The following is a 988,181-nucleotide window of genomic DNA, read 5'->3' as shown; positions in this document are numbered from 1 at the left end:
GGGGGAGAAGGAGGGGAGGGGAGGAGGAGAGTTTTGGGGGGGGAGAAGGAGGGGAGGGGAGGAGGAGAGTTTTGGGGGGGAGGAGGAGAGTTTTGGGGGGGGAGAAGGAGGGGAGGGGAGGAGGAGAGTTTTGGGGGGGGAGGAGGAGAGTTTTGGGGGGGGAGAAGGAGGGGAGGGGAGGAGGAGAGTTTTGGGGGGGGAGAAGGAGGGGAGGAGGAGAGATGGTGGGAGGGGAGGAGAGTTTTGGGGGGGGAGAAGGAGGAGAGAGAAGGAGGAGAGTTTTGGGGGGGGGGAGAAGGAGGAGAGTTTTGGGGGGGGTGAGGAGGAGAGAGAGGGGAGAGAAAGTGTCTCTCTGGCTTACCCCTCCCCCCCCCCCCCCCCCCCCCGGGTGACATCGCAGCCAGCAGCTCACCTTTCTCTGGGAGGAATTATTTCAGTTTTATTTTTATTAGTATTTTAATTGTTTCAGCTTTTCCTTGCAATGTTTGGTGCTTGGTGTTGAGGTCCTTTCGAGTTTCCTTCCCTTCCTGTCCCTGCCCCTGCCCTAATGTCTGCCGAATGCTGCTTTTTCTTCTGTCCACCAGGTTTTTAAGAGTTGGCCACATACGCTGACCTAAGTCGATTTGGAGTAAGTTTTTGCCGGCCAAAGTGGCATAAATGGCCAAAACTGGTGTAAGTGTCTGGGAACGCCCCCGTTTGAGAAAAAAACTGACCTAAAAAAATCGTACCTAACTAACTGACTGACTTTGGAGCAACTATTTAGGGGAAAATGGCACTTTTTAACTTGGGCCCGAAAAAACAACTTACTCCCAAAAAATTGATGCAAGTCATGGCTAGGATTGGGCCCAATGTATGGTAGACAAAATAGTCTGAACAGTCTTACACAGCCTCTTAAACAAATCTAATGCTTTTGAAGTTTGGCTCCTTGTTTTTCAAAAGTATTTGAAGAATAGCTTCTGGGCAGAAAATGGTAGCTGAAGTGCTTGGAGCATAAGACCGATGGATAGAATGGTATTTGAGACTGAGAGATGATGGGCCTAGAATAGAGTGGCACCAGGTCTGGTGGCAGGAGGCAGCATACCCAAGGATGGAAAGCATCCGACACAGACCTAGAAAGCAGCAGGGGTGATATCACACAGGCCTAGGAGAGGATCTCTTATGAGGCCAGAGTAGAAGACAGCAGGCCCAGAATTGGTTGGAAACAGGCAGCAGGAAAGACCCAACGTATTCTTGATTTTAAAATTAAATTCCAAGCTGGAATGCAGAGAAGGCCTAGATGAGTTTGCAAGCAGAACACCAGGAAAGTCCTGAAGCATAAAATAACTAATTACCTGTTGGAATATGTTGGGGGAGAGTGTTCAAATATAAAAAAATTATAGGCCTATACAGCATCACTTGGGCAAACTGACCTCAGACTGAACTTGAGCAGCAGTGCCACTTAGCATTGGGAAGACTGAAATAATAATGTGTCTTTTCCGTACAGTTAAAAGTAACACTTGCATGGCACCCAAATGTGACAATTGTGATACAGTAAGTCTGATTAGTGCAAGACTTAATAGATATTAGTAAGCAATGTTAGAGAAATCTACTGAGTCGGGATACGAAAACGCAAATTCTGAAATGTGATGTATTAATTGTGACCGGAAATTAGATTGGCACAGGAGAGGAGTATGCTATTAACATTTCTCCCGTGCCATTGCTGATGATGAGTTGGAGGGTTTATAAGAATAGGGGTGTTATGCCAAGTAATGTTATAAGGGAAACTAATCGTGTTGGAAGATCTAGCTTTATTTTGATAAGGTCTCCATGGGTTTAGGAGCACTGGTACAAGGATTCCAGGAACATTGGTAGAGGAATTCTAGGATGTGATGCCATTGGGGAACGAGGTCGTAGGGTCAAGAGTATTGGGGTGATTCTGGCTGTATTAGGGGCTTGTGATCTTTGCGAGGAGGTCTTGTGATTAAGGATTGGAGTGAGGGACGGAGTTGGTTTTGAGTATTTGAGAGAGGCAGCCTGGCAATATTGGGGGAGCAGGCTATCACAGCCTTGTGAGGGATGTGCTGCCAAAAGATTGGGACCCAAACTGCAGTTGGTCCATTTTAGAACCATTGGACTCCAATCCCCTTGTTCTCGTATGTCTGCCTCCTCCCATCCAAACAGCAACCCCTTTTGTGCCTTCATGTGCTCCCACCACTACTTTTCCCATTCACGTCTTTGTATTGCTTTAAGCATTTTATGCATAAATGTTTGCTTAAAATTTACGGATACAAAATCACCAGGAGTGCAGAAGTAGGAAATTTAGTATACTACTGGATGATATCTTGTGGCATTGTACATGGGGAGTGAAAGCTTTGGGTAAAGCAGGTTTGAGGGCATGAGATAATTGGAGCAAGGTAATCGGCTGTAATTCAGTACTTATTTTTTTAAAAATACATTCCGTCCTTATTTTTATATTTTCGTTATATGTTCAAATAGCCACATTTCTGATGTAAATCTGTCATACTGTAATTACATCCTTTGCCAGTGATTGTGCTGCAGTGCCTCTACTGACAGCAAGGTGTGATTACAGCACAAGAATGTAAAAAAATAGGAGCAGGAGTACGCCATAGGGCCCCTCGAGCCTGCTCTGCCATTCAATAAGATCATGTCTGAACTTCTACCTCAATTCTACTTTCCTGCCCGAGCCCCATATCCCTTGATTCTCTTCGTGTCCAAAAAAAACCTATCGATCTCAGTCTTCAATGTACTCAACGACTGTATCTGTAGTGCTCTGGAGTAGAGAATTTTTAAGATTCACAACCCTCTGAGTGAAGACATTTTTCCTCAATTCAGTCCTAAATGGCCGACCCTTTATTGTGAGACCATGACCCCTAGTTCTAGATTTTCCAGCAAGGGAAACAGCCTCTCTGCATCTACCCTGTCAAGCCATCTAAGAATTTTATATGTTTCAATGAGATCACCTATCACCCTTCTAAACTCTGAGAATATAGGCCCATTCTACTCAATATCTCCTCATAGGACAACGTTCATATTCCAGAAATCAATTATGTGAATCTTTGTTGCACCACCTTTATCCTTCCTTGGGTAAGAAGACCAAAACTGTACACAGTACTCCAGCCCTATATAATTGCAACAAACCACTTGCAGCAAAGGCTAACATACCATTTGCTTTCTTAATTGCTTGCTGTACCTTCATGTTGACTTTCTGTGATTCGTGTACCCAAATCCCTCTGAATACTAACATTTACTAATCTCCCTTTTTAACAAGGACACGACTGCTGCCAACGAACCGGAAGCAGACTGCGCATGCATACTACCAGATCGTTAACAGGAGCGGGTATACCTTTTTTTAAAAAAAACATTTTAAATGAAGGGAGGGAGCAGGCTATGAGGAAAAATACCAACCAATAATGCTCTGGAAACAAAAAAAAAAGCTTCTGGTTCCAGATTAATGCACGGTATGCTTCCGCACAGTTTCCGGTCGTTGGCAGGAGTCGCTTTGTTTTTAAAAATATTCTGCTTTTCTATTCCTACCAAGTGGATAATTTCACATTTCCACACATTATACTCCACAACACGAAAATGACCTGTTCATTCCTCCTCTTGTTTTCTGTCCGTTAACCAAATCTCAATGCATGCTAATATATTACCCCCCAATCGCATGAGCCCTAATAAAATGTAACAATCTCTTGTGTGGCACCTTATTGAATGTATGACAAATTTACATAGTTTTCATTATGAATTCCCAGACCCATATTTATAATCAAAAATAATTGCTAGGTCAGTGCAAAAGTCAGATTTTTAATATAAAGTTTTATTTATACAATCTTTAACCATCAGTGTTCATAAACAAACAAACACACATCCCATCATAAAATGCTCAGTTGGTTTATGCAATTTTTAAAATCGATAACATTCTTCAAACCTCAATGGTTGAGAAGACAGATTATTTTGACTGACTATATGCCAAACCTAAAATGATCGACTTTAAAAAAAACATTCTTCTAAGGAATTGCTGTTTTCTAACCATTGACAAAGAAACCACAATTATAGCTGTTTCTCTTAACATATTGTTTGTCTGTTCATAAATAAAAACAATATAAGAAATTGTTAATATATTGATATAAATTTATTTTGGCTGAATAAGCTTTGTAAATTCAATCTCTAGTTTATTTAAATATTTTTAGAAAAAGCAATGAAACTCAAATTCTTAATGGCTATCTGGACACGCCCTCCTTCCCTTCAACTTAGGTTGCATGCTGGGAAACTTTGCCAATTGCACATGTTCAAATGCAGTGTTATGTCATGCTCCCACAATGGTATTGGGTAGGAAATTCTGGGATATTGACCCAGCAACAATAAAGGAATGGCAAAATATTTCCAAGTCTGGATGATTTGTGACTTGGATGGGGACTTGCAGGTGATGGTGTTCCCCTGACATTGTTGCTCATGGCCTACTTGATGGTAGATGTTACAAGGGTGAGATGCTGCAGTGCATTGTGTAAATCGTATATACTGCACCTCTAGTGTGCCAGTGGCACTGATTAAGCAAATCGGATGGTGTCACGCTTCTTGAACATTGATAAGTTGCACCTTTCCCGGTAAGTATGTCATCTTTACTTGAGCCTGGTCGATGTTGAGAGATTGGAAGTGAGCAACTTTTAGTAAGGTACCCAATCTTTGCCCTGTTCTTGTCATGCAGTTAATATGACTGGTCAAATTGAGCCTTGGTCAATTGTGACCCCAAAAATGATGGTGAGACACTTGGCGAGTGGCTGCTTTTTCAGAATGTGATATTTATGGTTAATGTATTAATTATTTGATTGCAGGAAATGTGTGCATGGGTAGCACTTTAAAATGTAGAATAGATAAAGATAACTTCCTGTAATTTTGAACAATCTGTTTCTAAATTAGAGACAGAACTGGTATTTTTCTTTTATTCATTCAAGGGATGTGGGTGCTTCACAGCAATGTTATCAAACAAACTTTGACGCCAATCCACATTAGGAGATATTGGGACAAATGACCAAAAGCTTGGACAAAGTAGATTTTAGGGAGAGTTTTAAAGGAGGTAGAGGTTTGGGCAGGGAATTCCAGAGCTTAGGGCCAAGGCAGCTGAAAGCACGACATTAAATGCAGAGAAATGTTTAGATTAAATAAATTACATTTTAGACATATTCTAAACAATGAACTAATAGCATGCTTAAAGCCTGTGGTGTATAGTGATTTAAAATAGGGGATGTGCAAAAGACCAGAATTGGATGAGTGCAGAGATCTCAGAGGGTTGTAGGGCTGGAGGAGGTTGTCGATAGGAAGGGATGAGGCCATGGACAGATTTTGAAAACCAGAAGGAGATTTTTTTTAATTGAGGCATTGCTGGATCGGGGGCCAATGTAGGTCAGCTAGCACTGGGGTGATGGGTGAATGGGACTTGCTGTGAGTTAGGATATGGGATGAGCTCAAGTTTATGGAGGGTGGAAGATGGAAGGCTGGCCAGATGAGTGTTGGAATAGTCAAGTCTAGAGGCTACAAAAGCGTGATTGAGGGTTTTAGCAGCAGATGACCTGGGACAGAGTCAGCTGATGTTAGAGGTGGAAGTAGGCGGTTTTGGTGATGGATTGAATATGTGGTTGGAAGCTCACCTCCAACTCAAATATGACACGAAGATAGCAAATGGTCGAAGATGATGGCTTTGGTCTTCCCGACATTTTGTTGGAGAAAATTTCTGCTCATTCAGTACTAGATTTCAGATGAGCAGTGTGACAAATTAGAATCAGTGGAGAGATGGTGATGTGGTGGAGCTGGGTGGCATCAGCAAAACTTGTGTTTTCCGATGATGTCGCCGAGGGACAATATGTAGATGAGAAATGGGGGCCAAGGATGGATCCTTGGGGGACACCAGAGGTAACGGTGTGGGAGCAGGAAGAGAAGCCATTGCAGGTGATTCTTTCTGGCTACGACTTAATAGATAAGAATGGAACCAGGCGAGTGCAGTTCCATCTAGCTGGACGATGCAGGAGAAGTGTTGGGGGAGGATGGTGTGGTCAGCCATGCTGAAGACTGCAGACAGGATGAGAAGTGATAGATTACCATTGTCACCGTCACATAGGATATCACTTGTGACTTAAAGAGCTGTTTCATTACTGTGGCAGGGGTGGAATCATGATTGGAGGGATTCAAACTTGGACTTCCAGGAAAGGTGGACATGGATTTGGGAGGCGACAACATGTTCAAGGACTTTGCAGAGGAAAGGGAGGTTGGAGATGGGGTGGTAGTTTGTAAGGACAGAGGGGTCAAAGGGATTTTTATTTTGCAGAGGAGTGATAATGGCAGATTTGAAGGAAAGGTGAACAGAACCAATAACTATCAGCTAAAAAGGGGCTAGGAAGAGAAGTTGGGTGGTCAACAGGTTGGTGGGAATTGGGTCAAGGGAACAGGAGGTGGGTCTCGTGGGCAAGATGAGCTCAGAGGTCATGAGGGGAGATAAAGAAACCAGAAAAAGATGCAAGTTCAGAGCTAGAGCAGGGGGAACCTTGGAGGAAGTTTGGCCCAATGGACTAAGGGGAGGGATGGAAGCGGCAGATGCAGCTGAACAGATGGTCTCAATCTTGGTGACAAAGAAGTCCATGAGCTCCTTGCATTTGTTGTTCGAGGTGAAGGTGGAGGAGACACAGGAGAGGGGTTTAAGAAAGCAGTTTGTAGTGAAGAGAAGCTGGAGAAGCTATCTCTGCATTCCAGGATGATCCTGGAATAGTGAGCAGTGGCAGAGGAGAGCAAGACCTAATGGTGCTTTATGTGGTCCAGCCAGATCTAGAGATGAATGGCTAAACCAGTTGACTGCCATAAGCGTTCAAGTTTGCATCCCTTGGACTTGGGGAGCGGAGATGAGGGCCATACCAGGGGAAATGATCAGGGTGAGAGAGAGTAATGGTTTTAATCGGGACTAGGGCATCAAAGCTGGAGCTGAGGGTGTGATTGAGCAGAAATGTTGTGAATGGTGGGCCTGAGGCTAGAAAGTCAGGAATTTGGAAGTGCCGCTGTAAGTGACTTAGTCTTTTTCCAAGGCTGGACACAGGAGTAAATGGGTTGAGAGAGGTATGTGGGTGGAGAGCATTGCAAGGAAGTGATCAGAGCGGGCCTTATCTGTGTTTGACATGATGGGAGTAGCGAGGCCATGTGAGGTGGCATGGTTAAGAGGGTGGCCATGAATATGGGTAAGGGGTTTATATGGCAGGAGAGATTAAGGGAGGATAGAAACAAAGTGAACCCAGGAGAGAGAGCTGTGACAAGAACTGTAATATTTTAGTGTAAACAACATGGCTCTTGTATTTGAGGAACAAACATTTAAATCAATGATCACATTTTAATATTGTTCAATTGATTTTTTTTTCTCTTCACAGATTGAAAAGATTGCATAGTAATTATAATGACATCTTGTAATGTTTGGACTATATTAAAATAATGCATATCATTTTTTTCTTCCAGCCACTTGACTTGGCTTCTGCACAACTAGCAGCATCAAATGGATGGCAGTTAATAACTTCACCCACTGTTGTAACAAAAGATACTGCTGGTAATTTTGTGCAAATTAGTGGACAAGTTCCAGGATCACCAGTTACTGCTTCTGTACCAACAAGTGGACAGTATGTTTTACAAAGCTTGCAGAACCAGCAAGTATTTGCAGTCGCTCCAGGATCATCCACAGCTGCAACTGGTGTAGTGTCTAGTGTTCAATATCAAGTTATTCCACAAATTCAGACTGGAGATGGGCAACACTTACAACTGAGCTTAGCCCATTCTGGTGGAGAAGCAGCATTGCAGCAAGATGGTAATGGCCATATTCAAATTATTCCCGGCACCAACCAAGCAATAATTGCTGGTAAGACTCCTTCAGGCAACATTCTGACTACCCAAAATCTTGTGTCACCAACTGTTTCTGTTCAGATACAGCAGAGCAATGCGCATGTCCCTGTGCAAATTCAAGGAGTAGCTTACGGTGGTACGTCCTATCCTGGGCAAGCTGAGCTTCTCACTAATGTTCCTGTTGGATTAACAGGAAATGTTGCTTTTGTGCCCATTGGAAATGTTGATGTTGATTCTCTCGGAACAGCACCTACTTCACAGTCCATGACTCAAAGTAACGCTACTACATCAAGCCAGATGATTATACCTGTTTCTTCAGAAGCTATAAATAGTATAGATACCTCAGCAAGGACAGATGAACAAAGTATTACTGTAGCTGTGCAGAACTCGGCTTCTAGTGGCTCTGGTATAGCTTCTTTTATGCCAACAAATTCAGTGGGTCACATGGTTGTTTCTGATGACCGTATTGATACTGTACAGCAAACTTCCTCCGGTAGTAATTCTACGACAATCTCTGATCAGATACAGGCAACAAATGTTCTGCATGTGAATCAAGCACCTATTGATCAAACACAGTTACAAGACTTACAAGCTGCGGCCTCGCAAACAGCTGACCATCAGATTCAATTTCAGTCGCATCCGCAATTTACTGTCCAGCCACAGATTGTTCAGAGTATTCCACAGCAGGCAGTACAGACTATTGCAGGACAAACCATTACTGCACAAGCTGTTCCCCAGCAAGCCTTGCAGAATCTTCAACTACAAGTAGTACAAAATGCAGGCTCCCTGATATTACGAGCCCCAACATTAACTCCGTCTGGAGAAATTACCTGGCAAACCTTTCAGGTGCAGAACATCCAGAACTTGCAAAATGTGCAAATTCAGAATGCACCAACACAGCAGATAACTCTTACGCCGGTGCATACAGTTACGTTGGGCCAAGTAGCATCCAGTGGGACATTAACGCCAATTGCACCAGCTCCATTAACTGTTAGTAGTCCACAATTACAGACAGCAACTGTGAATTCATTCACTTCTTCAAGCATTCATTTGCAACAAGGTGCACACAATTCAAGTAAGTATTTTGATTTAATTTGTTTTTTGTGGAATCTATTTTTTTTTTTAATTTGAGATAAAGAATGTGATTGTTATTTTCTCCAATATACCTTTTGTGATTTTCCCATGTCATGTACCATTTGCAGGTGTGCAACCTACTGACAAGATTGTGCCATTGCTGCTCTAAAATTAAGCACTGGGTGGTGTGAGAGCAACCAGAGATGTTTTTTGTTCCTCAGTGAGGATGTGCCTGGCTTCCCCATGACAACATGGCTTAAGATTTGTAACTCTTTGTCTTAACTGCTGTTTTGCTACTGTGTAAGAACTCATTTAGTGCACTGTCTCACCCAGTTAATTGTATGTCTCTCAAATTATATATTGGGCCTGAAATTCCAATAGAGGTCTTCCTGTGGGAAAACTAAAGAAAAAAGGGAAAAAAAACTGTGCACTTACCTGTTGCTGCTGCGCCCGCTCGAACTTCCGAGCCTGAAGCCTTCACTCCTACGCATCGGAGTGTTGTGCGCGGGGCTGGAGCTGTAGTCACATGCCCCTGGGCAGACAATCAAGGTACAGTATTGTCGTTCCCATTATTATGAATGAGAAACTTCCCCCCCCCCCAACACACACAAAATCAATAAAAAATAGAAAAATATACAACATATTTAAGAATCATTTAAATTAAAGTTCTTTATAAAAAATAATATTTTCCCGACTTTTTTTAAAGCTGCCATAAAATAAACTTACTATCGTGGGGAGGGTTTTTAAACAATAAAGTATGTTTTCATGTGTTTATTTTAATTTTAATGTTTTTATGTATTTTTAAACACTTGCACCTGTAAAAGTAGGCTATACGCCTGCTTTTTCAGGCACAAGATTTTAAAGGACATTTGCAGGGCAAGATAGTTGTAAATATCGGAAATCTTACCCTGCAAGTGTCCTCACTCCCGATATGCACGACATCTGTCAAGCCAGAAACTTGACAGATCGGAAAAGCCGGTTTTCAGCGCATACGCATTGCGCGCTGAAACCTGGCTTTTCCGATGCTTTTCCCGGGTCCGTAGGAACTTCGTACGGACTCTGGACATCGGAATTTCAGAGCCAATATATCTGCACAACTTCATATTGGACCTCATAGTGGGAAAAAAATACAATTCTGATGTGACCAATGTAGAGTGGACTGAAGTTCAGATTTGAAATGTTTTATAGGGAATAAAATGATTTGAACTAATCCGAGCTACAGAATATTGCTCAGTTGATGCTACTTCCACGCACTGAAGAATCAGTCCAGGGTGTCAATAGGAAATCAATCTTTTTAATACTACCCCTTGCGGGGCGGGGGGGATGGATGAGAAAGTGATCAAAGTTACTCACTCCTGTCGATGATTGATGCCCCAGATATAAAATGGTCATGAGAAGGCAGTTGATTCAGATTCTGTATCAATTGCTGAAGGCTAATGCCTTGGCCAGTCTTAATAGGTCCTAAAACATTCTTAGATTCAATAATCCAATAGTTCCTTGTGTTCAAAACGAGGAGATGGGGCAGTCTGGCTTATTAATGATGGTCAGCTTGAGGACAGCTGGCCAGCACCAGCTGAGTTCGTACATTTAGCAGGCAAGTTCGGTTCCAAAGTGCAGATACAAAAGCAAAATACTGCGGATGCTGGTAATCTGAAATAAAAACAAAATGCTGGAAATACTCAGCAGGTCAGACAGCATCTGTGGAGAGAGAAACTATTAACGTTTCAAGTCGATGACCTTTCATCAACTGAAAAAAGTTAGAGATGTAACCGGTTTTAAGCAAGTACAGAGGCAGAGAAAGGGGGGAGGTGAGGAAATCTGTGATAGGGTGGAAGACAGAAGAGATTAAATGACGAGTTGATGATGCAAGGCAAAAGGAGATGATAATGGGTCAAGTAAAGAAACAAAAGATAGGTCTAGACGATATGACTATCCGAATCATAGGCAACAGCTGCCTGAAAAAATGGGGGCAGAGGTTATGATCTGATATTGTTTAACTCAATGTTGAGGCCAGAAAGCTGTAAAGTGCTTTGTCCTTGCCTTCCACCCCACCAGCCTCCATCTTAAACAGATCATACTCCACCATTTCCGACAGCCCCCAGCGTGAGGGGATTATCCAGAGATTTATTTACCTTGACTGCCTGATACGAGCTCTAGTTAGTCTTTGTCATTTTGAATGTTAGATGGTATGTTCTTTTGCTCATAAGCCCAGATTCAGATAGAAAACCTTTTGGATAAACTAATTCTGGCAGGTCCATTGATGTGCATCTTGGACTAATCTTTAAAAAAGTTAACACAGACAGCATTTGCAGAAATACTATATTGAGCAACCCTCGCACTTTTTAATCTGGGTGTATTTAAAGTACATTGAAGTACGAACGTTCTGTAGCTAATTTTGTTTTAAGGCACAACACCTTCCTTCCTTTGGCTACTTATTTGGTCTCTTATAGATTCTAGAAGATGCTGGATAGATTGATTGGCTTACCTGTAAGGCTATCTACATTCTTTGTGAATGGAATCACCCACAACTACAGATTCCTTCTATGGGAAAAAAATTACTGCGAATGCTGGAAATCTGAAATAAAAACTGGAAATACTCAGCAGGTCAGGCAGCATCTGTGGAGAGAAACAGAGTTATCATTTCAGGTCAATGACCTTTCATCAGGAGCCAAAAGTTCAGTATTACTACTTTCTGTGCAGCAGTCAGAATTAAGAACATAAGAAATAGGAGCAGGAGTAGGCCATTTGGCCCCTCGAGCCTGTTCTGCCATTTAATAATATCATGGCTGATCTGATCATGGACTCAGCTCCACTGCCCTGCCCACTCCCCATAACCCTTTATTCTTTTATCATTCCAAAATCTGTCTGTTTCTGCCTTAAATATATTCAATGACCCAGCCTCCACAGCTCTCTCAGGGTTGTAAATCTATGGAATTCTCTGCCCCAGAGAGAAGAAATTCCTCCTCATCTCAGTTATAAATGGGCAGCCCCTTATTCTGAGATGACGTCCCCTAGTTTAAGTTTCCCCTGTGAGTGGAAATATCCTCTCTGCACCCCCCTCATTATCTTGTATGTTTCAATAAGATCACCTCTCATTCTTCTGAACTCCAATGAGTATAGGCCCAACCTACCTTCATAAGTCAACCCCCTCATCTCCGGAATCAACCTAGTGAACCTTCTCTGAACAGCCTCCAATGCAAGTATATCCTTCCTTAAATACGGAGACCAAAACTGTATGCAGTACTCTAGGTGTGGCCTCACTAATACCCTGTACAGTTGTAGCAGGACTTCTCTGTTTTTATACTCTATCCCCCTTGCAATAAAGGCCAATATTCCATTTGCCTTCCTGATTACTTGCTGTACCTGCATACTAACTTTGTGTTTCATGCAGAAGGACCCCCATGTCTCTCTGTGCTGCAGCACTCTGCAATTTTTCTCTTTTTAAATTCTAATTTGCTTTGGCAGAAAAAAAATAGAAAAGTGGATAACCTCACATTTTCCCACATTATACTCCATCTGCTAAATTTTTGCCACTCACTTGGCCTGTCTATATCCTTTTGCAGAGATTTTGTGGTGTCCTCACAATTTGCTTTCCCACCCATCTTTGTATCATCAGCAAACCTGGCTACATTACACTCGGTAAACGTGTTGTGCGTAATTTTTGAGTCACTTTCAAAAGTAACAATTTCAAAACCCAACTTTCCCATAGAAGGAGAAAATGCTGGAAATACTCTGGGTTAGATAGCATCTGTGTAGAGAGAGAAACAGAGTTAACATTTTAGGTTGATGACCTTCATCAACCTGAAAAGTTGACTCTCTCTCTCTCTCTCTCTCTCTCTCTCCCTCTCTACAGATGTTGCCTGACCTGCTGAGTACTTCCAGCATTTTCTCCTATCGGAAAGTTAGGTGTTGAAATTGTTACTTTTGAAAGTGACTCAGGAACTATGCACAAACCTTTAAACTCTTACTTTCTGTGCAGCAGTCAGAATTAATTAATACTGAACTTTTGGCTTGTGTTGGAAACAAGAATATATTGTGAAAGAAATACATATGCCACTAACAACTACTTTAACCACACATGCAGCAATTCTTAATGATCAGCGAAGCTGTCTTCTAGTAAAGAATTAAAGTTTACTGTAAGCCTCGTGACAAAATGACAAGTTGTTTCATTCCAGTCACTGGAAAAATTTCAATAATGACAATCACAACCAGATGCTAATTCTACTTTGAGATGCCCATTTATTTTATGATCCTCACTTTGCAATGGCTCTAATGCTTAGTGGAAAGAAAGACTTTTATTTATATAACAACTTGCATTTATATAGCACCTTTAACATCCCAAGGTACTTCACAGGTGTATTGAAATTTTAAAAAATTTGACACCGAGCTGCATAAGTAGAAATTAGCGCAGGTGACCAAAAGTTTGGTCACGGGTAGGTTTTATGGGGCATTTTGAAGGAGGAAAGAGAGGCAGAGAGGTTTAGGCAGGGAGTTCCAGAGCTTGGAACCAAGGCACTGCCACCAATGGTTGAACAGTTATAATCGGGGATGCTCAAGAGGGTAGTATGACAGGAGCGCAGACATCTCGGGGGATGGAGGGGGTTGTGGAGCTGGAGGAGATTAGAGATGGGAAGTTGTGATGCCATGGAGGGATTTGAAAATAAGGATGAGAATTTTGAAATCGAGACACTGCTTAAGCCAATGTAGGTCATGAGTAAATGGGATTTGGTGCGAGTTAGGACACGGGCAGCCGAGTTTTGGATCACCTCGAGTTTACATAGGGTAGAATGTGGGAGGCCAGCCAGGAGTGCGTTGGAGTAGTCCAGCTTAGAGGTAACAAAGGCATGGATGAGGGCTTCAGTAGCGGTTGAGCTGATGCAAGGGGGGAAGATAGTTGATGTTGGAGAGGTGGAAATAGGTGCTTCGTTATGCTGCGGATATGTGGTCGAAAGCTCATTTCGGGGTCCAATATGACACCAAGGTTGCGAACAATCTTGTTCCGTCTCAGTCAGAAGTTGGGGAGAGGGATGGAGTCCAGTGGCTAGGGAATGGAGTTTGAAGCGAGGACCGAAAACAATGGCTTCGGTTTTCCCAATATTCAATTGGAGAACATTTCTGCCCATCCAGGACTGGATGTTGGACAAGTAGTCTGACAATTTTAGAGACCGTGGAGGGGTCGAGAGAAGTGGTATTGAGGTCGAAATGGGTGTCATCAGCGTACGTGTGGAAACGGATGCTGTGTTTTTGTAAAATGTTGCCACGGGGAAACATGTCGATGAGAAATAGGAGGCAACCAAGGATAGATCCTTGGACACCAGAGGTCATGATGCAGGGGAGGGAAGAGAACCTGTTGCTTCTGGCTACGGTTAGATAGGTAAGAATGGAACCAGACAAGTGCAGTCCCACCCAGATGGACAACAGTGAAGTGTTGAAGGCTAGAGTGGTCAACCATGTCAAAGGCTGCAGACAAGTCAAGAAGGACGAGGGGGGATAGTTTGCCTTTGTCACAGTCACAAAGGATGTTATTTGTAACTTTGGGATATTACGAATCAATCAACCATAGTTTACGTCTCGGCAAATCAGTCTTCATCTTATTACCATACTTTTACTAATTTTTAAACCATGAGAGCTGTTTTGGTACTGTGGCAGGCACGGAATCCGGATTGGAAGGATTCAAACATGGACATGCAGGAAAGATGGGCATAGATTTGGGAGGTGACGACACATTCAAGGACTTTGGAGAGGAAAGGGAGGTTGGAGATGGGGCGGTAGTTTGCAAGGACGGAGGGGTCGAGGGTTTTTTTGAGGAGCGGGCTGCTGATGGCAGATTTGAGGGAGAGGGGGGCAGTACCTGAAGAGCAAGAACAGTTAACAATGTCAGCTAACATGGGAACCAGGAAAGAAAGTTGGGTGGTCAGCAGTTTGGTGACCTTTCACAACCTCCGGATGTCTCAAAGCGCTTTGCAGCCAATGAAGTACTTTTGAAGTGTAGCCAGTGTTGCAATGCCAATTTTCACAAAGTAAGCTCCCAAAAACAGCAGTGTGATGATGGCCAGATAATCTGTATTTGTGATGTTACTTGAGGGATAAATATTGGCTAGGACATCGGGGATAACTCCCCTGCTCTTCTTTGAAATAGGACATGGGATCTTTTACATCCACCTGAGGGCAGATGGACGGTTTAACATCATATCCGAAAGACAGCGCCTCCGGCAGTGCAGTACTCCCTCAGCACTGCACTGGAGTGTCAGCCTAGATTTTTAAGTTCAAGTCTCTGGAGTGGAAATTGAACCCACAGACTTCTGACGCTGGAAAGAGTTGTACTCACCTGATGGCTCTGATAGGTTGGGGGAAGAAATTTCATGCTGATAAATTATATTTTTCAGACAAAATTACTAAGGGTATTTTTTGTAAGTAATTTAAACTGAAGCAAGATAAATCAGCAGAACAAAAATACTTCACTTTCTCTTTGACAATCAAAATAAAATATTTTGGAGTTCTGAGTCCTTTGAACTGAGTCTTTTTGGGAAATTCATACAAGTGCCTATGCTCATGAAATACTGTCTTGCAGTATTCACTTGGAAATATGGTTGAACTGAGTGAACTGAAAATTTGGATACTTGTTCATACTTCGGCCAATAGTATATGTGCAAACCTCATAATTCCTGCCTTCTACTGGTTGCTCATAGTAGGCGCAGGTATACCAGATTTGGACAACTGCCATGTCTCGCTAGTCTTCCGTAGGCATTCATTCACTGCTCGGGCATAAGTATGATTTCGAAATGCCTGCATTTTCATGTCTTGTGGCAGGTTCATATCTCATTATAAAGCTCTTGACTGTCCCAGACTCTTTCAGAGGAGCAACTGTTTGCTTTGAGGTGTTCTACCTTATTGCATCTGTATCATTTAATTTCCCATTTGACATGCTGCCCCTTGGCGCCATCATCGAACATCAGATTCTACATGTACACTGACTGTACCCAGCTCTGCCTCACCACCACATCTCGACACATCCACTGCCTCCGTGTTGTCAGGCTGCTTGTCCAAAGTCCAGTCCTGAAATTTCCTTCATTTAAACACTGGGAAGATTGAAACCATTGTCTTCACCCACTGCCACAAGATCCGATCACCTATTCCAATGCGCTCCTAGCTGGCCTCCCATCTTTCACATTCATAAACTTAAGTTGATCAAAATGTTGCCTGTATCCTAATTCACACTAAGACTCATCACCCCTGTGCTTGCTGACCTACATTTGGCTCTCTTCCTTTTAAGATACTCCTTAAGACCTACCCTTTTTGACCAGGCTTTTGGTCACTATCCTAATGTCTCCTTCTTTGGCTCGGTGTCCATTTTTGTCTGATTACGCTCCTGTGGAGCACTTTGGGGCATTTTACTATGTTGAAGATGCTATCTAAATGCAAGTTGCTGACGTGCATGGTCGTACCAACACAGGCTTTCAAAGTGCAGATTGATCATTTGACTCATTGATTTGCCTGCCAGTTGGACTGTGCAAAACTGTTGAATTTCCACTCATTCATTGGCCCTCTGCAAAATAATTGGCTCGATCAGCCATCTAATGAGGGTTTTGAGCTTCTGGTTTAGCATCCGTGCCCATAAATCTTCTTGAATCTTTTGCAGCAAACAATCTCATCATTGATGTCTTTATAAGATGTATTTTTCTCCTTAAACCACAGAGTTAACATAGCATCTATTTCTATCCCCAGTTTTCTATAACCAGAGCCATAAGTCCACTGCAACAGTTTACATTTCTGACCAACTTTCTGGCACAAGTCATAAGCAACAAGAATTACTTGTTTACAATGAAATCTGCCCTGTTTATCAAATCTACATGTGAAAATGCAGCAAATCTTTTATTGCCAAGTGATCGTACCAGCCTTTCAGCCCATGTTTCTCTTATTAGTGAAGACAAACGTAGGTCCCTTGCATTCGGACTCGGGTGAATTAATAATGGGGAACAAAGAAATGGCAGACCAATTAAATAAGTACTTTGGTTTTGTCTTCACGAAGGAAAACACAAATGACCTTCTGGATTTACTAGGGGACCGAGGGTCTAGTGAGAAGGAGGAACTGAAGGATATCCTTATTAGGTGGGAAATTGTTTTGGGGAAATTGATGGGATTGAAGATAGATAAATCCCTGGGGCCTGATTGTCTGCATCCCAGAGTACTTAAGGAAGTGGCCCTAGAAATAGTGGATGCATTGGTGATCATTTTCCAACAGTCTATCGACTCTGGATCAGTTCCTATGGACTGAAGGGTAGCAAATGTAACACCACTTTTGAAAAAAGGAGAGAGAAAACGGGTAATTATAGACCGGTTAGCCTGACATCAGTAGTGGGGAAAATGTTGGAATCAATTATTAAGGATGAAATAGCAGCGCATTTGGAAAGCGGTGACGGGATCGGTCCAAGTCAGCATGGATTTATGAAAGGGAGGTCATGCTTGACCAATCTTCTGCAGTTTTTTTGAGTATGTAACTAGTAGAGTGGACACGGGAGAACCAGTGGATGTGGTGTATTTGGACTTTCAAAAGGCCTTTGACAAGGTCCCACATAAGAGATTGGTGTGCAAGATCAAGGCACATGGTATTGGGGTAATGTACTGGCGTGGATAGAGAATTGGTTGGCAGGCAGGAAGCAGAGTCGGGATAAACTGGTCCTTTTCGGAATGGAAGGCAGTGACTAGTGGAGTACCGCAGGGCTCAGTGCTGGGACCCCAGCTCTTTACAATATACATTAATGATTTGGATGAAGGAATTGAGTGTAATATCTCCAAGTTTGCAGATGACACTAAACTGGGTGGCGGTGTGAGCTGTGAGGAAGATGCTAAGAGGCTACAGGGTGATTTGGACAGGTTAGGTGAGTGGGCAAATGCATGGCAGATGCAGTATAATGTGGATAAATGTGAGGTTATCCACTTTGGTGGCAAAAACACGAAGGCAGAATATTATCTGAATGGCGGCAGATTAGGAAAAGGGAAGGTGCAACGAGACCTGGTTGTCATGCATGGTTCATCAGTCATTGAAAGTTGGCATGCAGGTACAGCAGGCGGTGAAGAAGGCAAATGGCATGTTGGCCTTCATAACTAGGGGATTTGAGTATGGGAGCAAGGCAGTCTTACTGCAGTTGTACAGGGCCTTGGTGAGGCCTCACCTGGAATAGTGTGTCCAGTTTTGGTCTCCTAATCTGAGGAAGGATGTTCTTGCTATTGAGGGAGTGCAGCAAAGGTTCACCAGACTGATTCCCGGGATGGCTGAACTGACATATAAGGAGAGACTGGATCAACTGGGCCTTTATATACTGGAGTTTAGAAGGATGAGATGGGATCTCATAGAAACGAGTAAGATTCTGACGGGACGGGACAGGTTAGATGCGGGAAGAATGTTCCCGATGTTGGGGAAGTCCAGAACCAGGGGACACAGTCTTAGGATAAGGGGTAGGCCATTTAGGACTGAGATGAGAAACTTCTTCACTCAGAGTTGTTAACCTGTGGAATTCCCTGCTGCAGAGAGTTGTTGATGCCAGTTCATTGGATATATTCACGAGGGAGTTAAATTATGGCCCTTACGGCTAAAGGGATCAAAGGGTGTCGAGGGAAAGGGGTACTGAGGTGAATGATCAGCCATGATCATATTGAATGGTGGTGCAGGCTCGAAGGGCCGAATGGCCTACTCCTGTACCTATTTTCTATGTTTCTATATTTCTCACTTGCATTGGTTTGCTAATTTAAAATAATAGATTTACTAAACTTCTTGTGCACAGGGTATGGGCTGGATGTCCTCACTTAGTTGATGCAACTTATCTGCATTGTCAGTGCTTCTCCTTTCCCTCTGCCTCAGCTTGCATAGAGCCTCTTGATGCTCTCCTTTCAGCCTTCTATCTGTGCTGCTGCTGCTCGTGCTAGTGCTTGTGCTTGCACTGTTGCTTGTGGTCTTGAGTCTAGACACTTCTAATTAGCACACCTGCTTTTATCTGTTTCTTTTGTTGCCAGATAAGCAAATTCTCACCCTTGGCCCCCTGTCTCTCTCATGCTGTTTGCTTATGATAATTTGCTTGACGCCCTATTTTTGGGCTGCAGGTAATATTTGATCTCACTTTTGCTGCAACAACTATTGTCACTCAAATTTCTCCCAACACTTTGCCTTTTTGTTGCAAGCACAAGTAGTTTTCATAGGACATGCAAATCTGCTTATCAGCTAAAATTTATAAACATTGTGCATGAAATGAATGGATTAGCATGCCACAGGATTAAAAAATGCTCTTTTCTGCAATTGTACACTGGAAAGATGCATAGGATATCTATTGCACCTCATGATTGCTCCAATTGGTGGAAAACACCACACTGATTTGCATTTCACCATAAACTAGTTGCATTGTTTGATATAAATGTTTCTGGCAGCCAGATAAATAAGCAGAATAAGAATAAAACAGTACTTTCATCGTAAATAATTTTCTGACACCAAATTAATAAAACATTTTGTAATTTTACAAATCCTTTTGAGTTGTTTTAAGCTGAGTGAGCATTTTACATAAGCACATGTCTGCTCAGTTTTGTCTCGCTGCAGTTACCTCGAAATAAGCTAGATACAAAAATGTGACATCATCTATTTAAAATGGAAAAGAAGTGCTTGCAAATGTAAGATTTTTTAATGTAATTGCAGTTAAAAGCTTGGGAACCGTTTTAATTTTGTGGTAGGTGAATGGGGGAGCAATGCGATTGTACTTCAGCTACAAGTTCGACTGTCGCAGTGCTAGTTCACAGGAGAGTCGACACCAAAGTGAAATGACGGATTGATTTCATTCACTGATGAAAATTAAATCCTTGTGGGAATACAATAAGAGAATTAAATAAGATATTTTTGTCACACCTCAACCTTTTCTATTAAAAAATTCCTGTGCCCGCATTTATAATGGACGCTGCCTGTGTAAATATGTCATGTTGTAATTATATGCCAATGGTGGCATAATAAACACCTCAGTTTAGCAGTTGTTCCAATCGATTATATTTTTCTGATTCCCGAATTGCATCAGTTTTGTTACATTTTTCAGAAATCTACTCATGTCGACAATGCTGGCAAGCCCACATTTATTATCCGTTCCTTGTTGCCCAGAACAACAGGGATTCCCACCATTTTGCTTGTGAGGCCCCCATCCCGTGTTACAAAAATTGCACAGACCCTCGTAACACAAAACAAGTATTTTTCCTGTATTTAAAAAAAGTTACACAAAAAATAACCCATCTGTTTAATTGTTTTACTTAATGTGAAACATTACACCTTGCGTAGCGAGAACGTATTGCATAACCTGAAGAGAACTTGCTGCATAACCTGAGGATGTGCTCATTTCTGCACTTTCAGCGTGTAACAAAACACTCATCAACTAGGGATGGTTATAACTGCCAGTCTTGCCTACATCCCAAGAATCAAGTTATATATTAAAAATGCCCGAATGTTGAGTAAAGCATGATACCCCAACCTCAGCAAACATATCATCAGATACCTCAACACCTTCTGAAAAATACCTGCTCTTCCTCTAGATATTGACTGACCTGTTTTCAGTATGTGTACTGTTGCAGTTATTTACTTTTTACCTTCCTATAAAAGGGACACTTTGAAAAGTTGCATTGAACCTGCACCACATTAATTCCTAGCTCAAGGAAGGCACTGTGCAATAAGTTGCCAGGCCTGATCTTCTGTCTCTCAGGTTATTAGAGTGGCTGCCTGCAACTCGTCCAGTTAACAGTCAACGTCCCACGCACCCCTCTTTTCCCCCCCCGACCCCCAGCCCAAAGGGGTGCTAGGACTTACCTAGAAGCCACGGCCTTAGTGTCTCTAAGTCAGTTGCTCGGACTATCCTCACGCGCTGCATTCTGTCTCCAGGTGCGTCCTTCGCCTCCACACGCTGCTTTATAACCACGCCATATTTCCTTGGGGCAAACAAGTATTGGCCTAGAAATTGCGGGCGGATGCCTCCGACGGGAATTTTTTTTACGAAAGTGCCTGATGGTTCCGGAGGAATGTAGACTTGTGCTCAGGCCTAGCTGTGCAGTCCAGCGTAGGGACCTACATATTCCAGGAGTGTATGTGCAGCCTGGGATCACATGGGCCGGACCAACCAATGAAAATGGCATATCCCCTATTCACAGTAATGGTCATCTCCGTTTGTACCCGCAAAAACACACACATGTTTTAAATAAATAAACACTTCACATATTTAAAATTAATTAATAGTGAATTTATGTTTGACAAATTTATTTTTTGGGAATTTAATGTTTTGAAAGGGGTAAAAATAAACTAGCAAATAGTCCAAATCTCTGCCCGCGAAGGCCTTTCTCCCATGGATGCATCGGATTTTGGCACATGTGCATCGTGCGCCGAGAACCGGCACTTGCAGGGCCTCTAACGGTGCGTGCACATGTCATACGTGCCTGTAGAGACCGTGATTTTTGGCCCATTACTTATCCTGCACATTGGCAGATCACCCAGTTGAGAACTCCCTGAGTTGGGCCACTTGAGTGTATTGAGTTAACCAGGTAGAGAGATTGGAGTCACGAATAGGCCAAACTACTTAGGAATTCTATACCCTGAAAGTTTTAGATGAAAGCTCAGCAGTTTTTTCTGCTGCCAGCCCATATTCGCAACTTGCTATGATGAGATTTGAACTAGTGACCTCTGGATTGCTTGTCTTGGACCATAACCAAAACACTACTGTACTATGATGTATTGAACCAGGTTAAGATATTTAAAGTAGCTGAGTCTCTGCATATATTCAAGACTGTGATAGATTTTTGGAGTCTCGGTGAATCAAGGGATGTGGAGATCGGGCGGGAAGGTGGAGTTGAGGCTGATGATCGGCCATGAATGGCGGAGCAGGCTTGAGGGGCCTTATGGCCTACTCCTGCTCCTATTTCTTTTGTTCTTAGTGAGGCAGGTCAGCCCGTCCAAGTATCTCGTCTGGACACTGCTGAGCGTGGGAAGGAGCTGCTGGATTTGCTTGGCGCCTGCAATCATCAGCCCGCCACACTTTGGGATGTCCAGACTCTTCAGCCAATTGCACTCCTGTGAGAGGACTTCCAGCACCTGGTCGGTGATCTTATCACCAGCAGGAGATGTCGATGGGAGGCTTCTTCATGTGGCTCACAGCAGCAGTCATCCCTTGGTCGATCAGTTGGCCGCAGTGACTGAGGGAAAGTTGCTCCATACAATTCCTTCGTTATTTTGCAGACCATGTCCTTAGCTCATCTATGTCTTTAGCTCCTCAAAGCAGATTTCCTTACTTACGCTGGTGTCCATCAGTTTGGTACAGGCTGTCGGATTTCAGACATGCCAGTGCACTGAATGAAGCTCCTTCTTTCTCCTTGAAGGCCTCAATGTCAGATTCAGTTATGATCTGGGACTTTTCATACTGTTATTTGGGAAGAGCAAAAAATCCCATGTTGCCATAAGTTCTGCTAGACTTTGGCTCATTATCACCCTCCTTGTCCTGCTGGCAGTTGTCGTTGGATGCGTTCATTCCCAGCAGCACCCAATCTGCGATCTCATTACACCAACCTAGCCGCAGCGCTGTCTGACTCCTGAAGTAGTTGGCGATGGTGAGGATGATAAATTTACAAGTAAAGAGAGAATGCCAAGCTAGCAGTGTATTGCACTATTGTGTAATCCATATTTCACAAATGGGAGTGGGTTGAAAAGTGTCATTTTTGACATACAGAAAGTTTATTTTGCATCAGATGGGTAGCATCAGTGCACAAATTATTTCCCTTTTTTACTCTCCATGCTGATCTAATCTAGCAATTCATATGTTGGGGTTTGATAATGGTGTACCATGTATACACTACTGTATTGACAACTAAGTTGCTTGTACTTGATTACTACATTAATTATCTTGGGGCTATATCTAATGTTCCCAAGTTTCAGATTAAACTGATATTTTTCTGAATGCAGTGGTTGTGCTGAAGACACGGAAAATTACAGGGTAAGAAGTCTTGGAAGCTCTCCATAAATCCTGTTTGCACAGTTGCACCAGGAAATGTTTTTCTTTTTCTGGGGTTAGATACCTATATTTAAACTTGATTTCACAGACTACTTGACTTTTGTTTAAATGAAGAAAAATTAAAATACTATTTAAAAACGGCAGATTTAGTAAAACTGAAAAGACTTTGAATAAAGTCCCCCAATAAATTTTGAAAACTGGGAAACCAAGCTGTATTGCATACAGTATAGTTACATTTTAAACTTATTGTACATTATCGTGGCACAATTGTTAATGAAAGGGTTAAACAGAATAATTTTCATGGTTTTGAAATTACAGATGAGAATTGAACATGCCCTTACTCATTCCAGGTATACAGATAAAAGAAGAAGATGACGACTCTGAATCCTGGCAGCTAGCATCACAACCTTCTACAGTCACTAATTTGGGAACTGCAACTGTCCTTGGTTCCAGTGATTTAGCACAAGTGTCTGTGAACCTGGATGAGGATGGTAATGATCAGCAGTATCAGCCAGGAAAACGACTCCGTCGAGTAGCGTGTACTTGTCCGAACTGTAAGGATGTTTTGGGAAGGTATGTTTCGATTTAGTACAAATTAAATCTTTTTATGTGTTGTAAAGATTCTGTGAACACAGGCTTACTACATAATCAAAATGTTCTTTAAGGGAAAATGTATAATGGCAAAACCAGTGCTCATAGCCTTTATCTGTTAATTGTACACCATGGGTAAGCTTGGTAAACTAATAATAATTATAACTTTCACCCACCATTTTTATCTTGTATTTGCAGCAAAAAAAATGAAGACCATTTCCATAAACAAAGTTTCCTTTGAACCAAAACCTGAGTCCTTTTACATGCAATGTCGTGAGAGAGCTTACCCTGGATTAACAATGACCCTTCTATTGTGATATTGGTTGCTGGTGATCACGAGGGATGCCCACCACATTCTCCTTGCATCTTTTGAAAGATGAAAATATCAGTCAGACTATAATGCTTCAGACAAAAATTGATTCAGATTTATTTACAAATATAATAGTAGTAAGGCACAGTAACTGCAATAATTAGAACAATCCATCTACAACATGTTGAAATGATCATTAAGAACATTTTTTCTTGGACAGCCTGATAAGTGACAGGACTCTTGAATGCTAGTCTTCAGTAGACTTTCATGTTGCAAGGTTGCATGTCGATGATGTGAATAACCAGTCCACTGAGTTCAGGTCTCTAGATAGGATTGCAGTGAAGAGCTGTGATTTATTGCTATGGGACCACCCTCAAGGTGCAGCCAAGGCTTTGAAGTCCAGAGGCAGCCTGAGAAAGGAACTTTAATTTTCTATGGATGGTGTTAATGCCGAATATATTTGCCTTCCTGCAAATGGCTCTCATTGCCACGGCCTTAAAACAAAGCCTCACATTTACCTAATTTTGTGATCAAACTATCTGGCTTGTTTTCCCATAAACAGCCTGACAGTTTACAGCTTGGTTTCCCAGTTTTCAAAATTTATTGTGAAATATTCCATTGTAACCCAGTCTATTTTTAAAACCATGTACCAATTTGACAAATCTTCCTTTTTTGATACTAGATAGAAACTATATGGACAGGAAACGACCAGCTGGTCCATTCAGTTGCGCTATAATTGAGCTTCGTTACTTTTTAATCATTCATGGGATGCGGGCATCGCTGGCAAGGCCAGCATTTATTGTCCATCTCTAATTGCCATTGAGACAGTGATGGTGAGCTGCTGCCTTGAACCGTTGCAGTCCATGAGATGAAGGTGCTTTGGGGAGGGAATTCCAGGATTTTGACGATATATTGAAGGCTATATATTTCCAAGTCAGGATGGTGTATTATTTGGAGGGGAACTTGCAGTTGGTGGTGGTCCCACGTGCCTGCTGCCCTTGTTCTTCAGGTTGGTTGAGCTCACAGGTTTGGGAGCTGCTGTCGAAGCCTTGGCGAGTTGCTGCAGTGCATCTTGTTGGTACACACTGTAGCCACAGTATGCAGGTGGTGGAGGGAGTGAATGTTTAAGGTGATGGATGGGGTTCCAATCAGATGAACTGCTTTGTCCTGGATGGTGTTGAGCTTCGATTGTTGGAGCTGTACTCATCCAGACAAGTGGAGAATATTCCATCACACTCCTGACTTGTGCCTTGTAGATGGTGGAAAGGCTTTGGAGAGTCAGGAGCAATGTTCCCTGTGAGCTGCACTTTGTTCTGCTTGGCCTGTTTCTTTTACATCGTGGTCCAGTTAAATTTCTGCGCATGCAAAAGCCGGTAAGTGGTCTGCACGAGATATTTCCCATTACTGCACTTCCATGCAGATTAGAGGTAACATTGGTCAGGAGGTGAGTCATTTGGTGCAGAATATCCAGTCTATGATCAGCTCTTGTAACCACAATATTTATGTGGTTGGTCCGTTTAACTTTCTGGTCAATGGTGTTGAGGGTGGGGGATTTGGCAATGGTAATACTGTTGAATGTCAAGGGGAGGTGACTAGACTCTTTTGTTGATGATCATTGCCTGGCACTTGTGTGGCGCAAATGTTAGTTGCTACTTATCAGCCTGAGCCTGAATATTGTCCAGGTCTTGCTGCATGAGGGCACAGACTGCTTCATTATCTGAGGGGTCGCAAATGGAACTGAACCCTTTGCAATCATCAGCGAACAACATCACTTCTGACTTGATGGGGGGAAGGTCATTGATGAAGCAGCTGAAAATGGTTGGGCCGAGGAACTCCTGCAGCAAAGTCCTTAGGCTGAGATGGTTGGCCCACAACCATCTTCCTTTGTGCTAGGTATGACTCCAGCCAGTGGAGAGTTTATGACTCCCAAAAATGCTCAAAACCCACCAGAAGCCATGTAATCTTTTGGGCGACACAAAAAGACAGATATTTTTAAAACCTAGGCCAATGGGCGGGGGGGAAAGAGAGAGAGGAAAGAATTATGGGAAATTCCTGAAGGTGATTAAAATGAGTTCCTGGAGACCACAGTGATGAGGCATATAAATCCATTGTGTATTTATTCATATTGAGGAAATCTCGAGGGAAATTTTCTTTGCCCCTTTCCCCTCTCCAAAGTTAAGGCCTCTATGATTCCCAGTTGCAGAAACTACTCCATTTGGATTTTATTCCTGCCATTTTTTTCCCTCAAACAATTTTCTTCATTGTATTGGAACAAATATCTGTTATTTAAAATCTGGCATCAGGTGAAATTGATCTTCTAGTCACCAATAATTTGGAGTTGTCAGTGCATTTCACACCTTACACAGGTCGCTGAATTATCGAGTGTCATTAATCTCAGTCCTTCCATCAGCTGGCCTATACAAACTGAATCAGTTCTCAGCTGATACCCTTCTTGAGTTCCCTACCGCAGAGAGTTGTTGATGCCAGTTCATTGGATATATTCAAGAGGGAGTTAGATATAGCCCTTATGGCTGAAGGGATCAAGGGGTATGGAGACAAAGCAGGAAAGGGGTACTGAGGTGAATGATCAGCCATGATCTTATTGAATGGTTGAAGGACCGAATGGCCTACTCCTGCACCTAGTTTCTATGTTGAGGGATTGGGGCAGGTAAACAATATCTCTTTAGGGGCAAGGTTGCATGCTTGGCACTGAAAGAATTGAAGTGTCAACCCTTCCAACCAGCTCCTTAATGGAGGGTAGACCTGTCACAAGGGATGAGATTCATTTCTGAAGCTAGAGGCTATTCATTAGGGCATTGGCTTGTAGAGTTGAATGGTCTTAAAGCAGCAGGAAGCTTACAAGTGCTTTGTGCACATAAATTGCAAGATTAATGCTGCTTAAATTCCACTAATATCTTTGCTGTTGGTATTGTGTACTGAAGGTCTCTGGACTTTGGTTAAGTGGGGTGTATCCCAATGCAGAAAATGTGCTGAGGGAAGGAAAAACTCGATCAGGCATGGGAGCAGCAGATGAATGATCAGAAAAAGGATTTCACAAGGATGGGACACCTTGAGAGTAATCAAACTTTCATAGTGCTTGAAGGAGGTGTGAGTAGGGTGAGCAGCCCAGGTAAGAGTGAAAAAACCATACTGCAACTGTGGCATTTTAAGCAGAGCTACATTATAAACTGCACCCAATTGATTTACTTCAACCAAGTGGTGCAAATTTATCAATACCTATTTATAAACATAGAAACACAGAAAATAGGTGCAGGAGTAGGCCATTTGGCCCTTCGAGCCTGCACCACCATTCAATAAGATCATGGCTGATCATTCCCTCAGTACCCCTTTCCTGCTTTCTCTCCATACCCCTTGATCCCTTTATAGCCGTAAGGGCCATATCGAACTCCCTCTTGAATATATCCAATGAACAACTCTCTGCGGTAGGGAATGCCACAGGTTAACAACTCTCTGAGTGAAGAAGTTTCTTCTCATTTCTGTCCTAAGTGGCCTACCTCTTATCCAAAGACTGTGTCCCCTGGTTGGACTTCCCCAACATCGGGAACATTCTACCCGCATCTCACCTGTCCCGTCAATCTTATGTTTCTAAGAGATCCCCTCTGCTTCCTTCTAAACTCCAATGTATAAAGGCCCAGTTGACCCAGTCTCTCCTCATATGTCAGTCCAGTCATCCCGGGAATCAGTCTGGTGAACCTTCGCTGCACTCCCTCAATAGCAAGAACTTCCTTCCTCAGATTAGGAGACCAAAACTGAACACAATATTCCTGGTGAGACCTCACCAAGGCCCTGTACAACTGCAGTAAGACCTCCCTGCTCCTATACTCAAATCCCCTAGCTATGAAGGCCAACATACCATTTGCCTTCTTCCCCGCCTGCTGTACCTACATGCCAACTTTCAATGACTGATGAACCATGATACCCAGGTCTCGTTACACCTCCCCTTTTCATAATCTTCCACCATTCAGATAATCTGTCTTCGTGTTTTTGCCCCCAAAGTGGATAACCTTATATATCCACATTATACTGCATCTGCCATGCATTTGCCCACTCACCTAACCTGTCCAAGTCACCCTGCAGGCTCTTAGCGACCCCCTCAGCTCTCACTGCCACCCAGTTTAGTGTCATCTGCAAACTTGGAGATATTACACTCAATTCCTTCATCTAAATCATTGATGTATATCGTAAAGAGCTGGGGTCTCAGCACTGAGCCCTGCGGCACTCCACTAGTCACTGCCTGCCATTCTGAAAAGGACCTGTTTATCCCGACACCCTGCTTCCTGCCTGCCAACCAGTTCTCTATCCACGTCAGTATATTACCCCCAATACCATGTGCTTTGATTTTGCACACCAATCGTGCAGTGAATTTTCAAAGTGTGTATAAACAAAATTTTAAAAAATTAATTTAGTAAAATGGAGATCAATGATACTGAAAATTGTATGCACTACCGATTGCCAGGATGTGAATGGTTGCTGGTAATTATTCCGCCATTCACACCCTATCTAGACTCATCTTTTTCTAACTTCTGCCATTACCATCTCAAGTCGGCCCATCATCCCATTTGTCTCCAATCTCTCCTGTCTTCCACCCCATCACAGACCTTCCCTTTTGTTCTTTCCTCCCCTCCCCCTTTCAGTGTTCCTTAAGAATTTGTTCATTTTGAACATGTACCAGTTCTGACGAAGCGTCATCGACCTGAAACGTTTGTTTCTCTCCACTGATGTTGCCTCACCTGAGCAACTTCGAATGCTTATTTTAAGTTTCATCTCAGTTCCCCTTACCCCGTCTCTCTTAATTCACCACTCTCCTGTCCTCCCTAACCCTTCATGTAAACTCTCCCACCCAGTTGTGGTGAGGGGAAGGGGTCATTAGGGGGTTATGACTCCCCACCCGCCTATTCAATTATTTTGAGGTCAACCAATTCTCAGGAACTAGTTGCCTATCTTCGGCCTTCAAGTTTGTGCAGTTCCAGGCTTGGAATTATCCCTATCTCTGTAATTGAGAAGGAAGTGAGTTTGAAAGAGTTAGGGGGCAAGAGTGGTGAGGGATACAACGGAGTGATCAGGGGTAGCTGTGTTGGTGAAAGACCATGGTAGATAGTGAGCTTGAGAGGGTGGCACTGAATATGGGTGGGTGCAGCTTGGGTCAAAGGATTGTTGGCGGGGTTGGGTAAAATTCTAGAATTGGCCGATAAGAAGTGCCCTCTTTCGGCACCTCCAGCCCTCTTCCTCCTCGCAAGCATAACTTTTTCCACCTCCGTAACAATGCCCGCCTGCACTCCTGCCTCAACTCTTCTGCTAAAACCCTCATTCATGCCTTTGTTACCTCTAGACTTGACTACTCCAACTCACTCCTGGCTGGCCTCCCACATTCTACACTACGCAAACTTGAGGTCATCCAAAACTCTGCAGCGCGTGTCCTAACTCGCACTAAGTCGTGATCACTCCTGTGCTTTCCGACCTACATTGGCTACTAGTTAAACAACACTTTGATTTCAAAATTCTCATCCTTGTTTACAAATCACTCCATGGCCTAGCCCCTCCCTATCTCTCTCATTTTCAGCCTTACAACCCCACAAGATGTTTGCGCTCTTCAACATTCCACATGATAACTGCTCAACCATCGGTGGCCATGCCTCCAGCTGTTTGGGCCCTAAGCTCTGAAACTCCCTCCCTAAACCCCTCCGCCTCTCTATATCTCCTCTTTTAAGACACTCCTTAAAACCTACCTCTTTAACCAAGCTTTTGGTCATCTGCCTTAATTACTTCTTTTGCGGCTCAGTGTCAAATTTATCTGCTTTATCTTGTTACACTGCTGTGAAGCACCTTGGGACGTTTTACTACGTTAAAGGCACTATATAAATAAACGTTACTATTTCAAAGAAACGAAGAGGCATTCTCCCGTTGTTTGGCCAATAATTATCCCTCACTCAACATCACAAAAAAACAGATTATCTGGTCATTATCACACAGCCGTTTGTGGGATCTTACATAGAAACATAGAAAATAGGTGCAGGAGTAGGCCATTCGGCCCTTTGTGCCTGCACCGCCATTCAATAAGATCATGGCTGATCATTCCCTCAGTACCCCTTTCCTGCTTTCTCTCCATACCCCTTGATCCCCTTAGCCGTAAGGGCCATAATCTAACTCCCTCTTGAATATATCCAATGATTTGGCATCAACAACTCTCTGCGGCAGGGAATTCCATAGGTTAACAACTCTGAGAAGAAGTTTCTCCTAATCTCAGTCCTAAATGGCCTACCCCTTATCCTAAGACTATGTGCTCTAGTTCTGGACTTCTCCAACATCGGGAACATTCTTCCCGCATCTAACCTGTCAGAATCTTATACGTTTCTATGAGATCCCCTCTCATCCTTCTAAACTCCAGTGAATAAAGGCCCAATTGATCCAGTCTCTCCTCATATGACAGTCCAGCCATCCCTGGAATCAGTTTGGTGAACCTTCGCTGCACTCCCTCAATAGCAAGAATGTCCTTCCTCAGATTAGAAGACCAAAACTGTACACAATATTCCAGGTGGGGCCTCAAGGCCTTGTACAACTGCAGTAAGACCTCTCTGCTCCTATACTCAAATCCCCTAGCTATGAAGGCCAACATACCATTTGCCTTCTTCACCACCTGCTATACCTGCATGCCCACTTTCAGTGACTGATGAACCATGACACCTAGGTCTCGTTGCACCTCCCCTTTTCCTAATCTGCCGCCATCCAGATAATATTCTGCCTTCGTGTTTTTGCCCCCAAAATGGATAACCTCACATTTATCCACATTATACTGCATCTGCCATGCATTTGCCCACTCACCTAACCTGCCCAAGTCACCCTGCAGCCTCTTAGCATCCTCCTCACAGCTCACACCGCCACCCAGTTTAGTGTCATCCGCAAACTTGGAGATATTACACTCAATTCCTTCATCTAAATCGTTAATGTATATTGTAAAGAGCTGGGGTCCCAGCACTGAGGCACTCCACTAGTCACTGCCTGCCATTCTGAAAAGGACCCGTTTAACCTGACTCTCTGCTTCCTGTCTGCCAATCAGTTCTCTATCCACGTTAGTACATTACCCCCAATACCATGCACTTGGATTTTGTGCACCAATCTCTTGTGCGGGACCTTGTCAAAAGCCTTTTCAAAGTCCAAATACACCACATCCACTGGGTCTCCCTTGTCCACTCTACCAGTTACATCCTCAAAAAATTCCAGAAGATTGGTCAAGCATGATTTCCCTTTCATAAATCCATGCTGACTTGGTCCGATCCTGTCACTGCTTTCCAAATGTGCTGCTATTTCATCCTTAATGATTGGTCCAAAATTTTCCCCACTACTGATGTCAGGCTATAATTACCAGTTTTCTCTCCCTCCTTTTTTTTTTAAAGTGGTGTTACACTAGTTACCCTCCAGTCCATAGGCACTGATCCAGAGTCAATAGACTGTTGGAAAATGATCACCAATGCATCCACTATTTTTAGGGCCACTTCCTATGTACACACTATGTAAATGCTGCAAGTGTAAGAAATTAAAAGTTGGAATTGCAGGCATGCACTTCTACAGAGCACTTAAAAAATTATAAACATTTTTGAAATGTGGTTGGATCTTGGGTTATGGTTCTGATGTTTAGTAGCACAGGTACAAGGGATTCTGAAAGAATAGGACAGGTCAAAGAGATATAGCTGTGTCTATCCTCAACTGGTCAATCTCCCACAGTATCGGGCATGTTAAGTAGAATATGGTTTTTCGCTTACTTGGCTCTATTGTCTTTGTTTGTTTTCCCTTCAGCTTCTCCCTCCTCAAATTTAATTAATGATTCTCTCCAACTCTTCTGCCTGTCTTTTTCTTCTTTCCTTTCAGTTGAAAGGTGGTGGATGGCTTGGCAAGATAGAACCACAACAGCTGTATGCAGCATTTGGGTTGGGGTTTATGGGGGAAAATGTGGCTCAACTCCCATCTCCCTTATCTCATCTGCCTGGCCCCAATCCCTCAATGCCAACATATACCGTAGCCTCTCCTACAATTGCCTTACTCCTACCACTACTCATTGTTGCTTCCCTTCTGAATTCATTGGCCCTGAAATCCCGGCCTCACTGGGTCCGTATCGAGCCGGCGAGACCTTGCAAAAGCCAGTTTTTGGCACACAATGTGCATGCGTCGAGAACCGGCTTTTCCGATCCGTCAAGATATCTCTTGCCAGATCTTCCACATCCCCGGGAGAAGGACATCCGCGCGGGTGCGATTGCCCAGCGAATGTCCTTGAAACTCTTATGCCTGGTAAAAGCAAACGCATAGCCTACTTTTACCAGCATAAGAGTTTTAAAACATAAAAATAAAATTTAAAGACATTTTTATAGTAAAAACCCTGTCCGCTAAGGTAAGTTTATTTTAAACCCTATTAAAACACATCAAAAAAATCCAAAAACATAAACATTTAATTAACTTTAATTTCAATTAATTTTAAATATATAGAGGTGGGTTTTTTTTAATGTTGTTGCGCTTGGGTGTTTTTTCGCATCGATAGTAGTGGGAACTCGTAAAATCGGAGTTCCCATTATTATCACTGTACCGTGATTGGTTGTCCAGGCCCACATGACTCCAGCTTCTCCATCTGTATCCACAAGACGTGGACGGGCTGCAAAGCACGGGAAAGAAAGGCCTCCGACCGGAAATCAATTTTGGGTGCAGCATATTCTACATTACAACAGTGACTACACTGCTTGTATTTAATTGACTGTAGCCTTTGCAACGTCCTGAGGTGGTGAAAGGCGCTATATAAATGCAAGTCTTTTTTAATGTACTGCCACTTCCTATATCTGCCCATCTCTCACCGAACTCTCTTTCAATTCCTCCAATAAAGTTTCCATCCCTTCCACAGCAGCAAAATGGTGAGGAACAATATTTACTGACTGTGATGCAATATCTTCATTCTTGTAGACTGCTCTGTAGTCTGCAACATAGCTGGCCACATCATCCTCCTGCAGTGCCAACGCCCCTTGTTTTTCAGCTTCGTGGGGCTACCTTTGCTTGGCTTGACTCATCTGTTCATCGGCAGACATCACAAGCAAGGGTTTCTCTTCCTACCCCGGCACCATCACCACCAGCATCCCTCAAGAATCCATCCTTGCCCCTCCTCTTCCTCATTTCTATGCTGCCCCTTGGCAAAGGCACTTGCAGACATATGGTCAGCTTCCACATGTACGCTAGTAAAATCCAGCTCTATCCCACCTTTCTCAACCCCTCTTTCCACCCCCCCCGCGCCCCAGCTTTTGTGCTGTTACCCTGGCTGTTCAACATTGATTTCTGGATGAGCTGTAACTTCCTGCAGCTAAACATTGCAAAGATTGAAATCATTGTCTTTGTCCCCCACCACAAACTCTCACCACTATATTGAGCTGATCGAGACTATTCACAACTCGCATCCTCTCGCTATTTAGCTCTTACAAAACTGCTGCCCATATCCTATCTCTTACTGTCCCACTTGACACTTTTTCCCCCCCCCCACCCTCCCCTCCATTCTCATTGACCTATGCTGGCTCCCAGTCCTCCAAAGCCTCAAATTAAAAATTCTCATTCCTGTGTTTAAATCCCTCCATGGCTTTGCCCGTCCTAGTTCTGACTTTTTCATCCTTTATACTCCCTCCTTAACTCTCCATTCCTCTGACTCTGGCATCTGTGCCTTTGGCTGCCTAGGTCCCTCTCCTCCCTCTCAAGATTCTCCTTTAAAACTCACCTTTTTAGCACATTAGTTAATCTCACCTCCTTTGGCTCAGCGTCTATTATTCCTCTTCCCACATTACAACAGTGATTACACTCCAAAAGTACTCCATTGGCTGTAAAACGCTTTGAGATGTCCGGTGGTCGTGAAAGGCGCTATATAAATCCAAGTCTTTTGGGATCTTTTTCTACATTAAGGCACTTTATAAATGAAAGTTGTTATAAGATGCATCATTGTATCCATCAAATCCTGAATCTTATTTATCCAGGTAAGTAAATTTGTTAGAGATGTGGACAGCAAATACCTTGTGATTTTTCGGTTCTATTTATATAAAAATTGAATGTAATTTCAGGTATTCATTTACCCTGCATTTGCATAATACTTAGAAATGTGAAATAAGGTGACTGACTGGCAGTGATTTCAGAATAATTGTAGAATTTGGAACCTAACACATGAAATTTAAAGAAATCAGACTGCAAAATTTGAAAGGACTGCTTTTCCTCCAATCTTATTATTTTACAAAGCTTGCTGAGTATAGTTTTGCAATTACTCAGAATAGTTATTGCATTTGAGTTGTTTAGAAGTAGTTACCAAGTTAATATTTTTAGTTGCTGCTATTTTTTAATTCAATTGACAGTTAAATCTATAGACCATTTTGAAACTGTCTTAAATGTTTAAAGGTTTCCGAGGATAGAACTGAAAATACTTACATACACAGTATTTGAAATTATATTTTTCCTCAGATCCTCCAGTAATTTAGGCAAGAAGAAACAGCACATTTGCCACTTTCCAGGTTGTGGAAAGACGTATGGAAAAACATCCCATCTGAGAGCTCATCTTCGTTGGCACACAGGAGAACGACCTTTTGTCTGTAACTGGGTTTTCTGCGGAAAACGGTTCACTCGCAGCGATGAGTTGCAACGACACAGAAAAACACATACAGGTTATTTTCATATTTCTACCTTTTTAAGACGATATAGCAGATTTCAATCATTATCTTGGTATCCGTTGCCACTTCTCCCTCATCAATTCCCACTTATCCTCCAACAGAGCTCTGTTCCTGAAGTCTTTCTGCTTATCAGTGCAGCTAAATATAGTCCAAGAGCTGGGCTTTACATTTACTTAAAAGAAGCACAGCTACAACCCATGCAAGACAGAACTTAGAAGCATCATTTTGGTTGCTCAGTGAAAGATTTTTCTGGCTTTAGGTCAGATTATAGTACTCGAACTGAAATGCTGCTTACAAGAAGGGTCATGTGTTTCAATGAAAGGCTGTTTAAGTATATTGGGTGTGATGGCAGCAACAATGTTTGTGATCACCAATGCTTACCTGTTTGAGATTACTGCAGCTGCTGGACACTGCACAGAGCTCTCTCTTTCCCAACCTGGCAGGACAGGATACTGACTTACAGGGGGATTGGGATCAGTACTGATGTACAATAGAACAATCAGTTATCTAGAAATATGGACAGAGAGATTAGATGTTGAGCATTTCCACCTCCAAGTAGAGGGCAAGTCTGTATGCTTCCTTTGTTCTACTCATACACTGCTGCACTTATTAAGCTAGACAGTGAAGTGGCAAATTTGGTCATCGCACAATTTACTCTTGTAAGTGGAAAATGCACCTGGCGGGGTGTCGGCATTGGGGCTGCACAGAGATAGATCGATTTGCTTCCCTGGTTTTTTTCTGTCATATGCTGGGCAGCATCTTTTTCTGAGCAAATAAATTCCCATGTCTATTTTCTGTTCTGCCTGATCTCATGAGTACTTCAAAAGACATGAGTAGAAAGGGCAAAAGTAATATTGGTGACTCTTTATTAACCATGAAAACTGGTTCTTGGACATCCTTGTGATGAGCAAAAGACAAATGAGCAGGGGTAGGATTTGATTGTCGGGCAGCAGAGATCTGCTCCCTTCATTGTTAGGTCAAGGATTTTCCCTTTTCTATAGTAGATACCTTGATTAGAATCTCAGGGCAGAGATAATAACGCCATCATAGGCGGTTCCTCGAAACGAGGATGACTTGCTTCCACGCCGAAAAGGGATGAGTTCACAGGTGTTTCAATGAAGGACCTAATATTCCAGATCCCGAACTACATCCTGAAGGATGGAAGATGCCTGTGCACACCAGCCACCACATGGGCTTGACAGAGCTCGGTCTTGGTCCAGTGGCAAGGATTAACCAAGACGACTGGAGACCAGCTCTGCTGCACGGACCTAGTGCGCGCACATATCGCAGTGTGGCTGGCCCGTGCTACCCCTGGGCTCTTGCCTCTCCTGGGCCCCAAACTCTCGCCTCTCCTGGGCTCCGATCACATCCCTCTACAAACTCTTGCCACTCCTTCGCCTGACCTCGCTGCTCCTGCTGTACCTGCCCGCGCTCCAATCAGCTATCTCCCTCCTGCAACAGCACCGCTGCTCCCTGAAGTGGCATGCCGCCGCACGTTGCTCCCTCTAATAATAGCACAATAGAAAAGGTTACTGCGGTGATCTTTTAATTTGGTTAGTCCTGTCTCGTGATCTCCTTCACATCTTGGAGTATCTCCAGCATTTGTTTAAAACCTAAATCTATTCACACTTGGAGCACTCTATTATAAAAAGGATTTAGAGGCACTGGAGAAGGTGCAAAAATAGATGCACAAGGACGATACCAGAACTGAGGGAATGTACTTGTAAGGGCCTTTTTCTCTTTTTAAAAAAAAAACATGGCTGAGTTATGTCAGAATATAAAATTATGAAGAGGTTTAATGAGATAAATGTAGAGAAGATGTTTCCACTTGTGAGGAGACTAAAACTAGGGGCCATAAATATAAGATAGTTATCAATAAATCCAATAAGGAATTCAGGAGAAACTTCTTTACACACAGAGTGGTAAGAAGATGGAACTCACTAATACAGGGAGTCATGGCAAATAATATTTAAGGGAGAAACTAGGTAAGCGCATGAGGGAGAAAGGAATAGAAGGATATGCTGATAGTTAAATGAAGAAAGATGGGAAGAGGTTCGTGTGGAGCATAAACCAGTTGGGCCGAATGGCCTATTTCTGTGTCGTACACTATAATTTTATTCAGGTTCTTGTAGCGCTTTCAACTTGCATTGACGTAGCACCTTTTACAGAAAAATGAACCAAAGTGTGTTCAGAGATGCAAGAGGAAAATAAATGGATGCAGAGCCAAAGGAGGAGATATTGGATGGGGTGACCAAAAGCTCAGTTTAAAGGAGGTTATTAAAGGAGAGGGAAATGAAGAGGTGCAATGGGGGCGGAGAGGAGGGAGGTTGAGGCAAGGTAGCTGATGGGATGGGTGCCAGTGCTAGTTTCAAAGGAAGGGGAAATGCACAAGAGACTGGAGCTAGGAAGAGGCTGTTTGGGAGTAGGGAGTTGTAGCACTGGAGATGGTTACAGAAAGGGGGACGGGCGAGCCCATGGAAGGGTTTGAACATAAGATGAACATTTTTTAAATGGGGCACTGGGGGGACCAGGAGCCAACATAGGTCAGTGAGAACAGGGGTGATAGGCAAGAGGATAGGATATGGGCAGCAGAGTTTTGGATAAGCTAAAGTTTAGAGGCTGACCAGGATAGTTGAGTCTGGTGCTGAAAGGTGTAGATGAGTTTCAGCAGCAGATGGACTAAGATAGAATGGAAGTAGGTGGTCTTTGTAATGAAGAGGCTATGGGGTCATATGAACAGGAGTAGGCCATTTAGTCCTTCAAGCCTGTTCTGCCATTCAATGAAATCATGGCTGATCTGTGACCTAACTCAATATGGCCTTTGACCCATATCCCTTACGACCTTTGGTTAACAAAAAATCTATCAATCTCAGATTTAAAATTAACAATTGTCCTAGCATTAATTGCTGTTTGCAGAAGAATGTTTCAACTTCTGCCACACTTTGTGTGTAAAAGTGTTTCCTAATGTCACTTCTCAAAAGCTTGACTTTAATGTTTAGACGATGGACTCTCCACCCAGCGGAAATAGTTTCTCTTTCAATTTACCCCATCAATTCCGCTTAAACTTATTATTTTAACTGTCTAATTTCCAGGGAATACAACCCGAGTTTGTATAATCTTTCCTCATAATTTAACTCTTGGAGTCTAGGTATCATTCTGGTAAACTATGCTGCACTGAACACACTACTCCAGAGCTTTGTATAGCTGTAGCATATCTTCGACCCTCTTGTACTTTAGTCCTCTAGATATTCCATTAGCCTATTTAATTATTTTCTGTACCTACCTATGACATTTTAATGATCTATGTACATGGATCCCTGAGTCTCCTTGGACCTCCACTGTTCCTAGTTTTTCACTATTTAGAAAGTACAGGTGCAGCGTCGAGGTTCTGGAATCTGGTCTGATCGGTGGCAGGGTTGTCCGGAATCGGTAAAATGTTCCAGAATCTGAACCTGCCTCCGCTGCCCGATCTCTGGCCTCACCCTGCTCGCCGCCGCTGCCCTTTCCTCGGGGGCCTCCTCGCCGGCCCGACCCAAACAGCTCCTCCTCGGCAGAGCCCAGCCCGAACAGCTCCTCCTCGGTGGAGATTACCTACCCCCCCCCCCCCCCCTTCTGACGTTCAGAAATCCAAAAATACTCGAAGCTGGGCTCTGGTGTTTCCGGATTCGTGACGTCCGAAAGATGATCGGAATCCGGAATGACCTCAGTCCCGAGGGTTCCAGATTCTTGACGTGGCACCTGTACTCTGTTCTATCCTTTTTAGGTCCAAAGTAGATGACCTCACATTTGCCGACATTGAAATCCATTTACCACAGTTTTGCCCATTTGCTTAATCTATTAATATCAAATTTTATGCTTCCATTTACACAGCTTACAGTGCTTCCTATGGGCCCAACATGCCCAAGCTGTTTTTTCGGCGCACTGACCTGAAGCGCACCAGAAAAAAGAGGCACCATCCTGGCCGCTCTTAGAAGTCCCCGGAGTCGTGGCATGGCGTGCAGTCTATGATATTGGGGGGGGGGGGGGGGTGCAGAGCAACAGGCCAGCACAGAAAGCACTGCCGGCACTTGCGCGCATGCTCCTGCCCTCCCAGCGTGGGCTTTGAGCAGGACCCGATGCTCTCAGCCCCTATCCCCAGCCGAAGGGACGCCTGATCTCGCCGCACCCTATCCCCGGCCAAGTGGCCTCCCGCACCGGCCAGCCGGCCCGCTGAGTTCCCGGGCGAGTTAGGATTTCGGTTCTGTTTTTTATTTAGTGACTGCTTGAGACTTTTGATTTGGGGGGGCGGCGGAGGATTAGGAGGAGAGTTTTGGGAGGAGGAGGAGAGTTTTTTTGGCGGGGGGGAGGAAGAAGAGGAGGAGGAGGAGGAGGAGGAGGGGGGAGAGAGAAAGAGTGTTTTGTGTACCAGCATTATCTATCTATCGCTCTCTCGCTCTTCCTCCTCCACCTCCCCCCCCCCCCCCCCCCCCCCCCATGATATCACGGCCAGCAGCTCACATTTCTCCGGTAGGATTTACTTCATTTTTATTAGCATTTTAATTGTTTGAGCTTTTCCTTGCAATGTTTGGTCCTCTCCAGTTCCCTTCCTACCCTAATAGGGGATTTGATTGTAAGGGGAATAGATAGGCGTTTCTTCGGCCGCAACCGAGACTCCAGGATGGTATGTTGCCTCCCTGGTGCAAGGGTCAAGGATGTCTCGGAGCGGGTGCAGGACACTCTGAAAAGGGAGGGTGAACAGCCAGTTGTCGTGGTGCACATTGGTACCAACGATATAGGTTAAAAAAAGGGATGAGGTCCTACGAGACGAATTTAAGGAGCTAGGAGCTAAATAAAAACGTAGGACCTCAAAAGTAGTAATCTCGGGATTGCTACCAGTGCCACGTGCTAGTCAGAATAGGAAGCGTAGGATAGCTCAGATGAATACGTGGCCTGAGCAGTGGTGCAGAAGGGAGAGATTCAAATTCCTGGGGCATTGGAATCGGTTCCGGGGGAGGTGGGACCAGTACAAACCAGACGGTCTGCACCTGGGCAGGACCGGAACCAATGTCCTCGGGGGGGGGGGGGGGGGGGGGAATGTTTGCTAGTGCTGTTGCGGAGGAGTTAAACAAATATGGCAGGGGGATGGGAACCAATGCAGGGAGACAGAGGGAAACAAAAAGGAGACAAAAGCAAAAGACAGAAAGGAGATGAGTAAAAGTGGAGGGCAGAGAAACCTAAGGCAAAAAACAAAAAGGGCCACTGAATATAAAGGGGCTGCAGGAGGGGTCAAAACTAAAAATCATGGTTTAAAAACTAGTATTAAAACACTCTACCTAAACGCACGCAGCATTTGAAATAAAGTAAATGAGGAGTTGATGGCACAAATCATTACAAATGGGTATGATTTGGTGGCCATTACAGAAACATGGTTGCAGGGTGGCCAAGACTGGGAATTAAACATACAGGGGTATCTGACGATTTGGAAAGATAGACAAGAAGGGAAAGGAGGTGGGGTAGCTCTGTTAATAAAGGATGATATCAGGGCAGTTGTGAGAGATGATGATGATGGCTCGAATGAACAAAATGTTAAATCATTGTGGGTGGAGATTAGAGATAGTAAGGGGAAAAAGTCACTGGTGGGCGTAGTTTATAGGCCCCCAAATAATAACTTCACGGTGGGGCGGGCAATAATCAAGGGAATAATGGAGGCATGTGAAAAAGGAACGGTAGTAGTCATGGGGGATTTTAACCTACATATCGATTGGTCAAATCAAATCGCACGGGGTAGCCTGGAGGAGGAATTCATAGAATGCATACGGGATTGTTTCTTGGAACAATATGTTACAGAACCAACAAGGGAGCAAGCTATCTTAGATCTGGTCCTGTGTAATGAGACAGGAAAAATAAACAATCTCCTAGTAAAAGATCCTCTCGGAATGAGTGATCACAGTATGGTTGAATTTGTAATACAGATTGAGGGTGAGGAAGTAGTGTCTCAAACAAGCGTACTATGCGTACAAAGGGGACTACAGTGGGATGAGGGCAGAGTTGGCTGAAGTAGACTGGAAACACTGACTAAACGGTGGCACAATTGAGGAACAGTGGAGGACTTTTAAAGGAGCTCTTTCATAGTGCTCAACAAAAATATATTCCAGTGAAAAAGAAGGGTGGTAAGAGAAGGGATAACCAGCCGTGGATAACCAAGGAAATAAAGGAGAGTATCAATTTAAAAACCAATGCGTATAAGGTGGCCAAGGTTAGTGGGAAACTAGAAGATTGGGAAAATTTTAAACGAAAGCAAAGAATGACTAAGAAAGCAATAAAGAAAAGAAAGATAGATTATGAAAGTAAGCTTGCGCAAAACATAAAAACAGATAGTAAAAACCTTTACCGATATATAAAACGGAAGAGAGTGACTAAAGTAAATGTTGGTCCCTTAGAAGATGAGAAGGGGGATTTAATAATGGGAAATGTAGAAATGGCTGAGACCTTAAACAATTATTTTGCTTTGGTCTTCACAGTGGAAGATACAAAAACCATGCCAAAAATTGCTGGTCACAGGAATGTGGGAAGGGAGGACCTTGAGACAATCACCATCACTAGGGGGGTAGTGCTGGACAGGCTAATGGGACTCGAGGTAGACAAGTCCCCTGGTCCTGATGAAATGTGTCCCAGGGTATTAAAAGAGATGGCGGAAGTTCTAGCAGATGCATTCGTTATAATCTACCAAAATTCTCTGGATTCTGGGGAGGTACTAGCGGATTGGAAAGCAGCTAATGTAACGCCTCTGTTTAAAAAAGGGGGCAGACAAAAGGCAGGTAACTATAGGCCGGTTAGTTTAACATCTGTAGTGGGGAAAATGCTTGAAACGATCATTAAGGAAGAAATAGCGGGACATCTAGATAGGAATAGTGCAATCAAGCAGACGCAGCATGGATTCATGAAGGGGAAATCATGTTTAATTTACTGGAATTCTTTGAGGATATAACGAGCATGGTGGATAGAGGTGTACCGATGGATATGGTGTATTTAGATTTTCAAAAGTCTTTCGATAAGGTGCCACACAAAAGGTTACTGCAGAAGATAGAGGTATCCGGAGTAAGAGGAAATGTATTAGCATGGATAGAGAATTGGCTGGCGAACAGAAAGCAGAGAGTCGGGATAAATGGGTCCTTTTCGGGTTGGAAATCGGTGGTTAATGGTGTGCCACGGATCGGTGCTGGGACCACAACTGTTTACAATATACATAGATGACCTGGAAGAGGGGATAGAGTGTCGTGTAACAAAATTTGCAGATGAGACAAAGATTAGTGGGAAAGCGGGTTGTGTCAAGGACACAGAGGCTGCAAAGAGATTTGGATAGGTTAAGCGAATGGGCTAAGGTTTGGCAGATGGAATACAATGTCGGAAAGTGTGAAGTCATCCACCTTAGGGGAAAAAAAACAGTAAAAGGGAATATTACTTGAATGGGGAGAAATTACAACATGCTGAAGTGCAGAGGGACCTGGGGGTCCTTGTGCATGAAACTCTTTTAGAGTCTACCTATAAAACATAAAACATTAAACCGTGCCACCCGACCTGGGCTGTGCATGAAACTCTTTTAGAGAAATTCAACGTTTTGAAACAACTGCCTCCCCGTCGGGGAATTGAACCCCGGTCTCCCACGTGACAAGCGGGGATACTCACCTGTCTCAACGAGGAACTGACGGTTACCTACTCGGTCGGAGCTGTGCTGTGCATGAATCCCAAAAAGTTAGTTTGCAGGTGCAGCAGGTAATCAGGAAGGCGAATGGAATGTTGGCCTTCATTGCGAGAGGGATGGAGTACAAAAGCAGGGAGATCCTGCTGCAACTGTATACGATATTGGTGAGGCCGCACCTGGAGTACTGCGTGCAGTTTTGGTCACCTTACTTCAGGAAGGATATACTAGCCTTGGAGGGGGTACAGAGACGATTCACTAGGCTGATTCCGGAGATGAGGGGGTTACCTTATGATGATAGATTGAGTAGACTGGGTCTTTACTCGTTGGACTTCAGAAGGATGAGGGGTGATCTTATAGAAACATTTAAAATAATGAAAGGGATAGACAAGATAGAGGCAGCGAGGTTGTTTCCACTGGTAGGGGAGACCAGAACTAGGGGGCACAGCCTCAAAATACGGGGGAACCAATTTAAAACCGAGTTGAGAAGGAATTTCTTCTTCCAGAGGGTTGTGAATCTGTGGAATTCTCTGCCCAAGGAAGCAGTTGAGGCTAGCTCATTGAATGTATTCAAGTCACAGATAGATGGATTTTTAACCAATAAGGCAATTAAGGGTTACAGGGAGCGGGCGGGTCAGTGGAGCTGAGTCCACGGCCAGATCAGCCATGATCTTATTGAATGGCGGAGCAGGCTCGAGGGGCTAGATGGCCTACTCCTGTTCCTAATTCTTATGTTCTTATGTTCTAATGTCTACCGAATGTGCGCTGCTTTTTCTTCACTGCCCGCAAGGTTTTTCAGAGCTGGCCACATACGCTGACCTAAGTCGATTTGGAGTAAGTTTTTGCTGGCCAAAGTGACAGAAATGGCCAAATGGTGTAAGTGTCTGGGGAGGGAGGATGGGGGGGGGGGGGGGGGGAAACACGGACCTAAAAAAAAAAAATCGTTTTTAACTGACTTTGGAGGAAATCTTTGGGGGAAAATGGCATTTTTTAACTTGGGCCAGAAAAAACAACTTACTCCCAAAAAATTGGTGCAAGTCATGGCCAAAATTGGGCCCTTTCCATGGGCTCAATTTTCCCTCGTATTTGCGCTGGTTTTTTTTGGAGCAGGCTGCTTTTTCTGGCCTAACTTAAAAACCCCAGTTTCCCCAACTCAGTTATGAATTTTTTAAGTCAGTTTTTTTTTCACCCAAAGCAGGTGGAACCAGCCACCCATGGCAATTCTGGCCATTTAGGGAGTTTGGACAGCTGAAAGTTACTCTAGTTCTGATTAGGCCAGCGAATGTGGCCTGTCCTGAAAAATCTTCCCTACAGTTAAGGAAATCAGCGCAGGCAAGGAAAGCTGCGCAGGAGATGCCTGGACACACTGAAAGAATTGAAAAACGCACAGCAGCAACTTGTCTCCAACCCCGCCCGAAGGTAGTCGGTCCCATTCTTGGTCCCCGGTGTTCTCTCTGTCTGGGGAGCGGTGCGGCGGGGGGGTGGTTGGAGATAAGTTGCTGTTATATGTTTTTCATTTCTTTTAATGTGTGTTGGGAGCTGGCTGAATGCTTCACTTTGCAGCCTCAGCTCACATTGTATCCCTGGTTACCATGGCAGCCCGATCTTTTTGGTGTAGATCAAGGCTCCACCTCCAAAACTAAAGGTCGGGTTAGGCCACACCAAAATGAAGAGATGCAACGGGGAAATTTGCAACATTTTATTTTTGGCATACTTGGGCCCCAAAAAATCAGGCGTAACTCTTCAACTACGCCAAAAAATGCTTTGAGGAAAATTGATCCCTTTGTGTCATCAGCAAATTTAGATATCTGGCTTTCTATCCCATCATCTTAAACCGTTAATAAATATGGTGAATAATTGAGTCCCAGCACAGATCCTTGCGGCACATCACTAGTCATGTCCTGCCAATTAGAGCACCTGCCCATTATACCTACTCACCGCCAATTTCCTAACCAGGTCAATAATTTGCCTTCAATTCCATGAACTTCAACTTTAGCTAACAGTCTCTTATGAGGAACTTTATCAAATGCCTTCTGGAAGTCCATATCAATAACATCCATAGACATTACCCTATCCACTACTTTTGTCACCTCTTCAAAAAATTAAATCAGGCTTGTCAGCCAAGACTTTGAAAATTTTCAGCTAATCAAGGAGAGTCAGCATAGATTTGTAAAGTGTTCAGTCACTCTATCCTTAATTATAGATGAGTGATTTCCCGACAACAGATGGTGGGCTATAATTCCCTGGTTTCCCCTTCTCATCTTTCTTTAAATTGCGGAGAAACCTGTGCAATTTTCCAGTCTATAGGAACAATTCCAGAATCGAGAACTTTGGGAGATTATATTTAGCGAATCTGCAATATTTTCCACCTACTTCCTTTAAAACCCTGGGATGTTGCACTTTAGTGCCATTTATTGTTTTCATTATTGTTTTGCTTCCGTTAATTTTGGTGAGTCCCCATCCCTGTTTCAATATTAAGTCTCCTTGGGATGTCCAGCATGCCATCTTCTAAGTTTTTGTATTGATTTTGACATCCCTTGCAAGTTTCTCTTCATATTCCCCTTTTGTAGCTCTGTTTGGCACCTTTTTATTTCTCCTAGTTGCCAGGATCTGTGCCAATTTTTGCATTCTTGAATGTTTTTTCTTTTAGTTTTATGTTGTCCTTTACCTCTTTAGTCATCCATGACACTTTTTTGGCAAATGGAGTTCTTGTCCCTTTGGGTTATAAACTGGTTTTGTATCACATGCTTTTTTGAACACCTCCCACTCATCTTTTGTCGTTTTATCGATGAACAGATTTGCCCACTTTACTGTCGACAGTCTGTCTTGTCGCATTGAAGCCGACCTTGCCTCAGTCTAGAATCTTGGCTGTTTCGCGTTCCTCCCTTTCAAACGCTACGCTATTAGATAAATGTTCATGTATTGTTTGGATGTTAACTAAAATGCTCATTGCTCATTATTAAATCTAATATGGCCTGCCCCAATCTAATGTGCAAAGTTAAAGCACATGGGATTGGGGGTAGTGTACTGACATGGATTGAGAACTGGTTGTCAGACAGGAAGCAAAGAGTAGGAGTAAATGGGTACTTTTCAGAATGGCAGGCAGTGACTAGTGGGGTACCGCAAGGTTCTGTGCTGGGGCCCCAGCTGTTTACATTGTACATTAATGATTTAGACGAGGGGATTAAATGTAGTATCTCCAAATTTGTGGATGACACTAAGTTGGGTGGCAGTGTGAGCTGCGAGGAGGATGCTATTAGGCTGCAGAGTGACTTGGATAGGTTAGGTGAGTGGGCAAATGCATGGCAGATGAAATATAATGTGGATAAATGTGAGGTTATCCACTTTGGTGGTAAAAACAGAGAGACAGACTATTATCTGAATGGTGACAGATTAGGAAAAGGGGAGGTGCAATGAGACCTGGGTGTCATGGTACATCAGTCATTGAAGGTTGGCATGCAGGTACAGCAGGCAGTTAAGAAAGCAAATGGCATGTTGGCCTTCATAGCGAGGGGATTTGAGCACAGGGGCAGGTAGGTGTTGCTACAGTTGTACAGGGCCTTGGTGAGGCCACACCTGGAGTATTGTGTACAGTTTTGGTCTCCTAACTTGAGGAAGGACATTCTTGCTATTGAGGGAGTGCAGCGAAGGTTCACCAGACTGATTCCCGGGATGGCGGGACTGACATATCAAGAAAGCCTGGATCAACTGGGCTTGTATTCACTGGAGTTCAGAAGAATGAGAGGGGATCTCATAGAAACGTTTAAAATTATGACAGGTTAGATACAGGAAGAATGTTTCCAATGTTGGGGACGTCCAGAACCAGGGGTCACAGTCTAAGGATAAGGGGTAAGCCATTTAGGACCGAGATGAGGAGAAACTTCTTCACCCAGAGAGTGGTGAACCTGTGGAATTCTCTACCACAGAAAGTTGTTGAGGCCAATTCACTAAATATATTCAAAAGGGAGTTAGATGTAGTCCTTACTACTAGGGGGAATCAAGGGGTATGGTGAGAAAGCAGGAATGGGGTACTGAAGTTGCATGTTCAGCCATGAACTCATTGAATGGCGATGCAGGCTCAAAGGGCCGAATGGCCTACTCCAGCTCGGAGGGGCGCCCGTTTTTTATCGTGTGGAAACTTGGGGCCTATATTTCAGACTGGTAACCCGTTTGTGTTTGGATAATTAAGCACAGGTTTTTGAAATGGGAGTTTGAGGGCTTTCTGGGAATTTGAGGTCATCCAAATTTCAGTGTTTGCAACCAGCATATTACTTCTGTTGCTGTTAGTTTTCTGCAATAATGGCTGTTTTCCTCAATAGCTGTCACTGTCTTTGAGAAGCTTGGACAACAAGTCCAAGAAGTATCAATATCTTCAGGGGGTCCCCACATAACCAGTTTGAAAACCACTGTGTTAACAGATAATCTGGTGTACTATTTTATGTAAACTATTCAAGGCTGCTCATTTAGGGCTTGTTAAAATTCCTGCATTTCAAGCTTGTTTTAACATGAGTTAAGGACAATTCTGAAATGTTGGTGTCAGTGAAATACAAGCACTTGCTGTAGAGCAGCTGAGAGATCTGGCATTCTTGCATCTTACCCTGCAGTGTTAAGCCATTTTCCTGTAGGTCCTAGGGCAGGTTAAAGACCATACCGCCAATTCCACAAATGGTTCCTGGCACTTAGTTGGGTTTTAATTGATTCCATCTGTAAGACTCCACATTCCTCGCATACTTATTAAAGAATACTGTCTAGCATTAACTGCAGCACTTGACAATGTATTTAACAGATTGGTCCTGAGCAATGGTGTTAATTCCTTCATGGGGGCCACACCAACTGAATTGTACTTTAGTATGTTGGTGTGTGGAGCATGTTTGCTAAAGATGAACAATAAGGTCTCATTCTGCAATTATCCTTCTCTTGCAATCCCACCAATGCATTCACACAAGCCCTGCACATTATACTTATTTGGGGGAGGGGATAAGTTGAATAGAGGTAATTAATTTCTGTTGAGCTTCAGGTCAAAATGAACTAATGCTATGATATTGGCACTGAGGTGTTGTGCAGTGTGGAAGTGGAATCTCCTGTGCAGTACTGCTCCTCTACAATGGCATGACGATTGTATGTGTGTGTGTGTGCACGCGTGCATGCATGGCAAGTGATTTTACCCAGAACACAAGATCCATATCATTCGAAGAATTAATAAGATTCTACAAAATAGGTAATCTAACTTACAAATCCATATGCAGTGTAGTGTGCAAACATGATAGCTTTTCAATCTAGCTAGTTTATTGAAAAGTATTTTGAACGCATTTGTTTTTTTGTTCCATTTAAGTTGTTATAGATCTCATTTATTAAGGAAAATTGAACACTTTCAGCATCAAACTCAAAGACTTGAAAGACTTGCATTTATATAGCACCTTTCACGACCACCGGATGTCTGAAAGCATTTTACAGCCAGTTAAGTACTTTTGGAATATAGTCACTGTTGTAATGTGGGAAACGCAGCAGCCAATTTGCGTACTGCAAGCTCCCACAAATAGCAATGCGATAATGACCAGATAATGTTTTTTTGTTATGTTGATTGATGGATAGATATTGGCCAGGCCACCAGGGATAACTTCCCTGCTCCTCTTCGAAATAGTGCCATGGGATCTTTTACATCCACCTGAGAGAGTGGGCCTCGGTTTAACGTCTCATCCGAAAGACAAGTTCAGCACTCCCTCAGTCCTCTACACTCGACCAACAATTTTCCTCCGTCCCAGTTTAGAAGAAGAGCACTAGTGTGACATTTCTACGTTTCCCACTTAGGCCTATCTGAGTGAAATTTCCAATTTAGGGGCAATATTTCACACAAAATGCAGGATGTTTTCATGTCCATCTGAGCTGAATTTGAACTCACATTTCAGAGGTGAAAGACCAATGGTTAAACTTGCCTACTTTGTAAAGTTTTATGTACACTTATTTTCTCTCAATCGTCTGTTAACCTCAATAAAGTAAAAATGCATGAGTTAACTCTTTCTCTCCATAGATGCTGCTTGACCTGCTGAGATTTCCAGCATTTTCTGTTTTTCTTTCAGATTCCAGCACCTTGCAAGGATTGTCTTGCTCGTATACGGCTGTAAACACGTTGATTTCCTGTTTTGCACACATTGAGGCAAGACCAAGTGTAATCTTTGAATGAAACTGGGTTATCAGTTGGGAATAATTAGATTTGAGCACATGAGTGTAATTTAATTGTCATTTTTAAGTTCATTCTGTGCCTATTTTGAAATTTTATTTTATATTTATAGTTAAATAAAATTCTCAGTAATTTGGGAAACAGTTAGTTGGAACACAGAAGTCTCTCCAGCACAGGCTGAGGATCTGGAAGACACAACTGCACTACAATATCACCATGGATAGAAGGATATCATGTGGATAAAGGAATTTATAATGGAAACTGTTGAAAGGAATGGCATGCAGATGTAAAAGTTTTAGTATGTTAAAGTAGTATTTTTGTTAAGATTAATGTTTAGTTTATCAGAATTAGTTATAGACAGAAGAGCACCAAGCTGCAAAGGATTTCACAAATTAACTTTCACATACTTTGTACATGCCTAATCTTTAGATCTTGCGTAAATTGGCTGCCGCATTTCCTACATTTCAGTGGCTTCGCTTCAAAAGTACCTCATTGGTGGTAAAGCGCTTTAGGACGTCCTGATTTTGTGAAATATAAATTCTAATATTTGAGTTTTTTTTAATTACATTTTCTGAATCTATACCCTGTAGGTGAGAAAAAATTTGTCTGTCCAGAATGCTCCAAGCGCTTTATAAGAAGTGACCATCTTTCAAAGCACATCAAAACACATCAGAACAAGAGGGGCAACCTTTCCAGCCACAACAGTGCAGCTATATCATCAATGGAAGTGACATCTGCCTCTGATGTTGGTATCCTTACTTCAGGAGGAACTATTATGTCACCTGTAATAGCAAACATTCAGCAAGGCCATATGGAAGGGATTGGAACTGACCATTCTGATGGTGCAAATACTGAAGAAATGTTACATAATACTGATATACAGTTAGTCACTATTGGTGGGGATGACTGTATGGACTAAAAAACACAGTTTATAGAAAAAACAGTACAATGTGTTAGTGATTTTATAATGGAGCAAAAGGCTAGTAAATTTTAAGCTTTTTCTGCAGTCTTTTTATCAGTGTGGTAAAATTTCATGTATTATGGAAAAGTGACAAATGTCACTAAAATGCCTTATTTTCTATGTATTTGTAATACAGTATTCATATATCTATTGAACACTGGCAATGTTGCATGTACATTTTGCAGATACTCACCACATGTAGCAATTTTTCAAAAATAGCACTCATGATGATAGATTCTAAACACAGGGAAATAGCTATGCAAGACTGATGGGGAATCTTGAAAATTAAAAGGTTTGGGGATGACACAGTCCAGAATGAGAAAGTTATTGGTATGTACATCTTGGACACAATTTATTGTGATAAATCTGTTTTCTATTAAATTTCATAGCAATTTTCTAATTCAATACATTTCATTTTCTGATACAAATAAGCATATTTCAACCATAAGAGTAACTGATGGTCTGCATTCTATGAGCTGATTAGTAAACTAGCTGTTTGTCATTTAAGTGTGAAAGTATGCATTTCTGTGTATCACTAAGCTCTTTATAAAAGAGGAATATTGTAAAAATGGGAACTGAAGTCTTAATCTATTTTTTCAATTTATTAAAAGCCATTTTTTTTTTTTGCTAATGTTAAGGGTCATCTGCCAAATGACCGAATGTGTTGATTATAATTAACCTTGAAGTTTCAAAGTATCTATTACCTGAAGCTTCTTTGACACATTGCAGATCCTTGTGCATTTACCCTTTGTAATTTTCTATATTCAAGTTTTTACCGTAACTGTTTGTTGCGCATATATATATTCAGTTTGTATTTTTATGTATTTGTTAAGGCTACAGAAGGTAATGCTTAACTATTTAATCTCAATCATCATTTCAGCACCACAGAAATGGTGGTAAAGATGCTACCATTTGACTGTTTTATTTTTCTTTCCAAACCCCTGGGGTGACAGCTCTTGCCTCCAGACATGCAGTACTATTAAATATCACTGTTGCACTTTGCTCCAGAATATACTGGAGACACCTTGTGCCAGTTTTAAAAAAAATAAGTACTGCATCACCTCGTGGTTTGTACCCTTTTGAAATTTATTTTTAACTGTTTTGTCCTTTTTTTTGTAATGAAATCAAATGTGCAGAATAAACATTCAAATTACAATATAAACCAACTTTGATGAACCAACTGAAATGAATTGTGGTTTCAATACTTTTTGGTTCTAATCATTTGAGGAGCCGCTACAATGAAAGGATTCAGTGTCATGTGATGCAGCATTATCCCTATGGTAAAGTAGTATTGTGTGCATAAAAACAAATATAGAAAAATGTTTATACTATGAGTCACTTGATCATTGTTTCTATTTTTAATTCAATTACTCTTTAGTAAAGATGATTTGATTATCTAGAACTCTCCAAAAAGCATACATTGTGCATTGTATTTTAATATAGGACTCAAGACCTTTGAGGTTTCCCCACAGTGATATTTGCAGTTCAAATATAGTTAATTGCAGTAATTTTTTTTTCTTCTGTATATCAACTTGCATTGGGAAAATGGGCCTCAAACTAAGATGTGTTATGTGCAAGTGCCAACAGTTGGGGTAAAGTGTGTTACATGTGAAAATATATAATGGATAGTACCGTTTTTGTAGTGACCTACTGCATTAAAAAAAATTGTTAATGTTTTAAATAGGTTGAGCCGTTTTCTTTGCATTTTAGAGCTAATTTAGATCATATTGTTCTCCCTGTCTCTCCCTCCTCTTCCCTCCCCTCCCAAAAAAGTTAAGTGGTCTTTTGAAACAATGATGAAATTTGATTTTAAATTCAATAAAAAAATATATACATTGCCATGTGGAAATTGTGTCTAGGCTTAATGTTCCTTCAAAATGTATAAATACTTTATTAGCATTTTAATAAGATTTATACTAAATTTGCTGACCTTATTTAAATTTTCATTATTAAAAAGCTGTTAAAACAGGAGTCTACATTAATTGACAAGTATTTTGTTTCTCCTTTGGAATTTGCAAAGTATAATTTACTTTTACATGTGACTTTTGCAATTATCAGTTTATCTTTGTCATACCCATTTAAGAGGAGGAAAAACAATCTAACTTTGTAAAACTAGTTCCAATAGGTAACTTGCAAATAGCTAAAATTAGACACTTCATATTAAGTTTACTTGCCTTGCTTGTTATCATAAGTACAAACCTTTTTTTTTGTTTTTGTTGTACTATTACAGGGATTCTCAACCGGAGAAGGTTTCAAGGGGTCTGCCAAAACCAATGCTGAGCAATATTTCCCTGGTGGAGTTGAATCTCAGCAATTTATAATTAGTAATACACACACACAAGAACTGAAGAAATTGAGTTGGAAGCAGGAAAACAAAGGTCTTGTGATTTTGAAACAATTAGTAAAAGAAAGTTGAGTACAGTCGGAAGTGGGAATGGTTCACACAAGCAAAGTTTGAGACACAACTGTTCTTCTGGATGGCTGAAACTACTGTCTTTTTCCGGACAGACTTGCAGCGCATTGAATCGGAGTCGTCCAGGCTCCTCCCGTCAAAGCAGAGAGTAGCGATGAAGAACCACTTAGGAGTGAGGTGCGCACAAAGCACTGGCACCCAGTCACGATCATGCATATAAAAGCCCCTTTAACACCTCGTTTCAAACGGGAAGTTATCAGTTTCATAAACTAAAATCGACCAGCAGGTCTTTTCTTGGGTTGCGGGGTGCTTGTTTGCGAATACAATTCAAACTTAATAATTTCATTCAAATGCCGATCTTAACTGGAATGTCACACCTGCTAGCAGTTCATTTATTTTGTTTTGGGCCTGGATGGGTGACTTGAGCCTGATTTGTCACCCAGGTGGGGGTGATAATGCAGTCCAGATCCTGGAGTTGGCATATTGATTCTGCATATTAATCATGCCCCGACTTAATGGTGTGAGCACAAATTAATGTAGCCGGCTTTGGTAATTCATACCCATAGAGTAACTTTGGTGTTTTCCCTATCTTTATCAAAGATAAAAATTGTGTCATGAGGGATAGTATGATTGGGGAAATGAACTTGGGCACTCCCTAGTTTGACAACAATAATCCTGCTTGTATTCCTCTACTCTGAGGTGGCTTGGCAGGGTAGATGCTGAGAGGTTTCCCTTAGCTGGAGAGTCTAGAACTAGGGGGGTGTAGTCTCAGATTAAGGGGTCGCTCCTAATCCTTGTGATCTTATATTCTTACTCAGTAATATTCAAGAACACCGCATCTTGATAGAATTGTCGCTCAACACCAGCAACAAGTTTCACATTAAATAAGTGAAATATTTTTATACAGCAAAAAATACTTGTGTTGCAGGGGTTCTGAGGAATTTTAAAAACCGAAGCAGAGAGTTTGAGACCCCCTGTACTATTCAAGTTTGTGATCAGTGCCAACCATGCAATCACTCAAATATATTGTAATGTATTCTTGCCACAAGTGATAAATGCATTACTAATGTGTGTTACTGACACTAAACCACTAGTAGGGGTCAGGACACGGGCAAGGTGGTAGCATGCACCACCACCAAAATAAAGGACAGCAATTTCTCAAATGTCGGCACCTTCTGAGCAGTAGGTGGTTACCGACCCGTTACCGCCTTAGGCGGTTATGGCTCTTTTTAAAAAGGGACAATTTCGGCCCCTAGAAATTTTTAGCTTTCTGTAATAGCGCTTAAACATTTCAAGTTTGAGGCGTTGTAATTTATTGAACTCAATACCATGAAGTTAGTCTATATCTAAATTGGATTTTATTTTAATCTTCTAAGTAATTCAGGGCAGGATCTTGCTGGAGTGGGACATCTCGTGGCGTGCTTCATTAGACTTTTTCTGTACCTTTTCAGTTCAGAAAATGTTTGCAGCGCAATGGACATCTGGGACCTCAGTGAACGGTGCAATCTTAACCAATGAGATTTGGCAAATCAATTTCAATGTGAGGTACTCCATTTTGGTAAGAACAATAAGGAAGTAACATTACTTGGAAAATAATCTAAATGGGGAAGAGGACTAGAGATCTAGGAGTACAAATGCACAAATTTAAAGTTGCGACGCAGTTCAAGGCGGCCAGAACAAAAGCAAACCAAGATCTAGATGGATAGAATCAGATTTCCGTCCCTTCCATCGTATCAAAACAGCTCTGTCACAAATAGCATCCTATGTGATTGACAGGTAAATTATCCCTCCTCATCCTTTTCAACCTGTACAGCCTTTGACACAGTTGACCACACTCTCCTCCAATGCCTCTCCACTGTCGTTCAGCTGGGTGGGACTGCACTCACCTTGTTTCATTCTTATCTATCCAGTCATAGCTAGAGGAGCTCCTGCAATGGCTTCTTTTCCCAGTCCTACACCATTACATCTGGTGTCTCCTATTTCTCATTTGCATGCTACCTCATCATCTAAAAACCTAGCATCAGTTTCCACATATATGCTGATGTCACCCAACTCTGCCTCACCACCACCTCTCAACCCCTCCAAAGTCTGCTAATTGTCAGACTGCTTCTTCGACATCCAGTACTGGATAAACAGAAGTGTCCTCCAATTAAATATTGAGAAGACCGAAGCCATTGTCTCCATTGCCAAGCCAACTTCATCCCTCTTCCATGCAACTGTTTGAGGCTGAATAAAACTGTTCGCAATGTTGGTGTCATACTTGACCAAGATTCTGATCACATCCATGCCATCAGTAAGGCTGTCTATTTCCACCTTGTAACCAACTCCAGCCCTTAGCTCGTCAACTGCTGAAACCCCCTGGCTGGAGTGTCTAGAACTAGGGGGCACAGTCTCAGGATAAGAAGTCAGCCATTTAAGACCGAGATGAGGAGGAATTTCTTCACTTGGTGTTGTGAATCTTTGGCCCAGAGTGCTGTGGATACTGAGTCTCTGAATATATTCAAGGCTGAGATAAATAGATTTTTGGAGTCTTGGGGAATCAAGGGATATGGAGATGGGGCAGGAAAGTGGAGTTGAGGTCGATGATCAGCAATGATCTTATTGAATGACGGAGCAGGCTCGAGGGGCCGTATAGCCTACTCCTGCTCCTATTTCTTATTTTCTTATGCCTTTGTTATCTCGACTTGACTATTCCAACACACTCCTGGCTGGTCTCTGTAAACGTGATGTCATCCAAAACTCTGCTACCTGTGTCCTAACTCTCACCAAATCCCATTCACCCATCACCCCTGTGATCACTGACTCCTAGCTAAGCAACGCCTTGATTTTAAAATTCTCATCCTTGTTTTCAAATTCCTTCATGACCTCATCCCTATCTCTGTAATCTCTTCCAGTGCTACAACCCTCTTGAGATTTCTTGCTGACTCCAGTTTTGCTGACTCCAGTTTTGCCGTCTTGAGCATCCCCAATTTTAATTGCTCCACCTTTGGCGATTATGCCTTCAGCTGCCATGACCTTAAGCTATAGAATTCTCCCCCTAAACCTTTCTTACCTCCTTTAAGACACTCCTTAAAACCTACCTCCTTGACCAAGCTTTTGGTCATCTGCCTTAATATCTTTTTATGTGGCTCTCTCAAATTGTGTTTGATAATGCTCTTGTGAAGAACTTTGGGACATTCAATATGTTAAAGGTGCTATATAAATGCAAGTTGTTGCTGAAAAGTAAAGTAGTAATGTTAAACTTGTGCCGAACCTTGGTTAGATCACACTTGGAGTACGGTGTACAGTTCTGGTTGCCATATTATAAAAAGTATATAGAGGCACTGGAGAGGGGGCAAAAAAGATTTACAAGGATGACGCCAGATCTACGAGGTTATACCTATCGGGAAGGGATGAACAGGCTGAGTCTCTTTTCTTTTGAAAAGATATGGCTGAGGGGTGACCTAATAGAGGTCTTTAAAATTATGAAAGGTTTTGATAGAGTCGTTAGAGAGAGAGAGTATTTCCACTTGTTGGGTAGAGCAAAACTAGAGGCCATCAATACAAGATAGTCACCAAGAAATTCAATAGGGAATTCAGAAGAAACTTCTTCATTTAGAGGTGTGACAATGTGGAACTCGATACCACAGGGAGTAGTTAAGGTGAATAGTATAGATGCATTTAAGGGGAAGCTAGAAAAGCATACGAGAGAGAAGGGGTTATGCTGATAGTGAGATGAGGATGGATGGGGGCATAAATGCCGGCATGACCTGGTTGGGCTAAGTGGCTTGTTTCTCTGCTGTATATTTTATGTAACTTAAGAATTGAGAAAGGAACAACTGAGAAAGAAGGTGAATTGGTACTGAAAGAAATAGTGGAAAAGAAAGATTAGATTAAGAAAAGAAAGGAAAAGTAGGGGGGAAAAAATGACATTTTTAAAATCTCTGAAGAATAGTTTAGCTCCTGAAGGAGTGAGACTCCACAGTTTAAATTGTTCATTATCTGGGCCAAAGAGATTGATTGGCATTGCATTAACAATTATGTCATTAAAAAGGTACTTGTGTTTAATTACCAGACTTGACTTTCAGTGGCGAGTTTTATAGGCAATGAATGTGCAAATGCAGAAAGTTCTTAATAATGGGAAGACTAATGGTGAGATGTAATTTGTGCAAAGCAACGGTGGAGCAGCAAAAATCGATTGAGATTCGCAACTCATGCAATCTCTTAATCCCCTGAACTTGCTGGCCAATTTGCACATTAATAACGGCGTGCATCATTAAAGCGGCATTAATGTTCTAGCAAGGTGCAGCCCAATAGCTTTAGTCTTTGGACTAAATTTCTTTTGAAAATTAATCTTACAATATATTTTGGAACCAAAATAATTAGACTATCAGGGGGGCAAATAATTTCCAATTTCCCCTGTGGCGTGTTTCAAAAAGTGTAAATTGTTTGACACTCGCACCTCAACTTTGCAAGTCCGTACAGAAATGTTGAGTAATAAGACTGTTTGATATCACCCAAGGCTGCATTTATGCTACAGAGGGTACAGTAGTGTAGTGGTTATGTTACTGGAGTAGTAATCCAGAGGCCTGGACTAATGAGCCGCGAGTTCAAATCTCACCACGGCAGCTGGGGAATTTAAATTCAGTTAATTAAATAAATCTGGAATAAAATAAAGTAGTAATGGTGACCATGAAAGTATTGGATTGTTGTAAAAACCCATCTGATTCACTAATGTCCTTTAGGGAAGTAATCTGCCATCCTTACCCTGTCTGGCCTATATGTGACTCCAATGTGGTTGACTCTTACATGTCTTCTGAGGTTGAAGAAGGCGGTTCACCACCATCTTCTGAAGGTAATTTCAGGGTGGCCAATAAATGCTGGCCTTGGCAACGACACCCACATCCTATGAACAAATTTTTTAAAAATCACGACTGATACAAGAACATAAGAAATAGGAGCAGGAGTAGGCCATACAGCCCCTCGAGCCTGCTCCGCCATTTAATCCGATCATGGACTCAGGTCCATTTCCCTGCCCGCTCCCCATAATCTTTTATTCCCTTATTGGTTAAGAAGCTGTCTATCTCTGTCTTAAAGTTATTCAATATCCCAGCTTCCACAGCTCTCTGAGGCAACGAATTCCACAGATCTACAACCCTCCGAAGAAATTTCTCCTCTTTTCAGTTTTAAATGGGTGGCCCCTTATTCTAAGATTATAGCCCCTAGTTCTAGTCTCCCCTATCAGTGGAAACATCCTCTCTGCATCCACCTTGTCAAGCCCCCTCATAATCTTATACGTTTCGATAAGATCACCTCTCATTCTTCTGAATTCCAATGAGTAGAGGCCCAACCTCCTCAACCTTTCCTCATAAGTCAACCCCCCTCATCTCCGGAATCAACCTAGTGAACCTTCTCTGAAATGCCTCCAAAGCAAGTATATCCTTTCTTAAATATGGAAACCAAAACTGTACGCAGTATTCGAGGTGTGGCCTCACCAATACCCTGTATAACTAGCAAGACTTCCCTGCTTTTATACTCCATCCACTTTGCAATAAAGGCCAAGATCACTTGCTGCACCTACATACTAACCTTTTGTGTTTCATGCATAAGTACCCCCAGATCCTGCAGCACTTGCAATTTTTCTCCATTTAAATAATAACTTGCTCTTTGATTTTTTTCTGCCAAAGTGCAAAACCTCACACTTTCCAACATTATACTCCATCTGCCAAATTTTTGCCCACTCACTTAGCCTGTCTATGTCCTTTTGCAGATTCTTTGTGTCCTCCGCACACATTGCTTTTCTTCTCATCTTTGCATCATCAGCAAACTTGGCTACATTACACTCAGTCCCTTCATCCAAGTCGTTAATACAGATTGTAAATAGTTGGGGTCCCAGCACTGATCCCTGCGGCACCCCACTAGTTACTGTTTGCCAACCAGAGAATGAACCATTTATTCCGACTCTCTGTTTTCTGTAGTTAGCCAATTCTCTATCCATGCTAATATATTACCCCCAACCCTGTGAACTTTTATATTGTGCAGTAACCTTGTTAAATGCCTTCTGGAAGTCCAAATACACCACATCCACTGGATCCCCTTTATCCACCTATTCGTTACATCCTCAAAGAATTCCAGCAAATTTGTCAAACATGCTGACTGCCTGACTGAATTATGCTTTTCCAAATGTTTTCCAATCTGCTGAGACCTCCCCAGAATCCATGGAATTTTGGTAAATTACAACCAATGCATCCACTATTCCTGCCGTTACCTCTCAAGACCCTCGGATGCAAGCCATCAGGTCCAGGGGATTTATCTGCCTTTAGTCCCATTATCTTACTAAGTACCACCTCCTTAGTGATTGTGGTAAGTTCCTCCTCCCCTATAGCACCTTGACTATCCACTGTTGGGATATTTTTAGTGTCCTTTACCGTAAAGACTGATACAAAATATTTGTTCAGAGTTTCTGCCATCTCCATGTTCCTCATTACTAATTCTTCGGTCTCGTCCTCGAAGGGGCCAACATTTACTTTAGCCACTCTTTTCCTTTTTATATACCTATAGAAACTCTTGCTATCTGTTTTAATATTTCGTGCTAGTTTACTTTCATAGTCTATCTTCCATTAATCAGTTTTTTTTGTCATACTTTGCTGGCTTTTAAAAGCTTCCCAATCTTCTGTCCTCCCACTAGTTTTGGCCACTTTGTATGCCCTTGTTTTTAATTGGATACCGATCTTTATTTCTTTCGTTACCACGGATGGCTATCTTTTACACCCTTTCCTCCTCACTGGAATATATTTTTCTTGAGAGTTGTGAAATATCTCCTTAAATGTTCATCAACCGTCCTACACTTTAATCTATTTTCCCAGTCCACTTTAGCCAACTCTGACCTCATACCTTTGTAGTCTCCTTTTATTTAAGCTTAAAAGCTGGTTTGAGATCCAACTTTCTCGCCCTCCATCTGAATTTGAAATTCAACCATGCAGTGATCACTCATTCCAAGGGGATCCTTTACTAGGAGATTGTTTATTAATCCTGTCTCATTATACAGGACCAGATCTAAGATAGCCTGCCCCTGGTTGGTTCCGTTACATACTGCTCAAGGAACCCGTCCCTTATGCACTCTATGAACTCTTCCTCAAGGCTACCCTGACCAATTTGATTTGTCCAATCAATATGGAGGTTAAAATCACCCATGATTATTGCTGTTCGCTTTTTACAATCCCCCTCTATTTCATGCTTTATACTCCGACCAACAAAGTTACTACTGTTAGGGGGCCTATAGACTACGCCCACCAGTGACTTTTTCCCCTTATTATTCCTTATCTCCACCCAAACTGTTTCAACATCCTGATCATTTGAGCCAATATCATTTCTCACTATTGCAGTGATTCCATCCTTTATCAACAGAGCTACCCCACCAGATCTGCTACTGGTAGCGGTAAAGTATGACAAGGAGGTAAGACCTCCATTTTACTTGGGGCTATACCTTGCATTCTGTTGAACAGGTGAGCTCTGCATCCATTCTGATCTCCTTTCCCCAGCAAGGGAAATTGTTCAATGCTGGAAGATGTTCTTCTCAACAATAAAAAGATTACTTTTTTTTCTAGGAGCTCCAACAGACTACTTGAGTACTTCTGAAACTTGACATCACTGGATTATAGTTTATAGTCCACCCCGTGCAAAGTTCCAACAGTAACCTAGAGCGTTCTTGCACTTACTAAAGCTAAGCTGTTCAAGATAAGAACCTGCATCGTTTGCAGCCTAAAATTTTAAATTTTTAACACCACAGAAAAACCAAAATTAACAAAAACTCAGGAATTAGAACTAAATGGTAAGGACCTTTTCATGTGTTTTTCTTTTAACCCTGGCTAAGTATCCCAAAACACAAAGCTCTTTTAGATGATGCAGAAATGGCAGACCAGAAGAGAGAAATTGGGGAAACATCTTCAAGCCAGTTTTGCAAAGTCTCATCCATTCTGTTGCAAACCATATTGCCATCCATCAAGGGACTTATATACCCTTTAGCGCATGTAGGATGTGAAATACATTGACCTGCAACTGACTGAACTGCCAGAACATTTAGTATATTTCTGAATTGATTCTTGAAGGTAGGCTCTTCATCAGCTTGCTAGGACTGAAGGCAGGTTTTCTTCATAATGACTATTGTACATTACACCAGGCTGTTACTTTTTTTGGTTAATTTAGGGAAGGAATTGCCTGGTCTTTGACCCTCCATTTGCCATAATATTTCTGCATCTTTGATGTCTTTGTCTGCAGCAAAACCTTTACTTTCTCCTATCCTGCACCTACCGCTTTGTATGATCCCTATCTTGGCCATCTCAACACCCAGGGTTGCAGACTTGAGCGTATTTAGTGCACAACTGGTTTAGCCATCCAACATTAGATCTGACTAATAAAAACAGAAAATGCTGGAGGTACTCAGCAGGTCAGAAAGCATCTGTAAAGAAACAGGTCATTGACCTGAAACGTTAACGATCATCAGAACTGGAAAGATTAAGAGATGTAACCGGTTTTCAGCAAGTATAGAAGCAGGGAAAGAATAAACCAGAAGGTCTGTGATAGGGTGGAAGGTAGAAGAGATTAAATTACAAAAGGGAAGGTGGTGCATAGTGAAAGGAGATGGTAATGTGACAAATAAAAGAACAAAATCATCATAGGCAGTTCCTCAGAATCACGGAAGACTTGCTTCCACTCTAAAAATGAGTCCTTAGGTGGCTGAACAGTCCAATATGAGAACCATAGTCCCTGTCACAGGTGGGACAGATAGTCATTGAGGGAAAGGGTGGGTGGGACTGGTTTGCCGCACATTCTTTCCGCTGCCTGCGTTTGATTTCTGCATGCTCTCGACGATGAGACTTGGTGCTCAGCGCCCTCCCAGATACACTTCCTCCACTTAGGGCAGTCTTTGACCAGGTGTCAGTGGGGATGTTGCACTTTATCAGGGAGGCTTTGAAAATGTCCTTGTAACGTTTCCTCTGCCCACCTTTGGCTCATTTGCTATGAAGGCGTTCCGAGTCGAGCGTTTGCTTTGGGAGTATCGTGTCTGGCATACGAACAACGTGGCCCGCCCAGCTGAGCTGATCAGGTGTAGTCAGTGCTTCAATGCTGGGGATGTTGGCCTGGTTGAGAACGCTAACGTTGGTGCGTCTGTCCTCCCAGGGGATTTGTAGGATCTTGCGGAGACATTGTTGGTGGTATTTCTCCAGTGACTTGACGTGTCTACTGTACATGGTCCATGTCTCTGAGCTGTACAGGAGGGCGGGTATTACTACAGCCCTGTAGACCATGAGCTTGGTGGCAGATTTGAGGGCCTGGTCTTCAAACACTTTTTTCCTCAGGTGGTCGAAGGCCGCACTGGAGGCGGTGTTGAATCTTGTCGTCAATGTCTGCAATTGTTAAGAGGCTCCTGAGGTATGGGAAATGGTCCACGTTGTCCAGAGCTGCGCCGTGGATCTTGATGACTGCGGGGCAGTGCTGTGCGGCGAGGACAGGCTGGTGGAGGACCTTTGTCTTACGGATGTTTAGCGTAAGGCCCTTGCTTTCGTACGCCTTAGTAGAATACATTTACAATGACTTGGAGTTCAGTCTCTGTATGTGCGCAGACGCGGGCGTTGTCCGCGTACTGTAGCTCGACGACAAGGTTGGGATGGTCTTGGACCTGGCCTGGAGACGACGAAGTTTGAACAGGTTCCCACTGGTTCTGTAGTTTAGTTCCACTCCAGCGGGGAGCTTGTTGACTGAGGTGGAGCATGGCAGCGAGGAAGATTGAGAAGAGGTTTGGCGCGATGACGCAGTCCTGTTTGACCCCGGCCCGGATGTGGATTGAGTCTGTAATGGATCTGTTGGTAAGGATCACGGCCTGCCATGTTGTCATGGAGCAGGCGGAGGATACTGATGAATGTTTGGGGGCATCCGAAACGGAGGAGGACGCTCCATTGACCTTCGCGGTTGACAGAATATCAGAATATCCAATCATAGCCAGAGGATCTCCAGTAATGTCTTCTCTTCCCACACTGTTACATCCAGAGCCCGATTGACCTATCCTCGACCCATGCTCTTCAAAAATTACATGATGCCGCTTGGCAACATTATCCACAGACACAGTCAGCTTCCACATGTATGCTGATTATACCCAGCTCTACTACTTCACCATGTTGTTCAATCCCTCTACCACCTCTGTTGTTGGACTGTTTGTCTTGCATCTAGTTTTGGATAAGCCACAATTTCCTCCAGCTAAAACTGGGATGACCCAAGGATTATCTTCAACCCTGAAACACAGACCCTGCTCTTACAACTGATTCTATCTCCCACCCAGCCACTGTCTCAGGCTGAATCTTACGGTTTGCAACTTTGGTGCCAATATCAACAATGAGCTAAGCTTTTGACTCCATGTCCTCTCCAGCACAGCCTACTTCATCTCTAACATTTCCCACCCCCACCCTACATCAGCCCATGTTCTGCTGAAACACTAATCCTTGCTTTTGTCACCTCCATATTTAACTTTTCCAATACTCTCCTGGTTTGCCTCCCAAACTCCAGAAACTTCAACTCATCCAAAACCTCTATCCTATCCTGCACCAACTCCCTCTCACCAATGTTCCCTGTAATTTTTTTTGACACAACCATGCAAATTAAGAACATAAGAATTAGGAGCAGGAGTAGGCCATTCGGCCCCTTGAGCCTGTTCTGCCATTTAATAAGATCATGGTTGATCTTTGACCTCAACTCCACTTTCCTGCCCAATCCCCACATCCCTCAATTCCTCTGGGGTCCAAAAATCTATCTATCTCAGCCTTGAATATACTCAATGACTGAGCAGCCACATCACTTTGGGGCAGAGAATTCCAAAGATTCATAACCCTCTGAGTGAAGAAATTCCTCCTCATCTCAGTCTTAAAAGGCTGGCCCCTTATCCTGAGACTATGTCCCCTTTCTAGACTCTCCAGCCCGGGGAAACAATCTCTCAGCATTTACCCTGTCAAACCCCCTCAGAATCTTATATGTTTCAATCTCTCCTCATAGGACAACCCTCTCATCCCAGTGATCAATGTGAACCTGTGTTGTACCGCCTCTAAGGCAAGTATATCCTTCCTTATGTAAGGAGACCAAAACTGTGCACAGTACTCAAGGTGTGGTATCACCAGAGCCCTGTACAATTGTAGGAAGACTTCCTTACTTTTTGTGCTCCAACCCTCTGGTAATAAAGACTAAGATGCAATTTGTCTTCCTAATTGCTCGCTGTATCTGCATGCTAACTCTCTGTGTTTCTTGTATTAGGACATCCAAATCTCTCTGGACGCCAACATTTAATAGTTTCTCACCATTTAAAAAATGTTAGCCTAGAAATCCCAGTCGCGGTCTTCCCACGGGCAAACGACTGAAAAAGGGAAAAATGATGCGCATTTACCTGTTGCTGCGCCCATTTGAACTTCCAAACTTGAGGCAACACGTGCACATCGGGTCATGCGCAGGCGCGGGAGCTGGAGATACATGGCTCTGAGCAGCCAATCAGGTGTAGTATATTCTCATTACTTACGGACTTACGGAACTCCTATTACTATGAATGAGAACCTCCCCGACCCCCCCCCCCTCCCAAACACCCAAAACACAATAAAAAAAAATAGAAAATACACGACATATTTAAGATTAATTTAAATTAAAGTTCTCATAAAAAAATATATATTTTCCTGACTTTTTAAAGAAGTTTTTTTAATTATGCCTTAAAATAAACTTATCGTAGTGGGGAGGGTTTTTAACAATAAAATGTGTTTTTATAACTTTATTTTAAAATATTTTTGTGTTATTTTAAACACTTGCGCCTGTAATAGTAAGCTAAACGTCTGCTTTTTCAGGCGCAAGATTTTTGAGGACATTTGCTGGGCAAGATATCCGTAAATATCGGAAATCTTGCCCTGCAAGTGTCCTCGCTCCCGATCTGCGAATGATTTGTCAAGCCAGAAACATAACAGATCGGAAAAGCCGGTTTTCAGCGCATGTGCATAGCGCGCAGAAAACCGGCTTTTCCGATGCCTTCTTGGGTCCGTAGAAACTTCGAACGGACCCGGGACATCAGAATTTCAGCACCAATACGTTTTTGTATTCTTCCTACCAAAGTGAATAACCTCACATTTCTTCACATTATACTCCATCTGCTACCTTCTGGCCTACTCATGTAACCTGTCTATATCCCAACTAGTTACAGCCTGTCTATCTGAAAATGACCTATTTATCCTTACTCTCTATTTTCTGTCAGTTAACCAATCCTTTATCCATGCTAATACCATACCCCCAACCCCATGTGGCATTACCTTTTATGTGGTACCTTATCAAATGCCTTTTGGGAATCCAAATATACTACAACCACTGGTTCCCCTTTATTCTACTAGTTATATCCTCAAAAAACTCTCATAAATTTGTCAAACCTTTCACCTTTCATAAAACCATGTTGACTCTCCCTTATCAGATTATGATTTTCTAAGTACCCTGTTACCACTTCCTTAATAATGGAATCCAGTATTATTCTGACGACTGATGTCAGGCTAACTGGCCTGTAGTTCCCAGTTTTCTCTCTCCCTCCTTGAATAGCGGGCTTACATTTGCTACCTTCCAATCCGCTGAGACCTTTCATAAATCTGGGGAATTTTGGAAGATCACAATCAATGCAACCACTATCTCTGCAGTCACTGCTTTTAGAACCCTAGGATGTAGGCCATCGGGTCCAGGGGATTTGTCCCATTAGTTTTTCAAATACTTTTTCTCTACTGATATTAATTACTTTAACTTTCTTGCCCCTTGGTTCCCCACTATTTTTGGTATACATTTTATGTCTTCTACTGTGAAGACAAATACAAAATATTTGTTTAAAGCCTCTGCCATTTCCTTGTTACCCATTATAATTTCTCCTGTCTCAGCCTCGAAGGGACCAACGCTTACTTTTGCCACTCGCTTACTTTTTACGTACTTGTAGAAGCTTTTACAATCGTTTTTTATATTTCTTGCTAATTTACTCTCATTCTATTTTCTCTCTTTTGATCATTTTCTGGTTATCTAAAATTCTCCCAATCCTCAACATTTTCAGCCTCTTTTAATCAATACTATCCTTAACTTCTTTAGTTAGCCACGGGGATGGCTCAGTTTTCTTGTGGAGTTTTTATTTCTCAATGGAATGTATATTCGTTGAGAATTTTGGAATATTTCTTTAAATGATTGCCACTGCTTATCTACTGTCATACCTTTTAATCTGATTTCCCAATCTACCTTAGCCAACTCACCCCTCATACCCATGTAATAGTCTTTAAGTTTAAGACTCCAGTGTCAGATTTAAGAATGTCACTTTCAAACTCAATGTGAAATGATATATTATGATCACTGTTTCCTAGAGGATCCTTTACTATACGATTACTAATTAACCCTGTCTCAATAGGGATCCGAAAAAGCCTGTTCCCTGGCATATTGTTCTCAGAAATAGTCTCGAATATGTTCCATGAACTCGTCTTTCAGACTTCCCTTGCCAATTTGATTTGCCCAATCTATATGCAGATTAAAGTCCCCCACGATTATTGTATTACCTTTGTGACGAGCTCCAATTATATCTTGATTAATACTGTCCAATGGTATAGCTACTGTTAAGGGGCCTACAAACTACTCCCTCCACTGTTTTCTGTCCCTTTTTATATTTCTTATCTCATCATCATAGGCAGTCCCTCGGAATCGAGGAGGACTTGCTTCCACTCCCTAAGTGAGTTCTTTGATGGCTGAACAGTCCGATACCGGAGCCACAGACACTGTTACAGGTGGGACAGACATTCGTCGGGGGAAGGGGTCGGTAGGGCTGGTTTGCCGCGCGCTCCTTCCGCTGCCTGCGCCTGGCCTCTTCATGCTCCTTGCGTCGAGACTCAAAGAGCTCAACGCCCTCCCGGATGGATTTTCTCCACCTCGGGCGGTCTTCAGCCAGGGTCTCCCAGGTGTCAGTGGTGATATTGCACTTTACCAGTGAGGCTTTGAGGGTGTCCTTATAACGTTTCTGCTGTCCTCCTTTGGCTCATTTACCATGAAGGAGCTCTGCATAAAGCATTTGCTTAGGGAGTCTCGTATCTGGCATGCGTACTATGTGGCCTGCCCAGCGAAGCTGATCGAGTGTGGTCAGTGCTTCAATACTTGGGATGTTAGCCTGGTCGAGGACACTGATGTTGATGCGCCTGTCCTCCCAGGAGATTTGCAGGATCTTGCAGAGACATCGTTGGTGATATATCTCCAGCGACTTGAGGTGCCTTCTGTACATCGTCCATGCCTTGGACCCATACAGGAGGGCAGGTTTACTACAGCCCTGTAGACCATGAGTTTGGTGGTAGATCTGAGGGCCTGGTCTTCAACCACTCTTTTCCGCAGGCGGCCGAAGGCTGCGCTGGCGCACTGGAGGCGATGCTGAATCTCCACATCAATGTCTGCCTTTGTTGATAAGAGGCTCCCGAGATAAAGGAAATGGTCCACGTTGTCCAGGGCCATGCCGTGGATCTTGATGATTGGAGGGCAGTGCTGTGCGGCAGTGACAGGCTGGTGACGGATGCTGTCTTACGGATGTTAAGCGTAAGGCCCATACTTTCATATGCCTCATTGACTATATCCTGGAGTTCAGCCTCTGAAAGTGCACAGACACAGGCATCGTCTGCATACTGCAGCTCAATGACAGAGATTGGAGTGATCTTGGACCTGGCCTGGCGGAGGCGAAGGTTAAACAGCTTCCCACTGGTTTTGTATTTTAATTTCACTCCAGCGGGGAGCTTGTTGTTTGTGAGATGGAGCATTGTGGCGAGGAAGATTGTGAAGAGGTCGGTAGGGCTGGTTTGCCGCGCGCTCCTTCCACTGCCTGCGCCTGGCCTCTTCATGCTTCTTGCGTCGAAACTCCAAGAGCTCAATGCCCTTCCCGAAGGATTTTTTCCACCTACAGTGAATCTACTTCTTGATCTTCTGAGCCAAGATCCTTTTTCATTAGTGTCCTTATCCTTAATTATCAGGACTATGCCGCTCCTGTTCCAGTCTGTCTATCTTTTCAATAAGCCAAGTACTCTGGAATATTTAGTTCCCAACCCTGGCCACCTTGTAACCATGTCTCTGCAATGACTATTAAATTGCACCTGCAGTATTGGTGCCAGTGCCCCATAAATTGAAATCACTTCCTCCCACACCACTCTTTGAGCTACGTATTTAACTCCCTGATCTCCTTGCCCCTATGCCAATTTGCACATTGCTCAGGTAACAATCCAGAGGTGTTATGCTTTTTATTTTGGTTCCTTGCTCCTCAAACTCTCTCAGCAGAACCTCATTCCTAGTTCTACCTATGTTCTATATTGTTGGTTCCTACGTGGAGCACAATTGGATCCTCCCCCTCCCACTCCAAATTCTTCTCCAACCACGAGGAGATATCCTTAACCCTGGCACCGAGCATGCAACACAGCCTTCGGAACTCCTGATCGCGGCTGCAATGCAGAGAACAGTATCTATCCCCCTGACTATACTGTCCTCTACCACTACAACATTCCTTTTCACTCCCCCCACTTGAATGGCCTCCTGTACCACGGTTCCGTGGTCAGTTTGCTCATCCACCCTGCAGACTTTGCCCTCATCCACGCAGTCAAAAAGAACCTCATACCTGTTGGATAAGGGAAAAAGCTGAGGCTCCTCCAGCACTGCACCTGGGGTCCCCTTACCTGCCTGAGTTGCAGTCACATTCTCCTGTCCCTGGCCACTAACCAGACCTGTACTACTACCTATCCTAAGGGGTGTGACTACCTCTTGGATCAAAAAAATAACTACATAGGATATACGACACAGAAACAGGCCATTCGGCCCAACCAGTCCATGCTCGTGTTTATGCTCCACTCGAGCCTCATCCTGTTTTTCCTTATCTAAATCTATCAGCATAACCCTGTAGTCCCTTTTCCCTCACATGCTTGTCTAGCCGTCCCTGAAATGTATCTATACTATTTGCTGATAGTATGTTCCATATTCTCATCACTCTTTGGGTAAAGAATTCCCTATGGGATTTCTTGGTGTCTATCTTATATTGATGGCCTCAGGTTATGCTCTTCCCCACAAGTGGAAACATTCTCTCTGTATCCATTCTTTCAAAACTTTTCATAATTTTAAAGACCTCTCTTAGGTCACCCTTCAGCCTTCTTTTTTCAAGAGAAAAGAGACCCAGCCTGTTCATCCTTTCCGTACTTCATTGGCTGTAAAGCACTTTGAGACATCTGGTGGTCATGAAAGTCTAAATCGTCTAAATTGTTAACAACAGTGGTCCTAGCACTGATCCTTGTGGAACACCATTACCCACCTTCTGCCACTGTGAATAGCTACCTTTTACACCTACTCTCTGCTTTCTGTCTTGAAACCAGCTAGCTATCCATTCTGCTACTTGTCCCCTGACTCTGTATTATCTAACCTTGTTCATCAGTCTAATATAGGGTACCTTATAGAAGGCCTTTTGAAAATCTAGATAAATTACATCTACTGCATTAGCACTGTCTACTCTCTGTTACCGCTTCAAAAAATTCAATGAGGTTGGTCAAGCAAGACTTTCCTTTTTGAAATCCATGCTGACTATTCATTATTATATTTTTGGTTTCTAGATGTTCTTCTATTTTCTCCTTTACTAGGACTCCATTATTTTTCCGACCACTGATGTTAAGCTGACTGGTCTATAATTCCCTGGACATGTTCTATCTCCTTCTTAAATATAGATATTATGTTAGCTATCGGCCAGTCCTCTGGCACGACACCTTTTCTAACGAATTATTAAATATGTGTAGAAATGCCTCTGCTATATCTTCTCTCTCTTTTTTTTAATGCGTGGATGCAATCCATCTTTGGAACCCCAAGAGGGGTTTTATCCTCTTGAGTTTGATTTGTTTATTTAATAGATCCCCTCTTTATTTTAACTCTACTTATCTCATTACTAATCTCATCATCCAATGTTATGTCCACATGTTCTATCTCCCTGGCAAATACTGAAGCAAAATAATTATTTAGTATTTCTACCATCTCTCTATCGTTACCTGTGGTATTATCCTGTCTACCCTTTAATGGCCTTATTCCCATCCCAACCTTCCTTTTTTTTATTGATGTACCTGTAAAATATTTTATTTTGTTTTATGTTTCTTGATAATTTAATTTCATAGCTCCTCTTTGCCTTCCTAATTGTTTTTTTGACTTCTCGCCTAATCTTTTCATATTCTCCCTTATCATGCACTCCCCTGCTGCCTATGTATTTAATGGGCCTGAATTCGCGGCCCTTACGGGAGTGTACAAAGTGCGCACATACCCGTAGGGGCCACGCATGGTTTAGGTATATGAAGCGCACGTGCCTAAACCCGAAAATTATGATCTGTCAAGAATTCTCTTCACAGGTCGCACGCATCCCTGGGAGAAGGACCTCCGCAGGCTATTTGCCCAACTCCTGCCCAGCGAATGTCCTTCAAATTCTTATGCCTGTTGAAAGCAGGCGTAAGGCCTGCTTTTACCAGCATAATAGTTTAAAAAAATAGAAAAATAAAATGTTATCACTCATTTATATATTTAAAAACCCTGTCCATTAAGGTAAGTTTATATTTAGCTCTGTTAAAACATATTTTAAAAATAAATTGTTGTGTAAAATATTTAATTAAATTGCATTTTAATTAATTTTAAATATGTAATGTTTTTTTTTAAATTTAATGTGTTTGTGTGTTTTTGGGGGTATTCCCATTCATATGTTGAGTTCCGTTTGTATGGAGCTGCCATAAATAAGTATGAATGGGAATACCCCAATTTTGACAGGTTAGGCCAGCCCATGTAATCCCAGTGATGCGTACGAAGCACATACGATCCTGGGATATGTGGGCCTCTATGCAGGTCTATGCATAGAGGCCCAGGACCAGAAGTCCCCGTACCTCCGGGACAACCAAGTACTTTCGTAGAAATGTTTGCGGTCGGAAACATCCGCCCGCGGGAAGCCTCCGACCGCAAATTCTGGGCCAATATATGCCTTACACTCAATTGTTCCCTTATGGCTTTATTCATCCATGGAGTCTCATTAGTGTTCAGTTTGTTCTTTCCTTTCAGCGGAATATATTTTTCCTGCTCTCTGTTGAACACCATTTTAAATGTTTCCCATTGCTGTTCAACATCGTTTTTTGACAATATTGTTGCCCATTTTATTTTTCCTAGTTCTATTCTCAGCTCCTCAAAATCAACTTTTCTCCAATCTTTTTCCATGGTTTTTGTCATAATTACATCCTTCTCAATTATCATCTTAAAGCGTATTATATTATGGTCACTATTGCCCAGATGGTCCCCTACTTTTACATCTTTTATCTGCTTTGGTTCATTCCCCATTACCAGATCCAATAATGAATCCTCCCTTGTTGGGCTTTTTACATATTGGTTTAGAAAGGAGTCCTGTACACATTGTAGGAACTCCATTCCCTTATCCTCTTTACCTACCTCTTCTGTCCAATTAATATCAGGGTAGTTGAAATCCCCCATGATTATTATTCTATGTTTTTTATACATTTTCCTAATTTGTCTGTTTACTTCTTCCTCCACCTCCTTTCCACTATTAGGTGGTTTCTAGACTACACCTATGGTGTGATTGATCCTTTATTATTTTTTATCTCTATCCATATGGATTCTATTTTTGTCTTGCTGATAGCTGCGTCATTTTTTTCTACTGCCATGATGTTATCCCTAATAAGTACAGCTACTCCACCTCCGCTTTTTCCCTCTGTATCTTTTCTAAATATGTTATACCCTGCAATTTGGAATTCCCGTCCTGATTTTCCTGTACCCATGTCTCAGTAATCCCTACTATGTCTGGTTCCTCGCAATGCACGATTGCCTCCAGCTCCCCTACTTTATTACGGATACTATGTACATTGCTGTACAGAAAATTTAAACTCGTTTTTAATAGGATTTCCTCTCACTTTATGTTTAACCATCTTTTTAGACTCATATCCTATAACTCTATTTATCCCTTTGCCATCAATGTTCTCCCTTACTTTCTTCTTTCATATGCTCTCTTTTCCAGTTTTGTTTATATTTAGGCTGGTTACATTTCATGTAGATCTTCCCCCCCCCCCCCCCCATCTTACTAGTTTAAAGCCTTTGCCACCTCCCTGAGAGCAGCAGCAGCGGTGGTATAAAAGAGCAGCCCGAGAGTGGGGACAGAGCAGCAGTAGGATAAAGGAGCAGCTCCCAAGAGCAGGAACAGAGCGATGGTGGAATAAAGGAGCAGCGCCCGAGAGTGGGGATAGAGCGGGGGTGGGTAACTGATTGGTTGGTAAAAGTCACATCATTTTTCTTTGCTATTCAGGTTTGGGGCTGATGAGTACCACGTTTTTTTCTTGCCTGTTTGTCTTGTAGTCATTAACTCATGGCAGAGGGGTATACTAAAAATCTTTAATTAATCTAATAAATAGAAGCATGGCAGGGCAGCTCAGTCCCATGGAATGCACACTCTGTGCCATGTGAGAAGTCCATGACGCTTCTCGTGGCCTGGACGACCACGTGTGCAGGAAGTGTCACCAGCTATGGCAGCTCGAGATCCATGTTTCAGAGTTTGAGCGGCAGCTGGAGTCACTGCAGTGCATCCGCAAGGTTAAAAACTTTGTGGCTAGCACGTTTTTAGAGGTGGTGATCACGTAGCTTAAGAGTGCACAGGCAGAGAGGGAATGGGTGACCGCCAGACAGAAGAGGAGGACCATGCAGGTAGTGCAGGAGTCCCCTGGCTGCATCTCGCTCTCCAACCAGTATTCTGTTCTAAGTACTGGGACGATGGTTCCTCTGGGGAGTGCAGCCAGAGCCAAGTCCACGGCACCACGGGTGGCTCAGCTGCACAGGGGGTTGAGAAAGAAGAGTGGAAGAGCAATAGTGATAGGGGATTCGATAGTTAGGGGAGAAGACAGGTGTTTCTGCATGTAAGGGTTAACTTCAAACCACTACTCTGAGTCCATTATACAAGTCGACGGGAGCCATTCCTTAAAAGAATGCTCAACGAGGACCCGGAGACATTGTCCATTATACAGTTTCAGATTAAGTCATTATATAATTACGCAATTTACAATTAATACATGATGATTGATTAATACAGCGCTGGCCAATCTGGCTCTACATGCCTTAAATGGTAATTTCAGATACAGGTTATTATAGTTCATTTTATTCTATCCTTATCCTGTTATTCAGTTTTTATATCTGGTTGTACAACTTCTTATCTGTCTGTTTCTTGCCTCCCAAGTACTTTGATCGATGAAATGAAAGGTTTGCTGGGCCTGTGGAATGTTCCCACACTTGCCACCTCATAATTTTTCCTTCTTCAGCCCCTCCTGTTGGTCCCTGATTATGTCTAAATAATCAGCCGACCACATATATGTTCTGAGCCATCTGCCGGTGATGGTGATCAAATCCACTCCCTTTGGATCGCTTGTAGTAGCGTCTTTTACTGGAATCCTTACATGCTACCCCCTGACCACTTCCCTGGGATTATTCGCAAGCTGCATATATTTGTTCTTGTACATTCAGAGCATGGGCTTGGGGGTCTTAGTTGTTTCCCTAACGCGTTACAAAGTCATTCGCCTCCCTATTACACTTGCGTTATACATAGTTAACAAGGCTGTTTGCTGTTCAGCTAGAACCACGTGTTTGTATATCCTTCGGATCTTACACATCAGATATAGTTCGATTACAATACATATCCCCACCACTACCATTATTATCACAATCGGGTGCAACATTAATTTGAGGACCGCGTAGGCCTTCGGTGACAAGCCCTTAAAAATGTCCCACCAGTAGTGAACTGTGAGGTCACTTAGTTCCTCCGTCACTCTAATAAGTTCTTGTCTTGTGTAACTCATGACGACCTTTTGCCTGAGTAACCGTTCCCTTTCTTCTCCCAGGTACTTGGTCACCTGAATGTGTTTTTTCAAAAAGGCCCTTAACTTAAGTCCACTACTGGGGGTAGTGCTGATAGTCCTCTGGTGCTTCTATGTTGCGCAATATTCATCCATTGTCCTATTTGGTAGGACTTGGTCATTTTAACGTCGAAGATGACATATATTTCCTTCCGACACTCATTTACCGGAGGTTCCAATCGGTCCGCGTTCAAGTATACAATGTGGGTACTGGTTACACATATATCATTTTGTTCAATTTCATGTATTATGGTATCATTTAAAGGTTGCAGCTGCCATTCGCAAGCCCCTGCTGTGCCTTCCATGCTGCATGGTTCCACCACTGGTGTATGTAGCAGGTATACTTGCCCGAATGGCCACTTTACACAGTCGATCCCTTCATGCATTTTACTCTTTGGGTCTATCCATTTCCTGTAAAACCGTGGCTTCCATAAGTTTTTGCCGAATAGCTGTGGTAAGGTTACAAACTCACACCATATCTGACTGTTAGTAACATTAGCCAACAAGATAGTCATATTACATCCCTCTTCATCACATCGCGTATGCTTCATATCTGGCCTGAGTGTTAGATTTTGTTGGTCAAACTGAAACAGTTTAGCCCATCATGGGGTATTCCCAGAGAATGCTATCCTTTCTAATTCAGCCCGTTGTCCTTTCTTAATCAGGCCCATTATAAGGCAGTGAGTTTTTGGCTTTCCACATTAAATTGGCCGATACCTGTTGCTGTTCCCAGCTAGTTTTATTTGCCCACTGCCATATCATTTTGTCTGACAGCCATCCCCGCAGGCTATTGGCCTGTAAGGGTTCCTGCCACACATCTGACAGCCTTATGGTATCTTTAATCAATTGTCTCGCTTTCTGTATTTTATTCTGCAGCACCTCGATATCCATTGAATTTAATGCTCCTAGTCCCGTTCCTAACCCTCCTAGTACTGTATCTAGTATGTTTCGCCAATTACGAGTTTTTGTTATCGTTAGGGCAAGATCCGGGTTCTTACAATACCTGGGTACCATCTTTCGGTCATACTGTATATTTATTGTTAAATTTATTATTGAAGGGGCTATAAATGTGTTCGGACACGTATCGTGCAGCCTTTGTAAGCATAGTATCCGTTCCTGGTTTGGACGGGGATATCTTATGCTTATCATGACCAGCCATGGACCCCTTCTGCCAAACTGTGAATTATTCATACACATCACCCAGTCTCCGTCTCCTAAGGGTTACCTGTTTCCACTCTGTACTATTGGTATACTCCGTGTTATTAGTATTTCAGGCTTCTTTCCGTATTTTGGTTACATGCTTTTTTATTATTACTGACTTGTCTTTGGGCAGCAGTACGGCCTCCCACTTAGCCTTTCGGCTGTCTGAGATCGACCGCAGCTTTCCAGTATTTAGTAATTCTACCAGGGTATGCTGTGTGCAAAACGGTCTGTCCCATCATCACTACTGGTTTGCTTACTTTGACCACCCAAGTCACACAGTCCAGACATCGGGGCATCCCACTAACCACTGGGCCCTTCTTCATCGAGTAGTAGTCTATAGATCTTTGCCGGCCACATGTTCCTGCATTACCACAGCGGACTAGCTTCCCCTTATAGGTGGAAAGGTTTATTGGGGTCTGGAATCCTAGGGTGGGGGCCGACATCAGGGCTCTTTTTAGTTCACCGTATGCCTCTTCCTCCGTCCCCAATCTATCTTCTGTAGAGGTCCCCTGGTTCCTTTAATTAATTTCTGTATGGGTTCCGCGATCATTGTGTATTGAGGTATAAAATTCCGATTATAATTACAAAGTTCTAATACCTTCCTTACTCCCCTGCTTTACAATATTCAAATAATATTTTGTTACCCACTCATCTTGTGACTTCAAGATAAACGCTCCTGACACTCGGATGCCGCTCCCTAGGGCTGCTTTACGTAGTTGTTGTACCCTTATATTCTTTCAGCTGGGACCAATGTTTCCATTGGCCCCACCTTTCATATTTATACACGCACATGTGTCACCACTGATTAATACTTCATATGGTCCGCTCCATCGTGGGGAGAATCCAGGTTTTCCTGGCAATTCTCTAACCATTACCTTTGCTCCAACCTCCGGCACTACCGCCGGGGGTTTTGTCCCTTTATCTTATTATCGTCCCTTTGTCTATCTCTTACTTCCTGCCGCATCTTTTTCAACTGCTTACTCAATTGAATCACATACTTCCTGATTCTATCTCATAATGGTCTGAATTCTGCCCCTCCTGAACTATCCCCTCGGGCAACTTCATCCAGTCATTAGCTCATAGAGGGTAATCCTGTCGTTCGATTTGGTGTGGCACGTAACCTCATTAGTATCGTGGGTAGTAATTCTAGCCAGGATTGTCTGGTTTCCTGTACTCAAAAACAAGTGATAGTTTATAAGCTATCTTAACATAGAGGAGGATTTCCTGGAGTGTATTAGGGATAGTTTTCTAGACCAATATGTCGAGGAACCAACTAGAGGGCTGGCCATCCTAGACTGGGTGATGTGTAATGAGAAAGGACTAATTAGCAATCTTGTTGTGCGAGGCCCCTTGGGAAAGAGTGACCATAATATGGTAGAATTCTTTATTAAGATGGAGAGTGACACGGTTAATTCAGAGACTAGGGTCCTGAACTTAAGAAAAGTTCGATGATATGAGACGTGAATTGGCCAGAATAGACTGGCAAATGATACTTAAAGGGTTGACAGTGGATAGGCAATGGCAAACATTTAAAGATCACATGGATGAACTTCAACAATTGTACATCCCCGTCTGGAGTAAAAATAAAACTGGGAAGGTGGCTCAACCGTGGCTAACAAGGGAAATTAAGAATAGTGTTAAATCCAAGGAAGAGGCAAGTAAATTGGCCAGAAAAAGCAGCAAAGCTGAGGACTGGTAGAAATTTAGAATTCGGCAGAGGAGGGCAAAGGGTTTAATTAGGAGAGGGAATATAGAGTATGAGAGGAAGCTTGCCGGGAACATAAAAACTGACTGCAAAAGCTCTATAGATATGTGAAGAGAAAAAGATTAGTGAAGACAAACGTAGGTCCCTTGCAGTCAGATTCAGGTGAATTTTTAATGGGGACCAAAGAAATGGCAGACCAGTTGAACAAATACTTTGGTTCTGTCTTCACGAAGGAAGACACAAATAACCTTCCGGAAGTACTAGGGAACCAAGGGTCTAGTGAGAAGGAGGAACTGAAGGATATCTTTATTAGGTGGGAAATTGTGTTAGGGAAATTGATGGGATTGAAGGCTGATAAATCCCCGGGGCCTGATGTCTGCATCCCAGAGTACTTAAGAAAGTGGCCCTAGAAATAGTGGATGCATTGGTGATCATTTTCCAACAGTCTATCGACTCTGGATCAGTTCCTATGGATTGGAGGGTAGCTAATGTAACACCACTTTTTTAAAAAGGGAAGAGAGAAAACGGGTAATTATAGACTGGTCAGCCTGACATCAGTGGTGGGGAAAATGTTGGAATCAATTATTATAGATGAAATAGCAGCGCATTTGGAAAGCGGTGACAGGATCGGTCCAAGTCAGTATGGATTTATAAAAGGGAAATCATGCTTGACAAATCTGGAATTTTTTGAGGATGTAACTAGTGGAGCAGACAAGGGAGAACCAGTGGATGTGATGTATTTTTGACTTTTAAAAGGCTTTTGACAAGGTCGCACACAAGAGATTGGTGTGCAAAATCATCATCTCAGTACCCCTTTCCTGCTTTCTCTCCATACCCCTTGATCCCTTTAGCCATAAGAGCCATATCTAACTCCCTCTTGAATATATAATTCACCTGAATCTAACTGCAAGGGACCTACGCTTGTCTTCGCTAATCTTTTTCTCTTCACATATCTATGGAAGCTTTTGCAGTCAGTTTTTATGTTCCCAGCAAGCTTCCTCTCATACTCTATTTTCCCCCTCCTAATTAAATCCTTTGTCCTCCGCTGCTGAATTCTAAATTTCTCCCAGTCATCAGGTTTGCTGCTTTTTCTGGTCAATTTACAGGCCTCTTCCTTGGCTTTAACACTATCCTTAATTTCTCTTGTTAGCCACAATTGAGCCACCTTCCCCATTTTATTTTTACTCCAGACAGGGATGTACAATTGTTGAAGTTCATCCATGTGATCTTTAAATGTTTGCCATTGCCTATCCACCGTCAACCCTTTAAGTATAATTTGCCAGTCTATTCTAGCCAATTCACGTCTCATACCATCGAAGTTATCTTTCCTTAAGTTCAGGACCCTAGTCAGATTCAGGTGAATTTATAATGGGGAACAAAGCAATGGCAGACCAGTTGAACAAATACTTTTCTTCTTTCTATCTTTTACTTCTGCCCCCATTCTACTTCCCTCTGTCTCTATGTATAGGTTCCCATCCCCCTGCCATATTAGTTTAACCCCTCCCAACAGCACTAGCAAACACTCCCCCGAGGACATTGGTTCTGGTCCAGTCCAGGTGCAGACCGTCCGGTTTGTCCTGATCCCACCTCCCCCAGAACCGGTTCCAATGTCCCAGGAATTGGAATCCCTCCCTTCTGCACCACTCCTCAAGCCACGTAATCATCTGAGCTATCCTGCGATTCCTACTCTGACTGGCACGTGGCACTGGTAGCAATCCTGAGATTACTACCTTTGAGGTCCAGACTACAGAGAGGCTGCAAAGAGATTTGGATAGGTTAAGCGAATGGGCGAAGGTTTGGCAGATGGAATACAATGTCGGAAAGTGTGAGGTCATCCACCTTGGGGAAAAAAAACAGTAAAAGGGAATATTATTTGAATGGGGAGAAATTACAACATGCTGAGGTGCAGAGGGACCTGGGGTCCTTGTGCATGAATCCCAAAAAGTTAGTTTGCAGGTGCAGCAGGTAATCAGGAAGGCGAATGGAATGTTGGCCTTCATTGCGAGAGGGATGGAGTACAAAAGCAGGGAAGTCCTGCTGCAACTGTATAGGATATTGGTAAGGCCGCACCTGGAGTACTGCGTGCAGTTTTGGTCACCTTACTTAAGGAAGGATATACTGGCTTTGGAGGGGGTACAGAGACGATTCACTCGGCTGATTCCGGAGATGAGGGGGTTACCTTATGATGATAGATTGAGTAGACTGGGTCTTTACTCGTTGGACTTCAGAAGAATGAGGGGTGATCTTATAGAAACATTTAAAATCATGAAAGGGATAGACAAGATCGAGGCAGAGAGGTTGTTTCCACTGGTCGGGGAGACTAGAACTAGGGGGAGTCAATTTAAAACCGAGTTGAGAAGGAATTTCTTCTCCCAGAGGGTTGTGAATCTGTGGAATTCTCTGCCCAAGGAAGCAGTTGAGGCTATCTCATTGAATGTATTCAAGTCACAGATAGATAGATTTTTAACCAATAAGGGAATTAAGGGTTACGGGGAGAGGGCGGGTAAGTGGAGCTGAGTCCACGGCCAGATCAGCCATGATCTTATTGAATGGCGGAGCAGGCTCGAGGGGCTAGATGGCCTACTCCTGTTCCTAATTCTTATGTTCTTATGTCCTACTTTTTAATTTAACTCCTTGCTCCCTAAATTCAGCTTGTAGGCCCTCATCCCATTTTTTACCTATACCGTTGGTACCTATATGCTCCACGACAACTGGCTGTTCACCCTCCCCCTCCAAAATGTCTTTCAGCCGCTCCGAGACATCCTTGACCCTTGCACCAGGGAAGCAACATACCATCCTGGAGTCTCGATTGCGGCCGCAGAAACGTCTATCTATTCCCCTTGCATTAGAATCCCCGACCACTATAGCTTTCCCACTCTTTTTCCTGTCCTCCTATGCAGCAGAGCCACTCACGGTGCCATGGACTTAGCTGCTGCTGCCCTCTCCTGATGAGTCATCCTCCCCAACAGGTAAACAAGTCTCTCATCTTATGCAATCTCACAGTGACTACACATAGAGTACATCCATAGTCAGCATATACAACATTACTCTCCCCCAAGTCCTTTGTGACAATTATCTTGGCACTGTGCGCTCTGGCTTAGCTCTCCCAAGACTTAAGTGCCAATAGCCCTTGCACCTTGGCTGTGCTTTGGCTTGACTCTCCCTGTTAACCCCCAAGTCCTTTTGCCACAACGTTGGGTAGTGTTTATCAGATTGGATGGTTCGATGATGTGGTGGAGGTTCCAGTGGGTTCTGGGTGTGATCCATGTGTGTGTGCAGAGCTACATACATCCATTTTCCCCCCTCCACAGCGGGATCATGCAGCAGGCCCGTGACATTAACATACAGGATCAGACACAGTGCAAGTACAAAGAAAAGAAAAAAAAACATTTTTTGTTTTGTTTTACCGTTTGTATAGTGACACCTATGTTCCGTGATTTACATACGTCACATTTTACGGTTGTGCTAGGATTGGGTGAATTGCATTCATGGTCAGTACTGAGATAGCAGTACAGGTATGCGATGACGTTAGTTCCAGAGCAACCGGACGGGGTCCTAGTCGTCTGATGCCGGCCATGCGCCCCCTGCTAGCGGGGTGGGCTTGGTTCGCTCACCTAGCCAGGACTTGGGGTCTTTGCCGTTGCCTAGTATTGGACAGAGCCACAGATGTGTGTGGCCTTCCTGTCCTCTTTTGAGGGCTCCAGAGCTTCTGCTTGCTCTCTAACGGGGTTGGGAACCTGGCTGTTTCAGGTCCCGTTTGGGGAGCTCGCTCCTGGACATGGCTGGGTCTGAGGGCTGCGCCATCTCCTCCCGGGTGGTGGGCAACGGCGGCCGATTGCGCATCTTGGCGCCATTTTCGTTTCCGGGTCCATGGCGAATAGTGCCATCGGGTGCCTGCAGCGTGGGATAGACCTGGGGCAGGGTATCAGGATCAGTGCCTTCACCCTCCTGAGGTCGCTGGCCTAAAACTTGTGGGGACACCTGGGGCAGGGCTTCAGGATCAACGCCTTTACCCTCCCGAATTCGCTCGCTTGCTGCTCTTGGGGACACTCTATTCCCGACATCTCGCAACAACATTTTATTTCTTACAGTGCCGACATCTCACAACAATATTCTGTTCACAATCTTAAATCAGTTTGTTACATAGAGACATTGCCATGCATACAATCTAAGTTCAGTTGGTTGCAGGTCTCCTTTAAAAGACCCCTGCTGGCTTTACCCCAATCAAATCCTTTGTTGGGCCCGACGTGTTGGTCCCTCCGCGTTGCACCTTGTGATATTGCTGTGGCCATCTTTTTTTTCAGCCACGCTGCCCCTCGCTGCAGCTGGAACGCCATCTTGCCTCGGTCCTCGAGGTCGAGTGCCTTGATCCTTCTCTCCTGCGATTCTGCCACAAACACTGGAAGGATACCTGTGAATTCGATTTTCCTCCGCAGGAGTCCTGCCACTGGAGCCGGGAACGTATTTTTGGATCATTCTGGTTGGATCATTGCCACGCAGTCGTGATGGACGGTCTGTGCCTCAGGTGCTGCGCTGGTCTGTTCTCTGGTGCCTGGCCCAAGCGAAGGTGAGATTTTGCTCTGCCTCTGAGCACGGGGGACATCGATTGCTGGAGTGAAGAGGTCTTCACATTTCCACTGGATCTTCCTCATCCACCTTCTTCTGAGTAGCTTTGGACCATCACCTGCAACAATCTACAGAGGTAACTTATGCACCATGCCATTTTGGATTACACTTACATCCGCACTACCAAGGACTGGGATCGGTTCCTTGGTATAGGTGCCCATTTTTCCTATACTGGAACCAGCTCGGGTCGTTTTTCGTTCCATAGCCTCTGAAAAGCATCCTAGCTCATCACTGACTGGCTCGCTCCTGTGTCCACTTCCATGAAGACTGGAACAGCATTTATCTCTACTTCCATCTTCACTGGAGGACAATCGGTGGTGCAGGTATATACTCCATACACTTCTTGGGGCTGAGCTGCCTCTTTGGCCAAATCATCATACTCCCCGCTAGATTCAAAGTCATCTACCGACTCCTCTGCTAGACGGTGAGTCGTATTTCTTTTACACATGCGCTGGAGGTGGCCCTTCGTGTTACAGGTTTTGCATATGTACTCAGCAAACCGACACTGGTGAGCCCTATGGTTTCCTCCGCAACGCCAGCATGGTGCTACTCGATGAGCACCCCTCGGCGGACTCTGAGTTCTGGAACCCTGAGGTCTGCGCTCTCTGACCTGGGCAGAGCCACATTCCTACAGTCTTGCCTATGAAAGGCACCATTCTGTGTACAATACTTGCCAGGTTTGAGTCCAAAGGATGAATGATTTGCTTAGTGCTGCAGGTCGAGGTCATGAATGCCTGACTGATGCTGATGGCTTTCTGCAGGTTGACTGTGGTGTCGGCAGATAGTAGCTTGTGAAGAAGATCCTTGTGGCCAATTCCTATAATGAAAATGTCTCGCAATGCTTCGTTGAGGTGCGTGCCGAAATCACATGGTGCAGAAAGTCTCCTGAGGTCGGCAGCATATTTTGCAATCTCCTGGCCCTCAGGTCTGCAGTGCATGTAGAATCTGCGCCTGGCCGTGAGGATGCTCTGTTCTGGTTTTAGTTGGTTGCGAATTAGTTCAGTCAGCTCATCGTATGTCTTATCCTTGGCCTTCGTGGGTGCCAGCAAGTCCTTGACGAGGCGATAGACCTCGGGCCCACAACTGGCCAGCAGTATAGCCTTGCACTTCTCCGCCAATGTGTCCGTCTCCCCTGCCAGGTCGTTTGCCACGAACTGTTGCTTGAGCCTTTCCGTGAAGGCATCCCAATCATCACCCTCTGCGAAGTCTTTTAGTGTGCCAAAGGTAGCCATGATCGCATGAAAGTCCTTATTCTTGTCACCAGTTATTATGTCTATAATGTACTTATGAATGACTTGACAAGGCAATGTGTTGTACTTAAAGTGACATTGGACCTTTATCCCAAACTTCAGAGTGCCATACAAGCATGGTGTGCAACCTTTTGTACAAGGCTCTGCCACCAGGGCAGGAAACCCCCGGTCTCCAACAGTTGCAGCCTCTAGTGGTGCCAGCATGTATGTACACAGTGTAAACCTTATTGATGGTACATCAGGTAAACACGCCTCCATCTTATGCAATCTCAGTGACTACATGTAGAATACATCCATAGTCAGCATATACAACAGCTGCCTTGTCTCTGATTGGCTGTCTAATATCACTTGACCTATTGGTCCCTGTAATGTATGTAGCACTCAAATCACTGACTCCACACGGTCTCGTGTTGTAGTAACTGCTATGACCTTAGTCCTTTATTGTGCAACTCCAGAGTGCCTCTCAGGTATGGTGGGCAGCCTTTTATACTCTGTCTTGCAGGTACTTTCATGTCTCCCACCACAGCGCCCTCTGTGGCGCAGCATTGTACTTATGCATTGTCCAGGTACATTAAATGTATAACAGTCCCCTTGGAGGATAAGCCACACGCTGAAGTTCCTCTGGAATGTGTAACTGGAACCGCCCAGCCCAAGTTCTGACTGACTTTCCAATTTGTAATTCGATCCATTTTGACTTCAGAAACCACAGAGGATAGATCTCTCCAAAAGCCACCAAGTTCCAGCCAAAATCCCTTACCCAAGCGCAAGTGCTGCCTCCACCAGCTGAAGTCCCTTACCCCAGCGCAAGTGCTGCCCCGCCAGTCAAAGTCCTTTACCCTAGCGTAAGTGCATCCCGCACCCCAGCACAAGTGCTGCCTCCCCGAGCCGAAGTCCCTTACCCAAGCGCAAGTGCATGACCTTACCACCTTCCCCCCACCCCCCGCCCAGCCATAGATGGGGCATTGTGTACAGATTATTAACGGGTTTATTGCGTATGAAGTGAATAGTGACTGTGTCGTGACTTCTAGATTTCATGCACTCAAACGATGTCCCTTGTAACACACGCACTGAGCTTTCCGAGAAATCGGGTGTGGGTGTAAAAAGGGTTGGAAGAACGTGATCCGTCTTCCCTGAGTTCCCTCTCTCCCCTCCGATCCCCCCCACCCATGTCTCTCTTCCCCCCCGCCCCCCACCCCAGGGCTCGGCGTGGGGCTTCAGAATGAACGTGTTCGGGGCCCCACTTCCAGTTCCAGGCGGAGTCTCGAGAGGATGCAGGCGCAGAAGGACAGAAAAATGGCAGTACAAATAGTCAGTCCCATATGTTGGCACATTTCTGAGAAGTGCAAAAAATATAGGGCAGTAATAGTATGGGCTTTCAACTACCCTTTTATTAACTGGGATAAAATTAATGTGAAAGGTATAGAGGGAGCAAAATTCCTAAAATGCATTCAGGAGAGCTTTTTTAGCCAGTATGTAGCAAGCCCAACAAGGGAGGGGGCGGTTCTGGTCTTAGTTTTAGGGAATGAAGCTGGTAATGAATGAAAGGGTTATCAATGGGAGATCATTTGGTGCTAATGATCATAATTCAGTTAAATTTAGGGTAATTATGAAAAAGGACAAGAAGATCAGGAATAAAAGTTCTCAATTGGGGTAAAGGCAATTTTACTTAGCTGAGATGTGATTTGGCCAAAGTGGACTGGAACCAGGTATTTGAAGATAAATCCATGTCGGAGCAGCGGGAGGCATTCAAGGAGGAGATCCCGAGGGTTCAGAGTAAGTATGTTTCCTTAAAGCAAAAGGGTGGGGCTAACAACTCTAGAGCCCCTTGGATATCAAGAGGCATACAGGGTAGGATAAAGAAAAAAAGGGAGGCTTATGACAGATACTGCACAAACCCAAGAGGAGTATAGAAAGTGCAGGGGTGAAATTAAAAAGGAAAATTAGGAAAGCAAAGAGAGAGCATGAAAAAATGTTGGCAAGTAAAATCAAGGAAAACCTAAAAGATGTTTAATAAATACATTAAGAGCAAGAGGATAACTAAGGAAAGAGTAGGGCCTATTAGAAACCATAGAGGTCATCTGTGGAGGTGGAAGATGTGGGTATGTTTCTTAATGAATACTTTGCATCTGTTTTCACAAAAGAGAGGGGTGATGCAGACATTACAATCAGGGAGGAGGAGTGTGAAATATTAGATGAAATAAACATAGTGAGGTAGGAAGTATTAAGGGGTTTAGTAGCTTTGAAAGTGGATAAATCCCCAGGCCTGAATGAAATGTATCTCAGGCTGTTAAGAGAAGCAAAAGGAGAAAATAGCAGAGGCTCTGACCATTATTTTACAATCTTCTCTGGCTACAGGTGTGGTACCGGAGGACTAGACGACTGCTAACCTTGTACCTTTGTTTAGAAAGGGATAGACCGAATAATTACAGGCCAGTCAGCCTAACCTCAGTGGTGGGAAAATTATTGAGAAAAATTCTAAGGGACAGGATAAATCTTCATTTAAAAAGACACGGATTTATCAAAGACATGGACTTGTTAAGGGAAGGTCGTATCTGACTAACTTGATTGAATTTTTTGAGGAGGTAACAAAGGGGCGATTTGATGTAGTATATATGGATTTTAGCAAGGCTTTTGATAAGGTCCCACATGGCACAAAAATAAAAGCCCATGGGATCCAAGGTAAAGTGGCAAGTTGGATCCAAAATTGTCTGAGGCAGGAAGCAAAGGGTAATGGTTGATGGGTGTTTTTGTGACTGGAAGGCTATTTTCAGTGGGGTTCCGCAGGGCTCAGTACTAGGTCCCTTGCTTTTTGTGGTATATATCAATGATTTAGACTTGAATGTAGGGGGTATGATTAAGAAATTTTGCAGATGATACAAAAATTGGCTGTGTGGTTGATAAAGAAGAGAGCTTATAGACTGCAGGAAGATATCAATGAACTGGTCAGGTGGACAGAACAGTGGCAAATGTAATTCAGTCTGGAGAAGTGTGAGGTAATGCATTTGGGGAGAGCTAACAAAACAAGGGTATATGTATTAAATGGTAGGACACTGAGAAGTGTAGAGGAACAAAGGGACCTCGAAGTGCATGTCCACAGATCCCTGAAGGTAGCAGGCCAGGGAGAAAAGGTGGTTAAGAAGGCATACGGAATACTTGCCTTTATTAGCCGAGACATAGAATACAAGAGCAGGGAGGTAATGCTTGAACTTCATAAAACACTAGTTAGGCCACAGCTGCAGTTCTGGTCACTGCATTACAGGAAGGATGTGATTGCACTGGAAAAGGTACTGAGGAGATTTACGAGGATGTTATGTGGACTGAAGAATTTTAGCTATGAGGAAAGATTGGATGGGCTGGGTTTGTTTTCTTTAGAACAGAGGAGGCTGCTGGGAGACCTTATTGAGGTGTATAAAATTATGAGGGGCCTAGATAGACTGAAGAAAGCAGCGTTGAGGCAGACCACTCCAGGGAGCTGTGCGAGCTGGTGCAGGAGGGCGACAGCAATGAAGAGTGACGTCATCAAGGTCAAGGTTGGTGATTGGAGCATGAGCAGATATAGCAGGAGCGGCGAGATTGGGGCGAAGGAGCGGCGAGAGACTGTAGAGGGACGTGATCGGGGCCCAGGGGAGGCGTGAATTCGGGGCCAGGGGCAGCACAGGCCAGCCCACACTGTGATATGTGTGCGCACTAGGTCCGTGCAGCAGAGCTGGTCTCTAGTCGTCTTGGGTAATCCTTGCCACTGGACCAAGACCTAGCTCTGTCAAGCCCGTGTGGTGGCTGGTGTGCAACAGCCACCACACGTTAAAAAAATCCACGCACAGGCATCTTCCACCCTTGAGGATGTAGTTCGGGTCCTTCATTGAAACACCTGTGAACTCATCCTTTTTTGGCGTGGAAGCAAGTCATCCTCGTTTCGAGGGACCGCCTATGATTGATTGATTGATTGGATAGGAAGACCTATTTCCCTTAGCAGAGGGGTCAACAACCAGGGGGCATAGATTTAAAATAATTGGTAGGAGGTTTAGAGGGGATTTGAGGGGAAATTATTTCACCCAGAGGGTGGTGGGGGTCTGGAACACATTGCCTGAAAGGCTGGTAGAGGCAGAAACCATCACCACATTTAAAAAGTACTTGGATGTACATTGGAAGTGCCATAATCTACAAGGCTATGGGATTAGGCTGGATAGCTCTTTGTTGGCCGGCACTGACCCAATGAGCCGAAATGGCCTCCTTCCGTGCTGTAAATTTATATGATCCTATTTACCCTTTCTGCTAGAACAAGGGTCCCATCCCAGTTCAGGTGGAGCCCGTTCCATCAGTACAGCTCCTTCCTGTCCCAGAACTGGTGCCAGTGACTGATGAAAAGGAACCCCTCTTTCCTACACCAGCCCTTTAGCCATGTGTTATTTCTCCTGATCTGTCTGCTTCTATGCCAATTATCATGTGGCTCGAGCAATAATCCACAGATTGTTACCCTCGAGGTCCTGCTTTTTAATTTAGAGTCTAGCTCCTGATACTGTTTCTGCAGGGCCTCCTCCCTGTTCCTACCTATGTCATTTGTTCCAGCATGGACCATGACAACTAAATTTACCCCCTCCGTTTCAAAGTTCCTCTCCAGCCGCTGTGAGATATCCCTTATCCTTGCACCGGGTAGGCAACTCACTCTTCGGAATTCTCGTTCTTAGCTGCAGAGGACGTTATCTATCCCCCTATCATTACCACATTTCGGTTCTGCTCTTCCTCCCCTTGGACAGCCTTCTGAGCCACAGTGGCTTAGTCTGCATTGTGGCTGTCCTCACGACAGTCTTTCTCCTTGTCCTCACAGGTAGCGAGTACATCGTACCTGTTGGACATGACCAGTGTCTGCAGGACCTCCTTCTCAACCTCTCCTGAATCCCCGCTACCCGGTTCCCTAACAGTCACACCCTCCCTTTCCTGAACCTGTGCTTTCCCCTGGGATGTGATTGTAATCTGGATAAAACTGTCCAGAAATTCCTGAGCCGGAGAAATGCGAGATGGAGACATCTCCTGCAGACATGTTTGCTCAGAACAGTCTTGCTGTCCACAAACTCCCACATACTGCAGTCCAGACACAAAACCTACTCTGCCATATCTTAGTCTAGCCTTATTTTATTTATTTAATTAGTTATAATCTTTATTCAATGATTAATTATTGTTATATTATTAGTTTAACTAAATTTAATACAGTACTTTATAGTTTCCCATACCTAGTTTAAACTACAGCCCTAGGTTAGTGAGGAAAGAGGAAAAAAAAACATGACACTCACCAACCATTCACCTACCTGCTGTCCTTGTTTTTTTGAGAAATCATCGAAGGTTCCGTTGCCATTGATACCTCCTCCAATTAGTTCTTTCCCCTCAACTCCGAATTCCCACTCTTTCCAAATTCCCAAATAAAATACTCTGGTTAACACACGCTGTGTAGATCATTCCCCCTCCCTGATGCCCTGCAATGTCAGCACCTCAGATTCCAGCTCAACAACTCTGAGCTGAAGCTCCTTAAGTTGCAGACACTTATTACAGCCGTGTTCGTCCGGGATCACAATGCTCTCCACAAACTCCCACATGCTGCAGTTGCGGCACACCGCCTGCACTGCCATCTCTGGAATTCATCACGTGAAAGGGTGGTAGAGGCAGAAACTCTCACCACATTTAAGAAGTACTTAGAGGTGCACTTGAAGTGCCGTAACCTACAAGGCTACCGACCAAGAGCTGGAAAGTGGGATTAGGCTGGATAGCTCTTTGTCCACGGACCGAAATGGCCTCCTTTCGTACTGTAAATTTCTATGATTCTAAACAGACACACGCCACAGGATATCTAGTCTGTAAATTATCCATGAAATACAAGTATTAGTTTCCGACATGTACCCTTCAAATAGCAAATTGGGATTGCCACCAATTTAAACTATGTAATCTATTCTTGGAGATCCGCCAATATCTGGTTGTTTCATAATCTAAAGTTGATAGTTTGGTTATTTCATTTAAAACCGGCTCCGTTTCCTCGGAGCATGTTTTATCCCCAGTCATCCACGCGTGCGCCTGCCCGCAACTAGTAGAGTCCGAATGTAACCAGACTCCTCGAGCCGCCGGGACAGGTGTGCAGCGCTGCCGTGCGCGCGCTTTGCTCTGCCAGGCGGCGCCGCGAGAGGGGAAACTTTTCGAGAGGTGGCAGACGAGAGGGAAGCGCAGTCAATTCTGAGCAAACTAATCAGCACAGAGCTGCTCGCGACACACGGCCGCTTAACATCCCAACTCTTTCACAATCGGTGGCACCGCAGCGGCTGGATTGGACACCAGGTATAGTTTGACAAGTTTCCGTTTGTTCTGCTATTGTTTGTGCCCCTTGCACATTTATTATTTTGTTTTTAGTTGATGCCACATGGGGCAACCCAGTGCATCCTTATTGGTTAAATTATGACCGGCGACTGTTCCAGCGAGTCAATCCTATCCATTCCGTGCGAGCACGAGCCGAGTGCTTTCAGAGATATAGCAAATACTTGTTGGCACTTTAAATATGGAATTCTACTAAACGGAACTTTAAAAACCTGCTAATTTATTTCTTCCAGTTTTCAGTTATGTGTGCTTAAACATTACCTTTTTAAAGCTGGTGCAATGACTGAAGAAAAAGTTGGTACGAACGTCCCGACACCCATTGTGCGTGCTGAAGACGAGCGAATAGATTTTATAAAGCAGCAGGCGTTTAAGTCGTTAAAAGTTAAATCGGAAAGATGGAATAGATTCATTGCTGTGGATGAAAACAAAAAACTGCTGCTCGACTTTTTCGATAAGACGCAGCATGGAAGACTGCTGTTATTTACTGGAGCAGGAGGCGCCTTGCATGCTGACGTACAGGTACAAAAAAAACTGAATAAAAAAAGGTACCGTATTTGAATATAGATATTTAAATGGTGGGTAGGACCTTCTTTTTAAAGTCAGTTTTAATTACCAATTTAAATACCCGTTTTTGCCTGTTTTTTAAAAAGAGAAATTCAGCAAGGGAAAATGGATATTTACGGATTCACCACCCGAAAGAAAATCAGGAATTTTATCAGAGGAAGTTAGTTTAAAACCTGATTTTAAAGGTCCCTAGTTAGGAAGGCAATGCATTAATTTTTATCTGGTATACAATATATAAAATAAATGGAATTAAAAATAAGCAAGCTTTAAATTTTATATCGTGATTTCAATGAGTGAAAATGAAATCAGCCCATTTTTTCTGACCAGTGTAATTATAATCATTTTCTATTTTTCTATAGCTATGCTTCCCATCAAAAAGCAAAATGCTTTATATTTTCAAAAACTGTAGTGGAAAATTGTCACGTAATGACCACAAAAATGAACTACTGCTTGGAGAGATCTTGCAGCACCCAGTGGAACACCTTACAGTTTTAATCAATGAGGTAAAGCAACCCAATAACACATTCATAACAGATTAGATAGTATATTTTTCTCCTTTTTAGCCTATCTTGATAACTAAGATGTTTTATACTGGGATTTAGTCTCGTGGCCCTCCTCTACACCCTTTCCAAAGCCTCAATATCACTCACCAAAACTGGACATCGTATTCCAAGTGAGGCCTGACCAAGGTCTTGTACAAGGACGAAATAGTATGCCTCATCTTGTACTCCATTGTCATATGTATACATCGATACACCCTATTTGCTGTAGCTATCGCATCATGGCATTGCTCATGTACCTTTAGAGATGCATGCACTAGAATGTCTAGATCTCATTCTTTATCCACCTTCCTTAATGCTTTTCCCTAAAGGGTGTATGAATGTTGAGCATTCACTCTGCCCACATGCATAACGTTGCACTTATCCAAATTAAACATAATTTGCCAGTCATGATCCCAATCTCCCAACACATTTAAGATCTACCTGAAGTAGATGAGCGTCGTCGACAATCCTAACACACTCATAGATCTTAGTATCTTCTGCAAATTAGCAGATCATCATCATCTACATCCAGATCATTAATAAAAATCAGCATTTAGCTGCACTAGTGGTCATTTGTGCACCTAAAATGGACAGCCTGAGCAGTTTTAAAAGATGCTTTGCACTGAGGTGGCATTCATAGTAAACTCACACGAATGTAAGACAACAGGTGAAGGAATCCCATACTTAGCTTTAGTGTGCTTGGGAGTCACCGTGGAAACTGCCCCTGATTTTTGCATTGATGTGCAGGACACAAAAATGTAAGTGCAGCCTAAGACTTGCAATATAACTCTGCTGAGATGATATTCTAGTGGCTATTGGGACATCACTTACAAAAGGCAGTACAGTACAGTATTGCCATGTTTGTATCATGTGACAACTATGGTATAAACTGCAACCATTTTACAGTGGTTGTAGTTTTTTAAATATATGCTTGTATAACCTGCTACCTTTCCAATTCTAATGATCAAAAAGAACTGTCTACCATCTGCTTTTTTCAATGCTTTTTAGAAATTTCATCCAGTCAGGGAGCAGTGGGCAGAACTCCATGGATTTTTTTGACGTATACTTGCATGGAGCTCTGCAAAATATGCAAAATTGCATTGCTCATGTAAATAATGTTGGTGCGGCTTTTCTTTGTGCAGTGTAACTGGGGTATTCATATGCTGTGTGTGTTTTGATGGACTGCTGTATACTCGGTATTGTGTTTTAACTATGATCAGGTCTCCGCATGAAGTAAACTTGATGCTTTAGCATTGTGTTACCGTTTGCAATAGTACTGCATGACATCACTATTAACTTGTGTAAACAGGGTCAATTTAATGATCCTGTCATATTACGTAAGGCAAATTTGAGCCAACTTTGAATCAAAATTAACTTGGTAACAACTTGTACACAAAAACATTGAGGAATTTATAAATATATATTAAATTTACACTTGTGACACCAGCACAAAGGTTAAAATGGTGAACCAGCTAAGCTACTTACATGTCAATCCTTTGTCAAAAGGAATGACCAATTATAAGATTGCATTGCAAAGTAATCTAATATAACTCTTATCAAATAACAGTGAATAATGCATATGGTGACACAATTGCCTTAACCAGCAAACGGGCTTCATTAAAAAGCTGCATCTTTTTTTTTTTACACACTGCTTGCAGGATGATACATCAGATGATCTTTTTTTCTAATTGCATGTCTTGTGTTACTCTAAAGAAAAAGTACACATTAGTAAGAAAGGTGAGAAAGTTGAATCTCAAACAGTGTCCTAAGCTTAAACAAAGGAGACTGTAAAGGTATGAAGGCAGAGTTGGTTAAAATGGACTGGGAAATTAGATTAAAGTGTGGGACGGTTGATGAGCAGTGGCAGACATTTAAGGAGATATTTCAAAGAACTCTCAACAAAATTTATTCCAATGAGAAGGAAAAACTAAGAGAAGGGATAATCATCCGTGGCTAAATAAGGAATGGTATCAAATTGAAAACAAGGGCATACAAAGTGACCAAGACGAGTGGGAGGCCAGAGGATTGGGAAACTTTTAAAAGTCAGCAAAGAATGACTAAAAAATTAATAGAGTGAAGATAGATTATAAGAACATAAGAAATAGGAGCAGGAGTAGGCCAACTGGCCCCTCGAGCCTGCTCCATCATTTAATAAGGTCATGGCTGATCTGATCATGGACTCAGCTCCACTTCCCTGACCGCTCCCCATAACCCTTTATTTCCTTATCGCTCAAAAATCTGTCTATCTTTGCCTTAAATATATTCAATGACCCAGCCTCCACAGCTGTCTGGGGCAGAGAATTCCATGGATTTACAATCCGCTGAGAGAAGAAATTTCTCCTCATCTCAGTTTTAAATGGGTGGCCCCTTATTCTGAGACTATGTCCCATAGTTTTAGTTTCCCCTATGAGTGGAAATATCCTCTCTGCATTCATCTTGTCGTGCCCCCTCATTATCTTATATGTTTCGATAAGATCACCTCTCATTCTTCTGAACTCCAATGAGTATAGGCCCAACTTACTCAACCTACCTTCATAAGTCAACCCCCTCATCTCTGGAATCAACCTAATGAACCTTCTTTGAACAGCCTCCAATGCAAGTATATTCTTCCTTAAATACGGAGACCAAAACTGCATGCAGTACTCTAGGTGTGGCCTCAGCAATACCCTGTACAGTTGTAGCAGGGCTGCTTTTATACTCTATCTCCCTTGCAATAAAGGCCAACATTCCATTTGACTTCCTGATTACTTCTTATACCTGCCTACTTACTTTTTGCATTTCATGCACAAGGACCCCAAGGAACCTCTGTACTGCAGCACTTAGCAATTTTTCTCCATTTAAATTATAATTTGCTTTTCTATTTTTTTCTGCCAAAGTGGCTAACCTCACAACCCTCTGAACTTTTATCATGTGCAGTAACCTTTTATGTGGCACCTTATTGAATACCTTCTGGAAATCCAAATACACCACATCCACTGGTTCCCCCTTATCCACTCTAAAGAACTCCAGCAAATTTGTCAAACATGATTTCCCTTTCATAAAACTCTGCTTGATTGAATTCTGCTTTTCCAAATGTCCCACTATTGCTTCCTTAATATTGGATTCCTTAATATTGGATTCCAGCATTTTCCCAATGACAGATGTTAGGTTAACTGGTCTATAGTTTCCTGCTTTTTGTCTGCCTCCTTTTTTAAATAGGGGCTTTACATTTGTGGTTTACCAATCCACTTGGACCACCCCAGAATCCAGGGAATTTTGGTAGATTACAACCAATGCATCTACTATCTCTGCAGCCACTTCTTTTAAGACTCTAGGATGCAAGCCATCAGGTCCCAGCAAACTAGCACGAAATATAAAAATAGATGGTAAGAGTTTCTATAGGTACATGAAAAGGAAAAGTGAGGTTAAAGTAAATGTTGGTCCCTTAGAGGATGACACTGGGGAATTAGTAATGGGGGACAGGGAAATGCAGAGACTTTGAACAAATATTTTGTATCGGTTTTCACGGTAGAAGATACTAAAAACATCCCAATAGTGGATAATTAAGGGGCTATAGGGAGGGAGGAACTTAATTCAATCACTATCACTAAAGAAGTGGTACTCGGTAAAATAATGGGACTAAAGGCGGACAAGTTCCCTGGACCTGATGGCTTGCATCCTCGGGTCTTAAAAGAAGTGGCTGCAGAGATAGTGAATGCATTGGTTGTAATCTACCAAAATTCCCTGGATTCTGGGGTGGTCCCAGCAGATTGGAAAGCCGTAAATGTAACGCCCCTCTTTAAAAAGGAGGCAGACAAAAAGCAGGAAACCATAGACCAGTTAGCCTAACATCTGTCATTGGGAAAAAGCTGGAGTCCATTATTAAGGAAGCAGTAGTAGGGCAATTGGAAAAGCATGATTCAATCAAGCAGAGCCAGCAGGATTTTATGAAAGGGAAGTCATGTTTGACAAATTTGCTGGAGTTCTTTAAGGATGTAACGAGCAGGGTGGATTAGGGGGAACCAGTGGATGTGGTGTATTTGGTTTTCCAGAAGGCATTTGAAAAGGTGCTACATAAAAGATTACCGCACAAGATAAAAGTTCACGGGTTGGGGGTAATAAATTAGCATGAATAGAGGATTGGCTAACAAGCAGAAAACAGAGAGCCGGGATAAATGGGTAATTTTCCGATTGGCAAACAGTAACTAGTGGGGTGGCACAGGGATCAGTGCTGGGGCTTCAACTATTGACAATCTATATTAATGACTTGCATGAAGGGACCAAGTGTAAAGTAGCCAAGTTTGCTGATGATACAAAATGGGTGGGAGAGCAAATTGTGAGGAGGACACAAGAAATCTTTAAAGGGATATAGACAGGCTAAGTGAATGAGTGAAAATTTGGCAGATGGAGTATGATGTGGGAAAATGTGAGATTATCCACTTTGGCAGAAATAATAGAAAACCAAATTATAATTTAAATGGTGAAAAATTGCAAAGTGCTGCAGTACAGAGGGACCTAGGGGTCCTTGTGCATGAAACACAAAAAGTTAGTATGCAGGTACAGCAAATAATCAGGAAGGCAAATGGAATGTTGACCTTTTATTGCAAGGGGGATAGAGTATAAAAGCAGAGAAGTCCTGCTACAACTGTATAGGGTATTGGTGAGGCCACATCTAGAGTACTGCATACAGTTTTGCTCTCCGTATTTAAGGAAGGATATACTTGCATTGGATGCTGTTCAGAGAAGGTTCACTAGGTTGATTCTGGAGATGAGGGGGTTGACTTAAGATAGGTTGGGCCTATACTCATTGGAGTTCAGAAGAATGAGAGGTGATCCTATCGAAACACATACGATAATAAGGGGGCTCGACAAGGTGGATGCAGAGAGGAAAGTTCCACTCAGGGGAAACTAAAACTAGGGGACATAGTCTCAGAATAAGGGCCGCCCATTTAAAACTGAGATGAGGAGAAATGAGGAGGGTTGTAAATCTATGGAATTCTCTGCCCCAGATAGCTGTGGAGGCTGGGTCATTGAATATATTTAAGACGGAGATGGACAGATTTTTGAGTGATAAGGGGTTATGGGGAGTGGGCAGGGAAGTGGATCTGAGTCCATAATCAGATCAGCCATGATCATATTAAATGACGGAGCAGTCTTGACAGGCCAAATGGCCTACTGCTGCTCCTATTTCTTATGTTTTATGCTATAATAACATGGAATTGGGGAGGAATTTCAGGTCAGGTTCCCACGTTACAACAGTGACAAAACCCCAAAAATACTTCACTGACTGTAAAGCGCTTTGAGACGTCCGGTGGTCGTGAAAAACGCTATATAAATGTAACTCTTCCTTTCTTTTCTTTTAGGGGATAGATTAAAGAACAGGATCTCTAGGGTAGCAGTCTCAATTACTTCTCATCATGCATTAGTAAATAAAGGAATACAACAAGAAAATAAAGGAATACAACAAGAGAATAAATATGTAACTGGAGAAATGGTGTAGCAGGGAAGTGTTCAGATTCATAGGATACTCGGATCAGTTTTGAGCAAAGGTGGTCTATACAAAACAGGCAGGCTTTACTTAAACAATGTCCACGCTGGAAGAATAACTGGAGTTTTTGGGGAATGTTGAAACTAACATGAAAGGGAGATGGGGAGGAAAAAAAAACAAGATGAAGAAGCAGAAATAAAAACAAAAGGGACATGGGGTGTAGGAAAGATAATTAAAAAAAGCAGGAAAGTAACTTTAAAAAAAATTGTCTTTGAGATGTAGGCAACCATGGCAAGATGCATTTTTTGCCCATTCTTACCCTGTAAAGATCGGGTGAGTGTTATTATTAAACTGCTGCAGTCTTTATGGTGATGGTGTTGGGTAGGGAGTTCCAGGATTTAGACCCAGCGATGATGAAGGAACAGCAGTATATCTCCTATCCTAGGTGTGTGACTTGGAGATGATCATGCTCCCTAAACATTACTGCTCTTTTCCTTCTCGGTGGTTGAAGTCAAGGGACTACTGCTCAAGGAAATACTGCTGAAGTAAGCTTAGTAAGTTACTGCAGTGCAATATAGATAGTACATATTGCATGTTGAGGTGGATATCGAGTTCAGGGGTGCTGATCAAGAGGATTGCTTTGTCCCGGATGATGTTGTGCTTCTTGCATGTTGCAGAGGCTCCAGGTGAATGGTGAGTATTCCATCACACTCCTGATTTGAACCTTGGAGATAGTGGGAGAGATTTTGAGGGGTTGGGAGGTGAGCCAGCCATCTGTTGTAGAGTAACCAGTCCCTACCCTGCTTGTGCAGCCATGTTATTGATATGGCTTGTCCAGTTCAGCTCTTTTCAATGGCAAACCGCAGGATGTTGTTGGTGATGCCATTGAAGGTCGCGGGAGGTGGTTGGGCCTTACCTTGTTTGAAATGATCATTGCCTGACACTTCAGTTAACATTTGTGTCACATTTTGGCTCAAGCTTGGATGTTTGTTGTCTTGGTCTTGCTGTAAGGTGAAGTGGGCCATTTCACTACTCGAAGTTGTGAATGGAGCTGAACATTGCAGAATTGTCAGCCAACAGGCCCACTCCTGCTCTTATAACAGAGGGAAGGTCATTGATAAAGCATCTGAAGATTGTTGGGCCAAGAACGCTGCCTTGTGGAACACTGTCAGTGATATCCTGGGGTTGTGATGATTGGCTCTGACTACCACAATCATTTTCCTGTATGCCAAGTATAACTCCAGCCACTGCAGTATTTTCCATATGACCCCCTATTGACCAGATTTGCCAGGGCTGCTTGGTGCCATATGTGGTTGAATGCTGAATTGATATTGAGGGAAGTTACTCTCCCCTTCCCTCTGGCATCCAGCTCAAGTTTCCATATCTGGATCAAGGCTATAATGAGGTCCAATGCTGAGTGGTTCTGGCAGAACCCTGAACTGGCTGACGAGCATGTTATTGGTAAATAGATGTCATGTGATGACACTAGTGACTATTTCTTCCATCACTTTACTTATGATTGGGAGGAGACTGCTTGCATGGTTATTGGCTGCGTAGTTTTATCCTGTTTTTTTTGAGTAGGACAAAGCTAGGCAATTTTCTACATTGTCGGGAAGATGCAAGTGTCATAGTGGCTCGAAGACTAATTGATTAGTTTTGTTCTGCACGTTTTCAGCACTACAGCCAGGGCTATAGCTTTTGTTGTGTCCTGTGTACTCAGCTGCTTCTTAATGTTACACATGTTAATTTAACATTGAACTCTAGTTAGTTCTATTTTGTGTTTTACCATATATTCATTTTATATTGTTTTTGCTTACTTGAGTAATTTGTGCATTTCCAGGTTCTGGTTCCTGTCTTGTCCAATACAAATAATCATTTGGGGTGGCCACAAGCTGTATCCCATGATATCAGAAAAAATATGGAAATGATAAAAAGCAAAATATTTGTTGTTCATGGCCAAATGGAAGGGAAAACTATTTTGCCCTTGCCTCTAGTTCCTGAAAGTATTTTTGAAAACCAAGAAATGGAAATTCCAGATAAGTATGTTCTTTCGTTTCTACACTCTGGCACTTTTTTTCAAATTTACTGATTTCTCATAAGTAGTCATTAGCAGATGTTGCATGTTCTTTGTTTGCTTTTGGAAAAAGTTATTCATGACTTCGTAAAATGATGGTAATCCTGCCTATCACAAATTTTTGAAGGTCTTCTATGTTAAATACTGTGGGTTGCATCAGAAAAGTCATTATTTTAATATTTATAATAAAACTTGAAATTAAGGGAGAAGGTTGATTAGCAGTTTTTAATACAACTAGGAAGTTACAGAACCTGCTAAAATGGTAGCTATAAATATGACTGCATTACATTCTGATAATGTGAAATTGATATAAATAGTCTTTATTTTCAAGATGCATTATATTAATGATATTTTGAATCACCACCATCTGAGTGAAAGTGTAACCTTATCAGCAATCTACCATCGCATAGAATATGAATCTCAAAAGCTCTGCTCTTGCTTGCTGATAAGTTATCACTGACACTTGAGAAACTGATAATTGTCAGATCAGCTTTTTTTTGAAGCCTGCAGTCTATGGAAAAAATTAATAAAGCTTTTATAAGAATTTATAGATGTAGTCAAATCCAGGTGCCTGCCTTGGGTTGTGCACGTCAAGAATAATGCTTAAAAACAAGCACTGGATATGGCAAAAATAATGCTGCATTACTGCTTATGTTCTACGAATGTCCAATCCTCTTTCAGTTCTGTGGGAAATAGTAAATTGATTGTGCAAAATTTTTGAAAATCTGGACCGCTTCATAGTTGGAGGAGGATAGAATATTATTTATAATGTATTTAAAGTCTTGTATCGGTATGCATACATGCACTTGTCAACTTTGTGGGGGTTGGGGGGCGGGGGAGCGGTGGTGGTTGGTGGCAAAGGATCCAGGCAAATAGGACCTAAATTGCTCTCTGCCTTTTTCAGACCAATTGGTGTCACCTTCCGTCACCAATTTCTGTCAGCTTCCGTCTTAATGCAATCACAGCCCCTTCCCCCCCCCCCCCCCCCCCCACCCACTGGTCTCCCTCCACCATTTTACCTGTCATCAACTGGTTCCTGTCTTAAAGGGTAAATGTCTGCTTCTGTGATCCAAGAACCGTAAATTTCCATCTATTTAAATTAATGGATACAAAGTCATGGACTAGGGGGTTATAATTTCCTGATGCATGCACACAGTATGTGCCAAGAGCATAGAAGCAGGAAATTTATCTTTTTAGCGCACTATTAGTGAGTTTGATAATTTGTATAATCTTTAATAAACATAGATTTTCATGAACAAAAAATACTCAAAAGGTTTATTATTCAGTTTGCATGCTTATATGTTTATTTCCTTTAAGATTCAAATTTGTTTAGAAGAGAGATTTTTAACTTGGCTTTTCAACTAAAAAACTAAATATATTTGATAAACGATCTTTGTTTTCTAACTTTCAACAAAGAAATCACACCTGCTCTAACCCACAGATATTTTCTGCCCATGAGCAATTCCTAATAGAAAAGCTTCTTTTAAGTTTTTAAATAAATGTTAGACTTGCTTGAAAGGTTTGAAAATTCAATCACCAGTTTGTGTTTGATGTTGCTTATATTAAGTTGAAGGATAAATGTCTTTCTTGCCTATTTGTTTGGTCTTTGCATTGCTGGGTATGTCTGTTGTGGGTTTCCCCCCGACCCCCCCCCCGCCCCGAGTGTCTGTTTTGTTTTTCTGTTTCTGTATGCCATGTTGTTTTATTTGTGTTTTCTTCTTTAGCTTTATCTGTACCTTTATTGCACTCTCAAGGATACTTTGGTGATTTTGTTCCTTGATGTATGTCTTATAATTAATGATCCTTCTGCAACTTCCTGTGTCTGTGTTGTTGTGTATGTAAGTAAACAGACTAACTGAACCAGGAGTAAAGTAACTTAACTGTGTAATTTATAGCAACAACCAAAATGGGTGTCCCAAAACCAACATGAACCAGAATGCCTTCAGCAACTGTGAATAGCTCCTACAGGGTCCTAATGCCCATCTAGTGAGCTGTAACAAACCGAGTATGAACTCAGCATATTTCCCCCTCTTTTGAAAACACAGTCTATGAACAGACAAAGTCCTTGAGATAGCCAGGCCATATTCTAATACGCTGAGACCGGCGTGGAGCTTGCGGTGTTTGATCGAGGTTTTCGGTTGGGAAACAGAACGCTGCGTCTCTTCCATCCTGCTTGTCTGTTTGCCTGTGAGTTGGGATCAGTCTACGAGTGTTCCATCGAATTCCATCATTGAGCTCGTAGGTGTGAGGGCTGAACTTTCACCCGATCTGTTTTGGTGGCAAAAAGGAAGATGTGAGCTTATGCCCCCGGTTTCGGTGCTTAATTCTGACCCAATCTCCATTCTTCAATTGGGGCTTTTGAACACGTCATTTTGTGTCAATGTACGATTTCGCTTTTCGTTGGCATTCCGAAATCTGGGATGCGAGTATGGTTATCTTTGTGCTAGGTTTGGCTGGGGATTTGAGAATGTCCAGTAGCCAGCGAAGATTCCGTCCAATCATGAGCTCAGCGGGTGTCTTCCCCGTTAGCGAGTGTTTTGTTGAATGGTATGTGCGGAGAATGGTTTGAACCGCTTCGTCGAATGTTTGGCCTGCTGCAAGGTTGGCTTTCGCAAACCTCTTTGATGACGCGGTTAAATCGCTCAACACCTTCGTTGCTTTGAGGATTGTACTAAGCAGTAAGGCGATGCTCGATTGCATGATGAGTGAGGAAATCTGCGAATTGGTCGGACACAAACTGTGGTCCATTTGTCAGTGATTATGACCTCTGGGAGGCCGCACTTCGTGGCGCTGGTTAGATGTTTCTGGCCTTTTTGCTCAGACTGTCTGCTTCGCAGTGTGAGACAAACTCCTCGATGCGAGTGTCAATCCCAGGCCACCATTCTGAATCACGGCATCTCTGCTTCATGCAGACAATGCCAGGGTGTCCATTGTGTGCCAATGAGAAAACGTTCTGTTGGGAATTACTGCTATATCACCACAAGCTAGGCAGCCATCGTTCCAAATGGAAAATTCATCGAAGTCTGTGAAATGTTTTCAGCTCTTCCGGAATTTGCCTAGGCCACTGTCTGGAGGAAATGGCACACGTGCTGGAGCGCAGCATCACTCTGTGATCGATTTTGAGTTTGTCGCAGGAGACAAGGTTCCTGATAGACTGAGTGATGATCGACGTGACATATGTGTCGTCATCTGTGAACAAGTCAGCACTAGAGTCCGAAGCAGGTGTCGAGCGGCTGATCATGTCAGCTACGTGGTTGCGACTGCCAGCGATGTACTGTACATCAAAGTTATACTGATGAAGGTGATCTGACCATTGGCTGATTCGTAGTGGTCTGTGCCCAGATCCAATTGTAGCGAGTAGGAAGTTAGCATTTGGTAGTCCGTACGGAGGGTAAATTTCCTGCCATCGAGGTAGATGTGCCAGCGTTCACATGCGTAGATGTGAGTGCTTTGCATTCCCCTGTAGAGTATTTACGTTCTGCAGATGAGAGCGTGCGAGAGGCAAAGGTTACTTGGGCGTTCCAGGCCGTCAATCCATTGCGAGAGCACAGCACCCATGGCGGTGCCTGATGCATCCGTGGTGACATACGTAGTGGCATTCAGATCAAAGTGCACGAGGATAGGAGGGGATATGATTTTCTCCTTGAGCGTAGTGAATGCCTGAGCCTGGGAATCTGTCCATTCCCAAGGGACGTCCTTGTGCAGCAACTTGCGAAGTGGTTCGGCAATGTGCATGTAGTGCGGGACAAACTTCAGATAGAAGTTGCAAGTGCTGAGGAATGATGAAAGTTCTTTGACGTTGGTAGCCTCCTGCATTCACTGGATCACGTCAATGTTGTCCTTGTGCTTTGACTCTGTAGCCCAGAAAGTTTATTTCTCCAGCAGCAAATGAATACTTATCGGCATTAAGTGTAATGTTATGTGTAGCAAGTCTAGCCATAACTGTGTGAAGTCGCTGGTCATGTTCTTCCATTGTCCATCCATGGACAACGATATCGTCAAGCAGATTGAGGGCTCCCTCTATGCCTGCTAGTATAGTCGTGACAATCTTCTGAAATCCATTTGGTGCAGAAGATAGTCCGTAGTGCATGCATCGATACTGATAGAGACCATCATGTGTCATGAATGCCGTGAGCAGTTTGCTGTCCTCCACTAGGGGTATTTGCAGGTAACTGCGGCGGCGCATGTCAAGTTTCATAAAAACTATTGAGCCGTGGAATTCTGAAGACAGTTTGTCGATGGTAGGAAGAGGGTACTTGTCAGGGATGATGGCCTTGTTGACCTCCTTTCAGGTCAATGCATAGGCAGATCTCCTCATTTTTATGCCAAGCAATGACTAAGTTCGAGATCCAGGGTGAGGAGTCGATGCTCTCAATGATTCCCTGAGATTCGAGTCGTGTTAATTCTGCGGATACTTGGTTGCAAACCGCGAATGGGAGACGGCAAAATCGCTGCATAACTGGTTTGATTGAAGAGACAACGCGGGGATGATGGCAGAATTTTGTTGTCACTCCAAACCCTGTGAAGATTGAGGGATACTGCTCGTCCAAGTCCACTGTGTACACAGGTGTGCCAGTTGCGTCGTAAACTTTGAACCCAAGCTTGTCAAAAAGGTCAACACCCATGAGGCTTCGTCCCTTTGTGACATGCAAGGAAAAGTTCTCCAATATTGTGTCCTTATAGTATATCGGGACAGATATGACCCCAAGTAGCTCAATATTGGAGTCGGAGTACACATGTAGAGTGAAAGTTGAGGGCTGCAGTTGACCGTGCGTGAAGTGGGTCTTGTACACCGCCTCGCTCAATATGGAGACTTTGGCTCCAAGGTCAATAAGGAGGCAGATGGGCGTTCTGTCAATGTTTACCTCTCAGTTCTTGAATTTGCTTGAACCGATGTGCGAAATGTCACTAACTGTGTAAACCATACTGGGTTCATCACTATCGGGGTTATCCACATGTCGAATATGCTGCGATAACTCTAGCAAAATGGTTCATTTTACCACATGCAGAGCATTTCTTCCTATGTGCAGGGCAGTTAGGACTCTTTGCTGAATGTGATTTGTCCCCACAGTTAAAGCAGTGGAAGTTAGGCCCACGATCTGTAGTGGGTAGCTTATTACTAGCCCTGGGTCTCTGCTGTGATTTTCGCTTTGGACGAACGCCTTGCACATGGGCTGTAGCTGAGGTCTGCTGCACAGGGGAAGCAGGGGATCTGATCGCTTTTGAATCGGAAAGCGCTGATTCAATTTGGATGGCCAAATTAGTTGCTTTATCCAATGTCATTTTGTCATCCTCCATTAGCAAGCGTTCCCGAATGCAGGGGATTGATGTTTTCTCAATAATTTGATCCCTGATCATTTCCTCTGAGTGCTCCAAAGTTACACGTAGTTACAGTTAATGAAATTTTATACTGTTTAATTGGTTCACCGTTCCCTTGCCCCCTTTGACGAAAATTGTATCTCTCCATCATACTTTTCTTTGGCCCAAAATATTTCTCTAGGGCGCTTACCACTTTTCAAAGATGCGTTGTCCTTCGGTGCCGAGGCAGTGCATAAGTATTGCACGGCGGCGAGCTGGTGTCACGTTGTCACCATCTAACCCACTCGCCATGATGTACATAGAAAAGCTTTTTATTCATCTCGGCCACGGAATTAGAGGGTCCCCAGATGTGGAGAGGAAAGGCTGGGGGGGAGGGAGGTTAATTTGATTCATCCTCGTCACCAAATTATGTTGTGTACGTAAATAAACAAACTTACTGAACCAGGAGTAAAGTAACTTAACTGTGCACTTTATAGCAACAACCAACATGAACCAGAATGCTTACAGCAACTGAATAGCTCCCACAGGGTTCTAATGCCTGTATAATGAGTTGTAAGAAACAGAGTATGAACACGTGTTCCACGTCTTTCATATTTTGTTTCATCTTTGTCAAGTTGATGTTAGTACTGCTCTCATTTCCTTGTGATTTTGTACGCCAATTTTTCATCATATTTTGTATTCTTACCTTTTTCCTATGTTACCTTAATGTTGTCCCCCTCAGTGCTTGCTGCAGATTTGTTTGTTTCACCTGAGCCTCTTGCGTTCCTCAACTCCTTTACATTCTTGTGGTGTTCTGGTCCTGTTGCAACTTCACCCATTCTTCTTAATTGTGTAATCCTGTAAGCTTGCTGTTCCTCCTGTCCCCTCAGCCTTCCCTCGACTCGGTATTTTCCCTCTTTGGCTGCCTTTATATCTGTGTATAAATTGATAAACTATAAACCCCTGAGGCTTTCTTCCACTTTCTATCCCATCCCCATATCTGTTGCTACTCTCAGCATTCCCCTACCCTTAACCCCTCCTGATTTTCTCAAAGTTACCACGCTTTAGCTTCCCTTGTCATTGTATCCAAAAGTCAGCAGGCCTCAGTCTCCATTTCCCTAAAATGGGAAAAATTACTGTGTTTTGAAAATGATCACTAAAAGTAGGCAAATGTAGTAAAAGCTAATTCGGTGAGGAAAAGGTAAATTGCAGGATCAAGTTGCGGCAGCAATGGGAGAAGGGTGGCCAGCTAGTTGGGTCGATGCAGGATTGTGGTCTTCAAGCAGGGTACAGATGGGTGAAAGCATGGTGGACAAGAAGAAGGGAGTTGGTCGAAGCTGGTCAGCAGGGTGGAAGAGAGTGAAACAGAACTACCAGGCGACCTAAAGCATCATCATCATAGGCAATCCTTCGAAATGAGGATGACTTGCTTCCACGCCAAAAAGGGATGAGTTCACAGGTGTTTCAATGAAGGACCTAATATTCCAGATCCCGAACTACATCTTGAAGGGTGGAAGATGCCCAGCCACCACATGGGCTTGACAGAGCTAGGTCTTGGTCCAGTGCCAAGATGACTGGAGACCTGCTCTTCTGCACAGGCCTAGTGCAAACACATCGCAATGTGGGCTGGCCCGTGCTGCCCCTGGGCCCTCGCCTCTTCTGGCTCCGAACTCGTGCCTCTCCCAGGTCCCGATCACATCCCTCTACATTCGCTGCTCCTTCACCCCGATCTCACCGCCCTGCCCACGCTCCAATCACCGACCTGGACCTTGATGACGTCCTTCTTCGCTGTCGTCGCCCTCCTGCACCAGCACGTGCTATACCTTGAAGTGGTACGCCGCCATGCTGCCCATGGCCGCCGCTCGCCACTCCTTTTATGGCCCCGATCTGCCACTGATGGTTTCTCGCAGGTCGGGGCTGCCACGCTGTCCAGGGGCCGCTGCTCGCCACTCCTTTTATGGCCCCGATCTGCCACTGATGGTTTCTCGCAGGTCGGGGCTGCCACGCTGTCCAGGGGCCGCTGCTCGCCGCTCCTTTTATGGCCCCGACCCTCCGCTGATGACCTAAAGCATTACTAGATTGGTTGACAATAGGATGGAACACCGAACAGAATGGTGAAGAAAGGAGTGAGTGAAAGGTAAAAGCAGCAAAAAAATTTCATTAAATTAACTTTTTTTAAAAATGGGACTTGTCTCACTTCAGGGAGAAGGAAAGTCAGGGGAGGGGAAAAACAAAATGGCTTCCAGACCTAAGCAAATCTGCCACAGCACCACCTCATGATGGGCAACTGAGTATATGAAAAATGAAAATATGAAAAATGAAGAGGATGTTTCCATTGATGGGGGAGACTAGAACTAGAGGACATAATCTTACAATAAGGAGCCGCCCATTTAAAACAGATGAGAAATTTCTTCTGAGGGTTGTGGATCTGTGGAATTCACTGCCTCAGAGAGCTGTGGTAGCTGGGACATTGAATAAATTTAAGCCAGAAATAGACAGTTTCTTAAACGTTAAGGGAATAAAGGGTTATGGAGAGTGGGCAGGGAAGTGGAGCTGAGTCCTTGATCGGATCAGTCATGATCGTGTTGAATGGCGGAGCAGGCTCGAGGGTCCGTATGGCCTACTCCTGTTCCTATTTCTTATGTTCTTATGTCATTATAAATCTTTACATTGACAGTTTCAGGTTAAATGTTTCCCGACCTTTTAGTAATATAGATGCAGACAAAATAAACTGGCTAAATGATTCTAATCGATCTAACATATTGAGAAGCTCTTTATTTGTGTAGCCTTCCACAAATGGGTAGCTCAGTACTTCATTCCATTGAGTCCATGGTGATCCAGTGGACGCATCAGATAACAGATGTTATGAAACGGGATTCTGTTCATGTCTTGTTTGAAGAATTAAATCCTGTTCCAAGTGCAGAAATTTACTTTTGGATGACGAGGAAAGAAAACTTACTTGGAATCTATAAACAGGTTGGTATGTGGAACCAAACTGAAAATGTTTTCTCCTTTTCACTGTGAGCATTTCTTTTTAAATTGAAATCTACAAATTGAATAACGAATGATGAGGCTGCATTTTTGATAGGTTTTAAATAGGCAGCAACATAATAAACACTCATACTGGTGTGAAATAATTTGCTGTAACAGTTTAAAAAAAAACTTGGTATTTTGAATGTGGTTTGTATAGTAACTATGATATATACATGAGGTATGTAACAAACAGTATAATTATTAGTGTTCAGTAAAGCAACTCAATGTAAATGTAGCTAATAGTAACCAGACCAGAAGCTGACAGACCTGCTGTGTATTTCCAGCATTTAAAAATATACATATTTTCAACATTTTCAGGTTTCTTTTTTCTATTTTTGCACCCAAGCATTAGTTGCCTGTGTCTGGTGCAATGGGTTGGCATACTGATATGCCATAATACAGAGATATAGGAGGTGTATTCAAACTCATGAATCTTCACAGGGAAAATTCACAATTTCCCCTGCTTCATCCCATCAGATGGCAAGTTTCTCGGAGGAGCTTCTCAACATGATCGAGGAAAAATGTGATGGCATATTTCCTCCCCTCCCCTCCCCCAGTCATTTCCTATCTCTTGGCTCCCTATTGACATTAGCAGAAGTGGGCGAGCCTGCCCATCATCATTGCAAGGAAATAATACACTTTATGTATCTTGCATAAGACACAACTTTTATTTTGCCAATTCAGATAGCAAAGGGTTAACATTTTTCTTTATTGCAGTGACTTTAATGATACTAACTCTGCAATTGTTCTGCAATTGTTTTGTACAGCTACAGAATCCCAAGGTTTGCAAAATAGGTAATATTCTGAAAATTGTGAAAAGCAGCTACTATTCTGCCTTCAAAAACATTATCTTGAAAGTGACAGAAGGTAACTCACTAAAATTATATTTTGAACATGTAATATTGTATAGAATGTTTCAAAATTAGATAACCTTTTGTTTGGTTACATAACACTGCCAAACTTCCAGAAGTTCAGACACAAATAGTTAATAGTTTGTTCCTATGGTGATCCTAGTTTTTGAATCAAATGTAAGTTAAGCAGCTAAACAGTCATTTGAAAGTGTATTGACTTTGTTTCTTACTGCCCTTGTAAATCATTGAATATAATTGCAATTGGTGTGGAAGGGGAAAGTAGCTGGAAGAGTGAGGTTGGGATTTTGACTGAGGCCTGGAGAAAGCAGGATCACTAAATGGATGAATATCAGGGCTTGTGCATGTTGTTGTTTTTCTTCTAGTGACTATTGCCCTTCTCAATCACCAGAGAAGGGGACATGTATAGTTTGTTTAGTACTCGAATTATTCCTAAGCAGGACCCATGTTAGAAGACTTTGCAGTGCTTTTTTGTAAACTTGTAAATTGTAAGTTAAACACAGCCTATTATTTCATTTTACTGCTGTACAACCATCATTCATTATTTAAGTTGTTGCATGAACTCTGGCATATTTATATATCTTTGCAGCAGTAAAGAGAGAAATATTGTTGGCCATTAAAATGATATTCTCCTAATTGTCTCGGATTACAAACTGAGGAACAGGATAGACTGGGTAAACACTCGATGTGCTGGGAACCAGGTAGCCGTTGAGCCCCAGGCCCGAGAGAGAGGAATTTTATAAATGATTACTTTGAAAATTATTTGGTCAATTCTATGATGATCAATCAATTGTCTAATGATAGAACTGATTTTTCATATATCTGATTTGTTAAATGCAATCCAAAATCAATCAGCACTGTAATTAACAGATGATGGATACTGGAAGCAATAATTATTTTTAGGTGTGTTGTCATGGAGGTGCACTAGGCACAAGACGTTTGATTAGGGAAAAACCGAATTTGAAGACTCAAATATTTTAACAACATTTCCACTGATCAGAAACCCTACCTCAACTTTCGAATGCAGTGATACCGTACCATATAGGGAAAGTATGGCACAGAAGGTATTACACTCTAGGAAATCAGTGGTGTTTCATATTCATGGTCCTCTTCCCCAAAAACTGCTTTTCGCTAAGTGAGTATAAGTTAAGTGAACCAATACAATCCACTTGTAAGTTTTAGTCTCCATTTTGGTTCACTGTCTGAGCTAGAACAAGAATCCATTAGTTCCAAGGATGTGTATCATAGAATCATCGAAATTTAGAGCACAGAAGGAGATCATTTCAGTCCAGCATGTCCACGCCAGCCGACCAAGAGCTATCCAGCCTAATCCCACTTTCCAGCTCTTGGTCTGTAGCCCTGTAGGTTACGCACTTTAAGTGCACATCCAAGTATTTTTAAAATGTGGTGAAGGTTTCTGCCTCTACCACCCTTTCAGGCAGTGAATTCCAGATCCCACGACCCTCTGGGTGATGAAATTTCCCCTTGTATCTCCTCTAAACCTCCCTCCAATTACTTTAAATCTATGTCCCCTGGTTATTGACCCCTCTGCCAAGGGAAACAAGTCCTTCCTATCCACTCTATCCAGGCCCCTCATAATTTTATGCACCTCCAATCAGCTCTCCCCTCAGCCTCCTCTGTTCCAAAGAAAACAGACCCAGCATCTCCAATCTTTCCTCATAGCCAAAATTCTCCAGTCCAGGCAACATTCTTGTAAATCTCCTCTGCACCCTTTTCAGTGCCATCACATCTTTCCTGTAATGTGGCCAGAACTGCATACAGTACTCCAGCTGCGGTTTAACCAGAGTTTTATACAGTTCAAGCATAACCTCCTTGCTCTTGTATTCCATGCCTCTACTAATAAAGGAAAGTATTCCATATGCCGCCTTAACCACCTTATCTACTTGGCCGGCTATCTTTAGGGATCTGTGGACCCCTAGGGATTTGTTCCTCTACACTTCTCGGTGTCAAAGCATTTAATGTTTATACCCTTGCCTTTTAGACCTCTCCAAATGCATTACCTCACGCTTATCGGGATTGATTTACATTTGCCACTGTTCTGCCCACCTGACCAGTACATTGATATCTTCTTGCAACCCACAGCTTTCTTCTTCATTATCAACCACACAGCCTATTTTAGTGTCATCTGTAAACTTCTTAATCATACCCCCAACATTCAAGTCCAAGTCATTGATATATACCACAAAAGCAAAGGGACCCAGCACTGAGCCCTGCAGAACCCCACTCGATACAGCCTTCCAGTCACAAAAACACCCACTAACCATTACCTTTTGCTTCCTGTCTCCGAGCCAATTTTGGATCCAACTTGCCTCTTTGCACTGGATGGGCTTTTACTTTCGTGACCAGTCTGCCATGTGGGACCTTATCAAAAGCTTTGCTAAAATCCGTATACCCTATAATCATACACACTGCCCTCATCGACCCTCCTGGTTACCTCCTCAAAAGAATTAAATCAAGTTCGGCAGACACGTCCTTCCCTTAAAAATCCATGCTGACTGTCCTTGATTAATCCATGTCTTTCCAAATGAAGATTTATCTTATCCCTCAGGAATTTTCCCAATAATTTTCCCACCACTGAGGTTAGGCTGACTGGCCTGTAATTACTCAGTCTATCCCTTTCTCCCTTTTTAAACAAAGGTACAGCATTAGCAGTCCTTCAGTTCTCTGGCACCACACCTGTAGCCAGAGAGGACTGGAAAATGATGGTCAGAGCCTCTGCTATTTCCTCTTTTGCTTCTCTTAACAGCCTGGGATACATTTCATCCGGGCCTGGGGATTTATCCACTTTCAAACCTGCTAAGCCCCTTAATACTTCCCCCCTCTCTGTTTATCTTGTCTAATATTTCACATTCCTCCTCCCTCATTGCAAAGTTTGCATCGCCCCTCTCTTTTGTGAAAACAGATGCAAAGTTTTCATTAAGAGTCATACCCACATCGTCTGCCTCCACACACACATTTCCTTGGTGGTCTCTATTAGGCCCCACTCTTTCTCAAGTTATCCTTTTGCTCTTAATGTATTTATAAAATATATTTGGGCTTTCACTGATTTTACTTGCCAACATTCTTTCATGCTCTCTCTTTGCTGTCCTGATATCTTTTTTAATTGCACCCCTGCACTTTTTATACTCCTCTAGAGTTTCTGCAGTGTTGAGTTCTTGGAATCTGTCTTTTGCTTTCCTTTTTTTCTTTATCTTACTCTGCATATCTCTCGACATTCAGGGGGCTCTAGATTTGTTAGCCCCACCCTTTTTTTTTAAGGGAACATACTTGCTCTGTACCCTCAGGATCTCCTCCTTGAATGCCTCCCACTGCTCTGTGACACTGATTTACCATCAAGTAGCCGTTCCCAGTCCACCTTGGCCAAATCCCATCTCAGCTCAGCAAAATTGGCTTTACCCCAATTGAGAACTTTTTTGCTGGTCCACCTTTGTCCTTTTCCACAACTAAATCTTACTGAATTATGATCACAAAATGCTCTCTCACTGATGCACCATCCACCTGCCCCTCTTAATTCCCCCAAACCAAGTCCAGAACCACTCCCTCCCTTGTTGGGCTTGTTACATACTGGCCGAAGAAGTTCTCCTGAATGCATTTTAGGAATTCCGCACCCTCTGTTCCATTCACACTGCTTTTTTCCCAGTTAATATTAGGTTAGTTGAAATCCCCCATTATTACAGCTCTATAGTTTTTGCACTTCACAGCTATTTGCCCACATATTTGTTCTCCCTTGTTTATTTTCCAGCCCTTGTTTCCTCTGTCTTCCAAATTCACATTTTACTTTTCTGCTGCCCAATTCCAATTTTGCTTCTCTCCCCACTGAATTTATTCTCCGGCTCCCATCCCCCTGCCAAGCTAATTTAAACCCTCTCCAAACAGCACTAGCAAACCCTCCCGCGAGGATACTGGTCCCGGCTCTGTTGAAGTGCAGCCCATCCGGCTTGTACAGGTCCCACCTTCCCCTAGAAATAGTCCCAATACTCAGGAATCTAAAGCCCTCCCGTCTGCACCCTCTCTCCAGCCATGCATTCATCTTCTCTATCCGTCTATCACTGTACTCACTAGCACGTGGCAGTAACCTGGAGATTACTACCTTTTGAGGTCCTGCTTTTTAATCTCTCTCCTATACTCTGCCTGCAGGACCTCATCCCTCTTTCTAACTATGTTATCGGTACTGATATGGACCATGACCTCTGGCTGTTCACCCCCCCCCCCCCCCCGAATGTCTTTACTTCTGTTATCTTCAAGATCTCTAAGTCCATATCAGCCTCTAGATACACTTTTTTAAATGAGGAAATACTGCACAGACCAGCCATATTTTCATATGGTGTTCAAGATGTTATACCGAAGGCTGACCTATTTCTACTTTTTTGATTTGTGCTTGCTTTTGCTGTCTGTGGTAATGTTACAGAGAATTACATAGAATATGCAGCACAGAAACCAGTCATTCCACCCATCTGGTCCATGCTAGTGTTTATGCTCAACGTGAGCCTCCTCCCATCCCTCTTCCTCTAGCCATATCAGCATAACCTTCTATTCCTTTCTCCCTCATGTGTTTTTCTAGCTTCCTCTTGAATGAATCTATTCATCTCAACTACTCCCTGTGGTAGCAAATTCCACATTGTAACTACTCTGCATAAAGAAGTTTCTCCTGAATTCCCTATTGGATTTATTGGTGGCTATATTATGTCAACAAAATAATAGCTTTTGGATTGTAAGAAATAATATTTCATTCTACTGTAAGAGTGTGCATGCGTCTGAGAGAAACATAGAAACATAGAAACTGCACACAGGCTACAGAGTGCGTGAAAGAGAGCACATACACGAACAAGAATGAGTGTGCAAAACAGTGAGAGTGAGGTCTTGAAAACATGTAAATGAGTAAGTTTGACGGTGCATGTGCATGCAAGAGAATGTGAGCACATGTGGGACACAGCACATATGTGTGTGCAACAGTGAGTGAGAGAAGTTGCTACAAAGTGAGAGCGATTGTCAGAGAGTGTGTCAGAGTGTCACAGAGACAGAGTATGTCATGGACAGAGTCTGAGTAGCGAGTAGAGTGAGTGTTAGTGTATGTGCAAATGAGAAGGAGTGAGTTTGTGGGCAAGCGCGAACAAGCATGTGCATGAGATGGTGAGAGTGTGTGCCAGAGCACAATAATGAATGAGTGTCACAGTCACAGTGAGAGAACACATCACTGTGACTGCTTATGCAAATTATTCCAATAAGCTACTGAGTGTTGAGGAAAAGTCCCAGATTAACAGTGCCAAACAGTGTCTGTGATTGTGCTTGTGTGCCTCCATCCTAAACTGGCATTTCTCAAATTCCAAAAGACTGACTGCTTAAATTTTAATGAGACAAAACGTGAAGCTGCTTTATTTTTATAGTCAGCAAGTGACTACAGAATAACCTTTACAGCAAATATCTTCTTTCTTTAACTTAATACCAAGCCCTCCGCATAGCAAAGAAAGTAATAAACTTGCCACACTGCCCCTGTTAATTGGCTAAGTAACAATTTATTTTGGCGAGCTCATTCACTGAATCAGAATAGAAATTAGCCTGAGCCTGGGTTGCTGTTTTCTTGCTGTATATTGGCCTTGATTTTTACCTGTCCATTTCAGCGGATGTTACCAACTGACCTCAACATGTGCTTTGATTTTCTTTTGTCCTGTAGCTGCACAGGAAATTGGCTTTTTTTTTACCTCTAATTCTGTCCGGGGTTAGCCAATCGAACAGAGAAATTTCCGGCTACTAACTAATCTGTATATTTCCAGCCGCCTTTTTTTTTGCTGCAGATTTCCAGCATTTGCATTTTTTTAAATATGTACATGGGGTTGTTTGTATAATTTATGTGAAAGTTTCCATGTGTTCACTTGCTGTTCATCCCACTCCTCCAGACATTCTCCTCGAGGTAAATCATAAATAATTCAAATTTTTCCAGAGGTAATTCCTGAAATAAAAACACAATTTAGGTTATTGCATTCGATGGTTAACAAATGAAATAATGTCAACATGAAATCTTTATATTTTGCAATTTAACAACAGTTGTCTTTCTGAGAACTGTAAAACCAATTAACTTATATAATATTTATCTACACGCAATGAGTTTAAAAAAACACTAATTTTCCTGGAACAAATAATGATAAATTACAACCTTTTAAAATTCTTTGGGAAGAACAGCATAACCTCTGCATGCCACAAGGGACCTGCTAGTGTACAATTTTTGAGTCTATTTTATGTCCATTATATGTCAGACTTCTCACTTCAAAGTAGCAATAAGTCTCACATTGAACAACTTCTCCTTTGACTCCATTCACTTGCCCCAAATTAAAGGTGTTGCTATGAGAACCTGCATGGGTCCTAGCTATACCTGCCTTTTCGTGGGATATGTGGAACATTCTTTGTCCAGTTTTACTCTGGTCCTCTCCCTTGCCTCTTTTTCCGGTACATTGATGACTGCGTTGGTGCCGTTTCCTGCTGTCGCCCTGAGCTAGAAAATGTAATTCACTTTGCATTCAATTTCCACCCTTCCCTCATCTTCACAAGGTGGATGCAGAGAGGATGTTTCCACTGATATGGGAGACTAGAACTAGGGGGGCATAATCTTAGAATAAGGAGCCGCTCTGAGATGATGAAGAATTTCTTCTCAAAGGGTTGTAAATCTGTGGAATTCGCTGCCTCAGAGAGCTGTGGAAGCTGGGACATTGAATAAATTTAAGACAGCAATAGACAGTTTCTTAACCGATAAGAGAATAAGGGGTTATGAGGAGCAGGCAGGGAAGTGCACCTGAGTCCATGGTCGGATCAGCCATGATCGTATTAAATGGCAGAGCAGGCTCGAGGGGCCGTATGGCCTATTCCTGCCCCGATTTCTTACGTTCTTATGTTCACATGGTTCATCCCAACCCCTTCCTTTCCTCGACTTTCCTGTCTCCATTTCTGGGGATAGGCTATCGACAAACATTGACTATAAGCCCACTGTCTCCCACAGCTACCTGGACTACACTTCCTCCCACCCTGCATCCTGTAAGGACTCCATTCCAATCTCCCAGTTTCTCCGTCTCTGTTGCATCTGCTCTGACGATTCCACCTTCCATACCAGTGCCTCTGATATAGCTTCCTTTTTCCTCAACCTAGGATTCCCCTCCACCATGGTTAACATGGCCCTCAACCGTGTCCATTCTATTTCCCGCACTTCTCCTCTCGCCCCTTCCCCTCCCTCCCAGAACCACGATAGTATGCGCCACCCAAGGCCAAGAATGGTGCCGGATAAGGGAGTCCCGGATAAGAGAGGTTCAACCTGTGTTACTTCCAATTTAGTGTACTGTATTCGCTGCTCACGATGTGGTGGGCTCTACATTGTGGAGACCAAACGCAGATTGGGTAACCACTTTGCAGAACATCTCCGTTCAGTCCATAAGCATGACCCCGAGCTCGCGGTCGCCTGTCACTTTTAATTCTCTGCTCCACTCCCACTCTGATCTCTCCATCCTCGGCCTCCTACACTGTTCCAATGAAGCTCAACGCAAGTTTGAGGAACAGCAACACAATTTTGGTTAAAGCACTTTGCAGCCTTCTGGACTCAACATCGAGTTCAACAATTTCAGTCCATAACCTCTGCCCATATTTTTTCCTTTTTTTCACACCCCCCCCCTTTTTTTCCCCCTCTCTCCCATGGCAGCTGGTGATGATTCCGCCATTCGCACCCCATCTAGACTCGTCTTTTGTTTCTTAACTTGTCCCATTACTATCTCATTTTTGCCCATCATCTCTTTTTTGTCTCTTAATCTCTTCTGCCTTCCACCCTATCACAGACATTCCTTTTTGTTCGTTCTTCCTTCTCTCCCTTTCCCTGCACTTCCTTATGAACCTGTTACATCTGACTTTTCCAGTTCTGAAAAAGGATCACAAATCTGAAACGATAACTCTCTTTCTCTCCACAGATGCTGCTTTACCTGCTGAGATTTCCAGCATTTTTTGTTTTTATTTCAGATTCCAGCATCCGCAGTATTTTGCTTTTGTAATAATAGTCATTTCCATTTATCCTGCCTTACGATTGGAAATTTGAAAGCATTTTCCAATCTAACTGAAACAGTAATCAATTATCATTTGACTTGCCATGAGTAATGTCATAGGACATCTGTCACTCCTCTAAACAATTGCTTAGCTAATTTGCCAAATCTAACAAAATAAACTTGAATGATAGGAAGATGTGAATAATACTCTTAAATGTTTGTAGCTGTCTCCGAGGCTCAGGACATTGAATTGCATCTTCGAGCTTTGAAATATCATTTATCCCATTTGGAGGAATCAAATTTTCCTGAAATTCAACCGCTGATTGCTCCCCTTTTCCACACTATTTGCTTGATATGGAGCCATTCCAGATACTATTGCTTCCCATCAAGAATTATTGTCTTGCTACAAGAATTCTGCAATCTTATCATCAACCAGGTATGCATATACTGTGTGGGAATATCTTAAAATGAAACTAGTCTTTGACAACCTTTGTTACTTTGCTTACAAATGTACAATACAGTCATAACTCGTATCAAATTGCATTACTTGGGCACCATGCTATTGTGACAAAAGATTATGAACAGCTGCTCTGGCTTTTCTTCTTGGCATATAAAAAGGTTTCCAAACACTTTTTCATGATAATGCTTCTCTAAAGAAGACCTTATATTGTTTCTATAATAATTGAAATAAGAACAGTTAGAAACACACAAATGTGTAAATAATATCATTCAAATAATTGCTGATTTAAAAAATATATAATACTTTTAAAGCTGTGTGTATCCTGAATTGCTAGTTTCAAATATCCATATTTTCAAAAAAAATGACAGCATTGTTATGTCTTGGATAAGGAGTCAGACGAGATACTGCAAGCTCAAAGTAAGTGTGACCGTAGTCCTTTATTACAGATCTCAGAGTGCCTCGCCAGCCTGTGAGACCTCTTTATATACAGGTGCTCCCAAGGGATTGTGGTATCCCTTGGGACTCCAGGGGATAAGCCCTCTGGTGGTTAGACATGGTAATTACAGGTTTACATACATAACAACACTCTCTTTCCTCCCCCTCCCCTCGCCGAAGTCAATAGTGTAACTATTTACAATGTGAGTCGATCTGGGGCCTTCCTTTCCCTGGTTGATTGTTTTGGTGCAAATGCTGGTGTTGGTGAGTCGTTTGTTGGGCCTTCGCTGGGCTGCTGCGCAGCTGGCCTTGCTGGACTACTGTGGGTGGAGAGTCTTGCTGGGCTGCTGCGGGTGATGGGTTCTGCTTCGTGGTCAACCGCTGGGTCGGTTGCCACTTGTGTGTGTGTTGGAGGGTCGAAAAAGGTAGAGTCTATTGTGGATTGTTCTGGATAGTCCGTAAATCTGAGTTTGGTTTGGTCCAAGTGTTTTCTGCAGGTTTGACCACAAACACCCTAATCACCTCTTTTTGGCCATAACTACTTGGGACCTTGTCCATAGTTCAACACAAATACAGGATCATTTACTTCAATTTCGCGTGACACATTTGCTCTCTACGTGTTCGTGTAGATCAGGGTGGACTATCGAGAGCCTTGTCTTAAGTGCCCTTTTCATCAGCAGTTCAGCGGGAGGGACCCTGGTGAGCGAGTGGGGTCTTGTGCGGTAACTAAGCAGGACTTGGGATAAGTGAGTCTGCAGTGAGCCTTCAGTTACCCTTTTCAAGCTCTGCTTCATTGTTTGAACTGCTCGTTCTGCCTGACCATTGGACACTGGCTTAAACGAGGCAGACGTGACATGTTTGACCCCATCGTGGAGAGGCAGCGGGAGTTCGTGAGTCGGCGAGAGGCAGCGGGGGGAGGCCTATAAAAAGGCCCAGCCTTGGTGAGTCGGCGAGAGGCAGCGGGGGGAGGCCTATAAAAAGGCCCAGCCTTGGTGAGTCGGCGAGAGGCAGCGGGAGTTTGTGAGTCAGCGAGAGGCAGCGGGGGGAGGCCTATAAAAAGGCCCAGCCTTGGTGAGTCGGCGAGAGGCAGCGGGAGTTCGTGAGTCGGCGAGAGGCCAGCCAGTGCAGCTGCAGCAGGGTGAGAAGGCAAAAAAAGTAGAAAGAAATTGAAAGGTGACATCAGAGCCAAGGGGGTAAGTGATTGGCTGGTGATGGGTAAGTAGCTTTTCTTTTTACTTTTCTCGATCAGTAAGTAACATTTAGCATTGTTGTTGCCAAATTAAGTTTATCTAAGGGTTAAGTCATGGCAGGAGAGCTCGGACACGTGTTATGCTCCTCCTGTACTATATGGGAAGTTAGGGACGCTTCCGGTGTCCCTGACGACTATGTGTGCGGGAAGTATATCCGCCTCCAGCTCTTAACGGACCGCATTGCGGCACTGGAGCTGTGGGTGGATGAACTCTGGAGCATCCACGATGCTGAGAATGATGTGAATAGCACATTTAGCGAGTTGGTCTCACCGCAGGTAAAGGGTACACAGCCAGAGAGTAAATGGGTGACCAGCAGGAAGAGCAGTGGAAGGAAGGTAGTGCAGGGGTCGCCTGCAGTCATCCCCCTGCAAAACAGATACACTGCTTTGGATACTGTTGAGGGGGATGACTCATCAGGGGGGAACAGCAGCAGCCAAGTTCATGGCACCTTGGGTGGCTCTGCTGCACAGGAGGGCAGGAAAAAGAGTGGGAGAGCTATAGTGATAAGGGATTCGGTTGTAAGGGGAATAGATAGGCGTTTCTGCGGCCGCAACCGAGACTCCAGGATGGTATGTTGCCTCCCTGCTGCAAGGGTCAAGGATGTCTCGGAGCGGGTGCAGGACATGCTGAAAAGGGAGGGTGAACAGCCAGTTGTCGTGGTGCATATAGGTACCAACGATATAGGTAAAAAACGGGATGAGGTCCTACGAGACGAATTTAGGGAGCTAGGAGCTAAATTTAAAAAGTAGGACCTCAAAAGTAGTAATCTCAGGATTCCAACCAGTGCCACGTGCTAGTCAGAGTAGGAATCGCAGGGTGGCTCAGATGAATACGTGGCTTGAGGAGTGGTGCAAGAGGGAGGGGTTCAAGTTCCTGGGACATTGGAACTGGTTCTGGGGTGGGTGGGACCAGGAGAAACCGAACGGTCTGCACCTGGGCAGGTCAGGATCCAATGTCCTCGGGGGAGTGTTTGCTAGTGGTGTTGGGGAGGAGTTAAACTAATATGGCAGGGGGATGGGAACCTATGCAGGGAAATAAAATGGAGGTAGAAGCAAAAGATAGAAAGGAGAATAGTAAAAGTGGAGGGCAGAGAAACCCAAGGCAAGAAACAAAAAGGGCCACATTACAGAAAAATTCTAAAAGGGTAAAGTGTGTTAAAAAGACAAGCCTGAAGGCTCTGTGCCTCAATGCGAGGAGTATTCGGAATAAGGTGGACGAATTAACTGCGCAGACAGCAGTTAACGGATATGATGTAATTGGCATCACGGAGACATGGCTCCAGGGTGACCAAGGCTGGGAATTCAACATCCAGGGGTATTCAACATTTAGGAAGGATAGGCAGAGAGGAAAAGGAGGCGGGGTGGCGTTGCTGGTTAAAGAGGAAATTAATGCAGTAGTAAGGAGGGACATTAGCCTGGATGATGTGGAATCGTTATGGGTGGAGCTGCGGAATTCCAAAGGGCAGAAAACGTTAGTGGGAGTTGTGTACAGACCACCAAACAGTAGTCGTGAGGTTGGGGACAGCATCAAACAAGAAATAAGGGATGTGTGCAATAAAGGTACAGCAGTTATCATGGGCGACTTTAATCTGCATATTGATTGGGCTAATCAAACTGGTAGCAATGTGGTGGAGGAGGATTTCCTGGAGTGGTATTAGGGATGGTTTTCTCGACCAATATTTCGAGGAACCAACTAGAGAGCTGGCCATCCTAGACTGGGTGATGTGTAATGAGAAGAGACTAATTAGCAATCTTGTTGTGCGAGGCCCCTTTCGATGTTTAGGGCAGAACCCACAAGTCTGCAACTTCCAGCAGGCCTCAGGTGACCCAGATGACTCAGAATCTGCAACAAAGGATGAATGCAAGGCAATTCACACCTTGTTGTCGTTGTGGAGGCTTCCATTCAGCCTATTCATGCTGCTTCAAAGGGTGTGTTTGCAAGAGCTGTGGAACAATGGGGCACCTCCAACGAGCTTGCAAATGAGCTGCAAGCTCTGCAAAACCTGCTAACCACCACGTGGCAGAGGACGATTGGTCCATGCTGGATCAAAGCAATTTTGAGCTTCAGAGAGAGGAGGCAGATGCTGAAGTACACGGGGTGCACACATTTTCGACGAAATATCCACCTATAATGCTAAACATAAAATTGAATGGCTTACCCGTAGCCATTGAACTGGACACTGGCACTAGCCAATCCATCATGAGTAAAAAGATGTTTGAGAGGCTGTGGTGCAACAAGGCACTCAGACCAGCCCTGAGCCCCATCCACATGAAACGGAGAAGGAACACCAAAGAGCTCATTGCTGTCCTGGGCAGCGCCATGGTCACGGTCACCTATGAGGACACGGTGCACGAACTGCCACTCTGGATTGTCCCGGGCGATGGCCCCACACTGCTTGGAAGGAGCTGGCTGCCAAAATCCGCTGGAACTGTGATGACATCCGAGCACTATCACATGTCGATGAGGCCTCATGTTCTGAACAAATTTCCTTCCCTTTTTTGAGACAGGCATTGGAAACTTTTCCGGGGCGAAGATGCGGATCCACTTGGTCCCAGAGGCACGATCCATTCACGACAAGGCCCGAGCGGTACCTCACATGATGAGGGAGAGAGTGGAAATCGAGCTGGACAGGCTGCAACGCGAGGGCATCATCTCCCCATTGGAATTCAGCGAGTGGGCCAGCCCGATTGTTCCAGTACTCAAAAGTGATGGCACGGTCAGGATTTGCGACGATTATAAAGTAACTAGTAATCGTTTCTCGCTACAGGACCAATACCCGCTACCTAAGGCAGATGACCTATTTGCGACGCTGGTAGGAGGCAAGACGTTCACCAAGCTCGACCTGACTTCGGCCTACATGATGCAGGAGCTGGAGGAGTCTTCGAAGGGCCTCACCTGCATCAACACGCACAAGGGACTGTTCATCCACAACAGATACCCGTTTGGAATTCGTTCGGCTGCAGCGATTTTCCAGAGAAACATGGAGAGCCTACTCAAGTGGATACCACGCACAGTGGTTTTTCAGGACAACATATTGGTCATTGGTCGGGACACCGTCGAGCACCTACAAAACCTGGAGGAGGTCCTCCAGCGACTGGATCCCATAGGGCTGCGGGTGAAGAGGTCGAAATGCGTCTTCATGACAACAGAAGTGGAGTTTTTGGGGAGAAAGATCGCGGCGGATGGCATTCGGCCCACAGAGGCTATCGGGAACGCGCCCAGGCCACAGAACATCACAGAGATGCGGTCATTTCTGGGGCTCCTCAACTATTTTGGTAACTTCCTACAGGGGTTAAGCACCCTCTTAGAACCCCTACATGTGTTATTGCATAAAGGTGAGAACTGGGTATGGGGAAAAAAAACAAGTAATTGCTTTTGAGAAAGCCAGAAACATTTTATGCTCCAACAAGCTGCTTGTATTGTATAACCCGTGTAAAAGACTTGTGCTAGCATGTAATGCATCATCGTACGGAGTGGGGTGGGTATTACAACAAGCTAACGTTGCGGGGAAGTTGCAACCTGTCGCCTATGCTTCCAGGAGCTTGTCTAAGGCCGAGAGGGCCTACAGCATGATTGAGAAAGAGGCATTAGCGTGTGTGTTCGGGGTAAAGAAAATGCATCAGTACCTGTTTGGCCTCAAATTTGAGCTGGAAACCGATCAAAAGCCCCACATATCCCTGTTCGCTGAAAGCAAGGGGATAAATACTCATGCCTCAGCCCGCATACAAAGGTGGGCACTCACGCTATCAGCATATAACTATACCATCCGCCACAGGCCAGGCACCGAGAACTGTGCCGATACTCTCAGTCGGCTACCATTGCCCACCACGGGGGTGAAAATGGCGCAGCCTGCAAACTTGTTGATGGTCATGGAAGCGTTTGAAAATGATAAATCACCTGTCAAGGCTCGCCATATTGGGACTTGGACCAGCCAAGATCCTCTGCTGTCCCTAGTTAAAAAACTGTGTACTGCATGGGAGCTGGGCCAGCATCTCCGTTGAAATCCAAGAGCTAATCAAGCCGTTCCAGCGACGAAAGGACGAGCTGTCCATTCAGGCAAACTGCCTGTTGTGGGGTAACCACGTAGTGCTACCCAAAAAGGGCAGGGAGACGTTCATCTCGGATCTCCACAGCACACACCCTTGTATAGTAATGATGAAAGCGATAGCCAGATCCCACGTGTGGTGGCCCGGTATCAACTCTGACTTAGAGTCCTGTGTACGGCAATGCAGCCTATGTGCTCAGTTGAGCAACGCGCCCAGAGAGGCACCACTAAGTTTGTGGTCCTGGCCCTCCAGACCATGGTCGAGGATCCACGTCGACTATACGGGCCCGTTTCTCGGTAAAATGTTCCTGGTGGTGGTGGATGCTTTTTCAAAATGGATTGAATGTGAAATAATGTCGGGAAGCACCGCCACCACCACCGTTGAAAGCCTGAGGGCCATGTTTGCCACCCACAGCCTGCCTGACATACTGGTCAGTGACAACGGGCCATGTTTCACCAGTGCCGAATTTAAAGAATTCATGACCCGCAATGGGATCAAACATGTCACCTCGGCCCCGTTTAAACCAGCCTCCAATAGGCAGGCAGAGCGGGCAGTACAAACAATCAAACAGAGCCTTAAACGAGTCACAGAAGGCTCACTCCAAACCTGCCTGTCCCAAGTACTGCTCAGCTACCGCACGAGACCCCACTCGCTCACAGGGGTGCCCCCGGTTGAGCTACTCATGAAAAGGACTCTCACTGGTTCACCCCAACCTGCATGATGAGGTAGAGAGCAGGCAGTAGCAACAAAATGTGAACGATGGTCGCGCCACTGTGTCACGGGAAATTGATCTGAATGTCCCTGTGTATGTGCTAAACTATGGGCACGGTGATAGCTAAAGAAGGGAGTAGGGTGTTTGTAGTCAAACTAGACAATGGACAAATTTGCAGAAAGCACCAGGACGAAACGAGGCTGCGGCTCACAGACTGCCCTGAACAACCCACAGCAGACACCATCTTTTTCGAGTCCACAACACACACACAAAGGATCAATGACACCACCCCGGACCAGGAAATTGAACCCATCATGCCGAACAGCCCAGCAAGGCCAGGCTCACTCAGCAGCCCTGCAGGGCCAACAACACGCTAGCCCAGCGAGGGCACAGCCAACACACCAGAACAGACATTTTTACCGAAGCGGTCCACCAGGGAAAGAAAGGCTCTGGACCGCCACACCTTGTAAATAGTTTTCACTTTGACTTTGCGGGGGGAGTGATGTGTATCTGTAAAGCATGCACTCTCATGTTCCGCCACCAGGGAGCGCATCCCCTGAAGTCCCAAGGGATCACAGCATCCCTTGGGAGCACTGTATATAAGCCGGCCCCTAAGGCCTGTTCCTCACTCTGGAGTGTCTTAATAAAGACTGAGGTTACTGTTACTTTAACCTCCCTGTGTGCAGTCTCATCTGTGTTAGGAACACAATAAACTCCACTTCAGGCACCAGGAAAATGCATTTCGAGCGTTTTAGCCTGAGCCCCACACGATTAAGCCGACCAAGAAACTCCTCCAGGTTCTGCAGGTGCTCGACGGTGTCCCGACCTGTAACCAAGATGTCATCCTGGAAGACCACGGTGCGCGGGACCAACTTCAGCAAGTTTTCCATGTTCCTCTGGAATATCGCTGCAACCGATCAAATCCCAAACGGCATCTGTTGTAAACGAAAAGACCTTTGTGCGTGTTGATGCAGGTGAGGCCTTTCGAAGATTCCTCCAGCTCCTGCGTCATGTAGGCCGAGGTCAAATCCAGCTTCGTGAACATTTTCCCTCCCACCAGCATCGCAAATAATTTGTGTGCAATGCCACTGGAGATGAAGCAGTGTAATATATATTTGTAGTAATGTAAGGGTAGAGAAAAGAAAAGGGATTCATAGGAATGTGTTTTGATAAGGCTTGTTGGAGTTGCATAATCCAATACTTATGATGAAACTGTGCACCTTCTCTTTTCCTGTTCCAGAGTGATGAATTGGTGTTGTAAATCTCAGCAATTCTCCAAAAAGAATAGCGTTAAATTTCAGTGTTATAAATATATTATAGTGTTGATTTTAAACATTATAAATATATTATAAATCTGGTTTGTTTAGGCAATGCTGTAAGAGTTCACTTTTATGATATACTGTGTTGTATTCTAGACACTTCTGTTTTTATATTTTTGTTAATATTGGATGAAATCCTTTATACCTGTTTTATTAACAAAGATTGTTCTGAACTGTTGTGATCTGTCTTGTCTACAGCAGGGTAAAATTTCTATGCAGATTTCGATCTTGTCTTATGTCTGACATTTGATGAGATGAAATTAGTGATTTTGAATTTATTCTCCAAAACTTCTGAATTTAATTAATGTGAGTAGAGCAATTGACAACTGAAGCATGACAGTGGTCTTTAAAAAATCTTAGTTTGGTTGTCATCTGTCAAAAGATTCTGTTGTAAAGCTTTTGTACTTCAGGAGTCTTGTATTATAATTGCAATGTATAATAGGCACCTCAAAGAACTGGAGAAACACCACCAACGTTGCCTCCGCAAAATTCTGCAAATCCATTGGCAGGATAGTCGCACCAACGTCAGTGTTCTCTCTCAGGCATGCATTGAAGCATTGAGCATGCTCAGTCAGCTCTGATGGACAGGCCATGTGGTCCGCATGCCTGATGCAAGACTCCCAAAACAGGCACTCTACTCCAAGCTCCATCATGGCAAGCGAGCCCCAGGAGGGCAGAGAAAATGCTTCAAGGACACTCTCAAAGCCTCCTTGAAAAAATGTAACATCCCCACTGACTCTTGAGAGTCCCTGGCCCATGACCGCTTAAAGTGGAGAAGAGGCATTCGGGAAGGTACCGAACACTTTGAGTCTCTTTGTCGGGAGCACGTGGAAGTCCAGTACAAACAGCGGAAGGAACATACGACAATCCAAGCACCCCACCACCGATCCCTTCAACCACCACCCGCCCCATCTGTGACAGTCTGTGGATCCCGCATTGGACTCATCAGCCACCTTCGAACTCATATTGGTGTGGAGGCAAGTCATCCATGAATGACTCCATGAGTCAATGTGTTGTACTCAAACTGTCGTGACCTCAGTCCTTTATTCGTAAATCCAGAGTGAGGCACAAGCATGGTGGGTAGCCTTTTATACTGGGCCCTGCACACCTATGCAGGTGACCATCAGGTCTCCCACCACAGTGCGCTCAGATGGACAGCCTCTGCCACAGGAGCAGGAAACCCCGGTCTCCACCAGTTGCACCCTCTAGTGGTGCCAGCATGGTATATACACAGTGTAAACCTTATTTACAGTACATCAGGTACTAAATCTCCATCTTATGCAACTATACAGTGACTACACAGAAAGTATATCTATAGTCTGCGGGGTGAGAGGTTCCAGTGGGTTCTAGTTGTGATTCATGTGTGTGTCCATGGCTAAATAAATCCATTACCCCCCCCCCCCCCCCCTCCACAGCGAGATTGTGCAGCAGGCCAGTTACATTAAAATACAGGATCAGGTACAGTACAAGAACAAAGAAAGGAAGTTACAGTTTGTATCGTGACACCTTGGTTCAGTGACTTACATTCGTTACGTTTTGCAGTCGTGCACAAGGATTGGGTAGATTGCATTCATGGTTCAGTCATAAGTATTGAGGTAGCAGTACAGTTATGCGAGGACGCAGGTTCCAGAGCAACCGGATGGGTCCTAGTTGTCTGATTGCGGTGCTGTGCCCCCTGCTAGCGGGGTGGGTTTGGTTCGCTCAACCAGTCAGCACTCTGGGCCTTTGCTGTTGCCTAGTGGTGGGCAGAGCCACAGATGTGTGTGGCCTCCCTGTCCTTCTTTGAGGGCTGCAGATTCTTCTGCCTGTTCTCTAACGGTGTTGGGAACCTGGTTGTTCCAGGTCCTGTTTGGGGAACTCGTTGGTTCTGACCTTTCGCTCGCAGACAGGGCCGAGGTAGCGACTGGGTCTGGGGGCTGCGCCATCTCCACCCGGGTGGTGGGCAACGGCGGCCGACTGTACGTATTGGCGTCATTTTCGTTATGTATGTAAACCTGTAAATACAATGTTTAACCACCAGAGAGCTTATCCCCTGGAGTCCCAAAGGATCCCACAATCCCTTGGAAGCACCTGTATATAAGGAGGCCTCACAGGCTGGAGAGGCACTCTGAGATCTGTAATAAGACTATGCACTTACTTTGAGCTTGCAGTATCTAGTCTGACTCTCTATTCAAGACATAACAACTGGCGATGAGATACAAATGACGAATCCCACCACAACAATGCAGAGAACCGTGGGCATCCTGAAGAAATTTTCAGAGGGAGATGATTGGGAAAACTTCGTGGAGCGACTCGACCAAAACTTTGTGGCCAACGAGCTGGAAGGAGAAGCGAACACTGCCAAACGAAGGGCGATCCTTCTCACCGTTTGCGGGACACCAACGTATGGCCTCATGAAAAATCTGCTCGCTCCAGCGAAACTCACAGACAAGTCGTACGATGAGTTGTGCACACTGGTCCGGAAGCATCCAAACCCGAAGGAAAGCTTTCTGATGGCGAGGTATCAGTTCTACACGTACAAGAGGTCTCAAGGCCAGGAAGTGGCGAGCTACGTCGTCGAGCTAAGGCGCCTTTCAGGACATTGCAAATTTGAAGGACACTTGGAGCACATGCTCAGGAACTTCTTTGTACTTGGCATTGGCCATGAAGTAATACTTAGCATACTTTTGACTGTAGAGACCCCAACCTTGAGTAAAGCCATAGCGATAGCCCAGGCGTTCATCACCACCAGTGACCATACCAAACACATTTCTCAGCACACAAGTGCTGCTGCAAGTACTGTGAACAAAGTAACGTTGTTTTCGAATCGCAATGTACAGGGCAGGACTTACATGCCTGTAGCTGTACATCCGCAGATGACTGAGTCCACCATCAAGGGTGGTGAATACAAGGCCATTAAAACCTTGTTGGCGCTGCGGGGTGATCATCATTTCCGTTCATGCTGCTTCAAAGGATACGTTTGCAAGGGCTGTGGAACAATGGGACACCTCCAATGTATGTGCAGGCGTGCTGCAACCCCTGCTAATCCTGCAAACCACCATGTTGCAGAGGAGAACAGATCCACGGTGGATCATGACGATCCAGAGCCTCAGACCGAGGAGGCAGAGGTATATGGGGTGCACACATTTACCACAAAGTGTGTCCCGATAATGCTGAAGGTTAAATTGAATGGACTCCCGGTGTACATGGAGCTGGACACGGGTGCAAGCCAATCCATAATGAGCAAAAAGACTTTCGATAAATTGTGGTGCAGCAAGGCCTCAAGACCAGTCCATTCGTACTAAACTGAGAATGTACACAAAGGAGCTGATTCCTGTAATCGGCAGTGCTCCTACGATGGAGCGGTGCACGAGTTACCACACTGGGTGGTACTGGGCAGTGGCCCCATGCTGTCTGGCAGGAGCTGGCTGGGAAAGATATGCTGGAACTGGGATGACGTCCAAACGCTTTCGTCCGTCGACGACACCTCGTGCCCAGGTCCGAAACAAGTTCCCCTCGCTGTTCGAACCAGGTATTGGGAAGTTCCAAGGAACAAAGTGCAGATCCATTTGATTCCGGGGGCGCGACCCATTCATCACAAGGCGGGAGTGGTACCTTACATGAGAGAGAGGGTGGAGTTCGAACTGGACAGGTTGCAACGAGAGGGTATCATCTTGCCAATTTAATTCAATGAGTGGGCCAGTCCGATTGTTCCAGTCATCAAGGGAGAAGGCAGCGTCAGAATCTGTGGTAATTACAAAGCAACTATCAATCGTTTCTCCCTGCAGGATCAATACCTGCAACCAAAGGCAGATGACCTATTTGCGACGCTGGCGGGAGGGAAAACGTTCACGAAGCTGGACTTGACCTCGGCCTACATGATGCAGAATCTGGAGGAATCATCGAAAGGCCTCACCTGCATCAACACGCACAAAGTTCTCTTCATTTACAACAGATGCCTGTTTGGGATCTGATCGGCCGCGGCGATATTCCAGAGGAACATGGAAAGTTTGCTGAAGTTGGTCCCGCGCACCGTGGTCTTCCAGGACGACATCTTGGTTACAGGTCGGGACACCATTGAGCACCTGCAGAACCTGGAGGAGTTTCTTGGTCGGCTTAATCGTGTGGGGCTCAGGCTAAAATGCTTGAAGTGCATTTTTCTGGCCCCTGCAGTGGAGTTCCTGGGGAGAAGAATTGCGGCGGACAGCATCAGGCCCTCCGATTCGAAGACGGAGGCAATCAAAAACGCACCAAGACCACAGAACGTGATGGAGCTGCGGTTGTTTCTAGGACTCCTGAACTACTTTGGTAACTTCTTACCGGTTCTTAGCACACTGTTAGAACCCCTGCACTCTTTACTGCGTAAAGGAGTTGAATGGGTATGGGGTAAAAGCCAAAAAAATGCCTTTGAGAAAGCTAGGAAGCTGTTAGGTTCAAACAAATTGCTTGTGTTGTACGATCCATTTAAGCATTTGGTACTAGCATGTGATGCGTCGGCGTACGGGGTTGGGTATGTATTGCAACAAGCTAATGAATCTGGGAAATTGCAACCGGTTGCTTAGCCATCCAGAAGTCTGTCTAAGGCCAAGAGGGCCTTACACCATTATCGAAAAAGAAGTGTGTTTACGGGGTAAAGAACATGCATCAATATCTGTTCGGGCTCAAATTTGAATTGGAAACTGACCATAAGCCGCTTATATCCCTCTTTTCTGAAAGCAAGGGGATAAATACGAAAGCATTGGTCCGCATCCAGAGATGGACGCTCACGTCCACATACAACTACACCATCCGCCACAGGCCAGGCACAGAAAACTCTGCCGATGCTCTCAGCAGGCTGCCATTGCCCACCACAGGGGTGGAGATGGCACAGCCCACAGATTTAGTTATGGTAATGGAAGCATTCGAGAGTGAGCAATCACCTGTTACCGCCCAACAGATTAGAACCTGGACGAGCCAGGACCCCTTACTGTCCTTAGTAAAAATAACTGTGTGCTCCACGGGCGTTGGTCTAGTATCCAGTTAGAGCAGCAGGAAGAAATAAAGCCGTACCAGCGGTGCAAAGATGAAATGTCTATACAGGAAGACCGCCTCCTATGGGGTAATCAGGTAGTGGTGCCAAGAAAGGGCAGGGACACTTTCATCATTGATCTCCACAGTACCCACCCAGACATCATAATGATGAAAATGATAGCCAGATCCCACGTGTGCTGGCCCGGTATCGATGCAGACTTCGACTCCTGTGTGCACAAATGTAATACATGTTTCCAGTTAAGCAATGCACCCAGGGAGGCGCCACTAAGTTTATGGTCCTGGCCCTTCAAACCGTGGTCCCGGGTCCATGTCGACTATGCAGGCCCATTCTTAGGAAAAATGTTCTTAGTGGTTGTAGATGCATACTCCAGATGGATTAAATGTGTGATAATGTCGGCAAGCACGTCCGCTGCCACCATTGAAAGCCTACGGGCCATGTTTGCCATGCACGGCTGCCTGATGTCCTTGTAAGTGACAATGGGCCGTGCTTTACCAGTGCCGAATTGAAGGAGTTCATGACCCGAATGGGATCAAACATGTCACATCTGCCCCGTTTAAACCAGCGTCCAACCGTCAGGCAGAACGAGCAGTTCAAACAATCAAGCAGAGCTTGAAAAGGGTAACTGAAGGTTCACTGCAGACTCGTTTATCCCAAGTTCTGCTCAGTTACCGCACAAGACCCCACTCGCTCACTGGGATCCCTCCCGCTGAACTGCTGATGAAAAGGGCACTTAAGACAAGGCTCTCGTTAGTCCACCCTGATCTACACGAACAGGTAGAGAGCAGGCGGCTTCAATAAAATACATATGATCGCGCAAATGTGTCATGCGAAATAGAGATAAATGATCCTGTATTTGTGTTGAACTATGGACAAGGTCCCAAGTGGCTTCCTGGCACTGTTCTGGCCAAAGAGGGGAGTAGGGTCTTTGTGGTCAAACTCTCAAATGGACTCTCCTGCACGAAACACTTGGACCAAACCAAACTCAGATTCACGGACTATCCAGAACAATCCACAATAGACTCTACCTTTTTCGACCCTCCAAGACACACACAAGTGGCAACCGACCCAGTGGATAAACACGAAGCAGAACCCATCACCCACAGCAGCCGAGCAGGACTCAGCACCCCAGCAAGGCCAGCTGCATAGCAGCCCAGCGAGGGCCCAACAAACGACTGACCAAAACCAGCATTTGCACCAAGACGATCACCCAGGGAAAGAAAGGCCCCAGATCGACTCACATTGTAAATAGATACACCATTGCCTTTGGGGTTGGGGGGGAGTGTTGTTATGTATGTAAACCTGTAAATATCATGTCTAACCACCAGAGGGCTTATCCCCTGGAGTCCCAAGGGATCCCACAATCCCTTGGGAGCACCTGTATATAAGGAGGCCTCACAGGCTGGAGACACACTCTGAGATCTGTAATAAAGGACTACTGTCAAACCTTACTTTAAGCTTGCAGCATCAAGTCTGACTCTTCAAGACATAATAGTTTTCATTTCCAGGTCCATGGTGAATAGAGCCATCGGGTGGATGCAGCTTGAGATAGACCTGGGGCAGGGTATCGGGATCAGCGCCTTTACCCTCCCGAATTCGCTCGCTTGCTACTTTTGGGGACACTCTATTCCTGACATCTCGCAACAACATTTTGTTCACAATCTTAATCGGTTCGTTACATTGATTGCCATGCATGCTGTTATATATGTGCATTTGTATTTACTCTGTACAGCCACCAGAGGGCTCATTCGCTCCCATAATCCCTTGGGAGCACAGGTATTTAAGAAGACTTCACAGGTTGGAGAGGCACTCTGGAGACCTGCAATAAAAGACTAAGGTCACACTTTACTTTGAGCTCACAGTGTTCAGTCTGACTCTTTCACCATACACTACAACTGGCGACGAGGTACAGATAATGAACCCAAAGATGCAGAGAACAGTGACATCCTGGAGAAATTTTCAGAGGGAGATGATTGGGAAACTTTTGTGGAGCGACTCAACCAATACTTCATGGCCTACGAGCTAGATGGGGAAAAGAGCCCTGCCAAACGTAGAGCGATCCTCTTCATCGTCTGTGGGGCATCAAACGTATGGCCTCACGAAGAATCTGCTCACTCCAGCCAAACCCACGGAGAAATTGTACGACGATTTGTGCACACTGGTCCGAGAGCATTTGATCCCGATGGCAAGGTACTGATTCTACATCTACAAAAGGTCTGAAGGCCAGGAAGTGGTGAGTTATGTCGCCGAGCTGAGACGCCTTGCAGGACATTGCGAATTTGAAGGACATTTGGAGCACATGCTCAGAGACTTTTTCGTACTTGGCATTGGCCACGAAACCATACTTCGCAAGCTTTTGACTGCAGAGACCCCAACCTTGAGTAAGGCCATTGCGATAGCCCAGGCGTTCATTGCCAGCAGTGACGATACTAAGCAAATCTCTCAGCACACAAGTGCTGCTATAAGTACTGTGAACAAAGTGATGTTGTTTTCGAATCGTAACGTACAGGGCAGGTCACACATACCTGCAGCTACACGTCCGGAGATGTTGGAGTCCACCATGAAGGGTGATGAATGCAAGGCCATTAACACCTTGTTGGCGCTGCGGGGGTGATCATCGTTTCCATTCATGCTGATTCAATGGATACGTTTGCAAGGGTGGTGGAACAATGGGACACCTCCAATGAGTGTGCAGGCGAGCTGCTAAGCCTGTTAAACCTGCAAACTATCACGTTGCAGAGGAGGACAGCTCCACGGAGGATCACTACAAACCGGAGGCAGAGGTACATGGGGTGCACACATTCACCACGAATTGTCCCCCGATAATGCTGAATGTTGAACTAAATGGACTCCCGGTGTCAATGGAGCTGGATGCGGGTGCGAGCCAGTCCATCATGGGCAAAAAGACTTTCGAAAGGTTGTGGTGCAACAAGGCCTCAAGGCCAGTCTTAACTCCAGTTCGCACGAGACTAAAAACTTACACTAAAGAATTGATTCCTGTAATCGGCAGTGCTACCGTAAAGATCTCCTACGATGGAGCGGAGCACAAGGTATCACACTGCATGATACTGGGCGATGGTCCCACGCTGCTCAGCAAGAGCTGGCTGGGAAAGATACGCTGGAACTGGGACGATGTCCAAGCACTATCGCCCGCTGACGACACTTCGTGTGCCCAGGTCTTAAACAAATCTCCTTCGCTGTTCGAACCAGGCATCGGGAAATTCCAAGGAGCAAAAGTGCAGATCCACCTCATTCCGGGGGCGCGACCCATCCATCACAAGGCGAGAGCAGTACCGTACATGATGAGGGAAAGGGTAGAGATCGAGATAGACTGGCTGTAATGAGAGGGCATAATTTCACCGATTGAGTTCAGCGAGTGGGCCAGTCCTATTGTCCCAGTCCTCCAAGGGAGATGGCACCATCAGAATCTGTGGCGATTACAAAGTAACTATCAATCGTTTCTCCCTGCAGGACCAATACCCACTACCAAAAGCTGACTACCTCTTTGCAACGCTGGCGGGAGGAAAGACGTTCACCAAGCTGGATCTGACTTCAGCCGACATGACGCAGGAACTGGAGGAATCATCGAAGGCCCTCACCTGCATCAACACGCACAAAGGTCGTCTTGTTTATAACAGATGCCCATTTGGAATCCGATCAGCGGCGGCGATATTCCAGAGAAACATGGAAAGTTTACTGAAATCTGTCCCGCACACCGTGGTCTTCCAGGACGACATCTTGGTCATAGGTCGGTACACAGTCGAGCATCTGCCGAACTTGGAGGAGGTTCTTAGTCGACTCAACCGCGTGGGGCTCAGGTTAAAACATTCGAAGTGTGTTTTCCTGGCGCCTGAAGTGAAGTTTCTGGGAAGGAGGATTGCGGCGGATGGCATCAGGCCCACCAATGCGAAGATGGAGGCAATCGAGAACGCACCAAGGCCACAGAACGTGATGGAGCTGTGGTGATTTTTGGGACTCTTGAACTACTTTGATAACTTCTTACCAGGTCTTAGCACCTGCTAGAACCACTACATGTCTTACTACAAAAAGGGGGCAAATGGGTTTGGGGCAAAAGCCAAAAAAATGCCTTTGTAAAAATGAGAAAATTGTTATGCTCAAACAAATTGCTTGTGTTGTTTGATCCATGTAAGCGTTTGGTACTAGCATGTGATGCATCGGGTGTGTATTGCAACAAGCTAATGATTTCGGGAAACTACAACCAGTTGCTTATGCATCCAGGAGTCTGTCTAAGGCCGAGAGATCCTACAGCATGATTGAAAAAGAAGCGTTAGAGTGTGTCTATGGGGTAAAGAAAATGCATCAATACCTGTTTGGGCTAAAATTCGATTGAAAACTGACCATAAGCCACTTGTATCCCTGTTTTCCGAGAGTAAAGGGATAAATACCAACGCATCGGCCCGCATCCAGAGATGGGCACTCACGTCTGCATACAACTACACCATCCGCCACAGGCCAGGCACAGAAAACTGCGCCGATGCTCTCAGTAGGCTGCCATTGCCCACCAAGGGGGTGGAAATGGCGCAGCCCACAGATCTAGCCATGGTTATGGAAGCATTTGAGAGTCAGTAATCACCCGTCACTGCCTGGCAGATCAAAACCTGGACAAGCCAGGACCCCTTATCTCTCGTCAAAAGCTGTGTGCTTCATGGGAGCTGGTCCAGTGTCCCAGTGGAAATGCAGGAAGAGATAAAGCTGTTCCAGCAGCGCAAAGATGAAATGTGTTACAGGCAGACTGCCTTCCGTAGGGCAATCAAGTAGTGGTCCGCAAGAAGGGCAGAGACACCTTCATCAATGACCTCCATAGTACCCACCCAGGCATCGTAATGATGAAAGCGATAGCCAGATCCCACGTGTGGTGGCCCGGTATCGATACGGACTGAGTCCTGCATTCACAGATGTAATACATGCTCGCAGTTAAGCAATGTACCCAGGGAGGCGCCGCTAAGTTTATGGTCTTGGCCCTCCAAACCGTGGTCTAGGGTACACGTCGACTATGCAGGCCTGTTCTTGGGTAAAATGTTCCTTGTGGTTGTAGACGCGTACTCCAAGTGGATTGAATGTGAGATAATGTCAGCTAGCACGTCCGCTGCCACCACTGAAAGCCTGCGGGCCATATTTGCCACACACTGATTACCCGATGTCCTGGTGAGCGACAACGGGCCATGTTTTACCAGTGCTGAGTTCAAAGAATTCATGACCCATAACACGATCAATAATGTCACATCTGCCCCGTTTAAACCAGCGTCCAATGGTCAGGCAGAGAGAGCAGTGCAAACCATCAAGCAAGGCTTGAAGAGGGTAACTGAAGGCTCACTGCAGACTCGCCTATCCCGAGTCCTGCTTAGCTACCGCACAAGACCCCACTCACTCGGATCCCACCTGCTGAACTGCTCATGAAAAGGGCACTTAAGATGAGGCTCTCATTAGTTCACCCTGATCTACATGAACAGGTAGAGAGCAGGCAGCTTCAACAAAGTGCATACCATGATAGTACACATGTGTCACGTGAGATTGAAGTCAATGATCCTGTATTTGTATTAACTTATGGACAAGGTCCCAAGTGGCTTCCCGGCACTGTCATGGCCAAAGAGGGGAGCAGGGTGTTTTGGGTCAAACTTTCAAATGGACTCATTCACCGGAAACACTTGGACCAAATCAAAGTCAGATTCACGGACTACCCTGAGCAACCCACCTTGGACCCTACCTTTTTTGATTCCCCCAACACACACACCAGTGGCAACCGACACCATGGTTGACCACGAAGCAGAACCCATCATCCACAGCAGCCCTGCAGGGCCCAATGCACCAGGCAACCCAGCAAGGCCAGCTGCACACCAGTCCAGCAAGGGCCCAACAAATGATTCAACAACACCAGCTTTCATACCGAGACGATTAATCTGGACAAGAAGGGCCCCAGAGCGACTCACATTGTAAATAGTTACACTATTGACTTTGGGGGGAATGTTGTTTTATATGTGGACTTGTATTTACTCTGCACAGCCACCAGCAAGCTCATTTCCCGGAGTCCCAAGGGGTCCCATAATCCCTTGGGAGCACAGGTATTTAAGAAGACTTCACAGGTTGGAGAGGCGCTCTGGAGACCTGCAATAAAAGACTAAGATCACATTTTAGTTTGAGCTCACAGTATTCAGTCTGACTCTTTCTCCATACACTACACGTACAATGTCTCTAAGTTCAGTTGGTTGCAGGTCTCATTTAAGAGACACCATGTGTTGGTCCCTCAGTGTTGCACCTCGTGATATGGCTGCGGGGATCTTTTTTTTTTAGCCACACTGCACCTCGCTGCAGCAGGGACGCTATCTTGCCTCTGTCCTCGAGGTCAACTGCCTTGATCCTTCTCTCCCGCGATTCTGCCACAGAAGCTGGAAGAGTGCCTGTGAATTTGATCTTCCTCCCCAAGAGTCCTGTCACTGGATCCGGGAAGGTACATTTAGGTCGTTCCGGTCGGATCATTGCCACGCGATGGACGGTCTGTGCCTCAGGTGCTGCGCTGGTCTGTTCTCTGGTGCCTGGCTCAAGCGAAGGTGAGGTTTTGCTCTGCTTCTGAGCATGCAGGATAGCGATTGCTGGAGTGAAGAGGTCTTCCCATTTCCACTTGATCCTCCCCATCCACCGTCTTCCGAGTAGCGTTGGACCATCACCTGCATCAATCCACAGAGGTAACTTGTGCGCCACGCCATTATGGATTACACTTACATCTGCACTAGCAAGGACTGGGATCAGCTCTTTCGTGTAGGTGTGCAACTTTTACTGGAACCAACATGTGTTAATTTTTCGTTCCATTTCCTCTCAAAGCCATCCTGGCTCATCACTGACTGGCTCGCTCCTATGTCACTTCCACGAAGACTGGAACGCCGTTTATCTCGACTTTCATCTTCACTGGAGGACAGTCGGTGGTGCAAGTATACACTCCATATACTTCTCTCTGGCCAAATCATCATACTCCCAGCTGGATTCAAAGTCATCTACCGACTCCTCTGCTAGGCGGTGAGTCGTATTGCTTTTACACATACGCTGGAGGTGGCCCTTCGAGTTACAGGCTTTGCATACGTCCTCCACAAACCGACACTGGTGAGCCCTATGGTTTCCTCCGCAACGCCAGCATGGTGCTACTCGATTAGCACTGCTCGGCAGACTCTGAGTTCTGGAACCCTGAGGTCTGTGCTCTCTGCCTTGGGCAGAGCCACGTTCTACAGTCTTGCCTATGAAAGGCACCATTCTGTGTACAGTACTTGCCGGGTTTAAGTCCACAGGATGAATAATTTGCTTGGTGCTGCAGGTTGAAGTCATGAATGCCTGTCTGATGCTGATGGCCTTCTGCAGGTTGATTGTGGTGTCGGCAGATGATAGCTTTTGAAGGAGGTCCTCGTGGCCAATTCCCATAACGAAGATGTCTCTCAATGCCTCATTGAGGTGTGTGCCGAAATCACGGTGCCGCAAGTCTCCCGAGGTCGACAACATATTTTGCAATCTCCTGGCCCTCAGGTCTGCGGTGCATGTAGAATCTGTGCCTGGCCGTGAGGATGCTCTGTTTTGATTTTAGTTCACGAATTAGTTCAGTCAGCTCATCGTATGTCTTATCCTTGGCCTTCGTGGGTGCCACAAGTCCCTGATGAGGCGATAGACCTCGGGCCCACAACTGGTCAGCAGTATAGCCTTGCGCTTCTCCGCCAATGTGTCTGTCTCCCCTGCCAGGTTGTTTGCTACAAAATATTGCTCGAGCCTTTCCGTGAAGGCATCCCAATCGTCACCCTCTGCGAAGGCTTTTAGTGTGCCAAAGGTAACCATAATCGCGTGAAAGTCCGTATTCTTGTCGCCAGTTATTATGTTTGTAATGCACTTATGAATGACTCCATGAGGCAATGTGTTGTACTCAAATTGTAGTGACCTTGGTCCTTTTATTCGTAACTCCAGAGTGAGGCACAAGCATGGTGGGCAGCCTTTTATACTGGGCCCTGCACACCTATGCAGGTGACTGTCAGGTCTCCCACCGTAGTGCCCTCTGGTGGACAGCCTCTGCCACAGGGGCAGGAAACCCCGGTCTCCACCAGTTGCACCCTTCAGTGGTGCCTGCATACACAGTGTAAACCTTATTGATATGACATCAGGTAACAAAGTCTCCATCTTATGCAACTATACAGTGACTACACAGAGTATATCTATAGTCTAGACATTATTTTTTAAATTTTTTGCACTTAACAAGTTTTTTTTTGTCAACAGGCTTTAAACTATCTGATTCCTGAAGAGATTTTTAAAGTTGAGATAGAAGAAGCACTAGAGAGAGTGCAACTTACCATTCATATATTGAAAAGCTTTAAGAATTGTTTCCAGCAACAGAGATTAAAAATTTCCTGGTATTACAACAACAACATGGAAGTGAAACTTTGGGACTTTCCTTCACAGATGGTCTTTGCTCATTTTGATAGATTTCTGGACAGATTGTTGAAAATTGAGGTAGCTGAAACTTGGTTATATATGTGTATCATCTAGATATGTTATAAGGAGCTGGTTGACCCCATTGAGGTCAACAGCGACCACATTTGCAGCAAGTGTCTACAGCTCGAGGAACTTTGGCTCAGTGTTGATGAGCTGGAATCCGAGCTGCAGACACCACGACACATCAGGGAGGGGGAGAGTTACCTGAACGCTGTGCTCCAGGAGGTAGTCACACCCCTTAAATTAATTAATTCAAATTTGGTCCGTGGTCAGGGACAGGAGGTTGTGACTACAAGCGAGGTAGGTATGGGGACTCAGGAGGTAGTGATTGAGGAGCCTCAGCCCTTGCTGTTGTCCAACAGGTTTCAGGGTCTTACTCCCTGTGTGGACGAGAGCAGGGACTGCAGAGAGGATGAATAAACTGACCACAGCAGTACAGGGGGCCATTCAAGTTGGGGGAGTAAAAAGAAACGCAGTGGTAGGGGACAGTATCGTTAGGGGGATAGATAAGGTTCTATGCAGCCGAGAGCGCGAGTCCCGAAGGCTGTTACCTGCCTGGTGCCAGCATTAAGGACATTTCCTCCGAACTGGAGAGGAACTTGGAATGGGAGGGGGAAGATCCAGTTGTCGTGGTCCACATGGGTACCAACGACATAGGATAGGACAAAGAAAGAGGTTATGCTGAGGGATTATGAGCAGCTAGGGGCCAAATGAAAAAGCAGAACCAAGAAGATAATAATCTCTGGATTACTACCTGAGCCATAAGGTAAATAAGATCAGTGAGTTAAACACGTGGTGTGGGAGAAATGGGTTTTGGTTCGTGGGACACTGGCACCAGTACTGGGGTAAGAGGGAGCTGTTCCGTTGGGACGGGCTCCACTTAGACCGTGCTGGGACCAGGATCCTGGCGAATCAAATAACTAGGGCTGTGGAGAGGGCTTTAAACTAATTTAGTGAGGGGGGAGGATTAAGATGAGCGAAAATTTAAAAAGTCAAAGAATAAGGAGAAGGCAATAGAACAGGGTAGCACTGGGGAAAATGAAAAACAGAGCATGCCAGGAAGAAGGGATAGAATGTATAAACCTAAACATGAGTCAGAAAGTGGTGTCAAAGCAGGAAAAAATGGTTTTAAAAAACAGAAATTTAAAAGCTCTTTATCTGAATGCACATAACATTTGTAACAAAATAGATGAATTGAAGGCACAAATAGATACAAATGGGTATGATCTGATAGATATTAAAAGACACATGGTTGCAAGGTGACCTGGACTGTGAACTAAATATTAAGGGGTATTTGACAATTTGCAAGGACAGACAGACAGAAAGGAAAAGGAGATGGGGTAGCACTGTTAATAAAGGATGAGATCAGTGTGTTAGTGAGAAACAATATTAGCTCAGAAGATCAAGATGTTGAATCAGTTTGGGTGGAGATAAGGAATAATAAGGGGAAAATGTCGCTGGTGGGAGTAGTCTATAGGTCCCCTAACAGTAGCTACACTGTTGAATGGAGTGTCAATCAGGAAATAATGGAGGGTTGTAAAAAAGGAATGGCAATAACCATGGGCGATTTTAACCTTCATATTGATAGGACAAAGCAAATTGGCCAGGATAGCCTTGAGGAAGAGTTCATAGAGTATATCCGGGATAGTTTCTTTGAACAGTACCTTGCGGAACCAACCAGAGAGCAGGCTATCTTAGATCTGGTACTGTGTAATGAGACAGGATTAATAAATGATCGAGTAAAGGATCCTCTCGGAGTTAATGACCATAACGTGGTTGAATTTCAAATTCAGTTGGAGGGTGAGAAAGTTGGATCTCAAACCAGTGTCCTAAGCTTAAATAAAGGATACTACAAAGATATGAAAGCAGAGTTGGCTAAAGTGGACTGGGAAAATTGATTAATGGGACGGTTGATGAGCAGTGGCAAACATTTAAGGAGATATTTCAGAACTCGCAACAAAAATATATCCCAATACGAAGGAAAGACTAAGAGAAGGGATAACCATCCGTGGCTAACTAAGGAAATAAGCAATGGTATCAAAGTGAAAACAAGAGCAAACAATGTGGCCAAGACTAGTGGGAGGCCAGAGGATTGGGAAACTTTTAAAAAGCCAGCAAAGAATGACTTAAAAAAAATGATGAGAGGGAAGATAGATAATGAAAGCAAACTAGCACGGAATATAAAAACATATAGTAAGATTTTCTACAGGTAAATAAAAAAGAAAAACTGGCTAAAGTGAATGTTGGTCCCCTAGAGGATGAAACTGGGGAATTAATAATGAACAGGGAAATGGCAGAGATGTTGAACAAATATTTACGGTAGAAGACGATAAAAACATCCCAATCGTGGATAATCAAGGGGCTATAGGGAGGGAGGAACTTAATACAATCACTATCACTAAAGAAATAGTACTGGGTAAAATAATGGGACTAAAGGTGCACAACTCCCCTGGACCTGATGGCTTACATCCTCGTGTAGGGTCTTAAAAAAAGTGGCTGCAGAGATAGTGGATGCATTGGTAATCTAGCAAAATTCTCTGGATTCTGGGGCGGTCCCAGTGGATTGGAAAACCACATATGTGACACCCCTATTTAAGAAAGGAGAGGGACAGCAAGCAGGAAACTATATACTAGTTAGCCTAACATCTGTCGTTGGGAAAATGCTGGAGTCTGTTCTTAAGGAAGCAATAGCAGGATATTTGGAAAAGCATAATTCAATCAAGCAGAGTCAGCATGATTTTATGAAAGGGAAATCATGTTTGACAAATTGTTGAAGTTCTTTGAGGATGTAACGAGTAGGGTGGATAAGGGGGAATCAGTGGATGTGGTGTATTTGGATTTCCAGAAGGCATTCGATAAGGTGCCATCTAAAAGGTTAATGCACAAGATGAAAGTTCACAGGGTTGGGGTCAATATATCAGCAATAATATTATTTTTTATTATTTATTAAATGGAGAAAGATTGCAAAGTGCTGCAGTACAGCGGGACCTGGGGGTACTTGTGCATGAAACACAAAAGGTTAGTGTGCAGGCACAGCAAGTGATCAGGAAGGCCAATGGAATCTTGGCCTTTATTGCAAAGGGGATGGAGTATAAAAGTAGGGAAGTCTTGCTACATTTATACAGGGTATTGGTGAGATCACACCTGGAATACTGCGTGCAGTTTTGGTTTCCATATTTATGAAAGAGTATACTTGCTTTGAAAGCAGTTCAGAGAAGGTTCACTAAGTTGATTAGGGGATTGACCTATGAGGAAAGGTTGAGTAGGTTGGGCCTCTACTCATTGGAATTCAGAAGATTGAGAGGTGATTGAAGGCCGATAAATCCCCAGCGACTGATAGTCTGCGTTCCAGAGTACTTAAGGAAGTGGCCCTAGAAATAGTATATGCATTGATGGTCATTTTCCAACATTCCATGGACTCTGGAACAGTTCCTATGGATTGGAGGGTAGCTAATGTAACCCCACTTTTTCAAAAAGGAGGGAGAGAGAAAACAGGGAATTATAGACCAGTTAGCCTGACATCGGTAGTGGGGAAAATGCTGGAATCAAATATTAAAGATGTAATAGCAGCACATTTGGAAAGCAGTGACAGGATCAGTCCAAGTCAGCATGGATTTCTGAAAGGGAAATCATGCTTGACAAATCTTCTAGATTTTTTTGAGGATGTAACTAGTAGAGTGGATAAGGGAGAACCAGTGGATGTGGTGTATTTGGACTTTTAAAAGGTTTTTGACAAGGTCCCACACAAGAGATTAGTGTGCAAAATTAAGACACATGGGATTGGGGGTAATGTATTGACATGGATAGAGAACTGCTTCCTGTCTGCCAACCAAAGAGTGGGAATAAACGGATCCTTTTCAGAATGGCAGTTAATGACTAGTGGGGTACCACAAGGTTCAGTGCTGGGACCCCAGCTATTTACAATATATGTTAATGATTCAGACGAAGGAATTGAATGTAATAGCTCCAAGTTTGCAGATGACACTAAGCTGGGTGGCAGTGTGAGCTGTGAGAAGGATGTGAAGAGGATGCAGGGTGACTTGGACAGGTTAGGTGAGTGGGCAAATGCATGGCAGATGCAGAATAATGTAGATAAATGTGAGGTTATCCACTTTGGTGGCAAAAACAGGAAGGCAGATTATTATCTGAATGGTGACAGATTAGTAAAAGGGGAGGCGCAACGAGACCTGGGTGTCATGGTACATCAGTCATTGAAAGTAGGCATGCAAGTACAACAGGCAGTTAAGAAAACAAATGGCATGTTGGCCTTCATAGCGAGAGGATTTGAGTATAGGAGCAGGGAGGTCTTGCAGTTGTACAGGGCATTGGTGAGACCACACCTTGAGTATTGTGTGCAGTTTTGGTCTCCTAATCTGAGGAAGGACATTCTTGCTATTGAGGGAGTGCAGCGAAGGTTCACCAGACTGATTCCCGGGATGGCAAGACTGACATGAAGAAAGACTGGATTGACTGGGCTTATATTCACTGGCATTTAGAGGAATGAGAGGGGATCTCATAGAAACATATAAAATTCTGACGGGATTAGACAGGTTAGATGCAGGAAGAATGTTTCTGATGTGGGGAAGTCCAGAACCAGGGGTCACAGTCTAAGGATAATAAGGGGTAAGCCATCTAGCACCGAGATGGGGAGAAACTTTTTCAACCAGAGAATTGTGAATTTAGGAATTCTCTACCACTGAAAGTTGTTGATGCCAGTTCATTGGATATATTCAAAAGGGAGTTAGATGTGGCCTTTGTGGCTAAAGGGATCAGTGGGTATGGAGAGAAGGCAGGAATGGGGTACTGAATTTACATGATCAGCCATGATCATATTGAATGGTGGTGCAGGCTCGAATGGCCTGCTCCGGCACCTATTTCCTATGTTTCTATGATCTCATCGAAACGTATAAGATTATGAGGGGCTTGACAGGGGGGATGCAGAGAGAATGTTTCCACTGATGGGGGAGACTGGAACTCGAGGGCATAATCTTAGAATAAGGGGCCGCCCATTTAAAACAGAGATGAGGAGAAATTTATTTTCTCAGAGGGTTGTAAATCTGTGGAATTCTCTGCCTCAGAGAGCTGTGGAAGCTGAGACATTGAATAATTTTAAGATAGATATAGACAGTTTCTTAACCGTTAAGGGAATAAGGGGTTATGGGGAGCGGGCAGGGAAGTGAACCTGAGTCCATGATCGGATCAGCCATAATTGTATTAAATAGTGGAGAAGGCTCGAGGGGCCTACTCCTGCTCCTATTTCTTATGTTCTGATAGAGAATTGGCTAACTAACAGAAAACAGAGTCATGATAAATGGCATACAGTAACTACTGGGGTGCTGCAGGGATCGGTGCTGGGGCCTCAATTATTTACAATCTATATTAATGACTTGGATGAAGGGGCCAAGTTTGCTGATACAATGATGGGTGGGAAAGTAAATTGTGAGAAGGAAACAAAAAATCTGCAAAGGGATATAGACAGGCTTAGTAAGTGGGCAAAAATTTGTCAGATGAAGTATAATGTGAATGTGAGGTTATCCACCACTTTGGCAGAAAAAAATAGAACAACAAATTTTAATTTAAATGAAGAAAAATTGCATAGAGGGACTTGGGTGTCCTTGTGCATGAAACACAAAAAGTTAGTATGCAGGTACAGCAAGTAATCAGGAAGGCAAATGGAATGTTGACCTTTATTGCAAGGGGGATGGTGTATAAAAGCAGAGCAGTCCTGCTACAACTGTACAGGGTATTGGTGAGGCCATACCTGGAGTACTGTGTACAGTTTTGTCTCCGTATTTAAGGAAGGATATATTTGCATTGGAGGCTGTTCAGAGAAAGTTCACTTGGTTGATTCTGGAGATGAGGGGGTTGACTTATGAAGATAGGTTGGGCCTATATTCATTGGAGTTCAGAAGAATGAGAGGTGATCTTAACGAAACATGTAAGATAATGAGGGGGCTCGACAAGGTGGATGCAGAGAGGATATTTCCACTCATAGGGGAAACTAAAACTAGGGGACATAGTCCCAGAATACGGAGCCAACCATTTAAAACTGTGATAAGGCGGAATTTATTCTGAGGGTTGTAAATCTATGGAATTTTCTGACCCAGAGAGCTGTGGAAGTTGGGTAATTGAATATATTTAAGGAGGAGATAGACAGATTTTTGAGCGATAAGGGACTAAAAGGTTATAGGAGTGGAGAGGGAAGTGGAGTGGAGTCCATGATCAGATCAGCCATGATCTTATTGAATGGCGAAGCAGGCTCGAGGAGCTGGGTGGCTTACTCCTGCTCCTCTGTCTTGTTATGTTAATTGCACATTTGCCATTGCATCTAACCATTATCAGCACGTCATAAAAATGTTAAGTTATGTTCACTTCTAAATATGTTCTGTTTAGTTTAAGTAAAGTGAATTGGATAAATACATTAAAGGAAAAATAATCCAAGGCTATGGGGACAGAGCAGGGAAGTACGACTAGTTGGATAGCTCTTTCAAAGAGTTGGTACAGGCACGATGGCCCGAATGGTCTCCTGCACTGTATCATTCTATGATTCTATGAAACAAAATACTTAACACATGGTATCGACATGTTGAAAGGTTACTTGCTCACTGGTCATTTGCTTTCAGGAACTGTTCACTACTGCTACAGAGTTTCTTAAATTGGAGAAAATTGAAATAGGAGGTTCCAAAGGAAAAGCTTTCAGTGAAAAGGTCTATAGTATCAATGAAGAATTTCTGGAATGCTGGCGAGTATTTGGGGAAAGCAAATATGATCCACTGGATTACAACAATATGGTACTGCTCAATTTTGAAACAATGGAACTTCATATCTACTTTGATTTGCACTTTATAGAATATCTACATAGTAAAAATAATCTTCGATTTTTTTTTTTGAGAACATGACAAGAAATCTAATGTTAATTTGATTTTAAGACTTCAGAGAATTTTGATTTCTTTAAATTTGAAAATGTGTAATTCATTGTGAAAATTAAATTATGCAAATGCTACCTTATTCACAAATCTAAATCCATTCATTGCAATCTGTGTAGGATTTTTTGTCTGACCACAGCAGATACATGGAGCAGATATACGATTTTGACCAACGCATGGGCTCAGTGCTGAACCTTGCATTTCAGGATTCAGGATCTCTGGAATCTGCTTTTAAGGTACTAATAATGCTCTGATATGTCCAAGATGGAAAAACAGACACCTCTTGTAATGAATCTTTTTGAGTTTGTTTTGTCATGATTTATTAGGTGGGGCTTTAAACCAATAAATGTATATTTTGCTTTAAAATATAAGGTACAAAAATGAAGGGAGAAGAGCTTTTAGCTACTGAAGTGGCAACATTATCTTTGTATACATTTTTTTATAAAAGTGTTCTTCTGATTTTGTTTTGTTAAACGATGAAGAGTTTTGATGGGGTAAGATTATTTCCTCTGGTTGTGGAGTCAGTAATGAAGGGTCATTAACTTAAAATAGTCACTGAGAGTGAGGAGATAACTGTTGAAGTGTAGTAAGCTTTGCCACAGACACTGGTTGAGGCAGAGACCATTGCATCTTTTAAGGGAAAATTAGATAAATACTTTAAGTAGACAAAATTACTGGGCTATGGGGAGAGCGTGGGCAGAGGGATTAGTTTTGGATTGATAAGAACATAAGAAATAGGAGCAGGAGTAGGCCATACGGCCGATCGAGCCTGCTCCACCATTTAATACGATCATGGCTGATCCGATCATGGGCTCAGGTCCACTTCTCTGCCCGCTCCCCATAACCCCTTAATCCCTTATCGGTTAAAAAACTGTCTATCTCTGTCTTAAATTTAAGACAATGTCCTGGCTTCCACAGCTCTCTGAGGCAGCAAATTCTACAGATTTACAACCTTCTGAGAGAAGAAATTCCTCCTCATCTCAGTTTTAAATGGGCGGCCCCTTATTCTAAGATTATGCCCCCTAGTTCTAGTCTTCTCTATCAGTGGAAACGTCCTCTCTGCATCCAACTTGTCAAGCCCCCTCATAATCTTATATTTTGATAAGATTACCTCTCATTCTTCTGAATTCCAATGAGTAGAGGCCCAACCTCCTCAACTTTTCCTCATAAGTCAACCCCTTCATCTCCATAGAAACATAGAAAATAGGTGCAGGAGTAGGCCATTCAGCCTTTCGAGCCTGCACCACCATTCAATAAGATCATGATCATTCACCTCAGTACCCCTTTCCTGCTTTCTCTCCATACTCCTTGATTCCTTTAGCTGTAAGGGTCATATATAACTCCCTCTTGAATATATCCAATGAACTGGCATCAACAACTCTCTGCAGTAGGGAATTCCACAGGTTAACAACTTTGAGTGAAGAAGTTTCTCCTCATCTCAGTCCTAAATGGCTTACTCCTTATCCTTCGACTATGTACCCTGGTTCTGGACTTCCCCAACATTAGGAACATTCTTCCTGCATCTAACCTGTCCAGTCCAGAAGGGAAAATCATGCTTCACAAATCTTCTGGAATTTTTTGAGGATGTAACTAGTAGAGTGGACGAGGGAGAACCAGTGGATGTGGTGTATTTGGACTTTCAAAAGGCTTTTGACAAGGTCCCGCACAGGAGATTGGTATGCAAAGTCAAAGCTCATGGTATTGGGGGTAATGTACTGACGTGGATAGAGAACTGGTTGGCAGACAGGAAGCAGAGAGCCAGGATAAACGGGTCCTTTTCAGAATGGCAGGCAGTGACTAGTGGAGTGCCGCAGGGCTCAATGTTGGGACCCCAGCTCTTTACAATATACATTAACGATTTAGATGAAGGAATTGAGTGTAATGTCTCCAAGTTTGCAGATGACACTAAACTGGGTGGTGGTGTGAGCTGTGAAGGGGACGCTAAGAGGCTGCAGAGTGACTTGGACAGGTTAGGTGAGTGGGCAAATGCATGGCAGATGCAGTATAATGTGGATAAATGTGAAGTTATCCACTTTGGGGGCAAAAACGCGAAGACAGAGTATTATCTGAATGGCGGCAGATTAGGAAAAGGGAAGGTGCAACGAGACCTGGGTGTCATGGTTCATCAGTCATTGAAAGTTGGCATACAGCAGGCAGTGAAGAAGGCAAATGGTATGTTGGCCTTCATAGCTATAGGATTTGAGTACAGGGGCAGGGAGGTCTTACTGCAGTTGTACAAGGCCTTGGTGAAGCCTCAGCTGGAAGATTGTGTTCCGTTTTGGTCTCCTAATCTGAGGAAGGACGTTCTTGCTATTGAGGGAGTGCAGCGAAGTTTCACCAGACTGATTCCCAGGATGGCTGGACTGACATATGAGGAGAGACTGGATCAACTGGGCCTTTATACATTGGAGTTTAGAAGGATGAGGAGGGATCTCATAGAAACATCTAATATTCTGATGGGATGGGACAGGTTAGATGCGGGTAGAATGTTCCCGATGTTGGGGAAGTCCAGAACCAGGGGACACAGTCTTAGGATAAGGGGTAGACCATTTAGGACTGAGATGAGGAGAAACTTCTTCACTCAGAGTTGTTAACCTGTGGAATTCCCTGCCGCAAAGAGTTGTTGATGCCAGTTCATTGGATATATTCAAGAGGGAGTTAGATATGGCCCTTATGGCTAGGGGGATCAAGGGGTATGGAGAGAAAGCAGGAAAGGGGTACTGAGGGAATGATCAGCCATGATCTTATTGAATGGTGGTGCAGGCTCGAAGGGCCAAATGGCCTACTTCTGCACCTATTTTCTATGTTTCTATGTTTCCCATCAGAATTTTATGTTTCTATGAGATCAAGTCAGTACATTACCCCCACTACCATGTGCTTTAATTTTGCACACCAATCTCTTGTGCAGGACCTTGTCAAAAGCCTTTTGAAAGTCCAAATACACCACATCCACTGATTCTCCCTTGTCCACTCTACCAGTTACATCCTCAAAAAATTCCAGAAGATTTGTCGAGCAGGATTTCCCTTTCATAAATCCATGCTGATTTGGACCGATCCCATCACTGCTTTCCAAATGTGCTGCTATTTCATCTTTAATAATTGATTCTAATATTTTCCCTTACTGATGTCAGGCTAACTGATCTATAATTACCCGCCTTCTCTCTCCCACCCTTCTTAAAAAGTGGTGTTACATTAGTTACTCTCCAGTCCATAGGAACCGATCCAGAGTCGATAGACTGTTGGAAAAGGATCACCAATGCATCCACTATTTCTAGGGCTACTTGCTTAAGTACTCTGGGATGCAGATTATCAGGCCCCGGGGATTTATCGGCCTTCAATCTCATCAATTTCCCGAACCCAATTTCCCGCCTAATAAGGATTTCCTTCAGTTCCTCCTTCTCACTAGACTCTCGGTCCCTTAGTATTTCCGGAAAGTTATTTGTGCCTTCCTTCGTGAAGACAGAACCAAAGTATTTGTTTAACTGGTCCGCCATTTCTTTGTTCCCCATTATAAATTCACCTGAATCTGACTGCAAGGAGCTACGTTTGTGGTCACATCTATAGAAGCTTTTGCAGTCAGTTTTTATGTTTCCAGCAAGCTACCTCTCATACTCTATTTCCCCCCTCCTAATTAAACCCTTTGTCCTCCTCTACTGTATTATAAAATTCTCCCAGTCCTCAGGTTTGCTGCTTTTTCTGGCCAATTTATATGCGTCTTCCTTGGATTTAACACTATTCTTAATTTCTCTTGTTAGCTACGGTTGAGCCATCTTCCCCGTTTTATTTTTACTCCAGTCAGGGATGTACAATTGTTGAAGTTCACCCATGTGATCTTTAAATGTCTGCCATTGCCTATCCACCGTCAACCCTTTAAGTATAATTTGCCAGTCTATTCTAGCCAATTCACATCTCATACCATCGAAGTTACTTTTCCTTAAGTTCAGGACCCTAGTCTCTGAATTAACTGTGTCACTCCATCTTAATAAAGAATTCTACCATATTATGGTCACTCTTCCCCAAGGGGCCTCACACAACAAGATTGCTAATTAGTCCTTTCTCAGTACACATCACCCAGTCTGGGATGGCCAGCCCTCTAGGTGGCTCCTTGACATATTGGGTCAAGAAAACCATCCGTAATATACACCAGGAAATCCTCCTCCACTGCATTGCTACCAGTTTGGTTAGCCCAATCAATATGTAGATTAGTCGCCCATGATAACTGCTGTAACTTTTTGCACGCATCCCTAATTTCTTGTTTGATGCTGTCCCCAACCTCACTACTACTGTTTAATGGTCTGTACGCAACTCCCACTAGCGTTTTCTGCCCTTTGGTATTCCGTAGCTCCACCCATACCGATTCCACATCATCCAAGCTAATGTCCTTCCTTACTATTGCATTAATTTCCTCTTTAACCAGCAACGCCACCCCACTTCCTTTTCCTTTCTGTCTATCCTTCCTAAATGTTGAATACTCCTGGATGTTGAGTTCCCAGCCTTGGTCACCCTGGAGCCATGCCTCTGTGATGCCATAATCCGTTAACTGCTATCTGTGCAGTTAATTCATCCACCTTATTGAGAATACTCCTCGTATTGAGGCACAGAGCCTTCAGGCTTGTCTTTTTCACACTCTTTGTCCCTTTAGAATTTTGCTGTAATTTGGCCCTTTTTGCTTTTTGCCTTGGGTTTCTCTGCCTTCCATTTTTACTTTTCTTCTTTCTATCTTTTGCTTCTGCCCCCATTCTACTTTCCTCTGTCTCCCTGCAGAGGTTCCCATCCCCCTGCCATATTAGTTTAAGCCCTCCCCAACAGCACTAGCAAACACTCCCCCAAGGACATTGGTTCCAGTCCTGCCCAGGTGCAGACCGTCCGGTTTGTACTGGTCCCACCTCTCCCAGAACCGGTTCCAATGTCCCAGGAATTTGAATCCCTCCCTTCTGCACCACTCTTCAAGCGACGTATTCAGCTGAGCTATCCTGCGATTCCTACTCTGACTAGCACGTGGCACTGGTAGCAATCCTGAGATTACTACGTTTGATGTCCTACTTTTTAATTTATCTCCCAGCTCCCTAAATTCGTCTTGTAGGACTTCATCTCGTTTTTTACCTATATCATTGGCACATATGTGCACCACGACAACGATCTGTTTACCCTCCCCCTTCAAAATGTCCTGCACCCGCTCCGAGACATCCTTGACCCTTGCACCAGGGAGGCAACATACCATCCTGGAGTCTCGGTTGTGGCCACCGAAACGTCTATCTATTCCCCTTACAATAGAATCCCCTATCACTATAGCTCTCCCACTCTATTTCCTGCACTCCTGTGCAGCAGAGCCACATTTGGTGCCATGAACCTGGCTGCTGCTGCTCTCCCCTGATGAGTCATCCCCCTCAACAGTACCCAAAGTGGTGTATCTGTTTTGCAGGTGGATGACCGCAGGGGCCCCTGCACTTAACTTCCTTCCACTGCTCTTCATGTTGGTCATCCATCCCCTGTCTGGCTGCGGTAAGACCAACTCACTAAACGTGCTATTCACGTCATTCTCAGTATCGTGGATGCTCCAGAGTGAATCCACCCGCAGCTCTAGTGCCGCAATGCGGTCTGTCAGGAGCTGCAGCCGGACACTCTTCCCGCGTATGTAGTCATCAGGGACACTGGAAGCGTCCCTGACTTCCCACATAGTACAGGAGGGGCATAACATGTGTCCGAGCTCTCCTGCCATGACTTAACCCCTAGATTAACTGACTTAACTCCTAGATCCAGAATCAACCTAGTGAACCTTCTCTGGACTGCCTCCAAAGCAAGTATATCCTTTTTTAAATCTGAAAACGAAAACTGCACGCAGTATTCCAGGTGTGGCCTCACCAATACCCTGTATAACTGTAGCAAGACTTCCCTGCTTTTATCATCCATCCCCTTTACAATAAAAACCAAGATTCTATTGGCCTTCCTGATCACTTGCTGTACCTGCATACTAACCTTTTGTGTTTCATGTCCAAGTACCCACCAGGTCCTGCTGTACTGCAGCACTTTGCAATTTTTCTCCATTTAAATAATAACTTGCACTTTGGCAGAAAAAATCAAAGAGCATGACCTCACACTTTCCAACATTATACTCCATCTGCCAAATTTTTGCCCACTCACTTAGCCTGTCAATGTCCTTTTGCAGATTTTTTTGTGTCCTCCTCACACGTTGCTTTTCCTCCCATCTTTGTATTGTCAGCAAACTTGGTGCTTTTTTCCAAGTCATTAATATAGATTGTAAATAGTTGGGCTCCCAGCACTGATCCCTGTGGCACTCCACTTGTTACTGATTGCCAACCCGAGAATAAACCATTTATTCTGACTCTCTGTTTTCTGTTAGTTAGCCAATCCTCTATCTCTGCTCATATATTACCCCCAATCCTGTGAACTGTTATCTTGTGCAGTAACCTTTTATGTCGTACCTTGTCAAATGCCTTCTGGAAGTCCAAATACACCACATCCACTGGTTCCCCTTTATCCACCTCGTTGCATCCTCAAAGAATTCCAGCAATTTTGTCAAACATAACTTCTCCTTCATAAATCCATGCTGACTCTGCCTGACCGAATTATGCTTTTCCAAATGTCTTGCTACTGCTTCTTTAATAATGGACTCCAACATTTTCCCAACCACAGATGTTACGCTCACTGGTCTATAGTTTCTTGCTTTTTGTCTGCCTCCTTTTTTAAATAGGGGCGTTACATTTACAGTTTTCCAATCTGCTGGGACCTCCCCAGAATCCAGGGAATTTTGGTAAATTACAACCAATGCGTCCACTATCCCTGCCACTACTACTCTAAAGCCCCTAGGATACAAGCCATCAGGTCCAGGGGATTTATCTGCCTTTAGTCCCATTATCTTACTGAAACATAGAAAATAGGTGCAGGAGTCGGCTATTCGGCCCTTCGAGCCTGCACCGCCATTCAATGAGTTCATGGCTGAACATGCAGCCTCAGTACCCCATTCCTGCTTTCTCGCCATACCCCTTGATCCCCCTAGTAGTAAGGACTATATATAACTCCTTTTTGAATATATTTAGTGAATTGGCCTCAACAACTTTCTGTGGTAGAGAATTCCACAGGTTCACCACTCTCTGGGTGAAGAAGTTTCTCCTCATCTCAGTCCTAAATGGCTTACCCCTTATCCTTAGACTGTGACCCCTGGTTCTGGACTTCCCCAACATTGGGAACATTCTTCCTGCATCTAACCTGTCTAAACCCGTCAGAATTTTAAACGTTTCTATGAGATCCCCTCTCATTCTTCTGAACTCCAGTGAATACAAGCCCAGTTGATCCAGTCTTTCTTGATATGTCAGTCCTGCCATCCCGGGAATCAGTCTGGTGAACCTTCGCTCCACTCCCTCAATAGCAAGAATGTCCTTCCTCAAGTTAGGAGACCAAAACTGTACACAATACTCCAGGTGTGGCCTCACCAAGGCCCTGTACAACTGTAGTAATACCTCCCTGCCCCTGTACTCAAATCCCCTCGCTATGAAGGCCAACATGCCATTTTCTTTCTTAACCGCCTGCTGTACCTGCATGCCAACCTTCAATGACTGATGTACCATGACACATTAAATACCACCTCCTTAATGATTGTGATTGTGTTAAGTTCCTCCCCCCCCCCCCCCCCCCCACCCCATAGCCCCTTGACTATCCACTGTTGGGCTATTGTTTGTGTCCTCTACCTTAAAGTCTGATACAAAATACTTGTTCAGTTTCTGCCATCTCCATGTTCCCCATTACTAATTACCCGGTCTTGTCCTCTAAGGAACCAACATTTACTTTAGCCACCCTTTTCCTTTTTATATACCTATAGAAACACTTGCTGTCTGTTTTTATATTTCGTGCTAGTTTATTTTCATCGTCTACCTTCACTTAATCATTTTTTTAGTCATTCTTTGCTGGCTTTTAAAAGCTTCCCAATCTTCTGTCCTCCCACTAATTATACCACTTTGTATGTTTTTAATTGGATACCGTCCTTTATTTCTTTAGTTAGCCACGGATGGCTGTCTTTTCTCTTACACCCTTTTCTTCTCACTGGAATATATTTTTCTTGAGAGTTGTGAAATATCTCCTTAAATGTACACCACTGTTCATCAACCATCCTACACTTTAATCTATTTTCCCAGTCCACTTTAGCCAACTCTGCCCTCATACCTTCATAGTCTCCTTTATTTAAGCTTAGTACACTGGTTTGAGATCCAACTTTCTCAGCCTCCATTTGAATTTGAAATTCAATCGTGCTATGATCACTCATTCCAAGGGGATCCTTTACTAGGAGATTGTTATTAATCCTGTCTCATTACACAGGACCAGATCCAAGATAGCCTGCGCCCTGGTTGGTTCCGTTACATACTGCTCAAGGAACCCGTCCTTAATGCACTCTATGAACTCTTTGTCAAGGCTACCTTGACCAATTTGATTTGTCCAATCAATATTGAGGTTAAAATCACCATGATTGTTGCTGTTCCCTTTTTACAAGCCCCCACTATTTCCTGGTTTATGCTTTGACCAACAGAATTGCTACTGTTCAGGGGCCTATAGATTACGCCCACCAGTGACTTTTTCCCCTTTATTATTCCTTATCTCCACCCAAACTGTTTCAACAACCTGATCATTTGAGCCAATATCCTTTCTCACTATTGCAATGATTCCATCCTTTATCAATAGAGCTATCCCACCTCCTTTTCCTTTGTCTGTCCTTCCAGATTTTCAAATACCCCTAAATATTTAATTCTCAGTCCTGGTCACCTTGCAACCATGTCTGTGTAATGGCTATCAGATCATACCCATTTGTCTCAATTTGTGCCGTCAACTCATCTATTTTGTTATGAATGCTACGTGCATTTAGACAAAGTGCCTTTAAATTTGTGTTTTTTACCCTTTTTTCCTGCTTGTTTCCCGTCTCTTTCAAACTCAGTTTATTTTTGCTTTCTAATTCCAGCTTTACTCCCCTCCCTACTGAATCCATGTTCAGATTCCCATCCCCCTGCCAAGCTAGTTTAAACCCTCCCCAACAGCACTAGCAACCGCCGCTCCCCCCCCCACCGCGAGGAATTTGGTCCTGGCTCTGTTGAGATACAACCTGTCTGACTTGTACAGGTCCCACTTCCCCCAGAAGCCGTCCCAATGCCTCAACAAAGACCTGCCACAGATATGAGGGGCCTCCTTCTGTGTTGTTTACTGCTATTGTTTTAATGTAGCACTATATCTTAAGTAAACAATATTGCTGTTGCTACAGCGCTGAATTGTCTACCTGCAGACATAATTTGAAAAATGGGACTCCCATGAGGATACGTTAAACCAGATTCATCCAGGTTGTTGAGCAAAATGAAGGAAAATTGTTAAGAGGAAACAGGAGTAGGCCATCCGTGTGTGTGCGTTTGCACGCGCACTTGTGTACTCCTCCGACCCCGCATCCTGTAAGGATTCCATTCCATTCCCCCAGTTTCTCCATCTCTGTTGCATCTGTTCTGACAATTCCACCATTCACACTAGTGCCTCTGACATGTCTTTCTTTTTCCTCAACTGAGGCTTCCCCTCCACCATGGTTGACAAGGCCTTCGACAGTGTTCGTTCTATTTCCCGCACCTCTGCTCTCACCCCTTCTTAGTGAGGCCTCACCTGGAATATTATGTTCAGTTTTGGTCTCCTAATCTGAGGAAGGATGTTCTTGCTATTGAGTGAGTGCAGCCAAGGTTCACCAGACTGATTCCCGGGATGGCAGGACTGACACATACGAGGAGAGATTGGATCGACTGGGCCTGTATTCACTGGAGTTTAGAAGGATGAGAGGGGATCTCACAGAAACATATAAAATTCTGACGGGATTGGACAGGTTAGATGCAGGAAGAATGTTCCCGATGTTGGGGAAGTCCAGAACCAGGGGACATAGTCTAAGGATAAGGGGTAAGCCATTTAGGACTGAGATGAGGAGAAACTTCTTCACCCAGAGAATTGTTAACCTGTGGAATTCTCTACCGCAGAGAGTTGTTGATGTAAGTTCATTGGATATATCCAAGAGGGAGTTAGATATAGCCCTTAATGGCTAAAGGGATCAAGGGGTATGGAGAGAAAGCAGGAAAGAGGTACTGAGGTGAATGATCAGCCATGATCTTATTGAATGGTGATGCAGGATCGAAGGGCCAAATGGCCTACTCCTGCACCTATTTTCTATGTTTCTATGTTTCCCCTCCGTATCAGAACCACAACAGGATTCCCCTTGTCCTCACCTTTCACCCACCAGCCTCCATGTTCAACGGATCATCTGCCACCTCCAGTATGATCCCACCACCAATTGTATCTTCCTCTCCCCTCTCAGCATTTCGAAGGAACCACTCCCTCCGCGACATCCTGGCCATTCCGCAGTCACCCCCAGCATCCCCTCCCCTTCCCACGGCATCTTCCCATGCAAGCGCAGGAGATGCAACACCCGCCCTTTTACTACTTTCCTTCCCACTATCCGGGGCCCCAAATACTCCTTCCAGGTGAAAGTGATTTACTTGTACTACTTTCAATTTAGCATACTGTATTCGCTGCTCACTGTGGTCGTCTCTACATTGGGGAGACCAAGCGTAGATTAGGTGACCGCTTTGCGGTGCACCTCCATCAGTCCATAAGCATGACCCTGAGCTTCTGGTCTCCCGTCGCTTTAATTCCCTGCTCCACTCCCACTCCAACATCTCTGTCCTCAGCCTTCTACACTGTTCCAATGAGGCTTAATGCAAGCTCGAGGAACAGCACCTCATCTTTCGTTTAGGTTCTTTACAGCCTTCTGGACTCAACATCGAGTTCAACAATTTCAGATCATAACCTTTGCCTATTTTTGGCTCCCTTTCTCTCCCCGCCCTCTCTCTCCCCGCCCCCCCGATCTTATGTTTTTTTTCTCTTTGTCTCCAATGGCAGCTGGTCATTATTCTGCCATTCACACCCTATCTCGACTAACCTTTTTCTAACTTCTACCATTCACACCCTATCTAGACTAACCTTTTTCTAACTTCTGCCATTACAATTTCAATTCGGCCCATCATCCCTCTTGTGTCTATAATCTCTCCTGCCTTCCACCCTATCACAGACCTTCCCTTTTGTTCTTTCCCTCCCTCTTTCAGTGCTCCTTAAGAATCTGTTCTTTTCAAACATTCGCCAGTTCTGACGAAGGGTCATCGACCTGAAACATTAACTTTGTTTTGCTCTCCACAGATGCTGCCTGATCAGCTGAGATTTCCAGTATTTTCAGTTTTTATTTCAGGCTCTCGCATCCGCAGTATTTTGCTTTTGTGTTTTGTTAAAAAATAAACTTTATTTCTCCGGTTTTCAAATGTTTAAATTATTGAAAAAAAAGTGTTTTCCTGTCCTTTAAAAGTCTTGCTTATCAGACATAAGACTTTCAAGGGCATTCTCAAGGCAGAAGTTGGGCAAAGAGCTCAACTTTCCGGCCGCGGAGACCCTTTACTTCCGGATGCGTGTGATCTGTCAAGGATTCTTGACGGATCGCAAGTTCTGGGTTTAGACGCATGCCTAAACCTGCAACTTGCGGGGCCCCTTTGGGCCCACGCGCACCTTGTATGCACCCATAGGGGCCGCAAATTCAGGGCCCATGAGTCTTTATTCTGGTTTCCCCCGACCAGAGGAAATAGTTTATCTGTATCTATCCTATTCCTTTGTCCCTCCACAGCCTCTAGTATCTCCCCATTCATAAAGTATTCTGATTTCATACTGTTCATCCATGTATTAATAGGCAAGTTGACAAAATAGGATGTTAATGGCCTGTGTGGATGTAGTGCCATTTTTCTCCTTTCGGCTGGGAAGATGGTGTAGGAGATAATGTAGAAAAGTTGCATCTAAAAAATGTTCACAGTATTTTGTTAATTGTCAACAGAAACTAAGTTATGATTTGTAATTAAAAAATCTTTTCTCTGTTAGCTTCTGTCAGTATTTGATGCATTGCTACAGAGACCGGTCATTGCCAATATTTTTGCTTTGAATTATGCCAACCTTCTCTCAATGTTTGAGGCAGAACTTGACAGCTGCAAACAAATATTTGATAATCAAACAAAGGTAAAGTAACATTTTCATTTTTACGAATGGTGAATTTCAAAAATGTAACTTTCACTAACAAACTTATATTTCCAAGGGCAGTATGAGCTGTCAGTGGTGTGACCCATTTTTACTTCAATCTAAGAATGTTTCAGAATGTGATGAATTGCTCTGCCAAGAGGAAGAGAGCTTTGAATTCAGATGGGGTGGGAGGAGACATATTTATTTTGTTAACCAGGAGAGATTTACTTGTGGAATTAAGCAACAGTAACTACAATTATTGACCTATTAAATCAGCAGCATGCATAGGTGTTCTAATCTTCTTGATGTTAACACCACACTCCTACTCAGATTTGTGGATTCTCCAGTGCAGTGACAATCTAATTGTGCTTGTTCCTTTGCTGAAGATTAAGAAGTTAGAACTTCATCCCACTTATGTTACCGATGTACCTTGCCTGTTATTTCATGGTGAAGGAAGGAGGATGTGACTGTGGAAGTGTCATTATTGTGCAGAACAACGGGCTATTGTTTTAGAATGGAGCTATGTGGATGAATAAGTATTTTGGAATTTCACTTAATTAGCTTTGGAGTTCCAGAAGTAATTGAAGAAAACCTTCCTTTAGGAGATTAAACAGTTGGGATAGAATCCATAATTTAACCCTTTAATCCCTGGTATAATTCTGGGGAATCTGCGCTGTACCTTCTCCAAGGCCAATATATCTTTCAGGTTCTCGGCCCTTGACCATGTCCATTCTATTTCCCGCACATCTACTCTCATCCCTTCCCCTCCCACCCAGAAACACAACAGGGTTCCCCTTGTCCTCACCTTTCAGTCCACCAGCCACGTTCAACGGATCATTCTCCATCATTTCAACCACCTCCAGCATGATCCCACCACCAATCACATCTCTTTCCCACCCAGCCCCCCCCGCCGCACCTCCGCATTCTGAAGGGACCACTCACTCCGCGTCACCCTGGTCCATTCCACAGTCATCCCCAGCACTTCCTTCACTTCCCGTGCAAGTGCAGGAGATGCAACACCTGCTCTTTTACCTCCTCCCTTCCCACTGTCCAGGGTCCCAAACACTCCTTCCAGGTAAAACAGTGATTTACTTATACGTCTTTTAATTTAGTATGCTGTATTCGCTGCTCATGATGTATCTCCTACACTGGGGAGACCAAATGCAGATTGGGTGACCGCTTTGCGGAACACCTCCATTCAGTCCGTAAGTGTGACCCTGAGCTTCCGGTCACCTGTCACTTTAATTCCCCGCTCCACTCCCATTCTGATATCTCTGTCCTCGGACTTCTGCACTGTTCCAATGAAGCTCAACGCAAGCTCAAGGAAAAAACATCTCATCTTCCGTTTAGGCACTTTACAGCCTTCTGGACTCAACATTGAGTTTAACAATTTCAGACCTTAGCCTCGACCCATATTTTGCTCTGATGTATTTTTTCTCTCTCTTTGTTTCTCATGGCTGATAATTATCCTGCCATTCACACCCTATCTAAACTAATCTTTTTCTAACTTCTATTCTCATCCCTTTTGTGTCTCAAATCTCCCACCCTATTACAGACCTTCCCTTTTGCTCTTTCCTCCCCTCCCCCTTTCAGTGCCCCTTAAGAATTTGTTCATTTCGAACATTCGCCAGTTCTGACGAAGGGTCAGCGACCCGAAATGTTAACTCTACTTCTCTCTCCACAGATGCTACCTGACCCACTGAGATTTCCAGCATTTTCTGTTTTTATATCTTTCAGGAGGTGTGGTTCCCAAAGCTGAACACAGTGCTTCAGATGGAGTCTGAATAAGGCTCTGTACAACTGAAACACTACTTCCTCCCCTTAGTATTCCAGCCCCCTTAAAAGAAAGGCCAACACTCTATTAGCCTTTTTGATTACTTTTAGTAATTGTACATTTAGCAAAAGAGTAAGCACAATTAGATTGCACAGAAGAATCCACATTGAGCGTAGTGTCAGCTGTGGCTCAGTTCATAGCACTGACTATTGTGACAGCGGGGGGGGAGAGAGAGGCCACAATTGATAGATGGGAGGTGAAATGCATCCTTGAGGGGCTAAGGGGAGCACTCCTGGCCCACAATGAGTGCTGTAAAAGGCATTTAGCTGGTGGAGCCGGCAGCTCCGTCTCCCTTTTACTGCCAAGTTTCCCAATCCTGAGAAATCCACGCAGCAACAATAAAATTTAAATCTGACTCCCAACTGCACTGTGGAGCCCAATTTAAATTTATTCATATTATGTCTGGCCTCTCTATGGTGGGATACTCTGAAGCCACAGAACCTACATGATCTACATTTATGATGGGAAACACCTATGCAAACTTATCGCACTGTAATTTCACTCTCACCAGTGGTGGTGCTTGTAGCAACGTAGGTTTGCATCTCCCAGTTTCTCAGCCTGTACTGCAGAGAAGCTCATGCTCCAAACAATTCTCTCTGATTCCCAAATTACTGTGCATTTTGCTATTTAACTATAAAAATATAAAATCAAAGTACTTCATAAAAATAAGGACAGAATTTATGATAAACTGGGGATTGAATTATGTCTGCATGCCATAGTCCAATTATGCTCCACATCCCTCACCCGCTCCACATCCCTCACCCACCCCACACCATCTAACCCATTTTCACCTGAAGCCTACACTTGGTCTTCATTTCCTTCTGTGCAACCCCATGGGAAATCAACCAATGCAGTATTCAAAATGTCATGTCTGTATACCCTGCTACAATTATCCCCTGCCCTCTAACCCAATCGAACCTGAAGGCTTCATCTAGCGTGGACTCCCTATGTGCAATGCTTTGGAAGATTGACTAGTATTACAAGAATTATACAGCTTGCAATAATGGGTTAGAAGATTAAATTGTATAGTATTCAAAATTGTGAAGATTTTGATCACTATGATTGTCAAGTGAAAATTGTCAAATAAACCAAAAAATACTTTATCTGATTGTTACCTAAAAGGACAATGGGTTCGTGATTCTTCTTGCAGGTAACTATGTTTAAGCATTTTAATTTGTGGTTTTCTTCTGAACTCCTTAATCGTAAGGAGATACCACTGAAGAATGGAATAGGGAATTGAATCAAAATAACTATTGACCTGCCATCTGTTCTGTGTTTTTCTAAATGTCAGCCAAAGGCTGGCTTTATTTCATAGCATTTACAGCCCAGAAACAAGCCATGCCAGTGTTCATGCTCCACACGAGTCTCCTCCCACCCATCTTCATCTAACTCCATAAGCATTTCCTTCTATTCTTTTCTCCCTCATGTGTATCTAGCTTGTCCTTAAATGCATCTGACTGGGAGGCAGTGCTGTGCGGTGAGGATAGGCTGGTGGAGGACCTTTTGTTTTACGTATGTTTAGCATAAGGCCCATGCTTTCGTACGCCTCAGTAAATACGTCGACTATGTCCTGGAGTTCAGCCTCTGTATGTGTGCAGACGCAGGCGTTGTCCGTGTACTGAAGCTCGACGACAGAGGTTGGGGTGGTCTTGGACCTGGCCTGGAGACGGCGCAGGTTGAACAGCTTCCCACTGGTTCTGTAGTTTAGTTCCACTCCAGTGGGGAGTTTGAGCTTATTGACTGTGAGGTGGAGCATGGCAGCGAGGAAGATTGAGAAGAGGGTTAGGACGATGACGCAGCCGTTTGATCCCGGTCCGGACGTGGATTGGGTCTGTAATGGATCCGTTGGTAAGGATCATGGCGTGTATGTCGTCGTGGAGCAGGCGGAGGATGTTGACTATTATGTCCATTGTGCCTTGTAGGGGACGAAATCTGCACTGTGACTCCGGGAGGAGCTCCTCAGCCACAGGGAGAAGACGGTTGAGGACTCTAGTGACAACTTTCCCAGTGGCTGATAGCAGGGAGATTCCTCTGTAGTTGCCGCAGTCGGACTTGTTCCCTTTTTTAAAGATGGTCACGATCACTGCATCTCTGAGATCTCACGGCATGCTCTCCTCCCTCCAGATGAGAGAGATGAGGTCATGTATCCATGCCAACAGTGCCTCTCCACCATACTTCAGTGCCTCAACGGGGATTCCATCCGCTCCTGTAGCCTTGTTGTTCTTAAGCTGTCTTATGGCTTTTTTTAACCTCGTGCAGGGTTGGGGTTTTGCTGAGATGGTGGCGGGTAGCATGCTGCAGGATGGAGTCGAGAACATTCAAGTCAAAGGCAGAGTCTCGATTGAGGAGGAAGTGTATCCGGAAGGGCGCTGAGCACCTCGAGTCTCATCGCCGAGAGCATGCAGGAATCAAGCTCAGGCAGCGGAAAGAGCGCGCGACAAACCAGTCCCACCCACTCCTTGCCTCAACGACTATCTGTCCCACCTGTGACGGGGACTGTGGTTCTCGTATTGGACTGTTCAGCCACCTTAGCACTCATATTTTAAGAGTGGAAGCAAGTCTTCCTCGATTCCGAGGGACTACCTATGATGATGATGATGATGATGATGAAATGCATCTACGCTATTTGCCTCAACTACCACATTCCACTCTCTGGATAAAAATGTTTCTCCTGAATTGTCTATTGGATTTATTAGTGACTATCTTAGATTTATGGCTCCGAGTTCTGGTCTCACATGTAGGTAGAAACATTTTCTCTCCGTCTACCTTATCAAACCCTTTCATAACCTTAAAGATCTCGCATTAGGTCACTCCCTTGGTCTCTTTTCTAGAGAAAGAGTCCCAGCCTGTTCAGTCTTTCCTGCTAGGTATAACCTCATGTCTGGTATAATTCTAGTAAATCTGTTTTGCATCTTCTCCATTGCCTCTATATCCTTTCTATAATACGGAGAACAGAACTGTTCTCAGTATTTCATGTGTGGTCTAACCAAGGTTCTATACAAGTTTAACATATTTCTAGGAATGAATCCCAGTGTGTCATTGGCTTTTTTTATGGCCTCATTAAACAACGTCGCTACTTTTAGTGATTTTGTGTATCTGTACCTCCAGATCTCTCTCTTCCTCTTTCCCGTTTAGACAATTATTTTCCAAGGAGTATGTGGCCTCCTTAATCTTCCTACCAAATGCACATCACACTTATCTATATTGAAATTAATTTGCCAATTATACGCCCATTCTGCAGTTTATTATTTGCGCTGAATTCGCGGCCCCTACGGGCACGTTCGAGGTGCGCACGCGCCCGTAGGGGCCCCACAAGTTCTGGGTTTAGGCATGCACTGCGCATGCGCCTAAACCCAGAACTTGTGATCCGTCAGGAATCCTCTTGACAGATTGCACATATCTGGAAGCAAAGGGTTTCTGCGGGTGGAGAGTTATTTTCCCAGCAAAAGCCCTTGAAATTCTTACGACTCCTGCTTTTATCAGCGTAAGACTTTTAAAGGACAGAAAAATAAATTTTTTTCAATAATTTAAACATTTAAAAATCTGAGAAATAAGGTACATTTATTTTTCAACCTTTAAAATATGTAAATTTATTTTTTGAAAATTTAAATTTTGGGTTTAAATAATTAAATACTATTTTAATTTTAACTGATTTAAATTTTTTTTAATTTTAAGTGTTTGTGTATTTTTGGGACCCCTATTTTGGTTGGGCCGGCCCACATGATCCTAGAGATGCGTGTGAAGCGCCTACGTCCCTGGGATACGTGGGCCTCTATGCAGGTCTTCACATAGAGGCCCAGGACCGCATGGCTCTGAACCTCCTGAATCACCAGATAAGTTCATAGAAATGTTTCAGGTCGGAGGCATCCACCCACGGGAAGCCTCCAACTGCAATTTGTAGGCCAATGTCTATCTGTATTTTGTCGCAGAGCTCTCTATATTAACTACATCCCCAATTTAGTGTCATCTGCAAATTTTGAAATTGTACTTCTGATTCCTGAGTCCAAATCGTTTATGTAAATGGTGAACAGCAGTGTTCCCAGTACTGATACTTGTGGAATGCCACTTCCCAGCTTTTGACTATCTGAGTAACTACTTTAAACTCCTGCTCTCTGTTTTCTGTTTTGCAGCCAGCTTGCTATCTGTTCTGCTACTTGTTCTGACCCGAGTCATGAGTGTACATTATCAAAGGCCCATTGCATCTATGACATTACCCTTATTTACTCTTTCTATTTCTTCAAAGAATTCAATAAGGTTTGTCAACCTTGTTGGCTTTATGTAAAAAAAAAAGACAGTGGACATACCTGGAATGGGGAGAGAAGAGGAGACAAGGTGCAAAAATTCACTTCATCCATAGTAATTGACCATCACTGCAGCTAGTATACAGTACCAGTATTGGCAATGAAAAATCACTGGTACGCTGCTACACTGTTAGAAGTGCCCCCAATGGAGAATTGGGTATCCAAGGGGGAAGATTTGCTCTGTGCACTGTGTAATAAAATAATAAGCCTTTTCTTTATAAACAGGTGTATGATTATATGACACATACCACACAGAGATCTTCTCTATCTTTCCGCTAATACCTGATGATTACTTCCACTGTGGAAACATAAGTAATAGGAGCAGTAGTAGGTCATCTGGCCCCTCGAGCCTGCCCCGCCATTCAATAAGATCATGGCTGATCTGATCCTGGCCTCAACTCCACTTCCTCGCCCACTCCCCATAACCCTTCACTCCCTTATCATTCAAAACTCTGTCTATCTCTACCTTAAATATATTCAAAGACCCAGCCTTCTCAGTTCCCTGGGGTAGAGAATTCCAAAGATTCACGACCCTCTGAGAGAAGAAATTCCTCCTCATTTCTGTCTTAAATGGGCAAGCCCTTATTCTGAAACTATGCCCCCTAGTTCTAGATTCCCTTATGAGGCGAAACATCCTGTATGCATCTACCCTATCAGGACCCCTCAGAATCTTTTATGTTTCAATAAGATCATCCCTCATTCTTCGAAACTCCAATGAGTATAGGCCCAACCTGTTTAACCTTTCTTCATATGACAACCCCTTCATCTCGGGAATCAACCTAGTGAACCTTCTCTGAACTGCCCCCGATGCAAGTATATCCTTCCTCTGATAGAGACCAAAACTGTACGCAGTACTCCATGTGTGGTCTTACCAACGCCATGTACAGTTGGAGCAGGACTTCCCTGCTTTTATACTTCATCCCCCTTGCAATAAAAGCCAACATTCCATTTGCCTTCCTGATTATTGCCATACCTGCATACTAGCTGTTATGTATGCAACCCTAGACAACCTGTATCATACCACCACCAGAGGGCATATATGTTGGAGTCCCCAGGGGTCCTAGCATCCCTTGGGAGCACTGTCGAAAAGCAGGCCTCCCACGCTGTCCGAACACTTGAGTTTAATTAAAGGAGCTAAGGTCACACTTACTCATTGTCTACAGTAATCAGTTGCATTACTTTATTATAAGCATAACAACTGGCGATGAGATAATGAACAATCACGCGAAAATGCAGAGAACTGTTGGTATCCTGGAGAAATTCTCAGAAGGGAATGATTGGGAGGCCTTCATGGAGCGACTGACCAATATTTCGTGGCCAACGAGCTGGAAGGGGACGAGAACGCTGCCAAACGAAGGACGATCCTCCTCAACGTTTGTGGGGCAACAACCTATGACCTCATGAAGAATCTTCAAGCACCGGTGAAACCAACAACCAAATCGTATGAAGAACTGTGTACGCTGGTCCAGGAGCACCTATATCCAAAGGAAAGTATTCTGATGGCAAGGTATCAATTTTACTCGTGTCAGCGGTCTGAAGGCCAGGAAGTGGAGAGCTACGTCGCCGAACTAAGGCGCGTTGCAGGTCATTGCGAATTCAATGGATTCCTTGAGCAAATGCTAAGAGACTTCTTTGTGCTTGGCATTGGCCATGAGGTTATCCTTCGCAAACTATTGACTGTTAAAACACCGAACCTGAGCGAAGCCATAACGATAGCCCAGGCATTTATGTCCACCAGCGATAACACCAAACAAATTTTGCAGCATAAAGTGGTTTCGGCAAGTACTGTACACAAAGTAACATCGTTTTCAGGCAGGAATGCATATGGCAGAACATACACGCCTGCAGCTGCATGACCTCAGATGACCTAGAGTTCGCCATCAAACGTTAATGCGAGGCAGTTAACACCTTTTTGGCACTGTGGAGGTGATCATCTAGCCCATCAATGCCGCTTCAAACACTGTGTGCAAAGGCACTGTGGAACAATGGGACACCTCCAGCAAATGTGCATGTCCACTGATCGTGCTAAAAGTCGAACTGGACGGAATTCCAGTATCCATGGAATTGGACACGGGTGCGAGTCGGTCTATCATGAGCAAAAAGGCCTTCGACACGCTATGGTGCAACAATGCACACAGGCTCAAACTTAGCCCCATTCATACCAAGCTAAGAACTTACACTAAAGAGCTGATCCCTGTTATTGGCAGCGCAGCAGTAAAAGTCTCCTATGACGAAGCAGTGCATGAACTCCCACTTTGGATTGTACCAGGAGATGGCCCCACACTGTTCGGTAGAAGCTGGCTGGGAAAATTTCGCTGGAACTGGGACGACATCCGAGCGATTTCGTCTGTCGACGACGCCTCATGTACCCAGGTTCTGAGCAAGTTCCTGTCGTTGTTTGAACCAAGCATTAGAAGTTTTTCTGGGTCGGGTACCGGGAACCAAATGGATCTGCACCTTCGCCCCATCCACCACAAGGCACGGGCGGTGCCATATATGATGCAAGAGAAAGTGGAAATTGAGCTGGACAGGCTGCAGCGAGAAGGCATCATCGCGCCGGTGGAGTTCAATGAGTGGGCCAGTCCGATTGTTCCGGTTCTCAAAGGCGATGGCACGGTCAGAATTTGTGGAGACTATAAAGTAATAATTAACTGTTTTTCGCGACAGGACCAGTACCCGTTACCCAAGGCAGACGACCTATTTGCGACCCTGGCTGGAAGAAAGCCATTCACCAAGTTGGACCTGACCTCGGCCTACATGACGCAGGAGCTGGTGGAATTTTCGAAAGGCCTCATCTGCATCAACACGCACAAAGGTCTGTTCATCTACAATAGTTTGGGATTCGATCGGCCGCAGCAATTTACCAAAGGAACATGCAGAGCCTGCTAAAGTCGGTTCCGTGCACTGTGGTTTTCCAGGACAACATATTGGTCACAGTTCGGGACACCATTGAACACTTGAAGAACCTGGAAGATGTTCTAAGTCGGCTAGATCGCGTGGGACTCAGGTTGAAATGCTTGAAGTGTGTTTTCCTGGTGCCAGAGGTTGAGATCTTGGGGAGAAGAATTGCGGCAGACGGCATCAGACCCACCAACGCCAAGATGGAGGCCATCAAGAACACGCCGAGACCACAGAACGTGATGGAGCTGCGGTCGTTCCTGGGACTCCTCAACTATTTTGGTAATTTCCTACCCGGGTTAAGCATCCTGCTAGAACCCCTACATATGCTGCTACGCAAGGGAGACGACTGGGTATGGGGGATCACAAGAGGCTGCTTTTGAGAAAGCCAGAAATCTGTTATGTGCCATCAAACTGTTTGTTCTGTATAACCCATGTAAACGTTTAGTGTTAGCTTGCGATGCGTCTTCGTACAGGATCAGTTGTGTGTTACAACAAGCAAACGAATCGCGAACATTACAACTGCTTGCCTATGCGTCCAGGAGTTTGTCCAAGGCCGAAAGGGCCTACAGCATGATTGAAAAAGAAGCTCTGGCATGCATTTCTAGGTTGAAAAAAATGCACCAGTATCTGTTTGGTCTCAAGTTTGAGTTAGAAACTGGCCATAAGCCGCTCATATCGCTATTCTCAGAGAGCAAAGGGATTAATTCCAATTCCTCTGCCCGCATCCAAAGATGGGCGCTCACACTGTCTGCATATAATTATGTAATCTGCCACAGGCCAGGCACAGAGAACTACGCTGACGCTCTCGGTTGGCTACCATTGCCCACCACCGGGGTGGAAATAGCACAGCCTGCAGACTTGCTTTTGGTGATGGATGCATTTGAAAATGAAAAGTCACCCGTTATGGCCCGCCAGATCAGGACCTGGACCAGCCAGGATCCTTTACTGTCCCTTGTAAAAAAAAAAACTCTGTCCTCAATGGGAGCTGGTCCAGCATCCCAGTGGCGATGCATGAAGAGATCAAGCCATTCCAGCGGCGCAAAGACAAAATGTCCATACAGGCAGACTGTATTTTGTGGGGCAATCGTGTGGTTTTGCCTAAGAAAGGCAGGGAAACGTTCATACGCGCCTTATACAGTATCCACCCAGGCAGAGTTATGATGAAAGCCATAGCCAGATCCCATGTGTGGTGGCCCGGCTTCAACTCAGATTTGGAGTCATGCGTGCGCCAATGCAACACTTGCTCTCAACTGAGCAATGCACCCAGAGAGGCACCGCTAAGTTTGTGGTCATGGTCCTCCAAACCTTGGTCTAGGATCCACGTTGACTTTGCAGGCCTGTTTCTAGGCAAAATTTTTTTGTTTGTTGTGGATGCTTATTCAAAATGGATTGAATGTGTAATAATGTCTGTAAGCACGTCTACTGCCAACATCGAAAGCCTACGAGCCATGTTCATCACGCACGGCCTGCCTGATGTCCTTGTCAGCGACAATGGGCCGTGCTTCACCAGCACTGAATTCAAGGAATTCATGACCCACAATGGGATCAAACACGCCACATCTGCCTCATTCAAGCCTGCATCCAACGGCCAGGCAGAATGGCAGTCCAAACCATCAAACAAAGCTTGAAACGTGTGTCGGAAAGCAATCTGCAGACCCGCCTGTCCCGAGTCCTGCTCAGCTACTGCACCAGACCCCACTCGCTCACCGGGGTTCCCCCAGCCGAGCTGCTCATGAAAAGGGCGCTCAAAACAAGACTCTCTCTTGTCCACTCTGATCTCCATGATCACATCGAGGGCAGGTGGCAAAACAAAGGATGTACCATGATCGCGCAAACTTGTCACGCGATATTGAAGTCACTGACCCTGTATTTGTACTCAAGTATGGACATGGTCCCAAATGGTTTGCTGGCAACGTCATAGCCAAAGAAGGGAGTAGGGTGTTTCAGGTCAAATTTGCTGATGGACTAACTTGCAGAAAGCATTTGGACCAAACCAAACTGCAATTCACAAACAGCTACGAGCAACCTGAAGAGGACGCCACTAACTTTGACCCTCCAACACACACACAAGTGGCAACCGACATCACAGTTGACCACGAAGCTGAACTCACCATCCCCAGCAGCCCAGCGAAGAACCAACCAACTCACCCGTACCTGCATTTGTACCGAGACGATCGACAAGGGAGCGAAAAGCCCCAGATCGTCTCACCTTGTAAATAAGTGTACTATTGACTTTGGAAGGGAGTGATGTTATGTATGCAACCCTAGGCAACCTGTATCATTCCGCCACCAGAGGGCATACCTGTTGGAGTCCCAAGAGATCCCAGCATTTCTTGGGAGCACTGTATAGAAGCAGGCCTCCCATGCTGTACGAACACTCGAGTTTAATTAAAGGAGCTAAGGTCCCACTTACTCATTGTCTACAGTACTCAGTTGCATTACTTTATTATAAGCATAACACTAACATTTTGTGTTTCATGTACAAGAATCCCCAGATTCCTCTGTACTGCAGCATTTTGTAATCTCTTTCCATTTAAGTAGTAATTTGCTTTTTTATTTTTCCTACCAAAGTGGATAACCTCACATTTTCCAACATGATACTCCATCTGCCAAATTTTTGCCCACTCACTGAGCCTATCTATATCCCTTTGTAGATTCTTTGCATCTTCCTCACAACTTGCTTTCCCAAATATCTTTGTATCATCAGCAAATTTGGCTACATTACACTCGGTCCCTTCATCCAAGTCATTAATATAAATTGTAAATAGTTGAGGTCACAGCACTGATCCCTGTGGCACCCCACCAGTTACAATTTGCCAACTTGAAAATGACCCATTTATCCAGACTCTGTTTTCTGTTAGTTAAGCCAATCCTCTATCCACACTAATATATTACTCCCAACCTGGTGAGCTCTTGTCTTTTATGTGGCACCTTATTGGATGCTTTCTGGAAATCCAAATACACGACATCAACTGGTTCCCCTTTATCCACCCTGCTCATTATATCCTCAAAGAACTCCAGCAAATTTGTTAAACATGATTTTCCTTTCATAAAACCATGCTGACTCTGCTTGACTGCATTATGATTTTCTGAATGTGCTGCTACTATTTCCTTAATGATGGGCTCCAGCATTTTCCAAATGACAGATGTAGGCTAACTGGTCTAAAGTTTCCTGCTTTCTGTCTCCCTCCTTTCTTAAATAGGGGTGTTACATTTGCAGTTTTCCAGTCCGCTGGGACCTCTCCAGATCCAGGGAAGTTTGGTAGATTACAACCAATGCATCCACTATCTCTTCAGCCACTTCTTTAAGACCCTAGGCTGTAGGCAATCGGGTCCAGGGAACTTGTCCACCTTTAGTCCCATTAGTTTGCCTAGTACTTTATCTCTAGTGATAGTGATTGTTTTAAGCCCCCCCCCAATAGCTAATTGATTATCAATTATTCGGATGTTTTTAATGTCTTCTACTATGAAGACCGATACAAAATCTTTGTTCAAAGTCTCTGCCATTTCGCTGTTGCCTATTATTAATTCCCCAGTCTCATCCTGTAAGGGACCAACATTTACTTTATAGCTACTCGCTTCCTTTTTATATACCTGTAGAAGCTCTTACTGTCTTTTTATATTTCTTGCTAGTTTACTCTCATATGCTATCTTCTCTGTCTTTATCATTTTTTTAGTAGTCCTTTGCTGGTTTTTAAAAATTTCCCAATCCTCTGGCCTTCCACTGTTCTTCGCAACATTGTATGCCTTTATTTTCAATTTGATACCATCCTTTACTTCCTTAGTTAGCCAGGGATGGTTCATCCTTCTCTTAGAGGCTACACTTTCCCCTTCAGATCGCTGGGCTCATGTCCATATATCGCCCAAAAAGTGGAAAGTTGGGCCAGAACATCGCCATAAAATTGCCGGCCCAACTTTCGTGTCACATTGCCGAGGTGATCACCCACACATCACTCAGCGCAACTTTTGGCTAATCACCGGGCTGATCGCTCACCGAAAAATTGCTGGAGAAACATTGCTTTTACCTGGCCTTCCTCACAGAAGTTCACTACTAGGGGGATCAAGGGGTATGGTGAGAAAGCAGGAATGGGGTACTGAAGTTGCATGTTCAGCCATGAACTCATTGAATGGCGGTGCAGGCTCGAAGGGCCAACTGGCCTACTCCTGCACCTATTTTCTATGTTTCTATTTTTCTAGAACACGGCACTACAGACGCTATTTTGAACGTTGGAGGAAGTGAGAAGGCTGCTTAAACAAAGAGCTTATAATTTGAGAGTTATTTCAGGGCCTTTTACTGGTAGATCCACTCACATTTATACTTACGTTTATATGTATATTTATAATATTTATTTTTTCCAGTACAAAGGGCATTTATAACAACAGTGATAGTGATCGTGATAATAGTGATAGTGATGGGGCCTGCAGCTTCTCTACCATTACTTGCAAATGCTCACGTGCTGGCGTCTGAAGTTGAGTTAAGTGAAGGGTTAATGAAGGGGCCAGTCGAAGAGGTGGCAGACTAATGACAAGGTGGAGGAGGAGAACGTGCAGCTGACGAACTTACAGGGAAAAGCAATCTTACCCCAACTTGTCTGATAATGTGTGCCTTAGGAGGCTGCATTTCCAGAAGGAGGTCATCGATGAGATATGCCAGCTCATCAAGGGGGATCTGCAGCCTGACAGCACTATCAGGACTGCACTGCCTGTTGGGGTAAAGGTTACTGTGGCACAATTCTTCTACGCATCTGGCTCCTTTTAGGCTTCAGTTGGCGACATCTGTGGTATCTCTCAGCATGCCACACACTGCTCCATTCGACAGGTGACTGAAGCCCTTTACGCTCGCAGGATGGACTTTATAAACTTCCCTATGAGCAGAGAGGCACATACTGGGAGGGCTTTGGGTTTCTCGAGAATAGTAAACTTTCCCAAGGTGCAGGAAGCAATAGACTGCATGGGCATCGCCCTGAAAAATACCTTTACAGAACGCGGAGGTGTTTCATAACCGAAAGGGATTCCACTCCCTGAATGTGCAGCTTGTTGTTGACCACAACAAAATAATCATGGCAGTTAATGCTAAATTTCCAGGCAACATCCATGATGCGCACATCCTGCGTGAGAGCGCTGTCTCAGATCTGTTTGACAGTCATCCAGAAGGTCATGATTGGATGCTGGGGGATAAAGGATATGGCCTTGCCAGCTGGCTCATGACTCCCCCTGCATAATCTGCTGACTGAAACCGACAAGCATTACAACAAAAGCCACATAGCTACACACAATATCATCGAAGACAATTGGGAGTGCTCAAGCAGCGCTTCAGATGCCTGGATCATTCTGGAGGCAGCCTATAGTACCACCCTGACCAGGTCGTTGAGTTTATTGTGGTGTGCCTTATGTTGCATAACCTAGCTATACGAAGAGGACAACAATTGCCAGATGAGGCTGCCGGTCCACCTCAGGAAGGAGGTGGAGGTGGAAGAGGCAGACAACAAGGAGGAGGAGGCTGGTGAAGACCTCGGTGAGACAATCAGCCTGGCGATGAATCCATGGTCCCCCTGGGAAGACTGGAGAAACCCCGTGGGAGTTACGCGGCTGCAAAGCTGTTGCGCCAGCAGCTCATAAATGAATGCTTTGCATGAACTTACATTGGGGACAGTCGCAGTTACAGTTACGGTTAGACAACAGTTGCATTTGAGTTGAGTTACATTTTATCCTTGCCAGGTGGAGCCTGGCCATTGTTGTACAACAGTTGCATTCATGTTTTATCATAACTTATGTTATTAGAACAATTGTACAATTCAATACAATTTAACTAGATTTTTCAACTGTAACACCCCCCCCCCCTCACAAATTAAAAAAACGGCAACAACAATAAGAAAATACAACAATATTTAACAACAATAAAACACACCCCTCCCTACCTGCAGCCATCTTTCCCTCCAGATCCTGTACCCTCCGCATCTTAACTCCACCCCGTTTTGGTCCCAGGGTAGTACGTTGATTCTGGTGTGCAGCGGGCGACGGCAAGACTTTCTGCCGTGATGGTGGTGCGATCGCCTGTTGGGGGGGTGTTGGAGGGGAAGACAAAGCTGGGGCATTGCTTTCTGAGTCAGAAGGAAATGCTTCCTCCTGACTCGCTTGTGTTCTGGTGCTCGTGGTACGTCTGACGGCAGCACTTGGGGTTCAGTGCCATGTCCCACCAACAACGTATGCCGCAAGGCATCGATGGAGGCAGTCTGCACACGCACCTCCAAGAGCATCTGCTGCGAAACCTCTGCTTGCAAAGCACACATCCGGGACATGGCTCTAGTGAATACCACAAATGTCTGGAGATGCTCGCAACTGATCACGACACTCTCTCCGCACGGTCTGGTCAAGCCCTCTATCCGCTCAGCCAGAGGAGGTGAGTGCTGACCTCGCTGACCCGACCACCGTGGGGTCGGCGTGTGCACTGTTCAACGCCTTGGCGTCACCGGCTGCACGCAGCTTGGTCCCACTATCTCTTCAGTCAAAACTGACAAAGTGGCCGCAGGTCCCACATCAGCCATGGTGATGGTAGGGGCATCCTCCTCTGATTCCATGATGGTGTATTCCTCCTCCTCATGCTGCTGCTCTCTTCCTCCGCCTCATGGCTGCTGCTGCTCTTCCTCCGCCTCTCGCATGGTGAGGGCCACCTGCAGCTGGAGGGGGAGGGGTACTGGTCGTGCCTCACTGCGCATGGGTGTTGGTGGACCTGTAAAACACAATTGAACTTATCAGAACGGAAGGGTACACTTTCTTACGCTACTTTGCGCTGACATATGAAGGAGTACTACAATAAATGAGACCAGAGAAGTTACATAATAACACATCACACGGTAGTACATATGGTGGTAAATACGAGTTGAAATTCAGTGACCCAGAGAGCTCTGGAGGATGGATCAGTCGGAGAAAGACAGAATGATAAGGGAGTGAATGTTTATGGGGAGCAGACAGAGAAGGGAACAGATGTCCAGATCGCCTGCTCCTGCTCCTATCTCTTGTCAACCTGAGAGTAGCACAGAGGCTGCATGGGAATCAGGATAGCTGCATGCATAACATAACATGACATCATTCTTATATTGTAATGAAATGACGTTACATTACTTTAACACTGCTTGACGCATTACTCATGTGATGCAAGAGAGGGATCTGCCTCACCACGGGTAGCCGACAGAGTGTGGCCCCCAACCAGTACTGCTGCCTGTTCCTCTAATTCCTGAGAGTGGAATTACCTGGGCAGGGCCTCCTCAGTGTGCCTTCGCTCGGACCAATTCTTCACTAACTTCTTCTGCAAACATGAAAAGAGCATGGCATAAGCTCATTGACTAAGTAACATCATGGAAAGACAGCAGTCGTCGACGTTATATGCTAATAAGGTTTTTATCCACAACTGATGCACTGTTATAACAAAGAATGTTTTCAGCAGCTAATGCTTGACAAAAACATCTCTCTCGACTACAATCTCCATTGAACTTGACAATGACAGGAGCTAATGTCCCAAAGTGTCACAGGGCAGACAGTGAGCAAGGGCAGCTCTCCCCCGGTTCATGCTGGGTCACTGTGTAAGTGACAGCAGCCCGAGAGAGACTTAAAAAGGGTGCAGGTTCATAGCCCAGTCCAGATATTAGCAGGGAATATATGTAATATATATGTAAGAATAACAAGCTTAATTTCAGTGGATATTTATAATTATAATTAAAATTTGCATCATTACAATATAAAATCTATACTTGCTCTTGCCAAAGCAACCAGGCTGTTTCCAGCGCTTGTGGCACTAGTCCTGAGCCCCTCACCTCATTGGATGCCGTGGCGACGTGCTAGTCAGAGTAGGAATCGCAGGATAGCGCAGATGAATACGTGGCTTGAGCAGTGGTGCAGCAAGGAGGGATTCAAATTCCTGGGGCATTGGTTCTGGGGGAGGTGGGACCAGTACAAACCGGACGGTCTGCACCTGGGCAGGACCGGAACTAATGTCCTAGGGGGAGTGTTTGCTAGTGCTGTTGGGGAGGAGTTAAACTAATATGGCAGGGGGATGGGAACCAATGCAGGGAGACAGAGGGAAACAAAATGGAGATAGAAGCAAAGGACAGAAAGGAGATGAGTAAAAGTGGAGGGCAGAGAAACCCAAGGCAAAAAACAAAAAGGGCCAATGTACAGCAAAATTCTAAAGGGTCAAAGTGTAATAAAAAGGCAAGCCTGAAAGCTCGGTGCCTCAATGCGAGGAGTATTCGGAACCCAGGAGAGGGCTCTGAGCTAGTTAGAGTGGGTGAGAGCGCAGGTGAACAGGACCCCAAGAAAGAATGCAAAAGACAGGAGGCAACAGAGCAGAGTAGCACTGGGGTAAGTGTAAACCACAAGGTGATAGGAAGGGACAATATGTATGAAGATAAAGGGGCTGCAGGAGGGGTCAAAACTAAAAATCATGGTTTAAAAGCTAGTATTAAAACACTCTACCTAAACGCACGCAGCATTCGAAATAAAGTAAATGAGTTGACGGCACAAATCATTACAAGTGGGTATGATTTGGTGGCCATTACAGAAACGTGGTTGCACGGTGGCCAAGACTGGGAATTAAACATACAGGGGTATCTGACAATTCGGAAGGATAGACAAGAAGGGAAAGGAGATGGGGTAGATCTGTTAATAAAGGATGATATCAGGGCAGTTGTGAGAGACGATATTGGCTCTAATGAACAAAATGTTGAATCATTGTGGGTGGAGATTAGAGATAGTAAGAGGAAAAAGTCACTGATCGGCGTAGTTTATAGGCCCCCAAATAATAACTTCATGGTGGGGCGGGCAATAATCAAGGAAATAATGGAGGCATGTGAAAAAGGAACGGCAGTAGTCATGGGGGATTTTAACCTACATATCGATTGGTCAACTCAAATCGCACGGGGTAGCCTGGAGGAGGAATTCATAGAATGCATACGGGATTGTTTCTTAGAACAGTATGTTACAGAACCTACAAGGGAGCAAGCTATCTTAGATCTGGTCCTGTGTAATGAGACAGGAATAATAAACGATCTCCCAGTAAAAGATCCTCTCGGAATGAGTGATCACAGTATGGTTGAATTTGTAATACAGATTGAGAGTGAGGAAGTAGTGTCTCAAACGAGCATACTATGCTTAAACAAAGGGGACTACAGTGGGATGAGGGCAGAGTTAGCAAAAGTAGACTGGGAACATAGACTAAACGGTGGCACAATTGAGGAACAGTGGAGAACTTTTAAGGAGCTCTTTCATAGTGCTCAACAAAAATATATTCCAGTGAAAAAGAAGGGCGGTAAGAGAAGGGATAACCAGCCGTGGATAACCAAGGAAATAAAGGAGAGTATCAAATTGAAAACCAATGCGTATAAGGTGGCCAAGGTTAGTGGGAAACTAGAAGATTGGGAAAATTTTAAACGACAGCAAAGTATGACTAAGAAAGCAATAAAGAAAGGAAAGATAGATTACGAAAGTAAACTTGCGCAAAACATCAAAACAGATAGTAAAAGCTTTTACCGATATATAAAAAAGAAAAGAGTGACTAAAGTAAATGTTGGTCCCTTAGAAGATGAGAAGGGGGATTTAATAATGGGAAATGTGGAAATGGCTGAGACCTTAAACAATTATTTTGCTTTGGTCTTCACAGTGGAAGACACAAAAACCATGCCAAAAATTGCTGGTCACGGGAATGTGGGAAGGGAGGACCTTGAGACAATCACTATCACTAGGGAGGTAGTGCTGGACAGGCTAATGGGACTCAAGGTAGACAAGTCCCCTGGTCCTGATGAAATGCATCCCAGGGTATTAAAAGAGATGGCGGAAGATATAGCAGATGCATTGGTTATAATCTACCAAAATTCTCTGGACTCTGGGGAGGTACCAGCGGATTGGAAAGCAGCTAATGTATCGCCTCTGTTTAAAAAAGGGGCAGACAAAAGGCAGATAACTATAAGCTGTTTAGTTTAACATCTATAGTGGGGAAAATGCTTGAAGCTATCATTAAGGAAGAAATAGCGGGACATCTAGATAGGAATAGTGCAATCAAGCAGACGCAACATGGATTCATGAAGGGGAAATCATGTTTAACTAATTTACTGGAATTCTTTGAGGATATAACGAGCATAGTGGATAGAGGTATACCGATGGATGTGGTGTATTTAGATTTCCAAAAGGCATTTGATAAGGTACCACACAAAAGGTTACTGCAGAAGATAAAGGTGCACGGAATCAGCGGAAATGTATTAGCATGGATAGAGAATTGGCTGGCTAACAGAAAGCAGGGAGTTGGGATAAATGGGTCCTTTTTGGGTTGGAAATTGGTGGTTAGTGGTGAGCCAAAGGGATCGGTGCTGGGACCACAACTGTTTACAATATACATAGATGACCTGGAGGAGGGGACAGAGTGTAGTGTAACAAAATTTTCAGATGACACAAAGATTAGTGGGAAAGCGGGTTGTGTAGAGGACACAGAGAGGCTGCAAAGAGATTTAGATAGGTTAAGCGAATGGGCTAAGGTTTGGCAGATGGAATACAATGCCGGAAAATGTGAGGTCATCCACCTTGGAAAAGAAAACAGTAAAAGGGAATATTATTTGAATGGGGAGAAATTACAACATGCTGCGGTGCAGAGGGACCTGGGGGTCCTTGTGCATGAAACTCTTTTTGGAGTTTATCTGCAAAACAAAACACATTAAACCGTGCCACCCGACCTGGGTGACACACCAGACATTTACAAGGCCCTTTTTTTCCTTTTTTGGGTTTTTTTGGGGGTTTTTTTCTTTTCTTTTTTTTGGTTTTTTTTTTGGGCACTAAAATCACAATTTTTCCCCAGTGCCCCCTATAAAAGGGAAGGGGACACTAAAAACACCGGCAATTAAAACAAATTAAACTTTAAAACGTAAAATCAAATTAAAATTTGGTTGCCGGGCCTGATGATGCACTCCAGTTCCTTGTGCATGAATCCCAAAAAGTTAGTTTGCAGGTGCAGCAGGTAATCAGGAAGGCGAATGGAATGTTGGCCTTCATTGCAAGAGGGATGGAGTACAAAAGCAGGGAGGTCTTACTGCAACTATACAGGGTATTGGTGAGGCCGCACTTGGAGCACTGCGTGCAGTTTTGGTCACCTTACTTGAGGAAGGAAATACTGGCCTTGGAGGGGGTACAGAGACGATTCACTCAGCTGATTCCGGAGATGAGGGGGTTACCTTACGATGATAGATTGAGTAGACTGGGTCTTTACTCGTTGGAGTTCAGAAGGATGAGGGGTGATCTTACAGAAACATTTAAAATAATGAAAGGGATAGACAAGATCGAGGCAGAGAGGTTGTTTCCACTGGTCGGGGAGACTCGAACTAGGGGGCACAGCCTCAAAATACGGGGGAGCCAATTTAAAACCGAGTTGAGAAGGAATTTCTTCTCCCAGAGGGTTTTGAATCTGTGGAATTCTCTGCCCAGGGAAGCAGTTGAGGCTAGCTCATTAAATGTATTCAAATCACAGATAGATAGATTTTTAACCAATAAGGGAATTAAGGGTTATGGGGAGCGGGCGGGTAAATGGAGCTGAGTCCATGGCCAGATCAGCCATGATCTTTTTAAATGGTGGAGCAGGTTCGAGGGGCTTGATGGCCTACTCCTGTTCCTAATTCTTATTATGTTCTTATTATTATGAGACCACATCGGAGGTCTCGCTCCAATGTTTGCAATAGGCCTGGGGTGGAGGTTTCCCACGCCCACTCCAGGTTAATTGGGCCCACCGAGAATTCACCTCGTTGACGAGGGCCTCATCAGAAAAGGGCTTGGCTCTCCTCCTACCCTCCACCTCCTGCCCACTTTCAGAGGACTCGTGCTGGGACATCTTTTAAATTTTTATATAATTTTTCTCTCAACTCCTTTTTTTTCTCTCTCTCCCTCCACTTGGGTCGCCCATTTTTTGGGCCCTCGCGATCTGTGGAATGTCTAGCCCTTTGTTTCTCACTGGAATATATCTTTGTTGAGAGTTATGAAATATCTCCTTAAATGTTTGCCACTGCTTTTCTACAGTCTTACTCTTTAATATATTTTCCCAGTCCACTTTAACCAACTCTGCCTTCATACCTTTGTAATTAACTTTATTTGAGACCTAGCTTTCTCACCCTCAAACTGAATTTGAAATTCAACCATTCTATGATCATTCTTCCCAAGAGGTTCCTTCACTACGAGATCATTAATTAATCCATACTCGTTACACATTATCAGATCTAAATAAGTCTGCTCCCTGGTTGTTTCCACAACGTATTGTTCCAAGAAACCATCCCGCATACACTCTATGAACTCTTCCTCAAGGCTACCTTTGCCAATTTGATTTGTCCAATCAATATGATTAAAATTGCCCATGTTTATTGCCGTACCTTTCTTACAAACGTTTATTATTTCTTGATTTATATTCTGTCCGACAGTGTGGCTACTAATAGCAGGTCTTTAGACCACTCCCACCAATGTCTTCTTTCGCTTATTATTTCTTATCTCCATCCAAACTGATTCTACATCTTGATTTTCTGAACCAATATCATTTCTCACTACTGCACTGATCTCATCCTTTATTAGCAGAGCTACCCCACCTCCTTTTTCTTTCTGCCTATCCTTACGAAATGGCAAATACTCTTGAATATTCAGTTCCCAGCCTTGATCACCTTGCAACCACGTCTCCAATAGCCATTAATAGATCATACCCATTTATTTTTATTTGTGCCGTCAACTCATCTATCTTGTTCCAAATGTTTTGTGCATTCAGATATATAGCTTTTAATTTTGTCTTGTGTATATGCCCTGTCCCTTCCTGTCACACTCTGGTTGTCATTACCCCTATTGCTACGCTGCACTTTTTCCTTCTCCTTTCCCTTTGACTTGTTAAATTTCCGCTCACCAGATCCCGCCCCCACATTATTTAGTTTATAACTCTATCTACAGCCCTAGTTATTCGATTCGCTAGGACACTGGCCCCAGCCTGGTTCAGATGAAGTCCATCCCGACAGAACAGCTCCCTCCTATCCCAGTGCCCCATGAATTGAAACCCATTCCTCCCACACTAATCTTTGAGCCACGCGTTCATTTCTCTGATCTTACTTACCCTATGCAAATTTGCTCGTGGCTCAGGTAGGAATCCAGAGATTATTACCTTTTGTGGTTCTGCTTTTTAATTTAGTCCCTAGCTGCTCATACTCCCTCAGCAGAACCTCTTTGTTAGTCCTACCTATGTTGTTGGTACCAACGTAGACCACGACAACTGAATCTTTCCCCTCCTGCTCCAAGTTCCTCTCCAGCCCAGAGGAGATGTCTTTAGCCCTGGCACCGGGACTCGTGCTCTCGGCTGCACAGAACAATATCTATCCACCTAATGGTACTGTCCCTTGCCACTCCCACATTTCTTTTTACTCCCCCAACTTGAATGGCCCCCTGTACCACGGTGCTGTGATCAGTTTGCTCATCCTCCCTGCAGTCCTTGCTCTCATCCACACACGGAGTAAGAGCCTCGAACCTGTTTGCTAAAGGCTGAGGCTCCTCCATCACTACGTCCTGGGTTCTCATACCTGCCTCGCTCGTAGTCACACCCACCTGTCGCTGACCACGGGCCAAATTTGAATTAATTAATCTAAGGTGTGTGACTGCCTCCTGGAACACAGTGTCCAGGTATCTCTCCCCCTCCCTGATGTGTCGCAGTGTCTGCAGCTTGGACTCCAGTTCATCAATGCAGAGCCGAAGCTCCTTGAGCTGCAGACACTTAGGGCAGATGTGGTCGCCGTGGACCTCAATGGGGTCAACCAGCTCCCATATGCAGCAGCAGTAACACATTGTTTCCCTGTCATCTTGAATGTATTTTATTTAATTATTTAAGTTTTTAAGTTAATGTTTAGTTTTTAATCCCGACTCTTAATTTCAACCAATGCTAAAGAAAAAGAGAGAATTACTGACCAACCAATCACTTCCCCTTCTTTCCTGTGATGTCACACTTTGATTTCTTTTTACTTCTCTTACTCCAGGTCGGTCTGGCCGCTGCTTTTATCCTCGCTCATTGGCTGCTGCTCTCACGTTGCTCCGGCCCGCTCCTTTTATCCTCGCTCATTGGCTGCTGCTCTCGCGTTGCTCCGGCCCGCTCCTTTTATCCTCGCTCATTGGCTGCTGCTCTCGCATTGCTCCGGCTCGCTCCGTTTATCCTCGCTCATTGGCTGCTGCTCTCGCATTGCTCCGGCTCGCTCCGTTTATCCTCGCTCATTGGCTGTTGCTCTCGCATTGCTCCGGCTCGCTCCGTTTATCCTCGCTCATTGGCTGCTGCTCTCGCATTGCTCCGGCCCGCTCCTTTTATCCTCGCTCATTGGCTGCTGCTCTCGCATTGCTCCAGCTCGCTCCGTTTATCCTCGCTCATTGGCTGCTGCTCTCGCGTTGCTCCGGCCCGCTCCTTTTATCCTCGCTCATTGGCTGCTGCTCTCGCGTTGCTCCGGCCTGCTCCTTTTAACCTCACTCATTGGCTGCTGCTCTCGCGTTGCTCCGGCCCGCTCCTTTTAACCTCGCTCATTGGCTGCTGCTCTCGCAGTTGCTCCGGCTCGCTCCTTTTAACCTCACTCATTGGCTGCTGCTCTCGCGTTGTTCCGGCCCGCTTCTTTTATCCTCGCTCATTGGCTGCTGCTCTCGCAGTTGCTCCGGCTCGCTCCTTTTAACCTCGCTCATTGGCTGCTGCTCTCGCAGTTGCTCCGGCTCGCTCCTTTTAACCTCACTCATTGGCTGCTGCTCTCGCGTTGCTCCAGCCCGCTCCTTTTAACCTCGCTCATTGGCTGCTGCTCTCGCATTACTCCGGCCCGCTCCTTTTATCCTCGCTCATTGGCTGCTGCTCTCGCATTACTCCGGCTCGCTCCTTTTAACCTCGCTCATTGGCTGCTGCTCTCGCAGTTGCTCCGGCCCGCTCCTTTTATCCTCGCTCATTGGCTGCTGCTCTCACGTTGCTCCGGCCCGCTGCTTTTATCCTCGCTCATTGGCTGCTGCTCTCACGTTGCTCCGGCCCGCTCCTTTTATCCTCGCTCATTGGCTGCTGCTCTCGCGTTGCTCCAGCCCGCTGCTTTTATCCTCGCTCATTGGCTGCTGCTCTCACGTTGCTCCGGCCCGCTCCTTTTATCCTCGCTCATTGGCTGCTGCTCTCGCGTTGCTCCAGCCCGCTGCTTTTATCCCCGCTGGTTGGCTGCTGCTCAAGTGTCAAAAATGGACAGTGCTGAATTGATAACCGTGGGCAATCCACTGCCAGCTGCCCAAAGTAAGTCCAGGCCATGAAGGCTGAAATTTCTCAAAAGCTAAATGTAATGTTATAACACGAGAACATGTTGAAGGATTGATTGAATTACGAATGCAGCATTTTTAATGAGAAAGAATGACTTGGTATTCAATTTATATGTGAGTAATTGTAATATTTTTCATTTCCGTTCATGTAATGTTTTTACAAATAAAAGAATATACTTTGAACAGATGTTATATCTGTTATGTATGTAAACATTACCAATGTTTAAGACTTGCTACTGGGGGCGTACCTGTGGGAGACCCAAGGGTCACCTGCACACCCTGGGCAAGCAGGTATAAAACGCAGTCCACCATGCTGCTTACTCATTCTGGAGTTACATTAAAGAGACTAAGGTCACAACAGTTTGAGCTTACATATACAGTCCTGTGGAGTTATTCTGAACATAACAGTATCAATTTAATTGTTTTTTGGTGATTTATGTATCTGTTTGACATCTTCTTTCTTGCAGGTGAAGAGGACTTGTGCAGTATTGCATAAGAATATGCCAATGATCGCAGGCAACTTGAAGTGGTCCCAAGAGCTTCGCGAAAGAATATTAAGTCAGAAGAATCAATTCAGACACGTTAATCATCCGTAATTATAGTTTTAAATGGAGAACTTCATGTTTCATGCAAAATATTTTTCAAATTGTGCTTCATAGTTATTTATAATTATAGCTTTTTAAAATAACGTTTGTATGTTTTGCATATTTCTAGAAGTCTACAAACAAAGGAAGCAAACCTCGTTTTCCAGAAATGTGACAGAATGTTGACTTTGATTGATCACCATGATGAAGACATCTACACATTGTGGATAGAAAATCTAGATGCTCTTTGCCAGGCAAATTTGAACCAACCATTTCTCAAATGGAACAAAGAATCTGGTTTATACTTTGTGAACTTTAGCCCTGAGGTAAGACATTCTTCTCCTTAAGGGGCCTAAAATAGTATCATTATCTAGCCATGGTTATCGTATGGATATTTCATATTATGTAGGATGCGACCCCATTCCTGAATCAAATTATAATTATTTTTACTCAGCTTTCATCTGTGCTTCGTGAGGTCAAATACCTTGGGTTGTTAAAAGGATTTAACATCTCGGACATAGCACTAAATTTGTATTCAAGAAGAGAGATTCTTCATATGGTAAATATTATATTAATTATACTTGTCATGATACAATTCTGGATACATATATGCAGTTTGTCTTGTGTGACAGAAATATGTTAGCATTGATTTATTATTGAAATTCTAAAAGGTGTTTCAGTATTCTTTTAAAATGCTTAAAATGAGTGAGTTAACGAGTTGACACAATTTGCAGTTAACTTAAGTTTGTTGGAAAGGACACTGTCCTCATGAAAACAGAGTGACTATTTGCACTAGGTATTTTGTGACCTTCTGTGCATGCGTGCAATGGACTCCTCCCCTTTTTGAGCATGGGCCTTCGATTTGGTTGAACATGCTCAATGCGACGTACAAGGAAGTTGGAAGTGAGACAGACAGCCGCGAGGAGCTGCTTCTGACTTGGATTATTTGGAATACTATGTGGGAGTGGAGTGGGGGTGGGTGGGTAGGGGAAGCGAGAGAGACAGTCGCGGGGGCGGGGGGAAGCATGAGATACTGTATCGAGGGGAGGGGACAAGAGAGAGAGACTGTGGGGAGGGGAAGAGAGAGAGAGAGTGACTGTGGAGGGGGGGGGAGAGAGAGAGAGTGACTGTGGAGGGGGAGAGAGAGAGAGAGAGAGAGAGTGTGACTGTGGTGGGGGAGAGAGAGAGAGAGAGAGACTGTGGAGGGGGGAGGGAGAGAGAGAGAGAGTGACTGTGGAGGGGGGAGGGAGAGAGAGAGAGAGAGTGACTGTGGAGGGGGGAGGGAGAGAGAGAGAGAGAGTGACTGTGGAGATGGGAGGGAGAGAGAGAGAGAGTGACTGTGGAGGGGGGAGGGAGAAAGAGAGAGAGTGACTGTGGAGGGGGGGAGAGAGAGAGAGACAGTGACTGTGGAGGGGGAGAGAGAGAGAGAGTGACTGTGGAGGGGAGAGAGAGAGAGAGTGACTGTGGAGGGGGGAGAGAGAGAGAGTGACTGTGGAGGGGGGAGGGAGGGAGAGAGAGAGAGAGAGTGACTGTGGAGGGGGGAGGGAGAGAGAGAGAGAGTGACTGTGGAGGGGGGAGGGAGAGAGAGAGAGAGTGACTGTGGAGGGGGGAGGGAGAGAGAGAGAGAGTGACTGTGGAGGGGGGAGGGAGAGAGAGAGAGAGTGACTGTGGAGGGGGGAGGGAGAGAGAGAGAGAGTGACTGTGGAGGGGGGAGGGAGAGAGAGAGAGAGTGACTGTGGAGGGGGGAGGGAGAGAGAGAGAGAGAGTGACTGTGGAGGGGGGGAGGGAGAGAGTGACTGTTGAGGGGGGAGAGAAAGAGAGAGTGACTGTGGAGGGGGGGAGAGAGAGAGAGAGTGAACGTGGAGTGGGGAGGGAGAGAGAGAGAGAGAGAGTGACTGTGGAGGGGGGAGGGAGAGAGAGAGAGTAACTGTGGAGCGGGGAGGGAGAGCCAGAGAGAGAGAGTGACTGTGGAGGGGGGAGGGAGAGAGAGCGAGAGAGTGACTTTGGAGGAGGGAGAGAGAGTGACTGTGGAGGAGGGAGAGAGAGAGAGAGTGACTGTGGAGGAGGGAGAGAGAGAGAGAGTGACTGTGGAGGAGGGAGAGAGAGAGAGAGTGACTGTGGAGGAGGGAGAGAGAGAGAGTGACTGTGGAGGAGGGAGAGAGAGAGAGAGAGTGACTGTGGAGGAGGGAGAGAGAGAGAGAGTGACTGTGGAGGAGGGAGAGAGAGAGAGAGTGACTGTGGAGGAGGGAGAGAGAGAGAGTGACTGTGGAGGAGGGAGAGAGAGAGAGAGAGAGTGACTGTGGAGGAGGGAGATAGAGAGAGAGTGACTGTGGAGGAGGGAGAGAGAGAGAGAGAGTGACTGTGGAGGAGGGAGAGAGAGAGAGTGACTGTGGAGGGGGGAGAGAGAGAGTGGAGGGGGGAGAGAGAGAGAGAGTGACTGTGGAGGGGGGAGAGAGAGAGTGACTGTGGAGGGGGGAGAGAGAGAGAGAGAGAGAGTGACTGTGGAGGGGGGAGAGAGAGTGACTGTGGAGGGGGGAGAGAGAGTGACTGTGGAGGGGGGGAGAGAGAGAGAGAGAGAGAGAGTGACTGTGGAGGGGGGAGAGAGAGAGAGAGAGTGACTGTGGAGGGGGGAGAGAGAGAGAGAGTGACTGTGGAGGGGGGAGAGAGAGAGAGAGTGACTGTGGAGGGGGGAGCGAGAGAGAGAGTGACTGTAGAGGTGGGAGAGAGAGTGACTGTGGAGGGGGAGAGAGAGAGAGAGAGAGTGACTGGAGGGGGGAGAGAGAGTGAGCGAGAGAGAGTTACTGTGGAGGAAGGAGAGACAGAGACTGTGGGGGGGGGGGAAGAGTGTGGGGAGTGGGGAAGAGAGAGAGAGAGACTGTGGGTGCGGGGGGAAAGAGAGAGAGACTGGGTGCAGGGGGAGAGAGAGACTGTGGGGGGGGAAAGTGAGACACTTCGGAGGGGGGGTGGGGGAGTGAGAGACTGTGGAGGGTGGGGGGGGGAGTGAGACTGGGGGGGATGGGGGGGGGGAGAGAGCGAGAGACTGTGGGGGAGGGGAAGAGAGAGGGACTGTGGCGGGGGGAGCGGTACAGAGAGACTGTAAGGGTGGGGGGAAGAAAACGACTGTGGTGGGGCAGGGGGTCGGGGGGGAGAGAGAGAGAGAGAGAATGTGGGGGATGGGGAAGTGAGAGACTGGGGCGGGGGGACGGGAGTGTGAGACTGGGGGTAGGAAGTGAGAGACTGGTGGGGTTGGGGGGGAAGTGAGAGACTGTATGGGGGGGTGGGTTGGGGAAGAGAGATACTTTGGTGGGGAGAGGGTGACTTTGGGGGGGGAAAGGAGGGAGCGAGAATGTGGGAGGGAAAAGATGGGGGTGGGGAGTTGTGAGAGAGTGACTGTGGGGAGGGGGGGCAGGGGGAAAAGAGAGACGGTGGGGGGGGAAGAGAGAGACTGTGGGGGGGCAGGTGTGAGAGAGACTGGGGGGGAGAGAGCGAGAGGCTGTGTGGCTGGGAGGGAGAGAGCGAGAGGCTGTGTGGGTGGGGGGGAGAGCGAGAGACTGGGGGTAGGGGGAAGAGAGAGAGAGAGAGACTCGGCATGGGCGGCGGGGGGGAGAGAGAGAGACTGGGGGTTGGGGGGGAGAGAGAGAGACTGGGGGTTTGGGGGGGAGAGAGAGAGACTGGGGGTTGGGGGGGGAGAGAGAGAGACTGGGGGTTGGGGGGGGAGAGAGAGAGACTGGGGGTTGGGGGGGGAGAGAGAGAGACTGGGGGTTGGGGGGGGAGAGAGAGAGACTGGGGGTTGGGGGGGAGAGAGAGAGACTGGGGGTTGGGGGGGAGAGAGAGAGACTGGGGGTTGGGGGGGAGAGAGAGAGACTGGGGGTTGGGGGGGGAGAGAGAGAGACTGGGGGTTGGGGGGGAGAGAGAGAGAGACTGGGGGTTGGGGGGGAGAGAGAGAGACTGTGTGGGTGGGGGGGAGAGAGAGAGAGACTGTGGGGGTGGGGGTGGGGGGGAGAGAGAGAGACTGTGGGGGTGGGGGGGGAGAGAGAGAGAGACTGTGGGGTTGGGGGGGGAGAGAGAGACTGTGGGGGGGCGGGGGGAGGGAGAGAGACTGTGGGGGTGGGGGGGGGAGAGAGACTGTGGGGGTGGGGGGGAGAGAGAGAGACTGTGGGGGTGGGGGGGAGAGAGCGAGAGACTGTGGGTGGGGGGCGGATAGAGCGAGAGACTGGGTGGGGGTGGAGAGCGAGAGACTGTAGTGGGGGGGGATAGAGAGAGAGAGACTGTAGCGGTGGGGGATAGAGAGAGAGAGAGAGAGAGACTGTGTGAGGGGGGGGTTGTGAGAGAGACTGTGGGGGGAGGGCAGGGAGGAAGAGAGACTGTTGGGAAGGGGGAAGAGAGAGGGAGAGACGGTGGGGAGTGGGGGAGAGAGAGAGAGAGACTGGGGGTGGGGGGGAGAGAGCGAGAGACTGTGAGTGGGGGGAGAGATGGAGAGACTGAGGGAGGGGGGGAGAGAGCGACAGACTGTGGGGATGGGGGGGGGATAGAGAGAGAGAGAGAGAGAGTGTGGGGGCGGGGGGGGGGCAGGAGAGAGAGAGATAATGTGTGGAGGGGGGGTGGAGGGGGGGCGCGGTGGAAGAGAGAGAGAGAATGTAGCAGAAACCTGTCTGCAACCTTTGCTGACAGTGGGATTGAGAGAATGTGGGGGTGGGAGAGGCGGGAGTGGGTGGGAAGAGAGAGAGAGACTGTGGCGGGGGGTGGGAAGAGAGACTGTGGAGTGGGACGCGGGAAGGGAGAGACACTGGGTGGGGGGAGGGCAGGGAGGAAGAGAGACTGTGGGGAGGGGAGAAGAGAGAGAGACTGGGGGTCGGGGGGAGAGAGTGAGAGACTGGGGGTGTGGGGGGAAGAGAGTGGGGGTGGGGGGGGGAGAGAGCGAAAGTGGGGGTGGGGGGGAGAGAGCGAGAGTGGGGGTGGGGGGGAGAGAGAAAGATTTTGGGGGTGGGGGGGAGAGAGCGAGAGTGGGGGTGGGGGGGAAAGAGCGAGAGTGGGGGTGGGGGGGAGAGAGCGAGAGTGGGGGTGGGGGGGAGAGAGCGAGAGTGGGGGTGGGGGGGAGAGAGTGGGGGTGGGAGGGAGAGAGCGAGTGTGGGGGGGGGAAGAGAGAGAGAGACACTGTGGGGGGGGAAAGAGAGAGAGAGACACTGTGGGGTTGGGGGGGAGAGAGAAAGATTTTGGGGGTGGGGGGAGAGAGAGAGATTTTGGGGGTGGGGGGAGAGAGAGAGAGAGACTGGGGATGTGGGGGAGACAGAGAGAGACTGTGGGGGTGGGGAGGAGAGAGAGGGAGAGAGAGACTGTTGGGGTGGGGGGAGAGAGAGACTGTGGGGGTGGGGAAGAGAGAGAGAAACTGCGGGTGAGGGAGGGGGAGAGCGAGAGACTGGGGTGTGGGGGAGAGAGAGAGAGAGAGAGACTGGGGGTTGGAGGGAAGAGAGAGAGAGACTGGGGATTGGGGGGGAAGAGAGAGAGAGAGACTGGGGGTGGGGGGGAAGAGAGAGAGAGAGACTGGGAGTGGGGGGGAGAGAGAGAGAGAGACTGGGAGTTGGGGGGGGGGGAGAGAGAGAGAGGCTGGGGGTGGGAGTTGGGGGGGGGAGAGAGAGAGGCTGGGGGTGGGAGTTGGGGGGGGAAGAGAGAGACTGGGGGTGGGGGTTGGGGGGGGAGAGAGACTGGGGGTGGAGGTTGGGGGAGGGGAGAGAGAGAGAGAGAGAGAGAGAGACTGTGGGCGGGGGTTGGGGGGAGAGAGAGAGAGACGGGGGGTTGGGGAAGAGAGAGAGAGAGACTGGGGTTGGGGGGGGGGAAGAGAGAGAGACTGTGGGGTTGTGGGAGAGAGAGAGAGACTGTGTGGGTTGGGGGGGTGAGAGAGAGAGAGAGAGACTGTGGGGTTGGGGGGGGAGAGAGAGAGACTGTGGGTCAGGGGGGAGAGAGAGACTGTTGGGTGTGGGGAGAGCGAGACTGTGGTGGGGGGGGAGAGTGAGAGACTGTGGGGGTGGGGGGGGGAGAGAGAGAGACTGTGGGGGTGGGGGGGGAGAGAGAGAGAGACTGTGGGGGTGGGGGAGGGAGAGAGAGAGACTGTTGGGGTGGGGGGGAGAGAGATAGACTGTGGGGGTGCGAGGGGAGAGAGAGACTGTGGGGGTGGGGGGGGAAGAGAGAGACTGTGGGGGTGGGGGGGGAGAGGGAGACTGTGGGGATGGGGGGCAAGAGAGAGACTGTGGGGGTGGTGGGGGGAAGAGAGAGACTGTGGGTCAGGGGGGAGAGAGAGACTGTTGGGTGCGGGGAGAGCGAGACTGTGGTGGGGGGAGAGAGAGAGACTGTGGGGGTGGGGGGGGAGAGAGAGAGACTATGGGGGTGGGGGGGGGAGAGAGAGAGACTGTGGGGGTGGGGGCGGGAGAGAGAGGGACTGTGGGGGTGGGGGGGTGGAGAGAGAGACTATGGGGGGTGGGGGGGGGAGAGAGAGAGACTGTGGGGGGTGGGGGGAGAGAGAGAGAGACTGTGGGGGGTGGGGGGGGGGAGAGAGAGAGACTGTGTGGGTGGGGGGGGAGAGAGAGAGACTGTGGGGGTGGGGGGGGGAGAGAGAGAGACTGTGGGGGTGGGAGGGGAGAGAGAGAGAGACTGTGGGGGTCGGGGGGAGAGAGCGAGAGACTGTGGGTGGGGGCGAGAGACTGTGGGTGGGGGGAGAGATCGAGAGACTCTGGGTGGGGGGGAGAACGAGAGACTGTAGTGGGGGGGATAGAGAGAGAGAGAGAGAGACTGTGGGGGGGGAGAGAGCGAGAGACTGTGGGTGGGACGGAGAGCGAGAGACTGTAGGGGGGGATAGAGAGAGAGACTGTGTGGGGGGGGTTGTGAGAGAGACTGTGGGGGGGGGCAGGTTGGGAGAGAGACTGGGGGGTTATGCGAGAGGCTGTGTGGGTGGGGGGAGAGAGCGAGAGACTGTGGGTGGGGGGGGGATAGAGAGAGAGAGACTTTGGGGGGGCAGGAGAGAGAGAGCGAGCATGTGTGGGGGGGGCGCGGTGGAAGAGAGAGAGAGAATGTAGCAGAAACCTGTCTGCAACCTTTGCTGACAGTGGGATTGAGAGAATATGGGGGTGGGAGAGGCGGGGGTGTGTGGGAATTGAGAGAGAGAGAGACTGTGGCGGGGGGTGGGAAGAGAGACGGTGGGGTGCGGGAAGGGAGAGACTGGGTGAGGGGAGGGCAGGGAGGAAGAGAGACTGTGGGGAGGGGGGAAGAGAGAGGGAGAGACGGTGGGGAGTGGGAGAGAGAGAGAGAGAGAGAGAGAGAGAGACTGGGGGTGGCGAGGGAGGGAGAGAGCGAGAGACTGGGGGTCGGGGAGAGAGCGAGAGACTGGGGGTCGGGGGGAGAGCGAGAGACTGAGTGGGGGGGAGAGATGGAGAGACTGTGGGGGTGGGGGGAGAGAGCGACAGACTGTGGGGATGGAGGGGGGGGGATAGAGAGAGAGAGAGAGAGAGAGAGACTGTAGGGGGGGGGTGCAGGAGAGAGAGAGAGAATGTGTGGAGGGATGGCTGGGGGGACGCGGTGGAAGAGAGGACCGTTCCAGTGAATGTAGCAGAAACCTGTCTGCAGCCTTTGCTGACAGTGGGATTGAGAGAATATGGGGCTGGGTGGGAAGAGAGAGAGAGAGACTGTGGGGTGGGGCGCGGGGAGGGAGAGACACTGGGTGGGGGGAGGGCAGGGAGGAAGACTGTGGGGAGGGGGGAAAGAGAGAGAGAGAGAGATGGTGGGGGGGGGCGGGTGGGAAGAGAGAGAGAGACTGGGGGTGGAGGGCGAGAGAGTGGGCGTGGGGGTAGAGAGCGAGAGTGGGGGTGGGGGGAGAGAGCGAGTGTGGGGTTGGGGGGAGAGAGAGGGACACTGGGGGTGGGGGTAGAGAGAGGGTGACTGTGGGGGTGGGGGGGTAGAGAGAGAGACACTGAGGGTGGGGGGGAGAGAGAGAGATTTTGGGGGTGGGGGGGACAGAGAGAGATTTTGGGCGTGGGGGGGAGAGAGAGAGAGATTTTGGGGGTGGGTGGGAGAGAGAGAGAGACTGGGGTTGTGGGGGAGCGAGAGAGAGACTGTGGGGGTGGGGAGGAGAGAGAGAGAGACTGTGGGTGGGGGGAGAGAGAGAGACTGTGGGGGTGAGAGAGAGAAACTGTGGGGATGGGGGGGGGGAGAGAGAGAGAGAGAGAGAAAGAGAGTAACTGTGGAGGGGGAGAGAGAGAGAGAGAGAGTGACTGTGAAGGGGGGAGAGAGAGAGAGAGTGACTGTGGAGGGGGGTGGGAGAGAGAGAGAGTGACTGTGAAGGGGGGAGGGAGAGAGAGTGACTGTGGAGGGGGGAGGGAGAGAGAGTGACTGTGGAGGGGGGAGGGAGAGAGAGTGACTGTGGAGGGGGGAGGGAGAGAGAGTGACCGTGGAGGGGGGAGAGAGAGAGAGAGAATGACTGTGGAGCGGGGAGGGAGAGAGAGAGAGAGTGACTGTGGAGCGGGGAGAGAGAGAGAGAGTGTGACTGTGGAGGGGGGAGGGAGAGAGAGTGACTGTGGAGGGGGGAGCGAGAGAGAGTGACTGTGGAGGGGGGAGGGAGAGAGAGTGACTGTGGAGGGGGGAGAGAGAGAGAGAGTGACTGTGGAGGGGGGAGAGAGAGTGACTGTGGAGGGGGGAGAGAGAGAGAGAGTGACTGTGGAGGGGAGAGAGAGAGAGTGGCTGTGGAGGGGAGAGAGAGAGAGTGGCTGTGGAGGGGGGAGAGAGAGAGAGTGACTGTGGAGGGGGGAGAGAGAGAGAGAGTGACTGTGAAGGGGGAGAGAGAGAGAGAGTGACTGTGGAGGGGGGAGAGAGAGAGAGAGTGACTGTGGAGGGGGGAGAGAGAGAGAGAGTGACTGTGGAGGGGGGAGAGAGAGAAAGAGTGACTGTGGAGGGGGGAGAGAGAGAGTGACTGTGGAGGGGGGGAGAGAGAGAGAGTGAGCGAGAGAGAGTGACTGTGGAGGGGGAAGAGAGTGTGGGGGGGGAAGAGAGAGAGAGAGAGAGAGACGGTGGTGGTGGGGGGGGGGAAGAGAAAGAGACTGTGGGTGCAGGGGGAAAGAGAGAGAGAGAGAGACTGGGTGCGGGGGGGAGAGAGAGACTGTGGGGGGGGGAAAGTGAGAGACTGGGGGGGGGGAAGTGAGACACTTCGGAGGGGGGGTGGGGGAGTGAGAGACTGTGGAGGGTGGGGGGGAAGAGAGAGGGACTGTGAGGGGGGGGAGTGGTACAGAGAGACTGTAATGGTGGGGCGAAGAGAGCGACTGTGGTGGGTCGGGGGGAAGGGAGAGAGAGAGAGAGAGAGAGAGAATGTGGGGGGGTGGGGAAGTGAGAGACTGGGGCGGGGGGACGGGAGTGTGAGACTGTTGGGGCAGTGAGAGACTGGGGGTAGGAAGTGAGAGACTGGTGGGGGGGGGGAAAGTAAGAGACTGTATGGGGGGGTTGGGGAAGAGAGAGACTTTGGCGGGGGAGAGGGTGACTTTGGGGGCAGGGGAAAAGAGGGAGAGAGAATGTGGGAGGGAGAAGAGGTGGGTGGGGAGTTGTGAGAGAGTGACTGTGGGGAGGGGGGGCAGGGGAAAGAGAGAGATGGTGGGGGGGGGAAAGAGAGACTGTGGTGGGGCAGGATGGGAGAGAGACTGTGGGGGGGTAAGCAAGAGGCTGTGTGAGTGGGGGGGAGAGAGCGAGAGACTGGGGGTGGGGGGAAGAGAGAGCGAGAGAGACTGGGGGTTGGGGGGGAGAGAGAGAGACTGGGGGTTGGGGGGGAGAGAGAGAGACTGGGGGTTGGGGGGGGGAGAGAGAGAGACTGGGAGAGGGGGGAAAGAGAGAGAGACTGTGTGGGTGGGGGGGAGAGAGAGAGACTGTGTGGGTGGGGGGAGAGAGAGAGACTGTGGGGATGGGGGGGGAGAGAGAGAGACTGTGGGGCTGGGGGGGGAGAGAGAGAGACTGTGGGGGTGGGGGGGGGGGAGAGAGAGAGAGACTGTGGGGGTGGTGGGGGAGAGAGAGAGATTGTGGGGGTGGGAAGGTGAGAGAGAGACTCTTTGGGTGGGGGGAGAGAGACTGTGGGGGTGGGAGTAGAGAGAGAGAGACTGTGGGGGTGGGGGAGAGAGCGAGAGATTGTGGGTGGGGGGGAGAGAGCGAGAGACTGTGGGTGGGGGGGAGAGCGAGAGACGGTGGGGGGGAGAGCGAGAGACTGTGGGGGGGGGATAGAGAGAGAGAGAGACTGTGTGGGGGGGGGTTGTGAGAGAGACTGTGGGGGGAGGAAGAGAGACTGTGGGGAGGGGGGGAGGGAGAGACGGGGAGTGGGGGAGAGAGAGAGAGAGAGACTGGGGGTGGGGGGGGAGAGAGCGAGAGACTGGGGGTTGGGGGGGGGGATAGAGAGAGAGAGCGAGAGATTGTGGGGTGGGGCGCGGGGAGGGAGAGACACTGGGTGGGGGGAGGGCAGGGAGGAAGAGAGACTGTGAGGAGGGGGGAAGAGAGAGAGAGACGGTGGTGGGGGTGGGGAGAGAGTGAGAGAGAGAGAGGGTGGGGGAGGGAGAGAGTGAGAGACTGGGGGTGGGGGGGAGAGAGTGAGAGACTGGGGGTGGGGGGGGAGAGCGGGGGTGGGGGGAGAGAGCGTGAGTGGGGGTGGGGGGAGAGAGCGGGAGTGGGGGTGGGGGGAGAGAGCGAGAGTGGGGATGGGGGGGGGAGAGCGAGAGTGGGGGTGGGGGGAGAGAGCGAGAGTGGGGGTGGGGGTGAGCGAGTGGGGGTGGAGGGGGAGAGAGCGAGTATGGGGGGGGGAAGAGAGAGCGAAACTGCGGGGGGGGGGAGAGCGTGAGACTAGGGGTTGGGGGGGAAGAGAGAGAGAGAGACTGGGTGTTGCGGGGGGGGAAGAGAGAGAGACTGGGGGTGGGGTGTGGGTGAGAGAGAGAGAGAGTGACTGGGGGTGGGGGGGGGGAGAGAGAGAGACTGGGAGTTGGCGGGGGAGAGAGAGAGACTGGGGGGGAGAGAGAGAGACTGGGGGTGGGAGTTGGGGGGGGGGGAGAGAGAGAAAGAGAGACTGGGGGCGGGGGTTGGGGGGGGGGAGAGAGAGAAAGAGAGACTGGGGGCGGGGGTTGGGGGGAAGAGAGAGAGAGACGGGGGGTGGGGGAAGAGAGAGAGAGAGACTGTGGGGTTGGGGGGGAGAGAGAGAGACTGGAGGGTTGTGGGGGAGAGAGAGAGACTGTGGAGTTGGGGGGGAGAGAGAGAGAGAGACTGTGGGGTTGGGGGTGAGAGAGAGAGAGACTGTGGGGTTGGGGGAGAGAGAGAGAGACTGTGGGGTTGGGGGGGGAGAGAGAGAGAGAGACTGTGGGGTTGGGGGGGGAGAGAGAGAGACTGTGGGGTTGGGGGGGAGAGAGAGAGACTGTGGGGGTGGGGGGGAGAGAGAGACTGTGAGGGTGGGGGGAGAGAGAGAGACTGTTGGGTGCGGGGAGAGCGAGACTGTGGGGGTGGGGGGGAGAGAGAGAGACTGTGGGGGTGGGGGGGGAGATAGACTGTGGGGGTGGGGGGGAGAGAGAGAGACTGTGGGGTTGGGGGGGGAAGAGAGACTGTGGGGGTGGGGAGGAAGAGAGAGACTGTGGGGGTGGGGGGGAGAGAGAGAGAGACTGTAGGGGTGGGGGGGAGAGAGAGAGAGAGACTGTAGGGGTGGGGGGGGAGAGAGAGAGAGAGACACTGTGGGGGTGGGGGGAGGGGAAAGAGAAAGAGAGACTGTGGGGGTGGGGGGGGGGAGAGAGAGAGAGACCGTGGGGGAGGGAGAGAGAGAGAGACTGTGGGGGTGGGGGAGAGGGTGAGAGAGAGAGACTTTGGGGGTGGGGGTGAGAGAGAGAGACTGTGGGGGTGGGGGAGGGAGAGAGAGTGACTGTGGGGGTGGGGGGGTGGAGAGAGAGAGACTGTGGGGTTGGGGGGGAGAGAGAAAGACTGTGGGGGTGGGGGGGAGAGAGAAAGACTGTGGGGGTGGGGGGGAGAGAAAGAGACTGTGGGGGTGGGGGTGAGAGAGAGTGACTGTGGGGGTGGGTAGAGAGAGAGACTGTGGAGGTGGGGGGAGAGAGACTGTGGGCGTGGGAGGGGAGAGAGATAGAGACTGGGAGTCGGGGGGAGAGAGCGAGAGACTGTGGGTGGGGGGGAGAGCGAGAGTGGGGGTGGGAGGGAGAGCGAGAGACTGTAGTGGGGGGGGATAGAGAGAGTGAGAGACTGTGGGTGGGGGGGAGAGCAAGAGACTGTAGGGGGGGGATAGAGAGAGAGACTGTGTGGGGGGGGCTTGTGAGAGAGACTATGGGGGGGGTGCAGGATGGGAGAGAGACTGGGGGGTAAGCGAGAGGCTGTGTGGGTGGGGGGGAGAGAGCGGGAGACTGTGGGTGGGGGGGAAGAGCGCGACACTGGGGGTGGGGGGATAGAGAGAGAGAGAGAGAGAGAGAGACTGTGGGGGGCGGGCAGGAGAGAGAGAGAGCAAGCATGTGTGGGGGGGGCGGCGGGGGGGGCGCGGTGGAAGAGGAGAGAAAGAATGTAGCAGAAACCTGTCTGCAACCTTTGCTGACAGTGGAATTGAGAGAATGTGGGGGTGGGAGAGGCGGGGGTGTGTGGGAATTGAGAGAGAGAGAGAGACTATGGCGGGGGTGGGAAGAGAGACTGTGGGGTGGGGTGCGCGGAGGGAGAGGGAGAGACGGTGGGGAGTGGGAGAGAGAGCGAGAGAGAGAGACTGGGGGTGGGGGGGGGAAGAGAGCGAGAGACTGGGGGTCGGGGAGAGAGCGAGAGACTGGGGGTCGGGGGGAGAGCGAGAGACTGTGAGTGGGGGGGAGAGATGGAAAGACTGGGGGTGGGGGGAGAGAGCGACAGACTGTGGGGATGGGGGGGGGGATAGAGAGAGAGAGAGAGAGAGAGACTGTGGGTGGTGGGGGCAGGAGAGAGAGAGAGAATGTGTGGAGGGGGGGGGGGCGGGGGGGGGGGGGACGCGGTGGAAGAGAGAGAAAGAGGACCGTTCCAGTGAATGTAGCAGAAACGTGTCTGCAACCTTTGCTGACAGTGGGATTGAGAGAATGTGGGGGTGGGTGGGAAGAGAGAGAGAGAGAGAGAGAGAGAGACTGTGGCGGGGGGTGTGAAGAGAGACTGTGGGGTGGGGCGCGGGGAGGGAGAGACACTGGGTGGGGGGTGGGCAGGGAGGAAGAGAGACTGTGGGGAGGGGGGAAGAGAGCGAGAGAGAGAGAGAGACGGTGGGGGGGGAGGAAGAGAGAGAGACTAGGGGGGAGAGACTGTGGGGAGGGGGAGGAGAGAGAGACTGGCGGGGGTAGAGAGAGACTGTGGCGTGGGGGGGCGGGGGTGAAGAGAGCGAGACTGTGGCGTGTGGGGTTGAAGAGAGAGAGACTGTGTGGTGGGGGTGGGGAAGAGTGTGATTGTGGGGTGGGGGTGCGAGAGAGAGAGACTGTGGGGGGTTGTAATGTCTGTGAGCTTGTAATGTTTGTAGCTCCACACTGAATGTGGACATATTGTGTACTGCAACTACAGCGTTAATAATAAACAGAACCAGGCATGTTCCGGAGGCTTCCGACAGAGCTGTCTGCCATGTTAGAAAGCTGTGTGTACTGTGCTCTGTGAATATATCACATTTGGCGACGAGTATGGGATTTTTTGCATGATTTAAAGCTGAAATTTTGTTGGTGAAGGATTTATCCAGCCGACAGAGAGACTTTGGAAGCTTCCGTCTTTGGAAAAAAGCTACAAAATCCGAGGTAAAATACAGCACACCATGTGAACAGCTAGAAATTAAAATGGCAGTTCCCGCAGGTGTAATGGAACATTTGGGGGTATATAGACACGACCGGGGAATGTTTTAAAGTTTATGTGAATCGGCTAGAAATGTATTTCACTGCAAATAACATAATCAAAGTTCCAGAGAATGCAGTCCAGAATCAGGCAGTATTGGAACGGAAGCGAGCTATCATCTTATCTGCAGCTGGACCGGCATTGTATGAAACTCTGGTAAATCTGCTTGTGCCTGACGAGCTAAAGGACACAACGCTTAGAGATTTTAACGAAGCTGGAGCAGCACTATAACCCCAAACCATTAGAAATTGCTGAAAGCTATTGTTTCGGGATACGGAATCAAAAGTCTGTAGAAAGTATCAGTGATTACATTGTAGCATTAAAAAAGCTATCTTATTCACTGTAATTTCGGAAACTTTCAAAACCGAGCATTGCGGGATCGTTTTGTTTGTGGGGTGAAAAATGATGCGATCAGAAGAAAGTTATTGACGACGGATGACTTGACTTTTGAGCTTGCTTGTCAGACAGCGAGGTCGATGGGCATGGCCAATCAATATTCCTGAGAATTGCATAATAATTACGGTTGTCAGTCAACCGAGGTACATTACCTGCAGGTTCAAAGTAAAAGTCGGTGGGGGCCCAAAGTCTCAGAAACTGGAAATTCTAACAGAGCATCGAAGTCATGCTATAGGGGCCTGGGACAACACCTTGCTCAAAGTTGTCCATATGTGAAGGCAGAGTGTTTCTTCTGCAGAAAGACTGGCATCTTGCGAAGGCATGCCAACTGAAGGGTAAACCAGCTTTTAAAGCTGAGTCCAGCATTCAAAGCTATGAGTGGAAATCCCAAGAGATTACATAGCATGGAAGAACAACAACAGGATGTGGAGATGTTAGAGTTACACGTCATCAGGAGCACGAGGTTAACGGACAGCGATTCGGAAAGTATCAAAATCCACATAGATGTTGCGGGATTCAAGATACCAATGGAAATCGACATGGAGTGTGGTACCGGAATCGCTATACTCGACAAATTGTGTGATTTCCCATTGGAGAAATCCAAGATTGAACTGTGAGGCTACTCGGGAGAAAAAATTCCTGTGATAGGTCGTATCACCGTACCGGTGAAATATAAGGATCAATTTCAAAAGTTGCCTCTAATAGTAGTGAAAGGAGACAAGCCTGCCTTACTAGGAAGAAATTGGTTGAGATCACTGAAGCTGGATTGGAGTGAGATTTTTCGAGTGGAAGTGAGATTTGCATCAACGGATGATATCAAGAAGTATCCGAAGGTGTTCTGCGAAACGGGCAGTCCAATCCAAGGCTTCAAGGCGAGTGTCAGGGTACAGAAGGACGCTAGATCGGTTTACTACAAGCCACGGTCCGTACCATATGTACTCGAGGAGAAAGTTGAGCAAGAACTCAAAAGACTAGAGACTGAGAACATTATTTTTAAGATAGATCGATGTAATTGGGCTACACCCATTGTTGTTGTACCTCAGTCCGATGGCAAGGTAAGATTGTGTGGTGATTATAAGGTAACCGTAAACCACGTTCTCGAGGGTAATGTCCCCAATACATTGCCGAATATAGTAGATTTGTTCACAACACTGACAGGTGGTCAGATCTTCTCAAAACTGGATCTTACGAATGCCAACTTACAGCTTGAACTAGATGAGGAGTCCAAGTCATGCGTGACTATAAATACTCATCGAGGCCTATTATCAATTTAATAGATTACCGTTTGGAGTGTATTCTGCTCCTGCCATATTCCAAGGGGTGATGAACCAGATTTTGCAAGGTATTGAAGGGGTAGTATGTTGTTTGGATGACATACTAATTTCAGCACCAAATAGGCAAATTCAGAATAAAATATTGAATTAAGACCTCAAACGGCTAGAGAAGCACAGAGTACGAGTGTCTGCTTGTAAGTGTGAGTTATTTAAAAACGCAGTCGAGTACTTAGGGTAGAGTAGACAAAGATGGTTTACATCCAACCATGGGAAAGCTGGATGCAATCAGAAATGCACCCACTCCCAGGAATATCACTGAACTTTGTTCATTCTGGGTCTTTTGAACTATTATGGGAAGTTCCTACCAAATTTGGCTACAGTATTACATCCACTGAATGACCTATTGAAAAAACAGGTCCATTGGAAGTGGTCAAAAGAATGCAATACAGCATTCAAGGAGTGTAAAAGCAAATTGCTAGAGAGCACCATGTTAGTTCACTATGATGTATCTAAGGAGATTAAGCTAGCATGTGATGCCTCTCCGTATGGAGTTGGGGCAGTGATCTCTCGTGTATCACGTAGTGGGGAGGAAAGACCAATTGCTTTTGCTTTACGCACTCAGTGCCAGTGAGAGTAATTATGCGCAAATTGAAAGGGAAGCTTTGGCATTAATTTTTGGGGTCAAGAAGTTTCACAAATACTTGTATGGTTGTAAGTTTACCATTGTTACGGACCATAAGCCCCTAACAGCAATCCTCCATCCACAGTCCCCAGTTTCAACATTAGCTGCAGCCCGAATGCAGAGATGGGCTTTGATTTTGTTAGCATATACATATGATATTGAATACAGACGAACAGCTGATCACAGTAATGCTGATGCTATGTCGAGATTGCCTTCCCCATCACAAGTTACACCGGATAGGGAAGAAGTGTTTTATTTTTCATACATTGATGAACTGCCAGTCACAGCTGAAGAGATTGGTAGAGCAACCAATCGTGACCCAGTGATGTCAAAGGTGTATGATTATATTGCAAATGGATGGCAAACCAGGTATCAGACAAGAATATTCATCCATTCTTCATTCGTAGGAATAAATTATTAGTCAATAAAGATTGTATCATGTGGAGTGCAAGAGTGGTTATACCAAATAAATTCAGGCCAAATTATTAGGCGACCTCCATGACCAGCACCAAGGAATGTGCGTGACCAAGAGTTTTGCATGCAGCTATTTATGGTGGCCAAGCCTTGATAAAGCTATAGAGTACATCGTGAGTCAGCAACTACCATCAGTACCATTACAGCCATGGAAATGGCCTCCCAGGCTGTGGCAAAGGCTACATACTGATTTTGCTGATTTGAAGGACAACAATTGTTCATTGTGATTGATAGTCATTCGAAGTGGGTTGAGGTGTTTCCGATGTGGAAAATAACAACAAGTAAAACATTGGACATTTTACGAAGATTATTTTCTTCATTTGGCCTCCCAGAAGAAATTGTTTCGGATAATGGACCACAATTTCGTTCCGAAGAATTTGCACAGTTCACGAGAATCATGACAGAGATAGAGTAAAAGAGAGAAGTGTGAAATTAAACCAGAAGGTGAGAGTGAAAAACCATCACCAGAAATGGTTAAAGTGTTTACCAGGAAGAGTAGTGAAGATACGTGGTCCTCGCACATATTTGGTCAAGATGTTTGATAATGGACAGGTTAGGTTTGTTCATATTGATATTTTACCTACAGACATGGAAGGAGTTGAAGGTGGGAATGATTCAATTATTTCTGACTCATCGGATAGTTTTGATATACCAGTAGCAAATCCTACATCCAGTGTACTGGAAACAAATCCAATAGAAAATCATAATGTAAGTCTGAGTCCAAGTCAGGAAAACAAAGAGCCTGAAGTTAGTGAGTTCAAATGAAAATCAAGGAAATTCCGTGGAGGAAAACGTTCCTCAGGATGAGCCTCGAATGACTTTAGATTCGACACCATGTTTGGAAGGTTCTGTTCAAGAGCGAAGGTATCCTCTTTGAAACAGAAAACAAGTGGTTAAGTTAAATTTGTAAATATGGAAAAAAAATGTCTCTAATCCTGTGTTATGTATAAACATTCAAGTTATGTATGATATAATAACTTCATTAAGGAGGGAGAAGTGTAATGTCTGTGAGCTTGTAATGTTTGTAGCTCCACACTGGATGTGGACATATTGTGTACTGCAACTACAGAGTTCATAATAAACAGCACCCCAGGCATGTTCTAGAGGCTTTTGACAGAGCTGCCTGCCATGTTAGAAAGCTGTGTGTGCTGTGCTCTGTGAATATATCACAGGGGGAGAGAGAGAGAGACAGACTGTGGGGGGGGGGGGGGGGAGAAGAGAGAGACTGTGGGGGGGGGGAAGAGAGAGACTGTGGGGGGGGGGAAGAGAGAGACTGTGGGGGGGGGAAGAGATAGACTGTGGGGGGGGGGAAGAGATAGACTGTGGGGCGCGTGGGGAAGAGAGAGACTGTGGGGCGGTGGGGGGGGGGAAGAGAGAGACTGTGGGGCGGGGGGGGGGGAAGAGAGAGACTGTGGGGCGCGTGGGGAAGAGAGAGACTGTGGGGCGGGGGGGGAAGAGAGAGACTGTGGGGCGGGGGGGGGGAAGAAAGAGACTGTGGGGCGGGGGGGGGGGAAGAAAGAGACTGTGGGGCGGGGGGGGGGGGAAAAGAGAGAGACTGTGGGGCGGGTGGGGAAGAGAGAGACTGTGGGGCGGGGGGGAAGAGAGAGACTGTGGGGGGGGGGAAGAGAGAGACTGTGGGGCGCGTGGGGAAGAGAGAGACTGTGGGGCGCGTGGGGAAGAGAGAGACTGTGGGGCGGGGGGGAAGAGAGAGACTGTGGGGCGGGGGGGGAAGAGAGAGACTGTGGGGCGGGTGGGGAAGAGAGAGACTGTGGGGCGGGGGGGGGGAAGAGAGAGACTGTGGGGCGGGGTGTGGGGGGGGGGAAAGAGAGAGACTGTGGGGCGGGTGGGGAAGAGAGAGACTGGGGCGGGGGGGGGGGTAGAGAGGGAATAGGGACAGGGGAGAAGAGAGAGATGGGGGGCGGGGGAGAAGAGAGAGATGGGGGGCGGGGGAGAAGAGAGAGATGGGGGCGGGGGAGAAGAGAGAGACTGTGGGGGGGGGGAGAGAGAGAGACTGTGGGGGGGGAAGAGAGAGAGATGGGGGGGGGAGAGAGAGAGACTGTGAGGGGGGAAGAGAGAGAGACTGTGGAGGTGGGGGGAGAGAGACTGTGGTGGAGTGGGGGGAAACAGAGAGACTGGGTGGGGGGGGGAAAGGGAGAGGACTGTAGTGGGGGAGGGGAAAAGAGAGACTATGGGGGGTGGAAGAGAGACTGTGGGGGTGGGGGGGGAGAGAGAGAGACTGTGGGGGTGGGGGGGAGAGAGAAAGAGACTGTGGGGATGGGGGGGAGAGAGAGAGAGACTGTGGTGGGGGGAGAGAGACTGTGTGGAGGGAAAGAGAGAGATTGCGGGTTGGGGGGGCGGTGGTTGGAGAGAGAATGCGGGGGCGTGGGGGGGAGGGAGAGACTATCGGGGGAGGGGAGAGAGACTGTCAGGGGAGGGGAGAGAGATAGACTATGGGGGGTGGGGGTGGAGAGAGATACTGTGGTGGGGGTGGAGAGAGATACTGTGGGGGGTGGGGGTGGAGAGAGATACTGTGGTGGGGGTGGAGAGAGATACTGTGTGGGAGGTGGGGGGAGAGACTGTGGAGCGGGGGGGAGAGATTGTTGAGTGGGAGTTGGAGACTGTTGGTGGGAGTGACTGTCGGGTGGGGGGGTGAAGAGGGAGAGACTGTGTGGCGAGGCGAAGTGAGACTGGGGGGGGAAGTGAGACTGTGGGGGGGGGAAGTGAGACTGTGGGGGGGGGGGGAAGTGAGACTGTGGGGGGGGGAAGTGAGACTGTGGGGGGGGGAAGTGAGACTGGGGGGGGGTAAGAGAGACGGGAGGGGAAGTGAGACTGTGGGGGGGGGGTAAGAGAGACTGTGGGGGGGGGGTAAGAGAGACTGTGGGGGGGGACGAGAGACTGTGGGGGGGGGACGAGAGACTGTGGGGGGGGACGAGAGACTGTGGGGGGGGGGGAAAGAGACTGTGGGGGGGGGGAAGAGAGACTGTGGGGGGGGGAAGAGAGACTGTGGGGGGGGGAAGAGAGACTGTGGGGGGGGGAAGAGAGACTGTGTGGGGGGGGGGAAGAGAGACTGTGTGGGGGGGGGAAGAGAGACTGTGGGGGAGGGGGGAAGAGAGACTGTGGCGGGGGGGAAGAGAGACTGTGGGGTGGGGGGAGTTGGGAAGAGAGACTGTGGGTGGGGGGAGAGAGACTGTGGGGGGGGGGAGAAAGAGAGAGAGAGAGACTGTGGGGTGGGGGGGGGAAGAAAGAGAGAGAGACTGTGGGGGGGGGGAGAAAGAGAGAGAGACTGTGGGGGGGAGAAAGAGAGAGAGACTGTGGGGGGGAGAAAGAGAGAGAGACTGTGGGGGAGAGAAAGAGAGAGAGAGACTGTGGGGGGGGGGGGAGAAGGAGAAGAGAGACTATGGGGGGGGGGGAGAAGGAGAAGAGAGACTGTGGGGGGGGAGAAGGAGAAGAGAGACTGTGGGGGGGAGAAGAGAGACTGTGGGGGGGGAGAGAAGAGAGACTGTGGAGGGGGGGGAGAAGAGAGACTGGGGGGGGGAGAAAGAGAGAGTGACTGTGGGGGAGAAAGAGAGAGAGACTGGGGGGAGAAAGAGAGAGCGACTGTGGAGGGGGGAGAGCGACTGTGGGGGTGGAGGGGGGAGAGCGACTGTGGGGGTGGAGGGGGGCGAGCGACTTTGGGGGTGGAGGGGGGAGAGCGACTGGGGGTGGAGGGGGGAGAGTGACTGTGGGGGTGGAGGGGGGAAGAGAGACTGTGGGGGTGGAGGGGGGAGACAGACTGGCGGGGGAGAGAGACTGTGGGGTGGGGGTGTAAAGAGAGAGAGACTGGTGAGAGGGTGGGGGAAGAGTGAGAGACTATGGGGTGGGGGGGAAAGAGAGAAAGACTGGGGTGGGGGTAAAGAGAGAGACTGGGGGGCGAGTGAGAAACTGTGGGGGTCATGAGAGAGAGATTGGGTGGGGGAAGAGAGAGCGAGACTGTGTGGGGGGGGCGGCGCGGTAGATAAAGTGTGAGACGCGGCGGGGGAAAAACGAGGGAGACTGTGGGGTGGGAAGGGGGGAGAGAGAGTGAGACTGTAGGGTGGGGAGGGCGGTGAGAGTGAGAGACTGTGTGGGGGGGAGGGGGGGTGGGACAGAGAGTGAGAGAGGTGAAGAATGAGAGGGGGAACTCGGGGAGGACGGATCACCTTCTTCCAACCCCCTTTACAGCCACACCCAATTTCTCGGAAAGCTCGATGCCTGTTTGACGAGACATCATTTTAGTGGATGAAATCCAGAAGTCACAACAGTCATGACGCTGGCACTATTCACTTCATACCCAATAAACCTGTTAACAATCTGTGACCCATACAGAATTCCCCATCTATGGCGGGGAGGGAGGTGTTAAGATCAGGAACTCGGGCTAGGCTGGGATGGGGTCAGGAACTCGGGCTGGGCTGGGGTCAGGAACCCGGGCTGGGCTGGGATGGGATGGGGTCAGGAACCCGGGCTGGGCTGGGATGGGGTCAGGAACTCGGGCTGGGCTGGGGTCAGGAACCCGGGCTGGGCTGGGATGGGGTCAGGAACCCGGGCTGGGCTGGGATGGGGTCAGGAACCCGGGCTGTGATGGGGTCAGGAACTCGGGCTGGGATGGGGTCAGGAACTTGGGCTGGGCTGGGATGGGGTCAGGAACCCGGGCTGGGCTGGGATGGGGTCAGGAACTCGGGCTGTGATGAGGTCAGGAACTCTGGCTGGGGTGGGATGGGGACAGGAACTTGGGATGGGATGGGGTCAGGAACTTGGGCTGGGCTGGGGTCAGGAACTCAGGCTGTGATGGGGTCAGGAACTTGAGTTGTTGGCGGGGGTGGGCGGGGGGAGGAACTTGGGCTGGGATGGGGGAACTCTATCCTGTCTGGTGTCTGAAGTCAGTGGCTCAAATTACACTTTGCAAAGTCACTCAGAACTTGGGCTGTGCGGTTCCAATTACACATTCCAGAGAAACATCTGGGTGTGGCTTATCCTCCAAGGGGACCAATCAGGTCATAAGATCATGGAGAGCCTATCCGAGCATTTTCTAGTGCAAATTGCTATATCCTCATGAAAAGGATATTTTGGCAAATATTGTATCATTGTATCATTGTGTGATTTGTCTCATGTTGCCATGATATAACGATCTTCTACGTGAGGGGGATGGACAGGATAGAGGCAGCGAGGTTGTTTCCGCTGGTCTGGGGGACTGGGGCTGGGGGGCACGGCCTCGGGGTGCGGGGGAGCCGATTTGGAGCCGGGTTGGGGGGGGGGGGGGAGAGTTTCTTCACCCGGGGGGTTGTGGGTCTGTGGAGTTCTCTGCCCAGGGAAGTGGTTGAGGCTGGCTCATTGACTGTGTTCGGGTTTTTGACCCGTTGGGGGTTGCGGGGAGCAGGCGGGTGGGTGGGGCTGGGTCCACGGCCGGATTGGCCGTGGTCTTGTTGGGTGGCGGAGCAGGCTCGAGGGGCTAGATGGCCTGCTCCTGTTCCTAATTCTTATGTTCTTAAGTCACCTTCTCCAAACAAAAGATGGTTAGCAAAATAGTTTTCTTTTTACAAAGGCAGTGTTCTTTTACATCTCATCATTTTCTAGCTTGGCTCATCTGTAACTCTCTTCCTATTCTACATACATGATAATGCACAGTCTGTATTATAAGGAATGAACATCCCAAAAAATTGAGGTGACATTGAGACCATAAAATTGAAGCTTGAGTGATTTATCAAACTGATCTGTTTATGCCTTAATACACGGAGCCCATAGAAGTGAATAGGCTTTTTGTCCTTAATGTATTTGTTTATATGGATTGTTCTCCAAAACACTCCACATTTTTCCATTGCATTGCTATTTTAATGTAACACTGTAGTTTTCAACATTGCAGCTTAATAAGAACTGATCAATCAGTTGTGTTGTTCTTCTGAAGCATGCTGACTGGAACATTTGTGTTCCAGCAGTTGTTCAGTCAACTGTGATGTTGAAAACTGCTGTGCTGGTTAAAATGGCAAGTGAAGCAGAAGGAATGGAGGTCAGCTGTTATGTTGAAAACTGCTTCCAGGTAGGGATTGTAGTTGAAATCATCTGTAAAACACGGGGAGTCATAAGGGAAGAATTTGTGCGTTGCGATTTCATTCGCTGAAGTGAATATCTGGTAAGTGAATAACCTGCTTAAGTGGGCTTAATTATGTATACATAATGTTTTTTTGCTGAAAGAGATGTAAAAGCAGAGGTATGGATCCCATGTTCGTGTCATGTGCGCTACTATTTCTAACTTGCATCAACAACTTGGATTCAGAAGCTCTTGCAAATTGGTCAAATCACAGACGATATTAAATGGGGGAGAAGGTCAAGTTATATGAGGCAACAAAGAATCGACAAAATAAACTAGATAAAATATGAGTAAGCTGAATAGTGGCAGATTAAGTTCAGTATGAGAGAGTAAGATATTGTACATTCAAAGAAAAAAATAGAACAACATTTGTTCTGAATCTTTGAGGTTGAAATAGCAAAGGATGACATTGAAAGAAATCTAGTTAATTGAGTATGTTAAATATCAAGTCTATCAACAAAGCAAATAGGATGCTGAACTTTAAATTAAAATACAATCGATGGAAGTGATGCATAAACCATGCAGTGCGATCGTTGCACATGATTTTTAGGTACTGTTTTTTTTAGTCAAGACACACAAGGGATACCTTATAGTTTGGAAGGTATTCAAAGACCCACGAGGTCCTTATCCCTGGCATCAGTGGGAAATGTTATGAGATATTACAACAGAAATCGAGGTTTTTGAACCTTGAAAGGAGATGTCTCAGAGGGGACTGCCTGGAAGAAAATGAAATGTAAACAACACAGAAAAGGTAAATCCAGAAAGTTAAACCATGACAATAGGAAAATAGGGCACAGGTTCAAAGTAGAATTGGGCAAATTTAGGACGGATAATTTTTTCCATCAAAGAGGGACTTCATTAGAACATAAGGCCATACAGCCCCATGAGCCTGCTGCACCATTCAATAAGATAATTGGCTGAATTTCTACGTCAACTCCACTTTCCCACCCTATCCCCATAATCCCTTAATTCCCTTAGTGTCCAAAAATCTATCGATCTCAGTCTTGAATATGCTCAGTGACTGAGCATCCACAGCCCTCTGGGGTTCCCTTGCTCTCTAAATCCCATTCCCAACTTCCTGACCCCTATTTCCTTCCTAGAAACATAGAAACATAGAAAATAGGTGCAGGAGTAGGCCATTCGGCCCTTCTAGCCTGCACCGCCATTCAATGAGTTCATGGCTGAACATGCAACTTCAGTACCCCATTCCTGCTTTCTCACCATACCCCTTGATTCCCCTAGTAGTAAGGACTTCATCTAACTCCTTTTTGAATATATTTAGTGAATTGGCCTCAACAACTTTCTGTGGTAGAGAATTCCACAGGTTCACCACTCTCTGGGTGAAGAAATTCCTCCTCATCTCAGTCCTAAATGGCTTCCCCCTTATCCTTAGACTGTGTCCCCTGGTCCGGACTTCCCCAACATTGGGAACATTCTTCCTGCATCTAACCTGTCTAACCCCGTCAGAATTTTAAACGTTTCTATGAGGTCCCCTCTCATTCTTCTGAACTCCAGTGAATACAAGCCCAGTTGATCCAGTCTTTCTTGATAGGTCAGTCCCGCCATCCCGGGAATCAGTCTGGTGAACCTTCGCTGCACTCCCTCAATAGCAAGAATGTCCTTCCTCAGGTTAGGAGACCAAAACTGTACACAATACTCCAGGTGTGGCCTCACCAAGGCCCTGTACAATTGTAGCAACACCTCCCTGCCCTTGTACTCAAATCCCCTCGCTACGAAGGCCAACATGCCATTTTCTTTCTTAACCGCCTGCTGTACCTGCATGCCAACCTTCAATGACTGATGTACCATGACACCCAGGTCTCTTTGCACCTGCCCTTTTCCTAATCTGTCACCATTCAGATAATAGTCTGTCTCTCTATTTTTACCACCAAAGTGGATAACCTCACATTTATCCACATTATACTTCATCTGCCATGCATTTGCCCACTCACCTAACCTATCCAAGTCGCTCTGCAGCCTCATAGAATCCTCCTTGCAGCTCACACTGCCACCCAACTTAGTGTCATCTGCAAATTTGGAGATAGTACATTTAATCCCCTCGTCTAAATCATTAATGTACAGTGTAAACAGCTGGGGCCCCAGCACAGAACCTTGCGGTACCCCACTAGTCACTGACTGCCATTCTGAAAAGTCCCCATTTACTCCTACTCTTTGCTTCCTGTCTGACAACCAGTTCTCAATCCATGTCAGCACACTACCCCCAATCCCATGTGCTTTAACTTTGCACATTAATCTCTTGTGTGGGACCTTGTCGAAAGCCTTCTGAAAGTCCAAATATACCACATCAACTGGTTCTCCCTTGTCCACTCTACTGGAAACATCCTCAAAAAATTCCAGAAGATTTGTCAAGCATGATTTCCCTTTCACAAATCCATGCTGACTTGGACCTATCATATTACCTCTTTCCAAATGCACTGCTATGACATCCTTAATAATTGATTCCATCATTTTACCCACTACCGATGTCAGGCTGACCGGTCTGTAATTCCCTGTTTTCTCTCTCCCTCCTTTTTTAAAAAGTGGGGTTACATTGGCTACCCTCCACTCCATAGGAACTGATCCAGAGTCAATGGAATGTTGGAAAATGACTGTCAATGCATCCACTATTTCCAAGGCCACCTCCTTAAGTACTCTGGGATGCAGTCCATCAGGCCCTGGGGATTTATCGGCCTTCAATCCCATCAATTTCCCCAACACAATTTCCCGACTAATAAGGATTTCCCTTAGTTCCTCCTCCTTACTAGACCCTCCGACCCCTTTTATATCCGGAAGGTTGTTTGTGTCCTCCTCAGTGAATACCGAACCAAAGTACTTGTTCAATTGGTCCGCCATTTCTTTGTTCCCTGTTATGACTTCCCCTGATTCTGACTGCAGGGGACCTACGTTTGTCTTTACTAACCTTTTTCTCTTTACATATCTATAGAAACTTTTGCAATCCGTCTTAATGTTCCCTGCAAGCTTCTTCTCGTACTCCATTTTCCCTGCCCTAATCAAACCCTTTGTCCTCCTCTGCTGAGTTCTAAATTTCTCCCAGTCCCCGGGTTCTCTGCTATTTCTGGCCAATTTGTATGCCACTTCCTTGGCTTTAATGCTATCCCTGATTTCCCTTGATAGCCACGGTTGAGCCACCTTCCCTTTTTTATTTTTACGACAGACAGGAATGTACAATTATTGTAGTTCATCCATGCGGTCTCTAAATGTCTGCCATTGCCCATCCACAGTCAACCCCTTCAGTATCATTCGCCAATCTATCCTAGCCAATTCACGCCTCATACCTTCAAAGTTACCCTTCTTTAAGTTCTGGACCATGGTCTCTGAATTAACTGTTTCATTCTCCATCCTAATGCAGAATTCCACCATATTATGGTCACTCTTCCCCAAGGGGCCTCGCACAACGAGATTGCTAATTAATCCTCTCTCATTACACAACACCCAGTCTAAGATGGCCTCCCCCCTAGTTGGTTCCTCGACATATTGGTCTAAAAAACCATCCCTTATGCACTCCAGGAAATCCTCCTCTACCGTATTGCTTCCAGTTTGGTTAACCCAATCTATGTGCATATTAAAGTCACCCATTATAACTGCTGCACCTTTATTGCACGCACCCCTAATTTCATGTTTGATGCCCTCCCCAACATCACTACTACTGTTTGGAGGTCTGTACACAACTCCCACTAACGTTTTTTGTCCTTTGGTATTCTGCAGCTCTACCCATATAGATTCCACATCATCCTGACCCACATTCCTTGCCTCTCTCTGACACCTCCTGCCCCCATTCCCCCAAACTCTTTCTGACCGTCATTCCTCACTCTCCCCATCCACTGACCCCCGTTGCTCCTTTCTTCCCCTGATTCCCCAGTCTTGCCCTCCAATCCCATTCTCCAGTCATTCTTTCCCCCAAGGCCTTCACTGACTATCACTGGCTGCTCGTGCTTTGACTGTTGGGGTTTGAGTGCTCAGGATATGGTAATGTAAGCAAAAACCTTGTAATTATTTAAAACAACGTAATGTTTTCTGGATGGATGAGCCAAATTGCCTTTATCTTGTGATCTTTGAGTTTATTTAATTGAATGATGCAAAGGAAAATCATAGCTTGTATATAATACCAAAAATAAGCATCTTGGTTCAATAATAAAACCAGCTTTAGCTGTACTCCTACTATTAATGCACTATTGTACATTTTGGATTTAATGAAACTGTTACCAAGGTAAAATTTGCACGTTATGAATTTGAAACCATTTACTGTGAGCAAAATTGTGAAATGATTTTTAAACATTTATTTGACAAACTGACGAGTGTTTTTCTTTGGTAGTATGTTGGAAACTGGAAACTCGTTATTGAATCCTACAACAAATTACATACTACCGTACTGGAAGTGGAATTTCCACTTATTGAACATGAATTGAAGAAGATTAATCAACAGTTGAGACCTGCCACAGAATCCCTAACATGGCAGACTGAGGATTCATGGGAATATATCCAGCAGACTACAGATCTGATCCAAGATGTGAACAGCAGGGTTCAGAAAATCAAATGTAATGTGGAGACAATACACACAATAGTGCATAACTGGAATGAAACACTGTTTTTTCTGCAAAAAAACTGTGAATCTGCTGTGCTCTGCCTTGATGAGGAGAAAATGATAAAATATTACAAATTAATTCAAGATGGAGGGGAAACGATTCACCAACTGGTTGAGGTCAGAGTTGTTATGCACTAATATGTAAATTGGGTTTTGGATACAGATGTTTGGAGAGAGCTTGGGGGTGCAGTATACACTGTGACATAGTTGGTGGCCTATTTTGGATTGACAAGAGGTCAACGGCAAAATACTGGTTGCTATCAGAATATTTTCACTGACTTAATTGCAAGGAATTTTTGCCATATCTTACATTATTGGCTTTTAGAATTATCTAAAGTGCATTTACTATAAACATTTAAGGATGATTAAGTTTTACAAAAACTGTTAGGTACTGGTGATGGAAAGATGGGAAGTATCTACTTTTCCAGAACTACCAGTTGCTTCTTGTTTTCTACCTATTCAGCAATCTGTGTACATAAATGTTCTTTGGTATAAGGAACCCATTTATGTTTAGTGCTTTCAAATTTATGCTGTTAAAAAGCCGAAATGAACAGGATGGTTTCTCTCAACATCGACAATGCATTGATCCCAGTAACTACACTTTAATAAGCGATGTAATGTATTTGTCTGACCTTCCCTATCTATGCCTTTGTGCATCATGCCTCAATTGCCACTATTGAGAGATCAAGAGTTTCCTTGTATGTAATAATATGAATGTTGAAGTTCATAATTTAAAAGGTTTTATATTACCGACCTCTGGAAAATCTAACTTATTTTGAATTTGGTTGATCTGCACTAAATCTCGTCTTCCAGGGTACATGTGTGTTTTTTTTTAACTTGGATTAAATTTGCAGGTTGAGTGATACCTAAGTTACCAAACATGCTAAAGTGGTACATAAACTGAGTACATTCTTCCTGTAGAAAATTGCAGGACATTTATATCTGAGATACATACCATTCTAATCAGTTTTATAGTTTAGGCTAAAAAGCTAAAGTTTTGCCCCAAACTCCAGTCTGAGTAAATCTGCATTGTTTACACTTAACTGGTAGTTTTCTGTTGAATGATTGCAAATGTGACTTTCAAGTAATTGTACAAACCAGACTTAAAATACTTGTGATGAACTACATTTGGATCAATTATAAAAGACACTAATTGACTTGTATATTTTTTGTGTTTTCTCTGCCAAACATTCATCTTAAATTAACTTGTGCTGAATTTTAATGGGGAAGGCAGATTGGAGAGAGGGTAGGAGCTCCGAGGCAGTCAGAAAACCCGGAGAATGGGTTTCCCCGCAAGCCCTGCCAAATTGTAACAGCAGGGCCCGCTTTGAAAGGGAAGCCGTTGTTTCCACCCACAGCCTGAAGCTGGCTGGCTCCCGGCGAGTAGGCCTGCGGCAATAGGTCACACAGAGGAGGGAGGGATCGCATGGGGGCCGGCAGCAGCGGCGGTGGGTGGGGCAGTCTTCGGAAGATTGAGGGCTGTGTCGTGGCAGCGGCAGGGAGGGGTTGGGGTGACAGTGGCAGTAGCAGCAAGGGGTAGTCCAGTGAGGATGGGGGGGGGGGCGGCAGTGCGGGGGTCCGATGAGGATCAGGGGCTGCGGAGTGATAATAGCAGTGGAGGGAGTGGGTGGGTGGTGAGGGGTGTCTGAAGAAGATCGGGGGCCACGAGCAGCACGGGGAGGGGTGGGAGGGTAGCCTGGGGTGGGGAAGGGGGAGAGTTTGGTGTCCTGGGAGGGGAGTCATCATGGGCAAGTTCTGATTGCTGGGGGTGGCTTCGGTCGGGCACTTCCTGAATGCAGCAGTCCTCACATTACTTTAGCTGGCGGGTTTCACGAGACGTGCAAAACTGACCGGCTAGATTTAATTTCAAAATGGAGGTTAAATCAGAGAATTCCAGCTTCATTATAATATTTGAATAGATGGCCCACCACCTGGCAGCGGATTGGCTGCCCGCCTACGGCTGCAGTGGGCAGATTGGAGACGGGTTCAGGTCGGGATTCTGATTTTTAACACTAACTACCCCCACGCCCCAACCCACGCATTGTTTTTAGGTTAAAATTACCCCCATTTATTTTGAAACTTTGTCCTGTAAGATTTTTGGGGGTATATTAGGGCAGTTTAGTAAATCAATGTTGTATTTTTAGTTGGTTACATTAAGACATGATTTATTTCTTTGTTTTGGCAACTTGAATTGCAATTAATATTTGCAAAAGTTAACTATGTTGTAATAAATTGACTTGCTATTTTCTGTTTATAGGATAATCTTCATCTATTCCACGCAGATCTGCAAGCTGATGAATGGAAGGTGTACACTGAGTACATTGATCACATCATTTTAGATGGATTCTTCATTACTATTAAATCCTTCCTTCAATATCTAATTGAATATACAGAAATATTGCCAAAATCATCACCTCTGTTTGAAGTGCAACTGGTTCTTAATGGCTCTGAATTGTCATTTAATCCTCCCTTGGTCCCGGAAATGAATAATAATTTATATGATCTCATGAAGGAATTAATAAACAATACTTACAAAATAGCCTCTAAAGTAAAACGAGTAGCAAAACATCTCGGAATTGACACATACCAGGTACTATAAGATTTCACTAGATAATTTCAGCTAAAAGAAGGAACTTACATTTATATATGACCTCAGGATGTCCTAATGTCCTAATGTCCTTTATAGCCAATGAAGTACTTTTGAAGTACTTGTAATGTCAGAAATGCAGCAGCAGTAAATAACCAGCGGATCTGTTTTTGGTGGTGGAGAACTTCTTTGAATATTGCCATGGAATCTTTTATTCCTACCTGGGAGGGCAGATGGGGACTTGCTTCATATGAAAGACGGGGCCCCTGACACTGCAGCATTCCTTCATAACTGTAATTTCTGTAACTAATTTATCTGTCACTTGTTTAATACATGAGTGGACAGCTGAACTGGTTGTTATATATGTCCTTTGATGCAACCTGAAAGGTACATGGTACATGGAAGTTGAATATCATGCTGACTTCCACTTACACTGGCAGTGCTGTAATTGTGGTCCAGGTCCAGAGTAAATAGATGGCACTGCAGTTCTATAGCTCCACAAGAGAAGCACAACATTCTGTTGGGAGAAGGTGAGATAGGACTACCTGGTCTGTAAATATAGGAGGCATGTGTACCTGTGAATAAGTGCCAATTACCTCCGATGATGCCTGAAGAGCCTGTACTCCCTGAATTGTATTGTGCAGTTCTTCCTCTTCAAAGCACAGGTACAGGGAATCCCTAATGGAATAAAAATTAGCCCTGAAATTATGTTCGGAGGCGTAACTAAGGAGCACGCCACCGACCTCTGAAAAATATCCACACTTATCTGGTGCGAGGCCCCCTTTGAAAACTTGCATTGTTTCGCTGCGGAGTTGAGCACAGCACAGTGGCCCACGGATCCCAGAGGTGCACCATGTGCGTAAGCATACCTGGGATCACATGGAGCAGTGCACCAATCAGGAAACCGAAATCTCTGATGTCTGACATCAATCAAGTTTTAAATTAAACAGTGTGAATATTGAGTTGAATTGATCACTTATCACTTCCACTGTAAATAATAATCATTATAACACCCAAGTTAAACTGGCAAGGAATATTTTTTGTAAAATAAACATGGCTCCCTTTTCGAGGATCTGTCCAGTTTTACTTGCACAGAGTGAAATGAATAAAAACAACAATTATTCAAATGGCAAAGAAATATTAGGCAGCAAATCTTGATTCAACAATATCCAATTACTTTATTATACAAAAAGTCTGGTGGCTGGGAATAATTTGTGATGAGAGTGATGGGCAACAGAGTGCGAACAATACATAGTAATGGCAGTATTTGTATGGCAATATGTTAAATATTAAAATAGTACGCTCCCCAACTTCCCCCCCCCCCCCCCCCCCCCCCCCCCCGCATTATGCTGTGCAAATAGACTCCTGCACCTGTTTGCGCAGCGTAAAATTTTCATGCGTAGTTTGTGGGCAATTAGCCCAACTCTGCACCAGCAATGAGAATTTCACAGTTGCAGTGGATGATCTGTCACGTTGGAACTTAACCGATCTCAAGTTCGGGATTTAGCACATGTGGAAATCCCAAACTTACGGTCAATTTCGAAGGCGGTATGACGGCAAAATCTGCCCCATTATGTCCTGTGTTTTATTGCTGAACATCTCAAAAAAAATTCTCTAGCATCAAAAGCAGTGTTGAAGCTTATAGGAAAAGTGCCAATAAAGCAACAGTTTCCAACAGTGACATTTGACCAAATACAGTATCCTGAGAAAGTGACCTTTTTTAAAAATTACCTCTGCCTATTTGATACCACCTAACAACTAGCAATTGATTTAAAAAAATATATATTTAGGCCACAAGCGTTCAGGGAAGGAGATCAAACTTTTGACATCCCATTTGCCTGCATTGTGGGTGAAGGCAAATTGCAACAACTATTTTTACAGCAGGGGATTCAGCACTTAGAAACATAGAAAATAGGTGCAGGAGTAGGCCATTTGGCCCTTCAAGCCTGCACCACCATTCAATAAGTCATGGCTGATCATTCACCTCAGTACCCCTTTCCTGCTTTCTCTCCATACCCCTTGATCCCTTGGGCCGCATCTAACTCCCTCTTGAATATATCCAATGACGTGGCATCAACAACTCTCTGCGGTAGAGAATTCCACAGGTTAACAACTCTCTGAGTGAAGAAGTTTCTCCTCATCTCGGTCCTGTAAGGGGAAAATGGGAAGGCTTCTCCACCCACAAGCAGGCCCCCTGTATAGAGGGTCGACGCTCACCCCAACCCGCGTAACAGCCCCCGGAGTTAGCAGACAGAGACGAATGGCAAGGTATAACAATCTTTTATTACGAACGTCTGAGAACACCTCTCATCACAGCCGTCTGTGAGTGGAGATGCTCCTCGAACAGCACAATCATACAACTTTTATACATTTCAAAAACCCCTCCGCTCCCTGGTAAGAACGCCCTAGATCTCTAATTGGACTATCTTATCAGTGCTACTTCTCTAATTGGACTACCTTATTAGTGCTACTTTGGATTGACAGGCCAAGACCCTTGTGACCACCTTCGGCCGTGACTAGAATGACTTCATTAGGTCAGAATTTGTTGATTCTCCTTGATGCCCATGAGTCTGCCTCGAGCCTCTTCGCAAGGTCTTATCAATGTCTGTTTAGGTTCTCACATCATATCCTGTCGGAATGTTATTGAATTGATAATTTCTGGAGCCTTGGTATTGGAATGTACAAGGCCAAAGAGAGGCCTTTTACCTCCTTATGGGTCGGTGCAGGAACCAACACTTTAACCCTTGTCCCGCTGGTACCCCTAATGCCAAATTTCTCTTATAATTCCCCCCTTTTGGCCCTTGGTTATACGCCAAGCTGGCCATATTTCCCGATAACTATCTCCCGATAACTATCTCCCTGTAGGCGAGTTCCAGATAGGTCCGTTCACCTGGGTGGCCATCTCCCAAGCTTTGGGACCTCCTGAGACCTTTCCCGCAGAGTTATATAAGGTAAGTCCTTTCTGTAGGACTGCTTAAATTTTCATCCCTTATGGCCTTAATCATAGTATGTGCCCTGACGTATCGTTTGGCCCGTTTAATTCGTGCACATGTTAATCCCATCACGACCATCAGAACCAGGCCCTGTATTACTACGAGCACATGTGATATTATTCTTATCCATGGGTGAATTTGAATATCAAGTCCAATGTCCCACAGCTTTGAGTACCAGAGCTGATCAGCCAGCATTTAATTTTAATCACCCGTCTGGCAGGCTGATGGTAACGCAACCGAGTTTGGTTTCTTACTTCACTGATATTATCGATCTGGTATAAGGGATCTTCCTTTGTTACATCATACTGTGGTATGGACAACAGAAATCCGATCATATTCACCCGCCCAGTAATACATCTGAAATTTGGCACCCATGCGTGACTATTCCTTCGTACCTCGCATGTGTTCATTTTTTTATCTCGAGTCCAATTGTTAAGTATGCTGTTCGGGATCCAATCTGGATCCATTCTGGAGTTGCTCCAAGTTATGTTGTACTTCACTTAATCCAGGCCCCATACCCGGAGCAAACTATCTCAGTTTGTAATCGTTTACTTATGTCGTTCCCCATTGCGTGGATCAAATTTATTGTCTTGGCATGCTTCTGTAATGTATGGGCCACCTGAAACAGTTCCCCTCCCACGCCATCTCCCAACCACGCTTGTAGGGCTTGGTTATCCATGTCCCTCCCCAGTAAACCCCTCAAGATTTACGTTAAGTTGTTAACCCGGTCGTCTATTGCATACAGGTTTATGGAATTCATCGTCGTAACCCCTGCTGCATAACCCGTGCCGAGTGTTTCCAGTATTCCCCTTTTTGTTCGACCTTATCCTGTTCCCTTTCTGACATTAAATCTCAGGGTAGTGGCTTCCGGGCCTTCGAGGATCCGTTGTGTCAGGTTCGGGTATAGACTTATAGTTTCATTCCCACAGAAGCTAGGAAGAATGATATCCATTAGGTTTAGGTTAAGTAGTCGCTGACGCACCCCAAATTATATCCTTTCTTTCGATGGGTTTTGTATTTTACACGGAGGGCCCGTGTCTCTGTAAATTTGTTAATTTAAAATCATCAGACAATCGAAGACACTTTTTCTTTCAAATTCGTTCAATTTGTTTTCTTTCAAAGTTGCATCTTTATCTTTTTTTCTTTTCTCCATAACTAGAACGGAGTCTAGCACGTAGTCTCTGAGGGCTGCTTTTCGTTATCTCAAATGTTCCAGTTTCAAGGCTGTTGCAATGTCTTTTTTCTAAACTGCTAAAGCTTGCCGTTTTAAAATTTTTTTTCAAAAGTCCCTTTTACACCTTTGCAGATAATTCACCACTCGCCCAGGAGTTTGACCTGATCCCTGAAGGTATTTCTAGATTATTTCCAAAACTTTTAGTTGTTTTTCTCTTTTTTTTTAAAAAGAGATCAGATTTAATTTAATATATTTTTTTAGTTTGAATCCATCTCAGTATTTTGCTGTGCCTTCTCTTAATATCATCCGAATAAATCCACACCTGCGTTTCTAACTTAAAACTTCCTACATACAGGACAACAGTACAAAGGTTAAAAAAACTTTCACTCTGTCTGAAAAAGTGGATGGAACTAAAACAAACCAACGACTCCCCCATTTTTCCAAACAGGCTTTCAAACACAGGAAAAATTCATTCCGCAGTCAAAAAATCACACAAGGACTCTCACTCAACGACAGCCATTCACAAAAGTCTCTCTTTATTCAACAAAGCTTATTAATTGTTTGGCCGGCTCTCTTTTTTTGATCCATATGTCACTTAAGATAGTCACTATCAGCATTTTTATGGTATTACGTAGTTACGCAAGTTACAATTAATGATTGGTTTTATTCGCCTTTTTAATAGCCGTGTTACCCATCTTCTTCGGGGCTATCTTGGGCACTCCCTTTAACTCGTGTTAGGTATGCATGACGTTATTTATATCTATATGTCTTCCCTTGGCACCGTACACTCGTACTGCCACGCTTTGGGTCAATATATCCCGTCACTGCAGGGCCGTCGTCTCCATGTCCTCAATATCTATATGTCTTCCCTTGGCGCCGTACATTTGTACTGCCACGCTTTGGGTCAATATGTCTCGTCCCTGCACCGTGCGCTCATACTGCTTCGGGTCAATAGACCTTCCTCTATATCTTCCCTTGCATCATACCCTCGCACTGCCGTGCTACCTCCACGCATGCGTTTTAGGATGTACCTTTTGACCCTCTTCCACCCCTAGATCGTCCTTGTCCTCCGACTCCATCCCTCCTGGACCTGCTACAAATGGTTCTTTGTACAGATGTCCTTCTCTTGCAGTTTACAATGCACAGCTCTAACTTGAAGGTGGTAAATTAAAACATACTCACCCCAACAGCTGGGTCAATGTTCCGTTTGGGAAGTCCGTACCCTGCTCGCAGCGCCAAATGTAAGGGGAAAATTGGAAGGCTTCTCCTCCCACAAGCAGACCCCCTGATATAGAGGGTCGACGCTCGCCCCAACCCGCGTAACAGCCTCTGGAGTTAGCAGAGACGAATGGCAAGGTATAACGATCTTTTATTACGAACGTCCAGGAACACCTCTCGTCACAGCCGCCTGTGAGTGGAGATGCTCCCCGAACAGCACAATCATACAACTTTTATACATTTCAAAAACTCTCTATTCCCTGGTAAGAACGCCCTAGATCTCTAATTGGACTATCTTATCAGTGCTACTATTCTAATTGGACTACCTTATTAGTGCTACTTTGGATTGACAGGCCAAGACCCTTGTGACCACCTTAGGCCGTGACTAGAATGACTTCATTAGGTCAGAATTTGTTGATTCTCCTTGATGCCCATGAGTCTGCCTCAAGACTCTTCGCAAGGTCTTATCAATGTCTGTTTAGGTTCTCACATCATATCCTGTCGGAATATTATTGAATTGTTAACTTCTGGAGCCTTGGTATTGGAATGTACAAGGCCAAAGAGAGGCTTTTTACCTCCTTATGGATCGGTGTAGGAACCAGCACTTTAACCCTTGTCCCGCTGGTACCCCTAATGCCAAATTTCTCTTACAGTCCTAAATGGCTTTCCCCTTATCCTGGGACTGTGTCCCCTAGTTCTGGACTTCCCCATCATCGGGAACATTTTTCTTGCATCTAACCTGTCCAGTCCTGTCAGAATTTTATATGTTTCTCTGCGATCCCCTCTCATCCTTCTAAACTCCAGGGAATACAGGCCCAGTCGATCCAGTCTCTCTTCATATGTCAGTCCTGCCATCCCGGGAATCAGTCTGGTGAACCTTCGCTGCACTCCCTCAATAGCAAGAACATCCTTCCTCAGATTAGAAGACCAAAACTGAACACAATATTCCAGGTGAGGCCTCACCAAGGCCCTGTACAACTGCAGTAAGACCTCCATGCTCCTATACTTAAATCCCCTAGCTATGAAGGCCAACATAACATTTGCCTTCTTCGCCACCTGCTGTACCTGCATGCCAACTTTCAATGACTGATGTACCATGACACCCAGGTCTCGTTGCACCTCCCCTTTTCCTAATCTGCCGCCATTCAGATAATCTGCCTTTGTGTTTTTGCCACCAAAGTGGATAACCTCACATTTATCCACATTATGCTGCATTTACCATGCATTTGCCCACTCACCTAACCTGTCCAAGTCACCCTGCAGCCTCTTAGCGTCCTCCTCACAGCTCACACCGCCACCCAGCTTAGTGTCATCTGTAAACTTGGAGATATTGCATTCAATTCCTTCATCTAAATCATTGATGTATATTGTAAATAGCTGGGGTCCCAGCACTGAGCACTTGGCATCCTTGCCCCATGTGCTTCCACCATCTGCCCTGAACCTACCAGAAAGAGAGATACATAGGAGGAATATCCAAGCCTACTATTCAACATTAAACCCTCATTGTGTGGGCCCAGAATTCTGGATGATAGAAGTGGAGGTTTGACATTGGCTGAAGGAGCTGAAAATGAATAAATTCCCTTATATTCCAAGGTACTTATACAAAGGAGATTTGTAAAGCAATGACCATTGTTTTGTGGAAGCCAATGGTGAGAATCCAGCAGGCTAGAAATGAACAATTATAGTTCCCATATTCAAGAAGGACACCGAAATAATTACAGATCTAATAGCTTAACTTCAATAAACAGAAGACTAGTGATTCCATTAATCAGAAAAAAGATGGAAGAGTGCATGAAAATACCCAATAAATGATAAGCAGCACAATTTTAGAATTGTTAGATTTTGCCTGAGCAACCACATACACTTGTTTGATGTAGTGACAAACCAAATTTATGGTGAATGCTATATGCTGTGTTTACCTTGGCTTCCAAAAACTCATTACAAACTGGCTGAAGTAAGTTGGGCCTATACTCATTGGCGTTCAGAAAAATGAGAGGTGATGATACTGAACCATATAAGATAATGAGGGGGCTTGACAAGGTGGATGCAGAGAGGATATTTCCACTCATAGGGGAATCTAGAGCTAGGGGACATAGTCTCAGAATAAGAGGCCGCCCATTTAAAACTGAGATGAGGAGGGGAATGTCTTCTCTGAGGGTTGTAACTCTATGGAATTCTCTGCCCCAGAGAGCTGTGGAGGCTGGGTAATTGAATATATTTAAAGCGGAAATCGGCAGATTTTTGAGCGATAAGGGAATAAAGGGTTATGGGGAGCAGGCAGGGAAGTGGAGCTGAGTCCATGATCAGATCAGCCATGACCTTTTTAAATGGCAGAGGGGCCAGGTGGCCTACTCCTGCTTCTATTTCTTATGTTCGAAGAGAAAGAAACAGAGTTGTCATGATAAGAGCTGGGTTACAATGGAGGGGAGATGTGGAGTGTCCCAAAAGTCTTCGCTGGGATGTCTCCTGTTTCTGGTATATGTAAATAACCTGGAATTTCAAGCTGGTTACATTTTTAGATGATGCTAAGTTAATGGAGCTCTGACTCAAAGGAGGCATCCAAGATCTTACAAATAGAGCTCACAAAGGTTTGCATTTGGGCTTATTAGTGATAAATTAAATTCAATACAGATAAACGTAAGGTAATGCATATTTGAAAAAAAAAGGAGGCACATGTACTCCTTCGATATGTCAGCACTTAAAAAGTGGAAGTTGAAGGATAGCCAGGAGTGTCAATTGATTAATTCCCCTCCATATGCAAAATAAATTAAGGAAAAGGAAATAAGGTTCTAGGTTATATTGCTAAATCAGTTGTGTTCAGATCCCCAGAGATTATACTAAAGCTGTACAGTGTCTTGATCAGGCTGCACCTCACATATTACATGCAGTTCTAGTCATTGTGCAACAATGGAACCACAGGCAGTGTAGAGTTGAGCAGTGGCTGCTCCCAATTTTATAGAGAAAAGCAATAAGGATTGATAGCTAAGTAGTTATGGTACTAGATTAACAACCAGTCCAGGTTGTGGGTTCAAATCCCATGGCAAGTTGTAAAATTGAATTTAAAACCATCTGAGGATGTGGGCTAGCACCAGAAAATAACCATGAAAGCTGTAGTTTTGACATAAAACCCCAACTGGTTCACTAATGTCCTACAGGGAAGAGAAGATGTCACCCATGAGGACATTAAGAGTCACTGTGGTTGCCTTATAATGCCCTCGGGTGGCAACTCTCAGATTGAGCATGAAGAGGTAACCACATAGTGGGACCGAAATTTACATTCACCCGAAACGGGTTGCACTTTCCACTCCAGAAGTGTTTTTTCCACCTCGTGGGATGAGGTCGACTCTTTTGGTAAATTCAGCTCTTTGTTGTTTTTCTGGCGGACCGGAACTTGGTCATAATGGGGGCGGAAGTGGGTGGTAAGTACTGTAGGGGGGGCGGAAGTGGAGGCGGAACGGAGTCTCCGCCGCTGTCAGTCACTCGTGTGCGTCACCATGCTCTCCCCTTCACTTAAAGGGGAGAGCCTTCGGCATTTCGAAACTGGGCCACCAGGGAGGGTTTCAGCCAGGCCAGCAGCCTGGCACTCGAGGGGGTGTCAGGCTGCCTGTTGGTGGCCTGGCTGAACCCGGGGGCATAATTGTCAGCCCGACTTGGCAGTTGGCCGACAATAAAAAAAACATGGCGGCTGCAGCAGTGCGCCCTCCCCTTGAAGGGCCGCCACGCTGCCGTGGCTCAGAGTGAAAGCAAGGTGCACTGACAGAAAAAGCTGTCGGGAGCACCGTGCGGTGGATTATAGATTTTTGGACCTAAATTTCACGGGAGGTATGATGGAGGTATGGGAGATCGGCGATGTGCCCTTTGATGACGCATCTGCAGCGAGGCGGAATTAGGGACCACGAGAAAAATCCCTGAGGTAAATTTGGCTGGTGACGGCTATTGGACCGGAAATCGGCAACCACTCGACTCCGCCGCCTGGCTGCCGCTTTCTGGCAGTAAGTGGCCTTTTTGGAGCTGAATTTTGGCCCCAGTGACTCTTAATGCCCTCAGGGACAACTAATGTTAGCCACATCCCAAGAACAAAAAAAAGCTAAGGCTCTCCAGCCTTGAGAGATGTCTGAGGGGACCTTGTAGAACCAAATAAAATACTTAATAGGATACAGAAATCAAAGCCTAAATAATACTTTGATATAGCTAGGATGGGTTGTTGGAGAGGGTAGTAGGCCAGGATATTGAACTGTTAAACAGTTCCTGTAATGCGGTTAGTAACATTGGTATTCTGGAAATATGTGATTAAATGAACTGAAGTATTTCCTTCATCCAAACTTATATTTTGTAATGTGATCGTATTCAATTTTTTATTAATTTTTGAAAATAAAGTAAATTTAGCATGAATACCCATTTGTTCAAAGGGCTGTTTAATCCAGGGTCAGCTTGAATAATTTGTTAAATTTGCCTAATATTTAATGCATCTTATGAAACTTTGATTAATGAACTTTCACTTTAGCAAAATAGCTGTGCAAGTTAAAACACATTTGTTCTTTATCAGTTTGTCGAAAAAGGTTAAATATATTTTAATTTCCGCATACAGCAAGAAATGGATATGATGAGCGATTTGGCAGGGATGCGTCAAGAGATCATGGACAGAGTGAAAAGAGTTGCTGACAAAGCAAAAAAATACCAAACTTCATTTGACCGATACAGTTATCTGTGGATGAATAACAAAGAAGAATTCATGAGCCAGTTTCTCCTCTACGGTCACTCCCTTACTTCAGAGGAGCTGGAGGTTCAAGCAGACTATGGACTTCCAAAATGTCCACCACAGCTAGAGCAGTATAGAGAGCAGGTAAGATAAATTATTCTAAAATGGATGAAAAATGAACAGTTGTCTCTCATCTTGCCTAGTAGTGTTGGATGTTTTGGCTCTTTAAAAATCAAGCAATGAACAAAATACATAACTTTGCTGCTTTGGTGTTCTGTGCCATGGAGAGGCAAGACAGAGTATTGATGACATCGTTCTTCCTGTCAGTTCATGATTTCAGCCAGACCATCTGAGGAAACAGCAAATAGACACCAGCTTTCCTAGCAGGAAGGAGGTAGTGTTGGGTGCCCAATGGCAGAAAGACAGAAGTATAGGAGAAATCACTTGCAAATTCTCTCAGCTGGAGAATGGTATGTTGCAAGAGGAAACCTAAAACGGAATGGATAAATAGTTTGCAAAATGATGAAAAAACTTAAAATGTAAAATTACATTCAACAATTATTTTTAACAAAATTGAAACCTAGACACTAGGTACACCGTGACTTAGCTATTACTAACGAGGACCACATATTATTAAGATAATTGCAGATGAGGAAGGCTATTCAGTTCATCTTTAGTCATCCATTCCGAAATATAGCAAAGCCTATGGGCCCCGACAACATCCTGGCTGTCATGCTGAAGATTGTGCTCCAGAACGAGCCCTGCCTCTATGCTACAAACTGGCATCTACCCGACAATGTGGAAAACTGCCCAAGTATGTTCTGTCCACAAAAAGCAGGACAAATCCAATCCGGCCAATTACTGCCCCATCAGTCTACTCTCAACTATCAGCAAAGTGATGGAAGGTGTCGTTGACAGTGCTATCAAGCAGCACATACTCACCAATTAACTACTCACCGATACTTAGTTTGGGTTCCGCCAGGACCACTCGGCTCCAGATCTCATTTCAGCCTTGTCCGAACTTGGACAAAAGAACTGAATTCTAGAGGTGCGGTGAGAGTGACTGCATTTGACTGAGTGTGGCATCAAGGAGCCCTAGTTAAATTGAAGACAATGGAAATCAGGGGTAAAACTCTTCATTGGCTGGAATCATCAAGGAGCACTAGTAACATTGAGGACAATGGGAATCAGGGGGAAAACTCTTCATTGGCTGGAATCATACCTAACACAAAGGAAAATGACTGTGGTTGTTGGACGTCAGTCATCTCAGCCCCAGGACATCGCTGCAGGAGTTCCTCAGGGCAATGTCCTAGGCCCAACCATCTTTACCTGCTTCATCAATGACCTTCATTCCATCATAAGGTGAGACATGGGGATGTTGGCTGATGATTACAGTGTTCAGTTCCATTCGCAGCTCCTCAGATAATGAAGCAGTCCATGCCCGCAAGCAGCAAGACCTGAATGACATTTAGGTTTTGGATGATAAGTGACGAGTAACATTCGCGCCATACCAATGCCAGGCAATGACTATATCCAGCAAGAGAGAATCTAACCACCATCCTTTGACAATTTGATGGTATTAGCATCACCAAATCCCCCACCATCAACATTCTGGGGGTCACCATTGACCAGAAACTTAACGCGACCAACCACATAAATATTTTGGCTACAAAATCAGGTCAGAGGCTGGGTATTCTGCAGTGAATGTCTCGCCTCGTGGCTCCCTGAAGCCTTTCCACCATCAACAAAGCTCAAGTCAGGAGTGTGATGGAATACTCTCCACTTGCCTGGATGAGTGCAACTCCAATACCACGCAAGAAGCTTGCCACCATCCAGGACAAAGCAGCCCGCTTAACTGTCATCCCATCCACCACCTTAAATATTCACTCCCTCCACCATTGGCGCACTGTGGCTGCAGTGTGTACCATCTACAAGATACACTGCAGCAACTCACCAAGGCTTCATCGATGGCACCTCCCAAATCTTCGACCTCTACCACCTAGAAGGTCAAGCGTAGCAGGCGCATGGGAACACCATCACCTTCCAAGTTCCCCTCCAAGTCTCACACCATCCTGAATTGGAAATATATCGCCATTCCTTCATCGTCGCTGGGTCAAAATCCTGGAACTCTGTCCTGAACAGCACTATGGGAGTACCTTTACCAAAGGGACTGCAGCAGTCCAAGAAGGTGGCTCTCCATCACCTTCTCAAGGCAAAATAGGGATGGGCAATAAATGCTGGCCTTACCAGCGATGCCCACATCCCAGGAACAAATTTTTTTTTTAATTCCTAACGTCCCTTATTTGCATCATCCAATTATTTCTGAAATGATTCCAGAATATTATCTGCATTAACTTAACTGGAAGCATTTTCCATATGTAGATCACTTTTTGTGTGAAGAACAATTTCCTGATATCGGGCTGAAATGAGAAAAGGGTAATTGTAGGACTGTTTGGCTTCGTTCTATTCCTACAGTTTAATTTAACATAATATCCTGGGTTAAGTATTCAATACCCAAACAATCTTGCATTCCTCAAAAATCACTCCTCAGATGGCCCAAGTCCATCCAATGTTTCTTCATGCTCCGACCCTGAGCTTGACGGGGAGTGGTGCTGCAAGTGAAGAAGGCCTTGGTTCTGACGTCAAGAGTTCTGGTCAGACCACTTGCTCCCAGTCATGGGTGCTTGTCATCCCCCTTGGCCTGCAGCACGACAGCGAGATGGAGCAGAGGCAGTGAAGAAGAGGACAAGCTACTCAGAGGGAGGAAGGGAGAAGGACTCTCAGCAGGAGGCCTTACCCAACTAGGATGTTCCAAGAGCAATTCTCTTACCTCAGCCTGAGTCAGGAGCAGCATGTGAGGCGTTTGGGTGTTACAAAGGAAGTGCTCAAAGAACTCTGCCGCCTCTTGCAACTAGACCTGCAACCTCACACCTGGGTAAGAACTACCAATGGCTGTGAAGGTGACCGGCTCTGAATTTTTTCGCATCGGGATCCGTCCATCTGTATCATCTCTCAGCTCACCGTCCACTGCTGTATAAGAGAGGTGACAGAAGCTCTTCATGCTAGATGAGGGGACTTTATTGTCTTCTCTCTGACAAGAGAGAAGCAAGCAGAGTATGTACGTGGCTTTGCCAGCATAGTGGGCTTCCCTATGATGCAGGGCGCCATCGACTGTGCTCAAGTGGCTTTGTGGGCACCACATCTAAATGCTGAGATGTACCGCAACCGCAAATGATATCACTTGCTGAATGTGCAGTTAATATGCAGCCATGCTCAGCACATCGTGAATGATGAATGCCTGGTATCCTGGCAACAGTCATGATGCTTTTATTCTGCACCAGTCTTTGAGCCATCAAGATAAACCAGAGGGTGGCTTACTGGGTAACAAGGCTATCCGCTGCCCACCTGCCTCATGGCTCCGCTTTGCAATCTAACTAGACGTGGGCAGCATGCGTACAATAGGAGCCATGCTGCCACATGAAATCTGAGAGCAGACCGTTGGCATCCTTAAACAGCACTTCTGCTGCCGTGGACCGCTCTGCAGGAGCACTGCAGAACTCACCAGAGCATATGGTGATGAGCGGAAGAAGGAGGTAACCCAGACCGCCCTTTTCTGCTATCCGTAATCAACTCATCTTACTGCGGTATGAACGAACGGAACGCCAATTCCCTTTCTCACAAAAGTCCCACACAATGTTCCCTTTAATATTTTTCTTTAGGCCGCCGCACAGCCCGTTCAAAATACTGTGCATGCATGGTTTTTCCTATTTAAAAGCTGGTTCACTGGTTGCACGGAAACTGCAGATGCTGCCCAGCCGCACAGCTTAAAGAGAACATTGGCCCCACACCTTACCTTTCCTGTTACTAACCATCACAGCGTCTTCTTGACCACAATGCTGAAATAAAAGCCACCACAAAAGAAACATTCCAATCTAACTTTCCAATCCATCCAATATTACATAAAATTCAACTAATCATTCTTGTGCATTCTCTTAGTGCCTATCTTCCGCGTGCCTTTGCCTGTCCTAGTGCTCTGACAAAGTGCTACCCCAGTGGCTGTAGCATGGCTGGTGGAAGGCTGCTGACTTTCAGTGGGGGTGACTGCAGAAGGACTTGCAGGATGACTTAAGCACCTCTGGGCCTAGAAGGCCAGGCTGCAAATGGCAGCAATCTGGCTTGGCTGGCTGACAGGCAACAGCAAGGGCATTGGTGGAGCAACAGTGGGAGGAAGAATGCTGCCATCCTGAGAGAGGACAGCAGATTCTAGCTCCATGGTGTCACTGCCACTCCCGCGGGCGGTGCCTCAGCACTCCTAGCCATCTGCTGAAGGACAGATTGTTGGACTGTTACACCCCACCAGCCCCTTTCCATACTAGTAAACGCAGCCGCGATGGCTGTAGTCTGAGCTTCCACTGCAGCACTAGGATGCTGGGTAGCTTCTGCTTGTGCTCCAATGGAAGCTGAGATATTGGCCATCAGCTGCTGTATCATGGTTGGGTCCACAAGTGCACTAATAGATCTTCCACCCTTTCCATGCTGGAAATCATTGGCATCAAGCTCTACGCAAAGCCCTGTGCAAGGTTGGTACCAAACTCCTCTGTGCTCTCTGATATTGCACTCAGGCTTTCTGACAGGCCTGCCAATGTACCAAGCATTTCAATGTGCATACTCAATGTTCTTCTGTAGGCTGCCCCATCGAAGTCCTCATCTGAGTCCTCTGCAGCAGTACTTGTGTGTGAACTCGCCCTCTGGGGAGCTGGCACCTGCGCTACCCTTTGCCCGTGCTCTGGCTTTAGCCCACTCATGCCCGATGACTCACCGCATGCAGATCTTGTCTCTAAGCTACAATAAGGTCCGCACAGTGCCAGTATCTGAGCTGGTGGCTGCAAATGTCAGATCGAGTGATGCTGTTTCTTCATCATCACTCTCCTCTCCCTCTTGCACCATTGGCTGGGATGGTTGGATTTCTTGGGTCTCTGAAATGAGAAAGGCACAAGGGCAGGTTTGTGGTAAGTGGAGGAGGGGAGGTGTAGAGAAAGCAAGAGGTGCATGCTTACATCATGTGCAGCTTGTAAAGCAGAAGAGATTGTGGAATGAGAGGGAAGTGGGATGTGAGAAGGAGGATTGCGTATGAGGACACTGGCATCTTGTATTCTTTTAGCCCCACCGCTGGTCCAACGGACTCAACGATGCTTCTCTTAAGAATGGCCAGCATCGTCTCCTCCGTGAGATTATGCAGGCATGCTTGTCCCCTACCAGTTGTATGCCACCTATTCCTGCAAGAGAAAGGGAAGTGTTTCAGTAAGTGGTGCAATATGTTTGGGCGATATGCCTGTCATGGTTGAATAGCCTCCATTATGTGCAAGCTGTGAGATTTGGGTGTGAGGCATGCAGCAATGGTGAGTGTGTGAGGGTGAGGTGAAGCTATGAATATGAGGTTTGAGTCGTGTTTGGTAGAGATGGTTGGTAGGTGAGTGGTGGGGGTGTAGTGCATTGAGCAGTATGTAAGGCTAGTGGCGAAGATGGTGGGATGTGGCATTTGAAGATGAATTCACTGACCTTGACCCCTCATGAGGTCATTAAACTTCTTCCTGCACTGTGTCCTGCATTCACCACAGCAGCTATCTGCTCCCATTGCACTTTACACGGTTGCCTGGAGGACCTCCTGGTCCTCTGTAGAAACAGCAGCTCTCTTCTCCTAGCTACCTCCTGCACCAAGTACTCCAGTGCTGTATCTGAGAACCTTGGTGTAGGTTCTCTCCCCTGTTGTGTCTTCATTAATTGTTCACTTTCTTCCTAGTCAGGTGAATGAATTGCTGCAGGCAGAATGCACCTCACCTCACCTCAGAGGTGCAGACTGCCTTTAGGCAGTGCAGGCTAGCTTTAAGTGGTGCTAGCCTCACATGAACTTGGACCCCCCCTCTTGAGCATTCAGCCACTTAGCACTGCGTTCAGATCTGGGCTGAATGCCACAATCATGGAAATGAGCAGGTAGCACGAAGTTGGCATGTTGCCTGTATTCCTCTGAGCAGGCACGAGTTGATCACGCATCGTGATCCCCATGCCCATTTCCGGGGGCAAACCAATTTCTAGGCCATTTTATTCAAATCAAGCAAAGTGACCCACTGATTTAGGAAAGTGTAGTCTAATATTTTGTATTATTACATGAAGACAAGTAGTACTGATTAGAATTAAACAAGTCCGATCATAATCTTTGCTCTATGTTCAGTTGCTGTGGAATAAAGCAGTTTAATGACTCGTACCTGCCTTCATCTTACCAAGTATTCTCTTTTCAACCTTCAAAGAGATGGGAGCATGTAAAAGACACATACATATCCAGTTCCAATCACAAGAGTGTACTGTTGTTACACCACTGTCGTACATTAATGTGCAGTTACATATTAAGTAGTAACGGCACACCCCAAAACAAAAAACACTCTGACTGCTTACTGGAGTGACTAGATTTGCTGCATCTGAGTGAACGGGGCTGAAATTCAGGGTCCTTATAAGGCCTTGTTCTGCCGTTTTGCGGCGGCCATGCGGTGCAGTCCAATGGCCGCCCGACCCAAATTCAGGTCGGGGATTTTTTGGCCTCTCCCCACTTCTACCCCGCCACTGCTGACCGCCGCAAGCACGTCATCAAAGTGCACACCGCTGCTATCCTGCAGCTTCATTTTAATTCTCCCCAAATGTAGTTGAAGAAATCCATGAACTGCTGGACGCTGCCCCCGACAGCTTTTTCTGTGCACCTTGTCTGCTCTCTCTCGGCCCTGGCAGTGCTGGGCCATTAAAGGTGAGGGCCGAATGCTGCGGCCGTCACTCTTATTTTTTTTGCTGGCCAACTTCCATGTCGGCCGGACTATTGCTCCCCCAGGTTCAGGTTGGCAGCCTGGCACCCCCTCTTGGGTGTCCTGGCCGAGTGGCCCAGTGGCCGAAGCTAAAGAATCTCTGATTCTCTCCCCTTTAACGGAGGGAAGAGAGCATGGTGATGCACACTCGCTGTGACGTCACCACCTCTCCACCACTGAGTGACAGCGGCGGAGACTTGATCCCACCCCAACTTCCGTCCCTCAACCTGACTTACCGCCGCACTTCCGCCCCCACTATGACCGACTTCCGGTCCAACGGTAAAAAATCTTCTAAGTGCTGAAAATGGATCGGGCAGCCGCCTCATCGCTCCCGGCAGAAAAACGAGGTAAAGAATCATAGGGGTGCCAGTTTTCTGGTGTGCCTGAATTTTGGCCCCAACATCTCAGTCAAGACCCTAAACTTGTAACATTAGTATATTTACAATATTAGTGTTGATTTCATTAATATGGGAATATTCTTAAAATGTACACAGTATAGAGATATTTTCATTTATTCAACTAAATATTCCAGTAAAATCTTTTTAGTATACCATGTTACTGTAAAATACTTCAATTAAACTATAATAGACATAAATCCATGTTATAGGCCACTTTATTTTAAAACGTTACTAAGTTAATCATACTGGTCACAGTTTGAAACTCTTCCGTAATTAATGAAATGGATTACTATGACCTATGGTTTGAAACATTTGAAGAAAAATCTGAGACATACTTCAGTAAAGATGTAATGCAAGTAACTATAGGTATGCAATAAAAATGGTAAGTTATAAATGTTTTTAAAATTACTTTTTCCTTTTCCTAGATCAACATCTATGAAACATTATATGTCCAAGTTAGTGCATTTGAAGATGTCCACACCTTTGGATGGTTTGAAGTCTGCATTAAACCATTCAAATCATCTTTGTTAAATGCAATAAAAAGATGGAGCTGGATGTTTAAGGAGCACCTTCTAAACCATGTGATCGATACGTAAGGAAATACTATTTCGTTAGTTTCCAAATTGAGTAATTATGGAGAAAAAGCTATATGTTATGTTTTTTTCAGCATGTAAGAGTCAAAATAGACAAGGCAAACCCCAGCTGAAATGAATTTAAATTTTAGGTTTCTTTAAAGCCTAGATGAGTGCCCACCTTTTGAGCTCTAAATTACATAACATTTACTGAAATAATGTACCACATAACTGACTTAAAACAAAATATATTTCTGACTGACATTGGTTTCTCTCATCAGGTGCTGCCACTTCTCTTTCAAGACTGCCATCATGCCCACTCAACAAAAAAAAATCCTTGTCCTCTCTTGTCCTTGCAAACTACAACCCATCTTCAACCTCTCCTTCTTCTCCAATGCCCTTGAACATGTTGTCATCTCTCAAATCCATGCCCATCTTTCCCGCAACGCTCTTTAAATCAATATCTCAGCACTGAAATGGCCTGAACAAAAGTCATCAATGGCATCCTCTGTGACTGTGACAACTGGTTTAGCCATTCACCGCCAGATCTGGCTGGACCACATATAGAAACCTGGAAGCATAGAAATTTACAGTGCAGAAGGAGGCCATTCCGGCCCATCGTGTCCGTGCCGGCTGACAAAGAGCCACACGGCCCTTGGTCAGCAGCCCTAAAGGTTACATATAAGCCTATGAACAATGACGGAAAGGCAAAGAGCACCCAGCCCAACTAATCCACCTCACCACAACTACGACACCCCTTACACTAAAACATTCTACACTCCACCCCAACTGGAGCAATGTGATCTCCTGAGAGAGGCAAAAAAACCCAGGCCAATTTAGGGAGAAAGAAATCTGGAAAAATTCCTCTCCGACCCATCCAGGCGGTCGAAACTAGTCCAGGAGATCACCCTGTGACCGTATTCTATTCCCTGCAGTACTTACCATTATATCTGCTCCGTCCAACAAAAGGTCACCCAGTCTAATCCCAATTACCAGCTCTAGGTCCATAACCCTGCAGGTTACTGCACTTTAACTGCCCATCCAGCCATCTCTTAAAAGTGGTGAGGGTTTCTGCATCCACCACTCTTCCAGGCAACGAGTTCCAGATCCCCACAACCATCTGTGTAAAGAAGCCCCCCCTCAAATCCCCTTTAAACCTTCCACCAACCACCTTAAAACTATGCCCCCTCGTAATAGACCCCTCCACCAATGGAAATAGACCCTTACTATCCACTATGTCCAGGCCCCTCAATATTATTCAATGAGGTCGCCTTTCAACCTGCTATGTTCCAATGAGAACAAACCCAGCCTATCCAATCTGTCCTCATAACGAAGATTCTACATTCCAGGCAGCATCCTAGTAAATCTCCTCTGCACCCTCTCTAGTGCAATCACGTCCTTCCTATAATATGATGACCAGAACTGCATGCAATACTCCAGCTGTGGCCTAACCAAAGTATTATACAATTTAAGCATAACCTCCCAGCTCTTGTATTTTATGCCTCGGCCAATAAAGACAAGCATTCCATATGCCTTCTTAACCACCTTATCCACCTGGCCTGCTACTTTCAGGGATCTGTGAACAAGCATTCCAAGGTCCCTTTGTTCATCTACTCTATTAAGTGGCCTACCCGCTTAATGTGTATACCCTTTCCTTATTAGCCCTCCCAAAGTGCATCACCTTACACTTCTCTGAATTAAATTCCATTTGCCACTGCTCTGCCCACCTGACCAGGAAATTGATATCGTCCTACAGCCCATGACTTTCCTCTTCATTATCAACCACACAGCCAATTTTAGTGTCGTCTGCAAACTTCTTAATCATACTCCCTATATTCAAATCTAAATTGTTGAAATATACCACAAAAAGCAAGGGTACCAGTACGGAGCCCTGCAGAACCCCACTGGAAACATCCTTCCAGTCACAAAAACATCCATCAATCACATTACCCTTTGCTTCCTTCCTCCAAGCCAATTTTGGATCCAACTTGACACTTTGCCCTGTATCCCATGGGCTTTAATCTTCATGACCGGTCTACCATGTGGGACCTTATCAAAAGCTTTGCTAAAGTCCGTATATACTACATTGTACGCACTACCCCTATCGACTCTCTTGGTTACCTCCTTATAAATTCAATCAGGTTAGTCAGACACGATCTTCCCTTAACAAATCCGTGCTGACTGTCCCTAATTAATCCTTGCCTTTCCAAATGTAGATTTATCCTATCGTTCAGGATTTTTTCCAATAATTTTCCCATCACTGAGGTGAGGCTGACAAGCCTGTAATTACTCGGCCTGTCACTTTCTCCCTTCTTAAACAAGGGTACTACATTAGCAGTCCTCCAATCTTCTGGCACCATGCCCAGATCCAAAGAAGACTGGAAAATGATGGTCAAGGCCTCTACTACTTCCTCTTTTACTTCGCTCATCAGCCTGGGATGCATTTCACCTGGGCCTGGTAACTTATCTACTTTCAAAGTTGCTAAACCCTTTAATACTTCCTCTCTCTCTATATTTATTTCATCCAGAATATCACACTCCTCCTCGATAGCAGTATCTGCATTGCCCCTTTCCTTTGTGAACACAGATGCAAAGTATTCGTTAACAACCCTCCCAACATCTTCCGCCTGGTCTCTAATAAGCCCTACCCTTTCTTTAGTTACCTTCTTACTCTTAATATATTTATAGAACATCTCAGGGTTTTCCTTAATTTTACTGGCCAAGAATTTCTCATGCTCTTAGCATTCCTAATATCCTTTTTAATTTTGCCTCTTAACTTTCTATATTCCTCTAAAGATTCTATAGTATTTAGCCTTTGATATATGACATAAGCGCCCCTTTTTTTCTTAATCCTCCCCTGTAAGTCCCTAGATATCCAGGGGGCTCTAGAATTATTTTTCCCAACCTTTTTCTTTAAGGGCACATGTTTGGCCTGAGCCTTCCGGATCTCCCCGTTAAATGCCTCCTACTGTTCCGACACTGATTTACCCACAAGTAGCTGTTTCCAGTCCACCATGGCCAAATCACTCCTTAACTTTGCAAAATTAGCTTTTCCCCAATTCAGAACTTTTATTCCAGGCCTATTCTTGTCCTTATCCATAACCAACTTGAATCTGACTGAATTATGGTCACTGGCACCCAAGTGCTCTCCCACTTATACCCCTTCAACCTGCCCAGCTTCATTCCCCAAAACTAAATCCAAGACCATCCCCCGCTTGCTACATACTGACTAAAAAAGTTCTCTTGAATGCACTTCAAGAATTCCGCACCCCCTATACCCTTCACACTAAATTTGTCCCAATCAATATTTGGATAGTTAAAATCCCCTACTATTACAACCCTATGGTTTTTGGACATCACAGCAATTTGCCTATATATTTGGTCCTCTATCTCCCTCCCACTGTTTGGGGGTCTATAATTACACGCCCAGCAGTGTGATCGCCCCTTTTTTATTTTTCAATTTGACCCATATGGCCTCATTTGATGATCCCTCTAACATATCATTCTTCCTCACTGCTGTAATATTTTCTTTAATCAGTACCACAACCCCCTCCCCCTTTATACTCCCCTCTCTATCTTGTCTAAAAATCCTGTAGCCAGGAATATTGATCTTCCAAATCTGCCCCTCTTTCAGCCACTCCCAAGTGTCTAGAAACATAGAAACATAGAAAATAGGTTCAGGAGCAGGCCATTCAGCCCTTCGAGCCTGCACCGCCATTCAATATGATCATGGCTGATTATGCAACCTCAGTACCCCACCCCTGCCTTCTCTCCATACCCCTTGATCCCTTTAGCCGTAAGGGCCACATCTAACTCTCTCTTGAATATGTCCAACGAACTGGACTCAACAACTTTCTGTGGCAGAGAATTCCACATGTTCACAACTCTTTTGGTGAAAAAGTTTCTCCTCATCTTGGTCCTATATGGCTTACCCCTTATTTTTAGACTTTGACCCCTGGCTCTGGACTTCTCCAACATTGGGAACATTCTTCCTGCATCTAACCTGTCCAGTCCTGTCAGACTTTTATAAGTTTCTATGAGATCTCCTCTCATTCTTCTAAATTCCAGTGAAAATAAGCCTAGCCGATCCAGTCTTTCCTCATATCAGTCCTTCCATCCCGGGAATCAGTCTGGTGAACCTTCGTTGCACTCCCTCAATAGCAAGAATGTCCTTTCTCAGATTAGGAGACCAAAACTGCACACAATACTCAAGGTGTGGTCTCACCAAGGCCCTGTACAACTGCAGTAAGACCTCCCTGCTCCTATACTCAAATCCCCTTGGCTATGAAGGCCAGCATGCCATTTGCTTTCTTTACTGTCTGCTGTACCTGCATGCTTACCTTCAATGACTGATGTCCCATGACACCCAGGTCTCGTTGCACCTCCCCTTTTACTAATCTGTCACCAATCAGGTAATAATCTGCCTTCCGGTTTTTGCCACCAAAGTGGATAACCTCACACTTATCCACATTATTCTGCATCTGCCATGCATTTGCCCATTCACCAAACCTGTCCAAGTCCCCCTGCAGCCTCTTAGCATCCTCCTCGCAGTTTGCACTGCCACCCAACTTAGTGTCATCTGCAAACTTCGAGATAATACATTCAATTCCTTCATCTAAATCATTAATATATATTGTAAATAGCTGGGGTCCCAGCACTGAGCCCTGCGGCACCCCACTAGCCATTCTGAAAAGGACCCGTTTATTCCCACTTTTTGCTTCCTGTCTGCCAACTAGTTCTCTCTTCATGTCAATACATTACCCCCAATACCATGTGCCTTAATTTTGCACACTAATCTCTTTGAAAGTCCAAATACACCACATCCACTGGTTCTCCCTGATCCACTCTACTAGTTACATCCTCAAAAAACTAGATTTGTCAAGCATGATTTCCCTTTTAGAAATCCATGCTGACTTGGACTGATCCTGTCACTGCTTTCCAAATGCGCTGCTAATACATCTTTAATAATTGATTCCAGCATTTTCCCCACTACCGATGTCAGGTTAACCGGTCGAAAATTCCCTGTTTTCTCTATCGCACCTTTTTGAAAAAGTGCGGTTACATTAGCTACCCTCCAATCCATAGGAACTGAACCAGAGTCCATGGAATGTTGGAAAATGACCACCAATGTATCTACTATTTCTAGGGCCACTTCCTTAAGTACTCTGGGATGCAGACTATCAGGCCCTGGGGATTAATCGGCCTTCAGTCTCTTCAATTTTCCTAACACCATTTCCTGACTAATAAGGATTTCCCTCAGTTCCCCCTTCTCGTTAGACTCTCGGTCCCCGAGTATTTTCGGGAGGTTATTCGTGTCTTCCTTCATGAAGACAGAACCAAAGTATTTGTTCAACTGGTCTGCCATTTCTTTGTTCCCCATTAAGAATTTACCTGATTCTGACTGCAAGGGACCTACATTTGTCTTACTAATCTTTTTCTCGTCACATATCTATGGAAGCTTTTGCAGTCAGTTTTTATGTTCCCTGCAAGCTTACTCTCATACTCTATTTTCCCCCTCCTAATTAAACCCTTCGTCCTCCTCTGCTGAATTCTAAATTTCTCCCAGTCCTCAGGTTTGCTGCTTTTTCTGACCAATTTATATGCCTCTTCCTTGGATTTAACACTTTCCCTAATTTCCCTTGTTAGGCATGGTTGAGCCACCTTCCCTTTTTTATTCTTATGCCACACAGGGATTTACAATTGTTGTAGTTCATCCATGTGATCTTTAAATGTCTGCCATTGCCTATCCACCGTCAACCCTTTAAGTATCATTCTCCAGTCTATCCTAGCCAATTCACGTCTCATACCGTCGAAGTTTCCTTTCCTTAAGTTCAGGACCCTAATCTCTGAATTAACTGTGTCACTCTCCATCTAAATAAAGAATTCTACCATCTTATGGTCACTCTTCCCCAAGGGGCCCCGCACGACCAACTTGCTAATTAATCCTCTCTCGTTGCACAAGACCCAGTCTAGGATGGCCTGCTCTCTAGTTGGTTCCTCGACATATTGGTCTATACACTCCTTATACACGCCAGGAAATCCTCCTCCACAGTATTGCTACCAGTTTGGTTAGCCCAATCAATATGTAGATTAAAGTCACCCTTGATCACCGCTGTACCCTTATTACATGCATCCCTAATTTCCTGTTTGACACCATCCCCAACCTCCCTACTACTGTTTGGTGGTCTGTACACAACTCCCACTAACGTTTTCTGCCCTTTGGTGTTTCGCAGCTCTACCCATATAGATTCCACATCATCCACTCTAATGTCCTTCCTTCCTGTTGCGTTAATCTCCTCTTTAACCAGTAACACTACCCCATCTCCTTTTCCTTCCTGTCTATCCTTCCTGAATATTGAATACTCCTGGATGTTGAGTTCCCAGCCTTGGTTACGTTGGAGCCATATCTCCGTAATCCCAATTACATCATATCCGTTATCAGCTATCTGCGCAGTCAATTCATCCATCTTATTACGAATGCTCCTCGCATTGAGACTCCGAGCCTTCAGGCTTGTTTTTTTTAACACTTTGTCCTTTTAGAATTATGTTGCATTGTGGCTCTTTTTGATTTTTGCCCTTGATTTCTCTGCCCTCCACTCTGGCTTTTCTCCTTCCTTGCTTTTGCTTCTGCCTCCATTTTACTTCCCTCTGCCTCCTTGCATAGATTCCCATCCCCCTGCCATTTTAGTTTAAACCCTCCCCAACAGCACGAGCAAACACTCCGCCTAGGACATCGGTTCCTGTCCTGCCCAGGTGCAGACCGTCCGGTTTGTACTGGTCCCACCTCCCCCAGAACCGGTTCCAATGTCCCAGGAATTTGATTCCCTCCCCCTTGCACCATTCCTCAAGCTATTCACCATTCATCTGAGCTAACCTGCAATTCCTACTCTGACTAGCACATGTCTACCTGTGCTCTTAGCTTATCCGCCGCCTTCGCGATACTCCTTGCATTAAAGTATATACCATTCAGCATAGGAAGACCTCCTTGCTTACTACATACTAAACCCTGTTTCCTCTGTCTTAGAGATTCGCTTTCTAGATTCTTGCTGTCCAATTTCAGCTTTATTTCCTTTCCTTTTGAATTCGTTCTCAGGTTCCCATCCCCCTGCCAAATTAGTTTAAACTCTCCCCAACAGCACTAGCTAAACTCCCCGCGTGGATATTGGTCACGGCGCTGTTGAGGTGCAACCGTCCGGTTTGTACAGTTCCCATCTCCCCCAGAAGCGGTCCCAATGCCTCAAGAATTTAAAGCCCTCCCTCCTACACCAGCTTTCCAGCCACGTGTTCATCCTCTCTATCCTTCTACTCTTATGCTCATTAACACGTGGCACCTGTAGTAACCCGGAGATTACTACCTTTGGGGTCCTGCCTTTTTATTTTCTTCCTAGCTCCCTGAATTCTTCCTGTAGGCCCTGATCCCTTATTTTACAAATGTTGTTGGTCCCGATATAGACCACGACCTCTAGCTGTTTACCCTCCCCCCCCCACCCCCGCCCCCAGGATGCCCTGCGTCCACTCTGTGACATCCTTGACCCTGGCACCAGGGAGGCACAAAACCATTCAGGAGTCACGTCTATGGCCGCAGAAACGCCTGTCTGTTCCCCTAACTATAGAATCCCCTATCACTAGGGCTCTTTTGTTCTTCGTCCCTCTCCCTTGTGCAGCTGAGCCACCCATGGTGCCTTGTAATTGGCTCTGGCTGCACTCCCCAGAGACATCATCGTCCTTACCGATACTCAGAAGTGAATATTGGTTTGAAAGCGAGATAGACTCACGGGGGGACTCCTGCGCTACCTGTCTAGCACACTTACTATGTCTGGTGGTCACCTACTTCCCCTCTACCTGCACGCCTTTAAGCTGCGGGGTGACCACCTCCTGAAACGTGCTATACACGTAATGCTCAGCCTCGCGGATGCATCGTATTGACTCCACCCGCTGATCCAGTTCCGAAATGCGGAGCTCAAGCAGTTGAACCTCCTACACACATGGTTGTCTCGGCTGCGTGAAGCGCCCAGGACTTCCCACATGCCGCAGGATGTGCACTCCATGGGACTGAGCTGCAATGCCATCCCTCTTGTCATGTATCTTACATTATTATATATAACTGTATCCTAACATGCTATACATGACTGTAATAAGATATGACCTGTAACCACCAGCATACCTTACCACCAGGGGTGCACTTGCAAGAGACAGGTATATAAGGGCAGGTCTCAGGCAAGTGCAGCATTCCAGAGCTGTGAAATAAAGGTGCAGGTCCAGAGTGACCTTGACTTCACTACATGCCTCGTGTGAATCTGTACTGAGGGGATAGGACTTTACAGTGGCGATAAGTTACGGGATTACAGAATCCACAGAATGGTGAACAACGGATCAGATGAAAAGTACAATGCTGGAGACAATTGGGAGAACTTTATAGAAAGGCTCCAGCAAAGCTTTGTAACCAAAGACTGGTTAGGAGACGACACAGCAGACAAGAGAAGAGCCCATCTCTTGACCAGCTGTGGCTCGAAAACATACTCTTTAATGAAGGATCTGCTGGCACCCGAGAAACCAGCAAGCAAGTCGTTTGAAGAATTGAGCACACTGGTAAGAGACCACCTGAAGCCAGCGAGCAGCCTATACATGGCCAGACACAAGTTCTACAACTACAGACACTGTGTGGGCCAGAGCATACCCGACTTCATGGCGGAACTTTGGAGGTTGGTTAGTTTATGTGAGTTCTCCGATGAACTGAGGAGAGAAATGCTGAGAGACTTTTTCATTGAAGGAATAGGCCACGCAGGCATATTCCAAAAGCTCATAGAGACCAAGAACCTGACCTTAGAGGCAGCAGCACTGGTTGCACAGACATTCTTGGCAGGGGAAGAAGAAACGAGGTTGATTTACAATGCAGGTACGACAACTAACGAAATATCGGAACAAGGAGTTCACAGCGTGAAACAAGCTGCTACCCCCACATACAGACAAAAGCGGGAGAGCAGGCCCTCGACAGCAGGCAGTGGCGCCAGAAGCCATCAAGGGCCACAGCAACGGCCGTTCACACCTCATCAACCCACAATGCGAGCAATCAATTACAAACTGAGAGAAGCTCAAGAGAGTTCAGCCAGACACAGCTCATTCTTTGGAAACAATGGAAGCGGTCTGTGCTGGAGGTGTGGGGGTGGGCACTCGTCAAGGGGATGTCGATTTCAGCAGGCTGTTTGCAGGAACTGTGAATATACATGGCATCTGGCCCGCATGTGCAAAAAAATGGCAGCTCGGCTGGTATACGAATCGGATGGGTCGGAAAGCGGACCAGAAGACGGTGGGGACAGTACCCGGGACACCGATGTACAGCGGGTCAACACGATCAATGGCCGCTGCTCCTACAACAAGATGCCTCCTATAATGATGAGGGTCCTACTCAACGGGATACCTGTCAACATGGAGCTGGATACGGGAGCAAGTCAATCTCTCATGGGAGCTCAACAATTTGAACAACTGTGGCCGCATAAAAGAGACAGACCAAAACTCACAAGGGTCGACACCAAACTAAGGACCTACACCAAAGAAATCGTACCAGTAACCTCGGCAGCGCCATGCTCTCTGTCACACACAAAGGGACAGTGAACCGACTTCCCCTGTGGATTGTCCCCGGAGACCCCCGAGCACTGCTGGGGAGAAGCTGGCTGGCAAAACTAATTGGAAATGGGATGATGTCCATGCCATGTCATTAGAGGAACGGACCTCCTGCTCAACAGTTACAAAGCGATTTGAACATCTCTTTCAGCCAAGTGTGGGCACTTTCAAAGGGGCCAAAGTCAAAATCTACATCACACAGGATGCTAGACCGGTCCATCACAAGGCCAGAGCTGTACCCTATGTGATGAGGGAAAAGATTGAACACGAACTAGACAGGTGATATAATGCCTTCTGCGGGAAGGCATTATATCACCTGTGGAATTTAGCAACTGGGCAAGTCCCATCGTCCCAGTCATGAAGCCTGATGGATCATACGAATCTGTGGAGACTACAAATCTACCATACAGAGTCTCCCTACAGGACCAGTACCCGCTGCCCAGAGCGGAGGACTTATTTGCCACATTGGCTGGAGGTAAACATTTCTCAAAATTAGACCTCACATCTGCGTATATGATGCAAGAATTGACCGAGGAATCCAAGCTACTCACCACCATCAACACACATCTAGGCCTTTTCATGTACAATCGATGCCTATTCGGCATCAGGTCGGCAGCTGCCATATTCCAGCGCAACATGGAGAGTCTGCTCAAATCCATCCCGGGGACGGTTGTATTTCAAGACGACATACTTATCATGGGCAGGGGCACCGACTCCCATCTCCGTAATTTGGAGGAAGTACTAAAGCGGTTGGATCGCAGTTAAGAAATGCAAGTGCCTGTTTCTTGCACCCGAGGTGGAATTTTTGGGCAGAAGGATTGCCGCTGATGGAATCCACCCAACAGAGTCCAAAACAGAAGCAATTCGCCTGGCACCCAGGCCCCGGAATGTCTCAGAACTGCACGCCTTTCTCGGGCTACTCAATGATTTTGGGAACTTTATGCAGAACTTAAGCATGCTGCTGGAGCCTCTCAACGTGCTACTCAGGAAGGGGTGCGATTGGTTTTGGTGGGAAGCCCAGGAACGCGCCTTCAATAAGGCACACAACCTTCTGTGTTCCAACAGTGTTTTGACTTACTTTGATCCAGGTAAAAAACTAGTTCTCACATGCGATGCGTCAGCGTATGGGGTCGGGTGCGTTTTACAACATGTCAATAGTGCGGGCAAATTACAACCCATAGCTTATGCCTCCAGGTCACTTTCGCTGGTGGAGCGCGGGTATGGAATGGTAGAGAAGGAGGCGCTCGCGGGCGTGTACGGTGTCGAAAAGATGCACCAATACCTTTTCGGGGCCAAGTTTGCGTTAGAAACCGACCGCAAGCCCCTCACGTCCCTCCTATCCGAGAGCAAGGCAATAAACGGCAACGCCTCGGCGCGAATTCAATAGTGGGCACTCATGCTGACGTCCTACGACTATACCATAAGGCACAGACAACTGTGCCGACGCGCTCAGCAGGCTACCCCTGGCGACCACGGAAGGGTCTGCCGAACAAGACTATGAGATAGTCATGGCAATTAATGCCTTTGAGTCCACAGGTTCGCCCATGACGGCTCGCCAAATCAGAGCCTGGACGGCCAGCGACCCCACGTTATCCTTAGTAAAAAGATGTGTCCTTAACCGGTGACTGGGCAGAGGCTCGCGATGCCTGCCCCGAGGAATTCAAACATTTTCACAGGCGCATGCATGAGCTATCACTACAAGCGGACTGCCTGTGTGGGGCAGCCGAGTAGTCATGCCTCTGCGAGGCAACGAGGCATTTGTCCGGGAGCTCCACCACAAGCACCCGGGGATCGTTGTCATGAAGGCCATAGGCAGATCCCATATTTGGTGGCCTGGTATTGACGCAGACTTGGAGATCTGCGTCCGATGGTGCACCATTTGTGCCCAACTCAGCAATGCCCCCAGGGAGGCGCCCCTGGCCTACCAAACCGTGGTCACGGGTGCACGTCGACTATGCGGGCCCGTTCATGGGCAAAATGTTCCTTGTAGTCGTAGATGCATTTTCAAAGTGGATCGAATGCACCATTTTAAACTCGAGCACAACCTCCACCACTGTGGAGAGCCTCGCAACCATGTTTGCAATGCACGGAATCCCTGACATATTGGTCAGTGACAATGGTCCGAGCTTCACCAGCGCAGAATTCCAAGATTTTATAATTGACCACGGCATAAATCACGTCAAGATGGCACCGTTCAAGCCGGCTTCCAACGGCCAGGCGGAGACAGCAGTGCAAATCATTAAACAAGGCATGCTTAAAATCCAAGGTCCCACGCTGCAGGATTGCCTGTCGCGACTGCTGCTGGCATACAGATCTCGTCTGCACTCATTGACTGGGATTCCCCCCGCGCAACTGTTGATGAAAAGGACTTTAAAAACAAGGCTTTCATTAGTCCTCCCAGACATGCATGAAATCATTGAGGCAAAGCGCCATAAGCTGACTGAGTACCATGACAGAAATTCGAGAGGGAGATGGAATGAGATAGGGGACAAAGTGTTTGTACTAAATTATGGCAGGAGTCCCAAATGGCTTGCAGGGACAGTAATGGGCAAGGAAGGAAACAGGCTACTGGTAGTACAAATGGACAATGGCCAAACCTGCCAGAGGCATGTAGACCAAGTCAAAAGCAGATTTACCAACAACACTGTGGAACCAGAGGCAGACTACAATGTGGAACTCGCACCATACCTGGTGGACAGACAGAGGGAACAACCTGAGGAAAGGGCAATCCCAACAGACAGCCCAGGCGAGTCGACAACAATCACACCAATTGAAACAGACAGCCCAGGCGAGATACCAGCAACCACACCCAAAGAAAAACAGGCACCAAGGCAAACAACTGAACCACAACTCAGACGCTCCACGCGAGAGCGTAGACCACCCTGAGAGACTGAACCTATAAAGACAATAAGACCTTGGGGGAGGGTGATGTCATATATCTTACATTATTATATATAACTATATCCTAACCTGCTATACATGACTGTAATAAGATATGACATGTAACCACCAGCATACCTTACCACCAGGGGTGCACTTGCAAAAGACAGGTATATAAGGACAGGTCTCAGGCAAGTACAGCATTCCAGAGCTGTGAAATAAAGGTGCAAGTCCAGAGTGACCTTGACTTCACTACATGCCTCGTGTGAATCTGTACTGAGGGGACAGGACTTTACACCTCTAGTTAACCTTATCTAGTTTAAAATGTACTTAAAAAGAAAGAGAGAAAAGAGAGCTAGTTACCAACTCACCCCACCGGTCTCTGAACTCCCGGTTTCCAAACTCCCGACTCACCGACCTCAAGGCCTTACCGACTCACCGACCTCAGGGCCTTACCGACTCGCTGACCTCCCGACTCGCTGACCTCCCGACTCACTGACCTCCCGACTCACCGACCTCAGGGCCTTACTGACCTCGGGACCATACCGACCTCGGGGCCTTACTGACTCGCCAACCTCCTGACTCACCGACCTCAGGGCCTTATCGACTTGCCGACCTCCCGACTCACTGACCTCCTGACTCACCGACCTCAGGGCCTTACCGACCTCGGGGCTTTACCGACTTGCCGACCTCCCGACTCACTGACTCCTGACTCGCCAACCTCAGGGCCTTACCGACCTCAAAGCCTTACCGACTCGCTGACCTCCTGACTCACTGACCTCCTGACTCACCGACCTCAGGGCCATACCGACCTCGGGGCCTTACCGACTCGCCGACCTCCCGACTCACTGACTCCTGACTCGCCAACCTCAGGGCCTTACCAACTCACCGACCTCCTGACTCACCGACCTCAGGGCCTTACCGACTCGCTGACCTCCCGACTCACTGACCTTCTGACTCACCGACCTCGGGCCCTTACCGACTTCAGGGCCATACCGACCTCGGGGCCTTACCAACTCGCCGACCTCCCAACCTCCTGACTCACTGACCTCAGGGCTTTACCGACTCACCGACCTCCTGACTCACCGACCTCAGGGCCTTACCGACTCGCCGACCTCCCGACTCGTCAGAATTGAAATCCTCACCGATCTTCGGGCCTCCTGCTCCTCAGACCTCCCGACCTCTCAACCTGTCAGAACTCATGACCTCTCGGAGACCAGAACTGTAGCACTATCGGGTCCTGCTTTCGTCTGCCAAAATCGCTCACTATTCCAGAATCATTCTGGAATGTAAAGATAAACCCCAGCTCCTATTCTCCACTGCTAACTATCTTTATAAACCCCTCTCCCAAGTCTCCACACTCACCTCCAACAATAAGTGTGAGGAACATTGACTTCTTTGTCTCTAAGATTGAGACCATCCATTCAGCCGCCTCTGCCTCTTCCCTTCCTTCCACTAGCCCACTGAGCTAAACATCCTCGAAGGAGGCCCCCTGCCCTAGCCCTGACCTCACATCGTTCTCCAGTTTCTCTCTGATCCCCCCTCATGACATTTCCGGCTCATCCTGTCCATGAAACCCACTTCCTGCTCTCTTGATCCTATTCCCGCCAAACTGCTGACCACCCAACTTCCTTTTCTGGCTCCCATGTTAGCTGACATTGTTAATTGTTCTCTTTCCAGAGGTACTGTCCCCCTCTTTCCCAAATCTGCTGTCATCACCCCTCTTCTCCAAAAAACAACTCTCGCCCCCTCCGTCCTTGCAAACTACCGCCCCATCTCCAATTTCCCTTTCCTCTCCAAAGTCCTTGAACATGTTGTCGCCTCCCAAATCCATGCCTATCTTTCCTGCAATTCCATGTTTGAATCCCTCCAATCCGGTTTCCGTGCCTGCCACAGTACCGAAACGGCTCTCATCAAAATCACAAATGACATAATTTGTGACTGTGACAAAGGCAAACTATCCCTCCTCGTCCTTCTTGACCAAGTCGACATATTTACTGAGGCGTGCAAAAGCATGGGCCTTATGCTAAACATCTGGAAGACAAAGATCCTCCATCAGCCTGTCCTCGCCGCACAGCACTGCCCCCCCAGTCATCAAGATCCACGGTGCAGCCCTGGACAACGTGGACCATTTCCCATACCTCGGGAGCCTCTTATCAACAAGAGCAGACATTGATGACGAGATTCAAAACCACCTCCAGTGCACCAATCAGCCTTCGGTCGCCTGAGGAAAAGAGTGTTCGAAGACCAGGCCCTCAAATCTGCCACCAAGCACATGGTCTACAAGTCGCTGGAGAAATACCACCAACGATGTCTTTGCAAGATCCTACAAATCCCCTGGAAGGACAGACGTACCAACGTGAGCATCCTCAACCAGGCCAACATCCCCAGCATTGAAGCACTGACCACAATTGATCAGCTCAGCTGGGCAGGCCACATTGTCCGCATGCCAGACACGAGACTCCCAAAGCAAGCGCTCTACTCAGAACTCCTTCGTGGCAAACGAGCCAAAGGTGGGCAGAGGGAACGTTACAAGGACACCCTCAAAGCCTCCCTGATAAAGTGCACTGACATCCACTGGGAGTCCCTGGCCAAAGACCGCCCTCAGTGGAGGAGGTGCATCCGGGAGGGTGCTAAGCATCTGGAGTCTCATCACCGAGAGCATGCAGAAATCAAGCGCAGGCAGCGGAAAGAGCGTGCGGCAAATCTGTCCCACCCTCCCATATCCTCAATGACTATCTGTTCCGCCTGTGACAGGGACTGTGGCTCTCGTATTGGACTGTTCAGCCAGCTAAGGACTCATTCTAAGAGTGGAAGCAAGTCTTCCTCGATTCCGAGGGACTGCCTATGATGATGACGATGATGATGATGATCTTGACTTGTCTGCAGCCATTGACACAGTTGACCACTTCATCCTTCTCCAATGCCTCTCCACCGTCGTCCAGTTGGGTGGCACTGCACTTGCCTGGTTCCATTCTTATCTATCTAATTATAACCAGTGAATCACCTGTGACGGTTTTTCTTCCTGCCACTGCATCATTACCTCTGGTGTCCTCCAAGGATCTATCCTTGGCCCCATCCTATTTCTCAACAACATATTGCCCCTTGGCGACATTATCCGAAAACACTGCGTCAGTTTCAACATGTACGCTGATAACACCAACTCTACCCCACTACCACTTCTCTCGACCCCTCCACAGTCTCTAAATTGTCAGACTGCTTGTCTGACTTCCAGTTCTGGATGAGCAGAAATTTTCTCCAGCCGAATATTGAGAAGACCGAAGACACTGTTTTCGGTCCCCGCCACAAACTCTGTTCCCAAGCCGCTGACTCCATCCCGCTCCCCAATTTTTGTCTGAGGCTAAACCAGACTGTTCGCAACCTTGGTGTCATATATGACCCTGAATTGAGCTTTCGACCACATACCCACAGCATAACTAAGACCGCCTATTTGCACCTCCGTAACATCACCCATCTCCACCCTTGCCTCAGTTCATCCGCTGCTGAAGCCTTTGTTACCTCTCGACTTGACTAATCCAATGCAATCCTGGCTGCTCTCCCACATTCTACCATATATAAATTAGAGATGATCCAAAACTTGGCTGCCTGTGTCCTAACTCGCACCAAGTCCTGCTCGCCCATCAGCCCTATGCTTGCTAACTTACATTGGCTTTCAGTTAAGCAATACCTCGATTTCAAAATTCTCATTCTTATTTCCTTATTTTCAAATCCCTCACTGGCTTCGCCCCTCCCTAACTCTGTAAACTCCTCCAGCCACAGAACTCCCAGAGATGTCTGCGCTCCTCTAATTCTGCCCTCTTGAGCATCCCTGATTATAATCGCTCAACCTTTGGTGGCCGAGCCTTTTGTTGCCTATGTCCCAAGCTCTGGAACTCCCTGCCTAAACCTCTTCACCTCTCTATCTCTCTTTCCTCCTTTAAGACGCTCCTTAAAACCTACCTCTTTGACCAAGCTTTTGGTCACCTGTGCTAATTTCTACTTATGTGGCTCGATGTCAAATTTTTATCTCATAATATTCCTGTGAAGCGCCTTGGGACATTTCATTATGTTAAAGTGCTATATAAATACAAGTTGCTGTTGTCCTCTTAGCAGCTTTTAACGTGGTCAACAACGATATCCTCCTCCAAGCCTCTTCTCTATTGTCCATCTCATTGGGACTGTCCTTACTTGGTTTCACTCATCTATTTGATTGTAGTCCGAACCCAGCACAGGTGCCTCCAGAGATCTGCATGGATCTATCCTTAGCCTCCTCATCTACTTGCTGCCAGTTGGTGACATCATCCACAGACTTGGAGTCAAATTCAACATGTATGCTGATGTCATCCAGCTCTACCTTTCCACTATCGCTCTTGACTCCTCTACTGCCATTGTGTTTTATGACATTCAATCTTGGATGAATCACAATTTCTTCCAGTTAAACATTGATGAGGCTGTAACTATCATATTTGGTCTCTGCCACAAATGCCCCATATCCTTGCAACTGATTCCATTCTCACCCCAGGCCACTGTCTTGAGTTGATCCAGACTGTTGAGAACCTCACCATCTTATTTGACTCCAAGCAGTAGTTCTGAACCCATATCCTCTCCATCTTTATTCGCATAATCCGCCTCCACCTTACGCCAAAACCTATGTATTTTCAGCTTAAGACTCAACTATTCCAATGCTCTTGTAGCCAGCTTCCCATCCTCCACCTCCATAGACCAGCTCATCCAAAACTCAAAGGGTCATCGACTCAAAACGTTAACTCTGCTTTCTCTCCACAGCTGCTACCTGACCCGCTGAGATTTCCAGCATTTTCTATTTTCATTCAAAACTCTGCTCTCCTATCCCGAACCAAGCCCTGCTCACCCATCACCATTGCCTTTGCTGACTTCCATTGGCTTCTGGTTCACCAGTGCTTAAAAATTAAAATCCTCATCCTGGTAATTTAAATCCTTTGGTTCTTCCCTCTCTTTATTTTTGCACCCTCCTGCAGCTCTGCACCCTGCCCGGAACATTCCATTCCTTCAACGCTGGCCTCTTGTGCACCTACCCCTTTTACCCATCATTGGCAGCTGTGCCTTCAGTCACCATGATCTGAAATTCCCTCCCTAAGCCTCTCTTGCTCTCCTCCTTAAAGACTACCTCTTTGTTCAAGCATTTGGTTAACCCTCCTAATATATCGTTCTTTGGCTTAACATTCATTCCGTTTGGTTACGCCTCTGTGAGGTACCTTTTCTATGATAAAGATGTAATATAAATGCAAATTGTTCATAGCAAAAGATACAGGACTCTCAGATATAATATTTGTAATACTATTTACCACTTAAGCTCCAAGACGCTGTTATTCCCTCATCAACCTTCTTAGTCCCAGTTACATCTTAAAATATTTTTTCTCGACTTCCTGTGATGGATTTGTACTATTTGCTTAAGATGTAAAAACTTTGGGCTAGATTTTCAGTTGTCGGCGAAAACGGTAGTTTCGGTAAAGTCGGCATTGCACGAGGGTTTGCGGCGCAAACGACGAGTTTCGGCAACTTTAGTCCGGGACCGGTAGCGCTGTGAGAGAGGCCTTGGGAGGGGAGAAAAACAAAAAAAATTGCAAAAAACATTCATTCAAAAAACATTCACAAAACCCTTACCTCGCCGCAGATGGTCAAATCGTGGCACAAACCCGGTCGCAAAGTCGGCAAAAATCTAACGCTCTATTCTTCCATTGTCTCGCTTATGGAATTTCTCCAGAGAGCTAGAATTCCTTAATCTCTTTATGTCTGATTGTCATGTCAGGTGGATTTTCATGGTGTACTCTTGGTTTTGTGGTTCAATAGAAGTTGGTGAAAACTGTAAACATAGAAACATAGAAAATAGGTGCAGGAGTAGGCCATTCGGCCCTTCGAGCCTGCACCGCCATTCAATGAGTTCATGGCTGAATATGTAACTTCAGTACCCCATTCCTGCTTTCTCACCATACCCCTTGATTCCCCTAGTAGTAAGGACTTCATCTAACTCCTTTTTGAATATATTTAGTGAATTGGCCTCAACAACTTTCTGTGGTAGAGAATTCCACAGGTTCACCACTCTCTGGGTGAAGAAATTCCTCCTCATCTCCTAAATGGCTTACCCCTTCTTAGACTGTGTCCCCTGGTTCTGGACTTCCCCAACATTGGGAACATTCTTCCTGCATCTAACCTGTCTAACCCCGTCAGAATTTTAAAAGTTTCTATGAGGTCCCCTCTCATTCTTCTGAACTCCAGTGAATACAAGCCCTGTTGATCAAGTCTTTCTTGATAGGTCAGTCCCGCCATCCCGGGAATCAGTCTGGTGAACCTTCGCTGCACTCCCTCAATAGCAAGAATGTCCTTCCTCAAGTTAGGAGACCAAAACTGTACACAATACTCCAGGTGTGGCCTCACCAAGGCCCTGTACAACTGTAGCAACACCTCCCTGCCCCTGTACTCAAATCCCCTCGCTATGAAAGCCAACATGCCATTTGCTTTCTTAACCGCCTGCTGTACCTGCATGCCAACCTTCAATGACTGATGTACCATGACACCCAGGTCTCTTTGCACCTCCCCTTTTCCTAATCTGTCACCATTCAGTTAATAGTCTGTCTCTCTGTTTTTACCACCAAAGTGGATAACCTCACATTTATCCACATTATACTTCATCTGCCATGCATTTGCCCACTCACCTAACCTACCCAAGTCGCTCTGCAGCCTCATAGCATCCTCCTCGCAGCTCACACTGCCACCCAACTTAGTGTCATCCGCAAATTTGGAGATACTACATTTAATCCCCTCGTCTAAATCATTAATGTACAGTGTAAACAGCTGGGGTCCCAGCACAGAACCTTGCGGTACCCCACTAGTCACTGCCTGCCATTCTGAAAAGTACCCATTTACTCCTACTCTTTGCTTCCTGTCTGACAACCAGTTCTCAATCCATGTCAGCACATTACCCCCAATCCCATGTGCTTTAACTTTGCACATTAATCTCTTGTGTGGGACCTTGTCGAAAGCCTTTTGAAAGTCCAAATATACCACATCAACTGGTTCTCCCTTGTCCACTCTACTGGAAACATCCTCAAAAAATTCCAGAAGATTTGTCAAGCATGATTTCCCTTTCACAAATCCATGCTGACTTGGACCTATCATATCACCTCTTTCCAAATGCGCTCCTATGACATCCTTAATAATTGATTCCATCATTTTACCCACTACCGATGTCAGGCTGAACGGTCTATAATTCCCTGTTTTCTCTCTCCCTCCTTGATGTACATGCACAGAATTTGTCAACAGCAGCTGGAAATTTTAGCACCCACAATCAAGACCAAATGCTATTTACAACTCGAGTCCAGAAAAATGGCAAAGTGGAGAAACTTGTTGGCATTTAACATTAAATAACCAATTTTATGGGTAAATTTCAGTTTCCTGCTTTTACACTAGAAATGCACACTGAGTAATTTAGATTGAGATTATATGATGCAGCAGCTGCCAGGATCAGCTGATACAGGTGGATGTGGGGAGTCTTTGAGCATGAAGAGCCTGATGAATTTCATCAGTGATTTGTGCAGATAGGAAATCCTGTTTGCACCATTTTTCCCCATTCTCCCGACAGAGTAGCCTGAACAGTAGCAGAGGAATGCTACATCAAGGCACCTGCCTCTGCAAGATTGGTCATTGAGAGGACCATCAGGGTCTTAAAGACACAATTTCATGGTCTGTCAGGAGGGGCTCTGTCATTTTCTCCAGATAGTGTGTGTGTGTAACAAATACTTACAGCCTGCTGTGCCCATTGCAAATTTGCCATTCAGAAAGGGCTGGATTTTGATATTGCCAAGGAGGAGGCCCTGAATCTGTTGGAGCCGGAACTGAAAGGAGGAGAGCATCATGATATTGAAGATAGTTTTTGTTACAAAAAACAGTTTTATAAAATCGGAAAAATAATGAGCTAATTGTTATAGAGGAATTGGTATCCATTCACAATGTTTTTACAAATCTGACAAATACAGATATTGGCAATGAGCAAAGCACAGTGCGGATAAGGATACAATGGGGACTGGGGAGAGGCCAGGGAATGTCACACGAGAGAGAATAGATGCAGAGAACAGGAGGGGGACAGCGAGAGCAGTGCAGAATTTTAAAAATAAGTCACTTGACCTTGAAACAGGGGTTTACATGTTTAATAATGCCAGGGACGTGATAAATTATGGTGGCAGCTGAGGACACAAATAGTCTTTTCTGCATCTGATTTGGAGTTGGAATGCTCAATCTGGGAGAAAACATTTTAAGCTTTCCATACTTGGGTAAGAAATACTATCCCAGAGGAGTAAATAGGAAATATTTTGGTCTGTTGGAATTCTGACCCTTTACCTGGACTGGGATGAATTTCTCTCGAGCCAGCTAGATGGCTGCAAGCCTGCAACATTAATACCACTGAAGCTTAGTTCTTGAAGATTTTTGATGCTTTGTTTTTTCAGTGTAAATCAATTGGTGACATTTATTGCTGTAACTGAAGAGGGGCTTGCAAAGAAGGTGAAGGATGGAGATTATGTTGGACTGGTTCAAATCATGGCAAATCTAATGGCAGTCCGGGATAGGCAATCGGCTGCAGATGATACTTTTGAATTGCTCAGAGAAACTGCGGAATTGCTAAAAACCTATGGACAGCAGCTTCCTGAATATATTTATGCAGAGCTCGAGGTAAATGCCTTTTGTTAAATCAATAATTTCTGGTGTCCACTGAAATATTTGTGGTACTGTATTTAAATATTGCATTTGTTTTGCTTTTAATTTTTGCATCTATAATTGTTTTAACTCCGATCCTTCGAGGCTTTAGTTCATAAAACTTCTATACTTGTATTCTACAACTTTCTCTCAAACTAGTGAGACCTCAGAATATTTTTAAACTAGAGAGAGGAATTCATCCAGCCTGTTTTTTATTACAATAATGTTACAATACAAACATATCATTATTTTCCTTCATTCTGGTCTCTAGCATATAGATCTAAGTCATGATCTCATAACAGTGGCTCCAACACACAGGAAAACTTGGACCTGCTGGTGTTGTGTTTTTGTAATTGTTTTCCCTCTGTTCTTATCCCCTCTTTTTTTAAAGTCTAGAAGCAATAAAATTGAAAAGGAACAATATAAATCTCTTTGATTATTTGCATTTTCTGAGAAGACCAAGGGGTGGAATTCGGTCTTCTGCTGCTTCTCTTAGCGCCCCAGAGGGGCGTCAATGGCAGTGGAAAGCAGTTGCACCCAGGCGACCGGTTTCTAGCGCTCCGCCGGGACATTCGGTGCCGGTATCGATGGGGAGGTGGAGCAGTACTGCCCGGGAAAGGTGAGTTGGTGTGCAACGCCCCTGGTTGCAACACCGGCTCAATTTTTGGATCGAGCCCGACCCGTAGAGCTCCCTGCTGGGAATGTCTGCGAAAGCAGGCGTTCCAAGCTGTAGCGGCCCCAGTCAGGTAAGTAATGCCGACCTGAGGTAAGTGAGATTGTTTTTTAAAATTTTTTTGTGTGATTTCTGTTGTGGTGGCGTTAGCTATGTTTTGGGAATGTTTTTGATGTTTTTTTTTCAGGTTTTGTTTTTTCCCCCCAGGCCTCTGTTATGGTGCTCTCCGAGGCCAGCTCTTTAGCTCGGGATTTTCCCTTGCTCAGCCGGCCTAGTGCTCTAAAAGAGGTGTGCAATGCCTCCTTTAGCACCCCGCTCCAAACTCCAGGCCCAGCTGCTGAATTTTGTGGCAGCAGATGCAAACCATTTGCCGGGGCAAAATTTACAACTCCACCCGGGACACCGCCCCAATTGAGGCGCGACTAAATTTCCACCCCCAAATCGCAAATCTGCTATCTCCTTGTGGGAGACTAATGTGTACAGTAATTCCACACTCATCCCCAGATGAAGGACATTTGTAGGCAGAGAATTGGACTATTTGCCCAGCGAATATCCTTCAAACTCTTGCACCTGGTAAAAGCAGGCGTATGGCCTGCTTTTACCAGAATAAGAGTTTTAAAAGATAGAAAAATAAAATGTTATCAATAATTTTTATATTAAAACCCCTGTCCATTAATGTAAGTTTGTTTTTACCCCTATTAAAATGTATTTTAAAAAATTCAAAAAAATACATTTTTGTCTAAAACATTCAATTTCAATTAATTTTAATTATGTGAAGTGTTTTTCTTATTTATTTAAAATGTTCATGTGTTTTTGGGGGTATCCCCATTCATATAAATAGTGATCTCCGTATAAACAGAGATCAGCATTACTGTGAATGGGGTCCTACAAGTACCCTGGGAGGACAGACGCACCAACATTAGCGTCCTCGACCAGGCCAACATCCCCAGCATTGAAGCAATGACCACACTTGATCAGTTTCGCTGGGCAGGTTACATTGTCCGCATGCCAGATACGATATTCCGAAAGCAAGCGCTCTACTCTGAACACCTTCATGGCAAACGAGCCAAAGGTGGACAGAGAAAACATTACAACGACACCCTCAAAGCCTCCCTGATAAAGTGCAGCACCCCCACCGACACCTGGGAGTCCTTGTCCAAAGACCGCCCTAAGTGGAGGAAGTACATCCGAGAGGGCGCGGATCGCCTCGAGTCTCATCGCCGAGTGCAGAAAACAAGTGCAGGCAGCGGAAAGAACATGCGGCAAACCTGTCCCACCCTCCCTCACCCTCAATGACTGTCTGTCCCACCTGTGGCAGGGACTGTGGCTCTCAAATTGGACTGTTCAGTCACCTAATGACTCATTCTAAGAGTGGAAGCAAGTCTTCCTCGATTCAGAGGGATTGCCTATGATGATGACAATGATGATGAATGGGGATACTCCATTTTAATTGGTTGGTCTGGCCCACCTGATCCCAAACTGCAATACACCAATGGAATATGAGGGCCCCAAGGCTGGACTGTGAATGGAGGTCTCGGAGCACAAGTCTACGTTCGTCTGGGACCACCAGGTACTTTCGTTAAAACATTTTTTGGTCGGAGGCATCAACCCGCAGGAAGCCTCTGACCATAATTTCTGGAATTTTTTGAGGATGTTTCCAGTAGAGTGGATAAGGGAGAACCAGTTGATGTGGTATATTTGGACTTTCAGAAGGCGTTCGACAAGGTCCCACACAAGAGATTGATGTGCAAAGTTAGAGCACATGGGATTGGGGGTAGTGTACTGACATGGATTGAGAACTGGTTGTCAGACAGGAAGCAAAGAGTAGGAGTAAATGGGTACTTTTCAGAATGGCAGGCAGTGACTAGTGGGGTACCGCAAGGTTCTGTGCTGGGGCCCCAGCTGTTTACACTGTACATTAATGATTTAGATGAGGGGATTAAATGTAGTATCTCCAAATTTGCGGATGACACTAAGTTGGGTGGCAGTGTGAGCTGCGAGGAGGATGCTGTGAGGCTGCAGAGCGACTTGGATAGGTTAGGTGAGTGGGCAAATGCATGGCAGATGAAGTATAATGTGGATAAATGTGAGGTTATCCACTTTGGTGGTAAAAACAGAGAGACAGACTATTATCTGAATGGTGACAGATTAGGAAAAGGGGAGGTGCAAAGAGACCTGGGTGTCATGGTACATCAGTCATTGAAGGTTGGCATGCAGGTGCAGCAGGCGGTTAAGAAAGCAAATGGCATGTTGGCCTTCATAGCAAGGGGATTTGAGTACAGGGGCAGGGAGGTGTTGCTACAGTTGTACAGGGCATTGGTGAGGCCACACCTGGAGTATTGTGTACAGTTTTGGTCTCCTAACCTGAGGAAGGACATTCTTGCTATTGAGGGAGTGCAGCGAAGGTTCACCAGACTGATTCCCGGGATGGCGGGACTGACCTATCAAGAAAGACTGGATCAACTGGGCTTGTATTCACTGGAGTTCAGAAGAATGAGAGGGGACCTCATAGAAACATATAAAATTCTGACGGGGTTAGACAGGTTAGATGCAGGAAGAATGTTCCCAATGTTGGGGAAGTCCAGAACCAGGGGTCACAGTCTAAGGATAAGGGGTAAGCCATTTAGGACCGAGATGCGGAGGAACTTCTTCACCCAGAGAGTGGTGAACCTGTGGAATTCTCTACCACAGAAAGTTGTTGAGGCCAATTCACTAAATATATTCAAAAAGGAGTTAGATGAGGTCCTTACTGCTAGGGGGATCAAGGGGTATGGCGAGAAAGCAGGAATGGGGTACTGAAGTTGAATGTTCAGCCATGAACTCATTGAATGGCGGTGCAGGCTAGAAGGGCCGAATGGCCTACTCCTGCACCTATTTTCTATGTTTCTATGTTTCTATGTTAGAGTTGGTATTGTCATTTGAAAGTGTTGCAAGCTCATTTTTCTGTCATACATTCTTTTATTTTGACTGAAATTCCTCTGGGCATCTATTCATCATGATGAAAGTGGTTTCCAACCACTATTTGGTGAACATCAGTGATCAGAGATGTTACATTTTACAATTTGGAATCTACTCCTGTCGTGGAGGTTGCAATGTAAAACAAGTGAAGTACATGAAAGTAGTGGATGAGTAATGGTCTGTTTTATTAGAGAGTTTTCAAATAATGGCCTGGACTGCTGGAGACTAGATAGCTGGGCAGACCATTATATTGGACTGTAAATTGTGGCCTCTCTGGGTGCATACGATGAAGCGCACGCGCCCGAAGAGGCCCCGCAAGTTCCGGGTTCAAGAGTGCAAAGTGCATGCGCATAAACTCGGCACTTGTGATCTGTCAAAATCCAACGCATCCCCAGGAGAAGGACCTTCATGGGCAGAGATGTGGGCTATTTGCCCAACTCTTGCCCAGCGAATGTCCTTAAAGCTCTTATGCCTGGTAAAAGCAAGCGTAAGGCCTGCTTTTACCAGCGTAAGAGTTTTAGAAGATAGAAACATAACATTTTATCACTAATTTTTATATTAAAAACCCTCTCCATTCAGGTAAGTTTATTTTTTAACCCTACTAAAACATTTCAAAAACATTTTCAAAAAAATAAACTTTTTCCTAAAACATTTAATTCAATTTCAATTAATTTTAACAATGTATGTGAGGTGTTTTTTTAATTTATTGTGTTGTGTTTGTGTTTTTGGGGGTATTCTCATTGAAAGTAATGGGAGCTTGTACAAAACATTATTATCAATTAGAATACTCCATTTTCATTGGTGGTCCAGGCCCACGTGCTCCCAGGATGCCCGTATGCTCCTCGGATGCGTGGGCCTCTGCGCTGGGCTGCGCATCTAGGCCTCGGACCGGAAGTATTCGTTCCTCCGGGACCACCAGGTACTTTCGTTAAAAAAAATTTTGGTCAGACGCCTCCGACCACAATTTTTGGCTTGTAATCATCTTCTTAGGCAATCCCTCAGAGTTGAGGATGACTTGCTTCCACACTAATATGAGTTACCAGGTGACTGATGAGTCACAGGTGGGGCAGATGTAGTTGAAGGGACGGGTGGGTGGGGTGCTTGGGTTGTCATATGCTCCTTCCGCTATTTGTGCTAGGCTTCCGTGTGCTCTTGGCGAAGAGACTCAAGATGTTCGGCACCTTCCCAGATGCTTCTCCTCCATTTTAGGTCAAGGATTCTCGTGTTGGTGGGGCTTCCAGGGGATTTGTAGGATCTTGCGGAGACATCGTTGGTGATATTTCTCCAGCAACTTGAGGTGTCTACTGTATATGGTCCATGTCTCTGAGTCATACAGGAGGGCAGGTATTACTACAGCCCTGTAGACCATGAGCTTGGTGGCAGTTTTGAGGGCCTGGTCTTCAAACACTTTACCTCAGGCGGCCGAAGGCTGCACTGATGCACTGGAGGCCGTGTTGGATCTTGTCGTCGATGCCTGCTCTTGTTGATAGGAGGCTCCCGAGATATGGGAAGTGGTCCACGGTGTCCAGGGCGTGCCGTGGATCTTGATGACTTATGAGGAAAAGTTGAGTAGATTGGGCCTCTACTCATTGGAATTCAGAAGAATGAGAGGTGATCTTATCGAAACGTATACGATTATGAGGGGGCTTGACAAGGTCGATGCAGAGAGGATGTTTCCACTGCTGAGGGAGATTAGAACTCGAGGGCATAATCTTAGCATAAGGGGCCACCCATTTAAAACTGAGATGAGGAGAAATTTCTTCTCTGAGGGTTGTAAATTTGCTGTCTCAGAGAGCTGTGGAAGCTGGGACATTGAATAAATTTAAGACAGAAATAGACAGTTTCTTAAACGATAAGGGAATAAGGGGTTATGGAGAGTGGGCAGAGAAATGGACCCGAGTCCATGATCGGATCAGCCATAATCATATTAAATGGTGGAGCAGGCTCAAGGGACCATATGGCCTACTCCTGCTCCTATTTCTTATGTTCTTATATTCTTATAGGCGCACCAACGTCAGTGTTCTCGCTCAGGCCAGCATCGAAGCATTGATCACACTTGATCAGCTCCGATCGACGGGCCACATCATCTGCATGCCCAATACTAGACTCCCAAAACAAGCGCTCTACTCAGAGCTCCGACACAGCAAGCGAGTCCCAGATGGGCAGGACACCCTCAAAGCCTCCATGAAAAAGTGCGACATCCCCACTGACACCTGGGAGTCCCTGGCCCAAGACCGCCCTAAGTGGAGGAAGTGCATCCGAGAGGGCGCTGAGAACCTCAAGTCTCAATGCCGAGAGCATGCAGAAATCAAGCGCAGACAGCGGAAAGAGTGTGCGGCAAACCAGTCCCACCAACCCCTTCCCTCAATGACTATCTGTCCCACTTGTGACAGAGTCTGTGGCTCTCGTATTTGACTGTTCAGCCACCAAAGAACTCACTTCAGGAGTGGAAGCATGTCCTTCCTTGATTCCGAGGGACTGCCTATGATGATGATGATAAGTCAACCCCCTCATATCTGGAATCAACCTAGTGAACCTTCTCTGAACTGCCTCTAAAGCAAGTATATCCTTTCGTAACCATGGAAACTAAAACTGCACGCAGTATTCCAGGTGTGGCCTCACCAATACTCTGTACAACTCTAGCAAGACTTCCCTGCTTTTATACTCCATCCCCTTTGCAATAAAGGCCAAGATTCCATTGGCCTTCCTGATCACTTGCTTTTCTGCATGCTATCCTTTTGTGTTTCATGCACAAGTACCCGCAGGTCTCGCTGTACTGCAGCACTTTGCAATCTTTCTCCATTTAAATAATAACTTTCTCTTTGATTTTTTTCTGCCAATGTGCATGACCTCACACTTTCCAACATTATACTCCATCTGCCAAATTTTGTTTACTCACTTAGCCTGTCTATGTCCTTTTGCAGATTTTTTGTGTCCTCCTCACACATTGCTTTTCCTGCCAATGGATTTGCAGGATCATGCAGAGGCAGCATTGGTAGTACTTCTTCAGTACTTTGAGGTGCCTGCTGTACATAGTCCATGTCTCTGAAGCATATAGGAGAGCGGGTATCAGGACTGTTCTGTAGACCATGAACTTGGTACCGGGTTTGAGGTTCTGGTCTTCAAACACCCTCTTCCTCAGGAGACCGACGGCTGCACTGTCACACTGAAGACAGTGTTGGACTTCGTCATATTGATGAGAACCAAGCTGTCAGTGCTTGGGAAACTCACTATTTGCATCAACGATTTAATTACACCTCCCTGAATTTACTCTGTGTCATGTATGTACTTTTTGGGATCACTAGCCACTAGATGGCGTCACACGTGTGTGCAGCCCAAGTATAAAAGGCCAGCCATTTTGTATATTAGTCACTTTGGGCCTTAATAAAGCAGAGCCAAGGTCATACCTCTTGGAGTTAAACAGCACTCAGTCTAACAGTTATTGCATACACAACATTTGCCGACGTGGCAACAAGAATATTTGCATGCAAAAATGCGCACAATTGGATTGTTGGAGCGATTTGTGGAAGGAGAAGATTGGGCAGACTTTGAGAGCCGTTTCAGCTAGTTCTTCGTGGCCAACATAATGGAGGAGATCGACAACGTAGATCAGCGCTGGGCAGTGTTCCTCACGGTTTGCGGTCCAAAAATTTATGGTCTGATAAAGAATCTACTCCTGCCTGTGAGTCCAACAGAGAAGATGTATGAAGAATTGTGTACACTGGTACAGGACCACCTTCAGCCAGACAAAGGCATCATCATCTCGAGGTACAGATTTTACACGCACGTTCGCTCGGGGCCAGAATGCGGCGGAATTCGTTGCCGACCTGAGATGTCTAGTGGGACCGTGTAAGTTCGGGGCTGTGTTGGCAGACATGCTGCGGGACTTCTTTGTAATCGGCATCAACCACGAGGTGATCCTGCGTAAACTACTGGTATTGGAGACGTTGGACTTAAACAGGGCCATCACGATCGTTCAGTCATGCATGATGACGGATAGAAGTCCAAAGCAGATATGTGAAAAATCAAAACTCGGCAAGTACTGTAAATATGATTGATTCGGCGTTCGGCAGAACGGCGCACGGCAGGGCCTACCCAACTGCATACGCAAAACTTGTGGCTGCCCAAAGTTCGCCAGTGGGAATGCATCTGATTTCTCCGTATTGGCATTGTGGGGGAAATCACCGGCACCAGCAGTGCCGATTTAAGCAATATAGTTGCAAAGGCTGTCTGAGAACGGGGCATCTCCAGCGCAAATGTCCGCAGATGAGCAAGCGTGCTGCGACACACCACGTGAAGGATGATGGTCAGACGAGCGCGGATCCGGATATGCAATCCGAGATACCAGAGGGGGATGTGTATGGACTGTACTCGTTGCTAACTAAGAGCAAACCGATAATGTTCAACGTGAAATTTAATGGGGTGCCGGTATCGATGGAACTGGACACGGGCGCGAGTCAATCGATAATGAGCCAGAGGGCATTTGACAAGCTGTGGGATATTAAGGCTGTGAGGCCCAGGCTGGTCCAGTCAATGCCAAGTTGCGCACGTTCACCAAAGAACTCATAACGGTGATTGGCAGTGCCACAATAAAGTGTCGTATGACGGTGCGGTTCACGAGTTACCACTATGGATTGTCCCAGGCAATGGCCCAATGCTGTTCAGCAGGAACTAGCTTGAAAAAATCAGATGCAATTGGAACGCCATCAAGGCGTTGTCGTGGGAGAAAGATACATGTGCCCAAGTACTGAACAAGTTCCCCTCGTTGTTTGAACCAGGTCATTGGGAGCCAAGGTGCAGATCCACGTGGACTCGGATGCAAGACCCATCTTTCATAAAGCTCGGGCAGTTCCGTCTATGATGAGGGAGAAGGTCGAAATCGCACTGGACAAACTCCAGCGTGAAGGGATCATATCACCGGTTGAATTTAATGAATGGGCCAGCCCCATTGTTCCTGTGTTGAAAAGTGATGGCACAGTCAGAATCTTTGGAGGTTACAAGGCTACGATCAACAGGGTTTCGAAACAGGACCAGTACCCGTTACCGAAGGCTGATGACTTGTTTGCAATGCTAGCCGGGGGGTGGGGGTGGGGGTGGAAGTCGTTCACCAAACTGGACTTGATGTCGGCCTACGTGACACAGGAGCTGGTTGAGACATTGAAGAGACTTGCGTGCATTAACATGCATAAAGGACTGTTCATTTATCACAGGTGCCCTTTTGGAATTCGCTCAGCTGTAGCAATATTTCAGAGGAATATGGAGAGTCTACTGAAGTCCATTCCCAGAACTGTCGTGTTCCAAGGTGACATCCTGATCACAGGTCGTGACTCCGAGGAAGATCTGAACAACCTGGAAGTGGTTCTACACCGTCTGGACAAAGTGGGACTCAGACTGGAACGCTCGAAGTGCATCTTCATGGCACCAGAGGCTGAATTCCTGGGGAGGAAAATTGCTGCTGACGGCATCAGGCCCACAGACGCGAAAACCAAGGCCATCAAGAATGTACCCCAGCCGCAGAACGTGACAGAGCTGCGTTCATTCCTGGGTCTACTCAACGACTTCGGTAACTTCCTAGCTAAATTGAGCACCTTATTAGAACCACTGCACATGCTGCTAAGAAAAGACAATAACTGGGTGTGGGGTGCGTCTCAAGACAGAGCTTTTGAGAAAGCCACTAATCTGCTTTGCTCTAACAAACTGCTGGTACATTATGACCCATGTAAATGTTTAGTATTGGCCTGTGATGCTTTGTCATATGGAATTGGTTGCGTACTCCAACAAGCTAATGAGTTGGGTAAACTTCAACCAGTCGCGTATGCTTCAAAAAGTTTGTCTAAAGTGGAAAGAGCCTACAGCATGGTAGAGAAAGAAGCACCAGCCTGTGTGTATGGGGTTAAAAAGATGCATCAGTACCTGTTTGGTCTTCGGTTTGAACTGGAGACAGATCACAAGCCGCTTATTTCACTGTTCTCTGAAAACAAAGGTATCAATACTAATGCTTCATTCGCATCCAGAGGTGGGCGCTGACATTATCCCATAGACACTGAGATTCTCAATCGACCTGGCACCAAGAATTGTGCCGATGCTTTGAGCCATCTGCCGTTGCCCACACTGGATGGAGGTGGAAACGCCAGAACCGGCAGACCTATTGTTAGTTATGGATGCTTTTGAGAGTGAAGGAACCCGTGTCACGGCTCAACAAGTTAAGACCTGGACCAGCCAGGACCCGATTTTATCGGTGGTGAAGAGTTGCATCCTCAAAGTTGATTGGTCTGCCATAGCCAAGCAAATGTGTGAGGAGACCAAACTTTACATTAGTCGCAAAGATGAACTGTCTATTCATTCCGATTGTATACTGTGGGGCAATCGTGTTGTTATGCCCAAGAAAGGGAGAGAGAAATTTGTACGCGAGTTACATAGCACACATCCCGGCATTGTAATGATGAAAGCTATCGCCAGGGTCTCGTGTGGTGGCCGGGAATTGACTCTTAGCTGGAATCATGTGTGCATCAGTGCAACACTTGTATGCAGCTCAGCAAAGCACCAGCGGAATCGCCGCTGAGTCTGTGGTCGTGGCCATCCAAACCATACACAACACTCTGCACTGCATAAACAATTCACCTTACCTCAGTCTTCAAGAGCACATTCTTCTGCAACACCGAGATTTCCGTTCGACACACTTATCAACCATATGCCCTCTCTGTGCGATTCTTATTTGGTACCAATTGATGCTGGTTCATTGACTCTGTAGTGGATTGACATCTACTAGGAACTTGGTTCTTGCCTGCCCAAACTCATTTCAGTTAGGATGACAATAGTCAGCAGAGAGAAGACTATTTATTGTCCATTGGCTCCAAATAAGAATCTCACTGTTGGATTCAAACCCAGTTCTCAAAGGTGAATGAAATGTCTGTTATCCAATACATAAACCCAGTCCCCTTTTGGATATTCATTCATCAGTGGCAAAGGAGGGAGATGGGCAATAAAAAGCAAGGGGAAAAAGGTTTAAACATTAGAAATTTAGGGAAAGTAAGTGGAAGTAAAATATATTTGGTTTGAGGCAAATAAAGGAAACTTGAAGTAAACAGATGGACATGGAAAACAAACTGGAAAAAAAATTAAAGCTGCTAAAATTATTTTAAAGAAACACAGGCTGGTCATGGAAAATTTTTAATGCTTTGCAAATTATCTACTGCCATTGAAATTTTTAAACAAACTTCTAAAACTTTGAATGTGTTGAAAAGCCAGAAGGTTGAAGTACTCCAATAGTTTTATGCAACTTTTTAAGGGTTATTTGAAAATCATGTGTGTAAATGCATATTAAAAGAATCGAGAGTTTGTTTCTTGTCTAAACCATCCAGCCATAGAGTGTAACTAAAATATTTACACAAATATAATTTTGTATGCTTGACTAATACATTATGCATATTTTCTTCATCTGAAATATTGTAGGAGCTGCCAGAAAAGTGGAAGAACCTTAAAAAGATTGCTTTAACTATAAAGCATGAAGTGGCACCTTTGCAGTCCAATGAAGTATCTGTTATCAGAAGAAAATGTGTACAGTTTGAGGTGAGATCAGCTTTTAGCTCAGTGCTTTGAACCAAATGATTTCACATTTTTTGTTCTGCTAACAAGCTAGAGGTAAGCTCCAGTGAACCAAGAAATTGTAAACTCTGTAAGAAGGGGATGTCCAGAGATAACAATTATGTGTTTGATGGTAATGAATTCTAAATGGATCTGATAATGTAAATCCCAGTTTATAAAATGGGAGTAGTGCTTCCTCCCCTTTCACTGTGAATTATGCTTAATCTGGTAGGTTATGAATCTCTCTTGGTAATTGGTTGCAGACCATATAGTCATTCTTTATAGCTTGCTTTGCAGTGGTACATGACGTTTTCACTTTAGCGTTAGCGTTGCTATTATAAAATGTTTGCTATTTACATCTGAACACAAATGGTCATGTTCTGTGATCATGAAATGACAGCTTATACGCTAAACAGTATTTATGTTAATATAAGATTTAGAATTAGTAATTATTAGAAGCCCAAGCAGTAATTGTACAATATTTCTAAATCTGAGTTGTGAATATTAATAACCTGATTAATTTCCACAACTGGATAGTGTTGAGTTTGTTTATATTGTTGCAATGATATTTGTGTATTTTGTATTTCACTTCAAAGTCCTATTGTAAATTAATTTCTGTTTGTATACTATTTCTATACCAATGTACACCCATACATTGCACATTTCCAAAAAGCAATAAACATAAGAACATAAGAACATAAGAATTAGGAACAGGAGTAGGCCATCTAGCCCCTCGAGTCTGCTCCGCCATTCAATGAGATCATGGCTGATCTGGCCGTGGACACAGCTCCACTTACCCGCCCGCTCCCCGTAGCCCTTAAATTCCCTTATTGGTTAAAAATCTATCTATCTGTGACTTGAATACATTCAATGAGCTAGCCTCAACTACTTCCTTGGGCAGAGAATTCCACAGATTCACAACCATCTGGGAGAAGAAATTCCTTCTCAACTCGGTTTTAAATTGGCTCCCCCGTATTTTGAGGCTGTGCCCCCTAGTTCTAGTCTCCCCGACCAGAGGAAACAACCTCTCCGCCTCTATCTTGTCTTTCCCTTTCATTATTTTAAATGTTTCTATAAGATCACCCCTCATCCTTCTGAAGTCCAACGAGTAAAGACCCAGTCTACTCAATCTATCATCATAAGGTAACCCCCTCATCTCCGGAATCAGCCTCGTGAATCGTCTCTGTACCCCCTCCAAAGCTAGTATATCCTTCCTTAAGTAAAGTGACCAAAACTGCACGCAGTACTCCAGGTGCGGCCTTACCAATACCCTATACAGTTGCAGCAGGACCTCCCTGCTTTTGTACTCCATCCCTCTCGCAATGAAGGCCAACATTCCATTCGCCTTCCTGATTACCTGCTGCACCTGCAAACTAACTTTTTGGGATTCATGCACAAGGACCCCCAGGTCCCTCTGCACCTCAGCATGTTGTAATTTCTCCCCATTCAAATAATATTCCCTTTTACTGTTTTTTTTTCCCAAGGTGGATGACCTCACACTTTCCGACATTGTATTCCATCTGCCAAACCTTAGCCCATTCGCTTAACCTATCTAAATCTCTTTGCAGCCTCTCTGTGTCCTCTACACAACCTGCTTTCCCACTAATCTTTGTGTCATCTGCAAATTTTGTTACACTACACTCTGTCCCCTCTTCCAGGTCATCTATGTATATTGTAAACAGTTGTGGTCCCAGCACCGATCCCTGTGGCACACCACTAACCACCGATTTCCAACCTGAAAAGGACCCATTTATCCCGACTCTCTGCTTTCTGTTCGCCAGCCAATTCTCTATCCATGCTAATACATTTCCTCTGACTCCGCATACCTCTATCTTCTGCAGTAACCGTTTGTGTGGCACCTTATCGAATGCCTTTTGGAAATCTAAATACACCACATCCATCGGTACACCTCTATCCACCATGCTCGTTATATCCTCAAAGAATTCCAGTAAATTAGTTAAACATGAATTCCCCTTCATGAATCCATGCTGCGTCTGCTTGATTGCACTATTCCTATCTAGATGTCCCGCTATTTCTTCCTTAATGATAGTTTCAAGCATTTTCCCCACTACAGATGTTAAACTAACCGGCCTATAGTTACCTGCCTTTTGTCTGCCCCCCTTTTTAAACAGAGGCGTTACATTAACTGCTTTCCAATCCGCTGGTACCTCCCCAGAGTCCAGAGAATTTTGGTAGATTATAACGAATGCATCTGCTATAACTTCCGCCATCTCTTTTAATACCCTGGGATGCATTTCATCAGGACCAGGGGACTTGTCTACCTTGAGTCCCATTAGCCTGTCCAGCACTACCCCCCTAGTGATAGTGATTGTCTCAAGGTCCTCTCTTCCCACATTTCTGTGACCAGCAATTTTTGGCATGGTTTTTGTGTCTTCCACTGTGAAGACCAAAGCAAAATAATTGTTTAAGGTCTCAGCCATGTCCACATTTCCCATTATTAAATCCCCCTTCTCATCTTCTAAGGGACCAACATTTACTTTAGTCACTCTTTTCCGTTTTCTATATCTGTAAAAGCTTTTACTATCTGTTTTTATGTTTTGCGCAAGTTTACCTTCGTAATCTATCTTTCCTTTCTTTATTGTTTTTTTAGTCATTCTTTGCTGTTGTTTAAAATTTTCCCAATCTTCTAGTTTCCCACTAACCTTGGCCACCTTATACGCATTGGTCTTTGATTTGATACTCTCCTTTATTTCCTTGGTTATCCACGGCTGGTTGCCAATTTAAGTTTATCTAAGGGTTAAGTCATAGCAGGAGAGCTCGGTGATGTGATATGCTCCTCCTGTACCATGTGGGAACTCAGGGACGCTTCCGGTGTCCCTGACGACTACGTGTGCGGGAAATGTATCCGCCTCCAGCTCCTGACGGACCGCGTTGCGGATTTGGAGCTGAGGGTGGATTCACTCTGGAGCGTCCACGATGCTGAGAATGACATGAGTAGCACGTGTAGTGAGTTGGTCTTACCGCAGGTGAAGGGGTCACAGCCAGCTAGGGAATGGAAGACCAGCAGGAAGAGCAGTGCAAGGAAGGTAGTGCAGGGGTCCCCTGCGGTCATCCCCCTGCAAAACAGATACACTGCTTTGAGTACTGTTGAGGGGGATGACTCATCAGGGGACGGCAGCAGCAGCCAAGTTCATGGCACCGTGGCTGGCTCTGTTGTACAGGAGGGCAGGAAAAAGAGTGGGAGAGCGATAGTGATAGGGGATTCAATTGTAAGGGGAATAGATAGGCGTTTCTGCGGCCACAACCGAGACTCCAGGATGGTATGTTGCCTCCCTGCTGCAAGGGTCAAGGATGTCTCGGAGTGGGTGCAGGACATTCTAAAAAGGGAGGGAGAACAGCCAGTTGTCGTGGTGCACATTGGTACCAACGATATAGGTAAAAAAAAAAAAGGGATGAAGTCCTACGAGACGAATTTAAGGCGCTAAATCAAAAAGTAGGACCTCAAAAGTAGTAATCTCGGGATTGCTACCAGTGCCACGTGCTAGTCAGAGTAGGAATCGCAGGATAGCGCAGATGAATACGTGGCTTGAGCAGTGGTGCAGCAGGGAGGGATTCAAATTCCTGGGGCATTGGAACAGGTTCTGGGGGAGGTGGGACCAGTACAAACCGGACGGTCTGCACCTGGGCAGGACCGGAACCAATGTCCTTGGGGGAGTGTTTGCTAGTGCTGTTGGGAGGAGTTAAACTAATATGGCAGGGGGATGGGAACCAATGCAGGGAGACAGAGGGAAACAAAAAGGAGACAAAAGCAAAAGACAGAAAGGAGATGAGTAAAAGTGGAGGGCAGAGAAACCCAAGGCAAAAAACAAAAAGGGCCACTGAATATAAAAGGGCTGCAGGAGGGGTCAAAACTAGAAATCATGGTTTAAAAACTAGGATTAAAACACTCTACCTAAACGCACGCAGCATTCGAAATAAATTGAATGAGTTGATGGCACAATTCATTACAAATGGGTATGATTTGGTGGCCATTACAGAAACATGGTTGCAGAGTAACTAAGACTGGGAATTAAACATACAGGGGTATCTGACGATTTGGAAAGATAGACAAGAAGGGAAAGGAGGTGGGGTAGCTCTGTTAATAAAGGATGATATCAGGGCAGTTGTGAGAGACGATATTGGTTCTAATGAACAAAATGTTGAATCATTGTGGGTGGAGATTAGAGATAGTAAGGGGAAAAAGTCACTGGTGGGCATAGTTTATCGGCCCCCAAATAATAACTTCACGGTGGGGCGGGCATTATTGAACCAATAAGTAATGGGATTGTCTGCAGAGATGTTTTAGCATACTTATTGCTCATCAGAAAACTTTGGTCTTAAAGATAATTCTGGTGTTATTGTCACTTAGCAGGATTTACCACTGTAATCGCAGGTACTGTAAATTCTCAAGTAACAAGCATTTAACTTCTTGTCTTTGTAACTACATCTGATCTAAGCTGGGGAAAACAAATGGCAAGGGTGGCTGGAAAAGCTGGTAGAAGAGCAGAAATCCTCTTTAATGCTTGGCTCTACTTGTCACCATTGGCAACTTCATCTTTTACAGATCATATATCCGCCTAGCAATGAAATATTGTAGACCTGTTTGATTGATACAGAGACAACTCCCCTCTCTCCTGAACTCAGTTCAATCTAAAGTCATGTAACTCAGTAAACCTGATGAGGCCCACCAAGACTTGAGGGCATATTCCCTGCAAAAAATCTCAATTCTCCATAAATTTGAGAAATGTGGCCAGTCTTAGTGCCCTATAAGATTATAACTAGCGCAAATAATTTAGTGTGGCATGATATATGATATATCCCATGAATTTCTAATTTTATCATACGTAGCAAGATTTGTTGCAAGTTTTGCATAAAAAATCCTTTCGGCAGTGAACGTAGTTTGCTAAATAATGATTGAAGGAAAATTTTGGGGGAATTTAAACCAGACGTGAGTTATGCCAGTTCCATCTCCGGATTATGAATCAATCTTTTTAAAAAAAAACATTGCATACAATACTAGTAGAGAAACTTACTAATGCTTCTTGATATAGTGAAACACTGACTGAGGGTGTTGCTGCCTGCTGTACTTCTTATACGCAGAAAATTAAATACATCCTAAATCATCATCATCATAGGCAGTCCCTTGGAATCGAGGAAGACTTGCTTGCATGCTAAAAATGAGTCCGTAGGTGGTTGAACAGTCCAATACGAGAACCACAGTCCCTGTTGCAAATAGGACAGATAGTCGTTAAGGGAAAGGGAGGGTGGGACTGGTTTGCTGCATGCTCTTTCCGCTGCTTGCGCTTGGTTTCTGCATGCTCTCGGCAATGAGATTCGAGGTGCTGGGTGCCCTCCTGGATGCACTTCCTCTTTTACATCCATAATAAAGTAACGTGATTGAGTACTGTAGACATGAGTAAGTGTGACCTTAGTCTTTATTCTGACTCCAGAGTGTTGGTACGGCTTGGGAGGCCTGCTTATATACAGTGCCCCCAACGGATGCTGGGATCCCTTGGGACTCCAACAGGTACGCCCTCTGTTGGCGGTAGAATGCTGGTCACATCGGGTTACATACACAACATCACTCCCTCCCAAAGTCAATAGTGCACTTATTTACAGCGTGAGACGATCTGGGGCTTTTCGCTCCCCAGTCGATCGTCTCGGTACAAATGCAGGTGCAGGTGAGTTGGTTGGTTCTTCACTGGGCTGCTACGCAGCTGGCCTTGCTGGGCTGCTGGGGATGATGAGTTCAGCTTCGTGGTCAACTGTGATGTCGGTTGCCACTTGTGTGTGTGTGTCGGAGGGTCGAAGTTGGTGGTGTCCTCTTCAGGTTGCTCGTGGCTGTCTGTGAATCGCAGTTTGGTTTGGTCCAAAAGCTTTCTGCAAGTTAGTCCATTTGCTAGTTTGACCTGAAACACCCCGACGCCCTTCTTTGGCTATGACAGTGCTAGCAAGCCATTTAGGACCATGTCCACAGTTGAGTACAAATACAGGGACATTGACTTCAATATCGCGTGACAAATTTGCGCGATCATGGTACATGCTTTGTTGATGCCGCCTGCCCTCGACGTGATCATGGAGATCAGGGTGGATGAGAGAAAGCCTTGTTTTGAACGCCCTTTTCATGAGCAGCTCAGCTGGGGGAACCCCGGTGAGCGAGTGGGGTCTGGTGCGGTAGCTGAGCAGGACTCGGGACAGGCGGGTCTGTAGGGAGCCTTCTGACATACGTTTCAAGCTTTGCTTGATGGTTTGGACTGCCCGTTCTGCCTGGCCGTTGGATGCAGGCTTGAATGGGGCAGATGTGACGTGCTTGATCCCATTGCAGATCATGAATTCCTTGAATTCAGTGCTGGTGAAGCACAGCCCGTTGTCGCTGACAAGGACATCAGGCAGGCCTTGCGTGGCAAACATGGCTCGTAGGTTTTCGATGGTGGCAGTGGACGTGCTTGCAGACATTACATACTCAATCCACTTAGAATAAGCATCCACAACAACCAAGAACATTTTGCCTAGAAACGGGCCAGCGAAGTCAACGTGGATCCTAGACCACGGTTTGGAGGGCCATGACCACAAACTTAGCAGTGCCTCCCTGGGTGCATTGCTCAGTTGAGAGCAAGTGTTGCATTGGTGCACGCAAGACTCCAAATCTGAATTGATGCCGGGCCACCACATATGGGATCTGGCTATAGCTTTCATCATTACTATGCCTGGGTGGGTACTGTGTAGGTCGTATATGAACGTTTCCCAGCCTTTCTTCGGCAAAACCACGCAATTACCCGACAAAAGATAGTCCGCCTGTATGGACATTTCGCCTTTACGCAGCTGGAACGGCTTGATCTCTTCATGCATCTCCACTGAGACGCTGGACCAGCTCCCATGGAGGACATAGTTTTTTTACAAGGAACAGTAAAAGATCCTGGCTGGTCCAGGTCCTGATCTGGCGGGCCATAACGGGTGACTTTTCGTTTTCAAATGCATCCATCACCAAGAGCAGGCTGTGCCATTTTCACCCCGGTGGTGGGCAAAGGTAGCCGACTGAGGGCATCAGCGCAGTTCTCTGTGCCTGGCCTGTGGCGAATTACATAGTTATATGCAGACTGCGTGAGCACGCATCTTTGGATGCGAGCAGAGGCATTGGTATTGATATCTTTGCTCTCTGAGAATAGTGATATGAGCAGCTTAAGGTCAGTTTCTAACTCGAACTTAAGCCGAAACAGATACTGATGCATTTTTTTTACCTCATTAGCGCATGTCAGAGCTTCTTTTTCAATGATGCTGTGGGCCCTTTCGGCCTTGGACAAGCTCCTGGACGCATAAGCGACCAGTTGCAATGTTCCCGATTCATTTGCTTGTTGTAACACACACCCGACCCGTACGAAGACACATCACAAGCTAGCACTAAACATTTACAAGGATCATACAGGACAAGCAGTTTGTTGGAACATAACAGATTTCGGGCTTTCTCATAAGCTATCTCTTGTGATTTCCCCCATACCCAATCATCTCCCTAGCGTAGCAACATGTGTAGGGGTTCTAGCAAGGTGCTTAACCCGGGTAGGAAATTATCAAATAATTGAGGAGTCCCAGGAACGACCACAGCCCCGTCACATTCTGTGGTCTCGGCACGTTCTTGATGGTCTCCGTCTTGGTGTCGGTGAGTCTGATGCCGTCTGCCGCGATTCTTTTCCCTAAGAACTCGAGCTCTGGCGCCAGGAAAACACACTTCGAGCATTTCAACCTGAGTCCCACACGATCTCGCCGACCTAGAACCTCTTCCAGGTTCTTCAAGTGTTCGATGGTGTCCCGACCTGTGACCAGTATGTTGTCCTGCAAAACCACGGTTTGCAGAAACTACTTTAGCAGACTCTCCATGTTCCTTTGAAAAATAGCTGCGGCCGATTGAATCCCAAACGGGCATCTATTGTAGATGAAAAGACCTTTGTGCGTGTTGATGCGGGTGAGGTCTTTCGAAGGTTCCGCCAGCTCCTGCATCATGTAGGCCGAGGTCAGGTCCAACTTGGTGAACGTCTTTCCTCCTGCCAGCATCGCAAATAGGTTGTCTGCCTTTGGTAGCGGGTACTGATCCTGCAGTGAAAAACAGTTCATTGTTACTTTATAGTCCCCGCAAATTCTGACCGTGCCATCGCCCTTGAGAACCGGAACAATGGGACTGGCCCACTCGTTGAACTCCACCGGTGTGATGATGCCCTCTCGCTGCAGCCTGTCCAGCTCGATCTCCACTTTCTCTCTCATCATATGTGGCATCACCTGTGCCTTTTGGTGAATGGGTCGTGTACCGGGAATCAAATGGATCTGCACCTTCGCCCCCGAGAAACTTCCGATGCCTGGCTCAAACAATGACAGAAACTTGCTCAGAACCTGGGCACATGAGGCGTCGTCGACGGATAAAAGTGCTCGGATATCGTCCCAGGTCCAGCGGATTTTTCCCAGCCAGCTTCTGCCGAACAGTGTGGGGCCATCTCCTGGTACAATCCATAGTGGGAGTTCGTGCACTGCTCCATCATAGGAGACTTTTACTGCTGCGCTGCCAATTACAGGGATTAGCTCTTTAGTATAAGTTGTCAGCTTGGTGTGAATGGGGCTCAGCTTGGGCCTGTGTGCCTTGTTGCACCACAGCCTGTCGAAGGCCTTTTTGCTCATGATGGACTGACTCGCACCTGTGTCCAATTCCATGGATATTGCAATTCCGTTCAGTTCAACTTTTAACATGATCGGTGGACATTTCATGGTGAAGGTGTGTACTGCCTCCTCGGTTTGAGTCCCTAGTTCAGTTTGATCCACCATGGATCGGTCTTCCTCTGTAACGTGGTGGTTTGCAGGGTTTGCAGCTCGTCTGCACCTTCGCCAGAGGTATCCCATTATTCCACAGCCATTGCACGCATAGTGTTTGAAGCGGCATTGATGGGCTCGATGATCACCTCCACAGCGCCAACAAGGTATTAACTGCCTCCTCGTATTAATGCTTGATGGTGGACTCTGAGTCATCTGAGGTCATGCAACTGCAGGCGTATATGTTCTGCCATATGCATTGCTGCCTGAAAACGAAGTTACTTTGTGTACAGTACTTGCCGAAACCTCTTTATGCTGCGAAATTTGTTTGGTGTTATCGCTGGTGGACATAAATTCCTGGGCTATCGTTATGGCTTTGCTCAGGTTCGGTGTTTCAACAGTCAATAGTTTGCGAAGGATAACCTCATGGCCAATGCCAAGCACAAAAAAGTCTCTTAGCATTTGCTCCAGGAGTCCATCAAATTCACAATGCCCTACAAGGCGCCTTAGTTCGGTGACATAGCTCGCCACTTCCTGGCCTTCAGACCGTTGACACGTGTAAAATCGATACCTTGCCATCAGAACGCTCTCCTTCGGATTTAGGTGCTCCCGGACCAGCGTACACAGTTCTTCGTACGATTTGGTTGTTGGATTCACCGGAACAAGAAGATTCTTCATGAGGCCATAAGTTGTTGTCCCGCAGACGGTGAGGAGAATCACCGTTCGTTTGGCAGCGTTCACACTCCCTTCCAGCTCGTTGGCCACCAAGTATTGGTCGAGTTGCTCCCCGAAGGTCTCCCAATCGTCCCTTTCTGAGAATTTCTCCAGGATACCAACAGTTCTCTGCACTTTCCCGTGATGGTTTGTTATCTCGTCACCAGTTTTTACGTCCATAATAAATTAACATGACTGAGTACTGTAGACGTGAGTAAGTATGACCTTAGTCTCTTTATTCTAACTACAGAGTGTTGGTACAGCATGGGAGGCCTGCTTATATACAGTGCTCCCAAGGGATGCTTGGGACTCCAAAAGGTACGCCCTCTGTTGGCGGTAGAATGCTGGTTACATAGGGTTGCATACATAGCATCCTCCACTTAGAGCGGTCTTTGGCCAGGGACTCCCAGGTGTCAGTGGGATGTTGCACTTTATCAGGGTGGTTTTGAGGGTGTCCTTGTAACGTTTCCTCTGCCCACCTTTGGCTCATTTGCCGTGAAGGAGTTCAGAGTAGATTGCTTGCTTTGGAAGTCTCATTTCTGGAATGCGAACAGTGTGGCCTGCCCAGCGGAGCTGATCACGTGTGGTCAGTGCTTCAATGCTGTGGATGTTGGCCTGGTTGAGGACGCTAACATTGGTGCGTCTGTCCTCCCAGGAGATTTGCAGGATCTTGCAGAGACATCATTGGTCGTATTTCTCCAGCAACTTGAGTCATACAGCAGGGCGGGTATTACTATAGCCCTGTAGACCATGAGCTTGGTGGCAGATTTGAGGGCCTGGTCTTCAAACACTCTTTTCCTCAGGCAGCCGAAGGCTGCACTGACGCACTGGAGGAGGTGTTGAATCTCGTCGTCAATGTCTGCTCTTATTGATAAGAGGCTCCAGAGGTATGGGAAATGGTCCATGTTATCCAGGGCCGCACTGTGGATCTTGATGACTGGGGGGCAGTGGTGTGCGGTGGAGACAGGTTGGTGGAGGACCTTTGTCTTATGGATGTTTAGCGTAAGGCCTATGCTTTCGTACCCCTCAGTAAATACGTTGACTATGACTTGGAGTTCAGCCTCTATATGTGCATAGATGCAGGCGTTGTCCTAAAACATCCTAAAACCAAGTTGCTGGGGCATGTGCTGAACTACAAGAAGTCTGTGGCTTTTTTTTTGTTACTTCAGTCAGCTTCTCCAAGCATTCTGTGTTCTCACTAATTGATCTGAGACATTTTATTATTTATCGGTCATTGCAGTTCCCTCAAGTACAAGGATAACAACACACAAATATTTCAATAAACTTAACATATGGAAATATTTGAAAAATAATGAGATAAAGCTATTCCATTGAATACTGAAATGAGGGGATCCTGTTGATTTGGCAATGCTGAGGAAGGGCAAGTGATGGATAGTATGCATGTCTGGCAGTGTAGGGTAGGTAGGAGAGAGAATTTAAGACACTCACAGGAGAGCTGCCTGGAGATATTGAAGCAAGTATTTTTGGTTGGTTAGTACCATAGAAGTTTTCAGCACAGAAGGAGAAATTCAACTTGCGTTTGCCTGATTTTCAGGCGTCAAATTGTTGTTGGGCATGTGAATTTTGGGTCGCGAACTCCCACACCAGTTACCCCAGTAGTGAGCTTGTTAACATATTGCATTAAGCTACATTTAGTTGTCCACAGTGGCCACGTAAAAGCATAGAGGGCCTCAAGAATATAGTAAAATTAGGATCCTGTGCCAGTTAAGGACCCTTCTGCCATATTGAATAATAGAAGCGCTGGATACATTATTCTTAAATCCATCCACTAAAACCCATCCACTAATCCTTGGCACCAACAGTCAGGAAGGAGGCTGCATCCGTGTTATTTAAAGGTATTCTCTGCTACATTCCGGTAAGTCTGTGGTTAGTCTTTCTAAACTACTAATGGATTCTTGGGTCTTTTTTTGCTCCATTGGCTACTCTCACTGTGTTTAAAAATGTTAGACAGTGACTTTTTAGAGCAGCAAGACAGTCCCTGCACAGGGCTTCTGCAAAAACTTATACTGTTCCAATATGGGTGTGCTGCCATTGATGAAGAGGAGGAGGAAGAGCAGCAGGTTAGAGCGCAGAGATCGGCAACTGCTGGGAGAAGAGGATGAAGGATGGTAGGGCAAAGGAGACCTTGCACTACATGAGTGCACAGTGTTATACTCATAATAAATGGTCAGACCGAGTACTGTGTGTAATGAGCAAGTGTGACCTTAGCTCCTTTTATTGTAGTTCCAGAGTGCAGGTACCTCGTGGGTGACCTGCTTATATACTGTGCTCCCAAGGGATGCTGGGATCCCTTGGGACTCCGACAGGTAGGCCCTCTGGTGGACAGGTGTGATGCAGGGTACAAGGGGTTAAATACATAACACACAGGAAAAGAACATTGTGCTTAACTGGGGAGCACTGTGTCTGGCAGCTCCGCTTACCAGGGAGGCTGTGACAGAGCTATACCGCCTGTTGGAAAGAACAAAGCCATTGTCTTCAGTCCCTGTCACAAACTCTGTTCAATAGCCATAGACACCATCCCTCTCCCTGGCAACTGTCTGAGGCTGAACCAGACTGTTTGCAACCTTGGTGTCGTATTTGACCCCGAGATGAGCTTCCGACCACATGTCCCCACCTTTGCTAAGACCACCTATTTCCACCTCTGGAACATCGCCCGATTTTGCCCCTGCCTCACTCATCCGCTGCTGAAACCCTCATCCAAGCCTTTGTTGCCTCTAGACTTGACTATTTCAAAGTATGCCTGGCCAGCCTCTTACGTTTCTTTTCATCCGTAAATTTGAGGTCATCCAAAACTCTGCTGCCCGTGTCCTAACTCGCACCAACTCCCATTCACCCTTCACCCCAGTGCTCCCAGTTAAGCAATGCCTCAACTTTAAAATTCTCATCCCTCCCTATCTCTGTAATCCTCAGAGCAGTGTCCTAGATGCACCCATCTTCAGCTGCTTCATCAATGACCTTTCCTCCATCATAAGGTCAGAAGTGGGGATGTTCACTGATGATTGAACAGTGTTCAGTTCAATTCACAACTCCTCAGCAAATAAAGCAGTCCATGCCTGCCTGCAGAAAGACCTAGACGACAATCAGGCTTGGACCGATAGGTGGCAAGTAACATTAATGTCACACAAGTGCCAGGCAATGAGCATCTCCAACAAGTGAGAGTCTAACCATCTCCCCTTGATGGTAGGCTAATTATTGGAAAAAATTCTGTGGGACAGTATTAATTGTCATTTACAAAGACACAGATTAATCAAGGATTTGTTAAGGGAAGATCGTTTTTTGAGGAGGTAACAAGGCGGGTCAGTGAGGTTAGAGAGTTTGATGTAGTCGACATGGATTTTAGCAAGGCTTTTGACAAGGTCCCATAGACTGGTCAGAAAAGTAAAAGCCTCTGGAATCCAAGGGAAAGTAGCAAGTTGGATCCAAAATTGGCTCAGTAGCAGAAAGCAAAGGGTAATGGTTGACTGGTGTTTTTATGATTGGAAGGCTGTTTCAGGACTCAGTACTAGGTCCCTTGTTTTTTGTGGTACACTTCAACGTAGGGGGCATGATTAAGAAGTTTTCAGATGATACAAAAATTGGTCGTGTGGTTGATAGTGAGGAAGAAAGCTGTAGACTGCAGGAAAGATATCAATGGACTAGTCAGGCGGGCAGAAAAGTAGCCAATGGAATTCAATCTGCAGAAGTGTGAAGTAATGAATTTGGGGAGGGCTAACAAGGCAAGGGAATACACAATAAATGGTAGGATACTGAGAATGTAGAGGAACAGAGATACCTTGGAGTGAATGTCCGCAGATCCTTGAAGATAGCAGGACAGGTAGATAAGAAGGCATACGGGATACTTTCCTTTATTAGTCAAGGTACAGACTATAAGAACAGGGAGGTTATGCTTGAACTATATAAAATACTAGTTAGGCCACAGCTAGACTACTGCGTACAATTCTGGTCACCACAGAAAGATGTGATTGCATTAGAGAGAGTACAGAGGAGAGTTATGAGGATGTTGCCAAGACTGGCGAATTCTATCTATGAGGGAAGATTGGATAGGCTGGCGTTGGAATAGAGAAGGCTGTGGGAGACTTAATTGAGGTGTATAAAATTATGAGGGGCCTAGGTAGAATGGATAGGAGGATGAATTAGGAAAGAAAGTGGTATGTTGGCCTTTAGTACAAGAAGATTTGAGTATAAGAGTAAAGGCATTTTATTGCAATTATATAGGGCCCCGGTGAGACCGCACCTGGAGTATTGTGTACAGTTTTGGTCTCCTTGACTAAGGAAGGATGTACTTGCCATAGAGGGAGTGCAATGAAAGTTCACCAGACTGATTCCTGGAATGGAAGGATTGTCATCTGAGGAGAGATTGAGTAGACTAGGCCTATATTCTCCAGAATTTAGAAGAATGAGAGGTGGTCTCATTGAAACATGCAAAATTCTTACAGGGCTTAACGGGGTAGATGCAGTGAGGATGTTTCCCTCGGCTGGGGAGTCTCGTACCAGGGGTCACAGCCTCAGAATAAGGGGTTGGTCATTTAGGACTGAGATGAGAGAAATTTCTTCACTCAGAGGGGGAATCTTTGGAATTCTCTACCCTGGAGGGCTGCGGAGTGTCAGTCGTTGAGTATATTTAAGACAGAGATCGATAGATTTTTAGATAGTAAGGCAATCAAGGGATATTGGGATAGTGCAGGAAAGTGTTGAGGTAGAAGATCAGCCATGAGCAGGCTCGAAAGGCCGAATGGCTTACACCTACTCCTATTTCTTCTGTTCTTATGTTCTTATTTCCCTCAGCAGGGAAGTCAATAATCAGGAGGCATGGATTTAAAGTACTTGGTAGAAGGAATAGAGGGGAGTTGAGGAGAACTTTATGTACTCAGAGAGTGCTGGGGGTCTGGAGCTCACTACCTGAAAGGATGGTAGAGGCAGAAATCCTCATCACATTTTAAAAAGTACTTGGATTATGCTCTTGAAGTGTAGTAACCTACAAGGCCTTGGTACCAAGAGCTGGAAAGTGGGATTAGGCCAGATAGCTCTTCTTCGGCCAGCACTGACACGATGGGTTGAGTGGTCTCCTTTTGTGCCGTAAATTTCTATGATTCAATGAACTGCAACCCGACATCAGGCCACACATTGAATTACTTGTGGCTCGAGGTCACGTGGCCCTGAATTTGTATGCCTCGTGGTCATTGCTGAGTGCAGCAGGTGGCATTAGTGCAACAAGGGCTCTGGAGGTTCTGGTTGAGGAGGCGAGCAGCAGAAAGTAGATGTTGTTCAGACTAGATTATATGCTCAAGACCCTGGAGTGGGACTTGCAGCCACAACCTTCTGGCTCGGAGGCAAGAATGCTACCACAAAGTCATGGTTGACTCACAAATAAAGCTTGTTTACATTTATTCCTCAGCTCAGTTTTTTAAAAACTGGAAAAAGAAAGTAGCTCAAAAATCCTGTTATATCATACAGGTACAACGTCTGAAATCCAGAATCCTCGGGACTGAGTGCGTGCCAGTTTTTGGATTTTTCCGGATTTCAGATAAGAAAATCAATAGTCTGAAATCTAGAATCCTCAGGACCGAATCCGTGTTGGATTTTGGATTTTGCTGGATTTTGGACCCCGCCACGGACCAAGTTTGTGCCAGATTTCAAGTTTTGCTGGATTTTGGAACTCACCGCCCGCCCATCCTCGGCTTCTCGCCGCTTGCTGAAATGTCCGGTTTTCAGACAATTCCGGTTTTCGGAGTTCCGGATTCGGGATGTTGCGCCTGAGCAATTTCAAGTAACATGCAGAGAATCATTCTGATGCATGTTAGGAAATTTGCACATTGCAACATGCCACAGGCTGATCGCTGTGTGAAAAATATTAATGGCAAGCGTAGGCTTTTAATAAAGACTGAGGCTTTGTAGTATAAATGACAGAAGATAATTCTGAGTAAATTAAATAATGTTAACATGAAATATGTCATTCTTTATTTTGTTTAAAACTTTATTAGTTTACTGAATGGAAAAATGATGGACAAAATGATGGAAATTTTATTGATTTGCAGGTTCTCCTGGCTGGTTGTTAAAGATTAATTGTTTTCTTATGTCCTCAGCAGTTTCTGATTTGTAATTTTCAAGCTACTTTCTTTGCATTTGATAAATACATTCAGTACGTTGCTGCAATTTTGGAAATATTGTAACAGTAAGTAAGTTTTACACTTGGGAGGTATACACCATATGCCAGATTTTTAATATATTACCAGTAAATCTTCTGTGATGCCACTTACGATCACTTTGATTATATGCTGTTTTATCCTGTGTACTATGTAATATATTATTAGAGCCACTGATATATAGTGATTAACTAAGTCAAATAGCATTTTCATTATAAAATTTTGGGAGTGTCCGATGTTTTCATGCTCAAATTTCATGGTTGTGTGCATATTTGCACATATAGGCTGGATTTTTGGTTTTTGGCAAAAACTTTACCATTTTCGCTGCGCTACCATTTTTAGGCCTAACTTTCAGCTTTATGTCTGCGATGGTAAAGTTGGCGTTGCACAAGGATTCACGGCGCAAACCGCGAGTTTCAGCAACTTTAGTCCAAGGCAGGTAGTGCTGCGAGAGAGCGGTGCGGGGGGGGGGGGGGCGTGGAAACAATTGCAAAATACATTCAAAACATATTCACAAAACATTCACAAAACCCTTACTTACTAAATCGCTGAAAAATAATTTTAAAATTAAAATTTTAACTTAGCTTTTTTGCAGGTCTTCATACTTACTGCTGCTGGCAGGGCTGCACTGACAGGTTTGACCCTATCGGTATTCTGGGCGTGGCGGAGAGTGCCAAAAGTACGATGGTAATGCAATCCATGGCATTGCATATCGTTTCATGTTGGCGCACCTCTCCGCAGCGGTACTTGAAAGCGCCGCCGCAAAGAGGTACCCGAGGATCCCGCCGACTGGGTTTTCGCAGCGGAGGGTCGAATTGTGGCGAAAATCCGGTCGCAAAGTCGGCGAAAATCTAGCCCACATAGTGTTTAATAAAACAAAGATTAGATGGTATAATGGAAAATATATTTTTGTAATGGTATCTTTAGGCATTGGGAATAAAAGGAATTTAGTTAGAGATAATAAAGAAAAAGTAATATAGAATAAAAGGTTGCGAGAAATTGTATTGCAAAAGCTTCTATAGATATGGGAAGAGAAAAAGATTAGTGAAGACAAATGTAGGTCCCTTGCAGTCGGACTCAGGTGAATTTATAATTGGGAACAAAGAAATGGCAGACCAATTGAACAAATACTTTGGTTCTGTCTTCACGAAGGAAGACACAAATAACCTTCCGGAAATACTAGGGAACCGAGGGTTTAGTGAGAAGGAGAACTGAAGGAAATCCTTATTAGGCAAGAAATTGTGTTAGGGAAATTGATGGGACTGAAGGCTGATAAGTCCTCAGGACCTGATAGTCTGCATCCCAGAGTACTTAAGGAAGTGGCCCTAGAAATAGTGGATGCATTGGTGGTCATTTTCCAACATTCTATAGACTCTGGATGAGTTCCTATGGATTGGAGGGTAGCTAATGTAACCCCACTTTTTAAAAAAGGAGGGAGAGAGAAAACAGGGAATTATAGACTGGTTAGCCTGGCTCGGCGACATAACTCACCACTTCCTGGACTTCAGACCTTTTGTCGGTGTCGAACCGGTACCTCGCCATCAGAACGCTTTCCTTCAGGTTCAAATGCTATCGGACCAGTGTGCACAAATCATCGTACGATTTCTCCGTGGGTTTCACTGGAGTAAGCATATTCTTCATGAGGCCATACGTTGGTGCCCCACAGACGGTGAGGAGGGTCGCACTTCGTTTGGCAGTGCTCTCTTCCCCATCTAGCTCGTTGGCCACGAAGTATTAGTCGAGTCACTCCATAAAAGTTTCCCAATCATCTCCCTCCAAAAATTTTTCCAGGATGCCAACTGTTCTCTGCATCTTTGGGTTCGCTATCTGTATCTCATCGCCAGTTGTAGTGTATGGAGAAAGAGTCAAACTGAACACTGTGAGCTCAAAGTAAAGTGTGACCTTTATCTTTTATTGCAGGTCTCCAGAGTGCCTCTCCAACCAGCGAAGCCTCCTTAAATACCTGTGCTCCCAAGGGATTATGGGATCCCTAGGGACTCCAGGGGATGAGCCCTCTGCTGGTTGTACAGAGTAAATACAAGTCCACATATATAACACTATAGACTCTGGGTCATTAACACCACTTTTTAAAAAAGAAGGGAGAGAGAAAACAGGGAATTATAGACTGGTTAGCCTGACATCAGTCGTGGGGAAAATGTTGGAATCAATTATTAAAGATGTAATAGCAGCGCATTTGGAAAGCAGTGACAGGATCGGTCCAAGTCAGCATGGATTTATGAAAGGGAAATCAAGCTTGACAAATCTTCTAGAGTTTTTTGAGGATGTAACTAGTAGAGTGGACAGGAGAGAACCAGTGGATGTGGTGTTTTTGGACTTTCAAAAGGCTTTGACAAGGTCCCACACAAGAGATTAGTGTGCAAAATTAAAGCACATGGTATTGGGGGTAATGTTTGACGTGGATAGAGAACTGGTTGGCAGACAGGAAGCAAAGAATAGGAATAAACGGGTCCTTTTCAGAATGGCAGGCAGTGACTAGTGGGGTACCGCAAGATTCAGTGCTGGGACCCCAGCTATTTACAATATACATTAATGATTTAGACGAAGGAATTGAATGTAATACCTCCAAGTTTGCAGATGACACTAAGCTGGGTGGCAGTGTGAGTTGTGAGGAGGATGCTAAGAGGCTGCAGGGTGACTTGGACAGGTTAGATGAGTGGGCAAATGCATGGAAGATGCAGTATAATGTAGATAAATGTGAGCTCATCCACTTTGGTGGCAAAAACAGGAAGGCAGAATATTATCTGAATGATGACCGATTAGAAAAACCGTACGGAGTGTGTATGAACCCGGGAAAGCATCGCAAAAGCCGGTTTTCAGTGCACAATGCGCATGCGCTGAAAACCGGCTTTTCCGATCTGTCAAGTTTCTGGCTTGACAGATCCTCCACATCTCGGGAGCGAGGACATTTGCATGGGCAAGATTGTGGTATTTACCCATATCGTGCCCAGCAAATATCCTGAAAACTCTTGCGCATAGCCTACTTTTACAGGCGTAAGAGTTTTAAAACACACAAAAACATAATAAAATAATATTAAAAAAACATATTTTGTTGTTTAAAAACCCTCCCCACTATGGTAAGTTTATTTTAAACCATAATTTAAAAAACTTTTTTAAAAAACCGGGAAAATATATACTTTTTATAAGACATAAATAACTTTAATTTAAATTAATGTTAAATATGTGGTGTATTTTTTCTATTTTTTATTCGTGTTTTGGGTGTTTGGGGGGATAGCTCAATCATAAAAATGTGAATTCCAACTTACGGAGTTCCCATTATTACGAATGAGAAAATAATTTATCTTCATTGGCTGCCCAGTGCTGTGTGACTGCAGCTCCAGCTCTACGGACATCCCGACGTGCACGTGCTCCGACGCGCAGTGAGTGGAGGCCTCAGGACCGGGATCGCTGGTGAGCACAGCAGGTTCTGGTAAGTGCGCATCATTTTTCCCTTTTTTAGCCGACTGGGATTTCTAGGCCATTAAAAAAATAAAGTTTGAGAGAAACAGACTGGGAGCTTGGAGGAAAAACAGTGCCACCTAGTGTAGGGAGGATTAAAGTCAAGTCTAATGGTACAGTTGAAGTGATACCCAGGCATGGCAGAAAACTGTGACAAACAGGAAGGGAAAGTGCTAAACAGTACTTGCTTGGAGGGCATTTATTTATGCTCCTGCGCCCCGACATTGCTGCTCCTGATGTACCTGCCCACGCTCCAATCAGAGACCTGGACCTTGGTGACGTCCAATCCAGTCGCCCTCTTCACAGACATCGCTCTCCTGAACCGGCTCGCACTGTTCCTTGAAGTGGTATGCCTTCGCATTGCTCCTTTGAAGGCATCGACCTGCTGATGGTCCTTGCAGGTCGTGGCTGCCGGGTCGGGCCTCCATGCTGCTCCTGTTGGGGCGCAGGAATGGCGAGTGATCATGGAGCAACGTGACCGGGGCTCAGGAGAGGCGTGAGTTCAGGGTCCAGGAGAGACGTGATTTCAGGGCCCAGAAGAGGCGAGGGCCCAAGGGCAGCACGGACCTGCCCATACTGCAATATGTGTGTGCACTAGATCCGAGCAACAGAGCTGGTCTCCAGTCGTCTTGGTTAACTCTTGCCACTAGACCAAAACCTAGCTCTGTCAAGCCTGTGTGGTGGCTGGTGTGCAACGGCCACCAGACGTTAAAAAAATCCGTGCACAGGCATCTTCCACCCTTCAACATGTAGTTTGGGATCTGGAATATTAGGTCCTTCATTGAAACACCTTTGAACTCATTCCTTTTTGGCGTGGAAGCAAGTCATCCTTGATACGAGGAACCGCCTACGATGATGATGATTTATTTATATACTGTTTAAATATATATGTTTTTACATTCTCTTTTTACAGACTAATAGTGAAAGAATTCATCCAATCACTCTCAATGGGTATTGGGGTCATCTGATTTAGAGATCCTGATCTTCTGCCTCCATAATGCTAGAAATGAATCTTGTTCACAGTCTTCTTGTCATTAAACTTTGACCTGACAACCTGCCAAATTCTTTTGCTTCAAGTTATGCTTAGCCATAACTTCTATACAGTCCCTCGTATCGAGCATAACCTGCTTCCACACTAAAAAGGGATGAGTTTACAGATGTTTCAATGAAGGACCTAATATTCCAGGTCCCAAACTACATGTTAAAGGGTGGAAGATGCCTGAGTGTGGATTCTTTTAACATAGGGTGGCCATTGCACACCAGCCACCACACAGGCTTGATGGAGCTAGGTCTTGGTCCAGTGGCAATGGTTAACCAAGACGACTGGACACCAAGCTCCGCAGGAGAAGAAATAGAAGATGGAGGAGAGAAAGGAAAAGGGAAAGGGAATGGACAATAGCAATTGTATATAATTAATTAACATTGGGAAGTATGGGCTCAAGTTTCGGCCTGAGTTGCTCCTATTTTTTTGGAGCAACTAGTTTAGAATGGAGCACCTTAGAAATTTCAATTCTTGGCATTTAGTTTGTTCCAGTTCTAGTGAGTTAGAATAGTTTCATTTTAGAATAGATTTTTTTTTTTCAAAAGGGGATGTGTCCAGCCACTGACGCCTGTTTTGCAAGTTCAGGCAGCGAAAACTTACCCCAAACTAACTTAGGATGGAGTAAGTGTAGGTTTTTGTACGCTCAGAAAAATGTTGCCGACATTTTAGAAATTAGGCGTAGGGAACGAGAGATGGGGGGTTGGGGTGGGGGAGGGAAGTTTACAAAGCATTAAACACTTCACTTTTACAAATAAAAGGTCATCATCAATAATAAATAATAAATAAATCAACAAATCAACCAATAAATCAATCAAAAAAAATTAAAAAATTAAAAATTAAAAAAATAATAAAAAATCAATCAATAAATAAAAAATTAAGTATCTACTCACCTACTGCAGCACCGGGAGCCCTCCAACAGTGTGCTGGGATGAGCCTCCCTAGGAGATGCTGGTCAGGCGGGACCTGCCGCCGCCCAGGACTTCGGGCGGGCCCCGCTGCTGCTGCCGATGCCACTTCAAGCTGGGCCCGCACCCAGAAGATGCCGGGCCGCTGCTGCGGACTACGGGGGGCCCCGCACCCAGTGAGATGCTGGGCAGGCGGGCCCGCCGCCGACGAGGTAAGGGCTGTCAGGCCACTCGGCCCGGGATAAGGGGCGACAGCTCTTTGGCCAGGGATAGGGTCGTCGCCCGGAGACAGGACGCGCTGGGAGGGCCAGGAGCTACTGCGCACGCGCGCAGCCCCCACTGCGCACAGGCGCAGCTGCCGGCACTGTTTCTGGCACAGGGCTGTAGCTCCGCTCCAAGCAACTCCTGCTGCGCCACGCTGAGCTGGAAACGGGCCTATAGATATCGGAGAATCGCGAGGTAAGTATTCGCCGCAATTTATGTTCTACAAATTAGGCAGGCCTCTCCGATGTGCGCCATTCTAGCGGGGGTCCGAAACTTGAGTCCTATAATACTAATTTCTTCTCCCACAACAGCAATGTGCACATTCACTCTGATCCATCAATACTTCATTTGAAACTAAATGATGGAAAAGTTAAGTGATAAGTGTAGTGAAAGAGTTATGTGCTTTATTTCAAAGGCACTTGCAGTGCTTGATAAAAGGAATATCATTGGTTGTTCTGTTGCTTTTTCAGGAAAACCAATGCAAGTTCAGAGAACAATTTAGGAATGAAGCCATTTTTAGGTTTAATACACGCAATCCATATACACTTTTAGACAAGGTGAGAGCACATTTGTCATGTCTACTGTATTTTATTGACAACTTTTTGCAATGTATTCATTCTTATAGCCATTTTTCTGGTGCAATCCAATTTTCTCTTATCTTGTAGACACATTGGCATATCATCAAGATAGAAGCAGAGATGCACAGTCTTCAGGAAACAGCTGAGCTATTTGAAGTGAATGTATCAGATTATAAACAGTTGAAGCAATGCTGTTCAGATATTGTTCTATTGAAATCTGTCTGGGACATGGTTTTCTTTGTTCAGGTAGGTTGAAATCTTTAACCTGAATTCAGAGCAAAGGTTAATGAAGTGAATAAATATATTCTCTAAATAGTTTATTAAGTTGGTAGTATCTCTTTACTGCTTTGCTTAGAGGCTTATGTGGGATCAGTTCACAGTCCTAGCAATTGTCGATGAGGTTCACAATTTCTGACCATTTTGCATGTTATTTTGTTATTTTTAAGTCAAATTTTCTTCTCAACATTAACGGTTGCTGGAGACTATGGAAGTTCATTTAAAAAAAAAACAAATACCAATGGAGATTGGAATGACCATTTATTTGTACCTAGAGGAACTTGGTTAGAAAAGTTATGATTTCCTACTAACAGGGACAGTGTAACAACCTTTATTATTTTCTTTGTTGCAAGGAGTGATACTTCAAGTAAGTCGAAGTACAATGAGATTTACCATAGTTGTTACTCTGTTCACTTAACAATTAATTGTGAAACAAACCAGTGTATTGATTTCAATTCGGCCTCATTTCACTAAAGTGTCAATCAGTCTGCCTTTTGGAAGATTAGCGAAACCATGAGGAGACATCTGTGAGATCACAGTATCTAGTTCATATAACAATGGCTTTCATTCAAAAACTTACTTGGTTGCCATTTTAGGGGATATACTATCATGCTGAAAATGAGTGAGTGATATGCCACTCCTGTTGCTTTCATATAAGGATTGCTGTAATTATGGTTCTACGGTTGTAAAGCAATTGAATGTGGTACCAGTGATAATAAAAGTTCCATCACCATGTAATTGTACCAGAGTTTGATAAAGACCTGGTGTGTGTTTGTGTGTATTATAGTTGTTGCCAGATTTTTGGTAATTTGGCATGTTTCAAAGAGTAATATATTTTTTTCAATTGTTTTTGTTCTAGACTAGCATTGATGATTGGACCAAAACACAGTGGAAACAAATAAATGTAGAACAAATGGATATGGAACTGCGAAGATTTGCAAAGGTATGAATGATCTGAATGTAAACTGATTGCCTGGCATATGCACAACGCTGTAGTTTTAAAAGCTTTGCTTTTTCTAATAGGAGATGAAAACTCTTGATAAGGAGGTTCGAGTTTGGCATGTCTATATTGGATTAGCGTCTACTGTTAAAAATATGCTGACTTCGCTTCGGGCTGTTACTGAGTTGCAGAATCCTGCAGTCAGAGTAAGGCACTGGCAGCAATTAATGAATGCAACAGGGGTAAGTCACCAGATTTTTTGCCGTCTGTGTAATGTTGATTTATTTTTGCTTCCTAAAAGCAGGCTTAATTTTTCTTCCTAAAACAATCTCAGCCTGTATTTTATTCTGACAGGTCAGCTTTGTCATGGATGCAGACACCACCCTGGGGGACTTGTTAGCTCTGCAGCTGTACAGAGTAGAAGAGGAAGTAAAAAACATCGTGGACAAAGCAGTAAAGGAAATGGCAATAGAAAAGGTAAAACAAGTATTTTTATATCATTTATCACAACTCTTTGGCAAGTGCATACAAACTAAAGAGTGAAAAACTTGCTTCTATTTCAGGTGCTGGCAGAGATTAATCAAATATGGAGTGTGATGGAGTTTTCATACGAAAAGCACTACAGTACAGGAATTCCTTTGCTCAAATCTGATGAGACTCTTATTGAAACACTGGAAGATAATCAGGTGCTGATTTACAGTTAACTTATTTATCAGAAAAAAATTCTGCATTTCTCTATGGATTCATTCTTTCATTTTCTGTACAATTTTAAAATAGTTTTAGCCACATTTTTGGGGCAGATTTCAAATACTTGTCAGGGCCCAGTTAAAGGGTTCAAAGCAGCTTTTTCCTGGGGATTTATAGGTATAGTCACTACCAATATGTTCTAATTAAAAAATACATTTTTCACAGGTAAACCCATTGCTGTTTGTTCTGTTGATCCTGAGTGAACTTTTGTATGAGTTTGTTGATCCTTAAACCTCATGTGGTGATATGAACTGGTAGTACCTTTATTAACAGTCATATATTTTATAATTGTTTGTAAGATGAAAGTATATTGGTAGAAAGAATGTAATTGATTTATGTTCAAGGCAGGTAAAGTAGTTATTTTTTGAAAAATTAGATGTTAAAAAGTTGGGTGATGTGAAGAAGGTAATTATAGTATGAGATCTAGGCCATAAACATTCAATGCTTTCAATTATTTGATATAAAGGTGCATTTATGCTTTTTTTGGTAGATTCTTTATACAGCTAATGACATTAACGAACATGCATGTTGTTGTGATTATAGGAAAGTCCATAGCACTTCAAAAATGTGCAAATATGCTTTTTAAAAAAGAATTACATTAAAGAAGTCGAACTTTCTCTTTTCCTGTGGGTCAGGTTTTCTTCAAGTATATTAAACTATTACCCTTCAGTTGACAGCCAACTTGAGAACTCATATGTTCAGGTGAAGTAATGCTGAATGTGCAATTGTATGGCTATTTCCTTAGTATTCCATAAGAAATTTAATGAAATATTGGGTCATACCATACAAACCTACTGGAATTTTTTTGAGAGGTAATTATATCATGGCTGAGGATAATCCAATAGATGTAGTTTACTTTGATTTTCAAAAGGCACTGGACACATTCTTCCTGTGATGACAGTAAGGAATAGTTGTCAGATTGTTTAGATTGATTGATTGAGAACTGGCTAGGCAGCAGAAGATGACGTTAAATGAATAATGTCCTGCCTGGGAAAAAGTAACCAGTTGATGCTCTGTAGGGGTCTGTTCTACAGTATGGATGAATAACATGGAACAGGGTGTCTGTAGTAGTATTGTTAGATTACACTCGACCAACTCCGTTGGGTGGGCCACATTGTCTGCATGTCTGACACGAGACTCCCTAAGTAAGTGCTCTACTCGGAACTCCTGCACGGCAAGCGAGCCCCAGGTGGGCAGAAAAAATACTTCAAAGACACCCTCAAAGCCTCCTTGATAAAGTGTAACATATCCACCAGCACCTGGGAATCTCTGGCCCATGAATGCCCAAAGTGGAGGAAGAGCATCCAGGAGGGCGCTGAGCACCTCAAGTCTCGTCACTGAGAGCATGCAGAACCCAATCGCAGACAGCGGAAGGAGCATGCGACAAACCAGGCTCCCATTCCACCCTTTCCTTCAACCACTGTCTGCCCCACCTGCTACAGAGGCTGTAATTTCCGTATTGGACTGTATAGTCCACCTCAGAATTCACTTTTAGAATGGAAGCAAGTCTTCCTTGATTTCGAGGGAGTGCCTATGATGATGATAATAGATTTGCCATTGATACACAGCTCTGTGGGCAAGTAAGAAGAAAAAAATAATGAATAGAAAGGAGCTTAACTATCTTCAGGAAGATTTGAACCAATTATGTTGATGGGGTGAGATATGGCAGATGGTTAATGTGGATAAATATAGGGTAACGAATACTTAAAAAAAAATATATGTGTATACATTTGAAAAAATTCAGAGAAAAGTGGTCAGGATGATTCCAGGCTTTAAGGGACTCTGGGCTGGACTTTCCCTAAAGCCTCTCACCGCCTGATTGCCGCCCAGAAGCACCGCTAAGGTTCTGCAACTAACGCTGGTGAAAATTTCCATAATAAAGGTAAGAAATACCGCCCAGCGAGAAAATGGATCTTGCACCAGGATTCTTGGCGGCTTCTCGGTGGTTAAAGCTGAAACTAGGGAAAACGGGCGGTTCTTACCGCAATGGATGGTAAGTATTTAAAATTTAGTCTGAGGCTGGGGGAAAACTTAAAAATACTTTTTTTTACTTAAAAAACAATAAAAAGTTATAAAACATTCTCAAGACAGTTTTTAAGGTAATTGCCATTTTAGAATTTTAAAAATAATAAAAAAAACCTCTAACTTACCTTTTTTTGCAGGGTACTCACCTACCACCTTGTTTCAGGCAGTTTTTCATGGGCGGTTTCCTCGGCAGTGTGTATGGGCTCCCGTTGAGGCCAAACTTAGATCCTCGCGGTTTTCTTGGGTGGTTGCTCCCTGGCGGTCTTTTGGAAATGTGGGTGGAAGTCTTTAAAAAATAAGGGGGAAATTTTCGCCGGGCGGTTTCTTATCAAAAAACAGCTGTACTGCCAACAAAACCGCTGAAGATGAAGGTGAAAGTCTACCCCTAAGTAATGAAGAAAGATTCAAGCGACAACATTTATTTTTGCTGCAGAAAATAAGACTGAGAAATGTGGTACAGCTAACGAGAGCAATAGATGTGATGGAAATAAAAGGACCAGAAGACACAAATGCAAAATTTACAAGTCTTGAGCAAGGTTAAACATTATTTAAAAATTCCTACATTATAATATTTAGTGGAACAATTTCCCAATGAAGCTAGTTGATTCGAGGTTAACAAGCAGCTAAATCAATGTCAGTTAAGAAACTATATTGAGATATTAGCAACACTTTAGTATTTTAGTAAGCGTAGATCATGGGTGGAAATGATTGTTCCCTAAATTAGGGGGCCAACTAGTGAAGTGGAAGAGAAGCCCATGATGGAATAATAATTCATGGACTCAGGATGGAGTAGGTTTAATGGACTGTATGTCCTTTTCTTAATCTTGATTTTCTTTACTTATTGTAACAGTTTAGAATAAAAATCAGTGGTAATTTTCCTCACCTCTTTACACACACAATATGTGTACCAAATGTAGTTTTTTTTAATATCTTGTTAATACAATACAGCTTAGAGCTGCAATTTATGGAGATCTTTAAAAGGGGTTTGATAGGATAGATGTAGAGAAGATGTTTCTACCTGTGGGGGACACCAGAATTAGGGGACATAAATATAAGGTAGTCACTAATAAATCCAATAAGAAATGCAGGAGAAGCTTCTTTAACCAGAGAGTGGTTAAAATGTGGAACATGCTACCACATGGAGTAGTTGAGGTGGATGGCATAGATACAGTTATGGAGAAACCAGATAAGCACATGAGAGAGAAAGGATTAGAAAGATATGCTGATAGGTTTAGATGAATTGGTGGAGGAGACTCATGTGAAGCATTAACACCAGAATAGACCAGTTGGGCTGAATGGCCCGTTTCTGTGCTGTACATTTTATGTAATTCTATGATGCGTTGAGTCAGTTTGGTTTAATAAGTTTGTGGGGTTCCAAATGTAATTACATGAAAAAACAGATCCTCTTCCCACTGCAATATGCTTCCAACTTCTTAAAAATCTAAATTATACTTATTTTTAATCCGTTTTTATTCACGGCCCCCAGCCTCATGTGCTCAGCACATGAAGACATATACTTTCATTTGCAGTAAACATGTATGGCTGGCGTGGTTCTATAACCGCTTTACTCATGGTAATATGTGCATAAAATGGTCATCTGCCAGGTAACACCAAAACAATTGCAATTAATTCTTTTTGAACTGCATTTATAATCCACTGAAGCTTTTTTGCAAAGCTTCTAACCGCAACATGTTAAAGGTAATAATTGAAAAATTCTTAATGCACATGTTTGTAGCTTATTACCACTACTATTTGTTACATGAAGCAAAAATTCTGACCCTTGTGTTCCTTACTGAGATTTATAGGTTCAGCTGCAAAACATTTTGATGAGCAAATATGTGGAATATTTCTTGGTGGATGTCAGAAGTTGGCAAAAAAAACTAATGATTAGTGATTTAGTCATCTCTATTTGGATGGAAGTGCAGCGAACATGGGCTCACTTGCAGAGTATTTTCACTGGTTCTGAGGACATTAGGAATCAACTTTCTCAAGATGCTAAACGATTTGATGAGATTGATTTAAATTTCAAGGTACTTTCCAATCTTCACTACTGATAAGCTAACTAAGTTTTATATTGATATCTCTGTGTTGATGTGCTATGCTTTGTGTCTTACAAAGATGATCAAGATAATCATTCCATTTTCTCTCAGAAACAAACTAACTTTTATTGTATCAAAAATAATTCTAGAAAGAGTGTGCATTTATATGGATTACTTTTGAAGTGCAGTCACTGATGCTAAATTGGCAAACACTTATAGAATAGTAGAGTAGAATTAATTTTGTTAGAAAATGTATGTGTAGATATTGAAATAAGTTTTTGCTCTTTCCTTTTAAGGACTTGATGGCTGTGACTGTTAAGACAAGGAATGTAGTTGAAGCAACAAACAATCTGGGATTACTGGAAAAATTAGAAGCCCTTCAACAAAGGTAACAATTACTCATCGGCATTCCCAACAGTCTTGTATGAGTTCATTTTATTAGTTGCATATTTAATCATTACTAGTTGACCTCCTGCGATATTGCTCTTATTAAAAGTCTTGCATCTGCAATTTCTGCCCGCACAACTTAACTTCTGGTTGCCACGTTTTAACATGTGTCGTGTGCTAAATCTTTTCATTATAATTTCCTATGTCCACAGTTATAATGGGTCTTGCCTGTGTAAACCCATCACTCTGATTGCATAACCTGGCCACTGGGTTCTCACAGATCTTTTAAAAATTAATCTTTTTTCCCACCTGCCATTGTTTCTCACAGTTACTGAGAAAGAAAATAATAAATCAAAAATTTTCAGAAAGCATGTTGGGGTAATAGATAATATAGAGCCCCGTGGTGGTCAAATTGTAATTATAGGTGATGAATTACAAAGGCATTTTCCATTATAAATGTGAGCATAGCAATTCATAATGGGTGATGAATAGAGTGACAACAGGAAGTAAGATTTTGTAGATAGGAATAGGTGGCTCTGTGAAACAAATCCCTGAAGTTTTTTTTCTCCCAATTCTCACCATCTTATTTTTGTACTATTAAATAAACTAACTTTTTCATTTTTGTGTCACTCTATATACTTTTTTAATATTTAACTTATTGTTTTTTCCCTCCTTCCATACTACTGCTTTCCTGACCCCATTAACAGCCCAAGCCCCCTAGTGCTCCATTGTTGGATGCCACCTTCTCTCTTCTGCAAGCACTCCTTACCGCCCTACGCATCTTTTCTCATGGTCTCCGCCTGCTGTGATGGCTCAGGTCTCCCCACATTGATCTCTTTCTCAACTGACCCACTCTAATGCCAGCTCTTCTGTTATAGGCCTCCTTGCTCCTCGCCAATAAGACAACACTTCAGTTCAAACATCAAGACGATGTCCCCTCCAGCAATATAGGGCATCTCAAAATCAGCGCAGTTGTATAATTCTCCACATATTTTATCTGTTACTACAAATTTGCAGCTTTGTTTCATTTTTAGAGTGGCAAAGAAATAACTTTATAAAATGTGCAGTTTTATAAATATTTATTTTTGCACCTTGTAAGGATAGGAGACTGAAAACTAATGGTCAAAAATATGGGTTTGAGCAGTTGCTTTGAAGTTGGAGAGGTAGATGGCTTTAGAAAGAGAGTTCAAACTGAGGCAGCTGAAGTTTCTGCCATTACTACTAGGACACACAGTGGGAAGTACAGAAGGCCAGAATTTTGGGTTGGATGGTCCAAGAGAGAATATATAAAGCTGGAGGAGGTTATAAAAATAAGATGCGGTAAGGCTATGAAGGGACTTGGAAATACTTAGTGGGCAAAATTCCCCTGCTGTGCACCTCCCATTAGTGCTTCCAGGGGGTGCTAACAGGGCGTAAAAGTGTTTTCGCCCGGGTGGGGGGCAAATTGCGCGGGAGATAGTGGAGGTGCGAAACCAGTAGCGTCGCAGCCCCGCTGGTAGCTCCCCGAGTTGCTGCGCCTCCGTCAATAACATAATTGCTGTGCGCGGCGACCCCTTTTCGCCCCACAGCAGAAATTGGGCAGCGCCCCGTGAGGCTGCTGTGAGCGATGTCAGCACCAGCCTTGCGGGTCGCGAACCAGGCTGCACTCTGCTCGAAGGGCGAAATTTAAAGGGGATGTGCGCGGTGCCATTTTGCGCTGCCCTCCGGCTTACCGGTTCAGCCTAGCGGGGTCCGTGCTGCAATCGTGCAGCGCAGCACTCCATTTTGGTGCCAGGCTGCGGTCACGGCACCCTGCATTCCCTGGAAACCCTGCAGAGCTCGCAGCGTGCCCTCCCCTTGGAATGCATCTGTGCTAGGTGGAGAGGATGCGTAGCGCTTCGACTTTTGCCCGGATAGCGCCCCCGAACCGGCCACAACAGGAAGTGTAGTGCCCGACATTGCGCTCCACTTCTCGTCAGGGACGGTGACCCCAATTTAGGTCGTGTGGCGGGTCTTCTGCGCTAGGTGCAGGAAGTCCCGCCTAGCGAAAGTTACCACCCCCAAACGGGGCACTCCTGAATTTCGCTTCCTTGGGTGTATATTGTGGATGACTAATTAATTGTATCTATGGGCTCAAAATTGGCCAGGAGTTGCTCTGTTTTTTTTAGAGCAACTTGATTTTTCTGGAGTATCTTAAAAATCCCCATTTTGCACATTCAATTTGCGCCAGTGTAAGTGAGTTAGTTAGGATCTTTTTGGTTTAGTTTTTTTTTCAAAAGGGGAGGTTACCAGCCACTTACATCCGTTTTGGCAACTTAGGCCACTTTGGACAGCTAATAGTTACTCCAAATTAACTTAGGCCAGCGTATGTGGCCACTTGTGGCCACTTATGTCCGCACAGAAAACCTTTGCGGAGAGTTAAGAAATCAGCACAAGCAGGTACATCGGAGACCATTCGGCCAGAGATAGGGGCGGGAAGGGAAGCAGAGAGGACCTTGCAAAGCACTAAACAAAGCACAACAAGTAGTAAGCATTCAAGAAGACACAAAAACATTCAAGAAGAAATAAAAAATAACACTAAGTCCTACCTTCATATCAAAACTCGGCCCGGGAAGTCAGCGGGACGGCCAGTGTGGGAGGCCACTTGGCCAGGGATAGGTGGGGACGAACGGGAGAACGCAGGGAACTGCCCGCCGATATCAAAGCAGACACAGGCTGGCTTCAGGAATCAACCTCATGGACAGACTGCAACAGGGTGGGTGGGGGGTGGTCATGGTGGTGGAGGAGGAGGGAGCAAGAAATTACATGACTGGAGGGGGGAAGAGGACAAAAGACCTATGGGTGTGGTCCATATACATACCTTGGAGGGAGAGAGAGACAGAACTGCGAAACTCTGCTGTGCTGCCTGCTTTCCTGCCATTTCACCTTCTTTGACCTTCTTTGAAAGTTTAATTTTAACTTTAAGTATGGGTGCAGCAATATCAATGCCACACCTTTTGCGAGCGTTTGGCATCATTGTCCTACGTAGGAGACAATTGATTAGAGCACATCACATCAGAAACATCAGAGCTGTAGGCTGCTGGGCAGGAGGCCTTACCCACCTCAGTAATTTGAGTCAGGCATTCGTACCTGGATCTGAGTGATGCAGATTGTGTCAGAAGGCTGTGTTTCCGCAGAGAAGTTGTCCATGAGATCTGAGAGTTGCTGAGACCAGACTTACAGCCGAGAAGCGGCAGGAGGACTGCTTTGTCTGTTGAAGTGAAGGTTACAGCTGCACTTTCCTTCTATGTCTCGGGATCATTTCAAGCTGCAACTGGAGATGTGTGTGCCATCTTTCAACATGGAATACATGTCTCCATTTGCCAGGTCACGGCTGCACTGTATGCGCAGAGGAATTACTTCATCAAGTTCCCAATGACCGCCCAAGCAATCCATGACAGGACTGTGGGGTTCTCAAGGATTGCTGACTTCCCAAAGGTACAGGGCTGCATTGATTGTACCCACATCGCCTTGCGAGCACCTGTGGAGGATGCCAAGCAGTTCAGGAATAGAAAAGGCTTCCACTCCATTAATGTGCAGCTCGTCTGTGACAATATGCATCGCATCGCATCGCATCAGTCGATGCAAGATACCCTGGCAGCACCCACGATGTGTTCATTCTACGTGACAGCGTTATATCTGACATGTTTGAGCAGCAGCTAGAAGGGCAGAGCTGGCTACCAGGAGACAAAGGGTACGGCCTCACCACATGGCTCATGACGCCCCTACGCGTAACACGGACGGAAGCTGACCATCAATATAACATGTCGCACATTACGACACACAGCATCATAGAGAGGACCATTGGCATCTTGAAACAGCGTTTCCAATGCCCGGACCATTCCGGAGGCTACTTGCAATACTCCCCTGAGATTGTCGGTAAGTTCACTGTTGTGTGTTGCATGCTGCATAACGTAGCCATCATGAGGCAGCAGCAACTGATAGTGGAAGACCCACCTGCGGTGAGAGTGGCTGATGATAATGATTTTTAAGATGCAGGTGACGAGCAGGAAGAGGAGGTGGTGGAGGAGGATGATGACGAGGATCAGGAAACCATGCAAGTGCCTGAGGCCGGAGCACGACGTCCGAGGAGGGCGGGCCATCGTGCTTCTTTAATGATTGCTCGAGCCTTGTGCCAGCAGCTCATCCATGAACGCTTTACTAATGCCTGAGGGCTCAGCGACAACTATTCCGCATGGACATGTTTATTTTTTGCAGTTGTTCCTAAATGTTGTGTTGTGTTAATGGAACATGATTCAGTTTTAATGTAAAATATATTTTATTCAAAAGTTTACAATGTACTTCACTTTAGTGTAATAAAATAATTCTTGTATCAAACTTTACTTTAATATGACTCTTTAAGATCATTTAAAAACATTAAGATCACTTTTAAAGTTACAACAACAACAGCAGCAGCAGCAAAGAAAGGCTGCACCCATCTCTCATTCCCATCTCAGTGAATGTGCACTTCTTCATGGAGGGTGGGGGTGGGTGGGGGGGGGGCCTGGGCGTGTTCCCTTATTGCAGCAGCTAACTCACACATGTCCTCCCTGATGGCTTGTGCCATCCTTTCCACTGCCTCTGACATTCCCTCCCTCATGGACACTATTCCTTCACTGATGTTCCCGGAAATCATTTCCATTTCCTGTGCGATTACTGTTATTTCTCCCGACAGTCCCGTTACCTCATCACCCATCCCACTGATGGTGTGCACGAGTGATCGGGTAAGGTCAATGCTCTCTGCACTCAATGCCATGATCTGAACCACATCTGTTGCATCCTGCATCTCAGGAGAGCGTGGTTGATTTCTCCTTACCCTCACCCTTGGTCTGCCTAGCGGCAAACCCCCCAGTGGGAGGCGCAACCTCGGATGGTGGGGCCCTGGGCATTCCATGCTGCATCCCACCAGCACTGAGATCCACAAGCTGGGACGGTGGGGCACTGGGTGTTCCATGCTGCATTCCACCACCACTGGGACCCTCCACCTTGGATATTGTGAAACCATGGAATGTCACATCAGAACTTAAACCACTAATCATGCACGGGCTGAAACCAAGGAATGTCACACCAGAACTCATGGAAGGATTTGGCAACGCGAAGTCCATTAACGTGGCCTCATCCATATTCATTACAACATTGTCCCCTTCGTCCATCTCCATCCCCACTTCCTTCCCCCCCCCCCCCCCCAATTTGGTCTGCAGGGTTAGGCTCATATGCGTCTAAATCTTCTTCTGGATCTTCAGGATTGGCATCTGGTTCTGCAAAATATAACAGAACAGTCAAATGGTTAGCAGCACAGAAGGGGGTAGGATGGGTGGCATGAGTAGACTCACACATAGCAGGCCAGGCATCAGGTTGATTTGAAAGGCCACGATGAATTTTCAGGACTTACCCTCTCCCTTGCGTGTGGGCCCAGCTTGTGCAGTACTGATTGTTTTTCTCTAGGTAGGATCCATCAAAGCAGCGATCCTCTCTTCCAAGGGTGCCAGTTGGTGCAGATTTGGCACGCCTCCTCCTGTTCGAGTTCTTTCTCTTTTGTTGTGAACCAATTTCTTCTGCAAAGATGAAAATGCAACTTTTTAGAGAGGGTGTCTTTCTATTGGGTGGAACATATACAGCTGGTCACATTTACAATTGCAATTCCATTGAATAAATGCAAATATTACTTATGCTAACTACTTGACCAAGGTCCTGCCATTTCTTTTTACACTGGCTTTCAGATCTCTGGGTGTTCACCACTGCGCGGTAATCTTCTGCAACTTGGTTCCAGCGTTTCTTCATTTCTTTGGGTGGCACTTTTGTGCGACCTCTGTTGCTGGTATACAGCTCCTGCCATCTGTTCTCAATGACATTAACTTCGTCATACAACAAATTCTTTGTTCTTGGTGCACGTTGTTGCATTGCTGTATTGAATTGACACTCAGTGATTTTTCAAAACACACAGTCCTTATTTTGTATGCAGCAATGATTTTCAGATATACAGCACTCCTTCTGGAACTTTAGCAGGCATGCATGCAGCACTATTAACACAGAGCACTCACTGCTTCTTGATTCCAGCAGCTGATTTATTCCACAGCAATCCTTCTGGCACCAAAAATCAAGCAGTTTTGTTTCCCTTTAAAGATGGCCGATTGCCAAAGTTCTGTGCTACTGCGCATGCGCGCACACTTCAATGCACATGTGGAGAGCTGCCGGCACTGTTTCTGGTGCAGGGTCCTAGTTCCGCCCCCGAATTGACTGGCCACGCTGCGCCAAGCCCCGGGGGAGGCAACACAGCGGCCAGAATCAGAGGACATTTTTTCGGCGTCCTTTTCATCGTACAAAAGCTGCGCAACTCTGGTGAGTACACCAAAAATCTGCCGGGGCCAATTTTGAGCCCTATGTGTTTATTTTATTTTTGCTTAGAATAACAATCTGAAACTAAGTTGCAACATTGGGTACAGTGGGTGGAAAATAATTTATATTTTTTATAACGAAGTAGTGCTCATCAAAGTGAGGCATGTTTGTTTTGAATACTTTCCATTTTGCCAAGGAATTTCCTTGTCAGGTATATCATGGATGGATGTAGGATAAAATTCCTATTCTCCTTCAGCAATGTGTCTTAGTGCCACTTTCAAAAGAACACCTTCTAATCCACCAATGTGTTTTTTTTTCTGTTTTTTTTACTTTTAAAGCCACACTGAGATTCCCTATTTGTGACAAATTGCTAGTCTGAGTTATGGGCCTGCACCGACTCTGAACTAGATTACCTAAATTAATTTATATTGTATATTTACAGCTGCTGTAGAGAGTCCTTCATCACCTGTTTGGAAAAGATTCAAACCCTTATTTTAGAGATTTCCACTGAATCTATTATTTCAACCCCACACAACTATTTTTGACAATCAGTTGTCCTCAATTCTTTAAAAAAACAATCTCAGTTTTAATATTTTTCCTTTCATGTATCAAATTTGCTGAACATGTTTGTATTGAATCACACTAACTTATTCTTTTGCTGTGACAGTTGGGAGCAATTTCTGCACAGAACTGAAAAATTAAGAATGTTTTAGCCCATTTTACCTCTGGGTGTTGGGGGTGGTGGGGCTTATAAGGAGCTCACATATATGCAAGGTTGCTTTCTCTCAAAATATATTTTTCCTTTTTTTATGTTTTGGGAGGTAGGATTGAAGATGTCCCAAATAAGTCATGAACTAAAGCAACTAACTTAAGCTGTCATGGAATAGATTATTTGAAAGAAGTGGCATTTTTTTTTTACTTTCATTTGGGATACATACCTGTTTAATTTTAGTATTTTATAATTGAGCTCAGTTTTAAATATAGTGGCACCAAATTTTTCCCTTCATAATTTCAATGCTCTGATAAAGTCCCACCTGCTAAAAAGAACACATTTTAAAGTTTATGTAATACTTAAACCAATTATTGTAACAAGTTTTTGTAATCTTTTTTCTAGACTGACTCTCTGTGAGAAAGCTTTAGCTGAATATCTTGAGACAAAACGACTCGCATTTCCAAGATTTTACTTTGTTTCTGCAATGGATTTATTAGAAATTATTTCCAAAGGAGGTCAACCAAAACAGGTAAAGATTTCCATTGTGACATCATACACACTACACATCCTGAGAATGAATGAGGATGCAAAATGGGTCACTGGAAAGTAAAATTGGGAGGGTGTATATTTCACTTCTGTCCGATTTTGCACCTTTACTGAATTTTACCCCAGTGTCTTGCTGCATTTCATTATGTAATGAATTTTCTGGATTGCATTGATTGATGCAGACATTAATTCATTTGCTGGATTTTTTTTGTAGGTTATTTCATGAATTAGATGGATTGCATTCACTGAGTGACATCTTATGTAATAATTTGATTATCTCAGTTAAAAAAAAATTAAAATAAATTAATGGGATTTGATTCACTGTCAGACATCATTTAATAAATTCAGGTGGACCTCATTCAATTTTTTAAACATCATTTATTGAGTTTTCTGTGTTCAACTAACTGAGGAGCAGATTAGCTAATGAATTTATAACATTTGATTTACTCAGCCAGACAAAAGTTAATGAAGTATAAACAGAAAATGCTGAAAAAGCTCAGCAGGTCAGTCAGCATCTGTGAAGAGAACAGACAATTAAATGGTTCAGTTGTGACTCCTCTGTTCTGATGAACGGTCCACACTCGAATCATTAACTTGTCTGTTCTATCCACAGACGCTGACTAACCTGCTGTATGCTTGCAGCAGGTTCTGATTTTGTTTCAGATTTCCAGCTTCTTCAGTTTTCTGTTTTGCTTTTTAATAAAAAAATAATTTAATGAATTTGATGAATTGGATTGATTTACCAAAAGATCATTTTAATAGCATTCATTCAGACACAGAAAATGTAATGAATTCATTGGATTTGATTCACTCAGCCAGACATTATTTAAAGAATTTGCTGGATATCATTCACTGAAGCACAAATCATTTAATGAATTCAATGGATTGGAGTGAATTATGATGAGATTATTTAATGACATGCAGGAAATGGCAGGGAATATGGACAATACTCACTGGGGAGCTTTTGGATACAATGTTAGTCCAAATAGGAGTCCTGACTGAATAATTAATGAGTTGTAGAGCTAGTTGTGGGAAAGGGAACAGCAGTATTTTGCAAATAAGTGAACCATGGCTAGTGGGAAACAGTAATAACCCATAATAGGATCAAATAGTGTAAGATTTCTGAATCTTTCTGGGCTTACACTTGACAGTGAGACGATTCTTTCCAAACACATGTGGCTGTCTGGTCTGGCTCAGCCATCTTTGATTAGTTTAAATGGCTTTCCAATACACAAAACCCATGCTGGCAACCTGTGGGCTTCCATTTTATCTCAACACAAGCAGGTCTTTCCGTTAATCTACACTTTTAACATTTATACTGATAGGTCCTTACGATACAGTATAAATGCACACGAGGCCCATGCTTGAGAGAAGGTCAATCTGTGACCTGTCCTTTATTCCTTAGCCCTCAAGTGATGAAGGTGGGCGGAGCTTCCCCTTTTGTACCTGAAGGTCCAGGTTAGGAGTGTCTCCCACCTAGTGGTCATTGTTCTCACAGTGAACAACTTAGGTCAGATTATACATGGGTTACAATGCTGGTTGAATACATGACATCACCTCCCCCCCCCCAAAGTCTTATTGGGATCACAGGTTGAGTCTCTCTGGTGGTTTACGCTCTCTTGTAGAGTGCCTGAGTTGGGGCTCCGGTTGTTGGGCGCTGGCTTGAGTGTCTGCTGTTTGCGGTGCCTCAGGCCTATCCAGACTGCCCACAGTGATTGGGCTCTCCTCCCTTTGGTTCCGGTGTTCGGTCACCTGTGGTAGAGTGAACTCTACATCATGTTCTTCCTCTGCTTCTTCTATGGGGTTGATGAACCTCCGTTTTGTTTGATCCACGTGTTTGCAGCAGATTTATCCATTGGTAAGTTTAACTACCAGAATCCTATTTCCCTCTTTGGCAATCACAGTGCCTGCGAGCCATTTGGGTCCTGCAGCGTAGTTGAGGACAAAAACAGGATCGTTTACATCAATACATCGCGCCCTCGCATTCCTGTCATGGTAGTCATATTGTGGCTGGCGCCTGCTCTCGACAATTTCTTTCATGGTGGGGAGGATAAGGGATAGCCTGGTTTTGAGCGTCCTTTTCATTAGCAAATTTGGGGGTGGAACTCCTGTGAGCGAGTGTGGTCGGGATCTATAGGCCAACAGGAGGCATGATAAGCGTCTTTGTAGGGAACCCCCTTGGATTCTGAGCATCCCCTGTTTGATTATCTGCACTGCTCGTTCTGCCTGGCCGTTTGAGGCCGGCTTGAACGGTGCCGTTCTGACATGGTTAATTCCATTGTCTGCCATGAAGTCCTGGAATTCAGTGCTTGTGAAGCACGGGCTATTGTCGCTGACCAAGACATCCGGTAGACCGTGGGTGGCGAACATTGCCCATAGACTTTCTACCGTGGCAGAGGTTGTGCTTGAATTTAAAATGTCACACTCGATCCATTTGGAGTAGGCGTCTACTGCAACCAAAAACATTTTTCCCATGAAAGGACCTGCGTAGTCCACATGGATGCGTGACCAGGGCTTGGCGGGCCATGGCCAGGGGCTAAGGGGGGCTTCCCTGGGTGCGTTGCCCAGCTGGGCACACGTGTTGCACCTGCGAACACAAAGTTCCAGATCTGCGTCTATCCCTGGCCACCAAACGTGTGACCTGGCAATTGCCTTTATCATGACAATGCCCGGGTGCTCATTGTGGAATTCTCTGATGAACACCTCTCTGCCCATCTGGGGCATGACTACGCGGTTTCCCCACAGTAGGCAATCGGCCTGAATCGAGAGTTCATTCCTGCGCCTGTGAAATGGTTTAAATTCCTCAGGGCATGCCCTGTACGTGGCTGCCCAGTCCCCATTCAGGACACTTTTCTTGACTAGAGACAATAGCGGGTCTCTATTTGTCCAGACTTTAACCTGACGGGCTGTCACGGGTGAGCCTTCGCTTCCGAAAGCTTCAACAGCCATGACCTTCTCAGCAGCATGCTTGGTAGCCCCCTCAGTGGTGGCTAGTGGGAGCCTACTGAGTGCATCGGCGCAGTTTTCGGTGCCCGGTCTGTGCTGAATTGTATAGTCATAGGCGGCTAACATGAGTGCCCACCTCTGTATGTGGGCCGATGCATTCGCATTTATGGCCTTGTTGTCGGCCAAAAGGGACGTTAGGGGTTTGTGATCTGTCTCCAGCTCAAATTTCCTGCCAAACAGGTACTGATGCATTTTCTTTATAGCATATACACATGCGAGCGCCTCCTTTTCTACCATCCCGTAGCCCCTTTCTGCCTGGGACAGACTCCTGGAGGCATAAGCTACCGGCTGTAACTGACCCTTGACATTGACATGCTGCAACACACACCATAGGATGACGCATCGCACGTTAACACAAGTTTCTTACATGGGTCGTATAGTGTTAAAAGATTGTTGGAACATAACAAATTGCGTGCTTTATTAAAAGCCCTTTCCTGGCTGTCCCCCCAGACCCATTCGCGACCTTTGTGTAGGAGCACGTGTAGCGGCTCTAGCAGCGTGCTCAATTTGGGAAGAAAGTTACCAAAATAGTTCAGGAGCCCCAAGAACGAACGCAGCTCCGTTGTGTTACGGGGTCTGGGTGCTCTCTGGATTGCTTCCGTCTTGGACGCAGTAGGGCTGACCCCGTCTGCTGCTACCCTCATCCCCAGGAATTCTACCTCTGGAGCTAGGAAGACGCACTTCGCCTTTTTCAGTCGCAGCCCTACCCGGTCCAGGCTGCGTAGCACCTCTTCCAGGTTGTGGAGGTGTTCTTCAGTATCGTAACCCGTGATGAGGATGTCGTCCTGAAAAACCACCACCCCTGGAATTGACTTGAGGAGGCTTTCCATATTTCGTTGGAAGATCGTGGCAGCCGAGCGAATCCCGAACGGACATCTGTTGTACTCAAACAACCCCTTGTGTGTCGTGATGGTGGTCAGCTTCTTCGACTCACTCTCCAGCTCCTGGGTCATGTAAGCTGAGGTCAGGTCCAATTTTGAAAAAAATTTGCCACCGGATAGCGTCGCAAAGAGGTCCTCCGCTCTCGATAGCGGGTACTGGTCTTGGAGTGACACCCGATTGATGGTGGCCTTGTAATCACCACATATCCTGACCGACCCATCCGCCTTGAGCACCGGCACGATCGTGCTCGCCCAGTCACTGAATTCGACTGGCGAGATGATGCCTTCCCTCAGCAGGCGGTCCAATTCACCTTCTATCTTTTCCCGCATCACTTACGGCGCCGCTCTGGCCTTGTGGTGTACTGGCCTGGCATCCGGGTTTATGTGAATCACGATGCCGGGTTGAAATAACGAGTCAAATTTGTCCAGGATCTGTGAGCATGATACTCGCTCCACAGAGGAAATTGCATTGACATCGCCCCATTTCCAGTTCATGACAGCAAGCCAACTCCTCCCCAGTAGTGCGGGACCATCCCCTGGGAAAATCCAGAGTGGCAACCTATTCTCCGAATCTTTGTGGGTCACTACTACAGTGGCGCTGCCTAGCACCGGAATGATCTGCTTTGTGTAAGTCCGTAGCTGTGCGTTAATCGGCGATAATTTTGGCCTCCTGGCTTTGGACGCCCACAACTTTTCGAACTGTTTGATACCCATCAGGAACTAGCTGGCCCCCGTGTCTAGCTCCATTGATACTGGGATGCCATTGAGGAGCACTTTCATAATTATCCGTGGCGTCCTGGTGTATGAACTGTATACATGCTCCAGATGAACTCGCTGAACTTCAGTTTCCAGCGATTTCCCCCAGCGTTCATTTCTGCAATTTCTGCAGGTATTTTGCTCATCTCTGCAAACTCCGGCTGAGTGTGTGCCTCCACGTCGCTAACAAGAGCTGTTGTTGGAAACAAAGCGTCCCTTGCCAGTCGATCGTCCCTGACTGCCCTTGTGACTGTCCTTGAATGCGCCATTAACAGGTGTTGATGGCCCCATTACTGGCCGCATTGTCCCTTACAATGGTGTGAATCGCCGTTCAACTTGCCATTGTCTCTGTGGAACTCCTCCTCTGGGTTCGACTACATGTTGGGGCATGCCCGATTGCCCTTGTCTGCCTGGAGAACTGTGTGCTGCTTTAACAATATTGAATCTCTGTCCCAACCATTCCTTAACACAGTACCTCTCATCTGTTCTGCTCGTGGCCATGCTCGCGTGGTTTAAATCCCAGTTTCTCGTCGCCATTGATAGGTCCTTACTATACGGTATTAATGCACACGAGGCCCATGCTTGAGAGAAGGTCAGTCTGTGACCTGTCCTTTATTCCTGAGCACTCCAAGTGATGAAGGTGGGTGGAGCTTCCCCTTTTGTACCTGAAGGTCCAGGTTTGGAGTGTCTCCCACCTAGTGGTCATTGTTCTGACAGTGTACAACTTAGGTCAGATTATACATGGGTTACAATGCTGGTTGAATACATGATATATACATACACAGAATCAATTAATAAATGCTTTTATTCTTACAATAGGGAGTCAGAGGCTGACTGAAATGGGACTGGGACTAGAATGGTGGATGGCAGGGATGGGAAGGATTCTGTTACAAATAAAGTTAAATGAATTTTAATGGAAAAAGTAGGCAAAAAGTGTGGCAAAAATATGTCACCAGGAGGTAAAGTTTTTTTAGACAGGAAAACCAAGCATATATAAGATTTTAATGATGCATGTTCTTTTCAATAACTGAAATGTAACTTAGTTTATTGAAACCAGCCAGGGTTAAGGACATCTCCTCTGGGTTGTAGAGGAACTTGGAGAGGGAGGGGCCAGTTCTCGTGGTCCACATAGGTACTAACGATTATATATTGGATGAGGAGTCAGACTAGATACTGCAAGCTCAAAGTAAGTGTGACCGTAGTCCTTTATTACAGATCTCAGAGTGTGTCTCCAGCCTGTGAGGCCTCCTTATATACAGGTGCTCCCAAGGGATTGTGGGATCCCATGGGACTCCAAGGGATAAGTCCTCTGGTGGTTAGACATGGCAATTACAGGTTTACATACACAACACCAACTACATAGGTAGGACTAACAAAGAGGTTCTGCTGAGGGAGTATGAGCAGCTGGGAACTAAATTAAAAAGCAGAATCACAAAGGTAATAATCTCTGGATTACTACCGGAACCACGAGCAAATTTGCATAGGGCGAATAGGATCAGAGAAATGAATGCGTGGCTCAAAGATTGGTGTGGGAGGAATGGGTTTTAATTCATGGGACACTGGCACCAGTACTGGGATAGGAGGGAGCTGTTCCGTTGAGATAGACTTCATTTGAGCCATCCTGGGGTCAGTGTCCTGGCGAATCGAATAACTAGTGTTGTAGATAGGGCTTTACAGTGTGACAGCTGCAGGAAAAATGCAGGGAACAGCACCAGCCCTTATACATGGCCGCCTTCGACCTTACAAAGACCTTTGACACTGTCAACCGCGAGGGTCTAGGAACATCCTCCTCCGTTTCGGATGCCCCCAGAAGTTCGACACTATCCTCCGCCTGCTCCACGACAACATGTAGGCCGTGATCCTTACCAATGGATCCATTACAAACCCAATCCATGTCCGGACCGGGGCAAAACATGGCTGCATCATTGCCCCAGCCCTCTTCTCAATCTTCCTCGCTGCAATTCTCCACCACACAGCCAACAAGCTCCCTGCTGGAGTGGAACTAAACTATAGAACCAGTGGGAAGCTGTTCAACCTTCGCCGTCTCCAGGCCAGTTCCAAGATCACCCCAACCTCTGTCGTCGAGCTACAGTACGCGGATGACGCCTGCGTCTGTGCTCATACAGAGGCTGAACTCCAAGTCATAGTCAACGTATTTACTGAGGCGTACATAAGCATGGGCCTTACGCTAAACATCTGTAAGACAAAGGTCCACCACCAGCTTTTCCTCACCGCCCCCCCCCCCCCCCCCCCGCCCCCAGAGTCATCAAGATCCACAGCGCGGCCCTGGACAATGTGGAACATTTCCCATATCTCAGGAGCCTCTTATCAACAAGAGCAGACATTGACGACGAGATTCAACACCACCTCCAGTGCACCAGTGCAGACTTCGGCCGCCTGAGGAAAAGAATGTTTGAAGACCAGGCCCTCAAATCTGCCACCAAGCTCATGGTCTACAGGGCTGTAGTAATACCCGCCCTGCTGTATGGCTCAGAGACATGGACCATGTACAGTAGACACCTCAAGTCGCTGGAGAAATACCACTAACGATGTCCCCGCAAGATCCGACAAATCCCCTGGGAGGACAGACGCACCAACATTGGTGTCCTCGACTAGGCCAACATCCCCAGCATTGAAGCACTGACCACACTTGATCAGCTCTGCTGGGCAGGCCACATTGTTTGCATGCCAGACACGGGACTCACAAAGCAAACGCTCTACTCGGAACTCCTTCACGGCAAACGAGCCAAAGGTGGGCAGCGGAAACCTTACAAGGACACCTTCAAAGCCTCCCTGATAAAGTGCAACATCCCCACTGACACCTGGGAGTCCCTGGCCAAAGACCGCCTGAAGTGGAGGAAGTGTATCCGGGAGGTCGCTGAGCACCTCGAGTCTCATCGCTGAGTGCATGCAGAAAACAAGCGCAGGCAGCGGAAAGAACGTACGGCAAACCTGTCCCGCCCACCCTTTCCCTCAATGACTATCTGACCCACCTGTGACAAGGACTGTGGTCTTCGTATTGGACTATTCAGCCATCTAAGGACTCATTTTTAGAGTGGAGGCAAGTCTTCCTCGATTCCGAGGGACTGCCTATGATGATGATGAAACTAAATAGTAGGGGGGAGGTATCCGGTGAGCGGAAATTTAAAAAGTCAAAGGGAAAGGAGAAGGCAAAAGTACAGAGTAGGAATAGGGGTAATGACAACCAGTGTGACAGGAAGGGACAGAATGTATACACACAAGACAAAATTAAAAGCTCTATATCTAAATGTACAAAGCATTTGTAATAAGATAGATGAGTTGATGGCACAAATAGAAATAAATGGGTGTGATCTGGTTGCCATTGCAGAGATATGGTTGCAAGGTGACCAAGGCTGGGAACTGAATATTTAGGGGTATCTGCCATTTCGTAAGGATAGGCAGAAAGGAAAAGGAGGTAGCTCTGTTAATAAGGGATGAGATCAGTGCAGTTGTGAGAAATTATATTAGTTCAGAAGATCAAGATGTAGAATCAGTTTGGGTGGAGATAAGAAATAATAAGGGAAAGAAGTCACTTGTAGGAGTGGTCTACAGGCCCCCAAACAGTAGCCACACTGTAAGAAATAATAAAGGTTTTTAAGAAAGGTACGGCAATAATCATGGGCGATTTTAATCTTCATATTGATTGGACAAATCAAATTGGCTAAGGAAGGCTTGAGGAAGAGTTCATAAAGTGTATGCAGGATAGTATCTTGGACAATACATTGTGGAACCAACCAGGGAGCAGATTATTTTAGATCTGGTAATGTGTAACGAGTCTGGATTAATTAATGATCTCGTAGTGAAGGAAAATCTTGGGAAGAGTGATCATAGCATGGTAGAATTTCAAATTCAGTTTGAGGGTGAGAAAGCTAGGTCTCAAATAAAGGTAATTACAAAGGTATGAAGGCAGAGTTGGTTAAAGTGGACTGGGAAAATATATTAAAGAGTAACACTGTAGAAAAGCAGTGGCAAACATTTAAGGAGATATTTCAGAACTCTCAACAAAGTTATATACCAGTGAGAAACAAAGATTCAAAGAGAAGATGCACCCTGGCTAACTAAGGAAGTAAAGGATGGTATCAAATTGAAAACAAAGGCATACAATGTTGCGAAGAACAGTGGAAGACCAGAGGATTGGGAAATTTTTAGAAACCAGCAAAGGCCGACTAAAAAATGATTAAGACAGAGAAGATAACATATGAGAGTAAACGAGCAAGAAATATAAAAACAGACAGTAAGAGCTTCTACAGGCATATATAAAAAGGAATTGAGCAGCTAAAGTAAATGTTGGTGGCTTAGAGGATGAGATTGGGGAATTAATAAAGGGTAACAGGGAAATGGCAGAGACGTTGAACAAATATTTTGTATCGGTCTTCATGGTAGAAGACACTAAAAACATCCCAATAATTGATAATCAAGGAGCTATTGTGTGGGGGGAGGGAGACTTAAAACAATCACTATCACTAGAGATCAAGAACTAGGCAAACTAATGGAACTAAAGGTGGATAAGTCCCCTGGGCCTGATAGCCTGCATCCGAGGGTCTTAAAAGAAGTGGCTGCAGAGATAGTGGATGCATTGGTTGTAATCTACCAACATTCCCTGGATTCTGGAGAAGTCCCAGCAGACTGGAAAACCACAAATGTAACATCCCTATTTCAGAAAGGAGGGAGATGGAAAGCAAGAAACTATCGACCAGTTAGCCTAACATCTGTCATTGGGAAAAAGCTGGAGTTCATCATTAAGGAAGCAGTAGGACATTTAGAAAATCATAATGCAGTCAAGCCGAGTCAGCATGGTTTTATGAAAGGGAAATCATGTTTGACAAATTTGCTCGAATTTTTTGAGGATGTAACGAGCAGGGTGGATAAAGGGGAGCCAGTAGATGTCGTATATTTGGATTTCCAGAAAGCATTCGATAAGGTGCCACATAAAAGGTTACTGCACAAGAAAAGACCTTGGGGTTGGGGGTAATATATTAGCGTGGATATCATCATCATATCGTAGGCCGTCCATCGAAATAGAGGAAGACTTGCTTCCACTCTAAGGACCCAAGTTTCCACATGATTTGCGCCTGATTTTTAGGAGCAACTGGTGGAGAATGGACTATCTTAGAAATCGCAATTCTCCACATTTTTTTTTTCTGCAGTTCTAGTCAGGTAGAACAGTTCTACTTTGGAACAGAATTTTTTCTTCAAAAGGGGGCGTGTCCAGCCACTGACGCCTGATTTCAAAATTTCCACAGTGAAAACGTACTCCAAACTAAAGTAGAATGGAGCAAGTGAAGATTTTTGTAGAACTGAAAAAACCTGTTCGACACATTAAAAAATCAGGTGCAGGTTACAAATTAGGCGTCCAGAACGAGGTGGGGGGGGAGGGGGGAAGGGAAGTCGTTAAATTCTACAATAAATCCTTATTTATACTTCTACAAATATTATACAAATAAATCCAACCTGAATAAACATTTATAAGCAAAGAAAAGATTAAATAAACCATCTTCCTACCTGTGTGAAAGTGCTGCAGGCACGGAGAATTCTGCAGTCAGCCTGAGGCGCCTGTTCTTCCCGCGGGGGGCGGAGGGGAGAGGAGGCGCCCGTTCTTTCCCTCGTGGGGGGGAGGCGCCCGTTCTTCCCGCGGTGGGGAGGAGACAGTGAGAAGGCTGCAAGTGCTAATGTGCTTTTATTTTAAAAATGTTCAAAAATTAAACAGCAACAAAGAACTACAAAAATGGCCGAGTGCCAATGTTTTTTTCACATTGAGCATGCGCGAACGCTGCAACGCGCACGCGCAGCGTTGCCGGCAGGAAAAAAACTAATTTAAATAGTACCCGCCCCCTCCCACTTACAAAATCGGCGCGAGTGTAGGCTCCGCCCCCCTGGGTGCCGCGCCAGGCAGACAAGGAGCTGCAGAATGCTCCAGAATCGCGATTCTTTTTTTTAGGCGCCGTTTTAGGCGCGAAAAACGGGCGCCCAGCTCGGATGGGCACCTGTTTTTTATCGTGTGGAAACTTGGGCCCTAAAAGTGAGTTCTCAAGTGGCTGTACAATCCAATATGGAAATTACAGTCTCTGTCACAGGTGGGACAGACAGTCGTTGAAGGAAAGGGTGGGTGGGGAGTTTGCTTTGCCATTGCTTCTTCCGCTGTCTGCGCTTGGTTTCTGCATGCTCCCAGCGGTGAGACTCGAGGTGCTCAGTGCTCTCCTGGATGCTCCTCTTCCACTTTGGGCAGTCTTGGGCCAGGGATTCCCAGGTGCCGGTGGGGATATTGCACTTTATCAAGGAGACTTTGAGGGTGTCCTTGAAATGTTTCCTCTGCTCACCTGGAATTCTGAGTGGAGCGCTTGCTTTTGGAGTCTCGTGTCAGGCGTGCGGACAATGTAGCCCCTCCCGCGGAGCTGGTCGAGTGTGGTCAGTGCTTCGATGTTCGGCAATATATTAGCATGGATATAGGATTAGCTAACTAACAGAAAACAGAGAGTCAGGATAAATGGCCATTGTCAGGTTGGCAAACTACAGCTAGTGGTGTGTCGCAGGGATCGGTGCTTGACCTCAACTATTTACAATTTATATTAACGACTTGAATAAAGGGACCGAGTGTAATGTAACCAAATTTGCTGATGATACAAAGATATTTTGGAAAGCAAGTTGTGAGGAAGATGCAAAGAATCTACAAAGGGATATAGATAGGCTCAGTGAGTGGGCAAAAATTTGGCAAATGGATTATAATATGGGAAAATGTGAGGTTATCCCTTGGTAGGAAAAATAAAAAAGCAAATTACTATTTAAATGGGGAGAGATTACAAAATGCTGCAGTTCAAAGGGATTTGGGGGTTCTTGTACATGAAACAGAAAAAGTTAGCATGCAGGTACAGCAAGTAATCAGTAAGGCAAATGGAATGTTGGCCTTTATTGCAAGGGGGATGGAGTATAAAAGCAGGGAAGTCCTGCTCCAACTCTACAGGGCGTTGGTAAGACCACTCCTGGAGTACTGCGTACGGTTTTGGTCTCCTTATCTGAGGAAGGATTCCTGAGATGAAGAGGTTGTCAGAGGAAGAAAAGTTGAGCAGGTTGAGCCGATACTCATTAGAGTTTAGAAGAATGAGAGTTGATCTTATTGAAACATAAGATTCTGAGGGGGCTTAACAGGGCAGACGCAGAAAGGATGTTTCCCCTCATGAGGGAATCGAGAACTAGGGCGCATAGCTTCAGAATACGGGGTCGCCTATTTAAGACAGAAATGAGGAGGAATTTCTTCTTTCAGAGGGTCCCCCCAGACCCATTCGCGACCTTTGCGTAGGAGCACGTGTAGCGGCTCTAGCAGCGTGCTCAATTTGGGAAGAAAGTTACCAAAATAGTTCAGGAGCCCCAGGAACGAACGCAGCTCTGTCGTGTTACGGGGTCTGGGTGCTCTCTGGACGCAGTAGGGCTGACCCCGTCTGCTGCTACCCTCATCCCCAGGAATTCTATCTCTGGAGCTAGGAAGACGCATTTCGCCTTTTTCAATCGCAGCTCTACCCGGTCCAGTCTGCGTAGCACCTCCTCCAGGTTGTGGAGGTGTTCTTCAGTATCGTAACCCGTGATGAGGATGTCGTCCTGAAAAACCACCGTCCCTGGAATCGACTTGAGGAGGCTTTCCATATTTCGTTGGAAGATCGCGGCGGCCGAGCGAATCCCGAACGGACATCTGTTGTACTCAAACAACCCCTTGTGTGTCGTGATGGTGGTCAGCTTCTTCGACTCACTCTCCAGCTCCTGGGTCATGTAAGCTGAGGTCAGGTCCAATTTTGAAAAAAGTTTGCCACCGGTTAGCGTCGCAAAGAGGTCCTCCGCTCTCGATAGCAGGTACTGGTCTTGGAGTGACACCCGATTGATGGTGGCCTTGTAATCACCACATATCCTGACCGACCCATCCGCCTTGAGCACCGGCATGATCGTGCTCGCCCAGTCACTGTATTCGACTGGCGAGATGATGCCTTCCCTCAGCAGGCGGTCCAATTCGCCTTCTATCTTTTCCCGCATCACTTACGGCACCACTCTGGCCTTGTGGTGTACTGGCCTGGCGTCCGGGTTTATGTGAATCACTACCTTGGCCCCCATGAAAGTGCCGATGCCAGGTTGAAATAGTGAGTTAAATTTGTCCAGGATCTGTGAGCATGATACTCGCTCCACAGAGGAAATTGCATTGACATCGCCCCATTTCCAGTTCATGACAGCAAGCCAACTCCTCCCCAGTAGTGCGGGACCGTCCCCTGGGAAAATCCAGAGTGGCAACCTGTTCTCCGAATCTTTGTGGGTCACGACTACCTTGGCGCTGCCTAGCACCGGAATGATCTGCTTTGTGTAAGTCCGTAGCTGTGCGTCAATTGGCGATAATTTTGGCCTCCTGGCCTTGGATGCCCACAACTTTTCGAACTGTTTGATACCCATCAGAAATTGGCTGGCCCCCGTGTCATGGTGCACATTGGTACCAACGATATAGGTAAAAAAAGGGATGAGGTCCTACGAGATGAATTTAAGGAGCTAGGAGCTAAATTAAAACGTAGGACCTCAAAAGTAGTAATCTCGGGATTGCTACCAGTGCCACGTGCTAGTCAGAGTAGGCATCGCAGGATAGCTCAGATGAATACGTGGCTTGAGCAGTGGTGCAGTAGGGAGGGATTCAAATTCCTGGGGCATTGGAACCGGTTCTGGGGGAGGTGGGACCAGTACGAACCGGACGGTCTGCACCTAGGCAGGACCGGAACCAATGTCCTAGGGGGAGTGTTTGCTAGTGCTGTTGGGAGGAGTTAAACTAATATGGCAGGGGGATGGGAACCAATGCAGGGAGACAGAGGGAAGCAAAAAGGAGACAAAAGCAAAAGACAGAAAGGAGATGAGTAAAAGTGGAGGGCAGAGAAACCCAAGGCAAAAAACAAAAAGGGCCACTGAATATAAAGGGGCTGCAGGAGCGGTCAAAACTAAAAATCATGGTTTAAAAACTAGTATTAAAACACTCTACCTAAACGCACGCAGCATTCGAAATAAAGTAAATGAGTTGATGGCACAAATCATTACAAATGGGTATGATTTGGTGGCCATTACAGAAACATGGTTGCAGGGTGGCCAAGACTGGGAATTAAACATACAGGGGTATCTGACGATTTGGAAAGATAGACAAGAAGGGAAAGGAGGTGGGGTAGCTCTGTTAATAAAGGATGATATCAGAGCAGTTGTGGGAGACGATATTGGCTCTAATGAACAAAATGTTGAATCATTGTGGGTGGAGATTAGAGATAATAAGGGGAAAAAGTCACTGGTGGGAGTAGTTTATAGGCCCCCAAATAGTAACTTCACGGTGGGGCGGGAAATAATCAAGGGAATAATGGAGGCATGTGAAAAAGGAACGGCAGTAATCGTGGGGGATTTTAACCTACATATCGATTGGTCAACTCAAATCGCACGGGGTAGCCTGGAGGAGGAATTCATAGAATGCATACGGGATTGTTTCTTAGAACAGTATGTTACAGAACCTACAAGGGAGCAAGCTATCTTAGATCTGGTCCTGTGTAATGAGACAGGAAAAATAAATGATCTCCTAGTAAAAGATCCTCTCGGAATGAGTGATCACAGTATGGTTGAATTTGTAATACAGATTAAGGGTGAGGAAGTAGTGTCTCAAATGAGCGTACTATGCTTAAACAAAGGGGACTACAGTGGGATGAGGGCAGAGTTGGCTAAAGTAGACTGGAAACACAGACTAAATGGTGGCACAATTGAGGAACAGTGGAGGACTTTTAAGGAGCTCTTTCATAGTGCTCAACAAAAATATATTCCAGTGAAAAAGAAGGGCGGTAAGAGAAGGGATAACCAGCCGTGGATAACCAAGGAAATAAAGGAGAGTATCAAATTAAAAACCAATGCCTATAAGATGGCCAAGGTTAGTGGGAAACTAGAAGATTGGAAAAATTTTAAACAACAGCAAAGAATGACTAAGAAAGCAATAAAGAAAGGAAAGATAGATTACGAAGGTAAACTTGCGCAAAACATAAAAACAGATAGTAAAAGCTTTTACAGATATATAAAACGGAAAAGAGTGACTAAAGTAAATGTTGGTCCCTTAAAAGATGAGAAGGGGGATTTAATAATGGGAAATGTGGAAATGGCTGAAACCTTAAACAATTATTTTGCTTCGGTCTTCACAGTGGAAGACACAAAAACCATGCCAAAAATTGCTGGTCACAGGAATGTGGGAAGGGAGGACCTTGAGACAATCACTATCACTAGGGGGGTAGTGCTGGACAGGCTGATGGGACTCAAGGTAGACAAGTCTCCTGGTCCTGATGAAATGCATCCCAGGGTATTAAAAGAGATGGCGGAAGTTATAGCAGATGCATTCGTTATAATCTACCAAAATTCTCTGGACTCTGGGGAGGAACCAGCTGAGTTGGAAAGCAGCTAATGTAACGCCTCTGTTTAAAAAAGGGGGCAGGCATAAGGCAGGTAACTATAGGTCGGTTAGTTTAACATTTGTAGTGGGGAAAATGCTTGAAACTATCATTAAGGAAGAAATAGCGGGACATCTAGATAGGAATAGTGCAATCAAGCAGACTCAGCATGGATTCATGAAGGGGAAATCATGTTTAACTAATTTACTGGAATTCTTTGAGGATATAACGAGCATGGTGGATAGAGGTGTACCGATGGATATGGTGTATTTAGATTTCCAAAAGGCATTCGATAAGGTGCCACACAAAAGGTTACCACAGAAGATAAAGGTACGCGGAGTCAGAGGAAATGTATTAGCATGGATAGAGAATTGGCTGGCTAACAGAAAGCAGAGAGTCGGGATAAATGGGTCGTTTTTGGGTTGGAAATCGGTGGTTAGTGGTGTGCCACAGGGATCGGTGCTGGGACCACAACTGTTTACAATATACATAGATGACCTGGAAGAGGGGACAGAGTGTAGTGTAACAAAATTTTCAGATGACACAAAGATTAGTGGGAAAGCGGGTTGTGTAGAGGACACAGAGAGGCTGCAAAGAGATTTGGATAGGTTAAGCGAATGGGCTAAGGTTTGGCAGATGGAATACAATGTCGGAAAGTGTGAGGTCATCCACCTTGGGAAAAAAAACAGAAAAAGAGAATATTATTTGAATGGGAGAAATTACAACATGCTGAGGTGCAGAGGGACCTGGGGGTCCTTGTGCATGAATCCCAAAAAGTTAGTTTGCAGGTGCAGCAGGTAATCAGGAAGGCGAATGGAATGTTGGCCTTCATTGCGAGAGGGATGGAGTACAAAAGCAGGGAGGTCCTTCTGCAACTGTATAGGGTATTGGTGAGGCCGCACCTGGAGTACTGCATACAGTTTTGGTCACCTTACTTAAGGAAGGATATACTAGCTTTGGAGGGGGTACAGAGACGATTCACTAGGCTGATTCCGGAGATGAGTGGATTACCTTATGATGATAGATTGAGTAGACTGGGTCTTTACTCGTTGGAGTTCAGAAGGATGAGGGGTGATCTTATAGAAACATTTAAAATAATGAAAGGGATAGACAAGATAGAGGCAGAGAGATTGTTTCCACTGGTCGGGGAGACTAGAACTCGGGGGCACAGCCTCAAAATACGGGGGAGCCAATTTAAAACCGAGTTGAGAAGGAATTTCTTCTCCCAGATGGTTGTGAATCTGTGGAATTCTCTGCCCAAGAAGCAGTTGAGGCTAGCTCATTGAATGTATTCAAGTCACAGATAGGTAAATTTTTAACCAATAAGGGAATTAAGGGTTATGAGGAGCGGGCGGGTAAGTGGAGCTGAGTCCGCGGCCAGATCAGCCATGATCTTGTTGAATGGCGGAGCAGGCTCGAGGGGCTAGATGGCCTACTCCTGTTCCTAATTCTTATGTTCTTATGTGTCCAGCTCCATTGATACTGGGATGCCATTGAGGAGCACTTTCATCATTATCACGTGGCATCCTGGTTTATGAACTGTGTACGTGCTCCACGTGAACTCGCTGAACTTCAGCTTCCAGCGATTTCTCCCAGCGTTCATTTCTGCAATTTCTGCAGGTATTCTGCAAACTCCGGCTGAGTGTGTGCCTCCACGCCTCCAACATGAGCTGTTGTTGGAAACAAAAGTTCCCTTGCCAGTCAATCGTCCCTGACTGCCCCTGTAATTGTCCTTGAGTGCGACATTAACAGGTGTTGATGGCCCCATTACTGGCCGCATTGTCCCTTGCAATGGCGTGAATCGCCGTTCAGCTTGCCATTGTCTCTGTCGAACTCCCCCTCTGGGTTCGACTACATGTTGGGGCATGCCGGATTGCCCTTGTCTGCCTGGAGAACTGTGTGCTGCTTTAACAATGTTGAATCTCTGTCCCAACCATTCTTTAACACAGTACCTCTCGTCTGTTCTGCTAGTGGCCATGCTCGCGTGGTTTAAATCCCAGTTTCTCGTCGCCATTGATAGGTCCTTACTATACGGTATAAATGCACACGAGGCCCATGCTTGAGAGAAGGTCAGTCTGTGACCTGTTCTTTATTCCTTAGCACTCCAAGTGATGAAGGTGGGTGGAGTTTCCCCCTTTGTACCTGAAGGCCCAGGTTAGGAGTGTCTCCCACCTAGTGGTCATTGTTCTGACAGTGTACAACTTAGGTCAGATTATACATGGGTTACAATGCTGGTTGAATACATGACACTATCATAGCCAATTCTGATATGTATTTAATAGCTTGCAACCTGTATTACACTACCACCAGAGGATCTACCTGTTGGAGTCCCAAGGGATCCCAGCATCCCTTGGGAGCACGATATATAAGCAGGCCACCCACGAGATACCTGCACTCTGGAGTCTCATTAAAGGAGCTAAGATCACACTTGCTCATTATACATAGTACTCAGTTTCATCCTTTATTATGAGCTCATCAAATTCATTCCTCATACCTTCGTAGTTTCCTTTGTTTAGAATTCGAACCTTAGTTTCAAAATGGACTACTTCACTTTCCATCTTAATAAAGTATATTATGGTAATTCTTCTCGAAAGGGCCCAGCACAACAAGACTGATAATTAACCCCTTCTCATTACACAATACCCAATCTAGGATAGCCTGTTCACTAGTAGGCTCCTCAACATACTGATTTAAAAAAACATCTCTTACACACTCCAAGAATTCATCTGCCACAGCATTATTAGCAATTTGGTTTGGCCAGTCTACATGTAGATTAAAGTCACCTAGGATTACTGTAGTACCCTTGCTGCATGCATCTCTAATTTCCTGTTTGGTGCCATCCCCTACACTACCACTACTGTTTGGAGGACTATAGACAACTCCCACCAATGTTTTCTGCCCCTTGGTGCTCCTTCGCTCCACCCAGACTGATTCTGCATCTTGATTTTCTGAGCCAATATCCTTTTTCACTATTGCTCTGATTTTATCCTTTACTAACAACGCCACACCACACCCTTTTCCTTTTTGTCTGTCCCTCCTAAATATCGAATATCCTTGGATATTCAGTTCCCACCCTGGTCACCCTGCAACCATGTCTCCGTTATTGCAACTATATTGTATCCGTTTACATTTATTTGCGTTGTTAATTTGTCTACCTTATTACAGATGCTTCGTGCGTTTAGATACAATGCTTTTAGATTTGTCTTTTTAACATTATTAGATATCTTAACATTATTTTATACTATAGCCCTAATTATTAGATATCTTAACATTATTTTGTACTATAGCCCTATTTGTCTTATCGCTATTTTTACTTACCTGGACCCTATTTGTTAGTGTACTCTTGTGTTTGTATGCTCTGCCCCTTCTTGACATAATCTGGTTATGCTTACCACAATCATTTCCTGCACTGCTTCCTTTTCTTTTCTCTTTAGCATTCTAGATTGCTCTCTGCTGCACCCCGCCGACCGTGCCCCCCCCCCCCCCCCCGCTTATTTAATTTAAAGCCCTGCTACCTTCCTAGCTATTCGGTTCGCGTGAACTCTGGTCCCAGCATAGTTCAGGTGTAGTCCGTCCCCACGAAACAGCTCTCTCTTTCCTGAGTATTGGTGCCAATGCCTCACGAATAGAAACCTCTTCTCCCACACCAACCTCTGAGCCACGCATTTGTTAAGTATGGAAGAACTCCACAAGACTGAGTAGTGCAAGCTAAAACTGATGTGACCTTAGTCTCTCGAATACAACTCCAGAGTGCCTAAGCAGCTTGGCAGATAACCTTTTATACTCCCTTGCACGAGGTATGCAGGTGACCCTTGGGCTTCCAACAGTTGCGCCCTGTGGTGGCAAGTCTTACACAGTTACAACGTTTACATACATAACAGCATTCATCTCCCTGATTCTATTGATCCTATGCCACTTTGCTCGTGGCTCAGGTACTAATGCAGAGATTATTACCTTTGTGGTTCTGCTTTTCAATTTAGTCCCTAGCTGTTCAAACTCTCTCAGCAGAACCTCTTTCTTAGTCCTACCTATGTCATTGGTACCTATGTGTACCACGACAACTGGATCCTCCCCCTCCCACTCCAAGTTCTTCTCCAGCCCGGAGGAGATGTCTTTTACCCTGGCACCAGATGGGCAACACAGCCTTCGAGACACATGTTCTTGGCTGCAGAGAACCCTATCTATCCCCCGAACTATACTGTCCCCTACTACAACCACCTGCCTCTTTACTCCCCCACTTGAATGGCTTTCTGAACCATGGTGCCTTGGTCAGTCTGCTCACCCACCCCGCAGTCTGCACACTCGCCCACAAGGGTTGCAAGAACCTTAAATCTATTGGACAAGTGCAGAGACTGAGGCTCCTACAATACTATCTCCTGGATCCCCTTACCTGCTTCACTCGCAGTCACACCCGCCACGTGTCAATTCTAAAGTATTTAATCTAGAGGGTGTGGCTGCCTCCTGGAGCAAAAGGTCCAGGTATCTTTCTCCCTGATGTCTTGCAATGTCTGCAGCTCGGACTCCAGCTCCTCAACTCGGAGCTGAAGTTCATTGAGCCGCAGACACTTAACGCAGATGTAGTCGCCCTGGACCAAAACGTCCAGAAGCTCCCACATATTGCAACAGCAACACATCTCCTGTTTTCCCATTTAATTTAATGAATTAGTTTAGCGTTAATCAAGTATTTGCCCTATATAGTTTATTAAATTAGTTAAACAAACAAAGGTTAGTTTTTAGTATTTAGTTATATGCTATATGTTAATTTAAAAGAAAAAAGAAAAACGTAGCCCAACATCACTACCAATCACCTAACCTACCTCAGCTGTGAAGTCACACAGCAGAGTTCTCTCACCCGGAGCCACGCAATCTCCTGGGAGAGGCAAAAAAACAGATTAAAAACCCAGGTCAATTGGGGAAAAAATCTGGGAAAATTCCTCTCCGAACCAACCAGGCAATCGAAACTAGTCCAGGAGATCACACTGGCCGTATGCTGTGGTCTGCTGTGGCTTTTATCCTCATTCTCGGGCCTTGTTCTGCTCCCGCTCAGGTACGCTGCCCCACTGCGGAAAAAGTTAGGAAAAACAAGGCAAAGCAACACCTCCTGCCTCCACTTCACCGAACTCTCCCACTTACCAAACTCTTGTTTTCTCACTCTGAGCTGATGCACTCCAAGCTAGCAGCACTAGCTCTTGGTTTTTAAACTGCTTGTGTCTCAGATGAGTCACCACTGGTCAACTGTTCAAAGAACTGGTTTCAACTAATTTTAACTAACTGGCTATTTAGCAAACTGCTGGAGAGCTAGCTCCATAGTCCCTTGCAGTTGACAGTGTCAAACGCCTTTGTAAGGTCAAAGAAGGCTATGTACAACGGTTGGTGCTGTTCCCTGCATTTCTCTTACAGTTGTGGTGCTGTAAAGATCATGTTCGCTGTACCCCATAGTGGACGAAATCCGCACTGTGACTTCGGGAGGAGCTCCTCAGCCACAGGGAGAAGACTGTTGAGGATTCTAGGTTGAGGAGGATTCTAGCGATGACTTTTCCAGTGGCTGATAACAGGGAGATTCCTCTGTAGTTGCCGCAGTCGGATTTGTTCCCTTTTTTAAAGATGGTCACGATTACTGCATGCTGTGTATCTGTAAAGCATGCATTCCCGTGTTCCATAGAAACATAGAAACATAGAAAATAGGTGCAGGAGTAGGCCATTCGGCCCTTCTAGCCTGCACCGCCATTCAATGAGTTCATGGCTGAACATTCAACTTCAGTACCCCATTCCTGCTTTCTCGCCATACCCCTTGATCCCCCTAGCAGTAAGGACCTCATCTAACTCCTTTTTGAATATATTTAGTGAATTGGCCTCAACAACTTTCTGTGGTAGAGAATTCCACAGGTTCACCACTCTCTGGGTGAAGAAGTTCCTCCGCATCTCGGTCCTAAATGGCTTACCCCTTATCCTTAGACTGTGACCCCTGGTTCTGGACTTCCCCAACATTGGGAACATTCTTCCTGCATCTAACCTGTCTAACCCCGTCAGAATTTTATATGTTTCTATGAGGTCCCCTCTCATTCTTCTGAACTCCAGTGAATACAAGCCCAGTTGATCCAGTCTTTCTTGATAGGTCAGTCCCGCCATCCCGGGAATCAGTCTGGTGAACCTTCGCTGCACTCCCTCAATAGCAAGAATGTCCTTCCTCAGGTTAGGAGACCAAAACTGTACACAATACTCCAGGTGTGGCCTCACCAATGCCCTGTACAACTGTAGCAACACCTCCCTGCCCCTGTACTCAAATCCCCTTGCTATGAAGGCCAACATGCCATTTGCTTTCTTAACCGCCTGCTGCACCTGCATGCCAACCTTCAATGACTGATGTACCATGACACCCAGGTCTCTTTGCACCTCCCCTTTTCCTAATCTGTCACCATTCAGATAATAGTCTGTCTCTCTGTTTTTACCACCAAAGTGGATAACCTCACATTTATCCACATTATACTTCATCTGCCATGCATTTGCCCACTCACCTAACCTATCCAAGTCGCTCTGCAGCCTCACAGCATCCTCCTCGCAGCTCACACTGCCACCCAACTTAGTGTCATCCGCAAATTTGGAGATACTACATTTAATTCCCTCATCTAAATCATTAATGTACAGTGTAAACAGCTGGGGCCCCAGCACAGAACCTTGCGGTACCCCACTAGTCACTGCCTGCCATTCTGAAAAGTACCCATTTACTCCTACTCTTTGCTTCCTGTCTGACAACCAGTTCTCAATCCATGTCAGTACACTACCCCCAATCCCATGTGCTCTAACTTTGCACATCAATCTCTTGTGTGGGACCTTGTCGAACGCCTTCTGAAAGTCCAAATATACCACATCAACTGGTTCTCCCTTATCCACTCTACTGGAAACATCCTCAAAAAATTCCAGAAGATTTGTCAAGCATGATTTCCCTTTCACAAATCCATGCTGACTTGGACCTATCATGTCACCTCTTTCCAAATGCACTGCTATGACATCCTTAATAATTGATTCCATCATTTTACTCACTACCGATGTCAGGCTGACCGGTCTATAATTCCCTGTTTTCTCTCTCCCTCCTTTTTTAAAAAGTGGGGTTACATTGGCTACCCTCCACTCCATAGGAACTGATCCAGAGTCAATGCCACCAGGGAGCTCATCCCCTGAAGTCCCAAGGGATCCCAGCATCCCTTGGCAGCACTGTATATAAGCCGGCCCCTAAGGTCTGTTCCTCACTCTGGAGTGTCTTATTAAAGACTGAGGTCACTATTACTTTAACCTCCCTGTGTGCAGCCTCATCTGTGTTAGGAACACAATAACTGCTGACGAGAATACGAATCCAACGCAAAGATGCAGCAAACTGTGGACATCCTGGAGAAGTTCTCGGAGGGTGAGGACTGGGAAGCCTATGTCGAACGGCTAGACCAGTACTTTATAGCCAATGAACTGGGCAGGGAAGGAAGCGCTGCAAAAAGGAGAGCGGTCCTCCTCACAGTCTGCAGGGCACCGACCTACAGCCTCATGAAGAATCTTCTGGCTCCGGTGAAACCCACAGATAAGTTGTATGAGGAGCTGTGTACACTGGTTCGGGAGCATCTTAACCTGAGGGAGAGCATGCTGATGGCAAGGTATCGGTTCTACACGTGCCAGCGATCTGAAGGTCAGGAAGTGGCGAGCTACATCGCCGAGCTAAGGCGACTTGCAGGACAATGTGAGTTTGATGGCTACCTGGAGCAGATGCTCAGACATTTTTACTGGGCATTGGCCACGAGACCATCCGACGAAACTTTTGACTGTAGAGACACCGACCCTCAGTAAGGCCATTGCGATAGCACAGGCGTTTGTGACACCAAACAAATCTCTCAGCGCACAAGTGCGAGCAATGTTCATAAATTAACTGGAATTGTGTTTGCGAGCAGAATTGTACAGAGCAGAACCCACGAGTCTGCAACTGCCAGCAGGCCTCAGATGACCCAGATGACTGAGAGTTTCCAAAAAAGGATGAATGCAAGACAGTTCACATCTTGTTGGCATTGTGGAGGTTTCCATTCAGCCTATTCATGCCGCTTCAAAGAGTATGTTTGCAAGAGCTGTGGAACAATGGGGCATCTCCAACGGGTTTGCAAATGAGCTGCAAGCTCTGCAAAACCTGCTAACCACCACGTGGCATAGGATGATCGGTCCATGGTGGATCAAAGCAATTTTGGGCCTCAGAGAGAGGAGGCAGATGCTGAAGTACACAGGGTGCATACATTTTTGACGAAATGTCCACCTATAATGCTAAACGTAAAATTGAATGGCTTACCCTTAGCCATGGAACTGGACACTGGCGCTAACCAATCCATCATGAGTAAAAAGATGTTTGAGAGACTGTGGTGCAACAAGGCATTCAGACCAACCCTGAGCCCCATCCACACGAAACTGAGAATGTACACCAAAGAGCTTATCACTGTCCTGGGCAGTGCCATGGTCAAGGTCACCTACGAGGGCATGGTGCACGAACTGCCACTCTGGATTGTCCCGGGCGATGGCCCCACACTGCTTGGAAGGAGCTGGCTGGGCAAAATCCGCTGGAACTGGGATGACATCCGAGCACTATCACATGTCGATGAGGCCTCATATACCCAGGTTCTTAACAAATTTCCTTCCCTTTTTGAGCCAGCCATTGGAAACTTTTCCGGAGCGAAGGTGCAGATCCACTTGGTCCCAGAGGCACGACCCATTCACCACAAGGCGCGAGCGGTACCTCACATGATGAGGGAGAGAGTGGAAATCAAGCTGGACAGGCTGCAAGGCGAGTTAGGAACACAATACTGCATTTCTGAGATCTCTCGGCATGCTCTCCTCTTTCCAGATGAGAGAGATGAGGTCATGCATTCGTGCCAATAGTGCCTCTCCGCCATACTTTAGTGCCTCAGCGAGGATTCCATCCGCTCCCGTTGCCTTGTTGTTCTTGAGCTGGCGGATGGCTTTTTCTACCTTGTGCAGGGCTGGGGTTTTGCTGAGATGGTGGCGGGTAGCATGCTGTGGGAGTCGAGGACACTCGAGTCAAAGGCAGAGTCTCGGTTAAGGAGATCTTTGAAGTGATCCTTCCAGCGGGTCCTGACTGCCTCGATGTCCTTGATGAGTGTCTCCCCGCTCTTAGCCAGCAGTGGAGTGGTGGCCTTGACTGCGGTGAAGAATCCTCGCACATCATGGCTGTCAGCCAACTCCTGAATCTCCTGTGCTTTCTCCACCCACCATCTATTCTTTAGGTCGCGGGTTCTTTGTTGGACCTCAGCCTTAAGCCGCCTGTAAAGCTTTTTTGCTGCTCCCGAGTTGGGTTGTTGTTTTAGGTTCAGAAATGCCCCGCGCTTGCGATTTATTAGCTCTTAGATCTCCTGGTCATTCTCATCAAACCAGTCCTGGTTGAGTGACCGAGAGTCTCTTTGCAGGTTATGGTGGCCTGGAGGGCAGACCAAGCACTGTGGGCATTCTGTGTCTCGGGGTCGCCAGGTTAGCAGTGAGGTGCTGGCTGTATAGGGCTCTCTTAGCTGGGTCTTTAAGTTCCCCAGCGTTGATTTTTTTTGCAGCACTGCTTTTGCTGCCGCCGCTGCTTTGGGGCTATATTGATGTTGATGATGGAACGGATCAGACGTTGGTCCGTCCAGCAGTCATCAGCTCCTCTCATGGTGCAGGTGATGTACACATCCTTGCGATCCCTGGCTTGAACAATGACATAGTCAAGCAGGTGCCAGTGTTTGGAGCGAGGGTGTTGCCACGATGCCTTTTACTTGTCCCTCTGGCGGAACAAGGTGTTAGTGATGACGAGGTCGAGTTCCAGGCATTTTGTCAGGAGCAGGATACCACTGAAGTTGGCTTTCCCTACCCACTCTCTGCCGATCACGCCTCCTCAGAGGTCTGTGTCCTTGCCGACCCTGGCGTTGAAGTCGCCGAGGAGGATCAGTTTGTCGTCTGTAGGGACGTGGGACAGGGATTGTTCGAGGCTGGATTAAAAACCCTCTTTGGTCTCATCTATTGCGTCGAGTGTTGGGGCCTACGCACTGATATCTGTGGCGCACTGGTTCTGGGATAGGGTGAGTCGGAGAGTCATGCGACGTTCGCTAAATAAAAGGTTACTGCACAAGATAAAAGTTCACGGGGTTGGGGGTAATATATTAGCATGGATAGAGAATTGGCTAACTAACAGAAAACAGAGAGTCGGGATAAATGGTTTATTCTTGGATTGGCAATCAGTAACCAGTGGGGTGCCGCAGGGATCAGTGCTGCGACCCCAGCTATTTACAATCTATATTAATGATTTGGAGTGTAATGTAGCCAAGTTTGCTGACGATACAAAGGTGGGAGGAAAAGCAATGTCTGCAAAAGGACATAGACAGGCTAAGTGAGTGGGCAAATATTTGGCAGATGGAGTATAATGTTGGAAAGTGTGAGGTCATGCACTTTGGCAGAAAAAAAATCAAAGAGCAAGTTATTATTTAAATGGAGATAAATTGCAAAGTGCTGCAGTACAGCGGGACGTGGGGGTACTTGTGCATGAAACACAAAAGGTTAGTATGCAGGTACAGCAAGTGATCAGGAAGGCCAATGGAATCTTGGCCTTTATTGCAAAGGGGATGGAATATAAAAGCAGGGAAGTCTTGCTACAGTTGTACAGGGTATTGGTGAGGCCACACCTGGAATACTGCATGCAGTTTTGGTTTCCATATTTACAAAAGGATATACTTGCTTTGGAGGCAGTTCAGAGAAGGTTCACAAGATTGATTCCAGAGATGAAGGGCTTGACTTATGAGGAAAGATTGAGTAGGCTGGGCCTCTACTCATTGGAATTCAGAAGAATGAGAGCTGATCTTATCGAAACGTATAAGATTATGAGGGGGCTTGATAAGGTGGATGCAGAGAGGATGTTTCCACTGATAGGGGAGATTAGAACTTGAGGGCATAATCTTAGAATAAGGGGCTGCCTATTGAAAACTGAGATGAGGAGAAATTTCTTCTGAGGGTTGTGAATCTGTGGAATTCGCTGCCTCAGAGAGCTATGGAAGCTGGGACATTGAATAAATTTAAGACAGAAATAGACAGTTTCTTAAACGATAAAGGAATAAGGGGTTATGGAGAGCAGGCAGGGAAGTGGACCTGAGTCCATGATTGGATTAGCCATAATCGTATTAAATGTCGGAGCAGGCCTTCTCATGCTCCTATTTCTTATGTTCTTATGTTCTAATCCCACAGGAGGAGTCTCTGAGGCGGTCGACCAGCTCGTTCTTGATAGCGAAACTGACTCCGTGGAGGCGGTGCTCTTCCACTGGTTTGCCTTTCCAGAAGAAGGTGTAACCTCCACCTTTTTCCTTGAGCTGGCCTTCCCCTGCCCACCGGGTCTCGCTTAGGGCGGCGATGTTGACATCGAAGCGTCTAAGTTCCCGGGCAACTATGGTGGTATGGCGTTGGAGTTGTCCATGAGGGTCCTGACGTTCCAAGTCCAGAACTTCATTTTGAAGGGTGGAAGATGCCTGTGTGTGAATTCTTTTAACGTGCGGTGGCCGTTGCACACCTGCTACCACACGGGCTTAGCTGAGCAAGGTCTTGGTTCAGTGCAAGGGGGTCCAAGGCTACTGGAGACCACGCACTGCTGTATGAGCCTAATTGCCTATGGCGAGATGCATAAGCTCGACGCTGAGCAGCGCCCTTCAGTGAGATGGTAAGCGATCCGAGGCCTGGCTGAGGGCAGGCATTGGGAAGGTGAGAGGTCTATTTTGTGGAAGGAGAAGAGGTCAGAGAGGTCAAAGTGACCACAGCCATTGTGCACACCATATGCTCGACAGAGACGCCACTGGTGAGTGGGGCCAGCAGCCGGTGGGAGGACAGAACGTGGTCGATCGATAGGTGAAAGTCAGGACGTCGCCGATGGATGAAGGCCCGGACGTTGCCGGAGGGAAGGCTCGCGCGTGAGGTCGGAAGCTCACCACCGTTGAGATCACCGGGGGTCGGTTGGAGCAGCTGAGTCGTCGGTGAGGAGCGAGAAATGAGTGTCCAACTGGTGGGACTTGGCAACGGTGAGGTCGGCCTTGAAGTTTGGCCGAGGTTGGGGGGTGGGGGATGGGCAATGGGCCCTTGTAGCACGGGTAGATAAGGTGGTTAAGAAGGCATACGGAATGCTTGCCTTTATAAGCTGAGGCATGGAATACAAGAGCAGGGGGGGCGTTATGCTTGAACGGTATAAAACACTGGTTAGGCAACAGCTGGATTACTGTGTGCAATTCTGGTCACTGCATTACAGGAAGGTCGTGATTGCACTGGAGAGGGTACAGAGAAGATTTACGAGGATGGTGCCGGGAGTGGAGGATCTAAGCTCTGACGAGAGATTGGATAGGCTGGATTTGTTTTCCTTGGGACAGAGGACGCTGAGGGGAGACCTTATTGAGATGTATAAAATGATGAGGGGCCTAGATATAGTGGATAGAAAGGGTGTATTTCCCTTCGCAGAGGTGTCAACAACCAGGGGGCATAAATTTAAAGTAATTAGTCGAAGGTTTAGAGGGGATTTGAGGGGAAATTTCTTTATGTCGAGGGTTGTGGGGTCTGCAACTCACTACCTGAAAAGGTGGTAGACGCAGAAACCCTCACCACATTTAAAAAGTACTTGGATATGCACCTGAAGTGCCGTAACCTGCAGGGTTACGGACCTAGAGCTGGAAAGTGGGATTAGGCTGGATAGCCTCTTGTTGGCCGGCATGGACACAATGGGCCAAAATGGCCTCCTTCTGTGTTGTAAACTTCTATGATTATATGACGTCTTTTCAAATAGTTTACTGGTGTAAATTACAGTGAATCAGAAGCTGGTGCAATTTGTCAATGAAAAAAACATCTATCTGGTTTGCAATTTTGCTTCAGAATAAATTGGTCGCTTTCTGACTCCAGCACATGAATAGTTGTGGAATAATTTTATGGATGCCGAACAGAAATTAGGGCAGTCATCATTGTTGATTCTGGAACCTTCAAATGGATATGGTATCTTTGCTGCCATTGAAGCAGCATAAGAACAAAACGAAGTCCTAATGTGGGATAAGACTTGTGTATTGGGATTTCTTTTTGCTCTTTTTCTCAAGATTTTAAGGGCTTCTGTATTCAGACTAGTCTTGTAAGTGAACACTATTTTCCACATCCAGAGAATTTTTAATTACCCTGATATCTAGGGAAAATTCATAATGAACAGGGAACTTATTTTTTTGGTTAATTTTCCCTCTGGATCTAACACTTGTGTTCACAGGATCCTCCTCTTTGGAAGTTGGCAGAACAACATAGAAACATAGAAAATAGGTGCAGGAGTAGGCCATTCGGCCCTTCGAGCCTACACCACCATTCAATAAGATCATGGCTGATCGTTCACCTCAATACCCCTTTCCTGCTTTCTCTCCATACCCCTTGATCCCTTTAGCCGTAAGGGCCATATCTAACTCCCTCTTGAATATATCTAACGAACTGGCATCAACAACTCTCTGCGGCAGGGAATTCCACAGGTTAACAACTCTCTGAGTGAAGAAGTTTCTCCTCATCTCAGTCCTAAATGGCTTACCCCTTATCCTTAGGACTATGTCCCCAGGTTCTGGACTTCCCCAACATCGGGAACATCTTTTCTGCATCTAGTCCCGTCAGAATTTTATATGTTTCTATGAGATCCCCTCTCATCCTTCTAAACTCCAGTGAATACAGGCCCAGTCGATCCAGTCTCTCCTCATATGTCAGTCCTGCCATCCCGAGAATCAATCTGGTGAACCTTCGCTGCACTCCCTCAATAGCAAGAACATCCTACCTCAGATTAGGAGACCAAAACTGAACACAATATTCCAGGTGAAGCCTCACCAAGGCCCTGTACAACTGCAGTAAGACCTCCCTGCTCCTATACTCAAATTCCTTTGCTATGAAGACCAACATACCATTTGCTGCCTTCACCGCCTGCTGTACCTCCATGCCAACTTTCAATGACTAATGTACCATGACACCCAGGTCTCGTTGCACCTCCCCTTTTCTTAATATGCCACCATTCAGATAATCTGCCTTCATGTTTTTGCCACCGAAGTGGATAACCTCACATTTATCCACATTATACTGCATCTGCTGTGCGTTTGCCCACTCACTTAACCTGCCCAAGTCACCCTGCAGCCTCTTAGCATCCTCCTCACAGCTCACACAGGCACCCAGCTTAGTGTCATCAGCAAACTTGGAGATATTACACTCAATTCTTTCATCTAAATCATTAATATATATTGTAAATAGCTGGGGTCCCAGCACTGAGCCCTGCGGCACCCCACTAGTCATTGCCTGCCATTCTGAAAAGGACCCGTTTATCCCGACTCTCTGCTTCCTGTCTGCCAACCAGTTCTCTATCCACGTCAGTACATTACCTCCAATACCATCTGCTTTAATTTTGCACACCAATCTCTTGTGTGGGACCTTGTCAAAAGCCTTTTGAAAGTTCAAATACATCACATCCACTGGTTCTCCCTTGTCCACTCTACCAGTTACATCCTCAAAAAATTCCAGAAGATTTGTCAAGTATGATTTCCCTTTCATAAATCCATGCTGACTTGGACCGATCCTGCCACTGCTTTCCAAATGCGCTGCTATTTCATCTTTAATAATTGATTCCAACATTTTCTCCACTACTGATGTCAGGCTATGACCGATCTATAATTCCCCATTTTCTCTCGCTCCTTTTTTAAAAAGTGGTGTTACATTAGTTACACTACAGTCCATAAGAACTGATCCAGAGTCAATAGACTGTTGAAAAATGATCACCAATGCAGCCACTATTTCTATGGCCACTTCCTTAAGTACTCTGGGATGCAGACTATCAGGCCCCGGGGATTTATCAGCCTTCAATCCCATCAATTTCCCTAACACAATTTCCTGCCGAATAAGGATTTCCTTCAGTTCCTCCTTCTCACTAGACCCTCGGTCCCCTAGTATTTCCAGAAGGTTATTTGTGTCTTCCTTTGTGAAGACGGAACCAAAATATTATTTCAACTGGTCTGCCATTTCTTTGTTCCCCATTTTAAATTCACCTGAATCTGCCTGCAAGGGACCTACGTTTGTCTTCACTAATCTTTTTCTCTTCACATCTCTATAGAAGCTTTTGCAGTTATTTTTTATATTTCCAGCAAGCTTCCTCTCATACTCTATTTTCCCCCTCCTAATTAAACCCTTTGTCCTCATCTGCTGAATTATAAAATTCTCCCAGTCCTCAGGCTTGTTGCTTTTTCTGGCCAATTTATATGCCTCTTTCTTGGATTTAACACTATCCTTCCCCGTTTTATTTTTTACTCCAGACAGTGATGTACAATTGTTGAAGTTTATCCATGTGATCTTTGTTTTTAGGGCTTAACAAATTTTTCAAACAGTAATGGAAAAGACGAATAGTAGCAATAACATTTTTGCTGTGGTTAAGTTTATCAAGCTTCTTGTAATAGAAAATAAAATACTTCACAATTTATTTGCTAAACTGTTATAATTAACTTTCAGATGTAGTAGTTCCTTTTTTTCTCGCCAATTACAGAACTTATTTGGCTTAGCCGAGTGTCTTTAGAAGTTCCAGAGAGACTCACTCATCTGAAAAAGCTAAGCTGTTGACACAGTTACTAGGACCTTGTGAAATTAATTAACTGCGTATTCAATTCTAAAGGAGCTGCCAATCAAACACATTTGAACAAAATCTCTCAATATTTGTGTTTTACCCTGATAAAATTTAAATATTCTTTTTCAGTTGTTGAATAACCAATTTTTATGGCCATTGTGTGTGGCTCAGATAAACCATTGGATGTTCTTCTCCAGGATCAGTGTGGATCATGAAAGCTTGGAAATAACTGAGACAAGCTCATAAGCATCTGTGTGCAGGGAACTAAGTACTGTTGCAGAGATATTTGGTGATGAAGGCAAGATGTAGAAAGTGGTCAGTAGCTGCAGTGCAAGTATAGTCTAAGCATGTGGTAGTATATTGTGAGTGTTAGAAGTTATTAGGCTGATTTTTGTTACAGTGAGGTACCAGTTACAAGTAGAGCTTCAAACAGAAGAGCTGCAGCGATCTACGGTGATTTTCATTGACTTCATATTTGTATTGAGTTTGACGTCGATAAATGTTGAAAATATCTCAATATATTTTCCTCAACTGATTTCATATTTAAAGATCTATTTTCGAAGGATGGAAATGAGTAGAGGCCATTGCTCAGTACTGAGAAAAAAGTTTTTGTGGGAGAGAGTATCTGGGCTGGGGAATGGTGCCAGAATATAGCCTCCAATGTGAATTTATGTGAACACATTTTTCTAAGCGGCAGAAATCACTGTTGTGGATGAAGCAGCTGGGAACTGGGCGAACAGTGACTATGGAACAAAGATGGTGAGAAAGGGCTTAGGGCTGGATCATTGACATGAGGGGGCAGGGCAATGATGGCCAAAATGACTGAGCTGTGACGCAGTGGTGGCCGAGAATAGGTCTGTACTGGTCTGGCGATGGTGGAAGCATGAGAAAGCCTGAACCAGGGAATGTTGGTTGATAGTGATGGTAGGATCACAATGAGGGAAAGGAAAAATGAGGGATAAAAAACTAACTTGACTAACTGCACAGGGAGGCAATACAATAATAGTGGTTGAGCTCCAGTCAAGGAAGGGGTAATGATGGGTGAGCTCTGAGGCTGTGGTGGTATGTAGCTGTACAAAGTAGAGTGTGTAGCTGTAGGCATTTCTGCATATTACAGAATGATGATGCCCAAATAAGGCATGAACATCATGTAGAAAACGTAATATATTATAAATGTCATCATCTATGTCTACATTTATCTTTGCTATCTCCATTGCTATTTTTAACTATAAACTAATCCCATTCTCTTAAGAGTTAATCAATATTATCATGAACCGCTTCTGATGGGAGTGTAGTCCATTTATCTGTGAAGGTGTGGAGGGGGGGGGGATTTCTTCTCATTTATCGTTTGGAGTCCTGTTGATTTTGCAGTAGTCATCTAACTTTATGATCACATTTTCAAATTAAATTGTCTGCTTACTCTAGAGGATAAAAAGATGCAATTTGAGCAGAACCCATGCTGTGTTTTTTTTCCCACTTTTCTGTCAGCTAGTGCCTTTGACACTGGTTGGCACTGTGTTTGAGATTGGTGACTTGTAGTGTGGAAAATAACAAGCACAAATTTCAGCCAAGGCTAGGGTTCAAATCAAGATCTCCCAGTATGTGGGACATTTCATTTAAGCATTAGCTGTTGGGGCACTTGTGCCAAACAACTAAGTAGCTTTGTGAAGAAGCACATTCCTTTTCAATAAAATACACTAGATTGCCCCTCAATAATTGAAGTCTTTGACATAGTATTGCACTAATGCCATATTTTGTCCAGAATAATTATGAATAACTGGGTGTAACATTTTAGGTCTTTTACCTATATGGCCTGGAAGGGATTTTGTTTTAAATTGTATTTGCTATTAATAAGAGGTCAGATTCAGCTTACAAAGTATTAATGGAGATACACAAAATAATTGGTTGTTAATAAGGATAGTTCCAGGTTAAATACCAGATGGGCCAGCGATTAAAGCTATTAAAAGCTTTAATTTTGCATATTGTATTAGTTTTGAGACAATGTGGTTCATTAATGTTTGGTTCCAGGTGTTTGATGCCATTTTGATAGAAAAGGTTTCATTCAACACGCCTGGCAGCACCTTGCAGATCCATTGATCATGTAGTATATGCAACATGCGTAGCCCATCAGCTGAGGGCGCACAGGTATATAAAAGAGTTTGCAGCAGAATGTTCCGGCGCTCTGAAGTCTGAATAAATAGACAAAGATCACACAGTTTGAATTGCAGTGCTCAGGCCTCGTGGTGCATTTATTGTACATATATAACAGATAGAATCATAGAATGATAAGAAATAGAAAGGAGGTGATTTCGGCACATTGTGTCCATGCCAGCCAACAAGAGGGTATCCAGCCTAATCCCACTTTCCAGCTCTAGGTCTGTAGCCCGGTAGGTTACAGCACTTCAAATGCACATCCAAGTACTTTTTAAATGTGGCGAGGGTTTCTGCCTCTACCACTTTTTTAGGCAGTGAGTTCCAGACCCCCACAACCCTCTGGGTGAAGACATTTCCCCTCAAATCCCCTCTAAACCTTCTACTAATTACTTTAAATTTATGCTCCCTGGTTGTTGACACCTCTGCTAAGGGAAATAGGCCCTTTCTTTCCATTATATCTAGGCCCCTCATAATTTTATTCACCTCAATGAGGTCTCTCTTCAGCCGCCTCTGTTCCAAGGAAAACAAATCCGGCCTATCCAATCTGTCCTCATGGCTTAGATTCTCCACTCCCGGCAACATCCTCGTAAATCTCCTTTGTACCCTCTCCAGTGCAATCACACCTTCCTGTAATGCAGTGACCAGAACTGCCACAGTACTCAAGCTGTGGCCTAACTAGTGTTTTATACAGTTCAAGCATAACCCCCTTGCTCTTGTATTCTATGCCTCGGCCAATAAAGGCAAGCATTCCTTATGCCTTCTTAACCACCTTATCTACCTAGCCTGCTACCTTCAGGGATCTGTGGACATGCACTCCAAGGTCCCTTTGTCCCGCTACACTTCAGTGTCCTACCATTTAATGTGTAATCCCTTTCCTTGTTAGCCTCCCAAAATGCATTATCTCACACTTCTCTGGATTAAATTCTATTTGCCACTGTTCTGCCCACCTGACCACTTCATTGATATGTTCCTGCAGTCTGGAGCTTTCATCTTCATTATCAACCACACAGCCGATTTTAGTATCATCTGAAAACTTCTTAATCATACCTCCTATATTCAAGTCTAGATCATTGATGTATACCACAAAAAGCAAGGGACCTAGTACTGAGCCCTGTGGAACCCCACTGGAAACAGCCTAAAGTCACAAAAACACCCATCAACCATTACTCTCTGCTTCTTGCCTTTGAACCAATTTTGGATCCAACTTGCCAGTCTGCCCTGGATCTCATGGGCTTTTACTTTTGTGACCAATCTGCCACGTGGGACCTTATCAGAAGCCTTGCTGAAATCCATATACACTTCATCAAACGCACTACCCTCATCGACCCTCCTTGTTACCTCCCCAAAAAATTCAATCAAGTTGGTCAGACACGACCTTCACTTAACAAATCCGTGCTGACTGTCCTTGATATAGGTACTGCAAGCTTCTATCTGCATCAGGAGTGACTTTTCATTCAAAGTGGTAACTGGGTTGCTGGACCCAAAAGTGAGGGAAGGGGATTAGTATACAGTCTTTGTTTTTTCCACTCTTCCTCCTCCCTCTCCTCCCTTTCCCTCTGCCCCTTGTCTGAAACCGAGAGAGATCTGGAGAGATCTCACTCTCTAGTCAGTCAGAGACCTGCGAGACTCCCAGCCTAGTTGTGAATGCATACAACCTATAGCTGAACAAGTCTGGTGCCAGTTAGCCAAGGAATAGCTCACTTGTAAGTTCGTTTAGCCTGCATTAGTGGCAGGTATACATGGAATTTCTATTTTATGGTGTGATGAGCAGAAAGAAATAGATGTATCTCACGAGAAAACTGTCGCAGTTCATTAATATAAAATAGGCTAGTTTGTTGGTTTATAACTAGCCTCCTCTTACAAGAGTACATTTTAGTCCGCCTACTGAAAAGACAGAAGAAGTGACTAGGTGGCATGTGTGAGATGATATTCAGTATACATAAGGTGTCTGTCTACTGGCTAACGCTATTGTTTAACTAATTATTGGGCAATAAACTTGTGCACCAGATAATTGGAGATATGGGGAGGGAGTTTTAATTTTGGTGTGCGGGTGGGGGCTTAAATGGGGAAAAATTGGAAGCATGTTGGAAAGCTGGCTCTAACCCGCCGACCTCCAGGTTTTATCTAAGGCTGAACAAGGGGCGGGCAGCCAACCTGCTCCCAGGAGGCGGGTTGGCACTCTAAATATGATAATGAGGCTGGAAGCCTGGGATTGAATCTGCTTTGCGGATTTTACCGTGAACGGCCGGTGTTCCTGGGCCTCGGGAATCCAGGCAGCTGTAGAGAGATGAGGACAGCCTCGGCTAGCACACTTTGTGGCTGGGGAGGAGCAGGAGTGTGGAATTAAATCTCCACATCATGCGGAGAAACCCAGACTTTCAAGTTTCCCTCACTTCCAGTGGGTCTGCAGGTAGAAATTCTGGCCATGTTGTCCACTTATGGGAGTGACTGATGATGTCAAACATAATGGAATATTTGCTGCAGACCTGAGAAATTTGTAACATTGCGAAATATATCAGTTGAGAGGACATATTAGAAAATGCATTCTAAAAGAATGACCTTTGTCCCTTCTAACTGTCTTCGCCAATTTTCTCCTCTTAACAAGGTGTTGGCTCCTTAATAGGGTAAGGTTCCACGAGCATCACTTTCCCTGCAGTACCTCATTCACGTGGCCAAATTTTACGTGTGAATGAATGGTGAGTGTCGACAACTTGGTTAGTTGAGACTCATGCTTCAACCTGAACCTGTTCTCATCTGATGTCTACAAGTAATTTTCAATTTGGCTCACTGGATCGTGATCAGGAACAGGAAACCTAGCTGATTTTCCCCCCCTCCTTAACCCAAGGGACACTGAGGAAAATCCTTAACGTAGCACAGACTTGAGATCAAACCTGGGAACTTTCTGATCTGAATATATCATCAAGAGAGCTCCTCTTTACTCTTTATTTATCTTTGGTTAAATCCTGTCAAATAAGTATTTGCCAGCACTTTAGCAAAGTGTGATTTTTCAAAGTTTAAAGCATGAATACGCTTTTTACTATTGCATATGCAGTTGTGCTTAAATATTTCTCTTCCTCGAATTAAAATAAGATATAAATCACCATTATTAATGCAAGGACTTCTTATGTGATTCCTGTATGAAATTTTCTTTTTTTGGCGTTTCTTCTTTTGGTGTGTCTACTTTAGCCTAGAAATTGCGTCCGAAGGCCTACCTCCAGAGTATGCATTTGACCTGCGAAACATTTCTGCCCCTACCTCCAGGCGTTCAGGCTGCAAAGAGTTGCGGTCTCAGGCTCGCAGGCATATGGCAGCATAAAGGCCCATGGATCCCAGGGACGTAGGTGGTTTGGAAGTATCCATGGGAGCACATGGGCCTGATCCTCCAATGCCAAAGGAGGATTCCATTGCAATCATTAACAAAGGGAGTCCCCTAATGATATACAATGGAATCCCCAAATAATTATACAATTTAAAGAATTCTAATGATTATAAATGTACTGAATTGCAATTTTATTCATGTCCCTTCATTGCACTAACCTCAATAAAAATTAATTTATTTGATAAATAATATTAAACATCTTAATCCAGGCCAATATTTGCATAAATTCATTTAAAGTGTATGTGTATAATTTTGGATTTTTAAATGTTTTATTTACCCTTGTACTGCTGAAAGCAAGCTCTAAGCCCACCTTTACCAGCCGTAAAAGTTGAGTGGGCAATTGTTGAGCAGTTGTTAGTCAAAAAGACCAATTCTGCGCCAGCAATACTCATTATTCAGTCGGTTTGGGTGATCAGTCAAGGCCTAGCTTCACAAATCGTAAGTTCAGGATTTCACGTCACATATGGAAATCCGGAACCTCTGGGTCCGTGAAATGGATTACGACAGCATATTCGGAACATACTGTCACAGGGCCCGCAATTTCTGTCCCATTGTTTTTCAACAATAAAATCCAAGCAAGTATCATTACATTGCAACTTAAATCCCCAGTATACTTTGAACATTTTGGATATTTAAGTACTTTACTGCAGAGTTGTAAGACATAAGTTTCTGAAATTCTCATCAGTAGTGCCATTGGAAAAAATACCTGTTGGATGCTTGGGATTACCTCAAAAAGAATAGGAAATTAAAAAGCGATTTTATAATTTCTGCTTGAACGCTATTAACACACGGTTGGGGGCTGGTTACTTACTCACCGCCTTGATCTGAAGCTGCATTTGGCTAAGGTGGTCTAAGCGGAGGAGAAAAAAAATAAATCTTAATGGATGAATTAGTTTTACTTTTAAAATGTATTTTTAATCTCTCTGAACAGGTGACAAGGCATTTGCTTAAGCTATTTGATAATTTAGCTGATTTAAAATTTGAAAATAATGGTGAGGATGGTGATTCATGTAAAGCAGTGGGAATGTACAGCAGAGAAGGAGAATATGTACAGCTTTCACCACCCTGTTTCTGTGAAGGACAGGTAGGTTTTTATGTTTGAATTTCTGAAGCAATAAATTTGAAAACCTGGTATGTTGTAATCTAGATTGACATTAGACATATTTGAAAGAATTTCCTTCATGGATTCTTTGTTTTTGCATATATTGAAGTAAAAAAAAGTGTATGGAAGAATCCATAAAATAATCTGTGAATTGATCAAATATGCTCTCTTGAAAATCTTTCATGAAATGATGAAATATGTGAATGTATTAAAGACAGTTTTACTTCCTCTACAAAGGAAGTCATGTTGGCCGAATGGAGAATTTTAAAAATCTTGTATCTAAATTAGTTTGGTTACCACCCTACAGAGATTTCTATTGCTCTGAGAGTCAATCCAAGTAGTTTGGCACTGGCTCTCAGCTTGCATTAATGAAAAATATGCTGTAGCATGGGCCAAAAATATTTGGTAGATAAGGACAATCATGCAGCTAAGAGAACTGTGATATTTTTCTCTGCACTTAATCTCAATAGGGAAAGCCACCAGCATCCGCTTGTCAGTGATATAAGTATCAATGCATCTTCATGTGCATGACTTTGAGAGCAACTACGAAGACAGATGAGGGATGGTTTGAATCGGATATAGATTTGAATATCCTGACTCAGTCTTCCTGAGGACAAAGTAATTTGTCACATCACTGTGGATAAGAAAGTGATATGGAAACTACAGTTTCTGAAAAATCACCTAAAATAGAAGGAGACATGTTAAATGTTCTGTCAAAATATATTGGTCAAATTGAAGTTGAGCACAAGAAATCTTGATCTAAGTAAGAATATTAGACTAGGAGATGCAAGAGTTGGGTTATTAAAGTCTTATTGAGGAAAAATATGCTAGAGTCCCCAAATGCTGCTCCTATCAACCAGAGTTAATCTATGTCAATGGAAAGCAGAAAATATTGGGCCCAAAATTGCCAGGGTCCCAGTCCACTTCCAGAATTATGGTGATGTGGAACTTCCAACTGATTAGGATGTTAACTCTGTTCTAAATTCTGGGGATGGGGTGTTTTAGTAATTGAGGTAGGAAGCCTGCAGCTATGGAGGCAAAGTAGAGTTTGAAGAATCATACCGTACTGTAGGAGGCCGTTTGGCCCACCTTGTGACTCTTTGAAAGAGCTATCCAATTAGTCCCAATTACTCCCCCGCTCTTTCGCCATAGCCCGACAATTATTTCATTTTAAATTATATACCCAATTCCCTTTTGAAAGTTACAATGAATCTACTTCCATCACCCTTTCAGACAGTGCATTCCAGATCAATACAACTCACTGCATACAAAACATTCTCCTAATTTCCCCTCTGGTTCTTTTGCCAATTACCTTAAATCTGTGTCCTCTGGTTATTGACCTTCCTGCTAGTGGAAAATGTTCTCCTTTTTACTCTGTTAAATCCCTTCATAATTTTGAACACCTCTGTTACATCTTCCCTTAACCTTCTCTGCTCCAAGGAAAAAAATACCAGCTTCGCTAGTCTCTCCACGTAACAAAAGTCCCTCGACCCTGGTATCATTCGAGTAAATCGCCTCTGCTCCCTCTCCAAGGCCTTGAGATCCTTCCTAAAGTGTGGTGCCAAGAATTGGACACAGTACTCCAGCTGAGGCCTAACCAATGATTTATAAATGTTTAGCATAACTTCCTTGCTTGCACATCTCAAGTTGCTGGAAGATAATGGGGCAACACCTTACTCCTTTGATGGGAGAAGCCAGAGGCTGTTCATGGGCCAAAGACAAATCCCCTGAAAAAAAAACATCATCTGCATAGAGAGATAATCCATCCCTTTGGGTTGGATTACATTAACTCTACAACATCTTTGGAGCTATGAAAGCTCAGTACAGAACCCATGCCTGGTCTCGGCAAGCATAGGACAGGCGAAGCCTGAGTGTTATGCCGAGTTGAAATCCCATGGCAACTCAAGAACATCCCTAATCACTCCCACATCTACCCGCCTCCAAAATGCTGCCAAGATGTAAGGGGAGGTGCAAGGAAGATTTGCACCCCACCCCCCCCACCTCCCCACTTCCCCCGCGGCCCCCATTTCAGGACATATAAAAACATGGGCCTTATACTAAACATCTGTAAGACAAAGGTCCTCCACCAACCTGACCCCGCCACACAGCACTGTCTCCCCACCCCCCCCCCCCCAACCACCCGTTATCAAAATTCACGACGCGGCCTTGGACAACGTGGACCACTTTCTGTTATACTCATAATAAATGGTCAGACCGAGTACTGTGTAATGAGCAAGTGTGACCTTAGCTCCTTTATTGTAGTTCCAGAGTGCAGGTACCTTGTGGGTGGCCTGCTTATAGTGTGCTCCCAAGGGATGCTGGGATCCCTTGGGACTCCAACAGGTAGGCCCTCTGGTGGACAGGGGTAATGCAGGTTACAAGGGGTTAAGTCAACAATGCACTTATTTACAAGGTGAGTTGATCTGGGGCTTTGCGCTCCCTTGTCGATCGTCTCGGTATAAATGCTGGTGTGGTTGGGTTGGTCAGTTCTTCATTGGGCTTATTGGGCAGCCAGCCTTGCCGGGCTGCTGGGGATGATGAGTTCTGTTTTGTGGTCAACTGTGATGTCAGTTGCCACTTGTGTGTGTGTTGGAAGGTCAAAGTTGGTGGGGTCCTCTTCAGGTTGTATGTAGGCGGTGAACCGCAGTTTAATTTGGTCCAAGTGTTTTTCTGTGCGTTTGTCCATTGGTCAGTTTGACCTGAAATATCCTACTCCCCTCTTTGGCTGTGACCGTGCCAGCGAGCCATTTGGGACCATGTCCATAATTGAGCACAAACACAGGACCTTTGATCTCAATATCGTGTGACAAGTTTGCGCGGTCATGGTACATTTTGTCGATGCCGCTTGCCCTCCACGTGATCATGTAGATCAGGGTGGACCAGAGAGAGCCTTGTTTTAAGCGCCCTTTTCATGAGCAGCTCAGTTGGGGGAATCCCGGTGAGTGAGTGGGGTCTATGTTTTTATGTCTGTTCTGGTAGCTGAGCAGTACTCTGGACAATCGGGTCTGCAGGGAGCCTTTCGACACGCGTTTCAAGCTTTGCTTGATGGTCTGAACTACCCGTCCTGCCTGGCCGTTGGATGCGGGCTTGAATGGCGCAGATGTGACATGTTTGATCCCGTTGCGGGTCATGAATTCTTTGAATTCTGCACTGGTGAAGCACGACCCATTGTCGCTGACTAGGACATCAGGCAGGCTGTGCGTGGCAAACATAGCTTGTAGACTTTCAATGGTGGCTGTGGATGTGCTTACAGACATTATTGCACATTCAATCCACTTTGAGTAAGCATCCACGACAACCAAAAACATTTTGCCGAGGAATGGGCCCACATAGTCTACATGGATCCTCGGGGAGCGGGTACTGATCCTGCAGCGAAAAACGGTTAATCGTTACTTTATAATCCCCGCAAATTCTAACCGTACCGTCCTCCTTGAGTACCGGAACAATCAGACTGGCCCAGTCGTTGAATTCCACCGGCGCGATGATGCCTTCATGTTGCAGCCTGTCCAGCTCGATTTCCACTTTTTCAGGCATCATGTACAATACCGCCCGAGCCTTGTGATGGATGGGTCGCGTACCGGGAACCAAATGGATCTGCACTTTCGCCCCCGAGAAGCTTCCAATGCCTGGCTCAAATAACGAAGGGAATTTGCTTAAAACCTGGGTACATGCGGTGTCGTCGATGGACGAGAGTGTTCGGATGTCGTCCCAGTTCCAGCGGATTTTCCCCAGCCAGCTTCTGCCAAACAATGTGAGGCCATCCTCTGGCACAATCCATAGTGGGAGTTCGTGTACTGCTCCAACATAGGAGACTTTGACTTCAGCACTGCCAATTACAGGGATTAGTTCCTTTGTGTAAGTCCTTAGTTTGGTGTAAATGGGGTTGAGCTTGGGCCTGTGTGCCTTCTTTCCCCGCAGCCTGTCAAAGGCCGTTTTACTCAATATGACTGACTTGCCCCAGTGTCCAGCTCCATACTGTAAAGTCCTTACTCTACAGCATGAAACCACACGAGGCACATTCCAGGGACAAGGCCACTCTGTGACCTTAACTCTTTATTACAGGACTCCAGAAGTGATGACCCTGCGTGGGACCTCCCTTTATATACCTGTGTGATCAGGTAAGGAGTGTCTCCCACAAGTTCACCCCCTGTGGTCAAGAACTGCATCTGAGTTGAGTGTATACAGTAACACAGTGGTGTTACATTCTAGTTACAAACATGACATCACGTTCCCCGCACCGCCCCCCCCCCCCCCCCCCAAAGTCTTACTGGGATCATAGGTTTAGTCTTTCAGGTGGTCTACGCTCTCTCGTGGAGCGCCGCAGTTGCGGCTCTGGTTGTTGGACACTGACGTGAGTGTCTGTCACCTGTGGTGTTCCGGGCTGACCGCAGGGACTGTGCATTCTTCTGATTGCTCTTGTTGCACGTTCGCTGGTGGTAGTGTGAGCTCCATCTCATGATCTTCTTCAGGTTCCTCCGTGTCCATGCTGAACCTTTTTTTTACTTGGTCCAGATGCTTGTGGCATATCTGGTCATTGTTGAGTTTTGCCACGATGACCCTATTCCCCCCTTTGCAAATTATAGTACCCTCAAGCCATTTGTGCCCCATGGCGTGATTGAGGACGAATACAGGATCTTTTATTTCTATACATCTCCCCCTTGAATTACGGTCATGGTACTCGTTTTGTGACTTGCGCTTGCCCTCAACTATGTCGATCAGGACTGGGTGGATGAGGGAAAACCGAGTTTTGAGTGCCTGTTTCATTAGTAGCTCTGCGGGCGGGACCCCCGTGAGCGAGTGCGGGCGGGATCTTTTGGCCAGCAGGAGGCGCAATAGGCAGCATTGTAGGGAGGGTACTTGAATCCTGAGCATACCTTGCTTAATGATTTGGACTGCCCGTTCCGCCTGGCCCTTGGAGGCCGGCTTGAACGGCGCAGTCCTGACGTGGTTGATGCCATTGCCCGACATAAAATCCCGGAATTCATAGCTCGTGAAACACGGGCAATTATCACTAACCAGGCTGTCTGGCAAGCCATGTGTTGCAAAGATCGCATGTAGGCTTTCCACAGTGGTGGATGACGTGCATGAATTCAGGATGATGCACTCGATCCATTTCGAGTATGCATCTACTACAATGAGGAACATCTTCCCCATGAACGGGCCCGCGTAGTCAACGTAAATGCTTGACCATGACTTGGTGGGCCAGGGCCACGGGCTGAGCGGGGCCTTCCTGGGGGCATTACCCAGCTGGGCACAGGTCGCGCACCTGCGAACACAGTGTCCCAGGTCTGAATCAATTCCAGGCCACCAAACGTGTGACCGAGCAATGGCCTTCATCATCACAATGCCTGCATGCTCGCTGTGGAGTTCCCTGATGAATGCCTCCCTGCTCTTCTGGGGCATGACTACCCGACTGCCCCATAGTAGGCAGTTGGCTTGGATGGAGAGCTCATCCATCCGTCTGTGGAACGATCTGACCTCCTCAGGGCATGCTCTGTGTGCGGGCACCCAGTTCCCAGTCAGGATACATTTCTTAATCAAGGATAGGAGGTGATCTCTGTTTGTCCAGATTTTGATCAGGTGGGCTGTGATGGGGGAGCCTGCACTGTCAAAGGCATCGACATCCATGACAATCTCAGCGCTTTGCTCAGCTGTCCCCTTGGTGGTGGCCAGTGGGAGCCTGCTGAGTGCGTCAGTGCAATTTTCAGTGCCGGGCCGGTGCCGAATGGAGTAGTCATAAGCAGCTAGTGTGAGAGCCCACCGCTGTATGCGAGCTGATGTGTTGGCATTGACGGCCTTGCTGTCTGACAACAGGGATGTGAGTGGCTTGTGGTCGGTCTCTAATTCAATCTTCCTACCGAAGAGGTACCGATGCATTTTTTTTACACCATAGACACATGCAGGTGCTTCCTTCTCGACCATCCCATATCCCCGTTCTGCTTGAGAGAGCGACCTGGAGGCATAAGCCACAGGTTGTAGCTGACCCTCAGCATTACCCTGCTGCAACACGCACCCAACCCATAGGACGATGCATCACATGTCAGAACTAAACGTTTACAGGGGTCGTACAGGGTCAACAACTTGTTTGAACAAAGTAGGTTTCGCGCCTGATCAAAAGCCCATTCCTGACAGTCCCCCCAAAACCAATCGCAACCCTTATGCAGGAGCACATGTAGCGGCTCCAACAATGTGCTCAAGTTCAGCAGAAAGTTCCCGAAATAGTTCAACAGTCCCAGGAATGAACGCAACTCCGATGTGTTGCAGGGCCTGGGTGCTCGTCGAATCGCCTCTGTTTTGGATTCGGTGGGCCGAATCCCATCTGCAGCAACCCTCCTGCCCAGAAACTCAACCTCAGGAGCTAAGAACACACATTTAGACTTCTTGAGTCGCAGGCCTACCCGGTCCAGTCGGCGTAGCACCTCCTCCAGGTTGTGGAGGTGTTACTCAGTGTCTCGACCCGTGATGAGGATGTCGTCCTGGAATACGATCGTTCCAGTAATGGATTTAAGCAGGCTTTCCATGTTATGTTGAAAAATCGTGGCTGCTGATTGAATGCCAAACAGGCACCTGTTATAAACGAACAGTCCCTTGTGTGTGGTGATGGTGGTCAGTAGTTTGGATTTGTCGGCCAGTTCCTGGGTCATATAGGCTGTAAAGAGGTCCAACTTGATGAACAGCTTGCCGCTTGCCAGCGTGGCGAAGAGGTCCTCCGCTCTTGGGAGCGGGTATTGGTCTTGTAGGGACACCCGATTGATGGTGGCCTTGTAGTCACCACAGATCCTGACAGAGCCATCCGTTTTTAGAACGGGAACGATGGGGCTTGCCCAGTCGCTGAATTCAACAGGCGAGATGATGCCCTCTCGCAACAGCCGGTCCAATTCGCTCTCGATTTTTTCCCGCATTACATACGGCACCGGTCTGGCTTTGTGGTGCACTGGCCTGGCATCCGGGGTGATGTATATCACTACTTTAGTGCCTTTGAAAGTCCCGACGCCCGGTTGGAATAGTGACTCGAATTGTTGTAGGACTTGTGAGCACGAATTTCGCTCCACCGAGGACATTGCGTGAACATCCCCCTATTTCCAGTTCATCTCAGCTAACCAGCTCCTCCCCAACAGTGCGGGACCATTGCCCGGGACAATCCAGAGTGGCAGACGGTTCGCTAACCCATTGTGTGTGACAACCAACATTGCACTGCCTAGCACCGGAATGATTTATTTGGTGTAAGTCCGTAATTGTGTCTCAATACGTGCTAATTTGGGTCTACTGGCTTTAAGTGGCCATAGCTTTTCAAATTGCTGAATGCCTATGAGTGACTGGCTGGCCCCAGTGTCCAGCTCCATGCATACTGGGATACCGTTCAACAAAACCCTCATCATCATTGGTAGCGTTTTGGTGTACGAACTGTAAATATTCGCCGCATGGACCTGCTGAACCTCGGCGTCCATCGATTTGCCCCAAAAGTCATCCTGCCTCACAGAACCCTCTTCTGATCCATCCGCCTCATATATATATATATATTTTTTTTTTTTAAATTCGTAGCCAATCGTTCCAATTCTTTGTCAAATCACAAACGCCAGAGGTCACCTTGCACCTGTCAAGGATCACTCTGCGCCAATGCTCTTAGCCAAAAGGCCTAGAGCCACTGCACCGTTCCTGGAAGTACTGCAATACCAGGTTCGTGCCATGGAGGTGGATGGGTCAGGTCCCCCACACACCTCCGTGGAGGTGGATGGGTCAACCCTCCCCACCCACCTCCTGTTTCCAAAAATGCAAGCATATACCTTCCTGACCAGGGAGGAACCACCCTGAGGTCATGGTGGCTGGTCAGAAACGGGAGTACACTTGATCTTAGCCAAAAGGCCATCCGCCTCATATATTGGTTGCAGGTTTTCTGAACATTTGAGCTAAGTGGCCACTGAGATTTCAGTTTCTGCAGACAAACTGTTGGAATCTGCAAGATCTGGCTGAGTGTTTTCTCCCACACCTCCAGCATGAGTTAAAGTTTCCATTGTTGGGAACAAAGGGACTATGGTCAGGAATTCCATGCTGACTGTCCCTTTGACTGCTCTTAAGTACCCTATTAGTGGGTGTCAATGGCCCCATCCCGGGCCGCATTGTCCACTATGATGGCGTGAACATCCGTTCAGCCTGCCATTGTCTCTGTTGAGGTCCTGCTCTGAGGTCTATTGCTGCCTGGTAAATGTCGGACTGCCCCTGCCTGCCTACGGGGCTCTGAGTAGCATTGATGGTGTTGACTCCCAGATCCATCGCCGCGTTAGAGGCAGAATTGCGCGCATGAATCATTTTTGTCACTTCCTCCCTCGCCATGAAAGTTTGAGTTAACAACGCTGCCGCTTCCAAGGTCAAGTTCTTGGTCTCAATTAACTTGCGAAAAATTCCCGCATGACCAATACCCTTGATAAAGAAGTCCCTTAGCATCTCCCCCCAGCAGGCGTCTGTGAACTTAGAGGCTGGCCAAAAGCCAGAGGTCCGCTACAAAGTCCGGTATGCTCTGTCCTTCACGACGTCGGTGGGTGCAGAATCTGTGTCGAGCCATGTGTATGCTGCCTGCCGGTTTGAGGTGCTCCCCGATTAATTTGCTAAGCTCTTCAAAAGTTTTGTCTGACGGCTTTTCGGGTGCCAGTAAGTCCTTCATGAGCGCATAAGTCTTTGGCCAGCAGCTGGTCAGGAGATGAGCCCTTCACTTGTCGGCCGCTGCATCCCCCAGCCAGTCTGTAGTAACGAAACTTTGCTGAAGCCTCTCGACAAAATCGTCCCAGTCTTCCCCAACACAGTACCGTTCCTCTGTGCTACCGGTGGCCATTCTCGTTGGTCGTGAATTCCCGTTTCTCGTCGCCAATGTAAAGTCCTTACTCTACAGCATGAAACCACACGAGGCACATTCCAGCGACAAGGCCACTCTGTGACCTTAACTCTTTATTACAGGACTCCAGAAGTGATGACCCCACGTGCGACCTCCCTTTTTCTACCTGTGTGATCAGGTAAGGAGTGTCTCCCATAAGTTCACCCCCTGTGGTCAAGGTGTGCATCTGAGTTGAGTGTATACAGTAATACAGTGGTGTTACATTGTAGTTACAAGCATGACACATACTCACTGGAATACCGTTCAGTTCAACTTTCAATATTATTGGTGGGCATTTCGTCGTGATCGTGTATACCCTGTGCACCTCTGCCTCCTCCGTACGAGTTTCCAATTCCGTCTGATTCACCGTGGATCGATCTTTCTCTGCAACATGGTGGTTTGCAGGGTTTGCAGCTCGCCTCCACATTCTTTGGAGGTGTCCCATTGTTCTGCAGCCATTGCACGCATAGTGCTTAAAGCGGCATTGATGGGGCCGATGATCACCCGTGCAGCGCCAACAGGGTGTTAACTGCCTCGCATTAACAGATGATGGCGGACTCTAGGTCAATTGAGGCCGGGCCACAGCAGCCGGCGTGTACGTTTTGCCATGTGCATTTCTGCTCAAAGCCGACGTTACTTTATGCACTGTACTGGCCAAAACTTCTTTATTCTGCGAAATCTGCTATGTGTTGTCGCTGGTGGACATAAATGCCTGGGCTATCATTATGGCTTTACACAGATTCAGAGTTTTTACAGTCAACAGTTTGCGAAGGATTGTCTCATGTCCGATGCCAAGTACAAAAAAGTCCCCGAGCATTTGTTCTCGGAATCCCTCAAATTCTCAAAGTCCTGCAAGGCGCCTTAGTTTGGCGACGTAGTTTGCCACTTCCTGGCCCTCTGATTGTTGACACGTGTAGAACCGATATCTCGCCATCAAAATGATTTCTTTAGGAATTACGTGCTCCCGGACCAGTGTACACAGTTCTTTGTAGGAGTTCTCTGTTGGTTTAGCTGGGGCCAGGAGATTCTTCATGAGGCCATAGGCTGTTGCTCCACAGACAGTTAGGAGGATCGTCCTTTGTTTGGTCGCGTTCTCATCCCCTTCCAGCTCGTTGACCACGAAGTATTAGTCGAGTCTCTCCATGAAGGCCTCCCAATCGTCCCCCTCTGAGAACTTCTCCAGGATACCGACTGTTCTTTGCATTTTCGCGTGGTTGTTCGTTACCTCGTCGCCAGTTGTTATACTCAGAATAAATTGTCAGACCGAGTACTGTGTGTAATGAGCAAGTGTGTCCTTAGCTCCTTTATTGTAGTTCCAGAGTGCAGGTACCTCATGGGTGGCCTGCTTATATACTGTGCTCCCAAGGGATACTGGGATCCCTTGGGACTCCAATAGGTAGGCCCTCTGGTGGACAGGTGTGATGCAGGTTACAAGGGATTAAATACATAACACTTTCCATACCTCGGGAGCCTGCTATCAGCGAGGGTAGATGCCGCCGACGAGTTCTAACACCGCCTGCAGTGCGCCAGTGCAGCCTTTGGTCGTCTGAGGAAGAGAGTGTTCGAGGATCAGGCCCTCAAATCTGACACCAAGCTTATGGTCTACAGGGCTGTTGTGATATCCATCCTCCTGCATGGCTCAGAGACGTGGACCATATACAGCAGACACGTCAAATCGCTGGAGAAATACCACCAATGATGTCTCTGCAAGATCCTGCAAATCCCCTGGGAGGATAGACGCACCAACGTACGTGTTCGCGATCAGGCCAACATCCCCAGCATCGAAGCATTGACCACACTCGACCAGCTTCGTTGGGCGAGCCACATTGTCCACATGCCCGACACAAGACTCCCAAAGCAAGCACTCTACTCTGAGCTCCTACATGGCAAGCGAGCCCCAGGTGGGCAGAGGAAATGTTTCAAGGACACCCTCAAAGCCTCCTTGATAAAGTGCAACTTTTCCACTGACACCTGGCCAAAGACCGCCCTAAGTGAAGGAGGAGCATCTGGGAGGGCGCTGAGCAGCTCGAGTCTCATCGCCGAGAGCATGCAGAAAACAAGCGCAGACAGCGGAAGGAGCGTGCGGCAAACCAGACTTCCCACCCACCCTTTCCTCCAATGACTGTCTGTCCCACCTGTGACTGCACAGTCACCTGAGAACTCACTTTTAGAGTGGAAGCAAGTCTTCCTCGATTTCGAGGGACTGCCTATGATGACTCGCCACCGCCACGCTCCCCCCCCCCCCTCCCCCACTAGTCTAGATTGGGAATTTGAACTGTGAGGAAATGAGGCAGAAACCTTGCAGATCATACTTTTGTACACAAATCTTTGAAGGTGGCAGGAAAGTTAATAAAGCAGTTAAACTGGATAAAAGCAGGCCCAGTATGCATATCTACAAGAAAAGATAAAAGTTATGTTCCTAACAAAGATTAATTTTCTTATTTACTAGGCTGAATGTTGGCTCCGTCATCTTGAGGAGACAATGCGAACCATGGTCCAGCAAGAGATCATGGAAGCAGTAGCAGCATACGAAGAGAAGCCGAGAGATCAGTGGTTATTTGATTACCCAGCACAAGTGGCTTTGACTGGCACTCAGATTTGGTGGACCACAGATGTTGGAATTACATTTGAGCGTCTTGAGGAAGGCTTTGAAACTGCTTTAAAAGATTACAACAAAAAACAAGTGAGTTGCCTTTAAACAGAAGTTTCTGATCAAACCTGTAAATACCAGGATTTTGAATTGTAAAATTTAGGTTACAGTACTTTGACCATACTGAGTTAATTATGTTACCTGTTGTGGGCTTTTACCTGTACATTGTACAGCATAGTGAAAACCTGATAAAAACACACAATGTTGGGAATTTCTTCAGAGGTTCTCCTGATCAACCGTCGTGACGTCGACTGAACATTGGCGGCAACCCTGTTTATATGATTTATTTGGGGTTTCTGTCGATCAACGGCCAAAGTTACGCCGGCTGATGAACCCCGAGGAAATTTCTGTTTTACTGATTGCTTTTTTTCTCACATGGTGGACCTGTATTTCCCATCATCCCTTCCTCTCATTATTGTAAGTTCTAGCTGCAGAACTCAAAAAGGGAAGGCTGACCATTGATTAACATATGCAGTCATTATTTTAAAATTGAAAGTTTGTTGAGAATGCATTACAGGCTGTAAAACAATCCCACCCATCTTTTATTCCTCAGTAATATTCTGGTAATAGTCTCAAGAATGTGTAAAGTATAAGATTGAACTAATTTGCCTTTCCCACTATCTATTCATTCATTTTGCTTCAGCTGTTCAATAAGCATATTTTCTACATTTTGGTTAATACATAAACGGGAGATGCCTTGCAAGTATAGCGCTTTCTGGAATAACTAATCGATGTATGACATGTAGTGTACTGTACCTTATCTTTTTGAGTAGTCAAATATAATTATTTTTATTGCAGATTGCTCAGCTAAATGCTCTTATAAACATGCTACTAGGGGAGCTCACCCATGGTGATCGTCAGAAGATTATGACAATCTGTACAATTGATGTACATGCCAGAGATGTTGTAGCAAAGCTCATAGCACAGAAGGTAATTCATTGTAGCAATTACCCTAATGCATTCTTAAAGGCATAAAATAAATATAATTTCCTTGTAAAGGGGCTGTTCAGTTGCTTCTGGAAAGAAATGACAATGTTTTGATTCAGTCAGTTGGGCCTTTTCCATAGATACGTTACATAATTATATTTACTTGCTAAAGTACAAGATTGAATTTGTTGTATTTGGTATAAATTCCTCAGAATTCTGATTACATTGCTATCAGAGTGAATGCAGTTTTAATACATATGCTTTTTATTTTTGTCTTTGCAGTCAGAGCTTACACAAGTGTAGCAAAACTGAACTGGTTCTAAATATAGGCTATACACACTGCACATCACAACTCATTTAACTGTTGTTGTGTACTCTTGATATTTTCCTCCTCTTTTAAATGGAATCTTCAATCTCTCCTACCACTGTATTTATACTAAAAGTGTTGGGAAATGATTCTGAACAATATCTGCTGCTGAATAAATGAAGACCATTTTAATTGCTTTCAATCCATTAATAATTCTGTTGAGTACAGAGCAACAAAATAACAGATGGTAGATGGTAGATTTAAATGTTCAGTGCAGAATGTTTAGGAAATATAGAGAGCTGTAAGAAAATCATTTTGCTGATTCATTTAATTTATACATAATTCCTACCATATACCTAGTTCTAAGATATATTTGTGCCAGGTCAATGCTATTCCAAGCCTTATTTTCAAAAGCCAGATCCATTTACTGTTGGAGTCAGGCAGAGAGCATACTACATCAAAGCATGGGGCAGAATCCTTAAAACACTTGAGATTGTGGGGCTATTTTGAAAATAATTTTTTTCCTGAAAGTGATTACTGCAGAAGATACGACTTTTCAGAAAAAAATATAAAAGCTTTGGCTATACGGTCAGAGGGGATGGAATGCAAATAAAATTGCTGTTTTGCAGCCCTGTAGTTCAGTATTTTGTTAACTTATTTTTGCAAAATATTTTTTTATCAGATTTTGTTTGTGTGAGGGAATGGTATTTGTAATATTAACTTTAACCTCCCAAGCAGGCCAATGGCTTGTGTTGAGTAACACAATGGCAGTCAATCAATTTTTTTCCAAATTCCTAAATTGATAACTTCATCCCATGTGTCAGTGCAAAATGTGGAAGTGATGCACTCAGCTTTTGTATTCAGTACAATTGAATTTTGCAGGTATTAAAGACGATTTGGAAATGCATGAAATGCTATGGAAGAAAAAATGCTTACCCCTTTGAAGTCAGGCATGAATTATGCACTCTGTTGCCTCTGCGCAGTTACCATTGTATACTTTGCAGTATTTTTTTGTTACACCATTATTTCATAGACATGATAAAATGGCCATATAATATAACATTACCAACAGTACTATGGTCAAATATTGAATGCCACTGAATAGGTAAATTTAAACTCTGTTTGTTTCCCAAGGTAACAGTAGAGGCTCTTGTACCATGATCTGTTTGCTATGGGGACTTTTGAAATAGCTATTGCATGCCAGCCTTGGCTCAGCAGTAGTATTCTTGTCCTGGTCCGAAGGTCAGGGGTGCAAGCCCCGTTCCAGAGACTTGAGCACATAATCTAGGCTGACACCCTACGGCAGTACTGAGGGAGTGCTGCACTGTCTTTTGGATGAGTTGGTAAACAGAGTCCCTATCTGCCCCCTTGGGTGGATATAAAAGATCCCATGGCACTATTTGAAGAAGAGCAGGGGAGTTCTCTTGGTGTCCTGGCCAACATTTATCCCTCAACCACCATGACTAAAAAACAGATTATCTGGTCATTTATTACATTGCTGTTGCTGTGCTCAAATTGACTGCCGCATTTTCCTACATGATAACAATGACTACACTTTGGCTGTGAAATGCTTAGGGACATTTAAAGATCACTTGGATGAACATGAACAAATGTACACCCCAGTCTGGAGTAAAAATAAAACGGGGAAGGTGGCTCAACTGTGGCTAACAAGGGAAATTAAGGATAGTGTTAATTCCAAGGAAGAGGCATATAAATTGGCCAGAAAAAGCAGCAAACCTGAGGACTGGGAGAAATTTAGAATTCAGCAGAGGAGGACAAAGGGTTTAATTAGGAGGTGGAAAATAGAGTATGTAGAGTGGGAACATAAAAACTGACTGCAAAAGCTTCTATAGAGATGTGAAGAGAAAAAGATTAGTGAAGACAAACATAGGTCCCTTGCAGTCAGAATCAGATGAATTTATAATGGGGAACAAAGAAATGGCAGACCAATTAAACAAACACTTTGGTTCTGTCTTCACGAAGGAAGACACAAATAACCTTCCGGAAATACTAGGGGACCGAGGGTCTAGTGAGAAGGAGGAACTGAAGGAAATCTTTATTAGCCAGGAAATTGTGTTAGGGAAATTGATGGGATTGAAGGCCTGATAGTCTGCATCCCAGAGTATTTAAGGAAGTGGCCCTAGAAATAGTGGATGCATAGATGATCATTTTCCAACAGTCTATCCACTCTGGATCAGTTCCTATGGACTGGAGGGTAGCTAATGCAACACCACTTTTTAAGAAAGGAGGGAGAGAGAAAACAGGGAATTATTGACCGGTTAGCCCGACATCAGTGGTGGGGAAAACGTTGGAATCAATTATTAAAGATGAAATAGCAGCGCATTTGGAAAGCAGTGACAGGATCAGTCCAAGTCAGCATGGACTTATGAAAGGGAAATCATGCTTGACAAATCTAGAAATTTTTGAGGATGTAACTAGTCGAGTGGACAAGGGAGAACCAGTGGATGTGGTGTATTTGGACTTTCAAAACGCTTTTGACAAGGTCCCACACAAGAGATTGGTGTGCAAAATTAAAGCACATGTTATTGGGGTAATGTACTGACGTGGATAGAGAACTGGTTGACAGACAGGAAGCAGAGAGTCGGGATAAATGGGTCCTTTTCAGAATGGCAGGCTGTGACTAGTGGGGTGCCATAGGGCTCAGTGCTGGGACCCCAGCTATTTACAATATACATCAATGATTTAGATGAAGGAATTGAGTGTAATATCTCCAAGTTTGCAGAAGACACTAAACTGGATGGCGGTGTGAGCCGTGAGAAGGATGCTAAGAGGCTGCAGGGTGACTTGGACAGGTTAGGTGAGTGGGGAAATACATGGCAGATGCAGTATAATGTGGATAAATGTGAGGTTATGAACTTTGGTGGCAAAAACAGGAAGGCAGAATATTATCTGAATGGCGGCAGATTAAGAAAAGAGGAGGTGCAACGAGTCCTGGGTGTCATGGTACATCAGTCATTGAAAGTTGGCATGCAGGTACAGCAGGCGGTGAAGAAGGCAAATGGCATGTTGGCCTTCATAGCTAGAGGATTTGAGCATAGGAGCAGGGAGGTTTTACTGCAGTTGTACAGGGCCTCACCTGGAATATTGTGTTCAGTTTTGGTCTCCTAATCTGAAGAAGGACATTCTTGCTATTGAGGGAGTGCAGCGAAGGTTCACCAGACTGATTCCCGGGACGGCAGGACTGACATATGAGGAGAGACTGGATCGACTGGGCCTGTATTCACTGGCATTGAGAAGAATGAGAGGGGATCTCATAGAAACATATAAAATTCTGATGGGACTGGACAGGTTAGATTCAGGTAGAATGTTCCCGATGTTGGGGAAGTCAAGAACCAGGGGATACAGTCTAAGGATAAGGGGTAAGCCATTTAGGACCGAGATGAGGAGAAACTTCTTCACTCAGAGAGTTGTGAACCTGTGGAATTCTCTACCGCAGAGAGTTGTTGATGCCAGTTCGTTGGATATATTCAACAGGGAGTTAGATATGGCCCTTACGGCTAAAGGGATCAAGAGGTATGGAGAGAAAGCAGGAAAGGGGTACTGAAGTGATGATCAGCCATGATCTTATTGAATGGTGGTGCAGGCTCGAAGGGCCGAATGGCCTACTCCTGCACCTATTTTCTATGTTTCTATCCTGAGACCGTGAAAGCCACTTTATAAATGCAAATGATTTCTTCGATTTTAAAATTTTAGTTCTTTTAGAAGTTTTGATGGCAAGTTTCTCTGTATGAGATGTATATTTTGGTGACTCCGAGAAAAAAATGCTAAAAATACCAACTTCCATTATTCAAAGGATTTAAAATAAAGTTGACTTAAATTAAAACATTTAAACTATACAATTTAATTCTCCCTGTGCCTGTAGCTAGTAAACTCAACCAAAGAGTTGCAGCCTGTCAATGTGTTAGAGAGCACAGCAAACCAATCAGCCAGGCAGTAGCACCAACCAGACCATAATCCGATAGCACAATAAAATCAAAATAAGAAAAGATGATCCCAGGATATTAAAATGTGAAAAAGGTTATACAGCAAAATGTACTTTGCTCTCATTTTTCTCTCCTCTATAAGTTGTCTTGGTGACATCATCTGAAGACTTGGTCTTGGCTTACATATGTACGCTGACGACACACAGCTCTGCATTTTCACCTCTCTCAACCTTTCCATTGCCTCTGCGAACCGTCTGCTTCTTTGAAAACCAGTCTTGGATGAGCCACAATTTCCTCCAGCTAAACATTGAGAAGACCAAAGCTGTCATCTTCCTCTACAAACTCCATATCCTTGCTACTAATTCTATTCCCCTCCCTGGCCACTGTTTCGGTTGAACCAGACTGTTTGTAATCTCGGTGTCCTATTCGACCCTGAGATGAACTTCTGACCCCAAGGGCTAGACTTTCCACTTTTTGTGCAGATCGCCCAAAAATGGGTGTTATTTCCAGCGTGGGCGGTAAAAATGGGTTTTGAGATCGCCGGATTATCGCATATTTTCAAAACCCTAACTTTCCATATTTGAAAATGGGCGTTACTGTGTGAGCGATCTGAAATGGGCATTAGTGTTAAATTTTTTTGACCTTCTGCCATAAAGTATCGCCGACCATAGCAACTGCATGGCAACGCTCGTTTCCCGCGTTTCAGGAGGTCAGGGGTCATCATTACATGCGCATAAGAGGAGACCGAGAGAGAGGGAGCAGAGAGGGACTGAAAGCAGGTGTGGGTGTGGTGTGTGCTTCTTTGGCTGTTGTGGGAGGTACGAGGGAGATTCATCAGCAGCAAAAAGCCTGCTAAGCACAAAGAAGATAGTTGGCACCGAGTTTTTGTGGAAAAAATAATAGTTAGGGATAGAGGAGGCGACCCAGCATGCTATGGAGACTAAGGACGCTGGTGAAAGCAGTGAGCTGGGAGAAGAACAATTGGGGGGACGCAAAAGAGCAAGGAGGTTCTCGGATGAGGCAAATGCCTCCCTCATGCAGAAGGTCGAGTCACGCTGGGGTCAGTTGACCCAGGGAGGCCGTGGGAAGCCCATGCCAAAGGCCTACCAGAAGATATGGGCCGAGATAGCTGAGGTGGTCTCGTCGGCGACCAACGAGGTGCGTGAGGGCAACCAATGCCGCAAGCGATGGAACGACCTTGTCGGATCCGCCAGAGTAAGTATCACATGTATTTACATGTACTTATATATTTATATCATTGGAATTGTAAGTGTAATGAGTGATTAAAATCAGATGTGATGTCTTGCACTTATACTGGGAAGGTTGTACTCAAAGCCTGTGGTCAGGATGTACGTATTTTGGTAGAGAATGTTTACATCTGTCGATTATGTGTTGTATCAGTCTCTGTGACAGTACCTAGCAATGATATCATGCAATGATCTCATGCCATGTCGTGCTGTTGTTAATTTTTACAGAAGAAGCTGTCGAGGAATAGGGCCGAGCAGAGGCGAACGGTTTGGAGGCCATCAGTCATCATTGACCTCACCGACATCAAGGCGTGGGTGCTGGTATTAGTGGGGACCCACCCTCGGTTGGCCATGCAAGCAGCAGCAGAGCCTGATGTGATGCCACGTGAGTAAAGTATACACCATTGCGTGATGTAAAGTCAATAGATGCCACACCCACTCATATCCGACCAATATTATTTGATAGATGAATCATAAAATTCTCTAAATAATGATGTCCTCATGAGAATCATTGCAATCCAGAATTTGGTGATGGTCATGAAATGTGATGTCTGTGATGATTTTGGTAGCGGTATTGCTTTTGTCGTGCATATGCTGTGTGTAGCGCGGGACTCACCTTGTGACCCTAGCACCACTTCTCCTCTAATAACCTCATTTATGTCTTGCAGCTCAGCCAGCAGTGCGGCCCCATGCAAAAACACTGTCATGTATGTACTTTTGGGATCACTAGCCACTAGATGGCGTCACTGCTGGAGGCCATTGGGCTGCACGCAAGTGTGTGCAGCCCAAGTATAAAAGGCCAGCCATTTTGTATATTAGTCACTTTGGGCCTTAATAAAGCAGAGCCAAGGTCATACCTCTTGGAGTTAAACAGTACTCAGTCTAACAGTTATTGCATACACAATATTTGGCGACGAGGCAACAAGAACCTTTGCATGCAAAAATGAGCACAATTGGATTGTTGGAGCGATTGATGGAATGTGACCAACAAAATGGAGGAGGTCGGCAAAGCAGATCGGCGCCGGGCAGTGTTCCTCACAGTTTGCAGTTCTAAAATTTAAGGTCTGATAAAGAATCTACTCCTGCCTGTGAGTCCAACAGAGAAAACATATGAAGAATTGTGTACACTGGTACAGGACCACCTTAAGCCAGACGAAGGCATCATCATCTTAAGATACAGATTTTACACGCACGTTCGCTTAGAGGGCCAGAATGCGGCGGAATTCGTTGCCAACCTGAGATGTCTAGCAGGACCGTGTAAGTTTGGGGCTGTGTTGGCACACATGCTGCGGGACTTCTTTGTAATTGGCATCAACCACGAGGTGATCCTGTGTAAACTACTGGCGGTGGAGATGTTGGACTTGAACAGGGTCATCACGATCGCTCAGTCATGCACAACGATGGATAGAAGTCTAAATTAGATATCAGTGAAAAATCGAAACTCAGCAACTACTGTAAATATGATTGATTTGGCGTTCGGCAGAGCGGGACATGGCAGGGCCTACCCAACTGCGTACGTGAAACCTGTGGCTGCCTAAAGTCTGCCAGTGGGAATGCATCCGATTTCTCTGTGTTGGCATTGTGGGGGAAATCACCAGCACCAGCAGTGCCGATTTAAGCAAATAGTTACAAAGGCTGTCTGAGAGTGGGGCATCTCCAGCACAAGTGTCCGCAGATGAGCAAGCGTGCTGCGACATACCACATGGAGGATGATGGTCAGACAAGCGCGGATCTGGATATGCAATCCGAGATACCAGAGGAGGAAGTGTATGGACTGTATTCGTTCCTAACTAAGAGAAAACCAATAATGATCAACGTGAAATTTAATGGGGTGCTGGTATCGATGGAACTGGACACGGGCGAGTCAATCGATAATGAGCCAGAGGGCATTCGACAAGCTGTGGGATACTAAGGCTGTGAGGCCCAGGCTGAGTCCCATCAATGCCAAGTTGCGCACATACACCAAAGAACTCATTACGGTGATTGGCAGTGCCACAATTAAAGTGTCATATGACGGTGCAGTTCATGAGTTACTGCTGTGGATTGTCCTAGGCAATGGCCCACGCTGTTCAGCAGCAACTGGCTTGAAAAAAATCAGATGTGATTGGAATGACATCAAGGCATTGTCATCGGAGAAAGATATATGTACCCAAGTACTGAGCAAGTTCCACTTGCTGTTCGAACCAGGCATCAGCAACTTTACGGGAGCCAAGGTGCAGATCCACGTGGACTCGGATGCAAGATCTGTCCATCATAAAGCTCAGACAGTTCCGTATATGATGAACGAGAAGGTCGAAATCGAACTGAACTGACTCCAGCGTGAAGGGACCATTTAATGAATGGTTGAATTTAATGAATGGGCCAGCCCCATTGTTCCTGTGCTGAAAAGTGATGACACAGTCAGAATCTGTGGAGACTACAAGGCTACGATCAACAGGGTTTCGAAACAGGATCAGTACCCATTACCGAAGGTTGATGACTTGTTTGCAATGCTAGCCGGGAAGAAGTCGTTCATCAAACTGGACTTGATGTCTGCCTACATGACACAGGAGCTGGTCGAGACGTTGAAGAGACTTATGTGCATTAACACGCATAAAGGACTGTTTATTTATCACCGGTGCCCTTTTGGAAATCGTTCGGCTGCAGCAATATTTCAGAGGAACATGGAGAGTCGACTGAAGTCCGTTCACAGAACTGTCCTGTTCCAAGATGACATCCTGATCACAGGTCGTGACTCCGAGGAACATCTGAACAACCTGGAAGAGGTTCTACATCGTCTGGACAAAGTGGGACTCAAACTGAAATGCTCGAAATGCGTCTTCATGGCACCAGAGGTCGAATTCCTTGGGAAGGAAAATTGCTGCTGACGACATCAGGCCCACGGACGCGGAAACCAAGGCCATCAAGAATGCATCCAAGCCGCAGAATGTGACAGAGCTGCGTTCGTTCCTGGGTCTACTCAACTACTTGGGTGACTTCCTACCTAAATTGAGCACCTTATTAGAACCACTGCACATGCTGCTAAGAAAAGGCGACAACTGGGTGTGGGGTGCGTCTCAAGACAGAGCTTTTGAGATAGCCACTAATCTGCTTTGCTTTAACAAGCTGCTGGTACATTATGACCCATGTAAACGTTATGTATTGGCCTGTGATGCTTTGTCATATGGAATTGGTTGCATACTCCAACAAGCTAATGAATCGGGTAAACTTCAACCAGTAGCGTATGCTTCAAAAAGTTTGTCTAAAGCAAAAAGAGCCTACAGCATGGTAGAGAAAGAAGCACTAGCCTGTGTGTATGGGGTTAAAAAGATGCATCAGTACCTGTTTGGTCTTCGGTTTGAACTGGAGACAGATCACAAGCCGCTTATTTCACTGTTCTCTGGAAAGAATGGTATCAATACCAATGCTTCATTCCGCATCCACAGATGGGCGCTGACATTGTCCGCTTATGACTATATCATTCGCCATAGACCTGGCACCGAGAATTGTTGCCCATACCGGAGGTGGAAATGCCACAACCGGCGGATGTATTGTTAGTTATGGATGCTTTTGAGAATGAAGGAACCCCTGTCACGGTTCAACAAGTTAAGACCTGGACCAGCCAGGATATGATTTTATCAGTGGTGTAGAGTTGTATCCTCAAAGGTGATTGGTCTGCCATACCTAAGCAAATGTGCAAGGAGACCAATCCTTACATTCGTCGCAAAGACGAACTGTCTATTCAGTCGGATTGTATACTGTGGGGCAATCGTATTGTTATATCCAAGAAAGGGAGAGAGAAATTTGTACGTGAGCTACATAGAACACATCCCGGCATTGTAATGATGAAAGCCATCGCCAGGTCTCATGTATGGTGGCCAGGAATTGACTCTGAGCTGGAATCATGTGTGCATCAGTGAACCACTTACATGCAGCTCAGCAAAGCACCAGCGAAATCGCCGCTGAGTCTGTGGTCATGGCCGTCCAAACCATGGTCCAAGATCCACATCGACTTTGCAGGTTTCTTCCTGGGGAAGATGTTTTTAGTTGTGGTGGATGCATATTCGAAGTGGATAGAGTGTATAATCATGTCATCCAGCACATCCACAGCTACCATTGAGATTCTCAGTGACATGTTCGCGACACGTGGTCTGCCTGACATCGTTGTTAGTGACAACGGATCGTGCTTCACCAGTCAGGAGTTTCAAGAGTTCATGAAACTCAGTGGTATCAAACACGTAAGATCAGCACTGTTCAAACCTGCATCCAATGGGCAAGCAGCAAGTGCAGTCCAAATCATAAAGCAGAGTATAAAGCGAGTAACCCAAGGGTCACTGCAGACCCGCCTGTCATGCATATTGCTTAGTTACAGAACAAGAGCACACACGCTTACTGGGGTCTCGCCTGCTGAATTAATGATGAAGAGAGGGTCTTAAGACCAAGCTATCTCTTGTACACCCTGACTTGAATAATTATGTTGAATATAGAAAACAAAGTCAGCAAGGGTATCACGATCGCGCAGCTGTGTCACACGATATTTCTGTAAATGATCCTGTATATGTTCTGAATTATGGTCAGGGTCCCAAGTGGATCACTGGCACTATCATGGCCAAGGAGGGCAACAGAGTATTTATTGTCAAGCTCAAAAATGGTCAAACATGCAGGAAACATATGGATCAGACAAAGCTGTGGCACACAGACGAACCGGAACAGTCGGAGGGAAAGACAATCGACGACCAACCAACCTAACCCCAGTCATCAGAGGACTCAGTGGTCATCAGTGAATCGGGACTTTCAATCACTGACATGCTCAATGAAAATGGACTTTCAATCCCTGACATGGCCATTGCCACTCCCACCAGGCCAGCCACCCAGCCACCAGTCACAACAGACGTGAAAACTCAACCAAGGCTGGAGTTGAACTGAGACGGTCAACCCTGGAGTGTAAAACACTGGACCGTCTCAATTTGTAAAAGACTGTGTTAATATCTCAGAGGGGGGTATTATCATGTATGTATTTTTGGGATCACTCGCCACTAGATAGCATCACTGTTGGAGGCCTTTGGGTTGCACGCACGTGTGTGCAGCCCAAGTATAAAAGGCCAGCCATTTTGTATATTAGTCACTTTGGGCCTTAATAAAGCAGAGCCAAGGTCATACCTCTTGGAGTTAAACAGTACTCAGTCTAACAGTTATTGCATACACAACAAACACTGAGCTCAGAAGGTGCGGGTGCGGGGTCGGACTCGTCGGACTCTCCTCCATCTGCTGGTTCCCTTCTCAACGGATGACGGTGCCGACTTCGAGGAGCTTGCATCCCTAATCTCCATAATCCATTCGACACAGATGACATCGAGTGCTCCTGCGGCCATTCCCACATCCACCGTGGAGGTACCAGGCCCAAACACCTTGCTACAGTGCACCCCAGGTGTCTCCAGGCCGGGTCGACTAAGCGGAGGTTGGTTTGATGCGGCAGGTCTGCTCCATGAGCGGCAGATCTGAGCGGAGACATAGGTCAGCAGATCCAACAGACAACGGGGGGCATAACCCTCCAGCTGTCGAGCATGTCTGCCACCATGACGGAGTACGTGCCGCAGATGACGGAGGCCCTGGAGCTGATAGCCAGGAACACTGGCGACAGAGGCCTCCCAGTGATCCCGGAGTGCGGCACTGCACCCCAAGGTGCCGCACCCCCATTGCCAACGACACATGAGAACCAGGAGGAAGATCTTGCTTCTGGCCCAGAGTACGTTCCCCCCTAGGGACCATCCTCTCACGTATCCGTCCAAGCAGCGGTTCTGTCATTATCCCCCCCAATGAAGTAGCGCCTGAGGAGCTCATCGGCAAAGCGGCTTGGAGTCAGGAGGGGAAGGGGAAGGGGTAGAGGTGAGGAGGAGAAGTGGGGGGCAAAGGAAAGTGAGGTGCATGGCCGCAGGTGTTGTCTTGGGCATATTTTTACATTGTTGATGCTATTTTGGTGGGAGGGTCGGGGAAGGGGCGAGGGGGCTACCTTGCTGCTTTGCATTTTTGTTCCAGGTTGCTGGAAATGGTGACCAATCGAATGATGTAAATGTGATAAATTTGTTGCTGCGTTGGGGTGTTTTTTTACAGTTATAATTATGTTTTCACACCAATAGTCGGATTAAATGTTTTATTATTTAACATAACTTTGTTGCGCATTGTCTCAGATAGCTGCACCATCACACATTGGTGATTTCTGAACATGAAAGGGTATAATTACACTTAACTTGAATCAACTTAAACTTTAACTGTCACCAAGGTGAGGCTCACCACTGATGTATGACCTGCACACTCAGCAGTGTTGCAACTCTATAAATAACAACAACGTTCTTTCAAGCAAAGTGCTCATTTATGAGCTGCTGACGTAAGAGTCTTGCAGCTATGTAGCCACCACGGGCCCTTTCCTGCAGTCTAGAGGGCGGCGGGGGTATGGTTTCAGCGTCAGCCTGATTGTCTGGCCCAAGGTCCGCGTCCACCTCCCCATTCTCCTCATCCTCCTCTTCCTCTCTCTCCTGAGGTGGACCGTCAGTTCCTTCTGGCAATTCTTGTCCCCTCCTGATAGCTAAGTTGTGCAGCATTGAGCACATCACCATGAATTGACTCCGTAACATCACCCACTTGCGCCCCTTCCTCAACCCATCTGCCACTGAAACTCTCATCCATGCATTTGTCACTTCCAGACTTGACTATTCCAATGCTTCCTTGCCCAGCCTCCAAACCTCCCTGCCGCACTCCCCACACCCCGATCTGTACACTTCTGCTGCCTGTATAGTGAAACATAGTGTTTCTATGTAAACTTGTATTTACTCTGTACAGCCACCAGAGGGCTCATCCCGTGGAGTCCCAAGGGATCCCACAATCCCATGGGAGCACAGGTATTTAAGGAGGCTTCACAGGTTCGAGAGGCACTCTGGAGACCTGCAATAAAAGACTAAGGTCACACTTTACTTTGAGCTCACAGTGTTCAGTCTGACTCTTCCTCCATACACAAAACTGGCAATGAGATACAGATAGAAAACCCAAAGATGCAGAGAACAGTAAGTATCCTGGAGAAATTCTCGGAGGGAGATGATTGGGAAACTTTTGTGGAGCGACTCGGCCAATACTTCGTGGCCAACGAGCTAGATGGGGAAGAGAGTGCTGCCAAACGAAGGACGATCCTCCTCATCGTCTGTGGGGCACCAACGTATGGCCTCATGAAGAATCTGTTCACTCCAGCAAAACCCACGGAGAAATCGTACAATGATTTGTGCACACTGGTCCGAGAGCATTTGAACCTGAAGGAAAGCGTTCTGATGGCGAGGTACCGGTTCTACACCTACAAAAGGACTGAAGGCCAGGAAGTGGCAAGTTATGTCGCCGAGCTAAGACGCCTTGCAGGACATTGCGAATTTGAAGGACATTTGGAGCACATGCTCAGAGACTTTTTCATACTTGGCATTGGCCACGAAACCATACTTCGCAAACCTTTGACTGTAGAGACCCCAACCTTGAGTAAGGCCATAGCGATAGCCCAGGCGTTCATTGCTACCAGTGACAATACTAAGCAAATCTCTCAGCACACAAGTGCTGTTACAAGTGCTGTGAACAAAGTGATGTTGTTTTCGAATCGTAACGTACAGGACAGGTCACACATACCTGCAGCTGCATGTCCGCAGATGTCTCTGAGTCCACCATCAAGGGTGATCAATGCAAGGCAATTAACACCTTGTTGATGCTGCGGGGGTGATCATCGTTTCCATTCATGCTGATTCAAAGAATATGTTTGCAAGGGCTGTGGAACAATGGGACACCTCCAACGAATGTGCAGGTGAGCTGCAAAGCCTGCAAACCACCATGTTGCAGAGGAGGACAGATCCACGGAGGATTGCGCCATCCGCCACAGGCCAGGCACAGAAAAATGTGCCGATGCTCTCAGTAGGCTGCCATTGCCCATCATGGGGGTGGAAATGGCGCAGCCCGCAGTTCTAGCCATGGTTATGGAAGCATTTGAGAGTAAGCAATCACCCATCACTGCCCGGCAGATGAAAACCTGGGCAAGCTAGGACCCCTTATTATCTCTAGTCAAAAACTGTGTGCTTCAAGGGAGCTGGTCCAGTGTCCCAGTGGAAATGCAGGAAGAGATAAAGCCGTTCCAGTGGCACAAAGATGAAATGTCGATACAGGCAGACTGCCTTCTGTGGGACAATCGAGTAGTGATCCCCAAGAAGGGCAGACGCACCTTCATCAATGATCTCTACAGTACCCACCCAGGCATCGTAATGATGAAAGCGATAGCCAGATCCCACATGTGGTGGCCCGGTATCGATGTGGACTTAGAGTCCTGCGTTCACAACTGTAATACATGCTCGCAGTTAAGCAATGTACCCAGGGAGGCGCCGCTAAGTGTATGGTCTTGGCCCTCCAAACCATGGTCTAGGGTACACATCGACTATGCAGGCCCGTTCTTGGGTAAAATGTTCCTTGTGGTTGTAGACGCGTACTCCAAGTGGATTGAATGTGAGATAATGTCGGCAAGCACGTCCGCTGCCACTACTGAAAGCCTGCGCGCCATGTTTGCCACACACGGCCTACCCGATGTCCTGGTGAGCGACAACGGGCCATGTTTTACCAGTGCTGAGTTCAAAGAATTCATGACCTGTAACAGGATCAAACATGTCACATCTACCCTGTTTAAACCAGTGTCCAATGGTCAGGCAGAGAGAGCAGTGCAAACCATCAAGCAGGGCTTGAAGAGGGTAACTGAAGGCTCGCTGCAGACCCGCCTATCCCGAGTCCTGCTTAGCTACCACACGAGACCCCACTCACTCACTGGGATCCTACCTGCTGAACTGCTCATGAAAAGAGCACTTAAGACAAGGCTCTTGTTAGTTCACCCTGATCTACACAAACAGGTAGAGAGCAGGCGGCTTCAACAAAGGGCATACCATGATAGCTCAAATGTGTCATGCGAGATTGAAATCAATGATCCTGTATTTATATTAAATTATGGCCAAGGTCCCAAGTGGCTTCCCGGCACTGTCGTGGCCAAAGAGGGGAACAGGGTGTTTCGGGTCAAACTTTCAAATGGATTCATTCACCGGAAACACTTGGACCAAATCAAACTCAGATTCACGGACTATCCAGAGAAACACACCTTGAACCGTACCTTTTTTGATCCCCCAATATACACACGAGTGGCAACCGGCACTATGGTTGACCATGAAGCAGAACCCATCATCCACAGCAGCCCAGCAGAGCCCAACAAATGATTCAACAACACCAGATTTCACACCGAAACCAGGGCAAGAAGGGCCCCAGATTGACTCACATTGTAAATAGTTACACTATTGACTTTGGGGGGAAGTGTTGTTATATATGTAAACTTGTATTTACTCTGTGTAGCCACCAGAGAGCTCATCCCCTGTAGTCCCAAGGGATCCCACAATTCATTCGGACCACAGGTATTTAAGGGACCTCACAGGTTGGAGGGACACTCTGGAGACCTCCAATAAAAGACTAAGGTCACACTTTACTTTGAGCTCACAGTGTTCAGTCTGACTCTTTCTCCATACACAACACATAGAAACATAGAAAATAGGTGCAGGAGCAGGCCATTTGGCCCTTCGAGCCTGCACCACCATTCATTATGCTCATGGCTGATCATGCAACTTCAGACCCCACTCCTGCCTTCTCTCCATACCCGCTGATCCCTTTAGCCGTAAGGGCCACATCTAACTCCCTTTTGAATATATCCAATGAACTGGACTCAACAACTTTCTGTGGTAGAGAATTCCACAGGTTCACAATTCTCTGGGTGAAAAGGTTTCTCCTCTTCTCGGTCCTAGATGGCTTACCCCTTATCCTTAGACTGTGACCCCTGGTTCTGGATTTCCCCAACATCGGGAACATTCTTCCTGCACCTAATCTGTCCAATCCCATCAGACTTTTATGTGCTTCTATGGGATCCCCTCTCATTGTTCTAAATTCCAGTGAATATAAGCCTAGTCGATCCAGTCTTTCTTCATATGTCAGTCCTGCCTTCCCGGGAATCAGTCTGGTGATCCTTCGCTGCACTCCCTCAATAGCAAGAATGTCCTTCCTCAGATTAGGAGACCAAAACTGCACACAATACTCCAGGTGTGGTCTCACCAAAGCCCTGTACAACTGCAGCAAGACCTCCCTGCTCCTATACTCAAATCCTCTCGCTATGAAGGCCAACATGCCATTTGCTTTCTTAACTGCCTGCTGTACCTGCATGCCTACTTTCAGTGACTGATGTACCATGACACCCAGGTCTCGTTGGTCCTCCCTTTTTACTAATCTGTCACCATTCAGATAATCTGCCTTCGTGTTTTTGCCACCAAAGTGAATAACCTCACACTTATCCACATTCTACTGCATCTGCCATGCATTTGCCCACTCACTTAACCTGTCCAAGTCGCCCTGCAGCCTCTTAGCATCCTCCTCACAGCTCACACTGCCACCCAGCTTAGTATCATCTGCAAACTCGGAGATATTACATTCAATTCCTTCGCATAAATCATTAATATATATTGTAAATAGCTGGGGTCCCAGCACTGAACCTTGCGGTACCCCACTAGTCACTGCCTGCCATTCTGAAAAGGACCTGTTTATTCGCACTCTTTGCTTTCTGCCTGCCAACCAGTTCTCTATCCACGTCAATACATTATCCCCTATTCCATGTGCCTTAATTTTGCACACTAATCTCTTGTGTGGGACCTTGTCAAAAGCCTTTTGAAAGTCCAAATACACTACATCCACTGGTTCTCCCTTATCCACTCTACTAGTTACATCCTCAAAAAATTCCGGAAGATTTGTCAAGCATGATTTTCCTTTCATAAATCCATGCTGACTTGGACTGATCCTGTTACTGCTTTCCAAATACGCTGCTATTACATCTTTAATAATTGATTCCAGCATTTTCCCCACTACTGATGTCAGGCTAACCGGTCTATAATACCCTGTTTTCTCTCTCCCTCCTTTTTTTAAAAAGTGGGGTTACATTAGTTACCCTCCAGTCCATAGGAACTGATCCAGAGTCCATGGAATGTTCGAAAATCACCACCAATGCTTCTACTATTTCTAGGGCCACTTCCTTAAGTACTCTGGGATGCAGACTATCAGGCCCTGGGGATTTATCGGCCTTCAATCCCATCAATTTCCCTAACACCATTTCCTGACTAATAAGGATTTCCCGCAGCTCCCTCAGTTCTTCCTTCTCGCTAGATCCTCGTTCCCGTAGTATTTTCGGGAGGTTATTTGTGTCTTCCTTAGTGAAGACAGAACCAAAGTATTTGTTCAATTGGTCTGCCATTTCCTTGTTCCCCATTATAAAATCACCTGATTCTCACTGCAAGGGATATACATTAGTCTTCACTAATCTTTTTCTCGTCACATATCCATGGAAGCTTTTACAGTCAGTTTTTATGTTCCCTGCAAACTTCCTCTCGTACTCTATTTTCCCCCTCTTAAATAAACCCTTCGTCCTCCTCTTCACCAAGTCCCGTTCACCCAGCACCCCTGTTCTCACTGACTTATATTGACAGCCGGTCACCAACTGCCTGCAAAATAAAATTCTCATCATTGTTTTTAAATCCCTTCCTAGCCTCACCCCTCCCATCTCTACAGCATCCTCCAGCTCCTAAAACCTTCCCCAAACTCTCTGTTACTCTGATTCTGGACTTTTGTTCATCCCTCCGGCTTCACCCCACTATTGGCAGCTGTAGCTAAAGCCGCCTCGGCCACACACTTTGGAATTCCCACCATAAACCCCTCTGCCTCGCTACCTCTCGCTCCTTATTTTAAGACCCTCCTTAAAACCCGTCTCTTTCATCATTACCTCTCTTAATATCTCATTTTTTGGTTCAGTTATTTTTTTTCCTTACACCACTGAGAAGCACCTTGAGATGTTTTTCTTACGTTAAATGCTAAATAAATGTGAGTTTTTGCTGTTTCCTCTCCATGTATTTTCTATTCTGTTCCCAATCGGGAGGGTGAGACTGTTCAGTCGGCACACCTTCATACATAATGTTGTTAGTGTGCAGGGGGTGGGTCCTCGTCAGTGAAAGAAACATGTATGGTTCTCACTTCTGATCGGTATCCAGAATCTTATGTATGATGTCTGTGAGGACAGGATTGGGCTCAGATGTGATGCCTCCACAGCTGAATAGTCTACTGACTCTCGAGGTCTAGTGTCACATATAAACAATTGCAACATGTGCAAAATATTGAAAGTGCTTGAAGGTACTTGTGGAGCTATATGACTGTAAAAGTTAACATCTTCAGGACAGTAAGGGTAAAAAGACGGGAGGAACAACAAGTGTCAGTGTAAAAACATCAGTGCAGCAGATGCACATTAGATTATGATGAAAATGGTATGCTGTTGTTCATTTCTCAAATAAAAGACAATGGGCTAGAACCTCCACTTTTTTTGCATGCTTAACACCCACTTAACGCCCATTTTACTGCTGAAATGACATATAACGCCCATATATCGCCCATTTTGGCACAAAATGGAAACTGAAGGGCTTTTTAGCAGACTTATTGGCGATCGTTATTTTCCTAATGGGCTTAATGCTGGGAAAAAATATTACTGCCTGCCCACTTTTTTTGGGCAGGATCAGCAGAATGGGCGAAATCAACGCCCATAATATCGTCTAGCGTTACTTTCCACACGAAATTAACGCCGAGACTCAATATGAACGCCCGCCCTCTGTTTTTTGATGTAAAGAGCATATTTACCCAAACTAGCGGCCATGGAGATCGCCCATCGTCAATTTCTCCATCTCGCACACATATCGCTCACAATATCGCTCGCTCAAAAAAACGCCCACAAAAAGTGGCTGGCATTTGTAAATCAGATTCTTATGTGAGGAGCTAATATCTGAAAGATTTGCCTGAAAGAGCGTTGATTTGAGTGACAATGCTGACACAGTGCTGTGTGTGTGCAGCTTAGACATCAATGGTGCCCATCACCTTGATGCCAGTTAAAGTTTATGTTGATTGATATTAAGTTGTATTTAACCCTTTCATGGTAAGGAATCGCCAGTGTGTAACGGTTCAGCTATCTGAGACAATGCGCAATAAGGTTATGTTCACTAACAAAAGTTTAATACCAACATTGGTCTGAAATCATAAGTATCACAGCCAGTAACACACAAGCCCCACCCACACCCCACTTTTTCCACCATTGACATCCATCACATGTTCACCATGTCCACCAACACAGAATACAAAGGTAAATCAGGAGCGTGGTCCCCAGTCCCCATACATTGCAACAAATTGCATATACCCAGATGGAGATATAACACAGCCATCACCTGCGCACATGCACCTCACTTTCCTTCCCCCACCCCTTCTTCTCCCCACCTCTACCCCTTCCCCTCCTCGCTCTACGGTGCCTGGCCAAGGAGCTCCTCAGGGAGGATGAAGGTAGAGGCGGTGGTTGCACAGGTACGGGAGCCGGGGGTGCCAAGGGGGCAACATTCTCTGATGCAGAAGCAGGATCTTGGTCCTTGCTCTCATCTGTCGTTCGCAGTGGTGGTGCAGAACCCAGGGGTGGAGTGCCGCGCTCGAGCCCCCTGGGAGGGCTGTGGCAGCAGTGTTCCTGGCTATCGCATCCAGGGACTCCGCCATGCACGGAATGTACTCAGTCATGGTGGCCAGGTGTTGGGATGTGCCCCCCAATGCTTCGATGAGCTGGTTAGCAATGTCTACAGTCCTCCTGGACAACTGTACCATCACTCCACTGTCATGTTGCACTCATGGAACAGACCTGCCATGTCCATGAGGCCTCCGCGGGGTCGGCGCCGCCCTAGGGACAAATGGGGTGCCTTGTGGAGAGGTGCTTGGGGCCGGTTATTCCAGAGTGGAGGCGGGAATGACCGCAAGACCACTAGATGGCCTTGGGGTGGAATGGGTTCTGGAGCGTGGTGATGCAGGTTTGTCAAAGTCTGCGCTCTCATCCGTCGAGAACAGACCCAGCGGATTGACGGGTGACAATCGGAGCTCCTCAGCACCAGATATAGTAGGATCGTCCACCGACTCCTGCCCTGCGCCCCCACCTTCTGGCCTCGGTGGCCTTGCCTGGGGCCGTGTTGCTGGTTGAGCTGCAAAACACAAATGAGGTTATTACAGGAGAAGTGGGTACTCGGGTGATGAGGTGAGTCCAGCGCTACACACAGCATATGCACGACAAAATCGTTGCAGACATCACATTTCATGACCATCAACACATTGTGCATTGCAATGATTTTCATTAGGCCAGCATTATTTCTATGACACTTTTAGAAATCATCTATCATATATGATTGTTTGGATATGAGTTGGTGTGGCATCTATTGACTTTACATCATGCAATGGTCTAAGCTTTACTCACGGGGCATCACTTCAGGGTCTGCAGCTGCTTCCGTGGCTGTCCGGGGGTGCTTCCCCACGAGTGCGAGCACTTGCTCCTCCATCTCTGTGATGTCGCTGGGGACTGGTGGCCCCCCACCCGTTAGCCTCTGCACGGACCTCCTCATCGTCGATAGCTTCTTCTGTAAAAGGTGACAGGACAACATGGCATGAGATCATTGCGTGATATCATTGCAAGGTATTATCATAGACACTGATACAACACATAACCGACAGATGTAATCATGATTATTATGATAATTATCATTGTTTACCTAAAGACGTACACCGTGACCACAGGCTTTGAGTAAAACATTTCCTGTAAAAGTGCAAGACCTCACATCTGCTGATAGTCATTCATGACTGTTACAAATCAAATTAAATGAATACATAAGTACATGCAAATCAATGTAATACTTACTCTTGCAGTTCCATCGTTTGCGGCATTGGTTGCTCTCATGCACCTCGTTGGTTGCCGACGGACCACCTCTGCTATCTCGGGCCATATCCTCTGGTAGGCCTTGGGGTGGGCTTCCCACGCCCTCCCTGTGTCAGATCACCCCAGCGTAACTCGACCTCCTGCAGGAGGGAGGCATTTGCCTCGTCCGAGAACCTCCTGGCTCTTTTGCGCCCTCCAATGTGCTCCTCTCCCACCTCACTGCTCTCTCCAGCATCAGTCTCCACAGCGTGCTGTGATGCCTCCTCCTCTCTCTCCATTATCGGCCAAATGCGTTCAAATATGTGGCTGGTAACAGCTGATTTTTGTTTGCCTACTTACTGTGAAGCTCTAAAGTCTCCCTCCTTCCTCCCAAAGCAGCCACACCACACGCCTTCAGTGCCTCTGAGCTTCTCTCTCTCTCTATTCTTCTGCGCATGTCATGGTGACCTTCGACCTCCAGAATAGCAGGAATCGAGTGTTGCCATGCCATTGCTAAGGACGGCCATACTTTATGGCAGTAGGTCAAAAAATTTAACGCTACCGCCCATTTGATATTGCTCACAGTAATGCCCATTTTCAAAATGTAAACGAGGTGTTTTGAGAGTGAGCGAGAAGCCGGCGATCTGAAAACCCATTTTTACCGCCCATGCCGGAAATAATGCCCATTTTTGGGCGATAAGCCCAACGTGAAGGTTCTCGCCCAATGCCTTTTCAGAAAAGAGGTTTTAATTCAGGTTTATTTGTTTTACAGATAAATTAAATCATACATTCATTTTTACTTTGTTAAACAGCCATTGGATTTAAGAAATTGACAGGAAAACCCTTTGTTCAGATATGGCATTCATAATTTTTCAATGTTAATCTCTGATTAGGTCACTAATAATCAGGCATTCGCCTGGCTTTCACAACTGCGGCACAGATGGGATGATAACCAAAGACATTGCTTTGTTAATATCTGTGATGCTCAGTTTCAGTACTCATACGAGTACCTTGGTAATACATCTCGGTTGGTAATTACCCCTCTGACTGACAGGTGAGTCCTGTATTGATCCACTTATGTGTTTTACTAGCTGTTTGAAGAATTTTAATAATCAGTGATTCTTGTGTCAAAGCATATCAAGAAGCCGAAAACTTAAAATAATTTAATATTTTAACGTCTCTGAAGCCAGGGCTATATTTTACTGTATAATGACAGGCCATTTGTACAATTTATTATTTAAAAAATAAAAAATAAATTCCTGTATATTTTTCCTCCTACCTTATCCGACACCTTATGATTTTGAGTTTTGGCTTCTTCAGCCTGCTAGTATAAGCCATCATACAGAGTTGTGCATCAGTCATGAAAAGTGATGTCTATTTGCACATAGCATGGTCCAGGTGTATTTATTGTAATAATTAGGCAGCTTCCTTGAGAAGTATTTTTTTTCCTCGTGTTCACTGGAATATAATATTGAATGCACTTTGTGCTATGTTTTTTCTTTCTACTCTATGCAACTTAGTGGCATTTTTATCAGATACTTTATTGCAAATTATTAATTGACCAAAGACAGTAATGTGTGATTGAACAGCATTTGAATAGAACAAAAACATAATTTTTAAAATATTTTTTATGATACTAAAATTGGCTGTGTGGTTGATAATGAAGAAGAAAACTGTAGACTGCAGGAAGATATCAATGAACTGGTCAGGTGGGCAGTTCAATCCGGAGAAGTGCGAGGTAATGCATTTGGGGAGGGCTAACAAGGCAAGGGAATACACATTAAATGGTAGGGTACTGAGAAGTGTAGAGGAACAAAGGAACCTTGGAGTGCATGTCCACAGATCCCTGAAGCTAACAGTCCAGGTAGATAAGGTGGTTAAGAAGGCATACGGAATACTTGCCTTTATTAGCGGAGGCATGGAATACATGAGCAAGGGGGTTATGCTTGAAATGTATAAAACACTGGCTAGGCCGCAGCTAGAGTACTGCATGCAGTTCTGGTCACCACATTACAGGAAAGATGTGATTGCACTGGAGAAGGTACAGAGGAGATTTACGAGGATGTTGCCTGGACTGGAGAATTTTAGCTATGAGGGCTGGGTTTGGGTTTGTTTGTTTTGGGCTGGGTTTATTTTCTTTGGAACAGAGGAGGCTGAGTGGAGACCTTATTGAGGTATATAAAATTATGAGGGGCCTAGATAGAGTGGATAGGAAGGACCTATTTCCTTTAGCAGAGGGGTCAACAACCAGGGGCATAGATTTAAAGTAATTGGTAGAGGGTTTAATGGGGGTTTGAGGGGAAGTTTCTTCACCATGGTGGGGGGTCTGAAAGGGTGGTAGAGGCAGAAACCCTCACCACATTTAAAAAGTACTTGGATGTGCACTTGAAGTGCCGTAACCTACAAAGCTATGGATCAAGAGCTGGAAAGTGGGATTAGGCTGGATAGCTCTTTGTCGGCCACACGGACCCGATGGACTGAAATGGTCTCCTTCCGTGCTGTAAATTTCTATGATTCTATGATCAGTCCACATATGAGTGAGTGATGTATGCCATGTAGCTGTCTGATAGGTAATTCTGTCACCAGGTTGCTGAGATGCCCCCCTCTCTCCGTCTCCCAACTCCAGCTGCTCGGCAACTCCAGATATTTCTAAAACAACCTCCTCTGCTGTTGTAAGGTTTGCAAATGATGGAGGGCCACTGCCGGTTCATCCCCTCTCCCTCGAAGTTTGGGCTCTCTTTTCCTGCAAGGAGTTTAAGAAGATAAGGTTGTGAGAGTGATGGAATGAGTGAAAGGAATGGATGAGTTAGATCTTTAGAGGGAGACTATGATGGAATGGGATGCCAAAGCTAAGTTGTCTCTTTGTGTGTTATTAGTTGGTATGATTGCACTTGGATGAGGATGAGTGTGAGGGGTGGCTAGTGAGTTGGGGATCTGATCATGTAGATGGAGAGAGAGAGGGATTGGTGGACTTGCAAGGTATGTTGGTGTGAGTAAGGATGTGCAGTTGCAGGGTTAGGAAGGCAGAGTGATGGAGGATGTGATGAGAGGCACAGCAGGATTATGTTGAGTGTGGCTTTGTACTCACGTTTCCTGATCTAATGATATAATTGAAACATTTGCGGCACTGCACCCAGATCCTTCTGACCACATCCCTGTTGACCTCCTCTCCAATCTCCAACCAGGCTGTTTTGGTCTCCTGGGGAGATCTCTTCCACCATTTGGAAGAGAAAAACACCTCCCTGCATGCTTTGACTCCCTGAGGGAGTCAACGGAGAACCTGGGTGCAGCTCGCTGCCTCTGTGCAGTTATTGTCAAAGTGTTTACAGCACTCCAATGCTGTAGTGCACTGACAGCACTATATTTCATTAACTCGCAAATGTAATGTGGCCTTGACCCCTTTAAAGATCCTGGCTAAAAACACGTCATGAATGACATCACCAGACCGCACTATTTATTTGGACCAGGTAATGTGCAGGGCATGCTTATAGGCCCTATTAAAGTAAAGTCGTTCTGTGGAGCGGAATGGAGACAGCAATGGGATCGCGACCCACCCAGGTAGGGAAAATTCCAGCCATTGAGTTGATTTAAGCAAAACATAGGTCTTGATGAGTATTCTGTTTGACGCATCACATTGGGCCGGATTTTGTGGTAAGAATAACAGTGAGGCTAACGGGGCTCACTGTAATAACAGGGTAAATCAGACAACGACATCTGGTGCAGTTAATCGTGTAGATCTGGAAGTTGCTGTCAGATACGCTGTTCCTCCACAGGGTGCACTGTTTCAGTCCTAGCCAATATAATCGACATTGAAATAAATGCAACGGCATGAACTTGGGGTACTTGCCCATTAGTTCTGCACTAAAAACAGCTGAAAAAGTCAGGACTGGTGCATTCAGGAGTAAGTGAGATTTTAACGTCGTGATAAGTGATAATTACTGCTGAATAACCTCTCTAGCACTGAAAATGTAGTTTTACGTGTAGAGTTGGAAATTTTAAAAAAACATTACTTTATTTTTACTTTTTCTGTATATCTCTTTTATCTCTCTCCCTTAATCCCATCTGTATTTCCAATCTTTATTTCACCTTCTGTACATCATTTAAATTTAAATTTATATTTTCTGCTTCATACTTCCTGGTTTAGACTCTGTGGCTGGAATTTTAATCGGGAGGTGGGTTGGGAGTGCTGCAGCTAGGAACCTGTTAGCTCAGGTTTCTCGCAGGCCCTGCTGAATTCAATGTGCCTTATTTGCATTTCAATGGTCAGTTTCCTATGCACAGACAGTCAGCCAAATGGAGAGTCTGGCTGTCTGCAGGTGGGCAGGCCTGCGGCACTAGGCCGCAGAGAGGAGGGAGGGAAGGTTTGGGTTGGGGCCGGGGGTTGGTCAATGGCTGGAGGAGGATTGTGGGGAGGGAGAGAAGATCGGGGCCAGAGCATTGGGTGGTGGGGGAAGGAGAGAAGATTGGGGCTGGAGTAATGAGGGAGGCGAGGAGGAGGGAGAGAAGTATCAAGGCCAAAGGGATTGCACAGGAGGGAAGCATCGGGGCTGGAGGTGGGGGGAGTCCGGGAAGGCAAGTTCGGAAGGGATCGTGAGGCATCACGGGGGTGGGGGGTGCAGGATTGGAGGCCTCACGGCGGGGGGGGGGGGGTTTGTGGGGTGTGGGATCAGAGGCCTCGCGGAGTGGGGTGGAGATTGGAGGCATCGATGGGAGGGGGTTCTCAGATGGCGAGGGAGTGGGGGTGTGAGTGAGGCAGAGATGCTGGCTCGAGGAGGTAAGTTTAAAAGCATTTATCTCAAGATTTCATCAGTCCTTGCCATACTTTGCTTGGCCAGTTCTCAGAGGCCTGCAAAGCCCAACCAGCCACAGTTAAATTTGAAATGCTGGTTAAATCTGAGGCCGCCAGCCTCATTATAAAATTTAAACAGGTGACCCGCCTCCTGGGACCGGTTCGGTTAAAACCAGAAGTGGGTTGGGACTGGGGACTGGGGTCAGTGTTTTTTTTTTACATTTTAACCTCCCACCTAACCCCAATTTGGTGGGAGGTTAAAACTCCCTCCTGTGCATCTCTGAAGATTCTTCAAGCTGATTGGCTGAAGAGCCATGCTGGTGCTTGTCCTGCTCACAGATGCCACAGGTCCCCTATAGAGGGAGCCACGCAAATTAGACGCCAGGTTAGAGCAAGTCTCTACTCCAAAGCCCACAAAAACTTTGGGCAACTATTATCAGATGCTTTGCCACTGACAGCAAAATTCGGGCCTGTATATTTCAGAAACATCAGAAGCAACTTAGTAACAAGAATCATGCAACAAATATTTATGTTGTGGATTATGCAGGAGCAATGAAAGAGATGGGTATAGGTAGAAAAATCATCTGGGGATCAGAGCATAAAAGGGAGACAGAAATATCAGTCATATTCCTCAAAATTATTGGAGGATGGGATGTACAGTATGTTTAAATTTTATACCTTTTTGTAATTAAGGATTTTATAGTAAAACTTGCAAAAATATTGGAAACAATAGCCCAGAAAATGCTGTTAATGACATTAGCATTCAACACCTCTTGGACTGGATTCTCCCACACAATCCTGCCTGAAATCAGGCTGTGAGGATAACAGACACCTCACCACCCTGACCATATTTCTTTCCTGCCACCCTCAACACAGGAATGCCCCTTTCCCTCCCAACATATACTAATTGTGGTGGGGTCACTGGGCCATGGCTACTCATAATACATCACTGATGTATTGAACTACTGTACCACTGTGATCACAAGATAGCTACAGTAGAAGATGACCATTTGGCCCATCTTAGTTCATCATACAGTCCCCCTTCACAGAATCCAACTGTTCAAATGATTTTAAGCTTTTCATCTGCATTTCTCTATCCTAAAATCCAGTCCACATATTGATTAATCCGTGACGAGTGTCCTGGCATGAGTCCTAAATTTGCCTTTTGCTGCTCTAAACTGATGCCTCCTTGTTCTTACTGTCACAGCTTAATCTGTGTTGTTCAGAATTGCCTTTTCCATACAGTTTATCTCTTAATTCTGTAATATAGTTACCTTCTTACAAGGATGAAAAATCCCCCCCAAAAATTGTAGTCTTTTCTCATTACTCAGTCATCTGTATTTAGAGATCAGCCTCATGGCTTATCTCCAAACCATCTCCAGAGCTTGAATATTTTCTCTGCCTCTCAATGATCAGTATTCGGCACTGTACTCAGTGTGATCAGACCACAGCATTACACAGTTTGAGCACGACTTCCTCTAATATGTACACTCCTGTTCTGTCATATAGTTCAGCATTGCATTTACTCTATTGATTGCTGCTGATTGTGATTTTAATGGTTCTACAGATGTTACATTACCTTGACCCAATCTTTACATTTGACAATGAGTGGAGCACCATCAGGACCTGCCGGGACTGGTAAAACTGAGACCACCAAAGACTTGGGGCGCTCTCTGGGCATTATGGTATATGTTTTCAACTGCTCTGAACAGATGGATTACAAGGTAACAATATGTATTGCTGCAATATAATCGTGATTGGAAAATCTAGAAACTGTAATGAACTGACTATTTGAATGCACTAAGTAAAATTTATTGGGAAAAGATCCTCTAACCCTAATTATAAAGGGTGTTACAATCAATCTATGTCCAAGTTATGGAAGGCAAATCAGCCAGGTTTCTGTTCCTGATATGTTATGCAGTGATCCCAACTGAAAGTGCATGTGTGGACATTGGGTGATGACTGTGTCAGGCTTCACTGTGATGCTCCCCAATGTGTCAAATTGCCTGCCAGCAATGACTGTCTAAGCCATTTGTGAATTAGAACCTCAGGAATAGGAGGAGAAGAAGACATTGGCAAAGAAAAAATAATTTTAAAGAATTCTTCTTATCATTGGTTTATCTCACAATCAGTAATGTTAATGCCCCCAAAAAATGAGTTCAATTTGATGACCCTTCCCGAACCAGCGCAATTGGTGGAATCTCTTAATTTTGATCTATATATGGGCGGAGCCTGATCCCAGTGAATTGAACCTTGAACAAGCAAAAAGGATCACGGAAAACACGAATGTAAGTGGTTTTGTACTTAACACACTTGTGTTTAGAATTCCTTGATCCTCGAAATTTGTTCTGGTTTCGCCGAATGCACTGGAATCTGGATGCAAAACTAGCGGAAATAAGCAGAACATCTACCCCGATGAAAGTGACTTTAATTTCTGTACTGCCTTTCAAGATCTCTGGGTGTCCCAAAATGCTTTTGAAGTGTAGTCACTGTCTGAATGTAGGAAACACGGCAGCCAATTTGCACACAGCAAACTCCAAAATAAAGTAATATGATAAAGACCAGATAATCTGTGTTTTGGTGATGATGATCGAGGGATAAATGTTGGGTAGGACACCTGCTCTTCTTCAAAAAAGTACCTGAGAGAGCATATGGGGTCTTGGTTTAACGTCTAATCTGAAAGACAGCACCTCCAACAGTGCAGCACTCCCTCAGTATGGCACTGGAGTGTCAGTCTAGATTTTTGTGCTCAAGTCTCTGGAGCCATGGTTCGTACCCTGTAGTGTTTAACATGCATTTCTCCAGATACTTCTATTTTTCTTGTTTGTAGCTACTGTTACTCTACAAGATTAATTCTGTATTTGATATGACTTGAGAGTGATTGTTCCTTGCAAATTTTTTAACATGTTTTTATATAATATTAGTCCATAGGAAATATATATAAAGGTCTTGCACAAACAGGAGTATGGGGATGCTTTGATGAATTCAACCGTATTTCAGTGGAAGTTCTTTCAGTTGTAGCTGTACAAGTTAAGACCATTCAAGATGCAATTAGAAACAAGAAAAAACGGTATGCAGTGTTTTATGTATCTAATCTTTACAATTGAAGATCCATTTATGTCAATCGTGTACTAATGTCCATTTTGAATCAACAGATTTTATTTTCTGGGAGAAGTTATTGAACTGAAATCTTCTGTTGGTATATTTATTACCCTAAATCCAGGATATGCAGGGAGAGCAGAGCTTCCTGAAAACCTTAAAGCTCTCTTTAGGTATGTAGATATTAGCAAGCCATTAAATGTAATGTGTTGTGTAAAAGTGTTACCCGTTATTTCTGAAATTCTACGACATATTACTAGACAATAGAACAGTGACTGAGAAGGCTTTGGCCTAATGTCTAATTCTCCTCTTCTCCATTAACCGACTTATGAAGCCTTTCATTGTGCCAATAAAGGTCAAAGTTATCAAGTGGGTGAGCTTGAAGATGGATCAATTCAGCAAATATTAACACATTTTTATTAGAACATTATAAATTCCTAAGATTTATGATTTATTTGTAATATGCTGAAGTTGAATGTTCTATGTTCAGAAATAACTGTGCGTGTGTGTTTAACTTGCTGTGATGCCATCATAGGATTATTTTCTTTTTTTAAGAAAGCACAGTGTATTGTGTTATGTAACATTGAACAGAGTATATAACTAATTTAATATTTCACTGTAATATGCTACTTTATGTAATATGTTTAACACATTTCACTTTTGTTCCATTGGTACACAGTATTGGGCATGATTTGCTCATTAGTGATGATTGGAAACAATTTCTTTGGGTGGCAAATGTAAACCTCGCTACAGCCCAAATGTACAATTTCCGCCATGTCCAACAACTAGTGATTGGAATCTATCATTTGTAACTGTAGTTAATGAAAGGGGAAGGATAAAATCAAGACAAGTAATGCCAGTGTTAAGTTCATCTCACAAGGCTAATATTAGGCCTGATCACAGCTCAGTGGAATATGATTCTTACCCGTTATTACTTTTACATTTTACTTTTTCAGTTGAAGCTGATTAGGGAAAGTGGGGAGATGGATACAAAGAAGTGGTTAGCAATGGCCTTGTCTATCATTGTAAGAATGGGAGTAAAGAGCGCTCATGAGATGGCAAGGTCAAGAGGTTGGCCATGAATTTGGATAGGAGTGTTGATATGGACAGAGAGACTAAGGGAGAACAGGAGGGCAGTAATGTCAGAAAAATGAAGGCAATGTGAGTTGAGTTTGGGATTGAAATCACCAAGAATGGTGCACTCGGTATAGAGATTGAGAGAAAAGTAGGGAGGAGGATACCTTATGGACTTGTTCATAGCGCCTTTCACAACCTCAGGATGCTGCAAAGCGCTTTACAGCTAATAAAGTAGTTTTGACCTGTAATAATGTTGGAAACATGGCAGCCAATTTGCATGCAGCAAGCTCCCACAAACAACATGTGATAATGACCAGATCATTTGTTTTAGTGATGTTGATTGAGGGATAAATATTGGCCAGGACACCAGGGACAAATCCTCTGCTCTTCGAAATAATGCCATGGGATCTTTTACGTCCACCTGAGAGAGCATATGGGGCCTTGGTTTAATGTCTCATCCGAAAGATGGCACATCCAATAATGCAGTATTGTATCAATACTGCACTGGAGTGTCGGCTTAGATTTTTGTGCTCAGGTCTCTGGAGTGGGACTTGAACCCACAACCTTCTGACTTGGAGGCAAGAGTGCTACGCACTGAGCTATGGCTGACACCTAACTCTGGGTGGGGCTTGGCATGGTAGAGAAGAAGGATTTTAAAGGAGAGGCAAGTGGGGGGTATAACCAGATGAAATGCTCGGAGAAGGACAAGGTTATCGAGACATAGGATGAGAGTGCAAGGTGTGAGTTAGTTATAAGGGTTACATGGCTAATGTGGCAATATTGGGCCCAAGTTTCCACATGATTTGCGCCTGATTTTTAGGAGCAACTGGTGGAGAACGGACTATCTTAGAATTTGCAATTCTCCACATTTTTTTTTCTGCAGTTCTAGCCAGGTAGAACAGTTCTACTTTGGAACAGAATTTTTTCTTCAAAAGGGGGCGTGTCCGGCCACTGACGCTTGATTTGAAAGTTTCCACAGTGAAAATGTACTCCAAACTAAAGTAGAATGGAGCAAGTGAAGATTTTTGTAGAACTGAAAAAACCTGTTCTAAACATTAAAAAATCAGGCGCAGGTTATAAATCAGGCGTCCAGAACGAGGTGGGGGGGGATGGTGGGGGGAAGGGAACTCATTAAATTCTACAATAAATCCTTATTTATACTTCTACAAATATTATACAAATAAATCCAACCTGAATAAACATTTATAAGCAAAGAAAAGATTAAATAAACCATCTTCCTACCTGTGTGAAAGTGCTTCAGCCAGGAAGAATGGTGCAGCAAGCCTCACAAAACGAGGGAGCCGACCGAACGCGGGGAGGGGGGAGGGAGGGCTGACCGAACGCGGGTGGGGTGGGAGGGAGCCGACAGAACGCGGGTGGGGGCGGGGCGGGGGGAGGGGAGGGAAGGGAAGGGAGCTGACGAACGCGGGGGGTGGGGGGGGAGGGAAGGGAGCCGACGAACGCGGGGGGGGGAGGGAAGGGAGCCGATGAACGCGGGAGGGAGAGAGCCGACCGAACGCGGGCGGGCGGGAGGGAGGGAGCCGACCGAACGCGGGGGAGGGAGCCGACCGAACGCAGGCGGGCGGGAGGGAGGGAGCCAGGGAGGGAGGGAAGGGAGCCGACCGAACGCGGGGGGGGTGGTGGGGAGGGAAGGGAGCCGACCGAACACGGGGGGAGGGAAGGGAGCCGACCGAACGCGGGGGGGGTGGTGGGGAGGGAAGGGAGCCGACCGAACGCGGGGGGAGGGAAGGGAGCCGACCGAACGCGGAGGATGGGGGGGGGAGGGAAGGGAGCCGACGAACGCGGGGGGGGGAGGGAAGGGAGCCGATGAACGCGGGAGGGAGAGAGCCGACCGAACGCGGGCGGGCGGGAGGGAGGGAGCCGACCGAACGCGGGGGAGGGAGCCGACCGAACGCAGGCGGGCGGGAGGGAGGGAGCCAGGGAGGGAGGGAAGGGAGCCGTCCGAACGCGGGGGAGGGAGCCGACCGAACGCAGGCGGGCGGGAGGGAGGGAGCCAGGGAGGGAGGGAAGGGAGCCGACCGAACGCGGGGGAGGGAGCCGACCGAACGCAGGCGGGCGGGAGGGAGGGAGCCAGGGAGGGAGGGAAGGGAGCCGACCGAACGCGGGGGAGGGAGCCGACCGAACGCAGGCGGGCGGGAGGGAGGGAGCCAGGGCGGGAGGGAGGGAGCCGACCGAACGCGGGGGAGGGAGCCGACCGAACGCAGGCGGGCGGGAGGGAGGGAGCCAGGGCGGGAGGGAGGGAGCCGACCGAACGCGGGGGAGGGAGCCGACCGAACGCAGGCGGGCGGGAGGGAGGGAGCCAGGGAGGGAGGGAAGGGAGCCGACCGAACGCGGGGGAGAGAGCCGACCGAACGCAGGCGGGCGGGAGGGAAGGAGCCAGGGAGGGAGGGAAGGGAGCCGACCGAACGCGGGGGAGAGAGCCGACCGAACGCAGGCGGGCGGGAGGGTGGGGGGAGGGAGGGAGCCGACCGAACGCGGGGGGAGGGAGCCGACTGAACGCGGGCGGGAGGGAGGTAGCTGACCGAACGCGGGGGGGGGGGGGGGGTGGGGGGAAGGGAATGGAGTTGTTCCAGACGGCTGGTGGGAAAGAGAGAAGGCTACAGGAAGCCTCAGAAATTGAGGAGCCATTTCCCGACGGCAAAAGGGGGAGGTCGTCGGGAAACGGCTGACTCAACTTTCTGAGGCTTCCTGCACCCTTCTCACTGCTACAAGAAGCCTCTGTGCTGATGGCAATGTACTTTTATTAAAAAATGTTCAAAAACTAAACAGCTACAAAGAACTACAAAAATGGCCGAGTGCCAATGTTTTTTTCACACTGAGCATGCGCGAATGCTCCAACGCGCACGTGCAGCGTTGCCGGCAGGAAAAAAACTAATTTAAATAGTACCCGCCCCCTCCCACTTACAAAATCGGCGCGATGTAGGCTCCGCCCCCCTGGGCACCGCGCCAAGCAGACAAGGAGCTGCAGAACGCTCCAGAATCGCTCGTTTTTTTTTCTGCCGCCGTTTTAGGCACGAAAAACGGGCGCCCAGCTCGGAGGGGTGCCCGTTTTTTATCATGTGGAAACTTGGGCCCATTGAGTGGGGCAGATGGGATAGCTTTTGTAAAGGGTAAGACATCGCCACCATGAGCTCACCTGATTATTATACCATTCATATCAATGGAATGAAATTTAAGTGTTTCTATTTTGGGCATGTTATCCAACCCACCAGATTACCATCCCAGCGAAGATGAAAATCTACCCCAGATGTTGCAAGGGCTAATGTAAATGGTCAAGAGAAGGGGACCAGAAATGAACCCTGGGGGCAGACCATAGGTGACTATGCAGGCAAAGGAGGCAAAGCTATTGAAGGCAATGTAATGCCTACATTGCAACCAGATACAGGAGAGAAAAATGCCACAAAGGAGAGAAGTTGAAGAAGGATGAAATGGTCAAAGGCAGTGGAAAGTTTAAAGAGTTGCATGAAAAATGGTTGGTTATTTCCATCTTTATTAATGTGTTTTTTATAATTTTTTTTTACATTTGTCAGACCTTGTGCAATGGTGATCCCAGACTTTGAGCTGATCTGTGAAATAATGTTGGTGGCAGAGGGGTTCATAGATGCTAGGCTGCTTGCCAGAAAATTTATAAGCCTTTACACACTTTGCCGTGAGCTTCTGTCAAAGCAGGTAATGTAGATGTTAGAAAGGAAAGAAGCATGCTTATCAGACAACTTTTTTTCTTAATTAATTCTTATTTAAACTCGTATCATCTTGTAGGACCATTATGACTGGGGCCTTAGAGCTATAAAATCTGTATTGGTGGTTGCTGGCTCTCTGAAGAGAGGTGATCGAAACAGGCCTGAGGAACAGGTAATTAGAAACTTCAACTTTAGCTGTCAATATAGGAGATCAGTTATGCTCTCCATGTGAACTGGAGGTAAACCTGATAGTATAATGTGGAAGGGTTAAGAATGGCTTTATATGTGCTGCACTGATGTGCTGTGGGGAGCCATTGGCCTGGATTTTGCAATTGTAATGACGGTCAGCATTCACCGATATTAGTCTGTGAAACTGACAGCAACTTTTGGTGTTGGCACTTGCGCAGTTAAAATCCATAAGTTGCTGTCGGTGGTTCCCTGCACTTCCACATGGCGTGCTGTTGAAGCCCCTGCAGATGGCAATCTTTGAGGCATCACTGAACTTCCCCTTTTATAAGAACATAAGCAATAGGAATAAGAGTACGGCCCCTCGAGCCTGCTCCGCCATTCAATAAGATCATCAACCTCAACTCCACTTTCCCGCCTGATCTCCATATCCCTTGATTCCCTAGACACCAAAAATCTATTTATCTCAGTTTTGAATAAACTCAACATCTACAGCACTTTCGGGCAGAGAAATCCAAAGATTCACAACCTTCTGAGTGAAGAAATTCCTCCTCAGATCTGTCTTAAATGGCCTATCCTGAGACTGTGCCCCCCTAGTTCTAGACACTCCAGCCAGGGGAAACAGCATCTCAACATCTACCCTGTCAATTCCTTTCAGAAACTTGTATGTTTCAATGAGATCATCTCTCATTCTTCTGAACTCCAGAGAGTATAAACCCATTCTGCGCAAACTCTCATCATAAGACAGCTCTTGTATAGTTTTTATTTCTCGATGGAATGTATTTTTGTTGAGAATTATGAAATATTTCTTTAAATGCTAGCCATACCTTTTAATCTATTTTTCCAATCTACCACAGACAACTCACTATGTAATTGGCTTTATTTAAGTTTAAGACTCTAGTTTCAGACTTAGGCAAGTCACTCTCAAACGTAACATGAAATTCTACCGTATTATGATCACTCTGCCCCAAAGGATCCTTTACTGTGAGATTGCTAATTAACCCTATCTCATTCCACAATACAAGATCTAGAATAACCTGTTACTTGGTTGGTTCCATGACGTATTGTTCAAGGAAACTGTCCCAAATGCATTCCATGAACTCGTTCTCCAGACTACTTTGGCAATTTGATTTGTCCAGTCTATATGAAGATTAAAGTCCCCCATGATTATTGCATTACCTTTGTTACAAGCTCCTACTATTTCTTGATTAATATTCTATCCAATGGTATAACTACTGTTCAGGGGCCTATATACTAATCCCACCAATGTTTTCTGCCCCTTGTTATTCATTATCTCCACCCATACTAATTCTACTTCCTGATCTTCCAAGCCAAAATCCTTTCTCTCTACTGTCCTGATCTCATCCTTTATTATCAGAGCTACCACCCCTCCTTTATCATTCTGGCTATCTTTTCGAAATGTCAAGTACCCTAGAACATTTAGTTCCCAACCTTGGTCACCTTGCAACCACGTCACTGTAATGGCTTTTAGATCAAACCCATTTAGCTCTATTAGTGCCACTAGTTCATCTACCTTTTTATGAATTCTCCGTGCATTCAGATAAAGAGCCTTTAATTGAATTTTTGTACCATTATTCCCTGCTTTGACTTTTTGCAGTGCTACGATTATACTCTCTGTCCCTTCTTTATTTTTACTGAAATTGCTACACTGCTCTATTGCATTGACTTTATTCTTTACATATCTAAATTTCCCCTCACCTGACCCCTCCCCTTCTATTTTTTAGTTTAAAGCCCAATCTACAGCCCTTGTTATTCGATTCGCCAGGACACTGGTCCCAGCCCAGTTTAAGTGGAGCCCGTCTCGACGGTACAGCTCCCTCTTTCCCCAGTACTGGTGCCAGTGCTCCATGAATTGAAACCCCTTCCTCGCACACCACTCTTTGAGCCACCGTTCTGCTTGACCCTCTCTGCCAATTTGCGTGTGGCTCAGGTAGTAATCCAGAGATTATTACCCTTGAGGTTCTGCTTATTAATTTAGACCCTAGTTCCTCAAACTCCCTCAGCAGAACCTCATTCTTAGTTCTACCTATGATGTTACTGGTTCCTATATGGACCACGACAACTGGATCCTCCCCTTCTCCAGCCAAGAGGAGATATTCTTAGCCCTGTAATTTCACTCTTAAAAACCCCTGAAAAAGTTGAGGCTTGTTCAATGAAGTGTAACTGGGTTTTTAATGGCTTACTAAGACATAATTACTGCTGAACAATCTCTCTGGCCCTGAAAACTAATTTTATATTTGTGGAATGTCAATTTTTTCTATTAGAAAGAAAGAAAGACTTGCATTTATATATTATGATAAAAATTCCATATTTATTTAATATATATATATTTTTTAAGTTGGTTTACAATATTTCAGCTTTTACCTTAATCCCATGTGTATGTCACTCTGTGTAAAATTTATTAAAAGTGAAGGATAATCAGTGCATTTTGACACTTTTTTTACATAGAGTGTGGTTAGGGTCTGGAATGCATTGTCTGAAATGGTTATGGAGGCAGACTCAATCGTGGCTTTCAAAAGGGAGTTGGATAAGTACACGAAAGAAAAATAATTGCAGGTCAACGGGGAAAGGGCGGAGGAGTGGAACTAGCTGACGTGCTCTTGCAGAGAACCGGCACAGATTCGACAGGCCGAATGGTCGTCTTCCATGCTGTAACCATTCTATGATTCTATTTACTTCCTGGTTTGCTGTCTGTGAGAATTCTTCAATGTGATTGGCTGTTTAGCTGCTTGATGACATCACTGTGGCTGGACGCTAGAGATCCCCTAGACTTGGTGCTGGAATCAAATTAACATCGGGAAAGGTGAAATTGATGCCACAAAGATTGCTAGATCTTTGCGGGCAGCTTTCGTCAACGTTGGCAGCGAGCGCCAACATTTCGCTGCTGACCATCAAATCCAAGCCATTTGTTGGCGTTGTGATTAAACTGGTTCAACTATTATAATGGGAGTCTGATCAAGTCTTTACAGAACCTGTAAGATGAATTACTGTGGGGCATAATTCATATCACCATAGATCCCAATCTAGAACACTTGCAAAAGCTGACCAACAACTGCTTGAACTGTACAAAACACTAGTTGGGCCACAACTAGAGTACTGCGTGCAGTTCTGGTCACCACATTACAAGATGTGATTGCACTAGAAAGGGCACAGAGGAAATTTACGAGGATGTTACCTGGACTGGAGAATTTTAGTTATGAGGAAAGATTGGATAGGCTGGGTTTGTTTTCTTTGGAACAGAGGATGCTAAGGGGAGATCTTATTGAGGTGTATAAAATTATGAAGGGCCTAGGTAGAGTGGATAGGAAGGACTTATTTCCCTCAGCAGAGGGGTCAACAACCAGGGGGCACAGATGTAAATTAATTGGTAGAAGGTTTAGAGGGGATTTGAGGGGAGCATTTTTCACCCAGAGGGTGGGGATATGGAACTCACTTCCTGAAAGGGTGGTAGAGGCAGAAACCCTCTCCACTTTTAAAAAGTACTTGGATGTGCACTTGAAGTGCCGTAACCTACAAGGCTACAGAGCAAGAGCTGAAAAGTGGGATTAGGCTGGATAGCTCTTTGTCGGCCGGCACGGACATGATGTGCCGAAACGGCTTCCTTCCGTGCTGTAAATTTCTATGATTTTATGAACTGCAAAAAAGCTGACAGCTCAAAATTATCTCTGAATATAAGCTTATGACATGTGAAAACAATTAATTAAACAACTGCAATGGGGATATGAGGCTGTAATTTAAGATGTGAATTTACCCAACATTCTTTCATATGCGTGAGAGCATTTTTTGATTTTATTTGGTGCATTTTCTCATCATAGAATCATAGAAATTTATGGCACAGAAGGAGTACTTTCGGCCCATCGTGTCTGTGCCGGCCGAAAAAGAGCAATCCAGCGTAATGCCACTTTCCAGCACTTGGTCCATAGCCCTATTGGTTATGACACTTCACAAGTGCACATCCAAGTACTTTTTAAAAACCATTGAGGGTTTCTGCCTCTACCATCCTTTCACTCAGTGAGTTCCAGGTGCCCACCACGCTCTGGGTGAAAAAAGTTCTCCTCATCTCCCCTCTACTTCTACCAATTACTTTAAATCTATGCCCCCTGGTTATTGATCGCTCTGCGAAGGGAAATAGGGTCCACTCTATCGAGGCCCATCATAATTTTATACACCTCAATTAAGCCTCAATTAAATCCTCATAGCTTAAATTCTCCAGCTCGGGAAACATCCTTGTAAATCTCCTCTGTATCCTCTCTAGTACAATCACATTTTTCCTGTGATGTGGTGACCAGAACTGTGTGCAGTACTATAGCTGTGGCCTAACTAGTGTTTTATACAGTTCAAGCATAACCCACCTGCTCTTATATTCTATGCCTCAGCTAATAAAGGACATTATTCCGTATGCTTTCCTAACCATCTTCACTACCTGTCCTGCTACCTTCAGGGATGTGCGGACATGCTTTCTAAGGCCCCTCTGTTCCTCTACACTTCTCCGTATCTTACCATTTATTGTGCATTACCTCACACTTCTACGGATTGAATTCTATTTGCCACTGTTCTGCCCACCTAGCCAGTCCATTGATCTCTTCCTGCTGTCTACAGCTTTCTTCCTCACTTGATAACCACATGGCTAATTTTCGTATCATCTGCAAACTCCTTAATCATGCCCCCTATATTAGTCTAAATCATTGATGTATGCAACAAAAATCAAGGGACCTAGTACCAAGCCCCGTGGAACCCCACTAGAAACAGCCTTCTAGTCACAAACATTTCCGTTGACCATTACCCTTGGCTTCCTGCCAATGAACTAATTTTGCATCCAACTTGTCACTTTTGGATCCAAATTGTCACTCGTCGGGAGGCGAGCGGCCTTCAAGAGGCCCGTCAGTGAGCAGCGGGAGTTCGGGAGGCCAGCGTCCTACAAGAGGCCCATCAGTGAGCAGCGGGAGTTCGGGAGGCCAGCGTCCTACAAGAGGCCCATCAGTGAGCAGCGGGAGTTCGGGAGGCCAGCGGCCTACAAGAGGCCTGTCAGTGAGCAGCGGGAGTTCGTGGTCGGAGGCGGGAGTTCGGGAGGCCAGCGGCCTACAAGAGGCCCATCAGTGAGCAGCGGGAGTTCGTGGTCGGAGGCGGGAGTTCGAGAGGCCAGTGGCCTACAAGAGGCCTGATGGTGAGCAGCGGGAGTTCGTGGTCGGAGGCGGGAGTTCAGGAGGCCAGCGGCCTACAAGAGGCCAGCTGGTGCAGCTACAGCAGGGAGGCAAAAAAGAAGTAAAAAGAAATCGAAAGGTGATGTCACAGCCAAGGGGGTAAGTGATTGGCTGGTAATTGGTAAGTAGTTTTTATTTTTCTTTTCTTTATCAGTAAGCAACCTTTAGCATTGTTGTTGCCAAATTAAGTTAATCTAAGGGTTAAGTCATGGCAGGAGAGCTTGGACACGTGTTATGCTTCTCCTGTACTATGTGGGAAGTCAGGGACGCTTCCGGTGTCCCTGACGACTACACGTGCGGGAAGTGCATCTGCCTGCAGCTCCTGATGGACCGCATTGCGACACTGGAGCTGCGGGTGGATGAACTCTGGAGCATCCACGATGCTGAGAATGACATGAATAGCACGTTTAGTGAGTAGATCTTACCGCAGGTAAAGGGTACGCTGCCAGATAGGGAATGGGTGACCAACAGGAAGAGCAGTGGAAGGAAGGTAGTGCAGGGGTCCCCTGCGGTCATCCTGCAAAACAGATACACCACTTTGGGTACTGTTGGTGGGGATGACTCATCAGGGAAGGGCAGCAGCAGCGAAGTTTATGGCACCATGGGTGGTTCTGCTGCACAGGAAGGCAGGAAAAAGAGTGGGAGAGCTATAGTGGTAGGGGATTAAATTTTAAGGGGAATAGATAGACGTTTCTGTGGCCGCAACCGAGACTCCAGGATGGTATGTTGCCTCCCTGGTGCAAGGGCCAAGGATGTCTCGGGGCAGGTGCAGGGCATTCTGAAAATGGAGGGTGAACAGCCAGTTGTCGTGGTGCATATAGTACCAACAATATCGATAAAAAACGGGATGAGGTTCTACACGACGAATTTAGGGAGTTAGGAGCTAAATTAAAAAGTAGGACCTCAAAAGTAGTAATCTCAGGATTGCTACCAGTGCCACGTGTTAGTCAGAGTAGGAATCGCAGGATAGCTCAGATGAATACGTGGCTTGAGGAGTGGTGCAGAGGGGAGGGATTCAAATTCCTGAGACATTGGAACCGGTTCTGGGGGAGGTTGGACCAGTACAAACCGGACGGTCTGCACCTGGGCAGGACCAGAACCAATGTCCTAGGGGGAGTGTTTGCTAGTGCTGTTGGGGAGGAGTTAAACTAATATGGCAGGGGGATGGGAACTTATGCAGGGAGACAGAGGGAAGTAGAATGGGGGCAGAATCAAAAGATAGAAAGAAGAAAAGTAAAAGTGGAGGGCAGAGAAACCTAAGGCAAAAAGCAAAAAGGGCCACATTACAGCAAAATTCTAAAGGGGCACAGTGTGTTAGAAAGACAAGCCTGAAGGCTCTGTGCCTCAATGCGAGGAGTATTCGAAATAAGGTGGACGAATTAACTGCGCAGATAGCAGTTAATAGGTATGTTGTAATTGGCATCATGGAGACATGGCTCCAGGGTGACCAAGGCTGGGAACTCAATATCCAGGGGTATTCAACATTTAGGAAGGATAGAGAGAAAGGAAAAGGAGGCAGGATGGCATTGCTGGTTAAAGAGGAAATTAATGCAATAGTAAGAAAGGACATTAGCTTGGATGATGTGGAATCAGTATACGTGGAGCTACGGAATACCAAGGGACAGAAAACGCAAGTGGGAGTTGTGTACAGACCACCAAGCAGTAGTAGTAAGGTTGGGGAGAGCATCAAACAAGAAATTAGGGATGTGTGCAATAAAGGTACAGCAGTTATCATGGGTGACTTTAATCTACATATTGATTGGGCTAACCAAACTTGGAGCAATGCGGTGGAGGAGGATTTCCTGGAGTGGATTAGGGATGGTTTTCTTGACCAATATGTCGAGGAATCAACTAGGGAGCTGGCCACCCTAGGCTGGGTGATGTGTAATGAGAAAGGACTAACTAGCAATCTTGTTGTGCGAGACCCCTTGGGGAAGACTGACCATAACATGGTAGAATTCTTTATTAAGCAGGAGAGTGACACAGTTCATTTAGAAACTAGGGTCCTGAACTTAAGGAAAGGTAACTTCGATGATTTGAGGCGTGAATTGGCGAGGATAGACTGGCAAATGATACTTAAAGGGTTGACGGTGGATAGGCAATGGCAAACATTTAAAGATCACATGGATGAACTTCAGCAATGTACATCCCTGTCTGGAGTAAAATAAAACGTGGAAGGTGGCTCAACCATGGCTAACAAGGGAAATTAAGGATAGTGTTAAATCCAAGGAAGAGGCATATAAGTTGGTCAGAAAAAGCAGCAAACCTGAGGACTGGGAAAAATTTAGAATTCAGCAGAGGAGGACAAAGGGTTTAATTAAGAGGGGGAAAATAGAGTACGAGAAGGTGGTTGCCTGGAACATAAAAACTGACTGCAAAAGCTTCTATAGATATGTGAAGAGAAAAAGATTAGTGAAGGTAGATAGGTCCCTTGCAGTCGGATTCAGGTGAATTTATAATGAGGAACAAAGAAATGGCAGACCAATTGAACAAATGCTTTGGTTCTGTCTTCACAAAGGAAGACACAAATAACCTTCCGGAAGTACTAGGGGACCGAGGGTCTAGTAAGAAGGAGGAATTGAAGGATATCCTTATTAGGCGGGAAATTGTGTTAGGGAAATTGATGGGATTGAAGGCTGATAAATCCCTGGGGCCTGATTGGCTGCATCCCAGAGTACTTAAGGAAGTGGTCCTAGAAATAGAGGATGCATTGGTGATCATTTTCCAATAGTCTATCGACTCTGGATCAGTTCCTATGGACTGGTGGGTAGATAATGTAACACCACTTTTTAAGAAGGGAGGGAGAGAGAAAACAGGTAATTATAGACCGGTTAGCCTGACATCAGTAGTGGGGAAAATGTTGGAATCAATTATTAAGGATGAAATAGCAGCGCATTTGGAAAGCAGTGACAGGATCGGTCCAAGTCAGCATGGATTTATGAAGGGGAAATCATGCTTGACAAATCTGGAATTTTTTGAGGATGTAACTAGTAGCGTGGACAAGGGAGAACCAGTGGATGTTGTGTATTTGGACTTTCAAAAGGCTTTTGACAAGGTCCCACACAAGAGATTGGTGTGCAAAATCAAAGCAGATGGTATTGGAGGTAATATACTGATGTGGCTAGAGAACTGGTTGGCAGACAGGAAGCAGAGAGTTGGGATAAACGGGTCCTTTTCAGAATGGCAGGCAGTGACTAGTGGAGTGCCGCAGGGCTCAGTGCTGGGACCCCAGCTCTTTACAATATACATCAATGATTTAGATGAAGGAATTGAGTGTAATATCTCCAAGTTTGCAGAAGACACTAAACTGGGTGGTGGTGTGAGCTGTGAAGAGGACCCTAAGAGGCTGCAGAGTGACTTGGACAGGTTAGGTGATTGGGCAAATGCATGGCAGATGCAGTATAATGTGGATAAATGTGAATTTATCCACTTTGGGGGCAAAAACACAAAGACAGAATATTATCTGAATGGCGGCAGATTAGGAAAAGGAGAGGTGCAACGAGACCTGGGTGTCATGGTTCATCAGTCATTGAAAGTTGGCATGTAGGTACAGCAGGTGGTGAAGAAGGCAAATGGCATGTTGGCCTTCATAGCTAGGGGATTTGAGTATAGGAGCAGGGAGGTCTTACTGCAGTTGTATAGGGCCTTGGTGAGACCTCATCCTGGAATATTGTGTTCAGTTTTGGTCTCCTACTCTGAGGAAGGACGTTCTTGCTATTGAGGGAGTGCAGCGAAGGTTCACCAGACTGATTCCCGGGATGGCTGGACTGACATATGAGGAGAGAGTGGATCAACTGGGCCTTTATAAATTGGAGTTTAGAAGGATGAGAGGGGATCTCATAGAAACATATAAGATTCTGACGGGACGGGACAGGTTAGATGCAGGTAGAATGTTTCCGATGTTGGGGAAGTCCAGAACCAGTCTTAGGATAAGGGGTAGGCCATTTAGGACTGAGATGAGGAGAAACTTCTTCACTCAGAGAGTTGCTAACCTGTGGAATTCTCTGCCGCAGAGAGTTGTTGATGCCAGTTCATTGGATGTATTCAAGAGGGAGTTAGATATGACCCTAATGGCTAAGGGATATGGAGAGAAAGCAGGAAAGGGTACTGAGGTAATGATCAGCCATGATCTTATTGAATGGTGGTGCAGGCTCGAAGGGCCGAATGGCCTACTCCTGCACCTATTTTCTATGTTTCTATGTCTCTATGTTTCCCTTGAATCCATTGACTTTTACTTTTCTGACCAGTCTGCCATGTCGGGCCTTGTCAAAAGCCTTGCTAAAATCCAACGCGCTACCCTCATCAATCCTCCTCATTAACTCCTCAAAAAATTCAGTCAAGTTAGTCAGACGCAACTTTCCCTTAACAACTCCACACTGACTGTCCTTTATTAATACAGTCCCTTTCTAAATGATGATTAATACTGTCCCTCAGAATTTTTTGCATATTTTTCCCACAATACCCAGGTTAGGCTGACAGGCCTGTAATTACTGGGTCTAACTGTTTCCCCCTTTTTAAACAACGGTACAATTTTAGCAGTCCTCCAGTCCTCTGGCTCGACGCCAGTAGCCAGAGAAGATTGGAAAATGATGGCAAGAGCCTTTGCTATTTCCTCCTTTGCTTCTCTTAACAGCCTGGGATTCATACAAGAACATAAGAAATAGGAGCAGGAGTAGGCCATTTGACCCCTCGAGCCTGCTCCGCCATTAAATAAGATCATGGCTGATCTGATCATTGGCTCACCTCCACTTCCCTGCCTGCTCCTCATAGCCCTTTACTCCGTTATCAGTCAAAAACCTGTCTATCTCTACCTTAAATATATTCAATGACCCAGCCTCCACAGCTCTCTGGGGAAGAGAATTTCCCAGATTTACAACCCTCTGAGTGAATTAATTCCTCCTCATCTCAGTTTTAAATGGGTGACAGCTTATTCTAGCCCCCAGTTCTAGATTCCCTCATGAATGGAGATATCCTCTCTGCATCTACCTTGTTGAGCCCCCTCATTATCTTATATGTCTCAATAAGATCACCTCTCATTCTTCTGAACTCCAATGAGTATAGGCCCAACCTGCTGAACCTTTCTTTATAAGTCAACCCCTTCATCTCAGGAATCAACTGAGTGAACCTTCTCTGACTGTCTCCACTGCAAGTATATCCCTCGTTAAATAAGGAGACCTAAACTGTATGCAGTACTTTAGGTGTGGCGTCACCAATACCCTGTACAGTTGTAGCTTGACTTCTTTGCTTTTATACTCCATCCCCTTTGCAATAAAGGCCAACATTTCATTTGCCTTCCTGATTACTTGCTGTACCTGCATACTAACTTTTTGTGTTTCATGCACAAGCACCTCCAGGTTCCTCTGTACTACAGCATTTTTAAATTTTTCTCCATTTATGTAATGTATGTACATAAGATCTGACCACCAATAGGCGGCACTACCGTCGGAGGTCCTAGAATCATAGGTACACTCGTGCTGGGCCCGGTATATAACCTGAACTTCACCTTTGTATCTTCACTTCTGGAAGATATTAAAGACTGACCAGGTTACACCTACTCACTGTCTCACAGTACGGAGTTCATTGCAGCATTTCATACACCAAACAACTGACGACGAGGCAAATGTGAACCCACGCAAAAGTATGGCGAGCACAGCATGATCGAGTACTGTTGGAATTTCCAAGAGATTCAATGAGGGAGTGGATTGGGGAGATTTCACGGATCGTCTTGACCAGTATTTCGTGGCAAACGACCTAAACAAAGACAAGGATGCAGAGAAGCACAGGGCAATTGTGCCGTCTGTGGTCCCACGATCTATGCACTTCTCAAGAATCTGCCTTCACCCACTCTTCCTACAGAAAAGGATTACAAAGAACTGTGTGCTCTAATTCGGGAACACCTTAAACCCACGGAAGGAATCCCCATATCCCGATATCACTTCTAGAAGGCCAGGATGTAGCGGCATTTGTTGCCGACTTGCCGACCTGAGAAGTCTTGCAGGGCCTTGCAAATTTGGGCCTGCGTTGGAAGACATGCTGAGAGACTTTTTCGTGATCAGGGTCAACCACGAGGCGATCTTAAGGATGCTGCTGGCTGCAGAGACGCCGGACCTCAGCAGGGTCATCACCATCGCCCAGGTTTGCATGTCCACGCAGAAAAGCACGAAGCAAATATCGCGACAAAACAGAAACTCCACGTCAAGTACTGTATAAAACTGTATCACCGGCCGGCAGAGCTGCACATGGTAGGGCCTACCTGACTGCATCTGCAAGACCGGGAGCCACTCAAAGTTCGCCATCGAGGGCGTACTCGACTGCGTATGCGAAAACGAGAGCCATTCAAAGCCCGCCATTGGGCGCAAATCCGAGCTCAATGTGTTGGCGCTGCGGGGCAATCACTGACCCCATCAGTGCCACTTCAGGCAGTATGTATGCAGAGGGTGTGCGAAGACGGGGCATTTTCAGTGGACGTGTCTGCAGCGGAGCAAGCGAGCTGCGACACACCACGTGGATGATGATCAATTCAGTGTGGATCTGGCGATGCAGCCTGAGGCATTTGAGAGCTCCGAGGAGGAAGTGTATAGCCTACGTGCGTTCCTCACAAAGAGCCAACCGATAATGATGGAGGTAAAATTAAACGGTATGCCGGTATCCATGGAATTAGACACGGATGCGAGTCAATCGATAATGAGCCAGAGGACTTTCGAAAAGCTGTGGGAGACCAAGGCAGAGAGACCCAAGCTGAGTCCGATAAATGCGAAGTTGCAAACCTACACCAAAGAGCTCATACTAGTGATCGGTAGTGCAGCAGTAAGAGTGTCGTACGAGGGATTGGTTCATGATCTACCATTATGGATTATCCCGGGCAACGGCCCATCGTTATTCGGCAGAAGTAGTTTTCGAGAAAATAAAATGCAAATGGTACGCTATCAAAGCTTTGTCATCGGTGGATGATGATTTGTGTGCTCAAGTGCTGAGCAAATTTCCCTCACTGTTTGAACCAGGAATTGGCAGCTTCAAGGGAGCCAAGGTGCAGATTCACTTAGGCCCGGACGCAAGGCCCATCCATCACAAAACCACGACGGTCCCGCACATGATGAGAGAAAAGATCGAGCTCGAATTGGACAGGCTGCAATGTGAGGGGGTCATCTCACTGGTCGAATTTAATGAATGGGCCAGCCCCATTGTTCCAGTGTTAAAGAGCGATGGCACGGTCAGGATTTGTGGAGATTACAAGGTCAAGATCAACCGAGTTTTGAAACACGATCAGTACCCACTACTGAAAGCTGATGACCTGTTTGCAATGCTAGCTGGGGGAAAATTGTTCGCCAAATTGGATCTAATGTCAGCCTACATGACCAGAAACTGGCTGAATCATCAAAGAATTATATGTGCATCAACACGCACAAAGAACTGTTTATTTACAACGGGTGCCCTTTTGGCATTCATTCGGCGGCAGCCATATTTCAGAGAAACATATAGAGCCTATTGAAATCCGTCCCTAGGATCGTGGTATTCCAAGACGACATTCTAGTCACAGGTCGTGACACCGCCGAGCACCTGCACAATCTGACAGAGGTTCTGTGTCGTCTGGACAAAGTGGGACTCAGGCTGAAATGTTCGAAGTGCATTTTCATGGCACCTGAGGTCGAATTCGTTGGATGAAAGATTGCTGCAGACAGAATCTCGGAATCTTCTTCTCGGAAAATAAAGGTATCAATACCAACACGTCGTCCTGTATCCAGAGGTGGCGCTGACATTATCTGCCTATGATTATACCATTCGCCATAGACCAGGCACTGACATCTGCGCTGATGCATTGAGCCGGTTACCGTTGCCCACACCGGAGGTGGAAACGCCAATGCCCGAAGAGCTACTCATGGTCATGGATGCCTTTGAGAGTGAAGGGTTGCTTGTCACTGCTCAACAAGTTAAGATCTGGACCAGCCAGGATCCGACCCTATCAGTTATAAAACGTTGTGTTCTTTACAGGGACTGGTCAACCATCCCCAAAGAAATGGGCGATGAAACCAAACCGTACAGCCGTCGCAACGATGAGCTTTCCATCAAGTCTGACTGTTTACTGTGGGGGTAATCATGTTGTAATGCCCAAGAAAGCAGGGTGAGATTTGTATGGGAGTTACATAGTACGCATCCCGGTATTGTCATGATGAAGGCCATCACGCCAGGTCCCATGTTTGGTGGCCTGGCATTGACTCGGACTTAGAGTCATGCGTGCATCAGTGCAGCACTTGCATGCAGTTAAGCCATGCCCCAAAGGAAGCTCCGCTCAGTCTGTGGTCATGGCCATCCAAACCGTGGTCTAGAATTCACATCGACTTTGCGGGCCCCTTCCTCGGTAAAATGTTTTTTGTGGTGGTGGATGCATACTCCAAATGGATAGAATGTGTGATCATATTATCCAGCACTTCCACTGCCACCATTGAGAACCTGAGCCATGTTTGCCACACATGGTCTGCCAGACATCGCTGTCAGCGACAACGGACCATGTTTCACGAGCCTGGAGTTTCAAGAGTTCATGAAATGCAACGGCATAAAACACGTGAGGTCAGCCCCGTTCAAACCCGCGTCCAATGGTCAAGTGGAGCGGGCAGAGCCTGAAACGCATAACTCGCGGTTCCTTGCAGACATGCCTTTCCCGCATACTACTCAGTTATAGGACAAGGCCATACACGCTCACCGGGGTCCCGCCTGTGGAACTATTGATGAAGAGACGTCCCAAAACCAGGCTCTCTCTCCTGACCTTAACGATCATGTCGAAACCCAACGTCAACGCCAGCAATGTTATCACGACCGCGCCACAGTGTCACATGACATATCTGTAAATGACCCAGTGTATGTACTTAACCATGGTCAAGGGCCCAAGTGGCTCCCGGGCAATGTTACGGATAAGGAGGGTAACTGGGTATATATGGTTAAGCTCAAGAATGGGCAGATGTGCAGGAAACACATTGATCAAATCAAGTTAAGACACACTGACGAACTGAAACAGTTGGAAGAAGACAAAGCGAGCTTAGACGACCAACCAACTCACGTCCAGCCATCAGAAGAATCCACTGTGGTCAACACCCAGCCCCAAGTCGTGAGAGACTCGGAAAGCACTGGGATTGTACAGAGACGGTCAACCAGGGAGCGAAGGGCTCCGGACTGTCTGAACTTGTAATATGGACTTGTGCCAAGAATTTGGGGGCGAGGGGGGGGGAAATGATGTAATGTATGTACATCGGGTCTGCCCGCCACCAGGGGGCACTACCGTCGGAGGTCCTAGGGGCATAGGTACACTCGTGCTGAGCCCGGTATATAACCTGAACTTCACCTTTGTATCTTCACTTCTGGAAGCCATTAAAGACTTCCAGTTACACCTAGTCACTGGCTCACAGTACAGAGTTCATTGTATCATTTCATACACCACATTTTAAAGAATAATTTGCTCTTTTATTTTTCTGCCAAAGTGGATAACTTCACATTTTCCTATATTATACTCCTTCTGCCAAATTTTTGTCCTCTCACTTGGGCTGTCTATATCCCTTTGTAGATTGTGCTTAGTAGTGTGCTCAATGACATCATATGGTTATTAAAATATTAATAAAACTGTTACTGCTACAAAAAGCACAGTGATATTAAAAATAATCTTCTAAAAAAATAAGTCCATGATGATTCTATATTTTAAGTGTTCACTAATGTTTACTCAATATTAAAATATACAGTTATTTCTACAATTAGTAATGATGTAGATGTAATTTCAAACAATTTTGACTATTTAAAATGGGCTGGATTTTCGGGTGCTTTGCGACCGGGTTTTTGCCGCGTTTTAACCTTCCACAGTGAAAACCCGATCGCAAAGCCTGAGCGCGATCCTCGGTTCCTTGTTTGCGGCGGTGCTTGGAAGCACCGCTGGGGAGAGCTGCACCGGACGTGTAACGACTCAGATTGTGTTACCTTCCGAGTTTCGGCACTCATCTGACCCGTACACCACGCCCCGAACAGCGGCAGATAAAACCTAGTGGTGCAGCCCTGCCAGCAGTGGTAACTTGGAACACCTGAAAAAAAGGTCAGTTAAATTTTTAAAAATGTTTTTGCAGTGATTTGTTAGGCAAGTGTCTTGGTAAGGTTTTTTGATTCCCCCCCCCCCCCCCCCCCCCCCCACGAAGGCCTCTCTCGCAGCGTTTCCAGTCCTGTATTAAAGTTGGCGAGGATCGTGTTTTTGCACCGCAAATAATTGTGCAACATCTCCCTTTGTGATGCGCGCCTGGTGCAGACACCAAGTGCCGAAAGTTGGGCCTTAAGTCGGTAACGCAACGAAAACGGCAATTTTCACGTATCGCCTGCGTTCTCGCCCAAAAACCCGAAAATCCAGCCCATTATATCTCTGTTTACAACTATCAATATTGTGATATAACAAACTTTGTACATCATAAGTTATGTCTCTGTACTAAATATCATTGTGATTTAAATATGGTCATAACTATATTGAGAATCAAAAAGGATAGCACACTGTTGGATAAGTCCTCTTTACCCTTTTACAGATTCAAAAAGCTAGAGACAGCAATCTGTCTGATAATTCACTTCATTTATTATTGACAAACCATTAATCTTAAACATCCATACAGAGCAGCACACATCAGTCTTGTGTCTAACACTCACTTGCATAGATTTAATGAGGAACAGTGAGAACGGGTTCTCCAAGTCTGTTCACGCCACCAGATCTTGAAGGTAGCAATAGGTCTTTCTAACGTAGTAAAAACATTGCATTGCTTCTAATACCATTTCCTGTATGGTCTGCTTCTTGCTGGATGTAACACTACCTGATGTTTTATGACCACCAGTTGTTCAGATTACCAAACAGAGATGAGGGCCTCATGCCTTTTCACACCATTCCTATCATTGCTTTTCGCGACCCATAGCTTTATTGTAAACAACCTTTGATGCATGCTCTATAGCAACATATTGCCTTTTATATTGCAGTAATCTCTTTCTTTTGCAGTATCTTTGCGGTGATGAAAAGCCTGTGTTTTAAAAGCCTTTGGGGTTGAAATTCGATACCGCCGTTTTTGAGGTGGTGTCACCGCCTGAGTGCTGATTTTACCGCCAAGCGTTGGGTGCAGGCTCAAACTGCCAAATTCAGTTTTTATGCCCAAAGATGAGAGAGCAGTGCTAAAAAGTGGTGTTGCACACCCATCCTTGGGCGGAAGCTCAGGAGGCCAACTCAATTTGCTCAATGGGAGGCTGCCACCATACTAGGAAAAAAAAACAGGAAGAAAAGGGAAGAAAAAAAGTAACGAAAACTTCTCCGATCCACACACACACATCCCCACTCTTAAAACTAATGAAAACTTGCAGAAATAAATAAAGAGAAAAACGCCTTCCTTTCCGGGCGATTCCGCCCGAGAACCACTCTTTAACCACCCTTTTTTCAGGCTGTATAGCCTCCTGCCGGTTCGACAGCCGTACCAAGCAAATATCGCAGCAGAGGCGTCAAAGAGGCGTTGTACATTGGATGACGTCACTACGCAGGTGGCGTTAGTCGGTGCAGCATTGCCTCTTGACACCTCTGCCAAAGAGCCGACTGCGCCAGCCGTGACGGGTGGCGCCCACAACCGAATTTTGACCCCTGTATGTTTCAGTCGTAATGGCCCATAAATTGTGGGTGAATGCCTCCGATCGAAATGTTTTTTCCAAAAGTACCTGGTGATCCCTGAGGAACATATGCTTACGGTCTGAGGCTTAGATGCGCAACCCAGCGTATGGACTCACACATCCCAGGAACATAAGCGCAACCTGTGATCACATGGGCCTGAACCATCAATGAACATGGAGTATTATCGTTGATAATAATGGGAGCTCCTCCCATTACTATCAACAAGAATAACCCAAAAACACAGAAACACAACACAATAAATAAAAAAGCACCTCACATATTTAAAATTAATTGAAATTGAACGTAAAAAATTTGGGAAAAAAAATTGCATTTTTAAAAAATATGTTTTAATGGGATTAAAAATAAACTTACCTTAATGGACAGGAATTTTAATATAAAAATGAGTGATAAAATGTAAATTTTCTATGTTTTAAAACCATTATGCTGGTAAAAGTAGGTTATACCCCTGCTTTTACAAGGCATAAGAGTTTGAAGGACATTCGTTGGGCAAATAGCCCAAATCTCTGCCCGCGAATGTCCTCCTCCCAGGGATGCATGTGATCTGTCAAAAGACACTTTGACAGTTCGCAAATGCTGGTTCTCGCCGCATACGCATCGCGTGCTGAGAACCGGCATTTGCGAGGCCTCTTCGGATGCGTGCTCACATCGCACCGGAAAGGCTGCAATTTACGGTCCATTAACTCTTTAGGCTCAATATTATCCACCTAGCTTATTTATTTAGATGCGCCTATATTTACAGTACAATGTCCTTGGTCTTGAAAGTCATCCTTTTCCAATGTTATCAGCATCATTGAGGGGAGAAGACGGGCTTTTTGAGAACACAATTTAAACCAATTCTGTCTACATTACTGTTCTGTCTTTGTTAGAATTAAAAGTACTATAAAAACATAATCAATATTCTTACACACACTTTGTAACCCCAGTTGGTCTATTTATGTACAAAATGGGAATAGAATTCAACACATATATTTCAGTCAGCAGTTTCGAATTTTTGAGATTTATATATGTGCCTGCAATGATTTAGTCTACAACAGATTGAATTTAACAAACCATATGCTCTATAATTGTTTAAGTATGCAATAATTTATCATGTTTGTTAACTTAATGTCTTTTGTTATAATGTTATTGTTCTGTTACTGCTTTATAGCACTGTTGCTGTTTTCCAGGTCCTAATGCGTGCTCTAAGAGATTTTAATCTGCCAAAAATTGTTACCAACGATGTTCCCATTTTTCTGGGTCTGATTGGTGACCTTTTCCCATCATTGGACGTACCACGTAAGAGAGATATAGATTTGGAACAGATGGTGCGTCAGTCCATTTCAGAACTGCACCTGCAACCAGAGGACACCTTCATATTAAAGGTGGAAATAATAGCTTTATGCTTAGTTTATCATAAATCTAAATGAGCTGATTAAAGATTGTAATGTTCACTGTTGTAAAATGTGTATCAAGGTCTGCATTTCTAACAGCTGGCTAATGTCTTTACTGTGCGAAGCCATGAACATAAGCTAACAAACATTCTACCTATATTGAGCCAACATGTCTGTTCTGTGCATTCTCTGAGCAGTGGGGTAAAACACTTTTTTTGTTGCTTGGTTTATATAATTGGTGACTTAATTCAAATGTATTCTTGTTAATTTGCTTCTCATCTTGGAAGTTCAACTATATGAAAGTGGGTGTTCAGCACTTTTAAAATAAAACTTTAAAAATAGTAACAATGCACAAATGTGCATAAAGAGATTGTAGCCTTGGGAATCCCACCTTGTATTCCTTCTGCCACTTTTACTAGATTCTGGTACCCCCTTCCTTGTGTTTCTGATCACCCTCAAGTGCTTCCAAATTCTGCAAACACTACCTTGCTCTATCTAGATTTCTTCCAGATTCAATGCTCACTGGTGTTTCTCCTGGACTCGATGTGCAGTCCTTGGCATTTTTTCCCTCCTTGCAGTGGGGATGATGGCAAAGTAGAATATTTTGCAGATCCTGCTGAGGATTCGTAGCTAATGTTTTCCACTGTTTTCCATATTTGTGCTTGTTTGATCACAATTTCGTGCTTATTTAATGGGTGGAAAATAGAGGGCTGGTTAATGCACAAGCAGAAAACCTTTGCCACTGTGTTTCAGAATCACACTATAGGTGCTTTTTCACTGTCTATCTTTGCTTTGCGTTCTCTGTTTTTCTCATTTGTGTGAACATTGAGTGGGAGCTAACAGACCCACCGTAAAATGTGTTTTTTTTGTCTCTTTATTATCTGTTTACTAGAGAGATTTTTCTCAAAAGACAAACAAATTGAGTTTTGAACACTTCTGTTGAGCAGAGCAGGCTAACTGTTTAAATCTTTGTGACGCTGATTATGTTATTTGTGCTATCTGATTGTAAACATTCCACTTAATTACAGCATTAGTCATAGATTAATGGTACAGTAGCAACTACAAATATTGTGTTTTTTCAAATGGCTTGAAAGGTCAGACATTTGCATCAGGAAATTCCTCAGGGCTACTCTCATTTTGCTGCTATATCTTTGGAACCATTTTTTCATATAAATATAGTTTCTGCCAAAGTTACAGCGGGGAATTGGGAAAAGCCCTGAGGAAATTCACTGGTATAGCCTACAGTTGTGATCAAATGTCCCATCATGCTACTGTTAGTAGGTTTGTTCTGATGCCATAGGAGTCATTAAGTGAAGTTGTCTATTGCAATAGCTGCTTATTTAATAGCCTTTCAAAACTGTTGTTTATATTTGTGTCAGGCTATGCAACTAGAAGAGCTGTTGGCAGTACGACATTCAGTTTTTGTTGTGGGTGTTGCTGGAACTGGCAAAAGCCAGGTAAGTGAAAGCACTCCAGTTGCATCACAATGTGCCTTAATACATTAATCTGTCTTATGCATGATGATTTTTAAATGACAAAATTTAAAAACACATGTTTGGATGATGATTTATCACAAACGTCCTCGACTCCAGAACAGACAGGAGTTCACACTCAATTCTCCAATAGTAAGCTCCTCATCTCAAGAGGAGATGCCAATCTGAAACCAGGCAGTCCCACAGGGAAATAGGGGAAATTGATGGACAAGTGAATCCAATCTTCTTTCATACTGCTCCCACTGGCTGGACTAAGACCAAAACATGGCGGGGAAAGATCTAAGAAAAGGTCAGGAAAAAAAATTCATTATAAAAGGGGAGTAAAAAAATATATTTTGTTCATTGAATGACATGATCATCAGTGGGCCAATCCTTAATTATACAAATACTCCTAACTGTATAGATTGCCTTTATACAATGATCTCAGGTAGCATGATATTTGTTTTAACCATGTAGGTACGACAGATTATGATAATTGCAATGTCTCCTTATTGTTTTTATATTAATAAGAATAATGAACAAAATCCATTTATACTTCATGAGGGTTGCAATACTTTGATTTACAATTACACATCTTATTATAAAACTAAACATTACCTATCAAACTCGACACACCCTGCTAAATATGTAGATAAATATTTTCCCAGGTTCACTTGCTCTCATTTCATTTCTTGCTTCCCTCACTTTAACAAACTATTTCTTAAAATTAACAGCCATGGGTCTTGTGTAATTTCATTTTCTGATTGCATATTACTACTTCTTAGTGGGATCTGACAAAGCCAATCAGATCATAGAGTCATAACTGCATAGCGGGGCCAGAACAGCTGTTATAACATACAGAATTGGATTCCTTTAGATGCGTACACTCAGTTTTATTCTGCATAAATTTAAGAATATTGCCTCAAGATGGGTGAACTAGTATGCTTTTGCCAATAATTTATTTCCTCCACATCTGCCAAATGTGTACTATGCTCCATAAAACTATCAAACTAGCCTGGATTTTGATTGCCCACAAGTTTCTGGTGGAAGACTGTACTGGTGATTTAATTTCCAGTCTGCAGAAGAATGAGTCCTGGCTGGATTTTAACAATAAGCTTCATTTAAATGCCATTGTTGAGTTCTTACCCAGCCAGGAAGTGGCAGAAAATCGCACGTGTTCATGATGTTTGGCTGTATGGGGGAGATCCTATGGGCTGGCATCACTGTAGAAGGGGAACCTGAGCTTTGGAAAAACAATAAAGGTGGAATGTGAAGCTTGGCAGAACTTGGGGCTCTTGTCCACAAGGAACACAATTAAAACTGCCCATGCTTGAGAGATACTTAAAGGCAGCGAGTAAAAGGAGACCATCAGTCTGAGACACCAGAAGAAAAACCAATGTCTAATACCACTACACCATCCAGTCTCCCAAGATTCTAAAGAATCAATACAAGTCATAAGTCAATGCCCAGGAATCTCTAGAAATGCATTCTGTAGCTACAAGAATATAAACAATATGACTGCACTTGTCTAATGCCTACAGATATTAAGAACTCTTCACAGGACTTATGCCAACATGAAGTTAAAGCCAATGTGGTGTGACATAAATCCCAAGGCCGTGACCACAGATGAGCTATTTGGATTTTTGCACCCTGCTACACGTGAATGGAAGGATGGTAAGTAAAATGAAATTGAAAAGTTAAACTTTTGAATATCGAGATAATGGTGAATTTTTATCTCAAATTGACATTGGATGAATATAACTTTCTATTGCGAGCTACCTACCCTAATTATTCAGTGAGTCAAAGCATTTCTGCATCTCTGATCTAAACTCTTGTCTTTTTGTGCATCTGTGAAAACAATTAGATTGTACAGTTGATTGAATGGGCTGCTGATGAGACCAGATGGATCCCCACTCATTAAAATAATACTAGAGAGGATAGATGGAAGAAAATATAGTTTGAGACCCTTTCTACCATATATAAAACCTTTTTATTATTGAATGCCGAGTCAGAATGATCTGCTTAAGTACAGTGTAACCATTAATTGTGGATGAATTGAAAGGCTGTTTGAAATGATGCACTATTTATTGTTTTGGTGCAGCTAAGCAATATTATTGGCATCAGAAACGGCTTGGATTCTAAAGAACTAGATTATCACTATTTTGCCAATTTTTGGGACCTGATAAAGTAATGGGAAATTCTTGCTATCAGAGATTGCTATTTTGGGAACATCTATTTAAATTTTGTATTATTCATGTTTGATTTTGGAAATAAACTTTTGATGGTCTTTGGAGATTGCTCTTGACTGCTGTAGAATTACTATTGGAGGCAATTCCTATCTTCTATTACATCGTCATATTACAAAAAAATAACACAGCTAAAATGAGTTAGACTTAAAAACTAAGCAATTACAAGCTAAATAAGCCAACAAAAAGAGTTTGCAAATGTGCCAAATAACTTCAAAACCTCTCCCCGCGCAAGAAATGCTGACGAATCAAAAACAGCTTTGAATAAAGGCACTTTTTAAAATTAATTCATGGATGTGGGTGTCACTGGCAAGGCCACCATTTATTGCCCATCCCTAATTGCACTTGAGAAGTGGTGGGTGGTGAGCTGCCTTCTTAAACCGCTGCAGTCCATGTGGTGAAGATACTTGCATGGTTTTGTTAGGTAAGGAGTTCCAGGATTTTGACCCAGCAACGATAAAGGAACAGCAATATATTTCCAAGTCAGGATGGTGTGCAACTGAGAGGGGAACTAGAAGGTGGTGGTGTTCCCATGCATCTGCTGCTCTGCTCCTTCTAGGTGATAGAGATAGTGGGTTTGGGAGGTGCTGTTGAAGAAGCCTTGGTGAATTGCTGCAGTGCATTTTGTAGAAGCAGCCACGGTGTGCTGGTGGTGGAGGTAATTAATGTTTAAGGTGGTGGATGGGAGCTGATCAAGCAGGCTGCTTTGTCCTGGATGGTGGCAAGCTCCTTGAGTGTTGTTGGAGTTGCACTCATCCAGGTAAGTGGAGAGTATTCCATCACACTCCTGATTTGTGCCTTGCAGATCGTGGAAAGGCTTTGGGAGTCAGGAGGTGAGTCGCTTGCTGCAGAATATCCAACGACTGACCTGCTCTTGTTGCCACAATATTCATGTGGCTGATCCAGTTAAGTTTCTGGGCAACGGTGACCCCCAGGATGTTCATCGATGATGCAACTGAATGTCAAGCGGAGGTGGTTAAACTCTCTCTTGTTGATGTTCATTGCCTGACACTTGTATGGCGCGAATGTTACTTGCCATTTATCTGCCAAGCCTGGATGTTGTCCAGGTCTTGCTACATGCGGGAATGAACTGCTTCATTATCTGAGGAATTGTGAATAGAACTGAACACTGCAATCATCAGCAAACATCCCACTTTTGACCTTATAATGGAGGGAAGGTCATTGATGAAGCAGCTGAAGATAATTGGGCCTAGGACATTGCTCTGAGGAACTCCTGCAGCGATGTCCTGGAGCTGAGAGGATTGGCCTCCAACAACCACATTATCTTCCTTTTGTGCTAGGTATAATGTAAACCAATGAAGAGTTTTCCCCTTGATCCCCATTGACTTCAATTTTACCAGGGCACCTTAGTGCCACACTCGATCAAATGCTGCCTTGATGTTAAGGACAGTCACTCTCACCTCACCTCTGGAATTCAGCTCTTTTGTCCATGTTTGGACCAAGGCTGTAATGGGGTCTGGAGCTGAGCGATCCTGGCAGAACTCAAATTGGGGTTTGATAGCACTGTCAACGACACCTTCCATCACTTTGCTGATGACCGAGAGTAGGCTGATGGGATGGTAGTAGGCCAGATTGGATTTGTCCTGCTTTTTGTGGACAGGACATACCTGGTCAATTTTCCACTTTGTTGGATAGATGCGAGTATTGTAGCTGAACTGGAACTACTTTGCTAGAGGGGAGGCTAGTTCTTGAGTACAAGTCTGTAGCACTACAGTGGGGATGTTGTCTGGGCTCAAAGCCTTTGCCGTATCCAGAGCACTCAGCCATTTCTTGATATTACGTGGAGTAAATCGAATTGGCTGAAGACTGGCTTCTGTGATAGTGGGGACCTCAGGAGGAAGCCGAGATGGTTAATTCACTTGGCACTTCTAGCTGAACATGGTTGCGAACGCTTCAGCCTTGTCTTTTGCATTTAATATGCTGGGCTCCACCATCATTGAGGATGAGCCGCCTCCTCCCGTTAGTTGTTTAATTGTCCAATGCCATTCATGACTGGATGTGGCAGGACTGCAGAGCTTTGATCTGATCCGTTGGTTGTGGGATCATTTAACTCTGCTTATATCATGCTGCTTCCGTTGTTTAGCATGCATGTACTCATTTTCAGGTATGCCTGGTATTGTTCCTGGCATGCTCTTCTACATTTCATTGAACCAGAGTTGGTCACCTGGTTTGATGGTAATGGTAGACTGAGGGATATGCTGTGCCATGCCAGATTGTGATGGAATACAATTCTGCTGCTTCTGATGGCTGAGTGCCTCATGTATGCCCAATTTTGAACTGCTAGATCTGTTCTGAATCTATTCCATTTAGCACGGTGGTAGTGGCACAATGGAGGGTGAAGACAGGACTCTGTCTCCACAAGGACTCAGTTGTATCAGATCCACTCAGTGCGCAGTTGTCACTCCTACCAATACTGCATCTGCAACAGGTAGATTGATGAGAATGAGCTCAAATAGATTTTTCTCTCGTGTTGGTTCTCTCACCACATGCCGCAATCCCAGTCTGGCATCTATGCCCTTCATGACTTAGCCAGTAGTGCTGCTACCGAGCCACTGAAGTCCCCCACCCAGAGTACATTCTGTGCCCTTGTCCCTGATGCAATGAAACTTCATGGGGTTTGGAGTCAATGTTGAAGATTCCCAGGGCCCTTCCCTCCTGACTTTTTACACTGTGCTGCCATCTCTGGTGGGTCTGTCTGCCAGTGGGACAGGACATACCCAGGAATGGTGATGGAGGAGTCTGGGATATTGGCTGAAAGGTATGATTCCGTGAGTATGACTATGTCAGGCTATTGCTTGCCTAGTCTGTGGGATGGCTTTCCCAATTTTGGTAACAGTCCCCAGATGTTAGTGAGGAGGACTTTTCAAGGTTAACTTTTGTGCCTTTGTTGTGTCTGAATCCGATGCAGGTTTCCTTTCCTAGAGGATATTGTGATCCAGATGGGTTTTTCTGACAATCCGATAGTTTCTTGGTCACCGTTTCTGATACTACATTACGATAGTATAGTGGTATTGTTGTGTATCGAGAAAGAGTCAGACTGAACACTGTGAGCACAAAGTAAAGTGTGACCTGAGTCTTTTATTGCAGGTCTCCAGAGTGCCTCTCCAATCAGTGAAGTCTTCTTAAATACCTGAGCTCTCAAGGAATTATGGGATCCCATGGGACTCCGGGAAATGAGCCCTCTGGTGGCTGTACAGAGTAAATACAAGTCCACATATATAACAACATTCCCCCCCAAAGTCAATAGAGTAACTATTTACAATGTGAGTCGCTCTGGGGCCCTTCTTGCCCTGGTTGATCATCTCGGTGTGAAAGCTGGTGTTGTTGAATCATTTGTTGGGCCCTTGCTGGGCCGCTGTGCAGCTGGCCTTGCTGGGATGCCTGGTGTGCTGGGCCCTGCTGGGTTTCTGTGGATGATTGGTTCTGCTTCATGGTCAACCGTGGTGTCTGTTGCCACTGGTGTGTGTGTTGGAGGATCAAAAAAGGTAGGATCCAAGGTGGGTTGCTCAGAGTAGTCTGTGAATCTGAGTTTGATTTGGTCTAAGTGTTTCTGGTGAATGAGTCCATTTGAAAGTTTGACCCGAAACACCCTGCTCCCCTCTTTGACCACGACAGTGCTGGGAAGGCACTTGGGACCTTGTCCATAATTTAATACAAATATAGGATCATTGACTTCAATCTCGCGAGACACATTTGCACTATCATGCTATCATGTTGAAGCCGCCTGCTCTCTACCTGTTCATGTAGATCAGGGTGAACTAACGAGAGCCTTGTCTTAAGTGCTCTTTTCATGAGCAGTTCAGCAGGTGGGATCCCAATGAGTGAGTGTGGTCTCGTGCGGTAGCTAAGCAGGACTCGGGATAGCCGAGTCTGCAGTGAGCCTTCAGTTACGCTCTTCAAACCTTGATGGTTTGCTCTGCTCTCTCTGCCTGACCATTGGATGCTAGTTTAAACGGGGCAGATGTGACATGTTTTATCCCGTTACGGGTCATAAATTCTTTGGACTCGGCACTGGTAAAACATGGCCCGTTGTCGCTCACCAGGACATCAGGTAAGCCGTGTGTGGCAAACTTGGCCCACAGGCTTTCAGTGGTGGCAGCGGATGTGCTAGCTGACATTATCTCACATCCACTTGGAGTACGTGTCTACAACCACAAGGAACATTTTACCCAAGAATGGGCCAGCATAGTTGACGTGTACCCTAGACCACGGTTTGGAGGGCCAAGAGCATAAACTTAGCGGCGCCTCCCTGGGTACATTGCTTAACTGCGAGCATGTAGTACATCTGTGAACGCAGGACTCTTAAGTCCGCATCGATACCGGGCCACCACACGTGGGATCTGGCTATCGCTTTCATCATTACGATGCTTGGGTGGGTACTGTGGAGGTCATTGATGAAGGTGTCTCTGCCCTTCTTGGGGACCACTAGTCGATTGCCCCACAGAAGGCAGTCTGCCTGGATAGACAGTTCATCTTTGCGCTGCTGAAACGGCTTTATCTCTTCCTGCATTTCCACTGGGACACTGGACCAGCTCCCATGAAGCACACAGCTTTGGACTAGAGATAATAAGGAGTCCTGGCTTGTCCAGGTTTTGATCTACCGGGCAGTGACGGGTGATTGCTCACTCTCAAATGCTTCCATAACCATGGCTAGATCTGCGAGCTGTGCCATTTCTACCCCTGTGGTGGGTAATGGCAGCCTACTGAGAGCTTCGGCGCAGTTTTCTGTGCCTGGCCTGTGGCAGATGGCGTAGTTGTATGCGGAGGACGTGAGCGCCTTTTACAAAGGCATTTTCTTGGCTTTTGCCCCAAACCCATTTGCCCCCTTTTCGTAGTAAGACATGTCGTGGTTCTAGCAGGGTGCTGAGACCCGGTAAGAAGTTACCAAAGTAATTCAGAGTCCCAGAAACGACTGCAGTTCCGTCACGTTCTGTGGCCTCGGTGCGTTCTCGATTGCCTCCGTCTTCGCGTTGGTGGGCCTGATGCCGTCCGCCGCAATCCTCCTTCCCAGGAACTCCATTTCAGGCGCCAGGAAAACGCACTTCGAGCATTTTAACCTGAGCCCCACACGGTTGAGTCGACTAAAAACCTCCTTCAGGTTCTGCAGATGCTCGACTGTGTTCCAACGTGTGACCAAGATGTCGTCCTGGTAGACCACGATGTGCGGGACTGACTTCAGTAAACTTTCCATGTTTCTCTGGAATATCGCCGCTGCTGATCGGATTCCAAACGAGCATCTGTTATAAACAAAAAGACCTTTGTGCGTGTTGATGCAGGTCAGTGCCTTTGATGATTCCTCCAGTTCCTGCGTCATGTTGGCTGAAGTCAGATCCAGCTTCGTGAACGTCTTTCCTCCCGCCAGCGTTGCAAAGAGGTCGTCGGCTTTGGGTAGTGGGTATTGGTCCTGCAGGGAGAAACGATTGATAGTTACTTTGTAATCGCCACAGATTCTGACGGTGCCGTCTCCCTTGAGGACTGGGACTATAGGACTGGCCCACTCGCTGAACTCGATCGGTGAAATGATGCTCTCTCGTTGCAGCCGGTCTAGCTCGATCTCTACCCTTTCTCTCATCATGTATGGTACTGCTCTCACCTTGTGGTGGATGGGTCGTGCCCCCGGAATTAGGTGATCTGCACTTTTGCTCCTTGGAATTTCCCGATGCCTGGTTCGAACAGCGAAGGAAATTTGTTTAAGACCTGGGCACACGAAGTGTCATCAGCGGGCGATAGCGCTCGGACGTCATCCCAGTTCCAGCGTATCTTTCCCAGCCAGCTCCTGCCGAGCAGCGTGGGACCATCGACCGGCACAACCCAGAGTGATAGTTTGTGCACCGCTCCATCGTATAAGACCTTTACGGTAGCACTGCCGATTACAGGAATCAGTTCTTTCGTGTAAGTTCTTAGTTTCGTGCGAACTGGAGTTAAGACTGGCCTTGAGGCCTTGTTGCACCACAATCTTTCGAAAGTCTTTTTGCCCATGATCGACTGGCTCGCGCCCGTGTCCAGCTGCATTGACATCGGGAGTCCATTTAGTTCAACATTCAGCATTGTTGGGGGACAATTCGTGGAGAATGTGTGCACCCCATATACTCTGCCTCCTCTATCTGAGGCTCTGGTTCGTACTGATCCTCCATGGATCTGTCCTCCTCTGCAACGTGATGGTTTGCAGGTGTAACAGGCTTAGCAGCTCGCCTGCACACTCGTTGTAGGTGTCCCATTGTTCCACAGCACTTGCAAACGTATCCTTTGAATCGGCATGAATGGAAATGATGATCACCCCCACAGCGCCAACAAGGTGTTAATGGCCTTGCATTCATCACCCTTGATGATGGACTCTAAGATATCTGCAGATGTGTAGCTGCAGGCATGTGTGACCTGCCCTGTACGTTACGATTCAAAAACAACATCACTTTGTTCACAGTGCTTGTAGCAACACTTGTGTGCTGAGAGATTTGCTTAGTATTGTCACTGGTGGCAATGAACGTCTGGGCTATTGCTATGGCCTTTCTCATGGTTGGGGTCTCTACAGTCAAAAGCTTGGTTTCGTGACCAATGTCAAGTACGAAAAAGTCGTTGATCATGTGCTCCAAATGTCCTTCAAATTCGCAATATCCTGCAAGGCGTCTCGACTCGGTAACATAACTCAGCTCTTCCTGGCCTTCAGACCTTTTGTAGGTGTAGAACCGGTACCTCAGCATCAGAACGCTTTCCTTCGGGTTCAAATGCTCTCGGACTAGTGTGCATAAATCGTCGTACGATTTCTCCATGGGTTTCGCTGGAGTGAGCAGATTCTTCATGAGGCCTTACGTTGGTGCCCCACAGACGGTGAGGAGGATCGCTCTACGTTTGGCAGTGCTCTCTTCCCCATCTAGCTTGTTGGCCACAAAGTATTGGTCGAGTCGCTCCACAAAAGTTTCCCAATCACCTCCCTCCGAAAATTTCTCTAGGCTGCCCATTGTTCCCTGCATCTTTGGATTCGCTATCTGTATCTCGTTGCCAGTTGTTGTGTATGGAGAAAGAGTCAGACTGAACACTGTGAGCTCAAAGTAAAGTGTGACCTTCGTCTTTTATTGCAGGTCTCCAGAGTGCTTCTCCAACCTGTGAAGCCTTCTTAAATACCTGTGCTCCCAAGGGATTCTGGGATCCCTTGGGACTCCGGGGAATGAGCCCTCTGGTGGCTATTCAGAGTAAATACAAGTCCACATATATAACAGGTATAATGCACAAAAAGAAGCAGCTGCACTGAAAATGCAGTTAGGGACCAGCTTGTAATAATTTAAGTTGCAGGTATATCCAAACTTAATTCACTTTTATTAGAGGAAAGATTTCAAGTATATAAAAGCATAGTTTGAAGCATTGGTGAATTTAGAACTGATTGACTAGGGACTTGAGTGCTGAAGGCATGAGATATATTACATGAGAGATTCTGGGAGCCTTCTCCCTTAGCAAACCTTGATTTTTGACACATTGCTCAGGTCCTTTTGAGCTTGCTATAATTCTTGGCCTTTTAAGCCAAAAATAATTTCTCCTGGAAGGGTTATAGATACTTCAAATAAAATTAGCTGTATCGACTTCAATGTAACTTTACAGTCTCCCAGATGGCAAGGTGAAGATTATTATCGAAGGATGCAAAGAAGTATGCAGTGGGGCCCCAGGGGTCGGTATTCGGACCATTAATTTTCTTGTATATAAATGACCTGGACTTGGGTATAGGAAGTGCAATTGCGAAGTTTGAGTATGATACAAGCTTGGCTACATCGCTTACATTGGCCTAATAGTAACAGACTTCAGGAGGACATAGGCAGACTGTGAAATGGGCAGACACATGGCAGATGCATTCTAATGCAGGTAAGTGTGAAGTGATGCACTTTGGGAGAAAAACATGGAGAGGCAGTATAATCTAAATTATACTATTTTGACAGGGGTGCAAGAACGGAGGGACCTCGGGTTCATATTCACAATTCTTTGAAGGTGGCAGGTAAAGTTGATAAGGTGGTTAAAAACACATATGGGATACTTGGCTTTGTAAATAGGGGCAATGAATACAAAAACAAAGAAGTTATACTAAATCTTTAAAAAATCTCTGGTTAGACTTCAGCTGGAGTATTGTGTACAATTCTGGATACCACACTTTAGGAAGGATGTCAAAGCCTTGGAGAGAGCACACAGGAGATTTACCAGGATGATACCAGGGATAAGGGAGTTCAGTTATGTGGAGAGATTGGAGAAGCTGGTATTGCTTTCCTTGGAGCGACCTAATAGAGGTATTCAAAATTGATGAGTTTTGATAGAGCAAATAGGGAGAAACTATTTCCTCTGTCAAGTGGGTTGGTAACCAGAGGTCATTAAATAATGGCAAAAGAACTAGAGGAGAAATGAGGAGACATTCCTTCACACACACAGTTGGAACACACTACCTGAAAGGGCGGTGGCATCAGATTCTGTAGGAACTTTTAAACTGTAATTGAACATGTACTTGAAGAGGACTAATTTTCAGGGTTATGAGGAAAAAGCAGGGGTGGGACCAACTTGGACACCTCTTCCAAAGTGCTGGCACAGGCATGATGGGCCAAATGATCTCCTTTGGTGCTGTAAGATTCTATGGGGCTGAAATTGGTGAAGGCCAAGGCCCGCCCAAGTGCCGCCCAAAAGGCTGCCGCGTGATTGGGCGGTACTTTGCCTGGAAAATTCCTCTAAAAGAGGTGGCAGTAACGCCGGATGGCCAAACAATGACTTACACAGTCAATCTGGGCGACAGCTGGCAGGGGCTCTCAATCTCAGCAGCAAAGGCTCTTGCTGCCCAAGTGCCGCCGAGGATGGAGTCAGGCCCAGGGAGGGTGGAAGACCTGTAAATAAAAATCATAGGAAACAAAAAAAACAACAGAACACCTTCAGGGGACCCCATCCAGGTAAGTCGCTGTAACAAAAAATTGAAAATATTTTCACTAACCTTTTTTTCCCTTCTTCATACCGACCGTTGGGGTTAGAACAGCCTCCACACAGCAGTCCTGCTGGCGCCGACTCCCACCCACACCAATCTGGCAGGTTGGCGGGCGGGAGGCCGGCAGTACTCCCCTCCCGTCCGCTCCAGCCCAAGTGGAAAATGGTGAGGAGAGGAAAACGACAGCAAAACTCAGCGGCAGCAGACGGCAAGGCCACCAATATCGGGGCCTATGATTCTATTTTCTTGATTCTAGGAACAGCCAAAAGTTGTGATTCATGTTGGAACCAATAACATAAAAAGGATTAGAGCTGAAATGCTTAAAAAGCAGGTTCAGCAGCTAGGAGATGGATTAAAGAGGAGGACATTGAGGGTGGTAATCCCAGGATTGTTCCCAGTGCCACCTGGCAGTTAGTATAGTAACAGCAAGATGAGGGAGTTAAATGTGTGGCCAGAGAGATTGTGTAGAAGGGATGGGTTCAGATTCCTGGGACATAGAAACCAGTTCTAAGACACAAAGGACTTATACAGGATGTATGGGCTTCACCTGAATGAGGCTAACTAATAATAAAGGACAAATCAAAAGGAGGAGGGATTAAAATGAGTAATATTCCAAAACATGCAAAGGCAGCTTGGAGTTGCAATAATACGGATTACATCGGATATACAGCACAGAAACAGACCATTCGGCTCAACCAGTCCATGCCGGTGTTTATGCAGCAAGACCTGGACAATATTCAAGCTTGGGCTGATAAGTGGCAAGTAACATTCGGGCCACACAAGTGCCAAGTAATGACTATCTTCAACAGGTGAGAGTCTAACAACCTCCTCTTGACATTCAACGACATTACCATCGCCGTGCCCCCCACCATCAACATCCTGGGGGTAACCATTGACCAGAAACTTAACTGGACCAGTCACATAAATACTGTGGCTACAAGAGCAGGTCAGAGGCTGGGTATTCTGTGGTGAGTGTCTCACCTCCTGACTCCCCAAAACCTTTCCACCATCTACAAGGCATAAGTCAGGAGTGTGATGGAATACTCTCCACTTGCCTGGATGAGTGCAACTCCAACAACACTCAAAAAGCTCGACACCATCCAGAACAAAACAGTCCACTTGACTGGCACCTCATCCACCACCTTAAACATTCTCTCCATCCACCACTGGTGCTGTGTGGCTGCAATGTATACTATCTACAAGATGCACTGCAGAAACTCGTCAAGGATTCTTTGGCAGCACCTCCCAAACACGACCTCTACCACCTAGAAGGACAAGGGCATCAGTTGCGAGGGAACACCATCACCTGCAAGTTTCCCTCCAAGTTACACACCATCCTGACTTGGAAATATATCGCCGGTCCTTCATCATCTCAGAGCCGAAATCCTGGAACTCCTTCCCTAACATCACTATAGAAGTACCTTCAGCACAGGGACTGCAGCGGTTCAAGAAGGTGGCTTACCACTACTTTCTTAAGGGCAATTAGGGATGAGCAATGAATGCCGGCTTTGCCAGTGATGACCACATCCCGTGAACAAATTTTTTTTTAAATCACCTGTTTGATTATTTTTTATACCTGGTTATTACATTTTAGTGATCAGTGTACATGGACCCTTAAATCTCTTTGGACCTTCACTGTTCCTAGCTTCTCACCATTTATAAAATAGTTAGATCTGTAATTTTTTCATCTGAAATGTATGACTTCACACTTGCCTGTGTTGAAATCCTTTTGCCACAGTTTTGCCCACTCACTTAATCTATCACTGTCTCTTTAATTTTATGCTCTTGTCTACAATACTTACTATGCCAGCAATCTTTGTGTCATCGGCAGCCTTGGATATATGGCCTTCTATTGCATTATCTGTCATTAATGAATATAGTGAATAGTTGAGGACCCAGCACAGATCTTTTGTGGGACACCACTGGTCACTTCCTTCCAATTCAAGTACATAGCCATTATCCTTACTCTCTGTCTTCTATCACCTAATTAATCTCCGAACCAGGTAAATAATTTGCTTCAATTCCATCAGCTTTAATTTTAGCTAACAGTTTTTACGTGGAACCTTATCGAATGCCTCCTGGAAGTCCATATAAACTACGTCCATAAATATTCCCTGTCTACAACTTTAGTTACTTCCTCAAAAAATTGAATTGGGTTCAATAGACATGACCTACCCTTTATAAATCCATATTGGATCTCTCATCAGCCCAAACTTCTCTAATTGCTCAGTCAATCTGTTCTACATAAGAACATAAGAACATAAGAAACAGGAGCAGGATTAGGCCATTTGGCCCATTGAGCCTGTTCCGCCATTCAATAAGAACATAAGAACATAAGAAATAGGAACAGGAGTAGGCCATATGGCCCCTCGAGCCTGCCCCGCCATTCAATATCTGATCTTGGACTCAGCTCCACTTCCCCGCCCACTCCCCATAACCCCTTAGCGTTTAAGAAACTCTCTATTTCTGTCTTAAATTTATTCAATGTCCCAGCTTCCACAGCTCTCTGAGGCAGAGAATTCCACAGATTTACAACCCTCTGAGAATAAATTCCTCCTCATCTCTGTTTTAAATGGGTGGCGCCTTATTCTAAGATCATGCCCTCTAGTTCTAGTCTCCCCCATCAGTGGAAATGTTCTCTCTGCATCCACCTTGTCAAGCCTCCTCATAATCTTATACGTTTCGATAAAATCACCTCTCATTCTTCTGAATTCCAATGAATAGAGGCCGAACCTACTCAACCTTTCCTCGTAATTCAACCCCCTCATCCCCGGAATCAACCTGGTGAACCTTCTCTGAACTGCCTCCAAAGCAAATATATCCTTTCATAAATATGGAAACCAAAACTGCATGCAGTATTCCAGGTGTGGCCTCACCAATACCTTGTATAGCTGTAGCAAGACTTCTCTGCTTTTATACTCCATCCCCTTTGCAATAAAGATCCTGGCCGATCGGATCCTGGCCTCAACTCCACTTCCCCGCCTGCTCCCCATAACCCTTGACTTCCTTATCATTCAAAAATCTGTCTATCGCCACCTTAAAAATATTCAAAGACCCAGCCTCCACAGTTTATTGGGGTAGAGAATTCCAAAAATTCACGACCCTCTGAGAGAAGAAATTCCTCCTCATTTCTGTTTTAAATGAGTGGCCCCTTATTTTGAAAATATGTCCCCTAGTTCTATATTCCCCCGTGAGGGGAAACATCCTCTCTTCATCTACCCTGTCAAGCCCCCTCAGAATCTTATACATTTCAATAAGATCACCTCTCATTCTTCTAAACTCCAATGAGTATAGGCCCAACCTGCTCAACCTTTTTTCATACGACAAAACCCCTCCATCTTAGGAATCAACCAAGTGAACCTTCTCTGAACTGCCTCCAATGCAAATATATCCTTCCTTAAATAAGGAGACCAAAACTGTACGCAGCACTCTAGGTGTGGTCTCACCAATACCCTGTACAGTTGGAGCAGGACTTCCTTACTTTTATATCCATCCCCCTTGCAATAAAGGGCAACATTCCATTTGCCTTCCTAATTACTTGCTGTACCTGCATGCTAACTTTGCTGTGTTTCATGTACAAGAACCCCCAGATCCCTCCGTACTGTAGCATTTTGTAATCTCTCCCCACTTAAATAATTTCCTTTTTTATTATTGCTACCAAAGTGGATAACCACCTTTTCCCACATTATAGTCCATCTGCCAAATTCTTGCTCACTCACTGAGCCGATCTATATCCCTTCGTAGATTCTTTGCGACATCCTCACAACTTGATTTCCAACCTATCTTTATATCATCAGCAAATTTGGCTACATTACACTCAGTCTCTTCATCCAAGTCATGAATATAAATTGTAAATAGTTGAGGCCCTAGCACTGATCCCTGTGGCACCCCACTAGTTACAGTTTGCCAACCTGAAAATGAACCATTTATCCCAACTCTGTTTTTTGTTAGATAGCCAATCCTCTATCCAAGCTAAAATATGACTCCCCAATCACGTGAGCTCTTATTTTGTGCAGTAACCTTTTATGTGGCAGCTTATCGAATGTTTTCTGGAAATCCAAATACACGACATCTACTAGGGGACCAAGGGTCTAGCGAGAAGGAGGAACTGAAGGAAATCCTTATTAGGCAGGAAATTGTGTTAGGGAAATTGATGGGATTGAAGGCCGATAAATCCCTAGAGCCTGATAGTCTGCATCCCAGAGTACTTAAGGAAATGGCCCTAGAAATAGTGGATGAATTGGTGATCATTTTCCAACAGTCTATCGACTCTGGATCAGTTCCTATGGACTGGAGGGTAGCAAATGTAACACCACTTTTTAAAAAAGGAGGGAGAGAGAAAACGGGGAATTATAGATGGGTTAGCCTGACATCAGTAGTGGGGGAAAATGTTGAAATCAATTGCTAAAGATGAAATAGCAGCGCATTTGGAAAGCGGTGACAGGATCGGTCCAAGTCAGCATGGATTTATGAAAGGGAAATCAGGTTTGGGAAATCTTCTAGAATTTTTTGAGAATGTAACTAGTAGAGTGGACAAGGGAGAACCAGTGGATGTGGTGTATTTGGACTTTCAAAAGGCTTTTGACAAGGTCCCACACAAGAGATTGGTGTACAAAATTAAAGCACATGGTATTGGGGTAATGTATTGACGTGGATAGAGAACTGGTTAACAGACAGGACGCAGAGAGTCGGGATTAAACCAGGTCCTTTTCAGAATGGCAGGCAGTGACTAGTGGGGTGCCGCAGGGCTCAGTGCTGGGACCCCAGCTATTTACAATATACATCAATGATTTAGATGAAGGAATTGAGAGTAATATCTCCAAGTTTGCAGATGACACTAAGATGGGTGGCGGTGTGAGCCGTGAGGAGGATGCTAAGAGGCTGCAGGGTGACTTGGACAGGTTAGGTGAGTGGGCAAATGCATGGCAGATGCAGTATAATGTGGATAAATGTGAGGTTATCCACTTTGGTGGCAAAAACACGAAGGCAGAATATTATCTGAATGGCGGCAGATTAGGAAAAGGGGAGGTGCAACAAGACCTGGATGTCATGGTACATCAGTCATTGCAGGTTGGCATGCAGGTGCAGCAGGCGGTGAAGAAGGCAAATGGCATGTTGGACTTCATAGCTAGGAGATTTGAGTATAGGAGCAGGGAGGTCTTGCTGCAGCTATATAGGGCCTTGGTGAGGCCTCACCTGGAATATTGTGTTCCGTTTTAGTCTCCTAATCTGAGGAAGGACGTTCTTGCTGTTGAGGGAGTGCAGCGAAAGTTCACCAGACTGATTCCCAGGATGGCAGGACTGACATATGAGGAGAGACTGGATCGACTGGGCCTGTATTCACTGGAGTTTAGAAGAATGAGAGGGGATCTCATTGAAACATATACAATTCTGATGGGACTGGACAGGTTAGATGCAGGAAGAATGTTCCCGATGTTGGGGGAGTCCAGAACCAGGGGTCACAGTCTAAGGATAAGGGGTAAGCCATTTAGGACCGAGATGAGGAGAAACTTCTTCACTCGGAGAGTTGTTAACCTATGGAATTCTCTTCCGCAGAGAGTTGTTGATGCCAATTTGTTAGATATATTCAAGAGGGAGTTGGATATGGCCCTTATGGCTAAAGGGATCAAGGGGTATGGAAAGAAAGCGGGAAAGGGGTACTAAGGGGAATGATCAACCATGATCTTATTGAATGTTGGTGCAGGCACAAAGGGCCGAATGGCCTACTCCTGCACCTATTTTCTATGTTTCTATGTTTCTATGTTTCCACTTTATCCATCCTGCTCGTTAAATCCTCAAAGCACTCCAGCAAATTTGTCACAAACATGATTTCCCTTTTTATAAAACCATGCTGAATCTGCTTGACTGCATTATGATTTTCTAAATGTCCTGCTACTACTTCCTTAGTGATGGACTCCAGCATTTTCCCAATGACAGATGTTAGGCTAATGGTCTATAGTTTCCTGCTTTCTGTCTTTCTCCTTTCTTAAATAAGGACGTTACAGTTGCTGTTTTCCAGTCCGCTCGGACCTCTCCAGAATCTAGGGAGTTTTGGTAGATTACAACCAATACATTCACTATCTCTGCAGTCACTTCTTTTAAGACCCTAGCATGCAGGCCATCAGGTCCAGGGAACTTGTCAACCTTTAGTCCCATTGGTTTGTCTAGTGCTTTATCTCTAGTGATAGTGATTGTTGTAACTCCCCACGCCGCTCCCCCCCATCCCCCGCCCCACAATAGCTCCTGATTAGCAATTATTGGGATAACTTTAGTGTCTTCTACCGTGAAGATCGATACAAAATATTTGTTCAAAGTCTCTGTCATTTCCCTGTTTCCCATTATTAATTCCCCAGTCTCATCCTCTAAGGAACCAACATTTACTTTAGCTACTCACTTCCTTTTTATATAACGGTAGAAGCTCTTACTGTCTGCTTTTATATTTCTTGCTAGTTTACTCTCATATGCTATCTTCTCTGTCTTTATCATTTTTTTTAGTCGGCCTTTGCTGGTTTCTAAAAATTTCCCAATCCGCTGACCTTCCACTATTCTTGGCAACATTGTGTGCCTTTGTTTACAATTTGATACCATCCTTTACTTCCTTAGTTAGCCAAGGATAGTTCATCCTTCTCTTAGAGTCTTTGTTTCTCACTGGTTCTTTATTATAGATTCCAGTAACTTCCTCACAAAAGCTGTTAGACTAACAGGTTTCTAATTTCCTGGCTTCTCTCTTTCACCTTTCTTAGTTAATCTAAATTACAATTGCAAAATTAAAAGGCTGTTAAGTTCATTGAACCTCTGTGTACAAGCATGGAAGTTCTATAAGAACATAGGAACAAGAATAGGTCATTCAGCCCATCAAGCTGACTCTAGAATTTTGTAAGCCATGCCAGTTCTATCTCTAACCCTAATTTTGTGCCTGCTAACCATATCTCTTACTAGCCTTACTTCCAAAGGAAGCATCTTTCTTTTAAAGACCTCAATTGATTCAGCATGTTTGGCTTTCACTGGCAGTGCATGCCAACCATCAGCTTTCTATGTTGAAATTCAGTATTTCAACTTGTGCCAGGTTTACAATGCTTCATTGAGAAAAGTCTGCTTTGTTCACTGAGTTTGGAGGTTATCAATATAAACCAAATCCGATCAATTGGAGGACTTTACAATCAGATGTCACTTTCTCCAACTGTTAATTGTGCACAAACTTATGGCATTCTTTAAGATTAGCTGATGGTTTCTGAGTTAAAGAAGTTCTACATAGTAAATAAACTGCTAAAATTCCACTTTTAAAATCATTTTTATTATTCTGCAAATGAACTTTTTGGGCCATAAACAGCTGCTGTCCTATGTGAAGGTTTATTTTCTTAATGACTAATTGCAGCTGCTTTTCCGAGATAAGGAAGATGTTCTGTGGTGTGAATACATTAACTTACTTAATCTGAGCTCTCCTGTACTTGCACCTATAGACGTACCAAGATTGGGAAATATAACATGGAGAGGGATTGGAGCGGTGATTACTTTCAATTAAAGTAAACACTGGATGTTCCATATTTAGGATTTTCTTTCTTTAAATTTATTCTTGGGAAATGGAAGACACTGGCAAAGCATTTATTGCCCATCACTAGCTGAGGGATGGTGTGCTGACTTCTTAAACTGCTGCAGGATGTGTGATGATGCTATGATGTGTGATGCAGACTTGTGGGCTTCCTGTGTCTATTTGTGCAAATCACATTGTTCTGTATCTATTTTTTTTTCAAATGACCAGTGTCTCATGTTTTTTATTTCCAGTAAAAGAAAGTACAGTCTTTTTGACAGGCACAAAATCGCAACATGGGCTAGATATACAAAAATTTACAACACAGTTGAAGGCCATTTGGCCATTACACCTGTGCTGGTTCACTGAAACAATTATCCATTTAGTCCCAATCCCCTGACCTTTTCTAATAAGCTTGTGAATGTTTAATTTTCTAATATTTATCAAGGATAAGTTCATAACATCAGATAATCTCTGTAGCAGCATGGTCATAGTAGCGTTAATTGTGGTAGCAAAAAAGCAGAAACATTTGTGACAGTTAGGAGGCCCCCCCCACCAAACCTCTGACTCCTCACCACCCCAGCCCTGCTATGTTATGAGAATGAAATGCTGCAAATTTTGGGGAGAGGTCATTAAGAGTGTCACAACTAGGAGAGCAGGATGGTATGTGCTAGTTCTGGGTCCATGACAAACTTCAGCTTCTCTTTCTTCTCATCCTATTGAACCCCATGTTAATTGTCAGCAAGCTCGATCATGAAACCCTTATGTTACTCTTACTATGAGTTACATGTAAACTCTATACATCAGGAAACCATTCCTTCCTCTTTTCTTCCTTTATGTATGTCTGAGAAAGAACTCATCGGACCTACCATCACTTGACAGCACAAATTGGACATTCTATCCCCTCTGACCACCAGCTCAAAGATATCTACCCAGAGAGCTAAAGAAAGAAAAAAACTTGCATTTATATACAGAGTATCTCCTTTCATTACCTGAGGACATCCCAAAGCACTTTGCAGCCAACTAAGTACTTTTGAAGTGTAGTCACTGCTGTAAAGTAGCGAAATCTGTAATCAATTTGCACACATCAAGGCCCCAAAAAAGAGCAATGAGATAAATGACCAGACTGGGTTTTGGTGGTGGTGTTTGAAAGATAAATGTGGCCTCTACACCGAGAAAGCTTTTAAGGCCAGCAACACTGCATAACCTCTCTTCCCCCAATCTGCAGTGAGTGCTGATTCCTGGACAGTAGTTTTGCCTGGTGCTCACCCAAGCTATTTGAAACAGCTGAACCAAGAAGTGTCGCCAGGTTCAGCTGAGGTCAAGTCAGGCACAAGAAAAGTGTGCTGTTTGACTTGCATTGGGGCAATGCATGAGGAAGAAATTGTTGCATATTTTTAGCTAACAATGTACTGTAGTTGTAATGTAGGAATTGTTGGTTCTGAAGGAGGCTTCTTCTGTCTTTCAACCACAAATAAGTATAGATTCTGTCAATGATGAAAACTTTGTTTATTTGGTTCCACAAATGAATAGGCTTGTTTTCAACTACTATGAGGGAACTTTCCAGTATTGCTCATGGGGGTCCAAAGTGGATTGTTTTAGATGGAGATATTGACCCTATGTGGATAGAGTCGCTCAACACAGTAATGGATGATAACAAGGTTAGTAGTTTACATGTGATGAAATTGTTTAAAAAATCAGCAACAATCTATGTTCAACAGTTTCATAGGAATATAAAAACATAAGAAATAGGAGCAGGAATAGGCCATTTGACCCCTCGAGCCTGCTCCACCATTCAACAAGATCGTGGCTGATCTGATATTGGCCTCAACTCCACTTTCCTGCCCGCTCCCCATAACCCTTGACTCCCCTATCATTCAAAAATCTGTCTATTTGTACCTTAAATATATTCAATGACCCAGCTTCAACAGCTCTCTGGGGTAAAGAATTCCAAAGGTTCATGACCCTCTGAGAGAAGAAATTCCTCCTCATCTCCATTTTAAATGCGCGACCCCTTATTCTGAAACTATGACGCCTAGTTCTAGATTCCTCCACGAGAGGAAACATCCTCTCTGTATCTACCCTGTCCAGCCCCTTCAGAATCTTATACTTTTCAATTAGCTCACCTTTCATACTTTTAAACTCCAGTGAGTATAGGCCCAACCTGCTCAACCTTTCTTCATATGACAACCCCTTCATCTCGAGAATCAACCTAGTGAACTTCTCTGAACTCCCCCCAATGCAAGTATATCCCTCCTTAAATAAAGAGACCAAAACTGTACACAGTACTCCAGGTGTGGTCTCATCAACCCCTCTGTACAGTTGTAGCAAGACTTTCCTATTTTATACTCTATCCTCCTTGCAATAAAGGCCAACATTCCATTTGTCTTCCTAATTACTTGCTGCACCTACATGCTAACTTTTTGTGTTTCATGTACAAGGACTCCCTTATCCATATTTTATCCATATTCATACATTGTGGGGGTTAAATTTCGGAGAACCCAGATTTGGCATTACCCCACCCGACACAGCATTATTGCCCCACACACAAAGGCTGAGGTCCAGAGAACCTCAGATATTGGACCTCGAACCTCCATCATAATGAAGCGGGTGCTGCATGAGAAGACAACAATCGGGTAAGTGATCTCAATTTGGGCTGCGACTAGTGCAGCTGCCCACAGGTAAATGGATTGATGGCATCAGGATTTCCAATGGGCGGGGTAGGGAGAGAGATCAGGGCTGTAGATTGATGTTGGGGATGGGGGTGAGGGAGATCTGGAGGCCTGATGGTCAGGCCCGGGGATCTTGGGAGTGGAGGCGATTGTGGTAAGTACTTACCTTTTCTTTTATTTATGCGATGGTGCTGGCTGCCTCAGCGCAAAACATTTCATCAGAGACATTAGCAACTTATTTGCAAAAAGATGCCGCTTGTTTGTCCTTACCTAATAATGGAGGTGTGCACACAATTCCAGTCCACAATTTTGGGGCCTTAGGAGGTCTAATATAACCCCCAGAAACTTTCCATTGTAGTTTTACTTCTAATTTAAGCTTCATTTTACATAAATTATTTCAATAAAAATATCATTAGTAGAAACAGAGTATTTTTACCTTTAGAACAAAAATTATAATAGTAATCATCATCATAGGCGATCCCTCGAAACGAGGATGATTTGCTTCCACACCAAAAAAAGGACGAGTTCACAGGTGTTTCAATGAAGGACCCGAACTACATCCTGAAGGGTGGAAGATGCCTGTGTATGTATTTTTTTTAACATGTGGTGGCCGTTGCACACCAGCCACCACATGGGCTTGACAGAGCTAGGTCTTGGTCCAGTGGCAAGGATTACCCAAGGCAACTGGAGACCTGCTCTGCTGCAAAGTTATTTTCCATCCAGATAATAATAAACAAGTTTAGCTTCTTACAGAACTTCGAGCAAAAAAGAAATGTTGTGCCTTTTCCATATCTGTTTGACTTCTTGTCTCAACTATTTTCTGTCTTGCTCTTTTTGAATTATGATGACCTCTCATATCTCCTGTTACGTTCAGTTAATTTTGTCAGTTTTGGTACTTTTCTTTGTTTGAACACCATTACTATTAACATTAGTTGGGTGGCCTGGAAGTTTTTGAGGGAGAAAAATTAACATACATTAAATCATCCACTAGTTTATATGATTGTATTATCGCACAAATAAATTCAGGTCTTTCAAAGTTATGGCAATTATTGACACTGAGAGAAACCCATCAAGTAGAGCCATTGTTCAGAAATAATGGCTGAGTTGGCATCAATGTTCCCTCCTTAGTGCATCGCTCATGGACATAACTGAGAGAGAATTTCTCCAGGCCGAGGAAGAGTGGGAAAGGTAATGAGTTTGCACTGAAAGAAAAATAATGCGTGCATCAGTCACTCAGCCCACAGTATGCTGACATAGTTGTAATACAACCTGCAAATCACTGGCCCCAACTCTAACTTTTGAAACTGCTTGATGGCTGCCTGAAGGATAGGCTTCCTTTCATTGACCGAACTCTGCCATGCTTTCTCACCAACTCACTATATGCATTCGAGAATTACTTGCATGCTTTTTGCTCATTATTTCAGATCAAATGCCATGCATTGTTCATTGGGTGCTCTTCATTTTACCTGTTACATTTTTAAAGAAGGCTGTACATAACCATCAGCAAAGAATCTGAGGAACAGGCCCTCCAAATAATCAGGGGGCATGTCAGCAGAGCAGTGGGTGAGGGACAGCTTGGTCGCGGCCCAATGCCGCAAGTGTTAGTTTCAATTTCATCTGATAGCACCTCACACTCAATCAATGGCCATCTGTCAGCCACACCTTTTCATCTACTGCAAGGCACCATTGTGCAAGGTCTTGCTACTGTTTGCATGGCCATTTGCTGCATATCCTATGATCACAAATGCTCCCTTTCTCTCTTCTTGGATGTCTCCTAACATTAGGCAACTGGCACAGTTGAACAAGATGAAGAAGAAGCAGCATCACATTATGACCTGTCAAGCAGTTCAGACACTGCAAGTAACAGCCCGGATCCATTTGCTGCAGGGGAATTAGATATGGGGCCAAGTGGTGGCTGAGGAAGAAGCACTGGCTGAAGCACTAGTATCAGTTAGAAAGAGCAAGCATAGGTGGCAATAGATGAACAGCAATGAAAGGAGGTATGCTTAGAGCAATATGGGCAGCTTCTTCAGGACTCATTGATTCGTAACTCATGGGCTCCAACCCGAGTTGCACTCATTAACCAGCAGAACCTCTTCATAGCACCCTGCATAGGAAGGATACATCAATCTGTGTACGCATGTGAGAGGGTTTTGAGAACTTGCAGAGACCATGAATAAATGGTAGGGAATATTGCAGGTGAACCCACAAAGACTGAGAACCCAAATTCTGATTAAATTTTTCTCACCAACACTGCGACTGACACAATTGAGACCTTGACAGGAGATTCTTGCTTCTCATCAACAATGGCTGGGAAATTGGCATGAGAGCACCTTGATGACGGGCTTCACATTCTTTAGTGCCAGCCCAGGATATGTCCCCACATGGATCCTAGGCTATTTGTACAGGGCACCCTGCAACTTGGCATGACAGGAGGGAAGATGGTGAGAACCCATCCATGCCTCCCAGGCAGCCCACTTGAAGACTACGTAGAAGCCAGGTAGTGAACAACAGCAGCCATTTGCTGGCAGCAGTGGAATGGCCATCTCGTGATTCAGCAGAAACAAGGCAGTAGCCACAAGCGAATTACAGGGTTCTCATTGAGGAGCAGCAGCATGGCACCCACACTTATTCTTCATAGCTGAGGTTGCTCTTACAAGAAGCAGGAGATTAGAAAGTACACGTCCCATCTCCTACAATTTCACCGAAGAGGCAAACGTTGATGCAGAGACACGTGGAGTAGAGAAATAAACTGATTGGACCTTCTTTTGGATGTTTGGTGATGATTTGTTGGCTAGAAGGAACATATGATCATTGGTGTTGGGGAAAATAGTTAGTGAAGCTGGGATGATTTGGCCCAGCATTTTAGTAAGGGGTGAGTACAGAGAAGCCTTTAAGACTGTTCATGTTGGGGCTGCAGGACTACTTTCAACTAAAAAATCTAGTCAATCAAGCCTTCATTCATCACTCTGCCTAGCCGTAGATCAGCTGGGGCCACTTCTCCTTCCTTCTCTTCCTCCACCTCCTCTTCCTTTTCTTCCTCTGCATACAAAAATACAGACTTGCCTTCAAGCCCTTCTGACTGTAAGAATTCCTCTCCTAATAATGAAGTTGTGCAAACCGAAGCAGAAGGATGTAATCTTCAAAACTTTATCAGTAGATAGGGACTCCACATGATCTGTCCAAACATATATAGTGCTGCTTTGCTTTAACATCCCTGAGTTCTAATCTGAGAATTCAGGTCAAGCCTCATTTTTTTTCTTGCATTGATGCGGAGGTTCTGGATTGTGTCAAAAACCAGGGCAGCAATGGGTATCCCTAGCCCCCACCCCACCACATACACAGTAGCCATCTGTTCATTCATCTTGCTGCTTTAAAGGTTGTAGCGTTATCCACTATTACAAGATGAAAGCATCATGACTGCTGCTGGGGTATCTTGCAGTCAGCTATATTATTCAGTTGTGCTGGGCTGAAGCTGCCTGCATGACTGAATTAAATTATTCTTTATTCAAATGCCAAAAGCTTGTTTGGTGCCCTGATGGCAACATTGGTACCAAGAATGGCACAATGGGTGATATTGATAAGGCTTGCACTCATGGGAACCCCCCAACCGTCATCCCCTACACCTGGGTTGGCTTGCTGAGCTCCAGTTGTTTCCTTGTGGAGGACAGGACATCCCAGTGCTTTAAGAGTCTGTGATGACTGGGAGGATTCACTGAAAGTTTTGGAGAACTGTAGTGACACTGGCATCTGTAGACAATGAGGGAGAGGATTTTGGAAACAGGGGACTTGGAATTGCAGAGCACTGGGGAGGTGGGAGCCACTCAGGGCCACTGGTACAGGGGAGGAAGTGGGCTGGGGTGTGACGGTACTGGAAAGGACAGATGGATTGAAGGGAGAAAATAACACATCAACCAAATCCAATCCAATAATTCAAGCTTCAATCAAGCATTCCAAATTGAGTCCCAAACTCCCAAGACAGGAGTAGGCTTCTGCCTACGCTATACAAGCAACATTGAGCAAGAATAAGCTTTTTATTCCATATTCAATTTTTATGGGTTACATATGGTATAAATATTACGTGCATATTTTCAGCCAGCTGAAAGTCCAGATTTTCTCAAACCAAATTCATAAATTTATTGAGTCGGTTATGCTGCTTGCCAGCTTGGGAGTAACTTAAAAAAACATGGAGCTATTTGATTATGTGATTTTCTACTACTTGTTACTTATTGGTACTTGCCGACTGAATCAAAATGCTTTTGATTAATTCAAGTTTAGTCATTTGGATGTTTAATTGGTAACTTAACAGATAAGTTATTTTTCACTTTAATTTTTTTTCTGTCTCGAGGTACTGACTTTAGCTAGCAATGAACGTATATCGTTAGCGCCTTCCATGCGGTTATTATTTGAAATCAGTCATCTACACGCAGCAACTCCTGCTACAGTATCCAGGGCTGGCATAATATATGTCAACCCACAGGATTTAGGATGGAGTCCGTAAGTAGCTGGTGTATTTGTACTTTACTCTGAATTCTCCCAGCTGTTTCATTTTTCTAAAACTATGCTTGTAATCCTATACGCCATCAATTTCCATTTCTTTGTAGGTATGTCACTAGCTGGATTGACACTCGCAAAGCCCAGTCAGAGCGAGCTAATCTTACTATACTGTTTGACAAGTATGTTCCGTTCTGTCTGGAACAAGTGCGTTGTAATCTTAAAACTATTACTCGAGTTCCTGAAAACAGTATTGTACAGGTACAAAGTAGTATTTTCAACTCAAGCATGACATATAAATGAAAGAGATACTTGGATTTATATAGCACCTTTCACGACCACCAGAAGTCTCAAAGCTCTTTACAGCCAATGAAGTACTTTTTGAAGTGTAGTCACTGTTGTAATGTAGGAAACGCAGCAGCCAATTTGCGCACAAGCAAGCTCCCACAAACAGAAATGTAATAATGACCAGATAATCTTTTTTGTTATGTTGATTGAGGGATAAATATTGGCCAGGACACTAGGGATAATTGCCTTGCTCTTCGAAATAGTGCCATGGTATCTTTTACGTTCACCTGAAAGAGCAGACGGGGCCTCTCATAAAAGAATCTTTTGAAAGGTTCTTTTCGGAGTGATAACATTTTGGCGTATAGGATGTTGTTACGATTTTCAATGTTTTAAAAGTTATTTTGAAAAATAGTTCATATGTTGGTTAAGGTTTATGTATATTTTCATAGGGTCTTAAAAATTAAAGCATAGAAGAGGCCCATTTGGTCCATTACACCTGTGCCAGTCTAGATTTATATTATGTTGTGTTGAGCTCTAAATTTTAGATTGTTTCACAAAACTACTTTCTTCTTGTAGACTTTATGTTCTCTACTAGACTGCTTATTAACGTCAGAAAATACTCCCCCAGACTCTCCTCGTGACATCTATGAGATGTACTTTGTATTTGCTTGTGTCTGGGCTTTTGGTGGAGCATTGTTCCAAGATCAAGTAAGTATTAATGAGTCATTTCTTTCCTTTTAATTTTAAAATTAAAAAAAAAAATTGGAGTAGTTAAGTAAAATAGTCACTTAATTATAAAATTGTAAATAATCATAAGCATAATAGTATTGCTAAACACCTGATAGAGAGCTATATAGGGTACTGAAGTTGCATGTTCAGCCATGAACTCATTGAATGGCGGTGCAGGCTAGAAGGGCCGAATGGCCTACTCCTGCACCTATTTTCTATGTTTCTATGTTTCTATTTAAAGAGTACTTCCTTCAAAAAAAATTGGTCAGTGATATAAATACAAATTGGGTATTTAAATAGTCATTGCTGTCTATTGATCATTTTTAGGCCGGCTGAGATCTTAGAATGGCCGGGGATAGCTCACTGCGAAAACTTTTCTACGTACAAATTATATACTTGCTCAACATCTTAATATCTTAATTGTTGAGCGTGAGATGGAGCTTTGCAGCGAGGAAGATCGAGAAGAGGGTTGGCGCAATGACGCAGCCCTGCTTGCCCCCGGTCTGGGCGTGGATTGGCCTAACACAATCCCAAAGCAAGCGCTCTACTTGGAACTCCTACACGGCAAGTGAACTCTATGTGGGCAGAGGAAATGTTTCAAGGATACCCTCAAAGCCTCCTTGATAAAGTGCAACCTCCCCACCGATACCTGGGAATTCCTGGCCAAAGACCGCCCTAAGTGGAGGAAGAGCATCCGGGAGAGCGCTGAGCACCTCGAGTCTCGTCGCTGAGAGCATGCAGAAAACAAGCGCAGGCAGTGGAACTAGTCTCCCCACCCACCCTTTCCTTCAACGACTGTCTGTCCCACCTGTGACAGAGACTGTAATTCTCGCATTGGACTGTACAGCCACCTGAGAACTCACTTTTAGAGTGGAAGCAAGTCTTCCTCAATTTTGAGGGACTGCCTATGAAGATGAAAGGCGCTACATAAATGCATGTTTTTTCTCTTTATGATTAGACTTTTTATAACTTCATTATGGTATGAAACAGACCAATACTCTCAATGTCCACACAGTGAGTTCCAAAATCAGCTGGCCCGTGGTGCACAGTCATCTGAGAACTCGCTTTTAGAATGGAAGCAAGTCTTCCTCGATTTCGAGGGACTGCCTATGATAATGATGATCTTAATTGTGTAATAGTGTATCATGAGAGGAAAATAAAAAATTCTAAAAATGGGGAAGAAAAAATGTATTGGCTTATTTTGACCTATCCACTTGTACCTGTCAGTAGTATTACTATAAAATGATTGGCTAAATTGTGGCTGTTTCTTTAACTAGCTAATTGATTACCGCGTCGAATTCAGTAGATGGTGGACCAAAGAAATGAGAACAATCAAATTCCCATCCCAAGGGACAGTCTTTGATTATTATGTTGACTCTGATACTAAAAAGTTTACTCTATGGACAGAAAAAATCCCAAATTTTGAAATGGAACCAGATGCCCCTCTGCAGGTAGGTTATACCAGAACAGGTTTAATAGTATGCTTGGAAAGGGAAAGACATCCATACAGAATAAAATGACTTATTCGGTTGTTTCAAACAGGAATTAAGTAGTATATAACTGGCTTTCAGCCAGCTAAATGTCAGCTTATTACATGTTGCCTTTCTTTGAGGTAGGACATAGAATTCAGCAGAACAAAGTACAGTTACATAAAATTCAAGGTTGATGGTGACTAGAATTGGCATTGATATGGCCCTTTCAAATCCCAGTTGTATATTTAAATTTTAATGTTTCCATCATTTGTTCCTAAGTGTGAATTAACAGCCTTGATCTTTCTCTTAAGTTTCTTTTCTGAGAAAGGACTCGAATTTAATTCAACACTGGAGATTTACTGCTTTTCTATATTCCACCAGGCAGAATCAATAATGTGACTGAAGTGAAGAAGATAAAAATTTATGGTATCTTGCAATTTAATGGTTGAAAAGATGCAATTTGAGAGATCATAAATTGTGAAGGAGTTTATGCTTCATTGCCTCTGATTCACTGCTTGCTGTTAGAACTTGATTTGTGACTGTCCATGATGTGTGATTAATGATGTGATCAATGCTTACCTCTGTGCAAGGCTTCATTGCTAATGCTCTTCATTAGAATAAATAAAAGACAGCAATTTAAAAAAAACTTTGTAACATTTAATATAGAATAGCAGTTTTTCTATTACAGATTAGCTTTCTTAGGTACTGCCTTCAGAATGTCCACCCACATTGCATTACTCATTGTTTCTGTTTTTTGGGAATTTACAGAAACTTGTGTTGTTTCAACTAACCTTTATAATCATCATTACAGAGGGAGAGAAAACATGTAAGACTGTCAAGAGCCAGGCTACTTTGTTGGTGCTAGGATACTGCCCAACAACCATTGTTATACTGTAAATGGACAAAAATAAATTAACTTAAATTGGAGCAGTTTTGAAATAGCTTATAGATAAACTGTATAAATTATAAGGTAAACTCCACAGAAAACTAAAATGTTTGCCTAATAAGCACTCTGACATTTTTGACAGAAGAATATCTTTCTAAACCCAACTCTTTTGGTACATTTTCTTTGTCTTTTTATTTTGGTAAATTAAAAAAAAAATCTCATAATACTCCTGTGAAGCACCTTGGGAAGTTCCACTACGTTAAAGGCGCTATATAAATAAAAGTTGTTGTTGATGTTTTATAAATTAAACAAATGGAAAATTCTACTAATTTTCAAATTTACTAGCTAAAATATATTTTGCAAAGAATAATCTTCAAAGAGTACTTTATCAGCATTGAAATCATTTTCTGGATTTTCAGGGTTTTATGTTTAATGTACAGTATTTCTCCCTCACCTCCTCTCTCTCTCTGCCACCCCATCTACCGCCCCATTATCCAGGAATTGTTCAGAGATATAGCTATTAATTATAATTCACCATACTTTTATTTTGATTTCTATAAAAAGCATTATAACTTATTCACATATGTTTAAAATGGTAAAAGCATGTCTGACTTTACTAAAATCAATTACAATAACCTTTCTTTATAAAGCATGATTCTGATATACCATGACCTCTAATATAACATTAATTTTTTATGGTACTCGCATTAATAAAGAACTCATAAAAGACCTTCTTGCAACTTACTTCTCATGGTATCTATAAAGTAGATTACTGAATAGTGTACTACCTTCTAAAACGGATCTATTTTTCAAAGTTCTTCATGGGAACAATTTTGAGATTTGCAATTAATTAATCAACCTGGAAACACTTGCCTCTAAGTTTGTGGATTCAGGATCCACTGAAGAGTTGAGAACATAATCTCGGCTGACATTTCATTGCAGTACTGGGGAAAGGTTACATTGTCCGAGCTGCCACGTTTTGCATGAGACGTTAAACTGAGACGCTGTCTGCTTGTTCCAGGTGGGCATAAATGATCCCATGCCACTATTTACAGAAAAGCAGGGAATTTTCCCAGTATCTTCAACCAATACTAACCAAAAGATAAGCTGGTCTTTTATTTCATTTGCTGTCTGTGGAACTTAGCTCTTTTATTTGCTTATAAAGAAATATTTCAAAATAAAGGTGGCTATGGTGCTTTTGGACATTCTGAGGATGTGAAAGATGATTTATAAATGCAAGTTATTTCTTATTGATAGGAAATGTATGCTAATATAAGAACTTTTTTAATCAACAGCACTTTAATCACTTGTATGCTTTTCTTCTTCTGTAAATAGGATGTACTAGTTCATACTCAAGAAACTGTTGGCCTGAAATATTTCATTGATTTACTTGTGAAAAAGGGAAAACCAGTGATGTTAGTTGGAAATGCAGGGGTAGGAAAGACTATTCTTGTATCGAAAGAAATTTCAAAGCTAACTGAACATTATATTGTAACTAAAGTTCCTTTCAACTACTATACGACATCAGCCATGCTCCAGCGTAAGTACTTTCAATCTTCCACTTGTTTTAAAGATAATTCTATCAATGTTATAGTAACAAAAATATATTTTTATCTGTAATAAACCTCTATGCCTCGCTACCTCTCTCTTTTAAGATGCTCCTTAAAATCTACTTCTTTGATCAAGCTTTTGGTCATCTGTCCTGATATCTCCTGTGGTTCGGTATCAAATTTTGTTTGATAACATTCCTGTGAAATGCCTTGGGACATTTTACTATGTTAAAGGCACTATGTAAATGCAAGTTATTATATTAGATTATTGATTTGAATTCCTTAATAATAGTAACAGAGTACAGAGGGTTAAGATCAGTAATTGCGAGCTTACCTCTGCAACCTGGAATGAATTTGCATTATCCTGTACTGTCTGGCTAGTATTCACACCCCAGAGCAAGGCAAAGAGGCATATGTAGTTTTGGAGTTTTTGATATACATGGTCTGATTATAGCCATTGTACATGAATGGGTGTCCATCTGGCAGGTTATTCAAAGTATTTGGGACAGATCAATGAAAGTAGCCATCTCATTTAATTCTAAAACTTTGTGGAGTAGTAATTCTTGATGACATCTGTATTTGGGTCAGGCTTGTGAGTAGGATTGGGGCAAAGCTTTCTTTGTAGTCCTTTTGATGGACAACTCTGTAGCCTGGAGCTTTTCCAATTATAACATTCTATTGGCCGACCTACCTCCTCGGTCAGTCTTCAGCCAACAGAAGTGTTGGGCTAGTTTGATTCCATGGTTGTGCCACTTAACAACTAAAAAACCATTTTCAAGATTCAAGTTTTGAAAGATAGCTCAAAGGAAATAGATTTATTGATTTTGATGTATGTATCCTGAAGGATAGTAAAGCTTCTAAATCCACAGTTTTATACTGAATATTGTTCATTTACCTGTTCATTCATCTGTTGCTTTATAGTATGAGTCTCAGTCTGACAGGCTGTATATTCAATTCGCCAACCAAATAAGAGAGTTAACTGATGACTTGGGCTGCAGTGTACCTTTAAGAACCACTGTCTTTGATCTTTCTTCTTGATCAAGAACTCTCAGCTGACATAGTTTTACAACAAATTAACTAAGTTTCAACGTCAAAAAATTTGTGATGAAGGTTAATTATTTTAATGTAAAATAAGGTTATATAAGTCAGCATTGGTCCCATTTCTGCGTGCAGCTCTGACCCATGTCTTCACCCCAGATGCAGCTGTAAGACACAGCTGTCAATCAAGAATCATTACACCACCATGTCAATCACCTAGAAGGTTCTAAAATTGAGTAAGGTAGCCAGTTTCATTCCCAAATACTTTAAAATTCTGACCCCATTCATGTACAATAGCCACATTTTGACCATGAATGCCAAAGACCTCCAGAACTACACATGCCTCTGCGGGAGATGCAAATATTAAAACAGGCAGTAATTACTTCCAGCTTTCACAAAACAACCAGCAATAACTGATCTTAATGCTGTTTGTACTGTTACTATCAATGAGTAATTCTAATTCTAATTCAAAGATACATTTTGTCACAGTCATGTACCTTGAATGGTAATGTAATTTGACTAATGCACTACAAAGAATTATATCAGTAGGAAACTATACCTTATATCTACTATTAGATTCCCTTCCCTGCCAATTTTGCTGCTCAGACTAGGATGGACCTTCCATGCCTTCAGCAAACAATGTCACCTATCTCAGGTAATAACTTCAGAATGAAGAGGCTTGGGGGTGCTCTGGAGTGTTTCCATGGAACCAACAATTCAGCTCTTGCTTTGACATGTAGGAATACTGTGATTGTAAATGGAGGCCACCTTTTCTTCCTTTTGCTTTGGTTCAGCTCCACCCCTCTCATTGTGGCTGCAACTGAGAACTAACATGACTTCAACTACTCACTATCTAGAAGAAGCATAGGATTACATAGAATATACAACACAGAAACAGGCCATTCGGCCCAACCAGTCCATGCTGATGTTTATGCTCCACTTGAGCCTCCTCCCATCTTTCCTCATCTAACTCATCATGAACTTCTATTACCTTCTCCCTCATATGCTTATTTCGCCTTCCCTTAAATGCATCTATACTATTCGCTTCAACTACTCTCTGTGGTAGCGAGTTCCACATTCTCACCACTCTGTGGGTAAAGAAGTTTCTTCTGAATTCCCCATTTGATTTATTTGTGACGGTTACAGCAAGCGGTTAAAAAAGCAAATGGTATGTTGGCCTTCATAGGGGATTTGAGTACAGGGGCAGGGAGGTGTTACTACATTTGTACAGGGCTTTGGTGAGGCCACACCTGGAGTATTGTGTACAGTTTTGGTCTCCTAACTTGAGGTAGGACATTCTTGCTATTGATGGAGTGCAGCGAAGGTTCACCAGACTGATTCCCGGGATGGCGGGACTGACATATCAAGAAAGACTGGATCAACTGGGCTTGTATTCACTGGAGTTCAGAAGAATGAGAGGGAATCTCATAGAAACGTTTAAAATTCTGACGGGTTTAGACATGTTAGATGCAGGAAGAATGTTCCCAATGTTGGGGAAGTCCAGAACCAGGGGTCACAGTCTAAGGATAAGGGGTAAGCCATTTAGGACCGAGATGAGGAGAAACTTCTTCACCCAGAGAGTGGTGAACCTGTGGAATTCTCTACCACAGAAAGTTGTTGAGGCCAAATCACTAAATATATTCAAAAAGGAGTTAGATGTAGTCCTTACTGCTAGGGGGATCAACGGTTTGGTGAGAAAGCAGGAATGGGGTACTGAAGTTGCATGTTCAGCCATGAACTCATTGAATGGCGGTGCAGGCTAGAAGGGCCGAATGGCCTACTCCTGCACCTATTTTCTATGTTTCTATGTTTCTATGTGACTATCTTATATTAATGGCCTCGAGTTTTGCTCTTCCCCACAAGTGGAAACACTCTCTCTGTGTCTACTCTATCAAAACATTTCATAATTTTAAGGACTTCTATTAGGTCACCCCTCAGCCTTTTCTTTTCACGAGTAAAGTGACCTAGCCTGTTCATCTTTTCCTGCTAGGTTTACCCTTGCATTTCTGGTATCATCCTTGTAAATCTTCTCTGCACCCTCTTCAGTGCCTCTATATCCTTTTTATAATATGGCAACCAGAATTGTACGCAGTACTCTAAGCATGGTCTAACCAAGGTTTGATACAAGTTTAGCATAACTTCTCAACTTCTCTACTTTTCAGTTCTATCCCTCTTAGAAATAAATAAGCTTGGGTTGCTTTTTTTATGGCCTTGTTAACCTGTGCCGCTACCTTTAGTGATTTGTGTATTTGTACTCTTGCGATCCCTTTGTTCTTCTGCTCCATTTAGATTCTTATTTTCCAAGTAATATGTGACCTCCCTATTTTTCTTACCAAAATTTAATACCTTACATTTATCTGTGTTGAAATTCATTTTCCAATTATATGCATATTCTATAAGTTTATTAATGTCGTCTTGTAATTTGTTGCAGTCTTCCTCAGTATTGACTAACCCCTCCCTCCAAAAACAATTGGTGTCAATTGAAAATTTAGAAATTGTCTTTTTAATTCCAAAGTCTAAATCATTATTATAAATTGTCAACAACATTGGTTCGAGAACTGATCCTTGTGGAACACCACTTTCCATCTTCTACCACTCTGAATAGCTACCCTTTCCCCTACTCTCTGCTTTCTATCTTGAAGCCAGCCAGCTTTCCATTCTGCTACTTGTCCCCTGGTTCTGCAATCTCTGACCTTATTCATTAGTCTATTATGTGGTACCTTATTGAAGGCCTTTTGAAAATCTAGATAAATTACATTTAGTACATTACCCTTGTCTACTCTCACTGTTACCCTTTCAAAAAATTCAATGAGGACAGTCAATCAAGACTTTCCCTTTTGAAATCCATGCTTGATTATTCATTATTATATTTTTGGTTTCCAGACGTTCTTCTATTTTCTCCTTTAGTAGGGATTCCATTATTTTTCTTACCACCAATGTTAAGCTGATTGGTCTATAGTTCCCCGGACATGTTCTATCTCCTTCTTAAATATAGGTATTATGATAGTTATCCATCATCCTCATCATCATCATAGGCAGTCCCTCGAAATCGAGGAAGTCTTGCTTCCACTCTCAAAGTGAGTTCTCAGGTGGCTGTACAGTCCAATGCAGGAATTACAGTCTCTGTCACAGGTGGAGCAAATAATGGTTGAAGGAAAGGGTGGGTGGGGAGCCTGGTTTGCTGCACACTCCTTCCGCTTGATTTTTGCATGCTCTCGGCGATGAGACTTGAAGTACTCAGCGCCCTCCTGGATGCTCTTCCCCCATTTAGGGTGGTCTTGGGCCAAGGATTCCCAGGTGCCAGTGGGGATGTTGCACGTTATCAAGGAGGCTTTGAGGCTGTCCTTGAAACGTTTTCTCTGCCTACCTGGGGCTCGCTTGCCATGTAGGAATTCCGTGTAGAGCGCTTGCTTAGGAAGTCTCGTGTCGGGCATGCGGACGATGTGGCTCGCCTTGCTGCAATGCTCCACCTCACTCTCAACAAGCTCCCCACTGGAGTGGAATTAAACTATGGAACCAATGGGAACCTATTCAACCTTCGCCGTCTCCAGGTTAAATCTAAGGTCATCCCATCCTCTGTCATCGAACTACAGTACGCGGACGACGCTTGCATCTGTGCACACTGAGGCCGAACTACAAGCCATCGTCAACACCTTCACCGAGGCATACGAAAGCATGGGCCTTACGCTAAACATCCATAAGACAAAGGTCTCCACCATCCTGATCCCGCCGCACAGCAATGCTGCCCCCCTCGGTCATCAAAATCCATGGCGCGGCCTTGGACAATATGGACCATTTTCCATACCTTGGGAGCCTACTATCATCAAGGGCAGACATCGATGACCAGGTCCAACACCGCCTCCAGTGTGCCAGCGCAGCCTTCGGTCGCCTGAGGAAGAGAGTGTTTGAAGACCAGGACCTCAAATCTGGCACCAAGCTTATGGTCTACAGGGCAATAGTGATACCCGCCCTCCGATATGGCCCAGAGACGTGGACTATATATAACAGATATATAGCAGACATATCAAAGTGCTGGAGAAGTACCACCAGTGTTGCCTTTGTAAGATCCTGCAAATCCACTGGGAGGACAGACGCACCAACGTCCGTGTTCTCGCTCAGTGTTATATATGTGGACGTATTTACTCTGTACAGCCACCAGAGGACACATCCCCTGGCATCCCAAGGGATCCCATGTTGGGAGCACAGGTATTTAAGGAGGCTTCACAGGTTGGAGAGGCACTCTGGAGACCTGCAATAAAAAACTAAGGTCACACTTTACTTTGAGCTGACAGTGTTGAATCTGATTCTTTCTCCATACACAACAACTGGTGACGAGATACAGATAGTGAACCCAAAGATGCAGAGAACAGTGGGCATCCTGGAGAAATTTTCGGAGGGAGATGATCGGGAAACTTTTGTCGAACGACTCGACCAATACTTCATGGCCAACGAGCTAGATGGGGAAGAGAGTGCTGCCAAACGAAGGGTGATCCTCCTCACCGTCTGTGGGGCACCAATGTATGGCCTCATGAAGAATCTGCTCACTCCAGCGAAACCCACGGAGAAATCGTACGATGATTTGTGCACACTGGTCCGAGAGTATTTGAACCCGAAGCAAAGCGTTCTGATGCGAGGTACCGGTTCTACACCTACTAAAGGTCTGAAGGCCAGGAAGTGGCGAGTTATGTCGCTGAGCTAAGGCGCCTTGCAGGACATTGCGAATTTGAAGGACATTTGGAGCACATGCTCAGAAACTTTTTCGTAATTGGCCGTGAAACTATACTTCGCAAACTTTTGACTGTAGAGACCCCAACCTTGAGTAAGGCCATGACGATAGCCCAGGTGTTCATTGCCACCAGTGACAATACTAAGCAAATCTCTCAGCACACAAGTGCTGCTACAAGTACTGTGAACATAGTGATGTTGTTTTCGAATCGTAACGTACAGGGCAGGCCACACATATCTGCAGCTACATGTCCGCAGATGTCTGAGTCCACCATAAAGGGTGATGAATGCAAGGCCATTAACACCTTGTTGGCGCTGCGGGGGTGATCATCGTTTCCATTCATGCTGATTCAAAGAATACGTTTGCAAGGGCTGTGGAACAATGGGACACCTCCAATGAGTGTGCAGGCGAGCTGCAAAGCCTGTTAAACCTGCAAACCACTATGTTGCAGAGGAGGACAGATCCATGGAGGATCACGACGAACCAGAGCCTCAGATCGAGGAGGCAGAGTTACATGGGGTGCACACATTCACCACGAATTGTCCCCCGATAATGCTGAATGTTGAACTAAATGGACTCCCGGTGTCAATGGAACTGGACACGGGCGCGAGCCAGTCCATCATGGGCAAAAAGACTTTCGAGAGGTTGTGGTGCAACAAGGCCTCAAGGCCAGTCTTAATTCCAGTTCGCACGAAACTACGAACTTACATGAAAGAACTGATTCCTGTAATCGGCAGTGCTACCGTAAAGGTCTCCTATGATGGAGCGGTGCACAAGCTACCACTCTGGGTGGTACCAGTCGATGGTCCCATGCTGCTCGGCAGGAGCTGGCTGGGAAAGATACGCTGGAACTGGGACGACGTCTGAACGCTATCACCCGCTGACGCCACTTCGTGTGCCCAGGTCTTAAACAAATTTCCTTCGCTGTTCGAACCAGGCATCGGGAAATTCCAAGGAGCAAAAGTGCAGATCCACCTAATTCCGGGGGCGTGACCCATCCATCACAAGGCGAGAGCAGTACCATACACGATGAGAGAAAGAGTAGAGATCGAGCTAGACCGGCTGCAAAGAGAGGGCATCATTTCACCGATCGAGTTCAGCGAGTAGGCTAGTCCGATTGTCCCAGTCCTCAAGGGAGACAGCACCATCAGAATCTGTGGCAATTACAAAGTAACTATCAATCGTTTCCCCCTGCAGAACCAATACCCACTACCAAAGGCCAACGACTTCTTTGGCGGGAGGAAAGATGTTCATGAAGCTGGATCTGACAACATGACGCAGGAACTGGAGGAATCATTGAAGGCCCTCACCTGCATCAACATGCACAAAGGTCTTTTTGTTGATGACAAATGCCCGTTTGGAATTCGATCAGCGGCAGCGATATTCCAGAGAAACATGGAAAGTTTACTGAAGTCGGTCCCGCACACCGTGGTCTCCCAGGACGATATCTTGATCACAGGTCGGAACACAGTCGAGCACCTGCAGAATCTGGAGGAGGTTATTAGTCGACTCAACCGCATGGGGCTGAGGTTAAAACGCTCAAAGTACATTTTCCTGGTGCCTGAAGTGGAGTTCTTGGGAAGGATTGCAGCGGACGGCATCAGGCCCATCAACTTGAAGACGGAGGCAATCGAGAACGCACCGAGGCCACAGAGCGTGATGGAGCGGCGGTCGTTTCTGGGACTACTTTGCTCTACTTTGATAACTTCTTACCAGGTCTCAGCATATTGCTAAAGCCACTACATGTCTTACTACGAAAAGGTGGAGAATGGGTTTGAGGCAAAAGTCAAGAAAATGCCTTTGTAAACGTGAGAAAATTGTTAGGCTCAAACAAATTGCTTGTGTTGTATGATCCATGTAAGCGTTTGGTACTAGCATGTGATGCGTCGTCAAATGGCATCGGGTGTGTATTGCAATAAGCTAATAATTTTGGGAAACTGCAACCGGTTGCTTATGCATCTAGAAGTCTGTCTAAGGCTGAGAGAGCCTACAGCACGATTGAAAAAGAAGCGTTAGCGTGTGTCTATGGGGTAAAGAAAATGCATCAATACCTGTTTGGGCTAAAATTCGAATTGGAAACTGACCACAAGCCACTTGTATCCCTGTTTTGCGAGAGTAAAAGGATAAATACCAATGCACGGCCTTCATCCAGAGATGGGCGCTCACATTATCCGCATATAACTACGCCATCCGCCGCAGGCCAGGCACAGAAAACTGCGCCGATGCTCTCAGTAGGTTGCCATTGCCCACCACTGGGGTGGAAATAGCGCAGCCCGCAGATCTTGCCATGGTTATGGAAGCATTTGAGAGTGAAGAATCACCCGTCACTGCCCGGCAGATCAAAACCTGGACAAGCCAGGACCTCTTATTATCTCTAGTCAAAAGCTGTGTGCTTCACGGGAGCTGGTCCAGTGTCCCAGTGGAAATGCAGGAAGTGATAAAGCCGTTCCAGCGTCACAATGATGAAATGTCTATACAGGCAAACTGCCTTAGAAACATAGAAACATACAAAATAGGTGCAGGAGTAGGCCATTCGGCCCTTTAGAGCCTGCACCAACATTCAATATGATCATGGCTGATCATTCGCCTCAGTACCCCTTTCCCGCTTTCTCTCCATACACCTTGATCCCTTTAGCCGTAAGGGCCATATCTAACTCCCTCTTGAACTGGCATCAACGACTCTCTGCGGCAGGGAATTCCACAGGTTAACAACTCTCTGAGTGAAGAAGTTTCTCATCTCAGTCCTAAATGGCCTGCCCCTTATTCTAAGACTGTGTCCCCTAGTTCTGAACTACCCCAACATCAGGAACATTCTTCCCGCATCTAACCTGTCCTGTCCCGTCAGAATCTTATAAGTTTCTATGAGATCCCCTCTCATCTTCTAAACTCCAGTGTATAAAGGCCCAGTTGATCCAGTCTCTCCTCATATGACAGTCCAGCCATCCCTGGAATCCGTCTGGTGAACCTTCGCTACACTCCCTCAATAGCAAGAACGTCCTTCCTCAGATTAGGAGACCAAAACTGGATACAATATTCCAGGTGAGACCACACCAAGGCCCTGTACAATTGCACTAAGCCTTCCCTGCTCCTATACTCAGATCCTCTAGCTATGAAGGCCAACATGCCATTTGCCTTCTTCACCGCCTGTTGCACCTGCATGCCAACTTTCAATGACTGATGAACCATGACCCCCAGGTCTTGTTGCACCTCCCCTTTTCCTAGTTTGCCACCATTCAGATAATACTCTGCCCTCGTGTTTCTGCCACCAAAGTGGCTAACCTCACATTTATCCACATTATACTGCATCTGCCATGCAATTGCCCATTCACCTAACCTGTCCAAGTCCCGCTGCAGCCTCCTAGCATCCTCCACAAAGCTCACACCACCACCCAGTTTAGTGTCATCTGCAAACTTGGAGATATTACACTCAATTCCTTCATCCAAATCATTAATGTATAATGTAAAGAGCTGGGGTCCCAGCACTGAGCCCTGTGGCACTTGACTAGTCACTGCCTCCCATTCCAAAAAGGACCCGTTTATCCCGACTCTCTGCTTCCTGTCTGCCAACCAATTCTCTATCCACGCCAGTACATTACCCCCAATACCATGTGCTTTGATTTTGCACACCAATCTCTTATGTGGGACCTTGTCAAATGCCTTTTGAAAGTCCAAATACACCACATCCACTGGTTCTCCCTTGTCCACTCTACTAGTTACATCCTCAGAAAATTCCAGAAGATTTGTCAACCATGATTTCCCTTTCACAAATCCATGCTGACTTGGACCGATCCTGTCACTGCTCTCCAAATGCGCTGTTATTTTATCTTTAATAATTTATTCCAACATTTTCCCCATTACTGATGTCAGACTAACCAGTCTATAATTACCCATTTTCTCTCTCCCTCCTTTTTTAAAAAGGGGTGTTACATTTGCTACCCTCCAGTCCATAGGAACTGATCCAGAGTCGACAGACTGTTGGAAAATGATCACCAATGCATCCTCTATTTCTAGGGCCACCTCCTTAAGTACTCTGGGATGCAGACAATCAGGCCCCGGGGATGTATCAGCCTTCAATCCCATCAATTTCCCCAACACAATTTCCTGCCTAATAAGGATATCCGTCAGTTCCTCCTTCTCACTCGACCCTCGGTCCCCTAGTACATCCGGAAGATCATTTGTATCTTCCTTTGTGAAGACAGAACCAAAGTATTTGTTCAATTGGTCTGCCATTTCTTTGTTCCCCATTATTAATTCACCTGAGTCCGACTGCAAGGGACCTACGTTCGTCTTCACTAATCTTTTTCTCTTCACATATTTATAGAAGCTTTTGCAGTCAGTTTTTATGTTCCCGGCAAGCTTCCTCTCATACTCTATTTTCCCCCTCCTAATTAAACCCTTTGTCCTCCTCTGCTGAATTCTAAATTTCTCCCAGTCCTCAGGTTTGCTGCTTTCTCTGGCCAATTTATATGCCTCTTCCTTGGATCTAACACTATCCTTAATTTCCCTTGTTAGCCACGGTTGAGCCATCTTCCCTGTTTAATTTTTACTCCAGACAGGGATGTACAACTGTTGACGTTCATCCATGTGATCTATAAATGTTTGCCATTGCCTATCCACCGTCAACCCTTTAAGTATCATTTGCCAGTCTATTCTAACCAATTTGCGCCTCATGCCGTCGTAGTTAGCTTTCCTTAAGTTTAGGACCCTAGTTTCTGAATTAACTGTGTCACTCTCCATCTTAATAAAACATTCTACCATATTATGGTCACTCTTCCCCAAGGGGCCTCTCACAACAAGATTGCTAATTAGTCCCTTCTCGTTACACATCATCCAGTCTAGGATGGCCAGCTCTCTAGTTGGTTCCTCGACATATTGGTCAAGAAAACCATCCCTAATACACTCCAGGAAATCCTCCTCCACCGCATTGCTACCAGTTTGGTTAGCCCAATCTATATGTAAATTAACCTCGCCCATGATAACTGCTGTACCTTTATTGCACACATCCCTTATTTCTTGTTTGATGCTGTCCCCACCCTCACTACTACTGTTTGGTGGTCTGTACACAACTCCCACCAGCGTTTTCTGCCCTTTGGTATTCCGCAGCTCCACCCATACCGATTCCACATCATCTAAGCCAATGTCTTTCCTTACTATTGCATTAATTTCCTCTTTAACCAGCAATGCCACCCCACCTCGTTTTCCTTTCTGTCTATCCTTCCTAAGTGTTGAATACCTTGGATGTTAAGTTCCCAGCCTTGGTCACCCTGGAGCCATGTCTCTGTGATGCCAAATACATCATATCCATTAACTGCTATTTGCGCAGTTAATTCGTCCACCTTATTCTGAATACTCCTCGCATTGAGGCACAGAGCCTTCAGGCTTGTCTTTCTAACACACCATGCCCCTTTAGAATTTTGTTATAATGTGGCCCTTTTTGTTTTTTGCCTTGGGATTCTCTGCCCTCCACTTTTACTATTCTCCTTTTTATCTTTTGCCTCTGTCTCCCACTTGTTTCCCTCTGCCTCCCTGCATAGGTTCCCATCCCCCTGCCATATTAGTTTAACTCCTCCCCCACAGCACTAGCAAACACTCCCCCTAGGACATTGGTTCCGGTCCTGCCCAGGTGCAGACCGTCTGGTTTGTATTGGTCCCACCTCCCCCAGAACCAGTTCCAATGCCCCAGGAATTTGAATCCCTCCCTTCTGCACCACTGCTCAAGCCGCATATTCATCTGAGCTATCCTGCGATTCCTACTCTGACTAACACGTGGCACTGGTAGCAATTCTGAGATTACTACTTTTGAGGTCCTACTTTTTAATTTAGCTCCTAGCTCCCTAAATTCGTCTCGTAGAACCTCATCCCGTTTTTTACCTTTATTGTTGGTACCTATGTGCACCACGACAACTGACTGTTCACCCTCCCTTTTCAGAATGTCCTGCACCCGCTCCAAGACATCCTTGACCCTTGCACCAGGGAGGCAACATACCATCCTGGAGTCTCGGTTGCGGTCGCAGAAACGCCTATCTATTCCCCTTACAATTGAATCCCCTATCACTCTCGCTCTCCCACTCTTTTTCCTGCCCTCCTGTGCAGCAGAGCCAGCCACAGTGCCATGAACTTGGCTGCTGCTGCCCTCCCCTGATGAGTCATCCCCCTCAACAGTACCCAAAGCGGTGTATCTGTTTTGCAGGGGGATGACCGCAGGGGACCCCTGCACTACCTTCCTTGCACTGCTCTTCCTGTTGGTCACCCATTTACTATCTGGCTGTGAACCTTTTACCTGCGGTGAGACCAGCTCACTAAACGTGCTATTCACGTCATTCTCAGCATCGTGCATGCTCCAGAGTGAATCCACCCACAGCTCCAGTGCCGCAATGCAATTCGTCAGGAGCTGGAGGTGGATACACTTCTCACACACGTAGTCGTCAGGGACACCGGAAGCGTCCCTGAGTTCCGACATGGTACAGGAGGAGCATAACACGTGTCCGAGCTCTCCTGCCATGACTTAACCCTTAGATAAAATTAATTTGGCAACAACAATGCTAAATGTTACTTACTGATGAAGAATAACAAAGAGAAGCTACTTACCAATCACCAGCCAATCACTTACCCCCTTGGCTGTGACATCACCTTTCGATTTCTTTCTACTTCTTTATTGCCATCGCCCTGCAGCTGCACCGGCTGGCCTTTATAGGCCTCTCCAATCCCCGGACTCTCGCCTCAGCGACGCACCTCCCGACTCCTGATCTCGCGGCCTTTATAGGCCTCTCTGATCCACGGACTCTCGCCTCAGCGACGCACCTCCCGTCTCCTGATCTCGCGACCTTTATAGGCCTCTCCAATCCCCGGACTCTCGCCTCAGCGACGCACCTCCCGACTCCTGATCTCGCGACCTTTATAGGCCTCTCCAATCCCCGGACTCTCGCCTCAGTGACGCACCTCCCGACTCCTGATCTCACGGCCTTTATAGGCCTCTCCGATCCCCGGACTCTCGCCTCAGCGACGCACCTCCCGTCTCCTGATCTCGCGACCTTTATAGGCCTCTCCGATCCCCGGACTCTCGCCTCAGCGACGCACCTCCCGACTCCTGATCTCGCGACCTTTATAGGGCTCTCCGATCCCCGGACTCTCGCCTCAGCGACGCACCTCCCGACTCCTGATCTCGCGGCCTTTATAGGCCTCTCCGATCCCCGGACTCTCGCCTCAGCGACGCACCTCCCGACTCCTGATCTCGCGGCCTTTATAGGCCTCTCCGATCCACGGACTCTCGCCTCAGCGACGCACCTCCCGACTCCTGATCTCGCGACCTTTATAGGCCTCTCTGATCCACGGACTCTCGCCTCAGCGACACCTTCTATGGGGCAATCGAGTAGTGGTCCCCAAGAAGAGCAGAGACACCTTCATCAATGACCTCCACAGTACCCACCCAGGCATCTTAATGATGAAAGCGATAGCCAGATCCCACGTGTGGTGGCCCGGTATCGATGCGGACTTAGTGTCGTGCGTTCACAGATGTAATACATGCTCGCAGTTAAGCAATGTACCCAGGGAGGCGCTGCTAAGTTTATGGTCTTGGTCCTCCAAACCGTGGTCTAGGGTACACATTGACTATGCAGGCCCATTCTTGGGTAAAATGTTCCTTGTGGTTGTAGTCGCGTACTCCAACTGGATTGAATGTGAGATAATGTCGGCTAGCAAGTCCGCTGCCACTACTGAAAGCCTGCGCACCATGTTTGCCGCTCACGGCTTACCCGATGTCCTGGTGAGCGACAATGTGCCATGTTTTACCAGTGCTGAGTTCAAAGAATTTATTGTATTCCTAACTCAGATGAGGTTGCAAACAGGGAGGTTAAAGTAACACTGACCTCAGTCTTTAATAAGACACTCCAGAGTGAGGAACAGGCCTTAGGGGCTGGCTTATATACAGTGCTCCCAAGGGATGCTGGGATCCCTTGGGACTTCAGGGGATGAGTTCCATGGTGGCGGAACATGGGAATGCATGCTTTACAGATACACAACAGAATTCATGACTCGTAATGGGATCAAACATGTCACATCTGCCCCATTTAAACCAGCGTCCAATGGTCAGGCAGAGAGAGCAGTGCAAACCATCAAGCAAGGCTTGAAGAGGGTAACTGAAGGCTCATTGCAGACTCGCCTATCCCGAGTCCTGCTTAGCTACCGCACAAGACCCTACTCACTCACCAGTATACCACCTGCTGAACCTTCTCATGAATAGAGCACTTAAGACAAAGCTCTTGTTAGTTCACGCTGATCTAGATGAACAGGTAGAGAGCAGGCGGCTTCAACAAAGTGCATACCATGATAGCGCAAATGTGTCACGCGAGATTGAAATCAATGATCCTGTATTTGTATTAAATTTGGGCAAGGTCCCAAATGGCTTCCAGGCACTGTTGTGGCCATAGAGGGGGAGCAGGGTGTTTCGGTTCAAACTTTCAAATGGACTCATTCACCGGAAACACTTGGACCAAATCAAACTCAAATTCACGGACTACCCTGAGCAACCCACCTTGGACCCTACCTTTTTTCATCCCCCAACATACACACCGGCACCACGGTTGACCATGAAGCAGAACCCATCATCCACAGCAGCCCTGCAGGACCCAACACACCAGGCAGCCCAGCAAGGCCAGCTGCACAGCAGCCCAGTGAGGGCCCAAGAAATGATTCAACAACACCAGCTTTCACACCGAGATGATCAACCAGGGCAAGAAGGGCCCCAGATCGACTCACCTTGTAAACAGTTACACTATAGACTTTGGGGGGTGGGGGGAGTGTTGTTATATATGTGGACTTGTATTTACTCTGTACATCCACCAGTGGGCTCAGCCCCGGGGGTCCCAAGAGATCCCATTATCCCTTGGGAGCACAGGTATTTAAGGAGGTTTCGCAGGTTGGAGAGGCACTCTGGAGACCTGCAATAAAAGACTACGGTCACACTTTACTTTGAGCTCACAGTGTTCAGTCTGACTCTTTCTCCATACACAACACCCAGCATCAAAGCACTGACCACACTCGACCAGTTAGTTATCCACCAGTCCTCTGGCACTACATCTTTTTCGAATGAATTATTAAGTATGTGTAGTCATGCCTCTGCTATCTCACTCCTGGATTCTTCTAAAATCCGTCCGGACCCGGGGCTAGAATTCTACACTTTCGTGCAGATCGCCCAAAAATGGGCGTTATTTCCAGGGTTTTCAGATTGCTGGCTTGTCGCCTATTTTCAAAGCCCCTAGGGCTAGAACCTCCACTTTTGTGGTTATCCGTCGTGGGCGTTAAAAAAGGGTTTTCAGATCACCGGCTTCTCGCCCATTCTCAAAGCACCTAGTTTCCACTTTTAAAAATGGGCGAAATAAAATGGACGGCAGTGTTAAATTTTTTGACCTTCCACCATAAAGTGTGGCTGTCCTTAGCAACGGCATGGCAACGCTCGATTCCCGCGATTCTGGCGGTCAAGGATCATGACATGCGCAGAAGAGGAGACAGAGAAAGAGGGAGCTCAGAGGGACTGAAGGCATGGCTGGGCTGGGTGTGGTGTGGCTGCTTTGGGAGGAAGGAGGGAGACTTTAGAGCTTCACAGCAAGTAGGCAAACAAAAAGTAGTTGTTACCAACCACATATTTGACCGAATTTGGATAATAATGGAGAGAGAGGAGGAGGCATCGCAGCATGCTGTGGAGGCTGATGCTGGAGAGAGCAGTGAGATGGGAGAGGAGCACATTGGAGGCCGCAAAAGAGCCAGGAGGTTCTCGGACGAGGCAAATGCCTCCCTCCTGCAGGAGGTTGAGTTACACTGGGGTGATTTGACACAGGATGGGTGTGGGAAGCCCACCCCAAAGGCATACCAGAAGATATGGAACGAGATAGCAGAGGTGGTCTCGTCGGCGAGAGGTGCGTGAGGGCAACCAATGCCGCAAACGATGGAACGACTTTATGGGATCCGCAAGAGTAAGTATTACATTGATTTACATGTACTTATATATTTATATCATTTGATATGTAATAGTCATGACTGACTATCATCAGATGTGAGGTCTTTCACTTTTACTGGGAATGTTTTACTCAAAGCCTGTAGTTACGGTGTACATCTTTAGGTAAACAATGATAATTATCATAATAATCATGATTACAGCTGTCTGTTATGTGTTGTATCAGTGTCTGTGACAGTACCTAGCAATGATATCACGCAATGATCTCATGCCATGTCGTCCTGTCACCTTTTACAGAAGAAGCTATCGACAATGAGGTCCATGCAGAGGTGAACGGGTGGAGGGCGACCAGTCCCCAGTGACATCATTGACATGGAGGAGCGTGTGCTCGCACTCGTGGGGAAGCACACCCGGACAGCCACGGACGCATCTGTAGACTCTGAAGTGATGCCACGTGAGTAAAGCTTACACCATTGCCTGATGTAAAGTCAATAGATGCCACACCCACTCATATCCGAACAATCATATATGATAGATGATTTCTAAAATTGTCATAGAAATAATGATGGCCTAATGAAAATCATTACAATGCAAATGTGTTGATGGTCATGAAATGTGATGTCTGCGATGATTTTGAGAGCAGTGGTGCTTTTTTGTGCATATGCTGTGTGTAGCGCTGGACTCACCTTGTCACCCTAGCACCCACTTCTCCTCTAATAACCTCATTTGTGTTTTGCAGCTCAGCCAGCAGCGCAGCCCCAGGCAAGACCACCGAGGCCAGAAGGTGGGGGCACGGGGCAGGAGTTGGCAGACGATCCTACATCTGGTGCTGAGGAGCTCCGATTCTCGCCCGTCAATCTGCTGCGTCTGTTCTCGATGGATGAGAGCGTGGACTTCGAGGAACCTGCATCACCACGCTCCAGAAGCCATTCCATCCTAAGGCCATCTAATTGTCTTCCGGTCATTCACGCCTTCATTCTGGAGGTACCGGCCCCAAGCACCTTGCCCCCATTTGTCCCCAGGACGGCGCCAACCCCGCGGAGATCCCGTGGACACAGCAGGTCTGTTCCACGAGCGCCACATGACAGTACAGAGATGGTACAGTTGTTGAGGAGGTCTGTAGACATTGGTGACCAGTTCATCGAAGCATTGGGAGGCCTAGCCCAACAGCTGGCTACTATCTCCGGCACCATGACCAAGTACATTCCACAGATGGCGGAGGCCTTGGATGCGATAGCCATGAACACTGCTGGCACAGGCCTCCCGGTGGTCCCCGAGCATGGCACTCCACCCCTAGATTCCGCACCACCACTGCGAATGACAGATGAGAGCAAGGACTAAGATCCTGCTTCTGCACCAAAGAATGTTTCCCCCCTCGGCACCCCGTGCTCCCATGCCCATCCACCGACTGCACCTGCCTTCATCCCCCCCCCCAATGAGGCACCGCCTGAGGAACTCTCAGCCAGGCGCCATGAAGTGAGGAGGGGAAGGGGTAGAGGTGGGGAGAAGAAGGGGACGGGGGAAGGAAAGTGAGGTGCATGTCCGCAGGTGATGGCTGTGTTATATCTGCATCTGGGTGTATGCAATTTGTTGCAATATATTGGATCTGGGGACCATGCTCCTACTTTGCCTTTGTATTCTGTGTTGCTGGACATGTTGACCATGTGATTGATGTCAATGGTGGAAAAAGTGGGGTGTGGGCGGGGATTGGGTGTTATTGTCTGTGATGCTTATGATTTCAGACCAATGTTGTTATAAAATTTTTGTTATTGAACATAAGCTTGTTGCGCATTGTCTCAGATAGCTGTACCGTACACACTGGTGATTCCTTAACATGAAAGGGTTAAATACAACTTAACATCAATCAACGTAAACTTTAACTGGCACCAAGGTGATGGGCACCATTGATGTCTGAGCTGCACACACACAGCAGTGTGTCAGCGTTGTCACTCACATAATGCTCTTTCAGGCAATCATTCAGATATCAGCTCCTCACATAAGAGTGGGATTTTTAAATTGCCAGCCACGTCGCTCGGGTTCGTTCAGAATAGTTTCACTTTTTGTGGGTGATTTTTTTGGGCGAGCGATATTGTGGGCGATATGTGCGCGAGGTACTAAAATTGATGCTGGGCGATCTGCTGGACATTAGTTTCGGTAATATGCTCCTCACGATAAAAAAAGTGGGTGGGCGGTAGTATTGAATCTCGGTGTTAAATTAGTGCGGAGATTAACGCTGGCGATATTATGGGCGTTGATTTCGCCCATTCTGCTGATTCCGCCCAAAAAAAGTGGGCGGGCGGTAATATTTGTTCCCGGCGTTAAGCACATGGGGAAAGTAACGCTCGTCGATAAGTTTCCTAAAAATGGGCATCAGTTTCCATTTTGTGGCTAAATGGGCAATATCTGGACGTTATACGTCATTTCAGTGGTAAAATGTGCGTTAATTGGGCGTTAAGCATGCAAAAAAAGTGCAGGTTCTAGCCCCTAGTCTCCATTTTAAAAATTGGGCGTTACCGTGAGCGATCTGAAATGGGGGTTAGCGTCAAATCTCTCTGACCTTCTGCCATAGTGTCGCCGTCCTTAGCAAAGGCATGGCAACACTTGTTTCCCACAATTCAGGAGGTCAGAAGAGGAGCCAGAGAGGGACTGAAAGCGTGTGTGGGTGTGGTGTGTGCTTGTTTGGCTGTTGTAGGAGGCACGAGGGAGATTCACCAGCCGCAAAAAGCCTACTAAGCACCAAAAACATAGTTGGCACCGAGATTTTGTCCAACAAATAATACATAACATGGAAGGAATGGAGGAGGCCCTGGAGCTGTTAGCCAGCAATACTGGTGGCAGAGGGCTCCCGGTGGTCCCACAGCGTGGCACTGCACCCCAAGGTGTCGCACCCCAATTGCCAATGACACGAGAGCCAGGAGCAACATCTTGCTTTTGGCTCAGAGCATATTCCCACCTCGGGACTGTCCTCTCCCGTATCCATCCAAGCAGCGATTCTGCCGTCATCCCCCCACAATGAAGCATCGCCTGAGGAGCTCCTCGGCCAGGCGGCTTGGAGTCAGGAGGGGAAGGGGAAGTGGTAGAGGTGGGGATGAGAAGTTGGGGATGGGGAAGGAAAGTGAGGTGCATGGCAGCAGGTGTTGTCTGGGGCATATTTTTAAGTTGCTCTGCTATTTTGGTGGGAGGGTCGGGGCAAGGGGCGAGGGGGCTACCTTGTTGGTTTGCTTTTTGTGTTCTGTATTGCGAGAAATGTACATTGTAATGATGTAAATATGATAAATTTGTTGTGGGCTGGGGCGGGGGTGGGGTGGGGTGTTTTTTACAGATATACTTATGTTTTCAGACAAATGGTTGGATTAAATGTTTTTTATTTAACATAACCTTGTTGCGCATTGGCTCAGATAGCTGCACCGTTACACACTGGTGATTTCTTAACATGAAAGGATATAATTACAATTAACTTGAATCAATTTAAACTTTAACTGTTACCAAGTGATGCACACCATTGCTGTATGACCTGCACACCCAGCAGTGTGCCAGCTTGGTAAATACCACCAACGTTCTTTCAAGCGAAGTGCTCATTTTTGAGCTCCATACATAAGAGTCTTGCAGCTATGACCACGGGCCCTTTCTTGTAGTCTACAGGAGGGCCGTGGCATGGTTTCAGCGTCAGCCTGATTGTCTGGCCTGATGTCAGCGTCCACCTCCTCATCCTCCTCTTCCTCTCTCTCCTAAGGTGGACCATCAAACCCTTCTGGCAATTCTTGTCTCCTCCTGATAGCCAAGTTGTGCAGCATGGAGCACACCACCATGAATTGAGCTATTTGCTCAGGGTGGTATTGGAGCTCACCTGAGTGGTCCAGGCATCTAAAGCGCTGCTTAAGCACTCCAATGGTTTTCTGCACACTATTGCGAGTGGATCTGTGGCTCTCGTTGTATCGCTTCTCGGCTTCGGTGTGGGTGTCACGCAGGGGGGTCATCAGCCAGGTGGCGAGCCCATATCCTTTGTCACCAAGCATCCAACATTGATCTTGTGGCTGATTGGTAAACAAGTTAGATACAGTGCTCCCATGCAGGATGTGAGCATCATGGATGTTGCCCGGAAGTTTTTAGCATTCACTGCCATTATAATTTGCTGGTGGTCGACAACAAGTTTCATATTCAGGGAGAGGAATCCCTTGCGGTTCCTGAAAACCTTTGCATCCTGAAAAGCTGCCCGCATCGCGATGTGCGTACAGTTTATTGCTCACTGCACCTTGGGGAAGTTAGCAATTTGGAAGCTGATAAAGTCCACCTTGCATGAGTACAGGGCTTCAGTGACCTGTCTAATGCAGCAATGTATGGCATGCTGAGATATACCGCAAATGTCGCCAGCTGAAGCCTGAAAGGAACCCGGTGCGTAGAACGACAGTGCCGCAGTGACGTTGACCTCAACAGACAGTGCAGTCCTGATGGTGCTGGCAGGCTACAGATCTCCCCTTATGAGCTAGCATATCTCACTGATAACCAGTTTTGGGAAGCGCAGTCTCCTAAGGCACGTGGTGTCGAACAAGCTGAGGTAAGACTGCTTCTCCCTGTACTTGCGGAGGGTGTAACGTCTGGTCCTCCTCATCAGTCTGTCACATCTAATATTGGGCACATGATGCTGTCAAGTGTACCTTCTGCCATCTCGAGTCTGAAGCATGCAAGTGGTCATCAAGAGAGGGAGAGAAATGACAGATCCCATTCCAATAGCTATTTGTTTTCCACCGATTGTTCACAAAGAATGAATGTCCCCATTAAGACAACTAGTAAATTCCAATCGTCCACAGTATGAAAAGATGTTTGTTCAGATGTTCACATCACCTCCAAACACCTCCAGATTACATCTGAACTCCCCCGAGGTTGAAGCAGAGCAGCCTTTTAAATGATGCGACCTGCGATTTAGAACATGGCGTCCATACCGCTGTGAGTAGTTCCGGTTAGTTCAACTTTTTCCCAGCGATTTTTCAGCGAGCGATATTGTCGGCGAGATGTGTGCGAAGTGCCGAAAATAAGGATGGGCAATATACTGGGCGTTAGTTTCGGCAAATGTGATGTTTACGACAAAAAACAGTGGGCGGTTGGTATTATTAAATCTTGGCGTTAATTACGTGCCGAAAGTAACGCTGGGTGATATTATGGGCATTGGGATCGCCCATTCTGATGATTCCACCCAAAAAAAGTGGGCGGGCGGTATTTTTTCTCGGCATTACACACATGCGGAAAGTACCGCTCGGCGATAAGTGACCGAGAAATGGGCGTCAGTTTCCATTTTGTGGCTAAATGGGCGATATATGAACATTGCACCTCATTTCAGCATTAAAATAGACGTTAAGTGGATGGTATGCATGCAAAAATAATGGAAAATCGAGCCCCAGGGATTTTATCCTGTTTGAGTTTTATTAGTTTATTGAATATTTCTGCTCATTTTATTTTAAATGCGATTATCTCATTTCTAATCTCATCCTCCAGTATCATGACCACCCATTCTGTCTCCCTGGTAAATACTGAAGCAAATACTGAAGTAATTATTTAATATTTCTGCCATTTCTCTATTGCTGTCTGTGATGTTATCCTGTCCATCCTTTAGTGGCCCTATTCCCATTCCAACATTCCTTTTTTATTTATGTGCCTATATAATATTTTACGATTTTGTTTGATGTTTCTTGATAATTTAATTTCATAATTCCTCTTTGCCTTCCTAACTATTTCTTTGACTTCTTTCCTAATCTCTTTTTATTCTCCCTTGTCATGCTTTCTCTTGCTGTCCATAAACTTAATGGATGTCTCTTTCATTATGCTCATTTTTCCCTTTTGTCATGCATACAAAAGCCAGCAGAGGCAGAGATTCATACTCAAATCTCAAATCCATAGCAGACTGCATTAAAATGATGCACCACCTAGATATATAATCTAAAAAGCCCATTGTAATTTTATAATTATTTAATTTCTACAGTTATCAGAAAATGGTTTATCTAACCCATAACTGTTAAATGTACCTATAATTAAATGTGCTTTTCTTTTTTATAGTCATGCAAATTATGTTGCGTATATTGAAAAGTTCTCCAAGTTCACCAACCATATAGCAATCATTGTCATGCAATTATTTCTTATTAATACAGGGGTTCTTGAGAAACCTTTAGAAAAAAAAGCTGGGAGAAATTATGCTCCTGCCGGCACAAAAAGGCTGATTTATTTTATTGATGATCTTAATATGCCTGAAGTAGATGCCTATGGTACTGTTCAGCCACATACTCTAATCAGACAACATCTAGATTACTGCCACTGGTAAGTCTCACCTGTTCGAGTAAGTGTGTTATTTTTAGTGGTTTCAATAACTGTGTGTGTGTAAAGAAGTAAAAAGCCACGTTTGAATTTTTAAAAATTGGTACTTGAAAATAGCGAAACCAAATATTTCATGCAGAGCACAAGATGTGAACACAGATTATTTGAGCAAAGCGATGTGTTTATACTGTACCGCCAATAGCACCGTTTCTATTTAAAGCACTTCAGGCATCACTTTATACTATAGCTTATTTTAAAACAGAAGTGTTGGAGAATGGAGTTAGGACTGAAACTTCAGAATTCTAATATCTGGCATCCAGAAATGAGATCATTCTTTAGATCCAGAATTTGCTTTTCACAAATTCTATCCATCAAAACTGACATTGTAATCTATAAAGTGAGCTTGCCATATGCTGTTACGGAAAACATTGAACCTCTTCAGTGAACAGTTAATGACATCTCCTCGTAGCTGGAGAAGAACTTGGAGTGGGAAGGGGAGGATTCAATTGTCATGGTCCATGTGGGAACCAACGACAAAGGTAGCACTAGGAATGAGGTTCTACTGAGAGAGTTTGAGGAGTTGGGTCCAAATTAAAAAGCAGAATCTCAAAGATAATCTCTGAATTGTTACCTGAGCCACGCCTCAATTGGCATAGCGATAAACAGATTAGAAGGTTAAATGTGTGGCTCAAATAGTGATGTGGGAGGCAGGGATTTTGCTCCATGGGGCACTGGCACCAGTACAAGGGAAAGAGGGAGCAGTTACATTAATACGGGCTCCACTTAAACTGGGCTGGAACCAGTGTCCTGGCATATCAAATAACTAGACCGGGCTTTAAATTAATAAGGGGGGGATGGGGTGGTGGTGGACAGATTCAGGAAAGAGTAACTTTTAAAGCAGCAAGAAATGTCAAGGCTCTAGAGCAGAGCAGAGTTTGGGGTAAAAATAAGCAGAGTGGGTCAGGAAGGTACAGAGAGAGTAACAAAGGTAGTAGGGCAGCAGTAACTAAGATGACATCAGGGAAAATAGAAAGAAGCCAAAGGTAAAAGCACTGGGGCTGAAATGCACCAGAAAGTTGCCGCACCTATGAGTTCTTAGCTGTTACTCACCACTGGAACTCTTGGTGCGGTGAGTAGATCCATTTTCAGGACTTGACATTTTTTTCAGTCCTGTAGGAAATGGGTCATAATGGGGGCGGGCCTTAAACTCAAAGCCAGGCTGACTGGCTGAAAATGGGTTGGTTGGGCCGTCCGCCGCTGTCAATCAATGTGATGACGTCACAGCGTGTGTACGTCACCACGCTCTCTCCCCTCCGCTAAAGGGGAAAGATGCGATCGTTTTTTTCGCTTTGGCCATGTTATGTATGTAAATATTATAACTGTGTTAAGACTTGCCACCAGAGAACGCACCTGTTGGAGGCCCAAGGGTCACCTGCACACCTCATGCAAGCAAGTATAAAAGGTTGTCTGCCATGCTGCTTTGGCACTAGAGGAGTTTTATTAAAGAGACTAAGGTCACATCAGTTTAAGCTTACAGTACTCAGTCTTGTGGAGTTATTCTAAACATAACAATTGGTGATGAATAACAGATCACGAACTGCACGCGGTTATGGCTACCGTTGATATTCTTGAGTGATTTGTAGAGAGTGATGATTGGGAGGCCTTCGTTGAACATCTCGACCAGTACTTCGTGGCCAACGAGCTGGATGCGGACGATAGAGCGATCAAGCACAGGGCGATTCTTCTCACCGTTTGTTGGTCGACAACATACGGCCTCATCAAGCATCTGCTAGCACCGACGAAACCAACGTAAAAGATACATGCAGAGTTATGTACGCTGGTTCGGGAACACCTCAAGCTGAAGGAGAGCATCTTAATGGCCAGGTATCGCTTCTATACGCACATTCGCTCCGAGGGCTGGGACGTGGCGAGCTATGTCGCTGACCTAAGACGCCTTGCGGAACCTTGCGATTTTGCTGGATATTTGGGGGAAATGCTGAGGGACTTTTTCGTGCTTGGAATCGGCCACGAGGTCATTCTTCGCATGCTGCTGTCTGCTGAATCCCCAGACCTGAACAAGGCCATGACGATAGCCCAGGCTTTCATGTCTACGAACGATAATACTAAACTGATATCTTCTCAGCATCGAAGCTCACTGGCAAGTACTGTGCATAAAATAACGCCGTTAGTAGGCAGAACTGTACATGGTAGGGCCTACACGTCTGCAGTTGCAAGACCAAGGATGACTCAGAGTCCGCCGTGGGGCGTGAATGTGAATCCATTAACACCATGTTGGCGCTGCGGGGGTAATCATAGAGCCCATCAATGCCAATTCAAGCACTGTGTGCAAAAGCTGCGAAACAATGGGGCACCTCCAGCGAATGTGCAAACCTGCTGCGACTCACCACGTGGCAGAGTCGGCAGAAGATGGTCAATCCGAAGTGGATCACGCAGAACGAGTAAGAGAGGCAACCCAACCCGAGGCCAAGTTGTGTATGAGGTACACATCTCCACCACCAAAAGCCCTCCTATAATGCTGAAAGTCAAATTAAATGGCATTCCAGTTTCTATGGAGTTGGACACGGGGGCGAGTCAGTCAATTATGAGCCAGAAGGCTTTTGAGAAACTGTGGGGTATCAAGGCACAAAGGCCAAAACTGAGCCCGATTTATACAAAGCTGCGCACTTACACCGAAGAGCTCATACCAGTCATTGGCAATGCGGCAGAGATGGAGCTGTGCATGACTTATCACTGTGAATTGTACCAGGCGATGGCCCAACGCTGTTCGGCAGAAACTGGCTAAGAAAGATTCGATGGAACTGGGATGACATCAAAGCACTATCTTCGGTGGATGACGCCTCGTGCACTCAAGTGCTGAGCAAATTTCCGTCGCTATTTGAACCAGGCTTTCATCGTTATTTCAACCAGGCATTGGCAACTTCACAGACGACCAAGGTGCAGATCCATCTAGTCCCTGATGCATGGCCTGTTCATCACAAAGCTCGAGTGGTTCCATATATGATGAGGGTGAAAGTCGAGATCGAACTGGACAGACTTCAACGAGAGGGAATCATATCGCCAGTTGAGTTCAACGATTGGGCCAGCCCAATTGTTCCGGTGTTGAAAAACGATGGCATGGTCAGAATCTGCGGAGACGACAAGGTAAAGATCAACCGAGTCTCGTTACAAGACCGGTATCCACTACCCAAGGTGGATGACCTGTTCGCAACATTAGCAGGGGGTAAATCGTTTACCAAATTGGATCTAACCTCCGCATACATGATTTAGGAGCTGGCTGAATCTTCGAAAAGATTGACGTGCATCAACATGCACAAAGTACTGTTTATATACCACAGATGCCCTTTTGGGATTCGCTCGGCTGCTGCCATCTTCCAGAGGAACATGGAGAGTCTGCTGAAATCGGTTCCGCGTACCGTGGTGTTTCAAGACGATATTCTGATCACCGGTCATGACACCATCGAACACCTGCACAACCTGGAAGAGGTTCTAAAGTGACGGGACAGAGTGGGACTCAGGCTGAAATGCTCCAAGTGCGTTTTCCTGGTGCCAGAGGTCGAATTTTTGGGGAGATAGATTGCGGCAGACGGCATCAGACCCACGGACTCCAAGACGGAGGCCATCAAGACTGCACCCAAACCATAGAATGTGATGGAGCTGCGTTCATTCCTGGGACTCCTCAACTATTTTGGTAACTTTCTACCCGGTTTGAGCACTATGCTGGAACCATTGCACATGTTGCTACGTAAGGGTGATGACTGGGTTTGGGGTAAATCTCAAGAGACAGCCTTTGAGAAGGCCAGAAACCTGCTATGTTCTAACAAGTTACTTGTATTGTATGACCCGTGTAAACGTTTAGTGCTAGCTTGTGATGCAACTTTGTACCGGGTCGGCTGTGTGTTACAGCAAGCCAATGTATCAGGCAAACTACAACCGGTTGCATATGCGTCTAGAAGTCTATCTAAGGCTGAAAGAGCCTACAGTATGGTTGAGAAAGAGGCATTAGCATGTGCATATGGGGTTAAGAAAATGCACCAATATCTATTTGGACTCCGGTTCGAGCTTGAAACCGACCACAAACCGCTCATTTAGCTGTTTTCAGAAAGCAACGGTATAAACACCAATGCTTCGTCCCGCATCCAAAGATGGGCACTAACATTGTCAGCTTACGACTATGTTATCTGCCACAGACCAGGCACGGAGAACTGTGCTGATGCCCTCAGTCGGATACCGAGGTGGAAATGGCGCAACTCACAGACTTGCTTCTGGTCATGGATGTTTTTGAGAGCGAGGGGGTCACCAGTCACGGCTCGCCAGATCAGAACCTGGACTAGCCTAGTCCCTGTGCTATCACTGGTAAAATGTTGCGTCCTCAATGGCAGCTGGTCGGCTGTTCCCGGGGAAATGCAAGAAGAAATTAAGTTGTTTCACCAATGTAAAAATGAAATGTCCATCCAGTCGGATTGTCTCTTATAGGAAATCGTGTGGTTTTGCCAAAAAAAAGTTAGGGAAACTTTTATACGCGACCTACACAGTATCCACCTAGGCATAGTCATGATGAAAGCTATCGCCAGATTGCACGTTTGGTGGCCCGGCATTGACTCGGATTTGGAGTCATGCGTACACCAATGAAACATAGAAACATAGAAAATAGGTGCAGGAGCAGGTCATTCGGCCCTTCGAGCCTGCACCACCATTCAATGAGTTCATGGCTGAACATGCAACTTCAGTACCCCATTCCTGCTTTCTCACCATACTCCTTGATCCCCCTAGTAGTAAGGACTATATCTAACTCCTTTTTGAATATATTTAGTGAATTGGCCTCAACAACTTTGTGGTAGAGAATTCCACAGGTTCATCACTCTCTGGGTGAAGAAGTTTCTCCTCATCTCGGTCCTAAATGGCTTACCCCTTATCCTTAGACTGTGACCCCTGGTTCTGGACTTCCCCAACATTGGGAACATTCTTCCTGCATCTAACCTGTCTAAACCCGTTAGAATTTTAAACGTTTCTATGAGAGCCCCTCTCATTCTTCTGAACTCCAGTGAATACAAGCCCAGTTGATCCAGTCTTTCTTGATATGTCAGTCCCGCCGTCCCGGGAATCAGTCTGGTGAACCTTCGCTGCACTCCCTCAATAGCAAGAATGTCCTTCCTCAAGTTAGGAGACCAAAACTGTACATAATACTCCAGGTGTGGCCTCACCAAGGCCCTGTACAACTGTAGTAACACCTCCATGCGCCTGTACTCAAATCCCCTCGCTATGAAGGCCAACATGCCATTTGCTTTCTTAACGGCCTGCTGTACCTGCATGCCAAACTTCAATGACTGATGTACCATGACACCCAGGTTTCGTTGCACCTCCCCTTTTCCTAATCTGTCACCATTCAGATAATAATCTGTCTCTCTGTTTTTAACCACCAAAGTGAATAACCTCACATTTATCCACATTATACTTCATCTGCCATGCATTTGCCCACTCACCTAACCTATCCAAGTCACTCTGCAGCCTCATAGCATCCTCCTCGCAGCTCACACTGCCATCCAAATTATTGTCATTTGCAAATTTTGGAGATACTACATTTAATCCCCTCGTCTAAATCATTAATGTACAATGTAAACAGCTGGGGCCCCAGCACAGAACCTTGTGGTACCCCACTAGTCACTGCCTGCCATTCTGAAAAGTACCCATTTACTCCTACTCTTTGCTTCCTGTCTGCCAACCAGTTCTCAATCCACGTCAGCACACTACCCCCAATCCCATGTGCTTTAACTTTGCACATTAATCTCTTGTGTGGGACCTTGTCGAAAGCCTTCTGAAAGTCCAAATACACCACATCAACTGGTTCTCCCTTGTCCACTCTACTGGAAACATCCTCAAAAAATTCCAGAAGATTTGTCAAGCATGATTTCCCTTTCACAAATCCATGCTGACTTGGACCTATCATGTCACCTCTTTCCAAATGCGCTGCTATGACATCCTTAATAATTGATTCCATCATTTTACCCACTACTGATGTCAGGCTGTTCCCTGTTTTCTCTCTCCCTCCTTTTTTTAAAAGTGGAGTTACATTGGCTACCCTCCACTCCATAGGAACTGATCCAGAGTCTATGGAATGTTGGAAAATGACTGTCAATGCATCCGCTATTTCCAAGACCACCTCCTGAAGTACTCTGGGATGCAGACCATCAGACCCTGGGGATTTATCGGCCTTCAATCCCATCAATTTCCCCAACAACACAATTTCCCGACTAATAAGGATTTCCCTCAGTTCCTCCTTCTTACTAGACCCTCCGACCCCTTTTATATCCAGAAGATTGTTTGTGTCCTCCTTAGTGAATACCGAACCAAAGTACTTGTTCAATAGGTCTGCCATTTCTTTGTTCCCCATTATGACTTCCCCTGATTCTGACTTCCCCTGATTCTGACTGCAGGGGACCTACGTTTGTCTTTACTAACCTTTTTCTGTTTACATATCTATAGAAGCTTTTGCAGTCCATTTTACTTTTCCCTGCAAGCTTCCTCTCATACTCTATTTTCCCTGCTCTAATCAAACCTTTTGTCCTCCTCTGCTGAGTTCTAAATTTCTCCCAGTCCCCGGGTTTACTGCTATTTCTGGCCAATTTGTATGCCACTTCCTTGGCTTTCATACTATCCCTGAATTCCCTTGATAGCCACAGTTGAGCCACCTTCCCTTTTTTATTTTTACGCCAGACAGGGATGTACAATTGTTGTAGTTCATCCATGCGGTCTCTAAATGTCTGCCATTGCCCATCCACAGTCAACCTCTTAAATATCATTCGCCAATCTAGCCTAGCCAATTCACGCCTCATACCTTCAAAGTTACCCTTCTTTAAGTTGAACAGATGAACAATGCACCAAGGGAAGCTCCACTGAGTTTGGTCATGACCCTCCAAACCGTGGTCCAGGATCCACGTAGATTTCGCTGACCCCCTTCTAGGAAATATGTTTTTAGTAGTAGTGGACGCTTACTCTAAATGGATTGAATGTGTAATCATGTCATCCTGCATGTCCACTGCCAGCATTGAATGCCTCCGGGCCATGTTCACCACCCATGGCTTGCCTGACGTCCTTGTCAGTGACAATGGACCATGTTTCACCAGCTCGGAATTCAACGAGTTTATGACCTGCAATGGCATTAAGCATGTCAGGTCTGCCCCGTTTAAGCCCGCATCCAACGGTCAAGCGGAACGGGCAGTCTAAACTATCAAGCAGAGCTTGAAACTCATGACTGACAGCTCCCTGCAGACCCGTATATCTCGGGTTCTGCTCAGCTACCGGACGCGACCCCACTCGTTTACTGGGGTTCCCCCGGCAGAATTGTTAATGAAGAGAGCACTCAAAACCAGGCTCTCCTTAGTCCACCCGGATCTTAATGATCACGTGGAAACCCGCTGTCACCGGCAAAATATGTACCACGATTGCGCAGCTGCATCGCGTGATATTGATGAAAACGACCCTGTGTTTGTCCTTAATTACGGTCATGGTCCCAAATGGGTTGCTGGCACTGTCTTGGCCAAGGAGAGGAATAGAGTGTTTATTGTCAAACTATGTAATGGATAAACGTGCAGAAAGCATTTGGATCAGTCCAAACTTCGATTCACTGACAACTAGGAACAACTTGAAGAAGACATCACCATCATCGATCCACCAACACACACCCAACCAGCAATCAACCTCGCCATCAATCAAGAGGATGAACCCACCATGCCCAACAGTCTGGTCAGACCAGCCGCGCTGCAGTGCAGCAATGGCCCGACCAACACACCCATGCCAGGGTTCGAACTCAGGCATTCAACCAGGGAGCAAAGGGCCCCGGAAACCCCTCAACTTGTAAATAACTTGTATCAAAGACTTTGGCGGGCCGGGGAGCGGGGGGAGGGCAGAAGTGATGTTATGTAAGTAAACATTATAACTGTGTAAGACTTGCCACCAGAGGGTGCACCTGTTGGAGGCCCAAGGGTCACCTGCACACCTCATGCAAGCAAGTATAAAAGGTTGTCTGCCATGCTGCTTTGGCACTCAGGAGTTTTATTGAAGAGACTAAGGTCACATCAGTTTAAGCTTACAGTACTCAGTCTTGTGGAGTTATTCTAAACATAACAGGCCACTGGGTCACCAGGATGGGATTCGGCTGGGCCAGCAGCCCCAGGCTGCCTGTTGGCAGCCCAGCCAAACCTGGGGCCAATATTTTGACGGTCGATCGGCAAGTTGGCTGGTAGAAATTCTTCCATTGGGGCAGTGGGCCCTCCCCTTTAAGGGCGGCCGCGTTGCCAGGCCTCACTCAGTTCGAAGATTGTGCACCGCCAGAAAACCCTGCCGGGGGCACCATGCATCAGGGGATCAAGGGATTCAGCTGAAAATGGCTGGTAAGTATTTTTTTATTGCTTTAAATTGGTGGTGCAACTACTTGGGCGGAATGGGGTCCAGCCTAAAAAAACCCCGACCTGAATTTAGGTTGGGTCGGCCTGTTGACCCCAAAGCGACGGCCATTCGATTTTTAGGAATGGCCGCCGCAAACGGGCTTTAGCGGGTCTCTTTGAGACCCTGAATTTCGACCCCACTATATCTGAATGCGCGAAGCATTTGCAACAAAATAGATGAATTAATAGCACAGATAAAAACTAATAGGTTTGATCTAATAGCCATTACAGAGACCAGTTGCAAATTGACCAAGGTTGGGAACTAAATATTCCAGGATACTTAACTTTTAGAAGAGATGGGCAAAATGGAAAAGGAGAAGAGGTAGCCCTCATAATAAAAGATGGGACATAGAAAGTAGAGAGAAAAGATCTTAGCTCCAAAAATCAAGAAGTAGAATCAGTTTGGGTGGAGCCAAGAAACAGCAAGGGGCAGAAAACATTGGTGGGAGTTGTTTATCGGCCCCCAAACAGTAGTTGTAATGTAGGGTAGAGTAAAAATCAGGAAATTAGAGGCGCATGTAACAAGGGTAATACAATAATCACAGGGGACTTTAATCTACATATAGACTGGGCAAACCAAATTTGCAGTAATAGTGTGGAAGACAAATTCATGGAATATATACAAGATAGTTTTCTTGTTCAGTATGTTGAGGAACCAACTAGAGAACTGGTTACTTTAGAGCTAGTATTGTGCAATGTGAAAGGGTTAATTAATAACCTTGTAGTAAAGGGGTCCTTAGGAAAGAGTGACCATAATATGATAGCATTTTATATTAAGTTTGAAAGTGATTTAGTTAAATCCAAAACTAGGGTCTTAAATCTAAACAAAGCAAACAAAGAAGCTATGAGGGGTGAGTTGGCTATGGTAGATTGGGAAACTACATTAAAAGGTATGATGTTAGACAAACAATGGCTAGCATTTAAAGAATTAATACATATTTTACAACAAATATACATTCTTTTAAGGCACAAAAACCCCACAGGAAAAGTGGTCCAACCATGGCTAACAAGAGAAGTTAAAGATAGTATTAGAACATAAGAACATAATATAAGCAATAGGAGCAGGAGTAGGCTATACGACTCCTTGAGCCTGCTGTGCCATTTTATACGAGCATGGATGATTCGATCATGGTCCACTTCTCTGCCCGCTCCCCATAACTCTCTATCCCCTTATCGGTTAAGAAACTGTCTATCTCTGTCTTAAATTTATTCAATGTCCCAGCCTCCACAGCTCTCTGAGGCAATGAATTCCACAGATTTACAACCCTCTGAGAAAATAAATTTTTCCTCACCTCAGTTTTAAATGCGCGGCCCCTTATTCTAAGATTATGCCTCCTAGTTCCAGTCTCCCCCCCATCAGTGGAAACATCCTCTCTGCATCCACCCTGTCAATTCCCATCATAATCTTCTACGTTTCGATAAGATCACCACTCAATCTTTTGAATTCCAATGGGTAGAGGCCCAACCTACTCTACCTTTCCCCATAGGTCAACCCCCTCATCTCTGGAATCAACCTAGCGAACCTTCTCTGAACTGCCTCCAAAGCGAGTATATCTTTTCGTAAATATGGAAACCAAAACTGCGCGCAGTATTCCAGGTGTGGCCTCACCAATACCCTGTATAACTGTAGCAAGACTTCCCTGCTTTTATACTCCATCCCCTTTGAAATGAAGTCCAGGATTCCATTGGCCTTCCCGATCACTTGCTGTACCTGCATACTAATCTTTTGTGTTTCATGCACGAGTACCCCCAGGTCCCGCTGTATTGTAGCACTTAGCAATCTTTCTCCATTTAAATAATAACTTGCTCTTTGATTTTTTTCTGCCAAAGTGCATGACTTCACACTTTCCAACATTATACTCTGTTGTGTATGGAGAAAGAGTCAGACTGAACACTGTGAGCTCAAAGTAAAGTGTGACCTTAGTCTTTTATTGCAGGTCTCCAGAGTGCCTCTCCAACCTGTGAAGCCTCCTTAAATACCTGTGCTCCCAAAGGACTATGGGATGCCTTGGGACTCCAGGGGATGAGCCCTTGGTGGCTGTAGAGAGTAAATACAAGTCCACATACATAACATACTCCATCTGCCAAATTTTTGCCCATTCACTTAGCCTGTCTATGTCCTTTTGCAGATTTTTTGTGTCCTCCTCACACATTGCTTTCGCTCCCACCTTTGTATCATCAGCAAACTTGGCTACGTTACACTCGGTCCCTTCTTCCAAGTCATTAAAATAGATTGTAAATAGTTGGGGTCTCAGCACTGATCCCTGAGGCACCCCCCTAGTTACTGATTGCCATATCGAGAATGAACCATTTATCCCAACTCTCTGTTTTCTGTTAGTTAGCCAATCCTCTATCCATGCTAATATATTACCCCCAACCCTGTGAACTTTTCTCTTGTGCAGTCACCTCTTATGTGGCACTTGTCAAATGCCTTTTGGAAGTCCAAATACACTACATCCACTTTATCCACCCTGTTCATTACATCCTCAAAGAATTCCAGAAAATTTGTCAAACGTGACTTCCCATTCATAAATCCATGCTGACTCTGCCTGACTGAATTATGTTTTTCCAAATGTCCTGCTACTACTTTGTTAATAATGGACTCCAACATTTTCCCAACCACAAATGTTAGGCTAACTGGTCTATAATTTCCTACTTTTTGTCTGCCTCCTTTTTTAAATGGGGGTGTTACATTTGCAGTTTTCCACTCTGCTGGGACCTCCCCAGAATCCAGGGAATTTTGGTAAATTACAACCAATGCATCCACTATCCTTGCCGCTACTTCTCTTAAGGCCCTAGGATGCAAGCCATCAGGTCCAGGGGATTTATTTGCCTTTAGTCCCATTATCTTACTGTGTACCACCTCCATTGTAATTGTATTAAGTTCCTCCCCCCCATAGCCCCCTGACTATCCACTGTTGGAATATTGTTAGTGTCCTCTACTGTAAAGACTGATACCACACACCACAGTGTGGTGAGAGATCGTGGCAGAAGTGCAGCTAATGTTTTGTGGTGAAGGAGCGGCGAGAGATCGTGGTGGAGGAGCGGTGAGAGATCAGTGGCGAGAGATCATGGTGGAGGAACGGTGAGAGACCGTGGCGGAGGAACGGTGAATGTTTGTGGTGGAGGAGTGGCGAGTGATTGTAGCAGAGGTGCGGCAAATGAGGGAGCGGGGCCCAGAAAAGCCGAGGGCCCAAGGGCAGCACGGGCCAGCCCACACTGCGATATGTGTGCGCACTCGGTCTGTGCAGCAGAGCAGGTTTCCAGTCGTCCTGGTTTACCCTTACCACTGGATAAAGGCCTAGCTCTGTCAAGCCCATGTGATGGCTGATGTGCAACGGTCACCACACATTAAAAAAATCCACGCACAGGCATCTTCCAACCCTAGAGTTCAGGACTGGAATATCGGGTCCTCCATTGAAACATCTATGAACTCATCCCTTTTGGTGTGGAAGCAAGTCAGATGAAAGACTAATACAAAATATTTGTTCAGAGTTTCTGCCATCTCCATGTTCCCCATTACTAATTCCCCGGTCTTGTCCTCTAAGGGACCAACATTTACTTTAGCCACTCTTTTCCTTTTTATATACCTATAGAAACTCTTGCTATCTGTTTTTATATTTCGTGCTAGTTTACTTTCATAGTCTATCTTTCCTTTCTTCATTTTTTTAGTCATTCTTTGTTGGCTTTTAAAAGCTTCCCAATTTTCTGTCCTCCCACTAGTTTTGGCCAATTTGTATGCCCTTGTTTTTAATTGGATACCATCCTTTATTTCTTTAGTTCGCCATGGATGGGTTTCTTTTCTCTTACACCCTTTCCTCATCACTGGAATATATTTTTCTTGAGAGTTGTGAAATATCTCCTTAAATGTACGCCACTGTTCATCAACCATCCTACACTTCAATCTGTTTTCCCAGTCCACTTTAGCCAATTCTGCCCTCATACCTTCATAGTCTCCTTTATTTAAATTTAGTGCGCTCGTTAGAGATCCAACTTTCTCACCCTCCATCTGAATTTGAAATTCGATCATGCTTTGATCTCTCATTCCAAGGAGATCCTTTACTAGGATATTGTTTATTAATCCTGTCTTATTACACATGACCAAATCCAAGATAGCCTGCCCCCTGGTTGGTTCAGTTACATACTGCTCAAGGAACCCATCCCTTATGCATTCTAGATCGAAGGAAGAGGCTAATAATGTGGTCAATAAGAACAGAAAGCCCAAGGATTGGGAAAATTTTAGAATTCAAAATTGATAAAGAAAGGGAAAATAGAATGAGAATAAGCTAGCTAGCGACACAAAAACAGACTGTAAAAGCCTCCATGGGTATGTAAAAAGAAAAAGATTAGCAAAAGTCAATATGGGTCCCTTGCAGGCTGAAACAGGAGAAATTATAATGGGGAATAAGGAAAAGGCAGAAAAATTAAACAAATTCTTTGTGTCTGTCTTTATGGAAGAAGACACAAAAAACCGCCCGGAAATAGTGGAGAACCAAGGTTTCCAATGAGAATGAGGAACTGAAAGGAATTAGTATAAGTAAAAAAATAGTACTGGAGAAATTAATGGGACTGAAAGCTGATAAATCCCCTGGACCCAATGGCTTACATCTTAGGGTTTTGAAAGAGCTGGCTATAGAGATAGTAGAGATAGTTGTCATCTTCCAAAATTCCATAGATTCTAGAATGTTTTTTTAAATTAATTCATGGGATGTGTGCATTTCTGGCAAGGCCCATATTTATTGCCCATCCCTAATTGCCCTTGAGTGGCTTGCTATGCTATTTCAGAGGGCAGTTGAGACAGCAGATTTCCTTCCCTAAAGTACATTAGTGAACCAAATGGGTTTTTACGACAATCCGGTAGTTTCATAGTACAAGCTTTTAAAAAAAAATTTCAGATTTAATTAACTGAATTTAAATTCCCCAGCTGCCATGGTGGGACTTGAACTCACGTCTATATGTTAGGGAAATTGATGGGATTGAAGGCTGATAAATTCCCAGGGCCTGATAGGCTGCATCCCAGAGTACCTAAGGAAGTGGCCCTAGAAATAGTGGATGCATTGGTAATCATTTTCCAACATTCTATTGACTCTGGATCAGTTCCTATGGACTGGATGGTAGCTAATGTAACACCACTTTTTAAAAATGGAGAGAGGGAGAAAACAGGGAATTATAGACCGGTTAGCCTGATATCGGTGGTGGGGAAAATGTTGGAATCAATTATTAAAGATGAAATAGCAGCGCATTTGGAAAGCAGTGACAGGATCGGTCCAAGTCAGCATGGATTTATGAAAGGTGAGGCCACACCTGGAGTATTGTGTACAGTTTTGGTCTCCTAACTTGAGGAAGGACGTTCTTGCTATTGAGGGAGTCCAGCGAAGGTTCACCAGACTGATTCCTGGGATGGCGGGACTGACATATCAAGAAAGACTGGATCAACTGGGCTTGTATTCACTGGAGTTCAGAAGAATGAGAGGGGATCTCATAGAAACGTTTAAAATTCTGATGGGTTTAGACAGGTTAGATGCAGGAAGAATGTTCCCAATGTTGGGGAAGTCCAGAACCAGGGGTCACAGTCTAAGGATAAGGGGTAAGCCATTTAGGACCGAGATGAGGAGAAACTTCTTCACCCAGAGAGTGGTGAACCTGTGGAATTCTCTACCACAGAAAGTTGTTGAGGCCAATTCACTAAATATATTCAAAAAGGAGTTAGATGTAGTCCTTACTACTAGGGGGATCAAGGGGTATGGCGAGAAAGCAGGAATGGGGTACTGAAGTTGCATGTTCAGCCATGAACCCATTGAATGGCGGTGCAGGCTCGAAGGGCCAAATGGCCTACTCCTGCACCTATTTTCTATGTTTCTAATAAGATTTTTGGATATTGAGGGAATTGAGGGATATGGGGATAATGCAGGAAAGTGGAGTTGAGGTAGAAGATGGTCCATGATCTTATTAAATGGCGGCACCGACTCGAGCGGCCGAATGGCATACTCCTGCTCCTATAATGTTCTTATGAACATCTAGATTGCTGACTTGTTAAGGATTTAAAGCAATTGAATAACTTGTTAGTTGTTTCACGGGTGCAAAAATGAGGATTTTTACAGCTGTGCTCCAATCGGCCTTTTTTTTTTGAAAGAGTGTGACTAAAGAAACTTGGATGAACCTGTCACGTCAATTTCAAGAAGCTAGAAAAGCAGAATTCTGCAGTACTGTGGTTAAAAAGTAAAAAGGAAAATGTCGGGAGAATCTCTCTAAAATGTAAGATACTTGACTGGCTCGTGTCTCTTTTCTTCATTAGGTATGACAGACAAAAGTTAGTTCTGAAAGAGATTCACAATTGCCAATACATCACTTGTATGAATCCTGCAGCTGGCAGTTTTTCTATCAATATGCGTCTTCAGGTAGGATATCTTTGTTTTTAAGGATAGTTCTGCTCGCATCAGAACATAAGAAAAATTGAGGACAAGAGACCATTTGGCCCTTTGCAGCCCATCCCTCCAGTATTCTGACTAATCCAACCTAACATCCAGCTGACATTTGATATCTCCCATGGGTGATATGATGGAATAACTAGGACTCTTGTACCTTGTCTGGCAGACTGTTCCAAACATTGGTCACCTTTTGAGTAAAGAATTTTCTTCTAATATCTGTGTTACTTGTACTTTTCACAAATTTAAATTTATGTCTTCTGGTCCAACTGGCTTGTCTTACCCTGAAGTAATTTTCTAGTTTCACCTATCTGTACCATTTAATATAAATACCTCCCATGAGTTTTTCTCCTTGAACTTTCTTTGTTTCTGCTGTAGAGCTTGAGCTTTTGAAATCTTTTTTCACAGATCACTTTTTATAGTTGGAATCAGTTTAATAGATTAGTTCTTCTTTACACCATCTCCAAATACATATATCTTTCTTTTTCAATGTGGTGACCAAAACTGCTTACAAGTGTGTTACAAAGCCTCAGTGAACCTGTGCTCCACTCTCCCAATATTTTATTTGTTTTGAGATTAAGCATATTATTTTCTTTTGGGCAAATTTACAATCACAGAATAACTACTTGCTATCCTTTCCACTATTTGCTACATATTGCATATCTTTTGTTTGGCTTTTGGACAGCTGACACTTCACATTCTCCACAATGAAAGAATAACTAATGGAAAGACCTACTGACAATGACTTAATTTCATTAAGCTGTGCTTTCCTAGTGCTATATGACTTTAGTATGTTTTACTGTCATGACTGAACATTGTATGCCATGAACCTTCCTGTGTTAATTGTGAATGAGCCCCATTACTGAGCGCTTCCCTAGCGTAAAGAGTAGCACTGCGGATGGCTGCAGCTGTCAAGCTGCAGGGTATACAGAAGACCCATTATCTGTATCTGCAACTAACCTTGATGCTTCCCTAACTATGCAAAGGGTCTCTGCTGCTGTAGTCCCTGTGGGCTTGTATTTTTAGAGGTGCTTGCTGGTATATGTGCAAGAAAATATGATGGTACTCACGTGCCTATGGGCATCTATAAGAATTTGGAACTCCTTCATCACAGTCACCAATAACTGTTCTCCCACGTTAATTGACCTTGCTATCACTGCATCTTAGAATTTGAATTCCAAAGATTCATAGCATCAAGTGGTAGGCCATCATTGATGGGTATGCATGTTTTGGCTCTGACTAGTGTAACTAATGTTACCACCTTGCGTCAAATCCTACTCACATGTAACAGAAGGCATAGCATGGAATAAGTTGTTCCATTGCATCACTCATAGCAGATGCTTGTGCATATCTGGGAGTTTAACTCCTCCAAACCAGCAAGACCATTTTTCAGTATTATATGTAAAATAGCAAGTGACTTCTTAATGTGTGTTTTTTTTAGCTTTAATGGTCTGTTTGGAAGCAGGTTCACTCATGTCTGTTTCCCAATAAAACTCTGTAGAAGCAAACAGCACTGTACCTGCTGGTCTCTCATCAACTGCCATCAATGCTACCCCTCCCTTGCTGAGTGCCTCATCCTGTGCTTCCACATCCACATCAATATCTACATCTCTCGCTGTCTGTTAACTGTGCTAGTACCTGGTTTCATGTAGAGTGTAATGGTTGTTGCTCAGTTGTGTGGTACTATTTCAATGTGGATGGTGGATCACTGGGTTGTCCTTGATTTTTGAAGAGAGCAAATGGCACATTTTGCACACACAAGCACAAATGACCATTATGTACTATTTCAATACATGCATTATTATACAATCATGTACAAATCAAATTAACATAACATATCTCCAAATCATGGAGTATCTGATTAATGTGGTTCTTGACACTAGTTCTATTCCCTCCTCCAATATTCACAGACCCAATGCCTTGCAAATTCTCTCTTCTGAAGAAGTCCACCATCATTTGCTCAAATGGCATCAGTAGGATCTGAGGGTCCACCAGTTCTTGCACACTGTACCCTTTTGTTAGGTGTGATTTTTGCCATTAATCGTAAGACCAGTGGGGTGTGAAATTCTGATTTGGTTTCTGGAAATTCCTTCCTGCATTACATTCCTTGCAATCTTGTTATGCGAGGCCCCTTGGGGAAGAGTGACCATAATATGGTAGAATTCTTTATTAAGATGGAGAGTGACACAGTTAATTCGGAAACTAGGGTCCTGAACTTAAGGAAAGGTAACTTCGATGGTATGAGGCGTGAATTGGCTGGAATAGACTGGCAAAGGATACTTAAAGGGTTGATGGTGGATAAGCAATGGCAAACATTTCAAGATCACATGGATGAACTTCAGCAATTGTACATCCCTGTCTGGAGTAAAAATAAAACTGGGAAGGTGGCTCAACCGTGGCGAACAAGAGAAATTAAGGATAATGTTAAAACCAAGGAAGAGGCATATAAGTTGGCTAGAAAAAGTAACAAACCTGAGGACTGGGAGAAATTTAGAATTCAACAGAGGAGGACGAAGGGTTTAATTAAGAGGGGGAAAATAGAGTTCGAGAGGAAGCTTGCAGGGAACATAAAAACTGACTGCAAAAGCTACTATAAATATGTGAAGAGAAAAAGATTAGTGAAGACAAATATCGGTCCCTTGCAGTCGGATTCAGGTGAATTTATAATGGGGAACAAAGAAATGGCAGACCAATTGAACAAATACTTCGGTTCTGTCTTCACGAAGGAAGACACGAATAATCTTCCGAATGTACTAGGGGACAGTGGGTCGCGTGAGAATGAGGAACTGAGGGATATCCTTATTAGGCGGGAAATTGTGTTAGGGAAATTGATGGGATTGAAGGCTGATAAATCCCCGGGGCCTGATAGTCTGCATCCCAGAGTACTTAAGGAAGTGGTTCTGGAAATAGTGGATGCATTGGTGATCATTTTCCAACAGTCTGTCGACTCTGGATCAGTTCCTATGGACTGGAGGGTAGCTAATGTAACACCACTTTTTAAAAAAGGAGGGAGAGAGAAAACAGGTAAATATAGATCGGTTAGCCTGACATCAGTAGCAGGGAAAATGTTGGAATCAATCATTAAGGATGAAATAGCAGTGCATTTGGAAGGCAGTGACAGGATCGGTCCAAGCCAGCATGGATTTATGAAAGAGAAATCATGCTTGACGAATCTTCTGGAATTTTTTGAGGATGTAACTAGTAGAGTGGACAAGGGAGAACCAGTGGATGTGGTGTATTTGGACTTTCAAAAGGCTTTTGACAAGCTCCCGCACAGGAGATTGGTGTGCAAAGTCAAAGCTCATGGTATTGGGGGTAATGTACTGACGTGGATAGAGAACTGGTTGGCAGACAGGAAGCAGAGAGTCGGGATAAACGGGTCCTTTTCAGAATGGCAGGCAGTGACTAGTGGAGTGCCGCAGGGCTCAATGTTGGGACCCCAGCTCTTTACAATATACATTAACGATTTAGATGAAGGAATTGAGTGTAATATCTCCACGTTTGCAGATGACACTAAACTGGGTGGCGGTGTCAGCTGTGAGGGGGATGCTAAGAGGCTGCAGGGTGACTTGGGCAGGTTAGGTGAATGGACAAATGTATGGCAGATGCAGTATAATGTGGATAAATGTGAGGTTATCCATTTTGGGGGCAAAAACACGAAGGCAGAATATTTTCTGAATGGCGGCAGATTAGGAAAAGGGGAGGTGCAACGAGACCTGGGTGTCATGGTTCATCAGTCATTGAAGGTTGGCATAGAAACATAGAAAATAGGTGCAGGAGTGGGTCATTCAATGAGTTCATGGCTGAACATATAACTTCAGTACCCCATTCCTGCTTTCTCGCCATACCCCTTGATCCTCCCTAGTAGTAAGGACTACATCTAACTCCTTTTTGAATATATTTAATGATTTGGCCTCAACAACTTTCTGTGGTAGAGAATTCCACAGGTTCACCACTCTCTGGGTGATGAAGTTTCTCCTCATCTCGGTCCTAAATGGCTTACCCCTTATCCTTAGACTGTGACCCCTGGTTCTGGACTTCCCCAACATTGGGAATATTCTTCCTGCATCTACCCTGTCTAAACCCGTCAGAATTTAAACGTTTCTATGAGATCCCCTCTCATTCGTCTGAATTCCAGTGAATACAAGCCCAGTTGATCCAGTCTTTCTTGATATGTCAGTCCCGCCATCTCGGGAATCAGTCTGGTGAACCTTAGCTGCACTCCCTCAATAGCAAGAACGTCCTTCCTCAAGTTAGGAGACCAAAACTGTACATAATACTCCAGGTGTGGCCTCACCAAGGCCCTGTACAACGGTAGTAACACCTCCCTGCCCCTGTAGCTCAAATCCCCTCGCTATGAAGGCCAACATGCCATTTGCTTTCTTAACCGCCTGCTGTACCTGCATGCCAACCTTCAATGACTGATGTACCATGACACCCAGGTCTCGTTGCACCTCCCCTTTTCCTAATCTCTCACCATTCAGATAATAGTCTGTCTCTCTGTTTTTACCACCAAAATGGATAACCTCACATTTATCCACATTATACTTCATCTGCCATGCATTTGCCCACTCACCTAACCTATCCAAGTCACTCTGCAGCCTCATAGCATCCTCCTTGCAGCTCACACTGCCACCCAACTTAGTGTTATCTGCAAATTTGGAGATACTACATTTAATCCCCTCGTCTAAATCATTAATGTACAATGTAAACAGCTGGGGCCCCAGCACAGAACCTTGCGTTACCCCACTAGTCACTGTCTGCCATTCTGAAAATTACCCATTTAGCCCTACTCTATGCAGGTACAACAGGCGGTAAAGAAGGCAAATGGTAATGTTGGCCTTGATAGCTAGGGGATTTGAGTATAGGAGCAGGGAGGTCTTACTGCAGTTGTACAGGGCCTTAGTGAGGCCTCACCTGGAATATTGTGTTCAGTTTTGGTCTCCTAATCTGAGGAAGGACGTTCTTGCTATTGAGGGAGTGCAGCGAAGGTTCACCAGACTAATTCCAGGGATGGCTGGACTGTCATATGAGGAGAGATTAGATCAACTGGGCCTTTATTCACTGGAGTTTAGAAGGATGAGAGGAGATCTCATAGAAACGTATAAGATTCTGACGGGACTGGACAGGTTAGATGCGGGAAGAATGTTCCCGATGTTGGGGAGGTCCAGAACCAGGGGACATAGTCTTAGGATAAGGGGTAGGCCATTTAGGACTGAGATGAGGAGAAACTTCTTCCCTCAGAGAGTTGTTAACCTGTGGAATTCCCAGCCGCAGAGAGTTGTTGATGCCAGTTCATTGGATATATTCAAGAGGGAGTTAGATATGGCCCTTATGGCTCAGGGGATCAAGGGGTATGGAGAGAAAGCAGGAAAGGGGTACTGGGGGAATGATCAGCCATGATCTTATTGAATGGCGGTGCAGTTTCGAAGGGCCAAATGGCCTACTCCTGCACCTATTTTCTATGTTTCTATGACATTGCTTAAACCTGTTAATATCACTTCCAATATCTTGTTTCCTAGCATTTCTTCTAGCCATTACAAGGAAGGCCACTTTGCTTTTCTTGGCTCATCTATTCAACTGATTCTTAAATGGTTCCAAGGTTTTCATAAAATCTATTCCGCATGTTGATCACTGTGTGTGTGTGTGTGTGTGTGTGTGCGTGTGCGTGTGTGTGTATGTTCATGGTCAGTCTCTTGACTCTTCTCTGCACTGCCTTTAGAAGTTAAATGTTTCGTTTGCTTATTAGTGACTAGAATGGACTCGAGATGCAGTCTGACCAGACCAATCCAATTTAAAACATGACTTCATGTGACTTGTACACTACAGTTTTGACTATATAGATCGATATTCTAGTTTCTTTGTTGATTGATACTCTGCATTATTTGGACATGTTAAGCTAAGTCCATTAAAACTCATCGATCTTTCAATTTATCCCAAGCTATTCCAGCACCATTCGTGGAGTATATCTGTTACCCACATTTTCTTCCCATATGCAGCACTTTACATTTTTTTATATTAACTTTCCCTGAGTGTGTTTAAGAGCTGGAAAAGGTTTGTACCACGATGCATGTGTACAAACATTAGGGGGACAAAGTTATCTCCCCAAGTGCATCTGTGTTTGGAGAATTCCATTAGTCCTTTTAGGTCCGCATAAAATTTGTTCTGCTCTGCTCACACTGGGATTACTGATAAGATGCTGCTTAGGTCATTAAAAGTCAGGTAAGTATACGATTTTTTCCGGAAATATCAATATTTGAAAGACTTTCCCTTTAGATGTGGAAAGTTGAGAGTTTCTTCCTCTAGGCCCCTCACCCCCACCCACACCCCCCGCCACTCCCCCACCCCTCCACCCCCGGACAACTTTGTTACATAGAAACATAGAAACATAGAAAATAGGTGCAGGAGCAGGCCATTTGGCCCTTCGAGCCTGCACCGCCATTCAATATGATCATGGCTGACCATGCAACCTCAGTACCCCACCCCTGCCTTCTCTCCATACCCACTGATCCCTTTAACCGTAAGAGCCACATCTAACTCCCTTTTGAATATGTCCAATGAACTGGGCTCAACAATTTTCTGTGGCAGAGAATTCCACAGGTTCACAACTCTCTGGCTGAACAAGTTTCTCCTCATCTCGGTCCTATATGGCTGACCCTTTATCCTTAGATTGTGGTTCTGGTTCTGGACTTCCCCAACATCGGGAACATTCTATCTGCATCTAATCTGTCCAATCCCATCAGAATTTTATAAGTTTCTATGAGATCCCCTCTCATTCTTCTAAATTCCAGTGAGTATAAGCCTAGCCGATCCACTCTTTCCTCATGTCAGTCCTGCCATCCCGGGAATCGGTCTGGTGAACCTTCGCTGCACTCCCTCAATAGCAAGCATGTCCTTCCTCAGATTAGGAGACCAAAACTGAACACAATACTCAAGGTGTGGTTTCACCAAGACCCTGTACAACTGCAGTAAGACTTCCCTGCTCCTACACTCAAATCCCCTCGCTATGAAGGCCAGCATGCCATTTGCTTTCTTTTCTGCCTGCTGTACCTGCATGCCTACCCTCAATGACTGATGTACCATGACATCCAGGTCTCGTTGCACTTCCCCTTTTACTAATCTGTCACCATTCAGATAATAATCTGCCTTCCTGTTTTTGCCACCAAAGTGGATAATCTCACATTTATCCACATTATACTGCATCTGCCATGCATTTTCCCACTCATCTAACCTGTCCAAGTCCCCCTGCAGCCTCTTAGCATCCTCCTTGCATCTCACACTGCCACCCAGCTTAGTGTCATCTGCAAACTTGGAAGTATTACCTTCAATTCCTTCATCTAAATCATTAATGTATATTGTAAATAGCTGGGGTCCCAGCACTGAACCCTGCGGCACCCCACTAGTCACTGCCTGTCATTATGAAACGGACTCACTTATTCCCACACTTTGCTTCCCGTCTGCCAACCAGTTCTCTATCCACGTCAATACATTATTCCCAATACCATGTGCCTTAATTTTGCACACTAATCTTTGTGTGGGACCTTGTCAAAAGCCTTTTGAAAGTCCAAATACACCACACCCACTGGTTCTCCCTTATCTACTCTACTAGTTACATCCTCAAAAACCTCTAGAAGATTTGTCAAACATGATTTCTCTTTCATAAATCCATGCTGACTTGGACCGATCCTGTCACTGTTTTCCAGATGCGCTGCTATTCCATCTTTAATAGTTGATTCCAGCATTTTCCCCACCACCGATGTCAGGCTGACCGGTCTATAATTCCCTGTTTTCTCTCTCCCTCCTTTTTTAAAAAGTGGAGTTACATTAGCTACCCTCCAATCCATAGGAACTGATCCAGAATCCATGGAATGTTGGAAAATGACCACCAATGCATGTACTATTTCTAGGGCCACTTCCTTAAGTACTCTGGGATGCAGACTATCGGGCATTGGGGATTTATCGGCCTCATTCCCTTCAATTTCCCTAACATCATTTCCTGACTGATAAGATTTCCCTCAGTTCCCCCTTCTCGCTAGATGCTCGGTCCCCTCGTATTTTCAGGAGGTTATTCGTGTTTTCCTTACTGAAGACAGAACCAAAGTATACCAAAGTATTTGTTCAATTTGTCTGCCATTTCCTTGTTCCCCACTTAGTCTTCACTAATCCTTTTCTCTTCACATAGCTATAGAAGCTCTTGCAGTCAGTTTTTATTTTGCCTGCAAGCTTACTCTCATACTCTCTTTTCTCCCTCCTAATTAAACCCTTAATCCTCCTCTGCTGAATTCTAAATTTCTCCTGATCCTCAGATTTGCTGCTTTTTCTGACCAATTTATATGCCTCTTCCTAATTTCCCTTGTTAGCCACGGTTGAGCCACCTTCCTTTTTTATTATTATGCCACACAGGGATGTACAATTGTTGTAGTTCATCCATGTGATCTTTAAATGTCTGCCATTACCTATCCACCATCAACCCTGTAAGTATCATTCTCCAGTCTATCCTAGCCAATTCACGTCTCATACCATCAAAGTTTCCTTTCTTTAAGTTCAGGACCCTAGACTCTGAATTAATTGTGTCACTCTCCATCTTAATGAAGAATTCTACCATATTATGGTCACTCTTCCCCAAGGGGCCCAGGACGACCAGATTGCTAATTAATCCTCTCTCATTATACAAGACCCAGTCTAGGATGGCCTGCTTTCTCGTTGGTTCCTCGACATCTTGGTCTAGAAAACCATCCCTTATACACTCCAGGAAATCCTCCTCCACAGTATTGCTACAAGTTTGGCTCGCCCAATCAATATGTAGATTAAAGTCACCCATGATAACTGCTGTACCCTTATTGCACGTGTCCCTAATTTCCTGTTTGATGCCATCTCCAACCTCCCTACTACTGTTTGGTGGTCTGTACACAACTCCCACTAACATTTTCTGCCCTTTGGTGTTTCACAGCTCTACCCATATAGATTCCACATCATCTATGCTAATGTCCTTCCTTGCTATTGCGTTAATCTCCTTTTTAACCAGTAATGCTACCCCACCTCCTTTTCCTTCCTGTCTGTCCTTCCTAAATATTGAATACCCCTGGATGTTGAGTTCCCAGCCTTGGTTACTCTGGAGCCATGTCTCAGTAATCGCAATTACATCATACCCGTTAACAGCTGTCAATTCATCCACCTTATTACGAATGCTCCTCGCATTGAGACTCAGAGCCTTCAGGCTTGTTTTTTTAACACTCTTTGTCCGTTTTGAATTATGTAACGTGGCCCTTTTTGAATTTTGCCCTTGATTTCTCTGCCCTCCATTCTGGCTTTTCTCCTTCCTACCTTTTACTTCTGCCCCCTTTTTACTTCCCTCTGTCTCCCTGCATAGATTCCCATCCCCCTGCCATTTTAGTTTAAACCCTCCCCAACAGCACTAGCAAACATTCCGTCGAGGACATTGGTTCTGGTCCTGCCCAGGTGCAGACCGTCTGGTTTGTACTGGTCCCACCTCCCCCAGATGTCCTAGAAATTTGAATCCCTCCTCCTTGCATCATTCCTCAAGCCACGTATTCATCTGTGCTATCCTGCAATTCCTATTCTGACTAGCACGTGGCACTGGTAGCAATTCTGAGATTACTACCTTTGAGGTCCTACTTTTTAATTTAACTCCTAGCTCCCTAATTTTTTACCTATATTGTTGGAACCTATATGTACCACGACAGCTGGCTGTTCACCCTCCCCCTCCAGAATGCGCTGCAACCACTCCGAGACATCCTTGACCCTTGCACCAGGGAGGTAACATACCATCCTGGAGTCTCGTTTGTGGCTGTAAAAACGCCTATCTATTCCCCTTACAATTGAATCCCCTATCACTATATCTCTCCCACTCTTTGTCCTGCCCTCCTGTGCAGCAGAGCCACCCCTGGTGCCGTGGACTTGGCTGCTACTGCCTTCCTCTGATGAGTCATCTCCCCCAACAGTACCCAAGGTGATGTATCTGTTTTGGAGGGAGATGACCGCAGAGGACCCCTTCCTTCCTTCCTTCCACTGCTCTGCCTGATGGTCACGTATTCCCTATCTATCTGATTTCCCACATAGCACAGGAGGAGCATGACATGGATCTGGGCTCTCCTGCCACGACTTAACCCTTAGATTAACTTAATTGGTAACAACGCCAAAGGTATCTTACTGATAAGAAAAAAGATAAAGAAAAAGAAAAACTACTCCCCAATCAACCAGCCAATCACTTACTCTCTTGGCTGAGATGTCACACTTCGATTACTTTTTACTTCTTTCTTACTTTTGACCCTGCACCAGTGTCCCTTTCTAGCAATCTTGTGTTCCCTTTTTATTTGGAAGACGTATAAGGATATTATGACATTTTTCATTCAACAATCACTGCAGGACTTCATAGAATCATAGAATGATATAGCAGAGAAGGAGGCCATTCAGCCCATCGTGCCTTTGAAAGAGCTGTACAATTAGTACCACTCCCCTGCTCCTTCCCCATAGCTCTACAAAATTTTCTCCTTAAAATATTTATGCAATTCCAGTTTGAAAGTTATTATTGAATCTGCTTCTACTACCCTTTCAGGCAATGCATTCCAGATCATCAAAACACACTGCGACATGTCGCCTCTAGTTTTTTCACCAATTACCTTGAATCGGTATCCTCTGGTTACCTGCTCTTCTGCTACTGGAACCAGTTTATCTTTATTTACTCTCTAAAACCCTTCATGGTTTTGTACACCGCTATCAAATCTCCCCATAATCTTCTCTGTGTAATGAGACAGGATTAATAAACAATCTCCTAGTAAAGGATCCCCTTGGAATAAGTGATCCTAGCATGGTTGAATTTCAAATTCAGATGGAGGGTGAGAAAGTTGGATCTCAAACCAGCGTACTAAACTTAAATAAAGGAGACTATGAAGGCATGAGGGCAGAGTTGGCTGAAGTGGACTGAGAAAATAGATTAAAGTGTAGAACGGTTGATGAACAGTGGCGTACATTTAAGGAGATATTTCACAACTCTCAACAAAAATATATTCCAGTGAGGAGAAAAGGGTGTAAAAGAAAAGATAGCCATCTGTGGCTAACTGAAGAAATAAAGGACGGTATCCAACTATTTACAATCTATGTTAACGACTTGGAGGAAGGGACCGAGTGTAACGTAGCCAAGTTTGCTGATGATACAAAGATAGGAGGAAAAGCAATGTGTGAGGAGAACATAAAAAATCTGCAAAAGGACATAGACAGACTAAGTGAGTGGGCAAAAATTTGGCAGATGGAGTATAATGTTGGAAAGTGTGAGGTCATGCACTTTGGCAGAAAAAAAATCAAAGAGCAAGTTATTATTTAAATGGAGAAAGATTGCAAAGTGCTGCAGTATAGCGGGATCTGGGGGTACTTGTGCGTGAAACGCAAAAGGATAGTATGCAGGTGCAGCAAGTGATCAGGAAGGCCAATGGAATCTTGGCCTTTCTTGCAAAGGGGATGGAGTATAAAAGCAGGGGAGTCTTGCTAGGGTTGTACAGGATATTGGTGAGACCAAACCTGGAATACTGCATGCAGTTTTGGTTTCCATATTTATGAAAAGATGTACTTGCTTTGGAGGCAGTTCAGAGAAGGTTCACTAGGTTGATTCCAGAGATGAGGGGGTTGACTTATGAGGAAAGGTTGGGCCTCTACTCATTGGAATTCAGAAGAATGAGAGGTGATCTTATCGAAACATATAAGATTATGAGGGGGCTTGACAAGGTGGATGCAGAGAAGATGTTTCCACTGATAGGGGAGATGAGAACTAGAGGGCACAATCTTAGAATAAGGGGCTGCCCATTTAAAACTGAGATGAGGAGAAATTTCTTCTCTGAGGGTTGTGGATCTGTGGAATTTGCTGCCTCAGAGAGCTGTGGAAGCTGGGACATTGAATAAATTTAAGACAGAAATAGACAGTTTCTTAAATGATAAGGGAATAAGAGGTTATAGAGAGCGGGCAGGAAAGTGGACCTGAGTCCATGATGGATCAGCCATGATTGTATTAAATGGCGGGGCAGGCTTTAGGGGCTGTATGACCTACTCTTGCTCCTATTTCTTATGTTCTTATCTTATGTAAAAACAAGGGCATACAAAGTGGCCAAAACTAGTGGGAGGACAGAAGATTGGGAAGCTTTTAAAAGCTGGCAAAGAATGATTAAAAAAATGATTAAGAAAGGGAAGAAACACTATGAAACTAAACTAGCACGAAATATAAAAACAGATAGCGAGAGTTTCTATTGGTATATAAAAAGGAAAAGAGTGACTAAAGTAAATGTTGGTCCCTTGGAGGACAAGATCAAGGAATTATTAATGGGGAACATGGAGATGGCAGAAACTTTGAACAAATATTTTGTATCAGTCTTTACGGTCGAGGACACAAACAGTATCCCAACAGTGGATAGTCAAGGGGCTATAGGCGGGGAGGAACTTAACACAATCACAATCACGAAGGAGGTGGTACTCAGTAAGATAATGGGACTAAAGGCGGATAATTCCCCTGGACCTCATGGCTTGCATCCTAGGGTCTTAGGAGAAGTAGCGGCAGGGATAGTGGATGCATTGGTTGTAATTTACCAAAATTCTCTGGATACTGAGGAGGTCCCAGCAGATTGGAAAACTGCAAATGTAACGCCCTTATTTAAAAAAGGAGGCAGACAAAAAGCAGGAAACTATAGACCAATTAGCCTAACATCTGTGGTTGGGAGTCTATTATTAAAGAAGCAGTAGCAGGACATTTAGAAAAACATAATTCAGTCAGGCAGAGTCAGCATGGGTTTATGAAAACAGGAGCGGCAGCGGGAGTTTGAGGCCCATAAAAAGGCCAGCAGCAGTCAGGAGGAGCCACAGGAGCGGGTGCGGAAGGTCGAGACCCATAAAAATGCCAGCAGCAGTCGGTAGGAGCCACAGGGGCAGGAGGTCGAGGCCCATAAAAAGGTCAGCAGCAGTCGGGAGGAGCCACAGGAGCGGGAGGTCAAGGCCCAGATAAAGGGGCCTGAGAGTTGGGAGGAGCCAGCTGGTGCAGGGACAAAAAGTAAAAAAAAAATCAAAATCCAAGTGCGACATCACAGCCAAGCGGGTAAGTGATTGGTTGGTGGATTGGTGAGTATTTTTCTTTTTCTTTTCAGTAGGAAATCTTTGGCATTGTTGTAAGTAGGATCTGCCATTAAATATATGTGATCTTTATTATCGAAGGAGACCAGTTAATTAAATCGGCTGTTTGCTGACTAGCGGCTGGGTGTGTTGTGCTAAGGTTTAGAATTTAATTCTCGATAGCTGCGAGTGTAACTAGAGGGATGGCAGGGCAGCTCCGTCCCGTGTATTGCACATCCTGTGGCATGTGGGAAGTCCCGGGTGCTTTGCCAGGGCAACCACGTGTGCAGGAGGTGTCTCCAGCTGCACCAACTCGAGCTCTGTGTTTTGGAGCTTGAGCGGCAGCTGAGGTCACTGCGGTGCATCCGCGAGACTGAGAGCAACATGGACAGCACGTTTGAGGAGGTGGTCACCTCACAGCTTAAGAGTGTGCAGGCAGAGAGGGAGTGGATGACCGCCAGACAGAAGAGGAGGACTAGACAGGTAGTGCAGGAGTCCACTGAGTCCATCTTGCTCTCCAACCGGTACTCTGTTCTGAGTACCAGTGGGGGTGATGGTGGCTCTGGGGAGTGCAGCCAGAGCCAAGTCCATGGCATCACGGGTGGCTCAGCTGCATAGGGGGGGGGGAGGAAGAAGAATGGAAGAGCTATAGTGGTAGGGGATTCAATCATCAGGGGAGCAGACAGGCGTTTCAGCCAGGATGGTATGTTGCCTCCCTGGTGCCAGGGTCAAGGATGTCACTGAGCGCCTGCAGGGCATTCTGGGGGGAGAGGTCGTAGTCCACATCGATACCAACGACATAGGTAGGAAGAGGGATGAGGTCCTGCAAGCAGAGTTTAGGGAGCTAGGAGAGAGATTAAAAAGCAGGACCTCAAAGGTAGTAATCTCCAGATTACTCCCAGTGCCACAAGCTGGTGAGTATAGAAGTAGGAGGATAGAGCAGATGAATACGTGGCTGGAGAGATGGTGCAGGAGGGAGGGCTTTAGTTTCCTGAAGCATTGGGACCGCTATTGGGGGAGGTGGGACCTGAACAAGCCGGATGGGTTGCACCTCAACAGAGCCGGGACAAATATCCTCGTGGCAGGGGTTTGCTAGTGCTGTTGGGGAGGGTTTAAACTAGCTTGGCAGGGGGATGGGAACCTGAAAATAGATTCAGTAGGGAGGGGAGTAAAGCTGGAATTAGAAAGCAAAAAATCAAAGAGCATGTTATTATTTAAATGGAGAAAGATTGCAAAGTGCTGCAGTACAGCGGGACCTGGGGGTACTTGTGCATGAAACACAAAAGGTTAGTATGCAGGTACAGCAAGTCATCAGGAAGGCCACTGGAATCTTTGCCTTTATTGCAAAGGAGATGGTGTATAAAAGCAGGGAAGTCTTGCTACAGTTATATAGGGTATTGGTGAGGCCACACCTGGAATACTGCGTGCAGTTTTGGTTTCCATATTTAAGAAAGGATATACTTGCTTTGGAGGCAGTTCAGAGAAGGTTCACTAGGTTGATTCCGGAGATGAGGGAGTTGACTTATGAGGAAAGGTTGAGGAGGTTGGGCCTCTACTCATTGGAATTCAGAAAAATGAGAGGTGATCTTATCAAAACATATAAGATTATGAGGGGGCTTGACAAGGTGGATGCAGAGAGGATGTTTCTACTGATAGGGGAGACTAGAACTAGAGGGCATTATCTTAGAATAAGGGGCCGCCCATTTAAAACAGAGGTGAGGAAGAATTTCTTCTCTCAGACGGTTGTAAATCTGTGGAATTCGCTGCCTCAGGGAGCTGTGAAAGCTGGGACATTGAATAAATTGAAGACAGAAAAAGACAGTATCTTAACCGATAAGGGATTAAGGGGTTATGGAGAATGGGCAGGGAAGTGGAGCTGAATCCATGATCGGATCAGCCATGATCGTATTAAATGGCGGGGCAGGTTCGAGTGGCCGTATGGCCTATTCCCGCTCCTATTTCTTATGTTCTTATGTTCTTATGTTCTTATATTCTTATATTCTTATGTTCTTATGCTCTAAGGAGGACCATCCCAGTTTCCCCAGTCTCTCCACAAAACTGAAGTCTTTCATCCCACTTACCATTCTGGCAAATCTCCTCTGCACCCTCTCTAAGGCCTTGACATCCTTTGTAAAGTGTGTTGGCCAGAATTGGACGCAATACTCCATATGGGACCTAACCAGTGTTTTTTAAAGGTTTAGCATAACATCCTTGCCTCTGTACTCTAGGGGCTGGATTTTCGGTTGGATTGCGCCTCTGTTTGCATCACGGGGTCGGTAAATACATGTTCCCATGGTGGTCAAAGTCGTCAATCAGATTTCGCCTGATATATTCCCCCCCCCCCTCAACTTTACCCCCCTCACACGCCTACTGTTCCTCCTCAATGTGGCCTCAGTGCCTACAGCAAGGCTGCTTGAGGGCTGCTGCGTGTGTGGTGCAGACGTTCCAGGTGGCTTACCAGGATGCTCTGGTCCTGGAAGGCCCAGCTGCGGACACCACTGCCTCATCATTGGCGGCAGCAGTCAGTGATGGCTCAGGGATAGACTGTGATTGGTGCAAAGGCGGAGGAGCAGTGGCGAGAACCAGAATGCTGTCATCTTGAGGAAGGACAGCACCTTCATTTCCAGGAGCCCACTGCCAATCACATGGGGTGGAGCTTCAGGCATCTGGGGCACAATGTGTGAGCACAACTTGCTAGCCTGCTTCAGCACCGTCACTTCCCCGTCCTACCGTGGGGAACAGAGAGGATGGCAGCAGTCAGTGATTGCATGACTCAGAGCACACTGAGCCTTAAATACAGCAGCCTGCGAGGTCAAGCCAGCAATCACTGACAGCATTACATCACAAAGTGATGTGATTGATGCTGCCACGTCAACCATGGCATGCACCATCCTCTCTGGGACTTCAGTGTCGCTCGTTGAGCCCATCTCCCTCTGTGAGCGGGCAAGGATGGGCTCGTTGGACTCCTGAGAGGCATGGGCAATGTGTGAGGCTGCCTCCGCCACACTCACAGCATGTGAGTCTATGCTCTGCGGGACCCTATCCAATGCACCCATGAGGCATTTGTATGGTTTCCCTAGACTTAGCCACCAAGTCCAGGTCCACGTCTGTCTGTCTCTCAGCAGGATTTCCGGGTCGACTCACCCTCTGGGGAGCTGGCCTCCTAGCTTCTCCTCCTACTGGCCGTTGCTTTAGGCCACTGGGGCCAGGAGCCTCAAAGTCCTCAAACCCCTCAAAAACAGGCTCGTCCACTGATGCGGTGTCAACACTCACTGGGACTGATGGCGTCTCCCGCTAAGTGCCATCCCCTCCCTCGTCATCTACTTCGTCCCCAGATTTTGATGGCTCAGGGTAGGCTGCTGCACATTTGGCTGGTCATCTGTAAGCACAAAGCAAGAGACGGAACGGGAGGGGTCAGGGAGATGAGGGGAAGGTGGCATTGGACATCAATATGTAAAGTGAGTAGGCCACTTGATATCAGGAGACAAGGAACTCACATAAATCGCAAATACCATTCACATACTGTAAAGTCCTTACTCTACAGTATGAAACCACACGAGACACATTCTGGGGACAAGGTCACTCTGTGACTTTGACTCTTTATTCACAGGATTCCAAAGACGATGACCCTGCGTGGGACCTCCCTTTTTATACCTGTGTGATCAGGTAAGGCGTGTCTCCCACAAGTTCACCCCTTGTGGTCAAGGTGTGCATCTAGGTTGAGTGTATTCAGTAATACAGTGGTGTTACATTGTGGTTACATACATGACATCACCTCCCCCCCCCCCCCCCCAAAGTCTTATTGAACATAAGAACATAAGAACATAAGAATTAGGAACAGGAGTAGGCCATCTAGCCCCTCGAGCCTGCTCCGCCATTCAATAAGATCATGGCTGATCTGACTGTGGACTCAGTTCCACTTACCCGCCCGCTCCCCGTAACCCTTAATTCCCTAATTGGTTAAAAATCTATCGATCTGTGATTTGAATACATTCAATGAGCTAGCCTCAACTGCTTCCTTGGGCAGAGAATTCCACAGATTCACAACCCTCTGGGAAAAGAAATTCCTTCTCAACTCGGTTTTAAATTGGCTCCCCCGTATTTTGAGGCTGTGCCCCCTAGTTCTAGTCTCCCCGACCAGTGGAAACAACCTCTCTGTCTCTATCTTGTCGATCCCTTTCATTATTTTAAATGTTTCGACAAGATCACCCCTCATCCTTCTGAACTCCAACGAGTAAAGACTCAGTCTACTCAACCTATCATCATAAGGTAACCCCCTCATCTCCGGAATCAGCCTAATGAATCGTCTCTGTACTCCCTCCAAAGCTAGTGTATCCTTCCTTAAGTAAGGTGACCAAAACTGCACGTAGTACTCCAGGTGCGGCCTCACCAATACCCTGTACAGTTGCAGCAGGACCCCCCTGCTTTTGTACACCATCCCTCTCGCAAACAGAGCCAACATTCCATTTGCCTTCCTGATTACCTGCTGCACCTGCAAACTAACTTTTTGGGATTCATGCACAAGGATGCTGTGTCATCCAGGGCGGGTGGCACGGTTTAATATTTTATGTTTTGCAGGTAGACTCTAAAAGAGTTTCATGCACAAGGACCCCCAGGTCCCTCTGCACCGCAGCATGTTGTAATTTCTCCCCATTCAAATAATATTCCATTTTACTGTTTTTTTTCCCAAGGTGGATGACCTCACATTTTCCGACATTGTATTCCATCTGCTAAACCTTAGCCCATTCGCTTAACCTATCTAAATCTCTTTGCAGCCTCTCTGTGTCCTCTACACAACCCGCTTTCCCACTAATCTTTGTGTCATCTTCAAATTTTGTTACACTACATTCTATCACCTCTTGCAGGTCATCTATGTATATTGTAAAAAGTTGTGGTCCCAGCACCGATCCCTGTGGCACACCACTAACCACCGATTTCCAAACCGAAAAGGACCCATTTATCCCGACTCTGCTTTCTGTTAGCCAGCCAATTCTCGATCCATGCTAATACATTTCCTCTGACTCCGCGTACCTTTATCTTCTGCAGTCACCTATTGTGTGGCACCTTATCGAATGCCTTTTGGAAATCTAAACACACCACATCCATCGGTACACCTCTATCCACCATGCTCGTTATATCCTCAAAGAATTCCAGTAAATTAGTTAAACATGCGTCTGCTTGATTGCACTATTCCTATCTAGATGTCTCGCTATTTCTTACTTAATGATAGCTTCAAGCATTTTCCCCACTACAGATGTTAAACTAACCAGCCTATAGTTACCTGCCTTTTGTCTGTCCCCTTTTTTAAACAGAGGCGTTACATTAGCTGCTTTCCAATCTGCTGGTACCTACCCAGAGTCCAGAGAATTTTGGTAGATTATAACGAATGCATCTGCTATAACTTCCGCCATCTCTTTTAATCCCCTGGGATGCATTTCATCAGGACCAGGGGACTTGTCCACCTTCAGTCCCATTAGCCTGTTCAGCACTACCCCCCCTAGTGATAGTGATAGTGATTATCTCAAGGTCCTCCCTTCCCACATTCCCGTGACCAGCAATTTTTGGCATGGTTTTTGTGTCTTCCACTGTGAAGACCGAAGTAAAATAATTGTTTGAGGTCCCAGCCATTTCCACATTTCCCATTATTAAATCCCCCTTCTCACCTTCTAAGGGACCAACATTTACTTTAGTCATTCTTTTCCATTTTATATATCGGTAAAAGCTTTTACTATCTGTTTTTATGTTTTGCACAAGTTTACTTTCGTAATCTATCTTTCCTTTCTTTATTGCTTTCTTAGTCATTGTTTGCTGTCATTTAAAATTTTCCTAATCTTCTAGTTTCCCACTAACCTTGGCCACCTTATACGCATTGGTTTTTAATTTGATACTCTCCTTTATTTCCTTGGTTATCCACGGCTGGTTCTCCCTTCTCTTACCGCCCTTCTTTTTCACTGGAATATATTTTTGTTGAGCACTATGAAAGAGCTCCTTAAAGGTCCTCCACTGTTCCTCAATTGTGCCACCATTTAGTCTGTGTTCCCAGTCTACTTTAGCCAACTCTGCCCTCATCCCACTGTAGTCCCCTTTGTTAAGCATAGTACACTCGTTTGAGACACTACTTCCTCATCCTCAATCTGTTTTACAAATTCAACCATATTGTGATCACTCATTCCGAGAGGATCTTTTATTAGGAGATCGTTTATTATTCCTGTCTCATTACACAGGACCAGGTCTAAGATAGCTTGCTCCCTTGTAGGTTCTGGAACATACTGTTCTAAGAAACAATCCCGTATGCATTCTATGAATTCCTCCTCCAGGCTACCCCGTGCAATTTGATTTGACCAATCGATATGTAGGTTAAAATCCCCCATGATTACTGTCGTTCCTTTTTCACATGCCGCCATTATTCCCTTGATTATTGCCCGCCCCACGGTGAAGTTATTATTTGGGGGCTTATAAACTATGCCCACCAGTGACTTTTTCCCCTTACTATCTCTAATCTCCACCAACAATGATTCAACATTTTGTTCACTCGAGCCAATATCATCTCTCACAACTGCCCTGATATCATCCTTTATTAACAGAACTACCCCACCTCCTTTCCCTTCTTGTCTATCTTTCCGAATTGTCAGATACCCCTGTATGTTTAATTCCCAGTCTTGGCCACCCTGCAACCACATTTGCTAGTGCTGTTGGGGAGGAGTTAAACTAATATGGCAGGGGGATGGGAACCCATGCAGGGAGACAGTGGGAGACAAAAAGGAGGCAAAAGCAAAAGACAGAAAGGAGATGAGGAAAAGTGGAGGGCAGAGAAACCCAAGGCAAAGAACAAAAAGGGCCACTGTACAGCAAAATTCTAAAAGGACAAAGGGTGTTAAAAAAACAAGCCTGAAGGCTTTGTGTCTTAATGCAAGGAGAATCCGTAATAAGGTGGATGAATTAACTGTGCAAATAGATGTTAACAAATATGATGTGATTGGGATTACGGAGACGTGGCTCCAGGATGATCAGGGCTGGAACTCAACATCCAGGGGTATTCAACATTCAGGAAGAATAGAATAAAAAGGAAAAGGAGGTGGGGTAGCATTGCTGGTTAAAGAGGAGATTAATGCAATAGTTGGGAAGGACATTAGCTTGGATGATGTGGAATCTATATGGGTAGAGCTGCAGAACACCAAAGGGCAAAAAACGTTAGTGGGAGTTGTGTACAGACCTCCAAACAGTAGTAGTGATGTTGGGGAGGGTATCAAACAGGAAATTAGGGGTGCATGCAATAAAGGTGCAGCAGTTATAATGGGTGACTTTAATATGCACATAGATTGGGCTAGCCAAACTGGAAGCAATACGGTGGAGGAGGATTTCCTGGAGTGCATAAGGGATGGTTTTCTAGACCAATATGTCGAGGAACCAACTAGGGGGGAGGCCATCTTAGACTGGATGTTGTGTAATGAGAGAGGATTAATTAGCAATCTCATTGTGCGAGGCCCCTTGGGGAAGAGTGACCATAATATGGTGGAATTCTGCATTGGGATGGAGAATGAAACAGTAAATTCAGAGACCATGGTCCAGAACTTAAAGAAGGGTAACTTTGAAGGTATGAGGCGTGAATTGGCTAGGATAGATTGGCGAATGATACTTAAGGGGTTGACTGTGGATGGGCAATGGCAGACATTTAGAGACCGCATGGATGAACTACAACAATTGTACATTCCTGTCTGGCGTAAAAATAAAAAAGGGAAGGTGGCTCAACCATGGCTATCAAGGGAAATCAGGGATAGTATTAAAGCCAAGGAAGTGCCATACAAATTGGCCAGAAATAGCAGTGAACCCGGGGACTGGGAGAAATTTAGAACTCAGCAGAGGAGGACAAAGGGTTTGATTAGGGCAGGGAAAATGGAGTACGAGAAGAAGCTTGCAGGGAACATTAAGGCGGATTGCAAAAGTTTCTATAGGTATGTAAAGAGAAAAAGGTTAGTAAAGACAAACGTAGGTCCCCTGCAGTCAGAATCAGGGGAAGTCATAACTGGGAACAAAGAAATGGCAGACCAATTGAACAAGTACTTTGGTTCGGTATTCACTAAGGAGGACACCAACAACCTTCCAGATATAAAAGGGGTCAGAGGTCTAGTAAGGAGGAGGAACTGAGGGAAATCTTTATTAGTCGGGAAATTGTGTTGGGGAAATTGATGGGATTGAAGGCCGATAAATCCCCAGGGCCTGATGGACTGCATCCCAGAGTACTTAAGGAGGTGGCCTTGGAAATAGTGGATGCATTGACAGTCATTTTCCAACATTCCATTGACTCTGGATCAGTTATAGGTTAGGTGAGTGGGCAAATGCATGGCAGATGAAGTATAATGTGGATAAATGTGAGGTTATCCACTTTGGTGGTAAAAACAGAGAGACAGACTATTATCTGAATGGTGACAGATTAGGAAAAGGGGAGGTGCAACGAGACCTGGGTGTCATGGTACATCAGTCATTGAAGGTTGGCATGCAGGTACAGCAGGCGGTTAAGAAAGCAAATGGCATGTTGGCCTTCATAGCGAGGGGATTTGAGTACAGGGGCAGGGAGGTGTTGCTACAGTTGTATAGGGCCTTGGTGAGGCCACACCTGGAGTATTGTGTACAGTTTTGGTCTCCTAACTTGAGGAAGGATATTCTTGCTATTGAGGGAGTGCAGCGAAGATTCACCAGACTGATTCCCGGGATAGTGGGACTGACCTATTAAGAAAGACTGGATCAACTGGGCTTGTATTCACTGGAATTCAGAAGAATGAGAAGGGACCTCATAGAAACGTTTAAAATTCTGATGGGTTTAGACAGGTTAGATGCAGGAAGAATGTTCCCAATGTTGGGGAAGTCCAGAACCAGGGGTCACAGTCTAAGGATAAGGAGTAAGCCATTTAGGACCGAGATGAGGAGAAACTTCTTCACCCAGAGAGTGGTGAACCTGTGGAATTCTCTATCACAGAAAGTAGTTGAGGCCAATTCACTAAATATATTCAAAAGGGAGTTAGATGCAGTCCTTACTACTCGGGGGATCAAGGGGTATGGCAAGAAAGCAGGAAGGGGGTACTGAAGTGCATGTTCAGCCATGAACTCATTGAATGGCGGTGCAGGCTAGAAGGGCTGAATGGCCTACTCCTGCACCTATTTTCTATGTTTCTATGTTTCTATGTTTCTATGTTTCTATGTTTCTATGTGATGGCCACCAAATCATACCCAATTGTAATGATTTGTGCCGTCAACTCATTTACTTTATTTCGAATGCTGCGTGCGTTTAGGTAGAGTGTTTTAATACTGGGATCATAGGTTTAGTCTTTCAGGTGGTCTACTCTCCCTCGTGGAGCGCCGCAGTTGGGGCTCTGGTTGTTGGACACTGACGTGAGTGTCTGTCACCTGTGGTGTTCCGGCCTGTCCGGGCTGACCGCAGGGACTGTGCATTCTTCTGATTGCTCTTGTTGCTCGTTCACTGGCGGTGTTGTGAGCTCCATCTCATGGTCTTCTTCAGGTTCCTCCGTGTCCACGTTGAACCTTTTTTTTTAACTTGTTCCAGATGCTTACGACATATCTGACCATTGTTGAGTTTTACCACAATTACCCTATTCCCCTCTTTGTCAATTACAGTGCCCTCAAGCCATTTGGGCCCCATGGCGTGATTGAGGATGAATACAGGATAATTTATTTGTATACATCCCGCCCTCGCATTACGGTCATGGTACTCGTTTTGAGACTTGCGCTTGCCCTCAACTATGTCGGTCAGGACTGGGTGAATGAGGTACAACTGAGTTTTGAGTGTCCGTTTCATGAGTAGCTGTGCGGGCGGGACCCCCGTGAGCGAGTGCGGTCGGGATCTATAGGCCAGCAGGAGACTCGATAGGCGGCATTGTAGGAAGGGTCCTTGAATCCTGAGCATACCTTGCTTAATGATTTGGACCGCAAGTTCCGCCTGGCCACTGGAGGCCGGCTTGAACGGCGCAGTCCTGACGTGGTTGATGCCATTGCCCGACATAAACTCTCAGAATTCGTAACTTGTGAAATATGGGCCATTATCGCTAACCAGGATGTCCGGCAAGCCATGGATTGCAAAGATCGCACGTAGGCTTTCCACAGTGGTGACGTGCATGAATTCAGAATGATGCACTCGATCCATTTCGAGTACGCATATACCACAATAAGGAACATCTTTCCCATGAACGGGCCCGCGTAGTCAACATGAATGCGTGACCATGGCCTGGTGGGCCAGGGCCACATGCTGAGCGGGGCCTCCCTGGGGGCATTACCCAGCTGGGCACACGTCGTGCACCTGCGAACACAGTGTTCCAGGTCTGATTCAATTCCAGGCAACCAAATGTGTGACCGGGCAATGGCCTTCATCAGCACAATGCCTGGGTGCTCGCTGTGGAGTTCCCTGATGAATGCCTCCCTGCCCTTCTGGGGCATAACTACCCGGCTGCCCCATAGTAGGCAGTCAGCTTGGATGGAGAGCTCATCCATCCATCTGTGGAACGGTCTGACCTCCTCAGGACATGCTCCATGTGCGGGCACCCAATCCCCAGTCAGGACACATTTCTTAATCAGGGATAGGAGGGGATCTCTGTTTGTCCAGCTTTTGATCTGGCGGGCTGTGATGGGGGTGCCTGCGCTGTCAAAGGCATCGACAGCCGTGACCATCTCGGCGCTTTGCTCCGCTGCCCCCTCAGTGGTGGCCAATGGAAGCCTGCTGAGCGCGTCAGCACAATTTTCAGTGCCGGGCCGGTGCCGGATGGAGTAGTCATAAGCAGCCAGCGTGAGAGCCCATCGCTGTATGCGAGCTGATGCATTGGCATTGATAGCCTTGCTGTCTGACAACAGGGATGTTAATGGCTTGTGGTCCGTCTCTAATTCAAACTTCCTATCAAAGAGATACTGATGCATTTTTTTTACACCATAGACACATGCAAGCACTTCCTTCTCGACCATCCCATATCCCCATTCTGCTTGAGAGAGCGACCTGGAGGCATAAGCCACAGGTTGTAGTTGACCCTCAGCATTGCCCTGCTGCAACACGCACCCAACCACATAGGACGATGCATCACATGTCAGAACCAATTTTTTACAGGGGTCGTACAGGGTCAACAACTTGTTTGAACAAAGTAGGTTTCGCGCCTGATCAAAAGCCCATTCCTGACAGTCCCCCCGAAACCAATCGCAACCCTTACGCAGGAGCACGTGTAGCGGCTCCAACAACGTGCTCAAGTTCGGCAGAAATTTCCCGAAATAGTTCAACAGTCCCAGGAATGAACGCAACTCCGATGTCTTGCAGGGCCTGGGTGCTCGTCGAATCGCCTCTATTTTGGAATCGGTGGGCCGAATCCCATCTGCAGCAACCCTCCTGCCCAGAAACTCAACCTCAGGAGCTAAGAACATGCATTTAGACTTCTTGAGTCGCAGGTCTACCCGGTCCAGTCGGTGTAGTGGAGGTGTTCCTCGGTCTCTCAACCCGTGATGAGGATGTCGGCCTGGAATATGATCGTTCCAGGAATGGATTTAAGCAGGCTTTCCATGTTTCGTTGAAAAATCGTGGCCGCTGATCGAATGCCAAACGGGCACCTGTTAGAAACGAACAGTCCCTTGTGCGTGGTGATGGTGGTCAGTAGTCTAGATTCGTCGGCCAGTTCCTGGGTCATATAGGCTGAAGTGAGGTCAAACTTGGTCAACAGCTTGCCGCCTGCCAGCATGGCGAAGAGGTCCTCCGCTCTCGGGAGCGGGTATTGATCTTGTAGGGACACCCGGTTGATGGTGGCCTTGTAGTCGCCACAGATCCTGACAGAACCATCCGCTTTTAGGACGCGAACGATGGGGCTCACCCAGTCGCTGAATTCAACAGGCGAGATGATGCCCTCTCGCAACAGCCGATCCAATTCGCTCTCGATCTTTTCCCGCATCACATACGGCACCGCTCTGGCTTTGTGGTGCACTGACCTGGCGTCCAGGGTGATGTGAATCACTACTTTAGTGCCTTTGAAAGTTCTGACGCCAGGTTGGAATAGTGAATCAAATTGTTGTAGGACTTGTGAGCACGAACTTCGCTCCACAGATGACATTGCGTGAAAATTCCCCCATTTCCAGTTCATCTCGGCTAACCAGCTCCTTGCCAACAGTGTGGGACTATTGCCCGGGACAATCCAGAGCGGCAGCTGATTCACTAACCCATTGTGTGTGACAGCCAACATTGCACTGCCTAGCACCGGAATGATTTCTTTAGTGTAAGTCCGTAATTGTGTCTCAATATGTGCTAATTTGGGTCTACTGGCTTTAAGTGGCCATAGCTTCTTAAATTGCTGAACGCCCATGAGTGCCTGGCTGGCCCCAGTGTCCAGCTCCATGCGTACAGGGATACCGTTTAATAAAACCCTCATCAGCATTGGTGGCGTTTTGGTGTATGAACTGTGAATATTCGCCACATGGACCCGCTGAACCCCGGCGTCCATCGATTTGCCCCAAAAGTCATCCTGCCTCAAAGAACCCTCTTCTGGTCCATCTGCCTCATATATTAGTCTGGTTGCAGACTTCCTGCACATGTGAGCTAAATGGCCGTTGAGATTGCATTCCTGCAGACAAACTGTTGAAATCTGCACGATCCAGCTGAGTGTTTTCCCCCACACCTCCAGCATGAGTTAAAGTTTCCATCGTTGGGAACAAAGGGACTATGGCCAGGCATTCCGCGCTGACTGTCCCTTTGACTGCTCTTTAAGTACCCTATTAGTGGGTGTCAATGGCCCCATCCCGGGCCGCATTTTCCACTGTAATGGCGTGAATGTCCGTTCAGCCTGTCATTGTCTCTGTTGAAGTCCTACTCTGGGGTCTATTGCTGCCTGGGGTGTGTCGGACTGCCCCTGCCTGCCTGCGGGGCTCTGAGTTGCATTGATGATGTTGACTCCCTGATCCAGTGCCGCGTTAGAGGCAGAATTGCGCGTGTATATTATTTTCGTCTCTTCCTCGCCCGCCATGAAAGTTTGAGCTATCAACGCCGCCGCTTCCAAGGTCAAATCCTTGTTCTCAATTAATTTGCGGAAAATTCCCGCATGACCGATGCCCTCGATAAAGAAGTCCCTTAGCATCTCCCCCCTGCAGGCGTCTGTGAACTTAGAGAGGCTGGCCAAACGCCGGAGGTCCACTACAAAGTCTGATATGCTCTGTCCTTCACGACGTCGGTGGTGTAAAATCTGTGTCGGGCCATATGTATGCTACTCGCCGGTTTGAGGTGCTCCCCGATCAATTTGCTAAGTTCTTCAAAGGTTTTGTCCGCCGGCTTTTTGGGTGCTCGTCAGTCCTTCATGAGCGCGTAAGTCTTAGGTCCGCAGCTGGTCAAAAGATGCCCCCTTCGCTTGTCGGCTGCTGCATCCCCCAGCCATTCTTTTGTAACAAAGCTTTGCTGAAGCCTCTCGACAAAATCGTCCCAGTCTTCCCCAACACAGTACTGTTCCTCTGTGCTACCGGTGGCCATTATCGTGGGTTGTGAATTCCCGTTTCTCGTCGCCAATGTAAAGTGCTTACTCTACAGTATGAAACCACACGAAGCACATTCTGGGGACAAGGTCACTCTTTATTCACAGGACTCCAAAGATGCTGACCCTGCGTGGGACCTCCATTTTTATACCTGTGTGATCAGGTCAGGAGTGTCTCCCACGAGTTCACCCCCTGTGGTCAAGGTGTGCATCTAGGTTGAGTGTATACAGTAATACAGTGGTGTTACATTGTGGTTACATACATGACACATACCGTCACTACCCATGGGAGATTCTGCCTCGCTGGACGCCACTGCGCGAATTGGGGTGCCCATGAGGGCCGACGCTCGCTGCTCCACCTCAGTCAGGGTCTGCAGATCAGGCTCTCCACCTCCAGTCTGCTGCTGCTCCCAGCAATTATGCGGCAATTTCACCTACAATAAGAACAAGAAGGTGGTGTGAGTGAGTGTGCAGCTCATCATGTGGCACATGTGCCTTCCATAGTCGATTAGTTGCTACTGTCGGGAAGTGTAATTATAATCTGCGTGGCTGCACGCTGAGATGGTGGGAAGGCTGGGAGGAGGTGAGAGCCAGCTAGGATTGCGGCTCAGGATGACGTTTGCCCAACGCATATCAAGAGTCACAGAGTAGTGCGAGGTGGGGTGAAAATGAATAGGAGACAAGAGGGTCTGCACTGCCTGAATGCGCAAGGTATAGCTGATGAACTGAGGCTCCAGCTTTCAGGTCGCTTCACCAGCCTACACTATAGCCTGGAATACATAGAGAAAGGGCAGCTCCGTCAAAGACTTTACATTGTGTGAGACAGAGATCTTGCAAATATGGCAGAGGTGCATAAATGTAAAGGGTACTCACCCTGACGACCCTCATGAGGTCGTTAAACTTCTTGCATTGGGTGGCAGTTCTAGGAACCGTGTCTGTCGCTGATACCTCCTGCACCATCTCCCTCCAAATCCTTCTAAATACTCTTGGCTGGGGCCTCCTTCCTCCAGGAGATGTAAGGCAGGCCATGTCCTCTCAGTGGTCCGTATCAGTGCCTCAGCAGCCATGGCAGAGAAGTGGCATGCTCTCTGGCTTCCTAACTGCTGTGCCATTTCTCCCGCTCTGTTCAAAGTGCGCAGGTGGATCTGCGCATGCGCAAACTTATATTGCCGCACCCTAAACTTTCGGCTGGCTTTGGGAATTATAGGGCACCTCTGCGCATGTGCAAGGAAAGGTGCTTTTTTTGCACGGCGGTTTTCAGTTGGGGTGGCCAAGCACATGTATGTAACATCTGATTTAGCACCCGATCATTGTCACTGAGTTTCGGGTGAATTTTCCGGATGGAGGTGCAAACTTATATCGGGTGCCAAATTTACTGCCCTGTCGCCATTAGCACCCTAAAAGCCTTCAACTGAAAATCCGGCCCTTGGCCACTATTTATAAAACCTACAGGATTCCTTTTCATCAGTCTTCCTGCCAACTTCAAAGATGTGTACATACACCCCAAGGTCTCTCTGTTCCTGCATCCCATTTAGAATTAGACCATTTTAGTTTATATTGCCTCTTCTCATTCTTCCTATTAAAATGAATCACTTTACACTTCTATGCGTTAAATTTCATCTGACGTGTCACCAGTCTGCCTATGTCCTCCTGAACTCTGTTACTATCTTTCTCACTGTTTAATACATTTCTGTATTTTGTGTCATCTGCAAACTTTGAAATTATGCCCTGTATTCCCAAGTCCAGGTCATTAATATATATTAAAAAGTGCTATGATCCCAACACTGACCCCTGGGAGACACCACTGAACACTTCCCTCCAGTCAGAAAAACAATGGTTCACCACTACTCTCTGCTTTCTGTCCATCAGCCAATTTAAAATCCACACTGCCATTGCCCCTTTAATCTCATGGTCATCAATTTTGTTAATAAGTTTATTCTCCATTACTTCATGAAAGAACTCAATCAAGTTAATACTTTTGTTTGCTGTTCATTGGGCCTTGGGGATCACATACACAATATTGTAGAGGTTTATCATCATCATAGGTGGTCCCTCGTATTGAGGATGACTTGCTTCCACGCCAAAAAGGATTAAGTTCACAGGTGTTTCAATGAAGGACCTAATATTCCAGGTCCCGAACTATATGTTGAAGGGAGGAAGATGCCTGTGCGTGGATTTTTTTTAATGTGTGGTGACTGTTGCACACCAGCCACTACATGGGCTTGACAGAGCTAGGTCTTTGTCCAGTGGCAAGGATTAACCAACACGACTGGAGACCAGCTCTGTTGCATGGACCTAGTGGGCGCAGATATATTGCAGTGTGGGCTGGCCCAAGCTGCCCCTGGGCCCTCGCCTTTTCTGAGCTCCAAAATCACGACTCTCCTGGGCTCCAATCAAGTTGCTCCACGATCACTCGCCGTTCCTTCGCCCCGACCTCGGTGCTCCTGATGTACCTGCCCACGCTCCAATCACCGACCTGGATTATGGTGACGTCCAATCCAGTCGCCCTCTTCACAGCCGTCACTCTCCTGCACCAGCCCACGCTGCTCCCTATTATAGAGGTTAATCAGGATGTGTATGGCTGCTCCCGTTCTCTATAAATCATTAGTTGATTTTTTTTCCTAGCTCTAATTTTGAGTTCTTTTTGACCTGGTATCACTCAAGTTACCTTATATTCTGGGCCTAGCTACCAGTTGATTCAAATTTAAAAATTTTAGACTACTCTATTCTTTGCAGGTATCTCGAAATATGTGTGATTATGTCCAATAAACCATTAACATGGCTTTGCTGACATCAGCTAAACATTGTCATGAATGCCAAAATCCAGTTTGTATTACAGAAGGGTATGATTTCAGTATTGAATATCTGTCTCCACAACACAACATTAATAGTTGTTGTCCTTACCTCAGGTTTTTATATGCACCCATAAGCTACAAGCTATCTGACTTTCCAATATGCAAAGGAACCATGATAAGACTAAAGTTCCTCTATTAAAAAAATCTTCAATTGGATAAACTGGAGTTCAAAAATTACTTGGCTCTGCTTCTGAATCTAATTCAACAGATTTGTGTGAATTCAGTCTCCACAGTTTCCTCTCTCGCTGATAGTCAAAACACTGTCAAACAAACCATTCAATCTGCACTCGGAGCAACATTAACAATCTAAAAGTAACACATTCGCCTCTGGTGCTGATTGCCTGTAGACACCTTAAATAAACTTTTGCCTCAAACAAGATTCCACAGTAACCACCAGGCGATGTACAACCTAATAAATCCATTTTTGATTCTAAATCCACTATACGGTTAAATTCTGACCCCAATTCAGCAAGAAAAATCATCCAAGCACCTATTTTGCCCCTGGGCTTTCAGCCATGCTCTTCTATAGGATCACGAGTAGGCCATTCAGCCTGTTCTGATATTCTATTAGATCATGGTTGATCTGTAACTCAACTCCATTTATTCACCTTTGTTCCATATCCCATAATACCCTTATCCAACAAAAAATTATTAATCTCACTCTTGAAAATTTCAATTGTCCTAGCATCCACAACCTTTTGGGGGAGTGAGTTCCAGATTTGTACTATCCTTTGTGTGGAAAAAGTGCTTCCTGATTTCATTCCTAATTGATCTAGCTTCAATTTTAAGATTGCGTTCTCTTGTTCTGGATTCCTCCACAAGGATATAGTTTTTTCTGTATCTACCTGTAAATATCTCAATTAGATCACCCCTCCACCTTTTAAATTCAAGGGAATACAACCCACATTTATACAACCAGTCTTTAAATTTAACCTGTTAAATCCTGCTATAATTCTCGTGAATCTGCGCTGTACACCTTCCAAGTCTAATATATCTTTATTGAGATATGTTCTGATGATAGACCATTGACCTGAAACGTTAACTCTGCTTCTCTCTCCACCTGCTGAGTATTTCCAGCTATTTTTGTTATTTCAGATTTCCAGCATCTGCAGTATTTTGCTTTTAAATCTTAATTGAGGTTCTGTGCTCAAAACTGAACACAATACTCCAGAAGGTGTCTGGCCAAGGCTCTGTACAACTGAAGCATCACTTCCTCACTTTTGAATATTCCAATGAGATAAAAGCCAACATTCCATTAGCCCTTTTGACTACTTTTTGTACTTGTGCACTAGCTTTTAGTGATTTGTGTACATGGACATTTAAATCCTTTTGTTCCTCCGTAACTCCTAAGGACCAAAATTGCCCCGGTAACTTTCCAGGCCCGGGACTTTTACCACCCAGGCTGGAAGTCCCGCCCTCAGCATGCAATTGGGCTTTGCACCCCTCAAACGAGGTGGAACGCTGTCTCAGGCGCTCCGCCTCATTGGAGGGGTGATCCCGGAGTTTCGGCAGGACGCTGAATTCAGTTAAAGGGGAGAGCCACTGCACAGTCTGCAGGCCCTTTGGTGGCTGCCACTGGGCCACCAGGGACATGCTCAACTGGACCAGCGGCCCAGCACCAAAAAGGGAGTGCCGAGCTGCATGATGGCAGCCGGCCGTGGTGAGGGCCTTTAAGGAGCGCTCCAGGCAGATGTCAGCGCCCCGCGAAGCTGATGCTGACATCGGCCCGTGCCAGCTTCGTGGGCAACTTCCCCCCTGCGGGCTGCAAAGGTGTCGAGGTGGGATACAAAGGGGTTGGCATGCACGGTGACTACATCATCGCCTGTTGTGCGCCGGCCCGGGCTCTAACCGTGGGGTGCAGCACTAGCAGCAAATCGCCTGAGTTGGCCCAACAATGGTCGCCCGGCACTCCCTCTTGGGTGCCGGGCCGCTGGTGGCCCAGTGGGTTCTACGTCGGCCTCACAGCGTCCCTCCCTTTAAGTGAAGGGGAGGGACATTGCGATGCATCAGCGTGACGTGGCATGTCCGCGTCGTGCTGGCGTCATCACCGCCCCACTCCCTCGCAAACCCGCCCCTACACTTCCTCAAACAGCATTTCATAGAGGCCTTTAATCTGAAGGTCATTCAAACCTTGGATGTTTCTCCAGCAGAGGTACATAACACGAAAAAAGGGACAGTTTTTGAAAATGTTAAATAAATTCCTTCCAGTTTTGTCCTCCAGATTTATCACAACAGTTTCTGGAATATAATAAGCACTGTCTATGGGGATACTTGTAATCTCACTGACCGGCTACTGTGAATTAACAAAGGTTGTAAAATTATATTCTGCTTCTGAGGAAACTGTATATAATGTTCCTATTGCAGACTTTGGTTCCCTGTTGTTCTGCAAGTGGCTTCTTGTTTTGGTAGACCTTCTACACAAGAATCCAATCTCAAATCCGAACGTGCAAATCCAAGTGCCTGGACTTAATTAGTTGATGTTTATTCATTCAAGGCTCCAACTAAATATTATTGCCTGACGTCAAGTTCAGGTTTTGCACAAAAGGGAAAATTTGCAGGGCTATGGCGAGAGATCAGGGGAGTGGGGAATTAGATAGCTCATTCAAAGAGCTGGCACAGGATGACCAAATGGTTTCCTTCTGTGCTGTAACATTCTATGATTCTATGACTACAGAGCTTCACTAAATTTCTCTACCTGGAAAGGTGTATTAACAATCATTGTAAATACCTTATTATGGTAAAGGTATCTTTAAAAGCAAAATGGAGACATTGCTAAATTCTTTCAAGAAACACCAACAAAGTTTCTACATCCAACCTTCCTTTCAGGTGGACCACTAACCATCAAGACGGAACCCATTAAACAGAACCTATACAACTGGATGTGTTGCCATAATAGAAAACTTCAAAAGCTCATAATTGCATTCACCACCTCCATACCCTTTCAATGGGGTCCAGCTCGTAACTGTCGGTCCTTGTGACTTACCTGGCTGCCCACCATGAATCGTTCATCAGGGGGCCAACTTCAAAAAGTTCTTGCACTATTGAAATTCTTAACATCAGATTCATGAGTACTTGAAATTATTTTTTTAAATTATCTCTTGCAATGGGCTGCATTCATTTTGTAAACATGCGCTTATGAAATTTGGTAGTCTTGGATTTTGATTTCATGTTTTCTTGTTTTGCAGAGACATTTCTCTGTTTTCGCAGTGAATTTCCCTGGAGTAGATGCATTGGCCACAATATACAGCAAAATTCTCAATGCTAACTTTCAAGAATACAGTTTCAGTTACAGTTTAATGAAAATTGTTAATACTATCGTTCAGGCTGCTATCTGTCTTCATCAGAAAATGACTCAGAACTTCCTACCTACAGCAATCAGGTTCCATTATATGTTTAACCTACGAGATCTGTCCAATATTTTTCAGGTATACTTACTAGTTGACTATTATTACCTTTTACTTTGATTCATGAAATGGGATGTGATTAGATGCCATACTAATGTTCTTACAAATAACATTTTAGCACAAATCTTTCTAACATCAATCTTTTAAAACAAATTTATATACTTACACAGTTTATGATTGTATGTGGCATTCTTAATACATTTTATATTTTCCAGTGGATGTTCTAATGTTAGCCCTTATTATTTGTGCAGTGGAAATACAGTTTAACTGATGAAAATACATGATTAAGATATTAGTACTCCAGTCATTGTTTAGGTCATAATAGCTTATAATATTATTCACAGTGGTACTATTTACATCCACCATACACCAAAAGTTAATTATGAAGTGCAAAAACTCTGAAATTACATTATTACAAATTATGTTCATTGTTTACAACAGAGAGTTTGAAGTTGTATGTTGCAATTTTTTGCTGCAGTTTTTATTGCCAGTAAATATTATTTCCACAAGTGAAAACAATTCCGATCTTCAGAGTGCCAAAATGGCAAGTAGAAATTGACTTGATCGTCTCCATCAGACTGATTGGCAAGGATGTATATGTGAAAGCTTTGTTTCTCCACAAGTAGACCCCAGGATGTTCTAGAGATGACCAGGCAGAGGCTTCGTAACTGTTTGCCTAGCAACCTCTTAGCCTTGGAATAGTTGCACCAAAAAGAATAGACAAAATAATCATAAAATGCTCCTTATTGCTTTTAAAAAAAAATGAACAGTCTTAGCTGTTCAATGCGCTTGCGCTGAAAACTGGCTTTTCCGATCTGTCAAGCTGGAGCTTGACAGATCGTAGCCAGATCGGGAGCAAGGGCATTTGTATGTGCAAATTTGTGATATTTACGCATACAAATGTCCTCAAAAACCTTGCACCTGAAAAAGCAGGCGCATAGCCTACTTTTACAGGCGCAAGTGTTTTAAAACGCACAAAATCATATAAAAATAAAGTTATGAAAACATTTTATTGTTAAAAACCCTCCCTACAACAGTAAGTTTATTTTAATTTAAAAAACTTTTAAAAATGGGGAAAATATTTTTTTTATAAGACATTAATAACTTTAATTTAAATGAATCTTAAATATGTAGTGTATATTTTCTATTTTTTATTAGTGTTTTTGGTGTTTGGGGGGGTTTCTCATTCATAGTAATAGGAGTTTCAAACTTACGAAGCTCCTATTACTATGAATGAGAATATACTATACCTGATTGGCTGCGCAGAGCCACCTGACTCCAGCTCCAGGCCTGCGCACGTCCCGACGTGCACGCGCTGCGATGCGCAGCAAGAGGAGGCCTGTGCATCGGAAAGTCGAGCGGGCACAGCACCTTCGGGTAGGTGTGTATTTTATCTCTAAAATCTAGTCGAACGCCCGCGGGAAGGAGAAAGCGGAATTTCTGGGCCAATAAAATTTCAACTATGCAAATCTTTAGAGGCCGAAATTGCTCTTTTGGGGCGGATAATTTGAATTACTGCCCAAATGAATGAGGCGGAGGATAGAGGGAAATTGCTGTCTTTCCTTTTCAAAAATCATTGGAACGGTGTTTGGCGCAGCAGAGGGGCGGAAACGAGTTGGGAGTTGGGCAGAAGGCAGGCGGTGTCATCAGCGCCACGCTGAGCTCATCAGCTTAGCAACATCACTCCCCTTCACTTAAAGGGGAGGGATACTGCGAGGCCTACTTGGCGCCCACTGGGCCTGCAGAGTCGGCCGACAATTAAAATAAAATGGCGACCGTGGCGGTGCACCACCCAGCCACTGGCAGCTTCCCGCCGTGCGAAGCTGTCGGGGGCAGCGACAAGCGGTCGCTCGACTATTTGAGAGTAATGTCACTTCCGGGGCGGGAACGAGGCGGTGCACGCTCTAATGACGTCATTATCGCCGGTCGCACAGGAGCGTGGCGGATACCTTCTCCGCCTCAAAAAATCACGAGGACAATGTTCCGATCGTCGGAGAGTCCGCCCCGACTGGGAGGAAACTCATTTCCGCCCTGTTACCGGAAACTGTTCTTTAAAAAAAAAAGGGGGCACTTTTGGCCCCTTAATCTTTTGCATTCAACCTGCATTCAGAAAAGGAGCTGAAAAGGAGAGAGAATTTGTTTAGGGAAGAGGAATTGCAAAAAAAGAATTCGGCTACTTTTTAAATGAGACTTGGAACTTTTCTCTATATTAAGACTCCTAAAAGCAAGTTTTTAAACATTTTTAAAGAGAAATTATTACAGTATTTCAAAACAAACTAAAAACATTTTGGATTCTATATAATGCTACTTTTAAAGTTGTTTTTCACATTTTTGAATAATATCAGGAGTATTTGCTGAACAGTTAGAAATAATTCAATACAATCTACATAATCAATCAATTAATGGCGCATTGTGTCTGCTGCAAGCCATGAGAAGTTGAAAATTGTCTAACTTGTCCATTATGTCTGTCATCTTTGAAGCATACTGATTGGGAAAGTGGGGCCTATCGCTGAAAAGCAACCAACTAAAGCATAAACACAGACACAGTGTATTATTTCTCGAGGCAATTTTTATTCACATAAAGGGACAAATCCCATTCTGTAAATGTAAGAAAGCTTTTGGATGCTGTGACCATTTTCTTTTCATTCTCCCCCTTGTACAATTTTAGCAAATCCCGTCACAGGAAATTTCACTTTTCATCACCACTTACTTAATTTTTATTTACTGTCATTGCTCTACCTGCTTCTGTCACAGGCCTGGTCTTCTCTCAGGGGCCTTGGGTTTGCCATCTGGTCCATTACTGGGCTTAAGATGTCTCAGCTGGGCATTCTCTCCCAAAGTTTTTAAGCTGCTCCACATATGTGTGACTTCAATACTGCTTTCTCAGGCCCACACACATGCAAGACTCAATGCCAGTAAGCACTGGTTGCACATGTGTGAGTTCTGGCCTCAGATAAGGTAAGTGAGAAGTAAATAGAAAGAAGGGGGAGAGAAAAAATGAGTGAAGAAAATGAGAATAATGGATAGGTAAAAAGATGCAAAGAGAAAATGGTGAATGTGAAGGAGGTATGGTGGAAAAGGACTGTTGGGGAAATTGATGAGTCAGAGAGAAAGGGAGCTATGACAATGAAAGCACATGAGTGAAACATATAGAAGGATAAAGAGAGACATGCAGTGGAACAGAAAAGGGAATATTTACACACTTGGAATGAAGCAGAAAGACAGTTACAAGTAGGTAGAATTTTTTTTTTTTCTGTCAACAACTAGTTTTGAAGTTTAAAATTATAAAATATTATTCCACTTAATTTCAATCCTTTATCTCTGTGAATCAAATCCTTTATTGATGTTTATATTGTAAAATTCAAGGGCAGGAATTTCCACTAGGTTGCACTGCTTTTTTCAACACAATGCAAACCAGCACAAAAGATTGTGGAATTTTAAGCACAAATTGTGATCTTTTGCACTAGTTTTTAAAAAAAGCTTGCTAGAAGCCAGCCCTGCCCACAAAACTGGTTGTGCCTCCAGATCTAATTAATCTCCATTGCGAGCTGATGCTGATTGCATTTGTTTGCTCTAAAGTTGAGCTGTTTGTTTATGGAAAAGGAGCTAGATTTTACACTTTTGGTGCAGATCGCCCAAAAATGGACATTATTTCCGGCGTGGGCGGTAAAAATGGGTTTTCAGATCGGCAGCTTGTCGCCCTTTTTCAATGCCATTAATCTCCATTTTAAAAAATTAGGCGTTATTGTGAGCGATATGAAATGGGCGGTAGCGTTAAATCTCTCTGACCTTCTGCCGTAAAGTGTCACCGTACTTAGCAACGGCATGGCAACACTCGATTCCCGCGATTCAGGAGGTCAAGGGTCATCATGACATGCGCATAAGAGGAGACAGAGACAGAGGGAGCTGAGAGGGAGTGAAGGCGTAAGTGGGTGTGGTGTGGCTGCTCTGGGAGGAAGGAGGGAGAGTTTCGAGCTTTATAGCAAATTAGGAAAAAATAATTAGCTGTTACCAGCCAGATATTTTCCAGAATTTCGTGCCTATAATGGAGGGAGAGGAGGAGGTGACACAGCACGCTGTGGAGACTGACGCTGGAAAGAGCAGTGAGGTGGGAGAGGAGCACATTGGAGGATGCAAAAGAGCGAGGAGGTTCTCGGACGAGACAAATGCCTCCCTCCTGCAGGAGCTCGAGTCACGCTGGGGTGATTTGACACAGGGAGGGCATGGGAAGCCCACCCCAAAGGCCTACCAGAAGATATGGGCCGAGATAGCACAGGTGGTCTCGTCGGCGACCAACGAGGTGTGTGAGGGCAACCAATGCCGCAAGCGATGGAACGACCTTGTGGGATCCGTAAGAGTAAGTATTACATTTATTTACGTTGACTTATATATTTATTTAATTTGATTTGTAAGAGCCATGAGTGAGGTCTTACACTTGTACCGGGAATGTTGCACTCAAAGCCTGCGATCACGGTGCACATTTTTAGGTAAAAAATGAGAATTATCATAATAATCATGATTACATCTGTCGGTTATGTATTATATCAGTCTCTGTGACAGTACCTAGCAATGATATCACGCAATGATCTCATGCCATGTCGTCCTGTTACCTTTTACAGAAGAAGCTCTCGATGATTAGGTCCGAGCAGAGGCGAACAGGTAGGGGGCCACCAGTCATCAGCGACATCACTGAGGTGGAGGAACGGGTGCTCACACTCGTGGGAGGCACCCCCGGATGGCCACGCAGGCAGCTGCAGACCCTGAAGTGATGCCACGTGGTAAAGTGTACACCATTACATGATCTAAAGTCAATTGATGCCACACCCACTCATATCTGAACAATAATATATGATAGATGGTTTCTAAAATTGTCCTATAAATAATGATGGCCTCATGAAACTCATTGCAATGCACAATGTGTTGATGGTCATGAAATGTGATGTCTGTGATGATTTTGATAGCAGTGGTGCTTTTGTTGTGCATATGCTGTGTGTAGCTGGAATCACCTTGTGACCCGAGCACCCACTTCTCCTCTAATAGCTTCATTTGTGTTTTGCAGCTCAGCCAGCAGTACGTCCCAAGGCAAGACCACCGAGGCCAGAAGGTGGGTGCGTGGGGCCGGACTCGTCGGACGATCCTACATCTGAAGCTGAGGAGCTCCGATTCTCGCCCATCTGTTCTCTACGGATGAGAGCGCAGACTTTGAGGAATCTGCATCAACAGGCTCCAGAAGGCATTCCACCCCAAAGCTATCTAGTGCTCCTCCAGCCATTCCCGCCTCCATTCTGGAAGTACTGGGCCCAAGCACCTCGCCACGGGGCACCCCATTTGTCCCCAGGATGGCGCCGGCCCCACGGAGGTTTCGTGGACGCGGCAGGTCTGGTCCACGAACGTCAGATGAGAGCAGAGAGATGATAAAGTTGTCCAGGAGAACTGTAGACATAGATGACCAGATCCTAAATTCATTGGGGTGCATATCCCGACAGCTAGCCAGCATCTCCGGCACCATGACTGAGTACATTCCACAGATGGCGGAGGCACTGGAGGTGATAGCCAGGAACACTGCTGGCTCAGGCCTCCCAGTGGTCCCGGAGCGCGGCACTCCACCCCTCGGTTCCGCACCCCCAGTGCCAACGACAGATGAGAGGCAGGAGCAAAATCCTGTTTCTGGACCCGAGAATGTTCCCACTTTGGTACCCCCGCTCCCGTACCCATGCATCCCCCCACAAATGAGGCACCACCTAAGGAGCTCCTTGGCCAGGCGGCATGGAGCGAGGAGGGGAAGGGGAGGGGGGAAGGAAAGTGAGGTGCATGTCCGCAGGTGATGGCTATGTTATATCTCCATCTCGGTGTATGCAATTTATTGTAATGTATGGGGGGAGGGGGTCACCCTCCTGGTTTGCATTTGTGCTCTATGTTGCTGGACATGTTGACCATTTAATTGATGTCAATAGTCGAAAAAGTGGGGTGGGGGTGGGGTGTTTTTGCCCGTGATACTTATGATTTCAAACCAATGGTCGTATTAAATGTTTTTTATCCAACATAATCTTGTTGCGCATTGTCTCAGATAGTTGGACCGTTACACACTGGTGATTCCTTAACATGAAAGGGTTTAATTAAACTTAACTTGAATCAATTTAAACTTTAACTGGCACCAAGGTGATGCCCACCAATGATGTCTGAGCTGCGCACACACACAGCAGTGTGTCAGCTTTGTCAATAACAGCAACGTTCTTTCAGGCAAATTGCTCATTTATGAGCTCCTGACTTAAGAGTCTTGCAGCTATGTAGCCACTACAGGCCCTTTCCTGCGATCTGGAGCGGGGGCGTGGGCATGGTTGCATAGTCAGCCTGATTGTCTGGCCCAAGGTCAGCCTCCAGCCCCTCATCCTCTTTTCTCTCTCCTGAGGTGGACCATCAGTCCCTTCTGGCAATTCTTTTCCCCTCCTGATAGCCAGGTTGTGCAGCATGGAGCACCCGACCTGTCATGTATGTGTGCTTGGGTTTACTAGCCACCAGGTGGCGCCACTGTCGGAGGTCATTGGGCTGTGCGCACGTGTGCACGGCCCAAGTATAAAAGGCCAGCCACTTTGTAATATAATCACTTTGGGCCCTAATAAAGTAAAGCCAGGTTTGTACCTGTTCAGAGTTTACAGTCTTCAGTCTATTGAGTTATTGCATACACAACATTTGGCGACAAGGTAACAAGAACTTCGCATGCAAAAATGAGCACAATTGGAATTCTGGAGCAATTCGTGGAGGGAGAAGATTGGGCAGACTTTGTAGCCCGCTTGAACCAGTACTTCGTGGCCAACAAAATGGAGAAAGAAGCAGACGCAGTTCGGCGCTAGGCGGTCCTCCTCACAGTTTGCGGTCCGAAAATCTATGGACTCATAAAGAATCTCCTCTCGCCCTTAAGCCCAACGGCCAAGGACTATGAAACATTGTGTGCTCTGGTACGTGACCATCTCAAACCAGATGAAGGCATCATCATCTCAAGATATCGATTCTATACGCACGTTCATTCTGAGGGCCAGGATATATCAGAATCCATTGCCGACCTAAGACGTCTAGCTGGACCTTGTAAGTTCGAAACTGCATTGGCAGACATGCTGCGAGACTTCTTTGTAATCGGCATCAACCACCAGGTGATTCTGCGTAAGCTATGGCGGCAGAGATGCTGGATTTGAGCAAGGCCATCACGATTGCCCAATCATGCATGACGATGGACAAAAGCTTAAAGTAGATATCATTGAAAAATTGGAACTCGGCAAGTACTGTAAAGAAGATAGTATCGTCGTTTGGCAGAGCTGCATATGGCAGTGCCTACCCGACTGTGTACGTGAAACCTGTGGCTGCTCAAAGTCCGCCAACGGGAATGAATCCGATATCACTGTGTTGGCGTTGTGGAGGAAATCATCGGCATCATCAGTGTCGGTTTAAACAGTATATTTGCAAAGGCTGTTCAAGAGTGGGACATCTCCAGCGCATGTGTCCGCAACTGAGCAAGCGTGCTGCGACACACCACATGGAGGATGATGACCAGTCTAGCGCGGATCAGGATATGCAATCTGAGATACCAGAGGAGGAAGTGTATGGACTGTATTCATTCCTAACAAAGAGCCAACCGATAATGATGTAAAACTTAATGATGTGCCGGTATCGATGGAATTGGGCACGGGTGCGAGTCAATCAATAATGAGCCAGAGGACATTCGACAGGCTGTGGGATACTAAGGCTATGAGGCCTAAGCTGAATCCAGTCAATGCCAAGTTGCGTACGTACACTAAAGAACTCATAACGATGCAAGATAAATGGTGGCAGACGAAAGCAGAGGAAATGGAACATTATGCTGAAACTCACAATACAAAGATGTTCTTCAGTGCCATCAAGTCAGTCTATGCACCATCAAAACCCAGCACTACTCCACTCCTTTCAGCAGATGGCAGCACTTTGATCAAAGACAGGACTGGCATAAATGAGAGGTGGAGAGAACACTTCAGTAATCTTCTTAATCGACCTTCAACAGTGAACGAAGAAGCACTTGACTCCATACCCCAGCAACCTATCAAAGAAGATCTTGATCTTCCTCTCAGCATGGACGAAGTAAAGAAAACCATCAACCAGATGAGTACTGGAAAGGCTCCAGGAAAGGATGGAATCCCTGCCGAAATCTACAAGGCAGTAGGCTCAGCAACTCTCAAGGCCTTTCATGACATAATAACTAGCATCTGGGAAGATGAAGACATGCCACAGGACGTCCGTGACGCTATGATAGTTTCCCTCTACAAGAACAAGGGCAACAAAGCAGACTGTGGCAACTACAGGGGAATATCGTTTGTGTCCATTGCTGGGAAGATCATCGCCCGCATAGTATTGAACCGACTCATAGCTAGTGTCTCAGAAGTAAATCTTACAGAAACACAATGAGGCTTTCGACCTGGTCGGAGCACAGCGGACATGATCTTTGCACTCAGACAAGTGCAGGAGAAGTGCATTGAGCAGAACATGGACCTGTACGCTGTATTTATTGACCTCACTAAGGCCTTTGATACTGTCAACAGTGCAGTGCTGTGGTCAATCTTGACGAAACTTCGGTGCTATTTCATGACAACATGACAGGTGAAGTGCTCTCAGACGGCACAACCATGGCCCCATTTGCCATCTCAAATGGAGTGAAACAAGGTTGTGTACTCGCTCCAGTTCTGTTCAACCTATTCTTTACCTGCGTCTTGAACTATGCCATAAAAGACTTGGAGTTTGGGGTCTACCTGAAATATCGATTAGATGGTTCATTGTTCGACCTCCGCTGCCTTGCTGCAAAGACCAAAGTACAGAAACGACTCATCCTAGAGGCACTCTTTGCTGACGACTGCGCCCTTATGGCACACAAGGAGAGTGGCCTACAATTCATACTCAGCAAATTTGCTGAGGCAACAGAATTGTTTGGCCTAACTATCAGCCTGACCCTGGCACCACAGCAGCTGCTCCCTCAGTCTTCATCGGCAGTATACAACTAAAGTCAGTGGACAGCTTCAAGTACCTTGGCAGCACCATATCAAGTGATGGGTCCTTGGACAAGGATCTGTAAAGCCAGCCAGGAACTTAGTCGTTTGCGCACTAAGGTGTTGAGTCACCACCACATCCGACTGTAAACTAAACTGTTGGTGTATAGAGCAGTCGTTCTCTCATCTCTCCTTTATGGATGTGAGACCTGGACACCCTATAGGCGTCACATCAAAAAGTTGGAAGCTTTCCATATGTGCAGTCTCGGTTCTATACTCCACATACGCTGGCAAGACCGGGTGTCAAACTTTGAGGTTCTGGAGATAGCACAATCAACTAGCATCGAGGTGATGATCATGCGAGCCCAGTTCCGGTGGGCTGGACATGTCATCCGCATGGATGAGTCAAGGATCCCTCGTCAACTTCTTCACGGCGAGCTCTGTGAAGGCCGAAGACACCAGGGGCGCCCCCACAAGCGCTACAAAGATTGCATCAAGGCCAACCTCCAGTACTGTGGCATCCGACCAAAGGACCTCGAGAATACAGCAGCTAATAAAATCCACTGGCGAACCCTCACGAGGACTGCCTGCCAGACCTTTGAAGAAAGCCGATGTCAATGCCTGCGGGACACTAGAGATAGACGACATCAGGTGGCAATACTGTCAGCATCAGCCACATCGAACTTACCTTGTCCGACGTGCAAGAGACTATGTGCATCCAGAATTGGCCTATACAGCCACTTGAAGACACATGCCATTGATGATTAGCACATCAACGTCTTTGTTGGATACGACAGACTACCAAGAATCAAGGTGTCGTATGATGGTGCGGTTCACGATTTACCGTTATGGATTGTTCCAGGCAATGGTCCAACGCTGTTCGGCAGGAACTGGTTGGAAAAAATCAAATGGAACTGGAACGAGATCAAAGCGTTGTCGTCGGAGGAGGATACTCCATGTGCTCAAGTGCTGAGCAAGTTCCCCTCGCTGTTTGAACCAGGCATGGGCAATTTACGGGAGCCAAGGTACAGATCCATGTGAACTCGGTTGCAAGACCCGTCCATCATAAAGCTCGGGCAGTTCCATACATGATGCGGGAGAAGGTCGAAATCGAACTGGACAGACTCCAGCGTGAAGGGGTCATATCACCAGACGGATTTAATGAATGGGCCAGCCCCATTGTTCCCGTGTTGAAAAGTGATGGCACTATCAGGATTTGTGGAGACTACAAGGTTACGATCAATTGAGTTTTGAAACAGGATCAGTACCCGTTACCAAAGGCTGATAACTCGTTTGCAACACTAGCCGGGGGGGAAGTCGTTCACAAAACTGGATCTGACGTCGGTCTACATGACACAGAAGCTAGTCGACACATCGAAGAAACTTACGTGCATCAACACTCAAAAAGGACTGTTTATCTACAACAGGTGCCCTTTTGGAATTCTCTCGGTTACAGCCATATTTCAGAGGAACATGGAGAGTTTACTGAAGTCTGTCCCCAGAACTGTCATGTTCCAAGATGACATACTGGTCACCGGTCGTGACTCCGCCAAACATCTGAACAACCTGGAAGAGGCTTGACATCATCTGGACAAAGTGGGGCTCAGACTGAAACGCTCGAAGTGCGACTTCATGGCACCGGAAGTCGAATTCCTGGGGAAGAAAATTGCTGCTGAAGCTATCAGGCCTATGGACTCAAAACCCAAGGCCATTAAAAATGCACCCAAGCCTCAGAATGTGATGGAGCTGCATTTGTTCCTTGGTCTACTCAACTACTTCGGCAATTTCTTACCTAGATTGAGCACCTTATTAGAGCCATTGCACATGCTGCTAAGAAAAGGCAACAACTGGGTTTGGGGTGCGTCTCAAGATAGAGATTTTGAGAAATCTACTAATCTGCTTTGCTCTAACAAGCTGTTGGTACATTATGATCCATGTAAGCATCTAGTATTGGCCTGTGATGCTTCATCATGTGGAGTTGGTTGCGTGCTCCAACAAGCTAATGAGTCAGGCAAATTACAACCTGTTGCATATGCTTCAAAAAGTTTGTCAAAGGTGGAAAGAGCCTATAGCATGGTAGAGAAAGAAGCACTAGCCTGTGTGTGTGGGGTTAAAAAGATGCATCAGTACCTGTTTGGTCTACGGTTTGAACTGGAAACTGATCACAAGCCACTCATTTCATTATTTTCAGAAAACAAAGGTATCAATACCAATGCATCATCTCGCATCCAGAAGTGGGATGATGCATTATCTGCCTGTGATTATATCATTCACCATAGACCTGGCACTGAGAATTGTGCCGATGCATTGAGCTGTCTGCCGTTGCCCACACTGAAGGTGGAAACGCCACAACCGGTAGACCTACTGTTAGTCATGGATGTTTTTGAAAGTGAAGGAACCTCTATCACGGCCCAACAAGTTAAGACCTGGATCAGCCAGGACCCGATATTATCGGTTGTGAAACATTGTATCCTTAGTGGTGATTGGTCTGCCATACCCAAGCAAATGTGTGAGGAGACCAAACCTTACATCCGTCACAAAGACGAACTATCCATTCAATCAGCTTGTATACTGTAGGGTAATCGTATTGTTATGCCCATGAAAGGCAGAGAGAAATTTGTGCATGATCTACATAGCACGCATTCTGGTATTGTCATGATGAAAGCCATTGCAAGGTCTCGTGTATCGTGGCCTGGAATTGACTCTGATCTGGAATCAGGTGTGCATCAGTGCAACACTTGCATGCAGCTTAGTAAAGCACCAGCAGAATCGCCACTGAGTCTGTGGTCGTGGCCATCTAAACCATGGTCCAGGAGACACTTTGCAGGTCCCTTCCTGGAAAGGTGTTTTTGGTTGTGGTGGATGCTTATTCCAAGTGGATAGAGTGTACAATCATGTCATCCAGCACATCCACAGCTACCATTGAGAGCTTTCGTGTCATGTTTGCTACGCATGGTCTGCCTGACATCATTGTAAGCGACAACGGATCTTGCTTCTCCAGTATGGAGTTTCAAGAGTTCATGAAACTCAATGGTATCAAACATGTGAGATCAGCACCATTCAAACCTGCATCCAATGGACAAGCAAAGTGTGCAGTCCAAACCATCAAGCAGAGTATGAATCGTGTAACTCAAGGTTCACTGCAAACCCACTTGTCACGCCTATTGCTTAGTTACAGGACAAGACCCCATATACTTACCGGGGTCTTCCCTGCTGAACTATTGATGAAGAGAGGTCTCAAGACCAGGCTCTCTCTTGTCCACCCTGACTTGAATAATCGTGTCGAATACAGACGTCAAAGTCAGCAAGGGTATCATGATCGCGCTACTGTAACACGTGACATTTCTATCAATGATCCTGTGTATGTACTGAATTATGGTCAAGGTCCCAAATGGATCGCTGGTACTGTTACAGCCAAAGAGGTAACAGAGTGTTTATCGTTAAGCTCAAGAATGGGCAGACATGCAGGAAACATGTCGATCAGATAAAGCTGTGGCACACTGATGAACCGGAACAGTCTGAGGAAGGCACAATCAGTGACCAACCAACCTACCTTCAGTCATCAGAGGACTCCGCTGTCATCAATGAATCTGGACTTTCAATCCCTGATGTGGCCGTGGCCATTGCCACTCCCATCAGATCGGCTACCCAGCCCCCAGACATAACAGACTCAGAATGCTCGCCCAAGGCTGGAGTTGAACCCAGACTGCCTCAATTTGTAAAAAGGCTGTTACTAATATCTTAAAGGGAGATATTGTCATGTATGTATGCTTGGGTTTACTAGCCACCAGGTGGCGCCACTGTCTGAGGTGATTGGGCTGTGTGCCCAGGTATAAAAGGCCAGCTATCTTGTAATGTAATCACTTTGAGCCCTAATAAAGTAGAGCCAGGTTTGTACCTGTTCAGAGTTTACAGTATTCAATCTATTGAGTTATTGCATACACAACACGACCACGAATTGAGCTACTTGCTCAGGATTGTATTGTAGCTCCCCTCCTGAGTGCTCCAGGCATCTAAAGTGCTGCTTAAGCACACTAATTGTTTTTTGGACCACATTGCATGTGACTCTGTGGCTCTCATTGTATCGCTTCTCGGCCTCGGTGTGGGTGTCATGCAAGGAGGGTGGTCATCAGCCAGGTGGCTCGGCCATATCATTTGTCATCAAGCATCCAGCATTGTCCTTGTGGCTGACAGTTAAACATGTCAGAAACAGCTCTCTCGTTCAGGATGTGAGCCTCATCGAAGCTGCCCGGACATTTGGTAGTCACTGCCATAATTATCTGGTTGTGGTCGACAACTAGTTGGACCTTCAGGGAGTGAAATCCTTTTCTGTTGCGAAAAACCCCTCGATCCTGAGAAGGTACCCGCATGGCGATGTGAGTACACTGTATTGCTCCTTGCAACTTGGGGAACTTAGCAATGCAGTAGAATACTCCAGCCCTGTCAGTCTGAGCCACCGTGGTCATGGGGAAGCTGATAAAGTCCATCCTATGCGTTACAGGGCCTCCGTGACCTGTCTAATGTAGCGATGTGTGGCATGGTGAGACAGAGGGGAAATGTCGACCGCGGAGCCTTGAAAGGAAGCGGACATGTAGAACGACAGTGCCGCGGTGACCTTGACCTCGACGGACAGTGATGTCCTGAAGGTGCTGGCAAGCTGCAGATCTGCCCTGATGAGCTGGCATATTTCAGTGATCACCACTTTGTGGAAGCACAGTCTCTGAAGGCAGGTGTTCTCAGATACGTTGAGGTAAGACTGCTTCTTCCTGTAAATTTGGGGTGTGTATGGTCTGGACCTCCTCCTCAGTCTGGCACGTCTTAGATTGGGCACTTAATGGTGTGCAATAGACATTGTGCCATTTGCACTCTGCAGCATCTACGTAGTAATCGATGCAGGCTGATAAGTGGCTGGCCCCATTCCAATTAATGTATAATGCCGATTGTTCACAAGCAATATATTTCAACACTAAAAGACACCTACAATAAAACCCAATTGTCCACAGTCTGAAAAGATGTCTGTTCAAATGAACATTTCACCTGAGAAGAACTCCAGAGTCAATTCAAACTCCCCCGAAGTTGAAGCAACCTTTTCAATGAAACGACCTGTGATTTGAAAAACGGCGTCCACACCGCTATGATTAGTTCAGAACAGTTTCACTTTTTCAGAGCGGTGTTTTCGGCGCGCGATATTGTGGGCGAGATGTGTGCGAGGTGGTGAAAGTGATGCTGGTAGATATACTGGCCGTTAGTTTCGGTAAATGTTATCTTTACGACAAAAAAATGTGGACGGACGGTATTATTGAATCTCGCCGTTAATTACGTGTCGAAAGTAACGCTGGGCAATATTATGGGCATTGGTTTCGCCCATTCTGATGATTCCGCCCCAAAAAAGTGGGCATGCGGTATTTTTTTCCCAGCATTATGTACAGTAATGCTCAGCGATTAGTATCCGAAAAATGGGCTTCAGTTTCCATTTTGTGGCTAAATGGGTGATATATGGGCATAACATCTCATTTCAGCGTTAAAATGGACTTTAAGTGGGCATTATGCATGCCAAAATAATGGAAAATCTAGTCCAAGGACACTAGTAGGCATGTTCTAAAAGCTTTTGACTGTAATTGTTTTAAATTAAGAAACTGACTACTGTGCACCAATAATACAAGCAAATGGCTCTATAGTTTTTAAGTCATTTTCGGTTACTTCAAATCAGGTTACTCACAGTGGTGGACTAGATTAAAATGCTTATTTTTTTGTGATAAACCTATTTTCAAATGTATTAATCAAACTGCACCAAGTAATCACTCTTAAATACACTTTTAAAACATAACATAACACTTTTAAAACATAGAAAAATTAAATTTCATCATTCATTTTTATATTAAATATCCTACCCATTAAGGTAAGTTTATTTTTAACCCTATTAAAACACATTTAAAAAAATTCCCCCTTCTAAAACATTTAATTACATTTAATTTCAGTTCATTTTAAATATGTGAGTTTTTAAAATTTATTTTGCTGTGTTTCTTGCTTTTGGGGATATTCTTATTGATAGTAATGGGAGCCCATACAAACAGAGCTCCTTATCAATGAGAATACTAGATGGTGATTGGTGGTCCAGGCCCACATGATTCCAGCAGATGCGTTTGTATGTGAAAGACATCTTCCCGTACACTGCGCAGCGAATGAAGGCCTCCGACCAGAATCCTACGTTCCTCCGGGACCAACGGGTCGTTTCGTAGATTTTTTTCCGGTTAGAGGCCGTTCGTACAAAGGAAGCCTCCGACCGCAATTTTTGGCCCTTTAAGGTTGGTGACATGCAAATATGTTTGAGGGAAAAAACATTTCTTAAAACTAGCTTAATTTTGGATGAAATTTGCGCATGGATCGTCGATTGCGCGCAAAGCAGAAACTCTACCCAAGCTTTGCTGTGCATATCGAAAACAGGCATGATCATTCACCCTATGAAAATGTGAATGATTTCTTTTTTTTCTAAACTACAGTAGTATGCAGTACTTTTTTTTAGCATTATAAATACTCAGTAAATAGGAAATAAACATGAGAAGGAGTGCATATTTAACTCTATTCCTTTGTACTTCTACCTTTAGCAAGCAGGCCACTGGAGGTGGTGGCGGGAGAGTGGATTGTGAGGCGGCAGTGGGCCTGGTAAAGAAGAGGTATTTGGAAGTTGGTTCTGGGATAGGGGAGATGGGGGAGGGACAGACGCGGAGAGGGATATCCAGTACCCTTCTTCAACACGTCACTCATACCTCTTCAATAGCCCCCCCCCCGCTGCCCCCAATGACGTGGGCACCCACCATTGATGGGGAAATGAAGGCATCACTTCCTGGTCACAGAAAGACAAGTGGGGTCAGTGTTGAAGATTTCCAGTGGGTGCATCTTGGCAACCATACCAGGATGTGCCCCCTTACAGTTTTGTGGAACATTACAACAACAACAACTTGTATTTATATAGTGCCTTGAACGTAGTAAAACGTCCCAAGGTGCTTCACAGGAGCATTATAAAACAAAATTTGAAACTGAGCCACATAAGGAGATATTAGGGTAGATGACCAAAAGCTTGGTCAAAGAGGTAGGTTTTAAGGAGGTGGAGAGGTTTAGGGAGGGCATTCAAGAGCTCAGCGCCTAGACAGCCGAAGGCACAGCCACCAATGGTGGAGGGATTAAAATCAGGGATGTTACAAGAGGCTAGAATTAAAGGTGCGCAGATATCTCGGGGGTGGGGTGGGGGGGGGAGTGTTGTGGGGCTGAAGAAGATTACTGAGATAGGGTGGGGGGGTGGGGAGAGATTTGAATAAAAGATGAGAATTTTAAAATTGAGGCGTTGCTTAACCGGGAGCCAATGTAGATCAGCGAGCACAGAAGTGATGGGTGAACTGGACTTGGTGCGAGTTAGCACATGGGCAGCAAAGTTTTGGATGACCTCAAGTTTCCGGAGGGTAGAACGTGGGAGACTGGCCAGGCGTGCGTTGAAATAGTCAAGTCTAGAGGTAACAAAGACATAGATAATGGTTTCAGCAGCAGATGAGCTGAGGTAAGTGTCATGTATGTAACCATCATGAAACGGTAATCTTCATGCAACTCCTGTACACAGTACTTATACCCTAGAAATGCACACCCTGACCACAGAGGGTGAACTTGTGGGAGACACTCCTCACCTGGGTTTCCAGGTATAAAAGGGGAGGTCCCACCCAGGGTTAGCACACCTTGGTCCTGGGAAGAAAGGTTAAGGTCACGTAGTGACTGTGTCTGCAGTACATGCCTCGTGTGAGTTTGTAGTACGGTGTAGGGACACCACAGTTAGAGCAGAGACATGAGATGTTACTGAGGTGGAAAAAGGTGGTCTTTGTTATGCCACGGATAGGTGGTTAGAAGCTCAACTCAATCAAGTATCTGCGAAAGTGTAGCCTCCCAAGGCACTACTTCAGATAGATCCAAGAAAGTGACCCTTGGCCTGTACATCCTGTGTGCTCACCCCGCTCACCTGCTGTCTTTTGATAGGCCCACCTGGCGCTGATTGATGGAGCTGCTGCTCCTCTTCCTCTAACTGTTTCTCCAGCCAAATGAAACTGACAGTAAGCAGATAAATTTACTGAGGGTGATGAAGCAAAAAAAAGTGCGAAAGAAGGAAGCTGGAAGCTCTCCTGGGAATCCAAATAGCACTAAGGTCCTGTAATCCAATTAGCTGTTGGTGAGTGACACTTTAAATACTGCTTCAGTGGCTCTGAGACACCAACTCTGCTGGGTTTTACTTCACAAAGCCATGAGCAAAACTTTTACTTACCTATTTCCAAAGTGGCTTGCAATGGTCCAAACCACAGACCCTTTAAGGACCCCTGGTTAGGCTGCTCATCAGCAAGTACCAAGAGATGGAGTGTGCATGGTGCCTGCTCCGTCACTGGTACCTCAAAATTGTGTTGGGGCCCTACAACTAGTGTGGGACACAAATTTGCATTTTAAAGGACTCTTGTCTGAAGCAGTGGGGTGTTTTCGCCACCCGTTGCCACTGTGGGTCGGAAATGGAAGTGGCCATATTGTGGTACATTGTGATTTTTTTTTTGTCCCACTGCCACTTTGTTCCCAATGGTTAGAGGCCCTGTGTCATGCTTGTAACCTTCACATAACTAACCTTTATGTAACAACACTGTACACTGTATACACCTGAGAAATGCACACCTTGACCACAGGGGGTGAACTTGTGGGAGACACTCCTCACCTGGTCATCCAGGTATATAAAGGGAGGTCCCACGCAGGGTCATCACTTCTTGGTCCTGTGAATAAAGGTACAGGTCACAGAGTGACCTTGTCTCCAGTCTGTGCCTCGTGTTGATTTGCTGTCGTGTGTAAGGACACAACACCCTGAAAATCAATTCCCATAAGTCAGTGGCCCTGATGATGCTATTTCACCGTATGCGGCATAACATTCCTATCCTTATAAACTAATGTTTCATCCTATTCACTGGAATCAATGCTAGTATACATAAAAACTAATTATCACACTTTGTCAAACATGGCAATTTCTGTCCAACGTTTAACAGAAAAATATTAAAAAAGAGAAAGAAAGTTTGTTATTTCCTGGTGGTTTCTTCTGATTTTCAGTAGGAGTTGGAGACTACAGGTGGCGGCCAATCAACAACAACACCTTGCATTAATATAGCCCCTTTTAATATAGTAAAACGTCCCAAGCGCTTCATAGGAGCATTATCAAATAAAATTTGATTCAGAGTCACATGAGATATCAGGACAGCTTGGTCATAGAGGTGGGCTCTTAAGGAGCATCTTAAAGGAGGAGAGAGAGGTAGAGAGATGGAGAGGTTTAGGAAGGGAATTCCAAAGATTGGGGATTAGGCAGCTGAAGGCACGGCCACCAATGATAGAGTGATTAAAATCAGGGATGCGCAAGAAGCTAGAATTGGAGGAGCACAGAGATTTTGCAAAGTTTTAGTGCTGGTGGACGTTACAAAGATAGGGGGGAGCATGGCCAGGGAGGGATTTGAAAACAAGGATGAGAATTTTAAAATTAAGGCGTTGCAAGACCGGAAGCCAATGTAGGTCAGTGATCATAGGGGTGATGGGTAAATGGGACTTGTTGCGAGTTAGGATATGGGCAGCAGAGTTTTGGATGAACTCAAGCTTATGGAGAGGGGAAGGTGGGAGGCCGGTTAGGAGTCCATTGGAATAGTCAAGTCTAGAGGTGACAAAGACATGAAGAGGGTTTCAGCAGCAGATGAGCTGAGGCAGGGGTGAAGTTGGGGCAATGTTATGCAGGTGGAAATAGGCAGTCTTGGTGATGGAGCGGATATGGGGTCGGAAGCTTAGCTTGGGGTCAAATAGGTCACCAAAGTTGCGAATGATCTGGTGCAACGGAGAAACAGCTCCAGAATTAGCATCCAGTTGATCTCAGGGTGTATCTATTTATGACAAGTATATCGTGTGGCCTTAAAGGGACAATCAAGTTTACACACTTGATTGTAGCAGCAGATTAATTTCTATTGATAAAACAATTAATCCGATGTTTCAGAATTTGATCTACCTTTTCTTTAATTTTTTTCCATTTCAGCCAGTTAAATCGCTGCAACTTTTGCTGTAGAATCTACTCGCACATGAGAACCAAATATTTTAATTGTGTCTGTATCCATACTATTGTAGCAGTAGAATAATATATCTTGTGTTACATGGTATAATGTTCTCTCCTTGTAAAATTTAACTTACTTTGAGCAACACTACAGGAGGTTTGCTAGTATACAAATAATTATTTTTCTAAAAAAAACACAAGGAATCATTCTTATACTTGGAATACTTACCAACATTTTATTTTGGTTTCTAGGGTATCCTTTTTGTAACTCCAGATTGTGTACGGCTGCCTACAGACTTGATTCATTTATGGCTTCATGAATCATCCAGAGTCTATGCTGACAAACTAATGGAAGAAAAAGATATTGAACACTTTTACAAAGTCCTTATTGATACTGCAAAGAGATACTTTGAGGTACAGTCTAATGCTGTGGTATTTAAGTACAGATTTTTTTTATTGTTTCAAAGCTTATCTCACAAGTGCAGAAAGGTATCCATAACAACCAGCAACATCAAAGTAGAAACTTACGTTGCCATGGCATTAATATGGTTGGTTTTATTAATGAATAAATTATTAGGAATAATAAAAGAGCGCTCCATTTTGTTGAGGTCTTTCAGTTCATAGGCTATAGTCCCAAAGCAAAGCAAGCAACCTGAGAGTTCCATGTGCTTGGTAGTGAAGGACACAGATTTATAGGAACTTGAGCAGGTGAGGGACACAGATGTATTTTATTTATATAACTGGGGTTGATGAGCATAAGTTTTTTAATATTGAGGAGCACACATTTACCTGCAGTTGAGGGGCAGATATTTATTTACCTAAGCAGATAGATACATTACATAAATGTATTTATTTATTCTTGTGCTTGATTTAAACAAAAACAAAGGGGTGGAAATTCGGTATCGCCCATTTAATGGCGGTGACACTGCCTGGTTGTTGTTTTTTACCACCTGGTCGGTGATATTACCGCCGCCAACCATGAAATCCTCTGAAAAGAGGATTGGAGCAGTAAATCAGGCGTGACACGCCAATCTTGAGGCAGTAAATGGGGTGGTAAAATCTGAGTGATAATGAGCATTTGTAGCTGTGCAACAGACATACTGGCACTATCTGGGTTCAATCAAGCCGGTGATATGACACGGCAACGCCTCATGCTTATCTTCGCTGCCTATGCACTCTTACTGAGAGGGGGAAGATGGCAGAGGCAAGAACTCGTCAGCACGTTCACTGCTTCTCCGACGCCGCCGTGGATGCACTCCTGGACAGTGTCGAGAGGCAATTTGAATTGTTGCAGAGCGAAACTGACAGGAGGCCACAGCCCCAGATGCTCTGAAGATTGTGGAGCGTGTCTGCCAGAAACAAGGTGCCAGGACAGCCACCGGATGCAGGAAAAAGTTCAACAACCCGACTTGGTTAGTGAGGGTGACTATCTATTACATGAACCTTAGCATGCCATGCTCTGAACATGATGTATAGTGTGTGCAATCTCTCCTCAATCAGTATGTGTAGGACTCCATACTCTTCCTGGGTGAGCACAGATGCAAAGTACGTAGTTGCAGCCTCAGCCATACCCTGGGCCTGCATGCGCACTTACTATTCCTGTTCTGTTGTTGAGACCCATCCTGTTCTGTATTTAATCCCTTGTAACCTGCAAAACACCTATCCACCAGAGGGCCTACCTGTTGGAGTCCCAAGGGATCCCAGCATCGCTTGGGAGCACAGTATATAAGCAGGCCACCCACGAGGTACCTGCACTCTGGAACTATAATAAAGGAGCTAAGGTCACACTTGCTCATTACACACAGTACTCGGTCTGACCATTTATTATGAGTATGACAATTGGCGACGAGGTAATGAACAACCGCGCGAAAATGCAAAGAACAATTGGCATCCTGGAGAACTTCTCAGAGGGGGACGATTGGGAGGCCTTCAATGAGAGACTCGACCAATACTTCGTGGCCAACGAGCTGAAAGGGGACGAGAATGCGACCAAACGAAGGGCGATCCTCCTAACTGTCTGTGGGGCAACAACCTATGGCCTCATGAAGAATCTCCTGGCCCTGGCTAAACCAACAGAGAAATCCTACGAAGAGCTGTGTACACTGGTCCGGAAGCGCTTAAATCCTAAGGAAAGCGTTTTGATGGCGAGATATCAGTTCTACACATGTCAACGATCGGAGGGCCAGGAAGTGGCGAGCTACGTCGCTGAACTAAGGCGCTTTGCAGGACATTGAGTTTGAGGGATTCCTAGAACAAATGCTCAGAGACTTTTTTGTACTGGGCATCGGACATGAGACAATCCTTCGCAAACCGTTGACTGTAGAAACTCCGAATCTGAGTAAAGCCATAACGATAGCCCAGGCATTTATGTCCACCAGCGACAACACCAAGCAGATTTCGCAGAACAAAGAAGTTTCGGCCAGTACTGTGCATAAAGTAACGTCGGTTTTGAGCAGAAATGTACACGGCAGAATGTACATGCCGGCTGCTGTGGCCCGACCTCAAATGACCCAGAGTCCGCCATCATCTGTTAATGCGAAGCAGTTAACACCCTGTTGGTGCTGCGGGGACCTCAAGTTGCTGGAGAAATACCACCAGCAATGTCTCCGCAAGATCCTGCAAATCCCCTGGGAGGACAGATGCACAAACATTAGCATCCTCATCCAGGCCAACATCTCCAGCATTGAAGCATTGACCACACTTGATCAGCTCCACTGGGCAGGCCACATAGTCTGCATGCCAGACACGAGACTCCCAAAGCAAGCTCTCGACTCGGAACTCGTCCACGGCAAACGAGCCAAAGGCGGGCAGAGGAAACGTTATTACGACACCCTCAAAGCCTCCCTGATAAAGTGCGACATTCCCACTGACACCTGGGAGCCCTTGGCCATAGACTGCCCTAAGTGGAGGAAGTGCATTCGGGAGGGCGCTGAGCTCCTCGAGTATTGTCACCGAGAGCATGCAGAAATCAAGTGCAGGCAGCGGAAGGAGCGTGCGGCAAACCAGGCTCCCTGCCCACCCTTTCCCTCAACGACTATCTGTCTGATCTGTGACAGAGACTGTAGTTCTCGTATTGGACTGTCCAGCTACCTAAGAACTCATGCTAAGAGTGGAAGCAAGTCTTTCTCGATTCCGAGGGACTGCCTATGATGATGATGATGATGATGATGGCGCTGCGGGGATGATCATCGGCCCCATCAATGCCGTTTTAAGCACTATGCGTGCAATGGCTGCAGAACAATAGGACACCTCCAACGAATGTGCAGGCGAGCTGCAAACCCTGCAAACCACCACATTGCAGAGGAAGATCGATCCACAGTGGATCAGACGGAATTGGAAACTCGTACGGAGGAGGCAGAGGTGTATGGGGTATACACGTTCACGACGAAATGCCCACTAGTAATGTTGAAAGTTGAACTGAACAGTATTCCAGTGTCTATGGAGCTGGACACGGGGGCAAGTCAGTCCATAATGAGCAAAACGGCCTTCGAAAGAAGGCACACAGGCCCAAGCTCAGCCCCATTCACACCAAACTAAGGACTTACACAAAGGAACTAATCCCTATAATTGGCAGTGCTGAAATCAAAGTGTCCGATGATGGAGCAGTACACGAACTCCCGCTATGGATTGTGCCAGGGGATGGCCTCGCGTTGTTTGGCAGAAGCTGGCTGGGGAAAATCCGCTGAAATTGGGACGACATCCGAGTGCTCTCGTCCGTCGACGACACCGCATGTACCCAGGTTCTAAGCAAATTCCCTTTGTTATTTGAGCCAGGCATTGGAAGCTTCTTGGGGGCGAAAGTGCAGATCCATTTGATTCCCGGTACGCGACCCATCCACCACAAGGCTCGGGCGGCACCATACATGATGCGTGAAAAAGTGGAAATTGAGCTGGACAGGCTGCAATGTGAAGGCATCATCGCGCCGGTGGAATTCAATGACTGGGCCAGTCCGATTGTCCCGGTACTCAAGGAGGATGGTACGGTTACAATTTGCGGGGACTACAAAGTAACGATTAACCGTTTTTCGCTGCAGGTCCAGTACATGCTACCCAAGGCAGACGACCTATTTGCGGCCCTGGCTGGAGGGAAGACGTTCAGCAAGCTGGACCTGACCTCGGCCTACATGACACAGGAGCTGGAGGAATCTTCGAAAGGCCTCACCTGCATCAACACGCACAAAAGTCTGTTTATCTACAACCGGTGCCCGTTCGGGATTCGGTCGGCCGCAGCGATCTTCCAGCGGAACATGAAGAGCCTGCTACAGTCGCTTCCTTGCACAGTGGTCTTCCAGGACGATATATTGGTTACAGGTCAGGACACCATGAAGCATTTGAAGAATCTGGAGGAAGTTCTTAGTCGGTTGGATCGCGTGGGGCTCAGATTGAAACGCTCGAAGTGTGTTTTCCTGGCACAGGACATCGAATTCTTAGGAAGGAGAATCGCAGCAGGTGGCATCAGACCCACCGCCGCCAAGACAGAGGCCATCAAGAACGCACCGCGACCACAGAGCTGCGGTCGTTCCTGGGATTCCTTAACTACTTCGGTAATTTCCTACCTGGGTTAAGCACCCTGCTAGAACCCCTAAATGCGCTACTGCGCAAGAAAACGACTGGGTATGGGGGAATTCACAAGAGGCTGCCTTTAAGAAAGCCAGAAATTTTTTGTGTTCTAACAAACTGCTTGTCCTGTATAACCCATGTAAATGATTGGTGTTAGCTTGCGATGCGTCGTCATACGGGGTCTGGTGTGAGTTACAACAGGCTAATGAATCGGGAATTTTGCAACCTGTCACGTATGCATCCAGGAGTTTGTCCAAGGCGGAAAGGACCTACAGCATGGTTAAAAAAGAGGCTCTGGCGTGCGTTTACGGGGTAAAAAAAATGCACCAGTACTTATTTGGCCTCAAGTTCGAGCTTGAAACTGACCACAAGCCGCTCATATCGCTATTCTAGGAGAGCAAAGGGATTAATACCAATGCCTCTGCCCGCATCCAAAGATGGGCACTCACGCTGTCCGTATAGAACTATGTAATCTGCCACAGACCGGGCACAGAGAACTGCGCAGATGCTCTCAGTTGGCTACCATTGCACACCACCGGGGTGGAAATGGCACAGCCAACGGACTTGCTCACGGTCATGGAGGCATTTGAGAACCAGAAGTCCCCCGTTACGGCCCACCAGATCAGGACCTGGACCAGCCAGGATCATTTACTGTCCCTGGTAAAAAAAAAACTGTGTCCTCCATGGGAGCTGGTCCAGTGTCCCAGTGGAGATGCAGGAAGTGATTAAGCCATTCCACAGATGCAAAGATGAACTGTCCCTGCAGGCGGACTGTCTTTTGTGGGGCAATCGCTTAGTCTTGCCCAAGAAAGGCAGAAACACATTCATTTGCGAACTGCACAGCACTCACCCAGGCATTGTGATGATGAAAGCCATAGCCAGATCTCACGTGTGGTGGCCTGGCATCGACTCAGATTTAGAGTCATGTGTGCGCCTGTGCAACACTTGCTCTTAGTTGAGCAATGCACCCAGAGAGGCACCACTAAGTTTGTGGTCCTGGCCATCCAAACCGTGGTCGAGGATCCATGTAGACTATGTGGGCCCATTCCTAGGCAAAATGTTTTTGGTTGTTCTGGATGCTTACTCAAAGTGGATTGAATGTGCATTAATGTCTGCAAGCACATCCATGGCCACCATTGAAAGTCTACGAGCTATGTTTGCCACGCACAGCCTGCCTGATGTCCTGGTCAGCGACAATGGGCCGTGCTTCACCAGTGCAGAATTCAAAGAATTCATGACCCGCAACGGGATCAAACATGTCACATCTGAGCCGTTCAAGCCCACATCCTAAGGCCAGACAGAACGGGCAGTTCAGTCCATCAAGCAAAGCTTGAAATGCGTGTCGGAAGACTCCCTGCAGACCCAGTTGTCCCAAGTACTGCTCAGCTACCGCACCAGACCCCACTCATTTACCGGGGTTCCGCCAGCTGAGCTGCTCATGAAAAGGGCGCTTAAAACAAGGCTCTCTCTGGTCCATCCTGATCTATTTGATCACATGGAAGACAAGCGGCATTAACAAAGTTACCATGACTGCGCAAACTTGTCACGCGATATTGAGATCAATGATCCTGTGTTTGTGCTCAATTATGGACATGGTCCCAAATGGCTCGCTGGCACAATCACAGCCAAAGAGGGGAGTAGGGTGTTTCAGGTCAAACTGACCAATGGACAAACGCACAGAAAACACTTGGACCAATTTAACCTGCGGGTTCACCAACAGCTATGTACAACCTGAAGAGGACACCACCAACTTTGACCTTCCAACACACACACAAGTGGCAACTGACATCACAGTTGACCACAAAACCGAACTCATCATCCCCAGCAGCCCGGCAAGGCTGGCTGCCCAACAGCCCAGTGAAGAACTGACCAAGCCAACCACACCAACATTTGTACCGAGACGATCAACAAGGGAGCGCAAAGCCCCAGATCGTCTCACCTTGTAAATAAGTGTATTGTTGACTTCACGGTGGAGTGATGTTATGTATTTAACCCCTTGTAACCTGCATCACATCTGTCCACCAGAGGATCTACCTGTTGGAGTCCCAAGGGATTCCAGCATCCCTTGGGAGCACAGTATATAAGCAGGCCACCCACGAAGTACCTGCACTCTGGAACTACAATAAAGGAGCCAAGGTCACACTTGCTCATTACACACAGTACTCGGTATGACCATTTATTATGAGTATAACACACCCCTGCTCTTGTTATCGCCTCACTCTCCAGATGCATATGGAAGACAGTAGTCTCACCTTAACTGTTAGGTGCAGACCCCCAAATTCCATCATTGCCACGCCTAGTATGCGCAGCTATTCCAAATGGCATCACTTGTTACCTTGAGAAGATGGTACTGAACCTTTTTAAACATCTCGATCAGATCACTCATGTTTTGGGAGGTTTGCTCAGGCGGTGAAGAAGGCAAATGGTATGTTGGCCTTCATAGCTAGGGGATTTGAGTATAGGAGCAGAGAGGTCTTACTGTAGTTATACAGGGCCTTGGTGAGGCCTCACCTGGAATATTGTGTTCAGTTTTGGTCTCCTAATCTGAGGAAGAACATTCTTGCTATTGAGGGAGTGCAGCGAAGGTTCACCAGACTGATTACCGAGATGGCAGGACTGACATATGAGGAAAGACTGGATCGACTGGACCTGTATTCACTGGAGTTTAGAAGAATGAGAGGGGATCTCATAGAAACATATAAAATTCTGACGGGACTGGACAGGTTAGATGCAGGCATTTTGTGAAGACTCCCATACAGTAACATCTACTCAACTGTGCATCATCATCATAGGCAGTCCCTCGAAGCGAGGATGACTTGCTTCCATGCCAAAAAGGGATGAGTTTCAATGAAGGACCCAATATTCCAGATCCCGAACCACATCGTGACGGGTGGAAGGTGCTTGTGAACAACTATGCAAGGCACATTGGACAGATGGATAGAAGGACACTAACTCTCATGTTCTGATTCTTCTTGCAAGCCAAGCTAGCGCATAACCGACGCAAACAGATGCGGACTGGAGGAGGGGACACTGACCTCCAGGCTCTCAGTGCGGCAGAGGAATGCATTTCAGACCTCATGGGTGCACAAGTGGGTGCGGTGGCGGCAGGTGAGGCTGAGTCCCCTCGGGAAAGGGACGGTATGTTGAGGACCTTAATATCCTCTCTATCAGGCCAGTTAGCCGTGACAGCACAATCCTTCCCCACTTTCCATGCGATTGGCATTTCAGAACACCTTTTCCAGTCCTGGCCCCCTCCCCTGCACGTAACCACTCTTCTCTGGCTTTGTGCTTTCAGATGATGAACCAGAGGCCCAGGAGCTTGAGCAATCTAGTGCCGGCATTGGTGGAGGCGAGGAAGAGGTGGAGGAAACCTCTCTGCCAGTGACTGAGGAGCCAGCGGCCTCACCGAGCGAGGACACCACCTCAGTCAAGGAGTGCGTGTTCGGGGAGTTAGAGGTGAGTGATGCTCCGGGAACCAGTACCTGCAGCAACGCTGGGGGGGACAGGGAGGGGAACTCGGGCCAGCCTGAGTGCGTGCCTGAGTAATGCTCAGCAGCACTGTGATGAGGACCCCGAGCTGGAGGTTATTGCAAGACAATCATAGCGGATGCACAGCGATCTGTTGGGTGCATTGGCAAGGGTGCCCGAGAGCCTCAATGCACTTGCAGTGAGGATGGAGGAGTCCGCCTCAACATTTGCACTTGTGACTCAGCTGCTCATCGAGCCCATCATTGATAGATACCAACGGATCTTGGAAGCCACAAGTGACCATGGGGTCCTAGACATGATGGCATGTGCTATGGCAGTAGCCATTGAGCACCAGGCCAAAGCACATACGGCCTGCATTTTGTCATGTCGTCAGTGCGCGGTGGCATCAATGCGCTCTCTGCATTGATGCAGACTCACTCTGCCATGATACAGAGTCAACTTAATGCCATGCCAGCACATGACTGTTGCCATCATTCCAAATCAGTCCAACAGGGAGCTAAAAGTGATGAAGTAGTCCAGCAATCTGTGTTCCCCAGATTGCTCCGGATGCTGAGACTCTGCCCTGACGGAGTAGCACGATGTCAGTCGAGATGGAATGAGATATCCTCTCTCAGGATAACATCATTTCACCTCCCTCCACAGTAATTCCACTTTTGCACCTGGCACTGTCTGCAACCCATCCAGCCAAGACTGCTGCCATCCATGCTGTGGTGGTGCATTCCGCAGCTGGTCCTTCCAGGGCCCGAGTTGGTCGGGGATGTCCTTCTAGGTCATCAGTTGTGTCTGCGGTGTCGACAGAGCAACTTTCACCCAGCCTTGCTGCAGGCACTGAGACCCCATTGAGGAGGAGCAAAAGGCGTGGGAGGGGGGAAAAAGAGAAGGGGTGGTAAATCAGTGCGCAAGTCCCACTAACCAATGACAGCACCGTGGCCATATATGTTGAACTTATTGGAATATTAAGGCATATTAGTTGCAGTTGCCTCTGGGTGTTTATGTTTGCGGGGGTGTTATATCATTCATAATTTGTTGCTGATGATGGCTTTGTGTTGTGCTTCTTTACAGCACACTCTTGTTAATAAAGGTTATTTTGCGACTTCACATTATTGTGGTGCGATTTATATACACAGGGTTGGAGGGTGGGACACGATGTTTTCAGCACATCGGCAGGTGAATAAGCTGGCCATTCGGCATGTGTTGCATAATTTACTGGAATCGCTGCGCAATGAGTCTCTGACAAGCAGCCCTTGCAGCAGCAACAGTGTCAGGCTGCCTCCTCCCTGGCTGATGCTCCTTTTCTTCCTCCTCATTGTCCTCCTGAGGTGCAGCTGCCATCCCTGGTGGCAATGACTGGCCCCTCATGATGGTCAGGCTGTGCAGCATGCAGCACACAACCGTGAAAAGGGACACTCTCTCAGGGGTGTACTATAATGTCCCTCCAGAGCAAAAATGCTGCTTTAGAACCCCAATAGTCTGCTCTATTATAGCCCTGGTTGTGGCGTGGCTGTGGTTGTAGCGCTGCTCGGTAGGGGTGGTGGGGTTGCGGAGGGGAGTCATCAGCCAGGTTGCTAGACCATATCCTTTGTCATTGATCAGCCAGCTACACCCTTCATGCGGTGGGTGGAACAGTCATGGCACACTGCTCTCCCACAGGATGAAGGCACCGTGGCAGCTGCCAGGATCGCGGGCATTCACAGCAAGGATCATCTGCCTGTGGTCGCACACTAACTGACTGTTGAGGGAGTGGTAGCCCTTGTGATTGTGAAACACCTCTCTATTGTAGGGCGGAGCCCACAATGCCACATGCGTGCAATTAATGGCTCCCTGAACCATTGGGAAACCCACTATCCTGGTTCTCCTTGGACATGCTGACCTTTAGGCGTGGACCCATATTGGCCATATCCCGTCTGTGTCGCCAGCGGCGTCAAAGTAGTCGCCACAGCCCGCGTGGTGGGCCGTCACTGCCCCCATTAAGTTGCCAAAGGTAACAGCGAGATGCTACTCAGCAATGGATCAGAAATGGAACCCGTCAATATTGCCGATATGGTAGTCGTCAAGATAAGTACTCAGCAGCCGCAACACGCCAACACCTACACACTCTGCTAGGAGAATACGTAGCAGAGTACCCTATTCCCACCAAAATGCTGACCACCCAACTTCCTTTTCTGGCTCCCATGTTAGCTGACATTGTTAACGGTTCTCTCTACTCAGGTACTGTCCCCCACACCCTCAAATCTGCAGTCATCACCCCTCTCCTCAAAAACCCAACCCTCGCTCCCTCCGTCCTTGTAAACTACGACCCATCCCCAACCTCTCTTTCCTCTCCAAAGACGGTGTTGTCGCCTCCCATGCCCATCACTCCCGCAATTCCATGTTTGACTATATCTTTCTCCACTGTTGTCCAGCTGGGTGGGACTGCACTCACCTGGTTGCATTCTTATCTATATAATCGTAGCCAGAGAATCACCTGCAATGGCTTCTCTTCCCGCCCCTGCATCATTACCTCTGGTACCCCCCAAGGATCTATCCTTAGCCCCCTCCTATTTCTCATTTACATTGCCCCGAAACGATATCATCTGGAAACACAGCGTCAGTTTCCACATGTACGCTGATGACATCCAGCTCTACCTCACTCCCACTTCTCTTGACTCCTCCACAGTCTCCAAATTGTCAGACTGCTTGTCCAACATCCAGTTCTGGATGAGCAGAAATCTTCTCCAATTGAATATTGGGAAGACCGAAGCCATTGTTTTCGGTCCCCCCACGAACTCCGTTCCCTAGACACTGACTTCATCTCTCTACTCCTGCCTGAGGCTGAACCAAACTGTTTGCAATCTTACTGTCATATTTGACCCTGAATTGAGCTTCCGACCACATATCTGCAGCATAACTAAGATCGCCCATTTCCACCTCCATAACATCACCCATCTCCGACCTCATCTGCTTCTGAAACTCTCATCCATGCCTTTGTTACCTCGAGACTTGACTATTCCAACTCTTGGCTGGCCTCCCACATTTTACCCTACGTAAACTAGTGGTGATCCAAAAACTTGGCTGCCCATGTCCTAACTCACACCCAGTCCTGATCGCCCATCACCCCTTTGCTCGCTGACCTACATTGGCTTCCGGTGAAGCAATGCCTCAATTTCAAAATTCTCATTCTTATTTTCAAATCCCTCCATGGCCTCTCCACTCCCTATCTCTGTAATATCCTCCAGCCCCAAAACTCCCCCGTGATGCCTGCGCTTTTCTAATTCTGCCCTCCTGAGCATCCCTGATTGTAAATAATCAACCATTGGTAGCCATGCCTTCTTTTGCCTAGGCCCCAAGCTCTGGAACTCCCTGCCTAAACCTTTCCACCTCTCAACTTCTCTTTCCTCCTTCAAGACGCTCCTTAAAACCTACCTCTTTGACCAAGCTTTTGATCACCTGCGCTGATTTCTACGTATGCGGCTCGGTGTCAAATTTTTAATTGTACAATCGTCCTGTGAAGCGCCTTGGGACGTTTCACTACGTTAAAAGGCCTAATTAAATACAAGTTGTTGTTGTAGCACTCAGCGCAACCTCTGTGCCCCGGTTGCTACTCCAGTTATATATCGCCCTGGCATCATTACCGTCACTTATGAACGGCAACTTTTTGTGGCGAGTTCCCTGCCAGCCGATAAGTGAGGCGCAAAAACTGAAGATCGCATCACCGGCGCCAGCAAGGCGTTGCACGCGTAATGACACCACGATTTCCCTGCCGTTAGTAGGCAAGGCAGTACTTCTTTGCGCCACAGCAAAAACTCAACCAAAGTTTGCAGCAGACGGTGACATCGCCGAACACTGGCACTAAGCCGTTAGCGCCGAGGTTCCGCCTCTCTGGGGCGCTATCGGCTGGCGGGAAACTTGCAAGCAATACCATGGCAAATGAACCACCTATATAATTAGAAGTCTTGTGTCTAACATGCAGCTATAGATATCACATCTCAAAAGTGTCCTTAGGGTGTGGAAAAATGTTTCACCCCTAAAGCAAGATATTGCAAAAAGGAAAACTTGCCCACATCTTCCTATAACTAAATCAACTTGTTTCAGCACAGATGTCCTCTCTCTGGGATACTGTGTTTTGAACCATAGAAGTTTACAGCATAGAAGCAGACCATTTGACCCATCGTGTTTGTGCCAGATTTTTGCTGGAGTAATCCCACATGCTTCATACAAGCTTACTCTTTCCCTAAGTTCTGTTTCTGTCTCTGCCTCTGTCTCAAATATTTTTCCACTTTTTCCTGAAAAGATGCAATGGTCTCTGCCTCAATATTTCCTGTGGCAAAGCATTCTGTGCTCCACTCTCTGCATAAATAAAAAAACCTCCTAACCTAGATTCTCACTCTCTTAATCCCAATTTAAAATTGATGACCCCTTGACACTAACTCCTAACCAGTATTTCCCTATTGAAACTCATCATAATTTTAAGAACCTTAATTAAATTTCCTCTTTGGCTTCCTGCTCCAGTGGAAATAGACCCAAAAGCCCTGCTTTTAACTTAACCCACTCGGTGGGAATGGGGCAGGTTTGGGTCTGACGCCCATTTTACGCCCTATCTGATTTTGCTCTCCACTGACTTCAATGGCAGGTTTGGTAAAAGATTCTAAGTGGGTTGGGGAGGGCCAGAAATGACTCCAGATGAGATTAACCAGACTTTGATTGAATCCAGGTGGGTCGAGGTGGATCGAAGACAACTCTGGTTAGGCCATGTAAAGCAGGTCAGGAGTTCCGAATTGAGCAAAGATGGATGGGTTTCGTTTACCTGATCTGTTGTGAATGAACAGAGGGATAGCTTGATGTGATTGACATGGACAGTAGACAGTCAGGAGGAAACTCTTTTTGGAGTTTATCTGCAAAACATAAAACATTAAACCGTGCCACCCGACCTGGGTGACACAACAGACATTTACAAGGCCCTTTTTTTTTTCCTTTTTTTTTTGTGTTTTTCTTTTTTTTTTTGGTTTTTTTTTGGGCACTAAAATCACAATTTTTCCCCAGTGCCCCCTATAAAAGGGAAGGGGGACACTAAAAGCACCGGCAATTAAAACAAATTAAACTTTAAAACGTAAAATCAAATTAAAATTTGGTTGCCGGGCGTGATGATGCACTCCAGTCCCTCCGGTGCCCACCTCTCGCGGAAGGCCGCGAGCGTACCGGTGGGCACCGCATGCTCCATCTCCAAGGACACCCTGGACCGGATGTAAGAGCGGAAGAGAGGCAGGCAGTCAGGTTGAACGACCCCCTCGACCGCCCGCTGCCTGGACCGGCTGATGGCACCCTTGGCCGTGCCCAGGAGCAGTCCTACAAGGAGGCCTTTGGACCTACCCGCTCCCCTACGCACAGGGTGCCCAAAGATCAGGAGAGTGGGACTGAAGTGCAGCCAGAATTTCAGGAGCAGCCCCTTCAAATAATGGAACAGGGGCTGCAACCTCGTGCACTCAATAAAAACATGGAACACGGACTCCTCCAGACCGCAGAAATTGCAGGCGGCCTGGGAGTCCGTGAACCGGCTTAAAAATTTGTTGCACGGCACTGCTCCGTGCACCACCCTCCAGGCCAAGTCCCCGATGAATAGCGGGAGGACCCCTGCGTAGAGTGCCCTCCATCGGGGACCCCCGCCTCCTCCGGACGGCAGGATGGTACGCCATGGCGTGTCCGGACGGCCGGCGAGGATGGCAAAGTTGAGAGTGTGCAGGAGCAGCCCGTACAGGAAACCCCTCCGCGCGGAACTGAAAGGCACGGAGGGGATTTCCCCGAGGCGGCTCAAGTTGTGAGGCGCCGGCCCCCGAGGGAGGTTCCGGGGTTTGGCGCCGATGAGGAATTCCGTCCGGATGGGGGTCAGTTCGGACGGGATCTCCCCACGTGCTTGAGCCTCCTCGATGCACCTAACAGAGTCAGGGCCCAGAGCTGTTTTTAGCGACTCGATGGCATCGGCCGCGTGGCGGACGTTGGCAGAATTTAGGCGCCGCGCCAGCGTGTCTGGCGCCATCCAGCCCGCTCCTCCGCCATCGAGCAGGTCCCTGACCCTGGTCACCTCACCAGCCACAGCCCTCTCTTCCGACCGCTACATGAAACCTCGGTCGTGGAGGTACGGATTCCCGAGCAGCGGCTCCTGCAGGACGGCCGCCACTCCAGCCGGCGGAGAGCTGCGCTTGGTGGAGACTTTGTTCCAGACCCTGATGAGTTCCCTGTAAAAGACAGGCAGCTCCCGGAGGGCGGTACAGTCAGGAGGAATCATGACATTTGCAGAAGAAATGGGCAACAAAGCCAGCTCAATAATTCAAGTAGTCTAAATTGATTTGATTGGTCACTTCCTGCTACTTCCCAGCTGTTTTTATAAATAAGCAATTTGCTTGCTTGCTTACTTTGCTTACTCAGTCTTTATTGGTACTTACCAACTGAATTGATGTGCTTTTGATTTGTTCACATTTAGTCAGTTAACTATTTAAAAGTAAGTCCTTATTTAAGCTAATCAGAGGTGGCTGACAGAGGTGTGATACTTTCTATTGTGATGCCTTTGAAAGGTGTGAAATAAGACAGCATTAGAAACACAGCTTTTAAATATATAGATCGATACATGTACATTATATGGTATAATGCTTCTGTCCTTATACAACAGTGTAATCTTCAACTCACCATGATGGCATCATAGATGATCTGCATTTAATGCATAATTTACTGCTGCAGCCAGTCAGCAGTTTAGGTGGTGCCCTTTGCATTGTACAACCATAGATCACGTCGCTCTGCAATCTTTCGCTGCTCCTGCTGTACCTGCCCATGCTCCAAACACTGACCTGGGTTATGGTGACATACAATCCACTCTCTCTCCGCCAAGACGTTGCTCTCCTGCACCAGCTCGCGCTGCTCCCTGAGATGGTACGCTGCTACACTGGTTCCAGGGCCCGCAGCTCTGCTCCTTTTATGGCCCCGACCTGCCGCTGGTGTTCTCACACAGGTCGGGGCCACCACGCTGGGCCCAGGAGAGGCGTGAGTTCGGGGCCGAGCTGAGGCGAGAGCCCTAGGGCAGCACGGGCCAGCCCATACTATGATATGTGTGCGCACTAGGTCAGTGCAGCAGAGATGGTCTCCAGTCGTCTTTGTTAATCCTTGCCACTGGACCAAGACCTAGCTCTGTCAAGCCCATGTGGTGACTGGTGTGCAACGGCCACCACACGTAAAAAAATCTATGCACAGGCATCTTCCACCATTCAATATATAGTTCGGGACCTGGTATATCAGGTACTTCATTGAAATACCTGTAAACTCATCCATTTTTGGTGTGGAAGCAAGTTATCCTCAATACGAGGGACCACCTAAGAAGAAGAGCTATTATTATATGGTTGACTGTATAAAATGGTTCAGTGTTTGTATATTATAAATACAATACTGCGGAGTAACCACAAAACATGTGAAGATGTTTTTTTTTATTTGTCCGGGATGTGGGTGTCGCTGGCAAGGTCATCATTTATTGCCCATCCCTAATTGCCCTTGAGAAGGTGGTGGTGAGCCGCCTTCTGGAACCGCTGCAGTCCTTATGGTGAAGGCACTCCCACTGTGCTGTTGGGGAGGGAATTCCAGGATTTTAACCCAGCGACGATGAAGGAACGGCAATATAATTCCAAGTCAGGATGGTGTGTAACTTGGAGGGGAACGTGCAGATGATGGTGTTCGCATGCACCTGCTGCACTTGTCCTTCTAGGTGGTAGAGGTCACAGGAGTGGGAGGTGCTGGCGAAGAAGCCTTGGTGAGTTGCTGCAGTGCATCTGACAGATGGTACATGGTGCGCCAGTGGTGGAGGGAGTAAATGTTGAAGGTGGTAGATGGGGTGCCAATTCAGCGGGCTGCTTTGTCCTGGATGGTGTCGAGCTACTTGAGTGTTGTTGGAACTGCACGCATCCAGGCAAGTGGAGAGTATTGCATCACACTTCTGACTTATGCCTTGTAGAGGGTGGAAAGGCTTTCGGGAGTCAGGAGGTGAGACATTCACCGCAGAATACCCAGCCTCTGACCCGCTCTTTTTGCCACGTTATTTATGTGGCTGGTCCAGTTAAGTTTCTGGTCAATGGTGACCACCAGGATGTTGATGGTGGGGGGAATTTGGCGATGGTAATGCTATTAAATATCATGGGGAGGTGGCTAGACTCTCACTTATTGGAGATGGTCATTGCCTGGCACTTGTGTGGCACAAATGTTACTTGCCACTTATCAGCCCAAGCCTAAATGTCATCCAGGTCTTGCTGCATGCGGGCATGGACTGCTTCATTTTCTGAGAAGTTGCGAATGGAACTGAACACTGTGCAATCATCAACGAACATCCCCACTTCTGATCTTATGCTGGAGGGAAGGTCATTGATGAACATAAGAACATAAGAATTAGGAACAGGAGTAGGCCCTCTTACCCCTCGAGCCTGCTCCGCCATTCAAAAAGATCATGGCTGATCTGGCCGTGAACTCAGCTCCACTTACCCGCCCGCTCCCCGTAACCCTTAATTCCCTTATTGGTTAAAAATCAATCTATCTGTGATTTAAATACATTCAATGAGCTAGACTCAACTGCTTCCTTGGGCAGAGAATTCCACAGATTCACAACCCTCTGGGAGAAGAAATTCCTTCTCAACTCGGTTTTAAATTGGCTCCCCCGTATTTTGAGGCTGTGCCCCCTAGTTCGAGTCTCCCTGACCAGTGGAAATAACCTCTCTGCCTCTATCTTGTCCATCCCTTTCATTATTTTAAATGTTTCTATAAGATCACCCCTCATCCTTCTGAACTCCAATGAGTAAAGACCCAGTCTACTCAATCTATCATCATAAGGTAACCCCCTCATCTCCGGAATCAGCCTAGTGAATCGTCTCTATACCCCCTCCAAGGCTAGTATATCCTTCCTTATGTAAGGTGACCAAAACTGCACGCAGTACTCCAGATGTGGCCTCACCAATACCCTGTACAGTTGCAGCAGGACCTCCCTGCTTTTGTACTCCATTCCTCTCGCAATGAAGGCCAACATTCCATTCGCCTTCCTGATTACCTGCTGCACCTGCAAACTAACTTTCTGGGATTCATGCACAAGGACCCCCAGGTCCCTCTGCACGGCAGCATGTTGTAATTTCTCCCCATTCAAATAATATTCCCTTTTACTGTTTTTTTTTCCAAGGTGGATGACTTCACATTTTCCGACATTGTATTCCATCTGCCAAACCTTAGCCCATTCGCTTAACCGATCTAAATCTCTCTGCAGCCTCTCTGTGTCCTCTACACAAACCGCTTTCCCAATAATCTTTGTGTCATCTGCAAATTTTGTTACTCTGTCCCCTCTTAGAAACATAGAAACATAGAAAATAGGTGCAGGAGTAGGCCATTCGGCCCTTCAAGCCTGCAATGCTATTCAATGAGTTCATGGCTGAACATGCAAATTCAGTACCCCCTTCCTGCTTCCTTGATGCCCCTAGTAGTAAGGACTTCATCTAACTCCCTTTTGAATATATTTAGTGAAATGGCCTCAACTACTTTCTGTGGTAGAGAATTCCACATGTTCACCACTCTCCGGGTGAAGAAGTTTCTCCTCATCTCGGTCCTAAATGGCTTACCCCTTATCCTTAGACTGTGACCCCTGGTTCTGGACTTCCCTAACATTGGGAACATTCTTCCTGCATCCAACCTGTCTAAACCCGTCAGAATTTTAAACATTTCTATGAGGTCCCCTCTCATTCTTCTGAACTCCAGTGAACACAAGCCCAGTTGATCCAGTCTTTCTTGATAGGTCAGTCCCACTATCCCAGGAATCAGTCTGGTGAACCTTCGCTGCACTCCCTCAATAGCAAGAATGTCCTTCCTCAAGTTAGGAGACCAAAACTGTACACAATACTCCAGGTGTGGCCTCACCAAGGCCCTGTACAACTGTAGCAACACCTCCCTGCCCCTGTAGTCAAATCCCCTCGCTATGAAGGCCAACATACCATTTGCTTTCTTAACCGCCTGCTGTACCTGCATGCCAACCTTCAATGACTGATGTACCATGACACCCAGGTCTCGTTGCACCTCTCCTTTTCCTAATCTGTCACCATTCAGATAATAGTCTGTCTCTCTGTTTTTACCACCAAAATGGATAACCTCACATTTATCCACATTATACTTCATCTGCCATGCATTTGCCCACTCACCTAACCTATTCAAGTCACTCTGCAGCTTCATAGCATCCTCCTTGCAGCTCACACTGCCACCCAACTTAGTGTCATCCGCAAATGTGGAGATACTACATTTAATCCCCTCGTATAAATCATTAATGTACAATATAAACAGCTGAGGCCCCAGCACAGAACCTTGCGGTACCCCACTAGTCACTGCCTGCCATTCTGAAAAGTACCCATTTACTCCTACTCTTTGCTTCCTGTCTGACAACCAGTTCTCAATCCATGTCAGCACACTACCCCCAATCCCATGTGCTTTAACTTTGCACATTAATCTCTTGTGTGGGACCTTGTTGAAAGCCTTCTGAAAGTCCAAATATACCACATCAACTGGTTCTCCCTTGTCCACTCTTCTGGAAACATCCTCAAAAAATTCCAGAAGATTTGTCAAGCATGATTTCCCTTTCACAAATCCATGCTGATTTGGACCTATCATGTCACATCTTTCCAAATGCACTGCTATGATAATTGATTCCATCATTTTACCCACTACTGAGGTCAGGCTGACCGGTCTATAATTCCCTGTTTTCTCTCCCTCCTTTTTTAAAAAGTGGGGTTACATTGGCTACCCTCCACTCCAGAGGAACTGATCCAGAGTCAATGGAATGTTGGAAAATGACTGTCAATGCATCCGCTATTTCAATGGCCACCTCCTTAAGTACTCTGGGATGCAGTCCATCAGGCCCTGGGGATTTATCGGCCTTCAATCCCATCAATTTCCCCAACACAATTTCCCAACTAATAAGGATTTCCCTCAGTTCCTCCTCCTTACTAGACCCTCTGACCCCTTTTATATCCGGAAGGTTGTTTGTGTCCTCCTTAGTGAATACCGAACCAAAGTACTTGTTCAATTGGTCTGCCATTTCTTTGTTTCCCGTTATGACTTCCCCTGATTCTGACTGCAGGGGACCTACGTTTGTCTTTACTAACCTTTTTCTCTTTACATATCTATAGAAACTTTTGCAATCCGTCCTAATGTTCCCTGCAAGCTTCTTCTCGTACTCCATTTTCCCTGCCTTAATTAAACCCTTTGTCCTCCTCTGCTGAGTTCTAAATTTCTCCTAGTCCCCGGGTTCGCTGCTATTTCTGGCCAATTTGTATGCCACTTCCTTGGCTTTAATACTATCCCTGATTTCCCTTGATAGCCACGGTTGAGCCACCTTCCCTTTTTTATTTTTACGCCAGACAGGAATGTACAATTGTTGTAGTTCATCCATGCGGTCTCTAAATGTCTGCCATTGCCCATCCACAGTCAACCCCTTAAGTATCATTCGCCAATCTATCCTAGCCAATTCACGCCTCATATCTTCAAAGTTACCCTTCTTTAAGTTCTGGACCATGGTCTCTGAATTAACTGTTTCATTCTCCATCCTAATGCAGAATTCCACCATATTATGGTCACTCTTCCCCAAGGGGTCTCGCACAATGAGATTGCTAATTAATCCTCTCTCATTACACAACACCCAGTCTAAGATGGCCTCCCCCCTAGTTGGTTCTTCGACGTATTGGTCTAGAAAACCATCCCTTATGCACTCCAGGAAATCCTCCTCCACCGTTTTGCTTCCAGTTTGGCTAGCCCAATCTATGTGCATATTAAAGTCACCCATTATAACTGCTGCACCTTTATTGCATGCACCCCTAATTTCCTGTTTGATGCCCTCCCCAACATCACTACTACTGTTTGGAGGTCTGTACACAACTCCCACTAACGTTTTTTGCCCTTTGGTGTTCTGCAGCTCTACCCATATAGATTCCACATCATCCAAGCTAATGTCCTTCCTAACTATTGCATTAATCTCCTCTTTAACCAGCAATGCTACCCCACCTTTTCCTTTTATTTTATCCTTCCTGAACGTTGAATACCCTTGGATGTTGAGTTCCCAGCCCTGATCATCCTGGAGCCACGTCTCCGTAATCCCGATCACATCATATTTGTTAACATCTATTTGCACAGTTAATTCATCCACCTTATTATGGATACTCCTTGCATTAAGACACAAAGCCTTCAGGCTTGTTTTTTTAACACCCTTTGTCCTTTTAGAATTTTGCTGTACAGTGGCCCTTTTTGTTCTTTACCTTGGGTTTCTCTGCCCTCCATTTTTCCTCATCTCCTTTCTGTCTTTTGCTTTTGTCTCCTTTTTGTTTCCCTCTGTCTCCCTGCATTGGTTCCCATCCCTCTGCCATATTAGTTTAACTCCTCCCCAACAGCACTAGCAAACACTCCCCCTAGGACATTGGTTCCGGTCCTGCCCAGGTGCAGACCGTCCGGTTTGTACTGGTCCCACCTCCCCCAGAACCGGTTCCAATGCCCCAGGAATTTGAATCCCCCCCTGCTGCACCACTGCTCAAGCCACGTATTCATCTGCGCTATCCTGCAATTCCTACTCTGACTAGCATGTGGCACTGGTAGCAATCCTGAGATTACTACTTTTGAGGTCCTACTTTTTAATTTAGCTCCTAGCTCCTTAAATTCGTTTTGTAGGACCTCATCCCTTTTTCTACCTATGTCGTTGGTACCACTGTGCACCACGACAACTGGCTGTTCTCCCTCCCTTTTTAGAATGTCCTGCACCCGCTCCATGACACCCTTGACCCTTGCACCAGGGAGGCAACATACCATCCTGGAGTCTCGGTTGCGGCCGCAGAAACGCCTATCTATTCCCCTCACAATTGAATCCCCTATCACTATCGCTCTCCCACTTTTTTTTCCTGCCCTCCTGTGCAACAGAGCCAGCCACAGTGCCATGAACTTGGCTGCTGCTGCCCTCCCCTGATGAGTCATCCCCCTCAACATTACTCAAAACGGTGTCTCTGTTTTGCAGGGGGATGACCGCAGGGGACCCCTGCACTACCTTCCTTGCACTGCTCTTCCTGCTGGTCTTCCATTCCCTATCTGGCTGTGGACCCTTCACCTGCGATAAGACCAACTCGCTACACGTGCTACTCACGTCATTCTCAGTATCGTGGATGCTCCAGAGTGAATCCACCCTCAGCTCCAATTCCACAACGCGGTCCGTCAGGAGCTGGAGGCGGTTACACTTCCCGCAGATGTAGTCGTCAGGGACACCGGAAGTGTCCGAGTTCCCACATGGTACAGGAGGAGCATATCACGTGACCGAGCTCTCCTGCAATGACTTAACCCTTCGATACACTTAAATTGGCAACAACAATGTTAAAAGTTACTGACTGATATAAAAAAGAAAAAGAAAAGCTACTCACCAATCACCAGCCAATCACTTACCCCCTTGGCTGTGACGTCACCTTTTGATTTCTTTCTACTTTTTTGCCTTCTCTCCCAGCTGGAGCTGTGCAAGCCCCGCCTCTCTCCCCGGACTGCCCGACTGCTGAGCCTTTATAGGCCGCTGCCTCTCGCCGACTCCAGCCTCTCTCGACGCTCTTCCAGGTCATCTATGTATATTGTAAACAGTTGTGGTCCCAGCACCGATCCCTGTGGCACACCACTAACCACCGATTTCCAAACCGAAAAGGACTCATTTATCCCGACTCTCTGCTTTCTGTTCGCCAGCCAATTCTCGATCCATGCTAATACATTTCCTCTGACTCCGCGTACCTTTATCTTCTGCAGTAACCTTTTGTGTGGCACCTTATTGAATGCCTTTTGGAAATCTAAATACACCACATCCATCGGTACACCTCTATCCACCATGCTCGTTATATCCTCAAAGAATTCCAGTAAATTAGTTAAACATGATTTCCCCTTCATGAATCCATGCTGCGTCTGCTTGATTGCACTATTCCTATCTAGATGTCCCGCTATTTCTTCCTTAATGATAGCTTCAAGCATTTTCCCCACTACAGGTGTTAAACTAACCGGCCTATAGTTACCTGCCTTTTGTCTGCCCCCTTTTTTAAACAGTGGCGTTACATTAGCTGCTTTCCAATCCGATGGCACCTCCCCAGAGTCCAGAGAATTTTGGTAGATTATAACGAATGCATCTGCTATAACTTCCGCCATCCTTTATTTCCTTGGCTATCCACGGCTGGTTATCCCTTCTCTTACCGCCCTTTTTCACTGGAATATATTTTTGTTGAGCACTATGAAAGAGCTCCTTAAAAGTCCTCCATTGTTCCTCAATTGTGCCACCGTTTAGTCTGTGTTCCCAGTCTACTTTAGCCAACTCTGCCCTCATCCCACTGTAGTCTCCTTTGTTTAAGCATAGTACACTCGTTTGAGACACTACTTCCTCACCCTCAATCTGTATTACAAATTCAACCATACTGTGATCACTCATTCCGAGAGGATCCTTTACTCGGAGATCGTTTATTATTCCTGACTCATTACACAGGACCAGATCTAAGATAGCTTGCTCCCTTGTAGGTTCTGTTACATACTGTTCTAAGAAACAATCCCGTATGCATTCTATGAATTCCTCCTCCAGGCTACCCCGTGCAATTTGATTTGACCAATCGATATGTAGGTTAAAATCCCCCATGATTACTGCCGTTCCTTTTTCACATGCCTCCATTATTCCCTTGATTATTGTCCGCCCCACCGTGAAGTTATTATTTGGGGGCCTATAAACTACGCCTACCAGTAACTTTTTCCCCTTACTATCTCTAATCTCCACCCACAATGATTCAACATTTTGTTTATTAGAGCCAATATCATCTCTCACAACTGCCCTGATATCATCCTTTATTAACAGAGCTACCCCACCTCCTTTCCCTTCTTGTCTATCCTTCCGAATTGTCAGATACCCCTGTCTATTTAATCCCAGTCTTGGCCACCCTTCAACCACGTTTCTGTAATGGCCACCAAATCATACCCATTTGTAATGATTTGTGCTGTCAACTCATTTACTTTATTTCGAATGCTGCGTGCGAATGAAGCAGCTGAAGATGGTTGGGCCTCGGACACTGCCCTGAGGAACTCCTGCAGCGATGTCCTGGGGCTGGGATGATTGACTTCAAGCAACCACAGTCATCTTCCTTTTGTGCTACATATAATCCCAGCCAGTTGAGAGTTTTCCTCCCTGATTCCCATTGACTTCAATTTTACTCGAGTTCCTTTATGCCACATACAGTCAAATGCTGCCTTGATGTCGAGGGCAGTCACTTTCACCTCACCTCTGGAATTCAGCTCTTTTGTCCATGTTTGAACCAAGGCTGCAATGATGTCTGCAGCCGAGTGTTTTCCTGGCCGAAACCAAACTGAGCATCAGTGAGCAGGTTATTGGTGAGTAAGTGCCACTTGATAGCACTGTCGATGACACCTTCCACCACTTTCCTGATGATTGAGAGTAGATTGATTGGCAGAAATTGGCCAGTTTGGATTTGTCCTACTTTTTATGGGCAGGACATACCTGGGCAGTTTTCCACATTGTCGGGTAGATGCCACTGTTGTAGCTGTACTGGAACAGCTTGGCTAGAGGCACAGCTAGTTCTGGAACACAAGTCTTCAGCACGACAGCCGGGATGTTGTCGGGGCCCATAGACTTTGCTGTATCCAGTGCGCTCAGCCATTTCTTGATATAACGTGGAGTGAACCGAATTGGCTGAAGACTGGCTTCTGTGATGGTGGGGTCTTCAGCAGGAGGCCGCTATCGATCTTCCACTCGGTACTTCTGGCTGAATATTGTTGCAGGCACTTCAGCCTTGTCTTTTGCACTTGCGTGCTGGGCACCGCCATCATTGAGGATGGGGATAATCATGGAGCCTCTTCCTCCCGTTCGTCGTTTAATGGTCCACCACCATTCACGACTGGAGCTTTGATCTCATCTGTTGATTGTTGGATCGCTGAGCTCTGTTTGTTACATGCTGCTTCTGCTGCTTAGCATATACGTAGTTCAGTGTTGCAGCTTCCCCAGGTTGATACCTCATTTTTAGGTCCGCCTGGTGCGGCACCTGGCATGCTCATTGAACCAGGGTTGGTCTCCTGGCTTGATGATAATGGTAGATTGTGGGATATGCCAGTCCATGGGGTTACAGATTATGGTGGAATACAATTCTGCTGCTACTGATGGCCCCTCGTGGATGCCCAGTTTTGACCTGCTAGACCTGCTCTGAATCTATCACATTTAGCACGGTGGTAGTGCCACACAACATGATGGAGGGTGTATTCAGTGTGAAGATTTTACTTCATCTGCAGAAGACTACGCAGTGATCACTGCTACCAATGCTGTCATGGACAGATGCATCTGCGATAGGTAGATTGAAGGGGACGAGCTAAGTAGAAACATGGAAAGTAGGTGCAGGATTAGGCCATTCGGCCCTTCGAGCCTGCACCACCATTCAATATTATCATGGCTGATCATGCAACTTCAGTACCCCATTCATGTTTTCTCTCCATACCTCTTGATCCCTTTAGCCGTAAAGGCCGCATCTAACTCCCTTTTGAATATATCTAACGAACTGGCCTCAACAACTTTCTGTGGTAGAGAATTCCACAGGTTCACAATTCTCTGAGTGAAGAAGTTTCTCCTCATCTCGGTCCTAAATGGCTTACCCCTTATCCTTCGACTGTGGCCCCTGGTTCTGGACTTCTCCAACAGCGGGAACATTCTTCCTGCATCTAACCTGTCCAATCCCATCAGAATTTTATATGTTTCTATGAGATCCCCTCTCATTCTTCTAAATTCCAGTGAATATAAACCTAGTCGATCCAGTCTTTCTTCATATGTCAGTCCTGCCATCCCGGGAATCAGTCTTGTGAACCTTCGCTGCACTCCCTCAATAGCAAGAATATCCTTTCTCAGATTAGGAGACCAAAACTGCACACAATACTCAAGGTGTGGTCTCACCAAGGCCCTGTACAACTGCAGTTAGACCTCCCTGCTCCGATACTCAAATCTCCTCGCTATGAAGGCCAGCATGCCATTTGCTTTCTTTACTGCCTGCTGTACCTGCATGCCTACCTTCAATGACTGATGTACCATGACACCCAGGTCTCGTTGCATCTCTTCTTTTACTAATCTGTCACCATTCAGATAATAATCTGCTTTCCTGTTTTTGCCATCAAAGTGGATAACCTCACATTTATTCATATTATACTGCATCTGCCATGCATTTGCCCATTCGCCTAACCTACCCAAGTCCTCCTGCAGTCTCCTCGCATCCTCCTCGCAGCTCGCAATGCCAACCAGCATTGTGTCATCTGCAAACTTGGAGATATTACGTTCAATTCCTTCGTCTAAATCATTAATGGATATTGTAAATAGCTGGGGTCCCAACACTGAGCCCTGCAGCACCCCACTAGCCACTGCCTGCCATTTTGAAAAGGACCTGTTTATTCCCACTCTTTGCTTCCTGTCTGCCAACCAGTTCACTATCCACGTCAGTACATTACCCCCCAATACCCTTAATTTTTCACACTAATCTCTTGTGTGGGACCTTGTCAAAAGCCTTTTGAAAGTCCAAATACATCACATCCACTGGTTCTCCCTTATCTACTCTACCAGCTACATCCTCAAAAAACTGTAGAAGATTTGTCAAGCATGATTTCCCTTTCATAAATCCATGCTGACTTGGACCGATCCTGTCACTGCTTTCCAAATGCGCTGCTATTACAGCTTTAATAATTGATTCCAGCATTTTCCCCACCACCGATGTCAGGCTGACTGGTCTATAATGCCCTGTTTTCTCTCTCCCTCCTTTTTTAAAAAGTGGGGTTACATTAGCTACCTTCCAATCCATAGGAACTGAACCAGAGTCCATGGAATGTTGGAAAATGACTATCAATGCATCTACTATTTCTAGGGCCACTTCCTTAAGTACTCTGGGATGCAGACTATCAGGCCCTGGGGATTTATCGGCCTTCAGTCCCTTCAATTTTTCTAACACCATTTCCTGACTAATAAGGATTTCCCTCAGTTTCCCCTTCTCGCTAGACCCTCGGTCCCATAGTATTTTCGGGAGGTTATTCGTGTCTTCCTTCGTGAAGACAGAACCAAAGTATTTGTTCAATTTGTCTGCCATTTCCTTGTTCCCCATTATGAATTCCCCTGATTCTGACTGCAAGGGACCTACATTAGTCTTCACTAATCTTTTTCTCTTCACATATCTATAGAAGCTTTTGCAGTCAGTTATTATGTTCCCTGCAAGCTTACTCTCATACTCTATTTCCCCCCTCCTAATTAAACCCTTAGTCCTCCTCTGCTGAATTCTAAATTTCTCACAGTCCTCTAGTTTGCTGCTTTTTATGGCCAATTTATATGCCTCTTCCTTGGATTTAACACTTTCCCTAATTTCCCTTGTTCGCCACGATTGAGCCACCTTCCCTTTTTTATTATTACAGCACACACGGATATACAATTGTTGTAGTTCATCCATGTGATCTTTAAATGTCAGCCATTGCCTATACACCGTCAACCCTTTAAGTATCATTCTCCAGTCTATCCTAGCCAATTCACGTCTCATACCATCAACGTTTCCTTTCTTTAAGTTCAGGACCCTAGTCTCTGAATTAATTGTGTCACTATCCATCTTAATGAAGAATCCTACCATATTATGGTCACTCTTCCCCAAGGGGCCCCGCATGACCAGATTGCTAATTAATCCTCTTTCGTTACACGAGATCCAGTCTAGGATGGCCTGCTCTCTCGTTGGTTCCTCGACATATTGGTCTAGAAGACCATCCCTTATACACTCCAGGAAATCCTCCTCCACAGTATTGCTACCAGTTTGGTTGACCCAATCAATATGCAGATTAAAGTCACCCATGATAACTGCTGTACCCTTATTGTACGTGTCCCTAATTTCCTGTTTGATGACATCCCCAACCTCACTACTACTGTTTGGTAGTCTGTACACAACTCCCACTAACGTTTTCTGCCCTTTGGTGTTTCGCAGCTATAACCATATAGATTCCATATCATCCACGCTAATGTCCTTCCTTACTATTGCGTTAATCTCTTTAACTAGTTACGCTACCCTACCTCCTTTTCCTTCCTGAATATTGAATACCCCTGGATGTTAAGTTCCCAGCCTTGGTTAACTTGGAGCCTGTCTCCGTAATCCCAATTACATCCTATCCGTTAACAGCTATCTGCGCAGTCAACTCATCCACCTTATTATGAACGCTCCTCACATTGAGACTCAGAGCCTTCAGGCTTGTTTTTTAACACTCTTTGTCCTTTTAGAATTATGTTGTAATGTGGCCCTTTTTGAATTTTGCCCTTGATTTCTCTGTCCTCCACTCTGGCTTTTCTCCTTTCTGTCTTTTGCTTCTGCCCCCTTTTTACTTCCCTCTGCCTCCCTGCATAGATTCCCATCCTCCTGCCTTTTTAGTTTAAATCCCCTCCAACAGCACTAGCAAACACTCCGCATAGGACATCGGTTCCGGTCCTGCCCAGGTGCAGACCGTCCGATTTGTACTGGTCCCACCTCCCCCAGAACCGGTCCCAATGTCCCAGGAATTTGAATCCCTCCCCCTTGCACCATTCTTCAAGCCATGTATTCATCTGAGCTATCCTGCAATTCCTACTCTGACTAACACGTGGCACTGGTAGCAATCCTGAGATTACTACCTTTGAGGTCCTACCTTTTAATTTAACTCCTAGCTCCCTAAATTCAGCTTGTAGGACCTCATGCCGCTTTTTACTTACATCGTTGGAACCTATATGTACCACAACAGCTGGCTGTTCACCCTCCCCCTCCAGAATGCGCTGCAGCCGCTCCGAGACATCAGGGAGGCAACATGCCATCCTGGAGTCTCGTTTGCGGCCGCAGATTTGCCTATCTATTCCCCTTACAATAGAATCACCTATCACTATAGCTCTCCCACTCTTTTTCCTGTCCTCCTGTGCAGCAGAGCCACCCCTGGTGTCATGGACTTGGCTGCTGCTGCCTTCCCCTGATGAGCCATCTCCCGCAACAATACCCAAGGTGGTGTATCTGTTTTGGAGGGAGATGACCGCAGGGGACCCCTGCACTACCTTCCTTCCACTGCTCTGCCTGATGGTCACCCATTCCCTCTCTGCCTTTGTAACCTCAGCATTGCGGATGCTCCAGATTGATCAATCCATGCGCAGCTCCAGTGCCGCAATGTGGTCTGTCAGGAGCTGCAGCTGGATACACTTCCTCCACATGTAGTTGTCAGGGACACTGGAAGCATCCCTGACTTCCCACATCGCACAGGAGGAGCATGACACGGGTCTGGGCTCTCCTGGCATGGCTTAAACCTTAAGTTAACCTAATTGATAAGAACGCCAAAGGTTTTTTACTGATCAGAAAAGAAAAAGAAAAAGATTAAATACTCACCAATCCACCAGTCAGTCACTTACCCTCTTGGCTGTGACATCTTCTTTGATTTCTTTTTACTTCTTTATTTCCCTTCTGCCCCTGCCCCTGCACCAGCTGACCTCCTCTGACTGCGTTGGGCAGGTCTGAGGTGCGCACGCGCCCAAAGGGGCCCCGCAAATTCCGAGTTTAGGCATGCACTGCGCATGCGCCTAAACCTAGAACTTGTGATCTGTCAAGAACCCACTTAACAGATTGTACGAATCTAACAGAAATGGGCATTCGCTGGTGCCCAACTTCTGCCCAGCGAATGCCTGTGATATTCTTACGCCTGATAAAAGCAGGCGTAGGGCCTATTTCTTTTTATCAGTGTAAGACTTTTAAAGAACAAAAAAAAATATTTTTTTATAATTTTAACATTTAAAAACCTGTGAAATAAGGTAAGTTTATTTTTAGACCCTTTAAAATATGTACATTTATTTTTCAAAAAATAAAATTTTTGCTTTAAATAATTAAATTCCATTTTGATTAATTTTAAATGTGATTTAAAAATATATATTTTAAGTGATTGTGTATTTTTTGGGGTATTCCTATTCATACTTATGGTGATTCCATTTATACAAAACTCACCCTAAATATGAATGGGTATACCCCTACTTTGATTGGTTTGGCTGGCCCACGTGATCCCAGGAATGCTTGCAAAACACCGACGTCTCTGGGAATCATAGGCCTCTACGCAGGCCTATGCATCGTGGCCCAGGATCGTAAGTCTCCGAACCTCCCAGACACCAGGTAAGTTAATTTAAAAAATCAGGTCGAAGGCATCAGCCACCAACTGCAATTTCTGCATCTTGTGTGAATGCTACTAATTATGTTGTTATTTTGGTTTTAGGTTATTGATGATCATATTTTTACCCAAAAGCCATTGATTTACTGCCACTTTGCTCAAGGTGTCGGAGAGCCTCGATATATGCCTGTAACCAATTGGAAAAAGCTACATACAATTCTTACAGATGCACTGGAGCATTATAATGAACTGCATGCAGTAATGAACCTTGTCCTATTCAAGGAAGCCATGCAGCACATGTAAGTATTATACACTGCAGGGAGGATTCTTATCATTTGTGCAGCACTTCTAAATGTATTGTGGCTCAAATTGTTTCATGTGACATGGCAAGAAAGCACACCGCTGCTGCAGAGGACCATAGCGAAGCCCACATTCTGCTGGCAAAAATGGACATTGGGAAATCAAGTGCAAAAGAAATGCAGTGTGCAGGCCAGAGATCCATTTTCCTAACCTGCATATGCTGCTTACAAGGCACCATGCACCACACAGAGCTGCACAGAATTTACTCATACTCTCCCCATAAACCTTTTTGAGACTGGTCCAAGAAGTGGTTGTCGATCATGTTGAATGGCAATCCAACATTAGAAACCCATTGGCACAGCACTTGAATTGGGGTCATTGGATATTCTAATTATACAATGATTTTTTGAACCATATTTATAAGAAATAGGAGCAGGAGTAGGCCATAAGGCCCGTCGAGCCTGCTCCACCATTCAATAAGATTATGGCTGATCTTCGACCTCAACTCCACTTTCCCACCTGATCCCCATAACCTGTATCAATGAATTGGGGAATCAGATTGTGCTGAAATTCTCCTGCACCATGTCAACAGAAACCCATCCAAGTGAGTGGCTTGGCATTGGAGTATGTCTGTGCCAGTTCAGTCTAACAATGGAACAGATAATGACCCTAAATTTAATGAATATCCTGTGTCATAATGTCCATTAAAACACCATCTGTCTACTTACTGGTATAAGTCTCCAGCTGGTAGACTTCAATTGGTAAGTAGATTTAAGCTTTGTGCAACCAGGTAACCTTTGTTATGGACACTGGGTGCTTCAATTTCCTTAAATACTACTGCACACATGCAGACACTTGCATAACACATGGCGCAGTGCCTGCAATTATGAAGAGGTGCTTCTAATTTCCAAGGAAACTGAAGTGCCAGTAAGTTCAAATGATATGTTGCTATTTACCATGTCTCACTTATGCAAGGGGGATAGCTATAATGGAGATATTAGGTTGACAACAGAAAAATGCAAAAACACAACAATTAAAATTAAAAAGAAAATATTCAACAGCCATCTGCTCAATGTGGTCACACAGAAACTTGACTTCTTTGAATATCAGTTAGGAACCTAAGAGTGTGAATGGTTATTGTATGAGTGGTCTGATGTGTTTCTGAGCTAGAGAAAGGATTACAAAGTTTGGTGGCTGGAATTTTAGGATATGGTGTGTCTGAAGCAGCAACAGAGATTTATATGTCATGAGAGGGAAATTCAAAATGCACAATCAATGCCCAGTGCCACGATATTGGAAGTGGTAAAAGTGTTTTTGATGTTGGTTGTTCTGGCAATTGTCCCTGTTAGTACCATGGACAAAAACAAAAAATATCATATAATGGTTTTTAATTGCTAGTAGAAAGTGCAATATATATAATATTCTACCTTTTTGAGCTTCATTTACAATTTTAATACAGCCCTTATCTGGGTCTTTTATGGAAGTAAAAAATGGTTACTCATTCTGTATATTTTAATTTCGTTCCTTTTCTTTCAAAACTGAATATAAAATTATATTTCAGACTAAATTATCTTAAGTAGAATATTATTTTCTAATTGGTTAGTTATGAGTTTCTGAAATTGACAGCTGAACACTGGGAATATATGCTGCTATGAAATCTTCTGCATAACATTTCCCGCCTATCAGACTGTTGAACAGTATTCGTGAAATTCTAGTGCATATTCTGTTGCAACTGATGAAGTAAAATGGAATAATTGATATTCAGTATTTCATTTAGTAAGAAAATTGTGTTCAAATGCTTTAATTTCTTTTAAACCAGTTCACTCAGTTTAATTGATCATTGTCTCTGGAACAGAGGAAACCTTGTAATCCATTAGGTTAGTGCAAAAAAGAAATTCTAAAAGTAGGTAAGACACCGAAGAAATGTTCAATGTAGTGAAAACTATGGGCCAGAATTTGCAGTCGGAGGTATACTTCCAGAGTACGCCTCCAACCCGTATTTTTTTTTAATCTGCACTTACCTTTCGGCTTCAGGGACTTTGTGTCCTGGGCCTGCAGGGGTATGCTTGCATAAAGGCTCACGGATCCCAGGGATGCAAGTGGATCGTAAGCATCCCTGGGAGCATGTGGACCAGGTCCTCCAATCAGAAAGGAGGATTCCTAAAAATGCTGATGAGGATTCCCCATAAGTATATTAGGATTCCTCAAATAATTAAACAATTTAAACAACTGGAATAAAAATAAATGTTCCCATTTTCAAATTTAATTAAGGGTCCCTTCAAGAAAGCATATACAATAAAAATTTCATTTTTTGAAAAATAATTTTAATCCATGTTAAAATTTACATAAACTAATTTTAAATGTTTGTACATGATTTTTAAATTTAAAATTTAAAATTTAAGATTTGCATAACCCTTATGCTGATGAAAGCAGGCCTTATCCCAGCTTTTACCAGGAGTAAGGGTTTTGTGGACATTTGCTGGGCAGTAATTGGGTAACTGCGCCGGCGAAAATGATTTTTGAGTCGGTGTGGATGATCTGTCAAGTCAAACCTTGACAGATTGCAAGTTCTGGTTTTTCGCACATGCAGAAACCTGGAACTTGCGGGGCCTTTCTGAAAGCTTACAACAGCGTACATTCATACACCGCCATCAGGAGCGCAAAATCCGTGCCTATGTTTTAGTTGGACAAATTTGCCTAAATATTGTACCAAATACATAGGGGGTGAAATAGGACCTCATTACACCTATTTTCTAAGTGGAAAACATGTCCAATAAGGTCCAGTTTAGGGGGCCAACCTCTCGCGTCAGAAACGTGTCCAATACCCTATTGGTTTGGGTACTGTAGAGGCATCCCTGGGAGCCACCTAAAACAGACATTGGGCCCCTTGAAAATGCTAATAAGGGGCTTAACTCCTGTTTTAGAACCGAAACCAGAAGTTGGTTTGTCCTGAATGCAACAAGCATCTCGCCTGCTGCGTTCAGGACTACTTAGTTTAAATGCGGCCTAACCAGTTGTCCACTGGAGCCCATCACAAAAATTATTCCATTTTTAAAATAAATTCTCAGCTAGAAGGTCCTCTTGGCTCCACATTAAAACTGCAAGCCTCTGCCGGCCATCAGTTGTCTCCTTCCCAGACTCACAGGCTTCCTTGGCTATCCATGGCTGGTTATCCCTTCTCTTACCGCCCTTCTTTTTCACTGGGTCACAGTCTAAGGATAAGGGGTAAGCCATTTAGGACCGAGATGAGGAGAAACTTCTTCACCCGGAGAGTGGTGAACATGTGGAATTCTCTACCACAGAAAGTAGTTGAGGCCAATTCACTAAATATATTCAAAAGGGAGTTAGATGAAGTCCTTACTACTAGGGGGATCAAGGAAGCAGGAAGGGGGTACTGAATTTGCATGTTCAGCCATGAACTCATTGAATAGCATTGCAGGCTTGAAGGGCCGAATGGCCTACTCCTGCACCTATTTTTTATGTTTCTATGTTTCTAAGAGGGGACAGAGTGTAGTGTAACAAAATTTGCAGATGACACAAAGATTATTGGGAAAGCAGTTTGTGTAGAGGACACAGAGAGGCTGCAGAGAGATTTAGATAGGTTGAGCGAATGGGCTAAGGTTTGGCAGATGGAATACAATGTCGGAAAATGTGAAGTCATCCACCTTGGAAAAAAAAAACAGTAAAAGGGAATATTATTTGAATGGGGAGAAATTACAACATGCTGCCGTGCAGAGGGACCTGGGGGTCCTTGTGCATGAAACTCTTTTGAGTTAACCTGCAGAAACATAAAACATTAAAACCATGCCACCCGACCTGGGTGACACAGCAGACATTTTCAAGGCCCCTTTTTTTTTTTGGTTTTTTTTTGGGGCGCTAAAATCAAATTTTTCCTTTTTCCAGTGCCCCCTATAAAAGGAGAGGGGGACACTAAAAGCACCGGCAATTAAAACAAATTAAACTTAAAAACGTAAAATCAAATTAAAATTTGGTTGCCGGGCGTGATGATGCACTCCAGTCCCTCCGGTGCCCACCTCTCGCGGAAGGCCGCGAGCGTACCGGTGGACACCGTGTGCTCCATCTCCAAGGACACCCTGGACCGGATGTAAGAGCGGAAGAGAGGCAGGCAGTCAGGTTGAACGACCCCCTCGACCGCCCGCTGCCTGGATCGGCTGATGGCACCCTTGGCCGTGCCCAGGAGCAGTCCTACGAGGAGGCCTTCGGACCTACCCGCTCCCCTCCGCACAGGGTGCCCAAAGATCAGGAGTGTGGGACTGAAGTGCAGCCAGAATTTCAGGAGCAGCCCCTTCAAATAATGGAACAGGGGCTGCAACCTCGTGCACTCAATAAAAACATGGAACACGGACTCCTCCAGACCGCAGAAATTGCAGGCGGCCTGGGAGTCCGTGAACCGGCTTAAAAATTTATTGCACGGCACTGCTCCGTGCACCACCCTCCAGGCCAAGTCCCCGATGAATAATGGGAGGACCCCTGCGTAGAGTGCCTCCTTGTGCATGAATCCCAGAAAGTTAGTTTGCAGGTGCAGCAGGTAATCAGGAAGGCGAATGGAATGTTGGCCTTCATTGCGAGAGGAATGGAGTACAAAAGCAGGGAGGTCCTGCTGCAACTGTACAGGGTATTGGTGAGGCCACATCTGGAGTACTGCGTGCAGTTTTGGTCACCTTACATAAGGAAGGATATACTAGCCTTGGAGGGAGTATAGAGACGATTCACTAGGCTGATTCCGGAGATGAGGGGGTTACCTTATGATGATAGATTGAGTAGACTGGGTCTTTACTCATTGGAGTTCAGAAGGATGAGGGGTGATCTTATAGAAACATTTAAAATAATGAAAGGGATGGACAAGATAGAGGCAGAGAGGTTGTTTCCACTGGTCAGGGAGACTCGAACTAGGGGGCACAGCCTCAAAATACGGTGGAGCCAATTTAAAACCGAGTTGAGAAGGAATTTCTTCTCCCAGAGGGTTGTGAATCTGTGGAATTCTCTGCCCAAGGAAGCAGTTGAGTCTAGCTCATTGAATGTATTTAAATCACAGATAGATTGATTTTTAACCAATAAGGGAATTAAGGGTTACGGGGAGCGGGCGGGTAAGTGGAGCTGAGTTCACGGCCAGATCAGCCATGATCTTTTTGAATGGCGGAGCAGGCTCGAGGGGTAAGAGGACCTACTCCTGTTCCTAATTCTTATGTTCTTATGTTCATCAATGACCTTCCCTCCAGCATAAGATCAGAAGTGGGGATGTTCGTTGATGATTGCATAGTGTTCAGTTCCATTCGCAACTTCTCAGAAAATGAAGCAGTCCATGCCCGCATGCAGCAAGACCTGGATGACATTTAGGCTTGGGCTGATAAGTGGCAAGTAACATTTGTGCCACACAAGTGCCAGGCAATGACCATCTCCAATAAGTGAGAGTCTAGCCACCTCCCCATGATATTTAATAGCATTACCATCGCCAAATTCCCCCCACCCTCGACATCAAGGCAGCATTTGACTGTATGTGGCATAAAGGAACTCGAGTAAAATTGAAGTCAATGGGAATCAGGGAGGAAAACTCTCAACTGGCTGGGATTATATGTAGCACAAAGGAAGATGACTGTGGTTGCTTGAAGTCAATCATCCCAGCCCCAGGACATCGCTGCAGGAGTTCCTCAGGGCAGTGCCCGAGGCCCAACCATCTTCAGCTGCTTCATTCGCACGCAGCATTCGAAATAAAGTAAATGAGTTGACAGCACAAATCATTACAAATGGGTATGATTTGGTGGCCATTACAGAAACGTGGTTGAAGGGTGGCCAAGACTGGGATTAAATAGACAGGGGTATCTGACAATTCGGAAGGATAGACAAGAAGGGAAAGGAGGTGGGGTAGCTCTGTTAATAAAGGATGATATCAGGGCAGTTGTGAGATGGATAGTGACACAATTAATTCAGAGACTAGGGCCCATCTTGCACCCCCCCCCCCCCCCCCAAGACCCTTTGCAATCAGTGAGCTAATTTTGGGGCCTGAACTGGTGCCCGTAGCTCATTGGTACTATATTAATGAGGCCATCAAATCAAGTCACCATAGTTGTGCTGCAGGACTCATTAGGCACCTGCCGTGTGTAGTGTACCTAGATGGAGCCCTGGTTTGGGCATTATCCAATTTCTGGCCTTAATATTTTCTGGCTGTACCATCTTGAAAGTACGAATAATTTTATGCCTAGAATAATGTATTCCTTGGTGTGATTATCAATTGATAAGCTTATTGTATAATCTTTAACCATCATCTAAACTATTCTACTTTTTGAATTTAATTTTTCCAACTATACTTGTCAGTTCAGGGGCTAATTATTGGTGCATTCTATATCATTGATGCATAAAAAGCATCAAAGACAACTTGTCACAACGTTTATGTGTTGATGTAATGCATGAACCAAAAGTGTTTATTGAAAAAATCATTCCAGAAGCATAAATAGTTTCCACTGGTGCTTACCAGGGAAAGTGTTTTAAATTTGAACTGATTTGTTGCAGTTTAGACATGCATTGCATGCTTGACTGGAAATTTTTTTTTCTGAGATACTAATTTTTAATTGTCACAGCTGTCGTATAAGTCGTATTTTGGAGGCTCCACGAGGCAATGCCCTTTTAGTTGGCGTTGGAGGAAGTGGCAAACAAAGCCTGTGCCGTTTGGCAGCATTTCTCAGTTCACTGGAGGTGTTTCAGATTACACTACGTAAAAACTATGGCATTCCTGATCTCCGGGTAAGAAGTCTGATTGCGAAACGAGGCAACTATGTTTTGACTTATGAGGTCCTTACTATTTTTTTTATCTGAATGATTACACAGAGTGATATTGCTGCTTTATACATCAAAGTTGGAGTGAAGAACATTGGCACAGTATTCCTTCATACAGATGCTCAAATACCAGATGAACGATTCCTGGTTCTAATTAATGACATGTTGGCTTCAGGTAATAGATCATTTTAACTCAAATGTAAGTAATTCAGTTTGATATTTTCTGGTAATAGCACCACAAATTTCTGCATAAAGAGTTTGACAGGAATATTCATTCTTAGAACAGTTCAGACATGTGGTATTTAAAATGAGCAGAGGTCATTGGATTACTGAATAGGCCTCATCAGTAGAGGTGAGGGGTCGGCCATAAAGATTAGTTATACAACATGCATTACCTCACCTTTTGTGACCCTCCTTAGGCATGCAAGCCAAACATAATTTGCTGCAATCAATAAATGCTGAATGCATTCAAGAAAGATCTTTAAAATATTTAGCATGGCTAATGTGAAAACCTTATTCAACGATTTCAGAGTTTTGAGAGTTTTATTTTCTCTGATAAATTTCAGTCATTACAATTGTAAGAATAGCTTTTTAAAAAGAAAAAGTAGTGCAACTATTTTCATAGTAAATATATATGTATTGAATCAGTTTGGTCTGTACCTCAACAGAAGGGTTTTCTTTGCTGTTGCATTAATTTATGTGCATTTGTTGTATCATAATACAAATTTAGCCACAGTAAACAAGAGTGCATTAGCTCATCTTCAATCTGAAAACATAAAAAACAGTGCAATAACATTCTTTGAATTAAAATAAAAATCTGTTGCGTATTTCTCCAATAATTCTAACTATTTTAAATTCACTATGTGCCTTTCTTAATCAGGAGTTCTAAAATCTAAAGAAAACTCATAAGTGGCTGAACAACACTAGCATATACTCAAAATGTTGCCTTAATGTTGAGGGTAGCTGATCTTACCTTTCCTCTGACATTCAGCCCTTGCGTCTATGTCTCGATCAAGGCTGCGATGAGGTATAGTTAGATAACCACTTTTGTATCACTGCTGAGTGTTCGGCTTAACGGTGATGCAAAAGTGGCAATATAATTCCAGAGTTGGGTCCTTAACTAACTCTAGAGTGGAGATGTTGTGGGATCTGACTGGAGGAGGCAGTCTTAAACCACTTGAGTTTGACACCGCATGGAGTATAGCTACAGTGCATTGTCAAACTGGGTTTACAAAGTGTTGAGAAGGTCTATTGGACCTTGCAAACTTCATAAATTTGCCCAGAGAGTATTTAAATGCTTTGGGAGTATGGATTTTCTAGCCCAAGCTGAATTTCATGGGGAAGAGGTAGTTGAGGTGTAAAGTTGCATTTGAGTAGTAAATTCTGACGTGCATTTAACATAACAATACATATTTTACAAGGGTGAATTACAAACATCTGATAATTACTGGATGCAATATCAAATAATTTAAGTTACACAGCAAATTATAAATAATTATGTGGCATATTGGACTAGAATTGTCTCACTAAATCAAGGTCTTAACCTACACTTGTGAAGTGAGTTCAGCACAATGGAAAAAAAATAATTGTTGAGAAGATTTTAATCAAAAGGATTACCATTCCAAATTATTTGTATGCAGATGATTATCCCTTACATTGGTGCACACTGCAACATATGCAAAAAGCCTTCTGTGTGTTTTATTACCTTTGTATATTATTTTGAATCTCTATGTTACATCATCATCATCATAGGCAGTCCCTTGAAATGAGGATGACTTGCTTCCACGGCAAAAAAAGGATGAGTTCACAGGTGTTTCGAATGAAGAACCCGAACTACATCCTCACGGGTGGAAGATGCCTGTGCGTGGATTTTTTTAACCACACCAGCCACCACACCGGCTTGACAGAGCTAGGTCTTGGTCCAGTGGCAAGGATTACCCAAGACAACTGGACACCTGCTCTGATGCACGGACCTAGTGCGCACGCAAATCGCAGTGTGGGCTGGTCCGTGCTGCCCCTGGGCCCCTGACCCCGATCACATCCCTCCAGAGTCTCTTGCCACTCCTTCGCCCCGATCTCGTTGCTCCTGCTGCATCTGCCCACGCTCCAATCACCGACCTGGACCTTGCTGACGTTACTCTTCGCTGCCGTCATCCTCCTGCACCAGCTCGTGTTGTACCCTGTACCCTGTCGTGGCATATATATGTTATATATGTTATTTAAGAAAGAAGCGACTACATTTATATGGAGGAAAGGAGTGAATTGTTGGAACTGGTACAAGTCGAGATATCCTCATCACAACAATAATATTTGTATCAACTGAATCCAGCACATACTTAAACTGTTAGCATTACAATCTGGGAGGTATTTGGGATCAAAAGACTGCCATGAAGGGGAAAAACAAGATAGTAGAAATATGTGAGAACATTAAAAAGCCTATACAGGTTGAGCGTCCGAAATCCGGAAACGTCGGGACTGAGGCTGTTTCGCATTCCGGGTATTTCCCATTTTTGGAACGTCTTTGTGAGGTAGGTGGGGTCAGGCAGCTGCGGTAAGGGGACGAGGTCGGCCCGCCGAGGTGAGGGGGGAGCCGGAGCGAAGTCGGGCCGGGGCGAGGTCAGGCTGCCGAGGGCCGGGGCGGGCGAAGTCGCGGCGAAGTCGGGGCGGGCGAAGTCGCAGAGAAGTCGGGCGGAGGTTGGGCCGTTGAGGACCGAGGCAAGGTAGGGCTAGGGTGAGGCCGGGCCGGGGGGTGAGACCGGGCGAGGTCGGGCTGCCGAGGGCCGGGGCGAGGTCGAGCTGGGGCGAGGTCGGGCCACCGAGGGCCGGGGCGAGGTCGGGCTGCTGAGGGTTGGGGCGAGGTCGGGCCGCCGAGGGCTGGGGCGAGGTCGGGCCGCCGAGGGCTGGGGCGAGGTCGGGCTGCCGAGGGCTGGAGTGAGGTAGGACCACCAAGGGCTGGAACGAGGTCGGGCCGGAGTGAGGTCGGCCACTGAGGGCTGGGGCGAAGTTGGGCCGGGGCGAGGTTGGACCGCGGAGTGCCGGGGCGAGGACGGGCTGCCGAGGGCCGGAGTGAGGTAGGACCACCAAGGGCTGGAACGAGGTCGGGCCGAAGTGAGTCGGGCCGCCGAGGGCCAAGGCGAGGTCAGGTCGACGAGGCGGGGGTAGTCTGGATTTCTGAAGATTTTCCGGTTTCCAGACGACCTCGCCACAGATCGGCCCGGTGTCCGGATTCCAGAGCAATTTGAATTTTGGAACTCCAGATTTCGGACGCTCAATCTGTACTGAACAAGTTTTTTTAAGAATTGGTAAATTAAGCTGCTGCCTTTCAGAAATGATAGTACTCGCACTTGTGTTTTAAGTGAAAATGTTTGTTGCTGTCTGTGTTGTGCACAATTAATGCAATTTGGGTGGATTAACAAGAATGAGAATATAAACTCAATGGAAATACATTGAAGGGTGTGGAGAAACAGTGCAAATCGATAATGCCTTGAAAGTGGGCGATCTGGTAGATAAGACATTAAAAAAAGACAAATATCATTTTAGTTTCTATGGGGCTCAATTTTTCCCAATGCCGTTTTTTGGCGTATTGCCAGAGTTATGCCCTTTTTTTGGCCCCGACTATTCCAAAAAAATAAGTAGCAGGTTTTCCTGTTCTATTTTTTGAAATTGGCTCCATGCAGCCTGCCCTTTAGCATCGGGGGATGGAGCCTAATGTCTGCGCCGACAAAACGATGGTCCACCTTCTGCACATGCGCGAAAAAAAAGGATGTTATTGATGTGATTGACATAAGAACATAAGAACATAAGAAATAAGAACAGGAGTAGGCCATACGGCTCCTCGAGCCTACTCCGCCATTCAATAAGATCATGGCTGATCTAATCATGGACTCAGCTCCACTTCCTCGCCCGCTCCACACAACCCCTTATCCCCTTATCGTTAAAGAAACTGTCTATTTCTGGCTTAAATTTATTCAATGTCCCAGCTTCCACAGCTCTCTGAGGCAGTGAATTCCACAGATTTACAACCCTCTGAGAGAAGAAATTTCTCCTCATCTCTATTTTAAATGGGCGGCCCCTTATTCTAAGATCATGCCCTCTAGTTCTAGTCTCCCCCATCAGTGGAAACATCCTCTCTGTATCCACCTTGTCAAACCCCCTCATAATCTTACAGATTTCGATAAGATCACCTCTCATTCTTCTGAATTCCAATGAGTAGAGGCCCAACCTACTCAACCTTTCCTCATAAGTCAAATCCTTCATCCCCGGAATCAACCTAGTGAACCTTCTCTGAACTGCCTTCAAAGCAAGTATATCCTTTTGTAAATATGGAAACTAAAACTGTACGCAGTATTCCAGGTGTGGCCTCACCAATACCTTATATAGCTGTAGCAAGATTTCCCTGCTTTTATACTCCATCCCCTTTGCAATAAAGGCCAAGATACCATTGGCCTTCCTGATCACTTGCTGTACCTGCATACTATCCTTTTGTGTTTCATGCACAAGTATCCCCAGGTCCCACTGTACTGCAGCACTTTGTAATCTTTCTCCATTTAAATAATAACTTGCTCTTTGATTTTTTTCTGCCAAAGTGCATGACCTCACATTTTCCAACATTATACTCCATCTGTCAAATTTTTTCCCACTCACTTAGCCTGTTTATGTCCTTTTGCATTGCTTTTCCTCCCATCTTTGTATCGTCAGCAAACTTGGCTAGGTTACACTCAGTCCCTTCTTCCAAGTCATTAATGTAGATTGTAAATAGTTGGGGTCCCAGCACTGGCTGCACATGCCCAGTACAGCTCCCGGTCTACATTCGGCCATTTTTAAAGAGCCAGTTATGTGTGAGAACTTTAATTCTCAATGGAAAAATTGGAGCTGCAATACAAGATGCAACACGGCTCAAGGACCAAGAACTTCTTACAGGATGAAGTGGAGGCACTAGTTACTATAATTGAGGCCAGCTGGCACGAGCTGGACACCAGCAGAGGTCACATGAAAGTTTCACCAAAAGAAATGAAGAAACACTGGAACCAACTTGCAGAAGATTATTGTGTAATGGTGACCACCCCGAGGTCTGGAGGCCAGTGTAAAAAAAAAAGTGGCAGGACCTTGGTCAAGTAGTTAGCGTAAGTAATATTTTCATTTATTCACTGAAATTGTAAATGTGACCATCTGTATATGTCCCACCCAGCAGAAAGACACCCTCTCTTAAAAAGTTATATTATCATCTTTGCAGAGGAAAGTGGCACACAACAAAAGGGAAAGAACTTGAACAGGAGGAGGCCCGGCAAATCTGCACCCACTGACACACTTGGAAGACAGGGTCGCTGCTTTGATGGCTCCTGCCTGGAGAAAAGCAACCACCACTGCACAAGCTGGCCAACACTTGAGGGAGAGGGTAAGTCCTGCAAATTCCACAGTCTGGCTTTACTAAATGTTAAGTACTGCGCGGGCTAACGATGCTTCAATTCATGGGGATGTCTCCGTCAGCTACGCTTCGGTTGATGCAATGTGCTAACATTCATCGTGGTCCTTCAAATCAGCCTGTTGCCTGCGCTGTGTGAGCCTACTCATGCCACCCACCCTTCCCCTCCTCTGCTGTTAACCATTTGTCTGTTGTGTTATATTTTGCAGAACTTGAGGCCAACCCTGACGATGCAGAAGAAGATTCAGATGTGGACGAGAAGAGGAGAACATCTTCCAATCCCATCTTCCAGATCAAGAATATGGGGGTGAGGGGAAGGTAATGGATGAAGCCCCCACTCTTGTACTCACTCTGGAGGAGGTGCAGGTGCTGCCCATTGAGATGCCAGCCCCTTTCCTGTGCGGTATGAGTGTTGGGACATTCCTTGCTTACCCACAGTCCGAGGCTGAGGATTCCAGTAGGGTGCAGCGAGGCACACCCAGCGCCCCACCGTCCGAGGCTGTGGGTCCCAGTGGGATGCAGCAAGGGCACACCCAGGGCTCCACCGTCCAAGGCTGCGGGTCCCATGGGATGCAGCGAGCCATGCCCAGGGTGAAGAGGGGAAGGAGAGCTCGATCGCCCTCTCCTGAGGTGCAGGATCTAACAGATGTGGTTCAGATGATTGCAATGAATGCAGAGAGCATTGAGTTTATACGATCACTCCTGGACACCATCAGTGGGGTGGGTGAAAGGTATTAGGACTGCCGGGAGAAGTAACAACACTCTCACAAGAAATGGGAGCACTGTCCGGCAACATGAGCGAGAGAATGTCTCAGGCAGCTGATACAATGTCGGTGTACATGAGAGAGGGAATATCGCAGGTATCTGATGCGCTGTTAGTGAACATAAGGGAGGGAATGTTAGAGGTACTTGAGACACTGTCAGGGCACAAGAGCGAGGGAATGTCGGAGTTAGTTGCTGCAATAAGGGAACACGCCCAGACCCCGCGCCCATTGACAGAATCGACTGCTACTCCCACTCCAATCGCCAGACCAGCTTGTAAGACAGCTTAGAGCTTGTAAACGATTTTAGAATTTGTAAGTGATCTTAAAGTTGTAAGTGATCTTAACTGAAAACTTTAAATTTGACACAAGAATATTTTTATTAAAATTAAGTTAAGTAAAAACAAATGTTTGTTAAACTTTTGAATAAAATATATTTAAAATTATAATTGAATCATTTCCATTATTTGTTCCATTATTAATACAACTTTTTGAGGTAAAGAAGAATCAATTCCATTATTTGTTCCATTAACACAACACAACATTACGGAACAGGTCCAAACAGTAAACATGGTCCATTTTGAATAGTTGTCGCTGAACTTTCAAGCAGCAAAGTGTTCACGGATGAGCTGCTGGCACAAGGCTTGAGCAATTGTTAAAGGGGTACGACGGCCCGCCCTCCTCTGCCGTTGTGCTCCCGGTTCAGGTAGTTGCATGGCTTCCTCGTCCTCCTTTTCCTACTCGTTATCTGCATTTTCCTCCTCATCATCAGCCACTCTCACCTCAGGTGGGTCTTCTACTGCCAGTTGCTGCTGCCTCATGATGGCTAAGTTATGTAGCATGCAGCACACAACAGTGAACTGACCGACAATCTCAGGGGAGTATTGCAAGTAGCCTCCGGAATGGTCCAGGCATTGGAAACGCTGTTTTAAGATGCCAATGGTCCTCCCTATTATGCTGCACATCGCAATGTGTGACATGTTGTATTTCCGGTCAGCTTCCATCGGGTTACGTGTAGGTGCGTCGTGAGCTAGGTGGCGAGGCAATACCCTTTGTCTCCCAGTAATCAGCTCTGCCCTTCTGGCTGCTGCTGAAACATGGCAGATATAGCACTCCCACATAGGATCAACGCATCATGGATGCTCTCAAGGTATCTTGCATCAACTGACATGATGCAATGCATGTCGTCACACACAAGTTGCACATTAACGGATTGGAAGCCTTTTCTGTTCCTGTACATCCGGAGGTTAAGCTTGCTGATGCATATTTAATGTGTTCCTGACTCCCTCCAAAGCTTCGCATAAAAACAATGGCGCCGATTTTTTGATGTGCGCTGGTTTTTCTTAAGTGTCCAGAAGGTTTTTTAGGAGTGGTCACATATGCTGTCCTAGGAGAAAGGTAAGTTGGCCAAACTTGCATAAATGTGAAAAATTGGCACAGATGTCAGGTTCCACCCCTTATGATGCAAAAAAAAACCTAACCTAAAAAAATCGTAACCAACTGAATTACGCTGGTGCACAATCTTTGGGGAACCTTCAATTTTTAAATTTAGGCCAAAAAAAGTGGCGCGCGCCAAAAAAACGGTGCAAATCACTGGGGAAAATTGAGCCCTATAAATGGGGCCATACAGTACAAGAATGAAGAAATAATTTTGTACAAGGCAGTGGTTAGGTCGCGGTTATAATGCTGTATTCAGTTTTGGGTGTTTCATTATAAAAATAATACTAAAGCTATAATTCATCAGGATAATACCAGAGATGAGAAAATATAGTTGTGGGCAAATCCTTGAGATATTGGGACTATTTCCATTGAAGTAAAGCAGGCTAAAGGATAAGTAATTGAGGTTCTTAAAATTAAGAATGGTATTGCTTTGAATAGGGAAAGACCATTTCATCTGCTTGAGGAGTCGGTGATAAATGGTCATGAATTTAAAATTGTTACTAAGTGAGTGAAGAGAAATGTAGGAGAACTTCCTTGACACAAAGTTGTTGGAGCATGGAATGTTTTGCTACGCGGACTAGTTGAAGCAGAGATCATTGTATCCTTTAAGGGAAGAGTAGATAAACATTTGCAGCAGAGAAAGTTACAGGACTATGGGAGGGGAGCAGGGCATTGCGATTCGTTTTGGACTCTAGCAAAAAAGCTAGCACAGACCTTCTGAGCTGCTAACTTCTAAAGTTATAAGTTGGAATATCAATCCCTAATTGTCATGGATACGACTGCTGCCAATGAACCGGAAGTAGTTGTGCATGCGCAGTTCCAGTGTTTCTTTTGTTTGTTGTCGCTGGACTTCCCAAAATGAGGAATAAAGAAGTGGATTTTTTTAAATCTTGTTCATTTTGTAGTTTAATTTATTAATTGTGTGAATTGTAGAATTTATACAGGTATGAGCCACTTGTTTGAAACAGGATTGTGATCTGCTTCAGTGTTTCTGATCAGACATTTCTCTTAACAGCTCCCGTGTTGACAGCCCTGACAAGTGAGGAAATAGGTTAGTTGTTTTTAAATCGATGATACCAGAGGTTGAGAAGGAACGAGAAGACTAGGTAATGGTGAGGTGACAGCAAGCTCGGCTTTTAAACATCTGTAGGTTGTCGGAGGAAGGAAAGATTGGGGGAGGGAATGAGTTCCAGAAGTTTAAGGTCCCAGTAAAGTACAGATTAGTGCAGGAGATGATGCTAATTACTGAGCGGTTAAAAATGGTTTTCTGCCGAGCTAAGGTGTTTGGGGGCTGAGTTACACGAGCCGTTGTGAACGTTATTTTTAAAATTTGCCTGTTTTTTAAATTTGTGTGTCATATACACTCTAGATTCCTCAAGGAAATGAAGACTGTGTTTAATACTTTCAACTGTCCATAATTGCAGGGCATGTAGCCAAAGAGCAGAGGTTAGAGAATGTAATTTCATATTTAATAGTGAGGAATGCACCCTGGCCTTGCAGACCAATTGGTTTAACATTGCTAGTGAGAAAGATAGGCCAGCATCTTTATATCTTATTTCAGATGTCTTGTATGTCATGTTGTATCTCAGCTATTTTACTTTTAACTCTCTTGAAATATTAGTAAATTTATCAGATAAAACCTACTAAATATTTGTATATGTGTATATATAGTTTGTAAATCTTGCCACAGCAAATGCAATTAAATCTGTATTTTTAAAAAATAATTACTTTATTTGAATCTCCGGATAATAATTTACAAGAATGTACACAATAGATCTGAATTATAAATTCATGTTGGCTTTGTGTCGACTGTCTACTGTGTTAAAAAAATACTGTCACAGCTGTAACTATGGCAACAGTCACTGCCTTTTGATTAAAACTTTTTTATATGGGCAGATTGTGAAGGGAGTCTTATGAATAATTTTGCAATGCAACACATATAGATCAACAGAGGGCATTGAATGTCCATCATTTTCTGAGTTAATTTTTTTTTGAACAGATACCCTGACAAGAATCCTGAGTTACATCCTCCATAACCATAAAATTAGTGCATTACCACTCTTGTCTCTCTCTGATGTTAGTCTTGCTTCCCATCTAAAACTTGCAAAACTGAGACTGTTCACACAATATTGCAACATGTCTGGACCTTTTGCTTTGTATACAAAGAACTAGGCCCGGAATTTGCGGTGAGCAGCGAAGTGAAGGTATTCGCCACTACCCCTTACAAAGTAAGCTTCGCACAAAGATCTCGTGATCCCAGTTCAAGAAGTTCAGGTTTTCCAATGTTCAATTCAAATCAATGGAGTATAGTGGGAATCCCCTAGTGTGAACTGCTGTGACATCAATAAGCTGTCATAACAGCCAATCAAAATGGGAAATTTTCCCAGACAGCAAGCAAGAAAGCTCTTAAAATTCTAATTTTTTAAAAATGTTAGAGAGAGCAAAACAAAGATTGGGCCTCTCACAAGGGGAGAAGACAAACCTGAAATAAAGATGAACAAACTTTAAAAAAAAATTAAAGGTTAACTTTTATTAAAATGGATAAATTTGACACTGCACAAAATTAAAATGAGCTTTTCAGGCCCATAACCTTTGTTTAGCAGTCACTACGCTGTTAAAACCCCAGTTACACATAATCCCTTTGGGTCTAACTTTTAGTGGGGAATTTAACAGCGTAATAATTTGAGAGATTTCACTGATTGCCGGCTCTGTGGGGGCAAAGTAAGGTTCACACAAAGATCTTGTGACGCTGCCAGTTCAGCGTCATCCGCACCGCAAATTCTAGATCATTATATTTGTGTTCTTGTATTATTCAGAGGACAAATGGACAAAAATAATCAATGGAACACAATAGATCTCCCTTCACTAATTACTGCATTCCCTTTCCTTCCTAAAGTCCTTTTAAAGTGCTTTTGCCTCCCAAATCTGTGCCCTGGGCATCCAAACCTCATATCCATCTCTCACAAGAATCTCTTTTCAAATATTCCATCTGGCTTTTGCACCGATAGCACTGAGCGACTCTGGCCGACATCATGACTTACATCCTCTGTAATGGTGCTCATGCCATATTATCCCTCGGACTCCTCCTTCTCAATCTCTCTGCAGCATTTGATATTGCCTCCCACCTTCCTTAGCTTCAACTTGGCCAAAACTCAACTACCTATCTCCTGCCCTTGTCGTCAATGATTTACATTGACGTCCAGTCTCTCAATGCATTAAATTCAAATTCTTTGTCATCCTCTTTAGATCCCTCTATGGCCTCCATCCCACTCTTGCTCTGCAACCTCCTCCAGCCATTGAAAAGGAAAGACTTTAAGAGAAGGGATAACCATCTATGGCTAACTAAGGAAATAAAGGATGGTATCAAATTGAAAACAATGACATACAAAGTGGCCACGATTAGTGGGAGGCCAGAGGATTGGGAAAAAAATTTTAAAACAGCAAAGAACGACTAAAAAAATAATAGAGAGGGAAGATAAATTATGAAAGTAAACTAGCAAGAAATATAAAACCAGATAGTAAGAGTTTCTGCAGGTATATAAAAAGGAAGAAAATGGCTAAAGTAAATGTTGGTCCCTTAGAGGATGAGACTGGGGAAGTAAGATCCTGCAAATCCCCTGGGAGGACAGACGCACCAACATCAGTGTCCTCATCCAGGCCAACATCCCCAGCATTGAAGCACTGACCACACTTGATCAGCTCCGCTGGGCAGTCCATATTGTCCGCATGCCAGACACGAGACTCCCAAAGCAAGCGCTCTACTCGGAACTCCTTCATGGCAAAGGTGGACAGAGGAAACATTACAAGTACACCCTCAAAGCTTCCCTGATAAAGTGCAACATCCCCACTGTCACCTGGGAGTCCCTGGCCAAAGACCGCCCTAAATGGAGGAAGTGCATCCGGGAGGGCGCTGAGCGCCTCGAATGTCATCGCCGACTGCATGCAGAAGACAAGCGCAGGCAGCAGAAAGAACGGGTGGCAAACCTGTCCCACCCTCCTTTACCCTCAACGGCTGTCTGTCCCACCTGTGGCAGGGACTGCGGCTCTCGCATTGAACTGTTCAGTCACCTAAGGACTCATTCTAAGAGCGGAAACAAGTCTTCCTCGATTCCAAGGGACTGCCTATGATGATGAATAATGGGGAACAGGGAAATAGGAGAGACGTTGAACAAATATTTTGTATCAGTCTTCATGGTAGAAGACACTAAAAACTTTCCAATAATGGATAATCAAGGGGCTATAGGGAGGGAGGAACTTAAAACAATCACTATTACTAAAGAAGAAGTACTTGGTAAAATAATGGGACTAATGATGGACAAGTCCCCTGTACATGATGGCTTGCATCCTACCGACTGGCGGTGACCCCTTCCCGAAATTGCCCTGCGGGAAATATTCCTTTGCGGAATTGCCCCGCGAGAACATGCTGCTGCCGGTCGATGCTCCCGACAGCTTTTTGTGTTGGTACACTCCTTGTAGGTCGGCCACCCTTAAAGGGGAGGTAGCGCTGCCGGCGACGCCATTTTATTTTTTGTCAGCCAATTGCCAGGTCGGCCCGACAATTATGACACCGGGTTCGGCCGGGCTGCCAACAGGCAGTCTGGCACCCCCTCTTGGGTTCCAGGCCACTGGCCCGACCGAAACCCTTCCTGGTGGCCCAGTGGTCCTAACTTAAGAATGTGCAGAGCTCGCAGCGACTCTCCCCTTTAACTGAAGCAGAGAGACGTTATGATGTATTACAATTGAGTGACCTGCTGCAAGGGCACTTCCGCCCCTCAGCCATAACTACATCCGCCCTGAGCAAAAAAAAATATGAAGTGCCAAATATCGATGGCATCTCTACTGCAACCCATGCGACGAAGAAAAACTTCAAAAAACTGAAGGTGCGCCCCATTTCGGGCAGAGGTGAATTTCTACTCCGCAATCAGCGTGCAACATTGCTGTGGTAAAAAGGTGTTGTACTCAGCAGAAATTATTCAACAGAGTTATGGGGCCCTGGACCCGATGGCTTACATCCTAGGGTCTTAAAAGAAATGGCTGCAGAGATAGGGGATGCATTGGTTGTAATCTACCAAATTTCCCTGGATTCTGGGGCGGTCCCAGCAGATTGGAAAACTGCAAATGTAGCGCCCCTATTTAAAAAAGGAGGCAGACAAAAAGCAGGAAACTATAGACCAATTAGCCTAACATCTGTCATTGGGAAAATGCTGGAGTCCATTATTAAGGAAGCAGTAGTAGGACATTTGGAAAAGCATGATTCAATCAAGCAGAGTCAGCATGGTTTTATGAAAGAGAAAGCATGTTTGACAAATTTGCTGGAGTTCTTTGAGGATGTAACAACCAGGGTGGAGAAGGTGGAACCAATGGATGTGGTGTATTTGGATTACCAGAAGGCATTCAATAATGTACCACATAAGAGGTTACTAGACAAGATAAAAGCTCACGGGGTTGGGGGTAATATATTAGCATGGATAGAGGATTGGTTAACTAACAGAAAACAGAGAGTCGGGATAAATAGGCCATTTTCCGGCTGGCAAACAGTGACTAGTGGGGTGCCACAGAGATCGGTGCTGGGTCCTCAACTATTTACAATCCATATTAATAACTTGGATGAAGGGACCGAGCATAATATAGCCAAGTTTACTGATGATACAAAGATGGGTGGGAAAGCAAATTGTGACAAGGACACAAAAAATCTGCAAAGAGATATAGACAAGCTAAGTGAGTGGGCAAAAATTTGGCAGATGGACTATAATGTGGGAAAATGTGAGGTTTTCCACATTGGCAGAAAAAAATCGAAAAACAAATTATAATTTAAATGGAGAAAAATTGCAAAGTGCTGCAATACAGAGAGACCAGGGGGTCCTTGTGCATGAAACACAAAAAGTTAGTATGCAGGTACAGCAAGTAATCAGGAAGGCAATGGAATGTTGGCCTTTATTGCAAGGGGGATAGAGTACAAAAGCAGAGAAGTCCTGCTACAACTGTACAGGGTTTTGGTGAGGCCACACCTGGAGTACTGCGTACAGTTTTGGTCTCCGTATTTAAGGAAGGATATACTTGCATTGGAGACTGTTCAGAGAAGGTTCACTGGGTTGATTCTGGAGATGAGGGGAATGACTTATGAGGATAGGTTGAGAAGGTTGGGCCTATAAACACTGGAGTTCAGAAGAATGAGAGGTGATCTTATTGAAACATATAAGATAATGAGGGGGCTCGACAAGGTGTATGCAGAGATAATATTTCCACTCATAGGGGAAACTAAAACTAGGGGACATAATCTTAGAATAAGGGGCCACCCATTTAAAACTGAGATGAGGAGAAATTTCTTCTGAGTGTTATAAGTCTATGGAATTCTCTGCCCCAGAGAGCTGTGGGGACTGGGTCATTGAATATATTTAAGGTAGAGATAGACAGATTTTTGAGCAATAAGGGAGTAAAGGGTTATAGGGAGTGAGCAGGGAAGTGGAGCTGAGTCCATGATCAGATCAGCCATGATCTTATTGAATGGTGGAGCAGGCTCGAGGGGCCAAATGGCCTACTCCTGCTCCTATTTCTTATGTTCTTATTGTTGTATATGCTGACTGGATGTACTCGATGTGTAGTCACTGTGAGATTGTATAAGATGGAGACTTGTTTACCTGATGTACTATCAATAACCATGTATATACATGCTGGCACCACTAGAGGGTGCAACTGGTGGAGACCGGGGGTTTCCTGCCCTGGTGGCAGGGCCCTGTATAAAAGGCTGCACACCATGCTTGTACAGCACTCTGGAGTTTGGAATAAAGGACCACTGTCACTACAGTTCAAGTACAACATATTGCCTTGTGGAGTCATTCATAAGTACACTACAGACATAACACTTATGTTCTTATCATCATAGTTTAACATGCCACTCTTCTCAGCATAGATCTGGTCCTAATTGTAAGATTACTAGTCTCAGTTCATGAACATAGTAATAGAATTTGTAGCATCGGTATTACATTTGAAATTCCATAGTAAACTATTGTAGACTTAACTCCTGCAAAGTAAATTTCCATTCTGTCAACTCATCTTCAAGTTAATTAACTTGCGGTTTTACTCACCACCACAAATACTCTCTGACTTGTGGATGCCTAAATGCAACTCTGTTAACTCTTCTGTGTGTAACTTCTACATAAAATTTTCAGCTTAAATTTAGCAACAGTACTTTATGATGCCTAAGTAAAAACATATTGGCCCTGAAATTGCGGTCAGAGGCTTCCCGCGGGCAGATGCCTCCAACCACAAAAATATTTACGAATGACCCTGGTGATCCCAGAGGAATGAACACTTATGCTATGAGGCCTCCATTCGCAGCCCAGCGCAGGGGGCCACATATTCCAGGAGCACATGTGCATCCTGTGATCACGTGGGCCAGACCAACCAATGAAAATGGCGTATCGCCATTCACAGTCATGGTGAGTTCCGTTTGAATTTTAAATAAATAAGAAAAACACTTCATCTATTTAAAATTAATTGAAATTGAATTTAATGAAATGTTTTAAACAAAAAACTGTTTATTTGATTTATTTTTTAATATGTTTTAATAGGGGTAAAAATAAACTTAACTTAATGGATAAATAAAAATTATTGATAACATTTTATTTTTCTATCTTTTAAAACTCTTACGCTGGTAAAAGCTAACCTTATGCTGGGCAAGAGTTGGGCAAATAGCCTTCTCTTGGGGAGGCGTTGGAACTGTCAAAATAAATGCATCGTGCGCCTAGAACCGGCAGTTGCGGGACGGCTACGGATCCGTGTGCACGTCGTATGCACCCATAGAGACTGCGATTTTTGGCCCATTATTTGACAGCATTACTGTGACAGGGAGCTTAACAAAAGTGATAGGACATCAGTGACTAAGGTGACATCATGGAAAATAGAAAAAAGTTAAAACTTAAGGCACTATATCTGAATGCACAAAGCATTTGCAAGAAAATAGATGAATTAATAGCACAGATAGAAATAAATGGATTTGATGTAATAGCCATTACAGAGACGTGGTTGCAGAGTGACCAAGGTTGGAAACTAAATATTCCAGGATACTTGACTTTTAGAAGCTAATAAAGGATGGGATAAAGACAGTAGAGAGAAAGGATCTTAGCTCAGAAGAACAAGATGTAGAATCAATTTTGATGGTGCTAAGAAACAACAAGGGGCAGAAAACACTGGTAGAAGTAGTTTATTGGTCCCATAACAGTAGTTGTAGTGTCGGGCACAGTATATATCAGAAAATTAGAGGTGCATGTAAGAAGGATTCAGTAATCATGGGGGACTTAAATTTTCAGATAGATGGGTCAAACCAAATTTGCAGTAATAGTACAGAGGACAAATTCATGGAATGCATTCAAGATAGTTTTCTCGGTCAGTATGTCGAGGAACCAACAAGGAACAGGCTATGTTCGATCTAGTATTGTGCAATAAGAGAGTTAATAATCTTGTAAAGAAACCTCTGGGGAGCAGTGATCATAAGATGATAGAATTTTATGTTGATTTTATGAGTTAGTTAAGTCCGAAACTAATGTCTTAAATTTGAACAAAGCGAACTATGTAAGTTTGGCTTAAGGTAGGTTGGGAAGCTCGAGTAAAAGATATGATGATAGATAAATAATGGCAAGCATTTAAAGAAATAATTCATAATTCACAACGAATATACAATCCCTTAAGGAATAAAAACCCCACAGGAAAAATGGTCTAACCATGGCTAACAGAAGTTAAAGATAATATTAGATTAAAGGAAGAGGTTTATAATGTTGCCAAAAAGAGTAATAAGCCTGAGGATTGGGAGGATTCTAGAATTCAGCAAAGAGGGACCAAGAAATTGATCTAGAATATGAGAGTAAACGAGAGAAGATTGGTTAACGGACAGAAAACAGAAAGGAATAAATAGGTTATTTTCAGGTTGGCAGGCTGTAACTAGTGAAGTACCGCAAGGATCAGTACTTGGTCTTCAGCCATTTACATAGAAACATAGAAACATAGAAAATAGGTGCAGGAGTAGGCCATTCAGCCCTTCTAGCCTGCACCGCCATTCAAAGAGTTCATGGCTGAACATGCAACTTCAGTACCCCCTTCCTGCTTTCCCGCCATAACCCTTGATCCCCCGAGTAGTAAGGACTTCATCTAACTCCCTTTTGAATATATTTAGTGAATTGGCCTCAACTACTTTCTGTGGTAGAGAATTCCACAGGTTCACCACTCTCTGGGTGAAGAAGTTTCTCCTCATCTCGGTCCTAAATGGCTTACCCCTTATCCTTAGACTGTGACCCCTGGTTCTGGACTTCCCCAACATTGGGAACATTCTTCCTGCATCTAATCTGTCTAAACACATCAGAATTTTAAACGTTTCTATGAGGTCCCCTCTCATTCTTCTGAACTCCAGTGAATACAAGCCCAGTTGATCCAATCTTTCTTGATAGGTCAGTCCCACCATCCCGGGAATCAGTCTGGTGAATCTTCGCTGCACTCCCTCAATAGCAAGAATGTCCTTCCTCAAATTAGGAGACCAAAACTGTACACAATACTCCAGGTGTGGCCTCACCAAGGCCCTATACAACTGTAGCAACACCTCCCTGTCTCTGTACTCAAATCCCCTCGCTATGAAGGCCAACATGCCATTTGCTTTCTTAACCGTCTGCTGTACCTGCATGCCAACCTTCAATGACTGATGTACCATGACACCCAGGTCTCGTTGCACCTCCCCTTTTCCTAATCTGTCACCATTCAGATAATAGTCTGTGTCTCTGTTTTTACCACCAAAGTGGATAACCTCACATTTATCCACATTATACTTCATCTGCCATGCAATTGCCCACTCACCTAACCTATCCAAGTCACTCTGCAGCCTCATAGCATCCTCCTCGCAGCTCACACTGCCACCCAACTTAGTGTCATCCGCAAATTTGGAGATACTACATTTAATCCCCTCGTCTAAATCATTAATGTACAATGTAAACAGCTGGGGCCCCAGCACAGAACCCCACTAGTCACTGCCTGCCATTCTGAAAAGTACCCATTTACTCCTACTCTTTGCTTCCTGTCTGACAACCAGTTCTCAATCCACGTCAGCACACTACCCCCAATCCCATGTGCTTTAACTTTGCACATTAATCTCTTGTGTGGGACCTTGTCGAAAGCCTTCTGAAAGTCCAAATATACCACATCAACTGGTTCTCCCTTGTCCACTTTACTGGAAACATCCTCAAAAAATTCCAGAAGATTTGTCAAGCATGATTTCCCTTTCACAAATCCATGCTGACTTGGACCTATCATGTCACCTTTTTCCAAATGCGCTGCTATGACATCCTTAATAATTGGTTCCATCATTTTACCTACTACTGATGTCAGGCTGACTGGTCTATAATTCCCTGTTTTCTCTCCCTCCTTTTTTAAAAAGTGGGGTTACATTGGCTACCCTCCACTCGATAGGAACTGATCCAGAGTCAATGGAATGTTGGAAAATGACTGTCAATGCATCCGCTATTTCCAAGGCCACCTCCTTAAGTACTCTGGGATGCAGTCCATCAGGCCCTGGGGATTTATTGGCCTTCAATCCCATCAATTTCCCCAACACAATTTCCCGACTAATAAGGATTTCCCTCAGTTCCTCCTCCTTACTAGACCCTCTGACCCCTTTTATATCCGGAAGGTTGTTTATGTCCTCCTTAGTGAATACCGTTCACAATCTATATTAATGCCTTAGAAGAAAGGACCGAGTGTAATGTATCCAAGTTTGCTAATGATACAAAGCTGGGCAGGAAAGTAAGTTTTGAGGAGGATGCAAAGAGGCTACAAAGGGATTTGGGGCTAGAACCTCCACTTTTGTGGTTAGTGCCCAAAAATGGGCGATATTTCCAGTGTGGGCGTTAAAAAAGGGTTTTCAGATCGCCTGCTTCTCGCCCATTCTCAAATTTGAAAAGGGTCGTTACCGCAAGCAATATAAAATGGGTGGTAACGTTAAATTTTTTGACCTTCTGCTGTAAAATGTGGCCTTCCTTAGCAACGGCATGGCAACGCTCGATTCCCATGATTCAGGAGGTGTCAAGGGTCATCATGACGTGTGCAGAAGAGGAGACAGAGAGAGAGAGAGCTCAGAGGGACTGAAGGCGTGTCTGGGTGTGGTGTGGTTGCTTTGGGAGGAAGGAGGGAGACTTTAGAGCTTCACAGCAAGTAGGCAAACAAAAAGTAGCTGTTACCAGCCACATATTTGCCCGAATTTGGCCTATAATGGAGAGAGAGGAGGAGGCATCACAGCACGCTGTGGAGACTGACGCTGGAGAGAGCAGTGAAGTGGGAGAGGAGCACATTGGAGGGCGCAAAAGAGCCAGGAAGTTCTCGGACGAGGCAAATGCCTCCCTCCTGCAAGAGATCGAGTTACACTGGGGAAATTTGACACAGGGAGGGTGTGGGAAGCCCACCCCAAAGGCATACCAGAGGCTATGGACCGAGATAGCAGAGCTGGTCTCGTCGGCGACCAACGAGGTTCGTGAGGGCAACCAATGCCACAAGCGATGGAACGACCTTGTGGGATCCGCAAGAGTAAGTATTACATTGATTTACATGTACTTATGTATTTATATAATTTGATTTGTAACAGTCATGAGTGACTATCATCAGATGTGAGGTCTTTCACTTTTACCAGGAATGTTTTACTCAAAGCCTGTGGTCACGGTGTACATCTTTAGGTAAAGAATGATCATTTTCATAATAATCATGATTATATCTGTCGGTTATGTGTTGTATCAGTCTCTGTGACAGTACCTAGCAATGATATCATGCAATGATCTCATGCCATGTTGTCCCGTCATCTTTTACAGAAGAAGCTATCGACGATGAGGTCCATGCAGAGGTGAACGGGTGGGGGACCACCAGTCCCCAGCGACATCACAGAGATGGAGGAGCGGGTGCTCACACTCGTGGGGAAGCACCCCCGGACAGCCACGGATGCATCTGCAGACCCTGAAGTGAAGCCATGTGAGTAAAGCTTACACCATTACATGATGTGAAGTCAATAGATGCCACATCCTCTCATATCCGAACAATCATATATGATAGATGATTTCTAAAATTTTCATAGAAATAATGCTGGCCTAATGAAAATCATTGGAATGCAAATGTGTTGAAGGTCATGAAATTTGATGTCTGCGATGATTTTGAGAGCGGTGGTGCTTTTGTCGTGCATATGCTGTGTGTAGCTGGACACACCTTGTCACCCTAGCACTCCTTCTCCTCTAATAACTTCATTTGTGTTTTGCAGCTCAACCAGCAGCACGTCCCAAGGCAAGACCACAGAGGCCAGAAGGTGGGGGCGCAGGGCCGGACTCTCCAGACGATCCTACACCTGATGCTGAGGAGCTCCGATTCTCGCCCGTCAATCCACTGCGTCTGTTCTCGATGGATGAGAGCACGGACTTCGAAGAACCTGCATCGTCGCGCTCCAGAACCCATTCCACCCAAGGCCATCTAGAGGTCTTGCGATCATTCCCGCCTCCACTCTAGAGATACCGGCCCCAAGCACCTCGCCACAGGGCACCCCATTAGTCCCCAGGATGGCGCCGACCCTGCGGAGGTCTCGTGGACGCGGCAGGTCTGTTCCACAAGTGCCATCTGACAGCGGAGAGATAGTACAATTATCCAGGATGACTGTAGACATTGGTGACCAGCTCATCGAAGCATTGGGGGGCATATCCCGACAGCTGACCACCATGACCGTGTACATTCCGTGGATGGCGGAGGCCCTGGATGCAATGGCCAGGAACACTGCTGCCACAGGCCCCCTTTGGTCCCCGAGCGCGGCACTCCACCCCTAGGTTCCGCACCACCACTGCGAACGACAGATGAGAGCAAGGACTGAGATCCTGCTTCTGCATCAGAGAATGTTGCCCCCTCGGCACGCCCCCCCCCGCTTCTGTACCCGTGCAACCACACTATCTGCCTTCATCCCCCCCCCCCCCCAATGAGGCACCGCCTGAGGAGCTCCTTGGCCAGGCGCGGTGGAGCGAGGAGGGGAAGGAGTAGAGGTGGGGAGAAGAAATGAAGGGGGGAAGAAAAGTGAGGTGCATGTCCGCAGGTGATGGCTGTGTTATATCTCCATCTGGGTGTATGCAATTTGTTGCAATGTATGGAGGCAGGGGACCACGCTCCTGCTTTGCCTTTGTATTCTGTGTTGCTGGACATATTGAACATGTGATTGATGTCAATGGTGGAAAAAGTGGGGTGCGCGCGGGGATTGGGTGTTATTGCCTGTGATACTTATGATTTCAGACAAATGTTGGGATAACATTTTTGTTATTGAACATAAGCTTGTTGCGCATTGTCTCAGATAGCTGGACCGTTACACACTGGTGATTCCTTAACATGAAAGGGTTAAATACAACTTACCATCAATCAACGTAAACTTTAACTGGCACCAAGATGATGGGCACCATTGATGTCTGAGCTGCACACACAGTGTGTTAGCATTGTCACTCACATCAATGCTCTTTCAGGAAAATCGTTCAGATCTCAGCTCCTCATGTAAGAGTGCGATTTTAAAAATGCCAGCCACACCACTGGTATTCGTTCAGAACAGTTCCACTTTTTATGGCCGTTTTTTTGGGCGAGCGATATTGTGGGTGATATGTGTGCAAACTGGTGAAAGTGACGGTGGACGATCTCCTGGGCGTTAGTTCTGCCAGATGTGCTTTTTACGACAAAAAAAAGTGAGCGGGCAGTATTATTGAATTTCAGCATTAATTCCGTGCGGAAAGTAACGCTGGGCGATATTATGGGCGTTGATTTCACCCATTCTGATGATTCCGCCAAAAAAAAAGTGGGCGGGCGGTAATATTGCTCGGCGATAAGTTTCCTAAAAATACCCGTCAGTTTCCATTTTGTGCCAAAATGGGCGATATATGGGCTTTATACGTCATTTCAGCGGTAAAATGGGCGTTAAGTGGGCGTTAAGCATGCAAAAAAAATGGAGGTTCTAGCCCATAGACAGGTTAAGTGAGTGGTTAAGAACATGGCAGATGGAATATTATGTGGAGAGGTGTGAAGTTATCCACTTCGGTAGGAAGAACAGAGAAGCAGAATATTTTTTAAATGGTGAGAGATTGGGAAATGTTGGGATTCCGAGGGCACGAATCACTGAAAGTGAACATGCAGGTACAGCAAGCAATTAGGAAAGTAAATGGTATGTTGGCCTTTATTACAAAAGGATTGGAGTATATGAGTAAAAAAGTATCACTGCAAATTATATAGAGCCTGGTGGGAAATGATCCACGGTGTCCAGGGCGCTCCGTGGATCTTGATGACTGGGGGCAGTGCTGTGCGGTGAGGACATGCTGGTGGAGGACCTTTGTCTTACGGATGTCTCCGCAAGATCCTACAAATCCCTTGGTAGGACAGGCGCACCAACATCAGCGTCCTCATCCAGGCTAACATCCTCAGCATTGAAGCACTGACCACACTCGATCAGCTCCGCTGGGCAGGCCACATAGTTCGCATGCCAGACATGGGACTCCCAAAGCAAGTGCTCTACTTATAACTCCTTCTCGGCAAACGAGCCAAAAGTGGGCAGCAGAAACGCTACGAGGACACCCTCAAAGTCTCCCTGATAAAGTGCGACATCCCCACTGACACCTTGGGAGTACCTGGTCCAAAACCGCCCTAAGTGGAGGAAGTGCATCCGAGAGGGCGCTCAACGCCGAGATCATGCAGAAATCAAGCGCAGGCAGCAGAAAGAATGTGCGGCAAACCAGTCCCACCCACCCCTTCCCTCAACGACTATCTGTCCGACCTGTGACAGAGTCTGTGGCTCTCATATTGGACAGTTCAGCCACCAAAAAACTCACTTCAGGAGTGGAAGCAAGTCTTTCTCGATTCCGAGGGACTGCCTAGGATGATGTTGATGATGAAAGCCTTGGTGAGACCACACCTGGAGAATTGTGTACAGATTTGGTCTCTTTACCTAGGGAAAGATATGCTTGCCTTAGAGGTTCACCAGACTGATTCCTGGGATGGGGGGAATTGTCCTGTGAGGTGAGATTGAGGAGACTAGGTCTATATTTCCTAGAATTTAGAAGAATGAGAGATAATTTCAATGAAACCTGCAACATTTTTCGAGGGCTTGACAGGGTAGATGCTGGGAGGATGTTTCCCCTGGCTGGGGAGTCTAGAGTTAGGGTTCACAATCTTGGACTAAGGGGTCGGTCATTTAGGACTGAGATGAGATATATCTTCACTCAAAGGGTTGTGAATCTTTGAAATTCTCTACCCCAGAGGGCTGTGGATGCTTAGTCGGTGAGAATATTCAAGTCAGAGATTGATACATTTTTGAATATTAAGGGAATTGAGGGATATGGGGATAGTGCAGGAAGGTGGAGTTGAGATACAAGATCAGCCATGATCTTATAGAATGACAGAGCAGGCTCGATGGGCTGAATGGCTTACTCCAGCTCTTATTTCTTATGTTATGTTTACATATATTTGACCTTTTATAGCTTCAATCAATTATTTATGTAGAAAACTAAAGAGAATGTTGTACTCAAATTTTTAACACTCGTGTTTCAGGGGATATTCCAGATTTATTCAGTGATGATGAAGTGGACGGTATTATAAGTACCATAAGGATGGAGTTACGAGGTCTTGGATTATTGGACACCAGAGAGAACTGCTGGCATTTCTTTATTGACCGGATTCGGCAACAATTAAAGGTCTTCCTGCATTATCCCTATTTCACTTACTTTGTTCATTATAAATAAAGTAGAATACTTTTTTTTATATTCCAACACTAACATTTCGATATATTTCTGTCCAGAAAAAAAGTTGTGCATTTAGTTCCAATATTTGAAATCAATGTATGGCATAATAGTAGCTATATGGTGCAATTCTTGTTTCAACAAAAAAAATGAGGACACATGTTTTTCTTTATAATTAAGGAAATACTAACAAAATCCCATACTTTGCCATCACATATTTTAAAGTTCGTATTTTTACAATTTTGTAAGAGGATTGTTAATTACAGGGGAAAATGGGCATTTTCCCATTTTTATTATTAAGGAGATCTTCGGTCATGACTTTAGGACATTTTAGTAGTATATAGATATTTGTCAGAGAATGTAGAGAAGGAGTGTAGTCAGAGAATGTAGCATAGTGGTTATGTTACTAGACTAGTAATCCAGAGGCCTGAACTAATGGCCCAGAATTTGCAGTCGGAGGCTTCCTGGGGTCGAATGCCTCCGACTACCAACATTTTTCCGAAAGTACCTGATGGTTCCAGAAGTTGAGTACAGACCATCAAACTGTAGTAGTGAGGTTGGGGACAGCATCAAACAAGAAATTAGGGATGCATGCAATTAAGATACAGCAGTTATCACGGGCGACTTTAATCTACATATAGATTGGGCTAACCAAACTGGTAGCAATACGGTGGAGGAGGATTTCCTGGAGTGTATTAGGGATGGTTTTCGAGACCAATATGTTGAGGAACCAACTAGAGGGCTGGCCATCCTAGACTGGGTGATGTGTAATGAGAAAGGACTAATTAGCAATCTTGTTGTGCGAGGCACCTTGGGGAAGAGTGACCATAATATGGTAAAATTCTTTATTAAGATGGAGAGTGGCACAGTTAATTCAGAGACTAGGGTCCTGAACTTAAGGAAAGGTAACTTCAATGGTATGAGATGTGAATTGGCTAGAATAGACTGGCGAATGATACTTAAAGGGTTGATGGTGGATAGGCAATGGCAAACATTTAAGGATCACATGGATGAACTTCAACAATTGTACGTCGCTGTCTGGAGTAAAAATAAAACGGGGTTAGGTGGCTCAACCGTGGCTAACAAGTGAAATTAAGGATAGTGTTAAATCCAAGAAAGAGGCATATAAATTGGCCAAAAAAAGCAGCAAATCTGAGGACTGGGAGAAATTTAGAATTCAGCAGAGGACGACAAAGGGTTTAATTAAGATTGGGAAAATAGAGTATGAGAGGAAGCTTGTAGGGAACATAAAAACTGACTGCAAAAGCTTCTATAGCTATGTGAAGAAAAAAAGATTAGTGAAGGCAAACGTAGGTCCCTTGCAGTCAGAATCAGGTGAATTTATAATGGGGAACAAAGAAATGGCAGATCAATTGAACAAATACTTTGGTTCTGTCTTCATGAAGGAAGACACAAATAACCTTCCGGAAATACTAGGGGACCGAGGGTCTAGCGAGAAGGAGGAACTGAAGGAATCCTTATTAGTCAGGAAATTGTGTGAGGGAAATTGATGGGATTGAAGGCCGATAAATCCCCAGGGCCTGATAGTCTGCATCCCAGAGTACTTAAGGAAGTGGCCCTAGAAATAGTGGATGCATTGATGATCATTTTCCAACAGTCTATCGACTCTGGATCAGTTCCAATCGACTGGAGGGTATCTAATGTAACACCACTTTTTAAAAAAGGAGGGAGAACGAAAACGAGGAATTATAGACTGGTTAGCCTGACGTTGGTGTGAAAAATTAAAGCACATGGCATTGGGGGTAATGTATTGACGTGGATAGAGAACTGATTGACAGACAGGAAGCAGAGAGTCGGGATAAACGGGTCTTTTTCAGAAAGGCAGGCAGTGACTAGTGGGGTGCCGCAGGCTCAGTGCTGGGACCCCAGCTATTTACAATATACATCAATTAAAATGAAGGAATTGACTGTAAGTTTGCAGATGATACGAAGCTGGGTGGTGGTGTGAGCTGTGAGGAGGATGCAAAGAGGCTGCAGGGTGACTTGGACAGGTTAGGTGAGTGGACAAATGCATGGCAGATGCAGTATAATGTGGATAAATGTGAGGTTATCCACTTTGGTGGCAAAAACATGAAGGCAGAATATTATCTGAATGGCGGCAGATTAGGAAAAGGGGGGGTGCAACAAGACCTGGGTGTCATGGTACATCAATCATTGAAAGTTGGCATGCAGGTACAGCAGGCGGGTGAAGAAGGCAAATGGCATGTTGGCCTTTACAGCTAGGGGATTTGAGTATAGGAGCAGGGAGGTCTTACTGCAGTTGTACAGGGCCTTGGTGAGGCCTCACCTGGAATATTGTGTTCAGTTTTGGTCTCCTAATATGAGGAAGGACGTTCTTGCTATTGAGGGAGTGCAGCGAAGGTTCACCAGACTGATTCCCGGGATGGCAGGACTGACATATGAGGAGAGACTGGATCAACTGGGCCTGTATTCACTGGAGTTTAGAAGGATGAGAGGGGATATATCTCTGTATCTCATAGAAAAATATAAACTTCTGATGGGACTGGACAGGTTGGATGCAGGAAGAATGTTCCTGATGTTGGGGAAATCCAGAAGCAGGGGTCACAGTCTAAGAATAAGGGGTAAGCCATTTAGGACCGAGATGAGGAGAAACTTCTTCACTCAGAGAGTTGTTAACCTGTGGAATTCTCTACCACAGAGAGTTGTTGATGCCAGTTTGTTAGATATATTCAACAGGGAGTTCGATATGGCCCTTACGGCTAAAGGAATCAAGGGGTATGGAGGGAAAGCAGGAATGGGGAACTGAGGTGAATGATCAGCCATGATCTTATTGAATGGTGGTGCAGGCTCGAAGGGCCGAATGGCCTACCCCTGCACCTAATTTCTATGTTTCTATGTTCGGAGACTTGTGGTCCTGGGCCTTTTTTGCGAAGGCCTTCATGGACGCACATGTATCCCAGGAAAGTTTGGGTTTCATATGCCTCACTGGAATGACGTGGGGCGTCCCAACCTCGCAGAGTAGGAGTATCCCCATTCATACTTATGTGAGTTCCGTATATATGGAGCCATCATAAGTATGAATGTGAATACCCCAAAAATACAAACACTGAAAATAATGGGGAAAAAATTGAATTTAATTAATTATTTAAAACGAAAAGTTAATTTTTTGAAAAATAAATGTACATATTTTAAAGGGTCTAAAAATAAACTTACCTTATTTAACAGGATTTCTGGGGCTGGAATTTTGGCTCTGCTCATTTCGGGGCGGTAAAGGCGGCAGGGCGGTAAATCGAGCTCGAGAACAGCTTGTGCCTCAGTCAGCAAACTTCGGCAGCTGGGCCCTGAGTGTGGGGCAGAACGCGAAGGGAGGCATTACACACCTCTCTTAGGGCACTAGGCTGGCTGGGCAAGCGAAAATCCTAAGCTAAACAGCCGGCCTCGGAACGCTCTAAGAGGCCTGGTGAGAAAAACAAAACCAGAAAAAAAAACACCATAAACATTCCCAATAAATAACTCACACCACCAAAACATAAATCGCAAAAGAAATAAAATGTTAAAAAATCACACTTACCTGAGGTCTGCATTACTTACCTCACTGCAGCCGCTTTAACTCGGACTGCCCACTTTCACAGACGGTCCTAGCATGGACCGGGCGGCAGCCAAAAATCGAGCTGGTGTCACAACCAGGGGCCTTGCACACCGGCTCGCTTCTTCCGGGCGGTAATGCTCTATGCCCTGCCGAAACTGGCACCGAAAATCCTAGCGGAGCACTGGAAGTTGTCTGCCCACCCAGAAGTGCTTACCGCCGCCATTGTCGCCCCTCCGGGGTGAAAACACAAACAGCAACAAGCCGAAAATCCAGCCCCTGATGTTAAAATTATTTTTTTTAATGAATTTTTCTGTACTTTAAAAGTCTTACGCTGATAAAGGTAGGCCTTACGCATGCTTTTATCAGTCATAAAAATTTAGCTTAGGATTTTCGCTTGCCCAGCCAGCCTAGTGCCCTAAGAGAGGTGTGCAATGCCTCCCTTCGCGTTCTGCCCCACACTCAGGGCCCAGCTGCCGAATTTTGCTGACTGAGGCGCAAGCTGTTCTCGAGCTCGATTTACCGCCCTGCCGCCTTTACCGCCCCGAAATGAGCAGAACCAAAATTCCAGCCCCAGAAATCCTGTTAAATAGCCCAACTCTTCGTCCGCGGAAACCCTTTACTTTCGGATGCGGTGAATCTGTTAAGAGAATTCTTGACAGATCACAAGTACCGGGTTTAGGCACATGCGCTTTGCATACTCAAACCCCGAACTTGTGGGGATCCCACGGCATGGGCGCAACTCGTACGGTCCTGTGGGGAGCGGTAATTCAGGCCTAATATAATCTGGTGACGTGTTCAAATCCCACCCACGACAGCTGGGGGGATTTAAATTCAGTTAATTAAATATATTTGGAATTAAAAAGCTAGTATCAGTAATGATGACCATGAAACTACCGAATTGTTGGGAAAACCCAACTGGTTCAGTAATGTCCTTTAGGGAAGGAAATCTGCCATCCTTACCTGGTCTGATCTATATGTGACCTACAGCAATGTGGTTGACTCTTAACTTCCTTCTGAAATGGCTGAGTTGTACAAAACCGCTACAACAAAGTCAGCACTGTGGGAGTAACTTCACCACATGGACTGCAGCGGTTCAAGAAGGTAGCTCACCACCACCTTCTCAAGGGCAATTGGGGACGGGCAATAAATGTCGGCCTTGCCAGCGACGCCCACATCCCGTGAGCTAATTTTTTAAAAGACCAGAAAGAATGCAACTCTATCATTCTGGTTCCATCGTATACATTGGCCCAGATTTTGCATATTGAAGGATTACACCACTGGTATGCAAACTGAATGAACACTTACCTATTGCCCCAAACGAATAGTTGCTGTCAGGCGCTGCAGAGTTAAGCACGGCATTGTGGCCCACGGATTCCAGGGGCGCACCATACCTTAGCTCACGTGGGCCATTGCTCCAGTCAGGAAACAGAAGGTCTCTCATTCTCCCTCACTAGATACTGTGGTATTTTCTAGGGAAAATACAGCAGCTAATGTTGTTAAGTTTTTATGTATTTTGTACCATGAAAGTTCACCTGAAGATACAGTGAGAACAAGAACATAAGAAATAGGAGCTGGAGCAGGCCATTTGTCCCTTCAAGCCTGCTCCACAATTCAACAAGATCATGGCTGATCTTGTCCATCAAATCCACTTACCGCACTATCCCGATATCCCTTAATTTCCTTAGTTCCCAAAAATGTATCAACCTCTGTCTTGAATATACTCGACGGCTGTGCATCCACAGCTCTCTGGATAGAGAATTCCAAAGATTTACAACCCTTTGAGTGAAGAAATTTCTCCTCATCTCAGTCCTAAATGGCCGACTCATTATTCTATGACTGTGACCTCGTGTTCTGATTCCCCAACCAGGGGAAACATTTTCCCAGCACTAACCCTGTCAAGCCCCTTAAGAATTTTATATGTTTCAAGTAGATCACTTGTCATTCTTCTAAACTCTAGGGAATATAGGCCTAGTCTACTCAATCTCTCCTCATGGGGCAATCCCCTTATCCCAGGAACCAGTCTAGTGAACCTTCATTGCACTCCCTCTAAGGCAAGTATGTCTTTCCTTAGATAAGGAGACCAGAACTGCATGCAGTACTCCAGGTGTGACCTCACCAATGCCCTGTATAATTGTAGTTAGAATTCTTGGGGCCGAAATTTCCTCTTTCCGAAAGGCCCGTTTGTGCCTCTAGCGCTAACAGGGTGATAAGGACTTTTCACCCGGGGGCAGGCAGCAGAATCGACCCGGCTGGAATTGCCCCCAGGATGATGGTGCCGAAAATGAGTTTGCACTGCGCCCCTTACTTTTTTTCCGGACGGTGGGGAACACGGCGATGATGTAATCGCCGTGCACGCCGACCTCTTATCGCCCTGCGCCGACCCCTTTATGCCCTACGGGGGAAATTGCCCAATGGGAGTGAGGTCGGCGCGAGGCAATGGCACCGATAGCTTTGCAAAGTTGTGGTGGCTGGGGTGCCCCGTTTGCCCTTAAAGGGGAGAGCCTTGCGCGCGGCCGGCATCTTTTCTTTTTGTCGGCCGACTTTGCAGTGGGCACGAGAATGGCAGACACTGGTTTGGCTGGGCTGCCAAAAGTCAACCCTGCACCCTCTCGTGGGTGCTGGGCTGCTGGCCCAGCTGACACCCTCTCTGGTGGCCCAGTGGGTGCCATGGAAGTGGCTGCAGAGTTCTCAGCGGCCCTCCCCTTTAAGAGAAGGAAAGGGATGTTGCGCAAACCCGCTGCGGCATGTCCGTGTCGCACAGATGTCATCAGCGCCACCCTGACTCATAGTGCCCTGCTCCCGCCTCCCTCCTGCCCCGAGAGCGCCCGGATGATTTTTTTAAGTTAAAGTGCCCAATTCTGGGGCTCTTGCGTCTGCCTGCCGCCATGCAATTTAAGCGCCGCAAACCTAGCGCGGGGTAATTTCGTCCCCCTTTACATTTATACTCTAATCCTTTTGTAACTAAAGATTAGCATACCATTTGCTTTCCTAATTGCTTGTTGTAGCTGCATGAGGGGAGTAAGGGAAATGTATTTTTGATTTTTTTTTAATTTGCAGAACTCTCAATTCCCCAAGCAGTCTCTCACTCTACCCAGTTTAGTTTTAATCCTTTTCATATATATTTAAACAAAAAAGCATCAGATGAAGATTTTTTATTGATGGGTAATCCCTTAAGCTGTGCAAATAGGTTGCTGCGCCTGTTTGCACCAACGGTAAAATTTTCATACATAATTGCTGGGCAGTTGGTAGGCAATTAGCCTAACTCTGCGGCAGCAATTAGGATTTCAATGTCGGAGCGGATGGTCTATCAATTTAGAACTTGACAGATCGCAAGTTTGGAATTTAGCGCATGCGCAAGCGCCTGCGGAAATCTCAAACTTGCTGTCCATTTCAAAGGTGGTATGGCGGCGTGCTCCGAGAGTACACTGTCATACCGATTGCAAATTCCGCCCCATCTGGACTTTATCTTTTGTGTAATTGCAGAAACAAAACTCTTTTTGAATTGACATTTAACACTGTGAAATTGACAATAGGTGTCAAAATGTAATGCTTCATTAAGGCCTGTAAAATAATCTGCAATAGAGATCGATAACCAATACTGTCTTTGAGAAATGCTAATAATTGAGACATTGGAAACAATCAAAGTAATGTTAACATTTTTAGTATTTCCTTTCATTTGCATCCTTCCTATTCAACATAAGCAAGTTCAAGGAGGGATGATCTATGAAATTAGCTCAGCAATTACGAATAATTCATTATGAAATTATTTATTTAATAACTGAGCTATGGTTCAGCTTGTTAACATATTTTGCTGCAAGATGAATTTTGTTAAAAACAAATAATACACCAAGGGGATTTAGTACTCAAGTTATATATGAGTAATTTATTACTAACTATTTTTGGAATATGGTTTTGAATTAAATACTGTATTTGGAGATGTAAGGCAACTTATTACTGCGAAACACAAACAACATTGCAGTTTGTCTCCGCATTTTCAACTACTTAGTATAGTATGGTGGGAAGGAGGACAATATAGCATCTTTGAAAGTTCGAAACCCAGATGTTTCCCATTAAATTTCCTTCTGCAATACTTGCTGTCTTAATGACTACTTTATTACAGAGCTGGAATTGAATTCAAAGCTACTTAGAGTCCGAAGGACATATTTTTATTAAGTTTCCCATCAGCCTATTTTTCATTATAAATGGTGGCAGTTTCCCCAGGGGAATCATAGAAACATAGAAAATAGGTACAAGAATAGGCCATTCAGCCCTTCTAGCCTGCACCGCCATTCAATGAGTTCATGGCTGAACATGCAACTTCAGTACCCCATTCCTGCTTTCTCGCCATACTCCTTGATCCCCCTAGTAGTAAGGACTTCATCTTCAGTTCATCCATTGTAACTTTTTTGGAAGAGTCTCACAACCCCAGAAAAATGACGTAAGTAATGTTTATGCCATTTTTCCATTATGCCAGTTTTTGCAGCTCTTTGCCTTAAGATATGGTGGACATTGCCTAAAGATATGGTGGACAAGTGGGAGAGCCCATGAAATTTAATTTCCATTTTCTGGAGAGCATACTATAGAGCTGGGATTTGCAGAGGATACCATTTGGTTCCATTGCCTCTGCTTTTATTCCTGTATTATTAATGTTGACATATGTGTCTTTCCTCACTGCATCTTTCACATACATCTCTTTCCCATGCAAGATACTCTTCTAACCATGTTGAATTTATGGAATGCCTGACTATAGCCTTGATACTAATTTCTCTTGCGCATTTTGGCTCAGATTTTGAGATGGGCAATGATGACGAGCTGTCAGCGTTCACCATTCCTCCTCTAAAACTGACTGTTTCAGGATTTAGTGCATGCGCACCTACATGCCAAAATCCTGACATTGTGGTCAGTCATTCACTATTCCGACACTGGCAGCACTGTGGTAAACAAATGTTTTGGCACTGAAAAACTAATTTTAGTATTTGTGGAATGTCACATTTCTCCCTTATGATAAAAATTACTAGATTTTAAAAAACTAGAAAAAGTTTTTTTTTCAAGTTTGTTCATGATATTTCAAGTTCTATTTTATCCCCATGCGAGAGTCCCAATCTTTATTTTGCTCTCTCTAACATTTTATAAAAGTCCAGATAAAAGCAGCTTCTCATTTCCTGGTTTCCTGTCTGAGAATTCCGCAACGTGATTGGTTGTTTAGACAGCTGCTTGAGGTCGCAGCAGCATCGCGCTAGGAATTCCCATTACAGAGTGTTGAAATCAAATGAACCTTGAAAAAGGCAAACTTCTCACCATAGATCGCTTTCTTTGGGGCGAGCACCTTTCCATCGCTGCTGATCGCAAATTACAGGCCAATAATTTTGATTGTCAATATATATTTTTCAGGTTGTTCTATGCTTCTCTCCAGTGGGCTTTGTTCTTCGGATGAGAGCAAGGAAGTTCCCAGCTGTGGTTAACTGCACGGCAATTGACTGGTTTCACCCATGGTCTCAGATAGCACTGGAATCCGTCAGCCATAGTTTCATTGAAAAAATTGATGGACTGGAGGTAAACATAATATTGCTTGTGTGTTACATTGTGCAAAATGGAGTTTCCAGTTTGTCACCTACAGAATTATTTAATTATGAAATTTAAAACTGATTTTCCCCTTCCAAGTCTTGTAGACCCAATGAGTGATAAATAAACCAGCGACTGACAGTTATTCCAGTAGAAGAAAAAAATAGCACCTTGCATTGCTGGAATGAAATGGTCCTAATGTTATTGTCAATTGTTTGGTTCAAACTTCAGACAATGGTCAATGACATTGTATGTTTGAACTTTACTAGTTTAAATATTTTTCCATAGTACAACAACAATTTAAAGCATTTGTCAAAATATACAACAATCAATCAATAGTTTTACAAAGATTAAATGGTTTGAACTTGTGAAGTTGCAAGACAAACTTACAAGCACAACATTACTGAAATATTTTTTATAAACTCATCATTCATAGGCAGTCCCTCGGAATCGAGGAGGACTTGCTTCCACTCCCAAAGTGAGTTCTTTGTTGGCTGAACAGTTCGATACGAGACCCTGTCACAGGTGGGACAGACATTCGTCGAGGAAAGGGGTCGGTGGGGCTGGTTTGCCGCGCGCTCCTTCCGCTGCCTGCGCTTGGCCTCTTCACGTTCTTTGCATTGAGACTCGAAGAGCTCAACGCCCTCCCGGATGCACCTTCTCCACCTCGGGCGGTCTTCAGCCAGGGTCTCCCAGGTGTCAGTGGTGATGTTGCACTTTACCAGGGAAGCTTTGAGGGTGTCCTTATAATGTTTCCACTGTCCTGCTTTGGTTGTTTACCATGAAGGAACTCCGCATAAAGCATTTGCTTCGGGAGTCTCGTATCTGCATGCGAACTATGTGGCCTGCCCAGCGAAGCTGATCGAGTGTGGTCAGTGCTTCAATACTGGGGATGTTAGCCTGGTCAAGGACACTGATGTTGGTACGCCTGTCCTCCCAGGGGATTTGCAGGATCTTGTGGAGACATCATTGGTGATATATCTCCAGCGACTTAAGGTGCCTTCTATACATCGTCCATGCCTCGAATCCATACAGGAGGGCGGGTATTATTACAGCCCTGTAGACCATGAGCTTGGTGGTAGATTTGAGGGTCTGGTCTTCAAACACTCTTTTGCTCAGATGGCCAAAGGCTGCACTGGCACACTGGAGGCGATGTTGAATCTCCCCATCACTGTCTGCCTTTGTTGATAAGAGGCTCCCGAGATATGGGAAATGGTCCACGTTGTTGAGGGGTGCGCTGTGAATCTTGATGATTGGAGGGCAGTGTTGTGCGGCGGTGACAACCAACATATAGAGAATAAAGTACCATTTTCTATTGTGTATCTTCTATACATTCCTTTGTGACTCCAGTACGAGCTCAATAATTGAATCCAATGGGGCTTGTTTTGTAGCTCAAAAATATTCCAGCAACAGATTTATTTCAGTTGCATCATTTCCTGTTATCAAACACTGAAGGCATGATTTCATTTAAAGTACAGGGGGCCGAAATTCAGGGTCCGTTTAAGGTCCATTTCTGCCGTTTTGCGGCGGCCATGTGGCAGAATCGAATGGCCGCCGCATTGCAATCCAATGGCCGCCACGATCCACATTCAGCGTGGGGATTTTTCAGCCTGTCCCCAATTCCGCCCCGCTGCTGATGACCGCCGCAATTGTGCCATCAAAACACACAACACCGCTCTCCCTCACCTGCAGAATACTCCACCCAAAATTTAGGTTAAAAAAAAATCATTGCCCCACTGCGTGGTGCCCCCGACAGCTTTCTCTGTCAGTGCACCTTGTCTGCTCTCTCTTTGCCCTGGCGTTGCGGCGGCCATTAAAGGCGAGGGCCGAATGCCGCGGCCGCCATCTTGGTTTTTTTGCGGGCCGACTTCCATGTTGGCCAGACTATTGCTCCCCTGAGTTCAGCCTGGCCGCCAACAGGCAGCCTCGCACCCCCTCTTGGGTACCAGGCTGCTGGCCCCACCAAAATCCTCCCTGGTGGTCCAGTGGCCGAATCTAAAAAATGCCCAATTTTCCTCCCTTTAACGGAGGGGAGAGAGCATGGTGATGCTCATGCACTGTTACGTCGCCACCGCTCCGCTGCTGAGTGACAGCAGCGGAGTCTCGATCCTGCCCCAACTTCCACCCTTCAGCTTGACTTACTTCCGCCCCCACTATGACCGATTTCCGGTCCAACATTAAAAAAAGTACAAAGTCCCGAAAATCGATGGAAAGGTCGCCTCAGTGCTCCCGATGGAAAAAACTTCAGAAAAAAAAGGTTGGTGCGCCAGCTTTCTGGCGGTCCTGAATTTCGGCCCCCAGATATTAGATACATTTTGTTCATTATCAACTTAATGTTCAATAGAGGCTTGATATTGAATACAAATAAAATTGCTGTCTGACTGCGATGATACGTTAGGACCTCAGTGATTCTTAGTTGTACAGCTTTTTCATATTTATCACCCAGAATATCTCTTTATGGACTGCCAGACTTTATTGCTGTCTATTTGTTGTATGTTCAATCTGTTCATTTGATTATTATTTAATTTATTAATTTCCATTTTCTTTTCTGCATTCTTTTCCTGAAGGCATTGACTCCTTTTGGGGTACAGTTCTACAAATGGCTGTCACTTTGTACTACCTCATCTAAGTGGCTTGTATTCAATTGTGAGCCTTGAGCACAAGTGTTGTCAGGCTAATTCCCTGCAAAAGACAGCAACACTGAATCAGTCCCTTTTATCACCTGACTTCCACATGTATGAGGTCTTATAACTGGCTGAATTTTCCCTCCCCATCTCAGGGGCACTGAGGCCAATTATAGTGCCTCTATTGTTGCTCCAGCTAAAATCGGGTAACTCAGTACAGCCCAGGGATCAAACTGAGTTCATTCAGATCTGTATGACTCACGAGATAAATTTACTAAGCCTTCAGAGGATCCTCCCAGTTAGAAATTTAATCATTATGGTAATTTGAAGATATTTTTATATTGGTACTACAATACTATCCACTATTCAGAATTTTTCCAGTTATAGTAGAAGAGTTAACAGGTTAATCTACTATACATTATAGAAACTGATACTGAAATATTAATTATTAAGTTAATTGAAAATTGAGTTTTTGTATCCATAACTAAATGGTTATAGCAACGTGGCACTGCTGGATGTTTTTGCTTGAAAAACAAATTTTAGTGTGGCTTCATTTCACTTACATGCAAATAATTATAAGCATTATAACCTTGCAAAGGCTGGATTTTCGGCTTGTTGCCGCCTCTGTTTTCGCCCCATGGGGCAGCAATGGTGGCGGTAAGCTCTTCTGGTAGGGCGGCTAGCTTCCAGCGCCCCACTGGGATTTTCGGGGCCGGTTTTGGCGGGGCACGGAGCATTACTGCCCAGAAGAGGTGAACCGGTGTGCAATACTTCTGGTTGCGACACCGGTTCAATTCTTGGCTGCCACCAGATCCAAAGCACTCCATAGAGCACCGTGCTGGGGCCGTCTGTGAAAGCACGCAGTCCGAGATTTATCGGCTGCAGTGAGGTAAGTCATAGAAACATAGAAAATAGGTGCAGGAGTAGGCCATTCGGCCCTTCGAGCCTGCACCACCATTCAATATGATCATGGCTGATAACATAAGAACATAAGAATTAGAAATAGGAGTAGGCCATCTAGCCCCTCCGCTATTCAATAAGATCATGGCTGATCTGGTCGTGGACTCAGCTCCACTTACCCGCCCTCTCCCTTAATTCCCTTATTGGTTAAAAATCTATCTATCTTTGACTTGAAAACATTCAATGAGCTAGCCTCAACTGCTTCCTTGGGCAGAGAATTCCACAGATTCACAACCCTCTGGGAGAAGAAATTCTTTCTCAACTCGGTTTTAAATTGGCTCCTCCGTATTTTGAGGTTGTGCCCCCTAGTTCTAGTCTCCCCTACCAATGGAAACAACCTCTCTGTCTCTATCTTGTCTATCCCTTTCATGATTTTAAATGTTTCTATAAGATCACCCCTCATCCTTCTGAACTCCAAGGAGTATAGACCCAGTCTACTCAATCTATCATCATAAGGTAACCCCCTCATTTCTCGAATCAGCCGAATGAATCGTCTCTGTACCCCTTCCAAAGCTAGTATATCCTTCCTTAAGTAAGGTGATCACAACTGCACGCAGTACTCCAGGTGCGGCCTTACCAATACCTTATACAGTTGCAGCAAGACCTCCCTGCTTTTGTACTCCATCCCTCTCGCAATGAAGGCCAACATTCCATTTGCCTTCCTGATTACCTGCTGCACCTGCAAGGAGGCAGTTGTTTAAAAATTTACTCTAAAAGAGTTTCATGCACAAGGACCCCCAGGTCCCTCTGCACCACAGCATGTTGTAATTTCTCCCCATTCAAATAATATTCCCTTTTACTGTTTTTTTTCCCAAGGTGGATGACCTCACATTTTCCGACATTGTATTCTATCTCTAAACCTTAGCCCATTCGCTTAACCTATCTAAATCTCTTTGCAGCCTCTCTGTGTCTTCTACACAACCCACTTTCCCACTAATCTTTGTGTCATCTTCAAATTTTGTTACACTACACTCTGTCACCTCTTGCAGTTCATCTATGTATATTGTAAACAGTTGTGGTCCCAGCACCGATCCCTGTGGCACACCACTAACCACCGATTTCCAACTGGAAAAGGACCCATTTATCCCGACTCTCTGCTTTCTGTTCGTCAGCCAATTCTCTATCCATGCTAATACATTTCCTCTGACTCCGTGTACCTTTATCTTCTGCAGTAACCTTTTGTGCGGCACCTTATCGAATGCCTTTTGGAAATCTAAATACACCACATCCATCGGTACACCTCTATCCACCATGCTCGTTATATCCTCAAAGAATTCCAGTAAGTTAGTTAAACATGATTTCCCTTTCATGAATCCATGCTGCGTCTGCTTGATTGCACTATTCCTATCTAGATGTCCCGCTATTTCTTCCTTAATGATAGTTTCAAGCATTTTCCCCACTACAGATGTTAAACTAACTGGCCTATAGTTACCTGCCTTTTGCCTGCCCCCTTTTTTAAACAGAGGCATTACATTAGCTGCTCTCCAATCTGTCGGTACCTCCCCAGAGTCCAGAGAATTTTGGTAGATTATAATCAATGCATCTGCTATAACTTCCGCCATCTCTTTTAATACCCTGGGATGCAATTCATCAGGACCAGGGGACTTGTCTACCTTTAGTCCCATTAGCCTGTCCAGCACTACCCCCCTAGTGATAGTGATTGTCTCCAGGTCCTCCCTTCCCACATTCCTGTGGCCTGCAAATTTTGTTTCCAGTCTACTTTAGCCAACTCTGCCCTCATCCCACTGTAGTCCCCTTTGTTTAAGCATAGTACGCTCGTTTCTGACACAACTTCCTCATCCTCAATCTGTATTACAAATTCAACCATATTGTGATCACTCATTCCGAGAGGATCTTTTACGAGGAGATCATTTATTTTTCCTGTCTCATTACACAGGACCAGATCTAAGATGGCTTGCTCCCTTGTAGGTTCTGTTACATACTGTTCTAAGAAACAATCCCGTATGCATTCTATGAATTCCTCCTCCAGGCTACCCCGTGCAATTTGATTTGACCAATCGATATGTAGGTTAAAATCCCCCATGACTACTGCCGTTCCTTTTTCACATGCCTCCATTATTCCCTTGATTATTGCCCGCCCCACCGTGAAGTTATTATTTGGGGTCCTATAAACTACGCCGACCAGTGACTTTTTCCCCTTACTATCTCTAATCTCCACCCACAATGATTCAACATTTTGTTCATTGAAGCCAATATCATCCCTCACAACTGCCCTGATATCATCTTTTATTAACAGAGCTTCACCACCTCCTTTCCCTTCTTGCCTATCTTTCTGAATCGTCAGATACCCCAGTCTTGGCCACCTTGCAACCATGTTTCTGTAATGGCCACCAAATCATACCCATTTTTAATGATTGGTGCTGTCAACTCATTTACTTTATTTCGAATGCTGCGTGCATTTAGGTAGAGTGTTTTCATCCTAGTTTTTAAACCATGGTTTTTAGTTTTGACCCCTCCTGCAGCCCTTTTATATTCAGTGGCCCTTTTTGTTTCTTGCCTTTGGTTTCTCTGCCCTCCACTCTTACTCACCTCTTTTCTGTCTTTTGCTTTTGTCTTCTTTTTGTTTCCCTCTATCTCCCTGTATTGGATCCCATCCCCCTGCCATATTAGTTTAACTCCTCACCAACAGCACTAGCAAACACTCCCCCTAGGACATTGGTTCCGGTCCTGTCCAAGTGTAGACCGTTCAGTTTGTACTGGCCCCACCTCCCCCAGAATCTGTTCCAATGCCCCACGAATTTGAATCCCTCCCTGCTGCACCACTGCTCAAGCCACGTATTCATCTGTGCTATCCTGCGATTCCTACTCTAACTAGCACGTGGCACTGGTAGCAATCCCGAGATTACTACTTTTGCCGTCCTACTTTTTAATTTAGCTCCTAGCTCCTTAAATTCGTCTCGTAGGACCTCATCCCTTTTTTTTACCTATGTCGTTGGTACCAATGTGCACCACGACAACTGGCTGTTCTCCCTCCCTTTTTAGAATGTCCTGCACTTGCTCGGAGACATCCTTGACCCTTGCACCAGGGAGGCAACATACCATCCTGGAGTCTCGATTGCGGCCGCAGAAACGCCTATCTATTCCCCTTATGATTGAATCCCCTATCACTATCGCTCTCCCACTCTTTTTTTATGCCCTCCTGTACAACAGAGCCAGCCACGGTGCCATGAACTTGGCTGCTGCTGCTCTCCCCTGATGAGTCATCTCCCTCAATAGCACTCAAAGCAGTGTATCTGTTTTGCAGGGGAATGACCATATGGGACCCCTGCACTACCTTCATTGTACTACTCTTCCTGCTGGTCATCCATTCCCTAGCTGGCTGTGGATCCTTCTCATGTGGTAAGACCAACTCACTACACGTGCCACTTATGTCATTCTCAGCATCGTGGATGCTCCAGAGTGAATCCACCCTCAGCTCCAATTCCGTAACGCGGTCCGTCAGGAGATGGAGGCGGAGTCACTTCTCACACACGTAGTCATCAGGGACACCGGAAGCGTCCCTGAGTTCCCACATAGCACAGGAGGAGCATATCACGTGACCGAGCTCTCCCGCCATGCCTTAACCCTTAGATACCCTTAAATTGGTAATAATAATGTTACAGTTTACTTACTGATATAAAAATAAAAAGAAAAGCTATTCACCAATCACCAGCCAATCACTTACCCCATTGGCTGTGACGTCACCTTTTGATTCCTTTCTACTTCTTTTTTGCTTTCTCTCCCGCTGCAGCTGCACAAGTACGCCTTTTATAGACCGCTCCGACGCTGCTCCCACCTCTCATCAACTACTGCTGGCTCTCGAGCTCCCGCTGGGCCTTTTATAGGCAACTTCAGTACCCCATTCCTGCTTTCTCTTCATACCCTTTGATCCCTTTAGCCGTAAGGGCCATATCTCACTCCCTTTTGAATATATCTAACGAACTAGACTCAACAACTTTCTGTGGTAGAGAATTCCACATGCTCACAATTATCTGAGTGAAGAAGTTTCTCCTCATCTTGGTCCTAAATGGCTTACCCCTTATCCTTAGACTGTGACCCCTGGTTCTGGACTTCCCCAACATCGGGAACATTCTTCCTGCATCTAACCTGTCCAGTCCCGTCATAATTTTATATGTTTCTATGAGATCCCCTCTCATTCTTCTAAATTTCATTGAATATAAGCCTAGTCGATCCAGTATTTCTTCATATGTCAGTCCTGTCATCCCGGGAATCAGCCTGGTGAACCTTTGCTGCACTCCCTCAATAGCAAGAATGTCCTTCCTCAGATTAGGAGACTAAAACTGCACACAGTATTCAAGGTATGGCCTCACCAAGGCCCTGTACAACTGTAGTAAGAACTCCCTGTTCCTGTACTCAAATCATCTTGCTATAAAAGCCAACATGCCATTTGCTGCCTTCACCACCTGCTGTACCTGTATGCCAACTTTCAATGACTGATGTACCATGACACCCAGGTCTCGTTGCACCTCACCTTTTACTAATCTGTCACCATTCAGATAATAATCTGCCTTCCTGTTTTTACCACCAAAGTGGATAACCTCACATTTATCTACATTATACCGCATCTGCCATGTATTTGCCCACTCACCTAACCTGTCCAAGTCACCCTGCAGCCTCTTAGCATCCTCCTCAGAGCTTACACTGCCACCCAGCTTAGTGTCATCTGCAAACTTACATTCAATTCCTTTGTCTAAATCATTAATGTATAGTGTAAATAGCTGAGGTCCCAGCACTGAACCTTGCGATATCCCTATAGTCGCTGCCTGCCATTCTGAAAAGGACTCGTTTATTCCTACTCTTTGCTTCCTGTCTGCCAACCAGTTCTCTATCCGCGTCAGTACATTACCCCCAATACCATGTGCTTTAATTTTGCACACTAATCTCTTGTGTGGGACCTTGTCAAAAGCCTTTTGAAAGTCTAAATACACCACATCCATTGGCTCCCCCTTGTCCACTCTACTAGTTACATCCTCACAAAATTCTAGATTTGTCAAGCATGATTTCCCTTTCATAAATCGATGCTGACTTGGACCGATCCTGTCACTGCTTTCCAAATGCACTGCTATTATATCTTTAATAATTGATTCCAACATTTTCCCCTCCACCGATGTCAGGCTGACCGGTCTATAATTCCCTGTTTTCTCTCTCCATACTTTCTTAAAAAGTGGGGTTACATTAGCTACCCTCCAGTCCATAGGAACTGATCCAGAGTCAATAGAATGTTGGAAAATGACCACCAATGCATCCACTATTGCTAGGGCTACTTCCTTAAGTACTCTGGGATGCAGACTATCAGGCCCTGGGGATTTATCGGCCTTCAATCCCATCAATTTTCCTAACACAATTTGCTGACTAATAAGGATTTCCTTTAGTTCCTCCTTCTCGGTAGACCCTCAGTCCCCTAGTATTTCTGGAAGGTTATTTGTGTCTTCCTTCGTGAAGACAGACCCAAAGTATTTGTTCAATTGGTCTGCTATTTTTTTGTTCCCCATTATAAATTCACCTGATTCTGACTGCAGGAGACCCACATTTGTCTTCATTAATCTTTTTCTCTTCACGTATCTGTGGAAGCTTTTGCAGTCAGTTTTTATGTTCCCTGCAAGCTTACTCTCATATTCTATTTTCCCTCTCCTAATTAAACCCTTTGTCCTCCTCTGCTGAATTCTAAATTTCTCCCAGTCCTCAGATTTGCTGCTTTTTTTGGCCAATTTATATGCCTCTTCCTTGGATTTAACACTATCTCTAATTTCCCTTGTAAGCCTCAGTTGACCTCAGGTAAGTGTGATTGTTTTTTTAATATTTTTTTCACGATTTATTTTGTGGTGGTGTCAGTTACTTGTTTGGAATATTTTTGGTGGGTTTTTTCAGTTTTTTTTTCTCCCCAAGCCCATCTCGAAGAGCTCCGAGGGCAGCTGTTTAGCTCAGGATTTTTGCTTGCTCAGCCAGCCTAGCACCTTAAGAGAGGTGTGCAACGCCTGCCTTAGTGCTCCGCCCCAACTCAGGGTTCAGCTGTTGAATTTTGCTGACTGAGGAGCAAACTGTTCTCGGGGGCAAATTTTACCCCCCCCCCCCCCGCCACCATTACCACCGTGAAATGAGCAGACCCGAAAATCCAGCCCTATTTAGTATCTAACTTAGAAATGCAACTTTTTCACAAATGCAATGTCAAAATACAACCTCTTCTTGTCCTTTTCACAAAGTATGCCCCTTGTCTTAAATGCATAGTTATAACCTCGAAAATCGTAGTCTTTATATTAGATATTTAAACTCATTTGTGCACTGACAGACTCCAAATGTTCATTTGTTGTTGTTGTACAATAATCATGCATTATGCAAAGTTTTTATGCTGTATTGAATTTTATATTTATATTCCTAAGTAACTTAAAAGCAATCTTTCTTCAGTGAAGTTGCATGTTTGTTAACTTTATATGGATTCAGATAAGGTAATTTAAATTTATTGCTTGTCAAGCTTAAATTGACCTCATATTTTTTAATAAGTCAAGAAGAGTGACAGTTAATTTATCTAAAACGGAAGCATATTGTCCCAGAACATATTGGACTGGGAGGCATGTATTAAAGAATTTTTTAAACACTTATGATACAGTGTGCATTAGTGTGAAAACTGAGTTTAGAATATCCCATTAATGACGCAGTGATCGGTTACCAATGGAAATAAATAATTCATGATGAAGGAAATTACTCTAATTAGCAGGCAGTTCAAGTCCTTTGATAAAACCCAGCTCTAATTCCGTGAAGGGCAGGAAGTGCTGTCATCAGTCAGCCCTGAAAAGATTAGCATCTATTATGAATGAGGTTAGGCACCCTAGTGAAGCCATGTGTGTCCTGCAGACAAACTTAATATGTTAAAAAACGGGACACAGTTAGTCTCACCAACACACCATGACTCCTGCTGAGCCATTGTGTATAGGTACAAGCAAACAGCCACAGTCTGATCATTCTTTTCCTGTCCATCATTCTGACAACTGTGAAAATACATTTTCCATGCAAAGTGGAATAGGGCAAAAAGTATTTGTATAACAGCATGGCATGTCAAAGAGTTTGTTTGATTTTTCAAATAAGATCTTTGAAATGAAGCTTTATTATTATAGAAGTATTGTGTGTTTTTAGTAATGGAATGCATTTGTAAATATGCAGTAAAGTAAAGTAAAAATATATTGCATATCATGTTCCTTGAAGTAGATGAAAGTTTTAACCTTTTTGCTATAGTAGGTAAATACTAGCCAGTTTTCGTAATTTTCATGTTTGTTTTGTGGTATGCCAAGTTGTACAGCTTGGTTTTTGCTTCATAAATTCCATCTTTGCTGAAACCCTAAACCTTTGAAGTGGGTGATCAGTTTATAGTGTATTGATCTGCAAGCAAGAAATTTGCTGGCACATTTTTAGATCACAAAACACCTATCTAAACAATGATATAATTCCTTTGCACTCAGAATTAAGGATTAAATAAATGTTAATACATTTTGGAGTCATTTTATAGAATCCTTCTCAAAGTACCTAATACAGTAATGGCTAAATTTAAGTATATTTATAAATGCAGATTTACTCTGATCAAATTTAGCTAATTTGTGTTGAGCACTAAGAGAAGACTAACATAAAAATGTGGTAGTTACACATATAAATATTTTAATGTAGTTTATAAGTGTTGATGGATTGCATTTTATAGCTTATAATAAATATTTACCCATTGTTTTGTTTTTCTCCTAGCCTGAAGTAAAATCTTCTATTAGTCGGTTTATTGCTCATGCACACATCTGTGTGAATGAAGTTAGTGTGAAATATCAGCAGAATGAGAAACACTATAACTATACCACTCCAAAAAGCTTCCTAGAACAAATTAAATTGTACCAAAACTTGCTGAGTAAGAAAAGGAAAGAACTAATGCAAAAGAAGGAGCGACTAGAAAATGGTCTTCAAAAACTACAAACTACTGCTTCACAAGTGAGTATTCGAAACAACATTATCATGGACATAATTGCATTGCTGAATGGATGAGAAAATGTATACTTTGTATTTACAAAATTTAGCAGAGTTGAAGTAATTTGGATTTAGTGATTTATGTAACCAAACCAAAAGTGAACATTCAAGTAGCATCCGTTACTGCTTATCACTGGTAGCTTTTCTCATGTGTATTTGTCTCTGTTGGGCTTGTAGAGAAATATATAACTTTGAATGGAGCCATAGAGGACTGAAAATAATTAAACTGTTTCGACCAAGACGCAAAGGAATGCTTTACAGTTCCCCAGACACCAACTGCTTTTAACTTTCTGACCCCAAAGATAATGGATTGTGTTATTATATAATAAAATTAAAAACTCTGTTACAGTAGTCTGCTTTTTATATTTTAAACCGTGCATGTCTCTACTTTAATTATCTAGGTAGAAGATCTGAAGGCAAAACTAGCGGTTCAAGAAATGGAACTTCACCAAAGGAACAAAGACGCTGAGGCACTGATCACCAAAGTAGGGCAGCAGACTGAGAAGCTGAATCAAGAGAAAGCTATTGCAGATGCTGAAGAGCAAAGGGTACATGCATGACTGATGACATGTTGTCCAGCGACGATTGCAAGAATATGAATTTTCAGAAGCTAAAAGTGCTGAGATTTTCAACGTAGTTCACAAAATTGCATACATCTATAATTAGTTATCATTAAAATTGTTCACAACCAGATTTTCTTTAAGTACAAGAAAAATGCATGTGTTTTTGTGAGATGGACAGAGTAGCAGTTAAAATGTAAAATACAAGTATAAAACAACTGAGATTATATTAATTGATCAGTATTTTATGAATCATTGTTGTGTAAAGGTAGTTCCATAAATCACATTATTTGGTACTGTCTTTTCCAGTTCATTTCTATTAGAGTAATATTTAACATCATGTTTTGAAAACTTGCATTTTTGAAAAGCTAAGAGGATTACAAACTACATAATAGACAGTGTAGCAGTAACACATTTAAATTGGAAAAATAACACCCAACTGGCAAATATACAATGATTTAAGATTTTTTTAAAGAAAAGTAACAAAAGCTATTATGCGATTGAAGAGAAAAGTGGCTATAATAACTTGTAGTGCTACAAAATTAAACTTTAAACAAGTAAATATATGACTGACAACAACAAACGCTCTAACCACTTCATTGACAAAAGTATTGTTGCAGGTAACTGCTATTCGAGCAGAAGTGTCAAAGCAACAGCAGGAATCTGAAGAAGACCTCGCTAAAGCTGAGCCTGCACTTAGTGCTGCAAATGCTGCCTTGAACACATTAAACAGGGTATGAAGACCAGGCTACAGTGTTTGAAAGAAACAATTCATTAGCATTTTACTAAATTACATAGCTAGTTGTTTTCTTTTTGTATTTGTATTTATAGTCAAACTTAACAGAATTGCGAACTTTTCCAAATCCACCTGCAATTGTCACCAATGTTACTGCTGCTGTGCAGGTGCTTTTAGCCCCTAATGGGAAAATTCCGAAAGATCGAAGTTGGAAAACTGCTAAAGTATATATGAGCAAGGTAACATAATAATCACATGTAAATGCTATTAAGGTTATACCAGTAAATCAATTTCAAGTAAATGTTATATATATATATATATATATATATGAACAGTATAAACATTTTTAGCATAAGTGTTCAACATTTTATTCAAATTTTTTTTTATCCATCTGCATTTATAATCAGATATTCACACTGCTAAAAATAATTCAGTTGAAAATAAAATGCCCACCAAATATATTTCTGCCTGTGTTGTAGATTTGTTTTACACGGATTTTATTTTTAGAGCAAAATACAAATTAAGGGGGTGCATTTATAGTACTATATGTATAGAAGAAATTCACTGATTTTGCCCATTGTACAGCAGATATCTAAAATTCACATCACATATTTATTTCTGCCGACAAGGCCTGTAACCTTAATATGTGAAGAAAATTTACTAAATATCACATTGAAAAATCTTTGGTCTGGAAACAAAATCATTAACACACAAATTATTCTGTGCAGTCATAATCACAGACTTTTATAATTGATTCTCTTCACACTATAGGGATGCTAATAATTGATTCTGCATAAGATGACTAGCATATTGATTTATGTGTTCATGAAAATATGAGTTAGCATGTTTTAATAGAATTGCTTGGTTCAAAATAAAATTTCTGAACATTACATAGCTTAGACTTCATATTTGTTTTTTTATGACAGTCAAGTTTATATAGAGTATATGCAATTCAAGAAATGTTACCAAACCTCAGCTTGCTATTTTTATAATCAGTGATGGTATGTGTTTTTTTTTGTCCATTCTTACTTTTGCATGTTAAAGGATTCCATTGCATAATTGTATTTAAATCAAATTAAATTTCAAACTTTAGAATGTGGGTCTGACTTTTACTTCTTGGTATATACATTCTGAGTTCTGCCAAAAAGATATAGTTCCAGTTTATAGCTAGTTTGGAGTCGATTAACAAGAATTTGATGCTAACTATTTTTTTTCATTGATGCAACAGTGGCAGTATTTGGGATCACGCATCATCAATGTGCATGGTCAATGACTCACTGTCACACTTTTGTGTCCATTAACATCATCTTTCAGTTCAATCTAGTGAAATATACATTTTTAAGTTCCCTAAGAAGAACATAAGACAATTTGCAAACTAACACAGATGCAAATAATACTTGCAAGCGTTGTTACTAAAATGCTTGTACAGTTTTTTAAAAAAAGCAAACTTATTGTATTTTAATTTAATCAATTTGATTTACAATTCTGTCGAACAATGTAGTTCTGTATGCTTATCCCCGGGGCAAGGTTTTGAAACACATCTGCAATCATTTTTTATTGTAATTACTCATTCCCATCATTAACAATAATTATTTTTGATCCAACCTTATTAGGTAGAGTAAACATCAGTACTATAGCCCTGAAACAGTGAAATACACAGCATGACTTTGTCTCATGTCCCTATAACTAAAAGAAACTAAAACAAAAACAGACATCCTAAAATCAAAATCGAAATTTCCGCAAATAAAATGTATTGTTTTTGTCTCGCAATTTTAAGCTACATTTGTACTGCAGATACTAGCCTCAGCCAGTATCTCAAGAGTTTGATGTACAGTTGAAAAACCAAGTCACACTGTTGGCTGCACCTCACTATGGATTGCACTGAACTACGTGACAAAGGGTCCTTGCCATTTATGTTTAAGACATAGTCAACAAGCTCTACTCACCAGATGGCTTTTTTGTAATGTTGGGAGAGCATGATAAGAGCATTACTTTGTTTACAGCAATAAAACGGCCATAAATAAGTTTATAAAGTTCTCAGGGAGAACCCCTGGACACTGTAATATGTGGTCTTGTACCAGAATCATGCAGGCTGTGGTTTCATGACTCTTGTCTCAATGCAGTCAGGAGTCAGATATCAGATCTGACTTATTCTGCCATTTTTGCATTGATGAGTACTTGTATTGACAAGCGGGTCGTACAATGACAACCTTATTTGCTGCGAACCTAACAATAATAGATTGCGATGTCGTAAAGCGGCTAATAGTGAAGGCAAACTTAAAAGTGCTTCGCCATGTTAAAATATTGTTATAACTTTCAGATAACATATGCTTATTTCTCTTGCTTTGTTTATTATTTGTGCATGTGCTTGAGGGCAGAGGACAGGGAAGGTAAAGTTACTTATATGCCATTCATCTGACTTGGTTTTAAATTTTGTCTCAGGTGGATGATTTCCTACAGGCTATTATTAACTTTGATAAAGAACATATCCCTGAAGCCACTATCAAAACTATAAAGGAAGAATATCTTAGAGATCCTGAATTCAATCCAGACTTTGTGCGAACAAAGTCATCAGTTGCTGCTGGACTCTGTGCTTGGGTTATAAATGTTATTAAATTCCATGAGGTAAGGATCTTGAAAACTTTATTTTTTTGCCAACTTTTAGTTTGTACCAAAATCTGTGTTTTATCAAGTTTTTTGTTGGCTCTGAGGTTTTTCCTGAATCAAATTTCATGGTTATTTTCAGAATAACTTTTTTCTTGAAATAATAGCTCCAGAGTTTCCATGTATCCCTCACCTGTCAGCGTCTCCTCCTTATCCAATGGGACCTAGTCTGTTACTTCAATATTTCAGTGTTCACAACTGCTTTTATGGCTGAATGACTAACAGTTGTTGTACTGATGACTTGCTCTCCACCTTTTTACTCTGAATTCCGATATTTACATCTGAAAACACGTCTTTATATAGGGTGAGCTAAGGGGAGAATCCAGATGGAAGACAATGTCATTTAAAGTTTATTAGAGCCATGTCACAGTGCTTTCTAGTTTGTTATTCTTAGATTTGCTGAGTTTTGTCAGTGTTACTGAAGTAAACACCAACTCCAATTTATTCTGTCCGGTGGCAATAAACTCATAATTGGAAACACTAAAAAATGTTTAATCAAGAAAGAAATAATTACAGATTCTGCAAAAGTATATGGATAGAAAATATATATGCCACCTCAATAACATAAAATAAGCACCTTAAAAAGCGATTGACCCGGATTTTATGGTCGCAGTGATTGAACGGTTCTCTGCGTTCATTATGCTTACGCTGCCTAAAGACATTTCATGGCCTTTTGCACGGCAATTTATGGTAATCGGGAATCTGATACATCATCATCATAGACAGTCCCTCAGAATCGAGAAAGACTTGCTTCCACTCTTAACATGAGTTCTTAGGTGGTTGTACAATCCAATATAAGAACCACAGTCTCTGTCACAGGTGGGGCAGATAGTCGTTGAGGGAAGGGGTGGGTGGGACTGATTTGCCGCACGCTCTTTCCGCTGCCTGCGCTTGATTTCTGCAGGCTCTCGGTGACAAGACTCGAGGTGCTCAGCGCCCTCCCGGATGCACTTCCTCCACTTAGAGCGGTCTTTGGCCATGGTCTCCCAGGTGTCAATGGGGATGTTGCACTTTATCAGGGAGGCTTTGAGGGTTTCCTTGTAACATTTCTGCTGCCCACCTTTGGCTCGTTTGCCGTGAGGAATTCTGAGTAGAGCGCTTGCTTTGGGAGTCTCGTGTCTGCCATGCGAACTATGTGGCCTGCCCAGCGGAGCTGATCAAGTCTGGTCAGTGCTTCAATGCTGGGGATGTTGGCCTGGTTGAGGACGCTAATATTGGTGCGTCTGTCCTCCCAGGGGATTTGTAGGATCTTGCGGAGACATTGTTGGTGGCATTTCTCCAGCGACTTGAGGTGTCTACTGTACATGGTCCATGTTTCTGAACCATGCAGGAGGGCGGGTATTACTACAACCCTGTAGACCATGAGCTTGGTGGCAGATTTGAGGACCTGGTCTTCAAACACTCTTTTCCTCGGCGGCTGAAGGCTGCACTGGAGGCGGTGTTAAATCTCGTCTTCAATGTCTGCTCTTGTTGATAAGCAGCTCGAGAGGTATGGGAAATGGTCCACGTTGTCCAGGGTTGTGCCGTGCATCTTGATGACTGTGGGAGCAGTGCTGAGCGGCAAGGACAGGCTGGTGGAAGACCTTTGTCTTACGGATATTTAGTATAAGGCGGGAAGCTTGTTAACTGTGAGGTGGAGCATGGCAGCGAGGAAGATTGAGAAAAGGGTTGGGGCGATGACGCAGTCCTGTTTGACCCCGGTCCGGATGTGGATTGTGTCTGTAATGGATCCGTTGGTAAGGATCATGGCCTGCATGTCGTCATGGAGCAGGCGGAGGATAGTGACGAACTTTTGGGGGCATCCGAAATGGAGGACGCTCCATAGACCCTCGCAGTTGACAGTGTCAAAGGCCTTTGTAAGGTCGAAGAAGGCCATGTATAAGGGTTGGTGGTGTTCCCTGCATTTTTCCTGCAGCTGTTGCGTTGCAAAAATCATTTCCGTTGTGCCCCATAGGGGATGAAACCCGCACTGTGACTCCGGGAGGAGCTCCTCGGCCACAGGGAGAAGACGGTTGAGGAGGATTCTAGCGACAACTTTCCCAGTGGCTGATAACAGGGAGATTCCTCTGTAGTTGCCGCAGTCGGACTAGTCCCCTTTTTTAAAGATAGTCACGATCACTGCATCTCTCAGATCTCCCGGCAGCCTCTCCTCCCTCCAGATGAGAGAGATGAGGTCATGTATTCGCGACAGTAGTGCCTTTCCGCCATACTTCAATGCTTCAGCAGGGATTCCATCCGCTCCCAAAGCCTTGTTGTTCTTAAGCTGTCTTATGGCTTTTTCTACCTTGTGCAGTGTTGGGTAAAACACACAAGTGCCTACCCTTTTCAGTCTTTACTGAGATGGTGGCGAGTAGCATGCTGCGGGATGGAGTCGAGAACACTCAAGTCGAAGGCAGAGTCTCGATGCAGTGCCCTCTACTGGGAATCTGGGACCTGTGTGAACAGGAAAAGCAACCACATGTCTACTCAACCAATCAGATTGAAGAATCCTTACTGAGACACGAAGACGGGCGATGTCGGTGGTGGGTCCCAATCCCACTGTGTCTTCATCCCGGCCTCCAACATGACTTTCCCCTGATTGGGCTTGTTAAGCCCACCCTGCAAGTTTCCTGGCCAATTGAAGGAAACGGGCCTGATTATGTCATTTGATAACGCTTCATCAGCCAGTTTCCTTAAAGGACCCATGCGCAAATTTACTTTGACATTTGCGCTGTCAGTATTCTACAGAATTGAAGTGCTACAAACACTGACAACCACTGCACAGAGGTGCAGGGCTGCACCCAGGCTCTCACATGATTCCCTCCATATGCTTATGGAGGGAGTCACAGCATGCAGGAAGGTTCTCTTCCATTCCAGTGGGTGGAAGAGACCACCCCAAGAGACCAACGCAGCCTGGTTGCACATTGTACAAGAGGGCACAAGCAGGGATGTCGTCAGGAGGACCAGGCTGCAGTGGCGCCAACTTTTCAATGATCTCAGTAGATCACGAAATGTTACTGCAAAGCCACTCAACCTAATCTTGCTGTGCCATCACTCTGCCTTCCCTACTCTAATCCTTCACATCCTCACTCATACCAACTTACCTTGCACCTCCACCCATCCCTCTCTATCTACATTATCATTTCCCCATCTCACTAGCCACCCCTCACACTCATCCTCATCCTAGTCCAATCATACTAACTAACAACACAGAAGGGTAGGCACTTGTGTGTTTTACCCAATGTTCATGTGAAGTTTCTGTTAATGTGCTGTCAAACATTGAAATCTTTATTTTGAACACTTTGCATTCTTGGACAGATTTGTGAGCACCTTTGGAAGTGGGTTAGTGAGTTGCAGTGAATGGTGAGACATAAGAGTACACCCTGCAATGCTGATGAGTGTGAAAGGACTGGGCTTGGGCATTGTAGAGATGCGTTATATTGTTGGTGTGGGGTGATGCCAACCTGGCGCATCATGTGGCAGCCAGGGTGTGCAGCATTAAGTGAAGTCAATGTGGCCATGATGAGGGCATCCCCGGCAGCAATGTGGCTGGGTGCTGATGCCCTCTGCAGCATCAGGTGAATGCGGAGAAGGTTGGTGTTGTTGGTGCTGCTGGTGTGCCTGGTGATGCTGGTGTTGGGGCCGCTCATGCTCAGATTCTGAGGACCAAGGTGAGAGAGTATAAAGTGCACCTATGCTGATGGAATAGATAGCAGATGAAGTAGAGATGACAGAAGCAATCTGTCAATGGTGTGAGAGGTAATGAGGTCAGACTGGATGGAGACGTATGTAAAGCCTTGCAGCTTTCTGAATCTATAGTTGAAATGCAGTTTAGAGAAGTTAGTGGTTAAGGGAACATTTCTCAATCAGCTGGAATCTTTGACTTGACATTTGCAGCATTCAACTCAACAGCTGATTCAATGGCCACCTCAGCTTCACAGACGATGTCTCGGCACAGCGGGAAACCGGTGGGTAACCTATCAAATTCAAAAATCTAGGGAAAAGCATTGTTAAGTGGCTGCAAATAAGTCTCTCGGTGAGGTACTGGTATAGCGAAGCTGAGAGCCTGATTTCCGCATTTAACTGTGCATGTGCAGATTGTGGAAGTTGCTGTCTGATCTACTCCTTCATAACGTTGAGTGCTGATAGCTTCACCCTTATTCCTACCGCAAATTCTGGGCCCTTGTTTCACCAACAGTGTGTCTGTTAATATCATTAACACAGAATTCAAATTAATGTTGTCCTATTGTCTTATTATTGTCTATTTTTGTTGAACTTTTATATTTATGACAATTGATGAAATTAATGTGATAGTGGTTTAAAGAAGCTGAGCCTGATGCTCTGAATTGATATGCCGAATTGGAATGATGCAGTTGCTAACATTGTCTGGTTAACAATCCTATCCAGAGACGTCTGTGCAATTCTGAATGAGTGCTGCACTATCAGAAGTCCCATCTTTCAGATGAGACATTAAACTGAGACCCTGTCTGCCCTTTCAGGTGGACATAAAAGTTCCCATGGCACTATTTTGAAGAAGAACCCTGGCCAATAGTTATCCCTCAACTAACATCATTAAAACAGATTATCTGGTCACTATCTCATTTCTATTTGTTGGACCTTGCTGTGCGCCGATTAGCTGCTGTATTTCCCTATATTACAACAGTAATTACACTTCAAAAGCACTTCATTGGCCGTAAATTGCTAGGGACATCCTGAGTTCATGAAAGGTGCTATATAGAAGCAACAACTCCTACTCAGCAAATTTCATGTTGCTAGACACAGTTCATAAACACTGGAGAAGTACCTGAGGGCTGGAGGATGGCAAACGTAGCTCCAATATTCCAGAAAGGAGTATGATATGAACCTAATAATTACAGGCTGGTTAGGTTAACTTTCATCGAGGGAAAAGTGCTTGAGGGACTTTTAGGAGATGCTGTGTGAACATTTGAAGAACAAAAGTATCATAAGGAGCTGCCACAATGGTTTTAGATATATCAGGTCTTGCATAAATGCAAGGAAAAGTGGAAATCCAGTGGATTGAGACAGCTATAAACAAACAATGACGTACAAAGAAAGTAATGAGATGCAAAACAACTATGCACAAAAGCTTGAATTAAGTAAAAGCTAACAATAACTGTTTTTAGAACTATATTAAGAGAAAGAGATTGGTAAGGGAGAATGTGGGCACATTAAAGACAGATGCAGGTGATGCTAGAATGGATAATAATGAAATGGCAGACTTGTTAGTGGAGGAAGCGAGCATAGAAACATAGAAATTAGGTGCAGGAGCAGGCCATATCAGCAAAATATTGGCAGATCATTCCACCTCAGTACCCCTTTCCTAATTTCTCTCCATACCTTTGATCCCTTTGGCGTAAGGGCCATATCTAACTCCCTTTTGAATATATCTAACGAACTGGCCTCAACAACTTTCTGCGGTAGAGAACGCCACAGGTTAATGACTCTCTGAGTGAAGAAGTTTCTCCTCATCTCGGTCCTAAATGGCTTACCCCTTATTCTTAAACTGTGACCCCTGGTTCTGGAATTCCCCAGCAACGGGAACATTCTTCCTGCCTCTAACCTGTCCAATCCCATCAGAATTTTATATGTTTCTGAGATCCCCTCTCATTCTTCTAAACTCCAGTGGATACAAGCCCAGTTGATCCAGCCTCTCCTCATATGTCAGTCCTGCCATCCTGGAAATCGGTCTGGTGAACCTTCGCTGCACTCCCTCAATAGCAAGAACGTCCTTCCTTAGATTAGGAGATCAAAATTGAACACAATATTCTAGGTGTGGCTTCACCAAGGCCCTGTACAACTGCAGTAAGACCTTCCTGCTCCTATACTCAAATCCTCTAGCTATGAAGGCCAACATGCCATTTGCCGCCTTCACCGCCTGCTGTACCTGCATGCCAAACTTCAATGACTGATGTACCATGACTTCCAGGTCCCATTGCACCTCCCCTTTTCCTAATCTGTCACCATTCAGATAATAATCTGTCTTCCTGTTTTTGCCACCAAAGTGGATAACCTCACATTTATTCACATTATACTGCATCTGCCATGCATTTGCTCACTCATCAAAAATGTTTCAAGTCACTTTTCAGCCTCTTAGCATCCTCCTCATAGCTCACACTGCCACCCAGCTTAGTGTCATCTGCAAACTTGGAGATATTACATTCAATTCCTTCATCTAAATCATTGATGTATATTGTAAATAGCTGGTGTCCAGCACTGAACCCTGCGGCACCCCACTGGTCACTGCCTGCCATTCTGAAAAGGACCCGTTTATTCCAACTCTCTGCTTCCTATCTGCCAACCAGTTCTCTATCCACGTCAATACATTACCCCCAATACCGTGTGCTTTAATTTTGCACACTAATCTCTTGTTTGGGACCTTGTCAAAAGCCTTTTGAAAGTCCAAATACACCACATCCACTGGTTCTCCCTTGTCCACTCCAATAGTTACATCCTCAAAAATTTCTGGAAGATTTGTCAAGCATGATTTCCCTTTCATAAATCCATGCTGACTTGGACCGATCCTGTCACTGCTTTCCAAATGTACTGCTATTTCATCTTTAATAATTGATTCCAACATTTTCTCCACCATCGATATCAGGCTAACTGGTCTATTATTCCCTGTTTTCTCTCGAACTCCTTTTTTAAAAAGTGGTGTTACATTAGCTACTCTCCAGTCTATAGCAACTGATCCAGAGTCAGTAGAATGTTGGAAACAAGTTTACTTAAAAATACATCAAAGAAAGGAACCTAGTGGATTTAATATAAGTTTAAAACATGGTAATGTAGTAAATAATGTGACCTAGGTAGACAAATCTACAGGACTTGATCGTTTCCATTCTAGGGTATTAAAAGATACGGGTGGAGAAATAGCAGGTATGTTAGTCATAATTTACCAAAGCTCTTTAGATTTTGGAATTGTGTCTTTGGATTAGAAAATTGCAAATATCATCCCATTATTTAAGATAGGAGAGAGGGAGCAACCAGGAATATACAAATACATCAGTTTAATATTAGTTGTGGGAAAGTTACTGGAATCTATCATCAGGAAAAGAGTGACAAGTATGAGTGGATCAACGAGAGTCAGACAGAATTTGTAAGTGTTGGTCATGTCTGACTAAAAATAGAAATTGCTGGAAATACGCAGCAGGTCAGGCAGCATCTGTGAAGTGAGTAACAGAGGAACCTTTCCAATGAAAGGTCATCGACTTGAAACATTAACTCTGTTTCTCTATCCACAGATGCTGCCTGACCTACTGAGCAATGTTTCCTCTAATTTAACAGCCTCTGCAGGTCATTCAAAATTTAGCGCATGCACGGTTTTGTATTTAAAAGCCGTCTCACTGGCTGCAGAGCGTTGAGCGGCTATGCAGCTTAAAGGGAACATTGCTGCTGAGTATTTTCAGCATTTTCTGTTTTTATTTTATGTCTAGTTGACCTTTTTGGGAAGGTCACTAACAAGGTGGATATAAGATGTTGTCTAAATGGACTTCTGAAGGCATTTGTTAAGGTTCCACACAAAAGATTATTAGCAAAGATTATTGGAATGCATGGAATTGGAGGTAACCTTGTGACATGTGTTGATAATTGATTAGGAGGTAGGAGGTATAGAGTAGGAATAAAGGGACTTTATTCTGATGGCAGGATGTGACGAGTGGTGTTCCCCAGGGATCTATATTAAGGTTTCAGCTTTTCACCATATATATTAATGACTTGGATGAAGGAATAGAGAATTGTATATCCAAGTTTGTAGATACTAAGTTAGGAGGTACAGAAAGTTATATTGATAGGAGCAGGAAGTTACAAAGGGACATAGATGAATTAAGAGGGTGTGCAAAACTGAGGTTGATGGTCAATGTGAGGAAGTGCCAGGCCATCCACTTTGGATCCAAGAAAGACAAATCAGTATATTTTCTTAATGGCTAAAGATTATGGGCCCGAAATTGATGATAGCCAAGGCCCGCTCAAAGTACTGCCGAGAGACTGGGCGGTACTTTGCCAGGAAGATTCCTCTAAAAGAGGTGGCGGTACCGACTGCCGGCAAAATAATGGATTACGCCGTCAATCTGCACGGCAGCAGGCGGGAGCTCTCAATCTTGGTGGCAAAGGCTCTTATTGCCCAAGTACCGCTGAGGATGGAGTCGGACCCAGGGAGGGTGGAAGAGTTGAAAATAAAAAGCATTACAAAAAGAAAAAAAACAACGGAACATTTTCAGGGGACCCCATCCAGGTAAGTCGCTATGAAAATAAAATTTTAAATATGTTCACTAATCTATTTTTGCCATTCTTCATACCTACCGTTGGGGTTAGACCTGCCTCCACGCAGCAGTCCTACCCCCTGCTGGCGCTGACTCCCGCCCGCACCAATCTGGCATCTCGGCTGGCAGGAGGCCACTTGTGCTGCTTGGCTGCCAGAGGGCGTCAGCGGGCAGTTCACGGCAGTACTCCCCTCCCGCCCACTCCAGCCCAAGTGGAAACTGGGAGAGAGAGGAAACCCGAGGCAAAACTCGGCGGTGGCAATGGGCGGTAAGGCTACCAATATCGGGCCCTATGAACTGTGGTGGAGCAAAGGGATTTGGGTGGCCAGGTACACACATCACTAAAAGCTAGTGCACAGAAAAAGTAATCAAAAAGAATAATGGAACATTGACCTTTATCTTATGGGGACTGGAATACAAATGGGAGGAAGTTATGTTTCAGTTGCATAGAATCTTGATCAGACTCCATCAGTTTTGTATACCCTCTCAGGAAGGATATACTAGCCTTAGAGGGGGTACAGTGCAGAGTAACCAGCATTATACTGTGGCTTTAAGGATTAAATTTTGAAGACAAAGGAGTGGAAATGCTTAACTTTCTCCCCCGAGACTCTTGGGTCAATTGAAATTTTCAAGACTAAGATCGCTAGATTTTTGTTAGGTAAAGATAAGGGATATAGATCAAAGGCAGGTAAATTGAGTTGAGGTACAGATCAGCCATGATCTAATTGAATGGCAGAACAGGCTTGAAGGTTGAATGGCCTAATCCTGTTCCTGTGTTCCTGTGAGGATGGCTGGTGTGGACAATGGAAATTCATATTGATGCTTTTCTAATTGGAATTAAGGGTAAAGAAAACTTTGTCCCTGTAACATATGTGAGATGAGAATGCCTGATACTGATATAGGATGATAAAAATGTGTTTCATTCACAGCACTAATATCCTTCAACTTGAACACACATTTACTCTCAAATGCATTAAAAAGTGCTTTGAAACAACCATTAGCAGAGTATTACTCCATATCTGTTCAATTAAGACCAGTGAAACAATGTAATTTTGGAATCAATACAAGTGTCAGATTAGGTGGAATGTGAGTCATTAAAATTTAGAGTTAGGATTTATTTTCTATGAAATAAAGGAACTGCTAAGATTAGTTTTGATATGTTATATTTTTAAAAGTGCTTCCAAATAGTTTTTATATTCCTGTTAATAAAAGTCTGTTTCGGTCACATTTCCCTTATCCTTTGACAGCTTTATTTAAAGAACTTGCCACTGGACTTCAATGGGTGGAAGAAATACAATGAACTATAGTGATTTGTAAATATTTTCACTTATAAGCCATATTGACCAGCAAAAGGCGTATTAGAGTAATATTTGAAATATATCTTTTTAACCAATCAAAAGTACTTGTTTTAGGTATGGTTGAATGCTTTGCAAGAGAACATATGTCAACTGAACATTTCACTGCTGACTTGAGTGTTATCATGATGTATTTTGCCAGTAGTAGCACATCTATCATAGATGGACTTAAAACTTACATAAAATGTACATTCTCATTAATGATGAGTGGCTAATTCATCTTACCACAGGATAATTAATGTTTTTTCCACAGAATAATTTTTCATTGTTGTGATGCATTTTCACTATTTTTTGTTACCTTTTCTCTATCTACATGCCTGTCACGATGTCATTTCCAAAAGATGTATGTAAGTATTAACCTGGTTTAATGTTTGGTTGCAGTTTGAGTGTTCCTTTACAAGGTTGGCTTGTAACAGCATTTTCGGATTCCAACATTTGTGATCAATCACGTAGTACAACTTATTTTTTTGATACTTGCACATGTTTAAAAAAACATAATGAAACAGATATGTGTTAAAATCAGAGAATGGTTACAGCACAGAAGGAGGCCATTTGGCCTATCAAGCCCGTGCCGGCTCTCTGCAAGAGCACTTCAGCTAGTCCCACTCCCCCACTCTTTCCCCGTAGCCCTGCAAATGTTTTCCTTCAAGTACTTATCCAATTCCCTTTTGAAAGCCACAATTAAATCTGCCTCTACTTTCAGGCAGTGCAAACCAAATCCTAACCACTCGCTGGGTAAAAAAGTTTTTTCTTATGTTGGCTTTGGTTCTTCTGTCAATCACCTTAAATCTGTGTTCTCTGGTTCTTGACCCTTCTGCCACTGGGAACAGTTTCTCTCTATCTACTCTGCCCAGACCCCTCATGATTTTGAACACCTCTATCAACTCACCTCTCAAACTTCTCTGCTCTGAGGAGAACAACCCCAACTTCTACCGTCTGTCCACGTAGTTGAAGTCGCTCATCCCTGGACCCATTCTTGTAAGTCGTTTCTGCACCCTCTCTGAGACCTTCACATCCTTCCTAAAATGGACACAATACTCCAGTTAAGGCCGAACCAGTGTTTTATACAGGTTCATTGTAACTTCCTTGCCAGTTCTTGTACTGTATGCACACATCTTTTAAATATCTATTGTATGCAGAAATGTAATGATGGTTTCTCTATATTGTCAACCTCTTTCTTGAATTGGTATTGATTTTACTTGGAACTTCCTGAACTCTCTGACTCCCAAAAACATTGTGTATGCATGCAGAAACATGTTGAAAGAAGGTTGCAGAAATATTAGTGGTATGATAATCACACAGTAGCAACAGCATAAAAGGACTGGTTGCTAAAGGAGGAGAGCTGAATTCAAAATCTGGATTCACTGTCATTCACATTTAGCTGCCCTTTGAAGGTGAATTTGCTATGTTTAAAATGAAGCATAGAGGAGGGAGAAGAGGGGAGAAAAATCTTACCCCGCATTAACAGGGTAAATAAAGGAGTATTATAGGTAGTATTCATGATGCTATCTGCATGCCAGAACATCTCATGCTTGGAAAAAGCACAGGATAGCATGTATGTAAGGGACAGGTGGGAGAGATTAGTGATGCAGAGAAAGTGGAATATGTGTACAGTATTTGTAGTCAATGTACTTCTTTAAAGCTTTGTAACTCACTTATTACTGTTTTTTTATATATATTTCAAATAAATCTTTTCACTTTACCCCCATTCTATGCTCACCTACACTAGTATAAATTGAATAACGTTAATGCTGATTATACTTGTATGCTAACAGGTTTACTGTGAAGTGGAACTCAAACGTAAAGCACTTGTGCAAGCCAATTCTGACTTAGCTGCTGCTGCAGAGAAACTGGAGGTCATTCGAAAAAAGCTTGCAGTAAGTATTATAAATTGTACTTCACCTCTGTGAAATATATTTGCTTTTATTGAAAAGAACTCTTGTTAAAAGTCTTTACTAAGCACTGTTAATTAACTTCTTATGAGTTAAGATACATCAGGTAACTGATATAATTGTGGTGTCAAATTGATGAACAAATCTCTATTTTAACAGTTGCAGCCAGACAAATTCACCAAAGTAACAATTGTTAAGTAATTCTGATGTTTGTTCCTTAATCTTCATATTCTCTATATGTGGATAATATGCAATATATAACACAAGAGCAGAGGTTAAGTTAGTTATCAAGTCATCTGAAGTAGCAACTCTGAAACCATATGGAACTCAATTTCCCCCCATGCTGTTTTTTGGCATATTTGAAGAGTTAAACCCTTTTTGGGGGGCCCGACTATGCCAAAAGAAAATTTTTTAAGTTTCCCCGTTGTAATTTTTGAAATTGGCATCGCGCAGCCTGTCCTTTAGCTTTGAGGGGGTGGAGCCTAAGGTCTGCACCGAGAAAAGGAGGACACCCCCTTCTGCGCATGCGCGGGGGAAAAAATGACATTTTCTACGTGATTGGTATGGGTGCGCATGCCCAGTAGACCTCCTGGTCTGCATTCAGCCATTTTTTAAGTTGTGTGTGAGAACTTTTATTCTGAGTGGAAAAAAATCGGAGCTGCAATATGCAACACAGTTCAAGGACCAAGAATTTCTCTCAGGACGAAGTGGAGACCCTGGCTACTGTAATTGAGGCCAGATGGCATGAGCTGGACACCAGCAGAGGTCAAATAAAAGTTTCACCAAAAGAAATGAAGAAACACTGCAACCAACTTTCACAAGATTACTGTGCAATGGTGACCATCCCGAGGTCCAGAGGCCAATGCAAAAAGAAATAGCAGGATCTTGGTCAAGCAGTTGGTATAAGTAATATTTTCATTTATTTACTGGAATTCAGAATGTTCCACCCAGCAGAAAAACACCGTCTCTAAAACGTTATATTTTCATCTTTGCAGAGGAAGGTGGCCCACAACAAAAGAAAGAGAACTCTAACAGAAGGAGGCCCGGCAAATCTGCACCCACTGGCACCTGTGGAAGAGAGGGTTGCTGCTTTGATGGGTCCTGGAGAAAAGCAATCAGTACTGCACAAGCTGGGCCCACACTCGAGGGAGAAGATAAGTCCTACAAATTCCACAGTCTGGCTTTGCTAAATGTTTAGTACATCACGGTTAGAAACATAGAAACATAGAAAATAGGTGCAGGAGTAAGCCATTCAGCCCTTCGAGCCAGCACCACCATTCAATACGATCATGGCTGATCAAAGGGGATGTCTTCTTCAGCTACACTTCAGTTAATGCAATGTGCTATCAATCATCATGGTCCTTCAAATCAGCCTGCTGCCTGTGCTGTGTGAGCCTACTCATGCCACCCTGCCCCTCTTCTGCTGCTAACTATTTATCTGTTCTGTTATATTTTGCAGAGCTTGAGGCCAACCTTGATGAGGCTGAAGCCGATGCAGAAGAAGGCAGATTCAGATGCTGAAGCTGAGAACATCTTCCAATCCGACCTTCAGACCAAGAGCATGGGGGGGAGGGGGAGGATCAAGCCCCCACTCTTGTACTCACTCTGGAGGAGGTGCTGGTGCCGCCCATTGAGGTGCCAGTCCCTTTCCTGAGTGGTGCAAGTGTTGGGACATTTCCTGGTTTCACACTGTCCGAGGCTGCGCATCCCAGTGGAATGCAGCGAGCTACACCCAGGGCCCCACCATCTGAGGCTGCAGGTCCTAGTGGGGTGCAGCGAGCCACACTCAGGGTGAGGAGGGGAAGGAGAGCTCAACAGCGCTCTCCTGAGATGCAGGATGCAATAAATGTGGTTCGGATGATGGCAATGAGTGGGGAGAGCATTTACCTTACGCGATCACTCCTGCACACCATGAGATATCGGGACTGTCAGGAGAAGTAACAACACTCTCGTGAGAAATGGAAACACTGTCCGGGCACATTAGGAATGGAATGTCACAGGTAGCTGATACACTGTCGGTGAACATGAGGGACGGAATGTCGCAGGTAGTTGAGATGCTGGTGGGGCACATCAGGGAGGTAATGTCAGAGGTAGTTGAAATGCTGTCGGGGCACATGAGAGAGAGAATGTTGGAGATAGCTACTGCAATAAGGGAACACGCCCAGACCCCGCGGCAATTGATGGAATCAACTGCCACTCCCACTCCAATCCCCAGACTAGCCTCTGAAGAGGCCCAAGCCAGGCCTTCCACATTACCACCTGCCCATGCCCCAGAACAAGAAGTGCGCATTACCCGAGATGCTCGAAAGAATAAGCTTGGTACCAACCGAAAAAAACTGCGCCACGACCACCGGGCAGGGGTAGAGTCACCAAAACCAAGTGCAGCGGGAGGTCTTAGAATAAGGTGGAGGAGAGATGGGTGCAGCCTTTGTTTGCTGCTGCTGTTGTTGGTATTATTATTGCTTTGCCATTGTAACTGTTCTCAAATTAAAAGTTTTTTGTAAGTGATGGTCCAGGCATCAGAAACGCTGCTTCAAGATGCCAATGGTCCTTTCTATTATGCGGTGGGCCGCAATGTGCTACATATTGTAATCCTGCTCAGCTTCTGTCTGGGTTATGCAAGGAGGCATCATGAGCCAGGTGGCAAGGCCATACCCTTTGTCCCACAGCAGCTAGTTCTGCCCTTCTGCCTGCTGCTGAAACATGACAGATGTAGTAAAACCAATTACTACACTGACTACTGTGAAATCTAGTTAAAGGTAGATTGACCCTTGTTATATCTTTTGAATACTACAGTAAACACCCCATGTCAAAAACATTGATAAATCATGATTTATTTTCAGTTGATTTTTATCTGAAATTAATATGAGTTTAAAAAGCTATTCTTTGTTTTTTTAGCATGTATTCAATTTTGTATGCATACCACTCATCATGGGGAGCTTAAATAACTACTTATGGATAGTGTACACTGATGGAAAAAGTACATGTTCCACAGCTGAAAGTATTTAATTACTCAAAATTTTGATTTAAAAAATGGGCCGAAAATTGTGTTGGGAGGCTTCCTTCGTACGAACGCCTCTGACCCGAAAAAAATCTACAAAACTACCTGTTGGTCCCAGAGGAACGTAGGATTCCAGTCTGAGGCCTTCATTCGCTGCGCAACGTATGTGGATCTGCTGGAATCACGTGGGCCTGGACCCCAATCACTATGCAGTATTCTCATTGATAAAAATGGGAACTCTGTTTGTATGTGCTCCCATTACTATCAATGAGAAACCCCCCTAAAACAAGAAACACAGCACAATAAATTAAAAAAAAATACCTCACATATTTTAAATATTTTAATATTTTAAATTAATTGAAATTAAATGTAATTCAATGTATTAGAAAAATATACACTTTTTAAATCTTTTAATGTGTTAGGGTTAAAAGTAAATTTGCCTTAATAGACAGGGTTTTTAATATAAAAATGAATGATTAAATTAAATTTTTCTATGTTTTAAAATTGTTATGCTGGTAAAAATAAACTATATGCCTGCTTTTACATAAGAACATGAGAACATAAGAAATAGGAGCAGGAGTAGGCCACCTGGCCACTCGAGCCTGCTCCACCATTTAATAACATCATGACTGATCTGATCATGGGCTCAGCTCCACTTCCCTGCCTGCTCCCCGTAACCCTTTATTTTCTTATCGCTCAAAAATCTATCCACCTTAAATATATTCAATGATCCAGCCTCCACAGCTCACTGGCGCAGAGAATTCCATGGATTTACAACCCTCAGAGAAGAAATTCCTCCTCATCTCAGTTTTAAATGGGCGACCCCTTATTCTGAGACTAGGTTCCCTAGTTTTAGTTTCCTCTATGAATGGAAATATCCTCTCTGCATCCAACTTGTCTAGCCCCCTCATATATGTTTCGATAAGATCACCTCTCATTCTTCTGAACTCCAATGTGTATCGGCCCAACCTACTCAACCTATCTTCATAAGTCAACCCCCTCATCTCCAGAATCAACCTAGTGAACCTTCTCTGAACAGCCTCCAATGCAAGTATACCCTTCCTTAAATATGGAGACCAAAACTGTACGCAGTACTCTAGGTGTGGCCTCACCAATACCCTGTATAGTTGTAGCAGGACATCTCTGCTTTTATCTTCTATCCCCCTTGTAATAAAGGCCAACATTCCATTTGCCTTCCTGATTACTTGCTGTACCTGCATACTAACTTTTTGTGGTTCATGCACAAGGACCCCCAGGTCCATCTGTACTGCAGCACTTGGCAATTTTTTTCCATTCAAATTATAATTTTACCAGAGAATCTGTTTTGACAGATTGTAAAAGCCGATTCTCGGTGCATCGCGCCCTGAGAACCAGCTGGCGAGGCCACAATTTTCTGACTATTGTACTGCAGATGCTTCAATAACTATAGCTTATGCCTATGAAAAACTACTTGAGGAAAATAAAAGCACAATTCATATTATGAATACCAAATCTTTGCCTAGATCTACTTTCACTGGATATCACTAAATCTTATTTCAAAACAAAGAAAGTGTGAAATTACACAATCCTGTAGTCGGTGCATAATTGCACAGTAAAACAAAAACATTTGGAAAACAAATGAAGTTTTTCAATAATTTACAATATATTAAAGATAGATTTCACCAACTAATACTGGTAATTATGAAGTGGCACAATAACACATTGTTTAAGCCACTAATATTATGTCACTGCAGTCACTTCTTCTGTTGCAGCTGAAGAATTCTGTGTCTGAAATGAAGAGTGGAGTTCAGTGCATCATCTTGTGATAGCAATCTTTCCGAGTAAGAAACTAATATCATTCAAAACTGCCATATTAAAGCAACTTTTCTTTTAACCTTCCATTTTTAGTTTCTTTTCTCCCCCTCCTCAGCCCTTTTAAGTCACACATCAGAGAAGGTGTACAGGTGATCTATGAAAGATGCTTTATAAACCTACATACAGAAGCACACGAAAGGACTCTGGGGTGATAGTTTCCAATTTTTTCTGTTGAAAATCGCCTTGCCTCTTCTCAGTTATAGATAGATTGGCATGTGGAGAATTGAGGATGCAATCCCAATTCTTGTAATTCCATGATGTGTTGTGAATATGTGATTATCCCCACCACCTAGTGAGCTGTGTCTGATCTACCATTTTATTTTGGTATTATGTGGCGCTTTCAGTTTAATATTCAGAAATCTGTTTCATCAACTATGTATTTCAAAGCTTGTCCTGTAATCAATGTGTTTATATGCTTTCTATCATTTTTTTCAAAAATAGTACATTTTTCATCTGTTAACATTAACTTATGAGCACAGTGGCTGTGCTATCTCATTTGAGCATGATTTAGTTCCTGGTACTGCAGATAAGATTATTTTTGCTGTAATGCTTGATGCCAATTTTCCAAAGCTGCTCCCAGTTCCAAAATGGACTGTGCAGGCATAGATATTAAGTTATAAGAGAGAAACTAGAATAGGTCACACAAGTTAGAAATAACATAAAAGTAACGTTAAAATAATAAATGTAGAAGACGCAGATAAGAAAGTGTGTAAATTAGGGATAGTGTTAAATCCAAGGAAGAGGCATATAAATTGGCCAGAAAAAGCAGCAAACCTGAGGACTGGGAGAAATTTAGAATTCAGCAGAGTAGGACAAAGGGTTTAATTAGGAGGTGGAAAATAGAGTATGAGAGTAAGCTTGCAGGGAACATAAAAACTGACTGCAAAAGCTTCTATAGCTATGTGAAGAGAAAAAGATTAGTGAAGACAAACGTAGGTCTCTTGCAGTCAGAATCAGGTGTATTTATAATGAGGAACAAAGAAATGGCAGACCAATTGAACAAATACTTTGGTTCTGTCTTCATGAAGGAAGACACAAATAACCTTCCAGATGTACTAGGGGACCGAAGGTCTAGCGAGAAGGAGGAGCTGAAGGAAATCCATATTCGTCTGGAAATTGTGTTCGGGAAATTGATGGGATTGAAGGCCGATAAATCCCCAGGGCCTGATAGTCTGCATCCCAGAGTACTTAAGGAAGTGGCCCTAGAAATAGTGGATGCATTGGTGATTATTTTCCAACATTCTATCGACTCTGGATCAGTTCCTATAGACTGCAGGGTAGCTAATGTAACACCACTTTTTTAAAAAGGAGGGAAAGAGAAAACAGGGAATTATAGACCGGTTAGCCTGACATCGGTGGTGGGGAAAATGTTGGAATCAATTATTAAAGATGAAATAGCAGAGCATTTGGAAAGCAGTGACAGGATTGGTCCAAGTCAGCATGGATTTATGAAAGGGAAATCATGCTTGACAAATCTTCTGGAATTTTTTGAGGCTGTAACTAGTAGAGTGGACAAAGGAGAACCAGTGGATGTGGTGTATTTGGACTTTCAAAAGGCTTTTGACAAGGTCCCCAACAAGAGATTGGTGTGCAAAATTAAAGCACATGGTATTGGGGTAATGTATTGACGTGGATAGAGAACTGGTTGGCAGACAGGAAGTAGAGAGTCAGGATAAACGGGTCCTTTTCAGAATGGCAGGCAGTGACCAGTGGGGTGCCGCAGGGCTCAGTGCTGGGACAAGAGCTACAATATTCATCAATGATTTTAATGAAGAAATTGGGAGTAATATCTCCAAGTTTCAGATGACACTAAGCTGGGTGACGGTGTGAGCTGTGAGGAGGATGCTAAGAGGCTGCAGGGTGACTTGGACAGGTTAGATGAGTGGGCAAACGCATGGCAGATGCAGTATAATGTGGATAAATGTGAGGTTATCCACTTTGGTGGCAAAAACATGAAGGCAGAATATTATCTGAATGGTGGCAGATTAGGAAAAGGGGAGCTGCAACGAGATCTTAGTATCATGGTACATCAATCATTGAAGGTTGGCATGCAGGTGCAGCAGGCGGTGAAAAAGGCAAATGGCATGTTGGCCTTCATAGCTAGAGGATTTGAGTATAGGAGCAGGGAAGTCTTGCTGCAGTTGTACAGAGCCTTGGTGAGGCCTCACCTGAAATATTGTGTTCAGTTTTGGTCTCCTAATCTGAGGAAGGACGTTCTTGCTATTGAGGGAGTGCAGCGAAGGTTCACCAGACTGATTCCCGGAATGGCAGGACTGACATATGAGGAGAGACTGGATCGATTGGGCCTGTATTCACTGGCGTTTAGAAGAATGAGAGGGTATCTCAGAGAAACATATAAAATTCTGATGGGACTGGACAGGTTAGATCAGGAAGAATGTTCCCGATGTTGGGGAGTCCAGAACCAGGAGCCAGAGTCTAAGGTAAGAGATAAGAGGTAAGCCATTTAGGACCTAGCTGAGGAGCAACTTCTTCACTCAGAGAGTTGTTAATCTGTGGAATTCTCTTCCGCAGAGAGTTGGTGATGCCAGTTCGTTAGATATATTCAAGAGGGAGTTGGATATGGCCCTTACGGCTAAAGGGATCAAGGGGTATGGAGAGAAAACAGGAAAGGGGTACTGAGGTGAATGATCAGCCATGTTCTTATTGAATGGTGGTACAGGCTTGAAGGGCCAAATGGCTTATTCCTGCACCTATTTTTCTATGTTTTCAATGAAAAGACAAGGGGAGTAACATTTCATTTAAAATTGTATTTATGTTTTTAATTTTTGGTGCATATTTAATAATACAGTAATAAAGCTACCCGGACATTGCATTGCTTTATTATTCTAATATTATTACTTCTCTCAACTTCATAGTGTGTGAATTGAAAGCTTAAAAAGAAATGTTGAAAAATTCTGGGCCGAAGAGTCTGGAAATTTTCTAGTCCCAGGTTAAATAGAATTGCAATATTTTCCACTTTGGTGGAATCTCACAGCGGGCTTGGGCGGGTGGGAGTTCCACCAACCCCAATGGCACGACAATGACTCGAGCCGAATTTCTGGGTTCAGGGTAATTGACATATTTGAGGCAGGTTTCTGGCTGGATTCTTGCCTCTGTTGTGGACCCTGTCTGGGTGGAGGGGAAGAGAAAATAAAATGGTTGCAACAGGTCTTGTGCACTGAGATTGGTTCCAAAGACTGCTACAGGCCATAAAATTTTAAAAGCTCTGCCCCCCTTCCTCACCTCTCCCAGCATTTATCACGCTCACCCTCCAAAATCACATTGGGGAACTTGCACAATTCCAATGGAGAATCCTCCTCAATATCTAATGCTAGAAGAGCATTGCACCTTCTACTGGGTGACTCAAAGTTTACATCGCAGTCACACTTGGATTACCTCTAGGTATATGGGTTTGCCCAATTTAGTCTGATTGTGATGAAGAGTGGAGGAAATTTGCTGGCAGAGATCTCCCTTTACATTTCTCCCATGAAATGCACCATGAAGCACCATCATTGATGGTTTCCTTGGATATCACTACGTTGGAAAAGAGCATCCTCTTTATCACGGAGGTCACTGTGGTTTGGGGAGGTTGCTAAGAAAGAATTTTAAAAAGTAAAAGTGTAAAAAAGTACAATGGATAGAACCATCTGTTAAGTATTTAAAGCTTTTCCATCCAAATCAGCAATGAATCACACGAGAAAAACAAATATTTTAGAACTCCAATAAACCCAGATATGCTTAGACATAGAACATAAGAACATCAGAATTAGGAACAGGAGTAGGCCATCTAGCCCCTCGAGCCTGCTCTGCCATTCAACAAGATCATGGCTGATCTGGCCGTGGACTCAGCTCCACTTACCCGCCTGCTCCCCGTAACCCTTAATTCCCTTATTGGTTAAAAATCTATCTATCTGTGATTTGAATACATTCAATGAGCTAGCCTCAACTCCATCCTTGGGCAGAGAATTCCACAGATTCACAACCCTCTGGGAGAAGAAATTCCTTCTCAACTCGGTTTTAAATTGGCTCCCCCGTATTTTGAGGCTGTGCCCCCTAGTTCTAGTCTCCCCGACCAGTGGAAACAACCTCTCTGCCTCTATCTTGTCTATCCCTTTCATTATTTTAAATGTTTCTATAAGATCACCCCTCATCCTTCTGAACTCCAACGAGTAAAGACCCAGTCTGCTCAATCTATCATCATAAGGTAACCCTCTCATCTCCGGAATCAGTCTAGTAATATAGCTAACACCTTTTTTATTGCTGACTTTTCCTATTCCTTATAATCTTGTCACAATTTTTTGACTATTTAGATGTTGAAAATGCAACTTCAATTACTGTTAGCTTGACAAATTTTTTAAAATACAGTTGCGTTTAACAAAAATGTCATTAACATGGAAAATTTTAGGGTTGTAACTACTTCCATGGTGTAATATTCAAAGGACTGTATGGGTTCACAGCACCATGAATATTAGAAAATGAACACCTAAAAATGCAATACACCATGCTATTGTACAATAGATCATGGATCATTACCTAAGTTGTATCAAATAAGGTTCCTTTTAAATATTTCTTTAAAATTAGAATTTTTTGGGTTTTGTAAGGTGAATAGTTACTACACTTTTGAATGTTGATAATCTATAATAATGTAACAACAGCCAAACCCATAAAAAGAGTAACAGAATTCATTAAAATGGAGGAATCTAGTTAAATGCTGGGTATGAAGTGTGTTTTAAATTGCACCTGATGATTAAGAACAAATGTACTGGGCATTTAATGTGTAGAAGGACTGCAAGATAATTAACTGGCATGCATAAAGATTCATGCTTTAGACAAAATTTTAATTTCGCACATAAATGTGCCTGATGTAGGCAGCATTTAATCACATAGCTGACAGGAGTAACTACTTTCATTTAACCTTGACTGAAGATCATGAATTCTAACAGGTTTAATTGGATACATCATTTAACAGAATGAACAGAGCAAATTTTCTTCAATTCATAGGTTCTGATTGACATGCACCAGCAATAAGGCCTAGTACAATTAAAGCTGATCTGCATTTGTAGCCCTGGCAGACATTGCCATAGTGATGTGACACTGTTTGATCATCATGGCAGCAAAACTTGATTGAACTTTCACTTGTTTTGAAAAGGGCAGCACTTCAAATACAAAGACATTCAGAGAGAAAATGTAGCTACTTTGCAATTATCTGCAAACATCACAATATGCATCTGCATTTATTCTTAGACTACTCATGTTAATGTGTAAAGAAAAAAGTAGATATGCTTTTTCATATTTAAAAACATTTTAATACTCAAAAACAGCATGGCTATGGTAGTACTTTTCTCATACAAAACAGTAATACAAATAGTAAATGCATAATATTTAATGTATTTTATTTCCTATATCTTAATTTCAACATTACAGTATGAAATTACATGTACATTTTTTGAAACATGAAAAAATGTTTCTAATCTGTACATTCTGTGTTATTTAAATAAAACCTTATAAGAGTAAATCATCTACAATATTGAAATGGTACGTTCCAAGTACACATGGTAATATATGTTTTCAACACTGGTTAAATTCAAAGTCCGCAAGAATAGAAATGTAATCGACATGCAGATGCTGTGATAGCTACAAACTTAATGAGTAGTATTCATCACCATTTTATTTGTTCTTTAGTACCTCTTATTCTCAGTGGGTGTTGATTTGGCAGGTTTTTTTTTTACCTTAAAACTATTTCACAAATTAAAGTACAATGGAACTTGCCTTGTATGTGATGTAATTTCTCATTTCAATTTTTTTTCTTGGCAATCTTGCCTCTGAAGAGGTTTCAGATGAACGGAGCCTTTTCTCATTTCTTTTCCCCTCACATACATCGTTTAGTTTTTGTTTTGACTGGGAAATTGTGTAGCTTTCTCCTCCTTTTGGAGTGACATGATGAAACTTGCATTATCTGTAGTGATCAGCAGACTTAGTGCCTTAGTGAGCAACCAATGGTTACATGACCATGTTCCTTTAGTGTGCCATATATAATCACCAATAGATGTAAAAATATATTCATTTCAAATATTATTTACATGAATAATAAGTGATATTATGCATGCGCAAGTACAATGCTGTCTATTGAAAATTATGTCAGATTTCAGGGGAAAAAAACTCATACTTTTATACCAGGGACATTTCACTGGCAACTGTTAAGTTCTGCATTTAAAACCAGAAAGAACATTCTGCCACAGAACAACGTTTTGAATTTTCTAAGTGAATGCATGCGAGCGATTTTTAACTTTCTGCCAGGCAGGTGGGAAATTAAAATCACCCACATTGGCTTGTACATTAGAAAGCCGCCAGGATCTCATCATTTCACTTTTAACCTGTTCTACTGAGCAAGCGGCAAGGGCACCCGCCTAAAGCCAGCAGGGTCCTTCTTTACCTATGCAAGTCATGTCATGATGTAATCGGTACCTAACAGCAATTTTAACTGGAGGCCTGGGTGAGGAAACGACTGTGGCTTTCCCACCTTTCTCGGGATGGCGGGCAGTGACTAGTGGGGTACCACAGGGATCAGTGCTGGGACCCAGCTATTTACAATATATATAAATGATTTGGATGAGGGAACCAAATGTAATATTTCCAAGGTTGCTGGTGACACAAAACTAGGTGGGATTGTGAGTTGTGAGGAGGATGCAAAGACTCTGCAAGGCAATTTAGATAGGTTGAGGGAGTGGACAAACACATGGCAGATGCAGTATAATGTGGATAAATGTGAAGTTATCCACTTTGGTAGGAAAAACATAAGGACAAGTATTATTTAAATGGTGATGGCTTGGGAAGTGTCGATGTACAGAGGGACCTGGGTGTCCTTGTACACCAGTCATTGAAAGCAAACATACAGGTGCAGCAAGCAGTTAGGAAGGCAAATGGTATGTTGGCCTTCATTGCAAGAGGATTTGCGTACAGGAGCAAGGATGTATTACTATAGTTATACAGGGCCTTGGTGAGACCGCACCTGGAGTATTGCGTGCAGCTTTGGTCTCCTTACCTAAGAAAGGATATGCTTGCCATCGAGGGAGTGCAGTGAAGGTTCACCAGACTGATTCCTGGGATGGCAGGACTGTCGTATGAGGAGAGATTGGGTCAGCTAGGCCTGTATTCACTAGAGTTTAGAAGAATGAGAGGGGATCTCATTGAAACTTATAAAATTCTGATTGGGTTGGATAGACTGGATGCGGGGAGGATGTTTCCCTGGCTGGGAAGTCTAGAACCAGGGGTCACCGTCTCAGAATACGGGATAGGAAATTTAGGACCGAGATGAGGAGAAATGTTTTCACTCAGAGGGTGGTGAACCTGTGGAATTCTCTACCACAGTAGGCTGTGGAGGCCAAGTCACTGAATATATTTAAGAGGGAGATAGATAGATTTCTAGAAACAAAAGGCATCAAGGGATATGGGGAAAAAGCGGGAATATGGTGTTGAGATAGAGGATCAGCCATGATCATATTGAATGGCGGTGCAGACTCGAAGGGCCGAATGGCCTACTACTGCTCCTATTTTCTTTGTTTCTATGAAGACAGCGGGAAGAGGAGCCGGGGCCAGAAGAGGATTATTTTAAACTTTCCTTTGTGGTCGGAGGAGCAGGGTTGCTGTAATCGGGCACTGAGCTAGAGACTTTGTTTTAATTCCAACTGTTTTTCATTATTAAAAGGATTTAGACATGAGCTTGGCTGCATTAACAGCGGCCTTTGAAAGGGCCATATCTGAAAAAGTCCGTTGCCAGGATGAAGTGAACAGAACCAATAAGACGATTGAACTGGCTAACAGATTAGTGAAAGGTCTAGAGGTGAGACCATATCAAATCTCCTGGTACAGCAGTGTACCTATTTTATGGTGTGCTGTTTATCTCAAAATGATCGTAATAATTCAAAATGGCCAAACTGCTTTAAATACGTTAGCCTTAGTTCTATTTTTACATATGCTTTTTCAGCCTTTTAATAAAATGTTGCCACAGTTATTAAAATCTAAATACTGCAATGTAAAAGGGAACATTTGTCATGATATTGTTATAAGATGTATACTGTTCAGCTTCATTTGCATCAAAAGAAAGGAAGTATAAATTACCATTATAATTATTTTCATATTCTGCTGTGAACATTTCTTAACGTTTTAAATGTTGTTTTTCATGCGGTAGTCAGAGAATGTGCGCTGGGCTCAGTCTGTCACACAGTATCATGAACAGGAGGAAACTCTCTGTGGAGATGTTCTCTTGATGGCAGCTTTCATTTCTTACGCTGGCTCCTTCTCCAAGAGGTATCGATATGAGCTTGTTCAAAACATGTGGATGCCTTACCTGAGAAGCCAAAAGGTATATATTTTAATTGCCAGTAGTAAAATGTATTTTCATGTAACAGTTACTGGAACTATTTCTATCATAAATGTTAATAACATAACCACAAAAGTATTGGTGGTCTTTATTGTGCCTATGACACCTATTAAAATGTTCCTATTATGCAAAGATATAAAGAGATAGACAGTTTAAAAATCTTTGGTCAGGTCTCTGGGAATGGAAGCATATTTAGCTGATTGTAAATTAGTTTTTATTCTGAATCAAAAGAGGTGAGTTTATCTGCACAGCATTGAAGTAGCACAAGCAATACAAACATATTTTTACAACATACAATATTATGTAATTGGATTTTGCTGAGTCTGTCAGCCAAACTAGTAATTTTCTTTTTTTTTAAAGAGAGTACATTTTTTTGCTTTGTTTGACCCTAATCGTGCCTCTTGGTTGCTTTGGTGTATGGATGTACTCTTCAAAGCTGAAGCCCAACTTCAAAAAGCAGCTCTGGTAATCTAGTATTACAGTCTTCAACTTCTTGCAATTTGTGACAGTTCTCTTTCTTTGACAGATAAAGTGGCTTTGCAACAATCCCTGTTCTGCTCAAGAATCAGTTAGAATACAGAAAGGAAGAGGCAAATAAATACAGTCTGCAATGCAGATGGTTAGGCCGACAATCTTGACTCTACTTAAACCATCTCAGAGATAGGCAAGATATAATAGGTACAGTCTCTTTTCTGACAAGCTAACACCACAACAGAATTAAACTTTTACATTTGTGGATGATGAACATAATTGAACATAACCGGAAAGATTGGGTATGCTGGGTCTATTTTCTTTGGAACAAAGGAGGCTGAGGGGAGACCTGATTGAGGTGTATATAATTATGAGGGGCCTGGATAAAGTGGATAGGAAGGACATGTTTACCTTGGCAGAGGGGGGCATAGATTTAAAGTAATTGAGAGGAGGTATAAAGGAGATATGAGGGGCAATTTCTTTGTCCAGAGGGTGGTGGTGGTCTGGAACTCACTGTCTGAAAGGGTGGTAGAGACAGAAACCCTCGCCGCATTTAAAAAAATACTTGGATGTGCACTTAAAGGGCCCAACTTTGCCCAACCCTAAGCGCGCCGACTTTGTGCGCTGGAAAGGGCGCCGGAAAAAAGGGGCCCCATCCTGGCCGCTCTTCAGAGTCCCCGGAGTCCTGACGTGGTGTGCATTCTGAAGTGGGGGGCGGAGCAACAGGCCAGTGCCGAAAACAGTGCCGGCACCTGCGCGCATGCTCCTGTCCTCCCAGTGTGTCCTGCGGGCTGTGAGCAGGACCCGATGCTCGCAGCCCCTATTCCCGGCCAAAGGGATGCCCCGATCTCGCCGCACCCTATCTCCGGCCAAGTGGCCTCCCACACCGGCCGGCTGGCCCGCTGAGTTCCCGGGCAAGGTAGGACTTCGGTTTTATTTTTTATTTATTGGTTGTGCTTGAGGGTTTTGATTGGGGGGGGGGGAGGAGGAGAGTTTTGGGTGGGGGTGGAGAGAAAGAGTGTTTTGCTGGGGGGGGAGAGAAAGAGTGTTTTGCGGGGGGGGGAGAGAAAGAGTGTTTTGCGGGGGGGGGGGGAGAGAAAAAGAGTGTATGGCGGGAGGGGTGGAGGAGAGTTTTGGGGGCGGGGGAAGAGAAAGAGTGTTTGCGGGGGGGGGAGCAAAAGTGTTTTGTATACCAGCATCTCTCTCTCTCTCTCTCTCTCTCTCTCTCTCTCTCTCTCTCTGGCTACTACCCCCACCCCGCCCCCCCCCATCCCCTCACCCCTCATCCCTCATGACATTGCGGCCAGCAGCTCACATTTCTCCGGTAGGATTTACTTCATTTTTATTAGTATTTTAATTGTTTGCGTTTTTCCTTGCAATGTTTGGTGCTTGGTTGTTGAGGTCCTCTCCCGTTCCCTTCCCTCCCCTATCCCTGCCCTAATGTCTGCCGAATGTGCGCTGCTTTTTCTTCACTGCCCACAAGGTTTTTCAGAGCTGGCCACATACGCTGACCTAAGTGGATTTGGAGTAAGTTTTTGCTGGCCAAAGTGACATAAATGACCAAAACTGGCGTAAGTGTCTGGGAACGCCCCCTTTTGGAAAAAAGAACTGACCTAAAAAAAATCGTACCTAACTGACTTACTCTGGAGCAAATTTTTTGGGGGAAATGACAGAAAAAACAACTTACTCCAAAAAGATTGATGCAAGCCATGGCCAAAGTTGGGCCCCTTGTTTCGTAACCTACAGGGCTACAGACCAAGAGCTGGAAAATGGGATTAGGCTGGATAGCTCTTGGTCGGTCAGCGTAGACCTGATGGGCAGAAATGGCCTCCTTTCATGCTGTAAATTTCTATGATTTTATGAGAACAGTTATTCTCTTTTCCCCCTCAAACTAGGTATGGTACCTGTCTGGGTGTTAGTTTCTTGAAGAATCTCAGCTCTTTGTCCAGTCCTTTTCTCCACAATTTCAAAATTGCCTTCACCTCTCTTGTTGCTGACTTTATAAGTCAGCACCTTCAGGGGATAATCCAAATCTATGGTATTAGTTCTGCTTAATCAAGCCAGATAGCTTTGGTTCTTCGCCCACGTTATTTAACCTCAGTACTATTCTGGCAGTCCTGAAATTGTATTGAGCTTTTTTTAAAATGTTCCTCAGTCTGTTGTATTTAGGACTCTGTCATTTCTGTTGCTGATGGCGGCAATTTGGGAGATTGTAGTCTATCCAGTTAGACCTATTACCACTTAAGATACAATAAAACATTTTGAAGAAAACAAATTCGATTGGGATGAAAATTAGGCCAGGACTGTGCCTTCCTAGAAAGTTTCCACGGGGCCTTTTAAGGGCCCACCTTCAACGAGCCGAGTAGACTTCCTTTCCCCTCTGGTTTTAATGGAGCATGTGGTATCCCCAAGCCTAGAGGACATACAAACAACTTCTCCCAAACCATTTGCTAATGTTGGACTGTAAATGGGCATTTGGGGCTGGAATTCTCTCTTCCTGCCCTTATAGATTTGAGGTGGGACCTTCACATACTATCCTAACCCTGCCATAACCCTGGTTCAGCAAGTGGGAGCCCACCAATGGCCCAGAGCAAAAGCCAGGAGCCATATGAAGGGGTCAAAGAGTCCCAAAGACTGCAGAAGATCAAGGCCATCAGCAGATAAGTACTGGGAGCCAAAATGGAGAGAGAGGAGGCTGCTACAAGCCCTCTCCTTCCATCAGGAGCTTGGAGAACTTCCAGCTGCTACCTTAGGAACTACCAACCACCTTCACCTGATGGGATCGGAGCAGCAGGAACAGGGGTTGATGGGAGGGAAATATGGCATTTGCATGCGATGGTCCTTGCAGCAGAAAGTCAGGGTGGTGAAGTGCCGGTAGGCCTCACTACCCAAATCTGCTCCCTTTTTCTGCTAATTCCGGGCAAGATCGCAGAGTAAAATCTAGCCCTTGGTGGTTGACAGTGGCCAAGGGTGACTCTCTATCCAATGTTTCCTATTCTGACCGTGGAGAAGCTGTTGGCCTCTGCAAAGAATTTCCCCAAGATGCATTGGCTGAGATCAAAAAATCGCTAAATGATATCACAGGTACACACTCGATTCCCATCTAATAACTTAATTCAGTGGCACATGGCTTTAATATGCTACCACACTGTTAATTCATGCCTGAGTTACATAAGAACATAAAAACATAAGAAATAGTAACAGGAGTAGACCATACGGCCCCTTGAGCCTGCTCCGCCATTCCATAAGATCATGGCTGATCTGATCATGGACTCAGCTCCACTTCCCCGCCTTCTCCCCATAACCCCTTATCCCCTTATTGTTTAAGAAACTGTCTATTTATATCTTAAATTTATTCAATGTCCCAGCTTCCACAGCTCTCTGAGGCAGCGAATTCCACAGATTTACAACCCTCTGAGAGAAGAAATTTCTCCTCATTTCAGTTTTAAATGGCCCTTATGGCTAAAGGGATCAAGGGGTATGGAGAGAAAGCAAGGAATGGGTACTGAGGTGAATGATCAGCCATGATCTTAATGAATGGTGGTGCAGGCTCGAAGGGCCGAATGGCCTACTCCTGCATCTATTTTCTATGTTTCTATGTAATGGGCGGCCCCTTATTCTCAGATCATGCCCTCTATTTCTAGTCTCCCCCATCAGTGGAAACATCCTCTCTGCATCCACCTTGTCAAGACCCCTCATAAACCTATACATTTCGATGAGATCACCTCTCATTCTTCTGAATTCCAATCAGTAGAAGCCCAACCTACTCAACCTTTCCTCATAAGTCAACCTCCTCATCTCCGGAATCAACCGATACATAGAAACATAGAAAATAGGTGCAGGAATAGGCCATTCGGCCCTTCAAGCCTGCACCGCCATTCAATGAGTTCATGGCTGAACATGCAACTTCAGTATCCCATTCCTGATTTCTCACCATACCCCTTGATCCCCCTAGGAGTAAGGACTACATCTAACTCCCTTTTGAATATATTTAGTGAATTGGCCTCAACAACTTCCTGTGGTAGAGAATTCCACAGGTTCACCACTCTCTGGGTGAAGAAGTTTCTCCTCATCTTGGTCCTAAATGGCTTTCCCCTTATCCTTAGACTGTGATCCCTGGTTCTGGACTTCCCCAACATTGGGAACATTCTTCCTGCATCTAACCTGTCTAAACCCGTCAGAATTTTAAACGTTTCTATGAGATCCCCTCTCATTCTTCTGAACTCCAGTGAATACAAGCCCAGTTGATCCAGTCTTTCTTGATATGTCAATCCCGCCATCCCGGGAATCAGTCTGGTGAACCTTCGCTGCACTCCCTCAATATCAAGAACGTCCTTCCTCAGGTTAGGAGACCAAAACTGTACACAATACTCCAGGTGTGACTGATGTACCATGACACCCAGGTCTCGTTGCACCGCCCCTTTTCCTAATCTGTCACCATTCAGATAATAGTCTGTCTCTCTGTTTTTACCACCAAAGTGGATAACCTCACATTTATCCACATTATACTTCATCTGCCATGCATTTGCCCACTCACCAATCCAATTCACTCTGCAGCCTCATAGCATCCTCCTCGCAGCTCACACTGCCATCCAACTTAGTGTCATCCACAAATTTGAAGATACTCCATTTAATCCCCTCGTCTAAATCATTAATGTATAATGTAAACAGCTAGGGCCCCAGCACAGAACCTTGCGGTACCCCACTAGTCACTGCCTGCCATTCTGAAAAGTACCCATTTACTCCTACTCTTAGCTTTCTGATTGCCAACTAGTTCTCAATCCACGTCAGCACACTACCCCCAATCCCATGTGCTTTAACTTTGCACATTAATCTCTTGTGTGGGACCTTGTCAAAAGCCTTCTGAAAGTCCAAATACACCACATCAACTGGTTCCTCCTTGTCCACTCTACTGGTATGTGAAGAGAAAAAGATTAGTGAAGACCAATGTCGGTCCCTTGCAGTCAGAACCAGGTGAATTTATAAAGAGGAACAAAGAAATGGCAGTCCAATTGAACAAATACTTTGGTTCTGTCTTCACTAAGGAAGACACAAATAACCTTCCAGAAATACGAGGAGACCGATGGTCTAGCAAGAAGGAGGAACTGAAGGAAATCCTTATTAGTCATGAATGTGTGTTAGGGAAATTGATAGGATTGCAGGCCGATAAATCCCCAGGGCCTGATAGTCTGCATCCCAGAGTACTTAAGGAAGTGGCCCTAGAAATAGTGGATGCATTGGTGGTCATTTTCCAACAGTCTATAGACTCTGGATCAGTTCCTATGGACTGGAGGGTAGCTAATGTAACACCACTTTTTAAAAAAGGAGGGAGAGAGAAAACAGGGAATTATAGACCGGTTAGCCTGACATCAGTAGTGGGGAAAATGTTGGAATCAATGATTAAAGATGTAATAGCAGCGCATTTTGAAAGCATTGACAGGATCGGTCCAAGTCAGCATGGATTTATGAAAGGGAAATCATGCTTGACAAATCTTCGAAAATTTTTTGCGGATGCAACTAGTACAGTGAACAAGGGAGAACCAGTGGATGTGGTGTGTTTGGACTTTCAAAAGGCGTTTGACAAGGTCCCACACAAGAGATTAGTGTGCAAAATTAAAACACATGGTATTGTGGGTAATGTCGGAGAGGCAGCGTGGGGAGGCCTCTAAAAAGGCCCAGCAGGAGTTCGTGGTCGGAGAGGCCAGCTGGTGCAGCGGCAGCAGGGTGAGAAGGCAAAAAAGGAAGTGGAAAGAAATCGAAAGGTGACGTCACAACCAAGGGGGTAAGTGATTGCTGGTGATTGGTAAGTAGTTTTTCTTTTTCTTTTCTTTATCAGTAAGTAACATTTAGCAGTGTTGTGGATAAATTAAGTTGATCTAAGGGTTAAGTCATGGCAGGAGAGCTCGGACACGTGTTGTGCTCCTCCTGTAATATGTGGGAAATCAGGGTCGCTTCCAGTGTCCCGGACGACAACATGTGCGGGAAGTGCATCCGCCTGCACCTCCTGACAAACTGCATTTCGAAACTGGAGCTGCGGGTGGATTTACTCTGGAGCGTCCACGATGCTGAGAATGACGTGAATAGCACGTTTAGTGAGTTGGTCTTACCGCAGCAAAAGGGTACACAGCCAGATAGGGGATGGGTGGCCAACAGGAAGAGCAGTGCAAGGAAGGTAGTGCAGGGGTCCCCTGGGGTCATCCCCCTGCAAAACAGATACACCGCTTTGGTTACTGTTGAGGGGGATGACTCATCAGGGGAGAGCAGCAGCAGTCAAGTTCACGGCACCGTGGGTAGCTCTACTGCACAGAAGGGCAGAAGAAAGAGTGGGAGAGCTATAGTGGTCGGGGATTCTATTGTAAGGGGAATAGACAGACGTTTCTGCGGCCACAACCAAGACTCCAGGATGGTATGTTGCCTCCCTGGTGCAAGGGTCAAGGATGTCTCGGAGCGGGTGCAGGACATTTTGAAAAGAGAGGGTGAACAGCCAGTTGTCATGGTGCATATAGGTACCAACAATATAGGTAAAAAACGGGATGAGGTCCTACAAGATGAATTCAGGGAGCGAGGAGCAAAATTAAAAAGTAGGACCTCAAAAGTAGTAATCTCAGGATTGCTACCAGTGCCACGTGCTAGTCAGAGTAGGAATCACAGGATAGCTCAGATGAATACGTGGCTTGAGGAGTGGTGCAGAAGAGAGGGATTCAAATTCCTGGGACATTGGAACCGGTCCTGGGGGAGGTGGGACCAGTACAAACCGGACGGTCTGCACCTGGGCTGGACCGGAACCAATATCCTAGGGGGGAGTGTTTGCTAGTGCTGTTGGGGAGGAGTTAAACTAATATGACAGGGGGATGGGAACCTATGCAGGGAGACAGATGGAAGTAGAATGGGGACAGAAGCAAAAGATAGAAAGAAGAAAAGTAAAAGTGGAGGGCAGAGAAACCTAAGACAAAAAGCAAAAAGGGCCACATTACAGCAAAATTCTAAAGGGACAAAGTGTGTTTGAAAGACAAGCCTCAAGGCTCTGTGCCTCACTGCGAGGAGCATTCGGAATAAGGTGGACGAATTAACTGCGCAGATAGCAGTTAACGGGTATGATGTAATTGGCATCACGGAGACATGGCTCCAGGGTGAACAAGGCTGGGAACTCAACATCCACAGGTATTCAACATTTAGGAAAGATAGACAGAAAGAAAAAGGAGGCGGGGTGGCATTGCTGGTGAAAGAGGAAATTAATGCAATAGTAAGCAACGACATTAGCTTGGATGATGTGGAATCGGTATGGGTGGAGCTGCAGAATACCAAGGGGCAGAAAATGCTAGTGGGAGTTGTGTACAGACCACCAAACAGTAGTAGTGAGGTTGCGGGTAGCATCAAACAAGAAATAAGGGACCCGTGCAATAAAGGTACAGCAGTTATCATGGGTGACTTTAATCTACATATTGATTGGGCTAACCAAACTGGTAGCAATGCGGTGGAAGAGGACTTCCTCGAGTGTATTAGGTTTGGTTTTCTAGATCAATATGTCGAGGAACCAACTAGAGAGCTGACTATCCTCGACTGGGTGATTTGTAATGAGAAAGTACTAATTAGCAATCTTGTTGTGCGAGGCCCCTTGGGGAAGAGTGACCACAATATGGTAGAATTCTTTATTAAGATGGAGAGTGACACAGTTAATTCAGAAACTCGGGTCCTGAACTTAAGGAAAGGTAACGGTGATGATATGAGGTATGAATTGGCAAGAATTGACTGGCAAATAATACTTAAAGTGTTGAAAGTGGATAGGCAATAGCAAGCATTTAAAGATCACATGGATGAACTTCAGCAATTGTACATACCTGTCTGGTGTAAAAATAAAACGGGGAAGGTGACTCAACCGTGGCTAACAGGGGAAATTAAGGATAGTGTTAAATCCAAGGAAGATGCATATAAATTGGTCAAAAAAAAAAACAGCAAACCTGAGGACTGGGAGAAATTTAGAATTCAGCAGAGGAGGACAAAGGATTTAATTAAGAGGGGGAAAATAGAATACAAGAAGAAGCTTGCCGGCAACATAAACACTGACTGCAAAAGCTTCTATAGATATGTGAATAGAAAAATATTAGAGAAGACAAATGTAGGTCCCTTATAGTCCGATTCAGGTGAATTTATAATGGGGAGCAAAGAAATGGCAGACCAATTGAACAAATACTTTGGTTCTGTCTTCATGAAGGAAGCCACAAATAACCTTCCGGAAGTATTAGGTGACCGAGGGTCTAGTGAGAAGGAGGAACTGAAGGATATCCTTATAAAGCGGGAAATTGTGTTCGGGAAATTGATGGGATTGAAGGCAGATAAATCCCCGGGGCCTGATAGTCTGCATCCCAGAGTACTTAAGGAAGTGACCCTAGAAATAGTGGATGCATTGGTGATCCTTTTCCAACAGGCTGGATCAGTTCCTATGGATTGGAGGGTAGCTAATGGAGCACCACTTTTTAAAAAAGGAGGGAGAGAAAACGGGGAATTATAGACCAGTTGGCCTGACATCAGTAGTGGGGAAAATGTTGGAATCAATTATTAAGGATGAAATAGCAGCGCATCTGGAAAGCAGTGACAGGATCGGTCCAAATCAGCATGGATTTATGAAAGGGAAATCATGCTTCACAAATCATCTGGAATTTTTTGAGGATGTAACTAGTAGAGTGGACAAGGGAGAACCAGTGGATGTGGTGTCTTTGGACTTTCAAAAGGCTTTTGACAAGGTCCCACACAAGAGATTGGTGTGCAAAATCAAAACACATGGCAATGGGGGTAATGTACTGACTTGGATTGAGAACTGGTTGGCAGACAGGAAGCAGAGAGTCAGGATAAACGGGTCCTTTTCAGAATGGCTGACAATGCTAGTGGAGGCCGCAGGGCTCAGTGCTGGGACCCCAGCTATTTACAATACACATTAATGATTTAGATGAAGGAATTGAGTGTAATATCGCCAAGTTTGCAGATGACACTAAACTGGGTTGCAGTGTGAGCTGTAAGGAGAATGCTAAGAGGCTGCAGGTTAGGTGAGTGGGCAAATGCATGGCAGATGCAGTGTAATGTGGATAAACGTGAGGTTATCCACTTTGGGGGCAAAAACACGAAGGCAGAATATTATCTGAATGGCGACAGTTTAGGAAAAGGGGAGGTGCAACGAGACCTGGGTGTCATGGTTCATCAGTCATTGAAAGTTGGCATGCAGGTACAGCAGGTGGTAAAGAAGGCAAATGTTATGTTGGCCTTCATAGCTAGGGGATTTGAGTATAAGAGCAGGGAGGTCTTACTGCAGTTGTACCAGGCCTTGGTGAGGCCTCACCTGGAATATTGTGTTCAGTTTTGGTCTCCTAATCTGAGGAAGGACGTTCTTGCTATTGAGGAAATGCACGAAGGTTCACCAGACTGATTCCCAGGATGGCTGGACTGACATATGAGGAGAGACTGGATCAACTGGGCCTTTATACACTGGAGTTTAGAAGGATGCAAGGGGATCTCATAGAAACATATAAGATTCTGACGGGACTGGACAAGTTAGATGCGGGAAGAATGTTCCCATTGTTGGGGAAGTCCAGAACCAGGGGACACAGTCTTAGGATAAGGGGTAGGCCATTTAGGACTGAGATGAGGAGAAACCTCTCCACTCAGATAGTTGTTAGCCTGTAGAATTCCCTGCCGCAGAGAGTTGTTGATACCAGTTCATGGGATATATTCAAGAGGGAATTAGATGTGGCCCTTGTGGCTAGGGGGATCAAGGGGTATGGAGAGAAAGCAAGAAAGGGGATGATCAGCCATGATCTTATTGAATGGTGGTGCAGGCTCGAAGGGCTGAATGGCCTACTCCTGCACCTATTTTCTATGTTTCTATCCTTTCGTAAATATGGAAACCAAAACTGTACGCAGTATTCCAGGTGTGGCCTCACCAATACCCTGTACAGCTGTAACAAGACTTCCCTGCTTTTACACTCCATCCCCGTTGCAATAAATACCAAGATTCCATTGGCCTTCCTGATCACTTGCTGTACCTGCATACTATCCTTTTGTGTTTCATGCACAAGTATCCCCAGGTCCCGCTGTACTGCAACACTTTGTAATATTTCTCCATTTAAGTAATAACTTGCTCTTCGATTTTTTTCTGCCAAAGTGCATGACCTCACACTTTCCAACATTATACTCCATCTATCAAATTTTTGCCCACTCACTTAGCCTGTCTATGTCCTTTTGCAGATTTTTTTGTGTCCTCCTAAATAGAAACATTGAAAATAGGTGCAGGAGTAGGACATTCGGCCCTTCGAGCCTGCACCGCCATTCAATGAGTTCATGGCTGAACATGCAATTTCAGTATCCCATTCCTGCTTTCTCGCCATACCCCTTGATCCCCCTAGTAGTAAGGACTACATCTAACTACTTTTTGAATACATTTAGTGAATTGGCCTCAACAACTTTCTGTGGTTGAGAATTCCACAGGTTCACCACTCTCTGGGTGAAGAAGTTTCTCCTCATCTCGGTCCTAAATGGCTTACCCCTTATCCTTAGACTGTGACCCCTGGTTCTGGACTTCCTAACATTAATAAGAACATAAGAACATAAGAATTAGGAACAGGAATAGGCCATCTAGCCCATCGAGCCTGCTCCGCCACCCAACAAGATCATGGCTGATCTGGCCGTGGACTCAGCTCCACTTACCCGCCCGCTCCCCGTAACCCTTAATTTTCTTATTGGTTAAAAATCTATCCATCTGTGATTTGAATATATTCAATGAGCTAGCCTCAACTGCTTCCTTGCACAGAATTCCACAGATTCACAACCCTCTGGGAGAAGAAATTCCTTCTCAACTCAGTTTTAAATTGGCTCCCCCGTATTTTGAGGCTGTGCCCTCTAGTTCTAGTCTCTCCAACCAGTGGAAACAACCTCTCTGCCTCTATCTTGTCTATCCCCTTCATTATTTTAAATGTTTCTATAAGATCACCCCTCATCCTTCTGAACTCCGAGTAAAGACCCAGTCTACTCAACCTGTCATCATAAGGTAACCCCCTCATCTCCGGAATCAGCCTAGTGAATCGTCTCTGTACCCCTTCCAAAGCTAGTATATCCTTCCTTAAGTAAAGTGACCAAAACTGCACGCAGTACTCCAGGTGCGGCCTCACCAATACCCTGTACAGTTGCAGCAGGACCTCACTGCTTTTGTACTCCATCCCTCTCGCAATGAAGGCCAACATTCCATTCGCCTTCCTGATTACCTGCTGCACCTGCAAACTAACTTTTTGTGATTCATGCACAAGGAGATGGAGGGCACTCTACGCAGGGGTCCTCCCACTATTCATCGGGGACTTGGCCTGGAGGGTGGTGCACGGAGCAGTGCCGTGCAACAAATTTCTAAGCCGGTTCACGGACTCCCAGGCCGCCTGCAATTTCTGCGGTCTGGAGGAGTCCGTGTTCCATGTTTTTATTGAGTGCACGAGGTTGCAGCCCCTGTTCCATTATTTGAAGGGGCTGCTCCTGAAATTCTGGCTGCACTTCAGTCCCACTCTCCTGATCTTTGGGCACCCTGTGCGGAGGGGAGCGGGTAGGTCCGAAGGCCTCCTCATAGGACTGCTCCTGGGCACGGCCAAGGGTGCCATCAGCCGGTCCAGGCAGCGGGCGGTCGAGGGGGTCGTTCAACCTGACTGCCTGCCTCTCTTCCGCTCTTACATCCGGTCCAGGGTGTCCTTGGAGATGGAGCACGCGGTGCCCACCGGTACGCTCGCGGCCTTCCGCGAGAGGTGGGCACCGGAGGGACTAGAGTGCATCATCACGCCCGGCAACCAAATTTTAATTTGATTTTACGTTTTAAAGTTTAATTTGTTTTAATTGCCGGTGCTTTTAGTGTCCCCCTTCCCTTTTATAGGGGGCACTGGGGAAAATTGTGAATTTAGTGCCCAAACAAAAAACCAAAAAAAGAAAAAAACAAAAAAAAACAAAAAAAAGGGGGGGGGGGGGAAAAGGGCCTTGTAAATGTCTGGAGTGTCACCCAGGTCGGGTGGCACAGTTTAATGTTTTATGTTTTGCAGGTGAACTCCAAAAAGAGTTTCATGCACAAGGACCCCCAGGTCCCTCTGCACTGCAGCATGTTGTAATTTCTCCCCATTCAAATAATATTCCCTTTTACTGTTTTTTTTTCCCAAAGTGGATGACTCACATTTTCCGACATTGTATTCCATCTGCCAAACCTTAGCCCATTCGCTTAACCTATCTAATTCTCTTTGCAGCCTCTCTGTGTCCTCTACACAATCCGCTTTCCCACTAATCTTTGTGTCATCTGCAAATGTTGTTACACTACACTCTGTCCCCTCTTCAAGGTCATCTACGTATATTCTAAACAGTTGTGGTACCAGCACCGATCCCTGTGGCACACCACTAACCATCGATTTCCAACCCGAAAAGGACCCATTTATCCCGACTCTCTGCTTTCTGTTAGCCAGCCAATTCTCCATCCATGCTAATACATTTCCTCTGACTCCGCGTACCTTTATCTTCTGCAGTAACCTTTTGTGTGGCACCTTATCGAATGCCTTTTGGAAATCTAAATACACCACATCCATCGGTACACCTCTATCCACCATGCTCATTATATCCTCAAAGAATTCCAATAAATTAGTTACACATGATTTCCCCTTCATGAATCCATGTTGCATCTGCTTGATTGCACTATTCCTATCTAGATGTCCCGCTATTTCATCTTTAATGATAGCTTCAAGCATTTTCCCCACTACAGATGTTAAACTAACTGGCCTATAGTTACCTGCCTTTTGTCTGCCCCCTTTTTTAAACAGAGGCGTTACATTAGCTGCTTTCCAATCCGATGGCACCTCCCCAGAGTCCAGAGAATTTTGGTAGATTATAACGAATGCATCTGCTATAACTTCCGCCATCTCTTTTAATACCCTGGGATGCATTTCATCAGGACCAGGGGACTTGTCTATCTTGAGTCCCATTAGCCTGTCCAGCACTACCCCACTAGTGGTGGTGATTATCTCAAGGTCCTCCCTTCCCACATTCCCGTGACCAGTAATTTTTGGCATGGTTTTTGTGTCTTCCACTGTGAAGACCGAAGCAAAATAATTGTTTCAGGTCTCAGCCATTTCCACATTTCCCATTATTAAATCCCCTTTCTCATCTTCTAAGGGACCAACATTTACTTTAGTCACTCTTTTCCATTTTATATATCGGTAAAAGCTTTTACTATCTGTTTTTATGTTTTGCGCAAGTTTACATTCGTAATCTATCTTTCCTTTCTTTATTGCTTTCTTGGTCATTCTTTGCTGTCGTTTAAAATTTTCCCAATCTTCTAGTTTCCCACTAACCTTGGCCACCTTATACGCATTGGTTTTTAATTTGATACTCTCCTTTATTTCCTTGGTTATCCACGGCTGGTTATCCCTTCTCTTACCGCCCTTCTTTTTCACTGGAATATATTTTTGTTGAGCACTATGAAAGAGCTCCTTAAAAGTCCTCCACTGTTCCTCAATTGTGCCACCGTTTAGTCTGTGTTCCCAGTCTACTTTAGCCAACTCTGCCCTCATCCCACTGTTGTCCCCTTTGTTTAAGCATAGTACATAGTACATCCTCACACATTGCCTTTTCTCCCATCTTTGTATTGTCATATATTTGATATATGCATTATATATTTGATGTATGGTATTAATTAAAAATATTTTATTAAACCATATAAACTATAATTCAGAATCAGTTCTCGCTTTATTTGTAAATTTTGATGTTCTATGTAGTATCCTTTAAATTCAGTCTGAATGTGACATTTAATATTTATGAAGTTGTTTATGATGCTGTTAGGCTCGCTGCTGCCACCATTGCCGCTGTATAATTAGCTAATAAGGAGTGTGTATATGAAGAATATGAGTTGCTTCTCATAATTTACTTTCTCTCAAACAATGTTTTGTCTTCAATTGGCTTCTCTCCAAATAGTTTCAGCTGAGAATGGTATGGCTTGAAATTGTTCACATTTATCCCATGGGCAAAATCATAGTGGGTAGTGGCGATATGACTTTGATTGTGGGATAAATATAACATATAAAGGAATTTCTCTCCACATGTGGGGAATCTTGGATTTAAACGGCAGTTGTAGCCACTTTGTGTGTACAGTGCCACTGCATTCAAAGCTATATTTTAATGGACGCAAATGTCCGCTCTCTAAATATACCTTTAATATAAAACTGTGATTAATTTTGAGACGGCGAGGAACTCCTTCATCAGACAAATATCTTACCTGTCTTACCTGAAGAATAAGTTAGTCCTTATCTCTATCTATATCCTACAAAGGTAGTAACCAGTATTTACCCATTTAATTTGGACCCAGAGGACATTTATATATTGTAATGTGCCAATGGTTGCACCAAAACATAAATGGTGGAAGTGGGCAAATGGTTACCCACCCAGAGAAAAATATAGTTCAACCAAATAATAGGATGTTCCTTATCATGATGGGACTAGGGAATCTTTTTTTATTATTTTTAAAAACCTCACTCACTCATGCAGAAAAAACTGTTTAAATTTATGCAGAAGAAATTATTAACTTCACTTAATGTGAAAATCCAAGACAAGTTGTAGAAATGTTCTCTTGATTTTTATTTTTGCTGGTTTAAAATCTAGCAGCTGTAAATGATTCAGCTGAAAGGTCGGCTTTCCTGTAGCAAAAGTTCTAACAAGGATCAGTTTTAATTACACTAAGTGAATTCACTTCTTGTCCTAGGTTCCAATTCCAATGACTGAAGGTTTGGATGCTGTTGCCTTGCTCACAGATGATGCAACAATTGCAGCCTGGAACAATGAAGGCTTGCCCAGTGATAAAATGTCCACCGAAAATGCCACTATTGTTTCCAGCTGTGAACGATGGCCGCTCTTAATTGATCCTCAACTTCAAGGAATCAAGTGGATCAAAAATAAATATGGCTCAGATTTGAAAGTCATCAACTTGGGTCAAAAAGGGTGAGACAACAGCTGCTAAAACTGCAACAAGAATGTGCAAAAAAAAATTTATCTTTTAATATACAATACTCTTAGAAAATGATCATCACCTATCCTTCATTTGAATTGCTTTCCTGTCCTTTATAAAAACAGCAGCATCCTTTACTACTTTTAACTTTAGTTTTGGTCTCCCAGGAGAAAAGTGGCAGGAGATGGGTGTAGGGAGATCACTGGCTGCCTGGAGAAGCCGGTGGGGAACCCATTTCAGTTTCCAGGTCACATCTCATTTACATATGTGATGCAAGCTGCCAGCATGAAACATGCTCCTCATTACGCAGTTTGCCAATTTGGAGGTGGGTAGTTCGAGCTGTTGCAGGTTCTTGAGGATCTGCAGCAGCTTAAAGGGAGGTGCAGTTTTGTGTCCAAAGCAAGAAAGTAACACAGTGCAGCTGTCAGAAAATGTCTCTGGGCAAGAAGAGTTCCAATGAGACCTTGAGGTTTTTAAATGTGTCCGTGGAGAGGCTAGTGGAGGAATTTCAGGAGGGGAAGGAGGACATCTTTCCCTTGAATGGTTGGCAGGTGCTAATTCAAGTTGATGAATGGGCTTGGCAGAAGTGGCACAACTTGTGAATGTGGGCAGCATTATCTCCAGGACCTGGCTGCAGTACAGAAAGAAATTTAATGATCTCACCAGGAATGCAAAGTTAAGACACCTCTTCACATCTCATACTTCACATTCTTAACCTTACCTTTACCTCTGCATCATCAAGCCTTCCCTTTCCTACTTCCCATGCTGTCCATAAGTCAGCATCTCTTTTCTGCTTCCTCATAAACTGCTACTGCTCTCACAGCTACTTTTCCCTCATGCCCACACTTGTTGCTTCTTCCTGTTAAATGCACACTATGGTAAGCTGGCTCATATGTGGCAAGGATCAAAACTCTTGTCCATGGCACATATTAACCCACTTACACTTCTTGCAGGAGAAGCTGCCGCATAGCAGGGGAGACAACCAGCACAGCCAGAGGTCTCGCCACACTGTAAACATTCACTACTATGGAAGAGAAGTGCTAAACAGTAGGAAAACTCATGTTCTATTTCTGGTGAGGAGGAAATTGATGCAAATATAAGGGACACAGTGTTTTTAAAAAAAATGATTCTGTGCGCCAGCAATTGCTGAAGGACTGTCTGCAATAGAGCTTCCAAAACATGTTGGATAGTATGGTGAAGTCCACTACTCACTTGTGTGGTGTTCATGCACATGTCGTCACTGCTCTGTAGTCAACCATGGCCGTATGTTTGACACTCCTGGAGTAAGGTTAGATAGAAATAAGAAGGGGAAAAAGAGGATAAGACGTGATGAAATCCTTTGTGATGTGTCCCCCAGCATTGCCACTTGCCATGGCCATGATTTGACCACCTGCTCATGATGTCCAGCACACCCTCCTCGGGTGGGGAGAGGGTGTGCAGGCCCTCTGGTTTCTCCGGTCGCCATCTGCTGCCTCGTGCTGTGTGATTTTTTTTTTCCCTGCATGAAATGTGTTAATAGCTTTGTGAGGTGATTAGTGCCTGTCATGCTAGAAGAGTGCATATGTTGTGTGAAAGATGTGAGGTGTGGGGAAGTGAGAGTTGCAATAGTGCTGAGAGTGTGAGGAGCAGAGTGTATGAGTAGGAGGAAAAGAAATTGGAGGAAAGTGCTGCAGTAATTATACCTGTATATTGGCCTCGGCTTTCTAATCACCTCCTTGATTTTTCAATATATCTGGGGCAGGTGGGGGTGGATTCAGAGATGCACTCCACTGCATCCCTACCTCCTGCTGTTTTGCAGTAACTATTCCAATTTGGCAAACGTTGCTAATTATATGCAAATGAAGAAAACACTGCTTTCTGCCATTTGCATTTTTTTAAAGTTGGATGCAAGACTTGCCTATTAAGCCCTGAGATCCATTGTTCAGAAGTCGACGAAGGGGCCTTGGGGTTAAAATTGAAGATGAGCCTGATCAAGTGCTCTCAGAAGCACACCAAATCAGTGAAATAAAAAATTGTCTTGGGGAGAGCGGGGGGAGGGGGGAGAAACGTTTTTTTAACAGGCAGCTCATAACCCATTCCTTTCTCCTGCTGCAGCTGGCCCCCAAGTTCTGCTGTAGCAAGTCTCCACCTCCAGATTGGTGTGATTTCCTGGTAGCAGCTGGGGAGCCTGCAACCTGCATGTCAATGACCCCAGGGCTGGAAATATGCCTGGGGTCAACACCAACAACAACTCGTATTTATCTAGCGCCTTTAACATATTGAAACGTTCCAAGGTGCTTCACAGGAGTATTATGTGATAAAAAATTGACACCGAGCCGCATAAGTCAAAATTAGTGCAGGTGAACAAAAGCTTGGTCGAAGAGGTATGTTTTAAGGAGCGTCTTGAAGAAGGAACAAGAGATGTAGAGACGGAGAGATTTAGGCAGGGAGTTCCAGAGCGTGGGACTTGAGCAACAGAAGACCAGCAATGGTTGAGCAATTATAATCAGGGATGCTAAGGAGGGTAGGAGGAGCGCAGACATCTCGGGCGGGGGGAGGAGGGTGGCGTGGGCTGGAGGAGATTACAGAGATAGGGGGGGCGAGGCCATAGAGGGATTTGCAAATAAGGATGAGAGTTTTGAAATCTAGGCATTGTTTAACCGGAAGCCAATGTAGGTCAGCAAGCATAGGGGTGATTGGTGAGCAGGACTTGGTGCGAGTTAAGACACGGGCAGCTGAGTTTTGGATCATCTGTATTTTACTTAGGGTAGAATGTGGGAGGCCAGCCAAGAGTGCTTTGGAACAGTCAAGTCTAGAGATAACAAAGGTGCATGGATGAGGGCATCAGCAGTGGATGAGCTGAGGCAAGGGTGGAGATGGCCGATGTTACAGAGGTGGGAATAGGTGGTCTTAGTTATGCTGCGGATATGTGGACAAAAGCTCATTTCAGGGTCAAATATGACACCAAGTTTGTGAACAGTCTGGTTCAGCCTCAGTAAGGAGTTGGGGAGAAGGGTGGAGTCAATAGCTAGGGAATGGAGTTTGTGGCGGGGACCGAAAACAATTTCTTCGGTCTTCCCAATATTCAATTGGAGAAAATTTCTGCTTCATCCAGAACTGGATGGCGGACAAGTAGTCTGACAATTTAGAGACCGTGGCGGGGTCAAGAGAAGTGATAGTGAGATAGAGCTGGGTGTCATCAGCGAACATGTGAAAACCGAGCAATGCCAGGATATGTTGAAAGCCTAGGCTATATTGTTACAAAAAAAATGTTGGCTGTGTTAATTGCAGAATCACCTTTATTATATGTGGTCAAGGCCAGTGTCTTCCCATGGATCACATACTTTGTGTTGTGAAAACTCTCCAATGTTTTAAACTTCAGAAAGAATATTGCTATGTTTTCAATAGTTAGTTAAATGCAAGTTATCTAAACTGTCTGTTTTCTGCATTGCCAAGCTAAGAAATTTGCCAAGTCAGACTGCAAGTCACCTGTTTGATCCGCTCACTCTCTAGAGTGCAAATTGGCCATGAAATACTGAGAAAGATAAGAATTAACTTACAGTGGAACCTCCTTTACCTACAGTCCTATTCACCAGCTTCCTGATTATCCACCAGAAATTTCACAAACGAAGATGTGCACAAGATTTTGTCTCATCATACAACTTATTATACTATTTGCATTTTATCTATTTTTCTTAAAGAATAAACTCGATAATATTTCCTTTGTTATTTTTTACATAGTTACACATAATTTCAATCTCTATCCAGAAAATTCCAATAATTGCTCAATGATCTCATAGCCAATTCAAATTATAATTGGTAAATATCCTTTTGTATTTATATCAGGGCTCTGAAGATCTGCAATATTTCAGGTGCAATAGGGACAGACAGTGGCAGATTTTGGGGTACAACCTATCTGGTCTCTGACCTGTTTAGGCTGCAGCAGAGTTTCCTGAAGGTGTGGGGATGGTGAATACTTCTCGTGTTCGTCCCCTTTCCTGGTGGCATCAGGGGGAGAGATGGGACTGGGAGGATGATGTTATTTAGGGAAATTCCTGCCAGTTCCACCTCTGGTGCCCCAGTGTATGCCTGCGTGAAGTAGCTGTACATTTTTTGCTAGTACCTGCACCACATCCTGGTGGAAATGATAACCACCAAATTTGTACGGCAGTTTCCTTTGTTGTAGACAGTCCTGAAGCAATCAGCTGCCATAAGGATTCCTTCCTTCTAGAAAAAGGGCCTGCATTCAAGGAGATCAGTGACCTGTTGGCCCAGCAGCTGCTGTAAGCTGCTAACTTCTCCCACCCCCCCCCCCCCCCCAAGCTGTGATGATACTGGCACGGGCCCCACCCACTTTATATAAATGCCCGAGCTCCAGGTATTCTGACAATATCATGGATGCCTGAAATCAGTGGATGGATGGATGGATGTCCCATTCTGTCATGGTTATGGCAGCAGTGTAGGGCGCCTGGATTTTCATGGTTTTTTCCAACTTTCCCTCCACCTCCATACCTCTGTACCTTCATTTGAAGAATAAGGAATACTATGGAAAAGGGACAATTAATCCACTTTTTTTGGTTGCCTCTTGTAGTTGAAAGACTATTTAAACTTATTTCAGATCTCACAGATCTTCTGTTTAAAATCTTGTGGTTCCATTTTTTAGGTATGTGGATATTATAGAACAAGCACTTGTTGTGGGAGATCCTGTTTTAATAGAAAACATAGAAGAGACCATTGATCCCGTGCTAGATCCATTACTTGGCAGACACACCATTAAGAAAGGAAGGTAGTATTCGATTTGAATCTTAATGCTTTTTAATTAAGCATGAGCTTGCAATTTATGTTTGGATCAAATAAAAATATAGAAATGTAACACAGCTGATTCTTATTTTCAAAGGTGCATTAGAGTTGGTGATAGAGAATGCTTGTTCCATCCCAATTTCCATCTAATTCTACACACTAAGTTGGCTAATCCTCACTACAAGCCTGAGATACAGGCACAGACTACTCTGATTAACTTTACTGTCACCCGCGATGGCTTAGAAGACCAGCTACTTGCAGAGGTGGTGAGCCTTGAAAGACCTGATCTGGAACAGCTGAAGGTAATTCCTGTGCCTCCTCCTTTCTGAACATCATACAATAACTAGGTATAAATACAGAACATGCTGAAAATACTCAGCAGGTCAAGTTAAATCTGTGGAGAGAAAAATGTTAACTCTTTCTCTTTCCACAGATGCTGTCTGACCGGCTGAGTGTTTCCAGCATTTTCTGTTTTTATTTCAGATTTCCAGCATGGGCAGTATTTTGCTTTTCTACAATAACTAGGTGACGAGCAGGAAGAAAAAAGCATTCTCATTGGATCAGATAACTTTAAAGTTCACAAGAAATACAAAAAAAAAACAATGAACTCGCTCAAAACTTTTTTCTAGTTGGTTTCAGTCCCATCTTGATTTCTCCATTATACTAAGATATAGTCTAAAAAATAAAATTTCTAACATAATAAATACATAAAAGAGGAACAGTATCTTCCAATAATTTGTTAAAGCTGTATCACAACAGCTCAAAACAACACTTGTGCTTTGGGGAATATTACAATGCTTTTAGATTACTTCATGGATGTGTCTCAAGAAGTGAGAAACTTGAGTCTATTTTGTTGTAATCTATCTGCATGGAAAGTAGCACATCAGAGTGGCCCTGACATTAATATGGAGGCGGCTTCCGAGCAGAGGGGTGGAATTGCTTGGGGGAAATCCGGAAGTCAACTGATCTGGTCGGAATTTGAGATTGCAACTGAATTGTGCCAATTAATTTTGACTTCCGGATTTTGAGTCTCCATGCTGCGTAGGGGGCATGATACGTACCTGCAGGATGCAATCACGGTTGTATTTAAAGGAACAGTGCACACATGGAAATTGGAGGTGTTCAGGATGGATGGTGGACATAGAGAAAAAGCAGCACCCAGATTTAATGACGTCTCACTAGAATTACTGCTGCGTATAGTCAAGAGGAGGGGGAACATATTTTTCCCCAGCAATGGGAGGAGGAAACCTGCTGTTCTCAACAAGAAGGCATGGTTGGAGGCAGCTGAGGAGGTGAGCAGCAGAAGCATCATGCCTAGGTCCTGAATGAAATATAGAAAGCACTGTAATGATCTAAGCAGGTCACGAAAAGTGAATACATTTGCTGATTCAACTACATCCTGTGCTTTAAGCACACCCCTCTTCTCCCACCCACATTTCACTCTGTCTTGCTAAGCGTTCTCCATCACATCACTCCTCACATCCACTCAACTTTCAGGGGCAGCCAGCCTTCAATTTCTATGCACTTCACCTCCCCATTTATCCATCCACTGTTGATACTCACCCCAATCCTTATGCAATGTGATGCATGTGCCTCATAGCCATCCTCACTGGATTCACGGCATCCATCAGGTGAATACCTCACCTTCAGTTACTTGGGTCTGTTTTTTCAAATCTTTTAGAAAAGAGCGCAAAACGCAAGGGAGAGGGGCAGGACTGGAGGTGGGTTGCCACAAATAATCCAGCTCACGAATGCAGAGGAGGCCACCCTGGAGCTAAGTGGCATATCTGCGCCCCTCTCCGTCGGAGATGGAAAGACAGGTGGTGACATAGAAACATAGAAAATAGGTGCAGGAGTGGGCCATTCGGCCCTTCGAGCCTGCACCACCATTCGATAAGATCATGGCTGATCATTTCCTCAGTACCCCTTCCCTGCTTTCTCTCCAGACCCCTTGATCCCCTTAGTCATAATGGCCATATCTAACTCCCTCTTGAATATATCCAATGAACTGGCATCAACAACTCTCCGCCAGGGAATTCCACAAGTTAACAACTCTCTGAGTGAAGTAGTTTCTCCTCATCTCAGTCCTAAATGGCCTACCCCTTATCCTAAGACTGTGTCCCCTGGTTCTGGACTTCCTCAACATCGGGAACAATCTACCCGCATCTAACCTGTCCCGTCCTGTCAGAATCTTGTATGTTTCTGTGAGATTCCCTCTCATCCTTCTAAACTCCAATGTATAAAGGCCCAGTTGATCCAGTCTCTCCTCATATGTCAGTCCGGCCATCCCGGGAATCAGTCTGGTGAACCTTCGCTGCACTCCCTCAATAAATAGCAAGAATGTCCTTCTTCAAGTTAGGAGACCAAAACTGTACACAATATTCCAGGTGTGGCCTCACCAAGGCCCTGTACAATTGTAGTAACACCTCCCTGCCCCTGTACTCACATCCCCTCGCTATGAAGGCCAATATGCCATTTGCTTTCTTAACTGCCTGCTGTACCTGCTTGCCAACTTTCAATGACTGATGTACCATGACACCCAGGTCTCGTTGCACCTCCCCTTTTCCTAATCTGTCACCATTCAGATAATAGTCTGTCTCTCTGTTTTTACCACCAAAGTGGATAACCTCACATTTATCCACATTATACTTCATCTGCCATGCATTTGCCCACTCACCTAACCAAGTCACTCTGCAGCCTCATAGCATCCTCCTCGCAGCTCATACTGCCACCCAACTTAGTGCCATCCGCAAATTTGGAGATACTACATTTAATCCCCTCGTCTAAATCATTAATGTACAATGTAAACAGCTGGGGCCCCAGCACAGAACCTTGCGGTATCCCACTAGTCACTGCCTGCCATTCACTCCTACTCTTTGCTTCCTGTCTGCCAACCAGTTCTCAATCCATGTCAGCACACTACCCCGAATCCCATGTGTTTTAACTTTGCACATTAATCTCGTGTGTGGGATCTTGTCGAAAGCCTTCTGAAAGTCCAAATACACCACATCAACTGGTTCTCCCTCTACTGGAAACATCCTCAAAAAATTCGAGAAGATTTGTCAAGCATGATTTCCCTTTCACAAATCCATGCTGACTTGGACCTATCATGTCACCTCTTTCCAAATACGCTGCTATGACATCCTTAATAATTGATTCCATCATCTTACCCACTACCGATGTCAGGCTGACCGGTCTATAATTCCCTATTTTCTCTCTCCTTCCTTTTTTAAAAAGTGGGGTTACATTGGCTACCCTCCACTCCATAGGAACTGATCCAGAGTCTATGGAATGTTGGAAAATGACTGTCAATGCATCCGCTATTTCCAAGGCCACCTCCTTCAGTACTCTGGGATGCAGACCATCAGGCCCTGGGGATTTATCGGCCTTCAATCCCATCAATTTCCCCAACACAATTTCCCGACTAATAAGGATTTCCCTCAGTTCCTCCTCCTTATTAGATCCTCTGACCCATTTTATATCCGGTAGGTTGTTTGTGTCCTCCTTAGTGAATACCGAACCAAAGTACTTGTTCAATTGGTCTGCCATTTCTTTGTTCCCCGTTCTGACTTCCCCTGATTCTGATTGCAGGGGACTTACGCTTGCCTTTACTAACCTTTTTCTCTTTACATATCTATAGAAGCTTTTGCAGTCCGTTTTAATGTTCCCTGCAAGCTTCCTCTCGTACTCTATTTTCCCTGTCTTAATCAAACCCTTTGTCCTCCTCCGCTGAGTTCCAAATTTCTCCCAGTCCCCGGGTTCGTTGCTATTTCTGGCCAATTTGTATGCCACTTCCTTGGCTTTCGTAAGTCTGAAACTCCTATTACTATGAATGAGAACCCCACCCCCCAAAACACCAATAAAAAATAGAAAATATACACTACATATTTAAGATTCATTTAAATTAAAGTTGTTAATGTCATTTTAATTATGCCTTAAAATAAACTTACCATTGTGGGGAGGATTTTTAACAATAACATATGTTTTCATAACTTTATTTGTATTATGTTTGTGTGTTTTAAAACACTTGCACCTGTGAAAGTAGACTATGCGCCTGCTTTTTCAGGCGCAAGATTTTTGAGGACCTTTGCTGGGCAAGATATGCGTAAATATCGCAAACTTGCACATACAAATATTCTCGCTCCCGATCTGGCTATGAGTTGACAGAATGGAAACGCTGGTTTTCAGCGCCTTCCCGGGTCCGTAGAAACTTCGTACGGGCCCGGGGATGTTGGAATTTCTACCCCAAAATTATATTTGCAGCTTCTACTTGTATTATGGGACTTTAAGCAATAGATAATTAACTTTCCAGTATTATTGCTAATTCTCCTTTTTCCTCAACTACTTAATCTTTCATTCTTCACTTAACAATAAATACCACAAATTCCAATTAAATGCCCTTTTGGTAAGTCAACTTCTCCCAAGCACCTCTGAAAACTGAGGCGTGATAGTTAAGATACCAATTAAGGAATAGCTGGGGCTATTCGGGGCTATAAAAAGAGCTGGAGCATGCCACTGCAGTTTCCAGCGCGAGCTGACACAAATGTGCGACAGCTTCAAGGTGTGCAACTGGGTGACGTCATCAGAAGCCAGGTCGCCATTTGGGGCATGGGCAGGAGCATCGGCATGGGCCCTGGTACAGCAGAGGAGCGGGAAGATCGTGGCAGACTTGCGATGAGTAATCGGGGCGCAGGAGTGATGAGAGATCATGGCTGAGATTTGGTGGGTGATTGTGACGGAGGTTCGGCAAATGTTTGCTGTGGAGGTGCGGCGGGTGATCGTGGCGGAGGTGCGGCGAGTGTTTTTGTGGCGGAGGAGCGGTGAGGGACTGTGGCGGAGGTGCAGCGAATGTTTCTGGCGGAGGAACGGTGAGAGATTGTGGCGGAAGTGTGGTGAATGAGGGTACAGGGCCCAGAAGAGCTGAGGGCCCAGGGGCAGCACGGGCCTGCCCACACTGCAATATGTGTGCACACTCAGTCCGTGTAGCAGAGCAGGTCTCCAGTCCTGGTTAACCCTTGCCACTGGATAAAGGCCCAGCTTTGTCAAGCCCGTGTGGTGGCTGGTGTGCAACGGTCACCACACATTAAAAAAAATCAACACACAAGCATCTTCCACCCCCTCAATTGGAGTTCATGACTGGAACATCGGGTCCTTCATTGAAACATCTGTGAACCCATGTGGAAGCAAGTCATCCTCGTTCAAGGGACCACCTATGATGATGACTTCTCCCTTGTATTCTAGTCCTCTCGATATAAAGGCCAGCATTCCATTAGCCTTTTCGATTTTTTTTTGTACCTGTCTATGACATTTTAATGATCTATATAACCTTAAGTCTCTTTGGACCTCCACTGCTTCTACCTTTTCACCATTTAAAAAGTAATCTGGTCCTAAAAAGGATAGTACAAAGTGGATGAACTCACATTTATCTATATTGAAATCCATTTGCCACAGTTTTGTCCATTCACTTAATCTATTAATGTGTCTTTGGAATTTTATACTTCTATCTACCCTGCTTACAATGCCACCTATCTTTGTGTCATCGGCAAATTTTGATATGTGGCTCTCTATCTCATCACCTAAGTTGTTAATAGATACAGTGAATAGTCCTGTGGGACACTACTAGTCATCATCCTGCCAATTTGCATACCTACGTTTTTCAACCTTTGAGGATTGCAAATCCCACCACAGCACATCGTCGCTGTCAAACACATTCAAGGCATCTCCCATCCTAATCTTGTTATTTTGAAATCCTCAGTTTCCAAAGTTTGAATAAAGCTGTATCCACACAAAAGCATTCTCTATCCAACATTTGCAGGGGGAACTGAGACACCAGCTGCATTAAGTGAGCTTTATTTAGAAGAGACAATGACAAGTTTAAATACCCACATGAACTGTTGCTTAAACACGTCTCCATTTCCCTGCTCAGTTTCCCGAGCCCAGGGAAACCCGTACTGCTCAAGTTTCGAGCCAAGTTTAAAGCAATTTAAATAGAGCTCATTGGCATCTCTTAAGGATGTTAATTAAGCCAGTAAGTACCTGACCGCATCCGATTATGAAATCCCCGACTTCGACATGTAGGTTTATTGCTGGCATCCAAACCCGCCTCAGTTAAACCCAGAAGTGGGTACATTGGAGCTGGGTTGCGGTTGCGCTCCCACTCTAGAAAAATCAATTATTTTTATCCCTCATCCACTCCTAAACCAACTGTTCTTGCGGATTAAAATCCCCGTGCCACCACCACAGTTCGGATGTTTCATGTAAGCAGTTATACATTCCAACAAATTATAGAGACTGGTGCCTTTTGTGCCCTGGGTGTAGCAAAATCATCAAAAATATCTTTATAAATATGATTATGGTTTTGCCACACGTAGCACACAGAGGAAATCTTCCCCAACATTTTGTGCTGCACATGCTCAGTGCTTAATCTGCATAGCCAATACATAAGTATTAACCTTCAATGTAATTAAAAATTGCAAATTATGAGTTAAACATTTTTACTGGAAACTCGTGATTGTCAATAATTATGCAAAGCTAATTCAAATTTTCATTGCGAAACAACATTATATAATAACGCTGTGAACTGCATGATATAACGCTTCTGTGGATTTAACTCTAATTCTAACCGAATAGACTATCTTTGGCCCCTCAACATCATCCCTCTCCAGTGCTATAATAGTTTCTTTGATCAATATGGGACAATATATGTCTAAATTTACAGAATAGTTGTGGAAAAGGTCACGGTACAATCAAACGTAAAAGTACTTAACTGGAGGAGTTTGAAAGGGATCTGGCCCAGGTGGATTGGAATCAAAAATTGGTAGCCAAGACAATTGAACAATGGGAGGCCTTCAAAAACGAAATGGTCTGGGAAAGGAAGGGCATCCAAAGCTAGAGCTCCCTGGATAACAAAAGATAGAGAGGTTAGAATGAGACAGAAAAATTAGGCTTGTAACAATTGTAAGGGTAATAATACAGCTGAATATAGAAAGTACAGAGTAGATCTAAAAAAGGAAAAGAGGGGCAAAGAGTATGAGAATAGATTACCGGCTAACATAAAAGGGAACTCAAAAGTATTTTATAAACTCATAAATAGTAAAAGGGTGGACAAAAGAAGGGTGGGGCTGATTAGGGACCAAAAAGATCATCTTGTGGAGGCAGAGGGCATGGCTAAGGTACTAAATGAGTATGTTGCATCTGTCTTCACCAGAGAAGAGAAGACTGCCATAGTAGCAGTAAAGGAGGAGGCAGTAGCGCTATTGGTTAAGATAAAATGAAAAGGTTGTCAGTCCTCAAATTAGAAAAATCGCCTGGTCTGGATGGGATGTATCCTAGGTGACTGAGGGAAGTAGGGGTGGAAATTGCCCAGGCTCTGGCCACAATCTTCCAATCCTTCTTGGATATGGGGGTGATGCCAGAGGATTGTATGATTGCAAATATTGCACCCCTGTTTATAAAAGGGGGAAAGGATAAACCAGGCAACTATAGGCTAGTCAACCTAACATCAGTGGTGGGGAAACTTTTAGAGACAATAATACAGGACAAAATTGGAAAAGTATGGGCTAATAAATGAAAGTCAGCACAGATTTGTTAAAGTCAAATCATGTTTGACAAACTTGATCGAGTTCTTTGATGAAGTAACAGAGAGGATTTTGATGAGGGATAGTGCAGTTGACATTGTGTATATGGACTTTCAAAGGCATTTGAAAAAGTAACACGTAATAGACTTGGTAGCAAAATTAAAGCCCAGGAAATTAAAGGTACAATGGCAGCATGGATACAAAATTGGCTGAGGGACAGAAAGCAGAGAACGGTTATTTTTCAGACTGGAGGAAAGTATACAGTGTTGTTCTTGGGACCACTGCTCTTTTTGATATACATTAATGACCTAGATTTGGGTATACAGGGCTTAATTTCAAAGTTTGCAGATGATACGTAATTCTGAAATGTAGTAAACAATGCATCATCATCACAGGCAGTCCCTCGAAATCGAGGAAGACTTGCTTCCACTACTAAAGTGAGTTCTTTGGTGACTGAACAGTCCAACACGAGAGCCACAGACCCTGTCACAGGTGGGACAGACATTCGTCGGGGAAGGGGGGAGATGGGACTGATTTGCCGCACGCTCCTTCCGCTGTCTGCGCCTGGCCTCTTCACGCTTGCAGCTTGAGATTCGAAGAGCTCAGCGCCCTCCCGGATGCACTTTCTCCACCTCGGGCAGTCTTCGGCCAGGGACTCCCAGGTGTCAGTGGTGATGTCGCACTTCACCAGGGAGGCTTTGAGGGTGTCCTTATAAAGTTTCCGCTGCCCACCTTTGGCTCGTTTGCCATGAAGGAGCTCCACGTAGAGCAATTGCTTAGGGAGTCTCGTGTCTGGCATGCAAATTAAGTGGCCTGCCCAGCAAAGCTGATCGAGTGTGGTTAGTGCTTCAATGCTGGGGATGTTAGCCTGGGCGAGAACACTGATGTTGGTAATCCTCCCAGGGGATTTGCAGGATCTTGCAGAGACATCGTTGGTGATATATCTCCAGCGACTTGATGTGTCTTCGGTACTTCGTCCATGCCTCTGATCCATACAGGAGGGCAGGTATTATTACAACCCTGTAGACCATGAGCTTGGTGGTAGGTTTGAGGGCCTGGTCTTTGAACACTCTTTTCCTCAGGTGGCCGAAGGCTGCACTGGCGCACTGGAGGCAATGTTGAATCTCCGCATCAATGTCTGCCTTTGTTGACAGGAGGCTCCTGAGGTATGGGAAGTGGTCCACAATATCGAAGGCCGCGCCGTGAATCTTGATGACTGGGGGGCAGTGCTGTTCGGCTAGGACAGGCTGGTGGAGGACCTTTGTCTTATGGATGTTAAGCGTAAGGCCCATGCTTTCATATGCCTCGGTGAATACATCGACTATATCCTGGAGTTCAGCCTCAGAATGTGCACAGACGCAGGCGTCGTCCACGTACTACAGTTCAACAACAGAGGTTTGGGTGATCTTGGACCTGGCCTGGAGACGACGTAGGTTAAATTGCTTCCCACTGGTTCTGTAGTTTAGTTCCACTCCAGCGGGGAGCTTGTTGACAGTGAGATGGAGCATGGCAGCGAGGCAGATTGAGAAGAGAGATGGAGTGATGACGCAGACCTATTTGATCCCGGTCTGGTGTGGAATGGGTCTGTAATGGATCCGCTGGTAAGGATCACGGCCTGCATGTCATCATGGAGCAGGCGAAGGATGTTGACAAACTTTCAGGGGCATCCAAAATGGAGGAGGACGCTCCATAAATCCTTACGGTTGGCAGTATCAAAAGCTTTTGTGAGATCGAAAAAGGCCATGTATAAGGGCTGGCGCTGCTCCCTGCATTTTTCCTGCAATTGTCGTGATGAGGATAGTAACAGACCTGAGGAGGGCATAGACAGACTAGTAAAATGGGCGAACACATTGCAGATGAAATTTAACGCAGAGAAGTGAGAAATTATTCATTTTGATAGAAAGAATGAAGGGAGGCAATATGAACTAAATGGTACAATTTTAAAGTGGGTGCAGGGACAGAGAGATATGGGGGTGTATGTACACAAATCTTTAAAGGTGGCAGAACAAGTTGAGAAGGCTGTTAAGAAAGTAAATGGAATCCTTGGATTTATTAATAGAGGCATAGAGTACAAAAGCAAGGACATTATGTTAAACCTTTACAAAATACTGGTTATGCCTCAGCTGGAGTATATAGAATCATAGAATGGTTATAGCACAGAAGAAGGACATTTGGCCCGACAAGCCCATGAAAGATCATCATCATCATCATCATCATCATCATAGGCAGTCCCTCGGAATCGAGGAAGACTTGCTTCCACTCCCAAAGTGAGTTCTCTGGTGGCTGAACAGTCCAATACGAGAGCCACAGACTCTGTCACAGGTGGGACAGATATTCGTCGAGGGAAGGGGTGGGTGGGGCTGGTTTGCCGCGCGCTCCTTCCGTTGTCTGCGCCTGACTTCTTCACGCTCTTTGCGTTGAGACTCGAAGAACTCAACGTCCTCCCGGATGCACTTTCTCCACCTCGGGCGGTCTTCGGCCAGGGTCTCCCAGGTGTCAGTGGTGATGTCGCACTTTACCAGGGAGGCTTTGCGGGTGTCCTTGTAATGCTTCCGCTGCTCACCTTTGGCTCGTTTACCATGAAGGAGCTCCGAATAAAGCATTTGCATAGGGAGTCTCGTATCTGGCATGCGAACTATGTGGTCTGCCCAGCGGAGCTGATCGAGTGTGGTCAGTGCTTCAATACTGGGGATGTTAGCCTGGACGAGGACACTGATGTTGGTCCACCTGTAGCCCCAGGGGATTTGCAGGATATTGCGGAGACATCATTGGTGATATATCTCCAGCGACTTGAGGTGCCTTCTATACATCGTCCATGCCTCAGATCCATACAGGAGGATGGGGATTACAACAGCCCTGTAGACCATGAGCTTGGTGGTAGATTTGAGGGCCAGGTCTTCAAACACTCTTTTCCTCAGACGGCCAAAGGCTGCTCTAGCGCACTGGAGGCGATGGAGGATCTTTCTCTTACGGATGTTAAGCACCTCAGCTAGTCCCATTCCCCCGCCCTTTCCCTGTCGCCCTGCAAATTGTTTTCTTTCAGGTACTTATCCAACTCCAAGCAGTGATTGAGTCTGCCTCCACCACCCTTTCAAGCAGTGCATTCCATATCATAACCACTAGCTGCATTAAAACGTTTTTCTAATGTTGCCTTTGGTTCTTTTGTCAATCACCTTAAATCTGTGTCTTCTGGTTCTTGACCCTTACGCCAATGGGAAGAATTTCTACCCTGTCCAGACCATTCATGATATTTAACACCTCTATCAAATCTCCTCTCAACCTTGTCTGCTCTAAGGCGAACAACCCCAGCTTCTCCAGTCTATCCATGTAACTGAAGTTCCTTATCCCTGGAATCATTCTTGTAAATTTGTTCCTGCACCCTCTCCAAGGCCTTTATATCCTTCCTAAAGTGCGGTGCCTAGAATTGGACACAGTACTCCAGTTGAGGCTGATCCAGTGTTTTACATAGGTTCATCATAATTTCCACATTTTTGTACTCATAGGGCTGGAAATTCCCCAACCTTCAGTTTTTCAGTGCTATTTCGCTGTTTTTGGCGAAAAACGGCGAACCAGGAAATTCGTAAAAGTCTTGCGCCGGCGGTTCTTAAGTACCGCTGGGGAGCGGACCGGTGGCATGCAAGACTCGAAAAAATGCTTTTGCCTAAAATTTGGCTCGCAGCACATCCTAGATAGGTCAAAAAAAAAACGCCCGGGAAAAACCTGCATTGCAGCCCTTGGAACAGCAGTAGTTATGAAGACCTGTAAAAAAGGTAAGTTAAATTTTTTATTTTTTAATTCTTTTGCAGCGATTCGATAGTTAAGTGTCTTGTGAATGTTTTGTGATTTTTTTTTTTTTTGCAATTTTGTGTTGGTATTTTCCCTAGACCCAACTCGCAGCGGTATCGGCCTCGGAGAAAAGTTACAGAAAATTCACGGTTTGCCCCACGAATCCTCATGCAACACCGATTTTTACCGCTGGGCGCATTTTATCCCGAATGTTAAGCCTTGGAATCATAGCGGAGTCATAGCGGTATTTTTGACTTAAAATGGAATTTCTAGCCCTATACCTCTATTCATGAAGCCCAGTATCCCATATGCTTTTTTAACTGCTTTCTCAACCTGTCCTGCCAACTTCAACGATTTGTGCACTATACCCCTGGGTCTCTCTGTTCATGCACCACCTTTAGGATTGTACCCTTTGGTTTATATTTCCTTTCCTCATTCTTTCAACCAAAAAGTATCACTTCATATTTTGCTGCGTTAAATTTCATCTGCCACGTGTCCGCCCATTCCACCAGCCTGTCGATGTAACCGGTCTATGTCCTCATGAAGTCTATCGCTATCCACCTCACTGTTCACTATACTTCCAAGTTTTGTGTCATCTGCTAATTTTGAAATTGTGTCCTGTACTCCCACATCCAAGTCATTAACCGTTCACCACTACTCTCTGGGCTAGACTTTTCAAACAATCCGCCAGCACCCGATTGCTGCCCAAAAGACCACTAGGATTCCCAAGATTATCGCCGGCGAAAAATTCCCCCGAAAAAAGAAAAAAATCCGCCTAGCGAAAAAAATGGGCGTTGCACCCCGATTCTCAGCGAAAAAATGGAATCTTGGGCCAATTGGGCAGTTCTTAAAGAAAATGGGCGATAATTAATAAATTTACAAAAAATTTACACCGAGGAGGAAAAAAACACAAAAAATATTTTTTCAAAAAACATAAAATAAAAAGTCATAAAAACTTTCTCAGGACCTTTTCACTTAAATCACTATAAGAGAATTTTAAAATTATACGTAAAAACCAATTACTTACCTTTTTCTTGCAGGGCTACTCACCTACCGTGTGGGCATTTTTTTAATACTTATCTACGGGTCACCGCTGAGCCAAAAATTGCGCCATGGCGATCTGTGGATGGTGCACGCCGATGGTCTGTTCCTCAGCGGTACTTCGAAACCGCCGGCGTAACTCAGCTGGGGAAATATTCACCGATCCGGTTCTTGCCCAAAACAGCCAATACTGCCAAGAAACCAGGTGGTGAACCACTGGAAATTCTACCACTCTGTTTCCTGTCATTTAGCCAATTTCTTATCCATTTTGCCAACGTCCTTTTATTCCATGGGCTTCAACTTTGCTGGCAAGCCTATTATGTAGCATTTTGTCGAACGCCTTTTCAAAATCCAGGTACACCATGTCCACTGCATTGCCCTCATCAACCCTTTCTGTTACCTCATCAAAAAGCTCGATCAAATTGGTTAAACACGATTTACCTTTAACAAATCTGTGCTGTCTTTCCATAATTAATCCACACTTGTCCAAGTGACAATTTTCCAGTCTTCTGGCACCACCCCCATTTCTAAGGAGGATTGGAAGATTATGGCCAGTACCTCCGCAATTTCTTCCTTCACTTCCCTCAGCATCCTCGGATGCATCCCATCCGGTCCTGATGACTTATCTACTTTAAGTACAGCCAGCCATTCTAGTACCTCATCTTTATCAATTCTTATCCCATCCAATATCTACTCTACCTCCTCCTTTACTATGTCTATGGCAGCATCATCTTCCTTGGTGAAGGCAGATGCAAAGTACTCATTTAGTATCTCAGCCATACCCTCTGCCTCCATGTGTAGCTCTCCTTTTTGGTCCCAAATCAGCCCCACCGCTCTTACTACCTGTTTACTATTTATATGCTTATACCTTTTATGTTAGCTATTGTGTTCAGTTATGGAAGGATGTCAAGGCCTTGGCGAGGGTGCAGAAGAGATTTCATCATCATCATCATAGGCAGTCCCTCAAAATCGAGGAAGACTTACTTACACTGTAAAAGTGAGTTCTTCGGTGACTGAACAGTCCAATACGGGAATTACAGTCTCTGTCACAGGTGGGACAGACAGTCGGTGAAGGAAAGGGGTGGATGGGGAGTGTGGTTTGCCGCACACTCCTTCCGCTGTCTGCGCTTGTTTTCTGCATGCTCTTGGTGACTGTTATATAAATAAACCTGTAAATACCTTGTTTAACCACCAGAGGGCTCATCTCCTGGAGTCCCAAGGGATCCCACAATCCCTTGGGAGCACCTGTACATAAGGAGGCCTCACAGGCTGAAGAGGCACTCTGGAGACCTGTAATAAAGGACTACAGTCACACATCACTTTGAACTGACAATATCTGGTCAGATTCTTTATTCAAGACATAATAGAGATGAGACTCGAGGTGCTCATTGCCCTCCCGGATGCTCTTCCTCCACTTAGGGCGGTCTTTGGCCAGGGACTCCCAGGTGTTGGTGGGGATGTTGCATTTTATCAAGGAGGCTTTGAGGGTGTCCTTGAAACCTCTCCTCTGCCCACCTGGGGCTCGCTTGCCATGTAGGAGTTCCAAGTAGAGCACTTGCTTTGGAAGTTTTGTGTCAGGTATGCGAACAATGTGGCCCACCCAACGGAGCTGGTCAAGTGTGGTCAGTGCTTCGATGCTGGGGATGTTGGCCTGATCGAGGACACTAACGTTGGTGTGTCTGTCCTCCCAGGAGATTTGTAGGATCTTTCCCTCTGTTTCCTGTCACTTAGCCAATTTCTTATCCATTCTGCCATTGTCCCTTTTATTCCATGGGCTTGAACTTTATTAGAATGGTAGCAGGGATGAGGAAAGTCAGTTATGTGGAGAGATTTAAAAGCTGGGGCTGCTCTCCTTAGAGCAGAGAATGTTAAGAGCAGATTTGATAGAAGTGTTCAAAATCATAAACAGTTTTGATGGAGTAAATAAGAAACTTTTTCTAGTGGCAGAAGAGTCAGTAACCAGAGGACACAGATTTACGTTGATTGGCAAAAGAACCCGAGGCGACCTGAGAAAATATTTTTTACACAACGAGTTGTTGTGATCTGGCATGCATTGTCTGAAAGAGTGGTGGAAGCAAATTCAATCGTAACATTCAAAAGAGAATTGGATAAATACTTGAAAGGAAAACATTTACTGGCCAATGGGGAAAGAGCAGAAGAGTGGGATTAATTGGATAGCTCTACCAAAGAGCCGGCACAGGCGCGATGAGCTGATTGGCCTCCTTCTGTGCTGTATAATTCTATGATTCTATTAATTACCGCTGATTGGTTGCAATCTGGTACGGTTGCAATCTGTGCAGCCCCCGGTCAGCGAGCACCATCGGAGCAGGTCAGGGAGTGGAAGGAGCAGCATGGCGGCCTAGCCCAGCAGTCTGTGCAGCTCCCGGCCTGCGAGCACCATCGGAGCAGGCCGGGAAGTGGAAGGAGCAGTGTGGCGGCATACCACTCCAGAGAGCAGCACGTGCTGGAGCAGGAGAGCAATGGCAGTGAAGAATGACGTCATCAAAGTCTAGATTGGTGATTGGAGCGTGGGCAGGTACAGCAGGAGCGGTGAGAGATTGTAGAGGGACGTGATCGGGGCCCAGGAGAGGCGTGATTTCGGGGCCCAGAAGAGGCGAAGGCCCAGGGACAGCACGGGCCAGCCCACACTGCGATATGTGTGTGCACTAGTTCCATGCAGCAGAGCTGGTCTCCAGTCGTCTTGGTTAATCCTTGCTACTGGACCAAGTCCCGGGATGGCGGGACTGACCTATCAAGAAAGACTGGATCAACTGGGCTTGTATTCACTGGAGTTCAGAAGAATGAGAGGGGACCTCATAGAAACATATAAAATTCTGACGGGGTTAGACAGGTTAGATGCAGGAAGAATGTTCCCAATGTTGGGGAAGTCCAGAACCAGGGGTCACAGTCTAAGGATAAGGGGTAAGCCATTTAGGACCGAGATGCGGAGGAACTTCTTCACCCAGAGAGTGGTGAACCTGTGGAATTCTCTACCACAGAAAGTTGTTGAGGCCAATTCACTAAATATATTCAAAAAGGAGTTAGATGAAGTCCTTACTGCTAGGGGGATCAAGGGGTATGGTGAGAAAGCAGGAATGGGGTACTGAAGTTGAATGTTCAGCCATGAACTCATTGAATGGCGGTGCAGGCTAGAAGGGCCGAATGGCCTACTCCTGCACCTATTTTCTATGTTTCTATGTTTCTATGGTGGCTGGTGTGCAACGGTCACCACACGTTAAAACATTCCAAGCACAGGCATCTTCCATCCTTCAAGATTTAGTTCGGATCTGGAATTTTAGGTCCATCATTGAAACACCTGTGAACTTTTTGACGTGGAAGCAAGTCATCCTCGATTCGAGGGATTGCCTATGATGATGATGATGATGGTATGGATAGCTGAAAAGAAATGGAAATGCAATAAACTATGATCCCAAGCACATCAGGACTAACCTGAGGCACATAACTAAACATTAGCATGGCCAGAGCACATGAGTGTCAAGCACCCCAAAACATTATAGGATTGAATTTACATTGGGGTTCTCCCCATCGACCACCCTAACTTGGATGGTTAGATCCATAGAAACCCTGGAGAAATGGTATAACTGCTAGATACTTCCATTTTTCCAGGCTTTCCATGAATTTTCCATCAAAGTTAAAAGAAACCCCAAAGAAATTAATGGCACATGTGAGCAACATTTAGATCTCCAGAATCCTAGTAGTCTGATATGTGTGAAATACTCTTAAACAATTAACATGTATCGTAAATATAATTTTATGGTGCTCTTATATTGTGCAAGAACTGTACTGATACTGTCAGCTCTTAATGTACAGGTTGCACAGCTAGTAGCAACTCCAAATAAACTTCTAAGATTCGCAAAGACCAGCTGCTGGAAATAACTGACTTTTTTAAAAAGGCAAGTCTATTTTGCAGTTGCTGCAATCTATGCAAGACCACACATTGGGAGCTGGCAGCATTAGTACAGGTATTATGCAGAATAAATGTAGCTTAAACATTATTCATAACATCAACTGTAATTAGTTTACTGATATTTTGTAAAATCATTAATACAAATGCATAAAACCTTTAGTCAATATTCTTTAGCTGCACTTAAAGGGCACATATTATTCTCTGTCAATCTTTTCCATTTCCATAATGTGTCTAACCTCAAATCACCCACAAGACTATAACTCTCTTGGAAAACAATAATGAGACACAGTAGTAGGGAAATTCAGTGACTTGTAATGATTCTAGGGACTGGGCTATTGAGTAGGTAGAGTTGTAGCTCCTTCCATCTCTGGCAAGAGGAAGATAAAGCTAGCAAAGCCTATAGGTCCTGAATTTGCAGTCAGTATGACTGTGCACTCTCAGAGTATGCCATCGTACCGCCTTTGAAATTGACCGCAAGTTTGGGATTTCCAGCGCATGCGCTAAATCCCGAACTTGCGATCTGTCACGTTCCGAATAGAAAGATGATCCGCTGTGACTTTCACATCCTAATTCCTGGCGAAAAGTTGGGCTAATCGCTCACCAACTGCACATCAATTACGCTGGAAAATCTTACAGCTGGTGCAAACAGGTGCTGGAGCCTGTTTGCACAGTGTAAGGGGAGGGGGGGATGAGAAAATTGCAATTTCAGGGCCATAATAAAAACAAACACGTAAAAAAACCTACCATGCAGCTGTGACGGCTTAGTTTGAGCGATGAGATAATTTTATCTTTTTTAATCTTGCAGTCAATCTTCTCATTTCAAAATTGAATATCAACCAAAATACTGCATTGGCAGTTTAAAAAACTCTATTGATCTACTTTCATTGACAAAAGGATTTGGTCGTCACAATTCTGAGTTGACAGGGTTTTGCATTCGTGTATTATTTTTATATATATAATGTTATCAAGTTTAGTGTCAAAATAGATTTCAAATTTTTGTCAGGTCATTTACAGATATATCGAAATGTATTGTAAGCTTGCAAGAAAGGTTGGATTCCAATTGACCTGTAACGTCCTTTTAAAGCATTTTAGTCAAATGGGGCTTTCTATATTTCCTGATTGGCAGCTTGATAAGTTTACAGAAGCAGTGTAGACAAAGAAAGAAAGAACTTTAATTCATAAAGCGCCTTTCACGCCGCAAAGCACTTTACTGCCAATTAAGTACTTTTTGAATTGTAGTCACTGTTGTAATGTAGGGAAACGGGGAAGCCATTTGCACACAGAAAGGTCCCACAAACAACAATGAGATAAAAGACCCGGTTTTACTGATGTAGTTTGAGTGATCCGCACAAACATCTTTGCGGCCTTCTGCGCATGCGCACCTGATCCCCATGTGCGCTGTTTGCCAAAGCCACGTGCAGTAGATAATGGTTGCGGCCTGTAATAGGCCACACTTTCCTCGACTATGTGGGAGAAGGTCACTGGATCCGTTGGTAGCGGGGGAGAGACAGGATTGAAAGGGGAGAGAGAGGGAAATGGAGGGGTGGAAGAGAGAGGAGATTGGAGGGGGGGTTGTGAGAGAGAGAGGAGATCAGAGGAGGGAGAGGGGAGAAAGAGGAGATCAGAGAGGGGAGAGAGAGAGGAAATCTGAGGGAAGAGAAAGAGAGAGAGGAGATTGGAGGAGGAGGGAGAAAGAGGAAATCGGAGGGGAGAGAGAGAGAAAAGAAAAGAAGTACTTGAATTTATATAGCACCTTTCATGACCTCAGGATGTCTCAAAGCGCTTTATAGCCAATGAAGTACTTTTGGAGTGCAGTTACTGTTGTAATGTAGGAAACACAGCAGCCAATTTGCACACAAAAGCTCCTACAAACAGCAATGTGATAATGACCAGTTAATCTGTTTTTGTTATGTTGATTGAGGGATAAATATTGATAAAATAGAGCTGGAGCGCCGGGCCCTGGAATATCGTGGGCGAAGGTGCGGCGAATTAGGGTATGGGGCCCGGAAGAGCCGAGGGCCCAAGGGCAGTATGGGCCAGCCCACATTGCGATATGTGTGCGCACTAAGTCCGTGCAGCAGAGCAGGTCTCCAATTGTTCTGCTTAACCCTTGCCACTGGATAAAGGCCTAACTCTGTCGAGCCCGTGTGATGGCTGATGTGCAACTGAATTGAAGTTCAGGTCCTTCATTGAAACATCTGTGAACTCTTGTGGAAGCAAGTCATCCTCGTTCGAGAGGCCGCCTATGAGTGAAAGGAGCACCGCTCCACGTGATCCCAGGTACGCTTATGCACAATAGTGCGCCCTGGGATCCGTGGGCCACTACAATACGTACAACTCTGCAACGTTTCAAAGCAAGTTTTCGTCTGAGGCCTCGCACCAGGTAAGTGTGGATTTCTTTCGGAGGTCGGCAGCGTACTCCTTAGCTACGCCACTGACTGTAATTTAAGGGCTATTATGTTCTGTATAGAGAGTGAAAAACCTAAGATGAAGTGCTGTTGCAGTTGCTGATTTTTATCATTGTTATGGGTTCGTATTAGATGCATTCTGTTCTGTTCATGTAACCATGTTTAGATCTTTTTGTGAAAGAAGTTAAGGACTCTGTTAGCCAGTAATTAAATAGGTCTCTGGAGACTGTTGAGGTGGACTCTTCAACAGCCACTGAACTCTTGACTCGTGACTTTATTGATTGTTCCCGAAGCTTGGTTGTCAGTGTTGAAGGTAGAAATGATCTGATGTGACAATATTACTATTTTTTTCTCTATCTTTTGCACATATTGTTTCACTTTTGAATAGAATTACCATGTTGCAAAAATCATGTAAACAAATTCAGACTTTTTTTGCTCAGATATTAATTATTCCTTTATATTTACAGCACACACATGAATGCAGGAAAATAAATTGAGAGAAAAGGCCAATAGCTTTTTCCAGTTTTATAAACCGAGGCATACAGTACAAGAACAAAGTGATTGTGATAGTGGTTTAGCCACAGTTAGAATAGTGTCCATTATAGAATGTAACTATGTAATACTTGCCACCAGAGGGTGCGACTGTTGAAGACTAATGGTCACCTGCACACACGTGCAGGGCCAATATAAAAGGCTGGCTGCCATGTTGTTTATTACAACTTCAGAGTACCTAAAGAAGATTAAGGTCACACTATGTTTAACACTATGTTTTATACACAACAACTGGCGACGAGTAACAGAATACGAACCTTCACGCAACCATGGCTGTCGTTGGAATATTAGAGAGATTCATAGAGGGTGATGATTGGGAAGCTTTCGTCGAGCATCTCGACCAGTACTTCGTGGCCAACGAGCTGGAAGGAGACACAAACGCAGCCAAGCGCAGGGCGGTTCACCTCACCGTCTGTGGGCCTAAAATATACGGCCTCATCAAGAATCTGCTCGCACCGACAAAACCAACGGAGAAGGAATATACATAGTTGTGCACGCTGGTTCAGGACCACCTCAAGCCAAAGGAGAGTATCCTCATAGCCAGGTATTGTTTTTACATGCACCATCGCTCCGGGGGCCAGGACGTGGCGGATTATGTCGCTGACCTGAGACACCTCGCGGGACCTTGAGATTTTGGAGCTGCGTTGGGGCAAATGCTGCAGGACTTTTTCATGCTGGGCATCAGCCACGAGGTCATTCTTCGAAAGCTGCTGGCTGCTGAAACCCTAGACCTGAGCAGGGCCATTGCGATCACCCAGGCATGCATGGCCACAGACGATAACACCAAACAGATATCTTCTCAACATCGAAGCTCACCGGCAAGTACTGTGCATAAAATGATGTCACTAGCAGGCCGAACTGCATATAGCAGGGCCCATACGACTGCGGCTACAAGACCTGTGATGACTCAGAGTCTGCCATCGGGGGTGAATTTGAATCCATTAGCACCGTGTTGGCACTACGGGGATAATCATCAGTCCATCAATGTCGATTCAAGCACTACGCAACAATGAGGCACCTCCAGTGAATGTGCAAACGTGCTGCGACATACCACATGGCAGAGGATGATCGATCCGGCGTGGATCATGCAGCACAGGCAACTCCACCCGAGGAAGAAGTGTATGGGGTACATACCTTCACCACCAAAAGCCCTCCTATAATGCTGAAAGTCAAATTAAATGGAGTTCCAGTATCCATGGAGTTGGACACGGGTCCGAGTCAGTCAATTATGAGCCAGAAAGCTTTCGAGAAACTGTGGGGCAATAAAGCACAAAGGCCCAAACTGAGCCTGATTAATGCAAAGCTGCATACCTACACCAAAGAGCTCATACCAGTCGTTGGAAGTGCGGCAGTAAAGATATCGTATGATGGAGCCGTGCATGACGTATCAATGTGGATTGTTCCAGGCAATGGCCCACACTGTTCGGCAGAAGCTGGCTCGAAAAGATTAGATGGAATTGGAACGACAGCAAAGCACTATCTTCACTGGATGAGGCCTTGTGTGCTCAAGTACTGAGCAAGTTTCCCTCGCTATTCGAACCAGGCATCGGCAACTTCACAGGCACCAAGGTACAGATCCATCTAGGCCCCGATGCACGGCCCGTCCATCACAAGGCTCGGGCAGTTCCGTACATGATGAGGGAGAAAGTCGGGATCGAACTGGACAGACTCCAACGCGAAGGTATCCTATCGCCAGTCGAGTTCAACGAGTGGGCCAGTCCAATTATTCCGGTGTTGAAAAGCGATGGCACGGTCAGAATCTGCGGAGACTACAAGGTAACAATTAACACTACAGGACCAGTACCTGCTGCCCAAGGCAGATGACCTGTTCGCAACGTTAGCGGGGGCGAGGTCGTTCACCAAGTTGGACCTAACCTCTAACCTCCGCCTACATGACACAGGAGCTGGCTGAATCTTTGAAAAGACTGACGTGCATCAACACACACAAAGGGCTGTTCATATACCACAGGTGCCCTTTCGGGATTCGCTCGGCTGCAGCCATTTTACAGAGAAACATGGAGAGTTTGCTGAAATCTGTTCCGCACACCGTTGTGTTTCAAGACAACACCCTGATCACTGGTCGTGACACCATCGAATATCTACACAATCTGGAAGAGGTTCTAAGTCGCCTAGACAGAGTGGGACTCCGGCTGAAACGCTCCAAGTGTGTTTTCCTGGCGCCAGAAGTCGAACTTTTGGGGAGAAAGATTGCAGCAGACAGCATCAGACCCACGGACTCAAAGACAGATGCCATCAAGAATGCACCCAGACCAGAGAATGTGACGGAGCTGCGTTCATTCCTGGGACTCCAACTATTTTGGTAACTTTCTACCCGGGTTGAGCATGTTACAGCCTTTGCACATGTTGTTGAGAAAGGGTGACGACTAGGTTTGGGCAAATCTCAAGACACAGCCTTTGAGAAGGCCAGGAACCTGCTATGTTCAAATAAGTTACTTGTACACTATGACCCATGTAAATGTTTAGTGCTAGCTTGTGGCGCCTCATCGTACGGGGTCGGCTATGTGTTACAGCAAGCCAATGTATCGGGCGACCTCCAATTGGTTGCATACACGTCAAGAAGTCTGTCTAAGGCTGAGAGAGCCTATAGTATGGTCGAGAAAGAGGCGTTGGCATGTGTATATGGGGTTAAGAAAATGCACCAATGCCTATTTGGACTTCGGTTTGAGCTTGAAACTGACCACAAACCGCTCATTTCGCTGTTTTCAGAGAGCAAAGGTATAAATACCAATGCTTCGTCCCACATCCAAAGATGGGTACTAACATTATCCGCTTATGACTATGTTATCCGCCTCAGACCAGGCTCTGAAAACTGCCGATGCTCTCAGCCGGCTACCATTACCCACCCACTGGGTTTGGAATGGTGCAGCCCGCAGACTTGCTACTGGTCATGGATGCTTTTGAGAGCAAGGGGTCACCCATCACAGCTCGCCAGATCAGGACCTGGACCAGCTAGGATCCTGTGCTATCGTTAGTAAAGAGTTGCGTCCTAAATGGGAACTGGTCGGTCGTTCCCGGGGAAATTCAAGATGAAATTAAGCCGTTTCACCGACGCAAAGATGAAATGTCCATCCAGTCGGATTGTCTCTTATGGGGTAATTGCGTGGTTTTGCCAAAAAAAGGCAGTGAAACGTTTATACGCGACCTGCACAGTACCCACCCAGGCATTGTCATAATGAAGGCAATTGCTAGGTCGCATGTTTGGTACCCGGTATTGACTCGGACTTGGAGTCATGCGTGCATCAGTGCAACACTTGCTTGCAACTGAGCAATGCACCAAGGGAGGCTCCACTGAGTCTGTGGTCATGGCCCTCCAAACCGTGGTCCAGAATCCACGTAGATTTTGCTGGCCCCTTTCTAGGAAAGATGTTTTTAGTAGTTGTGGACGCTTACTCCAAATGGATTGAATGCATAATCATGTCATCCAGCACTTCCACAGCCACCATTGAAAGCCTCCGGGCCAATTTTCGCCACTCATGGCTTGCCCAACGTCCTTGTCAGCGACAATGGACCGTGTTACACCAGCTTGGAATTCAACGAGTTCATGACCTGCAATGGCATCAAGCATGTCAGGTCTGCTCCGTTTAAGCCAGCATCTAACGATCAAGCAGAACGGGCAGTTCAAACAATCAAGCAGAGCATGAAACGCGTGATGGACGGCTCCCTGCAGACCCGCTTGTCTCGCATTCTGCTCAGTTACCAGACACGACCCCAATCGCTCACCGGGATTCCCCTGGCAGAATTGTTAATGAAGAGAGCCCTCAAAACCAGGATCTCCCTCGTCCACCCGGATCTTAATGATCACATGGAAACCCGGTACACCGGCAGAACATGTATCACGATCCCGCGGCTGTTTCACGTGACATTGATATTAACGACCCTGTGTTTGTCCTGAATTATGATCATGGTCCCAAGTGGGTTGCTGGCACTGTTTTGGCCAAGGAAGGGAATAGGGTGTTTATAATCAAACTGTTAAATGGCCAAATGTGCAGAAAACATTTAGATTAGACCAATTTGCGATTTACTGACAACCAGGAACGACTTGAAGAGGACATCACCATCGACGATCCACCAACACACACCCAACCAGCAATCAACCTCACTGTCAATCACGAGGATGAACCCACCGTTCCTGACAGTCCGGTCAGACCAGCCGCGGTGCAGTGTAGCAATGGTTCAGCCAACTCACACACGCCAAGGTTTGAACTTAGACAATCAACCAGGGAGTGAAGGGCTCCGGATCGCCTCAACTTGTAAATAACTTGAACCGAAGACTTTTGCGGGAGGGGGGAGTGATGTTATGTATGTAACTATGTAATACTTGTCACCAGAGGGCACGACTGTTGGAGTCCTAATGGTCACCTGCATACACATGCAGGGCCAATATAAAAGGTTGGCTGCCATGTTGTTTAGGCACTCTGGATTTGTAATAAAGAAGACTAAGGTCACACTAAGTTTAGCTCAGCCTCATGGAGTTCTTCTATACACAACAGACATTACAGCTGTAGAGCGCATACAGTGAAGACTTGTCAAGATGTTATTAGAAATATGAAACTAGTTTTCAATAGAGACTGAAAATATTGATACTATTTCTACTAGACGACAGAAGGTTAGGAAAAGATTTAATACAGACTTTTAAAATCTACAAATGTGCAGATTCTCACTCAGAGAGATTGCAGTGCAACTTTAATCAGCTCTCTGCTTCATATCAAAAGAGTCTTTGTGCTCATGTATTGGGGCAGAATTTGCAGTCTGTATGATGGCATACTCTGAGTACATCGTAATACCACCTTTGAAATGGACAGCAAGTTCAGGATTTCTGCACGCGCTAAATCCTGAACCACTCCGACATTGAAATCCTAATTGCTGGTGCAGAATTGGGCTAATTGCCCACCAACTGCCCAGCAATTATGCATGAAAATTTTACACTGGTGCAAACAGGTGCAGGAGCCTGTTTGCACAGCGTAAGGGGATACCTTTTGGAAATCCAAGTATATATTTCATTTTAAAATCTTAAACTATAAGCCAGTCTTTCAAACCTACCATCAGGTAGGTGGTGTTCGGAGTCAGGCTGCTATCTTTAAGATTCTGAGGCTGGAAGTGCAAACATGTCCTATTGCATCTTAGGTTACAACAGCCTTGGTTAGTTATTACTTTCAGTGGTGTATGAAAGTGATAGAACATCACATTTATGCACCTCACCTCAGGAAACACAGGCAAAATCCGGGCCAATATATCGATAAAGTAAGAGCGATTAACTGATTCAATCTGAAGTGTTCAGCTACTAGCATACATTTGGGGCTGGATTTTCCGCTTCTGGCCGCCTCTGTTTTCAAGAGCAGCAATGGCAGCAGTAAGCTTTTCTGGAAGGGCGACCAGCTTCCAGCACCCCGCTGGGGTTTTCAGGGCCGGTTTCAGCGGAGAATTACCAACCGGGGAAGAAGCGAGCCAGTGTGCAACGCCCCTGGTTGTGACACTGGATCGATTTTTTACTTTCGCAAGACCCGTAGCGCTAAATAGAATGCCCTGCTGGGAACATCTGTGACAACAGACGTTCCAAGCTGTAGCGGCTGCAGTGAGGTAAGGAATGTCGACCTCAGCTATGTGTGATTGTGTTTTTTTTGCAATTTTTGTTGTGGTGGAGTGGGCTATGTATTGGGAATGTTATTGGTGGGTTTTTTCAGGTTTATTCCCCCCCCCCAGACCTCAGAGCACTCCCAGGCCAGCTGTTTACCTCAGGATTTTCGCATACTCAGCCAGCCTAGTGCCCTAAGAGAGATGTGCAACAGCCTCCCTTACCACTATACCCCACACTCTGGGCCCAGCTGCCCAATTTTGCTGACTGAGGTGCAAACCTTTTCCAGGCGGTATCAAGTCTGCCCTGTCGTCATTAACGCCCTGAAATCCAAAAAGCCGAAAATCCAAAGATGTTTTAATAGTTCCCTGTTCCGTCTGTTTAATAAGGATCGGAGCATTATAAATAAAGAAGAAAGGAAGACTTGCATTTGTATAGCACTGTTCACAACCTCAGGATGTCCCAAAGCATTTTGCAGCCAATGAAATACTTTTGAAGTGTAGCCACTGTTGTAATGTAGGAAACACTCGAGATAATTTGCACACAGCAACCTCCCACCATATATTGATCAGATAATCTGTTTTTAGTGATGTTGGTTGAGGGATAAATATTGACCATGTCACCAGGAAGAACTCCTCTGCTTTTCTTCGAAATAATGCCCACCTGAAAGGGCAGACTAGGCCTCGGTTTAATGTCTCATCCGAAAGATGGCACCTCCGACAGTGGAGTACTTCCTCAGTTTTGCACAGAAGTGTCAGCCTAGATTATGTGTTCAAGTCACTGCACCTCTGAAAAGAGAGAGCTCTGATTGCAGCCCAGGAGCAGATATCGAGCATTCCACAGAGAGTTTCAGAAAACCAGTCCAAGCAACACTTCGAGAACTTATCCAATATTAAGGCGGATAGAGAGAAAGACCAGCAGTTTTCTGCCAATGGCTTTGGTTTGGCCAGTTTGCTTTCTAACTCGTGAGGAAGAAATAGGCAGATGGTGGTCTTCTCATCAGAATTAAGGAGTCAGAGAGAAGGTGATATACATGTAGAGACGGCTTTCTTGGAATTATCTTTGGCTGTTGAAATTGTTGAATCTCTTTAGAGTGAGATTTAACATAGGATCTGGAACTTTTGAAAAGAGCCGTAAGATACTTTTCTACATTAAAGGTGCTAAATCAGATTGAGTTACTGGTCCAGGCGACATTTACCCAAGTGAGCTCAAAGAAATGGGAGCTGTACTAAGTGAACCCCTTTCTTATATATTTAATAGCTTGCTGAAGTCTGCGATCATTCTTCTGGACTGGAGAAAGGTTTATGTTGTACTGATATTCAAAAAGTGCAACAAGTTAGAATTAGGAAATTCTAGGCCCATTAGCTTGACGTCAGTTGTGAGAAGGGAACGTTCGGGATACTGTTGACAGAGAGAGGATTGATTATTAGAGACCCACAACATAGCTTCTAGAAAGAAGATCATGTTATGGTTACATAGTATTACATAGTATTTACTGCACAGAAACAGGTCTTTCGGCCCAACTGGTTCATGCCAGTGTTTATGCTCCACACGAGCCCACTCCCACACTTATTCATCCAGCCTTCAAGTTACATAAGCATAGAACTAGGTTGGATATAAGGTCACTTTCATTTTCAGAATGGTCATGGCCCTTTGCAATAAGTTGTCAGCGTGTGCAGTCAGTGTGGATTCACTGCGAATGTTGAAAAGAGAATTAGATGAGTTCCTGGTGGGGGCTGATATCGCAGCATACAAAAGGTAGATGAAATGTTATACTCATGGTTACTGTTATCTCCCAGAACTCGTTTTTGATCGCCTTTGGAAGTCGGAGTAATATCACAGAATACTTCCCTTAAATGGGCCTAAGGCTTTAAAAAATTTTTTTTGCCTTTCCCCGATCATCATAGGCAGTCCCTGGGAATCGAGGAAGACTTGCTTCCACTCTTCAAAACGAGTTCTTTGGTGGCTGAACAGTCCAATATGAGAGCCACAGACTCTGTCACAGGTGGGATAGACGTTGAGGGAAGGGGTGGATGGGACTGGTTTGCCGCACGCTCTTTCCACTGCCTACACTTGGTTTCTGCACTCTCTCGGCGTTGGAACTCGAAATGCTCAGCACCCCTCCCGGATGCACTTTCTCCACTTAGGGCGGTCTTTGGCCAGGGACTCCCAGGTGTCAGTGGGGATGTCACACTTTATCAGGGAGGCTTTGAGGATGTCCTTGTAACGTTTCTGCTGCCCACCTTTGGCTCGTTTGCTGTGAAGGAGCTCCACATAGAGCACTTGCTTTGGGAGTCTCGTGTCTGGCATGCGAACAATGTGGCCTGCCCAGCGGAGCTGATCGAGTGTGGTCAATGTTTCAATGCTGGGGATGTTAGCCTGGGCAAGGATACTGATGTTGGTGCGCCTATCCTCCGAGGGGATTTGCAGGATCTTGCGGAAACATCATTGGTGATATATCTCCAGCGACTTGAGGTGTCTACTGTACATGGTCCATGCCTCTGAGCCATACAGGAGGGCAGGTATTACTACAGCCTTGTAGACCATGAGCGTGGTGGTAGATTTTGAGGGCCTGGTCTTTGAACACTCTTTTCCTCAGGCGGCAGAAGGCTGTACTGGCGCACTGGAGGCAGTGTTGAATCTCTTCATCAATGTCTGCTTTTGTTGATGAGAGGCTCCCGAGGTATGGGAAATGGCCCACGTTGTCGAGGGCCGCGCCATGGATCTTGATGACTGGGGGGCAGTGCTATGCTGCGAGGACATGCTGCTGGAGGACCTTTTTCTTACAGATGTTTAGCGTAAGGCCCATGCTTTTGTATGCCTCGGTAAATACGTCGACTATATCCTGGAGTTCAGCCTCTGAATGTGCGCAGACGCAGGCGTCGTCCGCGTACTGTAGCTCGACAACATAGGTTGGGGCGGTCTTGGACCTGGCCTGGAGGTGACAAAAGGTTAAACAGCTTCCCACTGGTTCTGTAGTTTAGTTCTACTCCAGCGGGGAGCTTGTTGACTGTGAGGTGGAGCATGGCAGCAAAGAAAATTGAGAAGAGAATTGGAGCGATGACGCAGCCCTGTTTGACCCTGGTGCGGTCTGTAATGGATCCATTGGTAAGGATCACGGCCTGCATGTTGTCGTGGAGCAAGCGAAGGATGTTGACAAACTTTTGGGGGCATCCAAAAAGGAGGAGGACGCTCCATAGACCCTCGCGGTTGACAGTGTCAAAAGCCTTTCTAAGGTCGAAAAAGGCCATGTATATGGGCTGGTGCTGCTTCCTGTATTTTTCCTACCGCTGTCGTGCTGCAAAGATCATGTACATTGTGCCTCGTAGGGAACAAAATCCACACTGTGACTCCGGGAGGAGCTCCTTGGCCACAGGGAGAAGACGGTTGAGGAGGACTCTAGCGACAGCTTTCCCAGTGGCTGATAGCAAGGCGATTTCCCTCTAATTGCTGCAGTCGGACTTGTCCTCTTTTTAAAAGATGGTCACAATCACTGCATCTCTAAGATCTCCCAGCATGCTCTCCTCCCTCCAGATGAGAGATGAGGTCATGTATCCGCGCCAACCGCGCCTCTCCGCCATACTTTACCGCCTCAGCAGGGATTCCATCCGCCCCCATAGCCTTGTTGTTCTTGAGCTGTCTTATGGCTTTTCCTACCTTGTGCAATGTTGGGGTTTCACTGAGGTGGTGACGGGTCGCATGCTGCGGGATGGAGTCGAGAACACTCGAGTCAAAGGTAGAGTCTCGATTGGGGAGATCTTCGAAGTGCTCCTTCAAGCTGGCCCTGACTGTCTCGGTGTCCTTGATGAGTGTTTCCCCATTCTTGGCCAGCAGTGGGGTGGGGCCTTGGAAGTTTGGACCATAGGTGGCCTTGGCTGTGATGAAGAATCCTCGCACATCATGGCTATCGGCCAGTTGTTGTATCTCCTGCGCTTTCTCCATCCACCACCTATTCTTTAGGTCCTGGGTTTTTTGTTGGATCTCAGCCTTGAGCCAGCTGTAATGTTGCTTTGCTGCTCCCAAGTTGGGTCGTTGCTTGAGGCTCAGAAATGCTCTGCACTTGCTTGCAATCTATTAGTTCTTGGATCTCCTGATCATTCTCATCAAACCAGTCCTGGTGTTTTCTGGTTGAGTGACCAAATGTTTCTTCGCAGGCACTGGTTATGGAGGCCTGGAGGGCAGACCAAGCGCTGTGGACATTCAACATCTCAGGGTCATCAAGGCACATCAGGTTAGCTGTGAGGCTGTATAGGGCTCTCTTAGCTGGATCTTTAAGTGCCCCGGCTTTGACTTTTTTGCGGCACTGCTTCTGCTGTCCCCTCCACTTTGGGGCTATGTTAATGTCGATGATGGATCGGATTAGGCGGTGGTCCATCCAGCAATCGTCAGCTCCTGTCATGGCGTGGGTGATGCACACATCCTTGCGATCCCTGGCTCGGACGATGACATAGTCGAGCAGGTGCCAGTGTTTGGAGCGAGGATGTTGCCAAGATGCCTTGCATTTGTCCCTCTGGCAGAACAAGGTGTTGGTAATGAGGAGTTCATGTTCTAGACATTTTGTCAGGAGTAGGGTACCACTGGAGTTGGCTTTCCCTACTCCCTCTCTGCTAATCACGCCTCCCCAAAGGGCTGTGTCTTTGCCGACCCTGGCGTTGAAGTCACCAAGGAGGATCAGTTTGTCACCAGTGGGTATGCGGGACGGGGATGTTTCGAGGTTAGAATAAAAACCCTCTTTGGTCTCATCTGTTGCATCGAGTGTTGGGGCATACGCACTGATGACTGTGGTGCATTGGTTCCGGGATAGGGTGAGTTGAAGAGTCATGAGGTATTTGTTAACCCCGCAGGGGGAGTCTTTGAGGCAGTCGACTTTGATGGCGAAGCCGACTCCGTGAAGGCGACGTTCTTCCTCTGATTTTCCTTTCCAGAAAAACTTGTAACCTCCACCTTGTTCCTTGAACTGGCGTTCCCCTGCCTGCCGGATCTCGCTTAGGGCGGCGATGTCAATGTCAAAGTGTCTAAGTTCCCGGGTAACTATGGCGGTGCGGCGTTCCGGCCTGTCGCTGTTGGAGTTGTCCATGAGGGTCCTGACGTTCCAGGTCCCGAACTTCATGTTAACGGAGTGGAAGATGCCCGTGCGTGAGTTCTTTTAACGTGGGGTGGCTGTTGCACACCGGCCACCACACGGGCTTAGCTGAGCAAGGTCTTGGTCCAGTGGCAAGCGGGTCCAAGACGACTGGAGACCAGGCACTGCTGTATGAGCCTAATTGCCTACGTCGAGATGTTGGCTGCAAGCTCAGCGCCGAGTAGCGCCCTTAATGGTAGGTGGCCCGACGCTTGGTTGTGGACAGGCATTAGTTGTCAGCTGGAGTTCCGGGTGTGAGGTCAGCAAGGAGTGGGAGGTTGGAAGAGTCATAGCCGTGATGCTCACCAGTAGAAGTAGCCAGGTCACCAGTGGGGAAGGAGAGGTCCAGCCCTCGACGAGGAGAGGAATGTAGGCCCGCCGTTGGAGGGATGAGAGCCCGCGCTGGAGGGATGCAGGCCTGCCGCAGGAGCTGTGGGGGTGATGTCCCGGTCGCCTGGTCAGAGTAACCCAGTTTTAAATGACTGAAAATGATGCTAATAAAACACACCAAACTATTTTCTAGTTAGATTGGCATACAGTATTTAATTCCTTAATTAAAAATTTTAAAAGAAAATAATTCTTGAAAGTTCCTCAACGTTGATTAAAAGGTTCTTCAGAATTTTTTTAAGCTTCTCCAGAAGTTTTAAAAAAGTTTTCCCAAGTTATTTAAAAGTTTCCCAAGTTGATTAAAAGTTTAAAATGAAAGTCAGTAGTAAGCTACCTCCCTTGATACTGTTCCATGGGCGCTGCCAGCCCCCTGGCCAGACCACATCTGGAGCACTGCGGGGAAGTAGAGGCCCAGTCGTCTCCGAATGGGGCTCGAACACCTGGACACCGCTGGGGGCCTGAACGCCGTTGGAGTGGCCCGAATTCTTAGACGCGGCTGAAGAGAGGTCTGGACGCCGCTGGGGACCCGAACACCTGGACGCCGCTGGGGGCCCGATCGCCTGGTCGCCGCTGGAGTGGCCTGAACGCCGCTGGGGGCCCGAACGCCTGGTCGCCGCTGGGGGCCCGAACGCCTTCGTTCCCTGATATTACATTGCTGTTGATGTCTGGGGAGCATTGAGTGGCATGGCACTTAGTTGCAACATGATTGAATGGGACAGACCTGATGGACCAGCTGCACTTTTTCTGTCCATCTTTGTCATATGTTCATATGTTATCAAAGGGTTCTGTTTATTATAGAGTAGGATTGTTATTGATGGGTACAGAGATAATTTGGTCTAAATTCCTTGGTGGTTGGGCAGATTTAGATGCAGTTCATATGACATCTGCTTTTATAGGATTAAGGACAAAGGTCTTTGACCCATATATTTATATTAGTGAGTGCTCTATTGTGTCATAACAGGTGGGTATATATTCTCACTGTGAAGAGTAGGGACTAAACCAATTGGTGTAGCAATGGAAGCATTTATGATTTATTGGGTATCAGTCCTAGATGGCAGATTTGAAATTTTGCTGGGATGAGAGTGCTTTAGGCTTTTGGCACTTCAGAAACTGTGGTTCTGAGCCAGTAACTCAGAGCAGAGCTGTCTACGTCCAGATCTGTATCTGTATGACTTCATTCTTGCTAGCATTTGTCTGCAGGTTCGGGTTAAACCTATGTAATTTGTAGGGTGTATGATATGTTCTGTACATAAATTTTTAAGTGGTCCTTCCTCATTCTGTTGAATTTTAAGACTGAGCTGTTCTGCACAGCAACTCCCATTCTTCATCCTCTAATGGTCTCAGGAGGTCTGCCTCCCAAGCTGCTCTGAGGCTGTCTGTGTTTCTGTGTGCCATTGTGGTAGAAATGGCATGAAGAAAATAAATGCTGGTGGTTGGTTTTTCAGCAGCGATGATCAATCTCCAAGGAAGCGGATCTCTGTTCTAAGCTGGTGGAAAATAATTCAACTTCACAAAAAATGCCTGATCTGAATTTTTCTGAATTGTGCAGCAACATGGAAGTTGTTGATGAATTATTGAATGGTTTTAAACCAGCCTCTTGGGGGAAATGCTGACTGCAGTTATTTTCTATGTGAGGTATTAAATCTGATGAAGACTAATGAGTTTGAGAGTTCAGTATTTTTGAATAGGAGAGATTTTTGTGGCTGTCTTCAGGAAATATTAGAAATCTCTTTCCAAGTGGTTAGGCTTAATGCTACAATTTGGTGGCTTTGATCACTTGTGACCTTTGGGTGGCATTAGTAAAACATAAGTGTGGGTCTAGCGGAATGTGGTTGGATTATTTAAAACAGTGGTTCTCAAACATTATCAAGCCAAACACCGGCAAGAATTTACCATAAGTTCTTGTGCTCAAGTAGCCATGGATACTGGTGCTGATAAGTCTAAAACAAATATATGTGAAACTTATATCATTCTTACTATTATTCTTTACTTCTGTTTCTCTCCTGATCACTCTGATCCTTGCTTCATGTTTCTCTTTTTCTCTCTTCCCCTTTCACTTCTTCTTTATGTTTTTTCATTTTTTCTTCTTTTTCTTTCTCTCTCTTATATATTCTCCCTTTCCTCTCCTACCTTTCATTCTCCTTTTTGCCTCTTTTCTGACATAAATAAGAACACAGAAACATAGAAAATAGGTGCAGGAGTAGGCCATTCGGCCCTTCGAGCCTGCGCCATCATTCAATATGTTCATGGCTGATCATGCACTTCAGTACCCCATTCCTGCTTTCTCTCCATACCTCTTCATCCCTTTAGCTGTAAGGGCCATATCTAACTCCCTTTTGAATATATCTAACGAACTGGCCTCAACAACGTTCTGTGGTAGAGAATTCCACATGCTCACAACTCTCTGAGTGACGAAGTTTCTCCTCATCTCGGTCCTAAATGGCTTACCCCTTATCCTTAGACTGTGACCCCTGGTTCTGGACTTCCTCAACATTGGGAACATTCTTCCTGCATCTAACCTGTCCAATTCCATCAGAATTTTATATGTTTCTATGAGATCCCCTCTCATTCTTCTAAATTCCATTGAATATAAGCCTAGTCGATCCAGTCTTTCTTCATATGTCAGTCCTGTCATCCCGGAAATCAGCCTGGTAAACCTTCGCTGCACTCCTTCAATAGCAAGAATGTCCTTCCTCAGATTAGGAGACTAAAACTGCACACAATATTCAAGGTGTGGCCTCACCAAGGCTCTGTACAACTGTAGTAAGACCGCCCTGCTCCTATACTCAAATCCTCTCGCTATGAAGGCCAACATGCCATTTGCCTTCTTCACCGCCTGCTATACCTGTATGCCAACTTTCAATGACTGATGTACCATGACACCCAGATCTCATTGCACCTCCCCTTTTACTAATCTGTCACCATTTAGATAATAATCTGCCTTCCTGTTTTTACCAACAAAGTGGATAACCTCACATTTATCTACATTATACCGCATCTGCCATGTATTTGCCCACTCACCTAACCTGTCCAAGTCACCCTGCAGCCTCTTAGCATCCTCCTCACAGCTCACACCGCCACCCAGCTTAGTGTCATCTGCAAACTTGGAGATATTACAATTAATTCCTTTGTCTAAATCATTAATGTATATTGTAAATAACTGGGGTCCCAGCACTGAACCTTGCGGTACCCCACTAGCCACTGCCTGACATTCTGAAAAGGACCCGTTTAGTCCTACTCTTTGCTTCCTGTCTGCTAACCAGTTCTCTATCCATGTCAGTACATTACCCCAATACTATGTGCTTTAATTTTACACACTAATCTCTTGTGTGGGACCTTGTCAAAAGCCTTTTGAAAGTCTAAATACACCACATCCACTGGCTCCCCCTTGTCCACTCTACTAGTTACATCCTCAAAAAATTCTAGATTTGTCAAGCATGATTTCCCTTTCATAAATCCATGCTGACTTGGACCGATCCTGTCATTGCTTTCCAAATGCGCTGCTATTACATCTTTAATAATTGATTCCAACATTTTCCCCACCACTGATGTCAGGCTGACCAGTCTATAATTACCTGTTTTCTCTCTCCCTCCTTTTTTAAAAAGTGGGGTTACATTAGCTACCCTCTAGTCCATAGGAACTGATCCAGAGTCTATAGAATGTTGGAAAATGACCACCACTATTTCTAGGGCCACTTGCAATTATATAGAGCCTTTCATGACTTCAGGATGTCCCAAAGCACTTAACAGTCAAAGAAGTACCTTTGAAGTGTAGTCACTGTTGTAATGTGGGAAACATGGCAGCCAATTTGCACACAGCAAGATCCCATAAACAGCAGTGAGCAAAATGACCAGATCATCTGTGTTAGTGATGTTGGTTGAGGGATAAATATTGGACAGTACACTCCTGTTCGTCTTTAAAAACTTCTTTAAAGGATTTTTACATCCATCTGAGAGGACAGATGAGGCCTCGGTTTAAAGTTCCATCGAAAAGACAGCACTTTGGACAGTGCAGCACGCGCTCAGTACTGCATTAGATTATATGATCAAGTCTCTTGAGTGGGGCTTGAACCCACAATTTTTTGACTCTGAGGTGAAAGTGCCATCACTGAGCTGAGGCCGACACCAATAAGATGGGCCTTTGCATCCTCCCTTAGTATGGAGTCTTCAGGGGAGTAAATTAGGAGACAGCACCTTGGAAGTCGACACATTTAAGTGATAATAAATTTAAGATCTTGGACTCTCTTTCTCAACTGAATATTCACAATATCTCCTCCTTATTGTAAAGTGATCGGAGATGTTTGCCTGCACGTGACGAGCATTATTAAATGCATGTCCTTCTTGTTTCCTTACTCCATACAATACCAACCACTGGATATGGCCGGACACTTTTTTTGTCCAAAAAGCTTTTGGAAAGCCTGAAATATGCATTGAAATTATTTTCAGCCCCTTTAAATTGCCCATCATCTGCAGCCGAATACAGATTTCCTAACATCTGGAAAGCTCTCAGCATTAAGGCAAACACGGGCTACAAGCTTGCTTAAATTATTACAATCAGGCTGGTTCCAGAAATCCAGTCATGATCCGGAATCAGCCAGTCCAGTGGATCTTATATCCCACCAGTTTTGCATATGGATCTGAAAATAGGCACTACTGAGTTAGACTCAAGGGCCAGCTATTTAGCTAAAATTTTACAGTCATAGTAGATCCTTTTTTTATATACAAGCAAGACTGTAGCAACCCTGAGCGAATTCTGGAGGATAATGGACTTTAGGAGGGAAGTGAAAAAGAATTACCAACATAATAGTTCATGTAGGATGATGTTTTTAAACTTTGTTATTTGGATATTGTTATATATGTATACTTGTATTTACTCTGTACAACCACCAGAGGGCTCATCCCCTGGAGTCCCAGGGGATCCCATAATCCTTTGGGAGCACAGGTATTTAAGGAGGCTTCACAGGTTGGAGAGGCACTCTGGAGACCTGCAATAAAAGACTACGGTCACACCTTACTTTGAGCTCAGTGTTCAGTCTGACTCTTTCTCCATACACAACAGTTATGAGCAGCACTACCAAAACCACATTTGGCCTGAGAAGGTGATGGTGGGCTGCCTTCTTGAACGATTGCAGTCTTTGTGATGATGCTTCTCAGTCAATGGTGTTAGGTAGGGAATGCCAGTGTATTGGCGCAGATAAAGGAATGGTAATTTATGTCCAAGTTAAGATGGTTTGTGACTTGGAAGTGAACCTGAAGGTAATGATGTTCTCGTGACATTTCTGATCTTGTCCTTCTTGGCGATAAAGGATATTGGGGAGGCAGGTGCTGTTGAAGTAATCTTGGTGAATTGCTGGACTGCATCCTGTAGATTACTGTAGCCATGGTATGCCAGTGATGGGGAGGTAGATATTGAGTCCAGTGGGCCTGGTGCTGTTGGGTTCAGCAGGAAGTCAATGCCTTCAGAAAATGAATGAGTAACAAACTATAAATAGACATGGGGGGAGAAATTGGCTTCCTTTGCGCCTCCCGTTAGCGCCTCCAGGGGGCGATAACGGGGCGCAAATGGATTTGCGACTGGACGCGGCAAATTGAATGACACCCGCAAATGCCCCTGCCAGTTTTGTGCTGGTGCTGAGAGTTACTGCCTCGGTCCCTAGTGCCCCAATGATCGTGACGTCATCCGGTGCGCAGCACCCCGTTACCACCCTGGATCAGAAATTCCCTCTCGCCCTCTGCCTGAGCACCTGCAGTCGGATGGCCGCTGGAGGAGTGGTATTTAAAGGCATCAACATCCGGTTTATTTTTTAGTCAGCACAGAATGCTGCCTTGTTAGTTTGACATAGGCAAACAGGTGTTTTGAGCGCTTTCAACGTTTTTCACTTTCAGCAACCTTCTGCCTCAGAAAAATTATTCACTTACATTTTGGTGTAATTTAAAAGTGAAACATTTCCATATGTTAATGGGAGCTGTACTGGCACTGGACCTCGCCCTCCAGTGTCAACAGCAGAGGAAGAGAGAAAGATTGCAAAATGTGGCCAGAGGGAGGATGGCCAACAAGGCTCTCAACAGGTGGCCTTACCCTCCCAGGGTATTCCGGCAGCAGTTCTCCTACATAAATTTCACTGAGGAACAGTGTCTTAGAAGACTCCGCTTCACCTTCCCACGGCACCTTTCTGTGCAAGCGCAGGAGATGTAACATCTGCCCTTTTACCTCCTCCCTTCCCACTATCCAGGGCCCTAAATACTCCTTCCAGGTGAAACAGTGATTTACTTGTATTTCTTTCAATTTAGTATACTGTATTCGCTGCTCACGATGTGGTCTCCTCCACATTGGGGAGACCAAGTGTAGGTTGGGTGACCGCTTTGCGTAGCACCTCCGTTCAGTCCGCAAGTGTAACCCTGAGCTTCCAGTCGTCTGTCACTTTAATTCTCCACTCCACTCCCACTCTGACCTCTCTGTCCTTGGTCTCCTAATCTGTTCCAATGAAGCTCAATGCAAGATCGAGGAACAGCACCTCATCTTTCATTTAGGCACTTTACAGCCTTCTGGAATCAACATTGAGTTCAACAATTTCAGAGCGTAACCGCTGCCAATCTTTGGTCCCTTTCCCCCCTCCCCCCCCCCCCCCCCCCCGAGCCTGTTTCTTACTTTTTTTCTCCTTGTCTCTAATGGCAGCTGGTCATTATCCCACCATTCAAACCCTATCCTGACTAATGTTTTTTTTAACTCCTGGCATTACCATTTCAATTTGGCCCATCATCCCTTTTGTCTCTCTAATCTCTCCTGTCTTCCACCCTGTTACAGACCTTCCCTTTTGTTCTTTCTTCCCCTCCCCCTTTCAGTGCTTCTTAAGAATGTGTTCTTTCCAAACACTCTCCAGTTCTGACGAAGGCTCATCGACCAGAAACGTTAACTCTGCTTGCTCTCCACAGATGCAGTCTGACCCGCTGAGATTTCCAAAATGTTCTGTTTTTATTCCGCTTCATCAAGGACGTGGTTACAGAGCTCTGCCACCTCCTGCAACCAGACCTCCAGCCTCAGACCAGGGTGATCACTGCTCTTTCAGTAGTAGTCAAGGTCACCATTGCCCTCAATTTCTCTGCCAGCGGATCCTTCCACTATGCAACATATCTAACATAATTGCAGTTTACCGTGCATTGCTGCATCTGTGAGGTCACAGATGCTCTCGACAGAAAGAGAAGGGAATACATTTCCTTCCCCATCACCAGAGAGGAGCAGCACGAGCATGCATGTGGCTTTGCCAGGATAACGGGCTTCCCCATGGTGCAGGGTACCACTGACTGCACCCACATCGCTTTGCGGGCACCGCATAACAATCCTGAGGTATTCCGTAACCACAAAGGCTATCACTCACTTAATGTGCATTTGGCGTGTGACCAAACACAGCGAATCCTCACTGTCAATGCCCACTAACCTGGCAGTAGCCACAATGCCTTCATCCTGTGTGAGACTGGTGTGCCAGCTCTGTTCCAGCCACCACATCAAGCTCACGGCTGACTGTTGGGAGACAAAGGCTATCCGCTCATCACCTGCCTCATGACTCCCCTCCGCAACCCCAAAACTTGTGCCCAGCACTCATATAATGAGAGCCATGCCACCACCAGGAACATCATTGAGCAGACCATCGGAGTGCTCAAGCAATGGTTCCGCTGCCTTGACTGTTCGGGAGGAGCCCTCCAGCACTCCGCTGAATGAGTGTCCCTTTTCATCGTCGTCCGCTGCATGCTGCACAACTTGGCCATCATGAGGGCACAGCCATTGCCACCAGTCATAACCGCACCACCTCGGGAGGAGGAAGAGGGAGACGAGGAGGGAGGTGGTACAGGAGCACAAGCAGTGGTTATGGAGGAGGCAGCCACTCAATCAGTCTTGTGGAAAGGCAGTCCGTGATCGCCTCATCAGACTTCGGTTCCGATGAATTCGAGGCCACTTCCCCATCATTCCATCAATTTCTCATTCCATGCCACACCCCAAAGCTGAAATGAGACACAGCACCAAATCTGCAGCATTCCAATAATAAATGTATCCAAATTCAGTAACCACATATACAAAACAACAATATTAACTAATCACCCTTGTGCAAACTCTTACTTCCCTTCTTTACAGTGCCTTTTCTTAATCTACTGCTCCTGTATGGTGCGTCCCCAGTGGCTGCAGCAGGGCTGGTGGAAGGCTGATGAGTTACGGTGCCAAGACTACAGATAGCCTTGCAGGACGTCCTCGACCAGCTCTGGGCCTGGAAGGCCAAGCTGTACACTGCGCCACATCAGGATGGGCGGCAGCAGTGTGGGCTGGCTGGATAACTGCCAATGACAAGTGCAATGGCAGTGTGGCAGTGATGGGATCAAGAATGCTGTCATCCTGAGAGAGGACAGAAGGTTCCAGCTCCATTGACCCACTGCCACTTCCCCGGGGCAGCACCTCAGCATCCCTACCAATCTACTGGATCACAGATTAGTGGCCTGCTGTGACACTGAGATGGACTGTGGTGGACCCAGCGACGATGGCAGCAGTCAGAGCTTTTATGCCATCCAGCTGAGATTACATGAGAGTAGTCTGAGACTCGATGCCGACAATAATTGTCTGCCTTACTGCACTAAGACGTTGCTTGGCTTCTGCCTATGCTGCAATGAAAGCTGCCACATCGCCCATGACATGCATCATGAGGTCTGGATCCGCACGGTCTCTGGGAGTCAACCATCCTCTGCAGAGTGGAAGTGATGGGCTCCATGGTGTGCACAGATCACTGTGCAATGTTGGAGGTGGACTCCTCCACGTTTCTTACCATTGCCGAGAGGCTCTCAGGCACCCTTGCCATTGCACCAATCATCTCCGAGTGCATGGCCATCACCCCTCTTGTGAACACCTCCCCATCAATGTCCTCATCTGAGTCCTGTGCAGCAGAACCCGCGCACAAACTTGTCCTCCGGGGAGCTGGCTCCCGAGCTGTCCTTTCCCACTGCCCTTGCTGCAGCCCGCTTGTCCCCAATGCAGATCCCTGAACTAAACTTGCCTCCAAAGATTGCGTAGTGCCAGTATCTGAGGTGGTATCTGCGGGTGAGAGATGCAGTGACACGGTGTTTTGCTCCTCCACCTCTTCTCCTTCATCACACTCAGTGGGAGGCTCAGCAACAGGTTGGTCATCGGGCTGCTGATTATCTAAAAACATAAAGGCACAGGACTCATGTTAAGGTGAGGGCATAGGGGCAGGAATAGAGCAAAAAATGCAGACATTATCAGGAGCTGGAAAGTGAGAAAGGCTTGTGGTGTGAGAGCGAAGTGGGAGGCGAGGAATGGGTTGAAGATACCATTGTTGCCCCCAATGGGGTCGATGTCACCAACAACCACAGCGCCCACCACTTGCAGCCCAATGTGTAGCAGCACCTGCTCATCAAGGTCTGTAAGCTGCTGGAGCTGCACATCACCCCCACCTGTTCTCTGCTGCTCCCTCCTATTGTGAGCCTGCAAGAGAAACAAATGTGTGGGAGTGAGAGTGCAGCTATGTGTTTGGGAGATGTGCGTGCCATAATTGAATAGCTGTAATTTCAAGCAAGGAGTGAGATGTGAGTTTGAGTAGGTGGAGATGCTTGGTGGGTGAGTGGTGGTTTGTGCATGTGTACAGACTGTGGTTCAGATGCTGGTATGTAGGACCTGTTGAAGCATATACTCACCTTGACCATCCGAGTGAGGTAATTGAATTTCTTCCAGCACTGTGTCAGGCTCCGGATGACCACACTACTGGCCGAGACCTCCTGGGCTACTTCCCTCCACTTTGCCCTGAAGACCTAGGGCAATGGCCTCCTTCCAGTGTCCAGGAACAGCACTGCTCTTCTTCGTTCCACTCCTACGACCAATGCCGCCAATGCCTGGTCCATGAAACAGCGAGCTCTCTCCCTGGGAGTGGGGTCAGCCATCACGATCGGGGATTGAGTTGCAGGTCACCTTTACAGCGAGCAATTCTGAATATAAGGATCTGCACAATAATGCAACCTCCCCTTTAAGAACTGGAAGAAGCCAGTGTGAAGGATCATTCCTGATTACATTGCACCTAAAATTCATTATTGCTCTGCTGGTAACGCCCCTGTAGCGCCCTACTCGGGTCATTAGCGCTCCAGTTCTTTCCCGGAGCACTAACAGCCAATTTAGGGGAAGCACAGAATCATTATCGTCTGGTGCTAATTTTTCAAGATTTCAAAAATTATCAACCCAAACAGGGCGCCACCAAATTTCTTGCTTATGGTCTTCATGAAAAACACTTAACAAACATAGGTTGGTGTAGGGAGAGATGAGCCATGACAGCTGTATGTTATTTCCATTGTGATAACATCACATTCAACTGAAACTTTCAAAAGGGAATTTGATATCTACTTGAAAACTAAAAAAATTGCAGAGCTATGAGGAAAGAGCAGAGGAGTGGAAATAATTGGATAGCTTTTTTCAAAGAGCTGCCACTGGCACGATGGGCTGAACGGCCTCCTCCTCATAGAATCATAGAATGGTTACAGCACAGAAGGAGGCCATGTGGCCCGTCGAGCCCGTGGCGGCTCTCTGCAAGAACACTTCAGCTAGTCCCACCGCCGCACCACCCCCCCCGCGCCCTTTCCCTGTAGCCTTTCAATTTTTTTTTCTTCAGGTACTTAACCAGTTCCCTTTTGAAAGCCATGATTGAATCTGCTTCCACCATCATTTCAGGCAGTGCATTCCAGACCCTAACCACGCACTGCATAAAAAGGTTTTTCCTCATGCCACCTTTGGTTCTTCTGCCAATCACCTTGAATCTGTGTCCTCCGGTTCTTGACCCTTCCACAATGGGAACAGTTTCTCTCTATCTACTCTGTCCAGACCCCACATGATTTTGAACACGTCTATCAAATCTCCTCTCAAAATTTCTCTGCTCTAAGGAGAAACCCCAGCTTCTCCAGTCTATCCACGTAACTGAAGTCCCTCCTCCCTGGAACCATTCTTGTAAATCTTTTCTGCACCCAATCTAAGGCCTTCACATCTTTCCTAAAGTGGACATAATACTACTGTGCAGTAAGTTTTCTACTGTACTTCAATGAGGCCTGCATCTACAATTTTTTTCCACCCCCAACCCAGCACAATACTGGGTCGGGGTCAGGCCTGCACTGGGAGGGTGTCTAAGTCACGAAATGTGAACACTCTCGTGAAGCAGCAGACACAGTACAGCCAGTATGCTGCACCTAGAGGAAAATAGGCCCCAAGGTGTTTCACATCCTTGTCTTTCTCAGTAATATTTGACTAGGAGGTAACACAGATGCTTTCTATTCATGAGATTAACAGGGCATTAAGATCACCACAGCTTCGATCTGGGTTCACACTGCACTCTTCATTCTGTTATTTGTCTTTCAAGCTTTAAAAAAATTCATTCATGGGATATGGGCATCGCTGGCAAGGCCAGCATTTATTGGCCATCCCTAATTGCCCTTGGGAAGGTGGTGGTGCACCACCTTCTTGAACCGCTGCAGTCCATTTGGTGAAGGTACACCCACAGTGTTGTGAGGTAGGGAGTGCCAGGATTTTGACCTTGCGACGATGAAGAAACGGCAATATACTTCCAAGTCAGGATGGTGTGTAACTTGGAGGGGAACGTGCAGGTGATGGTGTTCGCATGCATCTGCTGCCCTTGTCCTTCTAGGTGGTAGAGGTCGCAGGTTTGGGAGGTGCTGCCGAAGAAGCCTTGGTGAGTTGCTGCAGTGCATCTTGTAGATGATACTGCAGCCACGGTACGCCGCCAGAGGAGGGAGTGAATGTTTAAGGTGGTGGATGGAGTGCCAATCAAGTGGGCTGCTTTGTCTTGGATGGTGTCAAGCTTTTTGAGTGTTGTTGGAGCTGCACTCACCCAGGCAAGTGTAGAGTATTCCATCACACTCCTGACTTGTGCTTTGTAGATGGTGGAAAGCCTTTGGGGAGTCAGGAGGTGAGACACTTGCCACAGAATACCCAGCCTCTGACCTGCTCTTGTTGCCACAGTACTTATGTCACTGGTCCAGTTAAGTTTCTGGTCAATGGTGACTCCCAGGATATTGATGGTGGGAGATTCAATGATGGTAATGCCGTTGAATATCAAGGGACGGTTGTTAGACTCTCGCTTGTTGGAGATAGTCATTGCCTGGCACTTGTGTGGCGCGAATGTTATTTGTCACTTATCAGCCTAAGCCTGAATGTTGTCCAGGTCTTGCTGCATGTGAGTATGGAGTTGTGAATGGTACTGACATCCCCACTTTTGACCTTATGATGGAGGGAAGGTCATTGACGAAGCTGCTGAAGATGGTTGGGCCTAGGACATCACTGCGCTTAGCCGTTTCTTGATATCACGTGGAGTGATTCAAATTGGCTGAAGACTGGCTTCTGTAATAATGGAGACTTCAGGAGGAAGCCATTATGGATCATCCGCTTGGCACTTCTGGCTGAAGATGATTGCAAACGTTTCAGCCTTGTCTTTTGCATTTACACAAGGGCTCCGCCATCAATGAGGATGGGGATATTCATGGAGCTTCCTTCTCCCATTAGTTTAATGGTTCACCACCATTCATGACTGGATATGGCAGAACTGCAGAGCTTTGATCTGCTCCATTGATTGTGGGATCGTTTAGCTCTATCTATAGCATGCTGCCTCCACTGTTTAGCATGTATGTAGTCTTGTGTTGCAGCTTCCCCAAGTTGGCACCTCATTTTTAGGTAGGCCTGGTGCTGGCATGCTCTTCTACACTCCTTATTGAACCAGGGTTGGTCCCCTGGCTTGATGGTAATGGTGGAGTGAGCGATATGCCAGGCCATGAGGTTACAAATTGTGATGGAATACAATTCTGCTGCTGCTGATATCCCACAGCACCTCATGGATGCCCAGTTTTGAGCTGCTAGATCTGTTCTGAATCTATCCCATTTAGCACAGTGGTAGTGCCACACAACATGATGGAGGATGTCCTCAGTATGAAGACGGGACTTCGTCTCCACAAGGACTGTCCGGTGGTCACTGCTACCAATGCTGTCATGCACAAATGCAACTGCGATAGGTAGATTAGTGAGAATGAAGTCAAGTAGGTTTTCCCTTGTATTGGTTCTCTCACCACCTGCCGCAGGCCCAGTCTGGCAGTTATGTCCTTCAAGGCTTGGCCAGCTTGGTCAGTAGTGGTGCTACCCAGCCACTCTTGGTGATGGACATTGATGTCCCCCATCCAGAGTACATTCTGTGCCTTTGCTATTCTCAGTGCTTCTTCCAAGCAGTGTTCAACATGGAGGAGTACTAATTCATCAGCTGAGGAGGGCGGTAGGTGGTAATCAGAAGGAGGATTCCTTGCCCATGCTTGACCTGAAGCCATGAGATTTCATGGGGTCTGAGTTAATGTTGAGGACTCCTAGGGCTACCCCCTCCCGACTGTATACCACTGTGCCTCCACCCCTGGTGGGTCTATCCTGCTGGTGGGACAGGACATACCCAGGGATGGTTATGGAGGGGTCTGGGACATTGGCTTAAAATACATTGGCCTGGATTTTCCTCCAAATTCCCACTCATTTTGGTAGAAGTTTTCCATTTCCTGAAGCTACTAAAATTCAGTTTCAATTAATTAAACATCACTCATAAGTTGGTGAAAAATGACAAGTTTTATAAAAGTGATTTGTGAGTACTTTTCACGCCACTTTAGGTATGTATAAGTCTCTGGTGTAGTATATTTGTAATAGCATTTTGAATTAATATGAATTAAATACAATTCAAAATGAAATGTCTTGTTTCCTATATTGCAATACAGTTTAGCCTTTTTGCTATCTCAATGAAAATGCCTTTTCTGTATAATTTCTATATAATGTGTATATAAGTCTTACTTTGACTATAAAAGTGATTCAGCACTGAAATAGTTAAAATGAATGTGCTAGAGCAAGGCATTTAGTTAATACTATAAATCTGGAACCACTCGAGCTGCTTTCCTGTTATTTCTATACCCACTGCTGAGATGAAAATAGCTACGTTACTACTCTTTTTATTAGAAACAGCATCAGAGCCATACTTTAATTTTCTTAGTCTGAACTCACCAAGCAACAGAATGATTTCAAAATTGAACTGAAGCTACTTGAAGATGAGCTGTTGACACGACTTTCAGCTGCAGACTGGAACTTCTTGGGAGATACATTACTGGTGGAAAAACTTGAAAACACAAAGCACACAGCAGCTGAAATAGAAATGAAGGTATGAAAAAGCAAGCACATACAGTCTTAGAAACATAGAAACATAGAAAATAGGTGCAGGAGTAGACCATTCGGCCCTTCTAGCCTGCACCGCCATTCAATGAGTTCATGGCTGAACATTCAACTTCAGTACCCCATTCCTGCTTTCTCGCCATACCCCTTGATCCCCCTAGTAGTAAGGACCTCATCTAACTCCTTTTTGAATATATTTAGTGAATTGGCCTCAACAACTTTCTGTGGTAGAGAATTCCACAGGTTCACCACTCTCTGGGTGAAGAAGTTCCTCCGCATCTCGGTCCTAAATGGCTTACCCCTTATCCTTAGACTGTGACCTCTGGTTCTGGACTTCCCCAACATTGGGAACATTCTTCCTGCATCTAACCTGTCTAACCCCGTCAGAATTTTAAATGTTTCTATGAGGTCCCCTCTCATTCTTCTGAACTCCAGTGAATACAAGCCCAGTTGATCCAGTCTTTCTTGATAGGTCAGTCCCGCCATCCCGGGAATCAGTCTGGTGAACCTTCGCTGCACTCCCTCAATAGCAAGAATGTCCTTCCTCAGGTTAGGAGACCAAAACTGTACACAATACTCCAGGTGTGGCCTCACCAATGCCCTGTACAACTGTAGCAACACCTCCCTGCCCCTGTACTCAAATCCCCTTGCTATGAAGGCCAACATGCCATTTGCTTTCTTAACCGCCTGCTGCACCTGCATGCCAACCTTCAATGACTGATGTACCATGACACCCAGGTCTCTTTGCACCTCCCCTTTTCCTAATCTGTCACCATTCAGATAATAGTCTGTCTCTCTGTTTTTACAACCAAAGTGGATAACCTCACATTTATCCACATTATACTTCATCTGCCATGCATTTGCCCACTCACCTAACCTATCCAAGTCGCTCTGCAACCTCGCAGCATCCTCCTCGCAGCTCACGCTGCCACCCAACTTAGTGTCATCCGCAAATTTGGAGATACTACATTTAATTCCCTCATCTAAATCATTAATGTACAGTGTAAACAGCTGGGGCCCCAGCACAGAACCTTGCGGTACCCCACTAGTCACTGCCTGCCATTCTGAAAAGTACCCATTTACTCCTACTCTTTGCTTCCTGTCTGACAACCAGTTCTCAATCCACGTCAGCACACTACCCCCAATCCCATGTGCTTTAACTTTGCACATCAATCTCTTGTGTGGGACCTTGTCGAACGCCTTCTGAAAGTCCAAATATACCACATCAACTGGTTCTCCCTTGTCCACTCTACTGGAAACATCCTCAAAAAATTCCAGAAGATTTGTCAAGCATGATTTCCCTTTCACAAATCCATGCTGACTTGGACCTATTATGTCACCTCTTTCCAAATGCACTGCTATGACATCCTTAATAATTGATTCCATCATTTTACCCACTACCGATGTCAGGCTGACCGGTCTATAATTCCCTGTTTTCTCTCTCCCTCCTTTTTTAAAAAGTGGGGTTACATTGGCTACCCTCCACTCTATAGGAACTGATCCAGAGTCAATGGAATGTTGGAAAATGACTGTCAATGCATCCACTATTTCCAAGGCCACCTCCTTAAGTACTCTGGGATGCAGTCTTAACTGACTTGTTGTTGAAAGTTTGCCCATTACCATTAGCAACTCCATTCCTTAGAAGTGGAAGATGTATGATTCACTCATATACATTTTATAAATGTTAGTAGCCACCCAAAAACAGTTTTGTGTTTTTAATCGAAGTTCTTATATTTTCAGTTTATGCACACATTCAAGCAGCAAATTTCATCTCGCTCCCCACTCATTTTCTCGGGCTGAATCAGACTTCAGAAACTTGGTATTTGATCCTGAGTTGAGCTTCTGATGCCATATCCTCTCCATCACCACCTATATCTACTTCTGTAACATCACCCATCTCCACCCTACCTCAGCCCATTTGCTGCTGAAACCTCCTCCATGCCTTTGCCACCTCCAAACTCAAATTTTCCAATATTATCCAGACCGGCTTTCTAGCCACCCTCCATAAACATTCAGCTCATCCAAAATTCTGGTGCCAATATCCTATTCGACACAAAGTCTAGGTCAATCATCACTCTGATCCTTGCTAACCTACATGAGCTCCTGTTCCCCAATGCCGCAAGTTTAAAATTCTTATCCTCGTATTTAAAATCCTGCATGTGCTTGTTCCCTCCCTATCTCTCTAACCTTCTCAAGCCTGATTATCTCCTTCCTCGAACTCTATGTCCCTCTGACTCTGGTCCCTTGTGCATCCCTCCCTTCCTTTGCCCCATTATTGAGAGCCATTCCTTCAGCCATTCCCTGGGCCCATGCTCTGGAATTCCCCCCTAAATCTACCTCTCCACCACCCTCTCCTCCATGAAGACCCTTATCTTTTGACCAAGCTATTAGTCCCCTCCTAATGTCTCCTTCTTTGACCCAGTGTTTATTATTTTTCTGATTATGTCTCTGTGAAGGGCCTTGGGAATTTTTTCTATGTTAAAGGCGCTATATAAATGCAGGTAATTGTTATCTTTATTATAATAATGGTCTACTATATGTATTCAGGGTATTAATGATTATGCTCATTTAATAGGAATCTAAAATGTGTCATCACGTAGAACACGACTTGAAACGTGCTGTGACATGAAACATGATGCGACATAAAACCACATTTAAAATAACAATTTTATGAAGCATTGATGCTTCTCCTGTCTTTTGAATTAAAAATGAGTTTAGAACAACAAAATTATGCCAAAATGCCTAAAATAATTTGCTTGGTCTGTAAATCATGACTTAAATATTTTTTAAAGTTGCTCCCCTGATGACTCAGTAAATTTATTTAATGAGCAATTGAACCCACAGACCAGGTTCAACTCTGGTCTGTACTGAATAACCATAGAATCATAGAAAGGTTGCAGCACAGAAGGAGGCCATTCGGCACATCGAGCCCGTGCTGGCTCTCTGTAAGAGCACTTCAGCTAGTCCCACTCCCCTTCCCTTTCCCTGTAGCCTTGCAGATTTTTTTTCCTTCAGGTACTTATCCAATTCCCTTTTGAAAGCCATGATTGAATCTGCCTCCACCACCTTTTAAGGCAGTGTATTCCAGACCCCAACCACTCGCTGCATAAAAAGGTTTTTCCTCCTGTCGCCTTTGGTTCTTTTGCCAATCACCTTAAATCTGTGTCCTCTGGTTCTCGACCCTTCCACCAATGGGAACAGTTTCTACCTACTCTGTCCAGACCCCTCATGATTTTGAACACCTCTATCAAATCTTCTCCAAACCTTCTCTGCTCTAAGGCGAACAACCCCAGCTTCTCCAGTCTCTCCATGTAACTGAAGTCCCTCATCCCTGGAACCATTCTTGTAAATTTTTTTGCATCCTCTCTAAGGTTTTCACATCCTTCTCAAAGTGCGGTGCCCAGAATTGGACACAACACTCCAATTGAGGCCAAACCAGTGTTTTATAAAGGTTCATCATAATTTCCTTGCTTTTGTATTCTGTTCCTCTATTCATGAAGCCCAGGATCCCATATGCTTTTTTAACTGCTTTCTCAACCTGCCCTGCCACCTTCAACAATTTGTGCACATATACCCCCAGGCCTCTCTGTTTATGCAACCAATTTAGAATTGTACCCTTCAGTTTATATTGCCTCTCCTCGTTCTTCCTATCAAAATGTATCACTTCACACTTTTCTGCGTTAAATTTCATCTGCCAAGTGTCCACCCATTCCACCAGCCTATCTGTATCCTCTTGAAGCCTATCACTATCCTCCTTACTGTTCACTATACTTCCAAGTTTAAGAACCAGATCTTAGCTAAGATAACATAGTACCACAATTGGCTTGGTTTAGAAAGAGGAAAGTTGGCCACAGTTCTCACCCCTGATTGCTATTCAACAACCCTTGCTGGAAGTGGAATTGTGTGCATTTCAGCTGAGGACAGAATCTGAGACAACCTTGATGCCCAGTGGTGGATTCAACATCAAGACTTACGCATGAATATTGGCCACTAGGCATATGATATCCACCAGACCATATTCAAAAATGGGGTCAGTGCCTTTGGGAGAGAGAATATTGTTTAAATTCATTATTTGGCATTACATCTTAACTGTTCCTAACTTCTGTGTAGGTGCTTGAAGCTAAAGTTAATGAAGTAAAGATCAATGAAGCTCGTGAACACTATCGTCCTGCAGCTGTCAGAGCTTCTCTGCTCTACTTTATCATGAATGACCTTAATATGATCCATCCTATGTACCGGTTCTCACTCAAGGTTACTATTAATTTATACAGCACTATTTGTACACAAGCTTTTCACAATTAAAGTAGCAATAAATGAACAGCTAGCAATTTATTTTATCTTTAGGCATTTGCTGCTGTGTTTCACAAAGCTATACAACAGGCTGAAGAGTCTGATGATGTGAGAGTAAGGGTAATGAATCTAATTGATGAGATCACATATTCAACATTCATCTACATTAGCCGTGGGCTGTTTGAAAGGGATAAACTTACCTTTACAGCTCAAGTGTCTTTTCAGGTATGTAGTTCAATTACTTTATGAAGTATTTGCTGATATTTTTACAAATAAAAATTTGTTATATAACAGACTCCTTCCTCATGATTAACTTTTGAAATTTGTTTAGTTTTGTTATTTTCATATCAGATATACCAGGCATTAGGAATGTAATATATCAACTGTGCATGCCAGGATTTGCTGTAAGAATGGATATTAAATAACAATTGATGTCAAAATTGTAATATAAATATCCAATATTTCTTGTATAGATTTTGCTTTTGAAAAAGGAAATAGATGCTCGTGAACTTGACTTCTTGCTCAGATTTAATATTGACCATAATTACAACAGTCCTGTGGACTTCCTGTCAAACACAGCATGGAGTGCAATAAAGGTATGCATTTGCACCTGCAAACTTGTTTTTTTGGAAAGAGTAGAAGCAGTAAATGACATATAAAGCTTTTAAAGGCTTGTTAACCACGATTGTTCCATGTATTTCTTCAGTACAACTTACATATCTTATCTTTGTCAAAATATAGTTATTAATTCAACAAAGTAATTCCCTCTACTTTTTGAGATTATATTTGCCAACTCTTTAAATCCATATAGTACATGCCATTCCTGAGCCGAAAGAACCAACCGTCTCAGAACCTTCTACCACTGCTGCGACTGTTCAAAGAGTCACGAGGTGGTACATGAGACTCATTCAGAAAAACTCACCACAAGTTACCATCCTAATCACCTTGGAAAGTCCCAGTATGATGCTAAAGTACTTTGCTTATGGATCATAATGGAGTAGAAATTGGTCCATGCTGCACCCATTTTCTGGACAGAAAACCGGGACAAAAAGGACCATTTCCTTGGGATTCTGTCCTGCACACCAAAGATTCCATAAATAAATTCACTCCCATATTGGGTCGGTCAATTTTTCAGGTGTCCTTGGAAGCCATCTATAAAGACGTTAAGCACCTTGCATGGGTTAATCAGGGGCCTAATGCTTGTTTTAGGATCTCTTCCTGAAATTGGGCTGCCCTGAGCGGAGTGGGTGCTGGGCCTGGCAGTCCAAATTAGATGAATGGAAATGGACGAGCTCCCTCTAAAGGTGTAACAGTTGCTGGCAGCTCAATTCAATTCTTACAGTGGGGCCTTGGGCCTTCTAATTTGAGCATGTGCTGGAAGCAGATCATCAGTCACATGCCCAAAAATGGGTCATAATGAATTCCTACCCCATGGTTTTAATTGCAAATTAATATGTAAAATTACAAACCAAGTAAGAACATTCTGACATTGAAAACAATGGGGTGATTTTAGCCCTACCCACTCAGCGTAAGCTGCAGTGCTGCTCCAGACGACACAAGGAATATTGAAGCTTCCCATTTCCCAGACTTCACCTGTCCTCCCTGCTGTGAGACCCTGCTTCGGGTGGAGAGTGGACCTGCAACATGTTAATGAGACACGGGACTTAAAATAGTTCAGGTCTCAAATTTTCTCTTGTCAATGCATGTTGCATTCATCCCATCCCCTGCTGGCTGGAGTTAAAATTAACCCCAGTTATATTTGGATACTTATTTTAACAAATATAGCACTTAAATCTAATCCTTCCTTGCACTTATAGCAGTGACTTTACATTCAAAACATCAAAGCAGCACTTCCATACCACTAACGCTGCATCTGTGCGCGAAGGCGAACTTCGGACTACTACATTGTACTTCAGCTTCTCTGACCCTTGTTGCCTGCAAGTGTGGCTCCCGGGTGGGAGCATGGGATTGTGCAATTAAACCTCATAAGTCCTCTTTGATATCTAATAAATATTTAGTTCCTTTGATAAAAACATTAGAAATGGGTTAAGGTTCTAAAAGTTCAAAACATCAACTGTTGAACTTATTTATTAATTCAAAAGAAATAAACTACGAATAAATTAGAAATGTAATTTCCCCTTATTGTCCTGTCCTCAGACAATGAGCTTTATGGATGAATTTCGTGGATTGGATAGGGATATTGAAGGTTCAGCCAAACGTTGGAAAAAAGTTGTTGAATCCGAATGCCCAGAAAAAGAGAAGTTTCCTCAAGAATGGAAAAATAAAAGCTCCCTTCAGAAACTTATTATGATGCGTGCTTTACGTCCAGATCGCATGACATATGCAATTAGGTAATCTGATCCTACTGCTCTAAATGATAAATGCTAGTTTTTTCTTACAGATTCTATAGTGCCTTTCACACCCACAGGATACCCTAAAGTCAATGAATTACATTTGAAGTGCAATCACTGTTGCTGTTAATCCGTGATTTTGGTTGAGAGATAAATGTTGGCCAGGACATAGGAACAGGAATAGGCCATTCAGCCCCTCGAGCCTGTTCTGCCATTCAATGAGATCATGGCTGATCTGTGACCTAACTCCATATACCCGCCTTTGGCCCATGTTCCTTAATACCTTTGGTTAACAAAAAGCTATCGATCGCAGGTTTAAAATTAATAATTGATCCAGCATCAATTGCCATTTGTGGAAGAGAGTTCCAAACTTCTACCACCCTTTGTGTGTAGAAGTGTTTCCTAATTTCACTCATGAAAGGTCTGACTCTAATTTTTAGATTATGTCCCTTCGTCCTAGAATCCCCAATCAACGGAAATAGTTTCTCTCTATTTACACTATCTGTTCCTTTTAATATCTTGAAAACTTCGACCAGAACACCTCTTAACCTTCTAAATTCTAGGGAATACATCCCTAATTTGTGTAATCTCGCCTCGTAACTTAACCCTTGAAGTCCGGGTATCATTCTGGTAAACCTATGAAGAAGGCAATTGGCATGTTGACCTTCATAGCGAGAGGATTTGAGTGTAGGAGCAGGGAGGTCTTGCTGCAGTTGTACAGGGCCTTGGTGAGGCCACACCTTGAATATTGTGTGCAGTTTTGGTCTCCTAATCTGAGGAAGGATATTCTTGCTATTGAGGGAGTGCAGCGAAGGTTCACCAGGCTGATTTCCGGGATGGCGGGACTGACATATGAAGAAAGACTGGATCAACTGGGCTTGTGTTCACTGGAATTTAGAAGAATGAGAGAGGATCTCTTGAAAGCATATAAAATTCTGACGGGTTTAGACAGGTTAGATGCACGAAGAATGTTCCCGATGTTGGGGAAGTCCAGAACCAGGGGTCACAGTCTAAGGATAAGGGGTAAGCCATTTAGGACTGAGATGAGGAGAAACTTCTTCACTCAGAGAGTGGTTAACCTGTGGAATTCTCTACCACAGAAAGTTGTTGAGGATAGTTCATTAGATATATTCAAAAGGGAGTTAGATGTGGCCCTTACGGCTAAAGGGATCAAGGAGTATAGAGAGAAAGCAGGAATGGGGTACTGAAATTGCATGATCAGCCATGATCATATTGAATGGTGGTGCAGGCGCGAAGGGCCGAATGGCCTACTCCTACAACTATTTTCTATGTTTCTATGCTACACTCCCTCCAAGGCCAATATATCCTTCCTAAAGACAATGAGATAACTCGCTGCTGTTCTTCAAATAGTGTCATGGGATCTTTTACATCCACCTAACCAGGTAGATGGAGCCTCAGTTTAATATCTCATCCAAAAGACCACACCTCCTGGAGATGGCTTTGTAAGAGGGTGTGGGAGAGCAAATGTCTGATGTCCACTGTGATGCTGGTACACTGAAATGCTCCAAGAACGATTGTAACACAGAACAGGTTTTTTTTGTAACTTTGTTCCAAGAAGTTTACATTCTTTTAGCACAAGTTTTCATACACAGTAAATAGCGTAGTACCAATTGAACCTCCCTTATCCAGAACTCCCTTATCCAGAACTCCCTTATCCAGAACCACCCCTCGTCCAGAACCATTCCCGGCCACCGGCTGGCGCATGTGCAGAACTCAGACATGTACAAATTGAAGTCCTTCCTTGCTGTCGACTCCCGCAATCGCTGGCCTGACCCTTCGCAATCGCTGGCCTGACCCCGCGATCCACCGCCTCCCTCCACATGATCTCTCTGCCGCACTCCCAGCCCCAAGCCAGCCAGCCCCGTTATTCCCTTGCTCAGTACTTGTACCATCCAATTTAACATGACCACCCCTCGTCCGGAAAAATCCCTTATCCAGAATAGGCCAGATCCCGAGGGTTCCAGATAAGGGAGGTTCAACCTGTACATATTTCACAGTACTTGCAGGTAAATTCAATAAAGGTTATTCATAGTTATGTAGTTTTAGAATGAGGGCTAATGGGGTTAGGTTGATCTCTGGCCAGGGTGCTAGATGTTTGTGGAAATGGGGTTGAGGTGCTGCAATAGATACAGCAGCAATAGATCCTTGTTGGCATTGTGAGGACTTTCTTCTCGGCCGATAACTCTGTGGGAGCTTGCAGTGGGTGGGAGGATTGTTTCAGGAAGAAGCCCATATATTTGTTTCTTCAGCTCCGTGTGCAGCCTCTATGTTACTCACTCTGGCTAGCTGATGTTCTAAATGTGCTTAGACCACATGTTTGTTGTAGGGAATGTTGAATTGCACCTTGCTGCCAGGAGTGAGCTGTGTGAGCTTGAGAGTGTTGGGGACCTTGTAAGGCAACTTTAAATTGTGGGACTGAGTGAGATTTGTACAGGTTGCAGTTGTAGCTGCTTCACTGCTACTTAGAAGGCAGCAAAAAAATATAAAATTTTACCTGAAAATTAAGCAAGATGAAAAACAGACTTAACCAATAAGGAAGAAAAGACACTTAGCCAAGAAGAACATCGACAGATTTAACAGCCACGCTGTAGATAACAGCCACAAGAGATTTTATTACAAAGGTTTTCTTAAGTAAGAGCAATCATCACACAACTTAATTACAAACTGCAGTAACATTATTACATTTCAGTGATTAAAATTTACAGTATTCCTTCACTTTCTTTCTTCATAAGCAATGTGATTTAATTTTTTTTAACCTTTCACTAACTAAAGAATTTGTGACTAAGTAGCTTGCGATGTTTGCTTTTACAGAAAATTTGTGGAAGAGAAGCTTGGGACAAAATACATTGAAGGACGTCAAACAGAATTTTCTAAATCATTTAAGGAAAGTGGTCCAGCATCTCCAATCTTCTTCATTCTCTCTTCTGGGGTTGATCCACTGAAAGATGTAGAGGCCTTAGGTGAGTAGGCTACTAGAATAGACATGGTATTATACCACCAGATAGTGTGTACAAATTATTATGTGTTCAGTTAATCATTATGAGCTGGGAATTGCACAGCCCTATAAGGATGGTTTTCTAGACCAATATGTTGAGGAACCAATTAGAGGGCTGACCATCCTAGACTGGGTGATGTGTAATGAGAAAGGACGAATTAGCAATCTTGTTATGAGAGGCCCCTTGGGAAAGAGTGACCCAAATATGGTCGAATTCTTTATTAAGATGGAGAGTGATACAGGTAATTCAGAGACTAGGGTCCTGAACTTAAGGAAAGGTAACTTCGATGGTATGAGACGTGAATTGGTTAGAATAGACTGGCGAATGATACTTAAAGGGTTGACGGTGGATAGGCAATGGCAAACATTTAAAGATCACATGGATGAGCTTCAACAATTGTACATCCCTGTCTGGAGTAAAAATAAAATGGGGAAGGTGGCTCAACTGTGGCTAACAAGGGAAATTAAGGATAGTGTTAAATCCAAGGAAGAGGCATATAAATTGGCGAGAAAAAGCAGCAACCCTGAGGACTGGGAGAAATTTAGAATTCAGCAGAGGAGGACAACGGATTTAATTAGAAGGGGGAAAATAGAGTATGAGAGGAAGCTTGCTAGGAACAAAAAAACTGACTGCAAAAGCTTCTATAGATATGTGAAGAGAAAAAGATTAGTGAAGACAAACGTAGGTCCCTTGCAGTTGGATTCAGGTGAATTTATAATGGGGAACAAAGAAATGGCAGAGCAATTGAACAAATACTTTGGTTCTGTCTTCACGAAGGAAGACACAAATAACCTTCCGGAAATACTAGGGGACCGAGGGTCGAATAAGGAGGAGGAACTGAAGGAAATCCTTATTCGGCGGGAAATTGTTTTAGGGATTGAAGGCCGATAGTCTGCATCCCAGAGTACTTAAGCAAGTGGCCCTAGAAATAGTGGATGCATTGGTGATCATTTTCCAGCAGTCTATCAACTCTGGATCAGTTCCTATGGACTGGAGGGTAGCTAATGTAACACCAGTTTTTGAAAAAGGAGGGAGAGAGAAAACGGGTAATTATAGACCGGTTAACCTGACATCATTAGTGGGGAAAATGTTGGAATCAATAATTAAAGATGAAATAGCAGCGCATTTGGAAAGCAGTGACAGGATCGGTCCAAGTCAGCATGGATTTATGAAAGGGAAATCATGCTTGACAAATCTTCTAGAATTTTTTGAGGATGTAACTAGTAGAGTGGACAAAGGAGAACCAGCGGATGTGGTGTATTTGGACTTTCAAAAGGCTTTTGACAAGGTCCCACACAAGAGATTGGTGTGAAAATGAAAGCACATGGTATTGGGAGTAATGTACTGACATGGATAGAGAACTGGTTGGCAGACAGGAAGCAGAGAGTCGGGATAGACGAGTCCTTTTCAGAATGGCAGGCAGTGACTAGTGAGGTGCCGCAGAGCTCAGTGCTGGGACCCCAGCTATTTACAATATACATCAATGATTTAGATGAAGGAATTGAGTGTAATATCTCCACGTTTGCAGATGACACTAAGCTGGGTGGCGGTGTGTGTTGTGTATCTGTAAAGCATGCACTCCCATGTTCTGCCACCAGGGAGCTCATCCCCTGAAGTCCCAAGGGATCTCCGCATCCCTTGGGAGCAGTGTATATAAGCCGGCTCCTAAGGCTTGTTCCTCATTCTGGAGTGTCTTATTAAAGACTAAATTCACTGTTACTATAACCTCCCAGTGTGCAGCCTCATCTGTGTTAAGAACACAATAACTGGCGACGAGAATACGAATCCAACGCAAAGATGCAGCAAACTGTGGGCATCCTGGAGAAGTTCTCGGAGGGTGAGGACTGGGAAACCTATGTCGAACGGCTAGACCAGTACTTTGTAGCCTACGAGCTGGATGGAGAAGGAAGCGCTGCAAAAAGGAGAGCACTGACCTACAGCCTCGTGAAGAATCTTCTGGCTCCGGTGAAACTCACAGATAAATCGTATGAGGAGCTGTGTACACTGGTTCGGGAGCACCTTAACTCGAGGGAGAGCGTGCTGATGGCGAGGTATCGGTTCTACACGTGCCTGCGATCTGAAGGTCAGGAAGTGGCGAGCTACGTCGCCAAGCTAAGGCAACTTGCAGGACAATGTGAGTTTGATGGCTACTTGGAACAAATGCTCAGAGACTTTTTTGTACTGGGCATTGGCCACGAGACCATCCTACGAAAACTTTTGACTGTAGAGACACCGACCCTCAGTAAGGCCATTGCGATAGCATAGGCGTTTATGTCCACCAGTGATAACACCAAACAAATCTCTCAGCACACAAGTGCTAGCAATGTTCATAAATTAACTGGAACTGTGTTTGCGAGCAGAAATGTACAGGGCAGAACCCACGAATCTGCAACTGCCAGCAGGCCTCAGGTGACCCAGATTAGTCAGAGCCCCCAATAAAGGATGAATGCAAGGCAATTCACATCTTATTGGCATTGTGGAGGCTTTCATTCAGCCTATTCATGCCACTTCAAAGGGTATGTTTGCAAGAGCTGTGGCAAAATGGGGCACCTCCAACGAACTTGCAAACGAGCTGCAAGCTCTGCAAAACCTGCTAACCACCACGTGGCAGAGGAAGATCGGTCCACGGTGGATCAAAGTAATTTCGAACCTCAGAGAGGAGGCAGATGCTGAAGTACACGGGGTGCACACATTTTCGACGAAATGTCCACCTATAATGCTAAACGTAAAATTGAATGGCTTACCCATAGCCATGGAACTGGACACTGGCGCTAGCCAATCCATCATGAGTAAAAAGATGTTTGAGAGGCTGTGGTGCAACAAGGCATTCAGACCAGCCCTGAGCCCCATCCACATGAAACTGAGAACGTACACCAAAGAACTTATCACTGCCATGGTCAAGGTCACCTACGAGGGCACGGTGCACGAACTGCCACTCTGGATTGTCCCGGGCGATGGCCCCACACTTTGGAAGGAGCTGGCTGGGCAAAATCCACTGGAACTGGGATAACATCCGAGCGCTATCACATGTACCCAGGTTCCCTTTTTGAGCCAGGCATTGGAAACTTTTCCGGGCCGAAGGTGCGGATCCCAGAGGCACAACTCATTCACCACAAGGCGCGAGCGGTACCTCACATGATGAGAGAGAGAGTGGAAATCGAACTGGACAGGCTGCAACGTGAGGGCATCATCTCCCCAGCAGAATTCAGCGAGTGGGCCAGCCCGATTGTTCCAGTACTCAAAAGTGATGGCACGGTCAGGATTTGCGGCGATTATAAAGTAACTATTAACCGTTTCTCCCTTCAGGACCAATACCCGCTACCTAAGGCAGACGACCTATTTGTGACGCTGGCAGGAGGCAAGATGTTCACCAAGCTCAACCTGACTTCGGCCTACATGACGCAGGAGGTGGAAGAGTCTTCGAAGGGCCTCACCTGCATCAACACGCACAAGTGATTGTTCATCTACAACAGATGCCCATTTGGAATTCGGTCGGCTACAGCGATCTTCCAGAGAAACATGGAGAGCCTACTCAAATCGGTACCACACACAGTAGTCTTTCAAGACGACATATTGGTCACGGGTTGGGACACCGCCGAGCACTACAAAACCTGGAAGAGGTCCTCCAGCGACTGGATCGTGTAGGACTGCAGCTGAAGAGGTCAAAATGCGTCTTCATGGCAACAGAAGTGGAGTTTTTGGGGAGAAAGATCGCGGCGAACTGCATTCGGCCCACAGATGCCAAGACAGAGGCTATCAGGAACGCGGCCAGGCCACAGAACGTCACGGAGCTGCGGTCGTTCCTGGGACGACTCAACTATTTTGGTAACTTCCTACCGGGGTTAAGCACCCTTTTAGAGCCACTACATGTGTTATTGCGCAAAGGTGAGAACTGGGTATGGGGGAAAAACCAAGTCATTGCTTTTGAGAAAGCCAGAAAAATGTTTTGCTCCGACAAGCTGCTTGTATTGTATAACCCGTGTAAAAGACTTGTGGTGGCATGTGATACCTCGTCGTACGGAGTCGGGTATGTATTACAACAAGCTAACGTTGCGGGGAAGTTGCAACCTAAAGCCTATGCTTCCAGGAGCTTGTCTAAGGTCGAGAGGGCCTATAGCATGTTTGACAAAGAGGCATTAGCGTGTGTGTTCGGGGTAAAGAAAATGCATCAGTACCTGTTTGGCCTCAAATTTGAGCTGGAAACCGATCACAAGCCCCTCACATCCCTGTTCGCTGAAAACAAGGGGATAAATACTAATGCCTCAGCCCGCACACAAAGATGGGCACTCACGCTATCAGCATATAACTGTACCATCTGCCACAGGCCAGGCACCGAGAACTGTGCGGATGCTCTCAGTCGGCTACCATTGCCCACCACGGGGGTGGAAATGGCGCAGCCTGCAAACTTATTGATGATGGCGGAAGCATTTGAAAATGATAAATCACCTGTCACAGCCCGCCAGATTAGGATTTGGACCAGCCAAGATCCTCTGCTGTCCCGAGTAAAAAACTGTGTACTGCATGGGAGCTGGGCCAGCATCCCCATTGAAATGCAAGAGCCAATCAAGCCGTTCCAGCGGCGAAAGGACGAGCTGTCCATTTAGGCAGACTGCCTGTTGTGGGGTAACCGCGTAGTGCTACCAAAAAAGGGCAGGGAGACGCTCATCTCAGATCTCCACAGCACACACCCGGGTATAGTAATGATGAAAGCGATAGCCAGATCCCACGTGTGGTGGCCTGGTATCGACTCTGACTTAGAGTCCTGTGTATGGCAATGCAGCGTGTGTGCTCAGTTGAGCAACGTGCCCAGAGAGGCACCACTAAGTTTGTGGTCCTGGCGCTCCAGACCATGGTCGAGGATCCATGTCGACTATGCGGGCCTGTTTCTCGGTAAAATGTTCCTGGTGGTGGTGGATGTTTTTTCAAAATGGATTGAATATGAAATAATGTCGGGAAGCACCGCCACCGCCACCATTGAAAGCCTGAGGGCCATGTTTGCCACCCACGGCCTGCCTGACATACTGGTCAGTGACAACGGGCCATATTTCACCAGTGCCGAATTTAAAGAATTCATGACCTGCAATGGGACCAAACATATCACCTCGGCCCGTTTAAACCATCCTCCAATGGGCAGGCAGAGCGGGCAGTACAAACCATCAAACAGAGCCTTCAACGAGTCACAGAAGGCTCACTCCAAACCCGCCTGCCCCGAGTACTGCTCAGCTACTGCACAAGATCCCACTCGCTCACAGGGTGCCCCCGGCTGAGCTACTCATGAAAAGGACACTTAAAACCAGACTCTCATTGGTTCACCCCAACCTGCATGATCAGGTAGGGAGCAGGCGGCAGCAACAAAATGTAAACGATAGTCGCGCCACTGTGTCACGGGAAATTGATCTGAATGACCCTGTGTATGTGCTAAATTATGGACATGGTCCCAAGTGGATCACGTGCACGGTGATAGTTAAAGAAGGGAGTGGGGTGTTTGTAGTCAAACTAGACAATGGACAAATTTGCAGAAAGCACCTGGACTAAACGAGGCTGCGGTTCACAGACTGCCCTGAACAACCCACAGCAGACGCCATCTTTTTCGAGCCCACAACACACACCCAAAGGATCAACGACACCACGCCGGACCAAGAAATCAAACCCATCATGCCCAACAGCCCAGCAAGGCCAGGCTCACCTAGCAGCCCTGCAGGGCCAACAACACGCCAGCCCAGTGAGGGCACAGCCAACACACCAGAACAGACATTTGTACCGAGGTGGTCCACCAGGGAAAGAAAGGCTCCCGACCGCCTCACCTTGTAAATAGTTTTCACTTTGACTTTGAGAGGGGCGGGGGGGGGGGGGGGGAGAGTGATGTTGTGTATCTGTAAAGCATGCACTCCCATGTTCCGCCACCAGGGAGCTCATCCTCTGAAGTCCCAAGGGATCCCAGCATCCCTTGGGAGCACTGTATATAAGCCAGCTCCTAAGGCTTGTTCTTCATTCTGGAGTGTCTTATTAAAGACTAAAGTCACTGTTACTTTAAACTCCCTGTGTGCAGCCTCATCTGTGTTAGGAACGAAATAGTGTGAGCTGTGAGGAGGGTGCTGAGGCTGCAGGGTGACTTGGACAGGTTAGGTGAGTGGGCAAATGCATGGCAGATGCAGTATAATGTGGATAAATGTGAGGTTATCCACTTTGGTGGCAAAAACACAAAGGCAGTATATTATCTGAATGGCAGCAGATTAGGAAAAAAGGAAGTGCAATGAGACTTGGGTGTCATGGTACATCAGTCATTGAAAGTTGGCATGCAGGTACAGCAGGCGGGTGAAGAAGGCAAATGGTATTTTGGCCTTCATAGCTAGGGGATTTGAGTATAGAAGCAGGGAGGTCTTACTGCAGTTGTACAGGGCCTTGGTGAGGCCTCACCTGGAATATTGTGTTCAGTTTTGGTCTCCTAATCTGAGGAAGGACATTCTTGCTATTGAGGGAGTGCAGCGAAGGTTCACCAGACTGATTCCCGGGATGATAGGACTGACATATGAGGACAGACTGGATTGACTGGGCCTGTATTCACTGGAGTTTAGAAGGATGAGAGGGGATCTCATAGAAACATATAAAATTCTGACGGTACTGGACAAGTTGGATGCAGGAAGAATGTTCCCGATGTTGGGGAAGTCCAGAACAGTCTAAGGATAAAGGGTAAGCCATTTAGGACCGAGATGGGGAGAAACCTCTTCACTCAGAGAGTTGTTAACCTGTGGAATTCTCCACCGCAGAGAGTTATTGATGCCAGTACATTGGATATATTCAAGAGGGAGTTAGATATGGTCCTTGTGGCTAAAGGGATCAAGGGGTATGGAGAGAAAGCAGGAAATGGGTACTGAGATGAATGATCAGCCATGATCTTATTGAATGGTGGTGCAGGCTCGAAGGGCTGAATGGCCTACTCCTGCACCTATTTTCTATGTTTCTATAGACCTCAAAGGTATGACTCCAGGGCAGTTGCGTGTCTCAATTTTAATAAAACAGGTAGAAAGCAAGTGGATATTGGTTGCAGACAAGATGCAGGTGCGTTTGAGAAGACAGTGCTGCTACGTCACTCAGTTATCTTGCAACCTGTACCATTACAATACCTTGTGGAATAAGATGCAGTACTTGTACCCAATTATGGCAATTGGTCAGACAATATCCTCTTTACATGATATGGGATGTGATCTGAGGTTAGTATATGTGCGTCTGTTGAGTTAATCAGTGTCTGCGTTAATGGTATTTTACGAGCTATGGAAAGGCCATTAGCAAAGGTAATCCTGAATTATCCATTTTGGATGGGTGAACACATGGTAGACATGATATATGATGTTATTAGCAGATCAGAGAAATTACAGCCCATCATATCTATGCCAGTACCATCTCAACTCTAATTCCATTTCCTTTTTGTTTCCCGATACTCCCTTAAATTATTTTTCAAATACTTATTCGATTCTATTTAAAATTTTGTTATAATATATGCTTTTACCCAACAGGTGATAATGCATTCTATGTTCCAATAACCCTCTGTGTTAAAAAAAAAAGTCTTCTAACTTCCTCCTTCATTCTTCTAGTGATAATCAGTCTAAGTTTCATTGTTACTAATTCATATACTGGCAGAAACAATCTTTTATATAACTCACTCCACTATTTCATAGTTTTGAAACCGCTTGGATCCTCCCCTTATATCTTAGTGAAAAGGTTCTGTTTTTATTAAGCCTTTCTTCATAACGATGACTAAGAATGATTAAAGTTTATTTTTATTAAATTTTAAAACTGCTTTTTTTGTATGAGTTTGAGGTGTTTTTTTAAGCATCAAAATGTGAAGAATATTGGAGGAAACTAGATCCCAAGAAAAGTAAGTCAAAATCAGATTTTATATGGAACAATCACTAAAACTTGAAAATGAGCAAAGGTCATAAACAAAGGCACAGTTTAGTTTAGTTAAATGACAACCTGCTATTATTTACAATAGTTACAGACATCATTTTTATGGGGCACAATATTAAACATATTAGCATCCACGGTGCTGGGTCCACTTTTCTAACTGCTCCAGAGAAAAACGCAAACTCCATTGTCAGTCTTTCTGTACCATATTTTGGTCAGCGGTAAAATCCAGATCTACCAGCACAAGTGTAGACTTCTCCACAATGAAGCCATAAAACATACATTAAATAATCACTGCTGGTTGTTCATGAGCATAAGGTGATGGATCAAAAGTTTAAAAACTCAACATTTTTTGACTAACCTGTCCTTAATTTTGTCAGTTCGTTAGATATATTCAAGAGGGAGTTGGATATGGCCCTTACAGCTAAAGGGATCAAGAGATATGGAGAGAAAACAGGAAAGGGGTACTGAGGTGAATGATCAGCCATGATCTTATTGAATGGTAGTGCAGGCTCAAAGGGCTGAATGGCCTACACCTGCACCTATTTTCTATGTTTCTATGTTTCATTCTGTACCTCATCATTCTTTACCTCATCATTTTTTGGCAAGGATAGCATTATTGGCCATGGTTTATTGCTAATTGACAAAAATGTTCTCTCAAAATCGCCAAGTGGACTATCAGCAAGACTTATTGACTTGCCTGATGAACATTCTGATTTTTGATAAGCAAGTAAATCCAAACGTTCTTATTTCTTTTCTCATTCTCATCTCCGAGCCTTGCATACATTTTGTTGTCCAAGTGCTTCTTTATAAAGTCTGTGTGAGCATGCACTTCAACTTCACAACATTTGCAATATAGACACTCAATTTCATCACCCTCTGTTGCCTCTACTTTTTGATGCAAAAAAGCCCTATTCACTGACGCACAATCTGCCACCAATTTGAATTTTCTGTGCATGGTAATCAGAACATCATACTCCAAATGCCTTTACTCTACTTCATCACTAGCAATCAGTCAATTCTAGTGCCAACTTCTAGGGATTCAAAGTACAATGACTGAAAGCCTCAGGAAAAAATAAAACATCATGTTATATGAAGCACCTCCTAAAGTTCAGTACCCTGTAGAAGCTTGGTACCGTGTAATTTTGGTTAAACTGTTTATGTGGGGATGCTTTGTTATAGATTTTGGGTCTTTTTACATATCGCTGATAAGGTGCAATGATTAGATATTTAAATAGGATAACTGCAACGCATGCTTCAACTACAACAAATTCAGCAATGATACTTTGTGGCTGTCTTCATAAAAGAGGGGGACGATGGAAGGGATAAACATAGGAAGAGCGGAAGTATTAAGGGGTTTGCATCCTTGAAAGTAGATAAATCGCCAGGACCGGATTAAATATATCTGCGGATATTAAAAGAAGCAAGGGAGGAAATTGCGGAGGCTCTGACCATCATTATTTTTCAATTCTCCCTGACTACAGGAGTGGTGCCAGAGGATTGGAGAACTGCTAATGTTGTACCTTTGTTCAAGAAGGGAGGAAGGGATAAACTGAGCAATTACAGGCCAGTTAGTTTAACGGTGGGCAAATTACTGGAATCAACTCTGAGGGACAGTATTAACCTTCATTTCGAAAGACACAGAATAATCAAGGAGTCAGCATGGATTTGTTAAGGAAAGGTCGTGTCTGACTAATTTGATTGAGTTCTTTGAGGTGGTAACAAGGATGATTGATGAGGGCAGTGTGTTTGATGTAGTTTACATGGATTTTTGCAAGGCTTTTGACAAGGTCCCACATGGTAGGCTGATCAAAAAAATAAAAGCCCATGGGATCCAAGGGAAGGTTGTTTCCTGTGGGGTTCCACAGAGCTCAGTATTTGGTCCCTTAGTTTTTGTAGTATATATTAATGGCTTAGACTTAAATGTAGGGGGCATGATAAAAAACATTTGCGGTTGATATAAAAATTGGCCGTGTGGTTGACAGTGAGGAGAAAAACTTTAGACTGCAGGAAGATATTGATGAACTGGTCAGTTGGACAGAAAAGTGGCAAATGGAATTCAATCTGGAACAGTGTGAGGTAATGCATTTTGAGAGGGGCAACAAGGCAAGAGAATACACAATAAATGGGAGGATACTGAGAGGTGTGGAGGAACAGAGGGACCTTGGAGTGTATGTCCACATATCCTTAAAGGTTGCAGGACAGATTGATGTTACTTAAAAAGGCATACAGAATGCTTTTCTTTATTGGCCAAGGCATAGAATACAAGAGTAGGGAAGTTATGCTACAACTATATACAATACTAGTTAGGCCACAACTTGAGTACTGCGTGTAGTTCTGGTCACATTACAGAAAGGATGTGATTGCACTAGAAAGGGTGCAGAGGATATTTATGAGGATGTTGCCTTTAGTTGCCTCTGACACTGGTTGTTTTCCTTGAGGAGGCTGAGGGGAGATTTAATTGAGGTGTGTAAAATTATGAGGGGCCGAGATAGAGTGGAAGGAAATACCTATTTACCTTAGCAGAAGGGTCACTAACCAGGGGGCATAGATTTAAAATAGTTGGTAAAAGGATAAGAGGGGAAATGAGGATAATTTTCTTCATCCAGAGGGTGTTGGGAGTCTGGAACTCACTGCCTGAAAGGCTGGTAGAGGCAGAAACCGTCATGTGTACTTGGATGTGCATTTAAAGAGCCGAAACCTACAGGGCTATGGACTTAGTGCTGGAAGTTGGGATTAGGCTGTTTAACTCTTTTTCGACCAGCACAGCCACAATGGGCTGAATGGACTCCTTCTATGTCATAATTTTCTATGATTCTATGATAACAAAAACAGATTATCTGATCATTATATTTGCTGTTTGTGGGAGCTTGCTTGTGCGCAAATTGGCTGCCATGTTTCCCACATTAAAACAGTGATTGCACTCCAAAAGTACTTCATTGGCTCTTTAGTGCTTTGAGACGTTTGGTGATCGTGAAAGACGCTACATAAATCCAAGTCTTTCTTTTCTTTTTCTTTTTAAAATAGATTGAGCTGCCTTAACTACACTGCTTAATTAAATAACTTCTAATAAGTTTTCAGTACATTCAAGAAAACCTTTAGTTTATGAACAAATTCAAAGATGACCATTTTGATAAGAGTTACATATGTGTATTAAATATGCAAATATGTGACATTGTTTTAAGAAAAATACTATAAACAACGTTAAAGGATAACATTCAGCTAGACTGGTCATGTGCTCAAAGACAACAAAGGTTTTAATTTGTAAAGAGCTATACAGTAGAAACACTGGAAGCTCTATTTTGTTTGCATTAACAATAATAAAAATGGAAAGCACAGTTCTAAGAATTCTAAAAAAACGTAAATTTTATTTAATGGCATTAAGTACATGTGCAGCGTGAGAATCCAGAATGGTCCGGAATCCGGGACGATCGGTGGCAGGTTCGTCCAGAATCCGTAAAATGCTCCAGAATCCGGACCTGACGAGGCCTGACCTTGGAGACCCGCCGCTGACCGACCTCGGGCCTTGCCTCGTACCCACTCGCCTCGCTCACCTCATCGCCACTGCCCTTACCTCTGGGCCTCCTCGTTGACCCGCCTGATGACCTCCCCAGTGGGCCCCACCCGACGACATCCTCGGTGATCCTGCCCGCCCGACAACTTCCTCGGCAGGGGCCCACCCGACAACTTCCTTGGTGGGGGCCCACCTGACAACTTCCTCGGTGGGGCCCCGCCTGATAACTTCCTTGGCAGGGGGCCCACCTGACAACTTCCTCGGTGGGGCCCCGCCTGATAACTTCCTTGGCGGGGGCCCACCTGACAACTTTCTCAGTGGGGCCCCGCCCGACAACGACTTCCTCGCCAGGGCTCGTCTGAACAGCTCCTCGGCAGGAATCCCCCCCACCACCCGACATTCCGAAATCCGGAAATACTTGAACCTGGGCTCAGGTGTTTCCAGATTCGTGATGTCAGAAACAAATCGAAAGTCCAGAAAAGCTATGAATCCGGAATGACCTCAGTCCCGAGGGTTCTGGATTTTAGGCGCTGCACCTGTACAGGTTGGTACCATTAAAACATTTCAATTAATTCACAATGACCCAATTTCACAATGGGTCAAATGGCCTCCTTCTGTGTTGTAATTTTTCTATGATTGCTATGATACCTAATACGGGTATAGCACTAAGCACATAACTCTGCCACAAACTAGATACTTGTGGCAAAGAATAGTGCTGAGTAATGTAACGGGAATAAAAAGAAACAGTATTTTTTCAACTCTTTTGGTTTTTAAACCTTAATATTCCAGTATTGGGCAAGAACAGAAGATAGCTAAATAGGATCTCAACTCAACATGCTTTCTCTGTGGCAGTAAAAATAGATGTCAAGGTGCATGTGCCTCACATTCATGATGTCATCAAATGTATTACGTGATGTATGTGTGATGGGTGGTCCAAGAGATTTTTTCTAAAACAGAATTGCTTTTTACTGATCCACCAGCCCAAAAAATTAAACGGTGGAAAAAGTTAAATGGTGACTTTATTGATTCTTTGTGGAATCATTCTAGTGAATTTTTGCTGTACCCTTTCAATGGTTTTAATATACTTCCTACAATAGGGTGCCCAGAACTGTGCAGAATACAACAATTGTGGTCTAATTAAGGCCTGCACAAAATTACAACTTTCTTGCTTTTATATTCACTGCCCCAGCTGGTAAGCTCAAAACCCTGGCACTGGCAAAGCCGGCATTTATTGTCCATTTCTAGTTGCCCTGAGAAAGTGGTGGTTGACTGCTGCTGAGTTGTTTAATACAACTGAGTGGCTTGCTAGGCCACTTTACAGGGCAGTTGAGAGTCAATCACATTGGTGTGTTACTGGAGTCACATATTTGCCAGAACAGGTAAGGACAGCAGGTTTCCCTCCTTAATGGACATTAGTCAGCCAGTTGGCTTTATGCAATAATCCAACAGCCTCAGGGTCACTTTTACTGATTATACTGTTTTTGTTATAACGAAAAACAGTAATTGTTCCTTTCCTTTTAAAAAATATTATCATTTAAGGAATCATTGTTCACTTTTTTCTCCCAAATATACTACTTCACATTCTTCTGGACTGTATTGCATCTGCCAACTTTTTGCTCATTCCACTAACCTGTCATTTGAATTCTTCCTCAAGTTTCTATGCTTTTAATTTGATGATCACCAAATTGTGATGATATTTCTCTTTGATGGGATCGCTTGTTTTCCATTTATAAAAATGATTTGGACATAGGCACAAATCCCTAAAGATTTAGCCATATTCCACCAATCTGAAAAACATTTATTTACCCCTACTTTTTGTTTCTTAATCCTTAATTTTCTCTCTTGCCATGCATCGAAATTCTCTTTAAAAGCATATGCATTAACATTAGTATCAAGTCTTTTATGGGGCACTTAATCAAATGCTTACTGAAATCCATAGGTAAAGGATACACCACATTGCCGTTATCACACACTCTGGGCTCAAGTTTCGGACCCCCGCTAGAATGGCGCACATCGGAGAGGCCCGCCTAATTTGTAGAACAAAAATTGCGTTGAATACTTCCTCGCGGTTCGCCAATATCTGTAGGCCTGTTTCCAGCTCGGCACGGCGCAGCAGGAGCTGCTGGGGGCGGAGCTACAGCCCTGCACCAGAAACAGTGCCGGCAGCTGCGCGCATGCGCAGTAGCTCCTGGCCCCCCCAGCGCGTCCTGTCTCCGAGCGATGATCCTATCCCTGGCCGAAGGGACATCGCCCCTATCCCGGGCCGAGTGGCCTAACAGCCCTTACCTCGTCGGCGGCATGGCCCGCCCACCTGGCATCTCGCTGGGGGCGGGTCCCGCCCGAAGTCCTCAGCAGCGGCCCGGCATCTCCTGGGTGCGGGCCCCGCCCGAAGTGGCGTCGTCAGCGATGGCGGGGCCCGCCCGAAGTGCTGGTCAGCGGCAGGGCCCGCCCTAAGTGCTGGTCAGCGGTGGGCCCCGCCTGACCGGCATCTCCTGGGGAGGCCCATCCCAGCACGCTGTTGGAGGGCTCCCGGTGCTGCAGTAGATGAGTAGAAACTTAATTTTTTATTTATTGATTGATTTTTTATTTTTTTTATGTAATTTTTTTTGATTGCTTTATTGGTTGATTTATTGATCATTTATTATTGATGATGGCTCTTTATTTGTCAAAGTGAAGTGTTTAATGCTTGTAAACTTCCCTTTCCCCCCCCCATCTTTCATTCCCTACGCCTAATTTCTAAAGTGTAGGCAAGATTTTTCTGAGCGTACAAAAATCTACACTTACTCCATTCTAAGTTAGTTTGGAGTAAGTTTTCGCTGTCTAAACTTGCAAAATAGGTGTAAGTGGCTGGACACGCCCCCTTTTAGAAAAAAAAACTGTTCTGAAATGAAACTATTCTAACGCACTAGAACTGGAGCAAACTAAATGCCAAGAATTGCAATTTCTAAGATGCTCCATTCTAAACTAGTTGCTCCAAAAAAATAGGAGCAACTCAGGGCGAAACTTGAGCCCTCTGATTCTTCACTAAATTCAATTAGTCAAGCATGACCGCTTTACAAAGCTAGGCTTACTGGCCCCACCTAGCCCATACCTGTAAGTGTTAATTAATTTCATAGAATCATAGAAGAGATCATAGAAATTTACAGCACAGAAGGAGGTATTTTCGGCCCATCATGCTCGCGCAGTCGACAAAGAGCTATCCAGCCTACTTCCACTTTCCAGCTCTTGGTGCGTAGCCTTGCAGGTTACAGCACTTCAAGTGCACATCCAAATACTTTTTAAATGTGGTGAGGGTTTCTGCCTCTACCACCCTTTCAAGCAGTGAGTTCCAGACCCCCACCACCCTCTTGGGTGAATACATTTCTCCTCAAATCCCCTCTAAACCTCCAACCAATTACTTTAAATCTATGCCCCCTGGTTATTGACCCCTCTGCTAAGGGAACTAGGTCTTTCCTATCCAATCTATCTAGGCCTCTCATAATTTTATACGGCAATAAGATCTCCCCTCAGTCTCCTCTGTTAGAAAGAAAATAACCCCAGCCTATGCAATCTTTCCTCATAGCTAAAATTCTCCAGTCCAGGTAACATCCTCATAAATCTCCTCTGTACCCTCTCTAGTGCAATCACATCCTTCCTGTAATGCGGTGACCCAGAACTGCACGCAGTACTCTAGCTGTTGCCTAACTAGTGTTCTATACAGTTCAAGCATAACCTCCCTGCTCTTGCATTCTATGCCTGTGCTAATAAAGGCATGTATTCCGTATGCCTTCTTAACCACCTTATCTACCTGGCCTGCTACCTTCAGGGATCTGTGGACATGCACTCCAATGTCCCTTTGTCACTCTGCACCACCCCTAACTTCCACCCCTTGGGTGTTGCCACTGCCGCGTGTCCGCCCCTCAAGTGTCGTCACCGCCCCCATTAAGAGCAAGTTTAAAAAAAAAACAGCAAAGAGCGGAATGTCGCTCAAGAGGCGACCTGAACCGCAGCTGCGGTAAAAACCAAACCAAGTGCATGCTCCCTGTTTCGGGCGGCGGGGCAATTTCTACCCCTTAGATTCTAATCTAGAGGTACTATGCATGATCACGAGGAGTCAGGTGAGGAGCGAAATCACAACGAAACCAATGTAGTATCAATACAGCCAGCTGTGGTGGAATCTTAGTGTGTTGCTCATATCTCACCAAACGATTGAGAGTGCTCTGTAGCATTCTATTTGCTGTACACCAAGGGTGGAATGTATATAACATCATTTGCTACAATATTTTTATTGGCCAGGAATTTTGTAAGCTATGGCACAAAATTGTAAGAAACGAGGTTATAATCACTAAACATAATTAATTCACTTTTTAAAAGGACGGACATAGATAGAGTGGTAATTTAGAAATCAGGGATGCCTCAAAATGTATTAAACTGATACGTATGCTGTGTTTTAAATTGTTATTTAGAACTTGGAGACGAGATATCTCTTAGACTGTTAGTAGGTGCTCAGAACCCTTCTGAGATGTTATTGTATTTTGCACTATGACAACTATTATCTGTGGTTTTCACGTTAAAGCTTCAGTTTGTTTATATATCTTTAAGACAATTTGCATAGAAAAGGCTTAGAATTGAAGGAAGTTTGTAGGAATTAATGTAAACACAGGCAGTTTGCTAACTCGTAAAGACTGGTTAAAGTGACAAAGCTCTGGTTTGGCTTCATAAGTTCAAAGGATAGAGGACTAGGTTTTGTATTGATTGTAACCAAGGGAATAGAGACAGAGAGATGAAAGGAATTCTACAGAAAAGCAACTTCGATAAGGTATAAATGATGACGTGACCAAAATCGTAAGACATCTTTTGGGCGGGCTTTGTTTCGAGAATCGAGAAAAATAACTAGAACCCTTATTGGATATTAAGTTTTTAGGGCAACCTCTAAAGGTCAAAAGGCCTTGTCAATATCCAGGATCAGGCCTATCCCTAAAAATGGAATAAAAGCAGCCTCCTCAAGGTTGCTCTCATAAATGATGTGAGGGGAGAGCGAAACAGAAGTCGAGCTGGTCGAACACTTTTCAAGTGATCCCATGCTTTACCAACGGAAGCTCTGAACAGAGAGACTGCAAGCCAGAGAACTGCTCATGTGCACCAGCCGTTTGTCCAATCAGAATCAGTATCAACTACCTGTTACGATTGTATGTTTTTGCTATATATCTAATGTTATAGTCTGTCTTAAACTATGATTAAACACAATATATTCACCAGATTGGTTTTACAGTTGATCCTGATTATTAAAGTGACCAGAAATTGGCTTAAACTTGCCATATTTCGAACAGGTACCACTGCCTTCGTGGAGTAATTGAGGGATGAAGTACCTTCCGACACTGATGGCTTGCGCATCCAGATGTAATTGAATTCATATCTGACGAAACAGACATAGTTGCTAGTGCCCTGCTAGTAAAATGTCGCCATTTTGCCTTCCTAGTTTAGACATAAATTAATTTATTGAACAAATATTGCCCTGATATATTAGTATTGTATTGCACAGGAAAAAAGCTTGGCTTCACCATAGATTCTGGAAAACTCCACAATGTATCCCTCGGCCAAGGGCAAGAGGCAGTAGCTGAACAAGCTGTGACAAAAGCATCTAAAGAAGGACACTGGGTTATCCTGCAGGCAAGTTAGGCTGTTGGAGGCATGATTGCACTGTGATGGGTATTCTTTTAATTATTTGATTTAAAAGATAGCTGCAGTGGTTGTAAGACTACAATATGATCAAGAAGTTCATAAAGTGTCATAACTCTATTTCTAAAGCCTGCATTACACTCTTGTAATACACTAGCCAGCCCAACTATCATTTAAAATTTTCCACTTTGCTTCAGGTTTTTAACTTTTGTTGCCTCTCTTGTGGATTGTTACAAGAGATTGGATGTTATTGTGAAATAAAATCTCGCTGTAGAAAAATCGGGTGATCAGTGCATAAAATGAGACTAAAACATTTTTTATTGTGTCAAGAGGACTTCTATCTGTTATATGTTAAACTCTAATGCTAATATCATATAAACTGTAACAGTACAAAAATGCATATGTTCCCTTACTTCTGTAAGTATACTCTCTTTTTTTGTCCAGGCTAACATTCTCATTGGACATCAATTACATGTGTCTCCCTAGATAAACCATTTAAGCAGTAGGCTCAGGACCTGCTTTTACTGGGTGCTCCTCCAAATGAGCGTCCATCTATGTTGGGAAAGAAAATGAGGTTGGGAATGGTGTTACATCATTCCTATTTCCTTTAAATGCACTTTGAATGTTAGGACCAGCTCCATGTACAAGCATGCCACTACCCTTTGAGGAAAAACTTAAAAATCCCAGAGCAATGCAAATGATATTCGCCCTTCTTTTTGTCGGGGAACTGAACATTCTCTGCCACAAAACAGAGGAATGTCAGCACTGTCGTATCCAGTTTTAGGTGACCTTACTGTGATTTTATTTGACTTTTTCTATTTCCTCTCCCATCTTTAAAGATGTATATTTGCTTCCCTAAATCTGTGTTTCTCTACTTTTTAACACAAAGAGTATACATCTGTTTACATAAGAACATAAGAATTAGAATCAGGATCTACCTCAACTCCACTTTCTTGCACTGCCCCATATCCCATGATTCCCATATTCAAAAATCTATCGATCTCTGTCTTGAATATACATAAAAACTGAGCCTCCACAGCCCTCTGGGGTAGAGAATTCCAAAGATTCACCACCCTCTGAGTGAAGAAGTTTCTCCTCAACTCAGTTCTAAATGGCCGACCCCTTATTCTGAGACTGTGGGGAGTCTAGATCCCTGGTTCGACTCCCCGGCCAGAGGAAATGTGCTCCCTGCATCTACCCTATCCAGCCCTGTAAAATTTTGTATGTTTCAATGAGATCACCTCCCATTCTTTTAAACTCTACAGAATATAGGCCTAGTCTGCTCAATCTCTCCTCATAGGACAATCCTCCCATTCCAGGTATCAGTCTAGTGAACCTTCGTTGCACTCCATCTATGGCAAGTATATCCTTCCTCTGGTAAGGATATCAAAACTGGTGCGGTATCATCAGGGCCCTAATTAATTGCAATAAAATTTATTTTTCTACTCAAATCCTCTTGTAATAAAGGCCAACATACCATTTGCTTTCTTAATTGCTTGCTGTACCTGCATGTTAACTTTCAGTGATTCGTGTACAAGGATACCCAGGTCGATCTGAACATCAACATTTCCCAATCTCTCACCATTTAAAAAATACTCTGCTTTTCTATTTGCCATTTCTTCCCCCCCTCCCAGAATGTGCTACTTTATATTTATCTGTATTTAAACTGTATTTGCCACTCTCTGAATACATTGGTACCACTTCAGTTCCCAGTGGAAATAATCCCAGAATCCTCATAACTGGTTTCCCATTCCTTTCATCATCCTGTTGAATCTACACTGTACACTCTCCATTGCTTTAATGTTGTTTCTATAATGGGGCACACAAAACTACACAGTACTCCAACTGGGTACTAACCTTTTTTTTAATAAATCCATTATAACGTCTGCACTCTTGAACTCTATGCCCCTATTTATAAAATCCAAAATTTTGTTTACTTCTATCTACCTGCACTCATACTTTTGAGAATTATATATTTGAACCCTTAGATGTCTCAGTTCATTTACATGCTTCAGCATCTTTCCAGTGAGTGTATACTCCCATTTGTTGTTTTTTTTCTCCCAAAATGTATTACCCACATTAAGTTACATTTGTCCCCTCTCTGTCCATTCTGCTAATCCCTGTTTATGCCTTCCTGAAGTTTTTTACAGTCGTCCTCATTTTTGCTTTAAGTGCTTTGTACATTTACATATGTACCACACAATTCTGACTACAATTTTTTTGGAATGTTGACCTTTACTTTTTTCTTCTTTTCTCATTTACTTTAGAGCAACGAGTAATCTGAATTTCAATACCTTAATATCTATATATGTAGCTATTCATTTGAGCTGTTCTTTATTCTCTCTTCCAAGGGTCTCATGTTTAAGAAATGGAAACAAAGTTTGAGGTATTACGAATTGATATGTGATGTATAAAATTAAATAGATATGTATATAATTTGTTTGTATGTAACAATTTTTAATGACTAAAAATAACATTGTTCAAATGACCTGCAGAATATTCATTTAGTGGCTAAATGGCTCAGCAATTTAGAACAGCTTATTGAGAAGTACAGTGAAGGATCACATCCAGACTTTCGTGTGTTCATGAGTGCAGAATCTGCTCCAACTTCTGAAGAGCACATTATTCCGCAAGGAATCCTTGAGAATTCAGTTAAAATTACCAATGAACCACCAACTGGTATGCTGGCTAATCTCCATGCAGCTTTGGATAATTTTGATCAGGTATGGCTGATATCATTTCAATATTTTGGCAGACAGTAAGGAGTGATTTGCAACTTAAATATTCTGTGCATGGGGCAGAAACAAAGATGGGGAACTGGGAACAGTGACTTGTTTTACAAGAACTGTTGAACCATATTTTTTGAAACTGTTGGCCTAGAGTTCTGGGTGTGAAATGCTTTGCTGTTGGAAGGAGACACTACTGATTATGCATTTGCTTTTTCCTCAGTTTTGAGGCTTTGTTTTTACACTGGTCTTTAAAGTGAGGTCCTTTTTAACCCTTAGATATTGGCCCAAATTTTGTGGTGGGTAATGACGGCGAACGATCACTATTTGCCGCCATTACCCTTCTAAAACCAGACCGTAACTTCAGGTCTGAATGCAGAAATCCTGGCATTTTGGTCAGTCATTCACTGCTCTGACACAGGCTGCGCTGTGGACCCCTTTCCCCACTCCCCACCCCCTCAAAATCAGTGAAACTGATGAAAACTTGAGCATTTCCACGCTAATATCACTGTTAAATACCATATTAAATGTTAAGCCTTGTTGGAATAGGTGTAACTGATATTTTAACAGCGTATTGACTGCTAAGCAACCATTCCAACCCTGAAAAACTAATGTTTTATTTGTGCAATGTCAAATTATGGTAAAAAATTACAATTTAAAAAAAAGTTTTTGAAGATTTTCATGCTGTTTCAGCTTCTACCTTAACCCCATGTGTATATCCCAATCTTTATTTCACTCTCTGTAACATTTTTTAAAAGTGCACATAATCGGTGCATTTTACTTCTTGGTTGATGTCTGTGAGAATTCTTCAGTGTGATTGGCTGCTTAGGCAGCTTGATGATGTCACTGCTGCACTACGCTAGGAATTCCCTATTCACAGCACTACAATCAATTACACGTCAAGAAACCTAAAGTTTTCACCACAGAGATCGCAAGATCTGTGAACAGCTTTCTTCAAGGTCAGCGACGATTACTGTTGTATCACCACTGACTGCAAATTACGAGCCATTGATTTTTTTTCCACATTTGGCTTCAAGCTCAAAGCAGTGCAATATATTTGCAAATCTACAAAAATTTAAACGAGGCTTGGTGTCACCGTGTGTTGGAGCCCATTGATGCTGACGTATGGCAGGGTTAGCGTGGGGATTGGTGTTTAAAATACTCCATGCACAGAGTTTCATATCTCACCCATGCCCTTTTTGGGCAGATGCTGAGTGGAAACCAGATGCTTTCCCACATGGAATGAAGGAACAAAAATCAAAGGTCAGCCAATGGACACTAGTTTGTCTCAAAATGGTTAGTTCAAAGCAGTATTGGCAGGGGCCTGCGTGAAGGTCACCTAGCCACCTTTTCAACAGTAGATGGGCTGTGACTTTGGGATCCAAGAAAGGAAAAAATACTTTAGAAAGAGAAATTCTAATCCTTAAAAACGTATCGAGCTTTTTTGAAGGAAAGGAACCTAGCAAAGCAAACTTAAATGGAATCTTGCACCTTTTGATACTTAGTTTTTTTTGGATCTCTTACTTTTCCCCATCTATGTGTATAATATGTATTCCCCATGTTTGTAGGTTATTTACAAATTGGGAATGTTGAATGTGATGGTCTGGTTCTATAATTGTGCATAACAGCAGCTAATCTTGGTCTGGACCAGACTGTTATATGCAAGCAGAGATCTTTACTGATACTTTATTGATGGGTGAAATGAACACTACAATTATCTTGATGTTGTGCTCTGAGAACCAAATAAAAAGTCCACATGCACCACTGGCTGACATCTGTATTATGATGATCTGACTTGCATTTGTTATATTAAGCACATTCTGTTTACCTTCATCGCAGGATACTCTAGACCAATGCTCTCGTGAATACGAGTTTAAGACAATACTGTTTTCATTATGCTATTTCCATGCCTGTGTTGCTGAACGGCGTAAATTTGGACCTCAGGGCTGGAATCGAAAGTATCCTTTTAATACTGGAGACTTGACAATCTCAGTCCATGTTTTATACAGCTATTTGGAAGCTAATGCTCAGGTACTGTAATGACATGAGAGATTCTAATTTTACAGAAATTAGTTTGGAGGAATTTTATTTATCCAGTATAAGTGTGTGGAGAATATAATACAGAATTTGGTATTTTGAATTAACTTTTCTGGGAGAAACTAAGTAGAACAGTCACAATACTAAATAGCCCAGACCATATAACCTTGGTTTCAAATATAGTGAAAGGCCGAGCAGGGAAGTCTCTCTCGCTCTCTCCCTCTCGATATCCACCCCCAAAGTTTAACTGGTAATTCTGGTTTGATAGTTTGTGTATGGAGTGTCCCGTGACTCTCAAACAATTTTAAATGGCTTCTGCTGACTGATTTTGAAGCTGCATTTGGTGAATCTGCACTGTTACTGACTACAATTATTACTGTGAAATGGTGGTGCTCATGTTTGGATGTCTGAAATGTTTCCAGTTTTTGATCATAGCTCCGAAAATGCAAGAAGCACTGAAAATTACAAAATTTGTAAAGCTTCTGATTAATCAAAATTATTAAATCTCAGAATTTTTGTATGGGCACCAATTTGAATTTGTTGGGTGACAAAGCGAATGGTATGCTTTTCCTATATATTTTGAAAACTTGTTCCCTGTCGCATTCTCAAAGTTTATTTTCCATGTTTCAAATTCCTTGAACTTTCATCTGTTGCACAGAAAAGGACTACTTCATTAAGTTATTAGGATTTATAGAACTGTTTTCTTGGCCAATTCACTGGCAGGCAAGGAAAATGGCCAGAGTTTTGTTTTTTTTCCCCCATTAATAATTTTTGTTAAATTCCTTATAAACTCTATGCAGCAGTGCATGAATTAACTTTACTTCATAGTGCATTATACCTAATGGCTAGGGCTCAAATATTATGATTAAACCATTAAGATATGGATGGAAGAACAGGCAAGACTATGATACTACGAGCAGACATGTCACCATTATTCTCTAACAGTGATCCAATACTATTACTGAACTGCCAGCCCTCCCTGATTTCTCGATTGCAGTAGTTATGTCTCAGCTGATGGATTTCACTCTGTTGTGCTGGGTGACATTTCCATTCTCTCCAGTCAGCCTGACAACTGTAAGTTGAAATTGATGAATTGGGATCAGTTTGGCATTTTGGACACACATCTACCAAGATATGGCAAAAAGCCATTTAACGCGTGACCTTTATTTGTCATCACTTAAAACATATTTTACTATTTCTGGTTTAAAAAGCAATTTAGTTAGAAGGACAAAAAGGTCCATGTAAATTTCCAAAAACAGATCATCAAATGAAACTGTCGATGTTTTATTCTAGGCCTTGGGTCTTCAAACTGGGTTCTGGGAATCTGCAACTGATATCGGAGGGTCCATGAAGTCATCTGATTTCTGTCCATCTGGGGCTGAGCATATCGCCTAGCATGAGCAGTGTCTTTTAAATTCTGTATTTTTTTCTTTATTTACTGACTTACTAGAATGTTGTTCCTATTTCTATAAATATATTAATAATAAAAATGTTTTTACAATAATAACTTTTTTCCTTTGGCATCTGAGTCTGTCTTTCAGGTGTTAAGGTACCTATGAGTGTATCAATATTAGGCAGATGAAATGTACTTTATTTATTGGACAAGCTTGATCATCCCATTATCAAACAGATGATAAATTTGGTGTAAAATTTTAAGGTTTTATGTCATTGATGCTGCATTATTAAAAATCTTTTTGGCGTGTGAAAGACCCATAATTCAGTCAGTCAGTTATGCATGAGTGAAAGAATATCAAGAATGCATCAACAGTGGTGCACTATTATATTTATCCCATGGATGATTTATTGTTTATATGAGAGCTGCGAGGTTACTGTTGATGGGTCGCTTTGCTTATTCTCTGATCATCTCCCTGTTTATTACAGTAGAAGGCTCACTAAGTTAAGTTTATTATAACCACATTAATTAAAGATATGTATAAAGTATTCATTGGTATTGAAATATTATTCCATCATAAATATTGAACTTATTCATACTGTTTTAAAATTTGAACACTGAGTAAATTATTTGGGGTTTTAGGTACCATGGGAAGATCTGCGTTACCTGTTTGGTGAAATTATGTATGGTGGACATATTACTGATGACTGGGACAGAAGGCTGTGTCATACGTATTTAGAAGAGTACATGCAACCAAACCAGGTATTTTGTCTTGGTGAATATGATTCTGAATTGTACAGGGAAGTTTCATATGTTATTGGAGCTGGGGCTCCCCCTACTGGAAATTTGTGATCAGTGGTCTAGTACAGAATAAAATCTAGATAATTCTTCTGTTTTAAATCAATAATAATGTGCAAACAAATTGTCAAGTATTAACCTTCCATGTTTTCACATTGTTATGTAAATTATTGATTCTCAAACATTTTTGGGACACCTGTCACAACTGAATAGCTACGGACATTGGTAAGTCTATGAAAAAACATCAGCAAATCTTATATATTCCACTCAATCACTTCTGTTTTTCTTCTCTACTTTTGTCTTGATCTTCTTCACCTGTGATTTTACTTCCCTTTCACTTTTCTCTCTACTTTTTGTTTCCTCTTTTATTTTTCCTTTACTCATTATACTCTCCCCTTTCCTGGAATAAAAAATACCTTGATTATTCTCATTATCATAGAGCCTTCCGGTGAGTGAGACAAGTGGCATATCAGGAGTGGGATAAGAGGGCCGGGCAGCATCTGTGGACAGAGAAACACATTTCAGGTCAGTGACCTTTCGTCAGAAATCAGGCTAACTTCTGGGCAGGGAACCTGTTCGTGACGTCACACGCACACTGTAGAGTTACATATCCAGTGTGCGGGGAAACCCAGACTTCCAGCATTTCTGCAATCTACCAGGCCCCCTTGCTCCCAGCAGATCCAAATGTAAAAATTCCGGCCTCTCTTTCTCTATCCAAAGATGCTGTCTGACCTGTTGAATATTTCACGCACTTTATGTTTATATTTCAGATTTCCAGTATTCGTAGTATTTTGGATAAGAGGGGGTAGATTGTGACTTTGAAATTCTGATTGCTAGCAAATTTTAAACCTTTTATTTTTGCTCCCAACCCTTGCTGTGGAGTTGGAGTTCAGGACTGGAATATCGGGTCCTTCATTGAAACATCTGTGAACCCATGTGGAAGCAAGTCATCCTTGTTCGAGGGACCACCTATGATGATGATATATATCAGCACATATTTTCATCTCTGTTTAACTTTTTTTTTAAACTGATTCCAGTCGATTAAACCCATAATTAGCATACTCTTAATCTTTACCTCCTATCTTCACTTTTCTCCTTGTTTGATCAGTACTGTATTTGAAAAGAATCTTTCTTGCTTTTCTTTTCCAAATTCTGATGAACGGTCTTCACCAAAACCATTGGCCCATTTCTTCTTTTCAGATACTGAAGAATCAGCTGCATAATTCCACCATTTACTGGTTTTATTTCAAAGTCTTTGTGTGCTTCCCTTCAACAAAAAAGTTAGTAATGAGTTTAACATTGTTTAAATGAGTAAGAACATAGCACTACATTATGATGGTGAACATACTCTAATAAATTAGGTACTTCGCATTGATTTCTTTTACACTTTATCCTTGTTTCTTGTTTTGTTACAGTTTGAAAGAAAAATGGCTTTAGCTCCTGGTTTTGTAGCCCCATCAAATCTTGATTACAATGGTTATCACAGGTACATTGATGAAATGTTACCACCTGAAAGTCCTGTACATTATGGTCTCCACTCAAATGCAGAGATTGAATTCCTGACTGTAACTTCAGCCAGTCTTCTCCATACTTTATTGGAAATGCAGCCTAGGGAATCGATAACTGGTGAAGGAGCAACACAGACTGTTGAAGAAAAGGTCAGAAAATTATAAACTTGCAAACTAACGCAATACTTTCAGACTATTCACTTTTTATTATTCAATCATTTTCTATTAATGAAAATAAAATGTAAAATTACCAGTTAGTTGAGTTGTGACTGAACTACATTTTGGGCATAGTACATAATAAATGGAGAAATGTTTTACATTGGCCTTTATGCCGTATTCACAGCAGAATGATTTTGTATTGACAACAAATTAAGCAATTAGTTTCAATATACTTTTTGCTTTGCTAAACAACTGAACAATTGACATATGTATTGGCAGGAAAAGGTAACCCAAATAAGCTTAAATTAATTTAGCATAAAGCTTTACTGAATTAAGATATTGGTTTTAATATTCAAAATGTACTTGACACAAATCTATTGATATTTTTATAAAATGCAAGAGGAAAATGAAACTGAAGGAATCATTGAAGATTAAGAAATGAGGAAAATCATTTTATATTACTTTTAATAAAATATTATTATAGCAAATTAAATAAGAATCCGGTTTAACAATCAATTTGTATTACTTTTAAAAGGTAAAGGCTATCTTGGATGATATATTGGAAAAACTACCAGAGGAATACAATATGGCTGATATCACCTCTAAACCAGCTGAGCGTTCACCTTATATTTTGGTCTGTTTCCAAGAGTGTGAAAGAATGAATATCCTAACTCAAGAAATGAGACATTCATTAAAGGAACTTGATCTGGGGCTAAAGGTAAGACTTGCGCAAAATTGCACACACACAAGTGTACAATACAAATAAATATATTCCTGTATGTTTTTCTCAATGAATAATTCCAATCAAAAGGTTTTATTGCATTTCATCTTATTTTATTTCTGATAAACTGAGGCATCATACAATGAACAGTTCAATTTTATAAAGTAGTATAGTACATTTTCTGTATTGTACAATGAGTATATTCTGAAGGATTATATTAACTTTTTCTACCAATGCTAATATTAAATTGTAACATTTTGCTTAGATAATACTGTAGAAGAAAAGCTTACTCAATACTTTAGCAAAACTAATGTACAGACTTATGATTTGCACAGGTTATTAAAAAAAAGGATTGGAAGAAGATTTGCTCTAGTTGCTATCTATAATGACATTGTAAGAAAATGCTTGTGATGTTATTACACAAAGCGAAAAGCCATTTTTAAATTTATTCTTGGAATGTGGGCATTACTGGGAAGGCCAACATTTATTGCCCATCCCACTGCGAGACATGAGCCTCGCTTGCCCTCTATGCTCCCCAGTTACCGCCTTCTCTTGCTGTACTGCTGAGAATGCCAATAGGGGGTCCCAATGCAGCTCACTGGTTGGGACCTTCTTAAAATTGGCCAGCCCGCTGCAGAGCTTGTCCATAAGTAAGCCCTGGGAGGAGGAGAGGGGAGGGGAGGGGAGGGGAACAAGCTCAGGCTGGCAGTGGTCCGCAGCACTGTTCTGGAGGTAGGCTCTTCCTGGTTCAAAATAAACAGAACATTTTTTTTTTAAATGACTTGCCTTTTCATCAGTGGCCTCCAGCTGTTCCTTTAAGGACCACTGGTTAGTCCACAGTCGACCCATAAACACTGCTCCGCCCAATTTTTGACAAATTTGGGAGTGGGATCCTAAAACTGGCATTTTGACTCTGATTGAGCATACTCAAGAGGCGGTAGGCCTGTTTCAGGCGGGCATCCTGGACACTTGGAAGTTGGCTACTTCCAATATGGCAGCCATATGTGGTTCAGGGGAGGGGAATGGCCCGGGAAACCACCAACCGAAATTCATCACCCGAATCCTCATTTTGTACCAATGGCCAATTTCTCCCCCACTAACTCCAAATCTGACCTGGAGTAAAATACTTGCTTTTTGAGTTGAACGTGAAACTGTAGAGTGCTGCATCTTAATTAGCAGAAATACATGTTTTTTTCTCACTTTTTGTTATTGTTTATAAATCAATTTTAAGGAGGGTAAGAACGGTTAAAATAGCATGCACCAAGGTGGAATATTCCACTGGCTATATAGTCATAGAAACATAGAAACATAGACATTCGGCCCTTCTAGCCTGCACCGCCATTCAATGAGTTCATGGCTGAACATGTAACTTCAGTACCCCATTCCTGCTTTCTCGCCATACCCCTTGATCCCCCTAATAGTAAGGACTTCATCTAACTCCTTTTTGAAAGTCCACCTATGTTGCATACCTTCTTACTTTTTTGCTAAAGTTATCAAAAAGAAAATATAACTCTGGATCATTTCCTCCAAGTTTATTCTTACAACTGATCCTTCTGCTTATCAAAGCCAGCAAAGCAAACTGCAATCTTAATTCCAATTTTCTGTTTGGCAACACTGATGTCTGACTACGGAATGTTATTGTACTCTTCATATTTTGAACAAACTTTAACTAGATTGGAAGCAATAGGAAAGCACTCTTGCACGGAAACAGAAAATATGTAATTTTCTACCTTTCATAGCTGATGAAATAGCAGCCTTTTTCAAATATTGCACTTAAATATGTTCTTCTCTATAAAGAACTGGGTTATTTATCACATCTTCGTATCACAACTTCCTTTAAACTACAAACAGTGCATTTCTTCTTGCTTTTGTTAGGGTGAGTTGGCAATTTCCTCAGAGATGGAGCTACTACAGACAGCACTTTTCTTTGATAATGTTCCTGACACCTGGACCAAGCTGGCATATCCATCAATGTACAGTCTAGCACAGTGGTAAGTAGCATGTCAAGACATAAACAGCTTGTGCATGGCATTCTGTCTGTCAAAGTGCCACTAGAATTGCTCAGTATTTCTTGTATGGAAATTAGTGTTGCTCGGTCTTTTATTGGGATTTTTGCTGAGAGTTTTTCCCCCAGTACGACAGTGTTTTGATGTAGCTATTATGCATCACACTGATCTGTTAGTCACAAACCATTCGGTATCCACTTGCATAATGTGTAACGAGTCTCTTGGGACGAGTATGGTATGAGAAATGCAAGCAAGGAATCATGTTTAATAGTAGTCATAATAGAAAATGTCTTATCCACTCTAAATGAAGACTTTGTGTGCTCATGTGCATGACAGCATGCAGTACAGCAACATTTATTCCGCCAAATAATAACTATGAAAATTATACTGTGTAACCTTCACTTAATTTCTTTACCAATATTTTATCATCCTTGCTACGAGATAATCCTTTATCCTGGTTATCTATAATATTCTGTCATAAGGCAATGCTAATTAGAACCTGCATGGAAAAGTTTGAGTTTGGAATTGTTGGAAAACACAGAATCATAGGATGTTGCGGGACAGGAGCGGGCCATTCAATGCAATCAAGTGTTTTTCTTGTAATGTTGCTTAATGTGATAAGGAGATGTGATAACTAACCCAGTTCTTTACAGAGAAGAATATATGAAAGATATCAGCTTTGAAAGGGAGAAAATAACATATTTTGTGTTTCCTTTGCAAAAAAAAGGCTTTACTATGCAAAAACTATTAACCTCAGGAAATTCTATACTGAAAAGATAATTTAGTTACCTTCCATCAAAGTTTAGATATGTGAGGTAGATGAAGTAATTGCTAATGTTGGTGTAAAAACTGGCATGAGTGTCACGTTATGGGCAGTTTCAATCTGTAGATGTACACCTACTGGGAACTGGGTTCTGGGTTGAAACTGTCCAAACTGATTTCATATAGGATCCCTATAATTAGAGGTCACACTATTAGCTCAGATTAAATTCAAATCCAGGACCGAGAAATGAAAAGGCACCTAGCCACCCAGTCCCCAATTACCAGGTGCCTTTTCATTTCTTGGGCCCGAATTAATCACGGACAGTCAGCATGGATTTGTCAAGGGAAAGTCGTGTCTGACTAACTCGATTGATTTTTTGAGAAGGTAACAAGGAGGGTCGATGAGGGCAGTACATTTGAGGTAGTGTATATGGATTTTAGCAAGCTTTTGATACGGTCCCACGTGGCAGACTGGTCACAAAAGTAAAAGCCCATAGGATCCAAGGCAAAGTGACAAGTTGGATCCAAAATTTGGCTCAGAGGCAGGAAGCAAAGGGCAATGGTTGCTGGGTGTTTTTGTGACTGGAAGGTTGTTTCCAGTGGGGTTCCACAGGGCTCAGTACCAATTCCCTTGCTTTTTTTGGTATATAGCAATGATTTAGACTTGAATGTAGGGTGTATAATTAAGAAGTTTGCAGATGATACAAAAATTGGCTGTGCAGTTGATAATGAAGAAGAAAGCTGTAGACTTCAGGAAGATGTCACTAAACTGGTCAGGTGGGCAGCACAGAGGCAAATGGAATTCAATCTGGAGAAGTGTGAGGTAATGCATTTCGGGAGGGCTAACAAGGCAAGGGAATACACATTAAAAATGGTAAGAAACTGAGAAGCGTAGAGGAACAAAAGGACCTTGGAGTGCATGTGCACAGATCCTTGAAGGTAGCAGGCCAGGTAGATAAGGTGGTTAAGAAGGCATATGGAATACTTGCCTTTATTAGCCAAGGCATAGAATACAAGAGCAGTGAGGTTATGCTTGAACTGTATAAAACACAAGTTAGGCCACAGCTAGAGTGCTGCGTGCAATTCTGGTCACCACAATACAGGAAAGATGTGATTGCACTAGAGAGGGTACAGAGGAGATTTATGAGGCGTTGCCTGGACTGGAGAATTTTAGCTATGAGGAAAGATTGGATAGGCTGGGTTTGTTTTCTTTGGAACAAAGGAGGCTGAGGGGAGATATTGTCGAGGTGTATAAAATTATGAGGGGTCTAGATAGAATGGATAAGAAGGACCCTATTTCCCTTAGCAGAGGAGACAACAACTAGGGAGCATAGATTTCAAGTAATTGGTAGAAGGTTTAGAGGGGATTTGAGGGGAGTTTTTTTACCCAGCGAGTGGTGGGGGGTCTGGAACTCACTGCCTGAGAGGGTGGTAAAGGCAGAAATCCTCACCACATTTAAAAAGTACTTGGATGTGCACTTGAAGTGCAGTAATCTACAAGTTACGGACCAAGAGCTGGAAAGTGGGATTAGGCTGGATAGATCTTTGTCAGCCGGCACGGACACGATGAGCTGAAATGGCCTCCTTCCGTGCTGAAAATGTTATATGATTCTATGATTCTACCAATAATCAAAATTGCTGAGTATATATAAAATTACTTTCCATTTGCTATTTTTAAATTACTTATTAAAAAAATCTAAATAATCTTGATTTTGATACATTCTGTAGTGTAGCAATGAATTAATATTCAATACTTTCAAAATTTAAGTAACAACAAATTGCTCAATATAAATAGAATAAATGATGGCCAGGGTGAATGTATTATTAAGATAGTTTGGAGTTTCTGAATACAAGAGTGGCTCAGCTGCTCATTGATGACCAAGTTTAAAAACAGATGACAGACATTACACACATCTATAATTCACCCAGACCATCCATTTTGTGTTTATAAATAAGTTCGCATTTACCTTGTCTCCATTGTCAGAAATGACCACAGGTGAAGAAAAACAACAGTTTGAGAGATCAGCAATACAATACAAAATCTGGTTCTCTCAGGATACTTTGATTAATAATCAGGTACAATTTGGGCTAGCCACTGTTGTATACCAATTATATCAAGCATGCGATCTGCCAGGGCTCAATCATTTTAAGCACAGTCTGGGATTTCACTATAAATAGACCCACTTATCATTAATGCCATTTCTTCTGCAAGACAGAACTGTTACTGCAAATGGTTTACACTTACAGTTTTTAATCTTTCTTTAGAAGACAACATACTCCACAAAATATAATTATCCTCAAACCATCAGTACATGAAGCTGCTTATTTTAGTATGATGCAGTACATACCAGAGAAAGTAGCGTGAAATTGAAAAAACAATCATATTTGAACCTTATTTTGTGAGACATACTTCATTCAGCTCCTTCCTGAAACTGACTAGTTTCTACAAATAACATTCCGTACATTTGTGTGATAGATTGAGTGCTGTCTTGTAAAATTACTTGTTATATCCTGGAGTCATTCTATATTGTGGCAGTAATGACACCATCCATTGTCTTCTGGTGACATTGTTAGTTGTGAATGACTTAAGAAACCTTGACTACCTTATGAATGTAATTGAATTGCATTTCTCGACCTGTATTTAACTGTGGTGATAACACTAAAAGTACAAATTGCAATTTCATCCCAAACAAAAATGTCATTGAGATGAAGGGCTGGATTTTCGGGATTTTGCGATTTTGCCCGTTTTCAGGCACAAATCGCAGCAACGTGTTTTTTTAGCGTCGGGTTAGCGTTAGCGTCAAAGCGTGCAACTTTCGCCAAACGGTAATGAGTGTTAGCACTAACTCTAGCGTTGCACAACTGATTTTGTGTGCTGGAGCCAAAAGTTCCGCTGTCGAAAAATAATTGGCCCTTCTGTGCATGTGCAAAAAAAATGTTTTCTCAAAATTGGCCCTTCTGCGCATGCGCAATTTTTTTTTCTTCTTCCAACAATTCTGGTCAGCTGTCCAATCGCAAACGCTAATGCAGGCAGGGAGCGCCCACGCGCAGTGCACCCAAGGCTGAATCAGCCATTTGACTTTTGATTTTGAACATGGAGGAGCACAGCAGCATGGAAGAAGATAGAGGGCAAGGAGGTTTACGAATGAAGCAAACAAGGCACTACTTACTGCTGTGGAGAGCAGATGGGGCGATTTACATAGGAGGGGTGCAAGTAGACCCCTCCCAGCAATCTTCAGAAAAATATGGGGGGAGATCGCAGAGGAGGTCTCAGCTTCCAGCACTGTTGCGAGAACGGCGGACCATGTCAAAAAAAATGTAATGATCTCACGAGGATCATCAGAGTGAGTACCATTTTCATTCATGCAATCCTTCATTACTGATATTATAAATCTGACACTATTTGTTCTGATGCTGCTGCTGGGTCCCAACTGTCTGTCGGTTGCCTCCTAAAATTCAGGAAGGATAGACAGAAAGGAAAAGGAGGTGGGGTAGCGTTGCTGGTTAAAGAGGATATTAACATGATAGTAAGGAAGGACATTAGCTTGGATGATGTGGAATCTGTATGGGTAGAGTTGCGGAATACCAAAGGGCAGAAAACGCTAGTGGGAGTTGTGTACAGACCACCAAACAGTAGTAGAGGTTGGGGACAGCATCAAACAAGAAATTAGGGATGCGTGCAATAAAGGTACAGCAGTTATCATGGGTGACTTTAATCTACATATAGATTGGGCTAACCAAACTGGTAGCAATACGGTGGAGGATTTCCTGGAGTGTATTAGGGATGATTTTCTGGACCAATATGTCGAGGAACCAACTAGAAGGCTGGCCATCCTAGACTGGGTGATGTGTAATGAGAAAGGACTAATTAGCAATCTTGTTGTCTGAGGCCCCTTGGGGAAGAGTGACCATAATATGGTAGAATTCCTTATTAAGATGGAGAGTGACATAGTTAATTCAGAGACTAGGGTCCTGAACTTAAGGAAAAGTAACTTCGATGGTATGAGACGTGAATTGGCTAGAATAGACTGGCAAATGATACTTAATGGGTTGACGGTGGATAGGCAATGGCAAACATTTAAAGATCACATGGATGAACTTTAACAATTGTACATCCCTGTCTGGAGTAAAAATAAAACGGGGAAGGTGGCTCAACCGCGGCTAACAAGGGAAATTAAGGATAGTGTTAAATCCAAGGAAGAGGCATATAAATTGGCCAGAAAAAGCAGCAAACCTGAGGACTGGGAGAAAATTAGAATTCAGCAGAGCAGGACAAAGGGTTTAATTAGGAGGGGGAAAATAACCTTCCGGAAGTACTAGGGGACCGAGGGTCTAGTGAGAAGGAGGAACTGACGGATATCCTTATTAGGCAGGAAATTGTGTCAGGGAAATTGATGGGATTGAAGGGCAATAAATCTCCAGGGCCTGATAGTCTGCAGCCAGAGTACTTAAGGAAGTGGCCCTAGAAATAGTGGATGCATTGGTTATCATTTTCCAACAGTCTATCGACTCTGGATCAGTTCCTATGGACTGGAGGGTAGCTAATGTAACACCACTTTTTAATAAAGGAGGGAGAGAGAAAACGGGTAATTATAGAACGGTTAGCCTGACATCAGTAATGGGGAAAATGTTGGAATCAATTATTAAAGATGAAATAACAGCGCATTTGGAAAGCAGTGACAGGATCGGTCAAGTCAACATGGATTTATGAAAGGGAAATCATGCTTGACAAATGTAACTAGTAGAGTGGACAAGGGAGAACCAGTGGATGTGGTGTATTTTGACTTTCAAAAGGCTTTTGACAAGGTCCCACACAAGAGATTGGTGTGCAAAATTAAATGTACTGACGTGGATAGAGAACTGGTTGGCAGACAGGAAGCAGAGAGTCGGAATAAACGGGTCCTTTTCAGAATGGCAGGCAGTGACTAGTGGGGTGCCACAGGGCTCAGTGCTGGGACCCCAGCTCTTTACAATATACATTAATGATTTAGATGAAGGAATTGAGTGTAATATCTCCAAGTTTGCAGATGACACTAAACTAGGTGGCGGTGTGAGCTGTGAGGAGGATGCTAAGAGGCTGCAGGGTGACTTGGACAGGTTAGGTGAATGGGCAAATGCATGGCAGATGCAGTATAATGTGGATAAATGTGAGGTTATCCACTTTGGGGGCAAAAACAGGAAGGCAGAATATTATCTGAATAGCGGCAGATTAGGAAAAGGGGAGGTGCAACGAGACCTTGGTGTCATGATACATCAGTCATTGAAAGTTGGCATGCAGGTACAGCAGGCGGTGAAGGCGGCAAATGGCATGTTGGCCTTCATAGCTAGGGGTTTTGAGTATAGGAGCAGGGAGGTCTTACTGCAGTTGTACAGGGCCTTGGTGAGGCCTCACCTGGAATATTGTGTTCAGTTTTGGTCTCCTAATCTGAGGAAGGACGTTCTTGCTATTGAGGGAATGCAGCGAAGGTTCACCTGACTGATCCCAGGGATGGCTGGACTGACATATGTGGAGAGACTGGATCGACTGGGCCTTTATTCACTGGAGTTTAGAAGGATGAGAAGGGATCTCATAGAAACATATAAAATTCTGCCGGGACTGGACAGGTTAGATGCACGAAGAATGTTCCTGATGTTGAGGAAGTCCAGAACCAGGTGACACAGTCTAAGGATAAGGGGTAAACCATTTAGGACTGAGATGAGGAGAAACTTCTTCACTTAAGAGAGTTGTTAACCTGTGGAATTCCCTACCGCAGGGAGTTGTTGATGCCAGTTCGTTGGATATATTCAAGAGGGAGTTAGATGTGGCCCTTACGGCTAAAGGGCTCAAGGGGTACTGAGGTGAATGATCAGCCATGATCTTATTGAATGGTGGTGCAGGCTCGAAGAGCCGAATGGCCTACTCCTGCACCTATTTTGTATGTTTCTATGTAAAATGCATGACACATCGTTAGGCTTAGTTTGGCACCCTATTTACCATGGATGATTTTTACACATTATATAAGATTGCTTTCTGATATCTTATAAGATGGATTGGAAAGTTATGGTAAGTCCTGCACACTCCCTGGGCTGGGTTGGGGCAATATGATGCATTGTCTGTGGACTAGGGTTGGGGCAATGTGATGCAGTGTCTGTGGACTACATAGTGGCGGTCCTTCAAATGGGCCTTCCTCATGTCACCCTGTCTCCTCCCATGATGCTAACCACTGGTCTGTTGCTTTCTACTTACAGATGAAGAGTCACAGGCACGCACCGTATGCCTCTGATGAACCCTCCACATCAGGCCATCATGTGGAGGGGGGAGGAAGAGGAGGAAGACGCCAGCAATGAGCCAACTGTGCGCGGTGGTGGGGGGGGGCGGAGATGCACTCCACACCTTTTTTGGCACCGGGAAACATGTCTTCCGAGAATGATCAAACATTCTCGGGCTTTGACACATCCGAGGCTCCTGGTACTACTAGTGGCGTGCAGCAACAAAGTTCTGTATGAGGGCGAGTTGATCTGCTGACAGACAGGCAGACATCCAACTGGACATGGTGTCACTGTCCAGGGAGAGTATCCAGCTCACCCGACAGCTCCTCGAGGTCCTGGATAGGATTCCCACGAGCATCGACAAACTCACTGCGACCATTACGGAGGTCGGGTCGCAGATTGTCCGTGCGATCTACGAAACCTGCGAAGCTGTCGATGCCCACGCGCTGATGGCCTCCACCGGTGACACGGGAGTCCCCAGTGTCACACTCAGACCCACACCACTTGGCGACGCCAAGCAAGAAGCTCACTAGTCAGAAGCCGGGCCTTCCATACCCCGACCTTCTCCAGTTGATCCCTACATGGCATCTCCAAGGTCTTTCCTCCCAATACAGCAGGACTCTGGCCGCTTTGCTGCACGGACTGGTACCACTTTGTGTAGGGGGAGCAGGCGAGGGAGGGGGCTCAGGGTAAGGGGGGAAACACCTGGTGCTAAAAGACTTTGGGGTAGGGGGTTGTTGTTGTTTTATTAAAGTTTTAAAAGTTTTCAAACTATGTTAAAGTTATAAAAGTTGTCGATGTTTATTAAAGTTTGTTTCAATGTTTACAAAGTTCAAAAAGTTTACATTTTTGAAAAAATCTGTTGTTTACTGTAATCATTCCTCTGTAGTGTCTCATTTGCAGAATAAGAGGGGGCATAGTCAACATGGTGGGATAGAATGGCCAGGCAACGGTCAAACGTGCCGTTCACTCTTCAAGCAAAGCATTCAATTATCAACTGCTGACGTAAGGTTTTTGCAGCGACAAAATTACCATAATACCTCCCCTGTGGTGGGGGTGGTGGTGGCATGGGTTCCTTGCTAAGCTCCTCTTCCTCATCCTCCTCCTCCTCTCCCCCCTCTCCTCAGGTGGTTCTGCAATCCCCACCGGCAATTACTGTCCCCTCATGATGGCCAAGTTGTGTAGCATGCAGTACACCACAATGAACTCAGACATTTGCTATGGGGAGAATTGCAGGCAGCCTTCAGAGTGGTCCAGGCATCGGAAGCGCTGCTTGAGCACTCCCAATTGTCTGTTCAACGATGTTGCGTGTGGCTATCATTATAGCGATGTTCGGCTTTTGTCTAAGGGTTCCGGAGGGGGTTCATGAGCCAGGTGGCGAGGCCGTAACCTTTGTCCCCGAGCATCCAGCCCTTTGCCTTGTGGTTGCCGCTGCAACAGGCCTGAGACAGTGCTCTCACGCAAGATGAAAACATCATGGATGCTCCCTGGATATTGGGCATTGACTGCCATGATGCGCTGAGTATGATCGCAGATGATCTGAACGTTCATGGAGTGGAATCCCTTTCGGTTTGTTATCCTCGATTGTGTAAAGGTGCTCGCAGGGCAATCTGCGTACAGTCAATGGCACCTGTAACCTTGGGGAAGCCAGCAAATCGTCCAAGACCTACAGCCCTCTCATTGAGCTTCCTTGGTCATTGGGAAGTTTGACGTCCATCCTGCATGCATACAGTGCAGTGGTCACCTGATGATTGCTGCAATGTGTAGCATGTTGGGAAATGGAGCATATGTCCCCTGCTGATGCCTGAAAGGAATCGGAGGCATAGAAGGAAAGTGCTGCAGTCACCTTTACCTCGACGGGCAGTGCAGTCCTATTCCTGCTGGTAAGCTGTAGGTCTGCATTTATGAGTTGGCATATTTCTGTCAGCACTTCTTTTCAGAAGTGCAGCCTTCGAACGCACTGTAGCTCAGAGAGTTGCAGCTATGAGCGTTGTTCCCTGTAAACTCAGTGGTTAGGCCCCTTCCCCATACGTCTGCGATTACGTTCAAAATGATCATCAATAAGCCTTCTTGCAGCTTCACGCTGTATAAATATAGCAGCCAGGAATAATGGCTGACATAGTATAGCCTCCATCTTTTAAAATGTCCTTAAATGTCCTTTACAATGAACTATAAACTGACAATTGTAAACTATAAACTTCACTATGATGAATGCAGCCGCCTTCTCTGAATCCTTTTCGATACTGAATAAGTCAAGACAGCAATGGCCACTATATAATTGGCTTATGTCCCAAGACAATGACAGATGGTTTAATGAACCTTCTAGAAATTGCACACGTATAGATGATGAGCGAGAGCAGGCTACACCTGGCCGTGTCTTTCCCGAACCCTCCACTCACTTTCACTAAATGAAGAAAATGGAACATTACAAACAGGTCTGCAGATCATAAAGGTCTCACTTGCCTGCGTGAAGTTTGCTGATCCCAGCCAGGACAGTGGTGAGCCATTATTGGCTTTGAAGAGAAGAAAATAGCCCAGTAATGCCAATGAAGTGAGCAACATCTGTTTACAGAGTGATCCATAAACATAAGAAAAAGTTTGCTCAGAACAGAAAATTTAACATATCATTAGTCACTAAAGCAAGGTAAAAAGTGACATCTATTCCTTCCAAATGCCAAGGATATACTCAGGTTTTGAGTTACAGAAAAAAAGATCAGCACTGTAGTAAACTTCTACATTTTTATTAACTTCAACAATTCTATATCCTTACAAAACAGCATTAAACTGATCTATCCTCGGTTTTCAAATGGTGCCGGGTGAGCCCTGGGTGCGACTTTTTGCTGGGCGGACGCTAAATCGGGAGATATGCTCGAAAGTTCCGCCCAGGGTGCTAGCGCAGCGTTGCACGATGATTAGAGTCATTCAAATGCTCAAAACATCGGGCGGGCGCTAAGATTTAGCGCGGCCGCAAAACTACTGCCGAAAGTTCTGCCCCGGCGCAAAATGTTGTTTGCCTCGTTTAGCACCAAAAAACTTGTTTTAGTACTTCGCCCAAGCGCTAAAATGCTTGCAAACTCCTCGAAAATCCAGCCCATTAGATATTTCATTATATCTGAATCTGAATAATTAATGAAACAATAAACAAAATTCTAAAGAAAGAAATTTAATAAACTGCTCCGGACTAATTGAAAAAAATATGCTATAGGACAAGGTACAGGACAATTTTTTTTAATGCAGAGGGCTGTGGATGCAGTTGTTGAGTATATTCAAGGCTGAGATCGATAGATTTTGGACTCCAAGGGATATGGGGTTATTGCGGGAAAGTGGAGTTGAGATCGAAGATCAGCCATGATCTTATGGAATAGCTTGAGGGGCAGTATGGCTTATTCCTGCTTCTATTATGTCATTATGAGTGGATAGACCACCTGTTATAGGGAAAATGGAAACCAGGCATAAGTTGAAAATCTACCCCAGAATCTCTTAATGATTGTCCTTATGGGGAGTGATTTTTGAGTGGGAATGGGATGGTAGCAGGCTGAAAATTACAGTGCACTATTTACTATCCCATTCCTGCTGATGTTCAACCCACCACGACTTTGGAACGGACAGACACACCAGTTGCCCCATCCAATTTATGCACTCATAAAAAACCATCCCCAATGTTATTGAAAGAAAAATGGTCTATCAGATTCAATTCAGTTATTATTGATCTGCTGAAGCATTTTCATAATTATATTTTTCAATCTGCTTTATGGGATATTAAGCTGTGATCACTAATTGGATTTTTTAAAATATGGACATTCCTACCCAAAGCCATTGGCATAAAAAAGTAGAGTAGCCAATGACATTATTACACAATCAGCTGTTCTTGCCTGTGCCAACCCATTAAACTGAATACTAGTTGCCCTTTCTGAGCCATCATTTTTTTCTAGTATCTATCACAAGGACCAATATATGTGTGTTGCTGTTCTGCCAGAATTACAGTGGTTGTTGGCAGGAACGGGCGAGTAAATTTGACCCACTGTCTCATTTTCTTATGCTCAGGGTGTAGGCGACACTGGCAAGGCCACATTTATTGCCAATCCCTAGTTGCCCTGAGAAGGTGATGATGGACCTTCTTGAACCACTGCAGTCTTTGGGCAGATGGTGCGCCCCTGATGGTTTTGGTAAGCAAGTCCAGAATATTAACCCAACAGCGATGAAGGAATGGCAGTCAGGATGGTGTATGATTTATAGGGGTTGGCATTCCCACAATATTGCTGGTCTTGTCCTTGGTGGTAGAGAACACAGGGGAGAGAAGTGCTGTCAAAGTAACCTTGGCGAGTTGCTACAGTGCTTCCTGTAGATAGTATATACTCCAGCTACAGAGGAGGCAGATATTGAGATCCACGGCAGAGGTACCAATTAAATTAACTGCCCTGTTCTAAATGGTGTCGAACCTCTTGAGTGTTGTTGCAGCTGCACCAATCCATGCTAGCGGGAGGTATTACATTACACTCCTGACAAGCCTTGTTGACGGTGGAGAGGCTTTGTAGAGTCAAGAGATGATCTACTATACAGAGAGTACCCAGTCCTTGCCCTTCACTTGTTGCCATGGCGTTGATATAGCTGGTCCAGTTAAGCTTCTGTTCAATGATGATTCCCAAGATGTTGATGCTGGGGCACTTGATGATGATGATGATGCTGTTGTCAGAGAGAGATGGCTGGGGTTTTTCTTTGAGATAGTAAGTAGATGGCATAAATGTTATCCATCACTGGTCAGCCTAGGTTTAGATGTTGTTAAAGTCCCAACATGGGCTACTCCATTATTGAAGGAGTTGCAAATGGAACTGAATGCTGTGGAATCATCAATCTCATTCCTTATGATGGAGGGAAGTTCATTGACAAAACAAGTTTTTCAGTACACAAATAATACATATTAACCCCCCCCCAGCAATTCTTCGGGTTCTGATCCCAAAGGTTACTATCTAGCCCACCAGCCCTGAACCAGCCGGAGATGTGCTTCGGAGGGAGGGCATCTCATTTTGTATCTTCCATGACTGCCTGAAGTGCAACACCCATCTGTCCTAGACCCCTTGTATAAGCAGGCTGATTTGTCCAAAATGTTTGCTTGCCTAGGCCTCCTCAGTGGGGTTCGCATATGCCCTTACTGGATGTGCCATCCTCCACACAATCACCAGGTCTCAACTGAGTCTGTGGAAACCCCGAGCAGAGGAATCCCCCAGCCCTTGACATCTTTATGCCCCTTAAAAGGCAATTGGGATAACTAGGTCCCATTTTCCTCGGGATCTTGCGCGTTGCCAACCAGAGTTACAGTGGGAGACCACTGAGGAATTTTAGGGCCATGATGTTTTCAGCACATTGCTATGGTGGGGCAGTATCAATATGTCAAGTGGCATACTACCAATGTAACTTTTATTCCCCAGGGAAAACCAGTATAATAAATCCAAAAGCAACCTTTTAGATTAAAAAGTGATTTACTTCCAGGTCCACTGGTAATTCAAATGAGTTTATTGAGTTTGTAGTTAAGCCACAGAAACCAGTGAGTTTCACAGATTCAGACTGTGGTTTGTGCTAAGTTATTTAAGTTTAATCAGCCTATGGTTAAAAAATGCTACAATTGGCCTGTGAGCCCCTGGGCTAGATAGCATGTTAACCAGGATCCCTGCTACAAGTGGAGCATGTGTGAACATTGGATGTGAACAGTGTTATGCTCACCCCGCCTGCTAGCACTCACTGCCAACGCTTATAACTGAATTATGGTCACTTCTGTCAGATGCTGGAGCATGCACATAAAACTGTACTGCAAGTACAGAAAAATTTGAGAGAAAAATACTACTTTGATATCTTCGATAGTCTTCATGTCATTTTCCACAATTTGAGGTCTTGTATCTGCCCCATGACCAGTGGAAATTATCGCTTTATCCTTCTTCTATTTCATCCTAGAAAAATGGCATCTTGCTGGAATTACACCAATGCACTGACATCAATATTTAATTGTTGATGTAGTCATGTTCACATTGCTAAATAGAGGCCATCACATTATATGGAAATGAAGCACAATTGATGCACATGATAAGAATAAAATTCTACCCTCTGTATTTAGAGAACACACCCAAGAGTCTGCATAGGTGCTTAATTTAAAGAGAGTTTCTAATGGACACATAGTTAAGTCATTGAAGATCTGACAGACAAATTGTATCAAATCAGAGCTAATTCAGCTTTAAACCATGGTACTGCACTAGCGATGATGAAACAAGAGAAAAGAGTTTGATTGAAAAAAAAAGACTGATTAAATGGATGGAAAATTTAGTTGCACACCTGTGGTAAGCAGTGATTTTGAAATTCAGATATTTATGTTGGCTTAATTCTCATTTCAAAATGACACTGCTATAAGAAAGGTTTGTTATGAACCTTCAGCTCTGAAAGTCTCTGGTCTGGTCCCAGAAGCAACGGCTGTGTTTCAGCCTGTAAAATACTCACATTTGGTACTCCTTCGAATAATATCAGTGGAGGGGGGAGGGGAACGCCATTTCCAAGTAGATTTAGAATTTATGCATTCACCCTTGTGCTGCCATGGCGATGAACAGAATAACTTCCCTGTACCGGTTTCTGTCAGAGGGTAGTGTACAGAGAGGGTAACTTTGATTCTCCAGCTAACTACAACATTATACCAAGAAATATGGCTAAAGGTCAGAGCTTCAGAATCCAAATCCTTTAATAATGCAGTGAGAAAACTGTTGATTTAAAAAAAAGACAGATCTCGAATTCTTGTAATACAACAGTACAATCGAAGAAAAGCAGCAATAAAGAGAAGTTATCTCTTACTGTACATCACAATAATTCCGGAACAATTGGATAAGGAGAAGCTACTTACATAACTGTACTTCTGGGAAGTTTTGCTACTACAGAAGATTTGTTTCTAATCAATCAACAAAAGTTCAGACAGTCCTGGCTAAAATGGAGGCAAGTCCCTTTGCTTGCTGGCTGTGTCTTCTCTCTCTCTTTGTCCTCTGGCTTTTCCTTTGTCTGTCCAATCGGGAAATGCCACCCAGTGTCGGAAAAACGTAATGACCCCTACGGTGTCCATAATCAAACAAAAAGCTCCAACCATTACACTCCCCATCTAAAAATAACAAGGATGGACAGTTTTACTAGTTAGAGTTCAGTTCCTCAGTTCGTGGGATGGTTTCGAGGTGGGCATCGTCTATATAAGTATGTGTTCAGTCTCGTATAGCTGTAACGCGTGCCATCTCTGCAGACCATACCATCCATCTTACGTACCCTTCCGTCATCGGTGAGGTAGGACTTGGATACATGTGCAAGTGGCCAGTCGTTCCGGTGAAGTTCTTTCTGCCGGAGGAGAACAACATCCCCGACAGAGGTGTCCGGCTTTGTCTTGTGTCAAGGCTGCCGGCTCTGCCGGTGAATCCGGAGTTGATCTGCAGGTTGTTGAACCCGTCTCCATTGTCATCTTCCAGACGGATCCTGTTGCGCCAAGTTGCCAGCTGGTGTCTGGAGGGGCTGAGTTTTCGGAGCCACGAGCATGACGGGAGTGAGTGCCTGAGGTTCATTGTTGAGAAGTGGAGGGAACTCCAAGTTTCCCTCCAAGTTAAGGTGAGCACCTTCTGTTACGATCTTAACTGAGTGTTGGTGTCGGATGGACATGGCCTTTGGTGCCTGAAGGATAGTACAGTTGATGGAGGCATGGACTTTCTCATTTGCCCCGCTTGGGCCAACCTGCCCGGAGACTGTCCAGCCTAGGGTCCGTACGTTGTGCCCGTTGAGATACTCCCTGATCTCGAGAGGCTCAGGGCAGTTTCTTCCAATGAGGAGGATGATGGGGACATACTCTCTTGGCTCGGGTATCTTTTCCGCCACTAACCGGAGGTGGGGGAACTGCTCGCAGAAATCGGGACGTGAGATCTCGCTTCTGTCTCCGGGGATATGGGTATTATTGAGAATGGTAGGCAGCTGTTCTGTCTTTCAATCTACCGCTTCTACGATTAGACCACCTGCTCGTCTCCCTTGACCGTGATCCTGTCTCCGGCAAGCTCATACGAGAAGGCTGGACCCGGGAGGTCTAAAGCATCAAAGATTTCGAGGTTTCCGAAACAGGCATTCGATTGGTTGTCCAGCACCGCGTAGCCAAGGATACGTTTCGAGGGACAATCTTTGTGGTAGATTTCGCAGATCTTACAACAAGATCATGCGGAAGGGCAAGCCAGGTACCTGGTGCACTTTGTGTTGGCCTGTATGACCTATGGCTCATCTATTGGCCTTTCTTTGTGGCTCTCCCCGCCATTCTATCTCAGCGTCGCATGCATGAAGGAGGCATACTCTGTACTTTGGCATTCCTTGCAATGCACTTTGGTCCAGCAATCTTGCATTCTGTGGTGGTCGCCACACCTGAAACACAGGCCGTTGACTCTACAGAATTCTCTTCGTTCTTAAATGGGCTTTCGGCTGAAAGCGATGCAGTCCGACAGATGATGGCCTCGCTCGTCATGGTAGAGGCATATCTCTGAAGCTAGCAGCGTGGGCACCGCCTTCGAAGGTGTAAATGTTGCCAAGACACGAAGGGAAGAGCTGGGGCTTCTGCTCGTTTTCATCCTCTCCCGAGGTTGGCTTACTGCGTGAAGGTCGCTGTCACTGTGCTGCCTGGCTTTTTTTTTCAGGAATTTAGCCAGCATAGCAAAAGGAGAGTAGCTGCCGTTATCAGTCTTATGTTCTGATACGTGCTTCCCCCATGCATTGTGTAAGTAGGTAGGGAGTTTTTCGAGTGTCAGGTAAAGATAGTGGGGATAGTTGAGCAGCCCCAATTCGGGCAAGTCGTCTATCTGTGCTGTGATGTCTGTGCACAATTCAGCAAGTTCGCGAAGTTTGTGGCCCTCATCTGCCCTGAACTTCGGAAAGCTGTTGAGCTTTTGAAGGACGGATGTTGCAATCCTCATCTTGTCACCAAAACATTCCTAGTTCCTTCCACGCTTCCAGGTAGGCCATTTCAGGGTCCGCAACGTACAGGTGCTAGAACCTGTCTACCAATTCCTTGACCTTTCCCCAGTTGTGAACTTGGCAAGAAAGGTAAGCTTCTGCATGGCTGGGTGGCGGCCTGGTCTACCATGGCTTCGAATGCATGACGCCATGGCTGAAACATGACATCGGGCTCGTGTACGGGGTGGCGCTGACGAGCGAGTGTCGGAAATGTCCTGAAGTCAGGTCGAGGGTTGGCTCCCTCCTGTCGGTTGCCGGCTCGAGAGGACGGAGGCTCGAGTAGTTCAGTGCTACGCCGCTGGCTGGTGGGACAGCTCTTCATTCCGTTCCAGATGGCTGAAAGATCGGGGCTATTGTCCAAAGCCGGAATACAGGGGCAGAGTGAACTGATCTTTCTGCGATGTGCCGAAATTGCAAGGCATGATCATTTGAGGTCTGTTCTGGTGAGGTTCGGACCCAAGGCTTCCGTGCCTCTTGCTCGGCTCGCTCCAACTCGTCTACCCTTTCTTGCTGTACAGCGACGGTTTCCTGGCTTGAAGTATCTGGAGGTCCGCCTCGGCCTGCGTTTCTGCCGCTTTCGACTTGGTCGTTTGTCTTGCTATGAGTTCCTCAGTCTGCGTTCTTTGCGGTAGCGGCGGCTTGAGAGTTGATCAAGGTAGTCCGACTTAAGGACAATGTTCTTGAGCTCCTTGTCGAGTGTTCCAACCGTCTGCTGACGCTCGACCGCGATTCCAGTGACACGGGGTGCAGCCACTCCCGTCATGTGGGCAATGGCGCTGTTCGTGAGTTCACAGTTCCCTAGGACGATCAACTCAGTTTTGTTGAGCATCTTCCTTGAATGTTCCCGCTTTTCTTGAGTGTAGCGGTCGCAGAACGCAGCCCCCAGCTCTTTGTATGTCTGTAGGCCCGAGCAAACCTCGGCCGTGGCTGTTGGAAGAGTGTTCTCATCATCTGGGGCATCTTGAAGTTCTTCAAGAATTAGCTGGGTTCTCCGCCAGTGACTGTGTAATTTCTTTTTTCTTGCTTCTACGTCATTGCTGAGGACTTTTGGGGTAGGGTACCTCTCTCTCTCTGATCGACTCAGAAGGTCTGGCCCAGGGGGAAGAGATCTCTTTGAGCTCTGAGCGTAGAGTTTCCTCGTACAGGGATCTTGTGCTATCGGGAACACCTGACATGATAATCTTCTGCCCAGTGACCTGGGCGATTACTCGGGGTAATACTTAAGTCGTGCTTCACAGTTATTTTTCACTGTACCGGTTTCTGCCAGAGCGTAGCATACGGAGAAGGTAACTCTGATACTCCAGCTAGCTTCAACACTACACCAAGAAATATGGCTAAAGGTCAGAGCTTCAGAATCCAAATCCTTTAATAATGCAGTGTGAAAACTGTTGATAAAGAATAAAAGGCAGATCTAGAATTCTTGTTGTACAACTGTAATAGTCAAAGAAAAGCAGTAATAAAGAGAAGTTACTTATCTCTTACTATACATCACGGATAAATACACTAATTCCAGAACAATTGGATAAGAAGTTACTTACATAACTGTACTTCTGGGAAGTTTTGCTACTACATAAGATTTGTTTCTAATCTACAAAAGTTCAGTCCTAGCTAAAATGGAGGCAGGTCCCTTAGCTGCTTGCTGGCTGTCAGTGTTCTCTCTCTCTTTGTCCTCTGTCCTCTGGCTTTCTCTTTGTCTGTCCAATCGGAAAATGCCACCCAGTGGCGGGAAAACGTCATGACACCTACGGTGTCCATAATCAAACAAAAAGCTCCAAACTAAAAGCTCCAACCATTAGAAACATAGGGCTGCACTTTCCACTTCACATCGCCCATCTAAGGCCCATCTGTAGCCCAAAACGTACCTCTATCGCTCATTTTGAGCAAAAAGTGGAAACTAGGCCCAAAACATCGCCAGAAAAATAGGCCCCCAAGTTTCCACTTTGATCGCCGAGATGATTGCCCAAATGATCGCCCACACAAAGCCCATCCCGAGTTTCAGCACCTAGCATGCACTTCGCTGGGCCGATGCAAGGCCCAAAAGAGTGCTAAAAAATAGTTGCTTTTTCAGAGCCTCAGAGAGGGAAATGGGCACTACAGACGCCATTTTTAGCTTCTGAGGAAGGATGGAGAATTTGTTCTGAGTTATTTAGCGAGTAAAATTGAAGCAAATTGTACTCAGAAATTTGGGACAGGGAATATAAATAGGTATTATCAACTTATTTATGCTAAATAGATCTCATGTTGGAATTATTTAGTAAATAACTTTTACATAGTGAAGTTATTTAATGATATTGTTGGAACAGGCGGGAGAGGACGCGGGCGAGGACATAGGGGAGCTTAATCAGCATGGCGATCTAGCACCAGTACCACCACACCTTTCCCGAAGACCAGTAGCCAGTGGCAGTTACACGGCTGCTAAGCTCTTGCGCCAGCAGCTCATTAATGAACGCTTCGCATGAACTATTATTGTTGATATTCAAACATTCAAATACAGTTATGTTTAAACAAAAGTTTCATTTCCGTGGGGAAGCAGAATAAACAAACAAATATACATGAAAAACTGTACGTTGTAAAACTTATGTAAGTAAGAGAGAAGGTACAAAAGTTGTAGAAACTTTTTTTTTATTAAGAAACAAGATTTTTTTTTAAAGAACTAATGAACAACACCCTCCCTCCAACCCCCGCACCAACCCACCCTTCCCTCAAAATCCCCAAAACGTTAGAAGAAGAAGAAATTGAACATTTTAAAGAACAAGTGACCATTTAAGTAATGATAACAAGTGACCATTTAAGTAATGATAACAAGTGGCCATTTCAGTAATGATAACAAGTGACCATTTCAGAAAGAATGGAAAGTGAACAGTTGAGTAATGATAACAAGTGAACATTTAACTATTGAATACAAGTGGCCAATTTAGTAATAATAACAAGAGAATAATAAAGTGATAATAACAAGTGAACATTTTAAAACAAGTGAACTATTGAGAAGCACTCCCCGGTCCCTACCTGCAGCCACGTTTCCCACCAGATCCTGTCCCACCCCGTGTTCGCACCCCACCCATCCGTTTTGGTCTCCGCAGACCGACACCAAGACATCGTGCAGAGTGGGACGGCAAGACTTCCTGCCGTGGTGAAGGTAACGAAGCGGAAGTAGAAGCCTCAGGCTCTACTTCGGAGTCAGGAGGAACTGTGTCCTCCGTACTCGCTTGTGTGCTTGGGGTCTCGCTGCGAGTGGACACGACACCTTGGGGTGCAGCACCGTGTCCAGCCAGCAAGGTGTGCCATAGGACATTTGTTGCAGCTGTCTGCTCCGATCGTCTCCAACCTCTCCTGAGCAGTCTGTGACTGCTCAGAAGACCAGTTGGAGAAGCGCGAGCAGAACTCGCTCCAGGATGTGGAGAACTGGCTCCAATTGTTTGAGAAACCCGCGAACCCCTGGATAAAGTCGCGACCGATCGCGACCGTCTCCCTGCACAGTGATAGTAAGCTCTCCGCCTGGTCCTCCGTGACAGGCGAGTGCATATCACGCTGTGGGGTCGGCATGTGCAATGTCACGCGCCTTGGCATCACCACTTGCAAACCACTTGGTCCCGGTGCCTCATCTGTCTCAAAAGAGATGGCCGCAGGTTCTTCCCCCCTCCCCACAAAATAAATCTCCTGTTCTTCTTCCTCCTCCTCTTCCTGCTGCTCTCGCACAGACGCAGCAGGAGTCTGCAATGGCTCCTCCTCTGGCTCTTCCTCCTGGGAGTGTCCCGATTGGTCAGTGGACATGTCCGTTGACTCCATCAGTACTTGTTGACTTTTGAAAGACAAATGGAAGTTATAAACAACGTTTAACAATGCAAATCAATTCATCTCAATTAAGAACTCAAAACATTACCATTATCCCATATGCACAAGCGGTCACCAGGCCTAACATGACCTCATTTGAAGATCAATAGTACATCTCAATAGTATAACTCAATTATATATCAAATTAAAGTATCATTGCATAGGATTACCCACGTAACAAATATTTATTAGTGATTCACACATTGCACAATGTACAGTTCTCATTACTCACGTGACTCTAGGGTGGATTCACCCACACCACTGGTTGTGACCGAACGGTTTTCTGGCCCCACCAAGGCCACTGCAAGCTCCTCGTAAGCATTGAGCGACTGCAGCATGGCATAGGCCCCGCCCGTCCTGCGTTGCTCGCGTTGGTTGATGGAAATCTTCTTCTGTAATAGGTAACATTGCACGACATAAGCAGATGGATTTGGTAATAAACATTTAGGACTGACAGAGTTATAAGTTCAATTTCAAGTTTGCAATACATTGCATGGGAACCTATTTCATATTGTAACATTCAAATTTATGTTGCGGTGCATAAATATAATCATAATTTAATCCTAATTTAGTTACTTAGTCATGCTTAAAGATTACAATTTACAATATAACATTGCAGATTGTAATTAGATTTTCCATACAACATTAAATAATAAATATGGATGATTTCAAATTTAAATTTCAACTCACTCTTGCAGCCGCCAGTAGACTGTTCCATCTTTTCCGGCACTGGTCCGGTGTCCAGTTGATGCCGACGTCACCATGTCGGCAATCTCTGCCCAAATCCTCCGATATGCACAGGGTGGAGGTTTCCCATGCCCACCCCGTGTCAGATCCTCCCACCTCACACTGACACTGTTCACTAGGGCCTCATTTGCCTCTTCGCAGGAGGGTTCGGCCCTTCTCTTTCCTGCAGCTCCCTCCATTCTTTAAATTTATCTGTTTTTTCAGTAGCTTAAGATAACCTGCTTCCTTTCTCCTCTCTCGCTCTCTCTCTCTCTCTCCCTCCCAGACCCACATAGAGCTTCTGAGCATGTGTGAAGACCCTTGACACCTCAAAACGTGGGAAGGAGCATCAACCTGAAAAAAAAAATCAACCTGCACATGCGCAGTAATGCGTTGCTAGAGAAGCTTTTTTTTTTATTCACTTGTTTACTTTGGCCGATCGTGAGATCACCGAGAAATGACATCGCCCATTTGACATTGCTGGGCTAAGGCCGAGTTGAAAATCGCAAAAAAAAAATGGGCCTTGAACCGGCGATCAGCACGGGCGATACGTCCCGCATCACTGGAACAAGGCCCATTTTTTTCGGCTTTAGCCACCAAGTGGAAAGTCTAGCCCATAGAAAAAAGGAGCAGTAGTTGGCTATTCGGCCCTTTGAGTCTTCACCACCATTCAATATGATCATGGCTGATCACCATATTCCCGCTTTCTCCCCATACCCCTTGATGCCTTTTGTTTCTAGAATGCATGCCTGGGTCACCCATACAAATGAGAATAGAAAGAAAAGCTTACATTTATATAGCACCTTTAATGATCTCAGGACATCCCAAAGCTCTTTACAACCAATTAAGTACTTCTGTAGTGTAATCACTGTTGCAATGTAGGAAAGGCAGCAGCCAATTTGAACAGAGCAAGGTTCCACAAACAGTAATGTGATAATGACCAGATTAGCTGTTTTTAGGTGTTGGTTGAGGGATAAATATTGGCCAGGACACTGAGGAAAACAGCCCTGCTCTTCTTCGAAATAGGCCACCTGAGAGGGCACATGGGAGCTCAGTTTAATGTCTCATCCAAAAGGGAGCACCTCCAACAGTGCAGTGCAGTACTCCTTCGCTACTATACTGGAATGTCAACTTATATTTTGAACTCAAGTTCCTGGAGTGGGACTTGAACCCACAACCCACTAACTCATAGGTGGGTACTACCACAGGTTCAGCACCATGAGGCGGGAGATCCCTAACTGGGTCTTTTCCTCATTCTCCTGTAGGTACAGCAGCCAAGTGCTAATTATGATCAGTGCCCGGTGTAGTGTATTTGCTTCATAGGTTCTTTGCTTAAGAATTCATAGCTACACATTTGCCGCAAAGAACTAGCTGGTTTATTAGCAAAGGTTTAACAATCAAACTAAACACCACCAGTTCATCCACCAAGCTCACAACTGCACACCTCATCATGGAGAACCTGAACTCAATTAACTGGGATTTTATTGAATCTTGTAAACATCACATGACTGGCTAAGCCACTCTCAGTGCAACAGCTCCACAACTCTTTTGGGGGGGAAACAAAATACACGTTAGATCAAGTGCCCCCCGATCTGGGGGACACGCCAGACACTTAACTGCCCCCCTTTTTTTTAAAGTTTTTTGTTTCTTTTTTTGTTTTTTATGGGGTTTTTTGTGTTTTTTTTGGGGGGGGGCATTAAAACCATATATTTTACAAGTGCCCCCTATAAAAGGGGAGGGGGACACTAAAAATCCGGCAATTAAAACAAATTAAATTTTAAAACATATAAAATCAAATTAAAATTTGGTTGCCGGGGGTAGCAACAGCTCCACAACTCTTTTGGGTCGACAAAATAAACATTAGATCGAGTGCCCCCCCAATCTGGGGGACACTCCAGACACTTATAACTGCCCTCTTGTTTTTTAATTTTAAAAAATTTTGGGGGTGTTTTTTGTGTATTGGTTTCCTTTTGTGATTTTTTTTTGGGCATTAAAATCATATAATTTACAAGTGCACCCTATAAAAGGGAAAGGGGACACTAAAACCCGGCAATTAAAATAAATTAAACTTTAAAACATATAAAATCAAATTAAAATTTGGTTGCAGAGGGTAGCAACAGCTCCACAAGCCTGTAATGCATGCTCACAGGTGCATACATTACACCTTGTGCTCAACCCTGCTCAGAGTCCTCAATCCGAGTGAGACCTGGGTGCTGCCGGGAGGTAAATGGTTTCCTTCTATAAGGCCACCAGAACACAGATTGAGGCTGTAGGCCTACTTGCTGCTGTCTTTGGACAACAGGCGAAAAGACCCATAACTGGCAGACATAACTGCTACTACAGGCCTCTCAGGTCTGCAAGAATTTTTTTTAAATATATTCGTTCATGGGTTGTGGGCGTAGCTGGTAATGCGACATTTATTGTCCATTCCTAATTACCCTCAAGAAGGTAGTGGTGAGCCACCTTCTTGAACCGCTGCAATCCGTGTGGTGAAGGTACTCCCACAGTGCTGACTTGGTCGTAGTGGTTTAGTGCAACCGAGTGACTTGCTAGGCCATTTCAGAGGGCAGTTAAGAGTCAACCACATTGCTGTGGTTCTGGAGTCACATATAGGCCAGACGGCAGATTTATTTCCCTAAAAGACATTAGTGAACCAGTTGGGGCTTTCTGACAATATGGTAGTTTCATGGACACCATTACTGATGCTAGCTTTTTAATTCCAAATTTATTTAACTAACTGAATTTTTACATTTTCCCAGCTGCCGTAGTGGGACTTGAACACGTCTCTGGATTATTAGTCCAGGCCTCTGGATCGCTAGCCCAGTGACATAACCACTATGATACTATACCCTTAACTTGCTGAATTTCTGCTGAGTCGTGGCACAGGCTCCTGTCAAGAGGTAGACCAGTGCCTGGGGAAAGTTCGGCCAATGCTCATGACTTGAACTTGGAAATCTAGGAGTGCTTAGGTCACATTGTGCCCAAGCATTCCACCTTAACATTGTCTAGGTAGAGGTGGGAGAAGGTAAAAATAAGGGCCAGTAAGTCTATGCTTTACACCTGTAGATGTTCAGAATGAACCACCTCGCATTCTGAGCTCTGTTTGATTCTCTGGTTACACTGAACCAAGCATTAGTAACGCAGTAGTAAGGAAGGACATTAGCGTGGATGATGTGGAATCTATATGGGTAGAGCTGCGAAACACCAAAGGGCAGAAAACATTAGTGGGAGTTGTGTACAGACCACCAAACAGTAGTAGGGAGGTTGGGGATGGCATCAAACAAGAAATGCAATAAGGGTATAGCAGTTATCATGGGTGACTTTAATCAGCATATTGATTGGGCTAACCAAACTGGTAGCAATACTATGGAGGAGGATTTCCTGGAGTGTATAAGGGATGGTTTTCTAGACCAATGTGTCGAGGAACGAACTAGAGAACAGGCCATCCTAGACTGGGTCTTGTGTAACGAGAGAGGATTAATTAGCAATCTGGTCGTGCGGGGCCCCTTGGGGAAGTGTGACCATAATATGGTGGAATTCTTCATTAAGATGGAGAGTGACACAGTTAATTCAGAGACTAGGGTCCTGAACTTAGAGAAAGGTAACTTCGATGGTGTGAGACGTGAATTGGCTAGGACAGACTGGAAAATGATACTTAAAGGGTTGACGGTAGATAGACAATGGCAGATATTTATAGATCATATGGATGAACTACAACAATTGCACATCCCTGTGTGGCGTAAGAATAAAAAAGGAAGGTGGCTCAACCGTGGATAACAAGGAAAATTAGGGAAAGTGTTAAATCCAAGGAAGAGGCATATAAATTGACCAGAAAAAGCAGCAAACCTGAGGACTGGGAGAAATTTAGAATTCAGCAGAGGAGGACTAAGGGTTTAATTAGGAGGGGGGAAATGGAGTATGAGTGTAAGCTTGCAGGGAACATAAAAACTGCTGCAAAAGCTTCTATAGATATGTGAAGAGAAAAAGATTAGTGAAGACTAATGTAGGTCCCTTGCAGTCAGAATCAGGGGAATTCATAATGGGGAACAAGGAAATGGCAGATCAATTGAACAAATACTTTGGTTCTGTCTTCACTAAGGAAGACACAAATAACCTCCCGAAAATACTAGGGGACCAAGGGTCTAGTGAGAAGGGGGAACTGAGGGAAATCCTTATTAGTCAGGAAATGGTGTTAGAGAAATTGAAGGGACTGAAGGCTGATAAATCACCAGGGTCTGATAGTCTGCATCCCAGAGTACTTAAGGAAGTGGCCCCAGAAATAGTGGATGCATTGGTAGTCATTTTCCAACATTCTATAGACTCTGGTTCAGTTCCTATGGATTGGAGAGTAGCTAATGTAACCCCACTTTTTAAAAAAGGAGGGAGAGAGAAAACAGGGAATTCTCAACCGGTTAGCCTGACATCGGTAGTGGGGAAAATGTTGGAATCAATTATCAAAGAGGTAATAGCAGCACATTTGGAAAGCAGTGACAGGATTGGTCCAAGTCAGCATGGATTTATGAAAGGGAAATCATGCTTGACAAATCTTCTGGAATTTTTTGATGATGTAACTAGTAGAGTGGACAGGGGAGAACCAGTGAATGTAGTGTATTTGGACTTTCAAAAGGCTTTTGACACAGTCCCACACAAGAGATTAGTGTGCAAAATTAAGGCACATGGTATTGGGGGTAATGTATTGACGTGGATAGAGAATTGATTGGCAGACAGGAAGCAAAGAGTTGGGATAAATAGGTCCTTTTCAGAATGGCAGGCAGTGACTAGTGAGGTGCCGCAGGGCTCAGTGCTGGGACCCCAGCTAGTTACAAGATACATTAATGATTTAGACGAAGGAATTGAATAGAATATCTCACGTTTGCAGATGACATTAAGCTGGGTGGCAGTGTGAGCTGTGAGGAGGATGCTAGGAGGCTGCAGGGGGACTTGGACAGGTTAGGTGAATAGGCAAATGCATGGCAGATGCAGTATAATGTGGATAAATCTGAGGTTATCCACTTTGGTTGCAAAAACAGGAAGGCAGATTATTACCTGAATGGTGACAGATTAGTAAAAGGTGAGGTGCAGCGAGACCTAGTACATCAGTCATTGAAGGTAGGCATGCAGGTACAGCAGGCAGTAAAGAAGGCAAATGGCATGTTGGCCTTCATAGCGAGGGGATTTGAGTATAGGAGCAGGGAGGTCTTACTATAGTTGTACAGGGCCTTGGTGAGACCACACCTTGAGTATTGTGTGCAGTTTTGGTCTCTTAATCTGAGGAAGGACATTCTTGCTATTGAGGGAGTGCAGTGAAGGTGCATCAGACTGATTCCCAGGATGGCAGGACTGACATATGAAGAAAGACTGGATCGACTAGGCTTATATTCACTGGAATTTAGAAGAATGAGAGGGGATCTCATAGAAACCTATAAAATTCTGACGGGATTGGACAGGTTAGATGCAGGAAGAATGTTCCCTATGTTGGGGATGTCCAGAACCAGGGGTCACAGTCTAAGAATAAGGGGTAAGCCATTTAGGACCGAGATGAGGAGAAACTTCTTCACTCAGGGAATTGTGAACCTGTGGAATTCTTTACCATAGAAAGTTGTTGAGGCCAGTTTGTTAGATATATTCAAAAGGGAGTTAGATGTAGCCCTTACGACTAAAGGGATCAAGGAGTATGGAGAGAAAGCAGGAATGGAGTACTGACGTTGCACGATCAGCCATGATCATATTGAATGGTGGTGCAGGCTCGAAGGGCCGAATGGCCTACTGCTGCACCTACTTTCTATGTTTCTATTACAATGTTGAGTCTCTAACAGCAGCTATGAGTGGCAGCTGCTCTTCCGCTACATCTATCATTATTGAATGGGAAAGGCAGAGCTCCTGAATGCATACTTAAAACACATGATGGAATACTGTTCGCCGGCCTGACTGCATATGAAATTTCTAATGAGAGTAGAGAACTAGCGTGATTGTCAGCTCATGTGAATCATTAAACATTTAAAAGCAGTTGAATAGCATGTGTGTTTGTTATTAAGCACCAGTTGTGTATGGTTTTACATCATGTAACATGAACAACAAACATGTAATATAACAGTAAGTCAACAAATGACTCAATTCACTCTTTGGAATGGAAAATTACAAAAGTTCTCTGTTCAGATTAAACAAATAATAAATAACATCAATTTTTAGAAGGGGCAAAAACATTGTACCGAGATTATTTGGTTATCTCTTCCTTCATCAATTATTGGAAAAATTTAAATTGGGAATAGATCAGTTCCTTGCCTTAATGCAGTTTAGGGCATGCATGCTGATAACCCTAGAGAATGAATTGAATAAGGTTTTGCTCTCATAACTGAATTAATTCATGGAGATTCAAAAAAACAATACATCATCCATAAGGGTTACTGAGATTTTGATAGCGATTCCGCCAGTGAAGATTGGATCTGAATCTGTAAATGGACTTCACTACATAACATTACATTTTCAGAATGTTCGGAGCTGCTTTTTTAAAGCCTTGCTCAATACAAGATACTAAATCATGTCCATTGTCACCTATCACAAATAAGTGTCAGAAAACATCATCTTGTATCACCATGGAATGAAAGGGTATGATTTTGCATAGAGTGTGAAATAGCTAAGAGCTAAAATCATTGTAGTGGGAAGAAACCTTTGTTTAAGGCTATTAATTTCTTCTCTTTACAAGATAATTGTGGACAAGAATGGCTATTCAGCCCATCTTAATTCATCCTCTCAAAAATACCCTACAGTCCACCCATTACAACGTAACAATTGGTTCTTAAATTATCTTTGTCTTTACTCTCTCTTGACATCAGTCTTAAATTTACTTCTTACTCATTTAAACCTGCACCCCCTTGTCTTCACCTCACAATTTAAAGTAATATTCTGAATTTACCTTTTTCAATTGAAGATCACCTCTCAGACATCTCTATTTCAAGCTGAAAAGCCATCTCTCCAAACTCATGTTCTGGTCTGGTCAGAGTATTATAATTTGATCATGACTTCTTGTGGCCTGCATGTTATTTTTTTCTATGTGCAGTAATTTCCAATTATGAATGTTAAATTTTATCTGCCATTTTTCTGCCCACATACATATTTTGTCCAAGATGTTCTCCAATTTCAAGTTTCAGAGTTTACTTCATTTAATTCCACTGATTCTTCTGGCTTGATATCTGTAAATCATTCACACTCATTGCGGTGGTGGCGGGTGGTGAGTATTCTCACTGGAGTCAGGTCTTGAAAACTGGAGAGCTGAGTAAGCTATAGGTGGTCAAACAGCGAAAGGCTGCACGAAGGATGGAATACAGGACAGCAGTTAGAAAATTTAGCTGCAAGTCAACCCTCTGAAGGGGTTCATGTGTTGTAATGTGTTCAATATTTTTATATGATTACACAAAGGCAAGTTGTATTGTGGAAATAAGTGATGGGAAATCAAGCAGTCTACACTTCATCTCAACAAATGTTTGCCCAGTCTTCTTTCAAAGAAATTGAAGAAATACACGACCACAAGAGGATGATGCATCCTGGGTACGCCATTATGAAAGTAGATACAAGGCAGTGTCACTGAACTTCCATAAAACTAAGATGCTCAGACCGCTTAAGAGAAACTAACACCATTAAACCCAAGAAGGTATTTATGGTAGATCCAAATTTGTTAACAGCTGCATATTCAGCAGTTTCCCTTTAAAGATATAGCTCCTGATCTTTGGTAAAGCTGAATCCCAGACTTGATCATTCTGTGGTCATTGTCCACCAGGGGTGCCATGCCTTTCATTTACTGTACACTGCATCATTAACCAATATCAAGTCAAATTGTATGCATGTGTATATAAAAAAAAATACCTGAAACATTTATGACCATTTGTATTCATTGAAGGTACAGTGATCTTCTTCTTCGTTGCCGTGAACTTGACACTTGGACACAGGATCTGTCCCTTCCTAGTGTAATCTGGATATCTGGTTTTTTCAACCCACAATCCTTTCTTACAGGTAATAATAAAAGATCATAATTGTTTTCAAAGTATATAAGTCTATTTGGAAACTCAGTTGTTTTGAACACAAAATGTTTTTGTGAGATCTCTCAATTCTTAAATACAGGTGATAGAATTCTTCTAAAATATGGTATTCCATATTAAATAGATGGGCATAATTATGGAGAGCAAACAAATTGCAGTGAAAAAATACTGACACACAGAATAAATAAAATGCAATATACAGATCAAAATAATCTACAAAAATTTAGAAGCAAAATATGCATCTCAATATTGTTGCCGCTATGCTGTACACATGACAATTTTGCAGTTTTTAAAAATTCTTTCAAAAACTCAGTCGGCATGCCAAAACCAAGGTTTTGATCAACTGTGCAATTTCAAAAATAATGGATTTACCCATAATCTACTTAAATATTCTCTTCCTGATTAGGCGGGGTAGGTGGGATAGACTAGCACATTCAAGCAGGATAAACCAATCCTAGGCCCCAAGTTTCCACACGCAGCAAAACAGGCGCCCCTCCGAGCTGGGTGCCCGTTTTTCGCACCGAAAACGGCGCCTGAAAAAAAACGCGGTATTCTCGAGCTCCTTGCAGCTCGATGTCTGCTTGGCGCGGCGCAGCGCACTGGGGGCGGAGCCTACCACTCTCGCCGATTTTGTAAGTAGGAGGGGGCGGGTACAATTTAAATGAGTTTTTTTGGTGCCGGCAACCCTGCGCGTGCGCGTTGGAGCGTTCGCGCAGTCTGAAGTAAACATTGGCACTCGGCCATTTTAAAAAGTGCAGCAGAAAAAGTGAACATTTGTTTATTGAACCCTTGCAAAGGCTTGTATTTTAATTTTCTTGATATTTCTGTGTGTGAGGGAGTGCATTCTGTAATTAAAGATAGACTGTGATAAACGGGACACATGCACTTGTTTGAGACTATTCAAATTCTTTGTAGCTGTTCAATGTTTAACATTTTTTAATAAAACCACATTGCCCTACCATGATCAGCACTGAGGCTTCTTGCAGCTTTCTCCCTCCCCCTGCCGTCAGTCGGTCCCGACGGCAAACGGCTGCCTGAAGCACTGAGGCTTCTTGCAGCTTTCTCCCTCCCCTGCCGTTGGTCGGTCCCGACGGCAAACTGCTGCCTGAAAGGCCTGCCTGAAGCACTTTCACACAGGTAGGAACGTGGTTTATTTAATCTTTTCTTTGCTTATAAATTTTTATTCAGGTTGGATTTATTTGTATAATATTTGTATAAGTATAACTAAGGATTTATTGTAGAATTTAATGACTTCCCTTCCCCCCCCACCTCGTTCCCGACACCTAATTTGTAACCTGCGCCTGATTTTTTAATGTGTAGACAAGGTTTTTTCAAGCGCACAAAAATCTTCACTTGCTCCATTCTAAGTTAGTTTGGAGTACGTTTTCACTGTGGAAACTTTCAAATCAGGCGTCAGTGGCTGGACACGCCCCCTTTTGAAAAAAAATTCTGTTCAAAAGTGAAACTGTTCTACCTGACTAGAACTGCAGAAAACTTAAATGTGGAGAATTCCGATTTCTAAGATACTCCGTTCTCCACCAGTTGCTCCTAAAAATCAGGAGCAAATCATGTGGAAACTTGGGGCCCTAGATTCTAATGTCAATCATTCTGGTTGGGTGTTGTGTCCTGTTATACTTGGCTGCAGGTAGTTTTAATTGGTGGTCTGGAGCTAGCCCCATTATTAAAATGTCAATATCATTACAGATGTCATGATATGATCTTACTGATGTCTATAAAAATTAGTTATGTTGATGCAAAATACATGCCAAGTTTAAATTGCTGTGTGAATTAACTAATGTAAAATGGTCGTTAAAAGATGTTGGCCCAGAATTTGCGGTCAGCGGCGAAGCGAAGGCGTTCACCGCTGGCCCCAAAGTATGCTTCGCACAAGGATCTCATGATCCCTGTATAAAGAACTTCGGGTTTTCCGACCTTCAATTAAAATCAAAGCAGTATAGTGGGGAATCCCCTAGTGTAAATAGCTGTGATAACAAGTTCTCTAAGCAGCCAATCAAAATGTAGAATTCTCACAGACAGCAAGCAAGGAAGTGAGTAAGCTGTTAAAATTGTAACTTTTTAAAAATGTATGAGAGTAAAACAAAAATTGGAGTTCTCACATGAAGAGAGGGTAAACCTGAAATAAAGATGGACAAACTTTAAAAAAAAATTTTTTGATTAAAGTTTTACATTTTAATTTATTAAAATAGACAAATTTCTCACTGCACAGAATTAAAATCAGTTTCTCAGGCCCATAACCTTTGTTTAGCAGTAATAACGCTGTTAACATTTTGGATCTGGTCCTATGTAACGAGACAGGAAAAATAAACTATCTCCTCGTAAAAGATCCTCTCGGAATGAGTGATCACAATATGGTTGAATTTGTAATACAGATTGAGGATGAGGAAGTTGTGTCAGAAACGAGCGTACTATGCTTAAACAAAGGGGACTACAGTGGGATGAGGGCAGAGTTGGCTAAAGTAGACTGGAAACAAGGACTAAACGGTGGCACAATTGAGGAACAGTGGAGGACTTTTAAGGAGCTCTTTCATAATGCGCAACAAAAATATATTCCAGTGAAAAAGAAGGGCGGCAAGAGAAGATATAACCAGCCGTGGATAACCAAGGAAATAAAGGAAAGTATCAAATCAAAGACCAATGCGTATAAAGTGGCCAAGGTTAGTGGGAAACTAGAGGATTGGGAAAATTTTAAGCAACAGCAAAGAATGACTAAAAAAGCAATAAAGAAAGGGAAGATAGATTACGAAGGTAAACTTGCGCAAAACATAAAAACAGATAGTAAAAGCTTTTACAGATATATAAAACGGAAAAGAGTGACTAAAGTAAATGTTGGTCCCTTAGAAGATGAAAAGGGGGATTTAATAATGGGAAATGTGGAAATGGCTGAGACCTTAAACAATTATTTTGCTTCCGTCTTCACAGTGGAAGACACAAAAACCATGCCAAAAATTGCTGGTCATAGGAATGTGGGAAGGGAGGACCTTGAGATGATCACGATCACTAGGGAGGTAGTGCTGGACAGACTAATGGGACTGAAGGTAGACAAGTCCACTCGTCCTGATGAAATGCATCCCAGGGTATTAAAAGAGATGGCGGAAGTTATAGCAGATGCATTTGTTATAATCTACCAAAATTCTCTGGACTCTGGGGAGGTACCAGCGGATTGGAGAGCAGCTAATGTAACACCTCTGTTTAAAAAAGGGGGCAGGCAAAAGGCAGGTAACTTATAGGCCGGTTAGTTTAACATCTGTAGTGGGGAAAATGCTTGAAACTATCATTAAGGAAGAAATAGCGGGACATCTGGATAGGAATAGTGCAATCAAGCAGATGCAGCATGGATTCATGAAAGGGAAATCATGTTTAACTAACTTACTGGAATTCTTTGAGGATATAACGAGCATGGTGGATAGAGGTGTACCGATGGATGTGGTGTATTTAGATTTCCAAAAGGCATTCGATAAGGTGCCACACAAAAGGTTACTGCAGAAGATAAAGGTACGCGGAGTCAGAGGAAATGTATTAGCATGGATAGAGAATTGGCTGGCGAACAGAAAGCAGAGAGTCGGGATAAATGGGTCCTTTTCCGGTTGGAAATCAGTGGTTAGTGGTGTGCCACAGGGATCAGTACTGGGACCACAACTGTTTACAATATACATAGATAACCTAGAGGAGGGGACAGAGTGTAGTGTAACAAAATTTGCAGATGACACTAAGATTAGCGGGTTGTGTAGAGGACTCAGAGAGGCTGCAAGGAGATTTGGATAGGTTAAGCGAATGGGCTAAGGTTTGGCAGATGGAATACAATGTCGGAAAGTGTGAGGTCACCCACCTTGGGGAAAAAAACAGTAAAAGGGAATATTATTTGAATGGGGAGAAATTACAACATGCTGTGGTGCAGAGGGACCTGGGGGTCCTTGTGCATGAATCCCAAAAGGTTAGTTTGCAGGTGCAGCAGGTAATCAGGAAGGCAAATGGAATGTTGGCCTTCATTGCGAGAGGGATGAAGTACAAAAGCAGGGAGGTGTTGCTGCAACTGTATAAGGTATTGGTAAGGCTGCACCTGGAGTACTGCGTGCAGTTTTAGTCACCTTACTTAAGGAAGGATATACTAGCTTTGGAAGGGGTACAGAGACGATTCACTAGGCTGATTCGAGAAATAAGGGGGTTACCTTGATGATAGATTGAGTAGACTGGGTCTTTACTGGTGGGAGTTCAGAAGGATGAGGGGTGATCTTATAGAAACATTTAAAATCATGAAAGGGATAGACAAGATAGAGGCAGAGAGGTTGTTTCCATTGGTGGGGGAGACTAGAACTAGGGGGCACAGCCTCAAAATACGGAGGAGCCAATTTAAAACCGAGTTGAGAAAGAATTTCTTCTCCCAGAGGGTTGTGAATCTGTGGAATTCTCTGCCCAAGGAAGCAGTTGAGGCTGGCTCATTGAATGTATTCAAGTCAAAGATAGATAGATTTTTAACCAATAAGGGAATTAAGGGTTACGGGGAGAGGGCGGGTAAGTGGAGCTGAGTCCACGGCCAGATCAGCCATGATCTTATTGAATGGCGGAGCAGGCTCGAGGGGCTAGATGGCCTACTCCTGTTCCTAGTTCTTATGTTCTTAACACCCTTGTTACACCTAATCCCTTTGGGTCTAACTTTTAGTGGGGAATTTAGCAATGTAATTATTATGGAAGAGCCGAAGTTTGTGTCAGGTTTCCCTGATTTGGGTGATTACAAATTGCTGGGGGGCGGTGGGGCACAACGCAGATTGTTTCAGAGCTGTCAATGTCAGACTGCAACTTCGGGATTGCATATGCCAATCCCGATTGCAAATTCCAGGCCATAATTTACATGCATCACTGCCCCAGACCTTTAAAATTTTGTATAAATGTAGACAGTAATACTTAATTTTTAAATTTATTTTTATCACTTCTGGGTGCTAAGAATCTGTTTACATCCTTCTAAGTGGCATGAGAATGGCTTGAATGATGAGAACCTGCAATTTTTCCTTTCTGCCTGTGGGAAAGCACCTAGCCTCGTGTTCAGTACTTTCCCCAACAGTATAGCCAAACTAGGCATTTAATACATGTAGGAAACTGTGGGGGAAATCTCATGTCTTTGTGTTCTATAGTCTGTACATGTATGTGTCAATGCAATGCATCACCATACCATCTGCTATAATTTAATAAAATATTAAGATTCAGTTAAAGTTCCAAAATTTGTTTCAGCTGTAATGCAAAGTTTGGCCAGGAAAAATGAATGGCCCCTGGATAAGATGCACCTGATAGTGGATGTCACTAAAAAGCTGAAGGAAGACTTTGCACAACCTGCTAGAGAAGGAGCATACATTTCTGGACTTTATATGGAAGGTAAACAAAATATGTGGGTAATAATACAGTGTATAACTTTTTGTCTGTTTATAGCTTTCTAAATGTAGTACTTCCTAATTGAAACAAGTTGTGTTTACTTTGTAGTATTATTACTCACTTTGCCCCTTTCACGTTGCATCACAGGAGCACGATGGGACATCCAGAATGGCCATATAGCAGAAGCCAGGTTGAAAGAACTGACGCCGCCGATGCCCATTATATTTGTTAAAGCAATCCCCAACGACAAACAGGAAATGAGAAATATTTATGAATGTCCTGTTTACAAGACAAAACTTAGAGGACCTACCTATGTTTGGACTTTCAATTTGAAAACAAAAGAGAGATCTGCAAAATGGATTCTTGCTGGTGTCGCTTTGCTATTAGGAACATAGGAACAGGAGTAGGCCATTCAATCCCTCGAACCTGTTCCACCATTCAATGAGATCATGGCTGATCTGCGACTTAACTTTGGTCCATATCCTTTAATACCTCTTGGTTAACAGAAAGCTATCAATCTCAGATTTAAAATTAACAATTGATGTAGCATCAATTGCCATTGGTAAAACAGAGTTCCAAACTTCTACCACCCTTTGTGTGTAGAAGTTTGGAACTCTTTTCTGCCAACTCCTGAAAGGTCTGGCTCTAATTTTTAGCCTATGCCCCCGAGTCTTAGAACCCCAACCAGTGGAAATAGTTTCTCTCGATCCACCCAATCTGTTCCCCTTAATATCTTGAAAACTTCAATCAAATTACCACTTAACCATTTAAATTCCAGGGAGTACAACCCTAATTTGTGTAATCTCACCTTGTAACTTAACCCTTGAAGTCTGGGTATCATTCTGGTAAATGTCCGCTGCTCTCCCTCCAAGGCCAATATATCCTTCCTAAGATGTGGTGCCCAGAATTGCTCACAGTACACTAGGTGTGGTCTTACCAGGGTTTTGTATAGCTGCAGCATAACTTCTACCCCCTTGTATTCTAGTCCTCTAGATATAAAGGCTAGCATTCCATTAGCCTTTTTGATTATTTTCTGTATCTGTTTGACATTTTAATGCTCTATGTACCTGGACACCCAATCTCTTTGGACATCCACTGTTTTTAGCTTTTCACGATTTAGAAGGTGCACTGTTCTATCCTTTTTAGGTCCAAAGTGGATGACCTCACATTCGCTTACATTGAAATCCATTTGCCAGTTTTGCCTAATCACTTAATCTGTCAAATATCCCTTTGTAATTTTATGCTTTAATCTACACTGCCTACAACGCCACCTATCTTTGTGTCATAGCCAAATTTGAATATATGACATTCTATGCCATCATCTAAGTCATTAATAAATATTGTGACTAGTTGAGTGGGACACCAGTAGTCGCATCCAGCCAATTGGAATACCTACCCATTATCCCTACTCTGGCCCCTGCTACTCAACCAGTTTCCTAACCAGGTCAATAATTTGCCTTCAATTCCATGGGCTTCTACCTTAAGTTAACAGTCTCTTATGTGGGACTTTATCAAATGCCTTCTGGAAGTGCTAATAAATAGTATCCATAGACATTCTCTTGTCCACTACTTTAGTCACCTCTTCAAAAAATTCAATCAGGTATGTGAGACATGACCTACTTTTCACAAATCCATGCTGGCTGTCTCTGATCAATTGAAAATTTGAGGTGTTCAGTCACCCTAGCCTTAATTATATACACTGCAGCAATTTCTCCGACAACAGACATTAGGCTAACTGGTCTACAATTCCCTGGTTTCTCTCTCTCGCCATTCTTAAATAGCGGAGTGACATGCGCAATTTTCCAATCTAAAAAGGAATGGTTCCAGAATAGAGAGAACTTTGGAAGATTATAGTTCAGGCAGCTGCAATGTGCTCACCTACTTCCTTTAAAACCATGGGATGTAAACCATCTAGTCCAGGGGATTTGTCACTCTATCTTCATTACTGTAATTTTACTTAGGTTAATTTTATTGCGTCCCTGTCCCCAATTCAATATTGGTTTCCTTGGGATTACTGGCATGCTATCTATCCTCTACTGTAAATATTGACGCAAAGTAATTCTTCAACACTACCGCTATTTCCTTATCATTTACAGTATCACTGCTTTGTTTTTAAGGGGCCATTGTTCCTGACCACCCTCTTTTTCCTAATATAATTATAAAAAAATCTTCATATTAATTTTAAATATCCCTTGCAAGTTTCTTTTCATACTCCTTTTGGAAGCTCTTACTATCTGTTTTGTGATCCTTTGCTGTTTGTATTTTCCCATTTGCCAGGATCTGCTATTTTTTGCATTTTGTATGCTTTTTCTTTTAGGTTTATGCTGTCCCTTACCTCTTTAGTTGTCCATGGCTTTTTTTTGGCAAGTAGTACCCCTCAGAGGTATAAACTGGTTCTGTATCACATTAAATTATTTTGTAAACATCTCCCACTGATCTCATGTCATTTTACCCATTAACAGATTTATCCATCCTCCACCATCTCCAGCGTGATCCCACCAACAAACACATTTTCCCCTCCCTTTTCAGCATTCCGAAGGGACAGCTCCCTCCACGACACCCTGGTCCACTCCTCAATCACCCCCAATAGCTCCTCCCTACTGCACTTTCCTGTGCAAGTGCAGGAGATGCAACACCTGCCCTTTTATCTCTCCAATTCCCACTGTCCAGAGCCCCAAACACTCCTTCCAGCTGAAACAGCAATTTATTTGTACTTCTTGCACTTTATTATACTGTATTCGCTGCTCACAATGAGGTCTCCTCTCCATTGGGGAGACCAAATGCAGATTGAGTGACCGCTTTGCGGAACAACTCCGCTCAGTCCACAAAGGTGACCATGAGCTTCCAGTCGCCGGTCACTAATTCCCCGCTCCACTCCGATCTCTGTCCTTGGCCTCTTACACTGTTCCAATGAAGCTCAAGGAACAGCACCTCATCTTTTGATTAGGCACGTTACAGCCTTCTGGACTCAACAATTTCACACCATAAACTTTGCCCCTATTTTTTCCAGACGGCAGCTATTGATAATTCTGCCATTCCCATTTGCAGCATTTAATCACTCCTGCCTTGCACCTTATCACAGACCGTCCCTTTTGTTCTTTCCCTCCTCCTTTCCCTGCCTAAAACCGGTTTCATCTCTAACTTTATCCAGTTCTGACAAAGGGTCCCAGACCTCAAACGTTAACTGTTTCTCTCTCTACAGATGACCTGCTGAGTATTTCCAGCATTTCCTGTTTTTATTTTGGATTCCAGCATCTGCGGTATTTTGCTATTGTAACAGATTTTCCCAGTTTACTGTGAACAGTCTCTACCTCAGCCCCTTGAAGTTGGCCTTACCTAAATCTAAAATCTTAACAGCTGTTTCGCATTTCTCCCTTTCAAACGCTACGTTGAACTCGATCCCGTTACGATTACTATTGGATAAATGTTCCCGCAGTTAGGCTGTTAACTAAATCTGGCTCATTACTAAATCTAATATGGCTTGCCCCCTTGTTAGCTCTAGGAAATATTGTTGTCGAAAACTATCCCAGACACACAAGAAATTCACTACTTTTCGAAAAGGTGCTATTCTGCTCATCTCAATCTATATGAAAGTTAACTCCCCCATTAAAATTACTCTGCCTTTACTACAAGCAAATCACACACAGGCATTTTCCACTGTTTAAAATGAGTTCATCAGTCACCTAAGTACTCATTTTTAGTGTGGAAGCAAGTCATCCTCGACACCAAGGGACTCATCATCATCATCATACGCAGTCCCTCGGAATCGAGGCAGACTTGCTCTAAAAATGAGTCCTTAGGTAACTGAACAGTCCAATACGAGAACCATAGTCCCTGTCACAGGTGGGACAGATAGTCATTGAGGGAAGGGGTGGATGGGACTGGTTTGCCGCACGATCTTTCCACTGCCTGCGCTTGATTTCTGCATGCTCTTGGCGATGAAACTCGAGGTGCTCAGTGCCCTTCCTCCACTTAGGGCGGTCTTTAGCCAGGGACTCCCAGGTGTCAGTGGGGATGTAGCACTTTATCAGGGGTATTTGAGGGTATCCTTGTAACATTTCCTCTGCCCACCTTTGGCTCATTTACTATGAAGGAGTTCCGAGTAGAACGCTTGCTTTGGGAGTCTCGTGTCTGGCATGCGAACAATGTGGCCTGCCTAGCAGAGCTGATCAAGTGTGGTCAGTGATTCAATGCTGGGGATGTTGGTCTTGTCGAGGACACCAACGTTGGTGCATCTGTCCTCCCAGGGGATTTGCAGGATCTTACAGAGACATCGTTGGTGGTATTTCTCCAGCGACTTGAGGTGTCTACTGTACATGGTCCATTCTCTGAGCCATGCAGGAGGGCGGGTATTACTACAGCCTTGTAGACCATGAGCTTGGTGGCAGATTTGAGGGCCTGGACTTCAAACACTCTTTTCCTCAGGCAGCTGAAGGCTGCACTGGAGACGGTGTTGAATCTCATCATCAATGTCTGCTCTTGTTGATAAGAGAAGTGAGATATGGGAAGTTGTCCAGGGCTGTGCTATGGATCTTGAATGGGTGGGGGGTGGGGTCAGTGCTGAGCGGCGAGGACAGGCTAGTGGAGGACCTTTGTCTTACGGATGTTTAGCGTAAGGCGGGGAGCTAGTTGATTGTGAGGTGGAGCATGGCAGCGAGGAAGATCGAGAGGAGGGTTGGGGCGATGGCACAGCCCTGTTTGACCCCGGTCCGGATGTGGATTGGGTCGGTCATGGATCCGTTGGCAAGGATCACGGCCTGCATGTCGTCGTGGAGGATGGTGACGAACTTTTGGTTCCATCTGAAATGGAGGACGCTCCATAGACCCTTGCAGTTGACAATGTCAAAGGCCTTTGTAAGGTCGAAGAAGGTCACGTATAAGGGCTGGTGATGTTCCCTGCAGCTGTCGCGCTGTAAAAATCATGTCCGTTGTGCCCCGTAGGGGACGAAATCCGCACTGTGACTCCGGGAGGAGCTCCTCTGCCACAGGGAGAAGACGGTTGAGGGGGACGATAGTGACGACGTTCCCAGTGGCTGATAGCAGGGAGATTCCTCTGTAGTTGCCTCAGTTAGACTTGTCCCCTTTTTTAAAGATGGTCACGATCACGAAAGACTTCACACACAGGCATCTTCCACCGTTTAAACTGAGTTCATCAGTCACCCGAGTACTCATTTTTAGTGTGGAAGCAAGTCATCTTTGACCCCGAGGGACTATCTAATCTCTACATTTATACAATCTAGCATTTCACATTTGCTACCAGGGCGCCTGTACACAACACACACATCTTAAATCCTTTCTTGTATCTTCAGTCTACCCATAACGTCTCCACTGCTTGCTGTTATATCTATCTATCTGTCCCCCTAATTATAGAATTCCCTACAACTGCCACATTACGCTTCCACTCCTCCTCTGACCCGACCCCTCCTCTCCCTGACAGCCTCCTGCTCCAAATGTCAGATTTCACATTCTGGCTGTCCTTCCACCAATCTTTATTCTTATCCTCCCAGGTAGCAGTTTCTGTGGATCCTTGTTCTCTTTTTACCTGGGTTCCCCATAACTCTTCACACTATCGTGTGCATAAAAGACAATTGTGTGCTTGAGATGTTGCTCTTGTCACAGCCAACGGTGACATCAGCATGGGTGGCGTAGGTATACTCGAGTGGAGCTCGGTCCAAATTTCAGTCACCCCATTGCATCCATACCTAAACCCGTGCACAACAGGCAGTTGTAGCAGGTCTTTAACGAGAACAAACCACCGAGACATCTCACAAACAAGAACAAACCACACCATCCTAAGAATATAATTTGGAGTATTGGTGAATAGCGTGGGTGAAATTATGAGGACTCTTATCTAGTCTAGACCTTTAAAAGATAGCCCTAGACAAGTAAATGAGACATCAGAGCACTCAACTTCCAATGAGAAAGTTGCATAAGTTTCAAATTAGTTCACTATGCTTGCCGTGCAAAGAAAGAGGTATAGAACTTGCTCTTGCTCGCTGAGCGAGTATGATGCACAGCCAGCAATGTAACTGGAGTACGCGAGTTGTCCTGTACAGGTCTTGGATTAGTATTTAGTGTAAATGCCACTTATGTGAACTTCAGCTGCTCCAGTCCTTCCCTGCCCCTACTCTCTTTTAGCCAGGTAATAAAAATAATCTAATTGATACAGTAGATAGGTGTTTGTAAATTACCATATTAAAGCTGGGAGTGATTTAAAAGTCAATAAACTGAAGTAGCATTACTGTAACACTCCCATTACTGCTGTGTCTTAATTTACTGTTGCATGAACAAAATAATTATAATTTTTGAATTGATTTATCTGTAGGTAGGAGCTTGGTCAAGAAAGAGATCTTCCTTTGGTGTACATTTAGTCAATTTGTAGGAAGTTTATTCTGTAAACCATATGATGTCATGCATAGACATCAGCTCTCTCTCTCTCTTTCTCTTATTTCCAGCATCTGCAGTATTTTGCTTTTGAGCAACCAACGATCTTACACAAAGAGGAAATTCCTGGCATTTGTAAACAGGCTATGAATATTCCACTGAATTGAGTGGTTTAAATTCAAGTGCATTTCTTCCTACATTAACGGTCACTATAACTGCATAGCAAGGAGAGCAAGTATTTTCCACTTTTAAGATTATTAGAAAAAAATTACAACTATTGCAAGCACGATTATTTATAACTGAATTCAGTTGGGTGTAAAGTATTAGCAAAATTGGTAAATAATGAAAAATAAAAACAAGTTTTTATTAAAATATATTCTGAACATTAACAATTTTCAATGCACTCTACCACTTCCATAAAACAATGACTCGCAACTGCAACAACCTGGCAACAGTGTATGTGTACACATCATAATTTACACTGATGCACTATATGGCTTCTGCATAAAATCATCTTTTATATTGCAGATAGCCAACATAAGCAGAAGACCACATAATACCAATTCTAACATGGTAGAAGTGGCAAAACAGGACATTAAAATGCAAAACACCAACACTTCTCCCTCCTTGCCAGACATTCAAGTACCTTTTAAATGCAAATTTGCTCAATTTTGTATGGCTTCAACTAGAGTGCATTTTTGTGATGTAAATCCCTCGCACACAATGCAAGCACAGGGGGGGGAGGAGCAAAACTTTGCCTTTCACATGCCACTTGCACCCTGAGAATGTGGGGCATCAGTGCAGTGAAGTGATGGTCCTGTATGCGATTTATTGTAAACACCTATATTTGAAGTTCTGCAGTGGTATAATCTTGGTAGAAGCTGTACCAATGCAAAGCTTAAAAAAAAAGTGGAAATTCAAATTTATTGTTAGGTGCAATGCTGGATTGATATTTAAAGTTAAATCATATTAAAAAGTCATTAAAATGGTTGAGCTTTTATTAAAAAAGTAATTTTTTTTTAAATAAACGATTTTTAAAAATCCAGCTGTAGAATTTTAAAAAGCGAGTCGCTCTCATTTAAGTGCATTGAGCAATCGGTTTCAGATTTAAATACAAGTGATCTGACACTTACTATTGAGCAGCTGGATATTTAAAATTGGGCGATATTATAGAACAAGGCTGTCGTGTCAGTAGAGTAAATGACGGTGGATTGAGGGATTTACTTGCTGTCACTAGAAGCATGCTACTACTACGCAAATGGTTTTGCTGATGTCTACAAGTCTAAAATAATAATGTCTATAGCTTGGTATGTTAGACTAAGCTGAACAATCAAACTTATAAATCTGCAAGAGCATGTGCAAAATTGTTACCCCAGCAATGGGCACAGTCCCATTTAACCTTTGATTATGGTAGCAAACGAAGATAACAATGCAAGTAGTTCACTATGCAAAATATTGTAAATGAAGCTCTATGTATCAGCACATTTGTTTAAATCTAGCTCATAGTATTTAGGAAAAAATTGTTTAAAAAAAAACCAGGTATGGATTGTGAAAGCTACAAAGTAAATTCATCAAAAGGTTTGATTTGCTTCCATGAAACTGGCTCACTGCATTTTTTTTTAGTCTTCCATCTGAAGTTCTTTCTTCAGGCTGAAAAAATAATTTGGATTTTAACTCTTAAAACATGCTACATAAAAAATAATTCATGCAAGCAAAATGATAATTAAACTTACCTATTCAAGTAAGCATGAACATTGTCATATCCATGATATTTGGCCAAGTAAACAAGGACACCTGTAGCGCAGCGACCTTCACGCTGTCGGCAGAAGCTACAATTGCAGATCCCTCTACAAGGTGGACAATGCCAGTTCTGATTAGGGAGGAAAGAGAATCAGGATCAAGAAACCATTGTTAAATTTTCTAGACAGCCCTTTTATTGCCAGTTAATTTCCCCACTCAAAGATGTGTCAAAGCTTCTGCACTCCAAGTGTTCCACTTTTGTTCAGAAACATGTTAAAATAAAGTATGTTGCAATATCACACTGAAATAGAAAATTACTTTTTTGCAGTGACATACAATGCAGTTTCTATTGATTCTCATTAGGTTGCTCATTTAGCAAGGGGCTTAATATTTGCATTTAACCCAAAGGAAAGTTGAGGGAAACAAAAAGACTGCATATGACTGAACTACAAAGAATGATTAAATTCAAGTTAGTTACCCGTAAATCAAATTTTTCCATTATTACTTTCTAAATAAACAAACACACTAACCATAACAACGGGGGAGGAGCAGAGAAGCTCCTCAGATACATTCACATGATTAAAGGAGCCGATTGTAAGAACTAGGAGCAGGAGTAGGCCAGACAGCCCCTCGAGCCTGCTCCACCATTCAATATCATGGCTGATCTTCAACCTCAACTCCACTCCGCCTGGTCTCCATATCCCTGGATTTCCCTAGAGTCCAAAAATCTATGAGCCTTGCTTGGCTTCCACAGCCCTTTGGAGTAGAGGGTGCCAAAGATTCACAACCCTGAGTGAAGAAATTCCTGAGACTGAGACCCCTAGTTCCAGACTCTCCAGCCCGGGGAAACAACCTCAGCATCTACCCGGTCAATCCCCCTCAAAATCTTGTATGTTTCAATGAGATCACCTCATTCTTCTAAACTCCAGAGTATAGGCCCAATCTTTCCTCATAGGACAACCCGCTCATTTCAGTAATAAATCTAGTGAATCTTTGTGACTCTAAGGCGCACACATCCTTTCAAATAGAGAGCAAAACTGTACACAGGTATGGTCTCACCAAAGCCCTTTACAATTGTAGTAAGACTTCCTTACTCTTATACTCCAACCCCCTTGCAATAAAGGCCAACATGCTATTTGCCTTCCTAATTGCTTGCTGTGTCTGTATGCTAACTTTGTGTTTCCTGTAAGTGGACACCTAAATCTCTCTGAACAGTTAATAGTTTTTCACCATTTAAAAAAAAAAAAATTCCATTTTCTATTCTTCCTACCAAAGTGACCTCACATTTCCCCACATTATATTCCATCTGCCACCTTATTCCCCACTAACTTAACCTGTCTATGTCCCTTTACAGGCTCCTTGCGTTCTAACCCTCACCGCTTAAATTCCACCTAGCTTTGTTTCATCAGCTAAACCTGGATACATTACACTCGGTCCTTTCATCCAAGTTATTAATATAGATTGTAAATAACGGAGGCCCAAGCACTGATCCTTGCAGAACCCCACTAGTTTCAGCCTGACCAGCAGAAAATGACCTGTTTATCCCTATTCAGTTTGCTGTCAGTTAAACAATCTTCTACCCATGTTAATATATTACCCCCCACCCCCCCCCCCCAACCCCCCTTACCTTATAGAATATGCCTTCTGAACATCCAAATAGACTACATCCACTAGTTCCCCTTTATCTACCCTGCTAGTTACATCCTCAAAAAACTCTTAATAAACTTGCCAAACACGATTTACCTTTCATAAAACCATGGTGACTCTGCCTAATCATATGATGTTCTAAGTGCCCTGTTACCACTTCCTTAATAATGGAATTCAGCATTTTCCAGATGACTTGAGTCAGGCTAACTGGCCTGTAAATCCCAGTTCTCTCTCCCTCCTATCTTGAATAATGGTAGTTAGCTTGAAAAGAACAGTATCATATACACATGTCCTATTATTTTTAAATCTAACTAGATCAATAAAGAGACAATTATTTTTAATACAAATATGAAATAGCTCTACTATAGCTGGACTGAAAAAATACTACTCACAGGATCCAGTAAAGCAGCCCTAACAAGTTCACCATAGCGGTTGCGAAGACATGGACCACAGAACTGTCCTCTGACTCCTATGCATTCTGGGTTTCGACAATTTGTTTTTGTATCAATCGTTTTTTGACGGCATTGGTGGCAAGTGGAACCCTGCAAGAACAAATACATCCATGTATGTGTTGATAATTTTAGAAGTAAAACATACCCCATGATTACGTGGACCAGCATAGCACAGAGAAATGCTAATGGTTCTAAATGATTGTTTCCATCAGCACGTTTCCTTTTACAGACCTCCCTTTAGCAGTTTATATTACAAATTTTCTTTGTTTCCTTAGCTTCTTCATTGATTAATATGCAAATCTCAATAGATTTTAGGTTCAAACTCCACCCAGACAATGAATAGATAAGATGCTATTATATGCAGCCTCTCTCCTCAGTTTCTGTTTTGCTCCTTCTTTGCAGCTGCTTAGTAGATGTTCATGCTGACCGTCCAATTTCCCAAGGTTTCATTTTTTGAGGGAGGAGAAAAGGCGGCTCGTGTTTTACAACTCTAGACTGCTTAGGCAACAAGGACAAATTAGACAAGAAATGAGGTTGGGAGATAAATGTTTTGTTTCAGACCAGTAAAATGTTTTTCAACATAGAAAAAACATATTAATAGTTTAAAAAAAAAAAGGCAAATAAAACCCAGCGGTGAACAATGTTCCCTTTAATTTTTTGCGCTGCGCAGCCCATTCAAATGTCCGGACATATGCGTTATTTCTCTTGAAAAGCTGGAGGGCCGGCCTGTGCGGGACCTCCAGAGTGCTACATGGCCGCGCAGCTTAAAGGGAACATTGGCGGTGACTAGCTCTATTCCAGTGGTTGCACACCTTAGCTTCAGATTCCCTTGTGAATTAAGGGTTCATAACTTTTTTTTTTAAATTAAAAGAAAATCCTCAAATGTAACATTGCTTTAAAATCAGAATAGAAATGTAATACTAAAATGCAATTTATGTCAGATTAAGGTGTTGCAAAATATATTAGCAGCACTATAATAAAGTGTACAAGTGGATGGCCAGAGTATGAATGCAGCCCACACTAATGGTATAAAAAAAAACGACAGTCCCTCAAAGTCGAGGAAGACTAGCTTCCACTCTGAATTCTCAGGTGACTGTACAGTCCAATACGGGAATTACAGTCTCTGTTACAGGTGGGTTGAAGGAAAGGGTGGGTGTTGCGACTGGTTTGCCGCACGCTCCTTCCGCTGTCTGCACTAGTTTTCTGCATGCTCTCGGCGACGAGACGCGAGGTGCTCAACGCCATCCCGGCTGCTCTTCGGCCAGGGATTCCCAGGTGCTGGAGGGGATGTTGCACTTTATCAAGGAGGCTTTGAGGGTGCCCTTGAAACACTTCCTCTGCCCACCTGGGGCTCGCTTGTCGTGTAGGAGTTCCGAGTAGAACACTTGTTTTAGGAGTCTCGTGTTGGATATGCGGACGATGTGGCCCTCCCAACGGAGCTGGTCGAGTATGGTCAGTGCTGGGGATGTTGGCCTGATCGAGAACACTGACGTTGGTGCGTCTATCCTCCCAGTGGATTTGCAGAGGCAGCACTGGTGGCACTTCTCCAGCATGGACCAGATACAGTATAAAAAGTCGTCTCCTGTGGGCTGTAAAGGGTCTTCGAGCAGTCTTATCACCTGAATGTTCCCCTCCAAATCTTGCTTAGATGTACAACCACCATTCCTTAATTGTTGCTGGGTCAAAGTCAAAATCCTGGAACTCACTACCGAACAGCATTGTGGGAGAACCATCACAAGGTCTGCAGCAATTTAAGAAAAACCACTTCAGGGCAATTAGACATGGGCAATATATGCAGTCTTCCGAGCGCACCCACATCTTGAGCGCAATTTATTTATTTATTTATAAAACTGAAGTGCAGATGTGGGTTCACAGCATAAAACTGCTATTTTACAATCCCACTCAATGATTATTATTTGTGTTTCTCACCACAAAGTTGCAGCTAAAGCAAACAGTTTCAGGGCAGAACTGGAGCTGTTCTATCAGCCAAACTGTTGCGAGTTTATTAAAAAGATTCTGTGTACTCAGATTACATGGCACCATTTGAAAAAAAAGCATGGAGTTCTCAGTTTCCTAGTGAATATTCACAACCAAAATAATAAAACAGATGAACTGCTCATTTATCTCGACTATACAATGTTATATTTGACTGATGCTGACATAAGAACATAATAGGAGCAGGAGTAGGCCACCTGGCCCCTCAAGCCAGCTCCGCCATTTAATAAGATCATGGCTGTTAGATCTCTTAATTTCCAATGAAATACGAACTTCAATGGTAGTTTTAACTTTTTAATCTCGGCAGAGTGTAACAAACTGCTTGGCTTCAAGCCAGGTCTTTGTTTTTACTGAGACACATGGTCAAAATGGCTGTACTTTATACCTGGATCAATTTACAGAAAAGAACTCGCCTTCTTTGACCTTATTGGCTCAATTGAAAGTCTTTTAACGTTTTATTGGCTCACTACCCAAGGTCCGAAAATGTCAAGTTGATTGATGAGTTAATGCAACATGCTGAGCAGCACGTAGCAGCCTTGACTTGGGGGTCTGTGAATTTTCACAGTCTGTCTAAATGAGCCTGTTTGAATACTCTATCAATGGCTGATCTGATCATGGACTCGGCTCCACTTCCTTGCCCGCTCCCCATAACCGTTATCGCTCAGAAATCTGTATCTCCTCCTTAACTATATTCAATGACCCAGCCTCCACAGCTCTCTGGGGCAAATTCCTTAGATTTACAACTCATCTCAGTTTTCAATGGGCAGCCCCTTATTCTGAGACTATGGACTAGAATTTCCCCTGGGATCGCCCATTTTGGACAAAAATGTAAATTACCACCCTGTATTGCCCGTTTCACTTCCCGATTATCACCGCCGGTAATTTCGGCCTACAATTACCGCCGGCATTGCTGCAAATCGCTCACCCACATTTGCCGCCCGGAAATCACCCACCGCTAATTTCCACAAAAAAAAATATTTCTTAAGGCCTGTTACCGCCCGCTATCGCTCCAATCACAACCGCCCATTTTTAAAGTACTTACCTGACTTGGGGCCCAGCGTTATGCATGATTCAGTATTGCCAGCTTGGATATAAACTTCAGAGTGGAGATTACTAAAAACTTTTCACCATCATAACAGGCTGGTTGATCACTCAAGCTGTTCCGTCTTCTCCAACTTATTTTAAATCACAAAGCCAGAAACTTTAAAAGAGCCGTCAACTAGACACTAATCTGACCGTAAATGGTCACCAACACCATGACCTGCAACAGCACAGCTGAAACAAGGCACATTTCCAGCAGGGAAACTTCAGATACTTGTGTGTTTTACTACAGTCTGCTATTGGCACTTGCAGGTCATTTCAAAATTAAGAGGGATGTTGATAGAGTAAAATAGGGAGAAGCCGTTTCCACTGGCAGGAGGGGGCGATCGCAGGAGCAATACAGCAGAGCCTGAACCTGCCTCAACCCACTTCAACCCAACTGGGAAAGGGGGGAGGGGGGAGGGGGGGGGGGGGGAAAAGAGTGTGTGGTGTGGTCATCAGAAGAGGGAACTAATTTGTGCTTTCTCCCCCACCCCATCTCAGCGGCACTGAGGCAAACTGCAGCACTCCTATTGCTGGCCCTGCCTGTGAACAACCAGCTCAGCACTGGCCAGGGTTTACCACCTGTCGTCTCCCTAGTCGCCTTGGCTCAGGCTCAGTTCCACGCTGGGCAGCGAGCATTTGAAGACAAAAGTTCCAGCCTCTAATGCAATAATGTCAAGACACTCGCACAGTGCCATCACGGAGAGCAGCATAATAGCTTTTTTTCGATTCCGCTTACATACTTAAAATGCCAGATGCACTAAACATCCTGATTACTTCCGAGAATTACCTTGGGGGCTACTACAAAGAGCTACCAGCACAGTCACAAACAATATCAAATCCTCATGTGATACAGCGAAGCTGGCAAGAACCTTCAAATATTAAATTTCAACAGGCAGAGAGTGTTATTAAACAGCAGACGGCTCCAGGCGACACTCCCAGAGCAGGCTGCAGCCTCACCAGTCCACACAATCCAGCAGCTTCACTGACATATTACACGATAAATATATTTTTAAAAATAAACGGTGGTGAGGAATATACTTAACAAGCTCCACTCTTGATATTATGCAGGAATTGGAGCAAAAGAGGGTTATCGGACAACACTGAAGTAACAGCACAATCCTCCACCCACCTCTGCAGTTTGAAGCTGTCCAGTACTGTCCAAGTCTTCTCTGCGCATGTGCAGGGTCACCCTTGACCTAGAAATTGCGGGAGAATGGCCGCGCATGTGCAGAGAAGCTTTTCCGGCCATTTTGTACAGTGGCGCTGCTTGCCTTTAGTAAGGCAAGTAGATCGCAGAGTTTAGGGCCTCCACCGCCGCCCGCTCCTGCCAGCTCTCAGAACGCTCTGCCACCGCTGACATTGAAGAGCAGAAAACCACAGGAGTACACACCAGCGGTACAAAAAACGCAACTGCTTAAATAGAGAGACCAAAACTGTATGCAGTACTCCAGATGTGGCCTCACCAATACCCTGTAGCAGGACTCCTCTGCTTTTATACTATATCCCCCTTGCAATAAAGGCCAACATTCCATTTGCCTTCCTGATTACTTGCATACTAACTGTGTGTTTCATGTACAAGGACCCCCGGGTCTCTCTACTGCAGCACTTTGTAATTTTTCTCCATTTAAGTTATAAATTTGTTTTTCTATTATTTCTGCCAAAGTGGATAACCTCCCATTTTCCTACATTATACTCCATTTGCCAAATTTTTGCCCACTTAACCTGTCTATATCCCTTTGCAGATTTTTTTGTGACCTCCTCACAATTTGCTTTCCGACCCATCTTTGTATCAGCAGCAAACTTGGCTACATTACACTCTGTCCCTTCATCCAAGTCATTAATATAGATTGTAAATATTTGAGGACCCAGCACGGATCCCTGTGGCACCCCACTAGTCCAGGATGCTGCTCCCTTGTGCAATTCGTTACTCGCTCATTTCAATCATTCTACTCTTAAACTACCAGGCAAAACTACACAAGATGTCCATCAAGAAACAAAGATTTATTAGCCCCAGGGATTGTGTGTATGTGTGCTTGGAAAGGAAGCATTCCATTTAAAGAAAATAGCTGAGTCAACACCACTTATTTCTGTTACACACTAACACTTTTTGCCCCCCTTGGTTGATGGTCTATTACAACCATAAATGTGCTGCAATGCTGGAACTAGAATATATTCAGTCATTTCAATTGGGATGAGCAGTGAGAGATATTTTAGGATTTGATTAAAATGCTTTTTGGTATGCTGCCTGCCCTTCTCAATCCACCAGTGTTCCCAATTGCTTCACTGTAATAGCACAACTTCTGACTCATGAGCAATGCCACAGGACATCGACTGACGTGGATTTAACCTTTATTATATGGAAATAAGGGAAAGCTTTTATAATAAATACTAGTTACCTAGACTTCTGGTGTGTGGAAAATGATTTTTTTTTTTTATAAACTTAAGTGATTAAAAACTACACAAGATGGAATCTGGTGATGCGATATAAAAATACTATAATAAATTGTATTTTCTATTTCAAGTACATACTGCAGAAAAACTTACCGTGGCCTTATTATAGACCTTTTCTTTAGCTGAAAAAGAAATATTTTCCAATTCCTCCCGAGTGATGTCCTCAACTGGTCGTACCACATGTGGGATGGCAAGTATGCTGGGTCGGCTTCTCCTGCGAAGAGGCATTTCATCCTGTGATGGTGGGGAGAGAAGAGTGGAGTCACAAACTTGATACAAAGATCACAAACTTATTTCAGTAACCTACAAATTTTCCGTAAACAATATTAAATATACAGCCTCCTAATCAGATAGTTGAAAACTGATTAAATGAACAGATGTTTTCATTTTTGACTATGTGCAGTGCTCAGCACAGGCCAATACACGGAGACAATAATGCGACAGTCATTCAGCCACAGACAGGCAGCTGGGGATTGTATGAACACTTCAGTAAACACAGGGCAACAATTAATCCATGATAGATCTGCTGTTTGGTCAGTCTGAACCCAATTCCAAATTCCAACACCCCCATGATGGCTGATGAGTATTTAAAAGTTCACATCGGTGCTTTAGTTTCTCTTTTGAGGATTACGTCAAGATACATTGTTGGGAATAGCTGCCAAGGAAGCATTACCCTGCAGCTGGCCTTTGTTATACCTTACCTGGAAGTGGTTCTGGTTGATGGGAAAATATTCTGCTCTCACATACATTGTTCCACAAAAAATATATTTCTACTGCATTATTTAAAGATCAGATGCATTTGACAACAGTAATATTGAATGCATTGTACCGGAGTAGTCTTCCTAAAGTGTGATGGTAAAAACCCAAATACTCAGTTAGGATTCTCAAAGTGGATGCAATTTTCAAGCCACATTGAGATCCTGAACTAGTTTGTGATCCCATTGGCTGCAAGCGCCAATCCAATAGTTTAGCCCAGGCCATTATCCAAATGAATGTAGACACTAGAATGCAGCAATTTCACCATCACTCACATGCACTACTCTACTAATAATTCAGACATTTTCTTCCCTCCCAAAAATCTGAAATGTCTAATGATTAAAATTACGCAATTGCTACAAATGGTATAGTAGCCCTCCAGTGCAATTTGAATTCAGCAACTTTACATTAGCAAGTAATACAAGTTCCTTACCACAAGTGAAGTCTACAGTAGGAACCCAGGCAAGATGTATGCCTACTAATTAAATGAAATTGAGTGGCACTTTGAAAAAGTATGTTAAAACAACTGGTCTTCAAAGCAGGTATGGAAGTTCCACAAAATAATCAATATTAACTACTTGCATTTAATGTAGAAAAACCATCCCTTCAGAGGTATAATTCGACAAAAATGAAAGTCAAGCCAAAGTAGTAAATATTATGAGAAACAACCAAAAGCTTGGTCAACGTGATGTTTTAAAAAGGAGTGTCTTAGAGGAGAAAAAAAAGCAGAGAGGGAGGGATTTCTAGAGTATGGGGTCTAGAGGGCTGAAGGCACAACTGCCAATGTGTGTGTGTGTGTGTGTGTGTGTGTGGGGGGGGGGGTGGGGGGGGGGAAAAAGAGGAGGAGATAATGCTCAAGAAGTCAGTCTGAGAAACAGATAAGACTGGAGATTACAGAGCTGAGATGGGGTGAGGCCTTAAACAAAAGGATGAGAATTTTAAATGACAATGTAAGTCAGCGAGGGCAGGGATGTTGGATGAGCAGGACTTGTTGCAAGATAGAATGTGGACAGCAGAATTCGGGATGAGTTGAAGTTTCTGGAGGATGGGAGACTGGCCAAGAGAGCATTGAAATAAGCGAGTCTGGAGGCAACAAAGGCATGGAGGGTGGAAGTAGGCGGTCTTTGCGATGAGGGGCTATGGGATTGCAAGATCAGCTTGGAGTTGAATAGGACCCAGAGACTGCTTGTGCAGTTTGTCCAAAGACAATAAATTAAATGATCACTGTCTAGGATATGAAAAACGTTCATTCTCAGGATGAATTGAAATATTTGTCTACATAACTTTTGCTTAATTTGTGAAAGCTATTATAAAATCGAGCTTCCAATAGATAAGCTAATACTGAAGGCAAGTTGTTTTCAAACTGCCTGCTAACCTGTAAAGTCAAGTGTTACACAGAGCTTCAAAACAAAATATATTGACTTTCAATGTTTCAAGATTTCTTAATGAGGCATTAATTCCCAAGTGTTTAATTGCAGTCACTGCAGACACTACTGAAATAGATCTATGATTTTTATGAACATAAAGTCTTTAACGGTAAAGGTTATTAGACTTTACAAGTGACCACCAGAAATGCAGATTAAGCTGGCAAAGTCAGTGCACCATGAAAGGTGTTGTTAATAGCAGCACAAATGACTTAATGACTCTACCTCAGAGAAGTCATTATCCAGAAACTTTCTTTTCCTCATAAAGCTGACATTATCTTCTTGCTCAAATGATGGAGAAGGAGGACCATCAATCAAGGATCTTGACCGAGTGTGAGGTCGAGCACTGCGCTCAGGATTTCGTCTAGAAGCATTTTCCGTGAATGCATTTCTTGGTGGACGTTTTGGTTTCTGAAGAATATAACAATCATAGGTAATTTTGCAACTTATATCCAGAATATTATGCACAAGTCCATCAAGAGTCAGAAAGCTGCACCAATCTTTAAATAATGAGGATACTCAAGTTAAACATAATCCTTTGGCAATTAAAAATGTAACTTTGTTAGGTGCTAGCTGTGTTGATTCACAAATATTTATTGAATTTTAACCTGAATATAAAATTGCCTCTTTGTTTTAATTATCCTGCTTATTTTAATATATGGTTTGGTGTTGCCCCATTTTTAATCTGTTATACATTGTACAGTAATCTTTTGGAAAATATAATTTGGTGGACTATTCCATGAACTTCCATATCATTTCTAAAACTTTGGATCATGTTACAACAAATTTAGTTTGTCGCCTACTTACTGATGGTGTCCCTGGAACGGAAACTCTGCGTGGAAAGAGTCCTGGCACAGTCTTCAGCTCTGCTATCAGCTTAGCAAGCTTGAATAAAAACAGTAAGATGTAAATACATTTGATATTCAGGCATTTATTATCTTTGAGGATTTTACAATAGACTGTTATGTAACATAGAATTTACAGCTCACAGGCCATTCAGCCCAATTGGTCTGTCAGAGTGTTTTATGCTCCACACAAGCCTCCTTACTTGTCTATTTCTTTCTCTTTCATGTATTTATCTAGCTTCCCATTAAATTTATCCATGCTATTCACCTCAACTAGTCCATGTTGAGTGGTGAGGCGAATTGTCCAAGTTCCACATTCTAACTACTCTCATTTCTCCCAAATTCCTTATTGGATTTATTAGTGACTGAAGCGAGTTCTCTCTCTTTTTGCTCGTTCTTTGATTCTCCGTGTCCTCTTCCATTTCCCTTTCTGGGTTTTCTTTTCCGATTCCCTCTGATCCATTCTACCCTCAGTTACTCTAATTTAGCTCAGAAATATGAACACAGGAACAGGAGTAGGCCATTCAGCCCCTCGAGCCTGTTCTGCCATTTAATTAGATCATGCCTGATCTGTATCTTAACTCCATCTACTTGCCTCGGCTCTAAATTTTAATACTCATGCCTACAATTAGCCTCTAATTTACCTCAACCTGCACTAAACATTGATTTCTTAAAAAAGGCACAGGTCAGGTTGAACTGTTCTAACAGAGCAGCAGAATAATACATGATTTTTTTTTCCCCCACTCTTATTATCTTCCATATCATTCACCAGCTTAAGAGGGAAACAGGCAAATCCCACAAATCTATCCCTTCATCTCCATTTTTAAACTGCAGCAGGCAACATTCTGTTGTGATTCCAACATTTTCATATAGAATGCAAACACCATTCATACGAGGTTTAACATAGCACCAGCACAGACACAGTTGCATCAATCTCCTCCTTGTGTGATGGAATTTCTAAGCAAAATTATTTACAGTAGATATTATGCAATATTTACCATGGCTTTGTTTTCTTTAATATTTAGAGCTCTCTTCTCTAGAAAGCTTGTTCCTCTGGGTTCATCCAGGTCAGAATCAGATTCAGAAGCTGACTCCTTATTTAAGGCAAAACGAGAGTCTGACATTGGAATATTTTTGTTTTTCCGAGATAGAAATCGGAAAGCCACACGTAATGGAAAAGAGCGTTTGCTCCGTGTTTTGGGAGTCTTTCCAGATGTGTCATCCTCATTAGTCATTTCCTCTTCTGATTCCGATTCAACACGCTAGAAAACAAAATAATATCAGATTTCCTTAAACAATTTGTACAGCATTTGAGTATTTGCTCTAAACACATATTCACTAACAGCACACCAAAATACAAATTGTAATCAAATGAAAAAGCTACAGATAAATTTCAAGAATTTTTTAAATATTCTACACTATTTTATTGAAAGTTCCAATGCAGCCTTTACTTTCATATAAAATTAAAGCATTGAGCAGGGTGTGAACAATGCAAATTCCAAAAGTCAAACAAATCCCTATAATATTCAGATGCTGCAAGAGAAACATTCAAAATATTTACAGTTTTAATTTGTTTATTAAAAAAAATTGGTCTCACACTGATGTCATGAGTTGACTATCAGAATAGAGGCAGCTCACAAACAAGCCAAGATCATTTCAGTTCAGCTTATCTCGACCCCAACTGAATGCAACAGTGTATGGGTGACAATACAAAAAGATCATTGCTAACATTTATTGCGTCATTTTCAATAAATATCATGTGGTATAATAGCGCCAATTGAAACAAGAGAATTATATGACTTTTGCAAAAATATTTTGAGTTGTTGATTCAGGATTGTGAATACCATACTGACATCAAATTATTACAAAATCTGGAACTAGAAATTGTTGTAAGCTATCAGGATATTTAAATGGATTACAAATTGTGAGCTATATTTATGTTTAATGAAGTTTCACTGCCCAATATACCATTGCTTCCATCACATCTTTGAGGTCACTTTCAGAAAAACCATCGAACGATTCATTATCAGAATCCTCATTAAAAATCCGAGCCAGCTCGTCTGTCAGGATCTCTGCTTGGAATTTAGCTTTCTGAGAAGAAATAGAAAACTTGTTATATTATAGCAAACTATCATATTACAGGTAATTGTAGTCGACTTCTTTTGCATTCACAATCTTAAATTACACTTACACTGTTCATAAAATTGTCTGAAGCAAAACTATCACAGCTATCATCTGATGATGATGTTTCCATGGGAACCAATGCCACGTTTCTGAAGTCTTTAAATTCTTCCTTTCCAGAAAGGTCTATCTGCTGCAAGATAAAAAAAATACAATCTTGAATACCTTTTAAATAATTTCTTTAGTGTCAGGTTTTAATGATACGAGTTGCAAGGAATTCACTTTGCATAACACATGGTCCTACTCTGAATCTGCTTTGTGCTATGTAAATGGAATGCAGAGCCAATTTATTCTAGCTTTGCAGACCGGCTTTGAGATTTGTAGATATTTATCATCAGTTGTGCTTATTCGATATTCAAATAGCATGTTTAGGTTGGTTTGAGTAACCAAAGTAGACAGATAAAGTTTTTGTTGCATACAGAAATCTGCAATAGCAGCTGGAACATTCACAACTAGGAAAAGAGCAGCTGATCTGCGATAGTAACGTGAGCTGAATGCAAATCAAATGGAACTTCAAACTGCATTTCTTTACGATTGCAAATTTCACAAAAATAAAGTAACTGTTTATTAAAACTTAATACATCTCCTAGGAGGATTGTAGAGACAGATTTTTTGTAAGCTAATTTCTGAACCACTACAGTTCTTATGCTTACATTACTGGCAGCACGTAGGTTTAAACACTAACATACTGAATAAAGTTCCCAGTTTCAGATACAACACTTTCAATTATATGCAATCATTAATTAACTTTTTAAAATGTAACGGTTGCAAATAACCCAACTTTCACCTTTAAATCAATGCAACTAACAGATGCCCCAAGGTGAGAATCGAACAAACTAGAGAAAAAAGGTCACAGATGGGCTTTATTTGCACTCTGACCTAGAGGTGGTTGCATGGTTTCCAACAGACATTACAGCCTACAAGTCTTTTCAAGGTTCCCCACAAGCAACGGGGGAAAAAAATCATGCGTGGTGCCCCACTGGGCTTTCACATTTGAAATGGTAATGCCACTAGGCCTTTCAGATCATTACCAGGATTTCATCAACACAATATATCTGGAAATACAGAAGAGCCTGGAACCACTCTTCCTTTCACCACAAAGGAAACCCATGCTTTCCTACAACATAAAGCCTCAAGTTAAGATTTTAAGCTACAGCTTGCATTTCTATTAAAGGGCAACACCACACGTTTACAAGGCACTCATGGGTTACTTCATTTATAGTTTTGATACACAGGTCTCAATTCTGAAAAGGAAGGGTCTACATCTAAAATGTAAATTTTTTTTCATGAAATTCAATCGAATCTAGAAAAAAAAAGTGACTGAGCAGTACATTTTCTTACAGAACAATAGAACCAACAGCCTGGCAGGTAGCTGCAATAGGAGTATACAGTATAGCTGTACTCTTAAAGATAACCAACCTACTGAAATGAATAGAATTACTCAGTATTCAACGACTTAAGTAACGTCCTTAAGCCAAGTAAAGTCAAATATCTGTTGTGGGTAATCCACTGAAAATAACATTAGGTAGCAAGGTTTACATACCTAGCAAACATTACACCCGTAGGGATTTAGAAAAGAGCACCATTTGATGCCAATGTTTATTTAAATTTTATTCAGTGCAACAGGACAAAAACAGCATGTGAGCTTTTAACAAATAGACCTTGACTTTCACCAATATTAAAAACTGATCATCAATATGCCTCTCTCCTATTTATTTTTTCCTCTCTAACAGCAAGTGCTGATGCGGTATTAATAAACCTTGTAATGTGAGGGAGCCAAATTAACATGCACAGTTAAAATGAGGGAAAATGGCTTAAGCACCCTGGGTAATTGACTTTGACAGTTCAATTCCTAATAATGTCAAGATCATTAATTCTTCCAAGGCTGCTCCCACACCGAGTTCATTGGTACTCAGTTTAAATACAAATATTCACATGACTTATCCCTAAAATATTAAAAAGGCAAATTAATAGGCAATTCTTTACCAGCGAATGCTAGACTTGTGGAACAGGTTGCCAGTTCATGCGGTGAATGTTGATTGCATTTCTTCAAGAGAGAGCTGGACTGGTGGTCAAGATGTACCCTGTAATGTGTCAGGGTCAATAGGGTCTCCTGGACCTGTTTTGATCATCTAATTTGTCAGGAAATTCAGACTTTTCCCTTAATTGGGCTGGATTTTTATCTGTTTTCTCACCTCTCCCAGGAAATGGGTAGGGAGTGTCTGAATCATGATGCACAAGGCACTACGGCTGTATGGGACAGGCTTGATGGATCAACTAGACTTTTTCTGCCCGCCATTTAAAAAGAAAATCTAGTTTAAATAGTTTGACTTATGGGACAAGTAATGATGGTAAAATTACTTCTAATTTCATTAAAAAGGTGATGAAATCAAATAAATTCAAAATCTAAAAAAAAATTTACATTTTAGATGTAGACCCTTCCTTGTCAGAATTGAGACCTGTTGTACTTCCAGCATTTCAATGCAAGAATAATGCAATAGCTGTACTATCATTTAAAATGGTTTTGTAACCCAATTAGTCAATTGTGATATTTGTTAGTATACTGATAAACAAATGGCAATGCTATGACAAGCTTTTACCAGATCAGGAAATAGCAGCTATATTAGCAATCAACATATATTCCATTAATGGTACAAAAAGTTCTCATTTGCTTTGAATGGGTCCAATGTGCAAACACTGAATTAAACATCACCTTATGCAGATTAACAGAATGTGAAATGATGTACACGAATGTCAATTATTTCTCTTCGCTTTTTTAATTAGTTTTAGGGATGGTCATTTAAGGTACGCCCAAATATCCCACAGCAATAAAGCTACCAGTTAAGTGGGCTATGTGTGGGGTACTGCCATTGATTAACAGAGTCAAATGTTAAAGATCACACTATAGACATTATTCCTACCTACAATAGAAAGTATTCAAAAATGCAGAAGTAGATACGCAAAACATTATTGCTCATGTTAATTAATCTACTGGATATAGTAGCTAATTAGCTCAACAAGGCCATTTTGTTATTAATGCTGGGATGGCTGCCCGGCTTTTACTGATGGAATTTGAACTTGAACAAGGAGGCCATTTCAGATAATGTAGATAAGTGTGCAGCAATGTTCTACAAAACAAGATGGAAGGGAACAAACACTGAAAATGGTCTGCAGTAGTAGGTATGGGCATCAATTTTTAAACGGAGTCTATTAGGGAGTTCAAGGAGGGTCAGGTGTTCTGTCCATTTGTCATTAAGTTTCTGTGTTTGGCTTCCAAACATCATTTCAGTTGCTTTACACTAAAAAGACATTTTCTGCAAAAATAGTACGGTTTTCTTTTACGTAGCCAACACAGTCTTTCAACAGTAAGTAACTGTCAAATTTACAATGAGACCTCATTACAACAGTGACTACACTCCAAAAAGTACTTCATTGGCAGTAAAGTGCTTTGAGATGTCTGTAGGTCGTGAAAGGCGCTATATAAATCCAAGTCTTTCTATCAGGAATGTCAATATTTGCAGTGGGTTTCCCCCATACTGAAAAGTCTGTTACGATAATTAAATTTTGAAAGACTTAAAACAATTAGTTTCTTTAGCTAGAAATATTTGGGAGCAAACCCTACACTTCATCATCTGTAAATTTTAATTAATCCACATCAAATCTTTTACCAACATTTTACACTTAACACACAAAATAATGATTACTACTGTAGTATAAAGAGACCACTGCAACTCTCCACGTACTTTGGAGAACTTGGAACAGAAAAAAATTTCAATTAAAAAGAACACTATCACTCGGCATAATGGTGAGCATGTGAATTTTTTAATGCTGTGTCCACTTTACACCCAGTTGTGCAATTATTGGATTCTGTCTTTTCAAGCTTGGGTTGTATCTAGAGAACATTGAGCCATATAATTAAACTAGATTAAAAAAAGTGTTGCCTTTTGCAGGTTTATTGCTGAAGCTTGTAGTGTTGGGAAAAATTTGAGGTACCAATACGCTCAGAGAAACGACTTCTGGCAATATATATTAATGCATACCACCACAAGTATTTTCCCCCAAGCATATTGGTACCAATGCTAAATAAAGTTGGTGACAAAACAAACTAGATTTTTTTTTTAAAGCTTTGATTAAAATTCTGTGGCTGAATTGATAGTGAATTAAAGTATAAAATTTCTTTAAAAATCTGAAGTGGGCAAAAGGTATGGGGAAAGAGCAGGGAAGTGGAATTAATTGGATAGCTCTTTTAAAGAGCCAGTACAGGCACAATGGGCCAAATGGGCTCCTTCTCTACTGTAAGATTCTATGAATCTATGTTACTTACAACTGAATTCTTGAGAACCAGCTTTTGTTTTCGTCTTTGCTGATGGTCTGTTTAAAACACTAAACAGACAATAGGACGATGGGTCTGTATTTAGTAGGCTGAAGGGGTTGCCCAAGTGTTTGGCATGAATTAACCAGTGGTGCTGAGCTCTACTGCAACGAAGGTTGCATCAACTTTAAAGTATTGAGCCTCAAAGTAGGTCAAATTAAAAAGTTCAGCACACATCGACCCCATGTAGTGGCATCTCATACACCAACTTTAAAAAAATATATATCTTTACCTTGATTTCTTTCACAAGTACTAGAATCCAGCCCACCGGCAAGACCACTAAAATCTTTTCCAATTTGATAACCGGGAAGGAGCAAGAGCCACATTTTCTGGGTCACTGTACATTTGCTTTGGTCACCAGTTTATAGTCAAAGCAGAAAAGGCCATTCAGCACACTGAAGTTTGTCTTTCTCACCCTAGATCCAATTGTATTCCAAACACTCAAAATCTGTATTTCTACCCATCTTACCTGGCAGTTTATTTCAGACTTCTTTCACCCTTTGTGAAATGATTCCTTCTGGTAGCTGTTGTAATTTTTTTTTAAATTTATACTTATAAATCTCTGGTTATGGGACTAAGATGAGGAATTTTTTCCTAAAAGGGTTGTGATTCTTTGGAATTCCCTACCCCAGAGCTGTGGATGCTCAGTCGAATATATTCAAAGCAAAGATTGATAGATTTTTGGATATTAAGTTAATAAAAGATTATGGGGATAGCGTGGGACGGTGAAGTTGAGGTAGAAGATCAGCTATATTACTGAATAACAGATCAGGGGTCAAATGGCACATTCTGGAATCCAGAACTAAAATTTAGCTCCCATTTGTGACTACAAATAATGAACTACTCCCAATATCCCCGTCAGGCTCAATATTTAAATATGTATAAAACAAAAAGCTTTATACAAGTAAAATTGCATTTGAAACAAGAATGACTGCAAAAGCTGCTCTTTAATAGTTGAAGCATTGGTCTTCAACTTTACTCTTCCTGAAGTAATGGAAGGACAAAGTTTCAACCACACCGTAAACAGATTTCCACTGTAGACAATTTGAAGCGCAATGCTTCAATACATTTTTTTAAATTCTGACTTTGGTCGGGGACACTTTCCAGGTGGATAGAATGTTCAGCAATCGAAAGTGGTATCAGCATCGACCCCAAACAGACCATACACAAATATATAAAAGGTCGATCTCTGCGGGTCGACTCTTTCTCTCCAGTTCAGTGTTGGATGCAGCGAGCTCACAGATTTCATGGTCAATTAAAGGCCAGCTGATTGAAGTGCCCCATAGCCAGCTATATCTGGCAGAGAGAGGGGGGCGCCGTGAGCTAGTGAACCAGTTCATAGTGAGCAGACTTTAGCAACACCAACGCGGCAAGCCCGCCCCATAAAATATGAAAGTAAACCCGAGTTTTGCGCGGGCACGGGCACCGGGCTCGGCCGCGCGCTCCGGGACCTGTCAATCATCGCCAACTTTTCCCGCGTCAAATCTGATCACATGACCCGGCGCTCAGTTTAAACCCCGAGTCCAAAACTCAAAGCAGAGATTTTCAATGAAACGCGAAAAAATGTTTTTTTTAAAAAGTTGCAGCTCCCGGCTTCATAACGGGCAACAAAGCACAATTAACAAAAGTTATTAAGGTCGGCTACTGATGATTGTTTGGCACTTAAAAACAAATCTTAGGAAAAGAAAACGAATGGTAATACTTCGAAAGTTTAAGTATTTCGAAAGTTTAATTAAAAACATTGTTAATAACCAAATAGAACAGCTTAAACACCAAGGTATTTAATATTCTCCAAAGTAATGCAACTGCAGTAAAAGCGCTCTGCAGCGAAAGTTCTCTTTCCTCTCAGCCGACTGCAGAAACGGATGAATGCAACGTGTACCCTTACCTTAGAGCGCAATTTCTTCATTTTTGTTTTAATTTCCAGAAAGTTATTGCAAACGGCAGCAACTTGTTTGCTACGGAGCGGCGCGCCGACTCGGAGTGTCCCTACCGAGAGGCGGAGCCGCGTCCGGATTTCGCGCGCTGCCTGAGCCCTGAGGTTGCGGGGCACGGGGCGCTGCAGGGTGAGCATGCACCTAGCCCGCAGGGTGTAAAACACAAGGGCGTTACTCTCTGCTTTTATTGCTCATATACTGACTAGTTATTAAGCACAGAGAGCCTCCGCCTCCGCCTCCTTTTCGGATGAATATGCATGACATAAGGATGGTGGAATTAATTTTTAAAACTTTGCACATTTGGATTCAATTCAAAAACCCAACCCATCAAACAAATATTCAACTTGATGTGGCTGTAAAATAAATTATGTTTTATTCACATAACCCGGTTCTTACCCACCGCCAACGATTATTAAATGTCCACCCTCTACTTACTGCAAAACGACTGAAACTGATCGTTTTACTGCACAATACCAGCTTGTGTATATATATAGCGCCGGCAGTAAAACGTCCCAAGGTGCTTCAGAGGAGTGTTAGCTAACAAAATTCACACCAAGCCACAAAAAGATTAGGACAGGTGACAAAAAGCTTAGTCAAATGGTAGGTTTTAAGGAGTGACAAAAAGGGTAGAGAGGCGGAAAACTTTCGGGAGGGAATTAGTTTAGGGCCTAGGCATGAGGCAAGGCAGCCAATGATCAGGAAATCAAGGATATGCAAGAGGCCAAAATTGCCGGAGTACAGATCTCTGAAGGGCTGGAGGAGGTTACAGAGATAGCGAGGGGGCGAGACCGTGGAGGGATTTGAACACCACACAATCTTCACTTAGCAAAACCATAAGTCAGGTAACATGAAATGATGTGTACATCTCTTTATAAGCAAAGTTAAACCAAAGTAAGTTTTGATGATCAGCCTTTTCCTTCAGATGCTTCTTACTGGGTCTATATTTTTAACATTTTCTGTTTTTATTTCAGTTTTAAAATATTGCTTATTTTTATTATTACCTCTACTAACATAAAATGTTAAAATGTCATCTGGAAAAATATTAAAGGTATGTTAAATATTAACTTTAAAACTAATATAACTAGTTATGATATAACCTAATATAATACAGGTAACTAAAAAAATTAGAATTTTCAAAAAGTCCAATACAGCAATGTAAACCAGTGTGTAAAAATAAAGGAATATTGCATCAGAAAGCTATAGGGAACAGTACTACTAAGTCTGCTCCTGTCATCTCTTGATACACACACACAACTAATTTGGTTTATAGCTTGTTTTGGGGAGGTACACATTTGATATTATATTTGACTTGTTATAAAAGGCTCAACACTAACCATGTGCACTCATTGCACAGCAGCAATTAACAAAGCAAGCAGAGTACTAAGATTTATTGCCAACCTAGTAGAGTGTAAGTCTTGGACTGCTCTGTTGAAGCTGTACAATGATCAGGTCAGCACCAACCAACCCCCAATCCCACCACATACTTTCCCCTCCCTCAGTTTGGTATTGTACACATTTGACCAATTTCCTATACTTTTCTAAAGCCTACTGATTTACAGATCAGAAAGAGTAGGGGCTTCAGCACCAATTCCTTGGTAACAACACTCAATACATTTCCCCAACCTGATATCACCTGCCCCAATTACCCTCTGCTTCCTGTTTCTGCCAATTCCCCATCCCAAGTTTTATTTAGAATGCCCACTGCCGTAACCAGCCTTCTGCGTGGAACTTTATCAAATATTTTCTAGAGAGTTAGGTAATGTAGTACATCATATGGCTTTTCAACATCCATTTGAGAAATTATGTTCTCAAATAAGTCAATTGAAGGCCTGCCAATTGAAGTGCCCTATACTTAAAAAGGAATCATTTGCAGGGCAATGGGAAAAGAGCAGGGTAATGCAGCTAATTGGATAGCTCTTTCAAAGAGCTGACACAGTCACAATGGGCCAAATGGCCTCCTTCTGTGCTGCATGATTCTATGAATTCACTTTGTATTATCTAATTAAACTATTTTGGGCTGGATTTCTTTAATCTGAGCACACTAGACCTTACTGGAGTGCTTCATCACCCCCAGGAATAAAATTTTAATTTAATTTATTATGTTTCCTTTAAATTTTTTGGTTAAGTTACAGTCTTCATTGGTTAACAAGGGGGCACAAGCTGAACTTTAAATTGCCAGAAATAAGAGGAGAGAGCATACTAGTCCTTGGTATGTACTTGTACTGCATGCAGGGTAGAATGTTATTAAACAGATTCAATTTAACCTCAACTGAAGTTGAGAGTACAATTCCCTCCTCAGTTTATTTGTTTAACCTTATAATCTCAAAGTTGGCCTTTTTAAAGTTACAATCCTGAGTGTTAACTTTGTGGTATTGGTTTATCGCAGATCACGCCAAATTTAACTACATTATGGTGATAATTACACAGGCATACCACTATTACTATGCTGAGTATGCAGTCAGTATCACTTGCCATTACCAGATCAAGATGCAAAATGCCCTGGGTCAAATTCTAGACCATTCTCCATTTAAATCATGGTGGTTAAAATTCCCATTTGTATGACCTTTTTGTTTGCATATATCTTGCTTATTGCTTCATAAAATAATTTTTCCTTCTGTTTAATTCTGTGATCTTTACAGGGGCAGACAGGCTTCCCTGAAAAGATGTGGGATTTGCACAGAAAAAGTGGTATGCCGATAATACAGTGTTATGGAATTAATCACAGGGAACTCTGGAAATCTCCAGATTTCTATTATGGTCAGTCCACCCTTGGGCCTATATCAAACTTCTACAATCATCTTTTCCCCATTGCACTGCATACTTTCAGACATACTTGTTTTACATCCTAGGTGATCCTCGAATGCAGAGCTACTCCACTCCCTTTTATTTCTAGTCTGTCCTTCCTAAATATCCTAAATCCAAGTATGTTGTACCCATCTCCATTATTGAGGGTTAACCATGTTTCTGAGTTCATCATTGTTCCAATTGCAACAACAGCCTTGAGTTCCTTCATCCTATATACAAATCTTAATAGGCTGAGCCTAGCCTCAAGTATTCCTATTTCATTTAATTTCTCAGTTATTAATTTTCTTTGTTTTTGGTCGGTTTTATGTATCTTGCTGCATTCTTCCACCTCCACCCCCACCAACTTTACTAAGTACTTCCCCAGAGGCCTAATTACCCTGTCTGCAAGAATTTGTACCAATCCGGTTTGGATCCAGCCCACCCCATCTTCATTCCAGCCCAAGAGCAAGTCCCAGTGTTACAACCAGTTACATTGAGTCTATAGCATAGAAACAGACCATTCTGCCCAACTGGTCTATGCCAACATTTATGTTCCACACGAGCCTCCTCCCACCCCCCCTTCATCTAATCTTATCAGCACATCCTTCTATTCCTTTCTCCCTCGTGCTTATCTAGCATCCCCTTAACTGCATCTATGCTTTTTGCCTCAATTACTTATTGTGGTAGTGCGTTCGGAGGAGCTCGGGCAGTCCAGGGACATCGAGAGACCTATAAAGGCCCAGCGCGTCGGTGAGGCGGCAGTCGGAGGAGTTCAGGCAGTCCGGGGAGCGTCGAGAGGCCTATAAAGGCCCAGCGCGTCGGTGAGGCGGCAGTCGGAGGAGTTCAGGCAGTCCGGGGAGCGTCGATAGGCCTATAAAGACCCAGCGCATCGGTGAGGCGGCAGTCGGAGGAGCTCGGGCAGTCCGGGGAGCGTCGAGAGGCCTATAAAGGCCCAGCGCGTCGGTGAGGCGGCAGTCGGAGGAGCTCGGGCAGTCCGGGGAGCGTTGAGAGGCCTATAAAGGCCCAGCGCGTCGGTGAGGCGGCAGTCGGAGGAGCTCGGGCAGTCCGGGGAGCGTCGAGAGGCCTATAAAGGCCCAGCGTTTCGGTGAGGCGGCAGTCGGAGGAGTTCAGGCAGTTCGGGGAGCGTCGAGAGGCCTATAAAGGCCCAGCGCATCGGTGAGGCGGCAGTCGGAGGAGCTCGGGCAGTCCAGGGAGCGTCGAGAGGCCTATAAAGGCCCAGCGCGTCGGTGAGGTGGCAGTCGGAGGAGTTCAGGCACTTCGGGGAGCATCGAGAGGCCTATAAAGGCCCAGCGCGTCGGTGAGGCGGCAGTCGGAGGAGCTCGGGCAGTCCGGGGAGCGTCGAGAGGCCTATAAAGGCCCAGCGCATCGGTGAGGCGGCAGTCGGAGGAGCTCGGGCAGTCCAGGGAGCATCGAGAGGCCTATAAAGGCCCAGCGCGTCGGTGAGGCGGCAGTCGATGGAGCTCGGGCAGTCCGTGGAGCGTCGAGAGGCCTATAAAGGCCCAAGTGCGTCGGTGAGGCGGCAGTCGGAGGAGCTCGGGCAGTCCGGGGAGTGTCGAGAGGCCTATAAAGGCCCAGCGCGTCGGTGAGGTGGCAGTCGGAGGAGTTCAGGCAGTCCGGGGAGCGTCGAGAGGCCTCTAAAGGCCCAGCTGGTGCAGCTGCAGCAGCGAGAGAAGGCAAAAAAGAAGTAGAAAGAAATCGAAAGGTGACGTCACAGGCAAGGGGGTAAGTGATTGGCTGGTGATTGGTAAGTAGCTTTTCTTTTCTTTTTTCTTTATCAGTAAGTAACCTTCAGCATTGATGTTGCCAATTTAAGTTTATCTCGGGGTTAAGTCATGGCAGGAGAGCTCAGACACGTGTTATGCTCCTCCTGTTCCATGTGGGAAGTCAGGGACGCTTCCGTGGTCCCTGACAACTACGTGTGTGGGAAGTGTATCCACCTCCAGCTCCTGATGGACCGCATTGCGGAACTGGAGCTGCGGGTGGATTCATTCTGGAGCATGCACGATGCTGAGAATGACGTGAATATCACTTTTAGTGAGTTGGTCTTACCGCAGGTAAAGGGTCCACAGCCAGATAGGGAATGGATGACCAACAGGAAGAGCAGTGCAAGGAAGGTAGTGCAGGGGTCCCCTGCGGTCATCACCCTGCAAAACAGATACATCGCTTTCATTACTGTTGAGGGGGATGACTCTTCAGGGGAGAGCAGCAGCAGCCAAGTTCACGGCACCGTGACTGGCTCTGCTGCACAGTAGGGCAGGAAAAAGAGTGGGAGAGCGATAGTGATAGGGGATTCAATTGTAAGGGGAATAGATAGGCGTTTCTGCGGCCGCAACTAAGACTCCAGGATGGTATGTTGCCTCCCTGGTGCAAGGGTCAAGGATGTCTTGGAGCGGGTGCAGGACATTCCGAAAAGGGAGGGTGAACAGCCAGTTGTCGTGGTACATATAGGTACCAACGATATAGGTAAAAAACGGGATGAGGTCCTACGAGATGAATTTAGGGAGCTAGGAGTTAAATTAAAAAGTAGGACCTCAAAAGTAGTAATCTCAGGATTACTACCAGTGCCACGTGCTCGTCAGAGTAGGAATCGCAGGATAGCTCAGATGAATACGTGGCTTGAGCAGTGGTGCAGAAGGGAGGGATTCAAATTCCTGGGACATTGGAACCGGTTCTGGGGGAGGTGGGACCAGTACAAACCGGACGGTCTGCACCTGGGCAGGATCGGAACCAATGTCCTAGGGAGAGTGTTTGCTAGTGCTGTTGGGGAGGAGTTAAACTAATATGGCAGGGGGATGGGAACCTATGCAGGGAGACAGAGGGAAATAAAATGGTGTCGGAAGCAAAAGATAGAAAGGAGAATAGTAAAAGTGGAGGGCAAAGAAACCCAAGGCAAAAAGGAAAAAGGGCCACATTACACCAAAATTCTAAAGGGGAAAAGTGTGTTAGAAAGACAAGCCTGAAGGTTCTGTGCCTCAGTGCGAGGAGTATTCGGAATAAAGTGGACGAATTAACTGCGCAGATAGCAGTTAACGGGTATGATGTCATTGGCATCATGGAGACATGGTTCCAGGGTGACCAAGGCTGGGAACTCAACATCCAAGGGTATTCAGCATTCAGGAAGGATGGACAGAAAGGAAAAGGAGGTGGGTAGGCATTGCTGGTTAAAGAGGAAGTTAATGCAATAGTAAGGAGGGACATTAGCCTGGATGATGTGGAATCGGTATGGGTGGAGCTGCGGAATTTCAAAGGGCAGAAAACGCTAGTGGGAGTTGTGTACAGACCACCAAACAGTAGTAGTGAGGTTGGGGACAGCATCAAACAAGAAATAAGGGATGTGTGCAATTAAGGTACAGCAGATATCATGGGCGACTTTAATCTACATATTGATTGGGCTAACCAAACTGGTAGCAATGCAGTGGAGGAGGATTTCCTGGAGTGTATTAGGGATGGTTTTCGAGACCAATATGTCGAGGAACCAACTAGAGATTTGGCCATCCTAGACTGGGTGATGTGTAATGAGAAGGGACTAATTAGCAATCTTGTTGTGCGAGGCCCCTTGGGGAAGAGTGACCATAAAATGGTAGAATTCTTTATTAAGATGGAGAGTGACACAGTTAATTCGGAAACTAGGGTCCTGAACTTAAGGAAAGGTAACTTCGACGGTATGAGGCGTGAATTGGCTAGAATAGACTGGCAAAGGATACTTAAAGGGTTGACGGTGGATAAGCAATGGCAAAGATCACATGGATGAACTTCAGCAATTGTACATCTCTGTCTGGAGTAAAAATAAAACGGGGAAGGTGACTCAACCATGGCTAACAAGGGAAATTAAGGATAGTGTTAAAGCCAAGGAAGAGGCATATAATTTGGCTAGAAAAAGCAACAAACCTGAGGACTGGGAGAAATTTAGAATTCAACAGAGGAAGACTAAGGGTTTAATTAAGAGGGGGAAAATAGAGTACGAGAGGAAGCTTGCAGGGAACATAAAAACTGACTGCAAAAGCTTCTCTAAATATGGGAAGTGAAATAGATTAGTGAAGAAAAACGTAGGTCCCTTGCAGTTGGATTCAGGTGAATTTATAATGGGGAATAAAGAAATGGCAGATCAATTGAACAAATACTTCGGTTCTGTCTTCACAAAGGAAGAAACAAATAACCTTCCGATTGTACTAGGGGACAGTAGGTCTAGTGAGAAGGAGGAACTGAAGGATATCCTTATTAGGCAGGAAATTGTGTTAGGGAAATTGATGGGATTGAAGGCCGCTAAATCCCCAGGGCCTGATAGTCTGCATCCCAGAGTACTTAAGGAAGTGGCCCTGGAAATAGTGGATGCATTGGTGATCATTTTCCAACAGTCAATCGACTCTGGATCAGTTCTTATGGACTGGAGGGTAGCTAATGTAACACCACTTTTTAAAAAAGGAGGGAGAGAGAAATCAGGTAATTATAGACCGGTTAGACTGACATCGGTAGTGGAGAAAATGTTGGAATCAATCATTAAGGATGAAATAGCAGCGCATTTGGAAAGCAGTGACAGGATTGGACCAAGTCAGCATGGATTTATGAAAGGGAAATCATGCTTGCTGAATCTTCTGGAATTTTATGAGGATGTAACTAGCAGAGTGGACAAGGGAGAACCAGTGGATGTGGTGTATTTGGACTTTCAAAAGGCATTTGACAAGGTCCCGCACAAGAAATTGGTGTGCAAAATCAAAGCGCATGACACTGGGGGTAATGTACTGATGTGGATAGAGAACTGGTTGGCAGACAGGAAGCAGAGAGTCGGGATAAACGGGTCCTTTTCAGAATGGCAGGCAGTGACTAGTGGAGTGCCGCAGGTTTCAGTGCTGGGACCCCAGCTCTTTACAATATACATTAACGATTTAGATGAAGGGATTGAGTGTAATATCTCCAAGTTTGCGGATGGCACTAAACTGGGTGGCAGTGTGAGCTGTGAGGAGGATGCTAAGAGGCTGCAGGGTGACTTGGACAGATTGCGTGAGTGGGCAAATGCATGGCAGATGCAGTATAATGTGGATAAATGTGAGGTTATCCATTTTCGGGGCAAAAACACAAAGGCAGAATATTATTTGGATGGCGGCAGATTAGGAAAAGGGGAGGTGCAACGAGACCTGGGTGCCATGGTTCATCAGTCACTGAAAGTGTGTATGCAGGTACAGCAGGCGGTGAAGAAGACAAATGGTATGTTGGCTTTCATAGCTAGGGGATTTGAGTATAGTAGCAGGGAGGTCTTACTGCAGTTGTACAGGGCCTTAGTGAGGCCTCACCTGGAATATTGTGTTCAGTTTTGGTCTCCTAATCTGAGGAAGGACGTTCTTGCTATTGAGGAAGTGCAGCGAAGGTTCACCAGACTGATTCAAGGGATGGCTGGACTGTCATATGAGGAGAGACTGGATCAACTGGGCCTTTAGTCACTGGAGTTTAGAAGGATGAGAGGGGATCTCATAGAAACGTATAAGATTCTGATAGGACTGGACAGGTTAGATGCGGGAAGAATGTTCCCGATGTTGGGGAGGTCCAGAACCAGGGGACATAGTCTTAGGATAAGGGGTAGGCCATTTAGGACTGAGATGAGGAGAAACTTCTTCACTCAGAGAGTTGTTAACCTATGGAACTTCTTGCTGCAGAGAGTTGTTGAGGCCAGTTCATTGGATATATTCAAGAGGGAGTTAGATATGGCCCTTACGGCTAAAGGGATCAAGGGGTAAGGAGGGAAAGCAGGAAAGGAGTACTGAGGGAATGATCAGCCATGAACTTATTGAATGTCGGTGCAGGCCCGAAGGGCCGAATGGCCTACTCCTGCACCTATTTTCTATGTTTCTATGTTCCACTTTCTTACCATTCTTTGGGTAAAGAAGTTTCTCCTATATTTCCTACTGGATTTATTAGTGACTATCTTATATTTTTGATCTCTAGTTTTGGACTGCCCCACAAGTGGAAACATTTTCTCTGGTCTATCCCAACAAACCCTTTAATTATCTTAAAGACCTCTATCAGGTCATCCCTCAGCCTTCTCATTTCTATAAAAAAGAGCCCAGCCTGTTCAGCATTTCTTGATGAGTATATCCTCTCAGTTCTGGTATCATCCTTACCAACGGATCCATTACAAGCCCAATCCACAAACGGACCGGGGTCAGACAGGGCCGCGTCATCGCCCCAACCCTCTTCTCAATCTTCCTCGTTGCCATGCTCCACCTCACAGTCAACAAGTGGAACTAAACTACAGAACCAGTGGGAACTTGTTAAACCTTCGTCGTCTCCAGGCCAGGTCCAAGACCACCCCAAACTCTGTCGTCGAGCTACAGTACGTGTGCGATACCTGCGTCTGCACACATACAGAGGCCGAACTCCAAGTCATAGTCAACGTATTTACTGAGGCGTACGAAAGCATAGAACTTACGCTAACATCCGTAAGACAAAGGTCCTCCACCAACCTGTCCCCGCCGCACAGCACTGCCCCCCAATCATCAAGATTCACGGCGTGGCCCTGGACAACGTGGACCATTTCCCATACCTCAGGAGCTTCTTATCTGTTATGTCTTGCATAAAGAATCTGACCAGATACTGTGAGCTCAAAGTAACGTGAGACCATAGTCCTTTATTCAGGTCAACAGAGTGCCTTCCAGTCTGTGAGGTCTCCTTATGTACAGGTGCTCCCAAGGGATTATGGGATCCCTTGGGACTCCAGGGGATAAGCCCTCTGGTGTTTAAAGAAGGTATTTACAGGTTTACATATATAACATCACTACCCCTCCCCCGCAAAGTAAATAGTGTAACTATTTACAATGTGAGTCGATCTGGGGCCTTTCTTTCCCTGGTTGATCGTCTCGGTGCAAATGCTGTTTTTGGTGAGTCATTTGTTGGGCCCTCGCTGGGCTGCTGCGCAGCTAGCCTTGCTGGGCAGCTGCCGGTGATGGGTTCTGCTTCATGGTCAACCGCTGGGTTGGTTGCCACTTGTGTGGGTGTTGGGGGGGTCAAAAAAGGTAGAGTCTATTGTGGGTTGTTCTGGATGGTCCGTGAATCTTAGTTTGGTTTGGTCCAAGTGTTTCATGCAAGTGAGTCCATTTGAAAGTTTGACCTTAAACACCTTACTCCCCTCTTTGGCCACTACAGTGCCGGGATGCCACTTTGGACCTTGTCCATAGTTTAACATAAATACATTATCATTAATCTCAATTTCGCGTGACACATTTGCGCGATAATGATATGTATTCTGTTGAAGCCGCCTGCTGTCTACCTGTTCGTGTAAATCAGGGTGGACTAACGAGAGCCTTGTCTTACATGCCCTTTTCATGAGCTGTTCAGCGGGGGAACCCCAGTGAGCGAGTGGGGTCTTGTGCGGTAACTAAGCACGACTCAGTATAGGCGAGTCTGCAGTGACCCTTCAGTTACCCTCTTCAAGCTCTGCTTGATTGTTTGCACTGCTCGCTCTGCCTGACCATTGGACGCTGGTTTGAACGGGGCAGAAGTGACATGTTTGATCCCATTGCGGGTCATGAACTCCTTGAACTCGGCACTGGTGAAGCACGGCCCATTGTCACTCACAAGGACATCAGGCAGGCCGTGCGTGGCAAACATGGCCCGCAGGCTTTCAATGGTGGCAGCAGATGTGCTTGCCGACATTATTTCACGTTCAATCCATTTGGAGTACGAATCTACAACCACAAGGAACATTTTTCCCAAGAATGGGCCTGCGTAGTCGACATGGATCCTGGACCACGGTTTGGAGGGCCAGGACCATAAACTTAGTGGCGCCTCCCTGGGTGCATTGCTTAACTGAGAACATGTGTTACATTTGTGCACGCAGGACTCTAGGTCTGCATCGATACCGGGCCACCACATGTGGAATCTGTTTATCGCTTTCATCATTACAATGCCTGGGTGGGTACTGTGGAGGTCACTAACGAAAGTGTCCCTGCCCTTTTTTGGCACCACTACCCGATTGCCCCATAGGAGGCAGTCTGCCTGTATGGACATTTCATCTCTGTGCCGCTGGTATGGCTTTATTTCTTCCTGCATCTCTAACAGGACACTAGACCAACTCCCGTGGAGCACACAGTTTTTTTTACTTAGGACAGTAAGGGGTCCTGGCTCATCCAGGTTCTAATCTGTCGGGCGGTAACAAGTGATTGCTCACTCTCAAATGCTTCCATTACCATAACTAAATCTGCGGGCTGTGCTATCTCCACCCCCGTGGTGGGCAATGGCAGCCTACTGAGAGCATCGGCACAGTTTTCTGTGCCTGGCCCGTGGCGGATGGCGTAGTTGTATGCGAACAACGTGAGCGCCCATCTCTGGATGCGGGCCGAAGCATTCGTGTTTATCCCCTTACTTTCAGAAAAGAGGGATATAAGTGGCTTATGGTCAGTTTCCAATTCAAATTTGAGCCCAAACAGATATTGATGCATTTTCTTTACCCCATAAACGCTTCTTTTTCGATCATGCTGTAGGCCCTCTCAGCCTTAGGCAGACTTCTGGATGCATAAGCAACCAGTTGCAATTTCCCAGATTCATTAACTTGTTGCAATACAAACCCGACAGCGTATGACGACGCATCACATGCTAGTACCAAACGCTTACATGGATCATACAACACAAGCAATTTGTTTGAGCATAACAGTTTTCTAGCTTTATCAAAGGCATTTTCTTGGCTTTTACCCTATACTCATTCATCTGTTTTACGCAGTAAAGAGTGCAGGGGTTCTAATAATGTGCTAAGACCCGGTAAAAAGTTACCAAAGTAGTTCAGAAGTCCGAGAAACGACCGCAGCTCCGTCACGTTCTGTGGTCTCGGTGCGTTCTTGATTGCCTCCATCTTCAAAGGCATTTCTTCTCCCAGAGAGTTATGAATCTGTGGAATTCTCTGCCCAAGGAAGCAGTTGAGGCTAGCTCATTGAATGTATTCAAATCACAGATAGATAGATTTTTAACCAATAAGGGAATTAAGGGTTATGGGGAGCGGGCGGGTAAGTGGAGCTGAGTCCACGGCCAGATCAGCCATGATCTTGTTGAATGGCGGAGCAGGCTCGAGGGGCTAGATGGCCTACTCCTGTTCCTAATTCTTATGTTCTTATGTTCTTACACACACCGGACAAAAATATCCCATTAGATATCAACCCAAAAGTCATAGCTGGAGCTATGGTCTCCACTTGCCAGGACTGTCTGGAGTGGGGTTCGAACCCTGCACCTCCTGATTCAGTGGCAGGAATGCTACCACTAGCTGGCTTGCTCCATAACTGGTGGTGAGCACAGTATATTGTGAATTTTCGACCGCCAACCTGACCCTGCAACACAGGAATGCCCCCCAGTCATCAAGATCCACGGCGCGGCCGCGTACAACGTGAACCACTTTCCATACCTTGGGAGCCTATTATCAGCAAGGGCAGACATCAACGACGAGGTTCAACGCTGCTTGCAGTGCGCCAGTGCAGCCTTCGGCCGCCTGAGGAAGAGACTTTTCGAAGATCAGGCCCTCAAATCTGGCACCAAGCTCATGGTCTACAGGGCTGTAGTGATACCCACCCTCCTGTATGGCTCAGAGATGTGGACCATATACAGTAGACACCTCAAATCACTGGAGAAATACCACCAACGATGTCTTCACAAGATCCTGCAAATCCCCTGGGAGGACAGACTCACCAACATTAGTGTGGTGTATGTAGCACACAAATCACTGACTCCACACGGTCTGGTGTAAATCTAACTGTTGTGACCTTCGTCCTTTGTTGTTCAACTCCAGAGTGCCTCTCAGGTGTGGTGGTCAGCCTTTTATAGCACTTGTTGCAGGTACTACCAGGATTTCCCACCACAGCACCCTCTGTGTTGTGGCATAGTGCTTACATTACATTTAAGGTACTGGGACGATACACACATCATTACATAACAATTAGTGTCCTTGATCAGGTCAACATCCCCAGCATCGAAGCACTGACCACACTCGACCAGTTCTGTTGGGCGGGCCACATTGTTCGCATGCCTGACATAAGACTCCCAAATCATGGCTGATCTTCGGCCTCAACTCCACTTTCCCTGCCCGATCCCCATATCCCATATCTGATGAAGGGTCATCGACCAGAAACTCTGTTTCTCCCTCCACAGATGCTGCCTAACCTGCTGACTGTATCCAGCATTCTCTGTTTTTACCCCATAATCCTTCGATTTCCTTAATGCCCAAAAATCTATTGACCTCTGTCTTCAATATACTCAACGACTGAGCATCCACAGCCCTCTGGGGCAGAGAATTCCAAAGATTCACCACCCTCTGAGTGAAGAAATTTCTCCTCATCTCAATCCTAAATGGCCAACCCCTTATCCTGAGACTATGACCCCTGGTTCTAGATTCTCCAGCCAGAGGGAATTCCAGAACTTGGGGCCCTGGCAGCTGAAGGCACGGCCACCAATGGAGACTCGATGAAAATCGTGGGGATTCGCAAGAGGCCAGACTTGGAGGAACGCAGAGAGATCTGGGAGGGCTGTAGGAGGTTAGAGAGGGGACTGCAGAGGTCGGGGTCTAGATGGCTGAAGGCACGGTCGCCAATGGTGGGGTGAAGGGAGTGGTGGCGGGGTGGGGGGGTCGCACAAGAGGCCACAATCGGTGGAAGAGGGAGTTTGAGGAGGGAGCGGTTGTAAGGCTGGAGGAGAATACAGAAGATGCTTCAATGCAAGGGATGTTGGCCTGGTCGAGGACGCTAATGTTGGTGCGTCTGTCTTCACGGCCAAAGGTGAGCAGAGGAAACATTTCAAAGACACCCTCAAAGCCTCCCTGATAAAATGCCACATCCCCATCGACACCTGGGAGTCCCTGGCGAAAGACCGCCCTAAGTGGAGGAAGTGCATCCGGGAGGGCGCTGAGCACCTCGAATCTCATCGCCGAGAGCATGCAGAAATCAAGCGCAGGCAGCGGAAGGAGCGTGTGGCAAACCTGTTCCACCCACCCTTACCCTCAACGACTATCTGTCCCACCTGTGACAGGGATTGTGGCTCTCGTATTGGACTGTTCAGTCACCTAAGGACTCATTTTAAGAGTGGAAGCAAGTCTTCCTCGAATGCAAGGGACTGCCTATGATGATGATGACAGAAGAGGGTGAGGAGTGAGGTCAGGGGAACAGGGATTTAAACTCAGCGATGATGCTGTAACAGGAAATGTGGCTGATGTGATTTTTAAATAATAATTTGTTCACCTCTCTCCCTGAACAGTACTTGGGCCATGTGGAGGTGGAAGAATCCTGGGGGATGCATGTGTGTGAGGATGCAGTGAAGACACTCAAAACTGTGAGTATTTCTGATCGTATTTTCGGAACTACTTTTCTCCTCCTCCTGTTCCTTAACCCCACAGCCTGGTGACTTTTAGCACTTTACAATCTGTGGCCAAGACTAAATGCTTCCCTTGAATGTAATATCTCCAAGTTTGCAGATGACACTAAGCTGGGTGGCGGTGTGAGCTGTGAGGAGGATGCTAGGAGGCTGCAGGGTGACTTGGACAGGTTAGGTGAGTGGGCAAATGCATGGCAGATGCAGTATAATGTGGATAAATATGAGGTTATCCACTTGGGTGGCAAAAACACAAAGGCAGAATATTACCTGAATGGTGGCAGATTAGGAAAAGGGGAGGTGCAACGAGACCTGGGTGTCATGGTACATTAGTCATTGAAAGTTAGTTGAGTGGGAAAATGCATGGCAGATGCAGTATAATGTGGATAAACAGGAAGACAGAATATTATCTGAATGGTGACAGATTAGGAAAAGGGGAGGTGGAACGAGACCTGGGTATCATGGTACATCAGTCACTGAAGGTTGGCATGCAGGTACAGCAGGTGGTGAAGAAGGCAAATGGCATGTTGGCCTTCATAGCTAGAGGATTTGAGTATAGGAGCAGGAAGGTCTTACTGCAGTTGTACAGGGCCTTGGTGAGGCCACACCTAGAATATTGTGTTCAGTTTTGGTCTCCTAATCTGAGGAAGGATGTTCTTGCTATTGAGGGAGTACAGCGAAGGTTCACCAGACTGATTCCTGGGATGGCAGGACTGACATATGAGGAGAGACTGGATCAACTGGGCTTATATCCACTGGAGTTTAGAAGAATGAGAGGGGATCTCATAGAAACATATAAAATTCTGATGGGATTGGACAGGTTAGAGGCAGGAAGAATGTTCCCGTTGCTGGGGAGTTCCAGAACCAGGGATCACAGTCTAAGGATAAAGGGTAAGCCATTTAGGACCGAGATGAGGAGAAACTTCTTCACTCAGAGAGTGGTTAACCTGTGGAATTCTCTACCGCAGAAAGTTGTTGAGGCCAGTTCGTTAGATATATTCAAAAGGTTGTTAGATATGGCCCTTACGGCCAAAGGGATCAAGGGGTATGGAGAGAAAGCAGGAAAGGGGTACTGAGATTGAATGATCAGCCATGATCTTATTGAATGGCGGTGCAGGCTCGAAGGGCCGAATGGCCTGCTACTGCACCTAATTTCTATGTTTCTAAAGCAAGCACTCTACTCGGAACTCTTACACGGCAAGTGAGTCCCAGGTGGGCAGAGGAAACATTTCAAGGACACCCTCAAAGCCTCCTTGATAAAATGCAATATCCCCACCGACATCTGGGAGACCCTGGCCATAGACTACCCCAAGTGGAGGAAGAGCATCCGGAAGAGCTCTGAGCACCTCGAGTCTCGTCGTCGAGAGCAAGCAGAAAGCAAGCGCAGGCAGCAGAAGGAATGTGTGGCGAACCAGATTCCCCACCCACGCTTTCCTTCAATGACTGTCAACCCCATCTGTGACGGAGATTGTGGTTCCCATGTTGGACTGTTCAGTCACCTAAGAACTCACTTTTAGAGTGGAAGCAAGTCTTCCTCGATTTCGAGGGACTGCCTATGATGATGATTGTGAATGTTAACACCAGTTGGTTACTACACATTCAATAATATATGCTCCATAGCCAAGCATCTTTTTCTGAATTTTCTCCACAGTCAGACTGGTTGATGAATGGGAAGAGAGCGACAGAGGATTGGAATGCATAAGCGTGGGAAGAAACTGAGCTTCAGGGCTAAGGTGGGTGGTGGAAGAAGCAAAGTATCAGGAGTTAGGCTGTCAGAAACCAAGCAGTTAAAATACTTCAGTCTTTGCTTTGTAAATGCAAACAGACTTACGGTATTGTAGCTCCAATCATAATCTATTATTTTAGCAGGGGAAAGAATTTCTGTGAACAAGCTGTTAAATTTTTTTCTGTGCTAAAACAATATACTATGATTACAGGTCAATCTGATCAATATAACCAAACCCCACTTATTATAAACAAATGTAACTATACTGATACTTGTGGATTGTAGTTTTGGCAAGACAGATTGATCATTATCACCAAATAATGAAATGATCACTGAAACCGAATGCTAATCAAAATATGTTCATGCATGTGCTCCCGTTAACAAATGCTGGCCTGTAGAAGCAGTAAAATGCATCTCAACCATGCTAACATTTCTGTTGTTTAGAATTCCAATTTTGCAAATAAATTTTATCCCATCCCTCTATCCCAACTTCAGAAAGGCATTTCGATAAAGTCACTCCTATATCTTCCAAGTTCTTTTATCTTGTGTTGATTGTGTAAGACTTCTTTCAGGAATTTGATGGCTGGCAGATAATGCGCTAATGTTATTTTTTTTACATTAGGGTTGATCAAAATGCAGTTGGCTGCTGAAATGGGAAAGTTTGGGTTGAGCTACAGCTGGTCAGATGATCATTTCCTCAATGCAGGCTTTTCTTATTTCAGACTTTTAAAAATATTCTTCTAGAATATGCTACAAACAGAAACCATAGCTGATGGTTACGATTCTTAGCCACTGAGGAATTGAAACTGCAATCTTCCTGGTCTGTAAGGTCTAGGGGCCAAAATTGCCCCTTTCTATAAGAGCCATGACAGCCTCAAAGAGGCAGCCACGGGTCGGTAAGGACTCACCGCTCGGTTGGCGCGGAGGGGCCGCCATTTTGAAAATTTCCCTTCTTTATTTTTGGAGCGGTGCACAGGACCACCCCAGCCATCTTCCTGCCCGTCAGGCATGCACTGACCCCTTACCAACTGGTGGCGAGCCCCTTTCTACCCCGCATGGGAAATTGCCCGCGGGAAATTGTCCAGCGGAAGTGGATTGGCCGCTGCTCAGTGCCCCCGACAGGTGCCCCAGCGGGAAGCTTCTTGTGGTTGGGCAGCGCATCTGCCCTTAAAGGGGAGGGTGCAGTACCGTGGCCTCCTTTTTATTTTAATTGTCGGCTGACTACCAGGTCGGCGTGACAATGGTGGCCATGGGTTCGGTCGGGCCGCCTGCAGCCCCTCTTGGGTACCGGGCCGCTGACCCATCCGAAACTCTCCCCGGTGGCCTGATGTTTGCCACTAAAGTGGCTGCAGAGTTCGCAGCAGCCCTCCCCTTGAACTGAAGGTGAGGGATGTTGTGACGCATCAGTGCGGCACTGATGACTCGGAGCGATGGCCGTTCCGACCTGCCCCACTTTCGTCCCGCTGACGACCCCACATCCGCCCCGCTCCAAAAAAAACATCAAAGAGCTGAATTTCTCCAGATTGTCTGCCCCATGCATTGGGGCAGATAGAACACTTAAAAAATGGAAGGTGTGCCCTGTTTGGGGCGGAGATCAATTTCGGCCCCTTAGTGTCACAACACCATAGGTTTTAGGTGGCTTTCCAAAATTTTCCTTTTTGTAAGGTATAATTCTTCTTTGTGGAATCCCTGTGCCACATATCATCCTTACTTAAGGCAATGAGTACATAATCTGTTCCTAGGCCTGTTCTAATGTCATGCTATACTGCTCACCAGGAGTTGCACGAGAGTAGCCTAGAGTGACTCTCTCTGACACTTTCCTGCAGAAAAGTGCCTGGTCTACCCTTGCCACTTTCTCATGCTAACATGGCTGAAATCATTCATTCAAGTGCGGAACTTCAAGTGCCAAACCACATGCTACTACTACACAAAGCAGCACACTGAAGATCCAATGCGCATGTGCCAAAATATTGTTCGCTCTTTCCCATTGTATATTTCTGAAAAGTTTGTAATCAAGTACAAAGGAAGTTCCATTTTAGATATTATCCAAAGAAAAAGTCTCTCATCTCCAACAATTTCTATAGCAAATAAAATAAGTCAATTCAATCTTCCTTTGAATTTTGAAGAGATTCTGGGAGGACATGTTGTTCCCTTCATGGAGATTATCTGACAATGGATATTTGTGTCATTTTCGAGTTTAGATGAGGAATCTCCAGTCTTCTCATCACAACAAGCTTGAAATTAGCATCAGCAGGTGTGCACTCAAAAATGTTAATTAAAATGTGTTACTGCACATATTGACAAATAACAGCGTGAGAAGGCAGTGAAATTGCATTTTGCAGGAACTGTTTTTTATGCTGGCATGCTAGCAATCCCCATTATGTCCAGTTGTGTAAGAAACACAAATGTAAAGACACAGGCTGTTCATCTAAGAAAATAGCTCTACTTTTTAAATATGAGGTTTTTTTCAACATTTTAAAATACCACAATTCAAGTTTTTAAATGGTGTATTATATTACTGCTATACAGTGTTCTAGGGCTTTGTTGATGTACAGTCTAGCCACAATTCCAATCTAAAAGATTCTACAGTACTTGAGAAATACAGTATCTTGCATTTATGTTATCATCATCATCATAGGCAGTCCCTCAAAATCAAGGAAGACTTGCTTCCACTCCAAAAATGAGTTCTCAGATGACTGAACAATCCAATACGGGAATTACAGTCTCTGTCGCAGATGGGGAAGACAATCATTGGAGGAAAGAGTGGGGGGGGGGGGGAGTCTGATTTGCCGCACGCTCCTTCCGCTGCCTGCGCTTGCTTTCTGCATGTTCTCGGCGACGAGACTTGAGGTGCTCAGCGCCCTCCCGGATGCTCTTCCTCCACTTAGGGCGGTCTTTGGCCAGGGACTCCCAGGTGTCAGTGGGGATGTTGCGCTTTAATGCAGTAAAAGTTTCAATGTACTTCACAGAGGAGCAGATGTGAGAATCAGTTGGAGGGTGAGAAAGTTGGATCTCAAACCACTGTCCTAAACTTAAATAAAGGAGACTACAAAGGTATGAAGGCAGAGTTGGCTAAAGTGGACTGGGGAAAATAGATTAAAGTGTGGGATATTTGAGGAGCTGTGGCAGACATTTAAGGAGATATTTCATAACTCTCAACAAAAATATATCCTAATGAGAAGGGATAACCATCCGTGGCTAACTAAGGAAATAAAGGATGGTATCAAATTGAAAACAAGGGCATACAATGTGGCCAGGATTAGTGGGAGGCCAGATGATTGGGAAACTTAAAAAAGCCAGCAAAGAATGACTAAAAAAATAATAAAAAGGGAAGATAGATTATGAAAGTAAACTAGCACGAAATATAAAAACAGATAGGTACATAAAAAGGAAAAGAGTGGCTAAAGTAAACGTTGGTCCCCTAGAGGATGAGAGTGGGGAATTAATAATGGGGAACAAGGAAATGGCAGAGATTTTGAACAAATATTTTGTATTGGTTGTCACGGTAAAAGACACTAAAAACATCCCAATAGTGGATAATCAAGGGGCTATAGAGAGGGAGAAACTTAATACAATCACTATCACTAAAGAAGTAGTATTTGGTAAAATGATGGGACTAAAGACGGACAAGTCCCCTGGACCCGATGGCTTGCATCCAAGGTTCTCAAGAGAAGTGGCTGCAGAGATAGTGGATGCATTGGTTGTAATCTACCAAAATTCCCTGTATTTTGGGGAGGTCCCAGCAGATTGGAAAACCGCAAATGTAATGCTCCTATTTAAAAAAGGAAGCAGACAGAAAGCAGGAAACTATAGACCGGTTAGCCTAACATCTGTCATTGGGAAAATGCTGGAGTCCATTATTAAGGAAGCAGTAGCAGGACATTTGGAAAAGCATAATTCAATCAGAGTCAGCATAGTTTTATGAAAGGGAAATCATGTTTGACAAATTTGCTGGAGTTCATTGAGGATGTAATGAGTAGCGTGGATAGGGGGGAACCAGTGGATGTGGTGTATTTGGATTTCCAGAAGGCATTCGATAAGGTGCCTGATAGAGAATTCAAACAGGCTGCATTTAGACAGACTGTGAAAATTCACAGACCCCCAAGTCAAGGCTGCTACATGCAGTTCAGCATGTTGCATTAAGTCATCAATCAACTTGACATTTTAGGACCCTTGGGTAGCAAGCCAATTAAAAGGTTAAAAGACTATTAATTGAGCCAATAAGGTCAAAGAAGGCGAGTTCTTTTCTGTAAATTGATCCAGGTATAAGTACAGCCATTTTGACCATGTGGTCTCAGAAGGACTTGTTACTGCTGTCTGCCAAAAATAAAGAAGTTAAAACTACAATCGGAGTTCGTATTTCATTGGAAATTAAGAGATCTAACAATTTTGGCGTCACGAACACAATCGCTGAGGAAAGAAACTGAATTTTGGACATCGGACCTATATACTGAGGTAAGGACACCTCTTTTTAAAAGTCCTCGGTCAAAAGTCTAAATTTGCGTCTCCTTCTACGCGATTCCGAAAGCCTCTGGTAGTCGGCTCGAGGTCCCATAGACATCTAAACTTCGGCGGTATGTTAGTTAATTAATCACCGACCTATTGATCGGCTAGAAAGCCTACGACTCGAGACCCCAGTAAAGAAATCAGTATTATGGCAGCAGGAGATAAGAGCAAAGAATTGCCTACAACTGTTAAAGATGGGCAAACACCACCTGAAGTTTCGCTAGATTTAATTCTCCAACAGTTGAAAGAATACATAGAGCAACAATTCAACTTATCTGAAACGTGTATTAAGATCGAACAAAAGTACGGAACCTCCAAAGGACAATGGTCCTTGGACGAGATTAAAAGGGTCTGGGGAAAAACAACCCGTATGAAAAATAAAGAGCGAACTAGATGGTCCCTAGCGGTTATGGGCCAGATTCGAAAGCGGAATGAAATTATAATGAGTTCCCAACATGATCGAGAACTGACCAGTACAAAGGATCAATTGCAAGCAGTTTGTGCGCAGCTGCGACAGAAAAAGCTTGAACTTGAAAAGCTGGAAGCGGAAGTTAAAGATCTTAAGAAATTAAAGAATGGAAAAAATCATTAGGTCAAGAGACAGTAATAAGAAAAGGAAAATGTATTGGTCAATTCCCAGGGTACCCATGTTTGGATAAATTAAAAGCGCAAACCCGAAGACACAACCGAGGAATAGGTACGGTTTCTGAATCCTCCGACAATACAGTGTCGGAGGATGAAGAATTAGGGGTGCGCTTTGCCCCGTTTAAAAAACGACGAGTTGTAGTCAAATCAGAAGAGACTGCGGATGAGGGCGGAACCAAAAAAACAAGGAAAAGGGTGTATGCAGAATACTTATTTCATGATCCGGCAGACCCAGAGAAAATTGATAAATGGTCCAAGGAATTGCCCAATCCAAAGAAAGGGGGAGTAAAAACATGGGACCAATTGGACCGCTTAAGAAATATATATCAACTTCATCCCTGGGACGGAGTGCAAATTTTGACCATAATGGTGCCAAAAACACAGGGAAGAAAATTGCACGACAAGGTAGAAGAAGCTTTGGGGCAGGATAAGCAAGATTTAGATGCAGGATGGGAGGCGATTAAACACTGGCTGCAAGCCTTCAGTCCAGCTAAGACAGACTGGGGAAAAATTGCAGCCTGCCAACAGAAAGGAACAGAGGAGGTCCTGGAGTATGACGAGTGGTTTAGATGCACGTGGCTAGAACATTCGGGTATGAATAATACGGATGAGGAAATGGATGAACAAATGTTTGGACCCCTGAAAGCAGCTTTCGTGGCAGGTCTAAAGCCAGAACTGTCCAAAATGCTTAAGGTAGTGTTACCGGACTGGGAAGGTAGAGGAACTACCTTTGCAGCATTGGTGGATCGATGTAACCAATTAGATTGGGATATGGGAGCTAAAGTCCAAGCTGTACAGGCTATGGGTTGGAAATCCCAGGATTCTGATAAACAGTCATTAGGAAAATTACCCAGAAAATGTCATTATTGTGGGAAAGAAGGTCACTGGGCCAAGACGTGCAGGGCAAAACAGAAAGGACATGGCTGGGGAAGAGGACACAGCCAGGGATACAATTCAGCCAACAAACAAGGCTTGTCGCAAGATAACGACCTCATAGAAGCATTTAAGCGACTGACAATACAACAACGGAAGGAGTTACTTGGGATAGCAAAAAACGGTGAGAGCCCACCCTGGCCCCCCTCCTCGCACTAATACAACAAAGGGGAGATGGGCTATATATAACTGTGAGGGTGGGCAATAAGGATGTGGACTGTCTTTTAGACACAGGGGCGGAATTAACATGCTTACCCCTACAATATGGAGACTTTTTGCCGCTGGATGGTAGGGCATGTACAGCCTATGGAGTTGGGGGCCATAAAATGGAAATTAAAAGGACAACACCGGTACTTATAGGGCTGGGTCCACATGAACTAACCACGCCAGTCTGGATAGGCCCAGTAGATCAACCCCTTTTGGGAATGGACGTTCTAATCCAAGTAGATTCATCGTTGCATTTCGAGGATGGTCAGGTGACATGGTCAATTTGAACTTTGAAGAAAGAAGAATTGAAGGAACACCCGATTTGGGCTAAAGATAAGAACGATTGTGGCCTACTCCAGATGGAGCCTGTGTCATTTACCGGGACCAAGCCTCCATGCACTAAACAGTATCCCATCAGTCCAACTGCCATCGCAGGAATCTTACCGGTTATTCAGCAATTGGAGAAACAAGGGGTGCTTATTAAAACGTATAGCTCCTCCAATAGCCCCGTGTGGCCGGTACAGAAATCTAATGAGACTTGGCGTTTGACTGTCGATTATAGGAAAGCTAACCAGTGTATTGATCAAAAAGCTCCTTTGGTCGCAGATCCCTCCACCATTTTTAATGCCCTCAAACCGGAACATAAATATTTCTCGGTTATAGATTTGGCCAACGGATTTTGGTCAGTGCCTCTGCCACCGGAGGTTCGACAGTGGTTTGCTTTCACGGTCCAAGGACAACAGTATACTTGGACCCAGTTACTACAGGGTTTCCACAACAGCCCTACAGTATTCCACATGGCTTTACAAAGCCATTGGCGAGAATTACCTCCCCTGTCATCCACAGTCATCCAATATGTAGACGATATCCTGCTAGCTTCAAACACGGAGGAACAGCATGAACAAGATTTACGAGCTTTGCTGGATCACCTTCGGCTGAAAGGACATAAAGCCAGCATCGACAAAGCACAAATATCCCAAGAAGAGGTTGTATACCTGGGACAAAAGATTTCACAAGGAAAGAGAGAACTTACCCAGGATAGAACTGCAGCCATTCGGGCTGCTAAAAAACCCACCACTATTCAGGAACTAAGGTCTTTTTTGGGATTGTGTAACTTTAACAGAAATTGGATTGACTCCTTCACACAGCTTGCTCAGCCACTGAATGATATTTTAAAGGGGAAACGTGCCTCTAAAGAAGCCATCACCCTCACTAAAGAACAGCAAGAGGCCTTCCTGAGTTTGAAAAAGGCTTTGTGTTCAGCACCGGCTCTGGGAATCCCCGACAGTGGTAAGCCATTTACCCTGTTTGTCCATGAGAAAGGAGGATATATGACAGCTATACTGACACAAGAACATGGGGATCGGCAAAGACCTATTGGCTATTATTCGGCAAAACTGGATGCGGTAGCCCTCGGATGGGGAAGTTGCCTAAGGGCCATGGAAGCTACATGTCGAGCGGTAATGACCACTGCGGGTCTAGTCCTCGACCAAAAGCTGATTGTCAAGTGTCCCCACAACGTATACGCTTTGCTGTCTATGAATAGAATGTCTCAGGTGACAGCAGCAAGAAGGACCCACTGGACAGCAGTTTTGGAAGATCCTAATCTCCATATCGTCCGGGCCAGCCCGGTTAATCCCGCAACTATGCTCCCGATGTCAGAATCGAGTGAGCAAGAGGGGGGAGAATGTGAAGAGCATGACTGCGTGGAGATTTTAAAAGAAACAGAAGAAGCAGCTTTAGCAGCAGGGGAGCCTCTGCACAACCCAGACCTCATGCTGTTTACAGATGGTTCCTCCTTTGTTGACAATGGTACCAGAAAAGCAGGATGGGCAGTTACAACCTTATATGAGGTAGTGGCAAAAGGATGTTTACCCTCAGGAACGTCAGCACAACAGGCCGAGTTACGGGCCCTGTCAGAAGCATGTCGAATAGCAGAAGGACAGACAGCTAATGTCTACACAGATTTGCGTTATGCTTTTGGAGTCGCTCACGACTTTGGTCTGTTATGGCGGAAAAGAGGATTCCTCACTGCTGCTGGTACACCTATCCGAAATGGAAAAGAAGTCCGAGACTTACTGGAGGCCATACAATTACCTCAGGAAGTATCCATCCTGAAGTGTAAGGCCCATACCAAGGAAAATACCACAGAAGCACAGGGAAATGCCCTAGCCGACCAGGCAGCTAAAGATGCCACCTCACAGGGCGTTCCTCCAGAAGAACCAACACAGATGTGCAGATTGAAAGCACTCAGGACTCTGACACGAGACCTTCAAACAATGCAAGGCGAATGCTCCCAAGAGGAAAAATGGACATGGATTGAGGCAGGAATTAAGCTATGTGAAGATGGTGTCTGGAGACAAAGAGTTACCGACAAGCCAGTCGCGCCATAAGCGCTTATGCCTTTTTAGCCCAACAGATCCACTCGTGGGGACACTTGGCCTCACAACAGATGACGGCACGGTTCCAGAAAAGCTGGTGGGGTCGGGGATTTAAAAAACATGCCCAGCTGGTAACAGACCGCTGTGTGGTCTGCCAGAAAAATAATTCTGGACCCATCACGGTAATGCCCCAACTGAGGCCCTCTGCCCCTGTCGGACCATTCCAGCATCTGCAGGTTGATTATATATCTCTTCCTTCATGCCAAGGATACACTAACATTCTTGTCATAGTCGACAGATTCTCTAGATGGGTAGAAGCTGTCCCAACTAAAAGACCCACAGCCAATCACACTGCAAAGGTCTTGTGTAAGGATTACATTCCCCGATGGGGAGTCCCGAGTAGCATTGACTCAGATCAGGGAACACACTTCACAGGTGCTGTCTGCCAAGAAGTCTGTAGGTTACTGAACATTACGTGGGATTTACACTGTCCTTATCATCCACAATCATCAGGACAAGTAGAACGAATGAATTGAACTTTGAAACAACGGCTTGCCAAATATCACCAAGAAGGAACACCATGGCCCCAGGCACTACCAATAGTGCTATGTAGCATTAGGACAACCCCAAACAGAACTACAGGTCTAAGCCCATTTGAAATTATAACAGGAAGACCCATGTCGCTGCCAGGAACTATCGATTTACGGAAAGCTGATGTTCACTTAATGAGTGACACTTTGTTATCATACTGTCAGAACTTAACCAATGCTATTAGTTCTGTTTCCCGACAGGTATTGGCAGCTTGGGGTAAACCACCCGAAGGAGGACACGACATCATTCCGGGAGTCTGGGTGTATGTGAAAAAGTTGCATAAAGAACCTTTGGGTGCCAAGTGGGAGGGACCTTATCAAGTGTTATTGACCACCCAGGCAGCTGTTAAAGTCCAAGGAAAAAAAGCCTGGATCCACGCTTCACACATTAAACGAGCACCCGTAACTGAAGCTGAAATCTAATAAGGACAATTACTTTTTGCGAAAATGTATAAATTTACTGTTTTATTGATTGTAGGTATTCTAGGTATAGGCCTACTTCTTACTAGCCGACCCCCTGCACCAAAGATAAATAGTAGGGTAGCAAGGGAATTACATGTAAATACCTTTTTATATATGTCATACATTTATGCCAAACAAGGTAACATTTCTAGTTGTTGGGTGTGTGTGCATATTCCTATTCACTCAAAGGGAGGGATTCCCTTGAGGCCAGTTCCCTTGACTATCTTGGAAATGGCTGAGTGGATAATTAATCAAAACAAAACAGGCAATGCGTTTCAGGATACGGAAAACTGGGCACGTAAATGGAAGTCAGCAGGTTACAATCTGACTACCTTTGAAGGGGGATACCAACCGTGCTACAATAATTCCAAACGGCCCCCATTTTTTGTTATCACTAATACAACGGGAATAGGAAGACCGGGGGAATCAGACTGTCTGATTAGAAACATCAAAGGAGGCCAAAATATGGGGTATAGTAACTGCTCCCGGAATTATAATATAATCAAGCCATGGAACCGTCCAAACTGGGCCGATGTGGGAATTTTTAACGTAACGGGGATTCTGAATAAAACAGATGGAAAAGCCTGGACAGGCCCTGGAGTGTAGCTGACAAAGAAACAGCTAACATTCATTGCATATAATGGCACCTATTGGGTGTGTGGCCACAAGGCCTACCCTTGGCTGCCCCAGAATTGGATGGGATCCTGCTATTTAGCCTACATTGTGCCTTATATGTATCATATAAAGTCACTGTCGGAACATTTACACCGTCCTAAGAGAGCTATCACAGAAACAGAGAGGTTCTTTGCCATTCTGATCCCCAGGTATGGAACCGCCAAACTGGCAAGGGAATCCATTAACATGGCATCCGTTGTAGAACGGGTAGCCAATGATACCTCAGAGGCCCTAGTTAAAATCAATGCAGAAATGGTAGCAATCCGCACAGTAGCCCTACAGAATAGACTGACCCTTGATTACAACCTGGCTGAAAAGGGAGGTACTTGCACCCTACTCGGAACTGAGTGTTGCACATATATCCCAGATCGCTCCGAAGAAATTACCCACTTAGCGGAGCATATCCAAAAGGAGGTAGAAAAACTTAAGCAACCCCCATCATTCACTTTGTGGAGTGAAGCCACTGAATGGCTAGGTTCAATAGGAACTTCATTGGTGGAAGGTTTAATTCTATTTGTTTGTAATTGTTTTACTTTTATATTGTTTGTTTATGTTGATTAAATGTTGTTGCGACCAGGCGGCTGTAGCTGCTGTCCCGCATGTGAGACATCTTGCAGGTCCCAGCAGACCGTCTGTACGTAGCACAGGGGTATGTTATGCTTAAGGGAAGGTTGCTTACTGGTTGAATTAAGATATTGATTTGGATTAAATTGGAATAAGGTTAATTAACCTACTAAAACCAGACTTCCATTGTGGCCACGATGGAACTCGGGTTGGTGTAAATTTGTGTGGAAGCTACTAGTCCGGACATGTGGCGAAACACATCAACAAATTTTAGAAGGAAACTCTATTAACATGTATGAAATCATTTTGTAGAATGTTTAACCAGTGATACCTGATGTTTTATGATTCAGTTTGTGAAAGAATCAAAGGGGGGATTGATAGAGAATTCAAACAGGCTGCATTTAGACAGACTGTGAAAATTCACAGACCCCCAAGTCAAGGCTGCTACATGCAGTTCAGCATGTTGCATTAAGTCATCAATCAACTTGACATTTTAGGACCCTTGGGTAGCGAGCCAATTAAAAGGTTAAAAGACTATTAATTGAGCCAATAAGGTCAAAGAAGGCGAGTTCTTTTCTGTAAATTGATCCAGGTATAAATACAGCCATTTTGACCATGTGGTCTCAGAAGGACAAAGACCTGGCTTAAAGCCAAGAACTTGTTACTGCTGTCTGCCAAAAATAAAGAAGTTAAAACTACAATCGGAGTTCGTATTTCATTGGAAATTAAGAGATCTAACAGTGCCACATAAAAGGTTACTTCACAAGATAAAAGTTCATGAGGCTGGGGGTAATATATTAGCATGGATAGAAGATTGTCTAACTAACAGAAAACAGAGAGTCGGGATAAATGGGTCATTTTCCGGTTGGCAAACAGAGACTAGTGGGGTGCCGCAGGTATCGGTGCTGGGGCCTCAATGATTTACAATCTATATTAATGAAGGGACCAAGTGTAATGTAGCCAACTTTGCTGATGATGCAAAGATGGGTGGGAAAGCAAATTGTGAGGAGGACACAAGAAGTCTGCAAAGGGATATAGACAGGCTAATTGAGTAGGCAAAAATTTGACAGATGGAGTATAATGTGGGAAAATGTGAGGTTATCCACTTTGGCAGAAAAAATAGAAAAGCAAATTAGAATTTAAATGGAGAAAATTTGCAAAGTGCTGCAGTATAGAGGGACCTGGGGATCCTTGTGCATGAAACACAAAAAGTTAATATGCACGTACAGCAAGTAATCAGGAAGGCAAATGGAATTTTGGCCTTTATTGCAAAGGGGATACAGTATAAAAGCAGAGAAGTCCTGCTACAACTGTACAGGGTATTGGTGAGTCCACACCTAGAGTACTGCGTGCAGTTTTTGGTCTTCGTATTTAAGGAAGGATATATTTGCATTGGAGGCTGTTCAGAGAAGGTTCACTGGGTTGATTCCGGAGATGAGGGGGTTGACTTATGAAGGTAGGTTGAGTAGGTTGGGCCTATACTCTTTGGAGTTCAGAAGAATGATCTTATCGAAACATACAAGATAATGAGGGGGCTCGACAAGGTGGATGCAGAGAGGATATTTCCACTCATAGGGGAAACTAAAACCACGTGCTAGTCAGAGTAGGAATCGCAGGATAGCTCAGATGAATACGTGGCTTGAGCAATGGTGCAGCAGGGAGGGATTCAAATTCCTGGGGCATTGGAACCGGTTCTGGGGGAGGTGGGACCAGTACAATCCGGACGGTCTGCACCTGGGCAGAATCGGAACCAATGTCCTCGGGGGAGTGTTTGCTAGTGCTGTTGGGGAGGAGTTAAACTAATATGGCAGGGGGATGGGAACCAATGCAGGGAGATAGAGGGAAACAAAAAGGAGGCAAAAACAAAAGACAGAAAGGAGATGAGGAAAAGTGGAGGGCAGAGAAACCCAAGGCAAAGAACAAAAAGGGCCATTGTACAGCAAAATTCTAAAAGGACAGAGGGTGTTAAAAAAACAAGCCTAAAGGCTTTGTGTCTTAATGCAAGGAGTATCCGCAATAAGGTGGATGAATTAACTGTGCAAATAGATGTTAACAAATATGATGTGATTGGGATTACGGAGACGTGGCTCCAGGATGAGCAGGGCTGGGAACTCAACATCCAGGGGTATTCAACATTCAGGAAGGATAGAATAAAAGGAAAAGGAGGTGGGGTAGCATTGCTGGTTAAGGAGGAGATTAAGGCAATAGTTAGGAAGGACATTAGCTTGGATGATGTGGAATCTATATGGGTAGAGCTGCAGAACACGAAAGGGCAAAAAACGTTAGTGGCAGTTGTGTACAGACCTCCAAACAGTAGTAGTGATGTTGGGGAGGGCATCAAACAGGAAATTAGGGGTGCGTGCAATAAAGGTGCAGCAGTTATAATGGGTGACTTTAATATGCACATAGATTGGGCTAACCAAACTGGAAGCAATACGGTGGAGGAGGATTTTCTGGAGTGCATAAGGGATGGTTTTTTAGACCAATATGTCGAGGAACCAACTAGGGGGGAGGCCATCTTAGACTGGGTGTTATGTAATGAGAAAGGATTAATTAGCAATCTCGTTGTGCGAGGCCCCTTGGGGAAGAGTGACCATAATATGGTGGAATTCTGCATTAGGATGGAGAATGAAACAGTTAATTCAGAGACCATGGTCCAGAACTTAAAGAAGGCTAACTTTGAAGGTATGAGGCGTGAATTGGCTGAGATGGATTGGCGAATGATACTTAAGGGGTTGACTGTGGATGGGCAATGGCAGACATTTAGAGACCGCATGGATGAACTACAACAATTGTACATTCCTGTCTGGCATAGAAATAAAAAAGGGAAGGTGGCTCAACCGTGGCTATCAAGGGAAATCAGGGATAGTATTAAAGCCAAGGAAGTGGCATACAAATTGGCCAGAAATAGCAGCGAACCTGGGGACTGGGAGAAATTTAGAACTCAGCAGAGGAGGACAAAGGGTTTGATTAGGGCAGGGAAAATGGAGTATGAGAAGAAGCTTGCAGGGAACATTAAGACGGATTGCAAAAGTTTCTATAGATATGTAAAGAGAAAAAGGTTAGTAAAGACAAATGTAGGTCCCCTGCAGTCAGAATCAGGGGAAGTCATAACGGGGAACAAAGAAATGGCGGACCAATTGAACAAGTACTTTGGTTCGGTATTCACGAAGGAGGACACGAACAACCTTCCGGTTATAAAAGGGGTCGGGGGGTCTAGTAAGGAGGAGGAACTGAGGGAAATCCTTATTAGCCGGGAAATTGTGTTGGGGAAATTGATGGGATTGAAGGCCGATAAATCCCCAGGGCCTGATGGACTGCATCCCAGAGTACTTAAGGAGGTGGCCTTGGGAATAGTGGATGCGTTGACAGTCATTTTCCAACATTCCATTGACTCTGGATCAGTTCCTATGGAGTGGAGGGTAGCCAATGTAACCCCACTTTTTAAAAAAGGAGGGAGAGAGAAAACAGGGAATTATAGACCGGTCAGCCTGACATCGGTAGTGGGTAAAATGATGGAATCAATTATTAAGGATGTCATAGCAGTGCATTTGGAAAGAGGTGACATGATAGGTCCAAGTCAGCATGGATTTGTGAAAGGGAAATCATGCTTGACAAATCTTCTGGAATTTTTTGAGGATGTTTCCAGTAGAGTGGATAAGGGAGAACCAGTTGATGTGGTATATTTGGACTTTCAGAAGGCGTTCGACAAGGTCCCACACAAGAGATTGATGTGCAAAGTTAGAGCACATGGGATTGGGGGTAGTGTACTGACATGGATTGAGAACTGGTTGTCAGACAGGAAGCAAAGAGTAGGAGTAAATGGGTACTTTTCAGAATGGCAGGCAGTGACTAGTGGGGTACCGCAAGGTTCTGTGCTGGGGCCCCAGCTGTTTACACTGTACATTAATGATTTAGATGAGGGGATTAAATGTAGTATCTCCAAATTTGCGGATGACACTAAGTTGGGTGGCAGTGTGAGCTGCGAGGAGGATGCTGTGAGGCTGCAGAGCGACTTGGATAGGTTAGGTGAGTGGGCAAATGCATGGCAGATGAAGTATAATGTGGATAAATGTGAGGTTATCCACTTTGGTGGTAAAAACAGAGAGACAGACTATTATCTGAATGGTGACAGATTAGGAAAAGGGGAGGTGCAAAGAGACCTGGGTGTCATGGTACATCAGTCATTGAAGGTTGGCATGCAGGTGCAGCAGGCGGTTAAGAAAGCAAATGGCATGTTGGCCTTCATAGCAAGGGGATTTGAGTACAGGGGCAGGGAGGTGTTGCTACAGTTGTACAGGGCATTGGTGAGGCCACACCTGGAGTATTGTGTACAGTTTTGGTCTCCTAACCTGAGGAAGGACATTCTTGCTATTGAGGGAGTGCAGCGAAGGTTCACCAGACTGATTCCCGGGATGGAGGGACTGACCTATCAAGAAAGACTGGATCAACTGGGCTTGTATTCACTGGAGTTCAGAAGAATGAGAGGGGACCTCATAGAAACATATAAAATTCTGACGGGGTTAGACAGGTTAGATGCAGGAAGAATGTTCCCAATGTTGGGGAAGTCCAGAACCAGGGGTCACAGTCTAAGGATAAGGGGTAAGCCATTTAGGACCGAGATGCGGAGGAACTTCTTCACCCAGAGAGTGGTGAACCTGTGGAATTCTCTACCACAGAAAGTTGTTGAGGCCAATTCACTAAATATATTCAAAAAGGAGTTAGATGAGGTCCTTACTGCTAGGGGGATCAAGGGGTATGGCGAGAAAGCAGGAATGGGGTACTGAAGTTGAATGTTCAGCCATGAACTCATTGAATGGCGGTGCAGGCTAGAAGGGCCGAATGGCCTACTCCTGCACCTATTTTCTATGTTTCTATGTTTCTATAGTCTCAGAGAGTTGTGGAGGCTGGTTCATTGAATATATTCAAAGGCGAGATACATATTTTTGAGCGATAAATGAATAAAGGGTAACGGGGAGCGGGCAGGGAAGTGGAGCTGAGTCCATGATCAGATCAGCCATGATCTTATTAAATGGCAGAGCAGGCTCGAAGTGCCAAATGGCCTACTCCTGTTCCTATTTCTTATGCTCTTATAAGTAGTAGGAGAGACTTGCCTTGGAGGTGGTACAACAAAGATTCACTAGATTGATTCCTGGGATGAGAGGGCTGTCTTATGATGAGAGATTGTGTAGAATGGGCCTATACTCTCCGGAGTTTAGAAGAATGAGAGGTGATCTCATTGAAACATACAGGATTATGTAGGGGAGGACGAAAACCCCCTCATTTTACCCAGAAGGAAAAGGGCTGTGGGATCTGTCTGTGCTACAATATGAAATTGAAACCGAGACGGTTTGACCTTGGCAGAGCAGTGATTGGACGGGGGAGGACACCGGAGGGCCAATGGTGGGACAGAGTCAGCCCGAAGCATGGGGCTTTTAAGCCAATGGGAGAGCACTTGCTCGAAAACTGTGGGACTGACTCATCGCCATTATCGGGCTATTGTCTTCCCCATGTTTACACTATGGAAGGAAATTATGCAGACCTTCAGAAAACTAGGGAACCCAAAACAAACCAAGGGCCTACACAATGGCTACAGGAGGCCAACCCAATCAACACCTACTCAAACCTTGAGTAGATTAACATCAGTGAAAAAAACCCGCAATAATCTAAAACTGCTGCATTTTTCAAAATCAAAGTCCACCAATGGGAAGGATCGATTTCAGCAGGAGAGGCGGACTAGATAATCTGGCTATAAAAAGGGGTTTCTGATGCATTGTGTGTGGTTCCCTGCTCTCGTGATCCAACAACCAGCAAGCCTCTCGACACTGAAGGAAAACCAGTGTCCGAAGACACCGAAGATAGAAGAAACAAACCACCAGACTGCAGAAGGTACAGTAGTGAGTATAACCTCTGGTCCCCGGAACTCCCAACTCAGTTAGGCCAGGAAAGGTGGGAGGTTGGGCATTGTACTGCTAAACTTGTGTAAAGATTTTCGTTATGTCCATTTAGTGGGATTTAGGGGGATTGTTTTGTTGGTGTATTGCTGTTTGTTGAGATATACTTTGTCAAATAAATTAGAAGCCTAAGTTCCTCTTGGAATCACCTTGTCTCAGTTCTATTGTATTACATCTCCTGATCGAGAGTCTTATGTCAGAACAGTGTAAGGGAAGCTAGGAGCGCCTCAAACGCTCAACTGTGTGTCACAGGCTAAGGAAGAAGGGGTTAGGAGTGTTTGACACTCACAGGTGCCTTACAGGCTCGGCATAAGCTGTGGGGAAGCACGAGGCTCAAAAATCCCCTTCATAAGCTGTGGACACAGTCTCTCCAGGAGTGCTCTTGCAGCACTCAGGGTACCTCACAGGCCAGGCATAAGCTGTGAGGGCAGAAGCCCAGAGAGAGACACCCAAGGCAAAACAACACTCCCTGAGAACCCCTTACAATTCTGAAGGGGATTGACAGGGTATATGCTGAAAGAATGTTTCCCCTGGCTTGAGTGTCTAGAACTAGGGGGCGCAGTCTTAGGCTAAGGGGTAGGCCATTTAAGACAAAGAGGAGGAATTGTTTCACTCAGAGGGTTGTGAATCTTTGGAATTCTTTGCCCCAGAGGGATGTGGATGCTGAGTCTCTGAATATATTCAAGGCTGAGATAGATCGATTTTTGGAGTCATGGGGAATCAATGGATATGGAGATCAGGTGGGAAAGTGGAGTTGAGGTCGGTGATCAGCCATGATCTTATTGAATGGCGGAGCAGGCTCGAGGGGCAATAGGGCCTACTCCTGCTTCTATTTCTTATTTTCTTATGAGAGTTGATTGAAAGCAGTTAAAAAAGACAGGTTTTGAGATTTTTTTAAAAATGGGACATAAGTAACAAGGTAACAAGAGATTCCAGAGAATAGAACTGAGATGGATAAAGGCTCTGCCACCAATGTTGAATGATAGAGAATTCACAGGAAGCCAGAGAAGAAGGAACAAAGGGGGTAAGCCGAGCCATTGGGAAAAGGAGGTTACAAAAGAAGGGTGAATTGAAACTGGAAATTTGTAGACAACGAATTTGAATTCAGTACACTGGGGGGATAGGGAGCCAATGGGAATCAACAAGGACAAAGGTGATGGGAGAGTGAAACTTACTGCAGGACATGTTCTGGGCAGCAGAGTTTATGTAGGGTATAGCTTGGGAGGCTGGCAAGCAGAATATAAGAGAAGAATCTGGAGACAGCAACAGCATGGATTAGGATTTCAGCAGTGGTGGGGTCAGGTAATGACAGAGGTAGGAGATGCCGTGGAGTTAGAAGTAAGCAGTCTTGGTGATGGATAGGATATAGGGAATTATACAGTATTTGCATGTTCTCCCGAAATTTGTGGTTACACCACCCATGATAATGTAAAAGAAACAAAGAACTTGCATTTATATAATGTCTTTCATGACTGCAGGACATCCCAAAACACTTCACAGCCAATTAAGTAGAAATATTTTACAGTACAGACTCAGTTTTTCATTTGATTTGCCAATCCATTTCTTTTTACTGCCACTATTGCTACAGTAGATCCCATTGACATGATTTAATAGTGGCATAGTCTGTCCATTATACATGACTTACATATTCCTTTATTTTCAAGCCTGGTTTGTGCCTCCTTCTCCGAATTACTGCAAATTGGACTTCCATATTACTTCTCCCCATCTGGGATTCGACAGCAATATGTAGAAAACCGCTCCCACCTACCTGATGACTCAGTAGGTAAATATATCACATCATTGCAATAAATATTGTGGTATTGAGTCATACCAGAAAAAATGCCAGGTTTGAGTTGACATAAGTAATCTCTGGCAGGGAAACAGTGGGATCAAACAATTATCCTAAATTAGGTGAGAGGGAGAGGTATAGCGGAAGAGGTGTGGGGGGAGGGGAAAGGGAGGCAGGAGGCTGTGTTCAAACACCTGATCACAATCTAGCAGCTCTTGCTGGAACTGGATGCTGGATGAGGAGAGAACCAGACATGCGGTAGCTTGCAAAAATGTAAACCAAAAGCTTGCTAACACTCCGTTTGGAGGCTCAGACAAGAAAAACTACTACCTGGGTGTATTACCAGAAGACCACTGCACCTTTGTGGATCTTACTGTCTCAGTTAGTTCCTTAAGCAGAGCTCTCAACATCAAGAAAATGTTAATTATTTATATTAAAAAATGCTGAAACCATTGAAATGCATTCTGCCTGTTAGCGCGAATGTTCCTTCCAAGAATCACTCATCACTCTGGGTCGGTTCCATACATCAAAACGATTTATTACACCGACGGGGAGATGAAGCCACTGGTTCATCCAGGCACCTCGCTGAACAAAGGATTTCATGGATTTTTATATGTTTTACAACAGTTTACTACAGTTGCATCAGCCCATTTCGGCCGGACACTATCCAATCATATTGATTATAGATTAAATATAGATTCAATTAGACCAATAGAATTGGTCTCTAAACATTAGGTGGCTGCGTGATCGCCTCATGTGTTGCTAAGAGTTATTCATGGTCTTGTGACATTGTCCAGGCTCCCCCTTATCTTACTGTCCTTGGGTGCTGTCTTTGGGTAGTTTCCTTATCTTAATCCTGTTACAGGAATACTATTGTTCTATCATTCTACCGGGACATCTTGGCCCCAAGTTTCGCCATGATTTGCTCCTGATTTTTAGGAGCAACTGGTGTAGAACGGAGTATCTTAGAAATCGGAATTCTCGCCATTTAGTTTGCTCCAGTTCTAGTCAGTTAGAACAGTTTCACTTTGGAACAGAATTTTTTTTTTCAAAAGGGGCGTGTCCGGCCACTTATGCCTGATTTCAAAGGAGGAGAAGGGGAGGGGGAAGGAGGAGAAGGGGGAGGGGGGAGGAGCAGGGGGAGGGGGGGAGGAGGAGAAGGGGGAGGGGGGAGGAGGAGAAGGGGGAGAGGGGAAGGGGGAGGAGGGGGGGAAGAAAAGGGGGGGAAAGGAGATGGGGGGGAAAGGAGATGGGGAAAGAAGTTGGGGGGAAAAGGAGATGGGGGGAAAGGAGTTGAGGGGGGAAAGGAGATGGGGGCAGGGGGGAAAGGAGATGGGGGGGGTAAGAGATGGGGGGGAAGGAGAAGGGGGAGGGAGGCTGAATGGGCCGGGCCCGGCCGGGCCTGAGACTTTGGGCAGGGCCCAAGCACTTTGTGGTGCGAAAAACAGGCGTCCAGGTCGGGACTGCGCCGTTCTAGGCGCGGCTCAAAACTTGGGCCCCTTGTCTGGGGCCTGGAAGCCTGTTGATTAGAGACATCTGCTGAGCTCGTCTTTTCTGTGTATTCCTGTGTGAGAAACGGCAATTATCAGTAACTAGGAATGAGGTCCCTTTATGCTAGCTGCATTCTCTTGGTGCTTTGCTGAATCACTGGCAGCCATCTTCATACATTTCCTGCCACCATTTTATACATACATATTTAATTCTAACATTATGCCACAGGTGCCTTTGCTCTGGGAATGCTCTCCAACACTGCCCATTAACTATGAACAGCCAAAAAAATGAAGCCTATGGATCTGTTTTTACTTTCAAAAATTAAATGTGTTAAAACAGATTGTATTTCAAACTAAAATGTGAGAGACTAAATGGTTCTATTTCAAGAGAGGAGGGAGTAAGGGGAGAAAACATGGAATTTTTAAAATCAAAGTATGCCCATCAACACTGGATCAATGTCACTGAGATAAAGGGGGGATGTGGCTGTGTAATTACAATCAAAGACCTTAGAAAAAAGAAGATTTCATACAATCTATCAAAGAGATATATGGGAATGGTGATTTTCAATTGCTGGCTACCAGTTTCTCACTTGAAGAATGAATCACTGGCAGTTGAATGCCAAAGTCCACAATTGCAGTTTTGAAGTACAAATGGGTGGAGCATGTGTCGTGCAAGCTCCACTCGTGTACCATTTGATAAGCAGCCTAACCAGTGATCCTTGAAGGGACCGCTGGTAACCACTCCACAAAAGGATCCTAAACGTTTTTTCTTTTCTTTTTGTCCTGGAGGAGCAGGCCCCACACAAAAATACTACAGCCCATGCACAGCCTTCTGGAATCAGCTTCCCCCCACCTCAGGGCCTGACCTGCCCGTAACTCAAAATAGGGGCCGGATGATTTCTTGCTCTCCCGCAACCAACAAGCTGCAATGGAGCACGCTTGGCACCCATGGCTCGCTAGCTACATGTTAAATAAGAGAAACCAACCCAGCCACATTGAGAGAAAAGCACAGACACACATGGAAAGTGGTAAAGAGATATAGGACTCTGCCACAGAACCAGAGTTACAGAGAGCAAGAGGAAAAACAGATGCACGATCGCCTACGTGCAGGACAGGAGGGTGGACATCTGCTTAATCAGCTTGGACCAGGAGAAGGCCTTTGACAGGATATCACACATGTACCTGATGGACGTGCTCTCCAAGATGGGGTTTGGGGATGGTATCCGCAATTGGATCCAACTGCTCTACACAGACATCAGTAGCACAGTTCTAATCAACAGGTGGGAAATTGAAAGCTTTCCAATCAGGTCTGGAGTCAGGCAAGGCTGTCCTCTCTCCTCTGTCTTTTTTGTGTGCTGTATCGAGCCCTTTGCCGAGTCCATCAGGAAGGATGAGGGCATTAGGGGGGGGTGACAATCCCAGGCAGCGGAGGCGCTCAGGTCAAGACCTCCCGGTACATGGACGACGTTGCCGTCCTTTGCTCGGATCCGCAGTCAGTCCGCGGATTGCTCACAATCTGCGACCAGTTTGAACTGGCCTCGGGAGCGAAGGTCAATCGCAGCAAAAGTGAGGCCATGTTCTTTGGAAGCTGGGCCGACTGATCCTTTATTCTCTTCATCGTTAAGTCAGATTACCTGAAGGTGTTGGGAATATGGTTCGGAGCGGACGGGGCGTGCGCCAAAAACTGGAAGGAGCATATTGCTAAAGCCAAACATAAACTGGGATGGTGGAAGCTGCGCTCCCTCTCCATTGCAGGAAAGAACCTGGTCATGAGGAGTGAGGTGCTCTCGGTGTTGTTGTACATGGCACAGGTCTGGCCCATACCCCGCTCCTGTGCCATGCAAGTCACCTGAGCCTTCTTCCATTTCGTCTGGAGATCGAAAATGGACCGTGTCCACAGAGACACGATGTACAAATCTCTGGACAAGGGAAGAAAGGACGTTCTGAACGTGGCCCTCATCCTGATGACCACTTTTGTGTGCGGCTGCATCAAGCTGTGCATAGACCCTTCGTACGCAAATACCAAGTGTCACTACGTGCTGAGATTCTATCTGTCCCCGGTGTTGCGAAGGATGGGTCTGGCCAGGCTCCAACCAGTTGGACCATGCCTCACCACCTGTCCTTCGTGGAAACATTTTTCAAGAAAAACACCTTTGACCACAAGGCCATAAAGCAATGGTTGGCACGCAAGGTCCTGGACGCCCTACGGAAGGAGGAGATGATGGATCCTGTCGGGCGGTTCCCCGAGCAGACTGTCAAACTCGTTTGGCAGAATGTCTCATCGCCAGAGCAGCGGGAGTCCGGGGATGTCAGAGAGGCCTATAAAGACCCAGCATTCGTCGAGGAGGCGGAAGTGCGATCAGCGGGAGTACGGGGATGTCGGAGAGGCCTATAAAGGTCCAGCGTTCGTCAAATAGGCAGGAGTGCGATCAGCGGGAGTCCGGGGATGTGGGAGAGGCAGGCCGGTACGGCAGGATGAGAAGGCAAAAAAGAAGTAGAAAGAAATCGAAAGGTGACGTCACTGCCAAGGGGTTAAGTCATTGGTGAGTAGTTTTTCTTCTTTTTCTTTTCCTAATCAGCAAGTAACACTTTAGCATTGTTGTTTCCAAATTAAGTTAATCTAAGGGTTGAGTCATGGCAGGAGACATGTGTTATGCTCCTCCTGTAATATGTGGGAAACATAGAAACATAGAAAATAGGTGCAGGAGCAGGCCATTCAGCCCTTCTAGCCTGCACCGCCATTCAATGAGTTCATGGCTGAACATGAAACTTCAGTACCCCCTTCCTGCTTTCTCGCCATAACCCTTGATCCCCCGAGTAGTAAGGACTTCATCTAACTCCCTTTTGAATATATTTAGTGAATTGGCCTCAACTACTTTCTGTGGTAGAGAATTCCACAGGTTCACCACTCTCTGGGTGAAGAAGTTTCTCCTCATCTCGGTCCTAAATGGCTTACCCCTTATCCTTAAACTGTGACCCCTGGTTCTGGACTTCCCCAACATTGGGAACATTCTTTCTGCATCTAACCTGTCTAAACCCGTCAGAATTTTAAACGTTTCTATGAGGTCCCCTCTCATTCTTCTGAACTCCAGTGAATACAATCCCAATTGATCCAATCTTTCTTGATAGGTCAGTCCCGCCATCCCGGGAATCAGTCTGGTGAACCTTCGCTGCACTCCCTCAATAGCAAGAATGTCCTTCCTCAAGTTAGGAGACCAAAACTGTACACAATACTCCAGGTGTGGCCTCACCAAGGCCCTGTACAACTGTAGCAACACCTCCCTGCCCCTGTATTCAAATCCCCTCGCTATGAAGGCCAACATGCCATTTGCTTTCTTAACCGCCTGCTGTACCTGCATGCCAACCTTCAATGACTGATGTACCATGACACCCAGGTCTCGTTGCACCTTCCCTTTTCCTAATCTGTCACCATTCAGATAATAGTCTGTCTCTCTGTTTTTACCACCAAAGTGGATAACCTCACATTTATCCACATTATACTTCATCTGCCATGCATTTGCCCACTCACCTAACCTATCCAAGTCACTCTGCAGCCTAATAGCATCCTCCTCGCAGCTCACACTGCCACCCAACTTAGTATCATCCGCAAATTTGGAGATACTGCATTTAATCCCCTCGTCTAAATCATTAATGTACAATGTAAACAGCTGGGGCCCCAGCACAGAACCTTGCGGCACTCCACTAGTCACTGCCTGCCATTCTGAAAAGTACCCGTTTACTCCTACTCTTTGCTTCCTGTCTGACAACCAGTTCTCAATCCACGTCAGCACACTACCCCCAATCCCATGTGCTTTAACTTTGCACATTAATCTCTTGTGTGGGACCTTGTCGAAAGCCTTCTGAAAGTCCAAATATACCACATCAACTGGTTCTCCCTTGTCCACTTTACTGGAAACATCCTCAAAAAATTCTAGAAGATTTGTCAAGCATGATTTCCCTTTCACAAATCCATGCTGACTTGGACCTATCATGTCACCATTTTCCAGATGCACTGCTATGACATCCTTAATAATTGATTCCATCACTTTACCCACTACTGAGGTCAGGCTGACCGGTCTATAATTCCCTGTTTTCTCTCTCCCTCCTTTTTTAAAAAGTGGGGTTACATTGGCTACCCTCCACTCCATAGGAACTGATCCAGAGTCAATGGAATGTTGGAAAATGACTGTCAATGCATCCGCTATTTCCAAGGCCACCTCCTTAAGTACTCTAGGATGCAGTCCATCAGGCCCTGGGGATTTATCGGCCTTCAATCCCATCAATTTCCCCAACACAATTTCCCGACTAATAAAGATTTCCCTCAGTTCCTCTTCCTTACTAGACCCTCTGACCCCTTTTATATCCGGAAGGTTGTTTGTATCCTCCTTAGTGAATACCGAACCAAAGTACTTGTTCAATTGATCCGCCATTTCTTTGTTCCCCGTTATGACTTCCCCTGATTCTGACTGCAGGGGACCTACGTTTGTCTTCACCAACCTTTTTCTCTTTACATACCTATAGAAACTTTTGCAATCCGCCTTAATGTTCCCTGCAAGCTTCTTCTCGTACTCCATTTTCCCTGTCCTAATCAAACCCTTTGTCCTCCTCTGCTGAGTTCTAAATTTCTCCCAGTCCCCAGGTTCGCTGCTATTTCTGGCCAATTTGTATGCCACTTCCTTGGCTTTAATACTATCCCTGATTTCCCTAGATAGCCACGGTTGAGCCACCTTCCCCTTTTTATTTTTACGCCAGACAGGAATGTACAATTGTTGTACTTCATCCATGCGGTCTCTAAATGTCTGCCATTGCCCATCCACAGTCAACCCCCTAAGTATCATTCGCCAATCTATCCTAGCCAATTCACGCCTCATACCTTCAAAGTTACCCTTCTTTAAGTTCTGGACCATGGTCTCTGAAATTACTGTTTCATTCTCCATCCTAATGCAGAATTCCACCATATTATGGTCACTCTTCCCCAAGGGGCCTCGCACAATGAGATTGCTAATTAATCCTCTCTCATTACACAACACCCAGTCTAAGATGGCCTCCCCCCTAGTTGGTTCCTCAACATATTGGTCTAGAAAACCATCCCTTATGCACTCCAGGAAATCCTCCTCCACCGTATTGCTTCCAGTTTGGCTAGCCCAATCTATGTGCATATTAAAGTCACCCATTATAACTGCTGCACCTTTATTGCATGCACCCCTAATTTCCTGTTTGATGCCCTCCCCAACATCCCTATTACTGTTTGGAGGTCTGTACACAACTCCTACTAACGTTTTTTGCCCTTTGGTGTTCTGCAGCTCTACCCATATAGATTCCACATCATCCAAGCTAATGTCTTTCCTAACTATTGCATTAATCTCCTCTTTAACCAGCAATGCTACCCCACCTCCTTTTCCTTTTATTCTATCCTTCCTGAATGTTGAATACCCCTGAATGTTGAGTTCCCAGCCCTGATCATCTTGGAGCCACGTCTCCGTAATCCCAATCACATCATATTTGTTAACATCTATTTGCACAATTAATTCATCCACCTTATTGCGGATACTCCTTGCATTAAGACACAAAGCCTTCAGGCTTGTTTTATTAACACCCTTTGTCCTTTTAGAATTTTGCTGTACAGTGGCCCTTTTTGTTCTTTGCCTTGGGTTTCTCTGCCCTCCACTTTTCCTCATCTCCTTTCTGTCTTTTGCTTTTGGCTCCTTTTTGTTTCCCTCTGTCTCCCTGCATTGGTTCCCATCCCCCTGCCATATTAGTTTAAATCCTCCCCAACAGCACTAGCAAACACTCCCCCTAGGACATTGGTTCCAGTCCTGCCCAGGTGCAGACCGTCCGGTTTGTACTGGTCCCACCTCCCCCAGAACCGGTCCCAATGCCCCAGGAATTTGAATCCCTCCCTGCTGCACCACTGCTCAAGCCACGTATTCATCTGCGCTATCCTGCGATTCCTACTCTGACTATCACGTGGCACTGGTAGCAATCCCGAGATTACTACTTTTGAGGTCCTACTCTTTAATTTAGCTCCTAGCTCCTTAAATTCGTTTCGTAGGACCTCATCCCTTTTTTTGCCTATGTCGTTGGTACCAATGTGCACCACAACAACTGGCTGTTCTCCCTCCCATTTCAGAATGTCCTGCACCCGCTCCGAGACATCCTTGACCCTTGCACCAGGGAGGCAACATACCATCCTGGAGTCTCGGTTGCGGCCGCAGAAACGCCTATCTATTCCCCTCACAATTGAATCCCCTATCACTATCGCTCTCCCACTCTTTTTCTTGCCCTCCTGTGCAGCAGAGCCAGCCACGGTGCCATGAACTTGGCTGCTGCTGCCCTCCCCTGATGAGTCATTCCCCTCAACAGTACCCAAAGCGGTGTATCTGTTTTGCAGGGGGATGACCGCAGGGGACCCCTGCACTACCTTCCTTGCTCTACTCTTCCTGCTGGTCTTCCATTCCCTATCTGGCTGTGGACCCTTTCCCTGCGGTAAGACCAACTCACTACACGTGATACTCACGTCATTCTCAGCATCGTGGATGCTCCAGAGTAAATCCACCCTCAGCTTCCAGTGTCCCTCACGACTACATGTGCGAAAAGTGTATCCGCCTGCAGCACCTGACAGCCTGCATTGCGGCACTGGAGCTGCGGGTGTATTTACTTTGGAGCATCCATGATGCTGAGAATGACGTGAATAGCACGTTTAGTGAGTTGGTCTTACCGCAGGTAAAGGGTACACAGCCAGATAAGGAATGGGTAATCAATAGGAAGAACAGTGGAAGGAAGGTAGTGCAGGGGTCCCTTGCGGTCATTCCCCTGCAAAACAGATACACCGCTTTGGGTACTGTTGGGGGGGGATGACTCATCAGGGGAGGGCAGCAGCAGCCAAGTCCATGGCACCAGGGGTGGCTCTGCTGCACAGGAGGGCAGGAAAAAGAGTGGGAGAGCTATAGTAATAGGGGATTCTATTATAAGGGGAACAGTTTGACATTTCTGCGGCTGCAACCGTGACTCCGGGATAGTATGTCGCCTCCCTGGTGCAAGGGTCAAGGATGACTCGGAACGGGTGCAGGACATTTTGAAGAGGGAAGGTGAACAGCCAGTTGTCGTGGTGCCAACGATAATAGGTAAAAAATGGGATAACGTCCTAAAAGACGAAGTTAAGGAGCTAGGAGCTAAATTAAAAAGTAGGACCTCAAAAGTAGTAATCTCAGGATTGCTACCAGTGCCACATGCTAGTCAGAATAGGAATTGCAGGATAGCTCAGATGAATACATGGCTTGAGGAGTGGTGCACAAGGGAGGGATTCAAATTCCTGGGACATTGGAACCGGTTCTGGGGGAGGTGGGACCAGTACAAACCGGACCGTCTGCACCTGGGAAGGACCGGAACCAATGTCCTAGGGGGAGTGTTTGCTGGTGCTGTTGGGGAGGGGTTAAACTAATATGGCAGGGGGGTGGGAACCAAGCAGGGAGACAGAGGGAAGTAGAATGGGGGCAGAAGCAAAAGATAGAAAGAAGAAAAGTAAAAATGGAGGGCAGAGAAACCCAAGGCAAAAAGCAAAAAGGGCCACATTACAGCAAAATCCTAAAGGGGCAAAGGATGTGAAAAAGACAAGCCTGAAGGCTCTGTGCCTCAATGCGAGGAATATTCAGAATAAGGTGGACGAATTAACTGCGCAGATAGCAGCTAATTGATATGATGTAATTGGCATCATGGAGACATGGCTCCAGGGTGACCAAGGCTGGGAATCCAGGGGTATTCAACATTTAGGAAAGATAGACAGAAAGGAAAAGGAATTGGGGTGGCGTTGCTGGTTAAGGAAGGACATTAGCTTGGATGATGTGGAAGCTGTATGGGTGGAGCTACGAAATACCAAAGGGCAGAAAACGCTAGTGGGAGTTGTGTACAGACCACCAAACAGTAGTAATGAGGATGGGGACAGCATCAAAGAAGAAATTAGGGATGCGTGCGATAAAGGTACAGCAGTTATCATGAGCAACTTTAATCTACATGTTGATTGGGCTAACCAAACTGGTAGCAATGCGGTAGAGGAGGATTTCTTGGAGTGTATTAGGGATGGTTTTCTAGACCAATATGTCGAGGAACCAACTAGAGGGCTGGCCATCCTAGACTGGGTGATGTGTAATAAGAAGGGACTAATTAGCAATCTTGTTGTGCGAGGCCCCTTGGGGAAGAGTGACCATAATATGGTAGAATTCTTTATTAAGGTGGAGAGTGACACAGTTAATTCAGAGTTTAGGGTCCTGAACTTGGGGAAAGGTAACTTCGATGGTATGAGACGTGAATTGGCTAGAATTGACTGGCGAGTGACACTTAAAGGGTTGACGGTGGATAGGCAATGGCAAACATTTAAAGATCACATGGATGAACTTCAACAATTGTACATCCCTGTCTGGAGTAAAAATAAAATGGGGAAGATGGCTCAACCGTGGCTAACAAGGGAAATTAGGGATAGTGTTAAATCCAAGGAAGAGGCATATAAATTGGCCAGAAAAAGCAGCAAACCTGAGGACTGGGAGAAATTTAGAATTCAGCAGAGGACGACAAAGGCTTTAATTCGGAGGGGGAAAAGAGAGTATGAGAGGAAGCTTGCTGGGAACATAAAAACTGACTGCGAATGCTAGTGAGAGTTGTGTACAGACCACCAAACAGTAGTAATGAGGATGGGGACAGCATCAAAGAAGAAATTAGGGATGCGTGCGATAAAGGTACAGCAGTTATCATGAGCAACTTTAATCTACATGTTGATTGGACTAACCAAACTGGTAGCAATGCGGTAGAGGAGATATGTGAAGAGAAATAGATTAGTGAAAACAAATGTAGGTCACTTGCAGTCAGATTCAGGTGATTTTATAATGGGGAACAAAGAAATGGCGGACCAGTTAAACAAATACTTTGGTTCTGTTTTCACGAACGAAGACACAAATAACCTTCCAGAAATACTAGGGGACCGAAGGTCTAGTGAGAAGGAGGAACTGAAGGATATACTTATAAAGCGGGAAATTGTGTTAGGGAAATTGATGGGATTAAAGGCCGATAAATTCCCGGGGCCTGATAGTCTGCATCCCAGAGTACTTAAGGAAGTGGCCATAGAAATAGTGGATGCATTGGTGATCATTTTCCAACAGTCTATCAACTCTGGATCAGTTCCTATGGACTGGAAGGTAGCTAATGTAACACCATTTTTTAAAAAGGAAGGAGAGAGAAAACGGGTAATTATAGACCGGTTAGCCTGACATCAGTAGTGGGGAAAATGTTGTAATCAATTATTAAAAATGAAATTGCAGCGCATTTGGAAAGCAGTGACAGGATCGGTCCAAGTCAGCATGGATTTATGAAAGGGAAATCATGCTTGACAAATCTTCTGGAATTTTTTGAGGATGTAACTAGTAGAGTGGACAAGGGAGAACGAGTGGATGTTGTGTATTTGGACTTTCAAAAGGCTTTTGATAAGGTCCCACATAAGAGATTGGTGTGCAAAATTAAAGCACATGGTATTGGGGGTAATGTACTGACATGGGTAGAGAACTGGTTGGCAGACAGGAAGCAGAGAGTTGGGATAAACGGGTCCTTTTCAGAATGGCAGGCAGTGACTAGTGGAGTGCCGCAGGGCTCAGTGCTGGGACCTCAGCTCTTTACAATATACATTTATGATTTAGATGAAGGAATTGAGTGTAATATCTCCAAGTTTGCAGATGACACTAAACTGGGTGGCGGTGTGAGCAGTGAGGAGGACACTAAAAGGCTGCAGGGTGACTTGGACAGGTTAGGCGAGTGGGCAAATGCATGGCAGATGCAGTATAATGTGGATAAATGTGAGGTTATCCACTTTGGGGGCAAAAACACAAAGGCAGATTATTATCTGAATGGTGGCCGATTAGGAAAGGGGGAGGTGCAACGAGACCTGGATGTCATGGTTCATCAGTCATTGATGCATGTGTATGAGGATGTAGTGAAGAAACTCAAAACTGTGAGTATTTCTGATCGTATTTTCGGAACTGCTTTTCTCCTCCTCCTGCTCCTTAACCCCACAGTCTGGTGACTTTTAGCACTTTTCAATCTGTGGCCAAGACTAAATGCTTCCCTTGAATGTAATATCTCCAAGTTTGCAGATGACATTAAGCTGGGTGGCGGTATGAGCTGTGAGGAGGATGCTAAGAGGCTGCAGGGTGACTTTGACAGGTTAGGTGAGTGGACAAATGCATGGCAGATGCAGTATAATGTGGATAAATGTGAGGTTATCCACTTTGGTGGCAAAAACGGGAAGACAGAATATTATCTGAATGGTGACAGATTAGGAAAAGGGGAGGTGCAATGAGACCTGGATGTCATGGTACATCAGTCACTGAAGGTTGGCATACAGGTACAGCAAGCAGTGAAGAAGGCAAATGGTATGTTGACCTTCATAGCTAGGGGATTTGAATATAGGAGCAGGAAGGGCTTACTGCAGTTGCACAGGGCCTTGGTGAGGCCTCACCTGGAATATTGTGTTCAGTTTTGGTCTCCTAATCTGAGAAAGGACGTTCTTGTTATTGAGGGAGTGCTGCGAAGGTTCACCAGACTGATTCCTGGGATGGCGGGACTGACATATGAGGAGAAACTGGATCAACTGGGCCTTTATAGAAAACATAGAAAACATAGAAAATAGGTGCAGGAGTAGGCCATTCGGCCCTTCTAGCCTGCACCGCCATTCAATGAGTTCATGGCTGAACATTCAACTTCAGTACCCCATTCCTGCTTTCTCGCCATACCCCTTGATCCCCCTAGCAGTAAGGACCTCATCTAACTCCTTTTTGAATATATTTAGTGAATTGGCCTCAACAACTTTCTGTGGTAGAGAATTCCACAGGTTCACCACTCTCTGGGTGAAGAAGTTCCTCCGCATCTCGGTCCTAAATGGCTTACCCCTTATCCTTAGACTGTGACCCCTGGTTCTGGACTTCCCCAACATTGGGAACATTCTTCCTGCATCTAACCTGTCTAACCCCGTCAGAATTTTATATGTTTCTATGAGGTCCCCTCTCATTCTTCTGAACTCCAGTGAATACAAGCCCAGTTGATCCAGTCTTTCTTGATAGGTCAGTCCCGCCATCCCGGGAATCAGTCTGGTGAACCTTCGCTGCACTCCCTCAATAGCAAGAATGTCCTTCCTCAGGTTAGGAGACCAAAACTGTACACAATACTCCAGGTGTGGCCTCACCAATGCCCTGTACAACTGTAGCAACACCTCCCTGCCCCTGTACTCAAATCCCCTTGCTATGAAGGCCAACATGCCATTTGCTTTCTTAACCGCCTGCTGCACCTGCATGCCAACCTTCAATGACTGATGTACCATGACACCCAGGTCTCTTTGCACCTCCCCTTTTCCTAATCTGTCACCATTCAGATAATAGTCTGTCTCTCTGTTTTTACCACCAAAGTGGATAACCTCACATTTATCCACATTATACTTCATCTGCCATGCATTTGCCCACTCACCTAACCTATCCAAGTCGCTCTGCAGCCTCACAGCATCCTCCTCGCAGCTCACACTGCCACCCAACTTAGTGTCATCCGCAAATTTGGAGATACTACATTTAATCCCCTCATCTAAATCATTAATGTACAGTGTAAACAGCTGGGGCCCCAGCACAGAACCTTGCGGTACCCCACTAGTCACTGCCTGCCATTCTGAAAAGTACCCATTTACTCCTACTCTTTGCTTCCTGTCTGACAACCAGTTCTCAATCCATGTCAGTACACTACCCCCAATCCCATGTGCTCTAACTTTGCACATCAATCTCTTGTGTGGGACCTTGTCGAACGCCTTCTGAAAGTCCAAATATACTACATCAACTGGTTCTCCCTTATCCACTCTACTGGAAACATCCTCAAAAAATTCCAGAAGATTTGTCAAGCATGATTTCCCTTTCACAAATCCATGCTGACTTGGACCTATCATGTCACCTCTTTCCAAATGCACTGCTATGACATCCTTAATAATTGATTCCATCATTTTACCCACTACCGATGTCAGGCTGACCGGTCTATATACACTGGAGTTTAGAAGGATGAGAGGGTATCTCATAGAAACTTACAAGATTCTGATGGGACTGGACAGGTTCGATGCGGGAAGAATGTTCCCGATGATGGGGAAGTCCAGAACCAGGAGACACAATTTTAGGTTAAGGGGTAGGCCATTTAGGACTGAAATGAGGAGAAACTTCTTCACTCAGAGAGTTGTTAACCTGTGGAATTCCCTACCGCAGAGAGTTGTTGATGCCAGTTCATTGTATATATTTAAGAGGGAGTTAGATATGGTCCTTACGGCTAAAGGGATCAAGGGGTATGGAGAGAAAGCAGGAAAGCGGTACTGAGGGAATGATCAGCCATGATCTTATTGAATGGTGTTGCAGGCTCGAAGGGCCGAATGGCCTACTCCTGCACCTATTTTCTATGTTTCTCTGTTTTACACAAGCACCAAGACGTAGCTTGGTTGGTGGTGAGAAGGGCCCTACCCGTCAGATCCTTCATGCACAGCTGGGGTTTCAGAGACACAGCACTCTGCCCTTGAGTCACCTGTGGTGCGGATGAGACTGTCATCCATCTCCTTCAGGATTTCCCCTTTGCAAGGCAGGCCTGGAAGGAGATGCAGTGGTTGCTGTTGAGGTTCATCCCAAGCAGCTCCGCAACACAGGACTCTGTGCTCTGCAGACTGTTCCCAGGGACGCACACTGAGACAGACATCATCTGCTGCTGGAAAGCTATCAACTCGGTGAAAGACGCACTTTGATCTTCCCAAAACTTGCTGGTCTTCCAGAGCAAGGAGATGTCCATGTCCCAGTGTTGCAGACTGGCGCAATGCAAGGTCCAGGAGTACCTGCTGAGGAACGCACTAAAGGTTGGTGCAGTCACCGCAAAGGCACGATGGGGAAGACCCAGTCTAAGACCCTTCCGCCACGCTAAACCCAGGGGATGGAATCGGACCCCCTCGAGCTGTACTTGTTAATCTGCTTGTATACATAGAGCACCCTGTACTGAAAAACACCTGTGTTGTGCTATGTATAATGAAAGTCTCTGCACTTTTTAGTAACTTGTAAAGAAATGTAAATGTACTCTCATCCGTTCCGTGTACTGCTTTCATCTGCATAGTGCTATATGTAACATGATTTGTGATCAGTATTGAAATGTATCCTGGAATGTAATGTAAACCTGTTCTTATCTGCTCCATGTAATACCCTTATTTGTACAGTACTACATGTAACGTGATTTACGGATTGTACTAAACTGTACCTTGAAATGAAATGCACGCTAGTGCATTGTATGGAACTGCTGTCAACATCCAAACAAATTGTATGGAATTGCTGATCGCAAGGTACTGAACTATTTTCCAATGTATTGTGAACATTTTATATGAATAAAGTATATTTCTGGAAAAAAAGATGCACAGATAAAGAGACAAAAAAAATCTCATATTTATGTAGAGCCTTTAACTTTGAAAGTGTCTCCAGGCTCTCTTTGCAGATGCATAAGGAAAAATGTAGAAACAACAAAGTTGCACTTAAATGGCACTTTCACATCCTCAGGATATCCTAAAGAGCTTAACAGTCAATTACTTTTGAAGTGTACTCACTGTTGCTGTGCAGGCGAACGAGGCAGCCAATTTGTATACAGCAATGTCCCACAAATAGCAATTAGATAAGTGACCACTTAATCTGTTTTTCTGGTGTTGCAAAGATCGTGTCCGTTGTGCCCTGTAGGGGATGAAATCCGCACTGTGATTCCGGGAGGAGCTCCTCGGCCATAGGGAGAAGACAGTTGAGAAGAACTCTTGACAACCTTCCCAGTGGCTGATAGCAGGGAGATTCCCCTGTAGTTGCCACAGTCAGACTTGTCCCCCTTTTTAAAGATGGTCACGATCACTGCATCTCGGAGTTCCCCCTGGGAGGACAGGTGCACCAACATCAGTGTCCTTGCCCAGGCTAACAACCCCAGCATTGAAGCACTGACCACACTCGATCAGCTTCGTTGGGCAGGCCACATAGTTCGCATGCCAGACACGAGGCTCCCTAAGCAATTGCTCTATGCGGAGCTCCTTCAAGGCAAACGAGCCAAAGGTAGGCAGCGGAAATGTTACAAGGACACCCTCTAAGCCTCCCTGGTAAAGTGCGACATCACCACTGATACCTGGGAGTCCCTGGCCGAAGACTGCCCTAGGTGGAGAAAGTGCATCCGGGAGTGCGTTGAGCTGTTAGAATCTCAACACTGCGAGTGTGAAGAGGTCAGGCACAGGCAGCGGGAAGGAGCGTGTGGCAAATCAGTCCCACCCCCCCATCTCCTGACGAATGTCTGTCCCCACCAGTTTGTGGCTCTCGTATTGGACTGTCCAACCACCAAAAGACTCACTTTAGGAGTGGAAGCAAGTCTTCCTCGATTCCGAGGGACTGCCTATCTGGTGTTGATTGAGATAATTGTTGGCCAGGATACCCGGAGAACTCCCTGCTCCTTTGTGAATAGATGCAGACAGGGTCTCGTTTTAATGTCATCTGAAAGTCAACACTTCTAACAATGTAGCTCACCCTCCATACTAAATGTTAGCCAAGATCATCTGCTAATTTAGGCATATAATCTTTGCTAACATTTAGTCTCGGTGTGGGCTTGAATTTATAACTGACTCATCGGCAAGAGTGTTACCAACGGAGTCAGGTTGACAATTGAGGAACATTATTTTTATATATAAATCCCTGTGTATATTTTATACATAGCATGAAAAAGAATCATAGCTCAATACAAAGTCAGGTATTAGTTTTAGTTATTTACAGCCAACTGATGAATTTATCATGTGAGTGGAACTGGCAATGAGAATGTACTTACAAAACATGAAAATAAAATCATTTTGCAGCAACAAAATTATGTATGGCCATCTCGCGATACATGTTGACTTTTGTATCGAGCAAAATAAATCTTTATGCAAACAATGTTTATTTTCTTTATACGGAGAATTCAAAAACGAAGCAACGGTGCTCGAATCACATCCTGTCTGTCACTCTGCAGCTACCCTGTCTGAAGTTAAAAAAAGTAAATGAAGATAGTCACCTCCAAAAACTTAAAAAAAATTTATGATCTAGCTTGTCTTCAAATTATTTGAAATAAATGCAAATAGCATGAGGGTCAGATGCACTGAATCATACTGATGCATTCTGGGAGACTGTCCATACTGCATATGCTCAGACTACAGCATCCTGGGATTTGCAGGCACAGCTGTTCCTGGGAGCTCCTTTCAGCTGACCGCACAATAGCTCTGGGGAAAATATTAACTCAAACAGTGGCTTTTGAAAGGGGCGCAGGTCTCAGTAAAAACATTATAGAGGTACTAAAAATCTTATTTGGAGCCCTTAATATTTAAGTTTGTGTAAGAAAAATAATGGTCAAAAGGGTTTTTTTTTTGAATATGTTGAGTGATTTAATTGATTCAGTTTCTATTTTTTTGGTACATTATCCTCACGCTCACATTTCTGATTTCTGGCTCAAATTTTGCTTTCATATATGTGGTGAAGATGTGACACAGAAATAGACAGCATCGGACACATATTGAGGAAAGCACTTCATTTGTGTATTTCCAGTTTATTGACTAAACAGAGAAAATATTTAACAGAAGGAAAGTGAGTAACATTGTATATTGGCACCATGGATATAAAGTATGGGGATTCCCCATTTGATATTTCTGATTTGCGCCTTACAAAGAATTTGAATAAAAAATTACATTCAGTCCTAGGCATATGAAAGAAGGTTGCATGTTTGCCCTCAAGGTCAAACAAGTTGGACACCTGTGCTGTACATATATACAAAGATAAATAACCTATGTTGACTGTACAATTCAGTTTTTATTACATGGGATTCTGTGAATAGTACTGATATTTTGGTAATCAAATTCCATAATTTTACTTTTGCATGCAAATAGTAAATCATTACTCTTGCATGAGAAGTAAACTTTGTAGTACCACAATATTCAGTTTCACAGTACAAGATAGGGGAAGCAATGAATCAGAAAAAGCAATTTGGCACATTAAGCTTGCTTCTTCCACACATCATGTGCAGTCATCTCCCTCAAGGAAAAATAATCTAAAACCTGGACCAAGGAATATCACTTTTGTTACTCAATTCCATACATGAAAATATAGTACTACCTCCAAGTAGCTGAATATACAAGATACATTGTAGCAATTGGCCAAGGCTTCTTTGATAGCATCCCCAAACCTGCGACTTGTTGAAGGGCAAGGGCAGCAGTCACATGGGAATACCACCACCACCAAGTTACACACCATCCCTACTTGGAAATATATTGCTGTTCCTTCGTCGCTGGGTCAAAATCCTGGAACATCCTACCTAACAGCACTGTGGGAGTACCTTCACCACGCAGATTGCAGCGGTTCAAGGTGGTTTACTACCACCGTCGCAAGGGCAACTAGGGACGGGCAATAAATGCTGGCCTTGCCAGTGATGCCCACATCCTGTGAATAAATAAACAAACAAATACAGCAGATTTACCAGATTCATGGAAGAGCTGTTTAAGTGACCGTCTCCAACATGCATACCAACTGTCTATGTTTTATGTGGACAGTCAGTATTTCAGATCCACTGTGTGTAGATGAAAATCAGCAGACATTCAAGCTTTTTGAATAAAGATCGCAGCGTGAGCCACTGTGGCTCAGTGTAATGATCCCGCTGCGCTTCTGACTCGGCACCTCACCACCACTTCCAAGTTCCTATCTTACGCTTCTATTGTGTTGCTCAGGAATCAGAGCTGGTGACTGGAAGTATCTAGACAGAAAACTTTTAATTATATTGATATACTGTGGAGTTGGCGGGGAATCTTGTTTTGCGGAGGAGGTAGGGAATCAATGGGGTTATCATGTCGGTCATGAAGGCTTCTCAACTGAGGGATTACCGTTTTGTAATCACTGCTGATTTACAGTATATTGTAATGCAGTAATTTGCTGAAGATTGTTATTTTTCATATGTATATGTAAGTGCCCCAAACTGAACTTTTGCATGGAGCCTCCATAAGGCTACAGGGATACAGCATTGTCATAGAGTTTCCATCTTTCAGATAAAATGTTAAAGATCCCATTGCACTATTTGAAGTGGAATTCTAGGACGAGGAGTTCTACCAGTTTCTTGGCCAACATGGTCATAATTATATCCCTTAAAGAGTTAACTTAAGCCTGTGGAATCCATTTTTATTTTACTTGCAAGTAAAATTCAAATAAAATACTTTTGCTTATGTATACATACAATTGCTTATTCAATTAGATTAGCCTTTTAAAAAAAACATTGCTCTTTAGTGATCAGCACATAAATATATTTGCAACAGCTGCAGAGCATATAGAAATTATATCTATCTCTCTCATACATTTCTATATGTTATGCCCAAAGTACTGGTGTTGAGAATTTATTCAAAACACACACTCAGCAGTACAGGAAATTCCTGCTAATTACTGTAACTGAGACATCTATTTTTTGTAGGGAAATGTGGAATAGGCCAGGCCTTAATACACAATTGCCAATCCATTTGAATAGTAGTGGCATGATTCAAGAGATGTAAATTACATAATGTCAGTTCTTCCTCTCCTTCACACAGAGATGGAACACTTAACAAACAGCAGGCCAATCAGAACTTTCAAGATTCATCTGGCTAATGTTGGTGGATTCAAGGGCATAGGTGAAAATGCAATTGATCTGCCACTTCTATCACTAGGCCACCTATTTATAGGACCTTTTAAGGAAACAATGAATAAACTTGCATTTATATAGTGCCTTTCCTGTCCTAAGGATGTCCCAAAGTTCTTTGCAGCCAGCGAATTACTTTTGACATGCTGTCACTGTTATTTTGTAGGTAAACATGGCAGCCAAATTGTATACAGTAAAGTCCCACAGGCAGCAAATGAGGTAAGTGACCAGTTACTTTTTTTAGTGGCATTTGCTGAGTGATGAATGCTGGCCAGAACACGAAGGGAACTTCCTGCTCTTCTGAGTAGTGCGATGGGATCTTTTACGTCCATTTGAAGAGGCAGACAGGATCTCAGTTTAATGACTTATTTGACGGACATTAAACACAAAGGGCTCAAGTTTCGGCCTGAGTTGCTCCTATTTTTTTTGAGCAACTAGTTTAGAATGGAGCATCTTAGAAATTGCAATTCTCGGCATTTAGTTTGCTCCAGTTCTAGTGAGTTAGAATAGTTTCATTTTAGAACAGATTTTTTTTCAAAAGGGGGCATGTCCAGCCACTTACGCCTGTTTTGCAAGTTTAGGCAACTAAAACTTACTCCAAACTTACTTAGAATGGAGTAAGTGTAGATTTTTGTACGCTCAGAAAACCTTGCTTACACTTAGAAATCAAGCGTAGGGAACGAGAGAAGGGGGGGGGGAGGGGGGGTGATGGGAAGTTTACAAACATGAAACACGTCACTTTTACAAATAAAGTGCCATCGTCAATAATAAATGATAAATAAATCAATAAATCAACCAATAAATCAAAAACAATTAATAAAATTTTTTAAAAAATCAATAAATAAAAAATTACGTTTCTACTCACTGACTGCAGCACCGGGAGCCCTCCAACAGCGTGCTGGGACACCCCCCTCCCCCCCCTAGTGTCCCTCTCTCTGTCAGTGTCTCTCTATGTCTGTCAGTGAGGGGTGGGGAGAGGGAGAGGAGGGTGGAGGAAGAGGAAGGGAGAGGAAGGGGGAGGGAGGGAGCAGAGAGGAGGGGTGGGGGGAGAAGAGGAGGAGGGGAGGAAGTGTGGAGGGAGTGGGGAGGAGGGGGGGAAAAGAGGGAGGGGAGGAGGCTGAATGGGCCCGGCCGACGAGAGGAAGCCGGGCCAAAGACTTCAGGCTGCGCCCGCCCCCAGCAAGATGCCTGTCGGGCGGGCCCCGCCGAGGCCGTGAAGGGAGGGGGGACGGCTGAACGGGAGGGTGGGGGGGAAGCGGGACTGAACGAGGGGGGGGAGCCGGAGCGGCCGCGGACCTTAACGGGGGTGGGGGGGAGCGGCAGCGGACCTGAACTGGGGGGTGGGGTTGCCAGAGCGGGAGCTGAAGATGAAGAGGAGGGAGGCCCGAGTCCGATCTTCGCCGCCCCAGTGAGCCCATTCGGCCAGGGCTAGGGGTGGCGTGCTTCGGGCCCCTCCCACGCAGCCTCTGCACATGCGCGCACACTCTAGCGCACATGCTTTCAGCACCGGGATCTGGCTCCGCCCCCCCACAGCTGCAGGCATGTGCTGCGCTGCGCCAAGAGCCTGCAACGTTCCGGCAGCGGGGAGAATACAGAGGTAAGTTTTAGGCGCGGTTTTTCTTCTACAAAGTCGGCGCACCTCATGGAGGTGCGCTATTCTAAGCGGGGGGGGGCAAACTTGGGCCCAAGAAGATTATGCTGTGGCATTAAATGCATGATTGTTTTAATCCCTTTCACAACAAAAAAATAGATAATTGAACCTCCACCTGAAACATAGCGGCCAACCCAATGAATATTTATGGTAAAAACAACAACCTGGGTAATCTTAAAGCTATATCCAAGCAATGTTTGATAATAAATTGGTACTTCTGATCTGTAGGCATTGTACTGGCATGTAGTCTATTTCCTACCATCTGCACTTATGCAGCAGACTGTAAGAGTTGTAGTATTGCTTTCTCTGCTGGAGTGTAACACAGTCTCAATTTCATTTCTGTTTCCTACTGTCATAACCTTCCTCCCAACTAATTCTTAATAAATGCTGCCACAAATGGGTAATTAACTGTCCAAAAACAGTTTCCAAGAGCAACAAGAGAATGAAGTCATACAAGGGGGAAGCACAAAGGGAAAGGCAAATACAAGATGGAGAAATAAAAAAGAAAACCTGAAAGAAAAGGTGCTTACAAAGATCCGCACTGATTGGAGCACTGATCCTCCAATTTGCTGTGCTGCATCCATAAAATAGGATGTTGCAGCAAATCAAACAGTGGTGGGATGTAGATTAGTGCCCACATTTCCCAACAAAAATTGGTTCTTGTCTTGGCTATGAGAATGAAGACTAACTGCCCTTTGATAATTTGCAGTTACATCATGGAAATAGGAGCCCTGCCTGTCCAGAAGGTTAGAACAGGCCACGGGCCTGGTATAGTGCTAAGAGTATATTCAAACATCTCAACCACTTTGACATCTAATCTGTAATACATGCTTTTAAGAATACCCAGGACCTAAATTCATTGCTAAGTTAAGGTTTAAAATAAAAAATAATTATTTCAGCTGCAGTTCATTGCCAAATTATGACAAACAAATGAAAGGACCCAGCTGCATTGCAGTTAGTACATAAAATAGAGTTCTGTGTCTATAAGATAGGAGTCCTCAATGTTGCAGCAAATCTAGCAACCAAAAGTACATAATCAGACTTACAAAACCAAATGGGATCAAACATGGTAGGATGTCTGCTATGGGTTTCTGATTCCCCATACATTCGTTTCTTGATCCAAGTCGTCAGAGGGGATGGCAAGAAGAGCAGTCAAGGTTGAGATGTCAAGGCAGTGTGTGTATATTCATGTGTATGGAAGTGTCCCATACTCATATCTCTCCCTCTCTCTACACAACATTCAACCCACACATACTCACTATCTCTTGTGCAATACACACTCTATGCTACACACAGATTGTCCCCTTACTCATTCCATCTAATATACTCATATTCGCAAATTACCAGAGGATTGCAGTTATCCACTGAAACCTGTGCCAGCATAGAGCTAAAGCTCTATGGGATAGAGTATCCTACAAATTTACCCTGATTGCATTTGCTTAACACTGAGTTCAGACCCAATAATATAAATTGGCTTAGTGAAAGGCTTGCATTGTTTCAAATACTCCCAAACTAGTCAAATCTGTTGTGTGCTCCATTAGCAGATTAATCCATCTGCTTGAAGTATTACAAATGAAAAAAAGATGTGCAAATAGAAATGCCATTTTCTGTTGACACAAACAGAAATGAACGTCTGTGGTGCTTTGTCAGTACAGTCGGCTGCGTCCTGTTCCTCGTCCTCTTCCTCTACCTCTAGATACTTTAAAACAGTCATTTTTTGGAGATTTTCTGTGCCGTTCAACTTTAATCCACTCTCCTTCATTAGGTTTGCTTTGCCTATCCTCGCCTGTGTCTTTTATATTGTTAGCACTTGCAGCTGGCACCTCTGGGACTGTACTAGCTGTATCTAAATGTTGCTGAAATTGCTTTTGTAGGTTTCTGTCAGGGCCCCATGACTTAGCATGGTTAGAACGAATGGACTGAGCAAACCTTCTTTCTGATGATTGACAGCCAGAATAATGTCTGAGAGGTGAGCTCTTACTTCTCTCCCTGCCAGATCCCTTCACCTTGTCCACCGTTCCACTGCTAGGTATGAATGTTGGGCTAACCCCTTTTCTACTTCTGTGGTTTAATCCCTCAGGACTGGTTGTTTTATTAAACAAAAAGTCTTTGGAGTCATTACTATGATAGCCACTGCTTTGTCTGCTATTAATCTGGTCTCTTTCCAAAATGCTGTTTGAGGTTGTGCTGGATAGGCTACTTCCCACAGAACTCAGATGTACAGCAGAAAGGCGACTGCTTAATCCTGGTGTTGTTGATATTGGGATAGAGCTTTGTTTGGACTGAGCCAGAGTAGTTGTGATGTGATAGATGTTAGAGCTCTGCACTCGTCTCACAGCTGCCGCATAAGTATCTTGATTAGCAAATAACATTAAAAAATGAGGTAATGTAGTGGAATTGGAAGTAGTATGGTTAGGAGGTAAAACTGCAGAATATTGTGGAGAGTCACTTGCAGGTATTTTGCGTAACTTTAAAGCATTGAACCACTGTTGACGAATATCTGGAATACAAAAATATGTACAAAAAGCATCGTTAATCCAGCCAATCAGAAATCAGCAATTTTGTAAATGACATTTTTGCAAAGGAAAACATTGATTATAATTTGGCTTGTTTAGCAAGAGATCCTATTCACTAAGGCAAATTTGCCATCTAAAAATAATGGTGGGCTGATCAAGAAACAACTGTATGTGTATTTAGCTATTTATTCACTTCATTTCCTTTTAATCTCTATTGTATTCATCAGCATCTGCTTGATCTAAAGCTCCAGATCATAGCAACCTGGAACAATGGATCGACTGAAGAAAAGTCATTCATAAGCATGTTCAACACAACTTCATTAAGATTTTACTGCATAGAATAATCTGCCCCATCTGTTTCGTGAACAGAATATTTGTATTATATAAATTGCAACTGTTTATTGCAGTAGAATGAATCATTAGATAAAGATTAAACCATGATTGCTCCTGAAAATGTCTTCTCTCTTTTTTACCAAATTAAAAGTTATATGCTAGATTTTGAGCAACTGTATAAAATATAAGTTTCCTGCAACAGGCATTTCCCATCACTAAGCACAAGAATAAAAAATAAAACAAATAACATTTGTACAAAAATCTTATTGCCCCAAAAGCATTAATGGTCTAGGTCTAAGGAAATTCATATAAATTCTGCAGCGGTTGCATTACATTAAATAAATTTGTCACTTTGGTAATGTTATTCTGATTTCTGCCAAAAATATGTAAACACTATAATGTGCTGGCAAAATAATTTTCATTACTCTTTACTGAGCATGATCACAAACCGACAATATGCACTGAAATCTAATCTCCAGGAATTCTTCTTCATAAGATAAATTGAATAATTTTGTGTGCATATAAAAACTTTGGTAGCTGACTTGTAACAAGGATGCTACACAAAGAATTGAAGGAGAGAAAGCAGCAGGACTATCACATAGTGCTGAGGGTTTCTGATAACTTATATCTAGTTATGTTACATACCTTAATTGCGGTGGCAAATGGAAATAAAAAAATACATGTGAAACAAAGATAGCAAATTTAAACTATTCAGAATAACAACTCATCCTTTGGTGAGTTTTGTTTATTCCAACGCTCAAATTGCAGTTGTCAGCAGTTTAGATGCCAACGTGCATTGGTATTTGTGAATTACCATGATCACCGTTGGTTCTGTTCACACCATGCTATAATGGTCAACTTCAGCAGTTTTTATATATACACAAATTTCATGCATTTTTCAAAAACAATCGCTCCATTTCCTTATCCTTCCTATCCCGATGATGGTAACTCATACTGAGGAGCAGTTCCATCGGTAGGAGCTGCCTTATCCAAATGAACATTCTTTAAGGCAGAGAATGGGATTGAGCCCAATCGTAAATTCATCTTCCATCCATACACATACATAAGAACATAAGAAATAGGAGTAGGAGTAGGCCATTTAACCCCTTGAACCTGCTCTGCCATTTAATAAGATCATGGCTGATCTGATCATGGACTCAGTTCCACTTCCCTGCCTGCTCCCCTAACCCTTTATTCCCTTATCGCTCAAAAATCTGTCGAGCTCTGCCTTAACTATATTCAGTGAACCAGCCTCCACAGCTCTCTGGGGCAGAGAATTCCACAGATTTACAACCCTTTGAGAAGACATTTCTCCTCATCTCAGTTTTAAATGGCCGACCCCTTATTCTGAAACTATGTCCCCTAGTTTTAGTTTCCCCGATAGAAACATAAAAAATAGTAGGCCATTCAGCCCTTCGAGCCTGCACCATCATTCAATAAGATCATGGCTGATCATTCCCTCAGTACCTCTTGCCTGCTTTCTCTCCATACTCCTTGATCCCCTTAGCCGTAAGGGCCATATCGAACTCCCTCTTGAATATATCCAATGAACTGCCATCAACAACTCTCTGCGGAATTCCACAGGTTAACAACTCACCGAGTGAAAAAGTTTCTCCTCATCTCAGTCCTAAATGGCCTACCCCTTATCCTAAGACTGCGTCCCCTGGTGCTGGACTTCCCCAACATCGGGAACATTCTACCCGCATCTAACCTGTCCCATCCCATCAGAATCTTAAATGGTTCTATGAGATCCCCTCTCATCCTTCTAAACTCCAATGTATAAAGGCCCAGTTGATCCAGTCTCTCCTCATATGTCAGTCCAGTCATCCCGGGAATCAGTCTGGTGAACATTTGCTGCACTCCCTCAATAGCAAGAACGTCCTTCCTCAGATTAGGAGACCAAAACAGAACACAATATTCCAGGTGAGGCCTCACCAAGGCTCTGTACAACTGCAGTAAGACCTCCCTGCTCCTATACTCAAATCCCCTAGCTATGAAGGCCAACATACCATTTGCCTGCTGTACCTGTATGCCAACTTTCAATGACTGATGAACCATGACACCTAGGTCTCGTTGCACCTCCCCTTTTCCTAATCTGCCGCCATTCAAATAATATTCTGTCTTCGCGTTTTTGCCCCCAAAGTTGATAACCTCACATTTATCCACATTATACTGCATCTGCCATGCATGTGCCCACTCACCTAACCTGTCCAAGTCACCCTGCAGCTTCTTAGAGTCCCCTTCACAGCTCACACCGCCACCCAGTTTAGTGTCATCTGCAAACTTGGAGATATTACACTCAATTCCTTCATCTAAATCATTGATGTATATTGTAAAGAGTTGGGGTCCCAGCACTGAGCCCTGCGGCCCTCCACTAGTCACTGCTTGCCATTGTGAAAAGGACCCGTTTATCCCGACTCTCTGCTTCCTGTTCTCTATCCACGTCAGTATATTATCCCAATACCATGTGCTTCGATTTTGCACACCAATCTCTTGTGTGGGACCTTGTCAAAAGCCTTTTGAAAGTCCAAATATACCATATCCACTGGTTCTCCCTTGTCCACTCTATCAGTTATATCCTCAAAAAATTCCAGAAGATTTGTCAAGCATGATTTCCCCTTCATAAATCCATGCTGACTTGGACTGATCCTATCACTGCTTTCCAAATGTGCTGCTATTTCATCCTTAATAATTGATTCCAACATTTTCCCCACTACTGATGGCAGGCTAACTGGTCTATAATTACCCGCTTTCTCTCTCCCTCCCTTTTTAAAAAGTGGTGTTACATTAGCTACCCTCCAGTCCATAGGAACTGATTCAGAGTCGATAAGACTGTTGGAAAATGATCACCAATGCATCCACTATTTCTAGGGCCACTTCCTTAAGTACTCTGGGATGCAGTCTATCAGGCCCCGGGGATTTATCGGCCTTCAATCCCATCAATTTTCTTAACACAATTTCCCGCCTAATAAGGATATCCTTCAGTTCCTCCTTCTCACTAGGCCCTCGGTCCTTTAGTACTTCCGGAAGGTTATTTGTGTCTTCCTTCGTAAAGACAGAACCAAAGTATTTGTTCAATTGGTCCGCCATTTCTTTGTTCCCCATTATAAATTCACCTGAATCCGACTGCAAGAGACCTACGTTTGTCTTCACTAATCTTTTTCTCTTCACATATCTATAGAAGCTTTTGCAGTCAGTTTTTATGTTCCCGGCAAGCTTCTTCTCGTACTCTATTTTCCCCCTCTGAATTAAACCCTTTGTCCTCCTCTGCTGAATTCTAAATTTCTCCCAGTCCTCAGGTTTGCTACTTTTTCTAGCTAATTTATATGCCTCTTCCTTGGATTTAACACTATCCTTAATTTCCCTCGTTAGTCATGGTTGTGCCACCTTCCCCTTTTTATTTTTACTCCTGACGGGGATGTACATGTGCTGAAGTTCATCCATGTGATCTATAAATGTTTACCATTGCCTATCCACCGTCAACCTTTTAAGTATCATTTGCCAGTCTATTCTAGCCAATTCACGCCTCAAACCATCGAAGTTACCTTTCCTTAAGTTCAGGACCCTAGTTTCTGAATTAACTGCGTCACTCTCCATCTCAATAAAGAATTCTACCATGTTATGGTCACTCTTCCCCAAGGGGCCTCGCACAACAAGATTGCTAATTAGTCCTTTCTCATTACACATCACCCAGTCTAGGATATCCAGCTCCCTAGTTGGTTCCTTGACATATTGGTCTAGAAAACCATCCCCAATACACTCCAGGAAATCTTCCTCCACCGCATTGCTACCAGTTTGGTTAGCCCAATCAATATGTAGATTGAAGTCACCCATGATAACTGCTGTACCTTTATTGCATGCATCCCTAATTTCTTGTTTGATGCTGTCCTCAACCTTACTACTACTGTTTGGTGGTCTGTACACAACTCCCACTCATGTTTTCTGCACTTTGGTATTCCATAGCTCCACCCATACCGATTCCACAGCATCCAAGCTAATGTCCTTTCTTACTATTAATTTCCTCTTTAACCAGCAATGCCACCCCGCCTCCTTTTCCTTTCTATCTATCCTTCCTAAATGTTGAATACCCCTGGATGTTGAGTTCCCAGCCTTGGTCACCCTGGAACCACATCTCCATGATGCCAATTACATCATAAGTGGAAATATCTTCTCTGCATCCAACCTGTCGAGCCCCGTCATTATTTGATATGGTTCGATAAGATCACCTCTTATTCTTCTGAACTCCAATGAGTACAGTCCCTACCTACCTCAACCTATCTTCATAAATCAACCCGCTCATCTCCAGAATCAACCTAGTGAACCTTCTCTGAACAGCCTCCAATGCAAGTATATCCTTCCTTAAATACGGAGACCAAACTGTACGCAGTACTCCAGGTGTGGCCTCACCAATACCCTGTACAGTTGTAGCAGGACTTCTCTGCTTTTATACTCTATCCCCCTTGCAATAAAGGCTAACATTCCATTTGCCTTTCTGATTACTTGGTGTTCCTGCATACTAACTTTGTGTGTTTCATACACAAGGACCCCCATGTCCCTCTGTGCTGCAGCAAATTTTTCTCCATTTAAAATATAATTTGCTTTGCTATTTTTCTGCCAAAGTGGATAACCTCACATTTTCCTACATTATACTCTATCTGCCAAATTTTTGCCCACTCACTTAACCTGTCTATATCTCTTTGCAGATTTTTTGTGTCCTACTCACAATTTGCTTTCCCACCCATCTTTGTATAATCAGCAAAGTTGGCTACATTACACTTGGTTCCTTCATCCAAGTCATTAATATAGATTGTCAATAGTTGAGGCCCCAGCACCGATCCCTGTGGCACCCCACTAGTTATTGTTTCCAAACCGGAAAATGACCCATTTATCCTGACTCTCGGTGTTCTGTTAGTTAGCCAATCCTCCATCCATGCTAATATATTACCCCCAACCCCGTGAACTTTTATCTTGTGCAGTAACCTTTTATGTGGCACCTTATCAAATGCCTTCTGGAAATCCAAATACACCACATCCACTGGTTCCCCCTTATCCACCCTGCTCGTTACATCCTCAACGAACTCTAGCAAATTTGTCAAACATGATTTCCCTTTCATAAAACCATGCTGACTCTGATAAAATCATGCTTTTCCAAAAGTCCTGCTACTGCTTCCGTAATAATGGACTCCAGCATTTTCCCAACGACAGATGTTAGGCTAACCGGTCTATAGTTTCAAAAGATTGAAAGAAGAAAAGTAAAAGTGGAGGGCACAGAAACCCAAGGCAAAAAGCAAAAAGGGCCACATTACAGCAAAATCCTAACGGGTCAAAGAGTGTTAAAAAGACAAGCCTAAAGGCTCTGTGCCTCAATGCGAGGACAATTCGGAATAAGGTGGACAAATTAACTGCGCAGATAGCAGTTAACGGATATGATGTAATTGGCATCACGGAGACATGGCTCCAGGGTGACCAAGGCTGGGAACTCAACATCCAGGGGTATTCAACATTTAGCAAGGATAGACAGAAAGGAAAAGGAGATGGGGTGGCGTTGCTGGTTAAAGTAGAAATTAGTGCAATAGTAAGGAAGGACATTAGCTTGGATGATGTGGAATCTGTATGGATGGAGCTACGGAATACCAAAGGGCAGAAAACTATAATGCGGGTTGTGTACAAATCACCAAACAGTAGTAATGAAGATGGCAACAGCATCAAACAAGAAATTAGGGATGCGTGCAATAAAGGTACAGCAGTTATCATGGGCGACTTCAATCTACATATTGATTGGGCTAAGCAAACTAGTAGCAATGCGGTGGAGGAGGATTTCCTGGAGTGTGTTAGAGATGGTTTTCTAGACCAATATGTCGAGGAACCAACTTGAGGTCTGGCCATCCTAGACTGGGTGATGTGTAATGAGAAGGGACTAATTAGCAATCTTGTTGTGCGAGGCCCCTTGGGGAAGAGTGATCATAATATGGTAGAATGCTTTATTAAGATGGAGAGTGACAAAGTTAATTCAGAGATTAGGGTCCTGAACTTGGGGAAAGGTAACTTCGATGGTATGAGGCGTGAATTGGCTAGAATAGACTGGCGAGTGACACTTAAAGGGTTGATGGTGGATGGGCAATGGGAAACATTTAAAGATCACATGGATGAACTTCAACAATTGTACATCCCTGTCTGGAGTAAAAAATAAAATGCAGAAGGTGGCTCAACCGTGACTAACAAGGGAAATTAAGGATAGTGTTAAATCCAAGAAAGAGGCATATAAATTGGCCAGAAAAAGCAGCAAACCTGAGGACTGTGAGTATTTTGTAATATAGCAGAGGACGACAAAGGTTTAATTAGGAAGGGGAACATAGAGTATGAGAGGAAGCTTGCTGGGAACACAAAAACTGACTGCAAAAGCTTCTATAGATATGTGAAGAGAAAAAGATTAGTGAAAGCAAACTTAGGTCACTTGCAGTCAGATTCAGGTGAATTTATAATGGGGAACAAAGAAATGGCGGACCAATTGAACAAATACTTTGGTTCTGTTTTCACGAAGGAAGACACAAATAACGTTCCGGAAATACTAGGGGACCGAGGGTCTAATGAGAAGGAGGAAATGAAGGATATCCTTATAAAGCTGGAAATTGTGTTCGGGAAATTGATGGAATTGAAGCCCGATAAATCCCCGGGGCCTAATAGTCTGCATCCCAGAGTACTTAAGGAAGTGGCCATAGAAATAGTGGTGCATTGGTGGTCATTTTCCAACAATCTATCGACTCTGGATCAGTTCCTTTGGACTGGAGGGTAACTAATGTAACACCACTGTTTAAAAAAGGAGGGAGAGAGAAAATTATAGACCGGTTCGCCTGACATCAGTAATGGGGAAAATGTTAGAATCAATTATTAAAGATGAAATAGCAGCGCATTTGGATAGCAGTGACAGGATCGGTCCAAGTCAGCATGGATTTATGAAAGGGAAATCATGCTTGACAAATCTTCTGGAATTTTTTGAGGATGTAACTAGTAGAGTGAACAAGGGAGTACCAGTGGATGTGGTGTATTTGGACTTTCAAAAGGCTTTTGACAAGGTCCCACACAAGAGATTGGTGTACAAAATCAAAGCACATGGTATTGGGGGTAATGTACTGACGTGGATAGAGAACTTGTTGGCAGACAGGAAGCAGAGAGTTGGGATAAACGGGTCCTTTTCAGAATGGCAGGCAGTGACTAGTGAGGTGCCGCAGGACTCAGTGCTGGGACCCCAGCTCTTTACAATAATGATTTAGATGAAGGAATTGAGTGTAATATCTCCAAGTTTGCAGATGACACTAAACTGGGTGGCGGTGTGAGCTGTGAGGAGGACGTTAAGAGGCTGCAGGGTGACTTGGACAGGTTAGGTGAGTGGGCAAATGCATGGCAGATGCAGTATAATGTGGATAAATGTGAGGTTATCCACTTTGGGGGCAAAAACACGAAGGCAGATTATTATCTGAATGGCGGCAGATTAGAAAAGGGGGAGGTGCAACGAGACCTGGGTGTAATGGTTCATCAGTCATTGAAAGTTGGCATGCAGGTACAGCAGGCGGTGAAGAAGGCAAATGGTACATTGGCCTTCATAGCTAGGGGATTTGAGTATAGGAGCAGGGAGGTCTTACTGCAGTTGTACAGGGCCTTGGTGAGGCCTCACCTGGAATATTGTGTTCAGTTTTGGTCTCCTAATCTGAGGAAGGACGTTCTTACTATTGAGGGAGTGCAGCGAAGGTTCACCAGACTGATTCCCGGGATGGCAGGACTGACATATGAGGAGAGACTGGTCAACTGGGCCTTTATACACTGGAGTTTAGAAGGATGAGAGGGTATCTCATAGAAACTTACAAGATTCTGACGGGACTGGACAGGTTAGATGCGGGAAGAATGTTCCTGATGGTGGGGGAGTCCAGAACCAGGGGACAAAGTCTTAGGATAAGGGGTAGGCCATTTAGGACTGAGATGAGGAGAAATTTCTTCACTCAGAGAGTTGTTAACCTGTGGAATTCCCTACCGCAGAGAGTTGTTGATGGCAGTTCATTGGATATATTCAAGATGGAGTTCGATATGGCCCTTACAGCTAAAGGGATCAAGGGGTATGGAGAGAAAACAGGAAAGGGGTAGAGGGAATGATCAGCCATGATCTTATTGAATGGTGATGCAGGCTTGAGGGGCCGAATGGCCTACTCCTGCACCTATTTTCTATGTTTCTATTTTTCCTGCTTTCTGTCTGGCTCCTTTTTTTAAATAGGGGAGTTACATTTGCGGTTTTCCAAACCGCTGGGACCTCCCCAGAATCCAGGGAATTTTGGTAGATTACAACCAATGCATCCACTATCTCTGCAGCCACTTCTTTTAGGATCGTAGGATGCAAGCCATTAGGTCCAGGGGACTTCTCCGCCTTTAGTCCCATTATTTTACCAGGTATTACTTCTTTAGTGATAGTGATTATATCAATTTCTTTTGTCCCTATAGCTCCTTGATTATCCCATATTGGAATATTTTTACCTCTACCGTGAAGACCAATACAAAATATTTGTTCAAAGTCTCTGCCATTCCCCTGTTCTCCATTATTAATTCCCCAGTCTCATCCTCTAGAAGACCAACATTTACTTTAGCCATACTTTTCCTTTTTATGTACTTGTAGAAACTCTTACTACCTGTTTTTATATTTCGTGCTAGTTTACTTTCATAATCTATCTTCCCTCTCTATTATTTTTTTAGTCGTTCTTTGTTGGCTTTTAACAGTTTCCCAATCCTCTGGCCTCCCACTAGTCTTGGCCATATTGTATGCCCTTGTTTTCAATTTGATACCATCCCTTAATTCCTTAGTTAGCCACGGCTGGTTATCCCTTCTCTTTTACAGCCTTTCCTTCTCATTGGGATATATTTTAGTTGAGATTTATGAAATATCTCCTTAAATGCCTGCCACTGCTCATCAACCGTACCACACTTTAATCTATTTTCCCAGTCCACTTTAGTCAACTCTGCCTTCATACCTTTGTAGTCTCCTTTATTTAAGCTTTGGACACTGGTTAGGGATCCAACTTTCTCACCCTCCAACTGAATTTGAAATTCAACCATGTTATGTTCACTCATTCCTAGAGGATCCTTTACTAGGAGATCGTTTATTAATCCTGTCTCATTACACAGTACCAGATCTAAGATAGCCTGCTCTCTGGTTTGTTCCGCAACATACTGTTCAAGGAAACTATCCTGGATACACTCTTTGAACTCTTCCTCAAGATTATCCTGGCCAATTTGCTTTGTCCAATCAATATGAAGTTTAAAATCGCCCATCATTATTGCCGTTCCTGTTTTACAAGCCTCCATTATTTCTTGATTTATACTCCGTCCAACAGTGTAGCTATTGTTAGTGGACCTATAGACTACACCCACCAGAGACTTTTCCCCCTTATTATTCCTTCTCTCCACACTGTTATTAGAGGTCACTCAATATATCTTACATTTTGAGGCCAGTTAGTGTCCTCAAGCTAGGATTGAATCTGAAACCTCGTCAGTCTGCATAGTTTTGTACCACAGCCCAAAGTGAATTTACCAACTGAGCCAATGTCCTGCAAAATACTATGCCGTATCAAGGAACCCTCCTTTCTTGAAGGCACTGGCTCCCTCACTGGGGTACAGATCTACTGCCTGTGGTTGCCCTCCAGTATCTTTCTCAAACTATCAATTTTTATGTATGATCCATGATATTGAATACAGACAGGCTTTTGCATTGGTCAGTGTCCAGTGATCAGGAGCAGTAATCCTGGTCATTCTCACGCCCCCCCCCACTCATCCCATGCCCCCAACATAAAGGTTTTACAGTCCATTGAAGGGCCCCGACTGCTGCCCTGACAGAAATCAGCAAGCTCCAAAGACTGGGGATCAAATCTAGAACCTCGCTGGTCTGTATGGTTCAAAAGTGGAGACTTTACTTCCGTGTCATCAGTTTTCATATGCAAAAAACAACTTATTCCTGTGCTGCTGATAGTACTATCTTAATTGTGTGTGAATGAATTTTTGCGGGCATGTACATGATAAATTAATTTTTCCTATCCCTCCTCTCAAGGGCATTGGCTCTTTGCTGGGATATAGATCCATGGGCACCAACAGCTTTCCAGTATCTTAAATAGCCATTCTTCTTATGTAAACCAAGACAGTGGCTCTGAGAATTTCCTCGGGGATTTGTATAATCTGTCATAACTTCAGCAGATTGGCTGGAAAATCATTTATATGGTTTATCTGCGGTTTCTGTGAATCACAGGGGCCGATCGGGAGAACCCCTGAGGAGATTCCCGGCATGAATGTCAGTGTCAATGTCAATAGTGGGGGCATCACAATTGAACTTAATCCTGATGTGCATGCAGGAACACTTTCCAGTATTGTTTATTTTGATCTGGATTATTGTCATCAAAACCAGTTGCATTATAATATTGTTTGATTTCCTCCAATTCTATAAAATATGGTTTAATGGTTTCAATAAATGACTTACTTGAGTTGCACCTGCTCTGAAACTTGTTTTCTGTGTTTGTTGACACGGTCTGGATAACCAGCACCACCTCCTTCACTTCAGTATTCAAAGTATTCCGTGTAATAGTGTGGTTGTGCTTCGTTGTTTTTGGAGCTTTGACATCATTCTGTTGAATAATTTTCAAAAGAAAAACTTTCAGAGACATCTTACACGCTCGAGCATAATTTAAAAAATATATGCCAATATCTTTTCGAGTAGATTTATGCCCAATGATAAACTTTTCACCTCCTCCCCTGAAGATAATGCTTCATACTGAGGTACAGTTCCACTGCTGCCAGCCAGCCTCTGATACCTTGCTCAAGGAGATATTCTTCATGCATAAGATGAGAAATTGAATCTGGACTGACTATTCAACTATGGTGGGGTGGGAGGGGGAAGAAGAGAGGAGGGCGAAATCAGAGTCAGCTTGATCCTATCTTTGTCCAGTGTTTGCACATGTGCATGTGCCAAATGTAATGCCTTGGCTGAGGTAAACTACCAAAGCACAATCTTGGGATCAAACTTGGGATCTTCCTGATCTCTATGGGTCAATACTGAATTACACACATAGAAACATAGAAAATAGGTGCAGGAGTAGGCCATTCGGCCCTTCTAGCCTGCACTGCCATTCAATGAGTTCATGGCTGAACATGCAACTTCAGTACCCCATTCCTGCTTTCTCGCCATACCCCTTGATCCCCCTAGTAGTAAGGACTACATCTAACTCCTTTTTGAATATATTTAGTGAATTGGCCTCAACAACTTTCTGTGGTAGAGAATTCCACAGGTTCACCATTCTCTGGGTGAAGAGGTTTCTCCTTATCTCGGTCCTAAATGGCTTACCCCTTATCCTTAGACTGTGACCCCTGGTTCTGGACTTCCCCAATATTGGGAACATTCTTCCTGCAGCTAACCTGTCTAAACCCGTCAGAATTTTAAACGTTTCTATGAGATCCCCTCTCATTCTTCTGAACTCCAGTGAATACAAGCCCAGTTGATCCAGTCTTTCTTGATATGTCAGTCCCGCCATCCCGGGAATCAGTCTGGTGAACCTTCGCTGCACTCCCTCAATAGCAAGAATGTCCTTCCTCAAGTTAGCAAGAATGTCCTTCCTCAAGTTAGGAGACCAAAACTGTACACAATACGCCAGGGTGTGGCCTCACCAAGGCCCTGTACAACTGTAGTAACACCTCCCTGCCCCTGTACTCAAATCCCCTCGCTATGAAGGCCAACATGCCATTTGCTTTCTTAACCGCCTGCTGTACCTGCATGCCAACCTTCAATGACTGATGTACCATGATACCCAGGTCTCGTTGCACCTCCCCTTTTCCTAATCTGTCACCATTCAGATAATAGTCTGTCTCTCTGTTTTTACCACCAAAGTGGATAACCTCACATTTATCCACATTATACTTCATCTGCCATGCATTTGCCCACTCACCTAACCTATCCAAGTCACTCTGCAGCCTCATAGCATCCTCCTCGCAGCTCACACTGCCACCCAACTTAGTGTCATCCGCAAATTTGGAGATACTACATTTAATCCCCTCGTCTAAATCATTAATGTACAATGTAAACAGCTGGGGCCCCAGCACAGAACCTTGCAGTACCTCACTAGTCACTGCCTGCCATTCTGAAAAGTACCCATTTACTCCTACTCTTTGCTTCCTGTCTGACAACCAGTTCTCAATCCACGTCAGCACACTACCCCCAATCCCATGTGCTTTAACTTTGCACATTAATCTCTTGTGTGGGACCTTGTCGAAAGCCTTCTGAAAGTCCAAGTACACCACATCAACTGGTTCTCCCTTGTCCACTCTACTGGAAACATCCTCAAAAAATTCCAGAAGATTTGTCAAGCATGATTTCCCTTTCACAAATCCATGCTGACTTGGACCTATCATGTCACCTCTTTCCAAATGCGCTGCTATGACATCCTTAATAATTGATTCCATCATTTTACCCACTACCGATGTCAGGCTGACCGGTCTATAATTCCCTGTTTTCTCTCTCCCTCCAGTGGCACTGACCCACTGTGCCATCAGGGAACATTAATTTCTCCTGTTAAGTAATTATGCTGAAGGGCAGGCAGGACAGCTCAACATTCCTGGTTACAGGGTTTTCAGACGGGATAGAGAGGGGACCCCAGGCAGAATGCACTGCTGGGAACGCAGCAGTTTGTTTATGCTTTCTTGTTCTCCCACTCCACTGGCGAGACAAAGACGTGTGGATCACCACCTAGGACCCTGCCAAAAGGATCCTGCACTGGCCCGATTCTATCCCGGCTGAAAGGACCCCGGGGCCTGCTTGCTATTCTGGGTCCGCCATTTCTTCCAAGGCTTGCCGGGGCCCGCTGACTCTTCGAGGCCCGCCGGCTCTTTGGGGACCGCCGGGACTTGCCGGCCACAAGGAAGATGCTGGGGTGGAGTGTTCCAGCACTCTGAAACACTTTGCCCAGGGCCGGCGCTGAACCGGCCGAAAGGACTCTCGGGCTGGTGCTGAACCGGCCGAAGGGACTCAATTTTAAACTTTTAATCAACTTGTAAACTTCTTAAACAATTCGGGAAAACTTTTACATTTTTAATCAACTTGGAGAAATTTTTTTCTATACCTTTTAATCAAGTCTTAATCTATTTATTAAACCTTCAATCAACCTGTGTAACTTAAAAAAAAATAATCTGGAAATACTTTTAAATTCTTAAACTTTTAAAACAACTTGGAAACCTTTGGGCAAATTTTTAACCTTGGAAGAAACTTCCCAAAACATCCCTCAGAACCCCAGCGGACAGCTGACCTTCCCAATGCCTGCCCCCAACCAAGCCTCGGGCCATCTACCATCAATGGCGCTACTCGGCGTCGAGCTTGCGGCCAACATTTTGCCGTAGGCAATTAGGCTTATAGAGCTGTGCCTGGTCTCCAGTCGTCTTGGACCCCCTTGCCACTGGACCAAGACCTTGCTCAGCTAAGCCCGTGTGGTAGCCGATGTGCAGCGGCCACCCCACGTTAAAAGAACTCACACACAAGCATCTTCCACTTCGCTAATATGAAGTTCGGGACCTGGAACGTCAGGACCTTCATGGACAATTCCAACAGTGACAGACCGGAACGCCACACCGCCATAGTTGCCCGGGAACTTAAGACGTTTTGACATTGACATCACCGCCCTAAGCGAGACCCGGCGGGCAGGGGAAGGCCAGCTCAAGGAACATGGTGGAGGTTCCACCTTTTTCTGGAAAGGAAAACCAGAGGAAGAACGCCGCTTTCATGGAGTCGGCTTCGCCGTCAAAAATGAACTGGTCAACCGCCTCAAAGACTTCCCCCCCCCCCCCCCCCCCGCGGGGTTAACGAACACCCCATGACTCTTTACCTTACCCTATCCCAGAACCAATGCGCCACAGTCATCAGTGCATACGCCTCAATACTCGATGCAACGGATGAGGCTAAAGAGGGTTTTTGTTCCAACCTTGAGACATCCCTGACCTGCGTCCCCACGGGTGACAAATTGATCCTCCTGTATGACTTTAATGCCAGGGTTGGCAAAGACACAGACCTCTGGGGAGGCGTGATTGGCAGAGAGCGGGTAGGGAAAGCCAACTCCAGTGGTACCCTACTCCTGACAAAATGTCTGGAACACGAACTCCTCATCACCAACACCCTGTTCCGCCAGAGAGACAAATACAAGGCATCGTGGCAACACCCTCGCTCCAAACACTGACACCTGCTCGATTACATCATCATCTGAGCCAGGGATCGCAAGGATGTGCGTATCACCTGTGCCATGACAGGAGCTGATGACTTCTGGACGGAACATCGCCTAATCCGATCCATCATCAATATAAACATAGCCCCAAAGCAGAGGGGACAGCAGAAGCAGTGCCGCAAAAAAGTTAATGCCAGGGCACTTAAAAGACCCAGCTAAAAGAGCCCTATAGAGCCAGCGCCTCACAGCTAATCTGGCGTGCCTTGATGACCCTGAGATGCTGAATAACCACAGCGCTTGGGCTGCCCTCCAGGTCTCCATAACCAGTGCCTGTGAAGAGACACTTGGCTACTCAACCAGAAAACACCAGGACTGGTTTGATGAAAATGATCAGGAGATCCAAGAACTAATAGATTGTAAGCGCAGAGCATTTCTGAGCCTCAAGCAACAACCCAACTCGGGAGCTGCAAAGCAACGTTACAGACGGCTCAAGGCTGAGGTCCAACAAAAAACCCGGGACCTAAAGAACAGGTGGTGGATGGAGAAAGCACAGGAGATACAACAACTGGCCGACAGTCACAATATGCGAGGATTCTTCACTGCAGTCAAGGCCACCTATGGTCCAAACTCCCAAGGCCCCACCCCACTCCTGGTCAAGAACGGGGAAACACTCATCAAGGACATTAAGGCTGTCAGGGCCCGCTGGAAGGAGCACTTTGAAGATCTCCTCAATCGAAACTCTGCCTTTGACTCGAGTGTTCTCAACTCCAGCCCACAGCATGCGACCCGCCATCACCTCAGTGAAACCCCAACGCTACACGAGGTAGGCAAAGCCATAAAACAGCTCAAGAATAACAAGGCTACGGGTGCGGATGGAATTCATGCTGAGGCGCTAAAATAAGGCAGAGTGGCGCTGCTGATACATGACCTCATCTCTCTCATTTGGAGGGAGGAGAGCGTGCTGGGAGATCTCAGAGATATAGTGATCGTGACCATCTTCAAAAAGGGGGACAAGTCCGACTGCGGTAACTACAGGGGAATCTCCCTGCTATCAGCCACTGGGAAGGTTGTTGCCAGAGTTCTCCTCAACCGTCTTCTCCGTGTGGCCGAGGAGCTCCTCCCAGAATCACAGTGCGGATTTCATCCCCTACGGGGCACAATGGACATGATCTTTGCAGCGTGACAACTGCAGGGAAAATGCAGGGAACAGTGCCAGCCCTTATACATAGCCTTTTTCGATCTTACAAAGGCCTTTGACACTGTCAACAGTGAGGGCTTATGGAGCATCCTCCTCCGTTTTGGATGCCGCCAAAAGTTTGTCAACATCCTTCGCTTGCTCCACGACAACATGCAGGCCGTGATCCTTACCAGCGGATCCATTACAGACCCAATCCATGTCCAGACCAGGGTCAAACAGGGCTGCGTCATCGCTCCAACCCTCTTCTCAATCTTTCTCGCTGCCATGCTTCACCTCACAGTCAACAAGCTCCCCGCTGGAGTGGAACTAAACTACAGAATCAGTAGGAAGCTGTTTAACCTACGCCGTCTCCAGGCCAGGTCCAAGATCACCCTAACCTCTGTCGTTGAGCGGCATTCAACAGATGACGCCTGCGTCTGCGCACATTCTGAGGCTGAACTCCAGGACAAAGTCGATGTATTCACCGAGGCATATGAAAGCATGGGCCTTACGCTTAACATCCGCAAAACAAAGGTCTTCCACCAGCCTGTCCTCGCCGCACAGCACTGCCCCCCAGTCATCAAGATTCATGGCGCGGCCCTCGACAACGTGGACCACTTCCCATACCTCAGGAGCCTTTTATCAACAAAGGCAGACATTGATGCGGAGATTCAACATCAGCTTTAGTGCACCAGTTCAGCCTGTGGCCGCCTGAGGAAAAGAGTGTTCGAAGACCAGGCCATCAAATCTACCACTAAGGTCATGGTTTACAGGGCTGTAGAAATACCTGCCTTCCTGTACGGATCAGAGGCATGGACAATGTACAGAAGACAACTCAAGTTGCTGGAGATATATCACCAACGATGTCTCCGCAAGATCCTGCAAAGGTTCACTAGACTGATTCCCAGGATGGCGGGACTGACATATCAAAAAAGACTGGATCAACTGGGCTTGTATTCACTGGAGTTCAGAAGAATGAGAGGGGATCTCATAGAAACATTTAAAATTCTGACGGGTTTAGACAGGTTAGATGCAGGAAGAATGTTCCCAATGTTGGGGAAGTCAAGAACCAGGGGTCACAGTCTAAGGATAAGGGGTAAGCCATTTAGGACTGAGATGAGGAGAAACTTCTTCACCCAGAGAGTAGTGAACCTGTGGAATTCTCTACCACAGAAAGTTGTTGAGGCCAATTCACTAAATATATTCAAAAAGGTGTTAGATGTAATCCTTACTACTAGGGGGATCAAGGGGTATGGCGAGAAAGCAGGAATGGGGTACTGAAGTTGCATGTTCAGCCATGAACTCATTGAATGGCTGTGCAGGCTCGAAGGGCCGAATGGCCTACTCCTGCACCTATTTTCTATGTTTCCATGGCCCCAAGTTTCCACATGATTTGCTCCTGATTTTTAGGAGCAACTGGTGTAGAACGGAGTATCTTAGAAATCGGAATTCTCGTCAGTCAGTTTGCTTCAGTTCTCGTCAGTTAGAACAGTTTCACTTTGGAACAGAATTATTTTTTCAAAAGGGGGCGTGTCCGGCCACTTACGCCTGATTTCAAAGTTTCGTGAGTGAAAACTTACTCCAAACTAACTTAGAATGGAGTAAGTGAAGATTTTTGTACGCTCGAAAAAACCTTGTCTACACTTTAGAAAATCAGGCATAGGTTACAAATCAGGCATAGGGAATGGTGTGTGTGTGGGGGGTGTTTAAAGGGAAGTTTACAACCATTAAACACTTCAGTTTTACAAATAAAGAGCTATCATCAATAATAAATGATAAATACATCAATAATGAACCAATAAATCAATCAAAAAAAATTAATAAGAAATAATTTTTTTTTTAAATCAATAAATAAAACATTTTCTACTTACCGACTGCAGCACCGGGAGCCCTCCAACAACGTGCTGGGATGCCCCCCTCAGTGTGTCTCTGTCAGTGTCTCTATCTCTCTGTCTGTCTGTCTGTGTGTCTCTCTCATTCTCTGTGTGTCAATGTCTGTGTTTCTGACAGCGAGGGGAGGGGGAGGAGGGGGGTAGCAGGGGGAGGGAAGGGGGAGAAGGGGAGAAGGGGGAGGGATGGGGGAGAAGGGGGGAGGGATGGGGGAGAAGGGGGGAGGGATGGGGGAGAAGGGGGGAGGGATGGGGGAGAAGGGGGAGGGATGGGGGAGAAGGGGGAGGGATGGGGGAGGGATGGGGGAGAAGGGGGAGGGATGGGGGAGAAGGGGGAGGGATGGGGGAGAAGGGGGAGGGATGGGGGAGAAGGGGATAAAGGGGAGATGGGGGGGAAAGGAGATGGGGGAAGGAGATGGGGGGGGAAGAAAATGGGGGGGAAGGAGATGGGGGGAAGGAGATTGGGGGGGAGAAGGAGATTGGGGGGGGAGAAGGAGATTGGGGGGGAGAAGGAGATTGGGGGGGAGAAGGAGATTGGGGGGGAGAAGGAGATTGGGGGGGAGAAGGAGATGGGGGGGAGAAGGAGATTGGGGGGGAGGAGATTGGGGGGGGGAGAAGGAGATTGGGGGGGAGGAGATTGGGGGGGGAGAAGGAGATTGGGGGGGAGGAGATTGGGGGGGAGGAGATTGGGGGGGGAGAAGGAGATTGGGGGGGAGGAGATTGGGGGGGGGAGAAGGAGATTGGGGGGGGAGAAGGAGATTGGGGGGAGAGAAGGAGATTGTGGGGGGGGAGAAGGAGATTGGGGGGGGGAGAAGGAGATTCGGGGGGGGGGAAGGAGATTGGGGAGGGGGAAGGAGATTGGGGAGGGGGGGGGTAGGAGATTGGAGGGGGTGGGGGGGAAGGAGAAGGGGGAGGGAGGCTGAATGGGCCGGGCCCGGGATTCCGGGCGGGGCCCGTCCCCAGCACCAGATTTACAGGTAGGTGGCGTTGGGTCGGGTCGGGGGGGTGGTGGGAGGGAGGTCGGTTTGGTTCGGGTCGGGGGGATGGAGGTCAGGTCGGATCCAGTCCGGAGGCGGGGGGGGGGGGGGGGGGGGGGGTGGGGAGCAGGTGTCGGGTCCGGTCCGGGGGCGGGGGGAGCGGGTGTCGGGTCCGGTCCGGGGGTGGGAAGCGGGAGTCGAGTCGGGTCGGGAGGAAGCAGGAGCTGGCCGTGGGAGGAGCCTTATTCACGCAGCCCCAGTGAGGCCATTCGGCCAGGGCTAGGGGCTGTGTGCTTCAGGCCCCTCCCACACAGTTTCGGGCACCTGGAGCTACTGCACTTGTGCGCCCACTGTAGCGCGCATGTGCAGAGGTCCCGGCACTGTTTTCAGCGCAGGGACCTGGCTCCGCCCCCTACAGCTCCTGCTGTGCTGCGCCGAGGGCCAGAGGACCTGCAGGGAGGTGGAGAATACGGAGGGTTTTTTTAGGCGCACTTTGTGGCGTGAAAAACGGGCATCCAGGTCGGGACTGCGCCGTTCTAGGCGCAGCTCGAAACTTGGGCCCCATGTTTCTATATAAATCCCCTGGGAGGACAGGCGCACCAACATCAGTGTCCTCGCCCAGGCTAACATCCCCAGCATTGAAGCATTGACCACACTCGATCAGCTTCGCTGGGCAGGCCACATAGTTCATATGCCAGACACGAGGCTCCCTAAGCAGTTTTGCTCTATGCGGAGCTCCTTCATGGCAAACGAGCCAAAGGTGGGCAGCGGAAATGTTATAAGGACGCCCTCAAAGCCTCCCTGGTAAAGTGCGACATCACCACTGACACCTGGGAGTCCCTGGCCGAAGACTGCCCGAGGTGGAGAAAGTGCATCCGGGAGGGCGTTGAGCACTTAGATTCTCAACGCCACGAAGGGGTCAGGCAACGGAAGGAGCGTGCGGCAAACCAATCCCACCCCCCCTTCCCTCGGCGAATGTCTGTCCCACCTGTGACAGGGTCTGTGGCTCTCCCGTTGGAATGTTCAGCCACCAAAGAATTCACTTTTAGAGTGGAAGCAAGTCTTCCTCGATTCCGAGGGACTGCCTATGATGATGAGAGAGGGGGGTTAAAAAGGAGGGGGGGGGATCGCAGTACTGATTAAAGTAACAATTACAGCTGTGAGAAGGGTTGATATGTTAGAGGGGTCATGAAACAAGGCCATACGGGTTGAATTAAAGAACACAAAAGGGGCGATCACACTATTGGGAGTGTACTACAGACCCTCAAGCAGTCAGAGGGAGATAGAAGACCAAATATGTGGACAAATTGCTGCAAAGTGCAAAAACTATCGAGCTGTAATAGTGGGAGATTTCAACTACCCTAATATTAACTGGGAAAAAGATAGCATGAATGGTACAGAGGGTGCGGAATTCCTAAAATGCATTCAGGAGAACTTCTTTCGTCAGTATGGAATAAGCCCAACAAGGGAGGGGGCGATTCTGGACTTGGTTTTGGGGAATGAAGAGGGGCAGATGGAAAGGGTATCAGTAGGAGAGCATTTTGGTGCTAGTGATCATAATTCAGTCAGATTTAGGGTAGTTATGGAAAAGGACAAAGGGGGACCAGGAATAAAAGTTCTCAATTGGGGTAAAGCCAATTTTGCTGAGCTGAGATGGGATTTGGCCAAGGTGGACTGGAAACAGTTACTTGAAGGTAAATCAGTGTCACAGAGCAGTGGGAGGCATTCAAGGAGGAGATCCTGAGGGTACAGAGCAAGTATGTTCCCTTAAAAAAAAGGGTGGGGCTAACAAATCTAGAGCCCCCTGAATGTCAAAGGACATGCAGGGTAAGATAAAAAAAAAGAGAAGCTTACAACAGATGCCGGGAACTCAACACTGCAGAAACTCTAGAGGAGTATAAGTGCAGGGGGGCAATTAAAAAATATATCAGGACAGCAAAGAGAGAGCATGAAAGAATGTGGGCAAGTAAAATCAGGGAAAACCCAAAGATGTTTTATAAATACATTAAGAGCAACAGGATAACTAGAGAAAGAGTGGGGCCGATTCGAGACCATAAAGGAAATGTGTGTGTGGAGGCTGAAGACGTGGGTAGGATTCTTAATGATTACTTTGCATCCGTTTTCACAAAAGAGAGGAGTGATGCAGACTTTGCAATGAGGGAGGAGGAGTATGAAATATTAGACGAGATAAACAGAGCGAGGGGAAGTATTAAGGGGCTTTGAAAGTGGATAAATCCCCAGGCCCAGATGAAATGTATCCCAGGCTATTAAGAGAAGCAAAAGAGAAAATAGCAGAGGCTCTGACCATCATTTTCCAATCCTCTCTGGCTACAGGTGCGGTGCCAGAGGACTGGAGGACTGCTAATGTTGTACCTTTGTTTAAAAAGAGAGAAAGGGATAGACCGAGTAATTACAGGCCAGTCAGCCTAACCTCGGTGGTGGGAAAATTATTGTAAAAAATCCTGAGGGACAGGATAAATCTTCATTTGGAAAGACATAGATTAATCAAGGACAGTCAGCATAGATTTGTCAAGGGAAGGTCGTGTCTGACTAACCTAATTGAATTATTTGAGGAGGAAACCAGGAAGGTCAATGAAGGCAGTGCATATGATGTAGTGTATATGGACTTTAGCAAAGCTTTTGATAAGGTCGTACATGGCAGACTGATCACGCAAGTAATAGCCCATGGGTTCCAGGGCAAAGTGGCAAGTTGGATCGAAAATTGGCTCGGAGGCAGGAAGCAAAGGGTAATGGTTGATGGGTGTTTTTGTGACTGGAAGGCTGTATCCAGTGGGGTTCCGCAGGGCTCAGTGCTGGGTCCCTTGCTTTTTGTGGTATATATCAATGACTTGGGACTTAAATGTTGGGGGTATTATTAAGAAGTTTGCAGATGACACTAAAATACGCTGTGTGGCTGATAATGAAGAAGAAAGCTCCGGACTGCAGGAAGATATCAGGTGAGCAGAACAGTGGCAAATAGAATTCAATTCGGATAAGTGTGAGGCATTTGTGGAGGTCTAACAAGGCAAGGGAATACACATTAAATGGTACGATAGTGAAAAGTGTAGAGGAACAAAGGGGCCTTGGAGTGCAGGTCCACAGATCCCTGAAGGTAGCAGGCCGGGTAGATAAGGTGGTTAAGAAGGCACATGGAATACTTGCCTTTATAAGTCGAGGCATGGAATACCGGAGCAGAGGTTATGCTTGAACTGTATAAAACACTGGTTAGGCTGCAGCTGGAGTACTGTGTGCAGTTCTGGTCACCACATTACAGGAAAGATGCGATTGTACTGGAAAGGGTGCAGAGGAGATTTACAAGAATGTTGCCTGGACTGGAGAGTTTTGGCTATGAGGAAAGATTGGAGATGCTGGGTCTGTTTTCTTTGGAACAGAGGAGGCTGAGGGGAAACCTGATTGAGGTGTATAAAATTATGAGGGGCTTGGATAGAGTGGATAGGAAGGACTTATTTCCCTTGGCAGAGGGGTGAACAACCAGGGGGCATAGATTTAAAGTAAGTGGGGGAAGGTTTAGAGGAGTTATGAGGGGAAATTTCTTCACCCAGAGGGTAGTGGGGGGTCTCGATCTCACTGCCTGAGAAAGAGGTGAGCATTCAGTCTCTACAACATTCACTCTTATTGCAGCAGTTGGCAGGATCAGCAATTGCTGTATTAGCTGATTGGCCAGCTCTGGAGCACCCTCCCCCCACACCCCATCACCACTATACCTGCATGGGGCCGCATTTGCGGACAGAACAGAGGTGTTCAGCAAAGTGGTTTCCTAAATTGCGTGTGGTCTCCCCGATGTGGAGGAAGCTGCACTACAATCAGGAAATAAGTTGGAGGAAGTACTCAGAAATTGGTGTCTCACCCATAAGGAGTGTTTGGGCCTCTGGACTTTGGTTTGGGAGGAGGTGAGTGGGCAGCTTGCATGGGGAGGTGCCGTGGAAGGAGAGCCGGTGGTAGGGGTAGTGGAAGAGTGAACCAGGATGTCACAGGAGGGAATGTTCCCTCCAGAATGCAGAGAGTTGTGGGTAGGAGAAGATGTGTTTGGGGATGGCACCATATTGCAGATGGTGGAAGATGATCTGTTAAATGTGGAGGTTGGTTTGGTACAAGGTGAGAACAATCACAATTGGGGGAGGGGGAAGGGATGAGGATATATGCATGGGAAATAGGACAGGCCTGGTCGAAGGAACTGTCCTCCATTGTGAATAGCAATCCTTGGCTGATGGAAAAAGGAGGACATTTTGGAAGCTCTGGTGTGGACGTAGCATCCTTAGAGCTGATGCTGCCTGGCCTGTTGAGTATTTCCTGTTTTTGTGAGGGATGTTAGTTAGTGTTAGGGAATGGAGCATGTTTAATTGCAGGCATCTTGTATCACTATCACAGGTCAAGTATAGCAATGGTTAGAAGAAGAGTAAAGCTCTAACTACTCTACCCCAAGGACCGCTCATAATTTAATGGCTATCGGATTTGAATCAGACAGAAAAAGGGAATAGGACACTGCTGAAGTCTGACCACAACAAATAGTGAGGACCTGAATTTGTATGAATAATTGCACAGAATTATCATGGGATTAGAACTAAAAAGTGGCACATTTCACTGTGCACTGTTCAGATGGAGGTAAATTCAGTTTTTATGACTAAATAAACTGTATATTTTAGTTACAGTTACTTTCCCTCTAACATGGCTTTGCTCTGTATCTCATATTCTTGTGTCTACTTGATATAAATGTGAGGTCTTACCTAGGGGAGGGAAAGAAAATTGGAGAGGTCAACTTGAACCAGTTCTATGCATCGCCCAGCAGTTAGTTTCAGAATTGCACTGGTAAATGCTTCAAAATAGTTTGTCAGCCCACTTTGGCTGCAGAAAACTAATAGCATGGGATTGGTGGGAGGGCTCAAAAAACCCAAGAGTCATTTTAAAAAATGGTGGCAGGGAAAATGAAATTACTTAAAGGCTGCTAAAGTCACATAAGAATTAATTTCTTCAGGCTTCTCAAACTATTCTCAAAGCAATATGTTTCAATCTTACTTCACATACAACAAGTGTGTGTCTTCTAAGTACTTTAAATACAATAAACTGCTTCTTTTCAAGACTCACCTCGTAAGTAACAGTGCATTCTACAATCTGGTTCTCACTTAATCCCACAATCCATTTCTCCATTAGGTAAGGCGGCTGTGAAAACAGAATGTTTATTCAAGACCGGGATTTAGAACACAATAACAACTTTAAAATATGAAATCAGAATAAATATTAAGTGTGGAACATTTAAGTGGGAAGTTCTTGACCATTCATTCATTTAAAATGATGTATACTTCTTCAACTTGTTTGCTTGAACATGATGGCTTGATGTTTGAACATTTTTCAACAGTGAGTAGTGAAAGAACCATGCAGCATGTAATAACCATTTCTGAACAGTAATTGCTAAAATAAAAGTCACTGTTTGACTTAACAACTGTACACAATCAAAGTTTTCTAGAACATTCGCACCATTACTTTTAACATTTTAAGAACAAGCAATAATACACAGAATATATGCACAGAAATCAAGTGAATGATTCTTAGGTGGCTCCATTTAATTAATATATATAGCACTTTGGCCTAAAATCTATTTTTCAACACAACAAAAATGTATTATGCTGAATGTTTCATGGAGTAAAAGCATTTCATTTAAATTCAGCTTCCTTTTCACACTAGAAGCATTAAGGGAGCCTAAAATGTTGTCAGTCAGTGAATGGTATTACATTTTAGGTTATATACTAAAGGTTTTTTTTCAATAAGTAGTTGAGTTATACGGACCAGGAAAGTCTCAGCTAAGCCTGTGCTGAGTTAGCTGATCTGAGCTAGGATAAGGATGCTGCAATTGGCCTCAGCATCCCTAAGTTAGGGAGGGGAAATTCAGATAGGATCTCTGGTCCTGATCATTATTACAGACCACTGTTGGAAGTCCACGTGTGTGGATATTGGATGAAGACAGAATCCGCTTGATTGTGATACCCCCCAATTGAATAGTTTGCTGCCGCTCACAGTCAAGATGTAGACAATGGAACTTATAAGAACATAAGAAATAAGAGCAGGAGTAGGCCACCTGGTCCCTCGAGCCTGCTCCGCCATTTAATAAGATCATGGCTGATCTGATCATGGACTCAGCTCCACTTCCCTGCCCGCTTCTCATAACCCTTTATTCCCTTATCGCTCAAAAATCTGTCTATCTCCGCCTTAAATATATTCAATGACCCAGCTCTCTGGGGCAGAGAATTCCTTAGATTTACAATCCTCTGAAAGAAGAAATTTTTCCTCATCTCAGTTTTAAATGGGCGGCCCTTTATCCTGAGACGATGGGCTAGATTTTACATTTTTGTGTTTATCGGCCAAAAATGGGTGCTATTTCCGGTGTGGGCGGTAAAAAAGGGGTTTCAGATTGCCGGCATCGAGCCCATTCTCAAAGCATCTAATCTCCATTTTTTAAAATGGCCGTTACCGCAAGCGATATGAAATGGGCGGTAGCGTTAAATTACCGTGCAATGGCATGGTAATGCTCGATTCCCGTGATTCAGGAGGTCCAGGGTCATCATGACATGTGCAGGAGCGGAGAGAGAGGGAGCTCAGAGGGACTGAAGGCGTGTGTGGGTGTGGTGTGGCCGCTTTGGGAGGAAGATGGGAGACTTTAGAGTTTCACAGCAAGTAGGGAAACAAAAATTAGCTGTTACCAGCCACATATTTGCCCGAATTTGGCCTATAATGGAGAGGAGGAGACATCACAGCATGCTGTGGAGACGGACGCTGGAGAGAGCAGTGAGCTGGGAGAGGAGCACATTAGAGGGCGCAAAAGAGCCAGGAGGTTCTCGGATGAAGCAAATGTCTCCCTCCTGCAGGAGGTCGAGTTACGCTGGGGTGATTTGACACAGGGAGGGCATGGGAAACCCACTCCAAAGGCATGCCAGAGGATATGGACCGAGATAGCAGAGGTGATCTTGTCGGCGACCAACGAGGTTCGTGAGGGCAACCAATGCCGCAAACGATGGAACTACCTTGTGGGATCCGCAAGAGTAAGTATTACATTTATTTACATGTACTTATGTATTTATATAATTTGATTTGTAACAGTCATGAATGACTCATCAGCAGATGCGAGGTCTTTCACTGTTACCGGGAACGTTTTACTCAAAGCCTGGGTCACGGTGCAGGTCTTTAGGTAAAGAATGATAATTTTCATAATAATCATGATTACATCTGTCGGTTATGTGTTGTATCAGTCTCTGTGACAGGACCTAGCAATGATATCACGTAATGATCTCATGCCATGTCGTCCTGTCACCTTTTACAGAAGAAGCTATTGACGATGAGGTCTGCGCAGAGGCGAACGGGTGGGGGGCCACCAGTTCCCAGCGACATCACTGAGATGGAGGAGTGGGTGCTCGCACTCGTGGGGAAGCACACCCAGACAGTCACGCAAGCATCTGCAGACCCTGAAGTCATGCCACGTAAGTAAAGCTTACACCATTGCGTGACGTAAAGTCAATAGATACCACACCCACTCATATCCGACCAATCATATATGATAGATAATTTCTAAAATTGTCATAGAAATAATGATGGCCTAATGAAAATCATTGCAATGTGTTGATGGTCATGAAATGTGATGTGTGATGATTTTGAGAGTAGTGGTCTTCTTGTCGTGCATATGCTGTCTATAGCGCTGGACTCACCTTGTGACTCTAGCACCCTCTTCTCCTCTAACAACCTCATTTGTGTTTTGCAGCTCAGCCAGCAGCACATCCCAAGGCAAGACCACAGAGGCCAGAAGGTGGGGGCACGGGGCCCGACTCTCTGTACGATCCTACATCTGGTGCTGAGGAGCTCCGATTCTCTTCTTCCTCTCTCTCCTGAGGTGGAGCATCAGTGCCTTCTGGCAATTCTTGGCCCCTCATGATAGCCAGGTTGTACAGCATCGAGCACACGACCACAAATTTACCTACTTGCTCAGGGTTGTATTGTAGCTCCCCTCCTGAGTGGTCAAGACATCTGAAGCGCTGCTTAAGCACAGTTATTGTTTGCTGGCCCCATTGTAGTGAAAGTATAATAGCGATTGATCAGAAGCAATGATTTCCTCACTAAAATACACCTAGAGTAAACCCCCAATAGTCCAGAAATATCTGATGAGATGTTCACTTCACTTGAGACGAACTCCAGAGTCAATACAAACTCCCCCGAAGTTGAAGCAGCCTTTTGAATGAAGCGACCTGCAATTTAAAAAATGGCAGCCACACCGCTGGTGTTCGTTCAGAACAGTTCCACTTTCTCTGGGTGTTTTTTGGGCGAGAGATATTGTGGGCAATATGTGTGCGAGGTGGTGAAAGTGACGGTGGCCGATCTCCTGGGCGTTAGTTTCGCCAAATGTGCGCTATACGACAAAAAAAGTGGGCGGGCGGTATTATTGAATCTCAGCGTTAATTCCATGCGGAAAGTAATGCTGGGCGATATTATGGGCGTTGATTTCGCCCATTCTGCTGATTCCGCCCCAAAAAAGCGGGCGGGCGGTAATATTTTTTCCCGGCATTAAGCACATGGGGAAAGTAACGCTCGGCGATAAGTTTCCGAAAAATGCCCGTCAGTTTACAGTTTGTGCCAAAATGGCCGATATATGGGTGTTAGACGTCATTTCAGCAGTAAAATGGGCATTACGTGGGCGTTAAGCATGCAAAAAAGGTGGAGGTTCTAGCCCTATGTCCCCTGAGCAAGATACTGGAGAGTAACTGGCTCCCATGCAAGGAATTAATACTTTCAGGAGCGAAGTGGTCAAAAACTGACAGGAATTGTTTAAAAAAACTTTAAATCATGTATCTGCAGAAACCATTATGATGTCATTTTTTTTAAAGAAATGAAATTGAAACTTCTCTATCTTGTGTTTTTTCATTTCGAGACAGGATGGAATAATCTGCAACTCAATCATTCCTCAAAGTCTAGCTCCTCTGATCATATGTGGATCAGCATAGTGAATGAAAATCTTGGATAATTATGTGACAGTTGCATCTAGACCAGGCAGGCTAATTAGCATTCACATGGGTTCACATATGAATCCTTATCTTCATCATCTGAAGCAATCTTGTGTGATTTTCCATCTACAAGCTAAATAGAGAAGATTTCCAGTGTACTGCATGCCACCTGTTCCTTTGGAAAGTGGATAGATGATTGTATTTTCTTGATACTAGTCATCATCATTCTCTTCCCTACCCTTGGTCTATCTATCCATCCATTATCTGCACCTATCACCCTGTTTCTGACCTCCTTTTTCTTTCTAAGTTTGTCACCTCGCAACTTCCCTAACCTTCCGTTGAAACCCCTTCAGTGAAACTTCAGTTCTCACAGCACTGAGACTATCCTGACCAAAGTCATGAATGAAATCCTCTGTGATTGTGAATAGAGTGCATTATTCTTCCTTGTGCTCCTCAACCTATCTGTAATGTTTGATGTGGTGAACAGCATCGATTTTCCTCCATCATCTCTCTGTTGTCCAGCTCCATCGAACTGTCTGTAACTAGTGGGTTGCCGCAAGGATCAGTGCTTGGGCCTCAGCTATTTACAATCTATATCAATGACATAGATGAGGGGAGCGAGTGTAATGTATCCAAGTTTGCTGATGCTAAAAAGATAGGTGGTGAAGTGAGCTATGAGGAGGACACAAAGAGGCTGCAAAGGGATAAGTTAAGTAAGTGGCTAAGAACATGGAAGATGGAATATAAAGTGCAGAAAAGTGCGAAGTGATACAATTTGGTAGGTAGAATGAGGAGAGGCAATATAAACTAAAGGGTACAATTCTAAAGGGGTTGCAGGAACAAAGAGACCTGGGGGTATATGTGCACAAGTTGTTGAAGGTGGCAGGGCAGATTGAGAAACCAGTTATAAAAAGCATTCGGGATCCTGGGCTTCATAAATAGAGGTATAGAGGACAAAAGCAAGGAAGTTATGAAGAACCTTATAAAACACTGGTTCGGCCTCAACTGGAGTATTGTGTCCAATTCTTGGCACCGCACTTTAGGAAGGATGTGAAGGCCTTGGAGTGGGCGCAGAAAAGATTTACAAGAATGGTTCCAAGGATGAGGGACTTCAGTTACGTGGACAGACTGGAGAAGCTGGGGTTGTTCTCCTTAGAGCAGAGAAGGTTGAGAGGAGATTTGATAGAGGTGTTCAAAATCATGAGTGATCAAGACAGAGCAGATAGAGAGAAACTGTTCCCATTGGCAGAAGGGTGAAGAACCAGAGGACACAGATTTAAGGTGATTGGCTGAAGAACCAAAGGCGACATGATTAAAAACCTTTTCACGCAGTGAGTGGTTAGGATCTGGAATTCACTGCCTGAAAGGGTGGTGGAGGCAGTTTCAATTGTGGCTTTCAAAAGCAAGTTGGCTAAGTACCTGAAGGAAAAAAAATTGCAGGGCTACTGGAAAAGGGTGGGGAAGTGGGACTAGCTGAAGTGCTCTTGCAGAGAGCTGGCACAGGCTTGACAGGCCGAATGGCCTCCTTCTGTGCTGTAACTATTCTAATTGTGAAGTTATCCACTTTGGTAAGAAAAATAGAAAAGCAGAATATTTTTTAAATGGAGAGAGATTTGGAAATGTTGGTATTCTGAGGGACTTGGGTGTCCTTGTACACGAATCACAGAAAGTTAACATGCAGGTACAGCAAGCAATTAGGAAAATAAATGGTATGTTAGCCTTTATTACAAAGGGATTGGAGTATAAAAGCAAAGAAGTCTTACTACAATTATATAGGGCCTTGGTGAGACCACACCTGGAGTACTGTGTAATGTTTTGGTTTCCTTACCTAAAGAAGGATATACTTACCTTCGAAGGAGTGCAATGAAGGTTCACTAGACTGATTCCTGGGATGAGAAGATTGTCCTATGAGGAGAAATTGAGTAGACTAGGTCTATATTCCCTAGAGTTTAGAAGAATGAGAGGTGATCTCATTGAAACATAAAATTCTTAACAGGGTAGATGCTGGGAGAATGTTTCCCCTGGCTGGGGAGTCTACAACTAGGGGGTCAGAATAAGGGGCCGGTCATTTAGGACTGAGATGAGGAAAAGTTTCTTCACTCAAACTGTTGTGACTCTTTGGAATTCTCTACCTCAGAGCTGTGAATGCTCAGTCATTGAGTACGTTCAAGACAGAGATTGATAGACTTTTAGATACTAAGGGAATCAAGGGATCTGGGGATAGTGCAGGACGATGGAGTTGAGGTGGAAGATCAGCTATATTCTTATTGAATGGCGGAGCAGGCTCGAAGGGATGAATGGCCTACTCCTGCTCCTCTTCCTTATGTTCTCATTTGATTTCAATCCGAGCTGTCAGAATGCAGCTCATCTATTACCAGTAATGGCTTCTCTTCCCTTCACTGCATTCACCCACAAAGTCCCCAAGTGATCTATCCTTAGTCGGCTCTTATAGCTGTCCCTCAGTGACATCATCTACAGGTACAGGGTCCGTGTCCAAACGTATGCTGATAACACTTTCCACCACTTCCCTCAATCCCAAGGCTACATCTTTGCAGACTGCCTGTCTGACATCAAATTGTGGATATGCCAAAGTTTCATTCAACTGAATCTTGGCACTAAATCCAACTCTCCCCCGGTTACTTGTTTAGGACAAATTAGTTGATGTAAAATGTTAGCACGTAAAAGTTTAGAAAAGATTTCTTTACACAGCAGGTGGTTAGAATATGAAGTTCTCTGCCACAAGGAGTTGTTGAATCAAAGTTCATACATTCTTTTTAAAGGGAATAGCAGCTGGCATACAAATATGGAGAACAAGTCGGAAAGTGGGATTAAACTAAGGTGGTTGATGTGGAGCTAAACCCTCAGGAAGTCTTGAAAGATCAAATGGTCTGCTTCTATAACATAGGCCCGGACTTTGCTGTGAGCGGCGAAGGAATGGCTTGTGCCGTTCACCTCGCGTACAGTTGCCCACAATCTTTTAGCAGCCTGTCAGCAGAGACCTCTAGTCATCTGACGTCTGTTTGAATGCAGTGCCCTCTATAGGGGATCTCTGCTTCTGTGAACAGACAAAGCAACAGGGAATTTCTTCAAACAATCAGATTGAAGAATTTTCATTGAGACATGCAGACTGCAAAGCAGGAAATACAAAACAGGAAATATAAATTACATTTACACAAAGTGAAATAAAGATTGGAACATGCACATGGGATTAAGGGAGAGATATAAAAGAGAAAAACAGAAAAACTAAAAAAAGTTATGTATTTATAAACTCTGCAACCTTGGCCCACATTTTGTGGTCGGAGACTTCCTGCAGGCAGATGCCTCCTACCTGCAAAAAATCTACAAACTTACCTGCTGGTCCGGGTAAGCCTGCGTAGATGTCCACATATCCCAGGAGTACATGCGCTTCGTAAACACCATTGGGATCACGTGGACCGGCCCAACCAATGAAAGTAGGGGGATCCCCATTCATACTTATGGTGAGTTTAGTTTCTATGGAGCTGGCTTAAGTATGAATGGGAATACCCCCAAAAACACATTAAATGAACAAAAAAACAAAGCAATTGAATTAAATATTTTATGCGAAAACATTTTTTGGGGAATTATTTTTAATAAGTTTTAACAGGGCTAAAAATAAACTTACCTTAATAGACAAGATTTTTTTATATATAAATGAGTGATAAAATTAAATTTTTCTATTTAAAAAAAAAAACTCTGACTCTGGTAAAAACAGGCCTTACCCTTGCTTTAACCAGTTTAAGAATTTCAAGGGCATTTACTGGGCCGTGCCCTTGTAGGTTACGGCACTTCAAGTGCCATCCAAGTACTTTTCAAATGCAATGAGGGTTTCTGCCTCTACCACCTTGTCAGGCAGTGAATTCCAGACACCCACCACCCTCTGGGTGAAAAAAATTCTCCTCAACTCCTCTCTAATCCTCTACCAATTACTTTAAATCTATGCCCCCTGGTTATTGACCTCTCTGCTTCCTATCCACTCTATCTAGGCACCTCATAATTTTATACACCTCAATTAAATCTCCCCTCAGCCTCCTCTGTTCTAAAGAAAACAATCGCAGCCTATCCAATCTTTCCTCATAGCTAAAATTCTCCAATCCTGGCAACAGCCTCGTAAATCTCCTCTGTACCTTCTCTAGTGCAATCACATCTTTCCTGTAATGTGGTGACCAGAACTGTACGTAATACTCCAGCTGTGGCCTGTGTTTTATAGAGTTCTAGCATAACCTCCCTGCTTATATTCTATTAGCCTCGCCTAATAAACAACAATAACAACCTGTATTTATATAGCGTCTTTAACGGCGTGAAACGTCCCAAAGCACTTCACAGGAGTTTTAAGCAATAAAAGTAGAAATTAGCGCAGGTGACCAAAAGCTTGGCCAAAGAGGTATGTTTTAAGGAGCATCTTGAAGGAGGAAAGAGAGCTAGAGAGGAGGAGAGGTTTAGGCAAGGAATTCCAGAGTTTGGGGCCTAGGCAACAGAAGGCATGGCCACCAATGGTTGAACGATTATAATCAGGAATACTCAGGAGGGCAGAATTAGAGGAGCGCAGACATCTCGGGTGGCTGTGGGGCTGGAGGAGATAACAGAGATAGGGAGGGGTGAGGACATGGAAAGATTTGAAAATAAGGATGAAAATTTTGAAATTGAGGCGTTGCTTAACCGGAAGCCAATGCAGGTTAGCGAGCACAGGGGTGATGAGTGAGCGGAACTTGGTGCGAGTTAGGACACGGGCAGCCGAGTTTTGGATGACCTCTAGTTTACGTAGGGTAGACTGTGGGAGGCCAGCCAAGAGTGCATTGGAATAGTCAAGTCTAGAGGTAACAAAGGGATGGATGAGAGCTTCAGCAGAAGATGAGCTGAGGCAAGGGCGGAGACGGGCAATGTTACGGAGGTGGAAATAGGCGGTCTTAGTTATGCTGCCAATATGTCGTCGAAAGCTCATTTCAGGGTCAAATATGACACCAAGGTTGCAAACTGGTTCAGCTTCAGACAGAAGTTGGGGAGAGGGATGGAGTCAGTGGCTAAGGAATGGAGTTTGTGGCAGGGACCGAAAACAATGGCTTCGGTCTTCCCAATATTCAATTGAAGAAAATTTCTGCTCATCCAGGACTGGAGGTCGGACAAGCAATCTGACAATTTAGAGATCGTGGAGGGGTCGAGAGAAGTGGTAGTTGGGTAGAGCTGAGTGTTATCAGCGTACATGTGGAAACTGATGCTATGTTTCCAGATGATGTCGCCAAGGGGCAACATGTAGATGAGAAATAGGAGGGGGGCCAAAGATAGATCCTTGGGGGATACCAGAGGTAATGATGCGGGGGCAGGAAGAGAAGCCTTTGCAGGTGATTCTCTGGTTATGATTAGATAGATAAGAATGGAACTAGGCGAGCGCAGTCCCACCCAGCTGGACGATGGTGGAGAGGCGTTGGAGAAGACTAGAGTGGTCAATCGTGTCAAAGGCTGCAGACAAGTCAAGAAGGACAAAGAGGGATAGTTTACCTTTGTCACAGTCACAAAGGTAAGTATTCCGTATGCCTTCTTAACCACCTTATCTATCTGTCCTGCTACCTTCAGGGATCTGTGGACATGCACTCCAAGGTCCCTCTGTTCCTCTACACTTCTCAGTATCCTACAATTCATTGTGTATTCACTTGCCTTGTTAGCCCTCCCCAAATGCATTACCTCACACTTCTCCGGATTGAATTCTATTTGCCACTTTTCTGCCCACCTGACCAGTCCATTGAGATCTTCCTGCAGTCTACTGCTATCTTGCTATGCTATTAAAAACTGAGTTATTCCTGATTGTACAAAGCCTAACTTTTCCAGCTGTCTTTAGAGTGAGAATAGTGGGTAATTAGCCCAAGTTCACGCCAATACAGTGATCTCTGCGCAGATTCGATCGGCGAAGCCTGTGGAGGAGCAGGGTATCACTGACAACTTCTGAATTTCCGCGTAAACTGCGACTGTGCAGACACCAGAAGTTGCTGTTAGTTTTACCCAGTAATAACGGCGAGCACTGACATCCTCGCCATTATTAGTACAGCAAAATCCGGGCCAATGTGTTTACCAAATACCTTTCAATAATGGAATAATTTCTCAGATTACAACACTTGCATATCTCAGTGACTCTGATTTGATAGAAGTGTTTAAAATTATGAAGGGATGAGGCACAGTAGATAGAAATAGGCTATTTCCCATGGTTATGGAGCCAAGAATAAGTGGCTTTAGATGTAGGATTAAATATAAGAAATTTATGAGAGAGAGCAGAAGAGGGTTAAGTGGCTGTGGAATGCACAGTTACTGATTGAAGCAGAAACCATTTTTAAGAATAGGGTAGTTGAAGGAAAGGGAGATAAAGGGATATGGGAACAAGGCCGACACAGGGAATTGGGACTCCTGCTCTCATGGAGATAATCATTAACAGGTAGGGACAGTGTTGCAATTCTGTGCAATTGCCACCACGATACTGAGGCAAAAAAGTACCGCATTATTACTGTAAGAAAGGATTTGAATTTACATCCTAATGTGCTTCACAGCCAATGAATTATCCTCAGGTTACTGTTGTTTTGTAGGCAAATATGCCAACCAATTTGTGCACAGCAAGATTCCATAACTGTCAATGAGATAAATGTTATCTTGTTTTTTCTGGTGCTTGTTGAGAAATAAATGTTAGCCAGCACATCAGGATAACTTCCTTACTCTTCCTGAAACAGTTCCATGGGATCTTCTACATCCACTTAAACAGGCAGAGGGAGTTTCAGATTATGTGCTGAAGTGGTGTTGTACCCACAGCCTTCTGATACAGAGGCTCGAGTGCTCCCACTGAAACAATCCGACACACTGTAGTGTAAAATAATATTTTGTGTGGCACAGTTAAGCAGATGAATCAGTGCTCTGATACACTGACACTTGGGAGCTGTCACAACAAAAAGGAATAAATGCAAGCTGTATTATATTGTTTGACTTTTATCTCTAGTAATAATTTACAAATTCTAATTCTTGTAAACTAGACTCTAATTTGATGACCAGCATGCCACTCATCTTAATATACAAAAATATTAAAACACATTTTGCTTAAATGTTCAACATCAAATTAATTTATACGAAGCATCTAGACAAACATCTTTACCTTGGTTATTTTAATTACATCTGTATCCTGCCTATTAGTGTTGAAAGTTATATCCTTGATGTAGGTCAATGCAACATCGTCACCATCCACTTCCATATACATTTTCCATTTAGAATCCTGACAAGAACAGAAACAAGTTGTTATAAGGTTTGCATGAGTATGTCATCCCATCAAAGAGGAGCTTTACATCCATTTTACTGTCAGATTCTGACATATACAAATGGCAATTGTATCTTCTTTCAAAAGCCCAATGACAAGCAACATGAGAACTGAAACCAGGTAACAGATCTTGGTGGGAGGGGGTTGGCGTGGCATTCAATTCAAAAACATCACTTGTCATACTTAAATGTGCAAACACTTTCAAACTGAAACAATTATTTTTGTTTCTCATTAAGTTAACCTCCCAAGTATTTCTAGATTTCAAAATTATTTTTGGTTTAACCAAATTTATGTTGCTATATTTAACAAACAGAAATTTAGTTAACTGAAGTAACATATTGTTCCTTTTATATTTAAAAAAAATGTGATAGAATGGTTACGCAGAAGTGCATGTATTCATTATTACAAGTCTCTTACCTATCTGCACATTGCGCAGCAAATGTAATTTCATGTACTTTAAATTTCAAATTAAATATTTTTAATATAGATAAGGAGGCATAAGGAATAATACTTAATTTGAAATTATTCGCAAATTCTTTATATATTGTAATAAATTTTGTACCAGTGGAAATCGACAAAACATTATTCACCATGAGAAAGCTGATTCAACAGCACAGCCTAGAGGCTGCTACTGACATACAAAGTGTGGAAGTGTAAAAAAAGAGACAAATCCAGGGATTAGCTCTTTACAGAACAAATATAAATTGAGTTGTTAAAATGTTCAAACCGAATATTTACCAATATTAAATATTCTAATAAGTTAAATATTCAATTCTCAAACTAGCAATACATTTGCTTGAAGTATATTGAGGAACTGTTTAAAAGTGATTAAACCCAGCAACATTAGTAGTGTAGTTATACATTCCATGTGACCAATAGAGCAGCATAGTAGCTGTTCATAAGAAGAAATAGGAGCAGGAGAAGTCCATTCAGCCCTTCGAGTCTGCTCCGCCATTTAATACGATCATGGCTGATCCGATCATGGACTCAGGTCCACCTCCCTGCCCGCTCCCCATAACCCCTTATTCCCTTATCGTTTAAGAAACTGTCTATTTCTGGCTTAAATTTATTCAATGTCCCAGCTTCCACAGCTCTCTGAGGCAGTGAATTCCACAGATTTACAAACCTCAGAGAAGAAATTCTCCTCATCGCAGTTTTAAATGGGTGGCCCTTTATTCTAAGATTTTGCCCTTTAGTTCTAATCTCTCCTATCAGTGGAAACGTAGGGCCCAAGTTTCCACACGATAAAAAACGGGCGCCCCTCCGAGCTGGGCGCCCGTTTTTCGCGCTTAAAATGGCGCCTAAAAAAAACCTCGCAATTCTGGAGCGTTCTGCAGCTCCTTGTCTGCCTGGCGCGGTGCCCAGGGGGGCGGAGCTTACACTCGCGCCGATTTTGTAAGTGGGAGGGGGCGGGTACTATTTAAATTAGTTTTTTTCCTGCCGACAACGCTGCGCGTGCGCGTTGGAGCATTCGCGCATGCTCAGTGTGAAAAAAACATTGGCACTCGGCCATTTTTGTAGTTCTTTGTAGCTGTTTAATTTTTGAAATTTTTTTAATAAAAGCACATTGCCATCAGCACTTGCAGCTTTCTCACTGTCTCCTTCCCCCCTCCCCCGCGGGAACGAAATGGCTGTTCCCTTCCCCCCCTCCCCCGCGGGAACGAAATGGCTATTCTCTTCTCCCCCCCCCCCGCGGGAACGAACACCTGCAGCATTCTCCGTGCCTGAAGCACTTTCACACAGATAGGAAGCTGGTTTATTTAATCTTTTCTTTGCTTATAAATGTTTATTCAGGTTGGATTTATTTGTATAATATTTGTAGAAGTATAAATAAGGATTTATTGTAGAATTTAATGAGTTCCCTTCCCCCCCCCCCACCTCGTTCTGGACGCCTAATTTGTAACCTGCGCCTGATTTTTTAATGTGTAGAACAGGTTTTTTCAGTTCTACAAAAATCTTCACTTGCTCTATTCTAACTTAGTTTGGAGTACGTTTTCACTGTGGAAACTTTGAAATCAGGCGTCAGTGGCTGGACATGCCCCCTTTTGAAGAAAAAATTCTGTTCCAAAGTAGAACTGTTCTACCTGAATAGAACTGCAGAAAAAAAAATGTGGAGAATTGCGATTTCTAAGATAGTCCGTTCTCCACCAGTTGCTCCTAAAAATCAGGCGCAAATCATGTGGAAACTTGGGCCCATCCTCTCTGCATCCACCTTGTCAAGCCCCCTCATAATCTTATACGTTTCGATAAGATCACCTCTCATTCGATAAGATCACCTCTCATTCTTCTGAATTCCAATGAATAGAGGCCCAACCTACTCAACCTTTCCTCATAAGTCAACCCCCTCATCTCTGGAATCAACCTTGTGAACCTTCTCAGTTGCCTCCAAAGCAAGTATATCCTTTCGTAAATATGGAAACCAAAACTGCACGCAGTATTACAGATGTGGCCTCACCAATACCCTGTACAACTGTAGCAAGACTTTCCTGCCTTTACACTCCATCCCCTTTGCAATAAAAGCCAAGATTCTATTGGCCTTCCTGATCACTTGCTGTACCTGCATACTAACCTTTTGTGTTTCATGCACAAATACCTTCAGGTCCTGCTGCACTGCAGCACTTTGCATTCTTTCGCCATTTAAATAATAACTTGCTCTTTAATTTTTTCTGCCAAAGTGCATGACCTCACACTTTCCAACATCATACTCCACCTGCCAAATTTTTGCCCACTCACTTAGCCTGTCTATATCCCTTTGCAGATTTTGTGCGCGCTTTTAGGCATGTTCCTGTACTTCCTAATAGATTGGTGTTTATTCCAAAACTATTAAGCAAAGAAAGACACTGTTTCCACAAGTGATTCTGAAACATGCATCAGCCAAATCTATTTTAGAAATCAGCCTTTTTCTAAATGTTACGAAACTGAAATATTAGGAATATAATATTTCAGGCTCAGTTAAAAACATATTTCAATATTTGACTTTAGTAGCTGATACATTTATTTAAAATGTTTCCCTTGCTCTGCAGGATATGGTGACTGGTGCCTGGATTTGGTTCCACTGGTGCCATTAATCTTCCACAATCTCGCCAAATTGCTATTTTTCACATGTGAGCCCAGGCACTTAGAATTTGCATTCCAATCGCTCCCGCCCGAATTTTAGGCAAGCAGGCCCCTAGAAACGAGTGTGCATGCACAGAGAAGATTGAGAGAGGGTTGCTGAGTGCTGAGGTGGAGATCATTGTGTGCAGAGAGAGAGAGAAGTTATTTTACAAGTATTTCTAAACGATTTGGAGCATTGTTGTCATTCATAATACAACACAAAATAATAAAACATAAAAAATAAGAAATGATAATTAATTATTTAAATATCAATATAAATAATAATAAAGAATTAAGATGCAAAAACAAGATATGGAAGTGGAGAGGGAAGTAGGTGGGAAGAGGAGGGCCACGTGAAGAAGCCCAGGAATCGTTGGTGCACAAAGTGGAGGCTCACTGGGAGCAACTGACACGGGGTGGGCGAGGACAACCTGCATCAAACGTGTACCAGAAGATATGGCGAGAGATCTCTGAGGCGCTGTTCATCATGCAACATTTGCGTCCTAATGGAATTTAAATGATGCACTCGTTGACGAAAGGACTGGGGTTGGTTAATTGGGGATGTCTACCCACATATGTGTGTGTTCCGTAATAGTAGCTGTGAAATTAGTTTACATATATTTTATGTCACCTTTGCAGAAAAAATTAGCCACCAATTGGGCGGAGCTCTGTAAAACGGGCGTTGGTCCGCCGAAGACTGTTGAATTGACAGACTTCGAAGAATGCGCTGCAGCCCTGACAGGCGGGTATGATCGTACCGCCACGTGTGTTGGTGCTGAACCGGTTCTTGAGGAAGGTAAGTCTGCATAATCCCCAGGCTGTACTGCGGTCATGTAATTCAATGTTATGTCAATATAATGTAGAATGTAATGTAATGCTGGGAACACGAAATGTTGTTAGTTCTGACATGAATGTTTGGTTCATCACACTCTGCCACTTGGAAAGCAATATACCGTTTGGGATTCAAGTTTTGTTATGTCATGTAGTTTCTGTCTACTTTGCTTATGATAGTTTCAAGTAATGATTCTCGGTAATATATGTTTGTTCTCCACGTAAGCCTGCGCAAAGTGAATTGCTCTCATGTTATCTCTGACCCCTCCCCCTGTCGCCAACCATTAATGTTATGTTTTTACAGTTGCACAGAAGGTGCCGCCTGCCCCTCCCAGAGAGGAGTTATTGGAGGAAATGAAGATGGAAGAGACGGTGGTGGAAGAGACGATGGTGGAACAGATGGTTGAGGAGCAGAAGGAGAGCATTCCTCAAAACTTTGTGACGGTGGTGGTGGAGGAGGAGGGTGGGATGGCAGGACTTGAAGGGTCCTTTCTACCTGTGGACACCAGTTCCTTGTCGGAATCCAACTTTCTTGGATTCCGGTCCGAGGAAGCAGGACTAAGTGTCATGCAGTAGTGCACGGCGACCCCCATGCTGAATCCGCGGCGGCTGATCCGGCAAGATGGGAACGCTGTGAGACAGACAGATGCGAACCTGGACATGGTGGGACTGTCTAGGATGAGCATCAACAGGAGTCGAGAGCTCCTCCAGGCCATTGCTGGGTTGTCTGCAAACATCGCGGCTTTAGCAGCCCGTCAATTGGAGGACATGGCGGTGAGAGACAATACCCAGTCTGTCAATGCCAACGCTATGCGGTAATCAACTGTCACTGCACCCCAAGGTATCATACCACCAATGGTGACAGCACCTGATCGTCGGGAGGAAATATTTTCTTCCGGCTTTGAAGACGGGTCCTCAACACCCCCCGCTTCTCCAGACCCCACCATACACATCACACTGCCATTGTCACCACCCCCCCCCCCTCAGCAGTCACGCTTGAGGTGCTCTGCTGCACGATGTACTGGTCCCGACGTCGGTAGGGCCAGGGGTATTAATAGCGGGAGGCGGAGGGAGGTAGGGCCAAGAATCAGGGGAGATTGGGGAGGAAATGTAGATATATTCAAAAAGGAGTTAGATGTGGCCCTTTCGGCTAAAGGGATCAAGGGGTATGGAGAGAAAACAGGAATGGGGTACTGAAGTTGCAAAAATGATCAGCCATGATCATATTGAATGGTGGTGCAGGCTCGAAGGGCCAAATGGCCTACTCCTACACCTATTTTCTATGTTTTATAAAAGGCGTTGGGAAAGGTGGCCGCAGGTAGAATCGTGGCATTTTAACCTGGCCCAATCCTGTCCTCACCTGATGTCCACAGATGCACACCTTCCAGCAGGGAACAGTGGAAGTGATCAAGAGTTGAAACTCTGGCTGATTTTTTTTACTTGTGAAGTCAGGTCAACTTTAAGACACTGATGCCACTGTGCAATCAGCTAATCTGCACTGACCAAGGATCAAACTTTGGACTCCCTCTGATCTCTAAAATTCAGTACCTTATCAAGTAATGCATTTACTCACTAAGACAGACCATTAACAGATTTTTGATACACACTTTATTTTCCTTAGGTTAAAATGCCCTCACAGCCAAATAACCCACCAACACTCCGGGCTAGAATTTCCATTCTGGCCGCCGGATTACTGCCCGTTTACCACCCGTTTTTGCAGAAATGCAAATTACCGACCATTGTAGACCTGAACATTGCCAGAGGTCATTTCGGCCTGTGATTACCGCCGGCGTTGCTGCAGATCACCCGCCCACGTTTCCTGCTCAAAAAATCAAGAAAATTCCGCTCCAGCGCTAAATTTGCTAATTATGCGTTTTTACCACCCGCTATCGCTGAGGATATGTACCGCCCATTTTTTAGGTACCTACCATGCCTTGTCCCAGCGTTATGCCTCCATTTTGGAAAAAATAATTCTGTGGGGGAAAAGGCTATATAAAGTTGCCAGCAGGCTGGAATTTGTTTTTGAGTGATTTTGGAATAACTAGCCAGAAATATCCATTATTTCAGAGAGTCGACACAGGCACGATGGGCCGAATGGCTTCCCTCTGTGCAGTAAGATTATATAATTTATATCTTTCTCAATTATTTCAATAACTAGCATAAACCATTATAGAGAATTAACAGCTGCAACCACCTCCCATCTGGGAAAATCTCTCTCATATCTATAAAACAGTTTTGTTAAAAAAACATGCAAATTCTTTATTTTCTTGCATATCAAACATTCCTAATTTTCATGTGAAATTAAAAAGGTTTCTCTTCCCTATAAATCTAATGAGGTGTTGTAATTTTTTTTAAACTAAAAATGAGCCAGAATTGATTTTCATCCATGTGACTGGACACATTCACAATATGAGCACACATGGAGGTATTTTCACTGCACTTGAATGCTGAAGTCACAAAATGCAGTCGTGGACAGACGGGGCAAAAATTTTTCCCTTTCAATGCGTATTCATGATGTACATAGGAATTGCATTTTCTGTAAGAGAGGCGTGACAAGGTGACATGTCTTTTGTTAGCCCCAGATGATTTCTATTTGTTCATTGTTGGCAACAGTATGTGCATTTGTGCAAGTGGAACTCATGATTCCCTTCCCCCTGCCCAGAAAGTTGTTTAAATCTGTCTGATGACTTTCAGCCTTGGTGGGAATAGGCCTTCCACACAGGAGCAGGCTGAAGTGCAGTAGATTTTACATTGAAATAAAAAAACATATGAAAGGAATGCCAACTTATAACAGAATACTTTTGTGCATCCAATTCTCCCGGGTACTCATTCAACACTAACTAGACCAAAATGCACACACCTCACTAACTGTCAAATCAGGTGCATAAATCACATTTTTTGTTACATGTAAGCCTTGCTTGCAATTTATCAGCACAAACAATGTTCCTTCATTAACTATGGCTCAAAAATTGCAATAACACACTGGAAAAATTGCAATAACACACGAGCAATGCCATTCATGAATCCTCCTCTTTTCACCCTCCAGTGCATGATGTGAGTTTCATTATTTTCTGCATTGTTACAAATCAGTTCCATTTGCCAAAACGTTACTTCCAACTATGTACATGTACTGCAGCAATACAAACATGGTCTCTTGTATAGAATTATGAAATCTTCACTTTGTGGACACCAAATGGCATTAGTGTGCTAGAGAACAGTGAAAAAAGGGTTTACATTTACTCGCGTGACTCCCTACACAGTGAATTCCTGATGTCAATCCTGCCATTGTGGGAAAGCACAAGAGTGGGAGAAGTCGTATCGAGACACCAGCCGATGGAGAACCTGACACCTCCATTTGTGGTTCAAAGTCCACCATGCAGTTAAGTTCTGCTCCCACCTCAGGAAAAACAATTAACCAAGCATCAATTACCTCTTTCGCCACTGGGCTCACAGAAACAAGGAAATATAGGAACAACAGCAGACCATTCAGCCCCTTGAGCCAGTTCTGCCATTCAATTAGATTATGGCTGATCTGTACCTCAACTCCATTTACCCATGCTTGTTCCATATCCCTGGATACCCTTACCTAACAAAAATTCAGCAAACTCAGTCTTGAAAATTTCAATTGACCTAACATCAACAGTCTTTTGAGGGAGAGTTCCAGATTTCCACTACCCTTTGTGTGAAAAAGTGCTTTCTGATTTCACTCCTAAATGGCATAGGTCTAATTTTAAGGTCTTCCCTCTTGTTCTGGACTCCCCCACCAGAGGAAATAGTTTCTCTGTATCTACCCCATCAAATCCTTCAATCATTTTAAATATCTGACAAAGGGTCATCGACCTGAAACGTTAACTCTGTTTCTCTCTTCACAGATGCTGCCGTTCAGATTTCCAGCATTTTTTGTTTTTATTTCAGATTCCAACATCTGCAGTATTTTGCTTTTGTATTTTAAATACCTTGATTATATCACCCCCTCAACCTTCTAATCTTTATGGGAATAGAACTCACGTTTTGTGCAATCTATCCTAAAAATGTACCCCTTCAAACCCTGGTATAATTCTAGTGAATCTGTTTTGTACCCACTCCAAAGCCTGAGGTCACCCACGCCCATCATTACTTACTTTCTAACAATCAGTCATGAAGCAGAAGCCTGGAAATAGGTCTCTTCCCCATCTTCTTACTCAGGGAAACATATGCCAGGTAAAAAAAATGTTCAGTTATCGCCACATTATTTGTAAATTATCTGCTAGATATCAAATGTTACCCACACCACTTTCTATATCTGACAATTACTGTGCAAAAAAGCTGCGATTGTATGGAAAAATATTCAGATGCTTTTACAAAAGCAAATGTTTGTGTGTACATATCTAAACCATCATCATCATGGGCAGTCCCTCGAAATCGAGGAAGACTTGCTTCCACTCTAAAGGTGAGTTCTCAGATGACTGAACAGTCCAATACAGGAATTACAGTCTCTGTCACAGGTGGGACAGACAGTCGTTGGAGGAAAGGGTGGGCGGGGAGTCTGGTTTGCCGCATGCTCCTTCCGCTGCCTGCGCTTGGTTTCTGCATGCTCTCGGCGATGAGACTTTAGGTGCTCAGCGTCCTCCCGGATGCTCTTCCTCCACTTTGGCCAGGGACTCTCAGGTGTCGATGGCGATGTTGCACTTTATCAAGGAGGCTTTGAGGGTGTCCTTGAAACGTTTCCTCTGCCCTAAATCTAAACCACGACATGCTTGAAACAGTTCACAATTACCAATTAAACTTTTTAATAAAGATTTTCAGGAAGGGTTTAATTTAACATACTAAAGGACTGATGAAAGTTCTGAAATAAAACTTTCGAAATTGCTGGTATTAACTGACAGTATACGACAAACATCTAAGCGCAGCAACATTTCTAGTTTGCATCATTATCTTGGTCGGCAGATCAGCAAATGTCATTGTGCTTGGTTTTAAGTGGAAATGAGGCCTGAGATCAGATAAGTATCTGTTAATCTGTGTTACTCCATTCTGTTTACAATGTCATTGCCTACTGTTCTAACATCCCTTGGGACATTTGTAAATAAAAAAAGAATCTACAGGAAGCTGCTCACATAGAACTATACAAGTGGACCTCACTAGCAAGTAGGGGTTACAACTAGATCTTGAACAGAGGATTTTTTTTAATCGCCTCAGGAGAAACAATGTCCCATAATGATGTACAGAACTATTACTGCACTAATGAAGAATCATACATAATTCAGCACCTTTCACTTGGCACCACTGTGATATACTCATTAGCACAGACACACAGTGGAAGTCAGATGGTGTCCATGCAATTGCAGGCATTATTTGTAGTGCAGCTGCTTTCATGATATTGCCAGTATATAAAAACATGACGCCAGTTTGTTTTATTTAGTGCTAAACCTTCTAGTTTGTAAAAACAAGCCTGACACCAACCTGACATGAGCAAGTGAAAATAATTAGCTCTCATTTTCTCAGCCTCCTATTTCCTCCTCCCTGCTGCGTTCTCTTCCCACTAAACCACCACATGTCATTGGAAATAGGAGGCAATTAGTGGGCTCATTTCAGCCCCACAACTGCAGCAAAAAGAAAGTATTTATGATGGCACAATGAACAGCTGAAAGATTAAATAACATTTGCCTTTTGAAAAGAAAATGACTTCTGACTAAATGGGGCATTTTTGATTATATTCAACCAGCCTCAGCGCAGCAGTTTTAAATGGGGCCTGCCTATGTGATATAGGATCCTTAGAGAACACAAAATGAATCATTTACAGAAAAAAAGCATGAAAATAAAATGCAACTTGAGGAAGTAATTTGGCGTTTCACTGTATATTGGAATAAACAAATGCACAGAAAAAAAAATCAAATAAAACTGGCATTTATAAAGCTACTAAGGAAAGGTAATCACATTATTGTAACTGCTAAGATTACAATGACATTTAAAATAAAGATTTCTTTCATGTACTGTCAAAAGGACAGCATTTAGCCCATTTACTTTTAATTAAGATTTCTGTTGTACAATGTAAGCTTAACATAAGCAGAAGGAAGAAAAATAGGATTGTTTATTGAAAATGTACTTAACTGTTTTAGAATTATGAACAATGCTTACTATCTCAGAAAACCAAATTATTTACAAAAACCCAAATAGTAAACTCTACTGAATATAAATTCACTATCCTAGAAAAGTATGAAAGATCAGCTGTTAAACAAAACAAAAATCATAAACTGTTTACAATAATCCACCTGTCTTACAATTTGTAATAATATTTTGTTTGATGGCGGTTTGAATTAATTGCTAAGTAGCCAGGAATCGACAAAACAAATTATTTCTCAAACCTGCACAAGTTGAGCAAAGTCACTCAAATAGGCTGCAAGAACAGAAGGTTGGAGAAAGATAAAATGCCATATTGGTGAACATAAGAAATAGCAGGAATAGACCATTCGGCCCTTCGAGCCAACTCCACTATTGAATATCATGACTGATCTACCTCAACTCCATCTTTCCGCAATATCCCCATACCCCCATATCCCTTGATTCCCTTTGTATCCAACAATCTATCTGTAATTTCTTGAAGAAAGAGTCAGACTAGATACTGCAAGCTCATAGTAAGGTATGACTGTAGTCCTTTATTACAGATCTCAGAGTGCCTCTCCAGCCTGTGAGGCCTCCTTATATACAGGTGCTCCCAAGAGATTGTGGGATCCCTTGGGACTCCAGGGGATAAGCCCTCTGGTGGTTAGACATGGTATTTACAGGTTCACATACATAACAACACTCCCCCCCCCCCCCTCAAAGTCAATAGTGTAACTATTTACAATGTGAGTCGATCTGGGGCCTTCCTTTCCCTGGTTGATCGTCTCGGTGCAAATGCTGGTTTTGGTGAGTCGTTTGTTGGGCCCTCGCTGGGCTGCTGTGCAGCTGGCCTTGCTGGGGGTGGTGAGTCCTGCTGGGCTGCTGCGGGTGATGGGTTCTGCTTCGTGGTCAACCGCTGAATTGGTTGTCACTTGTGTGTGTGTGTTGATGGGTCGAAAAAGGTGGAGTCTATTGTGCGTTGTTCTGGATAATCCGTAAATCTTAGTTTGGTTTGGTCCAAGTGTTTCCTGCAGGTGAGTCCATTTGAGAGTTTGACCACAAACACCCTACTCCCCTCTTTGGCTAAAACAGTGCCAGAAAGCCACTTGGGACCTTGTCCATAGTTCAACACAAACACAGGATAATTTCTCTCAATTTCGCCTGACACATTTGCGCGATCATGATATGTATTCTGTTGAAGCTGCCTGCTCTCTACCTGTTCATGTAGATCAGGGTGTACTAATGGGAGCCTTGTCTTAAGTGTCCTTTTCATGAGCAGTTCAGCGGGAGGCACCCCAGTGAGCAAGTGGGATCTTGTGCGGTAACTAAGCAGGACTCCCGATAAGCGAGTCTGCAGTGAGCCTTCAGTTACCCTTTTCAAGCTCTGCTTGATTGTTTGAACTGCTCATTCTGCCTGACCGTTGGACGCTGGTTTTAATGGGGCAAATGTGACATGTTTGATCCCACTGCGGGTCATGAACTCCTTGAACTCGGCACTGGTAAAGCACGGCCCCTTGTCACTTACAAGGACATCAGGCAGGCCGTGCGTGGCAAACATGGCCCGTAGGCTTTCAATGGTGGCAGCGGACGTGCTTGCAGACATTATCATGCATTCAATCCATTTGGAGTACGCATCTACAACCACTAGGACCATTTTTCCCAAGAATGGGCCTGCATAGTCGACATGGACCCTGGACCACAGTTTGGAGGGCCAGGACCATAAACTTATTGGCGCCTCCCTGGGTTCATTGCTTAACTGAGAACATGTATTACATTTGTGCACACAGGAGTCTAAGTCTTCATCGATACCGGGCCACCACATGTGGGATCTGGCTATCGCTTTCATCATTACGATGCCTGGGTGGGTGCTGTGGAGATCACTGATGAAACTGTCCCTGCCCTTTTTTGGCACCACTACCCGACTACCCATAGGAGGCAGTCTGCCTGTATAGACATTTCATCTTTGTGCCGCTGGTACGGCTTTATTTACTCCTGCATCTCTAACAGGATACGAGACCAACTGCCGTGGAGCACACAGTTTTTTTTAAACTAAGGACAGTAAGGGGTCCTGGCTCGTCCAAGTTCTAATCGGTCGGGCGGTAACAGGTGATTGCTCACCCTCAAATGCTTCTATTACTATGACTAAATCTGCGGGCTGTGCCATCTCCACCCCTGTGGTGGCAACGGCAGCCTACTGAGAGCATCGGCAAAGTTTTCTGTGCCTGGCCTGTGGCGGATGGTGGAGTTGTATGCGGACAACGTGAGCGCCCATCTCTGGATGCGGGCCGATGCATTCGTGTTTATCCCCTTGCTTTCAGAAAAGAGGGATATAAGCGGCTTATGGTCGGTTTCCAATTCAAATTTGAGCCCGAACAGGTATTGATGCATTTTCTTTACCACACGCTAACGCTTCTTTTTCGATCATACTGTAGGCCCTCTTGGCCTTAGACAGACTTCTGGATGCATAAGCAACTGGTTGCAATTTCCCAAATTCATTAGCTTGTTGCAATATACAGCCGACCCCGTACGACGATGCATCACACGCTAGTACCAAACGCTTACATGGTTCGTACAACACAAGCAATTTGTTTGAACATAACAGCTTCCTAGCTTTCTCAAAGGCATTTTCTTGGCTTTTACCCCATACCCATTCATCTCCTTTACACAATAAAGAGTGCAGGGGTTCTAACAATGTGCTAAGACCCAGTAAGAAGTTACCAAAATAGTTCAGGAGTCCTAGAAACGACCGCAGCTCCGTCACGTTCTGTGGTCTCGGTGCGTTCCTGATTGCCTTCATCTTCGAATCGGTGGGCCTGATGCCGTCCGCCGCGATTCTTCTCCCCAGGAACTCCACTTAAGGTGCCAGGAAACCGCATTTCAAGCGTTTTAGCCTGAGCCCCACACGATTAAGCCGACTAAGAAACTCCTCCAGGTTCTGCAGGTGTTCGACGGTGTCCCGACCTGTAACCAAGATGTCGTCCTGGAAGACCACGGTGCGTGGGACCGACTTCAGCAAGCTTTCCATGTTCCTCTAAAATATTGCCGCGGCCGATCGAATCCCAAATGGGCATCTGTTGTAAATGAAGAGACCATCATGTGTGTGATGCAGGTGAGGCCTTTCGATGATTCCTCCAGCTCCTGAGTCATGTAGGCTGAGGTCAAGTCCAGCTTCGTGAACGTTTTCCCTCCCTCCAGCGTCGCAAATAAGTCGTCTGCCTTCAATAGCGGGTATTGATCCTGCAGGGAGAAATGATTGATAGCTACTTTATAATCACCACAGATTCTGATGGTGCCATCTCCCTTGAGGACTGCAACAATCGGACTGGCCCACTCATTGAATTCGATCAGCGAAATGATGCCTTCTCGTTGCAGCCTGTCCAGCTCGATCACCACCCTCTCTCTCATCATGTAAGGTACCGCTCTCGCCTTGTGATGGATGGGTCACGCCCCCGTAATCAAATGGATCTGCACTTTTGCCCCTTGGAACTTCCCGATGCCTGGTTCGAACAGCGAGGGGAACTTGTTTAGGACCTGGGCACATGAGGTGTCGTCGACGGACGAAAGCGCTTGGACGTCGTCCCAGTTCCAGCGTATCTTTCCCAGCCAGCTCCTGCCAAACAGCGTGGGGCCATCGCCCGGTACAACCCAGAGTGGTAACTCGTGCACCGCTCCATCGTAGGAGACCTTTACGGTAGCACTGCCAATTACGGGAATCAGTTCCTTTGTGTACGTTCTCAGTTTAGTAGAAATGGGAGTCAGGACTGGCCTTGAGGCCTTGCTGCACCACAATTTATCGAAAGTCTTTTTGCTCATTATGGACTGGCTTGCGCCCGTGTCCAGCTCCATGGACACCGGGAGTCCATTTAATTCAACCTTCAGCATTATCAGGGGACACTTTGTGGTAAATGTGTGCACTCCATATACCTCTGCCTCCTCGGCCTGAGGCTCTGGTTCGTCGTGATCCACCGTAGATCTGTTCTCCTCTGCAACATGGTGGTTTGCAGGATTAGCAGGGTTTGCAGCTCGCCTGTACATACATTGGAGGTGTCCCATTGTTCCACAGCCCTTGCAAAAGTATCCTTTGAAGCGGCATGAATGGAAAGGATAATCACCCCCGCAACGCCAAAAAGGTGTTAATGGACTTGCATTCACCAGCCTTGATGGTGGACTCTGAGTTATCTGCGGACGTGCAGCTGCAGGCGTGTAAGTCCTGCCCTGATTCGAAAACAACGTTACTTTGTTCACAGTACTTGCAGCAGCACTAGTGTGCTGAGAAATTTGTTTGGTATTGGCACTGGTGATGATAAACGCCTGGGCTATCGCTATGGCTTTACTCAAGGTTGGGGTCTCTACAGTCAAAAGTTTGTGAAGTATTACTTCATGGCCGATGCCAATACAAAGATGTCCCTGAGCATGTGCTCCAAGTGTCCTTCAAATTCGCAATGTCCCGCAAGGCGCCTTAGCTCAGCGACGCAGCTCGCCACTTCCTGGCCTTCAGACCTCTTGCACGTGTAGATCCGATACCTCGCCATCAGAACGCTTTCCTTCGGGTTTAGATGCTCCCGGACCAGTGTGCACAAATCATCGTACGACTTCTCTGTGGGTTTCGCTGGAGCAAGCAGATTTTTCATGAGGCCATACATTGGTGCCCCACAAACGGTGAGGAGGATCGCCCTTCGTTTGGCAGCGTTCGCTTCTCCTTCCAGCTCGTTGGCCATGAAGTATTGGTCGAGTCGCTCCACGAAGGTTTCCCAAACATCTCCCTCTGAAAATTTCTCCAGGATGCCCACGGTTCTCTGCATTGTTGTGGTGGGGTTCGTCATTTGTATCTCAACGCCAGTTATGTCTTGAATAAAGAGTCAGACTAGATACTGCAAGTTCAAAGTAAGGTATGACCGTAGTCCTTTATTACAGATATTAGAGTGCCTCTCCAGCCTGTGAGGCCTCCTTATATACAGGTGCTCCCAAGGGATTATGGGATCTCTTGGGACTCCAGGGGATAAGCCCTCTGGTGGTTAAACATGGTATTTACAGGTTCACATACATAACACTATCAATCTCTGTCAAGTATATACTCAGCGACTGAGCATCCACAGCTCTCTGGGGTCGAGAATTCCAAAAATTCATGACTCTTTGAGTGAAGAAATTTCTCTTCATCTCAGTTGTTGCATTCCCTCTAAGGTAAGTATGTCCTTCCTTAGATAAAGAGACCAAAACTGTACACAGTACTCCAGGTGTACTCACCAAAGCCCTACATAATTGCAGTAAGACTTCTTTACTCTTGCACGCCAATCCTTTTGTAAAAAAGGCTAACATACCATTTGCTTTCATAATTGCTTGCTGTACCAGGTCCTTCTGACTACCAACATTTCCCAATCCCCCACTATTTAAAAAAAAAAATCTGCTTTTCTATTTTTCCTACCAAAGTGGATAACTTTACATTCCTCCACATTATATTCCATCTGCCATGTCTTGATTGAAGAGAGTGAGCAAACCACAGACTGTGGCACCTCCACCAAACCACATGTAGAATTGCATGCTGAGACGAGCACTCATAATACACCAGTGGCATATTGCTTGGTATTTCTCAGTGTTGGGAGCACAGGGGGCTCGCATTGCTGGCTTAGTTACAGCCTGCCAACCCGAAAATGACCCGTTTATTCCTACTCTTTGTTTTCTGTCCGTTAACCAATCCTCAATTCATGCTAATTCATTACCCCAATCCCATGAGCCCTAATTTTGTGAAGGATACTTCTAGAATACTGGATTTGGAATAAAAGAAAGACTTGTATTTATATAGTGCCTTTCATGACCTCAGGACGTCCCAAAGCGCTTTACAGCCAAAGAAGTACTTTTGGAAGTGTAGTCACTGTTGTAATGTAGGAAACGTGGCAGCCAATTTGTGCACATCAAGCGCGCACAAACAGCAACATGATAATGACCAAATAATTTGTTTCTGTGATGTTGATTGAGGGCCAGGACATCAGGGATAACACCCATGCTCTTCTTCAAAATAGTGCCATGGGATCTGTTACGTCCACTTGAGAGAGCAGACGGGGCCTCGGTTTAATGTCTCATCCAAAAGACGTCACCTCTGACAGTGCTGCATTCCCTCAGTACTGCACTGGAGTGTCAACCTAGATTTTTGTGCTCAAGATACTTCTGATACTTTTGGAAGATGTAGGGGAAGCTGTCCACTGCATCAAGCCTATAGTAGACTTTGATGTAGGAGTGCTTAAAAGTGTCACTGGGTATAAAATAATGCATGAAAAATGTTTAATTCCCTAGTGCCAACCGGCTTCATTTCAATGCGCATAAAATACACAAATGCTAGTAAAATTATTATATTTATAAAACTAAGGGTACATTTTAAAGTTTGAACTTTATATCATAATTGCAGCTCCTTTGAATCCCATCAAACAACATAAATGTGAATAAAAACACATATGGGAAGATTCTTCTACATACCATCTTTGTGAAGCATGAAGCACATCCTGCACCAAACCACAGGATTAACAACCTCCACCAAACCACAGAACCAACAACCTCCACCAAACAGCAGAACCAATAACCTCCACCAAACAACAGACTGTAGAAAGTCCAACAAACCACAGAACTAACAACCTCCATCAAACCACATGTAGCTTCCAAATGTACCACCTCATACTTATCTATAGTGAAGTTCTTTTGCCAATTACATGCCCATTCTGCAAGTTTATTAATGTGTTCCTGTATTTGTTGCAATCCTGTATTAACTAACCCCTCCCCCTCTCCCAATTTGGTGTTGCCTGATTCCTGAGTCCAAACTGATCTTATTAATTGGCGGAGCAGACTCGAGAGGCCATATGGCCTACTCCTGCTCCCATTTCTTATGTTCTTATGTTCTAAATTGATTATGTAAATTCTGAACAATAGAGGTCCCAGCACCGATCCTTGTGGAACATCACTTCCCATCTTTTGCTAGTCTGAATAACTACCTTTAACCCCTACTTTCTGTTTAGTAGCCAGGTTGCTATCTATTCTGCTATTGTCCCCGACTTCATATGTTCTGACCTCAGTCATGAGCAATATTCCCTCTAAGCTAAAGGTCCTGTGCAGGCCACTTACTGGCTTTTACACTCTAAATACTGCACATGCGCAGAAATTTAAAGGAACTGTGTATTAGAAGAAACAGGCCGTGCTGAACATAGCACAGCTTACAGGGAACACTGGTCACATGTTTACCTTATCAAAGGCCTTTTGGAAATCTAAATATATTACATCTATTGCATTTATCCTTATCTACCCTTTCAGTTATTTCTTCAAAAAGTTCAATAAGGTTGGTCAAACATGATCTTACCCTTCGAAATCCTTTCTGACTATTCTTTATTACATTTTCAGTTTCTAGATGTTTTTCTATTACATCTTTGAGTAAGGGATTCCATTATTTTTCCTATCACTACGTTAAGCTAATTGGTTTATATTTCCCTGGACTTGTTCTAACTCCCTTTTAAATATAGGACTCACATTAGTTGTCTGCCAAATCTCTGGCACTATTCCTTTTTCTAATGAATATTATATATATATATGTAATAATGCTTCAGATGTCTCTTCCCTAACTTCTTTTAATATCCACAGATCTGGACCAGGGATTTTACCTTCTCTAAGTTTGATTAGATTATCAATTATCTCCCCTGTTTCTATCTTAAATGTCTTGATATCTTTTTTGATCTCTTCTTCTAATGTCACATCCACCTAGTTAGTATCCCTGGTAAATATCGAGGCAAAGTAATGATTTAACATTTCTGCCATTTCGCTGTCATTACCTGTGAGTTTATCATTTGTATCCCTTAGTGGCCCTGACCCGATCCTGATTTTCTTTTGTTATTTAATTATCTGTAGAATACTATTTCTTTGTATATTCCTTGATAATTTAATTTTGTAGTTTATCTTTGCCTTCCAAATTGTTTTTTTTAAAAACTTCTTTCCTAACCTTTTTGTGTTCCCTTTTGTCATCCTCTCCTTTGTTGTCTATGTAATTAGTGTATGCCTTTTTCTTTAATTTTGCCTTTATTTATTTATTCATCCTTGGTGTGTCATTTCTGGCTAGTTTGTTCTTACTTTTTAGTGGGATATATTTCTCCTGGGCTCTCTATCACTGTTTTAAATGTTTTAAATGACACAACCGAGACAAGACAAAACAGATAGATAAAGACAAAAGGAATTAAAGATGAATAAATAAGCGGAAGGTTTGCCTGTACTTGAGGTAGGTTGCACAGACCGGCTGTTACCTAAGTAGGTAAGTTCAAAGACACCACCAGAGCTACTTGGGCTACTTGGAGGTGTGTCTTTGCACCCCACGCTTAACGAGGAAGTGCCTTTCTCGAGGTTGTAATTCTGCCGTTGTGATGTATCATCTTGTAGAAGCAGAAAAGTAGTCTCAACTAGCTGGAAATTGAAGAAGCACATGCACAATGCACATCAACAACAACTTATATTTAAATAGCACTTTTAACGTAATAAAATGTCACAAGACATTTCACAGGGGCATTATAAAAAATATTGACACCAAGCCATATAAGGAGATGTTAGGGCAGATGATCAAAAGCTTGGTCGAAGAGGTCGGTTTTAAGAAGCATCTTAAAGGAAGAAAAAGTGGAGAAACGGAGAGATTTAGGGATGGAATTCCAGAGCTTAGGACATAGCAGCTGAAGGTACGACTGCTAATGATGCAGCGATTAAAATCGTCACTGTTCAAAAGACCAGAATAGGTGGAGCGAGAGTTCCAGGGGAATTAAAGGGGCTGGAGGAGATTTAAGAGATAAAGGCCCCAAGTTCCCCAACTCCTTTTTCCAACGCACCAACCCGTGGTGCGCCGACTTTCTACTCCAAAAACAGCATCCAAAATGTAGCTCTGTATTCTCCCCGCTCTGTGGACCGTCCTAGGGCTTGGCGTGGCGTGGCAAAAGCAGTAGGGTGCGGAGCTACAGCCCTGCGCCGTAAACAGTGCTGGCAGCTGTCCACAAGCGCAGTGGAGTCTGCACGCATGCGCAGTAGAACATAAGAACATAAGAATTAGGAACAGGAATAGGCCATCTAGCCCCTCGAGCCTGCTCCGCCATTCAATAAGATCATGGCTGATCTGGCCGTGGACTCAGCTCCACTTACCCGCCCGCTCCCCGTAACCCTTAATTCCCTTATTGGTTAAAAATCTATCTATCTGTGACTTGAATACATTCAATGAGCTAACCTCAACTGCTTCCTTGGGCAGAGAATTCCACAGATTCCCAACCCTCTGGGAGAAGAAATTCCTTCTCAACTCGGTTTTAAATTGGCTCCCCCGTATTTTGAGGCTGTGCCCCCTAGTTCTAGTCTCCCCGACCAGTGGATACAACCTCTCCGCCTCGATCTTGTCTATCCCTTTTATTATTTTAAATGTTTCTATAAGATCACCCCTCATCCTTCTGAACTCCAACGAGTAAAGACCCAGTCTACTCAATCTATCATCATAAGGTAACCCCCTCATCTCCGGAATCAGCCTAGTAAATCGTCTCTGTACCCCCTCCAGAGCCAGTATATCCTTCCTTAAGTAAGGTGACCAAAACTGCACACAGTACTCCAGGTGCGGCCTCACCAATACCCTGTACAGTTGCAGCAGGACCTCCCTGCTTTTGTACTCCATCCCTCTCGCAATGAAGGCCAACATTCCATTCGCCTTCCTGATTACCTGCTGCACTTGCAAACTAACTTTTTGGGATTCATGCACAAGGACCCCCAGGTCCCTCTGCACCGCAGCATGTTGTAATTTCTCCCCATTCAAATAATATTCCCTTTTACTGGTTTTTTTTCCCCAAGGCAGTAGCTCCTCGCCCTCCCAGCGCATCCTGCTGGCTCACCGCCCCAGCCCTGGCCGAAGGGCTTGCCGGTGCGTTCAGCTGCTGGTGCGTTCTGTGAGTTCTCTCTCCTGCCTGCCGGTTCGTTCTCCTGGATGAGTTCTCCCGCCCCTAGCCTCGGCCGAGTGGCCTCCCGGCCCGCTGACATCCCCGGCCCAGTATGAAGGTAGGACTTAAGTTTTATTTTTTATTTATTTACTTTTAAATTATTACTGATGACTTTTATGCTTCATGTTGAGAAGATGTTTAGTGCTTTGCAAGGTCCTCTGTGCTACCCTTCCCTCCCCCCAACGCCATCTCTGTCTACCTGCGCTGATTTCTTAACTCTCCGTAAGGTTTTTCTGTGCAGCCACAAGTGCTCACATACCTAGCCTAAGTTAGTTTGGAGCAACTATTAGCTGGCCAAACTGGCTTAAATGGCCAAAACAGGCGTAGGTGCCTGGTAACCTCAAAAGTAGTAATCTCAGGATTGCTACCAGTGCCACATGCTAGTCAGAGTAGGAATCGCAGGATAGCTCAGATGAATATGTGGCTTGAGAAATGGTGCAGAAGGGAGGGATTCAAATTCCTGGGACATTGGAACCGGTCCTGGGGGAGGTGGGACCAGTACAAACCAGATGGTCTGCACCTGGGCAGGATCGGAACCAATGTCCTGGGGGGAGTGTTTGCTAGTGCTGTTGGGGAGGAGTTAAACTAATATGGCAGGGGGATGGGAACCTATGCAGGGAGACAGAGGGAAATAGAAGGGGGGGCAGAAGCAAAAGATAGAAAGGAGAATAGTAAAAGTGGAGGGCAGAGAAACCCAAGGCAAAAAGCAAAAAGAGCCACATTACAGCAAGATTCAAAAGGGGCAAAGTGTGTTAAAAAGACAAGCCTGAAGGCTCTGTGCCTCAATGCGAGGAGTATTCGGAATAAGGTGGATGAATTAACTGCGCAGATAGCAGTTAACGGATACGATGTGATTGGCATCACGGAGACATGGCTCCAGGGTGACCAAGGCTGGGAACTCAACATCCAAGGGTATTCAGCATTTAGGAAGGATAGACAGAAAGGAAAAGGAGGTGGGGTGGCGTTGCTGGTTAAAGAGGAAATCAATGCAATTGTAAGGAAGGACATTAGCCTGGATGATGTGGAATCGGTATGGGTGGAGCTGTGGAATTCCAAATGGCAGAAAATGCTAATGGGAGTTGTGTATAGGCCACCAAATAGTAGTAGTGAGGTTGGGGACAGCATCAAACAAGAAATAAGGGACGTGTGCAATAAAGGTACAGCAGTAATCATGGGTGACTTTAATCTACATATAGATTGGGCTAACCTAACTGGTAGCAATGCGGTGGAGGAGGATTTCCTGGAGTGCATTAGGGATGGTTTTCGAGACCAATATGTCGAGGAACCAACCAGGGAGCTGGCCATCCTAGACTGGGTGATGTGTAATGAGAAGGGACTAATTAGCAATCTTGTTGTGCGAGGCCCTTTGGGGAAAAGTGACCATAATATGATAGAATTCCTTATTAAGATGGAGAGTGACAAAGTTAATTCGGAAACTAGGGTCCTGAACTTCAGGAAAGGTAACTTCAACGGTATGAGGTGTGAATTGGCTAGAATAGACTGGCAGAGGATACTTAAAGGGTTGATGGTGGATAAGCAATGGCAAACATTTAAAGATCACATGGATGAACTTCAGCAATTGTACATCTCTGTCTGGAGTAAAAATAAAACTGGGAAGGTGGCTCAGCCGTGGTTAACAAGGGAAATTATGGATAGTGTTAAAACCAAGGAAGAGGCATATAAATTGGCTAGAAAAAACAACAAACCTGAGGACTGGGAGAAATTTAGAATTCAGCAGAGGAGGACAAAGGGTTTAATTAGGAGGGGGAAAATAGAATAGGAGAGGAAGCTTGCCGGGAACATAAAAACTGACTGCAAAAGCTTCTACAGATAAGTGAAAAGAAAAAGATTAGTGAAGACAAACATAGGTCCCTTGCAGTCGGATTCCGGTGAATTTATAATGGGGAACAAAGAAATGGCAGACCAATTGAACAAATACTTCGGTTCTGTCTTCACAAAGGAAGATACAAATAACCTTCCGAATGTACTAGGGGACAGTGGGTCTAGTGAGAAGGAGGAACTGAAAGATATCCTTATTAGGCGGGAAATTGTGTTAGGGAAATTGATGGGATTAAAGGCCGATAAATCCCCGGGTCCTGATAGTCTGCATCCCAGAGTATTAAGGAAGTGGCCCTAGAAATAGTGGATGCATTGGTGATCATTTTCCAACAATCTATCGACTCTGGATCAGTTCCTATGGACTGGAGGGTAGCTAATGTAACGCCACTTTTTAAAAAAGGAGGGAGAGAAAACGGGTAATTATAGACCGGTTAGCCTGACATCAGTAGTGGGGAAAATGTTGGAATCAATCATTAAGGATGAAATAGCAGCCCATCTGGAAAGCAGTGACAGGATCGGACCGAGTCAGCATGGATTTATGAAAGGGAAATCATGCTTGACGAATCTTCTGGAATTTTTTGAGGATGTAACGAGTAGAGTGGACAAGGGAGAACCAGTGGATGTGGTGTATTTGGACTTTCAAAAGGCATTTGATAAGGTCCCGCACAAGAGATTGGTGTACAAAATCAAAGCGCGTGGTATTGGGGGTAATGTACTGGTTGGCAGACAGGAAGCAGAGAGTCGGGATAAACGGGTCCTTTTGAGAATGGCAGTCAGTTACTAGTGGGGTGTCGCAGGGCTCAGTGCTGGGACCCCAGCTCTTTACAATATACATTAACGATTTGGATGAAGGAATAGAGTGTAATATCTCCAAGTTTGCGGATGACACTGAACTGGGTGGCGGTGTGAGCTGTGAGGAGGACGCTAAGAGGTTGCAGGGTGACTTGGACAGATTAGGTGAGTGGGCAAATACATGGCAGATGCAGTATAATGTGGATAAATGTGAGGTTATCCATTTTGGGGGCAAAAACACGAAGGCAGAATATTATCTGAATGGCGGCAGACTAGAAAAAGGGGAGGTGCAACGAGACCTGGGTGTCATGGTTCATCAGTCACTGAAAGTGGGCACGCAGGCGGTAAAGGCGGCAAATGGTATGTTAGCCTTCATAGCTAGGGGATTTGAATATAGGAGCAGGGAGGTCTTACTGCAGTTGTACAGGGCCTTAGTGAGGTCTCACCTGAAATATTGTGTTCAGTTTTGGTCTCCTAGTCTGAGGAAGGACGTTCTTGCTATTGAGGGAGTGCAGCGAAGGTTTACGAGACTGATTCCAGGGATGGCCTGGCTGTCATATGAGGAGAGACTGGATCAACTGGGTCTTTATTCACTGGCGTTTAGAAGGATGAGGGGGGATCTCATAGAAACATATAAGATTCTGACGGGCTGGACAGGTTAAATGCGGGAAGAATGTTCTCGATGTTGGGGAAGTCCAGAACCAGGGGACATAGTCTTAGAATAATGGGTAGGCCATTTAGGACTGAGTTGAGGAGAAACTTCTTCACTCAGAGTTGGTGACCTGTGGAATTCCCTGCCGCAGAGAGTTGTTGATGCCAGTTCATTGGATGTATTCAAGAGGGAGTTAGATATGGCCCTTACGGTTAAGGGGATCAAGGGATATGGAGAGAAAGCAGGAAAGGGGTATTGAAGGAATGATCAGCCATGATCTTATTGAATGGCGGTGCAGGCTCAAAGGGCCGAATAGCCTACACCTGCACCTATTTTCTATGTTTCTATGTAACGCCCCCTTTTGAACAAAATGAAATTAAACTAAAAAAATCCTAACTAACTCACTTATACTGGAGCAATTTAAATGTGCAGAATTGCAACTTTTAAGATACTCCAGAAAAATCAAGTTGTTCCAAAAAAAACGGAGCAACTCCTGGGGAAACTTAGGCCCACAGAGAGTGATGGCCATAGAGGGATTTGAAAACGAGAATGAAAATTTTAAATTCGAGGCATTGCTTAACTGGGAGCCAATGGAGGTCAGCAAGCACAGGGGAGATGGATGAGCGTGATTTGGTAAGAGTTAGGACACGGTCGGCAGAGTTTTGGATGACCTCAAGTTCATGGAGGGTAGAACTAGGGAGGCTGGCCAGGAGTGCATTGGAATAGTCAAGTCTAAAGGTGATAAAGGCATGGCTGAGGATTTCGGCAGCATAGAAGGGCGGAGACAGGCGATATTACGAAAGTGGAAATGGGTGGTCTTAGTGATAGAACGGATATGAGGTAGGAAGCTCAATTTGAGATCCCTAACAAGGCTATAGGTTGGGTTTTTGAACAGGGAAATCCAGCAACTACTAACCTTTTTCAGGGAATAGAGTCTCTGCAGTAGTTTCTCAATGGGTGGAACTTTATATCTTTTAGGAAAAATGTATTGGCCCTGAAATCCCGGCCTCCCCGGGTCTGTACGGAGTGTATATGGATCCGGGACGGCATCGCAAAAGCCGGTTGTCATCGCGCGAAGCACATGCACTGAAAACCGGCTTTTCCAATCTGTTAAATTCTGATTTGACAGATCCAACGCATCTCGGCAGCAAGGACATTCGCATGGGCAAGATTGCGGTATTTGCCCATCTCTTGCCCTGCGAATGTCCTTAAAACTCTTGTGCCTGGTAAAAGCATAGCCTACTTTTACCAGCGTAAGAGTTTTAAAACATACAAGAACATAAAAATAAAATTTAAAAAACACATTTTAATGTTAAATGCTCTGCCCATTAAGTGAAGTTTATTTTAAACCATAATTTAAAAACTTTTTAAAAAATCAGAAAAATATATATTTTTTCTTAGACATTTATTAACTTTAATTTAAATTAATGTTAAATGTGATTTTTTTCCCCCTATTTTTTATTGGTGTTTTGGTGTTTCTCTATCATAATAATGAGAACTCCTACTTACGGAGTTCCCATTATTATGAATGAGAAAATACTTTACCTGGATTGGCTGCCCAGTGCCACGCGACTCCAGCTCCAACTCTACATCCGTCCAGATGTGCTCGCGCTCCGATGTGCAGGGAGAGGAGGCCTCAGGACCTAGATCTCTGGAGGGTGCAGCAGCAAAAGGCAAGTGCGGATCTTTTCTCTAGAATTGAGTCAAGCGCCCGCGGGAAGAAGGAACCGGGATTTCAGGGCCATTAAGGTCGAAATCCCTGCAAATGTTTCTACATACCAATGTACAGCAGCATAAAAGGCATTCGGAATTAATTTACCTGCGATCCTTTTCCTGGTTTTAAATGATAACCGAAAAGCAGATCCAGATTCAATATTTTTTCTCCGACATCTTCTTCCTCAGAATCATCTCCCTTCAAAGAAAATGTCATTACTTTACAATTGGCTTTTCTAACAAAGTATTTTAATTATAGCACAGCAGAGGGTATATAATGCTCTTGTGTAAAGCAGTAGTGGTAAATAAATTTACAAAGAACAACACTTGGAAGTGTTGAAACTATTAGAGAACGTGAGGCAAAAATCTAGTTTTTGTTTGAAAGACAGCATGGCGATGAGTCAAGAAATCCAAGGGGATAAAAGGGGCTGGAGGAGATTACAGAGACAAAGAGAGCAAAGGAAATAGAGGGATTTGAAAACAAGGATGAAAACAAGGATGAAAAAAGCAGGGAAGATAAGTCAGAAAGTAGGGATTAGGTGATGCAAATCATTGTTTTAAAATCTCGAAGGTGGTGGGGGAACAAAGGGAGGTTCGAGGTCCATAGTTCTGAAGTCGTAGGGAAGAATTGACTTGGAGCAGGAGACCATAACTATTGAATATTGCTAAATATTTTAATTTTGAAAACAAGATGTTCAAATTGACAAACTTGTAGGCTAACTTGGCTGATTCAGGTGTCTGTATTGAAAAATAACCCTTCCAAATTTTAAATCGACTCAGCCTCAGACCTTGTTCGAACACTTGGATCAATTCAGAGACTTGGCCAATAGACAAGTTACACACCCAAGGCCTGCACACCCCAAAAACTCTCAACCCCTGTACCACAGCTGTTTGTTGGCTGATGCACAAAGACTAGCTGAAGAAATTTCAAATAAAAAAAATACAGTGAATAAAGTGTTCATTAATTATGTTTACTCCTTTGCAAATTTTGCATCAAATTTTTAACTCAATTTTATTCCATGTTTTTTCCAGCTGGTCCCTATACAAGAAATAAGGTACTAATGTGCAGGATGAACAGTGGCAGACTTTTGTTTCCCCACCTACCAGCATATAAAACATGTTCTGGTATTCTTGGGACAGTTTCATGAACTGTCAGGAAAACTGACATTGGATCCATTTAATTAATTGAACATTTAAATAATAAATATGACATAATATATTAAACAGCAATCTATTAACACATCTGGTAGCCGAGTCTTTAGAGACCACAAACACCTCTGAGACTAACAGCTCTTGAGAATGAACAAGATGTTTTTTGTTTTGCATCTCTCAATTGCTGTGCTGCAATTTGCATTTAACATCTTAATGCCACTTCTCGGTTTATAATAGTCTTGTTTTTTGTCAATAGATTCTCTAGGGGTAATTTTCCGACTTAATGCCCCCACCTGATGGGAATGTACATCAGAAATCTGAGCAATGTACTACCCATAATTTTCTGACCATTTAAAATGATTTTTCCTCCGTGAACTGAGAGGCATCGAGGCCAAGTGTAACAAGTCAATTGCCATCCCACCTGACGTCAATTACTCTGTATAGTTTGGGGATCAAATCTGAACCTTCCTGGTCTCGACAGTCCAGTTACTGAATGGATAAACTTGCTGAGTCAGGGGCAGCAGACAATTATCAAACATTGAAGTCTTTGTCTCGGAATGAGTGAAGTACATTGCAGCAGGCGTGCACTGCGTCATCACGAGACCGGCTTTAACTTTAAACCCATTGGGGCCAAAATTGGTCGATGCGTAAGGTCCGCCCATTTTTCGGCAGTATGCCAGCAGTGCAGCGTTTCACACTGTCGGCATACTGCCGAGACCGAGGAAGACAAAATTGGTCAACATTTTTTCGTTGTTATGTCGGAGGTCTGCATTGGGCGGTATGTATCCTAGTAGTCGAGCCAGATCGACCTTCTGTTCGATGGACGGTGCGGCACTGAATTGTGCATGCGCAAATGATTTTTCTCTCGTTTTCTTTTACAGAAGTAAATTTCAGGGGTCACCCGCGCATGTGCAGTGAGTTGAAGAGGAGGGCGAGAGAGTGAGAAGGAGCAGCAAGCTACTCAACAGCCAGTTACTTGAAAAATACATAGCACAATGCAAATATATTCCTAACAACTAATAATTCTTCAGTTTGAAGACTAAGATTATTAACAAAGCAAAAATTATACAAATAGAAAGATTATGGCAATGTTAAAGAAGAAATCAAAGTGTAGGAACATCGAGAAGGAGGGGAGGTTGTGGGTGCCTGCCTTAGATGAGACGGAGTTACCTGCCCTTCTGGAGCATGTAACAGAGAGATACTCCGAGCTAACAAAGGGTAGTCGTGGAAAGCCCCCGCTAAAGGAGTACAACCAAATATGGGATGAGATTGGGGAGGCTGTGTCCTCTAAAAGTACCATGGTACGCACCGGGGAAAGGTGCCGTAAGAGGTGGAACGACCTGGTGAGGATAGCAAGAGTAGCATAAGAACAAAAGAAATAGGAGCAGGTGTCGGCCATACAGACCCTCGAGCCTGCTCTGCCATTCAATACAATCATGGCGGATCTGATCATGGATTCAGCTCCACTTCCCTGCCCGCTCCCCATAACCTTTATTCTCTTACCGCTCAAAAATCTGTCTATCTCCGCCTTAACTATATTCAATGACCACGCCTCCACAGGTCTCTGGGGCAGAGAATTCCATAAATTGACAACACTCAGAAGAAATTTCTCCTCATCTCAGTTTTAAATGGGCAGCCCCTTATTCTAAGACTATGTCCCATAGTGTTAGTTTCTCCAATGAGTGGAAATACCTTCTCTGCATACACCTTGTCGAGCCCCCTCATTACCGTATAAGTTTCAGTAAGATCATCTCTCATTCTTCTGAACTCCAATCTGTATAGGCCCAACCTACACAACCTATCCTCATAAGTCAACCCCCTCATCTCCGGAATCAACCTAGTGAACCTTCTCTGAACAGCCTCCAATGCAAGTATATCCTTCCTTAAATATGGAGACCAAACTGTACGCAGTACTCCAGGTGTGGCCTCACCAATACCCTGTACAGTTGTAGCAGGACTTCTCTGCTTTTATACTCTATCCCCCTTGCAATAAAGGCCAACATTCCATTTGCCTTCCTGATTACTTGTTGTACCTGCATATTAACTTTTTGTGTTTCATGCACAAGGACCCCCAGCTGCAATTTTTCTCCATTTAAATTATAATTTGCTTTTATATTATTTCTGACAAAGTAGATAACCTCACATTTTCCCACATTATACCCCATCTGCCAATTTTTTGCCCACTTAATTAGCCTATCTAAATCCCTTTGCAGATTTGTTGTGTCTTCCTCACAATTTGCTTTCCCACCCATCTTTATATCATCAGCAAACTTGGCTACATTACACTCGGTCCCTTCATCCAAGTCAGTAATATAGATTGTAAATAGTTGATGACCCAGCACCAATCCCTGCGGCACCCCACTGTTTGCCAACCGGAAAATGACCCATTTATCCCGACTCAATGGGGTAGAAATTCCAACGTCCTTGGGCCCGTACGAAGTTTCTATGGATACGGGAAGGCATCGGAAAAGCCGGTTTTCAGCATGCAATGCGCATGCACTGAAAACTGGCTTTTCCGATATGTCAAGCTGGAGCTCAAGAGATCGTAGACATCTCGGTAGCGAGGACAGTTGTACGGGCAAGATTGCGGGATTTACGCATATCTTGCCCGGCAAACATCCTCAAAAATCTTGCGCCTGAAAAAGCAGGCACATAGCCTACTTCTACAAACGTAAGAGTTTAAAAACCTACAAAATACATGATTAAAATAAAAATTTTAAAAATATATTTAGGTTAAAACCCTGCCCACTCAGGTAATGTTATTTTAAACCCTAACCCTAACTTAAAAAAAAAAATCGGCCTTTTTTTTTCTTTAAAAAACACGTATAACAACTTTAATTTCTATTAGTGTATTGTGTGAGGTGTTTTTTAAATGTTTTATGTAATGTTTGTGCGTTTTGGGGTTTTCCCCATTCATTGTAATTGGAGCTTCGTAACTTATGAAACTCCTATTACAATGAATGAGAAAATATTTACTTGTGATTGGGTGTCCAGGCACACGTGACTCCTGCGCACGTCCCTACGAGCACGCGCTGCAAGCTCAAAGCAAGGTGTGACCGTAGTCCTTTATTACAGATCTGATAGTACCTGTCCAGCCTGTAAGGCCTCTTTATATACAGGTGCTCCCAAGGGATTGTGGGATCCCTTCGGACTCCAGGGGATAAGCCTTCTGGTGGTTCGACATGGTATTTACAGGTTTACATACATAACAGTTACTAAAGTTGTTACTAAAGTTGCTATTAGAGTTGTTATTAAAGTTGTATTAAAGTTATAAGTTTTAAAATTGTTGTATATTTTTTATATTTTTACATAAACGTTTGAATTTAATTTAAGCACTCTTGTACAGTGTCAAACTTTTGGGGTAACAGTCATCTGGTCCCAAAACGCAGCTCTCCACATTCAAGCAAAGCATTCATTTATGAGCTGCTGACATAACAATTTTGCAGTGGCATACGCTCTGCGTGCTCTCCGCTGTGGTGTTGGGGTGGGGGGTACCATGCATTCATCTGCAAGCTCCTCATCCTCCTGCCCCTCATTGTCCTCTTCTTCCTCCTCCATCTCCTGCACTCTCTCCTCAGGTGGTACTGCAGACCCCTGTGGTAATTCCTGTCCCCGCATGATTGCTAAATTAAACAACATGCAGCACACCACTGTGAACTGAGCCACCTGCTCATTGTAACCCGCCTTCCGAATGGTCCAAGCATTGAAAACGCTGCTTCAGCACTCCAATAGTCTTTTCAATTATGTTATGTGTGGCTATATGGCTCTTATTGTATCGCTATAATAAAATCGCACTGTAAAATCATTGTTCACCTCAGAAATACAGAGGTGCTGCTTTAGCCGACTGTTGCCGATTTCGAAAATGCCGGATCCATGCACTCGCCCATTCCCGCCCACTTAACATTGCGTAAAACCACCTTTTCCAGGTATGCAGCTCCAGTGGTATGTCGGCAGTGTGCGGGCAGTCCTGCTGGAGAGTCGAGAACTCACGATAAGCCTTTTAAGACTGAGATGAGGAGGAATTTCTTCACTCAGAGGGCTATGGATGCTCAATCGTTGAGTATATTCAAGGCTGAGAGGGATAGATTTTTGGACTCAATGGATAGGGCAGGAAAATTGAGTTGAGGTCGAAGATCAGCCATGATCTTATTGAATGGCGGAGAAGGCTCCAGGGGCCATATGGCCTACTCCTGCTCCTAATTCTTATGTTCTTATGACCAAGAAGGATTGCACGTCAAATATAAAACACACCAAAAATTTGCAGTAGGTATGATGTGCTCTCAGAGTATGGCATCATAATGCCTTTGAAATCCACCCAAGTTCGGGATTTCCACATGCACTTGCACATGCGCTAAATCTTGAACTTGGCGGTTTGTCAATGTACGCTTTGACAGGCCATTTGCTCTGCCACCAAAAACCTAATTGCTGGCACAGAGTTGGGCTATTTGACCACCAACTGTCCAGCAATTACATATGGGAATGTTATGGCCTGTTTCCACAGCATAAGGAGATACACGAAATGAAAAAAATGTTTTTTTTCAAATGAAATTACATCCAGGGTCATTAAAAGCTTTAATGAGAAGCAATCCTAGTGTATGTTAAATCTGCAAGTTTAAAAAAAAATGACGTTTACATTTCATAACTTTCTGCACAGTGCACAGTATTTGTTTAGAAATGGGAATTATGAGTAATGAATTGGATTGCCATGATAAAAGCTAAATCTGTATGTATTTTAAAGGCTATAGCAATGATGTAATGTAGTAATTTAAATGAATGTATGACAATTTGTTTCCTGATTGGAGGACCAGGCCCATGTGATCCCAGATACGCTTCTGCACAGGCTGCGACCCTGGGATCCGTAGGCCATTACTCTGCCCTCCTACTCGCAGCGTCGGAGCACAAGTTTACGCTGGAGACCCGCCATCAGGTAGACATGTATTCTTTTCGCAGGTCGGCGACGTATTCTGGGGGTATGCCGCCGACTATAATTTTTGGCCCAAAGTATTTTTCCAGGAAGCTATTAGCTTAAATGTGATTTCCATCTGATCAGTGGACCAATGCTATAAAAGTCATATACCATGACTGAGTCAGGGGCAGCTGATACAGGGAAAAAAATGAACCATGGTAAAAAGACATTGCATGGCTGCCAGTTATAGTCTAAATTTTATACCACAGAGCAGCATAATCAGCTTATTTCATTGCTTGCTGGTTTTGTGGTCGGGTTCATTGGGTGCTATACAAATTTTAAACTGTAGACAGTAACCGTGTATTCTCTCATAGATCTGACCCACATGATCAAGTAATCAACATGACTCTGTGCAAAATATAAAAATCTTCACAGTTTGGAACTAATAATTCAAAATATATTTATAGGTTATCAGCAGGTGCTTAATGGATCTATGGTATGCATGTTGTGATAAGCTTTATACAAATCTTCTGCATCTGACATTTGCTCATTAATATTTAAAAGGCAGGTCTGTATTATTTTCAAGGTAGATAAATAGAAGTAAAAGAATCACAAATGATCCAGAATGCATCAAGATCAACAAAGCTACAAGCAAGAAGTTAGTAAAGCCTCTAAAAATACATTGTATGTGATGTGGTTGAAAATGACATTACTTTTCTTTACCTACCTTGATTAAAGGAGGAAAGTGAAATAGATTCAAGTAGTCAAGGGTCAGTTTTTCAATTTCAGTCTGAAAGAGAGCACAGATGGGTTTGTTAACAGCAGGTAATTTCTTCCATCTTTTCAACAACTTCCACCTACATGTTAACGGTCAACACATCAATTTTCTAGAAAATATTTTAGAAGTAGTTGAAACAATTGAGTTTCTGACCACTTCAGGAATGAATATTCCTTTTTATACTATTTTAATAATTTTATTTTTAAGTCTAATGATACATAGGAACAGGAGTAGGTCATTCAGCCCCTCGAGCCTATTCTGTCATTCAGTCAGATAATGCATATATACCTGTAGCAATACATTTCATTAACTATGCATCTTAGTATAAATACATTTCCTCTGAATTCCAAACAATTGATTTTGTCCTAACACATATTTGGGAGCCTATTGCCCCTCCTTGTTGAGAACAAAGCATTTTTTGCAGTATTCAAACAGGGGTAAAACCAAAAACTGAAACACCAACATTCACTTTTTTCAGGAATGGAGTATTTGCAGAACATTTTTGAGAAATTATAAAATAAAGATAAGAAAAGATTAAAAGACAAATGATGAATGCTGGAATTGTGGAACCCCCACAGAAAATACTGGAGTACTTAGTGTTAACAAGGGGGAATCCCAGTCTTCTATTCCCCAGCATCTCTCACCTTGGTGAGTGCAAATATTCACCAATTTAAATTAAAATGTCTACAGATCAAGCTTCCAAACTGGCCCTTTACAGTTTTTTGTTTGCTATACTTATCATATAACATCTGAGCTTTCTTATTTTCATACCTTTAAATGAATGATATGTCCTTTAGATTGTATTCCTATGTCTTTCATATCTTGTTCTGTTAGCAAAAGTAACCTTCGCCCGGTGATATGATGATTCTTAAACAATTCAGCATAACCTTTCATGCAACAACCTGTGTCACCTATGATCAGGAAATTAGAAAAATAGATATTAGCTGCAAAAGTAACAGAAAATCCAATAAGTAATGCAAAGAGATAGCAATATGTATTACCTTTATCTAATAGTTGTAGTATCCAAAAGTACTGCACAAAAGAAATAAAAAGAGCAGGTTTAGAGTATAGGACAGAACAAAAGACTATCTTTTATCTTATATACTGCTGTTCTGTATCTCCAAAGTACTGTGATCAGAAATACAGATCTATTTTCAATTGCTAATACCAACGAAAAAGCTCACATTAGTGAGAGAAAGAAAATAATTCATTGTAAGGTTTAGGGACGTTAGACATCAATGCTAATTCACACTAATACTGATAAATGTGATACTTTTGTGAAGCTGTATCTAAAAAAAGCAATAGTTTGGTTAAAGTGGCTCAAATGCTGTCATTGCTTTTTACAGGTGTCAGTCTACAGGTGTGTTGCTGAATCATTACTAATCCTGTCTAAATGACAAATACTGTGACGCTTTATCCAGTTCTCTCTTCTTCCCAAGATGGTATCTTGTGCTGCTGTACAGTCCATAGGCTGCAGCAGCTCTCCAGTACCTCACCCAAGTGACCATTTTTTAAATATATAAGCCTTGCCAAAAATACTTTATCTCATTTGTGATAAATGTAGAACTTATATTCCTTACTAATCATATTGTTTGTCTTTTATTATTCAATTTAACTGTTATATTGTATCTAAGTTCAGAGTTTTAATTTTAAAGAATCATATGCTTACCACATCCTCCTCTGTCCAAGAATATATATCTAAGGATGGCAGCAACTGCATAACAAAAGTAAAGTATAAACGTTACAATGTAATCACACTGAAACAAAGTGGCTACAAATGAGGATTTACAGGTGAAATAAAATCAGGGAAATCATTTTAAAGGATGTCTATCTATCTTTGTTAAAAATGTTGTGTCCCATATAATTTTAAAAAGTTATCTCTGATTATTACCTGCCAGAAAAACCTTGTTAAAAAGAACATCTAGTTGACGCATGAAAGATTGTTGTGCTGAGATCTCAAACCAATCAACCCTTGCTGTCATACCTCGGATGTATCTTCCCCACCACCCCAGTGTGTTTACCTTGTTACGAGTCAGGTTCCTGCATTATAATTGAGAAGCATTTCAGTTTTCTACATACACGGAGTAAAATCACTACAGCAGTTTGAAATTTAAATTTAGCCATGTAAATGGAATTTCATGGTATATATGTTTTCTTCAGTAACACATTGGTGACTACTTTGTAAAGCATTCCAATGAAGAGTGCTGCTGCTTTTTATCATCATTGTAGTTTCTCCCTTTTCAGCTCCCTCAGTTCCACACCTCTTAACTGGGTAGCACTGTTCAGATATGAAATTCCTCATAGTTGTTTTCAACATTGCTTTTTATTAGTCAAAAGAGTAACACATTGTAGATCATGACAGGTCAACATGAAGTAGAATGGTCTGACATGGAGAGACAATCCCCAGAGCTGAGCTGAGGACTGGATAACTGCGCAAATTAGGTAGCTGGGTCTGAATGTCAGTCAGTACTGGTATTCTAACTTGGATCACAGACGTGGATCTAATGCTACATTAAAAGAGGTACCAGGCCACCTCAGATAGTTAAGTTATAACAATATTTTTCAAACAGCAAAGTTGCACAACACTTATGAATAAAAATAGAAAATTCTAACCAAGTCATTTACATTTCTGATAATATATGAATAATAGGTTTCATTTAAAAAAGATGCACTTAGATTTTTTGGCTAGACAGCTTCATCTGGGACAAGGATCTATCTTTCATTGTAACAGTAACATTAAAAAAAATACCTTGGCCCTGAATTTGCGATCGTATGACGACAAACTGTCAAAGTACGCTGTCACACCGCCTTTGAAACTGACTGTAAGTTCGGGATTGAATGTGCTAAATCTCAAACTTGCGATCTATCAAGTTACGAGTACATAGAGGCTTCGCTGCGCCTTTTACCTCCTGATAGGAATCAACCTGTTGGCGAAAAGTTGGGCTAATTGTCCAGCTATTCCGAAGTAATTACACTTTCAGTTTTTAAGTCTTGCACAAACAGGTGCAGGAAGCCTGTTGCATAGTATAAGGGGACTGGATGAGAAAACTGGAACAAAAGCTCGTGTCAACGATTTGTAACATCAGAGTACATAGTGTCGAGGCTTGTAATAACAAAGGGGAAGATTTGTCCTATAAAGCAAAATCATAAATACATTTATAAGTGCATTTATGATTTTGTTACACATACTGAACAGAACAAATTTCCCACCAAATTAGTCAACAGTTTTAGCTATTAGTAACAGTCATGTCTTCATTTTTTTACTACAGAATATGTTCCATTTAATTTGAATTTGTAAAATGCCAAAAAAAGCAAGGGTATTGCATATTGGCTCATCTACATTTTTCACCAGTAATAGACATAAATAAGAAAGACAAGCAAAACTTATTTAAATATGGAATACAATTTTTAATGATTCTTTTCAAATTGTCTCAGTGTCATTGAGCTTTAATGGAGACCACCACCTGCAAGTTCCCCTCCAAGTTACACACCATTCTGACTTGGCAATATATCGCCGTTCTTTCATCGTTGCTGGGTCAAAATCATGGAACTCCCTCCCTAACAGCACTGTGAGAGTACCTTAACCACAAGGACTGCAGCGGTTCAAGGCGGCGGCTCACCACCATCTTCTCAAGAGCAATTAGGGATGGGCAATAAATGCTGGCCTTGCCAGTGACGCCCACATCCCGGAACAAATAAAAAATTATAATTAAGCCCATCTCAAGGTGGTAAATAATCGTAAAATTACAACTGAATTCCTGTTGTTCAAGCGTGGAAAGCTTAACGTGTCATAAGCCATGATATTTAAGTTCTTGAGATTGGTTATGTTTCTTACAGCAATCGCATGTTAAAATGACTATAATTTTTCTTCTCCCATTTATCTTTATTTAATCCAACGTTCCATTTTTTCACTAGATCGACAACTGTTTGATATTTGCTTCTTATTGCTGACCCTGTTCTACTGTCATAAATGTATTTGTGAAGGTTTCATTTCCACTCTCTCCTCCTCGTCACTTTGCACTTAGCCTATAAGCTACAGCTGAGCCCTAAGAATCAGGAAGTAAAAGACCAACCACCCCACGTGATCCCAGGTTTGCATACACACAACGTCCGGGGGAGTAGGCTGCACGGAACTCTGCAATGTTTTAAAGGAAGTTCTTGCAGGGAGGATCGCACGAGGTAGGTGCGGATTTACTTGCGATGTTGGCAGCGTACTCCTTAGCTTTGCTGCTGACTGCAAATTCAGGCCTATACTTTTTATCTGTCTTGCACAGCACATTTTATTACTAATTTATCATGTTATACATTATTCAGTGATATATTCTTCATGCACTGTTCGTGCATTTGCAGGTTTTGTATTTTAACCCCATGATATCCATTTATTGTGCTTCCCAGCAAGGTGACATGTCTAGGTGTTTCACTATATTTGCCTGTAGTTTTAGATGAAGGAAAATATAACAAAATCATTTTAATTTTAATGAAATATAATAGCAATTCCATACACCAAGTAATTTAGCAATTTCTAGTAGACAATTTTTCTCCATAACAGAAGAATTACTTTTTAGAATAAATTATGATGTGGAAAAAGGCTATAAAAAACATCATATTCAGAGATTCTAAGACTACTACAATTTTGAAACTGACCTGAACTAGTTTCATCAACTAGTTATTGTATTAATATTTGAGAGTGTATCAGTTTTGAATGCACAGTACCATTAAAATGATTCAATACCACATGCAATGTTGTTAAAAAAAACTATAGCAGCAGATTTTAACAAATATAATCAGTATAGCACTTTGGTAATTTGACCTAGCCCTTGCTAAATCAACAGTTACATAGTCAGCAGGAGAGAACCAGGAAGAATGCCCTCCTTAATACACAATTGAGACTGGCCTAACTCACGAATGACAAAATTGGAAGTGACTTACACAGGCCGGCCTCACTCGTGTGCTACTAACTAACCCATCTTTTCACCAAACAGGCACTTTATACAATTTTACTGATTCCTATGCAAATGTTTCAGATATTTTGGTGAGAATTATTTTTTACTTAATTGTGGAATGGTTTGAAAATGAGAGTTATGAAGAATCTATAATTGGTGGTCTTCAGTTTATGAGGCTGAAAGCAGGATAGGTAAATGCAAAAAATCACATGGCCTAGTCTTTCTGAACCAGGTATTTGAGGTAATAATTTCCTCCTTGTTAGGGTATTTGAGTTCAATTTTAAACATACCCCTGTAACAAATCAATAGTAAGGCAGTTGAGCTTTTACTGTGTGTATTTTCTTTTAAATCACACTTGTCAAACTTCTTTTTGGCAGTGGAGTTGATTCCCCACTCAACTGGGGGGAATGGTGTGAGGTTCTAACAAAGGACAGGGGAATATCTAATGATCACATTGTATTGGCGGGTGCCACTAAGTCTTGTACTATTATAATATAGTGTTTGTTTTCAATAAAAGACAAAAACTGTTTCAGTCACAGAGCTTCATATGTTAAACTAACTTTCATCTCACCATGGAGAATAACAACATTGTACTTTATATAAAATACCTAAACACCAGATATGTAAATGCACACAGGCGTTTCTCTTTAACATTTCACTTATTAATTCATCAAGATTTGCCTTTAAACTTGGCTCAAGTAAACTATTTAATTTAAAACAGATATAGAAATGCTGAAAGTTAAGGAAGCAAACTGAAACATACACAGGGAATGTAATGCTTATACAACACATAATGTGCAACATTTTTCCGGGAAATGGCAATGAATATGCCATCGGTTTTGCCTGAGAATAACTTGCAAAATCCAAATTTTTGCTTTGGTTGAATAAAGAAATTAACATCTGCTGGCAGACTGGGTGCACTGCAGTGATCATTTGATTTGACAGCTTCTGAGAAAACTCCAGCAAGCAAGAGTTGGGTAAGGATAATAAGTATTATTCCTCCACCCCAACAATAACATTTAAATGATTTTTCTTTGTAATTCATAACTAAAGGACTGTACTGCTGATGGTAGAATCTAGCATACAACAGTAAACTGCAACAACTCTGGCAGCGTAGCTCGTCAGCAGAGATGAGGTTAACTTTTACCTGGCTTCATTATGTTCAGTAGTGCAAAAATAAAAACCCATGACAATACTGTCCCCTAGTCTTAACCCAGGTAGTAGCTGCCTGAAAATAGGGAAGAGAATCCGGAAACTAATGGTAGCAGTAATTAAAGCTCCAGGTATTACCAAACAAAAAATACTATCATCATTCACTGCAACCACTGAAGGAAAACTACACTGAACACTGAGTGGGTGAAAATGCACTTAACAACTTCGATAAAAAAAAATTCCCAAAACTGAAAGGTAAAATATTTTGAAAATAATTGCAGCAATCACTTCCATCCATCCACTCTCTAAAAATATTGGCCCAGAATTTGCAGTCAGTGGCGAAGCAACGGTGATCTCCGTTCACCTTGAAGAAAGCTGCCCACAAAGACTGCGAGATCTGTGGCGAAAATATTAACTTTCTCGATATTAATTTGATTATAGCGCTGTCAAAAGAGGATCGCCAGCAGTGATGTCATCAAGTTGTCTATGCAGCCAGTCACATTGAAGAATTCTCAGACAGCAAACCAGGAAATAAAAAGCAGCTTTTAACATTCACTTTAAAGAATTTTACAGCAAAATAAAGATTGGGACATACACATGCCATTAAGGCAGAAGCTGATATATCAGAAACAAACTTTAAATTTAAAAAATATATATTTTAAAAATGTAGCAATGATCATAATGGAGAAATTTGATATTCTACAAATATAAAATTAGTTTTCATGCCCAGAACGCTTGTTTAGCAATAGTTATTACTCAGAACAGCATTAAAAACCCAGTTACACGTCACTGAACAAGGCTTAACTTGTTATGGGGTTTTTAACAGCACTATAAGAGCGGAAAAGGGGAAGTTTTTGTCACTAAGTTATTTCAGTGATTGCTGACTATGGGGGGCCCACAGTACAGTCTGTGGCGGAGTACAGAATGACTGCAACTTCAGGATTTCCGCTTTTATCTGTGCATGCGTTAAATCCTGAAGTTACAATCAGTTTTAGAGGGGTAATGATGTCGAACGCTGACAGTTTTGCCGTCAATACCACTGCAAAGTCCGGGCCATTACATTACGTGGGAACAAACAAGTTTGTGAAGGAAAAAATTCAATTTTTGTCATTTTTTCCTATTCTTCTCTCCTAAAGTCATTGATTCAGATTGTGCTACAGATCCACGGGTGACAGCAATCATCCACTTATTTCCATAAGTGGCCTTGTCAGGGGCTGTCCTTTTCTTTATTGCCCCTCCCTATCTCTGTAACCTCCTCCAGCCCTACAATCCTCGGAGAACTCTGCGTTCCCCACATCCTTTGCCCCACCATTGATGGTCGTGCCTTCAGCTGTCTAGGCCCTAACTTCTGGAATTCGCTCCCTAAACCTCTCCACTTCTCTCTTCTGCTTTAAGATGCTCCTTAAAACCTATCTTTTTAATCAAGCTTTTAGTCGACTATCCTAATATCTCCTTCTTTGGCTCGGTTCCAATTTTTGCCTGATTGCTCTCCTGTGAAGCACCTTGGGACATTTTCCGACGTTAAACGTGCTATATAGATGCACGTTGTCGTATAACTGGTTAGCAGTTAGGAGCAGGATCCCTGGTTGATTTTCCCTTTCTCTAACCAAGGGACACTGAGCCCAACTGGACCAACTCAACTGGAAAAACTAATTCAGCAAAGACCAGGAATTGAACATGGTGCGTTCAGGTCCGAATAGGTTAGTGTTACATCAGGTAATGCTTTTAGCTACTGGGGGAGCTAAAGTGAATTTAGAGTGAAGTATAGTGGAATAGAAAAAAAATCAGATTTTTTGAATGGTGAGAGACTGGAAAATGTTTACATTCAGAGGGACCTGAGTGTCCTTGTACATGATTCACAGAAAGTTAACATGCAGGTACAGCAAGCAAATAGGAAAGCAAATGGTGTGTTAGCTTTTGTTACAAAGAGATTAGAGTATAAAAGTAAAGAAGTCTTACTACAATTATACAAGGCATTGCTGAGGCCACACCCCTTGAGTACTGTGTATAGTTTTGGTCTCCTTATCCAAGAAAAGACATACTTGTCTTGGAGGGAGTGCAACGAAGGTTCACTAGACTGGTTTCTGGGGATGAGGGGTTATGAGGTGAGATCGGGTAGACTAGGCCTATATTCCCTCGAGTTTAGAAGAATGAGAGATGATCTAATTGAAACATATAACATGAGAAAATGTTTCCCTTGGCTGGGGAATCTAGAACACAGGGTCACAGTCTCAGAGTAAGGGGTCGGCCATTTAGGACTGAGATGAGGAGAAATGTCTTCACTTAAAGGGTCGTGAATCTTTGGCATTCTCTACCCGAGAGTTGTGGATGCTCAGTTGTTGAGTATATTCAAGACAGAGATTTGGGAACTAAGGGAATCAAGGGATATGGAAATAGTGCGGGAATGTGGAGTTGAAGTAGAAGATCTGCCATGATCTTATTAAATGGCAGGCTCAAAGGGCCAAGTAGCCTACTCCAGCTCCTATTTCTTATGTTCTTAAATTAAATTTTTCCCATGTACTTGTGGTAGATGTGTTAAATCCAATAGGTAACAATTACATCTATCAAGTATTCCACTGACCAATAATACATGTGGTCTAGGTTTACTATGCAATTTCATTAATACTAAGGTAACAAAGCCAGAGTTCTTTACATTTTATTTTGCTCATTGAAAACTGTAATGCAGAGAAAATTTTGCAATTTTAATGTCAATATTATCTCACTATCAAATAGAAGTGTCTTGGGACATTTTACTACTTTATAGACTATATTATACTGCAATATATAAATGCAAGTTTTTAAAAAAATATTTGGTACAATCCAACATTATTTCTAAATCAAGAATTTGTTGATTAACAAGGGAAGACATCAATTACAATCGATCAGCATAAAATATATACTGTTCATAGCTGTGCTTTGGTGGATTTTTTTGATACTAATTGGAACAGAAAAAGTAGTTCTTACAAATGCAGTTCTTTGAATTCAGTAATCTCCAAGTGTTTTTACATATATCAAATTAAGAATATGAAGAGGAACTTTATAACAAGGGAGTATCTATTGCTGGAATGGTTCACTGCTATAGTATAAGACAAGGTCATGTGTGCAATGCTGTGTAAATAATCTATAGCAGACCCGAATACGGTAATACTTGTTTTAAAAAAAAAATAATACTTTCCCTCCCCCCCCCCCCCACAAAACAGAGTCAGATTCATTTTCCACTAATAATTACTCTGCTACATAAACTGGGACTTAATGCAATTAATAAAACAGCTGCATTCAGGATTTCTGGATCAGACAATTCAGTATCTTTATCCGTTTGTTACAGATTCTCTTATTTCCATTTCTGCTGGATTTAAATTGGCCTATAATAATTAGCAGTTAACTTTCTTTAAATGTACTGCTATAGTTTTATATTTGTAACAAGACATAATAGGAGAGATTTTCCTGGGTCTGCACTCAGGCATACTGAATTGCTTGGACACAGCAAATATCAGAAATTTGGGCAGGTTGTAGCCCATGCCTGGAAATGAAATCAATCCAATTTTTTTCAGTTAATTTAAATGGAAAATCTGCCCCAATATTCTAAAAAGTAAATTAAAAATATTGAGATAAAAACTGGTGAGACATTTTGATGAACCGCATCTACAGAGAGCAATGAATAATCTATGAATGACGAAGTAGAGAAGCCAATGTTCACATTACTCATTTTTATTCCCCTATGATATTCTCTGTAGCTTTTTACTATTATGGTCAGAACACTCTAATTGCTTATTTAAGGCTCCAAGGTCAATGTGGCTTAACTTTCTCTTAAAATCACAAGTAGTATGATTGCACAGAGGATTTCTTCTTGCAGCATAAAGCTTGGCTTCAATGACATTTCCACTCACTCTAGGGCCAACATTAGCAATTATAGAGTGCTCTGACCACAAGAATAGGTAACACCAGAGAAGCCAAAGGAAGTTTAAAAAAAAGTGAATGTAATGAAATATCCAACTTAACCATTTGGGGTTAGTCCCCTTAAAGACAAGTTAAGCTGTAATTGGATCCATTTAAAATTAGGCTTGTGGATCACTGTGTTTCTCTCTATCTTGTACCACTGATTGGCACTAATATTAATTTCTTGGTTACTTGCTATAAATATAAAGTAAGCTCTGATTATCTCAATTAATTCCCAGCACTAGATCAGGAAAGAAGCGTTCAACAAATATATATTAAAATGTGTTGATCAAAATAGCCAGTAATTAGATTGTTGTGCATTTGGCATTCAATTGCTGGGACTATGCATGGAATGGATAATATCCCAAATGAATAAAATGAACAAACCTTTGCACTCAATTAGTGTTCAGACACAACAGTAAATGTGAAAGAATCACCGAATCCTCCATACCAGAGCAGCTAAGATGCTTGCTTTCCACTATAATCCAGAGGATGGATTGCAACAATGGTTGAAACTTCATCTAATAACCATTTAGAATCCCAGATACTGATTTACTCAGCGGTGGTAAAATGCAAAAATACCTCCCACCAGCTGAGCTAGGAAGGTGACTAAACTCTGTTGGAGGAACATCTGTAACTAGGCATCCACTGTAAAGCAGGGATAGATTAAAAGCATGGGAACACTAAATAGAAGTGAAAATAGTATAAATAGTATTGGAAGGTAGACATACACCATACTTTCTTTCAAAATTAGTACCCAGAAGGAAAGAGAACCCAGACAACAGTAAATAAGCTACTATATCAAGTTTATTGAAAAAAAGAAATAGAAAATAGGTAACACTCAACCCAGAAAAGCAGTCCACATCAAAATAGCCTTTAATAATGTTAATATTCTCAAATGTTGTATAAATAGGTTTCAGATCTGTTATAAAAATGATTTTTAGTATTGAAAACTCAACGTTGAAATATCTTTCCACTTTCAAATTTTTAAATTTTAGAACAGTCTTTTCATAAATGGTTGCAGCTCTTCAGTGTTTAAGTTGATACTCTAAGGAAGTAACAATGCTTCAATCTTTGCCATGCATACAAATTCTGCTCAGAAAAATACTGTAAGCTCTAGACGGGAAATATTAAAAACGTTGTGTACAGCTTAGAATTGTTTTGGAAAATGAACAATTCACTATTTTAATATTTTACGTTGCTTTAATAACTTTCAAAAACTCTATATGCTTAGATTTAATCACTATCATGTGACCAGTGACCAAAATCCATCGTCATATTGATTTTTTTCCCCTTTCTGACACAGGTAGATTTGGAGGAATTCTGTTTGGCTTGCATATTTATCTGAATCCCAGACTGCATGACAGGTCCTGCTAGGTTCATAGACAGGATATTGCCAAAACCTTTCATCATTTCCTGCAGACTTTCGTTCATGCCATCTACCTCCCCGTTACTGGTAGCTGTGATCTGACATGACATCTCTGTACTGTTTGATTCCTCTGTCTTAGACTCATAGAAAGACTCTTCAGAAAACTTTGCAGTAATAGGTAAGAAAGGCTAAGTAAAAAGAGGAGAAAGACCACAGATGAAACAAAAGCAAAAAAAGTTCAAATATCAGCATTGGAGAATATTTAGAAAAACACAACATTTACATGCTTCTCACCATACACACAGCAGTTCTTAATCTTCCAATAAAGTTGTCCTCCATGTAGTATGGGTATCACTACCAGCCAGCCAATGTTATTGGGAGATTTTTCATAAGAACTGACCCCTTAACAGCACATCACTTACCCTTCCTGTGCCCCGCCAATGTTTTCAGTTGTTTTCTTCCAGCAGAAGCTAACTTAGGAAGTTTGCAATTACTGTAATTAAAGGAATCTTTCCTATTTTCTTTTGGATTTTTTTGATGATATATTGATTATATTAATTACATAACAGAATGCAGATATGTGTAAACAGACTTGGGCCATTTGTTCGTGCCGTTTGCATGTGTGTGTAATATATTTGGTCTCATTGTTTCCTAAAGTAGTAGCTTTTAAGAGGGAACTCCATAAGTTATGATGGTGGTTAAGGCAGTCTCGCTTGCATTTACTATGATCTTCCTTGGAAAATGTTGGAGAAACAATATGCACGAAGACAGTGTTGCCACTATTTATGACAGTCTGTGATAAGGAAGACCTTCCTAGACAATACAAATTTTGAAACTAAGACTTTGTACAGTTGGGCTTTTTCAATTGCCTAAACTTGCATAAAGCTAAAAATATTTTATCAAATGCTGTAGCCAATGGTTGAATAGACACAAATTAATTTTTTCCCACTTGCAGGAATACCACATCACAAATGATGCAGATAGAAGAAAAACAGGAAATTAAAATGGTAGCACACTAAAGCACAGGAAGCAGAAGACTTCCATAGGTAGTATGTCAATATGCTCTTTAAAGGGCAGAGGATCTAAAAACTTTGTCCCATATTTGCTGGTAAAGTAGATTACCCATCTTACATGCAGGAGAACAAATTAAGAGTTATAATTTATTTGATGTATTAGGTGCTTCTTAAGGTGATTGTTTTACCACAATAAAATGTGAATAATAATTGTAGCATTAAAAAATCAGTTAGATTATGTAAAATCTCAACAATAAAGCAGTATATTGCTACGAACACTTACAGGAGCACTGGACTGTTCCAGCAGCTTTTTCTCCCACATTTTCAAACGCCTTTCCCGTTCCTTCAACTCCTGTTCTTTTGTGCTCAGATCTCGTTCAAGTTTCTTTAGTCTTTCCAAAGTGGCCTCTATTTCACATCTGTAGGAAACAATCATAGCACTCACTAATGAGTACAAATTGTTTTGGATACCCACTTAAATTCTAATTAAATCTCACTGACTTCCGAGGTAATCACAAGAAGTACTCGGCTGGTGCCACAACATTTTGAATTAATCACAAAATGTTAAATATTTTATAAATATAAATATATAAACAGTATAGTACCATGGTTTATATTTAAAACAAGCTAGAAACAAAAAAAATGTCTGGAACTTTTCCCAGTGTGGCATTGTGAAGTGCTATCATAACTGGGAATGGTGGACTATTGGCCACAATTCCCATGCATAGAATCATATCAGAAATTTCAGGGATAGGAGGAGGCCATTTGACCCATTGTGCCTGCGCCGGCCAAAAAAGAGCTCCTCAGCCTAATCCCACTTTCCAGCTCTTGGTCTGTAACCCTGTAGGTTACCACACTTCAAGCGCATTGCCAAGTAATTTTTTAATGCAATGAGAGTTTCTGCCTCTACCACCCTTTCAGGCAGTGAGGTCCAGACCCCACAACTCTGGGTGAAAATATTTCTCCTCAACTCCCCTTTAATCCTTTTTGTATCATAGAATCATAGAATGGTTACAGCACAGAAGGAGGCCATTCGGCTCATCGAGCCCGTGCCAGTTCTCCGCAAGAGAACTTCAGCTAGTCCCACTTCCCTGCCCTTTCCCCGTAGCCCTGCAAAATGTTTTCCTTCAGGTACTTATCCAATTCCCTTTTGAAAGCCACGATTGAATCTGCCTCTACCACTCTTGCAGGCAGTGCATTCCAGATCCTAAGAACTTGCTGCGTAAAAAGGTTTTCTCTCATGTCACCTTTGGTTCTTCTGCCAATCACCTTAAATCTGTATCCTCTGGCTTTCGACCCTTCCGCCAATGGGAACAGTTTCTCTCTATCTACTCTGTCTAGACCATTCACGATTTTGAACACCTCAATCAAATCTTCTCAACCTTTTCTGTTCTAAGGAGAACCATCCCAGCTTCTCCAGTCTATTCATGTAACTGAAGTCCCTCATCCCTGGAACCATTTTTGTAAATCTTTTTTGTATCCTCTCTAAGGTTTTCACATCCTTCCTAAAGTACGGTGCCCAGAATTGGATACAATACTCCAGTTGAGGTCGGACCAGTGTTTTATAAAGGTTCATCATAATTACCATTGTTGTACTCTATGCCTCTATTTATGAAGCCCAGGATCCTGTATGCTTTTTAAACTGCTTTCTCAACTTACCATGTCACCTTCAACAATTTGTGCACATATACCCCAGGTCTCTCTGTTCATGCAAACTTCTTAAATCATGCTCTGCTAAAATCCATGTAGACTACATCAAACCATCAAACGTGCTACTCTCATCAACCCTCCTTGTTACCTCCTCAACAAATTCAATCAAGTTAGTTAGACACGACCTTTCCTTAACAAATCCATGCTGACTGTCCTTGACTAATCCATGCCTTTCCAAATGAGGATTAATACTGTCCCTCAGAATTTTTCTAATAATTTGAGGTTAGGCTGACTGGCCTGTAGTACTTGGTCTATCCCTTGCTCCCTTTTTAAACAACGTTGGTCGTCCTCCGGCATCGGCCTGTAGCTAGAAAGGATTGGAAATGATGGTCAGAGCCTCAGCTATTTCCTCCCTTGCTTCTCTTAACAGCCGGTCATGGAAGTGCAAACTAGTATAATTGTGAGAGTTCTGCACAAAATATTCTCAGGCAGTTTCTAAACACCAGTTTTAAAGCATAAGACATTGTTAACAAGGCTAAGCAGATAAGAATACATCACTTAGGAATGCATGGCAATTCAGCAGAATATATATTTCCTTTATACAGAGAAATACAACTAGGTAAAGCTACGCTCCAAAAACGATATTAGTTTTTATAAATTTTGTGGATAGTTCCATATTTTGTATCTTATTTCTTTATTTTGGTTTCTCATCTCTCCTGCTATTATCTTCCATTTTGCAAATACATTTTCTACGGTTGTATTTTAAAAGTACAAAAATTCTTTATACATGATGTCAAAGAACATCTTTAGGTCATTAATATTTTTACTATTAGAATGAGTTCCTCTCCCACATCTTAGCTGTCAGTCCTTTAGTACCTCATCCAAGTTTTCCCAGTCACTGCTGGGGAATCCCTTTCAAGAAATCTCTTTCTCCCCCAATCCAATAACCAGATGTCCCTCACCCTGATTGCCCATTCCTCCCTCCCCCCCAAACAGGCTAAGCACCTATGACTTCCTCCATAGTGTCAAGATTGTCCCCAGAAAACCTCTTTCACCATGCTTTTTATCAGTAGCATATCAAAATATCCATCCCAGTACTTGCACACGTAGCAACCTACTCCCCAATATCTCCACACTCTACCATTGCCTTTCCAGTGCTATCACACCTCAAGTACACCCTCCCACCACTACTACATTTAGCATAACCTCCCAGTGCTACAGCTACTCCTTGAACATCTTATGCTTGAACATCTGAACAGCTGCATACCACTGGAAAATTTATGTTATAGAGGAAAGGATAATAAAGAATTTTTGTATTTAAAATATTATTGTGCTTTTGTAAAAACTTAACTGAAATTCCTCAACGTCATTGCTCACTGTCAGAATGCAGCAGCTGGTTTTGACCTGCTGAGACCATACGAAAGCAATGCATGTGACATCCATGTTGAGAAATAGAGCGCCATCTCTCAAAGCAGACAGATGCTTCTGATTGGTTAGTATTGATGTAAAAATCTATAAATATTGGTGATGTCTTTTCATTTGCCCTACCATGACTGTAATTTGAAACTATTAGCAACTGAACCTGTTTAGCTCAGCTACTCAAATATCATAACTTTTACAGTTTTCTATTTTTTTAATAAAGCAGAAAGTTGGTTTTTAATTGCTGCACTGTTTTATTTTATGAAAGCTGTATAGGCCTTGAGATTTAAATTAAGAAACCTTAAACAGAAATCTAAGTTGGTCCATTTTAACTGTTAACTGTGTGCAATGTGTGCTGAGGCCAATTGCAGCATTCCTGCAGCTGTGCCAGCTGAGATCAGATATCTCCACACAGATCAAGGCTTGAAGCTGGGAGTTATGGCTCAGTACCATACGGGCAGTGCATTATTCACTGAGCTGAGCCATTGGGGAAATAGGAGCCTTCATGTTTTAATGGTGAGTGGTTGTATACTTCCTAAGAGTCTAAACCTGAATTTTTTTCCTATATGCTGCTGGTGCCAAATCTGTTATTTAGTCTGGTGTAATCGTAAAAAGAAATTAATTCATAATATATGCTGCTGGCATGCTAGTGATCAAAATGGAATTAAATAATTGCTTTTCAGAGTACACACGTGGTATAAGGTAACTGCAGTTTGTCACCAAACCATTGTGTCCTGCAGGTTGCCATACTGATAACCAAATATCATACCTTTCTTACAACTTGTTCACAGTCTATTATTTAAAGTTGAAAAAAGGATGATGTATCTGACTTAAACATCCTAAAATTTTCATAGCTAAGTGGCAAACTATCTCCTATTAAACTTCCATTTCCAGTGGTATATGGGGATTAGTGCAAGCCAGTGCTATTTTGTGCACCTCTGTCAAACTGTAAAGAATCTCTATGGAAGACAGCTCTCCCAATACCCAACTAAAACAGTCAGTGTCTTCCCTACCCATCACAATCTCTCGCTAATCACCCTTACGAGTCTAAATCTCAATCTCTATTGCTCATCAACCTCCATTATCAAGTCTAATCTGTGTCCCCATCAATCTTGTATAATGTCTTTTTCTCCTCTATTATTCTTCCTATCGTCTTTATACTAGTCTCTGTTGGTGCTGCCATATCTACCATCAACACTTTAAATCCATTTTGCCACGAACTGATCTCCAACTTCAATTTTACACATTCTCAATCCCTTCCTGTTTAGTCATCATATAGAAATTGAATCATGCTGTCCAGATTATTGCTTCACCCAAGATTACTCAACAGTTACTATGCTTAGCTTATCTCTGCAGCCTCTGTCGTCGAGCTACAGTACGCGGACGACACCTGTGTCTGTGCACACAGAGGCTGAACTCGAGGACATAGTCGACGTATTTACAGACGCGTATGAAAGCATGGGCCTTACACTAAACATTAGCAAGACAAAGGTCCTACACCAGCCTGTCCTCGCCGCACAGCACTGCCCCCCAAACATCAAGATGCATGGCGTGGCCCTGGACAACGTGGATCACTTCCTCCATCTCGGGAGCCTCCTATCAACAAGAGCAGGCATTGATGATGAGATCCAACACCGCCTCCAGCGCGCCAGTGCAGCCTTCGGCCGCCTGAGGAAAAGAGTGTTTGAAGGTCAGTCCCTCAAAACTGTCACCAAGCTCATGGTCTACAGGACCGTAGTAATACCCGCCCTCCTGTATTGCTCAGAGACGTGGACCATGTACAGTAGACACCTCAGGTCGCTGGAGAAATACCACCAGCGATGTCTCCGCAAGATCCTGCAAATCCCCTGGGAGGACAGACGCACAAACATTAGCGTCCTCATCCAGGCCAACATCCCCAGCATTGAAGCACTGACCACACTTGATCAGCTCCGCTGGGCAGGCCACATAGTTCGCATGCCAGTCACGAGACTCCCAAAGCAAGCGCTCTACTCTGAACTCGTCCATGGCAAACGAGCCAAAGGCAGGCAGAGGAAACGTTACAAGGACACCCTCAAAGCCTCCCTGATAAAGTGCGACATCCCCACTGACACCTGGGAGTCCCTGGCCATAGACCGTCCTAAGTGGAGGAAGTGCATTCGGGAGGGCGCTGAGCTCCTCGAGTATCGTCACTGAGAGCATGCAGAAATCAAGCGCAGGCAGCGGAAGGAGCGTGCGGCAAACCAGGGTCCCTGCCCACCCTTTCCCTCAACGACTATCTGTCCTACCTGTGACAGAAACTGTGGTTCTCGTATTGGACTGTAAAGCCACCTAAGAACTCATGCTAAGAGTGGAAGCAAGTCTTCCTCGATCCCGAGGGACTGCCTATAATGATGATGATGATGATCGCTGCAAGATTAAGCTTATTGAAAGCCACTGTACCAGAGTGGTAAAATGCAGGCTTCCACTTGCCACAAGGGGAGTTCCTGATCTCAATCACGTCGTTGAGGAAAAGGCATCGAGCAGGAAGGAAAAATAGCCTTCCCTTGTGCACCTTTAATGCTTCTTGACTAATCCTGCACTAACAAACTCATCAGGGCAGGCGGACTCCCAAATTCTCAACTGGGGAGGGGTGGAAAATGTTGCAGGGAAGAGGAAGGAGAGGACAACCAATTAAAAACCCTTACTTTAACTTGTTAATCAATTATTTGTGGGATAAATAAGATAACATTTAACTATCAGATCTTATTTCCAGGGCTACTGGTTTACGTTGACACAATGTCAAATCCCATTTTTCTTGCATTCGTTGCATGATTTTCATCATTGTTTTTGGGATCATATTCTACAGTTAGATGCATTTTTCTGTGAAACCCATAAGCCTGGTTTGTTTCCCCAATGAGCTATTTACCTAAAACTTTTTAATTTGAACAGGACTACATTTTTCCAATGTAATTAATCTATCATCTGTGGCTCAATTGTTCTTGCTCAAGAAATTTACAGTTTAATATTTTTAATCTTATTAAAGCTATGAATAATTGGTTCAATCTATAGTTAAACTAATATCCACATTTCAGCCCTGACCCAATCTTTTAAACAAGATAACATATAGTGCAGTATATTAACCACAGCAACAAATGGCACACTTTAGCAGGCATGACGATGTTATACAATATGCAATCCTTGCAATGGCCATTAGTCTCTGCTGAGTCACTGTCACTACATTTTCAGCAGTGAGCAATGCTATTTATATGGTCTCATGTGACACATAAAAATAACTCTTCACCTCATGCTCATGCTCACTTTTTCCATCCAGACAGTAAACGTTTGCCGTAATTGATTTTCTTGGGGCGACAATTTAGTTATAAAACTTTCATGGAATGTATTACAAGTCCATTTGTGTTCCCCACTTTTAATTAAACATTTTCTTCTGCCAAGATTTTCTTTCTACTTTGACCATAGCTGCTGTCAGAACATAATCCTGAATTAACGTCATCACTGCCTCGAATAATGCCAGCAATTGCTTAATATAGACCTGAGTGAGAACCATCAAACAACAATACTTATTTATTACAATCCATACAAAATGCAGCTAGCTTCCCAGTCTTCCACTTATAACCATAGCTGTCACATCAACTGATCCCTACAATGTAATTTTGAATTTTATTTAAACTACTTGCCAATGAGTCATTCCAAATAATTTTAACATCCTGCTTTGTCTTCAACTCATCCATCTGTGCTGTGATTGTCCTTTGCTAGTATTTTTTCTCAATAATTTTCAATCCTCTTTTCCTGGTTACATATAAGAAATAGGAGCAGGAGTAGGCCATATGGTCCCTTGAGCCTGCTCCGCCATTCAATACGATCATGGCTGATCCGATCATGGACTCAGGTCCACCTCCCTGCCTGCTCCCCATAACCCCGTATTCCCTTGTCGTTTAAAAAACTGTCTATTTTTGGCTTAAATTTATTCAATGTCCCAGCTTCCACAGCTCTCTGAGGCAGCGAATTCTACACATTTACAACCCTCTGAGAGAAGAAATTTCTCCTCATCTCAGCTTTAAATGGGCGGCCCCTTATTCTAAGATTTTGCCCTTTAGTTCCAGTCTCCCCTATCAATGGAAACATCCTCTCTGCATCCACCTTGTCAAGCCCCCTCATAATCTTATATGTTTCAATAAGATCACCTCTCATTCTTCTGAATTCCAATGAGTAGAGGTCCAAGCTACTCAACCTTTCCTCATAAGACAACCCCCTCATCCCCGGAATCAACCGTGAACCTTCTCTGAACTGCCTCCAAAGCAAGTATATCCTTTCGTAAAAATGGAAACCAAACTGCACAGTATTCCAGGTGTGGCCTCACCAATACCCTGTACAACTGTAGCAAGACTTCAGTGCTTTTATACTCCATCCCCTTTGCGATAAAGGCCAAGATTCCATTGGCCTTCCTGGTCACTTGCTGTACCTGCATACTAACCTTTTGTGTTTCATGCACAAGTACCCCCAGGTCACTTTGCAATCTCTCTCCATTTAAATAATAACTTGCTCTTTGATTTGTTCTGCCAAAGTGCATGACTTCACACTTTCTAACATTATACTCCAACTGCAAATTTTTGCACACTCACTTAGCCTGCCTATGTCCTTTTGCAGATTTTGTGTGTCCTCCTCATACATAGATGGGAGGAAAAACAATGCATCATCAGCAAACTTGGCTACGTTACACTCAGTCCCTTCTTCCAAGTCGTTAATATAGATTGTAAATAGTTGGGTCCCAGCACTGATCCCTGCGGCACCCCGCTAGTTACCGATTGCCAACCCGAGAATGAACCATTTATCCCGACTCTGTTTTCTGTTTGTTAGCCAATCCTCTATCCATGCTAATATATTACCCCCAACCCTGTGAACTTTTATCTTGTGCAGTAACCTTTTATGTGGCACATTGTCAAATGCCTTCTGGAAGTCCAAATACACCACATCCACTGGTTCCCCATATCCACCCTGCTCATTACATCCTCAAAGAATTCCAGCAAGTTTGTCAAACATGACTTCCCCATTTTGCTTTTCCAAATGTCCTGCTACTGCTTCTTTAATAATGGACTCCAACATCATCCCAACAACACATGTTAGGCTAACTGGTCTATAGTTTCCTGCTTTTTGTCTGCCTCCTTTTTTTAAATAGGGGCGTTACATTTGCAGTTTTCCAATGTGCTGGGACCTCCCCAGAATCCAGGAAATGTTGGTAAATTACAACCAATCCCTGCCGCTACTTCTCTTAAGACCCTAGGATGCAAGCCATCAGGTCCAGGGGATTTATCTGCCTTTAGTCCCATTATCTTAATGAGTACCATCTCCTCACCCCATTGCCCCTTGACTATCCACTGTTGGAATATTGTTAGTGTCCTCTACGATAAAGACTGATACAAAATATTTGTTCAGAGTTTCTGCCATCTCCATGTTCCCCATTACTAATTCCCCAGTCTCGTCCTTAAGGGACCAACATATGTGACAGCAACTCCAATATCTCAACCAAGTGACCATTTTTCAGCTATGAGCCCAAATAGTAACTGTTGCTAGGCTTTTCAACTTTATTGATACTTAAAGATCCACTTTAGTTTAGAAAACCTCCCAGAAATAATGGCAATATATAGTCTGATCAACTGTAAATAAATTCTAACGCTATATTTATTAAGTTTTTGCTGTATCCATGACCACAGACTTTCCAACATATACAATCCCTAAGCTTCAAAGATGCCAAGGAGATAACAATTAATTTCATCAGGTATCACTCAATGCTTTGGACTATGGCTGAGTTAATAAAAGTTGTAGCAGGACAGGTTAAACAATAGAAATCCATGGCTCTTTCCATAGTCACGGTAATGGTTTCAGCATTCCAGGCAACCATCTGTGGTGCTTATTAGTTCATTTCAGTAGCCATTGATATTGCCAAATATAATGACAAAGCTGATTGATGACTAAGAATTGTGGGATGCTTAAAGCATCTTTGTGGGAGGAATGAATCAAGTTAATTTGGGAAGTGAGAATCTACACTAAAGCTGCCAAAAAAGCATCTAAATACAGGATAAAGCTATTAGTACTTAGCTTATTCACATCATTTGGATTGTGGAATTGAAGAGTAAAGTTTCTGTATTGACAGTGTGTTGCTGACAGTAGATGTGCAGCACTCCAGCTGCTGACAGCACAATATTAATATAGGGGAGTCAAACTCACCTTCTACACTGCATCAGAGACAGTGTAAAATGCAGGCCTCTGTTCTACAGACCCTCCAATAGCACAATAGGATAGTGGCACTCACAGATTGCAGGTCTTTGTGTGTCACTTTTCTGGCACCATGCCATATATATAGAAACAGTAGCCTATCTGTGGTATTTCCCCTATATTTCATTCTAAAGTTTAAAGACTTAATAGATCAAACTGACCATCCTACATGCTGAAAGAGAATACAAGCCTACCTCCACTGAGCCTTGTTGTGCAAGAAGGAGTTGCACTGGTCTGGAAGTTTGCTGTCATGTGACATAATCTCAAGAATCCCTAAGATCTGCTTAAAATTTGGCCTTTTCTGTAAGAACCAACAACAAGCAAATATAAATGCAGTAATCAAATAACTTCTTATACTATATAACAGTGTCTTCTATAAATATAATTTAAATAGGATGTTGATAGTTGGAGCAAATGTATACATTGTATTAAAATTGAGATGTCCCATAAGTGATTGTTTGTAGCATTTGATGGCACAAAGATTGATGGTATAGTGAGTAGTGTGGTCAACAGCATAAAATTACGACGAGATATTGATTAAATGAGTGGGCAAACTGTGTCAAATGGATTTCAATGCAGGTAAGTGCGAGGTCCATTTTGGACCAAAAAATGTTAGATCTGAGTATTATTTAAATGGTGAAAAGCTAGGAACAGTGGAGGTCCAAAGAGATTTAGGGATCCATGTACACACATCACTAAAATGTAGTAGTCTGGTACAAAAAAAAGAATCAAAAGACTAATGGAATGTTAGCCGTTATAACTAGAGGGCTAGAATATAAAGGGGAGGAAGTTTTACTACAGCTATATAAAGCCCTGGTTAGACCACATCTGGAGTACTGCATACAGTTCTAGGCACTGCACCTTAGAAAGAATATATTGGGCTTGGAAGGATTGCAGTGCAGATTCACTAGACTGTTACCAGGGTTAGATTATGAAGAGAGATTACATAAACAAGGCTTGTATTTCCTGGAATACAGAGGGTGTGATTTGATTGAGGCTTTAGGATTTTGAAAGGAACTGAGAGGGTAGATAGAGCTAAACATTTTTCATTGGTGGGGGAGCCTAGGACAAGGGGACATAACCTTAAAATCAGAGCCAGGCCATTCAGGAAAGAAGTTAGGAAGCATTTCTTCACGCAAAGGGTAGTGGAAGTATGGAACTCTCTCTGACAAAAAGCTGTAGATGTTAGTTCAATTAACAATTTTAAATCTGAGATCGATATACTTTTGCTAGGCAAGGGTATTAAAGGATATGGAGCAAGGCAGGTGGATGGAGTTAAGATACAGATCAGTCATGTTCTCATTGAATGGTGGAACAGGCTTGAGAGGCTGAATGGCCTGTTCCTATTTAAGTCAAACAGTTAACTATTTATTGATAATCGTATCACTAAAACCTTTTATTTTCTTAACATTGTTTATACTTTTGAATCAGTCTGTCACAACTAATGCTTTTCTGTCATATCAACAACAGTGATCAACATTGCAGTGTCATTTATTCGACTTCTGAAATAATCACAAAACAAGTACAAGAGTGTGGCTGCCAACGTTCCCTATAAGGTACTATGATTGACAGTACTACTGTTACTTTCCAAAGAAAGAAAGATGGATGTGTGAAGCACTGAGTTCTAACAGAAACACAAACTTGAAAAGGAAATATGCCAGAAATATTATTTGCTTTAAATCGCCACGTGGTGAATATAAAAGCTGCAAATGCAGACTATCAGAGGACTACAATTATTCTGGTGAAGTCCACTGGGTTCAAAGGTGCTATAGGACCTTTTATGTTAAAAGAGTGCAGATGATAGTAAATGCACAGTTCTTCTGTTGGCAGCTGCACTCATAAATATGACCTTCATTATTCTGACAGCAGTAGACCACTGTTGTGTCCATCTTATGAGCTGCTGCCAGATTCACTGGCTCCACTTCTGGCCTATTAAATGTGAGTCACGACATCAATGCCAGCATGAAGAATACAGTGCATCCACGCTAAGTGGCGAAGATCTTGTCAGTAATTTTTTGCAAGAATAGTACTTGATTTTTCAGATAATTGATGCTGATTATATTTGTACAGGAGGGAAGCATGCAGTTCTATTTAGTAATATTGGCCACAAGAAGTATAGTGGCGGCTCCGAGATGTGGCACACTGCTGATCATGGCAAGCTGCCCAATTAGAAACTGATGGAAACAAAGACCTAGAGTGACATCATTCTATTGCACGAATGCATAAAAAAGCAGGTCAGTATTCTCAAAACGGCCTCCTGTGGGCCTATGGAGAGCCACACTGGGTGAGTAACACAAATGAGACAAGCAGCCCATGGAGTTTGGTATAATGCAACAGGATTGCAAAATAAAAGCACCAAATTTGAGTGTATATCTGAGAACCACAGCTGTTTATTTCTATTACACTTTAACACAGTATGATGCCCTATCTCACAATCGGTACATTTTAAGAACATTGCATTAGGTGCTTGAGGCTGTGTGAAGGAATCATAACTGATGAATGGTTACATGCATTGAGCCTAGCAACACTTTTGGAGGTCTAAAACAGAAGTACAAAGATCTGCAATGTGTGCATTGTCATGTGTTACTGGAGCATTAATACTTTAAAGGAACGTTTATATTTGATATGCGGTCCCACAAGATGGCACTCAAACAGAGATCTATGACCACCGAGAAGAGCTCTCTTCCATTTATTTCATTTGTAAAATGTTAAGTGGAGATTGATGGCAGCTTTTAGGGCCCATGAAAATGTGGGTCTCCAAAGGCTAAAAATGTTGTACTATATAATGCTGTAAGTGGCGGGAGAACTTCTCCAACACCCTTATCCAACTCTGCCATCAACAGCATTCTCTCAATGTAAAAAATGGTTTAAGAGCTCAGTACTTACTCTGGGATCCGTTTCCCAACACTGATGCAGTAGTTCTGCGAAACTAGCAGGACAGCCCCTTGGAATGGTCAATCTCTGTAATAAGAATAACAAAGTATTAAACAAACAAAAGTTAAACTAAGAAAACACTAATAACCAAGCTGGGACTTTTTCAATTTCCTTCCCTCCAGAAGATAGCAACCTCCTTGGGTGGAGATAAGGAATAATAAGGGGAAAAAGTCACTGGTGGGCATAGTCTATTGGCCCCCTAACAGTAGCAACTCTGTTGGTTGGAGCATAAACCAGGAAATAGTGAGGGCTTGTAAAAAGGGAACAGCAATAATCATGGGTGATTTTAACCTCCATATTGATTGGACAAATCAAATTGGTCAGGGTAGCCTTGAGAAAGAGTTCATAGAGTACATAAGGGACGGGTTCCTTGAGCAGTATGTAACGGAACCAACCAGGGGGCAGGCCATCTTGGATCTGGTCCTGTGTAATGAGACAGGATTAATAAACAATCTCCTAGTAAAGGATCCCCCTGGAATGAGTGATCATAGCATGGTTGAATTTCAAATTCAGATGGAGGGTGAGAAAGTTGGATCTCAAACCAGCGTACTAAGCTTAAATAAAGGAGACTATGAAGGCATAAGGGCAGAGTTGGATAAAGTGGACTGGGAAAATAGATTAAAGTGTAAGACGGTTGATGAACAGTGACGTACATTTAAGGAGATATTTCACAACTCTCAAGAAAACTATATTCCAGTGAGGAGAAAAGGATGTAAAAGAAAAGATAGCCATCTGTGGCTAAAGAAATAAAGGACAGTATCCAATTAAAAACAAGGGCATACAAAAAGTGTCCAAAACTAGTGGGAGGACGCAAGATTGGGAAGCTTTTAAAAGCCAGCAAAGAATGACTAAAAAAATGATTAAGAAAGGGAAGATAGACTATGAAACTAAACTAGCACGAAATATAAAAACAGATAGCAAGAGTTTCCACAGGTATATAAAAAGGAAAAGAATGGCCAAAGTAAATGTTGGTCCCTTAAGAGGACGAGACCAGGGAATTAGTAATGGGAAACATGGAGATGGCAGAAACTCTGAACAAATATTTTGTATCAGTCTTTACGGTAGAGGACACTAAAAATATCCCAACAGTGGATAGTCAAGGGGCTATGTGGGGAGAGGAACTTAACACAATCACAATCGCTAAGGAGGTAAGATAAAGGGACTAAAGGCGGATAAATCCCCTGGACCTGATGGCTTGCAGTCTAGTGACTGAAGAGAAGTAGCGGCTGGGATAGTGGCTGCATTGGTTGTAATTTACCAAAATTCCCTGGATTCTGGGGAGGTCCCAGCACATTGGAAAACTGCAAATGTAACGCCCCTATTTAAAAAAGGAGACAGACAAAAAGCAGGAAACTATATAACCAATTAGCCTAACATCTGTGGTTGGGAAAATGTTGGAATCCATTATTAAAGAAACAATAGCAGGACATTTGGAAAAGCATAATTCGGTCAGGCAGAGTCAGCATGGATTTATGAAGGGGAAGTCATGTTTGACAAATTTGCTGGAATTCTTTGAGGATGTAACGAACAGGGTGGATAAAGGGGAAACAGTGGACGTGGTGTATTTAGACTTCCAGAAGGTATTTGACAAAGTGCCACATAAAAGGTTACTGCACAAGATGAAAGTTCACGGGGTTGGGGGTAATATATTGGCATGGATAGAGGATTGGCTAACTAACAGAAAACAGAGTCAGGATAAATGGTTCATTTTCAGGTTGATAATCAGTAACTAGTGGGGTGCCGCAGGGATCAGTGCTGGGACCCCAACTACTTACAATCTATATGAACGACTTTGAAGAAGGGACCGAGTGTAACGTAGCCAAGTTTGCTGACGATACAAAGATGGGAGGAAAAGCAATGTGTGAGGACACAAAAAATCTGCAAAAGGACATAGACAGTCTAAGTGAGTGGGTAAACATTTGGCAGATGGAGTATAATGTTGGAAAGTGTAAGGTCATGCACTTTGGCAGAAAAAAAATCAAAGAGCAAGTTATTATTTAAATGGAAAAAAATTGCAAAGTGCTGCAGTACAGTGGGACTTGGGGATACTTGTGTATGAAATACAAAAGGTTAGTATGCAGGTACAGCAAGTGATCAGGAAGGCCAATGGAATCTTGGCCTTTATTGCAAAGGGGATGGAGTATAAAAACAGGGAAGTCTTGCTACAGTTATACAGGGTATTGGTGAGGCCACACCTGGAATACTGCGTGCAGTTTTGGTTTCCATATTTACGAAAGGATATACTTGCTTTGGAGACAGTTCAGAGAAGGTTCACTAGGTTGATTCTGGAGATGAGGGGGTTGACTTATGAGGAAAGGTTGAGGAGGTTGGGCCTCTACTCATTGGAATTCAGAAGAATGAGAGGTGATCTTATCGAGACATATAAGATTATGAGGGGACTTGACAAGGTGGATGCAGAGAGGATGTTTCCACTGATAGGGGAGAGAGTTTCTTAACCGATAAGGGATTAAGGGGTTATGGGGAGTGGGCAGGGAAGTGGACCTGAGTCCATGATCGGATCAGCCATGATCGTATTAAATGGCGGAGCAGGCTCGAGGGACCGTATAGCCTACTCCTGTTCCTATTTCTTATGTCCTACTGGAGTATGGTTTCAAGGGTGCTAGCAGCCCTCTGGTATTTCATTGAAGTGTTTATCTTCACCGGTGAGCTTTCAGAGTGTGCCGGTTCAACTGTTCAACTGTAGGGAGCATTACTACTAAGTCCGCTAGTGTTCTCAGCTAATGCCCACATGTGCAACTTCCAGTGAGAATCACTGGATACCAAGTAGGAGCAAGTGGCCTGGCCAAATTTTCCCATCCTACCCAAGGGACACTGAAACCAATTTTATCACCTCTACACATCAGTTAACTCAGCACAAACTTGGATCAAATTTGGGATGAAACGGCCCTATATGGCTTAGTAGCATATCACATGGTATATTTACCCACTAAGTTACTAGGGGAGCTGTCAAACTAGGACTTTTTAAAATAAATGCTCCAGAAGCTTGGGAATGCAATTTTGTGAAGCTATGGACAACAAGTTCAGATGCCGAGCACAGCAATGTATACAATGAGTATTGACTCGCCACCCCACCCCATATCTTTGTCTCAATTTTCAGGTTTTGCAATAGATATTCCCCTAGGTTCAGTGTCACTGATCACTTCTGTAAATTGACCTTTTGTTCCCTACAATCGGGAGTGCATTTTTACTACTAGATAAATAATAGCATGATCTGTGGATCATAATATAAAATATCACATGCACTCCTCTCACTTTGCAGAAAATAGACTGAAAGAATTCTATTGAGACAAGCCATAACTGCAAAGCTACAGACTAGTTTATTTTATTTAAAATACATAAATGAACAGAATATGCTTTTCATCATGAAATCAATTTCCTACAGTCTTCAGTTAAAGAAAAACAACAAAGATGCAGCCTAACTGATGTCCTAGGCACAAGCTCACTTTAAGGTTGTTACTGCAAGCTAGCTGACTGTAAATTTGTGTTTCAGGCTGCCTGGAATCACCCAAGCTATGTGAGAGAGGAGGAACGAGAGGGGGGATAGGGAAGGAGCAAGACAGATTGCGATTAAGAATTTTAAACTATAAGCAGTACTGTAGGAAATCCACTAGTAAAAAACAAATGTACAGTAGAATCCCAATAATGCTACTTACATGAAGTTACCAAAGAACAAATATAACAAATAACCCAATCACTGTTTAAGTACATGCTCACTGATTGCAAACATGTTCCACTTGAGATCACTGTTAATTGACTCCATGCATACTGACAACTAGTCCTAACAGTTAATACAATATCTACATTTCTCATAGCATTACCTAACAAGTAGCATCTAATTTAGAAAATAATCCGTCCTGTTTTACTTCATTGCAAAATTTCAAGAATTACCTATGAATCTGAGTAACATTCGTCAGTGAAAGAAAAATAAGTAACTGAAAATAATGAACACTTGAAATTAAAAAATGCTGGCAATATACAGATCAGTCATAATTTAAAAAACATAAGTTAATATTTCCAAGAAATCCTTCCTCAAAATTGAATTTGAATGAAGGTCCTCGAACCAAATGTGTATTTCTATTTTTATGTCAGATGATTAGTTGTTCTTTGGTATCTTCATGTAAGTAGTATTAGTGATGTTCCATTGTACATTTATATTTTACCAGTGGATCTCCTGCAGTAGAGCTTATGGATTGTAGGGGTGGGCAATAAGACAGTGTGCAGGTTGTGGGTAGTCGAGATGCTGCAGGTAACAGTGGCCTAGGAGCAAAAGGGGACAGTTTTTTGGTGAAGACACGCTCACTGCTGAGAGTATAGCCTAATAGAGAAAGTGTGTAGGTAGGTGAATTGCAACAGTGGATGCATTGAAGTAGAGACACCAATTTAAAAATATGAAATTTACTCATTTCACGTGCAGTTTATTGATTTATAAATAGTAATGAAATTTAGCCAATAAAAAGTCTTATATAGCGTTTTTCATGACCTCGGGACATCACAAATGGCTTTACAACCAATAAAGTACTTTTGAAGTGTAGTCACTGTTATTGTCTATCTGGTTGGTAGCAGCTGGGATACAGGAAATTCTTAAGAGCCAGGTATGGCGAGACTACACAGGAGCTATTATAACATGTAGGGGTGGGAGACATAGTTGTCGCAAACTGGAAGGGGAGAGAAGCAGGGGCTGGAACTTGGGAGAGAACAAGCAGCTGTACCCTCAATCTGTGAGAAAGCAGTTGCCAGGGACTGGCGCAGGGCAAAAGCAGAATGGGATGGTTGAGTTACTATCCTAATGCATAGTTCGGACTTTATTTTGTAGTTACTTCCCAAATTATAATATAAATACAGCAAAATAAATTATTGCTCTGTAATTCTTTAGTGTAATAGGCTATATTTTTTTATAATAGCACTGTTACTGTAATTTATTTTTCACTTCTTGTATGTATCCTGGTTCATACAAGAGCCCAACTGTGGTCACAGTACCTGATGCCATTGCAGCTGCCTGTGTGTAGGGATCTCTGGGCATTATGACCCCAGAGAGCAGTTGCTTTGCTTTTAATCTCTTGGTCACAGCTTGGCTTTAGTGGTTGCTAATTTCTGCTGAGTCTGAAAAACTGGACTCGGAGGCCAGTCATACAGACAAGAAGTCAGATGTCAATCAAAAAATATGTTTCATTCCCCCTCCAAAATATGTTGAATACCTGAAAGTTGAGTTGTTTGTTAACTGAGTTATTAAAGCACCAAACGTTTTATCAAGAGCAAGACTAACTACAGCATGTGCCACAGCCACCGCACCATCAGCCCTGCCAGAAGATGGCAGCTATAAGCGCCATTCTGTGGACAGTATTCCAGTAGCTGCTTGTGCCTCCATTCTTTTTAAACTTACAGAATAAAGCACTTTATTTATATTATCTAAGGTAAGCAAACAAAAAGCTGTTCATCCAATTTTGCATGAAGTTCACCCATTTTAAATGCCAACCCAGCACGACCACAAGCTAATTGTTTGGAAAGAGGTCAGTAGAGTCTTTTGTAAAAGGCAGAAGCTCTGTAATACAAGAGGATTAATGATGTGTACCTAAAATTGCAATAAAGCAAAAGTAATGTGTTCATTAACATAATTACTTTACTTCCAACTATATAAATTAAGGTATGTGGGGGAGGGAGGGGGGAAAGGGAGCAAAAGATGGCCAGAGGTTATGCTCTGAAATTGTTGAACTCTATGTTGAGTCCAGAAGGCTGTAAAGTGTCTAAACGAAAGATGTGGTGCTGTTCTTCGAGCTCAACAATTTCAGAGCCTTATCTTTTCTTTACCCTCACATTTAAAAAAAGTGATTCTCAAGAAAGTACATCCAGATATTTGTTTCAAGAAACCATTATACATTGACATGTATATTCGCATACATATTGTGTGAAGTCATGGTACATTTTGATTGCAGTGCTTGTGGGAGAAGTGCACAGATACATACAGGTTTTTTGGCATTACTTTGCTTCCATTGGGAGCATCGTGGGTTGGGATTCGAAGCAGCTTGTCTGGTCTGCCTCTCAAAGTGAATTAAGCCTGGAAATTGGGGTAATTTTAGTGGTTATGTCGAGTGGAGACAGTCATTTATGTATGGCCAATGGGTTGTTGTGCTGGCAGGAAGGGCAGTTTCAATTCATTGAAAGCCAAAAAATTGCCCCAGACTGGTTAGTACTTCCCAAGGTCAGGCAGAGGCCATATACCCTCGTTCGATTGGCATACATGTTTTAACCACAGTTGTTGTAGAGAAGGTTACATTTCACCACAAAGTGGCATGCTGCATCTTGCAGCTAGTAAGAAAAGTGTTGCGCTAGCCTGCTCATTGCAATGGTCCCTCCACCTCCAGTGGGCAGGGCCCAACAAGCACTACCTTGGTTCTTCTGAAATTATACAGTCATGGTCCTAGTGGTGTCCCAGAATGGTTGGATGCATGGATATGACCAGATTATGGTTACAAATGTCCCTTTCTGGCCAGAGTTCCTCCGGCAGTCATCTTTTATAAAGGGGTGAGACTTGTGGTACTTATGCAGGGTGCAGTAATGCACAAAGTATGAACTTGAGTTACCTCATCTAGAGCCTCGAGTGCCTCATCTAGTGATGGTCGTATTGGTTGCTGGGAATGGTGATCTTTGTCAGCTAATTGGTTCGGAGACATAATTTGGCTCTTGTGATGCTAATCTGGTGATCCTTTTCTCATGCTGGGCTCCGAATCTGCCTGAGGCAAGTCTCCTGAGAGTTTTCCATTTGCCAGATTGGAGAGAGAATTGAGAGACATAATAGATCTTCAGAGAAGCATAGATCTGTCTCGAGGCTGAGAGGGTTGTAGTGACAATGGGGTGCCTCTCGCTCTTGGCTGGTCTTTTCTGAGAGTGTAAGAGTTGTAAACTGTGTAAAGAGTTGGCAGGGAAGGTCTGGCGACCAATACGAGCCATAGGTTTTGCTGAAGGATTAGTGATCAGGTCAGAATCACTTGGATCTGAGTTCTCCAGTAACAGTGTCTGAAATTTGGAAGGATAAGTTCCAAGTTCCCCTATTGTTTTGGAAGCTGGAGATGCTTGTATTGTAATCATGGCCCCTTGTCCGCCCAGAAAAACTGGAGATGCAATTGTCCAGGTCGCAGAATGGTTAGGCATATATCCTGACATCATCCATCTGAAACAGGCAGAGGAGGCAAGGAACATTGTTTTCCTTTATTGTTTTCACCCTATTCAGGTGTGGTAAATAGGTGCAGGTTTCACCAAAATATCTAAAGCTTGTCCCTGACCATGCAAAGAGCTAGTATTCCCTTATTTGTCCTTTCTGAGGAAGACACCCCTCTATTTTAGAAGCGGGGGATAGAGAGCATTGCTGTCGGATCCTCAGTGGAGTGGGCATGAAAATTAGCCAAAGCCGTTGGTGAATACTATGGATGTGGGATGTGAGTTTAGGATTGTAATCCACTTCCTGAATGTGTCATCAAAAATCATTCTCAATCATTGTGAAGAGGAATTTCCACTCCACCCAATGGAATGCTATTTTCGCAGCTGGGGAGAATACCAGGATAGGCATATTAGTGCTATTATAGTAATGCATCATCACCATTGGCAGTCCCTCAGGGTCGAGGATAACTTGCTTCCACACTAAAAATGAGTACTCAGGTGATTGATGAACTCATTTTAAATGGTGGAAGAGGCCCGTGCGTGAATTCTTTTAACACAGGGTAGCTGTTGCACACCAGCCACCACACGGGCTTGACAGAGCAAAGTCTTGCTCCAGCGGCAAGGGGATGCAAGACGACTGGAGACCAGGCTCCACCGCATGTGCCAACACATACACACAAACTCAAACATACTACTCCTGTCCTCCTTCCCACAGGATCTCTCTCTACATGGAATTCATAGTAGGCAATGTGAGCCTCACAACCTCAACCTCGAATTGGCCCGTGCTGCGCCTTCCCTTGGTCTTGTACACACAGCTCCACCTCTGGGCTCCGACCTCTCCGCTTCTCTGTACCTCGTCTGTCCTCTCCTCACCAGTCCCGACCTCTGCTCCTCCCCGCTTCCGACCTCCGTTTCCCGCTCCACGCCGCCTCCGACCTCCGCGGCCCCCGACCTCCGCTCCCCGATCTCCGCTCCCCGCCACAGTCAGAGGAGCAGTTTGGAGAGCAAGGTTGGAGCTGTGGGCAAACCAAAAAAAGCTAGTCACCGCAGCAGCAGAATCATTAATTGTTGGGGTAAAAAGGAGGCTTCTCTCCCTCAAGATGGACTAACTGATATAGTTAGTCGACAGCTCGCCCAGCTTCCCACTGTAGAACGACCACGGAAGTAAACAAACGAAAACTCAGGTTTACCAGTTTTATTACGAGCAATGCACGGGAAGGTTCAGTCGTGGAACCTCCGAAATACAAGAGGTTTCAAGTACAATTTATACAGGTTTTGGAGAGGAGCTATCCTCCTATAAAATCATCGATAGGTCTATTGCTATCAGCGAAGTTACATTGATTTGTCGACTCATCTCAGACTGGCTCTGAGTGGTACATGCAACTGTCCATCTTTCATCATTGTTTTGTTCCATTTTGCCCTCTACCCCAGTCTATCCGACGCCTAGTGTGGCTCTACTGGCTTCCTTATCTCTTCCGCAGGGACTTCTAAACAAAACTGACTTTGGTTGTTTGAGTGTTACTAAGGTTAAGCTATAGTTTAATGCGTATAAGTGTGCTATATCTATATAAACAATTACATACACTGGCAATTATACAGACCCTCCTAATACTAATAAGTTCACTATCTTCAGCATAATTCTGACCACCTATTTGCAACTTTTATAATTTTTCCCTTACAATAATGGTTTAGAGAGAGCGACAAAATCAAAGTGGGCGACAAATTTACGCGTCATCAGAATGCAGGTCAATGATTGGTGGCATCTCGGAGCATGGTGGAGCCTTGTGGACCTCTAGAATTCTGGAAAATTCTAGAATTCAGAATGAAGGGACCATATGAAAGTGTGGGGTCCGTGTGTGGGCAGGGGTGCACGTGCGTGCCTGTCTCCAACCTTCTGACACATCAGTGAGTTCACACTGGGGATAGGCCGCTCACCTGCTCACTGTGTGAGAAGGGATTCACGAAGTCATCCAGCTGGAAGAACGTGATCCACGTCTAACTGAGGGAGGGAGAACGTGATCCATCTTATAATCTGGATCACAGTCTCGCTCTCTCCCCACCTTTTAGACCGAGATCACATTCTTCCCCCCGCCAATTCTCTCTGTTCTCTGTGCTCTAACACCTCCTCCCACCCCCGACTTCACCCACATCCCTGAGCACCTGACCTCCCCTTCTACCCCCCCCACCCCCAAGTTCCTGACCACCTTCCCCGCCCCTCACCCCCCCCCCCAAGCTCTTGTGCTCGTCATTCTGTCCCCCTCCCTCTGAGCTCCTCTCCCCCCGCCCCTCCAGCTCCTCTTTCCCTCCCCCACCCCCACACTGAACTCCTCTCTTCTCTTCCCCCTCCGATTCCTTCTCCTCTTTTTTCTCTCCCTCCCTCCACCCCATTCCCCCCCCCCCCCCCACCCCATTCCCCCCCCCCCCCCACCTCCCCCGATCCCATGACCTTCTCCACAGGGAACTGAGGAAAGCGTGGTTGTGGCCTTAGGCACAAGCCCTGAGGCTAGGTGCATGTGCACTTGGAACCTCCAGTGCACATGCACAGTCGCAACGTCAGGTGCACATGCATGGTCCCGGTGGGGGCGGGGCGGCATTTAGGCTCCACCCCCATACAGTGCGCATGCGCATGCATTAGATCCTGTGTAAATAATCACAGTGGTGAAATCTCAAAGGGTAGTGAAAATCAGGAATTCTCTCCCCTAAAAAGGCTGTGGATGCTGGATCAGTTGAAATTTTTAAGACCGAGACTGACTAGATTTTTTTATTAGGTAAAGATATCAAGGAATATCAAGATAGGATAATAGGAATGGGAGTAGGCCATTCAGCTCCTTGAGCCTGTTCCGCCATTCAATGAGATCATGACTGACCTGTGTCCTAACTCCATTTACCCGCCTTGGCTCCATATCCCTTAATACGCTTGGCTAGCAAAAATCTATTGATCTCAGATTGAGAATTATTTTGAATAACCTCAAGCAGTAGTCTCATACAAACTTCAGCTCAGTCTATATGGGCTGGGCCAGGCCAAGTATGACCATATTTAGTCTGAAGTCAGAATCTTGGTCAATTTTTTAAAATCAGTAATGAGGAGGGATGAGCACTGGATGAGATCCTTACCTTACTTCTGCATTGTGATTGTGTCTTCCTTAAGAATATGTGAGAGGCTCTTTATCTCCAACAGAGTAGCAGTTTCAGTAGGAGGGGAATAAAATCCACAAATAAGTTTCTGGAACAACCTTGTAACATTCAGCAGTTTAGTCATTGAGTCCTGAAGCTTTCCCACCCTGTGCTGTTATTACCCACTGCAAATTCCAGATCATTGTCAGCTACCCAAAGGAAAAATTGTGCAATCATTTCACTGTTAGTATACAGCAATAGAAATTGTGCTTCTAATTGCAGCTGGAGCTCACTGGCTGAGAATGGGGCACTGAGTAACTGTGCACTTTGCTGGGACAGTTGGAGGGGGGAGGTTCAGTAAGTATTGTGCAATTTCTTGTTCTGTGGTTTGTTATCTGAGTACAGGTGCAAGGCATAGTACTTTGCAAACTCTTTCGCTCAGTAGAATCAGTGGTGAAGTTGCCTTTGGCTCACTTAAATGCTGAAATATCGCAATTATGCATTTTCTGCCATAAGTTGTGCATGAGATGATTCCGCAGTTTATTACTCTGTGGTATCTGGCTCTGCATACTGCAGGTGTTTTCAGCATGTACTGAAAGATTGTTCCCCTTTTGCCTGTATCAGGGCCTTTTCAGCATCAAGATTCTAACTTTACTTTCTGTTCTTGGTTCCAGAGCCAGCAACCCTTTTATGCCTCCTTGGCAGATTTGAAGGTGATGACCTGACCCGTGCACTGCTCTAGTACTTTGTCACAGATGTTCTCAGCAATACAGCGAGCTTAGTTTGGATAAGAAGTCCAGATTAGCATGGAGTGCATGGTTGAGGCAGCAGTGTCTGGAGGAGGGAAGGTGATTGGTTAGGGTGTGCTGGAACATAACTGGGACATGGTCTGAAATAACTATTTCAGTGTATAACTTGGGATAAAGTGGTATTATTTCAGGAAGTAATCTATCCTGGAGAAGCTGAATTTCTTCTCTGTAGTGTGTAGGGTCCAACATCTTCCATGCCCAGGTCGTTACAGTGCTTTTAATATTGTTCTGGCTAATTGCTCGGGGTGCCCTGTGCTTGCTGAAAGTCTGTCTCATTGTGGCCGGGGGGGGGGGGGAGGAGAAAAGAGCAGAGTTTAATTCCACACCCACAATCACTGTGCCTTCCACACATAGGGAAGGTTTATGGAATGCTGATGTGCTGAATACAGGGCATCAATAGGGGTTATTCTGCTATTCAACATTTTATTAAAATGGAAATCTCAGGGCTATTTGCCCCCAGAGTGAAGGGAAGGTGTTTGTTGATTAGTATAACCACTCTCTACTCTTAGCTGAGTAGGAAGCAGTCAGCCTTTCTCCAAGTTCTCATGGGTATTGATCTCAACAGCTGCTGTTTTAAGTGCTGGCAAGAGTGCTTTCTTCCACATTGCAGAGTCCTCTTTCTGGCATAGTGAGAGCTCTCTTGGATCTGGTTATTTTGTTTTTTTTCAGGATTATTAAAAAAAATACTTTTAGGTGTCTTTTGTGGAGTGGGAAAGTAATTTGTAATTTCTTTTGAGCAATTGATTGGTCGATTTTGTAAGGGTTGCTGGATATTCATTGGTATCTTTCGCCACGTTTTCACAAAATCAGGTGGTGAAATATATCACAATTTCAGTTTGATAATGGATTTTTTGCCTCTAGCATTTCCCACACTAGTCGTGTTCTCTCAGTCTTTGTATGGCTCTACGTACCTTCCTTTACTGATGTAGTGAATTGCTACATTTGATCTTTGTCAGAGATGGGTACAGGCCATCTAGAAGCAAGTGCAACACGTGCAGGCAAGATAAATTTGGTTGCTGGGGATGGATTGAGATGAGACAGTGGGGGGGGCCCAGCGCATGTGTTTAGCTTAGGGCTCAGGCTTGGATTTAGGAATAGGATAGGTGGCTTGGCCCTGGCAGCACTTCAGGTATGTATGCGCGCGTGAGCGTAAGATGGGGCCTGCCACTAAGGGAGGGGAGTGAAAAGCTGCGAGCTGACATCACTTGGGGGAGGAGCGTTGAGCTCTGAAAACACGTGAGGAGGGCGGGGGGAAAAGATGGAACTTAGCAAGACAATGAAGCTTACTACTACTTTTTGAGGAGGCTGCAGCCTGCTAAGATGCACGGGAGGGGGCACTGGAGCCTAACCTCAATAGGACCCAACAACGCTGCCAAGTGGCTGATCTACCGGCACTTAGGACCGGGATGGCATGCTTGAACCTGGTAGAAAACTACTTAGCTGGGGAGGGGGGGGGGGGAAAGAGCGGTTCTTTTTACCATTGCTTAACTGCATTTGTGACACCTTTAACTTTCTGCTCTATCATTTAAAGAAAAATCTGAATAAATTCCTTCCACAATGATTTCAGAGAGAGTTGCAGTTCAAACCCTCCGTTATAGGTTTTCAAATTGGGGTCCCTGGACATAGGAGGGCCGCAAGGATCTTTTGACTTACTAGCACAATATTTCTATTGCTGTACATCAACAGTGAAATGATTGCACTATTTTTCCTTTGGGCGGCTACCAATGGTCCAGAATTTGCAGTGGGTAATAACAATGAACGAACAGCATTAGCTGTATTAGCTCTTTGAAACTGACCGATACTTCAGGATTTAGCGCACGCGCATCCTAACATGGAAATTCTGAAGTTGCAGTCAGTCATTTCACTGCTCCAACACTGGCTGCACTGTGGCTTTAACTGGGGTTTTAACAGCGTATTGACTGCTAAACAAATGTTATGGCCCTGAAAAACTAATTTTAATTTTGTTGTGTCAAATTTATCCATTTTAATAAAAATTAAAATTTAAGAAACTTTCATTTTTTTTTTTTAAAAAGTCTGTCATCTTTATTTCAGGTTTACCTTTTCCCAATGCAAGAGCCCTAATCTTTGTTTCGCTCTCGAACATTTTTAAAGTTAGAATCAAAGCAGCTTACTCACTTCCTGGTTTTCAGTCTGAAAATTCTGCATTGTGATTGGTTGCTAAGACAGCTTGTTGACATCACTGCAGTTCCTTAGGGATTCCCCATAACTTGCTGATTTCAACTGCATGTCAGAAAAGCTGAACTCCTCGTCAGAGATTGCAAAATCTTTGTGGGAAGCTTACTTCGGGGCCAGCCGCTGACCAAAAATGACAGGCTGTTGTTTTAGGAAGTTGAGAGGGGCTCCATAAGAGTCCCTAAGATTGTGTCAATATTTGCAGATGGTCTATCAGACTGAAGGTTTGAGCATCTATATCCTACATGAAGAACAAAGGATTAGCTTTTGGACCCTCTACTGAAACTTTAAAGAAAAACACATTTTCATGGCTAGAATTCCACTCTATGGTATAAACATTGCTGTTAGTACCTCTTCAATTTTATTTATGCAATCCGACCCGATATATATAGAAAAACTCAAAAGGCAAATGGAAAGTATTCCATCACATTCCTGAATTGTGCCTTCTCGGTGATGGAGGCGTTGGGGAGTCATGAGGTGCGTCATTTCCTGCAGAATACCCAGCCTCTGACCTGCTCTAGTAGCCACAGCATTTATATGGCTTGATCAGTTAATAATGTATGCAAGAAGAGATTTAATTCAATTATTAGTATATGTAGAAGTTACCAAAACACATGAGACCAACATCGTGCTGCTTCTATTATATGCCAGTTACCACATTTCCAATGTGGCTTCAAATAGCGGGGAGAATTACAATGTCATTTTGGAGATTCCTGCAGTAACACCTCAAATTCCTACCGTCAATGAGACTTGGGTAGTCAAACCACTACTGCATTCAGGGAAAGTTTGATAACAGGTAACATTAGGAAAAAATGGCAAAAAAAACAATAAACATTTAAAAGATGACAAGGGAGAACTCTGTAGGAGAGTTATGTGTACAGAGGCCTGAAAAATCATGCATACGTGAACACTGTCAGAGACTGAGAGCAGTGAGGTCACAGATGGCTAGTCATTAATACATAAATACCAGGAAAAATAAGTCAGCAACAAAGCCCCAAATCCAAGCCCCAGGGAGAACATTTTTAAAATTGAGATTTAAAACAGTTCACGGGTGACTTTCATAGCCACTGGATATTTCACGTGTCCTAAAACAAATGATAGGTACAAGATATACATTTCCATATACTCCACTTACAAAAGATTAGATTATATACAGTGACAAATTATAAAGTGACAATTTTAAACATATACATAGAAACATAGAAAATAGGTGCAGGAGTAGGCCATTCGGCCCTTCGAGCCTGCACCACCATTCAATATGATCATGACTGATCATGCACTTCAGTACCCCATTCCTGCTTTCTCTCCATACCCCTTGATCCCTTTAGCCGTAAGGGCCACATCTAACTCCCTTTTAAATATATATAACGAACTGGCCTCAACAACTTTCTGTGGTAGAGAATTCCACAGGTTCACAATTCTCTGAGTGAAGAAGTTTCTCCTCATCTCAGTCCTAAATGGCTTACCCCTTATCCTTAGGCTGTGACCCCTGGTTCTGGACTTCAACATCAGGAACATTCTTCCTGCATCTAACCTGTCCAATCCCATCAGAATGTTATATGTTTCTATGAAATCCCCTCGTTCTTCTAAATTCCAGTGAATATAAGCCTAGTCGATCCAGTCTTTCTTCATATGTCAGTCCTGTCATCCCAGGAATCAGTCTGGTGAACCTTCGCTCCACTCCCTCAATAGCAAGAAGGTTCTTCCTCAGATTAGGAGACCAAAACTGTACACAATATTTAAGATGTGGCCTCACCAAGGCCCTGTACAAGTGTAGTAAGATCTCCCTGCTCCTATACTCAAATCCTCTCGCTAGGAAGGCCAACATGCCATTTGCATTCTTCACCACCTGCTGTACCTGCATGCCTACTTTCAATGACTGATGTACCATGACACCCAGATCTCATTGCACCTCACCTTTTACTAATCTGACACCATTCAGATAATAATCTGCCTTCCTATTTTTACCACCAAAGTGGATAACCTCACATTTATCTACATTATACCGCATCTGCCACGTATTTGCCCACTCACCGAACCTGTCCAAGTCACCCTGCAGCCTCCTCACAGCTCACACTGCCACCCAGCTTAGTGTCATCTGCAAACTTGGAGATATTACATGCAATTCCTTTGTCTAAATCATTAATGTATAGTGTAAATAGCTGGGGTCCCAGCACTAAACCTTGGCGGTACCCCACTAGTCACTGCCTGCCATTCTGAAAAGGACCCGTTTATTCCTACTCTTTGCTTTCTGTCTGCCAACCAGTTCTCTATCCACGTCAGTACATTACCCCCAATACCATGTGCTTTGATTCTGCACACTAATCTTGTGTGTGGGACCATGTCAAAAGCCTTTTGAAAGTCTAAATACACCACACCCACTGGCTCCCCCTTGTCCACTCTACTAGTTACATCCTCAAAAAATTCTACAAGATTTGTCGAGCATGATTTCCCTTTCATAAATCCACGCTGACTTGGACCGATCCGGTCACTGCTTTCCAAATGCGCTGCTAATACATCTTTAATAATTGATTCCAACATTTTCCCCACCACCGAGGTCAGGTTGACCAGTCTATAATTCCCTGTTTTCTCTCTCCCTCCTTTTTTAAAAAAGTGGGGTTACATTAGCTACCCTCCAGTCCAGAGGAACTGATCCAGAGTCTTTGGAATGTTGGAAAATGACCACCAATGCATCCACTATTTCTAGGGCCACTTCCTTAAGTGCAGACTATCAGGCCCTGGGGATTTATCGGCCTTCAATTCCATCAATTTTGCTAACAATTTGCTGACCAATAAGGATTTCCTTTAGTTCCTCCTTCTTGCTAGGCCCTCGGTCCCCTAGTATTTCCGGAAGGTATTTGTGTCTTCCTTAGTGAAGACAGAACCAAAGTATTTGTTCAATTAGTCTGCCATTTCTTTGTTCCCCATTATCAGTTTGCCTGATTTTGACTGTAAAGGACCCACATTTGTCTTCACTAATCTTTTTCTCCATGTATCTGTTGAAGCTTTTGCAGTCAGATTTTATATTCCCTACAAGCTTCTCTCATATTCTATTTTCCCCCTCCTAATTAAACCCTTTGTCGTCCTCTGCTGAATTCTAAATTACTCCCAAGTCCTCAGGTTTGCTTTTTGGCCACTTTATATGCCTCTTCCTTGGATTGAACACTATCCCTAATTTCTCCTGTAAGCCACAGTTGAGCCACCTTCCCGGTTTTATTTTTACGCCAGACAGGGGTGTACAATTGTTGAAGTTCATCCATGTAATCTGGCCCCAAGTTCAGAGAAAATGATTAAAAATAAAGCAAAGAAATATAAATTTATTACCACTGCAGACTGTGGGGCCTTACTGTAGAAAAATGGAAATCGAACAGAAAGAATTAACTTGGAAAGGACTACATAATGATAGTGTGGCATTTGGAAATATGTTGTACAATTTCTTCTTTTAATAGAGAGGTTTTAAAATCTCATGACAAATGGGGCCTAAAACCTGATGTATCTTCGCTGCTAAGGGGATAACATCTCTCCACAGAGCAGTATTATTGTACAGAATAAATACAGTGCTACTTCTGGGTTTGTAGGTATCAGCAGGGAGCATGTGAAATTTATCAGCAAATCCCTCTGAAAGGGCACATCTAATTCAGATGCTATCTTTTTGCTCATCACTTGTATTCAATTAATCCTTTGAATCCCAAAAGCCCTTTTCATTTTTCAAAACATGCACATATCTTCCGAAGCAATTTTCTTTTAATGCTGTAATACTAATTAAAAACAGATCAAGGCACATACAGATGCAATGCTCTACATAGTGAAATAGTCTTACTACATATTTAATTTTGCAGCAAAAATACTTCAGTTAAAAACTAAAATGGAATTTATGATTAAAATCAATCCAAGGTGTCTTCAAAAAAGTCTTTTAGACTAAAAGATCAAACTCAAACAAACAGATCTATTATTCGTTGCTGAATTTTTAAAAAGAATGCATCTATTCTCGCGATGTGGCCGTTCATGGCGAGGCCAGAATTTAATGCCCATCTCTAGTTGCCCTGAGCTGGTGGTGGTGAGACTTCTTGAACTACTGTAATATATTTAGTGAAGGTGCTCCCACAATGCTGTTATGTAGGAAGTTCCAGCTATTTGACTCAGTGACAATGGAGGAATGAGGCTATTAGACTAAGTTAGAATGCTGGGTGACCTGTGGGAAAATGGAGGTTCCCACACACCCGCTGCCCTTATTCATCTAGGTGGTGGAGATCACAGGTTTGGTGCTGCCGAAGAAGCCTTAGCAAGTTGCTGCATTGTATTCTGTAGATAGCACACACGGAGGCCACGATGTGCCAGTGGAGGGAGTAGATGTTTAGGCTAGTGGATGGGATGCCGATCAAGCAGACTACTTTGTCCTGGATGGTGTAGAGCTTCTTGAATGCTGTTGTAGCTGTAACCATCCAGGCAAATGGAAAGTATTCCATCACATTCCTGACTTGTGCCTTTTAGGTGATGGAGGCTTTGGGGAGTCCGGTGTGTTATTCACTGAAGAATACCCAGCCTCTGACCTGCTCTAGTAGCCACAGCATTTATATGGCTTGACCAGTTGAGTTTTTGTTAAATAATCACCCGATAGAATGTTGATGGTGGAGGACTCAGCGAGAGTAGTGCCACTGAATATCAAGGGGAGGTGGCTAGACTCTCTGCTGTTGGAGATGATCATTGCCTGGCACTTGTGTGGCACAATTGTTGCATGCCATTTATCAGCTCAAGCCTGGATATTGTCCAGGTGTTGCTACACAAGGGCATGGACTATTTAATTATCTGAGGAATTGTGAATGGAGTTGAACACTGCGCAAACAGCCCTACTTCTGACCTTATGTTGGAGGATGATCACTGATGGGCCGAGGAACTCCTGCAGCGATGTCCTGTGCTGAGATGATTGGCCTCTAACAACCACAATCATCTCCCTTTGTGCCAGGTATGACTCCAGCCACTGGAGAATTTTCCTCCAATCCCCAGTGACTTCAGTTTTACTGGCGCTCCCTGGTGCCACACTTGGTTGAAAATTGCCTTGATTTCAAGGGCAGTCACCCTCACCTCTGTAATTTAGTTCTCTTGACCATGTTTGGACCAAGGCTGTAATGAGGTCTGGAGCCAAGTGGTCCTGGCAGAACCCAAACTGAGCATCGGTGAGCGGGTTATTGGTGAGTAAGTGCCACTTGATAGCACTGTTGACAACTCCTTCCGTCACTTTGCTGATGACTGGCAGTAGGCAGATAGGGTAGTAATTGACCAGGTTGAATGTGTCTTGTTTTTTGTGTTGTAGCTATACTGAATAGCTTGGCTCGGAGTGTGGCTAGTTCTGGAACAGAGCTTCAGCACTACAGCTGGGAACTTTTCAGAACCTGTAGTCTTTCCTGTGCCCACTGCACTCAATCACCTGAAGATGGTGGGGACCTCAGAAGGAGGCACAGAAGTATCATCCACTTGGCACTTCTGGCTGCAGATAGTTGCAAACACTTCAGCCTTGCTTTTTGCACTCAAGTGCTGGGCTCTGCCATTGTTGTGGATGGGGATGTTCACAGAGCCTCTTCCTCCCATGAGTTACTTAATATCAATCATGATTCATGACTGATGTGGCAGGGCTGCAGAGTTTTAACCTGATCCATTGGTTGCAGGGATCACTTAGCTCCCTCTCCAACATGCTGTTTTTGCAGTTTAGCATGCATATAATCCTATGTTGTAGCTTCACCAGGCTGACATCTGATTTTCAGGTACAGTTGGTGCTGCTCTTCTGAACCACATTGAACAAGGATTGTTCATCTGGCTTGATAGTGATGGAGACATTATAGATATGCTGATTACAAATTGTGGTGGGATACAATTCTACTATTGCTAATGGCGCAGCTCCCAGTTTTAAGATTCTAGATGTTCTTAATCCATCCCACTTAGCACAGTGGTAGTGTCACATCACGATGGGAGGGTGACCTCAGTGTGAAAACAGGACTTGTACTTCGCAAGACTATTTGGTGGTCACTCCCACCAATACTGCCATGGACAGGGAAATTGATCAGGACGAGGTTAAGTAGTTTTTTCCCTCTTGTTGGTTTTCTCACCATCTGCTGTAAGCCCAGTCTGGCAGCGATGTCCTTCAGGACTTGGCCAGCTCCATCTATAGTAGTACTACCAAGCCACTCTTGATGAACATTGAAGTCCCTGCCGCAAAATTCACTGTGTCCTTTCGACCCTCAGTGGTTCCTCTAAGTGGTATTCAATATGGAGGAGTACTGATTCATCAACTGAGGGAGGGCAGTAGGTGGTAATCAGCAAGAGGTTTCCTTGCTGATATTTGACCCGAAGCTATGAGACTTCATGGGGTGCGGAGTGAATATTGAGGACTCCCAGAGGCACCTCTCCTGCCTACCAAGTGTACACACTGTCAGCCCACCTCTGCTGGGTCTGTCCTGTGGGTAGCAAAAGACATACCCAAGGATGGTGATGGAGTGTTTGGGATGTTGGCCAATAGGTAAGATTGAGAGTGTGAATATGACTATGTCAAGCTGTTGCTTGACTAGTCTATGGGACAGCTCCCTCAACTTTGGCACCAGCCCCAGATGCAAGTGAAGAGGACTTTGTAGGGTCGACTGGGCTGAGTGTATCTTGTGTGTCCTGATTCAATGCCTAGGCTGCAATCGAGCAGGCGGTCCGGTTTGATTCTTGTTAATCTTTGTAGCAGTTTGATACAACGGAGTGGCTTGCTAGGCCATTTCAAGGGATAGTTAAGAGTCAACCAACCGCGCGTTGGTGTGGAACTGGAGTCACACAAGCCAGACCAGGCAAGGATAGTAGATTGTGTTTCCTACAGGATATTCGTGAACCAGTTGGGTTTTTATGACAATCCAACAGTTTCCTGGTCACTTTCATTGATAAAGCTCTGTATTTTTATAGATATTTGTTTAATTGAATTGAAGTTCTAAACTGCCATGGTGGGACATGAACTTGCGTTCTCTGAACTATTAGCACAGGCCTCCGGATTACAAGTCCAGTAAATAATCACAATACTATGATATATGTGTGTGCATGGGTGTTGGAGAGTGATGGATGTGATCACAAAATGTAAAAATATATACTGCTTGAATAGAAATATCAAGCACTTATACCTATAAAAAAAAACTATAAAAACAAGCTTTTTTCATGCTGTATTAATAAGAATATACTAAGTACCTCATTTTTTTCCACTACTAGCCAGGCCACTTGTAAGCCTTCAAGACCTTTAAATGGGACCTCTCTTGTCAGCATTTCCCAAAGAACCTGGAAAACAGAGTGCACCTATTAACAAATACTATAAAAAGCTGATGGTTTCAATAGATTTTCCAGATATCTGACTATTAAGGAGCTCATTACTAATGATATTTAGAGATACTATGTTCAAGAATGGTGCTTTGACAATGATACAGATCCACTAATGTGGCCTTTGCAGATGATGTTTTTTGACTTGGATCATCAATATTGATACACAAAGAGAAAAGTAGCATACTTATTTATATATGGATATTCATGCAGCTTTCTTTACAATAGACCACTCCCATAACACCTCCCAAAAGTTAAATGAATTATAATGCCCCATATATAACCAGAAGACAGTGTACTTAGCTTGGTACGATTTACCGCACTCAGATGGCCTGATAGGGCGGTAGAAACTGATTCAATAGTAGCTTTCAAAAGGGAATTGGATAATTACTTGAAGGACTATTCTATCATGAAACCTAAAGGAATACAAAGAGGCCAAACTAATTTAGGATATACGGCACAGAACAGGCCCATTCGGCCTAACCAGTCCATGCCGGTGCTTATGCTCCACTCGAATCTCCTTCCCATCTTTCCTCATCTAAATCTATCAGCATAACCCTCTAATCCCTTCTCTGGTCTAGCCGCCCCTTAAAAGCATCTGTACTATTTGCTTCAACCACTCCCTGTGGTAGCGAGTACCGCATACTCACCATTCTTTGGCTAAAGAAATTGCTTCCAAATTCCCTATTGGATTTCTTGGTGACTATCTTATATTGACAGCCTCAAGTTATGCTCTTCCCCACAAGTGGAAACATTCTCTTTGTAGCCACTCTAACAAAACCTTTCATAATTTTAAAGACCTCTATTAGGTTTGGCTAAATTTCATATATATAAAAAAAACCTGAACCAATGAAATTTATTTTCAAGAATGCCAAGGATGATACCACAGAGTCACATGGGAATAGGCCATTTGACCCAAACTAGTTAGGTCAATGTTTACCCGCCACGTGAGCAAATAGTCCTATTCATATTTGTCCACCTTTTTTCTATCCCTTCATCTCCTTTCCAATATAATCTTGAATGTTGACAGAGTTTCTATCTTAACCACTAATCCTGGAATTTAATTCCACAGCCTCACGACTGTGTAAAGCAAGAATTTTCACCTACCCCACCCACAGCGTTAAAATGGCCTGGCAGTACTTGGGAACACAAACAGGAGTAGGCCATTCAGCAGCTCAAGACTAGTTTGTCATTCTATTAGATCACAGCTTATCTGTATCTCACCTCTATTTACCCGCTTTGTCCGATATCCTTACCCAACAAAAATCTATCGATCTCAGTCTCAAAAGTTACAATTGTTCTAGCACACATAGCTTTTTTTTGGTGGGGGAGGGGGGCTGTTTTCCCAATTTCCGCTACTTTTTGTGTGAAAAAGTGATTCCTTATTTCACGCCTAAATGACCTAGCTCTATTTTTAAGGTGATGCCCTCTTGTTCTAGATTCCTCCACCAGAGGAAATTGTTTCTCCCCATCTACCTCATCAAATCCCTTTATCATTTTAATCACCCCCATTAGATCATCCCTCGACCTTTTAAAACTCAAGTGAATATAAGCTAATTTTATGCAATCGGTCTTCATAATTTAACCTTTTACCCTAGTATCATTCTGGTGAATGTGCACGGTGTCATCTTCCAAGACCAATACAATTTTCCTGAGGTTTGGTGCCCAAAATTAACAGTTCTCCAGATGTCCTGTACAACTGAAGCATAATTTCCTCACTTTAAAATTCCAACCCTCGAGGTATCATGCTTGGCATTCTTGATTACTTTTTATACCTTTGCACTAGGTTTTAGTGATGTGTGTGCATGGAGACCCAAATCTCTTTGCTCCTCCCCATAGCTTGTAGTCTCACAAATATTCTGATTTGTCTTTCTCAGATCCAAAGTGGATAAACTCACACATCCCCACATTGGACAAACATTCAATTAGTTGATGTCCCTTCACATCTTCCTGCTCCCATCTACACATCATCTCATATTTGGATATACAACACTTCATCCAAGTCAGTAATATATAGATGCACTGCAGCAACTTGCCAAGACTTCTTTGACAACAGCTCCCAAACCTGCGACCTCTACTACCTGGAAGGCCAAGAACAGCAAATGCATGGGAGCACTATCACCTCTAAATTCCCCTCCAAGTCACACACTATCCTGACTTGGAAATATATTGCCATTCCTTTATCGTCATCGGGTCAAAATCCTGGAACTCCCTCCCCAACAGCACTATGGGAGTATCTTCACCACAAGGACTGCAGCGGTTCAAGATGGTGGCTAACCACCACCTTCTCAAGATCAATTAGGGATGGGCAATAAATGCCGGCGACACCCAGATCCCAGGAATGAATTTTTAAAAAATGGAGTGAAAAACTGAGGTCCCAGTTCAAATCCATGGGGAACACCATTTATTACATTCCACCAATCAGAGAACCCTTTATTCCTTCTCTCTGTCTCCCAATTACTGACCCATGACAAGTTGAGAAGGCGGTTAAAAAAGTATATGGGATCCTTGACTAGCAATAGAAGAATGGAGAACAAAAGTAAGGAAGTTATGCTAAACCTTTATAAACCACTGGTTCAGCCACAGTTCAAGTATTGTGTTCAATTATGGGCACCAGACGTTAGGAAGGATGTCAAGGCCTTAGAGAAGGTGCAGAAGAGATTTACTACAATGTGCCAGGGCTGAGGGACTTCTTTTGTGGAGAGACTGGAGAAGCTGCAGCAAAGAAGATTAAGAGGAGATTTGATAGGGGTGTTCAAAATCATGAATGGTTTTGATCGAGTAAATAAGGGAAAAAATACCAGTGGCAGAAGGGTCGGTAACCGAGGACACAGATTGGCAAAAGAAACATAGAAAATAGGTGCAGGAGTAGGCCATTCGGCCCTTCAAGCCTGCACCACCATTCAATAAGATCATGGCTGATCATTCACCTCAGTACCATTTTCCTGCTTTCTCTCCATAACCCTTGATCCCTTTAGCCGTAAGGGCCATATCTAACTCCCTCTTGAATTATCCAATGAACTGGTATCAACAACTCTCTGCGGTAGAGAATTCCACAGGTTAACAACTGAGTGAAGAAGTTTCTCCTCATCTCAGTCCTAAATGGCTTACCCCCTATCCCAAGACTGTGTCCCCTGGTTCTGGACTTCCCAACATCAGGACCATTCTTCCTGCATCTAACCTGCCCAGTCCCGTCAGAATTTTATATGTTTCTATGAGATCCCCTCTCATCCTTCTAAACTCCAGTGAATACAGGCCCAGACGATCCAGTCTCTCCTCATATGTCAGTCCTGCCATCCTGGGAATCAGTCTGGTGAACCTTCGCTGCACTCCCTCAACAGCAAGAACGTCCTTCCTCAGATTAGGAGACCAAAACTGAACATAATATTCCAGGTAAGGCCTCATCAAAGCCCTGTACAACTGCAATAAGACGTCCCTGCTCCTATACTCAAATCCCCTAGCTATGAAGGCCAACATGTCATTTGCCTTCTTCCCTGTCTGCTGTACCTGCATGCTAACTTTCAATGACTAATGTACCATGACACCCAGGTCTCGTTGCACCTCCCCTTTTCCTAATCTGCCACCATTCAGGTAATATTCTGCCTTTGTGTTTTTGCCACTAAAGTGGATAACCTCATATTTATCCACATTATACTGCATCTGCCATGCATTTGCCCACTCACCTAACCTGTCCAAGTCACTCTGCAGCCTCTTAGCATCCTCCTCACAGCTCACACCGCCACCCAGCTTAGTGTCATCTGCAAACTTGGAGAAATTACACTCAAGTGCTTCATCTAAATCATTGATGTACATTGTAAATAGCACCCCACTAGGCGCTGCCTGCCATTCTGAAAAGGATCCGTTTATCCCGACTCTCTGCCTCCTGTCTACCAACCAGTTCAGTACATTACCCCCAATACGATGTGCTTTAATTTTGCACACCAATCTCTTGTGTGAGACCTTGTCAAAAGCCTTTTGAAAGTCCAAATACACTACATCCACTGGTCCTCCCCTGTCCACTCTACTAGTTACATCCTCAAAAAATTCTAGAAGATTTGTCAAGCATGATTTCCCTTTCATAAATCCATGCTGACTTGGACTGATCCTGTCACTGCTTTCCAAATGCGCTGCTATTTCATCTTTAATAATTGATTCCAACATTCCAAAGATCCAGAGACAACATGAGAAAACTTTTTTTTTTGAGTTATTGTGATATGGAATGTATTGCCTGAAAGGGTGGTGGAAGCAGATTCTATAATAACATTCAAAAAGAGAATTAGATAAATACTTGGAGAAATAATTACAGGGCTACGGGGAAAGAGCAGGGAAGTGGGATTAATTGGATAGCTCTACCAATGAGCCAGCACAGCCTAGTCTCTTTCTGTGCTTTATGATTCTATGACATACTGCCCCATTCCCACTCGATTCCTGCCGACTGCCATTTTAACCACACACTTTAAAAAAAAATGATCAAGGTGCCCGGCGCTTCATTAATACATGGAATTACATGGCAATCGGGGTCCTATGATGTCGTATGGCATACCACTTAGTAAAATGTTGCCCTAAAGAACCTCTTCTTCCTGCAAGTCAGAGACTTTCCTTAGTGGGGACAAGAGGAACAAGGCCCCTGCTTAAAATTAAGCTGGTTGTTTTTGGGGGTTTTTTTTTTTTAGGCGCAAGGACACTAATAAGCACATTTTAAAAGCTTTTGAATAAAATTTATTTTTTAATTTACTTAGAAACTGACACCAATATAACTTGTAGCTGGTTCTGTATCATTTATTAAAGTCATTTTCCGTTAATTAAAAATTGTGTTACTCACAGGTGGTGGACGCGACACTCATTAGAAATGCTTATTTTGTGTTAAATCCATTTATTCCTGTATTTTAAAACTACACCAAGTTACCACTCTTAGATATATCATGGAATATTTTTTAAAGCAATTAAAAAAAAAAAATTGCATTCTATAGCACTGCCAGATTGCACTGGTTCATGGGAAATTTTACGTTCGGTGACACTGCTCAAAACTAGTGCAATTTGAGCCCGGATCGCTAATTGTGCCCAAAACGAAAACTCCAGGTCAACAGGTTTAGTAATTCAGCTTTTCAATCAATACCCACATTAGCTCCTTTTCCAATGGTGGAAATGGTGTATTTGCTTTTCCTCCCAAGTGTCAAAGCATACATTAAAAATACACAGTGAAACCTAGAAATGATTAGCACATATCAAATGTTTTATGTTTGTTGCAGTGACTAAACTTGATAGCAGGGATTTAAAAAAATTAGATATAAATACAAGTGTTAATTTTTTCTCAAAATGTTACTTATTCCAAGGGATATCAGAGATGTGAAACAGCACAACACCTTAAAGTATAAACAACTTTGATAACTAAAATGCTTATTGAACAGCATATTTTGTGTTGTGTAATATACCTACCACACCATAGGAGTATGTGTCACAGGTTTCAGCCACTGGCAGGCTCTGTATAACTTCTGGCGCCATCCATGGGAAGGTTCCCACCAGGCTCATGTGTGTTGTATGAGAGTGAAACCTTGAGGCACCAAAATCACATATCTAGAGTAAAACAAAAGCATCCATGTGAAGCATCCATATTTTCAATATTGTACTATGAAACAGGCTCAGATAAAACTGATGAGCTCACCTTTAATATTCTGTCTGCAGCAACCACCACTAGACACAAGATTAAAATAAAATGAAAAAGGTCAGATATCATTTCAGGTAGGAAGTTTCTCACATGCACAGAACAGAATCAAAATGTAACAAATGTTTTTTGGTGAATTATTCTAGTAGTCCTCAAGGTATAAAGCATCAGCTCTGGGAAAAGAAACACTTCTTCATTTTTGTCACCAAAATCTTCAGAACAACAGAAAAAATATTCCATTTTTAGAGAAATATTATTCTTGAAATGGCAAAATTTATTACAAGATAAAACTACATAATTAAAAGGGAATAAATTGCAGAAATGTGCCCAGTTTTGTAGTTATAAAATCCAGTTACTTAAAGCTTGCATGATTTCTTTTGAACTTTTTATTCCTCATCTATGCATCAATCTGCTCTGAACAAGCAGGTGTGTGTCCAATGAACTGTCACTGATTTTCCCTCACTCAAGAAAGGACCTGGTTTCCACTCTGCACCTCTACACAGTGTAGCCAGTACTGGAGTACAGTAGTGGGAGTGGTTTTCAGTTTGTACATAGGAGCTGAAGAGGTTTATTTTGATCCTTTTGTTGCTTAAAAACAGTCATCTCTGCAGACTTCTGAGGAAATTAATTTGTAAAGCTTTATACTAAACTATTCTTTCAAAGAAAAAGTTACAGAAAGGATTTTAAAGTTTTAATGTGGTGCATTAGTAGCTTACCATTTCGAGATTTGAGGTCCCTGTGGATTACTTTTACAGGAGCATCCATATGTAAATAATGCATACCTATAGGGAAAATTAAACAGACTTTCAGAAGATGCTGTCGTACAATGGTGCAGCAAGTCTGTAAAAGGAAAAGGCAAGTTGTTAAGATATCGAAAGAAAGGCAAGCCATCAGAAACTGCAGTTGTTGAAATTTAACATGTGGAGAATGGTTTTGATTTGTCGGTCAAGGCCAACTGCAGAAAGCAGCTCAGAGGAGAGCACAAATGTCATTTATCTGAAGTGAGTCACTCTTTTTAGTTTAAAAATGTGACGTATTCTGTTATAATCACTCTTAAATACAAATATAGCTTCAAATGTTCAAATGAATTTACAATCTCTTTCACTTTGGCCAATTGCACGTGCAAGGTTCAACTTTTGAACCCAGCTAGCAAAACCTGAGTAACACCACTAAATTTAGAAAAGTCTACACAGCCATTCTAAGAGGACATTATATTCATACAAATTGATTCAAAATAATTCCTTCAGTGGGTAAACAATATTTATATATTTTTCCACTTACTGGCCCCAAGTTTCCACACGCGGCATAACAGGCGCCTCTCCGAGCTGGGCGCCCGTTTTTCGCGCTGAAAACGGCGCCTGAAAAAAAAACGCGCTATTCTCGAGCGCTTTGCAGCTCGATGTCAGCTTGGCGTGGCGCCCAGGGGGCGGAGCCTACCACTCGCGCCGATTTTGTAAGTAGGAGGGGGCGGGTACCATTTAAATGAGTTTTTTTCGTACCGGTAACCCTGCGCGTGCGCGTTGGAGCGTTCGCGCAGTGTGAAGGAAACATTGGCACTCGGCCATTTTTGTAGTTCTTTGTAGCTATTCAATTTTTAACATTTTTTTATAAAACCACATTGCCCTTCCATGATCAGCACTGAGGCTTCCTGCAGCCTTCTCACTGCCTCCCCCTCGCTGCCTCCCCCCACCCTTGCCGTCGGGAACGGCTGCCTCCTCCCCGCTGCCGTCGGTCGGGCCCTTACTGCCTCCCCCACCCCGCCGTCGGGAACGGCTGCTGCCGTCGGTCGGGCCCTTACTGCCTCCCCACCCCCCGCCATCGGGAACGGCTGCTGCCGTCGGTCGGGCCCTTACTGCCTCCCCCCCACCCCGCCGTCGGGAACGGCTGCTGCCGTCGGTCGGGCCCTTACTGCCTTCCCTCCCCTGCCGTCAGGAACGGCTGCCTCAACTTGTGAGGCTTCCTGCAGCCTTCTCCCTGCCTGAAGCACTTTCACACAGGTAGGAACATGGTTTATTTAATCTTTTCTTTGCTTATAAATTTTTATTCAGGTTGGAATTATTTGTATAATATTTGTATAAGTATAACTAAGGATTTATTCCCCCCCCCCCCCCCCCACCTCATTCCGGACGCCTAATTTGTAACCTGCGCCTGATTTTTTTAATGTGTAGACAAGGTTTTTTCAGGCCTACAAAAATCTTCACTTGCTCCATTCTAAGTTAGTTTGGAGTACGTTTTCACTGTGGAAACTTTGAAATCAGGCGTTAGTGGCCGGACACGCCCCCTTTTGAAAAAAAAATTCTGTTCAAAAGTGAAACTGTTCTAACTGACTAGAACTGCAGAAAACTTAAATGTGGAGAATTGCGATTTCTAAGATACTCCGTTCTCCACCAGTTGCTCCTAAAAATCAGGAGCAAATCATGTGGAAACTTGGGGCCACAATATGTACAGTTAGGATCAACTGTTGAGATAATTCTGTTGTAGTATTGCAGGATCTTGCGGAGACATTGTTGGTGGTATTTCTCCAGCGATTTGAGGTGTCTACTGTATATGGTCCATGTCTCTGAGCCATACAGGAGGGTGGGTATCACTACAGCCCTGTAGACCATGAGCTTGGTGACAGATTTGGGGGCCTGATCTTCGAACACTCTTTTCCTCAGACAGCCGAAGGCCGCACTGGAGGCTCCGCAAGATCCTGCAAATCCCCTGGGAGGACAGACACACCAACGTTAACGTCCTCGACCAGGCCAACATCCCCAGCATTGAAGCACTGATCACACTCGACCAGCTCTGTTGGGCGGGCCACAGTGTTCGCATTTTCCCAATGACAGATGTTAAGCTAACTAGTCTATAGTTTCCTGCTTTCTGTCTGCTTCCTTTTCAAAATAGGGGCGTTACAGTTGCAGTTTTCCAGTCTGCTGGGACCTCTCCAGAATCCAGGGAATTTTGGTAGATTACAACCAATGCATCCATTATCTCTGCAGCTACTTCTTTTAAGACCCTAGGATGTAAGCCATCAGGTCCAGGGGACTTGTCCACCTTTAGTCTCATTATTTTACCGAGTACTTTTTCTTTAGTGGTAGTCATTGTTTTAAGTTCCTCCCTCCCTGTAGCCCCTTGATATTCCATTAGTGGGATGTTTTTAGTGTCTTCTACCGTGAAGACCGATACAAAATATTTCTTCAAAGTCTCTGCCATTTCCTTGTTCCCCATTATTATATCCCCAGTCCTATCCCCTAAGGGACTAATGTTTACTTTAGCTACTCTCTTCCTTTTTATATACCTGTAGAAGCTCTTACTATCTGTTTTTATATTTCTTGTTGGTTTACTCCCATAATCTATCTTCCCTCAATTTTTTTTAGTTGTCCTTTGCTGGTTTTTAAAAATTTCCCAAGCCTCTGGCCTCCCACTAATCTTGGCCACTTTGTATGCCATAGTTTTCAATGTGATACTATCCTTTACTTCCTTTGATAGCTACGGATGGTTCTCTCTTCTCAATGGAACATAGAGAGTTATGAAATATCTCCTTAAATGTCTGCAACTGCTTAACAACCGTTTATCAACCGTCCCATTAATCTATCTTCCCAGTCTACTTTAACCAACTCTGCTTTCATACCTTTGTAATCGCCTTCATTTAGGATCAGGACACTGATTTGAGATCCGACTTTCTCACCCTCCAACTGAATTTGAAATTCAACCCATGCTATGATCATGGTCAAAGAGATTGGTTTTGAGGCGGAGGAGAGAAAGTATTGAGGCAGAGGGGCCAGAGAAGGAATTCTAGAATGCAGTGGTATGACAGTTGAAGAATGGCCTACCGGGGATGGAGGTGCATAGTAGAACAGAGACAAGAAGAGCAGAGGGTATGGATTAGGAAGTTTCAGAAGTGGGGTTGGGACAAGGCTATGTAAGGACTTATAGATGAAGATGAGACGTTTGAAATCAATGTGCATGAGGAAGCCAGCAAGGTCCAGGAGTGATAGATGAGTGAGACTTAATGTGAAATAAAATGCAAAAGACAGATTTTTGAAGGTGGTGGAATTTTTTTTTAAAGTATTGCTAAGAACCAGTGAGAAGTGTACTGGCAGAGTTAAACCTGGAGGTGAGAAAGATGTGAATGCAGTTTCACTGAAAGTGGTGTGAGGAAGGGATAGAGGTGATGTCCGTAAGTTGAAAATTAATGGTCTTGGTGATGGGCCGCACGTGGGGTCTGAAGTTCAGCTCAGAGGCAAACTGGACAGAGAATATGCAATGTTGGGTTCAACCTGATTAAGCAGCTGTGTAGGGGGGCAGAATTGGTCAGGGGAGGGGTGGGGGAATGGCGGAGGGGTGGGGGAATGGCGGGGGGGGGGGGGGGGGGGGTAGGGCAATGTGCTTTTGATAAGACAAGCAGGAGGTAGTAATCGTCGATGACGACACCAGCGATGACAATGAGTGTTTATATAGTGTCATTAATGTAGTATAACATCCCAAGCAAAGTTTGACACAGCCACATAAGGAGAAATTAGGGCAGATGACCAAAAGCTTGGTCAAAGGAGGCATGTTTTAAGGAGCATCTTAAGAGAGGAATGGGAGGTAGAGAGGTGAAGAGGTTTGAGGAGGGAATTCCAGAGCTTAGGGCCTAGGCAACAGAAAGCACAGCCACCAATGGATGAGCGATTAAAATCAGATATACTCAAGAGGCCAGAATTAGAGGAGCACAGATATCTCAGGGGTTTGTGGGACTGGAGATTACAGAGGTAGGGGCAAGTCCACTGAGGAATTTGAAAACAAGGATGAATTTAAAAAAAAATTGAGGTGTTGCGTAACCGGGAGCCAATGCAGATCAGCGAGCACAGGGGTAATGGGTGAACAGACTTGGTGCGAGTTAGGATATGGACAGCAGAGTTTTGGATGACCTCAAGTTTACGTAGGGTAGAGTGTGGGAGGGTAGAAGTTGGGTGGCTAGCCAGGAGTGCATTGAAGTAATTAATTCTAGAGGTAAGAGGCATGGATGAAGGTTTCAGCAGCAGATGAGCTCAGGCAGGGGCAAATTCAGCCGATGTTTATGGAGGTGGAAATAGGCAGTCTTAGTTATGCTGCGGATGTGGACAGAAGCTCACTTCAGGGTCAAATATGACACTAAGGTTGCGAAAAGTCTGGTTCAGCCTCAGACAGATGCTAGGTACACAGCTGAAGTCTTACTGCAACTGTACAGGGCCTTGGTGAGGCCTCACCTGGAATATTGTGTTCAGTTTTGGTCTCCTAATCTGAGGAAGGACATTCTTGCTATTGAGGGAGTGCAGCGAAGGTTCACCAGACTGATTCCCAGGATGGCAGGACTGACATATGAGAGGAGACTGGATCGACTGGGCCTGTATTCACTGGAGTTTAGAAGAATGAGAGGGGATCTCATAGAAAAATATAACATTCTGACAGGACTGGACAGGTTAGATGCAGGAAGAATGTTCCCGATGTTGGGGGAGTTCAGAACCAGGGGTCACAGTCTAAAGATAAGGGGTAATTCATTTAGGACCGAGATGAGGAGAAACTTCTTCACTCACGAGTTGTGAACCTGTGGAATTCTCTACCGCAGACAGTCGTTGATGCCAGTTCGTTAGATATATTCAAGAGGGAGTTAGATATGGCCCTTACGGCTAAAGGGATCAAGGGGTATGGAGAGAAAGCAGGAAAGGGATACTGAGGTGAATGATCAGCCATGATCTTATTGAATGGTGGTGCAGGCTCGAAGAGCCAAATGGCCTACTCCTGCAACTATTTTCTATGTTTCTATGTCAGTGGCTAGGGAACGGAGTTTGTGGTGACGACCGAAGATAATGGGCCAGAAATTGGAATGCCTCCGAGCAAAATTCTCTTTCCAAAAGTACTCGGTGGTCCCGGAGGAATGAACACTTCAGCTCAGAGGCCTAGATGCGCAGTGCAGAGCAGAGTCCTACACATCCCATGAGCGTACAGGCATCCTGGGATCACATGGGCCTGGACCATCAATGAACATGGAGTATTCTCATTGATAGTAATGGTGAGTTCAATTTGAACAGAGCTCCCATTAATATGAATGGGAATACCTCCCAAAACACAAACACAATACATAAATTTAAAAAAACCTCACATTTAAAATTAATTGAAATTGAATTAAAATTAGAAAAAAATATATTTTTTTGAATTTAAAAAAAAATATATTTTAATGGGCTTAAAAATAAACTTACCTTAATGGACAGGGTTTTTAAGCAGGCCCCACTTTTACCAGGTTTAAAAGTTTTAAGGACATTCGCTGGACAGGAAATAGCCCAACTCTCCACCCGCAAAGGACCTTCTCCCAGGGATGCATACAATCGATCAAAAGAAATTTTGACAGAATGCAAGTCCCAGGTTCAGGCACATGCCCTTCGCGCGTCTAAACCCGGAACTTGTGGGGCCACTTCAGGTGCGGCGCACATCGTATGCAGCCGGAGAGGCCACAATTTACGGCCCAATGGCTTTGGTCTCCCCAATATTTAGTTGGAGGAAATTTCATTCAGTACTGGATGTCGGACAAGCAGCCTGACAATTTAAGAGATCGTGGAGGGGTCGAGAGAAGTGGTGGTGAGGTGGAGCTGGGTGTCGTCATCGTACACATGGAAACTGACGCTGTGTTTTTCAATGATGTCATCAAGGGGCAACATGTAGATGAGAAATAGAAGGCGGCCCCAAGGATAGATCCTTGGGAAGCACCAGGGGTAACAATGCAGAGGCGAGAAGGGAAGCCATTGCAGGTGATTCTCCGGCTATGATTAGATAAGAATGGAATGAGGCAAGTGCAGTCACACCAAGCTGGACGACGGTGGAGAGGCACTGGAGGAGGATGGAGTGGCAACCATGTCAAAGGCTGCAGACAGGTCGAAAAGGATGAGAATGGATAGCTTACTTTTGTCAGTCACATAGGATGTAATTTGTGACTTTGCTAAGAGCCGTTTTGGTACTGGCCAACAGGGAGAGGGCAGTACCATGAAAAAAAAGCAATGGACGGGGGTGGGTGCAGTGGTTGACCATATTGAAAACTGAGGATTGAGGAAAGAGGAGGGATAAAGGATGAGAGGAGATAAGGGTCTTGACAGAATAGAGAGCGATAAACTGTTCCCATTGGCAGAAGGAACAAGAACTAGAAGACACAGATTTAAAGACGACACCAGGAAAAACTTTTTAATGCAGTGAGTGGTTAGGATCTGGAATGTACTGCCTGAAAGGTTGGTGGATGCAGACTCAATCATGGCTTTCAAAAGGGAATTAGATAAATACCTGAAGGAAAAAAAAATTGCAGGGCTACAGGGAAAGGGTGGGGGAGTGGGACTAGTTGAAGTGCTCTTGCAGAGAGCCGGCACAGGCTCGACGGGCCAAATGGCCTCCTTCTGTGCTGTATCCATTCTATGAAAGCCCTGTGACCAGTCAAAAAGGATGTTGTAGGTGATTTTAACCAAAGTAGTTTCAGTGCTGTCTGCACACATCTTTCAACAGAACCACTGGATCGCAATCAAAGTAGAAACTCCAGCAGATTTTTCTCTCTCTATCTCAGGGAAATGGAGGCCAACAGTTGCGAGTTAACTGATCTCACCTGATTGGCTGAAATAAGTTAACTCAAGTGAGCTCAGGGTCAAACCTAGGCTTTTCTTGGTCAATACTGCACCATGTAATGTATTTACTCAGAACTTTTAGAAGAGCAGGTCATCTAAGGAACACGTGAAATTTTCAGTTGCTAAGCCCAGATAGTTCTAAGTGCCCACAAAACAGTTTTCAATGTCATCACTTAACATAAAAGTCAGAGCTAGTCAACTACTTCTGGAAATAGTGACAGTCTGCAGTCTTGCAATAAGCACTTTAAACTAAACAGGACAGCCATTTACAATTGGAAAAATATTTTTTTAATGCCAACTTTAAAGTGCACTTAAAAGACAAATTGATTATTACCGGTACTGCATAACATAGAATTCTTTAACAGCTTAAAAGGGAGAAAAATGCTTTTTGATTTTATGTTTTAATTTTGGTGGGAAACAATTAGTCCTTCCCTCTCTCAATATGATGCTCCAATATGCCTCGTGATATTTTGTGCATGATTTCCATAAAGGGAGCTCTCAATCTTAGGTGGTCCATTGGGGGAGCTTCCACATAGAGAGAAGGGTTTAGAAAAATAATGGTGTACTTCCAAGTTACAATATGGAATTGTCTGAGATCTGAGAGCACTAACCACCCTCACAGTCAGGAAGTGATACGTCATGCAGTGCAACTTAGAGAAAAAAAACCCCTACAAAATAGAGGATTAAAAAAAAAGCAAATATTATGGTACATACAGATGACTAATAGGATTGCTTTGAATGCTGGAACAATGAAGATTTATAACCTTGGTTGCTGCATGCTTCCATCCTGTTATTCTATATGATAATTCATAATGTTACAGTAAAGATTTTTCCAAAACTAGCACAATATAGGAAACCACATTATGAAACAGAAATTCCAAATGTAGAGGGAAGTGGTTGGAATATGAACCACTAGTTGCTATGTACAATGCCTTTTAATACTCCTGTCTCAGTGTTCCTGTTTCAGAGCAAACAGCTGTTCTGCAGGCCCCAGGGAACTTGAAATTAAGATGATGATGATGTCAAGTAAAAGGATTGGCATGGAGGATATTTGCCAGGAAGCTATAAGTTACAATGCCCTTGATGTTTTTAAGCAGTACTAGCTGAATTTGTACACTTTTCAGCCACTGACGTTATTTGCCGAGCTGTGCACAGCTCAGGTCAGCAAAAGCAAAACAAAATATTGAAATTGGATAAACAAACATGAAAAAATAGACGTGGTGACAATTAAGATTAAAAATAGATTAAAAATTGGGGCAGAATAGAGTTTAAAAAAAATGCAATCTCCTCCTCTCCTGCTGAAACAACCGTATGGGATATGGTTTATAGTGATCGGGCATCCTTTTGTACCTCACCCAAATGGCCATTCTTCATTTATGACCCTAGTGACAATAAGTTATTCAATCATAAGCTGATTCAAGTATAGGTTTATACTTTCTTTTTAGATCTCTTCCTCTTGTCTGTGTTTTGTTACAATTATAAATTCTGTATATTTTCTTTTTTTATCTGTTTGTATTGCTGTTTATTTCTCATCAGCGCAGCTGCACTGTTATCTTAAGCTTCCAAATGGGAAGAGAACTGTGATCTCTGCTCAAAATAGTTGAGATTCTCAAAGAATCTCAGTAGTTATTCTTGAAATCGAACACAGCTGTGTGGCTACAAAATAAAAGGCTTTTTGCGATTTTGTTTGGAGATTACAGTTAAAAATGGGAATCTCTGCTAATATGGAAGCAGTGAGGCCTGCAACAATTCCCTGGATTTCTACCCATCACCTCAACCTTTCGTGCAGGAGGCAGTGCAGCTTACGGGGGACATTGGCGATAAATAAGTCTGTCTTTACTTCTGCAGGATTAGAGAGATATATGAGAGAGAGAGAGAGAGAGAGAGAGAGAGAGAGAGAGAGAGAGAGTAGATAACCCAGAAACATAAATTTTTTTAATATATCAAATTGTAAATAATCTGGATTTGAAAGTAATGCCAAATGGTTTGCCTAGGTGGGTTTGTGCAGGAAGGCAACATCATATTGCATAGATGTGTTCTCCCTATTTCTGAACATATGAATATGTGTATATGTATAAATATATATATATATATTTTTAAAATCAGACCATTATGAAGATTTATATACCTTTAGCAATATCTGTTGCCCAAGTCATAATTTGATCCATGTCCATTTCCTCACTTTTATCACTGGACAGATAATCATACAGTGATCCTCCGGGAGCATATTCTATAAAGAAAAGTTTTTAAAAATCCATCAACCGTTACTTTTTTTTAAAGCAACTAACTATAGTTTTTATTTAAGTACAATATAGAATCTACAACAAATGTTCTCTATTGCAGAAAAAGTCCGTCCACAGGCACAAATGTACAAATTAGTACCAATGTACATACATTTTGTTTCTATTTATATGAGTTACATATTTAATGAAAGTGACAAAAGTAGCAAAGTAGGCCAAAAGTTGCAATAACAACATCTCAAACAGATTATTGTGCCTTTGAATCCCAGGGGTGGTCACTTATGTAAATATCTAGAATGACACTATTCCATTTATAGCTTAATGACACTGAATTTCTGGGATCAGACTTATGCAAAAATTATTTGCCCTAGTTTGCAAGTTGATCTTGCCAATGACAATTTACTTGCCTATGCTGGAATGTAAAATTGGTGTAAATAAGTTCTGCATAACCAACAGGGGACCCGAGGCGACTCGGGCAGAACACTATAAAAACACGGATCAGCCAGTGTTCAGTGAGTCCTGGGATTGAATGGCAGGTAGCAGAATGCTCGAACTTCTTTAAAAAATACCTTTATTCAGAATGTTTCTAAGGTCTCAACAGCATTTCCATTTTCAGAGAGAATTGAGACTGAGGGAGATCTGCAACTTTGTAGCGATGGACCTACAGGCCCTTCTGGGGAGAGATAAAGGCTAAGCTCCTGAGTTCCAGGAAGACAAATAGTCAAGTGAGGCACATGGGGGGAGGTGGTAGATGCATAGCATGCCACCTATGTAACTCCAAGAACAGCCAACCAATGTCAGGAAAAATCAATGATCTGACCAACACTGGAAAGGTTAGAGACTCAACCATGATCTCCCTTTCTTCCTTGCTCATGGGTTATCATCACACTCCAAAGTCTGAAAGCAGCACTCACATATCTGGCACTTCAGACTGGCTCAATGTCATCTCCATCACCCAATCCTATAGTATACATGCCTACACAGCTCCCTAATCTCATAGCAATTAATAGCACAACCCCCAAACATGCTACACCAACTTGCGGTACCTGGTGTAATCATAGGCAGTCCCTCAAAATCAAGGAAGGCTTGCTTCCACTCCAAAAGTGAGTTCTCAGGTGACTGAACAGTCCAATTCAGGAATTACTGTCTCTGTCACAAGTGGGACAGACAGTCATTGGAGGAAAGGGTGGGTGGGGAACTCCTTTGCAATGACACTTTAGTGATAAACTACAAGCCTGACTTCATTCTCTTTTGTCTTTTCAGATAACCCCAAGCAAAGGAGGAGCGCGAGGAGGGATGGCCCGGGGGAAACTCGATCATCCAAGAGGAGAAGTTGTTGGGTTGCCACATCGCTGTGGCTGAATCAAAGTTGAGTGGCATAATGCCATAGCAAGGAGAGTACCTGAGCCAGTTATCGCTCCATGCTTCAGACCACAAGGAGAGTACCTGAGCCAGTTATCGCTCCATGCTTCAGACCAGTCTCAGCCCTTCCTCTCCCTTTAAATGAAAGATTGCATGCCGAGAGAGACATGCTCAACCATTCTAATTTTGTCATTTCTTCCAATAGATCCAACAAGACTCAAAATCATGAACAAGCAGGAGAGCGGGGGAGTAGCTCTAGGATGCTGAGCACATAGTTCATGTGGAGGAAGGGGAAAACCAGATCCTAGGTGTGCACCTTCCTCACCACCTCATTAGGTACCACATCAGTGTTTACTGTTCCAGGGACTAGCATAGTCATAGGTGTTCAGGGGTAGCTAGTTAAATGTGGCCAGGTAAACTAGCCAACTGAGATCTATAGTCCAGGGAACCAGAAAAAGATTAAAGTGTGGCAGGGGTGGGGGGACATGTGGCCACTCCTCCATGAAGGCAGAGTGGATGTCATGGACCCAGACCTTATAGCTGCATACCTCAAGAGATGAATGTTCCAGGAATATCACAGGTACGTGAATGCTCTGGGAACCATCTCTCGTGATGTGCAGTGGCTTACAGTTTCAGAGGCTCAGATTACAGCTTTCACGGCATGGGGGATAGATTGGAGGGTTGGCTCATGCCTTCCAATCCCTGCCTGATGAGGTGACTCAGGGTTTTACAGGATTTGGTGGTTGCCATCACACCGGCCATCCAACTCATAACTGGGGCTACAGATCCAATGTGACACTGGTAAAGTCCAAGGGCCTGATGCTGCTGACTCTCCTAACATTGCCACGGTTATGATCTTCCCTTTCGGACCAGAATCAACATTTCAGCATTCCAAAAAAAGGACTGTTCACTTCGCGACATCCTGATCCACTCCTCTATCAAACCCAACTCCCACTGCCCTTCGCATTGCACCTTCCTGTGCAAATGCAGGCGATGCAACACCTGCCCGTTTACCTCCTCCCTTCCCACTGTCCAGGGACCCAAACACCCCTTCCAGGTGAAACAGCATTTTACTTGTACTCCTTTCAATTTAGTATACTGTATTCGCTGCTCATTATGCAGTCTCCTCTACATTGGGGAGACCAAACGCAGATAGGGTGACCCCGAGCTTCTGGATGCCTGTGATTTTAATTCTGCGCCCGACTCGCACTCTGACCTAGGCCTCCTACACTGTTCCAATGAAGCTCAACGTAAGCTCAATTAACAGCAATTCATCTTTCTATTAGGTACTTTATAGTGTTCCGGACTCATTGAGTTCAACAATTTCAGATCAACCTCTGTCCCCATTTTTTCGCACAGCAGCTGTTGCTTTGATTCTGATATTCACATTTACACCTCCTCCAGACCCATCTTTTGTTTCTTTACTTGTCCTATTACCATCTCCTTTCACCTTGCAGTCATCCCTTTTGGCAGTTAATCGTGCCTGCCTTCCACTCTATCACTGATCTTCCCTTTTGTTCTTTCCTCCCCTCCCCTTTTCCCTGCTTATATACTTGCTTAAAATCTGTTACATCTCTAACCTTTTCCAGTTCTGACAAACGGTCATCAATCAGAAACGTTAACTGTTTCTCTCTCCACAAATGCTACTTGACCTGCTGAGTATTTCCAGCATTTTTGGTTTTTATTTATTTTATTCCTTCTTACTCCTGGGGGCTGCTTTGTACCTGCTTGATGGGTGACTGGTTTTGGCCATTACTGTAGAAAGGTTGATTGTTCCCATAACAGATCCATGGAGAATACAAGATTTAAAAAAAAACAATTACTGGACACAGTTTGAGCCTCCCTCTGACTGCCCTGGCAGCTTGAAGCGGCAACTTGCCCGAGTGGGCATCAGCCCGTAATCAGGGATGTCCACCTCAGGATCTTCTGGTTCCATGAACTTCACACCGGCCATTCCCACAGGCAAAATTCTGCAGTGTGCAGTAGGCCACAAAATTTTGCCACCTTCTCTCGCGCATACTGCAGAAGTCCCCCTGACCTGTCTAGGCATCTAACATATCCCAAGATTCTCTCCACCACCTGCCTGGCCTGCTGCATCACTTGGAATGTTGTCAGCAGCCATGGCATCAGTGGATAGGACTTGTCCCTCAGGATCCAACCATCGATTCACCTATTCTCACTAATAACTAGGCAACAGCTGAATGGCAAATGATAAAGGCATTGTGGCAGTTCCATGTTGGGAATCACAGATAATCTGCACATTGAAGGGTTTGGTAGTCCTTCCTGTCGATACAAGTCACAGGGTTCTGCTTTGGTGCTCAGAGGCTAAGTTAAATGGCTTGCTTGTACCCAGTATTAACTACGTTCTCATAGCATTTTTAAAAATCTGGGTCAATTCGCTTCTCCAAGTAGTTATGCACAGTAAGTTGTAGGATATGCTTTTTTATAAGGTCAAGAGAATTACACCATGTAATACACACTCTGTTGCCAAGGCGCAGCTGTGTATAATGTAATGTGTCTCTCTAAAGTCGCAAGATAGAATTGTTGTAACTTCCAGATGTCAATTAGAGGCCAAATGCTTTTAAGTAGAGCCTGAGGCCATTTAAAGATCAGAGTAAACAGTAGGAAGTGACTGACTTTAGAAAAATATAGTGGTGCTTTTAAGTATGACATCTGATCAATTCAATTCTCATGAAGTGTATAACCTGGACCACACCACACTGCCAAGTGAAGGAATTTCCATGGAGGCCAGAAAGATTGGGAGCCAATACTTTGACAACTGGCAGAAACTAGGGTGAGCAATCGTTATACACAGTTGGTATAGTAGTTTTTCCCAATTAATTATGCAAAACCCATGTTATTTGAAGTTTGCGGAATTAAGCTAAAGAGGGGTCTGCAGCAGCAACAATGCAGCATCTGTGACATTGGCATTGCACAAAATTGTAAGATAAATTTTATCTGTGAATTGTCACTGATTGTTCATGCATCTTCTCAAAGATTATCTTTGCTCTTCTGTGGTATCAAGATGAAAGTTAGTTACAGTAATATCTAAAGCTGTCAGAACATCTTGCAGTAAGTACTGTTGTATGCATTACATCTGATTGAAGTACACTAGTGGACAATCACAATTTAAAAAAAATGTTATGTAGAGGGCTCTACCATGGCTTAGTAAATACACTACCCAATGTGCCAAGTATTCCAAGCCCCAGCATTCCCTCTTGCAACCTCTCGACTCTACCTCCCAATCTATCCAACCTCTCCCTCCACGCCCAAGCCTCAGCTCTTAATTTCTCGCTCACTCAGGTGAATCAGCAGCTCCTGCACAAACGCTGCCTTTCTGATTCAATCTCTGCCCCACCTAGTCCCAGTTTCCACCCAAATGTTGGATGTCATGTTGCTGCACGCTCTGGGCATTAAAAAAGGTAAAAGATACAACTGAGTTAATCAGTAAAACAGCAGTGTGAGTGAGAATGTGAAATATATGGAAGACAGAGTTTATAACAACAAAGGAGGTAGGAAGACTGACAAGAGTTCAGAGACAGTTACACGATGACACTAACATATTTTGAGATTATAAATGGATACATGATGACACTAGCAAATTGAGAGATTATAAATGTCAGTATACAAGTCAATTTACTGAGAAATGCCATGTTGCTTGGATTCTGCCTGAAAATTCAAAACTGATGAGGGCTGATGAATATATTGCAAATAACACTATGCAAATAACACTAATGCATGTATAAGCTGTTTTAATTGTGCTGAAAGAATGAGAGAGTGGGACACGTGTGAGACACAAAAACAGCTCGAGAGAGAGACTTTTATTTTTTTCCCCAAATCTGTGAGCAGCCTGTCAGGAGATCAACTATCAAATTAAAGTCATCATCATAGGCAGTCCCTCGAAGCGAGGATGGCTTGCTTCCACGTCAAAAAAAGGATGAGTTCACAGGTGTTTCAATAAAAGGACCTAATATTCCAGGTCCCGAACTACATCCTGAAGGGTGGAAGATGCCTGTGCAAGGATTTTTTTTAACGTGTGATGGCTGTTGCACACCAGCCACCACACAGGCTTGACAGAGCTTGGTCTTGGTCCAGTGGCAAGGATTATAAACATAGAAACATTAACCAAGACGCCTGGAGACCTGCTCTGCTGCACCATACACAGTATGGGTTAATAAGGTTTGTTCAAAAGCAAAACACTGCAATGCTGGAAATCTGAAATAAAAGCAGAAAAAGCTGGAAATACTCAGGTCAGGCAGCATCTATGGAGAGAGAATGAAAGTTGAGTATTTCCAATTTTTTCTGTTTTTATTATAAACATTGACCCAGTCATGTTGGGGAACTCATGGATGCTGATGAACAGCTGGGTCCAATGGAGGGAAGGCTTTTTTTATGCGTGGGGGATTGACCACATGTTGAGTTGAATGTTATGCACTGGTGGAAAAGACCAATATTAAAATGTGTAGCCATGATCTAATAGCACAATGATTGCAGCAGATTCCTTACCTCACGCAGCCAGCAATTTTGCTCCCTCAAGTATGGTCTCGTGTTTGGGCAGCATCTTGCTGCACTTGTTTTCTTAGTTGTTCCATCATAAGCATTTCCTACATTACAACCATGACTACACTTCAAAACTCTTTCATTGGCTGTGAAGCGCTTTGCAATGTCCTAAGGTCATGAAAGGCACTATATAAATGTAAGTTCTTTCTTTTCATTAGGCCCTTTTTCAGGGCAAATTTTGGAGCACACTGCAGGCAACAATAATCTTACTGGCCTTGAATGGGCTATACTGCAGAAATTTCTCCGATCAGTTCAAGCAACTATATAGTTTTTAAAAGATCAAAGGTCCCTGTGGATGCATGGGCCACATTGTACCTTTCCTGTACTCTTTTCAGACATCACACTGGTATCATGAACCATGGTTGAAATTGTATCTTTGGCCCTCCCAAAGCCATCCTTAATTGTCTCCTTGGCCATTTGAATAAGAGATGACTGCTGCAGAATGAAGGAATCTTGGGAAACAGAGTCAGGTGCCTGATTCTCTTGTAGTCAAATTAAAATACCTACCTAGGGGTCATCAAGCACATCCTGTCTCACTCACAAGATAGCACATTACTCAAATAGCACTATTATGAACATTGACTTGTTTGATGGAAGAAAAAAACATGCCTTTTATATATTCTAAAGTTACAGAAAAATAAAAAATTCTGACTATTTCAATAATGATTAGAAATGAACATGCCATTTACATGTCACGATAACCATTAATTGTTTGAATTCAATTTTGACAGCCAATCAAATCTGAAATACTATGTGCGCACAACTAAAACAGCTTAGTTATTATTTGCAATACATTCATCAGCCTTTATCAGTATTGAATTTTCAGGCAGGTTCCTAGCAACACAGCATTTCTCAGTAATTTGACTTTCATACTGCAGGAAATAAGAGCAACTAAAGCTAACAAAAGTACATTTCCTAGTAGACAGAATGATTTATTTCAAATATGGTTACAGACATTCATAAATGAACAGGAAGGCACCTGTTGTGCTGAGATCAACTCATCCTGGATACCCATTGTGATCAGTACTTGAAGCATGGTTCGAGCGACAGCTCATGTTGCTACATGAAGTGGCATTTTCTCTATTGTAGGTGGTAGCATATGATCGGCTGCAACTCTGTGGCTGCCTGTTGATAACAAAATAATTTTCCTACATGCTTGACCAGTATTACCCTTTGCCAAGAGTTCGCAACTGGCAGATCACAAAGCTATTCTATCTGGGCCACTCTGTAGAGTTCAGCAAGAAGGGCACACAAATGAGTTTCTCAGGGGGCTACTCTATAATTCAAGTTCCCAGCACAGAGATTCACATGATGGAAGTGCAGGTCAAGAATTTAGACACCAGTGTGCCCCACGGGCTTTACTGCCCATTATCATTTATAAACACTACCCTTATATGCAAACCGATCGACTGTTTGGGACACCAGAGAAGTATTTCTTTCTGTATATATGCATTGATCAGCTGTTCAGGGAGGGGATCCTATTTGTGGCTCTGCTTTTTTTACTTCCTCGGCTCTTCAAATTTTGAGTTAATCTTTATCTGACAAAATATTTGGAGAGAAACGGACGCAAGTAAAATGTGTGTAAAATGAATCTGGTATACAGTTGAGAGATTGCTGGTATAGGAGGATTCAGTTGCAAGCTGCAGCTGGAGTAAAAAAGAAAGTACCAACTGCAGACAGAAAGAGAAAAAGAAACATCAAGACAGTGTAACCAACAGCCAAGTTTCAGTTAGCTGGTACTGGTTGAACTCCCTTATCTGGCATCCTCAGGACCTGGCCTGTCCTGAACGAGGGACTTTGCCAGAAGAGGGACTTTGCCAGATGAGGGGAGGTCACGTGTTTGGGTGGATTGTGCCTTTAAGTGCTGTTGCTGGGATAAGTGTGTGTGTGTGCACCATTTGGCTGGACCGACTGTTGGTCAGCCAGCCAGCCAATCAGTATGCAGGGGGCTGAGCAGTGTCGGTGGGCCCCGGAAGAGTTGTTGGGCCCAGAAGAGCCAGCCTGACCCCCGGAGGGAGCGCTGTGGGGAGGAGCGGCCGGCCTGAGGACTGTGGCTGCAGGAGTTCCAGCAGGGCAACGGAGGAGGAGGCAGCTGATCAAGGAGAAAGATTATATTGGTGAGTAGGATTTTGACAGGTCGCGTTCTGCGCATGCGCCACCCGGGAATGGTCCTGGACGAGGTGTGGTGCCGGATGAGAGGAGTTCAACCTGTATTTCATTGCCTTGCTCCAGTCACAATTCCGTTCAGGAGCGATCTCTGCCGCTCTTACATAAACACAGAAATCTATCAGCAGTTAAAATTTAAAGTTATGAAAGGTGCACTCAAAACAAATCATAGTAAGATGTGAGTTACAAGAAATTTGTGACGGATTTAATTACACTACATCCAAGTATTTTTTCCATTCCGTCCTGTACGTTTACCTACATAACAGTGGCTATGCTTCAAAAAGTAATTCATTGGCTCTGAAGCACTTTGGGGCATCCCAATCAATTGAAAGACCTATATAAATGCAAATTATTGTATCCATTTATTTCTTTCCTGCCTTCTTCTGATTTTTACCCTTACCATACCTCTTTTGATGTTGGCAACTTGTATTGAAATATTGTGACATGGACCTTCTTCTAATTGTTTTTAAATGAGTTATTTTAAATGAAAAATTACATAAGTTTGTAGATGACACTAAGTTAGGAGCCTTAGCAAGTTGTGTAGATGGGAGCACAAGGTTGCAAAGGGACATAGACAGACTAACTGAGTGGGCAAATCTATGGCAGATGGATTTCAACGTGGGCAAGTATAAAGTCATCCACTTTTGATATGAGTAAGATAAATAAGAATATTATTTTAATGGGGAAAAACTAAAAACTGTGGAGCAGCAAAGGGATTTAGGTGTCCATGTACCCAAATCACTAAAACAGTTAGTGCACAAGTACAAAAAATAATTTAAAAGGTTAATTGAATATTGACCTTTATCTCAAAGAGGTTAGAATTCAAAAGTGAAGAAGTGATGCTTAAGTTGTACAGACCCCACTTGGAGTACGGTGTTCAGTTTTGGGCTCTAAACCTTAGGGAGAAATATATTCCGCAGAATACTACCACAGATTGGGCCCAAGTTTCCGATATCCACTAGAACGGCACATTTCCGAGAGGCCCGCCTATTTTGTGGAATGAAAAGCACGCCAAAAACTTACCTCACGATTCTCTGAGTGCAGTAGGCCTGTTCAGCAGTCAGCGCAACGCAGCACAATAGCAGGGGGGTGGAGCTACAGCCCTGGGCCAAAAAGAGTGCCAGCAGCTGCACGTGTGCGCAGTGGAGTCTGCGCGCATTCGCAGTAGCTCCTGGCCCCCAGATTCTGTGTGCGTGTGCTGCTGGCTGTGTGGGATGGGCCCGAAGCACGCAGCCCTTAGCCCTGGCCGAATGGGCTCCTGGAGCGGGTAGAGTGCCAATTTCCAGCCTGCAGCACCAGCCCCTAAGCCCTGGCCGGACTCCCAGTGCTCCCGAACGGGTAGGCGAGGTAGGAACTTTGTATTTTTTATTTATTGATTTATTGAATTATTTTTTATTTATTGATTTATCATTTATTATTGATGATGGTTATTTTTTTTTAAAAACTCACCTATTCTCCGGCTCCCTGCAGGTCCTCTGGAGCTGGGCGCGGCGCAGCATGAGCTGTGGGGATCGGAGCCAGGTCACTTCGTTGAAAACAGTGCCGGGACCTCTGCACATGCGCGCTACAATGGGCGCGCATGTGCAGTAGCTCCAGGCGCCCAAAACTGTAGGAGGGGTCCAAAGCACGCAGCCCCTAGCCCTGGCCGAATGGCCTCACTGGGGCTGCGTGCATAAGGCTCACCTCCCACCCGAGCGGACCCGACCCGTCTTGACCTCCGCTCGCTCCCCCCCCCCCCCTCCCTCTCCTCTTTTCCCCCCCCCCCCCTCTCTCTCTCTCTCTCTCTCTCTCTCTCTCTCCCCCCTCTCCTCTCCCCTCCCCCCCTCTCCTCTCCCCTCCCCCCCTCTCCTCTCCCCCTCCCCCCCTCTCCCCTCCCCCCCTCTCCCCCCCTCTCCTCTCCCCTCCTCTCCCCTCCCCCCCTCTCCTCTCCTCTCCCCTCCCCCCCTCTCCTCTCCTCTCCCCTCCCCCCCTCTCCTCTCCTCTCCCCTCCCCCCCTCTCCTCTCCTCTCCCCTCCCCCCCTCTCCTCTCCTCTCCCCTCCCCCCTCTCCTCTCCTCTCCCCTCCCCCCCTCTCCTCTCCTCTCCTCTCCCCTCCCCCCTCTCCTCTCCTCTCCTCTCCCCTCCCCCCCTCTCCCCTCCCCCCTCTCCTCTCCCCTCCCCCCTCTCCTCTCCTCTCCCCTCCCCCCTCTCCTCTCCCCTCCCCCCCTCTCCTCTCCCCCTCCCCCCCTCTCCTCTCCCCTCTCCCCTCCCCCCTCTCCTCTCCTCTCCCCTCCCCCCCTCTCCTCTCCCCCTCTCCTCTCCCCTCCCCCCCTCCTCTCCCCTCCCCCCTCTCCTCTCCCCTCCCCCCTCTCCTCTCCCCCCTCTCCCCTCCCCCCTCTCCCCTCCCCCCCTCTCCCCTCCCCCCTCTCCCCTCCCCCCTCTCCCCTCCCCCCTCTCCTCTCCCCCTCCCCCCCTCTCCTCTCCCCCTCCCCCCCTCTCCTCTCCCCCTCCCCCCCTCTCCTCTCCCCCTCCCCCCCTCTCCTCTCCCCCTCCCCCCCTCTCCTCTCCCCCTCCCCCCTCCCCCCCTCTCCTCTCCTCTCCCCCTCCTCTCCCCTCTTCTCCTCCCCCCCCCTCCTCCTCCTCCTCTCTCCCCTCCCCTCTCCCCTCCTCCTCCCCTCCCTCCTCCCCCCTCCCCCCTCCTCCTCCTCCCCCTCAGGTGTGTCAGATTTTACAAATACGAGAAGATTAACCATTAATCTTCAACAGTTCCACTGTTTTGGATAAACTGGAACGGTTCACAAAAGTAGAATGTTTAAAGTATGCAGATAAGTATTTAAAAAATCTGATTTTCAATCACTTATAAACTGTGAATGTTGGTTATGCATCAGTACAATCATTCCTTTGCGACTCAGAAAATACACTTATGGGTGCATCTTTTATATCAATGTGATATATGCTATTTTAATTGGTCATTTCAACTGGCAAATGTAAACTTAATTGGTTACAGACACTATGCTATAATAATACTCTACCCTTCAGGCAGTGTAAATATATTTCGAGAAGGTACACCATAATAGAATGAAAACTTTTAAAGAATCCCCACCTTCTCCTCTCATTGGCCTATTTGTAAATAAGTATAATGTAACTTGCATACAATTGTATGCATAAAAGGTATTAGAATGTACTAAACATACTGTCCTATTCTCAACTGTACTTTGTTGAGCATTGGGTT

The 988,181-nt window shown here is 44.4% G+C and overlaps 5 protein-coding genes and 1 long non-coding RNA gene across 10 annotated transcripts in view; 2 read left to right on the top strand and 4 right to left on the bottom strand.

Annotated features, from left to right (window-relative positions):
* LOC139254319 (transcription factor Sp3-like) overlaps nucleotides 1-51,305 on the top strand; it is a 62,740-nt gene extending 11,435 nt beyond the window's left edge. Inside the window, exons 2-6 of the mRNA XM_070873661.1 lie at nucleotides 1,484-1,530; nucleotides 7,486-8,938; nucleotides 23,300-23,522; nucleotides 34,336-34,535; nucleotides 48,988-51,305. Of these exons, the coding sequence (XP_070729762.1) occupies nucleotides 1,484-1,530; nucleotides 7,486-8,938; nucleotides 23,300-23,522; nucleotides 34,336-34,535; nucleotides 48,988-49,316 (2,252 nt within the window). The 3' untranslated portion in view covers nucleotides 49,317-51,305. The remainder of the gene's footprint in view (nucleotides 1-1,483; nucleotides 1,531-7,485; nucleotides 8,939-23,299; nucleotides 23,523-34,335; nucleotides 34,536-48,987) is intronic.
* Nucleotides 51,306-95,876: 44,571 nt separating this feature from the next.
* On the top strand, nucleotides 95,877-764,535 carry dnah9l (dynein, axonemal, heavy polypeptide 9 like). Its single transcript, XM_070873660.1, has 82 exons — nucleotides 95,877-95,885; nucleotides 96,265-96,464; nucleotides 104,601-104,772; nucleotides 105,597-105,696; nucleotides 113,956-114,167; nucleotides 135,224-135,457; nucleotides 142,063-142,230; nucleotides 142,485-142,601; nucleotides 154,309-154,443; nucleotides 158,579-158,584; nucleotides 179,256-179,380; nucleotides 179,503-179,698; nucleotides 179,827-179,931; nucleotides 206,498-206,884; nucleotides 209,025-209,357; nucleotides 219,328-219,582; nucleotides 227,110-227,276; nucleotides 248,238-248,460; nucleotides 259,568-259,684; nucleotides 281,526-281,612; nucleotides 281,721-281,879; nucleotides 282,769-282,852; nucleotides 282,933-283,091; nucleotides 283,204-283,326; nucleotides 283,413-283,535; nucleotides 287,427-287,651; nucleotides 287,957-288,048; nucleotides 295,516-295,642; nucleotides 332,852-333,004; nucleotides 344,338-344,571; nucleotides 345,337-345,468; nucleotides 366,672-366,832; nucleotides 372,135-372,291; nucleotides 373,492-373,637; nucleotides 373,723-373,839; nucleotides 378,295-378,433; nucleotides 378,524-378,616; nucleotides 396,696-396,890; nucleotides 398,279-398,356; nucleotides 399,913-400,045; nucleotides 418,641-418,768; nucleotides 424,128-424,276; nucleotides 424,384-424,534; nucleotides 425,138-425,269; nucleotides 426,568-426,741; nucleotides 428,984-429,188; nucleotides 451,052-451,217; nucleotides 465,972-466,074; nucleotides 498,742-498,981; nucleotides 518,311-518,472; nucleotides 547,402-547,595; nucleotides 554,193-554,355; nucleotides 554,440-554,563; nucleotides 577,585-577,727; nucleotides 586,735-586,896; nucleotides 598,236-598,469; nucleotides 598,907-599,053; nucleotides 599,686-599,799; nucleotides 599,897-600,040; nucleotides 602,244-602,426; nucleotides 613,851-613,952; nucleotides 626,528-626,662; nucleotides 627,011-627,184; nucleotides 642,429-642,664; nucleotides 647,314-647,436; nucleotides 647,548-647,752; nucleotides 691,905-692,069; nucleotides 696,191-696,331; nucleotides 696,425-696,595; nucleotides 696,844-696,966; nucleotides 698,528-698,721; nucleotides 701,554-701,702; nucleotides 718,679-718,806; nucleotides 721,311-721,538; nucleotides 723,381-723,572; nucleotides 725,614-725,733; nucleotides 727,185-727,427; nucleotides 727,972-728,154; nucleotides 730,033-730,148; nucleotides 758,620-758,732; nucleotides 764,003-764,143; nucleotides 764,288-764,535. Exons 1-82 carry the CDS (start codon nucleotides 95,877-95,879, stop codon nucleotides 764,533-764,535), a joined length of 13,026 nt encoding a protein of 4,341 aa, XP_070729761.1.
* Nucleotides 743,875-748,001, bottom strand: LOC139259851 (uncharacterized). Its single transcript, XR_011592669.1, has 2 exons — nucleotides 747,707-748,001; nucleotides 743,875-747,553 (listed from the first exon to the last, which is right to left on the bottom strand). It is a non-coding gene; the product is annotated as an uncharacterized lncRNA (long non-coding RNA).
* A 6,325-nt stretch (nucleotides 764,536-770,860) lies between the features above and the next one.
* On the bottom strand, nucleotides 770,861-791,551 carry cdca7a (cell division cycle associated 7a). Of its 2 annotated transcripts, none has more exons than XM_070875736.1 (10): nucleotides 791,362-791,551; nucleotides 785,112-785,234; nucleotides 784,889-785,011; nucleotides 783,919-784,182; nucleotides 782,883-782,960; nucleotides 782,301-782,486; nucleotides 779,989-780,129; nucleotides 774,304-774,453; nucleotides 772,258-772,394; nucleotides 770,861-772,174 (listed from the first exon to the last, which is right to left on the bottom strand). In XM_070875736.1, the coding sequence occupies exons 1-10, from the start codon at nucleotides 791,545-791,547 to the stop codon at nucleotides 772,144-772,146; spliced, it is 1,419 nt and encodes a 472-aa protein (XP_070731837.1). In that variant the 5' UTR covers nucleotides 791,548-791,551; the 3' UTR covers nucleotides 770,861-772,143. The 2 variants fall into 2 exon arrangements, with proteins under 2 accessions (XP_070731837.1, XP_070731838.1); XM_070875737.1 differs by lacking the exon at nucleotides 791,362-791,551 and adding an exon at nucleotides 789,943-790,839.
* A 51,525-nt stretch (nucleotides 791,552-843,076) lies between these two features.
* Nucleotides 843,077-918,025, bottom strand: LOC139259848 (mitogen-activated protein kinase kinase kinase 20-like). The gene is made up of 10 exons (XM_070875731.1): nucleotides 917,977-918,025; nucleotides 917,755-917,799; nucleotides 917,087-917,117; nucleotides 916,857-916,996; nucleotides 916,035-916,097; nucleotides 909,356-909,448; nucleotides 884,110-884,226; nucleotides 873,070-873,144; nucleotides 860,206-860,350; nucleotides 843,077-849,349 (listed from the first exon to the last, which is right to left on the bottom strand). Exons 1-10 carry the CDS (start codon nucleotides 918,004-918,006, stop codon nucleotides 848,496-848,498), a joined length of 1,593 nt encoding a protein of 530 aa, XP_070731832.1. The 5' UTR covers nucleotides 918,007-918,025; the 3' UTR covers nucleotides 843,077-848,495.
* Nucleotides 918,026-926,974: 8,949 nt separating this feature from the next.
* LOC139259849 (mitogen-activated protein kinase kinase kinase 20-like) overlaps nucleotides 926,975-988,181 on the bottom strand; it is a 73,973-nt gene continuing 12,766 nt past the window's right edge. For 3 of the 4 annotated variants that reach the window (XM_070875732.1, XM_070875733.1, XM_070875734.1), the window contains exons 4-12: nucleotides 976,772-976,873; nucleotides 967,756-967,821; nucleotides 967,040-967,068; nucleotides 966,814-966,951; nucleotides 961,252-961,338; nucleotides 940,706-940,780; nucleotides 938,014-938,120; nucleotides 928,782-928,917; nucleotides 926,975-927,673 (exon numbers count right to left, since the gene is read on the bottom strand). In XM_070875732.1, coding sequence (XP_070731833.1) covers nucleotides 927,353-927,673; nucleotides 928,782-928,917; nucleotides 938,014-938,120; nucleotides 940,706-940,780; nucleotides 961,252-961,338; nucleotides 966,814-966,951; nucleotides 967,040-967,068; nucleotides 967,756-967,821; nucleotides 976,772-976,873 — 1,061 coding nt within the window. In that variant the 3' untranslated portion in view covers nucleotides 926,975-927,352. The remainder of the gene's footprint in view (nucleotides 927,674-928,781; nucleotides 928,918-938,013; nucleotides 938,121-940,705; nucleotides 940,781-961,251; nucleotides 961,339-966,813; nucleotides 966,952-967,039; nucleotides 967,069-967,755; nucleotides 967,822-976,771; nucleotides 976,874-988,181) is intronic. The other variant, XM_070875735.1, reaches the window with a different exon arrangement.

This window comes from Pristiophorus japonicus, chromosome 3 (assembly GCF_044704955.1).
Source record: "Pristiophorus japonicus isolate sPriJap1 chromosome 3, sPriJap1.hap1, whole genome shotgun sequence".
NCBI classification, from domain to species: Eukaryota; Metazoa; Chordata; class Chondrichthyes; family Pristiophoridae; genus Pristiophorus; species Pristiophorus japonicus.
Note: the sequence above shows the minus strand (reverse complement) of the source record. Positions and strands in the feature narration are given on the sequence as shown.

Coding starts and splice junctions, on each gene's coding strand:
- dnah9l (XM_070873660.1), top strand. Junction 692,070..696,190: donor CAGCTGAAATAGAAATGAAG/GTATGAAAAAGC, acceptor ACTTCTGTGTAG/GTGCTTGAAGCTAAAGTTAA. Junction 730,149..758,619: donor ATGTACAGTCTAGCACAGTG/GTAAGTAGCATG, acceptor TATTCATTGAAG/GTACAGTGATCTTCTTCTTC.
- cdca7a (XM_070875736.1), bottom strand. CDS start 791,547: ATGCTCACCCTGCAGCGCCCCGTGCCCCGCAACCTCAGGGCTCAGGCA. Junction 784,183..784,888: donor AAGATGTGATGGAAGCAATG/GTATATTGGGCA, acceptor TTTGTTTTCTAG/CGTGTTGAATCGGAATCAGA. Junction 782,487..782,882: donor CCGTTCCAGGGACACCATCA/GTAAGTAGGCGA, acceptor TATATTCTTCAG/AAACCAAAACGTCCACCAAG.
- LOC139259848 (XM_070875731.1), bottom strand. CDS start 918,006: ATGTTCTTTTTAACAAGGTTTTTCTGGCAG. Junction 917,118..917,754: donor CTTGGACAGAGGAGGATGTG/GTAAGCATATGA, acceptor TCTTTTGTGCAG/TACTTTTGGATACTACAACT. Junction 873,145..884,109: donor ATGTAATTAAAATAACCAAG/GTAAAGATGTTT, acceptor CTGTTTTCACAG/CCGCCTTACCTAATGGAGAA.